This window comes from Perognathus longimembris, chromosome 3, assembly GCF_023159225.1.
Source record: "Perognathus longimembris pacificus isolate PPM17 chromosome 3, ASM2315922v1, whole genome shotgun sequence".
Lineage (NCBI taxonomy): Eukaryota > Metazoa > Chordata > Mammalia > Rodentia > Heteromyidae > Perognathus > Perognathus longimembris.
In genome coordinates, this window is record NC_063163.1 from 77,406,166 (window position 1) to 78,559,598 (window position 1,153,433).

General features: G+C 47.0%; 9 protein-coding genes, 1 long non-coding RNA gene, 1 other non-coding gene and 1 pseudogene across 20 annotated transcripts; 5 read left to right on the forward strand and 7 right to left on the reverse strand.

Moving 5' to 3' along the window:
* The first annotated feature begins 825 nt into the window (after positions 1-825).
* Positions 826-5,583, forward strand: Xbp1 (X-box binding protein 1). Its single transcript, XM_048342719.1, is given in 6 exon segments — positions 826-1,118; positions 1,893-1,989; positions 3,286-3,420; positions 4,118-4,153; positions 4,156-4,263; positions 4,554-5,583. Coding segments are annotated over 6 exon segments (1,167 nt in total). The 5' UTR covers positions 826-888; the 3' UTR covers positions 5,115-5,583.
* Positions 5,584-9,843: 4,260 nt separating this feature from the next.
* Positions 9,844-23,243, reverse strand: Ccdc117 (coiled-coil domain containing 117). Of its 2 annotated transcripts, XM_048342721.1 has the most exons (6): positions 22,932-23,243; positions 22,334-22,384; positions 17,849-18,073; positions 16,544-16,681; positions 10,266-11,276; positions 9,844-10,229 (listed from the first exon to the last, which is right to left on the reverse strand). In XM_048342721.1, the coding sequence occupies exons 1-5, from the start codon at positions 23,111-23,113 to the stop codon at positions 11,039-11,041; spliced, it is 834 nt and encodes a 277-aa protein (XP_048198678.1). In that variant the 5' UTR covers positions 23,114-23,243; the 3' UTR covers positions 9,844-10,229; positions 10,266-11,038. The 2 variants fall into 2 exon arrangements, with proteins under 2 accessions (XP_048198678.1, XP_048198679.1); XM_048342722.1 differs by lacking the exons at positions 9,844-10,229; positions 10,266-11,276 and adding an exon at positions 15,322-15,812.
* A 4,498-nt stretch (positions 23,244-27,741) lies between these two features.
* LOC125348989 (S-phase kinase-associated protein 1-like) lies at positions 27,742-28,277 on the reverse strand. The gene has a single exon (XM_048342728.1). The coding sequence runs from the start codon at positions 28,260-28,262 to the stop codon at positions 27,771-27,773; it is 492 nt and encodes a 163-aa protein (XP_048198685.1). The 5' UTR covers positions 28,263-28,277; the 3' UTR covers positions 27,742-27,770.
* Positions 28,278-31,061: 2,784 nt separating this feature from the next.
* LOC125348990 (vacuolar ATPase assembly integral membrane protein VMA21-like) lies at positions 31,062-39,343 on the reverse strand. Of its 2 annotated transcripts, XM_048342729.1 has the most exons (4): positions 39,157-39,274; positions 38,726-39,082; positions 34,755-34,802; positions 31,062-31,200 (listed from the first exon to the last, which is right to left on the reverse strand). In XM_048342729.1, the coding sequence occupies exon 2, from the start codon at positions 39,029-39,031 to the stop codon at positions 38,726-38,728; it is 306 nt and encodes a 101-aa protein (XP_048198686.1). In that variant the 5' UTR covers positions 39,032-39,082; positions 39,157-39,274; the 3' UTR covers positions 31,062-31,200; positions 34,755-34,802. The 2 variants fall into 2 exon arrangements, with proteins under 2 accessions (XP_048198686.1, XP_048198687.1); XM_048342730.1 differs by having other exon boundaries at positions 38,726-39,343.
* On the reverse strand, positions 31,062-43,362 carry Hscb (HscB mitochondrial iron-sulfur cluster cochaperone). 4 transcript variants are annotated; one of them, XM_048342723.1, is made up of 6 exons: positions 43,021-43,362; positions 40,555-40,651; positions 40,147-40,236; positions 39,803-39,947; positions 34,755-34,802; positions 31,062-31,200 (listed from the first exon to the last, which is right to left on the reverse strand). In XM_048342723.1, exons 1-6 carry the CDS (start codon positions 43,242-43,244, stop codon positions 31,109-31,111), a joined length of 696 nt encoding a protein of 231 aa, XP_048198680.1. In that variant the 5' UTR covers positions 43,245-43,362; the 3' UTR covers positions 31,062-31,108. The 4 variants fall into 4 exon arrangements, with proteins under 4 accessions (XP_048198680.1, XP_048198681.1, XP_048198682.1 ...); XM_048342724.1 differs by lacking the exon at positions 34,755-34,802; XM_048342725.1 differs by lacking the exons at positions 31,062-31,200; positions 34,755-34,802 and adding an exon at positions 39,407-39,552 and having other exon boundaries at positions 39,766-39,947.
* A 114-nt stretch (positions 43,363-43,476) lies between these two features.
* Chek2 (checkpoint kinase 2) lies at positions 43,477-75,017 on the forward strand. 2 transcript variants are annotated; one of them, XM_048342720.1, is made up of 15 exons: positions 43,481-43,560; positions 46,297-46,606; positions 51,427-51,551; positions 51,664-51,811; positions 54,591-54,681; positions 56,487-56,595; positions 59,479-59,532; positions 62,220-62,281; positions 63,070-63,169; positions 64,729-64,815; positions 65,296-65,459; positions 65,690-65,805; positions 67,015-67,100; positions 70,248-70,328; positions 74,787-75,017. In XM_048342720.1, exons 2-15 carry the CDS (start codon positions 46,303-46,305, stop codon positions 74,886-74,888), a joined length of 1,629 nt encoding a protein of 542 aa, XP_048198677.1. In that variant the 5' UTR covers positions 43,481-43,560; positions 46,297-46,302; the 3' UTR covers positions 74,889-75,017. The 2 variants fall into 2 exon arrangements, 1 of the variants encoding a protein (XP_048198677.1); XR_007210434.1 differs by lacking the exon at positions 65,690-65,805 and having other exon boundaries at positions 43,477-43,560; positions 74,787-74,847.
* Positions 75,018-78,598: 3,581 nt separating this feature from the next.
* Ttc28 (tetratricopeptide repeat domain 28) lies at positions 78,599-612,876 on the forward strand. Of its 3 annotated transcripts, XM_048342731.1 has the most exons (23): positions 78,599-78,778; positions 107,629-107,904; positions 354,952-355,099; positions 363,790-364,062; positions 364,868-364,998; positions 475,695-476,202; positions 542,590-543,931; positions 545,099-545,622; positions 548,996-549,105; positions 551,307-551,436; positions 553,293-553,511; positions 555,238-555,403; positions 590,642-590,782; positions 594,871-595,015; positions 600,748-600,927; positions 601,653-602,373; positions 603,042-603,166; positions 605,277-605,508; positions 606,038-606,114; positions 607,036-607,059; positions 607,682-607,811; positions 609,372-609,479; positions 610,225-612,876. In XM_048342731.1, exons 1-23 carry the CDS (start codon positions 78,677-78,679, stop codon positions 611,751-611,753), a joined length of 7,341 nt encoding a protein of 2,446 aa, XP_048198688.1. In that variant the 5' UTR covers positions 78,599-78,676; the 3' UTR covers positions 611,754-612,876. The 3 variants fall into 3 exon arrangements, with proteins under 3 accessions (XP_048198688.1, XP_048198689.1, XP_048198690.1); XM_048342732.1 differs by lacking the exon at positions 607,036-607,059; XM_048342733.1 differs by lacking the exons at positions 78,599-78,778; positions 107,629-107,904 and adding an exon at positions 228,049-229,426.
* Positions 109,837-109,941, reverse strand: LOC125349755. The gene has a single exon (XR_007210571.1). It is a non-coding gene; the product is annotated as a U6 spliceosomal RNA (small nuclear RNA).
* LOC125348992 lies at positions 116,898-118,914 on the reverse strand. The gene is made up of 2 exons (XR_007210435.1): positions 118,486-118,914; positions 116,898-118,036 (listed from the first exon to the last, which is right to left on the reverse strand). It is a non-coding gene; the product is annotated as an uncharacterized LOC125348992 (long non-coding RNA).
* On the reverse strand, positions 358,321-358,438 carry LOC125349801 (annotated as a pseudogene).
* A 37,522-nt stretch (positions 612,877-650,398) lies between the features above and the next one.
* Positions 650,399-708,193, forward strand: Pitpnb (phosphatidylinositol transfer protein beta). 2 transcript variants are annotated; one of them, XM_048342737.1, is made up of 12 exons: positions 650,399-650,492; positions 655,313-655,343; positions 658,773-658,918; positions 667,355-667,446; positions 668,013-668,020; positions 668,474-668,548; positions 669,540-669,623; positions 687,853-687,930; positions 701,085-701,195; positions 702,627-702,749; positions 705,169-705,253; positions 706,507-708,193. In XM_048342737.1, exons 1-11 carry the CDS (start codon positions 650,473-650,475, stop codon positions 705,214-705,216), a joined length of 816 nt encoding a protein of 271 aa, XP_048198694.1. In that variant the 5' UTR covers positions 650,399-650,472; the 3' UTR covers positions 705,217-705,253; positions 706,507-708,193. The 2 variants fall into 2 exon arrangements, with proteins under 2 accessions (XP_048198694.1, XP_048198693.1); XM_048342736.1 differs by lacking the exon at positions 705,169-705,253.
* Positions 708,194-735,936: 27,743 nt separating this feature from the next.
* Positions 735,937-771,790, forward strand: Mn1 (MN1 proto-oncogene, transcriptional regulator). The gene is given in 9 exon segments (XM_048342738.1): positions 735,937-737,216; positions 737,218-737,731; positions 737,734-737,975; positions 737,977-739,105; positions 739,108-739,812; positions 739,815-740,059; positions 740,061-740,151; positions 740,154-740,849; positions 769,153-771,790. Coding segments are annotated over 9 exon segments (3,927 nt in total). The 5' UTR covers positions 735,937-737,093; the 3' UTR covers positions 769,335-771,790.
* The last annotated feature ends 381,643 nt before the right edge of the window (positions 771,791-1,153,433 follow it).

Here is a 1,153,433-nt window from a genome sequence, read left to right on the forward strand (position 1 = left end):
AATATTTTGTTTTCTCACTAAAAAAAAAAGAAACCTCAACGGATGGCTCAGTGGCAGATGGCTTACTCAGCATGCAGGAGACCCTGGGTTCTATCCTTAGTATATTGCAACAAACAAAAACAGCAAGAGTAATCATCATAATAATTTAAGTTCCTAGTTGAAAGTTTACAAAAACCTAAAATGTAAACTAATCTGTATTCCTAGTATTGTAGGATACTGTTTACTAAGCCCTCAGCCAATTGTCAGCTTACCGTGAAATGCGTGACCTCATGTCTTAAAGACTTGCACAATTTCTTTCCGTTACCCGCCCCCCATCTAAAACCGGATGTGCCATCTGTCTCCATTTTCCGCTGCCCTGGGGCGGAAGTGACATAAATATAAAAGACAAGAATCTGAAATGCCTCAGTCTGGAATCTCTTGGTTTGCAATTTAAAGTCTGGCATTCTGAGTTTAAACAACAACAACAAAAAAAAAATAAACCGGCACCAGAGGGCCAGGGATGGGGAGGGATGCACCGGTCCGCCGAAGATATCCCCCACCCCCGGCTCTGCGGGACCCTTCTTTCCCTCCCGTCCCTCACCCCGGGGCCTACCCCCCACCCCCACCCCCAACCCCCACCCCGGGTTTTCGCTGGCTGCTCACACAGAAAATTTCCCAGCGGAAAATACTCCCAGTTCCCAGCGCTCGCCACGTGGGACATTCATGCCCCGCCTCTCAGGTTGGCCCCGCCTCGCCTCCGCTGGGCTGTAGGACCAATGGGCGCTGAGATCGGTGTCGCGTCACGAGGCACTGACCAATCATGTACGGCCACGACCGTAGAAAGGCTGGGTGTGGCAGGGCTGGGCGCCGGGCGGCGGCGGGGCGCTGTGGCGTGTACAGTCCGTGGCCATGGTGGTGGTGGCAGCCGCGCCGAGCTCGGTCGCTGGGGCCCCCAAAGTGTTGCTTCTGTCCGGTCAGCCCGCCGCCGCCGGAGCCGGAGCCCCAGCCGGCCAGACGCTGCCGTTCATGGTGCCAGGCCAGAGGGGGGCCGGCCTGGAGGCCGAGGGCGAGGGGCCGCCCCAAGCGCGCAAGCGGCAGCGCCTCACGCACCTGAGCCCGGAGGAGAAGGCGCTGAGGAGGTAGGCGAGGGCCGGGTCGGGGTCTGGGCGTGTGGTGGGGGCCTAGGTGGAGGTCCGGATCGGGTCTGTGCGGGGCTGGGCGCCGTGGCGCGGGGCTGGGTGGTGGGAGCTGCGGGGACCCGCCGCGGGGCGCCGTCACGGGCTGCCTTGGTGGGAAAGACCGGAGCTGAGAGTGGGGATGGGAAAGGTCCTGGGGCCTACAGGTCCTCTGTTTGATCTCAGGCCGGCTGGCCGACCTCTCAGGACTGGAACTTGAAGATTCGTGCCTTAGTTTACCTCTTCTAGAGGAGCTGACCCTTCTGATGAAGGGCTGGGAGCTCTGGGCGGAACGAAGGTTGCCCGTCAAGCTCGGCCTGTATCGTTCAGCGAGCCTTGTGCCGGCGTCGTTCGGGATAACTCCCACCACTTAGTCCCCGTTCTGCCTTTTCCGTGGTTTATGAAACTCAGCCCCGGGCGGAGGTGGTTGAACCGCTGCGAGATCGTAGACTTCACCCTCAGTCCTGGAAGCGCGGGGGAGGAGAGGGAAGAGAAGTTCTGATGCAATGAGTGCACGCTCGGCCCTGCGCCGGGAACCGGCCGCCCAACCCACAGGGTGTATGTAGCACTGCCTGGCTGAAAGAAGGCTGTAGTTTTTGTTTGGTTTTAGGGACGGGAAGAGCCTGAGATATGTTTTACCTTGGCGTTGCCTTGCATTGGAAACTAAAACCAGCTGGCCAAGTTTTCAAAGATTTAAAAGCTTGAGATGACTACGTGGCTTGTTCCTTCTCTCCACAGGAAACTGAAAAACAGAGTAGCGGCTCAGACTGCCCGAGACCGCAAGAAAGCGCGGATGAGTGAGCTGGAACAGCAAGTGGTAGATTTGGAAGAGGAGGTAAGGCTGAAGACTTCTCCCTGTTCTCCCTCCCTTCACAACTCTGAGTTCCAGTCCATCCAAGTTGTTGCACAAGGCCAGGTGCTGATGGCTCACGCCTGTCATCCTAGCTCCTCAGGAGGCTGAGATCTGAGGATCAGCACTTGAACACTTGAGCCACAGGGCCACTGGCTTTTTCTGTGCATGTGGTGCTGTGGAATTGAACCCAGGGCTTCATGCATGCTAGGCAAGCACTCTACCGCCAAGCAACATTCTCAGCCCTTGGGTTTAATTTATTAAGACAGTGTTTTCCTATACAGCTAAAACCGAAGATGCTCCTGCCTCAGCCTCCTGAATGTTGATGTTACAGGCATGCACAACAATTCTTTTGGCTTTTAAACTAAAAGTCAGGGAACAGACAGGGTTATGAAGAATGATGGAAAGGGTGACTCTGATCAAGAAATGCTGAACAGGACTGGGAATGTGGTTTAGTGGTAGAGTGCTTGCTTAGTATTCACGAAGCCCTGGGTTTGATTCCTCTGTACCACACAGAGAGGTGGAGGGACAGAGCCCAAGCCCTGAGTTCAAACCCCAGGACCAGCAAAAAGAAACACTGAATACTTAGATGGCCATGTTAGACCATAGCCCCTTTTTACAACCTGTTGAAGTTCAGAGGAAAAATAAGGCTGAAAGTCTGTATTTGAGACACTGCTATTTCTGACTCCATGAAATGGCACTTTAGCTTTATTTTCATAATCATGGTCTAGCTACTACCAATTATGAACAACTGCATAATCCGTGTGTTTCCAGAAGGAAACTAATTGGCATAGAATTCTCCCAGGCAGAGTTGTTTTTTTTTTGGGGGGGGGGGGAGTCAGATTTGGGGCTTCAACTCAGGGCCTGGGCACAGTCTCTGAGCTCTTTTGCTCAAGGCTAGCACTGTACCACTTTGAGCCACAGTGTCATTTCATTTTCTGGTCTTTATTGGAGGTAAGAGTTTCATGGACTTGGTGCCAGACTTCCAGGGTAGTCTTAGTTGAAGTAGATGTTTTGCCAGGCACCAAGGGCTCAAGTCTATAGTCCTAGCTCCTCAGAGGCTCAGATCTGAGGATCATGGTTTGAGGCCATCCTGGGCAGAAAAGTAACTCTTTTATCGCCAGCTAACCACAAAAAGCTGGAAATGGAGCTGTGGTAGGGTGCTAGCTATGAGCACGAAAAGCTCAGGGATGGTGCCCAAGCCCAGAGTTCAAGTCCCAAGACAAGCAGAATAAACAAATGAATAAACAATGTTTTAATATCTTATGGATTTACTTCCAGAACCAAAAACTTTTGCTAGAAAATCAACTTTTACGAGAAAAAACTCATGGCCTTGTCATTGAGAACCAGGAGTTAAGACTACGCTTGGGGATGGATGTCCTGGTTGCTGAAGAGGAGACGGAGACAGAGGCCAAGGTAAATGATCTTGATCTGGAGCCAATTGAGAAATAGTTCCCATCTAAGGGACAGAGATTATATTTGCATTCTGCACCTTTGCTCAAAAATATCCCAGATTTTCCTTTATTGGAAATAGTTCCATGAGGCAGGATGCTTTCTTTTTCTTTTGTTTTTTTTGCCAATCCTGGGGCTTGAACTCAGGGCCTGAGCACTGTCCCTGGCTTCTTTTTGCTCAAGGCTAGCACACTACCATCCATTTGAGCTCCACTTCTGGCTTTTTCTATGTATGTGGTGCTGAGGAATCAAACCCAGGGCTTCGTGTATATGAGGCAAGGACCCTACCACTAGGCCATATTCCCAGCCCAGGTGGGGTGCTTTCTTTAATGATACTCATTTTCAGGTGTGTACTAAGTCCTAATAAAAAAAGTTACATGGTTCTCTCAGAACAAGTACTGACAAATGCCAACAGCCAGCCAGTTGTACCATGATCAAGAAGCAGCAGAGCACTGGAGCCAAACTATCGTGTGGAGAGGAGAGACAGATTAAAAAAAAAAAAGACAGGGTCTGTGTAGTCTAATCCTGATGGTCCTCCCTCTTCCAGCATACTGAATGCCAGGATTGCAGGTGCTCCACCATGCCAGATGAGTTTCTAGAACTGCCTGGCAAGCGCTTCCTTGGGGGCTCCCAGCTCATTCACTTCGGTCTTTCCTTACAGGGGAATGGAGTGAGGCCAGTGACCGGGTCTGCTGAGTCCGCAGCACTCAGACTACGTGCACCTCTGCAGCAGGTGCAGGCCCAGTTGTCACCACCCCAGAACATCTCCCTGTGGATTCTGACAGCGTTGACTCTTCAGATACTGAGGTAGAATCATTCTCTTGCTTAAGAGCCATGACTGTTTAATCCCATCTTCAATGTATGACATCCCTCATGAGACACATGGTGAAGAAGTTAGATTTTGTAGGGTTTGGGTGAAACATAAACTGTTTTTAGTGTTCTGTACCTTAGGAAAGTGGACTGAGGGTCTGGTGGGTACTGAGGCTGGTCTTATAGAATACTGACTGGCACCATAGAACCCAGGACACCAAGAGGGTGCTCAGTAGACTCATGTGCATTATAACAGGTATGTTCTGTTTTGTTTTTGCCTCTTGCAGTCTGATATCCTTTTTGGAATCTTGGGCAAGTTGGACCCACTCATGTTCTTCAAATGTCCTTCCCCAGAGTCCACCAATCTTGAGGACCTCCCCGAGGTCTCCCAAGAAGGACCTAGTTCCTTACCAGCCTCCCTATCTCTGTCAGTGGGGACGTCATCAGCCAAGCTGGAAGCCATTAATGAACTCATTCGTTTTGATCATGTATACACCAAGCCTCTAGTCCTAGAGATTCCTTCTGAGACAGAGAGCCAAACTAATGTGGTAGTGAAAATCGAGGAAGCACCTCTCAGCCCCTCAGAGAAAGATCACCCTGAATTCATTGTCTCTGTGAAGGAAGAACCTATAGAAGATGACTTCATTCCAGAGTTGGGTATCTCAAATCTACTTTCATCTGGCCACTGCCTGAAGCCATCTTCTTGCCTACTGGATGCTTACAGTGACTGTGGATATCAGAGTTCCCCCTCCCCCTTCAGTGACATGTCTTCTCTGCTTGGTGTCAATAACCATTCTTGGGAGGACACTTTTGCCAATGAACTCTTTCCCCAACTGATTAGTGTGTAGGGAATGGCCCAGTTCTTAGAGGACGGCAGAGAAGCCTGAGTGTCATTCAGAAAGCCAAAGGAGAGGGCATACAGTCCTAGAGAATTCTGCTGAAGTGTTTGACTCCTAGTATTGTGTCCACATCCAGCAGTCCAGGGTATTCAAAGATAGTTTCATTCAGAATGACAGCTTTTGAGATGAAATTGTCTTAAAGGTGGTAGTTTACTCTACCATGCTTATACCACCATCACTTGACCTGTTAAGCAGACATGAAAATCATAAATGGCCCTTTTTCATTTCTCTCCTCAGCAGTCTAGGCTTGCCTCTGATTTTAGGCCCTATAAGTTTGCTTCTTCAAGCAGAGAAACAACTACTGAGGGGGGCTTCTATTCCCCCACGTACAGTCCAAGAAAGGATTAAGAATCTTTTCTTCAGGTGGGCATTGGTGGCTTATACCTGGAATCCTAGTTATTCAGGAGGCTGAGATCTGAGAATCCTGAGACTCTTATCTCCAGTTTACCAGCAAAAATCCAGAAGTGGAGCTGTGGCTTAAGTGGTAAGAGTGCTAGTCTTGAGCAGAAAAGCTCAGGGGCAGCACCCAGGCCCCGAGTCTAGGTCCAGGACCCGCACAAAAAAGAATCTTTTGTAAAGTTACAGAAATTTACTATGTAAATGTAAATGCCATGGAATCTTTTCCTGCTAGTATAGCTTTCTGGAAGGTGCTTTCTTCCTTTATTTAAACTACCCATGCAATTAAAACATGCAACACATTACTCTCGTTCTGTGACTTATTCTGGACCCATGTCTTGTCTTTGTAAACATCTCACTACTGGCTATGGTACAATTTTTTTGGTGGGGGGTGGGCAGTCTGGGGCTTGGACTCAGCGCCTGAACACCGTCCCTGGCTTTTTGCTCAAGGCTAGCACTCTGCCAACTTGAGCCACAGTGCCACTTCTGACATCTTCTGTTTATGTCATGCTGAGGAATTGAACCAAGGGCTTCATGTATGCTAGGCAAGCACTCAACCACCAAGCAACATTCCCAGCCCTGGCTATGGTATAACTTATCAAACTAAAGTAAGTGTGTTAACTGAAGACTGCCTGAGCTACTGTCTTTATTGTCTGCTCCAATTTCCTGGCTGCAATAAATGCTGTTAACTGTAGTTTGAACAGTCACTACTGAAATAGCTTCTTCAGCTTAACTGACCAGTGTCTCAGCTAAAGTGGCAGAATCTACCCATTTAGGTGCTATATCATTTTATATAAACTAGAGAAGGACACTAAGTATCAAAATTCACCTTTCCTAGACATTAAGCATTTTCTAGACTCCCAACTACCTGGTTTCATCTCTGCCATGGGGGAGCAGGGTAACCCTGGGCAGGTATGTTACCACTCACTTCATCTATACTGAGGGAATGGCAGTAGGTCTGAAGGGAGTGGAGAGCTATAGAGGGGTTAGAAGCATTTCATACATGTCAGGCACCATCTACTCAAAAGTTAACTCATATCCTAATCTATTTTGGAAAGATTTTACATCTGAGGCATATTTCAGAAGAGCTTCTTTTACAAAATGAACCTGGGATTGCGGTATAGCTCAATGGTAGAGTGTTTGGCAGCATGCATAAAGACCTAGGTTCAATCTCCTAAACTAATAAATGCCTGAAGCGGCGCTGTGGCTCAAGTGATAGAGTGCTAGCCTTGAGCAAAAGGAAGCCAGGGACAGTGCTCAGGCCCTGAGTTCAAGCCCCAGGACTGGCAAAAAAAGAAGAGAACTTCCCACATTTAGAAACTATACCAGAAGTCATTCTATGCCCACTTGGCATTTAAACACACTATTCCTCTATTAAGACAAGGTGCAGTGGCTCATAATGTAATTCTAGCTACTTTAGCACTAGAGATCCATATGGATCACCATCTGAAGCCACCCACTGACCTGCCAGATCTTAATCAGGTAATTGAATATTAAGGGGATTTTCTCCATCTCATCTGTTCCCCTCCCCTTTTGTGCTGGGAACCAAACCACAACCCCCAACACACTAGGGAAGCACTCTGAGCCATGTCCCTTTTGTTTGGATTTTGTTTCTGACATGGGGTCTGTGTAACTGCCTGTGCTCACAATTTTTGTCTCTTCTCTCCTAGCAGCTGGAATTATGGATGAGGACTACCATTCCCCACTTTTGTTTTGATGCCAACAAGGAGCTTGAATTCATAGCCTTGTACTTTTGTTTGGCTTTCTTGCTAAAGGCGGGCACTTCACCATTTGTATCACATCTAGAGTCTAGCTTTTGCTTTGTTAAATGGAGATACAATCTCAAGACTTTCTACCTAGGCTAGCTTTAAACTTTTTGTTGTTGTTTTTTGGGTGGGGAGGTATCCAGTTGTGGAGTTTAAACTCAAGGCCTGGGCGCTGTCTCTGAGCTCATTTTGCTCAAGGCTAGTGCTCTACCACTTTCAGCCACAGCACCACCTCATTTTCTGGTGGTTCACTGAAGATAAGAGTCTTACAGATTCTCCTGCCCAGGCTAGCTTAGAACTGCGATGTTCAGATCTGAGCCTCCTGAGTAGCTAGATTACAGGCATGAGCCACTGGTGCCTGGCTAGCTTCAAACTTAGATCCTCAAATCTCAGTTTAGTGAAGAGCTCAGATTACAGGTGTGTACCACTGCAACCTGGCTGTATGAACTCTATGAACTTGAGAAGCCATTCCCAGCTCCACATTTAAATATTTATGAAGACGGGTCTGGGAATATGGCCTAGTGGTAGAGTGCTTGCCATGTATACATGAAGCTCTGGGTTCAGTTCCTCAGCATCACATATATAGAAAAAGCCAGAAGTGGCACTGTGGCTCAAGAGGCAGATTGCCAGCCTTGAGCAAAAAAGAAGCCAGGGACAGTGCTGAGACCCTGAGTCCAAGGCCCAGGACTGGGGAAAAAAAAAGACATGGTGAAAGTAGAAAGAAATAGAAGAAGAGAAACATTTTCTGCTCCTCATGTAGAAAACTGTAATTAGATTCCCATCTGTCCCTTTTGAAATCAAAGCTAACTGCAGCTGTGAAACTTACCTTTAGTCCCTGTACAAGCATCTTTTCAGGAGAGACTTAAGGAAGTCCTTCACTGATATGAATGCTGCTTTAGTTATACTTTAAAGGAAATAAAAGAACTATATGCTTCATTTACTTAAGTCAGGAATACAAATACTTCAAAAAATCCAAAACACTTAAGTTTAATCGAAAATGATCAAATACAGAAACACCAGATTCTCACTTTAAAGTAAAATCAACAGTGTCTTCTACAACTTTCCTGATACGGCACCATTCTTGCTAATATTGAAACCAAGTTCCAGAAGCAAAATTACAAATGAGCCTCGTGGGGGCTGAGGATATGGCCTAGTGGCAAGAGTGCTTGCCTTGTATACATGAGGCCTTGGGTTCGATTCCCCAGCACCACACATACAGTAAATGGCCAGAAGTGGCGCTGTAGCTCAAGTGGCAGAGTGCTAGCCTTGAGCAAAAGGAAGCCAGGGACAGTGCTCAGGCCCTGAGTCCAAGCCCCAGGACTGGCCAAAAAAAAAAAAAATGAGCCTCGTGGTAAACATCCTTCCCATGGTTTTAAGCCTCTCTCTAGTTATTCATCTTTTATATTTGTACCTTTTCAAGAATAAGTAACAGGTTTTTTTTAGCTGATTAGTATCTGTGAGAACTATACTTTATTCATATTAATTAAAGACAAGAAAACCACACACACACCTTATTCAAACTCAGAAAATATACATTTGTTCATTAAAGCTCACCTGCTTTAGGCAATGTTTTCTCTTCACACATTAACATATTAAGCCAATGTTTGATCCATGCTGCAGAAACTATACAAAATGAAAAGACCTGTTAATTCCCCAGAGAAACCTTAAGGCAAAGGCAAACTCAAAGGTCTATGTTACCAAAAACAAAACAAAAAACAAAAACAGAATGCAGTGGCTTTGGGACTGTGGAGATGGCTCAGATGAATAAGCACCACAAGCCAACTGTCACAAATATGTGCAAGATAAGCATTCACTGTCCTGTAGAGAGGATGATGTCAGATGCCACCTGAAACAAATTCTGCTTGGGTTTTTGTTCCCATAATCTCAGTTCCTTCCTATACTGACCAATTCCATCAAAGCTTTTTAGGATTCTCCTTCCCATGGTGTAGACTTTTGAAGAGAGGCCCATCCAACAATGGCTACAGAAGACAATCTTGGTGTGCTTAGGGTTTGGAAAGCTGTCTCTCTTCCCACTCTTAACACTGGGACTCAGACCCTTCATGGTTTTGAATTGGACTGCAACTTTTCAGCATGGAGATTTCTTTAAGACTATCAATATCACAAGTTGGTCCCATTAAATAATGACCTCAAGGCAGCATGAATCAAACACGTGCATATCTTAACAGAATACAGTTTCCATTCATCTCTATGTCTGAGATTAAAAAACTGTTGGCTGGTTTCCAACTGGTATAAATACTGGTTTGAAGTGTGAAGAATTTTACTGTGTAGACATTAAATATTTTGTTTAAATATTAAACATTAAATCTTTTCCTGACTATCCAGACAGAAACAGAGAGCAGGAACAACAGGCAGAGAGCAGAAGAAACAGTCCAATGAACAGACTGGTCACCTCTGCACCACTGTGACAAGGGGAGGGATTTCAGCATGGGTTTCAAAACTGCCAGGAAGCTGGTTTCTAAAAATTCACCTCTACTTGGCAGAAAACATTTTTTTTCCCTCCTACAAAGCAGGAAAAAAAAAAAAATATATATATATATATATCCAGAAAGCTAATTAGAACTGGAGCAGTCCCTGCTGTGATAAAGGGCCACTATTACACTTACTTTTTATCTTGTAGTGAATGTCCCACAGCAGTAAGGATCTGTCTCTTTACCTTGTACTGAGTCCCGTTCACACCAATGAGCTCTTCCTGAGAAATTCGATTGTAATCCTGGTTTTTCCTAAAGGACACCTGAAGACAGGTTTAGATACTCAAGGAGGTTAAGATTTCTTGCTAGCAGAAATCCATTCTCCACTTCTATTAGGCTTACTGCACAAATTTAAGCACCGAATTGACAAATTTCCATTTAAGTCTTAATGTTACTTGCCTATACATTCTTGGCTAATCATTCCATTTTCAAGAATAACATTTAGAAACTGAACTTGTTAATACCAATATCACTTTTCTCTTTTTAAACTACGGAAGTTACCAATGTTGGTTATAGCTGACAAAGTGCTTCCTTAGGATTCATGAAAGAATGCTTCTTTCTGTGGTCAACTTGAAGATGGCTTGCCTTAGATTCCTTTATACTATCAAAGTTATTTGAGTTGTAAACATTACTGAACAGACTTATCATTTATGCAAAAGAGACAACAGTAGCACAGGACAAACCTCTTAGAACGCTTCATTGCATTTTTTAGGCTAAGAGGAGAGCTGACATGCTGTTGGCTGCTCAATCAATATAGCTATGTTGAATGACAGACCATCTGCATAGGCCTTTGTTAAACTTATTACCAAGAGGCTTAAGCTACTGCTTCATCTCTCCTGCAAGGAGTCAACAATCAGAGCAGGGTGGTAGTAGGTAGGAACGCCTTACACTTTTCCAACTCAGGAGTGCTAAGTGTATGAATGGCTTAGGCAATGTGACAGAAGACTGTTACCCTTACAGCTTCTATGCTTGCCTTTAAAGAGACTTTAAGCTAGTAGTCCTTTAATATGCCCATTAGAAAACTTTTCCCTTGAGACAAGCTTCCTTGGCAAAAGTTGAATTCAAAACATGGCTACCCAAAATGAGAGTCTCACCCCAAACTACAGGTGGAGATATTACACCCGTTTCATAAAACTTTCAAGTCCCTATAATTTGCAAACAGGCTCACTACTAAACTTAGGAACCTCCTAACATTTGACAAATTAGTGTAAGAAACTGATTTCTAGAGTTCCATCTCTTCTTCTGTGCTAGCAGCAGTTTCCAAACTATTGTAAAGTGGCATTCCTGTTTGCCAAGGTTCCAAGAACAGTTCAGTTCTCTGTGGGAAGGCAGTGCCAGGAGCTACAAGCTTAGTGTGGCTTTCTCCGGTGAATTTCTTAGCATTACATGATGGCTTTGGCTTATCAGAAAGGAGTTCAGGAAGAGGTTTCCAGAGCACAAGCTCCATGGAAGGCCGGCTCCTAAGATACAAAACACACATTTTTACCAAAAGGTTAGGACACAGAAATAAAAGCTGTATGCTGAAAAGCTAGTGTGGAAAATCTAATGCCTTATAGTTATGAACTAACAATTCCTACACAGGTGACTTAAAGACAATTCAAATTAGTCTTTTAAAAAGGTCACCCAAATTAAAAAAAATATTTTTTCTGCAAAACTGGGATTTAACTCAGAGCCTCACACATATAAGTCATCTACTTCTGAGCCATATTTCCAACTAGCTGTAATGATGCTGCTATGATTAAAAGTGAAATATGCAGGACACTGGGTGGCTCACACCTGGAACCCTAACTACTCATGAGGCTGAAATCTGAGGATTGCAATTTAAAGCTAGTCTAGGCAGGAAAATCTGTGAGACTCTTACCTCCAATAAGACAACTAAAAAGCCAGAAGTGGAGCTGTGGCTTAAGTCGCAGAGTGCTATTCTTGAGCAAAAAACACCTCAGGGACAGGCCAGGTGCTGGTGGCTCATGCCTGTAATCCTAGCTACTCAGGAGGCTGGGATCTGAGGATGGTAGTTCAAAGCCAGCGTGGGCAGGTAAGTCCATGAGACTCATAAACAAGTAACCACCAGAAAGCCGGAAGTGGCACTGTGGCTCAAAGTGGAAGAATGCTAGCCTTGAGCCAAAGAGCTCAGGGACAGCACCTAGATCCAGAGTTCAAGCCCCACGACCTACCAGAATGCTAAACCTAAAACCTCAGGGGACAATGTCCAGGCCAGAGTTCAAGCCCCAGGACTGGGGCGCCCCCACCCCAATATAAACATTCAACATAAAAAGGATAATTACCCCTTGGTTTGATGTAATCTTGTTATTTTTCATTAGCATGACTATGGGCTGCTTTTTTTGGTTTTGTGGTGTATCACTGAGTTATCCTCATAACTCTGTAGTGACTGCCCTATATTGAATTATTATGAATGTACAGTTAAGTATAATGCTTTGGAGTTAAACCAAAATTATGCCAAACCCAATCATTTTTTTTCTCCTAATCCCTATGGTGGGGAAATCTGTCCAACAGAGGGAAGTTTAAAAAAAAAAAAAAAAAGGGTGATGGGGAGGAAGGGAGGAAGACTGTCAAAGGCTAGAGTGGTCATTCCTGATTTAAGCTGGAGGGCAATGTGACCTGCTGGGTTTGGCAAAATTATTTACCCACTCTCAGGGCTGATTAATTATAAACTCAAGCTAGGGCTTGGGACTCTCCAAGAAGCAGCTAAACCCGAGTACAAATTATTTCCACTTGTCTGAAGACAGTGTCCCAAACTCTTTGGCAGCTACTGAAGTGTAATCCTCAAATACCTGAAACTTAACAAGTACATACCAAGTTTTATTGGTACCAAGCTTATTTTGTCTTTTCTAGGCAATCCCAAAATGGTACTTTAGATCATAACTGGAGATCTTTTTTTTTTTTTTTTTGGCCAGTCCTGGGCCTTGGACTCAGGGCCTGAGCACTGTCCCTGGCTTCTTCCCGCTCAAGGCTAGCACTCTGCCACTTGAGCCACAGCGCCGCTTCTGGCCGTTTTCTGTATATGTGGTGCTGGGGAATCGAACCTAGGGCCTCGTGTATCTGAGGCAGGCACTCTTGCCACTAGGCTATATTCCCAGCCCTGGAGATCTTTTTATTACTTTATTTTCTTTATTTATTTTTTATTTTTTTGCCAGTTCTAGGGCTTGGACTCAGGGCCTGAGCACTGTCCCTGGCTTCTTTTTGCTCAAGGTTAGCATTCTGCCACTTGAGCCACAGTGCCACTTCTGGACTTTTTTCTATATATGTGGTGCTGAGGAATTGAACCCAGGGCTTCATATATACGAGGCAAGCATTCTCGCCACTAGGCCAGATTCCTAGCCCCATGATTAGAGATCTTCTGGGCTGTGAGACTAAGCTGTTTTCAGCTTACCACTTTGCTGGGAAGGGGGTGGGGGTAAGTGGGAATTGAGCTCAGGGCCTTGTATTTGCTAGGTCCATGCCCTACCTAGACTTGAACCACATCTTTTTTATTTTTAGTGCTGGTTCTGGGGCTTGAACTCAGGACTTGGGGACTATCCCTTGGCTTTTGTACTCAAGGCTAGTATTCTATCACTTGAGCCACTTTTCAGCTTTTTGGTGGTTAATTGGAGGTAAGAGTCTCATGGACTTTCCTTCCTGCCCTGTTTGGCTTTGAGTCACAATCCTCAGATCTCAGCCTTCTGAGTAGCTAGGGTAATAGGTGTGAGCTACCAGTGCCTAACTCCACCTCCTTTTTTTTTAATTTAAAAAATTATTATAAAACACCAAATAGCAAGACCCAAGCACCTCTTAGATACCCCAGAGATAAGGAAACAAGGGTCCTCAACTGAAAATGTCCTATTATTTTTAGATGACTCTATATTCCATACCTCATATATGGGATATACATGAGCATACTCCAGGGAAGCTGGGAGGGTACAGAATGAGAGGAAAGCAGGTGAAAAAAAATAATATAGCAGAGGGGACCATCAGCTACACTGGACATTGATGAGTAACTCATAGGTGGGGATGGGGCGGAGAGAATGAGAAAGAGGGAACAGATGTTACTAAACAGGAGGAACGTAATGTACATATCACCTGGAATGGAAGAAATGGTTTTATTGTGAAAGTTCATAGACTTCGTAAGCTATGAGGGTAGATTGTTAATTTTCATCACTGTGAAGGTTAAAATGTGTAGTCAAATTTATGTAGTAACTCAAACTCAATGTAAAAAAGTAAGTATGGGGGCTGGGGATATGGCCTAGTGGCAAGAGTGCTTGCCTCATATACATGAGGCCCTGGGTTCAATTCCCCAGCACCACATATACAGAAAATGGCCAGAAGTGGCGCTGTGGCTCAAGTGGCAGAGTGCTAGCCTTGAGCATAAAGAAGCCAGGGACAGTGCTCAGGTCCTGAGTCCAAGCCCCAGGACTGGCAAAAAAAAAAAAAAAGTATGCAAAAAATTATTATAAAGGTGATGTACAAAAGTATTAGGTAAATCAAGTAGAGTAAATTGTTTTTGGACAGTGTTATCCCTTCCTTTATTGTCTCCTAGTTTATTCTTCCTATCTCTAGCTACAAGTTGTGTAGTTAATTTTCAACCATATCCACTGAAAACCAAAGCTGCATTTGTTTACCCGCTGTCCCTCCATTTCTATGTTCACCTTTACCCTACCAGAAACAGATTAACAAACAAACTAAACTAAAAGAGAACAAAAACAGCAACAAAGAAAAAAAAAATCACCCGTTTCCATTTTCTGGAGTTCATTTTTTTGTTGTTGCCATTCTTAAACTCAGGACCTGGGCGCAGTCCCTGGCTTCTTTTTGCTCAAGGCTAGCACTCGACCACTTGAGCCACAGAGCCACTTCCAGCTTTTTCTGGTTAGGTGGAGCTGAGGAATTGAACCCAGGGCTCCATGCATGCTAGGCAAGCACTCTTACCACTAAGCCACATTCCCAGCCCTGGAGTTCTTTTTGATAATTATTTTTTATGATCAGATGCACATAGGCATTGTGCCTTTGTGTTCCTTTCCCTAAAAGTATTCTTCTTTGGTCTCACTGTGTATGCCTAGAGTACTATATAATTTGACCGTTTCCTTTTTTGCATGAGGTAAGGTCTCCTTTTTTAAAAAAAATGTTCAGGTTGGTCTGGGCTGTGATCCAACTTGTGCTTACCTGGGTCACCAGGATAACAGATGTGCCCCACCAATCCTCCTACTTGTGCTTCCTCTACAGCTGTGATAACAGGTATGTGCCACACAACCAAGGTATTGGTTGAGATCAAGTCTGTTGAACTTTTTGCTCAGTATGGCCTCAGACCTCACTTCTTAGATCTCTATCTCTACCTCCAGGCTTGAGCCATGGTGCCTGGAACCCCCAGGTGTCTGCTTTCTAGTTTCTTCCCTTATCCTGTTTTTTTTTTTTTTTTTTGCTAGTCCTGGGGCTTGAGCTCAGGGCCTGGGCTCTGTCACTGAGCTTCTTTTTGCTCAAGGCTAGCACTCTACCACTTGAGCCACAGCACCACTTCTGGCTTTTTCTGTGTATGAGGTACTCAGGAATTGAACTCAGGGCTTCAAGCATGCTAGACAAACATTCTACCACTTAGCCACATTCCCAGCCCTCCCTATGGCTGTAGTCATACAACTGGATTTTCACTTGTAGTTTCTACTCTGATGATCTAGGAAACCAGACAATTGTGCTCACTAAACTATGTTTTAAATTAAGAGAAAACGCTCTCCTAAGCTGGGTACAGGTAGCTCATGCCTATAATCCTAGCAACTCAAGAGGCTGAACCCTTGAGGACCAGTGAAGGCATCTCAGGCAGAAAACTCTAAGACTTGAGTGGGAGTAGGAGGTCCTGAGTTCAAGCCCTTGTACCAGCAAAGACAACAACAAAAAACACACAGACACAAAAAAAACCGCTGGTAGAGGGTCTGAAGGGATTTGTTTGTGGCCTTAATGGTAATTACTCTGGTGGCTGAAACATCATTTTCTTTGTCTCAATGGTTTCTAGATACCTGAAACAGATAAACCATAAAGAGAATAGGCTCCCTCTTGCTAATTTCTCCCTTTCCCAAATACTACAGTAGGGGGCTGGGGATATGGCCTAGTGGCAAAAGTGCTTGCCTCGTATACATGAGGCCCTGGGTTCAATTCCCCAGCACCACATATACAGAAAACGGCCAGAAGTGGCGCTGTGGCTTAAGTGGCAGAGTGCTAGCCTTGAGCAAAAAGAAGCCAGGGACAGTGCTCAGGCCCTGAGTCCAAGCCCCAGGACTGGCCAAAAAAAAAAAAAAAACTACAGTAGGATCTTAAAAGTAGGCGAGGAGGGCTGGGGATATAGCCTAGTGGCAAGAGTGCCTGCCTCGGATACACAAGGCCCTAGGTTCGATTCCCCAGCACCACATATACAGAAAAACGGCCAGAAGCGGCGCTGTGGCTCAAGTGGCGGAGTGCTAGCCTTGAGCGGGAAGAAGCCAGGGACAGTGCTCAGGCCCTGAGTCCAAGGCCCACGACTGGCCAAAAAAAAAAAAAGTAGGCGAGGAGGTCACTCCTGCATACTTGAAACTCATGCTTACACAGCGGTCTGCTCACCCAAAATGAGTCAGGAAGAAACCAAACCAGGTTAAATATCGCAGCTACTGTCCTTTTACTTTCTTGGTTAATACAATATGAAGATCTTTATGTAGACATAATGAGTTGGCCATGAAAAATCATAATTAAATGGAAATCAGGTACCAAAACTTACATAGACTCAATCATCTTCTTTGTAAAGACTTCATCAAATTCTCTCTTCAAACCTGTTTTCATGGTATCAGAAAGGACAAGACTAGGGAGATGGTTAACATTTCTGTCAGCTTCAACTTCCTCATCTTCATCAATTATCCTAAGTAAATGAAATGGGCAGAAATGGGAAAAATATTTGATCAAACTATTACATATTCTTCTAGTAACTGGGAAAATTTAAAAAAATAAAAAAGGATAGACAGGAAGTGTGGCTTAGTGGTAGAGTGCTTGCCTCACATGCATGAAGCCCTGGGATCAAATCCTTGTACATAAACAGAAAAAGCCAGAATTGGCGCTGTGGTTCAAGTTGTAGAGTGCTAGCCTTGAACAAAAGAAACTCAGGGCCAGGGACCTTATCCTGAATTCAAGCCCCAGGACTGGTTTAAAAAAAAAAAAAAAGATATAAGCAACAGTGCTACGGTTAAAGATTAAATGAGGCTGTATCTTGACGAAAAATAATGAAAGGACAAGACTGGGAATGTGACTTAGCAGCAGAGTGCTTGCTTGCCTTGCATGCATGAAGCCCTGGGTTTGGTTTCTCAGCACCATATAAACAGAAAAAGCCCGAAGTGGCGCTATGGCTCAAGTGGTAGAGTGCTATCCTTGAGCAAAAGGAAGACGGAGACAGTGCTCAGGCCCTGAGTTCACCCCCCAGGACTGGCAAAAAAACCCAAAAATAATGAGGATAAAAAGGTATAAACAGAAGAAGTGTCCAATACTTCATTAAACAAAAGAGGTTTACAAACAATGGAGTCATATTTGAAGAAGAGTGTTTAAGAGAACTATCTTACCAAAAAAAAAATCCATCTCAGAATGTGGCTTTGTGGTAGAGTGCTTGCCTAGCATGCATGAAGCACTGGGTTCGATTCCTCACTACCATATAAACAGCAAAAGCCAAAGGTGGCACTATGGCTCAAGTGGTAGAGTGTCCAAGCCCCAGGAATGCCCCCCCCAAAGCAAATATCCACATTTATACATGAATGACATAGTTTATAACAGTTCTATGAGAATTCACTTTAAAGTGTATAATTTGGTTGGGTTTTTTTTTTAACTGTATTTTTTTGTGTTTTCTTTTTTAGTACTGGGGATCAAGGATCAAACCCAGGACGTTGCACTTGCTAGGCAAGTGCTTTGCCACTGAGCTACATCCCAGCCCTAAAGTGTATAATTTGAATACTCTGATTTTTATGAGGTTGAGGATCAAGGTATTACCAAATGATTAACCAAATTAGCTATTACATAGGCCTGGCAGCTGAGTACCACTTACCTGTCCTCAATTTCCTGAAGCCTCCTTCGAGCTGCCTCACACTGAGGTTCTCCAATGGTCTGATCCATTTCTTCACAAGCAGCATCCATCATGCCAGGCACAGAAAGGCCACTAGAGCACAGGTTTCCTGGGTGACACTCCACATCCTGATGTGTGCAGAGAATCCATGCATTACCACCAGCACAGAGGTCTGCCTCAGTCAGTCGTTTCTTTCTTACTGGACAACTGGAAAAATGGAGGAAGGAAATATCATCTCTACATCTAATCAAGGGACTCCAGCTGTTTGGACAGTGTGAATTGAGATGGAAAATCATGCCTTTATTCCTGTCATGGGGCTTGAACTCAGACCCTGTACACTATCCCTGAGCTGTTTTTATGCTCAAGGTTAGCTCTCTACCACCTTGAACTAAAGCTTTACTTCCAGTTTTTTGGTGGTTAACTGGAGGTAAGAGTCTCAGACTTTCCTGCCAGGGCTTGCTTTGAATTACAATCCTCATATCCTATGCTCCTGAATAGCTAGGATTACAGGTGTGAGCCACCCATGCCTGGCTTTCCTTAGAGAATTTGAACTAGTATTTGCAAGCACTATGACAAGTCCGGCATTAGCTAAAAGTTATCCGAAGTAAAATAGATAATCACCCTATTCTTTTTCCTTTTAAAAAATCTGTATGGATCTGCCTCCTTAGCGCAGTAGGCAGCACGTCAGTCTCATAAGAATTCTGTATGGGAGCTGTATGGTCTACTGGTAGAGTGCTAGCTTCACATACATGAAGCTGTGGGTTCGGTTACTCAGCACCACATATATAGAAAATGGCCAGAAGTGGCCGCTGTGGCTCAAGTGCTATAGCCTTGAGCAAAACAGCTCAGGGACAGCATGACCAGGCCCCAAGGTTCAAGCCCCCAAACTAACCAAAAAAAAAAGAAGAAAAAAAAGCTTAGGATGTGATGATACTTGGTAATCTTAGCAAGGCTAAGGCAGGAGGATGATAATTTCAGGGGCAGTTTAGACTACATATGGAGACGCATATATAGTGTAAAAAAAAAAAGTCTACCAATATTTATGTAATATTTGAATACTTGTGTGTGCTCATGTGTGTAGGCTTGAACTCTGGGCCTCTTGCTCTTCTTTTTCTATCAAGGCTTCCCACCATCCCTCCCAACAGCTGGAGCTCTACCACTAGAACCATACTGTCACATCCAAGAGTCTCCCTATTCTGTCTGCCACAGATGGTTTTACTTCAAAGTGGTCCCCTCAGGACTTAGCCTCCTTAGTAGCTAGGCTTATAAGCCGGCCCCATGTATGTTTGAACTGTTTTAATGATATAATTTTTTTTTGATGATTTACCATTTGCCTGTCATGCACAAGGCCTTGGGGCTCAGTCTTGAGTGAATAAAAAAAGTAAATGGTTTTGGAACGCAGAAAAAAAAAAAAGTAATTCTTGTAAAACATTAATTTTAGGTGGGTGTTTAGTGGCTCATACCTGTAATCTACTCAGGAGGCTGAGGCTTGAGGATTATTGTTTAAAGCCAGCCTGGGCAGGAAAGGCCCTGAAACTCTTCTTTCCAATTAACTAGCAAAAAGGCCAAAGTATGGCTGGGAATGTGGCTTAGTAGTAGAGTGCTTGCCTAGCATGCATGAAGCTCTGGGTTTGATTCCTCAGCACCACATATACAGAAAAAGCGGGAAGTGGCGCTGTGGCTCAAATGGTAGTAGCATGCTAGCCAGACCAGTAGCCTTGAGCAAAAAGAGGGACAGTGCCTAGGCCCTGAGCTCAAGTCCCAGGACTGGCAAAAAAAAAAAAAAAAAAAAAAAAGAAGAAGAAGAAAAAGAAAAAGATGAGCTGTGACTCAATCTGTAGAGCAATACAGCAAAAAAGCTTAGGGGCAGTGTGGGAACCCTAAGTTCAAGCCTCAGGACTTGAACTAGGGGCCTGGGCACTGTCCTTGAGATTTTTGGTCAAGGCTAGGACTCTACCACTTTGATCCAGTGTCCAACTTCCCTTATTTTTGGTGGTTAATTGGAGATGAGTCTCATGGGCTTTCTTTTCCTGCCCAGGCTGGCTTTGAACCTTGAAGCTTGATCCTCAGATTTCAGCCTCTTAAGCAGCTAAGATTACAGGCTTGAGCTACCAGCACTTGTCTTTAGAGTTTCTTACATCTAACCACCAAAAGCCAAAAGTAGAGATGTGTTCAAGAGGTAGAACACCAGCACTGGGGGGAGGGGGAAGCTAAAAAACAGCACCCAGGCCCTAAGTTCAACTCCCAGGCCTGACCCTAAGTCTTAAAACACATTCAAAGCTGGGTACTGTGGGCTCATAAGGCTGAGATCTGAGGATCATGGTTTGAAGCTAAGCCAGTAAGCAAAGTCCTTGACTCTTATCTCCAATTAAGCAGCAAGAAGTTGGAAGTAAAGGCAGAAAAGCAGAAGCATATGGCTCAAGTGGTAAGAATTTTAGCTGAGCAAATAGCCTATTACTGAAAGACTGCCAAGCTCTCTCTCTCTATATTTTTTGTTGGTCATGAGGCTTATACTCTGGGCCTGGACGCTTGTCCCTGAGCTCTTTAGCTCAAGGGTAGCTAGCGCTCTACCACTTGAGCCACAGCACCACTTCCGGTTTTCTGGAGACAAGAGTCTCACAGCCTCTCCTGCTTAGGCTGGCCTTGAACCGTGATCCTCAGATCTCAGCCTCCTTAGTAGCTAGGATTACAAGCATGAGCCATTTGGTCAGTGTGAGGCTGATTTAACCCCCAGCACCAGTAGACAAAAACAAACAAACAACAACAAAGAACAAAAGACCCAGATCAAGTGAGAAGATGGAGATACAGGTATTGCCATTGTGTTGCATGTCTTTGTGTGGGCCTCTGTTTGTACTGTTGCTGTCCCAGAAGCCATAATCCTCCTCGCCTCAGACTCCCGAGTGCTAGGATGCACACCACATCTGTTGTCACATTTATACTGCTAATAGGAGTATAAGCTAGAAATAATTCTTATTCAAAATGTAAAGACTTACATATGTGGCTCACACCTGTAATCCTAGCTACTCATGTCTATAATCCTTGCTACTTGAAGACTGAGATCTGAGAATCATGGTTCAAAGCCAGTCTGGGCAGAAAAGTCTATGAGACTCTTATCTCCAATAAAATACTCAGAAAAAGCCAGAAGTGGTGCTGTTGCCTTGAGCACAAAGAGGCTTAGGGACAGCATCCAGGCCCTGAGTTCAAGTTGCAGGACTAGCAAAAAAAAAAAAAAAAAAGGAAAGATTTAATAATTCCACACTATGGAATCTATTAACCTGCAAAAACTTCAAAAGAATGGATGTTGGTAGAATTGTTCATAACTGAAAGAAAAGAAACAAGAGAATCAGATGTCTGTGGCTCATACCTATAATTACAGTTACCCAGGAAGTGGAAAACTGTGAATGGCAGTTTGAAGTTAGGCCAGGCAGGAAAGTCCCTGAACTCTTATTTCTAATTAAGGACCAAAGAAGCTGGAAGTGGAGCTTTGGCTCAAGTAGTAGAGTGCTAAAGCCTTAAGCAAAAAAGCTCAGTGTTGGTGGCTCACACCTATAATCCCAGCTGCTCCTGAGGATCTTAGTTCAAAGCCAGCCCAGGAAGTCTTTTATCTCCAATTAACCACCAGACAACCAGAAGTGGCACTGTGGCTCAAATGGTAGAGTGCCTTGAGCTGAAGAGCTCAGGAATAGCACCTACGTCCAGAGTTCAAGCCCCACAACCGACAAGAAAAAAATAAAATGCTCAGACAGTACCCAGGCAAGTTTAAGCTCAGGACTGGCATGCTTGTGCATGCTTGTACATGTACATATGTGCACACACACAGGCACACGCACAAAGAAGGAGTGGAAACAAAAGTAACATAGAAATCCATTAATAGGAGACTGGCTGTAAAAATAAAAGTGTTGCAGTGTGAATAGTTTCTAGAAATGTAAAAAACCATAAGCATATGCAATCATAAACTCATACAGTTTTAAATTATATTCTGAAGGAGAAATAAGGAACAGGTAACAGGACTGTCTCTGGAAAGAATTACTAGGAGGCAGAATATGTTTTCATTATGTATCCTATTTTAGTGCTGCAATCCTAGCTACTCAAGAAGCTGGGACTTAAGAATCACTATTCAAAAGCCAGCACTGGCGCAGCCCTGGAGACTCTTTATCTCCAATTAAACACCAAAAAAGTCTAAGCGGGGGTGTGGCTATGTTGGTAGAGAGCCAACCTTGAGTGGAAAAAGCCAAGTGAGAATGCCAGACCCTGAGTTCAAGCCCCAGTACAAGCATAGAAAGGAAAAGAATAACCAATCATTTACCCTTTGCCTGCCAGCTTTTTCCTAAGAAATGTCAATCAACATTCCTAGTTTGTAATGCCTTCTTCCAGAGATAAACTCGTTTTACCTTTCCACTTAAACTTTTGGATATAATACATGTTAAGTTAACAGCGACTTAGTCGTATGAATGGCCAGAAACTTACTCGTCGTCTTCAGCCTCTCGCTTGTGTTTCTTTTTACAGTGAACGGAAATACTGTTGAAACAAACAAACAAATGTCAGTGGATGGAGCAAGGTACTTGGGCTTCAGCTTTCAGCGCGGTCTTTCCGGCTGCAATCACCCGGGTTCGGTCGCCGGTTCCCGGCGCGTGGGACGATTCGGGTCCCCAAGTAAGTCAGTGAGAGCTGGGCGACGGCGACACACCCACACCCCCAAATGTGAGCGTCCGGTTGTCATTCGGCCAAAGCAAAGAGGAAGAGGAGCTCGACACGTTCGGGGGCCCACGCTGCGCGAGGGCAGCGGCCGCGAGGGCCCCCAGACGCCGGGAATCCCGGGAGTCCGGGGCACCGGGCGTCGCGCGGCGGGGACGCTCGGGCTCCGGTCGCCCGGGTTCCGGGGGCAGCGTCTCCCCGCTGCGGCGCGCAGCCCGGCGCGGAGGAAGTTCGAACGGGACTCCCGGGCGGCGCCATCTACGGTTAACGTCTCAGGGGATCAGTTTCCCGGCTGTACGCGGGGCCCGGACGCCCCCCGCCGCGGGCGCGGTTAACGAGCCGCCCGTCACGCGTGCCGCGTGGTCCTCACCGTCCGCGCGCGGCGCTCCCGCCCGGGTGGCCGGGGACGGCGCGGGGTCCCGGCCGCGGGAGCCGCTCGGGGCCGTCGCCTCCCGGTGGGAAGGCCCGGCCCGGGAAGGCCGGCGTCGGCTGCAGGAACTCGGAACTGCCGCTCAGAGGGAGCCCGCTGAAGGGCCGGCCCAGCGCCGCCATGGCTACCGAGACCGGGGAGCTGTGACCGCGACCCCGGCCGCCTCCGTCCGCAGGCCCCAAAGTAGCAGCTACCACCACTGCCGAGCAGCGCCCGCTTCCAAGCCCGCTTCGACACCCACGTCACGCCTTCTAGAACTCTCCACCCAAGGCCGCCCAGGGGTACGCCGGGATTTGTTGTGTGGAGTAGCCGCGAGGGATGCCGGGAGTTGCAGTCCTGGCGGACAAAATGGCTGAGCGGAGCGACCGTGGTTCAATCCTGCTGCAATCAATCCTAGCTACTCTGGAAGCTGAGATACGATGATCGCGGTTCGAAGCTAACCGGTGCAGGAAAGTCTACTAGGCTTTTATCTCCAACTAGCCAGCGAAAAACAAAAAACAAAACGGAAGTGGAGCTTAAACTCAGGTGGTAGAATGCCAGACCAGCGGAAAAGCTAAGAACAGCGCTGAGGCCCTGAGTTCAAGCTGCACTTCTGCCCCTCCTCTCCATGCAAAAACAAAACAAAACAAAACCAAAAGGCCAGGATGGCTGCCCCTTGACTCACTTGAGGCAGTCCTTCCCAGATTGTTGATTTTTTTTATTTTTATTTTGCCACTCCTGGGGCTTGAACTAATTTCCTGGGTACTGTCCTTGAGCCTCTTTGTGCTCAAGGCTAGCTCTCTACCACTTGAGCCACAGAGCCACTCACTTTTTTTCTGAGTATTTTATTGGAGGTAAGAGTCCCTCGGGGGCCTGGGCTGGCTTTGAACTGAGACCCTAGATTTCATCCTCCTGAGTAGCTAGGATTATTGGCGCAAGCCACAGTTGCCTGGCTGGCGCTCTCTCTCTCTTTCTCCCTTCCTTCCTTCCTTTCTTTCTTTCTCCCTTCCTTCCTTCCTTCCTTCCTTCCTTCCTTCCTTCCTTCCTTCCTTCCTTCCTTCCTTCCTTCCTTCCTTCCTTCCTTCCTTTCTCTCTCTCTCTCTCCTTTCTTTCCTTCTGTCTTTCTTTTCCTTCTCCATCTCCATGTACAGAGTCTAGAGGTTAGGACTTCAAAATATGAATTTTATCTTGAAGACACAAACTTTCAGTCCATGACACCAGAGACTAGGAAGACAGTCAGGAACTAATGGAAATGTCTGGCTTTTCTGATACTGTATTAGGCCTTATGTGGGAAAGGGGAGTGTCAGAAGGGAGCAGGTGAGGGAGCATGCTCAGTTTGTATCATTTGATCAAAACTGTAATCCAGATGGGCTGCCAAAGTTCAGACTAGAAACATACCTCCCCAGGGCTTTGTTAGGCAACACTTGAAAGGGTTCCTGGATTTTTGAAGTCAAACTCAACTTGGATTTTAGGCAAAAAGGGAAAGTTTGGAAGAGGGAAAAAGAAAAAGGTAATCTCTTTGACCTCAGAAGCTATGATTGAGAAGCAGTGTCTTTTACAACTTATCCCCCATGAAATGGTTTGCTGAGAGGCCCCACAACTGTCTGGTAAGGGGAAAGTTTCAGGTTCTTCCATTGACACGTTTGACATAACTGCAGACCTGATTTCTTTTTGTGGTGAGATTGCTTTCATGCTTCATTGCTATGAAGAAGGAATGAAAATGGTTTTTAGAGGATTTCTAACCTTCCTTTCATCTGCTCCTTCTAAGCAGCTCATCATGTAATCAGTACATTTGCTAACACTGAAAGTATTTTTTTAAAATACTCCTTTGGGTTTTCAGTAAATTTCCAGGGGATAGAGATTGTACTGATATTCTCCAAATATTTTTAGGTTACCTGTGATTAGTTTCTGAAGATGATTAAGTACTAAAATGTTAAGCAAGTAAAACTGGATGAGAATAGGCAAAATACAAAAACTTTTTTTTTGGACAAGGGCAAGTAGCTTCAAAAAAGTTTTAAAGTTTTAGAGCATTTCGTTCAGACCCCTTTTTCTTCCATTTTATTGGGGTTCTGGAGATTGAACTTTTGGACCTTGTGCAACCTGAACTCTATTCCTAGCTATTTTAAAACTTTGAAACAAGGTCTCAATAAGGCTGGAATATGGCCTAGTGGTTAAGTGCTCACCTCATATACATGAAGTCCTGGGTTCGATTCCTCAGCACCACATATATAGAAAAAGCCGGAAATGGCGCTGTGGCTCAAGTGGTAGAGTGCTAGCCTTGAGCAAAAAGAAGCCAGGGACAGTGCTCAGGCCCTGAGTTCAATCCCCAGGACTGACAAAAAACAAAACAAAACAAAAAATCAGGGCTGGGGCTGGGAATATGGCCTAACAGCAAGAGTGCTTGCCTCATATACATGAAACCCTGGGTTTGATTCCTCAGCACCACATATATAGAAAATGGCCAGAAGTGGCACTGTGGCCCAAGTGGCAGAGTGCTAGCCTTGGGCAAAAAGAAGCCAGGGACAGTGTTCAGGCTCTGAGTCCAAGGCCCAGGACTGGCAAAAAAAAAAAAAAAAAAAATCAGGGATAGAGGTATATCTTAGTGTTTACAGGGTCATTTTAGGAAGGATAAAACCCCTAATACTGCCAAACAACAACAAAAATATAATCTTTGTATAGATTTTCCATAACTGTATGATTCAACCACTTTACCATCATTAAATCTATAGCACTTATGGGAGGGAAAAACTTGGAGAGAGTAAGGGAAGGGGTGGCATTGTCCAAAAAGAAATGTATTCTTCGCTTTCTTGTATACATGAAGCCCTGGGTTCAATTCCTTGGTATCACATATAGAAAAGGCCAGTAGTAGTGCTGTGGATCAAGTGGTGAAGGGGGGAATGAAGAGTTAAAGTAAACCCCATTTTCAGGTAGCCCCCATTTTGTTGTCTGTTTAAACTATGAGCAAACCCAGGGCAAGCTTATTAGGGCCCAGCCTGTCAAGAACTCTTAACGGCCTGGGGAATGCTTAACTCTAACCGTCCCCAGAATGTCTTGATCCCTGAGCCAATCAGATTTGTACCCGTGTCCTAATCTTGCTTGCTTGAACACCTGATGGCTGTAACTTTGTTTTTTGTCTTGCTTGAATACCTGATTGCTGTAACTTTGTTTTCTGTCTTGCTTGAACACCTGATTACTGTAACTTTGTTTTTTTGCCTTTATAAGCCCTGTGCAATCGCAGCTCGGGGCTTCCTCCTAACCTCCGCTGTGTCGGTGGGTAGGATGAGGCCCGAGATGCAGCTCACCTGAATAAAGCCTTGCTTTTGCATTTCTGAACGTCTGAGTAAGTGGTAGAGTGCTAGCCGAGCAAAAAGAAGCCAGGGACAGTGCTCAGGCCCTGAGTCCATGCCCAAGGACTGGCAACAAAAATAAAACAAGGTCTCAATAAATTGCCATTAGTCCTTAAACTTGAGATCTTGCATTAGCTGCTGTTAAGTTGTGGGGGTCACAAGCATTCTGCACCACACCCAAATGATCTTTTCCCTTAACAAGTGATTCTTTTTTTGTCAGTTGAGCTTGAACTCTGGGCCTGGGCTTTGTCCCTGAGTTCTTTTTTTTTTTTTTTTTCCAGTGCTGGGGCCTGGGACTCAGGGCCTGAGCACTGTCCCTGGCTTCTTTTTGCTCAAGGCTAGCACTCTACCACTTGATCCATAGCACCACTTCCGGCTTTTTCTTTTTTTCTTTCTTTCTTTTTTTTTTTTTACTCTGCAACTTACTTTTTATTTAAAGAAATCTTAAACTTATGAAGGTTTTTGCATTTAGCCACCTTACTTAATGGCAAAAGTTTTTTGTTTTTTTTTTTTTTGGCCAGTCCTGGGGCTTGGACTCAGGGCCTGAGCACTGTCCCTGGCTTCTTCTTGCTCAAGGCTAGCACTCTGCCACTTGAGCCACAGCGCCACTTCTGGCCATTTTCTGTATATGTGGTGCTGGGGAATCAAACCCAGGGCCTCATGTATACGAGGCAGGCACTCTTGCCACTAGGCCATATCCCCAGCCCCTTGCAAAAGGTTTTACATGCAACTAATGTAACTGTTTTCTCCACAAGGAAATCCTGATCATAAAAAGATGACATGCCACATGAATTAAGTGTTTTTAATCAAAAAGCCAACAAGTTGTCCAGTTACAGTTCTCCCTCCCCCCCACCAAAAAAAAAACCCACTTGAACTTGGTAGTTACGGAGTCTCCAGCAACATATTCAAAGTTGAGAAGATTAAAAATTTACAGGAAAGAGTCCTCAGGTCCAATTAAGAGCCCTGCTTCATACATACCAGTTGTCCCGACTAGAGTCAACCTAAAAACCCCACTAAGAACATTAACTTCAAGTAGCCTTTTTCCAGTTTCCAATTTGTGAATAGAGACATATTTTGTTAATTCTATCAGAAACTTTGTTTCAACTGATTTACAATGCCAACTTCTAAAAGCTTAACCAAAGTTAACTAGTCAATAAACTAGGCAGAAATTGCTCTACAGAGAGAGAGAAATCCTAAAATGCCACTTTCCACAGAGAACCCAATTGTTTGTTTTATTTTGAGTAAAGAGAAGCTTTTGTTCGGACTAGAAGAAACTCAGTCATAAGTTTGGGATGTGTATTCAAACTACACATGCAATGAGGACAATATTATGCTAATGCAATTGATGTGCTGTTGCATTTGTCTACTGTTTGTCTATAATTAACAATTATAAACAAAGCAATACAACTAGTATTTGGAACAATTCTTATAGTGTTACAGTGTCAGGCACACTTCACTTCTCTTCACACCACTGGTTCTCTTTGCGTACCTGGGCTTCCTCCTCTTCAGTAAAGTCATTCTTGATGTTGAAAGTTTTGCGAATCTCCTCAGGAGTTTTCCCCTTAATCATATTGGCAACAGTCTTGCATGTGACATCAAGCAAACCTTTGATATCTAAGTAGTTTGCAGCCAGAATAAGTTCGAAAAGTGTTCCTTGGTCAACTTTCAGGAATTCTTGGTCCCAAACAGGAATATCATCTGTACGCTTTTCTTTGTTCTCATCATCCTCAGGAGGAGGAGGAACATCCTTATGGTGGGTGCACCACTGAATGACCTTTTTTAATATTGCTGCATTAACATTTGGTGGAGGAACTGGGTCATCATCTCCTTCATCATCCATTCCCAAATCTTCCAACATGGTCTTGATGGTCACAGGTTGTTTGGCAATTTCTACATCAACTTCGAAAATTTCTCCATCAGAACTCTGTAACTTAATTGAAGGCATGGTGTTTGGTCTCAAAAAGACGGTGGACTAGTGGACTAGGAGTCTGACGGGAGCTGAGCTCCGTCCGAGCAAGGAGAAGAGAAAGACGAAGACAAGGCCACTCCCAGCTTTTTCTATATATGTGGTGCTGAGGAATTGAACCCAGGGCTTCATGTATTCGAGGCAAGCACTGTTGCCAGTAGGCCATATTCCCAGCCCTGTCTCCTGTTGTGCCAAGTCGCAAGACCACCCCCAAGAAGACCATCGAGACTCAGACATTCCGAAATGCAAAAGCAAGGCAAGGCTTTATTTAAGCGAGCTGCAACTCGGGCCTTGTCCTACCCACCAACACAGCGGAGGTTAGGAGGGAGCCTCGAGCTGTGATTACACAGGGCTTATAAAGGCAAAGAACAAAGTTACAACAATCAGGTGTTCAAGCAAGCAAGATTAGGACACAGGTACAGATCTGATTGGCTCATGGTTCGATTCTAAAATGGGGTTCACGTGGTAAAATGGGGCCTGACTTCAAAGTCTGGCACTTCACTCCGAGTTCTTTAACTCATGGCTATTGCTGAGCCCTGGCACCACTTCCAGTTTTCTTGTGGTTAATTGGAGATTAGAGTCTCACACTTTCCTGCCTGGGCTGAGTTTGAACTCTAATCCTCAGATCTCAGCCTCCTGAGCGCCTAGGTTTACAGGCATGAGCCACCAGCGCCTGGCTAATAAGCAATTCTTTCAAATAGAGCCTGAATGCTGCTTCTTGGAATTCTTTAATCAGAATTTTGTTTCAATATTTTAATCTTTCCTGATTGAGAGATTTGGGGGAAAACTTTTTTTCTTTTTATGGAACTGGATCAAGAACTAAATTGAAATTTTAAAGCTCTGAGTAGAGGAGATAGAAAAACCTGGAAATTAGAGACTATCAACAATCCAGGGAGTAATTAAAACTGTCCCACCCTATGAGGGAGGGGCAGACTGTATTTACCAGGCAGACTCTGATTAATATTATCTAGTGGTGGAGGAGACTCAAGTGGCTTGCTACCAAATGGAATGCCCCAAGTGCTCAGAAAAAAGGATACTGACTCTCTAGTGAAGAACCATGCCATTAAGGAGTTGGCACACATGCCAGGCACTGGTGGCTTGCACCTGTAATCCTAGCTACTCAGGAGGCTGAGATCTGAAGATCCTGGTTCAATGTCAGCACAGGCACAAAAGTCCCAGTGAGACTCTTTTTTGTTTTTTTTTGCTAGTCTTGGGCCTTTGACTCAGGGCCTGAGCACTGTCCCTGGCTTCTTTTTGCTCAAAGCTAGCACTCTGCCACTTGAGCCACTGTGCCACTCTGGCCGTTTTCTATATATGTGGTGCTGTGGAATCGAACCCAGGGCTTCATGTATACAAGGCAAACACTCTAGCCACTACGCCATATTCCCAGCCCAGTGAGACTCTTATCTCCAGTTAACCACTCAAATGCCAGAAGTGGCTTGAGCAAAAAAGCCTTGAGCAAAAAAGCTAAGAGACAGATTCCATGCCCAGTTCAAGCCTCAGCAAGGGGGTGGGATGAGGGAGAAGTTAGCACACTATATAAATCAGGTACTGCCTATTTTGTAGATAGTTTCCTTCCTCTTTTTAGTTCTTTGCTAATGTTTTAAGAATGCTGAAGGCTGGGCACTGGTAGCTCATGCCAGATATCCTTGCTACTCAGGATGCTGAGATCTGAGGATTCTGGTTCGAAGCTAGCGCAGGGGGGAGGAGGGAGAGACACAGAGACACACACACACACACACACACACACACACACACACACAAAAATTAAGCTTTGGGCTTTAATACTTTAGTCTGTTAAGTGCTATACCACAGAGCCACATTTCCAGTCCTCTTCTTTTGGAAATAAGAGTTGGACAGTTCACCAGTTTACATTGTAATATGGAAGTCAGATCTGGCCAGCGCCATCATTGGCTGTTGAGGGGTGTCAGATAGACTCCATCTCAGATTAGTTAAAGAGAGCAGAAGCCGACTCCATCTTCATTAAGATCTCCCCCGCCCTATCCAGAGAAGTTCCCCTTCACTGTGATACGATTGTATATACTGCTTGACCACCTGAGTAGTGGAGCATTCAAGGTTAAACCTGTGCTTCCCATGAGTAGGCGTATCTGCCTGCATCATGTGAGCCCTTCCAAATCCATGCGCCAAGTCTAACTAGAATGATAGGTTAGTTCAAATGGTTGCTATGAGGCAGATTGTAACTCCATTGGCCACCTGCATGTGACCTGGCATGCTCTGTAAGTGTTGTAACCTCATTGGCCACCTCTGTGGCAGGCTTGACCATGTGGTATTTGCCTTTATAACCCAACTTGTATATGCCGGGGTGCATGGTCCCAGCTCCCAAGCCTGAGCTGCAGCCCTGGCGGGCCAGCCTGCTTTTTATGGTTGCTGTCCCAGCCCCTCAGTCTGGGACATGACCCTGGCTGGTCAGTATACTTTTTACTTCCCCAATAAATCCATCTTTTTACTTGAGATTGTCTCTGAGTGGTGGACTCTTGGAGGGATGGGGGATGCCCCCACCCCTGGACTCCCTTACATTGTGGTCCCCTCTCTTGGGGGGACCCCATTACATACATCTTGTCTGTAGCTGCTCTTGTGATCTGCTGGCAGAGAGAAGCAGTTACAGAGGCCACATAGCCAGCCCACGTTGGTACACTTTGCAGAAAACAGATATCCCTCAGGTATTGTTCTGAAAACATGACATCTATTAAAGCTTGACTCATTAAAGCTGAACTGAAATGATCTCAATGATTAAAGTGAATTCTCAATTAGCAGAAGTCAGAAAAGAAATACACACATTTATTTTTTAAGAATTACAACAGCAACTAGAGGGGAATCTTCTTTAACTTGACCTTTTCTTCTATATTAGAAAAGTATTTCATCTTTGTTAAGATTTCCTTGGCTTTTTCAAAGTCATCTGAAATAAATAAGAGACACTGATGTCAAACTTTGTTTCTAGCAGGAATAAATCCAACCCTGGCAACCAAATCAGCCGGCTCAAAGCTGATCTTAGCTTCTGAAGGTCTATCAGTTACTCTGTAAATCAGCAATGCAGAGAAAGGATATCTGCATTATTATTTTTGTAGTGATTTTTTTAAAATTACTTTTTTGGTCGGGCTTTAACTCTGGGCCTGGCCACTGTCCCTGAGCTCTTCAGCTCTTCAGCTCAAGGCTAGTACTCTACCACTTGAACCATAGCACCACTTCCAGTTTTCTGGTGGTTAACTGGAGATAGTCTCACGGGCTTTCTTGCCAGGGCTGGCTTTGAACCTCACTTTGACTTTGATCCTCAGATCTCAGCCTCCTGAGTAGCTAGGATTACAGGTGTGAGCCACTGGCATCCATTTAAAAATTTTGCTTTTTAAAACTTATTATTATAGGAGTGATGCACAGAGAAGTCAGGTAATAAGTACAGTTCTTTTAGAACAATTACCCTTTCCTTCCATCTCTCCCAGTTTTCCCCTTCTGTCCCTGCCCACAATTTGTATTTCCAACATAGTGTCTAGTGAGTACTACTGCTGCATTTGTTCACCCTTGGTCCCTCCATTTCTGTGCCTCCTTTATTACACTCCCAAAGGTATATAAATGAACAAACAAGACCAAAACAAAACAAAACCCTTGTTTCCATTTCCTGGAATTCATTTTGATAAACATTTTATATGATCAGAGGCACAGAGGCAATGTTCTTGGGTTCCACCCATAAATAGGATATCTGTATTATTACTATTATTCTTGTTATATTCTTTTGTGCTGGTCCTAGAGTTTGAACTCTGGGCCTGGGCACTGTCCCTGAACTGCTCTTGCTCAAAACTAGCACTCTACCACTTGAGCCATAGTGCCACTTCTGGCTTTTTCTGAGTAGTTATTTAAGTAAGAGTCTTACGGATTTTTCTGCCTTGGTTGGGTTTGAATCATGATCCTTAGATCTCAGCTTCTTGAGTAGCTAGGATTACAGGTATGAGTGACCAGAGCCTGTCAGATATTTGTATTTATTATTATTTTGGTCAGTTATGGGGCTTGAACTCAGGACCTGGGTGCTGACCCTGAGTTGCTTTGTGCTCAATGCTAGGGCACTATAAATAGAGCCACAGCTCCAGTTTTGGTTTATTGAATGGTTAATTGGAGATAAAGATTCTCATAGGGACTTTTCTGCCCCGGCTGGCTTTGAACCCGGATCCTCAGATCTCAGCCTCCTGAGTAGCAAGGATTACAATCATGAGCCACTGGCACCTGGCTGCTATCTGTATTATTAAGAAGATAAATTAATCCAAAGGAGTAAGAGCTTGCTTGTTTATAGAGTTCAGATAAATTAGAGGTGCTGATTCTCTTTTGAACAGTCCCAAGTGACAGTTGCTTTGGCATTTTTTTCTTTTTTTTGGCTGTTTCTTTTTCTTTTGCAGAGCTGAGGACCTAATTCACAGCCCTACACTTTCTTCCAGGGAGCTAAATCCCCAACCCCAGTCCAAGGTGATAAACCTGATGTGTTTGGGATGCCAAAAGAACAAGGTTTCCTTCCAGGTAATGATACGGCACAGAGGTGCCTTGGGGGCAGGGCTTCCATTCTCTGGAAGGATACCCATAAGATGGAGGGCTTTCAATGAAGGATAATTTTGCCCTCTGGAATTATTCAGCAATATCTTGGGACATTTTTGGTTGGCCAGGGAGGTGGTACTGACATCTAGTGGGCAGAAAGAAGCCAGGGATGGTGAGAAATATGTTAGTACACAGAACAGCCCCATAACAGAATTACCTGGCTCAAAATATTAGTAATGCTTGAATTGAGAAACCCTGACCTAGGTAAATACAATGCAATAAAAAAAAAATTCTTGCTGTACCAGGCACCAAATTGCACATGCTAGGTAAGCACCTTACTAGTGAGCTATATCCCCAGTCCTTTGAGTCTTAATATTTTAAGCCTTGAATGATAATCTTTCCACATCAGGATTACAGATGTGCTTGGCCAACACAGTATAATGCATACTAAAATGAAGATTTGTAATAGCCACTCAAAACCAAGTAAAATATTAAGAAGAAAAAAAGTGAGTTATAAAGGAACATAAAAAGTATGAAGTTACTCACACAAAAGTTAAAACCAAATAATATATACTGTTATCTTCATCTATGGTTAAAATGATCAAGTAAAGCAGGGGAATGAGTAACAGAATTCAGGAGAGTAATCGCTGTGCAAGTGGGGTAAAATGGCAAATGGACTGATGTCTGGAACACCATAGTCAAGTTTCACTTTTGTTGTTTTGGTGGTGCTGGGGTTTGAACTTTGACCTTGTGCTTGGTAGGCAGGAACTTTACCACTTAAGCCAACCTCCTATTTTACTCTTTATCTTCTTGTTAAATGGAAACAGTTTCTCCTATCTAATGTTTAATTGGATTATTGCTATTTTCTTTTTGTGCTGGTACTGTGGCTTGAACTCAGGGGTTGGGAGCTGTCCCTGAGCTTTTTCACTATAATTAGTGTAATTTGTGCTCTACTACTTGAGCCACAGCTTTTTTGTCTCTTTCTTACCACTGAGCTACCTCCCAGCCCTTCCACTTCTGGCTTTTGGCTGATTAATTGGAGATAAGTCTGAAAAGAGTTTACTGCCTGGACTTGCTTTGAACCTCTACCCACACATCTCAGCCTCCTAAGTAGTTAGGATTACCAGTGTGAGCTACTGACAGCATGCCTTGGGATGGAGTTTTGAGAACATTTATGCCAGGGCTGGCCTCCAACTTTGGTCCCTCAATCTTTGCCACTGCATGAGCCACCAGTGCCAAGTCAAATATTGTTTTGACTCTCATATTGCCTGCCTGTGGATCACATCTATAAGCCAGCTGGATTACTGCTTTTGCCTTTTTGTTAGTCATGGGGCGTGAACTCAGGGCTTGAGTGCTATCCTTGAGCTTTTTTCTCACGGCTAGCACTCTATCACTTAGGCCACTTCTGGTTTTACTGGTGGTTAACTGGAGATAAGAGTCTTATAGACTTTGCTGCTCATGCTGGCGTTGAACCATGATCCTAAGCTTCCTGAGTAGTTAGGATTACAGGCCTGAGCCACATGCACGCAGCCCTATTGCTGTGTTCTTTTTTTTTTTTAATTTTGTTTTGCCAGTCTTGGGGCTTGAACTCAGGGCCTGAGCACTGTCCCTGGCTTCTTTTTGCTCAATGCTAGCACTCTGCCACTTGAGCCACTTAACAGTTTTTTCTGTTTATGTAGTGCTGAGGAATTGAACCCAGGGCTTCATGTATGCTAGGCAAGCACTATAATGCTAAGCCACATTCCCAGGCCCCTACTGCTGTTTTGAATTCACTGTTTTGTTTCTCCAGCATGCCAGAAACACAGATTCCTGTATAGTTTGTGTCTCCTACTGTTCCCACCGTAGTCTAGTGGTATGATAGCTACACTAATAACTGGTTTGCTCTAATGCTTACAATTTCTTGTTGTACAGAATGAAGTCAAGAATTCAATGAAGTACCTTGTTCAAAAGCCATCTTCGCATTGTCAGTAAATTCTTTCTGTTTAGCTGAAAAAGAAAACAGTCATCTTAACTTTTCAATTTACATAGGCTCACAATATGAAGACAACACTTTGTGGTCATGCTGCTTTAAATGCTTTAAATTCAAAACAGCGGGCTGGGAATATGGCCTAGTGGTAAAGTGCTCACCTCGTATACATGAAGCCCTGGGTTCATTCATTTCCTCAGCACCACAAAAATAGAAAAAGCCAGAAGTGGCGCTGTGGCTCAAGTGGTACAGTGCTAGCCTTGAGCAAAAAGAAGCCAGGGACAGTGCTCAGGCCCTGAGTTCAAGCTCCAGGACTGGCAAAAAACAAAACAAAACATAAATTCAAAACAGCAAGCCATGATGGTAGCTCATGCCTGTAAACCTAGCTAACTCCTCAAGAGGCTGAGGTGTGAGGATAGTGCTTCGAAGCAAGCCAGGGCAAGAAAGCCCATGAGACTCTCATCTCCAATTAACCACCAAAAAAGCTAGAAATGTAACTGTGGCTTAAGTGGTAGAGCACTATCCTTGAAGAAAAAAAGCTTAGCAACAGCTCCCACACACTGAATTTAAGCCCCAGGACCAGCAGGAAAAAAAAAAAAAAGCCAAAAAAACCACAAGGGGGGTTTATAACTTTTTGTCTCTACATATGCTGTGTGTGAGCAGCTTTTTTTCTGCAATGCAGGGGAGTGAACCCAGGGTATACATTCTAAGCAAGTACCACCTAGCTACATTCTCAGCCTTTAGTTTTCTACCTCTCAAGTGCTACAAATACAGGTGTGCAGCTGTGTTTTAATGCAGCTCTCAGACAATGAAATATCTGAGGGGTTATAAAAATTATTTATGGGTCAGGTGCCAGTGGCTTACACCTGTAGTCCTAGCTATTCAGGCAGCTGAGCTCTGTGGATCGAAGTTCAAAGCCAGCCTGGGCAGGAAAGGCCGTGAGACTCTTATCTCCAATTAACCACTAGAAAACCAGAAGTGGTGCTGTGGTTCAAAGTGGTAGAGTGCTAGCCTTGAGCTGAAGAGCTCAGGGACAGTGCCCAGGCCTTGAGTTCAAGTCCCAGGAACTACCAAAAAAAATCATTTATGGAAAAAAAATAAACATTTTAGGATTGCTCTTCAGTTACACAGTGTTTAATGTAAGCCCTTGCAAATTCCAGAGCCTCCAGGGAAAATGAGAACATTCAGATGACTTGTACCTTAAGAGAGAACTACAAAATGAAATACTCTCTTATTTACTTATTAGAAAATGAGGACTTCTACAGGTATGTTTCCCAGATAAAAACTTTTCTGCCCCAGCTGGCTTTGAACCCGGATCTTTAGATCTCAGCCTCCTGAATAGCAAGGATTACAATCATGAGCCACTGGTACCTGGCTGCTATCTGTATTATTAAGGAGATAAATTAATCCAAAGGAGTAAGAGCTTGCTTGTTTATAGAGTTCAGATAAATTAGAGGTGCTGATTCTCTTTTGAGAAAAAAGCCTTTTTTTTGCCAGTCCTGGAGCTTGGACTCAGGGCCTGAGCACTGTCCCTGGCTTCTTTTTGTTCAAGGCTAGCACTCTGCCACTTGAGCCACAGCACCACTTCTGGCCGTTTTCTGTATATGTGGTGCTGGGGAATTGAACCCAGGGCTTCATGTGTACAAGGCAAGCACTCTTGCCACTAGGCCATATCCCCAGATTTTTATTTTTATTTTTTGGACAGTACTGGGGTTTGAACTCCAGGCCTCCTACCCCTTAAATCACATCTCTAGCTCTGTTTGTTTTTAGCTATTTTTCAGATGGTCTAACATTTTTGCCCATGCCAGCCTTGGACCTTGGTCCTTCTACCATAGCCTCTGATGTAGCTAGGATTAGAGAGGACTGCATCATCATGCCCAGCTGATTTGAAATGGGATCTTTTTTATTTTTTAACATTTTGAGTAATGTTTATATCTGGTTTGAATTTGCATTTTCCATTTTTTTTTAAAACCAAGAACACGTACATACAATAGTTTCATAATGACAAAATATTTAGAGGGGGGGAATGTTTGTTTGGTTTTTGGTTACACACAAATGGCTTACAGATTAAAGGTAATACAAGCTACTCTACTCAGTACCTAAATAGGAGCTACTCAAATAAGCTGAGATCTGATGATCACAGTTTGCCTGGGTAGGAAATTCCATGAGACTCTTATAACCACCCAATCAGCAAAAAGATGGAAGTGAAGGTATGATTCAAGTGGTAGAGCACTAGTCGAGCAAAAAAAGCTCAGGGACAGGGCCTCATACCATGAGTTTAAGCCTCAAGACTGACATAAAAAAATAAACACACACACACATACTAAAATAAAGGTACAAAAGAAAATCAGAGTAGATTCAAACTCATCAAAAAGGACTCAAAGGATTATATAACTATACATTATTACATATAGGATATTACTAAAAATACAAGTAGGGCAGGGTACCAGTAAGCTCAAACCTGTAATCCTACTTAGGAAGCTGCGATCTGAGGATCTAAGTCAGCCAGAGCAAGAAAAGTCCATGAGACTCTTAAATGCATGTCCCATATACTGTGTTAAAAAAAATAACAGGGCTGGGAATATGACTTATTGGTACAGTGCAAGCACTAGCATGCGTGAAGCCCTGGGTTTTATTCCTCACTACCACATACACATAAAAAGCCAGAAGTGGTGCTGTGGCTCAAGTGGTAGAGTGTTAGCCTTGAACGAAAGAAGCTCAGGGACAGTGCCCAGGCTGAGTTCAAGCCCTAGGAATGACAAAATAAACATATAAATAAACAAATAAATAATTAACAGCAGGAAATATTTTTTAAAGGAATTTCCAGAAGCCTTGTACCTTCCATACTAAATGAAGGTTCAGAGTGTTTTGTGAAAAAGTTGGTCTGAAAAGCATAAAGCTGGCAGCCTGATCTTTCTCTTGGTTTCTAAACCATACAGTAAATCCATGTCTTCTGAATGAGAGATTTATGAACTTCCTCCGTAAATTTACGCAACTTTCCACAGGAAACGAAAACCACGAATCCAAGGAGCTGGTATTCTCATGATAGCTAGGTAAAGTATGAAGAGTCTACCATGAACGTCAGACTTTCTTCACCATGCACACCTTAATATATCTAGAGTGAAACATAAAAACTGCTACCTGAGAGGCCAACTCCTTATAAAACACTTTTGTTTGAACTGGGAATGTGGCTCAGTGGTAGAGTGCTTGACTAGCATGCACAGAGCTGGGTTCAATTTCTCAGTACCACATAAACAGAAAAAGCTGGAAGTGGGGCTGTGACTCAAGTGGTAGAGAGCTAGCCTAGAGCACAGAGAGGCTCTGGGACAGAGCCCAGGCCCAGATTTCAAAGCCCCAGGACAAGCAAAAAAAAAAAAAAAAAAATTATAATAAGCAAATGTTTCTCAGGAAATGTGCAACTCATTTAACAAGTCAAATTTGCTACCTAACTTCAATTTGTTAAATTCATTATACCAAGTGAGAGATATATAAAGTTTAAACTGGCTATACAAACCAGTGTATTAGATGGCTCCAAATGGATACTAGTCAAATGTGATCCTCTTGATTGATTTTTACCAGGTTCAACTTTCCATTTTATTCAAATAAAATATACTATGAATACCCTAAAAGCATTTGCCATGTTAAACAAAAACAACTAACACATCACTATCAGAAGGTAGTGTTCTGGCTAGTTATGTTTGCCTTGAAGCCACTTTCAGTTTAATGCTACCAAAGGATGCTTAGCCAGGGGGATGAGATCTGAGGATGGTGGTTGGAAGCAAGCCGGGAAAGTTCATGACACTTATTTCCCAATTAACCACCAAAGTGGAGGTGTGTGGCTCAAATGGTAGAGCATCAGAGCCTTTAGAAAAAGGTCAGGGACAGCGCACGCGCGCGCACACACACACACACACACACACAAACAAACAAAAGTGATGTTTACTTAGTCCTGTTTGCCTTCGTGCAGCTTCCGTGAGCCTTCGTTCCAGGCCACATACACAAAACGAGCCAGCACGATGTGAACCGCCACCACCGCCACGATGGCGGCGTAAAAATCACTGTCTCGGTTGGACATCCCGAGGGCGCCTCGGAACACGCAGGACGTGGTCGCGAAGTACAAGCCGATGGGCACCGTGATTATTAACGCGGTGAAGACTAGGAGCGTCTTCAAGCTGGACGGGAAGAAGTCTTCGCTCCCGAACGCGGGTCGCTGCAGGGCGTTCGGCACAACTTTGTCCACGCGCTCCATACTGTCGCTGAGGGGAGGACGGCGCGGACCCGGGAGATCAGCAGCTGTCCGGTTCGGGCCGGATAAGCCGGAAGTGCCCTGGCTTTCCGCCAGACCGCACCGCGGTACCTCGGCAGAAGCCTCCCGTCCGGGCCGGATGGGCCGGAAGTGCCTCGGCTTTCCGCCGGACCGCTCCGCGGAACCTTGACAGAGGTCTCCGGTCCAGGCCAGACGAGCCGGAAGTGCCCCAGCTTTCCACCGGACCGCACCGCGGAACACTGGCAGAGGACTGCGGTCCAGGCCGGATGGGCCGGAAGTGCCCAGGCTTTCCGCGCGGCGCAGGGGTGACGTAGGATCCTGAAGTGGGAGTTTGTTTTTCTTTTTGGGGGCCGAGCCTGGGGCTTGAACTCAGGGCCTGGGCGTTGTCCCCAGTGCTTCTTAAGGTTAAGGTTAGGATACAGGAGTGAGCCACTGGCGCCCGGCTGACAGCTACATTCTTTAAATGCTTATTTCTCATTTAACCCCAGAGTGTACTCTTATAGTGGTAAAATGTATTTTTTTTTTTTTTTTTGGCCAGTCCTGGGCCTTGGACTCAGGGCCTGAGCACTGTCCCTGGCTTCTTCCCGCTCAAGGCTAGCACTCTGCCACTTGAGCCACAGCTGGCCGTTTTCTGTATATGTGGTGCTGGGGAATCGAACCTAGGGCCTCGTGTATCTGAGGCAGGCACTCTTGCCACTAGGCTATATCCCCAGCCCCGGTAAAATGTATTTGATGGCGCATTTTATCTTTTACCTTGGACAGTGGATTCAACTTCTGCCACGGCATCTTCACTTTGAGCTTCTGCGAGTTTTTCATTGATTTCCATTATTTCCATGAGGAACTGACTGTCTATTTCACAGTCCGTTCCTTCGGGAATCTCTATTCCATGGAGCTTTAGCTATAAGGGCAGAAAATAAGTTTGATTCAAGAAACTAGGGCCATAATCCTAGGCATGGGGGTGGGGAGCACTTGAGTATCAGCTAAAGGGTGTGGCTCCAGTGATAGAGCTCTGGAGTACAAATTGTGAGTCTCTAAATTCAAAGCTTAACTGAAGGTGAAAGGAGAGTGTAAAAGAAAAGATTGGGAAAGCACCTTACAAGGTATAGTCCTCTGCTCAGGGGAGCCAGTAGAGTCTTATAGGCATCATTCACCAGAGTGGAATGCTTCTCTGAAAAGTCCTTTTCAATCTGTTAGTGGAGATGAAGACAGTCTTAATACCATTGGAATCAGCCCTTTGTTCATGCTGATGGGCAGGCATCTAAGAAAGTGTGGCCAAGGCAGAAGTGATGTTTGGTGAGGTAGATCCATCAATGGATTCTAAGTTGTCTGGGAGGTCAGATAAAAGTGTCAATGACATCTCCAGGCTGTAGCTGGCTGGGGAATCTGTTGCCACAGGTGGTGCAGGGTGTCCAACTCTGTTCCTGACAATCACTATAACCAAGGGCCACTACCTCTTCCTAGTATGCACACAAGTTGGGGGAAAATTAGGGGTTCCAATAAACTACCTGAGATCTCTGACTGAAGAAATCTGGATGGATAAGACGCTGTAGCTGTTGGTACCTTTGCTGGAGTTTGGTGGTGTCAACTTTGAAGGATCGGTTGCTGGAAGGAATTTGGGAGATAAAATGCATGCAGTTATATATAGAGATTTATGTACTATGGTCTAGTTGCTGCTCTTGAAGAAGATACAATTAACATATAGAAACAATTTTAGAAAGTAGCAAGTGCCATGCAGGAAAACAGAACAGGGTTAGAGAAGGTGGTAGAGGAGGTGGAAGAACAGATGACACCTGAGTTAAGACCCGAATGATGCTGTGGAACAATCAAAGATCAGATGAAGGAGTCATCTGGGCTGTGGGAACTGCAAGTACAAAACCCAGAGGTAGGTCAGGTACCTGTAGTTCTCGCCTATAATCTTAGCTACTCAGGGGCTGAGATCTAAGAATTTCTGTTGGAAGCCAGCTTGAGCAAACATATCCATGAGACTCTTACCTACAACTAACCAGCAAAAAGCTGGTCATGGGCCTTGAACTCAGGGGATTGGATGCTGTCCCTGCGCCTTTTCACTCAAGACTAGCAACTCTACCACTTTGAGTCACAGCTCCACTTCTGGTTTCCTGGTGGTTAATTGGAGATGAGTCTCACAGACTTTCCTGCCTGGACTGGCTTCAAACTGTGTTCCTCAAATGTCAGCGTCCTTAGTAGCTAGGATTATTACAGGCATAAGCCTCAAGCACCCAGATAAAATTTTGTTTATTATTATTTGCCAGTCCTGGGGCTTGAACTCAGGGCCTGAGCAATGACTCTGGCTTTTTTTTGCTCAAGGCTAGCACTCTGCCACTTGAGCCACAGCGCCACTTCTGGCCATTTTCTACATATGTGGTGCTGGGGAATAGAACCCAGGGATTCATGGATATGAGGCAAGCACTCTTGCCACTAGGGCATATTCCCTGCCCCTGTCCCTGGTTTCTCTTTGCTCAAGGCTAGCACTCTACCACTTGAGCCACAGCGTCACTTCTGGCTTTTCCTGTATATGTGGTGCTGAGGAATTGAACCCAGAGCTTCATGTATGCTACAAGCACTCTACCACTATGCCACATTCCCAGTCCTTTTATTGTTATCTTTAAGTAGTTGTACAATGGTATTTAAAAATCATCAAATTAGTTTATAAGTACAATGCAGCTTTATCAAGGTTACCCCTTCAATTATTCTCCCCTCCATCTCAGCTTCCTTTTTTGTTTTTCCCCAGTCCTAGGCCTTGGACTCAGGGCCTGAGCACTGTCCCTGGCTTCTTTTTTTGCTCAAGGCTAGCACTCTGCCACTTGAGCCACAGCGCCACTTCTGGCCATTTTCTATATATGTGGTGCTGGGGAATGGAACCCAGGGCTTCATGTATACAAGGCAAGTACTCTTGCCTCTAGGCCATATTTCCAGCCCCATCAGCTACCGTTTTGTTTTTTGCCAGTCCTGGGGCTTGAACTCAGGGCCTGAGCACTGTTCCTGGCTTCTTTTTGCTCAAGGCTAGCACTCTGCCACTTGAGCCATAGCACCACTTCCAGCCTTTTCATTGTATGTGGTGCTGAGGAATCGAACCCAGGGCTTCATGTATACGGGACGAGCAGTTTACCACTAGGTAATATTCCCAGCCCAGCTTCCGTTTTTTTAAAATCTAGGATTATTTTTTCTTTTTACTCTCAGAGCTTACTCCATTTCCTCTGTGGTTCTGACTATATGTTCCCACCTCTCCAATCTCAACCTTCAGGGGAGAAAGAAGAAAACCACGGCCCTTTCCCTGTAATTTTCACTGTCCCCTTAGACTTTGCCTACATTTGTGTGTGTGCGCGTGCCTTTACTTCCATATATTGTTGACTTTTGTGGCGTGCGGTTCGAACCCTTAAACATATACTAGCCATGCAAGGGCCAAATTCCCAGTGCTGCTCCTTACATAACCTTGGGCTGTATAAGTCAGTACTTTCTTTTTTGGACCGGCCGAATTTACCAGAGGCTTGAACTACGGGCCTTGCGTTTGCTAGGCAGGTACAATGGCGGTCTAGTCTCCCGCCAACCCAGCACCCCTTTCTTAATGATCTCCACCCAAGGTCCCCATTTTTGTGGCCACTCCTTCCCTCAAGCTCTGCTCCTTGGCTTCTACCCTTTGGCCACGGGCCCGCCGCTCAAGTCTCCCCTGACAGTCACTGATGCAACGGGGCCTCGACCCTCCCGCCCCCCCCCCTTCTCCCCCACGTCCCTTCCAGAACACGCCGTCCCTAGGTCGGTCTCCGCTCCTGAACTTCCGGTTTTCCGGCCACTTCCCCAGGCCTTCTCTCCAGGGCTACGCCCACCTGTCTCACCAGCAGGCCAGGTCCTTCAAAGCCATGCTGGGCTCTCTCCTCCCCTCCCCTCCCCTCCCCTCCCCTCCCCAGCCCGATACATTCCAGAGCCCGCCCGCCTCCCACCTCCGTTGCCCGTACCAGTCCATCAGGCTGAAGTAATCTCGAGTGGGGTCCGGAGGCTGCAGCGCGCGGCACCGCGGGCAGAAGAACCCGTCCCCACGCCCGGGGTCTCCACAGTGCCAGCACCGTGCCCAATTGGTTCCCGCCTGCGAGGCAGCATTGCTGCTTAACAGTCTCCTTGGGACCCCAGCCGCCTGCAACCCCCATAGCCGGAGCAAGGCCCCGGCCTTCCAGACCCACATTTGGCCCAGTGGCTTAAGTCGCCAGGGTCACTACAGCAGGAAAGAAGACAGTGATGGGCCAGACGAATGCTATTGATTGGCTGCAGAGCTGAGGGTGTACGGGAAACCAGGATGTTGAGGCCTGTTCCTCATTTTAAACTACAACTCCCAGCAGGCATTGAGCCTACGCGAGGCCGTACAATTCGCCGCTTCTCATTGGTCTGCAGGCGGCGGAGGGTGTTTTGATTGGTTGAGGGTGGAGTTTATATTTTTAGGTTTAGCGCCACTGGGCTTGGTTGGAACTGTGAGACTTTGCGGCCTTAGGTGGGCTCGCGTGGTGAGTCATCCGTGGAAAACTTCTCTGGGTTGTTAGGGGTTCGAATCCCGATCTCAGCTTTCTGCAAGTGGGACCTTTCAAACTTTCTCTTTGTATGTATTTTTGGGCTGTTGGGGGAGGGGGTGCCTGGGCTACTCTTCCTTCCATTTAGAAAGTTACATCTAACTCACTTTCCCTGTTACCTTACGAGTTGAGAAGTAGGGCAGGCCGTTTAGGATGAGAAGGAACAGAGTTGCTGTCTTCAGTGTGAGTCAGAAAATACGTTGTAAAGAGTTCTAGAAATGCTAGTAATCGTTATCGTTCTCTAGATCCAGTTCCCCAAACACTTCCCAGTTCCTGCGCTAGGGACTTGGGAGAGCCCTGGTGGGTAGGAGGATGTCCCCAGTGACCATAAGTAAGTGTGAGAGGTGAGGTTCCCGGGGGTAGAGAAGAGGGCACTAGCCTTCCTTGGGACTCTATTTGAAGCAAAGGTTTTATAGCCTTGAAATTTTGCTGTGGCTACTTTTCATTCCGGGCCTTCCTATGAGGGCAGCTTCCAGTTAGCGTATATTACAAGGGGAGAAGCCCTATCTGTCTCACTTCATTTAATTCTCATGACTTATCTGTTTGTTTTCAGATGAGAGCACAGGCTCAAGGAAGTTGTGAGCTACTTAAAGGAACAGCTGACTGTAGACTTGTCTTCCTCTAAACTGTGTGTGTGTGTGTGCGCATACTGGAACTTGAATTTAGGGCCTTGCACTTTTAGCCTGACCTTTTTAAAATTTAAAAAAAATTTTTTTTGCCAGTCCTGGCACTTGAACTCAGACCCTGAGCACTGTCCCTAGCTTCCTTTTGCTCCAGGTTAGCACTCTACCACTTCTGGCTTTTTCTATTTATAGTGGTGCTGAAGAATCGAACCCAGGGCTTCAAGCATGCTACTGCTCTGCCTGACTTTGATACTCAAACATGAGGTTCCTGTGCTTTTTTTTTTTTTTTAAAGAACATCTTTTGTTTATCTTGAAAGCTGTGTAAATGCAGTCATTCTGGAATAATCTTTAGAAGCCTAGAGTTGGAGGAAGAATGAGGATTGGAGGAAATTGGATTAGGTTGTAATCGAAAGTAGACTAAATACTGGTGGTTCTGTTTTAAGAGTAAAAGTGACCAACAAATTCATTTGGGAGGGGGTGGGGGGGAAATGAGGGAGGAGGTAACAAGTTGGATAAGAAATGTACTCACTGCCTTATGTATGAAACAGGAACCCCTCTGTACTTCGCTTTGACAATAAAGAAAAAAAAGTCATTTGGGGTGGGAGCTTCTGTTTAGGTCTGTCCCCTTCCAGATTCCTTCCTGGCTTCTAAGCCACTTAGGAAGCTGTTATTCCAGCCCTGTAGGTGGGTTGTTTGGGAGAATAGTCTTTTATACTGCTTAAGGTGACTGAGTGTCTTTGGAGTTCTGGAACTTGGGTAAGCCAACCAGAGTTGGTTCTTACACGCTGGGCAGCTGCTTGGGAATAAAAGGAGAGTATTCAATAACTTTGTTTATAAACCTGTAAATTGTCTTCCAGCTGTGATAGAGGAGTTACTTTTACCTGTCTTCTTTCCCAGCCTCCTGACTCTTCCTCTTCTTTCCCTTAAAAAAAGTGTATATAAGCTTTAAATGCACTGTTGGTTATATTAACATGTTTGTTTAATTCCTTATTTATTTATTTGCCAGTCCTGGGTCTTGGACTCAGAGCCTGAGCACCGTCCCTGGCTTCTTTTTGCTCAAGGCTAGCACTCTGCCCCTTGAGCCACAGTGCCACTTCTGGCCATTTTCCATATATGTGGTACTGGGGAATTGAACCCAGGGCTTCATGTATGAGTCAAGCTCTCTTGCCAGTAGGCCATATTCCCAGCCCTTAATTCCTAATTAAAAAAAAATTTAAATATACATAAATTCTTAGGAGCCTTCCTTTCACCCTAGTTTCATTACTTTTATTTGTACACTTCAAATAATATCTTTTTGTATTTTTCCATGTTGTTTATGGTACCAGACAGCAAACTGGTCCTGCTGAAAGTGATCTTGTAAAAGGCTAAGCCTACAACTTTAAGTCTGGACAATGAGATTAAAATCCTAAAAAGGACTTTACTTCTTGCAGAGCTCCCTTGCTGTGGATTATTTCTTTTGTTTGTTTTCCAGCCATCAAAATACTGCTGTTGCTAAGCACTGGTGACACATGACTCGAAATCTTAGCTACTCAGGAGGCTGAGATCTGAGGATCGAAGTTCCAGCCTGGGCAGAAAAGTCCCCGTTAGGCTCTTATCTCAAATAAACCACTCAAAAATGGATGTGGTGCAATGGCACAAAGAGTGCTAGCCTTGAGCAAAAAGAGCTCAGGGACAGCGCCCAGACCAAGTTCAAGCCCCATGTCTGACAACAATAATAAATGCTGTTGTCCCATCCCTCCTCTTTTTTTTTTTTTTTTTTTTTTTTTTGTGCTGGTCGTGTGCTTGAGCTCAGGGCCTAGTCTCTGTCCCTAAGCTTTTTCCCTCAGAGCTGGCACTCTTAGTACATGAGCCACACCTGCACTTTTGACTTTTTGCTGTTCTGTTGTAGAGAAGAGTTTCAGGGTTTTCTGCCCTGGCTCCCTTCAAACCTCAACACTCAGATCTCAGATTAGGTAGGATTACAAGGGCATTAGCCACTCTTCATTCTGCACTCAAACTTTAAGTCTTGCTCCTTAAAACTCACCTTATTGTTGGTCATTTACTTCTTCAGATCATAATGTCCCGAGAGAAGGATGCAGAGAGTCAACAGTCTCAGGGCAGTACCTCATCCCAGGCCCATGGCTCTAGTGCCTGTTCACAGTCCCAAGGCTTCTCCCAGTCCCAAGGCACTTCCAGCTCCTCCACCAGCACTGCGCCCACCTCCAGCCAGTCTTCACACTCCAGCTCTGGGACCATGAGCTCCTTAGAAACAGTATGCACTCAGGAACTCTATTCTATTCCTGAGGACCAGGAATCGGAGGAGCCTGTCTCTGCCCCTTGGGCTCGATTATGGGCCCTTCAGGATGGATTCTCCAATCTTGGTAAGACCTTTGATTATATATAGTAAATTGTGTTAATCAGAAAAACAATTCTAGAAGGTTGTTGCAGCATAAAGCTCAGAATACTCTTGGAATGAGTCTGGAGTTTGGAGGTGAGGCAAGATAAAACAAAAGAGGCAGTGTTGGGCAGCCAGCCTCCCACCTGTTCTTTCAGTAAATACCCATGGAGACTTTACAGTATAGGCTTTTGATTTTTTTTCAAGTGTTTTGTAGTTTTCAGAATGCAAAATTGGCACCTTTTAAGTTAAATTTACCTATGTGTTTTAGTACAGTTTTGCTTTTGTGAATGGAATTATTTTCAGAATCTTATTTTAATTTTTTTCATTGTTAGTATATACAAATACAAATAGGATTTTTTTTTTTTTTGGTAGTATGAGGGTTTAAACTCAAGCCTTCTTGCTTGCTAGGCAGGTACTCAGCCATGCCCTCAGCTACAAATGGTATTATATAATTTCCTGTGCAGTAGAATGTTGAATTGAGTGAACATTCAACAACCTTGGGCTTGTTTCTGATGAGTGAACAGTCAACATCCTTGGGCTTGTTTCTGATGTCCGGAAGCTTTCATATCTACCACTAAGTATGGTGATATCTGTGGGTGTTTTGTAAGTACCCTTTCTCAAATTGAGAAAGCCCCCTTTTACTTTTCTGAGTATTGTGACTATTGAGATGATCTTGTGAGCTTTTTCCCATGTATTTGATTATTGTTGTATGGTAAACTAATTGATTTTTCAGGTATTAAATTAACTACATTTTCCTGGTCTGATCCTCAGGGTGTGTGTGTGTGTGTGTGTGTGTGTGTGTGTACATTTCACCAGATGGAGGTGCGAGGTTTAGTGGAGCTTCCCATTAAATGTAGGAACTCTTCACGTAGGGTCCTTGACTCCATTGTAGAATAAGAATTTGTGGACAGGGCTGGGAATATGGCCTAGTGGCAAGAGTGTTTGCTTCGTATATATGAAGCCCTGGGTTCCATTCCCCAGCACCACATATATAGAAAACGGCCAGAAGTGGCTATGTGGCTCAAGTGGCAGAGTGCTAGCCTTGAGCAAAAAGAAGCCAGGGACAGTGCTCAGGCCCTGAGTCTAAGGCCCAGGACTGGCAAAAAAAAAAAAAAAGAATTTCTGGACAAGTTACAATGGTAAGAAAACTTGGCAGAGTTTATTGAGTAAATAAACAAGCTGGCAAGCAGACAAACAGAAGGGCAGGGGCACACACTAGCAGAGTGTGGGTGCTATCAAAGGGAAAGAGACATAGAGAGACAAACAGACACACAGAGACATGAACACAGAGAGTGACACTCAGCTCCTTGATCTGTTGGGGTATTTATGTGGTAAAGGCAGGGGGTCTGGCTTCAAAGTTATGTAAAGATAGGTGGCTGGTTTTTGTTTGTTTGTTTTTGCCAGTCCTGGGGTTTGGACTCAGGGCCTCAGCACTGCCCCTGGCTTCTTTTTTGCTCAAGGCTAGCATTCTACCACTTCAGCCATTGTGCCACTTCTGGCTTTTTCTGTTTATATGGTACTGAGGAATCGAACCCAGGGTTTCATGCATGCTAGGCAGGTGGTTGATTTTTGCTCTAATCACACCTGGTGTTATTTTTTGAGTTTCCAGGTAAGAATTCATTCTGCCATAAATCAGACCCTTATCTTGAGATAAGGAGGCACCCTGCTATCCTGCATTTTGGAGGAGGTGGCTTAAGTTTAGGGAAGGCTTTTCTCTCAGGAAGGCATACATTCTGTAAGACAAGTATAAATTCTTGGGGTGAGGAATGCATCCCTCAGGAAGGAATGCTTCTTGTTGTCTCTCTTTGAAGCAAAGATGGCTCCTCTGTGTTTCTAAATGCCATATTACTGAGTTGCCTTCACCAGACCTCGGTTTCCTTAAGTTATCCGGCTTTATTTCCCCTAAAACGACTTTGTTCCCTTAATCTTAAGGGAAGTACACAGAGGAATATCTCCTGTATTTACAGTAAGCTGACCATTCCTCATTTTTCTTTCATCTATCCTGCTTCATACATACATATAGCATATATTTGAGATGATGTCTTGCCCAAATTGATCTTGAATTTGTGAGCTCAGATGATCCTCTTGCTTCAGCCTCCAGAACAGCTAGGGCTATATAGCCTTGTGCACATCTAGATCTCTCTCTCTCTTTTTTAAGAAAAGGACATTGCTAGATGTAGTTGACTGCTATTTTGTTGATGATTATTGTATCTGCATTTATAAGACATTTTGGTTTGTAGTTTTTGTTGTGTGTTTTTTTGCCAGTTCTGACGCTTGAACTCAGGGCCTGAACACTGCCCCTGGCTTCCTTTTGCTCAAGGCTAGCAGTCTGCCACTTGAGCCACAGCACCATTTCCAGCTTTTTCTGTCATGTGGTGCTGAGGAATGGAACCCAGGGCTTCATGTATGTTAGGCAAGCTAAGCCACATTCCCAGCCCTGGTTTGTAGTTTTTGTGATTTTCTTTTCCTTTTTTTTTTTTTTTTTTGTTGGTCATGGGGCTTGAACTCTGGGCCTGGGCACTGTTGCTGAGGTCTTCAGCTCAAGGCTTTTGTTCTACCACTTGAGCCATTTTTGTGATGTTTTTATTCTGGTTTTAGTGTCAGCATTTGTTGGCCTCATGTCAAGAGGGCTTATTTCTCCAAAAGGTTTGGGAAGAACAAGGAGTATTACAAACTTTTCTGCCTGGGCTGCCTTTGAACCACTATCCTCAGATCTCAGCCTCCTGAGTAGCTAGGATTATAGGTGTGAGCCACCAGTGCCTGGCTACTTCTGGTTTTTAGTGGTTAATTGGAAATCTCACGATCTTTTCTTCCAAGGCTGGCTTTTGAATCCTAATCCTCAGATCTCAGCCTCCTGAGTAGCTAGGATTACAGGCATGAGCCATTGGTGAGCCTAGCCATTGGTGCTAGGCTTTTAAAAAATATATAATTTTACTGTTATATTAAGGTGTTGGACAATTTCATAAGTAATGAATACATTTCTTTTTTAGACAAAATCACTGTGTCCCCCAGTTTATATAGTTCATTTTGCACTTAGTATAAACTGAATAGCATAATTGCATTTGTTCACCTCTTTCTTCCTTTCTCTCTCTATCTCCCTCCCCCTACCTCCCTCCCTCTTCCTCCCTTCCTCTCTCTCTTCTTCTCTTTCTTTCTTTCTTTTTTTTTTTTTTTGCCAGTCCTGGGTCTTGGACTCAGGGCCTGAGCAGTGTCCCTGGCTTCTTTTTGCTCAAGGCTAGCACTCTACCAAGGCTAACACTCTACCACTTGAGCCACAGAGCCACTTCTGGCTTTTTCTGTTTATGTGGTGAAGAATTGAACCCAGGGCTTCATGCATGCAAGGCAAGCACTCTACCACTAAGTCATATTCCCAGCCTCCTTTTTCTTAAATGTGCATATACTGAGGCCTGCACTCAGACCCCACTCTCATAATCTGGCACTCTTACCACTTCGGCCATGCTTCCAGTTTGTGCTTGGATATTAAACTGAAAGCTTGAGCTATGCTACATCACAAAACCACCCTCCTAATTTTTACTCTTAAAAAAATCTCGAGGGCTGGGGATATGGCCTAGTGGCAAGAGTGCCTGCCTCGGATACACGAGGCCCTGGGTTCGATTCCCCAGCACCACATATACAGAAAACGGCCAGAAGTGGCGCTGTGGCTCAAGTGGCAGAGTGCTAGCCTTGAGCGGGAAGAAGCCAGGGACAGTGCTCAGGCCCTGAGTCCAAAGCCCAGGACTGGCCAAAAAAAAAAAAAAAAATCTCGAGAGCTGGGAATGTGGTTTAGCGGTAGAATGCTTGCCTAGCATGCACAAAGTCCTGAGTTCGATTCCTCAGCACCATATATATAGAAAAAGCCAGAAGTTGCGCTGTGGCTCAAGTGGTAGAGTGCTAGCCTTGAGCAAAAGGAAGCCAGGGACAGTGCTCAGTCCCTGAGTTCAAGCCTCAGGACTGGAAAAAAAAAAAATCTTGGTAATTGTAGCTAGGCACTGGTGGCTCACACCTGTAATCAGAACTATTCAGGAGGCTAAGATCTGAGGATCATGGTTCAAAGCTAGCCTGGGCAGAAAAGTCCCAGTGAGACTGTTTTTTTTTTTTTTTTTTTTGCTGGTCTTGGTGTTTGTACTCTGGGCCTGCGTGCTGTCACTGAGTGGTTCAGCTCAAAGCTAGTACTCTGCCACTTGAGCCACAGTACCACTTCTGGTTTTCTGGTGGTTAATTGGAGATAAGAGTCTCACGGACTTTCCTGCCCTTCCTATGGGGGCTGGTTTTGAGCTGTGATCCTCAAATATCAGGCTTCTGAGGCCTTAGCCACAACTGGCTCAGTGAGACTCTTTTTTTTTTTTGGCCAGTCCGGGGCCTTGGACTCACCATCCTGGCTTCTTTCAGCTCAAGGCTAGCACTCTGCCACCTGAGCCACAGCGCCCCTTCTGGCCGTTTTCCATATATGTGGTGCTGGGGAATCAAACCCAGAGCTTCATGTGTAGGAGGCAAGCACTCTTGCCACTAGGCCATATTCCCAGCCCCTCAGTGAGACTCTTATCTCCCAATTAACCACTCAAAAACGAGAAGTGGTGCTGTGGCTCAAAGTGGTAGAGTGCTAGCCTTGAGCAAAAGAGCTCAGGGGCAGCACCAAAGCCCTGAGTTCAAGCCTCATGACTGGTGAAAAAAAAAAATCTTGGTAATCAAACCTATAATTGTGATGGCCCTTTCAGGCTGTTTTCTTCCTGTAGATTTTCATAGTCTGAAAGGTATATGGTACATGAAATTCAATAGTCCCTGACATGTGCTTTCCTATTCCAGACTGCGTTAACGACAGCTACTGGTTTGGGAGGGATAAAAGCTGTGAATATTGCTTTGATGAACCACTCTTGAAAAGATCAGATAAGTACCGGACCTATAGCAAGAAACACTTCCGGATTTTCAGGGTAGGTCACCAGTGCCCATTGATTTGGGTTTGGGAGAACTGAGGGCTCTTGGGTATCTTCCTTCTATAAAGTCTCTGCTGTTAAAACTTGGAAATAAAATATTCTCTTTCAGGAAATGGGTCCTAAAAACTCCTATATCGCATACATAGAAGATCACAGTGGGAACGGAACCTTTGTAAATACAGAACTTGTAGGGAAAGGAAAATGCCGCCCTTTGAGTAACAACTCTGAAATTGCACTTTCACTATGTAGAAATAAAGGTAATCTTATCTTATGGCTACTGAATTAAAAAAGCTCTTATGTGAAAGGAGAAGTGACTTTGTCCTTTTGGCATATGACTTAAATGAGTAAAATTAAGTAAGTTGATACTTAAGATCTAACTTTGGTGTCTTAGTTATATATTGAGTTATGAAAAAGTTGTATCTAGGGCAGGGTATACCCTAGATGCCTTTAATTCCAGATACTTTGGAGGCAGAGATTGAGAAGTTTGCAGTTCAAGATTCGCCTAGGAAAAACACTGTGGATACCCCTGTCTTGACAAACATGCCAGGCACGGTGTTCATATGTGTGGATCCTGCAGTTTTGGAGGTACAGGTAGGAGGATCGTGGTCCAGGCTGACCCTTGGAAAACAAAATAAAACAAAAACCCAGGAGACCTTCTATGAAAAATAGCTGAAAGCAAAAAGAGGTATGGTTTAAGCGTAGAATGTCTTCCTAGCAAATGAGAGACCCTGAGTTCAAACCCGAATACCACCAATGAAATAAGTAAAACAAAATAAAGCAACTAATTAAAAATAAAAACTTGTATCCAGAAAGTCTTATTTTTAGGTTTAATAGATTTGATTGATTTTATTTAAAGCCATATACTGTCAATTAAATTATGTTGATTTTAGTTCATTGATAGATTGTTTATACACATCAGTATTAGGTATTTGTGAGGTGTTTCAGGCTACTAATTTAATTCATTCTCCCTCCCTTCCTGCCTTTTCCCCACTTTTTTCCCTCTTGTCTTCCATCCCTTATTTTTCCCTTCATTTCTTTGCGCATTCAATTTTGATGTACACTTATTAAGCTTCTTTTATATCCCAGGATGTGAATATATCTGAGTTTTCAGTCTCACCCTTTTCCCTTTTACTCTCCTGAGTATCTCACGTGGCAGGCAAATGCTTTGCCAATGGGCCCCACCCCCAACCCTCCGCTCTCTTGAATCTCTGGGGAAACAGATGTTCACTGTCATTATCAGGCAGCATTTTACAAATATGTAAAAATGTATGAATACATATTTAAAGCAATCAGTTATTCAGGTCAAAATCTAGAAAGAACAACTGAAAAAAGCTGAGCATGGTGGCATACACTTGTAATTCCAGTTTTAGGCGGCTGAGGCAGGACGATTTTGAGTTCAAGGGCCAGAATGTACTACATAGGACCCTGCATTAAAAGATAAAAAAACTCCTAAAACAACCACATAATGTCTTAGAGAGTTAAAAGTCAAGCTTGACATACACATTTAAGCAACTGAGTTTCCCTCTTCTGAATGAATCAGACTTTGAAGTTTGGGAAAGATACATAATTCAGAGCTCACATTCATGGATTCTCCCATGTCACTGGAATCAGAGGCTAGAAAGTACCTGTACAATTATTCCTGGCTTGAAGTGTTTAGTAATTGGCCCAAATTGTGTGGTTAGGTTATTGAATTTGTAGTTCTTCTGTAGATTTTTTTTTTTTTTTTTGTCAGTACCCAGGCTTGAACTCAAGGGCCTCACATTCTTGCTCATGGCTGGTGCTCTACCTTGAACCCTGCTTCCAGTCTTGTATTTTGCTGGTGAGTTGGAGTCTTTTGGACTGTCCCTGGGCTGACTTGGCATGTGATTTTTCAGTTCTCAGCCTCCTGAGTAGCTAGGATTACAGATGTGAGTTGTTGGCTCCGGGAATTTTTTTTTTTCCTTTTATCTTAGAGCCTAACAATTGGGTAGATAACAGGGATATGTTAAGACAATGCTATTTGTTTAACTTTCTGAAGAAGCTTAAGATAGTTAGTTTGTACTATAAGACATGTAATTGTACAAGTGCCTGGGAGAAGATAGTAATGTTGTGCCAAGTTGCAAGACCACCCCCAAGAAGACCACCAAGATTCAGACACTCCGAAATGCAAAAGCAAGGCAAGGGTTTATTGAACGAGCTGCCAACTCGGGCCTCGTCCTACCCACCGACACAGCGGAGGTTAGGAGGAAGCCCCGAGCTGTGATTACACAGGGCTTATAAAGGCAAAGAACAAGGTTACAACAATCAGCTGTGCAAGCAAGATTAGCACACAGGTACAAATCTGATTGGCTCAGGGTTCGATTCTAAAATGGGGTTCACGTGGTGGGGCCTGACTTCAAAGTCTGGCACCTCAGTAATACTAATATGAAGACAGGTGGTGGTCTAATTTTTGTTGGGATGTGGACTTGCCTAGGAACAGCTTTCCTAGGCAGCTTTTTGGTCCTGTGCCTTTGATAATCTCCTTTGGTATTTTATTGCAATTGAATAGTATTCTGAAGTACATGAATGTCAAGAGCAGTAATGGTGCTGGTTTCTCCCACTAATGATAGAACAGTCTTGTGTATTTCCATTAAAATGTGAAATTTAGCTGGGTGCCAGTGGCTCACGCTTGTAATCCTAGCTACTCAGGAGGCTGAGATTTGAGGATTGTGATTGGAAGCCTGCCTGGGCAGGAAAGTTCATGAAATTCTTACCTTCAATTAATGACCAAAAGAACATAAGTGGTAGAGTGTTAACCTTCAGCAAAACAAGCTCATGGACAGTGCCTAACTAGGCTCTGAGTTCATGTCCCAGGACTAGCACACACACACACACACACACACACACACACACACACACACACACAAAGAGAGAGGGAGGAAAAAAAAGAAATTTGACTTATCTATGATACTAGTTAGCTTTGTTGACTAATCCTTTCAGGGTTACATGTTAAATTCAATTTAAAAGTTATATTTCCTGTGGCAACTGGCCCATTTTCTGCCCTATTTTTCTTCTTAGTTTTCGTATTTTTTGATCTGACCGTGGATGATCAGTCAGTTTATCCTAAGGAGTTAAGAGATGACTACATCGTGTCAAAAACTCTTGGAAGGTAAGTTATTTTTCCTTTTACAAGTTACACATTTTTTTCTGAACTCATTTGTCATTGGTTAGTTTTTATAACTTGATATTATAATATTCATTTTTATTTATAAAGTGGCTACATGGGTAAGTGCTGTACCACTGATTTTCACCTGCAACTTAATTCCCCTTCCCCCTTCTTTTGCTGGTCTTGTGGCTTGAACTCTGGGCCTGGAAGTGGTCCCTGAGCTTATTTCGCTCAAGGCTAGGTAGTACTCTACCATTTGAACCACAGTACCATTTCCAGCTTTTTCTGAGTAGTTACTGGAGATAAAAGTCTCATGAGGCTGGGAATGTGGCTTAGTGGTGGTAGAGTGCTTGCCTTGCATGCATAAGGCCCTGGGTTCAACTCCTCAGTAAGCAACATAAGCAAACCAACAACATGAGCAAACCAACAAAAAGTCTCATGGACATTTCTGCCTGGGCTGGCTTCAAACTACAATCCTCAAATCTCAGCCTCTTGAGTAGCTAGGATTATAGGTGGAGCCTCCTGTGCCTGGCTTAATTTCCTCTCAAATGTACAATGTAGTGTAATACCCTGTGTTCTATCTCCAGCATTAGCAAAAAAGAAAAGAAAAAAGAAAAAAAAGACAACTTAATGATTATTAGTGCATCCACAGGATTGTGAAACCATCACTATAGTCTACTACACAGCATTTTGTGCCACTTATCAGAATACAAGGTTACTGCATATTACAATTAGACAGTACACTGTCCCCCTCAGCCTCATATACTAGGGGCTTGGCTTCCAGCTGATGGGCTTGGGAAATGGGTGTGCGCCACGCTCACACTTGTAGTCCTACCTCCTCAGGAAGCTGAAATCTGAGGCTTGAGGTTCAAAGCCAGCCCAGGAAAAGGAAAATCCGTGAGATTCTTATCTTCATTTAACCATCAGAAAAGTGGAAGTGGACCTTTGGCCCAGAGTGGTAGAGCACTACCCTTGAGCAAAAGTGCTTTAAAAAAAAAAAAAGCTGGATGTTAGTAGCCCATGCCTGCAATCCTAGCTACTCAGGAGATTGAGATCTGAGGATTGCATTCCAAGCCAGTCCAAGCAGAAAAGTCTGAGACTCTTATCTCTAATAAACTACTCAGAAAAGCCAGAAATGGTACAGGGCTGAGTGCTAGCCTTGAGCACAAAGACACTCAGGCCCTGAGTTAAGTCCCAGGACTGGCAAAAAAAAATAAATAATAATAACAATAATAATTCAGGGACAGCACCCAGGTCCTGAGTTAAAGCCCCAGAACTGGGACAGACAGACAGACAGACAGACAGACAGACAGACACAGACACAGACAGACACAGACACAGACACAGACACAGACACACACAGAGACACACAGAGACACACAGACACACACAGACACACACAGACACACACACACACACACACACACACACACACACACACACACCCACACACACACACACACCCCCCCCCCCCCCCCCCCGTAATCTTAAACTACCTAGGAGACTGAGATTGGGAAGACTGAAGTTCCAGGTTAGCCTGGGGAGAAAAGACTTATCCATCTCAAGGGGAAAGTTGGGCATGGACCTAGCTGCTTGTACCTGTCATCCAGCTTTTATGGAACGCCTGAAGGGTAGGTATATCACTGTCAGGGAATATGCATGGGCAGCAAGTGAGACCCTATCTCAAAGTATACAGGGAGAAGTGGCTCAGTGGTAGAGTACCTGCCTAACACATGTGAGGTCCTGAGTTCAAATTCCACTACTAACAAAACAAATCAGTCTGAGAATCACTGTGTTTTTCTCTCTAGTGGTGCATGTGGAGAGGTAAAACTGGGTTTTGAAAGGAAAACATGTAAGAAAGTAGCCATAAAGATCATCAGCAAAAGGAAATTTGCTATTAGCTCTTTGGGAGAAGCTGTAAGTACTCGTTTTTTGTTTCTTTTTTTACATTTCTTCTCAGCCTCAGGAAAACTTGACTGAAGCTCCAATATAATCATTTATGAATAGCAAAAAAAAATCACTGAAAAGATTTGCATTTAAAATTATAAGTATCCTTTGATTCACCAAGAAACTCATTTACAGGTAATTTGGTTTCACAAATATTTGTCCATCTTAGTGTATATAGCAAGAAAATGTTCTTTATTTCCTCCAGTTCAAAATGTTATAAGACTTTTTACAATAATTGAAAGGTATTCAGAAAGGAAGAAGTGCAGTCATAATCCTGCCACTATTAACCCCAACAGTTGTTTTCAGTTTCTCTTTCCCTTCTAGTCTTGGTTCATACAATTTCATGTCTTTAGTTGGTTGAAATCATATTGCATATATAGCTTGGCATTCTGCCTTTTTTTTTTTTCTTGTGCTTGGTACTGCATCTTAAACTCAAGGTCTAGGTGCTGTTCTTTTTTTTTTTTTTTTTTTTTTCCTTTTTTGCCAGTCCTGGGGCTTGAACTCAGGGCCTGAGCACTGTCTCTGGTTTGCTTTTGCTCAAGGCTAGCGCTCTACCACTTTGAGCCACAGCACCATTTCTGCCTAAAAGTGTGTGTGGTGTTGAGGAATTGAACCCAGGGCTTCACGTATATCAGGCAAGCACTATACCACTAGGCCATATTCTATCACTTGAGCTACAGCTCCACTTCTGAATTTTTGGTGGTTAATTGGAGGTAAGAGTCTTATGTACCTTCCTGCCCAGGCTGACTTTGAATGGCAATCCTCACTCAGGTCTTAACCTCCTGAGTAGCTAGAATTACAGGTGTTAGCCACTGGGCATAGCTGTCTTTTAACTTTTTCTCTCAGGGCTCATGTCCCAGATTTACTTCTGGCTTTTTGGTGGTTAATTGGAGATAGGAATCTCACTGATTTTCCTGTCTGGACTGACATTGAAATGTGATCCTCAGAACTCAGCCTCTTGAATAACTAGAATTACAGGTATAACCCCCCAGTGCCTACTCTAGATGTTTATTTTATTTATTTATTTTATTTTTTAAGTTCTAAATCTTTTTTGTGATACTGGTGATCAAACCCAGGGCCCCATTCCTGGTAGGCTACATTCCCAGCTTTTACTTACAGAAAAATTTACATTGTTTCTATAGCAGCTGTTCATCTTATAACATTTAAAAAAATTACATTTGCTGAATGGGTGATGTTGTCAAACGTATTGGTTTTTCCATGCATGACCTAACAAAGTAATATAAAACACAGCCCCTAATCACAGTTTCCTTTGCAGCCAGCTGTTTCTGGCTGTTATACTTTGACATTCCTTAAAGATCTTTTTTTTTCCTCCCTAGACAATTCCATGGTCACATGGCCGGAGGAATTTCCTTTCTGTGTTCACTTCTCCTCTGAGGTTCTGGATTGCTTTGCCTTTGGGGGAGAAGCAAATTATCTACTAGATTGTTAAAAATGTACAGTGAAGTTTTGCTTCTTAATTTCCCTCTTTGAATCTTTTAGTTGACATTTTCAGATCTCTCTGTTAACAGAGTACATACACTCTGATTTGGTAATGAGAGTAAGGGCTTACCAGAAGAGGCAGGCTTTTAAAATGAAACATCTGGGGCTTCTTAGCTTGAGTCCATTTTACATAAATATGTAATTCTATATCCTCTTCGTTCATGGAGGGTGTAGTTGGGAAGTTGAAGTTGAGTTTCTCAATTCATCCTCTGGAATTGTGATAGAACAACTCTAGTTTTCTGAAGCTTGCTGTCCTCAGAGTTGAAGGAAACTGGTTAGATTGTAATAGTTTAACTTGTGTCTGCTAATTATTGGAAATTTGAGTTGACTTTTTTTAATGTAGTTTAATTAAGCACCTTTTTGTCCATGGTTTTCATTCCTTTTTTTAGTGATGGTACTGCTCCTTGAACTCAGCACTGGGTACTTATACCTGAGCTTTTTGGCCTTTGAGCCATAGCTCCACTTCTGGCTTTTTTGTGTGTGATTAATTGAAGATGAAGAGTCTCACCAACTTTCCTGCATGGGCTGGGCTTTGAATTTTGATCTTCAAAGTAGCTAAGATTACAGACAAGAGTCACTGGTTGCCAGCTTATATTATTAGGTTTTGTTTTAGTTTTTTTGTGTGCCAGTACTGGGGTTTGAATACAGAGCCTTGTACTGTCTCTTCCTGTTTTGCTCAAGGCTGGCACTTTTTTTTTTTTTTTTTTTGGCCAGTCCTGGGCCTTGGACTCAGGGCCTGAGCACTGTCCCTGGCTTCTTCCCGCTCAAGGCTAGCACTCTGCCACTTGAGCCACAGCGCCGCTTCTGGCCGTTTTCTGTATATGTGGTGCTGGGGAATCGAACCTAGGGCCTCGTGTATCCGAGGCAGGCACTCTTGCCACTAGGCTATATCCCCAGCCCCTCAAGGCTGGCACTTTTATCACTTGAGTCATACTCTACTTCCACCAAGTTATTTCAGTAAGTATTTATTGACCTCTGGTTTCTCATTTTTTTTCTTCACTAGAACCTGGTTTGGAACTTAGACTTTTATTTTTTTATTTTGCCAGTCCTGGAGCTTGAACTCAGGGCCTGAGCACTGTCCCTGGCTTCTTTTTGCTCAAAGCTAACACTCTGCCATGTGAACCACAGCTTCAACTCTGGCCTTTTCTATATATGTGGTGCTGAGGAATTGAACCCAGGGCTTCATGTATATGAGGCAAAGCACTCTTGCCACTGGACCATATTCCCAGCCCACTTAGACTTTACTCAACTAAGTTTACCTATAAACTTAAAAAAATACTCAATATTATTACTATTATTATTACATATTCTTGTTGCTATTAATAAGTTCCACTGTTATTCCATTTATCATAGGACTCAGCTCTCAATGTTGAAACTGAAATAGAAATTTTGAAAAAACTAAATCATGTAAGTATTTATTGCTAAAATACTTAGTGTATATCTCAAGATATGAGAATAGGGTATAGCATTTCAGTGTAATGAAACTAGTATTAAACTGGGTTCCTTTGTATGCATGTATACCCATATACACACATGCCCTGCTGTCACTTAGCTTAGAGGAGTCACTCTAAGAACAAGTAGAAACTGAGAATGAAATAACTGAACTCAGGGCCTGAGCACTGCCCCAGGCTTCTTTTTGTTCAAGTCTAGCACTCTATCACTTGAGCCACAGCTCCACTTCTGGCTGTTATATATATTGCTGAGGAATCAAACCCAGGGCTTCATGTATATGAGGCAAGCACTCTTGCCACTAGGCCATATTCCCAGCCCTGAAATCACTGGTTTTAATTCTATTGTTTCCACAGCTCCTTTAGAGCTTAATGGGCCTGATAAACCCAGACAACATGAGGAGCCCGCTGGCTGTGATTGCTGAGCGGCTAGCCTCCCTGCTTGGCTTCTTCTGATTTCATGGCAACTTCTTCCTGAATTTGCCAAGTTCCATGTTGGATAGGCTGCCCTTCAGCTCCTGAGCTGTACATTCTTGTTTGCCAGTTCTTTTTTTATTCTCAATGACTAGGGGGACTCTTTATTTTTTTAAATTTTATTTATTTATTTATTTTTGCCAGTCCTGGGCTTGGACTCAGGGCCTGAGCACTGTCCCTGTCTTCTTTTTGCTCAAGGCTAGCACTCTGCCACTTGAGCCACAGCGCCACTTCTGGCCATTTTCTATATATGTGGTGCTGGGGACTTGAACCCAGGGCTTCATGTATACAAGGCAAGCACTCTTGCCACTAGGCAATATTCCCAGCCCCTAGGGGGACTCTTTAAAGAGTAAATCCTCTAAACTAGAAAACAAAGCAAAAACAACAAAACCCTGAAGGTAAATAGTGAGAAACCTCAAGAGAATTTTCTCTGCCAGAGGATCCCCAAGTGTAACATATGTACAAATTCAGTGTCCAGTGCTAGACAGCAATATAGATACCTCCCTTCCTCCCTAAGAAAGGAATTTTAGGGGCTGGGAATATGGCCTAGTGGCAAGAGCGCTTGCCTCGTATACTTGAAGCCCTGCGTTCGATTCCTCAGCACCACATATATGGGAAACGGCCAGAAGTGGCGCTGTGGCTCAAGTGGCAGAGTGCTAGCCTTGAGCGAAAGGAAGCCAGGGATAGTGCTCAGGCCCTGAGTCCAAGCACCAGGACTGGCAAAAAAAAAAAAAAAAAAAAGGAATTTTAAGGTGTAAGGGCACCTGGAACCTGTGGGAATTCATTCCATGAGTGCATTAGGATGTTTGGGGAAAATTTGTAGATTCTTTTTTTTTTCTTTTTTGTGGCTCAAGCCATTGGCCTGTGGAGTCTGCTAGTTCAAGTGGGCCAGGCTGTTTTCTAGGCCCTGACAGTTGTCAACAAGATGGAGCTGTACAGCCCACCCCTCACAATTACTTCAGTCTAGTGGGTTTCATGGACCTGGGCTCCCATCCCTTTTCTGTCACCTGGCTTTGATGAGGCTGGATCCTGATGGGCCTGGTGATAAGCTTGACTGAGAAGTAGGCCTTAGGTAACAAGGGGCCGAAGGTTTCTTTCCTCTTGCTTTCTCTCTTTGTGCTCTCTCTTCTGTCCCTCCATGCCCCCGTCCTTTTGTCCCTCTGTCCCTTCCTCCTTCCTTCCCTCCGTCCTTCCCACCCTCCCTCTTTTCCTCTCCCTCCTCTTCCTCCATCTCCTCCTCTTCCTCCTCCTCCTTCTCCTTCTGCTCCTCTTCTTTCTCCTTTTCCTCCTCTTTCTTCTCTTCCTCCTTGTCCTTTTTTGCCAGTCCTGTGGCCTGAGCACCGTCCCTGGCTTCTTTTTGCTCAAGGCTAGTACTCTACCACTTGAGCCACAGCACCACTTCCAGCTATTTCTGTATATTTGGTGCTGAGAGTTGAATTCAGGGCTTCAACCAGTAGGCCACATTCCCAGCCCTCCCTCCCTCCCTCCCTCCCTCCCTCCCTCCCTCCCTCCCTCCCTCCCTCCCTCCCTCCTTCTCTCCCTCCCTTCCTTCTTCCTACCACAGCTCCACTTCTGGCTTTTTGTGGTTAAAGAGAAGGATCTCACAGTTTTTCTGCTTGGGCTAGCTTTGAACCTCGATCTTCAGATATCAACCTCCCGAGTAGCTCGAATTACAGGCTTGAGCCACTAGCACCTGGCACCTTTCCTTTTTTAAAATATTTTTTAACTTATATAACACCTGACACATGTAAAACAATACATGACAAATTTAAATTATAAAACATGCCAATAAATGAATAGCTTTGAACTTGTCACTCAACTTTGAACTTGTCACCTGCTGAGGTCGAGGTGGGAGGATTGTGAGTTCTAGGCCAGCCTGGGCTACTTAGTCAGCCTTCATTCCTACGTAGGACTTTCACATATAAAACATGAAGTCACCCCTTACTGACATGGTATGGTACAATGTTACTTTTGTGTTTTCATCTAGGCAGCAGCTGGACTTCCACTTGCTTTCTGCTGTGCTTCAGCTTTAAAGCTTCTAATGATGGAGGGCCAAATGCTTGATCTTGGCCTTCCTGATCCCCTGTGGGCTTATATCTTAAACGCTGTGGCTTTTGTGGGTTTTCCTTTTGGAGTTTCTCACTATTTTCCCTTCTTTCTTTTCTGTTTTAGCCATGCATCATCAAGATTAAAAACTTTTTTGATGCAGAAGATTATTACATTGTTTTGGAGTTGTAAGTAGTTGACATTTTGAATTTATGTTTGTATGTGTTTAGAAGCCAGGAAAGAATTGAATATAGGCCTACTCCTTTTTCATGCTGGGGCTACTCACTGTCTATTTTTGTAGTGGTTAGGCCCACAGTGGGGCGGGGGAAGAGACAGAGAGAGAGAAAGAGACAGAGAGAGAGAGAGAGAGAGTGTGTATGGAGGAGGGAAAGTTAATACCAATTCTAAAAGCCTTCTGTTTCCAGAGGAGGTAGAAAGTAATTCCAGTCCCTGTGTCTGAGGCTGGGCTTCGAACTCCATCTCAGCTCATGGTTAGCTGACCACACACAGAAACCTCCCTGAGTTGCATTTTCTTAGTGTTAAATGCAGCGAATAATGGTCATAATGATAGTTCCACATGCAGACTCCTTGTGATGACCACAATGTCCCTTTGTATTCGGTGTCACCACAATAGCTTCCTGCCTCATTCCTGGGAGTGGCCGGTCTTAATGTCTGTTCTGCATAAATCTGCAGTGTTTCTGGGAGTGGCTGTCGTGACAAGCAGGGAATGCTTTGTTTCTGGCTGGCAAATGGTAATCTGCTTAACCATACAGATTGACCACTAAGATTCCATAGTCAACAATGTTGGGATGGAACCCAGGAGGGCCTCCTGCATGTCAGGCAAGTGCTCTACCACTGAGCTACACCCCCAGCCCCATTTGCTTGCCTCCGTGACTTTGTTTTCCTTGTGTGTTATTTTCCATCTGAGGGAATTTTCTTCCAGGAACAAATGGCCTACTTTGTTTGTGTGTTTTAGGATGGAAGGAGGAGAGCTGTTTGACAGGGTAGTAGGAAATAAACGCCTAAGAGAAGCCACATGTAAACTCTATTTTTACCAGATGCTCTTGGCTGTACAGGTAAGGGGAGTTTATAGTACTTTTTGTTGTTGTTGGTTGTGGGACTTGAACTCTGGGCCTGGGTGCTGTCCCTGAGCATTTCAACTCAAGGCTAGCACTCTACTGCCTGAGCCACAGCACCATTTCCTGTTTTCTGGTGATTAATTGGAGGTAAAAGTTTCATGAACCTTCCTGCCTGGGCTGGCCTTGAACCACTATCCTCAGATCTCAGCCTCTTCAGTAGCTAGGTTTGTAGTATGAGCCACTGGCACCTGGCTCAATAATACTTTGGGCAGCCTACTCTTTGTTAGGTGAATCACTCTCCAAGTTAGATGGAAACTGAGGGCTTGGGAATTAAAACACAAATCAGATGTTGTATGTTGTTCTGTCCTTGGAAAAAACATTTTACCTCTTTGACTCAGATGACAAAGCCTTCGCTTTTGAAATTAAGAGATAGAAAATGTGGCAGAGGAATAAACAGTCCCATGACTCCTCTCTTTGGCTTGGAAGTCTTTCTGGAAGTCATTGATTATTTCACTTACCTGTCCCTAAGCTGGAGGGCAAGGCTGACAAGTTGGGGTGATTAGAATAATCATTATTGACTACTTAGCCAAGGCCAGCCTGGCCTTGAACTTTCAATCTTCCTTTCTCAATTTCCCTTAGTCCTAAGATTACAGGTGTCCACCACCACATCTGGCTCGTGTGTGTGTGTGTGTGTATGTGTGTGTGTGTGTGTGTGTGTGTGTGTGTGTGTGTGTGTATGTTTAAAAAACCAAATGGTTAAAAAACCAAATGCCAGGGCTGGGGATATAGCCTAGTGGCAAGAGTGCCTGCCTCGGATACACGAGGCCCTAGGTTTGATTCCCCAGCACCACATATACAGAAAACGGCCAGAAGCGGTGCTGTGGCTCAAGTGGCAGAGTGCTAGCCTTGAGTGGGAAGAGGCCAGGGACAGTGCTCAGGCCCTGAGTCCAAGGCCCAGGACTGGCAAAAAAAACCAAAACCAAATGCCAGGTGCCAGTGGCTTACGCCAATACTACTAGCTACTTAGGAGGCTGAGATCTGAGGATTTCAGTTCAAAGCCACTCTACACAGGAAAGTCTATGAGACTTATCTCTACTTAACTGCCAAAAAGCTGGAAATGGAGTTGTGGCTCAAGTGATATAGCACTAGGCTTGAACAAAATTTTGCTTAGGGGACTGAAAATGTGGCTTAGCAGTAGAGTGCTTGCCTAGCATGCATGAAGCCCTGTCTTTGATTCCTTAGCACCACATAAACAGAAAAAGCTGAAAGTGGTACTGTGGCTCAAGTGGTAGAGTGCTAGCTAGCCTTGAGCAAAAAGAAGCCAGGGACAGTGCTCAGGACCTGAGTTCAAGCCCCCAGGACTGGCACAAAAACAAAACAAAAATTCACACATTTAAATGCTTGTTGTTTACTCAGCAGTTCTCTATGATTTTGAAGATTGTGGTTGTACATAATATAGCTAACAGTTCTATCCAGGGTATGCTGTGTGTTGGTAACTGTCTCTACTTACATACTCACTGCATAAATCTAAGGCTTATACCTCCCTTTCTGTGTAGTACCTTCATGAAAATGGCATTATACACCGAGACTTAAAGCCAGAGAATGTTCTACTGTCATCTCAAGAAGAGGACTGTATTATCAAGGTAGGAAATTTATGGGTTTTTTTTGTGTGTGTGTGCTGGTTCTGGGGCTTGAACTCAGGGATTAGGCACTGTCCTCAAGCTTTTTTGCTCAAGGCTAGCATTCTACCAGTGAGTCACAGCTTTATTTCTGTTTTTTTGGTAGTTAATTGGAGCTGATGGACTTTCCTGCATAGGCTGCCTTGGAAGCTCAGTCCTCTGATCTCAGCCGCCTGAGTAGCTAGATTCCTAGCAAGCTCAGGTGTGAACCACTGGTACTCAGCTAGAAAGAATACTATTTGTCAGGTTATAAAGAACAAAGTTAACTTGGAAAACCCAAGTCTTTAGACTCCTTGGCTTAGAGATTTTATTTTAAGTAACACTGACTTATGAAGACATGAATTTGTAGATTTCAGGTTACCTTGTAGTTGTGAACTTGGAAACCCACCTAGCTTACATATCTTTTTTGACTAGGGGCCACTCTGCTCATCTTTGTATTTTTAGATTACTGATTTTGGGCAGTCCAAGATTTTGGGAGAGACCTCTCTGATGAGAACTTTATGTGGTACCCCTACCTATCTGGCTCCTGAAGTTCTTCTTTCCGTTGGCACCACCGGATATAACCGAGCCGTGGATTGCTGGAGTTTAGGAGTTATCCTTTTTGTCTGGTAAGAAAAGTTTTAGATTGTTTTACAGGCTGGTTGGATGTGATGAGTTGAATGAAAGCAATGAACATGTCCAGGTGGAGAGTTTGTGTTTGTTTTTAGGTCACTTTGTGATCTTCAATTTAAAGAAAACAAATCTGATATTCATTGTGCTGAAAGAGAAATCTATATATCCGAATGCCACTGAGAATGCCACTTGATTTCTTTTCCTTTCTTTCTCTACCGATATTAAGCCTTAGTGGGTATCCACCTTTCTCTGAGCATAAGACTCAAGTGTCACTGAAGGATCAGATCACCAGTGGAAAATACACCTTCATTCCCGAAGTCTGGGCAGATGTCTCAGAGAAGGGTATGGATACAGAAGGGTTAAGAATTTATGGTTTACTAAAATGTGGGTATTCTCTTGGTGGGAGTTTCTTTTCAAACCCTGGTGTTTCCTCCTGTCAATTCTGTTCTTCCTTTCCATTGTTATTTTGTACCATTTGAGAGACAGAGGAAATTATTTAAGAGTGTGAGTTCTAGAAGTCCTAGGTCTGCTATTTTCAATCTGGGTGACCTTAGGCAAGTTAGTTAACATCTCTTAATGTCCTTTTCTTTATTTCAAAGAAGGCCACAATAATGCCTACCTTACAGGGTTTTGTGAGGATTGAGTGTACCTTGAACCTATTAGATGTATAAAATAATAGGTTTTAGTTTTAGTTTTTAGTTGTAAGCTTTCTTTTGAGTAATCAGTATGTAAAAACTTGGTTGTGCTTAGTTATTTTTTTTATTAGTTTTTTTTTATTTTTTAATTTAATAGTACAACATTGGCTGGGGTCCCAGAGGCCCACACCTGTAATCCTAGCTACTCAGGAGGCTGAGATTTCAGGATTGCATTCAAAGCCAGCCCAGGCAGGAAAGTCTGAGATTCTCATCTCCAATGAACCACCAAAAAGCCAGAAGTGGAGCTGTGCCTCAAGTGGTAGAGCGCTAGCCTTGAGCAGAAAAAGCTAAGGGACAGCACCAAGGTACTGAGTTCAAGCCCAGTACGGTACACATGCCATTCACTTGCGTGCATGCACACACACACCCACATATGCACACACAAAGCACAACCCTGTAGCTCCCTAAAGATGCTCAAAACTAAATGTCCAGTCCTGTGACATTGTGTTTCATGTCATTGTGTTGAAAGAATAATGTTCCTGTGTTCAAGCTAGCCTACAGTTGTTGCTTGCTGGCTGGGGCAAGCCTGCAGTACCAGGGAGCTTCTCTCTGGGGAGGGCCTCATGAATGTTAGGGAGAATTGGCTGTGCATTCTGAGTTCCTCAAAATGGAGTGGAAATTCAGGTTTAATTAGTTTTCACTTGAGTCTAGCAGCCTGAGGGGAGGTAGCTAAGAGGCTATAATGTCTAGCAGGGAGAGATGGGGAGCATTCTGGTCACTCCTGAGTACAGGCAGTGAGGAGGATTGGGGCTCTAGTCACTGAGTCTACTGACTACAGGATGGCAAACTTGAATCTTGCTGATATAGTGTTTATATCCTTTTCACTATGTTTTGCCCACTGTTCTTGTTGCTTTAGCTCTAGACCTTGTCAAGAAGTTACTGGTTGTGGATCCAAAAGCACGGTTGACCACAGAGGAGGCTTTAAATCACCCATGGCTTCAGGTGGGTATTGGACAGTGCCTGCTGGTTTAAAACTGCCTGGGCGAGGTGAGGAAGGCACTACCATCTTGGCATTGTTGAGTCTATATGTAATTGTTTTAGATCAAACTTTCTCTCTGTGTGTGAGGGGAAGGGGGGCTTCAATGCTTTCCATCATTACCATGGCTGTCTGATGGATAAGCTCATGTCACAGTCTCTTGAGCCTCCCACTGCCCACAATCTGCAGGGATCTTTTGAGAGTTCTTCTTCCATCCCCAGCTCTGTGCTCTCCCATCCTCAGAATCCCCTTTTAACAGGAGGGCTGGACTGGGCTGGGCTGCATTTCAGCTGTCTTCAACTTTAAACTAAGGAAGGTGAGGCAGGGGCATGTTGAAGAGGGCAGCTTAGCCTCCCTGGGAAGAACTAAATCCAAGTCAGTGGGTATAAAGGGCCCCACTTCTTGTTCCTGGGGCATAAGCATGCCATTAGGGCAGGCTGGCAGCTGTTCTTTTCAAGTCTGCATTACCTCTGTGTTCCTGCTAGGAGCTGTGGCTGCCCTTTGATGGTATACTGACTTCATTCAGAGCTGCTGGAGTGGGAAGTTTTTTGTTGCTTTGTGAGATTAATCTTTGGTTGTAGAATTAGCTACATCACCAGAGAAGTTTTTCTAATGGATATTTATTTTCTGTTCTGCGTGGCCTGGCTCTCTCTGAGCCTATTGTGGTCTTTCTGTTTCTGGTTGGAGGTGGGAGACTTAGGTACCTGGAGACAGAGATTGTTACTGGGATTATAGGTACAGGCATCCCTTGGGCAGTCTGGCCTCACCTCTGTGCCACTGATATTCTGGAAAGACTGTCCTCATTCCTTCTTCCAGCTCTCCATGCCCAATAGTTTTAACTTAGACCAGCTCATGTTGAGAACTACAAATCCTTAGCAGAAAACAAAACAAAACAAAACAAAATGGGATGTGGAGGGGCAGATATATGTATTTGGGCTGTTGCTGTGGAAACAAGTCTCCCTCAGAAGAAATCTGTCATATTGATTTAGCATTCAATAGACCACACAGATTTGATTGTTTGCTTTTTTTTTTTTTTTTGCCAGTCCTGGGCCTTGGACTCAGGGCCTGAGCACTGTCCCTGGCTTCCTTTTGCTCAAGGCTAGCACTCTGCCACTTGAGCCACAGCGCCACTTCTGGCCATTTTCTGTATTTGTGGTGCTGGGGAATCGAACCAAGGGCTTCATGTATACGAGGCAAGCGCTCTTGCCACTAGGCCATATCCCCAGCCCTGACCACACAGATTTGAAACAGCAGGACCTTGGAGAAAAGGAGTTTGGAACAAAGGGTATCTTTGCATGTGGGGATTTAATGTTGTTGATATAAAAGAGAAACACTACTCTTAGCTCCTCCTGCCTCTTTTCATGTGTCCTAATTGGAAAACTCTTGGGGTCCAGCATGGAGAGATTGAGGAACTGAGTTAGTTTGGAAAACACACACACACACACACACACACACACACACACACACACACACACGCAGCTGTCTACTTAAGCCTGGGAACAAGGTTTGCATCTGCCTGAAATTTATGAGTCAACCTTAGCCTATGTTTCTTGTACTTTGTCTCTTGAGAGTGAATTTATATGCAAGGAAAGGTGAAGTTCAACTGTCACTGGGGTCCTGTGTGAACACCCTTTTGTTCATGTTTTGTTTTCACAGGTACAGCAAACTGAGTGGGGATGAGGATGCAGATCTGAAACATCTGTTGGTGATGGTTAGGTTTTGTTTTGGGAAACTTCTGTGTTTTTAAGACACCTAGTGGTTTGGTACCAGTCTCCCTTTTGCCATTAACATTCAGCCTTGGGAAGATCCCTCATTTTCTCCTTCTGTCTTGTTTTTACTAAAATAGAGGAGGCTTTTCTACTGGCCTTCAAGGGATATTGTGAGTGGCTAGGCTGAGTCTGGGGCGACTCCAGAACTCACATTCCTAGTTACAGAGACTTTCCATTTCTGAAGTGGAGGAGACCTGTACTGGGCCACCTCTTGGGGTTTCCAAATGCAATTCTTGAGCCCCATATCACTGAGTGTTCAGGGAAGGGGAATCCATTCACACACATTGAGGCAGGAGTTCTCTTTGCCCACCCCATTCCTTCTCCATCTGTCTTCCTGAAGCACGAAACACTTGTTATATTTTGTCCTGATCAGTGTTGCCCTTTCTCATTGTGCCTTGGAAGCCATCTGGCAATGGCTGAGCACCTGATGGGGAATTTTCTTAGGGTGCTGGGTTGGCTTATTGAATGGACTCACTGGGGCTTTTGGAAGGACTCATACTGCCACATGGTGTTGCACCTCACACTTTGGCTTCTTGGCTGTCAGCTGTCAGTATCTGGGAGGCTGGTTCCTAAATTCCCTTTTTTTTTTTTTTTTTTTGTCACTTGTGGGGCTTGAACTCAGGGGTTGGGCGCTGTCCCTGAGCCTCTTTGCCCTCAAGGCTAGCGCTCTTACCACTGGAGCCACAGGACTATTTCCAGTTTTTGAGTGGTTAATTGGAGATAAGAGTCTCACAGGGACTTTTGTGCCTGTGCTGGCTTCGAACTGCGATCCTAAAATCTCAACCTCCTAGTAGCGAGGATTACAGGTGTGAACCACTAGTACTAGTACCTGGCTTTAAATTCTTTTTTTTTGGCCAGTCCTGGGGCTTGGACTCAGGGCCTGAGCACTGTCCCTGGCTTCCTTTTTGCTCAAGGCTAGCACTCTGCCACTTGAGCCACAGCACCACTTCTGGCCGTTTTCTAGATATGTGGTGCTGGAGAATCGAACCCAGGGCTTCATGTATACGAGGCGAGCTCTCTTGCCACTAGGCCATATTCCCAGCCCCCCTGGCTCTAAATTCTTTACTGCTAGAGTCTGTGGTTCTCTGCTTCACTGAAAGCTCAGGGTTTGATTCAGCAGGTATGGACAGCACTGACCACTGCTGACACTGCTCTGAGGAGGCAGAGGTGAGCAGCCACTGTTCCTTCTTCCTCATACTTCAGCAAGTGAATGGGGGTCTTGGCCTGCTTCCTTCTTTATAGGAACATCCTGCAAAGAATAACATAACAACAGAAAGTTCTTGTCATTCTAGGAGCTTTCTTTCCCTCAGGCATACCTTATTGATGTTTTTAATTTCTTCACAGGATGAGGACATGAAGAAAAAGCTTCAGAATTTACTGGCTGAGGAAGCTAAATTGATGGCTATACCCGAAGTCCTAGTTGAGGTACTGTACTGATGACCATTTGTTTAGACTAGGTTTAAAGAGCTGATAACCAAGGCTGATGGCTACAGTGGTTCCTCCTTTCTCTCTCTCTCTCTCTCTCTCTCTCTCTCTCTCTCTCTCTCTCTCTCTCTCTCTCTCTCTCTCTCTGCCTCTGCTTTTCTTGGGGCTTGACATCAGGATGTGGGCACTGTCCCTGAGCTTTTAGGCTCAAGGCTAGTGGTCTTCCAATTGAACCGAAGCGCTACTTCCAGCATTTTTGGTTGTTAATGGAGATAAGTGTCACAGTTTTTCCTGCCTGGGCTGGCTTCAAACTGTGATCCTCAGATCCCAGCCTTCTGAGTAGCTCTAGGATTGTAGGTGTGAGCTGCCAGTGCCAGCTGACAATGGTTCTCTAGAGTAACAATTGCTTACTTTTTTTTGTTTTGTTTTGTTTCTTTTGTGGTACTGAGGTTTATCTCAGGATGTCTTGCTTGCTAGGAAGGTGCTCTAGCACTTGAGCCATGCTCACAACCCTTTTTGCTTTAGTTATTTCTTCCCCCCAGTCCTGGGGCTTAAATTTGAGGTCTGGATGCTCTTCCTGGGCTCTCTTTGTGCCATAGCACCATTTCTGGTTTTCTGGTGGGTAATTGGAGATAAGAGTCTTATGGACTTTCCTATCCAGTCTGGCTTTGAGCCATGATCTCAGATCAGATCTCAGCCTTCCGACTAGCTAGGATTATAGGCATGAGCTATCAGTGCCTGGCTTTTAGTTACTTTTTGAATAGGCTTGAGTTTGTGTTTGAGCCAGTTTAGACTATGAGCCTCTTATTTATGCTTTGTGCATAGCGAAGATGACAGGTGAAAACCACTATCCTGGGCTTACTGGTTGAGACCTGGTCTTGCTAATTGTTTGCCTAGGCTGTCTTGAACTGTAGTTCTCCTGACCTGCTTTCCCAAGTAGCTGTGATTTGAGCCATTGGTGTTCTCTGGCCCAAGTTTTTTGTTGTTGTTGGTGGTCTTGGGGCTTGAACTCTTGGCCTGGGTTTGTCCTTGAGCTCTTCAGCTCAAAGCTAGCGCTCTATCACTTGAGCCACAGCACCACTTCCAGTTTTCTGGTGGTTAATTGGAAATAAGAGTCTTATGGACTTTCCTGCCCAGGCTGGCTTTGAGCCTTGATCCTCAGATCTCATCCTCTTGAGTAGCTAGGATTTTTTTGTGTGTGTGCTGACATTGGAACTTGAACTCAGGGTTTGCGTGCTGTTCCTTAGCTTTTTTGCTCAAGACTCTACCATTTGAGCCACACCTCCACTTCTGGCTTTTTTTTGGTCAGTAGAGATGAATCTGATGGACTTTCCTGTCCTGGCTGTCTTCAAAGAGTATCCTCAGAGGTCTCTTTCCCCTCTCTCTCTCTCTCTCTCTCTCTCTCTCTCTCCAGTCTGGGGCTTGAACTCAGAGCCTGTGCACTGTTCCTGAGTTTCTTCTGCTCAAGTCTAGCACTCTGCCACCACAGTGCCACTTCTGGCTTTTCCTGTGTATATGGCACTGAGGAATCAAACCAAAGGCTTCATGCATGCTAGGCAAGCACTCTACCACTGATCCACATTCCTAGCCCCAGATGTCAGCCTCTTGAGTATCTAGGATTAAAGGCATTAGCCATCTGAGCCCAGTTTACTCAAACATTTTATTTAAAAGACAGTATGTAGTAGATACTTTGTTTAACTTGATTTGCTCTATCAACTCCTTCTGGAGATTTAACAATGCCTACTATATTTGTATATCTAGCACATTATTGCCCCACAGCTAAGGGCTGTCATTTAAAAGGTCTTTTGCCCAGCAAGATTGAACACTGCTAGTGCACTTGTTGGAAAATTTAAAATTTGGGCAAGCAGTTAATGATTTCTTGATTTTTTTTTTCTCCAGTTCTAGGGTTTGAACTCAAGGCCTGGGCACTGTCCTTGAGCTTCTTTTTTTGCTCAAAGCTAGCACTGTACCACGTAAGCCAGAGCACTACTTCTGGCCTTTTCTGTTTATGTAGTACTAAGGAATTGAACCAAGGGTTTCATGCATGCTAGGCAAGCACTCTGCAACTAAGCCACATTCCCAGCCTTCTTGATTATACATTTATCCTTCTAAAATTCCTTGTATGTATAAATTGATACCTATTTATTCATTTTCTGTGTCCTCTTGGTGAATATAATCTCCCTCCTCCCCCACTGTTACCTTTCAGTTTTAAAAATGGGCAAAGAACTAAAAGAATACAGTCCTTTGCGTTGGTGGCTCATACCTATAATCTTAGCTATCAGGAAGCTGAGTTGAGATCTGACGCTCACAGTTTGAAGCCAGCCAGGGCAAAAAATTCCATGAGACTCTTATCTCCAATTAACCACCAGAAAATTGGTAGTGATGCTGTGGCTCAGAGTGATAGAGTACTAGCCTTGAGTGAAAAAGTTCAGGGACAGTGCCCAGGCCCTGAGTTCAAGAAGTCCTATGACCAACAATAACAACAAAAATGATGGTCCTTTCTCTAAGAGCAAGATGTCTAACCCAGGTGCTAGTAGCTCACTCCTGTCTGTAATCCTGGCTACTCAGGAGGCTGAGATCTGAGGATCATGGTTCAGAGCCAGCCGAGGCAGGAAAGTCTGTGAGACTCTTATCTCCAATAAACTACTCAGAAAAAGTTGGAAGTGGTGCTGTGGCTCAAGTGGTAGAGCGTGAGCTTTGAGTACAGAGAGACTCAGGGACAGAGCTCAGGCCCTGAGTTCAAGCCCCAGGTCTGGCAAAAAAAAAAAAAAAAAAAAAAAACATAATGTGGGGCGCTTCAGTTCTTCTCCCTCTCCCTCTCCCTCTCTCTCCCTCCCTCCTGTGTGTATTGGTTACTTTAACTATCAGATGCTTTGCAAGTTGGGGTGAGGTTATATCCTGATGCAGCAGGCCCTGGATGTCCTTGGGGCTATGTTTCCCCTGAGACTGCCATTGAGGAGAGAATCATGAAGCTCAAGATTCATAGAGCTTAGTTCTGTACTGTAGATGCTTGATGTATTTTTCCAGTGAGGTTGCCAGCTTCAACAAATCTCAGATTTCACATCACTTTAATCAGCACATTCATTTTTTTTTTACCTTGCTGTGGGGAAACCATTTCCTCTTTTTGAAGGGTGGATATTCACCTAATTATTGACAGGAAAGCACTCAGGAGATTTAAACACAGCTGATGATAACATGGGAATTTAAAGCTTTTGTTTGTGAAATTTCTTTCTTCTCTCTGTCTCTCTCTTTTGCGCCAGTCCTAGGGCTTGACCTCAAGGCATGGATGCTGTCTTTGAACTTTTTTGTAGTTGTTGTTCAAGGCTAATCCTCTACCAATTTGAGCCATAGAACCACTTTTGGTTTTTCTGTGGTTAATTGGAGATCAGAGTCTCATGGACTTGCCTGCCTGGGCTGGCTTTGAACCATGGATCCAGCTAAGAGTATATTACCAGGGTTATAGGCATGAGCCATTGGTACCTGGCTTTTCTTTCTTTTGGCTTTTTCTATATATGTGATGCTGAGGATCGAACCCAGGGCTTCATGTATTTGAGGTGAGCACTTTACCACTAGGCCATATTCCCAGCCCCAAGATGTACATTCTTTTTTTTTTTTTTTTTTTTTGGCCAGTCCTGGGCCTTGGACTCAGGGCCTGAGCACTGTCCCTGGCTTCTTCCCGCTCAAGGCTAGCACTCTGCCACTTGAGCCACAGCACCGCTTCTGGCCGTTTTCTGTATATGTGGTGCTGGGGAATCGAACCTAGGGCCTCGTGTATCCGAGGCAGGCACTCTTGCCACTAGGCTATATCCCCAGCCCAAGATGTACATTCTTGTTTTTGTTTTTTTTTTGCCAGTCCTGGGCCTTGGACTCAGGGCCTGAGCACTGTCCCTGGCTTCTTTTTGCTCAAGGCTAGCACTCTGCCACTTGAGCCACAGCGCCACTTCTGGCCATTTTCTACATATGTGGTGCTGGGGAATTGAACCCAGGGCTTCATGTATATGAGGCAAGCACTCTTGCCACTAGGCCATATTCCCAACCCCTTAAAATTCAGAGTTTTTCCTTTTTTTTTTTTTTTTATCCTGGGGCTTGAACTCAGGGCCTGAGCACTGTCCCTGGCTTCCTTTTGGCTCAAGGCTAGCACTCTACCACCTGAGCCACAGTGCCACTTCCAAGATGCACATTCTTAATTGGTTTCTACTCTCTGAGTCTTGCTTTCATACCACCATCAGAAAACTAAAGCCAAACTGTCCATTACTAGAAACCACAAGGGAGAAAAGTGTCAGTTAGATGAACATAGCTGGTCCAGAGGGTTGGAGGGAGGATTCACTTGTCATGACAACTGGTAATTCTTGGTCCTAAGCATTTCACATGAAATGTCCTCAATTTCTTGGAAGCATATTGGAGAAGAACTTGGATAGATTTCCTTTTGAACATTTCCCCCTTTTCCTTTATTTCTAGCCTTCCACTAGTCGAAAGCGGCCCCATGAAGGGGAAGCAGAGGATGCAGCGACCACCAAGCGCCTGGCCATGTGCACTGCCATCTCACAAACACTGATTTGAATGTGAGAGAAACAGACTCTCATTCAGCTGTCATTTGATTTTCTTTTAATAGTTTGTATTTTAATTATGAGAATAACTTTTTTCCCCCCACAATCACTGATACACAATTAAAATCCTGACGGAACCTGACCTTGTACTTCTGCTTGATGAACAATGCGGTTGTTGAAAATCTCATTGTGTGACTTTCATCTGGGATCCCTCCTTGCCTGTAGTTACCAGGTTGGCTCCTCAGGATATTTTTATACTGTATATGCTGAGCATAAATTCTAAAGGTTTTTTAGAAAGTCAGGAAAAGAGACACAGAGAGGGTGGGTGGACTTTGGTGTCTGGCTGCCAAAGATTTCACTTGATGGCAGGTTATGTTGCTCCATGTATGCACCAGCAGTTTTAAGTTCTCATCCTCAATCCTGGTATGGTTGTCTAAGACTGTAATTCTAACACTGGATAAGCAGAGGCAGCATGATCGTGATGAATTCAAGGCTAGCCTGGTCTACAAAAAATAAAATGAGGAAGGAATTAAAGGATGGAGAGAAGAGAAGAAAATGGTAGGGAGGGGTTTAAAGAAAGGAAGAAAACCCTATTCTCATTCCCATAAAGATATCAGGTCTACAGTCTCTGAAACATTGGGACTAAATCAGTTGCCAAATTAAAAGGTTTCTAATTTTACGAAACCGCTAAGAGATTAATATTTCTGCAGCAAATATCCAGAGGAAAAGGGATAAAGATAAGTAGTCTTATTGAATCATGTTAATCTTTTCTACCAAATGGGTTCTAGATAAGTTATGTTTAAGAGCTGTTTGGGCTTTGGAAGTAGACCATGATTGGGTTAACATGACGACTTCTCTGGCTGGCTTTGAACCATGATCCTCAGATCTTAGTCTCCTGAGTATCTAGGATTACAGCTGTGAGCCACTGGCACTGGCTTATAGTATCTAAATCTTAATAGCCAGTGTGTTCATTTATGAATAGAGAATTGCTCAAAGGAGCAGACACACTTGTTTGCCTATGAGGTGCATTCCGCCCCTTCAGGCTGGCTATGGGAACTGTGCTATCTTCTGTGAAAGTGGAAACATCCTGGTGGCAAGAAACTGAAGTCTACTCACCTGGTTTCATGGAGAAGTAGGAAGGTTTCAGGATTGCTGATGGCTGCACCTGAGCAGCCATCCATATCCTCCTCATCCACGTCCTTCTGGACAGGGTAACCCAAACCCTTCTTAGATGACCAAGCTTAGGCAAGAGTATGTAGCTCAAGTGTGTCCAGTAAAAGTCAACTCAGACTCAGGCTATAATTTTAGGGTAAGAATCCCTGATCTAAAAAAATCCAGTGTGTTCCCCAATCCAAAATGTTCCCAAACCAAAAACAGTGACATGAACTGTGTTGCATGCACAAAACTAGTAAAAATACCTTCAGGGCTGAGAATATGGCCTAGTGCTTGCCTCACACACATGAAGCCCTGGGTTCAATTCCCCAGCACCACATATCTAGAAAAAGCCAGAAGTGGCGCTGTGGCTTAAGAGCTAGAGTGCTAGCCTTCAGCAAAAAGAAGCCAGGGGGGCTGGGGATATGGCCTAGTGGCAAGAATGCTTGCCTCGTATACATGAGGCCCTGGGTTCAATTCCCCAGCACCACATATACAGAAAATGGCCAGAAGTGGCGCTGTGGCTCAAGTGGCAGAGTGCTAGCCTTGAGCAAAAAGAAGCCAGGGGGGCTGGGGATATAGCCTAGTGGCAAGAGTGCCTGCCTCGGATACACGAGGCCCTAGGTTCGATTCCCCAGCACCACATATACAGAAAACAGCCAGAAGCGGCGCTGTGGCTCAAGTGGCAGAGTGCTAGCCTTGAGCGGGAAGAAGCCAGGGACAGTGCTCAGGCCCTAAGTCCAAGGCCCAGGACTGGCAAAAAAAAAAAAAAAAAAAAAAAAGAAGCCAGGGACAGTGCTCAGGCCCTGAGTCCAAGCCCCAGGACTGGCCAAAAAAAAAGAAGCCGACTCAGGCCCTGAGTCCCAAATCAATGGCAAAAAAAAAAAAAAAAAAAGCCTTCAGGCTATGTGAGGTATATGAAGTGTAAATCGATTTTACATGTAGACCTGGGTCTCATCTCTAATATCTCATGTATATGCAAATATTTCAAGATACAGGAAAAAAAATTGGGGAGCTGAGACACTCTAGTCCCATTTTGGGCAAGGTATACTCAGGCTGTAACAAGAAACAACCTTTGCTTTCTTGGGTAGATGTGAGGTAGTGGCTATATGAGAATCAAGACCTGAGATAGATGTGAAAGAGTTTGGTTCAGCTACTAGATCAAATCGTGCCTGAAGTTGAGGCACCACCCTAAAACTTTTGAGTTATGTGCTCAGGCATGCTTTCGTTTTTGTTTTAGTTTTGAATTTGTGTCATTTGTATCTGAAAAATGCCAGCCCAATAAAATCCATCATTTACAAATCCCAACAAAAGTCTTTTTTTTTCCTTCCTTACCTAATAGGTGAACTGTTCCTACTATTGTTTTTCTGCCAACTTTTTGTTTTAAGACAGGTTTGGGACAGGGAATGGAAAGTGAAGATGTAAGAAGAGTCCCTGTAGTCCTATGTTGGGTGAACTCCTCCCAGCTAATTACACTGCAGGGTTTGGAATCAGAGCCCCTATCATTAAACTTTATGAGTGTTGGGAGGATAGGGCAGGAATTGCACCAGTGAGCTTTGGAGAATGTTGTTTCCTGGCGGGCACTGCTGAGGATGTGCACACATGATCCTCCTAGAAAGCACAGAAAACCCAGTGAAGTGTGGCACACGGTTACTGTTGCACACATAGAAAGCAAGGCTCTCTTCATTTCCTGTCTTGTTCAAAATTTCAAGAGATGGCGGTGGAGCTTGTACCCTGTCTGGAGAGAGAGCCCTTGGTTCTTAGCCATTAAAACTTAAAAGAGTGCGGGGCTCTTGTGCCTCACGCCTGTAATCCTAGCGACTCAGGAGCCTGATCTACAAGATCATGGGGTCGAAGCCAGTCTGGGCAGAAAAGTCTGTGAGACTATTACCAACATTTAACCACCAAAAAGCTGGAAGTGGAGCTGTGGCTTGAGTAGTAGGATGCTGGCCTTGAGGCCACGAACTGAAGCACTAGGACGGCTACAAAGAACAACAGAACAAACTACTGAAGAGGTCCTGTCATCTGAGGAACATCTGGAGGTCCTAGGTGCGGTGCTGGGTTATTTGATGGAGTCATCTGATAAAGGTGAGTCCCCCAAGGCCTGACCTGGCCGCACTAAGCGTTACTGGAGAGGCAGGGTTGAGTTCAAGGTCTCCATTGGGTCTGGCCCCCGGAGGGCTCAGGCATTTCCTTAGGTGCCCACTCATCTTTGGGGCTCGAATCTCATCAGGGTCCTCCCCGCCTCCCCGCGCTCCCACCCCGGGGCTCCACGGGCCGTGCCGGAAGGGGGTCCGCAGTGCGGCGGGAGACAGCGCGGAGCCTGGAACTGCGCGCTCTCCCCACTCTGAGCTGGACGGGCGCGGCGGGAGTGGACACGACGCCGGGAACAGCACCCGGCTCCAGAGGGCTCCCAGCGGGATGCGCGGGTGAGAGAAGGGCGCGACGAGCGTGCGCGTGCGCGGCGTGCGTGTGGACCTCCGTGGGGGCGCGCGTGCGCGAGCAGGGATGCGCGCGGGCGGAGCGGGCGGGGGGTGCAGTGTGGCGGCGGCGCGCGGCACGGCGGGAACATGGCGCGCGGGAGCGGTGCGCGCGCCTAGCTGGCGGGACCGTTAGCTGAAGGCGAACGCAGCCCGGGCCCCCGCGGCGATGGAGCAGTCGCTGCCGCTGGCACCTGAGGGGACCCTGGAGTCGACTCCAGTTCGCAGCCGCAGGCGCAGGGAGCCTGAGTCTCCGCCGGCGCCCGCGCCGGTGAGTGCGTGAGGGGCGCGGGCCGGGAGACTTTCTTTGTGAAACTCCATCGGTGAGAGCCGGGCCGGGCCTCAGCGACTCACGAGAGTCCGCGAGGCAGGAGCCGCCTTGCTGACCAGGTTCGAGCCCGGCCGCGGGCCTTTCCCTGGCGCGGCTTGTCCGGCCACCGCCTGCCTCAGTTTCCGCGGGAGTGGGTGGGTGCGCGGGGGGCGGTATTCCGTCGGCGCCTGTCGCCCGCGGCCCCGCCCCTGGAGGGCAACAGGGATCGGGGGAGCTGGACCCGACCGGCGGCAGGCACACAGGTGTGAGCCCCGCCCGGGAGCCTCAGGTGCTGCCAGCCGGGGCTGGGCGGGGCGGACCAGAGCGCTGTGCCCTGGGGCCGCAGGGCTACAGGAGTCTCCCCACCGACGCCTGGAAGCTTTCCGGCCCGGCCCGGCCCGGCCCGGCCCGGCCCCGCCTTCGGGTTTGGATGTATTTTTCGGTGTGTGTGGGAGGGGGGTGGGTGGGGGGGGGTGCTGTATTTGTCTACACGAAGAATGGGCGCTGAGCAGAACGGACTTTGCAGGTGGGGCGCCTCCTCGCTATGGGGGATGCTCTGAAGCGTTGGGCACCCTAGTTCTTTTCATCCCTTCCCCCCCCCCCCCCCCAGCTACTCAGGGCTTAGCAATAATTGGGAGCATAAGAAAAAATAGACACCTCACAGTCCATCCATCTGAAGCTCATGACCCAGGGCACTTCAGACTAGGGAAGCGGGTTTTGAGTTAATATTTATATTTATTTATTTATTAGTTTATTTATTTTGGTGCAGATATTGGGGATTGAACTCTGAGCTTCACGCTCTACTTTGGCATTTTCGCTCAAGCTGACAGTCTACCACTTGAACCACAGACCTCTACTTCTGGCTCTTTGGTAGTTAATTGGAGATAAGAGTCTCACGGACTTTTCTTCACTGGACTGGCTTTGAACCACCATCCTCGGATCTCAGCCTCTTGAGTAGCTAGCATTACAGGTCCACAAGCCCCTGACCAAGTTTTGAATTTTTATCAAGTTTTTGAAGTTGAGGTTAGGCGAGTTTGGCAAGCTGTGGAGTGTAAGCATCCTGTGAGCAGGGACCTGCTGTTCTTATAGCACCCTGTGACTTTTTGATGCCCAGCATGGTGCCTGCTAGATTAGATGATGTTTAGTAAATATTTGTAGGAAAACTAAATTATGAGGTAGTTTGCAGAACAGGAGCTCTGAGGAGCTTCTTGAGGTTAATATCTAGCTCAGCTTTACTCTATGTGATTTTTCTCAGGTCTAATTGAACTTTTGTGACTGTTTCTCATGCCTTGTTTCTGGTGTGTTCCAGTCCAAAGCAGGGTACACGTTGGCTAGTATAAGGATCAACACTGTATACCCTAGGTATGTTAATATGAATTCTCAAACAAAATCTCGAATTAGAAAATGCTTATTCCTTTATCTTCATTTGGGAAAACTAGGCTCAAAAGACTTGGTTCCTTTTTTAGCAGGTAAACATCTATATTTCCATCAAGGCAAATCTAAATTGTTCTTTATTCAGGAAAGTTGGCAATTTGCTTAACCTGAGTATTTGCAGTTTTATGTAATATTTGAAATTAGATTTATATTTAGTTGGGAGTTAGTGCTAAAATAGAATTGTTTCGTACTTCTGATTTTTTTAAATCAAGTTAGTTTTGTTTAGTTATTTTTTTCTCAGTAGAGTTGTTTGCTGGACATGTTGTTCAGTTCATTTGTTCTACATGCAAGTGTAGAGAGACTCTTGGAGTTGAGATTGCATTTGAAGAAGAAAAGTGGAAAATTTAGGCCATGCACTGTTGTTAAGGTAGCCTGTGTGGGTATATCTTTTAAGAAACTGTCTTTAGAAAGCTTTATTGAGTTACAATATAGTTGTCATAAAATTAATCCCTTCAGAGTATATAGTTTTGTGGTTTGTAATGTATTCGTTATCATTGGCTACTTTTAAAGCATTTGTGTCACTCCATAGGAAATCCCTTGCCCTTAGAAGTCATTCCTTATTCTCCTTTTCTCCAGTCCTTTGCAGTAAGTAGTCTATCTTCTGTTTCTATTAATTTAGCTATTCTGAACATATAAAATGACTCATACATTTTTTTGTGATTGACTTTTTTCACTTAGCACAGTACTTTATTTTTTCTTATGGCTGAATAAAATTCTTTTGAATGGATACCAGATCTTTTTATCCATCCGAATGTTAATAGGGGTTTCTCCCCAGTTTGGAGCTATTTTAAATGATGATCCCATTAGCATTTGTGTGTAAGTTTTAGTGTGGAACTAGGTTTTCCTGGGTATATTCCTAGAAGTAGAATTACTGGTCTCTGTAGGTTTTTACTTTTATTTTTTGTCAGTGGTGGGGCTTAAACTCAGGGTCTGGGAGCTGTTCTTGAGCTTATGTGCTTAAGGCTGTTGCCCAACCACTTTGAGCCACAGCACTGCTTCCAGTTTTCTGGTGGGTAATTGAAGAGTCTCACAGACTTTTCTGCCCAGGCTGGCTTTGAACTATGATCCCCAGCTCTCAGCCTTTTGAGTAGCTAAAATTACAAGCATGAACCACCAGCACTAGGTGCAAATATTTTCTGTTTTGTGAGTTGCATTTTCAATTTTTTATAAAGTCCTTTGATGCATAACAATTTTTAATTTAACTTCAGTGAAGTCCATTTTTTTTGTTAATCTCTTCTTTTGGTATCATATCTGAGTTTATTGCCAATTTCAAGATCATGAAGATTTACTCCTATGTTTTCTCCTAGGAGTTTGTCCTTTTTTGTGGGCAGAGGGAGGAGGGCAGTACTGTGGTTTTTTCCACCTGGTATTAGGGTTTCAGGACCATGCTTGTTTGCTTGCTTACTCTACTGGTACTCTACCACTTGAGCCATACCTCCAGCCTGATTTTTGTTGATCATTTTATAGACTATTGGATTTTTCTTCCTGGACTGGTTTTGAACCATGATTCTTGGCATCTCAATCTTCTCAGTAGCTGAGATTACAGGTGGAAGTCACCTATGCCTGGCTAGTACTGGGTTTGAACTCAGGGACTTTTGCCTGCTAGGCAGGCACTCTGCTGCTGAGCCATACTTCCAACCTGAGTTTATGCTTTCAACTCTAAATTTAGGTTGTTTTAAGGTAAATTATCAAAGAAGCCACATTTTGAAGGATGGAATCTTGGAGTCTTTATTAGGGCATTAGCAGTCTTCAGGCAGCTAGTTGTTACAAAGGCCTGCAGCCTACAAACATACTTAACACTGTCAGGAGACAGGCCAGAAAAGAAAGAAAGAACAAAAACAATACCAGCAAGCCAACTCAGCTCCAATGGAGAGCTGAAGTGGGACACTATGGTGACCAGAGATTGTAAGGTTCGCCAGAAAGGAAACCTGCCACACGGTTCAGGCAGAGAAGTGTTTATTGGGGGAAGAACAAATTGCCAGCTCGCACAAGATGGAGGCATGGGGAGGCAGAGGGGAAGGCAGAAGAGAAAAAGAGAGCAAGAGAGAAAAGGAAAGAGAGAAAGAGAGAAAAGGAATGAGAGATATGGCCAGGTAGATTGGATGTGACCTCAGAGAAGGAGGAGGTAACTGCCTCCAGGTGTGCCAGTTACCTAGGTAACTCAGGTACTGGGCCCAGACTTAAACAGGTGGGGGGGGGCATTCTGCATGGAGCCCTCCCAGGGATGGACCTTACAGAGATGAGATAGGAGACAGGAGACAGGACATGAACATGAAGACATGTGGAATGGTGTGGAATGGCATCTGAGCTGGTTGGTGCCTAAATAGGGTCAGGTCAGGGGGCAGGGTTATAGGAAGGTCCTAGGCACTAGACTGACAGGTTCAGTAACCAATAGGCCAAGTGCCCACCCCTTGTTACCAGGGATTCAGGCATACCCACCACCTGGGGGTGGGACTTTCCTTCCTCTAGGAATTCAGGCACACCTATCACTGGGGGTGAGACTTCCTTTCCTCTACCATGAAGACAAGATGCCAGACCCTACAATTCACCCTGTGGCCAAGATGGTACCAGCTAGACCAGACCTCTTTACTTCATTTGATCCATTTTGAACTAGTTTTTGTGCACAGTGTGAGTTAGTCTTCCAAAGTCATTTTTTTTTGCATGGGGATATCCAGTTTTCCTAGCACTGTATATCAAAAGACTGTTTTTTTCTCTGTAAGAAGCCATCCCAGCCATCCCAGGGAAACACATGGAGACAGTCACATACACAGGAAGGAATATTATAAGGAGGTTTATTAGTGGGGCCATATCTCCCCTGGGAGAGGGAGCAATATGGTGTCTGCCCCCATCCAGGTGTAAGTTTGTAATCCTAGAGCAGGCTCTGGTAGGTCTGGGCAGAGACTGGGAGTGTCCACCTATCCTGTTGGGAGATCTAGGGTGGAGCTGGGGCCTACAAGCTTCCCCAGGAAAGGTAGTGGTAGGGCTGAGGACCTGAGGTGGGGAGAATGTTATCATCCTCCATTTAGTGATCTTCACACTTTTACTGAAAATAAGTTTACCATTTGTAGATTTTATGTTTTGACTCAGAATCGAATCCTTATGATATGAATGTATCTTATCGGTCTATCTGTCTATCTATATCTGCCTTCATGCCAGTACTGCACATTTGTAGCTTCATAAAAGATTTTTTTTCTTTTTGTTGCTGGTACTGAGGGTTGAAATTAGGGCCTTGTGCTCTCACTTGGCTTTTGTTGCTTACAGCTGGTTCTGTACCACTTGAGCTACACCTCTCTCGCTTTATGCTGGCTAATTGGAGATAAGAATTTCTCAGTATTGTCTGTCTGGACACTATCAGTCTCCTGAGTAGCTAAAGTTACGAGCATGAACCGCTGGTCCCAGGCTGTAATAAACTTTGAAAGTAAGTGTAGTCCCTCTAATAGTTATTTTTCAAGACTGTTTGGCTATTCTCAGTTCCTTATTTTTCATATGGTTTTTAAGATCAGCCTATCAATTTCTTGCAGAGAAGGCAACTGTGATTTTTATAGTGATTGCCTTAGATCCATGATCCATTTTTTTTTTTTTTGCCAGGCTTGGGATTCAGGGCCTGAGCACTGTCCCCGGCTTCTCTTTTGCTCAAGGCTCAAGGCTAGCACTCTACCTTTTGAGCCACAGCGCCACTTCTGGCTTTTTCTATGCATGTGGTGCTGAGAAATTGAACCCACAACTTCATGCATGCTAGGCAAGCACTCTACTACTAAGCCACATTCCCAGCCCAGTTCCATTCTTTTAATTATGTTTTGTAGCTTTCAGTGTCCAAATCTTAAACTTGACAGCTTTTGCCCAAGTATTTTATTTGATATTAGTATGCATGGAACTATTTTTTAAAATTTTGTGTTGTACATTGTTAGAAATATAAGTTTACTTTTGCATATGTATTTTAACTTTCATCATTTAGTGGTTGCTTATTCCAGTTTTCTGCTTCAACTCTTCTCTCCAAAATTGGTAAGAATGGTGTTTGAAAGTCTAAATTTGAACTTAGAAGAGATTCAAGATTTCCATGGCTCTGCTACCTACTAGTTGTATGCACTCTGATATGTCTTAGCTATTATGCATCTCAGTTTGTGACATGCAGAGTAAGATAGTACTGTCTTCATCCCAAGGAACTGTTAAGTAAAACAATCCTGTCTGACATTGTAGTTGTACGATTATTAAAAACAATAAAAACGTGATTCAAAGCTACTCATTTTACCTTATAACCCTGACACTTTTTTTTTTTTTTTTTGGCCAGTCCTGGGGCTTGGACTCAGGGCCTGAGAACTGTCCCTGGCTTCTTTTTGCTCAAGGCTAGCACTCTGCCACTTGAGCCACAGCGCCACTTCTGGCCGTTTTCTGTATATGTGGTGCTGGGGAATCGAACCCAGGGCCTCATGTATACGAGGCAAGTACTCTTGCCACTAGGCCATATCCCCAGCTCCCTGACACTTTTTTTTTGGCCAGTCCTGGGCCTTGGACTCAGGGCCTGAGCACCGTCCCTGGCTTCTTCCCGCTCAAGGCTAGCACTCCGCCACTTGAGCCACAGCGCCGCTTCTGGCCGTTTTCCGTATATGTGGTGCTGGGGAATCGAACCTAGGGCCTCGTGTATCCGAGGCAGGCACTCTTGCCACTAGGCTATATCCCCAGCCCCCTGACACTTTTCTTTTAAAAGCTGAAGCAGCATTTTTTAAAAAAAGTAAATTTGATGACTACAGTTATTACTTCCTTTATTACTACTAATTTTTTAAAAACTCTGTTGGATAGTATAATGCTTGAATTTAACCTGATAAGCTTTTGCTGGGTGCTGGTGGCTCACACCTATAATCCTAGCTACTCAGGAAGCTGAGATATGAGGATAATGGTTCCAAGCTAGCCAGGACAGGAAAGTCCATGAGACTGTATCTCCAGTTAACCACCAGGAAACGGGAAGTGGTGCTGGGGTTCAAATGGTAGAGCTCCGGAAGCTGAAGAGTTCAGGGATAGCGCCCCAGCCCAGAGTTCAAGCCCCACAACTGACCAGATAGACAGGTAGGTAGGTAGGTAGGTAGATAGAGAGAGAGAGAGAGAGAGAGAGAGAGAGAGAGAGAGAGAGAGAGAGAGAGAAGCTTTTTTGTTTTGGTATCTTTTAAGTAGCTAAGGTAGGTTGTAACTTTTTGTAAGGGAAGAAACCATAGACACAATAGTCTACTTGGAACATACTCTTTTCAATGAGTGTAAATCCATTATGAGGGCTGGGAATATGGCCTAGTGGCAAGAGTGCTTGCCTCGTATACATGAAGCCCTGGGTTCAATTCCCCAGCACCACATGTATAGAAAATGGCCAGAAGTGGTGCTGTGGCTCAAGTGGCAGAGTGCTAGCCTTGAGCAAAAAGAAGCCAGGGACAGTGCTCAGTGCTCAGGCCCTGAGTCCAAGCCCAGGACTGGCAAAAAAAAAATCTATTATGAGCCGAAGTAAATATTACTTACTCTGTAAATATTATTTTAGCAATAAACGTTAGCTTCCAATCTAAATGCTAAGTAAATTTATAACCTACACTTTTCTTTTTGTCTTGTTTGTTCATTTATCTTTTGTCTTTGGGAGGGTAAGGAGAGGCATGGAAATAGGAGGACAAAAGTGAATAAATGCAGCAGTGGTACTCACTAGACACTATATTGAAAATGAACTATACGACTTGTGGGTGGGGATAGGAGGGAAAAACTGGGCAAGAGTGAGGAGGGAAGGGGTGACATTGTCCAAAAAGAAATGTATACATTAACTGACTTATGTAACTGTAGCCCCTCTGTGTATCACCTTTATAATAACAATAAAAAATAACATGATAAAAACAAAAAATTATAACCTATAAGTACACAATCCATAGAAACAAGAAATTGAGAAATGAAAGAAAAATTCCTCTTTAAATAGCACATTTCTTTTTACTTAAAAATTTTATTTTTAGGCTGGGAATATGGCCTAGTGGCAAGAGAGCTTGCCTCGTATACATGAAGCCTTGGGTTCAATTCCCCAGTACCACATATATGGAAAACGGCCAGAAGTGGCGCTGTGGCTCAAGTGGCAGAGTGCTAACCTTGAGCAAAAGGAAGCCAGGGACAGTGCTCAGGCCCTGAGTCCAAGGCCCAGGACTGGCAAAAACAAACAAACAAACAAACAAAAAACAACCAAAAATACCCAAAAACATGGCCATTGTATAAAATTACAATGCTGGGTACTGGTGGCTCATACCTTTAGTTCTAGCCACTCAGGAGGCTGAAATCTGAGGGTTGTGGTTCAACGCCAGCCCTGGCAGGAAAGTTCATGAGATTTTATGTCCAATTAACTACCAAAAAAAATGGAAGTGAAGCTGTAGCTCACATGGTAGCCTTGAGTTAAAAAGCTTAATAACAGTGCCCAGGCCCTGAATTCAAGCCCCAGGACATCACACACACACACACACACACACACACACACACACACACACACACACACACACACTCACATACTCACAGCGCCCATAAACTTTATCTCATACCAATGCCCAGTGATTACTGCAATTAGTACCTTATTACATACGCTTCTGGATTTTTTTCTGTGCACTTTTTAAACACAGTATGTACATAAAAGTGCATATCAACATTTTAACTGAAATAAGATCAACCTGTGCAGTTATTAATGTCATATGTGTAGGCTTAAGTTCTGGCAAATAAATATATACAGTTGTATGATGACAGCATAGTCAGTAGAAATGACTGGCCATTCTGTTGTACTGTCCAGCACTGCTCCATTGAATGTGACCCATCCATAAACTCATGCTAGTTTCTAGTTTGTGGCAATCATGAATGGAGATGCTATGAACATTCACATACAGATTTTTGTGTTGTGTGTTTTCTGTCATTGTTGAGGGTTGATACTAACAGTGAGATTGCTTGTTTGTCTAGTGAACATATATAGATATTATTTTGAAACAGATTTTTTTGATCTTCCCTTCTCATTTAAGTACATTGTCCTCTCAGTACACGCTCAGACAATATTAAGTTTTTGTTTGTTTGTTTGTTTTTTTACTCAACCCCAAAATGTTCTCCTCTTCTTTCTCTTCCTTCCTTCCCTTCCTTATCTCTTTAGGTAGGTACTGGGGCTTGAACTGAGGGTCTTGGCACTGTCCCTTGGCTTTTTTACTCAAGGCTAGTTCTCTACCTCTCGAGCCACAGTTCCACTTTTGGAGTTTTTTTTTTTTTTTTGGCCAGTCCTGGGCCTTGGACTCAGGGCCTGAGCACTGTCCCTGGCTTCTTCCCGCTCAAGGCTAGCACTCTGCCACTTGAACCACAGCGCCGCTTCTGGCCATTTTCTGTATATGTGGTGCTGGAGAATCGAACCTAGGGCCTCGTGTATCCGAGGCAGGCACTCTTGCCACTAGGCTATATTCCCCAGCCCCCCACTTTTGGAGTTTTGGTAGTCAATTGAAATAAGAATTTCATGGATTTCCTACCAATGCAGGCTTCAAACTGCAATTTTCAGATCTCAACCTCCTGAGTAACTAGGATTACAGATGTGAACTACCAATTCATTTTTTTCAGGGCTGTGAATATGGCCTAGTGGAAGAGTGCTTGCCTTGTATACTTGAAGCCCTGGGTTCAGTTCCTCAGCACCACATATATAGAAAATGGCCAGAAGTGGCGCTGTGGCTCAAGTGGTAGAGCGCTAGGCTTGAGCAAAAAGAAGCCAGGGACAGTGCTCAGGCTCTGAGTTCAAGCTTCAGGACTGGCAAAAAAAAACACACACACACACACACAAAAAAAAAAACCCAGAACAACCCACAAAAACCAAAAACAGTTTTTTTTTTTTACCCTTCCTTCCTTCCTTCCTTCCTTCCTTCCTTCCTTCCTTCCTTCCTTCCTTCCTTCCTTCCTTCCTTCCTTCCTTCTTTCCTTCTTCTTTTTTTTTTTAATGTGCCTTAAAGCTGTTGTGTTTATCTAAATCACTATCCATTCCAGGTCTGTACCTTAATTAATATCCAAGTCTTTCTTAATCTGGGGTGCAGAAACCAGACCAGCTGTCCTGCAGAATGCTGTACCTTTTGACCTAGGCATAATTTGAGACCTCCCCCCCATCTCAACAACCAGAACAAAGGGGGCTGAAAGCATAGCTCAAGCTGTAAAGCATTTGCCTAGCAAGCATGAATCTTGAGTTCAAACCTCAGTTTGCCAAATAAACAAGCCTACTGAGGGGCTGGGGATATAGCCTAGTGGCAAGAGTGCCTGCCTCGGATACACGAGGCCCTAGGTTCGATTCCCCAGCACCACATATACAGAAAACGGCCAGAAGCGGCGCTGTGGCTCAAGTGGCAGAGTGCTAGCCTTGAGCGGGAAGAAGCCAGGGACAGTGCTCAGGCCCTGAGTCCAAGGCCCAGGACTGGCCAAAAAAAAAAAAAAAAAACAAGCCTACTGAAAAATAAGACAGTGCAATAATAGCAAAAGGATATTATATAGATTTATTGAATTGAGAGGGTCACTTATTTGCTAGACAAGTGCTCTGTTGTTTTGTTTGTTTGTTTGTTTTTTGCCAATCCTGCGGCTTAAACTCAAGGCCTGAACACTGTCCCTGTCTTCTTTTTGCTCAAGGCTAGCACTCTACCACTTGAGCCACAGCACTACTTCCAGCTTTTTTCTTTTTCTTTTTTTTGGCCAGTCCTAGGCCGTGAACTCAGGGCCTGAGCACTGTCCCTGGCTTCCTTTTTGCTCAAGGCTACTAGCACTCTGCCACTTGAGCCACAGCGCCACTTCTGGCCATTTTCTGTATATGTGGTGCTGAGGAATCAAACCCAGGGCCTCATGTATACGAGGCAAGCACTCTTGCCACTAGGCCATATTCCCAGCCCCTCCAGCTTTTTTCTATATATGTGGAAGGTGAGCACTTTACCACTAGGCCATACTCCTAGCGCGACAAGTGCTCTGTTGTTTGGGCTACATTCTTAGCTCTTTTGACTTAGTTATTTTTCACATTGTGTCTCACATTTTTTTTGCCTGGGCTGGCCTTGATGTCAGTCTTCTTACTTGTGCCTTCAGTATCTTGGAATTATAGATGAGAACCGTTGTTAAATGGGGTCTCACTAGGTTTTTCCCAGGCAGTTCTGGGATTGAATTCTTCCCAATGTCTGTCTCCCAAGTAACTGGGACTAAGGGCATGAGCCATGGTGCCTAATCTTACTTGCTTTCTTTCCTCCACCTTCCCCCCCCCCCGCCCCCCCCCCGTCCCTTCCCTTCCCCTCCCCTCCCATTTCTCCTTTGCTCCCTTTTCTCTCCTCTTTCCCCTTTTCCTTCCTTTCTCCTTTTCTTTCCTTCCCCTTTCTCTCCCCCTCCCTCTCCCTTCTCCTTCCCCCTTCCTCTTTACCCCTTTCCTCTTCCTCCTCTCCCTTCCAGTCCTGGGCCTTTTTGCCAATCCTGGGCCTTTAACTCAGGGCCCAGGTGCTCAAGCCCTTGAGCTTCTTTTTGCTCAAGGCTACTACTTGAGCCACAGCTCCAATTCCAGATTTTTTGGTAGTTTCCTGCCTGAGTTAGCTTTGAGCCATGATCCTCAGATCATAGCCTTCTGAGTAGCTAGGATTATAGGCTTGAGCCACTGGCACCCATCTGTGTTCTTTTTCCTAACAGCATCAATGTTTGAACTTAAGGTCTTGTGTTTGGCCGGCAGGCCCTCTACCACTTGATTCATGCCTCGAGCCCTTTTTGTTTTGAATAGGGTCTCATGTTTATGTCTGGGCAAACCTGGACTGTGATCTGGACTGTGGCTGAGTTGGCAGGTGTACATCACTGTGCTTTACTTGTATTGTTTGACATGGATGACTTACAAACTTTTCTGGGCTAGCCTGGAACTATGATCTTCCTGATTTCTGTCATCTGAGTAGGATTACAGGCATGAGCCTCTGTACCTGGCCTTAATTGACTCTTAAGGTATGTGTTGAATATCCATCATCTAAAAGGCTTGGTACCAGAAGTGTTTTATATTTAAGACTTTTTAAATTTTGGAAATTTGGCTGGACTAGATACAGATCACAGAATTGGTCTGGTCCCTTTTACTGTGTACATAAGGAGATATATTGGGCATGGGAACCCAAGTCTAAACAATGAAGTTTATGTTTCATATACAGCTTATGTACATAGCCTGAAGGTTTTTACTTGTTTTGTTTTCTTTCATGTGTTAGTGATTGAACATGGGTTTCATTTATGTGAGGCAAAAGCCTCACCACATCTCTAACCCTGAAGTTAATTTTCAAAGTAGTGTTTTTGTGTGTATTGTGACTATGATTTGTTACATGAAGTCAGATATAGAAGTTTCCATTTGTGAAGTCATAGTTTTTCTTTAAAATTTTCAGGTTTCGTGGCTGGGGCATGGATAAATGTAGTCAACTTGCCTATATAGAAAGCAAAAGACCCTTAGTTTAAACCTTACTCCTATAATAAAAAAGCTAAGGGTTTTGGAGCATGTCAGATTTCAAATTGTGTGTGTGTGTGTGTGTGCGCGCGTGTGAGCGCGTGTATGCAAGTAATGGGACTTGAATTGAGGGCTTCACACTCCTACTTTTTTTTTGCTCATATCTGGTGCTCTGCTACTGTCTCTTCCATCTGGCATTTTGCTGGTTAATTGGTGCTGGGCTCTCTTGGACTTTTCTGCCCATGCTGGCTTTAAAGTACCATCCTTCAGGTCTCAGCTTCCTGAGTAGTTAGGATTACAGACATTCAGAACCAGCCCAGGTTGACAAATATGAGAGACTCTTATCTCCAATTAACCAGCAAAAAGCCTGAACTGGAGACACTTCAATTAATAGAAACAATAGTTTATAGAATAAATGGTGTGTATGAATAGACATTTGATTTAAGATTAGGGAAAGTAGCTTTTTTTTTTTCCAGTGTAGGTTATTTTGTTGCCTTTACTCTGCTCTGTTGCCAAGGGCACCAGAGTTTGTTGCCAGACTGGATGTTCTCAGCAGAGAGACTGGAAAAATCCCTTTATTATGGACATTTGAGGTTTTTTTTGTAAAGCTACAAGTTCAGAAATAACGTTTTTAAAGCATGTAAACAAATGGTGCTTCGCAGAAGTTGCATTTCAAAGGTTTCTTTAAATTTACAAAGAATTGCATAGTATGGCATTGTAGCAGTCAAAAGCATGAATTCTTGAGTCTGATGCCTGGTTTAGTCTGAGGCCTTCAATAGCTGTTTGGTGTATTGGGCAAGTTATTTACCTTTTCTGCGCTTTATTGTCCATCTGGAAGTGGGAGTGCTACCATTGTCTACTTCACAGAGTTGTTGTGAGTATTATAGTAAGGGTACTCATTCACATATACTGTTGTAAACAATTTCAGGCAGGAAGGAAGGGCTAAACCAGTGTTAGTTGAGGTGTTATTGTTATTACTGTTAGGACAGTAGGAGATAGTTAAGTTTTAGATACAGATTGGGATATACTGGTAGACTATTATTGCTGTTATTTTGTTTTTTCTTTTTGGTACTGGGGATCCAGGGTGTTGTACTTGCTAGGCAAGTGCTTTTTCCACTGAGCTACATCCCAGCCTGACTCGTAGATTATTTTTTATTTTTATTTTTTTTGGCCAGTCCTGGGCCTTGGACTCAGGGCCTGAGCAAGGTCCCTGGCTTCTTCCCGCTCAAGGCTAGCACTCTGCCACTTGAGCCACAGCGCCGCTTCTGGCCGTTTTCTGTATATGTGGTGCTGGGGAATCGAACCTAGGGCCTCGTGTATCCGAGGCAGGCACTCTTGCCACTAGGCTATATCCCCAGCCCTCGTAGATTATTTTTTATTTTATTTTATTTTTGGCCAGTCCTGGGCCTTGGACTCAGGGCCTGAGCACTGTCCCTGGCTTCTTCCCGCTCAAGGCTAGCACTCTGCCACTTGAGCCACAGCGCCGCTTCTGGCCGTTTTCTGTATATGTGGTGCTGGGGAATTGAACCTAGGGCCTCGTGTATCTGAGGCAGGCACTCTTGCCACTAGACTGTATCCCCAGCCCCTGACTCGTAGATTATTAAACAGATAGTTTTGTGTGACTGTAAAATAGAAATATTTTACTAAATTATTGTGCATATGCATCCTGCTTATTAGGACTAAGACTCTGCTAGTCTGTGTCCTATTGTACATGGGGGAATCGAAGATACAGAAGAGGAGCAAGGGTCTTGCCTTTTATAGTCAGCTTGTTCCTATGAGAGCTGCCCTAATGCCACTTCTTCATTCCTGCAGCAGCAGTCCTTTCCTGTAACAGTTTGGATCCAAGGACCACTTTCATTAAGTTTTCTTCAGAGACAGCTAGCACCAGCCAGCCGGCACTCTGCATAGAGGTCCAGGTCCCAGGCCCATTGAGTCTATCCTTGGAAACCAAAGACCCTAATACCAGCTGAGCACTGCTTCCCCAGAAGGCTGAGTGTGGGTTCCCTGAGCCTCTACTCCAAGTTTTTGTTTGCCTTGCCTTTGGTGCTGCAGCTGCTTCCAGCACTCTCTGTGTCTGATTCCATACTTAACATTTTTCTCCCTTTCTTTAGGACTGTACTCAAAGATTTCAAATTTAGTTTAAAAAGCCTTGTATTAAATTCTCTGTTCAAATAATTGGAGTGGTTTCTGTCTTCTGACCAAATCCTGACTTTTAGAAGTGATAATATTAGGTGTCAGTATGGCTCACTTAAGAGCTTAGTATTACGTTATTTTTAGGGCAATTTTAAGATGGCATACTATATAAGCAATAATTGTATATATCCTAAATAATTTGGTAAAGTATCTCATGATTATGGGCAATATAAATGCTGTAGATTTCTTTTTTAGTTTCTTAAATTTTTTATTGTTATTATAAAGGTGATATACAGAAGAGTTATAGATACCTAGGTCAGGTAAAGAGTACATTTCTTTTCTTTCTTTTTTTTTTTGCAAGTCCTGGGGCTTGAACTCAAGGCCTGAGCACTGTCCCTGGCTTCTTTTTGCTCAAGGCTAGCATGCTACCACTTGATCCACAGCACTACTACTGGCCTTTTCTATATTTGGTACCAAGGAATTGAACCCAGGGCTTCATGTATACAAGACAAGCGAAGAATACATTTCTTTTTGGACAATGCCACCCCTTCCCTTACTCTCTCCAAGTTTTTCCCTCCCATAAGTGCTGTAGATTTAATGATGGTAAAGTGGTTGAATCATACAGTTATGGAAAATCTATACAAAGATTATATTTTTGTTGTTGTTTGGCAGTATTAGGGGTTTTATCCTTCCTAAGATGACCCTGTAAACACTAAGATACACCTCCATCCCTGATTTTTTTTTTTGTTGTTGTTTGCCAGTCCTGGGCCTTGGACTTAGAGCCTGAACACTGTCCCTGGCTTCTTTTTGCCCAAGGCTAGCACTCTGCCACTTGAGCCACAGTGCCACTTCTGGCCATTTTCTATATATGTGGTGCTGAGGAATCAAACCCAGGGTTTCATGTATATGAGGCAAGCACTCTTGCCGCTAGGCCATATTCCCAGCCCCATCCCTGATTTTTTGTTTTGTTTTGTTTTTTGCCAGTCCTGGGGCTTGAACTCAGGGCCTGAGTGAGCACTGTCCCTGGCTTCTTTTTGCTCAAGGCTAGCACTCTACCTTGAGCCACAGCGCCATTTCTGGCTTTTTCTATATATGTGGTACTGAGGAATTGAACCCAGGACTTCATGTATACGAGACGAGCATTCTACCACTAGGCCATATTCCCAGCCCCCTGATTTTTTTTTTAATTCTTAAAATTTATTTATTTATTTATTTATTAATTAATTTTTTTTTGGCTAGTCCTGGGCCTTGGACTCAGGGCCTGAGCACTGTCCCTGGCTTCCTTTTTGCTCAAAGCTAGCACTCTGCCACTTGAGCCACAGCGCCACTTCTGGCCGTTTTCCGTATATATGGTGCTGGGGAATCGAACCCAGGGCCTCATGTATATGGGGCAAGCTCTCTCGCCACTAGGCCATATCCCCAGCCCCCAGTTCTTAAAATTTTATTGTAATGGTCAGCCACAGAGGGGTGACAGTTACATAGATCAGGTAGTGAGTACATTTCCTTTTGAACAGTGTCACTCCCTGTTTTTCCCCTCCCAACTTCCCTTACCATTTTTGTGCTTCCCTTTCCTGTCCCCAAATCAGATGAACTTATATACAAGACAAAGGGTATAGAAATAAAAAACAGTGACAGAAGGGAATAAACCAAAGGAAAAAGGAAAGAAGAAAAGAAAAAAAAGCTGCAAACAGTATAATGAAAAAAACTCTTCCATTTCTTGGAGTTCATTTTTGATAAGTATCATTTTATATGATCTTATGCACACTGAGTCCTTGTGATCCTCTCCTAAGAATAACCTCCTTTGTTCTCACTTGTGAATATTTAGATTGCTGTTTAATCATGTTCAGGTGTAATTATAATTATTATTATTATTTTTTGGTTGGTCATGGGGCTGGAACTCTGGACCTGGTGCTATCTCTGAGCTTTTCAGCAAAAGGGTGGCACTCTACCACTTTCAACCACAGTGTCATTTCTGGATTTCTCGTGGTTAACTGGAGATAAAGAATCTCACAGACCTTCCTGCCTGGTCTGGCTTTGAACTGCGATGCTTAGATCTCAGCCTCCTGAGTAGGTAGGATTACAGGCATGAGCTACTGGCACCTGGAAATTATTTGTCTATTACTGTCTATTGGGTTTACTTATAGATTTTCAGGCACATTCTAGATATTACCAGTAAGGGAAACCATGCAGCCTGTGTTTCTTTGAATCTGGCTTACTTCGCAAAGTATATTTTTTCCCAAGTTTTTCAATTTCCTTATGAATGGGGAAATGCTATTCTTTCTGATGGAAGCATAGAATTCCATTGATTTTTTTTTTTATTATCAAACTGAATTACAGGGAGGTTACAGTTTCATACCTTAGGCATTGGATACCTTTCTTGTACTGTTTGTTACCTCGTCCCTTGTTCCCCCTCCACCCTCCCCCTTTCCCTTCTCCCCGCCATGAGTTATTCAGTTCATTTACACCAAACAGTTTTGCATGTATTGCGTTTGTAGTTGTTTGTCTTTTTTCTTTACCCTGCCATTTATTTTTTTAATCTAAGCTTTTTTCTTTATTGAGATTAAGTAACCACATAAATTTCGCAGTATACATTTTAACCTTCACAATGATAGAGATCATCATTCTAATTTACAAACCTTATGAACTCTATGAACATTAACAATAAAACTATCTCTTCCAGATCAGGTGATATGTACATTTCTTTCTTTTTGTTTAGTCTAATTTGTTCCTTCTTTTTCTCTCATTTCTTCCCTCCCATCACCACCCTTGAGTTACTTAGTTTACTTTCATCAATGTTTATTGCAGCTCTTAGACCCCTCTGCTGTACTTTTTCACCTGCTTTCCACTCATTCTGTGCCCTCCTACCAGCTTCCCTCAGATCTGCATGTGTATACATCTTTTTTTTTTTTTATTTATTTTTTATTTATTTTTTATTATCAATTGAACATAAATTTTTTTTTTTTACAAGGTGCTGTGCAAAGAGGGTGCAGTTACATAGTAGGGCATTGTGTACATTTCTTGTGATATCTTACAACCTGTTTTCCCATCCCTTGTCTAGGTCAGGTAGACCCATATGCAGTATACAATGTATCAAGCACATATACAGTGTTCACAGACTTGGTCTCTACTGTCTCTCCATCTCCCTTTGTTAACAGTCATATATCAGGGAGATCATGCCCCTTTGTTTTCTGTGTTCTAGGCTTGTCTCACTCAACATTATTTGTTCGAGTTCTGACCATTTCCCTGCAAATAACAATATTTCACCATTCCTAATCGCTATGTAGTATTCCATTGTGTATAAGTACCATATTTTTTGGATCCATTCATCTGTGGAGGGGCATCTGGGTTGTTTCCAAATTTTGGCTATTGTGAATTGTGCTGCGATAAACATGGAAGTACAAATGTCCTTTTGATATCTTGGGTTTTGCTGTTTAGGATAGATGCCTAGGAGTGGTATGGCTGGGTCATAGGGTAGGTCTATATTGAGCTTTTTGAGAAACCTCCATACTGTTCTCCAAAGTGGCTGTACTAATTTGCACTCCCACCAACAATGGAGAAGGGTTCCTCTTTCCCCACAGCCCCTCCAGCATTTGTTGTTTCCTGAGTTCAGAGTATAGGCCATTCTAACTGGGGTGAGGTGGTATCTCAGGGTTGTTTTTATTTGCATTTCCTTTACTAGCAGGGATGTTGAGCATTTCCTCATGTGTTTCTTTGCCATTTTTATATCTTCTCTTGTGAAGTCTCTCTTTAGCTCTTTTGCCCATTTCCTAATAGGTTTATTGGGCTTGGAGGGGCTTAGTTTTTTGAGTTCTCTGTAGATGACAGATATCAGGCCTTTGTCTGTTGCTGTGCTGGTAAATATCCTTTCCCATATCGTTGGCTGTCTTTCTATTTTGGTGGCTATGACCTTAGCTGTGCAGAAACTTTTTAATTTGTAGTAGTCCCATTTGTTGAGTCTTTCCCCTATTTGTTGTGCGCCTGGGACTCTATTCAGGAAGTTCCTTCCTGTGCCTATAAGTTCTAGTGTCTTTCCTACTCTGTCCTTCAGTAGTTTCAAGGATTCAGGTCTGATGTTGAGGTCCTTGATCCATTTTGAGTTGATCTTGGTGCATGGTGATAGGCTTGGGTCTACTTTGAGTTTTCTGCATATGGCTGCCCAGTTCTCCCAGCACCAGTAGTTGAAGAGGCTATGTTTATTCCATTGTATATCTTTAGCTCCTTTGTCGAATATCAGTTGGCTGTAAGAGTGCGGTTTTATTTCTGGGTCTTCAGTTCTAATCCATTGGTCTTCCGATCTGTTTTTATACCAATACCATGCTGTTTTTGTTATGATGGCCTTGTAGTAGATCTTGAAGTCAGGTATTGTGATACCTCCTGCATTGCTTTTTTTGCCTAGAATTGCTTTGGCTATTCTAGGTTTTTTGCTGTTCCATATGAATTTATGGATTGGTTTCTCTATTTCAGTGAAGAATGTGGCTGGGATTTTGATAGGTATTGCATTGAATTTGTATAACAATTTGGGCAATATGGCCATTTTCACTATATTGATTCTGCCTACCCATGAGCATGGGAGGTCTTTCCATCTCCTTGTGTCTTCTTTGATTTCCCTTATTAGATTTTTGTAGTTTTCATTGAATAGGTCCGTCACGTCCTTGGTTAAGTTGATCCCTAGGTACTTTATTCTTTTTTTGGCTACTGTAAATGGAATTGTTTCCATAATTTCCTTTTCTGTTTGTCTATTGCTGGTGTACAGAAAAGCTGCTGACTTTTGTGGGTTGATTTTGTATCCTGCTACTTTGCCAAATTGGTTTATTAGGTGTAGGAGTTTGGGTACTGAGGTTTTTGGGTCCTTCAGATACAAGATCATGTCGTCTGCGAATAGGGATAACTTGATTTCTTCCTTGCCGATGTGGATCCCTTTGATGTCCTCCTCTTGCCTTATTGCTATGGCTAGGGATTCCAGCACTATGTTGAACAGAAGTGGGGAGAGTGGGCATCCTTGTCTTGTTCCTGATTTTAGGGGGAATGACTTAAGTTTCTCTCCATTTAATATGATATTAGCAGTTGGTCTGTTGTATATGGCTTTTATTGTTTTGAGGAATGTTCCATCTATTCCTGTTCTCTCCAAAGCTTTTAATAGGTATGGATGTTGTATTTTGTCAAAGGCTTTTTGGGCATCGACTGAGATAACAATGTGATTCTTGATTTTAGTTCTGTTTATGTGGTGAATTACGTTGATTGATTTACGGATGTTGAACCATCCTTGTGACTGAGGGATGAAGCCTACTTGGTCATGATGTATGATATTCTTGATCACTTTCTGGATCCTATTAGCTAATATTTTATTGAGGAGCTTTGCGTCTGTGTTCATTAGTGATATTGGTCTGTAGTTCTCTTTTTTGTTGGGTCTTTGCCTGGTTTGGGAATTAGTATGATATTAGCTTCATAGAATGAGTTTGGGATTTCTCCCTCCATTTCTATTTCGCGGAAGAGTTTGAGGAGTATTGGAATTAGCTCCTCACTAAAGGTTTTGTAGAATTCGTTGGTGAATCCATCTGGGCCTGGGCTTTTCTTAGTAGGGAGGTTCTTGATTACCTCCTGTATCTCACCGTAAGTTATTGGTTTATTTAGCTGATTTATTTCTTCTTGGTTCAGTTTGGGCAGTTTGTACTTCTCTAAGAATTGATCCATTTCTGTAGAATTATTGTTTTTTGCTGAGTAGAGGTTTTGGAAATAGCTCCTTATGATTGTTTGAATATCGTGTGTACTTGTTGTAATTTTTCCTGTGGAGTCCCTGATTTTACGAATATGAGTCTCTTCTCTTCTTTTTTTTGTAAGTCTTGCAAGGGGTCTGTCAATTTTGTTTATTTTCTCAAAGAACCAGCTTTTAGTCTTATTTATTTGTTGAATGGTCTTTCTATTTTCAATCAGATTTATCTCTTCTTTAATCTTTGTGATCTCTCCCCTCCTAGTCGTTTTAGATTCTCTCATTTCTTGTTTCTCCAGTTGTTTTAGTTTCATCGTGAGGGTATTCACCTGCTCTGCTTCCATTCTTTTAATGTGGGTGCTGAGTGCAATGATCTTGCCCCTCAGTACTGCCTTAGCTGTGTCCCATAGGTTTCTTTGTGATGTGTTTTCTTTGTCATTGTGGCTTATGAATTCGTTGATTTCATCTTTAATTTGATCTGTAGCCCAAGTGTTGGATGGGGTTTAGCCTCCAAGAGTGTGTATAGGCTCTGTGGTATCCTTTGTTGTTGAGGGTTACCTTTAATCCACTGTGATCAGATATAATACATGGGATGACGTCAATACTTTTGTATTTGCTGAGGTTCTTTGTGTGGGCTATGACGTGGTCTATTTTGGAATATGATCCATGGGCTGCTGAAAAGAAGGTGTATTGGGTCTCTGTGGGGTGAAAGGTTCTATATAGGTCTGTTAGATCCATTTGGGAAATGGTGTTATTTAGGTCCTCAGCTCCCTTACTAATCCTCTGGGTGTTGGATCTGTCTCTTGGAGAGAGAGGAGTATTAAAGTCACCCACTATGATTGTGTTTGCGTCTATCTTGCTCTGTAATTCTTTGAGGATTTGCTTGACATATGTCGGGCCTCTTTTGTTTGGTGAGTATACATTTATCACCGTGATTTCTTGATTCTGTATTTTTCCTTGTATTAATATGTAGTGTCCTTCTTTGTCTTTTTGAGTGGACTTTAAAGAGAAGTCAAGCTTGTCTGAGATCAGGATGGCTACACCTGCCGTTTTGGTGGATGCATTTGCTTGGTAGATCTTGCTCCATCCTTTCACTCGAAGCCTGTTTTTGACCCTTGCTGTAAGGTGGGTCTCTTGTAGACAGCAGATGTCAACTTTTTGTTTGCGAATCCATTCTGCCAGTCTGCTCCTCTTTATCGGGGAGTTTAAACCATTTATATTTAAAGAGATCAAGGATAAGGGTGTTTTTTCTCCTTCCATTTTCTTGGTGGGCTGTTTTTTCTTCTTTTTTTTTTTTTTTTCTTCTTGTCTTTAGTGAGCTTGTGTTTCTGCTGGACTTTGGCTATTGAAGTTTCTTTCTGATTCTGTCTGTGTGTCTTTTACGATCTCTGTTGGGTGGGGTTCCCCTCTTAATATTCGCTGTAGGGCTGGTTTTTTATTCACATACTCCTTTAGCTCCTCTTTGGTGTGGAAAGATCTGGTTCTCCCTTCGAATGTGAACTCCAATTTCGCTGGATATTTGATCCGAGGTTGTAAATTGTTATTCTGGAGTACTTGGATGGTGTTCTTCCACTCGCTTCGAGCTTGGTAAGTTTGTGTGGATAAGTCGGATGTTATTCGAATCCTCTTCCCATTGAAAAAAGTTTCCTTCGCTTTGGCTGAATTCAGAATTTGCTCTTTAATCTTGAGGTCTGTAGTCTTGAATATTATGTGCCTTGGGGTGGCTTTCCTGGGGTCTGGCCTGCCAGGTGTCCTATAGGCTTCGGTTACCTGGATGGGGTCCCCTGTGAGATTGGGGAAGTTTTCTGCAATAACTTTATTGAGAACATGATTAAGCCCTCTGCTCTGGTATTCGGCTCCTTCTTCTATTCCAATTATGCGCAGATTATATCTCTTGTCTTTGTCCATTAGTTCCTGGATTAGTCTTCCCTGAAGCTTCACCTTTTCTTGGAGTGTGGTCATTTTCTGGTTGTTGTCAGCTGCTTCATCGTCCAGGCGAGAGATTCTGGATTCTATATGGTCTACTCTTTGTGTCATGGTTTCAATTGCGGAGTTTATGGATGTCAGAGAGCTATTTATGGTTGTCATATCAGCTCTGATCGTGGAGATTTCTTCCTTTAAAGAGTTGTATTTTAAATCTATTTTTTCATGCATTTCAATTCTTAGGATGTGGAGATTTTCTTTAAAGGCAGCTTGCATTGTATCCATTTTTGCTTCCATTTCTTTAAAGCAGGTCTGCATTGTATCCAGTTTTGCTTCCATTTCTTTCTTGGCTTCCTGGGTGTCCTTCCAGATTTCCGCTCTAAATTCCTGGAATTGTTTTCTGATTTCATTTCTGACGCTTTCGATCATTCCTGTTAACATGGCCTCATTTGCTTTTTTAGTCTCCATCTCTTCAGTCGTGCTGCTTTTTGGAGCTGGCGAGTTGGCTTGCCCTTTGATGAACTGAGTTATGTTTCTTTGTGATTTGCGCATCTGGAGATCTGGATAGCTTCTCAGGTTTGGTTTGTAGCTCCTCCCTCCCTCCTGTGTAGACGTGTCTACGGCAGCAGGTGCTGTCGCTGTGTCCCCGCCCACCAGTGCAGGGTACGCCTACCAGAGCGGGCGCTGTCGCCGGGGGCCCCGCCCTCCTGTGCGCTGTGCGTCCACTGCAACAGGCACTTCGGCGGGATATGCCTCCCAGAGCAAGTCCTGGGTTGTTGGGTTGTGCTTGCGCCCTCCCACGAGTCCGTTGGGGGGTGGTACGTGTGGGGCCCAGTGGGATCGACTGTCCGGGTGTGGCTTGGCCCCTTCAGACCTCACCTCCGCTGTGAGGAGGGGGGACGTGATCAGGCTCTAGTGACCCTGCTGGGCTGGTATTGCCCACCAGCGCCTGTGGTTTTAGTTGTAAGAGTCTGCGAGGTCCAGGCGCCTCAGGTGGGGTTTGCCCAACCGGCTGTCTCCCGGCCCCTGTTGGGAAGGGGGCGGGGCCGGTTCTGCCAGTTCAGGAACCTGTGGGGTGTTGGTGCTGCTGAGCCCTTCCCCTGCTAAACTGACTTCCCAGCGCCTGATGGGAGCTTCCCTGCCTGATTTGTGGGTTCTTTGTTCCCTCAGGGGTGGGGGAGGGGGGAGGGAGGGCACTCACTTTTGCTGTTTTGTGTGTGTGTCCCTCGCAGCCGTTGGCCCTCCAGGGGTTGGCTAAGTGTCGTGGTGGCTTCCCTGGTTCCCGATTTCTGCCGCGCTGGGTTCCCTTGTCCAAACCCGGTGTGGACCCGAACTTCTCGTCGCTGCCGGTGTGTCTTGGTCCACACCCTGCCTTGTGTCCGTGGGGTCTCCCCCTATATGAATTCTGCGCTCCTGGCAGCCTGTCTGCCGATCGCCGGGTTCCCCTTTCCCAGCCTGACCCTGTTTGGGCCAGGGTCGGCTGGAGGGGGGAGGGTGCCCCGGTGAATCTCCGGCTCCGTGTAGGTTTTCGGTTCTTCTTTTTTGCTCCTTTTTGTTTTCCTGCGTTTCTCCACTGCTTCTGGCTGCTGGTTTTGCTGGGTTCTTGATGGGGTGTTGGGTGTTGGGGTTCCCAGCTCACTATGCCGTTGGAGCGAGTCGGGGTGCCTCCCTATTCCATCGGCGCCATCTTTCTTCTCCCAGCATTTAGAGTCTTAAACACACATGATCATACAAGCTATCATATTGTAGTTAAAATTCCAGGACTGCAGAACAAAGAAAGACTTGAAAGTTATGAGGGAGAAGTGCCATGTAACTTACAAAGGCAAACCTCTCAGAATGAAGGTAGATTTCTCAACTCTTAAGTCAAGGAAGGTACAGAATAATGAATTTCAAGCTCTGAAGGAAAATAGCTGCCAACAAGATTACTATGTCCAGCAAAGTTATCTTGCAGAATTGAAAGAAATATAAAGAGCTTCCAAAATAATCCTAAACTATAGGAATTCATGATCACTATGCAACATTACATAAAATACTTAAGAAAAACCCCAACTAGTTGTTGGGCTCTGGTGGCTCATGCCTGTAATCCTCAGGAGGTTGAGATCTGAGGATTGTGGTTTGAAGCCAGTCCAGGTAAGAAAGTCCATGAAACTCTATTTCCAACTAATTACAAAAAAATACCAGAAGTTAGGCTGTGTTCCAGTGGTAGAATGCTAGCCTTGAGCTCAAGGATATTGCCCAGGTCCTGAGGACCAGAAAAAAAAAAAAAAAAGGAAGAAATGCCTGCCAAGTGGGCGCTGGTGGTTCTTTCCTATATATAATCTGACTAACTCAGGAGGCCAAGATCTAAGGATTGAGGTTTGAAGCTAGCCCAGATGGAGAAGTCTGTGAGACTCTTATTTCCAGTTAACCAGCAAAAGGCTGGCAGTGTGGCCTAAATGGTAGAGTGCCATCCTCGAGTGAAGAAGCCAAGTGAGAACTTGAGCCCCTGAGTTCACACCTGGATACTGGCATAAAAAAGGAAATGCCAGCCAGCCTTCTAAAGCTCATACCTTTAATCCTAGCTACTCAGAAGACTGTGAACTGGAGGATCACAGTTCAAAGATAGTTTAAGCTGGGTGCTGGAGGCTCACGCCTATAATACTAGCTACTCAGGAGGCTGAGATCTGAGGACTGCAGTTTAAAGCCAACCAAGGCAAGAATGTCTATGAGACTTAATGTGCAATTAACCACCAGAAAACCGGAAGTGGCCCTGTGGCTCAATGTAGTAGAGTGCTAGTCTTGAGCCAAACAGCTCAGGAACAGTGCCCAGGCCTTTAGTTCAAGCCCCACAACCAACAAAAACCAAAACCCCCAAACCAACAACCAGCTTAGGCAGAAAAGTCTCAGAATCTCCATACCTAAATAACTATCAAAAGGCCCTTTGAGATATGACTCAAGTATAAGGTCCTGAGTCCAAGCCCTGGTAATAGTGCATGTGTGTGTGCACATGCACCCCCCCATAATATTCACTGTATATATGTAAAAATAGAAGCAGGTAACTTGAGGGAATGCATAGGGTTGGGTCAGATGGAGAATGATGGAAGGGATGACATTAATCAATATGCACTGTACTCATAGTCTGACATATTGGGGGATGGGAATGTAGCTTAGCAGTAGAGTGCTTCCCTAGGATGCATGAAGCCCTGAGCTAGATTTCTCAGTACCACATTAACAGAAAAAGTTGAAAGTGGTGCTTTAGCTCAAATGGTAGAATGCTAGCCTTGAGCAAAAGAAGCTCAGGGACAGCTACTCCAAGCCCTGAGTTCAAGCCCTAGGACTGGTTAAAAGAAATAAATAAATTGACATGTTGAATTGAAGCTCTTTTGACTATTTTACTGAAAGATAATTTTAAAAATGAAAAGAAATGCCTAGGAGATTAGTAAAGCACATCTCTGAGTTTGTCTGTGGCAGCATTTCCAGAGACAGTTATATCATGAGGGTCCTGATATAATAAATGGATTAATCTGTTGATGGGTTTGTAATAGGTTAGCATTAAGAAAGTGGGGAGTGGATGGGTTAGTAGGAGGAAGCAAGTCACTGGAATATGTCCCTGAGTACAATATCTTGCCCTGGCTTTTTCCTGTGTGTTTCTTTTTTTCTTTTTCTTTTCTGCTTCTTTTCTTCCATGTGAACTCTGCTCTTATATGCCTTCCCTGCCAAGACAGACTGATACTTCTGAAACTGAATCCAAATAAATGTTTCCTTTTGTAAGTTGTTTCTGTCAGGCATTCTGTCATAGCAATGAGAAAAGTAGCTCCTACAGACAAAAAATGATATTTCAAGCAAATGAAACCTACAAACGAGTAGCTATGCTCATATCTGACACAAATTATCAAGCCAAAATTAGAAGAGATGCTGTTCCTTTTATGTATTAGTACAATAACAATAAATAAAGATAATTATTATAAATATAAAAGCACCAAGCTGGGAATATGGCCTAGTGGCAAGAGTGCTTGCCTTGTATACACGAAGCCCTGGGTTCAATTCCCCAGCACCACATATATAGAAAATGGCCAGAAGTGGCGCTGTGGCTTAAGTGGCAGAGTGCTAGCCTTGCACAAAAAGAAGCCAGGGACAGTGCTTAGGCCCTGAGTCCAAGGCCCAGGACTGGGGGTGGGGGGAGAAATATATATATATATATATATATATATATATATATATATATATATATATATATACCCCAAAAGGTGGCACACTTAATTTCTTAAATATTACTACACATAAAGGGACAGATAGGCCCAAATACAGTAAAAGTAAGTAATTCAGTGCCCTATTGCCACTAATAAATGGGTTATTCAGACTCACCCCCCCAAAAAAAGCAACAAAGAAACATCAGAGTTAAACTATGATATATAGATCAAATGGATATAACAGGAATCTACCAGGTATTCCATTGAACAGCTGCAGAATACACATTCTTTTTAGCAATCCACAAAACTTTCTTCAAAATAGATATTTTGTACCAGAAAGCAAATCTTTTTTGTTTTGGTGGGTCATGGGGTTTGAACTCTAGGCTTGCGCATTGTCCTTGAGCTCTTCAGCTCAAGGCTAACACTCTACCACTTCGAGCCACAGCACCACTTCCGGTTATCTGTTGGTTGAGTCTCATAGACTTTCCTGCTTGGTTTGGCTTTGAACCATGATCCTCAGATCTCAGCCTCCCAAATAGCTAGGATTACAGGCGTGAGCCACCGGTGCCCAGCAAGAAAGCAAATATTATCAAATGCAAAAGATTGAAATAATTTCTTGGATCTTATCAGTTCATAGTGGAATGACACTAGAAATCATCAAGAGAAACTACAGAAACTGTGCAGACACACGGGACTGTTTGTTTTTTTTTGCCAGTCCTATGGCTTGAACTCAGGGCCTGAGCATTGTCCTTGGCTTCTTTTTGCTCAAGGCTAGCATTCTGCCAGTTGAGTCACAGCACCACTTCTGGCTTTTTCTATATATGTGGAATCGAACCCAGGGCTTCGTGGATATGAGATAAGTGCTCTACCACTAGGTCATATTCCCAGCCCAGACACACGGGATTGAACAACTATCTTTTGGTGGTACTGGGGTTTGAGTACAAGGCCTTGTGCTTGCCAGGTTAGCCTTTACACTTGAGGCATGCCCCTAGCAGAACAATACACTTCTCTTCTTCTTCTTTTTTTTTTTTTTTTGCCAGTCCTGGAGCTTGAACTCAGGGCCTCAGCACTATTCTTGGCTTCCTTTTTGCTCAAGTCTTAGCATTCTGCCATTTGAACCACAGTGCCACTTCTGGCTTTTTCTGTTTATGTGGTGCTGAGGAATCGAACCTAGGGACTCTCCTGCTAAGCTACATTCCTAGCTCAACAATACACTTTTGAATGACCTACCCATAAATGGACTCAAGGCCAAAAAACAGTCATTAGAATTTATGCAGAAAAACCCTTGATAAAACTCAATATCCTTTTTTTTTTTTTTTTTTTTTTTTTTTTTTGCCAGTCCTGGGGCTTGGACTCCGGGCCTGAGCACTGTCCCTGGCTTTTCTTTGCTCAAGGCTAGCACTCTGCCACTTGGGCCACAGCTGACCCCAACAACCTCTGGCCATTTTCTGTATATGTGGTGCTGGGGAATCGAACCCAGGACTTCATGTATGGGAGGCGAGCACTCTTGCCAGTAGGCCATATTCCCAGCCCTCAATATCCCTTTTTTATAAAAATACTGAAGAAACTGATATAAAAGGACTACATATCACATATCATATAATAAAGGCAAATCCATGTTCATTACCATTATGAATGGGGAAAAACTTTGAAAGCATTTCATCTAAAATCAGAAATACTAGAAAAGGATATCCAGTCTCACTATTCTTTATGTAGTACTTGAAATTTTAGTCAGAGCCATAAGGCAATAGAAAGAAATAAAAGAAATACAAATAGGTAGAAGGCAGAAGTTAAGTTATGCCTATTTGCAGATTATATTATCCTATATTGGGAAGACCCTAAAGACTCCACCAAAAGATTTGGAGACCTGATAAATTCAGTAAAGTATTAGGGATACAGAATCAAAATATAAGCTGGGAGCTGGTAGTTTCCAGCTGTAAACCTAGCTACTCAGGATGCTGAGATCTGATGACTGTGGTTCAAAGACTGGGAATATGGCCTAGTGGTAAAGTGCTCGCCTCGTATACATGAAGCCCTGGGTTTGATTCCTCAGCAACACACACACACACACACACACACACACACACACACACACACACACACACACACACACACACACACACACACACACCCCGGAAGTAGCACTGTGGCTCAAGTGGCAGAGTGCTAGCCTTGAGCAAAAAGAAGCCAGGGACTGTGCTCAGGCCCTGAGTTCAAGCCCCAGGACTGGCAACAAAAACAAACAAACAAAGACAGCTCAGGCAAGAAAAGTCTATAAGACTCTTATCTCCTGAATTAAAAAAAAAAGTTCTTGAAAATCTGGTGTTGAAATTTGATGACAATAGCAAAATTATGGTTTCCACTTTATCTAGTTTGAAAATGTTAAAAAATACATTAAAACACTGTTTTGAAAGTTTATTGTCTGGACAGAAACATGTAGTTCAAGTGATGGTGTTTGCCAAACAAGTGAGAGGCTCTGAGTTCAACCCCTAGAACTTCAAAATTAAAAGTAGATTAAAAACAAAACTAAAGATTGCATATAGTCATTCCCTAACATTTGGATAAGAGAATGTTTAAGAAAGTAAAAGTATTACATAGTCTTATTAACATGCTAAAATATTTAAATTATATTCTTTTATTATTTGTTGGAGCAGACTCATTGTAATATAATTGAGTTTATGCTTTCCATATAAATTTGTATTTAGTTTTCCCCTAGTATAAGTTTAAGTGGCCATAAAAGCTTGTTTTGCACTCATTCACTCTGTCAGTCAACAACTATGTACATGTATAAATACGAATGTATGTATCACAGATACATATACCCATGTGTATTCAAGGCATGGTTGAATGCATTGAATGGTGGCTGCTTCAAGGAAGATTTATTGTCTTTCAGGGCCCAAGATCAACTATAAAAACATGAGAAGAAGGTCTGTGTTCTGTTGAGGTTCACATAAGGAAACTGTCTGGATTATATGAATTTTGTTTAACAAGGTTTCTTTCTTTGTAGGTTCCTCTCTTTGGTGCTAAGACTGTGGGCAGGAGAAGCCCTGAAGAACCACTGAGCAAAGCTGAATTTGTTGAGAAAGTTCGGCAGAGTAACCAGGCTTGTCATGATGGAGATTTCCACACAGCTATTGTTCTGTACAACGAAGCTCTGGCTGTTGACCCTCAAAACTGCATCTTGTACAGCAATCGGTCTGCAGCCTACATGAAAATCCAGCAGTATGACCAGGCGCTGGATGATGCCATCAAAGCCCGCCTCCTCAACCCCAAGTGGCCAAAGGTAGCAGTTTTATTAAATTAGAGTCTCATGTGCTGATATTGTATTCTAATGTAACATCTTTATTGATTCACTGTGGTTATTAGATAATCAGCATCATCAAAATGCACCGTGCCTTCATTGGACTTCACTTGCCTCAAATTCCAGCACCTAGGAGTCTAAGGCAGTAAGTAGGTTTGTGAATTCAAAGCCAGCCTTGGCTACATAGCAGATCCAAGATAGCTTGAGATATATGTGTTATGTATGTGTGTATTTACATATGTATATATATTCACATTTACAAATATACACCTTTATGTACATGAATATATATGTTTGCATACACATATTTATATACATACACACATATAGATATATATTAGGATCAAACAAAAACTAAGCACTCTAACAAAAAGCTTATTTTATAATAAAGTGTATCTCATGTAGTTAATTACATTTCTATATCCCAGAATTCCTGGCAGTGGAGTACACTGCAGAATATTCTATGCAGTACAGTTCATTGCAGAGGTTATTTACCTTTATGAGTATATTGCTGATAAGTGGCTCAAGGTCACTGCTGTGCATCATCAAAGATCACTAGCCTCTGACAATAATAAAATTAAGAATCTGAAATAATGTTTTCTACTAAGTACATATCACTCTTTTTTTCTTTTTTTCTTTTTCAAATTTTTATTATCAAACTGATGTACAGAAAGGTTACACATATCACTCTTAAACCAATAGAAAGTTGAAAAATCATTATGTGGAAGACTTGTAATTCTGGGACCATCTGTGCTGTTTGATTACGTAAGTAATCTCTATTTTAATCTGTTGATCTCTATTCTGCATTCTAACTATAATGGTCCTTAATTACTATAGGTTTAAAGTAAGTCTGACATCAGGTACTGTAAGTTATGCAGTTTCAGATTTCTTTTTTTAAGTCTTTTTTGCTATTTTGTGTTTTTGCATTTCTATGTAAGTTGTAGAATCAATTTCTTAAAAAAAAAAAAAACCACTGGAAGATTAGTGGAACTGCATTGAATTATTAGATCTGTTTGGTGACAATTCTCATTTTAAGAGTATTTCAATACTCTTCCAATTCATGAACATGGTATATTCTTTATGATGAAAAATTTAAACCTTTACAAAGAGTATACTAAATGTACAACTTCAATAATTACCAATTCATGTCATTTTAGTTTTGCATATATTGTCACATTCCTTCCAAAAATGATTAAACAAATTCCAGGAATTATATCACTTCATCCATAAACATTTCAATATAAATATCTAAAAGATATTCATACTCTTTTTTTTTTTTTTTTGCCAGTCCTGGGCCTTGGACTCAGGGCCTGAGCACCATCCCTGGCTTCTTCCTGCTCAAGGCTAGCACTCTGCCACTGAGCCACAGCGCCCCTTCTGGCCGTTTCCCATATATGTGGTGCTGGGGGATCGAACCGAGAGCTTTATGTGTAGGAGGCAAGCGCTCTTGTCACTAGGCCATATTCCCAGCCCGATATTCACACTCTTAATGTCCATATCAATATAGCCTTAACACATAAAAGTTTAACTAATATAATGAAGTGCTGTCAGTATTCACATCTCATATATTATTTCCAGGATATTTAGATTTATTTGTTTGAAATTGAATTCAGATAAAGACATACTTCTCTTTATTAGGCTTTCTCTTACTTTCCTTTGAATCTACTTGTACTTAGTGTTTAGGTCTCATATGGCTTTATTAAATTTATTAAAAAATATTTTTTGAAATAGGATCTCATTAGTTGCCCAGACTGGCATTGAATTCTTAGGCTGATGCAATCTTTCTGCTTTAGCCTCCCAAGTAGGTAGAATTACAGGCATGTGCTTGTAATTGTGTTTTGATGCTATTATAAGTGAGTCTATGGAAATAAAAGTATTCTTGTACTTTATGTCATGCAACTGTAAATTTTTTTTTTAAAAAAAGAATGCTTCACGAATTTGTGTGTCATCCTTGTGTAGGAGCCATGCTAATTCTTTGTGTCGTTCCAGTTTTAGTATATTTGCTGCTGAAACGAGCACTAAATTAACTTTTGAATTCTATTAATCTTTTTCTTTACAAATTCCTTAGGATTTTCTATGCACATGATAATGTTGACTGAAAGTAACCACAATTCTGTTTCTTCCTTTCTTTTGCTTGTTTTCAGGATAGTATTTAATCAGGGAAATTAATTTATCTTTCTGGCTCCACTTCATTGGTTAGCATATTGAATACTCCATTCCTCATTCCAATCCCTACAGTTGACTGTTTTTTAAAATTCAGTTTCTGTATTTTTTAAGGTTTTTGCAAGTGTGTGTGTGTGTGTGTGTGTGTGTGTGTGTGTGTGTAGGAGGGGGGTATATGTATGTTGGAGTACAAAGGAGTTGCCATTCAACAAAGCAGTTTATGAATTCAATGAATCTTGATCATGCAATAATACATTGACATATATATTTACCCTACATACTTTTTTCCTTTTCTTTTTTTTCTGTTCCTGGGGTTTGAACTCTGTTTGGGCACTGTTCCTGAGCTTCTTTTGCTCAATTCCAGCATTCTACCACTTGAGCCCTGGCTCTGCTTCTGGTTTTTTTGAGTAGTTTATTGGAGGTAAGAGTCCCATGTAGTTTTTTGCTGAGCTGGTTTTGAACCACAATCCTCAGATCTTAGCCCCCTGAACTAGGATTACAGCCATGATCCATGACATCCGACTTACCCTACATACTTTTAAATATTACCCTTCATACTTAAAAAAATAAAAAAAGACAAGAAAAGCCAGGCTCTGGTGGCTCACACCTGTAGTCCTAGCTCCTCAGGAGGATGAAATCTGAGGATCACAGTTCAAGTCAGCCTGGTCAAGAAAGTCTATGAGACTTGTAGAGTGCTAGCCTTTAGCAAAAGAAACTCAAGGAGCAGCTCCCAGGCCCTGAGTTCAAACCCTAGGGCCTGAAAAAGAAAGATAAAAGAAAAAAAAAAAGACTGCCAGCTGTTGGTAGGTCATGCTTATAATCCTAGCTATTCACGAAGCTGAGATCTGAAGTCTTGGTTCCTAAGTTCAAGTATGAGCATGAAAAAACAAAACAAGCAAATAGAAAATTTCTGTTTTGGTTTTGGTGTTTCTGGGATTTGAACATGGAGCCTCAACAGTCTCTCACTTAAACCATGCACCTAACCCTTTTGCTTTTTAGTTATCTTTTTTCTTTTAAATACAATTATTTTTATTTTCTTCCCAAGCCAAGAAAAGGGTGGAGGGAGGCAAAAGTCAGTTAAGAAGTGAACAATTACTAGATTTTCCCCCCTCATTTACTTACATTTTTGGTTTCCTATTCACTTACTACTATTTCAATCCCCAACAGTTGATGTTCTTTTTGATAATTTTTTCCTAGGGCTGGCATTGGACTTCTGTCCTTCTACCTATGCTCCCATTATCTGGGATTACAAGAGTACACCACTGCACTAGGCTCAAAACTATTTTTAAGCCAGTTATAAGTGACTCATACCTATAAGTCTAGCTACTCAAGAGGCTCAGTTCTGAGGACTCCTGTCCTCGGGCAGAGAAATCTGTGAGAATCTTATCTCAGATTAAAGAGCAGAAAGCAGGAAGTGGAGGTATTGCTCATGTATGAGAGTCCCATCCTGGAGTGAAAAGAGCAAGAGCTTGAAGCTGTGAGTTCAAGCACCAGCATTGGCATAAAAGCAGACAAACACTTTATAATGTTAGATTTACAGTGTGTATCTCAATCTACAGTGTAATTGTTTTAAATCATCATAAGTATCAATTGGAGTAGTTTTCAGTTCTTAGGTAAAAAGAGAAAAGCTGACTTAGTAAGAGAGGAGTGCTCATTTGGGGTTTTCCTCCAGCTGGTGAAGGCCAGCGTCTTCCACTTGTGTGCTGTAATCAACAATGAGGTAAAAAGTGATAGAAAAGGCACGTGTAAGGAAAACAACACAGTAACTTTTGTTTCTTTTTACCCAGGAAAAGACTACAAACAAAAGTTTGGTTGCTAGTTTTTTTGTTTGTTGTTGAAGTGAGCCCTAAGCTTACTTGTCATTGCTTATTTACTTATGCATTTAATTTTTATTATTGCTGATTTAAGAGGAGTTTTTGTTTTTAACCAAGAGAGGTTTTCCTAATAAATGTTAGCCTAAAAAATGTGAGAGTCCAGAGCTTCTCCTTGGAAACCAGGCTTTTGTTGTATGGAAACTATTTTGAGATGGATGCTGTGTCCTTAAGAAATGATTCAGGGAATCTGGCAACAAGAGGTGTTGCTAGGAAATCTAAGAAATAGGAGCTCAGTTGTTTAATTTCTCTGGTTTAGTTTGTCATAATTCCACAGTGGTCTATCCTAGTGACCAAATAATAAGCACGTAAGCAACAAGTTTCACTTCTAGATCTTTGATAGTTCGTCTTCCTCCTGAATACATTTAGTTATTGGTTAAATTTATGATATTTTGAAGACATTGGCTAATATTTCAGAAGTGATACATCATTTTTATTTTGAAGAAGGCTCTAAAAGCAGTTTTTGCAATATCATAGTTTAAAAATAACTTGCAGATAACTTTGTAGAAAGTTTACATTATTGTCTTTATTTGGGTTCTGAAAGAAAGCCTTCAAATTTAATTTAAGGGAGATAGTATTTCTTGCTAATTGAAATCCAGTGAGGTGTTAGGAACTAAAGTTAGAGTGCATCATGTAATTATTAGTTTAAGTGATGTACCATACTGAATTGTGAAAGCATTTCATTTTTAAAAAAATTTTTATTTGAAGTAATTCATTTTATTAGTTTAGATACTTTTGTTTTGTTTTGTTTTTGTTTTGCCAGTCCAGGGGCTTGGACTCAAGGCCTGAGCACTGTCCCTGGCTTCTTTTTGCTCAAGGCTAGCACTCTGCCACTTGAGCCACAGCGCCACCTGTGGCCGTTTTCTGTATATGTGGTGCTGGGGAATTGAACCCAGGGCTTCATGTATATGAGGCAAGCACTCTTGCCACTAGGCCATATTCCCAGCCCTAGTTTAGATACTTTTAAATAAATTGTAAAAAGCATTTAAGATTTTACATATATATTGCTTTAAGATGTGAAAATATATAAAAGACTATGCCTTTTGTCTTCATCCTTTACTTATTAACATTTTATTGTTTTATTATTATCATCACCTCACTTTTGGCATTGTCTTTTGTATTTTTTGGCCTGGGCACTGTCCCTGAGCTCTTTTGCTCAAGGCTAACTAACACTCTTACCACCCTGAGACACAGCTTAACTTCAGGTTTTCTGGTGTTTAATTGGAGATAGGAGTCTCATGTACTTTGCCGTCCAGGATAGCTTTGAACTGTGATCCTAAAATCACAGCCTCCTGAGAAGCTAGGATTACAGGCATGAGACACGGGCATCCAGTTGAGCATTAATATTTGTTCAGAAAAATAGAGTAAATTATAAACCTGAGGTCTCATCACTCTGAACCCTTCTGTGGGTATTGAGAACACTAGCATGCAATTAGCTCAGTTGTCCTGCTTGTTTCATCAGAGTATCTGAATAAGACAAAACAGAAAAAGCAAAAACAAAAATCCCATACTGGGATTGGAGGTATGGCTGAGTTGGTAGAGCACCAGCCAATGAATAAAAACATCAGTTACTGAATTCAAGTCCTAATCTGAAACCTCAAAAAATAAATAGCCCTTGGCTGGGAGCTGGTGGCTCATGCCTCAATCCTGGGTACTCAGGAGGCTGAGATCAGAGGATTGCAGTTGGAAGCCAGCTGGGGCATAAAAGCCCCCATGAGACTCTAATCACCAATAAACTACTCAAAAGCCAGAAGTGGAGCTGTGGCTTAAGTGGTAGATGTAAGGTCCACCCCCAGAGGGCTCCATTCAGATGCCCTTGTTTAAGTCTGAGCCCAGTTCCTGTGTTACCTAGGTAACTGGCACACCTGGAGGCAGTTACCTTTCCCTTCTCTGAGGTCACATCCAATCCAGCTCAACAGGAGTGTTCTTGCTCTTTCCTTTTCTCTCTTACTCTCTCTTGCTCCCTTTCTCTCTTTCTCTCTCCTGTTCTCTCTTTTACTCTTCCTCCTTCCCCTTTGTTTCCACATGCCTTTTGCTTTCCCCCCAGTAAACTTTTCTCTGCCTGAACCATGCAGCTTAGTGGTAGAGTATGCCTAGCATACATGAAGCCCTGGGTTCAATTCTTCAGTACTACATAAATTGAAAAAGCAGGAATGGCACTGTGGCACAAGTGGTAGCACTAGCCTTGAGCACAGAAAGGCTCAGGGACAGAGCCCAGGCCCTGAGATCAAGCCCCAGGACTGAAACAAAAGGAAAAAAAAAGAGAAATGTATGCAAATACGTATCATGCTACTGTCAGCTAGAGGTAGTGGAGTTCAAGTATTGTGCCTGATTGTTAGGCAGGAAATCTCAGTTGAACCATACCTCAGCTCCAGTTATTTAATTCTTAAGCCATGGATATCCTCCTTATAATGTTCTACTCCAAGAGTATCTATGAATCACACATCAGGCCATGATTCATTAGTTTACTCTCCCATGAAATAGCAAGCTGACACCTAAGAAGATTGTGTACTAAGATTATAAAACTCACAGGCAGACATGAAAATCCAAAATAATTCTGCAGTACATTCTACCTAATCTAAGATTTAGGGCAGACATGAAAATCCAAAACAATTCTGGAGTACATTCCATGTCATCTTATGATTCAGAGCAGATCATATTCTACACACATATGGGCAAACCACTTACATAACCACACCCACATAGGAGTAAGTTCCTGGTGTGTGGCCCTCTTCAATATGCATTTTATAACCTTAATGCTAACAGTGCCTATGAAATTCTTCTCTTCTTTTGTTTGCTTCTAGTCTTGGGGCTTGAACTCAGGGCCTGGGCGCTGTCCCTGAGCTTTTTTGCTCAAGGCTAACTTTCTACCACTTGAGCCACTGCTCCACTACCAGCTTTTTTGGTAATTAATTGGAGACAAGAGTCTCACAAAATCTTTCTGCCTGGGCTGGCCTTGAACCAAAATCTTCAGAGCTCAGCTTCCTAAGGAGCTAGGATTTGTAGGTGTGAGCTACCAGTACCTGGTTCCTATGGAATTATTATAAATGCCAATTCCTAGCATTTTCTGCCTAACCCCTGTGAAGAAGTACTTGGCATGAAGACATTAGATGCACAAAAATTTTACTCATCCCTTTAAGCTATCAAGTTAAGGGAAAATAAAGACAGACTAGTTGCTATGAGGAAGAGATTTAAGTAGGCAATCTGAGCTAGAAAATGAGGTTTTAATGAAGGTGGACAAAGAAGCAAGCATAAAGGATAAGAAGTCTGTCATTACAGTGGTACATGGTTAAGGCAACAAACAAGGAAGTGGCAACCAGGAGTCCCAAAGTGGCAAAACCCAGTTAATCAAGTTAAGTCACTTAAAACATGAGCAAGTGGCATGAATCTGATACTAATGTGACTAGAGATTCCTCATCTCTTTTTTTTTTTTTTTTCCTGGCCATTCCTGGGCCTTGGACTCAGGGCCTGAGCACAGTCCCTGGCTTCTTCCCGCTCAAGGCTAGCACTCTGCCACCTGAGCCACAGCGCCCCTTCTGGCCGTTTTCCTTATATGTGGTGCTGGGGAATCGAACCGAGAGCTTCATGTGTAGGAGGCAAGCGCTCTTGCCACTAGGCCATATTCCCAGCCCCTCTCATCTCTTTCTTGCTAGCTAATTAATTCTGGACAAGAAAGGAAAAGGTGTCCATAAAAGACAGTACTAAAGTAGTAACTGAAATTTGAATGGGGTTTATGGATTATATAGCAGTGTTTTATTGATGTTAATGTCCTGAGATTTTTGTTGTTTGTTTTTATTTTTATTTTTGGTGGTACTGGAGGCTTTGAACATAGTTGCCTCATGCTTGCCCAACAAATTCTTTACATTGCTTAGGCTGATCTTCAACTCCTGGCTTCAAGTAGTCCTGTTTCAGGCTTCTCAGTGGTAAGTACAAGTGTGTACTACTATACCAAGCTCCTCATAGTTTCTTTTATTCCAGTCTTGAGGCTTGAACACAGGACCTGGGCACTGTCCCTGAGCTTCTTTTGCTCAAGGTTAGCATAACACTTGAGCTGTGGCTCAAGCCACTTCTGGCTTTTTCTGCTTATGTGGTACTGAGGAATTGAATCCAGGGCTTCATGCATGCTAGACATTAAGCCACATTCCCAGCCCCACCATAGTTTCTTTTAATGATAAAAACATTCAATTTATGTTTAAAGTCAATTTAGGTAAGACATTTGGGATTTTAGAGAAGCATGATTTGAGCTCTGAAGAGTATACTGGGAAAGAGAAATATTTTTAGTGCCATGTTCCAAGTATGTACAAGGAAAATCTTTTTTTCTTTCTTTTTCTTGGTCATGGGGCTTGAATTCTGGGCCTGGGCACTGTCCCTGAGCTCTTCAGCTCAAGGCTAGTGCTCTATCGCTTGAGCCACAGCGCCACTTTGGTCTCATGGCCTTTTCTGCCTGGGTTGGCTTTGAACTGTGATCCTCAGATGTCAGCCTCCTGAGTAGCTAGGATTACAGGCGTGAACCACTGGTGACCAACTAAGAAGAATCTTTTTTTAAATTCTTGTGGCCATACATTAGTAAGAGCTGCAGATTATTAAGTAAATGCAAATTGGCTTTGACTGAAGAAAGAATTTCCTAGACTAGTTCGCCATCTGGTGTTCAATTTACAGTCAAGACTTGTGTGGCTTTTTAGTTTTATGTAGATGTTAGTTTGAATTGCTACATGTGTATTCTTGAAAGAAATTACAAATTTTGAACTGATAATGATATTTTTATCTCATTTTTGTAAGATCTTATGACATCTTTGTAGAACTGTATAACTGGAAAGAATAGTGTTCTCCAGGTTTTGTTAGCTACATCACATTCACATACTCTATATCAATATTGGTTATATTTAAAACATAAATTCTTCCCCAAAAGTCTATGACAAGGCTTAATTATAGTATTTTTTCCCAATACGGGGAACTGAGGGCTTCACGTTTGCTAGGCTGGTGCTTTACCACTTGCGTCACCTTCAACCCTTAATTAGACTATTATTTTTATATGGATGTTTGATAGTAGTTATGAATTATGTTGAATGGTCAAGCTCTAGGCTCTCAATAAATGTTTGAAGGAAAATTAAAAGGAAAAATTCTAGGCTAATAACTTGTATTTTTGAATGATTGAATGAATTGAAATAAATAGAATGGGTGCCAACCCGATGAATTCTGAGGGGTAGTTTGTTAACTGAAAACCAAGAATTTTAAGGGTACAGATGACTTCTAACTTTTGGGTCAATAATTAATTGAAGGAGAACTTCTGTCCTTCAGGATTCTTATAACCAATTAAAAATCTCAGTTTAATCTGGTTGCCAGCAGCTCATTCCTAGCTACTCAGGAGGCTGAAGATCTCTATTCAAAGCCAGTCTGGGCAGAAAAGTCTATGAGACTCTTATTTCCAATTAACTAGCAAAAAGGCACAAGTGGAACTGTGGCTCAATTGCTGGAGCACTAGTCTTGAGCAAAAGTGCTCAGTGACAGTGCCTATGCCTTTAGTTCAAGCATACACAGGCAGACACAAAATCTCAGTTTATAAACTTCAATTTGACATGTAACTAAAGCCTCCTTTCTTAAGAGTTAGATCATGGGCTGAATCAATTTGATTCTGTGGACCCAAGAAAAACCATGTGCAAGTTTATAAGTCATTGTGACAAATTGATTGTAGAAGTTTAGTAAATGAGGTCTTAGGCAAGCATTCCTTTCAAATGTGGGAAGAATTAAAAAGGCATTCTAAACACAGAGTTTTCCTGTCTACCAGGTAATTGACTCAAAAGCAATAACCTTGGGAAAAAGTTACTTATATTTATCATATTTTCCTAAAGATTTGTTATGTGTGTCACAAATAACCTGCACTTTATTTCTGGTTATAGGTGTTATATAGATTTATACCAAGATAATCTTTTAGCTTTGACTTCATATACATAGCAGAATTAAGAGTTTGTTTTTATGTCTGAAATGAGTAGAGAAAATTTTACTGCCTTTTCATATTTGGATACTCTATAAATTATTTCACAAATATTTAGTAAAGAATTGCACATATAGCAACTTGTCACCTATATTCTTTTTTTTGCCAGTCCTGGGCTTGGACTCAGGGCCTGAGCACTGAGCACTGTCCCTGGCTTCTTTTTGCCCAAGGCTAGCACTCTGCCACTTGAGCCACAGTGCCATTTCTGGCCTTTTAGTATATATGTGGTGCTGAGGAATCGAACCCAGGGCGTCATGTATACGAGGCAAGCACTCTTGCCACTAGACTTTATTCCCAGCCCCTATCAACTGTATTCTTTTTTTTTTTTTTTTTTTTTTGTGCCAGTCCTGGGCCTTGGACTCAGGGCCTGAGCTCTGTCCCTGGCTTTTCTTTGCTAAAGGCTAGCACTGTGCCACTTGAGCCACAGCACCTCTTCTGGCCATTTTCTGTATATGTGGTGCTGGGGAATTGAACCCAGGGCTTCATGTATATGAGTCAAGCACTCTTGCCACTAGGCCATATTCCCAGCCCTATCACCTATATTCTTTAGTTGTAAAGTAGTACTTTTTTGGTGGGTGGGCATTGCACTTGCTAGGTAGTCACTCTACCACAGTCATGCCTCCTGCTCCATTTTCCACTAGTTATTTTTTTAAATGTTTCTGTTAAATAAAATATATTTCCAGTCTGAAGTTCTAAAATGAGACAAAGAAGGACAATAAAAATGAGGATGCAGCAATTGTAAACATATCCACTGGTTATTTTAAGGTAGGGTCTCATTTCCTGTTGAGTCACATGCCTGGATAGTATTCAGTTATTTGAGGTTTCCCATTGTTGCTGGGGTGCCTGGAACATACACCTGCATCCCATTTTTTCCTCTGTGGTATTTCATGAACTTTTCTGCCTCTGCTGGTGTGAAACTATGGTTCTCCTGATCTCAGCTTCCTATGCTGTTTGTGATCATAGGTACACGCCTTTCATCCTATTGAAAAAGGATTTCATAAACTTTTCCTGCCTAGGCTAGCCTTGAACCCTGATCCTCCCATTCTTGGCCTCCAAAACAGTTAGGATTATAGAAGTGAGTCTAGCAATGGGTTTTAAAATCTGTATTTACAGGGGGCTGGGAATATGGCTTAGTGGCAAGAGTGCTTGCCTCATATACATGAAACCCTGGCTTCGATTCCTCAGCACCACATATATAGAAAACGGCCAGAAGTGGCGCTGTGGCTCAAGTGGCAGAGTGCTAGCCTTGAGCAAAAAGAAGCCAGGGACAGTGCTCAGGCCCTGAGTGAGTCCAAGCTCCAGGACTGGCAAAAAAAAAAAAAAAAAAAAAGAAAGAAAGAAAGAAAGAAAAATCTGTGTTTACATTATCCATATAATATTATATAATTTACGGTGTTCAAATTGTGTTTACATTTATTGTCTCACCACTCCCCCACACCTCAGTTTAATCCTATTAGATCAGCATGGTAGGTACTTTTTTTTTTATCACTGTTTTACAGATAAATAAGACTGAGTTATGAGAGGGATTGTGATTTCAGTAAATAAATTGGTACATGTGGAAATTCCTTAAAATATAAAAGGCTAAAATGATTTTTAAAAATTATTGTCTGGGAAGTAACAAACAGTACAAGAAATGTACCCAAGGCCTAATGTATGAAACAGGAACCTCTCTGTACATTACTTTGACAATAAATAAGAAAAAAATATTGTCTGTTAAGCTTTTTTCAATCATATTTCTCTTATTGTCAATCATATTCTTTCTCCCTGTGAGTGTTATCCTTTTCCGGATTCATACATCATACCATATTGGCCATTTGCTGTACAGCTGGTTAGCAATAACTTCTCTTCTCTGTAATAGTTTTGGTGGTATTCAGGGCAGGTTAGAAATAGTGGTTAGTATTACAATAGATTTTACAGGGCTGGGAATATGGCCTAGTGGCAAGAGTGCTTGCCTCGTATACATGAAGCCCTGGGTTCGATTCCCCAGCACCACATATATAGAAAACAGCCAGAAGTGGTGCTGTGGCTCCAGTGGCAGAGTGCTAGCCTTGAGTAAAAAAGAAGCCAGGGACAGTGCTCAGGCCCTGAGTCCAAGGCCCAGGACTGGCAAAAAAAAAAAAATATATATATATATATATATATATACATATATATTTTACAATTACTTCCGTGTTTTTCCCTAAATATTGAAGAACATTTTTAGCCCTTCCCACTATTTTATTTTGGTTAAGAGAACAGGTGAAAAATGTGTTTAAAACTTTTAAACTAAACTGAACATATACATAGTATATGTTTAAAGTATATAACATATACTTAGTTTGTACTATGTTATATAACATACATAACATATAACATAGTATGTACTATATGTATATAACATATACTATGTGTACTATGTGTATATAACATAGTATATATTATCAACATAGTATATGTTTAAAGTTTTAATTTTATAAGATGAGAAGCTCTGAAGATCTGTTACATACCAATATGAATATACCTAACATTTAAAATTGGCTAAGATGGTAAATATCATGTATTTTTATGGCAATTAAAAACCATTTTAAAATGGTAGAAAATAAAAGAAGTTTAACAAACATGAGCAACCTGCCATCTACACTGAGAAATGATATTTTCTGCAGTGATTTTGAAATGCTGAATCCTAGAGTCATGACTTGGCATACATTGAGCCTTCTCCAGCCTATGTCACTCAGGTAAAATATGAACCTGGCCTTAATTTTTAGTTAATATGGTGAGAAGGGAGCTCAATATGCTTCTTTTTCATTCATGTTTCCCTGGTAAGAAATAAAGATGTGTTATGTTTAGTGATTCTTCAATACTTTTACTAGGAACCTCTTCTCCAGATGTCTGCCTGGCACTCATTGTGAGCTATTTGGAGATCTCTTCAGCTTTGCAAAATTAATAAGTGATTAGTGTAAGATCCTAGGCCAGTCATCTATAATGTACAGAGGTTTATGCAGCTCTTCAATTTCTTCCAATAATGACTGTCTAAATCTCATTACTCCATGTTCTGTTAAAATGTTAGTAGACACTCTGGTTTTTTACTTGAGTATAAAGATTTAATTATAAAATAACTTTTCACTGGAAAGTAATTTATTAAAAAAGAGAATCTCCATAATAGCATAGTAATTTTTCCACGTATTAATTTTCCTCTTAGTACTACCTACTAGGCAAATACAGCAATCCAAATATGCAACCATGTATTATGGAACTTTAGCTTCCCTATCACTTTCAGTAAAATTCTTTTTTTTTTTTTTTTGGTGCCAGTCCTGGGGCTCGAATTCAGGGCCTGGACGCTGTCCCTGAGCTTCTTTTGCTCAAAGCTAGCACTCTACCACTTGAATCATAGTACCACTTCTGGCTTTTTTCGTTTTTGTGGTACGGAAGAATCGAACCCAAGCCTCCATATATGCTAGGCAAGCACTCTACTACTGAGCCACATTCCCAGCCCACTTTTAGTAAAATTCTTATCATGTCTCAAGAAAGCTCTGATTTCAACTTTTCTTACTTGCCCCTTTGCCTACCATACCTATCCTCCTTTCTTCTTCCTGTTCCTTGTATATTTTCATTTCTTCTTCACTCTAAGTCACTTACACTTGCTACCTAGAATTGTATTTTCCCATGTAGCTACAGCGGAATCTTTCTTAAATTCAGTTTGATTATCACTGATTAATCTTATGTAACCACTTAGCTATCTTTTTTTTTTTTTTTTTTTTTTTTGCTAGTCCTGGGCTTTGGACTCAGGGCCTGAGCACTGTCCCTGGCTTCTTTTTGCTCAAGGTTAGCACTCTGCCACGTGAGCCACAGTGTCACTTCTGGCCTTTTCTATATATGTGGTGCTGAGGAATTGGACCTAGGGCATCATGTACATGAAGCAAGAACTCTTGCCACTAGGCCATATTCCCAGCCCCCACTTAGCTATCTTTAGTCATATTTTCTACTTGGACTTTCCCTCTGGCTTTTCTTCATTATTATTATTATTATTATTATTATTATTTTCATTCCTTTAGAATATTTCTTTCATGAGTGTGGGGACCTTGGCTTTCGCTTCATCACTGTATCCTCTATATCTGAAGCAGTAGAGTAAGAGCTTAATAAATAGTTTGTTGAACAAATGAGTTAGTGGTTCTCTGCTGTGCCCTGCTATGTTCTAGGACACTACTCCAAGTGAAGAACAGAATTTATTCAGTGGATTGGCAATGCAGTAACTAATGTGAGAGTGCTTAGTCCTATATTAGAGCAACCTATAAATGTTGTGGGATCATAGATAAGAAAATAATTAATCTCTCCTAGAGATAGGTCAGGAGCTATTAGACATGAATTAATGTATTGCTGCTTTATATTTTACATTGAATCATTTTCCTGAGGCATTTTGCTGATTAGTTATTGACTAGTTCTTGAATTTCTGATATTTCACTTAACCTTGCCATCTACTTTTCTTTAAAAAGATAGTGTTAATGTTGACCTGGAGAGTGCTGTAAAAATTAATTGTTTAATGTTGTCTAAGTGCTTTGGAAATAAAAAAATGCTGTATAAACTTGAATGTTCTCAATTATATTAGCAACCACTTTAAGTTTTCAGTTGTTCAGCTACAACTATCTGTCACTTAGAAAGGAGGTTATTTTGGAAAGCCTTGTCATTTAAAGGTTGACATGGAATTTGAATTGTGTTATTAGCAGAAAACAATGTATACATTTACTGTTTCCTCTATTATTTCCTCATAAGAGTAATAACATACTATAACCCCCAGGAGGCAGTAGTGTACCAAGAAGAGCATATGCTTAGGCCTGGCTTCTCTTAGCAGAGAAGCCAGTCTGTTAATGATTAGGGACTTGATTTAATATGCAGAGATTGTCTTTCTAACTCATCAGATAGGGAGGAATTCAGCAGATAGTTTAACTTTCCTCTTCCTATAGCATTATATACTCTTGTGTTTAAGAAGTTTTCCTTCCTTAAAGAGATGATCTTACCTATTTCACTATGCAAAGTGTAATGATGTCTAGAGATTGTTATTTTATGTAAGAAGATCTCCCTTTATTCTATATTAGTCTTGCTATAGATTTCCCCATAAAAGTTATGAATACATTAAAATTCCTATACATTGAATCTTTAAAGTATGTACATTTTTCTCATATGAAGAATTTATTTATTTTATTTATTTATGTATTTTTTGCCAGACCTGGGGCTTGGACTCAGGGTTTGAGCACTATCCCTGGCCTCTTTGCTCAAGGCTAGCACTCTGCCACTTGAGCCACAGCGCCACTTCTGGCCGTTTTCTATATATGTGGTACTGGGGAATCAAACCCAGGGCTTCATGTATAAGAGGCAAACACTCTTGCCACTAGGCCATATTCCCAGCCCAATCTTACTTTATTTTTAAAGGATTCTTATGAACTTACATTAGTTGTACAAGGATAGTTTCATTGTGACATTTCTCTATATGCATGCATAAAACTTATCCCCTCTGGGCTGGGATGTAGCTCAGGGACAAAGCGCTTGCCTAGCAAGTGCAGCGTCCTGGGTTCGATCCCTAGTACCAAAAAAGAAAAGATAAAATACAGTTAAAAAAAACCCAACAACTTAACCCCTCTAAAACTCTGCTTTAGCTCCCTCTCCCCCCCTTTTTTTGTTGTCTGTGAGGCTTGAACTCAGAGCCTGGGCACTGTCACTGAACTCCTTTTTTTTTTTTTGCTCAAGGCTAGCATTCTACCACTTTGAGACACAGCACCACTTCCTGTTTTCTGGTGGCTAATTGGAGATTATTATCTCCAATCTCACAGACTTTCCTGCCTGGGCTGACTTAGAACAGATCTCAGCTTCCTGAGTAACTAGGATAACAGGCAGGAGCTGCCAGCACCTGGCCCCTTCCCCTTCTTAAAAGAATTTCAACATGTTTCATTGTTCTGTTTTCATACATGTATATAAAGCACTTCAACTATATTCACCCTCATTTACCCTCTCTGTTCACCTTTCCCTCTTGGATCCCCCCAACAGTGCGTATTTTAATCTCCTGTCATTTATTTATTTTTATCACATAGTAATTGTTCATGGGATTTTACTATGGTATTTCACATGGGCATATATCATATTTTAATCAGAATGGTTTTGTCTGTTGCTCTGTCCTTCCATGCTCCCCATTTTTTATACCTTTCAGTGAGACTGTCTTAATGCTGTCTTTATACTTAAGACACAGTATTACTTTAAATTGTACATTTATTTGTTTCTGCCACAGTGATTCTAATTTATGACAATTTTCTCTCAGATCTCAGAGGGTTTCATGTTACATTGTCTGTTAGAGTCTTGCTTTAGAGAGTCAGAATTAACTGTCTTTATGGAATTAGTAGTCTTTGAAAGAATATGATTCTTAATATTTAACCCCTACATATCACTTATACTTGAGCTTTAAAAATTAATATACTAGCCACAGTGTTTTCCTAAAGTGTGGAAAATTTAAAGGTTATTTTTGTGAGCCCCTTATTTCTTCCCCCATTATTTCCCCTCTAAATACTGACCTATCGTGCAGTATTAAAACAGAGTTAGTGCTGCCCATGTCCCTGCCCTGTAGTTTCTTGAAGATTAGGACTTGATTTTGAATATGAATGTGTTCAGGTTCAGTTTTTCAATACACAGCAAAGTCTTCAACAAATAGTTAAATGAATGCTGGATTTAAATGGAAATCTGAAAAAACCATGTTATTATTTGGGTAATCTAGAGATTGGAAGATTGAAGACTAATAGTAGTTTTGTCTTTGAGGATTTCAAAATACTTGTAGTAAAATTGAAGCATCTTATTGCAAAAAGTTTCAGTGCTGTTTTATTTTTTCCTTAACTAATGAAAGAAACTGGGCCCGTGAAGGCTTATTCATGGCATCTGTATTAAGTTAGTATGATATTCAGTGAAAAATATATGGCTCTTATCTCTGGGACTTGAACACATGAGATACATATATTACTATCTCATAAATTATTATTATTATTATTTTTTGGCCAGTCCTGGGCCTTGGACTCAGGGCCTGAGCACTGTCCCTGGCTTCTTCCCGCTCAAGGCTAGCACTCTGCCACTTGAGCCACAGCGCCGCTTCTGGCCGTTTTCTGTATATGTGGTGCTGGGGAATCGAACCTAGGGCCTCGTGTATCCGATGCAGGCACTCTTGCCACTAGGCTATATCCCCAGCCCTCATAAATTATTTTTGAAAAGATAAAAATCACTTGAAGACTCTATTGTTGGGAAGAAAATAATTAACCAAAAGGCAGTCATTATATAGATATTTATTTATAAGATTAATTCACACACACACATACACAGACACACATTTTTGGGTGCTGGTCCTGGAGCTTGAACTCAGGACCTAGTTGCTGTACTTGAGCTTTTTGCTTAAGGCTACTGCTCTACCATTTGAGCCATAGCTCCACTCTGGCTTTTTGCTAGTTAATTGGAGATGAGTCTCATGACATTCTTCCTAGGGTTGTCTTTGAATCATAATCCCCTGATTTCAGTCTCCTTAGAAGCTAGAATTACAGTCATAATCCACTGGCATCTGGCAATGCTGTGACACTTTAAGGCTCATCAATATATAATGTTTTCAGTTCCTGAACTTCCACAAGATGGGCCTGTACTGAAGGAAGCAGCTGTAAAATGAAGATAGTGACAAGCAGGGAAACAAAGAAATTTCACAAGGGATTGTGGGTATTTAATGTAGTCTTTAGCCCACTGTTCAATAAGCATGCTGTTTTTGTAGTATTGTATTCTACACTAACCTCTTGTCTTATCGCTCAGCTAATTTAGTCTTTTCTTGCTGGGGCTTGGACTGGCTTCTTTTTTGTTCAAAGCTAGCACTGTAGCTCTTGAGCCACAGTGCTACTTCCAGCTTTTTCTGTGTATGTGGTGCTGAGGAATCGAACCCAGGACTTCATGCATGCTAGGCAAATGCTCTACCACTAAGCTACATTCCTAGTCCCACACTCAGCTAATTTTAAGGAAGCTATGCAACATTTGTCATTATGTATTTGGTGTCCTGTGTTTTAACTTTCTCTCTTTTTTTTTTTTTTTTGCCAGTCCTGGGGCTTGGACTCAGGGCTTGAGCACTGTCCTTGGCTTCTTTTTGCTCAAGGACAGCACTCTGCCACTTGAGCCACAGCGCCACTTCTGGCCATTTTCTATATATGTGGTGCTGAGGAATCGAACCTAGGGCTTCATGTATATGAGGCAAGCACTCTTGCCACTAGGCCATATTCCCAGCCCCTCTGTTTTAACTTTCTATTCTCAGACATCAGGAGTTCTGCTGCTCCAGCACAATTTAATCTTTTTTTTTTTAAGTAGCATCATATAATTTGTAACTTTTTTTTCTTTATTGGTCGTGGGGTTTGAACTCCATCTGGGCGCTATCCCTGAGCTCTTCAGCTCAAGGGTAGTGCTCTACCACTTGAGCCACAGTGCCACTTCTGGTGGCTAATGAGATAAAAGTCTCATGGCCTTTCCTGCCTGGGCTGGCTTTGAACTACGATCCTCACAGATCTCAGCCTCCTGGGTAGCTGGTATTACAGGTATGAGCCACTGGCACACCCAGCTAATTTGTAACTTTTACTAACCGATTTATGTGAAAGCTTGTCTTTTATCCTGATTGTGAAGGTAAAAATAAATAAGAAATCTTGGGTAAAACTAATCTTTTAATTCCATTTGTTTTATATATGTTTTCATGATGTCCTTTTAAAAAATGACTTTGTAAAGTGAGAATATTGAAATGCTACAGGAGGAAGGATGGGTGGGTGAAGAGCCAGTGCTGAGATCACTGGGCAACAGCTATGACTTTGGAAGAACTCATGGAGTCTTACCTGGCATTCCTTTAGTCAGCTTCAGATGTTGGTCAGTGATCATATTTCCTTGGGACATTAGGGTGCTTCCTTCCTTCCTGAAGTATCTTAAATAGCTTATTTCCATATGACTGGGAACGGACTCATATGCTTTAGGAGTCCCTCTTATACTGTTCACTTCTTTGTGAATGACAAGTAAAATGCTCACCCCAAGTTGGATATAAAAACTTTAGAACAAAGAATGTAACTTGACCACATAAGTATGATTATTTTATGACTAGAGTTCTTGTTTTTAAGTTGATGAGCATGGAACTTTCAAACTCTAACCGTCTCTCTACAATCTGTATTTAATTGGCAAAAAAGATACATTCTAATTTTCCAGACATGAAAAACTGTTTAATGGATTTTTTGGGATTTGCTACTTCTCTAGTCATGCAGGGTTATTCTGAAATTCAGCATATATTATTTAATGGACTTCAATATCTTTTTCTCATTTGCACATAAACACTATTTTGATAATAAAAGTAATTTGGTGGTGTCTGTTCTTAGTCCTCCTTAAAAAACATACAGTTGCATCTATTATACTATCTCTAGAGTGCTGCTCCAACTGTATCTTCTTTGAAAGAAATAGGAAAAACTTTCCTTATCCTCTGTCAGACATAATCTGTGTTCTCATTCTCTCTGTTAAATGTGGAACTTTTCTCTTCAGCTATGTCTATTTCTTTGGTGGCACCAAGAAACAAATATTTTCCTTTTGTTGTTTGGGATCTACTTCTTCCTGTTACCCTTCAATGCTGTACCACATATTTATGGCATTCTACTTCTTTTTGTATGGCATTCTACTTCTAACACTAGGTACAGTTTTGCCAATTAATCATCCTAACAAATCTGAAGACATATATGGCAATGATCTATTATTAGCTGAGGGAAATGAATGGTACTTACAGATATGAAATTTTGCTTTGTAGGCCATGAAATTATTACAGTAATGTGGTTTAATTATTTTTTAAAGGGAACTACTTAATTTTATTTATTTATTTATTCATTTATTCATTTAGTGCCAGTCTTTCGGCTTGAACTCAGGGTCTGGGTGCTGTCCCTGGGCTTCTTTGGTAATTGTTGTCACTGTACGCACTTGAGCCATAGCTCTACTCTGGATTAAAAAAAAGTTTAGTAGTTAATTGAAGATCAGAGTCTCACAGATTCCCTGCCTGGACTGGCTTTGAGCCCTGATCCTCAGATCTTAGCCTATTGAGTAGCTTGGATTACAGGAGTGAGCCACTATTGCCTAGTCACTTAATTTTATTTTGAGATTGAAAACATTGTAGATGAGGTTGTGGCTCAAGTGTTGAGGCTCTGAGTTCAAATTCTAGTGCCACAACAGACAAAATGAACAAACAAAATTGTGCCAACCAAAGCGTTCTAAATAACTCTTTCAAAAGTTTACAAAGTCCAAAATGTTTAAAAAGTATAAACTAGAGTACTGTTTTAGAACTTGTATCAGGAGGTACTTAATACTATATTTAACATATATATCTCTGTGTATACACACACACACACATATATATATATACACAACATAAATCAATGATGGTAAGCTTACTTTCTTAGTAAGATTAACTCAAGTAACAGATACATCTAAAAATCATGTGACAAAAAGAAGCAATATTCTCACAGTGCTATTTTGATTGAGTCAGGGTGCCAGGGTCTCACACCTGAGCTACTCAGAAGACTGAGATCTAAGGCTAGAGGTTAGAAGCCAGCCCAGGCATGAATGTCTGTGAGATGCTTATTTCCCATTGACCAGTAAAATGGTGGTAGTGGAGCTGTGGCTCATATGGTACAGAGATAGCTTTGAGCAGAAAAGTCAAGGGATAGAGAGACTCTGAGTTCAAGCCTTAGTACTGTACCCTTGGCACATGTACATACACCCCCCCCCCCCCAACAAAGATAATTAAATTCCCTTCCTTCCTTCCTTCCTTCCTTCCTTCCTTCCTTCCTTCCTTCCTTCCTTCCTTCCTTCCTTCCTTCCTTCCTTCCTTCCTTCCTCCCTCCCTCCCTCCCTTCCCTCCTTCCTCCCTTCCCTCCCTCCATTCTTCTTCTTCTCCCCCCCCCAACCTTTCTTTCTCTTTGTCTTTCTTTCCCAGTCATGGGGCTTGAACTCAGGGCCTGGGCACTGTCCCTGAGCTTCTCTGTGCTCAAGACTAGCACTCTACTACTTGAGCCATAGCACCACTTCCAGCTTTTTCTGTTTATGTGGTGCTAAGGAATTGAACCCAGGGCTTCATGCACACTAGGCAAGCACTCTACCACTAAGCCACATGCCCAGCCTCTTGATTCTGTTTCTTATTGGTATCATTCTTCTTCTTCTTCTTTTTTTTTTGAATCAACTCTGTGCCTGGGCACTGTCCTTGGGCTTTTCAGCTCAAGGCTAGTGCTCTATCACTTGAACTATAGTACCACTTCGGTTTTCTGGTGGTTAATTGGAGATAGGAGTCTCATGGACTTTCCTGCTCTGGCTGGCTTTGAACTTCAATCCTCAGATCTTAGCCTCCTGAGTAGCTAGGATTACAGGCGTGAGTCACCTGTGCCATCTTCTTCTTCCTTTTGAAAATACTAATTATGCATGCATTTGATAGATACTCAAGGTTATTTACATCTTTATTCTCCCCCCCCCCCCACATGTCTTGGAGCTTGAATTTAGGGCCTGGGAGTTTTTTCCTGAACCTCTCTGTGCTAAAGGCTAGCACTCTACCACTTGAATTGCAGGGCTATTTTTGAGTAGTTGATTGGAGATAAGTCTCATGGACTTTTCTGCCTGGGCTGGCTTCAAACTGCGATCCTCAGATCTCAACTTCCTGAGTAGCTTGTGTTACATGTGTGAGCCATCTGTTCCCAGCTCCTTAAATATTCTTTATTTAGATTTTCTCTGTTAAATCAAAATATGCTATTTGTTTATTCCTTGGATTTTCCTGGCATAGCTTATTCACTATCAAACCTCCATTTTGTGACATTCCATAGTATAGTAGAAATGTATAAAATATTTAGAAATGCCAGGCACCAATGGCTCACACCTGTAATCCTAGATACTCAGGAGGCTAAGATCTGAGGGTCACCTTTTGAAGCCAGCTTGGGTAGGAAAGTCCATGAGACTCTTTATCTCCAACTAATCACCAGAAAACTGGAAGTGGCACTGTGGCTCAAAGAGGTAGAGCACTAGCCTTGATAAAAAAATGCTCAGGGATAGCGCCCAGGCCCCCTGAGTTCAAGTCCCACGACTGACTAAACAACCAAAAATTTAGAAATTAGCCAGCAGTAGTGGCTCACACTTGTAATCCTAGTTATTTAGGAGAGTGAGATCAGAAGAACTTCAGTTCAAGGCCAGCTATAACAAAAAATTCACAGTGCCCCTATCTCAACCAATAAAATCCTAGGCACAGTGTTATATGCCTGTCATCCCAGTTAAGCAGGACATATAATAGGAGGATCATGTCTAAGCTGGATGCATCAAAAGTGAGTAACCAAAGAAGAAAGTAACCAAAGAAAAAAAGGCTAGGGGCATGGCTTCACTGTTAGAGCACCACCTAGTTAGCACACTTGAGTCCCTGAATTCAAGTAATTAAATTAAAAGTAATTAATTTTATTATATTTATGTAAACATTTTTCTTAGCAATTAAGGAAGAGAACTGTTGAAAAGTTAAACCATTATAGAATATTTGATTTAAATAGATGCTAATTTTATTTAGTCTCAGAATATGTAGTTTGAGCTAGGTGCTGGTGACTCAGTCTTGTAATCCCAGCTACTTGGGAGGTTGAGATTAGAAGGTCACAGTATAAGGCATTCAGGGCATAAAAGTTTGTGAGACTCCATCTTGACCAATGTCTAGGAATGTGGTATGCACCTGTTAACTCAGCTATAGGGGAAGCACAATGGCTAGGTACAGTGGCATATACCTGACACCCCTGCATTGACACAGGGAAGCACAAGTAAGAGGATCACAGGTTAGTCTAGCCTGGGCTAGACTAGACCCCGCAGATGTCACTTAAATGGTAGAATTCCTGCCTACTGATATTGAGGCCATAAATTTAATCTCAGGTACTGCCTGGAAAAATATGTAGAGTTTAATCTCAGGTACTGCCTGAAAAAATATGTAGTTTCAAATTCTTAGGATTAAATTTTTTTTTTTTTTTTTAATACTGGGGCACCTTGCTAGGCAGGTGTTCTACCACTTGAACCCTATGACACCCTTATTTAGTTGTTTCTTTCTTTTTTTTTTTTTTCAGGTAGGGCTTTGCTTTTTTTTTTTTTTTTTAAATCAAGGGCTTGCCAGGGACTTTGATTTTTCTACCTGTAGTCTGGCAAGTAGCTGGGGTCACAGGCATGTGCCACGATGCTTGGCTTGTTGGTTGAGATAGATTCTCACTAACTTTTTGTGCAGGTTAGCCTCAAACCACAATCCTATTTTTTTCCACTTTCCACATAGCGAGGATTACATGGGTGAGCCATTATTTACAGCCATTTTAATTTTGTAGTACAGTTTTGCAAGTACTTTCAGAAAAGCAGCTAGCTGAAATCTGAAGACTCAGTTTTCTCCCTAAATGTCATATTGTATGAATTATTTTAGAAGTTAAAAGTTTACTAGATTTTAAAAGAAGAGCAAATAGATTCAGATAAAAATGATTATAATTATACACTTAATAGCAAGTATCTAATTTTTGGTTTTATAATATGGTTAGCAAATTACTGATATTTGGAAAATATTTTTATAATTTTTTTATAAATGTGGTTAAAATTTGTATAAAAGTAACATTAGTTCTAAGCAGATAACTTAAGTTCAAATAAATTAAATATGACAGATTAGATATAAAGGAAGCCTGTAGAAAGGTAAAGAGATAGTACAAAGTGTAATGGTATGACAGAAGATTTGGAGAAAAAAGATTTAGAGAATAACTATAAGACACTGCACTGTAATGAGAAAATTAGAAAGATGTAGTTCTGTGTTCAGCTTGAAGAATCACCTATTATTTGCAAGAAAGAGAATATTAAGTCAGAAAATACTTCTGGGTTATACATTGCCTCCTGTTTCCTTATGATGCATTGTGTGTCCTCATTGCTGGTTTTATGACACAGTACACTGAAACGATCTGTTTACCTACATATATTTTAAAGAAAGAATATAAAATACAGGCAAATATTTTCAAAAAGACATTTGTTATAGCATTATTTAAAAATAGTAAAAAAAAAAATCTGGAAACAACCTCAAGGTTCTACGCTAGAACATGGAATAAATGGTCAGGTACACTTTTTCTAAAGGAATGTGGCCTTGTCTTCTGGCCCTGGCAATTCCAGGCTTTCTTTTTTGGTCTTTCCATCAGTATGTCAAAGACACAATTTCAGTTTTGCTGCATCATTATAGCCTAGATAAGGAATTAGCTTAAATGTTTATTAACCACCAGAAAACTGGAAGTGGCACTGTGGCTCAAGTAATAGAGTGCAAGCCTTGATCTGAAGAGCTCAGGGACAGCACCAAGGCCCAGAGTTCAAGCCCTATGACTGATCCCAAAGAGAGAGAGTGAGAGAGAGAGAGACACACACACACACACACACACACACACACACACACACACACACACACAGAGACAGAGAGAGACACACAGAGACACATAGAGAGAGAGAAAAATCCTGTATTTGTGACAACAGAGATGAACCTGAGATATATATGCTAGATGAAATACAACAGTCACAGAAAGGCAGGAAAAACACATGTTCTCACATAAGGGATCTAAAAAAGTTGAGTACATAGGAACACAGAGTGGAATGGTGGTTACCAGAGGGGAGGAAAAAATGAGTAGCTACTCGTAAAAAGGTATTAAGTTGTGGTCAGATAGACTGAAAACAAAAGGAAGGAAAAAGAAAAGACAATCATTCACAACAGGCTCACAGAAATTGCAATATGTTTTTCACTATATATTTTAATTCTAGTCTCATATGATTAATTTTCTTCTGTGTTTTAGTATTGTGTAACTATAAGAAATTATACGTGTAATTTTTAAAGGTTAAACTAACAATTGCATAGTCACCTCCAAAACGATAAATATACTCCATATTCTTTTGTACAAATCTCATGGACTTGTAATCAGTTATTTCCTTCCTGATGCTTGAAATCAGGACCTAGGCACTGTCCCTGAGCTCTTTGGCTCAAGAATAGAGCCTCTACCATTTTGAGCCACAGCTCTATTTCCGGTTTTCTGTGGTTAATTGGAGATGAGCTTCACAGACTTCCCTTCTGGGGCTGGCTTTGAACCTCAATCCTCAGATCTCAGCCTACTGAGTAGCTAGGATTACAGGCATGAGCCAGTAGCACCCAGCTGAATACTTCTTTATATAAGAGTTTCTCTTGGAGTAGTGCTGGGTTGCAGAGTGTGCATATCTTCATTTGTACTGTGTAACATAAATTTGGTTTTTAAAGTGTTGTTCCAATTTACTTTTCCACCAGCAGGTTACAACTTGTTTTCCCCCCTTATATATTTGTGTTAATACGTGACTGATTATCACAATTTAAATGATTTGCCATGCTGAATGGTACAACTCCTGGATGGCCAGTGTGAATCCCTGAATTCAAATTGCCAAAAAAAAAAAAAATTCCAGTCATAGGAATTGTGCAATTTCATGTAAATTTGCTTGTTCTGATTGATTTTCTTGATCAGAACATGCACATAGGGTTTCAGTGATACTAAAGAAGCCTAAGTCATGTAGAAGAAGTACACAAAGACTTATTTAGCACCATTACATTTTGCTTAATTTGGACACTGCTTGAAAGTGTGAAAATACTTTGGTAGTGAGGAATAGTATTTCCATGAACATAGTAGGCTGTTGATCATGTGCTTTCCTCAAATGTTCGTGCATTTCATCATTTTTATATGTTGTGATTTAATTAAAGAGAAAATTAAAGGGTAGAATAAAATCTTAGGCCAGGTACTGGTGGCTTATGCTTGTCACTAACTACTCAGGAACCTGAGGTCTGAGGGTCACAGAAGCCGTGAGACTCTTATCCACAATTACCCAAAAGAGTAGAAGTAGAGTTGTTGCTCAAGTGGTAGAACACTAGTTGAGAGCAAAAAAGGTCAGGGATAGCACCCATGCCCCGAGTTCAAGCCCCAGGACCCAGACCCTCTCCCCTCACCCCAACCCCTCAAAGAAAAGAGCAATATAAAATTTTATCTATAATATAGTCCAAGAAAAAAAAGCCAGCTTTAAAATTTCATGACATGGTGTTTATATTTGGTCCTCTGTTTGACCAAGGTCATGAGCAGACCTCTTTTCAAGATGCAGGGAGCCCTGTGTGATTGCAGTGCTGCATTTATCTGCCCCCCTGTCCACCTCACTTCCCTGAAGTTTTTCTGCTGCCTTCTGTCTGTTTGTGCTGTTCCTTTTCATTTCTATTGTGCTAAAATGTGTCTAAGAAAAGTTACCATTTTAGCAGTTCTTAAGTGTGTGGTGTTAAGTATATCACATTATTGTGCAGCTGCCACCACCTCTGCGGTTACTTCTTAGTTTTAAAGTTTCTGTTGTCTTTTCATAGAGACAGATTTTACTCTTTATCTCCTTTCTAGAAGGTATGTATACTTTCCCAATATCATTGTATTATAATTGTGTATGGGTTAGAACTTATTGTTTAGTATTATTCTGAAAAGGTAATTCATAGATGAATTGTCTTGGTATACTATGATTGCCTTTCTTGTGAAACCTTGAATTAATAATAATTATTTCCCTTTTTCTTTCCTTTGCTTTTTCTCTTCTTCCTTATTCAAGGCCTTGTATATGGTGAGGACATAATCTACCACTAAGCTACACCCCATGTATTAAGTCGCTAATTCATTCCCACATCACTCCTGTTTTACCAATTTCTTCTCATTCCATTTCAAATGCATTGAGTCTTCTGTTTTTCACCTTCACATCTAACTTGATTCAGTTGGTTCTGTTTCCTTTGGCTCAGTTGTCATCTTGGAATCTCTTCATTTGAGTCTTTTTTTTCTTTACTATCAAAGTGAAGTACAGAGGGGTTACAGTTTCATATCTAAGGCAAGTACATTACTATCCAACTTGTTACCTCCTCCCTCATTTTTCCCCCATCTCCCCCCTTCCCAGTTCTCTCCCCCACATGAGTTGTATGGTTAGTTTACACCAATTGGTTTTGTAAGTATCGCTTTTTCAGTGGTTTGTCTTTTTATCCTTTGTTTCTCATTTTTGTTTTCTTTTCTTTTTGTTGCCAGTCCTGGGGCTTGAACTCAGGGCCTGAGCACTGTCCCTGGCTTCTTTTTGCTCAAGGCTAGCACTTGGCGATTTGAGCCATAGCGCCACTTCTGGCTTTTTCTATATATGTGGTGCTGAGGAATTGAACCCAGGGCTTCATGTATACGAGAGGAGCACTTTACCACTAGGCAATATTCCCAGCCCCTGTCTCTCATTTTTGGTATCCCCTTTCCCATCTCTAGTTTTAATACATGTCTATACATTATCTGGGGTACTTCAGCTCAGAGCTAGCATTCTACCACTTGAGCCAAAGTACCACTTCCAGTTTTCTTTTCTTTTTTTTTTTTTTTTTGCCAGTCCTGGGCCTTGGACTCAGGGCCTGAGCACTGTCCCTGGCTTCTTCCCGCTCAAGGCTAGCACTCTGCCACCTGAGCCACAGCGCCCCTTCTAGCCGTTTTCCATATATGTGGTGCTGGGGAATCGAACCAAGAGCTTCATGTGTTGGAGGCAAGCACTCTTGCCACTAGGCCATATTCCCAGCCCCACTTTCAGTTTTCTGATGATTAACTTGAGATAAGATTCTCAAGGACTTTCCTGCCTGGGCTGGCCTTGAACCTCGATCTTCAGATCTCAGCCTCCTGAGTAGCTAGGATTATAGGTGTGAGCCACAGTTACCCATCTTTTTCTTCATTTGAGTCTTTTGTCTTTGTTTTATGTGAAATGATCTTTTTAAATTTATTTCTTATTTATTGTCAAAGTGATGTACAGAGAGGTTACAGTTTCATATGTTAGGCCTTGGGTGAAGTGATCTTTTGCATGTTGTCTTCCTTCTTCATTCATTCCCTAGTTTTGGTGATGTACTTCCTCCATCAGCTTAGAAAGTAGACAGGGGAGGTAAAGACAGACCCCCTGAGTCATACCTTTTTCTTCTGCTTTACACTTGATAATTTGACATGTGTGTATGTATGTATGTGTATGTATGTATGTATATATGTATGTATTTTCCTTTTATTAGGATACATTAGTTATATGGGGGGTTATTGTGACATTCTCATGCATATATACAGTGTATTATACTAATTTCACCCTTCTCTCACTTAGTTTGACTTATTATACAATGATACATCATAAATAATTTTACCTTGGGATTTTTATTGTTTTCTGCTTAGCTTACTCTTCTACCAGACTTTCTCATTGTAGTCTGGATTAAGTTTGTAACTTTCTTTTTCTGTAGAAAGGCATATTATTTTTTTCTTTCTCTGCTATAAATTATTAAGCTTTTAACATATACTATATATGAATGTTTAATTTGTTGAAAGCTAAAATATTGCATTATTTTATGTAGCAAGTACTTGTTTATTACCTGCTTATAGCAGAGAGCCAATTTTCTGTGAAGGGTTCAATAGTAAATGTTTGGTTTTGTGGACTATGTGGTCACGGTACTCAATCTCATGGTAGTACAGAGCCACAGACAATACAAAAATAGATGAGCATGTCTGTGTTCCAGCAAACTTTTTAAAATTTTATTTTATTTATTTATTTGCCAGTTTGGGGGCTTGAACTCAGGGCCTGAGCACTGTCCCTGGCTTCTTTTTGTTCAAGGCTAACACTCTACCACTTGAGACACAGCGCCACTTCTGGCTTTTTCTATATGTGTAGTGCTGAGGGCTTCATGAATACTAGGCAAGGACTCTACTACTAGGCCATATTACCAGCCCTTCCAGCAAACTTTATTTGCCAAAAGAGACTGAGTAATATTTGATTCATGGTCTGTAGTTGGCTGACTTTTTGCTTTAGGCACTGGGTATTGATGGGATTCAGAGCATGCTTCTTCAAAGTATGGTACATTGGCATTTGAGAACACAGTGGCAGCAGTAAGGTTACATTCATCTTCTTTCTGTCCTTTCACCTAGAAGTAGGTTATTAAACCTAGGAAGGTCTGGAATGTGGCTCAAGTGGTAGATTGCTTGCCTAGCAAGCTCAAGAGCTCAAATTCAAGTATTATTAAAACCAGAACAAAATAAAAATCTAGGATGGATTTGCAGGGCTTTCAGTGAAGCAGCTTATAAGAGATGCCCTAGAATATGTGTATGATATTCTTAACAAGGAATCTCAACAATTGTTTAATACATAGGACCATATATAATGAAGTGTACCAACATAAACTCCAAGATATGGAAATAAGAGGTCCTTATTATGTACTGTATGTAGTTTTTTATTTAATTTTTAGTCTTTTTTTCTCTTTCATCTCTCTTAATTTTCTGTACCTTGTGTCTTGTTTATAAGATTATTCAACCAGGGGAAGGGAAAAGGAATCACAGAAACAGCAGGTCAAAGGATGAACTAATATAAACACTGATATTCACTTAACAATAGATTGGATATCAACCTTACTACTTGGGGAAAGGGGGAGTAAGGAGGGGTAAGTGGACGAAAATGAAGGATAGGGTAACATTGTCTAAAAATAAATGTAATCATGACCTTACTTATGTAACTGTAACCTCCCTCCCTATTCATCACCTTTTCAATAAAGACAAAAATTTAATTAAAAAAAAAAAGAGATGCCCTCTCTATAATACCACCTAGGAAAGAAGATCCTGATCTCTGAGAATGAAAGGCCTTCTAAGGTCTCTAAGTGTAAGGCCATTAGATCACATCCTTTTGTCCTATCATATTTTTCCCAGCTTAAAAATGCTCAAGTTTGGGTTGGGAATGTGGGTTAGTGGTAGAGTGCTTGCCTGACATGCATGAAGCCTTGGGTTTGGTTCCCCAGTACCACATACACAGAAAAGGCCAGAAGTGGCACTGTCCCTCAAGTGGTAGAGTGCTAGCCTTGAGCGAAAGAAGCTCAGGGGCAGTGCCCAGGCCCTGAGTTCAAGGCCCAGGACTGGCAAAAAAAAAAAGCTCAGGTTCTCTTATGAGGGCTCCTTTGTTATGTAGAACTGATATGAAGTAAATTTGGCCCAGGAATGTAGCTCAGTGGTAGAGCACTTGCCTAGTATGCTTGAGTCTATAGATTCTATCCCTAGCACTTCAAGTACAAAAAACATATACACAGTTTTTCAAAGTGCTTTTGTCTTGTTAATCTGTCTTTTGTTTATAGGTGCCTTAGCCATGAGCTTAGGCTATGTGAGGGAAAAGATCTTTTTTGTTCCCCTAAGTATTAAGTAGTGACAAAGCACACAAACGTCCTTGCTCTAATGAACCTTATATCCCGACAGTAAATGGAATAGGTCCTACATCATCAAGTGGTTTGAAAAGAGAATTAAGATAAGTAGGAAATTGAAAGGGAATACCAAAATTGAGAGACACAGGGTAAAAAAAGACAACTACAAAAGCAATACTTGCAAAACTGTTTGGTGTAAGTGAACTGAAAACCTCGGGGGGGGGGGGGAAGGAAAGGGGGAGGAGGATGGGGGGGTATGAGGGACAAGGTAACAAACAGTGCAAGAAATGTATCTAATGTCTAACGTATGAAACTGTAACCTCTCTGTACATCAGTTTGATAATAAAAAATTTGAAAAAAAAGATATTAACATTAGATTCTATAAAGTTATATGTGTACAATTATGAGTCAATGATTACAGCTAAAGAATAGAAGTAATAGAGGGAGGAGTAGGAAATCAGAAAAAAACACAAATAGAACTCTTAATTTTATCTATAAAAAGTAATAGTTGGGTCAGGATTAAGTTTAATGGATCTTTTGGATGTCCTACCAAGTGTTATTTATATACAAAAAGTATTCAGTGTGGACAGATGTTAACTTTTGAAAAAAACTAGTAACTTGTACTTTCCTGGAATAATGTGAGTTTAATCAAGGAAATAAACATGATTGTATTTGTTTCACAGGAAAAAATGTTGCCAAAGGCTGGCAATGTGACTTAGTGATAGAGTGCTTGCCTACTATGCATGAAGCTGGGAGTTTGATTCCTCAGTACCACATACACAGAAAAAGCCAGAAGTGGTGCTGTGGCTCAAGTGGTAGAGTGCTAGCCTTGAGCAAAAGAAGCTCAAGGACAGTGCCTAGGCCTCTGAGCTCAAGCCCCAGAACTGGCAAAATAATGATGTTGATGATGATGATGATGATGATGATGATGATGCCCCCAAGACCAATATGAAATCAGCAGAGACTTAAAAGGCATTGTATAGATTATAAAATTTCAGAATTACATGTGGAAGTATGAGTGTGAGGAAATTTCTAAAACCAAAATATGAATGCAGGAAATATTTAAAACACTTAACATAGGTATATTTAATTAGTCAGCACATACTTATTAAATATATAATTATATATTAAATATAATATCTGAAACAAGCTTATATCTTGCTTATATTAAATATATTGTTTATTAAAAACTATATGTGTTACCTAGTAAATCTATCTGTGGGATTCCATCAAGGCATTGTATCCTTTGCTGTAGTGTAAGTCCTTTCAGCCTTTGTATTGATGTTGTTATACTGTAAAGTAGAATTTAAGGAACATGGGTACTTGTTAATACTTCATTCTTCTCTTTTTAAAACTTTTCATAGAGCAAAAAAAAAATTAGAATTCACTTTCTGTATTAGCTTTGCTTCTGCCAGAAGTGTACATTCCTGGTGGGAGTGTGGCTTTCTGGAGCTTGAGTGTCATTGCAGTATGGCTTCACTCACAGCCAGTACTCTACCACATGAGCCACACCTCTACATCCAGCTTTTTGGCAGTTAACTAAAGATAAGAGTCTCATGGACTTTCCTGCCTAGGCTGGTTTGAACCATAATCTTCAGATCTTAACCTTCTAATAGCTAGGATTAATTCTTTGAAGTGGAAGATATGTATTAAACTGTTTTATCTCAGCACTAGGCAACCCCCTTTTCATAGTAATTATAGAAAAGGCTATCATTGATCATGAAATGGATTGAACACATGCTTTCTTGCGCTGAAAATTTTGAGAATTAAAGACCTTATTTGATTGTGGGCAAGAAAATCTGAAATAAAAACTAAAAGCTTTCTTTGGCTTGCTGAATATAGAACTGTGGAAATTTGGGTATGAAATAATCATTTAGAATCATGTTTTGTGAAATCAGTGATTTCTAATCTAGAAATTTATTCACATTTTAAAGTATCTGAACTAAATAAGCCTTGAATTATATGCTCTGTTTTTGAAAAGGGATCTGAACTATAAGACATAATTGTTATATATTTATAATTTGTTTTTGTGCCCGTCCTGGGATTGACATTAGGGTCTGAATGCTGTCCCTGACCTTTTTGCTGAGGATAGTGCTCTACCACTTGAGCCACACCTCCACTTCTTGGCCTTTTGGTGGTTAATTATAGATAAGTATGTCATAGACTTTTTGTCTGTACGGGCTTCAAAATGTGATCCTCATATCTCAGCCTCCTGAGTAGTTAGGATTATAGATGTGAGCCACCTTTGCCTGGCTTGTATTTATAAATTTAAAGTATTCATGTTTAAGAATTAACAAATAAATATGAAGATTATACTAGGTTGTATATATAATTCCTAATATAGTAGGATATAAGACAGGCTTAAGAATGGAATAGGACTTTGAGAATGGTTTTGTTCTTAGTGTGAAGGGCCTGGCACCAGTAGATGTTCCTTAAATGTCATTTGAATGAAGAGATGAACTGGAAGGACCCAAAAGTGGCCTTGAAAGAACTTAAAGCCCTTACTTAGTAAGAGTAACAGTAAACTAGAGTGAAGAACAGACAATAATTATGTGCTAAATTGTTGGGGTCAGCTGTGCCTTTAAGGGGCCACTGCTGACCTTGGCCTGCCCTTCCCCTTCCTGCCCTTGGCAGGAAGAGAAGGCTCTGCTCCTGGGGCAGCATGTGTGTAATGGAGGACACCTCAGAAACCCATCCTTAGGGAGCTGGGCCTCTGCCCCCGAGGGAGGTCCCCTGACATCTCTTGATGGACAGCCCTCTGTGACCAATCTGCAATCCCTCTCTTGTGCCTGCCCTCGGGGGGTATATCTGGGGGACTCCTCATTTGAATAAAGTAGAATGTCCCAGAGATGTCTCCGAGATCTCACGCGTTTGTGTCTTCCTTGGGCTGGCGAGTATGCAGGTCTCGCACCCACACGCGACCCAAGGCTAAACCCGGAACCCCATTCCTGCGTCCATTACCCTACCGGCGGGAGGGGGCGTGAGAGAGTGGTATGGATCCCCCCGCCGAATAGATAGATAAACCCAGGATTCTTCCCCACATGTTGGGGAGGAATAAAGCTAAGCCCGGCAATTTAACAACCCCAACACTAAATAATGAGAATTTAAAGATACTGGAATTCAGAGGAAGCATTTAAGTAGTTTCTAGCATGGTGTTTGGAATATTACTAGAAATTTTGGTTGAAGATCAGTGAGGTCTTCTGAAGAATATGGTATTGGTGTGGATGTGGAAGGCATCCACTGTTTTAGGTGAGGAAGACCTCATGACTAACATAGGGGTGACAAATCCTGTTTATGTGCCAATGGGAAGATGACTTCAGTGGAGAACAATGATCTGTAAGGTTGGATTGGTAGATGGGTTTAGGCCCTGGAGTTTAGATTCCTAAATGGTACTTTTTCCATTTACCACCAAAACTGATTTGCTGAGTGCTTCCAGCCACTTTCATCTGCTAGGAGCCAGCTTGGCACATTGCCTGTCAGCTGTTTGCTCAGATGGTTTGACAGATGCCTAGGTGGTAGGAGACAAGAGCTGTTAATGGCAGTAAAGCCACCCTCTGTGAAAGCTAGCAAATCAGCACGACTTTGAGCTTCATAACTAATGATTTGTAGTAAAGTAACATTAAAAAATGTCACTTTAACTGCTGTGGGATAGCTGGGCTTACCCTTAATTATTCATACAGTACCACTGTGGTCTGATACCAGGATAGATGGTCTCTCTACTCAACCTTCTTCCTCAGCACCCTGAGGTTTCAGAATCAATTGTTTATTTCTTTGATCACTGTTTTACATCTAATATTATTTATATATAATATTATATAATAAACATATATAATGATATATACATACACTAATATAGTATATATGTATCTTCAGAGAAGGGTCCACCCTTGATTTATCTCAATATTTCTTGAAGAGCAGGATTTAATAGAATTATGGATTAAGGAGAAGAAGCAAAGAGGAACTAGAAAAAACAGTATGAGAACACCACAGGATGAGGAACAGGGCAGAGAATGGGCTCAATGGAAGAGCCAATTGCAAGTTTTATCTACATTACAGATTTGCTCAGAGCTTCACCTGAAGATAATTATAGACTGGCTTAATGCTATTGTGTATGTTTGATGTGTCTTAGTCAGGATTGAATTTTGTGATTTTCTAGAACTGTACACTATGGACTAATAATGAGAAAAATTAAGTTTGTAGTATAGTCTTCTTAATCATGATTTTTGATAAAAATTATCCTTTTTTCTAATTGGGGAAGCCAGAGAACCTGATGAGGTTCTTTGAGTCCTCTTTTACTTCACAATTTTGTGAATCTATGGGCAATAGAACAGTATAACTGGGAGTTCAATCTGTGAGTGTGCATAACGAAATGCCTAACAGTTCCAGTGTAGAAAACCCACCTATTTTTAAGGAAGTGAGGCTAACAGTTGGTGACAGACTCGGCATTTCTATAGGCAGATATCCATCTTCCTGCTGTGTTGCTCAGGTCTTGGTTAGCTTTTTTTTTTTGGCCAGTCCTGGGCCTTGGACTCAGGGCCTGAGCACTGTCCCTGGCTTCTTCCCGCTCAAGGCTAGCACTCTGCCACTTGAGCCACAGCGCCGCTTCTGGCCGTTTTCTGTATATGTGGTGCTGGGGAATCGAACCTAGGGCCTCGTGTATCCGAGGCAGGCACTCTTGCCACTAGGCTATATCCCCAGCCCTTGGTTAGCTTTTGGTATTTATAATTTTATTGATGAGTACATTTCTCATTTTTAAACTATTTATACGATCTTCCCAGGTTCAAAGCTTTGCTGATTGATTTGAGCTCTGTACTAAATTTTAGTCATCCAATAATAGAGTTAGACAGTGGAGTAATTTTTAAACTGATATGGCGAGATATAGTAAGCATATAATACTGAATATACTTTTCAACCTGTACCTACTTATGAAGTCTGGCACATTTGATAGAGCCTCGGGAATGTTGGTCCATGGTAGAGTAGTTTATAGCTTAACTATAGTTGCCTCTGCTCAGAGACCTAGGAAGATATTTTGGTTCATTACTGAGTCTGGATGCATGGCCAAGTTTACTATAAATTCTTTGTGTTGGAGTCTCTTTGTTCTGCCCCAGAGCAGAGTTCAATCCCCACGTTTGCTTTGGGGTTACTTTGTTATTCTAAAATTCTGAGGGGCCAGACTGTGTCCTCTCATTCTGTAACTCAATGTTAAGAGCATGGTGCTGCTGCAGCCAGGAAGAAAATCAAATGTCACTTTATAGAGATGTTCTTTTAGGATAATATTAGTTAATAATAACAATAATTAAAAGTATGGTAAAGTCATATGACATAAAAGAACTCCAAAGGAGAGCAGTGATATTACATTATAGATATAGAGACTTTTAATTTCTTAATAGAGTTGTGAAGTGCTAAGAAATGTGAATAATTAGCACAGGTTTAGGCTAGTCACAGCAGAGGATCACAAGAGCCTAATAGCTATGGCCCTCTGAGTGCATAAGATAATGCTAAGTGAAATGAACTCCATGTTATGGAAACGAGTGTTAAATCACTGTTGTAATTACTTTCAACATGCCATGTGAAACTGTAACTTCTATTGTTGATGATCCTCTTGTATCCCCTTCTTGTGGTTGTACCCGCACTATCACTGTATCTTATCTGAGTACATTGGAAACTGTATATACTAGTATTAGAACTAGGAAAGTGAAACGGAATACCAAAACCAAGAGACAAAGGATAAAAAGACAAATGACTACAAAAGCAATACTTGCAAAACTGTTTTACAGATGTAAACCAACTGAACAACTCATGGGGGGAGAGGGAAAGGGGGAGGGGGAGGGGGAATGAGGGAGGAGGTAACAAACAGTACAAGAAATGTACCCAATGCCTAACGTATGAAACTGTAACCTCTCTGTACATCACTTTGACAATAAATAAGAAAAAAAAAACAAAAAAAAAGAAATTAAGATTAAAGATGGAGAGAAAGATGGCGCCGAAAGAATAGGGAGGCACCCCGACTCGCACCAACTGAATAGCGAGCTGGGAACTCCAACACCCAACACCACATCAAGAACCCAGCAAAACCAGCATCCAGAAGCAGTGGAGAAATGCAGGAAAACAAAAAGGAGCAAAAAAGAAGAACCGAAAACCTACACGGAGCCAGAGATTCTCCTGGGCACCTCCCCCCACCAGCCGACCCTGGCCCAAACAGGGCCAGGCTGGGAAAGGGGAACCCGGCGATCGACAGACAGGCTGCAAGGAGCGCAGAATTCATATAGCGGGAGACCCCACGGACACAAGGCAGGGTGCGGACCAAGACACACACCGGCAGCGACGAGAAGTTTGGGTCCACACCGGGTTCGGACAAGGGAACCCAGCGCGGCAGAAAGAGGGAATGGGGAAGCCACCACGACACTTCGCCAACCCCTGAAGGGCCAACGGCTGCGCGGGACACACACACAAAGCAGCAAAAGTGAGTCCCCCATTATCCCCTCCCCCAACGGGAGACCAGCTATCAGAGACCCAAGCCTGACAAAGAAGCTAGATCTCCCTCCCTCCCCTTCCCCACCCCCGAGGGAACAAAGAACCCCCAAATCAGGCGGGAAGCTCCCATCAGGCGCTGGGAAGCCAGTTTAGCAGGGGAAGGGCGGAACAGCCCCAAGCCCCCACAGGTTCCTGAACTGGCAGAACCGGCCCCGCCCCCATCCCAACAGGGGCCGGGGGACGGCCGGCAGGGCAAGCCCCACCCGAGGCACCTGGACCTCGCAGACTCTTACAACTAAAATCACAGGCGCTGGTGGGCAATACCAGCCCAGCAGGGTCACCTGAGCCTGATCATGTCCCCTCCCTCGCAGCAGAGGCGAGGTCTGAGGGTGCCAAGCCACACCCGGACAGTCGATCCCACTGGGCCCCACACATACCGCCTCCCCCCAACGGACTCGCAGGAGGGCGCAAGCACAACCCAACAACCCAGGACTCGCTCTGGGAGGCATATCCCGCTAAAGTGCATGTTGTAGTGGACAACAGCGCACAGGAGGGCGGGACCCCCGGTGACAGCACCCACTCTGGTAGGCGTACCCTGCACTGGTGGGGCCACAGCAGCAGCACCTGCTGCCGTAGATACGCCTACACAGGAGGGAGGAAAGAGCTACAAACCAAACCTGAGAAGCCATCCACAGATTTCCAGATGCGCAAATCACAAAGAAACATAACTCAGTTCATCAAAGGACAAGCCAACTCGCCAGCTCCAAAAAGCAGCACGACTGAAGAGGAGATGGAGACTAAAAAAGCAAATGAGGCCATGTTAACAGGAATGATCGAAAGCGTCAGAAATGAAATCAGAAAACAATTCCAGGAGTTTAGAGCGGAAATCTGGAAGGACACCCAGGAAGACAAGAAAGAAATGGAAGCAAAAATGGATACAATGCAAGCCTCGTTTAAAGAAATGGAAGCAAAAATGGATACAATGCAAGCCGCCTTTAAAGAAAATCTCCACATCCTGAGAATTCAAATGCATGAAAAAATACATTTAAAATACAACTCTTTTTTTTTTTTTTTTTTTTTTTGCCATTCCTGGGGCTTGGACTCAAGGCCTGAGCACTGTCCCTGGCTTCCTTTTGCTCAAGGCTAGCACTCTGCCACTTGAGCCACAGCGCCACTTCTGGCCATTTTCTATATATGTGGTGCTGGGGAATTGAACCCAGGGCTTCATGTATAGGAGGCAAGCGCTCTTGCCACTAGGCCCATATCACCAGCCCTAAAATACAACTCTTTAAAGGAAGAAATTTCCACGATCAGAGCTGATATGACAACCATAAATAGCTCTCTGACATCCATAAACTCCGCAATTGAAACCATAACACAAAGAGTGGACCATATAGAATCCAGAATCTCTCGCCTGGACGATGAAGCAGCTGACAACAACCAGAAAATGACCACACTCCAAGAAAAGGTGAAGCTTCAGGGAAGACTAATCCAGGAACTAATGAACAAAGACAAGAGATATAATCTGCGCATAATTGGAATAGAAGAAGGAGCCGAATATCAGAACAGAGGGCTTAATCATGTTCTCAATAAAGTTATTGCAGAAAACTTCCCCAATCTCACAGGGGACCCCATCCAGGTAACCGAAGCCTATAGGACACCTGGCAGGCCAGACCCCAGGAAAACCACCCTAAGGCACATAATATTCAAGACTACAGACCTCAAGATTAAAGAGCAAATTCTGAATTCAGCCAAAGCGAAGAAGGAAACTTTTTTCAATGGGAAGAGGATTCGAATAACATCCGACTTATCCACACAAACTTACCAAGCTCGAAGAGAATGGAAGAACACCATCCAAGTACTTCAGAATAACAATTTACAACCTCGGATCAAATATCCAGCGAAATTGGAGTTCACATTCGAAGGGAGAACCAGATCTTTCCACACCAAAGAGGAGCTAAAGGAGTATGTGAATAAAAAACCAGCCCTACAGTGAATATTAAGACGGGAACCCCACCCAACAGAGATCGTAAAAGACACACAGACAGAATCAGAAAGAAACTTCAATAGCCAAAGTCCAGCAGAAAGACCAGCTCACTAAAGACAAGAAGAAAAAAAAAAAGAGGAAAAAACAGCCCAACAAGAAAATGGAAGGAGAAAAAACACCCTTATCCTTGATCTCTTTAAATATAAATGGCTTAAACTCCCCGATTAAGAGGAGCAGACTGGCAGAATGGATTCGCAAACAAAAAGTTGACATCTGCTGTCTACAAGAGACCCACCTTACAGCAAGGGACAAAAACAGGCTTCGAATGAAAGGATGGAGCAAGATCTACCAAGCAAATGCACCCACCAAAACGGCAGGTGTAGCCATTCTGATCTCAGACAAGCTGGACTTCTCTTTAAAGTCTACCCAAAAAGACAAAGAAGGACACTACATATTAATACAAGGAAAAATCCAGAATCAAGAAATCACGGTGATAAATGTATACTCACCAAACAAAAGAGGCCCGACATATGTCAAGCAAATTCTCACAGAATTACAGAGCAAGATAGACGCAAACACAATCATAGTGGGTGACTTTAATACTCCTCTCTCTCCAAGAGACAGATCCAACACCCAGAGGATTAGTAAGGGAGCTGAGGACCTAAATAACACCACTTCCCAAATGGATCTAACAGACCTATATAGAACCTTTCACCCTACAGAGACCCAATACACCTTCTTTTCAGCAGCCCATGGATCATATTCCAAAATAGACCACGTCATAGCCCACACAAAGAACCTCAGCAAATACAAAAGTATTGACGTCATCCCATGTATTATATCTGATCACAGTGGATTAAAGGTAACCCTCAACAACAAAGGAAACCACAGACACTATACACACTCTTGGAGGCTAAACCCCACGCTGCTATCCAACACTTGGGCCACAGACCAAATTAAAGATGAAATCAACGAATTCATAAGCCACAATGACAAAGAAAACACATCACAAAGAAACCTATGGGACACAGCAAAGGCAGTACTGAGGGGCAAGATCATTGCACTCAGCACCCACATTAAAAGAATGGAAGCAGAGCAGGTGAATACCCTCACGGTGAAACTAAAACAACTGGAGAAACAAGAAATGACAGAATCTAAAACGACTAGGAAGGGAGAGATCACAAGGATTAAAGAAGAGATAAATCTGATTGAAAATAGAAAGACCATTCAACAAATAAATAAGACTAAAAGCTGGTTCTTTGAGAAAATAAACAAAATTGACAGACCCCTTGCAAGACTTACAAAAAAAAGAAGAGAAGAGACTCATATACGTAAAATCAAGGACTCCACCGGAAAAATTACAACAAGTACACACGATATTTAAACAATCATAAGGAGCTATTTCCAAAACCTCTACTCAGCAAAAAACAATAATTTTACAGAAATGGATCAATTCTTAGAGAAGTACAAACTGCCCAAACTGAACCAAGAAGAAATAAATCAACTAAATAAACCAATAACTTACGGTGAGATACAGGAGGTAATCAAGAACCTCCCTACTAAGAAAAGCCCAGGCCCAGATGGATTCACCAACGAATTCTACAAAACCTTTAGTGAGGAGCTAATACCAATACTCCTCAAACTCTTCCGCGAAACAGAAACAGAGGGAGAAATCCCAAACTCATTCTATGAAGCTAATATCATACTCATTCCCAAACCAGGCAAAGACCCAACAAAAAAAGAGAACTACAGACCAATATCACTAATGAACACAGACGCAAAGCTCCTCAATAAAATATTAGCTAACAGGATCCAGAAACTGATCAAGAAAATCATACATCATGACCAAGTAGGCTTCATCCCTCAGTCACAAGGATGGTTCAACATCCATAAATCAATCAACGTAATTCACCACATAAACAGATCTAAAATTAAGAATTACATTGTTATCTCAGTCGATGCCCAAAAAGCCTTTGACAAAATACAACATCCATACCTATTAAAAGCTTTGGAGAGAACAGGAATAGATGGAACATTCCTCAAAACAATAAAAGCCATATACAACAGACCAACTGCTAATATCATATTAAATGGAGAGAAACTTAAATCATTCCCCCTAAACTCAGGAACAAGACAAGGATGCCCACTCTCCCCACTTCTGTTCAACATCTTGCTGGAATCCCTAGCCATAGCAATAAGGCAAGAGGAGGACATCAAAGGGATCCACATCGGCAAGGAAGAAATCAAGCTATCCCTATTCGCAGACAACATGATCTTATATCTGAAGGACCCAAAAAACTCAGTCCCCAAACTCCTACACCTAATAAACCATTTTGGCAAAGTAGCAGGATACAAAATCAATCCACAAAAGTCAGCAGCTTTTCTGTACACCAGCAATAGACAAACAGAAAAGGAAATTATGGAAACAATTCCATTTACAGTAGCCAAAAAAAGAATAAAGTACCTAGGGATCAACTTAACCAAGGACGTGACGGACCTATTCAATGAAAACTACAAAAATCTAATAAGGGAAATCAAAGAAGACACAAGGAGATGGAAAGACCTCCCATGCTCATGGGTAGGCAGAATCAATATAGTGAAAATGGCCATATTGCCCAAATTGTTATACAAATTCAATGCAATACCTATCAAAATCCCAGCCACATTCTTGACTGAAATAGAGAAACCAATCCATAAATTCATATGGAACAGCAAAAAACCTAGAATAGCCAAAGCAATTCTAGGCAAAAAAAATAGTGCAGGAGGTATCACAATACCAGACTTCAAGCTCTACTACAAGGCCATCATAACAAAAACAGCATGGTATTGGTATAAAAACAGATCGGAAGACCAGTGGATTAGAATTGAAGACCCAGAAATAAAACCGCACTCTTACAGCCAATTGATATTCGACAAAGGAGCTAAAGACATACAATGGAATAAACATAGCCTCTTCAACTACTGGTGCTGGGAGAACTGGGCAGCCACATGCAGAAAACTCAAAGTAGACCCAAGCCTATCACCATGCACCAAGATCAACTCAAAATGGATCAAGGACCTCAACATCAGACCTGAATCCTTGAAACTACTGAAGGACAGAGTAGGAAAGACACTAGAACTTATAGGCACAGGAAGGAAGTTCCTGAATAGAGTCCCAGGGGCACAACAAATAGGGGAAAGACTCGACAAATGGGACTACTACAAATTAAAAAGTTTCTGCACAGCTAAGGTCATAGCCACCAAAATAGAAAGACAGCCAACGATATGGGATATTTACCAGCACAGCAACAGACAAAGGCCTGATATCGGTCATCTACAGAGAACTCAAAAAACTAAGCCCCTCCAAGCCCAATAAACCAATTAGGAAATGGGCAAAGGAGCTAAAGAGAGACTTCACAAGAGAAGATATAAAAATGGCAAAGAAACACATGAGGAAATGCTCAACATCCCTGCTAGTAAAGGAAAGGCAAATAAAAACAACCCTGAGATACCACCTCATCCCAGTTAGAATGGCCTATACTCTGAACTCGGGAAACAACAAATGCTGGAGGGGCTGTGGGGAAAGAGGAACCCTTCTCCATTGTTGGTGGGAGTGCAAATTAGTACAACCACTTTGGAGAACAGTATGGAGGTTTCTCAAAAAGCTCAATATAGACCTACCCTATGACCCAGCCATACCACTCCTTGGCATCTATCCTAAACAGCAAAACCCAAGATATCAAAAAGGCATTTGTACTTCCATGTTTATCGCGGCACAATTCACAATAGCCAAAATATGGAAACAACCCAGATGCCCCTCCACAGACGAATGGATCCAAAAAATATGGTACTTATACACAATGGAATACTACATAGCGATTAGGAATGGTGAAATATTGTTATTCGCAGGGAAATGGTCAGAACTCGAACAAATAATGTTGAGTGAGACAAGCCTAGAACACAGAAAACAAAGGGGCATGATCTCCCTGATATATGACTGTTAAGAAAGGGAGACGGAGAGACAGTAGAGACCAAGTCTGTGAACACTGTATATGTTCTTGATACATTGTATATTGCATATGTGTCTACCTGACCTAGACAAGGGATGGAAAAACAGGCTGCTTCAGATTTCAACATTAAAATAATACTTGCATGAATCTTTGCCCATGATTATTTCTTAGTATAAATTTCCAGAATTAGAATTATATGGTCAAAGACTCTTATAATTTTCTTTTGGCCAATGATATCAAATTCCAAATTACCCTCCAAAAGTATATATGTGAATTTATTTTTCATCAGAAACATATGAGAGTACTTATTTCACCCTGTGTTTGCCAACATTGCAGTTTATAATTAAAAAACAAACAAACAAGCAAAATGAGACAGGCGCCCAGTGGCTCATGCTTGTAACCCTAGTTACTTGGGAGGCTGAGATCAGAAGAATCATGGCTTGAAGACAGCATGGGTAGAAAAGTTAAAAGATTCCTTTTCTACCCATTGTTGGGAACAGTGGCACATGCCTGTCATTCTAGCTCTATGTGGGAGGCTGAGGTTGGGAAGATTTTAGTGGTTCCAGGCCAGGCTGGGCAAAAAAGAAGTTGAGCATGTGCCTACCATCCTAACTCTGATGGGAAGCCAAAAATAGCTGGATTGTGGTCTAGGCATATGCCTGGGCAGGAAGTGAGACCACATCTCAAAAATGATAACTGTGGCTGGGTGTTGGTGGTTCACACATACAAACCTCATGAAAGCTGGGACTATAGGTGTGCACCACTATACTGTGCTCTATTGTATTTCTTTAGAACCCTGTGTGTTAAGAATTTTGCTCTTTGGCTAGTGATGTAACTTGTTTTAGAACACTTATCTGCCGTTCACAAGTCCTTATGTTTGAACCTAATAACACAGCGATCAATCAGAAATAGAAAAAGAGAAAGCCCACAAAGGTGTCAACTATTTTTGGTTCTGCATTCAGGCAGATACACCTTCAGTTCACTACTTAAAGCTATAACTTTGAACAAATTCCTGCATCTGAGGCTGTTTCCTTTTCTTTAAAATGGAAATAGTAAACATGTGTCTCACAGTTTTCTTGTGAGAGTTGAATGTGAAAATAAATAACTTAGTGCTTATAGCCAGCATATAGTATATGACCAATTCATGCTTGTGTTTTAAAGGATATTCTTAAATTGGGTTAAATCTCACCAACCATATGTTTTCATTATTACTAATTGTGTTTTTCTGAAAACTGTGCTTCCATCCACAAAGAAGCTTCAGTAGGAGGGTTTCAGATATGTGGCAGGTGATAGAGGAAGCTGAATAAGCAGCACTTTTTGAGCTTTTTTTTTTTACTTGACATTCATCCTGTGGATCAACTATCCTTTCTCTGGTGAAAAGGAAAAAGATAATTCAGTAACTCAGAGAAAAAAAAATCATAGGAAAGCTGACCTATTATTTCTGAGCTTAGGATGGCAAAAACATGATAAAAAATTACAGTGTAGATAGATAAGAGGGGGCAAATTTTATAAAATAATGGTCTTATTAATGTTTTTATTTTATTTCACTTTTGTTGTTGTTTGGTTGTTTTTTTTTTTGTTGTTTTTTTGGCCAGTACTGGGCCTTGAGCTCCGGTAGGCCTGAGCACTGTCCCTGGCTTCTTTTTGCTCAAGGGTAGCACTCTGCCACTTGAGCCACAGAGCCACTTCTGGCCATTTTCTACATATGTGGTGCTGAAGAATTGAGCCCAGGGCTTCATGTATACGAGGCAAGCACTCTTGCCACTAGGCCATATTCCCAGCCCCTTTATTTCACTTTTATTGTTATTATAAAGGTGATGTGCAGAGCAGTTACAGTTATATAAGTCAGGTAATGAGTACATTTCTTTTTGGACAATGTCACTCCTCTTGTTTTCTTTTCCAAAAGCAAATCCTCTGTGGAGGTGACTTGCTAATGAAGCTGGATGAGCTGATTTATATTAATCTAGGCTCTGACATAATAGATTATAATTAATATCCATAGTTTTTTGCCACATAATATTATAGATATAAAAGTTATTATTGATAGTAGTTTCTAAAAGTCATAGGGAGATTGCCATACCAAAAATATTTGGCTATTTAATACAACTTCTCTTGATAGTCAACAGACCTCAGGCCTTGGTAAATTATAAAGGACTGAAACAAATGAAAAATAAAGGGAGGAATGAAGTTCATCATTAGCTGGTTTCTTATTAAATGATAATTTACATCGTTTTTTCCACAATTTTTATTCTTATTCAATGGGCTTTTATATTGACAGGGAAACCTGTCAATTCTTGGTGATTTTCCTTATTGTCAAAATTTATACTTTTTCCAGGGCCAGTGGCTCACAACTGTAATCCTAGCTACTCAGAGAGCTGAGATCTGAGGATTTCTGTTAGAAGCCAGCCCAGATTGGCTTATCTCCAATAAACCACTCAAAAAACCAGAAGTGGAGCTGTGGCTCTAAGTGTATAGCACTAACCTTGGGTAAAAGAGCTCAGGGACAGTGCCTAGACCCTGAGTTCAAGCCCCACAACTGACAAAACAACAACAACAAATTTATACTTTTAAAGCTGGATATGGTGTTGGGGTATGGTGATGCAAGCCTGTAGTCCTAGTACTTGGAAAGGCAAATCAAGCTAGGTAGGAGAATCAGGAGTACAAGGCCAGCCTGGACTACATACCAAATTCCAAGTCAGCCTGGGCTGTAGAGGGAGAATTGTCTCATTGTCCTTTCAAGAACCTCCCCACAAAATCTCAAGCACTTACATTCTTTGTCCTTAAATTTCTGATTTGCTGTATTTACCAGCCAGCTTTTAAAATTTACTTTTCTGTTGGGAAAATAATAAGACAATGAAGACTACTGCCCCTTTTCTCTTACTTTACCTTAATTATTATTATTATTTTTTTTGTTTGTGTTTTTTTTTGCCAGTCCTGGGCCTTGGACTCAGGGCCTGAGCACTGTCCCTGGCTTCTTCCTGCTCAAGGCTAGCACTCTGCCACTTGAGTCACAGCGCCACTTCTGGCCATTTTCTGTATATGTGGTGCTGGGGAATCGAACCCAGGGCTTCAAGTATACGAGGCAAGCGCTCTTGCCAATAGGCCATATCTCCAACCCTTTACCTTAATTATTACTTAGGATAAATTGTGTGTTTTCCAGATTTTTGTAAAAATGTAGTTTATTACTTCCTCTTGGGAAATTTGTCCAGAGCTGGCTCCTGTGACTGGGGAAATTCTTTCCTAAATAGTAACTCATGTGAGTTTTGCATTTTACTTACCCATACATATTGATATTTGTCTTAATAGCATGTGATTCAGGTTAATTTTTCAGAGGGTAAAACTGATACTACAGTAAGATGCACCATACTTTTTCGGTGGCCTAGGTTTCTTCTCCACCAATGCCTTTTTAGCTAAGCCATTCAGTTTTGGGAGTATTGCCATATATATATAATGTACACACTTTTATTTTTATCCTGGTCCTGGGGCTTGAACTCAGAATCTCATGTTCTCTTGGCTTACTTGCTTCATTGGTATTCTTATCATGTGAACTACTATTCCAGTCCAGCATTTGCTGGTTATTTGGAGATGGAGTCTCTTGGATTTTTCTTCCCAGGCTGTTTTCACACTGAGATCCTCAGCCTCCTGACTTGCTATATATATGCCCTAGGCTTGTATACTGGATTATAGGTATGAGCCACTGGTGCCTGGTTTGATTTGAATTTCTAAAAGGCCGTTGTAGAAGTTGGGAAAATGAGTATTGGCAGGGAAGGGCTATGAATCTATGCTGGTGTCTAAGTGAAATGTAGACTAGAGTGTACTGTAGTATATAAGTGAATGTTGATCTTTGCCCCAGTAGAGTGGTATCCTAGAGAACAATGAGCTGCAGAACATCTGCTCACCTATTTGTTGTTTTCTCCACTTTGGAATCTTGGTTTTAGGTTTAGAATCCTAGTTGCTTAATCACCTCTATCTGATGCCTTTAAATAGATTGTTTAAAAAATAGTATTACATGGATTTTAGGGAGAGAATTTTGGTGGGAGAACTGGTTTGCCACAAACTACTCAGTTCTACTTAGGATCAAGAGAGTTTGACCTAAGTGGATAATATTATGCTTTTGCTTATGAGAGAGTTGAGCAGTGTAGTAAGGAATTCATGAGCTTTTATAATTTATTCCTAACTGTGCAGTCGGCCTCCAGCTATTCACTTTTGGAAAGTTTTTGTATGAATTACTAGAGGCCTTGGAGATTTATAAGATGTATATATGAGGCACTAGTGTGTGAAAACCTTTTTATGTAATTACAAAACACTTTCACAGATGTTAATTCATTTGATCTTTCTGATTTTGCAACGACAAGCATTATCATCATATTCAGTTTTCCCGTTAAGAGTTGAGTTTGGAAAGACTGACTTGCTTTCTGTCTTTCATTTGCTGCATTGGGGGAGAGTTAGGTTTCAAACCTAGATCATATGACACCAGATCTAGTATTTAAAAAAAAAAACCTATATTCATCTATTTGGAAGTGTAGGAACTGTTTCTGGTAATTTCCCTATGTGTCCAGACTTGCACTGTGACGTATTAGAGCCATGGAGGAGGACATCAGTTACAGGTATTCTCTGGAACCTACTCTCTTTGTGTAGTTTGTTCGAGTAAGAACAGAAAGCTCACAAATAGTTTTGTGTTTTTACTTTAACTGTTAGCACTTGAAAGGGATACATTTTACTTCTATTTCCTGTTTTCTTCTAATAGAATGATTAAAGTAAAATTGAAATCAGAAGAAGAAAAGAGCCCTCAGATTATCTGTAGTAAAGAGTTTATTTTTATTTCAGGATTGGAGGCATGGCTCAGTTGGCAGAGTGCCTTGCAAATGAGTGAAACATCAGGTACCAAGTTTGAGTCTTGGACTGAAAAAAAAAAGAAGAGAGTTTGCTTCTATTTCTAGCAGATGCAGGCAGGCTACTGTGAGACTTAGGAGATTCTAATGAATAAAGTCTATCAACCATGAATGGATCTGTGTCCCCCTAGCATCTGAAGAAATATCTTTTGTCTGCATTCCTTTGTGGGAGTGAGAGGCAAGTGTTAGCACTCTACTCTTTTGTGTATAGATTTTCTCCCTTTTTTCTTTGTTTATGTTGGGTATGTCAAGTCTTTAATGATGCTCTGTTTTGCCCATAGTAGGGCAAAAGAAGGAATGCTTGTTACTTATTTACACTTGATGGTTTTAATTTCTAGAATTTATCTATTTTGCCTTTGGAAAGGCAATTTTATGTCCCAATGTTAGGTGACTATTATCCTCAAACATTGGACAATAAATTGACAAGATTTCAAGAATAGGATCTGTTAGGAAATCCAGTAAGAACTAGGAGTTGAAGAGTGGTTTATCATTGAGTGGTTTATCATTGAGTAGTTTATTACTCAAAAATTCATTACTTGTATTTTCAGAGATTACTAAAGGATTTCTACTTTTAGCCTGTGTATTTTTAATTATTAACGGTGTAATTTTGGTCCACTATCCTCTATCAAACTACAATGGTTTGTCCTTATCTGTAGTTTTAGCTTCTCCAGATTTAATCAACGCACAATCAACTGTAGTCCTAAAATGCATGGCAAATTCCAGAAACAATTTGTTAGTTTTAAATTGCACACTGGTCTGAATAGCACAATGAAATTTTGTATGTGCAGCTTGGAAGTGGTAGTAGTTGCATTGGTAATTTCATTACACTGTATTGTTGTGGCTGTTTAAAATTTTTTTTTCTTTTTCTTTTTTTGTCAGTTGTGGGGCTTGAACTCTGGGCCTGGGTGCTGTCCCTGAGCTCTTCAGTTCAAGGCTAGCGCTCTACCACTTCAGCCACAGTGCCATTTCTGGCTGTTCTATCTTATTATCAGTGATTCTATTAATGTTTTTTCATACCTAATTCATAAATAAAACCTCATCATAAGTGGGTATACAAAAAAATCCTAGGACAGTACTGTGTTACTTAATGATGGGATACCTTTTGAGCAATGCACCGCTAGGTGATGCTGCCATGGTGGGAACCCTATAGAGGATGGGTAAAAAAAAACTAGCTATTTAACTGGATCACATGGTGTGGACTCTAATGCAATGAAAAAAGTGGTAAGAGGAGGGTAGGGCTGTGCCAGTGTAATGTGAGTGGAAGGACTGTACTTTAAAATAATGATGGAAAGTATAGTAAACTTGGTTGCCTATTGTGGCTACCAAGTAGTATTAGATGTGTTTAATCTATGTTTGCGCTTTTATAAGTTTGTTTATAGGAGCCTCGCCCCAAACATATAAGGCATTGAACCATGGTGTTAAAGATGCTACCATTTCCTTCCTTTCCTCCCTCCCCCTTCCATCCTCCCTCCCTCCCCCTCCCATCCTCCCTCCCCCTCCCATCCTCCCTCCCTTCTTCCTTTCTTTTCTTCTCCTTTCTTCCTCCCTTCCCCCCTCCCTTCCCCCCTCCCTTCCCCCCTCCCTTCCCCCCTCCCTTCCCCCCTCCATTCCCCCCTCCCTCCTTTCTTCGTTCCTCCCTTCCTCCTTTCCTCCTTTCCTTCTTTCTTCCCTCCCTTCCTTCCTTTTGGTGGTCCTGGGCTTTTTTTTTTTTTTTTTTTGGCCAGTCCTGGGCCTTGGACTCAGGGCCTGAGCAGCGTCCCTGGCTTCTTCCCGCTCCAGGCTAGCACTCTCCCACCTGAGCCACAGCGCCCCTTCTGGCCGTTTTCCATATATGTTGTGCTGGGGAATGGAACCGAGAGCTTCTTGCGTAGGAGGCAAGCACTCTTGCCACTAGGCCATATTCCCAGCCCCGGTACTGGGCTTTGATCACAGGACCTAGCACATGATAGGCACTCCTCTAACCCTCTTTGATTCAGTTATTTTTCAGATAGAGTCTCCTATTTATTTTTACTTGGAGCCAGCCTCTGACAATGATCCTTGTAACCACCGGTGTGCACAACCATACCTAAGTTTTATGTTGGTTTAGGATCTTGCTAACTTTTGTCTGAGCTGGTCTTAATCCATAGTCCTTTCAATATTTGCCTCTCAAGTAGCTAGGATTATAGGAATGGCCTGTGCTCAGTCTCCCTTATAATTTTAAGGGTTCACCATTGTATATATATGTAGTCTGTTGTACACTGGCAAGTTATATAAAGTATGACCATACATACAGATTTCTTTCTATATGTAGTTTAAGGCATCCACTATGGGTCTTTGAATGTAGCCATTGTGGATTAGGAAATGATTGTTGTCCTTAGAAAACTTCAGAGCTTGTCTTTTTCAGTGTGGGACGTTTGATTGCAGAGGAAGGCTAGCTTTGCCCCTCATACCTGTCTGTGCCCAAGTTCACCTAGAGTTTGAGTAAATATTACTTACTAACTACAGGGCTTTGCATTGTGTTACTACTATTAATTCATTCAGTATTTTTTTTAGAGAACATTTCTTTTTTATTTATTGTCAAGATGATGTACGGAAGGTTTACAGTTATATACTTAAGGTAGTGAATACATATACATTTCTTGCCATACTTGTTACCCCTTCCTCATTTTTCTCCTGCCTTCCCTCTTCCCAAACCGCCCCCCCCTTCATCATTTTTTAACCTTTCCAATGATGGACATTGTCATTCTAGTCTACAATGCTTATGAATTCTATGGTTATTAACAATAAAACAATTCCTTCCAGGTCAGATAATATTTATATTTCTTTCCTTTTGCTTAGTGTAATCTGTTCCTTCTTTTAATCTCATTTCTCCGCCCCCACCCCCTGCCCTTGAGTTGCTTAGTTTGCTCTTATCAATGTCCATTGCAGCTGTTGGGGCCCCTCTACTGTATTTTTCCCCCACTCATTTTGTGCCCTCCTCCCAGCTTCCTTCAGATGTGTACATGTATACACCATATGTAAGGTAAAGAATATAGGGTCCTCTAAATAGTATAAGACTAATTAAGAAGAAGTCTTTTGTTTCCTTATCTTTGGAGTTTTTTTTTTTTTTTTGGTAAGGACTAACCTGAGAACCTAAGTGACTAAATATAGTAAGTTTTAGTGTTAAACTTATAACAACTTCTAAACCCTGGTGATGACTACATGATAGAGGGCTACACCCCCACCCGTGAGACTAGTGTCTTGTAGTTTGACATTTAAAAATATAGGGAGCCCTTGTTTCCCTCTGTACCTAGGTAGCAAACATGGTGTTTCAACTTTGATGTTCCCCTTGTCTTCCCTAGTTACCATATTGGTTTTTTATTTACCTTAAATTTGGATAGTAAAATCTTCCTTTCTAAATCACATGAATTCACTGCAGTTTACCTACAAATCAAAATATGTTGCTATTTTTATTAAGATAAGATTGTTATACAATATTTGACTTACTTTTTGTGTAATTTACCAGATTTCAGATGCTGCTGTATGGACCATGTATGCTGCTCTGTGGGCCATGTATACTAGCAGTATCTGAGCCTCTGTGAGAAAGGTTAACTGAAGGGTGCCGAGGCCTTTCAAAGAGAGAGCTCTGCTTGGTTGAGTTGCCCAGACATTAGGTTTCTTGACATTTACATTAAAACACTGAACACTTTGCCACAGAGCTCTGCTATTTGCTGAACTATCTTAGAAAACACATGAAGGAAGACCCCCCACCAGAACTCTTTCAGGCACATCTTTTTATTTTAGTTTTCCTATACTTACATCATGGTTTTATATTGTAGACCACTGGGGGGAAATATTTGATGTACTATTGCTTTTGCTTCAAAATTATTGATTTAAAAAATAGGGAAAACTAAGACCTCTTTGAAAATAATCATCTATGTTTTTAACTACTTTGTAGGATTATAGAGTATTGTATACTCATTTGAAAATCCTTTTTTTCTTTATTGTCAAAGTGAAGACCAGAGGGGTTACAGTTTCATATGTAAGGCAGTGAGTACATTTCTTGTTCAACTTGTTACCTCCTCCCTCATTTTACCCTGCCCCCCCTTCCCCTTCTCCCTTTCTCCTCCCAAGAGCTGTACAGTTGGTTTGCACCAAATGGTTTTGTAAGTATTACTTTTGGAATCGGTTGTCTTTTATCCTTTGTCTCTCGATTTTAATATTCCCTTTCCCTTCCCTAGTTCTAATACATGTATATACAGTATACAGGGTGCTCAAATGAGATACAGTGGTAGTGGGGGTACAACCACAGGAAGGGAATGTGAGAGAAAGAAAAACCTACGGCTTCACATGGCATGTTGAAAATAATTACAACGATGATATAACACTTGTTTCTATAACATGGAGTTCATTTCACTTAGCCTTATCTTATGTATTCATAAGGACATAGCTATTGGGCTCTTGTGATCTTCTGCTATGACTAGCCTAAACATGTACTAATTATTCCCTATGAGGGAAACCTTAGAGTCCATGTTTCTTTGGGTCTGGCTCACTTCACTCAGTATAATTTTTTCCAAGTCCTTCCATTTCCTTATGAATGGGGCAATATCATTCTTTCTGATAGAGGAATAGAATTCCATTGTGTATATGTACCATATCTTCCTAATCCACTTGTCTACTGAGGGGCATTGGGTTGGTTCCATGTTTTAGCAATGTTAAATTGTGCTGCGATGAACATTGTTGTGCTGGTGGCTTTAGTGTGTTCTTGCTTGTAATCTTTTGGGTAGATGCCCAAAAGTGGGGCTACTGGATCATAGGGGAGCTCTATGTTTAGCCTTTTGAGGAACGTCCATACCACTTTCCAGAGTGGTTGAACAAGGTTACATTCCCACCAATAATGTAGTAGGGTTCTCTTTTGGCCACATCCCCTCCAGCATTTGTTGTTGTTAGTTTTCCTGATAATGAACATTCTTACTGGGGTGAGGTGGAATCTCAATCTTGTTTTGATTTTTTTTCTTTTATGGCCAGTGATGTACAGCACCTCTTCATGTGTCTCTTGGCCATTCTTATTTTCTCTTCAGAGATGTTTCTTTTTAGGTCTTTAGCACACTTGTTGAGGGGGGCATTGGTTCTTTGAGAATTTGTTTTGAAGGAATTTAATATTTTGAGTTCTGGTATATTTTAGATATGAGGCCTTTGTCCATTGTATAGCTGGTAAAGATCTTCTCCCAATCTGTGGGCATTCTGTTTATCTTGCAAGCTATGTCCTTTGCCCTGCAGAAACTCTACAGTTTGATGCAGTCCCATTTGTCCAACCTTTCTTTGATTTGTTGCATTTCTGGGCCCTTATTAAGGAAGTTTCGTCCTGTGCCCAGGAGCCCAACTGTTTCTCCTATTCCTTCTTGTAGTGTTTGCATGGTATCTGATTTTACTTCGAGGTCCTTGATCCATTTTGAATTGATTTTGGTGTAGTGTGATATATAAGGATCCAGTTTTAATTTTTTACAGGTGTTGAACTAGTTTTGCCAGCATCATTTGCTGAAGAGGCTGTCTTTCTTCCATGTTATTTTTTTTAAGCTCCTTTATCAAAGATTAGGTAGCCACAGTTTTGTGGGTTCATTTGTGGGTCTTCAGTTCTGTTCCATTGGTCTTATGCCAATGCCAAGCTGTTTTTATTACTATAGCTTTGTAATAGTTTGAAGTTTGGTATTGTAATTCCTCCAGTACTGTTCTTTCTACTTAGGATTGTTTTTGCTATTTGGGGTCTCTTATTGTTCCATATAAATTTCTGGATTGCTTCCTCTATTTCATTAAAGAATGGTGTTGGTATATTGATGGGTATTGCGTTGAAATTATAGACAGCCTTTGGCAATATTACCATTTTGACAATGTTAATCCTCCCAATCCAGGAGCATGGGAGGTTTTTCCATTTCCTTAATTTCCTTTTTCAAGTTTTTAGAGTTCTCATCATAGAGGTCTTTCACTTGTTTGGTTAAGGTTATTCCTAAGTTTTATGTTTTTTGAGGCTATTGCAAAAGAAGTTGCTTTCCTGATTTCAGCCTCGCTCTTTGGGTCATTGGCATATAGAAAAGCCATTGATTTTTGAGGATTTATTTTATATCCTGCTACTTTGCCAAAATTTTGGATCAGCTCAAGTAACTTGGGAGTAGAGTCCATGGGGTTCTTTAGATACAGGATCATGTTGTCTGCAAAGAGAGAGAGTTTAACTTCATCTTTTCCTATTTGGATCCCCTTTATGTCTTCCTCTTGCCTATTGCTCTGGCTAGGAATTCTAGTACTATGTTGAAGAGGAGAGAGTGGGCACCCTTGTCTTGCTCCTGATTTTAGAGGAAATGGCTTTAACTTTTCACCATTAAGAACAATGCTTGCTGTGGGTTTGTCGTAGACAGTCTTAATTATATTTAGGAATGTTCCCTGGAATCCTGGTTTCTCCAATGCTTTTGTCATAAATGGGCGCTGGATTTTATCAAACCTTTTCCTGCATCTAGTGAAATAATCATGTGATTCTTGACCTTGCTCCAGTTGATGTGGTGGATTATGTTGATTGACTTGCGTATATTGAACCAGCTTTGTATACTAGAATGAATCCAGTTTGGTCATACTGTATGATTTTTTTTTTTTGATGACCTGTTGAAGTCGATTGGCCAGAATTTTGTTGAGAATTTTTGCATCCATGTTCATCAAGGAAATCGGTCTATAGTTTTCTTTCCTTGATGAGTCCTTGTCTGGTTTTGGGATAGGGTTATACTGGCATCATAGAATGTGTTTGGTAGCAAACTTTCACTTTCAATTTCATTGAAGAGTGAGAAATATTGGTGTGAGTTCTGTTTTGAAGGCCTTGTAGAATTCTTCTGTGAATCCAGCTGGACCTGTGCTTTTCTTGGATGGAAGATCTCTTATTGCAGTTTCTATTTTATTACTGGATATGGGTCTGTTTAGTAGGTTTAAATCTTCATGGTTAAGTTTGGACAAATCAAGTTTTGCTAGGAATTCATCTATTTCTTCTAGGTTCTCAAAAAATTTTCCCTTATTATATTCTGAATCTTGGTTGTTTCTGTGGTGATGTTTCCTGTTTCATCTCTGATCTTGTTTATTTGGGTGTGTTGTCTTTATTTTTTGGTCATATTTGATAGGGGTCTGTCTATGTTGTTAATTTTTTCAAAGAACCAACTCTTAGTTTTGTTGATTCTTTCTATGGTTTTTTTTTTTTTTTTACTCTAAGTCTTCTAATTCTGATTTAATTTTAATTATTTGCTTCCATCTATTGGCTTGGGGTTTGCCGTGTTGTTCTCTTTCAAGGAGTTTAAGGTGCTTCTTTAAGTTGTTGAATTGATATTTTTCCAGTTTGTTGATGTAGGCACTAAGAGCTGTAAATTTTCCTCTGAGTACTGCCTTTGCTGTGTCCCAAAGGAGCTGGTACTTTGTGTGCTCATCTTGGTTGAATTCCATAAACATTTGAATTTCTGTTTTAATTTCTTCAATGACCCATTGGTGGTTCAGCAATGTGTTGTTCAGTTTCCATGACTTGTAGGATTTTCTGTGGTGGCTGTTTGAGTTGAGCTCTAATTTTATTCCATTTTGGTCTGAGAAAATGCAGGGAATGATTTTGGTACTTCTGAATTTGTACAGATTTGCTGTGTGCCCTAAAATGTGATCTATTTTGGAGAATGTTCCCTGTGCTGCCAAGAAGAATGTATATTCTGGTGTTGTTGAATGGAATATTCTGTAGATGTCTGTTAAGTCTAGTTGGTCTATGCAGTTGTTTAGTTTTGAAGTTATTTTGCTCAGTTTTTGGCATGTTGATCTATCCAGAGGTGACAGTGGACTGTTAATGTCTCCAACTATCAATGTGTTTGGATCTATGAGTGTTTTTAGAGTCAGTAGTGTTTGTTTGATGAAGTTGGGTGCTCCTGTATTTGGGGTGTAGATATTTAGGATGGTTATGTCCTCCTGTAGGAGAGATCCCTTTATTAGTATGTAGTAACCTTTCGTTGTCTCTTCTTACTGTTTTTAATTTGAAGTCAATTTTATCTGATACTAGGATTGCAACTCCAGCCTACTTATGGGGTCTGTTTGTTTGGTAGATTTTATTCTATCCTTTCACTTTTAGAAAATGTTTGCTTTTGCTGGCTAGATGTGTCTCTTAGACGCAGCAAAAAGATGGTTCTTTATTTTTGATCCAACTTTTGAGTCTATGTTGTTTGTTTGGATAGTTAAGTTCATTAATATTGAGAGTTAAGGTTGAGAGATGATTGTTTCTGTCATTATAGCTATCTTTTTAAAGGTTGTGTCTTCCCAATTCTTGCTCTAATAACCTGGTTTTCTATTTAGGGTTCATTTCTCTGTATTGTGATCTTGATGATTTTCCATGTGTAAGACATCCTCGAGGATTTTCTGTATTGCTGGTTTGGTGGAGATTTATTGTTTCCGTTTTTCCTTACTGTGGAAGACTTTTATTTGACCTTCGGCTATGAATGAGAGTTTATCTGGGTACAGTATTGTTGGTTGGTAGTTATTTTTTTTTAGGGTGTGGCATACCTCATTCCAGGCTCTCCTTGCTTTCATGGTCTCTGCTGAGAAATCTGGTGTTATTCTGAATGGTTTTCCTTTATATGTGATTGTTTTCTTCTTCCTAGAAGCTTTAAGGATTCTTTCCTTGGTCTCTATTGATCCTGTTCGGATTATAATGCATCGGTGGGGTATCCTGTTCTTGTCTGGTCTGTTTCGGGTTCTAAATGGTTCTTGTATCTGGATAGGCCTATCCTTCTGGATATTTGGGAAGATCTCTGCTAGTATTCTGTTAAACAAATTGCCTATTCCATTAACTTTGTTCTCTAGGATTTCCTCAATACCTATTAGCCTTAAATTGGGCTTCCTGATTGTATCTTGGAGCTCCTGAAGTGATCTATTTTGTTTATTGGATTGGTTTTGTATTATTTTTTGTTCTTTCTCCATAAAGTCTAGGGAATTTTCAGTTCCTGAGACTTGATCCTCTGCATCATCCAATGTACTCTGTATGCTAGCTACTTGGCTTGTTATCTCCCTTCCTTCTGACTGGTCTTTCTTGATGGCTTCCATATCTTTGCTATAATTTTCTCTTAGGTCCTGTATGGACTTCTTTACTTCATTAATTTGGTTCTGAGTGCTGTCTCTCAAATCTTTTAGCTGAGTAGCTATCTCTTCATAGGACTTTTTTTCCTTCTGTTGGAGTTCATTTATCTTTATTTATGGAAGCCATGAATTCCTCTATTAATTTATGATTGGATTCATTGTGTTCACATATTAATCTTTGGCTCACCTCCTCACACTCTAGAATACTTGTCTGAAGAGACTCAAACTTTAAAAAAAAAATTTTATTGTCAAATTGATGCACAGAGAGGTTACAGGTTCATACATTAGGCCTTGCGTACATTTCTTGTACTGTTTAGACTCAAACTTTTCATTCGTCATTTTTATCAGCATTTTGATGATTCTCCTCTAGGTCTTTGATTGACTGCTCTGTTTCCTGCTTATTTTGAGTGGGAGATGAGAGTCCCTGACTTGCTATCTTTCTTGTGCTTCTTCTGCCCATTCAGATTGGGAATGCCAATTTACAAGCATCTGTGAGCACCGTTTAAGACCTTCAGAAAACCTTACTAAGACCTGTTGTATAAATCATAAATCTTATATACAGATAACTTCCCTCTCTTTTTTGTATATAAAAGCAGATTTGGTGTCCCCACAGAATACAATTTTAATATACAAACCAACCCTGAGCCCTGTATTCATTAGCTAATTATATACAGTTAAAACCATAAACAAGTTTGTTCTTACATTTGATTCTTTTTGGACTGATGGACTTGTTCTATGAATCCCTTTGATTCACTCAGATTGAACAAGGATACCCTCTATCTAGCCTGCCAAGAACCAGGGGTCAATGGAGTCTGAAGGTCCTGGAAGTAAATTTAGGAGTGTAAGTTAGGAGTAGTGAAGAGAATGGAGTAAAAGGAATGGCGGATGATGATTTTGATTTAGTTTCAGTGAAATGGAAAGGTGGAAAAGAGTAGAATAGGAAGAAAGAACAAGATTAAAATGATATATGACAGAGGGTCAACAAAAAACAGCAAAAGTATTAATCAAATGGAAGTAATTTTAAGGAAAAAAATGTGAAAAGAGAAACAAAGAAAAAATACCGAAAACCAAAATAAAAAAGAGAATAAAAAACAACAAGAACAAACAAACCAACGAAGAGAAAAGGAGTCTTCTTTGTTTGGGTGGGCTCTTACCAGCCTCTGGTTTCCTTGGGATGATCTACAGTTTGTTTTCCTGAGGCTTGGCTGGATTGACTTTCTTTCCATTTGCAGGGGTTGGTCCCTGGGACCTCCTCCCTGGTTAGTTAAATCCTAGTGCTGTGTGTGTGTGTGTGTGTGTGTACAGCTTGCAGGTAGGATTGGGTGCCTTCTGTAATTGGGGGACGCTGAACAGTCTGAACCCTGGCTCCTCCCTTCTGCTGTGGGGCTGCTGCTTTTAACTCCTGCTGCTGGCTGTACTGGGGAATCAGCAGGGTGGGGTGCCTCTGGCTGTGTTTACCTGGCTGAAAGCCGCTGGCCCCAGGGAAGTTCTTTCCACCTGGGTAGGGAGACATTCTCCTGGGGGAAGCTGGCTGTGTGGTTCACCTACCTTTGCTGGTAGGAGTTGGGTGCCCTCTGTAATGGGGACATTTGATCAGTCTCAGGAATTTTTGCCTGTCCTTGTCTGTTTATCCTGCCCTTCCAGTAGCTGCTCCCCTCTGCTCTTGGTTTGGTTTTAGAAATGCCTGCTGCTAAAGAGTCAGCAGCCACAGAGTCAGCAGGGTGGGGTGGGGCGGGGCAGGGCAGTGCACCTCTGGCTGAGTTTATCTGAGTCTGTGAGTAGCAGCCAGGGGAAAGATCCTTCCAACTGGGAGAGGAGACCTCCTGGGATGAACTGGCTCCCACTTTTCAGTTACTCTTGCTCTTTTCAAAGATTTCCCCTTTGTCCTTGCTTTCCCCTGGCCCACTTTATTTCCAGTCTGCTCTGGCCCATTGTATGCCAGCATCAAAGATGGCGCTTCACTCTGGTGGTGGGGGAAGGGCTACCTTCCAAATGCTCCTCTGTGGGTGGGAGTGAGAATGTCTTTTGTGGGGGTACTCACACTTTCTCTGGAATTTTGGCCTGTCCTTGCTCAGCCTTTAATCCTCATCTGTCTGTCACCCGTCTGGAGAATTTCTTCCTGGTCGCCACTGTACTGTAGGTGTGTGGAGTGCTGGGCACTCCAATGGCACCGGTGTGGAAGCAGGAGATGCCTGGAGCTCAAATCTATGTTCTCAAGCCAGTTGCTTCGATTTTTCCTTTCTGGCCAGAATCTCTCTATACTGTTATAACTTACTTGGGCTGTCTTTCTAGGAGTAAGAGTCTCTCTGGAATACTAAACTGGGTTTTCAGAGGGAGCTTAGATAGGGATCTGCTGCTCCTCTGCCATTTTCCCAGAACTCTTGAAAATCTTTTAAGTAGACTTTTCCACTTTAAATTAGAAAATCAGAACATTATTAAAAGCCTTTTTTTTTATAGAAAGGCTGCCTTGATTTTTATTTCATAATCATTAATGAAAAATATTAGTTACATGAATTAAGTTTTATGACTCACATAGTAATTTTCATCTGTCTTCATAATAAAAATTTAGTATGTAATCTCTGCACAAAAAATCCAGCAAACAGCACCTGCCAGAGCACTTTCGCTACAAGAGCCATCCAGTGTATATTCACTTGATTGTGTGAAACCCTGAAAGAGTTAATAAAAGCTGAATACATTACAGTATTACAAAAGTTTTTATTTATTAGGGGATAGGGAGGATATGGAATATATGGGATGAAACATTAATAACCTCTCCATTCTGCAGCACCGACCTATTGCCTTGGAACTACTCTCTTAGCCCCACAGGGACGGTGAAACTGTGTTTTGGTGGTCTAGAGGAGAGGTTAAACTTGGCAAATGTAGTGGTGAATGATGTCATTGAATGCATACCATATGCACTGAGAATTGGTAATGCTGTTCTCACTGTTGTGTGCAGGCATATGTAAGTGTTGGAATGGAAAAATCATTTTAATGAAAATATAGAGAAGTAAAACAGGAATGTTCTGTCCTGAACTTGATCAGATCACCAGTAGCTGCCAAGTATGAATACTCGCCATAAGGTTTTCTCTTCTTAATTTTCCAGCTTCCGGCCTTTAAGTTGGCTCTCAAAAAGTAGTCCATTAAGAAGGCCTTATTCAGCATGTTCTTTACATCGATATGATATGAACACTGAATGAGAGTTCCATTTTTTCAAAGCAATGGTAGCGAATATTTTAGTATGCTTGTTTGCAGCAGATGGAAATGATTAATTGATTTAGCTACTTCACCAAATTGTTCTCTTTTTTTCCCAGCGGAGCAGGGTATCAGAATCTTACTGCTAATCATTATTCCATTCATTAATATATCAGAAAGAGTGGAATTGTTGTGTTTCAGTTATTCTTATTACTGTTATCTAAGATGTTATGTTCTAATTCTGGACTGATGGATACATCAAATAAAGTAATTGATTTGTATTAGGAATTTATGGCCTATAAGCTAGAGTAGAAGATTGCATGGAGATAAAAATGTGATGTACCTAGTATTTTACTTGTTAGCAAATCAGTATCTTTTCTTCCTCCCTCCCTCCCTTCCTTCTTTCCTTCCTTCTGTTGAGGGCATACTAGAGTATGAACTCAGGACTTTTTCGTTTACTAGGCAAGTAGTAAACAACTTGAGTCACACTTCTAGCTTATTTTTACTTTTATTATTTTTGAATAGAGTCTCACTTTTGCCCAGGCTTGGAATATAACCCTCCTATTTATATTTTCTGCATATATCTGAGGTGGTAGGCATATGCCCAGCATATGCCATCATGCCCAGAATTTATTGGTTGAGATGCAGGAGTGGGGGGGGGCAGGTGTCACATTTATTATAAAATGGATTTTGCATTAGATACTTTGGCCAACTGTATGTTAGTGTAAGTGTTTGAAACATATTTAAGATATGTGAAGCAAAGTTATGATGTTTGCAAGGTAAGGTAGATTTAATGTGTTTTGGGCTTAACCCAGTTTTCAACTTATGATGGCTATATCAAAACAAATCCTATTTGAGGCTGAGGAGAACACACACCACACATATTTATTTATTCATTTTATTTTATTATTATTATTTTTTTTTTGCCAGTCCTGGGCCTTGGACTCAGGGCCTGAGCACTGTCCCTGGCTTCTTCCCGCTCAAGGCTAGCACTCTGCCACTTGAGCCACAGCGCCGCTTCTGGCCGTTTTCTGTATATGTGGTGCTGGGGAATCGAACCTAGGGCCTCGTGTATCCGAGGCAGGCACTCTTGCCACTAGGCCATATCCCCAGCCCCTATTCATTTATTTTTAGTTGTAGGGCTTGAACTCAGGGTCTGGGTGCTGTCCCTGAGCCTCTTTGTGCTCAAGGCTAGTTCTCTACCACTTGAACTACAGTGCCACTTCTGGCTTTTGAATGGTTAACTGGATATAAGAGCCTCAAGGTGGCTTCAAATCATGATACTCAGATCCCAGCCTCCTGAGTAGCTAAGATGTGCAGGCATGTGCCATTGGCGTCTGGCAAATGTGTATATTTTAATTTTTACAAAATCTGGAAATTAGCTAGGTTTCAGTGGCTCATATCTATAATCCTAGATACTCAGGAGACTGAAATATGAGGTTTGTGGTTCAAAGCTAGTCCAGCAGGAAAGTCCATGAAACAATTATCTCCTGTTAACCACCAAAAAGCCAGAAGTGGATCGGGTGCTTAAGTGGTAGAATGCTAGCCCTGAACAAGAAAGCTAAAGGACAGCACCCAGGGCCTGAGTTCAAGCCCCAGGACTGGTACAAAAATGAAAAATCTGAAAGCTGTCTGAGGTTAAGATTTTCTAGATAATTTTTACTTAATAGTTTAGCTTGATATTTTCTCATGTTACTAAAATGCTTTCAAAAATCTTGTTTTTAATGTTAAATGAATTTTTGTTTTATAAAGCAAATACTTTTTTTGGACTGAAAATATCCACAGATTTCTTTTATTTTAGCTTCTACAATTTTAACAAGGGAGTAAGGGTAGAATTAGTGGTGTGACTCTTTTCATTCTGTATTGAGCATGATTCTTACTGGTAAAAAGCAAGAGAAGATATTTTCCTGACTTGGCATTAGAAATCTAAAATGTTGGCTGGTTAACAAACAGTACTTGCTATATTGTCCTGAGATGTATATTGAGGGAAAATTTTCACAGTGAAAAAGGTTTTTTTTAGCTTTAAACTTTTTATAATTATTTTCATTTAAAAGTGAATAGTTGAAAAATTAAACATATAAAATGCTACTTATATAATAAAATATTATATACTTATATCTAGTATACACATCAAAATATTGAACTACATGATACAAACATATAATAGCCAATATACGTAAAATATTAAAAGTTCAGCTCATATATGATCCTATTTTAACTCTAAATGTCCCTGCCATCTCCCTCAGGATTTGTTTGAAGCAAATAACAGGCTTCACATCAGGAAATTAAGTTTTATTAGGAACTCTGCCTTCAGAGCTTGGAATGGACAGCTCCAGAAGCCATCTCTTGGGTAGTGTAAGGTAGGCATCAGCAAAAATATTAGAATGGGGATTAGGATTGTAAAATCATTTAGCAGATGTCTTTGAGTCTATTATGTTGAACCACTGCAGTATGTGTGAAGGTCCAAATGGAAAAGGCAGTGATTGCCACATACAATTCCATGTTCTAATGAGGATGCAGGTTATACATGGTGCAAGTTAAGTCTTTCACATATATGTGTGTGTGTGTGTGTGTATGCACATGCATACATGAGTATTACTGATATACATATATATGCATATATACATATATGTATATATCAGTATATCTGCACAGCCACATGCATGTACACACATATCTGTAGGCTACTTCTTTACATATGCTTTTGAAAAAAAATGTTCCTATAAAGACATTTGGTATGTATAACACAGACAAGAGGGAAATCAGTTTTTTCCCTTTACCATATTCAGGATTAGATTACTGTAGAATACAGGAAAAGAAATGTATGTTGTTTTATAGCTAGGTTTATAGTAAAGATCAAAGTGTGTGAATGTAGCAGATATAACAAATTATTGATTTACATGAGTCTATTGACTCAGGTGTAGTTGTGAGTGAATCGGAGAAGCTCATTTTTCACTATTGATCTACATGCTAACTGGTGCATTTGTTCATGCAGCTGACTCCATAGGAAATGCTTCTTTCTGAAGCATGAATTATACTGGGCCTGCTAGGCTTTCATATGAGATGGACAATTATTATGAAACTGGCAATCGTTAAATCAGTGCTTAGAATCTGTCATGGGCTGCTGCTGACTGGAACTAATGACTCCTTATTAATTTTTGTCAGATCCATATCAGTAATATTTTTAAGATCTTAGTTAATCTTATTAAAATATAGCTAGAACCAACATTAAGTGTAAAATACGCTTGCTGAGAATAATAGATTAATAGTTTAACATAAAATTCTAGAGTTTCAGATTCACCATAAGTCCCAACAACCTAGTGGGGCTATATATTTATTATCCTCATTTCATAGATATGGAAACTGAAGGCTAAGAGTAGTTATTTTCCTTTTCAAATTTGCTTAGTAAGTTGTACAGCTAGTTTAAAATTCACTCACCTATTCAACAAATACTCATTTTGAGTTGCTTCCTAAAAGTCACTCGGGGATAAAGATGTGAAAACTGTGGCACTTTACATCCCAAGGGAGAGCTAGATATTAAAGCAATCAGTCATGGAATTAATTATTTAATTATAGTAGTGATAAGTGGAGATGAGAAGGACAACGCAGGATGAAAACATGGAAGAGGGGCTGGGGATATAGCCTAGTGGCAAGAGTGCCTGCCTCGGATACACGAGGCCCTAGGTTCGATTCCCCAGCACCACATATACAGAAAACGGCCAGAAGTGGCGCTGTGGCTCAAGTGGCGGAGTGCTAGCCTTGAGTGGGAAGAAGCCAGGGACAGTGCTCAGGCCCTGAGTCCAAGGCCCAGGACAGTGCTCAGGCCCTGAGTCCAAGGCCCAGGACTGGCAAAAAAAAAAAAAAAGAAAACATGGAAGAGAGGACAGGAGTGGTCTGGAGATTCCCCGAGGACCTGTTTCATTCGGGTTTGAGAGAAGCAGGAGGAAGAGGAGGATAAAGATGAGGAGGCAGGGCTGGGAATATGGCCTAGTGCAAGAGTGCTTGCCTCCTACACATGAAGCTCTAGGTTCAATTCCCCAGCACCACATATATGGAAAACGGCCAGAAGGGGCGCTGTGGCTCAGGTGACAGAGTGCTAGCCTTGAGTGGGAAGAAGCCAGGGATGGTGCTCAGGCCCTGAGTCCAAGACCCAGGACTGGCCAAAAAAAAAAAAAAAAAAAAAAAAGATGAGGAGGCAGAGGATAAGGAATGGCATGGTGGTAGTTCTAGGAGGAAGATATTATTAGGTTTGGAAACTAGGATTAGGCAACTGTGTTTGGAGGATAAGGAGTGAGGGATAAAATTGTCTGTTGAGATAGTTAGAGACCAGTCCAAGTCTTATGGTTTTTGAGGCAAGCTTTTTTTTTTTTTTGGCCAGTCCTGGGGCTAGGACTCAGGGCCTGAGCACTGTCCCTGGCTTCTTTTTTGCTCAAGGCTAGCACTCTACCACTTGAGCCACAGCACCACTTCTGGCCATTTTCTGCATATGTGGTGCTGGGGAATTGAACCCAGGGCTTCATGTATTTGAGGCAAGCACTCTTGCCACTAGGCCATATCCCCAGCCCAGTCTTATGGTTTTTGTAGAAAAATTCATCAAACTATTTAGTGACTACTGTGCTTCAGAGACTGAATGATTCAACATGAAAGAATTTCCAGTCTAAATTGAAACACAAAAACATAGCTACAGATAGGGCACAGTGCAGTAAGCCAGGTATTGTATTATATGATTAAAAAAATATATAGCCCAAACTCTAGAATGGGCTTGTTTTTATCCTTTGTTTATAGGAGCAACTCTTTTACTTGTGAAAATTGGAGATCTGTGTTACTTGAGATATCTGTAGCGATAGTTTAGGGCTAGAATTTTGTGGAAAGCTCTTGAGAAGGCCTTCAGAAAGCTATCTTTACATTTTCTTTCTTTCTTTCTTTCTTTCTTTCTTTCTTTCTTTCTTTCTTTCTTTCTTTCTTTTTCTTTCTTTCTTTCTTTTTTCTTCCCTCTATCCAACTCTTACCAGAATTTATTGTTTGTTTTCTTGATGGTTGCTATTCTGACTGGGATGAGATGGAACTCAGTATAGTTTTGATCTGCATTTCCTTTATGGCTAAGGATAAACATTTTTGCATGTATTTATTTATTAGCTCTTTTTAGCCAAAGCTGAGGACTTAATTGTGGGAACTCTGTTAATGGTGAGGTCAGTGTAGAGGGAACTGACAAAGGGAAAAGAATGCACCATCATCTCGCTGATGTTTCCCTTTTCTGGATTACTTTTCTCCTGTTTAAGAGAATTGCTTTTTATTCTAACTGAGTTACTGCATGTATTCTATCTTCAAATTCATGTGTGTAGCATTTATGTACATTTTCTTTTATAATCTCTTCAAAAAGGAATCTACATGATTGCTACTGGGTAGTCAGTAAGTGATATCTTAATGGTTGCAAACATTTTCCAAGCTCCAAATGCTCAGGTGCAGGGATAATGAGGACTAAAGTTCATCTCTTAGACAGATATTGGTGATTCACTGTAGAAGTGCTGTTATCTGGGCTGGGAATGTGGCCTAGTGGCAAGAGTGCTTGCCTCCTATACATGAAGCTCTCGGTTCGATTCCCCAGCACCACATATATGGAAAACGGCCAGAAGAGGCGCTGTGGCTCAGGTGGCAGAGTGCTAGCCTTGAGCGGGAAGAAGCCAGGGACAGTGCTCAGGCCCTAAGTCCAAGGCCCAGGACTAGCCAAAAACAAAAAAACAAACAAACAAAAAAAAAGAAGTGCTGTTATCTTTTAGCTGATTATTATCTGATGGAGTTTTGAAGGCTTTGCTTACACGGCATCATCAAAAATATTAATTCTATTCTGTTGTGCTTGGGAAATATGAATGAAAATACTAAGTCTGAAAAGATGAGATGGTGAAAAACATACTTTTATATAGATATCAAAAAATGCTTTTTAGGGCTGGGGATATAGCCTAGTGGCAAGAGTGCCTGCCTCGGATACATGAGGCCCTAGGTTCGATTCCCCAGCACCACATATACAGAAAACGGCCAGAAGCGGTGCTGTGGCTCAAGTGGCAGAGTGCTAGCCTTGAGCGGGAAGAAGCCAGGGACAGTGCTCAGGCCCTGAGTCCAAGGCCCAGGACTGGCCAAAAAAAATAAAAATAAAAATAAATGCTTTTTATACCAATAGGTTTTTCAAGTTAATACATCAGAACACACATTGAAACCCAAAACTTAATGGTGTTTAAATTTTTCAATGCATAACATTACATTAAAAGAGAATGTGGCTCATGTCTGTAATCCCAAATACTCAGGAGGCTGGGATTAGGAGGACTGCTATTCAAGACCAACCTGGGCAAGTTCACAAGATCTGATGTCAACCTATAGAAGTTGGGTGTGGTGGCTTATGTGCCTGTCATCCCACCTATTTGAGAAGCACAAACAAGTGAGTGCATCTTGGTCCTGACAGCCCTGGTAAAAATTCAAGATTATAAGAAAAGTAAATAAAGCAAAAAGAGCTGGGTGCATGGCTCACTGGTAGAGTGCCAGTGTACTAAGCTCAAGGTCCTGAGTTCAAATCCCAAGTACTGCCATAAATGGTATAAAAACCATTATTTTTATAAAAGTGTATTTCCCAACATTGTATAGATCGTGTTTAAAACAGCAAAAGAATAGCATAGTGAAAAGACTCTTGTCTCACTTATTTGCATTTTCATGAAAATAGGAAGTTTGAAATTTACTTGGGAAAGAACTACTCAGTAAAATGATAATTTCTTAAACAAATCTAGATCAATAAATGAAATTTCTTCAAAGTTATTTAAAAGTTATTATTGGAGATGTCACTGAGAAGTAAATAGGGCTGGGCACTGATGGCTCACACTTGTAGTCCTTAACTGCTTGAGAGGGTGATTGTCCTTTAAGGACTGCCCAGTCAGCAAAGTTTTTGGGACTTCTCTCTTGGGACCTACCTAAAATAAATAAATAAATAAATAAATAACCAGGGTAAGCTGGACCCTAGTGGCTCATACCTGTAATCCTAGCTATGTAGGAGGCTGAGATTGCAAGGATCACTGTTTGAGGCCATCCCAGGTAGAAAAGTTTGTGAGACCCTTTTTCTCAATTAAGAAGTGGGCTCCATGGTGAATACTTGTTATCCTGTCTATGATGAGAAGCCTAAAATAGATGAATTGTGGCTCAGGCATGTGCCTGGGCAGGAAATGAGACCTTATCTGACAATGAGTGCAAAAAAGGGCTTAGATATAGAGTATGTGCCTAGCAAGTGGGAAACATTGAGTTCCAAGGTCAATAAAGGATGTAGATAGGAATAAATATCACATATGTTGTGCTGATGTTTATCAGTTATAAAATAGAGGTTAGATGTATTTTGAAGTAGAATTCTGATCTTGTACTTATTTTGTACCCCTCACTACATCAACTTGTCATTCTGCAATTAAGAATAAAATCCAGCCAGGCATTGGTGACTCATGCCTGTAATGCTAAGCTACTCAGAAGGCTGAGATATGAGAGGATTGTGGTCCAAAGCCAGCTCGGGTAGGAAAGACTCTACGAAAATGTGATAGAGTGCTAGCCTTGAGCAAAAAAAAGAAAGAAAGAAAAAAAAAAGCTCAGAGATAGTGTTCAGGCTCAGAGTTCAAGCACAAAAATAAGTAGATAAATAAAATCCATTTTTTCGTTTCTTTTCTCACTGTCATTATCCTAGTCATGACTCAACATTTATTTTGAGACAGCATTTGCTACATATCTGAGAATGGCTGTGAACTCTATCCTCCTGCCTCTGTGAACCATCACACCTGGCTTGACCCACATAAAATTAAAAAAAACCTCCATTTAGTTTATATAAAACCACAGAAAAGTAAACACATTTATATAGCCACTACACGGAGAAGTAGAGTTTTATCAACATTTTCCTTTTATTCCCTCCCAATCATTACCTCCATACTCCTTCCCAAAGGTAGCTACTATTTTGGTATTTGTGGGATGCAAACAACATGCATCCCTTTGTGGCATCTATGTGTTCTGACTCCTTTAGCTTGACAGTTGTTGAGATGGCTCATGTTGAGTGTAACTGTAGTTGGTTCACTTCTACTGCTGTCTATTCAACAATTTACTTTTATAATCTGTCATTGATGAGTATTTGGGTTGTTTCCAGGTTTTGGATGTTATGAATAATGATGCTGTGACCACTCTGTAATGCCAAGCAATTGTACCAATGTGAACTCTTACACCAGTTTGTGAGAATTCCAGTTTCTCTATTTACTTGCCAATAATGACTACTCTTAGTCTACTTAATTGTATCCATTCTGGTGGGTGATAAATGAAATCTTGCGCTGGGAATGTGGCTTAGCCGTAGAGTGCTTACCTAGCATGCATCAAGCCCTGGGTTCCATTCCTCAGTATCACATAAACAGAAAAAGCCAGAAGTGGCTCTGTGGCTCAAGAGGTAGAATGTTAGCAAAAAGAAGTCAGGGACAGTGCTCAAGCCCTGAGTCCCAAGCCCCAGGACTGGCAAACAAACAAACAAACAAACATGTGAAACATTAGGAAGTTTGTTAGTTTCTTTGATGGTTAATGAAGGTGAGCACCTTCTGTTTATCCTTCTTTTGAAATGCCTATTGAAGTCTCTTCTTAACTTTTTGTGTTTTTTCTTTGATGCTGTTATTTTTGTTAGCATATTATTAATTATACAAATTAATAGGTTTCATTATGACATTTTCATACATATATACAAAGTTTATCATTTGGGTGTCTTTTGTTTATTGATTTTATGAAAATGTCTTTATATAATCTGCATACAAACTCTCTGTCAAGATGTGCATTTCATATATTTCTTCAACTACATGGTTTTCCTTTGCAGTCTTCTAGGCTTATCTTCTGATACACATTCTTGATTTTTTTTGGGGGGGGGTGCCAGTTCTGGGTCTCAAATTCTGGGCTTGAGCACTGTCCCTGTGCTCCTTTCTGCTAAAGGCTAGTGCTCTACCCCTTGAGCCATAGCACCACTTCTGGCTTTTTCTGTGATTAATTGGAGATAAGAATCTCACAGACTTTGCTGCCTGGGCTGGCTTTGAACTGTGATCCTCAGATCTAAGCCTCCTAAGTAGTTAGGCTTATAGTCATGAGCCACTGGCGCCTAGCCACATTCTTGATTTTAGTGTAGTCCAATGTACTGTTCTTTTCCCTTAGTGCTTTTGTATTATGCTTAAAAAACCTTTGGAAGGGGATGTAGCTCACTATTAAAAGTATTTGCTTAGTGTTTGTGAGGCCATGGGTTTAATCTCCAAGGCAGCAGGTGGGGGTGGGGAGGGTGGGAATGGTGAAAAAAGAGAGAATGAAGAAAAGCAAGTTCATGAAGATGTTACATTCTAAGAGTTTTATTAGTATATTACCTACTCTTAGATCTGTAACTCACATCAAATGACTTTTTATATTAGAGAGATCTTTTCTCCTTGATTTTGTGGTGGCATTACTATCATAAATATAGAGCCTATAGATATGTGTGTGTGTCACTGGAGTACTTTAATAATTGAGCTTGCCTGCTCTTACCTTAAAACTATGCTATGTCTTCATAAACTATGTCTTCATATCCAGAATAAGTGCTTTACTTCCTTCTGCTTCTTCAGATACCTTCTTTTACAAACCTAGTACCTAGTACAGTACTGGCACATAGTAGGTACTTTGTAAATGTCAAGTTTTTATAAAATATCTTAGAGATATTCTCAGAATGTTCAAATTTAATACTATAAAGAAATATCCTACTAGATTGAAATTTTATCAAATAATTTTGCCATGTTCTGCCATTTGCAAGCAAATATAAAAGAGGCATTAAAAAAATTCTATTCAAAGGATTCTGTGTCTCCAGCGATTGATCTGTTTCTGGTGTTTCTTTCTCTTTTCTCAGTTTATGAAATTGTTAACTAAACCTTTATTTTTGTCTTTATGCAGCTTTATGAAACTCAAGTTATCAAGGACCATCTAGAAAATTGTTACTGCTAATAAGTAGACATTGTTACTTCTAATGAAAATTATGGGATTACTGTGATAACGAATTGTCTATCATAAATGTTAAGGTTTCTGCATATCATAGACTTTAATGTAATTAGCTACATCCTAGAAAGATTACATATTATTCAAAAGATAAAGCTAATCTGAACATTAAGGGCAAATTGAACTTTATACACTATATCTACTATCTACTATTACTGTGGTATATAATCAGTTTCTCTTTGTACTGGTGACCCCTTATATAAAAAAAATATTTTTACAAGATTATTACATGTACCGAACATGCAATCTTGACTTCCTGTTTTAGGAAATTCTTAACTTTCTGTTTAACAGAAAGATGAAGCAGATGGGCATAATGGTGAAAACAAATTATTTTAAACACACTGAAGTTCTAATAGCAAACATTAGAGTGGGGCTAGTAAATGAACCACAACTGTCAGACTGCCCATGGCAGGCATTTTAGCTTAAGGTGATGATGATATTTGATTTTGATAGATGCACAACTCTGTGACAGTAGTCACTGAGAATAGTCACTGTCAAAATCACTGAGTTGTCTGTCTACCTACCTACCTACCTACCTACCTACCTACCTACCTACCTATTTATTTGCTTGCCAGTCCTGGGGCTTTCACTCAGGGCCTGAGCGCTTGAAAATGCCCTTCTCTTCTCTGCTTTGCTTAGGAATAATAGTCTCTTAAGTATACATGTGTAATTTTGATTTCCAGTGTGCTTTTGGAAACCTTTTCACATTAGGCCTGAGATTAAATTTAAAATTCCCCACATTTGCTTTGTCATCTGTATAAGAACAAAGGTGGAAAATATAGCAAAGTGAAGAGCATTTACTATATTCCTGGCTGTGGCCATGAGAGAAGTTCCTGTCCCTGGCTTCCTTTCGCTCAGGGCTAGCACTCTACCACTTGAGCCACAGTGCCACTTCTGGCTTTTTCTGTTTATGTGGTGCTGAGGAATTGAACCTGGGACTTCATGCATGCTAGGCAAGCACTCTACTGCTAAACCACATTCCCAGCCCAAGTTGTATATTTTAAAAGGGTGAATTTTATGTTGTAAAGTATAGCTCTATGATAAAATTATTATTAAAAATCATAATATATTGTAATTTACCTACTGGGCTAACTTTTCTTTTCTCCGTCAGTCATGGGGCTTGAACTTTGGGCCTGGGCTCTGGCCCTGAGCTCTTCAGCACAATGCTAGTGCTCTGACATTTTGAGCCATAGCACCACTCTGGTTTTCTGGTGGTTAATTGTAGATAAGAGTCTCATGGACTTTCTTGCCTGGGCTGACTTTGTACTGCAATCGTCAGATCTCAGCCTCCTGAGTAGCTAGGATTATAGGCGTGAGCCACTGGCACCCTGCTACTGGGCTAATTTAAAACTGTAGTTTTACTCTGTATCTTATCTCTACAATTATATTTTAATTTCATTCAGTATAAGGGCCATGAATTTGTGCTTGCTTTTATTTTTTGGACCTTTTGATCTCTCTCCATTTTTTTAGCTCAGTGAACTTTTATTTAATGGGATGACTATTAGTGTATTGTATTAAGGGAAAAGAAAATATTGTTATAATGTAAGTAGAGCTAAGAGATGGATAATCTCCTTGCCAGAAAAAGGCAGCAGACCTTAGTCAGTAGATGAGTTTAATGAACAATGTGAAAATTGGTTTTCTCATAGTTCATATTCTTTTCATAGTTTATGTAGTTTGCTTTTTCTTTTAGATATTCAAAACTTTTGAAACATCCTGGATCATCACTTCCATCTTCACCTTCCTTTGCAGTCACATCTTCCTGATCAGTGGTCTTGCAAGGAATAAGGAAAAGTTATTGAGCATGGAATAAATTGTTGATATCTTATTTATATTGGCACACTAAGGAAGGCCTTCAACATTTTCTATAAATATGTAGCTGGAGCTGCCCATATGGTAAATCAACAAGAGTGAACTCCCACTCAGTGCATGCTTGTGGTAGAATTGTGTAGAAACTTTTCTGGGGGCTTTTTGGAGCTCAGAAGAATGATTAGATACTTTATCCTTCCCTGAAGGAAGAATGTTTAAGAAATAGAATGGGACTTTTTACAGTGTAGTAGTTTACTGTGATACCAAAGTAGCCAGCCACCTGAAGGTAAATACTGAGTGCCACTGCATGTGACACCCACTCTGAATCTGTGGATCAGTACAAGTACAGAGGGAACTCTTCCTCGAAAATGCCCTTCTCTTCTCTGCTTTGCTTAGGGAATAATAGTCTCTTAAGTATGCATGTGAACTTTTGATTGCCAGTGTGCTTTTGGAAACCTTTCACATTAGGCCTGAGATTAAATTTAAAATTCCCCACATTTGCTTTGTCATCTGTATAAGAACAAAGGTGGAAAATATAGCAAAGTGAAGAGCATTTACTGTATTCCTGGCTGTGGCCATGAGAGAAGTTCCTGGCTGGGTATGGCTTCATTGAGGAGCCGCCTGGTATTCTGAGAGGCACCAGTTTCCTGTTACCACTACCACCACCACCACCACAGGCTTTGGCATTTCTGTTTGTTTATTATTTATTTATTTATTTATTTATTTTTGGCCAGTCCTGGCCCTTGGACTCAGGGCCTGAGCACTGTCCCTGGCTTCCTTTTGCTCAAGGCTAGCACTCTGCCACTTGAGCCACAGCGCCACTTCTGGCCATTTTCTGTGTATGTGGTGCTGGGGAATCGAACCCAGGGCCTCATGTATACGAAGCAAGCTCTCTTGCCACTAGGCCATATCCCCAGCCCCTGTTTATTTTTTAAGTGAAGGATTGGGTCAGTATTCTGTTCATCACAGGTGGCCTCAGATGGAATGTAAGTCCTTCATTCCCCAAACTCTTTTCTACTCTGAAATTGAAGTCAAAGAGTTCCAAGTTAGACTGGGCCCCACACTTCAATATGCCAAATAAAGAGACATGGTGAAAGCTAGAGAAAGGGGATTTATTGGCAGTCATGGGAACTCAAGATTTCAGCACGACTTCAGCCATCTTCTAAGGAATGACTATGGCCTCAGATTAAGAGAATTGGGACAAAGCAGTAAGAAAGGCATGAATGGTTAAATCAGTCCCAAGTCTTCCCAGTGCTGATGGCTCACCTGTAATCTTAGCTACTTGGGAAGAAAGTCCTGAGACTATTGTCTCCAATTAACCAGAAAAAAGCTGCAAGTGGAGCTGTGGCTCAAATGATAGAGCACTAGCCTTAAGCAATAAAATAGTTCAGGAATACCCCCTAGGCCCCCAGTTCAAGCCCCAAGACCATCACAAAAACAAACAAAAAAACAGTCCCAAGTCTCAGGTATGGCCTGGCTGATCATTAGCTGTCTTTGTAGTAGAATTCCAGAGAAGTTATCTTTTTACCATTGGGACAGATCAGGAACAAGTTACCTGGCAGGTAATTTCCCAAGTTTTTGGCTGTTTCCTTTAAGATGATAAGAAGGAATTTGTTTGGGGCTAGTTTCTCTTTCACACCAGATACTTGCCAGTTAATTTTCTTTTTCCTGGAGCTCATGGTAGTTGTAGACTTCTGCAGAAGATAGCTCAGATCAGAGAGCACAGATAGAAAATTGGGGGCTTTTTAAGTCACAGGGTCAGCAAAAACACATCTTTCAGGTTGCCTCTTACAAAACTGGAAGTTTGCCTCTTTATAGTCTTTAACTTCTTTGTCTTGTAACTTAGTCCCCACTTTCCCTTTTCTTCCTTTGCTAATTAATCTTTCAAACTTAAACATTTTGTTCTTAAAATCTTTTTAGTTTATTAAAATGAAAATTATATGAATCCAAGTCTAGAAGTCAAACATTCAGCTTGGCGTATTATAAAGAATAGCCATTCTCAGCCCTATTTTCCATTTCTTCCCAGAAGCAAACATGTTTCATCTTTTACAGTTGATTATTCCTGAATTATAGTGTTATTTATTTTTCAATTTTGGCATTAGGTATTGAATTTGGATTGTGAAAAAAATGAATATTTGACTGCTATTCACACCCTTTCTTAACACATATATTTACATAGGTAAGTACACACACACACACACACACACACACACACACACACACACACACACACACACACACACACACACCCTTCCTTGCTGCTAGACTTTCATTGTGATTTTGGTTGGGTAATTCTCAATTCTAGCTGTACATTAGCATCACTGTGAAACTTTAATGAACAAATGCAGATACTCGAGGTCATGCTCACTAATTTTCCTTTTTATATTTGGGAAGATCTTGGGTATCAGTGTTTAAAAAAAAATTCTCTTTGCTTCTAATGTACAGCCAGGTTTGAGAACCATTGAGGTTCTATCAGTAGTTATTTATTACAGCTGTGTAAATGCTATTCATAGTTGGGCCATATGTCATTACTTTTCCTTTCTGGCATATATTTTTCCCCTAGTGTTAATAACTGCTTAATTTTTATATTTGTTTAGCTTTCTATGTACCTTTTTATACATTCATTAAATGTGTGTTGAACTTCTGTGAACAAACACACTGAAATTTTCCTTGTCCTCTCCAAGCCTGCATTCTAAGAGGAAAGATGTATACTAAACAAGACAAGCCAAATGCATAATATATTCAATGTTGGTAAATTCTATGGAGAATGTGGATAGAGACAAAGGAATATCATAGGTACTGTAGGATTACAGGTTTCAAATAGAGCCCTCAAGGCGGGCCTCATCTGGAAGGTGATATTTGAGAAGATGACCTAAAGACTGTGTGAGTGATCCCTGAAGATAGATATCTAAGCTTTAGGGGATTCAGACAGAGGCTCAGCAAGAACACAGGTTTGAGGTGGGATCTCCCTCTGTTCTCAAAGTGGCCAGAGGCAGAGTAGCTGGAGCAAGTAAGGAGGGGGGAACTAAAGGTTAGGCTATTGTGATGATTTGGTTTTCATTAGAGTTAGATGAAGAATAACTATGGACTTTTGGACAGAGGAGTAATGTGAGATGATTAAAAATTTTCCTCACTTCTGCATGGGCTGAGTCATCTTGGCTGGCTAAGAAAAACCTAGCAAGGGACAGTGATGTCCTGGACACAGTGGTATCTAGGAGTAGAATTGATGTTAAGTGGCCATCTTTGAGACATATTTTTGAGGTTAAAGTAACAAGATTTTCTGATGAGATGGATTAAATATATGATTACTGCTTATAACCAAGGTGTTAAGAATAAAAGACAGAGATGATATATATATATATATATATATTTAAAAATAGGACCAATTTAAAATCAAGCTTAAACTTATGAAACCTAAAAATTTTTAAATGCTTTAGGAAGAATATGTTCTTAACAATTAGTAAATAAAGTTGAATTATAAGACAGATTTTGGGTTCTGGACTTGTGTTACATAATGATTTTTAACATTGAGAGAAATGTGGCTTAGTGGTTCAGTGCTTGCCTAGCATACATGCAGTCCTGGGTTCAATTCCTCAGTACCACATAACCAGAGAAAGCCGGAAGTGGTACTATTATGGCTCAAGTGGTAGAGTGCTAGCCTTGATCAAAAGAAGCTCAGGGACAGTGCCCAGGTCCTGAGTTTGAGCCCCAGGAGTGGCAAAAAGAAAAAAGAAAGGGAAAATGTATTTCTTTCTTGGGAAACTTTAAGTCTATTGTGATTTTTATTTGCTTAAAAAAATTTCATTGCTCATAGTAGCTTATTTCTTTTTATGGCTCAGTGATTCCCTTATTTAAATCCAGAGAACTATTTATTTGAATTTTGTGAGACTCTTATATAGCCTAATTTTGGGGTTATTTATTTCAAGGAAGATTTGCATTGAATTCTTTCAATATCCAAGGATTCTATAGACCTGTCACTACTTTGTCTTAATTGCGGGGAAGAAAGTATCTTGTTCAGTTACTTTATGGACCCATTCTGTTCCAGATGATGTTCCTCTTAGCTCCCTGGAGTGATCCCCTGTTGACAAGCCCAGATAAGTCATTCAAATGTGTATCAAAATTAAGAGGCTGCTGGACACTGATACCTGTAATCCTAACTACTCAGGAGGCTGAGATCCAGGGTTCAAAGTCATCCAGGGCAGGAAAGTCTGTGAGAATCTTATCTCCAATAAGCTACTCAGAAAAAGCAGGAAGTGGTGCTATGGCTCAGGTGGAGTGGTAGTCTTGAGCACAAAGAGGCTCAGAGACAGTGTTCAAGCCCCAGAAGTGGCAAAAAAAAAAAAAATTAAGATGCCTTTTTATAGAACATATAGATCTAGTTGTACAACCAAGAAAAAGTATTTGCCTGCCATAAACAAATGTCTTAGAAAAATCATAATAAAGTTCTTATAATAGTGTGTTATAATCACCTAATTTAGGTTTATACACAGTTTTCTCATATTTTATCAAAGTTAGCCTACACAGTCACACAGTATAAAAAAACTTAAAAACAAATGTGACTGTGTTTGTTATTAAGGTATATCATTTCCGAAATGGGAAATTTGCCTTATAAATCATGATCAAGAAATATATTTTGATATTATTTGACATAATATCATAAAATTGATTATTATTGGATATTATTACAAACCATACTACTTGCATTATTTGACTTAAATACTTCAGTGCAGCAGCATAGAGCATGCTTAAAATGGATAAAAGAATATAAATTTTATCTTTTATGATAATAATTGTATAATTATAAAGTCACATTGATAACCATTAGAAATAAACATGGCAAAATAAAAAGTTGTTTTAGGTAAAAGAATTGTGGCAATTTTATTCATTTTATTCTGGGGTTGTTCTTATGATTTTGTTCAGTTAATAAAATACAAAGGATTCAATAGGCATTAATCTTACAGTTTTTATTAAAAATATAACTATGCATTTATATAGAGAAAAAAGTCTAGGCTAGGTGTGTTTGTTTATACATTTATTTGTATCAAAGTCCTTAAGCTCAACCATTTTTATTTCTCCATGGTAAAATTTCAAGTAATTAAAAATTATCCTCTATTTTTATAAATTCCAACTTTTTTTTTGAATTCTAATTTTATTATGTTGAAGTAGTTATACGAAGGAGTTACCATTCAAAATGTCAGTTTATGAGTACAATGCATCTTAATATCACTTAAATTCCAACTTTTAAAAACTAAGATTACTTACTGATTTTATAATTACAAAAATAATAAATCTATTTTTATTTTGGAAAAGGTTTCATGTGCTATAAATCAAGGCTAAAATATTTATTTTTCACTAGGCTGTGTATAGGGAGAAGATTGTTTCTCAAAGAAAAGTCATAATGATCTTTCTATGAGTCTTACCTCTGTGTGAAGTTCATGGAAGCCTAACTTGATTCCTCAGTTAAATGGTGAGAGTCATTGGCTCAGAGGTCTCATACTGCACTCCAGTGTAAAAAAAATCACTTCACAGAAAGCCAGCCATTTAAGTAAATCTGCCTGGCTTGCATACTTATTAGAGAGGACATAATATTTATTATGTAAACAGAGCTGGGCTCTTTCCATACATGATGTTCTATGTCCCAGTGGTCTTTCCCTTCACAACTGCCCTGTTGTTCTTGTATGTCAGCCATCATCATGAATGTATATGACAGCTGGGATGCAAGAGAAATAAGTGGAGGCTGGGAATTTAGCTCAGCGGAAGAGCGCCTCCCTGGCAAGCTCAAGGCCCTGAGTTCGGTCCTCAGCTCTGAAAGAAAAAAACAAACAAACAAACAACAAAAAAACCCACAAGGTGGGGCTGGGGATATGGCCTAGTGGCAAGAGTGCTTGCCTCATATACATGAGGCCCTGGGTTCAATTCCCCAGCACCACATATACAGAAAACGGCCAGAAGTGGCGCTGTGGCTCAAGTGGCAGAGTGCTAGCCTTGAGCAAAAAGAAGCCAGGGACAGTGCTCAGGCCCTGAGTCCAAGCCCCAGGACTGGCAAAAAAACCCCCAAAAAACAACAAAAAAACCCACAAAAAAACACAAGACAATGGCAAGAGAAATAAGTGGCAGTTACGTAACAAGGAGGGGATGATGAAGAACTTGAGTTTAAACTCTGTACTGGAAGACTTCAGAGGCTTTTCTCTGTCCATAGTACAGCATAGCCTTCCTTGAAGACTTGGCCTTTCTTGCTCTCTGTCTTACTCTGTTTGCTCTATATTTATACAATTTCTGTTTGACACTTGATTATTTCAACAACAACTAAAAAGATATTGAAAAATGCACATAAAAGTTGATTAGTTGTAATCTTGATAAGATTTGAGGAATCCCTTCCTCCCACTTCTGGCAGTCTGCAAATGGTTAAACTTGATGAAATACTAATGAAGAATTAGAGAGTTATTTGTTTGACTTTACCACTTGGGACATTTGGCAAATGAGACAATTCATCTCAGTGTGCAGATAGTCTCATTTCTTAAAGAAAATTAATTAATGCAGTTTGTCTTCCTGCATATCTCTGATTATTGTCCTTCTATTGCACCTCCAGTTTCCTGCTTTACTTTCTTCCCCCAAAAGAGTGGCTCTTCAAGCTTTCCTTGTTTCTTTTAACCTTATAAGTAAAAGCAATTTTCCTCATTGTGAGTGTGCATTTGCAATTTTAGTACACCTTAGACAAGACAAAGACATACACACGATATTTCAGAGGAAGGAAATTCTGTACTGAAGAATCTTGCAGACACCAATGCCTCTTTTAAGGTGACTCACCTTTTCATGTCATTCATTGTCTTTATTTCTGTCTGTCTTTTCCGCAAGATGGGTTAGTATTGTGTCTGTATTACCAGAACAGAGCAGCTCCTGACTTACATTTGTCAATACCATAATTTTGCTCCTAATACCTTTACTCTTCTCATAATAATGCCTATGAGTTTAGAGCCATATTTTAGTGGTTTCTGAAGAACAGGGAGTTGTTTTCTGTAATTTTAACGATTACAACTAGAAATGCTATTTCTTTTCAGGAAATGGCTTGAGCAGTTTGTTCCTCTATGTCTTTGAATATATTTTTGTCTATTTTCACAGTGTGGACTTCTCTTTTTAAAGGTAGGATGACTGTGGGCTCATTTTCTTTCTCTTTTGATACTCTTCGGAAAAGTAGGATTTCAGAAAATCTAGCTTTTAAATCACTTATCATTTTTTTCCCATCACACAGACCTGGTAAGAAACAATTTGAAAAGAATAATTATTAATCATCTCCTATGCCATTGTTGTATAAAAAATTTTAATCATGCTGATGAGAACATGGAGAATTGGCATGAATATATTTAAAGCCAACTGAATAAGAAAAGATCTGGGAAAGAAAGGATGGAAGTGAAGTTAATTAGAAATTAAACAAATCCCTCTTGCTAAGACCTCATGTTAAGGTAGCAGTTTGTACATATATTAATATTTAAATAAAGACAATATAAAATCATTGTTATAGGTTATTTTATACTACATATTTAATATTGATTTTCATGTAAATAAGAATGAAATGGCTCCATTCAGTCATGGTATGAATGACCAATGGCAGAATGGAAGCATTTTATTTTTCCTGAGATTTTGTAATCTGCTCTAATTCTCTCATCAGACTAGGTTTTAGAATTTTCAGGATCATCTCATTCACTCACAACCTTTAAAAATGTTGTCTTCATGTGATTACAGAAATATTATTCTTTTATTTGCTATGATGATGGTTGATATGTGGCAGCTGAAAGGATGGTGACCTTTAGAAAGAAATAACCCTGTCATAATACTATGGCAGAGAACTGACAAGATAATAAAAATACTTTGAAGGCCTTCTAGGGGATCAGGCTACAGATGTTTTTATTAGGAAGATTTGGAGATGCCGTGCTACTTGGCATACTTAGTGTCAAGCTGAGGAGACAGATTAGACATAAATCATGTTTGAGAATTTTAGAGATAACCCAGAAGGGCTTTCAGATATCAGATAATAGTATTGAGACTGGTTGCTTATTGTTTTCATATTTTACTTGCTTACTCCTCTGCTACTTTCCTTGAATCATTTCAGTGTAGGTCTATACAATTTTGTCATTCTAGATTCTTCAGGGATTGAATTTGTAGAAGGTTTTCTCTGGTGGTTCTGTTGTATTATGGAAGAGACATCCTTGGTAGAGGACCTGGGGTACACAGAAAGAAAAAAATAAGTAGAAGTAGTACGTAAGTGTGGGGGACGTGTTTGAGGTTGTGTACCCCTGAGGTCTTCAGGGAGGGCTCAAAGGAGTTCTAAGTATGAAAAATGGCAAGTCACAGCGTTTTTCAGGTTATTAAAATAAGTTTAAGACTTTGAAGTGATAAAGTCATAAAGGAGAGATGACTGTGGCAGAGCTTTCAAAGAACAAGGATGGAAGGCTATTTATCAGACCTTACAATGTTGTCGTGTGTACTGTTGTCCCTTGGTCTCCATAGGGGACTGGTTCCATGACCTGCTTCAGGTACCTGAATCTGCAGATGCCAAGTCCCTCTTATAAAATGGCACAGCGCTTGCACATAACATATGCATATATCCCATAGACTTTAAATCAGTTGCTGTGTAAATAGTTGTTACAGTGTATTGTTTAGGGGATGATGACAAGAAAAAAGTCTCCATGTGTAGTACTAACACAATGTTTTTCCCAAATATTTTTGATTCTTGGTTGGTTGAATCCATGGATATGGAACCTACAGATACAGAGAGCTTACACCAGCCTGTTGTGAGGTGGTATATCACCTCTGCAACCCAGGGGAGAGGTTGAGGCATGAGGTACAATGTGGAAGTTGTGCTGTATAGATGATAGGACTGAATGAATCCACCTGGGGAGGGAATACAAGTGGAGAATGCATTAGTCTTAATGTATTTCTACAATGGGGAATTTTGTCCCAACAAGCTTTCTGGGCTCTGAAGCAAAGAAAAGCCAGTTACATAGATGGTAACTACAATTTGTAATTTTCTTTGAAGAAACAACAGAGGAAACTTTTGGATGAAGAAACTTAGGAAATTGATTTCATTTTAGCTAGGAATTTAGGAAATTTTGGGCTGGGGATATGGCCTAGTGGTGAGAGAGCTTGCCTCGTATACATGAGGCCCTGGGTTCGATTCCCCAGCACCACATATACAGAAAACGGCCAGAAGTGGCGCTGTGGCTCAAGTGGCGGAGTGCTAGCCTTGAGCAAAAAGGAAGCCAGGGACAGTGCTCAGGCCTTGAGTCCAAGGCCGGGGACTGGCCAAAAAAAAAAAAAAAAAGAATTTAGGATTTTTTTTCTGCATCTTGGATTTAGTTATGTAAATAAAATACCAAGAACTCAAGTGAAGAATGATATCATTAGTAGTCCTGTTAAGATTTTCATTATAATAGACTTTGAATCATCCAGTTATCTGGCTTAGGATCTTGCTTCTATTGTGTATATGTGTAGGATCTCTAAGTTTAGTTTGTTTAAGTCCTCATTTTTCATGTGTACAATGGGAATACTTACTCATCTAAGATATGTATTTCCATATGTGTCTTATACTTACATAGTATGTATGTAATATGTATTTTGCCTGTTTGGGGCATATTATAGGCACTGGAAAGATAACTTTATGGTATTCAGTATATGTTCAGCTCAAGTGGATGGTGATCTTGGGTTGGGTAAAGTTCTGACTTGTCAGCTTCTTAAACTGGGGCTATTCTCCAAAGTAGGATTATGAGTAGCCATCCCTTCACTAAAATAAAATTAAATCGGCTTGAAGAGAAGCAAGGTTGTGTGATTACAGCTGTGTTTAAGTCCTTAGCCACCACAAGGGCTTGCAAATTTATTTTTCAAATTGTATTTGTTGCACTTGACACTGGAAAGATCTTGGGCATCTTCATACCCTCCCACCCAGCTCTCACCTCTACCATTTTTTTTTTTTTTTAAGAATTGAAATCTAAACAAGGTAACGGACTTGCTTTGGGAGGGGATAAGAGCAGAAACAAGGACTATTGGAAAGGAATATTTGCTTCAAATTTGGGATTTGTTGGTTTATCTTTACTCTTCATGCTTATTACTGATTGTATTGCTTTGGGAATTTGATGGTTTGATATTATAGAGCCACACTATTACATGGTATTTTGTTTGATGATTACCTCTAATGGTAATCATATTAGAAATGTAAATTTGTTGCCACAAGGGATACTGGTGACCAATAAAACTCACCAGATAAATTTATTTATGTAGTACAAAATAAATAGCAAGAATCTCTCTATAAAAGTCACCAGTTTGAATTAGCACTAAACAAAAAAGTCATAAAGGGAACATTATTCAAACCAGAAAGATGAAAGTGCTTTGGCAAAATGGCATGTAACAAATAGTTGTGTTTCACTGATTATTGAGGTGTGAAAGTATTTATGGCCTTTTTTTCTCTTCTGTTTAGTGTCAAGGAGACCTTCCCTAACCACCCTATGTGAGGTAGAAGTTCCACCACTCTGCATTTGGCTTACTTGTTTTCATAGTACTACTGTAAGCTGATAGGATACACATGCATGCACAATATATTGTAATATTATTAATGATTTACTTTTTTCTTATTAGAGTATAAATTTTATGAGAGCAGAAACTTTATCTGGTATGAGTTTGGTGCTCATAAATGCTTGCTTAACAGTTTGGCCATTCTAGAACTAACACCTCACCCCACAGTTTGGTTCTTAGGTATGTAGCTAGAAGAACTGAAAACAGGTACTCAAGTCTACAATAGATAATAGGAACAGTTTGAATTCATAGGCTGTTGTCACAAATAAAATAATGGATATATAATACTAATTATTATTATTGATATATTTAATATTCATAATAAATGGATATATTGATTGTGGTACATACATGTGACAAAATATTACTGAGCTATAAAAAGGAATGAAGTTTTTTTTTTTTCTTTTTTTGCCAGTCCTAGGGCTTGGACTCAGGGCCTGAGCACTGTCCCTGGCTTCTTTTTGCTCAAGGCTAGCACTCTGCCACTTGAGCCACAGCGCCACTTCTGGCCATTTTCTACATATGTGGTGCTGGGGAATCGAACCCAGGGCTTCATGTATACGAAGCAAGCACTCTTGCCACTAGGCCATATTCCCAGCCCCAGGAATGAAGTTTTAACATCTGTGCCAACACACATGAACCTCAAATACACTGCTGAGTGAGAGAAATCAGACACACAAGGTCACATACTGTGTGTGTTCATCCATATGAAATGTTCAGAATAGATGAGTCTTTGAAGTCAGGGCATGGATTGGTGACTTTTAGAAGTATGTGGCAGGGGGGACTGAGAAGAGACTGCATAGCTGAATGTGGATTTTACTTTTGAGTGATAGAGATGTTTCACAATTAAATGGAGCTGGTGGTTGAACAACACTTTGAATATACTACCTGCCATGGTATTGTCCACTTTAAATGGTTCACTTTATATGAATTTGCCTCAGTAAATTTTGTGTGTGTCAATACTCCAGTACTTAGTCCCTGAGCTTTTTCACTCAAGGGTGGAGGCCTACGAATAGAGCCACAGCTCCACTTCCAGGTTTTTGGTGGTTAATTGGAGGTAAGAGTCTTACAGACTTTGCTGCTTGAGCTGGCTTTGAAACAGGGTCCTCAGATCTCAGCCTCCTGAGTAGCTAGGATTACAGGCATTAGCCATGGGCACCTAGCTTAATAAATTATTTTTATTTAAATGCTTGATGACTGTGATCATTTTGTTTTGAGTGCTGACACGGGTAGGTTATTGTGTGTAAATGTAGCAATTATTCTGTTATCTTCAATGAAGAATGGGAACAAGCATTGGTGAGACTAACATATCTGTTGAAGTGTTGCTTCTTATGTGAGGAGGAAAACCCCTTGGTTGGCATGCAACACTCATAGAAATAGTTCTTAAAGTCTGATGTAGGGGCTGGGGATATGGCCTAGTGGCAAGAGCGCTTGCCTCATATACATGAAGCCCTCGGTTCAATTCCCCAGCACCACATATACAGAAAATGGCCAGAAGTGGCGCTGTGGCTCAAGTGGTAGAGTGCTAGCCTTGAGCAAAAAGAAGCCAGGGAGGGTGCTCAGGCCCTGAGTCCAAGGCCCAGGACTGGCAAAAAAAAAAAAAAAAAAAAAAAAAAAAAAAGTAAAGTCTGATGTAGTTTGAGGGAATAGAAGAGTAAGATTGCTGATGCATGTGACTGCTCTGTGCATATATTGTTCACTTGTCAAATTCAGAAATGCTAATTTTTTGGCTCTTTCCTTCCTCTGGGACAACTGCCTGTGTGACAGAGCTCATTTTACCCACCCCTCCTTACTTTATCCAATTGTGGATCTCACATCAGAGCTGAAATCCTTCCAGCTTGGGGGTGTTATAGAAACACTGCAGCTCCAAACCAATCTTTAAGTAGCTAGAATTATCATTGCAGAGTGACATCATTGTTCTACCTCAGAGAATGAGATGAGAACAATACCAAGAAATGAATCCAAATTCTATCTGAACATCATCAGCCTTCCTGTCCCATTGTCTTACTTAAGTTCATTCTATAGATTGCTTGGGCTCTACTATGATTGTTACAACTGACTACATGCATATGCTAATAAGAATCTAGGTAAACTTGGACTACTCTAAATGATAATAAAATGACCAGACTTTCTGTTTCCCTACATAAGAGAATGTTCTTTTTATGTTCTTTTATGTATGCTCTGCAAAGTTCACAATGTGATTGTTAAAAAAACTAAACTTCAAAAATTTACTTGTTCTCAAAATTTTCAACTTGTATTCCCATGTGTTTAATTATTAGCAATGTTTTCTTTATTATAGGCATCTCTGAAAATGAGGAGTCATCTAAGCAGTAAGCCCAGGAGTATTCCCAAATGTAGGTTGTAACTTCTTTCATGGAAATTAATAATGAGCAACAAAAATATCTATGGTATGGCACCTGCCATATTAATGACAGGAATAAAAGTTAAAAAGAAATATTTCATTATTTTAATAGTGCCTGTCTTGATTTTTTTCCCTCTACTACTGGAGCTTGAGCTCAGGTCTGGGTACTACCCTTTAGCTCTTTCACTCAAGGTAGCACTCTATAGCTCCAGCTTGTTGGTAGTTAATTAGAAATAAGTCTCATAGACTTCTGCCGGGGGTGGCTTTGAACTGCAGTCCTTCAGAACTCAGCCTCCTGAGTAGCTAGGACTACAGGTATGAGCCACTAGTGCCTGGTTCAAAATAGCTAGATTTTTATGTTGAGTAAAATTTATAATGCAATACAATATATAATAAAGTACAGAACAGCAGAACAGTACCAATATGGTCATGCATACCTGTAATTCCTGCAGTCAGGAAGCCGAGGAAGAATTGTGAGTTCAATGCTAACCCTGAAGTCAGAGTGAGTTTAAGTCCAGCCTGGGCTAATATAGGCAGGCTTTGCCTCAAAAACAAAACAAAACAGGAGTTTTAGAATCAGCCTTCCATCTGTGATATTTGCTGACTGGTAAAATATTTTCTCCTCAATAGTCCTTAGTTTACCCATTTATAAAATGAGGATGATCAACCTCTTTGATATGTTAAACCCTTTAAAAGATAGGGCTTGATTTCCATTTCTTAGGTCATTTTGAGTCTGCCTTACTATTTCTGAGACATTGAGATTTCACCTCACCCCAGTAAGAATGTCCATTAGCAAGAAAACTAACAACAACTTTGCTGGCTGGGATGTAGCCAAAAGGACCCCTACTACACTGTTGGTGGGAGTGTAAATTTGTTTAGCCACTCTGGAAAGCATTTCCTCAAAAAGCTAAACATAGAGCTCCCCTATGACCCAGCAACCCCACTTCTGGGCATTTACAGAAAGGATTACAAGCAAGATCACAAGAAAGCTACCAGCACAACTGTGTTTATTGCAGCACAACTTACCATCGCTAAAATATGGAACCAACCCAGATGCCCCTCAGTAGATGAATGGATCAAGAAAATGTGGTACATATACACAATAGAATTCTATGCTTCTATTAGGAAGAATGACTTGGCCCCATTCACAAGGAAATGGAGATTTGGAAAAAATCATACTAAGTGAAGTGAGCCAGACCCAAAGAAACATAAACTCTATGGTTTTACTCAATGGAAACAATTAGCACTTGTCTAGGATAGTCATAGCAGAGGAGCACAAATAATTCAATAGGTATGTATGTACATATATCACATAAGATGATGCTAAGTGAAATGAACTACAAGATTTGGAAATAAGTGGCTTATCTTGGTAGTTGTTATTTTCAACGTATCATATGAAATTATGCCTTTTTCTTTTGTCTTTCTTCCCCATGGTTTTACCCCTAATGTCACTGTAACTGACTTTGGTACACAGGGTATTGCATATATGTTTATTGGAACTAGAGAAGGGGAACACCAAAATGGAGAGACAAAGGGTAAAAGGGAAACCAATGCAACAGCAATACTTACAAGACAATCTATTGTAAACCAATTGTACAACTCTGGGTAGGGTGGGGAGGAACTCAGGAGGGGGGAAGGCGGGAGAAAAACGAAGGAGGAGGTAACAAGTTTGATAAGAAATTTGCTCACTGCCTTTGTATGAAACTGTAACCTCTCTGTACATTACTTTGACAATAAATAAATAAATTTTTAAAAGATGCATTATACTCAGATTTTGAACTGAAAATCAGTTGTACATATACTTAAACATACTAAAAAAAATAAAGTCACTGTTGCCAGCTTAAAAAAAAAAGATAGGACTTGGGCTGGGGATATGGCCTAGTGGCAAGAGTGCTTGCCTCGTATACATGAGGCCCTGGGTTCAATTCCCCAGCACCACATATACAGAAAATGGCCAGAAGTGGCACTGTGGCTGAAGTGGAAGAGTGCTAGCCTTGAGCAAAAGGAAGCCAGGGACAGTGCTCAGGCCCTGAGTCCAAGCTCCAGGACTGGCCAAAAACAAACAAACAAACAAACAAAAAGATAGGACTTGACTTATAATCAGAGATGATTATTCTTTTAAGTTCATGATTTTGAAAATAGAATGAGAAAACTTGTAAGCTTTATTTTTTTTTTTCAGCTGTGAGCACTTGTCTTTCCTTCTTAGTTTGCTTTCTCACTGCAGGCTTTTTTGATAGGAACTCTTAAAAACCTTCTCAAGGAGATGCCTTCCTCCCCCTTTTCTGGAACCCCAGCTTTTAACTTGTTCTTATGTATGTATGTAAATGAAGCGTTGAAGAACTATAATGGGATGTAAATAAAACACTGGTTTACAATCATCAGATCGTTAGTATGCTTGAGAAACGTGCCAGACTGCATTTGACAGAACCACAATGAAATCTTTTTAAACAGCATGCCAAATACTAATTAATTTTCCGAACATTTCAAGATCCCTGCTGAGTTCATATTCCTGAGTCTTTCTGTAGAGCCTGTGACCTGAGATGAGTGCCAAAAAGTTAGTAGTGAGGTCTCAAGTGCAAAATTCCAGTTTTAAGGCAAGATAATGGCATACGATCTGTCCATAGCTTAGTTACAAGAAATGAGTGGCTGAGAAACAAGAGAAAGAGCAAATTGTTGGAAAAGTGTTTGTGAAAATCTCCCCAACTCCCATTAAGCCAATGCTTTTAGAATGAATGGTTGTAGCAGCATTCTGGTTTCTCATATAGAGCCATTGTGAGATTGCTGTCGTAATCATTGTGACTGACAGTAGAATCTGCATAATGATAACCCCTATTTGGTTTTGCCTCATCTTCTGTGATGGTAGCTTGCTGCTTGTCTTTTTCTTTCCCTCATTGGGGAAATGCTCACTCTGATGGATAAAAATGGCATTTCTTTATGGCTTTATTTTTGTTTTTCATATTATTCAATAAGCCTTTTAATGTTATGAATGACTTCTGTTTTACTGTAGGCATGGGAATGAAGAGAAGAGAGGAGATAAGACAAAGGATCAGAATAGGTGTGGAGAAAAGAAATGCAAGAGATAAGTTGAGAATGTGTGGCAGATGATGTGACAGGATGTGGGTTTTAGGGATGGGAAAATGGAGAGAGAGCAGGGAAAATTGTTGAGTTTGGTGTCAGTGAGCATTTACATACTTTGGTTTATTTACTCTTTGAGATTCTGATCATCACCTTTCACCTACTGTCCTTTAAAATGTTTAATTAAGTGTGACTCATTAGATCTAATATTTAAGTCATTAGAGGTTTCATTCCATATGGAAGAATCAGAGTAGCCAACCAGAATGGAAATTTTCTTACATATAAAATCACATTAAGGTCAGATTTATTACCCTTAGGTGGTTAGGTGGGTCTTAATTATTCCAAAGAGAAGCAACAATATTTTTGTTTGAGTGTTTATTGTAAGAGTTACAGCAGAGCTTTGGAAGTATGCCTAGGTGGGCTGCAGTCATTCATCATGCAAACATTGGGACATACTAGTTGTGAAACCAGCCTATGTGGCTTTCTTCATCCCATTGACTGTGCTTGTAAAGGAGAGAATTTGGTTGGGTAAGCCTGCTACTCTGTTCTGAGTACCCTTCTGGTTGTAGTTGAGTGAAGACATCTCAGACATCTTTGCACCCTTGTGCTTAGCCTACATACATTGTTCTGACCTGTGCATTTCAAATAGTAGGTGTGGCCTAGTTTCTTTATTTTTTCAGCATTTACAATGAGGCACAAATGTGCTTGATGCTGGGAAATCAGGAGTGAATGAACAAGTCATTTCCAATGTTTTTAAGTCTTAAGATAGTTACATCAAGATGAGGCAATATAAAGTAATTTAGAGAGAATCTGTTTTGGACAGTGTGGTCAAAGAGCTTTCTGAGAAAATATTTTAATTGAGATATCAATGAACTGAGGTAGAGGAGGAAGCAGAAGCAAGTGCAAACATCTCTGAAGTTGTATGGCTTGGGATTTTCTCTTTTTTTCTACTTTTTATTATGGGAAATTTCTAACATGTTATTATCTGTTTCAACAATCATCAATTCATGTCCTACTCTATTTCATTGATGAATCTTTGTGCCCCACACCCATATTGTTTTAGCATGTTATTATTATCTAGACATTACCATGTTTTATCTAAAATATTTCAGTATGTATAGCTACAACATGTTTTTTCTTTTGAAAATATGCTAGAATACTATTGGGCTATCCAGAAAAATTAACAATGACTTCTTAATATCAAATACTAGTCTTTATTCAAAATTATAATTATCTCAGACATATTTTTCAGTTATCTGTTGTTACAATTATGCAGTAGAGCACACAACCTGAAAACCTAAACAGTATGTAGTATATGAGAATAAATAGAGAATCTGTTCTCACTGGGTGATTCTATTATTTGAAGTAGGGCTCAGAGGGACTCATTCATACATCTTTGATCAGCTGTGGGCTAGGTGGTGGTGTGAGTCTTCCTTGGACTCTCATATGTCTGATGCTTAAGTTGGGCTTGAGTTGATTTTGTCTAATTATTTTCCCCTGGCAGGCGATCTGGCTTAATTTAGTTCTAGCATAAAAATTATTTTTCCTCAGAATTCTTTTTTTTTTTTTTTTTTTTTGCCAGTCCTGGGCCTTAGACTCAGGGCCTGAGCACTGTCCCTGGCTTCTTTTTGCTCAAGGCTAGCACTCTGCCACTTGAGTCACAGCGCCACTTCTGGCCATTTTCTGTATATGTGGTGCTGGGGAATCAAACCCAGGGCTTCAAGTATATGAGGCAAGCGCTTTTGCCACTAGGCCATATCCCCAGCCCTCCTCAGAATTCTTAAGGCATTGATATTTATCTTTTTCCAACTTTCACTGTGCAGTTGAGAAGTCTGGTGCTGTTTTGATTCCTAATGCTATGTGTGTAAGTTGAGTACCCCTCCTTTCTTTGGAGAATGTTATACAATGTCTTTTTTATTCTTGGCCTCCTGCAAATTGATGACAATTTAATATGGATCCATGTTGGTTCTTTGTTAGGCAAATTTTACAGTTTCCAGGAAAACTATGAAAATTGGCCTTCCTAACCATCTTCTTAAAATCCCTCCCTCCCTCCCTCCCTCCCTCCCTCCCTCCCTCCCTCCCTTCCTTCCTTCCTTCCTTCCTTCCTTCCTTCCTTCCTTCCTTCCTTCCTTCCTTCCTTCCTTCCTCTCTCTCTCCCTCCCTTTCCTCCTGTCTTTATCTTTTTTCCTTTCCTCCTTTCTCTTTCTCTTCCCTTCCTTCCTTCCTTCCTTCCTTCCTTCCTTCCTTCCTTCCTTCCTTCCTTCCTTCCTTCCTTCCTTCCTTCTCTCTCTCTCCCTCCCTCCCTTCCTTCCTCTCTTTCCCTATTTCTCTTTCTTTCCATTCTATCTTTTGCTTCCTCTCCTCTCCTCTCCTCTCCTTCCTTCCTTCCTTCCTTCCTTCCTTCCTTCCTTCCTTCCTTCCTTCCTTCCTTCCTTCCTTCCTTCTTTCCTTCCATCTTTCCTTCCTCCCTCCCTCCTCCCTCCCTCCTCCCTCCCTCCCTCCCTCCCCTTCCCCTCCCCCTCCTCCTCCTCCTCCTCCTCCTCCCTCTTTCCTCCTCTTCCTCTTTCCTCTTTCTTCTTTCTTTGTCAGCACTGGCGGTTGAACTCAGGGCCTGGGAACTCTCTCTTTCCTTTTCCACTCAAGGTTGGCTGTGTACTGCTTGAGCCATACCTCCATTTCTAGCTTTTTGCTGGTTAACTAGAGATAAAAGATTTGTCTGTCCAAGGTGGTCAATCCTCAGATCTCAGCCTCTTGAGTAGTTTTATAGGCGTGAGCCACAGGCACTGGGATTATTACAGTTTGTTCCCATGATTCTAGACTCTTGGACCTGTTCTTAGTTTCCTTATACTCCCCCCCACCCCAGTTTCATATCTTCTTCATATTTTTCTTCTGTTTTGGGAAATTTCCTAAGCCTTGATATAAAATCTATTGTATTTTTCATTTCTTCCATCATATCCTTAATTTCAAAAAGGCATTTTGTTTTATTTGTTGAGATTTAATTCACCTTCCATAAAATTCACCATTAAAAAATGTACAGCTGGGGCTGGGAATGTGGCTTAGTGGTAGAGTGTTTGCCTAGTATGCATGAAGCCCTGGGTTCGATTCCTCAGAAAAGGCCAGAAGGGGCACTGTGGCTCAAGTGGTGGAGTGCTAGCCTTGAGCCAGGGACAGTGCTCAGGCCCTGAGTTCCAGCCCCAGGATTGGTAAAAAAAAAGAAAGAAAGAAAGAAAGAAAAAAGTGCAGCTAAGTGGTTTTCATTATATTCACTAGGTTGGGGCTGGGAATATGGCCTAGTGGCAAGAGTGCTTGCCTCATATACATGAGGCCCTGGGTTTGATTCCCCAGCACCCACATATATACAAAACAGAAGTGGTGCTGTGGCTCAAGTGGCAGAGTGGCCTTGAGCAAAAAGAAGCCAGGGACAGTGCTCAGGCCCCGAGTCCAAGGCCCAGGACTGGCAAAAAAAATAAAATAAAAATATATTCGCTAGGTTGTGTGGCCACCATCACTACTGAATCCAGACCAGAACAATTCCATCATTCCCCAAAGAAAGTCCCACCCATTCATTCCCCTGAGCTCCTGGGGTAGCCAGGAATTGGAGCCACTAATATATTTTGCAGATTAGAACTAGTTTACCTTCTGCCTGTGTGGATTTGCATTTAAATGGGACCATAAAATATGTGGCCTTTTTTGTGGTTTCTTTCATTGAATGTAATGTTTTGAACATGAATCAATGTTTAGTTATATGTTGTTTTTTGAGTGTTCTTTTTAAGTACATCCTGTTTTTGTTTCATTGAAGCATTATTCTTTTATTATCTTTTATTATTGAGAGTTTTAATCATATCTGTGTATATATTCCGTTTTACTCATGGAGTTTGCTTCCTGACTTTTAGATGTTTTCCAGAATGTGTTTGCCCTCCATATTTTTTCTACTTAGGTTTAAAAATGAGGAGCAGTGAAAATCACTCCAAGTTCTCTGTGCAAAGGGAAGACTTAACTGGTTCATCTCAGTTTGATCCAGCTGGTCTGTAACTCTCAGAGAATGCCCCTTCCTCACTATTAAGATCTTGTGCCACTCCCTCTCCACTTGTACTATCTCCTCAGCTTTCCTCCCTGGCTTCAGTTTTGCCTGTTAAGTCAGTTACTATTTGTTTGTGTGCTATGTTGTTTTGAATGTTTTTTTAGGTTTTGCATTCTGATCTTTTTCTGTCCTATAAAATTAAATACTATTTAACTCCTATAAAATTTAAATATTATTTTAGAAGAGAAAAAAATGTCTAAATGCATCATTGCTTTTAACAAGCAGTAATTATTATGCCAGTATAAAGAGAATTTTATCAGTTGCTAGGGCTGCCATAACAAAATATCACAGATTGGGTAAACAAGAAAAATTATTTTTTTTCAGTCTGGAAGCTAGAGGACCAAGAACAAGGTATCAATCAATGGGATTGATTTCTTTTTCTTCTTCTCCTTTTTTGCCAGTCCTGGGACTTGCACAAAGGCAGTACTCAGCACCACTTCCAGCTTTTTCTGTATATGTGGTGCTGAGGAATCCAACCCAGGGCTTCATGTATACTAGGCAAGCACTCCACCTCTAGGGCACATTCCCAGCACCCAAGGGATTGATTTTTTTTGAGATCTTCTCCTGGCTTAGAGATGGTTGTCTTCTTTCTTTGTCTTCATGTGGTCTTTTCTAAATATGTCTATGTACTTATCTCTTCTTATGAAGATACCAGCCATATTGGATTAGGACACACCACCTGGCCCCATTTACCTTAATTATCTTTTTAAAAAAGGCCTCGTCTCCAGGTACTGGAGTATCTTGAGGTCCCAGGGATTGAGAATTCAATTTGAGAAATTAACCATAACAAGAATATTTTTGACATTTATTAAGTTAATGGATTTTTATTACTTTTAACCTGTATAAATTTTCATTTTCATTTCATTAAAGTATACAGATATATTTTCTGTTTATAGAAACAATTGTGAGTCACTTTCTACTTTTACTTTTTGAGTTATGTTTTTCCCAAATCAATGAGAGTAACAGTATTTTTTCTAAGACTCTTGGTGTTAAGGAATAAGGAACCTAAACTAGCTTAGAATATTCCTGTTGACAAGTCTGGAGTCATTCTCACTTCAAGTCCATTTTTTATTTTTTTTTTTGACAGTCCTGGGGCTTGAACTCAGGGCCTGGACACTGTCCATGGCTTTCTTTTAGCTCAAGGCTAGCACTCTACCACTTGAGCCACAGCTGCACTTCTGGCTTTTTCTGTATATATGGTGCTGAGAACTTCAACCCAGAGCTTCATGTATACGAGGCAAGCACTCTACCGCCAAGCCACAGTCCCAGCCCCCAAGTCCATTTTTGTCATGACTTTTAATATCTTCTGTTTGCTCAAGGCATGTAAGACTTCCAGTATTTTGAAATTTCTGGACATTATATATCTTAGTGTGAGTTTATGTCCATCCATTAGGCCTTTTTATCTGAAAATTAATGAGTTTTGAAAGTTTTCTTGAATCATTTCTTTGATAATTTCCTCCCTATTTTTTCTTTGGTTAAAATGATTGTTAAGAAGATAATGGCCCTGCTGTGCTGGTGCTTGAATTTTCCCCCTATCTCTTTCAACTTCTTTCCCTTTTTACTCTATTTTGTAAGACTTTTGTAGTTTTATCTCACTATTCTTGTGATTTTTTTTTAGTTTATTTCATCTTTTGTCTTTCAGTTTTCCTATTCTTTTGGTGTTTTCCTATTCTCTGGAGTTGATAGTTATTTTTTGTTTGGTTTTTCTTTTCTTTTCTTTTTTTTGGTGCCTGTCTTGGGCCTCCAACTCAGGGTCTAGACACTGTCCTTGAGCTTTTGTGTTCAAGGCTAGCACTCTACCACTTGGAGCCATAGCTCAATTTCTGGATTTTAGGTAGTTAATTATGGATAAGAGTCTTGTGACCTTTCTTGACTGGGTTGGCTTTGAACTGTGATCCTCAAATTTTAGCCTCCTGAGTAGCATTACAGGCATAAGCTACTGGTGCTCAGCCTGAAGTTGATAAAAAATTTAAAAGTAGTATGTTCTTATTTCATAGTGCAGTTTACCTTTTTATATTCTGGAGGGAACACACACACACACACACACACACACACACTCTTTTCTTTTTGTCACAATGTAATCTACACAAGGGTATACAAAATAGGTTCATAATTTAGTGATTTACCAGTAAGCAAACATCTGAAACTACCACCCAGCACAATAATAGAATGCAATTCTCCTTTCCTCTCCTTTTGGCCTTCAATTCCCAAAGAACTATTTTCTTGCAGCTTGAGGCTTATACTATGCTGATTGTTTAGTCATCATTATTTATTATAAAGAAGATAGCTACCAAAGTATGATTGTATTTTTTTTAAATGATAGAGACATCAGGAAGAAAACCATTCAGGTGGAGAATTAGAAATTGAAAGGTAGATATGATATCAGATATAAATTAATAGAATTATAGATAGAAATAGATACTGTTTGTGTTTCTTTGGTTAGTATGTGATTGTATTTGGTGATTTAGCTATAGAGGTAACGTAGAATCTTTGATGCTACCTTGTGCCATTCAGCATTTATTAAGTACTGAAGTTTCAGAGATGCACTGACACAGTCAATGCCCTCCAGATGTTCAATGGTTTTCTCTAGCTTCAAGTGGACCTTTTCTAAAAGCCATATCTTAATAAAGGTCAGAACCTGAAGCATGTTTTTATTTGAGCAAAAGAGCTGTATCTGAGACTGGCCTGACAAGAGATTGGAATATTATATTAATATTTCCAGTGTTCTTTTTGGTGTTACATATAAATCACACTTCAGTGATTTCAAGTTGAGTGGATTAGAGGAAAATCCTAAAGCTGGGAAGATTAATTCAAATCCTGTATTAACCTATTTGATCACTTCACAGTATTACTGGGTAATTTGTGATTAGTAACAAGCATTTAGAATTCACCAATAATCTTGTTTGGGTGATTGCTCCCTTGTTCTGACCTTCTATATTCCATGTTGTTTCTAGGTGATAAATGAGTACCTTAGTTATCTACTGTTCAGAATAATGCTTTTTCTTCTTCAAATGGTGTAATATCTTTCTGGTTTATGTTAAGTATTTGCCTCCTAGGTCTTTTCTTTTGTCACAAAGTTTTCTAGGTAAGCATATCATTATTTCTTAGGACTGTAGATGTCGCATTTCAACTTGGATTAGATTCTTTTATGCTGGGATTTTGCTTTTCTGCATCACTAATCTAAGTTTCTAATAATACTTGGTCTTTTGATGTGAATAGAAGTTCCAGCACATAATTATCTGTCCCATAAGTATGGCATGGAATAAGAACCTCTTTTTGGGAAAAGAATTGTGCTGCATACTGTTATGAATTTCTAAAGGCAAAAAGAAGACTGCTAGAATTGACTAAACATTCACATATGTTCAAGTTAACAAGCCTTGAATCAAAGGAGAGTATTGAAAAACCTGTCCAAGATGGCTTCTCTCATTCTATTGTATGTGAGATTCATGTTTTGAGAGAGAATTTCTGTACTAAGCTTTTAAGGTAGGTTTGATTTGTGAAACATATTTTGGTTTCACTCCTCAGAACCCGTAGCCTTCAGGCTAAAATGGAAAAATCTGTTCCTGTCATTTCCATGTTTTGAATCTAACCCTTCAGTATCCCTTCTCTTGTTCTTTCCCTGTTAAAACATCCTGCTTTTACAGCTCCACTTACTGAATTTTGCCTTTTCATATAACTGCTTTACATTTGTCTTTCAATTTCTGTCTTTCAAATGTACCTTTTCTTTAATGCAAATCAAAACAACATTGAGATTCCACCTCACCCCACTAAGAATGTCCATTATCAGGAAAACTAACAATAACAAATGCTGGAGGGGATGTGGCCAAAAGAGAACCCTACTACTTTGATGGTGGGAATGTAAATTTGTTCAGCCACTCTGGAAAGCAGTATGGAGGTTCCTCAGAAGGCTAAACATAGAGCGCCCCTATCACCTAGCAGCCCCACTTTTTTTTTTTTTTTTTTTTTTTGCCAGTCCTGGGCCTTGGACTCAGGGCCTGAGCACTGTCCCTGGCTTCTTCCCGCTCAAGGCTAGCACTCTGCCACTTGAGCCACAGCGCCGCTTCTGGCCGTTTTCTGTATATGTGGTGCTGGGGAATCGAACCTAGGGCCTCGTGTATCCGAGGCAGGCACTCTTGCCACTAGGCTATATCCCCAGCCCCAGCAGCCCCACTTTTGAGCATGTACCCAAAAGATTACAAGCAAGAACACACTAAAGCCACCAGCACAACAATGTTTATCACAGCACAATTTGACATTGCTAAAGTATGGAACCAACCCAGATGCCCCTCAGTAGATGAGTGGATTAGGAAGATATGGTACGTATACACAATGGAATTCTATGCCTCTATCAGAAAGAATGACATTGCCCCATTTGTAAGGAAATGGAAGGACTTGGAAAAAATTATACTGAGTGAAGTGAGCCAGAACCAAAGAAACATGGACTCTATGGTCTCCCTCATAGGGAATAATTAGTACATGTTTAGGCTAGTCATAGCAGAGGATCATAAGAGCCCAATAGCTATGCCCTATGAACACATAAGATGATGCTAAGTGAAATGAACTTCATGTTATGGAAACAAGTGTTACATCACTGTTGTAATTACTTTCAACATGCCATGTGAAACCGTAGCTTTTTTTTGTTGATGATCCTCTTGTATCCCCTGCCTGTGGTTGCCCCCATGCTATCACTGTATCTCATCTGTGTACCCTGGATACTGTCTATGCTTGTATTAGAACTAGGGAAGTGAAAGGGAATATCAAAATCAAGATCAAGAGACGAAGGATAAAAAGACAACTCCAAAAGCAATACAAAACAGTTTGGTGTAAACCAACTGAACAACTCATGGGGGAAGAGGGAAAGGGGGAGGACGGAGGGGGAAATGAAGGAGGAGATAAATTGTACAAGAAATGTACCCACTGCCTTACATATGAAACTGTAACCCCTCTGTACATCACTTTGACAATAAATAATTATTCAAAAATGTACCTTTTCTTTGTTGTATTTCTTTAGGTGAAATATAAAATTTTATTACATTATTGACAATCTATGTGTTGAGTTGATGCAATTATATTTGAAAGTTGGTAAAAAAAAGGTGTTACATTTTAAGACAGTATTTTTAGAGGCAATAGCTAAATATCTAAAGCTGTGAGAGTGATTCATGTGGTAGAAATTTTGGGCATCGTTTCTACGTTTGGGAACAGATATGTATTTTTCTGGAGATCATGAATTATAGTACCTTTAAATTACACAGCATAGCTTTTTCTTCTTTTACTTTATTGAGTTTGTATATTAGCCAGGACTCTAGCCGGCCTAAGCAAAATATTGTTTTATGAACAAACACTGGTGTCTCATGGGTGCCAGTGCCCAGATACCAAGCTAGGCATATGAAAGGATAAAATAGAAAGCCACATGGTATAGTTCCAGAATCTAGATACCCCAAAGACCACCAAGACCGAGATCGGTGCAAAAGCAAAGGTGCTGTTTATTAGCGAATGCGCATTCGGGCCAACGTGCTCACCAGATGCAGCTGAGAGTTGAGGGCCCTGAGAAAGGGGATTGCACACTTTTTATACAGGTGAACAAACAACTTTGGGAACTTTCCATGTTGACAGCCATCCTATTGGTTGGCCTCTAGTAATGCCTGATATATTCAAACCTGGTTGGTTAGGGGCCATCTGCACATTTCAAAACAGCAATGGTTTAGGTCAGCTTGCCTATCTGTTGTTTGCAGCTTGCCTCCTGTCTGTTGTTTGGTCGGTTACTGGGTAGGCACATAGTTGTGTTTTTTTCCAGTAGCTGTATTTTCAACTTCTCTAACTCTAACATGGCTGCTTCTTTTCCAAAATGGAGTCACTTTGGTCTCACAATGGAACCCTGTCAGCCACCTGTCAGTCTGTCTAAGGCCACATGATTTCTGTGTTAGTTTCTTATTGCTTCTCTAATGATTACCAACTCAGTGGCTTACACAACACAGATTTATGCTCATAAAGATCTAGTGGCTTACGGGGCTGGAAAGTGGCTTAGTGGTAGAGTGCGTGCTTAGTATGCATGAAGCCCTGGGTTCGATTCCTTAGCACCACATAAACAGAAAAAGCCAGAAGTGGGCACTGTAGCTCAAGTGGTAGAGTGCTAGCTTTGAGCAAAAAAAGAAGCCAGGGACAGTGCTCAGGCCTTGAGTCCAAGCCCTAGGGCTGGCCAAAAAAACACCCCAAAACAAAAAAAACCTGGTGGCTTGGAAGTACGAAATCATTTCTACAGGCTAAAATCAAGGTGCCTTATCAGGGTTGCATTCCCCTGAAGGACATAGTGGGGAAGGGGAAATTGTAGCCTTTATCATCATCTAAAGCTATGTTTTTAAAAAAATTGAATTTATTAATTGAACACAAATTTTTTGACAAGATGTTGTGCAAAAAGGGTACAGTTACATAGTAGGGCAGTGTGTACACACACTCAACTTATCCAAAGGGATATATGTTCCTGAAGGACATGGTCTCTGTTTGAAGACATAACATACGTTTTCTGTAGCCCCTAAATAATAGACCAACAGGTAAGCAACTACAGAGTTGAGGAAATCTTCCACAAGATTCAGTTGTTGTCCTCAAAAAGGCAGGGGAACTTCCTATAAGATTCAGGTGCCGTCTCATTCCCATCTTTAGGCTGATAGAGGCCAGAGGTCTGTTAGGCCTGTCATATATTTTAAGATTCTATCCAATAGTCACAAAAATGCTAGGTCATACACAGAGGCTGCTAATAAATGGTTGTAAAAAGGGAGTAAAAATAGACCAATGCCACTTTGGCTTCCTGATCTCCATTTAACCTCTCCACAAAGTCTGGAATTCAAACAATCTGGAAGGTCTTAAATACAAACCCAGCCTTTCTGAGAGTCCCTGGTCACTTTCTCCTTATCTTTCTCAGCTTGTAGAGCGAATGTTTCTTGCCTTGAATCACAAGCCCTTTCTCCTCCTTCGTTGCTTTCCTGCTCCTCCAGTAAAATCTCTGCTTCCTTTTTAGAAGGGTGTACATGATAGATTTAGGATATACATGTGGACAATCCTGAATGCTCCCTCTTTCAGGAGCAAAAAGAAAAAGGGAAAGAACCTTTTTCTATCTAAGATCATACCCACAGATTGTAGGGAGTAGGGCCTAGATATTTTTATGTCCCTAATTCAGTTTACAAGTCTTCTGCTCCCCCATCCCCTTTGCAGTTATTCAGGCTTTTCCTTTTCTGAGGATCAGCTATCTCTGTTTTCATACAGACATCAGGAATATTATACAAGACTCCTGGGTAGGTCTGAAATTAAACTGGTGAAGGCAGAATAACAGATGAGAAGCACAAAAAATTATTTCAGTAAAGGTTTAAATACCATGTGAGCATTTAGAAATGAAGACCCAAAAAATTCAGGGAAAATTATCTGTTTCTAAGCTTATATTAGATGAAGAACGAATAGCCATGGAGAAATGTGATTGACAAGAAAAGGTATGATCTAACAGTAATAACAGACTTGGGTACAAGGGGACCAGTAAGGTGTGTCTGTTTTCTTTAGCCTCTTGTCTGCTGCCTTTTTTCTTCATGGGTATAGAGCTGGACTCCTGGAAGGTGGGTTTTGTGATTTGCTTTCAGATTAGATAGGTCAGAGAATTTCTCTATGGCCCTCCTTTATATAGGAAGGCAGGGGAAGAAATGGAGCTGTGGCTCAAATGGTAGGGTGATAACCTTGAACAAAAAACCCAAGTGATAGCATGAGGTATGTACACATGCATGTGCGAGTATACACAGGCACACACACACACACACACACACACACACACACAAAAGGCAAGGATAGAGTAATTTTTTTTGTGGCTGACTTTGAATGTTCTGGTTTCTGTAACCTGCTGTGGAAGAGGAATTCGGCTCTCTATGACTTGTCTTGGGGAGGAAAGAGCAGGAGAAAGAAAGGAGGGCAGTCCTGGCTGGGGCTTGAACTCAGGGCCAGTGCTCTGTCCCTAAGCTTCTTTTGCTCAAGGCTGTCACTCTACCACTTGAACCATAGCACCACTTCCAGCTTTTTCTGTTTATGTATTACTGAGGAATTGAACCCTGGGCTTCATGCATGCTAGGCAAGCACTCTACCACTAAACCACATTTCCAATCCTTGAGTTCCTTTTTTTTTCAGTTCAAAGTATTCAGATTGCCAAGGCACTAAATGTCAAGGTATCATATCCTGGATCCCTGACAATATCTAATTCACAGTGGCAGCCTTGGGTCCTGTGTTCACAGGACATAGTTCAGATTAATAGGATAGTGGAATTTCAATCCCAGATCCTTACAAGATGTAGTTGGAAGCCCTGAGGTGGTGTTTAGTCCTGAATCAGTTATCAAATGCAAGTTTAGATTTCTCAATCTTATTGGGAAGGTAGAGTACATGTTTAAGAGAAAAACAGGGACAAGAAGGGGACCTCAACTGAGGTTATTTTGGCAATAACTATGGACAAAATATATACATGTTCTTGAAAGTTTTAGTTGAAGCATTTTTCTCTAATCAAACGGTGAATCTCACACAAAATAACAGTGATTATTATCTCTTTGCCCTCAAAATCAAACAAGAGTCAATCTATAATCTTGGTGCCTAAAAATAGCAAAGAGGTGAACTCTTCCATGTTGGAAAGAAGTAGAGGATGAAAGGAATCCTGATTATCTGAGTTTAGGAGCAAAACAAGACAGAATCTGAGAAACAGTTATGTACCACTCATTTATTTTCCTAAGATTGTTTGTTGCCTTAAGTAGCTTGTGCTCCCATCACACCCATAGGTTTTGGGAGATTTGGGACTATAGGCTTTTGGGCCTGAACCTCAAGTTCCCCTTCCTTAACTGCTCCCACCACTTGTAGTCCAGCTGCAGACTTGTTCGTAGGGATCCAGTTGGCTTCTTCTCAGGGAGAATTATGGCTGTAGCCTTAAATCATGCTTGCATTCTTTCAGGATGTTTTCTTCTCAGACATATGCTCACATTTTCATTACATTCTTACTTTGTACCTTATTTATCTAATAAATAGATCTCTTCTGAGATCTCTAAGATGTGTTTCGCTGTCCTGATATAATAACAATTCCAGGCTTTTTAGTGCTTCAGCCATGTCTTTATTTTTATATTTGCCTGTCATATACTATCTGTAATACAACAATTCCATAGTGAAGACTGGCTTGAGAGTCATTAACTGATGGCTTCTGAGATAGAAGAATATGACCATATTAAACAGTACATTGTTAGTCTAGAAACAAATTGCTATTACAGCTGACTCACTGACCAGACTCACATGATGTGTCTGCTTAGATCTAGATGCCACAGACTAATAAGCATAGCATTATCTTAGCAGTATTAAATTAGTATTAAAATTTAACAGATAAACCCTTGGTTTAGGATTTTATTGAATTTTCAAAAATTCCAGGTATTAGTGTGGATTTATTTTTCAAGAGAATATAGTTTACACTAGCAAAATATATGATTCTCATTTTTTGATAGTGGATGTTCAATTTTCAGGAATAGAGCAAAATGGTCAGTTTTCAAAGTTATCTTCCTAATGTGTTCTAAGTTAGAACAGGGGTTGCCTGGCATGATTTCCTAGCTCATACCTTAGCCAGGACACAGCAGATGTTGCTGGGTACATGTGCTGGGTGGAAGAATACTGGGTCTGGGAAGTTAGGAAAATAAGGACAAAATGGTTTATGCTAGGAAACTAACAAAGGATGGAGGTTGGGTGCTACCCAAACCTGGGCACCCATACAGTACAGAAGATGTGAGAGTTGACCTACAAGTATGTGCAGAGTGCTAGTCTCTAAAACCATCTGGTGTAATGCATTTATATGAGCCAATTAGAGATGTAAATGTGGCCATGCAGGATTAATGGCACAGCACATTGCTCTTTGCCAGTTCCAGTGCCACATCACATTCACATTCCTGCTATGTAGGAGTTGTTTAGATTTATTACTTTTGTTTGCTATATCATCTCTTATACAGTATTAATGCTATGCAGTGGAATTTTTCCATGTCTGTACCTGTAGCACAGAGGCAAGTCTCCAGGGGAAGAGGAAACAGAGCTTCAAATCAGCATTGTTGTATTTCCCTTCATTCTTTAATGCTACCTAGAATCCCTGGTAAATTTATTGTTGCCTCTATGCCAAGAGACTCTATTGGCATTCTCAGATTTAACACTTTGTTTGCTGATATTGTTTTTTCTACTTGATACTCTTCAAGCAAAGAATTGGAAAAGTTTTTGTGAAAAAATGCAAATTGACATGTTCAAGCTCCTGGTGCTCAAAACCAATGAAATGTGATTATCACTGTGGCAGAAATTGCTAGCTGTTTGTGAGTATTCATTTCTTGTTTCTCATTTGCAATGAGCTGTGCATTTATTATCTGGAACTTGGGCCTCCAAAATAAGACTACATTTCTTAGCTTTGCAGCTGGCATATAGTCATAAAGCTAAATTCTAGCCAGTGGCTTATAAGCACAAGTGTCAGGTACAATTTATATAATATATCTTTTTAGGGAGAGATTTACTTTTTCCTTTCTTTTGGCTGGATATAATGTGGATATAATGTCTGGTGCCTAATAATACATACTGGGCTTTAGTCTACAGCTATGTGTTCATAAGGTAAGGGCAAGATAGGAGACTAGGCTAGGCACCAGCGTGCTTTTTGTTTTGTTTTGTCCAGTCCTGGGGCTTAGACTCAGGGCCTGAGCACTGTCCCTGGCTTCTTTTTGCTCAAGGCTAATAACACTCTACCACTTGAACCACAGTGCCACTTCCAGCCTTTTCTGTTTATGTGGTACTGAAGAATCAAACCCAGGGCTTCATGAAAGCAAGGCAAGCACTCTGCTGCTAAGCCATATTCCCAGCCCCTGCACCAGTGCGCTATGCCTATAATCAATCTTAGCTATTTAGGAGGCTGAGATTAGAAGAATCTTGGTTTAAGGACAGAAAAGCTTGAAAGTCACCATCTCAAAAGATGGAAGCTGGATGTGGTAGCTATATCTGTGATCTTGGCAATCAAAAGACTCCTAAGATTGGCAGATCATAGGGACCAGAAGCAAGATTCTATCTAAAAATAAACAATGAAAAACTGGGCTAGAGACTTTACTCAAGTGGTAAGAACTAGCTTTGCAAGTGTAAGGCCCTGAGTTTAAATCCCATTACCACCTTACCCTCAGGAAAATAAAAGAGAGAGAGAACTGGAGGATAGGTCTCTGATGATAGTTTAGACGATATTCTTGTTGGCTTTTGATGTAGGGGCCTGGTAGCAGAGGAAATGAAACTGATTCCTTAGTTTAGTCATTGTTATTTTTAGCTATCTAGTACCTTCTGTTAAATCTATAAACCTATTTTTGTGCTAATTGGCATTTCATGGAACACACACTCAGTTAATTAAAAATTTCTCTTCTTGTCTATGTCTAACCTATTATAACCCTGAAGTTTTCCTCCCTGATGAATTCACCCTGATAATGGTGTCAGATGAAAGCAAGTATAGTGGTTCAGGCCTGTAATCCCAGCCCTGAGGCAGAAGGATTTATGACCAGCTTGGGCTACACCGCCAAACTGCCTCAAATAAAGGAAAAAAAGAGACAGCTGAAGAAAATAGTTGGTTTTTTTTTTCAAATGAGAGAAACGAAAGTTCATAAGTGTAAGTCAGTAATCAGAAAATGCAAATCACTGTTTTATAGTTTTGCTGTCTGTCTGTGATCATCAGACACACAGAGGTACAGAAATGCATTCTGAAGTCAAGGTTTTGGGGAGTCTGTAAAATGGAAAGCATCTGGTGCAGAGTCTATAAAAGACCATAATATTGGGCCATTTCAGGTTCTTTTGTGCACTGAAGTCTGGCCTCACATGAACGGCTTCCAAGTGGCATGGCTTCCTTCTGTTCTGGAGGAGAACAGGAAAACCATGAAGAATGAATGGGTAGATCAGTCCTGGGAGGGTCAGCACTGGCTAAGTGCCCACTTTACTTGAAATGAGGAGGAGGTGATAACAGAGGAAATGCCTAGAGATAGTATAAACTACAGAGATAAAATACAAGCCTAAATAACTAGCCAGAATATGGATATTTCACTTTAAATTTTGTTGTAAAGAAGATTCAAGTCTTAGCATTTTAACCTTTCTGAAGTGAAGCCAGTCTTATAATTTAGTTTTTTCATAGATAAGATAAACCTTTTCTAAAGAAAATTTAAAAGTAAGCATTAACAGATAATGAAAGATAGGCACACAATCAGAAACTCAGGTGCCAGTGTGGTAAGTTGGCACCTGAATTCCTCATCATTCTTATGAGGTACAAATATGACATGCTTATTTTCCTATAGTCAGGTCCTATAGTTATGTGCTGCTCTGTTAGACCCCACTCTCTGGACAGCTTCCAGATTCTACAACTTTCTTTGTGCTTTTAGATATTATAGTTTTTAGTTTGGTCTAATTTAAAATTCCAATTTTGCATCCAATGTAAAGTCCTTCCTTTCCCATTCTTATAGAGCCAGTGATTATTTAGTCTTTATTATGAGATAACTTTAAATAAAAATGTCTCATCTTTCTCTCTTCTAGGCTCTTTCAGTTGATTTGTGTGTGAAAGAAGACATTGGTGGGGTTAGATATCTATCTTCTCACTGCTGCGGTTGCACTTCAGTCTTTCGTAGTTTTGGGGGTCAACCTAGGTGGATATCCAAATACTAATTCTCTTACAGTAGAGACAAGTTAGGAAATCTCCCTGTCACAGTTTCTTAATGTGTGAAAGTTATTTCCAGTTCTGTTTCTTCCATTCTCTTTTAGCATCTACCTCTAAAGGATAACTAGAAGTCCTCCTTGAAGCCTTCCACAGTCTCCTGGTATTCAGATACTTCTCTTGGGTAGGGTACCAGGATGGTCTTCCAAGTATCTGAATTTTAGAAATCTAAACCTCTTTGCCATGCTAAGTGATGGTATAAACTCACCACTATTGTGACCCTTCTGCTAGTTCTCTCAAATTATCAGGTAGATCAACCACTTATTTCTTACTCAGGAGTTCTCAAGCTGTGGTTTCTAGACCAACAGTGTTAGCATCACCTGGATATTTGCCAGGCATGTAAAACAGCCTGCAATCTCATGCAGTGATCCTTTGACATGCTAAAATTGTAGAAGTGAATATCCAAATAAGAAAGGAGATGCCAGGCCTCTCTTGCTATACATATTCTTACTCCCCATTAAAAAAATTAGAAATAGTGAATTTTGAACTCGGATCTTCACAGTTGGTAGGCAGGTATTCTATCACTGAGCCATACTTCTAGTTCTTTTCTGCATTGGTTACTTTTAGATAGACTCTCACTTTTTGCCTGAGCTGTGATTATCTGAAATCCTCCTACTTTATACTTTGTACCATAGCTAGACGACTGGCATTTGACCACCTTCTTTCATTGAGATGGAGTCTCTTTGCTAGTGCTAGTCTGGTATCACAATCAGCCTGGTTTCAGCCTTCTATGTAGCTGGGATGACTGGTTTGTACCACCATGCCCAGCTGGTTGAGAAGGGATCATCTGACTTTTTGCTTGTGCTGACCTGTACTATAACCTTCTATTTATACTTCCCATGGTAGCTAGGGGTGATAGGTGTTCACCACCATATTCAGTTTATTTTTTTCTGTTGTTATTATTTTTTCCTAGTTGCTAGGATTATGGAGGCATCCTTCTGGGCTTTCTGCCTTACTCTAAACTTTTTGAGTTCAAACTTTTACACACAAATATATATTTGTATATATGCCATTATATAGTATATGATACAATTACACATTTATTATATAATATGTGGTATTATGTATAATATAATACATTATAATGTTAGGTTATATATATATGTATGTATATATATATATATATATATATATTTAAGAATAGCTGGGCACCAGGAAGCCTAAAGTGGATAGGTTGAAGCTTAAGCATGAACCTAGTTGGGACGCAAAACACTATTCTGAAAATACCAAGTGAAAAACAGGAAAGGAGAAAGCCAGGCACCAGTGGCTAATGCCTGTAATCCTAGCTACTCACTGAGGTTGAGATCTGAGGATCATGGTTTGAAATCAGCCCAGGCAAGAAAGTGTGAGACTCTTATCTCCAATTAGTCACACCCACCCACACCCACACCCCCCCCCCCACACACACACTCTGAAAGTGGCGTTGTGGCTCAAGTGGTAGAGTGGTAGTCTTGAGCAAAAGGAGCCCAGGGACAACACCCAGACCCCAGAGTTCAAGCCTCAGAATTGGGGGCAAGGGGGAAACACACAAAAACAAACAACTATACTATTTTTATGGATTGTTTGACTTCAAACTTATTTAAATAGAAGTAACTGTGATAAGAAACTAGAAATTTCTGTAGACAACTTAAGGTTTGGATTTTCAGATAAAGAGTGGGTTACCCACACTACAAGAAATGTATCCAATGCCTAACGTATGAAACTGTAACCGCTCTGTACATCAGTTTGACAATAAAAATTAAAAAAAAAAAAGAGTGGGTTACCCAAGAAGATGGGACTGCGTCTCTGAAAGCAGTTTCCTGAAAGGTTTCCTTCCCTTCCTTCCTTCCTTCCTCCCTTCCTTCCTTCCTTCCTTCCTTCCTTCCTTCCTTCCTTCCTTCCTTCCTTCCTTCCTTCCTTCCTTCCTTCCTTCCTTCCTTCCCTCCCTTCCCTCCCTTCCCTCCCTTCCTTCCTGTTTTGGTTTGGTTTGGTTTGGTTTGGTTGGTCATAGGGCTTAAACTCAGGGCCTGGACACTGTCCCTAAGCTTTTGCACCCAAGGCTAACTCGATCACTCTGAGCCAAGTGCCACTTCCAGTTTTCTGGTGGTTAATTGGAGATGAGAGTCTCACAGATTTTCCTGCCCAGGCTGGCTTCAAACCATGGTTCTCAGATCTCAGCTTCTTAAGTAGCTAGGATTACAGGTGTGAGTCACTGACACCTGGCTCTGAAAGGTTTCTTTTTAGACTGGGGATGATTTTGAAATACAGGAGAATCACTGTGTTTTAGGACTAGGTTTTTACATTTTATCTTTGAGCTGATGGTGCTAAATTTATTGGGGATTATATAAAATAGTTTCTACCTACTTTTAAAGGGGAATTGAGAGAAGGGGTTGTACGGTTTTTAGTTTTAAGAGTTTGTGGTTAGGGGGATTGGAGAGGGAGGGAAAGTGGGAGAAAAGTGATGGAGGGGGTAACAAGTTTGAGAAGGAATTTATTCACTACATATGTAACTGTAATCCCTTTGTACATCACCTTGACAATAAAAGTAAATTTTAAAAAACTTTGTGGTTATAGATGAGCTAGATTAACATGTGCTGTTATTGTTTTCAGGATCATCTCTAGATGGCCTAACTAGCCTTGTTCTAAGCAGATACCATGTAGAGCCATGGCATTCTTGGAAGACTGCTATAAAATACTGACACATTTTGTTCTGTCTTTCAAATGAGCTATAGATAATGATAATTATAAAAAATTACTCTAAGGTACATGAATTCATGCCATTAGCACACATTCATGGATTTAAAAAAAGTGTTTATCTAAGAATGTTGCTTTGTGTCCTCTGCTTTTCATGCCAACAGTTTACTACTGATTGATTTTTGTTGTCTAATGTAGAAGACACGTGGAAGCTTATGTCTGTTATTCCAAACAGATAAGGAATCAGGTGGAGGTTCACACCTAGATACAACTTCTTGGGAGGCAGAGGCAGGAAGATGGCTTGAACCTAGCAATTCAGGGCTGGCCTGAGCAACATGGCTCTTAAACAAATGCATAATTAATGAGAGAAAAAATTCAATTGAGGGAATTAAATATAGGCTTAATTTTTTAATGAATTGAGGAAAGATGAGTGCATTCCTTTTTACATACAATTTTATGTATTTATTTATTTGTTCTTTCTATGTTCTTGAACTCAGGGCCTGGGCACTGTCCCTGTACTATTTTGCTTAAGATTGACACTGTACCACTTGAGCCATAGCTCCACTTCTATCTTTTTGGTGGTTAATTGGAGATAAGAGTCTCAAGGATTTTGCTGTCTGGATTTGCTTTGAACCACAATCCTCAGATCCCAGCCTCCTAGATAGCTAGGATTATGAGTATGAGTTGTTGGCCCCTGATTGTAGTTTAGCTCTTTTAAAGTGTACAATTAGGTGTGTGTGTGTGTGTGTGTGTGTGTGTGTGTGTGTGTAATCACAAAGTTGTGTAACCATTCCTGCTATCTAGTTCTAGAATACTTTCCTCACCAGGAAGAAAGCCCATGTCCAGTCAGTTCCCATTCTCCCCTTCTGTCTTACAGATTTGCCTATTCTGGGTATTTCACATAAATTCATTCACATAATACATAGACATATTCTTCTTTTGCAGCAGATTATCTGAATACCAGCATTCTTACCCAAGCAAATTGGAAGAAAACTTGGCAGTTTTATTGCTAGAGTGAATTCTACAATCCAGAAAGTGAGACCTGGAAGTGTAGCTATAGTGATGAATTCATCATCAACAAGGTGAAGGAAACATTTCAAGGAGATATTTTTTTGTTTATAATAATTACTGTTGCAAAAGGGAGGACAGCTTGGGGGCAGAATGTAACTAAGAGAACCTTTGAAAGACTAGGGATATAGCTCAGTGGTGGAGCCTGTTCTACTTGGGGCTCTAACTGGAAATAATATTTGTCCATCTTATTTAAACCCTATTGTGATTGCTTGTATAGTATACAGCTTACCCTTGGTACTAACATGTAAAGTTATCTCTGATATTGGGTCTTATTCCTAGAAGACTGCATTAGTTGGGATCAGTAATAACAGTATTATTTCCCAAGCAAGTCAGTCCTCTTCTAGGAGCACTCAGAACTCCAATAGGAAATTATTATCTAAATTGTTGTTGCTAATTTGGTAATCAGTGTCCACTGTCTGGCCCAGGCAAATACCTTTGAACAAGGGGGGAAACCCCTCTCTTGTTTTTATTGGGCTGCTGGATAGGCAGCACTTTAAAATTAGCATATGAATGTTTTGACTATCTCACTTAAGACAGCCTGTCAGTTTGGCAGCTTTGAGCCAGTTATTTCTGTGTCTTCTCTTTTTTCAATTTCATGTTTTGACAAATAAGATTGTACTTTTGACAAGTGATTTGTATTTCATCTAAGAATTTCAAAGTATTTAAAGTTTATTTATTAAACTGCCTAAAGATTACTTTATCTACTCATCTTTGGGTAATATGAAATTTTCCCTAATAAAAATGAAGATAGAAAGTGATAATACTGGAGTTCAACAATAAAAACATTATTGGACAATAATTTTTTTTCAGATTAATTATTGCTTTTTTAAAAAACTTGTATTTCTTTCCATTTAACCTCTTCTGATGAAGATCTATGTGTAGTACTGACTTATGAGAAATAGCTTCTTGTTCAGTATCATTTGAGAGTGTGTCTTTAAGGACCAAAGGTATTTTTAAGCATTTCTTCTTTATTTCTTTTTGTTTGGTGGCACTAAGGTTTGAACTGGGCAGGTGCTATACCACTTGAGTCATGCCTTTCTTCAGCCCTACAACTGTTTCTTTTTAAAACATTTTATTTATTTAGTTACTGGTGCTGGTAGTAGGATTTGGTTGATAGTGTGATAATGGTTTAATAAAAATTAATAAAAGTGAAAAAAAAATAAATAAAACATTTTATTTATTTAGTTACTGGTGCTGGTCCTGAGGTTTGGGCACTGTTCTTGAGGTGTTTTGCTCAAGGCTGTTTGCTCTATCACTTGAGCCACAGTGCCACTTTTTGTGATTAATTAGAGAAGAATCTCAGGGAATTTCCTACTGGGCTGGCTTTGAACAGTGATACTTAGATCTCAGTCTCTTGAGTAGTTAGAATTACAGGCATGAGCCACTGGTGCCTGGCCTTAAAAAATATTGTTATTACAAGGGTGATGTACAGAGGAGTTACAGTTACATAAGTCAGGTAATGAGTATATTTCATTTCGGACAATGTCACCCCTTCCCTTGCTCTCTCCCAGTTTTTCTCTCCCATTGCAGCCTCAAAGTTGTATAGTTCATTTTCAACATAGTGCAACTATTTCTTGATGAGTAAATTAATGACATATGCAAAGTCTTATTGAAAAAAGAAATCTTATGTATTTATTTACCCTTACCATAACACAGACATTGTATTTATTCACTTGTCTAAAAGCAATATAATAAATACCTAGTATGCTGGGATTTGTTTTAAAGACTGGACTTACAAGGGGCTGGGGATATAGCCTAGTGGCAAGAGTGCCTGCCTCGGATACACGAGGCCCTAGGTTCGATTCCCCAGCACCACATATACAGAAAATGGCCAGAAGCGGCGCTGTGGCTCAAGTGGCAGAGTGCTAGCCTTGAGCGGGAAGAAGCCAGGGACAGTGCTCAGGCCCTGAGTCCAAGGCCCAGGACTGGCCAAAAAAAAAAAAAAAAAAAAAAAAAAAGACTGGACTTACAAGGGCAAACTGGTACTAATCCAGTTATAATCCAGTTATAATCATTTGGGTGATATGGAGGTTAAATACATAAACAGTGTGATTCAATTTTTTTCTAGACTTATTTATTTATTTAGATGGAGCCTCAATCTGTTGCCCAGGCTGCCTTGAAATCCTGGTTTCAAGTGATCCTCTTTACCTTAGCTCAGTATAGGACTACAGGTACTAGTCATAGCTTTATAATTTCAAATTGTGATAAGAGCTTGAGAGAAGACAAAGAAAAATAATAGAATATTTTCTGTGATGGCTTATCTTGATTGTCAATTTGATTAGATTAAGAAATGCCTTGGGGATTGCTTAAGCTTCTTTATCTGAGTCTATGTGAAGTTTTTAGAGATGATTAGGTCTTAAGGGCTCTGACCTAAAGAATAGTATAATCTATTGATGGATTCAAAATTTGAATAGAGGGCTGGGGATATAGCCTAGTGGCAAGAGTGCCTGCCTCGGATACATGAGGCCCTAGGTTCGATTCCCCAGCACCACATATACAGAAAAAAAAAAACGGCCAGAAGCGGCGCTGTGCCTCAAGTGGCAGAGTGCTAGCCTTGAGCAAAAAGAAGCCAGGGACAGTGCTCAGGCCCTGAGTCCAAGGCCCAGGACTGGCCAAAAAAAAAAATTTTTTTTGAATAGATTGTGGCTTGTTGGGGGATTGTGGAAAGTGAGGCTTGGTTGAAGGAATTGGGTTTGGGGTGGGATAGGCCTTGGGACTGTATCTAGCCCTGGCCCCTCCTGTATTCCCTTTTCTCTGCTCCCTGTTTGTCAATAAGAGAAATGGGGAAACTGACATAGACCAAAGCCTCTGAAACTTTGAGTCGAAATAACTCTTTCCTCCATTATCAGGAAAACTAACAATAACAAATGCTGGAGGGGATGTGGCCAAAAGGGAACCCTACTATATTGTTGGTGGGAATGTAAACTTGTTCAACCACTCTGGAAAGTGGTATGGAGGTTCCTCAAAAGGCTAAACATAGAGTGCCCCATCACCTAGCAGCCCCACTTTTGAGCATGTACCCAAAAGATTACAAGCAAGAACACACTAAAGCCACCAGCACAACAATGTTCATCACAGCACAATTTAACATTGCTAAAACATGGAACCAACCCAATGCCCCTCAGTAGACAAGTGGATTAGGAAGATGTGGTACATATACACAATGAAATTCTATGCCTCTTATCAGAAAGAATGATACTGTCCCATTCATAAGGAAATGGACGGACTTGGAAAAAATTATACTGAGTGAAGTGAGCCAGACCCAAAGAAACATGGACTCTATGGTCTCCCTCATAGGGAATAATTAGTACACGTTTAGGCTAGTCATAGCAAAAGATCACAAGAGCCCAATAGCTATGTCCTTATGAACACATAAGATGATGCTAAGTGAAATGAACTCCATGTTATAGAAACAAGTGTTATATCATTGTTGTAATTATTTTCAATATGCCATGTGAAACCATAGTTTTTTTTTTCCTCTCATATTCTCTTCTTGTGGTTGTATCCCCACTATCACTGTATCTCATCTGAGTACCCTGGATACTGTATATACTTGTATTGGAACTAGGGAAGGGAAAGGGAATATCAAAATTGAGAGACAAAGGATAAAAAGACCAGTGATTCCAAAAGCAACACTTACAAAACCATTTGGTATAAACCAACTGTACAACTCATGGGGGTGGGGGAAAGAGGAAAAGAGGAAGTGGGGAGGCAGGGGAAAAATGAGAGAGGAGGTAACAAGTTGAACAAGAAATGTACTCACTGCCCTATGTATGAAACTTAACCTCTCTGTACATCACCTTGACAATAAATCAGTAAATATTTAAAAAAATAAATCTTTCCTCTAAGTGGATTTTGTCAATTATTTGCTGACAGTTTTGCACAGCAATTAACACACATGATGATTGAGGAGAGGAGTTAATTTTGGTCAGGGATGGTTTCTCTGATGATTTGCTATATGAAACCCTTGAATATGTAGAAGAAAGGATTTTTTCTGGAGGAAGAACATTCTAGGCAGACTAAGTGCAACTGCCAAAGGTCATGGAGCAGGTAGCACAGTGAGAAATGAGGGTAAAAAGTAGAGGCCTAGATGATGTAGGACTTCATAGGCCAGGGGAAAGGCATTGACTTTTATTTTTTGTAGAAATGGAATACTTGGGTGGGTGTTCTCTAGGGGAAACTGATTTACATTATGGGAATATGATTGTGGTTGTACTGAGACCAGTCACAGGAAACAGAGGCCATGATAGTAAGCTGTGCAGTTAACATTGATGGCGTTTGTGGCTAAAAGGAAGGGACAGAGGGATGAAAAGTGGGAGGATTTGGATTCAACTTTATGTGGAGTGAGTTGGGGGCCAGGAAAGAAGAGGAATCAAAAGTGACTGTACAGTCTTTGGCCTGAGCTACTAGATGAATAGAGGGGTCATTAATTGAGAAAATTAACTAAAAGAGGGATCAGATTCTTTGGTACACATTGGAGATGAATGCAGGATTTTAGCAAAGATGCAGAGTAGGCAGGTATTCAAGTCTGGAGCTCAGTAGCGAAGTATGTACTTGGGACATTAATATAGGCATGACCAATTAAGAGATGGTATTTGGATACCTGAGGCTGGCTCAGATCTCTGAGGAAGTACATGAAAAGAGTAGAAGACTGCCTTAGAACTTTTTAAATATCTATATTTATCTATATGCAGATATTTAGTTAAAGAGTGATATATGTATGTCTGTATATATGTTTGTATGTATATATACATGTAGATAGATATAGATATGTTCATGTAAGAAAAATTGCATCCTGGTATAAGTACTACTGTTGTTTGAGTCAGCTGGGTGAGTTCAAGCAACAGAAAGCAACTAGGACTATTTTAGTCATAAGGAGATTTTACTGACATGATGTTGGTGCTCATACACACATTTAGAAAGCTGGTGAATCAGGTTTAAAAAAATGAACAGAATGGGCTGGGGATATAGCCTAGTGGCAAGAGTGCCTGCCTCGGATACACGAGGCCCTAGGTTCGATTCCCCAGCACCACATATACAGAAAACGGCCAGAAGCGGCGCTGTGGCTCAAGCGGCAGAGTGCTAGCCTTGAGCGGGAAGAAGCCAGGGACAGTGCTCAGGCCCTGAGTCCAAGGCCCAGGACTGGCAAAAAAAAAAAAAAAAAAAAAAAAAAAAATGAACAGAAACTGAGAAAGACCAGCTTGGTCTTAATGGTTGTTCTAAAGAAGCTAGTACTCTACCACAGCTTCACTGTCTGGATTTTCTGGTAGTTAATTGGAGATTAAGAGTCTCATGGACTTTCCTTTCTGGGCTGGTTTTGAATTGTGATCCTCAGATCTCAGCCTCCTGAGTGGCTAGGATGACAGGTGTGAGCCACTGGTGCCTGGCTCAAGATAAGCTTTAATTAAAGATTACATGTGCTGGAATTTCTCACCCACTGATAAATTATGTAAAATTATACATGCTCTATAGCTACGACCATTTGATACAATTTGGAGAAAAATAGTAAGATTTTAGCTGAGAATATTACAGCTCACCATGACTTGATTTACAGAAGACCATTCTTAATACAGTCATAGCCTTCTAATAATGGAAGATTAACTGCTTGCTAGAGAGATAATGAACTATTTCCAGGCCATCTCCCATGTCCTTTTGTAACAACATTATTGGAAAATGAATGCTGGACATTTCCATTGAGTGTTAGATTTTTGTTGTCTTCCTTCAAAAAGTGATACTTATTGTTCTGGTTAATGATTAAATTATTTGTAGATTAAAGTTTTTTCCTTTTAAACATTTTCAGGCTTGATGGGATGATGTTAGAACTTACCTTATTTTGAAAACAGGGTCTTCTGCTAAGACATGACCTCTTGAAGTCTCTACTGACTGCCCTAAGTATTTTTTTTTTTTTTGCCAGTCCTGGGCCTTGGACTCAGGGCCTGAGCACTGTCCCTGGCTTCTTCCCACTCAAGGCTAGCACTCTGCCACTTGAGCCACAGCGCCGCTTCTGGCCGTTTTCTGTATATGTGGTGCTGGGGAATCGAACCTAGGGCCTCGTGTATCCGAGGCAGGCACTCTTGCCACTAGGCTATATCCCCAGTCCCCCCTAAGTATTTGTTGATGTCCCTCCTATTTATGCTTGGTGGTTGAAAGTCCTGCAACCCTAATAGCAGTTGTTTAGTTTATAGCTTCCCTTTGCTTTGCCTTGTGGTTTTTCTTTACACTGAGGCAAATTTGTATTCAGCCAAAGCTTGAGGAGACTCTGTGCTACTACTTTTCTCTCTGGCTTCCTCCAGTTGGCTACTTGGAACACTCTCATCTCTGCTTTCTCAACTCTGTAAGATCATGGTGCTCTTCTTGGAACAGCTGCTCTAGGAATTTGCTAGGCAAGCACTCTGGCCACTAGGCCATATTCCCAGCCCCTGTTCTAGGAATTTGCTAAAACTTTTAGCCTTTATTTTCTCTTCCATAAGATAAACATAATAATAGCCCTGTATAAATGTATTAAGAAGTTGTTATTTCAATCAAACTTAAGACAATTTTAAAATATTGCTGGGCTTGAGCATAATAATCAATAGCTATTGTTGATAGGAAAACATTCATGGCCTTCCAAACTTAAATGCACTTAAATACCTCTGTTATAGGAGGTTGCAGCTCTATTAGATGACTTGCTAAGATGTGTGGCTCACATTATCAGATTTAAAGATTCTGGCTCTAGCTCTGTTCACTTAGTCTGGAATACTGTGCTTACCTTCTTTTACTGCTTCTTGGAGAATACTGTGCCACTTCTTCTGTAAAACCTATCAGTCACCCCAGTCAGGACTAACACTCATTTTTCTCCTTAAAAAATAGAAAATTTGCCAGGCATTGGTGACTTATACTTGTGTTCCTACCTACTCAGGAGACTGAGATCTGAGGATCACAATTCCAAGTCAGCCCAGGCAAGAAAGTTTGTGAGACTCTTATCTCTAATTATCCACCAAAAAACTAAAGTGGAACTGTGCCTGAAGTGGTATAGTGCTGGCCCTGAGCTTTGAGCCAGCACTCAGTCCCTAAGTTGAAGTCCCAAGACTAGCCCGTGTGCATGCACATGTGTGGGCATGTGCACACACGTGCATGCACACACATGCAACTTTATTCTTAGAGATCTGGAACATGGTGAATCCAAGATGAAGATACTGTCTAATCCTGTTCCTGGTGAGGGGTTTCTCCCTGGCTTGTAGTCTTCTTGTGGAACTAATAACTCTTTAGGGAGAAAACATGCATTAGTTACACTATTCCTTAGAGTTTGGCTTGAGCTAAGGGCTTGGGCTCTTAGAATCAAATAGCAAGTTCAGTCAGTATCAGCTGCTGTGGTTATTGTTATTTTTATTAGCTTTGTCCCTGTGTTCTCTGTCCCCTTCCCCTGGACTGCTGGCTCCTTCAAGCACAAGAGCCTAGTAGACACTCTGGGGTTCTTGAGTGCCCAGTGAATGAGTGTGGGATTAATGTGGATCCTCAGTCTCTCTGGGGCTCCTGCCAGAGGCAGGAGATGGGATGATCTTAAAGGGGGTCTTCTGGAGGTCTTGGACCCTCCTGTGGACAGGGAAGCTGACAAAATGCTTATTGTAACAAGTTACTTTTTTTTTTTCAAGCAAACAAAGGCCTTCACATTCTTAAAGTCTCCATCGTGTGAATTATCACTAATGAGGACAGTTTTGGGTTTTTTTTGCTACCAAATATACTTCAACATTTGTCCCTTTATTTTCTCTACATCTTTTTAGATCTTGAAAATAATTTAGTAGTCTTTAGGAAAATTAATGTATTTTCCAAATACAGTTTCACATTGAGTTTAATGTTCTGCTTCTAAAACACAATAAAGGTAAATAAGTATGAGGCTAGCTGTTCTGGCATTTACCCTGTGATCAATGTCAGACCCATCACTCCTTAGGAAATCTTGAAGAAATTCACAACAATGAAAGAGGTGTGTTTTCACCATTCATTTCCCTTTCTTGCTTTTGTTCAGACTTGAATAGACAAGTAGTTATTGAAGAAAATACTATTTTAATAGGCTGTTTTAAAGTATCTGCTTTTCGGAAAGCAATTTGCAAAGTGCTATGTTAAAAATCAGGAAGTTGTAACAATGCCTTTTAGTAGGTGCAGTTCTGGGAAAATATGTTCTTACTGTTGGATATTTGAAACAATGTTGAATGACAACATTTTGAACTATGCTAACTTGGTAGCTCCACATAAATAATTCTTAATGGAGAAAGTGTATTGGTATGAAAGTGAACCAGTAAATACTGCATGCATAAATACCATTTTGATTTGGATTAAGCCAAATAAATAAACAATGATATAAAGATGAAAGAAAACATGTGAGGCTGGGAATATGGCTTAGCGGTAGAGTGCTTGTCTTGCATGCATGAAGCCCTGGGTTTGATTCCTCAGCACCACATAAATAGAAAAAGCCGGAAGTGGCACTGTGGCCCAAGTGGTAGACTGCTAGCCTTGAGCAAAAGAAGCTCAGGGACAGTGCCCAGGCCATGAGTCCATGCCCCAGGACTGACCAAAAAAAAAAAAAAAAGATGTTAGATGGTGTTGGTATTTTAAGTCTTCTAGTTCATGGTTCTCTACAAAATGACAGCAGAAACATTCACCAGACAACAAGGGAAGAAGGGCCATCAGATCACAAGTGATCCACAGGAAATATCCCTAAAAAAAAACCAAAAAACCAAAACACCCTGAAAACTAGCCTTGCATCACTTTGAAGTTTTAGATGGATTCTGTCTTTCTACAGAAGCACAAGTGCATAGCTTTCCTCTTTCTGGATATAGCCCATGTTTTCAGACCCCTACCCCCTGCTCCCAATTTAAATTATGTTGTATACTGTTAAATACAGCCATTGAACCAGGAGATGGCCTTTCAGTTCACAGAGCAAGCCTGGTAGGCCTAAGGCTTTTACCATACCCACAGGGAAAACTGGCCTACAGATTGGGAACTGGTCACTTCACTTACATGTGAAGCTTTGAGTGGTTAAGTCAGCAGTCATATATTAGGACCTGAAGATGGAATTTAGTCATACAGTCCTGTTTTGGTTGGTCTTTTAGGATGCTTTAAAATGTTTGTGCAGTTATATTTTCTTTTTAGGGGATCTGATACAGATGGATTGATATTCCTGCAAGTCATCACCTCATTGGAGTTGGGTAGCAGCTGACCCCATTATGTGATTTCTGTGTCTCAAGGTTCACAATCCTCATGATTCTTTCTTTTGTCTCAGACATGTTACATTTATTCATGTCACATGTATTACTTTTCTGAGAATTTTTTGTGGCAAGGTAGAAACTTTTCCTTTGAGTCCAAAAGCAGCTGCAACTGCTATCATTCAGGCAGTAGAAAAAGCACTTGTCATTTGAGTTGCTGCTTCAGGCTGGTCTCATGACACATATCTGTAGTCCTAGTTATTTGCAAAGCTGAAACAGAAGGATCACTTAATCCTAGGAATTTAAGATCAGTCTGGATATCTGGATAACATAGACCTTGTCTCAAAACAAAGTAAATAAATTTAAAATATTGCTTGAGCTGTGCCTCTTTCTTATTGTTAATACCTTCTATGTTTTCCTTCTATAAGAGAGCATCCAAATTCCTTTGCCTGTATTCCCATCCTCCAGTTTCAGTATCCACAGCCCAAGTATCCTATACATCCTTTGAAATGGAATAGAATTTCATTTGTTCATTCTTCCTCTTGCTTTTCCCCAACACTCATGTTTATAGCCCATGAAGTACCTCTTCTGTCCTAGATACTGTTCTAGGTACAAAGGCAATAAGAAAGTTGTCTCTAAAACTTTTTTCTTAAAACTTTTTAATTAAACATGTTAATTTAATTCAGTAGTGTTGAGGGTTGAGCTGTATCCTCAGATCAGCTCTTATATTTTTATCAGGTCAGTATTTTGTATTTTGAATACATCTTCCATATGTGTCTTTGCTTACACTATTCTGCCTTTTTCTTTCACTGATACATTTAACAGATATTTATTGGTTGCCTGCTGCATGGCAGGCTCTGGTCATTGGATGTAGGTGTTTTAATAAAGTCCTCCTTCTCTTAGAGTTCATGTTCTTGTGGGATGAACAGATAATTTACAAAACAAACAAAAGTATGTCATAGGGCTAGGAAAGAAAATGTATCAGGGGAAGGAGGACAGAAGATATGAGTTATATTTTAGGAGGAGTGGAGAGAGACAGCTTTCTAATACTGTATTTGAACAGAGCCCTGCAGGAACCAAGGGGAGGAGGCAAGAGGCTATGTGGAGAAAGAGTGATTTAGGCAGAGGGCACACATGTTCAAGGGACAGGGAGCGGCAGGGATGGCAGGGGCTTAGTGGGGGAGCAGAAGGGCAAAGTGTGAGCTCTGAAGAGTGGAAGGGTCCAGATCTTGGTAAGTAGTACAACTATTTCACAAACCCTGGCTTTTGGTTCCAGAATAGGTTATATCACCTCAGAACTTTCACCTCAAGTTCTTTTGTGAAGCCTTTCTCAGCCCTGCCTGTTTATGGTTTCCCCTCTTAACTCCTAGAACACCAGCTGACATATAGTTTGTCAGTTGCTCCTCTGGCTAAGGCAGTAAGTGCCTGGTTGTCTTCTCAGAGGACTTCTTTCCTAACTTGTTATAACCTCCCTAGCTTAGGGGCTTAGTCTCTTTTTTCTTTATCCTACACTTTGTGAGGCTCTGTTTTCAGATGTCAGCAGGAGGAATTTGATGTCTAGGAAAAATGTTGAGCGGACTTGGTGATAGATATGAATAATGATGTTAAAGGTTTTGGTTTGTGATCCTGGACGAATAATGGTATATGGACAGGAAAAAGGCTGTTAGGAAGAGATGCTCATGCTAGGGTAGATTGATGGCTTTGGCATTTGTTGGTTTGAAATTTGTTGAACTTTTGATGCTAGTAGGATTTGTATGTGGAATTGTCTATAATAACTTGGGTATGTCAGTATTCACACAAGAGAGTGTTTGAGTTCTTTGTGACTGCTGTCTGAAGTCAGAACAAGACAGCCTGTGGAAGCTCTTGTGCCTAGAAAAGGGGCTGCAAACAGTCGCTACTTAAGTCATTGTATTTAATAGGCTTACTAAAAGGAGAGGTTAGGTTGGCATGTAGTCATGCTGCTCACTTAAGGTAGGGCAGAGGCTCGGGGGTCAGGCCATCCCAGTCCCATGTGTTCTCTGTGTCTTGGTTGAGCAAGTAAACTCAGTGTTCTCATCTGGAAAATGGACAAAACAATCCTTCATGGATACTGAGGGTTGCCTGGAATTGTTTGTGTATTTTAGTAATGTGGTATAGTTAGTGCTTAATCTGAATATAATTTTCCATATTAGTCAGTACTGAAAATGGACACAGATATGAGATAGTTAGGTAAACAATGTGGGTACATCAATTAATATTCTAGTAGATTACATTATTTACCTATTTCCAGCTACCAACAGCTTCAAGTTGGATTTGGAGTCGACAGACTTGTTGGATGATAACCAATAGAATCGCATGGTATTTGTAGAGTAATATTCTTAAATAAGATGGGATCATGTCACAGAAGATAAATGAAACTAATATCTATAGTATTGATGACTGTGTGTGTGTGTGTGTGTGTGTGTGTGCGCGCACGTGCCGCACGTGCTGGTTCTGGGGCTTGAATTCAAGGCCTGGGTGCTATCCTTGATTTTTTGTGCTCCAGGTTGGCTCTCTACCACTTGAGCCACAGTTCCATCTCTGGGCTTTTACTTGCTAATTGGAGATTAGGGTCTCCCCCGGACTTTTCCTGCCCCAGCTGGCTTTGAACCTTGACCCTCAGATCTCACCACCTAAATAGCTTGGATTATAAGCATGAGCTACCAGTGCAAGCACTACAATATTATTTTTATGGTATAAAAGTAGCACTAACAAGACACGATGGTAGGTGCCTGTAGTTCCAGCTACTTAGGAGGATGAGGTCGGAGGATAGCTTGAGCCTACAAGTCCAAGAACAGCTTGAGCAACATAGCTAGCTAGCACTAAGTTTGATGAAGCAAATACAATTTATACTTAAGTTCATTGGGGGCAAGAGTCTTGATTAAGATTTCTTATCTTGTTAGATACCTTGAATCTTTTCTTCAAATTAGATTTTTTGGTAGCCTTTTTGGCCTAGAGTCTGTTCCTTTCCCCCTTTTCTCTCCATATAACTCACAGATCTCCTTATGTCTTTTGAGAAGGTTTCCTGACTTTGTAGATGACTTTAGGCTGTTTCCTTTGGAGCCCTTGGGTGTCTCTGGAATTGTAGCTTTCCTTTCTTCGGTGGAGCAGATCACAAGTCGTGGCACTAAGACCCAGAAGCTGTGTGCTCTGTGTGGCTGGAGCTGGGCAGGCACTGCTTGCACTGAAGGGAAGGAAGTCATTAGTGCAGACTGAGCTGTGGAGTTGGGTTCTTGCAGGATTTCCTTCTAGCCTTTCCCCACTAAGGTTCTTGGGAATTAAAAGAAAAAAATCCAAACACACAAACCAAGTTTTTCTATTTACAGGGCTCAGGGAACATAGATATTCGGGAAGGAAAGATCCTTTCCCCCAAGTTATCCAAGAAGCAAAGAGAAAACAGCGTAAAGAAGCTCTGATTACAGATTTGTGGAATTTCTTTGCTAAATTTTATAAACAAGAAATCCACTCAGAATTTTGGGAATTGCTCCAGGCTGCGCAAGAGGGTTTGATTGCTTGTCTAATCTTTTTTTGAGAAGAGGAGAATTCGCTGAAAGGGGTTTGGATGGCAGGAGCCCGGATGGGTTTCCGTCGCAGCGTGCGTTCTTGGTCTCGGTCTCCGTCTCTGCTGTGAGAGAGGGTCTGAGGACGGACGGACAGACAGCTCCGAGACTCTGTTGTGGACTCCGGGTTTCTCTTGTGGGCGCCAGGGAGAGAAAATGCCCCGCGGCCGGAGTCCGTGGACGGCTGCCGGGGCGTCCTAGCCCAGGCTCAGGGACGCTTTCACTGCGCAGTCAGCAGCACGAAGACTGGACCGCGGGCTTGCTCCTTTCTCGGGGACATGGGGAAGCCATAGGGGCCGGGAGGCGGCAGGACAGGCGGCCGCCGCTGCCCCGCGTCCACCCCGAGCCCCTAGTCGGCGCCTTGATGCTCCTCGCCCCGGCGGTACAAATATGATGAAATGGCAGCCCCGGAAGAAGGTAAGTGGTGGTCCGGAGCCCGGCTCCGGGAAGCTCCTTGTTCTGCGTGGCCGCCCGGTCCCGGCCCTAGTGACTGGTGGGGTCTCTTAGGGGCGAGTTGCCAAGTGTGATCCCCGCCCCGGGCTCCCGCTTGGGCTCATGGACCCTGTGACAGCTCGGTCACCACTCGCTCGTCAGAGTCTGCGGGCCGGTGATGCAGTCAGCTTTACCCACAGCCAGCCCAGGGCTCCCGGGCCGGGGACGCGGGCGGGGCGACCCATCTCTGGGGTCCCTGACCTACTCGGTGGCCCTGCAGGTGGGTGTCGTCGCACCTACGTCCCCAAGGGGTTAACAGGCCCTGGCCGCCGTTTCCTCAGGGCCCCGCTGGGGGGCGAGCACCCCCAGCGCAACCACCCCGCTTGGGCACCACCTCTCTCCCGGCCTCGCGCCACGGTGCCCGAGGCCGCCCAGACCCGCCCGTAGGCTCGGCCTTTGTGCGCGCGGGGGCGGGGGCGGGGGGGGGGGCCTGCTGTCCAGAGAGTGCCGCGTGGGCATCAGTGTGGCCGGGGCACTTCGCTCTTTTCCAGATTATTTCCTAATATGGCTCCTTTGTTGAGAACTCAAGTGGGGGAAAAATTCAGTGGTTCTATCAAAATACATTGCCATTGGTCCCCGAATAAGCTTTCTAAATGTGGGGCTGGTCCCTACCCCGGGATGTGGGGAGGAAGACAGCTTTCTTCAAGTTGTTGGCAGCTCCACCTTTGGCTGGGGCTGGTTTTGGCTAAGTTGTCTGACTGCTGCTAATGTTAGGTGAACCCTGTGGTTGGCTTCGTAGAGGAACTTCCCCACCCCCTCCTTTTATTGACATTCTTCTGAAGGGAAACAGCAGACTCCATTTGCTGTGCCCCTCCCCACAGCGACCTGTCTCGGTTAGCAGCAGTGTGCTGTTTTACTTGAGCAAGCTAAACTGACTCTTTCTTTGTGCGGTGATGTGTGATGCCGAGTTGTACATAAGAACTGAAGTAGAAATCCGGTGTGAAGTGCTGGAGAAGGTTCAGTGCAGTTGTTTTATCTGTAGACCTTGCTTCCCTATAGCCTGATGAACTGAACAGGTTTTCCTCAATGCCTAGTTGATATGATTTTGTCCTGTGACATTGTGTCTTCTGCCTCATCCAGAAGCCAGACTTTCTCAGATGTTCTTATAGGACTTCTTCCAGTGAGGCTGATTTCATTGACTCTGGCTATGAGAGCCATGAATTCCCCATTCCACATCCCCCATAAAACAGAGTTGGGACGAGGAAAACCCACAGAAGAAACCATACAATTAAGCAATTTAAACAGATCCTGCATATTTCTCAGGTCCTCCATATCTCCTGTATTTGTAAATTGAATATTTATGACAAGTTTAAAGATAGAGTATGCAAATTGTACACTTATGAATGTCTGTTTTTTTTTTTTTTCTATTTTACCCAATATGCAGTGACTCGTGTGGTTATGTCTGTGGTGACCTCTCTGGGTACTGGTATTGCTTGAACCATGGAAGTATTATTCTTGGCAGTCAGGTGGATTTCTAGACTCTGGAAGATTGTGTTTCAAGTGTTAGGATTCACTCTGTGGCATTTACACACTGTGATGCTTAAATTGCTATAGTAGAAGGTTGTGTTTATTCACTGTGCTCATAATCTCAAATCATCATGTTATGAAGATCCAGATATAATTTTGCAGAGTTCATAGGAGATTGAAAAAATAAGCTGAGCCATCAGATTCTGCACAATTGTTTGGTGGTAGTGTGGGAACAATTCTTGCTCCTTTTGCATTGGAAATGGAAGCTATCCTGGAAAAGGATCAATAACCCATGCCAGTGAAGCACCCATAAGGCTTCTCAAAGATTGGGGTTATTTTCTGGCTCTTGCCAGAATGCTCACATGATCACACCATTGCATGGTTTCTGGCTGGGTCTGCTAACACATTTGTAGTGGTACAGTCACATGCCATGTGTTTTACCAAACTGTTTCATAAAAACCATTTACACTCCAGATGAAAAGTGATACTGCATGGATGTGATTTTAACAACACTGGGAAGATTGTCCACAGAATACTTCCCCAAGCAGTGTTTGTCTGCAGCTGGGCTTCAGCATTAGATGGTTAGTAGCTTGCTGTAGGCCACTACCAGTTTGAATTTTCACAATAACAGAGGGATTCGATTCCAGATTTCTTTGTTTCTGTCTTAGCATATGGTAGAGTACATGACTGGAGGGGAGTTCTTTGCTCTTCTCTGCTTATTTGGTGGGCTAATGTAAAACAAAATAAAACAAAACAAAACACACCTAAGACAGGCTTTTAAAATGAGTCTGGAATATTCCATGAGGTTATGATACCTACTCACATAGCAATATCACAACATGAGTCATCAGATCATGTCCCCACTATCAGTGAGGAGCTTAGGACCCAGTTTTCTAAGCATAGTGGGTCTCCCAACAAGAGCCATGCTAAGTACCCTGAAAAGATTCACAGGTACATGTTTATTTCCAAATGCTTCAGATTGTACATACTAGATGTGGAAAGTTTTTCCTATACCAGCTATACCAGTAAGTAAAAAAGCAAGATTCTAAGTACTTGTGCTGATCTCATCATGGTAAAAATATTGATATGCAGGTAACAATTATTAGGCACCTGCTCTATTGTAGGTATTGCCACTTGGTCTTCATGCTTTCTTTTAACTTTTATCCACAGAGGGGGAGAGTGTTTTAACTTGCAATTTAGAGATAAGAAAACAAATTTAGAGGGGTGAAGTGACTTACTTCCAAGTCATACAGCATGGCAGGGTCAGAACTAGGATTGGACTGGGTCTTGTGCTCAGACCCTGTGTTCTTTGCTATTCTGCCTGGGATCTGTGATGACCAGGACTCTTCATCTAAGGAAGACATAGTGGAGAAGTCAATATAGGACATTCAGAAAGAGATTTGCTCCCTTAATTTGAGGAACTATCACCAAGATTCTGTCCCCTCACCTCTGGCTTTTTTTCCTCTTAAAGAAACACCATGATTTTTAGCTACTTCTGAATTCTTGGAGCACTTAAAATCTAACCCTTTAGGCAGAGAGTCATTTTATTGATTGGACTCTTCCCCCCACCCCCATTGTGAAAATAACTTCAATCTCTGCATGTATATATCTAGCTTCTTTATTATGTTTCTAGCTCCTTATATTCAGGAGCAGTATCTTCCCTTTTCTGGTACCAAGATAAAGTAGTTGATCAATAAATACTTATTTCATGTAAAAGTAAGTAACTACAACTGGTGTTTTTAGACTTAACTCTATTTCACTTGATTCACAGGTACTGAGCTGTAGTGGAGTATTGGAGAAAACCAGAATATTTGTGTCTAAGTTCTAATTTTGTTTGCAGGAAACATCAGGGAGCCACTTTCCACAAAATATCCCTGGAAGACCTGATTAAGACACTAGGCTCTATAGCACTCCTACTCTGGTGTTGTGAACCAATCCTTTTATTCCAGTAACCTAATCCAACTGGCTAAATGTGCTTTCCCAGGTTCTCACCTTATAAGCTATTCTGCATTATATTATTTTTTATCTTGTATTTGCAGAAAGGCTAGTAATTAAAGTGCTCATCTCACAGGAACATGTTTGTTTACAATTCTGAAGAGATTTCTGCTCTTTAAAATCCAGGGATTAGTATCAGATAATGCTGTGTAAATAAGACTGCAGTCTAAACCTTCTGGAAGGCTGCTGCTGATTGGATTTTTTCATTGCTTATCTGGTGTTATTTTACTGTTCGCACATAATAAAAGATCATTAATAGGAGTATGTCACATAAGCTACATTAATTATGTCATTTGAGAATTATATGATATATTTATCTTGTTATACTTGTCACATTAATAAAATGTGAGTCTGGCTTCTTAAATGACTTCTCTAATGGAGTTTCATTTGAAAAGCTTGTTTGGAAGCTCACTTGTAAGGATTATGTCCTGCAAATTTGTGCCTGGAAATAGCTTATTACTTTTATGAAAGAGTATATTTCAAATCTCTATACTTGCTCTGTGATGAGGTATTATTTTCCTGGATAATAAGGCTAAGTCTCAACTTTTAATGCATCTATACTAAACTAGTTACTTTCCTGAATTCTATGCAGCTGATATTGCTGTATTATTCATTGTGGGCCATGGTTTATTTAATGGTATAAAAACAGACCTGAAAAATAAGCATTGTGGATAAAGGCAGTTATATAGAGACATCTTAGAAATTTCATGTGATCAGCATTTCTGCAGATCCATTCTGTATACAGTTCCCAGGTCAGTGTAACCTGGAGACCCTAGTTTTGGTTCTGGCAGCTCCCTTGACTCTTGTCCTTGGGCAAGTAATTTAATCTTTCACATCTCACTCCCCACTGTTGGAGTTTAGCGCCTCATTATCACTTGCTGGCTCTATTGCAAATGGCATCCTAATGGTTTTCCTTTCTTTGCTCTCTTTTTTCTTCAGCATTTACTTTTTTTATTCCTTCCAAGTAATTGTTTAAACAGTTCACATATGCTCATGTTCCTGACCTTGCTAGAGCCCTGGCCTGTCTCTCCATCTTCTAGTAGAGGTCTGAAGAGTGGATAAGCATGTCCTGGCTGTGCAGGGTCAAAGGTGCTATAGTGGAGAAAGGTACAGTTTGCCCCTTTCTCAGAGTCTATGGGGGTTCTTAGTGATGTCCACCCATGGTTCACACCAGCATTCACTCACCTCCAGTGAAATTTGCATACTGTAGTTTTCATCATGAAAGATCTGGCTTCAGCAATTCATTTTTATTAAAAAGAAGAAGATTGTAAAAAGCTGCTGTAGTTTAGATTGTATAGTGGTGAGGAGAATGGACTTTGAAGCTAGTCAAGGAATTTCAGAATGGTATCCAGCTTTTAGTATGACTTTAAGGATGTAAAAAATGCTTACAAGAGTGCCTGGCATGGGAAAAACACTGTTTTTCCTTATAGCATGATGATGCCCTACAGTATAGATTGACATGGCCCACTAGGTTTCTTCCCTCTGCCTGAACACTTCCTGTCCTTAACTTATCTTGCTCTTGGGACTGTCCTATTTTAAGCATGGAATCAGGCTTCTCCTCCTCACTCAATCCTACCAGCCATTCTTCTGTTGCTAGACAAAGTTGACCAGATCCTTCTTTGACTGTAGTTGTATGGGTGACAATCCTACCTCTGCACTACAGCTGTCAAGTTTATGTCTCGAGCAGTTTAGATTTAGAAATCACTGACACAGGAGAATCATCTGAGTGTTTGAATGAATGGATTAGATGCCCAGTAATCTTCAAGCAGTTGGCTATATCCTTTAATGAGTCAGTTAAGAACTCTTCCTAGCAAATTTATCTCTATCCCTATCTTAGCTTTCTAGAATACCATATTGAATAGGAGTAAGGGAAGTTCTGAATTATGTAACTATTAAAAATAAAACCACAGGCTTGAAGTGGTAGTTACGTAATATTGTATATATACTAAATCTCTTTGGGTTGTAAACTTTTAAGATGATCAATTTATGTTACGTGAACTTAGCCTCAATTTTCATAGAAGAGCAAAAAGTTACCTAGCTAGTGACATATCTTACACTGGTCACAAGACCCCAGGCAGCAATCCCATGTCAGTAAATACCACATAGCAAGCCTTCATTCCCTTCAGCCCCATTCTTCATTCTGTAAATTTCATAGGAATGGTCATCTATAGAAGACTACTTCCAGGAACATTGGAGAGGCTGGAGGTAGTTGATAGACTTGATAAGAAGTGAAGGGAACTGGTGATGAGGAAATCTGAGCTGGCACCTTTATAGTTTGGGACTAGCCAGTAAACATTGCCAGGGTGAGAGGCTGTAGGGTTTAATTGGCCCAACTTCAAGAAAGGGTGCCAGAAGCCACCTTCACTTTGCTAGTCAGTCACCATGATGACATGCTGTGAAAACACTGTAGAAAGAGGCGAGAGAAAGCTGAAGTCCCGGTTGGTCCTGTCAGCTCCAGCCTCCACAGTGAATTCATTATATCATTAATAACCATGTGTGGCTCAGCTTAAGACTCTGCTTCTATTGATGTGCTAAAACCATGTAGTTTTATTGAAAGCTATAAAAATTATATCATTTAGCTGACATTTTTAGATTCATATGAAGCTTTTGTCCTGAACTTTATTGTTAGTCCCCTGCCTGTTTTTAGATTTCTGTCCCTAGGAGTTCTCACATTCTCACATGACTAATCCTTTGACTATATTCCCTTTGTAGAGTATGTTGTCCTTTAGATGATGCCATTAGATTGTTCTGTCTCTGTTATTTTGAACATTTTGTGCTTTTTTTGTATACATCTTAAGAAAAAAATAGGAAATTGTGTCCTTGGACTTACATGTGGGTAATAAACTGAGAATTTTTCTTTCCTAAAAAATGCTATGAAAGAAGTTGGATGGGCGGTCAGCTGCACATAAGCTCCTGTGCTGGGAGGGTGCTCTCAGTTTTGACTATTAGAGAGTGAAATTTCTCTAGCCCATGTCTAGTTATGTAAGCCAATGTCCACTTATAAATGCCCCCATATTTCTAGCATCATTTCCTTTGCAGAGGGTAATATTTCAAATTTACAGCACATTGGGGGACTAAGACAGGCAAAACACAGATATTAAGGCATATGTGGTGTGGAGCAGTTACTATTTGGAACAGGAGCCCAGTGGAATAGGGAGCCAGAGGTCATCACGGGAACCCATTGTGTCTGGGTATTCTCTCCCAGACATGCAGTAGAGGGAGACCATAAATGTGGAAAGCAGGGAAGGAGGAAACCACCAGGAAAATTTGTTACACACCCTGGGACCACTTTGCTACAGTTACATATTGTAACAAAGATTACAATAGATATTCACTGATAAGTAATTACATAATCTAATTTATCCAATGTGTGTGTGTGTGTGTGTGTGTGTGTGTGTGTGCGCGCGCGCGCGCACGTGCTGCTCTTGGAGCATGAACTCAAGGCCTGAGCACTGCTTTTGAGTTTTTGTATAGCCACAGCTCTAGTTGCAGCTTTTTGGAATTAATTGGAGATGTTTCACAGGCTTTCCTGCCCAAACTGACTTTGAAACTCCATCCTCAGATCTCAGCCTCCTGAATAGTTAGGATTACAGGCATGAGCCACTGGTACCTGGCTGATTTGCCTAACATTTTGGGGAAAATAAAAATACAATTTTTTTAGTTGAAATATTTGAAAATAGACTGAACACTTAGCTTCTTTATATAGCTGAGAATCTTGCCTGCCCATTATATTAGTTTTTCCATTATATTAGTTTACTGTTCTGACAATTTTTAGTGTATTTTGCTTTTTTTTTTTTGTCAGTCATGGGGCTTGACCTCAGGGCCTGGGCACTCTCCCTGAGCTCTTCAGCTCAAGGCTAGGGCTCTGCTACTTGAGTCACAGCACCATTTCCAGTTTTCTGGTGATTAATTAGGAGATAAGAGTCTCACAGAGTTTCGTGCCTGGGCTGGCTTTCAACCATGATCCTCAGATCTCAGCTTCCTCAGTAGCTAGGATTACAGGTGTGAGACATTGGTACCCGGCTTATTTTGCATTTTTTTATATGTACAAATGAACACAACTAGAATGCATACACTCACATACACACATTTATAGGATCACTATGGTGACAATGGAAAATCACCACACTGGTTGTTTGTTTTTTTTTTTTTTTTTACTTATTAATTTATTGTCAGAGTGGTGTACAGAAGGTTTACAGTTTCATACGTAAAGCAGTGAGTACATTTCTTATCAAACTTGTTACCTCCTCCCTCAACACAGTCCCTACTCTCTTTCATTTTTTCTCTTACACTCTCTTTGTCTCTGTTTCTTTTTTTCCTTCCTCTTTGTCTCCCCATGCCTCCATCTTGTGTGGGCTGGCACTTAGCTCTACCCTCAATAAACTCTTCTCTGCCTTAACCATGCGGCAGGTTCCTTTCTGGCGAACCTTACATCTGGTGTTGTGACTCGGATGGGGACAGAGTCAGGAGTTGCTGGATCGCCTCTTCCCGCTTCTCTTTTGAGGGTTAATCTGCCTCCTTGACTGCCCCTCCTTGGACCAAACTGCTGAAAGCCAAAGGAAACTCACCTTGGACTTCTTACCTTTACCATTGCTGGCTACGCATCCAGCACACCATCTCTAAGTCTAGTGAGTGACTCCTGTCTACATGTCCTCTGTCTGTCTGACCACGCCAGAGGGACCCCTTATGCTTTTTTGGCCAGTCTGTTCTCAGGGATGCCTGAATCGAGAACTTGACTCTACATCCTTGCGGACCCCTGTCTATGTCCTTGTGGACCCCCATCTATTCCTTATGGACTCCTATGTCCTCACTAGACTACTCCATAAAGTCAAAATACCTCAGGCTAGAAAGTCAGTCTCAATGCCCCGACCTTTTGGCTTGTGCTCTTGAGAGTGCGACACAGGCTGGGTACCAGGGACCCCCTCCTCTAGGTTCCCTCTCAAAGGCTAGCCATTCTGAATTTGATCTACTCCACAAGCCAAAGGAAAAACTGGGCAGTTTTAGAGAAATAACTCTGACAAGTATTTGTGGACAATTCCTAATAAGTTACAGCCCCTGCTTCATGAGATTTATTCCAGGCTTCATTCAAGGACTGGTGTCTACCACCAAAGGACAGCTGCTGCTTATCTTCTCCTGGAGAGGCTACATCTCCACCTTTTACCCCTAATGTCGATGCCCTTTGCCAGAAGGAGGTAGCCAGAGGGAGTCAGTGCCCTTTTTCATAATTATTAAAAGGCCGGCATGGGCTCCATGCAGATGCCCCCCACCTGTTTTAAGTCTGTGCCCAGTACCTGAGTTACCTAGGTAACTGGCACACATGGAGGCAGTTTTCCTCCTCCACTGAGGTCACAATCAATCCATCTGGCCATATCTCCCACCTTTTCCTACATAAAATCGGGCTCAACAGTCCCAACTCTCTTTCCTTTTCTCTCTTACTCTCTCTTGCCCTTTTTCTCTTTTTCCCTTCTTCCTTACCCTTCTCCCTGTGCCTCCATCTTGTGTGGGCTGGCAGTTTGCTTTCCCCCCAATAAACTCCTTTTTACCTGAACCATGTGAAGACTTTCCTTTCTGGATAACCTTACATTCTTCTAGGAGGGGCATATGGGGTGATTCCATATTTTAGCAATGGTAAATTGTGCTACTCCAAAGCTCTCATCATAAATGGGTGTTGGATCTTATGAAATGCCTTTACTGCATCTATAGAAATAATCATGTGATTCTTGTCATTGCTCCTATTGATGTGGTGAATTACATTAATTGACTTGCATTTATTAAGCCAGCTTTGCATCCCTGGAATGAATCCAGTTTGATCATAGTGTTTTGATGACTTGTTGAAGTCGATTGGCCAGCATTTTGTTGAGAAGTTTTGCATCAATGTTCATCAAAGAAATGGGTTTATGGTTCTCTTTGTTTGATGAGTCCCTGTCTGGTTTTAGGATAAGGGTTATGCTGGCTTCATAGAATGAGTTTGGTAGTGAACTTTCGCTTTCAGTTTCATTGAAGAGTTTAAGGAGTGTTGGTTTGAGTTCTGCTTTGAAGGCCTTATAGAATTCAGCTGTGAATCCATCTGGACCTGGGCTTTTCTTGGAAGGGAGATCTCTTATTGCCATTTCTATTTCATTACTTGATATGGGTCTGTTTAGTAGGTTTAATTCTCTTGGTTAAGTTTGGACATATCAATATTTGCTAGGAATTTGTTTGTTTCTTCCAGATTCTCAAATTGTTAGCATATAGGTTTGCAAAACATGCCCTTAGAATATTCTGAATCTTGGTTGTTTCTGTCGTGATGTTTCCAGTCTCATCTCTGATTTTTATTTGGGTGTGCTGTCTTTGTTTTTTGGTAACATTTGCTAAGGGCCTTTCAATTTTGTTAACTTTTTTTTGAAGAACCAACTCTTTGTTTTGTTGATTCTTTCTGTGTTTTTTTTCCACTTTAATTTATTTAATTCTGATATAATTTTAATTATTTGCTTCCATTTATTGTCTTGAGGTTTGGCTTGTTGCTCTTTTTCACGGAGCTTAAGGTGCATCATTAAATTGTTTGGTTGACATTTCTCTAATTTGTTGATGTAGGTGCTCAGAGCTATACATTTTCCTCTGAATACTACCTTTGCTGGGCCCTAAAGGACACAGAATTCCATTCTGATTTTTTCAATGACCCACTGGCGAGTCAACAATGTGTTGTTCAGTCTCCATGAGTTGCAAGATTTTCTATGGTGGCTTTTAGTGTTGAGCTCTTAATTTTATTCCATTGTGGTCTGAGAGAATGCAGGGAATGAGTTCAATATTTCTGAATTTGTACAGATTTGTTTTGTGACCTAAAATGTGATCTATTTTGGAGAATGTTCCATGTGTTGCCGAGAAGAACGTATATTCTGGTGTTGCTGGGTGGAATAGATGTTGGTTAAGTCTAGTTGATCTATGCATTAGTTTAGTTCTGAGGTTTCTCTGTTGAGATTTTGCCATGTTGATCTATCCAGAGGCAACAGTGGTGTGTTAAAGTCACCAACGACCAATGTGTTTGGATACATGTGTGTTTTTAGAGTCAGTAGTGCTTGTTTGATGAAGTTGGGTGCTGCAGCATTTGGTGTATAGCTATTTAGGATGGTTATCTCTTCCTGTAGGAGAAATCCCCTTATGAGTCTGTAATACCCTTCTTTGTCTCTTCTTACTGATTTTAACTTGAAGTCAATTTTATCTGATACTCGGATTGCAACTCCAACCTGCTTATGGGGGCTGTTTACATGATAGATTTTATTCCGGCCTTTCACTTTCAAAATATGTTTGCTTTTACCACACTGATTTTTATTTGTGGTGAATTACCTGGTAACCCCAAATAAGATTCATTAATTGGCAATTTTAAAAGTTTTAACTATTGTTAGTGTGAAACTTTCTAAAATATATTTCATCCTTTCTGTTTTCTTAAACAGAAGGTGCTAAGCATACGTTAATCTTCTGTGAACTACCCAAGATTGTGATCACAAATGTGAATGATTGTTTTAAGACACACTGATCCAACAGGAGCTTTTAAGGAATGTAGAACAATTTGTTCTTATGCTGAGTGGTTCACATTGATGTTTTGCTCCTTTCTGCATAATTTTGTGCCTTCTTTGAACAGTTTGTACTTGTGTTTCTCTGTTATTCTAAGTCATGCTACTGTTGTGTAGACTCACTAGTGCTCACTAAAGAAAAACAAGCAGTTCAAGGAACTAATAGTCTTATTTTATTTATTTATTTATTTTTGCCAGTCCTGGGGATTGAGCTCAGGGCTTGGGCACTGTCTCTGAGCTTCTTTGGCTCAAAGCTAGCACTCTGCCACTTGAGTCACAGCACCACTTCCTGCCTTTTCTATTTATTTGACACTGAGGAATTGAACCTAGGGCTTCACGCATTTTAGGCAAGCAGTCTACCACTAAGTTACATTCCCCACCCAATGCTTTCATTTTTTAATTTAATTTTTATTAAAATAATTTAAAATTGTTATTATAAAGGTGATGTACAGATGGGTTACAGTTACATAAGACAGGTAAAGAGTACATTTTTTTTTTTTTGGACAGTGTCACCCCTTCCCTCACTCCCAGTTTTTCCCTTCCACCCCCTCCCCCAAGTTGTATAGTTCATTTTCAATATAGTGTCTAGTAAGTATCACGGTTGCACTTGGAACCGGGGCTGTTTGTTTTTTTTTTCCTGACAGTCCTGGGTCTTGAACTCAGGGTCTGGGCATTTACTATCTGTGAGCCTGTCTGTGCTCAAGGCTAATACTCTACCACTTGAGCCACAGCACCACTTCTGGATTTTTTTCTTTATGTGGTACTGAGGAATCGAACCCAGGGCTTCATGCATGCTAGGCAAGCACTCTATCACTAAGCCGCATTTCCAGCCCTCGAACCAATGCTTTTAAAAAGCTGACCAGTTGGGCTGGGGATATGGCCTAGTAGCAAGAGTACTTGCCTCTTATACATGAGGCCCTGGGTTCAATTCCCCAGCACCACATATACAGAAAATGGCCAGAAGTGGCACTGTGGCTCAAGTGGCAGATTGCTAGCCTTGAGCAAAAAGAAGCCAGGGACAGTGCTCAGGCCCTGAGTCCAAGCCCCAGGACTGGCCAAGGAAAAAAAAAGCTGACCAGTCAGAGCTAATTGAATCATTATTACATCTGTTTAAATTATTTGAAATTTTAAAAAGACAAATTTGAGTCAGTAGTATGGTGCAAATGGTACAGCACTTAGCATGCCTGATGCCTGGGATTGAATCCTCAGTACTGCCCAAAGCAACAACAAAACCAAATAAAAACAAAATGTCCAAGCTTGGGAATGTGTCTTAGCAGTAGAGTGCTTGACTAGCATGCATGAAGCCCTGGGGTCTATTCCTCTGCACCACATAAACAGAAAAGGCTGGAAGTGACACTGTGGCTCAACAGGTACAGTGGTAGTCTTGAGCAAAAAGAAGCCAAGGATAGTGCTCAGGCCCCAGTCCAAGCCCCAAGACTGGCCAAAAAGAAGAGGAAGAGGAGGAGGAAGGGGAGGAGGAAGAGGAAGAGGAGGAAGAGGACAAAGAGGACGATGAAGAAGAAAATGTCCAGTTTTAAAGGAAGAGTTGACATTTGTTCTTTTTTTTTTTTTTTTTGGCCAGTCCTGGGCCTTGGACTCAGGGCCTGAGCACTGTCCCTGGCTTCTTCCCGCTCAAGGCTAGCACTCTGCCACTTGAGCCACAGCGCCGCTTCTGGCCGTTTTCTGTATATGTGGTGCTGGGGAATCGAACCTAGGGCCTCGTGTATCCGAGGCAGGCACTCTTGCCACTAGGCTATATCCCCAGCCACATTTGTTCTTTTTTAAATTCTTTCTGATAGTACACTGTGTTCTAGGTAGTGGAGGTAGTGATTTTTCTATGAGTGAACTAATATTTATTATGGCATTAACTAACAAGAGTTAGATACATTTGAGGATACGTCAACATAGGGACCAAAAATATTTTGAATGATATGATTAATCATATTATTCCCTGTTTAAATTTGTTTTCATGTATCTGGCTTGGCACTTTTTCATTACCTTATTCAAATATACACAGACACAAAAAAATATGGCAATGTTGGGTATAGTAATGTATGCTTGTAGTCTCAGCTACTCTAGAAATGGAGGTAGGATTTTGAGTGAGCTAGGATTTTGAGTACAGCTTGGGCACATAGGAAGACTGTCTCAAACCAAACCCAAAAGAAATCTAACAGCAACAAAACCCATTGTAGAGGGAACTTAGATGAGTGTTTATATGGAGGGTAGAGTTGCATTGCTTAGGGAGTATATGTGACTGCCTTTGAGAAGAAATGATCAAGGAACCCATTATTATGAATAAATGAACTAGGTTGGAGGTGAACATCTGTAATCCTGCCATGTGTCCCAAAACTTAGGAAGGAGAAGGGAGGAGTTCCAGACCCACCTGGGCTACATAGCAAAGTTCTGTCTCAAAAGGCCAGTAAGTACCTAAATAAGTAAGCAAATAACTTAAATATTCATTACATATTAATGAACTAAAATTAATTTTATCATAGATATAGTACTTATTTTAAGCAGTCCTTTTTATTTTAGCTTAGGTTTGTCAGATAGCGTTTATAATACTTAAACCAGAATATTTTTTTTTTTCATTCCTTTATTGTCAGAGTGAACAGAGGGGTTACAGTTTCCTACATAGGGCAGTGAGTACATTTCTTATCCAACTTGTTACCTCCTCCCTTGTTTTTCCCCCACCTTCTCCCCTCCCCATTCCTGCCCCTCATGAGTTGTGCAGTTGGTTTACACTATATAGTTTTGTAAGTATTGCTGTTGACTTGGTTTGTCTTTTTATCCTTTGTCTCTTGATTTTGATATTCCCTTTCCCTTCCCTAGTTTCCAATACATGTATATACAGTATCCAGAGTACTAAAATCAGTGACATCAGGGTAAAACCATGGGGAAAAAAGACAAAAGAAAAAGGCATACTTTCACATGGCATGTTGAAAGTAATAACAATGATAAACCACTTATTTCCATAACTTGGAGTTCATTTCACTTAGCATCATCTTATGTGTCCATATGTACATAGCTATTGAGCTATTGTAATCTTCGGCTAGGACTATCCTAGACAAGTACTAATTATTCCCAATGAGGGAAACCATAGAGTCTTTGTTTCTTTGAGTCTGGCTCACTTCATTTGGTATGACTTTTTTTTCAACTCCTTCCATTTCCTTATGAATGGGGCAATGCCATTCTTTCTGATAGAGACCTAGAATTCCATTATGTATATGTACTGAGGGGTGTTTGGGTTGGTTCTATATTTTAGCGATGAAAAATTGTGCTGTGATGAACATAGTTATGCTGGTGGTTTTGCTGTGGTATTGCTTATAATCTTTTGGGTAGATGCCCAAAAGTGGGGCATAAGGGAACTCTAGCCTTTTGAGGAACCTCCATACTGCTTTCCAGAGTGGTTGAACAAGTTTACAATCCCACCAACAGTGTAGTAGGGTTCCTTTTTGGCCACATCCCCTCCAGCATCTGTTATTAGTTTTCTTTTTTTTTTTTTTTTTTTTTGGCCAGTTCTGGGGCTTGGACTCAGGGCCTGAGCACTGTCCCTGGCTTCTTCCCGCTCAAGGCTAGCACTCTGCCACTTGGGCCACAGCGCCCCTTCTGGCCATTTTCTGTATATGTGGTGCTGGGGAATTGAACCCAGGGCCTCATGTATATGAGGCAAGCACTCTTGCCACTAGGCCATATCCCCAGCCCCTAGTTTTCTTGATAGTGGACATTCTTATTGGGGTGAGGTGTGATCTCAGTGTTGTTTTGATTTGCATTTCTTTTATGGCCAGTGATGTTGAGCACTTTTTTTTTTTTTTTTTTGCCATTGCTGACACTTGGGACTCAGGGCCTGAGCACTGTCCCTGGCTTCTTTTGCTCAAGGCTAGCACTCTACCCCTTGAGCCATAGCACCCCTTTTGGCTCTTTTCCTATATATGTGCTGAGGAATCAAACCCAGGGCTTCATGTATATAGGAGGCAAGTACTCTACCACTAGGCCATATTACCAGCCCCTGTTGCACTTCTTAATGTAATTCTTGGCCATTCTCATTTCCTCTTCAGAGAAGTCTCTTTTTAGGTCTTTAGCCCATTTGTTGAGGGGGCAGTTGGTTCTTTGAAGACTTGTTTTGGGGGACCTTAATTTTTTGAGTTCTGTGTATATTTTAGATATGAAGACTTTCTGTGGGCTTTCTATTTATCTAGCAAGTGATGTCCTTTGCTGTGCAGAAGCTCTGCAGTTTGATGCAATCTTGTTTGTCCAACCTTGATTTGTTTTGTTGTGTTTCTAAACCAGAACATTTTTAGAAAGAACCATAAAGATCATTCAGTGTTGCAGACCAGAAAGCAGAGTAGCATGACGGACCTTGACCTGGGCCCCTAAGGAGAGGGCCCTGTCCACAGGATGCCCTTGCTTCTGTGATACCCTATGAGTTTTCAGTCTAGGGTAAGATTTGCTTATAGGGACTAGCTAAGTAGATGGCACAATTGGAAGACATCAAGATGTTTGTTTTCAGATATGTCTATAGCTACTTTTCCTTTTCCCTTTCCATTAAAAATATAGACAGGATCTTCCTATGTTAAGGTTGGTCCTGAGCTCCTGGACTCACGTGACCATCCCACCTCAGCCACCTGAGTAGCTTGGACCACAGGCACATGTTAGTATGTAAGACTTATGACATATTTTTCTTAAATTTCTTGATCCCAAGGCTTTCAAAATCCACTGCAAAATGCAAACATGATCATAGCTTTTGTTTGTTGTTTGTTCCCTGTGCTGTTCTGTCACCTAGCAGTACTTTAGGACGTGGGATCTGTATGAGCACTTGATTTAGTTGGTAAGAGATCATGAAACATCGAGACCACTGTCATTAAGAGACCTCGTTAGAAGTGGAGGTGGACCACTCAGGTGGGGACCCTGGGTTACCAAGAAACAACATTAAGGAGGAGAAAGATGGCGCTGAAACAATAGGGAGGCACCCCGACTCGCACCAACTGAATAGCGAGCTGGGAACTCCAACACCCAACACTCCACCAAGAACCCAGCAAAACCAGCATCCAGAAGCAGTGGAGAAACACAGGAAAACAAAAAGGAGCAAAAAAGAAGAACCGAAAACCTACACGGAGCCGGAGATTCATCGGGGCACCCTCCCCCCACCAGCCGACCCTGGCCCAAACAGGGTCAGGCTGGGAAAGGGAAACCCGGCGATCGGCAGACAGGCTGCCAGGAGCGCAGAATCCATATAGCGGGAGACCCCACGGACACAAAGCAGGGTGCGGACCAAGACACACCCGGCAGCGACGAGAAGTTCGGGTCCACACCGGATTCGGACAAGGGAACCCAGCGCGGCAGAAAGAGGGAACGGGGGAAGCCACCACGACACTTCGCCAACCCCTGAAGGGCCAACGGCGGCGCGGGACACACACACAAAGCAGCAAAAGTGAGTCCCCCATAATCCCTTCCCCCAACGGGAGACCCAAGCCCGACAAAGAAGCTATATCTCTCTCCCTCCCCCTCCCCACTCCCGTGGGAACAAAGGACCCCCAAATCAGGCGGGAAGCTCCCATCAGGCGCTGGGAAGCCAGTCTAGCAGGGGAAGGGCGGAACAGCCCCAAGCCCCCAAAGGTTCCTGAACTGGCAGAACCGGCCCCGTCCCCTTCCCAACAGGGGCCGGGGACGGCTGGCAGGGCAAGCCCCACCCGAGGCACCTAGACCTTGCGGACTCTTACAACTAAAATCACAGGCGCTGGTGGGCAATACCAGCCCAGCAGGGTCACCTGAGCCTGATCTCGTTCCCCCTCCTCGCAGCGGAGGAGAGGTCTGAGGGTGCCAAGCCACACCCGGACAGTCGATCCCACTGGGCCCCACACATACTGCCTCCCCCCCCAACGGACTCGCGGGAGGGCGCAAGCACAACCCAACAACCCAGGGCTCGCTCTGGGAGGCAGACCCCACTAAAGTGCCTGTTGTAGGGGACTCACAGTGCACAGGAGGGCGGGGCCCCGGCGAAAGCGCCCGCTCTGGTAGGCGTGCCCTGCACTGGTGGGCGGGGCCACAGCGACAGCACCTGCTGCCGTAGACACGCCTACACAGAAGGGAGGGAAGATCTACACAGAGCTCCAGATGCGCAAATCACAAAGAAACATAACTCAGTTCATCAAAGGACAAGCCAACTCGCCAGCTCCAAAAAGCAGCACGACTGAAGAGGAGATGGAGAATAAAAAAGCAAATGAGGACATGTTAACAGGAATGATCGAAAGCGTCAGAAATGAAATCAGAAAACAATTCCAGGAGTTTAGAGCGGAAATCTGGAAAGAAACAACATTAAGTGGAAAGAAGTTTCATGCTGTGCACAGGACAAGAAGGCATTTGGGAATGGAGAGGTTGTTTACCACAAACATCTCACACTTCATAACTTTGGGACCATCTTTAGGCCAATGGACATAATGCCAAAGAACTGAGTAAGGGGGTCAGGGACTCTGGATATCCTTTAAGTAAAGGCAGAATAACCTCTGTGACAAGTAAACAATATATGTAGGTTAACACAAATAAGAAAAAGACCTCATTGATGAGTAATTCATTATCTGAATGTACTGTTATTGTTCTAATCATTTCTGATGTTAGTTGTGGTTCTCAAGAAATTTTAATGAACCATAAAAATGCTATCTTGTTTAGTGTTTATGAAACAAACAATTTAGAATAACTGGGCTATTATGGAACCAGTGTTTCCCATAAATAACTGTAATTGTGGGCAAATTATCCATGTTAATTTGAGCACAACTCTATGACTTTATTTCTAAAAGTGCATCTGAAATATATATTTTCATTGTCCCAAACTGGACTAAGAATGAATCAGTGGGAAGGTAAAATCATATATATACATGTACACACACACACACACACACACGGGCTTTAACTCAGGGACTTGTGCTCTTGATTGGCTTTTTTGCTTATGGGTTTTGCCTTGCCACTTGAACCACTGTTTCACTTGCAGCTTTTTGCTGGCTAATTGGAGATTAGTTTCACGGGTTTATCTAACTGGGCTGTCTTTAAGCAGTAATCCTTAGGTCTCAGCCTCCTGAATAGTTAGGATCACAGACATAAGCCGTTGGTTCTTGGCAAAGCTAATTTTTAAAGTATTTTAAATCTGTAGGATATAGTGGTAATGCTTAAATATTGATAAAACAGGATGAAAATATGGGGAGACAGTGTATTTGTTTTTGTTTAAAATTAAGTAAAGAATTTTAACCTTAAGAGATACCATTTAAAAAAAAAGATAACATTTAAAGGTAAGTTCTTAAAATGAGGAGTTATTGACAGTGTAAACACCTGTATAGGTATACTTAATATTTATACTGCCCTGGGCTGGTGGTATTCATCCCAGTGTAGCTCTTGATTACATATATGAAACCCTGGATTAATCTTCACTACTGGAAAAATTATACTTACCAAATAAGCCAGGGAAGATGAATAGCTATACAGAATGTATAATCTCATTATAGACATTTAAAGTAAAATTACCTTTATATAGTTGTACAAAGAGGTTTTAACTCAACATGTCAGTTTATGCGTACAATTAGTGTAATCAGTATCATTCCTTCCATTGTTCTCTCCATCTCTCTCAACTCTACCTATCCCCTCAGGTTTTCTTAGTTCTATATGTATGTTGAGTTATCACTGTATTTACCATAATACTTGATTTGTAAACACAAATATAAAAATGCACAGTTTAAAATTAATAAAGCCTGGTATTTATTTGTACTCTGTAGCTATCTTGTATTCCTAATGATATGTTTCTAAATAGGAATTTTTTGGTACTAGTGTTTGAATTCAGGGCTTTGTGTTGCTTTCTGGTGCTCTTATCACAACGCCTCTAGCCTAGCTTTTTATTGGTTAGTTGGAGATGGACTCTCTTGGACTTTTCTACTTTCGTTGGCCTAAATCGAGGATCCTTCAGATCTCAGCCTCCTGAGTAGCTAGGATTAAAGGTTTGTACCATTGGTGTTGATGGGGAATGTTTTAAATAAAATTTATTTTAAATGATCATGTTATTAAATACTAGAGTTGCAGGAGATGCAAATATAAATAAAATACACTGTTACCTTATCTGGAAAAAAAGGATGTCACAAGTATATAAATACTCGAAATATGAGGTGAGATATACTCTGTATTTCCAGAGAGGCAGAAAGAATGTTCTCTGGAGGATGAATTAAAGGGGAAGGCACAGCTGAGCTGGGTGGAAAAGGAGGAAGGATTTGGAGTTTTTGTGGGTAGGAATGTGTTGACCAAGAGTCTTCATGGTGGAGTAACATTGGTAACTGGGTGGAGACTTAACCAGGTGGGAAGCATCTGCATGGAGTCCTCCTGGGGTGGACCTTACAGAGCGGTCATCTGAATTTGACTAGATAGAGATGGGTCTATCTAGGCAGTGAAAATAATGTAGGCAAAGGGAAGCTCTGGGCATGGTCATTTTCAATGGTAAGGAATCCCAATTTGGCTGGAGAATAAACCTCAAATGCCAGTTGACAGTCAGATGGTAATTGGCCTCAAAGATGGTGACATTAGGTTTCCACATGCCTCTTCTTTTAATACTCAGTGAGTAACTGTTTTTTCATACATTCTCATATTAAAGGAAAACGAAAAATGGAGTAGGCTGAAAACGATGGGATTTTACTTGGCTCAGCAAGGACTGCAGCAGCTGTTTACATGTTTCCATGATTGCCCCATGCGTATGAGAGTGATTTTTCTCATTGTTTCCTGCATAAGACCACATTTGATGCAAGTCTGTCTTTGAACACTTGCCATTCTCATTTTGCCTGCATTCCTCTGGGCAATAGTAGTTACCTGATGAGGGCAATATCATAAATTTGGAATTACAAGCTCTTCCAACTTCAGAATGCCATCTCTTTACTATACAGATTATGTAGTTCTGATAACCAGTTTGAGCTCTGTAGCACAATTCACAAAGCAACAATCTCTCCTGTCTTTCCAAATAAAATATTCGAAGGGAATGGTATTTGCAGAATGTGCTATAGTGGTAAATTTAGAGAGTACAAGATAATTACTTGTAATTATGGCAATTTCTGTAAGGGAAATCATCTTAATTTGTTCCTACTAAGAAATAGAATTGCTCTACTCATCGCATTTGAATCTTTTTAGGAGATTAATGTCGTGTGCCTTCATTACTCTGAATGGACATTACAGCTTTTCACTACATCTGAAATTACCCCTTTAATTCAAACTTATATTTGAATTTCTGTTAAAAGCAACCTTCACTTAAAAAAATCATGTTCTAGAATTCTTGTTGGAGAGAACTTTAAATACCCATCTTAAGAGAATGTTATATCGCTTCTAGGAGAATAACCCATCAAAGAAGTTATAATCTGTGTACTGAAAAGAGTCTTTAACTCAGGTTTGGAGTATTCTCCTGTCATACTATTCCCAGAAGACTTTAAAATTGAGAAGGCTTTTAGGCTGATAGGTAATTGCTGTGGCTTAAAAAGAATGCAGGGTCTCTGGGCATTTTTATGAAGCTAGAATTCTATTTTTTTTTTCAGTTACTTAATTATACCATCTGGGAAAGGTAACCTGTATGTAGAATAAAACAGAGAAATTGAAGTGTGAAGAATGGATTTATTGTAGAATATAATTAACTGGGAAGAATATTGAAAAAGAAATGATGGACATAGGTCTAGACAAGTGACACAGATGCTAAATATAGAAAGCTAACTCATTGTTAGAGTACAATTGTCTGCAAGAATAGATGATTTTAGGCACTGGAGCTGCTGGAGTTGCTTTCAAAAAGCTGGGTTGTTTTTTTTTTTGTTTGTTTGTTTTGTTTTGTTTTTTTCTTTTTTTGTGAGCACCTCCACACTTCATGTGTTCAAGGTCCAGGAAGAAAGGGGTGTCAATTCTTGACAGGAACTGGAAGCCATGCTTTCAGTTAAGGTGAGTCAGAGCTCTTGAGGCACAGAAGCTGCAGATCATGTAGGGGCTCTTCCCCAAAGGGTCCACTGCTAGGAAGGTCTACACTCGCAGTCAAACTTAGGTGAATAGGTTGCATACTTACTTTAATATGGATTACACTGGTGCATGGTGATTGGTTTCTTAATACAGATTGAGTGTCCCTTATCCAAAATTGTGGGAATCTGTAAGTGTTGAGCCCTGAGGTCTTCCAAAGAGAATTAGAATGCCAGTCTCTGACTCTCAGAAAGCTGAGTGGCCAGAGAAATATCTACTGCTCTTAGCATTACAATGACCACAGATTCTGCCCTAGGTGTAAACTATTCAGCTTCCAAATTTCCCCAGACCTTGGAGGCAGGTAGGGGCTGGTTGTTTACTGCTCATCTCCACCTCCTTTTTACTAGTCTCCACCTCCTGTTTTTGAGGAAGTCATTAATCCTAGCATTGTTCCCCCCACTCTGGTGTCAGTAACTTCTAAGAGACTGCTACCTTGCATCCTGCACTTACTCCCCTGTTTGATGATCAATAAAGGCCCTATTCACAAGACCTTGAGGGTTTGTTGCAAGCTTAAGGCACAGGCCCCCTGGCACCCCAAAACTGGTTTCCCAGTCTGGGCTCCAGGTCTCCAGGTCTCCATCATTGCTTTGATCCCAATCCCTGTAGGATAAAGCACTCTCAGCAGTTTGCAACACAAAACAGTTGAGAACAAATGTTTTTATTATTTTTATTTATTTATTGGGTGGAAACTGCCCTTTTTCATTTTATTTTATTTTATTTAAATTAAATTTTATTGACAAGGTGATGTACAGAGGGCACAGTTACATAATAAGGTAGTGAGTACATTTCTCGTCATATTTGTTACACCCTCCCTTATTTTTCTTTCCCTTCTCTAGTTCAGATAAGCACATATACAATATCCAATGCACCAGAATCATATACAGTAACCACAGGGGGTAAGCCACAGGAAATTCACCTAGAACATTAAACATAATGACAACAATAAAATCCTCCTGTTTCCATCTCTTGGAGTTCATTTTGCTTAGCTTCATCTTATATAATCATATGTACGTAGCTGTTGAGCTCTTGTGATCCTCTGATAGGTCTATCCTAGACCTTTTTATGTTTATTTAGTAATTGTTTGGTTTTAGAGACAAAAAGTAACATCGCTGACCAAAACATGTGGAAATACCATTTGAAAAGAAGTTTGTTGTTTTACAGACATGATCTCTACTGTTCTCCCCCAACCCCCCAACAACCACATATCAGAGAGACCATGTGCCTTTGTTCTCTGTGCTCTAGGCTTGTCTCCCTCAACATTATTTGTTCAAGATCTGACCATTTCTCTGTGAATGCCATTATCTTATCATTTCTATTCGCTATGTAGTATTTCATTGTGTACAGGTACCACATTTTTTTGGGTCCATTAATCTGTAGTGGGGCATCTGGGTTGTTTCCATATTTTGGCTATTGTAAATTGTGCATTGATAAACATGGATGTGCAGGTGTCTTTATGGTATCCTGGATCCTGTTGTTCAGGATAGATGCCTAGGAGTGGTGGTATGGCTGGGTCATAGGGTATGTCTATGCTGAGTTTTTTGAGGACCTCCATACTGTTCTCCAGAGTGGTTGTACTAGTTTACACTCCCACCAACAGTGGAGAAGGGTTCCTCTTTCTCCCCATCCCCTCCAGCATTTTTTGTTGCCTGAGTTCAGAACATAGGCCATTCTAACTGGAGTGAGGTGGTATCTCAGGGTTTTTTTTATTTGCTTGCCTTTACTGCCAGGGATGTTGAACGTTTCTTCGTAGGTTTCTTTGCCATTTGTATTTCTTCTCCTGTGAAGTCTCTCTTTAGCTCCGTTGCCCATTTAATAACTGGTTTACTGGGTTTGGAGGGGGAGAACAAATATTTTTACATGTGAAGTTCTTCAGATTTTTGAATATTTGCATGCCATAATGAGTTAGCTGAGATGGGGTCCAAGTCTGATCACAGATTCAACTTGTATTTCAGGTACACTGTACACCCAGACTGAAAGTAATACAGCACTCTTACTGTAATATGGAGGTCAGATCTGACCAGTGCCATCATTGGCTGTTGAGGGGTGTCAGATTGACTCCATCTCAGATTAGTTAAAGAGAGCAGAAGCCGACTTCATCTTCACTAAGATCTCCCCCGCCCTATCCAGGGAAGTTCCCCTTGGCTGTGATAAGATTGTGTAAACTGCTTGACCACCTGAATAGTGGAACATTCAAGGTTAAACCCGTGCTTCCCATGAGTAGGCGTATCCACCTGCATCATATGAGTGCCACCAAATCCATGTGCCAGGTCTAACTAAAATGATAGGTTGGTTCAAACGGTTGCTATGAGGCAGATTGTAACTCCATTGGCCACCTGGGTGTGATCTGGCAAGCTCTGTAAGTGTTGTAACCTCATTGGCTACCTGTGTGTGGCAGGCTTGACCATGTGGTATTTGCCTTTATAACCCAACCCTGAGTATGGCCCGGGGCATGTGGTCCCAGCTCCTGAGTCTGGGCTGTGGCAGGGCCTGCCAGCCTGCTTTTTATGGTCCCAGTTCCAGCTCCTGAGTCTGGGCCGTCACCCTGGCTGGTCAGTATACTTTTTACTTCAATAAATCCACCTTTTCACTTGAGACTGTCTCTGAGTGGTGGACTCTTGGAGGGATGGGGGATTCCCCCCACCTCGGACCCCATTACATTGTGGTCCCCTCCCTTGGGGAAACCCCATTCCACCTACTACACCTGCTTTTTGGCAGTGCCTCAATACATTAATTAGGTCAGGTGTAGGATTTTCCACTTGTGGCAACCTATCTGTGCTCAAGAAACTATTTTTTGAGTTTGGATTCCGAATTTTTGGATGAGGGATGCTCAATCTCTAGGCTGCAGGTGGTTATAACTTTCCTTATGGCTTAATGTTTTTTGTTCTTTGTTGTTGTTGTATGTGGGGCTTGAACTTGGGGTCTGGGCTTTGTCCCTGAGGTTTTTTTTTTGCTTAAGGCTAGTATTTTACCACTTGGTAACACCACAGCACCACTTCTGGTTTTTTTGTTTTTGTGTGTGTGTGTGTGTGGTTAATTGGAGGTAAGAATCTCACAAACTTTCTAGCCCAGGCTGGCTTGAACTGTGATCCTCAGATCTCAGCCTCCTGAGTAACTAGGATTACAAGTGAAAGGATATGTCCCAGCCATCCCAGGGGACCATGTGGAGATAGTCATGGACAGGAGAAGAAGGTTCATAAGGAGGTTTATTAGTGGGGTCATATCTCTGACGGGAGAGGGAGCAAGATGGTGGCTAGCCTCTGCACCTTATCCAGGTGGCAGCTTCTCTGGGGCTAAAGGGGAAATAGGTAGGTCTTAATGGTGACTAGGAGTTGCCCATTATAGTTCTAGGGCATGGAGTTTAGGGGTGGATCTGGGAGCTAATTGGAAGAGCTGAGGACCTGAGGCGGGGGAAATGCTAACAAGCATGAGCTACTGGAGCCCAGCTGGCTTAATGTTTTTATCTCTGGTAGTTTAGTTAGTAGGCCTTTTGAATGTATGAAGTCTCTGTTAATTCATGTTTTCTTTAGTTTTGTTAAAATTAGGAAAGCAATCTCTTAAAAGTCTCCACACGATTCTCAGCAGAAGAAAAATATTAATTGTTAAAAAAGAGTTTAGAAGAGGTCAGAGAATGTACAAATCTTCCTAGGGAAGATTTGGAGTTGTCCTATACTCAGGAAAATTCTCTACCTTTATGCAATCAAATAGTAGATTCTTGTTCTTCTCCTCCCCTTTCCTTCTTCTCTTCCTCCTCCTCTTGCTCTTCCTTCTCTTGAGCTCATGGTCTTGAGATTCTAGGCAAGGGCACCATACCACTTGAGCCCTGACCCCCAATCCTTTGCTTTCATTTGTTTTCCTGATAGGGATTTTTTTCCCCTCCAAGGCTTTCTCTTGTTTCTGTACTTGCATTACTGGCATGAGTCATATACACAGCACAGCTTGTTTTTGAGGTAATGCATTGCTAAATTTTGCCAGATCTGGCTTTGAACTGGAATCCTTCTCTCTCAAGTGCCTAGCCACTACCTGGCCCTGAGAATTGCTTTCATAATGTATCTTTGGTTTAGATTAGATATGAGAATTAATACATATAGCCAAGATAAAATAATTATTTTCATGGCTGAAATTAATTAGAAGGAAATAAGAGGTAAGGAGGAAAGAGAAAGAATAGAGAAGGCAATGAGAAGACTGCACATGGAAAAAAAATTGGTAATGACAGAAAGTTGAAAAGAAAATGTATTTTGTAAAAATGCAAAATGTTATTAAAATGTAACACAGTAAAAATCCATTTATCAAGTTTCTGAATTTACTGTTTCCTCAGAGACATGAAAATATTGCTAAGTGCCAAAGGTTTTTTCCTAGTTTAATTTTTCACAGTTCTTAAAACATGTCCCTACTGTTTTTCCTGAAAAATAATATCTGTGGGATTTGCTTTATTATTAAAGGACTAAAATTTTAACAATATAAAATGAGATAAGAGGGCGTACTTCCCTTGGCAGCTTCCATAGTCAGGAAAGCGCTTTTCCTTCCTGCCTATATAGGGTTGAGAAGCAAGAGGTGATGTTAAAAGAACCGGCTGCACCATTGTAATCTGAGGCAGAGCAGGCCTTGAATGAAGGCATAGACTTTGGTTTGATAACTTCCTATTCCTCTTGATCCTGTCCAGTTGGAACATGGACAGGTATGGATATTAGGTGGGCAAGCAACTATTCCTCTTGATCTCCCAGCTCTGATTAATTTTTAAATGGCAAGTTTAAATTGACTCCATTTAAGATGTGATTTCATCTCCTTTTACTCCTGTCCGTGATTCCTCGTTGTCAGGACTGACCTCGTCCTGAAGGTCTTTGTGCTCATTGCTTGTATAGCTTGTCCCAGTTGGCATTCATGGGGTTTGAACTCAAGGCCTGGGCACTGTCCCTGAGCACTTCTGCTTGAGGCTAGCACTCTACCACTTGAGCCACAGTGCCGCTTCCAGAATTTGGCTGGTTACCATGATATGAGTCTCTTGAGCCATGCTTCCAGTCTGGCTCTTTGCTAGTTAGTTGGGAGATGGAGTTTTAGAGGAATTTTTTTCTGCCCGGGCTGGCTTTGAACTGAGATCAAAGGAGTCTTGGCCACAAAAGCCCTTTTTATTTCCAATCAAAGCAACAAGGAGACCAATAGGAGTAGAGCTTACCTGTAACTTGTTGAGAATTGACCAACAAATACTTGCCAGAGTTCTGCCATGACAAAACTCAGTAGATGTGATAGGAGTCTTCAAGCAACAACTGAGTAGCACTTTAGAGTTCCTTGGGCTATTTAACCACTAGCGTTGTGCCAGGAATCCAAACTTGGTGCTTTTTTGCTATTTACCAAAATGCATCTAACTGCAAAATAGCATAAACCAAATCATATCATTTCTTTGCATATATACCCCTTGTTGTCTACTGGCAGGTGGAAGAGAACACAAATGAATAATAATCAAGAGGGCAAAGTGTCAGGACAATATAAGTCTCAGCTTGTGTATTGAAGTGGCTTGTGTCTTCCATCCCAAATCAGCAGGCTTAGTCATGTGTGATGGAGATAGGCAGGAGAGATGGGTTGGATCTGGGCGAGGCTGTAGTAGCATCTCTCAGAGCCCCTTGGATGGGTTGTCACATCTCCTGCTGGGTTGCCTGCAAATTTCTACACAGACTGGCTAAAGACATTTGAAATCTCCCAGTACTCCCTTGTTGCTTACTCTGAGTACTCTGGCTTTTGCAGGCTGGTGCCCTACTGGTTTAAGCAGGGTGACAACTTTAGAAGTTTAGCAAGTTCAGTCTAAAATTCACAGTTGGTTTTCATGTTCAAACCTTATCCCCCGTCACAAAATCCACACAGACCGAAAGTTGGTCCTCATGTTCAAACCTTTTCCCAGTCACAAAATCCGCATAGACCAAAGGCCAACAGCCAAGTCTACTCTCTGCAGTAGCCACGACAGTTTCTGAGACATAGAGGGGGAAGACACCAATGCTACCCCATTGCAAACCTGTGGCCACAAACAGAAATCTTATGCTTTTAACCTTGGAGTAAGAGTCACAGAAATGTGTTTTAACTTACTGCACACTTGAAGTCTTGGCTGCAACTCATGACAAGCCTGCTATACACCCAACTCTAATCTTGGAAGTATACACAGTACTGAGTGTTTCAGAACTGAGCTACTTGAGGCAGGCAGAGCCAGGGCAGGATTGCTCTAGGCTTGTCAAAATCTTCACAGGAACATCATGAGTGATTCCTAGATATGGCTATGATGGACAGGCATGAGGAGACACCCATGCTGAGGAGGGTGTGAAATGCACTTCATTTGTTCCCTGAGCAGTCTCCCATGCAAGAGAGAATAAGGAATCATTAGTAGTGAAACCTGGCAGTTTGAGAACAGAATGTGGAGGCAGCTTCCTGTAGCCATGGATTGCCACAGTCCACGCAGGTAGCACACATGTCAACCTGCATCCCAACTCACTACTAACTGCATCCTTTAAAGTAAAATATCAATCCTGGGTCAGGAAAATCAAGGTCAGCACCCACATCTTCACACTTGTTCCAAAATGACTCTGTTCCCTTGATCTGAAAGAGTTTATGAGAGCACAGGAAAGAAAATGGAGAAACAAAATCTTAGCCTATTTTACCAAAGAGTTGCCAGGATCAGATGTACATTTGACTTTTAGCATAGATGGACATAAAGAAAAACACACTGGTTTTACATCAATGTACTTATACCATGTGCTGCAGATTTGAACCTTTTGTAATTTTTCTTAGAAACATTTGCTTGCTCTCAAACATGATCAGTTTGGGTTTAAAACCAAGTTTTTTGTTTGTTTGTTTGGCTTGGAGTCAGGTGATTGGAATCAGAATTTCCTCCAGGCTGTTTACTGTGATTCTACCCACAGGTTGCAGGGATCAGTTTAACACAAGACTTAAGTTAAAATAGTAGTCAAAAGCAAGTAATTTTGAAACCATGATGCCAGGTTTTACATATTTTACAGACAGACAGACACTTGTGCACAAGCTTTGGGGCACGCTTAGATTTTTTTTTTAATTGGATATGTTTTCTGGAATTCTAGTGGCAAAATGACATTATTTTGCCCATATTTTAGAACCACTTGGTCAGTTAGAAAACAAAAAACTTTTTCAGCAAACAAAAATTTTCACAGATTATATGACGAGGAAATGGAGAAGCCACATTTTGAGAAACCTATTCAGCTCCAATGGGGAGCTGAAGTGGGATGCTATGACCAGAGAAGGTCCAAGAGACAGGAGACAGGATATGAACAGAACACAGACACATGGCATGGCATAATGGCGGCAGAGCTGGTCAGAGCATTATAAGGGTCACAGCAAGGCACCTTCACCTTTGAATATTTGAGTTGCAAGGCAGCAGTTACAGAGTTCAGGGGGACAGGGTTACAGGCAGCTTGAGTTTCCACATCCCCACCCTGCCTCTAGGAATTCAACAGGCCCATTACCTGGGGGTGAGGGGGTGGGACTCTACCTCCAAGAGTTTTTGGAAATTTACCTTGATGGAACCAAGATGGCACTTGTTAAAATCAATTCTACTGTCCACCACATGGTCAATGCTAGAGAAAACTTAGAATTTAGCCAACAACTACCAGGATATAACAGAATCTCCAAGCTTAACAAACATCAATAACAAGAAGAGAAAACCTTTACTTGTATCTTTCAAAGCAGATGTTAAACAAACATTGGTACTTTTGGAAGCTGGTACCAGCCTATCCTATATCACAGGCAGGCAGACAGGCAGAGTTTAGAGAGGCAGCAAGAGAAAGAGAGTTCCATTTGCCTGAGTGCTCATATAAGTTATGTAAGTCCAGTAAAATATCAGGGGTCAGTTGTCCCATGAAGGGGCCACATGGAGTTCCAAATTTGGGGCCAAATTTGATTGCATGAGGCTTAAGATTGGGCTCAAACTTGAGAAGCTTTCCTGAAGCATTTTAGGCTGTCCGTCATTCTTGATGAGTGGACTAGTGGAGCTGAACTAGACTACCCACCAGCATCCCAGTGGGGCTCTGTTCAGCTGACTCCAAAATGGAGTTGACTGTGAGGGGGGAAAACAGCAAATGGAGTCGTCACACACAATTGCTGATTCCCTTGACTTAGCCTAGTGGCTTACAGTCTCCTGGAGTGGGGTTTGGAACTTGGCACCAAAATATTGGTCAGTGTGGCCCGGTGGCATTGCCCTGGTGGCCTTACGGAAAATCGGATCCAAGCCCCCAGCTAATGGTCACTCACCCTGGTTGGAGGTTCAAATCCATCGTCGTTGTTGTGGTGGATGGAAGTAGATCGCTTGGTCAGGAGAAAGTTACCTTGGTGGTCCTCTGGGTGGGCTTAGGACAGTAGGATAGGTCCCAGGGGGCAGCTTGGAACCCCCCAGAAATGGGGGAGCAAATCTACCAGGGAGCCTATCTCAGGTTTTGGTACTAATGAATGGGTATGTCCCAGCCATCCCAGGGGACCATGTAGAGAAAGTCACGGACAGGGGAAGAAGGTTCATAGGAGGCTTATTAGAGGGGCCATATCTCCCAGGGGAGAGGGAGCTGGCCTCTCTCTTGCACCTTATCCAGGTGGTAGCTTCTCTGGGGCTAAAGGGGAAGTAGGTAGGTCTTAATGGTGAGTGGGAGTGGTCCATTATAGTTCTAGGGCAGGGAATTTAGGTATGGGTGGATCTGGGGGCTAAAGGGAAGAGCTGAGGATCTGAGGCAGGGGAAATGCTAACACAAAACAGCCCATGAAGTAGGAAGAAATATAAAGGAAGTAGTACAGATCTCACTTGGGTCAGAGTGTGTTTGTTTTAGGAATTTGGCTGATCCAACTCCTAGGGCAAATCAACTAAGCGTATGAAGGTTCAGAAAACTAACTTTGTAGCGTGCGTACGTGTGTGTGTGTATGTGTGTGTGTGTGTGTGTGTGTGTGTGTGTTTATGAGTACTACCTATTTTTTTTCACTGAGAAAACTCTGAAGCACAAAGTGGGCTTTCATTCACCTTCTCTGTGTGCCAAGAATAGAGCTTGGCTTGTAAAAGGCATTTACATTAGGTGTAGTGATGCAGGTCTGTAATTCAGGCTGAGAGAGGAGAATTGTGAATTCAAGGTCAGCCTGGGCTATAGAGTGAGACTTTGACTAAAAACAAAAATCAAAATAAAACAATAGAAAACCCCAAAATAACTATCTCTCTCCCCAAATATATTTACTAACTACCTTTGAATATATAAAATTTGTTTTTCTTTCACACATAGAAATCAAAGGTCCATGGATGTTGGCCCATCATTAATTTCTATAACTGGCTTTAATATTGGAAGAAGCCAGGGTTGTGACAGGTTATATTAATTGATACATCTAGTTCTATTTAGAAAGTCATAACAGATAAATTTGTATTCTGATATATCTGATGTCACTTTTTAACCCACTAAACCATTGTGTCTTCCTTTTGCTTATTCTAAATAAACTTAAGTAACTGATGAGCTATGTTTTAGAAATATCATTTGTAGGGGCTGGGAATATGGCCTGGTGGCAAGAGTGCTTGCCTCATATACATGAAGCCCTAGGTTCGATTCCTTAGCACTACATATATAGAAAAGACCAGAAGTGGCGCTGTGGCTCAAGTTGGCAGAGTGCTAGCCTTGAGCAAAAAGAAGCCAGGGACGGTGCTCAGGCCCTGAGTTCAAGTTCCAGGACTGGCAAAAATAAAAAAAAAAAGAAATATAATTTGTAGTAGAAATGAAAGGCGGTATCTTTGTTTATGTGTATAATGATTTAGCAAGCAATAGAGTCAGATGTCAGAAGGCTTTTAGGTCACTGGTTGAGTTGTATTGTGATTTATTACTTACATTTTGCATATTAGACATGTTCTCCTAATCCAAGAACCCAGCATAAATGTTTGCTGAGAGTCTCTGCAATGCCTAAACAATGAAATATTCACCTGCTTTCATGGTAGCAAAAGTGAACTGCAAACAGCTGCCAATCGCCATTCTTCTTCTTTTTCTTGGCGGGGGAGGGGGGTCATGGGGCTTGAAATCTGGGCCTGGGCTCTTTCCCTAAGTTCTTCAGCTCAAGTATAGGGTCCTAGCACCACTTCCAGTTTTCTGGTGGTTAATTGGAGATAAAGAGTCTTTCCTGCCCTGGCTGGCTTTGAACCACAGTCCTCAGATCTCAGCCTCCTGAGTAGCTAAGATTACAGGTGTTTTTTTTTTTAAATAATTGTGCCTACATTGCACATGTATAAACTTTCCCCTTGCCATCACCATTCCCAATACATAACAACTATGTATGCAGCGTTTACGTTTTATTAGTTGTTATAAGTAATGTAGAGATGATTTGAAGGATGTAGGCATTATATGCACATGCTATGCCACTGTAGAAAAGGGACTTGATTTTTAGTATCTGCAGGAGTCCTGGATCTAGTTACTGCAGATTTTGAAGGGTGGCTATATGTCACATAACTTTAGTGTTTCTAGATGTAATAGTCAAGATTTAAATTGTTGTAGCAGTCTTTAAAACGTGCTGTGGAAGTTTGCAATTTTGCTGAAGTACATAGTGTGAATTGCTTGGCCAATGTGTGGATGTAGCTGGTTACCCAGCAAACTTACATGAATTCATTTTTAAATGTACCCACCTTTGAATTGGTGCTAGTGCAGTCTGATGTTGTCTTTCTTTGTGGGACATTAATTATCCTCCTTATCAGAGCCCTAGTGCTGCACAGTGCTATCTCTAGTACTCAGAAACATTGCTCTGATTCTGCACAGGTAAGGTTAATGGAGCTACTGTAATGACATAGCATAATGGAACTTAGTGTTTATTTGCATAGCCTAATTTGCCTTAATGGAATTATGTGTTACATTAGTCCCATATTTATAGAGCCACTGAAGTTCTGAAAAGGTACCTAAGTTTTTGTCATACATTAGTGAATTCATGTATATTTAGATCTGTGGGGATGTCAGTGATCTACAGCAATTTCTAACATTTTTAAGTACTTAAAAAAGTAGCTGGAAACTTTTTCATGGCAAATTCATAATGTATTACATCTATTACAAAAACTAAAGTGGCCTTTCATTATTTATTTATTTATTTTTGGCCAGTCCCGGGCCTTGGACTCAGGGCCTGAGCACTGTCCCTGGCTTCTTTTTGCTCAAGGCTAGCACTCTGCCATTTGAGCCACAGCGCCACTTCTGGCCATTTTCTGTATATGTGGTGCTGGGGAATCGAACCCAGGGCTTCAAGTATACAAGGCAAGCGCTCTTGCCACTAGGCCATATCCTCAGCCCCTCCAAGCATGTTTAAAATTTTGTATTTTTTGGTTTTGTGACTGTAAAAACAGAATTATAATTGTTTTCTTGCTTTCTACTGCTTGGGTGAGAAAAAGGAGCCAGAAGGTTAGAGAGCTAAGACCCACTCTTGATTTTCTTTTTTCAAGTGTGACTTTGAAAATTCCTTCAGCTACAGAGAAAAGCCTCAGGAAGGACATAACTTTCACACAGTATTGAGGTTTAGTGATTTCTCACTGTTAATAATGTTAGAAATAACACGTTTTCCCCAAGAGATAAGCTTGAACTTTGGTATTGTATCCAATGCTTTTCTAATTACACCCTCATTATTAGTTAATAGCAAGTGGAATAGATTTTTTAATATAGATGGAGAGCACTAGGCATGTTTATTACTCAAGATGAGCACTTAGTCATCTCGCCAAAAGCTATCATCTGTCTTCTTTTACAATTAAAGCAGAGTCTATTAGTCTTGTCACTCAGTAGTCATCTGGGTGATGACAAGGGCTGTACAAACATGAAGAGCAGCTGCCAAAGCATCAAACATGAAACTTTTCAAAATCAAAGTTGCTGTTTAGGAAAGAAACCAGACTTTCATAATAAGATCGTGATTTGACTCCTGATCAATTAACTTCTAATAATTCTGTAGTGAATGTCCTGCAATATGGACTCAAGGACAGTTTGCTTTTATTTATAATAATCTGTACCCCCACCCCCATTTCCTAAAAATGGAAGCAGACTCAATGTCATTGGGTGCTGTAGGTAAAACATCACTCCAGGGTTCCCAGTATCACATGTGAAACTAAAGCGGAACAAATCTACAGTTGTGTACTTACAGCAGGGATCTTTTGTTATGGTCAATTTGTTCATCATAGTGGTGGGTCTCTTTTTTAATTTAGCTTGTTCTTTTGGTTTATATCATACATTTTTTTTTTTTAGCAAGAGTTCTACATCAGCAGTGTTTGTTATCATTGATCCCAGAAAGCCAGAAAAAGACGAACATTCTTTTTTGGTGTCTAAGTTTAGTTCAATTAAGCAAGTATGTGTGAAGCTTCCATTTCAAGGTATTAGGTGCTGATATAAAAATACAGAGATTTTATAGAGGAGAGTCCATCTATACAAGAAATTAACTGCTTATCAGGTACCCAGCATAAATAACCTGATATGGCTCAAGACTGAGTAGGAGAAGCATAATTACAGCACTGGAGAACACAGGGGAGGGGACAGTCTCTGCCTGAAGGAGCAGAGAGGAGGCTGGGAAAACAATAATGTTTTAATTTGGCATGAAAAATGGGCAGAATTTCAACAAGTGGACCTGGGGTGAAAGTATTTAAAAATGATACATTATTTTTTCAAATGTTACATTTCAAAGAGGGCAATGTTGGGCTGGGAATATGGCCTAGTGGCAAGATTGCTTGCCTCATATACATGAAGCCCTAGGTTTGATTCCTCAGCACCACATATATAGAAAAGGCCAGAAGTGGCACTGTGGTTCAAGTTGGCAGAGTGCTAGCCTTGAGCAAAAAGAAGCCAGGGACAGTGCTCAGGCCCTGAGTTCAAGCCCCAGGATTGGCAAAAAAAAAAAAAAAAATGTTGCTAGAAAGAAAAAATGTGGCTTCAGATAACTATACAGGATTCTTAGTTGACCCCCAAACCTGGCTCAATTATGTAGAATGAGAGGTCGTTATTGAAAAAAAAAACCAATCCCCATATTTCTAGGCTCTGCTTCTATAGAGTTTGTCCTAGTAAATAAATTTTGAGTAGGACTCACATAATATTACTATTAATTATTATTTACTGGGATGGAATTCAGGACCTTCTGCTTGTTTAAGGAGGCACTTTATCAGTCTAATCATATTTCTGGCCTTTCTTGCTTCATTTGTTTTTTAAAGAGAGTCTAGTATTTTTGTTTGTTTGTTTGTTTTTTGCTTTGGCTGGCCTGGGCTATGATCCAACTATCTATGCCTTCCACTTAGGTGGAATTACTTGGTGGTGTGCCACCAAGTGTGGCTTATTTGTAGATATGGGGTCTCTTAATTTTTGGGCTAAGTTGTCCCAGAACAATGATCCTCCTCATCTCTGCCTCCTGAGTAGATAGGATCACAAACATGAGCCACTGTGCTCACTATGATTTTGTTTTTTAAGCTTTCTGTGACTCTATTCAGCCAGGTTTGGAATATAACTGACTTTGTGCCTACATAAACACAAACCTTTCTTCTTTTGACTTCCCAGATCCTAAATCCCAATGAAACAAATGGCTGTGTCCAAATTCTATGTTTAGTTATTTGATTCTTGACATTTCAGTATTCAAGTGAGATTGAAACTTGTTGTTAGCTATTGGCATACAGCAGGTGCTCAATAAATATTTGTTGAATAGATTAGGTTAGATTGAGAAATCTTAAGATTTTATTAGAGAATAGTCTAATAAGTTCTTTTAAAATTCTCTCTCTCTCTCTCTCTCTCTCTCTCTCTCTCTCTCTCTCTCTCTCTGTTACTTGATATTTGTTACTTGATCTCATTTGTTCCCAGGATATGATACTCTTAGATCTTCTGCAAAGCCTGCAGCTTCCTTGTAGCCCATCCTTTGGGCACAACTGAGAGCCAAATTCCTGTTCCACCTTGAAAGGCAGCTAGATAAAGCAGTTACATTATTGACGATTTCTGTCATTGTAAGCTTCTTTTGTGGCCTGTCCTTCTAATATCTATTTCTAGACACTTGAAGAGGGAATGCATGCTGATGAGTGTTGTGGTTTTGAGCGGTTCAGTTGCTGTCATTGGTGGTTGAACTGTGCCATACACTTGATTTGTTATAACTTCTTTATTCTACTTGCTCAGCATTTTCCTGCAGTTAATTACACAGTGGCTTTAGGGTGTATTCCATAGATGCTGAAGACACAGCTTTACTGAAGTCTGACACACTTTCTTCCTTGGTTGCATAGCTAATGGCCACTTAGGGATAATTAGTGAGGAGAAACTCCAATGGCCCAATTTCTGTCTTTTCAAGGTGTTCCCTCTTAAGTCTTCTTTGCTCAGATCTGGGAAGATTTCCCCCATTGTAGGTTATACTCATGTGCTATTTAAAATTGAGCCCTTTTTGTTACAGACAAAAAGGAAGAAACTCGTATACTAGTGTGTGAAGAATACCATAAGAAGATGCTTTATTTTAGAGAAACCATAGCATTGTGCTATTCAGAGCAAGAATACAAGCTAGAGTTTTGCCTGGCTTTGGGTTTCTAGGTTAAGGTTAATACTGGAACCCAATGCCCTTGTCTGTGTACTAAGAGGGCTTGTGCCTCTAGGCTTACAGCTATTAGGGCATCCATACTTTTGCCTGATATGTAGATTAGGAATCAAATGTGCCATTTTTTCTGTCAGACTTGGGCTATGGTAACCAGTGATGTAATGACAATGCATGCACATATGCCTTGGTAGGAAAACTCTGTGAACACGTCTACTGCAGTGTTGGTAGGTAGGTAGAATCTAAACCTTGCAAACCTCGAGTCATTTCAGTTGGCCAGATGGTGTCCATCCCACATGGAGCACAGTGACTTCATTCTTCCTCCTAAGCTCCATGGTGGCATCAGGTACCTCTCACTGGACCTCGGCTAGCCAGCCTCTATGTCTGAACGTTGTCCAAACTGGGGAAAGTCCTCTGAGAAATTTCTTTGTGGAGTTATTAATATTGCAGCCATCCTGTGGGTGTGCCGTGTTCCATGAATGTGCTCTTTATATAGGATGAAGGGGCTCGCGAGACTTTGTTGATGGAATGGATGTAATGAAGGTTTATCACAGGATTCTAAATCTTTCCTTTCACTGCAGTCTTCCTGTTTGGCTTAAATGCTCCCAGCTATCCTTGCAGAGCATACTGCTGTCTCATTGAGCCTTGTGTGCTGGGCTTTCCTGAATAGCTGGTGAGGATTGGTGGAGACATTCAAAATCATGGCACTCTGAAACTCAGCCCAGGTTTTAATGAAGCAGCTGGACAGATGGACATCAGAAATCAAAATAGTTAGGAGCACAGCCACAAGGACAAAAGTCCCATTTGTACAGTCTGGCAGACTTCACCCTGGTTTGTTTTTAAAGAAGTGAATGTTCTTTAGGGGTGAAAGTGAGGGATTTGTATTCAGTATGTAATGTTCATATGATATTCAAATTTCCATCACTTCAGGCTGACAAATTTTTAGGCTGAGACTGTTCAAAATACAAGAGGAAATTGTGACTTGAGAACATTATTTTCCTCTAGCATTCATTCAACTAAGAAAGAATATTTTTGATGAGAAAATTTTTTTTCAAAGGATAAAGACAAAAAATCAAAGCATCTTCTATTGCTTTCTAGGCAAGCACCCTCCTGCTGAGCTGCAGCCCTAGTAGAATATTGCTTTCAAAGACACTGAAGCAGTTGAAAACAGTGGTGGGAAAGAGAACATCAGATGTACTACTTGCAACTATGTTATTTTTTTCTTCAATGCATTTTTTAGGGTTTAGTGTATTTTTAAGGAAGACTCAGGCAGTTTTCATACAGTGTTCTTTCATAGAGATGTTTAGGAAAATTAAAAGTGCAACTGAGATACTGGAAGCTCTTCAGAACAGAGCTTTATAAAAGTCTTGCTTGTTCTGGCTAGATGCAGTAGCTCAAGCCTATAATCCTAGCTACTTGGAAGGGGAAGATCTGGAGGATTATGAATAAAGGCCAGCTTGCGCAAAGTTTGTGAGGCTCCATATCAATCAGTAGTTGGATGGCTGGTCCACGCTCATCTCTCAGCTACGTGGGGAAGCACAAATAGGACTGTGGTTCAGGTTGGCCTGGGTATAAAGAGAGATCCTAGCTTGAAAATAATAAGCACATTAAAAAAGGGCTGGTGGAATGACTCAGATGGTAGAGACTTGCCACTAGCAAGTACAAGGCCCTGAGTTCAAACCCCAGTCCCACCAAACAAAACAAAACAAAACAAAACAAAACAAAAAAAGGAAAATATTTAATCAAAGAATTTTCCAGATATTCTTTTTATTTTTTTTAAAGCAGTGGTGGGATTTGAACTCAAAGCACCACACTTACCCTACCTCTTGAGCCACACCTCTGGCCCTTTTTTGCTATTGTTATTTTTCAGGTAGAGTTTCATTTTTTTTGCTAGGACTGTGCTTCCAACCATGGTCCTATCTACCCCTCCGCATAGCTTGGATGATAAATGTTTACCATTGTGCTGGGATTATTTGTTGAGATGCAGACTCTAACTTTTTGCCTAGACTGGCTTCAAACTTCGGTCCTCTTTGCCTCTTGAATAGCTAGAGTTATAGGCATGAAGTACTGCTTCCAGCTTCTATGCCTTTTGTAGAGATAGGCATGCTTAAATTTGTTTTTACTGAAATTTGCAAAAAAAACCAACTCACATATTTGGAAAATATGTGAGTTTAGTGTTTTAAAAAGCTTTAAAATTTTACTTGGCCCTTTTAATAAATTGCATCATTTTTTTGGATTTTGCCCAAATTTGAGACAAGTTGAAGTACTTGCAGGAAAGTGAACAACTGTAACAGCAATAGCTTTTCCCTAGTGATGTGATAGCTTTTCTCCACTGGAACAGAAGTTAGTGAGTTTATATTTGGTGTAGTTGTGTGCTTCAGCTGTGTGGCCGTGGAAGGGCACACATGCCCTCATTCTAAGCTTAGCCTTCTTAGCCATTCAATTGGTTATGGAACCTCCTCTGCCCTATAGGCTGTTGTGAGGGCCTCAGGGATAATACACGTTTGGAAACTGAAACTGTGTACTGTTGTTGTCATGTCTCTAAAGGTGGTTTCAAATCATGTTCGCCTTTTGGTGGCCTATTGTAAGTAAGTCTCTACTCTTATTAATTTCCATATATGATCTCATTATAAGTCACATTGAAAATTTGTTTTATGCTGACTTAATAAAATATAGATCATTCCCTTAAATCAGTCAGAAAGTTTTTTAAAATAAAAATTGTAATCGCTTACCTGCATGTCTCCAAAGCATAGTCTTCAGTTTTCTATGACTGTTTCTTTATTTAAATTTTCTTTTATTCATCTCACTGGACTTTCATTCATGTGGTATTATCTTACCATTATTTTCTGTCATTTAAGGAGTATGTTAATTAAGTTGAGACCCAGTACTAACCTGGCACATGCTTAGACACTCCTCTCATTTGACATATTTTCCTTGATCTTTTTCCTATGTGATCTCAGAGCCACTTTTCAATCCATCTGGCGGTGTTCATATTGGGCCAAGTTTAATTAAGCTTGTGAATTAGACTGTGAGACCGTGTCTCAGATATTTTATTAGAAGACAGTTTTTGGTCATTGGTTTTTGCCATAATCCAACAAATTATGTGATTAAAATATTAAAAGTAAATTGATCAAGTATATTCAACTTGATAATGTGTTTTTTAAGAGTTATAAATATTGTTCTGATTATTGCTTATGACTCCATTGATTTTGTAGGAAGATTTTTTAAAAAGTTTTTATGCAGAATTGGAAATTGAACTATACAGATTGAGTTTAGTGGACAATTAGCAGCATTTCTCCCCTTCATTTTTGGTAATAAGACTATTGCAAAGTCACCTCTCCTACCTTGGGGTCTGGCTTGCATTCCTGTCCTGGTTTTTTTGTTGTTGTTTTGTTTTTGTTTTTTTTTCAATTCCTCTCTTTCTTTGCCTACCATTGTAAATGCTTGGAGGGACAAGCATGGATCTGAGATGATGCTTCCTGCTGCACCTTCCTGGTTATCCACACTGGCCTTTATCATGGACACATGTCATGCCTCTGGGCCACTAAACTCAGGTGCAGTGAGTTTCTCACCATAGGCCATCTCTGCTGTTTGTCAACTAAGAACCAACTCTTCAATCCTGAGCTATGTAGTCTGACAAGAACCATCCCTCTTGGTGTGTGCTCTCCCCACACTCCTTATCACCTTATAGTATTTTAGAGGGCTGCAGTGAGCTTCCAGATGTTTCCAGTATCCCTTCCTACACACACTACCCAGTTGCAGTCTGATCAAGTTCAGACTTACTGTTGGTCTCTGGAGAGCCAGGCTGCATCCATGCAGGGTGTTTGTTTCTGAAAGGTCATTTCCTGGTGTGAATTCCAGTCCAAGGAGAGCAGGCAGGGGACAGCCCTGTTTCTCTTGTATACTCATTTTATTTGGAGCAATGGAGGCTCCTTTCAGATGTGCTGCTGCACAGCACATAAAATAATCTGATGATGTGACACAACAATGATTGACAGAGTAGATAGAGTAGATGAAAGAATGTTTAAGCTCATCTAAGCTTTGACAGGTGTCTAGGTTTCTTAGTGAATTAAATAGAGAATTGTTTCTGACTTGGAATTAGTAGTTTCTTCTCATTATTTATAGTACCTTGTCAAAGGCTTAAAGAAAACATAATTTTCCACCTTTCAACTGAGTTCATGTCATTTGGCTGTCGTCATTCTTTGCTTCTGGAGAACCTGAGGGAAGTAATCTTTTTTCATTTCTTTCACGTATCATTTAATGACTCAGACCACAGCTTATAGCAGTGGTGGGAGCACTTGCCCACTTTCTCCTTGAACTCTTAGTCTTTTTTTTAAATTTAATTTTCTTGTCAAGGTGATGAACAAAAGGGTTACAGTTATATATGTAAGATAGTGAGTATATTTCTCATCAAACGTGTTTCTCCCTCCTTTTCTCCCATTTTCCCTCTCTCCCCCCACCAAGTTGTACAGTTCATTTCCAACATATTGTCTTGTGAGTATTGCTGTTGCATTGGTTCACCCTTTGTCCTTTGTCTCATCAGTTTGTTGTTCCCCTTCCCATCCCTAATTCAGATAAGCATATATACAATACCCAGAGCACCAAAATCAAATACAGTGACAACAGGGAATTAAGCCATAGGAAAAAGAAAGAAAGAAAAATAACTTCACACAGTACATTAAAAACAACAACAAAGAAAAACCTTGTTTCCTTATCTTAGAGTTCATTTCGCTTAGCATCATCTGTTTGATCATATGTACATAGCTATTGGGTTATTATGATCCTCTGCTAGGACTATCCTAGACATATGCTACTTATTACAAATGAGGGAGACCATGGAATCTATGTTTCTTTGGGTCTGCCCCATCCCAAACAAATCCTCAAAGAAACAACTTCCCCATTAATAAGTGGGCTAAAGACTTAAAAGAGAGACTTCTCTCAAGAGGAAATAAGAATGGCCAATAGACACATGAAGAAATGCTCAACATCTCTGGCCATAAACAAAATGCAAATCAAAGCAACATTGAGCTTCCACCTCACTCCAGTTAGAATGATCATTATCAAGAAATCTAATAACAACACATGCTGGTGGGGATATAGCCAAAAGGGAACATTACTACACTGTTACTGAGAGTGTAAATTGTTCAACCACTCTAGAAAGCAGTATTGCGGTTCCTCAAAAGACTAAACACAGAGCTCCCCTATAAACCAGTAATTCCACTTCTGGGCATTTACCCAAATGACCACAAACAAGGTTATACTAAAGTTATCAGCACAACCATGTTCGTTGCAGTAATAGGCCCCTCAGTAGATGAATGGATCAAGAAAATATGGTATACATACACAATGGAATTCTATGCTTCCATCAGAAAGAATGACATCACCCCATTCATAAAGGAATGGAAAGATGTGAACTCTTAGTCTTAATTAAAAATGTTGCTGGGCACTGTGGTTCATGCCTATAATCTCAGTTACTCAGGAGACTGAGACCTGTCAGATCATGATTCAAAACCAGCCCAGGCAGAAAAGTTTTTGAGACTTCATCTCCAAGTAAACAGCAAAATGCCAGACTAAAGGTGTGACTCAAGTGCTCAGCTGTGAGCAAGCAAGCTGAATGGGAGCACAAGGCGCTGAGTACAAGCTCTGGTACAGGCACAATTTTTTTCCCCTGGAAGTAAAAGGCCTGTTTCTTTGGCATTCTAGATAATTTTGGCAGGTTTCTAGAACTGTAAGATATTTCTACTGAATTATAAATTTTAAATAAGTTTTCCTGTAATGAAAATGACTTTTTTTTTTTTTAAACTCCCATGCTGCCTTCCAAGCTGCTTCTGGTATTGGCATAAATACCAGAGTTAGTTGGAACATTGAAACCTTTATTACTCAGTACTTCAAGTACTTCATGAAAGTAAAACCTAGTTTGTAATGATTCCTATAATACATCAAGTGACTAGAAATAGTCTGATCTTGAAGGGCAGGTAGAGCATGTTAGTGCCTGAACCCTTCATTCATCAAAATCCACCTGAAGGTGCTTCTGGTACCAGAAATGCAAGCCAAGCAGCAAATGTGATTTTTTTTTTTTTAAATCTTTTTTTTTGGCCAGTCCTGGGCCTTGGACTCAGGGCCTGAGCACTGTCCCTGGCTTCTTCCCGCTCAAGGCTAGCACTCTGCCACTTGAACCACAGCGCCGCTTCTGGCCGTTTTCTGTATATGTGGTGCTGGGGAATCGAACCTAGGGCCTCGTGTATCCGAGGCAGGCACTCTTGCCACTAGGGCATATCCCCAGCCCTGATTTTTTTTTTTTTTTTAAACCAAGTTGATCACCAGAGGCTTAGGCCAAGTGTTGTAAATGGAGAGCATTTGCTCACAACTCTATTTTGCATTCTGGTCTATTTGCAGCCCACTTGCCCTGTGGCAAACCTGTTTAGTTACATAGCATTACTATATCATCGTCATGCTAAAATTGTGAAATGAGCAGAAGAATAATAAAGTAACTTTGTGAGCAGAGCTGGCACTAAAGGAACAGTGTCAGATGGATGAAGGGCAGGCAATACTTCTATCCAGCATAGAATTGTAAACCATGTGGCATACCTGGGAGATAGAGGATTGATCTTATGTATTTGGAGGGGGATTATATAGGAGGCTAAACTGACTCATATTGAGAGTCACACTAAGGAGTTCTGGATTTTAGGTGCCAGCAGATATTTTCCAAACGTGGCAGAGAGATTTTCTGGTCCTCAGGCATCTTTGGTTGATTACTAGTATATGTGCTAGGATTACTCTTCTTTCATACTACTCCAGTCTATGTGTGTTCCCTCTTACAATGAGACATTTACTAGCATTCATAACTGTTTTTGATTCATTTTTTTTACTTGACATGTTTGTAATAAAGAGTAAGCAACTTTAAGATGTCTTCATGACAGCTATGAAGGCCAGTGGAGTGGATAAGAGGAGTAGCTTTTAAATTCTTTCAAATGAGGGATGACAGAGGAAATGGATGTTTAGTAGTAAGAAAGGGCCTATAATAACTTTCTCAAGGAAGGATTGAAGGATTGCTGCATTTAAGAGCATTTTGCTTTGTTCTGCATGTCCTAAAGGTAAATTGGAAAGGCAAATTGCTAGGAGTAAATTTTGTTTTGTGGTGCGCGCGCGCGCGCGTGTGTGTGTGTGTGTGTGTGTGATATAGTGCTTTGAGGACCTGTTGGCTTGCTTATTTTATTTTATTTTTTTACCTAAGGCAGTGTTTCCCCCTTTTTAAATTTATTTTTTACTGACAAAATAATGTACAGAGGGGTTGCAGTTACATACTTAAGGTACTAAATACGTTTCTTATCAAACTTTTTACCTACTCCTGTGTTTTTCTCCCACCTTCCCCCCTCTCTGGTTCCTTCCCCACCCTCCCTGGCGATGTATAATTAGTTTTCAGCATATTGTCTTGTAAGTATTGTTGTTGCATTGGTTTGCCTTTTACCCTTTGTCTCTTCATTTTGGTATGTACCTTTATTGCTTTTTATTTTGGGGAGGGTTTTCAGTAAGTACGGGAGTCTCTAAGGTGATGCTCTGCCACTAAGTGTGCCCAAGGTAGTGTGTGCTGCAAGGCAGCTGCTGGTGCGATTTAGATACCTGATAAGAGGCTGAAATGGATGGCTCCAAAATTGAGTTTCTGAGGTCCTGAAAGGTTCACTTTTCTCAACCATTGAGTCATACAAATTTTGAGTGAATAGTTGGCTTGATTATTTGAATGGCCTTTTTTGTAGTTTTAAGTTATAACTGTGTATAGTTAAATGATTGTTATTGTTCTTCTCCTGATTAGAAGTTGTAGAATGTTGCATAGAGGCTGAAGAAGCCAGGGAAAGAGTCATAAATTGCAGCTGGAAGCTTAAAGCTGATTCTTGTCTACTGCAGTAGCTCGAGAAGGATTCAGCTTCAAGTTTACTGGATGTTGAAGCAGGATCTAAAGAAATTCTGTACAGGAAGTACTCTTGCCTGGGTCTTTGGTGACCTCTAGTAAGGACACCACCTGCTCCACATGAGGAGTCTGAAGTGGCTGTTCCAGATTTATTTCAAGAGCCTATTATAATTGCAGGCTTCTTTCCAACATTGGTTCATGACCTTTGGTCAATGTAGGACAGATGTAGAAAGCCTTGCTTTAAGATTGAGATTATTACCAATGAGGGAAACCATAGAGCTTTAGAATGAAAGTTAGGGCAGATGAATGGAGAGAGGGAAATTAGACAAATGCAGTCATAACACTATATTCAATGTGAAAATAGAACTAGGTAAATTAAGGGGACAGATGGGATTGGGAGACATGGGGAGTGACATTGCTCAAGATGCATTATACTCACAAACTGACTGAGTTGAAACCCCTTTGTGCACTCCTTAAGGACAATAAAAAAGTTGATATTTCCCTCAGAGTGTTTGTTTATGGTATGTATAAGGAAGTAAACCATTACTCTGAGATGCATGGAATCTTCTCCATGGGACAGATTTTAGAAGACACTTGGTTCAATCTCCTTATTCTCCTGAGGAACTAATACAGCCTATTGAGAAAGAGAACTAGAATTTGTATTTGCCTCATAGAATTGGGGTATTTTGGAATTTTTCTTCATTGTTTTTCTAATTCTTTGCAATTTTTAGAAAATATGATTCCTACCATCTTAGTAAGTCTACTCTATAAAAAACGTGTTTACAACACAGGAGCTATAGGAATTTATAGTACTTCTTACCATAATGTACCTGAAGGAGAAATTATTAAATTATCAGTAAAATTGCTGAGATTTCACTGACATCCCTTTTAGAATACTATTCACAGAACCAATATAAGAGTTATCTGACACTGAGTGGCCTTAACTTTCCTCTCCCCAATTTGCCTCACAGAGGATGTTGTTGAGTCTGTGGCACATGATTGTGTCCTGTTCCTTGGTTTGTGTATTTGGCACAGTGACTAGCATAATGGCCCTGGAGCACCAATACAAGTGGCATGTGAGAACTTGAAGAATGGAGAAGATAAGAATTTGTTCCCAGAACAACTCAGGCCTTTATTCATTATATGCACAAGTCACAAAGTCTGCCCAAATACCCAGACTGCAGATGTTATTGTACATAACAACTGTAATTTTTTTCTTTCCTGTAAGATTAGATTCGAGCTCTGAAAATTTTAATCATTGAAGCAATTAAATGGATTACTGAGCCATGCCTTCCTGACCCCCAGCCTTATAATCAATTGGACTCTCTTATCCAAACCTTGTATAAGGCAAATAACATAGCCCAGTTTGGCATGCTGGGTAAAGGTTTCTTTTACCTTTTTTTGGTTGGTTGTGGGGCTTGAACTCAGGGCTTGTGTGCTGTCCCTGAGCTCTTTTGCTGAAGGCTAGCACTCTACCACTTTGAGCCACTGCTCCACTTCTAGTTTTCTGGTGGTTAATTGGAGATAAGTTTCATGGACTTTCCTGTCCAGGCTGACTTTGGACTGCGATCCTCAGATCTTAGCTTCCTGAGCAGCTAGGATTACAGTCATGAGCCGTCAGTGCTCAGTGGGAAAGATTTCTTCATTGCATCATTGGAAAATGACTGATACAGAATATAATAAATGCTGTAAATTAGTATTGTTGCTTTTGTTTGCTTCCTTCCCTCCCACTTTCTGTGGAACTATTTTTGTTCTATGTCTAGGAAAAGATTAGACAGATTGGAAGAGATCTCTTTGTCTTCTTTCGAATTAAGCCAGGAAATAAATAGAATGAATGAAATTCCATCAGTGTACCATGCTTTTTGGGGGTGGGAACTCATCTAAGAAATACCAAAAAGCATAGTACTCAAGTAGTTGCTAAACCACAAAATATGTTCCTTTTAGTTGTTGCCTTTCCAGATATCTGTCTTGCTTCAGAATGGTCAAATACCTCTTGAACATAGGTCATGTCAGGGTTCCCAGGGCATTAGTCTCCTCAAAGAGCCAAATTAGCCCTGTAAATTGGGTATTAGGCCTTTCAAAATTTTAAAGCATTTCACGAATAATAAGCCATATGCAACCAATTTTCATAGGAATTGAAGCACAGACTGGAAGCTACCTTTGAGTCTTGGTTCTTTTTTTTTTTTTTGTCCAGTCCTGGGGCTTGGACTCAAGGCTTGAGTCTTTTTTTGCTCAAGGCTAGCACTCTGCCACTTGAGCCACAGTGCCACGTCTGGCCGTTTTCTATATATGTGGTGCTTGGGGAATTGAACACAGGGCTTCATGTATGGGAGGCAAGCACTCTTGCCACTAGGCCATATCCCCAGCAGAGTCCTGGTTCTTGTCTACAAGTGGGTCTGTGAGTCCAAATGCACCAAGGTCAACTAGGAGGCTAAGGCCACACCTTGGATTTCTGATGTTCTTATTGGGTATTAGGAGATAGTGTAATTTACACACTTGTGTGTCAGAGAGAATGCATTTTGCCCCTTAATTGGATAGATAGTAGTGCCAGGTTTCAAACTTTTAATGTAGCAGATGTTACCAAAGTTTATGATTGTCTTTCTGGGTGTCTGTGGGATTGCTTTGCTGGATCCCAGTGGAAAACTTCTCCAGGCCCACAAGGCTGCTCCTCTGCTACACAGCAGGGCCAGGCTCTTCTCCATCTGTCTCTGACATAGATTTCAGCCTGAAATTGAGGAGAACGTTTGCCATGTTAAGTCATTAACAACTGTTTCAAAACAGTCTGATTTCTAACAGTTGGTGCATGTGGAGATACCTAATTAAAATAATTCTAGTCTCGTTAATAAGATAAGTGTGTTTTCCAGTTGCTATGGGATTATCAAGGGCATCAGGCTTAGCTGAGCGAATTAAACTTGTATTTCAGTGCTCTCACTAATTTCATTGTAATTCAAGAGCTAAGTCTTCATGTTTTTTTCTTACATTTTCATTTTGGTGAATGGAAGAGGTGACTGGAGAGCTCTTATCCTCAGGAACACTAACAATAGACAGAATCTGTGAGTTCCAGGAGATTATCTCCCCAGAGAGGCAATTGCTAACCACTGGTTGGCACTACCCACCACTATGGACCTGTCTGTGGTCCTTCACTGATATCCATTTTTCTTCCCGAACCCAGAGTGCTTAACCCTTGGCCATCTGTGATGCTTTATACTCACCACCTTTTCCTGTTGCCATTTACTCACATTTATTCCTTGAAGGCAGGCTCTGCAACTACCCACTCTTGTGTCCATGAAGCCCAGAGCAATGGTTGCATTGTGTTTGCTTCACAATATTTGTTGAGTGGATAATAGGGAGAAAGACACAACATATATTTATAATATTATTTATGTCATCATTTCAATGTCTTAAGAAGGGTCTTAGGAAATGATTTTAGGCTTTAGGGATGCTTTAATTCTCAAATGTGAAAAATATTTAAGTTAAAATCATTTATAAAAAATCAAAACTCCACAAAACTTCTGAGAATGGGTACAGTGGCTCATAACTATAATCCAACTACTCAGGAGGCAAGATCCTAGAGACTGAGGTTAGAGGCCAGCCATGAAAAAAAGTTAGTGAGATCACTATCTCAAGAAATAAGCTAGGTGTGATCATTCACATCTGTGATCCTAGCTTCACTAGAAGCCATTGGTAGAAGGGTCAAAACCCGGGCTGGTTCTGAGTAAAAATGTGAGACTCTTTCCAAAAAAGGAACTAAAGCCAAAAGGGCTGGAAGTGTGGCTCAAATGGTAGAACACTTGCCTAGCAAGGGCAAAGCCCTGAGTTCAGACTCTAGTACCACCAGAACAACAATGGAAATGATGATGATAAAAACAAAACAAAAACCTTTTGCATGTTGAATTACATCTGCAAAGAGGCTGACATATGATCCCTTCACTGAATTAACAGTCTTATAAACTGAATACCAAGTAAATCAAGCCTTCTAGAAAATCCCATGTAATGACAGAATTCTGAGATAGCTATCATTAAAATCTTTTGTCTTGACCACATACATTATGAAATTGTGACTTAATGAGTGAACAGAACAGCCATGTATTTTAAGTTACTATAAAACAAAATATTGGATCAAACCCTGTTTCTCTCAGCCACAGGACATTCCCTGCCTGGTATGACTGAAACTTCACATCCCCATTGTCACACCTTTGCTGGCCCATTACACTGAGTATGAGCATCCTCACTTTTCTAGGCTCATGTATCTTAAAGCTCTGTCTTGCCTTATAACTGTAAGAAATAATGGCACAATGTGAACTTAGGCAAACCTATTGTTAATGCTTCTAGTAAAAGCAGTTATCTGGATACCCTGGAAAGGGGGTGAAAGGATCAGATGGCTGGGAGAGCAGTGAGGAGAGACTGGCTGGACAGAAGGAGGAAGATGGGGGTTAGGTGCTGGGGCTTAATGGAGGAGCAGGAAAGAAGGGAACAGCAGGGGCTGGCAGGTGGTCCTGCACCTGAGAGAAGCAGAAGTGTGCCTTTCACACCTGCAAGCACCACCATTTCCTGTTTATGTATACTTTGAAAAGCAATGCATAGATTCTATCTTTCTATCTTATCAATGTTTAGAATGCCTTTTCATGAATAACTGTGGGCTTTTTGCTTCTGGGCCTGTTATTGGAGAAACAAAGAGATAAAAAGCCAAGCCACAGTCATGTGAAGATGGAAGCTTGTGACTTAAGATTTTGGAGACAGGTGTTTCTTCACTTTACACAAATCCTGTCTTCCCCATTGCCTTTCCAGCTTGACTGACCTCAGACCTGTACTATTAGTGGTCGCAGAGATGGTTTTTAGGGGGGATACGAGACCCATGACTACTTTGTACTACTCAATGCTTGTTACCTCTCACAGCAAGAAGCCTAGCAAAACCTATCTACTAGTTCTCCTGTGGTCTTCACCCCTTACTATGTGTAAAGCAGACTAAAATGGGGCATTTGTGAGCCAGGATACTACGTCCAGCTAAGAGACAGCCGCTAGGTACATTGAAAGTTGTAGAAGCTTGTATTTAATATTTTTCTTGAAGCACCGAAGTAAGGAAGCAAGGAAGGACAAGATGGACCATCATGGAGACACCAGGCTCAGGGTAGCCTGATAGGTAAATCAGGACCTAAAATGAGGTAACATGGAAAAATGTTAGCAAAGCTTTTACTTTAGAACCCAATGTTACATAATTGTTAGTGCACTGACTCTTATTATATCTGGAGGGAACAAGAGCCCCTCCCTCCCTTACAAGACCTATGTAATGGCCAGCAGTCAGTGCACTAACAATTATGTACTTTCAAACTTGTTTATTTTAAATTTGATCTTCAACTGTACTGTAAATAAGGTACTGCCTTGTAGTCTCCATGTTTATTATTTTTCTGTAATATTTAAGAATTGCTTAAAAGTATACAAAATGTACAGTTACTAAAACAGCTAATTATTTCTTTCTCCTCCTTTGAAAAGAGGGGCTTCAGGTTGTTCCTACGTGACTAGAACCATAATAAACAATGCACCTGTAATTTGTAACATAAGTATTATGATGCTAGTAACAATCTTGCAGCTTTGTTTTTCAAAGTCCATTTTATTTTGATCAGTTCAGTATATTGCACTAATTATTTTAGGTATTTTCATTATATGAAATCTAGCATGTGTCAGAGATGATTTAATCTATTTAAGTGTTGAACTGCTAGCAGAACTTGTACATTTTACAGTAATTGAGAATTAGTAAGGAAAACAGTTTACCAGTGTTTAGTTTTATATTGAGGTGCTCAGGTTGGAATAAAGTGGTATAAAAAGCAAAAAAACAGAAAACAAAAAAAACAAAAAAAAACCCAATGTTACATTTAACAAGAGATTAGGCCAGTTTCCTACCTGATAAGTTGAAGAGTCACTGTGGAATTCACTGTTCTCTATGCCATGTGCTATACTACATTAGCCTTACTAAGATCATAAGGACTGCTTCTTTAGCACAGTCATCTGTGCCTGAAACAAACTGTTGGGACCAGTTGTTTTTCCATGTGACACCTACTAGGTAGCTGTGTTGGGTGTACATTGCCAGCTGGAGTAAAGAACAAAGAGCTGTGGATGTTCTGTGTTCCCTCTGGTAAGGCTAGGCAAGAGTCACTTTTGTGTAAACTTTTGTGTAATTCTCTTGCTTTGCTTAAGAAGCAGGCCAATGTACAATTTAGAGACATAAAAACACACTGTCTGCTCTCTTTGAGACTGGTAACTTACATGGGTTAGGTTACCTTCTTGGGACTGGGAAATTACATAGGTTATAAATTGTTTACTAAGCTCTTGACTCAAGTAATTCTATCTGTCCATCTATCTGTCTGTCTATCTATCTATCTATCTATCTATCTATCTATCTATCTATCTATCTATTATAAAGATCATCTAAAAGAATTTCTTTTCAGTTTGACAGATGGAGCTAAACAGAGGCATAGACAAAGTAGAGCAAAGTTGTCAACACTACTGATAGGAATAGCTGCCATTTACCAAGTGCTCCTGCATGCCAGGCACAATGCTGGCATAATTAAATTTGATATTATAACTATGTTGGGAGAGTTGTGCAATGGTAGTTTTACCGGGAAGGAAGCTGAGTCCAGGGGTGAGTTAGTAGCTATCTGACAAACCACAGAATTCATAAGCAGTGATGTGGGATTAGAGCCTGGGTCTATCTCATATATGTGTGCTTTCAGGTGAGGAAAACAATTACAGAGGTCTAGAAAGAAGTTGTGGCCCAAACTTCTAAGGTATAAAGTCTCATGTTACTGGAAATCATAAATCAACATTACACATGATTATTGCAATGAATGAAGGAAGTTACTTAACTAACAACTCAGATAATTTTAGGTAAAAGTATTAATGGGCCTTATTTATCTGTGTGCTACAGAGTATTTTAAACAAGCTGATTTTCTAGGCTTCTTGGAGCAATGCCTTGTAAACCAGCATCTCCTTTCACTGCTTGAGACATTATTTTGAGTAAACACTAGGAACTTGTTTCTCTCCTGCCATCTACCTCTACTACTGCAAGCCGATATTCTGCTAAATCTACTATTGCCAGCTTCCTAGGATCAGCTCGTATACATGGAGGAATGTGTGTGCTGTTTCCACTGAACTATTTCTGGGTTTCATCAGAAGATTTCAGTCTCCAGGACACCAGCCCTTCTTGAGTGAGGTACTCTTCAGAAACCCATATTTAAGTACAATTAATGTTGAAGTCAGACTTTAAATTTAGATTAAGGATAGGGAAACTTGACTAGTTAACAGATGGAAGGGAGATCTAAGAAAGGGGTCAATTAAAATTCCACTATCTGTAACATACCAACTGTGAATTAAGTGTACAGATCTTTCCCAACAAGCTGATAGATTGACATGGATCAATAAATTAGTTGATTTAGTCTAAGTTCTTCTGTGGGGCTAATGGTCTAGTTTTAGTTTTTCTTTTTGGGGGTGCTAGGGTTTGAACCCAGTGTCTTATACCTGTAATTTTTTTGTCAGGGTTTCATGATTTTGTCTCGTGCTGACCTTGAATGGTGATCCTCTTATGGCTTCCTTAGTAACTGATGACACGTGGTGAGCCACTGTACCCAGCCTGTTTTTCTTTTTGAGTTCACAATCATTTGTAATATGATAGAGCTTTATTATGTTATTTTCCATATGTGCACACAGTGCACTTTGAACAAGTCCACCTCCTTTCCATCCTTTTTTTTCAAACAGCATTTGGTGGGTTTCATTATACTGTATTCCCATGCTCGCGCATGTGCGCACACACACACACACATACACGCACACACAATGTCCTTCCATCCTCTTCATCTCTCAGTATCCTCTTCCTTCTCCCATCATTACCCTCCTAAACAATCCCCTCTTTTATTCATATCCCATTACCAATACTATTATTAACATTGTTATTTTAGGTCTGTACTCCACAAATGAGTAAAATCATGAGACATTTGGCTTTTTGAATTTGACCTACCTCACTAAACATGATCTCCAGATACATCCATTTTTCTACAAATGACATGACTTCATTACTCTTTATGGCTAAGTAATATTTCATGGTGTATTTACATACTGTATTTTTTTCATTCATCAGATTTTGGGAACCTCGATTAGGTTCAGTTTAGCTATTGTGAACAGAACTACAATAAACATGAATATGAAGGTATTATTTTTGTAAATTGATTTGCTTTTCTTCAGATATATGCATGAGTGATAGGGCCATAAGGTAGGTTAATTTTTAGTTTTCTGAGGAGCCACCATACTGATTTCCATAGTGATTATACTAGTTTACATTCCTATGGCAATGTACAAGGGCTCTGTTTTCCCCACATCCTCTAGCATTTTTTGTTGTTTGTTTCCTTGCTGATTGCTATTTTGACTGGAGTGAAATGGAATCTTAGTGTAGTTTTGATTTGCATTTCCTTTACAGCTAAAGATGTCGAACATTTCTTCTTGTCTTTATTAGCCATTTGTATTTCTTCCCCTGAGAATTTCCCAGTTCATTTGCCTACTTATTGGTTGGATTATTTGTTTTATTTTTTGAGTTCTTTGTATATTTGCAGTATTAATCCTTTATCTGTTGAATAGTTTGTGAAGAATTTCTCCCATTTTGTCTCATAATTTTGGTAATTATTTCTTATGATGTGAAGAAAATTTTCATTGGATGTAGTCCCATATATTTAATCTTGCTTTTATTTGTTGGGCTACTGGAGTCCTATTCAGAAAATAATTACTATATCTATGTATTCTGGAGTTTTCCTGCAGTAATTTTAAGGTTATAGGTCTTGCATTCAGATTTTTTGTCTACTTGGAGTTGAGTTTTGTGCAGATGGACTGAGAAACAGTGATTTAGTTTCAGACAGCTTCAAGTAGATAACCACTTTATTCCAGCACACTTTCTTTTCTCCAGTGTATGCTTTTGGCCCCTTTGCTGAGGATCAAAGTGACAATAGTTCTGTACTTTTATTTCTGGCTCTTCTCTTCTGTTCCATTGGTCTTTGTGTCTGTCTTTGTGTCACCACCATGCTGTTTTTGTTACTATATGGCTCTGTGGTATGATATAAAGTTTGGTATTGTGATCTTTTTGTTTGGGATTGCTTTTGCTTTTTGGTGTCTTATATGCTCTCATATAAATTTTAGAATTGATTTTTCTATTTCTGAAAAGAATGACATTGGGGTTTTGATATCATTCCATCAGTAAGTGCTTTTGGTAGTATGGCCATCTTTTGGGATATCAAGTCTACCAACTAGCAGTGCACTAGTATGGGAGGTCTTTCTATTTTCTGGCATCTTCTTTAATTTCTTTAAGGTTTTATAATTTACATTGTAGAGGTCTTTGACCATCTTGGTTAAGTTTATACGTAGATATTTTATTTTAGTGAAGCTATTATGAATTGAATTGTTTTCCTGTATTCATTTTGGCCTGTTTATTGTTGATATATAGAAAGCTACTGTTTTTTGTATATTGATCTTCTGGAAGGTTTTTTATTTTTATTTTTGCTAATCCTTAAGGTTTTAAATATAAAATTATATCATCTACAAATAAAGATAATTTGAATTCTTTTTCCCCTCTCTATCCCTTTTCTTTCTTTCTCTTTATTTCTGTGGTTAGGGATTCCAGGACCATATTGAGTAAGAGTGGGGAGAGTGAGCACCTCTGCCTTATTTCTGACTTCAGCAGAAATGATTTCAATTTGCCATCACTGGCCATAAAAGAAATGCAAATCAAAGCAACACTGAGATTCCACCTCACCTTTATCAAGAAAACTAATAATAACAGATGCTGGAGGGATGTGGCTAAAAGGGAACCCTTACTACACTGTTGGTGGGATTATAAACTTGTTCAACCACTCTGGAAATCAGTATGGAGGTTCCTCAAAAGGCTAAACATAGAGCTCCCCTATGATCCAGCAGTGCCACTTTTGGGCATTTACCCAAAAGATTATAAGCAATACCACACCAAAACCACCAGCACAACTATGTTTATTGGAGCACAATTTTTCATCACTAAAATATAGAACCAACCCAGATGCCCCTCAGTAGATGAGTGGATTAAGAAAATATGGTATATATACACAATGGAAGTCTATGCCTCTATTAGGAAGAATGACATTGCGCATTCATAAGGAAATGGAAGGACTTGGAAAATAACATACTAAGTGAAGTGAGCCAGACCCAAAGAACTATAGACTCTATGGCTTCCCTCATTGAGAATAATTAGTACTTGTCTATGATAGTCCTAACAGAAGATTACAATAGCTCAATAGCTATGTACATATAAACACATAAGATGATGCTGAGTGAAATGAACTCCATGTTATGGAAACAAGTGGTTTGTCATTGGTTGTTATTTTAAACATACCATGTGAAATTATGCCCTTTTTTTGTCTTTCATTCCCATGGTTTATGCCCCTGATATCACTGTAACTGATTTTGGTACCCTGGATATTGTATATATGTGTATTGGAACTATGGAAGGGAAAGGGAATACCAAAATGGAGAGACAAAAGATAAAAAGACAAATCAAGGCAACAGCAATACTTACAAACTATATGGTGTAAGCCAACTGTATAAGTCATGGAGGAGAGAGGGAAATGGGGAGGTGGGGGAAAAATGAGGGAGGCAGTAACAAGTTGGATAAGAAATGTACTCACTGCTTTACGTATGAAACTGTAACCCCTCTGTGCATCACTTTAACAATAAAGAAATGAAAAAAAATCAGGGTTAAAAAAAAGAAATGATCTCAATTTGTTTCTGATTTAGGGTGATGTTGGATATGGGTTTGTCATATAGACTTATTATGTTGAGTTACATTCCTCTATTGTTAGTTTCTCCAGAACATTTTTAAAAATCATTTTTGGATTTTGCAAAGGCTCCTCTATACCATTTGAGATAATCATATGATTTTTGTCCTTGTTCCTGTTTATGTACCATATTATGTTTATTGATTTTTGTATATTTAGCCAGCTTTGCATTCCTTGAATGAAACCAACTTGATCATGGTGTATAATTTTTTAATGTGTCATTGAATTCTGTTTACAAGTAGTTTGTTGAAATAATTTCCACCTATATTTATTTAAAAGACTGGTCTCTAATTCTCTTATTCTGTTCTTGTCTGGATTTGGAATGAGAATGATTCTAACATGGATTTTATAGGATAGTGTTTAGTGTTCTTTGCCTTTCTACTTCATGGAAAAGTTTAAGGAATATTGGCATTTAGCCTAGTTTTAAAATGGATGACTGCTCTTCATTTGGAGACATTAGCTCACTGAGAATGTTATTTGAGCTGGTAAAGGATGTTGTGCTTTTTTTTTTTTTACAATTTGAGGGACATTTAAAAATTCAAAATGTTATGACTAAGCTAAAATACAACAACAACATAATAATGCAAAAATAATTATCTTGGCATTAGGGATGTGTAGCACACTCATGTTTATTGCTCAGCCCAGTGTTCTATAGTGGGAACCTCAAAGATACTTGGTGAGTGAATGAAGTAACACAAATATATATATATGTATATTTGTGTATGCATACATATGTATATATATGTACACACACACATATGAACTTGGCTTCCCTGAATGTCTTTTAAGCTTGTCTGAAAGCTTTGATTTCTATTTTACCATATGCCTTGATCACTTAGTGAACAGTAGCTCTGTTATTGTTTATCTAAGGAGTTGCAGTTAATGGAAGGCTCAATTCAATCATTGTGCACTTGTTCCATCTCACTGGTTCTTTGCCTGATTATAATACACATTTAAATTTTTCCTTGATTTTGCTTCTCTCTGGCTACCTACCTACCTTTATGTTTCCTTTGTATTATTTAATTTTATTCGGGTGCTGGGTATCAAACCCAGGCCCTTGAACATGGAAGGCAAATTCTGCACTACTGGTCTATATCCAGTTCTTTGTTGTTGTTGTTGTTGTTGTTGTTGTTTAGCCAGACTCTGCCGGCCTTGAACTCTCAGTCCTACAGCTTCTACCTCCCTCATGCTGGAATGACACAATGCCCATCTCTGCTTCCTTGTTAGACTGCTTACTACTTTGCATTATCTTTCTTATTGAAGACCTCCCTGATCTCCATTTTACCTGCCCTTACTATCTCTGTCTTCCTTTTCAATTCAAATATGAAGAATTAAATATGCTAAAATACCAATTTAAAAGAAGAAGAATATTTTACTTTTTCAGTGTTTGATGAATATGGCACTTATATCCTTTAAACAATGTTTGAGTTTAAGAGTTGAAGGAATGAGATTGAAGTCTTGTTGTATTCTTGAGAACAATTGTTTATAATGTTGAAATCTGAAATAGTAGTACTTAGAATGCATTCATAAGTGGTCCGGGAAGCTGGCATTTTTGCTCTTTCTATCTGGTTCTCCTAATTTTTTAATCACAAAATTAATTTATATCCCAATTAATCTGGACACTATGGCCTCTAAATGGAAGCTTCTGTTTTTTTTTGTTTTGTTTTGTTTTGTCTTTTTCTGATTGAAGATGAACTACTTGGTAGCCAAAATGCTTTCAACTTGTTTTAAGCATTGCATGTGTGTGATAAGGAAAAATTTCCATGTGCTAGGTGGTGGTATTATAGCTACAGCTCTTGCTCCTGCCACTGATGTTCTTCCAGATGGACTGTGTGTGTAGTGGGGCACAGGGGAGGGTTGGCAGGCTGGCAGGAGGAAGAGGGCACACCACTTATAACGTTCTAACGTGAAAGAGAGAGCTTAATGTGAAAAGTGGTCAATGGTGGTCTGATTTGATCTAGTTTGGACAAGACAACTGAGGTCCATCCAGGGTATTTGTTTGGTTTAGGAATGAGATGAAATAAAAAGTTTCAGGAGTGGACAGATGAAGATTGTTGTCTTTAAACATCAAGTTGCAGAAAAGTTTGTTTAGTATGGTGTTGTTCTGGTGAAAGCATGTAATACAAATATGCATAGATGGAGGAGAGGGCAAGACAAGCAGCTCATACCAAGATGGGGACAATGCCCATCTCAGGAAAGGTGAGTGTTTAATATTCATTTTTTTTACCCAAATGTATTTTCTAATTCCCTCCCCTGTACATGCCACTATTAACATTATAGAAGGTTACAGCTCAAAAATTGGCTATTGGAGAGGAACATATGGTGAATCTCCTCAAATGTAGATGAGGATGAATTATCAGCTTGTTGTTGGGGGTAGGTAAGGCAGGTGATGGAGTACTTTGAAGGCTAGCCTACAGATAAATAATATATAATCATCAGCAGAAAGCTTAGTGCAGTGGCTCATGCCTGTGGTCCTAGTTACTTGGGAGGTTGAGAAGATTGTAGTTCAAGGCCAGCCTGGGTAAGAGTTCATGAGACTCCATCTCAACTAATAAAAAGCTGTGAGTGATAGCAAATATCTATCATCTCAGTTACCCAGGATGTATAAATAAGATTGTGTGGGTCAGTTTAGATAAAATGAGAGCCCAGGTAATACCTAAAAGTAACAAAAACAAAAAGTGTCTCAAGTGGTGGAGTACATGCCTAGTGAAGGTTTTGAGTTCCAAACCCCAGTACTCTCAAGAAAAAAAGAGATAAAAACTTCTTACCTTTGAGTTAATGCTATTTAATATAAAATTATTGACTTGTGTGGATGTAGTGACTTACTTTCCTAATTATGTCTTACAATGATAATAAAATGTTTCTATTCTCAGATTATACACAGATTGTGTTGGAAAGAGCTCAGAAATGAGCTGCGTGGCTGGGGAAGCCAGCCTGGGATTTAAATTTTACAGAGATAATGCTGGGCTCATGGTATTAAGAGTTTGGCAGAAATCCCCAGGAGTTAAGAAATTTCAAACAAAGGATGACAGGAGACATTTGGCTGGAGAGGGAAAAAGTCTGGTAGAGATGAAGTGTATCATACATTAGGATCATCACCAATGCAATGACTTTTCACTGCCAAATCACTGCTGAGAGAATTTTAAAAAACAGTTTGGTTTATTGTAGGTCTGTTTTTCTAAGCTTAAGTATGGAGGAAGCTGCAGAAGTGATGAACTGGAATCACAACAAAAGCAGGCCATACTCAGGTGACCAGGAAATAAGGCTGTATCTCATGTGGGAGATGGAGTCCAAAGTGAGTAGCAAAAGTAAAAATAGGATGCTCAGAAATTCTCTTGAAAGTTCCTTCTAGAAATTCCATGTTAGAGATCACCGGGTTGAACTAGTGTTGCAACAAAGAAACATTTCTTTGTTTCAGACTCAGGCATGCTTGGTTTATATTTAGGGGCCGTAATATTTAGGTATTATGTTTTTAGGGGTAAGTAGTACTTTATATCCTGGACCCACCTTCAGCCTGTGGAGGCTCATAGAAACCAAGGCCAATGGAGGGAAGAACAGATACACATCTTTTATCTCTTCTTAGGCCCATATTTCCCCTTTTTGTTCCCCCATTTTCTTTCTCATTGCTGCCATATACATTCTGTCTCTTCTCCTCCTCTTCTGTCTCCACCGGTTTCTGTCTCTTCTGAGCACATATGTGGAGGCATTGTTGCCATCCATTTGGATTTCATAATTCTAAGACTAACCATCTTAGGCACAGTAGTCTCTCTGATTTAGAATGGGGTGGGGCTAGTATTCCATCCTGTCTAGATGTACAGTCTCTATTTTTTTTCTGGAGAAACTTAGTCTTGAGAGGACTTGAGTCACCTTGAAAATCACATCAGAACGATGCCACAGTGCATCCGATATGGTGTAGATGCCTTTAAGATGTTCAGGCTTAGTTGATAAAGTCCTAGATTTCCTAGATATGTGGGATTCTGGGAGTTGTCATGAGGCTATTTGAGATGTGGGATATACTCCTGAGCCATGGATGGAAAGTCCAGTGGAGTTTGAAAGGAATGCCTTTCCAAGTGGAGTTGATGGGACTCTAGCTGCCTTTGTCCACTTTGAGACACTTGGAGACCCTGTATTTACAGCAGCAAGATCCCTGAATGAGGGGTGTACTGCCACTTGTCCCCAGCAAGAGCCCTGGATGAGGGGTGTACTGCCACTTAGCTCCCTGTTCTTCAGTTGGACTTTCTTAGCTTTTAGGTTTGTGGCTTATTATGTAATAGACAGTTTGGGTAATGGAGTTGAAGGAAGTAAAAGACTGAAAATAGCAGTACAAAGCCAGTAACTGCTCAGTAGTTACAGTCAGATTCTCTGGAGTCTGAGTGCCTGGAGCCATGTCCCTGGTTGTAGACTGTTCATGTAGTCACCCTGGCAGCACTCCCTCTGTTGGGTTGTTCATTCCAGCCTGTGCTCTCTGTTGTAACTATGATCCAAGAGTATTTGGAGTTTTATGAAATGTACTCATGCTCTAGTGTTCTTTTGGGTATGTTATTCTTTATTCTTCTGCTCAGTACTTCTGGGCTTGAAATCTGTTTTCTTCTTTACCATGCAGGGACTGAGTCTGTCTTATCTCCTCAGGAATCTTGTGAGGGGCAACGAGCTCTGGAGGATGCAAATATTTTATAACATTCTAAAGGACTAGCGATAGAGCCACAAGGGTTTTTTGTGTTTTTTTTTTTTGTAAGATTTTTATTTTTCCCTATCTCTAGTATTGAGAACTTGTTTTCTTTCTTTTCTTTGTCTCCAGCATCTGACTCAGTGTTTGGCATATAAAAGATAGTCCAGCAATAAGGAAATAAGTAAACTTAGCTTCAAAATTATTTTTCATCCTTAATATTGAATCCATTTGCCACACAGTCAGGCTTCTCTATAGAGCAGTATCCATGATGCAGAGGCCCAGCTGTGGTCTGGCAGCCCCCATAGCATATGGGGACAAGGAGAGTATTCAGTGTCTCTGGTTTGGAGCATGGACAGAAAGGCAGTCATGTTTAGGTGCCTTCACTGGGACACATTCTTCCCAATCTACACAACTGTATTACCACATGGCTGTGTATGCGATGCATTTCCTTCAGTCTGGTTTGAGGTCTTCTGAGGGTTTTTATTATTTTAATACTACAATATTATAGTGTGTGAATGAGAGGCTCTTCCATAGCCTTACAGAGTTCATTTTATTTAATTGGGGTGGGGAAGGAGAAAGAAAATAGCATTTACTTGGCATTCTTGCCTTTTAGAGCTGTAGGCTATTGATTCAGGGCTCTAGAATGGTAATATTTGGAAGTAAAGTTTCCCCTGGGAAGGCCCAGTGTTAAAGGGCAAAGGGAAAATGATTAGAATTTAAATCTCCAGACTACACTGAACTTGTGGCTTCATTAAAACATGGAGGGAAGGAGGAAATGATCTGGCTGCTGCAGTAGGCTTTGTTTAACACTTGCATCCAGAAACTGATAACTCAGGATGATAGCCTTCGCAAGGGAGCTACTCAGCCAAGTGCAATCAGCCAGCCAGTGGACAGGCAGCTTGTACTGCTAGGCATCACTTTAGGCCAATCAATACTAGTGACATATCTCTTATTTTCTAAGGGATACCACAACCCTTGGCTCTGGCTTTCTTTTGAGTTAGTGAAATCTTTTCTGCCTTTTTGTAGAACATGTAATCACCAAGTCATACATGCTTTGTTCCTTGATGTGTCACTCTTTAGAAATTTGCTTTTAGACTACTTATCTGATACCTACCATTACTACTTGAAATACTATATTCTGTGATCTGTCTTTAGCAGGGGGGAGCAATGTGGAATAATAGGAAGTAGACTGTAATAACAAATAGGTTTTGCCACCAAACAACTATATGACCTTGGACAAATCGCTTGGTCTTCCTGAGCATCCACTAATCTATAGAGAAGGGCTTGGGCGAATGACTTCTAAGGTTTATTTGAGGGTTGAAATGTTACCTCTCTATAAAAGAAGATGCAGTTGTATTCATTTCCCAACCTTTAGATCATAAAAAAAAACATAACTACTTTCATTTGTTTTTTGGGGGAGGCAGTATTAGAATTTGAGCTCAGGTTCTCATGCTAGCTAGACAAGCACTTGACTACTTAAGTCACATATTTAACCCTATTTTTGTTTGGAATATGTGGAGAAAAAGGCCCTGTAGTGTGGTGTGGTTATGCAGGAGCTCTGGAGTAGAATGCCTGGCATGGGCTCCTTGCTCTGCAGCTTGAGCTGACAGTTGATCATGCCTAAATATTCAATCTCTGTGTTTCAGTCTTCTCATCTATAAAATGAGAACATTAGCAGGATTAAATTAGATAATAAATGAAAAGCACCGATAGTGCTGAGTGTCTAAGTACTTAGTAACTGCTACTGTCTACTTGTTTCCCCAGGAGTTTGCTTTCTTACTGCTTCCTTTTAAGTATATATATATATATATATATATATATATATATATATATATATATATTTTTTTTTTGTCAGTCCTGGGCCTTCTACTCAGGGCCTGAGCACTGTCCCTGGCTTCTTCCCGCTCAAGGCTAGCACTCTGCCACCTGAGCCACAGTGCCCCTTCTGGCTGTTTTCCATATATGTGGTGCTGGGGAATCGAACCAAGAGCTTCATGTGTAGGAGGCAAGCACTCTTGCTGCTAGGCCATATTCCCAGCCCTTAAGTATATATTTTTAAGGTAGTATATATTGTCTGAGCATATCTCAACAAATAAGAAAGGCTGCCAAAAGTTTCTGGAGTGGCAGGAAAATGTCTTTCTTAGAGTAGTAGACATGGGAGAATCAATGAGAAGAAAATAGAGAGCCAGGGGCTGGGGATATGGCCTAGTGGCAAGAGTGCTTGCCCCGTATACATGAGGCCCTGGGTTCAATTCCCCAGCACCACATATATAGAAAATGGCCAGAAGTGGCGCTGTGACTCAAGTGGCAGAGTGCTAGCCTTGAGCAAAAAGAAGCCAGGGACAGTGCTCAGGCCCTGAGTCCAAGCCCCAGGACTGGCCAAAAAAAAAAAGAAAAGAAAAGAAAAAAAAGAAAATAGAGAGCCAGGTACCAGTGGCTCACACTTATAATCCCAGCTACTCAGGAGGCTCAGATTTGTAGGGTAGTGGTTCAAACCTAGCCTGAGAGGAAAGGTCTGTGATACTCCAGCTCAAAAATAAGCATCAAAAACCAGGTTAATGCAACAGTACTACTCAGTAGAAACCATGTTAGAAATGAGATATACAACTTGTGGGTGGGGATGGGAAAGAAAAACTGAGAGATAATGAAGAAAAGAGGTGACATTGTCGAAAAAGAAATATACTCATTATCTGACTTACAAAATAATAACCCCTCTGTATATAAATCACCTTTACAATAACATTATTGTTCATAAAAAGGCAGGCTAGAGCTGTTGCTCAAGTGATTTAGCATCAACTGTGAGAGACAAAGTGGAATGAGAGCATGAAACCTGAATTCAAACCCTGATATCTAGGGAAACAAAGAAAAGGAAATAGATTTGGTAAGTACAGTTGCTAGATTATTGTGTACATTGCTGAAGTTTATGAAGAGTCTCTATTAGTGACATTGCACCAGTATTTGAATTTATTTCAATATATTTTTTAAAGCTATGAAACAAACGGGCCACTGTGGAATTCTAGCATGGTGGCTCTGGACCCGTCACTTCCTCTATGTGAGAAGTGAAATGAGGTGCTGGAATGTCTGATGTCTGAAGTACTTTTAAGTGGATATTTATTTGAGACCTTAACAGCGTTGATATGAAGGAGCTTTGTTTTTTGTCTGCAGTGATCACAGTCAGGAGCATTTTTCAGATTCCTAGGGCTTCTCTGAGAAATTGAACAACACTTTTCCTGATTTTGCTTGCTTTGTGAAATACTAGCCACAGCTCATATCCAAATGGTCATTAGGCCTTGAGTGCATGATGTTAAAAAAATGCCATTGCTTCTGTCTCAATATGGAAATAGCTTGGCTAAGCAGGATATATGAGGGGGAGAAATAGTACTACAAAGATGTGGAGTTGTGTATCCAGTAATAATGCATACTAGATTTTGCTGTTTTATAAAGGTACTGCTCCTCCCATCTGAAAGGGACAAGAAATGGAAGGATAGGATACAGGAAGGAGATAGAAAAGAAAGAAATAAATGAAGATAGATTAATGTGTTCACCATTTTTAAAGCATCATGCAGCAGATCTTGTGTGCTAACAGACCCTGCTGCTGTGTCTATGAAAACACACATGACACAAGTTGCTAACGTGTGATAAAACAGCACTGTCCACATTGATTGGGTGTACACTATAATGTACTTCAGAGCTGCAGGGTTTAAATTCAAACCCAACTCCTTGTTTGAAGACTTGTAATTAAAGAAAAAGGTGTGTAGGTTTTTACTTAAAGTGGTATGCTGGCTATTCATCTTGTCATCAATAAATAGCTAGCTCACTTGAGCTGGTTCAGGTACAAGTACCAGGTAGTGTTACAGCTTCAGTGGGTTTCTGACTATTCTGGGAGGGAGAGAAACAAAATACTGAACAACTAGGAGTACCATAGTATCTTGAAAGCTGAAATTCAAACATGATTGAAGTACAGTGTGTTCTACATGGTATAGGTTTCAGGAAAACAAAGCAAGAGACCACCCTCATGATGGAGACTGGGCAGTAGCCCAGGCAGCTGTGGAAGTGAATAGAAAACTGTCCCTGTTGGTCTTGGCTTTTCAAAGTTCCAAAGTTTAGCATCACAAAGCAGAGAGCCACATTGCTTATTGGAGTTTGAGAGCCACACTGACATGGTTGCAGATCAGATCATTTTACAATGCTAAGTTGAATCTTTTATTATCATAACTTGTTTAATTTCAGTAATGCGCTAAATGGAAAACTCACCGAGAAAGTCTCTTAAGTGGGGTTGAGGAGTTTTAAGAATTCCAAATTTGGATAAAACAGATTGATTTTGGGAATTGTAGGAAAATGAAATGTCTTTAGGTGTTATATATGTTTAACTACTATACTATTTTCCTTATATAATCAGATATTTTACTATGATTGAATATACCTGCAGTTTAAGAAATGGCCACTTAAAAAATAACAAGGGTTATAGGAACAATAGGGCTAGATATCAACTACTCAACATCAATGCAGCTTTAAAACATAGAACCACAAAACAATACAGGAACCACATAGGCAGAAGGCTTAGCATGGGTGCAAAGTGCCAAAGAGATGCTGTAAATGCACACAAAAACTAGAGGGAAAAATGCTAGCTTGCAGAAAGGTAAGATAATGCATTGAAAGTGGAGCCTTGAGCCAGCAGGGTTGCCATTAAGGTGCCAAGAAGGAAGGAAGAAAACTGTGCTGAGAACCAGAAATTATGCCTCTCTGAGCCTTGTGTGTAGGCATTCACTTTAAGTTTTCCTTAAATAAAGTCAAGGGCCATCTCTGTGTAATACCCTGCTGATGCTGTTTTATTTTTCTTTCTGAATTTGATTACATTAATCCATTCCTTTTGCTTTGGGAGAAAAAAAATCACATATGAGCCAGTCCAACTTCTATGTTCTTCTGACATGAGCTAAGTGGTGCAGTAGAAAACGTGTGCTGTAGAGAACAGACTGTGGATGTGCAAGATACAAACTCTGCACACATGTGATTGATTATGGAGTTGATGATATGAGAAACAAAGTTAAGTGATGGGAAGTTTGAAAGTGGCTGAAGGAAACTCCACAAGAAATGACAAAATTCTTAAAAGAGTAATTAATACCAGCAGACTGCCCTAGAGATTTAGAACTGGGGAAAAAGCTTTTCAGAGGAAGACTGCTTAGGACAAGCTTAGGCCCTTGATTTCACTTTCCTCTTCTAACCCTCTACTTTGTAGGTGAAGATAAATAAAATCAACATTTTACTTATGCTTTGAGATGTTAAACAATTCCTAAAGAGTCTCGCCTCTTCATGCTTTTTTTTTTTTATCCTTAAAGCACTTTTAAAAAAAGCTCTTAAAATAGACTATGGATTCTTAGTACAAAAAGAATACATGTACCTGACACCATATATGTCCAAAGATAAATATTCCAGGGACGGATCTTTAGATTTCTAAGTGATCGTGTAATGAGTAAATTCAGTCTGATCCACTTTATCACTTCAGTAGATCTATGTAATCTCTCTGTCTCTGTCTCTCTCTGTCTTTGTCTCTGTCTCTCTGTCTTTGTCTCTGTCTCTGTCTCTCTGTGTCTCTGTCTCTGTCTCTCTCTCTCTCTCTCTCTGTTATGGGGCTTGAACCCAAGGCCACAAACATGCCAGGTAAGTATTGTATTACTGAGCTACACTCCTGCACCTCAATAGATGTTGGTTTGTTTTCTGAACACCAGGTGTCACATCGCACTGTGCTAATTACTGAACAAGATGTAGTCCCTGTCCACCTGGTAGAGCAGAAAACAGGCATAAACAAAGTAACAGGAAAGTTTAAGAGAGACAGATAAATGCCACCTGGTAAAGCTGGCAGTCTTGCAGAAAGAAAGACTGAGAGGGCTAGACTGGGAAAGTATTTCTGGCAGAGATGGAGCAAAATAACAAAAGTAGGAAAATGCTGAACATGGTTAGAAACAGTGAGTACAGTTGTGGATAGAGTAAAGGTTCAGTAGGGGTTTTAGATGGGTGCTTAGTGAAGGACAAATTTGGAAGATAGGTTGGATGCAAATTGTGGAAGTTTTTGAGAACCAGACTTAGGAATATGAATTATTCTTTGTATTGTAGTAAGCCAGTTAAAGTTTTGAAGCCAGGAATAACTTAATTAGAGTTTGGAGAGGGGAAAAGTCACAGTACTTGTGTACCTATTGTGTACACTGCTATCAAACAGCAAATATTTTGCATTGTTTTACTTGTTCCTCATACTAATCCTGAAAAAGTAGGTATTTTATGTGCACAAGTACATGAGAACTCTGACTTCTTGCTGTGAACTTATGAACTGTCTAAAAAGGAGGCTGAGGAGAGTTTTTTGGGAAGAGAGCCAGCAAGAGTGGGCTGGAGGACCAAAAGGATATTGGGATGAGGTGGACATAACCTCACATTATGCACATTGCTGGTGTAACATGCAGGTGTATGTTGTGTACAGTGTATGAAAATGTCATTATTTGTACAATTAAAAATAAATCCACAAAATCACTTCATATTCAGTAGATTGATTATAATAAAAACAATTTAGAGAAAAACAAATGTTGATGAGGATGTATAGAAATTGAAACTGTCATAAACAAATGGCTAAACAAATAAAGTCTATTGAACCAGGTATGGTAGTGTACACATGTAATTCCAGTACTTGGGAGACTAAGTGAAGAGGATCACAGTTTGAGGCCAACCTGAGCTCAATGGCAAGATCTTGTTTCAACAACAAAAGATGGTAGTAGTAAATATGATCAAAATACATTTTACACATGCATAGAAAAGTCATAATGAAACCTATTGTTTTGCAAATTAATATTTGTGCACAAAGTCTTTTAACTTTTACAAGTGGATATTATATCCTCATTTTTAAATGAGCAAATTTTTCCACTTCCATTTGACAAAGATAATGTGCAACAAGGGTGGAGGTTGGCCAGCCACAGACAACCCTTGATGAGGGGCTTATCTGCCAGGAATAGTGGGAATGCATTGCTTATGGATACAGACTTGGGGGAACCAAGAGGCTCATGACATGCAGGTGACAGAAAGAGTACTGAAAGAGTACTGAAATACTTAGTTAACCGGGAGAATATCTTCATTTGGTGACCAAATATTTAATGAGCACCTACCATCTATCTACTCAGTACTGGTTTAGGCAATGAGACTTCTGCATGGGACAAAACCAGGTCTCTGCTTCATGGTGGTCATGTCCTAGTATAAGAGAGAGAAAATAAGTATATTTTCTGGGAAATGATGTTAAGTGCTCAGAAAAAACCCACAAACTATGATGAAGGAATAGGATGCAATTTTATCTTGGGTAGACTAGGAAGGTTTTTGTGAAGGAGAGATGAGTGAACAGAAACAAGAGAGGGAGGGAAGGAGGGGAGGAGGCAGAGAGATAAGGAAGGGAGGAATGAAGAAAAGAAGGAAGGAAGGAAAGTAGAATTGAGGGAGGAAGGGAAAGAGAGAATAAAGGAAAGGCCATGTGGCTGCTGAGGAAGAACAGCCAAGCAGAGGGACACCCAAGTGTAAAAGCCCACATTAGGGACAATCTAAATGAACTGCTGACAGGCATAGTGGTATAAAGTTAGGTCAATGAGGTCAAACAGGTGGTTGTGGGGAGGATAGATCGTGTAAAAGTAGAAGGCCATAATAGTAACAATACTATTTTACTCTAATGTGAGGACATCAGGTTTTGAGTAAAATAGCAACATAATGAGACTAGTGCTTAGAAGGTTCCTCCTGGCTACCGTGTAGGAATAGACTGTATTGGACAAGGCTAGACTATGAGGCCATTTGAGAGACCCTTGTCATCTAAGAAGAAAAAAATGCTGAATAGTAAAAAGTGGTTGGTTTTTCCTTCTTTTTTTCTGTCTTTTCTTTTTTAATAATGGAAATTAAACCCAGGCTATTGCTCCAGTGGCAAGTGTTTTGATACTGAGCTACATCCCAGTCCTCTTTTTTCTTTCTCCTTTCCTCTTTCCTTTCCTTCCTCCCCGCCCCCCTATTTCTTTTCTTTCTTCATGAGACTAACTGAATTGTGTGAAGAATGAGATGTAAAATAGGAGAGAGAGTGTTGGACTAGCTTCTAGACTGCAGTTGTCATTTACTAAGAGGGGAAGAGTGTGGATAAAGAAGGTTTAGAGAAAGGGAGTTGGATTAATGGTTTTTATTTTGATGCCTCTTACACATTGCAGTGGGATTTGAGTACACATTTGGAATTCAATGCAATTATAAATTTGTGAGTTGTAAATTATAACTGTGCCAGTTACCTTGAAATCACACATTGTAAGTGGAAGGGAGGGAATGTGGGCAGTTAGGGATAGCACAATCACTGCTGTGAACAAAGGAAAACATCTCGGACTTCACAATAGCATAGTTAAGAATGTGTCAAAAATAGGTGTAATAGATAGAAAATAGGTCTGAAAACCCATGTCTTAGGTACTCCAATGCCGGGCTCGGGTCGCCTCCCCTGGTGCGGAGATTCAGGCTCTTCTCTACTCCAATCGTTCCCTTTCTCACCCTCTCCCCTGGTCACCCGACCCGCAGGTAAGGCCAGAGTGGAGTGGGGGGCTCAGGAAAGACCTCAGGTGCACGCGGCTGTCCGAGATCGCTTTACCTCCCTCCTTACCCGTGAAGAAAGCCAGGCGTATACAGATCTCGACGCTTCAAGAGCAAATCTTATTTAATAGGGAGGGGCTAACAGCTGATATAGTAGAGGGCGAGGAGAGAAGGGGTCATCGACCAGAGAGCTGGCTATAGGCTGGCGAGCTTGTCATAGGACCCCCTCATGAGCTAATGTCACTTGGATAGCGCCATCCCAGGGGCAAAGCCCGCGAGACTGGGGGGCACATGGGCTGGCGAGAAGGTTGCGGGGCTGGTTGCAAAGCCAGTTCTTCTGGTTCTGGACCCAGAGAATTATGGCCTGTTTCCGCATTCCCCCAGGGCTGGGGGAAGGGCGGCATCTCGGGAGTGCTCCCCTTTGCCCTTTCCCTTCAAGGCCAAAGCTCAACCCCAACACTCTAATATTTAAAAAGGTAGGCAGAAGAACTAGGTGATGAAACTAAGAGGTAATGGCTGGTGAATGAGATATGATGAAGAGATGCATGAATACTATTGCTTTTTTCTGTATCCAGCCTCTGGTCTCTGCTCTTCCTATGTGGGAAGATGATAGACTTTAGAAAACTGAAGAGGATGCAGTCTTTGACACCAAAACAAAAATGCGTTTCAAGGGTGAGGAAAGAATACACAGATCAAGATCAAGAGACTGAGAATTGATAAATGGATTTAGCAACACAGTGGTCATTTGTGATCTTGCTTAGGAAAGATTTGGTATGGGTGCTTCATGAAAAGTGGGAGACACAGTAGTAACAATATGTAGTTCCATGCACTTTGAGATTCTGTTACTAGTTAGGCACTGGAGATGATATGTCTTTTGAATGAATTTGTCCATTAATAATTATAAAATCTGTATCATTACGGAGGTAACAATGTTATTTGATCCATTCCTTGTTATCCAATTTTACTCTTTGGTTTCAAGACTGCTTTATTTGATGTTAATATTAAGACCACTTGTTCTAGCCTCTGAAATAGGATTTGGTCTTGTGTTTTTTTAGCTCTTATTCCATTAGATAATTAAGACTCCAAGCTGAAGGCATTTACCCAGGATGTAGACCTATTTGCTTTGTTGTTCTTACCCTCTGCTCATTAGATTGTTTACTGGTGTTGGATAGCCAATGAACAATTACCAGAAGTTAAATCTGCAGATAATCCTCCCAAAGAATCAAATGTGTTGTCTATACTTTGATGATGGCATGAGGGGAATATCATATTCATTGTGCCTTATTTATATTAGAGACAGCCTCGAGATTCAGTGGGAATCCTTCACTGATGATGTAGGAAAAATTAGCTCAGGATTCTTGTCAAGTATTAATAAAGTAGTAATACTATGCTGGATATAGTTGTCATAATTGTAACTGTGGTATTATAGGTTATTATATTTGTAGCTTGAGGGAAGGTGCAGAGAATTTACCTTGAAATTTGATTGGTTTGGATGATAGTTCATTTTCTTCTTTTGATGGCTTGGATCATACCAGTAGTCACGTTCTTTCAGGACTCCTGTGCCCTTCTTCTTAGAAGACTCATGTCATTTGTTAGAATGGACTAATTAAGCTCTACTGTGGGGTCTGGGCTGAATTTGCAATGCTGTCTTTTAGCTGTAAATCAGAATGTTGGCTGCCTACTGGTATCCAGTTTTCTCTTTAGCCAAATCTTAAAGAATGGACACATTCTTTTTTTTGTACCTCCTGCCAGGATACCTCTAGAATGCCTTTAATAGATTAAGGGATACTTTGATTATTTTTAAAAAATCTAATCTGTTGGTGTGTCAGAGAAATATATGTTTGCAAATACAAATAGAACATAATTTTTTTAATCAATAAATATCCTTTAAATCTTGTAGTTTTCTTTGGCAGAAAACTAGTATTAACATCTGGTTACCAAACTGTGGTACCCTTAAGAGAATTGGAGTTGATCCAGTTTCTAATAAAATATTGGATTAACTGACTTCACTTGAGTTTTTATTATTTTTAAGTACATTTTTAAGCCTCTGTTCTCCCTGTAATTTGCAGTTTGCATTCCCTTGTAAGCAGTGATTTCAGTTTACATGATGAATCACTCTCTGTACCAACATTTGTAGGATACCACAAAAAATATCATCAGAGTGAAAATGCCAGGTTACTGAAATGCTGCAGACAGGGAGACTCCATCTCCTAATAAGGCAGCTCCCTCCTGCAGTCCTTCTGGGGGTAGGGAGGAGCTGTTCTCATTGGACACTGGTCTTGTACCAGGAACTTTAACGTGAGTTCCTTCAGGTTTGCCTCCTAAGGCAAGCTCATTAATTTCTCATAACAATCTGCCAAATCTAGAAGGGCAGATGTTTTAATTTATATTGGAATAGCTGGGACTCTCAGATAGGGAGTGATTTGTGAATTGCCCCTCTGCTGATCATTGGTGGAGCCTGGAACCAGACCTCAAAGTCCACATCTAGTTTACTCTTTCCACTCAGTCTCCTTATGCTTTAGAAAAAAAGATTGTATCACAGTAAGAAACTTTTATGGCCTGTCCTTCTGGTTTAGTCCCCTTTTTCAACAACTGCGTGCCTGGTGCATTTATGAGCTGGATACCAAGTTTGATTTCATGTTGTAGGAGTTTGTAGTAGGTTGGATAAGGTACATGTGAAGCAAAGGCTAGAAGTGACAACCTACAGGTGTTGCCTTCCTAGACCCCAGAGAAGTTGTAATTCAGGTAAACCCTCCCCATGACAGAGTGGAAGAGCCAAGACTAGAGGACTTATCTGTAAAAGTGGGGATAACAGAACATTCTTCTGTGAGGATTGAAAGATTATAAGGTGGACAATATGTCAAGCATTTTGACAGGACCTGGTCCAGAGTAGCTGATCAATAAATATTAGTTTCACTTTCATGCTTTTCTGTTCCAGAGTGAGTGGGTAAGAAGGCTGAGAGTTATCTTTGATCTCATGGACAGGAACAGTAAAGAGAGAAAAAAAAATAAATCACACTGTTCCTTAATGGAAATCTAACCGGAAAATTATTACTCTTTTACCCAAAGGCTCATTTGTAAGTGACTAGATCTTGGACCAAGCATGTAGAATTTTGCAAGCCATTACTTTATTGCCATGTTTCTTTTTTTCCCCAAATTTTTATTATCAAACTGATGTACAGAGGGGTTACAGTTTCATACGTTAGGCGTTGGATACATTTCTTGTACTGTTTGTTACCTTGTCCCTCATACCCCCCTCCCCTCCCCCTTACCCTTTCCCCCCTGAGGTGTTCAGTTCACTTACACCAAACAGTTTTGCAAGTATTGCTATTGTAGTTGTTTGTCTTTTTTTTTAACCCTGTTTCTTATTCTTAATTTCTCCCATATTCTTTAGTATCTAAATTCCTATAATTGTGGGATTAGTTTGGGGATTTGTTTTACTGTTATAAGTATTCAGGAAGTAGTTTACACTGCTTCAGCAATGTTAACTGACCTTATTATCCTGCATACTGTTAAATTAAAACAAATAGACAAAAATTGTTCCTCTTTCCTATGAGTTCTACCTAGAACCCACCACATCTACAGCACACCAAGTGTGCTTACTTTGCTGTTTGTTCACCTGGATTAGCAGTGGAGCCTTAACTCTTGTCAGAAGTGGAATCTTTACCATACATTCTTCTTTTTATTTTGAAATAATGTGACGCTTACAGAAAAGTTGTGAAAATAGAGCAGTATTTCTGTATATATTCTTCACCTAACTTCCTTGGATGTTAATATTTTCACCTAAGCATAGTATAATTAGCACGGACACAATGCTGCTAACTAAATTGCAGCTCATTCAGTTTTCACATTCTCCCACCAATGTCCTTATTTGATTCTAGGACACAATTCAGCATTTCACATTATATTTCATCATCATGTCTTTTCCTTTCAAGTGACTTTCATTGCCTTCCTTATTCAGCCTTCATTTAGCATTTCTCCTGGTGAAAGTCAGTTGCTGTTAAGTTCTTTCAGCTTAAAAAAATTTTTTTTGAATGGTGGTAAAATATATATAATATAATTTACTCATTTTTTGTTGAGTGACTATTATTGATTTATTTTCTCCTCTCAGGTGTTTTTTTTTTTGAAAGATCTGTTTAGTTTGTTTATATCATATCCTCTTGGTTTAATTTTGGTAAGTTCATCTAGAAATTTAGTCTTAGCTTAAACTTCTCAGTAGATATGTGTGATACCTCCCCTGCCCCTTCTCATTCCCTGTCTTGAGAGTCCTCAGAGTAGCAGAGTCTCAAACAAAAGACCCCTCTCAGAATGACACCCGGCTCTAGCAATCCAAGAAGTAATAAAATAGGTTTCTTCTCCAATGCTGGCCTGCCACTTAGGAGGAGTCACTGTCAGATCAACTTCCCACACTGAATTCAAGGATTGTGAGCACTGTGGTTTCTTCTGTACTAGTACTGTCAGCCTGCTGTCAGCAGAGCTTCCTGCACCTTCCAGACTCACCTTGTGACTATAGCTCTGGCTTTTACTCTCTTCCATTGTTTTCTTAGTTACTATGTAGGTATTCTTGTATTAGGAACTTTGTTGTTATTAAGTTGCTTGAAAATGGTTTGATCTTCTATCCTGTCTGTTTCAGCAGTCATCTCCTTTTCAGTATTCTGCTCTCCAGCTTTAGCCCCTCCAGCCTCTCTGAGCATCCAACTTTGTCTTCTCAACCATCCTGACCTCTAAGCTTTTTCCTGAGTCCCCCTGCCCAGAGTTACAGTTTGAAAACTCTCTAGGCAGTGAGCTTGGGTGGTCATAGAGCGTACTTGCTTTCTTCTTTCTCAGGGACATCAGTCTTTTGTTGCTTCTTGCCTAGTGTCCCAAAGCTGTTATGTTTTCATTAACATTTTTGTTATATAAGCCATTTGGTAAGTGAATCTTGTTCCTCTTATTCCATCCTGGCCAAAGCAGAATTTGAGCCATTTATTTGATCTCCTCATGAGTTACTTATCAATAGAAAGAAGACAACACTATGAATTTTGAGGACTGAATGAGATATTATGTCAGGACAGTTTATCTTAGCACTTAGGACAGTTGCCAGCACATAATATGTTGGTTGCTGTTATTATTAGCACATAAAAAAGGAGGAGACCATGCATGGTTCACAGCAGTCTGGGGCACTAGGATCAGTGAGCAATCTTTTATTTTGACTTGCCTTCTTTGATTTGTGGTATAAAAAGCAAGTAGTGTTAGGGGAACTATTTTTTCACTGTCCTTACATGCCCTATTATTCTTTTTTACAAGGGCTAAAACATCATTCTCAGTATATGAAATGATGTAGAGGTAGTAGCTTTCTTTGAAATCATCTTTGATGATGTTGGGTCAGAAGAAGAGCTCAGCAGCTGGGGGCTTAGACTGCAGTCAGACTTGGAGGCAGGTCCTTGATTTTCCTTTCAGTTATCAGCAGCATGCTCATTCCCTCATTCTGCCTGCCCCGTCCTCACTTCTGCAACAAGACAACAAACACCACAGACCACAGGGCTACTGGGAAAATTAAGTTAAGTTGATATACATAAACTCTTTCACATGAGCCTGTCACATACCTGGAGCTTAATAAATGAATGCTAGCTATTGTAAAGTTCATTATAGAAATCTAAAACTGAAATCACTGTAGCTAACTACAACTTCCTAGGCCATGCTTTCCCTTTTGTGGCTTTTATAACATACAACATGCTTAATATCAACTTACAGAATGTATCCACATACATTTTTATCTGTGTGTGTGTGTGTGTGTGTGTGTGTGTGTGTGTGTGCATGTGAAATACTGGGGATTGAATCAGAGCCCATGCTTATTAAATAGATTTTCTATCTTTCAGTTTATTTTTATTTATTTTCAGATAGGATGTCTTTTTAACTTTCCTGGACTATTCTCAAACCATGATCTTTCTGACTTTGCTTCTGGCGTAGCTGAGATTTCAGGCATGTGCTTCCATATCTGAGCCTCCAAATACATTTGTGTCTTACTCATTATCTGAATCAGTTTGTATTTTCTAATGAAGAAATGGAAACTCAGAGATGATAAAGAATGATCTGGCCAAACAGCTAGTAAATGGCAGGGCCATAACTAGATTAGCCACTAGAGAATCCCTATTTTAGGGTGGTGCCTAGATCTAGGCCTCTGTAGTAATTATATTATTATATTATATTATATTATATTATATTATATTATATTATATTATATTATTTTTGTGCCTGTCCTGGAGCTTGAACTCAGGATCTTGACCAGTTTTGCTCAAGGCTAGCACTCTACCACTTGAGCCACAGCCCCACTCCTGGCTTTTTGGTGGTTAATTGTAGATCCGAGTCTCATAGACTTTCCTGCCCATGTTGGCTCTGAACCGCAATCCTTAGATTTCAGCTTCTTGAGTAGTTAGGATTATAGGCATGAGCTACTGATGCCCAGCTTATTATATTATTTATATAATATCTATTTGGCTATTTAAACCCCCAAATTTCAGATCAATTATTTTATTACTAAGTAATGATACATATTTGCTTAAGACATTGTTTAATAGTAATTCTGTCTTTACAATGTTCCTGAGAGATTTTCATTTAGAAACTGAGTATGTTCTTTGTAGGCAAATGTGCTACCTTTTCTTTTTAAGCTAAAGTTTTTCTATGGAGGTGCTGTTTGCCAATTTCATGAAAGTTGTAGTAATTCTTTTAGGAGATTCCATTTATAGATCAAATGTCTATGACTAAATGTAATTACTTACAGCAAAATCTGATCAAAGCAGTAAGCTCAAAATAGCTTACATGGAATTTAAAACAAAGATCATGTGATGGATGTCCTCAGTAGTTTCTTTTGAAAAGTAGCCCTTTTGAAAAAAGGACACTTCACCCATGTGTGCTTTTCAGAGAAAACCGAACCAAAACAAAAGCACCTTCAACTTCTTTTTTTTTTTTTTTGCACCTTCAACTTCTATTTCATGGTTTTGCGTACACGATAGTGTCTTTGCAGGAAAACAGTTTTTTTTTTTTTTTTTAGGTATCAAGTTGTGGTTAGTTATCAGGGCTTATACGTGACTATTGATTGTATTTTTCTTGGTTTTCTTTTTTCCTTTTTAATTTTAAAAATTGTTCTTATAAAGGTGATATACAAGAGGTTAGTTACGTAAGACAGGTAAAGAGTACATTTCTTTTTGAGCAATGTTACCCCTTTCCTCACTCTCTCCCAATCCCCATCCACGGGTTATAAAGTTAATTTTGAACATAATGTCTAGTGAGTACATTGGTTCACCCTTTGTCCCTCTTCCCATTTCTGTGTTTCCCTTATATTCCCAAAGACATAAATGACCAAATAGAACAAAAATAAAAGAAAAAAAAAGCAAAAAGTAAAGAAGCTCTTGTTTTCATTTCCTGGAGTTCATTTTGATAAATATTATTATTTATTATTATTTTTATTGTCAAGGTGATGTGCAGAGGGGTTAGTTACAGTTACATACATAAGGTAGTGAGTATATTTCTTGTCAAACTTGTTACCTACTCCCTCAATCTTCTCCCACTTTCCCTTCTCCCTGACTCCCCCTCCCTGAGTTATACAGTTAGTTTATAACATATTATCTTGTAAGTTAAATATTATTTTGTATGAAAAAAGTTGTATTTGTTCCAGGAGTCTGTGTTGATGAATTTTTGTTGAGATATATTGCTTGTGGACTTGGACAGAGGGTTTCTGTCCACATTGTTTTGGTCATCATGTAAACTCAGTACAGTTCTTTGGTAGCATTAGTTATTTCCTTAGCTATGATTATGTGCTTCATAATTACCTATTAAACAAGCTTATTTGCAAAATCCATTTCTTTAGAGATAAATGTTTCTTCAGTGGCACTTGCTGTCATAATTAAGATACTAAGGCAGACGTGTTTTTGGAGATGAGATTGCAATGTGCAGACTCTGATCTCATCGTTTTCTCCACTTTCTGCCAGTAGCCACATAATGAACATCGAGGATACTGTTACTCTCTAAGGATCTAGAATCGCCTTGATGTGCTCATGCCTTACAAAACACTGTAAGAAGCCAAACTTTTGTGTACCATATGAAGGGCTTCATAAAGTGCCCAGAGGAGCAAAAATAAGTCAGATAAACCCACATGCTCCGCTTTCTTTTCATTTGTAAAGTAGGAATAAAACTTAGCATATATTTTGATTTCTTCTGTTTCTTAAGTAGTTGGCATGGTACCTAGTATGTAAGAGATACTGGATAAGTTTTGTTACTGGAATAAGTGAAAGGATCCAGTGTATAGTGTAAAGGTCATGTAAAGTGAGCTTTAGGGACATCCAATGTTTCTTAGCCTTTGTCTTGTTCTTCATGCTTTTCTACCCGCAGTGTGGTATTCTTTCTCCATGGACCTTTGCTAAATTCAAGACTACTGGTGAGGGATTTAGCCAATGCTTCCATCTTTTACTGATAGAGGCATTCCTAAGGTTGGAAATGACTTGGTCATTCAGTATGTGACTTACAGCCCTGTTTTCCTGACTGTGTTAGTGCCTCAGCAACATAGATCTTGGTTTTTTTTCCTCCCACTTTAAGTATTTGTTACCTGGGTTGTGTTGGCAGGATTGAGGGGCTTGCTGAGATTGGTTGACCATCAGCATTTGAGAGATCCTGTAGTTAGGAACCAATTAATGATTAGCTATATATATTGCAAAGGGCATACACTTGGGTAAAATAGGCATTAGTATCTTCTTTCCTTCCAATTTATAAAAAAACAACGACACAAAAACTACAAACAATAGAGAGATGGGAAGGCAAAATAGCAGCTGGTGGAGAGTTCAAGGAACTGACTGAGACATTGTTACGTGCTGCTGTGAAATGCTGGTTTCCAAGCAGCAGTAATTTTACAATGAAGTTCCTTTAATTGCATGCCTGACTGTTTAATAAAACATCCTGTAGTGAGGTTGCTGTACATTTACTCTGTGTCTGCAATACAGAGATCTTAAATATGTATGTACTCATGGGATGGGTCTACATCTTACATTTTAAAAGAAGGAAACTAGAAGTTCTTAGTAATAGCTGCTCAGAAAATTTCCAATATAGCATGATCAATATAGGATGATTAAACCTGTCTTTTGTCAGTCTTGGTTTTCTTGTTTTCTGAACTCTGGAAAGAATATTTCTATAGAAACAAATGATTCTATTATTAACTCTACTTGTGAACCCAAGGAAAGGGTGATTAGGCTGAATGTGTCCAGACTTGTGGGCTTCTTGGCCTGAGGTGAGGTTAGTGTATCCTGGGGTTTCTAAGCGTTGGGCCATGTGGCACTGCACATAGCAGTATCTCTTTCACTGCTTTCATGACAGCTATAGTGTCACACCTGAATCCCACAGGGACAGTCTTAAAAGGTAGATTCTTAGGGCCAAACCTGAACCTCCACCTTCTAGTAAACTCACATTCAGTGCTGATACCACTGGACTGGACAGTGTTGGGCAAGACTCTGGTGTTGCTTTGCTACTTACTCTCCTCACTCTCTTTAGTTTGGTCTCACTGGTTCTTAACCCCTGTATGCCCCTGTCTCTGTATCTCTGCTTCTATCACTCACTGTTCCTTTCTTTCCTTCTCTGTATGTCTGCCTTTCTCATTCCTCTCTATTTCTCTCTATTTCCAGCATATCTTGTCTTTGAGCCTTCCCATCTACCTTAGTCAGTTTTTATTTCTATGACAGAGTACCTGGGTCCGGTAATTTATGAAGAGGAGAGGCTTATTTTGGTTGATAGTCCCATAGCACCAGCATCTGCTTAAATTCTGATGAGGGCCTTATGTTGCTCTTTACATGGTGGGAGTGGGAAGGAAAGTGGGCACTTGTGAGAGAGGAATCAAGAACAGACCTGTTTTTGCAGCTTTTAATCCAAGTCCATTGAGAAAAGCATTAATCCATTTGAGAGGGCTTTTTTTCTGTCACCCAGATGCTACACAGGCTCATCACCTGTCAGTACCATTATAGCAGTAGTTATATTTAAGCTTGTGGGAGAGACAAAGCACATCCAAACTACAGCATCTCTCTTCTCTCTTTCTCTTCTGTTTTACACACACACACACACATACCCTTCACTCAGAAAATCAGATGATATACGTGAGTTGTTACTTTGAATATTTGCTCATTTGTAGCCTGGGACAGTGCAAGGTTTAATGAAGAAGATTGACGATGATGTATTTCTAAGTCAGTGTCTTCTGTTAATGCCCAAGTCAATGCCTTCTTTCTCTTTGTGCTCCAATATGAGGTAGGGAATTGAACTTTAAAAATTTTTTAAATCTTTAAGTAGACAGGCAAAGGGGTTGCCATTCAACAAAGCAGTTTATTGAAACAATGCATCTTGATCATTGTCACTTCTTTCATCATTGTCTCATACCCCTCCCAACCTTACCCGTTTCAGTTGTCTGGATTTTAATTCACCTTGCAATTCTGGACACTGCCGTCTTTCTGGAGGTGATCAAATGTACTAAAAAAGCACGTGTGATCCCACAGGCTGGTTTACTCATTACTAGGCATGATATTAGTTCAGAATCCTTAGACTTCAATTCCTCCACCTGATTTAAACCTTGCCTTAGAAGAAGCCATAGTTCTGTATTTTTTTAAGACATGGTCTTAATAAGGTTCTTTGAACTGTTTATTTGACCCTTAACATGAAGTTTCTTCACTTATGAAACAAAAGGGTTTTACTAGCTGATTGCCAAGACTTCTGTTAACTGTGTTCTTATCATTAGATATGGAATGTTTCAGATAGCAGCTGTTTGGTTCAAATTCTTGGTTGCAGCATTTCCTCACAGAAATATAAATTTCTTTTTCTGTGTAATGGGGCTACATCTGATAGGTTTCGAGTTTAATTTGAGGATTCATTGATGTATTACAATTGTCTCTAATTATCCAAACTAATGGACATGAAGGATAACCTTTAGAACATATTACTTAACTAAAACAGAATCTTTTTCCCCATCAGTTTTCTTTGGCTGGTATTTGATGTAGTTTTCATTTTGGAGCCCTCACTATCTGAGTGCATAATTCAACAACAGATTTTCTGAGGCTGAAGCTACCCAGCTGAGTGCCTTTGGCTTCTTGATGCATTGGATACTTTGGATACTACTTTACTCTTAGGATTTCTAAATGAAAGTACAGTTAATAATTGGAGGGAAAGGCATCACAGTCTTGGAAACATCATGGTGCTTACTCTTGGTTTTGGTGTTGCCTTCCATTAGCTGAGCTCACCTGGCCTCCTAGGCCCAGACAGAGCTAACAAAGCATGCTGTGGAAATGCAAGTAGCAGGACCAACATAGGGCATCTTTTGATTTTTAGTGAGAATTCAGATCTAATGTAAAATGAAGCCTGTCTATGATTTCTTCTCATGCCCATTATGTGTTCGTGGACATCCCTTAAGTGTTTTTACAGGCAATAAGTTTCTCTGTGCCTTATGAATTCCTTAAGGAGAAAGAATTTTATATAATGGCTAAAAGCCAAATCCAGCTTGTTCTCTAGGTTTTGTTTACTTCCGTAAATCTTTATTACATTCTAGAAATGGAGATGAGCTAGCTGGCAGTGTTAACATTTCTTTTAAGGCTGATGAAAGTTATTTTAAATTAAGCATGAAGAACCTGCTGCTTCATTTTAAAAACACGACCATTTCTCTGAAGTAGACGGACTGTATGAAGAAGGGAGTCAATTTTAGCTCCCAATCTTTTCTTTTGAATGATTTTAGTACTAATCTAATTATAGTACTTGTTACAAGTTATCACACAGGATAATCTTTTTCAAAGATTTCTGTACCCCATGTACCTTTGTGGTACAATGTGGCTCTTCCCATCACCTGCTACCCAGCCAGTGGCTTTCAAGGCTAGCAAAAAGAAGCCAGTGAGAGTGCTCAGGCCCTGAGTCCCAAGTCCCAGAACTGGCAAAAAAATAAAAAACACACACACACACACACACACACACAAAACAAAAAACCCCAACAGGGGCAGATGGAAGTGGGATGAGATGGAGTGAGCAATCTTATTTTGACTGAGGAGTTTCAAGGTTTCAGTAGCATTTGTGTCTGCCGGGAGTGTCAGGGTTAGAGTTGGTCTTAGTCCTCAGAACCTCTTCCAAGATTACTAGGAGTTCAAGAGGAAGAGGAAGGGAGATGATTCAGTGAGGTCAGCTGAGAGGAAAGTTTTAACAGATGGCTCTCAGGGAGAAAGGTGAGTTCTTTCTGCTTAAGTCATTTTCCATCACTATGGCTTAAATATGCCCTGCAGAGTCCATGTTTTGGAAATTTCAGCCCCAGTGTGAGTGTTAAAAGGTAGGATCATCAAGAGATGATTGGGTTATTGAGGAGTATAGCTTGGTAGAGTCCTGGGCCTTGAACTCAGGGCCTGAGCACTGTCCCTGGCTTCCTTTTGCTCAAGGCTAGCACTCTGCCACTTGAGCCACAGCGCCACTTCTGGCCGTTTTCTATATATGTGGTGCTGAGGAATCGAACCTAGGACTTCATGTATGGGAGGCAAGCACTCTTGCCACTAGGCCATATTCCCAGCCCCTCCTCTCAGTCTTGATGACTCTCTTGTCCTTTGTTCTACCATGGGAAGATATAGCACATAGCACAAAGGTCTTCATTGGATACCTTGAGTCTCCCATCCTCCAAAACCATGAGCCAAGTTTGCTCAGTCTCACAAATCATGATTTCACAGGAAAAGAAAGGACTAAGACAGTCATGAAGCAATGCAGAAACATGAGTCCCTTTGTTAACTGGCCTTCCATGCTCCTGTTAGCTAGGGCAGCCTTAACCATACTTGATCAGGGACAGGAGAGCCCATCTTCTCAATTGTCTACAACTGTGCCATTATTCCCAAGTAGGTATTAAGAAGAGATAAGAGATAAAGATGCCTTGATCAAGGTGATGTCTGGGTCACCTGCAGAGGATATTATCAGACTTGTCCTTCTTTTCTCCAGCCTCATCTTGCCTGACCAGTAACCAATTAGTTATTCAGCTTTTAGATGATGGACAAGATTCCAGCTGCCTCCATAGGGACAGTGGAACCATTAACACATCAATACTACCAGCATCAAAGAAGGAAATAAATAATTAAATAAATTAGAGCTACAGCAAAGTCTTGTTTTTTTCCTACAGTCTCTCAGGAGGCAGTCAGGTCCCAAGGGTATTTGCCTGATGCCATCTACAGGTGGGATTTGTTTTCTCCCAGCATCCCTGTTGGAAAAATAAAAATAAAAGTGTTTAAAGCAGACAGAGCAAGCTTATTTGAAGGGGAGATGAAATTTGAGCAAGGAAACTAGAGAGACTCTCCATTATAGAGCCTGAAAGAGGAGTCTAGTGGAATGTTCCTGGAGGGTTCCTCCCATTTCTCCTCCCTTGAGAATTAAAAAAGAAAAAATAACCCCTACCCTAACTTGTATATTTCGGAACTGTGTGAATGAAGTTCTATAGCCAGAGTGGTCTCTCTTGAACTGTTTGCTCAGGGACATTTACCTGGATAAGAGAACTGGAAGGGAAGGGGCCAAATATCTTATCAGTGTACCAGATCATAGTACTGGCAATAAACACTAGAGCTACATTAGCTTTCCAAATCTGACTTACAAAAAGGCAGGTGTTTTTTGTTTTGTTTTATTTTGGTTTTTCTTTTGGCAAGAATGTTTTAGGGTAGACAAGAAACAGTGAGTACTCTAAGAAGTAGTTCTTTGAAAAGTCGAAGAATCTTTTTAGCTTTTGATTCAGACCTGAAATGCATCAGCTTGTTACTCAACTATTAGACCACAGGCCTAATCTATGTGTCCCAACAAATTAGATGTGGCCATTCACCCCAAAAACCAAATGGAGTGGCAATAGTGAAAAGCAGGATGGAAGCTTTAACAGTAGAACTGTCAGGAAGTCAGGAAGACCCTCTTTCTTAGCCTTGTCTTCAGGGCCCCGACATGAGCTCCTAGATTACACAGGAAAGAGACAAAAGTGGACTTGAACAAAGCATGCACAGGTGCTCATTCTGTGTACCTAAGAATACTGTGAGTGAGCTGATCATTATCTCAGGTTTGGAGAGGTGTTTGTGGTAAAAGATTAAGACGAGTTGTAGCACCTAGTGGTTATTTTGATGGTTGTTACAAGATGTTTATCCATCAGACTTGTTGTTCCTGGAATCCAAGATGAGAACAGGAGCAAGATGAAGGCAGAGATGCCATGATTTTCATTACCCATGGGGCATCTGCAGCCTAAGTGAAGAGCAGTTGTTGCTTCTTGTTTGTTTGTTTGTTTTACAACAGCTGTCTCTAAGTCCTTGTTACAGGTTACCCATGAAGTTCAAGAAAGTGACTCCCAAGGCTTGTATCCTGGCTAGGGCAAGACCTCACTGTAGACTATTGGGGCTCTCTCTTCCTTTTTTCTTTTCTTTTTTGTCAAAGTGATGTACAGAGGGGTTACAGTTTCATATGTAAGACAGTGAGTACATTTCTTGTTCAATTTGTTACCTCCTCCCTCATTTTTCCTCATCCTCCCCCTTCCCTCTTTTCCTCTCCCACCCCTGCCATGAGTTGTACAGTTTACACCAAATGGTTTTGTAAGTATTGCTTTTGGGATCATTGTTCTTCTTATCCTTTGTTTCTCTATTTTGATATTCCCTTTCCATTCCCTAGTTGTAATACACATATATACAGTATCCAGGGTACTCAGACGAGCTACAGTGATAGCAGGGGTACAACCACAGGAAGGGAATACAAGAGAAACAAACAAACAAAAAAAGCTATGGTTTCACATGACATGTTGAAAATAATTACAACAGTGATATAACACTTGTTTCCATAACATGGAGTTCATTTCACTAGCTATTGGGCTATTGTGATCTTCTGCTATGACTAGCCTAAACATGTACTAATTATTCCCTATGAGGGAAACCATAGAGTCCATGTTTCTTTGGGTCTGGCTCACTTCACTTAGTATAATTTTTTCCAAGTCCTTCCATTTCCTTATGAATGGGGCAATGTCATTCTTTCTGATAGAGGCATAGAATTCCATTGTGTATATGTACCACATTTTCCTTATCCATGCATCTACTGAGGGGCATATTTAATTGGTTCCATATTTAGCAATGACAAATTGTGCTGCGATGAACATTGTTGTGCTGGTGGCTTCAGTGTGTTCTTATAAACTTTTGGGTAGATATTGGGGCTTCTCTTCTAATATTACTTTAACAGTGTGTGTGTGTGTGTGTGTGTAGGTATATTTCAGTGCATGTAGGAGAGCAAAAGGAAGTATTGAAGGGTATTTTTGTTCATATATACATATTTTCATATATATACATATACGTACACATACACATACACAGCCCGTCTTGGGGTTTAATTCAGGGCCTGAACATTATCCCTGGCTTCTTTTTGCTCAAAGCTAGCACTCTACCACTTGAGCCACAGGGCCACTTCCAGCCTTTTCTGTTTATGTGGTGCCGAGGAATCAAACCCAGGGCTCCATGCATGTTAGGCAAGCACTCTACCACATTCCAAGCCTGTTCATACATTTTTGTAAAGCACTAAAGTGGATGTTGTTAAGCACTTTTAAGTCTTCACTCTCTCTTAAATGTTTTTTCATGTTGTTTCAGCACCACCCACCATTCTGTCTATCAGTTCAAGTATGCACCTTACCAGACAGAGTATTTACATGTCATGGTGTGCAGACTTAAGTGTGATTTCACAGTAATACTGTTGCATCCTGTTACTGTCATGAGACAAATATTTTTTCATCATTGTAGTCAAAAGATTTTGAAATAAAGCTATTGGGGCTCGTAGTATAGAACATTTGCCATACATATGAAAGGCCCTGGGTTTGATACCTAACACTGGAAAAGTTGTTTTTTTTTTTTTAAAGAAAGCTACTGTGAAGTTTTACAATTGTTCACTCATGGAACATCAAGTTATCAGGTAGTGTAATGGAAAGAAACCTGCAGTCTAGCTGTTATATAGATACCAGATCTCTACCATATAGATACCAGATTTCTTTTGAAATTATCCAAAGAGCACAGTCCCTACTAAGCTGCACTCTCCATCCTTGTCTATTCTCTTCACTTTATCATATGGAATTTATCAAAGATGCAGAAAATACCTGAAATTGCAGACCTCAGGTTAGTGTCTATGTTCGACTGTCTTATTCAATTCTCTTGCAAAGAATAAAGTAGGGTAGAAATGAGTTGTTAATGGTTTAGTATAACTTTTTAGAAAAGGTTTATTGAGCTTTAATTGATATATAACACACCATACACATTTAAAGTTACAATATAATAACTCCGATTATGGTCTATGCTGATGTAACCATCACAGTTGAGACAGTAACCATCTTCTCCCCTCAGAGAATTCTTTTGTGTCCTTCATGGTCCTTTCCTTAAGTCCCTCTTGCCATGCCCACCCAGACGACAAGTAGTCTCCTTTCTGTAACCACAAATTAGCTTGTATTTTCTGGATTTTTATGTAAATGGAAACATACAGTATGTACTCTTTTTGTGTGTGGCTTCTGTCCTCCAGCCTGTTTACTTTGAGATTTGTCTCCTTATTACCCACAAAACCCTATTGTATAGATAGGTATGCCACAATTTATTGATTCATTCATTGGTTAATGGGATTTTGGTTTTTCTCGTATGAGGGTTCTTACAAATAAGACTGCTATTAGCAGCAATGTCTCAAGTCTTGTATGGATATTCTCTGCTCATGAGGTAAATTCCTGAGAGTGGAAGGTTGCATTATATGGCAGGTGTATGTTTAATTTCTTAAGAGACTTCCAGACTTTAAAAAATGGTTGTGTCACTTTATATTCCCATGTACTTCTTTGGTAGCTATATATCTTTTGGGGAAGTATCTAAATCTTTTACTAATGTTTTGTTGCATTATTTTCTTATTGTTGAATCTTGAGAGTTCCTTGTACCCTAAACATAATCTTTTGTTGTACATACACTTTTTAAGGTTATTTTTGTGGCTTGTCTTTTTATTTGTCTAATTGTCCTTTAAGGAGCAATGATTGTTAGTTTAAAATTTTTTTCTATTTTATTATATTAAAGTACTTGTCCAACAGAGTTGCCATTAACAAAGAAGTTTTTGTATACCATGCATCTTGATGAATGTCACTCTTTTCAACATTCTAATAGTTAATTTTTATGGTGTCTTATTGATTTGCTATTTTATAAATCATGATTTTGGTGCTATGTGTAAGAAATCTTTGTCTAACGCAAAGTCACAATGATTTCCTTCTTTTCTTCTATAAGCTTCATAGTTTTAGGTTTTATATTTAGGTCTGTGGTCTTATTTGATTGTGCATTTGGTGTGAGGTATGGATTTCCATTCTTTTCTGTCCTTCACATTATGATATTTTTATTTTAGGTATGTGGATATCAAATTGTTCTAGCACTCTCTGCTAGAAAGCCTGTCCTTTCTCCATTGTATTTACTTTTGTACATTTGCCAAAAAGTAGATTTTCTAACTGGCACATCTACCTTTTTGCTGTTCTGGTTAGCATTGTAAAAACAAAGAACAGATAAATGCCAATATCATTTAACAAACCATCTCTCCTTTGACTTTCCATATTCCTTTCATGCCATAACTTGTTTCCTCCCCTGTTTTAGCAGAGTGGCATTGCTCTCTGTTCCCAACTGTGTCATTGCCTTATACATATCTGCCTTGGCAGAGAAGCAACTCCTTTGTTGGGCTTATCTAACCTCCCACTGCCTAAATTAATTACACTCTCTCTTGTGTCACCAAAGCACTGGGGACTGACCTCAACTCACTACTTGTTACTTTTTATTGAGATTATCTTTATACTTAACTTTTCTAGCAGCTATTATCTAAGAAGATAGGATGAGGGATCGTGACAAATTCATCTTTGTATCACAGTGGCTAGATGTGAATAAGACAATGTTGAAAGTGGTGATTGAAAGAAGGAGGAAATTATAAATGACTGTTTCAAGAGAAAACTATTAGCTGGGCTCATAGGGGCTCATATCTGTAAACCTAGCTACTCAGAAGGCCTAGTTCTGAGAATTGTGATTTGAGGCCAGCTCTGGTAGAAAAGTCCAAGAGACTATTTCTAATTAGCCATCAAAAAGCTAGAATTGGAGGTGTGGTTAAAGTGTTAGAGCAGAGTCTAATGAAAAAAGTCCATGAGAGTGTGGGGCCTTGAGTTCAAGACCCAGCATACACACATAGACCCCCCCCCCACACACACCCTAAGTAAATACATTGTTGTTTAGATTTAATTGGGTTTGCCCTCTGAGCAGAATATGATAGGCCATCTTAGATGGAATTGCAGAACTTTCCCTGAGTGTCAACTTTACAGGATTCTGCATAGAAATTTGACTCTCTCTCTCTCTCTCTCTCTCTCTCTCTGTGTGTGTGTGTGTGTGTGTGTGTGTGTGTGTGTGTGTGTTGGTTCTAGAGCTTGAACTCAGGGCCTGGAGCACTGTGCTTTTGTGCTCAAGGTTAGTGCACTACCATTTGAGCCACATCTCCACTTCCAGTTTTTTTGGGGGTGGGGTGGGGGGGGTTAATTAATTTGAGAAAAGATTTTCACAGACTTTCCTGCCCAGGCTGGTTTTAAACCTTGGTCCTTAGATCTCAGATTCCTGAAAGGATTGCAGATGTGAGTCACCAGCTCCAAGCTCTAGTATTGTTTCTTTACAATTAAATGCAGTTAGTAAATGGCATAGGAAAATAGCAGGAGACAGTACTTGAGAAAGTTGTGTTAAGAATGGCATTTCAATCTGTCTGTGTAGAGAGGGAATGGAAGGGAGTGGGTGAACTCAGCGGCCATGCTTTCCTTAGGGGTCTAGTTTTTACATCACATGTAGCATTTAACTATGAGCACATAGATGTTTAAGAAATATTTGGTGATGTGTGCTGTGTTTTGTGTTATTTCTTTAGGTCACTTGAGGTGAGTGACATTCCGTGCTACTGCCTTTTTCTGTGTAGCTACTTAAAAAAAATCCCTAATATTGATGAAAAGAGATTTAATAAAAATGTGTATAGGATCTAATTTTGGTTCTGTTTTTACATCATGTCACTCAGTAAGGCTTGGTAATATTTTCTAATGGAATTGATAAAATTCAAATGAAAAAGAGGAGAAGAAATACACAAATATACATATGTTCATGTGTTAATATCAACAAATAGATTTCATTTTCTTGTTCACAAGAATGGACTTCTCCAAAGAGAACAAGATTGTGTTCTTCAAACATTTGCAAAAATAGCCTCTAAATAGAGGCTTTGAGTCCATTAGCACTAATGAAAAGAGTCACCCATGGGAAAAAGATGGATGGCTTATGTTTGCATGTGGTAATATCATATATGTTTTCTGCTACAAATAATTTCCCAAAGCTTGCTTCTGTGTTTTGAGGGTAGTGCTCTTTTTTTTTTTTTTTTTTTTTGCTAGCTAAGCTTTTAGGAATGACACTTCTGTTTCATAATGGTTCATCAATTCATAGACTTATTTCCTAACTTTGAATATCAGCTAAACAAATCACATAAGAGCTGTTCATTTGCTCTGAGTGTTTTGAAAGAAAGCTAGTGCCCATGTTTTCTTAGATGGAATACTGATTCTTTGTGAGGTTAGCCCTGTACCAACCTTTGAGAACACTGGACTTTGTTTAAAAAATTAACATGAAAACTAAGTAGAGAAGTTAGCTTTCAAAAGCATCTGCTTCCCCAAATATATATTTTATTGATATTTTAGGGGATACCAATTTCATGTAAAAATGCTATGAGCCTAAACTAGTGTTTGAAGTTAGAATTATTGCAAGATCTCAAGGAGAGAGGTCTCCATGATTCACACATAGCTCACAGCCTTCTATCCAGAGCCCCAGAAGAGGCTCCAGGTTCAGTTAGGTGGGCAGGATGCTGGCACGTGTGTTTTGGTGGTGGTAGGACTTGAACTCACAACCTGTGCTAGGTAGATGGTCTTTAATTTGTGCCATATCCCAGATTCCTAGAACATGTATTTTTGTCTTCTTCTTCTTTTTTTTTTTTTAGAGCTGGTCCTGTTAAATGTTTTCTATCTTGAACTTGTGACTATGACTTTGTATGAAGAAAGATAGTGGTACTTCACAATCATCATCATCATTAGCTGCTGCTGCTGCTGCTGATATATGGAGAAGGTGGTAGCAGGGTGAGAGAGAGTTACAAGGCTTAGATTAAGAACCCAATATGTTTGAGTCAGACCTAACTGTCACCTGGGCAAGTGACTTCTGGGCCTTAATTTTTCTCTTTTGTAAACAAATGAGGGATGAAGGGAAGCTTTGAAAATGGATGATATCAAGGTATATGGTACCTCTGTAATAACCTCTACATTGCCTGCCTGAGCATGTACATGCAGGCCAGAGCCATGTACCAACACTCTCATATCCTGTGCCAGATGGTTTTGAAGACACATCTAGGCATGGTGATACAGAATTTCCCCTGTGTTGAATTGTGACTAGTAGGCCTATTGTGACCTATAAACACAGCATCCTTGGTTATCGGGATGTACTTCCTTGATGGCTTGCAGGTGGCACCTGGCTGTACTATGAGTCATGTTGTATTTCTTGGTACTGCCATATGCTTACTACTTGCTACCTGACAACTAGGTGATTGTGGCTGGATGTAGAAAGGATTTCTCCCTCCTCTCCAATGTCTTAGTTTCTCAGAAAAAAAAAAACAAAACTGAAGCATATATAGAAGCACTTACTTCTAACTCCAGATGAGAAAGAATGGACTCTCAGACTTTAGCTGGGTGACTATTGATTGTTTTCCTTGGCCCAATCACTACACTAATTTCCTGAAGCCCTTTACAATCTGATGGAGAGGCTGTATAAGTAAAGATGTGTAACTGGGCAAGGTACATGACCATAGTCAAGCCGTTGTTTTTCCTGATAGGATTCTTTTCTGACATCTAACTAGCCATTAAGGATGATGCAAGAAGTTTCCTTTTAGACTTCTTTTCTTACTCTAACTTTAATCATTGTGATTCATAGACTTCACTGCATAGGCTTCAAATTTTTAATATTAAAATTATGTCAAACTATTTTTACCCTTGCTGGGGGGGATGTTCTTTGTTAATATAATTTTATTGTCATCATTAAGGTGTTGCACAGAGTTACTGTTTCACAAGTCATGTAATGAATACTTTTTTGGTTGGTTGGTTTTTGTTTTTCCTGGTTCTGGGGCTTGAACTCTAGGCCTGGGCACTGACCCTGAGCTTCTTTTGCTCAGGGTTAACACTCTACCACTTGAGCCATAGCATCACTGCTGGCCTTTTCTGAGATGTTTATTGGAGATAAGAGTCTCATAGACTTTCCTACCAAGGCTGGTTTCAAACTGTGATCCTCAGATCTCAGCCTTCTGAGTAGCTAGGATTACAGGGGTGAGCCATTGGTGTCTGGCTATGAGTAAATTTCTTTTTGGTCAATGCCACTTCTTTGCTTTCCTTCAATTTAAAGGGGACGACATTCTTATTAAGAAATAATCTGATACTAAAGCTACTGCTATTGATGTCTTAGGCATTTGTTTTGTTGTATAGCTCAAATTAACTATGTAACAGAAGTGGGCAGAGAACCAGGGTACTTCTCAGGTAAGATCCCATCCCTGTAGTATTTTAAGAGCTGGAACAGGGCATGTGAATGCTGCATAGACATTGGAGAGGTGGGATGTAAATCAGGACTGAGTCAGAAGTAAGAACCCACAGGGAGTTGCATGCAGGAGGTTAGAACTCACCATGCTCCTCACCTCCTCCCAGCGCTCCCCCGCCACCGGCCCCCCACTTCCCCCCCGCCCCCCCCCCCCCCCCCCCCGTGTTTTCTGCTATGCGGTAATGGGCCATGGGGAGCTCAGGCTGAATGCAAAACAATTACTTCAAAATAATAAGTTCCTGGGAATGAAATATTTCCTCTACTGAGTAGGAGGATGAATTTTGTGATATATGAGGGCATTTGGGGCTTGGGACAAGGCTTTCTTTCCTAATTGGAGTGGCTTTGTGGGATCACTATTAGCATAGCAGTGATTCCTCCTTGTGTTGCAATGCAAATTGCTGATTAACTGCTTTTATGTATGCAGAGCTGACAAGTCACCTCATTTAGAAGCAAACAGTAGTGCTCTAAGGAAGTAGTCAGAAGTTCAAACTGACATTTAGAAATTGTAAACCCACAGACTTCATGACAAGTAATGCTGTCAGTTTAAATTATGGCTTTTTCTACCTAGACATAGGATGTAATACAGCCTGTGGCCAGTGTATTAGTGGAATTCTGCTCTAGTGAGCTGAGAGATTGTGCCATTTGGATCTAACACGCAATTGCACTTCCTTTTCCTTGGTTATTTTCTGGGTGATCAGCCAGTATGAAGGGTTGACACGGTGAAAGCTTGTAACAAATGTGTATTAGTTCAACCAAAAAGCACTGTTCTTACTTTTAGGGGAGAATTTTGTATGACTGAATTAGGAAATTGAAGTGAGTGAAGAGTTTCATTCTCAAAAGAAGATACTCTGCTAATACAAGGAAGGCTGGCAGCAGTTTCACTATGAAGAGATGAACTACAGGAAGTATGTAACATGGGATAAAGAAGAATCATTTGGGTGATTCTATCTAAGCAGTTCTCACACCCTCTCTGCCATGCAAATGGGCTTTCCCCCATTACATTAAGGGACCAGCCCTCACATTGTATCCCTGGGCAGCATGTCTCACCTGCTGGGTCTATAGTCCTTTGTTCCCAGCTCCTGGTGATGGGAAGTCCAGGTTGTTAACTCTAGGTGTATATTGGATGAGTACATTGGGGAAAAACAAGTTTTCAACTGTTAATTCTTCATTTACATGTTAGTCTATGGGCTTTGAATTTTGGACTGTTAAAAAAAAAGTTGATTGAGTTAAAAAATATCTGATTAGAATTGACCAAAGCCATTTCCCCCTCACACTAAATCAGTAGCCCAGGTACACAAATGGTCATCATACATTCTACCCTGCCTGCTCTTTACTTGAGAAGGACACTGCAGTTGAGAGCCCTGGCCCTCCCACCTGCTCTTTAGGGCCTTAGGCAGTGTGCTTCACTTTTGTGTTAGTGTCTCCACCTGCACAATGGAGATTCCTATTCATATGTGTTTATAGGTTTATTGTGAGGCTAAAATGAAATAAATTATTTGTGGACCCAGCTGTTTTATGCAGACATGATCGTGATTATATGTAGTCTGGCTAGAAGAGCAATGCAGCTACAGAGGGTATCTTGCTTAGAAGGGGACCTCTCTTGTTTTTTAGTTGTTTTTATTGGTATTATTATTATGCTAGGGTGGGACTCAGGACTGTGTGAAATCTAGGCAGGTGCTCTAACACTAAGCTACATCACCAGCCCTTGTAGTTGGATTTAATCTTACACAGTTGCTGTTTTGAAATTCTGAATGGCTTGGTCTTTGTATTTGTAAGTAAAATTGGATAGGACTGAGACATGTGCTCCATGGTCTAGCCACTGGGCAGTTTTCACTTTGTTAGGACAAGATCTCAGCTGACCCTTCTGTGAATCCTGGGGCTACATTTACCCCTGGCAAAGTTTGGGTACTAAACAAGAGAAGTAGGATTGAGCATATACTCTACATACTGAGTCATGTGGGCATATTGGATGTAGGTGAGAGTCTATACAATAAGTAGCAAATAAAATGTGGAGAAACAACATAACTTGTTGAGAGAGATAGAGATCATATATCAAAAAATGAAAAAAAATCCTTTTCTTCTTAAAACAAGATTGTCCATATTCTCATTTTATGTTTTTTGTTTTTTTCTTAACCAGTCCTGGAGCTTGGACTCAGGGCTTGAGCACTGTCCCTGGCTTCTTTTTGCTTAAGGCTAGCACTCTACCACTTGAGCCACAGCGCCACTTCTGGCCATTCTCTATATACGTGGTGCTGGGGAATTGAACCCAGGTCTTTATGTCTAAGAGGCAAGCACTCTTACCACTAGGCCATATTCCCAGCCCTCAAATTCTCATTTTGTATTTGTTCCCACAAGTTGTGGAACTGGCTCAGAAAAATATCTAACTTGACCTGGCATGGCCTGCAGAGCCCTTGGAGTTCCCAAGCACAAGTGATAATGACCTAGACAAAGTTGCTTGTCTAGTCAAATAGAGGAGAATTCAGTGCATGGAGTGAGTGAGAGGTAAAGAAGTGTAACAATTAAGGAAAAAAAAACTTATTCAATTGATGCATGTATTAATTTTTTACAATGTATGCCATAGATAAATTCATTAAAAATTTTATGTGCCAAGTGAAAAAAATAGCAAACAACAACAACAACAAAAAAAGACAGTCATTGATGAATGGTAAGCAGAGTGGGAGTTAGAGGGAAAAATATTGTTTTTTATTTTTCACACATACTTAAATGTTAATAAGATAAAGGAGAAGTTAAATATAATCACTTTTAAAGTATTTACCAAAAATGTACTATATAGGTTTTGCTGTTCATGGTGGGTTTTCATTTTCCAAAGCTCTAGAAGGTTCCTCAGATTCTGTTCTTCATTTCCAAGAAAGTGTGGGCCTGGTGGAATCCTCTGCCATGGCTGGGAACCATCCTCTCGCTGTTTGGAGCTGCATTGGGCTGGTACTGAAGCAGAAGGCTCAACAATCCCTTCTTCTCTGTGGCATAACGGAGCTGCTGACCTTTTGCTCCAGCACTGTGCTGGGTGTGAGATCTGTTGGGCTTTTTCATCCTCAGCTGTGCAGCATGCTGGGACAGCTGTCATATTGGCTCTTTCTAGTCTTTGGGACAACTCTTGGCAGTGACAATGATTCTGTCACTCCTTGAGGAAATGGAATTAATTTGCTCCCATTTGAATGTAATATCTATCAGAATTTGAAAGCTGTGAATAGATGTATTTAAGGTTACTGTATTGGGAGACTTTTGAATCTGTAAAATGGGAACAATAATCCTTCACTCACAAACTGTTGAGAGTAGATGGAATTAGATAAAATGTACAACAGGCCTAGAACAATGCATGACACATGACTAGATACTTGACAGGTTGTTACTTAGTCATTGCTTGATTGACTTATAGGAATTGAGTCCAGAGCCTTGTGTTTGCTAGTCAAATGCCCTACTGCTGAGCCATGTCTCCAGGATTTCAGTTGTTTGTGAGTTAATACTGTATATATGTGTATAACTACCCTGATGCAATAAGATGGTCACAGAAATAATGTGTAAAATCATTTTAAGGTTAATGTTGCTAGGTGGAATTGACAATGAAAGAAAGTTTCTAGTGAGAATTCCTTTTCTAAAAGGAGGTGTACTTTTGTAAAGAAATTATCTTATTTATTTATTTTCTCCCTAGTGTTTATTTTAAAAAGGGCAAGTAGTTTTTAGCCTTTGTGGACCATCTTTTTCTTATTTATTCACATGGAATCTTAAAGGACCTATATGAATTTTAGTATGGTATATTTTTGTTCTATATTCTCTAACTATAAACCTTCATTTAAATTTAACAAATAATGAATTCATTTAAATTTAACAAATAAAGGTACCTGGGGCTCACTCACACTTATAATCTTAGCAACTCAGGAGGCTGAGATCTGAGGGTCAAGATTCTTGTAGCCAGCCAGGTAGAAAAGTAAAAAAGATTCTATCTCCAGTTAACCAGCAAAATGCCATAACTGGAGGCATGTCTCAAGTGGTAGAGCATGAGCTGTGAGTGGAAAAAGCTGAGTTAGAGCAAGAGACTCCAAGTTCAAACCCCAGTACACACATATATTCTCAATCTCTTTCTTCCTCTTCCCCTCTCTCCTTCCTTCCTTCCTTCCTTCCTTTCTTTCTTTCTTTTGCCTTATTATATCTCTTCCTTTCTTTGTTTTCTTCAACATCTTAGATGTAGTCATTTTAAAATTGTTGTTTGTTGGATTACATAAACTGAAAAATTTGTGAGTATTCAAAAATATAAAATCTTCAAGGCTGGCCATGGTTTTCAACATATAGTACAATATAAAATATATTAAATTGGAGCCATAATATTTAGAAAATCATACTCAAGTATACAGTGAGACTGGGCTATAATGTAATTAATCCTTGTGATTTTTAGGAGTGTCGTATTGTTAAGTTCCATCAACATAGAGACACTGTTATAGGATGACTAAGTATGCACTTTGGAATTAGACACACTTTTGTCTGCATCCTGGTTTTGCCATTCATTCCTTGTATGACTTTGGGCTAGTGCCTTCTCTGAATAGTAAAAATAGCAATAGCACTATTTTAAAAGTGAAATGTAGTATCTTAGGAATGTAAGATGTTAGCAGTGTCAGAAGTATGTAAATAGTACTCAGACTGCTAGGTAGCTAAGAGACATTTGGAGGGTGGAGTTTCCCAGTCCTTATTTCATGGGCAGACCTTGGTGACTCCTTGTTTTATTTAGGTAGTTCATTTTATTTAGATAACTTCAAGCAGCAAGCATGGAGCTTAGCTTGGACACCTCTGGCCTAGGGAGTGCCTACTCAGTGACTGCAGACACTCTCTTCCTGGGAGCTCTTTTGCCTTCTTCCCCAGCTCACCTTTCTGGATTATTTTATTTCCTCATTGTTTCTGGAACTTGGTGACTTCCCTTCCTTGGGTATGAGTTCAGACATGTAGCCTAAAATTACTCTCATACATGCTATTGTTTATTCTGAGATTGAGAGATGTGTCTTTCCATATAGCTCAATATTTTGTTGACTAGAAGTCTGCACTCATCTGGACATGTATGTGTATATATCTTTGCCTAATAAGAGTTTAGAATCTTTGATTAAATATAGCTCTTCATTTTCATCCCTAGTGTAGCAGTTTGTACATTTTCAAAACTTAGTTACTAGCTATTAAATGAGAGATTAAATAAATGAGATCTAAGGCATTGGCTCCCAATGTTATAAATCATTGATAAACCTTTAAACTTTATTACTGCTTAACTTTTCATTATTCTGTATTATTTTCTTCTTAAGCAAATAGCATAGCTTATGTTAAAATAAAGTACATGAGAGGGTAGGTGATAAGGGAAGAATATCCAGTAGCCAAACCACTGTAGTGTTTAAAACAGTACCACAAATCAGTGATTCAAAAAGGGAAGGAATATCAATAAGCCAGTAGAAGATCTTTCTAGACAGAATCAGTGGAAAGCCCCTGGGAGCTTCTGAGAGTCATGCTATCAGCTGCTTGCCCTCCCTTCATCTATTGTGTTTTTCCAAGGAACTCATCTTCTTATTGTCCTGAGCAGACTCTGATAAAGGTTAACTTACTAAGTAGTATGTTTTTTCTTGCCTTCTAAAGCTCCTTTACTTCCTCCTAAACACCAAGATAATCTCACTTGACTAAGTGCTTTCTCCCATCTGTGGCAGAGTGGATTTTGCTGCTCTTCAGCTTGAGGAGGGTTAATATTGGCTCTGAATGAACATCTGCTGGCCTCATATTGACACAGGAATAAATTATTCAGCATGTAGTATTTGGGAATTTAAAAGCTCTGTGATGAATTCTACAAAACTATATTATGTCTCTGACATTCTAGGGTTTCATTATTTTGTCTTCAATTATTCACAAAGGCTTTTCACCTCTCAGAGTGTATATGGGATTCTTGAGCTCAAGTGAGCCCACGGCTGCAATGATGGAAGTCTATATTAAAACATGATCTTCTCTTTGTTTTAGTACTATTTTTCTTTTTTTGTGGGGGGGACCTCAAAGCCCCTTCTTACCACATAAAGCTGAGCTCCATTCTCTCTGACAGTGAGTTCTTTTATTTGTTTTCATAAACAAAAGATGTTCTTTATGTGAGATTCCTTTCCCAGCCACTCTGGAGAAATGCTTCTTTTACATTGCACAGAGATCTTCAAACTTCATTTATTATGAAAACTAGCTGGGTTTCCTATCTGTGCATTGAATGGTACTGAAGACAAAGTCAAACCAAGGGGTCTCCTGGTATCCTCCTGAGTCAGTTTCTGTGTTAACTCCTGCCCTCTGTTTCTGGGAGCTTAGTGTGGGGGCTGTTCACTAGACTGGGGGTACCTAAACTCATGTGTGTACATCATTGACCCCTGCAGCAGCATGGTAGAGCCTGGAATTACAAAAGAAGCTGATTACAGAAATACTGTCTCATGTGTTCTCTACCATCATATTCTGTACCAATTCAAGTGTGAAATATCTTGTAATTTAACCAGATCCAGACCTCAAAAATTTTCTATCAAAGCTAAAATTTTCTATTCCTATAATGAACCCCAAGGCAAATTTTTAGATTCAGAAAAACAACATTAAGCCAGGAAAACCCAAATTTTTGATGGCTAACTAAATACTGTTAGTCCTTGAAAAGGGCTAGAAACTAAGAACAGAGATCTAGATTTCATCCTATGGCTGCTTACATACACTATGCATTCTATTCTAAAATTTCTTGTGGTCGACTAGATGTACAAAATATATAATAGGAAAATATGTCAACCGAGCTATGTGAAACGTGTACCTTGTCTGAAGTGCAGTTACTATTTAAACTTGTTACTTACTCCTGCTTTTATTAGCTGTCTGCAATTACTATTTTATGTTCAGTATGTGAGGGAAGGGACAAAGAAAGGTGAGAGGTTATAGACCTGTGTCCTCCAGTGCTCACATCATTTCCACTAATGCATGAGACTGCAAAGAATGCATTTAATTCTTTACCCTCGTAGGTGTGTGCTAGACAGGTATGCTGATTTTGTACAAGATGTTGATATTCCATCTCCCCATAAATAATGTGATGTGGGTTAATTTCTTTCAAGTGGACATTTTGAGGAGCTTGCAGTACTACACAGGGATTATGTCATTCATTCACTTTTTAATTTGCCAAATTAGTATAAAGTCAATTTAAATCTGTGTTTTAGGCTATAGTGAGAAATAATTTGTTTTCATATTTTGACCCAACTACATAGTTTATAATATCCACTTACATTTACATGTAACTGTGTAGGAAACATTTTAGCTTATCTAACCTCCCTGTTTCTACACAGTGTGTATGGGCCCAGGTATGGCAGGGATTATTTCTACTTCATAGCCAAGGAAACCTACACAGAGGCAGAGACCTGTCTAAGGTGCCCTGCATAAGAGGTGAAGCTGAGTGGAAACTCAGGCCTCAGGGTTCTTTTCAGTAACTCCAGCCTGAGAAGCTTTTCTCTCTGATTACTCTGTTCTTCTACTCTAGGCAGATGGATGGGCGTCATTCAGCTTAGTAATGGATGTGGATTATGTCCCCATCTGCTTGGTAGAAAATCAGTGACTACACTGAGCAATGTCCATTTAAAATATTAAATTGCATCAAAACTTGTGACATTTAAAGTGCTTTCACAATTTAGTTAAGATAACAATTTCATCTGTTTCTATGTAATTACAGAGGTTTTGAGTCATTTTAATTTAGCAGGCTGGAAAAATATGACCTCTAGTTGCATGGCCTTTCCATTTCATTTCACTTCATTGTGTGTGTGTGTGTGTGTGTGTGTGTGTGTGTGTGTGTGTGTGTGTGTGTTGAACTTGGGAAGGTTTCAGTACTTTCTACTCTGCTTTTCCAAGGACTCTAATTGTCTCAACTGCAACCCTAAGGCCCTCATCATGCCTGCTGGCAGCAGTCAGAATCTCCATGTGGCACAGAGCAGCAGATTATTGATTCTGTTTTGTTAGGGTACTGTGTGTGTCACTTGACGTGGTCTTGTGGGCATTTGGTTCACCAGTGATTATGCACAGGACTTACTTTAGCTCAGGTGGGGAAGGAAATGTCAGCAGAGGAAGCCTGGGGTGATTCTTTCAGGGGTGCAATCAGGGAATTTACACTAGAGAGAAACCGGACCTGTCACTTCTCCTTCAGCATGTTACTTTGAATTCCACTTGGCATGTATAAAGAGCCTGATATTTTGTTTCTCAGTGTTCACTTGAGCAGGGAGTATGGGATCAGAACCCATCTACTGGTTAGCAGTAGTCTGTAACTCTTAAGTAGCACTTGGTCATGAATGAAAGCCCAGTGTGTCTGGAAGTCAGCACCCAAATAGTTGGTTGCCTATGAAGCCTGTGGAGCTGAAATGTGGGGAGGTAGGTCTGGTTCATCCTGTGCCTACTCCCAGGTGAGAGCTAGTCCTTAAGGGTTTTAGGAAACCTGTGTTTGTTGTCTTGGGCTCTGATTCTCAGCACATAGGGCTACCCTGGGAAATTCCATGGTCTTCACAGAATACTAAGAATCAACCTTGGGAGACCTATGTATAGCCCCACTGAATCCAGTATATAGCAGCTCTCCCCTTGGATCCTCACCTGCAGCACAAGATGATGAGCATCACAAGAAAGGACATGAGGGCCACCATGTAATGGCTAACACCACATATCTCCTTAGCTTAGGCTGACCATGAGTTTTGCAGTTTCTCCTACTTCTTAGGGAATAATGGTTGTTTTCTTCTGTAAATTCTACCTGGAGGTAAGCTGTTGGACACCAAGTTGTGATTCTAGACTGACCTGAGTAGCAGAAGGGATTAATAAGGAAGTTCCTGCCTTTTTCCTGCTTGCTGTAGACTTAGATGGCAAGTTTGCTGTTGGTTTTATTATTTTTTTTTTTGGCCAGTCCTGGGCCTTGGACTCAGGGCCTGAGCACCATCCCTGGCTTCTTCCTGCTCAAGGCTAGCACTCTGCCACCTGAGCCACAGCGCCCCTTCTGGCCGTTTTCCATATATGTGGTGCTGGGGAATCAAGCACTCTTGCCACTAGGCCATATTCCCAGCCCTGCTGTTGGTTTTGACTAGTTGGTACCTACTTGGTCTGAGAAAGGTTTCCAGCCCCCCTCCAGCCCTCCTCCCTGTATGTAAAAATGACAAGGGTGCTGCTCTTTCTACTTCCCTCCTGACCAGCCCTGCATGAGTAGGGGTAAATTTGATAGACTCAGGTCAGTAGGCAGTAGGTGCTTTATGAATCTATAAGGTTGTGACAGAATTATACACAGACAATTGCTTCTGAGGAACCAAGTGAAACTTGATGTGAAGTTGAATGCAATGTCCTGAAAATGCAGAAGGATAGTAGACACAGAGAAAGAGCCAAAGCAGCACAAACTGAGGAGAAAGAAAAGGGCAGCAGCTTTCAGGGACTTTTCCTTTACACACTTAAGTCTCTTGGTACTTGCTTATTCCTTGAACATTAGTTTTTTCTGTTTTCCCCTTTTCTTACTAGGATGTTTCTTTCTCCTGTGCTGTGCTGTATGCTTTTCCACAGCTCTTACCCACTTTCTGTGCCCTGCCCAGAACAATGGATTGGACACAGAACAATGGATTTGGCACAGAACAATGGATTGGGTTGGCATCTTAGTTTCCTTCTCCTTCTCCAAACTGTCCACATTGTCTACATGTAGAGTCTCATGTGTTACCACGACAGTGCTCTAAAAAGTGCACATTAAGGATGGCTGTTAGGCATACACAAAAAGGTTATGTTTGCAGATCCCACTGCTTACCACCCAAAAGAGCTCTTTAGTCACTGCCTACCCCAACAGAGGATATCTGAAGCTTACTACCAGCCAGCTTGGATCTCTTGTTCTCAAAATTTGGTGAGAGTCTAGAGTTGTTGCCGCGCCTCCTGCTTTTGGAAGTTTTCAGTGAGATTAGAAGCTATTGTCTTCTAGTATATGTCTTCATCCCTAGTTGAAGTTGCTGCCCCTAGTCCATGCTGACATAGTGGAAGGAAAGCAGGGCAGAATGTTGCTACTCCATCTTGACAAGTCTGGTGTGATACCTGGTACATAGGATGATGAACCCCATGGGGAAGGTTTGTATTCAGGAGTTGCCACTGCTACTTTAATGGCCTGGAGCAGTTTGCTTACTTTTCTGAAACTTATTAAAATGGGCTCAGTAAAATGGGCTAATGGTGCTGTGTCACAGATGATGTGTCAGAGCATCGAGGGTAGCTCTCCATGTTCTAAGAATACTCATTTTCCTTTCTTCCACACAAACTACTCCACCACCTACTCCTGCCCTGAGGATTGCAGGCAGAGACATTCATCAGATAAGTGTAAAAAATAACTTCTGCCCTGGAATAGTGCTGTTTTGCTGTTCTTTTTTTATTGCAGTACAGGGGATAGAACTTGCTAGGCCAGTCCTCTCCCACTGGAGCCACACTCTAGTCCTTTTGATTGTTTTAGTGTTGTGTCTTCCCTTCACTAGAGTCTTGAACTTTGCCCAGGCTGTTCTTCCTAGCTCTGCTCCCAAATAGCAAGGATTACAGGATTATGCCACCAGTCCCACCAATGTTGACCTCTTTCTGGAAGAAGGTCTTAATATTGAACAAATTACTATTTTTCTTAAACATTTTTGTGTGATTTTGTTTGAAATGGAAAGTATAGACTCTGTAACTATTCAAGATCCCCTCAAGCCATATAGTTTTATGATTCTTTGTTGTTCTTGCAAAACCAATATAATCTGCCTTTTTGAGTTTTAAGTTCTGATTTCTGTGCAGTAAAAGACTTTGAAAAAGAGATTATATTTCATAAGAAGTATTTCTTGTTTTTGTAACCGGAGCATTAATGTTTTTGTGATGATGTTTTCTCTTAAAAATAAAAACAACTAGAACTGAGTTTCTTTGCCAAACCCTCAAAGTTGCTTTGCCTTGGGCTCCATGAGCAAGCACAACAGACCCATAAAAGGTCATGGCAGGCACCTCACTCTAGAGGCAGTGCCTCTGCTCTCTGTCAAGGGCCTTAGGGCATGGGAGAATAGAGGGCTTGGGAAGGCAATGGTCTGGGCCTGAAGGTTTGGTATGGTCCTGAAGGTTTGGTATGGTCTCTTGTTTTGTGTTGGGGTCTTTTGGGAGTGACAGTGTTTGGTGGCAGTTTTTTTCCTGTCCTTCCTGTGAGTTTTTATTTCAGGGATCTAGCTTTAGAGGTACTGTTAACTAGAATTTTATTGGCTGTAGCATGACATATTCCTTTGTGGTTCCAAATATTTGTGGCTGGTATGGGTTTTTTTTTTTTAATTTTAGTTCCTGTGATATTAAGACCAGCTGGTTAAAGTTACTTATTTTGATACAGAAAGGTATTATGACCAACCTGTGCCAAATAAGACTTCACTTGGGGAGGTGGCACACTCCAGTGGAAGTGCAGGGGGTTGAAATCAGATCAGAGTTTACACCCCACCTCAATGCTTCAGGAAGTCATTGCTTCAAGAAGTCAGTACTTCAATAGTATGTGAGAAGCTATGGTTTCACATGGCATGTTGAAAGTAATTACAACAGTGATATAACAATCATTTCCATAACATGGAGTTCATTTCACTTATCATTATCTTATGCATTCATAAGGGCATAGCTATTAGGCTCTTGTGATCCTCTGCTGTGACTAGCCTAAACCTGTGCTAATTATTCCCTATGAGGGAGACCATAGAGTCCATGTTTCTTTGGGTCTGGCTCACTTCACTTAGTATAATTTTTTTCCAAGTCCTTCCATTTCCTTATGAATGGGGTAATGTCATTCTTTCTGATAGAGGCATAAAATTCCATTGTGTATATGTACCACATTTTCCTGATCCATTTATCTACTGAGGGGCATCTGGGTTGGTTCCATACTTTAGCTATGACAAATTGTGCTGCTATGAACATTGTTGTGCTGGTGGAATTAGTGTGTTCTTATTTGTGGTCTTTTGGGTAGATGCCCAAAAGTGGGGCTGCTGGGTCATAGGGGAGCTGTATGTTTTGTCTTCTGAGGAATCTCCATACCGCTTGTAGCTTCTATTGTTGATGTTCCTCTTGTATCCCCTTCCTGTGGTTGTACCCACACTATTACTGTATCTTATCTGAGTACATTGGAAACTGTATATACTGGTATTAAAACTAGGAAAGTGAAAGTGAATATCAAAATTGAGAGACAAAGGATAAAAAGACAAACAACTACAAAAGCAATACTTGCAAAACGGTTTGGTGTAAACCAACTGAACAACTCATGGCGGGGGGAGGGAAAGGGGGAGTGGTAGGGGGGAATGAGGGAGGAGGTAACAAACAGTACAAGAAATGTACCCAAAGCCTAACATATGAAACTGTAACCTCTCTGTACATCACTTTGACAATAAATAAGGAAAAAAAAAGTGTGTGTGACTAGACCTAGGGCAGGCCACTTCCCATGCTCATGGAAAAAATGGGTTAGTGTGTGTGTGTGTGTGTGTGTGTGTGTGTGTGTGTGTGTGTTAATATTTTGGGATAGTTGGGCATTCATTTCTTTAACATGTCTGAGATGTAAAGGCTTCCCTAGGTTGGGTAAAGGCTTCCCTAGGTTGGGTTTGCCATCATTTCTTTTCCTTTCTCTCCCATTCCTAGTTCATAAACACTTCAACCAAACTTTGGCCTCCCAAGAGGGCAGAGAAAACCCCTTCAGGAAATTTAGCTTCCCTAGCTTGATGGTGAACTCTACCTTGATATAGATTATAGAATCAAAATGACTGTAAAAGAACATTGGGATGGGGAGTGGCATATAGAGTGCCCATGTGGTCCTTAGTTGTAACAATTCTTATTTTTTGTTTTTGCTTCAGTTCTGGGACTTGAACTCAGGGCTTGAGCACTGTCCCTGAGCTCCTTTTTGCTCTACAAGTTGGGCCACAACCCCACTTCCAGCATTTTGGGGGTAGTTTATCAGAGATAAGAGTCTCATAGACTTTTCTGGCTGGGCTGGCTTTGAACCATGATCCTCAGAACTCAGCCTCCTGAGTAGCTAGGATTATAGGCATGAACCACTGGAGCCTGGCTTGATTCTTATCTTTAGTAAGACCAATCAGAAGAGTGAGGATATGATTGTCTTTATCTTTCCTTTAAACTTTCTAGGTCTTCCAGCAGGTTAGGAAGACATTTCTATATTTTTCATAATGCTTTTAGATCCTTCGGTTTGGCTGGTGAGGATAGATGCTATGATTCAGTACTAATCAGAAAGTATTTGTCATGTCTTAATTCTTAGATGTATTTCAAACAAATTTAATCTGAGATTCTCTGATCAGGAGAGGAATCTGAGTAAATTTTATGTGTTGGGTTATTTTAAAGAGAGCTTGTTAGATTTGCTATCTTTCCTTGGTGATCAAGAATCTATCTCCAGACTTAGCTTGAAGATGCTTGTTCTGAGCTGTGTTAGACACCACTCTGGATTGCCAGACCAGTGAGCACAGGGTTGGTATCTGTGTGGTTAGCATGCTCTGTCTTGGGCATAGACCAGATGCCAAATGGCTAGCAGAAGGGAGCTGTTTTAAAATAGCAAGTGTTATTTGTTTCTGTTAAAAATTTTATACTATTACTGAAGTGTGACAGTGATGTGTACACACGTTATCTACACATTAAACAATAGTGTATATCTAATAATGCTAGAATAAACCCTTTTTCTTTGTTCTTTCTCTAAGCTCCCCAAGGAAATTAAAAATCTCAGGTTAAATCCAAGTTTTTACTGCTTGTGCAATTTTTAAAAAGGTAGATGCCAGTTTCATCCCTAGCTTGAAGGCTGTGGGGCAGCTGTGCAGGGTGAGAACATAAGATACAGTAAAGATGTCACCACGTACAGGGCGGGCCCCAGGAAGTGTTTGAAGGTATTTGTGTGTGTGTTCATCTCAGTGCTGCATCCTCAGACTTCACAGGAAGGACTTCCCTGGGCTCCATGAAAGCAGTCTTTAGGAATGCTTGTACCAGACATAGGACAGTGCCCACCCCTGTGTGGCAGAAGCTCTGAGGGATAATCTGATCATCTTTCTCTTCAATTGCCATTGTGTGTTATCTTTTTCTATAATTAAACAGCTTTATGGATTTTATATTTTGGAGACAGTTGTTACTTTTAGGTAAAGCTATAAAAAGGACATATCATGAGTAAGGTGGTGTGCTTTTTCACTATGTGTGCAAGTTTGTACCTGCCCTCTGCTATCATTGCAAATCACCATAGAGAAAACATTTTTGTTCTTTTTTCTTTTTCCATTACCAGTACTAGGACTTGAACTCAGGGCCTCATGCTCCTGACCAGCCTTTCCCATTCACAGCTAGTGATCTACCACTTGAACAAAACCTTTACTTCTGGCTTTTTGCTCTTTATTTAGAGATAGAAGTCTTATGCCTTTGTCTGATCTAGCTGACTTCTAGCCTCCAGCCTCACTCAGATTTTAGCCTCCTGTGTAGCTCAGATTATAGGTACAACCTATGGGTGCTTAGTTAGCTCTTAACTCAGTTTTTGAAAATTATTTTTTGTTCTAAGGTAACCTAGTTTTCCATTACCTGGTTACCCTCTATTGTATAGTTATCAATGTGATCAATGGCTTACAAATTAATATACTGTGTGGATACACCTATTTGGTATAATTATGCTGTGAGTTCAACTCTGAAATGTAAATTGGATTGAATCTTCCTGAAAGAAGATTAACACAAGATTTTCATATGCACATGTGTAAGAACATATGTTTGTGCGTAACATAATATATATATCAAATCATAACTAACTTGCAAATCTCCTTTTCTAACTTTGGTGGGGATTATGTAACTAAATTACTACTTAACCTATTTTAAGCAAAAAAAGTTTAGAGGAATTCTAAATATTGTAAAATAAGTATAACTAGAAAGGTATGGGTGAGATATAAACAAAAATAGGTGTGGTGGTTCTGGGTAATGGAACAAAGGATGAATTTATTGTAATTTTTGTGTTTTTTAAAAAAAGGTTTATTCAATTTCCCAGAATGAACATATATTCTCTAAACAGACCTATCTTTAAAATTTAAATAAATATAGTTTAAGCCTCTGTAAAACATTTTAAACTTATTGTATCCTGCAATTGAGAGCTATATTAGCATAAATATTTGAATCTAAATCTCAAACTTATTAAGACTGCTTTTTTCTGTTACCATTTCAAGAACATGTTAGTCATGTACTAGAGAGCATGGTTTTCTAATCAAAACCACATGCAGCAATTAGGAAATTAAACACACAGAAGAATACTAGTTCTTATAAACCAAATGTAGAGATAACTCTTTACTACAGAGTTTTATTCTATATTTATAGCAGAAAGATCAACATTTACTAACATTAAAGTTTCTTTCTGACATACCTGAACTAGTTAAAAATTGCAAAACCTGCAAGAAAGTGAAGTCTGACTGAGTTCAAAAGAAATACTAAATTTACCCCTGTTACTATGACCTTGTAGTTAATTGAGCAGTTTTCCCCTTTCCCTATTGCTTTGATACATGGCTCTCTGAATGCCCACAACTCCTGTTTGCATTTATCTTCAGTTCATCTTCATTAACTGGCTGGATGTGGAACAAAGGCAAGATCTTTTTGACTTCAGAGATAGATTCATCTTAGGAACTGCAGGGCGTTAGTCATCTTTGGGGTTGTTTTACATTTCTCAAAGAGGCTGCATGGTATACTCCCTGGAGTCTTTAAAATATTCTCTCTTCTGAATCACCTAATTTAATCAGTATTTACAGGTATATAAACACTGGAAAAAGTCATGTGAACAATAAAACGTATTTTTCAGAGAATTCATGAAACCTACAAAATGTTATTTTCTCTACTTTGGTTATGTCATAAAGAATTTTAACTGTAGACCCTGTTTATTAGATGCTCCTGTAGGCATAAATTAATTTTGACATTTTCTTTGGTCTAACGGTAATGTGAGTTATTAATAATTACTGTAGTAACTTCCAATTAATGAGAATTGTGACTCAGATTAGGTTCCTTCTAATTAGTACTTTGTCATTTTACATCATCAGAAAATGGTGTGTGCTGGTCTGGAATTAAGGAAACAGTTCCACTTGGCAATAGGTGGTTCATTAACATATGGAAAGAAGTAGATTGGCTCACACTCTTCTTGCCAATTGCATGTGTTTTGTTAAAAGGAAAAGCTTGCCCCTCTTTTGAGGAAATGTGGTGGCAGATTTTTTATCCAAGACTTTTCTTGTCTTCTTTGTGCCTTTTCTTTTTCCTGGTACTGTGGTTGGCTAGGCAAGTGCTGTGCCACCTGAGCCATGCTCTCAGTCTCCTTAGCTAAGACTTCATTAGATTTTCTTTTTAAGAAAAAGATGTTTGAAAAAAAAGGTAAGTATACATTAAAAAGAAATCAAGTATGGTAATCAGATTCCACATAGTAGCAAATTTGACACAAATGGTGAATTTGAGCACATAAAGGTAAATTTTGAGGTGTTCTGGCAATTAGCCACTATGAACAATTAAAGACAAAGATTAAGTTTCAGAGAATAGTTTCAGAACCTTGCGAGGCCACTTGACTCAGCCCCTTACTTACAAGCGATGGGACTGAAGCACAGAGAAAGAATGTCACCAAAGTTCTCTAACTAGCCAGGACCAGGTCTGATCAGTGTCAAGGCTAGGATGAGCCTAAAGTTTCTTCACTCTCTGGCAAGTGCAATTCAGGGGGATTGATCAGAGCCAATGTTCTGCAGGGAATGTCTTTATGGTTAACAGTAAGCTAAAAAAATCAAATATTCTCCTTAGGTGTATCAAACATTTGGTATGAATGACACAAGAGAACTTAGATTTAACTGCTCTGACCATAATTAACAAAGTATGTGATGTGCAACTATTTAAGATTTTGAAAGTTAACATATAGAGTGCTTTTTAAGTATCATTTGGAAAGGGAGCCACAATGTATAAGTCAAGAGGCATTCTTGGGAATGGGTATAGCTTCTATAGAAATAATTATTTTTCATATAAAAACTCCCTTATCCCCACCCCTCATCCCAGGACAAAGGGGCGTTCTTACCTCATTGCTCAAAATGCTTCCTCTGCTGTTGCAATGTGAGTTAACAGCTGAAAGGATCAGGTTTGAGTTGATGTTGATGTCTGCACGCTAGTTTGATTTTAAGTGTACTGATATTGGGTACTGAGTTACATCTATTTATGTTGACATCAAGAGGCCTGCACTCAAGGAGGGATGAGAGAGAGGAGGCATCCGGAAGATATCAAGTCTCTGAGCCTCCCTTTCCTTCCTTACAAGGTATATTTATAGTTCTTCCTCTGTCCAGTTTTTTTTTTTAATATTCAAATGGTTTGAAAGGAGCACAAGAAAATCTAAACGATCTTCAAGTACACGAAAGTGTCTCTTGTAATTTAAAATGATTTTATCTTTGTTTGTACTGGCTCTGCTTATTGCACTTAAATATTTCTCTCAAAAGGACCTCTTCTGATCTGTGGTCTCCCTGGCAAATGAAATGAGTGTAAGCCCTTGAATCTCAAGTGTGTGTGTGTGTGTGTGTGTGTGTGTGTGTGTGTGTGTGTGTGTGTTTTACATTTAAATTGTTGTTCTGTGCTGCAGGAAGAACTCATGAAAACCATCATAGTTCATAAGGGTGGACTCTTGTAGTGAAATTAGAGGCCATTACAACTATTGGTCTTATTTCCAACTGAATTAGTTAACTGCCGTTAAGGTTCAGCGCTTATTGACCAATAGGCATTTATTACTCCAGCCATAACAACACAGTGATTTCTATTAGAGTTCAGAGCTTATGGAAACAAAAAGAGATCTTGAAAAGAAAGTGGCGTATGGTTGCATTTAATTATTAGGATTAATTAGGCATTTAGATGTGGATATAAAGTATGCTTTAAAAATGAGTATTTCTGTTTTATTACTCTAAGCCAATTGTTGTTTATTGTTTTCTTGAAAGTACTGCTGGTTCTCCTGTTCCTCCAAGTGTACCCACTGAAATTGCTGAGCCAGGCCTTCATAGGCCACTTATCAATGCCACAAGGTCTGTGTGGAGAACATTTGCCAATTACAGTATTCAGCATTATTTTGGAAATAGTGATCAACATGGTTGGTATAGAATAGTAAATATACTTGTGTGAGACTTTCAGAAAGTGGCCTTCTTCTCAAGGACTTGTAATGTGAGAAATTAAAACCTTGAATTTCTATTACTTCTATATTTTTATTTAATTATGATCCTGATTTTATAACTAATAAGGATTCTTTAAGTGAGATACCAATTAAAACAGGGGCTTTGTGCATCAGTTTTGAACTGGTAGTGGTTAAAAATGTGTCTTAGGAGCTAAGTTAAAAGAACTTACTAAAAAATTAATGTTTCCTGAAAGAATGTAGAGGAGATGACAAATTATAAAGTGGAACCTAGTTTTTAAGCATTTGGGATTCTGTTACATTAAAAATGGATGTGAGATGTGAATATTCATATTCATCTCTAAGACCATTTGAAATGATAAGCTGCAGAATCAGAGCTACTTCTCTGCAGAAGACTAATTTGCAAGTGTCAGCCAACATCCCTTTCAAACAACTGGAAATGAATTTCTTAATTTGTTTCAGAAGTATAGTTTCAGAAAGTTGATGCAACTGAGTTTCATTTGCATTTCCTTTGGACAGGATAAATCTACTTCATTGATATTAGTTTGGATAATTTCTCCCCAAGGGGCAGTGCATCTTTTTAAAGCTTAGAGCCTTATGGGTAAAACATTCTATGTTAAATTCATATCTGTCCTGGCTGGGGAGTATGCTCAGCTACATAAAAGATGTAAGAGTGGATTTATTCCCTTGGCATTTGAGCATCATTGTAGGAAAGGGAAAGGAAGGAACTCAGAATTTGAAAGACACTAAGTCTAGGTGATAAATATGGGAGTGGTCAGGATTACATATTGAGAAAAAGTGCAATGAGAGCTGTACAGGCGGGATGGAGTTTCTTGATTAATAAAGTACTTGCTAGAGGATAGATGATTTATCTGTGTTAAGTCAGCAATCATTATTTAACTGTCAGATGTCACTCTGGAGACATAAAGATGAAAAAACATTGTCTTTCTACTCTGAGACCTTTGGGATATGAGACGAATTTCTGACCATTCCCATTTGGAATGTGGAAAAAGTTTCCTTTACAGATGATGTTTTAAAGGGAAGCTGTAGTTTGTTGGAATGGAGTCATGACTCCTGGGACAGATGGTTCTGGGTTTGAGTCTCTTTTCTGCCAGTTATTTAACTGGGCAAGTTACTTTATTCGCTCTAGTGTCCCTACCTTTAAAGAAAGACATGGTAGGGAGGGGGAAATGAGGGAGGAAGTAACAAACAGTAAGAGAAATGTATCCATGCCTAATGTATGAAAGTGTAACCTCTCTGTACATCAGTTTGAAAATAAAAATAAAAAAAGAACTGAAAAAAAAGAAAGACATAGTAACCAATCCTTGTAAGGCTAATAGAAATGAATAATATTACTGTGAATAAGATTACCTTCTCATAAATGCAACTTCTTCTTCTTCTTCTTCTTCTTCTTCTTCTTCTTCTTCTTCTTCTTCTTCTTCGTCTTCGTCTTCGTCTTGTAACATTGCTAGTTCTATAATTCAGTGACATTTGGCTTGAATGAGGCCATTGTGAACTGCACAGCACCATCTTCTAGAGGAAGAATGCTTACAATAGTCCAAACAACTGACTTGAAAATGAACCTTTAGAACAATGTTTTTGTAAATTAGGAAAACCTATGTTAAATTTTTATCTACACTTGTCCTGATGTAGTCTTGAAGCAACTCATTACTTAATGTGCTAGGATTATTTAATGTGTGGCATTTTTTTAATTTTAATTTTAATTTTAATTTTTTTGGCCAGTCCTGGGGCTTGGACTCAGGGCCTGAACACTGTCCCTGGCTTCTTTTTGCTCAAGGCTAGCACTCTGCCACTTGAGCCACAGCGCCACTTCTGGCCATTTTCTGTATATGTGGTCTGGGGAATTGAACCCAGGGCCTCAAGTATACGAGGCAAGCGCTCTTGCCACTAGGCCATATCCCCAGCCCAATGTGTGGCATTTTTGAATCTCCCAAATTGATATGATTTTTGGCTAAGATTATTTCTTCTTACATATCCTGAAGCACAAATTAGATCATCAACTGAGAATACATTGTTGATGGGGGTGAAATACAGACGTGCCAAAGAAGGCTTTCATAAAAAATTTCAATTCAGGGGCTGGGAATATGGCCTAGTGGCAAGAGTGCTTGCCTCGTATACATTGAAGCCCTGGGTTCGATTCCCCAGCACCACATATATAGAAAACAGCCAGAAGTGTTGCTGTGGCTCAAGTGGCAGAGTGCTAGCCTTAAGCAAAAGGAAGACAGGGACAGACCCTGAGTTCAAGGCCCAGGACTGGCAAAAAAAAAAAAAAAATCAATTCATTTGAGTTTTGCTACCTGCAGTGCTAGAAAATAACATGGTTCTGTGTGTGTGTGTGTGTGTGTGTGTGTGTGTGTGTGTGTGATGAAAAAAGATCTTAAATGACAGAAATAATCACATTAGCAATTTATGATCTTTCAAAAAAGTGCAGAAATGTGTTGCTGCACAAGATAGCTATCAAATGGGGCACCAGAATCCTGTGGTACAGGGGACCCACCCAGGTCAAAGATATGAGTGAATCTGTTTTGCTAACAGAGGCACCAAATGCCTGCAAGCACCACTTTTTATGCAGAACTACCAAGATCTAGCTCATCTAGACAGTTATGCAGTTGTGTTTGGTAATTGTTCTTTTCATGTGTGTATGCCAATCCTAAGGCTTGAACTCAAGGCCAGTCAGTCTTTTTGCTCGACTCTACTGCTTGAGCCACAGCTCCACTTCTAGCTTTGTGGTGGTAAATTGGAGATAAGAATCTGACAGAATTTCCTGTCTGGGCTGGCTTTGAATTGTGATCCTTAGATGTCAGCCTCCTAAGTAACTAGGAATACCGGTGCATGATCAACTGGCACCTAACAAGCTGTGCTTATTTTAAAACATTAAAAAAAATACAGATAGTCATTTTAAACTACTTTGGTATTATACCTGAATAATGTTTCTGAACATTTCTAATCAAAGCAATTTATTTAAGTTCCTAGTTATATAGGAACTGCTTAAGTTGTTCTGATAGTTTTTTTCTCTCAACAAGAATTCATTTGCCCTATTCCCCCTCCCCCTCTTTTTTGGAATGGCTGTCATAATTCTATATAAATGCATTGCCAATAGGACTGTTATGCTGATGAATGAAAGCTTCCTGCGCCTGTTGGCAGGCACTAAGTAGGCTCTAAGCAAAGCAAAATTCATTGAGTCTTAGCAGAGCTATTAAGAAAATCAGTGCAAATTGTCAGGAGAAGAGAGATTTGTTCCTCACATTGTCATTTGACTCTTGGGTAGAAAGAGATGGTTTCAATTTGTCATCCCCCTGAGACCTCAAGATGTTATCTGTAGTGTGGAAATAAACCATTCCTTTCTATAAGCAGAGAAAATGAGAAAATGGTTTATGCCCGCCCAGATTGGTCCATTTAGTTAGGAGGACAGTCACATAAATAACTACCTAAGAAAACAAAAACAAAGGAAAAAGATGAGAAACCTGAGTTCCCAGCAGAGAACATTTCATATGAACGGGCCCTAGTAGAATGTGCAAAAGACAACTGCTTGTTGGAACAGCCAAAAAGTATAAAGAGGAAGGTATGCTGAACTCTAACCTTTCTTCTCCTTCTTTTATAAAAATCAAAGCCCTTGTCTCTTGTGTCTCACAGGGAAAGCCAGATTAGTTAGTGATTGAGAGGAAGCCCTAGCAGCCAGGGGTTACAGAAACGTGATGATGAGGATGATAATGTGATTACTGCATGTATTGGCAAGGCCATGTGACTAGTTAGAAGTGTGTGAGATCCTTAGTGCACCCCTGCAGAGAAACAGCATAAACCAACTGCACTGGTTGACATCCACCTTTGCTTATGATGTTTCTGTACTTTGTTTACTTTTCTTTAAGCTTTATTCATGAATGTATTTAGTTCAGGGAGTTTGCAGAAGTCATGAGGTGGGTGGTGAGATATCAGGAAGAACGTGATGGTAGGGGAAGGGAGCATGGGTTTTAGAAGCAGGTCACCATGAACTAGAACTCTGGATGTGCAACTTGGGCAAGCTCCTTTAACTTTCTGAACCAAATTTCTCTTATTAAGAGTAGGGATAATGAAGCCTGCTTCCAGAGAATCTGTGGCAACCAGATAACTCTTCCCCTTGTGTTCTTTTCCCCTATCTTTGACATCCCTGAACACACCAGCGTTTCTCAGCCTCCAGCTTTTGCACTTCTTTAAAAAATTACTTTTTATTGTAAAGGTGATATACAGAGGAGTTACAGTTACATAAGTCAAGTATTAAATACATTTCTTTTTGAATAGTGTTACCTCTTTCCTCGTTTTCTCCCAGTTTCCCCCTCCTCAACCCCATTCCTTCTGCCCCCCCCCCAAGTTGTATCGTTTATTTTCAATGTAGTGTCTAGTGAGTATCACTACAGCTTTTCCACTCTTTCCTCTAGGGTTTTCTCCTTGAGTGGCTTGTTCCTCAGCTGTGATGGTACCTTTTTTCAATATGGCCTTCAATATCCATCTCTGCTTCCAAATTATTATTTGTTACAAATATATTTTGTTTCATTATTGGACTTTCACAGCTTATTTTTTCTTGTGTCTGTTTTTTCACTTACTGCTTGTCTCTTCACAGCATGGGAGCATTATATACAGGGAACATGTCTGTCTTTTTCTCTGAGAATTTTCACTGTCATGATGCTTAGTACAGAACTAGGATGCAAGAATTTGTATAAATGATTAAAGTAGAACACTTGAAGACTTGGTAAATCAGCAGACTCCTGGTGAGGCAATACTGGAGAGTAAGCTCAGGGCCCTGTGTTCGTGAGACAGGGGCCTATACTGCCAAGCTATATGTCCAGTCCTTTGTTTTTGCCAGTACTGGGACTTGGACTTAGAGCTTGAGCACTGTCCTTGGCTTCTTTTTGCTCAAGGCTAACTACCACTTGAGCCACAGCACCACTTCTGGCCTTTTATGTTTGTATGTGGTGCTGAGGATTGAACCCAGGACTTCATGCATGCAAGGCAAGCACTCTACTAAGCCATTTTCCCAGCCCCTGTCCAGTCCTTTTTTTGAATTAGTTATTTGAAATAGTATCTTCCATAAGGCCATAAGTGGACCTGTGGCTCAAGTAGTAGAGCACCAGCCTTGAGCAAAAAAGCTCAGGGACAGTGCCAGCATCCCAAGTTCATGTCCCAGGACCAGCACACAAAAACAAAAACTATCTTTAATTAAAACAAAATGATCCACACATCTCAGAAATCTCAATTTGGGGTTGGGAATGTGGCTTAGTGGTAGAGTGCTTGCCTGGCACTCTGCTACTTTAACTATGCTTCCAGTTTTATTTTTTTCCTGATTATTTTGAAGTTTCAGTTTCACAGACTTTTCTGGCTGAGCTAGCCTGGAACCATGATCCTATTGATCTCAGAGTAGCTAGGATTATACAGGTGTGAGCCACTAGTACCCAGCATATTTCCCATACTCTTCCAGTCAAATTGGTGTGCGTGTGTTTGTGTGCGTGTGTCCCTTTGAATTTGAAAATATCAATATATTCAGTAACATTCACCTTCCTGCCTATGCCTCCCACATACCTGGGACCACAGCTTGATGGTTAAGCTAGGGTCCTATTAACTTTGTAATTGGCTGTCCTGGAATCATGATCTGCTGATCTCTGTCTTTCATGTAGCTGGAATTACAGATGTATGTCACCATGAGTGGCTAGTTCTAAAGTCTCTATCAACTCAAATTAAAGGCCCAGATTCATTGAGTCATTACTGATTGTTCTTTCTTCACATTGACCAATTCTGGAAATTTCATGTAATTAGAATAATACAGTTTGTGACTTTTTGTGTCTTCTTTCATTTAGCCTATTTTTTGAGGTTTATTCATGTTAACATATACCAGCTCTTCATTCACTTTTATTTATTTATTTATTTATTTAGCCAGTCCTGGGGCTTGAACCGCAGGCCTGAGCACTGTCCTTGGCTTCTTTTTGCTCAAGGCTAGCACCCTGCCACTTGAGCCACAGCGCCACTTCTGGTCTTTTCTATATATGTGGTGCTGAGGAATTGAACCCAGGGCTTCATGTATACGAGGCAAGCACTCTTGCCACTAGGCCATATTCCCAGCCCTTCATTCACTTTTTATAACTTTAAAATATTTTGTTGAACATACCATATTTTATTTATGTCTTCATTCGTCAGTAGACATTTGTATTATTTCCATTGACTATTGTCAGTATTGCTTCATTGAATATACCTGTAAAATATTCAATTCTTTAATTAACTAATTCTATGCTGGAATTTTTTTGGGGGGGAGGACAGTGTTCTGGTATTGGAGCTTGAATTGAGGGCCCAGTCACTACTGACCTTTTAGCTTTTTCATTCAAGGATAGCATTCTGCCACTTGAGCCACAGCTTCACTCCTGGCTTTCTTTGGTAGTTAATTGCAGATAAGAGTCTCAGACTTTCCTGCCTGGTCTGGCTTTGAACTACAATCCTTAGATCTCAGCCTCCTAAGTAGCTACGATTATTGGAGTGAGCCGCTGAGGCTAGCTGTGTGTGTGTGTGCCAGGATTTTAACCCAGGGTCTTGTATATGCTAAGCATATTGTCTGACTTGCAGCAACATCATAGAGCCTTTAAGTTTAACTCCATAAGAATTGTCACATTGTTTGTATGACTAAATCGTTTTTTGATCCCACTCATAATATATGAAGGCTCCAGTTTGTTCACATCCCTGACAACACATTTTTTTATTTTCTTAATTTTAAATAAAAACTTAAAAATTAAGAATTTAAAAATTAAAAATGTATCCTTGCCACTCCAGCATGTGGGAAATGGCATCTCCCTATGGTTTTGGTCTGCTTAACTCTTAATGACTAGTGATGTTGAGCATCTCATGTGTTTGTTTGAATCTGTGCCTCTTCTTTGGAGAACTTCTCTTTCAATCCTTTGCCCATTTAAAAAATTGGGTTGTCTTTTCATAGTTGAGTTATGAGAGCACTTTATATATTCTAGATGTTTGACCCATATCAAATATAGAATTTGGACATATTTTCTCCCATTTTTGGATTGCCTTTTAATTTTCTTGATAGTGCCCTTGGTACACAAAACTTTTGAATTTTGATGTATGTACTTTTTTGATGAATTCCAATACCCACACTTGGGTGTTAAATTTATGACTCCATTACTAAATCCAGAGCCATACAGATTTACCCCTTTTTAGTTTAAGCATATCCTCCTCCCTCTGAAACTTTACTGCTGATCTATGCCTTAAGTTTTGTTTTTCACTGATTATTTTTTATGATAGGGTCTTATTTCCTGCCTGGGTAGACATCTGGACTATAATTGGCCAGTTTATGGGATTATTCTCATGAGCTCCTCATATTTGATTTCCCTGACACTTTCCAGGTCTTCCATCTTCCTTTCTTCCCATTCTTTGGCCAAAGGTAGGACTTTGGTTTCCCTGTGCTACTGTGTGTGTCTTATAATTCCATGTATACAAGGAAGCAAGCCACACAAGGGGAGTGAGGGAACTGGGGGGGAGAGACAGAGACACAGAGAGAGTGAAACAGGAAGAGAGAGAGAGAGGAAAGAGAAATAGAGAGTGAGAAAGGAGGGCAGGGGAGGTTAAAGAGAGAAGAGGAGGGCAGGGGAGGAAGAAGACAGGCATTGGAGTTCCTCCTGTGCCCTAATCTGTACTACAGACTGCAAATAGTATGTATTCTGCACAATTTTAGGTGTCTGCTCAGCAGCCAGTGCTACTAGCCATCACTGTCACAGCTGTCTTGCTGGGGTGAGGGCAGGGAGAGAATGTAAAGGAGACTTGAATTAGTGTTTTCTCTACTCCTTCTGGCCCATAAGAACCCCTTTTCTTGCTTCTCTGAGCAGAGAAGGCTTTACTTTGGAACCCTTTTGTTTGAATCCAATGAGTCCTTGCCTTTGAGTCCATGTTGGGCAACACTGGATGAAAAAGACAAAATAGGATCTGAGGAAGATGGCGGAGTTGCAGCTGGATGCTAACTGAGCTGTCTCCAAGAACCCAGTTTTAGCATTCCAATGTAAGGTCACACCAAATGACTCATAATAGTACAGAGATTTTGGCCACAGAGGAAATACTTAGGCAGCCTGCTTAAGAAGACAGATTTGCCAGTGTGGCTGCCACCACAGCTGCAGACAAAACCAGGATAAGGGTGATGGAGACAGATTGCATGCAGCTTTCCACTCACCTCTAGTGTGCATCAAGTGACTAGGAGCTGAAACCTTCAGCCTGCTGTCCACAGACAAATGCTGATTGCAGATGGTCCAAAAAACCAAAGGAAAGTGTGAGTACTCCACAAAAGACATTCTCACTCCTGCTCACAGAACACCCCCCACCATCAGAGAAGAACACCATATTTGATTCTGCCACAGACTCTACAAGAGCAGGTAGAGGATAACTTGGCCTGGAGAAACAGCAATGACAGGGCCATTTTTCAAAAGGGCAAAGGAATCTGAGCAGTGAAAGTCAGCTCCGCCCAGGGGAAGGTTGCCCTACCCAGGTTGGGGGGAACTCCTCCCTGGACCTGGCAGCTTTCTTACTCAGGTAAACACAGCTAGAGGCTGTGTGCCAGAGCCTTGCCCCTCTGCAGATCTGCAGCTTATCTGGCTGCAAGAGTTAAAAAAACAAAAAACAAAAACCAATTGGTTAGGCTGTAAAATCAGAGAGCAGCTTCAAGCTGGGCTAAAAGAGTATCTCAGTAGCTAGCTTCTGTGGGAAAAGCCACTGATTCCAGACAGAGAACAACCCCACCCACATTCAAGCTCCCTGGAAGAGACTCTAAGCTACAGAAAACAGCCACCTCCCTCCTGCTTGACACCCAAAACAGACGGCCCTACCAATACAATAGTCAGGGAGGAGGGTCACAAAGACCCCAGGTCTGTAAGGCAGAACTTTCTTCTGCCTGCTCAAACAAACTGATTTAAGAAACCAATTAAGGCACAAGAAAACTGACTACCACAAAGGCAATCAGAGGCTCCATCAAAAGACTGGATAGTAGACACAGGGGAGACACAAGATCACCCTAATAATAGAAGTATTCTTTTTTCTAACTATAATTCTTAAAGTATTTTTCTAATATTTTCATTAATTTAATTTTTTTCTTCTTTCCCCCCCTTTTTTTAAAAACTTTTCTTTTTCCTACTTCATTTGTAGATAGCCTACAGTGTTGATTAGAACTCCTCCTACACTGTGTACATACATAATTCAGACTGATTACTGAAACCTTTATTTCTCAAGCTTTAATTTTACTATCATCCCTTTATACTTATATAATTTCTTAAAGTTTCTTTATTTTATTATTTATATTATTAATTTTTTTCTTTTTCCTTTCTCTGAATTTAGGTCTGAATTATCATCCTTCTGTTTCTTACATTCCCTTCATTAGTCTACTCTTACATTCTCATACTTTTCCTTATACCTCTTAATTTCTGGTACTTCACCCCTTCTTGTATCTTCTAATAGTCCTTTGATCCCTAGTTGTTGGTTGTTGAGCTAGGCTGTATATGTATTCATTTTCATTATGTCAAGGGGGCTCATTGAGTAATTCTTTCAGTCTAGATTGATTTAAACAAAACAACAGATTTGTTCACTGGTTACCACTATATATATTCTGACTCCTGAATCTCATTACCCCTTTCCAAACAAATAAAAGCCAAAATAGGGGGCTAACTACCTAACATTTTGACCTTGTAATATTGGGGCGATTACAAGGCTCAGGGTTGGTTTTTGTTTTGAAACTCTGTTCTGTAGTGGTACTGGATCTGTTTTTATATCAAAAAAAGGAGAGAGTGAAAATATCTATCCATGATTGTGAACTTGTGAAATCTGTGCAACTACAGGGTTCTGGGCTGGGTTAATTGGTGTCTTAAAATTGTGTTTTGGGGGGCTGGGGATATAGCCTAGTGGCAAGAGTGCCTGCCTCGGATACACGAGGCCCTAGGTTCGATTCCCCAGCACCACATATACAGAAAATGGCCAGAAGCGGCGCTGTGGCTCAAGTGGCAGAGTGCTAGCCTTGAGTGGGAAGAAGCCAGGGACAGTGCTCAGGCCCTGAGTCCAAGGCCCAGGACTGGCAAAAAAAAAAAAAAAAAAAAAATTGTGTTTTGGTGTGCTACTGGACTTGCTGTCATTCCCAACTGGGCAGAAGAAACACAAGAAAAATGGCAAGTCAGGGACTCTCAACTCACACTCAAAATAGACAGTAAACTGAGCAGAGAATCAAAAACCTAGAGGATAGTCCTCAAAATGCTCTACAAACTCTACTGGTAAACATGATGAATGAACAGAATGAAAGTCTACAGCATGATAACACTAACCAAAGATTAATAGAGGAATTATGGCATGCACAAAAAGGCTGACTGAATTCCAACAGAAAAAAAAGGAGGGTAAAAGGTGAACTAGTACAACAGCAAATACAAGACAATATGTTGTGAACTACTGTACAGCTTTGGGGGTTGGGTTGAGGAGATGAGATGGTGGGTGGAAAAATGAGAGAGGAGTTAACATGTTTGACAACTTGTAATCCCTTTATATATCAACTGAAATTTCTTTATATACATCACCATAACAATAAAATTGAATTTGAAAAAAAAAAGACAAAATAAACCAAAACAGCAAACCCATTGTTGGTTTGGTACCCTTTGCTATTTTGAATCCTGAGCTTCTTTTTTTCATTCACCTTCTACCAGTCAGAGTCCCTCAAGATGTTTTAGCTGTCTTTCTTGGGTGTGGCTGGTTGTGCTCATTGGTTTTTCTGTTTTGCTTAGAACTGGAACTTCTTTCCTTCTGAAAAGATGCACAGTGCATTGTTGTTTTTTTTCTTTTTTCGTGTGTGTGTGTGTGTGTGTGTTTGCTAGTACCTCCTGAGCAGCAGTCATTTTCTTGTTTTTCCTTTTGCTATTTGTAGTTTAATACCAGAGCCAGTGAAGAAAGATTATGCACAACAGAAAGAGAAAGAGGTAGCATCCAGAAGGTTTATCACTTCGAAAAACATGTATAATATTTCTATGAGTTTCTTTGAGTTTTCCAGCCCTGCTCCAGCCTGTTGGTCCTCTTGCCTATGATTGTCCTTTTTCCAATGTATGTTATTGTCTGGGGACTCTTAGCGTTGGCTGGCCACCCAGTGATATACAACTGTCAGGAGTATAGGCACTGTTTCTCAAATCTACATTTAGGAGAAAGGCGTTATTCTAAGAACTGAGATTCTAGGAAGAATAGAAATGGACATTTCTTTTCTTTTCTCTTGCAAATGTGAACTCATTTTTCCCTACCATTTTTATATAAAAAATTTCTCCAAACAGTATAGCAAAATATATACTTTGGTTCAGGCCAGACAGGAAGGTTGTACACGACTCAGAGGAGCAGGATAGGGGAAGGCCAGATGTAATGAATGGTGAGACGGGGTGTAGTGAACTCTGCACTTTTTCCTCAATTTTGCTATGAGTCTAAACTGTTAAAAAATTGTTACAGAAAAATTGTCTTCTCCAAATTTCAAAAAACTTTGATATTTTAGATATGTTGCTTTGGAGTTTTCTTAGGCACAGTGCCATTCCCCTTTGATTGATACTTTGAATAGAAAAGCAAGAGTTTCTAGCTGGAGAATTAATCAAACAAATGAGTCACTAATAATGGAACTTCATCTGTCAGCGAAGCCTTATGCACGGTCCCAGTCCCCCAGCACATGGCTGCCCACAATAGTAATTCTCATAGGCTGCTTTGTGGAGTCCTAGTTTCCACTATGTCAGTCAAGATGCCATGGATACTTCCAATGGTTAGTGAGAATTCAGGCTGCTTTAGGGCCTTGCACTGTTGGCATCCATGTACTTCCTGATCTGCTATTTTGTCTGCCTGCTATGATTTCCCACTTGGCTTCTGGCAAAATGAGTGCCCAAGACCAGACTCTGTTTGTATGTGTGTGTGTGTGTGTGTGTGTGTGTGTGTGTGTGTGTGTGTGTGTGTGTGTGAAAGTTTATGTTCTATGTGCTAGGGTGGAGGGAGGGGCACAGGGGCCAGTGCACAGAACTCATGCTGAAACCAGATGATCTCTTGGAGAAAATTCAGGAAATTCCCTGGCTTTATTCTTGGCATGACTTTACATACACTTCCTATGCCACACCCATGTGATATGGAAAGTTCAGAACCATTATACTCAGGCCCTCAGACTTCATTCATTGTTTACTTTTAAAGTTTGACAGAGAAACTCCAGACGATGCCCATACATGTTATACTCTAACATACACTGGAACTTGGGGAATCTCTCCTACACAGTTATTTAACTCTTGGTTGGCATTTTATCTTTTCTTTAACAACATCTTACCTAGTTTGAATTCCTTTTGGATGTGTCACCTTCATAACAACTTTGATACATTTCACTTAAAATTAATTGTGGCTAAATAAATAGCTGATAAATGAAGCAATCAGAATTGAGAGCAGACTTCCTTTAGAAATGGATCTGAATGTACCAAAGCCAACAGTGGAGAGGAAAACAGTTTGCAGCTGCAGACTTCATGAGAACATTATGTATAGGCCATTTGGCCCTCTGACTCTGGGTTCCAAGCTAAATAATGATGGTTTCTAAAATAGCCCCCATGTGCTTTCATCACACAATAAGCTAGACTAGAAAAAAAATAGTGAAGAATAGAAATGTAGTTTTCTGGAGATGTAGAAATGATTACTCCCATCTGAGCAGGTAAAACACATTGCCATGTAAAAAAATGTGTTCTTTGCTAATTCTCAAGTTTTTTTTTCTTATTTTTAATATAAAGTGTCAGCAAATGGAAGCAAGAGAAAACTCACTTCAAAAATCAGAAGATAAAAGAGGCACAGCAAATGGTATTGTAGCCAGTGAACAAGCAAGCACTGGCTGAGAAGCTTGCTGACTGCTCCTTTGGTTTCTCTTTGATTTAAAGCCTAGGCCTCTAATCTAATTAACATTGAACTGAGTTGCAAGTACAGTGGCCTGTTTGGTTCAATAATAATACATTTATATGAAAGGTTAATGAAATGAATTTTCCTTCCATCCAATTCATTAAAAATTGTTCTACATTCAAGGGTTGCTAATGGAATAGAGATTAAATATTCATGTTCATAAATTTTCTATGTCATTTCTGATTTTCCTTCATTTCTGCCTGTATAGGTTGAATTTTACAAGTACAAGAGTTCTCCCACAAAAAGCTTGTTTAGAGGTTAATTGCACACTATTAATTCTTTATCAAAGAGGTGGTATGGACTAGTGGAAAGAGTGTGGTGGAAGGGTTGTCTTGCCTTGTGGACGTCTGATTTGGAGCCAGTTTGTAACCACCTCTCTCATGCAGTGGCCCTCATTAAGACCTCCTTTCAGGGAATTAGGAAGATCAGTGATGGACTATGGAAAGCACCCAGCATGCTTTCTGATACCGAGTAGTTGCTCAATAAATGGATGACTTACAAAGGTTTGGAGAAATAAAAATCTGCATATCTGTGCAAAAAATTTATAGTAGGACTAGCATGACAATACTGAAGTCTTTTTCTATTTTTCGTTTTTGGCAGTACCGGAGTGTTTGCTTTAACTTTTGCCATCCTTTTCAGCCTTTATGCTTTTTACTATTTTTGAATAGGATTTTGTTGTCTGATAAGGCAAAACCTGGGCCTCAGTCTTCCTATTTATCTTCCTTTATAGCTAGGATGACAGATAGGTATCTGTCACTGTGCCTAGCTTCTCTTTTTCTTTTCTCTTTTTGGTTGAGGTAGGGGTCTCATGAACTTTTTGCTAGTTTCAAACTGTAGTCCTCCTGATCTCCATTTCCTGAATAGCTGGGATTACACAAGCGTGCCTCTGTGCCTGGTTGGCTCTTTTTTTTTGCCAGTCCTGGGCCTTGGACTCAGGGCCTATGCACTATCCCTGGCTTCTTTTTGCTCAAGGCTAGCACTCTGCCACTTCAGCCACAGCGCCCCTTCTGGCCGTTTTCTATATATGTGGTGCTGGGGAATTGAACCCAGGGCTTCATGTATACAAGGCAAGCACTCTTGCCACTAGGCCATATCCCCAGCCCTGGTTGGCTCTTTTTAATACTAAGACAAATGTTGTGCTTAGACCTCAGAAAATTTTGTAATAACTCGGGATTAGGATTAAGTCTCTGAAAGAACATATTAATATTCCTACAGATAAATTTCTATGGACAGATTCTTGTTCTTCCATTTTCTACTACCTTTTTCTTCATTTCCACCTAGGCCTCTTTGATACAAGAATGTGGAAATTTTTTCAGAATATGCATTCTGGCTGTCTTTTTTATGTGTAAAAGAAGTTTCTATTTACATGTGTATATGTACAATTTGCTCATGATTGTTGTCTATTTTATGTAATATAGTTTGCCTTTTACTTGTCCTAACAAAGGCCATGAAAGTCAGCCATGTAAGATACCAAATATGCAAATGTGATCGATATGTTCAGTGAGGATTTTAATGCTCATAAAACAACAAAAAAACCCTCAAATTATACAAACTATACATTTCTTTGTAAATTCACCTTTTTTGTTCTCTGATTTTATCATCTCCCATCACAGTTGAACATAGTTGTACACACACATCTTGATGTTGTTACAGGTTGTCTGTTTTGGACCTCCTGTATTCATTTTTCATGTTTGACTTAGTTGTAATTTATAATTATTTCTTTACAAATTTATTTTATTTCTTTATAAATATTTATTATTTGTAAATTAATTTTCATCTTCACCACATCTACTAATTTTTTAAAAGCAATAATGGGACATTTGGTAAACACTCAAGTGACACTGGTGGAGAAAGACAATGATGATATGGAAAGCGTACATTGCCCTCCCATCCCTCCCCCCATGGGTCACAACATAGTTGGAGGTAATTATTCTTCAGAAGGTGTAAACGAAGTTCAAGCACAAATTGTAAAAGATATCTTGGGAATATTGAAGTTTGACATTCAATTAGATCAAAAGGCACATTATTTGCAAATGCTTGAACTAGGAAATTATATATTGCCCATAAGAATATAGGATGTCAATCCTATGAATCATGACATCTTATCTGTACTTGTTATGTATTTTGTGTTATAAATGTGCATGTCCCTTTGAGTACTGTGGTTTATTTTCTCACTCATTTGGACCCAGGCTATTGGGTAGTGGTTATTGTTGGTTCTGTGACATCTGAAATTGTGTCTAGGAATAGGTGCTAGAAGCAAAGACTCACAGACATTGTTTCCAGAGGCAATTGCAGGGTGAGTAGTTTACTGCTTTAGATGTTTACTCTAAGTGTTTTTGCCCTCTGGATGGCCACTTAATAAAATGCAAATGCTACTAATAGTAACAATTTTAACAAGTTGTAAATGTTTTTAAATCATTAGTTACATTTTTGTTACTGCTGAAATATCACTAGAGTTCTGTCAGCATTTACTGCAGCCAGCGGCAAAACCATTTCTAGCTTTTATATTCTTCCCCTATAGACTGGCACAAGTCCTGCCTTTGTTTTTGGTATTACCTCTGTGCCCAGCACTGTTTTTTTAGGGAATGGTAATGGAAACAAAGAAGAAAGGAATGAAAACTTATTCTTGTAATTGGCTTGTCTTTACTTCATTCATGATTAACCATTTGGTTACTGGAATAGAATACTCACTGAGTTTTGTTCTTATAAACCACAGAAAGTAAATGAATGGCAATAGAATACTTGGAAAACTCAGGCACCCCACCTTCAGTCTACACATTAATCAGCTCCCTGAATCTCTCTTCTTCCTGTTCTCAGGGCAGCAGTGCTCTCACTGGTAGATCCACAGTGCCTTTCCTTCACCCTCTGGCACAAGCAGTGCTCAGCTTGTGGCAAGGGTGTTGGTGGGCTGTGTCTATAGTCAGCGGCTGGCCCAAGCCACATCATGTATTGGCTTCCATGGCTTGGAGCACAGTGCTCTCCCCCCTCCCACATGATTAAAGTTTTCCCCTCTTCCACAGGAAGCCACTGTTCACAAAAAACCTGTGATGCTAAGAAAAATGAAGAATGAAGATAGCTTATTATGAATACACAGGCTTGCAGATCCTTTACTAAGTCATCAAAACCCACAAGTCAGGTTTTATCAGCATCAGCATAAACTCCAAAATGGCACCTCTTTCACAAAAGTATAGGGAACTCACTTTTATTTAATACTCTTTGTACAACCAAAGAATAAAGCTTGGAGAAAAATTAGGAGAGGCCACTCTGAGTCTGGAGCCCATGGGAGTTTTTCAGAACTTCACTCTGACAGCACTGAGCTGTTTACTGATAATATCTTTTAAAGTTGAAAGAGGATCAAGGAGGGGATAAGAAGTCCTTTGAGCCTTCTCTCCTATACCTCCTTTTATTTTTTTTCCTAAAGAGAGAAAGTGAAGACAGAGAGGCATGGTCTGGCCTTACCTTTTTTTTGCTGGATTTCTGAGTGTCCTAAGAAAGCAAAGCAGGTACACTGTATGGAGCATGGCAGGATCACTGAACATGACACGGCACTTTTCTGCTTCTCAGTGCTTGTTCCTGGCACACAGGGAAATCAGCTGCTATCTCCGTGAATTCAAGGTTGATAAGGTATTGTTTATAAATATGTGAGAGACCATCAAAATTGAGACTAATTTAGCATTTTTTGTTTTGTATAAAATATGCCTAAAATCAATAACTACAGACATCATTTGTCTCCCTCTATAAATAATAATTACCATTTATAGCTACTTGGCATATTCATATACATATATAAGTAGTATAACATAAAATATATATGTATACATATATATTTCTAGTGTAGCGCTAAGATAGCACTTTCAGGCTTAGGTAAGCCATAGTTCTTTTTAATTGGAATGTTCACTATACTGCTTCTTGGATTACAGGAACAACCTAAAATGTGAAATGAAAGGGGTAATGAAAAATGTCTGTAAACACATTAAAGATTAAAACAGTGGCTGAGGCCAGTGAAAGGAAGTGATCTTATGAATTAGTAATGAAAGTGCATTTGCAGGTTATTGTCTGACTGGGGTCCGAGTTTTAACAGCTACATTTTCAGCTAACAGAAACCAGAAGAGCTCATAACAATTTGAGTATTCATTCTGTGTATGGATTGTTCTCAATATAGAAATCTTAAGTTGTATGGCCGGCCCGAAGTCCTGAAAGTGTTATTTTTTAAAATGAAATAAGATGTTATAATCTTGAAAGGTGTCTGCTTTTTCTTTTTTCTTTTTTTTTAATCGGAAAACAGATTTTTTATTTTAACTTACATACAGGTTGGCTGGCAGTAGGAGCTTTTCTTTGTCTGCCTTTTCTCATTGGCTATGTTTGTACTTCTGATATAAAAGTATATGTTAAAACTTAGTTTTCTAAGAGCTTGAAACTTCACTTATATCCTGGGAGTGCAATTTATGTGTATGTTGGACTGGAAAAGTTGAGTTTGTGTTGTAAATGGTACTGCGAGTAACAGTATTTAGGTTAAATAAGAAGCCAATAATTTCATTGTGCTTGTTTGTTTTTTTGCCAGTCCTGGGGCTTGAACTCAGGGCCTGGGCACTGTCCCTGGCTTCTTTTTGCTCAAGGCTAGCACTCTACCACTTGAGCCACAGTGCTGTTTCTGGCTTTTTCTACATATGTGGTGCTGAGGAATTGAACCCAGGGCTTTATGCATATGAGCACTCTACCACTAGGCCATATTCCCAGCCCTAATTTCATGTTTTTTATTTGCCAGTACCAGGGCTTGAATTTGGGCCTTCATGGTTGCTTGGCTTGCTTGCTTGCTTGACTGATACTCTACCACTTGAGCCACACCTCCTTTCTGGCCTTTTGCTGGTTATTTTGGAGATGGAGCCTCATGGAGTTTTCTGCTTGGGCTTCCCTTAATCCATTATCCTTTGGAGCTCAGTTTCCTGATACCAACCCAGGCAGGAAAGAATGGAAGTTTTAAGTATAAGCTGCTTTAAAAAAAAATATGCTCACATCTTATGGTGCCAGAAGAAACCACTTGCTTTGATTGCCAAGCATTCATTCTGGTTTTGATCTAAAGTCTCCTCTATTGTAGTTCTGCTGGTCTGTTGTCATAAAGAATCACACCTGTATTCCTGGGTGAAGTATGTTACATAACACGTGTCTTTTCTTCCCCTTATTTCTAGGCATACTTCCGACAGGGTGTTGCCCTCCAGTACCTTGGACGTCATGCCGATGCCCTGGCGGCCTTTGCATCCGGACTGGCTCAAGACCCAAAAAGTCTCCAGCTTCTTGTGGGGATGGTAGAAGCCGCCATGAAGTCTCCTATGAGAGGTAAGGAGGATGAAATTACTTGATCAGATATTAATTTAGAGCATTTCTGGATGTTAGAATTGGGTATCAGGGACTTGTAGGGTACTACTATGCAGAGATCTGATATTTCTGACAAAGATTAAGAATTGCTGTCGGTGACTGTTAAAGAGACAGAGTAAAAAAAAAAAAAAAGATAAACCAAACAACAACAACAACAAAACCCAAAGAGACAAAGTAGTATATGGAATGGCCACTGGCTGGACACTTGTGGACATGGGTTATATTCAGAATTTTTAAAAATTAACTCTATAGCCATGGACAAAGAAATTGACTTGTCTGGATTTTAGGTTGTTTAGATAAATAATTCTCTCTCTCTCTCTCTCATGTGTGTTGTGGTTTCGAGATTCTGTAATTTTGAACTATATAAGTAAATTGACTTTCTTAGATGGACCAATTTGCTGTCTAGAAATAAGTATGAAAAGTAAAAGGAGAGAAAATTAAGACAGATACTAGTTTATATAATTTCTCTGTTATTCTACTTTATTCCAGATGTATTCTGGAAAAAGAAGAGAATGGAGTGAAAAAGATACCAAGGAAGTTGGAAGAGTTTTAAGGGTCAAAATCGAGTAGTTTCACTTTGAGAAACATTACTTTTTTTTCCTTTTTCTCTTTACCGTGGCTAAAATGCAGGGTTTTATGTATGCTAGGCAAGTGTTCTACTGCTATACTACTAACCCAGAATATTTATCTAATTTATTTATAGACAGGGTCTCCTTTGGCAGCCCAGGTTGATCTTGAACTTGAGATTCTCTACCTCAGCCTTCTGAGTGCTGAGATTACACTACCATGAGTGTACACTACATGAATGTACACTACCATGCCCAGCAGGAATATTGCTTTTTGAGGAATGAGCTCTTGAGAAGAGTTAAGGGAAAGTGTGTACAAATTGTTACCATTAGATTGATAATCAGAAGGCAGGTTCAGGGATATAGAAGATGCTAATGATGCCTCACAGTACTTAGGTCAGGTCAAGCAAATATCTAATGGTATGCATTTGAAATTTACATATGGAAAAGTGAACTTCAAATGCCACATTAGATAGTTTTAATACACTGGCTAATGTTAGACTTGGCTCAAAATATATGCTAAATGAAAATTAGATGAATTAAATGGTATTTGTTTGGTCTTTAGATAATTCATAGCTATAAAAGATATTTTCCTGACAGTTAGGGATTTCATGTTTCAAGGGGAAAAAGATGTAAGGAAGGCTCTGTTCATGTGATTTGATAAGCCATGCAAAGCCGAGTTTTTGCTGCTGGAACCTAATGGTTTCTCCCACTGTGGGGCCTGCTGTTAATAAACTCTGACTCTGAGCAGATGTGCCGTGGACCTCCAGGGCTGGGCAGGGGGGGAGGAGATAGGAAGGGCAGAGGAGGAGGGATTTAGCCAACAACAACAAAAGCAACCTGTATCTTTACCGTTTTTTTCTAGAATTTTCTCATTTCCTCTTCACTCTTTCTATGGAGCATTTTTTATTTAGTTCATGAAGTTATCACTTCTTTATTCTGAGGTGTGTCTGCTACTGCCTTAGATATGTGTTGATATCAGCAGAATCACACATACCATTTTACCTTTGAAGCAATTTGTTTAGATAAATGTAAAGAAATCCTCCCTGCACTGCAAAAGGTAGCTGAGAGCAGCTATCACCCTATGGGTTTTCTGTGCCTTGTTCCTTCCCATATTAGAGTGGGGTGACCCAAGGGTGACCCTGGAGAAAGCTCCCTACAGTGCCTGGGGCACTTCAGTATTCTTTCTCTTCCCTCAAGGCAATTTAATTTATGTGGCTTATTTTTAGACTTGCATTCACTGTGTCTATTCCAGGTGGGCTTCTCTTAACTACATTTTATAGAGACTGCTGCTTGTCAGGGTTGTTCTTGGCTTCACTTACATCCTAATGACCTCTCTATGTTGTATGGTAGTAAATCACAAAATCTGTCATTTGCTGCACAGTTTTGCCCACTGTTTATTTTAGCCTCCTGCATCTCTCTCAGTTTCTGCCACTACTACACAGCTATGTTGTCTGGGACATTCCACAGATAGATGAGATCTGTTGTGTCAGTTGTTTTTGTTTTGTAATTCTTAGATGTAACAGAAAGCAAACAAAACTCCCAAGTGTTGTGAAGTTTCAAAAGATTTTATTTTAGGTCTGGGGAAGTGGCTCAGTGGTAGAGCCCTGCTTTGCATGTACACACCTCTCAGCTCTACATGTATCCATGCACACACAAAATCTTTTTTTTTTTTTTTGCTAGTCCTGGGGCTTGGACTGAAGCACTGTTCTGGCGGCTGTGGCGGCTTCTTCTTCTTCTTCTTTTTTTTTTTTCTCAAATTTTTATTATCAAACTGATGTACAGAGAGGTTACAGTATCATACGTTGGGCATTGGATACATTTCTTGTACTGTTTGTTGCCTTGTCTCTCATGCCCTCCTCCCTCCCCCCCTTTCCCTCCCCCCCCCAGGTGTTCAGTTCACTTACACCAAACAGTTTTGCAAGTATTGCTTTTGTAGTTATTTCTCTTTTTTTACCCTGTGTCTCTCAAATTTGTCTTCTTCTTCTTCTTCTTCTTCTTCTTCTTCTTCTTCTTCTTCTTCTTCTTCTTCTTCTTCTTCTTCTTCTTCTTCTTCTTCTTCTTCTTCTCCTTCTTCTCCTTCTTCTCCTTCTTCTCCTTCTTCTCCTTCTCCGCTCCTTCTCCTGCTCCTCCTTCTTTTTGTTGCTCAAGGCTAGCATTCTACCACTTGAGCCACAGAGCCATTTCTGGCTCTTTCTGTTTATGTGGTGCTGAGGACTTGAACCCAGGGCTTCATGCATGCAAGGCAAGCACTCTACCACTAAGCCATATTCCCAGCCCACAAAATCATTTTTTAAGGTAAGACTTTCTTTGGCTGGTACCGGCTTTGAGCACAGGGCTTCACACTTGCTCACAGCTTCTCTCTACTATCTAAGCTATACCTACAGCCTGTGTTTTTGCTGGTTAATTGGAGATAGAATCTCATGGAGTTTTCTATCTAGGCAGACTTTGAACCAAGACCCTCCAGGGTTCAAGTCTGCAAAGTAGTTAGGATTATAAAATGTGAGCCACTAGTGCCTGCTATAGGAATATATGCTTGTTTTCATATAAATATGTGCTATTTATTCATAATAAAATTAATTTGATTTTTATTATTCTTATATTTCTTTTTTTGATCATATTCCTTCTTACATGTACCAAAAATCTCATATTCAATAATGAGTTCTGGGTTGCAGAAAAGGATTTACTGTTTGCACCTGTCTGTAAGGCTTTGTTACAAATTAAACATTGTTCCTATATTTCTAACAATTAAATCTTTAAAAAAATTATCTTTTCACTTATGTTCACAAATGAGGTATCAGTTAAACTATTTCTCATGTGGATATTGTTGTGTTACTATATAGCCTATTTATCTTATATCAATGAAAACACAAAGTAAGTGTGTGTGTATGTACATGTATACATACTTCGTTTCACATGTTTTCTCATTACCCTTTGTTTGTTTCCATTTCTCCTTTAGTCTTTCTGCAATTTCAGTTTGTTTTATATTATAAATGTTTAAGCAAATTTGGATGGCATTGCATACTGCCACTGCCGGCCATGGATTTAATAATATAATTATAAAGCAAGATTGAGTTTACCTTTATTTGTTTCTCTAACGATGCCAGGCAGGGATGCTTCTTACTGAGGGGTCTCTTGTGTGTATTTTCTCTTCTCCTGTTAATTTGGTAATCTAAGACTATTACATTTATGGGCCATCACCTGTTGTTTCTGTGAGTTCCAGAGGATTCAGGGATGCTGCTTTTATGAATGAGTAGAATAGGGCTAGGGATGTGTTTCTCTTGGGGTCAGCTGGTGGGGATACATGCCTTTCTCATGGTCAGCTGGGCCCACTTTGATTTACTGGATTGTTTATCCTCAACCAACTGTTCCAGTTTGTGAATGAAATGGTGTTAGAAAGGTAGGCTTTCACCCATGAGACTGGAGTCGCATTCTAGCCCTGCCATTTGCCAGTCCATTGACTGTGCATGGATTCTTTCTCTGCAGCTTAGCCCTTCCCTTCCTACCCACTAATGTTGTTGGGGTCCAGGCCCCAAGGAGCAGAGCCCTCCTCTTTGCAGGCCAGGCCTCCTTTTCACTGAGGGAAAGGAGTCGTATCCATCCAGCTATCTGGTGTTCATGGCAGAATTTGGCTGTGGCTGCAGAGCAAAGCCACACCCTTTGTATGACTTTCTCTTGGTTTTAGTGTCAAAGACCTTGTTTCTTATTCTCTTCTCATCTAAGAATCTGCTGTTCCTGAAAACATCCATGCCTTCTATATCTCCAGTTTCCAAGGGGATGTTATTTTCCCTAGATAGCCTACCCAGACCTACTGCTGGGGTCCCAAGGCACAGCCTATCAGATCCAAGAACTCAGGATGAAAAGCTGTGCCATTATTTCATATATTACCAAGAACCAGGAAGGAAGAAGCCTGTGAGCAATGCTGACCCAATTCTTCATACCATGTAGCTTGCTATAACACTGAAAGCTCTGATAGTTTATTTAGATAGGGAAGTGGCCAGCCACTAAAGTACCACTGAGTTCAAGATATTCAACCCCCAATTCAGAAACAAATGTAAATAACTGCATTCTAGAACTGATGAAATCCATGTATCTCTTAGCCTCTACTGCATTCCTAAAAGCTCTCCATGTATCAGGAAATGTGACTTGTTCATCTTAAACTCTTAAAGCCTTTACATTTCAAAAGCACAGAGCAGCTGATCAGTCAGTGTTTTAAAGGGCCTTTGTGTTCTTATGGACTTGGTTTGACATTGGGGCTCTTTCATGCATTATACATGGATTCTAGAAAGAAAAACAATATAATAGCCACAGGCTGCCAAATTCCTGTTTTTTCTAGCCTGCTGAAATTCATAAAATTAGTCCATTTGTTAATAGCCCAAGATCCCCCTAGAATAGGAATTAGAAAATAGAATAATAGAATTGGGAACAATCTTATCAATCATTTATACATTTCCATCTTTATTCATGAGAAGCAAGTACAATTGATCGTTATGGTGTAATGTGCCTCTGTAATCCCAGCTACTTGGTAGACTGAGGCAGGAGGATTGCTTGAACCTGGGGTGCTTGAGACCAATATAGAAATCTCAGAGAGACCTCCATCTTAAGGAAAACAAAAGCTTATAAAATGCAAATTAGACCTTCTGATTAGTGAATGTAGACTAATGAGATCATTACAGTTGAAAACAAGACATTTGACATTGAAATTTAAGGAAATATTTACATATAGTGAAAATGACATTTGTGAATATATATTACTGTACATGAGCATAGATTTACTGCATAAGTACACTTATATGTACATAGGTATACCAACATACACATAGGGACACAAGTACATGGAGATGTGAACATTTGTGAACCATTGCTGCGGCTTTGATCTGTGCATTTGACAAGCAAGGAGACAGAGGCCATGCAGCTTTGAAATACAGGTCTCTACCCTAGCTTAGTGTTGACTCTATTGCTTCCCTAAGCTTCCTGTCCTGCAGGCATCTCTGTCTGTTCCTATCCCCTGCCATTCTCTGCAACTGTCTTCCCATGGCTCTTTTGTCTAGGACAAAATGAAATCACTTTCCCCAGAAAAAACTCAAAACCCAAGTCTTATTTTTTCCTTAAAATGCTCAAATTCTACCCCCATGAAGAGTTCTAGTTGTTCTTTACAACCACTGCCTTTATACCGTCTTTATAGTTATCTTCACATTAGCATTTATCTTTTTTTTTCAAATTTTTATTATCAAACTGATGTACAGAGAGGTTACAGTTTCATACGTTAGGCATTGGATACATTTCTTGTACTGTTTGTTACCTTGTCCCTCATTACCCCCTACCTCCTCCCCCTTTCCCTTTTCCCCCATGAGGTGTTCAGTTCACTTACACCAAACAGCATTTATCTTTTAATGCACTTGTATTGCTTTTTCTTATTTATTGATTTTTTATTTACTTACATTAGTTATATAGTAGAAAGAGATTTTGTTACCTTTCCATACATGTTTACAAAGTATTCCAATTCACTCCAGCCCCCCATTTCTCTCTTTCTCCATTCCTCAAACAATTTCAACAGGTTTCATTGTTTCAGTTTCATAGCTGAAATGGTCTATTTTGGCAGGTTCGCCCCTCTCATTGTTACATACGTTCTCTTTCTTGTGAAATACAGATGGGAATTGGATTTTTTTTCACCTCTCAAGTTTTTAATTTCATTTTCATCCAGTGAAAACTGTGCCATCAAATATTTTATTTCTGGGAATTTCTTTTGGAGTATTTTCCAGATATCTCTTTCAGACACAGTGTTCCCTCTTCTTTCTGCTACTTCAGTCCAGTTTTAGAAGCTCAGTTAGTTGATTCATTTTCTAACCTCACCATGTTGCTGTGGAAAGCACTTCTCCATCAGTCATTTGGGAAAGAGCATCTGAACACACTTCCCACCCATTTCATATCTCTGTTTCCTGCTATGAAAGCTGAAAACTTGAAGGCCAGTCCTCTCCTCCCCCACTCCCCCACCTTTTGCAGCTCAGACTTCAAAGCAGGTGCTAACAGGTTCAGAGAGGATAGCACAGAATTTGCTGTGTAGGTGGTGGCTGCCAACAGTGACATCTGTTTTCAAGTGTTGTGTTCAGCCATGGGGGTAGCATTGCCCACTGTGATGTCCTGAGTCCAGTTGCAATGATTATGTTGCCTTCACCAAACTGCTTTCATGACATGATTTTGGCTATGGGTTTGGAAGCCTGGATTTTTCTTCTTCCCAGTAGCCAGCCATTCTGTTTCTTTTTTACTTACAAGCATCCAAAACCAGTTTCTATAGCTGGCAACTTAGAATCTTGCCTGGCAGAGTCTGGGCTGAGAGCCCTATGTCTTTTCTTGGGTCTGGCCCAAGCTATCAGACCTTGGGTGAATCCCTTAAGTACTCATTTCTAAAATGAGGATTATTTTCAAAGTCTTTCAGCTCTGAAAATCTATTATTTCTGTTCTGGTCGATTGGATGCTGATGTGATCACCAGTAAGTGCCAAACCCATCAGCAAGTACCACCAAAATTCTGATCCCGGTGTGCCTCTAAGGTATGGTTCTATTCTTGCAATTCCTGAGTGCTTGGGCCTGTATTTAACCTGATTGGTTACCTGGCACTGCTTGCATTGTGACAGGTGTAAAAATGTTCTTTGTTCTCTGTTTAGTGATCTGATTGAAGGGAAAAAAAATTCTTTAGGCACCAGTAAGTTTTAAGGTTTCCGTGGTAATGTTGATTCAGATGAGAGCTCCTTACTAGAGAGTTGAGAAGTCATAAATTGTAAAAATTACATTTGAATGCATTACTGTGGACTAGGAGATTCAGGATTTAGTTTTTTACATGTATATGGCAGAACAACTCATGTGCAATAGATTTTCAGGAAAGCTAACAACAAATGGGTCAGAAGGCCCACTTTCCTACAGAGCAATAATTCATAGTTCTGCAGTTGTCTCTAAAGGAGAGGGAGAAGATGAAGCAAGAGGAGCTTGAAGGTCATCATCATTCAGACCTCACTCTAAATAGAAGGAAGCTGTGTGGCCCTCTCACCTCTGTCCTTGACAGAAAAGGCACATAATTAAAATGAGATCAACATTAACTTTGTTCTCTCTCTTGCTTTAATAAATCTTATGATTTTGTTTGGTAATATTTTTATTTGGACATGCTAGTTTCAGAAGTAGCGATAGTCCTTGGGGCTACCAGGAAGAATGGTCTGGCATTTTGTTGGCATCTCTAGGAACAAATTTTATTGATCAGTAATTCGTTTGGTTTTAGCTGACATTTATTGAGTGCCACACACATTAAGGACAGCCACCTTAATGGTAGTTGTGAAGTCATTTTTTAATGAGTCATGTCACGTTACTTGCTGTGGGGTTATAATAGAGTATTAAATAGCCCTATAGCAGTCTTCATAGTTAGCTGGGAAAAGACAGATGTGTAATATTTCTGAAATAGCTGGCCAGACTATACAATACTAACTCTAAAATGCAAAAACAGCTTAGAAATACAAATTAATGACAAGCTGGGAGATGGAAGCTCACTCAGGAGGCTGAAACCAAGAAAACTGCAGTTTGAAGCTAGCCATTCTCAAGGCAGAAAAGATTGAGAGACTTCATATCCAATTAACCAGCAAAAAGCTGAATGGTAGTAGTGGCTCAAGTGGCAGATCATTAGCTGTGAACAAGCAAGCCAACTAACAGCACAAGGCCCTGAGTTTGAGGCCCAGTACCCACAATAAAAATAAATAAATGGATGAATTAATGAACGCTGGAAGAGCTGAGAAGACTTGCCAGTAGAGGAAGGAGACAGGCTGGGAGACAGGGATGATGGTGCATCAAGTTCTAAGAAATCCAGGAGAAAGGCCAAGTGTGGCAATGTGCTTGGCAGTGACAGAGGACAATGCTGGATGGGGCAGGTGAGAGAAGCTAATCAAACTGGTGAGTGGACAGTCAGCAGTGCTAGATTGAAGACTTTGTACTTGAACTGGGCCATAAAAAGGAAGGAGAAGTCACCTGTTTCTACAGCATTTTTTTTTTTATAAAAGATTGCTTTGTATATCAAACTATATTCTCTTCTTTCCCTTTTTCTTCAGATTCCCTGGAGCCCACTTATCAGCAGCTTCAGAAGATGAAACTGGACAAGAGTCCCTTTGTGGTTGTGTCTGTAGTAGGGCAGGAACTCCTGACAGCTGGCCACCACAGCGCCTCAGTGGTTGTCTTAGAAGCTGCTCTGAAAATTGGCACCTGCAGCCTCAAGCTGAGAGGCTCTGTCTTCTCTGCCCTGAGCAGCGCTTACTGGTCCCTTGGAAACACAGAGAAGAGCACTGGGTACATGCAGCAGGACTTGGATGTGGCCAAGACTTTAGGTAGGCTCACATTGCTCCTCTTTATTTCCATGCAGGGACAAAACAAACAAAGCTGACCAGCCTACCATGAAGAGTGAATATGTCTCTAGAACATTCTCCATTTTAAAGTACTCAAGTCTTTAAGTCTTCTAGTATAACAAGGTACCAAACTTCTCAATGGCCAAGAGCTGTGGATTCACATACTCTAGGCCTTCCATAGAGATTTGGGCCCACAGATTTAATATCCTGAATGATAGTACTAGTGGGTGAATCTTTATATCTATTTTAATTTTTGCTTCATTTTGCCCAAGGTGGTGTAGTGCAGAAGTTAGGGACGTGAGGGGAAACCTTCCCAGCTTCTGAGTCCCAGTTTCCACACTTTTAGAACAAGTGTGATTATGCTCATGATCGTCTTTGTGGTGATTGTCTAGAGGACTATGGGAGAGAAGCCTGGCACCAGGGGTCCTGTAAAGAAGGGATGCACAGGCGACTTCAAGACAAATGTCAGAACTAGTAGCTGATAACTGTCCAGCATCATGCCATTCGCAGTGAGACTTGCACAGCATCTTCTTTGGGTCAAGGCTGCCAACTTCTAGACACCTAAGCTCTGTGTGGTTACAACAGTAATATTGGCTGCCCAGAAATGGAAGTTCTAGAATCTTAACTCACCACATGGGGTCTTGGGGAAGAAGCAACTGCTTTTCTTAAAGAAGCTGAGTGGCATCCTACCAAGCATATCTGTGGATGTTAAGATGATTATTCTATATGATTAACAGTGCTATAACTTAAAGACATTTTGCTTCTTTTATTTTTAAATTTGATTCAGGTGACCAGACAGGAGAATGCCGAGCTCATGGGAATCTGGGCTCTGCATTCTTCTCCAAAGGAAACTACCGAGAGGCTCTCACGAACCACAGGCATCAGTTGGTGCTTGCCATGAAGCTCAAGGACCGGGAGGTAAGTTGCTTACTGCAGACAGAAGGAGGTCTTCTAGTATCTCAGTAAGTGTTCTAGGATATTAACATTGATGCCATCTCTTCTTACCACTCAGGTGCTAGGTGGGCCTGTGGCCTTCATGTGTCCCCAACCTTAGGATCTAACAGCTATGGCACATATACTGCTCTTATCCTCTTCTAATGGACCATGGAATAGCTATAGCTATGTAAAATTAGCAGAAAGCTCTGTGTCATGACCTAGTCATTAAAACATGCTTTATTTGAGATCTGGTATTGTTTCTTTAATGGATTTTTGACTCTTCTGAGAGAAGCATATTAAGTTCACTGAGAGACTTGAATTATGATGATAATGAAGGACCATCCTAATCTTTATTAATGAGATGGAGTATAATATTCTCAAACTGTTGATTTCTAGTAGATGTGATAGGAGAAAGTATGCATATCCTGCTTTGTGGAAAGAGGGCGGCGTTTGCACGCAGAGAGATCCAGCAATGAATCTGGTTCCAGCACTTCCTGGATCTGGGTTCTCAGAGAAGTTATTGTTCTTTCTTTTCTCTTCAGTTTTCTTATTCAAGGAATGATTAGATATTCTATGCATGTTTGTGGAATGATTATATGTAATATATGTGGTACGCTTAGCATGATACTTGTGATTCCATAATAGTATTCTATAAAGAAATTTTGTTTGGCCAGGCATGTGGCTTCATGCCTGTAATCTCAGCTACTTGGGAGGCAGAGATCAGGAAGATTGAGGTTTGAGGCTAACTTGGGCAAAAAGTTAACAAGATCTTATAACAACAATAACAAGAAAACTTGTAGTGCATACCTGTCATCCCAAATATGTGGGAGACATACATAAGATTGTGTCTAGAAGAGGATTATAGTCTGCACCAGTTTGGGCAGAATATTCAAGACTTTAACTGAAAAATAACTAACGGCCAAAAAAAAAGATGTCTGGGGTTGTGACTCAAGCAATGGAATGCCCTCTTAGAAAGTATGAAGACCTGAGTTCAAACCCCTAGAATTGTTACTTTTCGTAAATTATTCTATATTAATGGAGAAGAAATGGTTAACAGCAGAGGAAACAATAAGTTTATTAATTAATTTCTGTGCTGAGAAATACATTTAAATCTCAGAATTCTAGTGTAGGACATTATAAATATCAATTATATTATTGAAATGATCCAGTAACTTCAAGTCCCTGGAACATGGCCAGGCAGGAATATCATAAAGAATCAAGAAATTGGAAAAAAAAAGATTAAAAAAGCTTGTGAGAGATAATAAGATCTGAGTTTGTTACAAGCCAGAAGCAACAGCTACCTGGGAAGATAAGACAGGAGGATCACTTGAGCCCAGAAGTTGGAGGACTCCGATAGAAAAAAAAGGAGGAGGAGAGGAAGAGAGAAGGGGGGAGATGAGGCCAAGAGAGGGAGAGAGAATGTAAGGAGAGAGGGAGAAAGGAATGAAGGCGTGAGGGAGGGAAGGAACTGTTTAAGGTTTATAGGCTTTTGGCAATTGTATCCTCTGGAGACTTGAATGAACATTTGTTTTTTATTTCTTATTACTCTTAGTTTATCAACGGTTTTCAAACACCAGATATGTTATTTTTCGTGGTGCTGGGAATAGAACCTGGGGCCTTAGAACATGCTAGCAGGAGGTTTACCACAGGGCTACACCCCTAGCCCTGACATTCTTTCTTAATGATGATATTTAGACCCGCAGAAAAGGAATCTAGAGGCAGATGTGGCACTAAAAAGTGAGAGCCAGGTTTAAGGATTAAAATAGCATAGTTGTTTAGACAGGCCCATTTGGTGAAGAGATGCATGACTCTTAATCAGTCAAGACCTGCATTTATAGTCCTTTTTGCTATCTCTTGGAAAAAAAATTTTTTTTTGCCTTTTCTTTTTTGGTACTGGGGATCAAACCCAGGATGTTGCACTTGCTAGGCAAGCGCTTTGCCACTGAGCTACATCCCAGCCCTATCTTTTGACATGTATACCAGCCCAGTTATTGGATGGGATAGAAAGATAGTTATAATCAGGGGCATTGTAGTGTCATAAGTATTCAAAAGGAAGAATGAAAAATTTCTTCCTTCCCTCTTCTTGATAGGGTGATTTTTGTATCACTTATATTTTCTGAATTTTATAAAGCACTGAGTGGCAATGTATTTTAAGAAATTGGGCCCTGGGGAAATACTGTTGCTGGTCCTTCCAGCTTTTTCATCTCAGAGTTGCCACCTATATAGGCTCCTCAGTACCCTGCTGTTGTCCTTTCTGTACCCACTCATGCAGTGGCTGCTAGGAAGCCCTGTGTGTAGAAGAGAGAGACCCTGGGCTGGCTTTTAAACCCACCCCACTCTATGGGAAGATAGAGAATGTCCAGCTGCCACGATTCTTTTCTGAGTTGAATAAGTTCATCCATTTCCTCCTGGAAACCAGTCATCAGACCTCTGACAATGTTAGCAAGCCTCTTCTGCCTGCTGCCCTTACATCTTGGCTGGCTAGGGTTGTCTGTCACACAGCCAGATATAGTGTTTGTCTCTGGAATTATGGGGTAGTATGTACTTTCCTGAAAGGTGATGTAATTTTATTAATATTTTTTCATAAATGTATTTCCAAATCAGAAATAGTAAATGTTCATTAATACCCCTTCCCTTCTTCTCTTTCTCCCTCCTTTCCTGTGCTTGAGAACATTTGAGATTTATACTCTCAGCAAATCTCCAGTATACAATATGGTATTGTTAACTATACCTTTGCCATATATAAGACTGTAAGTCTGCTCATTCTAAATAACTGAAATTTTAGAGCCTTGATCAACATCTCCCCATTCTTCCCTCCCCAATACTGGTAGCTACCTGTCCATGTCCATTTTGCTTCTATGAATTTGACATTTTAGTATCCAACTATTAGTGAGATTATAGTTGGTTTTTCTTCTGTGTCTGGCTTTTTTTACTTAATGTAATGTCTTCCATGTTCATTCAGGTGTTGCAAATGGCAGGATCTATTTCCCTTTTAAAATTAAGTAATATTCGGGTGTGTATACCATAGTTTATTTATTGGTTGGTTGGACACGTAGGCTATTTCTACATCTTGGCTGCAATGAACATGGGCCTTTCTCTTAATTTAAAATTTTTAAGACGCCAATGGTGTTCCAACATTTTTTTCTTTTTTCTTTTTTATGCTGGTTCTGAGACTTGAACTCAGCGTCAGGGTACTGTCCCTTGCCATTTTCGCTCAAGGCTGGCACTATACCATTTGAGCCACACCTCCACTTCCAGCTTTTTAGTGGTTAATTGGAAATGAGAGCTGGTGGTTCACACCAGTAATCCTACCTACTCAGGAGGCTGAGATCTGAGGATTGTGGTTCAAAACCAACCTAGGCAGGAAAGTCTGTGAGATTCTTACCTCACAGAAAAAGCTGGAAGTAGCACTGTGGCTCAAGTGGTAGAGAGCTTGCCTTGAGCAAAAGAGCTCAGGAACAGTGTTCAAGCCCAGATTCAAGCCCCAGCACCAAGGGGGGAAAATGGGAGGATATAAGAGTCTCACAGATGTTTCTGCTCAAGCTGGCTTTAAACCACAATCCTCAGATCTCATCCTCCTGAGCACCTAGGATCACAGGTATGAGCCATTGATACTTGGCTCTCCATTTTTTCTGTCATCTTTTCTCACTTAAGTACTTCTGTGAGATCTCATTGGAAATGAATTTTTTCCATTGTGAGTTTTTCGAAAAGCAAGTTATTGGGGTATAGAAAAAGTGTTTATCTTATGTGTTTTGTAATTGGCCTTATGAAAATAATCTTACAGTAATTTTGTTATGCTCTGAATTCTTTTATTGATTCGTTTGCATTTTCCTATAATGAAATTATTACCAATGATCAGTTCACACTTGTGTGTCCTTCTTCCATGGTCTTTTTTTTTTTTTTTTCTTGAGAGTTATACCAACTGGGGTGTTGGGAGAAACAGCATACATCTCTCTTCAGGAGAAGTTTTGAAACTCTTCTTTCTCCTCTTGACACTGTAGCTTTACTTACACTGTTTCTTGGCCCCTTTGCATTGTTTATATTGAAAGAAAGGTAGCAACCTGCCTTCAGAAGCAAAAATTAAGCAGCAGAAATGCTGTCAATGGCAAGGATGGGAAACTACAGGTCCTGCTTTACATATCTTGGCTTGTAATAAGTTTTAGCATTTTCCCAAGTAGTGTGATAGCAACAAAACCAGTTTATTTGCTTACCTTCATGATGCAGTAGGCATTTCTCTTGTACAATTATTTTCAGAGGCTTAACAGGGGAGGTGATCTTTCTCCATGGGAATTTTTATTCTGACTAACCTCTTGTCTTCTTTAATGATTTCAAAATTAATTTCAGGTACCCAGAGACCTTCTTGTGAGTGAATACTAATTGTCAGAAGAGTGCATAAATTACACTGTATTAAAGATCGTGCTCTCCATTCAGGACATCTGAGATGCAAATATGCTGATGACTTTGAAGTTTTTCCCAGTGTGATTTCTCTCCTGAGCTCCATATTTCTATATGCAATGGCTTCCAGGAGCCCACCCACAGCTCTCTGCCCCTGCCTTAGCCCTCCATCTGTGCCTGATTCTGTGTCACCTACCTACCACCTACCCTACTCTCTTGTCTGCTTAGTTCCTAGATTCTCTTTTTTTTTCTGTCACCTAATTCTGCTTTGTTGCTCCTTCTCCCTTGGGTTATAACCATTTTTTGGTGTGTGAATAATGGCAGTAGCCTCTCCTTGGAACCTTTTTCACTTATGTCGGCATTCTACTACTAGTTGAGGAGGAAAGATATGTATTTCTGAGTGTATGAGCATAGCCAGGGACATTTACACACTTCTTTCTAGAAAAGGGTCATGGCTGGCAGTGTAAATTTAGGTCTCCTACAAACTTGGTCTTGAACTGTTATCTAACTCCCTTATTGTGCTGTTGGATGCATGAATTGTGCCTGAGTTTTGACACATTTTGTTCATAATTGTTTTGTGTGCTGGTCCTGGGGTTTGAACTCAGGACTGGGCACTGGCTCTGAGCTTTGTTGCTAAAGCCTAGTGCTCTACCACTTAAGCCATAGTTCTAGTTCCAGCTCTTTGGTAATTAATTAGAAATAAGATTCCCATGAGAACTTTCCTGCCCAGGCTGTCTTCGAACTGCAATCCTCATATCTCATTCTCCTGAGTAGCTAGGTATACAGGCATAAGCCACTTGTACCTGGCTTTGCTCAGAACTTTTTTTGGAAAAAAACTTTTATTTTCAAAGTGATGTACAGAGGGGTTACAGTTACATATGTTAGGTAGTGAGTACATTTCTTGTCCAACTTCTTGCCCCCTCACTCATTTTTCTCCCACCTTCCCTCTTCCCCAACCCCCCCCAAGTTGTACAGTTAGTTTACAACATATTGTCTTGTAAATATTGCTGTTGCACTGGTTTACCTTTTATCCTTTTTCCCCACCATTTTAATGTTACCCTTCCCTTCCGTAATTCAGATGAACATTTATAACATACCCAGGGTATCAGAATCAAATACAGTAGAAACAGGAGATAAATCATAGCAAAAATGAACAGAAGAAAAAGAAATGATTTCATGTAGTATGTTAAAAATACAACAATGATAAACCACTTGTTTCTATATTTTGGAGTACATTTCACTTAGCATCATCTTATGTCATCATGTGTACATAGATACTGAGCGATTGTAGTCATCTTCTAGGACTATGATAGACATATACTAATTACTACCGAGGATGGAAAACATAGAGTCTATGTTTCTTTGGGTCTGGTTCACTTCACTTAGTATGTTTTTTCTCAGTCTTTCCATTTTCTTACAAATGGGGCAATGTCATTCTTTCTGATAGAAGCATAGAATTCCATTGTGTATATGTATCACATTTTCTTGATCCATTCATCTACTGAGGGACATCTGGGTTGGTTCCATATTTTAGCAATGACAAATTGTGCTGCTTATGAACATGGCTGTGCTGCTAGCTTTAGTATGGCCTTGTATGTGATCCTTTGGGTAAGTACCCAAAAGTGGGGTTGCTGGGTCATAGGGGAGCTCTATGTTTAGCCTTTTGAGGAACCTCCATACTGCTTTCCAGAGTGGTTGAACAAGTTTACACTCCCACCAACAGTGTGGTAGCATTCCATTTTGGCCACATCCTCTCCAACATTTGTTGATATTAGTTTTTTTTGGTAATGGCCCTTCTTACTGGGGTGAAGTGGAATCTCATTTATGCTTTGATTTGCATTTCTTTTATGGACAGAAATGTTGAGGACTTTTTCATGTGTCTATTGGCCATTCTCATTTCCTCTTCAGAGAAGTCTCTCAGTCTTTAGCCCATTTATTAATGGGGCAGTTGTTTCTTTGAGGATTTGTTTGGGGGGAACTTAATTTCTTGAGTCCTAAGTATATTTTAGATATGAGGCCCTTGTCTGTTGTCTGGACAGTGAAGATCTTCTCCCAATCTGTGAGCTTTCTATTTATCTTGCAAGCTATGTCCTTTTTTATGAAGAAGCTCGGCCATTTGATGCAATCCCATTTGTCCAACCTTTCTTTGATTTGTTGTGTTTCTGGGTCTTCATTAAGAAAGATTTGCCTTGTGCCAAGGAGCCCTAGCGTTTCTCCTACTCCTTCCTGTTTTCACGGTATTTGCTTTTACCTCGAGGTCCTTGATCCATTTGGAATTGATTCTGGTACAGAGTGATATATAAGGGTCTAGCTTTAGGTGTTTTGTGTGTGTGTTTTTGTGTGTGTGTGTGTGTGTGTGTGTGTGTGTGTGTGTGTGTGTGTGTTTTATAGGTGTTTAACCAAGTTTGTAGGCACCATTTGTTGAAGAGGCTGTCTTTCTTCCATCCTATCTTTTTGGCCTTCTTATCAAAGTCCTCATGTCTGTTCTTGTGCTAGTACCAAGCTGTTTTTATTACTATCGCTTTGTAATAGAGTTTGAAGTTTGGTATTGATATTCCTCCAGCACTGTTCTTCCTGCTGAGAATTGTTTTTGCTATTTGGGGTCTTATAGTGTTCCATATGAATTTTTTAATTGCTTCCTCTATTTCATTAAAGAATGGTTTTGGAATGTTGGTGGGTATTGCCTTGAATTTACTAAGAGCCTTTGGCAGTACTGCCATTTTCACAATGTGAATCCTCCCAATCCAGAGTATGGAAGGTTTTCCCACTTCCTGAATTCTGCTTTAATTTCCTTTTTCCAGTTTAAAGTTTTTATCCTAGAGGTCTTTTACTTTTTTCATTAAGTTTATTATTAGATATTTTATTTCTTTTTGAGACTGTTATAAAAATGATTACATTCCTGATTTCAGACATTGATTTTTGAGGATTTATTTTACTGCTCTGTCAATTTTGTTAATTTTTTTGAAGAACCAACTCTTTGTTTCTTTGATTCTTTCTATGGTTTTGTTGGACTCTAAATAATTTAATTTTGATTTAATTTTAATTACTTTTTTCTGTCTCTTGGGCTGAGGTTTGGCTTGTTGTTCTTTCTCAAGGAGCTTAAGGTGCATCATTAAATTGTTGGATTGAGATTTCTCCAATTTGTTGATGCAGGCACTCAGAGCTATAAATTTTCCTCTGAGTACTGCCTTTGCTGTGTCTCAGAGGAGCTGTGCTTGTTTTGGTGACGTTTGAATTTCCATTCTGATTTCTTCAATGACCCACTGGCAGTTCAACAATGTGTTGTTCAGTCTCCATGAGTTACAGGATTTTCAATGGTAGATTTTAGTGTTGAGCTCTAATTTTATTCCATTGTGGTCTGAGAGAATGCAGGTAATAATTTCAGTATTTCTGAATTTGCACAGATTTGCTTTGTGACCTAAAACGAGATTTATTTCGGAGAATTATCCATGAGCTGTCGAGAAGAACGTATAATCTGGTGTTGCTGGATGGAGTATCTGGTTAAGTCTAGTTGATCTCTGCAATAGTTTAGTTCTGAGGATTCTCTGTTGAGTTTTTGTCCTGTTGATCTAGCCAGAGGCGACAGTGGTATGTTAAAGTCACCAACGATCAATGTGTTTGGATATATGCCTGTTTTTAGAGAAGATAGTGTTTGTTTGATAAAGCTGGGAAGTCCAGCGTTTGGTGTATAGCTATTTAGGATGGTTATAATCCCTTTTATTAGTATGTAATAACTTTGTCTCTTCTCACTCATTTTAATTTGAAGTCAATTTTATCTAATACTAGAATTGCAACTCCAGCCTGTTTATGGGGGTTGTTTCCTTGATTCCAGCCTTTCACTTTTCGAATATGTTTGCTTTTGTGGGCAAGATGTGTCTCTAGCAGAAAGATGGTTCTTGCTTTTTGACCCACCTTGTCAGTCTATGTTGTTTAATTTTAGAGTCAAGTCCTTTAATATTGAGAGTTAAGATTTAAAGTTGTTTGTTAGTTTCTGTTATTATATCTATCTTTTTAAAGGCTGTTCCTTGTCAGTCCTTGCTATAATAACCTGGTTTTCTATTTAGGGTCCATTTCTCTGTCCGTATCATGATTTTGTTGGTTTTCAATGTGTGGAACATCTTTGAGAATTTTCTGTAATGCTGGTATGGTGGTATTACGTTGTTTCAATTTTTCCTTGCTGTGGAAGGTTTTTATTTGACCTTCAGCTATGAATGAAAGCTTAGCTGGTTATATCATTCTTGGTTGGTAATTATTTTTCTTTATTCCAGGATCTTCTTGCTTTCATGGTCTGTGCTGAGAAATCTGCAGTAATTCTGATTGGTTTTCCTTTACATATGATTATTCCCTCCTCCCTGGAAGCTTTAAAGATCCTTTCCCTGGTTTCTGTTGATCCTGTATAATGGATTACAGTGTGTCGGTGGGATATCCTATTCTTATTGTGTTTATTTGGGGTTCTAAAAGCTTCTTGTATCTGGATGGGCCTATCCTTTTGGATATTTGGGAAGTTCTCAGCTAGTATTTTGTTAAACAAATTTCCTATTCCATTAATTTCCTTCTCTAGGTTGTCCTCAATACCTACTAGCCTTAAATTAGGCATCTGCCCTTCTCAGATTTTGGTGAATCATCTCTTCCTCATTGAACCAACCCTTTCTCAGTTCCCATCATTTTTACTCCTAGTAAATACTAGCTATTGATAAGGGCCACTTATCAATCTTTGTATTACTGCCTTTTGCGTACTGTCCAAGGAAATGTTTGTGCATCTTAAGGCCATGAAGTCATTCTCCCATGAGGATTTTCACCTTTTGTGCTCATAGCTACTGCCAGTTGGAACTGATTTGTGTTTGCTTTGGTGTAGTGAGTTGAGTTCTGGTTTTTCCTCTGTTTGGATACCCAGCACCACACTCAGGAGACTGCACTGCCTGTTGCTTGTCCTGAGTAAGGTGTAATGTGTTTGAGGACTTCACATTCTATTCTGTTGATCTGTTTGCCTTTCTTTATGTCATTATCCTCTTGCCAACTGCTGTAGCTTTTCAATGAATTTAGATATCTGTTACTGTAATTCTTTTGGCTTTGTTCTAGTTCAAGATCACTCTGGCCATTCCAGGTTGCTCAGATAGTATGTGTAATATATTTTACAACCAGCTTGTCAGGTCCTCCTTGCCTGACTCAAACATCCTGGTGGAATTTAGCTGAAATGATATTGACTCCATAAGTACATTTGGATATTACATTTTATCAAAATGGACTGCTTTTCCATTTAATTAAGCCTTATATAACTCTACCAATAGTGTTATACTTTTCATTGTAGAATTAATGCATATATTTCTTTAATTTTAATTGTTTCTTAGGCTTCTGTGGGCATTTGCTATTGTAAATCATTTGTTTGCACATCCATTCATCCATTCATTCATTCATTTATGGTACTGGGGATTGAACCTTAAGGCCTCTTGCATGGTAAGCAGGTACTCTACCACAGGAGCCACACCTCCAGGCCTTTTGTTTATATTTGTATTTAAGAAGGAATCTCTCTAAGTTTACACTTGGATGGCCTCAAACTCAAGATCCTCTGCCTCTCCTTCCTGAGTAGCTAGGATTATTTTATTAGTGTGTGCCACCTGGTTGTAAATGTTATTTTTGAACTGTTTTTTCTCTACACGACCCTTTCCTTGACCCACTCATTTAAGTCAAGCACCCAAGGAATAAAGTTGTTTGCTCAGTCGTCTGTGTTCCCACAGTACTTTGTTTTATATTGCTATAGTCTTATCATCACTTAAGTCAGGTGTTCTATTTCATGATGCAATATATCTAGCCAGAACCACTGTGTGTCCTTCAGGATCTGTTCTGTCCACCGTGGTAGCCACTTCCACGTGTGGCTCATGTGAGTTGTTTGGATTGAGATACACTGTATGGTCCAAATACACTATGGACTTCAAGTCTTGTAATTACTAAAATGGACATGAAGCATCTTATTACTAAGTTTTTATTTTGGTTATAATATAATGGAATGTTTTGGATTAAATAAAATGTTATTAAAATTCTAATTTTCTCTTTTTATATTTTTATGTGGCTACTAGATTACTTAGATTTCACTTATGGCTTTTATTTTTATTAACAGTGGAGTTCTCACCCGTTTCCTATTCATTTAATATCCATGTATGTATAAAAATATATGGCTTTGTCTTTCTTCATTTTTAATTCCAAGAAAATGAACACATTCTAGCATTTTTTTATTCTTGTTTCTTTGTTTTTGGCTAATGCAATTTTGTGTTTATTTATGGGATACAGTACAATAATTTGATGCATGTATTTGAAGATAATGATGAAATCAGTGTAATTGGTATTTCTGACTCCTTTGAAATTACCATGTGTCTGTGTTGGAATTCTTCAAACTCTTGTAGTTATTTTGAGGTTCAAAATAAATTACTGGTAGACTGTAGTAGTTCTGCTGTATGTAGAACATCAGAATGAATTTTTCTTATTTAATTGTACTTCGTGCCTGTTATCCAACCTTTATCTGTCTCCTTTAGCTCCTCCCCTTTTAGCCTCTAGAGACCACTCTTACACTGTCTTCTATGTTATTAATATTTTTACCTTTCACTCCCTCTTGTTCCCCTGTGAGAGCATGAGATATTTGTCTGCCTTTGAGTGGTTTATTTCATGTGATATAATGTCCCTTAGTTCCTTCCATGCTGCTGTAAATCACACCTTTTATGGCTAAGCCATATTCCATTTTTATACCACATTAAAAAAAATCCATTCATTTGTTAATAGACATCTTGGTTGAGTCCAGATCTTGACTATTGTGAATAGTACTTCAGTAAGTATGAGTGTGCAATATATCTTTGACACAATTATATATGCACAATTGTATGTATATATTAAGTATCTATATATACTCTCACATATATATATGTGTGTGTGTGTATACACTTTGGATATATACCTAGTAGAATTGCTGAACCATTCTATTTCTAGTTTTTTTAAAGAAACTCCATGCTATTTTGCATAACTACTATATTAATTTATATTTTTTATCAATACTGTACAAGGGTTCTGTTTTCTTCACACCCTCACCAAGACCTCAGCTTCTAGTCTTTTTGACAATAGCAATCACAACAGGTATGAGGATACATCCAATAGTAATTTCTCTCTGTGTATGTGTGCATGTGTGCGTGTGCGTGTGCGTGTGTGTGTGTGTGTGTGTGTGTGTGTGTGTGCCAGTACTATGGTTTGAACTCAAGGCCTGGCACTATCCCTTAGCATTTTTGCTTAAGGCTGGTGCTCTGCCACTTGAGTCCACTTCTGGCTTTTTGGTGATTAATTGGAGATAAGAGATTCATGTACTTTTTTCTTCCTAGGCAGGCTTTGAACTTCCATCCTCAGATCTCTCTGCCTTATGAACAGCTAGGATTATAGGTGTGAGCCACTGATGCCTGGCCTAGAGTGATCTGGGCCAGAGCCATTTTGTTTTGTATTTTCTTCATGAAGAGTGATATGTTCATATATTTGGAGGCACACATATATTTCCAAAAGCTCTATTCATGTTCTTTGCTAATCTTTTAATAGGGTTGTTTTTGTTATTGTGGGTTGATATTGCATTTTATTTGTTTTTATACATTTTTAATATTAAACTCTATCTCATATGAGTTGCATATTTTCTCCCATTCTATTGTATGGGTTGCTTTTTCACTTTGACCATTTCTTTTGCTATGCAGACACTTTTCAATTTGATAATAGTCCCAATTATTTTTTCCTGTTGTTTTCTGTGTTTTGCTGTCAGATTGGCTGTTCTAAGCATAGCAAAACTTACCTTTTTAGATTTTTCTTCAAACTGATGGGTAAACCGATCCCCAGTGTTCTGTCAGTCACAGCACTTACCGTTTTCTTGCTTGAAATGGTAATCTTCTCCCCACTGTATAACTGAGCATTTGTAGAAGGAAAGGGCCAAAGTTCATTTTATATTAACAGTCATTTTCATGCATTTGTTTTAATAGGTGCATCCTGTGCCAGGTGTTGTAACACCCTAGTAGAAATGTGTTCTTGTTCTTGCTCTCCTCCAGGAGCTTAAACCTCCTGGCAAACATCTGGGCATTGCAGACCAGGGCTGATGAACACTTAAAACTGAGAGGAAAAGTATCCAGGGGGACAGGAGGAAGAGGTCTTGGCCTTCCTTGGCATTTAGAATGCTGGTCTTTGTTCTACTCAGAGCTAGAGAAGAAGTCAGTTACTAAACACTGACTTAGTTGAGCTGGGTTTTTTTTTCTTTTTCTATATTTAGTTAGTAGCTAAAATTCATTAAGGATACCTTTTATACTCTAATAATGCCTCTCATGTAAAGATCATTTAAAGCGAAATTTGATTCTTCATGATTGTGAAGACTAAAAGTGACTCACCATCATTATTGCTTTATGATACCTGCATGAACAGTTACTGACCAAGAAAAAAGACTCCTGACTTGGCAGAATATTGAGCCTTCTGGATTTCCTTTAGGATGTGGCTACAGGAAATTAATTAGATTATTTCTTATGACATCATCCTAACCACAGTACTTTCTCCAAAAACAATGCTATTTTTCTTGGAGTTTTATGTAGACATTTTCTACACCATGTATATAATTACATAATTTACAGTATTTCTAATATGAAACCTATATAAATGCTTTTGGTATGTGTGTGTTTGTGCATATGTATGTGTGCACCCATGGATACATGTATGTGTGTGGGGGTGTCTATGTATGTAAGGTAGAAGCAGAGACAGAGAAAGAGAATGTTGTTGAAGTAATTATTTTACTTCTGGTAGCACAGGGAGTGGGTTAAAAGGTAGAAAGCATTCCATCTGAGCAGAGATATTTCCTCACAGGGAGTATTAAGTTCATGAGGGGAAACCTTGGCACTCTTTTCTGGGCTATGTATCTTGCAGGCTTTTGAGAAACAAATAGAATTGTGAAAACTGTAACTCTCAAATCACTGAAGAGTGGAGGACTTAGAAAGTAGACACAGGCAGAGTGGAAACAGGACATCAATTTCTTGGTTGTACTCTTTGTATGATTATAAATCATCTGGTTCAGACCTTTCAGACCTGAAATGAGTTCTAAAAACGCTCTTTTTCACATCTTGATAAAGTGGTTATCGCCTCAGAAGAAATTGCAAACCCAGTGAACAAGTGTGAATGTGTGTAATGCATGACATATTTGCAAATCACTCTGCCCTCAACTATGCCATCTTTTCCAACTGTATGTTTTCGAGTCCTAATTTATCATCACTTCATCTATGATATTTTTAGTTGTACGCTTTGGCCATAGTATTTTGTAGTTTCTTCTTGTGCCAAGCAGAAGGAACTTCAGATTAAGGATTTAGGAAACATAAGTTCAGATCATGGATTTCCACTGGAGGTTGTAGACCATAGGCATGTCTCTCTTGGAGGTGCCTGTAAAACAGGAAGCCCACATTAGATCACTTTTAGAGGTGAATCACTCAGTGCAATTTCCATTAGTCACATGATCTTTAAGTTAAATTAATTAAAATAAAATAGAGTAAAAAGTTTTATTTGCCAATCACAGTAACTATATTCTGGGTGTTTATTGTGGTTACCTATCTGATAAACCAGAAACTCTATATTCTATAGGGTAATAAATAAAATTCCAAATGTCCACATGCATCACTTATAATATCCAGGATAAATTCCCAAAGTGACCTATGAGAAAACAGGAAAATACAACCCATATACACTGTTGTAAGCCAGTAAGAATCTTGAAAGCTTCTACAGAAAAATGATACATTCCAGAGACAGGAAACACTGGTTTCCTACTAGAAATAAAGGAGAGGAGAACAAAAATTTTTTAAAGTCCTGAAAAAAGTCTTCCAACTCAGGATGTAATAGTTAGTACCAATAATTTTTAAGAGTGAAAGCAAAATGAAGGCATTTTCAGAGAGGTGCAAACCAGAAAAATGTCCAGTAGGCCTATGCTCTGAGAAATGCAGAGGCTGATTTTCAAGTTGGAGGAAAATAGCAAATGGAAACATAGACCTTCAGGAAAGAAGAAGAATGCAATATAATAAGTATCGTGGTAAATGAAAAAGATTGCATTTATTTTTTTCTTTGTAATTTCTTTAAAATTCATATGACTACTTAAGGCAAAACCTGTAACGTCAAATTGTGGAGTTCATGGCAAACATTGTTACATTTTATTCTCAAATGTTTCTGTTGGCAACAGGAAATGGTATAGATACTTTAGAAGCAGGTCTCACAGTTTCATTTATATCTATACATACAGCAACTTGATGGCCTAGAAGGAAACTCCTTGGTTTTTACTTCAGAGAATTGGAAACATATATTCACAAAGGGACTAGTACAGCAAGGTTCGTGGGAATTTTATTTTTAATAGTATAATCTGAAGATAACCCAAGTGTCCTTCAATGGAAGAAGAGATGTATGACCTGCTGTATCTGTAATCATATGCAAAATTGAGAATTAATCTACAAAACATAAGGCTCCTCTGTGAAAAAGTCAGGCACAAAAGTGATCATGAACTATGATTGTAGCAGTAGGAAGTTCTAGATCAGGCTGCAGGAACTGGGTGACAGTCAGATCAAGGGTCACTGTGAGGGGCATGGACTGACCAGGAAGCGGGAGGGGATGACTAACAGAGGAAGGGGCTTAAGGGCACTTTCTGGGGTGAAGGTTTTATTTCAGCTTGTGTTATTTACCTGAGTATCTGTGTTTGTCAAAACTATACATTTTCACCCTATGTAAACTTTATGTGAAAAAATTGAGCCGTAGTTAAGTGATGTTCGTGCTGGAATATCTAGGAGTAAAGTATGCTGTTTAGCACATCAATTATGAGGAAAACAGATGGTTGAAAAGATGGACAGATAAGAATCGAACAAAACCCTGTGTCTGTTTTCTAAAAGGATAATCTCTAGAAGCAAAAATAACAACAGAAACGATAATTTCCTGCAGTCTATTTTAATTCTGTAAGGGCATGACTGAGGTTTGTTTAATTTTGTATCATTGTAGGTTAGAAGAATTAAATTTTGATTAGGATAGATTGTAAGAACAATGCCCTTCTCATTTACTACTACAGATGATCCAAATTAAGAATTCTTTCTTATTTTCAATTTTATCTCACTAAAAACAATCTGTTTTTGAAGCAGTAATCAGAATGTTTTATTCTCCTTGAATAAAAGCATTTTTGTCTAATTACCATAAAACAGATATAAATCCCTAAGTTCTCCTTTCCATAGAGGAATCCCATTCTAAAGAAATCACCATTGAATTGCTATTGCTTTAATTTCTTTACCGACATTCTGCAGACCCACTAGCCAGGTGTTCACTGGGTTATTTTTTTATTTTTTTGGCCAGTCCTGGGCCTTGGACTCAGGGCCTGAGCACCATCCCTGGCTTCTTCCCGCTCAAGGCTAGCACTCTGCCACCTGAGCCATAGTGCCCCTTCTGGCCGTTTTCCATATATGTGGTGCTGCTGGGAATCGAACCAAGAGCTTCATGTATAGGAGGCAAGCACTCTTGCCACTAGGCCATATTCCCAGCCCGTGTTCACTGGGTTATGCAAGCTTGTTAAAGCATCTTCCAGCCTTTCCTGGAAGATGGAGTTTGAGCATGCCAACAAACTTCTAAATTTTTATTGTTTCTGACACTTGTAACACTTTACTAAGTAGTTAGTTCATTGTATTGAATAAGATTTTACTTAGAATTTGTGATATGTGGATAAGCCAAAGTTTTATCTTGTAATTACCTTTTAGTTTGTGGGATTTCTTTTTGTTGTTGTTGTTGTTGTTTTTGCCAGTCCTGGGCTTGGATTCAAGCCTGAGCGCTGTCCCTGGCTTCTTTTTTGCTCAAAGCTAGCACTCTGCCACTTGAGCCATAGTGCCACTTCTGGCCATTTTCTATGTATGTGGTGCTGGGGAATCGAACCCAGGGCTTCATGTATACCAGGCAAGCACTCTTTCCACTAGGCGATATTCCCAGCCCCTGTAATTACCTTTTAGGAGCTTTTACTAGGCAAAACAAGAGGTTAAAATGATTATGAGGGGAATAAATTACTTCATAAGTGTTCCCAACTAATCTATCTAGAAAATTTCAGAATATAAAGAATTAGCTTTCAGGATTTGTCACAGCGTGGTTGCATTTTCACTCGGACTTTTAGGTATCTCAGTGACCTTGAGTAAGTTTCTTGGGTTAGTTCTCTAAGCCCCGCCTCCTGATGCATAAAAATCAGAAGTGCCACCCACCCCTCTCCCACTCCAGCCTGTACATCTGCCTCTAGCCATGAAACCCATTTGAGGTGTTCTTGGTACTCGTGCACTTGACAGTAGTGTACCTCTAACCTATCTCATTGCTTATTGATCTCATTGCTTTTTATCACACCCTCTTTTCTCCCAACCCCAAATCATTGAGATACTTTCTCTTTGGTATGCAATGTTATGCTATTACTTTGGCTGTAGAGTCATGATCTCATCTCAGTTTCTTAGGCTAGCCAGAATTTGAGTGTAATTCATTTGAAATGTCCCTATAATAAAAAGGATTATGACCGTACCTGTTCTGTAGTTCTCTTGGCCATCTATAATACTGTCCTCAAATGCCTGTCACTTTCTGTGGATCAATTGCTTTGCTTATTTTAGTCCAGTGATGCTTCAACTTAGAGGTCAGAGTCATCAGGCCCTTCTAAGCCAGTCCTACCAGCTCCCACCCCATACTCCCATTCATAAACTGCATCTGCTCACTGCTTCAGCATCAGTGAGTGGATCCCTGGGCAGCATGGTTGGGGGAGGGTGTGTGTGTGTGTGTATACACATCTGATTAATAAATATTGACTGTTACAAATGGACTCCTTACTCAAGGATTCAAGATAGTATCTTTTAAAAATGAACATTTGATAACTATTTAAAAATAATTTAATAATTTTTATTAGCATAGAATAATTATTATAGGGTACTGTGTGCATATATATAATATGAATATATGTATATATGAAATACATGGTATATTAATATATTGTATACATAGGTGAATACATGTATAATCTAAGTATGTACATATATAAAACATATAACACACATATACTTTTTCCCTCTCATCTTTTCTTGCTCTGAGTTGAAAATGCAATTGCTTTTCTCTACTGAAGCTGAAATGCTTTCCTTCCTAAGAGAGGAGGGGGTGGATATGGATGTAGGAGCCTACATGAGTTCAAGTACATGCCTTTTCATCCAGGACTGTCTGAGGCTTATCCAAGTCTGCCAAATTACTGGCATGGAAAAATATTCACAACCTGAAAGCCTAGGCTGGGTTTCTGGTTCTTAACATTGTTTCAAAGCCACCTTCTCAGCATGTGAGATTCTGCCACCTTTCTAGCATGTGAGATTCTGTAAGAAATGATTAGAAGAAACAACTGCCAAATCAATAAGATTGTTTTATTAACAGTCTGCATCACAAACTGTGCACTGGTTTTATTGTTAGAGGCAAACTCCTGATAGTGGTGAGAATTTAATTTAAAGGCCCTTTCTCCTGGTCCAAGTGTAATACCTGTGAAGCTAGAAAGGTCTTACCAAAGCTTTTATACAAGACGATGGATTTTCTGAGTTACTGTAGAAATGTAGACTTCCTTATAGAACCTATAAAGTTCTGTGATTACTAAGCGTTCCATCTATCATAAATGTTCTCCTTACTCTAGGGCTCAAGATTCTCTTCCTGGCTCTCTCTCCCAGTAAGATGTCTTTTTTTGGCTTTTATCAGTTACATGAGGGGTAGGAGGGGATTTCATTGCTACATCTCCACACATTTACAGTATATTCGAATCAATTTTGCCTCCTCTATCTTTCAGTAAGATTTTTAATATTAACACATAATAATTGTTACAGTATGCAGTATACATTCCCATACATGCATAAAATGTGTAATAATTGGATCAGGATTTTTGGCATGCTTATTACTCAAATATTAAACAATATCACCCTCCAGTGCTGGGAATTGAACACAGGTCCTCAAGGGTATTATGCCAGTACTTTACCACTGAGTCACCCTCGCAGCCCATATCATTTCTTTGTATTAAAGTCATTCAAAGCCTCTCCACTAGCTGTTTTGAGCTATACTCTTTGTTGTGGCTAACCATAGCTACTTTCTTATGTTACAAAAGTATGTGCTGACTTCTTAACTATTGTTTACCCCCTTTCTTCATGTATTTGTTTTCTTTATCTGTTCCATCCATAGCTGACTCCTTTCCTACTGCATCCTTATGACCACGCATCATTGATACTTCTTGTACCCCCATTCTTAAACAATTATTTCCCGGCTGGGGATATGGCCTAGTGGCAAGAGTGCCTGCCTCATATACATGAGGCCCTGGGTTTGATTCCCCAGCACCACATATACAGAAAATGGCCAGAAGTGGCGCTGTGGCTCAAGTGGCAGAGTGCTAGCCTTGAGCAGAAGGAGGCCAGGGACGGTGCTCAGGCTCTGAGTCCAAGCCTCAGGACTGGCCAAAAAAAAAAAACAAAAACAAAAACAATTATTTCCCTCTTAGACTCTTAGTAAAAAAAATCTTTAAAAATAGTTCTTCTTAGAAATGTTTTAAATGAGATCAAGTTACCAGGATTGGCTCTTAGTTTCTACTTCTATAATAATAACCAATAGGTGACTTATAAACTTTAAGCTATTTCTGAGACTCTTATTCCTTAGCTTACTCTTTCAGACCCAAAGAAAGGGTTATTGGAAGATGTATTGAGCAGCAAGGAAAAAGGAAGCAAGTTATATACAGATCATTTGTAAGACATATTTCCAGTGTAAAGACTGGTTATACAGTAATGTGCATGTGTGTTTAAGAGAGCTTCATTGACTTGTGGCACACACACAGCAAAGTGTATAGATAATTTGAAAGTAAGTTTTTGATAGATTTTTACAAAGTGAGCACTGCTTTCAATCTTCTCTTTAAAAAAAAATTAAAATTGTGGTGGCACTGTAGCTCAATTGGTAGAGTACTAGCCTTGAGCACAAAGCGGCTCAGGGACAACACCCAGGCCCTGAGTTCAAGCTCCACAACTGACCAAAAAGTTATTTGATAGTTGAACAAAGGTTATGATTCCATAAGTCAGGTTATGAGTATGATGCATCTTGATCAATGTTATTCCATCATTCTCCTATTTTCCCCTTCCAATTTCTACCCTTGAATTCTATAGTTCAGTTTTTACCTAATGTACAATGACTCTAATGACTATATTTGCTCACCTGGTCTCCCTTCATTTCTGTGGCTCCCCCTTTTTTTCACTCTCCCAAAATATGTTCTCACTTCCACTTCTACCCCTCTGGAAGTAGAATGGTACTGTTAACTCTGAAGTCCAGTTCTCCTCTTCTTCTATTATTAAACACCCCAAAGGATAACCACAATTCTGACTTATAGAACTGGTTAGTTTTCCCTGCTTTGTAAACTCTATTCAAATTTATTTATGTAGTGTACCCTCTTTTTTCCTGGCTTGGTTTGCTCAGCATAATATTTGGAATATGTTTTTTTTATTTTTTGTAGCATATAGTAGTTCATATTATTTTATTTTCTAAAGTGCTATTCTATTCTATGAATTTCGACACTATTCTTTTGAGTTGTTTCCATTTTTCTATTGAAAATTCTGTTCTATGTTTTTGTTGTTGTTAAAGATAATTTATTTCTCTTTTCTTTTTGTTTTGTTTTCTTTTTTCTACACTGTTTACTAGCAAATTACCTATGCTCTGCCTTTTACTTATTCTGTGTTAGGTCCACTGAGCTTCTTGACTTTTTTGTTTGATGCTTCTCATCAGTATTGGAACATTCTTAGCTATTTTCTCTTCAAATGTTGTTTCTACCCCATTGTTCTGCCCTCCCAATATTTGACTCCAGTTGTTTGTAAGTTACTTGTTTACATATATGGTGAGGAATGTTCTAGTTTGAAAGGGTGATGATACGAAAGTACAAACAATGTGATGCTACATTCCCTGTGTCCCTGTGTCTCCAATGCTTCCTACTGTGGATCTCAACCTTTTTCTCTGTGTTTTTTTTTTTTTTTTCCAGTCCTGGGGCTTGGACTCAGGGCCTGAACACTGTCCCTGGCTTCTTTTTGCTCAAGGCTAGTACTCTGACACTTGAGCCACAGCACCACTTCTATCCGTTTTCTGTATATGTGGTGCTGGGGAATTAAACCCAGGGCTTTATGTGTATGAGGCAAGCCCTCTTGCCACTAGGCCATATTTCCAGCCCCCTCTTGGAGAGTTTTCACTGTCCTATCTTCTAGATTACTTTTTCTCTCTTTTGCTACTTGCCACTAAGTCTATATATCACTTTCTTAATTTTAGTTATTATTTTTTCCATAAATTTTAATTTGGTTATTTTTTAAAAGATTTTAGTTCTCTGATGAAGTTACCGTTTTAAAATCGAACATATTAATAGTAATTTGTAGGTTTGTTTCTATTTTCTGTTTTTATTCTCTTGATCCTATTGTTGTGCCTTTTTTTAGTGTTTCATTGGATGTTGGTCATTATGTATAAAGTACAGTAAGGCTGCCTTTTGTGAATTTATTACATGCATTTTAAGGAAAGCAGGATAAAAAAATTAAGTCAAATTCCCCAAACAAAAATTTTAATGCATGCAGTACATAGCTCAGTTGAAGCAGAGAAAATCATCATTGTCAATTGTGTATAAATCATTGTGAATCTGCTAAGGGATTTTAATTCTTAGACTCTGCCTCCTAAGAAACAAATGGTACCCCAAAAGCAAAACAAATTACAATGTGTCATTGAAATGACAAGTGAATATTTGAGATTTACTGAAAGGTGGCATATCTTTAGTGGAAGTTGGGCAGCATTATGGGAAAAACAAATTAAAAAATCTGCAGAACAGTACTGAGCTCTCTGCATACATGGTCTCCTTGGAGCCACATACCCACAGACACTAAACACTACTATATCGGGGCAGTATTATTGTCCCCAAGTAGCAATTTTTTTTTAACATCTGGTAGCTATAAGTGGATCATCTTCTCTCCTCAATGTGTGTGTGTGTGTGTGTGTGTGTGTGTGTGTGTGTATGTGTATGTGTATGTGTGCTGGAAGCAGGGCTTTGACTCAAGGCTTCATGCTCTTACTAGGCTTTCTTACTCATGGCTAGTGCTCTGCCATTTGAGCTATGCTTCCAGCCCAGCATTTTGCTGATTAACTAAAGATGGAATCCTATAGACTTTTCAGCTTGGCTGGCTTTGAACCATGACCCTCCAGTTTTCAACCTTCTGAGTAGATAGGACTATAGGCATGAGACATTATTATGTGTTGGAGTAGATCATTTGAAACCAGAACAAGAGAGACATTTTTGTATTGGTTACAGTCACACTGGTTTCTGGTTCAGCCTTACTGGTAGGCCTTAGTCTTTCAACATTCCCAGACTTAAGCCAGAGGTCCCCACTACACTGAGAAGTTTAGAGTTCTAATTTTTGTCTTTCCAGTGCCATGACAATGCCAATAATATGGCTTTGGGGGATTATTTTCAACTTGTCTTCTTGTAAAACCACACAGTAAGATAAAGATCTTTGCCATAAGGTATGGCTTCTAGGGGGCTGGGAATATGGCCTAGTGGCAAGGGTGCTTGCCTTATATACATGAAGCCCTGGGTTTGATACCCCAGCACCACATATATAGAAAATGGCCAGAAGTGGCGCTGTGGCTCAAGTGGCAGAGTGCTAGCCTTGAGCAAAAAGAAGCCAGGGACAGTGCTCAGGCCCCGAGTGCAAGGCCCAGGACTGGCAAAATAAATAAGTAAGTAAGTAAATAAATAAATAAATAAAGGGATTCTATACTAGTAATATAGTATAGGTGGCTGTGACTTAGGCACGTGTTACCATGCTGCCGGTCATTAAAATGGTTTCCTCGGCAATTCTGAGCAATGCTGGTGTCTGCGCCCCACAGAAACCGACCTTTCTACTTTCTTCTCAGCACCCTTTCAAACTAGAACATTTCTCCAAAAGATGCCAGCTTAGTGGATCTCCCTTTGTCTAGAATCTGGATCCCTTCTGGCCCCAATGCCTGGATATCATCCAGTGGATTAAATGGAACCTTTTCTCTTTCTTTTTGGTGCTGGTACTGGGACGTGAACTCAGGGCCTGGGTGCTGTCCCTGTGCTATTTTTCACTTGAGCCTGGCACTTCCCCACTTGAGCCATACCTCCACTTTCATCTTTTTGGTGGTTACTTGGAAATGAGGGTTTCATGGGTTTTTCTGTCCAGGCTAGCTTCAAATTGTGATCCTCAGATCTTAGCTTCCTGAGTAGCTAAGATTAGCTCCAGTGTGAGCCACTGGAGTGTCATTAAATGGAGCCTTTTAACTCCAGTTTTTCTATTTGCTCTTAGTAAATTAATTCCTCTGCTAATAAAGGAGTCTATCATAGCTTCAATTGGTTTATTCTGTGTTTTTTATTAACAAATATTTTGATACTCAATAGTTACTGACATAGCTACCATTTTGGATCTAACAAGGACCTGTAAGAGTTCTTGGCCCTCCTTTTATAATTGAGGCAGCCAGCACTCTCAGAATCCTACCTAAGGACACAGCCAATTATTGGCAGCTCTTGTATTAGAGGCTCCCAGACCATTGGCTTTTATTTTATTTATTTATTTATTGATTGATTGATTGATTGATTGCCAGTCCTGGGGCTTGGACTCAGGGCCTGAGCTCAGTCCCTGGCTTCTTTTTGCTCAAGGCGAGCACTCTGCCACTTGAGCCACAGCACCCATTTTTGGCCATTTTCTGTATATGTGGTGCTGGGGAATTGAACCCAGGGCTTCATGTATATGAGGCAAGCATTTTTGCCACTAGGCCATATTCCCAGCCCCCATTGGCTTTCATACTGCATCACTGATAGTGTAGTATTTGGGTCTTCTTGCTGTGGTCATAAACCATATTTAACTAGCATTCTATAAAATCAACTCAACCCTGACCTGGTTAAATGGTAATACTGCTCTGGCAAGATTTCATCTTGGAAGAAAAGATATGATTTGGAAGTTGTGAGGATGCTGTTGAATTTCTGGGATGTCTATGAAGACCTGCATCTGCTAGATAATGCGCACACATTTAATGCTCTAACTATATTTATATTCCTTTTGTAAGCCTCTACATGTAAAATGAGGTCTTTCAAACTAGAGAGAGAATTCCTAAGGAACACTCCAGATTATGCCCATCTGGAAGGCCATAAAGATATATTTATCGAACACAGTAGCTCAATTCAGTGAGCTTGCAGAGAATAAAACATCTTCAGTTATGGTATCACATGTAGTCAGAGTGATAAGCCATAGAATATTGCCTGGCTTAGGGCCAATATCTCATGTCTGTAAACCTAGTTACGCAAGAGGCTGATACTTGGAGGATCAAGGTTTGGGGCCAGCATAGGCAGAAAAGTCATTGAGAATCCATCTCAAAAATAATCAGCAAAAAGCTGGGCTAGAGGCATGATTGAAATGATAGAACACTAGACAAGCATGCAAGTTGAGCAAGCATCCTTAAAGGGCCTGAATTCAAGCTCTGATAATCAGAATATATTAACTTGAACTTTACTTGCAGTTTACTTAGAGAATGTTTACATAACCTTAATTTTTTTCTTTTTTTATTATCAAACTGATGTACAGAGAGATTACAGTTTCATACGTTAGGCATTGGATACATTTCTTGTACTGTTCATTACCTGGTCCCTCATAACCTTAATTTCATTTCTTCCAGTAAAATAGATAGCTTCTCTACAGATGGTAGACTTACTTGTAAATTTAGAGGCTATAATGTTGAATAAATGAGCTAGTGTGGTTTGTGGATCTCACAGCAGGACATCAATAGAGGCTCAGTTACTTGCTTCCTCCTGCTTATGCAGGATGTGCAAATAACATTGGGGTTGCTTTAATCCCCTTTACTTTTAATGTTAGGAAAAGCTAAACACAGACAATGGAAACAGGTGAATAGAAGTTGACATTAATGGGAAATAAATGTTGCTAATGCTTGACCTTTGTACTTGTAAGTAATACTTCAAAATTTGTGAGTTTTTACAAAATTTTATAACTGTGTGTAATCTACACTGAGTGACAATCTGGAAAAGAACTGTGGATCTGTTTGGGTTCTCATCTTCTCCAGACAAAGTGCTGTTCTTAGGCAATGTCTGACTCAGGGATCACTTCTACTTGATAGTATTGCCAGACTCATAATGTTTTTGTGCTTGTGACTTTTCTCATCTCTGTTTTAAGAATGAGTGTAACTCTGGATAGGCATGTTAGCAATATTTACTTCTTTGTGTAAATGAAGTTGTAAGATTCAAATACCTCCTCAACATTTTTAAAATTCTTTGCTCTTTCTTCTCCCAACAAGAATGAAAGAAACCTTAAGCATTATAGTTAAAGTGCAAGAACTGATTCAGCTTTCCTTTCTATATTGCCTGGTGGTCATGTCAAAACTTTAGAACCAAAGTTTTAGTGATAGGAAGTCTCAGGGAGGTGATGTATAATACACACACGCGCGCGCGCGCACACACACACACACACACACACCTTCTTTAGTACTGGGATTTTGTACTTAAGGTTTTGTATTTGCTCTGCCACTTGAACCACTTCACCATGAATGTTTTTGCACTGGTTATTTTTGAGATAAGGTCTTGCTTTAACAAAGGCAGGCTGGAACGGTGACCTTTCTATTTGTGCTTCCCTTTGTCACTGGGATGACAAGCACATTCCTCTGTGACTGGCCATTGGTTGAATTGGAGTCTTGTGAACTTTTATGCCTCAGCTGGCCTTGAACAATAATGTTCCAGTCCCTGCCCCCTAAGTAGCTAGGATTATAGGTGCTCCTATGCTTGAATACTCCTTCCATTTTGTAGATAAAGTAAGAAAGGAGAATGGGCTATATGTGACTGCATAAGGCTGGGCTTAGAATCAGTCTGCAAACCTGTGCCTTCAACCCAGCATTCCAGCTAGTGACTTCAACCTACCAGCTCTCTACCCTTCCACATGTGCTTACTTCGACACGACCTCAGGTGCAGCATGGGCTGTACCTGGCACTTTCCCCCCTCTTCCATTCACAGAGGGACTGGGATGATTTGGTTGGATCAGGACATTTAGTTTTCACTGTCCTTTGTGGGAGCTCTTCTTATCCCAGCTGTCAGAGGTCAGCCTGGTTTAGAAAAGCAAATGGCTTCTTAGCCCTATGTCCCTTGTCAGAAATGTCTTTCTTCATCCCAATAACTATACTTGTAAACCACTCTACTCCAAACATTTTTCCTGATGAGCCAGGCTTTCTTTTAAAAAGTTAACATCCCACAACTCTCTATGGATTGACCCAAAGTAAGCCTGGCATTTTAAAATGCAAGGCATTATTCACATCATAAGCTTTTTTACTATCTGGAGACATCAGTATTGTATATTGTGCTAGATGTCAAAACTCATTCCCAAAAGAATGTTTTTGGAGGGAGTTACTTTTATTGTTATCACATTTGAATTCAAGGCCTTGCACTTGCCCAGTTGGCACTCTACCCCTTGAACTTATGCCACACCTCCAGCTAAGCTTTTTACTGGTTATTCTAGAGATAGCCTCTAGGACTTTTATGCTTGGGTTGGCTTTGAACTGTGAAGCTCCAGATTTCAGGCTCCTAAGTAGTTAGGATTATAGGCAAGATGAGGCACCAGGGCCAGGCTAATAACATTATTAAGTATAGCTAAATAGGTCTGGCTAAAATGGTTAATGTACAAAAGTAGTTTTAAAGAACAGAACTGGGGAGACTGTTGAGAGACCACAAGGACTTGAAAGCAGAAATTAAAAGTAGACTAAAGAGAACAAAGCAATGTATTTTTGTTTGGGCAGCATTTCCCTAAGGCACCCTGTGTTCAAATTCTTTTTGACATTACATTTGAATCTTGAGCTTCCAGAGGCCACCAACAGATACCACAGAGGCCCAACAGTGTGCAATGTTTCCTTCATCTCCTAGGCCTCCAGATGCCTCCCATTACAGCCTCACATTTAAAAATAGCAAGGAAATAAGAGAAAATCATAAACTAGCTGTAATAAAATTAGTGCTTGCGTGAAAGACTATTGCCAGAGAACAACTTTTAGAAGCCCAGTGCTGCCAGAGGCCGCTGGGTGTTGGCAGTGGTCTGACACTCTCTGGCCAGCACACTGAGCCCCAAATCAAGCGTTTTATTAAAGATATAGTTGCTTTCCTTTATGATCTTGTGTTAAAGGAGTCTTTTAAATAATAGAAAACGGGTCTGAAAAAAATAGATTGCTGCAACAAATACGTTACTTTTTCTCACCAAAATAGAAGTCAAAATGAAATAACTGACTGGAAAAGAAATATTACTTCTTTCCTCAGAAAGACCATGATGAAATGAAAGGAATCTAAGCCTCAGCAGCAAAGAAACAGGGTGTGTTCCTGAGCAACACTACCATCAGCCTCCCTCTATTAATCTGCAAAAGGGGACAAGTAGGAATTAGACACGAAGGTCTGGCGAGGATCATTGAGTTTCCCATTACATGCATACTTGTAGAGGATCTGGAATTCTCATTACTGCTTGAAAGGAAAACTGATTCTGTTTTAGAATCTGATATTTTTCGAACTAGTATGTCACAGAGCCTGCTCTGGTTCACTGGTTCTTGCTACTAAGTATATATTACCATGGCAATGGGCTCTAGTTCCCACATATATCATTAACAGAGACGAGTCTTGAAGTCAGTCTGCCTTCAAGGATGTGTTTCAGTGACCCGGAAGGAAAGGTTTTCACCTCACCTCATAAATCACTCTTTAAAAGGACGTTTGTTGGCACATCTACACTGCCTCTGCTGTTGAACTTGTAGTGCCCTTCTCTTGTGCCCACTGCAGGCTGTAGTTTGGATTGCATTTCTCTGCATCATTCTTGTTTCTAGAAGCCCTGGAAAAAAATAAGTGGGAGGATTTTTGTTGTGAAGGCCATTCCAGTGAGAGCCTTGGATCGGTTTATCTTGCTTTCATTTCAAGTACACTAGGCTCCTCTACTTTCCTATCAGCCTGGTTCATCTCCTCAATTTGCTTTGAATTCCTTAAAGATGTAGAGCATGCATCCCCAGTCTAAGCAGACAATAAAGAGCCTGTTCTAGATGGCACCCTGGGCTTCCACATGCCCTTTCGGTTTAAATAAGATAAAATACCTGATATTAAACTTCAAAAAATGTCAGGAAAAGGATTTCACTGCAGCTGACCGGCCCTGGTCCCAAAGGACTTGATCTTTGTTCTGTACCACTACATGGGAATGTGGGATATAAATCATATTAGAGAGATCACAAAAACAATTACAGAAAACTTGAGCAAAGACATTTGAATTTATAAACATTTAATTGATGTTACTGGCTTTTATATGTCCAGGGAATGTCCACTTCTGACTTAGGTACCTCCAACTTAATCTTTATATTGTGATTGGGTAAATAGGACTATTAGTCCTATTTTTGTTTATATAGTGATTTTTCTGAAGAGCTCAAAATAATTTATATGTTTGACTATTCCGTATTTTGACTCTCAGACATCTTTCTTTCATTTACAGAAGGAATTGGCAATGGGAACCTGGTCACAAGAAAATAATAAGTTAATTCCTCCTCCCAAATTTCAGAAACAGATATTTTGGCTTACCCTCTTCCTATTTGCAGCAGTGTGGTTTGCCCTGGCTCCTAGCTGTTTCAGTGTCCTGGATGACTATGAAAAGGAGTGAATTTCATGGTCTCTTCTACATTGATATATCAAGATCAGATTCTGGAGAAGCCTTGCCAGGAAGTAGGAATAGAAACCAAGTACCTTTTCTCTTGCCAGAAACCAGTATATCTGTTTAGTAAAGTGGCTGGCTTCTTTCAATGTGTAGAATAAGAAATCACAGACATGGGAAAAGCCTCCTGCTATAGGAAATTTAGCCCAGTGTTTAGAACAGTGACCTGGTGCACTCCACCATGTGTGCTGCCTGTCCATGCCTGCAGTCTTCTGAAGTGGACATCACCTTAACAGTTCAGTGTCCTGGATGTCTTCTTGAGTTTAAAAGTTAATATAGTAGGAAAGGTCCTGTGTTTCAGGCAGCTATGTATTAAAAGCTGATTGTGTGTAAATGCCTGGGGAACAGAGGCTTTCCAGCCCTGTCCTGCACACAGAGCTCAAGGCCTTGTCAAGATGCTGCCCTGTGCTCATTCTTCTAGAGCCTGGACTTTTGTAGAGCCTGTCAGTAAACAATTTTCAGATACTTGATAATCATGCCTGTCTGTTTTCTGTTGCCACCATAATGCTGTATAACAAGACCACCACAAATCCTCAATAGCATAAAACATTTTTGCATGTTGGGCTGGGAATGTGGCTTACTGGAAGAGTGCTTGCCTAAGCATGCATGAAGCTCTGGGTTCAATTCCTTAGTACCACACACACAGAAAAAGCCGGAAGAGGTGCTGTGGCTCAAATGGAAGAATGCTAGCTTTGAGCAAAAGAAGCCAGGGACAGCGCCCAGGCTCTGAGTTCAAGCCCCAGGACTGGAAAAAACAAAGCAAAAAACAGTTTGCCTCTGTTTTTCCTTACATAGCTTTGAACTGAGCTGAGTTTAGTGGGGCTGACTTGTAGCTGCAGCCAGCGGAAGTCAGTTCAGCAAGGCCTGGCTGGCTTCCCTGGCCTTGCCTCAGTCCCTATCTGAAGTCTCCCCTGGGACATTGGTGCCTGTCAAGCCCTTGTCCTGCAGCAGGATGCCCTGGTCATGCTCTTACGATGGAGGAGAGGGGCAAGTGCTTATTGGCCTTTTGCTCACATTCTGCCTTCTGACATTAAGAACCCAGAGTTACCACCATATCCCCAATGAGAGAGGGGGGAGTTGGAGCTATCAGACTGTGCCACAGTGTGGTGGCTTCATCCCATGATAAATGAGCATAACTGGAAATGATGGTTCCACGCTGTGGGCACCTTCAAGTATACTCTCGACAAGAGTCCTTTGAGAAAGTCATAAGCTTGTTGTGTATGTTGTCAAAAGGAACAGCAGGGCAAAGTGACCAGAATCAGCTTATCTAACAGTGTCATTTTCTTTTCATTCAGTCCCTGTGGGCTCTCTCTCTCTCTCTCTCTCTCTCTCTCTCTCTCTCTCTCTCTCTCTCTCTCTCTCTCTCTCTCGACTTCCCCTGGCTTGGGGGGGGAAGGGGCTTGTCCGCCCCTTCCTGGGTGGTCCATTATGGCCATGGGTAGCCTCGGTGGCATGTGGTCGCAGGGTGCCCCCAAACTGCCAAGAACCACACGGATGCGCGGGCCCCTGGAGAAAACCTCTAGGGCTTCTGTTTATTCAAATGAGGAGCCTCCCAGATATACCCCAAAGGCGGGCACAAGAGAGGGGCCCCTGATTGGTCCCAAGGGGTTGTCCCTCAAGTGATGTCAGACTTCTTTCTCTTCCTGTTAAAGACAGGAAGGGGAGGGACAGGCTGAGGTCAGCTGTGGCCCCTTAAAGGTGCAGCTGACCCCAACAAGTCCCCACAAAAACCTGTAAGAACTCATGATAATTCTGTGATTATTGCTATTCTTGAAGTATTTATACTTTTTTAAAACTCAGAGTGCTGTTAAAGGATATTGATAACTTCTAATAATTACTTTAATATGCAAACATGATCTGGTGGTTACTTTTCTGAATATATGTCTCATTTATTATGTTGTCTTGGGCAAATGGCTTTGGATTTTTGTTTCAATATTACTCTGTCTAGTATTTGTCTTGTTCTAAGAATTTTAAGTGTGCAATTAAGTTAGTATAGTCAATCATTAGCAACTTTGCATAGGATATGATTGTTGAGTTGTAGCTACTGATCATTTGAGAAATCTGACATAGTAGCAAAAGTCACCAGTTACTAAGCTCCTAAATTCCTCCTGGTACCCATAGTTGCCTCCTCTAATCTCTTCAGTCAGCAGGGATAGGTGTCATTTCCTCTGCTCTGTCCTCTCTGAGGACACATTTCAGCAGGTGCACTGGTCCCTATCTCTTCTCATTTTCTCCCTCTGCAAAGACAGAATTATGAGAAATAATAGCCACATGAAAACCCAGTTACCGGTCTCCAGGTGGGCATCACATCACAAGTCATGGGCACAAAAGACACTCACTTAATTTTTGTTGAGCATCCCTTTAGTTTTAGAGTTCTACTAGTTGTGTGTTTTGTGAAAGTTCTAGTAATAATAATTTCACAAAAGTTCATTGACACTTAAATGTCTGCTAATCACTTTATTCTTCTAGGCTAACTAGAAATATCTTTTGTAGATTCTAGTTTAGAAATAGTTATATATTTATACATTATTTTCAAGGAACTGGATAAAAGTAAGGTATGTTGACATAATCATTTTTTTATAGATTGGAAAATAGAATATTAATAATTTCATATGGTCGGCTTAATGTTTGGTGCTTTTATCTATGAGGAATCACTGAGAAGTCACTGGAGTTAGGCTTTCACCCCGGACCTTGATTTTCAGATTTTCACCGTATTTCAGACTTGTTTCTCTACAACTCAGTGTGTGTCCTTCTGCAGGTTCAGAAGTTGAGCTCTTCATCTCCTGTCCCTCCCATGGTGGGCTTTCTGACTCCCCAACACTCTGATGCCTTGTTCAGGACCCAGCAGTCAGCTAGCCTCTCCGTTCCGCACAGCCGCGTCTATCTACCGGCCTCATCCCCTCATATGTGTTTATATGTGAAATATGTAAATGTATCTCTATTATAACTGTCCTTTCTCCTTCCCAGAATCTGTTGTGGCCATCCTCATCGTGTTCTCCTAAACAAATTTAAATCTTTAAACTTAGGTGTTCTGTTATTTCATAAGAGTTATATCAGAAGAGGCATGGTCGCAAGAGCCCCTTGAAACTTGCCTGTCTGCATCTTCACTCTCTCCTTTTGACTCATTCTCCCTAAGACTTTAGAGAAGAATTTCAAATCTAAATACAACATCTCCTGTATCAAATCCACTAGTGACCTCCCTAGCTCACAAATTAGTCTATAAACTTGTCAGCAGTGGCCCACTTTCAAATTGCCTTTTTGCTATCATTTACTACCACTATATTTGTAGTTCCTGTCCTTCTAGCTTGACTGACCTTCTACTTCATTGAATCAGGAATCTTCCTCTCTGGTCAGCTTCCTTAGATGCTGGGGCAACATGATCCCTTGCTAAACAGATTCTGAGGACTAATATATCACCATCACCCTCCTGAGCATGCCAAGCATTACATTATTTTACTTCTTTTTGTTTCACATGCATGTAAACATTGACACAATGACCAAGTGAACAGTGTGCTAAAGGAAAGTAGGATGATTATTTGAAATAAAAGACAGACCACCTCAGTGTGTATTGAAGTTGTCTTTGTTCAGACTCAGATGTTTGTTATTAGAGCATAAAGTAGGTAGATATTGCTGACATCTTGATTTTTGCTTGATAATCATTTGTGTCACTTGGTATGAGATGTTTATTTTAGTCTATGCTTTTAATATTGTATTGTAATATGTGAATAACAAATGTGATAGCTTTATTGTTTCATAAAAGTTGAGGTAATTGCTTAACCTCTCTAAATCTGTTGACGTATCTGTAAAATAGGGATAACCAGGCCATAGTTTAGGAGGCCATTAAGTTTAATGCATGGAACATGTGGATTTCATATTTGCTTCATAGTAGAAATGTGGTAGCTGATAGATATTATTTTTGGTACTCTCTTAATGTCTCATTCATCTCATTCACCTCAGCCAACACATAACATAGAGCTTCTTCATGAAAGCCCATGTTGAGTCTCCTCTTCCTCCCCCTCCTCTTCCCTCATTCTTGTCCTCTTCCTTCCTTTTCACCATCATTTGCTCTTTTTCTTTTCCATGTTAGAGATGGTACTCAGGTCCATGTGCATGTTGGTTAAGCACTGTATCTCCACAGTATACCTTGGACACTACAATTCTGATCCTGGAATTCTTCTAGACTTTGTTCTTATTTTGCTTGCTCTCCTCATCCTTTCTTTGCCAGTCTTAACTCACAGTTTCTCCCTCCCACTCCTGAGTTACCTTGTATAATTTGGCATTCACTCTGCAACTGGTGTGCTGTCTTGCCAACCATACTGGATATCCAGTGATCTCCTAAGAACTTGGCTTCTGAGAGTCATTCTTGGGTCTCATGAACTACCTCATTCCATCAGGAAATTCCTGGTTCTCCATTACAACTAGGGACTTGCCAGTGACATGTTTGTTGTCATTATGTTTATAATAGATGAGAGAGGCAGTCTCTGCTCCTTGGGAGTCTCAGCAAATAGTCTTATTTCCAGATTTGTCAGTGTAAGTTCTTTCACTAGCCCTGATTTTAATATATGTATTTTTTCTATGACTTTATTTTCAGGGATTATTTCTATAGTTTGTATTTTATACATATATTTTAACTTTAGGTGGGAAATCTCTTAGTTGATTATACTAGAGGTAAATCTACATAAGTAAGTTCTTGGTTTATATTAAGCTTCAGATAGATACAAAGACATTATGGACTTACAACACTTATTGAAGTACTTTGATGTGAGTAAGAGGAGATCAAAGGAAGTAAGTGGGTAATGAATATATTGCTTTGAAAGTTGTAACTTGAATTTAGATTCTTACAGTGTGGAAAAGTCTATTTGTCTAGTTTAGTGGCTTAGAACTATTGTTTGTGTAAAATTTAATTTTTCAAAGTCAGTAGCTGAAATAAACATTTGTGTCAGATATAAATGGCTGCAGGGTTGTATTAGGATTTCAAGCTGTAGGACTACTGTTATGTAGCAAACCAGAGCCATTAAGGACTCTACTGAAATGTATGACTTCACTTTGCCTTTGCCTGGTTTTATAATATGTTATGGGGTATTTTGGCCTTAGCTGTTATCAAGTATCCCCCATCGCCTTCTCTTCATTATTATTTCAGCAAAAGAGAAAGGGTTGTAGCTAGAGCCTGAGTTGTCCTATATATTTTTATAGCTACTTAGTTGACTATCTGTCAGTTTGGTCAGAAGTTTTAGGTGTTTTTTTTGTGGCCAGTCCTGGGCCTTGAACTCAGGGCCTGAGCACTGTCCCTGGCTTCCTTTTTTTGCTCAAGGCTAGCACTCTGCCACTTGAGCCACAGCACCACTTCTGGGCGTTTTCTGTATATGTGGTGTTGGGGAATCGAACCCAGGGCTTCATGTATACGAGGCAAGCGCTCTTGCCACTAGGCCATATTCCCAGCCCTTAGGTGTTTTTTTTTAATCAAAATGTTTCTGATATAGAACCTTAGAATATTAGATCTTGAAGGACTTCAGATGGTCTACACTACTGTTTCCTGACTTTGGTTCTGAATTATATTCTATGAAGAGTTAGATATTTTGGTGGTAAAAGGATTCTAACTCACCTTCCATTCCTCCTCCAATGATGGGGTAGATCCAGGCCTCATGCACAAGAGACAAATGCTCAACCATTGAGCTGCAGCCCAGTCCTCTATGATAAAAAGATTCTGTGAGCTTAGTGGACAGTATTTTTTTTTTTAACAACAATTGACTTTTATTGAGAGCTCACTACAGATACAAGGCAATCTATGAGAACTCTTCTAAATTCATCTTCCCAAGCTGCTGCTAGATAGGCATTATTATAGAAATAATAATAATAATAATAATAATAAAAGAACTGAGATCACTGGCGTCAGTGGCTCATATCTCAGAAGGAGAAGATTTGAGGGGGAGATTTGAGGGCTCTGATTCGAAGCCAGCCCAGGCAGGAAAGTCTGTAAGACTCTTAATCCAATTACCTAACAAAAAGGTGGAAATGCAGCTGTGGCTCCAGTAGTAGAGCATCAGCCTTTAGCAAAAGAGGTCAGGGACAAAGCCCAGGCCCAGAGTTTCAGCCCCAGGATGGGCACCAAAAACCAAAAAGAAAGAATAGAGAGAAGTTGCTCAAGTCAGTGAACTGCAGAAGCAAAAGTCAGTCCCTTCCACCTCCAGACTGTGCAAATATCAGAGGTGAGATCAAGCTACAGAAATCAGTGGGGCAAGGACTAGCTGGAAGTGGCTTCAAGACTCCAGATCAAAAGTCATTAGAATGTCACAACTTGGTCAAGGGAAGGATCTTATTAGATATAGTAAGATAGTCCAGCCTTCTCTATTGCATCTCACCTAGTGAGGCCATAAAGTGATCAAGACACCTGAAAAAGACAAACAAAAGTAAGCACAAATCTCAGCTTCCCCAGAGAAATCCACAAATGGAAATGAAATTGGTACATGTGCAGCTAGTGGTTATTACTTGAGGTTAAAAAGTAAGCTTAGCCAGTGCCAGTGGCTCATGCGTGTAATCCTAGCTACTCAGGAGGCTGAGTAAAGGAAATCCATGTGGCAGAAATGCACCTCTGAACACTCAAGTGGATTTTTTTGTTTTGTTATTGTTATGCCAGTATTGGGGCTTGAACTCCAGGCCTGGGTATTGTCCCAGGGCTTTTGTACTCAAGGCTAAAACTCTACCATGTTAGCTACTTCTCCACTTCTGGCTATTTGGTGATTAATTGGAGGTAAGAGCCTCATAGATTTTCCTGTCTAGTCTGGCTTCAAATCATGATCCTCAGATCCCAGAGCTCAGCAATAATTTTTTCTTTTCTTTTCCAAGTCCACCATGCTAACAATGCGTTCTTTTTGTTTTGTCTTTCAAGAACAATGGAAGACAGGTTGCAGACATAGTACTATCATGGTAATTCCAGATCTTGCTGACAAAAAATGGAGTGTGTTCCCCAGCTGTCTGGCTTATTGAGGTTTCTTTCACTATGATATACTTACCAATTCCAAACAAGAAGAATCATTCCAGCCTCATTCTTCTGTAAATGGGTAAAATGCACCCCCTTCTATTAACTAAATAGAATGGGTAATATTCTGGAGCATTACTGCACAATTTTTTCCCTGAAATGCAAAATGTTATAGAATCGCAAATGCTAGTGTTCTTTGACTTCCAGTTTTGCTGTATATAAACTGATTGTTCAGAGGTGGGTTTATGTTTCATGGATTCCCTACAGAAAGTATGCTTGCCCTGAACAAAGCACAACCATGATGCCTAATAAATGATCCTGCCCTCTCCATCAGCTCCTGTCTTTGATCTGAAGCATCCATCCAAGAGAACACAGCCTCAACCAAAAATAGAAAAATTGTAGGGAGACACTTTCCTGATAAACGTGCAGACTGTTAACTTGTGATGCATAGAGGAAGCCTCAGTAGAGGGTTTGGGCTAAGAACTGACTTCAGCCTCTAGTTCCAGACAATGTCTTTCTCTGCCCTTTCTCATCTCCTTGCAATTTCCTCTGAGAGAAATTATATGACCATGTCACCATAGTTTTTAATGCCAAATATCTAAGTGTCTTTAAAATGCAGCCCAACACTGTTAAAGGCAAATAGTGAAGTAGTTTTATCTGACATTTCCATTATAGCTGCTCAGAGGATTCTAGACATCATACATAAATGTGGCCAGCTAGTTGTTTTTTTTTCTAAGTGATGCAAACTCATTGAGCTGTCTTTTCTTATTTGATGCTTTATCCACTGAACATGCAACACATTTTTTCCTTAGAAATGTGATTTGATCTGAGGATATCTACATTGCTTGCACTAGATTTTTCTAGCACTTTGTTATATTTTGGAGATGCAACCACTTCTGAGAGTTTTGTAATATAATTACCACCAGTTACTCTGTTATCTCTAGTACTTTTTTTTTTTGGCCAGTCTTGGGCCTTGGACTCAGGGCCTGAGCACTGTCCCTGGCTTCTTCCCGCTCAAGGCTAGCACTCTGCCACTTGAGCCACAGCGCCGCTTCTGGCCGTTTTCTGTATATGTGGTGCTCGGGAATCGAACCTAGGGCCTCATGTATCCGAGGCAGGCTCTCTTGCCACTAGGCTATATCCCCAGCCCTCTAGTACTTTTAATTCCAAACTGAAAATAATGAAATGTTACATATATCACCACTATGATTATAGTTTATGTTAAACTATTGTTCTGTATGGAAATGACAGTTGTCACAGACTTTGTGAATACTGGTTTTGCATCCCAGAAGTATTAATTACATTTAAAAATTCTACGTTTATTAACACCTAGTATGGACTAAGAGTGGGGCACAGGGTCTATGAGTATGAACAAGGTTTGTGCCCAAAGAACTCACAGGTGGAAGTGAAATGCCAATAAGGACAGAGAGTCACCACCATCACGTGAACTCCAACTGCTTCTATGGGATGTTGTGTGTTCGTAATATCTGCCCAACCCCTGCCTTTTGCCTTATTTCTCCTTCATAAATAAATAACCAGACCACCTCCAGCTTCCACTTCATAGCTTTCTTCACACATCACCTGGTTTTTGTTTGCTTATGGACCCATCAGAATGTTTCTGTGGTCTCAGTTGGGGAAGAGTGAAGTCACAGGTACACATACACTTCATGTAGGTAAACCCTGCCTGTTTCCTTTGGATTGGTGCTTAGCCTCCTATTGTCACCTGCTGTCTATGTAGGAACTTCATATCCACTGAACCTCATCCCTTCTCACGAAGAGAAAGGAATCTCCAAGGGTCTTGCTTTATACACAGCATAAGTTTCTTTTGTTGTTTTTGGACAGCTTATAGCTGGTTATCAGTCAACATGATACTAAATCCATAGCTGAGCCACATGATTAATACTGTCCCTTAAGAGAGGCAGAACTGGATCTCAGCTTGCAGGTATAAAGTTAACTGCCATCATACCAATCTCTGTGGTAGGATTCTACCAGAGGCTGATGCCTGATATTTGGTGGCCTTTGAACACAAACTTGAGTCTTGCCATTGATATCTACAACTTTAAAAGACCCCAGACTACTAATGGAGATGGATCTTGTCTCAAATGGGGAAAGAAATCCAAACAACTAACAGTGCAAGAAAATTATTCTGTCTGGTATCAACCACTTTATTTATTTATTTACTTTTATTGTTATTGTAAAGATGTACAGAAGAGCTGCAGTTATATAAGTCAGATAAAGAGTATATTTCTTTTTTAGCAACATCACTCTTTCCTTCACTCCTTTTGTCCCCACCCACAAGTTGTAGACTTGATTTTCAACATAGTGTCTAGTGAGTATCACTGCTGCATTTGTTCACCCTTTGTCCCACCATTTCTGTGTCCCCTCATTGCCCTCACAAAGACATATAAATGAAAATAATTGGAGAAAAGGAAAATAAAACAAAAGCAACAAAGGAACAAAACCCTATTATTCCCTGGAGATCATTTTGATAAGTATAGGTATTGCACATAGGGCTTGTGACTGTGTGTTCCTTTCCTAAGATTATCCTCCTCTCAACCACTTCATTTAGATATCTGCTTCTAGGAAGACAGGCCCACACCATTTGCACTTATAGGTTTAATTGTGATAGTTTCAGCCTATCTAGATCTAGTCCGTGAACATATGTATGTACCATCATCCATTTCTTTCTGTCCTGAGAGTATCTTATAGATACTCTCAACTCAACACACTTCAGTACCAGAGCTGGAGACTGGTAGATATGGCAGGCCTGGGCAGGTTAAAAATTGATCCAAGACTTAAACACCATATTTTTCCAAGTGATAACTAAGTCTCTATTTTTAGGGAATTATAGCTATCATTTCCTAGTGGCTATAGCTACTCCTGGATAATGGGAAAAGAGCTGTTGAAAACCTGCTGGAATTTCTCTATCAAATGAGTCAGAGCGTTAGACAGAAATGAAATTATTCCATGTTGGCCCAGGGCTGTCCTAGAAAGACAGTTGTAGCATGTTACCACATGTTATGCCCAATGTCGGGTCATTCTGAGTGGTATACACACTGTATAAAATATAGCCTAATTTCCTCACCTGGAAGTAGCTAGTTGCTCTGGCTCATGACCAGCTGTCCTGAAAATCTAGGATAGCATTTGTTCATGGTCTTCATGTGTTCTGCTCTTAACCACATGGTTTTGAGAATGGACTTCTGGGTAACAGAGAATGCTTCTGATCCCAGATTCGTTTGATGGACAGTAAAATAGAACTGCTTTATCTTACAGCTCTTTTTAATGTTGCAAGCATGTATTTTCTCTGATTTTCTTATTGTTGGTTTTTGAGAATAAATATATTATACATTAGACTCAAACATGGCTCAAAAATCCATATTGTATAAGATCACAAATTAATTATTACTAATCTGTGACTCACTTTTCACTTGTGTGGAATTTATACATAATATGCTTTTATTTCTCCCAACACTCCCAGGGTCAGATGCAGAATTGACTTCTCTTATTTCCAGTTCTGAAGTCAATCCTCTTAACTTGGTGATGGCAAACTTTTTCTGTAAAGAGCGAGTGGCAAACACTTTATGGTTTTGGGCCCTATATCCATAACTAATGAACGCTGCTATTCTAGCAGGAAAGCAGCCATAGATAATAAGTAAATTGGTGTGACTGTGTTCCAAAGTTATTTACAATAGTAGGTGGTGAGTAGTATTTGGCCACGCTCTGCTCTAAACCAGTAGAATAGCTTCCTGACTTCTTCTTATAGTTCCTATCTGCAATTTCTTTTGCTTCTGTGTGTTTTGAAAGTTGGATTTTGTGTGAGTGAGTGAGCAAATGTGTGTGTGTGTGTGTGTGTGTGTGTGTGTGTGTGTGTGTGTGTGTACTGACTGAGCCTTGAACTCAGGGTCTCATGCTCTTGCTCAGCTTGCTATAGCTGGCATTCTGCCACTTGGACTATGCTGCCATTCCAGCCTTTTCTAGTTATTTGGGGTGGAATCTCATAGACCTCTCCCTGGGCTGGCCTCAAACCATGATTCTCTGGATCTCAGCTTCCTGAGTAGCTAGGATTGCAGCTGTGAGACATTGGCACCTAACTGGAAGTTAGGCTTGTAAACAGACTCAATGTTGAATAATAATGAGTTAATGCTCCCAGCTTTTAATTAATAAGAAGTGTAAATCAATGTCCATTATAGCCACATTTCTCCAAAGCAATGATCATTGACTCATAAGGAGCTTTGTGATATGTCGTGTATAACTTGAAAATCAGAAAATGGTATAACTCAGACTCTGGGCCAGTTGACTGCCTTTCTTCGACTTCTGTAGTCTGTTACCTGCTGACTGCAGCAGGCCTACCCTGCCACCAGGGTGAACAGTCCCTGGACGCTTGAACTCCAATCTCTAGTCACTGTGTAGCCATACCCACCTTTGAAGTTTGCCCTCAAAATAGTTTGTATGAGCCAGGCCCATGCCTACAATCTTAGCTACTTAGTAGGCTGAGACCTGGAGGGTCTTTGCTTGAAACAAGGTCAAGGGAGAAAAGTATATACAATGCCCTTCATCTCTAACTAACAAAAAGCAAGATTAGAGGTTTGGCTCAGGTGGTAGAGCTCCAGCTGAGGTTATGAGAAAACTAGTTCAAACCCAGTTCACCTGCAAAAGAAAAAAAAAGCAGAACTACTGTTTGTGTGAGCAAGTACTGTTCATATAGCATACATGCTTTCTGACTGAGTGTCGTTTTAGAATTATGCACCCCATATGTTCATATTTTTGTTAGGGAACATGTACTTCCAGTGTTTAAGAGAATTTGTCTGTTCAGTTAATGGATCAGCCTTGTGATTCTTAACATATATAATTAAGTAGTTATCTATACTTAAGATTTTGAGTTAGCATTCTTTAGATTTTAAAAAATATTGGAATATTCTAGAGAGCCAGAGATTGGTAGTATTTGAACATGGAATAGAAATAATTCCCTTGAAAGGGAAGTATTTACTTGAAAGGGAGTATTATATTACTAGAGTACTTAAAAAGGAAATGGAATATACTAAATTAATAAGTGTAAGCTGTTATGTTATACTTGCATTAAAGTTGAGGATACAAAGAGAATAATAGAAAAACTAAATTTAGAATCTGGAGAGAAAAGTAGCATTTGGAATTTAGAAATATTAGTGGATAGTCACTGTGTGTGTGTGTGTGTGTGTGTGTGTGTGTGTGTGTGTGTGTAAGTGCTGGGGCTTGAGCTCAGGGCCTGTGCTATTATTTGGCTTTTTTGTCCAAGACTGGCACTCTACCATTTGAACCACACCTACACTTTTGGCTTTTTGCTGGTTAATTAGAGATGAGTCACTTGGATTTATCTGCCCAGGCTGTCTTTGAAGCTTGGTCCTCAGATCTCAGCTTCCTGAGCAGCTAGGATTACAGGTGTGAACACCAACGATCAGCTCTAAATAGACTTTTTGGTATATGTCCAGAATATTGGAAAGAAAAGCTCATGCTGAAGGCATTGTGCACGTAATTGTATGTCTGTGTTGTGTGGGTGGAATTCTAGGCGCAGCAAGGGTATATGGCATTTTAGTGAGACCATACAGTTTAATTTCATAGATCATGTGACTTTTGTAGAACCCTGGTTTGCCCCTGCCCTCCACCAGCTACCTTTCTTTCATGTATGGAATTCATTTCTTTTTTCTTTTTTTTTTTTTTTGCCAGTCCTGGGCTTAGACTCAGGGCCTGAGCACTGTCCCTGGCTTGTTTTTGCTCAAGGCTAGTACTCTGCTGCTTGAGCCACAGCACCACTTCTGGCCGTTTTCTATATATGTGGTACTGGGGAATTGAACCCAGGGCTTCATGTATAGGAGGCAAGCACTCTTGCCACTAGGCCATATTCCCAGCCCAGAATTCATTTCTTCGTTGGGTGTTAATTGAAATTTTATTTGTAAGTAGCCGAGGAGGGAAACCCTCAAAGAGGTTGCTCTGAGAAACTGAGTCTGGGTCTCAACATGAATTCAGAGCAAGTGGCAGGGCTTCAGGCCTGACCTCTGAGGTAATGTCTCAGAACTGAGTTTTCAAAAAATAGATAAAGAATTTTTATTAAGTTTCCTGAGCTGGAAGCACATCTATCCTCTCATGTTGCTGGACAATGTGTTTACCATTAAGCGCTTGCCCGTCTGTCTCTGGGCGGCTGTGGAGGGCATGCAACCCTGCCTCAAGAGGAAGTGGAGCCTGGCTCATTCCCAGCTGCATTGGAGTCCTGGTGGAGGCATGGCCCTTCTGCCCTTGTCCTTGGGAAATCCATCATTCCCTAGTACTACTAGAGACTGCAAGACGTTATCTCATTCAGCCCTCTGACTCCAAGTTGAAATTCACTTAAATTACCCCTGGCAAGGCAGAATGTTTTCGTGTACGACTTGTATAATTAAAAATTAATTTAAAATATAAAAAAATTACCTTTGGGGGATTTTGTGCTACCTGTTCTAGAATCTGCAGGGGTGGAGAGTAGCCTTGCTGTGCTGAGAAATAATGGTGATGAAGACAATTAGAGCCTGCATATGCGGAGCATGTTCTGTGTGCCACATACTGAAGGAAAGGCTTTTTATACATTTACATATTTAATCGTCATGGCTGCTCAGTGGGGCAGATACTGTTCTTGTCCTCATTTTGTAAATGAGAAAACTCAGGGTCAGAGTCCCCAAGTAGCAGAGTTGGGATTTGAAAGCAGGGCTTGTCTCGCTCAAAGCTGCACTCCTGACCTCTGTGATACTCTGTCTTCCCCATTTAAGGTGCTTAGTTTGTCTTCTTATTTGCTTCTCTTCAGGGAATAAATTATTAGGATATATACGGAATTATAGAACATGGTGCAAATAGAAGTCTTGGGAGGGTTAAGTAATTAATGTTGTTCTCTTGAGTTTTACCCATTATGATTTAACCCCTGCAGAATTTCTGTTTAGAGGGAAGCTGCAATCAAGGGAAGTGTGCATAGCTCTTCATTCCCCCTTTGTTAAGTAGTCCACACCTCTCTCATTTTAGCACACTCTTACTATGTGGAAAAGTGAAGTATTAAATAGCTAGGAAACACACCTGCAAGAGACCTGTGATTTGAATTTAGAGTGTGGCCCTTTACTCTTGGTCCACAGGGCAGAGGTGTGTTTTGAAGGGACTTTGGGCAGACTCTATCCCTCATCCTAAGTATCCACAGCTAACCTGAGTGTGACTTCCAGGGAACATACCATGAGGGAAAGAGCTATAACCAACAGTGGGATCTCCTTTCAGACCTTTCTCTTGTCACTGACTAGGGTACTAAAGCACAATCATCTGTGTGTTTGGGTGGTACATGATGGTAGACATATATTAGTTATCTTCATTCAATTTTTATAGCTGACAATGTTGAGGATTGCCTTCTGTTCTGAATTGTAATGTCCTCCTTAATTTAAAAGCAGCCCTGCAATTAACTCTCATGTTTCCATGTCAAAGAAGAACCTGAGAAAGTTGTGGTGATCGCAGTAAATTCAATTCCAGCCTGGCCCCTGGTTTCCATACTGCCCACAGTGAGAACTGTCAGAGAGATAGATGGGCGCTCTAAGGTTTCCTGGAGTTTCCAGCCATGTGTGGGCACCACATGTGGTGTATTCAGTGAGTACAAATACAAGAACACATGCTGTTTCCATTAGGGACACTTCAGACCCCTCTCTGTCCCCAGCCTTACTGCTGAGTTGAATGGGTCATTTATCATAGGCCATTTACTGATAGTGACTAGGCGTCAGGCCCTGGTACAAGTAAGCAGCAAAACTAAGTGTGACTTAGTTCTTTTAGAATGTCATTATCCAATGATGCTGTTTCCTAATATTCCACACAATTATTTGCAAAGAAGCCATTCACTAGCTGCTTCTAGAAGGGACTCTGATTTAAAATGCAAACATGGCCAGGCATCCTATGATTCAGGATGGTCCAAAGGATTCAAGAGTGGGGAACCTTGAGTAGCCTCCCTCACTTCTAACTTCCCCTAGAAGGCTAAACACATGTCTTACAGTGTTTGGCCTTCATTCTCGCTACCTCTATTTCTTTGTTTTCTGCCTCCTTTGTCAAGTCAAAGCACTGTCATTTTGTAATTGTTAAGTCAGTCATATTCCCTTAGCCCCCAGCAAACTTTCCACATCTCCTTTGTCATAGGAAGTTCTTCCTTCATTATACCAAAGTGGTCTATTCCTCTGTCTCATGCCAATGCAGGCTGCACTGCTGCATTCTGCTCTCTTACTCATTCTCAGGTGTCCATCCCAAGCCCTTGAGCAGCACCCAGGCAGCCACGATGACTCCTGAATGGAGTTGAGCTGCCTGGTAAGCAGCTCTGAACCACACAGCACAGCGCAGATGATTCTCATGATGGTCCTTATCACATTGCTCACACACCCATTCCATGAGTGAGTTCACACTGAACAATTGGCCAACAGTGTGATGCCCTCCATTTTCCATGACTGAAGAACTCAGATAAACAAACCCAACCATCTGTTTTCCTTCATGAAGGTTGTCACCAGAGGCTGTCCTTACTGAGTGTTGCCTCTGGCAGTCCGATCAGGCACCCAGGAGCCACATCATTGGTTGTTTAAAGAGTGGGTCCTACAGCAAGGACCTGCTGTCTTGTACTCTATCATTTCCTATTTGATTTGGCATAGGTGCCTAGGGTCAGGCAGCTCTTAAACTTATCCAGGTGCTAGGCAAACTCCCCTGCCTCCTATGCTCTGTAGACTTTCACGAGATGTATCTTCTTTCTTGCCTGGCACTGGGTGTGCAGTCACTGCCTTTAAAGAAACTTCCCATTGAAGTGTAGTGCATTCTGTCTTTTTGTTCTATTTCAGATAGGTAACTCTTGGCCTTATGATCTTGTCTTCTAGAGGCCATATAGCACAGTGATGGTAACAGGAACTATGTAGTCAGAGACTGGGAGGAAGGCTGACCCTCCTCCCTCATTTACTAGAACACCCATAGCCTATTCTATCATCCTTTTGATCTTCAGTTTTCTCATTTGAAGATGGGGGTGGTTCCTATAGTATTAGATTGGTGAAAGGAGTCCATGAGGTAATTTATATACAAGATGCCAAATACTTGGTCACTGTAGTCATTACCACATGCAGTTGTGCCTGGATCTCTGCAGGACATGGAGTACTGACATATGAATCAAGTAAGTAGCAGTATGTAAGGCTTACATGGGACATAGCACCACCAGCCCTTCCAGGAATCACAGGGCCTTACGTAAAGGAGTCTGTCTAGTCCTGCCTCTGTGATTGGTGGATTCAGCACATACTTGTTTAACATCTATCTTAGACCTATTTTAGACTGGTGTGCTGGCAAACTCATAGCTCCTAATTCTCAAAACAACAATCAAGGCAGATTGTTTTCTTTCCTATTTGTTAGCTAAAGACAAATGATATTGCCTGAGAAGCAGCAAGCAAGACTCAAACCCAGAGCTCTTATGTCATGGAACTATGATTTTCTGTCCAATTAAAATACTCTTACTATTTAGCAAACATATGAAGGCACCATGTGGGCTCTTGGAAGTGAAGTTCTCCTGCCACTATGGCTGACAGTAAATCATGGAACAATAGCTAATATATAGGGGCAACTAAGGTGAATATTGATGGATGATTGGACAATGAAAATGTGTTATTAGCCTGCTGCTGGTGGCCTGTAAACCTAGCTATTCAGGAGTCTGAGATCTGAGGATTGTGGTTCTAGGCGAGCTTATGCAGAAAAGTTCACTAAATTCTATCAACAAGCAGGGCTAGAGGTGCAGATCAGGTAGTAGAACACCAGCCTAGGAAGTGCAAAGCCATCAGTTCAATGTGGGGGGGGGGAGAAAATGTGGTATTTGTATACGATGGTATATTATCTGATTATAAAATAGCATTCTGTTACATGAAATAAGTCAAAGACAAATCCTGCATGTTCTCATGTGTGAAGGCTAACAGGTTGATCTCATGGATTAGGGCAGTTACCGGAGCCCAGAGGGCTCTTGGGGAGGGATGGTGAAGGGGGGAATGGTTAGGAGTTGTATAGGAGAAATATCTCCTAATATTCCATAGCACAGGATAACTATGATTAACCACACCTAAGTGTACACTTTGAAATACATTGTAAGGGGATTGTGAATGCTCCTAACACAAAGAAATGATAAATGTTGGAGGCGATAAGTGCAAGTTATCTGATCTAATCATTGTACATTGAATACAGATTGTAAAATGTCACATATTGTACATATAAATATGTACAGTGATACATGTTTATGAAAAATATACAATAGTCTTTAAAAAAAAACTGTGCCCCCTCAGTTCACAGGATTGGCCTAAGGATGAAAGGGAATCATTATCATGAGCTAGTGGATAATGGGGTTGGCATTACCATAATGGTTTGTAATAGAGGCTGTGAAATATTCCTACTGCATTTTGGTTTTATACAAACGTAGTTGGGAGTCTGTGATTTTCCTTCCATCATAAAGCACAGAAAACCATTAAAATAGATATTCATTTTCATGCATCTGTTACATAAAATTCCTGCTTCTAAACATCATCAAAACCCCAAAGGGAAGCTACTGCTCCCTGCTATTTGTGAATACAAGCATGATTTCTGAAAAAAGCAACTTTCCATGGTGTCAAAGTGAAGGTCCGGCTCTGCCTTCTCTCTACACTCTGTACTAGTGAGCTCTAAGGGCATTTGAATGATAACTGCTTTCCCTCTTGATACATAATGTCTCCACTTGAACTTGCTTGTAGGCATGAAACAAGCAACATCGAGGCTGGGTGCTCACTGTAGGACTCTTTCTAGGTGTGTGTAGATGGCCGGCTAGATCACTTTCACTTCACTGAGCTGTGAAATTGACACCAAATTGTGCCATTAGCTTGTTTCTGAAGGGTATGTTGTGCTACATGTTCTCTTCTTGATTGCACGGTACATGAAAAAAGATGACAAGATAAAAATGTCCCATAAATGAATATGAGCAAGAAAATTCAGAAGCAATTTGTCATGAATTAAAAACATTGAATAATGTATCAAGAGCCTGGCAGCAGAGGTGCAGAGCATGCTGAGCAGGCACTTAGTACTTGAGGAAGGGAAAATAGAGAGCTTTAGGTTTCTCTTCTGAAGCCTTTTCAGATTTTCATTAGCCTTTCTTTTACCCTGCTAGCAAGAGGACAGTCTTGAGGTCAATTAAATCAAATCATCCAGTGGCAACTCCCTGTGTATTCCTGGTGTGGATGCACTGGGGTGTTTACTTCAGTCATTTTCCTCTCCACAGTTAAATCACTCTTTGCCTTCTCTCAGATTAGAAAACCAAGATAAATCATTCCTTCCCTCATAGATGAAAGGAGGTGAAGGGTAACTACACAGGTGGTGGTTGGAAGAAATGGGTCTGAGTGGAATCCATGCTGTTCTCCCTCATGCAAGCATCTGTGTGTTAAAGGAGTAGCTTGTCTCCCTGGCCTTTCTGGTCTCCCTCTGCCCACTCCAGATATTGCTTCGCTCATTTCTCATGTCTGTCTACTGGACTGTCACTCATACTCACACCAATTCTGCCCACCCTCGTCCCCTGCTTTGTTCTCCCCTCAGAGCTTATCACTGTCTAACTTTTTGCCATGTTTATTGATTCATGGCACATGTATTTTCCACATTTTATATCTCTGAAATCAAGATGTATTTGACAATCAATGGCATTTTAGCTTTGGTAAAATAAGCAATTTTGAACTATGTCTTTTTCCTCTTTAAAATGCAAGCTCCACAAGGCGAAGATTTTTTCTTTGTATCATACATTCTCTACTTCTAGTGCCTGCCAATAATAAGTGCTCAATAGATACTTGATGAATAAATTGAATGGTCCTGACCTAAAGAAAACTATTCTGTATTTACTTCTCTTCCCATGTACTTCCTTCTCCCTCAGCTCCTATTTACCTTATCCTGCCTCCACCTGTCTTATGTAGCTGCAAGTTTAAAAGCAATGAGCCAGTATTCACGGGACATGCCTGTTCCATGACTTGCTGGATCAGCTGTGACTTTGTCTGGATCTGCAGTTGGTAGCACATGATAGAACTGTTCGAATCAACACAAAGGAGAGATGGCAAATTCTATGTGGCTAAAGATAAGACTGGGAGAAGATCTTTACCGGCCATCCAACGGACAAAGGCCTCATATCTAAAGTATATGCAGAACTAAAAAAATTACCTTCCTCCAAAACAAAACCGCAAAGAACCAATAGCCCCCTCATCAAGTGGGCTAAAGACTTACAAAGAGACTTCTCTGATGAGGAAATGAGAATGGTCAGGAGACATATGAAAAAGTGCTCGACATCACAGACCATAAAAGAAATGCAAATCAAAACAACATTGAGATTCCATCTTACCCCAGTAAGAATGTCATATATCAAGAAAACTAACAATAACAATTGTTGGAGTGGATGTGGCCAAAAGGGAACCCTACTTCATTGTTGGTGGGAATGTAAACTGGTTCAGCCACTCTGGCAAGCAGTATGGAGATTCCTCAGAAGGCTAAATATAGAACTCCCCTATGACCCAGCAGCCCCACTTTTGGGTATCTATCCAAAAGACCACAAACAAATTCACAGTAAAGCCACCAGCACAACAATGTTCATCGCAGCGCAATTTGTCATAACTAGAATCTGGAACCAACCCAGATGCCCCTCAGTAGACGAATGGATCAGGAAAATGTGGTACATATACACAATGGAATTTTATGCCTCTATCAGAAAGAATGACATTGCCCCATTCATAAGGAATGGAAGGACTTAGAAAAAATTATACTAAGTGAAGTGAACCAGACCCAAAGAAACATGGACTCTATGGTCTCCCTTATTGGGAGTAATTAGTACAGGTTTAGGAAGTTACAGCAGAGGATCACAAGAGCCCATTAGCTATACCCTTATGAACACATAAGATGATGCTAAGTGAAATGAACTCCATGTTATGGAAACGATTGTTATATCACAGTTGTAATTACTTTCAACGTACCATGTGTAACTGTAGCATCTATTATAGATGATGTTCTTGTATCACCTTCCTGTGGTTGTACCTACACTTTCTCTGTAACATTATCTGAGTATATTGGAAACCATGTATACTGATATTAGAACTAGGAAATTGAAAGGGAATACTAAAATTGAGAGACTCAGGGTAAAAAAAGAAAAACAATTACAAAAGCAATACTTGCAAACCTGTTTGGTCTAAGTGAATGGAACATCTCATGGGGGGAAAGGAAAAGGGGGTAGGGGGCGGGGGGGGGTATGAGGGACTAGGTAACAAACAGTACAAGTAATGTATCCAATGCCTAATGTATGAAACTGTAACCTCTCTGTACATCAGTTTGATAATAAAAATATGAAAAAATAAAAAAGATAAAAAATAAAGATCAGCCTTAAATATCTAGTCTATTACATATTAACATTTTTGTAAAATACAAAAGAAAAAAGAAGTATTCAAGTTCCAGTATTTAATTAGATGAAATGGACATAAATCACTCTGTCAAAGTGATTTTTTTTGGCAATACTAGGCTTTGAATTCAAGGTCTTACACTTGCTGGTCTAGCACCTTACAACTTAAGTCACACCTGGTTATTTTTGAGACAGCATCTCAATTCTGGCCTGGGCTTGCACTTATGCTGTGATCCTCCTGTTGAGACTTCCTCTTATTACTGGGATCACAGGTGCATGCCACTGATCCCAGCTTTGGTTTAAGAAGTAGTGTCAAGAACTTCCTGACCGGGCTGTCCTTAGATCTTGATTCTCCCAGTCTTAGCATCTCAAGTAGTTAGGATTGTAGTTGTGAGACACCATCACCTGACTGTCAAAGTGGTATTTTGAAATTCTTAAAAACTCAATTTCTGATAAACATTTAACTGTCATGATATCTGAGAACTTGGAGAAATTCAGTTTGGAGAAGCAATGTATCAGGCCTTGGTTGCCCAGATTCATTTCATGAATCTGCTTATTAATACTTCTAGCTATTTAGTATGTTATTGTCACAGAGGTTAAGTAAAATAGAATTTTATCTGCTCCGGCCAGCACCAATAATTAATTGGCTAATGGGAAAAATCATTTGAAGTAGGAATCATAACAAAGATATGTACATATCCAAATATATTATTTCAACAAAACCAGGGCATACTCTGATCCAATAACCATAAAATGTTGAATCAATGTCATATCTTTAATTCAGGTCTTAAGAGTTCTGCAGAGTTATTCTTGCATTAACTGTATCTGTTTCTAAGTCTATTTTCTTCAAAGAGGTATAAGAATTGAGTACATCATTTGCAAAGCCAACTAAGTGCACAATTTCTCTAGAATTTCATGATTTTTCTAATAGTTTACAGTTTACTTTGGTTTCTTAGCTTTCTCCTGCATTGAGTATGGTATTGGAAGCCAGAGCTTGCTTACTGCACTCACTCCATCTGTCCACATTCACTGTGGCTTGGAAGCAGTCTGGAGTGACTCTTGATAGGATACCACTGGCTTCATTGGAAGACGTGAAGGGTCTGGGAAGGTGACAGTAGGCACAGGAGCAGATGTGCTCTGGTGCTGAGCACTGTGTTCAAGTAGAGAGGTACACAGCAGAGGCTAATCTGTGACTTCCTAAGAAGATTCCTAAAAATAGTTTCTGCTCTGCTGATTCACCAGTCAATGCTTCTTCAAACAACTACATTTCAGCTTCGAGAAGGACTCCTCCCATAATCCCATGGAAGAATTAATTTCTCAGCCAGCCTAATTTTAACTGTAATACTTCATTCATAGTCTCACTTGCCTTTTCTTTCCTTCCTCCCTCCCTTCCTTCCTTTTTATGTATAGAGAATCCTGTCTTCTTAGGGTATCACAGTCCAGATATCACAGCCCAGTCCTGTTGGTTATTTCAGTTTCCTTTCTCTGTCTTACATTGACATAACCAAAACAGAAGGGGACAGGAAATCTACTTTGGTGATTTCTTTTATGGAATTCCAAATTTACAAGGAAGTTGTAGGAGAGGAGTCCACATAATTCCCGTATGCTCTCCACTCAGATTCAGTCATTGCTTTGCCATATTTTCTCTTCTCTTTTCCCATATATTTTTGTGTCTTTGGGGAGTAAATTACAGTAATTCACCTTTTACTCCCAAGTACTTTAATGTGTCCTTACTGAGAATAATGATGTTCTCTTATATAGCCATAGTAAAATGATCAAATTCAAACAAAAAATTTTAAATGCTGGCAACTGAATCTAGGTCCAGGCAAGTGTTACCACTGTGCTGCCTCCTCTACCCAGATTTAGAAAATTTACATTGACTCAGTGCTGGTACTGCATCTACAACACATACTCAAGTCTTGTCAGCTGTTCCAGTCACATTTATCTGGCTACTTTTGTCCTGGTCCAGGGTCTAACCTAGGATCATAGTTTGCATTTATTTTAATTTGAATAGTTCCAGCCTTGACTTTGGTCTTTTTGAATGGCACAGTGTAGAATGCCCTCATTTGTGGCTGGTTGGTCTGAGTTTCTTCAGGATTGGGTCTCAGTTTTGTGCTAGGGAAGCACATGGAGGAGATGTTGGCTTTCTATGTGTTGTGTTAGGAGGCTCGTGATGTCAGAGCCTCCTTTCCAGGAAGGCAAATGTCCTCATGGCTAGTTGCAGTCCTCTGAGTTTTTCCACTGTGAAATTCTGGTCTTATCCATAGTAGTTTATAAGTAATTTATGGGGAAGACACTTTTTTGGAGACTAGATCTATAAAAGATTCATATTAGCTTATGTTAATTGTACAAGGGGTTTCATTGTGCTATTTCAATGTATCTAACATACGTTGAACAAAGTCGCCTCCTCTGTTACTCATATCCATTTTACCGCCTTTGAATCAGTATTGATGAGTTTCATCATTATTCTATTTTTATACATATGTACCACACTTCAATCACATTTATGCCCTTCATCTTCTTCTTTGCATCCTCCTGGTTTCTAACCTCAAACAATTGCTGTTAAAAGATTATTTGTATTATTCTTCCATTTGATTTAACACTGAAATTGTCCCAGACTGGGAGCTCTTTTTAACTGGTGCCTATGTTCTTTTGACATGTCTCCACTGTCCTTAAATAGCTCTTTATTTCCTGGTGCAACCAAGTGTTCCAGGCTCATGCTTAGATCCCAGAGTCAGTAGTTTCCCAATGCCTTTTAGGGAAGAATAGATTCCAGAAATTAAGCTCTCAACTGCAGATGTATTGTATTGCTGGTGAGGTATCAAGGTTTAGGGGCCCTTGCTGGCAACTAAACTAGGGGGAATATATACATACACATACACATATATTCACATATATGTTTATAGATATATACCTATGTACACATACAGATACCTATGTTTATATTCTATACAATCACAGATATATATGTGTACATCTATATTCATTTCTATAGTTGAATGTATTTTAAACCATCTATTAAAAAATTTCAATATAACATTATAGCAGAACATGTTCTGCTTTCCCTTCTTTCCATTTCTGTCACTCCTTCTCTAACAGTGAGAAACCTGACTTTCTATTATTCTTACTGTATTTTCTCAGTCCTCTAATTTACAGAAAGTCATCTCCAAAGTGCTCATTTATACCACTATAAAAATAAACTCCTTGACTGGAGTTCAGTAATTGCTTAGTATTGGCTTTGTGTTTGTCTGAGAGCATGTTGTCAAAACACTAGGTTCAGAAGTTTCATGGTTTAGTTCTCCTTCTTTTATATGATTATGTTATTCATCTGAAGCACAGACAGTTCCACTTGCTCTGTCTTCTAGTGAATAGAGGATCCAGAGGCTGTTAAACACCCGCCCCCCCCCCCACTGCACCCATACACAATGAACAGTTCTATTCCTCCAAATGTCCATTGTGCTAAGACAGAGAAGCCATGAAGGATGATGAAGGAGAGGGTTAATCTAAGGAATAGTAGCCTTACCCTTGCAGCATCAACTCAGGAACTGTCTGTCACTCCAGGTTCTCGGCAAGGTAATACTCACCCTGGGCTTCACAGTCCTCAGCTATACCACAGCAGTCTCTTCATCCCCGTCAGGGCCCCCTTCCTGTCCCTTCTGTCTTCCTGTGTTGTTTTCTATGTTTCTACTTGGAGTTCCCAGAGGAAAAATGTGTGTGTGACTAACTTCTCTATGCTTGTGTTCTCTGGGGCTTCATACAGTCCTGAAAAAGCACATGCAGCCATTAGCAATCTATTAACATTTAAAAATTTTATCTCCCATTGAGTTTTATGGTATTTAGAAGTGTCTGCCACAGGTAAGGAAATGTTCAGGTTCTGTTTCTCCCTTCAATTTCCTGTCTTCCCTTAGGTTAGTTGTCTATTCTGATTTCAGATATCTGATCAATTCAGAAGTCATTGATTTGTGTATTGTCTAACTCAAGTATTACATGTTTTAAAACCTGAAACCAGGGCTGGGGATATGGCCTAGTGGCAAGAGTGCTTGCCTCGTATACATGAGGCCCTGGGTTCAATTCCCCAGCACCACATATACAAAAAATGGCCAGAAGTGGCGCTGTGGCTCAAGTGGCAGAGTGCTAGCCTTGAGCAAAAAGAAGCCAGGGACAGTGTTCAGGCCCTGAGCCAAGCCCCAGGACTGGCCAAAAAAAACAAAACAAAACAAAACAAAAAACTGAAACCAAAAGGACGAGTAGTAGTATATTAAGTTCTTGATAGCCACATGTAGCTACAGGCTATTATACTTGACAGAGATTATAGAATATTTCCATCATGGCAGAAAATTCTAATGAATAGCACTGGTTAGGGAGGAAGGAAAGGAAAGGTCCTCCTTCAGTCATGAAATAACCATAAACTGCTACAATCCTGGTCTATCTCTAGGAATAACCTGTTTTCAGACATTGGGTAAGTAGTGTGGGGCCGTGAATTCTGAGCCTTGCAGTTACTAGTTTTATGTATAGACACATACGTTGTAGGTCATGGTAACCAAAGTAGGGTATAGTGTTTTCACTGAATGGAACTTATGGACAAGAGACCAGAAGGGGCAACCAAGAGAAAGACCTCCAGAAAGTTGTGTGTGTGTGTGTGTGTGTGTGTGTGTGTCTTTGAGTCTTCAGTGTATGTGTATAAGCTTGATTACCATGGATCTAAGCAAAGAATAATTATTAGGAGAAAGCAAGTTGAACGATTATGAAAACTACTGCAGGGCCAGAAGTCCCAATGGAGCCCCTAAAAGCGACTGCATCACAGGAGTGGAACTGGGAATCCTGGTGATGGCTGTGTGATACTGGATTAGGAGACTGGTCTGCATAACGGGATTCAAATGATGAAATTAACAACTACTTGAAAACAACTACCATAAGTATGAGCAAGGTGTTAAAAAGATATGACATTATGAAGAACAATATGGAAACCATAAATAAGAACAAAATGAAACTTGTAAGTGGTAAAAATTGGCTTCCTCTGGGGAATGAAGAATCACTAGCTAGGCTTAATAATAGATTACACACAGAAAAGATCAAAGAACCTAAACATGCCACAATAACTGCCATCCAAACTGGAACCGAGGAAAAAAGACCATGGAAAATAAATAGAACCAGGGGAGACACTGTGAGACACTTTTGGATGGTCTCACATATAGGGAATTACATTTCCAGAGTGGAGGCTTACAAACGTTTGGAGAAATAATAATCAAGGGTTTTCCTACTTAATATGAAAGTGGTATACCCAAGCATCCCAATGCAGGATAACAGAGTAAACTATGCTAGGGCCAACCATGAGCAAATGCTGAAAGAAAACGATGGAGTGAATGTCTGATGAGCAGGCTGGTAGAAAAGACACTACATACAGAGGAACAAAGATAAGAAGGATGGCTGGTTTCTCCTCAGAAGTGATGCAAGCCAGAAAACAATAGGATCACTTTCCTGAAACATTAAAGCAGTTTCCTAGAATTCAAAATCTAGGGAAAGGGAGGGGGTGGAGAGGGAGAAAGAGAGAGGGAGGGAGGGAGGGAGAAAGAGAAAGGCAGAGACAGATGGGAGGCATGGCTTAGTTGGTAGAACACTAGCCAATGATCAAAACCATCAAGTAATGAGTTTAGTCCCAGTCACTGGCCAAAAAGAAAAGGGTGGGGGAAGGGAGGAAAGCATGAAGGAGAAGGGAAAAGATAGAGCAGGGAAAGAGAAAGAAAAGAGGAGAGGAAGGAAAGGAAAGGAGAAAGAAAAGGAAAAGAAAGGAAGGGAAAGGGATATATATGTATATGTGTATATACATATATACATATATACATATATGTGTGTATATATATATATATATGGGTGAGGTGGAGAATGAAGGAATTCTGATATAGCTCACATGGGATATTATTAGAAGTAGACTTTAATGCATTGGTGCTCTATGCAGTAAACCTTGAAGCCTCTTGCAACCAAGGTTCCTTGTCTCAACCACAGAACATAGAAAATGAGTTATGTGATTGCCACCTCATTTCCCCCAAAGACATAGTGCTGTTTCATGATGCACAGGTATGGGGCAGGATCATTCCTAAGAAAGGCCACTTTGACCCTTAGGCTTCCTTCTTATGGGAGAGATTGAGAGAAAGGGCCTTTTATGAGTACTTGACTTTCAGCAATTGCAGGAGCTACCTATCTGTATTACCTGTGTGAAGGACACCATCAGTGCCTCATCACCACTGCAGGAGGGTCACTACTGGAAGGGCATTTCCAGATTCCCCTCCTTTTTATTCCATGCCTTGGAACTCCATTCCCAAGACCAGGAATTATGTCAGACCTGCAAACAAATCCACAACAAGTGTCAGAGGTAAGGAAGTTAATACAGGTATTAGACCTTGTGCAAATGTGGGAATGGTTAAGGACACAAAAGTCCAAAAGAGATACATGGGAGGTCAGTGGGGAAGTTACCAATCCTCTCCTGAGATGTTGACCCAAGTGCCCAAGCTGGAGCTTGTGGGAAGGCTAAGAAATGTGTAAGTGGGATGGGAAGGGGTCTTATGGAGCTGGTCTGTGGAGAAGTGACTACCTCCCCGTAACCACTGCCAGGCACCTGAGGGCAGATCTGGGACAGCTGTCTGTTTGCAAGGCCAGCAGTACTGGGGTGTAGAGCAGAGGAGAGAGACAACCAGGCACCATTATATTAGACCATGGAGAAATCCCAGGGTGAAATAGCTGCTACTTTACTTCTACCTGCGGATTGAGAAGGATGCAGCTGATTACTGAAGCACACTTTTGGGTTTGTCTGTGAGGGTGTTTTCAAGGGGTATCAGACTGTGAGGGCTGTAGCCCCATGAATGGTTTCATTCATTGATGGATTAAAAACTTAAACAGACGCTTGGGGTGGTAGAAGTGCAGAAGATGGGCTTGGTTGGAGGAAGTAGGGGTCTTTGGAAGATATAGAATATGCTGTCCCCTTCCTGTAACTGCTCCACCTTTGCTTTCTCTCTGTAGCAATATGCTTCTATCATCTTGATGTTCTGCCCAAGAACATGGGCCACGCAACACTAAAGGAGCCTTCTGAAACTGTGAGGCCAAAGAGATTGTTCTCGTTTCTGTTGTTTCTGCCAGGTGTTTGGTCACCAGGATGATAAAACTGAGTAGGATATTGACCCATTCTTAGTATATTTTTTTAGCTAACATAATTTCCTTTTTTCTCCAAAGCTATGGAGTTTTCCCTAGAAGCCTTTAGTAAAATGCCCATCTCTGTCTCGGTGCTTTGCCACCATTACCATGTTCTAAGTTTCCTTATGCACTGTGTCTGTTTTTGTTTTGAACTTTGTATTTCATTCCATTACCATGTTATTCTAATTCTCTGTAGATTAATTTCATAATGACAGGGCTACTCTTCTATTGTGGGTTGAAAGTCCTGTCTATTATATATTCATTTGAGTTTGAACTCAGGGCCTTATACTTGCTAGTCATCCTACTGCTTGAATCTCTCACCTTCAATTCTTTTTGCTTTAGTTATTTTTGACAGAATCTTACTTTTTTCCCGGATTGGGCTATTTAAGATTTCTATTGTAGCTCTCATGATAGGCTCACACTACTCCCACAGTCAGCTTTTGAGATGAGATCTTGTGAGCTTTTTCCTTTCTGGTATTCATGATCCTGCAGGTGCCCACCTCCTGAGTAGCTTGGATTACAGGCATGAGCCACTAGTGTCCTTGCTTTAAAAAAATTATCTATCTATCTATCTATCTATTTATTTATTTATTGTCAAAGTGATGTACAGAGGGGTTACAGTTTCATATGTAAGGACGTAGGTACATTTCTTACCAAACTTGTTACCTCCTCCTTCATTTTTCTCCTACATTTCCTTCCCCCTCCCCGAGTTGTACAGTTGGTTTATAGCATATTGTCTTCGAAGTATTGCTGTTTCATTGGTTTGCCTTTTACCCCTCCTCTCTCCATTTTGATGTTCTCCTTCCCTTCCCTAGTTACAATAAACATATATACAATACCCAGGGTACCAAAATCAGTTACAGTGACATCAGGGGTAAAGCCATGGGGAAAAAAAGACAAGAGAAAAAGGCATAATTTCACATGGCATGTTGAAAATAACAACAACAATGATAAACCACTTATGAACTCCATAACTTGGAGTTCATTTCACTTAGCATCATCTCATGTGTTCATATATACATAGCTATTGAGGTATTATGATCTTCTGCTAGGACTATCCTAGACGTGTATTATGACAAATGAGGGAAATCATAGAGTCCATGCTTCTTTGGGTCTGGCTCACTTCACTTAGTATAATTTTTTCCAAGTCCTTCCATTTCCTTATGAATAGGGCCGTGTCATTCTTTCTGATAGAGACATAGAATTCCATTGTGTATATGTACCACATTGTCCTGATCCACTCATCTACTGAGGGGCATTTAGGTTGGTTTTGTATTTTAGCAATGACAAATTGTGCTGCTATGAACAGTGTTGTGCTGGTGGCTTTAGTATGGTCTTGCTTGTAATCTTTTGGGTAGAAGCCCAAAAGTGGGGTGCTGGGTCGTAGGGGAGCTCTATGTTTAGCCTTCTGAGGAACCTCCATACCACTTTCCAGAGTGGTTGAAGTTTACAATCCCACCAACAATGTTAGTAAGGTTCCCTTTTGGCCACATCCTCTCCAGAATTTGTTGTTATTAGTTTTCCTGATAATGGCCCTTCTTACTGGGGTGAGATAGAATCTCAGTGTTGTTTTGAAGCAATCCAGAAATTCATATGAAACAATAAAAGACCCCAAATAGCAAAAACAATCCTAAGTAGAAAGAACAGTACTGGAGGAATTTCAATATCAAACTTCAAGCTGTATTACAAAGCTATAGTAATAAAAACAGCTTGGTATTGGCACAAGAACAGACTTGAGGACCAATGGAACAGAACTGAAGACCCACAGAACTATGAACCCATAGAACTATAGCTACTTAATCTTTGATAAAGGAGCTAAAAATATAAGATTGAAGAAAGACAACAGCCTCTTCAACAAATGGTGCTGGCAAAATTGGTTCAACACCTATAACAAGCTAAAACTAAATCCTTACAGTGGACAAAGGCTTCATATCTAATATATACATAGAACTCAGAAAATTAAATTCCTTCAAAACAAATCCTCAAAGAACCAACTTCCCCCTCAACAAATGGGCTAAAGACCTAAAAAGAGACTTTTCTGAAGAGGAAATGAGAATGGCCAAGAGACACATGAAGTAGTGCTCTGTATCACTGGCCATAAAAGAAATGCAAATCAAAACAACATTGAGATACCCTTGGTTTTTGTTTTAAGTTTTGGAGATAGAATCTTGCTATGTAGTCTAGGCTGGCCTTTAGTACATTATGTAATACATTCTGACTTTTAGCTTGTGATCTTCATACCTTAGGTTCCTGAGTGCTGGGATTACAGACATGTAATACCATGCCTGGCTCAAAGCCTATATTTAATACTTAAACTCATATTAAAGCAGTTTCTCACCCTGAACATTATAATAGAATACTAATGGAAAGGAGAAATTTGAGATTTAGACACCAATTAACTTTGTTCTCAACACTGGAGTTTTGGTGGATGTCAAGGTAGTCATCCTTCCTGTGTGGCTGAGGGAAAGCAACAGACCAGGAGTCATTGCTAGTGCATGTTCCACTTCCTTCTCTGGTCTTGTGGTCTATTTTAGAGCAAAAGAACCAAAACCAAAGCAATAACAACTGGCAGAACCATCAAGCTGGTGAGAAAGAGTTAATGTAGGACTGATGCTGGTTTTGCCACTGGTGCTTTTGTGGCTCTAGGGGAGTCCTCTTGCCTCTCTTGCCTTAGTTTCCCACCTGCCTTAAGTGGGCCAAATCCAACACCCAGGTGCTCCTTTTCTAAGACAGTGTGGTTGACCCCCATGATGCTGACTATCATAGGCTTGGGTTGGAAGCACTTCAATCCTCAGTAGTCTTGGATTAGATTGTCCAGGAACACAACTCAAACTGGAGGTAAGCCTTGCTCATCATCTCTCTGTGAGCATATTTTAAGAGCTTATTATATGGAAGTTTATGGTCCCACTGGAACAATTCAGCATTGTAATTTCAGCTTAAAGCAAATTCTGTTTTTCAGGTGGTTCCTTATTAGCATGTCTCAGGGAGTTCAGGGCTTTTGTTTACCCTTGCTTTGCAGTGTGTTGTTAGAGACATCGGGGACCAGAGCTCCCCCTGAGCCTGTGTTGTAAGGCTAGGAAAGTAGAGAGTGGAGCTGAGTCCATTTTCTCTGACCACTGTAGTGATTCTTCCATTGTGGTTTAGTCAGTGGTATACCGAGCTGCACAGTGCAAGCTAAGCACTGTGTGTGCCCTTGTAGCATACATAGCACATGGCTTGAGTGGCAATGATGTGCCATTGGTACATTTTTTAATGCCTTAATCATATTTGAGATATATATGTGCATGTAGGCAATCAATCCATGAGTGGGTTTTTAAAAAATAATAATTTGATTTTTATTTTTTTGCTATATAATGGACTAGCTATGTGTATGTATTTGTGCATGTGTGTGTGCATGTGTGTATAGCACTAGCTATATGACGGACAGATACACATTTAACAACATGGCAATACACTAGAAGAATTTACAAGTCATGTGTTAATAAAAATGTGTGTATCTTGTGAGGTATAGAGATATCTCCCTATAGTGAAGGAAAATCAAAACAATTTAAATATAAGCAAAATTTATGGTAATTATGGTTTCATTTCAAAGCACTGAAGCATGAGAAAGAAAAATCATCTAACTTCAAATGTAAATCAATAAAGAATTTTAGAATGATGTCCTACTGATAAAATTAATTTCCTTCCTAATTATCAATGGGAAAAATCCAGAGTTTTAGTGCTCAAATAATATTTTTGTGTAAAGGAAAGATTTCAAAATGAAAATATTTTAAAGCTTTTAAGAATTTAAAAATTAAAACATTACCAACATAAAATAAAACTTTAAGTAAAAGCATTTTTTATTTTGTAAGAAATTCCAGTCAAATTATTTTTATTTGTTCCATTACGTTTCTGTTTGAGATACACTAGGTTCAGTCCTAGCCTTAGACTCAATGGATTACTGAGGTTGGTTTCTTCATTACAAAGTCAGGACTATACTTGTCTTCTTTTAGTTTTAAGAAACAGGAACCTGTGGAAACATGCCAAGGGAAATGCAGTGTGTTACAAGCATGCAGCTGTCTGGGGACAGATGCTCTAGCAAGGACAAGCAGCCTCCTCTACTAGCTTTGCCAGAGGGAGTCTCTCCAGGTTTTTGCTGAGGACGGTTCCCCCTCATCAGACCTTGCGAGTGCTCCTCTGCCCAAAGACTGCCTAGGAGGCCTCTCAGACATTCTCTTACCTTTAGATTCACTCCAAATGTTCTCCTTCTCCTCGTACCTACTAGTTTAAAGTTCTGAAAATGGACTCCAGGTCCAAAGCCAAAAACTGGTCATCAGCAGATTCACTGTCTTTCAGTTGGGTGTCCAGCCTCCATGGGCAGGTAAGGGTCTTCCTGTGGTACTTGCATGGTCAGTTTGTGGCTCTCAGCAGGGTGAGATGAAGAAACGGTTTCTCTTCAAAAGAGTTTACTCATAGCCTCATCTGCTATGAAAAAAAAATCATTACCTGGTAGATGAAAGATTAATCCTTTAGAAAATTATCCATGGTTCTCAATTCTCTGCTGGCAACTCTTTCAGACATTATGAATTTCTGTGTATAAGTCTATAGTAAGTATTTAAGCCTTGTACCAAACCAGAAAGAATACTTTACATTTGTTTCATATAAATAAACCCTACCACTTCCCATTCTTTCTTGGCTATTACCAAAGCTGGAATAAATGTGTAGTTAGAAGGGCAAATGACCTGATGTTTAACTTCTTTGGTTCTTTAGAACAACAATCGCCTTCCTTCCAGACATTTATGTCCGTGGATTTTGCTAATGGCTGCCTGTTCTGTTAGGACTGTTTCTGATGGCTCGTGAATAGCTTCTCTCCATCAGCCATGTATAAACTACTAACATTCCACAGCCTCCCATAAGACTTGTAAAGCAAACAGAACCCAGAGCTGTTCCCAGCTGTGATCTGCAGACACTAGCCACACTTGCACTGGCTTTATCTTGTGACCCTAGAAGGAGTTACAAGAATTATAGATACATTTTGATCTCAGGAGGGATTTGGACTAAAGTTCAGAAGTAGGACTGCCTTTTGTTTCAGATTTGATGGTCTTTTAATTGAGTTCCATTGCCCACGTATTAAGGTACTGAGCATGTTGTTTTGCCATTCGTTTACAGATAACCTCCTGCTAGGGTGTGTGGTTAGAAATTGTGGCACAAAGAGAAAGTTGGAAGAACTAGTGATATTGATGTTAGGACATGTCTACGCATGGGCTGGAGACATGGCCCAGCAGTAGCCTGCCTTGTAAGCTTGTGTCCCTTCCTGAGTTCAAGTCTCAGAACTTCCCCCCACTCCAAGAACACATCTAACTACATATAAATGGGAAAAAAATCACCAAAGTTCCACACTAATATTTATTATAATTAACAGCAGTAATACTTAATGACTTTTTTAACCAGTTCAAACTACTCATCTTTTTTTTAATTTAATTTATTTATTAATTGAACACAATTTTTTTGACAAGGTGTTGTGCAAAAAGGGTACAGTTACATAGTAGGGCAGTGTGTACATTTCTTGTGATATCTTACGCCCTCAAACTACTCATCTTGATTAAATTTTTTTTGGCCAAAAACTCACACAGAGAATTGAATAATAGCTTAGGCTTCCTGTTAGATCATTTCTCTTGGCTGAGAAGGATGAAATTCCTGGGATTGGAATGAATGAGAACTCAATAGTTTACAGCCCTGCGAAGAAATTTTTTCTGTATTTACAAAAATCTTTGGTACAACTCACATTTGACTTAATATTCAGACTTTCCCAGCTGTCGGTAGATGGTAAACTAAAGGAGAGCATCCTGTTTCTGCTAAACCCCTCCCAGGCTGTCTGCTTCTCCAAAACGCTACTACAATGAAAGAGAAGCCCCTGGATGAGCCTGTTCCATCCCATGAAGAGCTGCTCTGCAGACTCCTTTGAAGGTTTTTCCTATGCAGGTGTCACTTGAGGAAAAACAATGCATCTTTTTATTGTGAACAGTGAAAAGACAAAGGATGCAGCTTCTCATGTAAAGGTGCAGTCTTACTGCAGCAGCCAGTGAGTGTGTTGTAATAAGTCCTGTATACATCTCCTGAGGTAGGTTTAATAACCTGCAGAAAGCTCCGTCAGGGTCAATAAGCCTTTTACAGCCAACAGAGCTCTATTCCTGTCCTCAGGAATTCTGCCTCGCTTAGATGTATGGGGTGCTTCTGTGGCCCTGACTACTTGCTGGCATTTCTCGCTGTCTCTCTTGTACATCCCACCGCCATGTGGGCTGTGGTGACCATTACAGCCTCTGTTACCTTTCAGAGAGGAAGCCATGCCAGCCAAATTATTCAGTTTCAGAAGACTGGTGACTGGCACTTGGGCTTTTCCATTTGTTCATGCCAGCTGGTGCCTGTCAGCTGGGGCCAGGTTGGCACATAGGTTCCCACTGTTGGACCATTCTGTCCAGAGCCCAGACACATTGTGAGCCTCCAACTTATTACTACAGCACATGAGGCTGTCATTAGAAATGGAATGTCCCCTTGGGATTTTTTGAAATTCAAGCTGTTCAAAATGTTTTTAAAGAACTGCACTTTTCAAACATTTTTTTTTCCCCAGAGAAGGCAAAGCATCAGCATTTCTTTCTGGAAGAAGATATTCCTGACCCTAACTCAGAGGGCTCATGAGGCCCCAGACTTGTTGCTCTCAACCTGGATGTCCATTCTTAGCCTGATCTACATACTTGTAGAATTATGAGGGCTGGGGGAGAAGAAATGTTGAAGACTGGAAGCTTTTAGGCACCTGCTTTGTTGCCTCTCATCCTTCTCTCATTCCATTGAGTTGAGGACTCCTTAACTTTAATTACAACTCTCAAATATATGAGAATAAGGAATGAGTGAAATGCATTGAATCTGGAGTGTTCCCAGTAGTTTATGGGTTTTATCTATCTACACTGGAATAGGGCTGTAAGGTTCAACTGAATGGCTTTGGAGTCAGTCTTTGCTTGGAACACTTGGCAGCAGTTCATAGTGATAAATTGTCTAAAGTTACTTACCTTCTTTTTATTTATATAAAATTTTATTATCTTTAAGTAATTGTACAAAGGTATTTCAATCCAACATGTCAAAGTGCATCTTAATTCTATCATTCTATCTCTCCCAACCTCACTCCATCCCCTCAAATTACCTTCTTGATCCATTTGGCCTCTATTTAGTCTAGTTTAACTTAACTTTATTATTTGTATTTTTAAGGCCAAATGAAGGACTGAGAGAGAGTATACAGTACATATACATATGTATGTATGTATGTATGTATGTGTGTATATATATATATATATATATATATATGTTTAAATCTCAGGGGCCTCCTAATAGGCATTCTTACCACTGAGCAACCCTTCTGTCTCTCATTTTTGTTACTTTTGAGATGGGGTCTGGCTTCCTGCTCTGGAAGTTCCCTGGGTGCTTTTCACCTGTGTTGTACTTCCCCATAGCTAGGATAAGAGACCCAAGCCACTGTATCCAGCTGTTCTTTGAAAAGGGGTCTCACAAACTTTTTTACTCACCAGGGTAGCCTTGAACTGCGATTCCCAAACATCTCAACCTCCAGTTGCTAGAATTTTAGACATGACTCAGTGGTAGAGTGCCTGCCTAGCAAGTGTGAGGCCCTGAGTTTAAATCTCAGTCTCACCTCTAACCCAGATTCTAAATGAACATGAGAGCACAAGTATCTCTGAGATTCTGGTTTCAATTCTTTTGAGTAATAGCTAGAAATAGACACAATGGGCCATAGGATGATTTTATTTTGAGTTATTTGGGGAATCTGCATATTGTTTTCCATTATGACAATGCCATTTTACATTCCTACCAGTAGTACATGGGGCACAACTTCTGTCTGCCTTACCAACATGGGTTATTTCTTTTTTAATGCCTAACAGCAATCTAATTGGTATAAAGTAGTATTTCTTGGTGGTCTTGATTTTCATTTCCTTACTGACTACTGATGCTAAGCAACTTTAATGTGTTTATTAGCCATTTGTATATCTTGTATGGAGAAATACGTTCAAGTTCAATGCCATTTTTAATAAGGCTATTGTTGTTTGTTGGGTTTTAAGAGTTCTTCATTTGTCTTAGATATCAATCCATTAACAAGTATAAATTTTGCAAATAATCTTGCCTCATCATGTGTATTGTCTTTTCCCTCTCTTGGTAGTGACCTTTAATGGACAAAGTTTTTGTTTTAAGGTTTTTTTAAGTTCTGATAAAGTTTAGTTTAGTTTTAGTTTTATTATTGGGCTGCTGGTGGTATTTAGAAAACCACTGCCAAATCCAAGTTAATTTAGCTTAGTTTGAAGAATTGGAGACATTTCTTTGGTGGGATTAGGAATGGCTAAATTGGAATAACAACTGGAAATTCCTGTAAGATGTGGTGTGATTTGTGAGGTTTATTTTGTGTGTGTGTGTGTGTGTGTGTGTGTGTGTGTGTGTGTGTTACTGGGTTTGAACTCGCCCTTGCACTTGCTAGGCAGAAGATCTGCCTATTGGGCCACAACTCTATTTTGTCTTTAGTTGTTGGGTTTTTTTCATATAGAGTCTCATGGTTTTGCCCTATACCAGCCTTGAACCAAGATCTTCTTATGCTGCCTTATAGCTGAGATCACAAGTGTGAATTACCACATGCAACTTTTTTTAAAGATATAGTCTCACTAACTTTTTTCCCAGTTGGCCTTAAGCCATGATCCTCCCAATATCTACCTCTCTATCAACTGGGATTACAGGAATGAGCCACCATGTCTAGCAAACCTATTATGGGATTGTTAATGGGCAGCCTGTTTAGTTTAAGGAGAACATGGTTCAGAGACAAAATATGGTTCAGAGGCAAATAATTCTTACTACCATTGGCAAGTCACTTAATCTCTGAGCTATAGTTACATGTTTCAGAGCTGAACACAGTCATTGTGATTGTATTTTGTTCAGGAGTCAGGTTTGTTTGGTTTTGTGGGAGATGGGGGTGGGGATGAACCCAGGGCCTATGGGTGCTAGACAATCACTCTACCACTGAGCCATAATCCTAGCCTAGGAAAAAAATTCTTTTTCCTAGGTGTTGGTCCTAGGGCTTGAACTGAGGGCCTTGGCATTGTCCCTTAGTTTTCTTGCTCAAGGTTGGTGCTCTACCACTTGAGCCACAGCTCCACTCCTAGCTTTTGGGTGATTAATTGGAGATAAGAGTCTCATGGGCTTTCCTGCCTAGGCTCAGATCTCAATCTTCCTGAGTATCTATGATCACTGGCTAAGCCACCAGCACCACATTCCAGAAATCTATTGTTTTAAGTAAAGAAAACTCCTTAAACTAGTTTAAGCAGAGGGAGGTGATGGAGTATAATTTTAGGATCTAGAGGGTAGCAGTATAATGAATTCTAGACGGGAAGTACAACTGGAGTCTCAGGAGAGACTTGGGGTAATGTGGCTCTCATCAGGTGATGGTTTTCTCCCTCTCCTGGCTCATATAGTACAGAAACTTTTACTTCTCTGTGCATACATGCAGGACACATGACCATTCTCCTCCTAGCCCTGTATCAGCACCTGGAACTGATCATCAGCTCTTAGCTGTCTGAGAAACTAGTCTGAAATCCCCAAGGCCTGATAAGCAGTTCTCAAGAGGGCACATCTGCCTGGCTCAACTGGATTCTGGGGTCTGCCAGGATACAATGAGCCATGGCAGGAATGGTGAACCCCACTATCACTAGCCCAGCCTGGTTAGACACAGCAAGCATGCCCAGTGCTGGGTTTTCCAGAGACCAATGCCTTTAGCCTCCTCTGGGAGCTAGTGAGAGCTGCAGATGCCTGCCCTGCCCAGAGGCCCTGCATATTATGTTTACACAGCCTCAGGTATGCCATGCCTGGGAGCTGGAGAAACATGCTTAGGCAGCATGGGGCTCTTATCCCTGCACCACTGACCTAGGGCTTTTGACCTATCTTTGTGGTGGGGACTGTCCTGGGCACAACACAATTCAGCCACATAGTTGACTATGGCAACTGCCAATGGCAACCTTTCCCAAGTGTTGACAATGTCTCCAGACACTGCAAGATGGCCTAAGGGAGAAACCAACCCTTGAAGGAACCCTTGCTGTGGAAGATTAAGCAAAATAACACTGAAATGTTTTATAAACTTGTAATATCTGAGCCAGGTGCCAGTAGCTCACACCTGTAATCATAGCTACTCAGGAGGCTGAGATCTGAGAATTGCAATTCAAAGCTAGCCCAGGCTGGCAAGTCCATGACACTCTTATCTCTAACTAACCACCAGAAAACCAGAAGTGGTGCTGTGGCTCAAGTGGTAGAGTGCTAGCCTTGAGCTGAAGAGCTCAGAGACAGTGCCCAGGCCCAGAGTTCAAGCCCCAGGACCAACCAAAAAAAAAAAAACAAACCCAAAACCTTGTAATATTAGTCTGAGAATTCTCCCTCTGAAACCTAAAGCCTGTGTAAAAAGATGGGTTTTTTAAAAGGCTTTTGGTGAGTTTTTATTTCTTCCTCATGTCAAGTTTTGTACCATTCTTGTAACATCACTATATTAATTTAGAAAACCATTTCTTTTTACTTGGCATTTCTCAACTACAGTAAGATGTTTATTCATGTAACTATCATATCCACACATGTGTCCTTGTCCTTGTTTTATAGAAAATACTTCTCGATGAACAATAAGATGTTTCAAAGAAATCTTTTGGGGAGGGTTGGCTGTAATCACTCAGGAAGTTCCACTGGTGTGGCCAACTGTGGGGATGTAAAATTGGGTCACATCCAGAGCACATTATTAAGTTCTGATGCACAGATGTTTGAGGCTCATTGAAATAGATTATAAAAACTAGGATTGTTACAGTAGCTTCCTGTGAACTTTTCACAATGAAGAGTGGAAGTAAATATCTTCTCAATTTTAATTTCTTTGCTTTAGAGAAGAAAGCTAATTTATGCTTTCCAAACAAACTTGGCTGGCTTCACTCATGTGGTTTAAATGTTCCTTTTTCATGTCCTTCGTTTCCCACTTATGAGACCACAAGAACCTGACCTCCCCCCACCCCCGCCAAGTTGAAGGAGGGAGTGCGTTGTAATGTCACCATCAAGTAGACTCTCAAAAAATGTATGTCACATAGGAAGAAGGAAGAACAGGAGAGCAGGCAGACATGCTAGCATGCGCCTAAGATGTTGACTCTGGCCAGCTGGACCCAGGGCTCACACCTGTCGTGTTCAATGTCATGTTGAGAGCATCCTAACGGAAAGGCTTTCCAGTCCTGAACATGTTCTCTGCACAAGCCAGGCTCTAAGGACATATTAAGCAAATTAATTCTTTTTTTTGTCATTATATCTAATGCTTGTCCCTCATTACAAATGTCTTAGGCCAAAGGGCCATTTTAAAGCATGGATCTGTGCATATTTTAAAATAAAATGAAAAGATGTATGCATAATTTGTTCCCATTTCCAGGGTTTAATATCCATATTAAAAATCTGGGTGGGGCCCATGCAGATTGGTAGAAGCCTTGTTTCCAGCCATTCCTGACTGGGGTCATCTTGAGCATTAACTATCAGATTTGAAAGACTAGTTTCAACTTGAAACCTTTCACCCCAGAAGAGAATGTGCAGATTCCGTCCTGTTTGTCTGAGGATGATGAACACCCCTTGCTCTCTTGACCAGCAGAAGGTAGACAGTTCCAAAGGCTTCCTAGTGCTGAACTTCAGTAGCCCACCTCGGAAGCAATTGCTGGGCCTGCAATCCAACTCTGTGCTTGTACATTGGGTTGTCATTAAGGTCTAATATGCAAGGGCAGACGGAAGCCATTCTCACATGTAGAATGAATTGTGAAGAGGAAATATCTTTACTCTAGCTTCAGACACTAAAGATAGCAAGTGCCAAGACTGATGTTTTTCTTGTCAACAAAGGGAGAGGTAGTGAAAATCACCTTTGGGTCATGTGGATTTTCTGGGTTACCCACAGTGGCAGCTGTGAAGTACACTTGGGAGCTTTTCCCTTTTGAAAGCATGTGAATGTTGTGCTCTGCTCTGCATCTCACATCTGGTGATCAGAGCTCAGGGTCAACAGGGGAAACGTCTGACTGTGCATGCAGATTTGCAGTTTATCCATAAAAGATTTAGTGCTGTTTTTTTAGCTCTCTGTGTCAGGCTTGAATTGCATGAATGCTCATTAAAGAGCAGCAGCTCTGTGAACCCTGCATATACACAGAGCTCCCATCAATATTGCCAGAAGTGGGCGTGTAGCAGGGGAGTGCAGGAATAGTGGTAAGTATAGGGGAACAAAATTAGGCTCCAAAAGCAAGATCAATAAAGTAGGATTTATCTCTTCCTGGGGTTGCTGTTTCAATAATTTCTATTGAGTAACTAAATGCCAACCACTATTTCAGGTGTGAAGAAGTCAAAGTAGAATGGGTAGTTATGGTCCCTTCCCTCACAGACCCATAGTCTAGTAGACAAAGACACATGGAATAGACAGTCTTAACATGATGAGAAGTGCTAGGGTGGATGCCTGGAAAGTGGGCACATTTCAGAGAGAAAGTGGCATTTGAGGCTGGGCACTGTTGACTCATGCCTGTAATCCTAGCTACTCAGGAACCTGAGATCTAGGATTGCAGTTCAAAGCCAGCCCAGGCAGAAGAGTCCCTGTTAGACTCTTACCTCCAATTAACCACTCAAAAACCAGATGTGGGACTGTGGCTCAGAGTGGTAGAGCCTTGAACAAAAGAGCTCAGCGACAGTGCCCAGGCCCTGAGTTCAAGCCCTGTGACTGACCAAAAACAAAAACAAACAAAGTGGCATTGGAACCAAGTCCTGGGAAGAGAATAGGAATTCCCCAGACAGAGACAAGGTAACAAGACATTATAGGAATAAATACAGAGACTATGCCAGTCCATGCCATGTCCAGGATCTGGCAGGGCTGTTCCTGGAGACACCACTAGACAGTGGCTCATACCAGGTTCTGGATTTTGGCTCTACTCAATGTCTTGAGCAATAGGAAACTCTCCAACCATTTCCTGTCTTCTTTGCTCATCTGTCTTCTTTGTCAATCCCTGAACAAGGCATTCACTGAAGCAAAGTGACTCTGTGCTTTGTTTTGTTTTGTTTGCCAGTCCTGGGGCTTGAACTCAGGGCCTGAGCACTGTCCCTGGTTTCTTTTTGCTCAAGGCCAGAACTCTACCACTTGAGCCACAGCACCACTTCCAGCTTTTCTATATATGTGGTGTTGAGGAATCAAACCCAGGGCTTCATATATACAAGGTGAGCACTTTACCACTGGGCCATATTCCCAGCCATGGCCCTGTGTTACTAGCTATGGAATCTAGAATTAGTCTTGCTGTGCTAAGCAGTGGTATGCCCAGACATTCCTCAGCTCTGTACCCGGGCCCTTATTCTATTCTTGTGCACCTAGCCCTTGAGACTGGGCTTTTGCTTCATTTTCATGTTAGTCTTCCTTTCCCTATTATGAAAGGTAGCCCAGACACTGAGTCTGTCTCTTCTCTGTCTACCTCCTTCTAGGGCCTGTATTTTCTCCACATTCCAGCCACTACTGGAATTCTCTGACAACTTTCCCAGCCATACCACTGTTCCTTGCTTATTGCGAATGCCTGTAAACACTCACAGTTAAATCCAACCCTCTAACCAGATCTACAAACCTCCTGTTTCTCTGAAGGTACAGATTTAGACTGATAGTAGTTCTGTACTCAGGCTTCTCCCTGTTTCCCTCTGCCATGCTGCCTGCCCAGTAAGTCTGTGGCAAACACACTTTCCTCACATGATTTCATGATTCCTGGCTTCTACGTCTGTGCCCCTGTTAGGCAGGCTTGTGTCACTGTAATGAAACACCTAGAACAACAACCTCAGGGAAGAAGCGCTTCTTTTGGCTCACAGATTCAGAGGTTCAAGTTCATCATGGCCAGAAGGCTTGGTGGAGCAGAGCAGCTCTCATCATGGTGACCAGGGAGCAGAGAGAGGAAGAATGCCTGCCTGCCTTGTGGGTTTTCTCCTTTTCCCCCTTTTATCCCATTTGGTCCCCAGCCTAAGGGATGGTGGTACCCACAAGCAGGGTGGGTCTCTTCTCCCTAGTTAGTGCTCTGTGGAAACTCACCATCACAGACATATCCAAAGGTTTGCTTTACCAATCTCCCAGGCCCTGCTCAATCCAGTCAAGTTCACAGTCAAGATGAGCCCTCATACGTACTTAGATGATCCTCTTCTCTGGAATGTGGATGGGCCTGTGACTTGCCTTAACCCACAGTCAGTTATTTGTGCCTATAAGATTGTAGCACCTGCCTCATTGAAGTCTCTCTTTCCCTTGCTGGATATAAAGGGACAAATACTTGTGTTGTAGACCCCAAGGTTGCAGAGCACTACAAGTGGCGTCAATTGAGGAACCAAGGGTAGTTTCCACTGATAGCCATCAACACAGAACAAGACATGCCAGCACCCTGAAGCTCTCAGTTCTACTTCTAGGAACTTCCCCAATCCATGCAAGCAGCAAGCTGAGTCCCTGAATGACAGTCCAGGCCTGGTGGGTAAGTCCCAGTTAGGGTAACCCTGGCCTCCTCATGGACCCAACTGTGACGTAACAAGTGAGTGTTGTTTTAAGCTACTGGCACCTGTGGAAATGTTGTTAGCCAGCAGTAGATAGCAAGTACAGTGTCTCGGTAGGGCACAACAAGATGTAGAGATTGGAATATCTGTTCTAGTTAAACACTTGGCATCTGGTAATTAGATGTGTAATTGTGCTTTATTAATCATTTTTCTCTCTACTGATACTCCTAATGAAATGGGACTTTTTTTTTTCTACAAGGAACTGGTTCCTTACCTTACTTGTCTCTTTCCCGAAACAGGTGTCCTGGAGAGAGGACACCTGATGGGACCCAGCAGCTGGAGCAGGAGTCTGAAATTGCAGAGATGAGGTTGAGTGCTTTGAGAACAAAAGAGGGCTTTGTGCAGTGTGGGAGGGAGTCAACAGAGTCTCCAGTGCAGTAATAAATGGTTCTTGGAGAGTGTTTACCATTCCTTTAGAAACCCAGACAATTTACAAATGTTTACTGGCAGAAAGATGAACATTTGTCCAAAGGATTTTCAATCTCTTGTTTTTATAACCATATGAATAACAATGCTATTTATGTGTCATTCATACAATTTTCCCATTTATTGTTAGTTCTTCTGGTCATCAATCATTTAACTTCCTTTGGCCCTAGTGTGCATGTGGAACAGGATAATCTCCATTTTATGTAGAGGAAAGAAGCTAAAGAAAACATTCGCTGAGCACCCACTGGGTACTCTGCTACTTGTTGCATGCTCCTGTGATCTCCTCCACAGTAGGTCCATGAAATAAGCATCTTTATTTCTGTTAAGGCAGCAGCGAAGGTCAAAAGAGGTCAAGTGTTGTGTCTGAGAGTGCACAGCAATCCAGTCTCTGAGACAGAACCCACACCCTACCTGCTTCAAAACTATCTGTGCTCCAGATCCATGGTTCTCAAAAGTGCCCAAGAGCTTTTCAGGACATCTATGAGTTAAGACTGTTTTCATAAGGGGGCTGGAAATGTGGCTTAGTGGTAGAGTGCTTGCCTAGCATGCTAAGCGTGAAGCCCTGGGTTCGATTCCTCAGTGCCACATAAACAGAAAAGGCTGGAAGTGGCGCTGTGACTCAAGAGGTAGAGTACTAGCCTTGAACAAAAAGAAGCCAGGGACAGTGCTCAGGCCCTGAGTCCCAAGCCCCAGGACTGGCAAAGAAGCAAAAGAAAACAAAAAAGACTGTTTTTATACCAAAATTGAGAGACACAGGGTAAAAAAAGAAAAACAACTACAAAAGCAATACTTGCATAGCTGTTTGGTGTAAGTGAACTGAACACCTCATGGGGGAAAGGAAAAGGGGGAGGGGGGGAAAGGGAAAGGGGGAGGAGGGAGGGGGTATGAGGGACGAGGTAACAAACAGTACAAGTAATGTATCCAATGCCTAATGTATGAAACTGTAACCTCTATGTACATCAGTTTGATAATAAAAATTTGAAAAAAAAAGAAATAATACACACACATAGAAAAGAATACAAACAGGCTGCCTTTTGTTTTTACTGTGATGTTTACACAAAAGCAAGGATGAGGGAACTGCTAGAATCAGCATGGATGCAAACAGTGCGATCAAACCATACGAGATAGCACTGCCATAGAATCACAGTAAGGGCAAGGTGCTTTCACATAAGAATGTCCTTGTCATATAATAAGGTCTCAACCCTTATGTTAGTGACTTCTTAATGTTCTCCATGGTCAAATGGGTGCCAGGCATAAAGTGCCTCTGCTTTCTACTCTACTCCCAGTGGCCATCTCTAAGGAGAGTTTGTGTGGTCATTTGTGTTGTGAGCTGAGTTGAGTGTGTGTGGTTGTGGGATGTGTGTGTGTATGTATATGTATGAGGCTGGGGATTGAACTCAGAGCCTTGAGCACCATGGGGAAGCATTCCTCAATTGAGCCATACTTTCAGCCCATTTAATTTTCTTTTCTTTCTTCTTCTTTTTTTTTTTTTTTTTGAGATAGGGTTTTGCTAACTTTGCCCAAGTTTGGCCTGTTCTTTTTTTTTTTTTTTCTCTTTGAAATCCTGTTCTCAATTTTTTTTTTTTATTTATTTATTTATTTTTTTTTATTTTTTTTATTTTTTTATTTTTTTTTATTATCAATTGAACATAAATTTTTTTTTTTTTACAAGGTGCTGTGCAAAGAGGGTGCAGTTACATAGTAGGGCATTGTGTACATTTCTTGTGATATCTTACAACCTGTTTTCCCATCCCTTGTCTAGGTCAGGTAGACCCATATGCAGTATACAATGTATCAAGCACATATACAGTGTTCACAGACTTGGTCTCTACTGTCTCTCCATCTCCCTTTGTTAACAGTCATATATCAGGGAGATCATGCCCCTTTGTTTTCTGTGTTCTAGGCTTGTCTCACTCAACATTATTTGTTCGAGTTCTGACCATTTCCCTGCAAATAACAATATTTCACCATTCCTAATCGCTATGTAGTATTCCATTGTGTATAAGTACCATATTTTTTGGATCCATTCATCTGTGGAGGGGCATCTGGGTTGTTTCCAAATTTTGGCTATTGTGAATTGTGCTGCGATAAACATGGAAGTACAAATGTCCTTTTGATATCTTGGGTTTTGCTGTTTAGGATAGATGCCTAGGAGTGGTATGGCTGGGTCATAGGGTAGGTCTATATTGAGCTTTTTGAGAAACCTCCATACTGTTCTCCAAAGTGGCTGTACTAATTTGCACTCCCACCAACAATGGAGAAGGGTTCCTCTTTCCCCACAGCCCCTCCAGCATTTGTTGTTTCCTGAGTTCAGAGTATAGGCCATTCTAACTGGGGTGAGGTGGTATCTCAGGGTTGTTTTTATTTGCATTTCCTTTACTAGCAGGGATGTTGAGCATTTCCTCATGTGTTTCTTTGCCATTTTTATATCTTCTCTTGTGAAGTCTCTCTTTAGCTCTTTTGCCCATTTCCTAATAGGTTTATTGGGCTTGGAGGGGCTTAGTTTTTTGAGTTCTCTGTAGATGACAGATATCAGGCCTTTGTCTGTTGCTGTGCTGGTAAATATCCTTTCCCATATTGGCTGTCTTTCTATTTTGGTGGCTATGACCTTAGCTGTGCAGAAACTTTTTAATTTGTAGTAGTCCCATTTGTTGAGTCTTTCCCCTATTTGTTGTGCGCCTGGGACTCTATTCAGGAAGTTCCTTCCTGTGCCTATAAGTTCTAGTGTCTTTCCTACTCTGTCCTTCAGTAGTTTCAAGGCTTCAGGTCTGATGTTGAGGTCCTTGATCCATTTTGAGTTGATCTTGGTGCATGGTGATAGGCTTGGGTCTACTTTGAGTTTTCTGCATATGGCTGCCCAGTTCTCCCAGCACCAGTAGTTGAAGAGGCTATGTTTATTCCATTGTATGTCTTTAGCTCCTTTGTCGAATATCAGTTGGCTGTAAGAGTGCGGTTTTATTTCTGGGTCTTCAATTCTAATCCACTGGTCTTCCGATCTGTTTTTATACCAATACCATGCTGTTTTTGTTATGATGGCCTTGTAGTAGAGCTTGAAGTCTGGTATGGTGATACCTCCTGCACTATGTTTTTTGCCTAGAATTGCTTTGGCTATTCTAGGTTTTTTGCTGTTCCATATGAACTTATGGATTGGTTTCTCTATTTCAGTGAAGAATGTGGCTGGGATTTTGATAGGTATTGCATTGAATTTGTATAACAATTTGGGCAGTATGGCCATTTTCACTATATTGATTCTGCCTACCCATGAGCATGGGAGGTCTTTCCATCTCCTTGTGTCTTCTTTGATTTCCCTTATTAGATTTTTGTAGTTTTCATTGAATAGGTCCGTCACGTCCTTGGTTAAGTTGATCCCTAGGTACTTTATTCTTTTTTTGGCTACTGTAAATGGAATCGTTTCCATAATTTCCTTTTCTGTTTGTCTATTGCTGGTGTACAGAAAAGCTGCTGACTTTTGTGGATTGATTTTGTATCCTGCTACTTTGCCAAATTGGTTTATTAGATGTAGGAGTTTGGGTACTGAGTTTTTTGGGTCCTTGAGATATAAGATCATGTCGTCTGCGAATAGGGATAACTTGATTTCTTCCTTGCCGATGTGGATCCCTTTGATGTCCTCCTCTTGCCTTATTGCTATGGCTAGGGATTCCAGTACTATGTTGAACAGAAGTGGGGAGAGTGGGCATCCTTGTCTTGTTCCTGTGTTTAGGGGGAATGATTTAAGTTTCTCTCCATTTAATATGATATTAGCAGTTGGTCTGTTGTATATGGCTTTTATTGTTTTGAGGAATGTTCCATCTATTCCTGTTCTCTCCAAAGCTTTTAATAGGTATGGATGTTGTATTTTGTCAAAGGCTTTTTGGGCATCGACTGAGATAACAATGTGATTCTTGATTTTAGTTCTGTTTATGTGGTGAATTACATTGATTGATTTACGGATGTTGAACCATCCTTGTGACTGAGGGATGAAGCCTACTTGGTCATGATGTATGATATTCTTGATCACTTTCTGGATCCTGTTAGCTAATATTTTATTGAGGAGCTTTGCATCTGTGTTCATTAGTGATATTGGTCTGTAGTTCTCTTTTTTTGTTGGATCTTTGCCTGGTTTGGGGATGAGTATGATATTAGCTTCGTAGAATGAGTTCGGGATTTTTCCCTCCGTTTCTATTTCGCGGAAGAGTTTGAGGAGTATTGGAATTAGCTCCTCACTAAAGGTTTTGTAGAATTCATTGGTGAATCCATCTGGGCCTGGGCTTTTCTTAGTAGGGAGGTTCTTGATTACCTCCTGTATCTCACCGTAAGTTATTGGTTTATTTAGTTGATTTATTTCTTCTTGGTTCAGTTTGGGCAGTTTGTACTTCTCTAAGAATTGATCCATTTCTGTAAAATTATTGTTTTTTGTTGAGTAGAGGTTTTGGAAATAGCTCCTTATGATTGTTTGAATATCGTGTGTATTTGTTGTAATTTTTCCTGTGGAGTCCCTGATTTTACGTATATGAGTCTCTTCTCTTCTTTTTTTTGTGAGTCTTGCAAGGGGTCTGTCAATTTTGTTTATTTTCTCAAAGAACCAGCTTTTAGTCTTATTTATTTGTTGAATGGTCTTTCTATTTTCAATCAGATTTATCTCTTCTTTAATCTTTGTAATCTCTCCCCTCCTAGTCGTTTTAGATTCTGTCATTTCTTGTTTCTCCAGTTGTTTTAGTTTCATCGTGAGGGTATTCACCTGCTCTGCTTCCATTCTTTTAATGTGGGTACTGAGTGCAATGATCTTGCCCCTCAGTACTGCCTTAGCTGTGTCCCATAGGTTTCTTTGTGATGTGTTTTCTTTGTCATTGTGGCTTATGAATTCGTTGATTTCATCTTTAATTTGATCTGTGGCCCAAGTGTTGGATAGCAGCGTGGGGTTTAGCCTCCAAGAGTGTGTATAGGCTCTGTGGTATCCTTTGTTGTTGAGGGTTACCTTTAATCCACTGTGATCAGATATAATACATGGGATGATGTCAATTCTTTTGTATTTGCTGAGGTTCTTTGTGTGGGCTATGACGTGGTCTATTTTGGAATATGATCCATGGGCTGCTGAAAAGAAGGTGTATTGGGTCTCTGTAGGGTGGAAGGTTCTATATAGGTCTGTTAGATCCATTTGGGCAATGGTGTTATTTAGGTCCTCAGCTCCCTTACTAATCCTCTGGGTGTTGGATCTGTCTCTTGGAGAGAGAGGAGTATTAAAGTCACCCACTATGATTGTGTTTGCATCTATCTTGCTCTGTAATTCTGTGAGAATTTGCTTGACATATGTCGGGCCTCTTTTGTTCGGTGAGTATACATTTATCACCGTGATGTCTTGATTCTGGATTTTTCCTTGTATCAATATGTAGTGTCCTTCTTTGTCTTTTTGAGTGGACTTTAAAGAGAAATCCAGCTTGTCTGAGATCAGGATGGCTACACCTGCCGTTTTGGTGGGTGCATTTGCTTGGTAGATCTTGCTCCATCCTTTCATTCGAAGCCTGTTTTTGTCCCTTGCTGTAAGGTGGGTCTCTTGTAGACAACAGATGTCAACTTTTTGCTTGCGGATCCATTCTGCCAGTCTGCTCCTCTTGATCGGGGAGTTTAAGCCATTTATATTTAAAGAGATCAAGGATAAGGGTGTTTTTTCTCCTTCCATTTTCTTGTTGGGCTGTTTTTTCCTGTTGTTTTTTTTTTTTCTTCTTGTCTTTAGTGAGCTTGTGTTTCTGCTGGACTTTGGCTATTGAAGTTTCTTTCTGAATCTGTCTGTGTGTCTTTTACGATCTCTGTTGGGTGGGCTTCCCCTCTTAATATTCGCTGTAGGGCTGGTTTTTTATTCACATACTCCTTTAGCTCCTCTTTGGTGTGGAAAGATCTGGTTCTCCCTTCGAATGTGAACTCCAGTTTCGCTGGATATTTGATCCGAGGTTGTAAATTGTTATTCTGAAGTACTTGGATGGTGTTCTTCCACTCACTTCGAGCTTGGTAAGTTTGTGTGGATAAGTCGGATGTTATTCGAATCCTCTTCCCATTGAAAAAAGTTTCCTTCTTCGCTTTGGCTGAATTCAGAATTTGCTCTTTAATCTTGAGGTCTGTAGTCTTGAATATTATGTGCCTTGGGGTGGTTTTCCTGGGGTCTGGCCTGCCAGGTGTCCTATAGGCTTCGGTTACCTGGATGGGGTCCCCTGTGAGATTGGGGAAGTTTTCTGCAATAACTTTATTGAGAACATGATTAAGCCCTCTGCTCTGATATTCGGCTCCTTCTTCTATTCCAATTATACGCAGATTATATCTCTTGTCTTTGTCCATTAGTTCCTGGAGTAATCTTCCCTGAAGCTTCACCTTTTCTTGGAGTGTGGTCATTTTCTGGTTGTTGTCAGCTGCTTCATCGTCCAGGCGAGAGATTCTGGATTCCATATGGTCCACTCTTTGTGTTATGGTTTCAATTGCGGAGTTTATGGATGTCAGAGAGCTATTCATGGTTGTCATATCAGCTCTGATCGTGGAAATTTCTTCCTTTAAACAGTTGTATTTTAAATCTATTTTTTCATGCATTTCAATTCTCAGGGTGTGGAGATTTTCTTTAAAGGCGGCTTGCATTGTATCCATTTTTGCTTCCATTTCTTTAAACGAGGCTTGCATTGTATCCAGTTTTGCTTCCATTTCTTTCTTGGCTTCCTGGGTGTCCTTCCAGATTTCCGCTCTAAACTCCTGGAATTGTTTTCTGATTTCATTTCTGACGGTTTCGATCATTCCTGTTAACATGTCCTCATTTGCTTTTTTATTCTCCATCTCCTCTCCAGTCGTGCTGCTTTTTGGAGCTGGCGAGTTGGCTTGTCCTTTGATGAACTGAGTTATGTTTCTTTGTGATTTGCGCATCTGGAAGTCTGTGTAGTTCTTCCCTCCCTTCTGTGTAGGCGTGTCTGCGTCAGCAGGTGCTGTCGCTGTGGCCCCGCCCACCAGTGCAGGGCACGCCTATCAGAGCGGGCGCTTTCGCCGGGGCCCCGCCCTCCTGTGCACTGTGAGTCCCCTACAACAGGCACTTAAGTGGGGTCTGCCTCCCAGAGCGAGCCCTGGGTTGTTGGGTTGTGCTTGCGCCCTCCCGCGAGTCCGTTGGGGGGGGGAAGCAGTATGTGTGGGGCCCAGTGGGATCGACTGTCCGGGTGTGGCTTGGCACCCTCAGACCTCGCCTCCGCTGCGAGGAGGGGGAACGAGATCAGGCTCAGGTGACCCTGCTGGGCTGGTATTGCCCACCAGCGCCTGTGATTTTAGTTGTAAGAGTCCGCAAGGTCTAGGCGCCTCGGGTGGGGCTTGCCCTGCCGGCCGTCCCTGGCCCCTGTTGGGAAGGGGACGGGGCCGGTTCTGCCAGTTCAGGAACCTTTGGGGGCTTGGGGCTGTTCCGCCCTTCCCCTGCTAGACTGGCTTCCCAGTGCCTGCTGGGAGCTTCCCGCCTGATTTGGGGAATCTTTGTTCCCACGGGAGTGGGGAGGGGGAGGGAGGGAGATATATCGTCTTTGTCGGGCTTGGGTCTCCCGTTGGGGGAAGGGATTATGGGGGACTCACTTTTGCTGCTTTGTGTGCGTGTCCCGCACCGCCGTTGGTCCTTCAGGGGTTGGCGAAGTGTCGTGGTGGCTCCCCCGTTCCCTCTTTCTGCCGCGCTGGGTTCCCTTGTCCGAATCCGGTGTGGACCCGAACTTCTCGTCGCTGCTGGGTGTGTCTTGGTCCGCACCCTGCTTTGTGTCCGTGGGGTCTCCCGCTATATGGATTCTGCGCTCCTGGCAACCTGTCTGCCGATCGCCGGGTTTCCCTTTCCCAGCCTGACCCTGTTTGGGCCAGGGCCGGCTGGTGGGGGGAGGGTGCCCCGATTAATCTCCGGCTCCGTGTAGGTTTTCGGTTCTTCTTTTTTGCTCCTTTTTGTTTTCCTGCGTTTCTCCACTGCTTCTGGATGCTGGTTTTGCTGGGTTCTTGGTGGAGTGTTGGGTGTTGGAGTTCCCAGCTCGCTATTCAGTTGGTGCGAGTCGGGGTGCCTCCCTATTGTCTCGGCGCCATCTTTCTCCTCTCCTGGCCTGTTCTTGAACTTATGATCCTCCTGCTTCTACCTCCTGAGTAGCTTGGATTTCAGATGTGCATCATCATGCACAACTGAGTGTTTTTCTTTTATTAGTATATACTTATAATACAAAGGATTCTTTTTTTTTTGGCCAGTCCTGGGCCTTGGACTCAGGGCCTGAGCACTGTCCCTGGCTTCTTCCCGCTCAAGGCTAGCACTCTGCCACTTGAACCACAGCGCCGCTTCTGGCCGTTTTCTGTATATGTGGTGCTGGGGAATTGAACCTAGGGCCTCGTGTATCCGAGGCAGGCACTCTTGCCACTAGGCTATATCCCCAGCCCCAAAGGATTCTTATTATATTTCCAACATACATATAATGTACTTGGATCAAATTCACTTTTGGCCTTCCCCTCATTCCCTTTTTGAAAATAGTTTTAAGTGAATTTCATTACACTGTTTTCATATACATAATGCACTATCATATTGTATAAGGAAATATGTCAATGTGGGAAGATGTGTAGCCTTGGAGAACAATGCTTTTCAAATAGCTGATGCCTGCTATATAATCATGAGTGAGGACAGTCTAATCCCTACATAGACCAGTGTATTTTAAAGTAACAGCATGAAAGGTTCATTAATGGAAGTCACAGCTTCTGCAGTGTAGCTAAGCTTTTAAAGTTCATATTGAGTTTTGGTGATATTAAAGAAAACTATGAATGTCATCCTTTTGTACTTGTGAGGCTAGGCTTTCTTCATGTATTTCAACTAAATACAGTAGCAGATAGGATATCCTATTTATTGTTGTTTTTGTGCTGGTACCAAGGTGTGAATTCAGGGTCTTGTGCTCTCATTCTCCTTTTTCACTCACAGCTCAAACTCTATTTGAGTCACACCATCAGTTTCAACTCTAGGTTTTGCTAAGCAAATGTCAAAGATTTTTAAAAATGTAAACTGATACCATTCTTTTCATGTTTTTGTTGTTAGTTATTTAATAAAAAAAATGTGTTATTAGCCAAGTGCTATTGGCTCATGCTTGTAATCCTACCTACTCATGAGGTTGAAATCTGAGGAACGCAGTTCAAAGCCAGACTCCACAGGAAAGTCCATGAGACTTTTATCTCCAATTGACCACCAAAAAGAATTGGAGCTGTGGCATAAGTAGTAGAGCACTAGCCATGAACAAAAAAAATCTCAGGGACAACGTGCTCAAGCCCTGAGTTCAAGCTCCAGGGCCGGCACAAAAACAATAAAAACAACAAAAATGTGGCCAAAAGGGAACCCTACTTCATTGTTGGTGGGAATGTAAACTGGTTCAGCCACTCTGGCAAGCAGTATGGAGATTCCTCAGAAGGCTCAATATAGAACTCCCCTATGACCCAGCAGCCCCACTGTTGGGTATCTATCCAAAAGCCCACAAACAAAATCACAGTAATGCCACCAGCACAACAGTGTTCATCGCAGCACAATTTGTCATAGCGAGAATCTGGAACCAACCCAGATGCCCCTCCATAGATGAATGGATCAGGAAAATGTGGTACATATACACAATGGAATTTTATGCCTCTATCAGAAAGAATGACATTGCTCCATTTGTACGGAAATGGAAGGACTTGGAAAAAGTTATACTAAGTGAAGTGAGCCAGACCCAAAGAAACATGGACTCTATGGCCTCTCTTATTGGGAATAATTAGTACAGGTTTAGGCAAGCCATAGCAGAGCATCACAAGGCCCAATAGCTATACCCTTATGAACACATAAGATGATGCTAAGTGAAATGAACCCCATGTTATGGAAACAATTGATATATCACAGTTGTAACTACTTTCAACGTACCATGTGTAACTGTAGCATCTATTATAGATGATGTTCTTGTATCACCTTCCTGTGGTTGTACCTACACTATCTCTGTAATCTTATCTGAGTATATTGGAAACCGTGTTTACTGGTATTGGAAGTAGGAAATTCAAAGGGAATACCAAATTTGAGAGACACAGGGTAAAAAAGGAGAAATAACTACAAAAGCAATACTTGCAAAACTGTTTGGTGTAAGTGAACTGAACACCTGGGGGGGGGAGGGAAAGGGGGGGAGGGAGGGGGGCATGAGGGACAAGGTAACAAACAGTACAAGAAATGTATCCAATGCCCAACGTATGAAACTGTAACCTCTCTGTACATCAGTTTGATAATAAAAATTTGAGAAAAAAAAACAACAAAAATGAGCTAGTTGTTTACAAAATTATCTTACATTAAATATTTATATTATAATGCATGTGAATGAAAACTCTTCGGATTTGTTATTGCTAAGCATATTAAGAGATCCTGAAACAAAAAGAAATTTATGTTAATTAATTAATTAGTGCTTATTTTTTGTGGCACTGAGGTGGAACCCAGGGCCTTACAAATGTTAGGCAAGGGTGCTACCACTGAGTTTCACCCTCAGTCCACCAAAAAGTGTTCTTGGGATGGATAATTCATCCTGGCTTTTTTCTAGTCCCTGAATGCCTTTTCTGAACCAAAAATGAAGTGTTATAAGTAGACCAAACTTGATAAGGCATTTTAACAGGGCTGATTCTTTTCATAAATGAAAATTATGCCATTTTACCTTTATTACTCTTGGTCTTACTTCTGAGAAGGAAATCTCCTGATGATAGTGGATTGTACACATTATCACTTGACTCCATCACCATAATTCCCTTTTACTAAATGGAATTCATAAATTAAGCATGACTTTTCTAAACTGATATAGTATGAGAAAACATTATATATTCATGTTTGATTTTATTATTAGGTAATCTGTAGATTTTTTTCTGCCAAGTTAATGTGCAATTTTAGTGATGTAAAACTGTAGACTGTTTGCTAACCAGTTAAGGTAATCAAACTTGCCACTGAAACAATTGCCTGACCTTGTAATCTGCAGGCAATGTAAATTTTTATAAATTGCTCATTGCCTTATTTCTATCATTCTGATTTAGCAGAATGATTCTTGGGACCACAGTGATAGGGAAATACATACCTTGTGTTATCAGTCATCAACACTGAGTTGTCAGGAATGATGGGTTCTCTGACATGGACCATTTAATAACACCTAACAAATGTACTATATGTGACCACAGCTCATCTCTTGCCTGTGGATGATAGTATTTGATATTTTCTGCATACTTAAGCTAAACATTTTTATCACTTGAATTTTATTATTAAAAATAGTATCGGCGGGTGTCAATGGCTCACACCTTTAATCCTAGCTACTGAGGATGATGGTTCAAAGGCAGCCCATGCAGGCAAGTCTGTGGGATCCATCTCCAGTGAACCACCAGAAAATTGGAAGTTGTGTTGTGGTTTTAGTGGTAGAGCGCTATCCTTGAGCTAAAGAGCTCAGGGACAGCACCCAGGCCCAGAGTTCAAGCCCAACACTGACCAAAAAAAAAAAAAAGCTCTACTACAATTAACATCAGTAGTAGACCTCAAAGTCCATAGTGACTGGATCTGTGTGAAAGCTGTCAATATCCTTTTTTTCTTCCCTGACTGCTCAGGACTTGATTTACAAATTTTCCCTCACAATAAATAGAGACATTGTATTAGTCAGTTTGGTGGTACTATAATTAAGTGTCTGGGGCAATTAATTTATTTAGTGTACAGTTTGGAAGTTCAAATCTAAAACCAGGTGGCCCAATTAGTTTGGTGGCATCTACAAAGGCAACACATGGAGGCAAGAGTGTGTTTTGGAACCCCAGTGAACCCACACTAGGTTTCCCCTTCCTAAGGCTCCATCACCTCCAGTAGCACCAGCCTGGATACCAAGCCTTTACATCTGGGCCTCGGGAGACATTCATCCCAACCATAGAAGCCATTATGTTCAGTTGAGACAGGAGCCATGTCTCATTTGTTCATTCTGCAAGTGTGTCCCTCTCTGTCTCACTGCTCTGCTGGAAGGTAAGAATGCAAGGATGACCCCAAGTGCTACCCTGTCAGAACTCACTTTGTGTGGGTCTGTATTGTCACAGGGATGTATAAGAAGTGCCTATTGAAGGGAGAGAGTTTTCTCCTCCCTGATTTCAAGAACCCCTTTTGTGTATAAGGCTGAGTTAATAAAAACATGACTTTATTTACACTATAACTAATAACTTACAAATTCTTTCCCACACTTTTCATTGTTATTGTATCTCTAGGGTAAGAAAGATGGTTTTAATCTGCATTTGCACATGACTAATGAAAAGTAGTGCATCATTAGCACTCCAGGCCAATCCCCTCACAAATGTTTATCTCCAACTCCTCCCTTCCCTCTCTCTTTTTCTCTCTTTCACTCACTCACATACATATGTGAATGCATGCTTTCAAATCATTTTAGAGATTTGGCATTTGAGATGACCTTGCTTTTATTTCCACAGAGGTACATTCCAGAATTAGGCCACTGTATGAGGAAGAAACCACTAAATAAGGCAGTGAAGAACAGAGAGGCATTATTTTACTTTCTATAGCAAAACCCAGTTGACATGGCCACCACTGAGTCTTTTCCTTTTGCGGTGTGTAAAGTGGTAATAGCATGGTACATAGGCATGAACCTGGCATTTCCGTGCTGCTGGGTACCACGTGGGCCATCTGAGCCAGTCTCACCTGCAGCTCAGAGGCTCAGGGCAGACTGGGCCATGTCTCACCAAATGTCCTCAGCTAGTTTAGTGAGGGTCATCTTAGCATGAAAATCTGAATCTCCAAGAAAAAGGTCCCTTGCTGCATGCTACATCAATTTTAGGGCATGTCTGAGATAACTATGTGCAGTTCAGCTGACCTGTTCTGAGTCATCTGCTACAGTCATTTTCCTTGGCAGAAACTACATGGTTGTAATGAGAAATTGTTCTTCTGAATGAATGGAGATTGACTGTGTAATATGTAGAGCAGCATCTAAAATCTGAGCACACAACTTTCCCACAGACCTTATCTCAGAACTGGGTTTGGGCTCCAGGTCTGTCAAGTCTTAGCATCAGCTTCAAGTATATCTTAGAAGCATTGAAAAAAAAAACAAAAAAAATGTATGTGTATATACATACACACATATATTATCTTACTATATCCATATATAATTACATATAGTCTAGAGGATAAAATACTATGTGTTAGAAGAGCATGGATGAGGATAGCTTTAATGCATATGTTATTAATTTGTAGAGAAAAAGGTAGTTACTAACGTGTATTCAAGGGCTCAATCTGTGCCTGGTAAACTAGCAGAATTCACGTGTGAGAGTTGGACTCAATTTTTAAAATTTAGTTTCTCAGAATCATTGAACTTCCTTGTTTTCTGGCTTGTGGAACAAGAGGTTAGAAGCTGTCCTGGCTCAGCCAGAGCTGGGGACTCGAAGCTGGCTCTCTTGTTTTCTAATGTGGGTCTGTTTTCACCCTGAGAGTTTGTAGCAATACGAGTAGTTTCTGCCATTTGTGTGGTTTTAGTCAGATACTGTATGTTAGAAGAGCCTAACACAGAATGGAGTTTTGGCCAGGGCTGGTGAAGGAGGAGAATAAGCACAGAGAACACCACTGGGCTTGGAAACTCTAAGCTACTCTAAACACCAGGATTTATGGGTAACAGCAGTGATTCTTGGTAAATCTATGCATCCTTTCTTCTGTAAGTGTTCCAGCATTGTGGACTGGTGGCCACACAGAGAGATCACACTCCATATAGCATTCTGCTACATTCAGCTTTTCAAGACAACCCTCCTACAAATCATGTGCGAGCCTGGGTACCTCCTCTTTCATTATCCTTCATTTCAGGGTCTCATCATTATTCCAGAAATGCTTCCATTACAGTCTCTGCACTTTACCTTAATACACATTTCCTGGGATCAGGCAAATCTTTCCTGAGGGGGAGAAAACAGAATTCTCCGGTTTCTGACTCAGCTTCCTGTGTCTCTGAAGTCTGCCTTTTGATTTTGATGATATCAGAATCTGTATCACAACTCTGATGCAGAGTTTAGAAAAACTTTTTTCTTCTGTAGACCTACCATGTTCTAGGTGTCCCATTGTGGGTGGGTACACCTCAATTCTTGGTGGCTGATACGGTTGGCCTCATTTTATCACTCTGAAAAAGCTGAGGTCCAGAGAGCTAAGCAATATATCCTCAGTGTCACACTGAGCAGCACAACATGGGTTTCTTGCTATGTCTTTCAAATTCCAAAGTGACCCCTTGCCCTTTTCAGTATGCTGTACACTAAAGATGGTATTACAGAGTCAGTGTTTTCCAGATTGCTCCACATTCTCACAGAACTTGGCATTGCTTTTCAGAATAAATTGGCCCATGGTGATTTTACAGCATCACTTTCAATTATTTAAAGAACAGTTTCTTTTTCTTTCTTTTTACAACTTTAAAAACAAAGAACAGGGCTGGGAATATGGCCTAGTGGCAAGAGTGCTTGCTTCCTACACATGAAGCTCTCGGTTCGATTCCCCAGCACCACATATATGGAAAACGGCCAGAAGGGGCGCTGTGGCTCAGGTGGCAGAGTGCTAGCCTTGAGCAGGAAGAAGCCAGGGATGGTGCTCAGGCCCTGAGACCAAGGCCCAGGACTGGCCAAAAAAAAACAAAAACAAAAAACAACAAAGAACAGATTTTATGAAATCAAGTATACCCTTCATCAAAGTACTCAGTAACTCAGACTTTTCCCTGAATCTACATTATATTTGTAGACAACCTCAATGATAGATGGTCCTTATCTAGGATTCTCTAAATATCATTTACATTTGGGGTAACTGTTCCACATTTACCTTCTCATTAAGGTTTATATTACAGTGTTGAAATATTGGAGTGAGTTGTCCTGCCTAGTCCTTCTCTTTGTCCTTCAAGTCTCACTACCTTAGACTGCTCCACTTCTGTCCAAAGCAGACTTTCCCTATTATCAGATCCAACACAAGCAAGCAGCACTTACGTTACTTTCAAGAGGCTATTCTTACACTAGTGCTGAGCAAAGTACTAAAGAGCACACGAATTATACCAGGGCTCCCAGTGTAGAAATAGTCAGGTTCCTCCTTCTGGCTTCTCCTGGCCAGGATTCAGTGACTTTCCAAATCCCTGATGAGAAGACCATCTCTTTTGTTTATGAAACTCTGGTGCTATTTAAGGCAGACTGTAGCTCCCATATCTTAAATGATTTAACAGAGAAAATACTAATCAGAGCCCAAGGACTACTGGGACGTATTAGCCAGATTTGTGCATCGGCAGACTTGGCTACATTGTCCTTTATGGCCTGATGTCTGAGCCAGCATGATGAATGGGTTTCACCCACATTTGCTGTGGACACTTAACTGCTGCTTGGGCTAGCACAAATTCTGTAATTAGTATCTAGGGTTATTAAAGCTGAAAGATGATTAGAAAGTGGATGTGTAAATTGTCCATTCTGCACAGAATTAAACAGTGGGCGATCTAGAGGTATCATGTGGGTCTGCACTTGTGACGGAGCCCACAGTGAAGTAATCTGAGGGGTAAGCGCACTCCTTAGCCAAAATCTGAGGTTCCTACTTCTCTGCTTTAGCAGTGTGCATTCATCATTGATCAGTCTGTGATTGTGGATGTCATATTTTAATTAGAAACTATTGTAGACTCACAGTCTACCCAATGTATAATTAGAATAATCATGTGAGACTTGCCACGCTGGTTTCCAGGGAACTTGGGCAGAATATTAAAAGTAATGTTTCGCTTTTCCTCCTTGGGCTCTGCCCTTTCCCTTCCCCAGTTTTCAGTAACACTCCCTTTTTTAGGCCACATGACCACTTGGTGTTTGTTCAGACAGAACCTGCATTAGCCCTTTCCTCCCATCAGACCCTTAAACCTTAATGGGAACCATGGGGGGCAGTCAATGTTAGTTCATGAAAATCAATGTGCTACTTCTTCCAAGGGGTTATTTCCACTTAAGCTTCTTCTCTAATGGTGACATAAATGGTTTTGTGGTTTGTAAAAGATTTCAGCACAGGCATAGGTAAAGATTTGGGTATGTGTGGGTACCTTTCCCTCCTACCTAGGGACTCATATCTTCATTTCAGAATAGGCTCTCCTCTCTCAAACACTTAATTTGCATGTATTTATTCTTTTTTTTTTTTTTTTGGCCAGTCCTGGGGACTGGACTCAGGGCCTGAGCACTGTCCCTGGCTTCTTCTTGCTCAAGGCTAGCACTCTGCCACTTGAGCCACAGCGCCCCTTCTGGCCATTTTCTGTATATGTGGTGCTGGGGAATCGAACCCAGGGCCTCATGTATATGAGGCAGGCACTCTTGCCACTAGGCCATATCCCCAGCCCATATTCTTTTAACATTATCATCAAAAACTCTCATTTAATTTATACAGCCAACTAGGTTACTCATTCACCAGTCTGCCAGTTTTCTGTTAATCAACATCTCTCTCAGTCATTTGGAATCTACATCTACTAGACGGAAGTATCATTCTTTTAAAATTTAACATCAATTTAACCTTGGAGTGTGGGTAGTTGGGTGGAATTATCTCAGGTATAAGTTGTAGTCTAGGCTTCATGTGTACACAGTTGTGTGATTTTGTCACATGCATTAATTATTACTTCAAATAGAGGCTCAGAGAAAGACTGGTCTTATAAATTTAGGGGTATTTATAAGGGAAAAAAAAACAAATGAAGACGGAAATGAACCAGGACCCCCTTACTCCTCCCATCCATCTCTATTTAAAATAAGAACATCTCTTCATCTGTACCATATTCACCTAAAAGGCTTAATCCCTTTTTATTCTCCATTTCAGTCTGAGAAGGAGCAGAGAAATAGGAAAACACTGTAGGCCATATTTCACGAGGACCATTATGATGGAGAAAAGGCCGATAGAGAGGGGCTTGTGTGCTCCTTGGCTCAGGCCATATTTTACCTGGAACACATATTAGTTTTTGGCATTTGGTGTGAAATCCAAGAGGCTAAATAAATAATAAACAGTTTTTAAGAGAAGGATAGGGAGAATGCAAGTAATAAAGTAGTATTTACTGCTACCAGGAGCCCTCACCATTTAGACACTTATTCTCTTTGAATGAGAGTGTAGATACATGGCTGTGTTTTTCTAGTGCTCCCTGCAGCCCCTAGCATTTATGAGTACTTAATAAATTTTTATCATAATTAATATCCCAGATGAATTGGGCCTTGGCCTGGGGGAGGGTACACTGGAGGCTTGGGACCCTGTAGGAAAGGTGAAAGTATGTCTTATGAGTTCCTGTTTGCTCATGTCTGAGGACATCCTGACTTACTTTGTTTCCTGCTGCAGACCCAGTTCTGTGTGGCTGAGCAGTCTTCCATAGAACTGGGAGCCACGCTAGCATGACTGTGTTGGCAACATGGAATGGGAAAAGTATGAGCCTCAGTATTAGATGGGGCTGGATTTCAGTTATGGTTCTACAGTAATCTGGAAAATAGGGGAAGGAGGGGGGAGGAGAACAGGATCACACTGGAAGCAGATATGGGAGAATGTTAAAATCTGTTAAAGCTAGGTCATGGGTAATCATTATATTTATTTCTGGTGCAAAGGGCCAGGCACGGCAGAAGCTGCTGATAAGGAGAGCTATTTCCATTGCCCTTGACAGAGGTGCTGAGTCCTCATGAACAGCGTCAGCAACTTGCCAAACTTGCAGTGGCACTAGCGTTTGCCTAATGGCCGAAACCCTATCTCACTGTACCAAGTCTTGATGGTCCTTAGTTCCATTTGGCACTTTTTTTCTCTCAGTACTGGGATTGAACTCAGACTTGCCCTTGCTTGGCAAGCACTCTACTATTTAAACTGTGTGTGTACTGGTACCAAGATTTGAATTCAGGTCCTTGAGCTCTCACTTGGTTCACTTGCTCTACTACTTGAGCCATACCTCCAGTCCAAAATTTTGCTGGTTCATTGGAGATAGAATCTCTCAGACTTTTCTGCCTGGGATGCATTTGAACCTAGATCTTTTACATGTCAGCCTTGTGCATAGCTAGGATTTCACCTGTGAGCCAGCAGTGCCTGGCTCCACTTTTGCTTTGCTTATTTTTCTGGTAGTATCTCATATTTTTGCCTCAGACCATGATCCTCCAATCTCCAATCTCACATATCTGGGGTCACAAACACATACCACCATACCTGGTTTATTTGTTGATATGTAGTCTCACAACCTCCCACCCCCAGATACACACCAGCTGGCCTCATACCTGGATCCTCCCAATCTCTACTTCCCAAGTTAGCTGGAATCAAGGCATGAGCCACTGTGCTCAGCCTCCCTTACTCACTGGACACTTTTTTTTTTTTACAGAGATGTAGGCTTTCAACGGGGAACCTTGCATTTTAATCAGGCTGCACAGGATGTCTGCTTGTTCTGAAGAGAGTGTGCCCCATGTGGGAGAGAAGTCATCCAGGGGGTGTTATAAGAGAATTGTCCAGTGAATAGGAGCCATCAAGAATGGAGGTTGCAGAGGCTGGGCATATGGCCTAGTGGTAAAGTGCTTGTCTTGTATACATGAAGCCCTAGGTTCGATTCCTCAGCACCACATACACAGAAAAAGCCAGAAGTGGTGCTGTGGCTCAAGTGGTAGAATGCTAGCCTTGAGCAAAAAGAAGCCGGGGACAGTGCTCAGGCTCTGAGTTCAAGCCCCAGGACTGGCAAAAAAAAAAGAATGGAGGTTAGAAAACATTGAAAGTACAGCCATGGATGCACTCTGTTCTTTGCTTTTGTAGAAAGCTAGCAGTGCCATACTCTGTGGCACAGACAGACATCTGATAGCATCGGTTGTTTGCAGTGAGTGTGGCAGCCATGACAGATGCACAGAACTTCTGCTCCTGCTGGTATTGTGCCCAAGTTCCGTTTCCACTATTGAAAACACACGTGAATGCTCATTACATTATATGTCTAGCGTTCTGGTTGTTTTGAGACAGGGTGCCTCAGTTTAGCCCAGGCTGGAACTTGAGGTCCTTTTACCTCAGCTTCCTGAGTGCTGGGATGACAAGTGTGCAGCACCATGCTTCCTTATGTTTGCACCTCACAAGACTGTAGAAGACACCATAGGTCCTGGGGGGTGGGGTGGGGACAGTGTAAGCTTTAAAAAGAGGAATGCAAGTTAGACCCTCAACCACAGCCATACAGAATGGCATGCGGTAGAACTCACAGAATTAGTAGTTTAATTCTGCCATTAAAATAAACAAGCCAAGCCCAGCTGGATGGAAGAATTCATAAAAATGCACAAAGACTTGATCTGGAAATAATCACACCTCCTTTTATTTGAGCACAGTCAGGCACTGGGGACCTTAAGGCCATTCTAAGATTTAGGTTTCCTAAACAAATGTGAAGAACTTTTATAGGTTACAATAAAAATAGCTACCATTTATTGAGTGTGTGCTATTTTATTGTGACAAATAATGGTTGCCATTATAGAAATTTGCTTTGTGTCAGACTTGAAGATGGATATTATCTTATACCCCAATAGCCTTGCAAGGTAGGTCTTTAGCCTCATTTTACAAATCAGAAATGGAGTCTGGAAGGTTAAGTAACTCCCCTGAAGGCCTGAAAGGAAGCTACAGTTCCTGGATGACTTAAAGCCTGTGTTTGCCTCACATCTACATTTTGTCTTCCACCCACAAATGCAACTATGTGCGCAAATGTAGAAATCAAATCTGCAACATGATGTGTGCAATTTGTTACCATTTACATAAAATTGGAAAACATACAGAAACCATCAATTTTATGGATCCATAATATACAGTAATTGTATCAAATATACACAGAAGTGCCAGACATCACATTTCATGTAATAATTACTCTGGAAAATGAAAAAGAACTAAATTGTATGTGCAGTGCTTATTTTCCAGGGGGAGGGGGGAGAAAGAAAGAGAGAGAGATAGAAAGGAGAGCTCATTTGAGGCTGATATAAGAGAATGATAAAATGTACTAAAGGTAAGTCATGGGTAATCATTATATTATTTTCATACATTCTATAGTTGAAACTTCCAAAAAATGAAGAGTACAAAGCCTATCAGGCCTAAATTACAGGGAGAAAGCTTTAGTGGCTCTTGCACGGGAAGGGGGGAAGAGCTAGACAATGTGTGGACCTCCAGAGTCCTCCTAGGCAGCTATAAAACTCTGATTCTCTGATGACCAAGGCCTCTGCTAGTCTGACGTCTTTATAGCTTTATAAATCTAAGATGCAGAATGATGATGCAGGGAGAATTCTTACCTCCTTGTCTCTCCTGCTTTTTAGCTCCTGAATTAAAAGCAGGATTTTTACACTGACTGACTCCATTCAGAGGCAGTGTGATACAGAGGTTTGAACCCCTCACTAACTCTCTCTGATCTCTCTTCCTTCTATGATAAGAAATAAAGAGTATTTCTCCTTCCAGGGTTGATGTGTGTGTCATATAGAGTGTGGGGAGGGTCAGCACAAAATAGGCACTCCTGGTAGGTTATGTCATTTGGCTTCTGAAGCTCTATGCAAATATCAGCAACATATTCATTCCTGGGACCCAAATATTGGCCAAGGGCCAACACCCATGATTGAGCTAGATTGCAGCCTTCTCCACACGTCTGCATCTTATCTCCCCTCTGAGGCTCTTCACTTCCCTGTAGTCTGGGTTTGAGAAGCCTAAATCAGACTGCCCTTTCACCTTGCTTATGCCTGTCATTCACCTTTCCTGTTGTCTGCTCCTCTGTTGTCACCCCATTGCCTTTCTTACTACTGTCACTGATGAAAGGGTGATGCTTGCCTATTCTTGCTCTCCCCCTGTTCCTTGCTCCCCTCACCTTTCTAATTCCTCCTCCTTCTCCTTCAGGCCTCATTTTAATGTTTCTTGGGGAGCATCCTAGGGTCCCCAAGTAAAGTCGGGCCCTACTTTGTGTACCCCTCAGTTTCTGCCTTTTCATCTTCATCGGGTGTGGTCTTGTCTTTTTTGTTTGAAGCCTGCTCTACTCTAGGTGAAGGCAGGTAAGGAGGTGCTCCACTATACTTCGGTTGTTTGAATGAATGAATGAATGAGTTTTCAAAGTGACCACTCCTCTGCTGCACTCACTATGGGCTCCTGAGTGACTATCAGTTTTCCCCTCTGACATTAGATTATGCCATCCAACTCCAGGGCACTGTGAGCTACAAGTGAGCCATGGATGAAACACCTATAGAGTCAATGCTGAACTTTTGGGTTTTTGCTTTTCCTTCAGAAATAGATTGGCCAAAACAGTAGAGAATTTCTAAGAAACATGAGTCTGTATAAAAATAAAATCCCTACATATTTAGTAATGCTAAATATCACTACATATTTGCGTAGTAGCACGTGGTGCAATTTTGTATTTATAAATCAAATAGAGCATGCCTCTGAGAACCTGTTCTCAGCAGAGGTTTGCAGTTTTCTACCTAGCAATGACCCACCCTAGGCCACTTCCAACTCTCCAGCTGGCCAGCTCTACCTACTTCCCCTTAACTGCTGGCTAGAGCAGAACTGTTCTTCATGTGACTGCCTGCCCTTCTGTGGAGCTAACTTCAGCTCTTCAACTTTACTCCCCATTCTGAACTCTTCTTTCCTAGGTGTGGTACTTGGCCTCTACATCTAGGATAGTGGAGGAAGACAATCAAAGAGTCAACACCATCCTGCAGTCTATTTGCATCTCATTCTTTGAAGCCATTCTTTCTAATTCAGAGGTAATAAGGCAGGAATTTTTTAATCTAGCAAATGAATTTTATTTTGAATTACAATGCCTGCATGCTGCTGTAGAAAGTTGGAAAGCAAAGATCAAAGAGGCAAAAATGATCATTCCATCCCCATCTGCCCACACTGTTAGCATTGCATTTTCAGCTTTCATTCTTCCAAAATAAAGTTCATTTTAGGTTGAATTTTCCAACATAGTACATATTTATAGCAAATACATAAACAACAAATGTTACCCGTAGTTTCACAACTAAAAGATAATTACTCTTAATATTTCTATGTTTGTTTCTGACATGTTTAAAAATACACTTACATAAATGAAACGCAGATTGTTGTGGTAAATCTCTAAAACATTACAGGTAAAATGAATGGCCCCTCTGCCTCCCCCATTCTTCCCTGCAAAAATGATCTTGCTCACGTTGTTTTATTTCTGCCTGTCCTGGGGCTTGGGCCTGGGCTCTGTTCCTGAGCTTTTTTCAAGGCTAGTGCTCTATCACTTTGAGCCACAGCTCTACTTCCAGTTTTCTGGTAGTTACTTGGAGATAAGAGTCTCAAGGACTTTCTAGCTCAGACTGGCTTTGAACCTTGATCCTCAGATCTCATCAGTCTCCTGAGTAGCTAGGATTACAGGTGTGAGAAACCAGCAGTGACTATCTTGCTCACTTACTGTCTATTCATCCTTGCACAGGGGATGGGCATTGTTCTTGGGATCCAGTGGGCAGAGGCCAGGGATGATGCCAAATATCCTATAAGGTGCCAGAGCCCCAACCTCAGCAAGAACTATCTGACCTCAAAGGCTAATTCAAGCCATGATAAGCAGCCCTCCCCCACCAGGATTTCCCTATCAGTACTCACAGAGAATTCAGTTTTGTGGGTTTTAAGTGGCATCATCCTAAATTTACTGCTTTAGGCCCCGTCTCTTGCCTTTCTCAGCATCATGCCTGGTGATATCCCCAGCTCAGTTACCACAGTTCTGTACTACTCATTTTATGCATAGTACTCCATGCCAAGAGTTCCATATTTTACTTAATCTTCTGTGTGGCCCTAGGCTATTTCTGTTGTTATAAACTTGTCTTTGTACATGTTCCTTTAAGTGTATGCTCTCCAGAGGGCAGATTTAGAATTGCTGTGTTGCAAAGTATTACTTCTGGGATTATGTGTTTTAAAAATCTTGGGAGTATTCTATATGTGCATACTGTATTAAATCACTCTTTCCTTTTTCTTTTTTTTTGTTTTTTTCTTTGATGGTACTGGGAATTTAACTCAGAGCCTCCTGCTTGTTAGGCAGGTACTCTACCACTTGAGCCATGTGAAAGCCTTGCGTTGGTTATTTTTGAGGTAGGCTCTTGTTTTGTTCCTGAGCCAGCTTAGACTGTGGTCCTCCTACTTGTGATGTCAGTTGGGGATACAGGCACGCACCAGTATGCCACCATATTTCTCCAGCCATTGAATGAGATGGAATCTCATGAACTTCATTTTACCTATGTTGGCCCCCAACCTTGATCCCCCGATTTCCATGTCCAGAGTAGCTGTGATTACAGGTTTCAGCCACCACACATGTCTTTTTTTTTTTTTTTTTTTTTTTTGGCCAGTCCTGGGCCTTGCACTCAGGGACTGAGCACTGTCCCTGGCTTCTTCCCGCTCAAGGCTTAGCACTCTGCTACCTGAGCTACAGCGCCCCTTCTGGCCGTTTTCCGTATACGTGGTGCTGGGGAATCGAACCTAGGGCTTCATGTATGGGAGGCAAGCTCTCTTGCCACTAGGCCATATCCCCAGCCCCCACACATGTCTTAAATCATTCTTTTTATTTCATATTCTATCATGGCTGTGACAGAAATTAAGCTGTTTGTTTACTAAGCTTTTTTCCTTTATTTGGATCCATGACTAGCTACATTTCTCAGCATACTTTGCAGGTTGCTATGGTCCATAACTCAGCTCTAGACAGTGGACTTCTTAGAAGAGATTTTTGCCACTGGTTAGGCATGGCCCACAGAAAACTCCCAGTCTTTCTAAGGTCCACTCTCTCCCTATCTCACTACTGAGCCAACACTGTTATTAGGGATAGCTTTGGACACTGCCTGGCTGTGGAGACCAAGGCCCCATTTCCACTCCAATCCTCCCTGTCAGTCTGGGCCCCTTGGACAGCTTTGAGGGATAACTGAAGTTTCTTGTGTTGTCAGTAAGAAGTTGGTGCTCATTGAGGCAGCTAAACACTGTCTTAATCAGTAGAGCAAACATTTTTCCATCACATTGAATAACCATGTGGAATTTCTTAATATAGCTGTGCCATGATTCCTTTATGCTGAGTATTTAACATATTTACAATTTTTCCTCTATAATGTTGTGGCAAATTTTCCAAAAAATCTCCTTCCACCTTTCCCATTGCAGGGGTAGGAACCTTTCCTCTGCCTAAGACCAGATGGATATTTATAATATCATTACAGGTCATACAAAATTATCAGCACAGGCAGACAGGCTACATTTGAGCAGCTGACAAGTAGTATCTGTCCTGCCATGTACTAAAACGATTTCTAGAACCTTTGGTCTAGTGTTCTCCACCTGTGATTATGATGACACTCCTTGTTTTCTTCTTCCTTCAGTATTTTCTCTTTGTCTTCAACAACAGCCTGTGGGGTCAAGCTTGTAGATGGCAAGAAGTTGCCCACCCTCAGTAGATCCCTTTCTGTCCTCCCTCTCCATCCATCCCTGCTGTGACTATTCTGGCTCAGGCCCTTAGATCCTCATGCAGACTCAGTCATTCCACCCACACCCATGCCTGTTTTCAGTCTCGTCCCACCAGTCCATCCTTCCTGTTAGCTCAGTGATCCTTCTCTGATGCAAAACTGCAGTTATTACTTCCATTTTTGTTGTTGTATCGCTATGCTCGATTTTCTTTGTCAATCACTATTGTCAGACCTTCCAAATGAACTGCAAAATCACTTCTAGAGTATGAAAGATATCAAATAATGTATATCCTTTATTTTTTCTGGAGAAATCCATCCTTTTTGTTGGCCTTTGTATATACTATGCCAATCGACTTTTCTCTAGGACCCTATCCTGTGACCCTGAGAATTCCTACTACTTCTTTCCCATGTTTGGCCTGGGACTTACAGTGCTATGACATGTAGTTCATATTCCTTTGTTTTACACCCATGCATTGCTGGAGCATATCCTGCTCATTCCCTGAGAAAAGGTAGTAGTTGGTGGATAGGTGATAGTTCTAGACTTTGGATATCTCCCTATTCTCTAATTCTATCCTCATCTTGATAGGCTAGGAATGGAATTCCATGTGCAATACAGTTCTCTCAGCACTTTGATAAAATTTGATGCATTGTCTTTTAGTGTTCAATTATTGTTCTAAGGTTATTCTAGTTCCTTAGTACTTATATGTTACCAGATTTTTTTCTGTCTGTAATGTTTTGGGATCTATTTATCCTGGGCATCCTGAAATTTCCCAGTGTTTTTTTATTCTTCAGCCACAGACTGATCCCTTTGGATGAGCTGGTATTGAGCAAATGTGCAGCTCACTTAGAGGTCCTAGTGAGCATTGTTACATAAAGGGTTTATTAAGTACCGCCTGATGAACAGTCTCCCAAACTCTCATTACCAAATCCCCGAAGCACATCGTTGATACCCTAGCTGACTTAGTCAAATCCTTGCTCTCAAGTACCCAACACATGATTAATGTTCCACTCTGGCTTTGGGCCTGATGGTGCTCAGAAGTGTCAGGACCTATATTTATCTTATGAGAGGGAAGCGATGGGAGAAGATCCCCAAGGGAACTGTAAAAGAGTCTGTGGCAAGTCCTGAGGGCAGCCCAGAGTGAAGGCTGTATTGTGCGGATAGGAGGTCTCTGACCTTTAACCATTAGTTTAACAACTTTAATTTTTATACCTAAAAGTAGGTTTAAAATGAGGTCTGAGGGGCTGGGGATATGGCCTAGTGGCAAGAGTGCTTGCCTCGTATACATGAGGCCCTGGGTTCAATTCCCCAGCACCACATATACAGAAAACGGCCAGAAGCGGCGCTGTGGCTCAAGCGGCAGAGTGCTAGCCTTGAGCAAGAAGAAGCCAGGGACAGTGCTCAGGCCCTGAGTCCAAGCCCCAGGACTGGCAAAAAAAAAAAAAAAAAAAAAAAGAAAATGAGGTCTGACTGGGTGAGGTGACTTATGCCTATAATCCCAGGCAAAGTTTAAGAGTGTTTGAGGCCAGCCCAGACAAAGAGTAACCAAGGTCCTATCTCAGCAAATTAGATAGATATGATGGTTTACACCTGTAATCATAAGTACGTAAGACATAAGTAGTAGGATTGTAGTCCAAAACCAAGCAGGCAAAAACACAAACAAAAAGGGCTGGGTCGGGCTGGGGATATGGCCTAGTGGCAAGAGTCCTTGTCTCATATACATGAGGCCCTGGGTTCAATTCCCCAGCACCACATATACAGAAAATAGCCAGAAGTGGCGCTGTGGCTCAAGTGGCAGAGTGCTAGCCTTGAGCAAAAAGAAGCCAGGGACAGTGCTCAGGCCCTGAGTCCAAGCCCTAGGACTGGCCAAAAAAAAAAAAAAAAAAAAGGGCTGGGAATGTGGCCCAAATGGTAAGTAGAGTGCTTGCCTAGTGAAATGTGAAGCTCAATCATCTATCCCAATCTTACCCATTTCCTTAAGCACCTGGTTGCATTTTCACTTAAGCACATTGAATAATACTAAAATGAGAATTTTATATCCCAGGCCAGACTTCAGGAGCTCTACATTCTGGTCTGGCCACTTGCCCTACATGCCAAATAGAGACAATGGTGAAGGACAGAGAAAGATTTTCTCTGATCAATTTTTTATCTCCATTGATAATCGATCACTGATCTCTGAGGTTTCCTGTTTTTTCTAGCCTTTATTTTTCATACTCCTTACCCATAAGAAATTAATATTAGCCTCTGGTCCTCAGTGGCGGTCCCTTGCCAGCATTTGTGCCTGGTTTCCTTAGGTTCCAGCCCCAAGGCAAGCATATAATGATATCACTACCAGTAATCTTCAAACTTGGGAGACAAACTAGTTTATTTACCTTCCTGTTTTTTTCTTGCACGTTCCTCTCCCTCTCTCCCTCTTCTGAACTATGAAATTAGGTAAAAGAAGACAAGACCCAATGTGTATTTCTGATCTGTTCCTTTGAGGGGAAGCTAGCACAGCAACAGAATGGAAATAATTGGAAGTGGCCTGACTCACCACCTCACCTGCTGCCCTGCTTCTCTCAGTCACCCAGCCACCCCCTCCTCTCCCACTGCTTCCCAGGACTGAAGTTCACCAATCTCCCCCTAGCCCTATACAGTTTGAGAAAGAGGCTTTAGGGTTTCCATAAATCTCCATGATTTCTTTCAGCATCTATTTAATACCTTAATACTTCCAAAGGCGCTTTCTGGAAACGAGCCCTGCCATTGATCTCATTCTAATTCCTGTGGAGATCCCAGCACACATGCATTACAAAGGTAATGTGACCCAGAGCCTGGCATCACTGGTAAAAGCATGGCTACCCCTAGGTGGAATGAACTACCTGAAGCACAGCCTTGTTCTGAATGCAAGTAATTACAAACACCAAATGGCTTTCTGGGACTTTCCAGACCTGCCAGGAACATCCCCTAAATTCATAACTTCACATCTCAGCATTTACATATAATCCTGGGGAGAATATTCATCCAGTAGATTTACAGGTTGACAAACATGAAGACTTCCATTGGTAGTTTTTATATCTAGGTAGGATGGAGGCAAACAGTGTAAAGTTGTTCAAAAATCATCAATGCAGTTAGATTGCTACAGATTTCTCTTCCCTCATCATAATAAAATTCTGAATTGTTGTCTGGTTTATGATATAGCTTGACAGTAGCTATTTTTATGAGATACTGCAAATTAGAAACACCTGCCTGCTAAGTCGCTGTAAGCACTTAATTGCAAGCAGCAGGGTAAGCAGGTGCCCTCGTCTTCTTCCTAGTTCTCAGTGAGCCATGCATATGATGGAAATGCACAGGCTGGCAGTCAGGTAGACTCACCTTAAATCTCAGCCCTGCCTTTGATTAGTTACTTGACTTTGGACCCATTGTTTAATGTATGGTTTCTCATCTACAAGTATGGGTAAAAAATCCCTACCATATAGAGCCCTGTGGACCTGGAGCTAATGTGGGCAGATACTTCACTCCAAGATTCATATTTTAATATCTCTGAAGTCAGGACTGTCCTACAATCAATAAGTGAGCTTACCGTCACTGTTTAACCACAACAATTTTTCCTTTATTTGTGGTATATATTGAAAGTTTTTATAATAAATAAAGGATTTGATCTTATGAAATACAGTCTGTTGAGCTCTCTATTCATATATATAATTAATTTTTTTCTAAGAAAGATTTTTAACCATGCCCAGACAAAAATCTATATTCTACTCATTTGCTCAGACTCTGATTTTGGACACAATTACATTTATTAGAAAAAAAAGTATGAAATGAAAAGTAATGGCAGCTCCTGTTAAATGGTTTCCTGCTGCATTATACACAAAACAGAGGTGAATGAGAACAGATCTCCCAAGTTCCCACAGAATATGGCTGACTAGATGAGGAGGGGCAGGCACAGAACAAGGACCATTACGCCAAGAATCGAGAGTTCTCCCTACACAAACCAGCATCAAGCTGGGGCCTGGGAATATCTGAATCTGTGGGCTCCCTACTTTTGCATCTGTGGGGACAAATCAGAACAGTGAGCATCAGTGGAATGGATTTTTGCTAAAGAGAACTAGGGATCAGAAGGTCCTGGTACCACAACTCACTCTGGTATTCTTACAGTGGAGGATGGGGTTTTATTTCCTTACACAGAACCAAAGTCCCTTGGCTCCTGAGTTGGTTCTTCAGGTGTTGCTGAGCTCTGCTACACCTGCCTCTCAATTATCATGCTAGACTCAGGTTTCAGAGGTGAAGCTCAAAGACTTCAATAGGCTTTGTTCCCTTCCTACGTGCTAGACCCCTCTTCTTGTCACCCACACCTCATTTGTTCTAGTACTTAGCATACTTATTTATTTTCATCTAAATCCAGCATACCATTGGAAAACACATTTAAAATTAACATGGCAAATGATTTGATGATACTTGTCATTAGAAAATCTATCTAACTGTAAATTATGTTTAATGCCAGTGTGAATGTTTTTGTAATAAGCCAATTTTAAAACTTTAGGATATTAATTAAAATTTTAATTTTTCTTCTGTGAACTTACTATGTTCCATTTTTAGATCTTGGTAAGATGCCTTATTTCTTTGGGGACTTTCACGAAGAAATATTTGTGTGTGCCCAAATAATTTCTGTGCTAAGGAACATGACAAATGCCTGCCAAGGGAATTAACATTTTCAGTTTTTTAATTAATATAAAGAGGGCATTAAGTTGGTACATTTACATAAATGTATAGGACAGATTAAATTAATATCAACATGTGACTTTTAAATAACAACTGGTAGCAATTAAGTACTTTGATGTGCCCGGGACAGTTCTGAGTTTTTTAAACAAGTCCCTGCAGTGGGTCTCGTGGCCCCTTTCATAAGGAAGCAAGGACAGGGAGAGAAAGTTTCTTAAGAAAGGTATCCAGGAGAAGTAGAATTCAAACCAAGGTCACTCTAATCACTGCACTACCCTAGATTTACAAAGTGTGTCATGACTCAGGGAACAGAATCAGTAGTTCTTAGAAAATTACTGATTGATGTTATTGAAGTTTGCCATTGAATTTGTCACTGAATAGCTGCCTAGGATTTTAGAAAGCAAAACAGTATCATATTGAATGTGTTATAAGCCTCATCTGTTAACACTGTCACATCTTTTTTTTTTTTTTTTTAAATCTGGGGCTGGGAATGTGGCTCATTGGTAGAGTTGCTAACCTAGCATGCATGAGGTCCTGGGTTCAATTCCTCAGTACCACATAAACAGGAAAGGCTGGAAGTGGCACTGTGGCGCAAGTGGTAGAATACTAGCCTTAAGCAAAAAGAAGCTCAGCAGTGCCCAGGCCACAAGTTCAAGCTCCAGGACTGGCAAAAAAAATTTTTTTTCAATCTATCAGTTAATTCTAACGATTTTAGTGTCTAAATAATTGGCATTACGATAAGGATATTAAATAATTAAAATTTCAAGGGCTGGTCATGATGGCTTCTAGATGCAGAGCAAGGAGAGAAAAAGTGATGATAATGATGAGCTTGTAGCTTTAAGATAAAGACAGTGTTTGATTCCTACATAATCATGGGGAGCCACACGAGTGTTTGGTTCCCGTAAAATCATAGAGCCATATGAGTAGGGGAACTCAGCATAGGCCAAAGGGACTTGACTGAGGTGGCTGGGGTGGCCCGATGCATGCCAGCAGAGCCGAGGAGGGGACCAACTAAGCCTGCAGGCCTGCCCTGGTCCTGCCTCCTCTGGCCAGTAACAGCCAGGATAGCTGACCCTCTTTGCCCACATGTAACAATGCTGAGGGATTTTCCTGATAAGGGCCTTTCAAACTCTGCTCCGAAGGGTCCTTCAGGGGCCAAGGCTGCCTTCAGGCCTGCTGGGGAGAAATAGATTCCAATCCAAGTTAACGTAAGCAGATTGTTTGGTTGGTTTGTTTTGGATCTCAAAAGGAGTTCTGTCTGAATGTGCCCAAGTTGTGCTCAAATTCCTGGGCTCAGGAGGTCCTCCTGCTTCAGACTCCTAAATCTAAATATCTGGGACTACAGGTATGAGCTTGTTGGTGTTTATTTTTCCAGTACTGATGTTTGAAATTAAGGTGTCCCTCTTGCTACATAAGTACTCTACCATGTGAATGCTCACCACTTTTTGCTTTAGTTATTTTTCAAGTAGAATCTTGCTTTTTGCCTAGGCTAGCCTAGACCATAATTCTCCTATTTATGCTTCTCATGTAGTTGAGGTGATAGGCATGAAACATTGCACTCGGGTTTTATATTAGTTGAGATGGGGTTTTTGCCCAGGGTTAGCCTTGAACTACAACCCTTCTAATCTCTGCCTCCTGAGATACTAGGTTTATTGGTGTGAGCCAGGCATCCAGCTTAACAATGTGTACTTTTAATCACAGGAACCACACAGTTACAATTTCATTTATAATCTGTATATAGGGTGATCTTGTAGGTCTAAAATTCTCTTGTTTCTTGCTTTGAAATTGGCTTTGGGATAGTTCAGCAGGGACGAAGATTGAACCTGCAAAAATGAATGTCTTGACAGGGAGCTCTGGTCATTTGTTCCTTAACATCCAGAGGCCATGCATTTCAGGAGGTCTCACCTACATTAGGACCTACCTTTCATAGTGAGGGGTTGTTATGCCATTCCTTCACGGATCCATGCACAAGCTCTCAGTTGTTTAATTCCTTAACATCTCTCCAGGATACCTGAGGGTTCTTTTCCATTAAACTTAGAGGTTTCTTGTTTAAATTGTTACCTGTTGGCTTCTGCAAATACGCTATCCTTTCCTTGGGCTTTCTTCTTTCCAGAATTTCCTTCTCTGCCTTCTGTTTGTGTACTCTTGCACAAGTGTGTTTTCCATCTGTCTCCCTCTATGTGACTCCATTCTATCCTGCCTGCCAAGGCCAGGCTTTATTACTCAGTGTAAATACTGCCTCAGAGGGGTGATTGGCCACATTCCCACCCCCTACAGAATAATGCTTCATAGCCCACTGAAATTCAGGTTGGCTGGCAAGTGTGGGATGGAACAGCTTTGGTGAACTAACTTTGCATTGGTATAGAATATGTCCTGATCCAGGTAAAACTATGATTATTTTTAGCAAACTCAGCTCTCTAGCAGAACTGCCAAGATTGGAGGCATTTTGCTTGAAATTATTTTGTAGCCAAAGATTTGTATAGAATGAGATTCTTGTCCAGTCTTCCTAGATGGCAGCCTGGCTGGGATGGGAGATGGGAGGAAGAGAGGACAGAGAGTCCCTAGGAAATGTGGTGGTGGAGGGAGAGGGCAGAGAGTTCCTGAGATATTTGGAGAAGGTACAAGCAAGTCACATTTCTCTCTTGGTGTATATCCTCAGCCCTCCAAGAAGGAAGGAGCAGCCCTGCTCTGCCATTGGCTGTGGTTTGGCATTTATGGCACATAGCACAGATGCCTGTTGTATTGCATCAAGTTTACATGGAGCATCAAGTTTTCTAAAAAATGAAACCATTATAAATTCTGGCAGTTTTTATGGTATAATTAAAATGTCTAACAGGATACCTCTGGGAAGCCAAATGCAGTTTTGCTATTTATAGAACCAATGGAGGTAGTGTTTCTTGCCAACTTTCATATCTTATGACCTATAAATTGCTCTTAATAGCTAATCTGTCATCCCACTTCTCATACCAGAAAGCTTGTTTCCTTATTAATCTGTTAATTTGCATTTGCAAAGGACATTTACAAATCCTTGGTTTGAAAACATTGCGGCATTAATGCTGGGCATTATAAATAATTTATCACCTGTGATAGCAACTCTTAGGTCTAGGTAATAGATCTTTCTGACATTGTATTATTCTTCCAACCCTAATATAATTTTGATAAAAATAATTATTATGAAAGCTCCTCTGTGCCCCTCCCATTAGAAAGGCTGACAGATTACCATGGAGAAGCTATAACTATCATTCACAGTTCTATCAGCTCATACTCAAACCAGAGACTCCTCGATTGTGGTAGAGGAGAATCAGAGAGCACAATATTTTATTTTCTGAGACAGTTTAGAATGTTGTTTAGATGTTGGGACAAACTTGTTATATTGATTATGGCAAACCTGACAGCAGTTGTTGAGCTTGTACAGCCTGGAAATAATGTAAAACTTCTAAAGACCTTGTAATTGGAGGTTTCTCAGTACAGCAGTTAAATACCTCTCTCTCCTCTCCCCTTCCCCCTCTTTTTCTTCCCTTTGCTCCTTTTCCTACATCTTAGAGATCACATTTAGCGAACTCCACCAAGATCCTTAAAATCAAGTTGTTCATCATTTGTACTTTATGATTTGTCTACTTTATCCCAAGAAGCATTTGTGAAAGCAGGAAGGAAACTATTAAGGGGGGAGATCAGAGGTAAGGGTCAGGTAATTGGAGGGAGGCACATTTTCAGATTCTATCTGGCTGTTAAAGGGAGGCTCTGTAACTGCCCATACATTTCCCAGTGGCCAAAGAGAGTGGTGAATCACATCAGTGCAGATAGAAGCAATGAGACCTGAACAATTTGTTTCTATAACATCTTCAATTGTAGAGATTAAAAAATTTCCTTGTTGTAATTGTCCAAATGGTCATGTGTGTCTACTGAGTAAGCAGTTGCAGGTATTGGTGAGCATCACTTAAACTTTGTACAGAATTACTTATCAGTCCAGTTTTCAGGCTAGAATATACTCATTAAACAGGGAGCATATATAATTTAAGACCAGTCTCACAGAATGTGATTCACTCTTCTGTGTCTACTGATTTATGTTTCAGTGGCTTTTGGTTTTCCCCCAATGAGCCAGTGATTTGGATAAAGAATAGCTAAGATTGATCTGGGTATCCAGGTATCTTCAAATGTAATGCATTCTTTAAGAATGCCTAAGGGGCTGGGGATATAGCCTAGTGGCAAGAGTGCCTGCCTCGGATACACGAGGCCCTAGGTTCGATTCCCCAGCACCACATATGCAGAAAACGGCCAGAAGCGGCGCTGTGGCTCAAGTGGCAGAGTGCTAGTCTTGAGCAAAAAGAAGCCAGGGACAGTGCTCAGGCCCTGAGTCCAAGGCCCAGGACTGGCCAAAAAAAAAAAAAGAATGCCTAAGAGTTCATTATCTAGAAACTATGATATTTGACACATAAGTAGACCACTGGAAGTTAACTCTACCTAATCTATTTCCTAGAGAAGGAAATTACTAATTTGTGTTCAACATGGTGTAAGTCAGGACTGGTCAGGTTATGCTGTAATAATAACCAGCTTCAAAATCTCAGTGGCTTAAAACAATAAAGGCTTATTTCATTATACATCAATGAATATATAGGAATCTATTCTATACAGGATCTATTGACATGTGTCTCACTTGAAATAGATTCTGATGGAACAGTCTGTCTAGCAAAGAGAAAGAAAAGTATGACAAAGCATGTACCTGTTCCTACATGTGCATCCTGCGGTCCTGGACACAATCACAATGATTTAACCAAGTCAGGCACACAATCACCCACACCAGACTCATGCAGGCAGGATGTCCAGACAGAGTTTCCCTGAAGGAGATAGGCCAGCATACAAATCAATGGCCCCAGAAACTACCCTTGTAATTGCTACTTAAAATATACCTACTACATTTGTGTGTGTGCACACATGCATGCACGCATGCATGCACACTGCTACTCCTGAGGTTTGAACTTAGAGCCTGGGCACTGTCCCTGCTACCACTGGAGCCACAGCTCCACTTACAGCTTTTTTTGTAACTTAGTTGGAGAAAAGACTTTCATGCCTAGGCTGGCTTTGAACTGTGATCCTTTGATCCTGAGAAGCTAGGATTACAGGTGTGAGCCACCGGCACTGGCTTTAGTCATTGTTTTGGTGTTGTTTTTGCCTATCTCTTAACTTTTCAGCTGATTCATAGAAATATGAAACAATCCCACCTTTTCCCAGCTGAAACCTTCAGTGACTCATACTGTACTTGTGGGCTGTGAGTTACCAGTAGAGGCTGAACTCTGTGGAGCCAAATGAATCCAAGAGTCTGATGTGTGTGGCATTGTTACCAATTTGTTCTTTAAGCATGTCACTCTATCTGTTTGAGTCTTTGCCTCTTCAAATGCAATTTTATCTTATAAGTGGGTATACTTATGTACTCTTAAGAGATTTTCTCTAATGAGCGAGTGAAAATGCTTATGTGAAAAATGATTGGTGGACAGAACTTACCTTCCCAGGCCTTCCTCCTATCACCAGCTCTGCTCTCTACTCTCCACTGAGCAGCTTCTCCTCCTCCCCTCCCCTCCTCAAGACACGCTCCATCATATTTTCCTTTGTACAGTTTCTGTTTCCTAAAAGAACCCACTCTCCCAAGGAAGAAAACACAATTTACTTATTTCTTTTGTAATAGTAGGTTTTAGAACAGAAAAAGAGAAGAAACAATACAGAGAATTCTCACATATTCCTCTCACACTCAGCTTCTTCTTTCATTAATATGTTTCATGTATCTCAGCTGACAAGCCAAGATGGATAATCTTGCTGTTAGCTGAAGTTCATTATTTATGTCTGGCTTCACCGTGTTGTACAAGTCTGTACAGTGCCACACACCCACCTTATAATGCCTCGAAGAATAGCTAGATTGCCCTGAGAATTCCTGTGCTCCACCTGCTCCTCTCCTCTTCCCAGGTCCCTGGAGCCACTGGTCACTGGCCTTTTCCAGTATATCACACAGCATGTAGCATTTCAGACTGGCTTCTGTCACTTAGCCCTACACATTTAGAGTTTTCTCTGTACGTTTTCCTGGTATGGAATTGATAGTAAATTTATTTTTAAACCCTGACATTTATATGATGTACTACACTTTATTATCCATCCATCTTTGAATGCCCAATTGCGTCTAGTTTTTGTTTTATGTAGCCTAGGCCAATTCTTCTGCCCCTACCTTCTAAATGCTGAGACTACAGGCATGCACCACAACTCCCAGCTCCTTCCAGTTTCCATCAATTATAAATAAAGTTACTATAAAGATTTGTGGACAGGTTTTGTGTAGACATACCAGCCCAGCTCATTGGAGTGAATATATGGGACCAGCATTGCTGGATCAGATGGTAAGACTAGATTTAGAGCTTTTCCATCTGTCTTCTATTCCTCCCAGCATTAAGAGCTTCTCTTTCTCCATTTCCCCATCAGTATTTGGCGTTGCCTGTGCTGTTCTAATACATGTACAGTGGCACCTAGCAGCCTGTGCCATTCTAACACATATGTGTTGGCACCTAGCTGCCTGTGCCATTCTAACACCCGTACAGTGGCACATGGACTCACTGGGCAGTCCTGGGAGCAAGCATTGTTAAGCATCATGTGTTCCACATGTTTCCTTACTATCTGTATCTAGTGAGCTGGCTTCAGATCTTCTTCTCTTATTAAAATTACTTATTTCCTTGTTGATATTTTATGTTTGAGGCACAAAAATTTCTTGTCATGCATGTGTTTGGCAAATATTTTCTCGTCTTGTAGCTTTTTTTTCATTCTCTTTAACAGTGCCTTTCATAAAGTACAAGTTTTTAATTTCAATTAAGTCTAACTTACCAATTTCTCTCATTGGTACAACATCTAACTCATTGCCCAAACCAAGAAAGCATAACACTTTCTCTTATGTTACCTCCTAGGAAATTTATAGTTTCACATTGTATATTTAGCTCTATGATCCATTTCAAGTTAACTTCTGTGAAAGATGTAAGGTTGGTGTCTAGATTCTTGTTCTAGTGTGTGACGTCTAGTTGTTCAAGCATCTTGTATTGAAAAACAAAGTATTTTTTCTCTTTTCAATTTCCTGTGCTCCTTGGTCAAACATTAGCTGACCTTCTATGGATCCAGAGAACTTTCTTGAATGCATGAGTGAATGAAAAAGTGAACTAGCCCAGCAACCAACTCAAAACACTCTAGCACTTGAATCTGTGTGTGCTCCAGAGTTCATATTTCTGTTTCTGAGTCCTGTCTACTGGGCTATGAGTGATTAATCTAGAAACTTGGGTGTACAGAGGCATGGGAGTCATGTGCCCACGGCATGATAGGCAGTAGACGCACTGCACAGACCTGCTAGATGGGGGAAAAACCATGTAAGCTTAAGTGGTAGTGTCATCTAGGTGGTCATAATTTGGGTAGTTTATAAGTGTTTTGTCTTTCAAGCTAAAAAAGCATACAGGTGCTTTCAAATAAAAAGATGAGCAAATTTCCAGCTCTTTCTTTAGGTTCTACAAAGCTAACTTATTAAACGTGGTTCTTCTGCAAATAATCAGGTCACAGAACAAGGAATGCTTGACCCCATGTGCCCAAGTCTGCAGCTGGAAATGATGTTTTGGCCAGAGCATGAGTAATTAGTCTTGTAGAGAGAGAAAACTATTGTCTTATTCCAACCAGATAGTTTGTTAGCATAACTGTGTGTGTGCATTTTAGTATTCAAATACAGATGTTCCAAAATGTTTCCACTGTGGGAAGCAGCTGCTGCTGTTCCAGCACAAAACTCTCAGAGAGATTAATATACCATGCAGCGTGAACCTCAGCAGCAAACAGCATCTGCTTGAGGTGGGCCAACAATTCCCGGGCACAGTGAGTGTGGGTTTTCAGATCCTCATTAACAGCCCGAACCCCCTGTTTCAGATCTACACTAATTCCACAGTAGCAGGAGCAAAGACAAGTGATTAATTTGTAATTCACTCAGCTAATAAATACTACCTCATGTTATTTGCCAGGGGGCATTTTGTAAATAAAGTGGCAAGGGAGAGGTAAAGTGTCTTATCGGGGAGGCACAGCCAGGGCCTCTGATGCTAAGCCCTATTCTACCCTTACCCTCTCCCCAGGCACTTCTGACATTCTGAAAGCTATGATGTCTGCATCATGAATTAATATTCCTTTCCAGAGATGTGGGTTGGCAGGACCCCCACCATCTAGATTCCCCTACCAAACAGCACTGCTTGGTGCTTGGAAGATGCCAGGGAAGAGCTTGTGTTCTCGTCCTCCCCTCTCCCCACATCTCAGGAGAGAGATGCCTGCATTTTCCCTCTCCTTATGTTCAGAGAGCTTGCTAAGCCAGTGCCCGTGCCTCCCGGCATTTTTTTTTTCCTCCCCGGCATTTAGAGAAATGAAGAAGCAGAAGCAGAAGATCCCATGGCCTTCATTTGGAGTTATAAACCAGAAGTTTCTGAGAACAGTGATGCTTGGGATGCCATGCCAACCCCAAGCCTTATAAATCTGTCCCCTGCAGTGCTGAAGGCCTCATTGCCTCCAACCACACACACACACACTATTTGCAGCTATCTAGTGAATTATTTATTGTTCTCACATTTGACAGGGGCTCACATGGCTGAGTTTGAAACAGCTCTTGGCTTATGGCTAGAGCCTGGAAATGTCTGCCTGGCAAACAGTGGCACAGAGAGGTTCCATTGTTAAAAGATCCCAGAGTTGAGAAAGGGGCAGTGCTATCCTCATGCAAGCACATCTGATTCTGGGCTGCCCTGGCTTTAGTGTGCAAGAGCTTCTGCATTTTATTGTGAGGGCAACCAGAGTTGGTGGTGGAAGGTTTGTGGACTCTGGTCCCCTAGCAAGGATTAAGTTGAAATGAACCCAGAAAAGCAGATGAGGAGCAGCTAGGAATATGGCCTAGTGGTAAAGTGCTCATCTCATGTCCCTGGGTTCGATTCCCCAGCACCATGTATATAGAAAAGGATGGAATTGGCGCTGTGGCTCAAGTGGCAGAGTGCTAGCCTTGAGCAAAAAGAAGCCAGGGACAGTGCTCAGGCCCTGAGTCCAAGCCCCAAGACTGGCAAAAAGCAAAACCAAACAAGAAGGTGAGGAGGGCCAAGTTCTTAAGAAGAGGACAGAAGCCACATCTCTGCACCTGCAGCAAGGAAGAAAGTCTGATGGGAGACAAGCAGATAGCTCCAGATGTGAAGGGCTAACTTGAAGTTTTAACCTCAGGCTCAATGAGGCTCTCCAGGTGGGAGCTTGAGGTCATTATGGGGCAAGTGGTTTCTGGTTAGTGACACTGTTGTTCTGTTGGTAGCTCTCTCTACTCTGGACAAAACAGAAAAGTGTCAGTTTCCTGTCTTCTAAATCTTTTTGTTAGAATACCTGTGAGATTATAAGAGCAACTTTAGACAATCTGCAACACCTTGCAAATATATTATTCCACTATAAAAATAAGAATGGTCTATCAGTCATTTTGACCAAAAACTGCTATTTCACAAGGAAAGAAACTAGGGTGGCACATCCTTCATATTTATAAAATATGAATGTGAGTGTTCTGAAGTTCACAGACATAGAACACAGCTTGTACAGAAATGCCTGTCCTCAACTAGGTTGGTATTACCTCATTGTTATTCCCTAGTTGGGCCTTTGGAATACTCCTGGCCTGCACATGATCACATATACCCTTTGTTCTGCCAGGATCACATGTGCCTAGTGGGTGAGTGGCAGCAGCGGGAAAGGTCTGAGGGGGGAGCATCCCTGGCCACAGAGTGGCTGGGGTTAGGAGAAACCCTAGGCAAGATGGAAAAGCTAAGGGCCTAGAGAGCCTGAAAGAATGGTGAGGCTCACTGTACCAATGTTTTCCTCTGATTCTCATCCAAACCTAAGGCCTCCCTGGACACCAACACTGGTGATGTCACACTTAAGGGCCAAGGTAAAAGCAGGACCCTCTAGTGGCTAATAGGTCATTGTGGAAAGCATCTCTTACCCCATTTATGCACCCATTTGCTTCAGAGGACCAGAGTGGAGAAACATGTAGGAGGGCAAACAGCCAAACATGTCTCCTAGAACTGTCCTAGGCTCTATCATATGTAGGAGTTAATTTCAGCTTTCTTCAACATTTCTTAAGACCATAGAGGTTAATAGGTATTAACAGAGTCAAACTATCACAGAGAATATTAGCTATACCAGTACGTCAGCCAGGCACTAATGGTTCATGCCTATAATTGTAGCTACTCAGGAGGCTGAGATCTGGAGGATCACAGTTTGAAGCCAGCCTAGGCAGAAAATGTCTAAGATTCTATTTCCAGCTAACCAATAAAAATACTGGAGTGCAGTTGTGACTAAGTGGTGGAGCACCAGCCATGAGAAAGAAAGGTAAGCCAGAGCTTGAGTCCTGAATTTGTGTTCCCTTATAAGGAAAGAGAGACAGAGAAATAGAGATGACAGAGAGAGATAAAGAGACAGAAAGAGGAGAGAGAGAGAGAGAGAGATAAAAGACAGAGAGAGACAGAGACTATATCAGTAAGTCTTTAAGATGAAAGTTGCATGCAGCACTGCCTGTTTCTGTGAGATTAGGTATGGAAAGCTACTAATTAAGTATCCATTGTCTTCTGCTGGAAGCTTGCTCTTGGAAATCCTTTTTATTGGCTCTGCTAGGTCTGTGGTCCACTGATAGAAGCACCATTAGGAACTAGATTGATAAGTCCAGGTGAACTCTGTGAAACTTTATCTGCTGAACAAACCCAAGCCATTGTCTGATGTATATTTGTTTTTCTGCCTCATCCTCAGGCAGCTTCGTCAGCCCTAAGCAGTCTGGGCCATGTGTACACAGCCATTGGAGACTATCCTAATGCCCTGGCCAGTCACAAACAGTGTGTTCTTCTCGCCAAGCAATCCAAAGATGAACTTTCTGAAGCCCGAGAACTTGGCAACATGGGAGCCGTGTATATTGCCATGGGAGACTTTGAGAATGCTGTGCAGTGCCATGAACAGCACCTGAAGATAGCCAAGGACCTGGGAAATAAGCGAGAGGAGGCCCGTGCCTATAGCAACCTGGGCAGTGCCTACCACTACCGGAGGAACTTTGACAAGGCCATGTCTTATCACAACTATGTGCTTGAGCTGGCACAGGAGTTGATGGAGAAGGCCATTGAGATGCGGGCCTATGCCGGCCTGGGCCATGCTGCCAGGTGCATGCAGGACCTCGAGAGGGCAAGGCAGTACCATGAGCAGCAGCTAGGCATCGCTGAGGACCTCAAGGACCGGGCTGCAGAAGGGCGCGCATCCTCCAATCTGGGTGAGTACAGGGCTGCTTGTGCTTGCATGGCCCTGGGGCAATATATGGACTGGAAATGGTTCTGTCTTTACAGGATTCTGTATTTTAATTCAACACAATCTGCTCATTGTGTTCATCTTCCCCTCAGCTATATTCCCTGGGAGCCTGCCTGCTATAATTCACAGGCTCTTTCCTGTCATCATAGCTCTCTAAGCACTAGAACTATGAAGTAGTGGGGAAACAAAGCACCTAACCTTTTAATCTGTCTAGAGTGAAGAGCACAGATTTATCTAATTAGAGAGAAGGGAATGAAGATGATATAAGGCTATGTTTGGTTTAAGTGAAGGAAACACTACTAGATAGTCATCAAGGCGAGAAAATTGGAGAGAATTTTCAGAGATTTCTCTACTTGGAAAATTAGCTTTACATGATATTTTTTCTTCAAAATTATCTGTATTCATTTACAATATTGATGTTAGTTATAAATGCAGTCTTTGCAATTTTGCTATGATCTTTGTGAAAGATCTAAAGAACATCTATAGTCATTGTTTTGCTAGTACTTGGTGGCAATAAGACATTTATAGTTTGGGAGTTCCTGTGGGGTGGTAAGCCATGAAGAGTAATTGGTAACCCCAAACCTTCCAGAAGGTATTGTTAGATTGTCTCTATGTCCAGCTGGATGTGGTGAGTGCTTAATGAATGGAAGTAAGGATGTGTTGGGAAGTATGGACTGATTCCATCCTTGTGCCCAGAGCTTCTGCTTGTTCTGTGCCCACAAGGACTCAAGGTGAGAAGGGACAAAGAGAAGGTGGCCCGGTTGGCACCCAGGATTCCTGTAGAGTGCAACCTCCTTTTCTTGTATGAGCTACTAAACCAAGGCAGCTCCATCTCCACTGATGTCAGGTTAACTCTCTTCCTCCTCCTCCCTCTCCTCTGATTGTTTTAACCATATATATCTTGAATGGTTGTTAGAGAAAGACCTGCAGATTCCTAGAGATGGCTGTGAAGATGGCATTGAGTCCAGAATGAGGGTCCAGAGAATCTGGCAAGCCAAAAATAGGCTTCTGTTTTAACAGTTCATTTAGCAGATGACAAGAGTTTATTAAATCCTTACTATGTGCTCAGTCCTGAATAATTGCTTAATAACTGCTGAATAATCCTTACCTCAAAGAGCTTATAATTGTGATAGATTGACAATGAGGGATGGTGGCAAGAACAGCCTTCAGGAATATGTTAGAGAGTGACAAAGGTTGGTGTGAGGTATGGACAGGGATGTGTCTGTGAACCTGAGCTTCTGGGAGTTGTGAAGGGAGGAGAGGAGGAGGAGCCAGGCTGTGGCATGCAGGAGAGAGAGGAAGGTCTGGCACCTCCACTTTGAAACAGTTGTGCATATTAGACGATTCAGTTTTTCCTTTTCCTCTTGTGTCAGCTTTCACAAGTTGTATTTTTCAAGAGCTAGTCATTTCATCTAAGCCATTGGGGGCCTAAAGTTGTTCATCATGTTTCCCCATGTTAATACTCATAGGCCACATGGGGATATGCTCTCAGAGGGCTTTCAGAGCTAGAGTTTGTTTTGTGCCTCCCATATACACTTTTGAGATTCATTCTGAGTAGCAATTTATTAACTCTCTTGATATTTTTTAAAGAACCAACATTTGCTTTTCCTCTAAATACTGATTTACTTATTTACCACAACTTCAGTTGACCTTAAAATGTTTATCAAATCTTCTATGATTTTTCTTATCCATACAGAATTGTTTAATTTCAAAATATTTGGGGGCTAGTATGTATGAGGTAATTGATCCTATCTTATCACTACACAAAAGAATAAAAAGGTTTTTTTTTCTTACTAAGCACTGTGGCTCATACTTGTAATCCTAGTTACTCAAGTGGCTGAGATCTGGAGGACTGTGGTTTGATGCTAGCTCAGGCAAATACAATCTTCTAGATTCTGTATCTAATTAACCAGCTGAAAGGTAGGCTAGAGGAATGGCACAAGCAGTAGAGTTCTAACTGTAATTATTTCTTAAAGGGGAAGATGTGTTGCTAGGTACTGTATTGTTATATTATCAGATTTTAGTTTAATTTTATGGTGGTCAGAGCCTGTGATCTCTAGCTTTTCCATGGGTGTGTTACAGTGCTATAAAATGACACTTGAGCCCAGGTTGTATACTGTTATTCATATCACCTATGTCTTTCTTCATTGTTAGGGTATATTAATCACCAAGAAAAGAATTGTTAAGAATCTACAGATTATTGTAGATTTGTTTGTTCCTATTTCTAATTCTGTAAAACTTAGCTTTGTGTATTGTGAAGCTCTCTTACTGGGCAATGTCCATGTATAATGTTTGTTTTCCAGATGGCTGGTCCTTTTATCATTATGGACTGTCTCTTTTATCTTTGATGACACCCTTCTGCCTTGAAGTCTACTTGAGCTGATTCTGATGTGCCTACTCGCACACTTTCCTGTGCTTACTGTTTCTGTGATTCATCTTCTCAATTTATGTTGTGTATTTCTCTCTTTCGGTGTGTGTGTGTGTGTGTGTGTGTGTGTGCGCGCGTGTGTGTGTAAACTGAGGCTCCAACTACCCTTTAGCTTTTTAGCTCAAGTCTATTGCTCTACCACTTGAGCCACAGCTCCATTTCTGGATTTTTGCTGGTTAATTGGAGATAAGAATCCGGGGGTCCTTTGTGTTTGGGCTGGCTTTGAACCTTGATCCTCATCAGATCTCAGCCTCCTGAGTAGCTAATATTACAGGCATAAGCCACCAGTGTCCAGCTTTTGGGCAATTATAATTATTTTAGTAACTTTGGTGTCACTGAGACAGAGGTCCTGACAACTGGTTAAAGGAAGCAAGATTGATACTGTTCACAGCTTTAGGTCTCTGTCATGGTTGCTGGCCCCATGTGCTAATTTGTGGATACTGAAATGGCAGTGGGAGTGCTTGGCAGAGGAATTCCTTCACTGCAAGGTGGACAGGAAGCAGAGAGCAAGGAAAGGACCAGGTACAGCCTTCAAAGGCACAACCCCTGGAACCACTTCCCCTCACTCGGCTGCAACTCCTGTTTTGACTGCTTCCCCAGAACAGTGCTGCTAGCTATGGAACAAGCGCCCAGCATACGAGCCCATTGGGGGGTGTTACATAGTCAAATCATAATAGCTTTTTTGGGGGGTGGGGGCAGAATCAAGATTTGAACTGAGGGCTTTGTGTGCCTGCTTACCTTGCTTAGCTGATGTTCTACCATTTGGGCCCCACCTGCAGTCCAGCTTTTGATGATTAATTAAGGATAGAGTCTCTTCAACTTTCTGCCCTGGCTAGCTTCAAACTGCTGTCCTCTGGATCCCAGCCTCCTGAGTATTTAGGATTACAGCAGTGAGCACCAGTGCCCAGCTTGTAATGGTAGCCTTTTAGCAGAACAATTTCTTATATTTAATATGCAATAATTAGTTTTGTTGAATTTAAGTTTATTCTTCTATTGAATTTTGGGTTGTATTTCCCCTTTTTTTCTTTTTATGCTTTACTTGGGTTAATTTAACCTTTTAGACTACATTTTATCTCTTTTCTTTTTAGCTCTACCTCTTTGCATTGGTTTTTAGTGGTTACTCTAAAGATTATATCATGTAACCAGGCGTGCAGATGCACACCTGTAATTCTGCCATTTGGGCAGTGGAGGAAGAAGGATTGAAAATTCAAGGTCAGCTGGGAATATATAGTGAGTCTAGTCCAGTCTGGGTTATGAGACTGGAGTCTCAAACAAGCAAAGAAATCAATAGGAAAGATTACATGTTGTATTTTCTGTATAATCTACTATCAGGTAGTATCATAATGTTTTCTGTACAAATAAGCATCTTGGAGCTTGTAATTTCATTTGTTCCACCCTGTGGACTTCATGCTGTAGTTGGCACATCTATTTCTATCCTACATTTTCTGTAGATCCTACAATACAATGCTAGATTTTGTCTTAAACCATCATCTTAATGATGTAAGAGGAAAAACAATGTTATATGTGTGTCACTTAGGAGTCATTTCTGGTTCTCATTCATCTCTGAGGATTTGAGTTTGTTCTTGCTTCTCTTCAGCCTAGAGGACATTACTTACCACAGATGATTGTTTTTAAGTTATGAAAGTGGTACTTACTTTTATGAAAACAATTCTTACAGTACAAAAATGCCTAACATAAAAAGATATACCAGTCACATTGTTACTTTTGCCTGGACTAGTAACTGGTTTGGACTCTCCAGACTGTTTTACATGCCTGTGCAGTCCCTATGCTAGTACACACGTGTGTGCAGCAGTCCTTTCTGAGGCCTGGATGGTTACATGCTCTTCTGCAGCCTGCAGTTTTAAGCCACCTCCACACTGAAGCTTTCCTGCTCAGTTACCTCCATTGCTGTCATGGCTGCTTTCTAACATATGGTCACATGGTAAATGTGGGAATTCTGTATTCTGTTCCAATCCTTGATTTTCTTCTGTTCTTTCTGTGCCCATCTTCCTTCATCACTCCTCCTTGCCCCATTTGACTTCTACTTGGGTACCTGCTGCTTCTAAGTCGGTACTTAGCACTCTGACCTCTTTCCAGCTACCTAGTGGCTTTTCCATCTGAGTCTCATGCTGAGCTGTCAGCTCTAGTAATTTCAAACATGAAATATACAATTTGCAAAATGAAGTGATTCTCCTAGCTTTCCTACATCTGTTGACGACAGCCCCACCCCAGAAGCCATCTGTATTAGTTTTCTATTGCTGCTGTAACAAATTTCCATAAACATGATGATGTTGTCAGGGCTGGTTCAGCAGTGTAGTCTGGAGAGATTTAGTTTCTTTCCTTCTGTTCTTTCCAGTAGCCCTGTTCCTCCTCCAGTGTGCCCAGCTCCACTCCACTTCTGCAGTCTCATTGTCTTGCTCTGCCCGACTCTGCCTGACCCCTCTAGCAGGCAGAGCTGAAGAGTGCAAGATGTTCTTCTTGTCTCAGGACCCCTGACTTACTCAGCCCTTCTACATAAAGTAGCACTCACAGGTTCTGAGGTTCACACATGGGCATATTGTGGGAAGATGCTATTGTTGTCAGGACTTGCACATTACTGATTTCTTCTTTCTAACTGACTTATCATCAACATGATAAGTAAAGATCCTCATATCTATCTCCCCTTCCTATATAAATTTTGGCTTGGAAAATGGTCCCCCCTCTTTTTTTTTTGCCAAAACAACTGTAGTTGTTGCATAACAGCTTTCCTCCCTTCTCCCTTCCTCTTCTCTCCTTCCCTTTTCTCCTCTCTATTCTACCCACCCCCCCTTTTTTTCCCTTCTCCTTTCCTGTTTTCTTTCTTAGAGGTACTAGGGATTGAAGCCAGAGCCTCACACTTGCTAGACAATCACTTTACTCAGCCCTAACCCTTTCGTTTTGTATTTATTTCCAAGATAGAACCCCCACTTAAACTCTCAATATTCCTGCCTCTCAAGTAGCTGGGATTAAAGGCATGTACCACCACACCCAGCTATATGGCAGTATTTCTGTTGCTAGGGCTTTTTTTTTTTGTCTTTGGTTTTGTTTTGTTTTGGTGGCCTTCTTTCTGGTCCCAAATTAGGCTGTTTGAAATTGAGCCTCAGATATGCTGCGGTACAGGTGTCTAATCTGAGATCTCAATTAAAATCTACTCACTTTGATCATCATAGATCTTCTCAGAGCTGAGGACAGGGTAGAATTGCCTTTCATCTTATTCTGGAGTAAACTACAATGACGAGGATGGTAAACATCCCCCCCCCCACACACACCCTGAAGGTGACTCTGAGCTCCAGATGGGTGCCCCTGCAATAGACACAACACGAGCCCACTGCAGTGGCCATGCAGCTCCGCCTCATGCCCTGGTCTCTGGTCTACAGTGAGAGATTGAAAGACTCCCATGGAGATCTGAGGCCAGTCAGGATCCAGAAATCCTAATTACTTTGCAGGGATTACCACAATTTAAAGGAAACTCCTTTATCTTTAGAAAGCAGCTTATTTGGGAACGGAAGGAAGATGGAACTAGTGTTCATTTGTTCACTTATTCATTCGTTCTTTGTTGCACAAATGTATGTTGAATATTAGGTATGTGACAGGCCCTGCACTCGTGTGTGTGTGTGTGTGTGTGTGTGTGTGTGTGTGTTCTGATATGGGGTTTGGACTCTGGGCCTCATGTTTTCGCTCACCTTTCTTTCTCGCAGCTGGCACTTTACTATCTGAGCCACACTACTTGAGCTCAGCATCTTTGCTGTGCCCAACTAGTATTGTGCTCTTTTAGGGAATAAAACTGACTGGGTTCCTGCCCCCATGGAGCTTTGTGTTTTTATTCAACAATCATGTGTGGAACCCTGCTCTCTGCCATATTTCATGCTTAATCCCCTCTATGCTTACAAGGTTGATAATATTCACTGATTTTTTAATATATAAAGAAAATGAAGGCCCAGGTAAGTTCTTTAAAAAGAAAACACACCACAAACCTGAAACTTGAAGCTGAGCACTGGTACATTCCTGTAATCCTAGGCACTCAGGAGGCTGAGATCTGAGGATTGCAGTTCAAAGCCAACAAGGGCAGGAAAATGCTTGAGGCTCTTATCTCCAACTAACCAGCAAAAAGCTGGAAGTGATGGAGGTGTGGCTTAAGTGGTAGAACATTAGACTTGAGTGAAAAAGCCTGAGAGGCCCCAGTGCGCGCGCACACACACACACACACACACACACACACACAGCAAAAAAAAATTTGTTTTTGTTAACTCTTTGAGTCTCAGGAGACTTATAGCCTAAAGGCCTTATTAAGACCTCAAAAAAATTTTAAACCTTTTTTCTGTTTTTTTGTTTTTTAAAGCTCCCTGGGAGTAAATATTTGGTGGCCATTGTGGTGGGCATATATCATTCCTCCTGCTTCATATACAGCATAATGGTTCTCACAGGAATGGTGGCTCTGGGCAGTTAGGATATAGGGGAGGAAAATCAACTGAGTAACTGTTACAGAAATCACTCGTAAGATTTAATTCTGACTTCCCCAGGTCAGGTGGCACAGCACTATATACCATGTTCACCATGCACACATACATCGCACTGTAGCTACACACTACTTACTCTCCAACACATGTAAATTATATCACTACTTGGGACACATATGAATTTTGTATACTAAAAAACCTTCCAGTAAATTAATTTTGTAGGAGAATTTTTTTTCCATAATGTAACAGTCTCTTACGTTTTCTGGTTTTAATTTTATTTTTCCTTTTGGTGGTACTAGAGTTTTAACTCAGGGCTTTGCACTTGCTAGGCAAACACACTACCTTTTGAGTCATAATCCTAGCCCTTTTTTTGTTTATTTTCTTTTATGCCAGTCCTGGGGCTTGAACTCAGGGCCTGAGCACTGTCCTGGCTTGTTTTTGCTCAAGGCTAGCATGCTACCACTTGAGCCACAGCACCACTTCTGGATTTTTCTATATATGTGGTACTGAGGAACCAAACCCAGGGCTTCATATATGCTAGGCAAGCACTCTACCACTAGGCCACATTCCCAGCCCTGATTTAGTTATTTTTGAGACAGGGTTTCCTTTTTTACCTGTGATTGCCTGGACCATGATCCTCCCATTTTTTCTTCTTACGTTAACCAGGATGACAAATACACACCACCATGCCCAGCCTTTCCTATAGAAATGTAGGTTTCAGAACTTTTCTGCCTGGGCTGGCATTGAACCATGATCCTCTTGATCTCTGCCTCCTGAGTAGCTGGGATGTCAGGCCCATGCCACCATGTCTAGCTACTCACATCTTAATGATTATATATTGGAGTTTTGTTTAGATGGAAAGAAACCTAGTTTTACAGGTAAAATGTTTACTACTTCTAAGTAGGAATTAATTTACACCAATTATGTTTTTCTCTAGAGGTCCTCAGAATGATTTTTTTTCAAATTTTTATTATCAAACTGATGTACAGAGATCAGAATGATATATATATATATATATATATATATTTTTTTTTTTTTTTTTTTTTTTTTTTTTTTTGGCCAGTCCTGGGCCTTGGACTCAGGGCCTGGGCACTGTCCCTGGCTTCTTTTTTTTTTTTTTTTTTTTTTTTGGCCAGTCCTGGGCCTTGGACTCAGGGCCTGAGCACTGTCCCTGGCTTCTTCCCGCTCAAGGCTAGCACTCTGCCACTTGAGCCACAGCGCCGCTTCTGGCCGTTTTCTGTATATGTGGTGCTGGGGAATTGAACCTAGGGCCTCGTGTATCCGAGGCAGGCACTCTTGCCACTAGGCTATATCCCCAGCCCCCCTGGCTTCTTTTTGCTCAAGGCTAGCACTCTGCCGCTTGAGCCATAGCGCCACTTCTGGCCATTTTCTGTATATGTGGTGCTGGGGAATCGAACCCAGGGCCTCATGTATACGAGGCAAGCACTCTTGCCACTAGGCCATATCCCCAGCCCCAGAATGATATTTTTAAAAAATCATCTCTCGAGGTGTCTTTGAGACCTCACCTAGAATTGGTGAAGCAATGTAAACCTGTGATATTTGAGAACTCATTCATCCTCCAACACCAAAACCCTTAGATAGTCAGCTATTCTGTTTCTCTGGTGAATATCCAGAGGTTATGGGATGTTTGTGGCTCATCTGAGATTATTGAGTAAGTAGACTGATTTAGATTTTGGTTCCCATGTCTTAGGTGTTCCAAGGAGAGAACATTCCTACTGAAACTGACCATCCAAGCAGGAGCTATTCTAGAGTCACCTGGCCAGGATGAAAGGTTAAATGGCCTTCTTCCATCCCCATCCCCACACCTCACCCCATGCACAGGAAGATGAAGGCAAGGGAGTACCACAGCAGGCCCACAAGGATACTCTGAGCAGCAGTTCTGCTGGACCAGCTTCCCTCTTCCTGGAGAAGCCCTGATCTATTGGTTAGTCCCACTGGGCCACACCCTTTGTGCACATTTCCTTTGTCCTTCCAGCCCAGCCACACTGCAGGCATAAAAGAACTGGCCCAGTGTGTGCAGGTCACATACCTCAGAGGCAGGCTCTAAACTCATGTCTATTGCCTTCTGGCAGCCCACAGCCTCTGTCTGAGTCCTGAACTCTGTCGAACAGTTAGTTCTACTTGAGACCAGAGACAAGACCACACAGATTGTCCAAGCCTAATAAAGCCCTCACAGGAGAAGCCAAACCACACACCTCTGATTTTCATCTAAAGCAGGAAAAGAAAAAATATAACAGTAAAAAAATTAATATGTCCCAGACCCCAACACAGACTTTTCTAGACATCTAAAGGCAAGGAAGGAGAATGTCCTTTCCCTGTGGATAGGAAGCCAATAGAGATGGACAGCATCAACCAAATCAGGAGAGTTTCTATCCAGCACCAGAGGACTCCTGGAGAATGATTCAGACCCTCATTAAGGTTATGACATGCACATCCTGTGCCGGCCCCACACCTATCAGTGCCTAATAAATATTAATAATATTTATTTGCTCCTTGGGTCAAGATTTGTCACCCTGCTTATCTAGACATTGCTATTTGAAAGGAGGTGTGATTTGCTTACAGATTGGAGCATCTGTAAACATGGAAGCAGAGGCAGACAGGGCAGTAAATCTTGGTCAGTGCTGCACTGTGGACTGTTGCAAGAGAGGCTGCAAAGCTGTTGTTGGCATAATGAAGTGGGTGCCTGCTGCCAGGTCCCGAGCTGTGTCTCCAGCAGGCAGAGGCTCGCAGTAAATTAGCTTATGTTTCAGCCTGGCAGTTGGCACTTGGTTCATTTGTAGATGCTAATTGTAATCTGATGTTATCAGCAGCAGGTAATTGAAATGGGCTTGATGAATTACTTAATTTCTTTTAATAGCTGAGTCTTCAAGAACTGAATAAAGAAGATAAGGTGATCAGGAGGAAAACACAACAGCTCTATCTTTCTAATTAGTGCTTGGAGGCTTTTTTCTTCTTTACACAAATGATTATGAACATGTGAGGCTGAATAGCTTTATGAGTTCAAAGCCCCCGTGGGGGCTTTTCCCATTAGGCAGCCCAGTCCTGAGCATTGATAACACTTCTGGGGTAGGACTTCAGAAAGGAGCACTTGGAGAGCACTGATCTCCAAACACTCTGGTGTTTTCTGACTCAGGTGGGCACTGTCAGATGCCTTGCTCCTGCACTCTCTCTGTGGCCCTCTGTGGGAGCAGTGCTGCCTGGCGTCATGTACTGAGTGTGGGGCCTCACCGTGGGGTTAAACTTTGGCTCCTGCCACCCACACCTGGTGCTGGCACCTCCCACACCTGCCTGTCTCTAAGTTTTTCCATCTGTAATGGCTCCTGTGTCACCCTCTGCATTGCCAGCAATGGTGGGTCCTGCCATCTGTACTGGACACTGCCCACTGGACCCATGCCTTGTGACAGTGTGCAGCTCAGGAATCCTTTTCCTGAAGCCATTTGGCATTGCTTTTTCACTCTCACATCAATCCTTAAGGGATCCGTCTGTTGGGGGGATGGACTTTAGAAGAATGTGCTTTGGGGTGATTTGGGGGGAAGTAGAAATCGCAGCAGGAATTGAAGTGCGTCAAAGTCCCAGTCTTTTGTATAGACACTGGAAGAGACATAGTGAGTGAGTATCCAGTTCTTCTCAGTGGTTCTCCTCCAGGGAGACCTCTCCTAGAAGACAGCTATGGTGAGAGACAACCATTCTCATTCCCTAGTGAGACTGTACAATAAGTGCCTGCATGTCAGCAAAATATATTTTGAAGGCTCTGATTATTCTGTTTCTTGAGCAGCATGTTAGTTATATAGCTGTCCTGACTTTTTAATAATTTGTTGAGTTGTACAAGCATGAACATATACCTTTCCAACTATATGTATTGCTTTTATTACAAGTTCATTTAAGCTGGGTGCCGGTGGCTCATTCTTGTAATCTGAGCTACTCAGGAGGCTTAAATCTGAGGATCATGATTCAAAGTCCACGAGAGACACTTATCTCCAGTTAATCACCAAAAAGCCAGAGGCTGTCTTTGTTCCAACCTATATTTTTAGCTTCTTTGTCAAAAATTAGGTAGCCATAGGTATGTGGGTTCATTTCTGGGTCTTTAGTTCTGTTCCATTGGTCCTCAGGCCTGTTCTTGTGCCAGTAGCAAGCTGTTTTTATTACTATAGCTTTGTAGTACAACTAAAAGTTTGGCATTGATATTCCTCCTGCACTGTTCTTTCTACTTAGGATTGTTTTTGCTATTTGGGGTCTTTTATTGTTCCATATGAATTTCTGAATTGCTTCCTCTATTTCATTGAAGAATGATGTTGGGATATTGATGGGTATTGCATTGAATTTGTAGATAGCTTTTGGTAATATTGCCATTTTCATGATGTTAATCCTCCCAATCCAGGAGCATGGGAGGTTTTTCCATTTCCTTAGTTCTGCCTTAATTTCCTTTTTCAGTTTTTTAAAGTTCTCATCATAGAGTTCTTTCACTTCTTTGGTTAAGGTTATTCCTATTTATGTTTTTTGAGGCTATTGCAAAAGGTATTGCTTTTCAGCCTCGCTCTTCAGGTTGTTGGCATATATAAAAGCCATTAATTTTTGAGGATTTATTTTATATCCTGCTACTTTGCCAAAGTTTAGGATTGGCTCTAATATCTTAGAAGTAGAGACTATGGGGTTCTTTAGGTATAGGTTCATCTCATCTGCAAAGAGAGAAAGTTTAACTTCATCTTTTCCTATTTGGATCCCCTTTATGTTTTCTTCTTGCCTAATTGCTCTGGCTAGGAATTCTAGTACTATGTTGAAGAGGAGAGGAGAGAGTAGACATCCTTGTCTTGCTCCTGATTTTAAAGGGAATGTCTTAACTTTTCATCATTTAGCTTTATGCTGGCTGTTGGTTTGTCATAGGCAGCCTTTATTATATTCAGCAATGTTCCCTGGAATCCCAGTTTTTCTAGGGCTTTTATCATAAATGGGTGCTGGATTTTATTGAACGCCTTTTCCACATCTAGGGATATAACCATGTGATTCTTTACCTTGCTCCAGCTAATGTGGTGGATTACATTAATTGACTTGTGTATATTGAACCAACTTTGCATCCCTGGAATGAATCCAGTTTGGTCATAGTGTATGATTTTTTTTGATGACTTGTGGCCATAAAAGAAATGCAAATCAAAACAACATTGAGATTCTACCTCACCCCAGTAAGAATATTTATTATCAGGAAATATAATAATAACAAATGCTGGAGAGGATGTGGCCAAAAGGCAACTCTACTACGTTGTTGGTGGGAATGCAAACTTGTTCAACCCCTCTGGAAAGCAGTAAGAAGGCTAAACATAGAGCTCCCCTACAGCTCGACCCAGCAGCCCCACTTTTGGACATCTACCCAAAAGACTACAAGCAAGAACACACTAAAGCCACCAGTACAGCTGTGTTCATCACAGCACAACTCATCATTGCTAAAACATGGAACCAACTGAAATGCCCCTCAGCAGACGAGTGGATCAGGAAAATGTGGTACATATACACAATGGAATTCTATGCCTCCATCAGAAGGAACGACACTGCCCCATTCGTAAGGAAATGGAAGGAAAAAAAAATCATACTAAGTGAAGTGACCCAGACCCAAAGAAACATAAACCCTATGGTGTCCCTCATAGGGAATAGCTAGTACATGAATAGTCTAGTCATGGTATAAGGTCAAAATACCCCAATAGCTACACCCATATGATCACATAAGAAGATGCCAAGTAAAATGAACTCCACGTTATGGAAACAAGAGTTATACCACTGTTGTAATTATTTTCAATATGCCATGTGAACTTGTACTACTTTTTTTCCCTCTTTTTCCTTGTCTATTTTTTTGACTGATTGGTTTGTTTAGTTTTGTTTCTCTTGTACTCCCTTCCTGTGGCTGTAACCTCGCTACCATTGTATCACATCTAAGTACCCTGAATACTGTTTTGTGTTGTTGTTTTGTTTTGTTGCCAGTCCTGGGGCTTGGACTCAGGGCCTGAGCACTGTCCTTGGCTTCTTTTTGCTCAAGGCTAGCACTCTGCCATTTGAGCCACAGTGCCACTTTTAGCCATTTTCTGTATATTTGGTGCTGGGGAATTGAACCCAGGGCTTCATGCACTCTTGCCACTAGGCCATATTCCCAGCCCCCCTGAATACTGTTTAAACGGGTATTAGAACTGGGGAAGGGAGAGGGAATACCAAAATTGAGAGAAAAAGAACAAAAAGACAAACATTCAAAAAGCAACACTTACAAAACCATTTGGTGTAAACCAACTACACAACTCTTAGGGGGAGAGGGGAAAGGAGAAGGGGGAGGGAGGGGGAAATGAGGGAGGAGGTAACAAGTAGAACAAGAAATGTACTCACTGCCTTTCATATGAATCTGTAACCCCTCTGTATCACACTTTGACAATAAAGAAAAAAATGGAAAAAAAAAGTGATGGAGATGGGGGGATTAAAGAATGGATGTCTAATCTGAAGCTCAGAAAGCTCTAAGTCTGGCAATAAAGATATCTTCATGAAAAAAAAATCACCAAAAAACCAGAAATGAAGCTGTGGTCAAATGGTAGAACACTACTAGTCTTAAGTACAAAAGATCAGAGACATCACCTAGGCCCTGAGTTCAAGCTCCAGGCTCAGCATACACGAACAAAGTTCCTTTTAAAAAAAATACCCTGGGGCTGGGACAACCTGGAATGGTATATTTTGGGCCTGCCTGCCTTTCTTTCTGTTCTTTCTTTCTTTCTTTCTTTCTTTCTTTCTTTCTTTCTTTCTTTCTTTCTTTCTTTCTTTCTTTCTGTTCTCTCTTTCTTTCTTTCTTTCTTTCTTCTTTTCTTTCTTAAAGGAACATAAAACTATTGACCACTGTTCACCATTATTTACAATAAAGTAAACAATATACAGTTGGGCAACGTTCTGATTACACAAAGTTGTTTCTCTGGCTTTTGTGGAACCAGTAAACCAATACTGCAAACAATTGAGCCTACATGTAAGGAATGAGTTGGGATTAAGAAAAAGCTTACAGGTCAATAATTATAAAATTCTGCTCATTCATTTAGGCCAGCAGGTCCTAAATAGTTGACATCTCTAACCAGATGATTTTACATTTCCATGAGCTGAGCGTTAGATAGCCTATGACCCAATATTCTATAAAGGAATGCTCAATACAGAAAATTTTGGTGAAAGGAAATCAAAATTTGTCTTTTCTCACTGAGTGAAGGAAGTTGTTGGTAGCATAAATTTTTTCCTTGCAAGAAGTTTTGCAAACCTATTGCGTTTGCATATCTACAACACAGGAAGGAGGACCTAAAGGCTAGCCTGTTTGAGGCTAGCCTGGCTACCTAGTAAGTTCAAGGCCAACCTGAGCTGCCTAGAGACCCTGTCTCAAAAAACTACGAAAAACTAAAACAAGGGCCTACATATGCAAGACTCTGGGTCTGATGCCCAATACCTCTAAACAAGCAAAATATCCAAAATAAAATCTATGTACGTGTTTTGTTTGTTTGTTTGTTTGTTTTGGCCAGTCCTGGGGCTTGGACTCAGGGCCTAAGCACTGTCCCTGGCTTCTTTTTGCTCAAGGCTGCTAGCACTCTGCCACTTGAGCCACAGCGCCACTTCTGGCCGTTTTCTGTATATGTGGTACTGGGGAATTGAACCCAGGGCCTCATGTATATGAGGCAAGCACTCTTGCCACTAGGCCATATCCCCAGCCCTATGTAAGTGTTTTGTTTACACACAAACAAACACAAAAAGAAAATTCAGGATGGTCTTTCAACATAGCAGTTAAAGACAAGTTGTTCTGATTAAGTAATGACCCCCAAAATTGCCCAATATTAAAAAAAAACACCACAATCTGTTCCTGAATGCAGAGGAAATATACCATGGTATTAAATATTCTTTTCTGATAAAGTGAGCAACTACAGAAAGCCTTTATTATATTTGTTCAAAGTAACCAGTGCTATTAAGGAAAAAAACAAAAAAACTCAGCAACTCCCCCAATAGTACTTTCAAAACCAACATATCATACTTGATTTTCATTAGAATGTAGTTACTGTTTCACACCATTAATTCAAAAACCAAGACTCAGATCATATATATGTATGATATGATACATATCATATATATACACATACATATATATATAAATACAAACAATTATTGAGCTTCATCTTCTGGACAAGTATGCCAAGTTAATCTCTCTTCATAAAAAGCAATCACAATCTGAGGACGCTTCATATTTGCCTCTTTTGCTAGCACCAAGTCAACTTGCTTCATCTGAATCTTTCCATTTCATGAGAAACATCAATTCTCCACTGCTGTCTGTGGCACCAATTATTCGTTCAGAATCCAGAGCCCTGGCAAAGCCCCTTGGTTTGTCAGCAGTATCTCTTTTCTTCTTTGATTTGCTATCATCAGATTCACTGTCTGATAAAGATTTTCTTTTTGTACTATCCTTTTCTTTACCACCTTTTTTTTACCATCACAGAAAACAATTTTATTTTATTTTTTAAGTTTTTATTATAAAACTGATGTACAGAGAGGTTACAGTTTCATACGTTAAGCATTGGATACTTTTCTTGTACTGTTTGTTACCTTGTCCCTCATACCCCCCTCCCCCTCCCCCTTTCCCCCCCTGCGGTGTTCAGTTCACTTACACCAAACAGTTTTGCAAGTATTGCTTTTGTTGTTGTTTCTCTTATTTTACCCTTTGTCTCTCAATTTTGGTATTCCCTTTGAATTTCCTAATTCTAATACCAGTACACACTGTTTCCCATTCACTCAGATAAGATTACAGAGATAGTGTAGATACAATCCCAAGAAGGTGATACACGAACATCATCAATAGTAGAAACTACAGATACACATGGGATGTTGAAAGTAATTACAACTGTGATATAACAATCATTTCCATAAAATGGAGTTCATTTCACTTAGCATCATCTTATGTGATCATAAGGGTATAGCTATTGGGCTCTTGTGATCCTCTGCTGTGACTTGCCTAAACCTGTGCTAATTATTCCCAATAAGGGAGACCATAGAGTCCATGTTTCTTTGGGTCTGGCTCACTTCACTTAGTATAATTTTTTCTAAGTCCTTCCATTTCCTTACAAATGGGGCAATGTCATTCTTTCTGATAGAGGCATAAAATTCCATTGTGTATATGTACCACATTTTCCTGATCCATTTGTCTACTGAGGGGCATCTGGGTTGGTTCCAGATTCTCGCTATGACAAATTGCGCTGCAATGAACATTGTTGTGCTGGTGTCATTACTGTGATTTTGTTTGTGGTTTTTTGGATAAATACCCAAAAGTGGGGTTGCTGGGTCATAGGGGAGTTCTACATTTAGCCTTCTGAGGACTCTCCATACTGCTTGCCAGAGTGGCTGAACCAGTTTACATTCCCACCAACAATGAAGTAGGGTTCCCTTTTGGCCACATCCCCTCCAACAACTGTTGTTGTTAGTTTTCTTGATAATATGACATTCTTACTGGGGTGAGATGGAATCTCAATGTTGTTTTGATTTGCATTTCCTTTATGGCCAGTGATGTAGAGCACTTTTTCATATGTCTCTTCGCCATTCTCATTTCCTCATCAGAGAAGTCTCTTTGTAGGTCTTTAGCCCACTTGATGAGTGGGCTATTAGTTCTTTGCGGTTTTGTTTTGGAGGAAGGTAATTTTTTTAGTTCTGCATATATTTTAGATATGAGGCCTTTGTCCGTTGAATGGCCGTCTTTACCACCTTTTTGAGAATTAAGAATTGCTTCAATTAATTCTGGACAATCTAAATTTTCTTCAGGTTCCCAAGTATTATCAGCATCTGTAAATCCCTTCCACTGTAGGAAATATTCTACCTTCCCATTCACTGCACATTGGTCCAGTACTTTTTCTACATCAAATTCTTCAGGCTCTGCTTCTTCAACTTTTTCACTCCTTCTGCTCTGTTTCTTTCCCATTTTTTTTTGCAATGTAGTCTTGTTAGAGGCCATTTTTAATTGTAGACTTGAAAGCTACTACTCAGATGCTCTGGTTCGATCCTGCAGCAGCAGCAGCAGCAGCTCCAGTCTGTGGGCTTCCAGCTCCAGTTACATCTGAGGGGAGGAGGCTGGGGCACCACACCAGCCGTGGTGGAGGAGGGGTCTTTTTCTTTCTTTTCTTTTTTGTGACCTTTAATTTATAAATATTGCTGTATATATTTATGGGGTTCCATGTGGTATTCAATATATGTACACATTGTATTAAGATTAAACCAAGCTAATTAACTTCTATTACCTCACCTACTTTTTGATAGTGAGAATGTTTAAAATCCAATCTTTTGGCAATTTTGAATTATACAACATCTAATTATTAAGTGTGGCCACCATGCTAACTGTGTAACTGGTCACTAAAACTTAACACTCCTGTCTAACAGAAATGTTCCACCCTTTGGCCAGCATCAATCCTTGCCCCCCATTCCCCCTGTAATCCACTATCTTCCCCTCAGCTATTGTGAGTTTGATTTCTTTAGATTTCACACAGAAGTGAGATTGCATTCTACTTACTTTCTCTGCCTGGATACTGTCTTCATCCATGTCTCAGATGACAAGGTTTGCTACTCCCTTTCAGGTTACATAGTATTCCGTTGAGTATCTAGGCCACATTTTTTTCTTTTTTTATTAATAATTACTTATTTATTGTCAAAGTGATGTACAGAAGGGTTACAGTTACATACGTTAGGCCATGTGTACATTTCTTGTACTGTTTGTTACCTCCTCCCTCATTCCCCCCCTCCTCCCTCCCCTTTTTTCCCTCTTCCCCCATGAATTGTTCAGTTGGTTTACACCAAATGGTTTTGCAAGTGTTGCTTTTGGAGTCATTTGTCTTTTCATCCTTTGTCTCTCGATTTTGATAGTCCCTTTCACTTCCCTAGTTCTAATACCAGTATATACAGTATACAGGGTACTCAGATGAGATACAGTAATAGCAGGAGTACAACCACAGGAAGGGGATACAAGAGGATCACCAACAAAATAAGTAATTACAGCAGTGATATAGCACTCGTTTCCATAACATGGAGTTCATTTCACTTAGCATCATCTTATGTGTTCATAAGGGCATAGCTATTGGGCTCTTGTGATCCTCTACTGTGTCTAGCCTAAACTTGTGCTAATTATTCCCTCTGAGGGAAACCATAGAGTCCATGTTTCTTTGGGTCTGGCTCACTTCACTTAGTATAATTTTTTCCAATTTCTTCCATTTCCTTATGAATAGGGCAATGTCATTCTTTCTGATAGAGGCATAAAATTCCATTGTATATATGTATACCACATTTTCCTGATCCATTCACCCACTGGGGGGCATCTGGGTTGGTTCCATATTTTAGCTATGACAAATTGTCCTGTGATGAAAATTGTTGTGCTGGTGGCTTTAGTATGCTCTTGTTTGTGGTCTTTTGGGTAGATGCCCAAAAGTGGGGCTGCTGGGTCATAGGGGAGCCGTATGTTTAGCTTTCTGAGGAATCTCCATACAGTTTTCCAGAGTGGCTGAACCAGTTTACATTCCCACCAACAATGAAGTAGGGTTCCTTTTTGGCCACATCCCCTCCAACATTTGTTATTGTTAGTTTTCTTGATAAAGGACATTCTTACTGGGGTGAGATGGAATCTCAATGTTGGGGTTTTTTTTGTTGTTTTTTTTTGCCAGTCCTGGGCCTTGGAATCAGGGCCTGAGCACTGTCCCTGGCTTCTTTTTGCTCAAGGCTAGCACTCTGCCTCTTGAGCCACAGCACCACTTCTGGCCATTTTCTGTATATGTGGTGCTGGGGAATCGAACCCAGGGCCTCATGTATATGAGGCAGGCTCTCTTGCCACTAGGCCATATCCCCAGCCCCTCAATGTTGTTTTGATTTGCATTTCTTTTATGGCCAGTGATGTAGAGCACTTTTTCATATGTCTCTTGGCCATTCTCATTTCCTCATCAGAGAAGTCTCTTTTTAAGTCTTTAGCCCACTTGTTGAGGGAGCTGTTGATTCTCTGAGGTTTTGTTTTGGAGGAATTTAATTTTTTTAGTTCTGCATATATTTTAGATCTGATAGGCCACAATTTTTAATCCACTCATACATGGTAGACACTGAGGCTACTTCCATGGGGTACATAATGCTGAGAGGACCATGGGGTGTCTCTAACACCAGATCCATTCATGCTCATGGTTTTCTTTCCCCTATACCAACCTCCCAAATCTAGATCTGACTTCCAATCCAAAACATCTATCTGGTTCTTTGTCCTGGGAAACTTTACCTTCCCCAAGTCAGTACTTTCTCATAGTTTTTCTATATTATAAGAATGGTAAGAGAATCTTTCAGTGCACAACCTAGACGTCTCAAGGTTGCCAAGAGATATCCCCACCTCCTTTCCACATAGCCCAGATCTAGATGACTCAGAGTCCTGAAAATTTGTCACCCTGAGCCCCACCATTTCTACTTGAGTTGTTGGGATAGATTCTTCCACAGTGGTCTCCCAGATTCTTTCCACTTTCCCAGGGTATCCAGGTGACCCTCCAAAACTCAAACTGCTCGTGCCATTGTGTCATTCCTGTACTTCCAACTTTCCCCCTCAGGAGGAAGCCCAAAGCCCTTGACTTGCCAGGTACATTCTTCACCAACCCTCAGCATATACCAGGAGTCTACTGGTCATCTGCCATGTGCAGAGGCCATGCCAGTGTCACTTTGGAGACAAAAAAAGGTGTTTGTGCTTACAGGAAGAGCACTTAGCGATTCCTGAAAGTACTTCAGTAGAGAAGAATGGCACTGGCCTCAATTAGTCTTTGTTAATATCCTTTTCTGTCCCTTTTGCCTCTCACACTGCTCTTCTCAAAATGTCTGGGCCCACCCTTTCCTCTGTGTGGATCCCCTCGTGTCATTTCTTCTGTCTTAAACATCTTTCTCTGTCAAGCTATAAAGTCTTACTTATTCTTTTGTACTTTGAACAAAGTCCACATTACTGTGAAGCCTTTCAGTCTCTTCTGGAAGATTTGGTGCTGGGTTGAGCTAGAGTTTAAGTGTAGACAGTTACTACCCCTTCTGCACTCACTGTCTTCTCGCTTCAGAACCTGGTGATGTCACTGAGTCCAGGTTTCATTCCTGCTTCTTTGGGACTCAGAGCTCAGAGGGTCACAGGTTGGGGTATGGTAGCAATTTTTCAAACTATGGGTTCTGCCCAGACATCATTGGTGTCACTCATCCACCAAAACTATTTCCTGGTATAAAAGCTAAGTTCTATGGTTTGGTCCCTGCCGTGGAAAAACAATGAACATGAAGCTGGAACTCAAGTTCCAAAACTTTCTAAATTGAACCAAAAATATAATGAGCGTGAGAAATAGTTAAACTGGCAGGCAGTGATTAGATTTTATGATACCATTTTAATTTTATTCCTTTGAGTTAGCAGGAATACTGAATTGAGTCAATTTTTCTCCTTTCTCTACACAGGCCTTTGCCCCATAGCTAAATGAGACAGTCTGATTAGCAGGCTAATTAAATAATATATTAACCTTTTGGGTCTTCATCCAAAAAGTTTACAAAGCATTACTAACATGAAGCCCTTTGTACAGGTTTGAAGAGCACTAATATTTATGACTTTTTGGACAAGAAAATCACTAGGATCGCACACTGTTTCTTCTTTTAAGTACATGAACTTAATAGTCTATTCTCTATACTTAGCATGTAGCTTTGGAAGACTGGTACTGGCTTTGCTTTTTGAGGTGTTCAGATAATGGGTTCCACAGAGAATGTATGAAAAGGTCTTTATGATCTCAGCACACCTGCAAAGGGGCTTAGAATAGAAGAAGTGACACTTACTGAATGCCCCAATGCGGGAACACTGCTTATGTGTTCATTATTCCATTTAAAAATTCAGAAGATGAGGCCTATTCTTTTATTCAGAAAGGGAAAAGCCAAAGAGGTTAAGTTGTCAAAGGTTTCATAGCAAGTATGTCAGGGTTGGGGCTGGAGCCAGCACTATCTGAATGTAGAAATAATATTTATGTGGTGTGTCTCTAAAGAAAATGGCCAACTTCCCTAGAAGCTTTCTGGAGTGCTGACATCTCTAGGGGATCAGGACCAAGTGACAATATAACTGAAGAGCTGGGAGGTGAACGTTTCTCTCTCGGCTTCTTTTCATCCTGATTCACCATTCCCTTATTCATGCAGGACACAAATGTGTCTGTTCAGATACCACAGCCCCATCTCCTCTCTGCCAGTGTGAAATCCAGAAGAGTTTCAAGTGTTTAGGACTCTCTTCAGCATAATTGCCCATTTCATGGTGACTTCAAAAGTAGCTATTCACCGAGAACCATTTTATGCATGTTCTAGAAATTCCTCTTAAGGCTCTCTCTGACAGAGCAGAAAATACATTTGTTGAGTTGGATTAAAGCCAGAAAGCAACTTTTCATTGGTACTGCTGATTCAGCCTGTCCCCACTTGACTTTCAAGCTGCTTTGTGAGCTCCCAAGTGCAAGCTCTCAGTTGAGCGCCCTCCTCCCAAAGAGTTAAGTTCTTCTTGGAAGGGAATGCTCGCTTCTGTTTTTTAGTAAAATTGCATTGCTGCCATTTTGAATGTTTCCAAGAGCAATTAAAAAGTGAAGCCGATGCTCTGTTGTTATGTGTCCAGCAAGCCCCCATCAAAGCAGCCCCCGTGGCCACAATGGAGCCAGACTGCCAGAGTTGGCCACTTACTTGAAGCAACAACAATTCTGTAATTGCATTTCCCTGATTCAAATGGAAGCTTCCACCAAATCCATTATCTAATACTGAATAAGACAAAGACAGCTTATAACATGGCCCAGCTGTTGGAGTGCTCTGGAGGGACATATAATATGCTCTGTGACTCAGTAAGCAGAAGGTAATGGACTAAAAGTTATCAAGCTCCTCACAACAAGGGGAGATGGAGTTAAACCAGGAATTTCAGACTATCAACCCTAACAAAGCAGATGGCATCCTCCAGTCCATGGCACCATCAGGCAAGCTGGCATGTCTACCTTGACAACTCCTGGTACTTCTTGAACCCCTGATGGAGGAAAATAACTTCTTTGTCATCTGTGGAGGACTCACACCACTCTGCTTTGAACAAAGAGAACAGGAGACACCTCCCCACAAAGCCCTGAAGAAAAGCTTCTGCAACCTGTCTCTTCCAGGTCTAAAGCATTCTGCACAAGCTTCCTGTCTTGTAGAAAATTCTTGTTCATTTCCATCATTACAAAGCCCCATCCACAAATGACACCAGCCAAGCAATGTGTGGGTCTGTGCAGTATTGTACAGCTGGGTGCCTGTAGGATTTTCCCTCCCTCAGTGAAAGAGTCACGTGTAACACATGGTCTGGGTCTGGATCCCAGTTCTGCTACACAGCTGACTCTGGGCTCTTAGACAAGGTGTTGATCTGCTCTCCATCTTGGCTTTGCACAGATGGGCATGATGACTTGGTTGATATATGTAAAGCCCTCAGAACAAGGCCTGGGACACAAAGATACCCACAAACATCATTGCTGTAGCTTGGGATCATGTGGGAAGAGTATATAATTTCTTAACTTGAAACTAAGATGCCAAAAGCAAGATTGAAATGCTACTAAAATCCAGAATATGATCTTCTTTAATATTGTGATTATGGAAAGGTAAAGACGGTGTTTGGATCAGTGGTACAGGTGGTTATCTGACATCCACATTCTCTATTGTCTCTATTGTCACAAGAAATATTTCAGATGAAACAGACCCATAAAAAATAGGAACCAAAGCTGGGAACTGACAATCCTCTGATAATCCTAGACACATAGGAGGCTGAGATCTGAGGATCTGGGTTCAGAGCCAGCCCAAACAGACGAATCTAAATGACTCTTATCTCTAACCATTAAAACTAGAACTGGAAGCATTGCTCAAATGGTAGAGTGCCAGCTGTGCTCAAAAGAGCTCAGCAAGAGTGAGAGGTCCTGAGTTTAGGCCCTAGTACTAGCACTATGTATGTGTATGTGTATGTGTGTGTCTGTACATATATACATATATATATACACACACAGAAACATATACAGACATATATGCATATGCCTATCTCACTCTCCATGGGTGCCCCTCAAGGAGAGGCTCAGGCAGGTGCACAGCTCAGTGAGATGATCTCAGCCTTACTTCTGTGATACCTTGGACAAGTCATTATCTTCTTGGGCCTCAGTTTCCTGATGCAAATAGGGGTAGCACTGCCATTGTGCCCAAATGGGAATGTCAATGCAAAACTGCTTGGGAGTCACGTGGCAGAGTCTCTGCAGCAGGTGTGGTTTTCTTGGCGCTCACCTACAGAAGCAACTCCTGTAAGGCCACAGCAAGGAACAGTAGCATGGCTCCTGAGTAAGGCCATGGCATGGGGTCAGCTTCCCTCCCAGTTCCATAGGTTGTTGTGGAGTTGTCACCACCCCTGAGCTGCCTCGTAGATCCCAGTTGTGCTCTGTACCTGGTTTCCAGGGTACCCTTCACCCTCCCCTGCTTATCTGTCTCCACTTTCAGACTTCCAGCCCCCTTAAGAGGCTCAGCTCCCAGTGGGTGTGTTTGTATTCTCAATGTGTAGCTTGAAGTACACTAAGCCTTGGTGCTCAGCATTAAGAGTGCTTGGCACATAGCACAAGCACTCACTGCCTGGTACTGCTGTCCCTACACACTGAGAGGTTTGGCTCTTTTAAAATAAGCTTACAGATGTCTCCACTCATGCCAATTAGCTGCATGTTAAAATGCAGACTTGGGGAAGGAATGACCCAATTTTGGCTTTCCAGAGGGTTTTTTTTGTGTGTGTGTTTTTTTTAACCAAAGAAAGACAACTGCAGTTGTTTACAATGGCAAACCCAGAATTTTAAAACTGGTGATATCAGATCATGGTCTTGAAAGCAAATGAAGGCATAGCTGGGAGATAGCCAAACCATCTTCCTCTAGCAGGCCTGGGGAAGCCCGGCATCCTGAGATTCTTGTGGAGAAGGATGCCATGGCGTCCAGGTGTTGGGGCAGACCTGGTTTGCATTGTAGCCCTGCCATTTGAGCTGTGTGGTCTGGAGTGTGGTATGGGAGTTGAGAATAGAAGCTCCAGGGTGGGCGTGAAGGGTGTGGCCCTTTGCAAGGCCTGGCCCACAGCATGGGCACAGCAAAGAGTGCCTGGGAATGGAGCCTCGGTCTTCCAGCACTGCTGGTACCCCTAATGCTGTTCCTTTCCATGCCCTTCCCCTCCTTCTCTCAGTCATACCAAGATCCAGGGAAACTTAAAGTAGTTTCTTTTTGTGAGAAAAAAATAAAAAGAAAACTTGAAGATTCCTGACCTAGACAGATGATTGGAACTGGTCCCTTTTGGGCTGGGGAGTCGCTTCAAGTTCCTTCCTAGCCTAGTGAAAAAAATAACTTTCTTCCCTTATATGGTTTTAACTTTTACTGAGCCTTCTTCCCCCTCCCCTTCCTGTTTTAACATTTTAGATCTTCTATGTGATCTTCAAAAACATTTTGTTTTCTTCTAAATATGTTTGTAATAATTGCAGAGTCGGCGGTGTGCTTGTAAAATATACGCCTGGCTTTTAGCTCTCCTCTGTCCTAAGCACTCCTACCATACTCTCTCTTTCCCCCCTCACTCACAGAACACTTTGGAAACAAGGGTCATCCTGGGATGGTCCACCCACCTTCTCACACTGACTGCCTCCTTGGGTACATCTAGGTATGAATGCTTTCCCACACAAGGTTCCAGTGGAAAAGAAAGGATTTCTGGAGTCAGTAATGTCTTCTTGAAATGGCCATCAGACATGGTTCATGTGGGTTTTCACTTTTCTATTTTATCTCTAACACTTTCAGTGATGCATGCTCCCTGACCTTTTTGAACCATGAGTCCAGAGGATGGCTCCCTTATCTATTTCTTTTGTGCATTTATCTTCTTGCTGTTCCCTCCACCCACTCTTCAGTGTGTTAACCTAGCAGATCATTTTCAAACACCTCCCACATTGGAGGTGCTATGCTGCAAAGCAAAGCCCGAGAGGCTGGGAGCCAAGAGATAAGGGTTCTGGTCCTAGCCCTGACATTGCTCCATTGTCCACAGAGAGGGACAGTGGATTGTGGGAACACATGAACCACTAAGCTCTTTCTATCTGTACCAGTCAGGATAACTGCAGCCAGAGCTCCAGCATCATAGTCACAGGACATTAAACCCCCTTGGACAGTCATGAAAAATGTTCAGATGGCTTAGTTGTATGTACTTTTTATGTTTGTATTCGGGGCTTCTTCAAAATGCTTATTTTGCCATAGGTCTTCTTGCAGTGATAGTGTTTAGGAACAACCGTGTGCCCAATCCAGTCATTTTTGGCCTGTCTGGTAGTTTCTCAAATGTTACATTTTTATTCTGTGAAGCCATTTACAATAGTGCACAAGGCATGTCAGAAAAGTCCAGCTATGATTTTTCTTCCTTGCCTTTCTTTGTTCTGTTTTTATGGCTCCGGTAACAGGAGTTTTATTACAGCAGTTTGTGTCCTCAGCTCTTTTGCTGAGACTCTGCATAATTTATGATCTAGATTCCAAAATGTTAGTGAATTGCTCCACCAGAAATAATGGAATGTGACAGCAATGGATTCCACATTCTTGGCCCAAATATTTGTGTCTGTGGTTTACAAGTCATTTCAGAGCATGATTGCTGCATTGCTCAAGCTGTTGCTGAGAATGAATTCTGACAAAAGAGGAGAATTTGGGTAATTGTAAAAGCACAAAACAGGTCTATGCAACCGTATCTGTTTATGTGTGTCTAAAAGAGCCTGTCTCTTCCCCACTCACCCTTCCCACACAAGCATGCTTCACCCTCCATGCTAGGAGCTGTAATAGATTTGTGAGTTCAAATTTAAAATACCAAATCCATTATGTGAAAGATGCACATGATCTGGTAGACCAACATTTATGAGCACTTGTCCTACCCGAATAAAGTGGGCCTCTGCCCTCTCCATGCACCCTGCGAGGGTCCCTCTTCTTGAATGTTTTCTTTCATCTGTCATCCTAGCAACTCAGGAAACAAAGATCTGAGGATCACAGGTCAAAACTATCCCAGGCAGGAAAGTCCATGAGACAAGACTCTCATCTCCAGTTCACCACCAAAAAATTAGAAGTAGAACTGTGGCTTAAAATGGTTTAGCACTAGCTTTTTCAAAAGAGCTCAAGGACAGTGCACAGGCCCTGAATTCAAGAACTATGACTGACCAAAAAAAGAAAGAAAAAAGAAAGCTTTGTTTCTGGGAAGAGCATGTCTGGTAAGATAGTAAAATCTTAGCCTCACAGAAACCATACACATCAAAAAAAATTCATGGTGGGATTAAATATACAGTTAGTTGCTTGAAATGCATTTGTTGTTGTGATTGTTGTTGTTGGTAGTGGTAGCGGTGGTGGTGGTACTGGGGTTTGAACTCAGGCCTCACACTAACTAGGCAGGCACTCTGCCACTGAGCAGTGTCTTTAGCCCTTTCTTTTTTTACAGTTATATAATAAGGTAGTGAGTACATTTCTTGTCATATTTGTTGCACCCTCCTTCATTTTTCCTTCCCTTCCCTAGCTCAGATAAACATACATATATATACATATATATATATATATATACATGCACCAAAATTATATACAGTGACCACAGGGGTTACGCCATAGGAAATTCACCTAGTACATTAAACATAGTGACAATAATAAAATCCTCCTGTTTCCATCTCTTGGAGTTCATTTTGCTTAGCCTCATCTTATATAATCATATGTACATAGCTATTGAGCTATTGTGATCCTCTGATAGGTCTATCCTAGAATTTTTATGTGTATTTAGTAATTGTTTGGTTTTGGAGACATGATGTAAAGTTGCTGACCAAAACATGTAGAAATACCATTTGAGGGCTGGGACTATGGCCTCGTGGCAAGAGTGCTTGCTCCATATACATGAAGCCCTGGGTTTTGATTCCCCAGCACCACATATATAGAAAATGGCCAGAAGTGGTGCTGTGGCTCAAGTGGCAGAGTGCTAGCCTTGAGCAAAAAGAAGCCAGGGACAGTGCTCAGGCCCTGAGTCCAAGCCCAGGACTGGCAAAAAAAAAAAAAGAAAGACCATTTGAAAAGAAGTTTGTTATTTTACAGACGTGATCTATACTGTTGCCTCCCCCTCCCCGCCCTAACATCCACATATCAGGGAGACCATGTGCTTTTGTTCTCCATGTTCTAGGCTTGTCTCGCTCAACATTATTTGTTCAAGATCTAACCACTTCCCTTCGAATGCCATTTTATTATTTCTAATCACTGTGTAGAATTCCATTGTGGACAGGTACCACATTTTTTTGATCCATCTGCAGTGTGGCATCTGGGTTGTTTCCATATTTTAGCTATTGTGAATTGTGCCGCAGTAAACATAGATCTGCAGGTGTCTTTGTGGTATCCTGGATCCTGTTGTTCTGGATAGATGCCTTGGAGTGGTATGGCTGGGTCATAGGGTAGGTCTATGCTGAGTTTTTTGAGGAACCTCCATACTGTTCTCCAGAGTGGTTGTACTAGTTTACACTCCCACCAGCAGTGGAAAAGGGTTCTTCTTTCTCTGCATCCCCTCCAGCACTTGTTGTTGCCTGAGTTCAGAGTATAGGCCATTCTAACTGGGTGAGGTGTTATCTCGGGGGTTTTATTTGCATTTCCTTTACTGCCAGGGATGTTGAACATTTCCTCATATGTTTCTATGCTATTTTTATTTCTTCTCCTGTGACATCTCTCTTTAGCTCCCTTGCCCATTTAATAATTGGTTTACTGGATTTGGAGGGGGTTAGGTTCTTGAGTTCTCAGTAGATGACGGATATGAGGCCTTTGTCTGTTGCTTTGCTGGTGAAAATCTTCCCATATAGTTGGCTGTCTTTCTAGTTTAGTGGCTGTGTCTTTTAGCTGTGCAGAAACTTTTTACTTGTAGTAGTCCCATTTGTTGAGTCTCTCCCCTATCTGTAGTGCCCCTGGGACTCTGTTCAGGAAGTTCCTTCCTATGCCTATAAGTTTTAGTGTCCCTCCTACTCTGCCCTTCAGTAGTTTCAGGGCTTCAGGTCTGACGTTGAAGTCTTTAATCCATTTTGAGTTGATCTTGGTGCATGGTGATAGGCTAGGGTCCACTTTGAGTTTTCTGCATGTGGCTGCCCAGTTTTCCCAGCACCAGTATTTGAAGAGGCTGTTTTTTCCATTGTATCAGCTGACTGTAAGTTTGCGGATTTATTTCTGGGTCTTCTACCCTATTCCATTGATCATTGGGTCTGTTTTTGTGCCAGTACCAGGCTGTGTTTTTTTAAGGTGGCTCTGTAATAAAGCTTAAAGTCTGGTATTGTGATTCCTCCTGTGCTGCTTCTTTTGCCTAGAATTGCTTTGGCTATTCTAGGTCTTTTGTTGCTCCATATGAATTTATGGGTTGTTTTCTCTATTTCAGTGAAGAATGTAGCTGGAACTTTGATGGGGATTGCATTGAATTTATATAACATTTTTGGCAATATGGGCATTTTCACTATATTGATTCTACCTACCCATGAGCATAGGAGGTCTTCCCATTTTTCCATTTTCTGGTGTCCTCTTTGACTTCTCTTTTTAGATTTTTATAGTTTTCATTAAACAGGTCATTCACCTCTTTGGTTAGGTTTAATCCTTTCTTGTACTTGCTGTTTTGGAAGTGTCTTACCTTTTTTTTTTTTTTAAAGTGTCTTGCTTTTTTTGCCCATGGTCACACTTGGAAGTCCACCTGTCTTAGGCTTCCCATTGTAGCTGGGATGACAGGTGCTCACCACCATGCCCAGCTTTTTCTTTAGAGAAGGAGTCTTTCAAACTTTTCTGCCTAGGCTGGTCTCAAGCCATGATCCTCCCTTTCTCAGCCTGTTAAGAAGCTGGGATTACATGTATGAGCCACAAGCACTCACCTTCAAATTTTCTTTTTAAAGGGTGGGGGTAGGGGAGAATCAAGGAGGAGGTAACAAATTGTACAAGAAATGTACCCACTGCCTTACATATGATACTGTAACCCCTCTGTACATCACTTTTACAATAAATAAGTAATTATTCAAAAAAGAAGCACATATATCTAGTATATCTCCCAACTGTGTCAGAAAGATATGGAAGAAGAGCCTACTTAAATGGGGAAAAAAATCATGTAGAGGACAAAAATGTCACATTCAATTCCAGAGGAGACTGGTTTAATAAGTGAATCCTTGCCCCTGTGTTGATGTAGCTTTTGTTGGTGAGTCACAAGAAGCATGGTATTGTGGGATTAACTGTATGAGAGCCTGAGAAGTCTGTCTTGGTATTAAATTGTCCTTTCTATGGTAAATTCAGACCAAAAGCATCTGACCAATTCCTGGGCGTCTCACGAAGAGTGCTGTGTCTTGATTCTTGTAACAGCACTGATGGCATCGAGCAGGTCATGTGGCTGCTCCATTTCTAGTAAAAATAGTGATGAGTGGCCACGTGCTGTTGGCTCATACCTATAATCCTAGCTACTCAGAAGGTTCAAATGTGAGGATTGTGGTTCAAAGCCAGTGTAAGCAGGAAAGTCCATGAGACTATCACCAGTAAATTAACAAAAAGCAGGAAGCATAGTTGTGGCTCAAGTGGTAGAGTGTTAGCCTTGAGCACAAAAGCTCAGGCCCTCAGGACTGGTGCTCTCTCTCTCTCTCTCTCTCTCTCTCTCTCTCTCTCTCTCTCTCTCTCTCTCTCTCTCTCTGTCACACACACACACACACACACACACACACAAATACTGATGAGCGACTTTAAGCTTGAATTTATGCTAGGATCATCCCATTGTACAGACGGGGTGGGGGTGAGGTTGTAACATTGATTACTTAAGTTAAGTAGACAATTATCTGCTTTCTTGCTGGCCCCTGTCAGGGAGATGTGACAAAAATCACCTGGGCTTCAGGGTTCTTTCTTCATCTGTTTATTCTTTACCCACTCTTAAGTACTATTCTAGGAATTGAGAGATAAAGCATGATGAAGAAAACAATCCCTGTTCTTGTTCATAAACAAACAAGCTCCTGACAGAAGACAAAGCTAGGTAAAAGGTGGGAAGGAGCCAACAGAAAAAGGAAGGATGGGGTGGTGGTAGCTGGGATCTTGTAGGGGCTGTGGTCCAGGAAGGTCTCTGGGAGGGAGTGAAGTATGGCAAGCCAATTTTGGGTTTGAATCTTGTTGGCCCTGTGCTAGTCTGTTTCATTAGATGTGAAAAATGCATCTAATAAGCCTGTTTGCATGATTTGTAATATAACTTATTTTGTATTTAAAAATTAAATACAGAGCTGGGAATGTGGCTTAGTGGTAGAATGCATGCCTACCATGCATGAAGCCCTGGGTTCGATTCCTCAGTACCACATAAACAGAAAAGTCCAGAAGTGGTGCTGTGGCTCAAGAGGTAGAGTGCTAATCTTGAGCAAAAAGAAGCCAGGGACAGTGCGCAGGCTCTGAGTCCTAAGCCCTAGGACTTGCCAAAAATAAATAAGCAAACAAACAAATAAAATACAGCTTCATATTTTTAGACCATGCTGATGAACCCAGAATTTACAATATTTATAATAACCTTATTTTCAAACTTGAAAGATCAAATTTCAAACATTTGAGAAAAATATTTGTTTCTGATTTATGAGTTTGTTTTATGAATAAATATCTAGGAGAGTTTTAAAAATCACACTTATTTCCTTGCGCACAATATTGATCGCTGCCTTTATTGATGGGATTGGCCTTTTCTGGCAAGCCAGGCCTGTGATTGGCTGTGCTGTCACATGCCCACAGTCCCAGGGAATTGTGCTGGGGACTCAGACACCAGTCTGAACAGATGGAGACTGTAACTCTGGAACTGTTGGTGTGACATGGGTGGCGGGAGTATCCACCTGACGGGGAGTGACAGGACAGCTGGGCAGGCTGACTCAGCCAAGTGTGCAGAGGCTGTGCTCTGAGAATTAGTGCTCCCTAACATCAAAAGCTTCTTTAGAAAAAGTCCTTTGGGGTCTCATTAGTTCTAGAGTGATTCCAAGATCATGAAGCTGTGCCTGTTTTACATCAGCGTTCCTCTAGGGAACAATACAACACACAGCTGTGTCCTGGCAGTACTTCCAGGTGAAGGCCCAGAATCTAGAGTGTTCCAGTGTCCTTCATCACTGCAGTACTCTGTACCAGGACAGTACTTTCTGAATCTGAGAGGGAGCAAACCCTCTCAACCCAAGAGGCAGGGAATGGCATGCCACCATCTACCTGGTAGCCAGGCCTACTCCTGGTTCTAGCCTCTGTCATGGGAAAGACCACTTCTCTACACAGGAGCAGCTGACACATGGTGAGGATTTCTACACAGAGTGTCTGGGTGATGATTGGTGACCCTAGACACTAAGTGAATTAATAAGCCATAGGAAAAGAAAAAAACTTAGATCCCAAAGCTGAACATCCATGCAAGGACAAAGGGCAGAGGAATTAAGGGATTTAAATCACAGAGATGGTTCTTGCCAGGTGATGGAAGCTGGGTGTTCCTAACACCTAAGTGTTAGAAATCCAGAAACACTGGGTTTCTGTAGTGTTTCTCTTCCTTTCATTGGCCTTACTCTTCTTTCTTTGATGGAAAGCCCTTAAACTTTCAACAGCTTCATATTTTAGAATTGTTTGCCTAGTGCTCATGTTTCCTAAAAGCAGCCCTGATTGGAATGCCCTAAATAAAAATGAGCCCATGACTGAGGCTCTTCTTTCCTTGTTTCTATGGGCTTGTGCTTTGTAGGCTACTATAGTGTCCCACTGTCATTCCTCAGAAAGAGAGCTTGGCAACCATGTGTGGCTGTACATGCCTATAATCGCAGCAACTCAGGAGGTACAAGTAAGAGAATGAAAGTCAGAGATTGGTCCAGAAAAAAAGTACAATACCTTATCTGAAAGGCAAAAGTTCTTGGGACATATACCTAGTACTGCTAAAGAAATGAAAAAGAATAAAGAGAACGGAGGGAGAAAAAGAGGGAAGTAAAAACTTAGAACCCTGTTTAGCAGGAGCAGGGGGTAATTGCTCATCTCCTACAACCCTGTTTTGTTTTCTGTTGAGTTATATATCACATGTTATTCTTATTTCTTTCTATGTCTTCCCTCTCATTTCAAGAAATCATGAGTGATTTCTTGAAGGCTGGCTCCAGATTCTTTGTGTCTGTGTACTGCATTTCAGTAGCATCTTTATATGTCATCTCCCTCAATTCTCCATTTCTCTGTTCTTCCCTCTACACTTAAGATGAAAGCATAAATCCTAACATAGACAGAAACGTTGGGACCCTGTCATTCATGCACATGTACATCTCTGTTAGGGTCTGTACTCTGAAGACTAGTGGTCATTGTTATTCTCTGTTCATTTGAACTGCCCTGTATTCTTTGAGTTCAGTTCAGCAATATTGATTTCCTTTTAATGGGTTAGAAGCCCCTCAGATCTTCCCTGCATGTTGAATTATACATTTGTGTTTAGAGAGGCAATGACGCCTAGTGATGCAGAGCCCTGGTATGGAGACAAGGCACAGGTGCCCCCAGACCTGCCTGTCAGGATATCTATAGGCAAGATATTTGGACTTGATAAGACTCGGGCTTTTTCCCAAATCAGTGTCTCTCCTCTTTCCTTCCTTTGCTTTCTCCCTTATCTTTTCTTTTTTATTTTATTTTTCTTTAGCAGTACTGGGCATATGTCCCCAAAACTTTTGCCTTTTAAGCTATTAAAGCCAGAGCTGTAATAGTACATTTAAGAATTGTAATGGTACCAAAGTAGATAATGCCATTACAGTTCTTAATGGCACCATTGTCTTTGGAAGAGTTTATGCCAATGGACATTTGGATGTTGACACCAGGCAGAGGCAAGATACAGACTTTTACATCTTCTGTCCTCTTAGACCATTGCTTATTAAAGTCTTCATTGCACAAAAACTTATAAACATGTGCTCAGTGCTTTTTTTATTGTGGCAGAAAGAAATTTGTTGAAACATTTGAAGATTTTTGTATCTCACTTCCCAAAAGTCTAGCAGTATATCTCTTTACCCATTATTAAGCATTTGTAAAAACAAAGAGTTCTAACAGTTTTGACAATATCTTGAGATTATAACGATGTCTGCATCAGACATGTTTTTGCTTCAGACTCTGGTTGGTTGAGACATCCATTCCTCAGAATGAATTAAACATATCGGTAAATGTTGAAGAAAAATAGGTGGTTATAATGTACATCCGCAAGTTCCTCCACGTTTTTCCTTCAAGAAGTAGACCCTAATTCTCCTACCCTTGAATGTGGGTGAGGCTTAACCAACAGAATGTGACAGAAAGTCCATGCAACTTCTCAGGCAGATCACAGGAATACAGGTCCCTGCTTGGCTTTCTTCCTCTTGGACAATTCAGTCTAGAGGAAGTCAGCCACTCCTGGGGTGGGTGCTCCAACCCAGGCTCTCCACCAAGGACAGCATGGTCCCCCTCCCCATTCACACCCTCTCAGGGCCTCCAAAGACCACTTTGGAAAAGGAGCATTTCAAAACCTTGTACAGCAATTGAACACTGAAATGGCGTGTTGTTGTCTTGTATAAATAGCATCAGTCTACAGTGGGTTATAAAAAGGAATCTCTCAGAAATAGTTCTTCATCAAAGTGGACTGAGACGTGCAGCGCTACAGTATATTCAAGCTAATCTTAGTCAAATATGGTTAAATCTTGGAATGATTTTTTTATTTATTCCATATGCCCCTTCTGTTCCTTTGGCTTTCTGATTTTTCCTCTGAAATGATCCAGTTATTCTAACAGTTGGAGTAGCAGGAGTAGAAACTACCAGAAGTCCGTGTCTATATTCTCCCCTCCACCTTCCAACTTGATTCTTCATCTTTCTTCCTTGGCTCATATTTCCTTCCCAACAGCTGCAATCTGGCTTCTCCTACACTGCTGTTTTACATTGTTGTTGCCATCATCACCATTTGATCATCTAAATGTCAAATCCATTGGGGTCTCACTGATGCCATGTCCTTGAACTCTCTGCCCTGTCTGCCACAGGCCCCTTCTGAGCTCCTCCTTTCTTTGGCTTTTAGATCTCATCTGTGCTGTTTTATTTCTCATCACTCTGACTGGCAAAATCTGTGTAAATCACTTGGATTGTAAATTTTTCAATTTTAATTCATGAATGGATTTAATAAATCCTTATTTGTTTTGTAAAGAAGCATTCTATAATATGAATAAGCATTTCATATTCATTGTAAAAAAGAAACTTTTTATGATTTTGTAAGGGAAATGGGTTCTAGAAGTTAGACATTGCCACTCAGTAATATGCTCAAACACCATGGAACTTGGTCTCCATTTCAAATCCTTTCCATTTCCTTTGGTTTGCGTCAGCCACTATTTACTGAGCTACTTTACATTTGGTAAGCACTGGGCACAATAGTTCTTTCTTAGTGAGCTGAGGTGACCTGCTCAAGTTTGCACCCCAAGTTCTCTTTCTTTCTTTTTTTTTTTTTTTTTTGGCCAGTCCTGGGCCTTGGACTCAGGGCCTGAGCACTGTCCCTGGCTTCCTTTTGCTCAAGGCTAGCACTCTGCCACTTGAGCCACAGCGCCACTTCTGGCCGTTTTCTGTATATGTGGTGCTGGGGAATCGAACCCAGGGCCTCATGTATACGAAGCAAGCTCTCTTGCCACTAGGCCATATCCCCAGCCCCCCAAGTTCTCTTTCTAGGAAAATTAAACAGATGAGATCCCCTAGATACTCTTGCTAAATACAACTAAAAACCTTAGACACAATGTACTAAACAAATGTAAGAAAAGCAGAAAGGAGGACAATTAGGGGCCTCAGGACACAAGGCATGATAGCACAGTGATGAGTTTCCTAGGTTTTACCTGTGTTTGGACTAGATTGGATCAGAGAAGCTAGCAACCTGGAAACCCCTGGATACAGACTCTCCCTACCCCCACCCCCACTCACCTCAATGCAATCCTGAGAAAAGCTTGCTTTCTAGGCAGAGGAGTCCTAAAAGGAAAAGTCTGGCAAGACAGGAGAGTTTTACACAATCTGCTTTGCTCCAGCCAGAGACCAAAGGAAACTCCCCCCATCTCGTCCCTGCCAACCAAGGCCAAGTATGAGCCTGTGCCTTCACCCTCAGCAGAAGCAGGGAAGTGCTCTGTCTGAGCAGTTTGTGGATGGTGTCAGAGAAGCCGAGTAGGAAGCCAGGAGAAGCCACTTGGCTCTGCCAAGTGGGCCTGAGTCCCCCATGAACCCAATAATAATAATAATCTACTTGGAAATCCTGGACTTCTGACCCCCAGCCACCCACATATAGTGGTAGCCACCCCCCTTTCCTGGGGTGGGATCAGAGGAACCACAGTAGAGAGTAAGGATTTTGATTGGCAGTCAGAGGTACTGAGGCCCATCCTATCGCCAAGTCCATTAAGAGCTCAGGATCTCTGACACACCCAGCAGTAATGAGATGCCACCTCTCAGTGCTCTCCAAATGGTTATTGGTGACTCAGGGCAATCACTGATTCACAACACTGTCTGCACAGGCAATAGTGGAAGCAGTCAGGAGGTGTCCCTACTTACTTCGGCCAGACTGGTATTACCAGAGTGTCCCTGGGGAGCCCGAATCCCACCCAGATCCAGCAAACAAAGAGCACTCCTTAATCTGCCAATTACAACTGAAAATCTTACACATTATATATAAAACCAATGTAAGGTGACATAGACAGGTGAAGAGAAGGTAGACTGGCTGGAGCCACTGGGGCCCCAAGTATGACTAAAGACCACAAAGCGAATCTGACTTCCAGGTAGTGATAAAGCAGCAACCCAACCCGCCTCACTCATTATAATGGTGCTAGGGGAGACCAGATAAAATACAGTCCTAAAGAAAGGGAGAGCCCTCCTTCTTTCTTTTGTCTTTTATTGGCTTTGCTTTTTGTTTTCCCAGTGGTAGTGAGATTTGAACTCAGGGTCCTTATACTTGCTAGACAGGTACTCTTCTACTGGAATCATGCCCTCAGTCCAAGATCTGATCTTAAAATGTAAAAAAAAAATCCAAATTTAAACTAAGATGATCTAAACTTAATGGAAAAAGTCAATTCAGTTATTACATGCGAACACCAAAATGCCTGATGATAGATTGAATGATAAAAACAGTATATGTTATATAAATGTTTCAACAATTATAAATGTGCTTCAAACAAGTGGGAAAATGGACAGACTCAAACTTCTAAAAGACAGATTTCTTAGAGAATTAGAAAGCTTCTAGAAAAACCAGATGAAAATTTTAGAATTAAAAATATACAACATCTGAAATAAAGTGATAGGCTCAATAGCAGAATGAGGAGGACACAGGAAAGAACCAGTGAATTGTAAGAGAGGATAATGGGAATTGTCCAATCTAATCAATAGAGAAAATACACTGGGGAAAAATTGAACAGAGCCTTAGGGACATATGGAGCTATCAAAAATACAAAAGTCATGTGATTTGAATCCACTGAAGAGGTGAAAACAATCTGAAAAAATAAATTGAGGAAATAATGGCCCAAAATTTCCCATATCAGCAAAAGCATAAACATATAGAACCAAAAAAAAATGAGCAACATCTCTCTCAAGTGGAACATACCCAAAGAAATTTACTCAGACACATTATTTCCCCAAAGTTGGGGAAATGAAAGATAAACAACCCAAAGATACTTAAGATGTGAAAGTAATTCTAATGAGAGAAGAATTCTTATCAGAAAAGGCCAACAGAAAATAGAAGAATATTTTTCAAGTGCTAAAAGAAAAGAACTATGTCAACCCAGAATTTGGAGTCCACTCAGCTGGTAAATCAACCTGGTGAAAATCAAGAGCATTTGTCATGAACAGACCTACTCTAAAAGAATGGCCAAAGAAGTTTTTTTCTTTTTCTCTTGGTTGGAATCTGGGGCTCAAACTTGGTCATTGGCTAATGTTTTTGCTTTACCAACTGCACCATATCTCCAACCCCAAGAAGGAGTTAACAGAAAGGAAATAATAGCATGCTTTTGGAAGGAAAGAAAGAACATAACATGGTAGAGCAGAAATATGGGTAAATACCTAAACTTTTCCTGCCTGTGGTAGTTTTCAGAAAAACCCAGCTCATGGTTGACTGAGAAGCCAACTGGCATTTATAAAACAGTCCATCCAACAGTATCAGAATACAAGCCTCCATAGACCATTTATCAAGGCAGGTTATATACTGTTATATACTGGGACGTATGACAAATTTCAACAAACTTAGGAGCATGGAAGTCATATAGAGTATGTTCTCTGACAACAGTGGACCTAAACTAGAAATCAGTACTAGAAAGAGAACTGGAAAATCCAAGAGCTAAACAACATATTTTTAAGTAATCCATGGATCAAAAAGAAAGCTTCAAAGCCGAGTGAGTACCAGTGGCTCACTCCTATAATCCTACCTACTCAGAAACTGAAATCTGAGGATGAAAGTTCAAAGCCAACCCAGGCAGGAAATTTTGTGAGACTCTAATCTCCAATAAACACCAAAAAGCTGGAAGTGGAGCTGTGGCTCAATTGGTAGAGAACTAACCTTAAGCAAAAAGTAGCTCAAGCTCTGAGTTCAAACCCCAGGACTGGTCTCTCTCTCTCTCTCTCTCTCTCTCTCTCTCTCTCTCTCTCTCACACACACACACACACACACACAAACACACACACACACACACACACACGGAACTGATTGAAAGTAAAAAGATGTCAGAATGTGTGACTGTGTGGGACTCAACAAAAGCAGTACCAAAAGGTAAATTCATAGCACTAAAATGCTTATACTAAGAAAGAGAAAGCAGGGGCTGGGAATATGGCCTAGTGGCAAGAGTGCTTGCCTCCTACACATGAAGCTCTTGGTTCGATTCCCCAGCACCACATATATGGAAAACGGCCAGAAGGGCCGCTGTGGCTCAGGTGGCAGAGTGCTAGCCTTGAGCAGGAAGAAGCCAGGGACAGTGCTCAGGCCCTGAGTCCAAGGCCCAGGACTGGCCAAAAAAAAAAAAAAAAAAAGAAAGAAAGAAAGAGAAAGTCTCAGATCAGTCATCTAAGTTTCCACTGGAAGAGCAAAGTAAATATAAAGCAACTAGGAGAAGAACTTGGTAAATGACAGGGCAGAAATCAATAGAATTGAAGACAGTAAGACAGTGAAACACAAAAAAATAAAGGGAATGAAAGCAACAGCTGGTTCAGTGAAAAAAAATCAATAATATTCACAGATTTGTAGAAAAACAAAGAACAATGGGAAGACACAGATAATATTAATACTAATATTAGGATATCATTGACTCTTTAAGTATTAAAAGGAAAATAAAGAAGTACTATGAACAACTCTACACACAAAGTATTGATGACCAAAATGATATGGATCAAATCCTTGAAAAAGTAATCATTCTAATAGTGCCATAACTACTAAGAAAATTGAATTCATAGTTAAAACTCTCTCCTCCCAAAACAAATCTCCGAGGTTTAATAGTTTTGTGATGAACTCTACCAAATATTAAAGAAGAATCAACACAAATTCTGCAATATTTTCTAGAAAACTGAAGACGAGGGAACTTCCAAATTCATTCTATAAAATCAATATTACCCTGATTCCCAAGCCAAGCAAAAACATTACAATTATCTAATACATTCCTAATGTAATATTTTATGTACATATAAATAAACTCATGAATATGGATGTAAAATTTCATACATGAATATGGATGAAAATATTATTTCAGCATCTTCAAAACAGAATTACATACTGTGACCAGGTGGATGTCATATCAGGAAGAGAAACTGGTTTTGAGATCTGGAAATCAAACTACCAGCTACTTTATTAAATAGGCCATGCTTGAATCAATTAATGTAGACCCCAAAACAGAAACAGATGAACTGGCAGTATAGAATGCTGGTAAGCAAGAGAAGTGAATAGAACACCCACCATTGCTGAGAGAAATGCAAAGTAGTATGGCCCCAGCAGGTCTGGAAAGTGAAGACTTAGCCTGTGACACAGCAGTCCCCTCCCCTCTTAGTAAATAAAAGTCTCCATACTATCTTTGCAACATCCTATGAACCTAGTTATTTCAAAGTAAAATTTATTTTTTAAAAAATCATACAACCAGCTAAGATTAAGACCAGGATTGAAAACAATCTTTGGACTCTTATCGAGCTTAATTAGCTACCAATACCTCAAAAAATTGAATATGGTCCTTGCAATCTCCAGATGCCACATTTAGAAACCCAAATCAGTGTGCTCTGCTCATTTTTTGAACTACTTGGATTGCAGAAGTACCTGTGGCTATATCCAGGAGCCCCTGGTACATTCTGTACTTTATCACACTTGTGTTTACTGAAAGGGCTCAAGCAGCCTCTGCCCTTTAGTATACTTAGCTTGTGCCCTGAATAAAGCTGTTCCTGTTCAAGCCATGATAGGAAACCAGAACATTAGTATTTTCAGAGTCAACAGAATCCTGGCACCACTTGTGGCTTGCTAGCCCTAAAGAGGCTTTCTATAAAATAGCACTTTAATTCTTCAACTTTCGTGATGGGCAGAACTGTGTTTGGGGAGACACTGAGGCAGATGTGAGGTCACACCACAGACTCATGCTGTGCAGGAGAAGGGCACACCTCTCCTGGCTATTAGGAGGGTTCTGTGCTGTGACACTGAGGCATGATGTGGATGTCTTCAGGCTGAGAACTGTGCTTTCTGGGACTGCTGGTTGACAAGCTAAGAATACCTCCCTCTACTCACAGTTAGGAAAATTCATGGATAATGGCTTGCTTATCTATGACCTCAGCGCAGGTATCTGCTCATTAGACTCTAAGATCTTGACTTTTACCCTCCTATCTAATACATATAAGAAGACATAAAGTCTTCCCCCTCCTTCTCTCCTCTCCTTAAATTGTAATGGCTGAGTGGGCTTTGTTTTCCTAGACTGTGAGCCTTGGAGATCATGGTCACCAAGATACTGCCACTTTGATGCTGTAGTGTAGACACATATTTGTAAAATCAAAATTCTGAATCTGGTATGTGTAGTGTCTTTTCCCTGTGCTATAAGGATTAGTTTAGGAACAGAGGAATGTAGAACTAACTATTAAATCTTCAGGCTGTATAATAAAAATCATGACTGCCACAATTCTGTTGCCAGTACCATGTTAAACCCTTAATCTATAGGTTTGAGGGCCATTGTACGGGTGGAGAAAATGAGGCCCATGGTTACAGTTAGTATAGGGCAGATAATCTGTATAATCAAAAAATTGATTAGAAACCTGATCTCTAGCCACAAATACTTACCTTAGAAAAGTTTTCTCTTTTAAGCTTAGAAATAACTAAGTCTCTCAATATCATTCAGCCATTCAGCAAATCGTTCAAATAAGGCGTTTGTTAGGTATTTTACTCATTCGCTTTACCTAAACATTTTTCAGGGTTCCATATCAGGCTCTACTTTCACACTGGATCCAAAATATTTGGAAAAGAGACTGAATTTTTGCTGAACACATGCAGATATTTTTCTTATCCTTAATCTCTAAGCAATATAGGTAGTATACCAGCTACTTACCTAACATCCTCATTGCAATAAGTAAATTAGAGATGACTTAAAGCAGGCAAGAAGTTAAATTTATGGGGGGTTCTATATAAGTACTCCACCATTGCATACAAGGTACTGGGGCTTCTCAAGAGTTGGGTAACCATGGGGTGGGGCAGTGCTCATAGACACCGAAGGACAACACTCACATATTGGGCTGAAGATTACCGCTGGAATCACTGTATGAGAGAAGGCTTGTGATGAGCATGATAACTGAGCATCTTCTGATTAATTGACAGACATGACTTTTGGCTCCCCAGGCAGAATATGTTTTAGAATTATACGTGGTGATTTAGAGGAAAAGATAGCTGAACTCCCATCTTTAGCCTATCTGTTCTTCTGTGGTAACGTTATATCCACAAAAAAATTCAAAACAAACAAGAAGCCAAACCCTAACCCTAACCTAAGCTTGTCTGGGACAAGCTTCCATAGGGAGATCAACAACAGATCCAGTCCACTTATGCAGCAACAGGAAAATCTAGATTTTCCCTAAGACAGAGGAGACTTTTACAGGTGGCTTTCAAAATGATCTTTTATAGAAGACCTTCAGTAGGGAGCTATATTTCTACACCTGCAGTCTGTCTACATCTACATTCACCTAGAATTTTTCATATTTAATTTTAGAGGACATATTTATAATATGAAGCTGGTTACCTGTATGTATAGATACTCCAGCTAAGCAAAGAGGGCTGAGGGTGTGGCTCAAGTAGTAGAGCATTTGCCTAGAGCAAGGCCCTAAATTCAGATTCTACTACTTCCAGGGATGGGGGAGGGAGAGGAAGAGGGAAAGGAAGAAGGACATGGAGGGAGAGGAAGGAAGGAGAAAGATGGGGAGAAAGACAGAGACAGAGAAGTCCAAAGTTCCTTGAGGTTTGTAATTCTCTGCTTTTCCTTAGGAGCACACAAAGGGGAACATGTCTTTAATCCTGGGGTAAAGGTGAGCTTGTATTTTCCACACTCTTGTCATTCAAGCATGTGTTTAATAAATTGGATCAAATGTTGACTAATGGTTTATAAGGGGGAAAGGATATAGGATTAAATATAGGAATACACACACACACACACACACAGAGAGAGAGAGAGAGAGAGAGAGAGAGAGAGAGAGAGAGAAAATCTGATTTAGAATGGCTCCCTATGGGTGTTAAGCTTGCTCAAATGAATCTTTCAAAAGTGGCTTGAAGATTCAACAGAATATGTAATGTGATGCTAGTTCCCAAAAGTGTGTTAGGAAATACTATCAGTGTTTTACCTCCATAAAGTGCTTCACCATATACAGTGCAGGTACTCAAAATGTGTTCCCTGGGCCACTAGAGTCTCATCACCACAGAGCTTGTTAGAAATTCAAGATCTTGAAGTGTCCCACCTCAGACTGAGGCAGTCAGGCTCGGTATGTTAACAAGTTCCCCTGTGAGTCTCTGATTCTTTAACCTGAGAGGCACCTCCAGCTGTGAAGTTTTCTTATGAGCATCCTCTCCTGGTCAGGTAGCATGAACACAGAAGAAAGAGATGGCCCATGCAGGAGTTACTTCACAAATATGAAGGGAAGAACTGCTGGTGACTGGAGCAGCTGCTCAGTTACTCAATCACTCCATCACCTCTCTCAAGGAAGTACAGGTAGCTCCACCTCATAGTGGAAGGAAATGCAGCTCAAAAGGATAAGTAGCTGCTTACAAAATGAAACACTAAAACCAGGATAACTCGGTGACCTTCCAGTCCCTACTCTTTCTAAGTGTTTCAGAACATACTAAACTGGGAAAGGGATGGCAGCAGGCTAGATTCCGGCCTTGGCTGCATTTTGGGATTACCTGGGGAGCATTTCAAGTACAGACGCCACCTGCAGAGATCCTGATTTAATTGATCTGGGCTTGGCATTCCAGTTTGAAAATCTCCTTCCTTGATTCAAATTTGCACCCCAACACTGAGAACCTCTTTGATTTACACACCAGCTTAACATTTGGCCTTGCTTGTGGGAACTTCCTAGAGGACAGCTCATCTTCTTCTATTCACTTGCTCCTTGGGTATGCTTCAAGATTGCCAGAGCAGGGCTGGGAATACGTCCTAGTGGCAAGAGTGCTTACCTCATATACATGAAGCCCTGGGTTCAATTCCTCAGCACCACATGTATAGAAAAGGCCAGATGTGGCGCTGTGGCTCAAGTGGCAGAGTGCTAGCCTTGAGCATAAAGAAGCCAGGGACAGTGAGTGATCAGGCCCTGAGTCCAAGCCCCAGGACTGGCAAAAAAATTAAATAAAAAAAATTTCCAGAGCACTGGCACATTTACCTAAAACATTTGTTATATAGATAATCACATTGTGTTTAGCTATCCAGATCTGGCTAAATGTCAGAAGGCAGAAGTACATGTTTTACAACCCTTATGATTACACTTCGCTTGACCTAGTGATATCCTTAGCTGTCTTATTCTTATTACACACAGCCAGCCCTTGCTTTCAAGGACCACTTACTCAACATCTTTGTATGTATGCAAGTGGTCACAGCCCACTTTCGGAGGTGGAAAACAGATCCCCAAGTTCTAATTCTCTAGGAATTGGCTCTATATTTTATACATATCAAGCTATTTCTCACCTTACCCTACATTTTAGGTGAGCAAATTGAGCATCATAGCAACTAGGTAATTCTCCCCAATTTCAACTCAAAACAATCCCACATATCTTATTACTACACTTTGTTAATAGGAAAGAGGGACCAGCCCTGGAGAGCCATTCCCTGGGAATTCAAGATAGCTCAGCAAAGATTGGCAAAGCCTCTGGCGTGGACTAGATGTCATATAAGCTAGTGCGACTCACATGGGTCCATTACCTAGTACTAGTGACTGCCATTGAAAGGTTGAAAAAAATATATTTTATTAGCCTGATATACTAAAAGTATCATTTCAACATATGATCAATATGAAAATTAATGACATTTTACACTCTTTTTCTCATGAGACATCTTTGAAGTCCCATGTCTGTTTCATTTCAGAGTGTATCTCCTTTCAGACCAACCACATTTCAAGTGCTCTGTAGCTAAATGTGGCCTTCAGTCACCATCTTGGACAGCAGCATTTAGAGTATATAGCACACATCTGTGTGGGTGAGCAGGGGTGGACATGATGAGCACTGGTGGTTCCACTGGTTCCTGTAAAGGTTACATGGAGTCCCATTTTGGGGTGATAATTCCAGGCCTCACCCAGACCCCTGTGAAACATACATCCTTTTTCTTAGGGACAGACCATCTGTTGTGGATCTAGTGTATCAAAGTTACTGCACAATGACTCAATCAAAGTCTTGGCAAAGATCTTTTTCTTAACCAAGTGTAGGTAAAAATTTCTGCTGCTCCAAGGCCCTGTGAGTCACTGCTTCCTCTTCTCTCTAGCAGGGCTTGATTTTATAATCATTATATTGAGCCTCTTAAGAATCGATCCAAACAATAAGTGTTTCATCTTATTAGAGTATTTTTTTAAATTCGGCTAGATCACAAAACAGTTCTACAGAACCCCTCTTCTAAGAAATGTGGATAAGCTGTCTTTCTGTAGTGTGCTAAATAGAGATACTAGATTCCTGTCCTTGTAAACCTTGAAAAGTGGCATTATTTCTGTCTATCTGTGCATCCATGTAGACTGGAGTTGTTCGGTACTGAAGGGACCGTTGTGTGGAGAGCCACAAGATGGTGGAGTGCTGTCCATCACTGGGCCCCAGAGCCTGGAGTTTATTTGTTCTGCTGGCAGCCTCCTCATAGTTAAGCTCTTATTTTGACCCCTCTAAACAACACATGCAGAGTCTAGCCCAATAATCACAGTAGGTTAAGGGGAGGCTACTTGCTTTTTAGGGGAACACATTGGAAATTAATCAGTGTGGGGTAGTCTTTAACTCAAGAAATGGATTCTGGTCATGAAGTAATCCCTGCCCCACATTAATCATTAAAGGTCTCCATGGAGCAGAAAGTGAAATTCACTCCCTTCCCCTCCCCTCCCCTCTCTGCCCTCTCCCTTCTCCTCCCTTCTATCTACTCTCTTCCCCTTCCCTCTTCTCCCTTCTCCTCTCCCCTTCTCTCTTCTCTTCTCCTTTCCTTTCCCCTCCTCTCTTCCTTTCTCCTCTTCCCTCCCATTCCTTCCCCTTCAGTGCTCCGCAGGGCCACAGCTCTCTGGACTTTTCAGGGTCATGATGTGTTAAAGCAATGGAGACAACAGTGACTTTGCTGCCTCCTAAGTTCCATTTCCCCAGGCCCTCCAAGCACTGGGTAGCACATGCAAGCCCAGCCCAAGTGTGTGTGCTTCTCACCTAATTCATGCACTGCCTCAGAGGACACTCAGCCTTTTGTCTCTTTCCCAGATTTTTGTAATGAGCTGTGTAACATTCTTTTTATTTAAGGAGTGAAGCATTTCTGAATTAGTTATGAATGTATTTTTATGCTGAATAAATTTCATTAATGATTTTCTTAGGAACACCATTAAGTCAGTTGATGTATCTTGTTAATAATGGGTGATCATCTTTTCTTAACAGTCCTGTATAAACAATCTCACGTCATGAGAGAAATCTGAGGCCTTTTGCTGTGAGCCTTCCTGGCATTGATCCACACTATTTTGTGTTACAAAGATCCAGGTGTCAAAGCATTTTTATTTTTTCCTCCTCTGCTTTGAGATGCCTTTGGCAGCTCTGGTGTCATGGTCATGAGAACCATCACTGAGCTGCTGGGGGACTTATGTGTGGCTTTAGGCATTTGTCTCCACAATTGTTATTACAGCTTTTCATTGTGCCTCCCAACACTTTGGGAGCCACTACCTACCCATCTACTGTCTTATCACCCTGGTTGCCCACTAAAGTACTCAGTAAATATTCACTGAAAAACATGCTAAGGCATTTTATAGATGGTGTCCAAGCCCACAGACATGAATACAGCAAAGTATATTTCCCTACAAAGGGCTCTGGAGAGCAGAGTCTGAGGAGCCAAAACAGGCAACAGGACCATAGGATTTCTTTTCCTTCTATTTCTTCATGTGCGAAGTGAACAGTGATCACAAGGGGAGCAGGGTGAGCCTGGTGAACTTTGGAATGCTCAGTCATGATGTCATTGTGATGGTCACTGCTACTTTTGTGTGTGTGTGTGTGTGTGTGTGTGTGTGTGCATGCTTATATATGTGTGTGCGTATGTAATATTGATTCAGCTTATTTCCTGAGTGGCATGGAGGAAGCTTGCTGGAACAGAGGGCATATGCTTGTGACCTGGAAGATGAATTCAGCTTCTGCCCACCCTCTTTAGGACTGGAATCTTTCAGGGTATTCTTCCTGAAGTTAGCTCTCCCTTCTCCCCCCACTACAGAGTCATAATGCAACACCACAGGGTAGCCAGAAACCTGTGGCTGGGCCTCAGAGGAGCAATCTAGAGATGATCTGGAAGTCACTGGGCATGGATGGTATCTCCTACCTTCCTACCCATACCCATAGCTTATTGCCCAGGTATCATTAAAACCACTCTATGTCTTGCTTAGGTGTTAGGACTCTACAACCAGATTTCCTGGGTTCAAATCCTGGCTCTCAACTTTCAAGATATATGACAACGGGTGAATTCCTTCACCTTTCTGTGACTGCTGTGGAATAGGAGAGTGATTATACCTGAGCTCTCACCCCTGCAAGAACTCAGTCAACATATATAAAAGGTCTAGAATAGCACTTGACACGTAATTCAGTAGTTTTAACTAGTAAAATTATTAAACCCTGGTGGCTGAGCTCAGCATTGTGTCTATCACCCTTCCATCACAGAGCTGTTGATCTAAGACAGATTTGGTTAGTGCCCAAGCACTCTGGAATGGAGCCCATCCCCACTGGAGCAAAAGCGATGAACCTGCATATTACAGGTAGCACATGGGTCCAGGTACTTTTGTTTGCAAGCCTAACAGGGAAAACAAACAAATGAAAAGGTGTTACATAACCTAACAAGGGAAAGGCAACAGTGGGGCTTGAACTCTGGGCCTGGGCACTGTCCCTGAGCAATTCAGCTCAAAGCTAGTGCTTTACCACTTGAGCCATAGCACCATTTCCAGTTTTCTGGTGGTTAAGTGGAGATAAAACTCTCATGGACTTTCCTGCCTGGGCTGGTTCTGAACCACAATCCTCACATCTCAGTCTCCTGAGTATCTGGGATTACAGGCCTGAGCCACTGGCACCCAGGTGGATAAGCAAACCTTAAAGAGTGGTTTACAAAAAAAAGAAAAAATGTATAGAAGTCTGTCATCCTCAGTGGGATGCAAAAATATTGAGCTGTAGGAGGTAATAGAGAAAATACAGTGGGTGATATAAAGAACATAAAAGTCTGCCACCATAATGGTGCTGAGCAGATCAGGATCCATGGGAGGCTTGCTCAGTGGTATGGGCTCTGTATGACACAGAACAAAGAACAGAATGACAGACAGGGGAGAGCTGGCCCACGCTCTCTCATCTTGCACCCATATGTCAGTTGGCCAGTGTAAGGAGCCTTTTGTTTTCAGGAGAAGTTTGGTCCTGCTTCATGAGCTTGCCCAGCTTGATGGGTCCTTACACCCACCAGCTGTCCTCCTTGAGCTCTTTTGTTAATGCCAGAATCCTTTGCCTCCCATGTCAACTGGGATGACTTGTCCAATGTGACATATTTATTGGGTTCTCTCCCAGTCGCCTGAAGAATGGCTTCGTTGTTTTCACATGGAAAGAACACTAGCAGCATTACTAACCTAAAATTTAGTTCAGTATAGAGTCTATTTTCATTATCAAAAACCCTGAGAAATGACTTCACATCTTCTGAATTCATAAGGAAGTACCCAAGTCTGAACAAAGCTCAGGTGCACATAGCTGCCATCAAAATCCTTTTATCTTGCTTAAGAACCTGCTGATATTTGAAAATCAGCACAGGTAACATGGTCTCAACATGTAAATAAAACATTCCACACTGAAAATGTTAACAATGATTACTTCAGTCAGATAGATAGATAGATAGATAGATAGATAGATAGATAGATAGATAGATAGATGGATAGATAAACAGATAGATAGATTTTCAGGATTTTTTTTGTGCCAGTCCTGGGGCTTGAACTCAGGGCCTGGGTACTGTCCCTGAGATTTTTCCTTCAAGGCTAGCACTCTACCACTTGAGCCACAGCACCACTACCAGGTTTGTGATGGTTAATTAGAGATAAGACTCTCATGGATTTTTCTGCCCAGGCTTGCTTTGAACAGAGATCCTCAGATCTTAGCCTACTAAGTAGCTAGGATTATGGGTATGAGCCACCAGTGCCAGGCTCATACAGAGTTATTTTGCTCTTAATTCCTTCCTTCATTCTTTCCTTCCCTTTCCACAGGTCTTGCTGTGTCCTATAGGCTGACTTTGGGAATCTAATGCCTCAGCCTCCCAAGTAATGTGATTACAGGCATGTACCATCATACTCAGCCTATTTTCTGTATTTTAAACATTTTCTGCATTGAATATGTAACTAAGAGCCATAAGAAACAGAAAGTAGGGACTGGGGATATGGCCTAGAGGCAAGAGAGCTTGCCTCCCATACATGAAGCCCTAGGTTCGATTCCCCACCACATATACAGAAAACGGCCAGAAGGGGTGCTGTGGCTCAAGTGGCAAAGTGCTAGCCTTGAGCAAAAAGAAGCCAGGGACAGTGCTCAGTCCCTGAGTCCAAGGCCCAGGACTGGCAAAAAAAAAAAAAAAGAAAGAAAGAAAGAGAAAGTATAGTTTACAGTGGCTTAAACAAATAAAGGTTTGGGCTTTTTTTTCTCACATTAAGTATGAGACATAGATCAAAGGTTTAAGAAAAAAAATCTTATTTTCTGCAATTCTCTTAGTTTTTCTCTCTATTTACCCTTTGCTACATGCTCACAGGATGGCTGCTAAAACTCCAAATTTCATAGCACATTCAAATCAGTAGAAAGGATCTTCTTTGGTTCCCTTTGTCAGAAAAGCAAAACCTTTTCCAAACATCCCAGAAGACTTCGGTTTCTTTCTCAATGGTCACAGTAATGTCTCTTGACAGCTGCAAGGAAGAGGAAAAAAGTGAGTAGTTAGCCTTGCAGTTCCATTGTCAAAAGCAAGCAAGAGGAAGCAGAAAGCTGAAAATGAGTGTTGGGGGGTAGGGATGTGGCTCAAGTGGTAGAGCCCTTTCCTAGCATACATGAGGCCTTGGATTCCATTCCCTAGTACCACAGGATTGTCGGGATCTCTGAGGACCCCTTCTCCTCCTATCTCTGGAGGAGATGCTCAAATGTTGGGGTCTTGAGGACCCCTTCTCCCCCTATCTCCCGGGGGAATGCCTGAACCTTGATTCTATGGAAGAAACTCTGCCCTACCCCTCATACCGGCAGAAGGAGTAAGGCGTGTCCTTTGTGGACTGCTCTAGGCTGAAGTGGGATGCTGAAATCGCCCCCCATAATGTGTCAGGAACCGCAGGACAAAGATAACGGGGAGATGGCTGGATGGTTGAATGAGTCTCAAAGGATTTAATTGGGAGGGGGGTTTATATAGCGGTAATGGCAGGAAAGGGAAGGACTTGGGCCATTGGCTAAGCTGGGCTGCCCATCAGGTGATGTCATGAAACTTCCTTTGTGGGCTGGACAACCCTATCATGGTGGCACGCACGTGTTCACCCCCCAGGGGCGGAGGGCTTCTTTTCCGGTTGAGGCCAGAAGGTGGGAGGGGCTCCCTCCCACACTGTCCCAGGGCTAGGGGAAGGGCAGCATCTCGCCCTTGGTGCCCTTCCCCCACTAAGGCCAAAACTGAGTCCCCAACACAGGATGATAATGGTGATGGTAATGGTGGTGGTGAAGATGATGATGATGATGATGATGATGATGATGATGATGATGATAAAGAAAATGAGTGTTGGGTGAGCTGACCCTTCCATTTTTTTATCTTTAAAATTTTTTTATTGTCCTAAAGTAGTTGTACAAAACAGCAGTGTCTACCTCTTCAACATTCTCACCCCCTCCTTCAGCCCACCCCTTCCCTTACTTTTCTTTCTTTCTTTTTTTTTTTTATTTTTTTCCTTTATTGTCAAAGTGAAGTACAGAGGGGTTACAGTTTGATCTGTAAGGCAGTGAGTACATTTCTTGTTCAACTTGTTACCTCCTCCCTAATTTTCCCCTTCCCTCTCCCCCTTTCCCTCTCCTCTCCATGAGTTGTACAGTTGGTTTACACCAAATGGTTTTGTAAGTATTGCTTTTGGAATCATTGGTCTTTTTATACTTTGTCTCTTGATTTTGATATTCCCTTTCCCGTCCCTGGTTCTAATACACGTATATACAGTATACAGGGTACTCAGATGAGATAGAGTGATAGTGGGGATAAAACCACAGGAAGGGAATACAAGGGGGAAAAAAAAGGGTGTGGATTCACATGGCATGTTGAAAATAATTACAACAACAATATAACACTTGTTTCCATAACGTGGAGTTCATTTCACTTAGCATCATCTTATATGTTCATAAGGGCATGGCTTTTGGGCTATTGTGATCTCCTGCTATGACTAGCCTAAACATGTACTAATTATTTCCTATGAGGGAAACCATAAAGTCTATGTTTCTTTGGGTCTGGCTCGCTTCACTTAGTATAAGTTTTTCCAAGTTCTTCCATTTCCTTATGAATGGGGCAATATCATTCTTTCTGATAGAGGCATAGAATTCCATTGTGTATATGTACCACATTGTCCTGATCCACTCATCTACTGAGGGGCATCTGGTGGTTCCATATTTCAGCAATGACAAATTGTGCTGCAATGAACATTGTTGTGCCGGTGGCTTTAGTGTGTTCTTGCTTGTAATCTTTTGGGTAGATGCCCAAAAGTGTGGCTGCTGGGTCGTAGGGGAGCTCTATGTTTAGCCTTCTGAGGGACCTCCATACCGCTTTCCAGAATGGTTGAACAAGTTTACATTCCCACCAACAATGTAGTAGGGTTCCCTTTTGGCCACATCCCCTCCAGCATTTGTTGTTGTTAGTTTTCCTGATAATGGACAATCTTACTGGGGTGAGGTGGAATCTCAATGTTGTTTTGATTTGCATTTCTTTTATGGACAGTGATGTAGAGCACTTCGTTACGTGTCTCTTGGCCATTCTCATTTCTTCTTCAGAGATATCTCTTTTTAGGTCTTTATCCCACTTGTTGAGGGGGCCATTGATCTCGCAAGCTATGTCCTTTACCCTGCAGAAGCTCTGCAGTTTGATACAGTCCCATTTGTCCAACCTTTCTTTGATTTGTTGAATTTCTGGGCCTTTATTAAGGAAGTTTCATCCTGTGCTGAGGAGCCCACGTGTTTCTCCTATTCCTTCTTGTAGTATTTTCAGGGTATCTGATTTTACTTTGAGGTCTTTGATCCATTTGGAATTGATTTTGGTTCAGGGGGATATATACAGATCTAGTTTTAATTTGTTACAGGTGTTGAACCAGTTTTGCCAGCACCGTTTGTTGAAGAGGCTGTCTTTCTTCCATCCTATTGCTAAAAATCTATATGCTAAGGACACGAAGAGCGAGACTGAAATCAGGAAAGCAACTCCTTTTGCAATAGCCTCAAAGATTAAGTAGCCATAGTTCTGCGGGTTCATTTGTGGGTCTTTAGTTCTGTTCCATTGGTCCTCAGGCCTGTTCTTGTGCCAATACCAAGCTATTTTTATTATTGTAGCTTTCTGATACAGCTTGAAGTTTGGTATTGAAATTCCTCCAGCACTGTACTTTCTACTTAGGATTGTTTTTGCTATTTGGGGTCTTTTATTGTTCCATATGAATTTCTAGATTGCTTCCTCTATTTCATTAAAGAATGGCGTTGGGATATTGATAAGTATTGGATTGAATTTGTAGATAGCTTTTGGTAATATTGCCATTTTGACAATGTTAATCCTCCCAATCCAGGAGCATGGGAGGTTTTTCTATTTCCTTAGTTCTGCCTTAATTTCCTTTTTCAGGTTTTTAAAGTTCTCATCATAGAGGTCTTTCACTTCTTTGGTTAAGGTTATTCCTATGTATTTTATGTTTTTTGAGGCTATTGCAAAAGGAGTTGCTTTCCTGATTTCAGTCTCGCTCTTCGAGTCCTTAGCATATAGATTTTTAGCATATTGATTTTTGAGGATTTATTTTATATCCTGCTACTTTCCCAAAGTTTTGGATCAGCTCAAGTAACTTGGGAGTAGAGTCTATGGGGTTCTCTAGATACAGTACCAAGTCATCTGCAAAGAGAGAGAGTTTTAACTTCATTTTTTCCTCCTTGGAATCCCTTTATGTCTTCCTCTTGCCTTATTGCTGTGGAATTCTAGTACTACGGCATTTTAGTACTATGCTGAAATGGAGAGGAGAGAGCAGACAACCTTGTCTTGCTCCTGATTTTAGAAGAAATGGCTTTAACTTTTCACCATTAAAAATAATGCTCACTGTGGGTTTGTCATAGACAGCATTAATTATATTCAGGAGTGTTCCCTGGAATCCTAGTTTCTCCAAAGCTTTTATCATAAATGGGTGCTGGATTTTATCAGACTCTTTTTCTGCATCTAGAGCAATAATCATGTGATTCTTGACCTTGCTCCAGTTGATGTGGTGGATTATGTTGATTGACTTGCATATATTGAACCAGCTTTGCATACCTGGAATGAATCCAGTTTAATCATAGTGTATAATTTTTTTGATGACCTGTTGAAGTCGATCGGCCAGAATTTTGTTGAGAATTTTTGCATCCATGTTCATCAAGGAAATTGGTCTATAATTTCTCTTTCCTTGATGAGTCCTGGTTTTGGGATAAGGGTTATACTGGCATCATAGAATGTGTTTGGTAGCGAACTTTCACTTTCAATTTCATTGAAGAGTTTGAGAAATATTGGTATGAGTTCTGTTTTGAAAGCCTTGTAGAATTCTGCTGTGAATCCATCTGGACCTGTGCTTTTCTTGGATGGGAAATCTCTTATTGCAGTTTCTATTTCATTGCTGGATACAGGTCTGTTTATTAGGTTAAACTCTTCATGGTTACGTTTGGGTATATCAGTTTTTGCTATGAATTCGTCCATTTCTTCCAGGTTCTCAAATTTATTAAGATAAAGGTTTGCAAAATATTCCCTTATTATATTCTGAATCTTGGTTGTTTCTGTGGTGATGTTTCCTGTTTCATCTCTGACCTTGTTTACTTGGGTGTGCTGTCTTCATTTTTTGGTCAGATTTGATAGGGGTCTGTCTATCTTGTTAATTTTTTCAAAGAACCAAATCTTAGTTTTGTTGATTCTTTCTATGTTTTTGTTTTTTTTTAACTCTTAGGTCTTTTAATTCTGATTTAATTTTAATTATTTACTTCTGTCTATTGGCTTGAGGTTTGGCTTGTTGTTCTCTTTCAGGGAGCTTAAGGTGCTTCCTTAAGTTGTTGAATTGGTATTTCTCCAGTGTGTTGATGTAGGCACTAAGAGTTGTAAATTTTCCTCTGAGTACTGCCTTTGCTGTGCCTTTGCTATTTGACCTTTGGCTATGAATGAGAGTTTAGCTGGGTATAGTCTTATTGGTTGGTAGTTATTTTTCTTTAGGGTGTGGCATACCTCATTCCAGGCTCTCCTTGCTTTCATGGTCTTTGCTGAGAAATCTAGAGTAATTCTGATTGGTTTTCCTTTATATGTGATTGTTTGCTTCTCCCTAGCAATTTTAAGGATTCTTTCCTTGGTCTCTTGATCCTATTCGGATTACAATGTGTCGGTGGGATGTCCTATTCTGGTCTGGTCTATTTGGAGTCAAATGCTTCTTGTATCTGTAGACCTGTCCTTCTGGGTATTTTGGAAGTGCTCTGCTAGTATTCTGTTAAACAAATTGCCTATTCCATTAACTTTGTTCTCTAGGTTTTCCTCAATACCAACTAGCTGTAAATTGGGCTTCCTGATTGTATCTTGGAGCTCCTGAAGCGATCTATTTTGCTTATTGGATTGGTTTTGTATTATTTTTTGTTCTTTCTCTATAAAGTCTAGGGAGTCTTCAGTTCCTAAGACTCGATCCTCTGCATCATCCAATCTACTCTGTATGCTAGCTACTTGGCTTTTTATCTCCCCTCCTGACTGGTCTTTCTTGATGGCTTCCATGTCTTTGTTATAATTTTCTCTTAGGTCCTGTATGGACTTCTTTACTTCACTAATTTGGTTCTGAGTGCTGTCTCTCAAATCTTTTAGCTGAGTAGCTATCTTTTCAAAGGACTCTTTTTCCTTCTGTTGGAGTTCGTTTATCTTTCTATTTGTGGAAGCCATAAATTCCTCTATTAATTTACAGTTTGATTTATCACGTTCATGTATTAATCTTTGGCTCACCTCCTCATACTCTAAAATACTTGTCTGAAGAAACTTGAACTTTTCATTTACCATTTTTATCAGCATTTTGAGGATTCTCCTCTGGGTCTTTGATTGACTGCTCTGCTCTGTTTCCTGCTTATTTTGAGTGTGAGATGAGATGCCCTGACTTGCCATCTTTCTTGTGCTTTTTCTGCCCATTTGGATTGGGAATACAATCTACTAGCACCTGTGAGCACTGTTTAAGACTTGAAGCAAGCCTTACCAAGCCTTGTTGTATAAATCTTAGAGGTTCACAAGCATATATAGATAACTTCCCTCTCTTTTTTGTATTTAAAAGCAGATTTGGTGTCCCCACAGAATACAATTTTAATATAAAAATCAACCCTGAGCCCTTTATTCAGTAGCTAATTATATAGTTATAACCATGAACAAATTTGTTCTTATGTTTGGTTCTTTTTGGACTGATGGGATTGTTCTGTGAACCCCTTTGCTTCACTCAGATTGAACAAGGATACCCTCTATCTAGCCTACCAAGAACCAGGGTTCAATGGAGTCTGGAGGTTCTGGACATAAATTTAGGAGGGTAAGTTAGGAGTAGTGAAGAGAATGGAGTTAAAGGAATGGAGGATGATGATTTTGATTTAGTGTCAGTGAAATGGAAAGGTGTAAAAGAGTAGAATCGGAAGAAAAAACAAGATTAACATGATATATGACAGTGGGTCAACAAAAAACAGCAAAGGTATTAATCAAATGTAATTTTAAAGAAAAAAAATGTGAAAAGAAAAAATAACGAAAACCAAAAATAAAAAAGAGAATTAAAAAAACAAGAACAAACAAACAAACAAAGAGAAAAGGAGTCTTCCTTGTTTGGGTGGGCTCTTTCCAGCCTCTGGTTACCTTGGGATAGTCTACAGTTTGTTTTCCTGAGGCTTGGCTGATTTCACTTTCTTTCCATTTTATGGGGGCAAGTCCCCGGTTAGTTAAATCCTAGCACTGTGTGTGTGTGTGCACAGCTTGCAGGTAGGATTGGGTGCCTTTTGTAATTGGGGGACCAACAGTCTTGGGAACCGTGGCTCCTCCCTTCTGCTGTGGGGCTGCTGCTTTTAACTCCTGCTGTTGGCTGTACTGGGGAGTCAGCAGGGTGGGGTGCCTCTGGCTCTGTTTACCTGGCTGAAAGCCGCTGGCCCCAGGAAAGTTCTTCCCACCTGGGTGGAGAGATCTTTTCCTGGGCAGAGCTGGCTGTGTGGTTCGCCTCTGTTTGCTGGTAGGAGTTAGGTGCCCTCTGTAATGGGGATGTTGATCAGTCTCAGGAACTGTTGCCTCTCCCTGTCTATTTTTTCCGTGCTGCCAGTAGCTGCTCGCTGCTGCTTTTGGTTTGAATTCCAGCTGCTGAGGTGTTGGCAGCCGCAGAGTTGGCGGATCGGGATGGGGCGGGACACCTCTGACTGAGTATACCTGAGTCTATGAGCAGCAACCAGGGGAAAGATCCTCCCACCTGGGAGGGAAGACCTTCTCCTGGGATGAGCTGGCTCTCACTTTTCAGTTACTCTTGCCCTTTTCAAAGATGGCCCCTTCATCCTTGCTTTCCCCTGACCTGCTTTATTTCCAGTCTGCTCTGGCCCAGTCTATGCCAGAGTCAAAGATGGCACTTCACTCAAATGCTGCTCTGTGGGTGTGAGTGAGAATGTCTTTCGTGCGGTACTCATGCTTTTTCTGGAATTTCGGGCCATCTGTGATCAGCCTGCGATCCTCATCTGTCTGCTTCCCATCTGGAGGATTTCTTCCCGGTCACCGCTGTATACTGTAGGTGAGTGGAGTGTTGGGTGCTCCGCAGGTGCCAGTGTGGAGGCTGGACACCACCCTGAGCTCAAAACTGTTTTCTCAAGCCAGCTGCCTCTATTTTTCCTTTCTGGCCTGACTATTCTGTTATAACTTACTTGGGCTGTCTTTCTAGGAGTAAAAGTTTCTCTGGAGTAGTAAAACTTGGTTCTTGGAGGAAGCTTAGATAGGGATCTGCTGCTCCTCTGCCATTTTCCCGAAACTCTCTCAGCTGACCCTTTCTTATAAGCAAGAAAGTTCTGACATTATTGTGTCCAGTTTTACATCTAGCATAAAATCCCAACAATGTAAAAATAGATACAAGAAAAGGAGTGATGACAAGCCACAGAAACATGAACACTGTCTGCTGTGGTCCACTGGCTTCCATGTGGTCAGGGGACCAAGGGCCTCCTTGCTCAGGTGCATGAAGAAAGTGGTTGTCTGGAGGGCAGGCCATGCAAAATAGACTGGCAGGCAAAGCAACCAATCGCTCTTGGTGTGTTACAGCATGAGGAAGCATGTGGTAAATGAGCAAATGCTTGGGGGAATCCCAAGTCCAGGTAATTTCTACTATCTTGTGATTCTACAGTGTGGACAGAGGAGGTACCTGGGCTTCTGATTGACAGTGTATCACAGGCTTTCTAGTATGTTTTGGTAGCACTGCTGTGTGACTGAGTCAGCCTCAGGAGCCTGGTTTCCCCAGAAAAATCCCTAGACATCAGTGGATTCACAACTGCAGTCCCATCCTGCTCTTATCCATGTTTTTGAAATTGCCCTTAACCAAAGGCCCATGTACTAATAGAAAAAGGAGCAGAATATATGAATCACTTGTTTTGATAGCATTATGCTTAATGTAGCTAGGAAATTCACACAATCATAGAGTTTGAATTCCCAATCCAGTGTGAATTTTGAAAATGGAGCTTTTCAGACCTGATTGCCTAGGAAAAGCAGATTTTGTAATTTGCTCTCAAGCCTTAGTAGAAAATCCATTTGTCTTTACAATTGAATTCACAAAGCAAAATCATTGTGAAGAGTTTCTCTTGGCCAGCTCCCATTCTACTTTGCTCTCCTGTCCATTTCCAGGGCTCCTTGGTCTGGGTGCACTATGCTACCCTCACCCTGTCTCAGCAGAGGCTTCTGTATTGCTGGGGGTAGCTTGGACTCACCCAGACTGCACAGCTGAGTTGTGTGGTGGCTTCATCTGCAGGTGCCGAGCACAAATGGAGAAATGCTGGGCCAGGAAGTGGTGGGCAGTGGGTCAGGTCCTAGAGCTGTAGCTGTGTGACTCTTGACACTTCTGTATCTTTAAAAGCAATTCTGGCTACCCTGCCTGGGTTCTAAAGTGAAATAAGATATAGGGGATCCAAGAGCACCCCCCAGTTACAGAAGGCACCCAATCCTACCTGCAAGCTGTGCACACACACACACACACACAGTGCTAGGATTTAACTAACCGGGGACTCACCCCCTGAAAATGGAAAGAAAGTAAAATCAGCCAAGCCTCAGGAAAACAAACTGTAGACTATCCCAAGGTAACCAGAGGCTGGAAAGAGCCCACCCAAACAAGGAAGACTCCTTTTCTCTTCATTTGTTTGTTCTTGTTTTTTTAATTCTCTTTTTTATTTTTGGTTTTCGTTATTTTTTCTTTGTTTCTCTTTTCACTTTTTTTTTTTACTTTATATTTTAGTGCTGATGCTGAAGATTAAATTCAAGGGCCTTATTTTCTTTTATTTTTTCTCATGGCTGGTGCTCTGCCACTTGAGCCACATCACCAGTTGCAGCATTTTCCTGGACAATTGGAAATTTGTTTGGCCAGGATCAAACCACAATCCTCAGATCTTGGCCTTCTGTGTAGCTAGGATAGGTGCCCAGCACCACCAATATCTTTTGAAACATTTTCAGGTTATTTGGGCTACATCTAGGTGGACATATCCAGAGGACCATTGAGTTTATGAGATCCGAGTTTAGGAGACACATGTGCACTGGCACTGCTTGGGAAGCACAGGACTTCTCATGGAATCATGACATTAAATAAGTTCATGACAGGGGAACTTTGTATAATACTGTCATTATTTGTCTTTATGCTATTTTATTATTTAGACATATTCCTCTCACCCTTATTAATAATCATAATGAAATTGAGAGGAATTTGTCTTCTTAATGAATTATATCTCACAGATAAGAAACAAGCGAAGGCTTACTCTGCAAGCCGACTTTTAAAGGGAAGGTTTCCAGTTTTGCTTAAATTATTGGATACCAGCCAAAAGACTTCTCAATTAATTAGCTTTGATGATTTATTTTAACAACTTCCACCGGATGACAGAACAGAAATGAAGTTGTTTTTCCAGGGTATTAATTAGTCGTTCCAGAGTAGAAAAATCCTCTCAGAGCACCCTGTGTCTCCTGTCATTTGGGTGTGATAGCTCCTCCCAGCACAGGACCCGTGCACAGGCACTCATCTATTTTCATGCCAGAAACAAAGAGCTACAGCCTGGGAAAGTTATGAAGGAAAGAAGGCAAAGGCTGGTGCTGGCCTTCTGGCTGATACAGTCCTGGGCAGCACTGAGCATCCCAGAGTAAGAGACAGAAGTATAAATGTATGTCTGTGTAGTGTCAGTCCCTCTTTAGGACCAGAGGCCCTACCTCTAAAAGCCACAGTGGGGTTAGCTTTCTTCCCTCTGAATACCTCACAATTGAGACTAAATGTCAGCACATGAAGCCTAGCCCCATATCCTGCCAGAGTGCTCTGCTGGACATTTTGACCACCTGGCCTGCCCTGCTGGGAGTTCCCCACAGAGCCTTTGTGGTGGGTGAGCAGGGCAAGAGAGTACATGGAATGATGTACTAGAGTTCCCCATATGGAGTTCCCAAGGCGGAGACCTGAGGATTGAGGTTCAAAGCCCTGGCAGACTAATCTATGAGACTCTTATCTCTACTTAACTAGAATAATGCTGGGAGTGGAAGAGTGGCTCAAATGGTAGAGGGTGCTAGCATTGGGTGAAATAGCAAAGGACAGTGGTAGTCCCTGAGTTCAAACCCCAGAGGAAGCGGGGGTGGGGGGGTGTGGAAAAGAGAGAGAGAGAAAGAAATATGAGATTACACACCTGGATGGAGTGGAGTAGGTAGGACTTGTAAGGTCCACTAGAGTAGTGAAGAAAGGCAATCCAAGGCAAGTAAATGGGATTCAGAAAAGATTGGATGGGAAGGAACTGCCTGGTGGCAGCACAGCCCTAGAGCACCTATAGGGACTGGAGCCGAACCCAGAAAGCAAGTAAATGCCTCTTTAATTGGCCAGCATGGTGCAGGCTGGAGGGACCCCCACAAGATGCTCAGGGAGGTGGGACTGGCCCAGCCTTGGAGGTTCAACCCATGAGAGGGGCAGAAGTGACTATCTCTGCCTGTCAGTGATTCTACTCCACCTTGAAACAAAGGAAATGTTTGTTTCCTATTGAAACCACCTCCCTGTAACATTCTCTGCAGGGTTCCCTTAGGAGGGCCCCTCCCACCTCTCATTGTGATTCAGAATGAAAACCAGGCATGCTCTGCCTTTTCCAAACAGTGACTAATGGCGGGCCTTGGCCACACAGGCCGGGCATATTTTTCACTCTGTTCTGGGCTTCCCACCAAGTCTCACAGTGGCCAGCCAGACAGTTAGGGATGGCAGTGCCCAGCACTTCCCACCTCCTCATCCATCACCAGAGAACCCCTCTCCAGCCACTTCCTTTTAATAGCTTTAATTATTACTTCCCCTACTTCATGGCACAGTTAATCTTCCCACTACCTCCAGATTTACAGCCTCCCAGGTGCAGGAAATTTCTGAGCAAGTTGCCTGTAGCCTTGGGCTTTACCTACCAAAAGCAGGAAGTAGGACCATGCACCACACCACTGGAATCCTTGTGCACTCTGGTCTGGCTTCTTGCTCTGCTCACATAGCCCCAGCCTTGGGTGGGGGAGGGGCGGGCGAGGGCGGGTGGAGAGAAAGCAGGGGACCCTAGAAAAATAGTTTGCTACCTTCAAGCCTAAGAGGAGCTTGAAGGGCAGGGCTGAGCAATCAGATTTCTGTATTTCCTCAAATTGGGGCAAAAAGTTTCCCTAACAGTGTTCCCCAGAAGGAAGAAGTGGGATGTGCAGGTCCCAGCTGGCTCCTCCAAGTTTGGAATAGAAGGAGGTCTAGGAGACAGTGAGTGACAATGTCCATAACTGTTGGGAAGCAGAAGAAGATCACAGGCCATCACATCACTCATCCTGCAGAGGAACAGCCAGGGCCCAGTGGGTTCGGATGAAGAAAAGACAGATGTCGGGAATGGGAATTTGGCCTAGTGGCAAGAGTGCTTGCTTCATATATATGAAGCCCTGGGTTCAATTCCCCAGCACCACATATACAGAAAATGACCAGAAGTGGCCCTGTGGCTCAAGTGGCAGAGTGCTAGCCTTGAGCAAAAAGGAAGCCAGGGACAGTGCTCAGGCCCTGAGTCCAAGCCCCAGGACTGGCAAAAAAGACAGATGTCATTAAGCTGACGGATGGCAGGATAGATGTATGATAGCCCAAGAATTCCCTGGAGATAGTACCCACACTGGTGTGGCATCTACCACTGCTCTTCCTCCCCCATGTCTCCTGGGGTTCTGGACTCTGATGTCTGATTGTCTGTTCTCTAAATGGATTTAGCTAGAACACCACCCTGTGGTACAGCCATTGCCAATGTGGTTTTCACAGCAGTGTGTTGTGTTGATGAAAAAGAAACTGAGACAAAGTCATGTCCCCCTTTCACTATAAGGCATTGTAGGTGATCCAAGGAGCAGAAAATGTGCTTGCCCACACAAGATCTGGAACTTTCCCTAGCCCTGAGATCCCAAGATCTATTATTTTAGTCAAACTTTCATTGCTGTGACAAAATATCTGAGAAAACAACTTCAGAGGGGAATGGATTTACTTTGGTTCATGGTTTCAGAGTTCCAGTGCATGGTGAGTGGGCTGCATGGCTGAAGCCTGTGGCGGCAGAACCTCGTGGTAGAGCAGAGCTGGTCACCTCACAGAGGCTAGGAGCACAGAGATGCGGGAAAGGGGCCAGGGTAAGATAGACACTTCACAAATCTGTCCTAATGACACTGGTTCCTCCAGCCAGCTCTTAACTTGGCAAGGAATTCATCCATTGATGAAGTGATCCAGTCACTTCTCAATAGCACCCCCAGCTGACAGTGAGCCTCAACATCAGAGCCTCTGGGGCCATTCTATATCCAAACCAAAAATAGCACATGGATCTCACAGGATTGTAAATGAGATTGAAGAGTTCAGAGTCAGATACAGAAGAGTCTCTCAAGGAAAACTTAACCTCTTAGGAAGATACCTGTACCTAAAATCACATGATAAATGGTTTTGAATTGATCTGCCACTTGAAAATATCATGCCTTTGCTATTCTCCCTTGGTAAAAGAATAGAGATGTGTCAAGAGGCATGAATACCTGAAAATATGTCAGATCAGACGTGGTTGGTTGCACTTCTCAAGCAGAGCATTTTACTCTCATGCCTTTATTCTGTTCATCTGTTTACCAACTAATCCTACCCCTCCTCCACACCCCAAGCTTTGAAGTGTTTGAAGCACAATGTGGAAGAGACCTGTATGGAATCCTGAGAGGAAACCTAAAGATGATGAGACTCAGTAAATGCTCCTATGGGCCACTTCTTCTGGTGCAAAGGAGGATGGAGCAGAGCAGCCTGAGTGTGCATGGAGGGCTCTTCATGCCCTCCCATACTGGGCAAGGTCTTTTCCTAAGACCAGGCAGGCTCAAGCAAGGAACCAGTGCTGCATTGCTAGGATCCACTACAACCTCCCTGCTCCCTGGAGCTAGAGAGGCTGGTGACCAACAGATCTCCTTCTGTACCGATGCCCCAGAGACAGAAAAGTAGACTCAGCCATCCACGTCAAGCCTTAGCTATGCGCAAGAGTTTACTGATCCAAAATGGGCTGCACAGAATGCACACTGCAAAACATCTCAGCCTAGCTTTGTGTTTAACTCTACTGTGGACATTTGCATAGGTAAAGAGTATATAATAAACCCATATGATCATAACCCTGTTATCAACATTTTGCTAAGCTTATTGAATTTCTTTTCATAAACACTCCTCTGTGTCTTTCTCTGTCTTCCTCAATCTCCACCATTAAATACTTTTAAAGCAACCCTTGGATGGCACAATTTCATTATAAGTACTTCCATATGTACTTTAACTGATGAGGCCTTCATGGAGCCAGCTACTGTCTGGCATACCTCATGTGACTAGTGTCACTCCTTCATGTCTCCTGCTTATTCGGAAGGAGATGGGCTGGGCAGCTAAGGGCTGGAAGAGAGGGAAGTGTCCAAGAATTCTTGCTCTGGGATCCTCCACTAACTCCCCTTCTCTCACTGGGCTTCTCTCCTGTCACTCACAACGTAGGGAGAGGGCCTTGTCTCCTACCAAGCCCTCTGATTTCCTCAGAAAAGCTGGTGGTTCACCAGGACAGATCAGCACTTAACCTGCCTGAAGATTAAGTCAGCTCTAAAGCCCTATTTGGATTTGTGGAGGTTCTGGGAGGCACTACCCTGAGAGAGAAGGAGAGAAGCCAGGCAGAATTCACTGCTACGTGTTGCAGTTCAGTTTTCGTAGACATGCCTTCTGTTTGGCTGGGCCTTCCTGACCACAGTGGCTAATAAAAGCAGAATGTACTGAGCCCCAGGCACTAGTGGCCTGAAGTCCTTGGCCCTGGACACAGCCCATTGTTCTACAGCCCTGGCTGTAGAACCCAGGCTTCCTAGGTGGAAGCCTGCCGTGGTCATGTGTTCTTTCTCCACGTGCTGTGGCCATGTTAGGGTCCTCTGACCCCCTAATTATCATTCACTGCCCCTCCCTACAGCATGTCGTCACCTCTTGCCCTGCTGACAGGCTCTCTATAAGTCTTCATCTGAGTGACAGTCCTGGAGAATCCAGCTGCGGGCTTGAAAGGGAGGGAGGGCCTGCAGATTATCCCCTCAGCATGCACAGTCACTTGCTGGCAGTTCACAGGACACTTTCATGTTGTCTCAACAAAGAGAAGGGCTGCCAAGAGTGTAAAATGTTCATTCACAGTCCTCAGGCTGGCAGTATGGCAATTGCCATGGGAGCCACACAGGGCAGCTGAAAAATGCCCCACTCAGCTGGGGCCTTCTTCTCTACTCTTGCCTGTGTTGGTGTTGGAAGTCTTTGTTTGAAGAACCCTCCTAGGATTCTTTACAGACCCGTGGAAATGTCAAATGAAAGGGAGGAGGAGGGGAGAGAGCAGAAGCTGGCTGGAGATCAGGTAATTTTGCCATAAGCAGCAAGCAGTTCCTTCACAAATGAGTGAACACTAGGTAGCCATTACCTTCCTGCTAACTAGGCCAGAGTTCCTAGCCTTCTCTCCCCCTCTAATCACTGGTCAGATCGTGTTATAGAAATAGTTGACAAGGCATATTGGTATACAAGTGTTCCCTAATCTGTTTCTTTTGGATGATTATAATCTGACCTTAGAACATAAGACTTAAGAACATAAAATTTTCAGCTAGATTCTGGTGGCTCATGCATATAATCCTAGCTGCTCAAGAGGCTAGATCTGTAGACCGTGGTTCAAAGACAGCTTGGACAGAAAAGATCATGAGACTCTTATCTCCAGTTAACCAGCAGAAAAGCTGGAAGTGGAGACTTGGCTTAAGTGAAAAAGTACCAGCCTTGAGAGCACGAGGTTCTGAATTTAAGCTCCAGTTCATGCACGCAAAACACACACACACACACACACACACACACACACACACCAATGCCAGTTATTTTCAAGAAAGAAACAGCTCAGAGACAGTGACTGTTTCTGAGACACACAGCTGAATGGGAAGGGACCCATGCTTTTACAAGAGGGCATCTAGTGCTGTTTCTGTTTCAGTGTCCTTCCTGGTACTTAGCCAGACTCCTGCAGGACGGGAGATCAGGACTGGGGAGGGACTAGCCTTGTCTTTGGTGTAGGAGAGGCAAACATGAAAGGCAGGCTGACTGCTTGCTTTTTCTGAAGGTCTCTTGGCTTGCTTCCACTTATCATTTCATCACCCAACAAATGCTTGTGTTGGCTTAGAAACATCATTGCAACAAAACCTAAAAGCTCTCCAGGAAAGTATTGCATAGGCATCTATGTGGGAGAAAGAGCTCAAAAGGTACAGGCACCTGCTGCCCCCCACTCCCAGCTCCTGCTCTGTCCCTGCAGATGTTGTGGCCCCCACTGTAGAGATGCTGAAGCTGGGATATATATATATATATTCCATTTTCAAAGCCCCAGAGTTTCTCTTTAGATAAAAATGGTTTAGGAATGCATGTAAGTGCCAGGTCTTTCTTTCCTGTACCGTTTCTGTCGCAGAGTTTTTCCATCATTGAAAGGTTCCAGGTACAGCTGATGTATTACCTCCTATTTGGAAGCTTAGAGTCCCTAACCTGAAGATGGTTCTGAAGAACCATGACCTTCCAGCTAGAAGCTAGTGACACCTTCTGCCCCGCTCAGTGGCGAGACCCAGTCCCCAAGTATGTCACTGCTCATATCGGATCAGGGCTCAGAACCCTTGTTTGTAAACCACGTGTTCATTATAGGGAGAAAAAAAATTTAAATATAGAAAAGGCAACAGAAAAAAACACCTGCAATCCTATCAAACGCAAACATATATATATATTTATACATATACACACACTCTCTCTCTATTACAGTCCATTAAACAAATTTCTTCCCATGTTAATATATATAACATTGTACTTCACCATTTTTAATATTTCTATGTCATTCCATTATGTAGCCATACCATGATTTGTTTGGATTTTTTAAAATTATGAAGCCAAGCGCAGTGATCAATGCCCTGGATCTCAGCTGCTTTGGAGGGGAGGAGACCAGGAAGATTGTGTCCAAGGGGTGGCTGGCATGCCTGCACTGCAACCCCGATTCTGTGAATGGCCCTCCTGTGGCTCTGTGCTGAGTGAGGGCGGCATGCTGCCCACCTATGACACCATAAGGTGCCAAGTGACTGTTTGTTGGGTAAGGGGATGGATGGATGGATGAATTGGGTAGAAGAAGTTGCAGGGACTGGTTTCCAATCACTTGCTTTCCAGGTCAGTTCAGACATTTTAATAAGCACCACACTGGAGGTCTTGAATTTCCAAGTTTCTGTGGAGTTTTGGACACCACTGCAAAGCTCACATGCTGATGTATAGAAAAGTGTTCAAATTCAAAGGTGAAGGAGAACCTGTTAACACAATCCGGCCCCTCTACCTTCTTAGAGATCCCCAACTCCATCTGCATGAACCGCCACCCAAGTTACTGTTACAACTTAGAATTCTTTATGTCTATGATCTGTCCCATTTTGAACTGCTCTAAGACAACAGCATAGGTCCAGGTGTATGGTACTACTCCTAGCTACTCAGAAGATGGAGATCAAGGAAATTTCAGCTCCAGGCCAACCAAGGAAAAGTACCTATGAGCAAAAAGTTTTGGTGGGGGCTCAAGTGGCAGAGCACCTGCTAGCAGGCTCAAGGCCCTGAGTTCAAATGCCATACCATAATAGAAACAAACAAAAACCCCATAGCTTAAATTGGAAGCTATAAGTTTATGAGGTTGCTGAAGCACTATTATAGTTGATAGTAGAAGCAGTATAGAAGAGTTACAGGAAATGCTGGGACTGAATCACTGAAATCCTATCACCTACAGAGCAGCTGTCATTCTCTTTACCTGATCCCCGACTGGTCTTATCTGTTGACATGTTTGTCTAGCTGTCACACTGAGCAGGTGTCATTATTGTCATAATCTCCTGACCATTTAGCCCAGTTTTCTGCACACTACAGCCCTCTCCTGAGTTCACATGGTCTTCCAGAGCTGGGTATTTATGATGTTTCTATCTTGCCTCTCTTCTATACCACATGGGCAGTCGCAAGCAGCTAGCTATTGTGTCTACAGCTGAGCCCCTTGTTATTGAGTGATGGCCCCTTGAACACAAGTACCAGGGCAGGGCAGGGCAGGGCAGGGCAAGGCCACACCTGTAGCTCCTGCCACATGGTTGCACAAAGTTGGCTTCCTATGAAGTCCCCAGCAATGGGTGTCTTTCCCAATTTCAGAGCAAATGCTGGTATAGGGGGTGTTGACATTTTTTATTTGCTAATTTAGAAGGAGTAAAATGGTACTTGAACATTCCTGAGCATTCCTTGATTTTCTGGGGGTTATTATTATTAAAGGAAATTAGCATTTCCCTCTGTTGTTCCTTCTTTATATTTCTTCTAATGTGAGTTGTATGCTAACACTTCTACTTTTCTTTCTTATTTTAGTAAATTGGGGCTTTCTTTTTTTCTTTCTTTTAAAAATCAAACAGTGAAACAAACAGTACAAGAAATGTATCCAATGCCTAACGTATGAAACTGTAACCTCTCTGTACATCAGTTTGATAATAAAAATTTGAAAAAATAAAAAAATAAAAAAAATAAAAATCAAACAGTGAAATCTTATTCATGGTAGCCATTAAACATTTTCATATGTGTGCCACCTACTTTCCCATGTTGTGTTTGCCTTTTAATTTTGGATATTTATTTGTAGTATAAAACTTCTTATTTTTGTAATCTAATCTGTTGATGTTTTGTTCCTGTTACTTTGAAGCTCTCTGTTATTTTGAATTCTCGAATTCATCTGGATGCTACTTGCTGTAAGTGGAATTGCAGATGGCATTGCATTCTAGATTGTTCACCAATGATCCCGCTCTTCTCTCCTCTGTCTCAGGTATCATCTACCAGATGAAGGGCGATTATGATGCTGCCCTGAAGCTCCACAAGACACACCTGTGCATCGCACAAGAGCTGAGCGACTATGCTGCCCAGGGCCGTGCCTACGGGAACATGGGCAATGCCTATAATGCCCTGGGCATGTATGACCAGGCCGTGAAGTACCACCGACAGGAGCTGCAGATCTCCATGGAGGTGAACGATCGCGCCTCACAGGCTTCCACACATGGCAACCTGGCCGTGGCCTACCAGGCCCTGGGTGCCCATGACCGAGCCCTACAGCACTATCAGAACCACTTGAACATTGCTCGGGAGCTGCGAGACATCCAGAGTGAGGCCCGGGCCCTCAGCAACCTGGGAAACTTCCACTGCTCTAGAGGGGAATATGTCCAGGCGGCCCCCTATTATGAGCAATATCTCCGGCTGGCTCCTGACCTTCAGGATATGGAAGGAGAGGGGAAGGTCTGCCACAACCTTGGCTATGCCCATTACTGCCTTGGAAACTACCAGGAGGCAGTGAAATACTATGAACAGGACCTGGCACTGGCCAAAGACCTTCATGACAAATTGAGCCAAGCCAAAGCCTACTGCAACCTGGGCCTGGCGTTCAAAGCTCTGCTGAATTTCACCAAAGCTGAGGAGTGTCAGAAGTACCTGCTGTCCCTAGCCCAGTCCTTGAATAATTCCCAGGCTAAATTTCGAGCCTTAGGGAACCTGGGCGATATATTCATCTGTAAAAAAGATATAAATGGTGCAATAAAATTCTATGAGCAACAGTTGGGTCTAGCTCACCATGTGAAGGACAGAAGGCTAGAGGCCAGTGCATATGCTGCCCTAGGCACTGCTTACCGGATGGTCCAGAAGTATGACAAAGCCTTGGGTTATCACACACAGGAACTGGAGGTCTATCAGGAGCTGGGAGACTTGACAGGGGAGTGCCGGGCTCATGGGCACCTGGCTGCTGTCTACATGGCCCTTGGGAAATACACAATGGCGTTCAAGTGTTATGAAGAGCAGCTGGATCTGGGGCAGAAGCTAAAAGACCCGAGCCTAGAGGCCCAGGTCTACGGCAACATGGGCATCACGAAGATGAACATGAATGTGATGGAGGATGCCATTGGCTACTTCGAGCAGCAGCTGGCCATGTTACAGCAGCTCAGTGGGAATGAGTCAGTGCTGGACAGGGGCCGAGCCTATGGCAACCTAGGGGATTGCTACGAGGCCCTGGGGGACTATGAAGAAGCCATCAAGTACTATGAGCAGTATCTCTCTGTGGCCCAGAGTCTGAATCGCATGCAAGACCAAGCCAAGGCTTACCGGGGTCTAGGGAACGGACACAGGTAACCTTGACAGAGGACAAGTGGTCATGAGAATAGCTGCTGCATGTGCGCACAAAGCTTTCTAGCTACATAGTTCTTCCCACATAGTTCCCTTGATTCCTGCCAAGACCCTTTGAATTAAGCAGGCATTATTATCCTTACTTGTGGAAAAAGAAGCCAGAGCCCACAGAGGGTGGACTAAGGCCTGAAATTACACAGCTTAAAGGGGACAGCTAAGAGGCAAACTCTGGGGTTCTCTAACTCCAAATGTTAATAGGGATGGAAAAGCAAATTGATCAGCTCAATCTTTTCTGAGGGCCTTCCACCTGTTATGGATGTGTTTATTAGTACAACATTCACAACATACCCACCAATTACTGGGACCCTGTCGTGTTGCTCTTAGCAAAGCCATCTGATAATGGAGTGAATAAATGTGTCCTGTGCACCATGTATCATCCTGAACACCTTGCCTGAGCAATCCTGTGTTACTGTGCACACACCTCTACCTGCTGTGGGCTGGGATTTAGCTCCACCAGAAACAGAGGTTCAAGAGTGCTATAGCCCCCTCATTGTGTTTGATCTGCTGCCAAAGCCCACATCCTCCCACTTGATCCTGTCATCTCAGAGCAGCACAGACAGACACACTGTGGGCCAAGAAATGCTTTCCTCCAAGCGAGGGGACCCCAAGAAGGTGCCTGTGTCTCCATAATATATGGCCTTATCCGAGAGACAGAGGATTAGGGCTCCTGGAGTGAAGGAAGGGCAAGAGTCAAACTAAATCATCACCCAGAGTACTCCAAGAAGCACAGGGAGGAAGATTTACAGTCACTATAAAGTGATTTCAAAAGCAGTCTAAGCGGTAGTGGAAATTGGGAGGCTTGGAGACCCAAACCGTTCCTCTGCTATCATTGTGCCTATTAATATATTTTATGCTCCCTCTGGGTGCACATCCCGTTGAGTCTTGAGCTCTTGGGAAGGTCATCGAAGGATGACTTTTGAATTGCTTTCCAGATTATGAAATTCCTGTGCATCTCACTCTGAGGGTACATGATAGATTTTAGCTAGAAGAGGAGTTAAGAGCCTCTATAGTAAGTGACAATGACAAATGCTTTTCATTTTCTCAGGGGCTTTAGCATGTCTGCACCTGCACTGAATGATACCATTGCTTCTCTGTCTTCCTCCCCACAGGGCAATGGGGAGCTTGCAGCAAGCCCTCGTGTGCTTCGAGAAGAGGCTTGTGGTCACCCATGAGCTTGGGGAGGCCTTCAATAAAGCCCAGGCCTATGGAGAGCTGGGCAGCCTGCACAGCCAATTAGGGAATTATGAACAAGCCATTTCCTGCCTTGAACGTCAACTGAACATTGCGAGAGAGATGAAGGACCGAGCCCTGGAGAGTGATGCGGCCTGTGGCCTGGGCAATGTCTATCAGCAGATGGGAGAGTATGACACAGCCCTGCAGTACCACCAGCTTGACCTACAGATAGCAGAGGAAACCAACAACCCCACGTGCCAGGGCCGAGCCTATGGGAACCTGGGCCTGACCTATGAGTCTCTGGGCACCTTTGAGAGGGCTGTGGTCTATCAAGAGCAACACCTGAGCATCGCCGCACAGATGAATGACTTGGTGGCCAAGACAGTGTCCTATAGCAGCCTCGGAAGGACCCACCATGCCTTGCAGAACTATTCCCAGGCAGTCATGTACCTGCAGGAAGGTAGGTGAAAAGCCCAGTGTGACCTCTCAGACACAGAGGGAAAAAACAGTGGGAATGACCTCTGTGTGAGGTGGGGGCTCACAGTGCCTCCTCTGTGTAGAGTGGGGGTCTCAGTGCCACCTCTGAGTGGAATGGGGGTCTCGGTGCCACCTCTGTGTGGGATGAGGGGCTCACAGTGCCACCTCTGTGTGAGGTGGAGGTCTCAGTGCCACCTGAGTGGAGGTCTCAGTGCCACCTCTGTGTAGGGTGGAGGGCTCACAGGGCTCACTGTCAGCTCAATGGGAGTCTTGATAGCACTTAGGTCTTTCATTGTCTAAACCCCTAGCCCAGGTCTCTGCAACCAGAGTGCCATGCTGTCTTGGTGATGCCTCCATAGCTGGCCTGAAACTGGATAAATAGATGGTACATCCTCACACAGATGAGTCAAGGGGAACAGATTACATAAAACTGCAGGGTCGGAGGTGTTGTGTGGCTTAGTTGGTAGAGTGCTAGCCAGTGAGTAAAATTGTCAGGTACCAAGTTCAAAAAAAAAAACAACTGTAAGAGTTGAAATTGGGAAAATGACTGTCTGTTCCCAGCCTCATTGGCCTTCTAGACAATACCAGAACTATATAGAAGTCAGATCTGACATGGCAGCTTGAGGTCCAACCCAGAGGCAGCTGTCTGGGGCTCACAGAGCAGTGAGCAAGGTATCTTGCATGGTGCTTGTTACCTACAGGGCTTGCTACTTCTCCTACTTCACCACTACCACTAAGTTCTACCAGTTACCTAAGCACAGTGGGCCTAGGACGAAGCCTAAGTCCTGTAGCAATGTGCTTGCTGGCGACTTCCTTCCTCCGGAACGAGCAGCGGATGGGACACTGCACTTACTGCTGAAGGCAGATGGTTGCAGATTCAAGCAAAAGATCTCTTTCCATGTGGTTTATTCAACTTGATTGATTTCTCACAGTTACCTTGAGAGAAGTTTTGGGGTGTTTTTTTGTTGTTGTTGTTTTTTCCATGCTGGGAATTAAGCCCAGGGCTCCTGCATGCTCTGTTGCTCTACTACTGAGTTGGCATGCCACTCCCCCAGAAACAAATGAGATTATCTTATTATTTTGTAGCTGAGCCACCAAGACCTGGAATACAGTGATTTGATCCTGACCCTGCAGTTGGTTAGTCACAGAGGGGAGTTTAGCCTGAGTTTTCTGACCTCAAAAACCTCACAAGACCCCATGCCAACATTCACTGTGCTAGCACAGTCCAGGAGGGCACACAGAGGCTTCAGGCCACTGCCGAGCCCACCATACCTCACTCTTCTCCATATACACGGGGCTCTGCCTTGCTGCCTCAAGTGCACATGGTAGCTTTTAGTTTGCCAACATTGGCAGTGGTAAAATCCCAACAGCCCAGGGGTAACTCTCAGTTGAATCTGTAAAATCTATTAAAATCAGGCCTAGCCTCTGACAAGCTCTCCACAATGTTCTTTAGTCCTTCCTGAATTAGTTGGTGTATAACAGCTGGTTTGCCTGAGATCTTGCAGTATGATTCTGTATTTATAGAAAATTCCTTTACTCATTGTTATTGTTTCTTGCAATAAGTCTTGTAGAGATCATTTTGTGGGCAGGCTGTATAGCCCGTGCCATCCCTAGTAGATCATGCCAGGCACCTTTTCTCCTGACCTCTGGGCTGGCTCACTTGCAGGGCACCTGGAAGGGGCAATCTGTAGCTTCTTGTTGAAGAAGGGCCAGTTCATCTGGAAATCATCCCCCTCTCCAAGTCTCTCTGACTTTCAGGGGAGGGGCTGCACTTTGGAATATTCCCGCTGCCCCGTGCCATGCAGCTTCAGGGACAGGGTGGATTGGAATATTTTAATACAAGTTATCCAGGTGATTTGGGTAGATACTGATGGTGAAAACCCACAGCTTTTTCTCATTTTGCAAATGAGGAAAGGAGACTGGAACCATTTAGAGATTTATCCCAGGCTTTGCAACCCATCCCTAACAAACAGCTCTGGGGATGCTGTGGGGCCCAGTCAGGTACTTAAGAAGCAGACGTGGCTAGAAGTTGGGCATACCACATTCCACATCTGCCAGGGCTCTGTGAATAGCTATTGGTCAGTGGTAGCCTGAGTTCTGAGGGCCCAGCAGGAGCTAAGTGAAATCCCTGCTCTCTCAGACAGTGCTTTCAATAGGGGGCTTGTCCCAGAAGTGTCCTACTGCCTCAGATCTGAGAGTGGGAGGGGGTGCATACCAAAGATGAAAAGTGTAATCTCCTGGTTTTCTTCCAGGAGCGAGCATCCTTCCTGTCTCCACATGAGAACTGTTTGCAAATATTGTCGTTACCCAGGGACATGAATTAGACTCAACATGCAGTTTGAATTTTCCACTTCTTGTATATATTGAAGTACAAAATGTTCAGAACCTTGAACCCGAGCCTCACTCTCCTCAGCCTCCTTCTGACTCAGGTGTCTTTGACAGGTTGGCCTTGCACAGGTCCAGCCTCCTGGGAGCTGGCTCCCAGGTGCTGATCAGAGCAGAAGGGAGGCCTGCCTTTGTGTGGTGGTGCTGCTTCCACACAGGCTGCTGTCCATTCGGGCTTGCTGCTCTGCATAGAGAACACAGTAATGAGAGAGAAATGACTGAGAATGGCTTACTGACAATACAATAAACCACTGCCTTAAGGTTTGGAGGTGGCTGGTGTCCCGAAACCCAGAAGCTTGCTGTGGATAGGTAACCTGCCCTGCCTGCAGGTGCCTATCTAAAGGCCACTGAAATGAGAACTGTCTCATCTCAGGCTTTTAACTCATAACAGCAGTTGTTTTGCAACCCCGCTGAGACACATCAAAGGGGATTGATGAGGAATGTGTCGGTGCCATCAGTAACAGGAATCGGATCAGGCTGTGTGCGTACTTACCTTCTGGACAGTCTCAGTGTCTTTTGAGCACTGATCGAAAGCTGTGCATCTAGATGGGAAGATGGGAAGAGCATCTTCCCATTTCTACTTGGCTGTCAGGAAAAGCTTTTGCCAGTCAAAGAATCAAATGAGATAAATGTATCAGTCCATAGTTTTCATTTGCAAAGCTAAGGGTTTCATACCTGGGAGGGCAGCCAGGTTAGGCTTATTTGTCTCCCATGTTTGTGCCTGCCCTGCAAGCCTATCTCCTGCTGATCACCATTGCCTGAGCTCCTGCTGGGCATTTCCCAGTGTCCTGGAAACTTCACCACACTGTGGGGTTTGGAGAGAACGTGCATTCTGCCTTGGCCACTGGGCTCTAGTCCATGATCCCTCTGGCTGTATTTCAAGCACCTGAAGCAAAATTAACCTTCCCAGACTCGGCAGGGTAGTATTATCCATCTTCTGTTTCTTTTAATTTTTCTCTTTCTGGCTGCAGGTTTAAGGTTAGCTGAACAACTGGGCAGAAGAGAAGACGAGGCAAAAATTCGCCATGGTCTTGGGCTATCCCTTTGGGCTAGCGGAAACCTAGAAGAGGCCCAACACCAGGTGAGAGGAGAGCCTGAACCCAGTACAGATGTTTCCCAAAGCCTGGAAGGCCTTAGAATTCCTGCCTTTGTGGCAATGGCATTCCCCAGACATGTCAGCCTTGGCCCTTGGGTTGATGCACGAGATTTCCAGCCTGCAGTAGCCCAGGAGTGCTGAGTTCCCATCAGCAAATATTGCTGCTCATGCTCTGATGAATTACTCAATAATTTTGTTAGAATTCTTGCATTATGTGCTGCTGCTCTGCATTAAACTTTAATGTGAAATTACATTCTTCATAACAGACACAAAATAAGAATTCACAGTCACTGGAGTAAATGTCTTTGTAGCTTTACAATAGATATAACTTCTCTCTCCCCTCTCATGGTAATTCCATGTGTCTGCACTTGTATAAGAAGATGGAAAAGGGTAAAGGCAAACCAATGCAACAGCAATACTTAGAAGACAATATGCGGGCTGGGGATATATCCTAGTGGCAAGAGTGCCTGCCTCGGATACACGAGGCCCTAGGTTCGATTCCCCAGCACCACATATACAGAAAAAACGGCCAGAAGCGGCGCTGTGGCTCAAGTGGCAGAGTGCTAGCCTTGAGCGGGAAGAAGCCAGGGACAGTGCTCAGGCCCTGAGTCCAAGGCCCAGGACTGGCCAAAAAAAAAAAAAAAAAAGAAGACAATATGCTATAAACCAACCGTACAATTCGGAGCAGGGAGGGAATTGGGGAGGAGGGAAGGTAGGAGAAAAATGAAGAAGGTAACAAGTTTGATAAGAAATGTACTAACTGTCTTATGTATGAAACTGTAAACCCTCTGTACACCACTTTGACAATAAATCTTTTTTTTTTTTTGGCCAGTCCTGGGCCTTGGACTCAGGGCCTGAGCACTGTCCCTGGCTTCTTCCCGCTCAAGGCTAGCACTCTGCCACCTGAGCCACAGCGCCCCTTCTGGCCGTTTTCCATATATGTGGTGCTGGGGAATCGAACCAAGAGCTTCATGTGTAGGAGGCAAGCACTCTTGCCACTAGGCCATAGTCCCAGCCCTAAATAAATCTTTTTAAAAAACTGTAAGTAAAAAAAAAAAAGAAGAAGAAGAAGCTGGAAAGTAGAAACCCCTGGCATTCTGGGCTTCCTCTGTAGAGCTGGAGTGATAGAGGCTGCGTGTCTGGGGTCAGCCCTCTGCAGCATAAAAGGAGCTGTGGACCCTGCACCAAGGATAAACAAGGCTCCACTCCAGAGGCACCCACAAAAATGGAGAATGTGACATTCCCGAGCTTGTGCCCTAGTGTCCTCCAATGCAAGGCAATCTGCCCTGCTCCTAAACTATTAAAGGCAATTTAAAGGATTAACTGTAATTTTCTGGTTGTAAAAATTAAGACACACACCAATGTAGTGACATGTCCTTTCCATTCACTTAATTTATTCCTCATACTACCCTAGGAAGTCACATAATAACTGTTTCTATTCTAGATAGGTAGGAAAAATGGAGGCTCTGAGACTTGTTAAATAAGAGATAGGGTTAGAAGCACCTTCCTCTCCTGTGGCTCTCCCTGAGTCAAAGTGTGCCAGTCTTAGAACTCTGCTTTCTCAATTTGGGTAAATGGAGCAGTGGGACAGGGTCTCTAGTAAAAATGTCAGTCCCCTGGGCCCTAGCAAGGGAGGGGACAGCCTCTCTGGAAGCCTCTGTCAGCAAACCTTTTGCCTCCACACAGCAGTGTCTGATTGGGCCACAAAGGTTCTACTCTCCTGGAAGAGTGGCTGCCTCTGTCTCCTTGCCTCACTCAGCCTGTCCATTTCCAGCTCACACATGACACTGGTCCTCACCAACATCCTAGCACCCCCACCCCCAAAGCCTGCGGTGGTAGGCTGTGGTCATCTGGTGACAAAAGGGAAGGGTTTTTGTTCTAATCAGAGTCAGCCCTGTTTGGGTTAATACTTGAGTTCTTCACAGACTTCTTAAGTCTATAATCATTATCTTTTATATCCCCTTATCTATAAGTCAAAAATTGATTACCGAAACTATAGTTTACTGGGTATGATGGGATACCTCATCAAGTCCACAAAGACCCACTGGAAATGCAGCTTGATCAAATACCCTTAGAAATAAAAATCATGTAGGTGTGTGCCTAAGTGTGTGCATGTGTCATCTCTACTCTGTAAATAGCTGGACCTGCTTTGTAGACATGGTGTCATCCTCTGTCTTCCCTTACAGCTGTACAGAGCATCCGCTTTGTTTGAAACCATCCGGCATGAGGCACAGCTGAGCACCGACTACAAACTCTCCCTGTTTGACCTACAGACATCATCCTACCAGGCTCTGCAGCGGGTGCTCGTCAGCCTAGGTGAGAGGAAGAAGCTGGGGTTGACAGCCTAGATGAGAGGGAGAAGCTGGGGTCCCATGTGTCCAAGTTGTCCAGTAACTCTGATGAAATAAGACTTGTCACAGGAGATCATGGAGCCACAACACCCTGTCATTGTGTCCATATGATTTTGGAAAGAGTTGGCAGGGTACCTACTATGTGCTAAGTGCACATCCTAGGGATTATAGTAAAGACATAAGTAGCTCATGTCCATATTAAGTGGGAAGCTCAGTGTGGGGAGATGGGCTAAACTGAGAAGCTGGGGACAAGAAGCCATGTGGCAGGCCCGGGAGCCAGGGCAGGTGTCCCCTCTTTCTACTCACACCTTTCATAGCTTCTGGCAGCAGGGAAGTGCCTGAGAGTTCACTGGCCTCTGCTGTCTTCTTAGCCACATGTCCCAGTTAGCTGCTGCCTAGTTAATGTTTCTGCCTCTGGGTCTGTACCCTAGGGCTGTGCACACACAGGAATCATGGAGCTTCTGGCTCCCTTCCCCTGGTCCCTTCCCATTCCCCTGCCTCCTGCCTTCTGTCTCTTCCTCAAAGGTATTCACTGAAACAAAGAAAGTCAGGTTTGTATTGAAGCCCTTTTAACAATTTGCCCTTAGCTGTGGAAAACACAAGTTTCTCTTGTAGAATTCATACAAATTGCCTGGAATTATAATTTATTTCCTGTTATAGTCACAATGTTAAAAGTCTGTCTAGCACTTTGGGGCTGACTTTCCAGTGTGCACTGAAATTGTCCCTGCTGCTCCAGTTAATAAACTAATAGAGGAAAGGAAGACATTTGCATGCACTCCCATAGACTCCACTTTCTATGCATGCTCAAAAGGCAGGAAGCAAGGCAGCTTTGGAGTGCTATCAGAGCCTGCTCCCTGCCTCTGCCCAATCTTTCTTTGGGCCCCAGTTGCAGTTTATATTTATGGGGCAAGTCCGTTCTCTGCCTGGTGTCTCCCACCCCCTGCCCCTCCAGCACTCACAGATAAGCCCCACCTGAAATTAGGTTGCCTTCCAGTTTGTGCTTCCAGTTCTGCAGGTACATCAGCTTTTAAACTAGATTACAGACAGCTTCTTAGTATACATGGAATTAGACCCTGGGTTGAAAGGCTGAGAAAGAGCTTGAAAAAACAACAGTTCTGAAGCAATTGAGATCCAAGATCTCAGGGGTTTAAAGTCTTTGCTTAGGGTGTTAGAAGAGAGGGAAGCTTGTGGGAGTGCAGGTTGCAACTTGATGTCAGCTCCTACAGCTACTATGTCTTCTGACATACAGATGGTGCTTAAGGAGCATCTCCCAGGCCCCAGTGAGCCACCAGTGGCTCATGGTTATAATCCTCGCTGATTGCCGATAAGGTGTTGGTAACGCTTTTGTGGTAGGCTGAACAACTATGAAAATTGTTCTTTTTGAGCCAAGGTCAGTGGGAAGGGAAAGATCGCAGTAGAGGGCCAGGCAGGTGGGATGCACAGGAAATTGGGGTGCATCTAGGAGGGCTGTCAGAAGACCTGTCCTGCAGATCTCATCCACCAGCTCCATGGCAGGATCAGAGTTGAACCAAGATTTGACAGGGTAACCAGAGTGGCAAGCATCTGTCCAGACAGCCATGAGACTAAGGCAGGAGGCAACAGCTCGGTCAGGTTGCTCAAGGGGTGGTCCGGTGGTGCTAGCAGAGTTCAGGAAGACCAAGTAACTTAAATGACATGGGGTCAGTCTCACTGAATCTAAAACATGGGGTCCTGTGAGTGGGCAATGTGCCTGCCGTGGCTGTGGCTCTGATGCCCTCTGTGGGGGCACACATGTACACACATGCACACACTGGTCTCCTCAGCTTACTCTTTGTCTCCTAGGCCACCATGATGAAGCCCTGGCTGTGGCGGAAAGAGGTCGGACAAGGGCGTTCGCTGATCTTCTGGTGGAACGACAGACAGGACAACAGGAGTCAGACCCCTACTCCCCAGTCACCATTGACCAGATCTTAGAGATGGTTAACGGACAGCGGGGCCTAGTGTTGTACTACTCCCTAGCTGCAGGCTACCTGTACAGCTGGCTGCTTGCTCCTGGGGCAGGTGAGGTCTCTCTCTGTGGGCCCAGGGAAATCAGGGCATAAGTCTAATGGAAAAGGTCTCATAGAATAGATTAAGGAGTGATGGCTGGTGTGAGGGGTGTGGTGATTCCACATACAGTGTGGCCCTCATTAAGCCATCCCACGAAAACATTGCCCCTGCCAGGGAAAGAAGACTGAGAGCTGGAGGATGCATGTCACTGAAGCCCTGTTTTTCAGCTTCTGTTGTTTATCAGCTAATAAAGCCAAAGCTGCAAGGCCTAATGAGTTCTTTCTTGATAGGACTTCATGATTGTGATCTGCTGTCACATAAGAGACCAAAATGATAATGGAAACTCTCATGGCTTATAAATAAGTTTTAAGCTTAGAAGTTTTTAGGTTAAGGGCCCTCCTTTTTTTTAAAAAACAAGTTTGGTTGAAGATATGTTTTAGAAGTAAAAATCTCTTTGATTAATCCAACATTAATTGTTAGGATGTAACAGTTTCACTGAATACAGAACCTCTAATTGGCTGCCAGGGCCCTACTTTTTGCATAATAAAATGCTGATGGCTTCACCATGTTGGAGACAGACCAGATCCAATTAGAGTTTATTGACTAGGGAAGTGGGTGTTATAATTGGGAATCTTGAAGAATGGGCTTCTTGAATATCTCTAAAAAGTTCAACTGCCAAGAGGAATTGACAAGGTTTTCTTGATTGTGTTTCTTTCCCTTTGGGTTAAAAAAAATGATGGCTTGGGATGACAGCTCCCAGATGCTTCCTGGGTTCCAAGCATACATGCCTACCTGTCCTGTGTCAGCATTGTGTCTCAGAAAACCTTTCCCCCTTAATTCCATGTTCTCATGGGCTTTCCCTGAAGAACCGCCTGACCTCTGATCCTTACACTGTATGCAAGGAGTTTTAAGCTGTGATTTTCATGGTGACCTGGTGAAGGATGTCAGCTGCATCAGGGCCTAGAGGGGCCCTGGCACATGGGGGTGAGGTTGGTGATGGCTGCGTAGCTATCTCTTTCTGTGGTTGCTACATCTTGGGAACATAATTTGACAGGCGGTATATCCAGATCCCTGTAATAATGAGCCCTGTGCAGTGACAGTCCCATTGTTTCTTTTTTTTGTTCCTCTTTGCTGTTAATGAGACTCTGAAGCTTTGGCTGGAGACTGCAGTCCCATCAGAGAGCACAGCATTCCCCAGGGCTGACACACCTCATTACCATTCAAGAATATGGCCTGTGCTTATTGCTTCCATTTCAGACAGACTTTCCTTTTTTCTCCTTTAATCTATTAATGGTCATTGACCAGTTAGTTTTATTTAAAAATGGTTTATAATGTCTTTATTTGGCCTTTGTTCTCTATGCTTATTTTGATAAAATAGAGGTCCTTTGGGAAACAGTTTCCTCTAGGCTGATTCTATTTTTGCTCGTGAGTCGGTCTCTGGAGGATCTACAGGGCACGCTGGCACAGGAGTTCTGAAAGGAGACTGGAGGAGCCAGTGCCCTGCAAAGTGACAGCCTGGGCTGACACTTCCAGGAGCTCCCAAAGTACCCATGGAAGCCAAAGCTATGTCCTGGCTTCAGTCATTGAAATTCACCCAACCCCTCCCCCTGGCCAGCCCTGAGCCCTTGTATTCTGAGCACTCTGCACAGAGTCCTATAATGCTGGTATTCCTGACTCCTTCCTTGTCTTTCTGGTCACCCTTGCATGCCTGACATTGGCTGTGCCTACCTTGTTTCAGGAATTCTGAAGTTTCATGAACACTACCTGGGTGATAACGTGGCAGAAAACCCCAGTGACTTCCAGGCAGGCAGCAGTGGGACCCTTCCACCAGCCACCAGCTCAGCCCTGGAGCATCACATCACCAATGTCCGTGAGGCCCTCGGGGTAGAGTCCTACTACTCCAGGTAGGGAGGGAATGTCCTATGCCTTCTCTCTGTGTGTTCCCTGCTTATGGTGGTGCCGGTGCTTTGCTGATTGGGAAGTAGGATATTTGAACTAGTAGAAGAACTTATGGAGTTCATACTTTTATGCTCAGACTATTTGTAGTTGCTATAGTAGATCCAGATCTATGTCTGGTATGCAAGACCAAGCATAGGAGGACAGGCCCTGTTTGTTTCTGGTAGTTTCCATTCTGATAGGAAGGACCTCCTTGAAGAGGGGGGAGCCTACTTGAAAATAAACATGACTGTGAGTGTAACACACCAACTCATGAAAACTGAGCCTGGGTTCTGGCTACAAGCCTACTGTAGTGTGTGCTATAGTTCATGGCCTACTTGGGAGCATATGTAGCACTGATGACATGGATAGATCTTTGCAGTAGGGACTGGGGTGGAAGGGAGTTGCTTTCTGTAAAGATTGTAAGAGCTACAAACTTAGGAAGTGTTTTATGACAGTGATTGTCTATTTTGCATATAGTAAATCATTTATATAACTAATCACAAAAGAAGGTGCCTGGAGCTGGTGGTAACCAGCTTTTTTAGGTATCTCAGTCCTCCAGGCCATGTTGGTCAAGTGTCTAGAAGGCTTGGTGGCAGAACTGGCAGAGAATCCACTGTGACGATGGGGATGGGAGGTCCCAAGCACAAACCTGTGGTTGTGTCCTGAATGATTCTCTACAGTCACAGCGGTCCTGGGCTGTCTCTATGGTCCTTGTGGAGATGTTGCATCCCAGGCTCCATATGTGGGGCATTTCCAGTAGTGGGACTCCTTGCTGGAGTGCTCACATGGCTGGAGGCATTCTTAGGTGAACAGCAGCCCTTGGGTAATGTAATGGCAAGATCTGAAAGAACCCAAGCGGTCATGGGCACAAGCCTCATATCCCCCAGAGCTAGCAGTGAAGTGGGACTTGATGACAGCCAAGCTGGTGTCAGAGCCAGGACCACAGTCTCCATCTCACCCAGACTTCCAAGCCAGTGCTTTTTCTGTTTTTAATTATCAAAATTAATATCATGTTTTGAGAAAATAGCCAAAGCATGTTAGAATGTCATTTCTAGCTTCTGTTTTTTATGAAGCCTATAGGAACAGGCTTCAGCCATGTGCACATATCTTGTTTTCTGTGACCACTGTATTCCCAGTCCTGGACTTGGGCAGTGTTGTGGCCATTTCAGAGTGGGGAACCTCATTGAGGGTTGTAGAGGCTTCATAGGACAGGGGCAGGAGGCTTGGGCCAAACCCCGAAGAATGACAAGGAAAATACCCCACTCTGTGCTTGAGGCCTCAGCACTACAGGAGGAGCCCACTCTGCAGCTTTCCTGCCCTTCCTTCTTGGGACCCTTGGTCTCTGTGCAAATCTCCTTGGAAAAAGCCTGCATAAGACCTGCATTCTGGCCTATACCACTCTCATCCAGTATGGTTCATGGAAGCTCCTCTGAAGAGTCAAAGCCCCCAGGCATGTTAGAAACATCCTTTGAATTTTTAAACTTAGAAGGCCACTGTCAAGAGCTTGAGCTAAAATCACAGGCTATCTTGGTGTGCAGCATATATAGTGACATACTGTGGTTTCTGTGTCATGTCCCTCACAGTGAGAAGGTCATCCCAATGCAAACCAGCCATCAATGAAGTTCAGCCCATGTGGAAACAAAGATTTTTCTTGATCCCATTGGTCAGATGACTAGATAAAGCAGGTAGAGAGGTTCGCCCTTTGACTCCCTCCTCACTGGACATCACTTATGTCCAGTACATACGAACCTTGAGGCTGAGTAACTGTGTCTGCAGTTGCCCTTCAGTAGAAGACTGTGCACTGAGGTTAGTCAACTCTTCATCAATGGCTGGAAGAGAAGAAAGACTGCAAGTTGCTATGTTCCCTGTGTTACACACATACATGCACATGTACACACAGTTTGCACCCACAGGGTCCTCTGGCAGTTGGGCTGATGCTCAGATCCACTCGCCAGGCCATTTGCCATCCATAAAGTTAGTAAAGAATGTAAAGGCTGTATTGCTTCCAGTCCCATTGGCGAGCTCAGCCTCCCACCTTGCGGCCAGAGATGAAGCTGTCCCTGTGGCAGGAGCCCTCTTGTGAGAAATCTGTTCCAAGAAACTGCATTCTTGGTTCTCATGATTGAGTTGGAAATTTCACTGGCAGAGTTTGGTTTGCCGGATTGGAGTTGTTGTGGAACTGCTTTCTGCCTTACAATGTTGTGAAGACAGTAAGAAATCTCAATGGTGTCACACTTCTCATCTGTAAAATTCATATTTTGAAGGCTCCTTTCCTCAGTGACATGAGAATGCAGGAAATGAACAGGCTCACTCCCTGGGGACAGAGCTGGTTTAGCCTTCTACAGATTTTCCAACAGGATCACAAGTCTTTACAATGTTCACGTCTACTAGTCTAGGAATTCTCCATGTTAAAAGTTGCAGGACATAGCCAGGTGCTGATGGTTCAAGCCTATAATCCTAGCTACTCAGGAGGCTGAGATCTGAGGATTGCAGTTTTAAGCCAGCCTGGGCATTAAAGTCTGAAAGTCTTCTTTCTAATTAAACAGCACAAAGCTGAAAGTGGAGCTGTGGCCCAAGTGGTAGAGTGCTAGTCATGAGCAAAAAAGCTCAGAGAGTGTTGAGGCCTGAAATTCAAGCTCCAGAACCAACACAAAAGCAAAGTTGCAGGACACACAATCAACACACAAGAATCCATTATTTCCTTACACTAACAACATCAAGGTATTAGTTGAAGTGTTTGGGTCTCTGTGAACACACCTCGGGTTCTCATTCCCCTCTGTGGTGCCAAGTAATGGCACCAGCTTTGCTCGTCTTGTCTCATAGTTACGTAGCTGTGCATTTCCTGAGCAGACAACAGCATTCAGGAGAGCCTGGGTTCTGCCTTCCTCCCCGCTGCTCGCCCTCACCCAGCACCTGACCCCTAGCAGATGTCAGTAATTTGGAATGGCATCACAGAAGATGCTCTGAGCCAACTTAGTTCATGCTGGGCTGGGTTACTATTACTGAATCTCTTAGTCGAGTGCTTGTGAAGTCTGCCATGCCCCTAGAAATTGAGTCTGAGTACCATGGGGTATACCTTCATTCAATTACCGCGGCCTGGCCGCCGCCACATCCTTGTTATTCTACAGATGGGTTCTGATCTCCTTAAGGGCATCTTTTGCTAAAAGGAAGTCAAATGCTACAAAGGAGTTTCTGAAAATGGATTTCAAAATAAAAGAATTGCTTTTTTTAAGTATTTAATAAGAACTTCCAATCCCTTCCTCCCAGATCAGAAGAGGCGGGGATTGAAGCCACTGTAGAGAACACGAGCCTCTTGGGAGGGAGGTTTTATGAATGTTAAACACATCCTTAACTTTTAACTGCAGCATGGAGCCTGCTTCCTGGGCACCTGGGACAGTGCAGTAGGGCTTTAGGGACCCTAAGATGGGCAGGGCTGTGCTCCAGCACAGGCCAGGTCTGCAAAGAAGGTTCCCAAAAGACCTTAAATAAATTGCCATTGTAGACTGTCCTTTTTTATAGGGTAAATATTGCTTCATTGTTAAGGACTATTAAACCTTGTTAAACTATTGCTATTATGTCCTTCCCTTCTTTAGTGCTTTTCTGTGTCCCTAAATGTTCAATAGGAGAAGTTACTTTGATCAAATGGCACTACTGATGAATTTAAATTGCACTAGCTCCTCAATGCTGATGACCCCAGTTGGCTCTAAACTGCTAATGAGTGGCCAACATTAGCAATTCTGATGACACCAGCCATTGGATCCCTTAGCTGCCTTCACAGGGAAGAGCAAGATGTAATAGGATATCAGAAGAAGTTGGCATCCCCTTTTAATGGCAGATCATCACACAGCCTCCTGTGGATGTGGTACCCAAGGGAGGGTGCTAGAAGGGAGCAGAAAGTTGTGCTGTGAACCACAAAGTTCTGAAAGCCCTGTCATCAGAGAAAAGGGGGGGCATACTCCCCAACAGAGTATTAGGCAGCTTTCAGCAAGACAAGCTATAGCCAACCCATGGAAATGCCTAAGTCTTAGAAATATAATATGAAATAAGAAATGAGGTCTCCAAAATCACTTATAGCACAGTGTCCTTTTGGGAGAGGTACAAAGGTAGAAACAGTTTTTAGGAAAGCAAACTTGTTTAAAAAGGAGAGCCAGAGGTGAGGGTTCTAAAGCTAGTATGCTCCCTACTTCAGTCTTATGTGGGAAGACAAGGAATGCATATTATTGTTGAGAGCCTGGCCTTTGGGATTGAAGTATTGTGGGTGTTAAATTTAGTAATTAGAAATTACTAAATAGACAGATTCCAGCACCTCACACCTGTAATCCTCACTGCTCAGGAGGCTGAGATTTGAGGATCAAGGGTCAAAGCCAGCCTAGGCAAAAAAGTCCATGAGATTCTAATCTCCAGTCAACTGCCAACAAAACAGAAGTGGAGCTGTGGCTCAACTGGTAGAGTGCTAGCCTTGAGCACAAAAGTTCAGGGATAGTGATTATGCCCTGAGTTCAATCCCCAGGACTGGTACTGAAATAAAATAAAAATTAATAAATAAAGCAGTTCAGGCATGAAGAATGTTGTGAACTAAATATTATGTTAATACAATTCCAAAAACATACTTCTCTCCAAAACAGAAGAGAGAAAAGGCAAGAGTTGTGAGCAAAGGAATAGCAGAAGTGTGCTTGCAAGCAGGACATTGTGTCTCCTTGCCCCATTCAAGTGGTAGTGGATCCTTGCAGGCTCCAACCCATCTTTACAGAGGTCTTTTCTAAGTCCAGAATTTTGCTGATCAAGACTTATCTCCCTGTTATGGTTTGAATATGAAATTTCTCCCACAGGACGTAAGAAACACTTGGGCCTCAGCCAGTAGCACTATTTTAGGAGGTTCTGTAAACTTCAGGAGGTAGGGCCCAGTTAGAGGGAAGTGGTCACTAGGGACATGCCATTGAAGGTTATCCAGATCTCTGGCCTCTTCCTGTCTACCATGAGGTGAACAGCCTCCCATACCACTTGTTTCTGCCCAAGTGTGTGGCCAAGCATCCATGGGCTGACAACTGTAAGAAGAATAAATCTTCCCTCCTTTAAATTGTTCTCACAGGTAATTTGGTCACAACTATTTAAAAGTAATCAATACACTTCCAATTAATCCAACTAACATGGTTTAACTTTGTAAGAGGAAAGTTTTCTCTTATCCCAAATGCTTTCTAGAACATTGTGGAGAAAAACTGAACATATTTTTTCTTGGCATTTATATTCTCCCTTGAAACAGAGTTTCCAGTTTCACTCTGAATTAGAGCAGTGCCACTTTGAAAATACTTGGTGGGCATGTAGCCTGCTCTAGGCCAATACTGAGCCTAGAGAGACAGCATGGATAGTGGCAGAAACTTCTGGCCAACAGTAACTCACAGCTGGGACAGGCAACCAGCATATGGATTATTTATCTACTCCACAAAATGGTCTATGAAAACACTGTGAACTAAAAAGACCTGGCCTCACTCCACCTAACTGGGGATAAGGCAATGGTTGGAGAGGCTCTAGGAAGGCAGAGGGAAAATGGCAGGAGCTCTTCACCTGTCAAATGAGGACTCAGATGTTGAATGATGTTGGCAAGTCAGGGCAGTCTGTCCTTTGCTGAGGGGATCATCAATCAGCCCAGAGTCTGCAGATTCACTTTTCTTAAACTGAAGTCGGGCTCCTTCTCAGGTGGTTGATTGCTGGCAGAAGCTGTGTGCCCTTTTTAGCTGTGGCCTACAACATGGCTTGATTCCAGAAGTCAGGCATAGCCTTATGTATAAAGGCACTCTACCAGGCACAGCTGTATCAGTTTGAGGAATGTTTTTAAGCAAGATGCCACAGTTCACATCAAACCACTGAGAACATGAAGAAGACCCAGCTATAGGAATGACTACTTTTTTACCCCTGATTTTCAAATTTGGATTCCAGGCTGAGAGGAGAGAATTAAGTAGGCATTAGTGAGCATCTGGTGTAAGCACACAGCTCAGCCAGGAGGATGAGAGTGGCTGGTCTGTGCCACTTGGAAACAGCCTGAGTGGATCCTGTCTTGTGTCTCCCCTGACCTTTTTAAGAGCAAATTCTTAAAACATGATGAATGAGGGCTGGGGATATGGCCTAGTGGCAAGAGTGATTGCCTTGTATACATGAAGCCCTTGGGTTCAATTCCCCAGCACCACATATACAGAAAATGGCCAGAAGTGGCGCTGTGGCTCAAGTGGCAGAGTCCTAGCCTTGAACAAAAAGAAGCCAGGGACAGTGCTCAGGCCCTGAGTCCAAGGCCCAGAACTGGCAAAAAAAAAATAACAACAACAAAAAAAAAACATGATGAATGAGTTTTTCCCTTTGCCCATGGGAGGACAGTCTAGTGAGTGGTGGAGCCAGCCTGAAGACAAAGCTGCCAACATGGATGAAGGGAAACCCATCCTGTGGCTGTCTCCAGGTACCCATGAGGCATGGAGCTCAGACAGAGGACAGTTTGGTGAATGCCTGTATAACTGGCAGAAGCACTGCAGACATTTCTCCTTGTATCTCTGTATCCCGAAACTTGGAATGGTGTTTTGCTAGGATAGGGTCAGGAGAGAAGAGGCAGAATGGGTTTCTGAAGCTGTGATCACTCCAGACATCTGGCCAGTCTCTTTTGGTTCCATGACAACTGCTGGCTGTTGCCACAACCAATTGTGTGAAAACTCTTTGAACTTATCAGATTTCCACACTCTTGGCTTTCTGTAGCCTGCCCTCTGCCCCAGTGAAATTCCTGCTCTTTTCTTTGTTCATTTATTTAACAAACAATATTTAAGACATGTACTATGTTACCCTTGGCCTTGAGAACATAACCCTGGCATATGGTCACCAGAGGTGACTGCAGATGGTGAACTGCCCATCCAGGTATTGACTTTCACCATGACTGTTCCCTCCACTCACTGCCAGTGTAGAGGACCTGCATCCCAAGACTGACGTCTTTCTGAGCTCTCAACACACCTCACAGCCAGATGTGGGCGCAGAACTCCTTCCGCCCCTCCCCTGGCTACTTACTCTCTTCCTGCCCAGAACTGTGGGCACCCTGGACTACTGGACTTCCCCTAAGAAATTTAATCTGTCTCTAGACACAGACCTGTGTCCCTGATCTGCATACCCTTAGCTTCTAGGCACACTTTCCTCCCAAATACAAGCTTTCCCCTGGAGTTTGCCTCATACTCAGCATCTCTAAACCAGATCTGTGCTCTGGCAGCTCCTCACCAGGTGTGCCTTTAGTTCCAGCCTTTTTAAAAGGCACCATCTTTCCCCTTCTTAGTTCTGAGGTCTCTGAATCACTTTTCTGAAACTTTGATGCTCCCTGGTCATTCTAACAGCAATCTGATTGTACTATCAGCTCCAGCAATCACCTCTTCTTTCCCCTCCACCCCAGGGTCTAACCAGCATTTGCATATATAAGCATCTATCCCTATTTCTTGTCTCCTGGGGGTTTCTGGCCCTCTGCTCTCTAACACTTTTTCTAAGAGCTCATTCCCCTCTACCTGCTCCCACATGCCAGCCATGGAGAATGGAGGTATTGGACCTCAAGCCTCATTTTCCCGTACTGCCTGTATTGTACTCACTCTACTCCAAGGCCCACCTCCTCTTCCCTCTTAGCAGTACATTCCACAGAGATTGCTTGCTTCTCTAGCCAGCCTGGGGTCCTCTGAAGCTCCATGCACCCAAAGGACATGGCCTTTTCTAAAAGGCTTCTTCACAGTTAAGCCAAAACTCTGGGCTGGACTAGCCTGCCCTCAGGGTGACCACTGAGTGACTGGGCTGGTGAGGCCTACCTTTCCTGCCATGTATATGTAGGTTAGCAAACCAGAGGGGTTTCTCATCAGTGGGAGCATGTAGCTGGCCATGTTTAAGATAAAAGTGTTTTTTCTAAGGAGGACACAGAATGAATTGGGCTAACACCCAGTGCAGCAGAAAGGAGCCAGGGGAGTGTGCATGTGTATGTAGACACGCAACAGCGTGTAAGTGTGTGAATGACTGTGTATTGATATACAAATGTTCTTTCAGTCTGATATAGGCTAGTGCTTTGTTGTATTTTTTCATACTGCTTCCTCCTGCTGCTTTGGTTCAGTATTGATCTCTGAACCCTGAAGATAAAAACTCCGGCATATTTATGGCAGATATGAGCTTTGGAAAATGGTGTGTCTGAGTGTGAGAGTGATAGTGTTACAGTTGGAGGAAAGTTGCAAAAAGGGAGATGTTATTTCCATTGGATGGTAAAGCAGGAAGAAGCCCCTCCAGAGTCCATGTGCTCTTGGTTTCTATTTCCGTGGAGATACTGGCAGGGTATCTTGGTCTCTTATCACTAGCATATAGTGAGGGGACATAGGTACAATGCCTGACTGGACCTTCAGTGCCACATTAGTGCACCTATTTAACTCTTACCCCCAGCACCACTGTGTACTCCCTGCTTCTGGGCAAGGAAGAGAGTAACAGTCTGTGTGTGTAGTCACAGGTGTGTGAACCTGGCACAGGTGAGTAACTCCCTCTGAGGTGCTGATGGCACCAGGCAGTCAACCCAGTTGCCCAGAATCTCAGGTCAATTTAATAATGGACCAGAAATCCAAATATGGGCCTTAGTGGGTTCTCACAGCTACCTGGGACTCAGGACTTCCTCTTAAAGTGATTTTATTTGAGAGTAAAGAAGAGATCAAGTAATCCTGACTAATTCTCTCACCTTCCACACTTACATTGTCCTTTGAAAATTCTTAGACTTTCCTTCTCCTCTTCTGGAAGCTCTCTTGGTCTCTAGGTACAAGGTATTCTCCCTTTTCATTGACCCGAGGAACATACTATTACAAAGAAAACTGTTTTTTAAAAAAGCAAGATGAAAAAGTAGATAAATATCCCCTTACCAGATAATACATCAAGTACAATTTATTTTTTCTGGTTATTTGGAGAGAGTTTCTCAAATTGGCCCGCCTGCACTGGCTTTAAACCACAATTCTCAGATCTCAGCCTCTTGAGTAGCTAGCATTACAGGTGTGAGCCACCAGCACCTAGGTAATTAAACAATCTTATAGTAAATTTGAGACCAAGGACAATGGTTTCTCATTGAAAAGTAAGAGTTCTTTAATTAAAAGATTTTTTTCAAAAAAATAATGCATTGCCCTAGATATTTCCAGAAGTAAAAATTGTTCCTTGTTCCTACCAAGCTGCATCATGAAAGTTGCACTTCACAATCCTTGAGAATTTACCTATTTTCCACTCCAACATGAAAGCAATAGTTTAATCTTACATACAGTTCCCTGAACTCCCCCTAAATAATTGCTTTGATGATTTTAGCTCAGCCTTGAAACAGACTTGGATCCATGGCATGTTTGACTTATTTGAAAGACAGAAGCAATTTGAAAGCAATAGAGACCTCAGAGGTCTTCCCTCAGGGACTAGAAGAGAAAGGAGAGAAGCAGGGGGTGGGAGGGAGGGGTGTAGAATGGAATGGGGCATCAGCACTTAAGCAACAATATCACACAAGTGGTTCTTAAATAACCAGTACCAGGCATCCTCACCTTCTATAGGGGCTCCTTCAATCCAAAATAGCCTGTAACAAAGGCAGGCCAGCCATTGTGATCCCTGTTTTTGCGATAGATACATTGAGACGCCTCAAAGACTGACTGATCACATAGAGTGGGAACTTGAACCCAGAACTCAAGGATACAGTCTTTCTACCGGGCCATCTGTCTCTCTCATAAAGCAAGTAGTGACTGGGGGTATGTTCCAATTGCAAAGACCAGCAGATCTGAACATGCGTGGCTCATGTCTATAATCCTAGATACTTAGGAGGTGGAGATCTAAGGATCATGGTTCAAAGCCAGCCCAGGCAGGAAATTCTGTGAGACTTTTTATCTCCAATTTGCCACCAAAAAGTGGGAAGTGCAGCTATGGCTCAAGTGGTAGAACATCAGCCTTGAACAACAACAACAACAAATTTTTAACTCCAGGATATTCCCTAGCCCTGAGTTCAAGCCCTAATACTGACACACATATGCACATGCACACGTACAAGCTGGAAGTATAGGCATAACTCAAGAGGTAGGGCGCCAGCCTTGAGTGAAAAGCCAAGCAAGACCGCATGACCCTGAGTTCAAATCCTAGTACTGGCCACCAAAAAGGAAAAACAATCACAGAAGAATAATGAAGTAACAATGGTGCTATCTGCAAAGGTCAGCTTGCTCTGGGTAAAGGCTAGCAGCCTTGGGCACGTACTATGGCAAGGTGCCTAGCACTTCGCACCCAGGACTGACCTGAGGTGGAATACCTAGCACTGGGGCAGAGCTGGTATAGGGTATCCAGGACTGAGTTATGGCAAGGTACTCAGAACTTGGCAGCAAGGACTGAGCTTGCACAGGATACTCAGGACTCAGTATCCAGCACTGAGCTGGGGCAAGGTACCCAGGACTTTGTACCCAAGACTAGGCTGGGACAAGGTACTCAGGACTCAATACGCAGGGCCTCCTTTGGCATCCCCAGGTCTCACTTCTTTCTCTGGAAGGATCCTGTCCTGGTGTAATTACTCTCATACCACCCTGGGGAGGAGAGTGCACTTATAATCACTGGAATTTAATACTGGAATGTGGGGCCTCTGCACTGGCTGGCCTGTGACATTCAGCACTGTGGCCTGGCTTCTGGCACAGGGCTGCTGTCTGCATGCCATGTCCCACCCTACATGGGTGCACCCAACACCAAATCCATGTACATCAGCTCTCCTATGTGTTTCCTGGTTTGCTATTTACATCTCCTTTTAGGTTCTGAGTGAGCAGTGCTTATACTGTACTTGCTCCCGCCCAGCTCTTTCTTACTACTTGCTACCCAGTTTTCCCTGGAGTCCCTACTAGGACAGTTTCTGGAGACATTTCCAGAGATTGTTCATTATTCTTTTGAGATAGAGTCTGTAGGCTTGGCTGGAACTTGCAATTCTTCTGCCTCACACTCTTGAGTGCTAGTATTATAGGTGTGCACTCCATGTGTCATTTACCCTCTATGTTTCTATCCCTTTGCTTCTTGAGTAGTGATAGTGTTTGAGAGTGAATATGGTGAAACACTTACCAAGAAAACCTTTATCAAGAGAAGTGTCTGAGGGGCTGGGGATATAGCCTAGTGGCAAGAGTGCCTGCCTCGGATACACGAGGCCCTAGGTTCGATTCCCCAGCACCACATATACAGAAAAAACGGCCAGAAGCGGCGCTGTGGCTCAAGTGGCAGAGTGCTAGCCTTGAGCGGGAAGAAGCCAGGGACAGTGCTCAGGCCCTGAGTCCAAGGCCCAGGACTGTCCAAAAAAAAAAAAAAAAAAAAAGAGAAGTGTCTGAGGCCTTCCATGTGCTGGGTATTGTGCCTGGGGGCTTACTGCTACCACAGCCTATGAGGTGAGCACTTTACAGGTGAGGAAACCAAGGCACTGAAAGAGAAAGAAAATCCTCATGACTGTAAAACTGAAAGTGGCAGAAGTGGAACTCAAGTTTCCATCTGTTACTGGTTCTGTCAAGCAGAGCTGCTGTTCCAGGCATAATAGATAGATAGATAGATAGATAGATAGATAGATAGATAGATAGATAGATAGATAGATAGATCTAGCAAATACATATTATTACCAGTCATTAATAGATTATAAAGACTTGGGCTAGACTGTTTAATATACCAGAGAACATTAGTTTTTAAAATGAAAGTCCAGCTCATGCTTCCAGGGTGCTGGATGAGACTGAAGGCCCAGAAGAAACACAGCATGCTTCCACTGACAAGTCACAGAGTCTGAAAGCGACATGCAGAAACGGGCCTGGGGAGGCCCAGCGGTATCATCCAGGTCTGAAGTCATCCTTGGTTTGGTGTGTCAGTGATACCACCACACTCCCAAGACCTCAAACCCACAGACAGAGATTCTAGGACATTCCTTCCATTCCTCTTCCTGCTCTATCTCTTGAGGCGCAAAGTAAATTTAAAGTGGCCACCAACTATCACACTCCTTCAGGGGAACACAAATAAGTTTGTGTCCATGCTTCCATGGCCCATCTCCAACCCCACCAACATGCTCAACCCACCTCCTATCCCATGAAGCTGGGCTATACAGGGACAGGAAACCAGACTACTGCAGCTGGGTAGCTGTATACCAGGGTCTTAGCTCTGCTCTCCTGTTCGCTGTGGGGAAGCCCCTCCTTACCACTCATGCCCCTCTCCACAGCCATGCTGCCCTCTCCCATCTCACACACCAGAGCCATGTGCCAGCATCCTGGCTTTTGCTTGGGACCACTTCTTCTTCCAGAGGCCTTCCTACCACAGAGGCCTACTACCAGGGGAAGAGGACCTGTTCATGATGGCAAGGAAGAAAGGAAAGGGTTGGTTCATCCTGAGCTGTCACCATGGCAGATATGCAGCAATGGAAAAGATGATGGTGACTTAAGCTTGTTCTAGCATAATTCCCTCCTTAATAATAACTGAACACAGAGAGACAGAGAGAGTGGGGAAGAAGATGTTCTAGAAGGAGAAGGGCTAGCTGAGAGAGCCCCACTGCTACCATGTCCATGGCTTGAGGTCAGAACATGGTTAATGGCCACATGAGTCATTTGAAATTCCAGTAGGAAACCTTAACCTTTCTGGTCTGAGGAAACAGGAAGCATTCAAGGAAGCCAGAACTTCAGGAGAATGGGGGGAGGGGGTACATGTACCCCAAGGTGGAAGACCCAGAGAGAGGAGAATCCAAGTTTTATGTATACACCCAATCCAAATCTCTGCTGATCCCTTAATCAAACACATCCAGACAGCTTTTAAATATGTAACTACATTGAAATATGAGTTGCCACCCAAAAATAAGTGCAAAAATTAAATGCTTAAAAAAAGAGGAATGGGAAAAGATGGCACCTAAACAGTAGGGAATCACCCCAGCTTGTTCCAACCAAATAGTGAGTTGGAGATCCCAACACACAGTTCCCCCAAGAGATCAACAATAATGAAAAATCAAACAAACAGCGAATCAAAGAAACAGGAAAAGAGGGAAGGAAAACGCCATAACCTACACACACAAAGATGAAAAATTACAAAGACCCCCTTCCTGTCCCCTCGCCGGAGTGCAGCTAAGCCTCATAAGCAACCCACAGCTGCCTGGGACTTAAGGACTTTAGCGACTGTAGAACCCAGATCAGAAAACTTCCACAGTGTGAGACCTGCACAACACAGAGACCGAAACAAGAGGCAAGACACCACAACACCCAGACCCAGAGAGCTCCCACAGCACTGCTGGACAGCCCACAACCAGTTCCAGGATCAGTGAGTATCCCACCAAGGAACTCCACCCATGGGAGACCAATGCTGGCAGTGACCCACAGAGCTTCACATGGATCCCTCCCTCTCCCATCCAGAAAGGAACACCACATTTTAAGGTGACAAAGAAACCAGAGCCCTTCCCCATCTCCCCCACCCCACCTGCTGGCTTCCAGCAGGAAGTCACAGGCACTCATACTTGACGGGCCTTAGGACCCTGTCTCCCAAAGTACTAGCTATCAGGAGCCCATGCACAGGCCAGCAGCTGGTGGGCTGCTCTCCTCGGCTCTCCTCCTGAGAATGGCTGTGCAAGCATGCCAGCAGCAGCCAGTGGGGGGAATGGTCCTCATCCACCAGGATCTGTCAAATGGGTGAGCCTGCATGCCAGCCCCTGTTGGCAAACACGAATTGTGGCAGTGGGCTTACCATGGATAGCACACCCCTGATGGGAGTCACTGGCTCCTGGAGGAAGCTGCTGAAACCACTGCCCCATCTAAAAGTGCTGACAGTGGACAGAGCACATGCGTGAGTGCACACACACACACACACACACACACACCATGAGTCAGACCTAGCTACAGACCAAGTGCCAGCCACTGGGGGAAAGAGAAACAACCCAGGACCAAGGCAGGAAAAACAAACAAACAAAAAAAAAAAAAAAACAGTGCACCCATTGGAAGCCTAAACCTTCTAAAGCCAAAGCCTATTCCAGAAGCCTGAATATAACCAACTCAGTTCCCGCTGCAGATCAGTCAGAATTCCGTTCAGCTAGGCTGGGACCAACCACATGCACAGGCACCAGCCAGCCTAGGGTCCCATTGGGTCAGCAACCCATTGTGAACCAGCCTGGAGCCAAGCAAAGTCCACCAACAGGCAGAGCTTGGGACATGGCCCTCATGATCCTGTTCCCAGATGTGTAACTCTCAATGAAAAATTACAAGATTCATGAACAGTCAAGTCAGCACAACAATTCCAAAGCCAGCAGCAATCCAGGAAAGAATTCCAGTGAAGCCTTACATATGAAACTGTAACCCCTCTGTACTTCACTTTGACAATAAAGGGGGGGGGGGGCGCGGAGAATTCCAGTGAAGGCAGAGGAGAAATGGGAGGAAAAAAGAACAATTAAAGATATGATTTGGCCAAAGAATTGGCCAAAGAAATAAAAGGAGAGTTCCAAAAGCAGTTTCAAAAGCATAAAGAAGAAATCTCAAGGGAATTCCAGGACTTCAAAAAACAAATGCAGACAAAAATATACATGGCATATACCCTGATAAAAGATTAAGTTAACACCTTGAAAACAGGTATAGGAACCACAAATGGTTCAATTTCCACAATACAAACCACAATAGTAATAGGTAACAGAGTAAGTGAGATAGAAAATAGAATATCAAGAGTTGAAGACACAACAGAGGAGCTGGGACAGAAAATCATAGAAATGACAAAAAAAAAAAAACACACACACACACTCATATTTTACCAAAGGGGAGTCCAAGAAATGGCACGCAAAGCCAAAAAATACAATCTTCATATAACTGGTATTGAGGAGGGTGAGGAATACCAGAACCAAGGGATACAACACTTATTCAATAGTCATTACAGAAAATTTCCTCAATCTTAAAAGAGAAAATCTCGCCTACATGAAAAAAGCATGCAGAACACCTAGTAGACAGGATCCTAGAAGAAACACCTCTAAAGCATATCATAGTAAAAACCTGAGTAACAAAGAGCTAATTTTAAATGCGGCAAAATCGAAGAAGAAACTATACTATAATGGAAAGAAAATCAAAATCACTGTGGATCTCTCCACACAAACCCTCAATGCAAGAAGAGCCTGGAAAGGCACCATCCAAGCACTGAAGACCAACATCTGCCAACCCAGACTGATGTGCCCAGCGAAGCTAGAATTTACATTTGACAGAGAAACCAAACTGTCCATAACAAAGAAAAATTAAAGGAATAGAACGAGAAGCCAGCACTACAAAAAGTATTAAGAGGAGAAGTACAATCTGAGGAAAACAATCAAGATCAGGGAACCACATCAGGTAGAAACCACTAGATCAATTTAGTAAGCACAAGAAAAAGAAACAAATTACAGTAAGCGGGAAAATGACAGGAAGCACAACACATCTCTTTATAATAACTCTAAACATTAATGGACTCAATTCTCCAACCAAAAGAAAAAGAATTGCAGCTGGTGCTGGTGGCTCACGTCTGTAATCCTAGCTACTCAGGGAGCTGAGATCAGATGATCACAGTTCAAAGCCAGCCCGGGCAGGTAAGTCCATGAGACTCTTATCTCCTAGCACATATGGATGAACAAATTTCTAGAGAAATATAAATTGCCCAAACTGAACCAAGAAGATATAAATCAATTCAATAAAACTATAATATGCAATGAGATAAAGGAAGCAATAAAAAGTCTTCCAATAAGGAAAAGCTCAGGCCCAGATGGATTTACCACAGAATTTATAAGACTTTTAAAGAGGAACTAATCCCCATATTCCTCAAACTCTTCTGTGAAATAGAAGCAAAGGAAGAAATCCCAAACTTATTCTATGAAGCCAGTCTCATACTCAATCCAAAACTAGGCAAGGATTCAACAAAGAGAACTACAGACCAATCTCTCTGATGAGAAAGATGCAAAACTCCTCAATAAAATATTAGCCAATAGAATCCACAAATTTTTAAAAATCACATACTATGAGCAAGTAGGCTTTATTCCACAGATGCAAGTCTGGTTTAACATACATAAATCAATAAATGTAATTTACCACACTAACGAAGCCAAAGGTAAGAACCACATGGTTATCTCAGTTCATACAGAAAAAGCCTTCGACAAAATACAACATCCATTCATATTAAAAGCTCTGGAGAAAATAGGAATAGAAGGAACATTCTTTTTTTCTGAATAATGACTTATTTATTGTCAAAGTATGTACAGAGGGGTTACAGTTTCATAGTAAGGCAGTGGGTACATTTTTTGTACAATAAAAGGAACACTTTTTTTTTTTAAGCCATATACGACAGACCAACAACTAATATCATACTAAATAGGGAAAAACTAAAACCATTTTCCCTAAAATCAGGAACAAGACAAGGATGCCCACTCTCTCCACTCTTTTTCAATATAGTTCTGGAATCCTTTGCCAAAACAATAAGGCAAGAAAAGGACATTAAAGGGATCCACATAGGGAAAGAAGAAATTAAACTATCCCTATTTTCAGATGACATGATCTTATACCTGAAGGACCCAAAAATCTCCACTCCCAATCTCCTAGAACTAATAAGCCACTTCAGCAAAGTAACAGCATACAAAATTAACCCACAAAAATTAGTAGCCTTTCTGTATACTAACAATGTACACGCAGAAAGGGAAATCATGAAAAGGATCCAATTTACAATAGCCTCAAAAAGAATAAAATATCTAGGAATTAGTCTAACCAGAGATGTAAAGGAGCTATTTAGTGAAAACTATAAAAATCTAAAAAGAGAAATCAAAGAGGACACCAGGAAATGGGAAGACTGTCCATGCTTATGGATAGGTAGAATCAATACTGTGAAAATGGCCATACTGCCAAAAATATACAAATTCATTGCAGCCCCATCAAAATACCAATTATATTCTTTGCTGAAAGAGAAAGCAATCCAAATATTCATCTGTAACAACAAAAGACCTAGATTAGCCAAAGCAATTCTAGGCAAAAAAAGCAATGCAGGCAGTATCACAATACCAGATTTCACGCTCTGTTACAGAGCCATAATAACAATAACAGCTTGATATTGGCACAAAAATAGACCCGAAGATCAATGGAATAGAAGACCTAGAAATAAAACCACATACTTACAGACAGCTGATATTTGACAAAGGAGCCAAAGACATACAATGGAAAAAAAAACGTAGCCTCTTCAACTATTGGTGCTGGGAAAACTGGGCTGCCACATGAAGAAAATTAAGAATGGATCCCAGACTGTCACCATGCACTAACATCAACTCAAAATGGATTAAAGACCTCAACATCAGACCTGAAACTCTGAAATTACTGTATGACAGAGGAGGAGAGACACTAGAACTTACAGGCATAAGCAGGAACTTGCTGAACAGAGTTCCAGGGGCACAACAGATTGGAGAAAAGACTTGATAAATGGGACTACATTAAAATAAAAAGTTTCTGCACAGGTAAAGACATAGCTACTAAACTAGAAAGACAGCAAGCCAAATGGGAAAAGATATTCACCAACAATGCATCAAAGACCTAGTATCCATCATATACAGGGAATTCAAGAAACTAATCCCTGGGCTGGGAATATGGCCTAGTGGCAAGAGTGCTTGCCTCATATACATGAAGCCCTGGGTTGGATTCCCCAGCACCACATATATAGAAAACGGCCAGAAGTGGTGCTGTGGATCAAGGGGCAGAGTGCTAGCCTTGAGCAAAAAGAAGCCAGGGACAGTGCTCAGGCCCTGAGTCCAAGCCCAGGACTGGCCAAAAAAAAAAAAAAGAAAGAAACTAATCCCTCTCAAAACTAATAAACTAATCACTAAATGGTCAAGGGAGCTAAAGATAGGCTTCCCAGAAGAAGTTAAAATAGCACAGATACACATGAGGATTAGAAAGGAAAAAATAATGGCTTTCACAGGGAAATGCACAGAACTAAAACATCATGTTGAGTGAGATAAGCCAAGATCAGAGAGACAAATGGCACTTGGTCTCCCTGATATGCAGGTGTTAGATTTAAAATGCAATGATCTATAACAAAGTAAATAAGACTCAAGATACCAATACACAGTGAGCCCAAGAGAGTACAGTCTTGGGAGAAAAGCATCAAATAGTAAGATCCAACCAAGCACCTCTTCATATGTACATAAAATATATACACTGAAAAGAACTCCAAAGATAAGGAAACAAAGGACTTCTTCTTAATTTGTCTATTTTTAGATGTCGCTATATTCTTTACCTGTATTTACCTATATTCTCCATGTGCACATCTGAGGGAAGCTGGGAGGAGGGTACAGAATGAGTGAAACGCAGGTGAAAAAATACAGCAGAGGGGTCCAACAACTTCAATTGACATTGATAAAAGTGAACTAAGAAACTTAAGGGTGGTGATGGGAGGGAGGGAATGAGAGAAAGGAAACAGATGAGACTAAGCAAAAGGAAAGAAATGTACATATCACCTGATCTGGAAGAAATGGTTTTGTTAATGTTCATAAGCTTTGTAGATTAGAATGATGATTTTCATCATTGTGAAGGGTAAAATGTGTATTGTGAAATTTATGTAGTTACTTAATCTCAATAAAGAAAAAAAATGAGAAATGGAATCTCCCATTTGAGTTCAATCAAGCTAACTGCCAAAACCAAAATTAGTACGTTTCAGAGGAGTGTAACAGAACCCACAGAATGCTTTGACACACAAAGAATTGGGAAAAAGTGACTAGTTTTTAAAGGGAAGAGCAGTCAGCTAAGAGGCCTGCAAGGTGACTGATATGTTGAAGACAGCAGACACAGATTTCTGAAGTTGCATACAACAAACACAATATAAGACACTTCCTCAGAGGAGTAGAAACTTCTAAAATAACTGAGTGGAAATTGTAAAACCAAAAGTATCTGGAATTGAAACTTCCCAGGATGGGCCTGTCAACACACAGAAGGAGAGGGGGAAAGAAAGGACCTGAGGACAGATGCGTGGAGAGCATCAAACATTTAGAACAGAGAGAAAACAGACTCAGCCTTCACAAATCAGCAGGACAGACATTTACAATGCATGTAAATACAGTCTAAGAATAAAAGGAGAGAGAGAGAAAAAATTAGGTCAGTAATGCGGCAAATAACCCCAAATTTAGTAAAAGGAATAATGTTTAAAAATTCAAGAAGCTCAAAGAACCCAAGAAAACAGGGGAACACAGAGAGAGAGAGAGAGAGAGAGAGAGAGAGAGAGAGAGAGAGAGAGAGAGAGAGAGAGAAGACAAAGAGTCCTGAAAATGGCTGAGACCTGCATGGGGCCCAGAATTGAGCAGTGGCTGTGATGGACTTGTCATCAGCCTGGACACAGGGCAGTGCCTGCGGGAGGATGTCATTCCATTGGTGACTTCTGTACATAGCAAGAGATTCTTTCAAGAACCAATGCAAAAGTAAGATGCTTTAGATAAAAGGAAGCTGAGGGTTTGATCATCAGAAACCCACTCTGCCAGAAACACAGAAAGCTCTTCACACTGACAGAAAATGCTCGGTAGAAACTTGGATCTTCAGGAAGAAATAAAGAATACCAGAAATGGAAGATAAAAGGGTAAACACAAAAGGCTGGTGTCTTCCTTATTCTTTGATGACATATAAGATGACATAAGACAAACAAAAGTGAGCCTGTGCTGTGGAGTTCATGCTTAAAGTATAGTGAGGCCAGCTTGGGGAAGAAACAGACAGGCAGAAAGGTGAGAGAGAGACAGACAGAGAGAGGGGAGGGAGGAAGGGAGGGAGGGAGAGACAACAGGTATGACTCTAGGGCTGCATGAAGTCCATGCTGAACAGCTGGGGATCAGGAAGAGAAGAAAACACTACGGACAACTTTATACCAGTGCACCCGCAGATAAAGCAAGCTAAATTTGCCTGAAAATTCAGTCTACCAAAACCAATATTTGATTCAACAAACTATGAATGCCTTGTATCTATTGCAGAAATTAGATTCCTCATCAAAACCTATTAACAATTCTAAACTCCCTTCAAGCCTGGGTGCTTTCACTAATGAATTCTGTGTCAAATATTTAAGAAAACCCACAATTTTTTACAAACTCAAGAAATAGGAGAAAAGGAAACCACTTTCCCACTTGTATTCTGAGATGAAAATCGCCAAATCCAGCACAAAGATTAAGGAAGCAAAGAGAATTACAGACCAAGTCTGCTGTGAACACAGGTGCCCAGGTACTTAGCAAATTATCAGTACAATAGCACAAAAGTAGATTTAGGCTAGGGCTATAAGGCTATTTTGTTTTAGTTTTGAGAAAGTATCTCACTATGTAGCTTAAACTGGCTTTGAACCCATAATCTGTCTGCTTCCCCCTGCTGAATGCTGGGATTCTACCCACGGGTACCAGTGGGCATATACCCCATGCTCAGGCAACCATCCATTTGACTGGAATGAATGGGTTGAAGGGATCACCTTGTCCCCACATGGTGACTTATGTATAATGAATGTCATTCAGAACCCCCAACTGGCAAGCTGACTGTAGAACAAATGTGGAAATGTGAAAGAACCAGGTAAGAGGTTCACAGATGGAGACCTGAGAACTGGCCTCTGCCTTGCAAACCATCACTGATGGGTATGCGACGGAACCCATGTGTTCACACTGTTTGTGGTGACTTCCATTCTACCACTGCAGCTGGGTATATGGCCGGAGAGCCTCATAGCAATGGTGACTGACCCTTGACCCAGCATTGCCAGAGCAGAACACTGAGCAGAGTCAGAGAAACAAGGAGTAGGGAATGTGGGGGTTTTCAGATTTAAATATAGTCAAGATAAGAGTTTTTTGGAATGTCTTTGTAGTTGTAGCAGACTGTACTGTTTGGGATTTATGATGTCCTTTTTGCCGGAGAAGTCTGGAAAAGCAATAGCTGGGTGCCGGTGGCTCACCCCTGCAATCCTGCTACTCAGGAGGCTGAAATTTGAGGATCACAGTTGGAAGCCAGCCCAAGCAGGAAAGTCTATGAGGCTCTTATCTCCAACTAACCAGTGAAATCAGAAGTGGAGCTGCGCCCTAAGCAGAAAGGCGCTAGCCAGTCCCTGAGTTCCAAGCCGCAGGACCTGCACAAAGAAAGAAAGAAGGAAGGAAGGAGAGAAAGAGAAAGAAAAGCTAGGGCACTTGTGTCTCACTTTATGGTCATGGTAATCAAGACAATGGGACCCATAATCCCAATACTTGTGAGGTGAGGCAGGAGAATCCTGAGTTCAAAACCAACCTGAGCTAAACTGTGAGATGCTGACAACAAAGAACAGTGAGTTCATAGGACTGACAGCAGAGCAGTGAAACAGAACAGAAATCCTAGAAACAGGATTCATTTCAACAAGTGCTGCTGGAACAAACTGAGTGGCTCCATGGGAAAGTGACCCTTGACTCTTACCTAGCTTGTATCACTCACACACACACTTCAGTGGGGATCATAGGATAAAAGTATAAAACTTATAGAGGAAAACATCAAGAGTATCTGCCTGACTTAGAGTGTTCATAGAAAACAACAGCCATAAAAGAAAGCTGTAAATTACCAGACATTTCATGATCTAACAGGCTAATCAAAGTATACCATGAAGAAAATGACAAGTATAAATCATATGGGAAAGAAAAGATTACAGCTAGTATATGTAAAGAATTCAACTCATGAAGACAATCTAAATGTAAAATGTCAAAGATATGTGTGGTAATGCATTCTTATAATCACAACTATTTGGGAGGCAGAGATGAGAGGATCTTGATTCAACTCCAGCCCAGGAAATAGTTAATGAGACCCGCATCTCAACCAACAAGCTAGGTGTATTGGAATGTCTGTAATCCCATCTCTGTGGGAGGCATGGGTAGACAGATCACTGTCAGCAAAAACACAAGACCCTATTTGAAAAATGACAAAAGACTCTGGGCTTGGCTCAAGTGGTAGAACTCCTGCCTAGCAAGTGCTAGGTCTTGAGTTCAAACTTCCATATGATAAAAACTAAAGGAAAATAAAGCATGGGAGAGTTTGAGAAGCTATGTGATGGTGATGAACACGAAGAATTTATTTCCTATCCTTAGTCATTCAGGAAGTAAATTTTGCTGTAAGAAGAAACATGCAGAAGGAGAAGAGGTTGGCAAGTGATGGCCCTGTCCTGTCTGGAAGTTGTAGAGGTCCAGAAAGTTCTCGTGCCCCTGTAACAGCTACCCGTGAAAAATGCCCAACCTGGAATGCCTCCTAATGCACCTAATGCATGCCTCCTTATGATGCTCACTACCCGCCTCCTCCAGTGGGCTGGTAGCCCGGTACAAGGTGTTTGTGCAAGACAGGTGAAGTCCGTGTTGACTGAAAGGAATTCTAGATGATGAGCAGCTGTGTTCCCACACCTCCCCAGGGGAGAGCAGCTGGTATCTCAACAGGAGCTTCAGTGGCTTAATCCTTCCTGGTGACAAGTAATAAGCTGCAACTACAAATGGCAGCTTGACAGTGCTGGTGGAGGAGAGTCAGCACAGACAAGATGAGTCTGTGCAGGCTTCTGGGGCAGCTCCGCTGATAGCTGCTGGAAATAGAATACAGTTGCAGGGGTTGCGGGAGACAGTATTGTCTGGGAGGGGTCATAAAGGAACTTCCTGGGGGTAGAAGCTATGTTCCCTTTCTTTATGGGCTTTTGGTGGGGGGGGAGAGTGTGTGTGTGTGTGTGTGTGTGTGTGTGTGTGTGTGTGTGTGTGTGTGTGTATGCACATTGTGTCTTGGTCAGAACTCAGTAGCTAGAGTTATGGTTCAAATAGTACAGAGGTTCAAATAGTACAGTGCCCACTTAGCAAGTTCAAGACCCTGAGGTCAAATTGCAGAACTTTCCACACACACACACACACAAAAAAAAGAGCTATACTGGGGCTGGGGATATAGCCTAGTGGCAAGAGTGCCTGCCTCGGATACACGAGGCCCTAGGTTCGATTCCCCAGCACCACATATACAGAAAACGGCCAGAAGCGGCGCTGTGGCTCAAGTGACAGAGTGCTAGCCTTGAGCGGGAAGAAGCCAGGGACAGTGCTCAGGCCCTGAGTCCAAGGCCCAGGACTGGCCAAAAAAAAAAAAAAAAAAAAAAGAGCTATACTATTCAATTTATTTAATTACTATATATGAAGTGTAGATTAAAACCTGTAAGTGAACATTGTGTTCTAGCTAGTAATATGACTTCTGAAGTATATATGGGGGCTTTGGTTGTAATTTACTTTCTGGGCATAATTAACTTTGAAGTACATCCAAATACAAAATGAATAGATGAATGGAAAAGGACATGTATGCAGGGAAGCAATTTTATTGAAAAGTTAATGGTAGTTAATGCTAGAACCAAGACAATGGGTGATGGGTAACCATATAAAATTCTATATGCTTTTTAGTATGCTTAATTTTTTCATAAAAATTTGGGGAAATGTACAAAGTAGCATGGACAGATCTTCAAAATATAGTGTAAAGTTGAAGAATAAGAGGCGGGCGAACTACCTAAAGTGATCTCACATGTGTATGTATGCATATTTGGGGGAGAATGCCAGCAAGCCTACAATCAGTATGGGAGAGTTGTTGCCAGGGTGCAGAAGAACCTAGGATGTAGAATGGATGACAGATGGGTGGTTGCTAGGCAGGCCTTCATGGACCAATGGAGGGAGGGAGAGAGCGGGGGGGGACTGGTGAGTCCATGGAAAACATAAGAGTCACATCTTGGCTGAAGTTACAGTACCCGCACCTTATTCCCCAATTGATGATATGTGTGGCTGTGCCCAGCGATGGGACCAGTGTTGATAATCTCAATGGTCTCAACATGTAGATGTGCTGTCAGCTCTTCTGTTAAAGTGTGGTGAACACTTGAGGGCCTCAGTGATGATGATTTCGGCAATCAAACCCTGGAATGCTGAAAGTTAGATAGAACTGGATCTTCAGAGCCCACTGGGATTCGCCAGGGATTCGCCTGTGTGAACAAGCACACAGTGAGCAGAGGTCCTTGTGGGGAGGTGGAAAGAACTTTCCAAGGGTGTAGAGTGATATCTTGGGGACTGGGGATGGCAGCAAGTGTCAGGGCACCCACACAGTCCCTTGTCCCCTCAAGAAAGGAGACAAAGGTATCCCATGCCATGTCCTTCACTGAACTCCTGCCATGCCCCTGATCTGGTCCTGACTCCTTACTCTTTTATCTAGGTCATAGATACAACTCAAACACTGACTTTGAAATGAAATCCAAAAGACACATTAGAAATCCTACATTTCAGCCCGGAAATGTCTGGTTTGTATTTGCATGTGGTGCCCATAGCTGCCAGCTGAGATGGCCCCAAACCGGGGGGATGTTTGGCACTAGCCTCAGCCTGATATTAGCGTGTCTTCAAGTCAATCTGAGCTACTCATTAGGAGACCTCGGTTCAACAAGCAAACCCCGCTGCAGGGCTATGCTGTGCCCCACAGCCCTCCTCCCCGCAGGTTACTCCTCTCCCTCCCACACTTCCTGATCCCGAAAGCCAGCTGCAAGAAGCTGGCCTCCTGGCTTCTTCACTGGGGTGGGCTCTTTCTTTACCCTTGGTTGCTGTGTTGCCTTCCTCTGGCTAACAAGCATCAGATTGCATTTGTGTTTGAATGAACAGTTCCTGCATGTGTTCTTCAAAATCCTAAAATCAGCCCTGCAGTCCCCCAGCAGGCATTGCCCTTCCATGCTTCTCAGTGCTTCCTCCAGGCTAAAAAGTCTTTTCAGAACCCTCTGCGTCTTTCTTTTCCAAGAATTGCTGGCCTGTCCTTCCATTTCTTTAACCATTAAAGAGGAAAAGAGGAGGCTGGGCATGGTAGTACATGCCTGTAATCCCAGCATCTACAAGACTAAAGCTGGAGGATTCCAAGTCCAAGTATGAGGAGGGTGGGAGGAAGGAAGGAAGAGAAGGAAAGAGGGAAAGAAAGGGAGGGAGGGAAGAAAAAAGGAAGGAAGGAAGGCTCTACATCCCATCATTCCTAGACCCTAGAGTATGTTCAGTTAAGGACAGGTGGTCAGTGAAGCATTTCGGGGCTAAACAGAGAGAGGACATAGTCTTCTTCATGTAACATGGCCTCCCAGTTCATGCAATCAAATAAGTTCACAGAAACCTCAGCTGTCATTAGCCTTGCTCTTTGCATTTCCCAGAGTTCCATCCCAAGTCCCACCCGTGTCCTCATGTGTGTGCTACTTCCCAGCATACAGGTGGTAAATTTTGGTCCCATCACCTCTGACCCTGTCCCATCTTCAGTGGAAATGACTTTACTTACTGGGCATCTCAGTAGCCCATACCCTGTTGTGTTTCCTTCAGGATGGGAGAAATAGGCCTTTAGCAGAAAGATCTCCACACAGGCCATCCTGAACCTCTGCCTATGGCTCACTGAGGCGGGGTTTTAAAGCATGACAACACAGAAGCCATTTCACTTCTGGCACTTCTTTGTGCTGCCATACCAATGCACAGGCTGAGCTGTGTAGACAGCGGTTGCAGCACCAGGGTAGAAACAAATATTTACTGGCTGTGGAGAGCCGTGCACACAAGTGCTGCCCCAGGGACCTGCTTCACACGGAGCTGGGCCAGTCCTTTCCCGTCACACAGGCCATATAATATATTTACGTCTCATGTAACCATAGAAACCTGTTGTGTCAGGGAAGATTTTATGATTCTGCTCTTCCCCAGAAAGAAATGAATAAAGCCACTAGCAGCCTGCCACCTCTGGTTTAGTTAGTTTGTAATCATTTAGCAATTAAGCTGCAGAACATATTTACTAGGGTTTCACATCTGTAGACATTTTATAAAGTATTTAATAGATAAGAGGAAATAAAAACACTTGAGATGTTATTTTAGAAGCTTCATAGCCAAATCCATTTTTTTTCAAATTTTTATTATCAAACTGATGTACAGAGAGGTTACAGTTTCATACCTGAGGCATTGGATACATTTCTTGTACTGTTTGTTCCAAATACATTTTTTGTATCACCTACACGATTTGTACTTCATTAATTATTCTTGAGAAGAGCCCTCAGCATAAGGAGTATATGAATTTTGTTGTGATGCCTGTACAATAGAAAAATTCTGTCTCATAGCTGAGAAGAGTTGGCTTGAACGCCTGGCTGTGGCCTGGGCTCTGCCACCTCCTGTCTGGGCTTTCCAAGGCCAGTGGCTGAATGCCACACAGCTTTGGGGCCTTTTGTGACATGGGACAAGCAGAGGCACCTGCCTGGGTGGCTGTGGACAAGGTCACCATGGGGCACTGTGGCATCTCTTTGGTCTTCAGGTCTTCTGAACTCATAAGCAAAGTACACGGTACACCCTGGTGCTTAAAAAGGCTGGTTTTGCTTAGCATATATAAGGTACTTTATACTTATCAAAGGCTCCACAAATATTTATTAATTACAAAACCCCCAAGGGATCTGAGGAATACAAATTCCATCTCTTTTCCAATTAATTCTACACCTTTCCATTTGGCAAATACACATGTTTTGGGGCTTTTAATAGAGCAAGGAACCCCCTTGGCTCTTTTGTCTGTGCCTTGGATTGTTTAAAGGAATTAATCCACTATGTCAGGAACACAGCCCATTGGCTGCGAGATGACTCGGGCGCCCCCTGCCGACTGGATGCAAAACCAGGCATGCCCACCAAGCCAAAAGCTGTGCCAAAAAGCCGTGCCCTCACCCAGACCCTCATCTGTGTGATACTCCCAGGCCTGGCGGTCTGTGGGTGGTAGGGTATAATCATGACTGTGAAGGCATGGTGCTTACTCTTACTGTTATTATTTTCTTTATTATTGTTATTTAAATGGAGGTGTTGGAATTGAGGGGACTTTCCCACCCGCTAATAACCATGTAAGTTGCATTTGGGGGCTTTCAAGACTTGACAACAGCTTTTCAGAGTCTCAGGCTGTTAAGCCCCCTACAGGGTTAATGTGGCAGAAAAAGACAAGAATGACACCAGCCAGCAGCTTTTTGTGCAGTGTTGATCTCAAGCATCTGGAAGAGAGGAGGAAGGGGAAACATCTTTCCAGAAAGCCCCATCAGGCTAGAAGGGAACGCCCTGTGCTGCAAGAGCAAGTTCTCCCCAGCGGTGAACAACTTGGGAGTGACAGAGGAAAACCCTGTAGCACTTTGACTGCTCAGAAAACCAGTGCTTCTGGCCAGCTTCACAGAACAGCAAGGAAGGACTGTTCCACTCCAAGTCCATTGCAACAATAGACACAACCGTCTGGGAGACAAGGTTCACAGCTCTCTCTGTCCCCTTCTGGAAGCATGGGCAGGATCCCATTCTCCCCCTGACTCTCGCTTTCCAGTTGGAACCGGTCTTAGAGAACACTAGGAAATGGGGAGTGATTTTAGAAGTCACCCCCGGCATTTAGGGCCACATCCTCTATGCAAAAGAGCCCCCTCTGGCCAGGCTTGGCCCAGCTTTGGGCACACCCTGACTGTTAAGTAGTCTCATTATCCAGGCCAAATACACTTGTTCTGATAGCTCTTGGTGACATAATTTGTATAGAAATTTTAAATGTGTGCAATTTGCCTAGATCTGGAGAATTATAAATAAAGCCACCATGCACCTCCTCCAACTTCCCTCATTAGGGGGATCACTGTGTATTGGAATATGCATTTTCATTATGACAGATTGAGGTTTGTTGTATGAGAGCAGCTCGGAGGGAGGCATTCTTTCAGCATTCCGTGGAGGTCTAGCAATGGGATTTCCATTAGAGGCAGCCACGGTGTGAGCTTTGCTATAATATTCTCATTATCCTAAGCCCTCATCTCTTTTTCATTTGCTAACGGGGTCATTCAGCTTTCTAATATAACTTGCATCTATGCAATGATAGGAGAGAGGATTTAAACAGACGATTCCAGCAGGCCTCTCTTGAACCATTGGAGAGAGCAGAGCTCATCCTCCATCCCACTCCCTCCTAAACACTGTACACCCTGAAAAGCTCCTCTTTTCCTCCTTGAGGTCCTCCCAGCTCTCACAGAAAGGGAGGCAAGCTTTGTGATGATCTTCAAAGACCGCTTCAGTTGTGACAGCACCAAGCCTTGCACAGAGACATGACATGCAATAAAGTTGAAAAGCATGCAGGCACTGGTGCTGCTGCCTTGGGTGGGTGAGCTTTGAGCTTCCAAGCCCTGGTTACCTTAGGAAAGGTGACCCTGGGCCAGCGGCTGCACCCTCAGAGGATGGAGGGTGCCTGGGAAGGTACCAGCCTAGGTTCCAGCCAGGTCTGCTGCTCACTTTGGTAGGGGCCTCCAACAAGAGCCTGATGTCTTTATCAAAGCGCCTAGCATCTCTTTAGAATGTCTTTAACAGAGAAGGTTACCTCCTGGCTCTTGCTATAAGGATTAATGATGATTCTGGAGGAGGCCCTGGGAAGCACTGGTTGACCTCAGCTGTTACTGATAATGTTTCTTGACCCCATGCCCTTTGGATTTGGAATGGGGACCTACACATATGAATCTGTTTATCTCAGAGCTCCTGACCTGACTGACTGCCTTGTGCCCACTCTCCCTCCCTCCCACACATGGCTCCCTCACTGTGCCTTTCTCCCAGTACAACCCTACTGCCCCCATCCTGTGTCCACAATACTTGCTACTCCATCATGAAGCAGAGCTTCCAGGAGTCCAACCAAGGTGCACAAAAGGAAGGCAGCACCAGGTGTGTGAGACCAGTTCCAAAGGACAATTCCTCCATGCCCCAGAAGCCTGACCCAAACCAACTTGCTGCAAAACTAATAAATCTCCTTTTCTCCAGCCCTCCTCATAGGAAAAAAGATCAGGGCTTCAGGGAGGAAATGACAGACATTTTGCAATCACTGCAAAACTATTTCCTGGAAGCAGTGTGTGTGTGTGTGTGTGTGTGTGTGTGTGTGTGTGTGTGTGTGCGCACACACACACGTATAGAGAGAGTTAGATAGAAAGAAAGAGAGATTTGGTTCCACAGGGAGGGGACAGACACTGGCCTGTGTGGCAGGATTTCCACAGCTGTCTTGATCACACAGTACTAGGGCCATACTGGTCCCTCCTAGCCTGACTATGGCAAGTGAGGAGATGAGACTCCTGTGGAGTTCAGGCACCCTCCCAGCTTCACCATGACTATTTCAGAAGCTCTCAACTCTCTGGTCCCTCTTTGCCCTGCCTAGGTGGGACTCCCAAACCTCAGGGTCAGGATTCAGAGCCCTTTCCTGGGTATGTCTACATGTGGGAGAGGAGGCAGTGCCACCCACCATTGTCTTCCTGACACCTGGGTACTGTGCTGCCTCATGGGTAGGGAGACCCCATATCTGTTCTGTTTCCTGAGCACACGCACACACACACACACACACACACACACACACACACACACACACGTCCATAGACACTGGGTGGCAGCAACGCTCACTTGTGGGAGGGGAGAAGGCATCTATCTCCTCTTGTGCTTTGAGTCAATTTGAAACATTTGCCGGAAGAACCATAGGAAAGGAAGAGGATGAAGTGGCTGTGCTGGTTTTTCAGCCGGTGGCATTTCCCTTTGCTCCTGCTGAGCCCTGGTGCAGCTAGGAGCTGGTAGTGCAGTGGCTGCCTTCCATTATGCCCACAGCTGCCCTTTTCTCCAGGCAACCATGTGGGGCCTGCGTGGGGCCGTGCATTCTGCGGCGGTGTGAGTTTCTCCACTGGACGATGGTGCATAGGGGATAGGGGCATTTAGCCCTCAAGCCACACCCAGGTGAAGTTCAAGAACTTGAGGGGCAGATGAGCCTTGAGGCCACTGAGCACCTCCCAGGTACAGGCATCCACACTTGTGCTCCAGTCACAGTGCTCCCCATCCCAGAACCATCCCATTTCACCCCTAAAGCAGAGAGGGCTTGGACCTGAGGAAGTGTACAGGAAGGATGGTTCTCTACCCGTCCCCAAACTCTGGGGCTTTTCATCTGTGACCCATGTTCACATGTCCGCGTGGGGCTTTGAGAGCATGCCCTCCGGGAGAACTCTGCTGCCTACACTTTCCCAACAATGCTCTGCTGCCTGCACTTTCCCAACAATGCTTTGCAATGACGACAGGAAGGAAGCCCCAGATGCATTGGTCTTCCTGCAATTCGCAGGCAGGTGAGGGGCAGCTGGTAGAAGGAGACCTTCCATTCTGTCTGGCCACTGTGTTTACTGTGCTGCTCCTTCCAACACTTAGATGTCAGTAAGGAGCTCAGCAGGGCACTCTCCAATTGCTTCTGAGACGAAATTGCACTCTGGATTCCAAAGGCCAGGCCTTCCCCCTTGCTGCTTTTGTTTTTTTCCCCCAAATCAAATGATTTTCTTCAGCATTTTGGAAGAGAATTTTTCTTCTTTGACCAGCTGAGCAATCAAAGAGCACAGCAGAATTTATTGATCATTGCTACGCATGCACACGAGTAGCTTCCTGGCTGGTAAATGTAATCATTTACCATCAGACAACAGAAGGTTTGTTCTAGAAATCACAACTGGGAGATAATAGTATGGATTACAATCTTGAGAGGGTACAGAGAAATGCAATTTCTGGAGTGACACACAGGAGCAAGGAATTAAATCTAGTTTACTCCAAACATCAGGGATTTAAGAGAGACAGCATAAGTGGGATTCATGGCTGATGTCTGCGGTGCAACCACGGGCACCCTGGGCAGTGCGGCATGGGTGCTAGTGAGCCACTGCTGGCAGGGTTGCCCTGCGATACCCTTGTGGAACATGTTTCCTCACCATGCAGTCAGCAAGGAACCTTCTGTGGAGAACGGCCTTCACAAGGTCCCTGCCCGCATGGAGACACTGATGCCTTGCTCTGTGAGCTTGCAACTTTCTGCCCACTAGCTTTGCCATATGCCCAAATGGCTGAATGGAGCCTGGCTACTTGGAAAGGGTCGTAGGCTCAGTATGGCCAGGCCATAGATCTCTAAAGAAAGACACTTCGTGATGTCCTCTCCATTCTCTCAAACGCCTGCTTAAACCAAAGAGAAGGAAGTCTGTGAACTTCAACTCTGAGTGTGGACACAGGACTGCTGGGGACCTTGCCATGGACGTCAGCCATTGGGTTCCAAATGCTCTCTATGCTGAGTCCCAGAGAAAGTGCCAAAAAATGGTGCCCCTCCCCTGGTGCTGTGGTTTCTGTAGAGCCCACCTGGGAAACTACATTTGTTTCTGCCTGAATTCCCAGATCCCAGGACTCTGACTGGCCCCATCTGAAAGCATAGGTATCGGCCATCCCAGAGGACCATGCGGAGATAATCACAGATAGGAGAAAAAAGTTCTGAAGGGGCTGGGAATATGGCCTAGTGGCAAGAGTGCTTGCCTCCTACACATGAAGCTCTCGGTTCGATTCCCCAGCACTACATATATGGAAAATGGCCAGAAGGGGCACTGTGGCTCAGGTGGCAGAGTGCTAGCCTTGAGCGGGAAGAAGCCAGGGATGGTGCTCAGGCCCTGAGTCCAAGGCCCAGGACGGCCAAAAAAAAAGAAGGTTCATAAGGAGGTTTATTAGTGGGGCCATAGTTCCCACAGGAAAAGGAGCTACATGGTGTCTGCACCTTATCCAGGTGACAGCTTCTATCTTTGGGGGTAAAGGGGAAGTAGGTATGTAGTGAGTAGGAGTGGCTCATTAGGTATGGGTGGATCTGGGGGCTAGTGGGAGGAGCTGAGGACCTGAGGCTAGGGAAATGCTAACACCATCAACCAACCATGAGGGAAAAGAGAGCTGCTAGTTCTAAACATGCTGCTTGTAGCCTGTGACCATGGAGGGCAGAGAGGCCATTTCTAGAAGTCAAAGTTTTATACATCTGTTGCACCACCCCTTCCCCCCCTTGGCCCACAGTTTCTCCCCTTACCCCCAGATTCCTTCCCCATAAAGTCACCCAGTTCCAGGATGTTCCAGCCAAAACTGAAGCCCTGGACTCTATTTTCTGGAGTGATAAGTAAGGTCTCAGGCAAGAACAGTTCCCTAGCCTTGTCTCTGTCGTTCCTGGTGTTCTTGCTAAGTGGCTTCTGGAGGAAATGGGTTCTTTAGACTGAGTAGCCATGTGTAACTCAGGTAATGCTCTCAGATGTGTCCTGGGGGAGGCGGGGAAAGGGGCGCTTCCACCTCTGGGTGCTGGCACATCTGCGTGGGGCACCGGAATGGGAGGCTGTGAGTGACAGCAGCAGCCACAGGGAAGGGTCCCACATGGTCCTTGAGAGAGGCCATAGTGCTGCCTGGGGGACCCTAGGGGCACTTCCACGGAGCTGGTGGTGCAGAAGCCTCCATCCTACCCTGTAACCAAGAAGCTGTTTCCAGTTGCAGGTTGTCAGACTGGTCTTCAGCAAGAGAAGCTTCCAGATGAGGATGGGGATAAAGAAAGAATGAGTTAGCAGCAGATGCGGGGACATAAATAACTAACAGCATGCCTGTGTGCAGCCCCAGCCCTGACTGTCAGGCGGATGACAGAGGGGAGAGTGTGGAGTTAGAGAGATCAGGGGCTGTGCTTGCAGATGAAAATCCTCTCTGGAGTCTCCTGCCAAAACCTGGCCCCAAGAGCGGACAACAGAGGATGATGAACTCCACTCTGGCACTGCTCTGCAGGGCTTGATTCATGGCTGTGCTCTTGTCTGGGGGAGCGCAGTGAGCGGCATCCTGGAGCCTGCGCCTGGTGCCGAGTGATTTATATTCCCCAGGGCCCTGGAGAAGATGCGGGCAGGGCAGGTGGGCACTGGGGGCGGGGGGGCTGCCACCTCTGCCTCCTGACACTCTCCTGCTCAGGCCAGCCTGGTAGATTTTGACCTGCCACCTTCCTCTTCTCCAGGGTCTGATGATTTCAATTGCAACCTCACGGAGTCAGGTAGAGTCAGTCCTGGCTGATGGCAGTGCCATCAGGGAGCTGGAGCAAGAGAAGCCCTCGCCTCTATCCCTCAAGGGTCTAGGGGTAGAAGGGATCAGAGAAGGAAGTTCAAGCCAGAATCCTCAAGCTAGAGGGCTGGAAGGGAAATGGTGGTGGTCCAGCCCAGGGGAGGACAAGGACACAGCATCCAGGGGCCAGAATCTGACAGACAGACAGACAGAACCAGAGTATAGATGGGACAGAGGGAAAAGAGAGGTATGGCAGCTGTCAGACACACTGGTTCACTGACTCCAAGTGGCCTCCTATGGCCCCTACTGGCATCTCCTCTCCCTAAGGCTCTTGGTGTACCCCCAGGCTGCACCTGAGTGCACGCTCATGCTTGCTGGGCCTGGCTGGCATGTACTTTCTCCCTCCTTCTCCTCCCTGACCATGGCTTATCGGCCCCTGTCTAGTGTGAACACTGCTGTGGGCATTGGCATGCCCATCGAGCACCTTCTCTCGGCTGCTCCATTTGGTCTCAGCCAAGGGATTGAGACACCTTTTTTTCTTTTTTTTTGAGGTACTGGAGCTTGAGCTTGGTCTTGTGCTTGCTAGGCAGATGCTCTACCCCTTGTTCCTGAGGTTCTCAAAGACAGCGGTTTCTGTACTTGAAGCTACCACAGCCTTAGCGTAGGCTTTGGCACATACTTATTGTACAATTAAGTTGTTGTCTAAGACAGGATCTTGCTATATACCTCACACTAGCCTTGAACTTGAGAATCTTCTTCCTCAGCTTCCCAAGTGCTGGGGTTACAGGCATGTACCTTCACAGCTGACTTACAATGAGTAGTTCAGAGGTCTGCTCAGCCTAATTGGCACAATGAATGAATGAAAGTCACCAATGAGTAACTTCTTAGTCCCTCTCAGATGTGTAACATCAGTGTATCAGTATCAACACAGCCCTACCAATACCAACATGGCACTTGAAGATGAAGACCCATTCACCACTCTGGGGATGGGACACAAGACTGGCAGTAAGAGATAGAGAGAACTCCAAAGAATTCTTGTGGTCTAGGTAGCAGGAGCCCGGAAGCAGGTGTGACATGGTGAGTTGAATCAGGGCCTGTGAGGAGCCACATCTAGAACGTCACTGGAGGAGCGGATATGGTGCTCTGGGACCTGCTGCACAGGCCAGGCCTGATTTGTAAATGGCAGCGCCCTTATCAGTGACATAATATGTTACTCTGGAGGGCGAGGAGCTAGGAAACCACCCCATTAAGCTTGGGCAGAAGAGGGTTCAGTGTGCAGCTGACAGCTACTGTAGAGCTGGAGATAATAGAGGCAATACGGCCCGCCAGTCTGCTCCCCTCTGCAGAGCGGACTCCTCAGCTCTAGGCAGGCAGCCACATTTATGTGACAAATGTGTCCCTGGACAGAGGAGCTCATGGAGTGATATTTACCAGGTCTCAGTGAAGAGCCCTGGGCTGGTTCCTGAGAGTCCCAAGTCTTGGCCTGCTCTAGCTCAGGCCTGCAGAGGGATCCGGAGCCTTCCAGCATGGGGAAGCCTGCTGACTGGTTTCTTGTCCTCAGCTCCTCCCTCCCCCACCAGGAGGGGAGGGACAGCAGGTCACTGTGTCCACACAGAAGGGAGCTGGCTTACATGGTGGCTTTCATACCCAGGGCTCAGATCTAAGATGATAAGATCTTTACTGGGGGCTCTGCACATTGGAAAGGCCATCCTCACAGTGGCCCCACTGTATGTCAGGTACTGGAGCCCCTAGCAAAGGAGGGGCTGTGGGCCGCACTCTGCCTCTAGCATCCTGATGCCCTCCAAGTATTTGTGTCCTTCTAACATGCTGTGAGGGGTTGTGTTATCGTACATCACAAAGAAAATACAAATTTACTCAGAAATGGTCACATGCTCATGCCCAGCTTTGGAAAAGGGCCTGCATTTCAAAAGTGCCTATGCCTCCAGGTGGCAAAGCCACTTGTGGTCTCATCTGGTCCTGTTTGCATGTGCCATGTGGGCCATGTCCCCCAGATCTCACATGGCACCGGCACCATGGAGGTGCCCATTTCCTAGGTCTGGAATAGACGGCATGGTCTTCATGCTGGGGGCTGGCAGTGCCCCCTTCGCCCAGGAACAGTGTGTGATGGGAAGGGCACATGATGGGCCCTGGGCATGCAACTTATGTTGCTCCCTGCACAGTGCTTAGAGCTGATAAGCCACAAACCTTCAGAGAAAGTGAATGAAAGCAGTGTGGGAAGAGCCTGAGGCCTCCAAGGAGGGGAGGGCAGGGCTAAGCCTGGCTCCAGGAGGAGCAAGCGCTGAGGCTGGCTGGTGGCAGATGGCACGGAGCTTAGCAATGAGTCCCATGGCCCAGCGCTTCCTTTCTGAGTGTCTTCCTGGCCGTCTTCCCACAGGGCCTGTGCTAGCAGTGAGACGGAGAGTGAGGCTGGAGACATCATGGACCAGCAGTTCGAAGAGATGATCAACAAGCTCAACTCAGTGACCGACCCCACTGGCTTCCTGCGCATGGTGCGGCGCAACAACCTCTACAACAGGTGCAGGAGAGGGTCCCAGCGTGGGAGTGGGGTCTCAGCACAGGAGGGGGGTACAGCATGGGAAAGGGGGGTCCAGCACAGAGTGGGGGAGGGTTCCAGCAAAGGTGGGGCTCTGAGCCAAACTGCCAAACACTATGACGCTCTGGTGGCCCACATCCTCCTGGGCTTCTGGGCCTCCAGGCTTGATGTGACAACTGGGCTGGTTTGGGAGGAGATCCAGGGGACCTGGACAGTGAAGCTGCCCAGCCTTGGAGCTGACTTCCTGAAACCTGGGCAGAAGCTGAAGTAGCCACACATACACCCCCCTCACCCCACCCACCACCACTACCCTGCTACACCACCACCCACCACTACCCCAGCCATACCATCACCACTCCGCTACAGCTCACAGGTTGCACCCACAAGGGTTTCTGCTGCTGGGCTGATGCTCAGATCAGCTTGCCAGGCTATTTGCCATCTATAAAGTTAATAAAGAGTGTAAAGGCTGTATTGCTTCCAGTCCCATTGGTGAGCTGTCCTTGTAGCTCAGCCTTCCACCTTGCAGACAGAGATGAGGCTGTCCCTGTGGCAGGAGCCATCTTGTCAGAAATCTGTTCCAAGAAACCATGTTCTTGGTTCTCATGATTGAGTTGGAAATTTCACTGGCAGAGTTTGGTTTGCCAGATTGGAGTTGTTGTAGAATTGCTTTCTGCCGCATGGTATCGTAAAAATAGCACAGTGAGCCTTGACATGGCCTACAGCCGCCATAAGCAAGAGAGAGCAGCGTGCATTGCCCCAGACGCATCCCTGGGCTCAGCAGCACAGGGCCGGGCATGGCAGTGGGAGGGAAAGGTGGGCAGGCAGTGGCTGACAGCTGTCCCTGGGGAAACACTGTGGCCATGTTCACAGACCACAGCTGCAGGGGGTCAGAAATGCATCTAGGTGCTTGAATGTGGGGGGGGGGGGTTCCAGTTAGTCCTTCTATTGGGGCCTTAAACCCAGGGCCAGGCAGCTCCCACATCCTTCAGGAGCCCCCAAAGCCCAGTGGATGGTGGCACATCCAGGACAAAAGGAGCCACCTTCAGTCTGTCACCACTCTCCCCAGTGTCCTGTGAGGCAGGTGGCCCAATGGAGAGGGCTCAGGGACCATCTGAGCCAGAAAGTGAGCAGGGGGTGGGGCAGGAGGCTCAAAGGTGGCCACTACAGCGGATGCCCCCAGAGTAAAGGTGCCTGAGGGGGGTGGGGAGCACTGAACAGAGAGGCAGCAGCCACCGCCCACCCTCATCACTGAGGACAAGAAGTCCCCTGGAACCCGCTGCTTTCCTTTACCATGGTGCTCCACACAGACACCAAGCAGGGTCTCCCTCTCCACCTGCCACCATGAGAGCCTGTGCTGCCGAGAAGACAGGCATTTTTCTACATCTGTAGAATGAGCCAATGAAGACACTGCAGCCTGATAGACTTCCTCTGGGCTGAACTGTCACTTAATGCTAATGGAGCCTGCTAGAAAGAGTTGGAAGACAGCGGGACAGTGCCACCTGCTGGATACCAAGGGCGGTGCAGCCTCCAGTCTTGCCTCCGTGGCCACAGTAAGGCCATGCACTTAGTGGATGTGAGGCCAACTGCTGCTGGCTCTGTGCAGGTCTCCTGCCTGCTCTGAATCTCGAGGCCTCGCTGGTGCTGTGAGGACTGATCTATGGGGATGAACTCCCTTCATCTCAGAGGCCAAGGGCAGCCCTGGAACCATGCCCACCCTGTGCCATGGAAGCACAAGCTTCATGACAGGACAGAGCATCATCGCTGACCTGGGTCGCACCTCTGGCCTCTGAGCAACATTACAGCTGTGACACGAGCTCTATACTGTGTCAGTGGAGGTGTCCTTCCTGGGCAGGCGGTGTCAGCCCCCTGATAGCCCCACACCTGGGGCAGGAGGAGGATGCAGCAGAGACATGGCAGGGGCTACAGGCTGTCCAGGCTGGGGTTTCCTTTGTAAGACAAGAGGAGGCCTGTGGTTACTGTAGCCTACCCCAAGCTTTACCAACAAGGGAGAGAGGTAGGAGAGAGGCACCCCCTACCCCTCACAGGCAATCAGTGGCACAAAACAGCCAGGTCAGGGCTGGGGCTAGCATTTGACATTATTATGAACAGCTGCTTGCAGCTGTCAGGTGCCCCCAGCATGGTGACTACAATGCTCACTGCAAGCATACTAAGAGCCAGTCAGCAATCGGGCACACACCACCAGCTTGTGGCCCAATGAGCACAAAGTGGCAGAGAGGGGCCATGTCTTGCCAGACCTGCCTCCAGGCCCCAGCCCATACCTGTGCAGGGCTCCCAGGGACCACAAGTTGCTCCAGGCCACTTCCTGCCATGTCCTGTGCTTCCAGGCTTGGCTTTCCTGGGCCAGCTCTCCAGTAGGGACAGTCTGCACTGGTACCAGGCTGTTAGCATGGCTTGGAAGGGTGGCTAGCTGAGGTACTGCTGGTGGTGTAAGCCCAGAGCTAGAGGCAGAGGCCTCACACACCTCCTCTGTATGCAAAACCCAGTGGGGTTTCTCTAACTTACACTTTGGTTTTGTGCTGGCTGGGCCTTTGTTGTTCTAGCTAGTACCTGTTTCTGCGCTCTGGGTTTTACTTGGAAACAGTTGTATCTAGGGAAGGGTGACCACCGCAGCAGCAGGTCACAGGGATCTCTGGAGCCAGTTAGCTCAAGAGAAGGATGGTCATAATGGCTAGGTGGGCCAGGGTGAGAGGCTGAGCCATGCTCAGTGTGGCTTCTGGGTCAGCAGTCAGCATGCATGCATGGAGCAGGGTGGGGTTGCCAAGAGTGCGTTCAGGATGAGAGTGCATGATAGACACTGCATGTCATGGTGCGTCTCCTCTGGAGACATAGCAATCCCCCTGCAGGGAAGAGCTGCCCTTTGTAGCATGCTTTGCGGTGTGGAGTGGACCCAGGTCGCTGCAGGGCTATCTGCACTTCACTGGCTCTGCCAGCAAAGTGTCCTGTCGCCTGTAATTACACGCTTCCTGTGGAGCCAATGGACAGGGCAGCTCCCCGGGCCTCCCCATCCTGCTGCTCAGATGGCTCTGTGCTTCCAGCTCACTGTGCCTCTAGAATGTAGGTCATGCAGGATGCTGCGCAGCTCCTGAGTTTGCAGGATGGCAGGTGGAACCAGACAGGTCCTCCAGGTCCTCTTTAGATGGCATGTCGTGGCTGGGCCCGGCAGGAAAGTGCTTTTTGGGTTGTTCTTGGGTAGCAGTCAGGTTGCTGGCAGCAGGTGGAAGAATCCTTCCTGCAGCCCCATGCTGGGTCTGGTATCAGACACGATCCCTGCCCCTAAGGCCTGGTGACACACAGCAGAAGTTCAGAGCCATGTCTACATCGGTGCTCCAAGGCTGCCCATTGATCGCCTGGCAGCCACACTGCGCTAAGCCACACTGGTTAGGCTACAGGCAGCAGCCTTGTGTCCCCGCTGCACTAGGGCCAGCTTCCTCCGCCCACCCTTCTTCCCGCTTGCCTCTGCAGATCCCAAAACCACACCAGTACTTGGCTGGCAGCAGTGCTGCAAACAGTCTCTAAATCAGCTAGGGTCTCCAACCCACACTGGAGGGGTGTGACACTTGGGGGTCCTGAGGTTGGGACTATGCCTGAACATGGGGGGGGGGAGCAGAAACCAAAGAGCAAAACCAGCCCACAGCCTGCCCACCCAGCAGTTTCCAGCACCCCCCGTGGATCATGGGAGCCCTATTGAGGTTCAGGCAGGGCCAAGTGCAGCTCCCGTGCTAGCAGTTAGCTGGCACCACTGCTGTCCTCCCTGCCAGTCTGGTCACCGCCTCGTCTGCCCAGGTCCCCACGTTTGCCTGCACGCAGTCACTCCACATGGGGTGTAATTAAGTCCTGTGAACAGCACTTTGGGACATTTGATTATGTAGAAAAATGCCACACAAGTATAAGCTGTTGTGCGCAGCTGGTTGAGCCTGCGGTTTCTGACAGTGCTCACTGTGGTGTGGAAATTACCTGCCAGGGATGGGAAGCCCAAGCAAGGAGGGCAGTCTCAGCTGAGCAGGGCTCCCCCTGCCGCAGGCTGACGCCCCTCCCAACCTCTCTCCCAGGAGCTGCCAGAGCATGACAAGCCTGTTCAGCAACGCCCTGCTGCCCAACAAGGACGGGGCCTCCTCTCTCCCCAGGAGGCAGAGCTCGCTGGCTAAGCCCCCACTCCGTGTCCTCTACGATCTGCTCATCGCACCCATGGAAGGGGTGAGTGCCTCCTCCTTGGCGGGGTGCATCATCTGCTCCTGGGTACTCCAAGGATAGGCTGGGCCTTCTCACAACGTGTGGGAGGCTCTTATGTGCTCAAGCAGCCTCATCTTTGTGGCTGGTTGCTCCGCGGCCAAGGCCCTCAGCTTCCCCTTGGCAGAGCCAGGTTCAAGTCTTAGCTCTGCTCCACACAGGCCAGGCACATTTGGCCTGGGTGCCCTCACGTGTGTGGTGAGATGGCACTCTTTGCCTGTGGGGAAGCCTACCCAGGGGCTTCCTAAGACACAGGGACACCTCTTGAATCTCCCCAAATGGTCCTGAGCCAGGCTGTGCATGCTGGTAAGAAGGGGCGCAGAGCCATGAGGAGCACTGACTCCACTGGAGTCTGAGGCAAAGCCCCAGGCACAGGGGGGCCGCCAGGTGACCTGTGGTCAACATGTTCCATCTTCTCTGGGCTCTGCATTTCCCTTAGTTCAGATGTTCTTAGGTGAGGGGGAACTCTGTAAATCCAAGCAGTGAGCCCAGTGCCATGGCCTGTGGCTTTCAGGTAACCAGGGAGCCTGCTGCAGAGGCTTGTACAGCCAGCCACCCCTCCACAATACCACACCCCCTGACTCGAGCCCAGGGGCCTGCTCTCCCTGGTTCTCCTGTAATGAGGTGAGAGCACAGTGCAGTCACCCACCCTTCTTCGTGCCAGACCTCAGAAGCAACAGCAGGCCTTGAGGCTGCTTCCTTTACTGCCAGCACCTCAATGACAAGCGCCCAGCCTTCCCTACTCACCCTCAGGCCCTCAGCAGCCACCACTCTCTGGATCTTCCACTGCTCCCTGGCTTTCCTTAGCTCCTCCCCAACCTGAGCCCCCTTTGCATTCAGCAAGGTAGGGATGGGGGTGGGGGGGGAGAGCCCGAGGGGATCTGCCCTGTCAGGCCCAACCACAGTTTCCTCTGAGAAGCCTGTGGCCTCCTCTCCCACCTGCCATGGCAGTGCTTACCTCCCCATACACTGGGAACTCTTTCCCAGCATGTGACACCTCCCTGGGCCCAAGACCAAGGCCTTTGAATGCCCCTCATTCTCTGCTATTCTGGTACTAGGGTTTGAACTCAGCATCTCACAAGTACAGACAGGTGCTCTACCCCTTGAGCCATATCCCCAGCCATGTTTACTTTCATTATTTTTTGGATGGAGTCTCACATTTTTGCCCACATTAGCCTCAAACATCAGTCCTCCTACCTATGCTTCCTGTGTAGGTGATATTGCAGGCATGTGTCACCACATCTAACTTATTTAAGTGGATGGGTAGTCTCCTTACTTTTTCATAGGCTTGCCTCAAAGTGTGGTGCTCCCAACCTCTGCCTCCTGAGTAGTTAGGATCCCCAAAGGTAAGGACTGCCTCTCAACACTGTCCTCTACTGCCATCGCAGGGCCTGGTATATGTGGGCACTCAAAACTCATGGAATGACAGGTGGTCCAGAGCTGGTTCTGCATTTAGAGAGCAGCTGACCCCAGAGCCAGTCAGCTGACAGGCTTTGTGTGGTAACCACTTCCCCAGAGTGCAAGCAGAGGTGAGGCTGGGCCAGCTCTTCAGGAGCAGCAGGCACGCTGAGGGGTCCTAGTCCAGCCAGGCATCAGCTGAGGACACTTGGAGGGGCCCTGGGTCCCTTAGGCAGGAATCAGCAGATGAGGCAGAGGCCAAGGGCAGGAGGCCCCAGCTCCCACCCAAGAGAGAATACAAGGCCTGGCATCCCCCTGGGCACATGAAGTCATCTTTCCATCTTGCAGGACTCTCCTGTGGTTTAAAGAATAAATGTGCTTACAGGCGAGTGCTAGCCAGTCTGGACAGACAGATGTTGCTCCATGGGTACAAGGAAGAAGAGGTGGCTTAGGGACTCAAGCCTTAAATAATCAAGAAGAGTGACAGGAAGGTTCTGCCAGCTGGCTGGGGAGAGGAGACCACACTGCCTGATACAGAAGTTTACTACAGCTCTGGGGCCCTGTGTCCACCTCGGGTAAGGGGCTGGAGGAAAGGACGGGTCCATGCTTGGGCATGCTGGGCCCATCTCGAGGGTGAGAGCAAGTTTCTGGGTTTTGACAGCTACAGGGTTTTTTTTGGGGGGGGGGTGTTTTTTGTTGCTTTTTCTGTCAGTCATGTGTTTTAACAGTGGAGTTTGGCTTCTTCAGATGAATCACAGAGTGAAACTGAAGCCATTAAAGTAAGTGAGCAAAGCAGGGGCTGCTCCTTGGCTGACTGACAGGATCCATTGTGCCAGGTGTGGTGGCCTCACCTGTGCTGGGCATCCCAGCCAGCCTTGGCAGCACAGTAAGAGAAGTTGCAACCCTAATGCACTGACTTAGATAGCAAGATGCTCCCGCTGGAGCTGGAGCGTGGATGAAGTGCTCTCCATCCCTGGCTGCATTCAACAAGTACTTACTGACGAACGAGGCTGGGCTGGGTGGGAAGCTCAGCCTGGGTGACCCCCACTTCCCGTGTCCATTCTTGCCTTGGGCTCAGGACCCAGGAACCAGGGTTCTGCTTCCTCTTCCTCCTTCACGTGTGCTGCTGCTCCAGGCCACCAGAGGGCGACAGGACACCACCCGCAGCTGCCAGGCATAGCCACCCTTCTCCACCAGGTCTCACTGAAACTGGGATAGTCAACACTGACTAGGCACGGCAGGGGCATGTGGGCATCTGAATGGCTGCCTTTGTGTGGCGGGCATCCCACTGCTGGGGGACTAGGCCAGCCAGCACGGAAAGTGGGGCAGGACAGCAGCTTCCTTCCCAGCTCCCACTGGCCTTTGATTTGATGGCCCACTCTTCCCTGGAGCACTGTCCTTTGCTGTCAGGATGGCAAGTGCGTCTTACATCAGCACTTGAGCCGTCACCAGCCATTAAGTCACCTCCCGTCTGGTACCCAGGGGAGATGTCAGAGGGAACATTGCAAGTGCTTGGTGTGAAAGGGCCTGGCATGTGTTTGTGTCTGTGGCGTTGTTTTAATCAGATTAGAGTGAGGGATGGTAGTCTGCTGACTGTGGAGGGCAGATGGGACTGGTCCCAACTGTAGAGAGGCACAGCCTAAAGGCTCATTGTCGGGTTGCAGCAGCATTTGGGTGACGGGACTTCGGGCAGTAGGCACAGCTGCTCCTCGGGCATCCTGGCTACACTGGGGCTGATCCAATGCCAGCAATGGGGTCTCAAGGCTGGGTTAGAGCAGGACAGCCAGGTCTGCTCATGCCACTCTCAGATGCCCAGATTTGAGCACACTCCCCGAGGCCCCACTTGCTTATAGTCCCCACCATGCCTGTCTTTATTTCACCATGCCTATCTAAGTTCCATATTCTATCAGAAAGTCTTACAAACCAAAGCTGTAGACTGGCAAACAAGAAGCCTGGGTCTGAAAGGAAGCATGGCCCGTCACCTGCTCTGGGGAAGATTCTTTTGTCCGCAGTTGCCTTCCTCTGCACTCCTTCTGGAGCGGGCAGGTCAGCCAGGGCTCTGCCAAGGAATTCCTCCAAGGACTCTGTTTTGTAAAATGGCCCCTGAAAAATCAAGTAGCATGGGAATGCTTGCCCCAGGCAGGACCAACAAGACAGGCTGATAATGTGGGGGCTCAGAAGTGGCTGGGTTTTTGTTGTGGAGTGGCAAGGCCCTGGAGACGGCAGCCCCCTTGAGTTCCAATCGAGATACTGGTGGTGACATTCACATGAAGACAGCTGTTAACCAAGGTCCACAGCATGGAGGCAGCCACCACAGGTGATGAGGACTGAAGCAGCCACTGCGAGTGGCCAGTGGGCCACATTTCCAGAGGGAGGACCTGGTCCGTGGGGCCTTGTGAGGCACACGAACCAAAATCCAGGTGTACACAGCCTGGTAGTAGACACACCCCCAGATACCCCGCAACCCCCGTGTACCCCAGATAGCAAAGCAGCACCAAATCAGAGCTCAGCCCCTTCTGAACATCCATGCAGGCCCGGATGTCTGGCCAGGGGTAAGCCTGTTGCCACAGCAAACAGCTGTGAGCAATACTGGGGTATAGATGAGGGAGATTGGGGACCCTTGTCTCCCCTAGATCCTGGGTTGAATTCCAGAGCTGGATGTGCCATGGAGGTCATGACCATGTTTAACCATACAGACATGTGCCAGGCCAGGGAGGGGTTAGACTGAAAAAAAACAAAACCATGGAGGAGAAAGGAACAGCGTAGCAGCAGGCCATATAGCTGCTTCCAAGCCCCAAGCTGCCATGAACTCACACTAACCCCCAGGGCCCCTGTGCTGGGGCAGCTCCCTGGCCTTGGCCTGTAGGAGAGGACATAACTGTCCTTGGGATAGAAATGGGGGTACAGGAGGTAAGTCCTACCAAAGTGCCCTGAGCTGCTGTCCCATCTATAAATCTGCCCCCGTACCTTCTGTCACCATGAGCACCCCACTTTCTACTCCACAATGCAGCTTCCCTTCCTAGCCCCCTGCCTAGGCAGTGGGCAGTTCTGTGGGCAAAATGAGGAAGCAAGAGGAAGCAGTCTTCTACAGGTGGAGGAACTGATGGGCACTGGGCATGCAGGTGGCTCTGTGTGGCTGGGGAAAGCACAGCCAGCTCACATGACACACCCACTGCTGCAAGACAGGCAGGCAAGTAAGCTGTCAGCACGACGGCAGAGCGGCTGCCTTCTAGACCTGTGCAGGAGGCTCCGTGGGATGCCACCTGCAGGGTAGCAGGGTTTGAACTTGAGGTCTTTTTCTCTCACTCAGCTTCCTTGCTCACAGTCTACTAATCAGGCCTTGCCTTCAGTTGGACTTTTTGCTGGTTATTTCGGAGTCTCTGTGTCTTTCTTTCCTGAGCTGGCTTTGAAACACAATCCTTCAGATCTCAGCCTCCTGCACAGCAAGGATTGCAGGCTTCACCCAGTGCCTTTGACATGAGAAATGCATTGCCCCTACCCCACCCCCCAGCAGATACATGAGACTTGGAAGTATAAAGACAGTCCTGGGATAAGAGCACAGGGAAGATGCCCTCCTCAGCATTCACAAGGAACACCAACCTCTGTGAAGCTGGCTCTGCCCTCACTGCCCACAGGCCGCCCCACGGCACACCGTTTTCCTAGTTCATAGGATGCTCAGCCCATCTGCTTGACAAACCTGCAGACAGCCCAGGTCCCCATGTCTGTGCCCCTCGCCGCACTGTATGTCAGCTGCCCAGCCCCGGCCTTGGGCCCACACCCACCAGCCCCCTCTACAGGTCCCCAAATTGCTGTATCCCCATTCTCGCAATCATGGGTTTGATCATTTTTATAGCTGCATCTGCCATTTCTTGAGGTCACTGTGGGGCTTTTAAAAAAAATATGTGGCTTTGCCTCCTGCTGGTCCCTCAGGAGGGATGGAGTTCCTGTGGCCCATCTTGCTGGTGTCCCAGCTAGCACAAGGAAGAATTGCCAGGGGCCCCTCACCTCAGAAGGGCACTGAGGCCCAAGTCACAGAAGGACCTGGAGTGCAGCCCTTCAGCCATATGTCCATCAGGACAGCTCCCACTCCTTTACTTCTAGGGTGCCTGTGCCATCTCAGAATTCCCAGCCTCCTGCAGACACATCATGTCTGCCCCGTGTGGGCCATCCTCCTTCCTTCTTGGCCTAATCTCCCACACTGCCCATGGCCACCAGCAGACCTGGAGATCCTGCAGGCCTCCTCCCCTCAGCCATTGGTGGCCTCCTGCCTGGCAGTCACTGCATGCTTGCTCCCCCTGCAGGGCCTGATGCACTCGAGTGGCCCCGTGGGCCGGCACCGGCAGTTGGTCCTGGTCCTGGAGGGGGAGCTCTACCTCATCCCCTTCGCCCTCCTCAAGGGCAGTGCCTCCAACGAGTACCTGTATGAGCGCTTTGCTCTCATTGCTGTGCCCGCCATCCGCTCGCTGGGGCCTCAGTCCAAGGTAAGGCGACAAGGCCACTGGGCAGGAGGAAGCAAGAGGAGCCCTTGGCCCATCTCAGTCTTCCACCTTTGATCAAAGGCCCAGTTAACATGGGCTCAGTTTCTGCTTCTCTGGCTTTGGAGACCTTAATTTGGGCTCTGCCGTGGAACAATTTTTCAAGAGGCAAAGTGGATTCAAGTAGAAAATTAGTGAGCTTGTCTCCCTGGCTGCGCAGGTTACCCCGGCACTGTCACTGGGCCTTGGGGGCCCTGGGAGCACTGGGCACCGGCACTGCGGTCTCCATAAGCCTCTGCTGGATGACAGCAGAGCCTTGCTTCCCAACACTGCAGGCAGTGAGGCGGGCCTGAGATCCACTGTTCCCAAGAGCAGCCCAGCCCTGGGACCATAGGCTCCTCCCCAGGCACTCTCCACACGGCTCCCAGAAGCCAGGTGGTGGGTAGGTGAGGCCTTGCACTAGGTCTTCCCAGCACTCCTGCGGCCTGTCTCCAGGGGAGACATGTGGTGTGACCCCAGCAGCTGATCAGAGCCCCTCAGCAGTCCTGGCAGGAGCCCTCCATGTGCCTCCGCCCCCTGCCTGCTCACTGTGTTCCCAGGCCTTGGCACACTGGCATGCCCTCCCCCACCCCATCCTTAGCATTCTCCAGAGCTTGTGGCGGGTGCACTGTACAAGTCACCGAGATGCCAACTGCTCCCTCCTGATAGCATCTGCTGTGTCCCCCTCCTAGTGCCACCTGAGGAAGACCCCGCCCACCTACTCCAGCTCCACCTCCATGGCCGCCGTCATCGGCAACCCCAAGCTCCCGTCGGCTGTGATGGACCGGTGGCTGTGGGGGCCCATGCCCTCCGCAGAGGAGGAGGTCTACATGGTATCCGAGCTGCTGGGCTGTCAGCCCCTGGTGGGGAGCGTGGCCACCAAGGAGAGGGTCATGAGCGCTCTCACCCAGGCTGAGTGTGTCCACTTTGCCACCCACATCTCCTGGAAACTCTCGGCCTTGGTGCTCACGCCCAGCGGGGACAGCAACCCTGCCAGTAGCAAGAGCTCCTTCGGCCACCCGTACACCATCCCTGAGTCCCTGCGTATGCAGGACGACGCCAGCGATGCTGAGAGCATCTCGGACTGCCCGCCCCTGCGGGAGCTGCTGCTCACGGCCGCCGACCTCCTGGACCTGCGGCTGCCGGTGAAGCTGGTGGTGCTCGGCTCCCCACAGGAGGCCAATGGGCGCATCACGGCCGATGGGGTGGTGGCACTGACACGGGCCTTCCTGGCAGCTGGCGCACAGTGTGTCCTGGTGGCTCTGTGGCCAGTGCCTGTGGCTGCTTCCAAGATGTTCATCCATGCCTTCTACTCCTCTCTGCTGAATGGCCTGAAGGCCAGCACGGCCCTGGGCGAGGCCATGAAGGTGGTGCAGAGCAGCAAGGCCTTCTCCCACCCCTCCAACTGGGCAGGTAGGCCGCAGCCAGCGGGCCCCACCTGACCCTGCAGGTGGGAGTGGAAGGTGGGGGCGCATGCTAGAGGAAGCCTTCTCAGGGTTTCCCCATGGCACAAGTCATCCTTTGTGCCACAGCGTGAATGTGGTAGTTGGTGAGCACTGTGACCCACTTCATGACACCCCATTTGGAGCCCCGTGGTGGGGAGAGCCTGGGCAGCTGGCCACTGGGTGACAGGAAAGTGCTCAAATGGGTGCTGGCTGTGGGCCTGCCTATGTGACTTGTCCCCCAGCCTGCAGAGGTACTGGCCCCCCATGTCCCTGTTGCCTAGCACCTGTCACATGGCCACCCACAGGCAGAGGGGCAAAGCCCTGCAGCTTTGGGGGGACGAGCCTCCACTTCTCATAAGGCCCAGCCCGCTGGCAGGAATTCCTGAGCAAAGACCCAGTGTTCACAAGTGGCAGCATTGCTGTAGGTGACTGATTAAAGATGCTCAGGCAGGGGAGAGGGGATGAGGGACCAGCATTCAAAGGTGGTCCTCAGAGCACTCCCAGCACCGCCCACCACATCAGCATCACCCACATGTCCACAGCTGGAGAGGACCAGGACCAGGGTGCCAGCAGCAGGTAGCACCCTGCCTGGCTCTCAGCTGCCCACTGAGGTCCCCTCCTTGATGTCCTCCACAGGCTTCATGCTCATTGGGAGCGATGTGAAGCTGAACAGCCCCTCTTCACTCATCGGCCAAGCGCTCACAGAGATCCTGCAGCACCCGGAGCGGGCCCGGGATGCCCTGCGCGTGCTGCTGCACTTGGTAAGGTGGAGATGGGGCAGAGGGTAACAGCACCAGGGCTGAGAGGGTGCGTGCTGCACCTGACATCCCCCACTAGATGCCTCCTGATTGGGCAGGTCACTTTGATGCTCCAAACTCAATTTCCTACCTATAAGACAGGGAGGAGACTTAACACCTGAAGGCTGTGCCGGTCCCTGGCACAGAGCAGGCCACCCCTGTCAGACCTCTCACAGCCAGAGGCCAGTGGTCTTCCCCTAGCCCAGATGGGGCGGAGCCTGATTTCGCCCTTGGTTGCACCCACATCGTCAAGGCCGTCTAAGAGGCCGCTTATCATGTCCACGTTTAAAAGTTAAGGGATCTGGGCTGGGGATATGGCCTACCGGCAAGAGCGCTTGCCGCGTATACATGAAGCCCTGTGTTCAATTCCCCAGCACCACATATATAGAAAATGGCCAGAAGTGATGCTGTGGCTCAAGTGGCAGAGTGCTAGCCTTGAGCAAAAAGAAGCCAGGGACAGTGCTCAGGCCCTGAGTCCAAGGCCCAGGACTGGCAAAAAAAAAAAAATAATAATTTTTTTTAATTTAAAAAAATAAAAAAAAATTAAGGGATTGCATGCCAGCAGCTCACACCTGTAATCCTAGCTACTCAGGAGGCTGAGATGGAAGGAAAGGGACTCAAATCTAGGCCAGGCAGGAAAGGCTGTGAGACTCTTATCTACAATTAACCATCAAAAAGCCAAAAGTGGAGCATTGGCTCAGAGTGGTAGAGCCCTAGTCTTAAGTCAAATAAGCTCAGGGATAGCACCTAGGTCCTCAGTTCAAGTTCCAGGACTAGCACATACACACGCATATACACACGAGCACATGCGCACATGCACACACACACACACACACACACACACTCACACACATTAAGTCAAGAATCATGAAGTAAACGCTATTCCCTTCTTCCGCCTGGAAGTCCACTTCCAAGCCTCAGTGGGCTGAGGTCCAGTGCTGACCTGGCCTGGGGCCCCACCATAGTTCTCCAAGCTCTTCCCACACTGCCCTGCAATCACCTGAGGGGCCAGGTGTGTTAGCACCCCAACTCTACACGCTCACGCAGGACTCGGGGCCAGTGGGGCAGGCTGCCACACAGGTGCAGCCTGCCCACCCGAGGGCAGCTGTATCCCTGGCCAGGATAAGAAGAGAACACACGCACACAGAGCCTTCCAGTTACTTGGCACTGGGTCTCCTGGGGTCCTGGCTGCCTCCCTGAGTTCTTCTCTCAGACAGTGCCTCTGCCTAGCCCTCAGGCCCAGCAGAGGGAAGTGGACCGTCCATTCCTGCCCAGGATGCAGGCATCTCAGCACAGCATCTGTGTTGCACTTCTTCTTTTTTTTTTTTTTTTTTTTTTGGTACTAGGTATCAAACCCAGGATGTTGCATTTGCTAGGCAAATGCTTTGCCACTGAGCTACATACATCCCAGCCCTTGTTGCACTCTTTTTTAAAAAATGTTATTATAAAGGTGATGTACAAAACAGTTATAGTTACCTAAGTCAGGTCGCGTGTACATTTTGGGGGGCAATGTCACTCTGTGTTGCACTTTTAAGAAAGGTCCTTGAGTGCCCCCCCCCCCACTCCACTACCTCAGGGACAGGATTCCCCTGGGGAGAGGTCAGCCAGGGCTGGCGGGAAGGTTCCCACATGGGGTCAGTGTGGGCCAGAGCTCTGGGGGTGCTGGGGGGTGGGCAGGAACACTGCTGTACTGACAGCAATGATGGGGCGAGAAGAAATCCCGGGAAGGGCACTACCAGCGAGGCTGCGGAACAGGGGGCCCTGTGGGTAGCTAGGGAGTGCCAGAGGGGCCTTGAGGGATGTGAGGCTTGCCTACAGCGATGGCAGTGGCACACTATTGTGGCAGGTTGATCTGAGAATTACTTGTGGTGAAATGTGTTAGTGTCTGTGGAAGAGAGTGGGGAGGGTCAGAATCCTGCTGGCTGTAGCTCTGCTGCTGAGAGCAAACGCTGCCTGCGTCCCTGTCCCCGCACGATCGTGGCCGGCACTGTGCCCTCCACCTGGCCACAGGTGCAGCTGTGCCAGCGCTGTGCATCCTGGGCGCCGACCCGGCCTCACGCCCGTGTCCCCACAGGTGGAGAAGTCCCTGCAGCGTATCCAGAATGGGCAGCACAACGCCATGTACACATCCCAGCAGAGCGTGGAGAACAAAGTGGGTGCCATCCCTGGATGGCAGACCCTTCTCACTGCCGTGGGCTTCCGGCTTGACCCCCCGGCCAGCGGCCTGCCAGCAGCCGTCTTCTTCCCAACCTCAGACCCAGGCGAAAGGTTGCAGCAGTGTAGCAGCACCCTCCAGGCCCTGCTGGGTGAGTGGGGTGTGGGTAGTGGGATGCCAGGGCAGGGCATTGTGGGGGACCACCCTGCAGGCAGTAGGGGTGGTAGGGTACAGAGGAGACCACAGCCCCAGCTAGGCCAGGCCTCAGAGCAAAAAGTGGCAGAGTCTCCATGGCTACTGCACTTGCCTGGGACCCATAGGCATCCGCTGGTCTCCCGGTCCCCAGTATGTGGAACTGCCCCTTTCTGGTGACTGGAGCCAGGATGGGAGCAGTACTGCCGATGCTGTACCTGGCAGCTGTGACTGCAAAGTCCCATGGCTATGCAGGCTGCCCAGGGCGCTGTCCTTGGGGCACCCGAGCAGCTGAGGGGTCCTGAAGCGGGGCCACATGAGAGCACAGAGAAGAGCAAGGTCCCTGCACCCTGTTCTCTGCCTTCCCCAGACAGCACACTCTCCTCTCCCAAGCTTTTGGTCAGTGGCCGCAGTGCTGAGCTTTGGGGGACCCTCTCCCCTAGAGGGGAACAGGACTGCGGTGCTGAGGCCCCTCTGTCCTGGTTCAGGTCTGCCCACTCCTGCCCTCCACGCCCTGTGCAAGCTCATCACAGCCTCGGAGACAGGCGAGCAGCTCATCAGCCGGGTAAGCAGGAGGGTGCTCTAGGAGTTGGGGACTGGGCCCCAGAGGGGACCTGGTATACCAGCCCCTGCTGTCCCTAGCCCTCGAGGCTGGAGAGGGCTGGGTGGGGCCTGAGGCAATTGGCAGACTGTTCGTCAGACACAGTGCTGGAGCACGGTGGTTCTGAGGGGTGCTCATGGGCAGCTCTGGAGTTCCCACATCTCCTGAACCACCACCCCACCCTGACCTTAGTTGAATAACTGGTGTCATAGCTGCTGTCCCTAAAGCCGAGGAGCACAGGCACGGCAGGGCGGGCGAGCTCTGCTTTCTCGAAGGCAGACCTGGTGCAGGGATTTGGGGGCTCCAGAGGTTGGTCCCAGTGAGGCCCTGCCCAGCCTGGCCTCATCTTGGAGGTAACAGGAAAACAGAAGGCACTAGTGTGAGAGGCCCTGTCAGCCCACCCCATCTCAGCAGGACTTCTACATAGAAACAGAACCACCCTCACTTCCCCAGTGGGGCCTGATGCCCCCCTAACCTTTCCCAGAGCCATTTTCCATGACTGTTTCCTCTTGGGAGTCTTGTGCAACAAGCCTGTCAAGCTTGTGAACTGCTCCAGGAGACACTTCCAAAAACTGCATGCTAAAACACACAGCACCCAGGAGGCCTCCAGAAAGAACACGCTAGAATCACACTCCTACACTTACAGGGCAAGACTGAGAGCCAGTGGTAACTGTGGAGTTTCTCGCTTTTGGGTAGCAGCTGGGGGCTTCGGGCCTGCTCCCCTGAGGCGGAAGCCGCTGGGGCCTGGGCGTGGCTGTTCATCTCCTTGCGTCCTTGCTGCCTCTGGCTGGAGCTTCATCAGCTCGCGTGCATAACTGCTGTGCTTGAATCTAAACTCTCTTCTTTCTCTCTTTTTCTTTCTTTCTTATAATCTGCTGGCCGAAGGCTGTTAAAAATATGGTGGGAATGGTGAGTACAACTTTAAGTAGCAACCAACTGTTGTCAGGTGAGCGCTGCACCCACCCCGCAAGCCCAGGATTCTGTCCCTTCCTCTGCTTTGACTCCCCCTTTCCTGTCCACCCTTCTGTGTCCTTGATGTGACCCTTGAAGTTCCACCCCAACAGCAGGGGCAGAAGCAACACTCAGTGATCACGTGCGCAACACTGGGTGACTGTGGGGGCCACGTGAGCCCTTCATCTGGGGCTAGCACTCTTAAGATGTAGCGGTCATTCCAAAACATGAATTATTTAAATTCATAAAGAAAACAAGGAGCAAGGTGATCAGTCCCCCCTAGTCCTCCTTCAGTTCCAGGCCTCTTCTGGGCCTGAGGGAAGTTGAAGCTGCTAGAAGCCCAGGCAGAGGTGACCACAGAGCCTTTGCTGCCCACAGCCTGTCACCCAGGATGTGCCCATGGAGGACAGGCGTCGTGAGGCCCTCCCAGAGCAAACCCAAAGGCTGTATACATGAGGGAGGCAGGCAGGCAAGGTGCAGGCGAGGACAGGACAGGGCAGGCTTAGTCCGGCGGTGGCGGGTGGAGGGAAGCTGGTGGAGGGAGTCTGGCCTTGGGTGCTCACATCAGTCTCCCCCTCAGCTTCACCAGGTGCTGGTCCAGCTTCAGGCCGGGGAGAAGGAGCAAGATTTCACATCAGCACCCATTCAAGTGTCCATCAGTGTCCAGCTGTGGCGGCTCCCGGGATGCCATGAGTTCTTGGCTGCTCTTGGTAGGACAAAGCATCTGCTGCTGCATTCTCCCATTGCTTCTCGTGGTGTCTGTGGGGGGCCCTTGGTGCATACGCTAGGTCCTACCTCAGTGTGTCTGTCCACTTAGATATGGCAAAGTTGGGGGTCCAGTGTTTTGGCCTGACTTCCTCCAGCTCCAGCCACCTCTCCACCATGGGGTCACCTCTGTCCCTGAAGGCACAGTGTCCCCAGCAGGGTGCAGGGCCTCTCGTGTGGCCTCCTGTGTGGCCTCCTCCTCTGTGAACTAGGCATGCCCCATCCTTTGCCAGCTCTCTACCAGGAAGATGACAAGTTACAACATGGAGCCCTGGGCCAGGCCATCTGCACACCCCATGAGTGCAGCTGGAACAGAAGGAGGCAGGAGACTGGATGCAGCATGGAGGGCTGCATTCGAGGAGCCCCCTTCCAGGGCCCCACTCAGTACACAGCACCCAGCCCGCCAGGGCTTTGTACCACTGTGCCAAACCCAAGGTTTCCCCAGAGAATGTGACATGTATATACATGGCTACTGGTTTTTAAATGCTGGGCTCTTTAGGACCTTCCTGTTGCTTTCAGGGGCTGTTTATTTTCTAGTTCAGGGGAAAATGTCCCATAGCAACCAGAATGCCCCAGTGGCTCTTAGTGGCCTAACACTATAGGGAATGAATAAATGACACACTAGGCCAGGTTAAGCATCCTGAGTCAGAGTGAAACACAGCAAAAATGTCCCTGGAGGGGGCCCGGCCTCAGCTCTATCCTGGAACATGTGGCAGCCTGGGCCTCCCAGGTCCCTGTTACTTGAACCCAAGGAGTCCTGTCCTCCTGTGGCTGCAATCTGCTGCAGGAGGAGGATTTTCAGGGCTGAAGCTCAGGTTCTGCCGGGCAATCTCACTGCGGGCCCATCTTGGGCTTCTTCCCTGGGACAAGTCCTGGCAGGCCCTGAGCTCCTGGGCCCCAGCGGCCCTCCTGCCTCAGCCTCCCAAGGGCCGGGACTCAGGCAGGCTGCATCTCATCAGGCTGTCTAACCAGGGCCGTTGCTCTGTGGCTAAGCTGAGGCTCACCCAGAAGGTCTATGGCCCAGGCTCCAGTGGCCCCCAGCTGGCCAGAGCCGCTACAGCAGGCAGCTGTGTCACCCTCCAACTTTGGCTAAGGTGGACAGAGGTCCCTTCAGGATGGCTCCAGACAGGGGCCTGGTGAGCAGTGGCTAGTCTCAGCCCAGGGTGGAAGACACAGGTTAGAGGTGCTTGGAAGACTCCACCTTTCCAGGGCCCCGTGCTATACAGATGGCCTCTTTCTGTCCTGGGTGTGCAGGCAGACACACAGGAAAGGCCAAATGTGAACAAGCCGCACACCCTGGCTCTCCAGAGCCTGGCTGGAGCAGGCACGCACTGGAGTCGGCTAGAGCCATGGAGAAAGGCAAAGGGGGAGCAGGCTGTGCCAGGCAGTGCCATCCACGTCAGGCTATGGCCTGACCCTGCCGAGCCCTGGGTCCCACGGCGGGCCTGTGCCTGTGAGGGGCATCTTCCCAGGAAAGCAGACATTTCTATCCCGTGCCTCTCCAGGTTTTGATCTCTGTGAAGTGGGTCAGGAAGAAGTCATCCTGAAGACGGGGAAGCAAGCCAACCGACGGACCATGCACTTTGCGCTGCAAGCCCTGCTGTCCCTCTTCGGTAAGAGCCTCTGCGGCCATGCTGGGTGTGTAGAGATGGTCCAGTGCAACAAGCTGAGCATCTTGATCTCAGAGGACATTTGGTCCCCATGTGCTGATGGCCAGGACTGGGGGAGACAGGGGAGCCACCTGTGTAGGGACAGGTGCAGGCCCTGAGGGCAAGTGCAGCTGAGAGGAAGCGCCGGGCTGCCTGGCCAGCCCAGCTTGCCATGGGGCCAAGCGGGTGTGGGCAGGGCAGTGCCAGCTGTGACGCTGGCCATGGCTTGGCGGAGTCTGATCCTACTGGCTCACCAGGATAGGGCAGTTGGCAGTGGGCAGCCATGTGCTGGTGGCCGTGCGCTGGAGGTCAGGGAAGAGCAGAGCAATGGGCTCCATGGTGGCGGCGTCCTGTTTAGAAGTTTTGACTCACTTGGGTAGCTGGCTTGGTGTGGCTGTGAATGTGCAGGTGCCACACCCTTGGGGTCCACACACACAAGCAGGACTGAGTGTGTCAGTGATGGCTTGGCAGGCTGCAGTGGGGCCGTTGGCATGGACCAGGCTGGAGGAGGCTGACCTGGGGCAGCCCGTGCACTTGGTGGGCATGGGAAAGGGAGATAGTGAGGCCAGGAGATGCCAGGAGAACTTCTTGCTGTGGATGGACTGCGCTGGCTATTTGGTGTATGTTCTAGTGGTTTCTGTTACTAGAATCTGAAAGAACAATTAAAACCTACCAGATCCTAACCACTGTCGACATGTTTTGTGCCTAGATTCCACAGAGCTCCCCAAGCGCCTCAGCCTTGACAGCTCGTCCTCCTTGGAGTCCCTGGCGTCAGCACAGTCTGTGTCCAATGCCCTGCCCCTGGGGTACCAGCACCCCCCGTTCTCTCCCACAGGGGTGGACAGCATCGCCTCTGATGCCATCTCTGTATACAGCCTGAGCTCTATTGCCTCCTCCATGAGCTTCATCTCCAAACCTGAGGGTGGCTCGGAGGGCGGGGGTCCCCGAGGACCCAAGACTGTGTATCCACAGCGTGCAACCCTGCCACGGCGCCAGCTGTCCCCCCAGGCCCGGCCTGCTGGCGGCGACAAAGAAGAGGAAGAGTACGAGGGCTTCTCCATCATCAGCACAGAGCCCCTGGATCCCAAGCAGCCCCGAGGAGGCGTGAAGGTCTCTGTCAGCTCCAAGGGGAGCATCAGCACCCCGAACTCCCCTGTGAAGATGACTCTGATCCCCAGCCCCAACTCCCCCTTCCAGAAAGTAGGCAAGCTGGCCAGCTCGGACACAGGTGAGTCGGACCAGTCCAGCACAGAGACGGACAGCACTGTGAAGTCCCAGGAGGAGAGCGCCAAGCTGGACCCCCAGGAGCTGGCCCAAAGGATCCTGGAGGAGACCCAGAGCCACCTCCTGGCGGTGGAGCGGCTGCAGAGGAGTGGGGGCCCTGAGCGGGAGGAGGGCGGTGTGGTGCCCAGCAGCACCACCGTCTTCCGAGCATCAGAAACCAGCGCCTTCAGCAGGCCCGTCCTTTCCCACCAGAAGAGCCAGGCATCCCCTGTCACCACCAAGCCAAAGCCCCCAGCCCGGAGCTCCTCCCTCCCCAAGGTGAGCTCGGGATACAGCAGCCCTGCGCCCTCGGAGTCGTCCAGCAAGGAGCAGAGCCTGGCCAGCGGCCGCCCATCACCCAGCTGCGACACCCCAGCGTCTCTGTCAGAGCCACCACTCTTCAGACTCAAGTACCCCAGCTCTCCATACAGTGCTCACATTTCCAAGTCACCCCGGAATGTGTCCCCCTGCTCAGGACACCAGTCCCCCGCGGGCAGCGCTCCGTCCCCAGCACTCTCCTACTCCTCCACAGGCTCCGCCCGCTCCAGCCCAGCCGACGCCCCCGACACAGACAAGCGGAAGCTGGGGGCCATCGACAAGAAGGTGCAGGCCGTGCACAACCTGAAGATGTTCTGGCAGAGTGCTCCCCAGCATCCCCCTGGCCCCATGAGAATATTCCATGGGGCGCCAGGCACCATGACATCCAGGAGAGATGTCCTCAGCCTGCTCAACCTTTCACCCCGGCACAATAAGAAGGAGGAGGGTGTGGACAAACTGGAGCTCAAGGAGCTGTCTCTGCACCCATGCAATGAGGTGCCCCCCAAAGTCCCTGCCAATGGCCACTGGTGCCCCGAAACCTCGTCACTGCCCAGCGGGCCTCCCATGGCAGCCCTCCCTCGCCCCCGGAGACTGCCCACCACCAACGGCTACAAGTTCCTGTCCCCAGGGCGCTTCTTCCCCTCCTCCAAGTGCTAAGCTCTCTCTGCACCCCGACACACACAGCACACATCGGGCTCCTGCTTCCTCGGCCTCCCCTGCTCCCGCCGGCCTCCCGCCCAGCGCGGGCCAGCCGCACTCAGACTGGCCCACTGGGCACTGCCATGCCACAAGCCACAAATCCTGCTCATGGCTCCTGTGGGCCATATTTGCCAAAAGCCAGGACGTGGGTGGGGTGGTGCCAGAGCTCACAGCACTTCTCCCCAACTTGGCCAAATGTTTACCATGGAGTGCTCACTTCTCATGTTTGGTGTGATTTCACAAAAGGATTCTGTATGCGTGGACACGATCTGGGGTGGAGAGGGGAGGCACACATGTTTTGCTACAAGGTCTACATGAGTCTTTTATACACAGAAGTACTAAAGCTTTTTTAAGGCTTCAGGTGCTGGGGGGTGGGAGTGGGTTTACATAAAATCTAAGTTGAATTCTACATGAAAGTTTTATCTTAGCCAAAACCAGAATGATGGTGGTTAAAATGCCAATGACTGTAACTAAATTGTAGTGACTTTGGTCTCCTGGTATTGGAAGCCCACAATGCAATAATTCACCTCCAAATGCTTCAGCTGCGCTGCGCTGGCCCGGTGCAGCCACACTTGAATCTTCTCTAACTTACACAGGCATCTTAGAACTATGCAACTGAGACTTAAAATGCAACTTTGTGCTTTTAAACCATTACTGACCTTTTTTGTACATGGACAAACATCTTGTTTCTTATCAATAGAACTTTACAATTTATAGCTATTATTTTTAAAAGCTCAAAAAGGTTTTTACAACATCAACTTTTGAATACACATCCACAAGCAATTATCAAGTTTTGGGGGAAATGACTAAAATTATTGTTTCCTTATTGAGGAGAAAAAAGGAAAGAAAAGGTGCCATGGTTAGCTAGACTGCTGCAGAACCTCACCTCCGCTCCGGTCTTGTCTACCCGCAACTGGTTTGTACCCCGTTTCCCAGCCCAGGCCCCAAACACCTCCATCCTAGGAACAAGTAACTTATTTAAATAAGGAAATGAAATACTGAGAATCACAGAGCACCCAACCTTTAGCTAACTCTACCTGTCAGATGCTTGCATCCTCTATGGGGCACACCCAGGACCCTGGGGGAGGGGCGACTCAGTTTCCCTGTGGAAGGGTTTCACTCTAGGCCCTCCCCCACCATCCTCCGTGCTCTCCTGAGCTGTGCCCACAGGCATGACAGCAGTCCCAAGGTTGGACAAGACTGTCACGCTTTGCCCCCCCCCAGCCCTCCAGGGGTTGCTTCCTAAAGAGCCAGTCTCTTATGTTATAGGGAAAAGGAGCACACAAAGCCACACCTGCAGCACTGTGCATTCAGATAGCCAGGAACCAACCTCACAGCAGACCCACGGGCACCGGGAGCCACGGCACCTCCAGCCTGCTGCCTCCTGCTCAGCCTCCTCCCCAGTGCCAGGAGCTGGGAGCCGCGCCAGGCCCGCTCACCAGCCCTAGCCCATGCCTCCGCCCTGACCGCTGGTGTGAGGGCTCACGGACTGACCCGCTCTTACACTGTTGTTTTAGCTTTCACACTGCACGCACAAAGGATACATGGGGTTTTTCCTGTCCTAGTTAAGTTTCAATGACAGGGAAAAAAAACTGATAAAATATTGGTGTCAATCTGAAGGTCACCGGAGTCAGTCTCTGTTTACTGTCAGTTGTGGGGTTTCTGCACAAGTGAAGTGGATGTAAATCAGAGTGGGAGAAAGCAGGCCCCCCTTAATCATGGGACAGCGTTTCTGTGACCCACAGGCTTGCTGGCACTTTGGCCCCAAGCTAGAGCGGATCAGACCTTTTCTCTCCTGTTTCTGTTAGTGCACATTAAGAGTACAGATTAGCACTGTGCCAATCCCATAGACAAACCGTGTGTTCTCAACATGCACCTCCTCTGCTCCTGCCCCTCTCACCTTTCAATCCCGCCACAGAAGGAGCCACGCGCTATTCCTGATTGTGTCTCTTGGCCTTCTAAGAGGAAGTTTGCCAATTCCTGGTATAGATGAGAAAAAAACACAACTAGAATGTTGTTTCTAAGAAACACTCCCAGAAGTATGAGGAAGTAGACAGGACCGGCTGGCCTTGCCGGGGACTGTGGACATTCCCGAGGCTCTCTGCCCTGTCCTGGGAGGGCCGCTGGCCCACGGTAACAATCACTGAGTTTCTTTGCTTCCCTTTTGCAGACAGCATTGGAGCTCTTTCTCTTAGGAAAGAGCAATGTAGGGGCGGGGAATATGGCCTAGTGGCAAGAGTGCTTGCCTTGTATACATGAAGCCCTGGGTTCAATTCCCCAGCACCACATATATAGAAAACGGCCAGAAGTGGCGCTGTGGCTCAAGTGGCAGAGTGGTAGCCTTGATCAAAAAGAAGCCAGGGACAGTGCTCAGGCCCTGAGTTCAAGGCCCAGGACTGGCAACAACAACAACAAAAAAAACATTCCTAGCAAAGAGCAATGTAGCAACATGCTCACACCTGCCTTGCCCCCCTCCATCAGCGCACACATACTTCAAAGACAAGCAATAACCCCCCTCTCACATCCCCAGGCAGGACACAGAGCCAGGCCGCCGATCCAGTCACTCACACAGGAGATCGGCTATTGTCACCTTTACCCCACTGTCTCACCACTCAGCGTCCACAGGGTGACAGAGGTGGCAAGAGGAGGTCCCAGCCCCAGCGAGCGCTGCTGCTCTGCTAGCTTCCGCCGGCTTCCATCCGCTGGACAAGGCACATGATGACTGGGTTTGCTTAGGAGGCAAAAGGTACCAACTGCCCCATCTACCACCTGGTTTGCTGTATCCCAGAGGGCTGTATGGCTGTTCCCATGGTCTGTGATCCCCGCCTGCCCTCCAGTGGTGCCCATCTGCCCCCACACCCCACTCCCTCTGAAACCCCACTTGGCATTCACGTTCCTTACACACAGTGTTAAGCCACCTTTGGCCTACATGGATGTTTTTTGTAAATGACAGTTTCCAGACAGTGTTAAACTTTTTATATTCCAGAATTTGCCATGTAAAAAGAACGTCATATTTTTATTGAGATTTGTGAGGCACTTGGCCTGATTTCTGTGTCTATTAAAGCATGACGTCCTTGCTCTAACCACTGTTTCCGTGTTTCACACCCACACTGCTGGGTTCTCTGCCTGGAGCACACTCATGGCCGGTGTGCAAGGGGTGCAGCTGGCCTCCTGCCTGCCCTGCGGGTGGTGGGCTGGGGAGCCCACGCCTCTGCCTTCTGTACTCACAGTTGGAGGCCCAGAAAATTCCAGCAACCCTAGTCCTGCTAAGAACACTTTGAAGTTGTTTCCAAAGGAAGGAAAGCAGTCCTGTCTGTGAAAGTCTAGAAGGCACAGAGGATGGGGAGTGGGAACTAGCTAAGTGAATACATCAAACACCAAGAACAGTGATTGCCCACTGGTGCAGCAAGAAAAATAATATGCAGACATATGTAGAACAAGGGTTAAAGTACTGGAAATCTGAGGGCAGAAAAGAGACTTTTAAAAATGATAGTTAGATATTCATAATCACACTGAAACAGAAGGATTATCCTTCTAAAGTAGCTAATGGAAAAGAAATGTTTTAAAGAGTCATTTGAGCACCAGTGGCTCACGTCTGTAATCCTAGCTCCTCAGGAAGCTGAGGTCTGAGGATCATGGTTCAAAGCCAGCTGGGGCAGAAAAGTCCCCATAAGACTCTTAGCTCCAATTAACCACTCAAAGGCTGGAAGTGGTAGAAGCTATGGCTCAAGTGGTAGAGTGCTAGCCTTGAGCACAAAGAGGCTCAGGAACAGAGCCCAGGCCCTGAGTTCAAGCCCCAGGACCAGCAAAAGAGAGAAGAGAGAACAAGACAAATCAATGAAAAAGTAGGACAAATATAAAATAAAATGAAAACTAAATTGTTGGCAACAATCAAGTAAACTAAACAATTATAAAGCATATTTGACCGATGAAAGCAATACAGCACTCTTTAAACACCTCGGGCTATCGGAGAAAAAACTCCACCAGCGCTGGACAGTACCCTGTGACGGGCAGCCAAATGCCAGGCAGTGCGGGACAGTGCCCCACACAGAGGGATAGACAAGGAAGATCCACTTCCTACTGGCAAACTTAACAAATGCCACAGGCAGCATTTGGATTCAGCAGAGTACACAGCTTTAAACTGCATAAGTGGTAAACTGCTAGACCTACAGGGTCTGGGGCAATATCAATCATAAAAAAAGAGATTTCCAATACTCTACTTACGATAATTGATAGAACAGACAAAAAACAGAAAGCATGAATGGAAGGTTTAAGCAATGCAATCAGATGTGGTGGTGCACAGCAGTAATCGCAACTACTCAGAAGGTGGGAGTAGGAGGATTAGGGTTCCATATGAGCACAGGCTAAACCCCCAAACAGAGGTGCTGAGTGGGGATGTGGCTCAGCAGGAGAAGCCTTGCTTCGCATGTGCAAGGCCCTAGGCTTGATTCCCGGGCCTGTCACACAGAGGAACAAAATGCCCAATTCAACAAATAAGCTCTTTTTAACTTCACACAGTAAGGCCACATTCTTCACATGACATAAAGGGAGTTCTAGGAAATGATGTCACAGCCAGCCCAAGTGGGTATTCTCAGCAAACCACACAGAACACAATACAAAGAAAGCAGTCAGCAGGAACTGCTCGTTTGTTTTTCTTTTGGATGGTGGGGTGTGCTGGTATTGGGGCTTTCACTCAGGGCTAGGGTGCTTGTCCCTTAGCTTATTTGCTTAATACTGATGCTCTACCACTTGACCTGTGCCTCTACTTCTGGCTTTTTGCTGATTAACTGGAGATAAAGAAGGGTCTCTTAATTTTTCTGCCCAGGCTGGCTTTGAATCACAATTCTCAGATCTCCGCCTCCTGAGTAGCTAATTACAGGCATAATCCTAGCTTTAGTGGGGTTTGAACTCAGGGCCTTGTGCTAGCTAGTCAGATACTCCACCACTTGAGCCGTGCCCCAGCTCTTTGTGGTGTTGTTCTGTTTGTTTTAGATAGGGTCTCATTTTTCTCAGAACCAGCCCACAATCCTCTCCTACATCTGCCTCCCAGTACCTGGGATTACAAGCATATACTACATGTCCACTTTAAAAAAAAACATAGGAATTTATTTGCTTTACTCAAGCTAGCCACAAATCATAATCCAATCATCCTCTCTTTACCACATGAGTGGCTGTGATTACAGGTGTGACTCACTGTGCCTGGCCTAGCTATTACCTTAGCTGGCAATCTTGAGTATGGGGCCATCTAGAGTTCTATGATTCCACCTTCACAGAAGAGGCTGCCATCTTACAGCCAGGGGCATCTCCTTGTCCATTCTATCTGGCTGCCTACATTAATGTATAGTGTATCATCGTAAGAAAACTGGTTTATAATTCTATCATGAGTTGAAGATAGCATTTAAAGGAAGACTTATTAAATGTTCATGTTTAAGGGCAACATTCAAGCTACTCTAGGAGGGACATCCGGAACTACAGAAGGAGGTGACCAGTTCAAGAGTCAGAAAAAGAACAGCATACCCAGACACAAACAAGGAGGCAGCAAAGCAGGATGGAGCAAGAGAGGCGAGACTCATTAGTGGAAGGCGGCCACACCAGGGGTGGATGGGGTGGGCGACAGGAGGAAAGAGGAGCCAAGGGTGTAATGAATAATGCAGCAGAGGCTGAAGAATACTGAGAAGAGTTCTAGATCAGTGCATGTGAAAAGACAAACAACAAGTGTCGTAGTTGGAGGTTCCATGCAGAGTGGGAGTGGAGAGACATGGGAACAAGACAGGGAGGCTGGCAGCTGTGGGCCATGGGTGACTGCGCATCACTCCAGTGAGGTGGGTCACAGCCTCAGCTTTCCTGCTGGGGCCTGTGGCGGGATAGCCCATCATGGTGGGGTCACTTAGGGGGCAAGCCTGCCCAATCAAGGCCAAGAAGTGGGAAAGAGACAGAGACGGTGCCCCACAACCCCGGACCAGCCTGCCCCCATGACTTCCCACTAGCCAATCCCTCTCCTAAGGTTCGCAGTGTCTCCTGAAGGCCTCAAAGTGGCACCAACCCTTTGCCGAGCCTCGCTCTAACCCCCTGCGTGGAGGGGGTCCTGGGCTTGTCTGTCTCTTCCGTGTGGGATCCATTTTCGCTCTCTCATGCCTCCTGGCCAGTAGAGGTTAATCGTGGAAGTGGGGTCCCAACGTAGCCTTGGTTCGCGTGTGGTTGCGAGACCCCATGCCCGCCAGCCCAAGGAAAGACACGAGCACATGGGAGTCTTGGAGAAACCCTCTGGGGCGTTCTGTTTATTCAAATGATGAGCCAACAGATAGACCCCCAAAGGCGGGCACAGGAGAGGGGCTACAGGTTGGCCACAAGGGCTGTCCCTCAAGTGATGGCAGGGGTCTTCCTCTATGGGCGGAGACCCAGCCCCCCAAGGATTGGGTTTCTGGGATCCCCCGCCATTGCACACATGCTGGCCCCCAGGGGCAGGGGGCTTCTCTTCCTGTTAAAGGCGGAAGGGGAGGGGACGGGCTAAAGCCAGCTGTGGCCTCTTAAAGGCACAGCTGTCCCCAACAGTTTGGGGGAGGCCAAGCCACAGCCATGACTGACTGAAGGCCCCAGGCCCAGCATCCGCCCAGGGTCTTGTATGCAACCCTCACGGGCCTCCTGCAGGCTGGGATTACAGACAGGTGTGTGCCAGTGCACCTGACTAAGTTTGCCATTATAAAGATAGAATATAAGAACTTGACACTACTGTTAAAGTTGGACTTTACTTGAGTACAGTAACAGATTAAACCTAAGTAGGAAATGAGAATGAACAACCAAAGGGCTCCCAGGCCTCAGGGCAGCGGCGGTTACCCGCCCCAGGGCAGCTGTGGCCACGCTACCGCAGGCAGTGGCGGTTCTGCCTGCACACCTCTGGCCTGGCACACCTCCCGTGGGGTGTGGCCCTGGGCAGGTGAATCATCAGGAAGCCCAGCCCTGTGCTTATGGCAGGTGCAGAACAGGCATGGGGCGTGCTGAGCAACTCGCTGCCCCCCAACCCCCCACCCCCAGCTTTGGACATTGCTGATGGGTCTCGTTTCACTGGATGTGCTGGACACAGCAACAATTTGCTACCATTCTCAATGTCAAGCCCTTCTTCCGCTTTCCCAAGGAGATGGAAATGCACAGCCTCTAACGCCACTAAATAACGGTGAGCAGCAGGGGACTGACAGGCTGATGCCGCGCCGCCCAGCAAATGAGGGCAAACATCTGGATCCAGTGGGCATTAAGGCAGCGTTCTGACGCTCAAATGGCTCTCACCCAGTCTCTGGAGCCCCGTCATAGTGTGCACTCGGGCTTCAGGGAATAATAATACTCTTAGATATATAAATATTCTCAATACATTTCTATTGCATGAAAGTTTTCGAATTCTAAATGAACTTGTCTCCCAGAAGTAGAATTCATAAGCTCCCACTTGGTCGGCTAGGACCCATCTGCCTGCTGGCATTTCACAAGTCAGTCTCTCTCTCTCTTTTTCTCTCTCTCTTCATAGACAAAGATTTTTGAAGTACTGCCACTTTTTTTTTGAAACAACAATACAAAAAGTAAAACTGGTATGTAGCCAAGAAAAAAAAGGCAAATATCTTAGCTAGCTGTCATTTCAAAAATATGACTTGAGAGCTTATACTGTTGTAAATCGACTCTAACAAATACACCCTTGTAAACAAGTGGAAGTTACAGTGGGGTTACAGTTCCTACGGAGACAGTGATGCGCAGGTATTCCCCCGAGGCCAGTACTTCCTGGGTCCCCAGATGCCAGCAGAGGCGCTTCCACCTGTGGGCTGTGCTGATTGTGCTCCTGTCTCAAGAGTCTGACCCAGGACACCCGGGCAGTGGCGCTGCCACTGACGAACCCCAAGGGGACCATACAAACTTGTCAGAGGGCAGACAAGGTGGCCATGCGGGGACTGTGGACAGCAGAGGGGTTACCCACACCCCACCCAGACCTGGGCAAGGGGCTAGGGCAGTGGCGTCCCCTATGGGGTGTGCTAGCAGGACCGGGAGCTCTCTGTCCCAGCAAGTGGCTTAACTGTATGTCATGGGAGGACCTGGGACAGGTTACTAAGGAAATGGGGCAAGAGAAGGCTACAGAAACAGCCAGGAGGAAATCGAGGTGCACACGACAGGGGCCCTACAGCTCTGTCAGCTCAGACAGTGATAAAAAGCAAGGCCCTAGAAGGTCCACGTTCCTTCTCGCCCCTGGGCTTCCCCTTCCCTCCGGCAGGGCCCTCCTCTCCTGGTCCACTGTGGCTTGTGTGCACAGGACACTCTTCTCCCCATCATGGCCAGTACCTCTTCCTGTCCCTGGCTGGCACGCTCTATCTCTCCATTCTTTGTCCCACCGCTTTGTACTCGGTCTCCCTTCTGCATCTGCCCCTCTCTCTAGAGCCATTCCTTCAGAGTAAGAGTTCACCCCAACATGACAATGGTAACCACACCCGCGGCCCAGACAGAGCCTCCAGAGGGCAGCAGAAAGGCAGTCATTAAGTGGAGTCAAGCAATCTTGATGTAAAGGTTAATTTGCATCAAATGAAGCTTTTCCATTGGCGCCTGTAGCAAGCAGTCACCTGCAAGTATAGGGATTGTTCAAGCAAGTTCCACAGTAGAGAGAACATGGTGAGAGGACCTGAAGCTGGGTGGAGGCCCCCCCACAGCAAGCTTCCCAATGGAGCTCTCCCTACCAGGAGCACAACTTGTGGTTAGCTTGATCAAGGATATGAATTCAAATTTAAGTTTAGCTTCCACTCACACAGATAATGCCACATGTGTCCAGTGACACTGGATGGCCTTCCAGAACAAGAGGCTGCCCCTGCAGCCCTCCAGCCAGTGAGCCCGCATGAGGCTGCCCCTCCACCATGGAGGATACGCGCTGCTCAGAAGCAAAAGGAACGTAAATAAGGAACACCATGAAAGTAGTTGCAGTCCTACTTCTATATACTAGTAACACTAGAAAACAAAATGCAACCCAATTCTGCTCATCATTAGGCCCAAAAGCATAATAAGCATCAAATTTATATTGAAACAGTTACACTTGTAAGTTGATACCTAAAGTATACCTGAATAAAATTAATGAACGCACACACACATATAGGGGATAAATTTAATAAAAGGCATGCAGGAAACAGTTTTCTACAGTACACACTGTTCGGCACTGGTGAGGATGGAAGAGGACACATGTAGCTGAGGAGGCTGTGGGTTTTCACAGATGAGGCAGGCTCCGTCACAGAGCCTATCTGTTCCCCATGAGGCCCATCTGCAGACCCAAGGTCACCCCCACCCCCTCAGCCCTGAGAGGCACTGCCAGACCTCGCCTTAGAAACCAGGAGTCAGAAACCAGGAATCAGATTAGATTCAAGGAGTCAGGTCTAACATGTATTTGGAAACACAAAGAACACAGAAGAGTCAAAAATGAACTTGAGAAAGAAATAGACTTCAAGACTAACTTTAAAGCCACAGTAAGTAAATTCTGGGATTTGGGCATATAAATGAATGCATTAGGGGACAAAACAGAACGCAGAATGGCTTTACAAGACTGGAGTGGTGATGCACAGCCCCAGAGCCAGTCAAGCAGGGAACCTGGTCCTCAGTGGGGAGAGGGACATGAGAGTATTTTCATCAAAGCACCCCAAACAGCCAGTGCCCCGGGGCTGCGCCTCTGCGATGGGGCAGAGCAAGTGCAACGTCGCACAAAGCCTGCGTACACCCCACAATGACAAGCAAGCCCGCATGCACCCCGCAATGACATCAGCAGAACTGGTGTGCACCTCGCAATGACACGCAGGGCCGGCGTGCACCCCATAACATGAGTAGAATCCCACATGCAGCTGAGAATGGAGCCCAGCATCTACCTTGGAAGGCCTCATGCGCTTCACGTCCACGGCGAGCCTCCCCTGGCTGATGCACCTGGCTGGGTCAGTGGTACTCACGGGAGTCCTGCAAAGGCCAGCATGGAGGGTGCATGGAGGGTGCATGGAGGGTGCAGGGAGGGTGCAGGGAGGATGCAGACAGGGTTCAGGGAGAGTGCGGGGTGGATGCAGGGGAGGGTGTGGGGAGGATGCGGGGAGGATGCACAGAGGGTGCACAGAGGCCTGCACGGATAAGCACAAATGCAAACACGGGCAGACCTCTGGACCGGCAAATCATTTCCACACAGCAGGCCAATGCTGCTGGTCACACCAGGAGCCCAGCGGCGGCTGTCCAGCCCCAAGAGACCACACTGCGCGGTGTCTCAACTTGGGTGACGCTGCTGGGGGGGGGTGGGCACAGCCACTCACGAGTCGGCGGGCGGTCACTGCACATCCCCGCACCCCCCATGGGAGCTTCCTGCAGGGCTCACAGAGCAGGGTGGGCGCTGGCTGGCCTGGGCACCCCCCCCAAGCAGCCCAGGGACCATGGAGCCACAGCTCTGACTGAAACCTTGAAGCCAGCAGGGCCTCCTCCCCTGCCCAGCGGCCTGGATCTAGAGCATTTACGACCCATGAACCTTCTAGAACTCACCTCCAGGAAGCGGGGATTCCTGGAAAAAGGTATTTTTGACGAACCTTCCTGACCACAAAAGAACACCTGGCGCTCAGCATGTTCTTCGTGAAAAATACATTTCAAACAATGACTCTTTGAAAATCTGCAATCCAAGACATCTTTTGGAAGAAAATGCATGCACTAGGGGTTGTATAATGCTTTCCACCAATTATGAAAAACCTGTTCTTATATAAACATATTAATTCAGACACACACACACACACACACACACACACAACTTACAGACAGAAGGGTGGTCCAAAATAAAGGACAAAGTAACACATGGATGGATGGATGGATGGATGGATGGACGGATAGATAGACAGACAGACAGACAAACAGAATGCATCCAGCAGCAAGGGCCGAGGAGGGCTTCTGTATGAGGTCTCCCTGGTTGCTCAGGGCTGCCAGCAGCGCCCTGGCCCCAGCATTCTCAGCAAGGACGGCAGGCAGGGGCACGCTGCTCACTCGTGAAGTACCCACACTGTGATCAAGTGACAGTCCTGATGTACCTGTTACTTTTATCCTGATCGTCACTATACTTTATTCCCTTCAACCTAGGATGGGAGTTCTGAACAGCCCAAGCAGAGGAAGAAATCGGGAGCCTGAGTGGCAAGCTGTGTGTGCCCCAGGCGGCCCCTGGCTTGGGCTGCATGGTGCATCCCTCCAGGATGGAGGTGTGGGCAACCACCAACTGCCAAGCGCTGCCTGGAGTGCAGCTTATAGCCTGGAATGTTGCTAAACTGGATTGTTTATTCTAGTTCATTCCTTAGGGTTTTCTATATACAAAGATGACAGAATCATCTGCAAATAAGATCATTTCCTGTCTCCCCCTGTAATGGAGGGTGGTGTTTTCTCATGCCTGCTCCCACAGGCCAGAACCTGCAGGACAGTGACGTAGGCGTGGGAGAGAGGGCTGAGCGAGTCTCCTCAAAAAGGAGCATCAGATGTTAGCAGGTGCCTTTTTCAATGTCTACCAAAGTGACCTTTATCCTATTAACACGCAGCATTATACAAGTTGATTTGGAGATGTTGAGCCAACCTTGCCATCTTGCAAAAAAATGTTCTTTGGTCTTGATACATAGTACCAGCTAGACATGCCTGGGTTTGTGGATCATCTTTATCTGTTTGTTTATTTTTGTGCCAGTACCGGGGCTTAACCTTGGGATCTAAGTGCAATCTCTTAGTTTTTCACTCAAGATTGGTTCTACCACTTGAGCCTCAGCTCCACTTCCAGCTTTTGGTCTCAAGAGTCTTTCCTGGGGACTGGGAATATGGCCTAGTGGCAAGAGTGTTTGCCTCATAAACATGAAGCCCTGGGTTCGATTCCTCAGTACCACATATACAGAAAAAGCCAGAAGTGGCGCTGTGGCTCAAGTGGTAGAGTGCTAGCCTTGAGCAAAAAGAAGCTAGGAACAGTGCTCGGGCCCTGAGTTCAGTCCCCAGGACTGGAAAAAACAAAACAAAACAAAGAGTCTTTCCGTCCCAGCCTGGCTTTGAACCACAACACTCAGATCTCAATGTCCAAAGTAGCTAGGATTAGAGGTGTGAGCCCCTCACACCTGCATAGAAAGACTTTTGACATGGTACTGAGTCTTTGGATATGATCTGAAACACACAGGCAAAAGTAGACAAATGGGATTGAATCAAACTAAACTTCTTCTGCACAGTGAAGGAAACAACAGAGCTGAGAGAGAGCCCATATCATGGGAGAGAGATTTCCAAACCATCTGGCACAAGGGAACACCATTCTGTAGCAAGAAAACTCAATTAATTTAAAAATGGGTACAGGAAGGAGTGACATTGTCCAAAAAGAAGTGGACTCATTACCTGACTTGTGAAACTGAAACTCATGGGCATCATCTTTTTTTTTTTTTTTTTCCCCAGATCTGGGGCTTGAACTCAGGGCCTGGACATTATCCCTGAGCTTCTTTTTTGCTCAAGGCTAGCACTCTATCACTTGAGCCACAGCACCCACTTCTGGCCTTTTCTGCTTATGTGGTACTAAGAAATCAAACCCAGGGCTTCGTGCATGCTAGGCAAGCACTCTACCACTAAGCCACATTCCCAACTCTGTATATCACCTTTATAATAATAAAAAATAAAAATAAATGGGCACAGGTGAGCTGAAGATATGGATGAAGCCCTGCATTCAAACCCTAGAACCAACACACACACACACACACACACACACACACACACACACACACACACACACACACACGATAAAGCAATGGCCAAAAGCTATAGAAAACTTGCTCCTCATCTTAGTTATTGGGGCAGTGCAAACCAACACCACAATAAAGGGCTGTTATGAAAAACAGTATAGAGGGGCCTCAAAAAATTAAACACCAGAGGGTGTTCAAACTAGTACAACCACTCTGGAGAACAGTATGGAGGTTCCTCAAAAAACTCAGCACAGACATACCCTATGACCCAGCCATACCACTCCTAGGCATCTATCCTGAACAACAGGATCCAGGATACCACATACACATGCACATCCATATTTATTGCTGCACAATTCACAATAGCCAAAATGTGGCAACAACCCAGGTACCCCACTACAGATGAATGGAGCCAAAAAATGTGGTACCTGCACATAATGGAATTCTACACAGTGATTAGAAATTATAAAGTAATGGTATTTTCAGGGAAATGGTCAAATCTTGAACAAATAATGTTGAGCGAGACAAGTCTAGAACATGGAGAACAAAGACACATGGTCTCCCTGATATGTGGGTGTTAGGGGACAGGGGGGAGAACAGTAGAGATCATGTCCGTAAAATAACAAACTTCTTTTCAAATGGTATTTCCACATGTTTTGGTCAGCAACTTTACATTATGTTTCTAAAACTAAACAATTACTAAGTAAACATAAAAAGATCTAGGATAGACCTATCAGAGGATCACAATAGCTCAATAGCTATGTACATATGGTTATATAAGATGAGGCTAAGCAAAATGAACTCCAAGAAATGGAAACAGGAGGATTTTATTGTTGTTATTATGTTTAATGTTACTAGGTGAATTTCCTTTGGCGTACACCCTGTGGTCACTGTATATGATTTTGGTACACTGGATATTGTATATATGCTTATGTGAACTAGGGAAGGGAAAGAAAATGAGGGAGGGTATAACAAATATGACAAGAAATGTACTCACTACCTTATTATGTAACTGTAACCCCTCTCTGTACATCACCTTGACAATAAAATTTAATTTAAAAAAAAATTAAACACCAGAAATACCATGTGATCTGGCTATCCCAGTTCTAGTTGTGTTTGCAAACAAAAGGAAATCAGCATGTAGATGAGATGTGTGTGCTCCCACAGTCATGGCCACATTATGTATAACAGCCAAGACACCAAGTCTACCTAAGTGTCCCTCAGCAGATAGATGGGTAAAGACAGCATGGCATATACACATAGAGAAATACTATGCAGCAAAGAAATTCAAACCAAATGACACTGAGATTTCACCTTATCCCTGTTAGAATGGCCATTATCAAGAAAAGTGGTAACAGATGCTAGCAGGGATGTGGCCAAAAAGAGTGTGAACTTGTTCAACTACTCTGGAAAGCAGTGTGGAGGTTCCTCAAAAGACTAAACATATAGCTGCTTTATGACCCAGCAATCCCACCCCTGGGCATTTACCCAAATGACCACAAACCAGCCTGCACTAAAGCTACCAGTACAACCATGTTCATTGCAGAATTATTTACCATAGGTAAAATATGGAATCAACCTTCTCAGTGAATGAATGGATCAAGAAAATGTGGTACATATACACAATTCTATGCTTCCATCTGAAAAAATGGCATTACCCCATTTGTAAGGAAATGGAAAGACTTGGAAAAAATTATATGAAGTGAAGTAAACCAGACCCAGAGAAACATAGGCTTCATGGTTTTCCTCATTTGTAATAACTAGAATATATCTAGGATATTCTAAGGACCACAATAGCTCAATAGCTATGTGTATGACCATATAAAATGATACTTATCAAAATGAACTCAATGTAATGGAAACAAGAGAGTTTTTTCATTGTACTGTTTGCAGTCATTTCTTCTTTCTTTTCCCTTTGGTTTATTCCATGATGTCACTGTTTTTTATTTCTGTACCCTTTGTCTATATGTACCCTTTGTATATATGTTTATTTGATTTGGGGAAGGGAAGGGAATCACAGAAATAATGGGACAAAGGGTGAACCAATTCAACAGTGATACTCACTAAACACTATGTTGGAAATGAACTTTACAATTTGGGAGAGGGGACTCAGGAGGGGAAAGAGTGGGAGAAATGAGGGAGGGAGTATGAAACAATAAAAAATTAAAAAGAAATACTATACAGACTTTAATAGGGGACTTCTGTCCATTGCAACAACATGGATGAACCTAGACAATATTATATAGCATATAGTCATCTTATCCTTCAGAGACAGGTTCTATAGACAGTTGTCTTCTAACAGAGGCAGCTCAGCTGTGACTGATAGACAGCATAGACATGGTGAACAAGGTCTGATTCAGGTCTCAGTTCCCATCTACTACAAGGTTTCAGCACATGACTCAAAACTACACACAGTGTAAAACAAGGTGATTACTCACCTCTGCAAGTTTCAACCTAATGCTTTTTTTTTTTAGTAATTTATTTGTTAATTAAAGAAAAGGTTTTTTTTTTTGACAAGGTGTTGTGCAAAAAGGGTACAGTTACATAGTAGGGCAGTGTGTACATTACTTGTGATATCTTACATCCTGTTTTTCTTTCCCTTGCCTAGGTCAGTAGACATATATACAATATACAATGTACCAAGAACATATACAATAGCACGTGCCTACGCTGAAGAAAATTCGCCTAGGGCTTTAAATGTAATGCCAACAATAGACAATATGTCGACAATAGTCTTATATGAACGTACATACATAGCTTTTGAGATAATGTGATCCACTGAGAGGTCAATTTTTGACCTTTATATGTTGAGTAGTTGTTTGGTTTTAGTTACATAATGTTTGGTCGCTGACCCCAACCTGTGGGAAATACCATTTGACAAGAAGTTTTTGGTTTTACAGACCTGGTCTCTACTGTCTCACCCTCCCCCCACCTTAACAGTCATATATCAGGGAGATCATGCCCCTTTGTTTTCTGTGTTCTAGGCTTGTCTCGCTCAACATTATTTGTTCAAGTTCTGACCATTTCCCTGCGAATGCCAGTATTTCACCATTCCTAATCGCTATGTAGTATTCCATTGTGTATAAGTACCATATTTTTTGGATCCATTCATCTGTGGAGGGAATTCTGGGTTGTTTCCATATTTTGGCTATTGTGAATTGTGCAGCGATAAACATGGAAGTGCAGATGTCTTTCTGATATCTTGGGACCTGCTGTTCAGGATAGATGCCTAGGAGTGGCATGGCTGGGTCATAGGGTAGGTCTATGTTGAGCTTTTTAAGAAATCTCCATACTGTTCTCTAAAGTCAACCTAATGCTTTTGGACTTTGGTTGGCCATAGGTGTGGATACCACAGATGAGAGAGTATATATGATCTTGTTTATATATGGCACCAAGCACACTAACTCATAATCTGTACATGCATCTAGGAAGAGATGAGAACAAATCAAGCCTAGAAGATAAAAATAGCCTTCTTGCTTTTAGCATGGTCCCTTGGGGTTATGACCGAGGCATGACAGAGGAGAGACTCCTCAGTATCTGGAGAAAGAAGTAAAAATGAAGATCGGGCCACATTTTTAAAAATGTTATTATCAAGGTGACAGTTACATAATTCAGGTAAAGAGTACATTTCTTTTTGGACAAGGTCACCCCTTCCCTCACTCACTCCTGACCACTGGCACTTGAACTCCAGGCCTGGGCACTGTCAGTTACATAATTCAGGTAAAGAGTACATTTCTTTTTGGACAAGGTCACCCCTTCCCTCACTCATTCCTGACCAATGGCACTTGAACTCCAGGCCTGGGCACTGTCCCTGAGCTTCTTTTGCTCAAGGTTAGCACTTTACCACTTGAGCCACAGCACCACTTCTAGCCTTTTCTGTTTATATGATACTGAGGAACTGAACCCAGAGCTTCATACATGCTAGGGCGAGCACTCTACCACTAAGCCACAATCTCAGCCCCTCCTGACCACTTTTTAAAGTGGTAGTATGGACTTGAAACTGATAGGAAGAAATACTTGATGTTTCTTATATATGACAGGGATATGATAAAGACATTTGATTTTTTTTTTTTTTTTTTGGCCAGTCCTGGGGCTTGGACTCAGGGCCTGAGCACTGTCCCTGGCTTCTTTTTGCTCAAGGCTAGCACTCTGCCACTTGAGCCACAGCGCCACTTCTGGCCGTTTTCTGTATATGTGGTGCTGGGGAATCGAACCCAGGGCCTCATGTATACGAGGCAAGCACTCTTGCCACTAGGCCATATCCCCAGCCCTGATAAAGACATTTGAATTGGATTTGTTTTGAGGTAAATGGCACTGAAAGGGCCACTAGCATTTCATGTGAAAACATTTCCCTGCTTACACAGGCCCGGGGGAGACCTCCTGTGAGATCACTGCATGGAGTCGAGGTGTAAGAAATCCACGGTCCTCACACAGGAAAGGAAAGCACCAATTCTACCATGCTTCCTTTCCTATGGTTGTTCAGATACTGGGCCTTGAATGCCCCACCCCCATTTGGCTCTAGAGCTGTCACTCTACCACTTAGGCCATGCCTCCAATTTCAGCCTTTTTGCTGGTTTTTTGGAGATAAGAGTCTCTGTGATTTGCCCAATGGCTGGCTTTGAACCGTGATCCTCAGAGCTTAACCTCCTGAGTAACTAGCATCACTGGCGTGCTTCACCATCTCCTGGCCTCTTATGTATTTGCATAAAGAAGAACATGCAGTTTTGTATCACCACCAATAAAAGATACCATAGCTTTCCCTTTCCCTCTCTCCCTGTCCCATATTTTTCTTTATGGAAGTTTATTGCTCTATCAAGACACTCTAGTGTTGCAATAACTTAATGAGTATTTATTGATTGCTTCCTAACAACACCAGGTAATTTAATCATTCTTTAAAAACTTGAGAGCTGGGCTGGGGATATAGCCTAGTGGCAAGAGTGCCTGCCTCGGATACACGAGGCCCTAGGTTCGATTCCCCAGCACCACATATACAGAAAACGGCCAGAAGCGGCGCTGTGGCAGAGTGCTAGCCTTGAGCGGGAAGAAGCCAGGGACAGTGCTCAGGCCCTGAGTCCCAGGCCCAGGACTGGCCAAAAAAAAAAACAAAAACCAAAAAACTTGAGAGCTGGGAATATGACCTAGTGGTAGAGTTCTTGCCTTGCATGCACAAAGCCCTGGGTTTGATTCTTCAGCACCACATAAACAGAAAAAGCTGGAAGTGGTACAGTGGCTCAAGTGGCAGAGTGCTAGCCTGGAGCAAAAAGAAGCCAGGGACAGTGCTCAGGCCCTGAGTCCAAGCCCCAGGACTGGCAAAAAAACACACAAACAAAAAAACTTGACACATCTCAAAACAGTATATATTCTTTTCTCTTTTTTTTAAGGTCTGAGATCAGAATTCGAATTCAGTACCCACTGCTTTTGCTCTTTGGCTAGCCCTCTACCAGCTGAACCATACTTCCAACCCCCAAACAGTATAAATTCTTGAATCTCTCTTCTGCCATTCCTTCACCTTAAAAGAGATGCATTGTAATAAAAAGTATCAGGGAAGCCAGAAAACTTTATTAATTATGAATGGCGAGGAAAGGAGAGCTCAAAAGCCACTGTACTGCTCTGTTTTACCAGAATATTCCCTCTAGCACTGGGGCTTATCTCTAATTGATAAGATGCAAGGAGATTCCATGCAAGTGAAAACAGAAAATGCAATTACATTTTATTGCAAGACATTTGGAGAACATATCTTTAACAAAGTTAGTTATTCAGAAGTGTTACCTTAGGCTGTCTCTTAATAGCTCCTTCGCACAAGTGTGAAATTTAATGAAGACAACAACATTTACAAGCAAGACCAAAATGGTATCTTAATTACTAGCTGCATTTTCTTAGGCAACAAGAGATTAAATGGAAAGAGAAATTAGTTTTACAAATGGCATCATACATCTTTATGGTATGCCCTCTATCAAGTCACAGATGGTTATGTATCTTGAACTTCCTAATATTGCAGGCAATTTTCTTTTCCCTGGGCACACCCAAATCCATCACTACTCTAAATTGCATATTATTTTGGGATCATTTGCAAGGGCTGAGGCTGTTCATCATAATGATTTAACATTTACTGACCACAGGAAATGGGCTTTTCCCCTTACTGGGCTCCACATGGATGTGAAACTCCAATTTGTTGAAACTACTACTAGCCCTGAAAGGTTGCATTCTCTCCTGCTTAGTGTAGAGGAACACCTTGACCTGGCTATCCTGAGCTTGCATTGTCCCTTGCATCGTTTGTGGAGGGCCACCCTGATCTGTAACAAAGGCCCTGGCCCAGTTACCATGGCTAAATGCAGAGGCCAGCTTGGGGCACCAGATTCATGTCACCACAGTGTGTCACGAAATGCAATTCATGTGATAGCCCTGTGACTCCGAGGGCCCGTGTGAGATGATGGTCCGCAGATGGATGTCTACAAACCTACTCACACTGAGAAGAGCCCCAACACGTCCATAACAGTCCATTAACTGCACAAACAACAACGGCAAGCTCCTAACAAAATACTGAACTCCGGCCCCAATGTCCTAAAATCCTGGTGAAGCTCAGGAAGACTTGGAGGGGGACAGGGGAGTGAAAGGCCTGGTTCCTCAATGTTAAAACTTAAGATTTGAAATCTATCATTCACTTCTTGTCCTAGAGGTCAGACTTCCGGGAAAATGCATAGGGGCGAGGAAGAAAATACTATTAAGGGCAAAGCCAGTGTGGAGAAATTCATGCTGAATTCACACACACTGCCCAGATCCTGAGTCACCCTCTACAGCACACTCAAAGAGCACTGCTACTCACTACAAACAGACAGGAGGCTTCCATTCTGACAACTTAAAGGCTAATTCTTAAAAGAGAACAGAAACCAGTACTCTTGGGAAGAACACAACCAAATACCACACCTTCTTAATGTACCATTCATGATGCTAGCACAAAGCACACCACGTAACTATGGGAGTGTGGAGAGCCAGTGATGATGTATGTGCCTCACACGCCTGGGGCCTCGACCTGATGCTCAGCAATGCAGGGGCAAAACAATGACCCTACCAGAAACAGAGCCCATCACACAGCAGAGAGGAGAAGAGATGTCCACCACGCACTGGTCCAAGAAGGTCCCCAGACGTCAAAACCCCCATCCACAAAGCTGAGCCAGCTCAGCCTTGGCAAAAGCATAAGAGAAGGTGCTCATAAAGAATGAAGAGGTTTTCTAAAGTGTCAGCACAGAAATGTACACTATAAGAAGACTAAGTGAAAGGGTGAGCAATGCAGCAATGCTACTCACTAGACACTAGGTTAAAAATGGAGTATATGACTTGTAAGTGGGGACAGGAGGGAAAAACTGGAAGACAGCCAGGGAAGGGGTGACACTGTCCAACAAGAAATGTACTCATTACCTGGTTTATATAACTCTAACCTCTCTATATAGCACCTTAATAACAAAAAAAGTTTTTGAGACTAAATGGACATAGATTTAAATTTTTTATTTAGATTAAAAAATCATGTCTTCAATAAAATTTCCAAGGGTTGGCTCCGTGCATCTTGAAGAGAACAGAAGGACATACGGCCTGAGGGGAGAATGGTCAGGGGCTGGAGGCCCAGCTCCAGTGCTGTGTGTATCAGTCACAGCAGGAAGCCAAACCCGAGCGAGGCCCTGAGCTCAAACCCGAGAAGAGAACAGAGAGAACCAATTTAGTTGATATTTTAGGAAAAGAAAAAAGGTTTTGGGCTGGGAATATGGCCTACTGGTAAAGTGCTCACCTCATGTACATGAAGTCCTGGGTTCAATTCCTCAGCACCACATACATAGAAAAAGCCAAAAGTGGTGCTGTGGCTCAAGTGGCAGAGTGCTAGCCTTGAGCAAAAAGCCAGGGACAGTGCTCAGACCCTGAGTTCAAGCCCCAGGACTGGCAAAAAACAAACAAACAAAAAAGTTTTTAAAGCAAAGAGCTCTAGGGACTCATGGGAAAACAGGAAAAGGTCAATCATTTGTGTAGCAGGACTACCAGAAAGAGGAGAGGAAGAAAAAGAAGTGAATAATGACCCCAAACTGATTAAAATGGTGGGAAACATAGACTATCTAGAGGCTCAGTGAACCCCAGAAAGATGAAGAGAAAAATACTATGCCTAAGCCAGGTACAGTGGTACACTTCTGTAATCCCAACAGTCAGAGTCAGAGGCAGGAGGATCAAGAGCACAAGGCTGGTCTAATCCTTACAGCGAGCTCTAAGCCAGCCAGAGCTACACAGGAGAATACTGTCTCAAAATAAAATATTGTGCCTGGGCACATTATCATCAAATAATAAAAAATTAAAGAGGCAAATCTTAAAAGTAGCATCATGAACAAGAAAGGAAGGGGGTGGCTCAATGGTAGTGTGCTTGAGGCTTGAGCTCAATCCCCAGCACTACCCCACCCAACAAAAGAAGCCTAAAGATAGATAATTGTTCTAAAAGAACAATTTAAAAAATGTAACCTGGAAAGTCTAAAAGGCATTTTTAGAGACAATAAACACCGGCGGGGTGCTGGTGGCTCATGCCTCTAATCTTACCTACTCAACAGGCTGATATCTGAAGACTGTGGTTCAAAGCCAGCCTGAGCAGGAAAGTCTGTGAGACTCTTATCTCTAATTAACCACCAGAAAAAATCAGAAGTGGAGCTGAGGTACAAAATGGTAGAGTGCTGGCCTTGAGCAGAAAAGCTCTGGGCTGGGACCAGCAACCAGGCACTAAGTTCAAGCCCCACAACCAACAAAAAAAAAAATTTTTTTCAATAGACCTGTATTACAAGAAACACTAACATAAGCTCTTCAAGCAAAGCAACAGATACTAGATAAAAACACAGATTTATTTTCCAAAAAGAAATGATGTGGACCCTAAATGGTAAATATGAAGGTAAACATACCGCTCATTTCATTAATAATAGATGACTGTAAAAGCAAAACCCACCACACTGTATGGTATGCATAATCACCTTGCAGATCCTGTTGCTAAATATGCATGGTAAGATAAGGCCACTGAAGCAAATGAGCTCCTCACCCCGTGCTGCTGTGCTGTTCACAACACCTCAACTCCAAGGTGCTATAAACACACGCATCTGAACCTCCCTAACAAGTACTGGGTGACTGCGTGAGGATTCACACACAGATCGGATATGCAAAACCTGAACCTTAGCCTGGTCTCACACCCCAAAGAGCAGCTCCCTATGAGGAACCACAGAGTTAAACACAGCAGACCCATAAAACTTCCAGTAGGCGACCTAAGAGGAAATGCTCTGAGACTTTAAGAACCACAAGATCTAAAGAACCGATATGCTAGAATCCACCAAAATTAAAATATCATTAAATAAACCATAAATGCAAGTATCAGAGAACTCATAACTGGAAATAAAAAGCAAACAAACTCTTAGGACTCAAGACAAAAAATGGGTGAAAGACTTGAGAATAGTTCACAAAATAACGTGTATAAAAGGCCAACAAGCACATTTAGTTAAATCACAATGAGATACCACTACCCACCCACCAGGATAGTTAAAAACAAAGACAGAAGACACCAAAGTAATGGAGTTAAAGAATGATTAGAATGCTCATATATTTCTGGCAGGAGCAAAAAAAACCCTGACTTTTGAAAGCTGGCAGCTTATTAGCAGACATTCCATATCTTTGCATGAGTACAAATGTCACTAAAGACCATTAGACTTGTAATAGTCAAAAATTAAAGCCAATTCAAGTTGTCCTTAGCAATGAAACGGGGAAGGCATGGGTGGGCATGGTGATGACCTCATCCCCGCGCCATCCCCACGAAGGCTGCTCCTGGTGTGCTATACCCAGTGGCACACAGGGGCACGCAGGAGCAGACAACTCCCAATTCCTTCACCCTTAGCAATACCCCACGGGTGTTCTCCCTTCTGTGACTGCTTGTGGTTATTTTCATTATGCAATACGAATGCTTTTAAAAGTCTGAATGGTTTGGAGGAAATATATAGCCTTGCACATGGCTAGAAGTGTGAACTGGAGGGCAGTTAGGCAAATTTGCTAAAAATGACAAATGTCCACACTCCTAGAGGTTTCTCTCACAGACACACATGCACACATGTGATGAGCATTAGCAGACAGGCCATGCTGCCTGCAGACACAGGCAGTGCCCACACCTGTAGAAAAGGGAGACACCAAAAGCAACCAGCAGACCTAATGTGAACCCTGTCAAAATCCCAGTTCCCTATGTGGTCTGCTTCTTTTTTTTTTTTTTTTGCCAGTCCTGGGCCTTGAGCTCAGGGCCTGAGCGCCGTCCCTGGCTTCTCTTTGCTCAAGGCTAGCACTCTACCACTTGAGCCACAGCGCCCCTTCTGGCTGTTTTCTCTATATGTGGTACTGGGGAATTGAACCCAGGGCTTCATGTATACGAGGCAAGCGCTCTTGCCACTAGGCCATATTCCCAGCCTGTAGTCTGCTTCTTTAAACCTGCTTCTTCAGTTGGACAAAGGTGCTTCCGTTGGCCTGCCCCTCTATGTGCATTTTACATCTTTATCCATCACCTGTCACATCACCCAACTACCTCAGTCCCCGTCCTTCACTTCAAGTTTCCTAGTTTGGTTCTCTGAATATTCTCACTGTATCTGTTCACCCTTCTGTTTTCTTTAAACTGCCCCCCTCCCACCCTACCCGTTTAGGTCCTCAATCTCCTCAGGCAAGACAAGTGTCCACTTTCTGTGTGGTTTCTGTTTTGTTTTGCCAGTCCTGGGGCTTGAACTCAGGGCCTGAGCACTGTCCCTGGCTTCTTTTTCTCAAGGCTAGCACTCTACCACTTGAGCCACAGCTCCACTTCTGGCTTTTTTCTATATATGTGGTGCTGAGGACTCGAACCCAGGGCTTCATGTATACCAGGCAAGCACTCTACCACTAGGCCATATTCCCAGCCCTTCCTATGTGTTTTTTGCTGATCTGTTCCAAAGGTTATACCTCAGACTCTCAGTCCTGCATATACTATCATTTAGTCAGTTTGACTGCGGATATATGCAAATGGAACTATAAGGAATTTTAAGTACGTTTATATTTTAGGTCTAATGTCCATATATGAGAGAAAAACATGTGTTCTTGGTATCTCTGAGCCTGATTTGTGTCACTCAACATTATTTTTTCCAGATTCATCCATTTCTCTACAAATGATAAATCATTCTTCCTTATGTATGAATAAATTTCTGTTGTGAATTTGTATCATATTTTCTTGTTCTGTCATTGTCAGTGGTTGGGCATTGGGGCTGTTTCCTCAACTTGTCTACAGTGAACAGTGCAGCAGTGTATATGGGGGGCCTTTTTGCATCCTGACTTGCAGTCTTCCCAATAAATGCCAGAGGTGGACCATAGGCAGCTCTACGTTTATAGTGTTTCAAGGAGTGTCCATTGTGACTTCTGTAGTGGTTGCACTAGTTTACACTCCCTGGTTCCTTTTACCTCATCTATCCCCAGTCTCTCCAGCAGCTGTTGTTGGTTGTTTTCTTTTTTGAATTTATTTTTTGTTAAATTTTATTGACAAGGTGATGTACAGAGAGGGGTTTGTTACATAGTAAGGTGGTGAGTACATTTTTTGTCATATTTGTTACCCCCTCCCTCATTTTTCTTTCCCTTCTCTAGTTCAGGTAAGCGTATATACAATATCCAGTGAACCAAAATCATATACAGTACTGGTTGTTTTCTTGATGCCAGGCATTCTGACTGATATGAGTAGGTTCTCAGTGTTGTTTTGATTTGCATTTCTTGAGCATTTCTCTGGCTTGCCTTTTATTTTACAGAAATAGGAAAATCCAGGCATGGTAGCTCACACATATGATCACAGCTATTTGGGAGGCAGAGACTGGAAGGATTGTGATTTTTATTTGAGGCCAGTCAGGACAAAAAGTTAGTGAGACCTATTCTAAGCCAGCAGGTGGGTGTAGTGGCGGTGCTCCTGTCAGCCAGCACATGGGAGGCACGGGCAGGGGGATGGCCATCCCGGCCAGCCTCATTTGAAAAATAACAAAACGTAAAATGGGTTAGAGGCATAGCTGAAGTGGCAGGGCATCTGCCTAGCAAGCATGATACTTTAAGCTCAAAAAAAAAGAAAAAAGGAGAGAAAGACAAAATATCCTAAATTTCACTTGAAATCTCAAAAAACCTGCATAACCAGAAAAGCAAAAAGGAAAGAATTTGCAGGTCTCCCAGCTCCTGATTTTAAAACTTATTACAAAGCTACAGTAATCAAAGCAGTGTAATATAGACATAGAGGTAGATATATACAAGAACCAAAAAAAAAATGGAGAATACAGAAATAAATAACTGTTGGCAAGGCTACCAAAATTACTCAATATTAAAGTGGTAGTCTTTAAAAATATTGCTTTAGGGGCTGGGAATGTGGCTTAGTGGTAGAGTGCTTGCCTAGTATGCATGAAGCCCTGGGTTCCATTCCTTAGTAACATGTAAACAGAAAAAGCCAGAAGTGGCACTGTAGCTCAAGTAGTAGAGTGCTAGCCTTGAGCATAGAGAGGCTCAGAGACAGTGCCCAGGCCCTGAGTTCAAGCCCCAGGACTGGCAAAAAAAAAAAAAAAAAAAAAAAAAAGGATGTTCAGTGGAAAAAATAACACAGTTGATCCTCTACCTCACTATACAAAAATAACTAAAAAGGATCCAAGATCTAAAGGTATAACACTGGGCTTGACAGAGATTTCTTATATATGACACCAAAGGCACAGGCCATGGAAGAAAAACTAAAGACCAATGGAATCCATCAAAGCACCAGAAGGAAAATTGAAGCAATACATACTACAACAGCCCAGGAGATTCTATCTCCAATTAACCAATCAGGCTGGAGGTATGGCTAGAGTGGTAGAGCACCAACTGTAAATACAAAAGCTGAGCCTTGGTAACAGAAGGGAGGGGGAAAGGACACCAGAAAGTGAGAATGGTTTCATTAGCATCAGGAAAAGTAGATGTACCAGCAAAGAATATCACAAAAAGATACATGGAGGTATTTCATGATAGTCACAATCACTTCATTAAAAAGACTCAGTAACCCTAAAGGTGTATGCATCTACTAACAAAACCTCAAAAACCACAAAAACACTAACCTGGGCTGAAGAGAACTCCCAACAAATTTGAAAGGATTAAAATAATATCCACTATATTTGGACTGTAGCCAATTCAAACTGGAAGCTAAAACAAAGAGATATTCAGTCAATAAGCAGGGTTTTTTTTGTTTCCTAAGCAATATATTTCTAATTAGTACAAGATTAAAAAGAGATTATTATTCTTGTTTGTTTGTTTTTTGCCAGTCCTGGGGCTTGGTCTCAGGGTCTGAGCACTGTCCCTGGCTTCTTTTTGCTCAAGGCTAGCATTCTATCACTTGAGCCATTGCACCACTTGTGGCCTTTTCTGTTTATGTGGTGTTGAAGAATCGAACCCAGGGCTTCATGCATACTAGGCAGGCACTCTACCACTGAGCCACATTCCCAGCCCTGAGAGTATTATTTTTAACAGAGATTTTTAAAAGATAATAGATTGTCATCACTATTTACTCATGAGGCCGAGATATGAGGTTGTGGTTCTAAGCCATCTTGAGCTGAAAAGTCCAAGAGACTCCATCTCCAGTTAACCAACAAAAAGCCAGAAGTGGAGGTGTGGCTCAAGTAGTCGAGGGCCAGCCTTCAGCAAGAAACTAAGCATGAGGACTGGAGTTCCAGTACCTAGGGCCAGCACCAAAAAAAAAAAAAAAAAAAAAAAAGTATTTAGAACTGAATAAACATAATCATGGAATTGCACAGAAACCAGAGTTTATAGGTGTGCACATCTGAAGCCAAGAAAGAACCAAACCCAAGGTTAGAAGATTCAATCTAAAAGCTAATAGAGCAGGGCACTGGTCAATCACACCTGTAATCCTAGTTACTCAGGAGGCTGAGATCTGAGGATCACAGTTGAAAGCCAGACCAGGCAGAAAAACCTGTGAGACTCTTATCTCCAATTAATCACCAGAAAAGGCACTGTGGCTCAAAGTGGTAGAGCACTTGCCTTGAAAGAGCTCAGAGATAGTGCTCAAGCCCTGAGTTCAAGGCCATGACCAAAAAAAAAAAAAAAAAAAAAAAGAAAGGTAATAGAGCAAATGAAAGCAAAAGTATTCAGGCAGGCAGAAGTTGATAGGAAAATGTGAAAACTCATCCACATAGAAAACAATGGATAAAAACCAAAGCAACCAGAACCAGAGCCTGTGAAAATATTAATCAAGTTTATAAGCTCCAGTAGACTGATTTTTGCTTATATCCACACGGTGCTAGGGTCTTGACCAATACATGAGGCACAAGAAGGAAAGCTCATAGCACAGAACAGTGAATCCTGCTAAAGCTGATGTGGGAAGGCGTAGAGGGAGGGAGAGGGACAGATGGGGTGGGACTGACTGGAATATTCTGGAAACATGACAATGAAACCCCCCCCCATAACTATTGCCAGCTAAAATGAGAGACTCAAAAAAAGATTGAGCCAAAGATATGAAACTGTCTTCAGCTTTATGCGGAGAATTGTCAAATACACAAAATATAATACTTTGAGCCCAGTGAGATGAATATTCAAAAACCAAGCCTTTAAACATGATCACTTTTCTAGAGGAAAGCGAAGGGGTAACATTGTCCAAAAAGAATGTGTTCATTTGCTGAGTTATGAATGGTAACTCCTCTGTACAACACCTTAATAAGAACAATTAAATAAAACATTATCATCTTTTGGAACTTAAAAAAGAAAACTTACAATGAGATAGATGAGAGGGGCCCAACTCTGCTGAAGTTGCTTGGCTGGGGGCAGAGTGCCACTAAGGCCTGCTGACCACATGCTACGACTTAATGGCAACGCTCTGATGTCCTTAGATGCCCAGCACTGGGCTTGAATGCAGGGCCTTTCTGCTCCTGCTCAGCTTGTATGCTCACAGCAGGCACTCCACCACATAAGTCACACCTCCAGTCCTGTTCTTTCTCTTAAATGAGCAAAAGCTGTTGATGCCAAGCTGCTTGGCCATTTGATGGACAGTTATTAGACATTTCCCCTGAGCAGGCCACCTTGAGCAGGGAGCTCTCAGCCAAGCAGCCCCTTCCTTAGAGACTGGAGGGGCTGTCATTGTGGCAGCTCGGACACATGGCCTGCTCCATGGCTGCCTTGAAGAATTATGGCCCTGGTTAGTACCAAAGCCAGGAATTGTGCTTTAGAGGGTCCTGCACCTCATAGCTGTTCCTGAGAGCTTGCATCTGTTTCAGATGTCACTCAGCCTTGACAAGCCTCCTTGTCCACCCCACAGACCTTCTATCTTGCAACTATTGGGGCAGGGAAAGCACCCCCCCCCACACACACACAGCATTACAATGCAGCATAAAGCTGTGACTGGTGCACACAGGAGGCATGTGATTGATGGAAGTAGAAGCTGCATAAGCATGCCACACCCCTCTCCTGGCTATCTGAGTAGCATGATTCTCTTTTAGTCAATGTGGGATACTTACCTCCTGAGTTGTGAACTGCCTCCCCCCCACCCCCCTGCAATCACAAAAGCCTCTCTGGAATAGTTTTGTAGTTACACAAAGAGCAGATAAAGCACTTGGCTATCACCTAGAGGCTCCCAGAAGCCCCAGCTGGAAGGCTGCTGGTTAGGGGCTCCTGAGGTAGAAGCCCGCAGCTCACTCAGCAGCTAGATGGTGAAGAGTTCGGAGAGTGGCTGGTGAGACTGTGAAGGATGGCCCCACAAAAGACAGGTATGCATTACCTGACTTAGGAAGTGGTAGCCCCCTGCATGTCTTAAAAATAAACATTTAACTAAAATGGCCTTTGTGACTTGGGTAGGCAGATTTCTTAGGTAAAACAAAGCGTGTCCCACCAAGGAAAAATTATTAATAAGCAAATGGCAATCAGGATTTAAAACTTATGCTGCCCTAAATATATCACTAAGAAGATGAAAGGACTCAGGCTCCCATGGCTCTTCCCTGCAACCACAGTCTGTAACCCGGAGTCTGAGATTTGAGGTCATGGTTTAAAGTCAATTCAGGCAGAACAGTCCATGGGACTGTTATCTCCAATTTACCATCAAAAAGCTGGAAGTGGAGCGGTGGCTCAAGTGGTAGAGCATCAGCCTTGGGCAAAAAAGCTCAGGAAGATAGTATTGTTTTTCTGCTTTGTCTTTGCTTTACTACTGACATGGCTCAGTTTTCTAACGGTGTTAAGTATGCTTGAGGGCTGCAGTCTTGGTGACAAGAGTCCACCTAGAGTTGCTGGCTTCCGAACAAAGACTCCGGGCTGGGAATGTGGCTTAGTGGTAGAGTGCTTGCCTAGCATGCATAGCATGCATTAAGCCCTGGGTTTGGTTGCTCAGCACCATATAAACAGAAAAAACCAAAGTGGTGCTGGCTCAACTGGTAGAACACAAGTCTGGGACAGAGCCCAGGCCTTGAGTTCAAGACCCAGGCCTGGCAAAAATAAATAAAGAATCCTACTTTGACCTCTCACAATGTGGTGTCTGTTTCTCATGACCAAGTTCCAGTACAATACAAATGCTCAGATCCCACAACACAGGAATACAGAGCATACAGCACGGCTAGTTAGGATGGAAGTGTATAGTTCCTATAGGTGGTCAGGTAACACAAGAGGCACCCAGTGCTTCAAGATGTTCTGGCCATGCTGATTTAGGGTGCAGAGATGATTTAGGGCACAGTGGAGCCCAAGCTTGAAGCAGGTGCTCAGCTTTACAGAATCTGTACTAACAGCAATCCCAGTGCTCATGTCAAGCAGGAGACCCAGGGATCAGGGGATAGGGCTGGGCTGAAACCCCAGGGACAGTCAGGTGATGGCCACACCTCCACCCTTTTTTTTTTTTTTTTTTGCCAGTCCTGGGGACTGGACTCAGGGCCTGAGCACTGTCCCTGGCTTCTTTTTGCTCAAGGCTAGCACTCTGCCACTTGAGCCACAGCACCGTTTTCTGTATATGTGGTGCTGGGGAATTGAACCCAGGGCCTCATGAATACGAGGCAGGCACTCTAGCCACTAGGCCATATCCCCAGCCCAACACACCTCCATCCTTGGCAACACACAATGGGTCCCCGTACTCTGACCTCGGAGGAGAGCTAGATGCCTCCAGGTGTGCCAGTTACCTAGGTAACTCAGGTACTGGGCATCTGCATGGAGCCCTCCCAGGGGTGGAGCTTATAGTCTGGCTTTTTAATAATTATGCAAAAGGACGCCAACTTTCTCCGGCTACTGCTGGCAAGGGGCATCGACACTGTTGTATTCCGAGAGCGAGAATAATCCATCGAGGCACAACTTAAGGTGGGAAGGGGTTTTATTTACAAAGGAACTTTATTTACAACCTAAAATCCAGAACCAGGGCAGCCCTCCACCTCCAAATACTAGCCTGCGACTACCTTGTCTTGGGCTAGTTACCCAGAATCCAGACCTGAGACCTGACCTGACCTGAACTCCGAACCTCTGCTCCTGTGACAGTGACACGGCACAGGGCATTAGGGGGTAAAAGGCGGAGATGTGGTCCCTCCAGGAGAAGACAAGCAGCAGCTGTTCCTTGGTGGTAGATGAAGTCTGGAAGAAGTGTCATGAGGCAGGGGCTGTAATTTATAAGAACTGACCACAAATACTTGCCAGTTACTTCTCTAAAACTTCCCGCTTATTACTTTGGCTTGTAGAGTAGATCAAACCCAGAATGGCTAGTCTTTGAGAGGGAACCTAGAGGGGGGTGCCTGGAACCCAGCCTGTGTCACACTCCCAAGGGCACAAGCCAAAAGGTTGGGCCATTAAAACTGACTTTCTTGCCTAGGAGACGTTTTGACTTTATGGAGTAGTCTGGTAAGGACATAGGAGTCCATAAGGGCGTAGATGGGGGTCCATAAGGACATAGACAGGGGGTTTGCAAGGATGTAGAGTCAAATTCTTGATTCAGGCATCCCTGAAATGAGAACAGACTGGCCAAAAAGGCATAAGGGGTCTCTTTGGCGTGGTCAGACAGACAGATGACCTGTAGATGGGAGCCACTCACCAGACATAGAGAGGAGATGGTGTGGTAAATGTGTAGGCAGCAGTGACAAAGGCGAGAAGTCCAAGGTGAGGTTCCTCTGGCTTTCGGCAATTTGGTCCAAGGAGGGGCAGTCAAGGAGGTGGATTAACCCTCAGAAGAGCAGAGGGAGGAGGGGATTCAGCAACTCCTGACTCTGTCCCCTCCTGAGTCACGTCACGGCACAAGATGTAAGGTTCGCAGGAAAGGAAACCCACCACATGGTTCAAGCAGAAAGGAGTTTATTGGGGGAAAACAAACTGCCAGCCCACACAAGATGGAGGCGTGGGGAGACAGAGGGGAAGGAAGAAGGGAAAAAGAGAAAAAGAGCAAGAGAGAGTAAGAGAGAAAAGGAAGGAGCACAGGGACTCGTGTTGAGTTAGATTATATAGGGAAAGGCAGGAGGTATGGCCAGGTGGATTGGATGTGACTTCAGAGAACGGGAGGTAACTGCCTCCAGTGTGCCAGTTACCTAGGTAACTCAGGTACTGGGCGCAGATTTAAACAGGTGGGGGGCATCTGCATGTAGCCCTCCCAGGGTGGACCTTACAAGGAACATCTAGAAAAGTCTAATGAAAGGATATTTGACAAAATTTCCAAAGTTGACACTGAACGTTGATGTGTTTTGTTGTATGTTAAGTTGATTAACATCTTTTGCATGTTAGAAGACATAAACAAGGCTGGGTGCCATGGTTGACAGCTATGAGCCCAGCTATTTGGGAGGCAGACTAGGAGGATCACAGTTGGAGGCCAGCCAGACTTGGCAAAAAGTTAGTGAGATCCTATCTTAAACAAAAATCTGCGGGAAATGAGCAGAAAAGAGCTACTAGTAAGACTGTCCCAGAGATCTGCCCCTACCCTAGGGTGCCCAGGATCTCACTTAATCCTCACCTCAGGACTGTCAGGAAGTACCAGTAAGTGTCCTGTGGACCAGAAAAATGGGCTTTACATTCTGATAACAAGGCTACTTGCTCAGCAAGGTGAAATTCTCCTTGAGGTCACGTGGTCAGGTCATGTGTTTTCCGTAAGTGAACTGTTTGGAGATCCCTAATTTTCATGTTTACCCATGGCATATCATTAATATTGTAACAGAATCTATTGTGGGAAAGAGCAATCATACTTGGAAAACTGTTACATAACTAACGCCTGCCATTCCAAACTGTCCACTACAAGTCCTCCTCCTGTTGGAGGGAACTCTGACCCTCCTCTCAGCCCAAACCACCTTACACTGTCCCAGACACCATTCCTCAGGGCTTTGGAGCTCTCCTGCAAAGGCCTGCTTCCATGCTGTGGAGCATACCTCCACTTTACATTTGCTTCAATAAACTTGCGCTTCTCTCACCACTTCTGTGTGTTTCATTCAATGTTTTGTTCTAGACACCAGGAACCTAGAATGAAACCCACTGAGGGCCACCTTCCAGTAACATGGGCACGGGGATTCACATCTGTAATCTCAGTTACACAGGAGGTAGAGGTAAGATTGTGCCCAAGGCCTGTTGGCCATACCACCAACAGCTTGTCCCTGCATCCTGCCAGAGAAGATGCAAAGGTAGTAAAAATGATAAGTTGATTAGGAAAGGAATTCACTTCAGACAGGCAAAAAGTGGTCTTCTCCTATGTGAGCATAACAATGATATTTTACTCTAGGTCAAGTTTTTATTGACGTGCAAAGAGGCCCAGAGTGTTAAGTCTCTCCCCAGGACCCAAGGTTAGGAGGTTACATTCAGCTTCTAGTTAAATGACCTGGGTAGGTTAAGCTGAAGATCTATTGTTTCAAAACTATTCTTTAAGCCAAGCGTGGTAGCTCAGGCCTGTAATCCTAGCTACTGAAGAGGCTGAGATCAGAGAATCAAGGTGTGAAGCCAGCCTGTGCAGAAAAGCCCAGGAGACTCTTGCCTCCACTAAAAAGCTAGAAGTGAAGCCTGGGGCCACTGGCTCACACCTGTAATCCAAGCTACTCAGGAGGCTGAGATCTGAGGATTGCAGTTCAAAGCCAGCCCAGGCCGAAAAGTCCCCATGAGACTCCCATCTCCAATTAACCACTCAAAAATCTGGCATGGGCATTGGGGAGAAGAGAGACAAGATCTCAGGGAGGACATACTCAAGATTTACTGCTGATGAAGGCCACAGAACTCCTGAAGAGCAAATATGTGATGATATTCCTCTATGATGATTCTTAAGGGGATGTGAACATAGCCACAACCCAAGTGCAGAAAGGTCAGCCTTGTCCAGATTTTGGAGGTTCCAGTTACAGAAGCCCACTCTGCTCCACTTTGCCCCTCAGCTAAAGTCATGGCAGGACAGGAAATTCCTTTAGGTCCAGATGAGTAACAGCCTGATGGTGAATTATAAGGACACTCAGAAAATGGCTCACTGACACTGGACAGTTAATATACTCCCACAATGCCTAAGATCTTATACATACTCATAGGGATCCAGTCATCAGCAAAACGGCCATTTGTACTCTCTCCAAAGGTAATAGGATCTGGTGGCTCACACCTGTAATCCTAGCTATTCAGGAGACTGGGTAAACTCCAGCTCCCGGACCCACCCAAACACAACTATTCTTTAATCTATTTTAGGTTGGAATAAGGTCTATCATTAATCTGTAGGTAGGATAGGGCACCAAAGCCACCCATGATCTTGGTGGGCCCTGAAGGCTGGTTGGAAAGTTTACTTAAGTGTGTGTGTGTGTGTGTGTGTGTGTGTGTGTGTTGCGCTTGAACTCTGGGCCTGGGCACTATCCCTGAGCTCTTCAACTCAAGGCTAGTGTTCAACCACTTGAGCCACAGCACCACTTCTGGTTTTCTGGTGATAAATTGGAGGTTAGTCTTTTGGACTTTCCTGCCCGGCTGGCTTTGAACCATGATCCTCAGATCTCAGCCTACTGACTAGCTAGGATTACAGGCGTGAACCACTGGTTCCCAGCTTCTCTATTTGTCCTCTTTACTGCTGAGAACAATGTTCCAGTGTTTGGCTCTAATGGACAATGAGGACGAGTTTGTGCAGTCAGATAAGACAGAATGGTGAAGATGCTTCAGAGTATAAATGTATATAGTCCAAGAGTTGAACCACGTGTCACACAATTTTCTTGATAAGTGAACTGCATATAAAAGCAACAGAATATTCAATATTCATTGTTTTGAATAAGGGAAATTCTATAAACTATATGTAGCTACCTAACACTGTATATAGTCATCCATTGCTTATCTTCTAAAATGATCTGGTTTGAGTCATATTTTCCCATAGAACACAGGCCAAGTGGTTTGGATTCACTTTTTGTTTTTTTGCCAGTCCTGGGCATTGAACTCAGGGTCTGAGCACTGTCCCTGGCTTCTTGCTCAAGACTAGCACTTTGCCACTTGAGCCACAGCGCTAATTCTGCCGTTTTCTATATATGTGGTGCTGAGCAATTGAACCCTGGGCTTCATGTATATGAGGCAAGCACCCTTGCCACTAGGACATATTCCCAGCCCCCCACCTTTTTTTTTTTTTTTATCATATATGGGGCTTGAACTCTGGGCCTGGGCTCTGTCCTTGAGCTCTTCAGCTCAAGGCTAGCACTCTACCACTTGAGCCACAGCACCACTTCCGGTTTTCTGGTGGTTAGAGATGAGTCTCATGGACTTTCCTGCCCAGGCTGGCTTTGAACCGTGATCCTCAGATCTCAGCCTCCTGAGTAGCTAGGATGGCAGGTGAGCCACAGGCACCCAGCTCACCCTCTGTTTTAAGTTCCCTTTACATTGTCCCCATGGCTCATGACCCACTGGTCCTATCACTAGGACCATGTGATTAAAGACAGTGGAAACCTCCAAGGATTTTTTTTTTTTTCCAATTTCAGCCTTTTATTTTTTGAGATAGGGTCTCATAGCTCAATCTGTCCTGGAATTTGCTGACTTCAAATTTGTAATTGTTCTACCTCCACCACCTGACTGTTGGGATTACAAGTGTGTGTCACCATACAGGCTTATGAAGACATTTTTCATTGTCAAGACTGGAGGAGTACCACTCACACTGAAGAGTTCACAGAGGACAAGGACATGGCTAAATATCCCACCAGGCACAGATTAGCCTCCACTGCTATAACTCAAAATGTAAATGTATCAGAGGTCCAGCTATAAACAAAAGGTCAAAAGACCCCACAAGACATAAAGGAGAGATTTAAAGTACACATAATCAACAGAGAATTCACATCTAGAATGTCTCTGAGTATAGACACATGCACACACACCCACATAACAATCTAAAAGGAAAAAAGTAATTAAAAAGAAAGAGGTCTGAGAATGTGGCTTAGTGGTAGAGTGCTTGCCTGGCATGCATGAAGCCCTGGGTTTGATTCCTCGGTGCCAAATGAACAGAAAAAGCCATAAGTGGCACTGTGGCTCAAGTGGTAGAGTTGCTAGCCTTGAGCAAAAAAGAAGCTCAGGGATGGTGCCCAGGTCCTGAGTTCAAGCCCCAGGACCCGCAAAAAGAAATTAAGAAAGAAAGAAAGAAAGAAAGAGAGAGAGAGAGAGGGGGAGGGAGGGAGGGAGGGAGGGAGGGAGGGAGGGACAGAGAGAGAGAGAGAGAGAAAGAGAGAAAGAAAGAAAGAAAGAAAGAAAGAAAGAAAGAAAGAAAGAAAGAAAGAAAGAAAGAAAGAAAGGAAGGAAGGAAGGAAGGAAGGAAGGGAGAAAGGAAGGAAGGAAGGAAGGAAGGAAGGAAGGAAGGAAGGAAGGAAGGAAGAAAGAAAGGAAGGGAGGAATGCTGGGAATATGGCCTAGTGGTAGAGTGCTTGCCTTGTTGTATACATGAAGCCCTGGGTTCGATTCCTCAGCACCACATATAGAAAAGGCCAGAGTGGTTCTGTGACTCAAGAGGTAGAGTGCTAGCCTTGAGCAAAAAGAAGCCAGGGACAGTGTTCAGGCTCTGAATCTAAGCCTCAGGACTGAGAAAAGAAAGAAAGAGAGGCGGGGGATAGATATGCAGTGAACCTAAGCCGCTCCTCAGCCTTCAGGTAACTGCAAAGTGGACACAGGAGGTGGTATCTTATTTGTTTACTTACTTCTTTGGGAAGTACCAGACTTTAAACTAAGGGATGTACATTTGCTAGTCAAGTGCTCTACCACTCAATCCATGCCTCCAGATGTTTTTGCTATGGTTATTTTTGAAATAGGGTCTCACTTTTTGCCTGGGCAGGCTTGAATCATGAGCCTCCTGGTATTCTTCCCAGCAACAAATGCATGACAGGCACATGCCATCTTGCCCAACCATTTCTACTGAGGTGAGCATCTCATGAATTTTTGCCTAGATTGGCCTGAAACTTTGAACCTCTCCTCTGCCTCCTGCATAGCTAGAGTGACAGGCAGCATATGCTAAAATGTTTCAACAACTTTTTACCTAAGCTAGCCTCAAACAGTGATCTGCCTGAGTGGCTAGGATTACAGACCTGAGCCACAATGCCTGGTGTGAACTCGTGTTTTCAAACCAACAAAGGAAAAAAACTTAAACTGACAATGATAATCATACCACTAAAGGAAAAGGGTAATTACTACCTATTTGAATATATATTCCATATACACAAATGTCTATATACGTGCATTCTTTATGCATCAGAATAATGCACAGTGATTAAAGATAGTGGGAAATTCCCAGAACATTTATCTTAGCATGAATTATTGTTTCCATTCTCTGGATGCTTCTACATATTTATCATTCACTAAACATCTACTATGTTTCAAGTAATGTGAAACTCAGGAACTTTAAATACTTCATATCATTTTTGCCTCTTTGTTCTTGTGCAGGTACTAAAGCTTTGAATCTGGCCCTTAGCTCTTTTTCAACTTTCTTTTTCTTTGCTTACAGCTGGTGCTCTACTGCTTGAGTCATCCCTCTCCTTCCAGCTTTTTGCTAGTTAATTGGAGATGAGTCTCCAGAGATTTGCCAGGATTAGCTTGCAACTGAGATCCTCATCTTTCAGTGTCTTGAGCAGCTAGGATTATAGGCAAAAGTAACTGGTGCCTAGGCTAGTACTCTATCTCCCAACCCTTTCTTATCGAAATTTATTTCTTAAATCTCTTGTAGATATTAGTTCTCTCATTTCTTAGATGTGTTAGTTTTGTTTCTGGGAGGTCAATGTTTAAAGATATTTATGTAGCCTAGGTTGGAAGCCAGGACTCTGGCCCAGGTCTGTTTATTCCAAAATCCAACCCTGCCTTTCCCACAGTGATATAATATGTATGGCCTGTGCCTTGGTGTGGGGAATATTTCCAGTTTTTGTGGAAATACCCTCATTCAAGATCATCCTAAAATGATGTAATGAGGGGGGGGGGCAAAATGGGAGACCAAAATGCAGTCAAGGAGGCATTTAAAGCTACAGAACCCCTGCCCCTTACTCGGAAAAACGTGCAGGCATGAAATCTCGCCATACCAGTGGTTCCCAAATGTCCTCTGAGCACCAAATTATGAACACTGACGAAGTCGCCAAGTTCAATTACAGCATTTAAACGACTGCTGGAATTTGTTCCAATCAGGGTTGGGTTCTACAGACTGGCCACAGGTGCTGTCTGGCCCACTGGCTAGGTCCTGAATTCTTCTACTTCCGATGCCCTCACTGATCCCTCAAACAGAGCATAGTTGAAGCCATTAGGGACAACACGAGGCCGGGAAACACGTTTAATTCAACAGCATCTGCTGTGTGCAAAGGTCAGCTGGGGGGCGGGGCATAAGGTTTATTAAAGTAGGTAGCCGAATACCATGCGGTATTCTGGCAGGAGAGAAAAGTTTATTCCTGAACTGCTGGCCTGTGGCAGATGATGCATGGCCCGAGAGAAGGGGTGACCCACCGATGAGTGGGGGCATCTGCATGGAGCCCTCCCGGGGCAGACCTTACATTCCAGCCTTTGAATAATTATAAAAAAGGACAAAGACTCTCTAGCTACTCCTGCTGGCAAGGGGCGTGGCCATTGGGGGGTATAAGGCGGAAATGTGGCCCCTCCGGGAGAAGGCAATCAGTAGCTGTCCCTTGGTGGTAGAAGCCTGGAAGAAGCCTCATGAAGCAGGGGCTGGGCAATAAAACTATTGAGAGCACACAAAAGGAAACAGGAAGGGTTTAGGGCACAAAATTAATTGGATGGCTTGGCGAGCTGGGCTAGTTATCTCCGGCGTTCCAGGCTGTCCCTGGCTGCTTCTGACGCCTGACACTGGCAGGCAGGGGAGAGCATGGCAACCTCGGGCTGGACTGGGGGATGTGAACTCCTGTCCAGTTACAAGTCTGTTGACAGGTACGGACATCAGATGGACACGCTACTATCGCTTGATTCTCTCCCCCCCCCCTCTCCCCCGTGCCCGGAACTGGAGCCGCCAGGCCTAGAGCTTAAATTCTCTGTGTTTCCAGGACATTCTAGACCCGGGGCCTCCTGAATCGGTCAAAACTGCCCCCAGTAGCACTTTGGAAGTGAGGTGTCTCTCAAGCTGGTGAGCTCTCCCTCTACAGAGCAGGGAAAAAGAACACGGAACACCACCAACCGGCTTCCAGGAAAGGAACTCGAAAACTCACCGGAAAGCGTAGGCTGCGAGGCGCCCCGAGGGGCTGAGGCTGGAGGTGGAGCCACCGGAAGCCACAGAGCGCGCTTGTCGTAGTCTGCGCAGCCGCAGTACAGGCCTCATGGGCTTCCGACCACCGCGCAGCCGCACTGGAGACCTCGCGTGCCGGGGGCGTGGGGCGTGGAAGTGGGCGGAGCTACCTTACACGGAGCGCTGACGTGACGGGCGGCGGCGGAAGGGTGTAGACGCGCAGGCGCAGTGGCGGCTCGGAAGGTAGGGAGGCGGGGCCGCGCATGCGCCGTGAGTGGCAGTGGCGGCGGCGGCGTCGGTGGCGGCGGCGGCGGCGGCGGCAGCAGCTGTGAGGGGGGGTTCCGGGAAGATGGTGCTGATTAAAGAATTGTAAGTGTATAGGTGGGCGCGAGCGACGATCTGGGACGGCGGTGGTGGGCGACTCATTGATCCAGACATAGGGGCGTATTCTTAAAGCCTAGGGAGCGTCAGGCCGGCCGCTCCCTGCGAGCTCCCTGCTCCCCTCCGGTACTAAGCCCCCGGCCCGCTTCAGGCCGGGGCTCGGCTCTCCCCCGACCCTTAGGCGTTGCCGTGGCAACACGGCTGCTTACCCCCTTGGCCCCTTCCGGCCCCTAGCTCGGGGATCGGAAAGGCGCGGCCGGGAGTTTCCGCTGGGACCCGCCTTTCCCAGCCCCCCACCCCCATTCCGGTCTGGGTCCGGGTCCGGGGCGGACGGCCGGGCGATCCAGCTGTGCTCCGGCTCCCGAGATGGAGTCTGCTCCTCACCCATGGGAGGTGGCCTTGCCTGGTGCCGGCAGCCCAGGTATCGGGGCGCGGGGTGTCCTGAAGTTCTTGCTGGAGCCAGGACTAGCGGGAATCCGCGGGCGTCCGGCCTCTCTCTTGGTTTGACAACCGTACGGGCTAGCTCCCGGTGCTTGGTCTCAGATGGGGCGGTACCTCGAGCCCCTCCTACCTCACGGGGCTGAGCCGAGGCGCGCACACGCGTGGTCTGGTAGGCTGGAGGCACCGACACCGTTTGCGTCGCCCGTGAACGTTGTGGGGAATCTGGGTAGCAGCGCGTGTCCGGGTTCCTAGCTGGTTCTTTTTCTTACCATCCCTTGGGCAGTTTGAGATTTGTAGTATGGATCACTCTTTGTTAGCTAGTTTGTTTTGGCAGTCCTGGGGCTTAAACTCGGGGCCTGGGCACTGTCCCTGAGCTTCTTTTGCTGAAGGCTAGCACTCTACCGCTTGAACCACAGTGTCACTTCGAGCCTTTTCTCTGTATGTGGTCCCGAAGAATCGAACCCGGGGCTTCATGCATGCTAGGCAAGCACTCTACTAAGCCAAATTCCCAGCCCGAAGTTGGTGTTTTTTTTTAATGTTCCTTCCCAAATTCCGTATTTACTTATGTACTTTGGTACTTATGTACCAAATTTACTTATGTACTTATTTTTGTGCCAGTATTGGGGCTTGAACTCACAGCCCCTGAGCTCTTTCTGCTCAAGTCTGGTGTTCTACCATTTGAATTACAGCTCCACTTTGGGCTCTTTGGTGGTTAATTGGAGCAGAATCTCACAGACTTTCCTGTATAGGTTGGCTTCAAATCATGATCTCAAGCCTCTTGAGTAGCTAGGATTATAGGTGTGAGCCACCATGGAGCATCTGGCTTTTCAAATTCTTAAACATACTTAAAAAATGAAAAGAAAGGCTTAATGTAACTGCCTCCAGACACCTTATTTTTAGTGTGATTGCTAAATCTTTTAAAACTTATCTTTTCTCTGCTTCAAACCTTCCAAAGAACAGACTCTTGAGAATGAAAGTCAGAAGTGATTACAATCACTGATGGATAGGCCCTACACTATTTTCTTTTCTGCTCTGGTACTTGATGCCATTTCCTACTTTTCCCTGGCCCATTGGGCCCTTCAAAATTCCTTGCCATTTCTCCACCGCCCCACCAATAAGCCCAATTCAGAACCTTACTGTTGGTGTCGCTCTCCTTCTGCCTCAGGTGCCTCAGTTCGATAATTCACTTCCTTCCAGGTGTTTTGTCCAGTGCCACCTTCCAGGAAGGAATTCCTGTTCCCTTGATGCTTGTATTCTCTTCACATGATCTCCACAAATGTGTCCCTTTTGTGCATGTTCCTATCTCCAGATTCTACATAGTCCCTAGCACTTAGTAGGAGCTCAGCAGACGTGTAAAATGAATTGATGAAATACCTGCGGATGGCAGGTTTACAATTAAAAATTAAAGCTCATTTGTAGTACTAAACTTCCCATTCATATAAATTCTTTCTGGAGTTAGTTATAAAAATATATCTGTGATTAAGTGTTATCTCTCTTATTCTACTATGCATCCAGTGTAGGTAGTGGCAGATAACAAGCCAGAAAGAGAATTTGAGACCAAAGGAAATTGATTGGCCCAAGTCTGATTGCACATTAGATAATCTAGTCATTTTTCTTTGATTAGAATTACTTCCCTTCAAAATGTGGCTTATGTGTTCAGTAAATAGTGTAGCAAGCAAGCTCATGGGAAAATTGTTCCCTTTGGAAATTTGCACAACTACTTTTCCCCAAACCATTTGCACTGAGATAACAAATGTTGAAATGTGCCCAGCATAGTTATTTTTTAATGCCTTATATTAAATCTTGATGTTTATGCCTCACGTACATCTCTAGATTTGTCACTCATGGCAGTTTTTTGTTTTGTTTTTAACTTTTAAAGGTTGAGGCTGTTACCTAAGTATTGACAGTATCTAGTATGGGTTTGAATTTAGCTCAGTGCTGTTGAATGAGAGAAAAAAAATCTCCAAACAACTTTCTAACAGTTACTTTTGCTTGGGAGCAGCAGATAGGACATTTAATTAAGTTAAAAGGTCAAAAATGACTTACCATGCAGGCAGGTTCTTGTTCCCTACCAGTTAGTATTTAAGCAATCGATGAAGTTGCCCCTGGGGTAAAGTCCTGGTTTTAAAGAATTCATTGATGGCCAGCACCTGCCTAGCAAATGCCATGCCCTGAGTTTGAACCCCAAGTACCACCAAGAACAAAAAGTCGCTGGTCCCATTTACAAAAGGATTTTCATGAAAATTTTCAAAGAAGTTTGTCAATCTTAAGTCTTAGACAATAATGGGACATTAGAGCTTGTCTTTTCCTTTTCCTGTTTACTTTTTAGTAAGCAAAATCTTGAAGCATCTACTAGAGCCATGGCTCTGGGAGTCTTAGTCACTTCTTGTTTATGAAACAAGGTCTTCTGAAAGTAGTGGTAAGCAAAAGTGGGGACCGTCCAGAAGTAGTTGTCAGGTGACCCACCCAGAGTCTTTGGGTGTGTGAACCTTCAGGGAGGACTCTCTTCCCTGCATACCACACCTTCTCTCCACCCCACATCTTGGTTGAGGTCTTTTTAGTAACCTCCCTTTCAAGCCCCAGAAGACTTCTTTCCTCAGCGTTCTCAGCCTCCTACAGCTAGCTGGCTTGTTAGGGTCTATGTCTGAGAACAATCTCCCAATTAATGAAAATTCCCACCATGGGGTTTCAGGCCCACCTCCAGCCCAGAGCCTTCCTGTCCCCCCTCCTCCCGTGTGTCCTGTTTACTGAGACTATGAGCTGAAGGCATGTGCCCCAAGCCCTCAGGCCATGCCATGCAGGGATTTAGTCATGGAAGCACACACAAGTTTGTTCGAGTTGAGAATTGAAATTAGTGACTGTGCTGCCTTTGAGAATGTTTCTGGGTGGGGGGGTGGGGTGAGGGTTGTGTTTGGTTGATTTTTGTGTGTGTGTGTGTCAGTCCTGGGGCTTGAACTCAGGGCCTGGATGCTGTCCCTGAGCTTTTTTGCTCAAGGCTGGCATTCTGCCACTTGAGCCACATTGCCACTTCCCGCTTTTTTCTGTTTATGTGGTACTGAGGAGTTGAACCCAGGGCTTCTTACATGCTAGGCCAGCTCTTTACCACTAAGCCACCTTCCTAGCCCTGTGGGAGTTTCTTGAAAATCAAGATGCATGTTCCTTGAGATGTGCTGTGAAAGCAAGCTTAATGACATATAGATCAGGAGTGTACAGAACTGGAGATTACACACAAGGAAAGCCTGACCAGACAGTTCACCAAGAATACACTTGGTACCCTGCAATTTCAATGACTTTCCCAAGAATTGCTGCAACTGTGTCTTTGGGTCATGGTATATAGTTGTTAGGGCTGACCTGAAAACTAGAGTAACTAAATATAAGTTTTAGTGTTAAAATTGTAACAGCTTCTAAACTCTGGTGATGACTCCATGATAGAGGGCTGCACCCCCACCCGTGAGACTAGTTTCTTGTAGTTTGACATTTAAAAATGTAGGGAGCACTTGTTCACCTCTATACCTGGGTAGCAACCATGGTAATGGACAGTAAAAAATGATCATAGTCATAGACTATAGAAATAACCATAATAGTACTAGAAATGCCATGGTAACTGTTGGGTTGGTTTACTTATGATTGAGTATTGGATTATTTTAGCCCACTCAAGCTTGTAAGTGGTAATGGGAAAACATGGTCGCAGTTGTTCAAATAAAGTTGGTACTAGGTCAGCCTGACCGCAATATTCTGCTTCTGTAAATGGCTTGCTTAACCCATTTGTGACTTGCTCTACCCCCTACACTAACCCCCTGCATCAGTGCTACGCGACCACCTGTTGTCAATTCCTGATATCGAGGCCAGTTCCCGATATCAAAGCCAAAATAGGTAACTGAAAGGGTAGATAGCTAATGGAAATAGGACAATACTTGCTTGCTAAATGTCATCAATCAAGTATCTGCCAAGTTGGAAATACCCTGCCCCTTTTGTAATCACAATAAAAACCCTGCCTATCTGAGGGTCAGGGCTCTCAATCCAGATCCGCTGTGTCAGTGACAGTTGGGAGTCCAAGCTCGAGCTTGCAATAAAGACTCTCATGCGTTTGCATCGGTATTGGCTCCTTGATGGTCTTTGGGGAACGGAAATCTGGCATAACATAGTGAGGACACGGTACCAAAGATCTTTGCCATCCAGAGATTGGCATTATTGCTTGTACAAGTAGAAAACACCTGTTCAGGGTCGAAGACACTTGCAGAAAAAAATACTCTTGTGTTTATGAATTTGAGAGTCCTGCGAGGGTGTATTTGGATTAAAAGCTTTAAGCACAGATATCTGTTTGAAAGTCATTTCCTATGTAACCTATGTCCTTTTTTCTTTTTTAGCCGGGTGGTTTTGCCATGTTCTGTTCAGGAGGTAAGTCACTCTTCTTTGTCATTTTATGGGTGTAATTAATTTTGGTGTGTTCGTCCGAATTCATGTTTTCATAGCATTTGTAGAATACCTTTACACAAGTACTTTTTTACCCCTTTGTTTTCTTTCTGGTTTTGGTGATGTGCTGGGGATTAGTGCTGGGCAAGTGTTGTACCTCCACGCTCTATCCCAGCCCTCATTATAATTAAGGGAGCAGTGGCCCCCTTCCAGTAGTCAGTTGTAATACCTTGTTTTGGAAGAAGACAGTGTCATCTCCAGTGCAGGAATGCTCTCTTCCCACAGCATCTCCTCAAGCACTTAGTGGGTAAGATGGCTCCTACCTGGAGAAGTAGCCTCTTTACTCTTGGGCATTCTTTTTTTTTTTTTTTTTTTTTGCCACTCCTGGGGCTTGATCTTAGGACCTGGGCACAGGCCCTGAGCTTCTTTTGCTCAAGGTAAGCATTTTACCACTTGAGCCATAGCACCACTTCTGGCTTTATCTGTTTATGTGGTACTGAGAAATCGAACCCGGGGCTTCAGGCTAGGCAAGCGCTCTACCACTAAGCCACATTCCCAGCCCTTTGGGCATTTTAAACAGCTGTCCACTGTACCCCCAAACCTGATTTCCTTTAATGCATGGCTGTTGATGGGAGCCCATTCCCCGGGCCCCATAGACAACCCTTTCAGGTTTGTATACCTCTCCCTGCCACCCCACTCCCAAGACCTTTTGTTCAATTTTGAAAGGGCACAAGGTTAGATAACCTGACCTTGTAGACGTCTCTCCAGCTGTTGTTGTTAGTGCATGTATTATAGTTGTTGTTTGGGCCTGCAAACAATTCCAGACGTGGTCTAACTTTAAGAGCTTTGATCTGTATTGATATAAGAAATAGCAGCTATGGAGAACTTCTGGCCTGCAGTTGCCACTACCTGTAGGACAGCCAGAAATGAAGATAAGAGCAAGAAAGTTGTCTGAGAAGCCAAGACGTGTGTAACAAAGTTCATGAACCCCTCTGGGTCTTTCTGAACTTGCACACAGTTCCTGCTTTCTCATTTGTCTGTTCTCCCAGAACTGACAGTAGATTAGAAGCAGTGAGTTGGAACTGGGACAAAGCAAACTGATAACCAAAAGAAGTGACAGCTGACAGAAAACAGAAAAAAAGTGCAAGAAGTAAAGAGTAGCTGTCTGGCACTGGTGCATGTAGATGTGAGGTTTTTGAGGCAAGTGAGGCACCTCTGCTTTATTTGCACAATTGATTGTTCCAACTCAAATGTGGAATGTGACTTTTTGTTAGGTTATTGTGGGTGGAGTCCCCCTTAAGATTTCAGCTTGTTGAAGTCTGTGAGTCTTGGTATTTATCACCCATCCTAATCCTCCCAAGCTTTGTTACAGTCAAATGTAACCATTCCACCTCTTCTCTGTTGAAATTACTCTTCACATGAGAACAGGAAGAAAGCCAGCCACAAGGGATCGGTTCATTCATCCTTTTCTGCATCCAGTTACTTTATGGTTGCTGTGTGAGTTTTGGTTACTATGTTCCCAGTGGGGACCACATGTACCTTCTGACTTGGAGACATTGGAATCCTGCTTTAAATATTTAAAAATATGACCATGTGGAAAGGCCACCTTTTGAAGGACTTCAGCATTGTGCAGTTTCATGGTGAACCAAAGCCAGCAAGCAGCCCCCCAGGAGTCTAACATCCCTGTAGGCACTTATTTTTGGAACATGGAAAGAATCTGTTTGGGTTCAGCTGCCTAGGCCTTTCCAAATAAGTAAGATTGTATTTTAAAATAAAGTGTGCTTGCATGTTAGCACTAGCATCCTACCTCCAGGAGCTTTTTAGGTAAGATTGCTTCCTGGTGCTATGGTGGCCCTTCATTTTTTCTCTCTAGTGAAATGGGTGGGTTCTTAGAAGCAGATTTTTGTGCCTTTTCTTAGAAAATATGCTTTCAAAGACCAGTGTCTTCATGGGAAGGAAGAGGTTTAGTGAGATTCGAAGGGGTTGGGCAGTGCCCTGGCTTGGGCTAGGGGTAGGCCTGTAGGAACTGTGCTCTAGTACTTACTGGAATACCACTAGAAAGGACTATCTGCTGTGTCCTGCCTTTTATGGCAGTACTTCTGCATAGTTTTTGCTTGCTAGAGAACTTCGTTGAAAATTTCTGGTCCCAAGCATCCAGTCACACTTCTGTTTAGCTGAGCAACAGCCAAACAGTCATGTCATATGTAAGTGGAAAGAAAAAATAAAAAGGACCCCAAGGTCTGGCTAAATGTGGACCATCGTGGTTCTTTAGGTTTTCAGGTTTTTACTGCATATTCTACTTATCCTCTTTTTTTTTTTTTGGCTAGTTGTGGGGCTTGAACTGAGGGCTTTTGTGTGGGCTCTGTCCCTGAGCCACACCACCACTTCGATTTTTTGAGTGGTTAATTGATAGTAAGAATCTTACTGGGACTTTTTTCTGCCTGGGCTGGCTTTGAACCATGGCCCTCAGATCTCAGTCTCCTGACTAGCTAGGATTACAGGCTTGAACCACTGGTGCCCAGCTTCCCTATTCGTCCTCTTTACTGCTGAGAACAATGTCAGAGCTTGGCTCTAATGGACAATGAAGACGAGTTTGTGCAGTCAGATAAGACAGAATGGTGAAGATGCTTCAGAGGATAAATGTATATAGTCTAAGAGTTGAACCACGTGTCACACAATTTTCTTGATAAGTGGATAAAAGCAACAGAATATTCAATATTCATTGTTTTGAATAAGGGAAATCTTATAAACTATATGTAGCTACCTAACACTGTATATAGTCATCCATTGCTTATCTTTTAAAATGATCTGGCTTGAGTTTTGCTTTCCCATAGAACACGGGCCAAGTGGTTTGGATTCACTTTTTTGTTGTTTTTCATTGTTCATGGGGCTTGAACTCTGGGCCTGGGCGCTGTCCCTGAGCTCTTCAGCTCAAGGCTAGCACTTTACCACTTGAAGCCACAGCACCACTTCCAATTTTCTGGTGGTTAATTGGAGATAAGAATCTCATGGAGGGCTGGGGATATGGTCTAGTGGCAAGCAGTGCTTGCCCTGTATACATGAGGCCCTGGGTTCAATTCCCCAGCACCACATATATAGAAAATAGCCAGAAGTGGCACTGTGACTCAAGTGGCAGAGTGCTAGCCTTGAGCAAAAAGAAGCCAGGAACAGTGCTCAGGCCTTGAGTCCAAGTCCCAGGACTGGCCAAAAAAAAAAAAAATCTCATGGACTTTCCTGCTCAGGCTGGCTTTGAACTGTGATCCTCAGATCTCAGCCTCCTGAGTGGCTAGGATTACAGGTATGAGCCACTGGTGCCCAGATTAGATTCACTTTTTTATAGTGAGATTCTAGCTTAGGCAATTTCTACAGATCCTGCTGGCTGACTGAAGTTCTGTGCCCTTTGTTGACTTCCAGTATCAGGTTGGACAACTCTATTCTGTTGCCGAAGCCAGTAAGAATGAGACTGGTGGTGGAGAAGGAATAGAGGTCTTAAAGAATGAACCTTATGAGAAGGATGGAGAAAAGGGACAGTACACACACAAAATCTATCACCTAAAGAGGTAAGTGTAGCATTCACGCTTCAATCATGCCATAACCCAGCTTGCTTATAAACCTCTCTGAGGATGCACATATGTATTTCATTGTCATTGTGTGTTGCCCCTCCCTGTTGATATCTATAAATGCTTCTGTTTGTAACATAAGATCCAGTGCTGAGAATACTATAAAATAAAAACTCAGTCCATTAAATGTCTAACCACAGAGAGAAGCTCTAGGCACAATTGAAGGTCCATCATCCATCCAGGTTTGCTGTACATATCAAAAGGTGTGTATACAATAGCCAAAATATGGAAACAACACAGATGCCCCTCCACAGACGAATGGATCCAAAAAATATGGTACTTATACACAATGGAATACTACATAGCAATTAGGAATGGTGAAATATTGTTATTCGCAGGGACATGGTCAGAACTTGAACAAATAATGTTGAGCGAGACAAGCCTAGAACACAGAAAACAAAGGGGCATGATCTCCCTGATATATGACTGTTAACAAAGGGAGACGGAGAGACAGTAGAGACCAAGTCTGTGAATACTGTATATGTTCTTGATACATTGTATATTGTATATATGTCTACCTGACCTAGAGAAGGGATAGAAAAACAGGACATAAGATATCACAAGAAATGTACACACTGCCCTACTATGTAACTGTACCCTTTTTGCACAACACCTTGTAAAAAAATTTGTGTTCAATTAATAAACAAATAAAAAAAAGGTGTGTATAAAAGCAGGCATATGGAAAGACACCACACTCATAGCATCTCTACTTGCTCCCCGTGAACTCAGAGCTGGATAGTGTTCTTCATGCGAAGCTACATCACAAACCTCCTTGTTTTCATTTCATTAACAACTGTGCGATTCTATTAAAAGCTGAGAATGCTTCTTATGAGGGCATAGCGGAGTTCACCATTTCCTGAACACCAGGTCCATCTACATACTTGAGGTGTTTAATAGATTTTGTCTGTTGTTGAAAACAGTTTTTCTAAACCTGGTTGTACAGTCTTTCTGACTTAGATACTATTTGTCTAGGACCTAGTCAAAACTGGGGTTGCTGGGAGGACCCGCCATGTTGAATAGATGTGATGACCAAATTGCCCTTGAAGAGTTTGTTCATGTTGATTTCTTTTTACAATAGTTCTTTTTAATTTTTGCTGCTTTCACAGGCAGAAAATACATTTTTGTGTGTGTATGTTTATATTTCCTCATTAGTGAAGTCTTTTAGTGCTTACCATTTGAATTTCTTTTGTGCCTTGCCTGTTCAAGTGGGTCTTGTTCATTTTGACTTGTCCAAGTTCTTCTGCACATTACCTATAGGCAGTCTGATCTCTCTTTGCCATAAATGTTTTAAAGTAGTAATTGTATGCCAGGATTTATGTAAGGGCAGGAGACCAGTAATAGCTTTGAAAACTCTACATTGCCAGTAACCCCCAGTTTACTAAGAGTAAGAGGGAATCTGCTCTGTTCTTTCTTTATTCTCTCCAGGTTAAAATAAATCGTGTTCTTGGTTTGTGGTGCCCCTCAGCATTATGGGAGAGCTGTGGTGATCACCCTTTTTCACACTTTGTCAGCTGAATTCTACTGCTTGGTTTATACTGAAGCAGAAATAGATTCTTTTCTGTTAGAATTCAGCATTTCTTCCATTGATGTGAAATAATGAAGTCAGTTACTGACAAACAATTGAAGAGAAAATTTTGTATTTGTAGCATAGTTTATGTAATATTGCCAGTATCAAACTTATTTATGCCTAGCTTTCTCTAAAATTATTTACTAATACATAATTAGAATTTTGTAATTGTAAAAAAATTAGACTCTAGGAGTTGTAAAATGAATTATAAAACATTAGATGTGCCAACTTTTTGTTTGTCTGTGATGTACTTTTTAGATCACTCTCCCACAGATGATTGGGTTTGAAGTAGATTCATTTGAAGACTTTATTATGTGGGAAAACTTGGTTGCTAAGTATATATAATAACATACTATATATGTGTTACATATATGTATACACAAAATAATATTCACAATAATGTGTTTCATGTTTTCCAAATGAGTAGCCTAGTAAAATGCTCTTTAAAATTTTTATCACATGTTGCTGGATAATTTTTTAAAAATTTACTTATGAGAAAGGAAAGGACTGTTAAGTATCCACTTTTGTGACGTAGCACTTGAGTCCAATGATAGCTGTTCAGCTGAATAGGGCTCTAAATGCAATTAGTGCGAGAGGTCTCTTGTCTGAGGGGCTGTTTGAACCTGAGACTCAGTGTTCCTCTCAGGTGCTGAGTGGATTTTATGAAGGACAGCCCTGGCTCTAGGGTCCTGCCTCACACATTGTTCCCTTCCTAGAAGGAGCTGCAGTCTATACCCCTCATTGACACTCCCTCACCCACATACAGTCTGAGAAACAGCAGCATACGCTGTACAAAGGAAATGCAAGGGCACACATTCAACCAAGGTGGCAGGGACCTGACTCTTCTATTTCCTCCTTCATCAAAGTAGGTGTCTGACCTCAAGACTCAAACCCCTACGTCTCCCATGAGAAGGAATAGCAGGGCTGATTCTGTGTGATTGTTGTAGTGGGTCTGTCCCCCCCTCCTCCCCCCCATAGCTGCAGATGGAAGTACAGAGACCTAGCTGTGAAGGAAATAGAGGAGAAGGCAATTGGAGGCTTCAGGCAGTATGGCATTTAGTAGGCACTTACTACAGCATTGGGGCAAGAGCGACCAGGAGTCCACATTCACATCTGTCACTGTCACACTGAAAGCACCTTAGCTGAGGCCCCAGAGTCATGTAGCAGTAAATGCTTGGGCTTTTGCTGTGCTGTCAGAAGACTTTGACCCACTGAGCACTTACAGCAGCGTACTGTCCCTAGGGACACCTGAGTTGTGTCCTGAATCCATGGTTCCTTTCCTAGCCTTTATCCCATGGCTAACCCAAGCCCTGTGCACTGGCCCCATGCCACACACCACGGCACTGCACACATCACCAAGGCCACTAACGCCTTTACTTGGTGATGCTTGAAGTTCTGAGTCTTGCTCTACCCTAGGTAGACCAGGGCCCCATTGTTTCTCATCTCAGCAAAACACTTCTTAGTAAGATTTACCCATTTTATTTCAACCATCAGGTTGAGAAACAACCTTGGCAAGGCATGGACAAAACTCCAGAGTCATTGAGTCTTTGTGAGGGACGTTTCAAATGTCTACTTTCCTCAAGGCTTATTAGCTGGCCCTGTCTTTCATTTGGTAGCAGAGGTAGGAGGTAAAGCAGGCATGCGATGTGGTTCTGAAGCCCACCCACTTTGTCCTTTTGTGAATCAGGTGAAATTTTGCCACTTCCAAAGTGAGCCAGCTCACTTTGGCAAGTTTGCAGGGAGTCCTCTTGAGCCACATCTGGCTTCCCCAGATCGCATTCTCCTGACATCGTCCAAAGTTTTAACCAGGCACTGGGAGTTGTCTGCCTGGCCAGCTGTTACACCTCCATTGAGAGTGAACCCCTGGCCTCTCTGCTGGTCTCCACTGGCCTCTGGAAGTAACCTGTGGACACCCATACTTGTCTCTGGATAGCCTATTATGTTGTGAACTCAGTTCACATCTGTCCTGGGCAGAGGCCTTCTTTGGCCTCCTCTCTTAAGCTCTTCGCTTGCTCCTTTACAGATTTTGACAGTGATTACATATCTGCACATACTTGTGCTTGTACCCTACTTCCTACAGGTGCTGTGTGTGTCCTTCTATGGTTGGTAGTTGGTGCTGGTGAGGAAAGAGGGAAATTACTAGACAGTTTTGAAACTGCACAGGAATCATGTGGCAGTCTTTGCTGAGGTTCTGAAAAAAGCTGGGTTCTCTCCCAGACCTCTGCAAGAGCCCACAAGCCAACCCTGAGCTAGTGTGCATTCCTCCTTCTTGGGGAAAATCAGCTTTATTCCTTTTCCCTCCTAATCAGCTTGTGCCTTCACCATCCCCAGTCCTTCTGGATGAGGGAGAGTTTGTAAAGCTTTGTCCTGGTTTTCAAAGGTTAAAACAGCTGGGCTTTTACAGGAAAAGCTTTTTTAAATTTCATGTGGTTCCAGGTAAGAGATCATTTTTGTGAGCAAGAAGAGTCATTTGTGGAAACTCAAGTTTTAAAAAATGAGATGTTTAGGCTGGGGATATGGCCTAGTGGCAAGAGTGCTTGCCTCGTGTACATGAGACCCTGGGTTCAATTCCCCAGCACCACATATACAGAAAATGGCCAGAAGTGGCGCTGTGGCTCAAGTGGCAGAGTGCTAGCCTTGAGCAAAAAGAAGCCAGGGACAGTTCTCAGGCCCTGAGTCCAGGCCCCAGGACTGCCCCCCCCCCAAAAAAAATGAGATGTTTAAATCACCCCAAAAAGTAGAGGGTTATATAGATTGATATTCACAGATCATTTTATAGAGGAAAGAAGTTACTAAGTATCAGCTAGCTATAGCAATTCATTCTTAATTCAAGAATTGGCCTTCATAGAATTAACATGTCATTTTGTTGTTGTTGTTGAGATGTAATTCAGTCTTAAGTTTTACACAATTCTGAGTTTTCTGACTTAAAAGTCTTAAGTCAGCTGTGGCTCTTGTGGCTCAAGCCTGTAATTTTAGCCATTTGGGGTCGGAGGATTAAGTTTCAAAGTCAGCCCAGGCAAAAAAAGTTCAGGAGATCCCATCTCAACCAATAAATAGCTGAGCACAGTGGCGCGTGCCTGTCACCCAAGCTGCATAAGAGGCTGAGATTGGGAGGATCGTGGGTCCAGGCCAGCCTGTGCAGGAAAGTCCAAGACTGCATCTCAGCTGAGGGAAGCAGGACACACTGGCACATGCCTGGGAGCCGAGCAGCTACAGGAAGCTGAAGTTGGTGGCTCATGATCCAGGCACAGCTGAGGCTGGAACTGAGTCCAGATCTTAAAACCAGAAGCAGTGGGACTGGAGGTATGGCTCAGCAGTAGAGCACCAGTTCAAACCTAGTGCTGCCAGGAGGGAAGAGGAAGGAGGGAGAGACTCATTACTTTACCTATAGCAAGTTAATGTAGTCTTCAGATTCTTTATGGACATTTCAACAGTTTTGCTCGTTGGTTTTTGAGATGGATACATAAAATTTTCAAGAGAAAAGCACAGTTGGAAATGGTTCTCCAAGGACTGCAGTGTGGCTCATGGTAGAGCCCCTGCCACAACGTGCCAAGGCCATGGGTTCCATCCTCAGCTCTGCAATGAAAGTCTGATGGAATAATCTGCCCAGGTATTCATCTCAGAAGGACTCAACAAAAAGAATGCTTTCGTGCCTGAGTACCAGTGGCTCACTCCAGCTATTCAGGAGACTTAGATCTAAGGATTGTGGTTTGAAGCTAGCCCAGGCAGGAAAGTCTATGAAAGGCTTATCTCCAGTTAACCACCAAAAAGCTGAAGTAGAGCTCTGAGCCCCAAGACCAGCGCGTGCATGCTTCCAGATCAGAAGTTGGGTTGCATGTCTTTTTAAGCCATGGACGCCCTTTATTTTCCTCTTCTGCCTTGACTACACCGCTGCTGATACGTTATGGTTGTCATGTATTGCCTCCTCTGTATAGCAGTGCTGGAACTTTATCCTGAGGGTAGGCTCTGGGTTTGAACTTCCACTACGGTGGTGCTCTGCCATTTGAGCCATGCCCTGAGGGCATGTTGTTGTTGTTGTTTTTGCCAGTCCTGGGGCTCAGGGCCTGGGCGCTGGTCATTTGTTTGTTTGTTTTTAGTAGTTTGTTGGAGATAAGAGTCCCAGGGGACTTTTCTGCTAGCTTTGAACCCTCAAATCTCAGCCTCCTGTGTAACTAGGATTACAGGCTCAGAGCCCTTTTTTGTTTGCTCTTAGTTATTTTTCAGTTTTTGCTCAGGGGTCAGCCTCTGACCTCCGTCCGTCTCCCTGTGCTTCCTGGCTTGGGTTGTTGGGATTGCAGGCTTGCCACCTTACTCATCAGGTTGGGATCAAACCACAGCCCTCCCAATCAATCTCCAGCTCCCCAGTAGCCCAGTAGGATGCCAGTGGAAGAACAGGGAGTGGAATGGCCCTTCCCTGTGTTTGTTTTGGAAGGCCTCCCTCCATGTTGTAAATTTCTGGGCCCCCAAGCTTCCAGAGTAGCACTTATAGCATTGTTTGCAGAGACTTCCTAAGTGGTTGTGCAGTGGAAATGGAAGGATGTGATTCCTCCTGTCTACATGCATGTACCATGTACTATGTTAGCACAACTGCTGATCATTACTCTCCTGCAAAGTAGCATCTAAACAAGGCTCGTTTTGCTTACTACCTTTACACCTTCAAACCATTGCTTAGACTTGTTGAAGGGGGATGTTGTGTTTACATGCTTATGTTGAATGGGGCAAAGAGCTCAAAGATTGAGACTTGATTAAGTAAGTCAGAACCACAAGATGACTTGTATCCAGGTGAGCAAATTGTAGACCATTTTATGAAGATGACACTCCATGAACCACTAGCAGGTTTGCTCTGTGCTCAGTTTGGCCAGCATCTTCTAGCTTGCCTCACAGGGTTTACATTTTAGCTTGCTTGACCCTCACCTAGATTTTTTTAAATGATTTTTAATCTTTATTATAGCATAGCTGATATGAAACAGCATATGTGCAACTATGCCCTCACCTGGATTTTAAGGTCTATTGGTTCTGGTTCTTTGCAATGTTTGAAGACTTTCATACTAGGCATTACTATTTTCAGTGACCCTGGCTTCATATTCGAAGTTAGTGAATCATCCTGCAGTTGGATAAGAATGGAGGATCAAAGAATGAGCTCTCCTGGTCAAGGCATCCTCTTCGCGCTCCTGGAATTGCCCTTGCTGCTTTTCTTTTTCTGTGATGTCATGAAACCACCAAACTATGTCCTTGTTCTCATGTCCCCTGGGTCCTCTGTCTGTGGGTGCCGACCTCTGCAGTTGCTGCCTGGCTGTCTGTTCGGTCTGAGGCCCTCTGCCATCTGCCTTGCATGACCTCCTGGATCCCCAGAGAAATAACTCCAGGCCAACTAGTTTTACTAGAGGGGTCTGGCTGCTTCCTGGCTCTCAGGCTTTCTTAATTTGTTCTTTGTCTTTCTTAGTTGAAGAAACAAAATTGTACTTGGCAGTTCTCAGAGTAACAGTTATGGCCCAGAAGAAGTGAATGCTTTGCTTGAAGTCAGAAGCAGTCATCTTGCCGTGCTGTCACTCAGCCACGGCTTGCTGGCTATCTGAAGTGAGATTATTCCTGCCTCAAGAGTTGCTGGAAGGTTTAAAGAAAGGAAAATGCCCGTGAAAGAGCCAAACAATCCTGCCTGTTGAAAGTTAACAGTAACTACCTTTTATGAGTACATACTGTGCTGTGTGCAAAACAAATGGTGGACACGGCTAATTCAGTCTTCCAGCATCCAGGAGTTCAGAACATCAGGGGGTCTGCTGCTCATATGGCTTCTAAGTGACGGTGTTGGGATTTGGGGTGGGGCGGTAGAAACCCAGCGCCCTAATAAAGCTGCCCTCTTTACAGTAGCCTCGTCTCAGCACAATGGCAGTTTCATGTATGGTTCTAGAAGACCTGTGAGACTGAATTTCCCATTTGTTACAGGGTAGTCGTCTTTGTGATGCACTTGTGGTGTCCTTTCTCTGCCTAGCTGGTTATTCTGTGGGTTGTGAGGAATTGGCGCAGGCTCCTGGGCTTTCATGACATGCTTAACCATGTCTGTTGCATGAGGCCTTGACTAGGCTTTCCCACCCTCTAAAATGCTTTGCATTCACACAGGTCTTTCAGTTTGTCCTATACGTTGTAATCTGTGACATATTTCAAGATGTTCCTTTGTTATAGGCTTTTATCCATTGTGAATCCTTCCAATGTGTGACTATGTAAGATAACTTCTTTAGCTGTGTTTTAGGTTGTTTTAGGTTTTTTGTTTTTTTGTCAGTCCTGGGGCTTGAACTCAGGGCCTGTGCACTGTCCTTGAGCCTCTTTGTGCTCAAGGCTAGCGCCCTGCCACTTGAGCCACAGCTTTTTCTGAGTAGATTATTGGAAATAGGAGGCTCACAGACATTTCAGCCCCAGCTGGCTTCAAACCGCGATTCTCAGATCTCCACCTCCTGAGTAGGTACAGGCGTGAGCCACTGGTACCCGGCTTCCCAACTGTGTTGATGTGTAGTTTGGGTAGCTTCAGTTAACACTTAGATTTCCCACCAGGGGAATACATCTAAAACCTATAGAAAAGCATTGCTTATATTTCAAAACAGCTATTTTTACAGTTAAGCTTTCATACTCATTTTGTTACTTTATCATTTTTCTACCTGATTACCTTAAGATTGAAATAAACTTGATAGGAGTCTTGAATGCTAGTGCACCAACTTTTGATTACAGTAGTAGTCAATGCAATTTGTGAGATCATGGTTGATAGCGCTGATCATATGGTGCCATTGCAGTTGAAAATGTATCTGCTCTCCTTGCAGCAAAGTTCCTGCATTCGTAAGGATGATTGCTCCTGAGGGCTCCTTGGTGTTCCATGAGAAAGCCTGGAATGCATATCCCTACTGTAGAACAAGTAAGTCTTGTCCCAGCAGCTTTTTCCCCCTTCCATCCACCCTGAGGGCCAGGGAATGGAGCCCAAGTGCCAGGTCCTCCTATGGGCACTCAGCTGCCCCTGCCTGGGTAACAGCCGGGGAGCGGCTGCATCTGGTCCTCCGGGTGGTTGTGTGGTGGCAGGTTCACTCCCAAGTGATGGGTATGCCCTGCTGGCTGCCTGCTCCAGGGAAGCACATGGGGAGAATGGCATGCGCTCAGAAATGCCTCCTGATGAGGTTTCAGTATTTAAACTGTCTCCTGATGAGAGAGAGAGAGGACAGACCTGGGAGCAGCTTCCAGTTATTTGCCAAACTGACTTTGTAAAGTTTGTAACATTATTCTGGCTACCATTATTTTAAAACTGGATTACTCCATCATCTAAGGATCATGGTATCAGTTACATAGAAACGGTTTTGAAGACATAAGCTACTAAATGTTCTCTATTTTCAGGTGGTTTAGTGACATAAAATATTGAGACAGATTGTTTTGACTCCAATTAATCTGAATTTTTCCCATTTTATTGCTTGCCTCTGCATTTTGCCTCAGTTGTAACGGTGAGTAAAACCCTTTTTCAGTCCCCCTCTTCATCTCTGAATTGGATGCAATAATCATTTCCAATGATCACTAGCTTTTCCACTAAAATTCCCATCTCTGCATGACCCTTCTCTGTCCCTCTGCCTGGTCACGAGCCATTATGTTCCCTGGGGTTAATCGAGCCTTCCTTGTCTCATTTATTTGTCTCTTTTTTTTTTTCCTTCTGCCCCTTCCCTCAAATGTCAAACTTGGCTCCCCCCAAACCTGTGGCTTTCTTCTTAGCCTGCATGCTGCATGACAAGTATGCCTGCGGAGATTGCTTAACCACATACGGCCTTTGGTGTGCCTGAAGGCTGTGGGATGGGTGGTGATGACCCTGTCACTTGGGGACAGCAGAAGTGCTTGCTGGGAGAGGCCCCACCTGCACAGACTGGCGAAGGGTCACTGCCCTTGTCCTCTTATGTTTCCTGCAGAATGAATATATGAAAGATGATTTCTTCATTAAAATTGAAACATGGCACAAACCAGACTTGGGAACATTAGAAAATGTAAGTTTCAAACTGAGCACTTAAGAGTACAGAAGCCTCTGGGACAGGAGTCTGAAATGCGGTCCACCTGGTGGAACTTTGGGATTTAAGTACTAGATTTTTCTTTCAAGTGATCTTTTGACATTTCCTATTGTTTTTATGCTCATTTTCTCAAATGTAATCTAAATGCCATGATTTGGTATGTTTTAATCTGGATATAAGTAAATGTGCCATTCCCAGCTTTCAAGTGGGCCTATGCGTGGGCAGTTGTTAAGCAATTCCTAGTTGCTCCATGGTATTGCAGAAAGAAACAATGAGACATAGTGCTGTGGAAGAGTGAACCTTGGTGAAGACGAATAGCTGTCAGATAAGAACGCTCTGGGTCTAGATTAGACAGGGTGTCTGCCTGGAGTGGAGTTAACATTGGTCCTTCACCATTAGCATAGGACTGCAGACAGGAACATTGTGGCCGAGTATCATATGGGTTACACACTGGTGGGGTGCATCATTCCTAAGGACTACAGACTCAATATTGACAGCTTTCTGCTTGCCAGTGTAGTTGGTCATGCCCCTACCCTTTATTTGGGGGCACTATGAAGAGTGATTTGAGATTTCTAGATCCCTCATGGGGTTTTTTTTTTTTTTTTTTTGCCAGTCCTGGGCCTTGGACTCAGGGCCTGAGCACTGTCCCTGGCTTCCTTTTTGCTCAAGGCTAGCACTCTGCCACTTGAGCCACAGCGCTACTTCTGGCCGTTTTCTGTATATGTGGTGCTGGGGAATCGAACCCAGGGCCTCATGTATACGAGGCAAGCTCTCTTGCCACTAGGCCATATCCCCAGCCCCATCCCTCATGGTTTTAGGCTGAATGAATGCAAGAGTCACTCGAACTCAGTTGCATTTTTTTTTTTGTTCTCCATAATACACAGTAAATGATGCAAGGTAAATATTATGCACGTAAATACAATTGTTTCCACCTAGTTTGTTTTATTTCATTTCTATTTATCATTTACAGGTTCATGGTCTAGATCCAAACACGTGGAAAACAGTTGAAATTGTCCACATAGACATTGCAGATCGAAGTCAAGTTGAAGCAGCAGTAAGTACTACTTGATGGCACTGGTGTAGTATGTTACTCTTTATATCTGTTATGGCCTCCGCTTCTGCTCTGAGATGAATCTGGAGCTCAAATTTGGTCTAAGAGCCCAAGAGTCAGAAAATGATTTGTGTCTCGTTCAAATTTTGCCCTTGTACAAGTGACCCCTGTAAGAATTTATAAAAGTAAGCGAGTGTGTACTACCTACTAGGGAGGCTGAAATGGAAAGGATTGGTGTTGACATTCACAAGGCCCCATCTCAGCCAGTAAAAAGCTGGGTATAGTGGTTCATGCCTGTCGTCCTAGCTTATGCAGGAGGTTTAAATAGGAAAAGTGTGGTTCAGGTGGCTCAGGCACAAACCAAGACACTAGTCAAAAAATAAGAAAGGACTCACATGGTAGTGTCTACCTAGCGAGGACAAGGCCCTGAGTCCAGCCTCTAGACCGCCAAAAAAGAAGTTGCAATGTACCTATTAATGAAGATGTTTATTTTCTTTGAAAAACCCAACATTGTTGATGAAAGTATTCTCTTTGGAGCCTCTTTAAGTAATGTGAGTCCTTTAGTTTCTACTGTGGTTTTTAGGAAAGCAGAAATCTAACATTTAGAAATATTCACTAACTTAGCTAAATTTAAATTATTATAATTTAACATCGGTTTGACTTTCTGGTTTGACTCTTTATTAAAGATAGGTGTTTGTAATTCAGGCTTTGGGCTTAAAACTGCATGTAAAGACTCCCAGGCCAGTGTGTGCCATGTGCTACTTTGACTTTGCAGGCTGTGGTTGTGGGCCTTCCCTGTGCTAAGACAACCGAGATCCTCTTTTCTGTTAGTGGGGTGAGGCAGAACTCTGGAGAGTGACAGCCCTTGTTTGTCAAGCACAATGTGTGCAGTCAGCATCCCTTTTGCTTCTATTTTTAGTACGTATTCTCTGAACTTGAGCAGTGTTAGCTGAAGCAGACAGGGAATGTCCACTTTGCTGTGCACACAGGGGGAGTCTCTAGACTTTTCTCAGAAGTCCCCAAGGTTGGCTGCAAGCAGTGACCTCCCCCAGGCCTGGCTCTATCCTGCTTCCAAGTGTAGATGCTGGGAGGGAGGGCCATTCAGTTGCAGGGAGATTTCTACCTTTGGAGAGAAGAGGGAGATATTTTTATCCTTAGGGTGTTGTTCAAATGCTGCTGGCTTTGTTCCATCCTTCCTCTGGGGTCTCTTCCAACCTTGACTTGTGCATGTGGAAGAATGGGGGTGCTCGCAGAGCCAGCTGCTGGAGTGGCTGGTGTCGGGATGACAAGGGCGGCAGTGAGCAGCAGTGGGCCCAGGAGATTGGCTGCCCCTGAACAGCATTCAAATGTTGCTGTCAGAAGTGCCCTGTGTGCCACCAATCAGAATGCTCTCCCAACCCACCGTGTGGGTGCCTCTGCTTTGCTGGAGCTGAAGCAGGGTGAAGCCCTTGCTGCATGGGAGCCTTGAGATGAGGTTCCGGTGGGGGCACTGTGCAGGCCCAGGCTGCAGGGAGGGAGGGGCTTCATGATGATTCTGTGAGAAAGGAGGTACTTGGTGGGTAGGTCCTGTGACCCAATGGGGATGGAGCTGAGAACACAGTCTGCAACACCTTTGGGTTCCGATTGAGATTTGAGACTCCACTCCTCTGTCCACCTCCTGGGCCAGTTCATGTTGGAGAGGTTAAGCGACCTCTTGGTGCCTGTGTTGTGTCTTGCAGAAAGTAAAGCTAACTGTTCCAGCTGCTGTGTGGGTGCTGCAGCTGTGTAAGCCAGTGGCCTGTCCAGCCCTCCTAGCTCCTCTTCCTGTTTAAAGCTTCCCTTTAAAGAAATGCAGTAGCATTTCCTCTTTGTTACATAAAGCTTAGCATTCCAAAGCTATAATTCAGTGGCACTGGGTATCTGGATACCCAGTGTAGTAGAAGTGTTACTGCTGCCTAAAACCATGCTGTGTCCACTGTCATCACCCCAGCTTTGGCAAACACTGATCCAGAGAATGTCCAGAGGGCTTTGTGCATCTCAGCCTTCACATCAGCACTGGCCAACATCATACAGTAAATGCCCTGGCTGGAAAAATGCCGATCGACCCCGCTGAAGTCTCTTGGGAGTTGCCTGGCCCTTACACTGCGTGGCTTCTTCCCACTCAGTCACACTGTAGTTGTAGCAGTGTTACCCCCTGATGGTGGTCAGCTGTTCTCCTCTTGGCAGTGGTGAACGGTGCTGCTATGAAGCTGGCACTGCAGGCCTTGCTGCCTTTTCAGTCATGATGAAATGACAGCCACTACCATGTACAGTCAGCAGGCCTGACTAAAAAGAGGGAAAAAAAACCTGGGAAGCATGTTTCTCTTCTATAGGAGATGGAAAGCAGCTGTGTGATGGTAACTACCTGTGATAATTCCTTTTTTTTTTTTTTTTTTTTTTTTTGTGGATATGGGGCTTGAACTCAGTGCTGGGGTGCTGTCCCTGAGCCTCTTTGTACTCAAGGCTCATGAGCCACAGAGCACCACTTCTGTTTCTTGAGTGGTTAACTGGAGATAAGAGTCTCACAGGATTAATTTGAAATATTAACAGACATAAAACAGCATCATACTTAAGCTATGGATGTTTTTAATTTGTGTTTATTTATAACTGTGCCAAGTATTATTTTGCTACCTACTGTGTTACTTTGTGGAAAGGAAAACCTGTAAAGTGTTTAATAAATTAGTTCTCCTTATGTATATCTGTTAGAATTTTGTAAAATATTAATCAGAATAAGTATTGACTCTTTAAAAAAAAAAAAAAGAAGAGCCTCACAGGGACTTTTTGGCCCGGGCTGGCTTTGAACTGCAGTCCTCAGATCTCAGCCTCCTGAGGAGCTAGGATTACAGGTGTGAGCCCCTGGTGTCCAGCCTGTGATGGTTTTCAAACCTCTGCCAGGAGCAGAGCTTCAAGCTTCAGGGGATGTGTGAGGGACCTGGGATGAGTGGCAGGAGGTGGCTTTGGGAAGCAGCCCCAGCCCAGAGATAGGGTGATGGCGAGACCCTGTGCCAGGCTGTGGCTCCCTTGGGGCCTTGCTGCTGACACACTGTACCCTTCCAAGCAAGCAGCATTTGCCCTCTGCAGTTCCCACAGGGTGCCTACGCTGAATCAAGACAGGTGTGGTGAGTGCGATGGCCTGCTAAGTAAGGCACAGCGGTCCTGCTACATGGAAGGAGCCTCCTTGTTCTCTCCTGTACCTCCCACCATGCAGGGCTTTCTTGGCTTCCCCTGACTCACCAGGGAGGGCTGGGTAGAGTTGGGGCTGAGGTATCCCACTGTCCCCCGCTGCTGTCTGGCATTAGTCAGGCACTAATGAGTTTGAACACACAGTTCAGTAGTTACAGAAAGTTTGGCCCCTTGCCAGCCTCCAGTTAAGTGAGGTAACTCACCAGGTGCAAGGCACCAGTGGACATTCTGGCCCTCGGTCCGGCACTCCACTTAGGAACCACAGCCCTGCCTTGTTGCCCACTGGGCCAGCTGCTGCCCTGTAGGCGTACTCTTCCTCTCCCGGCTAGTGTACCCTGACCGTGCCCCCAAGGCTGCCTGACCTACCTCCCTCTGGGACCCTTGTTTCGTCCAGAGTCTCCTTGTCCCTCAGGGGCAAGATTGACTCTTATGTCCTCCAGGGACATGGAAGGTGCCACGCAGGAATGAGGAGGAAGAGGTGGAACTGGCCAGTGTGAGCAAGAGTGTACCCTAACATGACCAGCCTGATGTCAGTGTGGTCACACCTGGCTGACCTGGGGATGGGGGAGGAAATAAATAGTCACACCTGGCTAGGTACTAGAATTTCCAAGTGCATGTCCTTTGACCTTGCAAAAACCTCACTTCTAAGAATTGACTGACCTCCCATTTCCCACCCTGAGTTGGGGAGCTGAAGTCCAAGTGTTCTTCACTTACCACTGAATGGTGGGGAGCACCAGAGTCCCCACTAGTGCAGTGGCCTGGAGGGAGTGGGCTGTCTTTGTTCCAAAGGAAACTTCTCAGAATATTTTACAAGAAGAGAACGTGTGTATGTGTGTCTTTGCTGGCTTCTGCCCAGGCAGGCTGGAAGAATGTAAGACACTGCTGGTAGTGGCAATTCGCTGATGAATAGAGAGCTGAGGTCTGAACTGTCCTCTCCATGGGTCTGTTTTCTGTCACTGTTTCACAAATCGTAGTGGATGGCCTGGCCGGTCCAGGGAATGAATGGCCCATGGCCTTTGCGTCATCTGGAAGCAAGTCAGAGGTTCCATTAGCACTTGAGGAGGAAGGGGGAGATATTATACAAGAGTAAATCTAGGAGGAGGGGCCAGTCAGACTTAGCGTCAAAAACTTGTGAAAAGTGTTGGAGCAGTATTCAAATTGAGTGCTTAAAAACTATAAGAAGCCAATAAGGGATGGGGTCCTACACCTAGCCTATTGGTTCCCCAGTTTGACCTAGAGAGTTGGGGCAGATAGGCTAAACCTGCCTGGGCAGGGGTAGATGGTGCTTGTGTGTAGATGTGGGTTGATGGGGTGGGGGTGGGGGCAAACAAAGGACCTAATCCTGCCCAGCTGCCCCAGCGGGAGTGTCACTCTGCTGCCAAGGTATTTCCTTGGGCCCTCTACCTAGCCTATGTAAGGAGACTGGCTGGTCTCCCCCACACCTAGTGAGAGGAGATGAGGATATGACTGACTGCACTCTGCCCCCTTCATCTGTGCCAAGTCTGGTGGCCTCAGCCATAGGAAACACCAGAAACTCTCTTGCCAAATGGCGTGTCTTGTCTTACATCACTCAGTAGTGCATGGTTTGTCCCTCAGGTGAAGATGACGTTAGAACTGAAGAGCCCTTCAGAAGATGTGCAGACTGGTCTTGGGCCTCCTGGAGGGGGTCCCACTAACTCAGTAATTTTTCCCCATTCTGTTTGTGTTGAACTGCTGGGGGGAGGAATGTTGAGTGAGCTACTGTGAAAAAAATTTTAAAACCACAACTTTAAGTGATTTTTATTTCAGTGTCTCATGCTTTATAATAAATGAAACCTTTGCATTAGTGAATGTGAGAAGACCCCCCCACACACACACCTTCCCTTCCCATCAGCATTTGTAAACCAAGAATTGAGAAGTGACATTTATCTCATCACCCCACCTGCTGGGAGTTCTCTGTTACTACAGGCTGTTTCATACATATGCAGCCCAAATATTAGTTCACAGTGACTGTTGATTACTTGCGGATTTAACTGCAAGATTGTCCAGTGGCTGGTATGTCATGCTTGCTGTTGACTTGTTAGTTTTGGTCAGTCTTATGAGCTTCAACATGTGTAGAAGACATGTCATTGGACCCCAGGTGTAACAGAATACTTGGCAGGATGCTTTGATATGTGTATGTAATCTAAGTCTGGCATCATCACAACAACCCTAGGAAGGAGAACCCAGTGTGACCTGGGCTCACAAAATAGTGTTCTAGGAATCATGCATTTCTGAGTCAAGTTACTAGGGATTTGAGCATTAGGATGCCTCATAAGGAGTCTATGTAAGACTACTAAGACCTTGTTTTTCCGTAATTGTCTAGAAGACACATAATTGCCTAAAGAAACTAGTAAGCAGTCAGATTTTTTTCCTCTGGAGCCGTTGGATGGAACACATCACCATATAAAACAGACTTTTCCCACACTAGCCACAGTGGCTTACCCCTGTAATCCTAGCTACTCGGGAGTCTGAGATCTGAGGATCATGGTTCACAACCAGCCTGGGCGCCCGAGTCCATGAAACTCTTACCTCCAGTTAACTACCAAAAAGCCAGAAATGTAACTGGGGCTCAAGTTGTAGAGCACTAGCCTCAAGCACAAAAGCTCAAGGACAGCACTCAGGCCCTGAGTCATTGAATAAAACAAAGCACTGCTTTAGCTCCTCCTCTAGTGGTCCCCATGAGGAAGAAGAGTGTGGGATAGGCCTTCTGAGTTGCTAATACTGTTAGGGTGCCCAGCAGAACAGACCAAAGTGTAAGTTTAAAGGGTGTTTTTTTCTCCTCATTTCTAAAGTTGTAGTTGATATATAACCACAGTAAAAAAAAAAAAAAAAAAAAAAACAACTTGAGGGATTCTTTAAATGTCCTGATGAAACACACATGCCTATCTTCAATTCTTTCCCAAGTGTACACAGATGACTCAGTTGACATCTGCTTCTGCTTTCTGAAGGTATAAATTTGAATCTAGCTTCCTTTAATCATCCCCAGCACTTTGTCTAAGTAGCTTTCCATGATTTGTATACAAAAGTCACTTCCCAAGAGAGGGAGGCTCTTTAAAGTGGAAGCTGAAGTGTACACATGATTAACATCAGAGAGACCTGCGTTTTTGGAAGTCATTTGAAAGAAAATGAGTACAGTTTTTAAAAAGAGAGAAATTGGAACCACATTTTTAAGATATTATGGGAAACTAAAAAGGTCTGTGCCACCTTCCTAACGGGTGCTGTGTGACTTGATCATTTCCAAGGCAGATTTTTGTAGTAGACATGTTTGTTCCAAATTTGTAGGCTTGCTCATGTAAAAAGAATACATTTTAACATCTGGGTTTTTAAGGTTAGTAATAAGCAAACATTAAAGGTAGAAAAGTATTCAAGTGTTTGGAAGATGACATTTTAAAGAAGAATAGTTCCAGGGGCTGGAATGTGGCTTAGCCAGAGAGTACTTGCCTAGCATGCATGAAGCTCTGGGTTTGATTCCTCAGTACCACATAAACAGAAAAAGCTGGAATTGGAATTGGAAGTGGTAGAGTGCTAGCCTTGAGCAAAAGAAGCTCAGGGACAGTGCCCAGGTCATGAGTTCAAGCGTCAGAACTGGCAAAAAAAAAAAAAAAAGTATAGTTCAGCCAGGTGACAGTCATCCCTATAATCTTAGCAACTCAGAAGGCTGAGGTCTGGGGAATCATGGTTCAAAGCCAACCCAGGCAACAAAGTCCATGAGTCAAATTAGCTACTCAGAAGCTGGAAATGGAGCTGTAGCTCAAAGTGATAGAGCACTAACCTTGAGCACAAAGACTTGGAACAACGTTTAGACTCTTGAGTTCAAGACCCAGGATTTGGGGGGAGGGAGGGGAGGAGAAAAGTACAATTCTATTCCATATTAAAATGCAGGTTTTTTTTTTATCCCCTTCCTGTGTCTGGATGTAATTTAATCTGTGGCAAAAGATTTTTGTCAGATGAGGCATTTCATGCCCAGTAGTTAGGCATTTGGGAGTCTGTACTGAGGGTCCCATAAAGAGTGTTCCTGAGGAGGAAGAGGTGTGGCCAGGACTTGTGGTCTCTGGTCTCTGATGGGCTCCTTCACTGGGAAGACTGGGGACAGTTTTTTTGTTCCTTGCCCCCTTAGGCTTGGTTGTTCTTAAGATGCTCTGGTGTCATTCAGCCCGCTGCTTTTTCTACTTCATACCTCTGCCCTGTTATTTTCATGACCCTCCTCCATACCTCCCTATCTGTGTGGCTTCCTGGTAACATTTCCCCCCTGGCATCCTTCTTTTCCCAGCCTCCCCTTCCTGGTCCCTTTTTCCATTTGCAAATGGAAAAATGTGGATGTGCTGGCTTGCAGTATGGGCTCAGCTCCTATAGACTCTGGTTTACTCCGTACAATCACTTCCCAGAAGAATAATGTCACTTGGTGGGCAGCTCACTCTGTGGGTCTCCTCATCAGTGTCATGGTGATCCAGGCTAGTAGAAAAGCCCGGCCAGTAAGTGTGGCCTGTGGAGCTTGCAGATGGCAGGCTGGGCTGATAAATGAAAACCTTCCCAACAGGAAGGGGGCTGGGTGGGGGGAGGGGGTTGAGGAAATAAGGACTGGATAAATCTTTGGCTTGCAATGGGAAGCCCAGAAAGAGGAGGAGCCATGGAGAAAGCTCTGCCTCCTGCCAGGCTTGGATGGCCTCTCTGTGTCTCCGCTCACCTGCCCGTGGTCTATCTTGCAGGAGTTCTACTTGTGGACAAGCCTTGGTTCTGCAGACCTTGGACATTGAATGGTCTTTTGGGTTTCAAAGGAGCATGGTGGCCCCCGTCAAAGCGCCTAGTTAAGACTCAGACCAGGGCTGGGAATATGGCCTAGTGGCAAGAGTGCTTGCCTCGTATACATGAAGCCCTGGGTTCTATTCCCCAGCACCACATATATAGAAAACGGCCAGAAGTGGAGCTGTGGCTCCAGTGGCAAAGGGCTAACCTTGATCAAAAATAAGCCAGGGACAGTGCTCAGGCCTGAGTCCAAGGCCCAGGACTGCCAAAAAAAAAAAAAAAAAAGACTCAGACCAAACCTTTTGGTCTCTGGGAAGCATGTTAGAAATGCAGACTGGGGAGACTCACCCCTGTTCAGAACCTGGGTGGGACTTGAGTCTGTCCTGTGGTGCCTCCTGCTGGTGTTCACCTTTGGGAAGCTGGGGTGTGGTAACAGGTACAGATTGCAGAGCTGCACCCTTCTGGAGTGGGCAAGCAGAAGGAATGGCAGTCCATGGAGTCTACCCAGCACCTTCACCTCAACTTTCATCTTTACTGCCAAGGAATTTGCAGCCCAAGGAAGTGCTGTCACCTTCTCTCCTAGCCATGGGGGAAGTGGGTGTGCTCCAGCTTTCATCTGCTTACCATAGGGTTCATTTACTTACACCAAGTAGCCACTGCCTGGTGTTCCATCCATCTTCCCCAGTCTTCTGAAACACCAGTTCTCATCCAGGCCTTGCTCTCCTCCCTCCGCTGCAAAATTCTGGCATATTTTGAAATTTGCATATATGCAATCAAAAGGCTTGAAGATCTGCAGACGTGATTTGACATGAAACTTGTTCATTTTATTTCATTTGTTCATTTCATAAATGTTTATTAGAACTTACTATTTACTGTGTTTTGGTCTAGTGAGTAGCATAATTGTGACTGTCAAAAGAGAGTGTAAGATTTTCGTAATCACTGGATAAGCCAGATGTTCCTAAATGACTTGGAGTAGTTCATTCCAACTGTTGCTTGGCTCATGGTGACGCTGGGTGTCCCTTACCCAAAGGGTGCTTTTCTCATAACTGTTACAGTCCAGTGCTGGCCCTAGGTTGCAGCCAAAGTTGGGGTGCAAGGGCCAGAATTTGGGAGGTTTGAACATGGCTACATAAGCATCTCCCACCATTGCGTGGGGGGTTGTTGGGGTTTTCTTTGCAACATACATAGGGAAACCTTTTAATGATTGTGATGTCAAGGAGAAGGGAGTGGGATTTAGAGTGGATGCTTTTGATGTCTTTCTACCAGTGGCACATGGGTACAAGGTCCAGTTGTGTGGTGAGGCTGTTTTGGTAGAAATATGTGCCGATAGCATGCTGAGCCTAGTTAGTGCTTGATTGTCTGAATCTGGTGACTTTTAGGAATCAACATATGTGGTTTGGTTTTAATTGCTTTGAACTGTGTGTATTATTTTTTAAAAGATTGAGGGGGATTGAATTTCAAGGCCAGTGCAAGCAAAAGCTCACAGATTTCTCTCAGCCGGTATCTGGGTGGGCGCCTGTCGTCCCAGCTGTCATTCCAGCTATGGTTTAGAAGTGAAAATCACAGTTTGAGTACAGGCCCCATAGCCAGAAGAAACGTCTCAGAAAGAGCCAGAACGGAAAGGGCTGGAGCTGTGGTTCAGTCAAGTAGAGCCCCAAGTTCAAACCCTAGTACCACTAACATTAAAAGTATTTTGCCTTTCTTTAAAATGCTTTTCCCTAAATGTTAGCCTTGGCTAATTTCTTTAGGATGGGCTCCGAGAGGCATGCATACTCTGGTAGCCCCCCAGGGCTATGCTGTCCTGCTCACCAAAGGGCTGTGTATGTCTTTGCTTTGATCCCCCATGGGAAGTGCCCACATGTTACACTACACATTTGAGTACATGGTCTTGGGAACATGGGTTTACCGTACTCCCTTTAGAAAAATCACAATTTTGAAGACTTGTACAAACCAAATGTTTGCTTCCTTAAATGATTTGCATGAGAATATTTTCTCTTCAAATGGAAAGGAATGATGGGATCTGACTGGAAAGGGCCAACTAGTACATCAAGCTATGTGAAGCTGTTAGTACTTGTCAGCTTGTGAGCTACAAAAGTGATGTTTTTTCAGAAGTTGACCTAAGATGCCGTAGATGGCTGGCCAGGGTGATTCTGTGTGGGAGCTACGTTCGGGATGTCTGATTTCCTAAGAAGGCTTTCTGCTTCTCAGCTCTGTAGTGGCTATGCCATTCTTTAGATCTGAAAACAGCTTTTGTTTATGGGAAGGCTGTGGCTGAGATCCAGCAAGCCCTAGGGCTTGCCAAGCACTGATTTGCTCAGTTCTCTTTGGCAGGAGGAGACACTGCTCTCAGTGGAGGACCTCTTCCTGTTTAGTGCTAAAGTAAACCTATATAACATTTCTGATTTCTTTCTTTTTCATTTCTTCTTCCTTTTTCTTTTTTTTGTCAGACATAGGGTTTGAACTCTGGGCCTGGGCACGGTCCCTGAGCTTTTTTGCTCAAGGCTAATAGTACTCTACCACTTTGAGCCATGACGCCATTTTCGGCTTTCTGGTGGTTTCATTGGAGTTAAGAGTTTCATGTACTTCCTTGTCTGGGCTGGCTTTGAACCACAATCCTCAGATCACAGCCTCCTGAGTAGCTAGGATTACAGGCATGAGCCACTGGGCATCGGGCATTTCTAGACAAATCTAGACATTTCTATCAGACAAGTTTGTAACTTAGCGCTGATATCTGAGGTGGAGTTCCCTAAGCTCTTTTCTGATGGATGGACATGATAATGGTGTGGGAATAGTGAATTGATCCCTAACCTCCCCTGAGCATAGGACAGGATGTATAAGAAGAGTTCTCAAGTCACTTGACCTTATTTAATGCTGAAGAGGCGCACACCAGTCCAAGCAATCAGCCTTCTTCACACCTTTGCTGTGCAGCGAAGGAAACAGTGGGAAAGACCTTGTTTGCAGTCACTGGTAGAAGATTTTTCTCCCATCCTCAGAGAAGATAGAAATGAATGTAATAATAAGCACAGTTCATATTAAAAAGAAGCGTGAACATGCATTCCCACTTTGCTGCCTTACATGGACACGGGCTTCCCTGTCACTTCCAGCAGTGGCTGTGGCTTCCCGTGTGTGCAGTACAGCTGCACGGCAGTGACCTCTTGTGGGAAAATAACCCATTGCTTATTTCATGCTTGCTTTAATCTAACAGTGATTTTTTTAAGTTTGTTAAAAACGTGTGTATCAGCATATTTTGCCCCAAATACTTTCTCACTAGAGCCCATCCATTAGCTTAATGTTCATCCTAATTTTTTCTGTTTCCCCCCTTTTTTTGAATGCTAAGGTTTGAACTTCAGGCTTAAGCTCACAGCTTTTGCATTCGTGGTTGGTGCTCTATTCTAGAGCCACACCTCCACTTTGGGATTTTTTTCCCTGGGGTTAACTGGCATGAAACCTCAATTCTCAGAGCTCAACTGCTGAGAAGCTAGGCTTCCAAGCCTGGTGGGGCAGGTGGTGAGATGAGAACTTAGAGTTTGTGGATAGTGTCTCTGACTCAGAGCCAGTCAGTGTTGCTGGATTTTATTTTGTGTATTTATTGTCAGGTTGTTTTCTTTCCTGTTGTAATTAACATACTTAGTTGTACAGGGAAGATTTTCGTTGGGACATTTCCACATGTGTGCACCGAGATTCCACTCAACCCCACCCTGGCTATCACTCTGCTTCTCTATCCTCCAAGTTACACTTTATAGCCTGTTCCTTCCGAAACCCCCTTTCAGAAAACAGTGTGAGTGCTTTCTTCAGGAAAGTTCTCTGGGCTGAGCAGGAGCAGAGATTGCTTCAGGTCCTGGTGTGGCGACAAGCAGCTATGTGCTTGCAATATGTGATTTGGGGCCTGGCTTCGGGGGTCATGCAGGTAGTGTCTGAATCTGCTCAGCTCAGCTTCAGTGACAGTTGAAAGTGCCTCTAGTCCCAGGGTGAGGGCAAACAAGGAGGTCTCCCTACCAGCCCATCCAGAAGCGCTGCAGAAATAATAGAGGGCATGAGGCTGTGTGTCTGGCCTGGCTGTCCTATGCAGAAGCGATGCTTGTGCAGTGGGTTCCAGGGGGATCCTGGGATTTGGAAGCTGAAGGGCAGATCAAGAACCAGCATTCCGCCAGACAGCGTTCAAGAATTTTCAGCAGAGTATTTGCCCCAGGTCAGTTGCAAGGTTATGTTGTAGTATCTCACTTAAAGGAAACATCAGTTGTTACTTTTCCTAAACATATGTTTTAGGCTTTGGTAACTTAATTTTTAAGTTATAATTCTATTGGTGTGCAGAGTTAAGTTATTATTTTAAATGCCGTAATAAACGTGAATAAACATATTGTGGTTAGCAATCCAGCTCCACGAGGTCTGCTGACCTCACCTGACCACCCCGTGGTGGATTACGACACCACATCAGGTGATAGGCCAGAACTTTTTCAGAGCTGAGGTTCTGCCTTTTTTCCCCCCCTGTTAATTTGTTACCTTTCAAAGGCATTTGGGGTCTGCCATCATGACCCTGGAGATGTTGGTGATCTGTGGTTTTTGTAAAGAACAGGTCAGAGAGCAGGGCTGAAGCCACGGGTATGCTTAGCCAGCCCAGAGGTGTGGTGACCAGTGTGAGCAACCCCAGGCCAGAATCACTTCGTGGCTAGCTAGGGAGTTGGTGGGAAAGGAGGAGGAAGATTACCCAGGCCTTGTGCCTGCAGTGGATCTGACTTGGAGGCCCAGCTCTCCTGAGGTTTAGAGATTCGCCTTTCAGTCATTGGTGGGAAAGCCAGTGAGGATTAATGAGAGGGCGGAACTGTAGAGTATTTTCTAATGCAGGTTTGTTCCTTTGAGGTACCTTCTCAGTAAGGGAAACTAGGCCAACAAGTTATTGACAATTAGTGGTCCTTTGGGGATCGGCTTTAATGAATAGATAAGAATGATTTGTAATTAGCATAATAATTATATGCAAATGAATGCTTCTGAATTGCTCTAAAACACTTCTGAACTGTTTAAACAGCCCTCCGGAGATCTTGTTACTCTATTAATTTGTGTAGCAAATCTTTTTTTCATAGATCATGCAAAGATAAACTTCAGCCCAGCCCCTGTCCGAGTGATTATGAATTCCAAGGTGGTAGGATCTGAATTAATGAGGTTTACTTATACTATATTAATGGTACTCCGTGGGAACCTGGGAGGTTGAGGAGTCGCTGGGGAAATGTAATTAAAAATAGAGTAGGAAGCTGCTGATTAGAAAATAACTGTTGAAATCAGTTTCTTAAGCAGGTTAGTAAATGTTATTTCTTTTTACACTTCTGCTATTTGTTACTGCAACATTTACTGCCAGCGTTCTTTTTAGCCTTTGGAGTCTGGGGAGTTATATCATTGGTTGTGAGGTCAGCCCTGATAGGATCCAGGAACTCCTTGTTTTCCCAAGTACCACAGCGTTGAAGAAATGCAGGGCCATGCTAACGGATTACATTAGTTATTTATCTTTGTGTCTGATTCTGCTTTTTCTCCCATCCCAGGCTTTATTTCTAGGCTGTGGTTGGTTTAGTCGTCTTACTCTCCAGAAGAGCCTATTAAAGGACCTAATAGCCCTCTTGAATTTTTATGTATTCCATATACGTTTCTTCTGCTGGGGACCAGGGAGATGTGTGGGGAGTATACTGGGCGATCTCCTCCTTGGCTTCTCACCTGTGGAAACAAACCCCTGCATGCTTCCTTGAGCAGCTTCTCTTGTGTGGAGCTCCTCTCCATTTCCACAGGCTGTCAAGAGCCACCTCTCCCAGCATGCCCCTCGCCTCCTGCTCCCTTCCCATTCACAATCACCAGCTCAGTCTGGGCTCAGGGGCATACATATGATGGCTCAGTACAAATTTTGCACTTGTGTTTGGGAGGGATCAGCCACTGTGCTAAAAGATTCATAGAATGAACATTGTTTGTCTTGAGAATGAATGCAGTTCCTGTTGAGCTCCTCCATTGAGAACTGGGCTGAATAACAGATGCACACCCGAGAGGTACCCTGACTTTCCAATTCCAGTGATGGCAAACATTATTTATATGAATTTCATGAATGTATTCTCTGGCTGCAGCATGCAGATTCAGTAACCCATTTACTGACCGTATTTTTATTTTCTTCTCCAAAGGGTACCTGACTTCCACTTGCCTGGTGTTTGTTTGTTTTAACTTAAATCAGCACCTTTGATTGAATAGAATTGTATTAGTACTAACCTTACGGCAACACCATTGCATTTTTATGTTGTTCAGACACTGTTATTGGTGGAGCAAGTAGTGTCTAGGGAGGCAGGCATGTTAGCCCTAACTTGATAATGGTGGTTTTCTTCAGCCCTCATCCTGGCCAAGCCTCTGGGCATTATACAGATAATTAAAATTGGATCATAAAAAAATTAAGTACAGTGTACCTTAGCACTAACATTTTTCTCCTTTTAAACATGATTTTTAAAGCCCCTTTTACAAATAGTTTCTGTGGCCTAGTGAATGTGCTTGCTTGTTTTCCCAAGGATTACAGAGAATGGGTGGCCAGTGCCGCCTTGAGAATACCCAAGAGCCGGAGACCCGAGGAGGCTGCAGCTGTCTGTGCCCACAGTATTCTAAGAGAACTAATGAGATGAGAAGTCTGCAGCTGGTGGCGAGCACAATAAACCAGGAGCCCAGGGCTCCTTCCTCATCAGAGCCTCCCTTTCCCCCTGGGACCCCGGGGAGACAGAACACTAACAAAGCCAGCAGGCTGTCTCATTCCACTCGATTGCTCATTTGCAGCTATAATTGGTAGCTGAGGTTGCATTCTGTATGCTGAAACTGTCATATGTGCAGGAGTGGATTTGTTCCTTGTGATATTGATATAACTCTGGACTGCTTCACATCCACACAAGACCAAAATTAGGTGTACCACCGTCAAATGGCAGCAAAGAAGACTTTCAAAAATTCAGTGTTGTGAACACCAAATGGTGCTTGAAATGGCTATGTCCGTGAGCTGCCTTCTACTAATTCATCGGACGAAATGTTTACGTCTTCCAGCTCACATGACCAGCCCAGAAATGTTTAGGTTGTGACAAATGCAGTTCTCACAGCTGAAGGCTCAAATACCATTGTTGATAATTGGGTTGTGTGACATTTTTAGTAGGACATGTATAAAGGGCTCCTACTTTGGGTTCAAGAACAGCATTAGGGGAAGACTCTGTCCGGAACAGTGCCCATGCATCTCTTCTACAGGCCAGCCCTCTTGCTATGAAGCTGTGGCTTTTTCTTGAGGTGGTTGGCCCTGCATTCGGGGGACACTTTGCCATCCTCCTGTGTGATGTGTAGCATGAGCCCCAAACTCCCTAAGAAAGGGTGGGGGGCATTCCATCCTCTCGCTGGACTGTCTCTCCTCACCTGTGAGAGGAGTTGGTGTCCCCATGATTCCGTGATCCCTCATTTCAGAGCGTGTCCCTCATCACCTCACCTACACTGATGGGAGGGCCCAGAGAGGTACAAGAGTGATTTCTCACATGGTGCATTGGTTGGTGTTTGTCACCTCTGCCTGACTTCAGCCTGGCCAGCAGCCAGACCTTCACTGGTGCCGCCCGGTGCCCAGCCTGGCTCCTGGGGTCATGTGCCCCTTGGTTAACTTACTCCTACAGCTGGCCTTAGTCATGGCTGGTTTATTTGTGTAACACTCTCCCCAACAGCATTGGTCTTGTTCTGTTAGCCCTGGTGATCATTGTGTGTACTTTCATCCTGCCAGTCTCATTCTTTCTCTTGAAGTGGGCCAGGCTTAAAATCCACAGTCATTCTGAAGTCTTTGTACATCATCCTGAAGTCCTTGTACATCATCCATTCTGAAATTCCAGTCCTTTCTTTTCCCTTCACATTTTAATAAATGCAGGATTGGAATTTCTATGATGACATGTTCTGTCAGCCCCGTATTTTCCATCGTGGCACAGCATGTAACTGATGGCCTCCCAGATGAGGGAAGTGGGCTATTTTCAGTTCTCCTCTTCCTGGCCCTCCTCTTCCACCTTCAGTGGTAAAAACAAACCAATGTGGGAGGGGAGGGAGCCCCGCCTGGTGGCCAGACACCCCAGCAGCCAGAAAGGGCGAAGGTTTCCCCTCAAATAGAATAAAATGGTAAACCATGGCTAGCCTCCTGTGCATTGTAACAGTAATTTGTTTAATCTTTCAAATGTTTTAGCCATAATGTGATCTGGCCATAAGATTGTCCTACTTTTAAGATTTGTTTCTAAAATGTGTTCCTTTGTCTGGTTTGTTGGCAGTTGATAAACATGAGCTTCCTGGTTTGGTAAGCCTTGTATGTCTGTTTCAGGAGGAGCAGCCCCCCCGCCCACACACACACACATACACCATCACCAGCTGGCCTCCTTCCCGTCTGCCTCCTCAGACTACTTCTTAGGTCTCACACAGATTCCAAGAGATTGTGGTACGGGGAGTGATTCTTAATTTGAGCCTGTCTTTGAGTTTTGACTTGCCTTCTGACGTAGAAGAACTGGTTTGGGAATTTCTTTGTGTTGATGATCATTGAGAAGCAGATCTTGAGACAGCCTTGCACTGGGCTCTTTTCTTACTCAGAAGAGAGGTGATTAAAACTGTAGGACAGGGCTGGGGAGATAGCCTAGTGGCAAGAGTGCCTGCCTCGGATACACGAGGCCCTAGGTTCGATTCCCCAGCACCACATATACAGAAAAACGGCCAGAAGCGTGCTGTGGCTCAAGTGGCGGAGTGCTAGCCTTGAGCGGGAAGAAACCAGGGACAGTGCTCAGGCCCTGAGTCCAAGGCCCGGGACTGGCCAAAAAAAAAAAAAAACTTTAGGACAGCCATTGTTATTTGAAACTGATGAACTTGTGCTGGCTGGCTATGATTAAGCTCTGATGGTTGCACCCAGACACATGGAAGAACTGTACCTGTGGGATCTTTGCAGCTGTTCCTCACACTTGGCTTTTGGGGGTAATGCTGACCAACTCATGTCAGTGGCCATACCACCATGCATACCGCAAAGCATTAAGACCTGGAGTAGCCATCCAAGACCTTGTGAAGTAAATGTAGCCCTTCTTGTAGCTTCTTTATTATTATTATTATTATTATTATTCTACTACAAAGGTTTCAGTTTTGCATTTTAATGAGTACAGTGCATCTTGATCAGTATCATCCCTTCTATCTCCCCTGTGTGTCCCAGCCCCCCTCTTGTAGATGCTTAGACAAACTACACAGACTTTAGTTCAAGGTCACATATTTCCCCAATTGTCTTTCTTTAAGGTTTGGTTTTTCTCCCTGAGTCTTATTTTTTCCCTCTTGACATTATTTATAACTTTTCCCCACTAGCAGATCATACTCATTTATTGGGGAACGTGTATGTTGAGTGGCTGCCACTTTGCATGTTTTCTTTGATGTGCAAACATTTGTATTAGACTTGAGAGCTTGTTCAGGGGTGCTCCATGCTTGAACTACTCTTACCTCTCTCGAACAGTGATTTTTAGCCAGGGCTTCATATCAGACTTGTCTGGGCTTTTTTCCCAAGTAGGTAGTCCCTTCAGAAATGATGTTGAGTCTCAGCTTAGAGATCTACTTGAAAAGGGGAAGGCATTCATGAGTGACAGTGTGCGTGTATGTATGTGTATGTGTGTGCGCACACACGTGTGTTGTACATGTTTGTGTGTTCATTGGAGAATATTTATAAAGCAGGGAAGTTAAATGCTTACTCCCAGAAGACATCAAGGAAAGGGAAGTTACTGCTTTGGCTGCTTAAACAAATGTACGTTTCAGGGCCATTCCCACAAGCATGATGGAGCTGAGGTGGCCTGGGACCCCTCTTTCTCATTTGACAGTGGGGTCTGGTAGGAATGCCTTCTCTCTCCTGTGAGGAGCTCTTCCATAGCTCCTGTGCTGTGTGGACCAGGGTTCAGAGAGGCTGGACAGCAGTGGAGATGTCCACAGACGCAGCCTTGGTAAGGGTGTTGGGATCAGGCCTGCCCAGTGGTCCTGACTGCTCCAAGTCACTGCAGACACTGTTCCCAGTGGCGTGGGCAAGCCTTGCTCCTATCAGAATATAGTCGTGGGGCATTGCTGCAAATATCTTCATTGCTTGTGATTGCATGCTGCTGCCAGTATATTACTGTGTGGAAACATTTTGCCACTTAAACGCCAGGAGCCTGCTAAGCCTAATCACTTTCTGTCATAAGCTGTTCTGCAGACTCAAGAGTGTTCTGGTTTTCTTCTCTGATTCTGACTCTCTTTTGGTTTTCAGGACTACAAAGCTGATGAAGACCCTGCATTATTCCAGTCAGCCAAGACCAAGAGAGGCCCTCTGGGACCCAACTGGAAGGTACTGGCTGCTGACCTTTCTGACAGATGGAGTCTTGGCAACGGAACACTTGACAGGCCCTGGGTCTTGAGGCACGGGTGACGTTTAAGTGAAAAATAGAAGTGGCACAAAAATAGTTTGATATGCGATAAGCACTTGGGGCTAGTGGCAGTTGGCCTGCGAGTCTGTGCTGCAAGGGTAGCCAGACCGGCCCTGCTGGCATGGTGCTGCTGAGCCCCCAGGACACCAGTGCTGTAGTCTTCAGGGGCTGTGATGAGCCTGTACAGAAATCCCTGTGAATCGAAGGTCTGGAAAATCAGAACAAGCTCCCTTCATGGAAGCTGGTATTCGTGGCCTTTTGGGAAAGCTGGGTGCTAGAGAGGCTTTTGTTTTAAGCCTCTGCCTTTACTTCATTCATGGGAGAATGCAGGGCTGTCATTCGGTCCATGGCAATGGTTTGGGTGGTTACAACAATGTAGACACCCCTGAACTGATGGCAGACCCTTGCAAGGCAGGTTATCATCACTGTGACCGCAGGGAGGAGCTCGAGGCCTCAAGCAGGGGTTGCTCAGTAACCAGCATGCTAGGGCCCGAGCAGTCACAGGGAATTGGGGAATGTAATTTTATCTTATTTTCACGTTTGTTCTCTGGGCACAGTTAGTTCACTTAATAATTCTCCCAACTTAATGTCCAGACATACAAGACCCAGAAAGTGCCACTTAGATATGAAGGAGTATCGCAGACACTGGTGGCTCACGCCTGCAATCCTAGCTATTCAGAAGGCTGAAATCTGAGGATCACTGTTCAAAGCCAGCCCAGGCAGCAAAGTCTGTGAGTCTTTTACAACTCTAATGAACCACCATAAAACCAGAAGAGGTACTATGGCTCCAAGTGGTAAAGCACTAACCTTGAGCAAAAAAAGCTCAGGGACAGTGGCCCAGGCCCTAAATTCAAGCCCCACGACTGACAAAGATGATGATGATGATGATGATGATGATGATGATATAAAAGAAATGAAGAGGTAGACTTAGAACAATTGGTATAAATACATTGTAAAGGATTCGTGCTTTTCCACCTTTCTGACTGTGGACTACAGAAGTCTGAATCGAGAGATGAACAAAAACCCTCTAGAGCCAGGCCACAGGGTTTAGTGGCTCCTCCAAGGTCTACAGGGAATGGCACCCGTGCCAAGGCTGAGTACAGGGCTCAGGCAGCTGCTTTTCACATAGAAACTGCCTTGCAAGGCAGGGCTCTGAAACTTAGACCACATCTATCCTGCAGGAACTCCTACCTAGTTCTATGGCAGTCCGCAGGTATGTCTCACTGACTTTTATTTAGTTTTCAGATATTATAAAAGGGAAAAAGCCCTTTGATAATGGATGACTATTCAAAATGTTGGAGTAGCTTGAAGTTTTCAGAAATAATGTGAATTTAACATTTGTGCCGATTGCAGAATAGCAGTCTCAACCCTTGGCCCCATGCTTCACCCCAGCCCTAGCCTTTTTTTCATGTTAAAATAGTTTATTGGTCTGGCAGAGTGCTAGCAGGTAGGCAGTCATTACAGATTGGCCAGTTGTTGGCTGTACACATTAGTCAAACCATGGTGGATGCAGCTACTCTTAGTTCTGCCTAACTGGATTCCAGTGAACAAATCACCACAATTTAGAAATAAGGGTAATCAAGAATAACTAATTGAACCTTCTCTTTACTGCTTGGAGGTAAATAGAGTAAGAAGGATGACAGTAGGTGACAGCAAAGCACAGACAGCCCTGGCCCTGTGGCCCTGCTTCCAGCAGCATCTTCTGGGAATGTCTTTGCTCTCCTCGTGGTGCTGCGGTGGGGTGGGGAGGGGTGTGGGGTGGGGTAGGTGGGGCACTCTGAACTTGAAGTCTGAGGAGATGATAGGGAAGAAGAAATCCTACTCTGTGCAAGAATGTTCTTGTGCATGTCCTGGCTGCCAGGTGTGCAGCATCTTCCCACGGCCTCCATCGCCCAATCCCACCTGCTTGCTTTGGCAGAGGCTGCTTCCTCACCAACCCACATTCCAGAGTATGTTCAAGGCCAAGTGCAAGTCCTGTGATCACTTTGCTCCTGGGTCTGTTGGAGTAGTGGGAATTGAACCTAGGGCCTACACATGTGCTAGGCCAGTGTTGGGGATTCATCTTGGCCTTAAGGGGGGAAGTGCGATAAGAGAGCTCCCGAGACGCTGCCCTTCCCCCAGCCCTGGGGCAGTGTGGAAGTGGGCCACACCTATCTCCTTCTGGGTCTGGAACCAGAAGGGATAGCTTTGAGACCATCCCCCACCTTGCGCCAGCGAGCACGTGTGCTCCCCTTTTCGCGGGCTTTGCCCAGAGGACAGTACTATGGGAAGGGACTTTAGCCCATGAGGGAGGTCCTTTGGAGCTGTTCTTGGATGGACAAGCTCACCAGCCTATCGCCAGCTCCTGCTCAATCCTCCTCATCATCATTATATTACTGTAAGCCCCTCCCGATTAAACCGGATTGCTCTCCGAAGCATCTCCGAGATCCATCTGCGCCTGGCTTCCTTGGTGGGTAAGGAGGGAGGGAAAGGGGATCTCATTCAGCCGCGTGCACTTTAGGCTTGCCCTTGTTCCTTCGCTCCACCTTGGCCGCCCGCGGGTCGGGTGCCCAGGGGAGAGGGTGAAAAGGGGAGCACTGATAAGGGAGTAAGCTTAGCATCCCCGCACCAGGGGAGGTAAATCTAGCCCGGCAGGCCAGCACCGTACTACAGAGCTACACTGGGTCTCTCAAGTTCCCCTACCCATGGTGGCATTTTCCTTTTTTTTTTTTTGGCCAGTCCTGGGCCTTGGACTCAGGGCCTGAGCACTGTCCCTGGCTTCTTCCAGCTCAAGGCTAGCACTCTGCCACCTGAGCCACAGCGCCCCTTCTGGCCGTTTTCCATATATGTGGTGCTGGGGAATCGAACTGAGAGCTTCATGTGTAGGAGGCAAGCACCCTTGCCACTAGGCCATATTCCCAGCCCCGCATTTTCCTTCTTAGTACCAGTGTTTACCTACTGGCAGTCTGCATTAGAAGGTTCCAGATGCTACGAGAAGTGCCAGAGAAACAATGGATGAGGGAGACATGAGGGCAGGCCGCCTGCCATCTTGGTATCTCTTGATTGAGCACTTGCTCGCAGTGTGCAAGGCATGGGAACTGCGGTCTCACCTCCAGCGACTTGCAGAGCACTGGTCGGAACCTTTCCATCTACACCTGCCCTACCCCGTGCTGGCAGCTTGGTGGCTCTGCATCATAGCATTTACAGAATCCGTATGTGGCGGTTCCATGTCGTGGAATGCGGGCAGCAGTGGAGAGAGCTCCGTCACACCACATCTGTGGCTAGCTTCACCCTTCACTCCCAGCCTGGCTTTGCACATCTCTAAGCAAGAGCACCAGGGACAACCTCAGGATGGCAGTATAATCGAATTATGGGGACACACCCCACACAGAGGGCATGCACTCAAAAGGGGTAATGTTACCATTGCCTTCAAGCTTCATCTTGGAAACCTGAAAGGATTTGACATATGTTACATGTATGATTATGTGTGCGTGGTCCTGTTCCGGAGTGGACTTTTATATGTGTCCATGGGCCTGTGTGTATTTTGTATTTGTTTTCTTTTTTTTAACCTATAGACCTGGAGACACAGGCCGTGGCTATCTAGTCATTTTTCCTCTGAAGAAAGAATTTTTAAGATCCAAGCATGTGAATTATATTTTGTTACTTAAGAATGCAACACTTGCTGAAGTGACTGTGCATAGTAATCGGGAAGCGATTTATAACCTGATTAAGATTTTTGCTGCAAGGCGCAATAGCGCGTTTCTGATGGATGTGAATGTTGTGCTTCTCTGCAGCACTGCACACCTGTGTGCGCGTGCGCACACACTTGCCACATTTGTTCTGTGTGCGCATGCCTGTGCACTGTTACATGTCTGTTCTCATGTGTGTTGTGACACTAATGTGACTACATGTGTCATGGATTCCTCATAGCTTTCAGATCGCTGCCTGTGATCTGGGGAGGAGTTGTCATCTTGACAAATGGAGGCACTTTAGAGAAACAGGTGTCATTTTTACCTAACGCAAAGCTTCATTTAAGCCAACATCTCATGATGACCCAAGCGTCTGTGTCTCTGTGTGTGCCATGGTTAATAATTGGGCCTCCAGAGGTCTTTCGGGGAGGCTTTGCCCACCTCTCTGTCAGTCATGGCGCCAGCATAGCTCAGGAGTCCTCCAGTGTTCTGAGTGGAGAAGTAGAAGAGGATCGGGTCAAATAATGAAACCTTAGGTGGCTATTGTAGTATTTGGTGTGCTCATTCTTGCTGATCACAAGGACAAACACTGTCTGTCTGCAGTGTTTGCTCCAGTCTAAGTAGGAGCTCCAGCCAGTGGGATTGCCCCTTCAGTCTCTGGTACTGTGTACACTTCTCTGTCAGGCTGTGGGTTTGCCCAGGAGCAGCCCCACTGCCTGCCAGTAAAGGAACTACAGAGACACAAATGCATTACCTGCTACATCACCATGGTTCTTTTCTTTCTATCCTAAATCTAGGAAGCGGTGGTAACCTTAGTTATCAATGACATAAAATAAAGTTTTTAAGATTTCAGACTGGACAGAGTGTCTCATGCACGCATGTAACCCTTTCTACGTAGGAGACTGATATTGGGGGAAATCTCAGTTTGAGGCCAGCCTGGGCATAGCTTCTCACTCCTCAGCTGTATGGGTGGCATCCTAGCTATGTGAGAGGCTGGGATCCGGAGGATTATGGTTCCAGACTCTCCTGGGTTGGAAAGTTCCTAAGACTGCATCTCAACAAAAGGGCTGAACTTGGTGGTACACACCCAGGTAGGAAGTGGCTCTATCTCGAGAGTAATCATTGGGAACTCCTCTGTACAACTCCTTAATAGTAGCAATCAAATTACATTTAAAAAATAATCTGTGAAAGAAGATCTAGAAAGACATGATAGTAGAGTGCCTGTCTAGCAAGTGTAGGGCCCTGGATTCATACCCCAGTACCTACCTGCTATCCTCCCTAAAAAAAAATTTAAAAAAAAAATGTATGAGTTTGTTAGCCATAGACAGCTGTGATTTAAAGTAGATGATGAGAGACATTTTGAGATAGATGCTGATAGGAAAGAGGCATGGGAATTCCTCCAGTGGCTCAGGAGCCAGTGGCTTCTCCCTGGTAGCCGCCCTGCTGGGAACATAGGCACTGATCTTCCATTCCCACATCTAGAACGCGTCGGGGCCCGGGAAGGATGTAAAAGCATTTGGACTTAACTTCCTCCTTCCCTGCCATTTCATATTTGAACCCCATAGTGGGTGACATAAAGGCCTTAAATAGTTTCTGGCTGATTGGATGGGTGGATGGGGGTGCCTGGTTTGGTGGCTAGGTTTTTCATTTTGAAATATGCATGTAGCACTTAGATTAGGTAATGAGTGCTTGTCTTCCTGGGTTACAAATGCTGCAGCTCCTGCTAGTGCCACAACAGGGTCTCAAGTGACTCAGTGGAGTCCATTTCTTACAGAATCACTTGAGGTGCTGTGAGGAGCGGAAAAGTTTTCTTGGTCTGAATGTGAGCATGTGATTTTGCTCATACAGGGGGGTCGCTCCTGTACAAAGGAACATGGGCCTTTGTCGAATGATATACATGCCTTATAGAATGGGTGTGGGGTGCAAAAAGAAGCCATTTGTGTAAGCTAGGAAAGCAACCGATTATCCTTGCACAGGCAGGAGGCTTTCCTGCCTGGATCTCACATTGCCTACTTTTGTGGCATTAGCTTGCCTGTACAAGCAGTTCAGCCTTTGGACTTCGCCTCACCATGACTATTTCTTTCTGCCATTTCTCCTAGCAGATGGGGCTTCACCCCTGAGCCCTGCTGCAATTTTGTGGGATCCTAGGGGTGGGGGAGCACCCATGTCAGGTCAGCATGGGAGTAGGGGCGTGTGTTCTCACTGTCTTCCTTTCCCACCTGCCTAGGCCCCTGGACTTTAAACCTTCTGTTCCTTACTTTGATACAGATTGTGGCTAGGGAGGAGGTATTCCCCTAGGTGTTGGTTAATGTTTGGTTAAGCTAATTTTTTGCCAATCCTGAAGCTTGAACTCAGGGCCTGAGCACTTCCTCTGGCTGCCTTTTGCTCAAGGCTAGTACTCTACCACTTGAGCCACAGCACTACTTCCAGCCTTTTCTGTTTATGTGTTGCTGAGGAATTGAACCCAGGGCTTCATGCATGCTAGGCAAGCACTCTACCACTAAGCCACATTCCCAGCCCCTAAGCTAATTTTTGTAAGCCAAATAAAAACCTATTAGTTAGCTGGGCATCAGTGGCTCACACCACTACTCAGGAGGCTGAGGTATGAGGATTGCTGTTTAAAGCCAGCTTTGTCAGGAAAGCCCATGAGACTTACCTCTCCAATTAACCACCAAAAAGCTGGAAATGGAGCTGTGCCTCTAGTAGTAGACTGCTAGCCTTGAGCACAAAAGCTTAGGAACAGCACCCTGGAGCAACTCCGAAGAAAAAAAGCAAAGACTCATAAGCCAGGCACTGGTGGCTCATGCCTACAATCCTCGCTACTCAGGAGGCTGAGATCTGAAGATCGAAGCCACTGAAGGCAGGAAAATCTTTGATACTCAGCTCCAGTTAACCCAGAAAACCAGAAATGGAATTGTGGCTCAAAGTGGTAGAGTGAAAACCTAGAGCCAAGCCCTGAGTTCAAGCCCCACTACCAACAACAACAACAAAAATCATTTGTATGGAACTTGGTGTGTACTCACAGAGATTCCATGTCTAGAGTTGGCCAGCAGCTGCATCCTGCACGGTGAAGCGACGGAGAGGCTTTCCGAACCTCGCTGGTCTTCTGGAATCTGTACATGTTAACTGAGGCACTGTGGCAGCAGCCCTCATAGGCGAGATCTTGGCTGCGAACAGACACTGCAAAATCAGCCTGACTCTGAGAGGTGGCACTGCCAGGAGGTGGCTGCTGCCATGCTTTGTAGAGTGCTGGGTACACACCTGATTTCAGCTCCGCTTTTTTTTTTCTTTTGCCAGTCCTGGGGCTTGAACTTGGGGCCTGAGCACTGTCCCTGGCTTCTTTTTGTTCAAGGCTGGCACTCTACCAGTTGAGCCACAGCATCATTTCTGGCTTTTTCTCTCTCGCTATATATGATACTGAGGAATCGAACGCAGAGCTTCATGTATGTGAGGCAAGCACTCTACTACTAGGCCATATTCCCAGCCCTCAGCATTTTTATTTACTTTGCTTTTGCTTTTTTTTTTTTTTTTTTTTTTTTTTTTGGTCGTGAGGCTTGAGCTCTGGGCCTGGGCGCTGTTCTTGAGCTCTTCAGCTCAAGGCTCTAGCATAGCACTCTACCACTTGAGCCACCGCTTCCGGTTTTCTGGTAGTTAATTGGAGATAAGAGTCTCACGGACTTTACTACCCCAACTGGCTTTGAACCCTGATCCTCAGATCTCAGCTGCCTTAGTAGCTAGGATTGCAGGTGTGAGCCCAGCATTTTCAAATCAGAGAAAGTGTGTGAGAGAAGTAAGCACGTCTGCAGACTAGAAAAAGAGTTTCCAGAATGCCCCTGGATTCTTTTTCTTCCCCCTCTTCATCCTCTTTTACATTTGTGTATCCGTTTAGTCACCGATTCAAGAAATGAGCCTGGTGGCTGATGCCGGCTGATTGCTCGTGAGCGCCATGAAACACTGTGTTTGTTTACTTCTGCTGTGAGGTGCAGTGCTCTTCACTTCCTGCAGGCCTGGGCTGCATACCTTGCAGTAACCCAATATGCGAGGTTAAATTAGAAACAGGACTTGCGTGGGGGAGCTTGTTTTATAGTTAGTAACATGAAATGTAAGGAATTCGGTGAATACACAAACCGTTGAAATGCAATTTTGGAAACATTTCACAACTTGCTTGTTATGTTACAGATGAAATCTTAGTTCTGCAGAAGGGAGCCCTCCTTTGGGCTGTGCTGGTAGCATGCTCTTTATAGGGCCTTGGATGGCTTTTTTTTTTTTTTTTTTTGGTAACCAACCAGTGTTCGGAAGTTCCCCCTTCTTTTTAAGATGGCCCTTTTAGAATTGTCATGCTTTAGTCAACTTAAAACTCAGGTTTTCACAGAATTGTTTGTCATTTACAGCTTGGTAGGAGGATTCATCGTAATTGTCTTACCTCCCTGGAGAGACACTAGATTTGGCCTCAATCAGAATTGTTTGTGAAAGATCGTATTCAGATTTTTGGCTTTATTTGTTTTGGGATTTCTCTGGTCTCTTTTTGAGACCCAGATCTCAGTATGGTGTCCATGCTGGCCTTGAACCCTGGGCTCTCATATGTCTTGCACCAACCTCAGGAGTAGTTGGGACTACAGACCCATACCCTGCCTGGATTTTCTGCTTTAAAATTTACTTTATGCCATTACTGGAGTTTGAACTGTGGATCTCTAATACAGCTTTTTCACTCACAACTGAGGCTTTTCCACTCAAGCTACATAGGTGGCTCATTAGTTACCCATAAGAGTCTCTCAGATTCGTCTATCCCAGCTGGCTTCATACCAAGATCTTCAGATCTCAGCCTTCAGAGTAGCTAGGACTACAGGCATAAGCTACTCTCCCCAAGTTTGGGGTTATTTTAATATCAATGGGGGAAGCCCCTGTGACAGTTTTGCAAACCTCAGTTGCTGTGATCCCTCTGAGGGCTGAGCACATACTGGAAAATAAGCTTTACCCTCAAAATTTAACTGCCCCTTCCCAAGGTAACTTATCCTTTGAGAGAGAGGGTTTTATTGTCATTTTGCTGTTGAAGTTTTCATTTTTGTATTGCAATTATAAAGGTGATGTACAGAGAGATTACAGTTATGAAAGCTAGTTAGTTTTTAAAGGCTATGTCTATTAAGAATCATTGTTTGGCTGTCCATGAAGTATCTTAGCAGTTTGCACTGATCTTGAGGTTAGTGATAAATAAATGTAGGGGTTTGCTGTTACAAATAAATTACAGTGTATCTCTTTCCTAGCCAGTGAACCCAACTCATTTCTAAAAGTGGCATCTCTATATGCTTTAGGGTATGGATGGCTATATGCCTTGTTATTGCATAGTGTCAGATTTCTAGACTAGGAAGGGGGAGGAAAGGACTCCTGGTGCTCTACCTAGCCCCTCTGGGGTGCTCACATTTTCTGTTTCCTCATCTAGTAGAAAGAATTTTGAAGCCCTGTGTTAATTGATCACTGGTTTCAAGATGCCTCTTGTGAGGCATTTTTGGAATTACACATGACCGTAAGTGCATGTGTAGTAATAACTGTTGCAGAAGCAGAGGAGGTGTTTGTATATCGTCATCTTGGTCCTGGGGCCACTGCCTCCCACTGAGGCTCTATTACCAGGAATCCAGTCACGGAGGAAAGGCAGCAAACTTCATGTTGACCTATTTCTTCCCTGAAAGGATGTTTTTTTTTAAAGATATTTTTGCATTGGATAAAGAATGTGATTAAACTGGGCACTGGTGGCTCATGCCTGTATTCCTAGCTGCTCAGGAGGCTGAGATCTGAGGATCATGATTTGAATGAAGCCAGCCCAGGCAGGAAACTCCATGATACTCTTTTCTCCACTAAACTACCAGAAAGGCCAGAAGTGGTGCTGTGATTCAACTGTTAAGAGTGCTAGCCTTGAGCAAAAGAAGCTCAGGACAGGGACCTGACCCTGAGCAAGCCCTAACACCAGCACCACAAAAAAAAAAAAAGGATTCATAATAAATATGCATCTTAGATCTGAGAAGATAAGCACAGAAAACTGGATCTTTTTGTCCCATTGATTTTTAAATATATCGTATCGATCATTATTTTTTCTTTAGTCTTTTTAAAAAAAATGTTATGGTCAAGGTGTATTGTACAGAGGGGTTACAGTTTCATTAGTCAGGCAATGAGTACGTATCTTTCTCAACAGTTGTTAGTAATTATTAGTTAACAATTAGTAATAATAACTACACAGAGCTGATCTACACAGCTTGCTGAGCTCACTGCAAAGTATGAGAAGTAAGTCTGGGGTGCTGTTGAAGCTCAGCTTGTGCTTAGAGCCGCTTGCTAGGTGTGTTTATGTTCCCTTTAGCTTTTCCTCTGCCCAGAGTCTTGCCCACCCTATGTTTACAAGTTAAGGGGAAATTCTAAAGAGCTAGTGTTCCCCCAGAAATACCCAGGGTTCTTGGGATGAACAAGGTGTCCAGTGGTTTGGGGTTGCAAGATGAAGCCATCAGCAAGCAGCCACAGCTTACAAGTGTGTCTGGCTTCTGTGTGGCTCTGACTTTAGTTGATCTGCTATGCCCAGGCGTATTCCAGAAGAAAATGTACAGCCCTACACAGATGTATACAGGGCTGGTCTTGCACACCCCATATTTAATTTCAGATCCTTGTAGAGAGAGGACTGTGAGAGTCTGCCCAGCCTTTCCTCTACTGCTGAGGAGGAGAAAGGCCAGAGAGGAGCCTGAGCAGAGGAAGCTGCACCCCAAGTCCTCATCCTAATGTGTAGCAGCCACCTTTCACCTCTGCCCCCCACCCCACCACAGGGCCCTCACTGGGTTTGAAAGCCCCTTGGCTTGGCTTGCTACTCACTGAAGAAGGGCACTGTGGGAGACAGGCTTGTTGCTTTGTAGAACAGGCCTCAGAAGCCAGCTGTGTCCTGCAGAGCCTGTTCATTGCCACGCATGGCAGATCAGACTGCAGGTTGCAAGGTGACCAGGGCTACAGCATCAACAGAAAGAGGCTGCTCCTTCTGGAAGAAATCACTGTCACGAGGCCAGTGGTGTCTTTCTGTCATGTCCACATGCTTGCCTTGCTCCTGTCTGGGAGCCATTTTTACCCTGGCTGACAGCACACAGCACCGTTAGGGTGGATGTAGAAAAGACATAAGCATTTGCTCAAGCCTATCCACACCCAGGCGAGCTGCTTACATGGTGCTATCCAGCAGTGAGATTATGGGAAAACAGCTGAGCCCACCATGGATTTCTCAGGACATAGAACTTGCCTGTAAAAGAAAAGTTTGGTATACTCCAAGTGCTTATCAGTGGCTGAGCCCCCAGACCAGGTAATCAGCCAAAGATGGAGGTTTTTTAGGGAAGTTGGCTGTTCAGGACTCAGAGCTGTGGTGCCAGTTCTCACTACCAGGGTAGAATTCCCATGCAGCATTCCTGCATGTTCCCTAAAGCCCTCATTCACTCTTGTGGAGAAAGGTGGCCGGCTCTGTGGTCGCAGAAATGAACAATGATCTGGGCTTTACTGTAAGACCTAGAGACATCACTGCATGTTGAGTTTGTCTGAATGAAAGGGTGGGCTTTTGTTCACATGGCTGGCTGACAGTGGGATGTGAGTGGGTGAGAGCCACAGGAGATCATATTGGTTCAGTGTGGCTGGCAGTGTGGGTCTAAAACCTGGGAAGAAGCCTGCTTGCTTCCACCAAAGGTGACCGACCCTGCAGCCCACATGACTTTACTCTCCACAGGGACTGGGTTGAAATGGTTGCAGATCCAAAGTGGTGAATGTAACTGCTAGCAAAGAAAGCAGAGGGGCCACTGGTGCACTCTTGGGCCCTGTGTCCTGCCTGCTAGGTACGAGCCTACCTGCCTTATCTTGGGCACATTCTTGAAGGATGCCATTTTGGGCTTTGTGGTTGTTTAAATCGTCAGCTTATAGGTACAATGACAGGGGCATGGAGTTTATGATACTGCAATTTCTTCTGCAGCCCGTAGCACCACACCTATGTGTGCTCGCTGCTACCACCTGCGCCAACCTCTCTGGGTGCCCGCACATGGCACCTTTGATGTAAGCTCTCTGCCCAGGGGCTGGAAAAATATACCTGACAGGGGCAGAGGCTAGACTTGCATGCAGCCACAAGTGTGTGTTCTCTCTCTCTTGCTCTCTCGCTCTCTTTCTCGCGCGCTCTCACACACACACTCAGACTTGTATCGTGAGAACTGTCAAAAACCATTAGAATTGGAAGAAAAGGAGAATGAAGGCAATCTCTTGCCTCCACATTAACACTCGCTGTGGTTCCTTACCCTCTCCATTCTCTTTCTCTCTCTTACACCCACACTGCTTTTTTTTTTTTTTTGGCAGAACCTGAAGAAAAAAAAAGATCTGTGATTATACTCCAACCCTACAGTGCTGCTCCTTTTCGTCTACAAGCACGTGTGGTTGTTACATGTATTTTTGGTTTTTTTCCAGTCCTGGGACTTGAACTCAGGACCTTAGCACTGTCCCTGGCTTCTTTTTGCTTAAGACTAGCACTCTACCAGTTGAGCCACAGCACCACTTCTGGCTTTTTCTCTATATGTGGTGCTGAGGAATCGAACCCAGGGCTTCATGTATATGAGGCAAGCACTCTACCACTAAGCCATAGCCCCAGTCTCTGCTGCATACTTTTTTGTTCCTTTCCGTTTTAAAACATTGCCCTTGGGCTGGGAGTATGGCCTAGTGGCAAGAGTGCTTGCCTCGTATACATGAAGCCCTAGGTTCAATTCACCAGCACCACATACATAGAAAAGGCCAGAGGTGGTGCTGTGGCTCAAGTGGCAGAATGCTAACCTTGAGCAGAGAGAAGCCAGGGACAAGTGTTCAGGTCCTGAGTCCAAGCCCCAGGACTGGCCAAAAAAAAAAAAAAGAAAGCATGAAGTGCTGAATTCAAACCTCAGTGCTACAGAAATAATTAAATAATAATAATAAAAACATTGCCCTTGTTTACCAGCATAAGATCTGAGTTGCTTCCTGACTGGCCCCTGAAGGTGGGTTGTGCCACCTGGGAGGGTGGGGGTCAGCCCCAGGTGTGCACAGCGGCTTGGAGGGGCACAGATCCTATCAGCTGCCGTGCCTTCTGTGGCAGTGCTTCATCCAAGGCAGCGCTGTGCCCCTGTGCTGGCCTGCAGTCACTGGAGGCAGCCTGGCCCTGAGGGAGCAAAGCCTCTTGTGTGGTGGGTGTAGCTAGAATGATAAATAGGCGTGGCTTGCACCTATTCAGCTTCAGAGCAGAAGCTGACTTGGTCTTAGGAGGAGTGTGGAGGGGAGGGGGGGTGACTTCAACACCCCTGGGCCCTCATCTCTGCAGCCTTGTCATTCCACAGCCCCTTTTCACTGGGTGAATACTGAAGTCACCATTTCCCTTCTCAATTTCCCTCATCTAGAAGGAGCTGGCCAATGACCCGGACTGTCCTCAGATGTGCGCCTATAAGCTGGTGACCATCAAGTTCAAGTGGTGGGGCCTGCAGAGCAAAGTAGAAAACTTCATTCAGAAGGTAAATCTCAGGAGTGTTCATTTAGGGACAGCTTTGAAAGGAGGGAAGCTTTTTCTTTCTCCTTTATGAGAGGGATTACTGTCCCTGCCTACTTCACTTCTGCCCTTTTTAGCCCTCAAAATAGCAAAGTGAGATGCTAGAGAGATTGTAAGGGCTTTCTTTAGGGACAAGCATAGCAGTGTTTGTTCAGAGTACCACCCTGGTGGTTTATCCAGCATTAAGGTAAAGAGCTCTTTCTTGGAATAGCTGGATTCCTGTAGCCCCCACTCCCCCCCACACACACACACCTGTGCTTTCACATGGAGTGTTGTCTTGAGACACCCTCCCAGAGAGTAAGTGTTCTGAGTTTGGTTGGTATGACCTCAAGATGGAGCCCAATCTCAGAGGAGAACCCCTGCAGTACAGTAAACACAGCACTTGGGGCTCCCTCCCCAGACCACAAACACCCACAGAGCACTCAGGGGTGTAAAATACACAACAAGCATGAATAACCTCCTCCACATGTTCTCTTCCTGTGTGTGACTATGGGCTCCACTGTTAACAAATTTGCCCCTGCTATGTCTCTGGGTTGCCACACACAGTCATTCTGTGTCACCGTAACTTTTCTACTTTTAGCATACTGTAAACATTTGAAAAATGCTGGGAACCCTGGTTATTCTTGGGCCTGCTTAGAGCTGGTTTGCAGTAAGCACTCTGTAAATATGGACTCTTTCTTCCCCTTGGATTGTAGGAATAAATTAATCCAGTTCTGATAAAAAGAAGTAACACATGTAATTCATGAAGTCTCCATCCTCCATGTGTGGAAAAACATTGAAAGAATTGAATAGTCTCCCAATGATACTCAGTGTTCCATGCAATTTTCTTCTTGGGAAAGTTGAGTGCAACTTAAATAATACAGTAATCAGAGCCATTGTTGTATGGGTGAATATACACGCACACACACACACATTTGGTGGCAGTCATGTGTAGCATAGAAAAAGTAATGTGGGACATGCACTGAGAAAACACGGCGACCACAAAGAGCCCAGCAGTCTTCCTAGAGTACATGATTGAATTCCACCTCACAGCCTCTCTTTGAAATGCAGAGAGGTGATGAATGGCATGTAGTTTTGTAGCAGGAAAAGTCTCCTTCCCCTTTGCTCTCTGACCTTTAGAAAAAGGTAAAAATAGACAGGGTCCAGCAGGCTGGGGTCAGAGCACGTGCATGCATACTTGTCTGCGTTCTACAAGATTATTATACTTGTGCCGGGGTGATTATTTTCTGCTTTATGATGCTATTGCCTGAATACTAATCCATTTGTAGTGGTCTTTTCAAAACAAGTATGTGTAAATTTCTTGGGTGAATTGAGAACATGTGACATTAATGTGTCATTAATCTTTGATCTTTTCTTTTTAACTGTCTTACACTAATTTTCTTCTTTGTTTTCAAAGCAAGAGAAAAGGATATTTACAAATTTCCATCGCCAGCTTTTCTGTTGGATTGACAAGTGGATCGATCTGACAATGGAAGACATTAGGAGAATGGAAGATGAGACCCAGAAAGAACTAGAAACAGTAAGGCTGCTGGGGCGGTGGGGCTCCTCTTGGGGGCTCCTCCCATTCATTTCCACCTTTCTGTACCTGCATGCTTAGCAAGCTAGACTGAAAAAACACTTCTTCCTGTGCATTTATTCATTAGAATCCCATTTCTCGGGCCCTTACCTCCCTTCCTACGCTGGGATTTCCTCTTCATTGAGCACTTTTTTGGAGGCCGACTGGACCTCACTTGATCTGCAGTCTGTTCCCTGAGAAACGCCACTGGCTTTGTGTTTTTTCTTGAGCCTCAGCTCTGTGAGGCTCTCACTTGGTCAAACCCACATAGGAGTGGCATTGGCTTCCCAGCAGCATGCAAGGGTGTGGGCACCACAAGCCCACTTCTCTCTTCTTCACTTCTTCAGGAAGTCAGGCTAGTGGTATGTATGGTCACCTCCCCTCCCGGCAGTGCCCCCTCCCCCTTGTGGGTAGTGGTGAGCCTGTCATTCTTGGTGAGTTTTAGATGATCCCCTTGGCGGGAGCCACGCCCACCTCAGCTCTTCCCTGCTGCCTGCCATGGGCGACTCCTCTTCCTGCTGATTCTGCTGGCTTCCTCTGGCCTAGGTCTGGTTTTGGTTTTTCCCTAGGCCACGCTTGTCTGCTGTTGGCCATGAGGCCCTGTGGGGGAAGGGAACCCAAGGCATGTCGGGGCCATGCAGGGGTCCCACTGCCAGGTCCAGCTCTGCCCTGCCCTTCCTGCAGGTGGAAGGCCAGGGAGCCCCCGTCCTCCGGAGCACCGTTTAATTCTGGAGAGCCGGCCACGAGGCAGTCTCTTGGCACAGAAGGAAATCTGTCTCTGGCACACAGCATCCTAAAGAATCTGTTTAAAATTGCTTACTTTGGGTGATTGCAGCAGGTCTGCTTTTAATTAGCTTTGTACAAACCTGAGAGGACTAGGACATATTTTCTTTATAAGGCAATGAAATACTTCAGCCTTATCTTATACACAAAGTAAACTATAGGCAGACTCCAACTTATGAATGGATATTGCTCCAAAACTCTTTAGTTTGATTGATTGACATCTGGAACCTCTTTCCCTATAGAAACAACATGATACGTTGAGGTTTGCTTTTTAGAGCAGTCCATTTCGCATAATGCAAGTGGGCCTCTGGCCTGGCTCCTGGAGGGGAGTGGAGGATAAAGTGGCAAGAGAGGGCAAAATCTTCCTCCATCCTCTTCTTTCCGCCTCCCAAGCCTTTTGCCCACCTTAGTTTTTCCTCTTCTCGCCAGTCACACACAGCTACTTTCATTCTTTCCCTGCCCTTCCAAGGCCTCCAAGCCACAGGGCCCATGTCCCCCAGTAGCTCAAGGCACATAGCTGCCCCCTCTCTCAACACCAGGAGACACTGGCAGCGGGATGGGCAAAGTGCTACCCATTGTTGAAAGGTTGTGTCCCATGACCAGGTGATGAACACAGCCCTCCTTACTTGAGCCCCTGAGCCCCTCGTCCTGTACCCCCCCCATCCCTGGACTGAATGGCTGAGCCCCCCTCTTTCCTTCCTCCTCTTGTCACCCTCCCAACTTCTTGTCCGGACACCTGATGCACTCACCCTGAGCCCAGGGTACACACAGTGAGGCCCCTGGGGGGAGGTGGCCTACCACCAGCGTAGCAGAGGTGTGCCAGTGTGGCCCCCATGAAGCATCTTAGGACAGATGGCAGCCCTGAGCACTGGGCCTCAACACAAAAGTCCCTGAGGTTCTCCTGTGGCATCGCAGCGGCTTATGCTGTGGCCAGGAGGCCCCTGGGCGCACTTTCACCGCCCTCTCCACCCTCGGTTATCCAAAGACCTGGTAAGCTAAGAGCACTCTTCATTCATCAGGATTTTCAAGGATCGACTCCTTACCCCCCACCCCAGCCCTGGAATAGACGGCCCAGTGCCCTGACAGCTGACGGCGATGGGGATGGGGGAGAAATCCATTTTGTGTTTTCATTTTAGTTTTCCCTTTGTCTGTATTCCTTCTGATGCCTAGCCTTTATTTTGTGCTTTGTTGTGTGCCTTCTGCTGTTCCTGTGTTTGCTCTTCCTTCTATTCTCCTTTCCACCAAACTTCCTTTAAAGACCCGGGAGAGCTGCCTGCAGCAGCAGCAGAGGTGGGCCTCCCCCATACTCCCTTGGCCAGAGCTTGCCTGCCCCGCTCTGTTGGTACCTTTGGGGAGTTCATGAAGCCTGCTGGGTTTTGTTTCTTGGACCCAGAAATGCCGTGTGTGTTTTCATGCTGTGGAGGAAAGCCTTCTGCAAGCCTGTCTATAAGCCGGCATGGTTCCAGGGGCCTTGGGCCCTCACCATCCCCACCATGTGCTGAATTCAGCAGGCAGCGATTTCTAGATCTTTTTTCTCTCCTTACTTGCTAACCCCTACCTAGACTGATTTCAGCAGCTCACAATTTTATTTTACGTCTAGATGCGTAAGAAGGGTTCCGTCCGAGGCACGTCGGCTGCTGATGTCTAGATGAGCCCCTGTAGGGTCAGAGACAATATCACACTGTGTAAGTGAAGCCCGCCCGGGTACCAAGTCTGGTGATGGGAGTGAACTTGCTGTGTAGGGGCTCGGGCCATTTCCGTGCTACGTGTGGTTTACATGAAGGACTGAAAAGAGAGATCTCTCTTTAAGTGGACAGTGAGCACCAAGTTCTCACCTACCAGAGTGGGGACCAGCCAGGTTAGAAGTAGGAAGGAAACCCTGGCAAGTTCTTAGTGTGGCTGCTGCCACACCAGCTGCCATGCCCATGGTGACAGCGCAGCACTGTCCCAGGGCCAGTCTGACTTCCCACAGCCAGCCACCCAGGAGGGAAACGTGCAAAAGACATCAAAGGCCCTGGCCCCACAGCCTGGGCTGAGCTGCCCGATACACCTGAGGTGTCTGTGCCCCGCGAACCGTCGGGGTGGCTTGCTCTCTTCCCCTTGCAGTCAGCTTTACTCTGGGAGCATTTGCGTTCTTCATTGGAGAATAAGCCTAGTGGTTATTTGTCTAATGCACACTCTTAGAAGAGGGAATGCCCTCAGAATCTTCGGCCACAGTGAGCGGTCCCTGTACACATAGGACGTGCTTATGCTGGGGAGGGAGAGCCACAGGACGCCATCCTCCCCTTCCTCCCGGTTGCCCCCCCCCCCCATTTCCTTCTGATTGAGGTGATCCCTGTAGAGAGGAGCCCCTGTGCTGCGTAAGAATGAAGGACTCTTCCAAAAGTCTCCCAAGTTTGCTCTTTTTTTTTTTTTTTTAATTTAACTCGGTGTGGGACTTGAACTCCGGGCCAAGGCCCTGTCCCTGAGCTCTTCAGCTCAAGGCTAGTGCTCTACCACTTTGAGCCACAGTGCCACTTCTAGTTTTCTGGTGGCTTGAGACAAGAGTCTCATGGAATTTCCTACCTGAGCTAGCTTTGAACCACGATCCTCCGATCTCAGCCTCCTGAAACTAGGATTACAAGCGTGAGCCACTGGCACCCAGCCCAAGCTTGCTCTTTTAAATTCAGTGTTCATTTAAATATGTTTTGGTTGTTGTTGCTTCTTATTAAGTTCTAGGTTTCTGCCATTTCTGCTTATTTATTTTTTCCCTCTGATGGAATGTGACCGCCTCTATTAGTAGAAAACCAGTATCTTGCTCAACTGTGAAATTGAAGGTGTACACCTTTTCCACACAAAGTGTGAGGCAACCTTTGCCATGCTTCACCTGTCTGTAACAACCTGTGCCCATGCTGCGCCAGTCTGTAACAGCCTGCACTGTCTTCCACTTTCCCCACAGTTACGTAATCAAGGTCAAGTGAGAGGAACCAGTGCAGCCAGCGACGAGTGACGGAGGACTGACGGCATCACACAGGCGCAGGTCCCGGCGTGTGTATGTGTGTGTGTGCGCACGTGCATGCGTGCGCGTCTCTGTAGCTGTATATAGAACGCATGTAGAGCTACAGAAACCAGGAACACACTCGTGTGTATATATGTACATACAAACACACCGAAGGGATCTGCACAGCTCCCCAGCTCTGTACCTGTCTTCAGCAAGAATGCGGAAGAAAATATTTTCAATATATATACATATATATATATATATGTACCTGGGACAGATTTGAATAATTATCAGAGTAATACCATTAATGGACAAATTGACTGCGATGTGATCCTAGCTGGTATGCTTCATAAATGTCAAATTGTGGACCAATATATATAGCCTTTTGTTATTTTTCTGTTCTTTTCAAGTCAGTCTCCTGTACATTTTTGTTATAATCCTATAAGCAACTAGACTCCCCCCAGAAAGATTGCTTCACCATTTTTATTTAGTATTCCAACGAATTTGAAATGTAAACTCTGAATGTATTTATAACTATTTATTTCTGGATGGTCATTATCATCCAGCCAAATTTGTTAATTATCTATGAAGTACAGACTCATTTTTACTCCTTCACCCCAAGGGAAGAGTCCTTTTAAAAAGAAATTTTCCAGTTTTTATTGGATTTTTGTATTTTAAATTTCAAGTATTTTTCTACATCAAACGTAGTTTTAAAAAAAAATGGAGATGACGGTTTGTGATTTCTAATGAACACTAGGTGGTTTTGAGGCTCTTGTTTGGCGCACACAGGGGTCCGCCCCTACATTAACCTGAGCGGCAGCGGAAGGACAGAACTGTGGATTCTTGCTTGTGAAAAGAGTGGTTTCTGCTCCTTAGGCATGGCCAGGGTGGGTTGAGCCAGGGAGTCCCTGCTCTTCCTGCCCCCCTGCCGGCTGGGGGCCCCCGGTCCTGGGTTAGAGGCAGTGAGGGGCAGCGGGGGCTGGCCTGTAAGCCTGAGTGCTCCTGGCTGCTCAGAAGTCACTGTGCCCTTTTTTTTAAATTTTTTTTAACTTTTCTGCTTTTTTTTTTTTTTTTAAAGAAGGAACAATAGCTAGGAAAGATTTTTTTTTTTTTTAAATCAACTTTCTCTGTCTGAATGTCTGTTCTCCGTGTCAGTCCCGGAGGCCTCTGGTCACAAGCTTTCTTTAACCTGCAGCCCCATCCGTCACATTAACTGTCAGTCCTGCCTGCCCTGCCCACTTGGCAGTGTGGCCAGCCGGGCCCCTGTGCCTGCCCCAGGCCGGCCTCCTGCTTCTCCGTCCTCCTGTGCCCAGGACAAAGGCTTGTGTTTACTGCCCACGTGCAGGTGGGCATAAGCGTGGTCAGAGTGGAATCATGGTCCTGCCGGGTGCTGCTTATTTTGGGTATTTGGTGCCATGCAGAGCCTGGCTCTGGCCTCTTCACAAACCCTGTGCACTGGCCCCTGAAGTCTGGCCGGCACATGGGTTTCAAACGCTTTTCTAACAACTGGAGGTGGGAGGGAATGCGTGGCGAATGTAAAACACCCCATTTACCTGGCAGTCTCTTGTAAATTACAGTAAAGCAAAGTAAATGAAATTTAAACAAAAATAATAAATTTGATCACTAAAGCCCCTGGTATGCTCGACCAGTTGACTCCTGGTGCTGTGTCTGTTGGTGACGCCTGCGCTGGTGTGGCCGGCCCTGCGAGAATCGTCTGAGTGACAGCACTCCCTCTCCTGAGAAACAAAGACTACAGACTAGATCCTGGAACACACATGTGCCACACACTCACCTGTCCTGGTTGGTTCCTTTACATGGTTTTCTGTCTTTAAAAATGGAGTGATAATCTAATGACAAAAAATGGGAAATGCAGAAACCCACTTTAAAGTTCTCTATCTATTTGCCAACAGATTTCCAGTGACGACTGAAATTTTTTTGGTTTGGACTAGTTTCACTTTAGGGCTTTGCCATTTCTAGTTTACATTTTTAGAGGAAGGACAATACTGAACCCACAGCCTCCCATTTGCTTGGCTTTTTTTTTTTTTCTTTTTTGCCAGTCCTGGGGCTTGGACTCCTGGCCTGAACACCGTCCCTGGCTTCTTTTTGCTCAAGGCTAGCACTCTGCCACTTGAGCCACAGCACCACTTCTGGCTTTTTCTATATATGTGGTGCTGAAGAATTGAACCCAGGGCTTCATGTATGCAAAGCAAGCACCCTACCACTAGGCCATATTCCCTGCCCCTTGCTGGGCTTTTTAAAAGCACTCTGTGACTTGAGTCCTACCTCCAACTCTGCTTTTGGTTAGTCTTTTGAGCCTCATAGGCCTGCTGACCAGGCTGGCCTCAAACCATGGTCCTTCAGGTCTCAGATGCCAGAGTGGTTAGGATTATAGGCCTGAGCCACTGGCACCTGTCTCTGTTGTGTTTCTGGATGAATGTTGACAGTCTTCTAGTGGCCAACTGTGTCAAGGGAGTTAACACAAGTGCACTTCTGGGGTGTTTGCAGCTTGATTTCCAAGGCCAGACTTGGTGTTTGTGTCTGGGTGACAGCCTCACATTCACAAGCACCACCCAGACACCCACTGGGGTCTTCCAGGAGGTACTTAGATAGAGGAAAGGAAGTTGTATAGGCAAGTGAGACATGGGACCAGAGGAAAGCCGGGTGTGGGCTGCCTGCTGGAAGCCAGGGTGCTGTGGTCAGAGGAGACGTGGCCTATGGCATGTGGTAGCCTTCCTGCCATTCACTTCCTGAGCAGCCCTCTGGTGCCTCTGGTCCCCAGGCCACCTCAGCCCTTCTACCTGCTTGGTGAGGGCTCCATGGGCCCGGCCCCTTCTGTACATCTCTGCTGAAGCTACAAGATGAGGGCTGGCCTTTGCCCTGTAGGTCGCCTCAGCAGTCTGTTTTCAGTGTGCAGCGTGGGGTCCTCAGGACTGGTCATTTGGGAGAAGAGCATCAGCTTTACATGAGCCCCCAGGTGTGGTGTTAGGAGGTGGAGAGCAGTGGATGTGGGATGGATCCATGTCCACAGTTGTACAGGTTATTTTACAGCAATGGAAGGTCCTGGCCTGGCCTACCCTGCTAGCTCAGTCCTTACCAAAATGAGGGCCTCCTTCGTCCTTCCCAGGGGAGCTGAGCTACCAGTGTCTGGGCTACAGTTTCTGGTTTGGAAATAATAAGCAACAAGCAATAATCTTTCAAAACAGCTCAAGTGGGTTGCACTACGGAAAGTAAAAGTTGCCCGTGATTCCACAGAGGATCAGATAGTGTGTAGACCAAGAGCTATCATAGGTGCTGGCCTGCTGGTGGCCATCCCGCCCCTCTGTGTCAGAGGCCTCTTCATTCACAAGTACTGTGTTCACCTGATCCCCTCACCCCCCGCCCCAACATGGCCTCTAACCTCATCTTGGAGACTGCTGTCAGCCCATTTTGCTCTTCAGTGTGAACTACAGGTGTACCCTGGTGAGGATAGGGTGTCCATCTCAGCTGTGTTGTCATCCCCCAGAAAACAGGTTTCTGCAGTTCCTATGTCTCCCGAGCTTGCCTTGTGTTATAGACGGTGAGATGGTTGAGCACCTAGAGGCGTGGCTTCAACCCCCCCCCCCCCCACATACACACACACACTCCTCAGTTCTGTGGGAGGGAGGCAGCAGTCACCCATGGTGCAGCCACTCAGGAGGATGAGAGCCAAGGGCCACAGGGATAAGCCAGCCTGGACAGGAAATCCCATGAGCCTCGTACTTCCAATTAGCCATCAAAAAGCCAGAAGTAGGCCCGGAATGTGGCTTAGTGGGAGTATTTGCCTAGCATGCATGAAGCCCTGGATTAAATTCCTTGGTACCACAAGCAAACCAGTGGGGGGAAAAGCCAGAAATGGAGCTGTAGCCCAAGGAGTAGAATGTTTGCCTTGACGGAAATTTAAAAAAAAAAGCTCAGAGACAGCGATGAAGCCCTGAGGTAAAGCCCTAGGCACCAATAGAAAAGAAAATGCCCACCACCCTGTGTCGGTGACTAGATCTGCATGTGGCCTCCCCAGCCAGGCAAGGCCTCAGGATTGTAGTCTCTTCTGGAGGATCACTGAGATGCACATGCCTGGAGGTGACGGGTTCCCAGGAGGGGGAGTGACCCCTTCTCAGCAGGCTGCACCCCTTGTTCAGCCCTTACAGACTTCTGGACTTGGACACCCTCAAAAGTAGGTGTCACAGTTGCTGCATGAAGTCGCTGTCCCCAAGTGAGCAGAACCTCTGCCACCAGAGACGCCTGCCAACCCCACACCAAGACCTCCCTTCAAGTCCCAGGTTTTGAAGCTGAATATCAGTGGATATAGTTTCTGCCCAGAGGACTAAAAACTGGAAACTTTGTTTTAAAAGGACTCTTCCCTTGGGGTGAAGGAGTTAAAATGAGTTAATTAACAAATGAGATAATTAACAAATTTGGCTGGAGGATAATGACCAATCCAGAAATAAATAGTTACAAATATATTCAGAGCTTACATTTCAAATTCGTTGGGATACTAAAAAAAAAGGCGAAGCAATCTTTCTGGGGGGAGTCTAGTTGCTTACAGGATTATAACAAAAATGTATAGGAGACTGACTTGAAAAGAACAAAAGGATATATATATATATATATATATATATATATATATATATATTGATCCATCTGTTGCTGTTCCACAGAACACCCATTTCTGGAAGTGTGCGTTAAATGGCCTCTGCTATTGCTACCTTCACTTGGGCTTGGTATCATGGCTCCCACTGGGGCACAGCAAGGCCAGGCCTTTGCCTTGGATGAATCCACCGACACCCTCCCCACCCGGGTTCCTGAGAAGTGGTAGGGCCTTGGGACCTGGCTGTACATTTTACATCAGCTGCCAGGCCTCAGCAGTCTTGCCTGGTGCTACAGCTGGGCCTGGTGGAGCAAGAAGGGGAATGGCCTATAATGCGTACGAATGTGGGGGCCGAACAAAAGCCTGGGCATCTGGGTGCGGGCTGGCTCCCCGACTCTGTTCTCAGTATCACCCTGCTGTTCTGTGGCCCTGGAGGCTCTGGGAAACTTTGTCACCTTCCAAGAGGCTGGGATCCCATCCACGATTGGTCAGCCATGGCTCCAGGGCAGCCACTGCTGAGGGCCAGGCCGGGAGGAGCTGTGGTCACCATTTTAAGATGAGAGATCACAAAGCACTCTGCAAAGAAGAGGTAGTAAACCATGTGGGCTTCCCAAGCCCCAGAGTATGCAGCTGCTGAGCTCTGTCCTTGGGTCATGAGAGCATCTGTCCCCTCTTCCCAGGGGACAGATAGTAAAAAAAACAGCGTTACCACCAGCCCAGTAACGGCACCTACTGTGTACCACCACTGCTGCAGGAACAACCCAACTTGTCACCGGCCTCGCCTGGTCTTCACAGCCATTTGTGGGCCAGGCATGTGTTGCCACCTCTTGCAGGTGAGGGAACCGGTCCGTGGGGAAAGTTGCCATCTGAGCCACTCTCTAGGCTACTACAGGTCCATGCCAGCCCCGTCTCAGAGGACTTTGCAAATCTGGTACAGAACAGGGTGGATGTAAGGAGTGGCCTTCATGATAGAAGTTGTCTGTGTTCTTAAACACCACACCAAGGAGCAAAATTCCATGACTGATTCTTCCCAGAGCTCCAAGCCAAGAGAATGTCTGCCTCACTGAACTTCCCCTGCAGCTGGCTGCGGTGGGGGCTGCTTTCTCCCCACCCCTCAGCTTTCAAGAACCCCTAGGCAGGGCCTCCTGCCACTACTTCTTGCCCCTCCCCTCTCAAGCTTTTGCTCCAGGAGGGGAGCCAGGGGCCGGTTCTGATTCTCCTTTGTTTGCCCCATCAGCCCCTAGAAGGAGCCTTTACTGTTCACACGGGACTCTGGATAGCTCTCCTTCCTCCACTTGTCCTCTCTGTCTTAGTGAAAACCAACACTGGGGCCTCAAGAACACCTCCCTAATGTGACTGCCCAGCACTGCCTTCCCGGGCTGGGGCTGAGCCTTGTCAGTTCTGCATCTGGTGGCCCATGAGCTCACCGCTACTAGATGCATGCCAGAAAAATCTTATGGGGCTGTATTGGGGCAGGGGGTGGGGGGGATTCTGGATTCCTCTAGGCCCTTCCAAGCTGCCAGGCTCAGTTTTTCCACTTGTGTGATTGAGGTCAGAGCCTGCATTCCTGCTGGCAAGCTTGTGCGCATGTCAGTACCGCCTACTGGCCCACCCTGGGCCTGGGGCAGGGGCCGCCTCTGCATACCCTGGGCTCAGGACTGTGCATGGACAGCTGCCCCCGCAAGCCTGGGGTTCCATGGGCGACCGGCCCAGCCTGGCCCAGCCCTGGCTGGGGATCACCAGGATGAGATGTTGACTGCCATGTTTGCTCAGGCCCTCCAGGGAATGGAGTGGAGGAGGTGTCTGGCCAGGCAAAAGGAACAGTGGGCTCACTGTTGCTCAGGAAGAGCATCACCCCCTTTCTCACCAGCCTATCCTGGAGTCTGACACGAATACTGTGAGGTTTTGCTAATAATTGCCACCGACTTTCCTGGCGGCCATGCTGGACATGGGTTGGGAGCAGGGCGGGCTGGGGGAGGCACCCTTGGCCTCCAGTGCCCTCCTTCCAAGCCTGCCACCTCCACTTTCAGAGCCATGGGCTGCCACAAGGACATCTTGGCCCCGCTGAGCCTCAGTGTCCTGCCAGTAGAGCAGTGACACCAGCACGGAATGCAGCTGTGTGCCAAGACGGGAATAAGTCAGTCCTGTGGCGTGTGGCAGTCCGTGTGATTCTTCCTCCCATCCTGTAGCTAAGCTGGAGTTGGCGAGGGCCAGCCACCCCTGAGAGGCTGAACTTGGGGTACCCAAATTTGAGACACTTCTGCCGGAGTGAACTGGGACACACTGCTCACCATCTCAGGAGCCCCAGATGTCACTCTGTAAAGCCACTGGCTTTCATTTGGAAACTGAAATGCGGACCCAACAGAACAGGGGATACACCAGTGTTCTGTAGCCCAGTGAGCCCCAAGCCTCCCTGCTTTGAAGAGCCCTGTGGACACCCAGAGCTGGGCGAGTGGTGGCAGGAGATTGATGCCAGGCTAGGACCTGGCTAGGCTAAGGGGCTGCCAGGAGGATGGGGGGGGGGGCAGGGAGCACCCATTCAGCACTGGACATACCTGGGCCCAGACCTGAGAGAGTGCCCATGGACACCCTGCTGCGCTCAGCCGGACCAGGCACCACTGCCTGCAGCTCAGGACCAACTCCTCTCCCATAGGAGTCTGGGGCATGTCATTCCATGCTAGCCATCCTCACCCCCAAAGTCACTCCAGCCACAGGGTGGCATTCTAGGTTCCCCCAGGCCAGACCTCAGTATGACCTCTAGCCCTCTACCTTCAGTCCATTCTTTAATCTCAGCCATGGGGCCGAATGGGAAGACACCTTCCCCTGAACTGGCTGGCCGGGTTAAGGGCTCCAGGATGCATTGTGGACCACAGCTCGGCCCTCACTCTTTGAATGTGTTTGTGTGTGAGTTTGTTTTTGTCGGTCATGGGGCTTGAACTCAGGGCCTGGGCGCTGTCCTTGAGTTCTTTTGCTCTACCACTTGAGCAACAGCACCACTTCAGGTTTTCTGCTGGTTCACTGGAGATAAGAATCTCATGGACTTGTTGAACCGTGATCCTCCTATCTCAGCCTCCTGAGTAGCTAGGGTAACGGGTGTGAGCCATCAGAGCCTGGCTAGTTGGATGTGTTTTGAATGAATGGAGCAGAGAAGCCCAAGACTGGTTAAATCTTCTTTCTTCAGTACCCTGCCACCAGGAGCCATTTCCTGCTGTGCTGTGGCCTCCCCTAGACCCTTGCTCTCATGAGGACCCCTCCGTCCTATTCCCCACCCCCCCCACCCCCCCCCCCCCCCGCCTGGCTGTGACCCTCGCTTCTCTCACGTTATCTTAATGAATTAACTGGGCCCCTGCAGTTCCCGGCACCCCGCAGTTGTAGAGCTCTGCTGCCTTCTCTGCCATCGTAGTCAGGGCCACACAGTTGTGGTGCTGGTTCCTGTTACAGCAATTGGCATAAACTTTATTCTTCCTTTCTTTCTTTTTGGCCCACTGAGAATGCATAACCATCTGCCATAAATTGAGACTAGTACAGCTTATTTTGGTGAATGTAAAATTGGATGCCATCCTTTACTCTGTGGCTGGCTTTGATTTCCAGATGGCTAATCCACACGAAATAATAGGAATGCAGTGCAGCTCTGCTTAGCTGAAGATGGAGACGTAATATTTATTTGCTGATGCTGAGGCCCCCGCATGCTGCCCTGTCGGGATGTCAGCATAACAATGTCAGCTTGTTCCTCCTTCTAAACCACAGCCTTCCCCCCAGCTTGCCACGGGGTGAGGGGGGGGCACCCTAGATATCTTTTTTTTTTCAGGGGAGGGTCTGCCCTTGACCTAATCTCAAGAGGTTTTTGTTCTTAGCCTGTTTCTTATCAGCTATGCCTGCCTGTGTCGCTGGCTTCCCATCCATGCTGACTGCAGTGCCTGTGACATTTTCATTAATACTTTCTCCAAGGTTCAGTCTCCTTTCCCCAAAATCCTTCGGCTTCATAGAAGCTCAAGTTTGGCAGAACCCATCCAGGGGGGCTGCTGGGAAATCTGGCCCTGCCATGTGGACAAGTGCTAAGATCTTTTTTTTTTTTTTTTTTTTTTTTTGGCCAGTCCTGGGCCTTGGACTCAGGGCCTGAGCACTGTCCCTGGCTTCTTCCCACTCAAGGCTAGCATACTCCGCCACTTGAGCCACAGCGCCGCTTCTGGCGGTTTTCTGTATATGTGGTGCTGGGGAATCGAACCTAGGGCCTCGTGTATCCGAGGCAGGCACTCTTGCCACTAGGCTATATCCCCAGCCCCAAGTGCTAAGATCTTTACAGTTCACGTTCACCTGCTGGGCTGGGTGACTCCGAAAAACACCTAGGAGGCCAAAACAGAGCCACTGGTACTCCACTCTGGGAAGTCCTGACCGTATATCTCTGTCAGCCCTCTGCCAGCCAGTTCTGCCCCCACTGAGCTCCTGGGCCTCCAAGCCCGGCCCAGGGAAGACTCGGGACTCAGGCGCCTTCTCTGCACCTACCTGTGGCCATTTACATTCAGATCACTGAGGGATGGAGGGAGAGTAGAGTGTTAGAGGCCAGGTTTCAGAGGGTTCAAACTCTGGTTGGCCCAGCACCATCACGGTGTCAGCACTGAAATTCCCACCTTCTTGTTGGGTACTGTAGCTCATGCCTGTAATTTCAGCTAATGAGGAGAAGACAGAAAGACAGGAGGATTTTAGTCAAAGGCTAGATAGTTCAAGGCTAGCCCAAGTAAAAAGTGAGAGCAGGAGTGGTGGTATGTAATTGTTATCTCCGTTACAAGGGAGGCTGTAGGTCTGAGGCTGACCCTGGGCAAAAACACAAAATCCTACCTGGAAAATGACAACAGCTAATAAAATTGAATTCCACCTCCAGTGAAGCAGAAATGAATGGCCAGTCTACAGCCTGATCCAGCGTGGTCACTCTGCTCGTGTTCTCTGAGACCCTGTCCTAGAACCTGTGTCAGATCTGTTCCTCTGTGGATGGTGAAGAGCCATTGACCTTGGGGAACGGCAGGAGGCTTCCAGGATCTGGGCCTCCCCTGCGCCTGCCCACAACAGGCTGGGACTATGTCCTGATAGCTTTAGCACGGTGTGGCTTTTCTCCACCTGACACCCTCCCTCCTTCCCGGCTCGGTGCCTGGCCTCATGTGGCCACTCAGAAGAGGCGGACAAGCTGGGCACTGGTAGCTCACACCGGCAATCTTAGCTACTCAGGCTGAGATCTGAGGACTGAGGTTCAAAGCCAGCCCAGCCAGGAAAGTCTGTGAGACCCTAATCTCCAATGAACCACCAGAAAACCAGAAGTGGCGCTGTGGCTCAAAGTGGTAGAGCCTTGAGCAAAAAGAGCTTATGGACAGCACCCAGGTTCTGAGTTCAAGCCCCATGGCCAACATTAAAAGAAGAGAGACAGCTGATGGATGATGGACTGAAGGAAGGAGTCATTACATCCTAGTGAGCATTCACCATGGGGAAAGTGAGCTACACCTCCTTCCCACATGTTTCCAAAATTCTGGGGTGGGCTTGGTAATTAGATCAAGGAAACCATAGCAGCATGGGAACGAGATCTAGTCTTTGTCTTTGGAAATTTTCAAGGTGGAACAAATCTGGGCTGAGACACCAGCAGTTCTGGAAGGGAGCAGATGGGAGTAGTGCACAGCGGGGTTGCTAAGACTGGGTCTCAAAGATGGGGTTGCTCTGTCTCCTGCAATCTGCACAGGTGCTGCTGTTCATGGAAAGACCAAGGGGTCAACCCCTGGGGCCTCCTCAGCAAGGCCCCACACGCCTTTGTGCCCCCCATATTTAGAATCTCCAGATCCCCAAGGAAAGGCCTCCAGGCCAAGCTCACGTACCTCCTCACCCCCAAGATGCACCGCAAGGCAGTGGGTTTTGCTGGATCTGGGCCCTCTTGGTCTCTGCCCTGCAGATGGAAAGACACTTCACTCTGCACTGTGATACAAACACAAAGGATTATTTGTATGGCTTGTTTGTATGTTTTGGTAGTGCTGGGGGTTTGAACTCAGGGCCCCATGCTTGCTGGGCAGGTACCCTGCCATTTGAGCTCTGATCCTGCCACCTCCACCCCTCCCCATTGCTCTGAGTTTAGTTGTTGATAGGATCTCATGCTTTTTCCTGGGGTGGCCTTGGATAGTGCTCCTCCTACTGCCTTCCAAATAGCTGGGATTACAGGCATGCAGGACCACACCAACCCTTGTACAGGTGTTGTTTGTCCATGAAAGGCTGCCATTGACCCCACACACCTGTCCAAGTATTTTGTTGGCAAGAGAACAGAGATGAAGATCAAGCTTCACACTGACAATAGGAGTCTAGGGATCATGGCAATGAGGAGTCAGGCCAGCTGGTTGGAACCCACTGGATTTAGTAGTGGGCCACACAGGTATTCAAGTTAGTGACCTAACTCTCCATTTACCTCCTCTGAATAAACCTTTGTGTGGGGGATGGGTGTATAGGAGTGTGTGTGGGGGGTGTTGGTCATGGGGCTTGAACTTGGCCTAGGCACTGTCCCTGAGCTCTTTTGCTGAAGGCTAGCACTCTACCACTTTGAGCCACAGCACCCCTTTTGGTTTTCTGGTGTCTTGTTGGAGATAAGAGTCTCAGGGACTTTCCTGCACAGGCTGGCTTTGAACCACAATCCTCAGATCTCAGCTTCCTGACTAGCTAGGATGACAGGCCTGAGCCACGGGTCCCCCACTCCTCTTTGTTTTTTTATCTGACCCCCTTGTTAGGATGAGTTTCTCTGGGCCATGGGCTGAGTGGGAGCGCCACCCCTCTCCCTTCTGGTCCCTGAAGGTCCCTTGTTCTCTTCCCCCAGTGACCTGGGACAGGGGTCTCCACTCCCACGGGAGCTTCAGCAGAGGTCTGAGGGCATGGAGGGGGCGTGGAGGGGCTGGGGAGGGAAGGGTGTTGAGGAGCAGCCAGGAGGGCCACAGTCCTCAACAGATAGAGATAGGGCTCTTGGCATCCAGCCCTCAGGACCCCGTCTTGCTAGGGGAAGGAGGGCCCAACTGGGGCAATTAGGGTGTGTCCGGGAGATTTGCCCTGGTGCTGGAACAGGGAGGGGGGCCTGGTACAACGAATGCTGCAGAGTTAGACCCAGGCTCAAGGCTGGTAAGGAAGTTGGCCTGAACCCAGCACCAGGGTGATGTGGCGGGGACCCGTGCCTGGGCAGAGGGGGGCAGCCAGTGCGGCTCCAGGCTCCTCGCGCTGTATGTGCATGTGTGCATGCACATGCGCTAATCTACAATGTGTGCATGTGCACACACACTAATCTATGCTGTGTGTGCATGTGTGTATGCGCGTGTGCTAATCTAGGTTGTACATTTGCACGCATGTGCTAATCTACGCAGTGTGCACTCATGTGTGCATGCACTAATCTATGCTGTGTGCGTGTGTGCATGTGCTAATCTACACTGTGCACGCATGTGTGCATGTGCTAATCTATGCTGTGTGTGTGCACATGTGCTAATCTACACCGTGCACATGCGTGCATGCGCATGCACTGATCTGTGCTGTGCATGCGCTAATCTACACTGTGTGCTCATGTGTGCGTGCACATACACTAATCTACGATGTGTGTGCGTGCATGTGCATGTGCTAACCTACACTCTGCGTGCATGTGTGCATGCGCATGCACTAATCTATGCTGTGTGCGTGCACAGGCGCTAATCTACGCTATGTGTGCATGCATGTGTGCGTGCGCATGTGCTAATCCAGGCTCTGTGTGTGTGCCTAATCTAGGCCATGTATGTGCATGTATGCGAGTGTGCCCATGTGCTAATGTGCTAGGCTGTGTATGTGTGTGAGTGTGCACGCGCATGTGCTAACCTGGGACGGGGCGTGGCACCTGTGCAGCGTGTGCAGAGCCTGGCTCATCCTGCACTGGGGAGGATGGAGTAGCACCACACCTGCCGGCAGCCAGGTGGCCCTAACTTCCTCTCGGCCGTGAGCCCTCCACGCTGACACGCGCCCAGGAGAAGGGCCCGCCGCGTGTCACAGCACAGTGGCTGGAGCCGGGCCTGTGCCACACGCCTGCGACCCCGGCGCTCCCCCCTGGGAGCCAGCGGGACACAGGGACACCTTGTCCCCGGAGCAGGCCAGGCCTGTGACTCGCCTAGCAACTGCTCCTCTGGGAGGATCATGCCGTCTCACACAACCAACACCCGGGTGTGGCAGCGCCTTTCTACCATCCTAGCGACCGGAAAGACATAAATCGAAGACTGCAGTCTGGGCAAAAATACCATGATGCCACTTGAAAGGCCATGAAAAGATCCGGAGGTCTGGCTCAGGTGGTAGAATGCCTGCCTTGCAAGCACAAGGCCTTGTGTCCAAAACCTCAGTATTGCCTAAATAAAATAAACAAATATAAATAGATGGAAACAGGAAGACATCAGGCGGAAGCTGGATGAGGCAGTCACCCTCCATCTCTTTTTGCCTTCCCGCCCCCCCCCCCCCGAAACAAAATCTTGCTCATCCAGGACTCAGAAAGCACGGGGTGGGGGGGCAGAGCTAGACCGCAGAGAAAAGCACAACCCTTTGTGCGTTTACCCTCCAGGGGTGATGAGCCCTGTGGGACCCCCTGTATCCCACCCCATGCCCCCACTATCACATCCCAGCCCCACCCAGTGAGCTCTGGCACAGAGAGCTATGTTGGCCAACACGTTCATCTAAATATTCTCTCCATCATAGCCCTGGGCTGCTGTTCCTCCCTTCCCTCCCTCCCTCCCTCCTCATCCCCTCCCTTCCTTCTCCTTCTCTCTCTCCCTCCCCTTCCCCTTCCTCCCTTCTTCTCTCCTCCTCCTCTTCTTCTTCCTCCTCCTCCTCCTCCTCCTCCTCCTCCTCCTCCTCCTCCTCCTCCTCCTCCTCCTCCTCCTCCTCCTCCTCCTCCTCCTCCTTTTCTTCCTCCTCTTTTCTTTTTCCACCCTCCCCATTGAGTTTCTGGATTTATTTTAAGCCAAACATCTCCTCACCCAAACTCTTCTGCCTCCTTTCAAAACCCAAGGCCACGTCCAGCCTCCCAGACCCAAACCGCACTTACATAACCTGCAGTGACATTAAGTGTTTGTGAGGCCAGGGCCGGCTGCCCCGGAGCACAGGGGACATTTTGTCCTGCAAAATGAATCTGTTTGGGATGTGTGCATGTGCGTGTGTGGTGTGTGTGTGTCCCCTCCTGAAATTCAAAAACAGCTCTTTTTGCTCAAAATGTCAAAAAGAGAGAAAAGAGGAAGAAGAAGAGGGGGAGGGGGGGTGAAAGTCTGCCATAATTTCAGCCTTGGGCCCAGATCAAGAATTGCACATGCTATGAGAATAGTTTCCAAAGCTGAGGAGTGTCCGAGTTACTGGAAGTTGGAAAGTGATGATTCCAGACCTCTGCTTCCCCCTCCGTGGGTCTGTTCGTCCTCCCTGGCTTAGGAATTGTGTTTTCTGATGGTCTCTTCTGTCTCCCAGACCTGACTTGAGAGTGACAGGCTGGTTTTATTGTTACATTGTATTGGTAACAAGATGCACAGGATAGAGAGTGATTGTTTTATTTATGTATTTATTTTTGCCAGTCCTGGGGCTTGAACTCTGGGCCTGGGCCCTGTTCCTGAGCCTCTCTATGCTCACTGTGTACCACTTGAGTCACTTCCAAGCAAGTATTTTAAATTCAAGCACACATGAGCCATAGTGAGCTTGTCCTTAGAACATGGCCAGGGGCCAGGCAGCAGGGAGCCACCGTTGCCCCCCCATTTCATTTCTGTCTGGAGTTCCTGATGAGGCCACTCAAGTTTACACAAGTTACAGTGACTTATCTAAGGTCATTTTATTGGTCACTGGACATAGGAGACTTGAATCCAGTCCAGGATTTTGCCAGCTCAAGTGCTAGATGGGAGCTACTACTATGTACCAATAGACACAATGTATGAGGGCGGTTGTGTATGTGTGCACGCACATGCATGCTGGTACTGGGGCTTGAACTCAGGGCCTGAGTGCCCTCCCTGAGCTTTATCATTCAAGGCTGGTACTCTACCACTTGAGCCACAGCTCTACTTCTGGCTTTTGGGTGATTAATTGGAGATAAGAGTCTCATGGACTTTCTTGCCCAGGCTAGTTTCAAACCTTAATCCTGCTTTCTCCTGGCTATTTTGGAGATAGAAACTTTTGGGATTCCTTTTGTGTGTTCTCAGGTTGGCTTTGAACTATGATACTCTGGATCTTAGCCTCCTAAGCCACTAGAATTTACAGGCATGAGCCACCCATGGCTGGCTTTAATCACCTGGATCTTCCAAATGAGCACAAATGCTTTCCTGAGGGTGTCCATAGGGAAATGTTTAAAAAAAAAAAGCTGGGCTTGGTGGCACATACGTGTCATCTTGAGCTTCATAGAGTTGGATGGTTGGAGAGGCAACCTGGACCCAGGCAGGGAGCTCAGCAGCCTGTGAATGAGGCCCTTGGAGTGAGCATCTCTCCCTGAGCCTCCAAGAAGAGACTCTGCTCAGCCAGCACCTTGATTTTAACCCAGCGAGCCCGATGGATGTCAGTCAGCCTTCCAACTTTGAGAACTATAAAATAACAAGCCTGTGCCGATTCGAATCTGGGAGTTTGTGGTGGTTGTTAGAACAGCAACAAGTCACTCATACGGTGGGAGAGGCTGTGGCTTGCAGTGACAGCACTGGCCAGCCGGGGGCGCTCCCGCCACAGATCCTGCACCCTCACTGGGATAAAGCTGCTCGGAACCAGCTCCACTGGATGCCAGAAGCTCATTGCCTTGCTCCAGAAAAGATGGGCACTGAATATCTGCAGGGCCCAAGGCATTAGCACAAACATGTAGAGAGGTTCAGAGAGAGGGACCACCATGCTCATCCTGACTTGAACTCCGGGCCTTGGCACTATCCCTTAGCTCCTTTTGCTCAAGGCCAGTGCTCTACCACTTGAGCCACACACAGCACCACTTCTAACTTTTTCTGAGTAGTTAATTGGAGATAAGAGTCTCATGGGCTTTCCTGTCTGGTCTGGCTTTGAACTGTGATCCTCAGATCTCAGCCTCCTGAGTAGCTAGGATGACAGGTGTGAGCTAGGCATGAGGGCCTGCCTGGCTTAGGACTTGTGTTTTCTGATGGTCTCTTCAGTCTCCCAGGCCTGAGATGAGAGTGACAGGCTGGTTTTATTGTTACGTTGCAGTGGTGACAAGATCCAGAGGACAGAGAGTAATGGTTTTATTTTTATTTCTATTTATTTCTGCCAGTCTTGGGGCAGGAACTCTGGGCCTGGGCCCTGTTCCTGAGCCTCTCTGTGCTCAAGGCTAGTGCTCTACTACTTGAGCCACTTCCAAGCAATTATTTTGAATTCATTCAAGCACACAGTTGGGGTGGCATGGGAGAGTGTGCTGTGGTGTACAGCCAGCTTCCCCTAACTGTTTCTAGAACATTTCCCCTATTCCTACTCCCTATGTCCCCTGCCCTGTCTCCTCTTCCCTAACCTCTGGCCACGGAACACCCTCTGGTCTCTGCGCTGACCCACCATACCTAGAATCTTGCCGTGTGGGGCCTTTTGTTGTCTGACCTCTGCCACTTAGCATCCTATTTTGAGGTTCTTCCATAACTGTAGCCTGGATCCGCATCTTGTGGCTGAAAACTATTGCACCATATTTTCTTCTTCGCATCTGTTGGTGAACATGTGGGTTGCCCTTACCTTTGGGCTGTTGTAGGTAATGCCGCTATGAACACTTATGTACAAGTTTTGTTTGAACACCTCAACTGTCTTTGGTTATGGAACATGAATCCAAGTAGAAACTTGAATTACCTCAGTTTGCCCTGGGCCAAGGTCAAACCCGTTTCTCAGGTGAGTGAGAGTTGTCGGTAGTGCCTTGTGATCTCCAGGGCTAGGGAAGTGTCTGCCTGCATGGGACACAGCCTGCTCTCAGGGGTAGTCACTGTCATTTTTTAGAAACCACTATAGGTGCCAGGTGCTGGTAGCTCACACCTGTCATCCCAGCTACTCAGAGGCTGAGATCTGAGGATCACAGTTTGAAGCCAGCTCAGGGAAGCAAAGCCCATAAGACTCTTGTTTTTTAAATGTTATTTATTCATTCATTCATTCATTTACTTTATGCAGTGCCAAGGAATTGAACCCAGGGCTTCATGCATACTAGGCAAGCACTCTACCACTGTCACATTCCCAGCCCCCATGAGACTTTTATCTCTGATGAAACCACCAAAAAGATAGAAGTGGTGCTGTGGCTCAAGTGACAGAGTGCTAACCTTGAGGACCTGAGGTTCAAGCCCCCAGACAGGAACAAGAGAAAGAAGAAGGAGGAAGAGAGGGAGAGGCAGGGGAGGGGGAGGAGGGGGTGGAAGGAATGCCTGTAAGGGCTGGTCTGCAGCAGAGGCTGGAAGCTAGGTGGGGGCCGCAGGAGGGCCGTGACAGTGGCCTGGAGCGGGCAGGAGAGCCTGGGCCTCGGTGGCCAAGCCCTGGGCTGAGCCCCTGCGCCCACCCCTGATCCCTGGTCGTATGGAGGAGGCCGCTGGAGGCATTTCGGAGGCCCCACCACGCTAAGCTTGCGGCTGGGCAGCCGGGCTGAGTGGACTCAGCAAGGCCCAGCTCTGCTCCTCGCTCCTCTCCTCTGGGACGCGGGGCTGACCGCTCCTAAAAGATGCATCTGCAAGGAAGAGGCCTCTGTCCGCTAGGCCCCGGCTGGGGATGGGGGCGGGGGTCACCCCAGAAGCTTGCTGGGGGTGGGGGAAGGTGGGGCCGCGGGGGGGGGAGGGGTGGGGGCCAGGGCAGGCCCTCCGTGGAGGGGGCGGGGCGGGGTGGACCCTCCGTGGGGGGGAAGGGGATGGGGGGCGGGGCTACGTGCATCCAGTCAGTTCATCCCAGTGGGAAAGGGCACACACGCCCGTAGGCCATGGCGGGCTGGAGCCGTGGTGGGTGGGCCGTGGGCTCCCTGCTGTCGGCCTCCTGCTCCCCGCGTCTGAAAGGGGTGCCTGGGTCTCCACGGGGCTCCCAGCGTGGAGCCCGGGAGGCGCCTGGCCGAAGCTCCCCACTCGGGTGAGCCCACAAGGCTCTGGGCTCAGCGCCTGGCCGTGTGTGGTGGGGAGCCAGGGTTCCGGGTTTGGCACTGCAGCAGGGTGCGGTGACCCCCTGCAGTGCACCCCCTTATCCAGCCACTGGGGGCCCCTCATTCACACGCTGCTGTGATGCCACAACTTGAGGAACCAGAAAGGTGTAATATGGTGGGGGGGTGTGGGGGGGAAGCCTCCCTCCCCCTTCCCCCCAGGCCCCACTGCTCTGCCTTGCAGGGCCGGATTCCTGGAGAAGAACAGAGGTGTGGTGGAGGCAAGGCGCCAGCAGGTGCCTCGAGGAGCAGCTGAGCAGTGCCTGGGTTCCCCTCAGGCCTCAGGGGACAGAAGCAGCCTCCTCCTCCGCCTCCCCCCCCCCCCGCCCCGCGCCCCCCAGGCCTGCGGACAGGAGGGGCCCAAGTCCGGACAAGCAGTGCAGGAGGCCCGAGTCCAGCCCGGCAGAGAATGGAGGCCTGAGAGCCCGAGGCCAGCGGAGAGCGGATGCAGAGCTCAGCTGAGCCTGGTGCCTGCTGGAGCAGAGCCTGGGCCTGTGGGGAGTCCGGATCCTGAGGCCTGAGGAGGGGCTCTGATCCTGAGGCCTGTGGGGAGTCCGGATCCTGAGGCCTGAGGAGGGGCTCTGGTCCTGAGGCCTGTGGGGAGTCTGGATCCTGAGGCCTGCAGAGGGGCAAAGAGCCTGAGGCCTGTTGGAGCAGACTGGACAGAGAGTAGAAGGAGCAAAACGGAGACAGTCGGAGGCCTGTGGAAGAGGTAGGAGCCTGAGGCTTGTGGAGAGGTTTGAGTTCTGAGGAGAGGCCTAAGGCCTGTGGGGAGGCGTGAGGCCAAAGAGGGGAGGTCTGCAGGAAGGAGCAATAGAAAGAAGCTCGCTCCTTTGGAGGTTTGAGGGTTTGAGGGTTAAGGAATAGAGGTTCACCTTCTTCACTGTTGGTGGGAGTGTAAACTAGTACAACCACTGTGGAGAACAGTATGGAGGTTCCTCAAAATCTCAGCATAGAGATGCCCTATGACCCAGCCATACCACTCCTAGGCATCTATCCTGAACAACAGGATCCAGGATACCACAAAGACACCTGCGCATCCATGTTTATCATTGAACAATTCACAATAGCCAAAATAGGGAAACAACCCAGATGCCCCACTACAGATGAGTGGATCCAAAAGTGGTACCTGTACACCATGGAATACTACATAGCAATTAGAAATGATAAAATAATGGCATTCACAGGGAAATGGTCAGATCTTGAACAAATAATGTTGAGAGAGACAAGCCTAGAGCACAAAGAACAAAGGCACATGGTCTCCCTGATATGTGGTTGTTGGAGGGGGCGGGGAGAGGAGAACAGTAGAGATCATGTCTGTAAAATAACAAACTTCTTTTCAAATGGTATTTCCACATGTTTTGGTCAGTGACTTTACGTTATGTTTCTAAAACCAGACAATTACTAAACATAAAAAGGTCTAGGATAGACCTATCAGAGATCACAAGAGCTCAATAGCTACATACATATGACTATATAAAATGAGGCTAAGCAAAATGAACTTCAAGAGATGGAAACAGGAGGGTTTTATTGTTATCGTTATGTTTAATGTACTAGGTGAATTTCCTGCTGCCTTCCTACCCCCTGTGGTCACCATATATGATTTTGGTATACTGGATATTGTATTTATGCTTATCTGAACTAGAGAAGGAAAAGAAAAACGAGGGAGGGGATAACAAATATGACAAGAAATATACTCACTACCTTATTATGTAACTGTAACCCCTCTGTACATCACCTTGTCAATAAAATTTAATTAAAAAAAAAAAGATTAGAGGTCTGGAGGTCAGGTCAGGTCTCAGTTCTGGGTATGTAGCTCAGGACAAAGCAGTCACAGGCCAGCATTCGGAGGTGGAGGGCTGTTTGGGTTCTGGGTTTTAGGTTGTAAATAAAGCTCCTTTGTAAATAAAATCCTTTCCCACCTAAATTGTTCCTCGATGGATTATTCTCATTCTCGCTCTCAGGATACAACAAAAAGAGCTTTCTTTTCCCCCCTTCTGATCATGGGCTTGAACTCGAACTCGGAGCCCAGGTGCTGTCCCTGAGCTCTTGTACTCAAGGCTGGTGCTCCACCAGTTGAGCCACAGCACCACTTCCAGTTTCCTGGAGGTTCATTGGAAATACGAGTCTCACAGACTTTCCTGCCTGGGTTGAAAAGAGCTTTCTAGAAGGAAATGTCCATTACCATTCATAGGGCTCCCTGCATGCTCTGACACACATAGGCCATGGGCCAGGGAGAGAGGGAGGGCTAAGTTTTCCAGATTTTTTTCAGTGCCTCCCACAATGCCTGCATGTAGTAGGTAGTCAGTGAGGAGTGACTAAGTGACCCATGCTTGTTCTTAGCAGCCAGGGGGTTGGGGGCAGTTCAGGCAGGGGTCTGTCACTGGATGAAGGGAGAAACCAATGCAGTAAATCTGCTCAATGGAATAGCATACAGCCCAGAAAAACACAAGGCAACGGTCCAGGCTATGTGGCCAAGCCCCTAAAACAGGCAGACACAGACAAGCTCGGCATGGAAGGCCAGTGCCACATGATCCCATTTATACAAAGTGTTCAGATTTGGGAAGCCCATGGGGACACAGGACAGCTGGTGGCAGCTCAGGGGCTAAGGTGGGGGTGGGAGGGGTGGAACCGCTTTGTGAATATGGGCTTCCCTTTTGTGGTGTGATCCACATTATGGAGTGAGATGGAAGGGTATTATGAAATACTGGGGAGCAGCAATTGTTAAGAGTCCATCATCGCGTTTATTTATTTATTTATTTATTTATTTATTTATTTGTGTATTTATGTTGCTCACAGCTGGTCCTCTACCACCTGAGCCATTCCTCTAGCTCAGGTTTTTTTTTTTTGCTGATTTCACTCCTGATAAATCTTGCAGGCTTTTCCTTCTCTGGGCTGGCTTGAAACTGTGATTCTCTGAATCTTAGCCTCTAGAATAGCTAGGATTGCAGGCGTGAGCCACGGGTGCCTGGCCTTCTTTCAGGTTTTAATATTTTCCATTTTAAGACACTAAGAATTTTAGTGAGTTAGTAGTTGTTGCTGGCATGGAGTTGGTCAAAATAACAAACCAGTTCTATACTTGTTATGAATACTTTCAAATTCATTAAAAAAAAAAAAAAAAAGAGGTCTGGGGATATAGCCTAGTGGCAAGAGTGCCTGCCTCGGATACACGAGGCCCTAGGTTCGATTCCCCAGCACCACATATACAGAAAACGGCCAGAAGCGGCGCTGTGGCTCAAATGGCAGAGTGCTAGCCTTGAGCGGGAAGAAGCCAGGGACAGTGCTCAGGCCCTGAGTCCAAGGCCCAGGACTGGCAAAAAAAAAAAAAAAAAAGAAACTAAGTCGAGTGCTTTGGCTCATACCTGTTGAGAAGCTGAGCAACGGAGGAACACTGTTGGAGGCTAGTGTGGGCAAAACATTTGAGATCCTACGTCAATAAGTAGCTGGATGTGGCTGTGGTCACCTTTCACACCAGCTATTTGGGAGTTTTAGTTTTAGACAGATTACCCTTGGGGGTAAAAAAGTGAGATCCTATTTAAAAAATAACATGGTTCAAGTTTTAAAACACATGGCTGGTCAGGTGCTGGTGGCTCATGCTTGTAGCTACTCAGGAGGCCAAGATCTGAGGATCACAGTTTGAAGCCAGCCTGGGCAGGAAAATCTGTGAGACTCTTGTCTTTAATAAACTACTCAGAAAAAGCTAGAAGTGGTGCTGTGGCTCAAGTGGTAGAGCACTGACTTTGAGCCAAATTAGTGCAGGGACAGAGCCTAGGCCCTGAGTTCAAGCTCCAGGACTGGCCAAAAAAAAAAAAAACCAACAAACAAAAACCAACCCCAAAACCAAAATAACCCCCCCCCATGCCTAGCATGTGCAAGTTCAATCCCCTCCAAGTTATAAAAATGTATTTATTCATATGCAGATCCTGAGGCTTGCGCTCAGAGCCTGGGTGCCGTTCCTGGGTTTTAATGGCTCTAGGCTAGGGCTCTACCAATTGAGCCACAGCTCCACTTCCAGTTTTGTGGTGGTCAACTGGAGATGAGAGTCTCACAAATAGTTTCCTGCTGGGACTGGCTTTGAACCTACAATCTATAAAGCTGACCTTATTTGAGAATAGTGTCCCTGCAGGTGGGCTGCCATTAAAACAGGCTCCTATCTGCTTGGGGCTGGGGGTGGGGGCGTAAGTCCTGTACAACAGGTCCCCTTACAAGAGGAAGGAATTGAACTGGGGGGTAGCCACTGAAGCCTGGAAGTTCAAGGCTAGCCTGAGAAAACATATTCACAAGACTCCACCCTACCCCTCGGGCCGTCACTGTGGCACATGCCTGCTGTCCTGCAGCGTGGCTGGGGGCGTGGTCTGTGCTTTCTCTCCAGCCTGGGGCTGAGCCTGTGGTGGGGTGGGGTGGGCGGGCTGGGCATAGGGAGAAGCTGCCAAGGGCACAGCCCCCATGAAGGAAGGAGGAGGAGAGCATTTGGGGTCACAGTGCTGGGCCTAGAAGGGGGGGAGGGGCGCCTCCAGGTCTCAGGGCCTTGGCAGAAAGGTGGCAGATGATGGGAATTTGATTTTCAAAGGATGGTGACTGGGGGGGGGGGGGGGGGTGAGGGATCAGGGTTTACCAAACTTCTGTCCTGGCTGTTGTCTGGGGGTGTCCAGGACTTGGGGGAGGGGAGGGGGCGCTAGGGTGAGCCTCTGGCCCCGGGGACCCCCTCCCCCAGAGAAGGGATAGGGGTTCCCAGGGAGGGAGGCGGGAGGGGAGGACAAGGGCCTGCACCCCTCCCCTGTCTTCCTGTGATTGAAAAGGCATTTTTCTTTGGGGTGATATAGATTCCAAGGTGCTGGATCCATCTCCCAGGCCTGCAGTGAGTTATGGTCGCTTGCTTCCTGCAGGGGAAGGGGGGAGGGCACTGCTGCTGGCTCCGCACGCTCCCTCCCTTGCTCGCTCGGCTTCCTCACTTCTGGAACATTTGAGCACACATTCCTGGCCGCTTTGGAACTCACCAAACTCATGAGCTCACCCCAGCCAGAGGCGCCTGGAGCTGCCCCAGCTCACCAGGCGGCCCCTCCTCTCCTCAAGGCACACGGCAGAGGCAGCTGGAGCCCAACCCGGGCGAAGGCGGCCAGGAGAGGGTGGGCCTGCACCCCGGGGTCCTGGCACCCAGGCTCCGCCTCCCTGCAGACACTTGGCAGAAATCTGGGTACATGGGGAGCAGGCCTGAGCGAGCCCCTCTTCTCCTTGCAGGGGCCCCAGGGACCCCTTCCCTCCCTCAGAGGCCTGCCATCAGGCAGTAGCAGCGTTTATTGAGTGTTAACTACGTGTTAAGTGCTCTGCGCCTGTCAAGCCCTGACAACCAAAAATAAAATAAAAATAAAAACTGCTTCTATGCTCCCCCATTTGACAGACGAGGGAACCTGAGGCCCAGGGATGGTGGGTGAGTGGCCAGGCTGACCCTGTGCCCTCTTGGCTGTGCCCTAAAGCAGCCGGGACCCTGTGGCACCAGGCAGGGAGCAGACCCACCCAGTGGAGGTCTGTAGATCTCCCCCCCCCCCTCACTGGAAGCAGTGGGAAGGGGCCAGTCCCACCCCCCCACACAGGCTGCCATCCCAGCCTACAAAGGGGACATGAGTAAGGCCCATTGGAGCCTAACTTAAAAAAAAAGGCTGGAGGTGTGGATGGATGATGCAGAAGAGCACCTGCCTAGCAAGCATGAGGTCCTGAGTTCAAACCCCAGTGCTGCCAAAGCAACAATAGTAATAACAGGGCAGCAGCCTCTATGTCCATCCACTGTCCGAAGGTGGGGTAGGTGGAGAATGTGGAGAAGCTCAGGCATGGCACATCAAGTCCCTCCTCTCCACACCTCCCACAGGCCTGGGGGGGGGGGCTCCCATTTCCTCATCACACTCCTCCCAGCCTCCTGATGCTCTTCCCCCAGATACTCCTGGAAATGGATGTGACAGAGGAGGAAACTGAGGCATGGGAGGGCTGGAAGATGGGACCTCATAGCCACACACTCCTCTGGGTTGGGTGGAAGAGGCCAGGAACAGCGCTGCCCCCACCCTGAGCTGATGGGGAGTCTCAGCAGACCCCGCTCCCCCGTGACCTTGCTTGAAGCCTTTCCCTGTCTCCCCACGCCTCCCCTCCCTCACTTTGTCCTGAACCTTCACATACCCGTCCAACCACGTCCTTCCGTCCTATCCGATTGTCAGAGTCCTACTTTGAAAACCCAGTGTTGCATGCCCTCCTCTATTTCTCTGGCCCAGCATAGCTATTTTAAATCCTTTGTTGACGGAGTCCATTTCCTATCAAATACTAGGCTTCCTGTCATCTATTTGAGGACTAGGTCTGTTTTCCCACTTTTTTTTCCCCTGAGTTTCCAGACTGACCCCAACATAAAGTAGGCATCTAGTATGTACTCATTTAATAGAAGAAAAAAGACAGACCCCGCCAAAGACATTAGGCACTCTGTGAAGATGTGTGTGTGTGTGGGGGGGGATTCTGTCACACTGGGAGTTCATGAGGGTCTCTGTGCATCTCACCTGCAGCCAGCTCTTCTCTCCTGAAGCTCTCACCAGCAGCTACCACCTGCTCTGATGCGGGGCCTGCACCCGTGGGCAGCAGAGGTGGACAAGAGCATCCAACAGCAAACAAAGCCTGATGTCTCTCAGGATCTACCCTCCTCCTCAAAAGACTAACAGGGGAGCCACTGTGGATGGCAGTATGCAGGCCCTGCCACTGACTACGTGCATGCACCTGTGGGGTACCCCCTGACCCCCACGCTCAGCGGAGACACCGGCACACCCGCCCACAATGGGAGCTGAGCCACAGAACTGGCCTGGGGGCCTCACGATCACTCTGGGAATGAGAAAATGTGGAAGACTGATGTACATGGTGGAGTATTATTCAGACAGAAAGAAGTAAATGACTGCCTCTTGCTGAAACACACAGGAAGTGGAGGCCATCCTGTGAAGAACGGCTGAGGTTATGTGTTCTCTCATTCGTGGAATCTAGACCTAAAAGAGCTGAGTGGCACATGTCTGAAGTGGGGGGATGCTAGGGGGGCAAGGTGGGGGGGGTGAGAGGAGCAGGTGTAGAGCATGATAAAATCAATGCAGGCATAAAAATAGAATGAGAGGGGCTGGGAATATGGCCTAGTGGCAAGAGTGCTTGCCTAGTATACATGAAGCCCTGGGTTGATTCCTCAGCACCACATATATAGAAAATGGCCAGAGGTGGCGCTGTGGCTCAAGTGGCAGAGTGCTAGCCTTGAGCAAAAAGAAGCCAGGGACAGCGCTCAGGCCCAGAGTCTCCAAGCCCTAGGACTGGCCAAATAAATAAATAAATAAAATTAGAATGAGAAAACCTGAAAGCAATAGAGGGGTGAGTTTGCTCAAAGCACATTATACGTAGATGTACAAATATCACAGCAAAACTCTTTGTATGATTATTATATGCTAATTTAAAAGAGAAAAAAAGACTAATCCAGGTACTGGTAGTTCATGTTTATAATCCTAGCTACTTAGAAGGCCGAGAACCAGGAGGAGATCCAGGGTCAAAGCCAACTTTGGCAGAAAATTCCACCAGACTCTCTCCAAGATAACCAGCAAAAAGTCAAACGGGAGGCATGGCTCAAGTGGTAGAATGCCAGCCATGAGCAAGAAAGTGGAGGCAGTGAGAGCCCTGGTACCACTAAAATGAAAGTGTGAATGAATGGGGGAAAATGAACGAACAGGAGACTAGGGATCATGAACAATTGAATAGAGTGAATAAATAAACAGGACAATAGTGATCACAAAGCATGTGACGCTCACTGAATCCCTCTCGGGACTCTTCTCCTGGGTCCTAGTCTCTGTGTTGTTTTGTTTTTGTTTTTTCCCCAAGGGAGTTCAGAGAATGTAGGACTTTGCCCAAACTCACACAGCAGCAGAGTCGTGCCCAGGAGATTTGAACCTGGCTCTGCACTGCTAGCCCAGGAGGGAGGCTGTTCCAGGGCCTGGACCTTGAGGGTCAGGAGAAGCCCATTTTGCTCCAGCCCCCTCCCCAGGTGCTTCTGTCTTCAGAAAAGCTCTGAGCAGCTGTAGTGATGGCCTAAGTGTGCAAGCTCTGGAAAGTGAGGTCAGGGGGGTGTTGAGGGAGGGCTGGGGTGCAGGGTGGGTGGGGAGGGTGTGCTGCCTGTTTCTTTGAGTGGAAGAGAGACTGGGAGGATGACTCCAAAGGTCTTTCCAAAACAGACAAGGCTACAGCAGCAGGAGTGGCCCCTGCCTGCCCTGTCCCTGTCAGCTCAGCCTCCAGGCCAGGAGATCTGGTGAGAGCCAGGCTGTATCAGGGGATTACCCCGCCCCCTCCCACCTTGGTTTAGCTTCGACTAGACAGAGGCTTGGGCTCTATCTGCTTATTTGTAAGATGGACCCACAATTTCACCCTTGGGGTAGCCCCAAAGAGTAAAATGAAAAACACCTCCCCCCCATCCCCAGAGGGACCAGAAGGGCTTTCATAGTTGGTAGCAGCCAGTGTGCTAGGATATAGTGTATGTGTGTGTGTGTGTGTGTGTGATTGAAGGTTATGTGAGAAGTTTGCTGGTGCCCCCACCCCAGCCTTGGTGGGCTTCTCCACCCCAGTCTCAGCCAGAGGCCCTGTTCTGTGGAGGGGAAGAGGGGGGAGGCCAGGTGGATTTGACCCAGAGGCTGGGGAAGGAGGAGGCCAACAGCACCAGGGCCGGCAGGCCTGTGGACCCTGGGGCTGGAAGCTCCCAGCCCTGCAGGAGGGGACTTGAGCACTGTGAGCGCTAGGGGGCAATGTGTCTGTTTGAAAGAAGCTCACAAGCAGTGCTCGCCGACACACGCAGGGGCGCCCACACTGTGGCACCGCCCACCCCCCCTCGGGGCACATGCCCTCCCCTTGCAGAAGAAACCCCAGGAGTGGGATGCAGACCCCCAGAGAAAAGGGAGTCCCAGAGAGCACACACTCTGACACACACAGGTACCCACGCACTGCCAAGTGCCCCGCCAGCTCTCACCCAGGCACACACACACACACACACACACACGATCATGTCACACGTGACACAACATTCCTAGTGTTAAAGAAAGATGACCAGAGACCAGACAACTCCCCTCCCCCGGACAAAAACACAACCTAGCAAACACAACCCGGCAAACACACCCTCCTTTCAGACACACATACTTGCAGCTGACTCTTGGAATCAGCCCCAGAAAAACACTCCCACAGCCCCCTCTCTAGAGCACAAACAGGAAACCTGCCCAGGTGTGCAGGGGACCCCCACCCAGCCATGTGTGAAGTCATACCTCAACATGCCCCATTCCCCAGGGCAGGGCTCCTCAAATGCAGGCCTGGAAGCTTTTCTTGCTAGCTCCCAGCTGCCCCAGGTTCCTGGCTGAGTCCTCACATTTCCCCACTCTGTCCAGAGAGCAGAGCACCTCCAGAGCCCCAGGTGGAGTGACTTGGGGTCAGATTTTTGCCCTGGCCAGGAGGCCTGGTCCTGGCAGGGCCTTCCTGGCCCCCCGCCCTCTCCACTCCAACCTGCACTGTCCAGGAGGTTCAAGGTCTTCCAGTTGGGACCTGGGAGGCTTCTTGGGGGGGGGGGGCGGTACCTAAATCCTTTATATCTTTGTCCCTAAATCAGCCGAGCCAGTCTTTTCTCTGGCTTTCACTTGCCTGTCACTTTGGTAAGTAATAATTTCCATGTCCAATTCCATTTCTTTTCTCGTTGTGAAACCTCTAAGCTATCAGCAAGAGGATAGTTCACATGAAAACTAATTACACAAAATCAATATTTAATCACAGACCAACAACCTGATCCTGCAGAAAAAATCCCTTTAAAACTCCACCATCCTGTACAAATAGTTCTTCCTATGCTTATTTATAGAACCCATTTTTGGTGGGAGTCATTTTCATTTTTAATTCCAAGAAGGAAAAAGAAAATCTGTAGACTCCCAGCAATGAAGGGCCTTTGGATCTGAGCTTGCTTTAGCTCTGAGTTTTAAAGTTGGTTGATTTTAGTGTGCGCACGCATGTTAGGGTGTATACCCCCCCCCCACACACACACCAAGTCCCTTGAGACTGTGCTTCCTGTCCCATCCCGGCTCCCCCTGAGTTGAGCCCATTTTCCAGCCTAGTGTTCAGTGCACCAGCTCCAGCTGGAGCCATGAATCCACAAGCGCGCAGGGTAACTTTTAACTTGTGCCGGCGACATGGAGCGCTTAATCTGAGGTTTTTAAATAAAAAGGGCTCAGGGGTTAGTTTTATTATAACGTTTATTTCATTTCAGATTTCATGCGCAATTTAGCAAATGCTTAGACAGACTTGGGCGATAAACACTTTTCTTTTGTGTGTGGAACGAGGGGGGAGGCATTTTATACACCATGCTTAATTTTATTTAGATTTAATAACGATATCAGGGGCCCTTCAACCAAAAGTCCCCCCCCCCCCCTTCTCCTAAGAATGCTGGTTTGCCGGCAAAATCGCCTCGTGCAATTTTATGGCAAGGAATATTAAAGGCCTTCCTCTTCCTCCTCCTCGTCCTCCCCGACTTACTTTAGAGAGAGGGAAGAAGCGCGCGTGCACACACACACACACACACACACACACACACGCACGCACGCACGCGCACGCACCCCCCTCCCCTTCCCTCCATCACCTCTAGCTTCCAACTTCTAATTGCAAGATAGATTTCAGCCTCGGTGGGGATCAGGAAGATCTAAACATTTTAACTAAGATTATTGGGATAAATATTTCATAAAGAGCGGAGCAGATATTAAATCACACCTATTGATTTTAGTATCACACCCGGATTGCGTTCCTTGGCCTCTCCGGTTTAATTGATCTCTTAAGGAGGCCAACTTCGCGCCCAGCGAGGGCCGGGCCTCGCGCCGGCTGGAGGAGGAGCTGCGGCCACCTGGGGCCCCCTGGCCGCTGGGTCCCGCCGATGTGTCCCCCGTGCAGTGGCCGAGCGAGCGTGGCGGCGGTGCCTCCGGGCTGACCTGAGCCGGCGGCTGGGAACCACACCCCCGGCCCCCGAACTCGGAAACAATCCTGCGCGCCCGGGTAGAGGAGACCGAAGCGACCCGGGTGTCTCCAGGAGAGACTTAAACTTCGGGGTTCCTCCAGGAAAATCCCGGGGCCCGCTCCCTTCCGCGCCAACAGGAGGGAGTCGAAGGCGGGGGTGGGGGGCTGTGCTCACCCCAGGGCTGAACGCGACTTTCCATGGCAAGTCCAGGGGCTTAGCCAGGCGACCCCATTGTCTGCGCCCCGCACGGCTCGCCGCCCACCTCCCCGCCCCCGGCCCACCCGGCAGGTCCGGCTTCTGTTGGGGGTGGGGAGTCGCGCAGTCGGGGAAAGCGAGCGGGGGTCGAACAAAGCCTCGCTCCCGCCGTTCTTCCTCCGCCAGCTCCCTCTCCAACGCGGGGCGCCCGGAGGCCGAGGCGCTCCCCGCAGCTCGCCGGACCTCTGGGCGAGACCCGGGCAGGAGACCCCGGAGCGGAGGCAGCGCTGGGTTCGTGGCTGGGGGGTGGGGGGAGGGGGAACACCTCGGTGGCCAGAAGCCGGGACCACCTTAAGAGCGAGCCCCGCCCCGAGCCCGGAGCCTGGGCGGCGCTGATTGGTGCAGATGTAATGGCTGAAATTGATTGCTGAAATGCAAAACTTGTTGCTGCTTCTCCCGGCGTTGGGCTAGAGGAGACGCGGAGAGGGGAGCCGAGACCCTCGGAGCGCCCCACGCGGAGCCCCCCGCCCCGCCGGCCTGGAGAGGGGCGCGCGGACCCCCCGGCGCTGCCCCCGCCCCCCGCCCAGGCTCGGAGAGCGCGGCCGCCGCGCCGGAGCTCGCTCGCTCGCCGGGCTTGGCCCCCAGCCTGCGTGCGCCCCCCTTCCCCGGGTCCGAGGGGGGCTCGCGAAGCGCCTCGGGCGCGGAGGCCGGGCCCGGAGCTTCCGAGCCACCCAAGCCCTCGCCTCTGCGCCCACCCGCCCGCGCCGAGACCCCGAGAACTCAGAGACCGAAACGCCCGGGACCAAAGCGGCTGCCGTGGCCCAGCAGCAGCGCGCGGGGTTCAGCGCACCCGCCGCGGAGCCGGGGACCTCGCCTTCCTCCTGACCCTTCGTTCCATCCCCGGCCCCTCGGCCGCCTCGGCTCGGAGGCCGGCACCGGCGATGCGGAGCGGAGCCTCTGGTCCTCCGGCCAGCTGAGGAAGCTGCGGCCATTCGCCTTGGGCCGACGGGGACCGTGGTAGCGGATCGCACCCAGCAGAGGCTCCGGCTTCGGAGCGCTGGGACTCCGGGCAGGAGGAGGTGGGGGGGGACCGCTCTGCCGGCGCCCGTATTCCAGCCTCCGCGGCTTTGCAGGGCCCTTAGTAGCTCGACCGCGGACTCCGGGAGGCTGCCGGCTGCGTCGTGGGGGCTCCCCAACCGACCCGACCGGACCGAAGAAGGTCATCGCCCTGCTTCCCCGCCCTCCTTCCCGCCCCCCTTTCTCCCCGCTGAACTTTTTGTCCGGTTCGCCCGTGCTCGTTGCCCGCCCCGCAAACCCACCCGCGGCTGTGCCAACCGCCCGGGGCATGGGCCCCTCAACACGGCTCCTGTAGGCCCCGAGGCCTCGCAAGATGTGAGAGGCCCGCCCGGGACAACCCAGTGCTTCGGGACAGGAGCTGGACGCCCCCGGTCTCTCCACGCCTGGCGGGGCGGCAGTGCCCGCTGCGCCCCCGCGGGGCCCGGCGTCCCCGAGCGCCCGGTCCCGGGCTGGAAGGAGTCTCAGCTGGCCGGAGGCGCGCCGCGGAGAGCAGGCTGCTGCCATGCCCTACTGAGCCCCTGTGCCTCCTGCCAAGTATGTTTGGGCTGGATCAGTTCGAACCCCAGATCAATAGCAGGAACGCTGGCCAGGGCGAGAGGAACTTTAACGAGACCGGACTGAGCATGAATGCCCACTTTAAGGCCCCGGCTTTCCACGCCGGGCCCCCCCCCTGGTCCCGTGGACCCTGCGATGGGCACGCTGGGCGAGCCCCCGCTCTTGGGCATGAACATGGAGCCCTACGGCTTCCACGCGCGCGGCCACTCGGAGCTGCACGCCGGGGGCTTGCAGGCGCAGCCCATGCACGGCTTCTTTGGCGGCCAGCAGCCCCACCACGGCCACCCGGGAGGCCACCACCCCCACCAGCATCACCCACACTTCGGAGGGAACTTCGGCGGCCCAGATCCAGGGGCTTCGTGTCTGCACGGGGGTCGCCTGGTGGGCTACGGGGGCGCAGCCGGCGGCCTGGGCAGCCAGCCGCCCTTCGCAGAGGGTTACGAGCACATGGCGGAGAGCCAGGGTCCGGAGAGCTTCGGCCCGCAGAGACCCGGAAACCTCCCGGACTTCCACAGTTCGGGCGCCTCGGGCCACGCCGTTCCTGCCCCATGCCTGCCGCTGGACCAGAGCCCGAACCGGGCAGCCTCGTTCCACGGCCTGCCGGCCTCCAGCGCCTCCGATTCCACAGCCTCGAGCCGCGGAGGGTAACGAACCAAGGAGCCGTCGACTCCCTGGAATACAATTACCCGGGCGAGGCGTCCTCGGGACATTTTGACATGTTTTCCCCCTCCGATTCCGAGGGGCAGCTGCCTCACTATGCAGCGGGTCGCCAGGTTCCGGGGGGCGCCTTCCCGGGAGCTCCAGCCATGCCCCGAGCGGGGGGCATGGTGGACTTGTCCAAGATGCACGCCCAGCCCCCGCAGGCCGCCGCCAGCGCAGCCGCCGCAGCCGCAGCCGCAGCAGCAGCACGGCGTGTTCTTCGAGAGGTTTGGAGGGACCCGAAAGATGCCAGTGAATCTGGAGTCGGGGGTGGGCTCCAGGCACCCGCTCATGCAGCCGCCGCAGCAGGCCGCGCCGCCCCCCCAGGCGCAGCCCCCGCCACCGCCCCAAGCCCAGCCGCCGCCCCCCGGGCTCCTCGTCCGACAGAATTCGTGCCCGTCCGCGCTCCCGCGGCCCCAGCCCGGCGAGGCGGGCGCACCGCCGGGCGCTGGCCTGCAGGACGGGGGCCCCATGCTGCCGGGCCAGCACGCGCAGTTCGAGTATCCCATCCACCGGCTGGAGAACCGGAGCCTGCACTCTTACTCCGAACACGTTTTCAACCTGCAGCCGCCGCCGCCGCCCCAGGCGCCCAGCCAGCGGCTGCAGCACTTCGACGCGGCCCCTTACATGAACGTGGCCAAGCGGCCGCGCTTCGATTTCTCGGGCGGCGCGGGCGTGGAGCGCTGCGCGGCGTGGAGCGGCGGCGGCGGCGTGCACGGCGGGGGCGCCCTGGACAACCACCTCTCGCCCTCCGCCTACCCGGGCCTCCCGGGTGAGTTCACCCCGCCCGTGCCGGACAGCTTCCCCGCGGGGCCCCCCTTGCAACACCCGGCCTCCGATCACCAATCCCTGCAGCAGCAGCAGCAGCAGCAGCAGCAACAGCAGCAGCAACAGCAGCAGCAGCAGCAGCAGCGCCAGAACGCGGCCCTCATGATCAAACAGATGGCGTCTCGGAACCAGCAGCAGCGGTTGCGCCAGCCCAGCCTGGCCCAACTAGGCCACCCTGGGGACGTGGGCCCAGGAGGCTTGGTGCACGGCGGCCCAGTGGGCGGCCTGGCTCAACCGAACTTTGAGCGCGAAGGCGGCAGCGGCACCGGCGGGGGCCGCCTGGGCGCCTTCGAGCCGCCCTTGGCGCAGGAGAGCGCGTGGTTCCCGGGCCCGCACCCGCCGCCCGGGGACCTGCTGCCCCGCCGCCTGGGCGCCTCGGGGCTGCCGGCCGACTGCGGCCCGCACGATTCCGGCCTGGCGCCCCCCGCCCCACCCGGAGGCTCCGGGGTGCTGTTCCGGGGCGCTCTGCCGAGCCGCTGCGGATGCCCGGCGGGGAAGGCCCCGGGCCCGCGCTGGCCTCGCCGGGGCTGCAGTTCGGGGGCGGCCTGGCGGGGCTGGCGCCGCTGCAGTCTCCCGGGGCCGGGGTGGGGCTGCCCGGCGCGGCCCCCGAGCGCAGAGCCCCGCCGCCGCCGCCCCCGCCCCCGCCCCCGGATTTCGCCGGCCCGGCGCTGGGGGCTCAGCCGGGCTTCCCGTTCGGCGGGGCTAGCCGGCCGACCCCGGCGCACGGCGGTCCCGGCCCCGGCGTGAACTCGCCCCCGAGCGCGGGCGGCGGCGGGGGCGGCGCGGGCGGCGGCTGCGGCGCCTATCCCCCGCAGCCGGACTTCCAGGCGGGCCCGCGCTCCTCGGCCAGCAAGCTGGGCGCGCTCTCCCTGGGCTCCTTCAACAAGCCCAGCTCCAAGGACAACCTGTTCGGCCAGAGCTGCCTGGCCGCGCTCTCCACCGCCTGCCAGAACATGATCGCCAGCCTGGGGGCCCCCAACCTCAACGTGACCTTCAACAAGAAGACCGCGCCCGAGGGCAAAAGGAAACTGAGCCAGACCGAGGGGGAGGGCGCGGCGCCGGGCCCCGCCAACCCGGGCTCGGATTACTTCCCGGGAGGGACCCCAGGGCCCGGAGCCCCACCGGGGACCGGAGGCGGCGGCGGCTCCAAAGCCTCGGGTCCGTGCAACCGGCCAGCCAGGGGGACAGCACCAGCCTCTCCCCCAACTACACCCTGGAAGCCACGTCGGGGAACGATGGCAAGCCCGTCTCGGGGGGCGGTGGCCGGGGACGAGGTCGCAGAAAAAGGGACAGTGGTCACGTGAGCCCCGGGACCTTCTTCGACAAGTACTCGGCAGCAGCCGGGGCTCCGGACAGCGGGGGTGCCCCCGGGGTGAGCCCCGGCAGCAGCCGCAGCAGCCGGGGGCCCGGCGCGGCCGTCGGGGGGCAGCTCGGCCGGGGAGACGCGCGGGGCGCCCACGCCCCACGAGAAGGCCCTCACGTCGCCGTCGTGGGGCAAGGGGGCCGAGCTGCTGCTGGGGACCAGCCAGACCTCATGGCCACCCTGGACGGCGGGGCCAAGGCAGACGGGAGCTCCCCGCCCGTCGGGGAGTTCGCCTCTGAGGAGATGAGCACTAGTTACGCCAACGAGGACGAGGTGTCGTCCAGTTCTGACAACCCCCCGGCCCTGGCCAGGGCCAGCCGCAGTCCCCTGGTGACCGGCTCCCCTAAGCTCCCGTCCCGGGGAGTGGGCGCCGGGGAGCTTGGACAGAAGGCGCCGCAGCCCGCCCTGGGCCTGGGCATTTTGTCTACCTCTACCTCCACCCCCGACGGCTACCCGGGCACCCCGGGCCTGGAGCAGGGCCGGACCCCCACGAGCAGCAGCGGGGGGCCGCCGGCGGAGGAGATCCACCCCCTAGAGATCCTCCAGGCGCAGATCCAGCTGCAGAGACAGCAGTTCAGCATCTCCGAGGACCAGCCCCTGGGGCTCAAGGGCGGCAAGAAGGTCGAGGGGCCCCCAGGGGCGCAGGCCGTGAGCGCGGGCGGCGACAGCTGCTGCTCCGAGGCCGTCAAGAGCGCCATGAGCACCATTGACCTGGACTCGCTCATGGCGGAACACAGCGCCACCTGGTACATGCCCGGGGACAAGGCCCTGGTGGACGGCACCGACGACGACAAGGCCCTGGCACCCTGGGAGAAGGCCAAGCCCCAGAACCCCAACAGCAAAGAAGGTAGACGCGCTCGGGAGCCCTCTCCTCCTTTCCCTGTCACCGGCCCCGCCCCCCGGCGCAGGCCTCAGCCTCTGCCCACCCCCCTCCCCGTGGGTGTGGAGGGCACCCGCCTCTGAATGCCCAAGTCACAACTGGGCTTCCTGGTTGGGTGCCACCAGGGCTGTTCTGACACCTCCAACCTCTAGGTCCTGCCAGTCTGCTTGTGGGTGGACAGGGCGTGGGGGTGATGCAAACTTAGATCACATATTTTTGGGGGAGAGAGAGGCATCCTTTGTACAGTCACACTCCTGGTTATATACCTACAGTGCTCAGAGAAGTGGGCCTCCTGCTCTTCACCATTCTGGGGGGGGTCCTACTTAAGAAGGTGTGAGCCCCCCTGGTCCCAGCTGGACACCTGCAAAGGTGTGTCAGTCTTCTGATCACCTGCCTTTTCCTGCTTAGCCAGCCTTAAGCTTGAGTTGAGCATCACTACAGGAAAAGTTGTCAGGTGCCTGCTGGGTGTTTGTGTCGTTCTCCTCCCGCAAACACTTGGAGGCAATGTACTTTTGACATTCTTTCCTCATGGATAGCTGCTCTGTGTGTTTTCTTAAGGACTGGAGTTTCATTGAAGAAGCTGGGCACCTGTGAAGGCTGTAGAAGTCAGGGTCCATCTCCTTGATGTGGGGTATCGGGGGGCTGGAGCTGGGAGTTAGGGTTAGGGACATGAGGACCCACATGTGTCAGTTTGTGTCATTTGGCTTGCATGACAGATGTCCAGTGTTACCTACTCTTTACATTGTGAACTCTGAGCCCCTACCTAGCAAGGCCAGGAGGCCTTTAGGGAAGAGGGGCAGACCTTAGCAAAGAGGACCACCCTTACAAGTTAAAAGTAATCGCAGTTCTTTTCAACCTAGAGAGAAGTCGACTGCAGTGGGTTATCCATTTATTTTCTTATCTGTTTGGTTTTGATTCTAAGACTATAACACAGTAAGCCTCTTGAAATGAGATGTCATCTCTCTTCCACGCTGTCTCCCTCTGCTTTTAAAAACAAACAAACAAAAAGCTCTACTTGGGTTTCCTGGGTATTTCTGGATAGACTATTGGCCCCTTCCAGCTCAGTGGCTAGTGATTTAACTCTTTTTTTTTTAAGGTGTCTCTTTGATTTCTGCCTTCTCTTATAGTCAGCTCTCTGCTCTTCTTTGCCTTTGCTGCGTCTTTGAGGGAGGCTCAATTCTGGATTTAGAGTGAGGGGAGTCCAGTGGAGGAGAGAGGAGAGGCAGAAGAACAGGCTAGGAATTGGGGTCCGGAATGCACACCCATCCTGGTGGGCAGCTTTCCCTAGCTCTCCTGATTCTCTGGTGTGTCCTAGCTGCTTGCGTCTTTGTTCCCGGGATTGTCCAGCCTGGGTGCTTGCTCTCACTGGAAACTGGGTGTTTAGCATGCACAATGATATCCAGACCAGCATCAGCATTCTGGAACCTACTCCCAAGCCATAAATTGCTTAGTTTGGGACCCTCAGCTTTTTTTTCCCCCCTTTTTTAAAAATGGAGGTGGACACAGTCTCCTGCTTGGGGGGGGGCTCCCCCCCTTCTCTTTTATTTTCTTGTATACAACATCTCGATCCCATCCAATCGATAGCTGGTTAGCACAAATCTCAGCCCCTGTCACTTCTACCTGCGCTTGCCTGGCTGCCCCTCCCCCTGGCCCCTTCCCCCACCTCCACCCCTACCCAGTAATTAAGAACATATTGGCCAAAATGGGATGAGAAAAGTTTTTGTTTTGTAAATTGTAGTATGAATGAAGAAAAGCAGTAGTCTTTCCTCTTGTAGGTCTTTTAAAGAGCCTTGCTAGGCTGAGCAGTGTTACAGGAGAGGTATTCACTTAGATTATTTTTAAAAAATTACCTTCCTAAGCCCATACTCAGCCAGCCCATACTCAGTTGACTAAATATCCTGACATGTTTCATTTTGTTTTGTTTCATTAGCACAGTCTGATGAGAAGAAGGAAAAGCAGAATCTTTTCTGGAAATGCCATGCTTGTCAGTTTCAGGTTGCTTTTCCCCCTGGGAAGCCAGGGCCTTCCTCCAGGGAGCAGCTGGGGCTGGGACACCCACTTGACCTCCTTTGTTTTCTCTCTTCCATGCGGCCAGGACAGTTTCCTAGATAAAGCTCAGAATCAGGTCAGGCTGCTGCCAGCCTCCTCTCGGCCTCCAGGGCTGTGGGTGAAGCTTTTAGAAAGACACAGAAGATCCCCTGCTCTCTTCCTGGTAGTAAATAAAGATGATTGCAGTTTTCATTATGAGAACTCCCCGCTGTTCCAGATGTACAGGTTGTATAAATAGGTACACAGAACCCCCATGACACCCACACTTCCCAGTGCCCCGGCCAAGTGTGCCACTCGGAAACAGTTGGAGGGAGAAATGTACAGGAAAAACCTTCTGATTTCCCTTAAAAGCCAACAAAACAAAACATAGCCATAGGTCCCACCACCCTGAGACGACCCATAGCATTCAACATCCCCTTTCTGGAAATCCCAGCTCCCCCCAGCTTCCCCCAGCCTCCCAAGCCAAGCCCATTTTTGTAATGATATTTTATTTTGTCACGCTGTAAAATACACCAGTACTAATGTGATTAAATATTAACACTGCTTCTGAAATTCTCCGCTCCGATGACAAAAAGCTAGTCGGTATTTAATGGAATGACCGGGGCTAAGATTGGAGGGAGTGTGTAGAAGTCTTACAAGAAGAGGAGTGGGGCAAAGGGGTAGACCTGCAGTGTTCTTCAAGCAGAGAGAGGGGGGAAAAAAGGAAAAGAAAAAGAAAAACTTGCCAAACAAGTTCTCTTAAAAAACCCTAAGCCAGAATCTCCTGTGATTATGATTTTTCTTTTTCTTTTTTTACACTAAGAAAACAAGCCTGTCCAAATTCCACTTCCTTAGACTGGGGGAGCCAATCTATGGAAATATTTTTATAGAACAAAACACATCTGATCACGAGGCTTCATTTGTGCAAAAGTTGGGTTAGGGTAAGATTATAAATAGGTTAAAAAAAAAAAAAAAGAATCCCAGCCTGAGTTTGGGCCTTTTTAGACATCTCTGAAGTCAGCGAGGATGACGTGGAATTTAAAAATAGTGTGCAACACTGACTGCTTGTCTTTCTAATAGACGCGTGCGTGCATGGTTGTGGAAGAATTTGAAACCAGGAGAGAGAAAGAATTAGTAATAATAATAATAATAGAAAACAGATAATGTAGAAAAAAAGTCAAAAATGTGTCCTTTCTCTCCTCTGAACCTGCCAGTTTTCAGAGCCTGAGTTTGCCACGTGTCGTTTGTTCTGTTTGCCGTGCATTGACGTCTTCGCATCCAGGACAGCCTACATGGGTCTCTGGTATGCATTGGAAAGGAAAGCCACCTCCATGTAGACTCCGTACTCAGCCCTGCTCTTTCCTTCCTTCCTTCCTTACCTCAGCCTGCTCTTTCCTTCCTTCCTTCCTTCCTTCCTTCCTTCCTTCCTTCCTTCCTTCCTTCCTTCCTTCCTTCCTTCCTTTCGTTTTATTGGAAGCATGATGTTTTGACGTGATGTGGAGAGACTAAGAATTCCATGCTTTTCTGAGTGTCCGCTGAGAGCCGGGTTAGGCAGCCCTGGGGAGTATTAGGCGGCTAGGAACTGACCAACAGTGGACCCTGCGAACTCTGGGGGCATGAAGGACGATAGGTCCTGGCCTCAGAGTCACACACCAGTTTCTCAAGGTCACCGATCTCTGCTTCCTACATCACAGAATGTGTGCACGGGGTGCGTGGAAGTGTGCCTGTGTGCTATTCCCCGGGATTTGATCTCAATGCCTAGCAACTACCCCTTCGTTCTCATTCAAGGTTGTTGCTCTACCACTTCAGCCACAGCTCTACTTCCAGCTTTTTGGGTTTTTCTTTTGGTGGCTAATTGGAGATAAGAGTCTCACACAGACTTTCCTGTCCAGGCTGGCTTTGAACCACCATCCTGAGATCTCAACCTCCCGAGTAGCTAAGATTAGAGGCATTCAAGGCCACCCCCACAGATGCCTGGCCATAGAGAGAATGTTTAAGGGTCCCTTACACTTGTGTGGGATGGTACAAAACTGCCATAGATGCATTTCTCTGCAAAACCAGGCTAATCCTCAACAGCCAGAGTTGCAGGCCTACTGCTCTGCCGCCTTTGTGCCCTAGCTAGGGGAAGATGTAACCCAAAACTCTGCAGGTGTTAATCAGGAGTGATGTAAATAGATAGGGGCTGGGCTGGTGTGGGAGATGCTCGATCCCGGCTAGGACAGGACATGCCACTACTGTTCTGGGCTGCGTGTTTAATATTTCATGGCGGTAAATAAACCTGTCTTTGTTGCCCGCCTCCCGACATAAAGCCCCCTATCGCATACATCTGCAATTATACATTTCCACTAAATATTAATGAAGGCACACACGTATGTTTTCAGGGGCTGAGGGTTCAGGGAATAGAACTTGTCATGGTTGTGCTGTTGGATTTCAAATAGCAGTCACGTTCCCTAATTCACAATGTATGCTTGGCTCTTCTCATCCAGTGTCTGCGTCTGGGTGCGTTTTGCAGAGCAAATATGTCTGTCCACAGGGCTAGCTTTCTTATGTAGAAATTACATTTAGATTTCTTGGAGATCCCTTCAGACCGGAAGTGAGATGTGACTGTGGAAAGGTACTTATTTTGTTATCCCCCTCCTCTTTTTTTAAATTTTTTATTTTTATTGAGGGTTCTTGGAAAGGATCGCGTGGGTTGTTGAATCTAATTTCTCTTTCTAGCAATGGAATTCTGTGATTCCTGATACGATTTTGTTTGCCTGACCAGAGGGGTATTTAAATTTCCCACAAGGAATCTTAATAGGTCCTTGAAACATCCACAGCCCTTGCCAACAAGTTACCCCGAAAACCCTCTGCTGATATAAAAATATATGTCTTTAATAATAAAGAGTCCGGGTGGAACCAGGAGAAGTTAGAAAGAGGACCCCCCCCCCCACTTCTGCCCCGTTGTGTGGAGAGGCAGAGCAGTCTGCCGTTTTCCGCAAGTCCACTGGCGGCTGAAAACTTTGTGCAAATCACCAGTGACCAGTCTCTCTCTACCTCGGTGACAAACACAATAGGTGGTTGTTGTTGTTTTTCCTCTCCCAGGGAGCAGATCTGCTTTGCCAAAACCATTTAGGAGCGATAAATACTGTCAGTAAGGAATACTGTATTTACCTCTGTGGGGCTAATTTTAGAGATTAAAAGGCTCTAGGTTACGTAATAGGATCAGATGTTGAGAGAGTGTTTGAGAGAGGATGATCATTGGAGACATAAAAACACCAAATCCTTCTGAGACTCACTTCCCCTCAGGGCAGGTACACCTTCTAGGTCTTTCTCTTCACCTCATGCTGCCTATCCCCTGCCCTACCCTTCCCTAAAGGTTTTGGTCCAGAGTGGGGCAGAAATTCCCCGTAGGGCTTCACCATTGTTCTCTCCAGGCTTTGGTCAGGCTTTGGTCTGGCATGGGGTTGTGTTGTTAGGACACTGAGAGTGTGGGCCTGGCCCACTCGTGGCTGGGAGTGCTGGGTTAGCCCTTGGGGAGCAAAGCTTCAAGTTTCTCCTAGCCCTTTTTCTCGCACGCATAACCAGGGAGACATGAGGAGGTGTTGGAGCTTGTTTGAAAGAGTACGGCCCCAATGGACTCAGACTGGGGTGTCATGCCATCCCCCGCCTGGCAGCAGAGAAAGCAGGAGTCCATGAAACTCAGCGTGGATGGGGCCTCCCTTCTGTGCCCTGTCCCCCATCCCTACACCCCAGGAAATGCAAAGATCGATGTATCAATAGGGCTGGCCAGTTCGTGTCTTCATTCAGTCAGTGGAGGGAAAAGAGGGAAAAACTTGGATCTCCATCGCCTCAGCCGACCAGTTCTTGTCTGCAGGAGGCTTAAAAATATAGAGGGCAGGTTTTCAAATTCCTAATGACTGAGACCTCAGGGCCCTTGCCTGTGGGGGCCTTTCGTCTGGAGTGGTTTTGTGGCAGGCACATGTGTGCCCGTGTGTGCCGCGCGTGTGTCAGTGTGTGAGCGTGCGTGGAGGTGTCTCGGCTGGCTGACTGGCAAATACGAACCTCCTTCTAGAGGAGGCATCTTCAAAACAAACGGGGCTCTCCCCTCCGTCTCTATTCCCCATCTCCCACCACCACCCCCTAAGTTGTGGGAAGTGAATGCAGGCTTCCTCTCCTTTATTGTCATCGTTTGGTACCCACCGACGTGGTGGAGATGGTGCTGGGTTCAAGCGTTTGTCGTGGTCCTGCCTGCGGGCCCCTGGTGCGTCCTGGTGTATGAACAGTCCGCCAATGGCCCCCCGCCCCCCGTGGTCAGGAGTGCTAGGGAACCCATGGAGGGCCGGCCGGTGGTTCTGGGCGCTTGGCACCTTCGGCTGGCTGGGGAGGTCACCCAGTGCAGAGCCTGGTGCCCATGGGGCTGGGATTCTCCATGACACACCCCTCCGCAGTCCTCACCCTGGGGGGCCACTGGCTGCTTGCACATCCCTCCCGGCTATTCACATGGTGGGGGGGGGAGGTGGGGGAGCTCCAAACTCCAAACTTAGGGAAGAGCAAGGTGGTGTGCTGGGTAGGGGGGGTGTTGGAAAGGAGGCTGAGGCCGCTTTGTCTGCTGGCCTGCATGTTAATCATCTGGCCTCCATTTGTCTGAGGTTTGAGAAATGAGTCAACCAGACGGCCCTAGAGCAGCCGTGGCCCAGAAAGGGGCACTGAGGGGAGAAGCCCTGAGCCTGACCCCCCCAGGGGCCCCCCGAGGATGTCCAGTTTGCCCCCTCCCCTGGTACCCCCAGGTGAGGGCCTATCACAGACAGGAGACTCTCAGAAGGTGAGGCCCACGTGGTGCCTTTTCAAAGCCCTGGGAGAAAGCGAACTTGAGAACGGCCCTCCATAAACCCTCTACCCGCACACAAGCCGGGTGGCCCCAGTGACCTTCAAACCCACAACAATTGAATTTCACCGTGGAGGGCTACATGTCGGCGCTTCCTCTCCCCCCCCCCCCCCCACCTTTTTCTCTCTTTCGGAATGCCCCACAGAGACAAGTTATACAGAATGCACTAGTCCAGAGAGGGAGGGGGAGGGGAAACTCCTAATATCTCCATCGAAACTGGCATGGCGTGATGGCTCCTGCCTGTCATCCTAGCTACTCAGGAGGCTGAGATCTAAGGATAGCAGCTTCAAACCAGCCCAGCCAGGAAAATCCATGGGATTTTTTTTTTTTTTTTTATCTCCAGTGAACCACCACAAAAGTCCAGAAGTGGAGATGTGGCTTGAGGGTTAGAGCTCCCACCTTGAGCAAAAGAGAAAAAATAAAAACTAAGGGATGGGTGCTGGGCCCTGCCCTGAGTTCAAATATCAGTACCAATGTGTGTGCACGTGTGTATATACACACGCACATGAACACACACACCGATGATGGGGAGGTGGGTTTTCCTGTTCTGCCACCCCAGGCTCAGAGGTGCAGGGACTTGGTGTGACCCCTTCTCTGGAAGCTCACAGGGCGCTACCGCTCCCACCTCTGCCCCTCCCCCCCCACTGCAGTTGCAGCCTTCCTACCCTGTGTGAACATTTGTTCTGGGTGGGGGGGGGAGTTGAGGGGGCCTGAGGAAGGTTGGGTGCTTTGATGACAACTTGAATGCGAGTCAGATCTTATTTTTCTCTCTCAAGAACTGCCCAAAGTTGGGGGGGGGGGGCCATGAGAGGCCTTGGGGGTATGCGTGGAGATTGTAAACTCACTCGGGTTTTCCTGCCTGTCCCTCTTGCTCTCTCTTCCGGCAGGCAGTCTGGTGACAGACAGCTAAGTGGCCTGGAGATGCGTTCGATCTGCAGGATTTAAAATTACTTTTTCCTTCTGGGTGCTGATAAGAATGTAAAGAGTCTCTGGGCATGAAGGTTTCATTTGATCTGAAAGCTCGGAGGGAGGGACCCCAGTCTCGGGGTCTCTCTGAGGTTGTTGGCCGGACTGTGGGGACTGAGAGAGTCTGCCTGTCTCCAGAGCCAAGGGTCCCAGTGTGCACTGTTTGGCTAGTTTTCCTGGTTGGTCTTTGGAGTTCCTAGAACGTGAGGTGACAGTTAATGAGTGAACTCTTCTTTACACACAGAAACACACACACACAGACACACATACACACAGCTTTTTGTTTATTCCATCATCCCAAGCAGGGTAAGGTCTCTCTCTCTCTCTCTCTCTCTCTCTCACACACACACACACACACACACACACACACAGACACACACACACACACACACACACACACACACAAAGACCCTTTTCAGTTACTTCGAACACAACATTGTCTAATGACTGGCAGTGGCCACCAGGAATAAAATCCTCCAGAGGGGCCATCTTCTGATCAGAGGGCTGGGGCTGGGGCCTAGGGTCTGGGGGAACCCCAATCTGCTTTGAAATCCCTAATGCCCACTGTCCCAGGGGTATCTGGGGTTCACTGAGGATTTACGGAAAAGTTATTGAGCTCCTGGGATGTCTAAAAAGAGCCTCGAAAATTGTAGAGCTGGAAAACTTACATGGATGGCCTACCTTCCTTACCTAGGATCAAGGAGGGAGGGAGCCAGAGAGAGAAAGACAGCAAAGGACAGAGAAAGAGAGAGAGAAAGACAGAAAGGGAGACATAGAAGATGACAGAGAGAAAGAAAGACAGAGGAAGGTAGGTGAGGAAGAGACAGACAGAGAACGAGAAAGGAGTGGGCTCCCCAGTAGAAGGACGGCCTGGGGATTGGGTGTAGCTTCGTTTCTTTTCAAATTTTTTATTGTAGTTCCTTGGGGTGAAGCCCTGATGGAGGGACAGGGATGTGGGCTGCACCCACGACTGGAGTCCACGCTACGCACGCGCGGAGAACCCTGTCTATGAAAGTCACTGATCCTAGCCTTGCACCGGGGAAAGGCCGTGCGTGAGCCGTTCTGGGAGCACATGCCGACCACCCTAAAGAACAGGAAGTTCCTGGCTGAGGCTCCAGTGCTTGGGTGCTGGTGCCCACAGGACCACAGATAGATGGGGACCATGCAGATATATATAAAATACATAACGTATCATATATCATGTGCATATGACATTATATATAACATGCATTATGTAATATAATACGTTATACAACAACACTGTATAATTATAACACATGTATTATATATAATAGTACATATATAATATTGCACGATGTCTCTCTCTCGTGTGTGTGTGTGTGTGTGTGTGTGCGTGCGCATGCATGCGCAGCAACCAGGCAGGACTAGAGAAACACACTTGTTAGCACCATGGCCTGTGCCAGCACTGGGTGGGTCCCAGCCACACTCACACACACACACACACACACACACACACACACACCTTGGAATCTGTGTCCTGACCTTTCCATCGAAGAGGGTGATGAGGGTGGGAACGGGCGCACCTGTCTCCCCCAGTGCCCCTGGTGGTGGTTGTGAGGGGTCTTGCCCTGTCTCAGCCCCTCCCAGCCATAGACCTGCCCCCCTTCTTCCGGTTGATCTGCAGAAAGGGAAGGAAGGTCAGCGACCCACCCATGGGGACAAGAGAGAAGGTCCCCATCCTGGGAAGTGCCGAGTGCGGAAACAGAAATCTCTGGGGACCTGGACTTGTGGGTGGGGGCACCCACAGCCTGGCTACCCAGAAGCAAGACCAAAGGGACATCTCGCCCTCCCTCTGTCCCTTTGGGCGGCTGTGTAGCATTGAAGAGAAGCGAGGCTGCCAGGGGAGGGAGGCTGAGGGACAGAGACTGGGGGAGGGAGGCTGAGGAAGAAACTGAGGGAAGGAGGGTTGTTGACAAAAATTTGGCTTTTTTAAATGGGAGCAATTTCATGATCCTCGGGCCATGACCATTTCTAAATTGTTTGGACACCGGCAGAGCTTTCACACCTCCTGCTGAGTTCTACTTATATGTGTGCATCTGTGTGTGTGTGTGTGTGTAAGAAAGTGTGCACAGCTACACTCAGGCCTGAGAGGTCTTCCAAAGCAATGGGGGGAAATTCCTTTTTTTCCCCAAGAAGAGGCCTATACAGTTTTCAGTTTGGAGCTTTGTGGGTGTCATTCTTTGCCAAATTCGTGATCCTGGGAAGACTGCGGCCGGGAGGTGCCATGCATTTACTTGTGTATTTCGTTCTTTGGGGGGTCAGGCTGGCTCATCAGCATTTCTGTGTGTGAGCAGCGTTTCGCTGTGGTGTGCATTCATGAGGGCTGCTCAGCCACCGCGGTAGGGAGGGGCTCTGTGGCCCCAAAGCCGCCCCTGGTCCTCGGTGCCAAGGCCTAGGCCCAGTGCTCAGCAGTGTCAGCCTCCAGAGCTGTGGAAGTGGCCCCGAGGCGGTGAGGTTGCTGATACCCCCACTCTGGGGGACCCCCTCCTGCCCCCAAAGTTTCCAAGAATCAATTCTTCATAGACCGAGAGCTGCACCCCTCGCTGGGAACAAGACGGCTCCTGGTTGAACATCATTGCCAGCTACTTCCGAGCACGCTTCCCTGTGGCTGCCGTGACAAGCGGTGGCTACGTGTGTGCACGTGTGCATGCGCAAGTGTGCTCGTGTATGTGCCTCTGTGTGTGAATGGAACTTTCAAGAAATGCGTGCTTTAACTTCCAAAGAAGGAAGAAAAAAGTATGCTCAAGTCTTGGAGGCTGGAGAAAAAAAAAAAAAAAGGAAAAAAACCAGGCAGGACAAGGCCACTGCTTTGGCCGTTTCCATGTGGCGTGGAGCAGAGTGGGGTGGGTGTCACTCCCGTGGGCTCTGCTGGGCGGCCGCCCACCCACCCCTGCCATGGGCCCCCTACAGCCTGCCTGCCTCCATTTCCAGACCCATGGGTGGAGATTCCGCCTTTTAAAACAATTTCTGCCACCATCACTCCAAGTCAGACGGAGACAAACAGTGTGACCAAAGCGTTCTCCTGGGGGAGCCCCTCACCCCGCCCTACCCCGCCTTTGCCGAGCCAGGCAGGGCCGTGCCAGCCTGCCACGCACCTGAGGCGCACAGGGCCCGGCATTGATGTCCAGGGACGAGGAGACGATTTCTTTTTTTATGTGGGCCCGTTAAAGTCTAATGGACATTGGTGTCTGGCCTTAAATTTGGAGAGGGTCTTTATCTAACCCTTAAAGTCAGAGTCATTTCCTGCAATTACAACACCCAGCCCGACAGTAAATCTTCGGGAGCCGGTGGGCGCGGGCAGCGGATGGTGACACCTCCACGTTCCTGGATCCCGGGAGGGACCGATGGGTTCCACAGGTGTCCTCGCTCCCCCGTGGAATGGCACAACCCCCACGCCAGGACCCACTGGGGCCCTGCATTTCCTTAATGAATTAATTTAGGGCTGACATTCGGCATTAAGGAGTTACTTTGGAAATCCAAGGGAGGAAGAACTAGGAGACTTTAAAAATATTCTTATTAACGTTTTGGAAAGGGAAAAGTTCTGCATTTGGGAGTTTAAGAGGACTTGGTACCCTGGGTGTGTGGGGGGTCCCCTCCCCGCCTGTTTTCTTCCCCCTCCTCCTCCCAGGAGAGGAGAGTGGAGATGCCATGTTTAGATTCTTCTTGCTTCTTGAAGGCAGAGAAAGCTGGTTTAATGGGAAAATAGCAGCATTTGCTGTCTTGTCTTGTGTTGACTTGAATGTTTAAAAATAGTTTGTTTTGATATTCTACCAATTTCATCCTTTGCTGGTTTACTTGTGTGGTGGAGCCCATGTATGGGCATCTGTGTGTGTTGTGTGGATGTGTGCATTGTGTGTGCTCTGTAGGCATGTTGTATGTCTGTGTGTTGTCTGTCTGTGGTCTGGGTGTCTCTGTGTTGTGCTTCTTTTTTGTGTGTTGTATTGGGGTGCGTTGTGTTGCATGTGTCTTGTGTTCTGTGTACACATGTGTGCATGCATGTTGTGTGAATCTGTGTTGTTTGTTGGGTATGCATTGCCTGTGTGTTTTGTTGTGTTGTGTGTATGCGTGTTGTATGTTCTGTGTGTTTTGAGTGTATATGTAGTATATGTATGGGTGCTATGTGTTAATATGAACCATGTTACGTGTGTATGTGTGTGCTGTGTATGGCAGGTTGTGTGTGTGTTGTATGTATTGTGTGTGTGCTGTGTGTGGTAGGTTGCATGTATGTGGTATGTGTATGCTGTGTGTGTGCTGTGTATGGTAGGTTGCATGTATGTGTTGTGTGCATGTGCTGTGTATGCTGTGTATGGCAGGTTGTATGTGTGTGTGGTGTGCATGTACTGTGTGTGTGGTGTGTATGGTAGGTTGTGTGTATGTGTGGAGTGTATGGCAGGTTGTGTGTGTTGTGCATGTGCTGTGTGTGTTGTATATGGTAGGTTGCATATATGTGGTGTGTGTATGTGTGTGCTGTGTATGGCAGGTTGTGTGTGTGTGGTATGTGTGTGTGCTGTGTATGGCAGGTTGTGTGTGTGGTATGTGTGTGTCCTGTGTATGGCAGGTTGTGTGTGTGTGGTATGTGTGTGTGCTGTGTATGGCAGGTTGTGTGTGTGGTATGTGTGTGTCCTGTGTATGGCAGGTTGTGTGTGTGTGGTATGTGTGTGTGCTGTGTATGGCAGGTTGTGTGTGTGGTATGTGTGTGTGCTGTGTATGGCAGGTTGTGTGTGTGGTATGTGTGTGTGCTGTGTATGGCAGGTTGTGTGTGTGGTATGTGTATGTATGTGCTGTGTATGGTAGATTGTGTGTATGTGTGGCATATGTGTGCTCTGCAGGTAAGTTGAGTGTATGTGTGTTGTGTTGTGTGTGTGCACTGTGTATGGTAGGCTGCGTGTGTGTGTACTGCGTGTGCTGTGTATAGTAGATTGTGTGTGTGGCATGTGTGGCATGTGTGTGGTAGGTTGTGTATATGTGTGGTGTGTGTGTGCTGTGTATGGTAGGTTGTGTGTGTGTGCTGTGTATGGTAGATTGCGTGTGTGTGGCGTGTGTGTGCTGTGTGTGGTACATTGCATGTGTGTGTGGCATGTGTGTGTGGCATGTGTGTGCTGTGTATAGTAGATTGCGTGTGTGTGGCGTGTGTGTGTTGTGTGTGGTAGATTGCGTGTGTGTGGTGTGTGTGTGCTGTGTATAGTAGATTGCGTGTGTGTGGCATGTGTGTGCTGTGTATAGTAGATTGTGTGTGCTGTGTGTGCTGTGTGTGGTAGGTTGCGTGTGTGTGGCATGTGTGTGCTGTGTGTGGTAGGTTGTGTGTGTGTGGCATGTATGTGCTCTGTGTGGTAGGTTGTGTGTGTGTGGCATGTGTGTGCTGTGTGTGGTAGATTGTGTGTGTGTGGCATGTGTGTGCTGTGTGTGGTAGATTGTGTGTATGTGTGGAGTGTGTGTGCTGTGTGTGGTAGGTTGCGTGTGTGTGGCATGTGTGTGCTCTGTGTGGTAGGTTGTGTGTGTGTGGCATGTGTGTGCTGTGTGTGGTAGATTGTGTGTATGTGTGGAGTGTGTGTGCTGTGTGTGGTAGGTTGCGTGTACTGTGGCGCATGCGTGTGTGTGTGTGTGTATGTGCACAGTGTGTTTTGTGTGTACGAAGCACTCCTTCCTGCCCCGAGCAGGATGTGCTCAGCACAGCTCCAGCTGCACACGCAGAGCGGTGGTGGTTTTACGGCTGGTAAGAGATGGAGGCGCTGGCTTGCTTTTCGCCTGGACCCTCCCGGTCCTCGTGGCCCTCCTGGGCCAGGGCTTCTCCCATGGGAGCGGCTCGTCTTCCCCAGCCCAGACTTCACTCCCCCCTCCGGCTGGCCCTGAACTCCCGCCGCCCGGCCTCTCATGGTGCCTGGGAGTGCCGTCCATGGCTTTATGCAGAAAAACCACTTAGATAAAAATGCAATTTTCCCGTCCGCATATAGTGCTTAGAATTAATAGCACATTCTTTCTAAATGGGTATTTTTTATATTATATTTTCCCCCTAATGAAATTCTTTTCCCAAACACAAGCATGTTATTTTCAGCTTGCGGGTGGACTGAATGTGGTGGTCGCCGGGCCACGGTAGGCGGCCGCATCGCCCGGCTTTCCGCAGGCCCAAGGGTCACAGGTTGGGACCCGTGGCTCTGACTGTCCCCTGGAAGGCTGGCATGGGGGGCTTCGTTCCTACACGTGGGGCTCCCCTCTTTCTGTAAGAAGTGGGGTCCAGGGCTATTTGGTGATTTTGGCACATAATTAGTTTTGAAGTCTGGGGGGTGGGTGGGGTGCTGGGCTCCAGCGGGGCTGAGAGGGTCCAGGGGTCTCTGGGTCTGTGTGTGTGTGTCTGTGGGTCTGTATCCATCTATGTGTGTGTGTATGTGTGTCTATTCATACGTGTGCATATCCATCTGTGTATGTCTGTGTGTCTAGTCATTGTGTGTGTCTATCCATGTGTGTCTGTATCCATCCCTGTGTCTGTCTGTGTCTATGTGTCTGCCCATCTGTGTGTTTGTCAGTTTGTCTCTGTGTGTGTGTCTGTGTATCTGTGTCTATGTCTGTGTCTGTGTGTGTCTGTATCCATCTGTGTGTCTGTTTGGGTGTCTCTCTGTGTCTGTGTGTCTGTCCATCTGTGTCTGTGTATCTGTGTCTGTATTCATCTGTGTGTCTCTGTGTGTGTGTGTATATCTGTTGTCTGTCTGTCCATCTATATGTCCATCTGTGTGTCTGTGTGTGTGTCTGTGTATCTGTGTCCATCTGTGTGTCTGTCTTTCTCTTGTTAGTTTCAGTGATTGTAGAGAGACCTAGGGACCCCTGATTCTTCCTGTTTCTGTCACACCGGGTGAGGAGGGGTGGTCCCAGGCCTCTCTGCAGGGCTGGGCTGAGGGAGCAAGGCTGCATCAGGATGACCCCAGGCCGGCTCTGCTGGTCTGGTGTCCTCTGCAGGGTGAACACGCCCAGTTTCCTCCACCTTTGCTGAGGTGAGCACGCACAGTTCCTGGGCAGGCTGGCCTTGCAGGGCAGGTGTTCAGACCCAATGCGGGAATGTTACCGGTGGCCAAACTTCCTAGATGTCTGCTTGTGTTTGCTGGGGTTGAAATAGCACTAAGGGGAAAGTTGAGGTGAACTTGTAGAGCCGTGAGGACCTTTTCCAATTTCCCGTGGCCTTTCCTGCAGTGTCTTCTAGCTGGGGACCGGAGGGGGCAGGCATGTTGGCCAAGGTCACACAGCACACTGCACAGGGCGAGGTAGACATTGCTGACCCTTGGTGTTGGCCACTCCCCTCCCCCCCCCCCCCCCCGTCCTCTTGACCTGCTGGGAGCCGGGCCCTGATGTCACCTGCAGAGCCTCATCTTGAACGCAGAGATCTGAACTCTCTGGGTGACAGCAGCACTCCTTCCCTCCTCCCCTCCCCCTGCCTTCTTGGCGGAACCGAGGTTTGCACTCGGGCCATCACACTTGCCAGGCAGGTGTGCTGCCCCTTGACCCATGCTGCCTGCCCTCGGTGCTTTGGTTTTTCTCAGATCAAGCCCCCCACCCCCAGGACCAGCATCCTGAATGGGATCTTCCTACAAACACCTCCTAAATAGCAGGGGTTACAGGCGCGAGTGGCCATACCCAGATATTTGTTTCCACGGGAGCCTCATGTACTTTTTGGGCCTGGCCTAGCATGGGCTTGCCATCTTCCTGATCTCTACCTCTCCTGAAGAATGGCTGGGATTACAGGCATGAGCTACCCTGCCCGGTTTCCCTGTCCTAATGGAGGGGGTTTTTGTGTCCTTGGTCCCTGAGCCTGGGCAGCCATAGCAGTGTCTCACCCCGCTCAGGGAGCGCGTGGTCTGCGGGCCTGACCCTCTGGCTCTCCTCAGCTGGCTGGCCTTCGCCAGGCCACTTGATTGCTCTGGTTCATTGGTAAAGTTTGAAAAAGGGAGGTGAGAGAGAAGGGGGCAGTAGAGCTACCTCATATAACAACTGGAGATTTAATAGAGTGACTGTGATAATGTGATTAAAACCCAGGCTCGGGGCTAGACTTCCTTTGGCTCCAACCCCAGGACTGTGACCTGGGGCAAGTCGCTCAGCCTCTCTGTGCTTCCACTTCCTCATCAGGGAAAGAAGAGGGGAATAGTTCCTGCTTCCTGGGGTGAAGGATGTTCAGCGAACTCTACAGACACAGGAGCCAGTGCTCGGAGGAAGCCTGGGCCCCTGCATAGCCAGGCTTGGCTGACACCGCTTTTATTGGCCACCTACATTTTATGCCAGAACCCGCATCGGCTTCTGGCCTGTGTGGTTTTGTTGCTTGTTGCCCTGTGTGTCTCGTGCGCTGAGGATTGGGGAAACGGAGGCATGGCATGGTATGAGTGTGGCCGAGGCTGGAGGAGGAGTCGGCGGGGCTCCGTGCAGCGTCAGGGCCGGGCCCAGCTGGAAGCCCCACAGTGGGGCCTGTGTTGGGAGTGGGGAGGGGAGGGGAGGGATGAGTGCAGACCCCTGCGTTTGGGGCAGTCACTGGGGGGACAGTCAGACACTGGAGCCCTGCGTTGGGGGGACCCCAGAGGGGCCATCAGCCTGCTCTTCTTGCTGGAGGAATTGCATGGAGCCCCTGGCCTCAGGTGCCGGGCCAGGAACCAGAGTGAGAACAGACACTCTGGTTGGGGCGGGGGGGAGAGGAGAGACAGAGAGGAGAGAGAGAAGTGGCCCTGCCCAGGCTGAGGGTACAAGGGCTTAGGCAGCCAGCAGGCCTGGCTTGGAATCTCAGCTCTGCTACTTACATGCTGTGTGGCCTTGGGCAAGTCCTTGTCCTCTCTGAACCTCAGTTTTGATGCCTGGAAAGCAGGTCTGATTTTCCTTTTTCTTTTGGTCTTGGGGCTTGAACTTGGCTGGGTGCTGTCCCTGGGCTCTTCAGCTCAAGGCTGGTGCTTGACCACTTGGAGCCACAGCGCCACTTCCAGTTTTCCCGTGGTTCATTGGAGATAAGAGTCTCCTGGACTTTCCTGCTTGGGCTGGCTTTGAACCATGATCCTCACATCTCGGCTCCTGAGTAGCTAGGATGACAGGCGTGTGCCCCTGTGCCTGGCTAGGTCTAATCTCAATCCTCCCCGAGTGGCTGGGGTGGTGGGGGCAGTGGAGATGGAGCTGTGTCTGGCTCCCCCGGGGGCTTGGGGGCCCCCGGCCCATGGCAGCTCCTCCCTGCCTCAGCATCCTGTGTTCCTCTTGGGGTGATGTCACCCTGGGAGGAGCTGGGCAGTGGTCGAGAGTCCTTTCATGGTCACGGTGCCAGCGACCCCTGGCATCCGCTGGGGAGAAAGCTCGTGGGGTGCTAAGGCATAGCCAATCTCCCTCCACCCCAAGGAAGGAACACCTGCTACAGTGCATGCAGCCTGAGCCAGGGGAATCAGGGTTAAAAAGGTGGAAAAGGACAAGATTTATTCACTCAACGAACACCCACCTGGCCTTATGCTCCGATTTCTGGCTCATCTCCCAGTCGTCGTGCTGCAGGCCTGGCTGAGGCTGAGGGTCAGGAAGGCCCAGGCCCAGCTGGGGCAGCAGGCCAGGCTGCAGGGCAGGGCAGGGCAGGGCCTCTCTGGGGTCCCCCTGGCCTCCACCTTCTCTTGCCTGGCCAGGAAGCCTTCACAGGCCACTCCTGAACAGCCCGCAGACCAAGCCCTGTTTTACAGAAGAAGAAACTGAGGCTTGGGGAGGCCCAGTGCCCCTGCCTGGCTGAGTGGAGGCTGGAGGGTGGAGGCCAGAGGCTGGAGGCTGGGTGGCGTTTCCCACAGCAGCAATGCAAGATAAAACGCTGCCACTCTTAGCTGGCAGTGGGCAGCACAAGGCACTGGGGTGACCCTGTGGGGCAGGTGGTGCAGTCTGGAGGGGGGCTCAGGTCAGCATGTCTGTTCATGTGTGCTGATATCCTGCCCAATCCCAGTGAGCTGCTGGTGTCTGCCTCCCCGAGCTCTGAGACCGAGCCGTCCCCCCTCAGCTTCCTCATCTGTCTTTGGGGTTCACTGGACGGGGCGTCAGAGGTTACTGGAGAGGAGATGTTGCAGGAAGAGGGGGAAGAGGTTGTCCCTGTTTTGGGGGGAATCTCTGACAGAATCTCAGTGCTCCTGAGCTGCCTGCAGTGTGGAGGAGGGTCTCAGGCCTGGCTGGGGCTTCTGAGCGCAGGCACTGAGGACAGGGATTGGAGGTGGGGACTGTGGTCCCCGAGCCCCTTGGGCATGTGGGCTCCCTCCCTCTCTTTAGTCCCTGTGGGGAAGGGTTGGAAAGGCAGTCCCTTGCTGCCGCCCAGAAATGTTTCTAAAAAGTCCCAACAGTGCCCCGGATGAAATGTAAAGAAATAGGGAGGGCGGCGTGCTGTCTTCGAACCCTCCTGTGTTCCAGGCTATCCCAGCGCTCTCTCCGGCCTCCCTCCACGCCCTGTGCTGGGACTGCGGGGCGGGCGGGGGGGGGGGGGGCTGCTCTCCCATGCCCACCCAGCCCAACACTTTTTTCTTTCTTCACAGCCCCTCCACAACCCAAACTGTTCACACACCTGTCCTTGGCGGGGCAGAGAAGCCTCTCAGCTGTGGCGCCCCGGGTATTTACTGGGGTTCCCCCCACTTTCCTTCCTCTTTTTCTTTTTTTCCCTTTCTCTCCCTTTTATTTTGGAAACAGTCTTGCCAGCCGGTCCCTCTCTGCTCCCCGACGGTCCCTGCCCCAAAGCCTGCCTTTGCCTCATCTGGTGTGGGACAGGGGGCCTAGTGGAGGCGGCGTGCACATGTGATTTATATTCTTGGCTTGCCAGCCTTGAGGGGACCAGGGGCTGGGGGAGGCCCAGCCCCAAGGAGCAGGGAACCCCTGGATTCTATTTGGTTATTATTGTTTTTTAATGAGGTCAGATGGAGCAGCGTCTGCCCAGGCCTGCCTTGCCTGCCTGCCTGGGTTTGGCTGGCAATTAAACTGGGACTAACCTCTTAATTAGGGTTTCCCTGTGCAGCCCCATTTGATAAATTTCTTCGCATCTTTAGCATTAACTACAGCACAGCCCTGAGACAGACTGGGCCCTCCTCCCTCCCCCGGGACCCCCAGGTGACCCCCTGTCACCCCCGCCCGCCCCAGGCCCCAGGCTCTGCAGATGGGCGTCCAGGGAAGGGCTGGGGAGACCCCCCAGGCCCCGTCCAGGCCTCATTAATCAGAACACTCGCCTTGCTCCTGGGCCCCAGGGAGCCTGTCTGCCACCTTCCTTCTCCAGGTCCCCTTTGGCCCCTTCTAGATCTTTCTTCAGTTTTTGTTTTCAGAGGGGGTGAGCGTAGCTCTGCTAAAGGAAGTCCACAGCCCCCCTGTCTCCCCTCCTCCTTCTCCCTAACAGATTTGTCTGTGCTGAAGGAACTTTCTTCCTTCTCCGGATTTTTTTTTTTTTTTAACACAAGGATGTCTGGATGTAGAAATGCCAGAGGTCAGACTCCAGGCAGCCAAGAGCAGAGCCGTGTGTGTGTGTGTGTGTGTGTGTGTGTGTGTGTGTGTGTGTCCTTTCCTCCCCTCTATCTACCTCTCTTTCCCTCCCTTCCTCTCTGTCTCCCTCTCTCCCTCCTGCCCTCCTCTCTGTCTGTGTCTGTCTGTCTGTCTGTCTCTTTGAGGGGTGACCATGGACAGCAGGACCCAGGGCTATGCCCCAGGTCCTCCCTGGGGTTGGGGCTGTGACTCTGTGGGTCCTGGCTGGGGTCTCCCCCAGAGCCGCCACTGTGGCGGGGGCGGGGGGGGCATGGGCACAGCGCCATTGTGGGAGTAGAGGCTGAGTGCATGGCGCTAGAGGCCAGGGCTCCACACGGATGGCGCGGCCTAGGGCAGGCCATGTCTTGACTCATAGATGGGGAAACTGCGGTGCAGGAGGGCTGGGCTCTGTCTCCTAGCTGGGAAGAGCCATGGAACTGGGGGTGTCACTTTCCTAGCTCTGAGCCCCACACGCTGGACCCCTGTGTCCAGCCCGCAGGACAGAGCCTCCTGATGTCTCTTCCTCATTCTCTGACTTTAGGGCAGTGCCCATCTGGGGGTGGGGGGGGCGGAGCCTGGATTGGGCCAGGCCTGCACCTTGCTGAGCGTGTGTGGGGAGGAGCCCTTGGGCTGCGGGTGGATTGGGAGCTGCAGGGAGGGGAGAGACACTGGCCTGGCGGCTCTGTCCTTCACAGGGCAGCAGTTTGGAGGAGATTCCCTGCTTGGCTGGGCCTCAGTTTCCCCGTGTGGAATGCGGAGACTCTGGTGACGCTTAGAGAAAGCGATTTGCCTACGTGCTTTGCAGTCTCTGCGATAGCTGGTCTGATGCCACAGCATTTGAAGCTTTGAATCTATTCACAGAGAGCTGTGTCACTTGGTGTTATAGGGCTTGGGTTTGAATCTCCATGCACACACCTCTGTAGCCCTGAGCCCCCAGCGCTACCCACTGCCTCGGTTTCCCTTTGTGAGATGGGTGTCCTGGGGCTCCTGCTGCCTGGGGTGGCTGTGGGAACAGCCTGTCCCCCTAGGAACTCCTGGTCAGTGGTCACCCAGGTGACAAGGACACAGACCACGCTGAGCCCAAGGAGATCTGGATTTCTTGCAGTGGAGCTTGAGCTTTCTCCTTGCCAGCCTGTAGCCTTCCTCTCCCTTCCTGCCTCGCTGTGAACTAGGGCCCAGCATCTGTTGCCCTGGGAGCTGTTTAATATTCTGTCGCGGTAAAATGAAGTCATTGGAGCCACCCGAAAACAGCTGAATGAGCCCCTAGCACCCCGCGGCCTTTCAGACAGACTGTGGACTTCCCTCCGGCCTGGGGGCTGGTGACAGCTGTGGGAGAGAGGCCTCCTTTTCTTCCCAGTGGCCCCCAGAGGGACCCCTGGCAAGCTGGGAAAGGGCGGGGCTGCGATGCCCCCCCCCACCTTGTATGTGCTCCTCTGTGCTTGGGTGTGGGGGTAGCTGTGCCTGAGGGAGCCTGGCCACCCCAGAGGCCTCTGATTGTCCCCACACTAGCCCAGCTCCAAACCAGGCTCTGTAGGAAGGAAGCCTCAGCCAGCCACAGCACTTTGTGCTGGTGGTGGTGATGGTGGCAGTGGTGGTAGTGATGACAGTCATGGTGGTGATGGTCATGGTGATGATGATGGTGGTGACAGTTGTAATGATGGTGGTGGTGACGGTGTTATGGTAATAGTGATGATAGTGATGGAAATGAAGATAGTGGTGGTAGTGGGTGGTGGTGATGATGATGGTGGGGGTGATGATGATGGTGGGGGTGGTGATGGTGATGATGGTGGTGGTGGTGATAATAATGGTGGTGATGATGGTGGTGACAGATGATGGTGGTGGTGACGGTGTTATGGTGATAGTGATGATAGTGATGGAAATGAAGATAGTGGTGGTGGTGATGGTGGTGGGAGTGATGGTGATGGTGGTGATGGTGGTGGTGATGGTGGGGTGGTGGTGATGATGATGGTGAGGGAGGGGGTGATGGTGATGGTGGGGTGATGATGATGGTAGTGGTGGTGGTGATGGTGGTGGGAGTGATGGTGATGGGGTGGTGGTGATGTGATGGTGGGGTGGTGGTGATGATGATGGTGATGGTGGGGGTGATGATGATGGTAGTGGTGGTGGTGATGATGCTAGTGGGGGGGGGGTGATGATGATGGTGGTGATGATGGGGAGGTGGTGATGATCCTTTGTGTGGTTCTAATGGATCAACATTTGCACTGCCTTGTGGCAGAGGATCACGGGCCCACACTGTGCTGGCCTAGAGGATGTGGGGGAGGATGTGGAAGAGGCTGGGGGTTGACTCCGGGGAGAGTGGGGGGTCAGGTTGCTCCAGCTCCAGGTGAAGGAGCCCCACTGGGTTAAGGACACAGGCGTCTTTCCAAACCTCCCTTTTTCCTCTGCAGAATGGAGGCGCAGGGCTGGAGGCAGGCGATGGATGACACAGAGTTGCTGTGGTTATTTACCTGTGGGGACTGGGGTGTGAACTTGGGGCCTCCTGCTGTCCTCCTGCTTTCTTGCTCACCACTGGCGCCCTACCTTTTGAAACATACCTCCAGCCTAGCATTGTGCTGGTTAGTTGGAGATGGGGGCTCTTGGACTTTTCTTCCCAGGCTGGCTTTGAACCCAAATCCTCCAGATCTCAAGCCTCTTGAGTAGCTAGGATTACAGGTGTGAGCCACAGGGCCCGACACCACTGTTGTTCTCTTCCTCCTCCCTCTCCTCCTCCTCTCCCTTCCTTCCCCTCCCCCTCTCCCTCCTCCCCTCCCTCTCCTCCAGACACAGACTGGATTATTTCTTCATCCGCAGTGATGTGGGAGGAGACAGAAGCAGGAGGTACGGGCTTTTATCCCGGCTTCTTCCACTCTGTGACCGCTCGGTCACTCTGCAGGTGATAGGTGATGTCCGCCCAGGGTCTGAAGTGATGTGTTCAGGTGGGCAGTCTGTGTGGTTGGTAGTTCTGGAGAAGCCCCCATTGGCCCCCTTCCCCGCGGACCTCAGTCTGGGAAGCCTTCCTGTCGGAAAGTGGACCAGTGGACCGTGCTGGCCGGCCGCCGAAGGCCTCCGCACGGCGGCACAGCAGGTCAGGGCAGGGCAGGGCAGGCCAGGCCAGGCGCCTGCTGTCCCCGGTGAAGTTCTGGGAGAGGCCACGCCCTCTGCACGGGGGGCGGAGCCTGTTGCCTGGCAACAGTGAGGCGGGGCTAGGTACGTGCCCGCCCACCCCTGCGTGTGGGCGTGGTCGGTCTGGCCACATCCCCTGGTGTTGAGCTTGCTCCCGCCTGTAGTTGGCTTGGACTCATCCTGGGGCGCATCCCACCTCAGGGCCAGGCGGGTGTTGGGGGGGATCGCGGTTCTGAGTTGGGAGTTGGGAGGGGAAAGGACCGCAGACATAGCTGCCAGGCAGTCCCCCGACACAGGCGCCCAGCAAGCCCTGGGAAGTCCTGCGCGGGTCTGCGTGGCAGCCCAGGGGCTGTGCATGGGACAGCCCCGAGTCCTGTCCTCAGCTCATTCAGGTGCAGGGCCACAGTGGAGACTCGGGAGACAGTGCTCCGTGGAGGACTCACCCCGTGTGTCACAGAGGGGCCGCCCCCTAAGGACAGGATTGCAGGCCACCACACAGGCGAAGGGACCAGGGGAAGCTGTGACCCCCATACTAGAACCTTCTGGACCCTTCTGAGTGGGTGAGGACCAGCCACGAGCTCAGGCCCACCTCCCACATGGCCCCTCTCTGAGCCTCATTTCCCTGGTGCCTGGCACCAACCACTCAGGTCTCTCAGCGCCATTTCCCCAGGACCACAGGGTCAGGGGTTGTGACCTCTGCCTGGGAGGAGGAGCTCTGGATTCTAATCCTGTTTCTCCTTCCTGGAGCTGAAAGGCCAGCACAGAAAATCCTTCTGATAGGTGGGGTGTGGGTGAGGCCAGGTCAACTGAGTCACCCTCACCCCTGCCTTCCCTGGGAGCCCCAGATTAGAGAACATTTCCCAGCAGTCCCTAGGGCAGACTGTTTGGGGGTGGGGAACACCCACTCTGGTGGCATCTTCAGATCACAGGAGTCAACAGTCTTGGCAGCGAGGATAATAGCCCAAAGAGGGCAAACAGTGCACCTGAGGCCACACAGCTTGGCCTGGCTTCCTGCAGGGATGAGTGGAGAGTCCATTGTGGGGGGTACACCTTTTCCAAGCCAAAAGGTTGGATTGTGAAGAGCCCTCAAGAAATGGGGGCTGAGGCTGGGTGGGCTAAACTAACCACTCCCCCGTGCTTACCTCATTGTAGTAATGAATGTGACTGGCCATTCCTTTTAAGCCAGGGTCAGTTTCCTCTCCCCCACCTGTCCTCCCCAGGCCTGGCAGATCCCTGGCAAACCTCTGTCCCAGCCATGTTGAATGTGTGGTTGGTTTTTAAGTAGGAGGGCAGGAAGGCCTCCACTGGAGCCCAGGTGAGACGCCACAGAGCACTCCGTGTGCCTCAAGGGTGCGGCGTGCCTCTCTGGACATCTCAGGCATGCATTGAGCACCTACTGTTTACCTCCTGTGGACGTGGACAAAGTCTCAGCAGATTTTCTCTGCACAGAACCTGGGGGAGAGATTTGATACTTGGACTCACCATCTGGCCTTTTGGGAAACGTTGACCAAGCCTTGCTATCTCTGTCATGCCTCAGATGAAAGCCGCCGTTAGATGCCCATGTGTGGACACGACCATGTGCCAGAAAACTTTATTGGCAAGAATGAGCGGTGGGCCAGCCATGACTTCACAGGCTGTGGTTTGCTGACCCTGGCAGGTTTGTCTGTTGGTAGAATGAGGCTGAGGGACAAAGGCACTGGCCTCTCTGGTCAGGAATACAGAAAGACTCACACCAGCCAGAAAGGGGCTGGAGGCAAGGCGTGGCTTGGGTCGGAAGGGTGCCTGCCCCGCAAAGGCAGGGTCCTGGGTTCAATCCCCACCACTACCAACAAAGAAATGGAGACAGAGGGTCAGCGTTGGCTGTCGTTGCATTCTGGTGCTGTTGAGATGGCTGGGTACCGGCCTCAGGCTGGCCCTGCCCTGGATGACACATGGGTGGCCTTCCTCTGGAGCTCACTGCCCTCTGCGAGCCTGGGGTCCCCAGCACTGTGCCCTCTGGAGAGGCCTGCTGCCCTCTGTGAGCCTCTGTACCTGCGGCAGGGCCCCTCAGAGCCTTAGTTTCCTCTCGGTGGGAAAGGGGTATCTCACTCTGGGTGTCAGGGTGACCCGAGGAGGTGGGCTTTGCCTCTGTGGTCGCTGTAGTGGTGGCCAGCTCCCCTTTTCCTGTTTCTCTCCATTGTTGTAGCAGGAAAGGTGGGGTTGCACAGGTCACAGGCCGAGGGTCGGGGGCTGGGCCCTGCTGACCTGCCTAGGACTTGGGGGTCACGCAGGCTGCTGAAGGTCATGGTGATGTTGTGGGAATTCTCACTCTGGGACAGCTCCTGCCCCAGACACCTGCCTGCACCCTGTGAGAAATCTGTCCTGCCGAGGGTAGAAGGGCTGCCCAGCCACCACCACTGGTCACTTTAAAGAGGACCAAACTCGGCCCAGAGAGGGAGAGGGAGTTACCCAGGGTCACACAGCATGTTGGGAGGAGACTGTCTTTCCCAAAAACTCTGAACAACTACTCACCACGGCCCCACTCAGAGTGCCCAGGAGCAGAGAGGCGTTTGCAGGCAGAGGTGGTGGGCTCCTGTGACATGTCTCAGGCGGGGGAGGGCTTGTCCCCTTCTTCAGATGGAGACACTGAGGCTCCACATGTATGCCTAGCTGAGACCTCAGAGCTGCCAGGGGGAGGGGCCCTGGTGGAATTTGAACCCAGGGTGCTGAGCTATCCCATACTGCTGAGTGTATGTGGGGGTGGGGCAGGAGAGTGATGGCCCACAGAGGCCGCCTTGCTGGCTCTTGGGGCCTCTTTCTGTCCCCCCACCTCTGAATTCCCAGGCTCCTGGGTTGATGTGGGGCCCTGGACAAGGGTGCCCTTGTGGCCCTGAGGTCTTGCAGAGGGGTTCCTGCTGGGCTGGGGACCTTACCACAGGGCCCCTGCAGCTGCAGTGGTGTGCTCTTGGGCATAGGCCTGAGCACTGTATTGATAGTTGTGTGCTAGGTGCAGGGGCTCACACCTGCAATCCCAGTTACTCAGAAGGCTGAGATCTGAGGACTGAGACTTGCACCAGCTGTGGCAGCCAAGTCCAGGAGACTCCAATGAAACACCAAAAGAGCTGCCTGTGGCGCTGTGGCTCAAGCAGTAGAGTGCCAGCCTCAAGTGTAAAAGCTCTAGAGATAGCACCCAGGCCCTGAGCTCAAGCTCCGGGACTGGCACCAAGAATTGAAAAATGAAAATGAAAACCAGCTTCACGACACAGCTTGTGCCTGATCCCTGGCTGTGCAAAAGGAGTGAGAACACGAGCCCGTGACACAGGTTTTCCTGGGCAAGGCTGTACGAACCGGGGGTGTTGCTGGGCACCAAGCCAGTGCCAGCTTCACCGAGTCCCAGAGGAAAGGGCTCTGGGAGCCGCAGGGAGGCAGGGCCAGGGACGTGGGCCAGGGACGCCGGTCCGGGTGAGGGCCAAGCCCCAGGCGGCTCCCCACCGGCCTTCACTCCGTCCCGTCCCGTGGAAGGACGGCTGCCACAGAGCCAGTGTCTCCTTCTCCACCATTCCAAGCTCCCTTATTGGGAAACCCCAAAATATACCCGCCTCCGAGCAGAGCCGGCAAGGTGAACGGGGCGAGCCCCTGCGGCTGCTCCGCTCCGGCCCACACTTCTTACATAAGCCCGGAGATAAAAATACCCAGGGAACCCTCCTCCGCCCACGCTGTGCCCTGAGGACGGACGGTGGGCAAGTTGGCACCGTCGCTTCAATCCAGGGAGCAGCAGGACTGCCCTGATCCCTTTAGGACTTAAAAGCCAAGCATGGTGGCTCATGCCTATAATCCCAACTTGGGAGGAAGTGGTCAGTACGGTCCAAGGTCAAGGTCAACTTGGGGTAGGAGAGGGGGACTCCATCCCCATCTCCACCCAAGCACGATGGGGTGCAGTAGGACTAAGGTGTGGGAAATGATGCTGTTGCTCACAGGATTTGAACTCATGGCTCCAGGCTTCAACCGCTGATCTGTGTCCCCAGCCTTCTTCACTGCGCATTACTTCTCAGATAGGATGTTGCACGGATGCCTAGGTCCAGGCTGGGCCTACGAGTGCAGGCCTGTGATCCCAGCTACATGGGAGGAATAAATAAACTTTGTCTCGGCTGGAGCCAGCCAGGGGCTGAGGAGACCTGGGTCTCGGGCAGGGTGGTGTCGGGCAGGGCTGGTGCTGCATAGCCCCCCAGGTTCCCCTGCCCCGGGGCTCAGTGTGGGGCTCTATCATTCCTGGGTGGTGCTGCAGGATGTGGGGTGGCGGGGGGGGGGGGTCCCTGCTGCTGAGGCCGGGGTGGGGAGGAGGGGAGGTCGTGGGCCCCTCCCCAGCTGGGACAGGCTGGGACTTGCATGGCTTCCGTGGGTGATTTATCGGTGGTGACGAGGCAGCCCTGGGGGAGCCACTGTCCGGGTGGGGCGGGTCGCCGTGGCTGGAATGAATCCGGAGAAGGGATGCGTTCAGTCACGCTCTGGTTGTCAAACCTACAGACTTCGTCTGTCTGGAAAAAATAAAACAACAACAAAGAAACCTTCCCTGTGGTCAGCCCTGACCAAGGCTGGACTGTGTGACCTGGGGTGAACCCCTCGCTGTCTCTGAGCCTCAGGTGGAGAAGGGCCGGCCCGGGGTGCTGCCTGGCTGGACTGGTGAGCTGTAGCTTGGCAGGCCCTCATGGACTCGCTGGAACTGGAGCAGGCCTGGCGGAGCGTGGCCTGGGACTTGGGAGTTTGGTCAGTGAGGGTTGGTCTGTAAACACCACCTGGGGGCCCAGTGAACCCCAGCTTCCTCCTCCTCATGGGGTGTTTAGTGCCACCGTGGCCTGGGGATATGGCTCACTCCCCCCCACCCCCCGCCACACACACTGCCTGCACCCCTCGAGTTTTCTCTGCAGGCTGGGGCCCAGCTCCCTGGAGGGAGGCCTCCCTTAATCCCCAAGGGTGGGCGAGGCAGGCCAGGCCCTGACTGACAGAGGGTGCTGGGCGGGTGCTGGAGTTCAGTATCTGGGCGTGTACCACGCTGAAGGTGGCTGCACGCCCACTCGCTGGCTCTGAAACTTCCTCCAGCTCCTCTTCATATCCAGCTCCCGCCACCACTTCCTGGGAGCTCAGGTTCTGGTTCATACTCTGGTGTGAGTGGCTTCCCCGTCCCTTCCTCATTCGGCGGGAGGTGGCAGTGACTTGCTGTGCTGTGTTCTGCGGCCAAGTGTCTATGCCTCTCTGAGATGTGGACTCCCCTGTAACACCACGAGAGACACGGGTCTGCAGAGGCCTCTTCCTCACCACCCCACCCTCACAGCCTCCGCTCCTGCACGCTGAGGTGGGAGGAGGGCGTGGGGAGCGACGGGTTCCCCGGCTCATGGTCTCCAGTGTGACCTGAGTCCGCCCGTCTCCCTCTCTGTGTTCCTAGCCATCTTGACTTCCCGGGGCTGGTGTGTAGTAGGGCGTCATGAGCACACAGCAGGTTCTCAGCAAGTGCTTGTCTAGAGCATCCTGCGTGTGCTAGAGCATGGACTCTGTGAGCTCTGAGTCTGGGCAGCCCCCGCCCCCCCACCTTCTGTGTATCTGGTGAACTCTTACACATTTGTGAATGCCCCAATGTAGACACGTTCCCCAACTTGGCCTCACGTCTGGTTATTTTTCATAGGTGATGAATCCTTCCGAGCTGGGCTCAGCCCTGCTTTCCCAAAGGGGGGTGAGGGGTGGAACTGAGGCCCAAAGGGGAGGGGCGGGCTACAGTAGCCACGCCGCTGAACCCACCACTGATGCGCTCTTCTCCCTCCACAGCCCACGACCTCACAGCCAGCAAGGCCTCGGCCCCCCAGCCCGGCAGCCACCTGCAGTGCCTGTCTGTGCACTGCACGGACGACGTGGGCGAGGCCAAGGCCCGCGCGCCCGTGCCCGCCTGGCGGTCCCTGCACTCCGACATCTCCAGCCGCTTCGGGACCTTCGTGGCCGCCCTGACCTGAGTGGACAAGACCCGCCGCCCAGCCCCCAGCAGGCCCTCCGGTCTGCCTCATTATCCCCCCCCCCATGGGCCCCCGGCCCCCTGTCCATTGAAGGGGCCCCCGTGGCGAGTGGATGACAATTTCTTTTCTTAAAAAATTTGGTCTAGGTTGGAACCTGCGTAGTGGCATTTGGACCAGCAAGGGTTAACTTAAAGGGGTGGGAGGAAAATAACAACTAAAGGCAACCAACCGCAGTCGTGGTCTGCTACATATGTCAGCAGTGTTCACCCTCAGCCAGCCCTTAGCAAACTTCTGCTGCAGCCATTTTCCTGCTAGAGAATTATCCCCCCCACCCGTTTTTCTGTAACCTTGGCATACACACATTTTTAGACCACCCCTTTCTTTAATGTTTTTTTTTTTTTAAATTTTCAGGCTACTTTGTATGTCCAAGTATTTCTTATTTCATAGTAAGGCAAGAGCTGCTTCTCTCTCTCTTTTTAAAATTATTTCTCTTGTCTCCCTCTCCTCCCTCCTCTCTCTCTCTTTTTTGTTTTTCCTTTTATTTTTATTTTTTTTTGCTTATTAAAAAAATAGAAATTCTGGAGAAGAGCTTTTGTGGAATACCGCCAGGTGAACGCCATGTTAGTAACCTAGAATATATGTTGACACCCCAAATGCCATCAGCCAGACAAGAGACGAGCAATTAGTGAGCACCACCCTTCGCTGTTCTGCTTGGGAGGTTTTTTTTTTTTTGTCTGTTCATTAAGAAAATAAGAGATGTTATTTTCTCCTCCTCCAGCCTGCCCTTAGCCTGCTCCCTCTCCTCCTGCCTGAATCCATCCTCAGAGACAAGGCCTCACAGTAGCCAGGGAGCTTCTTCGCTTTCTTTTGGGGGACGCTAGGCGCTGGCTGGGCCGCAGAGCCAAGGGCAGGGGGCAGGGAGGGAAGGTGCCTCAGCCCTGATGCTCCTGCATCCTGGGGAAAAAGGAAGGGGACCGAGAGGTCCCCAGCTCCCCCGGCCGGCCTGAGCCACCACCGCGCCTGGCTTCTCCCGCCTCTGTGTCCCTGCAGGCCTCTGCCCCTGAGTGCTGAGTGAGGAAAGGAGAAGGAAGGAACAGTTTTCACTCCCAGTCTTTCTCTTCCTGCTCTTCTGATTTAATTTCACCATGATTGAGACGCCAGAGCTCTGTCTTGCACACCCCAGCAGGGACTGAATTCTAGCGGGCAGTTCTCGGCCTGAAGCTGGGCAGGATGCAACCACCCTCTTTCAGAGGAACAGCTAGGATGACTTTGAAAGGCATGGATGGCTTTTGGGGTGCTAAGGGAGGCACCTCCATCTCCCAGTGGGTCAGGCAAGAGGAGAGGGTCCTGTGGAAATCGATTACTCACTTCCTTTCAGTTTTTTTGGTTGCCAAGTGTCCTTGAGCTGCCCTTCCCCGGGTGCCTGGACTTTCTTTCTTTTTTTTTCTTTTTTTTTTAAAGCCAGTAACCTGAAGGCTTGGGACTTACCCCTCCATGCCTATATTGTTTATTTTAAAGAATTTCTCAGCCAAGACATAGAAGTATCCAGAAAGGCCTTGTTCTTCCTCTCCCTCCTTTTCTCCTAGGCTGGTCCCTGGCAGAGCCACGCCCCAGAGGGGACAGGAGCAGGTGGCCTTGCGTTGTGACTGAGCACAGGGATAGACTGCCCTGCCCCATCCCCCCTTCCCTGGCTGCAGGGACCTTACCATGCCAGCAACACTCTACACCCCCTCAAATTCTGCCGAGTACGGCTGTCTGAATCCATGCAGAAGTAATTTCTCCCTCATTGCTTAAGGCCAAGGCAACACCATGTCTTTTAACTTGGGTCTTTGAATTTCCCAGCTTGGGAGTGGGGGGTGGGGGAGGAACCATCTGAACTTGGCCACGAACTTGCGGCTTTGGTTAAATGTTGGGTGTCCCTGAAGTGTGCGTGTTTTTTTTTTTCTTTAAGTGTTTCTCCGCTCCCCATGACCCCAGAATGGAACAGCTTTTAAAATAGCCTTAAGCAAAGAGGTTGTAATTTCATTAAATTTGGTTGAATGAAAAACATAAATGCAAATGAGAACCATGTCTAACTTGCCAGACTTCCAAAACACTGGTCATTGCTACTGCATTAAGACTGGGGAGAGAAAAACAAAACAAAACAAAACAAAAAAAACAAAAAAGACAAAAAACAAAAAAAAAGCAACGTTATTGCACATGTAAAAATATGGAAACTTAACTCTGCTGTGTGTTAAGCAATCCTGTCATCTTTTTTGATTCTTAAAAAAAAGAAATTCATTTCTGAAATGCTTGGTTGGAAGACTGTGACAATAGCTCAAAATTGAGTGTTATTTTTTTTCTTTCCTTTTTTAAAAAATATGTAAAGTGCAGTCTTCTGTATTCATGCATATTGTATATACCTGTATATGTTTTCCTGAGCAGCTAAATAACAATAAATATGACGTTAATGGTGACTGTGGTATGTTTGTGGGTGAGGTGGGTTTTCCTTTTTTTCTTTCTTTCCTGCTTGCAGCACGGGGATTTGAACCCACACTTCACGCTTGCTAGGGCCGGGACAGTCCACCACGTGACCCCCTGGCCGCGTGGGCTCTAGGAAATCCGTGAGAAGTTGGGCAGTCCCAATGGAGAGGTTGTCTAGGTATAAAGTACACACCAGGCTTACAAAAGCATAGTCTGGGAAAATAAAAAGTATTAAGAACTAAATTAAAATTAAAATTTGGCGCGATGATTTACACACTGCAACACTCACTTGGATATATTTTTAACACACAGGGAAAATTTTCATTTATTTTTATTTTCTTCACCTTAGGGGGACAAAAAACCCCCGAAACAAACGTGCCCATTTTCTCTTTCTGTTGTCTGTTTTCTGTTATTCATAAAACACCAGAGGTCGTTCCTTTTTTATGAGGAGGTTTATTTAACTTACTACGGTGGAGTTCGGGTTCCAAGATCCCAGCTGAAGGCCTGGCTCAGATGGAGGGGGCGTGGCTCCCGCAGTGGGCGTGGCTCGCGCTGGGGGTGTGGCTTAGTGTAGGCACCTGCCTACCAAGGGAGATGCCAGCGGAGAAGTTCAACCCCCAGGGCTGCCAAAACAAAACAGAATCCTCCGTGGAGGACCCTGTGGCTTCACGTGGTGGCAGAAGGAAACTGGGCACGCGAGCTCCTTGCATCTGTCTGCCCACAGGTAACTAAAAGTCCTGAAACCCAGTCCAATCTGAGAGAACCGACAGTTTCCCTGCCCCCCCTCCCTCTCTTTTAAATTTAGTCTCTCCTAGGGTTTGAACTCCAAGTCCTGGCAATTGGCAGGCAGGTGCTTTACAGGTTGAGCTATGCCTCTGATCCTTTTTGTTTTTTTGTTTTTTGTTTTTTTTTGTTTTGTTTTGTTTTGTTTTTGTCCTGGGGCTTGGACTCAGGGCCTGAGCACTGTCCCTGGCTTCCTTTTGCTCAAGGCTAGCACTCTGCCACTTAAGCCACAGCGCCACATCTGGCCTTTTCTATATATGTGGTGCTGAGGAATCGAACCCAGGGCTTCATGTATGCAAGGCAAGCACTCTACCACTAGGCCATATTCCCAGCCCCTCTGATCCTTTTTGAGATCGGTTTTTCACATTCCCCGCCCATGTCTGGACTGTGACCCGCCTGTTCATACTTCCCATACAGCTGGGATGACAGGTGTGCACCACCATGGCCAGCTGTTGATTGAGATGAAGTCCAGGCTGGGCTTGAACCTTAACCCTCCCCATCTCTGTCTCCCCAGTAGCTGGGATTACAGGTAGGAGCCACCCAGCCCCTTCTGAGGCAAATGCTTGAGAAAGGCTCCATCTAGGAGGCTGATGTCTCAAGACCCTGTGTTCCTTTCAAAGGCTCAACACTAACAGAATGATGTTTGGTAGACCTCAAAGACCACCATTGCTTGCCAAGGGACCAGGACTGAGAGGACAAACATCAACCCATATGGTCTTTGGGACCCAGGGGGCTGTATCCCTGCTCTCTGGCCAGCCAGGCCCAGCCAGCCCTATGCTGTCCACTAGGGGGGAGGGAAGCCAGGGCTGGGGACCTGGGCCAGGTGCACCTGCAGCCCCTGCCTGCTGGGAACTAGGGGGCCTGGGGGGCCTTTCCCATCAGGCCCTCCTCCTCCTGGGCAGAGCCCTCCAGGTGTGGCTGGGAGCCCTCCCCCTCCCTGCAGCAGGCTGGGGTCCTGGGACGCCTACCTCTAGGAACACATTGTTTTCATCAGAGTCTCTGTAGCCCCTGCTGGGCACCCCAAGCCCCCCTTCCCCACTCCTCCAAGCCTTTGTCTCAGGGAGAGACCCTAGGAGCTTTGAGTTGCTTGCGGGACAAAGGGCTCTTTGAGGAGTCAGGCCCAGAGGGGGGAGGGGCAGGAGAGGGCTGCGTGACTGACAGCTGACCAAGCTGCCGCTGTGGAGGGGGAGGGGAGCCCTGCTCACATTCTGCAGTGGGATGGGGGGGCTTGGGGACCATGCCTCAGTTTATCCATCTGTGGTGCTGCCCCCTGAATTCACCAAGGCCATGTGGTCAAGTGTGATGTGTGTGTATGTTTATTGACACAACTGCAGGGTGGGTGCTGCAAGTTGGATGGACTTAAATTCTAATCCTGCCTGACCCTCTGCTCCCTATGTGACTTTGGAGAAGCCAGATTGCTTCTGAGGGCCTCCATGTGCCCAGAGAACCCCTCAGACACCTCCTGAAAGGAGCAACGAGGTCAACAGCTTGTCAAGCAGCTTCCTCTCAGATTTGAAGCAGGGCTCCCCTAAAGAGCTGGCCAGAGGCCACACCCCCCACACCTGGAGCTCTGGCTCCAGCTGCTCCAGTGGGGTCTGGAATCCTAACTGGAGGGGCTAGCAGTGCCCCCCCCACACACACACTCAGGCTGAGCTTCCCCTGCCTCCTGCAGGCCTTTCTCCCTGACTGGCTGGCCTCAGAGGCTGCCGTGTGGGAGGAACCCACACCTGGCCACACCAGGCTTCTGACACCTCAGGGCCAACTGTGGCCCTGCCCTGTGTGCAAAGCCCACTTCACAAACGAATAGGTGGGTCTTGTGTGTGTGTGTGGGGGGGGTGGGCTTGGTGGCTCATGCCTGCAATCCCAGCTCTTGAGGAAGGAGAGGTAGGAGAGGTCCTCACCAGCATTTTCTCTGCTGGAGGGCCCTGGACAAACATCCGATCCTGGTGTTTACACCACTGATGTGGAAGTGGCTGGTGGGGAAATGGTGCAAATGGCAGAGCACCTGCCTAACACGTGCCAGGCCTGGAATTCAGAAAAATATGAAAAGAGGGGCTAAAATCTTTTTTTTTTTTTTTGCTGTTTTGCTTCTGCAGGTTCTCCTGCATGGATTCTCTGTGAAGAAATATTAAATTTGGACATATTGTTGGCTGAACCGCTCAGAGGTGTGTACAGTGCTCAGCCCCACTCCCCCCTCAAAAGCACCTAGGACCCCGGGGGCTTTCCTCAAGTGGAATCACCAGCCTCACAGTTTGTATTTGAGCCTGATCTTGAACATTGTGCAGTGTGGCTATTCCCAAATAATAATAAGTAATAAGAACAAATGCTGGTGAGGACCTGGAGAAAAAGGAACCACACCAGTCTGCCACTATGATTGCAATAGAGGGGCAGGGTTCCTCAATATATGAAGCATAGAACTACCCTATGGTCCACCTGTAGGATTCCCTCGCCTTCTAAACAGAGGAACAGGTACCTGCAAAGGCCCTGTGGTAGTGTCAGAGTGACTTATGTGGTATGGCTGAGGCAGAAGCAAAAGGCCAAGTGTGGTGGGCTGGGTGCCAGTGGGGTGGGCCAGCCTCACTGGGTGTCTGAGACATGGAGATTTCCAGGTCTCTGCTTCCTTCCCAGACATGTGGGCACGTTCTGGGGCCAGGCCTGACCGGGGAGCAGGCAGGAGGCGAGCGGCCTGTGGTCCTGTCCTCTCCAGAGGGCCGCGCCAGGGAGAGGGGCGCCCTGTCCCCCCTGCTGGGCCCTCTGCCAACTTCTCCAGCACCCTCCATTCTCTCTCATTCCGGGGGGGGGGGGAGGGGGAGGAGGCCGCCACAGCCACTGTCCGCCAGAGGTTCCACTCCAGGCCCTGCAGGGGACAAGGGCAGGGACCCCAGGGGTCCGAGGCTCAGCCAGCCACGCGTCCAGCAGGATGCGGGGTCCTCCTGGCAGACAGGAAGGGGCGGGGCGTCGGGGCAGAGCATGGGTCTGAGCGGGGGAATTGGTGGGCCGTCATCCTGGCAGAGGGGAAGGGGCGGGGCAGCGGGGCCCTGACGTCACTTCCGCCCCCAGAGGGGACAGGGCTGGGAAGGGTACCCACCTCTCCTATGGGTCCACAGTTTCAGTCTTGTTTGCGTCTTGTTTTAGGAGGTGCGGGGATTCGAACTCTGGTGTCCTGTGTGTCAGATAAACCTCGGCCCAGCCCTGAGTCTTCTTCCTTGCTTCCCAGGAGAGAGACAGCTGCTTCCGTTCCTCTTCAGGCCCGCAAGGTGCTAGTGCCCTCCCCGCTCCCTCCCTCTCCCCCCCTCTCTCCATCTCTCTGTTTCTGTTTCTGTCTCTGTCCAGTACTGGGGCTTCTTGAACTCAGGGCCTCTCCCATCAGAACCACGCCCTCAGCCCTTTCCTTTGTATTTCTGAAACTCAGGTCTTGGGAACTCTGCCTGGGCCGCCTTTAAGCTCCCATCCACTCCAGGTGGCTGGGGTGACAGACACACTCCCCACACCACCTCTTCAGCTGTGTCCCTGCAGGGCCTGGGCTGGAGGGCAGGAGTCCAAGCCCGGAGAAGGGCCCAGGGGCACAGGGTCTCTGTTGGGAGGAAGGAGGCGGGGAGGGCCCTCCACTGCACCAGGTTCTGGCACTGCGGTCGGAAGGACAGCAGTTCAGGGGTTGAAGCTGCCAGAGCTCATCTAACGGCCAGGCTCTGTGGTGATGATGATGGTGATGGTGGTGACGGCCAGGATGATGGCAGTGGTGATAATGGTGATCGTAATGATGATGGTGATGGTGGTGATGATGGTGGTGATGGTGATGATGGCCAGGATGATGATAATGGTGATGGTAATGATGATGATAGTAGTCATGTTTATTTGTGTCCACTTGATTGGGAAGTACCTGGGACATTAGCAAGCTCTCTAGCGGGTGTGTCTGGGATGTTTTCCAGAAAATTAACTTTGGGGTGTGGGGAGACCACCCTGAAAGTGGGCAGCCCCATTCCACAGGTGGGGCCCTCACCCCGGGGAGCAGGGGGGCACAGGTGTTCTTGCACACTGCTCTGCCCTCCCTGTCCTGCCCTGGATGGGCTGAAGCCTGTGCTGCCCGAGGCAGCTCTGCCCTCGAGTTGGCTCACAGCAAAGGGGCCCCAGTCAGGCATCTTGGTGCCGGAGCGGGCAAGGACACAAATGACAGCCAGCACCAGTCACCATGCCCTCTCCTCTCCCCCGTGTGTGGTGAGGCCACCTGCCCATGGGACTGGCACTGCTCCACGCCCCATTTCCACACGAGTAAACTGAGTCTTGCTCATTGCTGCCCCACCAAGGAGACAAAGTCGGGGGGCCATCTCCTCCCCCACAAGTGCCCAGCAGAAGCTGTGCCCAGCCTCCCTGCCCTCCAGCCCGAGGCACCCAATGCCAGCTCACTCTCCTTCCCTGGCCTGTGTCCTGTGCTGACCCCATGGCTGAGCCTTCCTCCAATGCTGTCCCCCCACTGGCACTGGCATGTCCACAGCCCGCACTCTTCATGCCAGAGCCTGGCCCGCGTGAGCTGAGTGTGGAAGAATTCGGTGCATATGGATCCAATCTCCCTGGGTGTGCACAGCCAATGGTGCTGGACAAAAGCGGGCCGTCTGGCCAAGCCAAAACCCTGTGGGCAGTGGCTTCCGGGATGTGGGTAACGCCAAGACCCACTCCACAGCCCGGCAGCCTGGCTGTAGCCATCTGGGCAGCAGCAAACAATGCCTAGTGTGCCAGGGCCACAGAGGAAGTTTGGGTGCAGAGCTGAGCAAGACACACGTACTCACACGCGCCACACATGCATGCCACGCATATACTACACACACCACATGCCACACACATGTACACACATGCCACACATATATACCACACACATGCACACCACACACATGTACACACACCACACACAGACACACCACACACGATACACGCACACTGTGCACACATGTATACACATACATGCATACACATATACATGCACACCACAGATGCCCACAGCACACACACATGCACACCACACACACATGCGTGCATGCACACACACCATGAAGGCTGTATGTATCTATAAACAGGCTGGCAGAGCTGGATCAGAGCCCTTTTCCTTGAAGATTTCTGTCAATCATCCTTGCCCATTTTCCGGCACTGTGATTGGTCCAAAGGCGGGACTTGCTGTATCCTGGGCCAATCAGAGCTCGTCCCTGGGAATTTGGCTCTTTGCCAGGATGATCTAGCCTCTCCTTCAGAGATGTGGGTCCTAACAGAGGCCTGTCCCCCACTCTGTGGAGATGAAGGGGAAGGAGGGTGGCCAGGGCACAGGCTGATGGAGATGAGGAGATGTCTGCCTGACCGAGTCTGGCCACACACCTGCCCTCCTCCTTAAGACAGCAGACTCCTACCTCTGCCCATGTTTCCTGGTTTCCCACCATCCTCAGCTGAGTATTCAAAGTTCTGTTCCGTTTTGCTAAGCACAGCCTCCCTTCCAAGAACCCTGTGCTGGGCTGAGCCTCTCCTGCCTTGGGAAGAGGACCACCCTGGTGGGAGTTGTGGGGGGGAGGGGTCACACAGCTGGCATCCGGCCTAGCTGGGATGTGGATGTCACCTGAGGGGAGCGGTACAACCCCCATGTTCTGGGCTCACCAGGTGGCATTGACAGGAGCGAGGTTGTCTGAGCACCTCCTAGACATGGACCACCCTCAACTATACCTCTTGTTTTTAGTTCTGGGGCTAGCCTCACGTGGCCAGCCATGCCTCTGGGGAACAGGAGGAAATGGAGGCTGGGAGTGACTTATGGAACGCCTCACAGCCAGAAAAATGACCACACCATTGTTACCTATACTATCTGGGAGCTGATTACAGAGCCTGGGCCCCTCCTTCTCTGCCTAGCAGCCCAGTACTGGCTTTGAACTCAAGTCCTCAGGCTTCCTGAGTGGGAACTCTTCACCACTGAGCTTTTTTTTTTTTTTTTTTTGATAGAGTTCATTGGAGATAAGAGTCTCATAGACTTTCCTGCCCGGCTGGCTTTGAATCTTGATCCTCAGACCTCAGCCCCTGAGTAGCTAGGATTCCAGGTGTGAGCCACTGGGTGCCCAGCTACGTTTTTGTTGTTGTTGTTTGTTTTAAGCCAGGAAGTTTTGGACCTGTCTTACTGGTGCAGAGCCGTCTTTGGGTGCAGTGAAGAGTCTCCAAGACTTGGGGAAGGAAAGTCAGGCTTGGTGACAGGAGAGGGGCAGGGGTGGAGATGGTAAGAAAGCCGGTGACTCCTGGTCCTGCACCCTAGAGGGGGTTCAGACAGCAGACTGCTGCATTAACACCTGGGCTGTGGGGCTTTCTACTTGAGCATCTCTGTGATTTCCCCATGATCTGTGGGATAGGTGGATGCTTAGACCTAAGGTACCCTCAGGGGAGGCACAGGCCACAGCCACCAAGGCCTGGTGTGGCCCTCTCAGGTGCAGCCCGGCCCCTGCGCTGCTGCTGACCCCCTGTTCTTCCTGTCCTAGCCTCAGGCTCGCACCCACAGAACAGCAACACACATAATGCCCCTACTTCCCATTGAGGATTCTCAGAGTTGGCAGCAAAAACCAGGAAAAGGGGTTGGAGGTGTGGCTCAGGTGGTAGAGCACTGCCAGCCAATGAGTGAAAACAAATATCAGATATAGTTCAAGCCCCAGACTCAGATCAAAAAAAGAAGAAAGAGGAAAGAGAAAGAAGGAAGGAATGAAAGAAAGAAGGAAAGAGAGAAAGAAACAGCGAGGTGTCCATGTCTCACACGTGGAATCCTAGCTACTCACCAGGCTGAGATCTGAGGACTGCGGTTCAAAGCCAGCCCAGACAGGAAAGCCTGCGACACTCTTACCTCCAATGAACCACCAGAAAAGCTGAAAATGAAGTGGTGGCTCAAGGGCTGGGGATATGGCCTAGTGGCAAGAGTGCTTGCCTCGTATACATGAGGCCCTGGGTTCGATTCCCCAGCACCACATATACAGAAAACGGCCAGAAGTGGCACTGTGGCTCAAGTGGCAGAGTGCTAGCCTTGAGCAAAAAGAACGCAGGGACAGTGCTCAGGCCCTGAGTTCAAGCCCCAGGACTGGCCAAAAAAAAAAAAAAAGAAAGAATGAAGTGGTGGCCCAAGCAGTTGAGTGCTAGCCTTGGGCACCAAAGTTCAGGGATAGTGCCCAAGTCCTGAGTTCAGCCCCAGAACTGGTACACACACACACACACACACAAATTCCCAAATACAAAAACCATGGGTCTCCCATGCCAGCAGGTACAAGTTAGGGGAGACACAGTACCCATGGTCCACCAGCTCACCCCTGGGTGTGCAGGCCATAAGCTCCTAATGGGCTTTAGACACAGAGAGGCCATGAGGGGGAAGCATGGAGCGGGCTTTTCTGGCCTGGTGCAGAACGGGCCTGGCAAGGCCAGGAGGCGTCGGTTTCCCTGGTATTTCGTCCCCCAGACTGCATCCCGACTCGGGATGGGTTGCCTTGCACATTCATTTATTTATTTTTAACTTGATGGCAAATGAGCAAGATGCACCCTGCAGAACCAAGACTTTGAATGTGCAGTTTTGGTCCTCGGCCCCAGGCTGAGGGCTATGCAGTCCTGTCCCCTCTGGAAAGAGCACCCCGCAGCCGGGTGCTCTGAGGCTAGGCGGGTTTGAGGTGGTTTCCATTGTGACATTTCTTCTTTTTCAAAAACAAAGGCATCAATCAATTAATTTGTAGGAAACACGTACCTACAGAGATAAAGGTTCTAGGTGCTTATGGGGTGTGGGGTGATGTTTCCATCCATCCATTGTATAGTTTTTAAGTCTGGCAAAGCGAATTTATGTCCCTAACTGGTTACTGTGTATTTCTGCTTTTCTCCTCCCTCCCTCTGCCTCCTTAAACTGCGATGAGATCAACTTCTTTATATTTCATGGTATGAATGAGATTGTGAGCTATTGACTTTTACATAACAGTTTCATGTCTGTGCTCCTGGCTAAATAGTACTCCACGGCGACCAAGCTTCATGCCCTGTAGGCTGCGGAAGTCTCCAGGCTCTTGTGAACAGCTATGCATATGTGAGGGCAACGTCTTCTCTGTGCTTGGATTTCCGTCCCAAGAAGGGGGGACTGCTGGATCCTATGCTGACGTTCTAGTTTGTAAGTTTTTGAGGCTCCCCTACACTGTTTTCCATCATGGCTATCCTACTTCTACTTCTTACCATTTCCTGTCAGGACTCTTCCTCAGAATGGAGGAATGCTGACTTCCACCCGGAAGTCAGCAGTGTTAGCTGACCTTTTGCTGCTGCTTGACCCAATGTCAACTGAATTTGGGGCTCAGCTCTGTGACTCACTGTGGTCCATGGGGTTCTACCACGGGGGATGCAGAGGCTGCGACTGGTGTTCTCTCTCCCCTCTCCTCCCATCTCTTGACAATTGTTCCCCCCCTCCTCCCCACCTCATCCCGGCAACCCTGCTGGAGGACAGCAGGCCTGTGGGATGGGACTGAGGCACTGGATGGCCCTGGCAGAGGCGGCCTAGATCACCAAGCAGCCAGCAGAGCCCTGGGTGTGAGATTGAGTCCCACCCGGCCCCTGGGAGCTGCCGGCTCATGGGGCATTTGTCCTGCCTAGTGCAGCGCTGGGCACCTCTGCAGATGTGATATTCTTCCTGTTGATTCTTGGAGGTAAAGAGATGAGGCAGTGAGAGAGGGAGGAGGCCATCTCCTTACCTTTGTCCACCGGCACTGAGGGGGAGGCTGGAAATGTCCTCTTGGTCCAGTTCCCCCCCCACACACACACCCAGGGTGGCCTGCATGGCGAGGGCTAGGCCTCTGTACCTGCAGTGGACGAGGAGGCCTTGTCAGGAGCCAGGCCCGGTCCCCCTGGCACCCTTCCCCCCAACCCCCCATCCTCTGGCCCCACTCCTAGGGACTTTGTGGGCATGCGTAACTCATCGTGTAATTGGTTGCGGTAAATAGAGCCTTCGTGGCCAGCCTGGGCTGTCCCCGCTGGTCTCAGCACAGGGGCTCAGTGGGCCGCAGAATTCACCTAACCTGAATGGCTGATCCAGGGATCTCATCCCCACCCTCCGACCCCAGGTGTCTCCGTGCCCCAGGCTTCATTGTAAAGATAAGGGAGCTCAGGCCAAGAGCCACCCAGCCACTTGCTGGAGGTCACACAGCAAGGAAGGGAGAGAGAGGACTTGAACTGGTGGATCCTTAGTGCCCGGCAGGCAACCTTAAGCCAACTGCTGTCTCCTCAAAAGCCAGCCTGTTTATGCTGAGCCCCCCCCCCAGCCAAGCGGGGGCGTGGGGGAGGGGCACAGAAGTTGCTTGACTCTCGTGACTCTCGTGGGCTGGGGCAGGTGGCAGTGAGAGGCTCAGCTCCGGAAGCTGGGGCCATGCTCCCCCTCGCTCCAGAGCCTGGGGAGGGGGGCCTCTCTCTCTCTTCTCCAGACCTCATGACACGAGTGGTTATTTTTAAACCTGCTTTTTATAGTGGAGATATGTTCACGTCAAAGCCACCATGTAAGGGGTGTGTCGAGGCACGGGGCGCGATGCTCCCGCTCCTGCAGGAGGTGGGGAGCCTGCATGGGTGTCACACTGAGTCACCCCACCCTGGCTTCTCTGCGTGGGGAGCCATCCTGTGAGTGTTGAGTGGGGACCATGACCTTTGCCCCTCCAGTTGGTCTCCTAACCTGGGACAAGGGGACATTCCACCCCCCTGCACCCAGAGATAGCAGGATGGTCTTCTTCAAGTGTCTGGACTCCTCACCATGGCCAATATCCTCTTCAAAAGACTGAAATCTGGAGGTGGAGATAAGAGCATCGTAGTTTGAGGCCAGCCTGAGCAGAAAATAAGTTAGTGAGACACCCATATCAACCAACAAGCTGGGCCTGGTGACTCTCGCCCATAATCCCAGCTTTGCAGGAAACCTTCGGTAGGAGTATCCCAGTCGTAGCGAGGCTTGGCCTGGGCGCGAGGCTGATGGTAGTGCTCTCTCACTGGAGGCCCTTCCACGCTCCCATTGCCCTGGCTGTTCAGACAGAGTCACCATCACGTGGACCCCAGTCTGGCCCTTCCTGTAGTGGTGGCTCCAGCTACGGCCGCTCAGGCCCTGGCTCCACCATCTCAGGCAGAGCTGGGCCCTGGCGCTTGTGGGAGGGCCCTGCTCAACCCACAGCTCTGTCTTGGTCCTTACCTGGCCGGCCAAGCAGCTTGGGGAGAGGTGCTTCCTCTGTCCATCTGTTCCTCTGTCCCATGCCGCAGTCACGATCCCAGGGACTTTCCCCCTGGCATTGATCATACTGCTCATGAAGCAGGGAGGACGCGCTGGCGCCAACCAGGGACAATGGCATGAAAGGGGCCAGAGAGGCACCAGCAGCTTCTCATGCCAGGCTTTCAGAAGAGCCGCTGTAGGCAGCAGGCGGGCTGGGAAGAGACAAAACTGTGACTTCCTGCGAGGGCACAGGAGGTGGACTGGGCCCCTGCCAGCTCCTCAGCCGTGTCCCCTCCCCCCAGCATCCCACCTTCCCCACAGCCCACCCCCTGCCCACCTGGCTGGACCAAGGCTTCTCTGAAGTGGTGGATAGAGAAGGCAGCCAACAGGCATGGGCCTGGTGCACAGAAACTCCCCCAAGAACCACATTTTTGTGCCCATGTTCTCACCTGTGGGTTAGGCAGGCTGAACTCACTTCCATGGTGATTGAAAATGGCCGTCTGAGCTGCCAACTTGAGAATTAAAGCCTGAAATCTGTGCTCTAGAGATACGTGTAGCGATAGATTAGTGATGTCTGCCAGGCATGCAGGATGGTCCCTGGGGGCCTGAGGGCTCCCTGGCTCAGATCTCTAAGGTCTAGTCAGTCAGCCGCCCAATGCTTAAAAATCACCTACTGACTGCAGTATTGATAACTGCCAGTCAGCTAGCCCTCTTCCCAGGACAATTTTCATTTCTACGTAGTGGGGCTCACAAAGAAGCTAAATGTGGTAAAAGTCATGGGGACTGTCTTTATGAGATACTGTATAGAACCTCCCTCTCCCCCCTCTCACATGCGTGCCAGTTATGGGGCTTGAACTCAGGACCTGGGTGCTATCCTTGAGCTTCTCTTGCTCAGGGCTAGCACTCTACCACTTTGAGCCACAGGTCCATTTTTGGTTTTCTGGTGGTTAATTAGAGATAAGCCTCTCACAGACTTTCCTGCCCAGGCTGGCTTTGAACCATGATCCACAGATCTCAGCCTCCTGAGTAGCTGGGATTGACATGCGTGAGCCACCGGGTACCTGGCTGCACTTTTACTTTTTTTTGAGATAAAGTAGGTAAAGAAATTAGGGCTGAGAGAGAAGACCTCAGGAATGAGGAGAGGAAACCTTGATGTTTGTCTGTCACTCAAAAGCCACCGAGGGCCACAGCTACAGAGTCCAGCGCTGCAAGCCACAGAGAACTGTGGGCCAGGAAGTTCCTCACTCCCCCAGCCCTAGATGGAGGACAGGACTCTAACTTAGGGAGACAGGCCGAGTCAGGAGTCACCCCAGGCCAGCTGTGCTGTGCTAGCAAGCACACCTAGCTCAGCAGCACACATGCTTTGCATGTACAGAGCTGAGTGAGGTCTCCGCTCCTCCCCCCCCCACCTCCCCAGACGGAGGAGAGGGAAGGAAGGCTCTGCAGGGCAGCCACACCTGCTCTTCGCACATCTAATTGTGCGGTGTGCCCTAGGAGCACACTGGACATCAGGGCTCAGGGCACTCCCACAGCTGAGGGCCAGAGTACACCCATCACCAGCAGCCATCTGCAGGCTGCCCTCCTCCCTCCCCTCTGCACTCTACCCCCATTCCACAAGTCACACTTAGGCGTGCATTCTCAGTGCTCTGCACCAAGGGGGGTGGAATCTCAGTCAGGAGGGCGGAGTCTCAGTCAGGAGGGTGGGGTCTGTCAGGAGGGCAGGGCTCCTGGCAGGGTCAGCCAGATAGGAAGGAAGCTCAAGGTCTTGTCCTCCCTGTGAGTGGTCACAGCTGTGGGGTCTGCCTCATCTGACCCTCTGTCAGCAGGTACCTTGGTGTTGCCCTTTCCTGCTTGTAGAGTGAAGGCAAGCATTGCTTTTTTCTTGTTCGCTTCCTTCCTTCCTTATTTTGTGTGTGTGTGTGTGTGTGTGTGTGTGTGTGTGTGTGTGTGTGTACTGGTCCTTGCGTGTATGTGTGTACTGGTCCTGGGGCTTGAACTTAGGGCCCTGGGCACTGTACCTGAGCATCCTTTGCTGAAGGTTAGCACTCTACTACCTGAGAGCCACAGCTCCACTTCCCGCTTTATGGTGGTTAGTTGGAGATGAGTCTCACAGACTTTCAGCCAGCCTGGGCTGACTTTGAACCATCATCCTCAGATCGCAGCCTCCTGAGCAGCTGGGATGACAGGCGTGAGCCACAGCCCAGCCTCCTCTCTCCCCCAGTCTAGGGTAGCTTATTCCAAACCCAGGCAGCATGCAGATCTGGGAGGCCTTCACACCTCCCCTGGCACACACCATGCTAAAACTTGGCCCCGCTCCTCCCCGCCCCCCCAGCACTAGCCCAGGTTGTCCTTCTGGCCTGAGCCCACTGCCCCCATCACCTCCCAAAGACCCACAGCTGGTGGGACCAGGTGGAGGTCCCCAAGCTCCCCTGGGGACCTGAGCCACCTCCTCGCTGCCCCTCTGCACCCCCCCCCAGCTGCCAATTAACTAGCAGCCCAGAGTCCATCCACTGCCTGTGTGCATGGGCCTCAGGAAGCATAATTAACAGTTTGGGACCTGCTAATTGCATCGGTGAGGAATTCCAAACAACCTAATTTGGAAGTAGGTTGTGGAGTTGATCTTCTCTCCCATGGCATTTTGGCTCCCACGGGTGGGGGAGGACTGGGGGGCACACTGACCTTAGGAAGGAGACCAAGAGACCTCTGGATGGCTGGGGAGGACTGAGTCTCTGAGAGTTCCCCCCTACTTAGGACTTTTGGGTTTCCACAGGTTGAGTTGCTTGCTCATGGAGCCTTGCATTGGCTAGGCAGGCATTCTGCCATCTGAATTGCACACACAGACACCCTGATCCTTTTTCCTTTAGTCTTCAAACACAACATCGCTGTGGCCCAGGGCCATCCTCAGGCCTCCATTGTCCTACCTCTGCTTCCTGAGTGGCTGGGATTACAGGAGTGCCCTGTCATGCCTGGCCCTGAGCTATGAATTTCTGTTGTTTGTAAGCAGTGTGGAAGATTGTACCACAGCAGCCCCTGTGGATCAAGACAGGGTTCTGTCCTGCACTTCCTGCCCATGTGTCTGACCGTGACCACATATCCCCAGAGTACGGCTGGACACACACAGCTGGGCCTCTGCGGGTTCCTGAATGTACATTTCTATCCCTTGCCCACGAATGCTAATGGTGCTGGTCCTTAGGCCGCACTGGCACTGTGGAGAGGCTGGCGCCAGCAGTCCCCAGCAAGACCGCTCTCGGACAGCCAGCCAGGCCACTGCTCTCCCACTCTGCTCTCCGGGGACCCCCTTTCTTAGCCATCCCTATTTGCAGGCTCTGCTCCAGGCTTCAACATCAAGAGCTGGTGACTTTAATGTGCCCGGCTAATTCCCACGCCAGCAGGCATAATTCACTCACTAAATTATGGCCATAAATCCCTTCAAAGAGATGAGCCCCCCACCCCCTTGGCAGGTGCCGATGCCTTGTAGCACAGAGCAGATTCAGGCTTCTGTCCTGATTAAAGCCAGCAGAGAGCCTGAAAGTGGGGGGGGGGGGCAGCTCTTAGGGGCCTAGTGGCCCCAGCTTCAAGGGCCACCAGAGGCAACCCAGGGTGGCAGTGGCAGGCAGGTAGGTGCTAGCATGTGAGAAAGACACACCAGGAGCCTACACCCTCAGCCCTCGTATGAAAAGCGGTAATAGTGGGGTACATAGTGACCCTAAAAAAGGCATCTTCCTAACTTGTGGGTGTGACTATTTTGAGAGCGTCTTCAGGGGTAATGTACTGGAGTTGGAACCCATTGGTGATGAAGGGTCTCTTAATCCCAGGATACTTCTTCAAGTGTCTTCCCCCCCCCCCCCCCCAAGTCCTGGGACTTGAATTTAGTGCCTGGAAACTATCCTTGAGCCTTTTTTATGTTTTTGCTCAAGGCTAACACTCTAGCACTTGAGCCATTCTTCCACTTCTGGCTTTTGTGGAGGTTAATGATTGAGATAAGCGTCTCAAGGACTTCCCTGCCCTGCCTGCTCTGGCTGGCTTCAAACCTTAATCCCAGATCTCAGTAGTTAGGATTACAGATGTGAGCCACTGGTGCCTGGCCAGGTGTCTTTAAAAGAGGAAGGGAAGAGAACGCGGCAGAAACTGGAACAAAGTAGCCACAAACCCCAAGCCCCTGAGGCTGATGAGAAGCCAGAAAAGGCAAGAAGCTCCACCTCTGTTAGTCATCTCACCACATGATTGGGTGGGATTAGGGTTTGTATATGATTGGTTGGGAACATAACTTGCACATGATTGGCTGGGGCCAGGAGTGAACATGATTGGTCAGGACCAGGGCTGGGTGGAGGCTGCCTGTCCAGATTTGGGGCAACTGTGTCCTCACAGGTGGGGTGCAATCAGAGCCAAAAACGCCCTGGTAGCTTTTGTGGCTGTAGAAAGCCAGGTGCAGGAGCATCTGGACTCTGCTCACGACTCCCCAGGAACCTGGTCTCCTTATCTGTCACCAGACATTGGGTACCTGTTCACTTGCTGATTCAGAGGGCGGGACAGTGACCCCTTCTCCACTGGCTGCGGGGAGGGACACAGGCAGAAAGTAAAAAGGGTGAGTGCTGGGAGGAACACCAAAAACTGGGCAGATTGTGGGGGCAGGACTTGGTCTTGCCCCTGGGGTGAAGCAGGAACCAGCAGGATGGTCTGAGATCCTGGGCCTGGATTCTTTCTGCCTCTCCCCACCCAGCAAGCTGGAGATCAGAGCTGCTCAGGTGTTGGGCTAAAAAGGGGAGGAGGAGAAACAAACGATTTGAGTGGGGCTGGAATGGAACTGTGACAACCTCCAATCTGCACCCCACAAATCATTCTTGAGTTCTTCTTTCTTATGGAAAATGCTCGTTTTCTAGAACTTCCTGCAAATGGGGATGGAAGTGTGGGAGGAGACTTGTGTCAGGTTACCAATGGGGCTAAACCTGTGCCTGGAGCTTCAGGTTGAGGCCACGCCCCTCCCAGGCCACACCCACAGGCTCATCTGATTGGTTGGGACACAGAGACCTGGTGTCCAGTCACCCATCCCTGGATGACTTCAGGCTTAGAGTGGCACAGGAGTGGCTGCAGCACTGGTCTTCTGAATGAAGTGACATTCTTGGGGTTCCTTTTGTGTTTCATTTTTGTTTCCTGTAGTGGTATGTAATTTGTTGCAAAGTGTACTTACAGAATGGAATAGACGTGAAGAAAACATAGTATCTAGAAATGATTCCTTCTGATGCCTGGTGGATCCAGCAGGACTCTGAAAGGCAGACTGGAAGCTAGGATTCATCGAAGGAGTTGGGAACGGTGGAAGGTTCTGAAGCAGAGGCGGCACTGTTCATGACTATCTCCCTGGAGGTGTTGGGCACCCAGAGTCAGGACCTTAGGCCTGCCCTGTGTGCAGGAGGCCCCAGGCCCTGAACTTGCATGGCGACAGAGAAATATAGACAGACAATAAGGCGGTGAACCGTGGCGGAGGGTTTATTACGTGGCTATGCTCCAGTGGTCGAAGTTAGGGAAAATGTATTTATTACAACACTTTTCATGGGCAAGTTATCATTTTGTCAAACTTTATTAGAGGGACTAATTAATGGGTTGTAAAAAGTAGTAGTGCGTGGCCAGAGAAAGAGCTGGTCCCGGGGACATTGGCAGCCCCAGGATTTATGGGCCCTCAGTTCCCCATTTATTAATGTGGGGAGCGTGTGGGGAGCGGGTTATATATGGGCTGGTTCAGGACTGCGGCCGCCTGCCCTCCCCGGAGGCTGAGGGCCTGGGAGCCAGCGGAGGTGGGGCTCCCCCAGGCCTCTGCCTGCTGGGGGAGGGAGAGAGGATGAGGACGACTGGCTGTGTGACCTTGGGTGATCGGCTCCTCAGAGCCTCAGTTTCCATGTTTCAGGGCAGATGAAAGGTACCAAGATGGGGACCACGCTGGGCAGGGGGCCTAGGAGCTGGAGATCCAGGAGGCCAAGTGCAGGCTGCCAGAGGAGTGGAGGAGTGACTGGTGGGAACCATGCCTGTCTGGCTGCTAGGGGATTGGGAAAATATTTTTATTGCTGTATTTCCCTAAACCCACACTTTTCCCTAGACCCTCGGCCCTGCCACCTCCACTTCCTACCTGGGAGTCCTTGGTTGAGTGACGGGCTCTGCCTCAGTTTCCCCATCTGTCGAGTGGGGATTGCACACCTCACCAGGCTGGCACAGGGACTTGAGGAGCCTTGCCCTACTCTGTCCCTGCATAGGCAGGGCCAGGGAGGGGAGAACTCAGCTTTCCCTGGCCACGTGACACCCAGGACAATATCCTGGCTGCTCCTGAAGGGCCCTCCTAGAAGGCGGGGGGCACTGCGAAGGTGCAGAGGGGGAAGAGGGCTCCTAACTACCTCTGTGTGGGTGAGGTAAGAGAGGAAGTTGGGAGGAAGGAGAGGGGCTGGTGCAGATCCCCAGAGGGCATGGGCCAGGGAGTTTGGCAGGGAGAAAAGTCTCTCGTGAGAGCTCATTTATGCTTGCCAGGCAGGCACTCTACCACTTCCACCACATCTCCAGCCCCTTTCACTTTAATTAGGTTTCAGATAGGGTCATATTCTTTGTCCCCCAGGGCTAGCCTTGGAGATCCCGGACCTCTGCTTGCCATATAGCTGGAATTACAGGAGTGAGCTGCTGTGCCCTGCCTCACTCTTGTACTGATAAGACGTTCCAGCATGTGTGAGCTGGAACAGCTTCAATCCCCTTCCTCCCCTCCCCTGTTTCTCCCAGCAACTTTCATGGCTGGGTCTGGAGCACAGGTGGAAGAAGATGAGTGACCCCCTCTGTGACCCCAAAGTTAGTGGTGGCCAACAGATGCCAGGAACCTTTCCCTGGAAAGCTCTCCATCTTGATTGGTCGTGGCAGCATGCTGGTGTAGTGTGAGAAGATGGCAAAAGGTGAAGTCCTATACCAAAGTGACCCAAAGCAGGAGGCACGAGTGCTGGGTTGTGATACTATAGAGAATAGAAGAAATCCTGGAGCTGTTTGGGAGGCAAAGACCAGGACCACAGCTCAAGGCTAACCTGGGGGGAACATGTCAGTGAGCCTGCATCTTAACAAACAAGCTGGGTATGATGATATATGCCAGTCATCCCAGCTATGGTGTGAACTACAGGTAGGAGAATCAGTGTCAAACCAGTTTCGGAAAACGTGACAGACAATCCCACCACCACCACCACCAAAAATAACCAGTGCAGTAAAGGACTGAAAGCATGGCTTAACAGTAGAGCATCTATCTGCCTAGCAAGTGCAAGGCTCGAGTATTACCCCCCGGGGGGGGCACAAAGAAAGAGAGAGAGAGAGAGAGGAGAGAGAGAGAGAGAGAGAAAGAGAGAGAGAGAGAGATCAACCAACCAACCAATCCTGACCACAGCCACTGTGTTGGTGAAGTGCTGGCTTTGGGGTTCTTCCTACCACCCTTGGCTTATTTAGAGCTGTTGGGGGGGGCGGTGGATTCAGAATCACCCGGAGGAGGCCACGGGCACCTGTTTGTGGAGATGGAGGGCAGGGCTATTTGAGAGCTGGTGGGAGGGGTTGTGGGGTGTCAGCAGGGCCTGGCTGAGGCTCTAGTTTTTTCATTTTGTTTTCTCTTTGGCCAGTCCTGGGCCTTGGACTCAGGGCCTGAGCACTGCCCCTGGCTTCTTTTTGCTCAAGGCTAGCACTCTGTCATTTGAGCCACAGCACCACCTCTGTCCATTTTCTATATATGTGGTGCTGAGGAATCAAACCCAGGGCTTCATGAATACAAGGCAAGCACTCTTATCACTAGGCCATATCCCCAGCCCCGAGGCTCTGATTTTGCACGTGGCCTTCTCTGAGTTTTCTGTTATTTTGAGACTCAGACTGAACCTTCTCAGCTGTGTGCCAGGCTAGGGGGCTGCTCTGCCCCTTCTTCCTTCCCTACCCCTTCCTGGCTGCTCAGCTTGGGGGCCCCTCCCCAGGGGGACCCTGGGGCCCAGGCACACAGCTGGTGCTCTTGCACAAGGTCCTGCAGGGCAGGGGGTAGGAGGTGGGCCTGGAATGTTCTAAAGCCAAAAGTATCCTGGAAGGAGCCATCCTAGGTCATCTGGTAGGCAGGTGACAGGACAGTGGCAGCTTGCGACTCAGGCAGCTGACATTGCAGTGTCTCACATGGTGTGCATTTATCTCCAGCAATGGAGGGCCTCCATGGGGTGACTCAGGTCCCCAGGTGCCTCTGATCTCCACCCAGCTGGAAGATGGGGTGACAGAGGATGTGAAACACAGCAGCCAAGTGACACGCCATGACCCCTGCATGGGGTCACCTTGTGGGTGGAAGTGGGCCGTGTGCAGAGATCGTGTCTTCTCCATGAATGGGGCGTGGGGGACTGGTGGAGAAAGAATCTTGTCTCCCCTCTTTCTAAGTTCACATGAGGGAAGTGGAGGCCCTGCCTGAGGCCGAAGTAAGAAGGGGGCAGATATAGGGCTTGAACTCAGACTTGGAGGTGAATGCATTCATATTGGAACCTGGCACCCATCCCCAGAATACCCTTTTCAAAGCTGGGGGGGGGGGGAGGAGGGAATCTCTCCATCTGTCCCCAGCTAACTTCTGGACACTTAGGTCCTGCTGGCTGGGCTGGCTGCTTCAGGTGGGGAGGATGGATGGATCGTGGCTCTTTCTGGATCCTCTGGTCCACTCTTTGAGAAGATCCAACAGGTCCTGGTGAGCTCTTGAGCCATAGTGGGCTGCCCTGCGCACGTGAGGTGTCACACAGAGAGCTCACCCAGCACACCCCAAAAGGCTGGGTGGAGTATTTGTTGAATAGAAGCCCACCCCAGGGTGCGGAGGGGGAGCTGAAGCCCCCATGGGTACTGCACCTTCCCTCCCTTGCTCCTGTCAGAGTCCCCGAAAGCCAGTCCCACAGATGGCCCCATACGGCAGACAGGGAAACAGAGGCGTCTGCCTCTGGCTCCTCCTTGGCTGGCTGGCCTGACTCTTTATTGCTCGCTGGGCTCCAGAAACCAGAGGCAGGCAGGGCAGGGCCAGCCTGTGGGCAGAGACTGTGTGGCCGCCGAGCTCCCTCATGGCCAGGTGGCCCGGCTCCCCTGGCCCTCATCCTGGTCACAAGGGCCGGGTGACCTCAGCCCCTCTATAATTAGGCTGTGCCTGGCATCAGGGCAGAGGGATTTTCTATCCTGGCTGACCTCAGGTGAGCCGGCCCATCTACGCCTGCTCAGCTCTGCCCTCCTGGAAAATGTCACCTGACCCTCTGTCCCTCCCTCCCTCCTGCCCCGGAGAAACTGAGGCCTGGGAGGGTTGGCCTCTGCTGAGGCTGCTTGGCTAGGAGGGAAGGTGAGACTGGATTGGAGCCCAAACTCCTGCAATGGAGGAGGTTCCGTCACAGATCAGGGCCAACCCCATCCCAAGTGGGGGAGTGTCATGCATTTGCCTGCCGTGGGCTCTTCTCAGTTCTCTGGCACTCCAGCTTCTCATGATGCCCCGCCATCCAGAAAGCCTCATGCCCACAGCTGCCTAGGTCTGTCTGTCCCCTTCCCAGCCACCAGCCTCTGAATAATGATCACCTCCTCCAGGATGCCCTACTGGACTGCACCTGCTCCTCTTCTGCACACCCTTTGATGTGTACTGTGTACTGCAGGTGACCTCCCTGAGGGCACATTGTGCCTCTTGTTCCTGGCCTCAGGGACACAGAGAGAGAGAGAGAGAGAGAGAGAGAGAGAGAGAGAGAGAGAGAGAGAGAGAGAGAGAACTTCATATCTTCTCAGGGTCAAGAGACAACCAGGCTAAATGGTCCCACAGCAGGAGTGGGGGGGGGGCTGAGCTAGGGAAAGAGGGGTGTTCCCCAAGATTACCCAGCCCAGGAAAGCATATTGGGGGGGGCTGTCCCTAAACAGACCCAAGGCTCTTTTTCTTTTTGGGTATTGACCTCCAGGGCTTCATGCTTGTTGGGGGCAGGCTCTTTACCACCCGAGCCACACCTCCAGTCCCTTTTCATTTTGGTTGTTTTTGAGGTAGAGCCTTGCTTTATTCCTGGGTTTCGATCCTCTTGTTTGTGCTCCCCGCCCCCCTCCCCAGGTCACTGGGGGTGGCAGGGTACCATACCACTACACTTGGCTGTCATGCTTCTCTTGTAGCTGGGATGGACAGGTATGTACCTCCATGCTTAGCCATTTGGTTGAGATGGAGTTCTTGAGAGCATCTATGCCTATGTTGGCCTTGAACTGTGGTCCCTGGATCTCTGCCTCCTGCACGGTGGGGATGATGGGCCTGAGTCAGGCCTGGCTTATTATGGTCCTTTTTCTTTAGCAACACATAGCCTATGAGGTGGGCCTGAGCACAGCACTCAGCTCCACGGAGAAAGCGACTGAGGCACAGAGAAGCCAGGGATGGCCCCGTGTCTCAGCTACCTGGGAGCTGAGCTTGGAACGGGGTCCTCAGGCCCCAGAATCACCTGCCCCCAGATCTCTGTCCTGCTTGCTCACACTGGGCTGAAGTACTAGGAGACTCAGTGTGGGAGGTTTGCAAACTCCCAGAAGGAGCTGGCATTTCTGCAATGGAATTCTCATGTTGATCCTGGAAGGCAAAGTCCAGAAGAACTGTCTGGGCCCCAGTGGACCTTTGGGGTCCTGGGACCCATGTTCCCTCCCTGACTCCCCACCACCTCTCCTCCAACTCCTGATCTTCTGATCTTGCCTCATTTTCTCAGAGATTCTTACTTTTTTTGGGGGTGGGGGTAGTAGTGGGATTTGAACTCAGGGCTTTGTGCGTACTAGGTTCTGTGAAGCAACAGTACCCTTACAAATAACTCAGATTGTTAGGGGGAGGGGCTGTGAGAAGCACCCCCCCGCATTTTGCCAGGCCCCACAAGATAGAAATGTGTTCCAGAATCCAGTAGATTCCAACATCCAGGGCGTTCTCCCTTCCCTGAGACCACTGAGATACAGTGAAATGCATAATGCCCTGTGCTGAACCCATGAAGCCCTGGGGTCTTTGCAGCTCGGCAGGACAACCAGACCCACTGTCTGGTGTTGGGTTTTTTTTTTTTTGTCAGTAAAGTTTTATTGGAATACAGACAGGCTGGTTGGTTTACATGTGTATGTGTGTCTACCTGTGCTACAATGGCTGAACTTGAGGACTTGGACAGCAACTGTACATGGGTGACATTAAACCCTTCGGGGTCCTGAGCTGCAATGGAGCACAGGGGTAGCGTGTCTAGCAAGCACGAGGCCCTGGGTTTAATTCCCAGCTATCCCCCCACTCCCCTCGAGAAAAAAAAAATCTGTTGCTTTACGGAAATAGTTTGTAGAGATCTGTTCTGAAGCCACTCTGGAACTTCTGTAAGGATGATGATGGCCCAGGCCTTTGTTGTCCTTAGGAGATCTGTGAACCACACTAAATATTAAGAGGGAACACGGGGGATAATAAATGGGATTCTATTTAATATTCATCAATTAGTTTATTTAGCTGTACTGAGGTTTGAGCTCAGGGCCTTGTGCTCACTAGGCTGGCTCTCTACCACTTGAGCCATGCCTATGTACCGTTTGGCTTGGTTCTATCTGAGGAAGACTGTCACTTTAGGCCCAGAACAGCCTGGACTATGATCTGCTTATTTGTGCCTCTCTTGGTGGCTAGGATGACAGAGGTGCACTACTGCGCCTAGCTGTTGGTTAAGATAGAGTCCCCAAACCTTAAAAACAATTTTTGTTTTATTTTGGTCTGAGCTGGCCTTGAACCAAGATTCGCTGCCTCTCCCTCTTACATCCCTAGGATTCCAAGCGTGAGCCACCAGGCCTAGTTTGAATTCATAATGGTCTCTAAAGTTAATTAACTTACATTCGCATAGCCTTAGTGGCCCTCGTTCTAGAGATTTCTAACCATGAGAGAGAGGACTAGAGATTCCTGCACCTCCAGGCTGCCCTGGGAAGGAAGGACAGGCCCTGGACTGCCCTTGTCTAGGGGTGTCGTTGAGGAACCCTGACCCCAGCCCAGCAGCTTTGGGGTTAACCCACTGGCATTTTCTCCAAAGATGTTGTTTGTATTGATAGATTTTTGGATGATGCTTTAGCATTAAAAGAGGGGGGGGGGGGAGGAAAAAAAATCAATGCTGGCTGATTATAGGAGGAAGGGTGGCTGCGTATTGGGAAATAGATTTTTCTGCCCTGCAGACATTAGCTGGAAATTCTTTGAAATGAGGGACTGCAATCCATGTCAGAAATGAAAGATTAAGCAGGTTAATATGCCGGGCCCAGCCTCCTCCTTTTTAATTTCCACGTTCCAGGTGCCCTTGGCCTCCGAGGGGGACATGGATGGAGGTCCCCTGCCCCCTTCCCGGAGCTGGGGCGGAGGAGGCCCGGAGGGAGAGGCCTGTCAGCCTACCACCCTGCAGGTTTTGTGAGCGGGGGTGTCCTCTCTTCTGCTCCCCCACATCCTGGGAGAGCTGAGGGGGTGCTGGGGGGCCGGGCCCTGGCCCCAGGCCAGGACACAGAGCCCCTCCGTCACCTGCATTACAGACATGCAGGCATGACGTAAAATCCAAATGGGTGGAAAAGAATAGAGGCCTGTGTTTTCTAAGCCATGAGGATTTCATCCCCGGTTTATGCACATGGTTAGAGTCCACTTCTAGAACATTCTGTGTGTCCCATCTAGTAGGCTCTCTCTCTTCCCAGTGGCAGGCTTCTGAGACCAGCCCCCTCCCCCCTCCCCCCCTCCCTCAGTGCTGTGCATTGTGTCTCCCTTTCACCTCTGCAATACAAGACCAAGGGCCGCACAACATGGAGGGAGACCCCTGGGTTCAGGGTGGCCCCAGGTCAGGGGGCCGGCGAACACCCAGGGCTGGACACTCCATCTTGGGATCCAGATCCAGAAAGTGAAAAATCCATCCCTGGCTTTGTACCCTGCTCTGCCACCCATGCACTGACACCCCCCCCCCCCCAGTGGGGACACCCCTTTCCTGCTCACCCAGGACTTCCTGCTGCAAGGCACAGGGGCAGGGAGAGGGGGCCAGGACAAGGGGGAGCCAGGGGCCTCCTGGCCTGGCCTCCCCTGGGGTCCTGCTGCTCTGGTAGGTGCCATGGCAGGGCAGCCTTGGTCTGGTGGTCTCCGGCTGGGTTGCTGCCATCCTGCACGTGGCCCCTCCGCCCCCACTGCCTCATTTCCTAACTCGATATACACCTGGGCAGATGGGTGTGGAGTGGACAGGTGAGAGAGGTCCTGAGCTCGGGTGTACCCCAGAGGCTACACACAGCAGGGTGCCATGGTCCCAGCCCTTCTCCCCTCCCTGTTTGTGGAGAAAGTAAGTGCTAAATCAATGCTTCCCGTGTCTGCGAGGCTGAGCTTCGTGGGGCCATGGGGAGCCGGGCTGCCCCTGCAATCCTGCAGTGTGCTGTGGAGAGCCCAGCGTGAGGCTGCCCAGCAAATGGATTCCGTTCCCTGCTCTGCAGGGCAGACATGCCCTTGTGGGCAACCTTGAAAAGCGCAGACGTAGCCAGGAGCTGCGCGTAGCCAGGCCCAGCAGCTCTGCCAGTGCTGTCCATGCCCTGGGCTGAGCACTTCCAGCCCTGAACCCATGACTGGGTCGCCCCATCCCCGTGGGGAGACCGGCGGGCAGCACGGCTGGAGGATTAAGGATCTTCAATTGGAAGATGAAAAATCCTTTCAACCACACATACCCATCCATCCACTAATCCATCATCCATCCATCCACCCTCCCATCTACCCACCTGTCCCTCAATTCAGCATCCATCCTTCCATTTACTCATCCACTCATCTATCCAGCTTCTCATCCATCCACCCACCTACCCATCCACCCATCCACCTGTCCATCTACTCATCTATCCATTTACCCTCCCATCCATCTACCTACACATCCATCCATCCATCCATTTATCCATCCATCCACCCAGCCATCATCCATCCATCCATTTATCCATCCACTCATCCATCTCTCCATCCACAGTTGTGGAAGAGCCTGGTTGTTCACTAAACCCACTTTTCTTTCCTCTTGTTATACAAACAGACCACAATTCCGAGCCCCCTTTGTACTTGAGTGCAATCATGGGATGTGGCTAATGTCTGTTTTCACAATCTGTGTCTCTCTGTGTCTTCTCTCAGTTGAAGGTGGAAGACTGAACCTCAGAAGGGGAAAGAGCTGCAGCCTAGAGGCATCTGTGCACTGACGGAGAGTCTTCTTCAGAGGAGGAGAATGGCATGGCACTCCTGCTGGAGCATCCAATGACATCTGTCCTGACTACAGCAACACACAGGGCAAATACTGACAGGTCACCTTCTAGTTTCCAGGGCAAATACTGATGGGTCACCTTCTAGTTTCCAGGCACCAAGCTAAGTAAATGCTGTGAATCATAAAGCACTGTGAATCACAAACAGCTTTGGGATGGGCTCACTGGAGAGTCCAGATAAACAAGTAGCATTATTTGACACCATGATAAGTAAAACAAAGGAAAGGAAAGAAGGAAAGCCAGCGAAGCTGAGGAGATAGCTGTGGTGGGGGGTCTTGGGGCAGGTATTGGGTCATCTTTTCTTACCAAGGGAACACAGTTTGCCCTGAGATCTAAGGGGTGAAAGAAGCTGGCCGGGCTGAGACATACAGGGGGCAGTGCAGGCCAGGAAACAGCTGGAGCAAAGGTCCTGAGGCAGGGCCAGATTTACGAAACAGATTTTCAGAGACCAGAGAGAGGATTTGGGGCCTAGCTTTCGTGCATTTGTGTGTCCCCCAAAGTTCCTGTGTGGGCATCTGAATTATTCTAGGCAGCAGAGGTGAGTGGGATCCAGTGGAGAGAGTCTGGGTGATGGGGGCCCAGCCTTTTTGAAGGCAGGAACGCTTCCCTCAAGATTTAGCCACTAGCTGGGAGACGATGCCTCATGACTGTGGCTTACTTCTGTCATCCTAGCTATTCAGGAGGCTGAGGATTGCGGTTCAAAGCCAGCCCTGGCAGGAAAGTCCGTGAGACTCTTATCTCGAATTAACCACTCAAAAACCAGAAGTGGAGTCGTGGCTCAAGTGGTAGAGTGCTGGACTTGAGCACAAAGAGGCTCAGTGACAGTGCCCAGACTCTGAATTCAAGCCCCACAACCACCACCACCACCACCAAAAAGACTTAGCCACTGAAGGAGTTCAGCCCCCCATTTCCCCCAAGGTCCCCCAGATGCTGGCTGGATGCCACTTGCCTTGTTCCTGGAATTCCCAGTCTCCAGAATCAAGAGCCTCAATACACTTACTTTCTTTACCAATTTCCCAGCCGCAGGCATTCCATTCTAGCAACAGAATATAGACTGGAACATTAGCCAGGAGTATTTTAAGTGGTTTTATGGCCTGTATGCTGACAAGATCAGGAAACCCGGAAATTATCTCTCGTTTTTCTGGAGGGCAGATTCTGGGTGATCTTGGGGCCCAACGTCCACTGGAAGTCACTGGCTCTCTGTGGAATTGGGCTTGTGGCTCCAGGATGGACTGAGAGTCCTGTGCTCTGAGAGAGGCCGGCAGGGCGTGCTGCTCTCAGGGGTCATGAAGGGAAACAAGGCCGTGTTCTCACAGGGCAGGATGGTGAGTGGATTGCCATCTTTCGGGAGGGTCCTCTGGGCAGAGCACTACTTTAATAGGTTAGCGAATATCTCCCTGCCCTCAGAGCCTCCTTTTCTCTCATCCCCTAGAGATGGCTGTTACCATGAAGTGAGGATTTCTAAAGCCTGCTTATAGTCTTGCCAGTTGTGGCACTTCCCACCTGTAACCCGCTTGCTTCTCCCGCGGCTGAGGTCCAGAGGATCAGTAGATCAGCACTGACAGTTGAGACCTCATCTCCATCAACACCACACGCTGGCATGGTGCTACGCCCCTGCTAGCCCAGCAACGCAGGAGGTGGGAGGAAGAGCATGATCTCTGAAGCTGTCCAAAAAACAAAATAATAAATAAATAAAGCTGCAAAGGTTGGAGGTATTAGCTCCAGTGGTAGAATGCCTGCCTAGCAAATGTGTGTGTGGGGAGGCCCTGAGTTCAAACCCCAGTACCACCAAAAGATAATAATAAATGAACAAGTAAAGTTCTCTAAGGTCTGGCTTTGGAATCCCAAAAGTATGATCTGGAAGAATCTAGAGTACAAAATGAAGGACATTAGGCAGAGTAGATCATGGTTATCATTGTGGGGTGTGTGAGTGTGTGTGCAGGGGGCGTGGTCTCTGTCTGGGGAGGGTCTGGGAGACCTGCTGCTGTCCCGGGAGAGCCTGGGACCCTCCCTTGAGAAACTGGAGGGGCGGGGCTAGACTCCTGCAGAGGTGAGCAAGGCTGTGTGACACAGTGCTGATTGGCTGGAATGGTGGTGGCTAGTGCTCCTCTTGCACCATTTATGCGAGTCTTGTGCTGTTACAGGAGTCTGAGTATTTGTGGAGGGAGTGGGTCCGTCCCCCAGCATCTGCCCCAGGCCTTGTTTTCAGGCCTGACCCTCCATCCAGTCTTCACTCAGTGTTTTGGTGTGTGTGTGTGTGTGTGTGTGTGTCTGTGTCTGTGTGTCTGTGTGTGTGTTTGTTTGTGTGCTGGTCCTGGGGCTTGAACTCAGAACGTGGACAACATCCCTGAGCATTTGTGCTCAAGGCTGGTGCTTTACCACTTTGAGTCACACCTCCACTTCCAGCTTTTTGATGGTTCATTGGAGATAAGAATCTCATGGACTTTCCTGCCCAGGCTGGCTTTGAACTGTGATCCTCAGATCTCAGCCTCCTGAGCAGCTAGGATGATAGGTGTGAGCCCCCTGCACCCAGTTTCACTCCTCTCTCACAAAACCCACCATTCACCAGCTAGAACCCCCTTACTGGCACGAGTGCCTTCACAGGGAGCCTGGAGCCGCTCATGGAGGCCCACCCGCCACCCCGCCTTAGCTGCATGCTAAGGTCCAGGTAGACATCTGCTTTTTCTTTGTTCTTTTGGAAGGCACTACTAAACCTTTCACCTATCCACCCACCCACCCCATCCATCATCCATGATTCTACAGTCTGCCTGTCTATCCATCGATCTCTCTCTCTCTCTCTCTCTCTCTCTCTCTCATCAATCATCTACCTATCTATCTATCATCTATCCATCATCGATCTATCCATCTCTCTATCATCTGCTAGGGTTCTACCACTCCAGTCCAGCTGGTTAATTGGAGATAAAGAGTCTCCCAGACTTCTCTTCCACAGGCTGGCTTTGAACCCTGATCTCAGATCTCAGCCTCCCGAGTAGCTGGGATGACAGTCGTAAGTCATAGCACCTGGCTGACAGATGCTGAGCTGCCCCCAGGCACAGGAACTTAGTGGAGGGGGTGAGTGACTGAGCAGAATACTCTAGAAACATACTCTAGGCCAGGCCTGCCGGCTCAGCCTGGGTCCCCCCTCTTCGCCTGTTCATGGATCCCCTCCACCTCCTACCCTCAGGGCTTTCTTGGGAGGAGTGTGCGAACAACCCTAAAAGAAACAGCAGCTTTCAGGGACTGGGGCAGGCCCATCCTGTCCCGGGCCAGGGAGTCGGCATGGCAGGCACTGGGCTTTCTTGGCCCTGCAGGACAGTGACACGTGTCCCTAGGGGCCTGGGGGTGGGGGACCCCAGGCTGACATGGCCACACGCGCCCTTCTGCAAACACACTCGGCTGTGATTGATGCCAGCCGTCCCCGCCCAGTCCGGCAGGCCTGGCTGAATGGCTACCAGGCCGCCCAAGCCGGCCACAGCCTGGTCCCTGCCCTGTGCCCCAGATGCCGTCTGTCTGCATATGGACGTGGCCTTTATGTCTGGCTGAAAGGCTGCTGCTTTCCTGGCTGCCCTCCATACTAGAACTGGGGACCCGGAGGCCCAGAACTCACTTGGTGGCTGGTGGGGCCCCAATCACGGAGTCCTACCGAGGCAGCAGCGGGAGAGAAGGTGCAGGAAGAAGGGCTCTGCTTTGGGGAGCCCCAGGGGGCTGGGCGTCTGTCCTGTGGGATTTTGTTTCCATCAACCTTAGGCAGCCACCAGATCAAAGACAGGGAGCAGTCTTTCTTGCCTCCCTCCTCCATTCCTCTCCCCCTCCCTCTCTGCCTCCCTTTCTCCTTCTCCTTTTCTGTTAATTAATTGAGCAGCTACCTCAAATCAGTTGCTGGTATTTCTAGTGGATTGGTTTTTTTTTTGCTCAGCCTACACACACCTGGGCTTGGCTCTTCCTGCGCCCCAGCCTTGGAGGGGTGAGGGGGGTCCCTCACATTCTGGATAAGTGGTCTCCATCGCTCTGTCCCTTCATCCATGAGCTGGAAAGAGAGGAGGTCTGAGTTCCAGTTCTCAGGTTTGGTTCATCCGACTGTGTGACTTTAAGCAAATATCCCCCCTTCTCTGGTCTCCTCCTTGGGCTGTGCTGTACCTGCAGGTTGTGCAGGGCCCTAGGGAGCTGGCCTTGGTGGGGCTCTTTTGCATTTTCCAGACACCAGGTAGACAGCAGGCTGTGAGTGTCCCAGAGGCAGACGTGGGCCCAGGCATCTGGGCAAGCTGGAGATGGGAAGATAGATAGCAATAGCAACAAAGCAGTGGAGAGCAGGTGCTCACGCCTGTAATCCTGGCAACTCGGGAGGCTGAGATTAGAGGATCAGGGTTCAAAGACAGCAGAGGCAGGAAAGGCTCAGAGACTCTTATTGCTAATTAACCAGCAAAAAAAACTCCAACCAAACAGCTGGATGTGATGCTGTGGCTCTGTGGTAGAGTGCCAGCCTCGAGTGAAAAAGCTAAGCAAGAGCAAAAGGCCCTGAGTTCAAGCCCCAGTGCTAACACACACACACACACACACACACACACACACACACACACACACGTAACAAAGTAACAGGGTCACTGCCCCTGTCTGGGTACCAGGAGCCCAGGAGCAGTTACAATGGCAGCGCTTCCGTCCCCAGATCTGGGCCCCGCATCCACCCCTGCACTGACGGGAAGAGGGAGGCCAGAGAGGGGGAGGCTGGCCCAGTGGCTTGCCCCTGGTTCCCAGGGGGCCTCGCTCCTCCCCAGGTCCCCTCCTGGGTCCTCACTGGCAGAAGGGGGGAGGGCGTGGGAAGGCAGCATAGGGGTTTGGGCAGCCTGGCTTTCCTGTCACTGCCGGTGGCCCCCAGCCTTTGTCATCAAGTGTCACTGCGGAATGCAGGCGGATAATGGCTGCTTTGTTCCTGGCTTCTGAGGTGGGGGCACGGAGAGAGGACCAGGGTTGGGGAGGGAGGAGCTGGCCAGGAAAGGGTTACCTCTCTCTGCCCCCCCCCACCTCTGTTTCTGGGCAGGAAGCACCTCTGCCCCCCCCCCCTCTTGGAGCCTTCGTGCACTTCCTGAGGCTGGTGAGCCACTTCCCTTCTTGGAGCCTCAGTTTCCTCTTGCGGATAATGGGAGTCATATGTTCACCTTGAGGTGATGGGGAGTTTCTAGCCAGCTCAGGTGGGGGGAGGTAGCTGGGTGTACGAGGTGTAGAGAGGAACAAAGAGCAGCCTAGAGAGGGACAGCAGCTTGCCTGGGGTCACACAGCACGCCCAGGGGAGCACCCTGTGGCCAGGGCATTCAAAGTGGGGGGGGGCAGGTGGTGGGGGACAATGCCCCCTGAGGACACATCTTTGTTCCAGGAAGCCCCATGAAGGTGGGCACTGGGCACTGGACACTACCTACCATCTTTTTTTTAGACTCCAATTTGCTATCTGACTCTTGTGTTTGCTCATGGACTGGCAGTCTACCACCAGAGCCATGCCTTCACCCCTGGCTTGCTCTTCTTAGTGGCTGCCACTCACTGTCCCCAGGTATCCTCAGGCTGCACTGCCTCTGGGCCAGGCTGTGACGGGAGCCTCCTCCTCCACCCTGGTTGGTTGGAAACTCCAATAGGCTACATCACCAGGATCAGGAGGACAATGATGGGACCTGCCCACAGGATCTGCCAGGGTCATGGCCAGGGTGCGCTGGGAGCTGAGCAGCAGGAAGGAAGGGTGTGGGCCCTGGGGTGAGGCCATGGGGCTGCTGGGCTCTGCCTTCTGGGAGGAGCCATCCTGTGGGCTGGAGCGGAGGGGCACCAGCCCTGCCCCTCCGCACAGACGGATGTGGACAGACAGATGGGCCAGGGCTGGACCCCGCTTAGTCACGGCCTAGACAGAGCCAGCTCACCTCTGGGTTTCGCTTTCTCCAAGCAGCTGCGGCCAATCCCCAGAGTGGGGGGAACTGCAGGGCCTCCCTGTCTCCCTTCAGAGGGGGGTCCGGCTCAGCCCTGGGGAAGCAAGAGGAAAATGCAAGCCCAGAGAGGGGAAGTGACTCACACAGAGCCACACAGCAAGCAGGAGACACCCCCTGGGGTGGACATCTGGAGCACCGAGGTGGATGGAGGCCCACAGGGAAGAGCATCCCCCAGCCCCCGCCAGGAAGGCTTGGTTGTCCTCCTGGCTTGGCCACTTGCAGTGTGACCTTGAGATGGTGTGGGTGAATGGTGTCAGGCCAGATGTGGTAGTGCACACCTGTAATCCCAGAGCTTGGGAGGAAGAGCAGAAGGCTTGCAGGTCCCTGATATCCTAGGCTAAAGGGTGACACCTGGAATAGAGGAGGGAGGAAGGGGAGAAGGGAAGGAGAAGAAGGAGAAGGAGAAGGAAGAAGACAAGGAGGAGGAGGAGGAAGAGGAGGAGGGGGGAGGAGGGAGAGGAAGAGGAGGAGGGAGGAGAAAGAAATCAGAAAATATAAAGTACTCAAATAGAAAACACCTTCCTTCCTGTTTGCCTCAGTGTTGACAATGGCTCTTGTCAGTCCCATTATTAGGAATTTCTAGGTGGCAATGGCCAGACTTAGGGGAGCGGAGGCTTGTGTGCAGGATCGTGTGTGAACACGGAGGTCCTGTGCCCTGCGGCTGGACCTGGTCATGCCTGGTGTACAGATGAAGACACAGTCCTGGGGAGAGCTGTGCCATGCTGTCACTCCAGTCAGAGGCCCGCCTGCCTTCTCACTGTGTGCTCATGTCTTGTTCCACCCAGCTTGCATGTCTCCAAAGAGAAGCTCCTGAAAGGAAATCCCAGGCCAGACCAGGTGACTCATACCTTTAATCCTTGCTACTCCAGGTTCCAGGCCAGTCTGGGCATTAAGTTGCCCAGACCCTCATCTACACCAGTTGGCGGGTGTGGTAGTTCATGCCTGTCATTCCAGCTACATGGGAAGTGTATGTAGAGTGGAGGTCCAGGCTGACTTGGACAAACAAGTGAGAACATTAGGAAAAGGGGAGGGGGTGGTCAGCAGGGAGGGTCATGTGGTGCAGCCGTGCCTGTCATATCCAAGGCTCTGAGTTCAAGCCCCAGTGTACCACCTAAGTAAATCTCAGGATCTGTTAATACAGATGCAACCAGGAGAGGTAAGCGGCCTTGTGGCTGTGTCCGGCCGCGAAGCTGTGTGACTGTGGACAGGCCGCACAGACTCGGCTCTCACCTGCAATCCTAGCCCTCCCAGCTTCCGGGAGACGCATGCTTATTTTGCTGGCCAATTTAGACATCAAGTTCAATACTAATGTTTTTTGTGGTTGGTGGTAGTGGGGGTAGTGGGGCTTGTAACTCTGGGCCTGGGCTCTGTCTCAGCACTTCTGCTCAAGGTTAGTGCTCTACCACTTTGAGCCACAGTGCCACTTTCGATTTTTGGGTGTTTACTTGGAAATAAGAGTCTCATAGGCAGTCTTGTCCATGCTGGCTTTGAACCACAATCCTCAGATGCCAGCCTCCTCAAGGATGGGATGACAGCTTTAGCTGAGCTGAATTCATTGTAGTCTTTGTCTCCCCCCTCCTTCTCTTCGTCCTGGTTAACCTGGAAGTACATGATTCATAGCTCTGCTGTTGGCAACTCTGTGTAACACAGTCACACATCGTGTAGGTGATGATTCTTCTTTGGATGATTTTTGGTGACTTAGTTCCCGTACCTTCTGGAGGAAACCACCTTTTCTCTTGATGGCGACCACCCCTCTACCAAGATCCTCAGCTTCCCCATTCACCTTAATTCTCTCTTGGAGAAACGACTCAAAATTGTCAGAGTCCCTGGCGCCATCTTCTGCAGAGTGGGTGCAGTCCAGGGTGAGCTTTGCAACCTGCTTCCCTTCCTTCCCTTCCCTTCCCTTCCCTTCCCTTCCCTTCCCTTCCCTTCCCTTCCCTTCCCTTCCCTTCCCTTCCCTTCCCTTCCCTTCCCTTCCCTTCCTTCCTCTTTCCTTTCTGTCTACCTCAGGGTTTTTAGTGGGGGCCATGGTGGCAGCAGAGGCAGAAAGGGATCTCAGATCTTCTGGTTTATTTGGTTTTCCTTGGGGATGCTGAGGAGTCTAATAAATGGTTTGCCCCTTGTTGTAGTCATGGGGTGTGTCACACCTTTTCCACCCTGGTGGGCCTGGGGTGCCCTGGTCCTGCCATGTGTGGTGATAAACAGTGCCATTCCTGGGGGTTCTCCAAAGGAGAGTGGGCAGGGGAGGCCAGGCTCCCTACTCTGCAGGGCCCAGGGTTATTCATTATGGGGTATGTGTAAACATGTGGGTGGGTGTGAATGTGTATGAGTGTGTATATGCACATGTATACTTGTGCCTGAGTGTGTGAATACATACGTGCATGTATGCATACATATGCATTCATGTGCATGTGTGAGTGTGTACGTGCAAGTGGGAGAGTGTGCACGAGTGAGAATACACATGGATGTGTGTACTTGTGCATGTGAACAAGTGCATGCATGAGCAAGTGTGTATGTGCATGCATGTGTGAGTGTGTGCAGAGTATATGCACATGGATGAGTGTGTGGGTGTGTGCATGCATGTGTGTGAGTGTGGGAGGGGGCTGGCGGTGGCAGTTTCCAGGCTTATTCTGGACACAGGCAGGACTTGCGTGGGCACAGTGACCCAGGAGACCTGAAGAACACGCTGCTCCCGGCAGAGGCTAATGCCAGACAGAAGTGACCGACAGCAGCCTGAGAGCACTCAGGAAAGCAGGGTTGGTTTTTTTTTTTTTTTTCTTTGGTTGTTGTTTTGTTTTGGTTTTTTTTGGCAGCACTGGCATTTGAACTCAGGACCTTGTCGGGCTCACTCATTTTCCACGGGAGCCACCTTCCCAGCCCTGAAGCATGCTTTGCAAGCTTCTAAAATTGGTAAGCTCCTAAACAGCATAAAGAGATAAAAATGGAAAGCTGGGCATTGGTGGCTCACACCTGTCATCCTAGCTACTCAGGAGACTGAGATCTGAGGAACTTGGTTCAAAGGCAGCCTGAGCAGAAAAGTGTGTGAGACTCTTGTCTCCATGAACCCCCAGAAAACTGGAAGTGGAGCTGTCGGAAAGAACAGCTCTGGCGGAAGGAGCAGCTCTGGCTGAGCCCCCAAGGCCCTGTCACACCCAGGGTTTGGACAGAGGCTCTGTGCCTCCCTGCCCCCAGTAGGAGGAACTCCTCCGCTGGCTCTAAGGATGGAAGCATGAAAATAATACAAGCCCATGGCAGATATGACTGCCAGGACAGTGGGGTTGATGTTGTGTGTGTGTGTGTGTGTGTGTGTGTGTGTGTGTGTGTGTCTTCTGGTTTTACCTGGTGTGCGTCCTGCTGTCTAATTTTTTGTTTTGCTTTGTCAGTCATGGGGCTTGAACTCAGGGCCTGAGTGCTGTCCCTGAGCTCTTTTGCTCAAGACTAATACTCTATCACTTGAGCCACAGCACTACTTCCCATTTTTTGGTTGTTAATTGGAGATGAGTGTCTCATGGACGTTCCTGCCCAGGCTGGCTTTGAACCGAAATCCTCAGATCTCAGTCTCCTGAGCAGCTAGGATGACAGGCGTGAGCCAGCAGTGCTTGGCTGCTTAGTTTTGTGTTTTCTTTTTAGGGCTTCACAACTACTGCTGTACCACTAAGCCATGTCATCCCATCTGTCCCACCGTGTGACATCAGTGAAGCTTCACAGGGATCACAGCTATGGCTGCTGCAGCCTTGGGGTCCCAGGGGGATGGGACTGGTCCCTGGCCTGAGAAGCCTGTACTTTTGTAGAAAAAGCTGGGGTCCCAGGGTTCTCAACCTGCCTGCACCCCTGCCCACACAGCTTTGTGTTCAGATACTTCAGGCATGGAGGGGTGGGGGGCGGCTACTGCTTTGACCAGAGACTTTCCTCTGTCTTCCTCAAGGTCAGATTCTTCATCTGGAGATCAGTGCCCCCTGGTCACGTGTTCTCAGCAAGTTGGGGGTGGCCCAGGGACAGCCAAAGTCTCTGGACACTCATGGTCCAAGGATTCTGTTGGATGCAGGAGTGGGGTGCAGCATGGACCCCTGCAAGCAGGGGACTGGGTGGCGGCTTCTGGGAGACATGGCTTCATGATGGCAAGAGCAGGGCAAGGAGCTAGAGACCTGTGGGCCAGGGTGTGGTGAGAGGCAAGCCGAGCCCGGCTTCATGTCCTGAAAGGACACTGTCTGCCCTGGGCTGAGGCTGGAGCCTGCTAAGTGGCCTCAGGCCCGGCCGCCCGTGTCCCCTGGCACGTCTCTGGGGAGCACACAGCAGGTGCCCCTCCACTCGGCCTGGCCGGGGACTCTGGCACCCACTCCGCTTGGGGGTAGCTTGGGGTCTGCTTGCCTTAGCTGCAAAGGTCTGGGAACAGCAAATCCCTGGCCTGGCCCGGACCTGCATGCCTGCCCTGCCTGGCTGGGGTGTCACCTTTGTTCTGGGGCGTCTGCCAAGAGCCAGACCGCCCATGTCCTGCCTTGCTCAGCTTTCCAGTGACTTCACGGTCAAGACGGGCGGGCGCGTGGCCAGGACCACAGCAAACCAGTGCTTAAGCGGGGCCAGAGCTGGGCCACGCCCCTTCCTTCAGCCAATCACATCACACTGCCGGCCCCACAGGCTTGGGGGACGTGCCCAAGCAGGGTCACGGCCTATCAGGTGTGGCTGGACTGTGGCTCAGGGCTCGCTGGGGCCCTCAAGGCAAACCAACAGCATATATACACATGTATACATACATATATTCAAGAGTTTTGCACAGGTGAGTGAGGGGCCTCACCTTCATAATCCCAGCTACTCAGGAGGCAGAGGCCTGGAGGACTGTGGTTCCAGAACATGATGGTGAGAACCCCCCAATCTTAACAGAAGAAGCTGGGTGTGGAGGCTACCTGCCCGGCACACTTACTACAGTGGGAGTGTAAATAAGATATCCGCATCCAGGCCTGGCAAAACAAGCAAAAAGTGCCCGCCTTGAGTTCAAATCCCAACACCACCACCAAGATAAAGAAAAGGGAGGAAAAAGAGTTGTGCAAACATTAGGACCTTACAACATTTTCATCACCTTTAAAAGAAAGTTACACTCTCAATTTCTTTCTCTCCTCAGCCTCTGGCAACCATGAATCTAGTTTCTGTCTCTATGGGTCTGCCTCTCCTATTTTGGGCATTTCATAGGAAAAAGAAGCGTGTACAAATGTGCAGGTCATTGTGATTGGCTTCTTGTCAAGAATTCATCCCTGCTGTAATGTAAATCGACATTTTGCTGCTTTTTTAAATGTCTGAGTAATACTCCATTATATTGAAGGACCACATTTGGTTTACTCCAGTCATGAGTTGATGGTCAGCTGAGTTTTCACTTTTTGGCTGTTAGGAACATTATGCTGCAAGGAACATTTGTTACATTCTGCCAGGATGCTCAGAGGTTGAAGTGAAACATAAGAATGAGTTTTGAGCTTGGATGCTGGTGACTCATGCCTGTAATCCTAGTTACTCAGGAGGCTGAGATCTGAGGTTCACGGTTCAAAGCCAGCCCAGGGAAGAAAGTCTGAAATTCTATCTCTAATAAACTAGTAAAATAGCCAGAAGTGGAAGTGTGGCTCAAGTGGTAAAGCATTACTTGAACAGAAAAACTCAGTGACTGCACCCAGGTCCTGAGTTCAATCCCCACCCATACCTCCCCACCCTGGGGTGAGGGGTAGGGGTGAGGGAGAATGAGCTCTTTCTCTGGAAAGGGGCCAAGTCCACAGTAGACTCCCATGTTTGAGCTTTCACGTGTTCCTTTCACCCTCCCAATCAGGACCACCAAACTCATAGCATCTCATGCAAATCACATGCCAACTCCCTTTTCCCACCAGCCCCCAGGCACTCAGAGGAGTGGGAAAACCTCTGGACCCGGCCTTCTCTTCATTAATTTCTGAGCTGTGGTACATTACTCATGGACAATTAGGGGCGAGCTGTTAATACAATGTGTGGTACTCAAGGACAGCAGTCGGGAGAGAGCCATAAGTCACAGACTCCTATAGGACAGGATGTCCTCATCTAGATACCAGACACTTTTACTTCCTGGGAGTTTCTGGGTAGCAAAATGTGGGCCCCAATGACTGTCATCCTGGCCACTCAGGAGGCTGATTCCTTTCCTTTCCCTTCCTTCCTTCCTCCCTTCCTCCCTCCCTCCCTCCTTCCCTCCCTCCCTCCCTCCCTCCCTCCCTCCTCCCTTCCTTCCTTCCTTCCTCCCTCCCTTCCTCCCTCCCTGCCTTCCTCCTCCCTCCCTCCCTCCCTTCCTTCTTTCCTGACTTCTATTCAGTCCTCCTTCCCCCCTCTCCCCACTCCCCTCCTCCTCCTCCTCCTCCTCCTCCTCCTCTCCTCCCCTCCCCCTCCCCTCCCCCTCCTCCCCCCTCCCCCTCCCCCTCCCCCTCCCCCTCCCCCTCCTCCTCCTCCTCCTCCTCCTCCTCCTCCTCCTCCTCCTCCGTCTCCATTAGTCTACCTGCTTCTCTAGTGCATCCTCCTCCTCTGGCCCATCATTTCTGGGGTGCAGGCCCTGCTGAGGGCTCCTCACCACCCAGCAGGAAGCTCTGGTCACCCTCCCCGAGCCTTAGGCCCCAGCGTTGTCAAAGCCCAGCAGTGTTCGCCTGGTGCTGGCGAGGGTTCTGGGTGTCCCTGCATGTCTGGTCATCGCCAGGCTCTGTCTGAGTCCCAGTCGCCACTCCCAACTCACCGTCCACCTGGCAGAACACAAGCAGCCAGCGAGCACACCGGAGAGGGATTTTATTTACCCAGACAGGGAGGACAAAACTCTAACAGCTGTCCAGACATTTATGTGTCAAGGCGGAGCCTGCGGCAGGGGGCGGGGGGTCTCCCCATAGGGACCAAGGCCTGGAGAAGCCAGGTATCCAGGAAGAACCCCCAGAGTGTGCTTGGCAGCCGCCTCCCCCACCTGCTCCTCCCCAGCCCCGCCCGGGGGGCATGCAGATCAGCCAGGAGCCTCATTTGCATCGGGCCCAGCTCATTTGCATATCCCCCAGCGCGGGGCGGCCGAGCCTCGGCTGGCTGGCAGCAGGCTGTTTTGTGTTCTGTGCTCCAGGGACTCGCTCCTTCATCCTTCCGACCGGGGCGGGGGCGAAAATGGAAAGAAAGCAAGAAAGAGGACGGGGGGGGACCCTTAAGACAAAGAGACAGGCACCATCTGGGCCACCGGAAGGGAAGAAATGCCCCTGTCTGGAGCTGGGCCCCCGGGGGAAGCGGGCGACAGAGGGACAGGGCCCGGGCTGGCCTGTCAGCCCTGGCTCCCCGCCCAGCCTCGTCACAAGCTTGGGCAGGTGATGGGAGGCCTGTGCCTCTGTTTCCCCATCTGGGGAATGGCGGCATCTTGCTGGTGGGGGGACATTTGCCGGCCTGTTGCCCCCCACCCCTCCACTTCTGTTCCCACATCCTGTTAATTTCTGTTCTGGACCCCCGGTGGCAGGTGGAGCACATGCAGCCAGGGTACATCCTAGCTCGGCTTCCTCCTCATCTCTCCGGTCCTCAGTTTCCCCACCTCCGAAGGCTGCCAGAAACCAGTTGGAAGCAGGACCCAACCCTGGTCGGGCAGGAGACCTGGCCACCTCTTTCTGGCCTTCTAACCAGGTTCTTCCCCCTGCCCATTATTCACTAATTTGCCCAGTACTGGGTTTGAATTCAGCAGCTTACGCTTGTTCAGCGGGTACTCTTACCACCTGGGTCACACATCCAGTCTGGCTTTTTGCTGGTTCATTGGAGATGAAGTCTCTTGCACTTTTTATTGTGGGGGCTGGCATCAAGTTACAATCCTGAAGAGTTAGGATTGCAGATGTGAAACACCATGCCTGGATTAGGGGACTTGTCCAGAACCCCTACTTGCTTCCTGCTCATCAAGGAAGATGTGAGCCCCACTTTTGCTCACGGAGACCCCCAACTTCACAGAGCATTGGTGGGGGCCCCATCTACTAGTTACTAGGGCCAGGGGACCAAGCCCTGAGCTGCCTTGGCAGTGGGGCTCTGGTTTATGCACAGGGGACCCAGCTTGGTGGACGGGGAGTGGGGTGACTCGGGGGTAGGAGGAGACATCAATGTCAAATGCTGCGGCTGTTTTCCTGACTCCCTGGTAGCTGATCCTACTCCCTGCCCCCCTTCCTGGAAAATTTGCCTCACTTTTCAGCTATCCAGTTCCTGGACGAGAGGCAGTCGTGCCAGGGCCCTGTGGTCTGCCTGCTGTGGAGTTGTTCTCCTCCTTGTTCTGACAAGTTTAGGTGCAGTGTGTGTGTATCTCTGTGTGTGCATATGTGTGTGAGGTGTGTGTGTGTGTGTGTGTCCCATTCTGTCAGCAGGAAAAGCATGTGTCTGCACACGTGCAAGGCCTTGGTGTCTCCAGGTTGGTTACAATCTGGGTTCTGCTGCCAAAGGTCTGGAGTTTGAGTCCCAGCTCTGCAAGTCATCAGATGTGTACAGGGAGATCGTCACCGCTTCTGGGACCCCAGTGGGCCTGGCAATAATGATGGTGACCAGGAGCTTGGCTTTGCAGGGGGGGAGGGCGATAGGAGTGTTACACACACATAGGTGTGTATGTGCGTGCACACACACATTGTGGTATCAAGAGTTTGAACTCATAGCCTGTTTTTTTTTTTTTTTTATTGTAGAAAGAGTCTCATGGACTTTCTTGCCTTACCTTTGGTCTCTTCCCCTCCATTGAGACCTACATTGTATGTGTGTGTGTATACATATATAGTATACACTACATATATACATACATAGTATATACATACATAGTATATATACACACATATATAGTATATACACATATATACATATATAGTATATACACGTATATACATATATAGTATACACACACACACATATATATATACAATTTTATTTTGGACCATCATCTTCAGACCTCAGCCTCCTGAGTAGTTGGGGTTCCAGGCGTGGGCACTGGCTCCTGGATCTTTGCACACCTGTGTGTGTTGTTCTCCCAGGAGGGCAGCAGCATTCTCCAGGTGGCTTCTTGCTCAGCCGGAACCTTGGGCTGCAGCCCTGGTGAGTCTGAGCCCGCTCCTGCTTGTGCAGAGGCGTTTGTGGAGGTTGTGCCTGGCCTCTCTGCAGGAGGCATGCCCTGAAGCCCCTCTCCTCCCAGCCTGCCATGGGGAATGTGGCTTTGGGGGTACAGCTGGAGTGGTAGCGTGTGGTGGGGGTCCACAGCCAAGCCCCCATGTCATCCAGAACCCTCGAGGTGTCTGCATCTCCGGGAATGGCCTGAGTCCCCTCCCCTCTCCCGAGGCCCACACTGTGGCTTTATATATTTTTTTATTATTTTATTTTTTTTGTCAGTTGTGGGGAACTCAGGGCCTGGGCACTGTCCCTGAGCTCTTTTGGCTCAAGGCTAGTGCTCTACCACTTTGAGCCACAGCTCCACCTCCAGTTTGTTTTCTTTCTTTTGGGTGGTTCATTTCCTGCTAGGCTGGCTTTGAACCGTGATCCCCAGGTCTCAGCCTCCTGAGTGGCTGGGGTGATGGTTGTGAGCCACTAGTGCTGGCCCCACACTGTGTGCGGCCTGTGCCTCGCTGGTGGCCTGCCTCTCCACTGCTGCCCCCCACCTCAGGGGCTCAGAACATTCTGGAGAGGATAACATAGGAGTGAACCCGAGGCTGGCAGGAGAGCCAGGGACAGCTGTGCTTGTCCCACCCCCATCCTCCCAGAGCCTTCCATGGCCCCGGCTACCCCCTGGGGAGGGTGTGGGGGGTACAGGGGCACCCCAGGCCTGGTGGGTCTGGAGAAGGCACCACCCTTGGGGGGCCATGGTGCCTGGCCCACAGGGCCTGCTAGGCCCACCCCAGGGTGACACGGGCCGCTGATTGTCAGGGAGGAGGGAGGATGAGCACGCGCCTGGGGACACACAGTCACGAAGGCACTGCCCGCTCCGGGGCCACCATGGGGCCAGCTGGCCTGGGGGGAAGCAGGGGAACCTGACACCCCAAACACTTGGTCCTGTCACTCGGGGGGATGGGGGGGTTGGTGAACTGGGGACTTTGGCTGGGAACATGTTGTGCTGAGAAATGGGAGGGGACAGGGGACATTCTTTGTGGGCCTAGTTCACAAGCTGGGGAGGTCAGGAGTGAGGGAGTGGACACGCGGACACTCCACACGTGCGTGTGAGGAGACTGAGAAGAACAGAATTATTTTCTCCTGAAACCCCAGCCAGTCTCCCCCATCCGGCTGTTCCAACCTCAGCCTCTGAATCCAGGTTCATGGCTCTATGTGGGGCCTTGGCCAGGCATCAGTCCTGCCCACCCGTCCCCTGTGCCCAGGTCACAGGCCGAGACCCGTGGCTTTCAGCTTTCACCCCGCTGCCCATTGGGCTCAGCTGTGCTTTCTCTCCTCTGGTTTCTTTTGCTCAGCAGGTCTGGACAGCAGGAAGGGGAGTTGGGGGGAGGGAGGGAGAGATCCCTTCTGCTCCTACCCAGCACCCACTTGCTGTCGTTCTGAGCCCGCTTCTCTGGTCTCCACGGTTTCCACTCCGTGTGCCTCCATGAAAGGAATATGGTGTGGCCCAGACTGTTTTAAAACTCCCTATAAGGCTGGGCATGGTGGCACTGGCCTGTAATCCCAGCATTTAGGCCAGCCTGGGCTGCTTAGAGAGACTCTGCACACACACACACACACACACACACACACACACACACACACACACATTCTCCACCTTCCCGGCTTGCCCCTCCCTTGCCCTATGCACCCCCTACAATACTCTCAGCCCCACACCACTGGAGACTAGCCCATGTTGTCAGGGTGCTCGGTGGACACAGGTCTGGGACAGTCACCTCTGGCCCGGGCCTGGGAGGCTCTTGCCTCCTAGTAGTGGTCCTGAGTTCTCGTCTTCTCTGTAAGCGAAGTGCCTGGTGATGGAGCCCAGGGACCTGGCGCTTCCCAGTGTCTGCAATGCCCAGCCTGGGGCACTGACCGCACCCGCGGCCCCTCCATTGCGCACACTTCAGAGGCCTTCACCTGGAGGCCGGCCCCTTGCTGTCCTGGCTCAGACTTAAGCTGGACATTAGGGTGGCTGAGGTTTTCCTTGCAGTCTCTGGTCCAGGAAAGCCCCCCAGTGTGAACCCAGGTGTGCAGAGCCTAGCCACACAGCACAGCCGCACCCCCATCTCCTGAGCTCCACCCACAGCAGCTTCTATTATTCTCCCAGGCCCAGCCTCTGAGCCTCCCACTGGCTGTTCCTTCTGCCTGAATGCTTTTCCAGCCTGGTCATCCATGTTGCAACTGCTCCATGGATCCTCACTCATTTTCTTCCAGTGTGTGACTAGTCATTGGGGTGACTGCCTGGTGCTGGTGGTCTCTGTGGGGGCAGGCCCTCCCCCAGCGTAACCCAGGGTGCCTGCACGTGTTCCCTATCTAAGGCTTTGGCAGAGTGTGCGAGCTTGCCCAGCCCCGGGCTGAGAGCCTTGCAGATCAAACCCTATTTCATCCTCAAAATGACCTTAACGGGAAGGCTGCTGGTCATTTCACAGGTGAGCAGAAGGATGTGGATCAGAGATGTGAGGTCACTTTCCTTGGGTCACACAGCAAAGGGCAGGCAGGGGGTGGATTTGAAATGGACCGCGGCCATCATGGAAGAGACATGATCAGATGTGGAACTAACAGATTTATTTCACTGGGGTGGGAGGGAAGTGGAGGCCAAGAGCAGGGCCGATTCTTGTCCAGCTCCAGACGGAGGGGCGGGGGGGGGGGTGGGGTGGGCGAGGGGAGGCTGGCCAGGTCTGTGGCTGGGCCCAGTGCTCCAGGCAGGGTGGTTATTCAGGTCATAGGGCCGGGGCGGCGGGGTGGGGGAGGGGGCCCTGCGGCCGTCAGCTGCGCACAAGGGGCTGCAGGCTCCAGGAGCTGTCACCCTGATGGATTGATGAGGACGGCTTCCAGTCGCTGGCCAGCACTGCCACGAGCCCTGTGGCCATCTCGTGGCCTCCAACGCTGGCCTCCCGCCGGATGCCTTGCTCGGAGGACCCACAGGCCTTTGTGCTCATGGCAGGAGCCTGGCCAGTGGGGAGGAGCCCCTTTCAGGGGAAGAAACTGCCTGCCAAGGACTCCCCCATCCAAGCCCCCCTCCCCACTGCAGCCCCTCTACCTGTGGGCCATGAGGGGCCAGCTGAACTAGAAGGGGCAGGGACAGAGGGGGGCTGGGGGAGACCAGCCTGGAATTCCAGCCTGCTGAGATGGGGCTGCCAGCGCATTCAGATTACAGATTGGAAACTGAGGCCCAGAGAGGGGAGTGGTCCAGCTCCAGGTCACACAACAAGTGAGAAGTAGGGCTGGGCAGAATGGGGGACGGGAGGGAGGGCCCTTAAAGTCCCTTGGGGGAATGGCAGGCAAGAACAGGTGCATCCCGCTGTGTGCACCCTGGGTTCCTGCTGACTTCCTGCTCCAGGAAGACCTGTTTCTGTCCACACACCCCACCCCCCCCCGCCCCGCACCCAGGCTCTGTGTCCTCCATTCTTCCTCAGTGAGCCGCACAGACAGCTGACAAGGCTCGGGACAAGAGGAGTGCCCTAGAGGACAGGGTGCCCAAGGGCTCCAGTACAGGGATTATGGAGTTTGGGGGTAACCGCTTGGCTCTGAGGAGCTGAGGCAGCAGTGGGTGGGGGGCAAGGTGTTTACAGCAGTGGTCCAGGCCATGACAGCTGAGCCTCTTCACACCGGCCGGGCTTCGCGACAGTGCGCCACAGGTCTGGTGCAGCCAAGGTCTGGCATTGGGCCTTAAAAAGCTGAGTGTACATTGATCAAGACATATTGCATTCATAAGCTGGTTTGTTCCATGGCAACTCCTTCGTACAACTACTTAGAGATAATTTTTTAAAAATTAAAAGAAAAAAAGGGAAAAGCTAGGTAAAGATCTAGCACAGGAGCCAGCGATTCTATCTATCCAGGAAGAGCCGGGCACGTGTGTGCATGTCTAGTAGTGAATGCTGGCTTAGCCATGACAGGAGCGTTCCAGTCAGCAGTGCAGATGCCAAGTGCTAAGGCCATGAGACCACGAGGTTTTAAGGGAAAGGACACAGGAGGGACAAAATCGTGGCTGAGATTGTTATGTACAGACACTCAGGTGGGCCTCGAACCCACAACAATAAAGTCACCAGCACTCAGTCAATAGGGCTAGGAGTCTTTATTTAGCTGTGGCAGCGTCTGTCCCTCACCGTTGGGGATGGTGAAGAACAGCGCTGGGCTTCAGCAGGGCTGGGTTTTTAAAGGTAAAACACACACAGGTGGTCACGTACCATACGCAGGTGGTCAGGAAAATTCAGTTTAAGCAAGCAAGCAGTTTACGGAAGCGAGATTTTTGCAGTTAGGCTAGCAGGGCATTAACTTAACTTTTAACTCTATTATCCTCGTTCCCAGATCACCATCTTTGTGTCATCTCACAAGAGTTAGTAAATTCCTCATTTTGCAACTCAGCGCTGTTCAATTTTTTAACCATTTCTAAATCCCACAAGGGGCGGAGGGTGCTTATTTTGTGACCTCTGTTCCTTTGAGTTAGCAGAGACTCCCTGGTGACTGCTTCCAGCTGCCAACTTTTCTTTCCCTAATCTGAGAGGGGGCTCTCACAAGACAGGTAGGAGGTCGTCCCAGGCCAAGCCCGCCAAAAATGCCAGACCCTACCTGAAAAAAATAAAGCAAAATGGACTGGTGGCATGGCCCAGCAGCAGGGGCAGGGCTTAGCACAGGAGGCGTGGTTCAGGAGTGCAGTGTGAGTTGGTGGTAGGGGTGTGGTCCAGAGTGAGGAGGCGTGGCTCCGATGTAGTGGCGGGGCTTAGCACAGGGTTGGATTTGCCAAAGGGGAGAGGCTCAATGGTAGAGGCGTGACTGTGTGGTGGGGACCAGGTCCCTCATTAGGGGCATTGCTCCACATTAGAGGCCTGGGTCTGTATTAGGGGCGTGGCTCTACAGCAAGGCTGCCTTGCAAATATGAGGCTCTGAATTCAAATCAAAAACAAAAGGGCAAAGACTGATACCACTTACATGAAATGCTTCTAATGGGCATAGTAAAGTAGTGGTTTGTAGGGGCAGAGAGAAAAGAAAATGTTTCTTCAGAGGGTAATGGAAATGTTTTGGAAACCAGTAGATGACGGCTGGATGATGTTGTGAATGCACTTAGTGCCAATGACTTCTCTACGTGGAAAGATTTAAAATGCCAGGCAGGGTGACACATGCCTGTAATCCCAGCACTGGGAGGCTGAGGCAGGAAGGCTGTGCGTCCCAGGCCAGCTGTGGCCCTGTATCAAAATAAAGTTCAACAGATTTTATATTATTTGCATCTTACTACAATGGAAAGCAATGTATATAACATATGAAAACACATGCTGTTATGTGCTTTGGATGGGTGAAGTGTGCATGGTGTGAATTGTGTCTCAGAACAGCTCTTCTGCGTTCAAACCACCAGCTGAGTAGAGAGAGAGAGAGAGAGAGAGAGAGAGAGAGAGAGAGATGGAGAGATAGAGACAGACAGGGATAAAGATCTAGCCATGGAATGTGGGGGGCCAGGATGGCCCCTGGATTCCGGCCCCCATCTCCTGCTGGCCCCTTGCCTCCTCCCCGACCCCCTTTTCTCCGTCTGTCTGTCCTCTGAGGCTGGTCACGGATTTTGCTTCTGCTGCAAATGATCTCCATGTGTCCCGGATTGGGTTTCCCCTGTCTGGCCCTGTCCCCCCTGGGAGGAGAGAGCAGGCCCCCCATGTCTGACGCTGCCTGGGCGGGGTCTCTCATGTGACTGCGAGCCCGGCCGGCAGGATGGGGCCTGGCATCTGGTTTAGCTATCAGAGCCGGGGCTTGTTTCGGTTTCCGTGACCCATGGAGCCCCCGGCAGAGGGAGGCGAGCAGGATGGCAAGGGGGTGCAGGGGAGAGGCAGGGGGCTGGGAGGGCTGGAACTGAGCAGGCAAATCTAGAGCAGGAATGGGGATCCTAGGCAGAGAGCACACTCATAAATGTGCATGCATGCACACACACAGACATACACACACAGACATACACACACAGACATGCAAGCACACACACAGACACATGCTGAGACACACAGGCATATGCAGATACCTAGACACGCAAACACACACAAAGACACAGGAACACAGAAACACATGGACCCATAAGTGCACACCCACGCACACACCCACGCACGCACACACACACACACACACCAGTTGCCCACCCCTCCACGGAGGCCCTAGACTGTGGCTCATGCTGCTGACTCTGCCTTCGGCCTGGGGGCTTTGGGTACTTAGAATGGCTTCTATCACTGTCTAAACCTGGAGGCAGAGAATGAGGCTCAGAGGGGTGAGCCAGTGGCCCAGGGCTGCCTAGCTGGTTATCAGAAGCCCATTTGGACAAGGGCCATCTGGGAGGCAGACACACCTGTGTCACCTGCCCCTGTGTCGCCCTCTGGTGGTCACCTGGATAGGGGCAAGTGACTTCCTGTGGCCCCTGCCTTGCCACGAGGCTTGGCGGGGTGGGGGGGGGGGGAGGGGGTATGCCAGTCCTCCAGGCCTCAGTTTCCTTATCTGCAGGAGGACATGGCTCTCCAGGTGGGGGAGGAGAAGGAATAGGAAGAGCTGTTCTTGTTCCTCAGAAGGGCTGAGGTTTAGAAAGATGGCTGGGACCATAGACAGGGCAGGATTCGAAACGAGGCTTTCAGTTTCCAGGCCCTGCTTTGTCACCTACTGGCTTCTGACTGCTTTCTGCCTGGTGTCCCACCAGCCCCAAGATACTACAGATTTTGCCCCACACACGATGGTCCCAGCCTTGGAGAGCCAGGCCTCAGCAAGCCCAACCTCAGACTAGCCTCAGGGCTGGAGTGGGGGAAGTGGAGGGAAGGCTGGGGAGTGGCCAGTGTTAGGTTTCTGCAGCTGGCTTTTCTTCCTGACTGCAGGGAACCAGGTAGAGTGTGCATCCAGCCTGAGTACACCCGGGCACACCCCTCCTGTAAAACCTCAGCCTCCTCCCATCGGCCTCTGAGAGACGCGAGGTGGAGGCTAAAGGATGACCTGAGGGCCACAGCCCAGTTCCCACTGCCACGCCATCCTGCCGGGATACATATGGCATCTGTAATGACAGTGGCAGAGGCACAGGTCCCCCAACAGACCCAGGCATGCCTTTGCCTTCCGATGCCAGTCACCACCGCCTGGGCTGCTGGGTGGATGCCTGCTTCCACCTTTGATGCTCATTTGCAGTGATGTATTCTGCCTCAGTCTTCTGTGTGGAGTCCTGGAAATGCCCGAGTTCAGAGATGGCTGTGAAGAATTTCTGTGTGAGAGAAAGCCAGATGCCCGTGTAAGTGAATGAAGGAGTAGATGAATGGATGAATAGGTGAATGAATGAATAAATGGAGGGATGGATGGATGGGTGAGTGGATGGATGAGTAGATGAATGGATGGATGATGAATGGATAGATGGATAGATGGATGGATGGATGGATGATGGGTGGGTGGAAAGATGGATGGATAGATACATGGATAGTGGGTGGATGGATGGATAGATAGCTGGATGAATAAATGGGTGATGGATGGATGAATAGATGGATGGATTAATGGATGGGTGGGTGGGTGGTGGATGGATGGATACATGGACAGACAGTTGGATGAGTAGTAAATGGATGAATGGGTGGATGGATGGATAGATGGATAGTTGGATGGATGGTGGATGGATGGACAGGTAGGTGGGTGGATAGATGGATGAATGGATGGATAGATGGGTGGGTGGGTGAATGGATAGATGGATGGATGAGTGGGTAGATGGCTGTCTGTCTGTACGTATGTATATGTGTGTATGCATTTATGTATGTAAGTATGTATTGCATGTGTATGTATAGCATATGTGTGGATGGATGGGTATATTTATGTATGTATATATGTGTATGGATGGGTATGTTATGTATGTATAGGTGTGGATGAATGGATGGGTATATCTATGTATGTATATAGGTGTGGATGGATGGATGGGTATATGTATGTATGTGTGTATAGGTATGGATGGATGGGTGTGTATGTATGTATGTGTGTGTGTATAGGTGTGGATGGATGGATGGTATGTATGTATGTATACATATATGTGGATGGATGGATGGCTATATGTATGTATAGGTATGGATGAATGGATGGGTATATGTATGTATGTGTGTATAGGTATGGATGGATGAGTATATGTATGTATGTATGTATGTATGTGTGTGTGTATAGGTGTGGATGGATGGATGAGTATATGTATGTATGTATGTATAGGTATGGATGGATGGATGGGTATATGTTTGTATGTATGTATGTATGTATGTATATATGTGGATGGATGGATGGACAGACTGATGATAGCACAGATGGCGGTGCTCCTGACCCTAGGTGCTCTGCTATCTCTCCCATAAGCCATTGTACAGATGAGGCTTCCCAGGCCCACAGAGGCTGAGGAGTGTTCTGAGCCACAGAGCAGGCCGGGGCCTCTAGGTCCCTAATTACAGCCCAGCCCTGCATGGAGGGCTGGCCATACAGCCCTGCCTCTCAGCTGCCACTGCCCTCACCGCCTTCATCCCAGCAGAGACATATCCTCCTGTCTACTCTCACTCTTAGTCAATCAGCAAACATTTGTTGAGCACTTACTGGGAGGGAAGGCTGTTCTGGCAGAATGGCAGGAGTTGCAGAGCATGGAGGAGACCGGCCAGGGGGTGGGGAGGGTTGGTTCGTCCCCACTCCCAGCCTTAGCTTGGTCTGTGCCTACCTCTCTGTGTGGCGCTGGTCCTTCCTCTTGCCTCACTCGGGCCCTGGGCTCTCTGGGAGGCCCTGCCTGAGCTGCTGGCTGGGACAAAGGTCTCCCTTGGGATCCTACAGCTCCCAAGGGCTCCTCAATTGTCCAGCAAGCTGGGCCTCCACCTTGGGGCATGGGCAAAGGGGCCCCATCTGAAATAGAACATGAGGGCCATGGAGAGACAATGCTGGTGCCCAGAGCTCCTTTCTGTCGCAGAGGCCTCAGCTGGTGACCTGCAGGGACCACGGGGCATGGCTGGGGTGGATCCTGTCACTCAGGGTTGGGGTGCCAGTCACCCCAGTTATTGGGGAGGTTGAGATCTGAGGATTGCAGGTCTAAACCAGCCCTGTCAGGAAAGCCTATGAGACTATCATCTCCAATGAACCAGCCAAAAGCCAGAAATGAAGGTGTGGTTCAAGGGCCAGTGAGCACAAAAACTCAAGTCCAGTATCCAGGCCCTGAGTTCAAGGCCCCTCATCTCTGACAGTGGAGCAGGCCCATCCCTGCTCCCCAGCCTCCGCAGAGGCCCCAGGAGGCAGCCCTGGTGGCTGGGGTCCAGGCTGCGATGCGGAGCAGGTGCAGGTGTCCTGCTTTGTGTTCCTCACACCCAGCTCCCGGGCGGTGACAAGGGCCGCTAAGTGAGGTAACAGGCCATGGAGAGGGCTCCGCCGGGCCAGGGCCCTCATCCATCATGGCTGTCAGGGGCCAGGGCGCGGTCCAGGGCTGCCGCTGTGGGCCCTGGTGCGCGGCAATTAGCCAACCCACACCCGGTGGCTGGACTGCAGTCTGCCGGCCATGCTGAGAACCAGCCCAGGGCCCTCAGGTCTCTCTGCCTCAGGTCTCTCTGTGCTCTCTGCCTGAGGCCCAGCCAGCTCCATGGCTAGCCCCCCCCATCCAAGCCACAATCCCCTTGAGGACTAACAGGGAGGGACAGGAGGATGAGCCTCTGTTTCACCCCAGAACCCATGACTTAGGTACCCCTTCCCCCCCCACCCCTCCCATGGCACAGGTAGGGAAACGGAGGCACTGCTGGACAGATCTGAGCTCAGGCTGTGGGCTGGGGGAGGGAGTGGCGGGGGGTACCCATCCCTTGGGGCCTCCCTATCAGGAGAGAGGGTGGGGGAGGACCCCTCTCTGAGGCCACACTAAGCCATTTATACCATTGGTGTGCAACTGAAAGATGGGGAGCAGAGGGTGAGACACCGGACTGAGGTCACACAGCTGGAGGCAGAGTGTGAGGCTGGAAGCCTGCTGGACATTTTCAGGCTGGGCGCTGGACACAGGGAACGGAGCAGCCATTTCAGAGCGCCAGGCACGTTCTCCTCAGAGCAGCTCATTTACAGGTGGGGACAGCAGGGCCTCCACTGGCCGCCACTGGCCTCAGTCTACTCACCTGCAAAATGGGCTCCAGGCACTGGGGGCGGGCACTGTGGGGGCTCCATTTGGGTGTTTCTGGACAGGACCATGCGACCAGGGGGTGGGGGTGGGGCGGAAGGCCCCGAGGGCCTCATCCTGCTGCCCTGGAGGCTTTGGGACAGGAGGCAGAGCCCCAAGTCCAGTCCCAGCATATAAGCAAGGCTGCAGGTACACACAGACACACATGTCAGCCCGCATGCCATGCATGCCCCACATTATACCGGCTCCGCTGCCTAGGAGGGGGACACAGAGGGATACAGACATTGAGCCCCCCCATACATGTACCCCCACCCACATAGCGGCAGCACAGCCCTGCCCCACTCCTAACCACTGGCTAGGCCCCAGCCTCCATGTCCGCTTGGTGGGCAGGGTGGGGAGGCAGGGTGGGCTCCCCTGTGCTCCCAGACGGGTGTCCTGTGACTTGGTCAGCAGCCCTGTCCAGCCAGTGGGCCCCCCTCTGAGCTCAGGGCAGGACTGGGGAATGGGGGAGACTCAAAGAAGCTGTTCAAACTCTCCGTGGAGGCTGCCTGGGGGCCTAGTGTGGGAAAAACTGGGGTGCTGGGGCCTCTGGGGGCTTGGAGGGGTGGGTGTGTTGCTGGGATATCTTGCTTCTCCTGGCAGTCGGGCCCCCAGGCCCCCAGGGGCACCGTCTGCTGGTTGTCTGGGCTGTGTCTTCTCCCTGGGGGTCACCCGGGGCCAGGATCGATAAGGGCCCAGCTGCCCCGCGGCAGGAGGCTGCAACCCCACTCCGATTGATTGGAGCTGAGGGCCCAGGTGGCAGAGGCAAGGCTGGGCAGACCCAGCCTGGCTAGGGACCCGGGGTGGGGCATCTGGGAGGCCCAATTAAGCCACCAGGGGTGCAGTCTGAGAGTCCCCTAATTTGGTTTGTGATAATTAGCCTGGGAAATTGGCTCCGGGTCTGAGCCCAGCCATAGCCCCATCTGGGCTGGGCCCTGAGGGGATGCCCTGCGTCGCAGCCCTGAGCAGGGCAGCTTGGAGAGCAGGCAGTGGAGGAGCACAGGCTCCTGGCCCCACAGGCTGTGTCTGCCCCATAGGACAGGTGGGCAAACTGAGGCCCAGATGGGAGGAATAAATTAAAACCTCCCTGGGTTTATTTCTGGCTGGCTTCAAGATTTGAACAGAGTTTTTCTCATACACAGGCTCTGTTTGTGTCCCGAGACTTTTTTGGGGGTGGTGATGGTGGTGGTTTTATTTATTTATTTTTGCTTTGATCCTTAGGGGTACCTGGTGTAGCAATTCAAAACACAGTCAGGCATGCTAGCTCATGTAGATAATCCCAGCTAGTTAGGAGGAGGAGCTCAGTTCAAAACCAGCCTGGGCAAAAAAGTGAGACCTCATCTCTATCAACAAGGTGGGCTTGAGGCAGGGGAGGCATAGGCAGGATCTCAAAGCCAGCAAGAGAAGATGGGGGAGGGAGGGGAGAAGGAGGTGGGAGGAAGGAAGGAAGTGGGGAGGGGGAAGGCCCCAGTGCTTCTGTTTTGTGTGTGGAGTTTGGGTGATTTTCTCTCAGGATTTTGCAATGATGGATCTTTTCTCATCCAATAACTGGTTTCAGTGGAGTCCAGAAAATGGTGCTGGTGGCCACTTGCTGAACCGTGAGATGGTGTGTGTGTGTGTGTGTGTGTGTGTGTGTGTGTGTGTGTGTAGGGGGTGTTCTCTGTGGCCTGAAGTTCAAGTCCTTGAGAACTGGGGGTTCACATCAGGGGAGGGGCAGTGTGGCCTGAGCTGAGTGGTGCTGTGACCAAGGCATCAAACCCTGAATTCAAATCTGCCACCCAGGCAGCTGGGCTTACATTTCTCTGCATCCCGCCCAGTGGAACCCTGAGACCCAGGCAGGGGCAGAACCTCCATTCTCCTTCCCCCAGGCAGGGGGACCCCAAACTCCACATGGCTACTCCAGGACCTTAGGAAGAGGGAGTGCGGGTGGGTATTTTGCTGTGTTGCTTGTTTGGGGCACTGGGATTGAACTCAGGGCTTTGTGCTTGCTAGACAGGTGCTGTGCCACTGAGCCACGCCTCTATCCTCTTACTTTTCTTTTATTATTATTATTATTAACTTTTCTGCCAGTCCTGGGTCTTGAACTCAGGGCCTGGGCACTGTCCCTGAGCTTTTGTGCTCAAGGCTAGCATTCTACCACTTGAGCCACAGCTTTGCTTCCAGATATTTGGTAGTTCATTGGAGATAAATCTCACAGAACTTTCCTACTTTTCCTGCCTGCGCTGGCTTTGAGCTTCAATCCTCAAATCTCAGCCTCCTGAGTAGTTAGGATTAAAGGCATGAGCTACCAGTGCCTGACTTAATTTATTTTTCATATGGGGCAATCTGCCAACGTTTCCTGGGTGGTCTTAGATCTGGGATTTCAGATGGAATTTCCTACCTCTGTCTCCCCAGTATCTGGGATTAAAGGTGTGAACCACACCTGCCCCAAATGGTGGAGGAAGACAGGGACCCGGGTCTCCTCAAGGAGCCAGAAATCCATCCTGATGTAATGAAGCACCCCCTGCCCACCCACGAGATGGCCCCACTTCATGGTTTCCAGAGCTCCATGGTGGATTCTTCCCCTGCTCTTCTTTCTCTGCCCAGTCTCCGCCCAGTCTCCATCCAGTCTCCCCCCAAGTCTCCATCCAGTCTCCGCCCAGTCTCCACCCAGTCTCCATCCAGTCTGTGCCCAGTCTTCCTGTGGGAACTGTTCCCTTCCTTCCCTCTCCAGGCCTCTGTTTCTCCATTTAGCTGCTTAGAGGTCAGTGGGGCCATGCTGGAAGACAAGCCCCAACTATGTCAGGTATAAACTTGGGACTTCCCTGGAAAGGCAGAGGCAAGTCTCCAGGGACTCGGAGCCAGGGAAGGGGGCATGGGAACCCCTCTGCTGCTGGTGGGGGGCAGTGGTGGTGAGGCCCTGGGCTCCCTGGTCCTGCCAGTAATCTAAGGGGCTGGCTGGAGGGGAGGTCTCCTCTCTGCCCAGCATCTCCCGCCCTTCTGCCCTCCTCCCTTCTCTTCTGCCCTCCCCACTTCTCTTCCCTCAGGCTACTCTTGCCCCGCCTCCTGGACTGGACTGTTCAATTCCTGCCTCCCGCAGAGACAGCCCCCCCCCCAAGTAGGGGTGGAGTGCAGACAGGCAGGTGGGGGAGTCCCAGGTCGTTTGCATGACCAGGGGAAAGGCATCTGCCTTCCCAAGCTCATCAGTGGATGTCCCTGCCAGGTCCCAAGCTCGGAAGGCAGAGCCTCTTCTGGCTTGGGCTTGGCTGGGGTTTCACAAGCTGCCAGTCCAGCCCCGAGCCCGGCAGGGGCTTCCTCATGTCAGCAGATGGCTGATGAGAGGGCAGGTGTGCGGCACCCTTCTGAGGCAGGTGAGGCCTAGGCCTGCAGATCACCAATCCATGGAGCTGGGGAAAGCGGTATTTCTCAAACCGCCAGCCCCTTCTCACATTCGCCTTGATTTAAAAAAAATGCCTATGTGTTCAAAGGCCTCAGCCTCTTGTGTTGATAGGCAACGAACACATTTTATTTGTTTATTTATTTAGAGACAGGTTCTCCCTGGGTAGCCCACGCTGTACTGGAATCCTCCCTTCCTCTTCTCTGCCTCCTAAGTGCTGGGGTTGCAGGCAGCCACTGCTGCCCCCAGCTAAGCGAGCGGAAACACAGGGTCCTCCCAGGCAGGTGGGGGCGGCCCTGCCTCCGTGCTCACATCTGACTCCACATCTGCACCTCAGGAAGGAGTTGGGGAAACTGAGGCTCTCTGAAGGCCAAGCCAGTCTGGAAGTGCAGACTTGGATGGGGACTCAGGTGCCCAAGATGAAGGGCACTTGTCAAGGTCACCTTGAGCTGCTGGGGTCCGGCCAGCTCCCTGGGGGGGGGGTCTCCACAGCAGCGGAGGGCTGGGCCCCATCCTCTATCTCCTGGCCCCCTGCTTAGGATGCGCAGTTAGTTAGTGGGGCGGGGAGTTCATCAATAACCGATCTGGTGCCTGTAAATCAGCCTGACAGGGCGCTGACCACTGCGGCGCACAGCAAAGAGCGCGTCTCCTGCAGCCTGTGGGGCAGCAGCCCGCCTGGGCCAGCCCCAGCCCCAGCCCCAGTCCCAGCCCTAGCCCCAGCAATCCTTCCCGGTGTGCTGGCTGTACCTCTGCTCTCTGCAGGCTTCCATCTCCCCACAGCTCCAGTTCTTTACTCTTTCTGGGAGTCTTAGAAAAGGGGGCTCCTTTCTGGGACTTGGGGCAGCCCATGGGGGAGTGTGGAGGCAGGCTTTCCTGTAAAGAGGTCAGCTCTGTGCTGGTCATCACACACTCACCGGGTGCCAGGTGCCCTCGGGGCAGAAATGATCATCCAGGCAACTCTGCACTCCTGTCTGAATGGAGAAGGTTCAAGCTGTTTGGGAAATGGCGTGTGCAGAGGGCCTGGGGTGGGAGGGAGCCTGTGTGCTCAGGGTTGAGAGGGGCTTAGAGTTGTGTTTGGCCAAATTCTCGGGCTAGCCCCAAAGGGTCCCTCAGACCATTGGTGATTCTGTAACCTAAGGCAGAGCCCAACTCGCTCATGGTGAGGCTGCCCACTTTAGATCCTGGTCTCTGGACAGTTGAACTGTGAAGCCTTCAGGGAAGGTGTCTGAATGCAGTCCCTTTCCTCCTGCCCTTCTGTGGCTAGGCCCAGCTGTGGCCAAGAAAAAGGAAGCCAGGGCCAGCAGCAGGGAGGCCAGCCATAAATTTTCTGGGTTTGCAGCTGCCAGTTCTCTGTGTGCTCAGAGGCCATAAAGTTTAAGGAAGGGAGGATCAGGACCCAGCAGGGAGGCGGCCTGTGGAGCCTCATCACCTGCCAAGTTCCCAGGAGGCTGTGCTCCCCTCACCACCCTAAGACAGTGCGACTGGCCACTGCCTGCTTCAGGGAGAAATGTCCCCTGGGCCTCCAGCAACCTTCAGAGCTATTCATAAAGCCAGAAGCCCCGCCCCCACCATGCCACGGCCCTGCCCCACCCATGCCCCCGCCCACCCATGGCCACACCCACCACAGCCCGCCCATCCACAGCTCCATCCCATCCATGGCCTGCCCAACCAATGGCCACACCTCACGACCTTTCCACCCTCCACGGCTGCTCCTGGCCCTACCCCTGTCCATGCTCATCTGAATCATGAAGAGAGGGGATCAGAGAGGGTGAACAGGTGACCAACCGTGCACCCTGGGCGAGGCTGAGCTGGAAAAGGATGTCAGTAATTACTACGAAACCAACTCTTTCTCTTAAGAACATCTACATTGTAGCCAGGTGCCAGTGGCTCACACTTGTAGTCTTAGCCAGCCAGGGCAGGAAAGTCTTACCTCCAATTAACCACTAAAAAGCTGGAAGTGGAGCTGTGGCTCAAGTGGTAGAGCGGAGCACTAGCCCACAAAAACTGAAGGATAGCATCTAGGCCCCAAGTTCAAGCCCCAGGGTCGCCACATATATCCACACAAAAATCTACTCGTTCATGCACTAAGTGTTCTTTCCAATCATCTATCCATTCATCATCCATCAGCTCATCCATCTGTCCGTTTATCCACCCATCCAACATTCATCTGTTTCTCCATCCTCCATTCACCTGACCGCCCATCTATTCACTGAGTCCGTGTGAAGTCTGATTGCATGCAGGGTACAAGGGAAGGGCCGCGGGCCACAGGGAAGGACCCATGGCGGATGTCCCTGATGGGTCTCCATCCTCACTCCTCTCCACCAGCCCTTCCCTCCTCTGCTGCCCATCTCCATCTTGTGGGGCGTGTGTTTGGGAACCCGAGGCTAGTGAGGGGGAAGCTGTGGGGTGCAGGGGACGCTGGGTGGGGGGTTGGGGCCTGTGTGTCCCAGGGGGGCACAGAGGCCCCTTCAGAAGGGCTGCGGTCACACCATGCGGCTTCAGTCTGGCTATAGCCAGTAAGTGCAGGAAACAGCTTTGCCTGCTGAACAGGATGGTGGTTTGCAGCCTGGGCGTCCAGGTGTCCAGTGTGAGGTTGAGTGCCCAGAATAGTTAGGGCCCTTCCAAGCTTTTGAGGCACAGAGGGAGATGGGGGCCTGGAGTGGGGATGGTCTAGCACATGCCCTTGCTGAAAGCCAGCTCCTAGGGTGAGCAGGACACTGCCACCACTGGGAGCAGTGGGTGGCCGACCCATTCCAGGGGACTGCAGGAGCCAAGGTGAGCATGTGTAGGGACCTGGGGGTTGAACTTGGAGCCCTGTGCATGCAGACAGGTGCTCTATAGCTGGAGCCCCTCTCCCCCCGGATCCTTTTTGATTTAGCTATTTTTCAGACAGGGTATTTCACTTTTGCCCAGGCCCCACTGGGACTCTGCTCCTCCTACCTCTGCCTCCTGAGCCGCTGGGATGACCGGGGTGTGTCATCATGCCCGGTGGAGTCCTGATGAACAAGCTCTGAGTCTGACCCTTCTCAGTGCGCCTCCGACTCTGCACAGGGCTGTGCAGGGGTGAAGAGGGCTCTGCCCTGGGGTGAGGGCCGGTGCTGGCTGTCACCCCTGACTGCCTCAACCCTGCCTGTTCATGTCCATCCATCTGTCCACCCACTACCCATCCTCCCACACCTGCTGTGTGACTGTGAGCTGAGTGCACACCCACTCTGGGCCTGTTAACCACACTAGATAGGACGCCATGCACGTGCCTGCTCTTGAGGTCACTTTATGTGACCCGTGTTCTCACGAAAGCCTGCAGCGTCTCTGTCTGTCCTTCCAGGATTCTCCTCAGCCCTGTCAGAGGGGCTTTTCTGACATGCTGCAGGGGCTCTCGAAGCATTCAAGGACACAGACAGTCTGCGTGCAGGGAACCCCTGCTTTCCCCTTTCCCTCACCTCTCTCCCTCCTCTGACTTTATTCGGAGTCCTTTAGTCATTCAACAACCACAATTCACAAGCCATCTCATTCACAAGGTTCTTGTGGCCTTTGCCTTAGGTGACAACATAAATAGGACCCAGGACTGTTTTACAACCAGATGAGCTGTGTCAGGATCTGGCCAAACCCCTGTGCTCTCACTTCTGGGCTCTGTGTGTCCCTAAACGTCTTTTGGTAGTCCTGGCCTTAGTTTTCTCACCTGACAAACCAAGACAAAACTGCCTACCTAGCTCCCTTCTTGGCTTGCTGGGTTTGTGGGGGAGGGAATGGAGAAGGGGAGGGGAGCTTTCTCAGAAGAAACCCTGCCTCTTGGGGGAGACCACAGGACTACTATTTTGGTGGGGAGGCCAGGCATCACATGGGAAGCCCCGGCTCCATCCTAGGGGTATGTGTGGGGACCCCACCTCCAGGGCAGGGGAATGAGGAGCTATTGGGTCTGGACCCAGCCAGCTGGGCAGGCGTGAAATCCGGGCCTGCGAGGAGGAGTCGGGAGGAGCCGCCCCTGCAAGGCCGGCAGACTCGGATGGCTGTTTGATGTACTTTTGGACTGTGTAATTAACTGTAACTGAAATATTATTTGATCTTTTATGTGGAAAATCAAACAGTGTTGTGATCAGCGGGTTGGGGTGCGGCGGCCCCTCCCCCTGTCCCGCCCTCTCTCCATGGTGGAAACCTAATTCTTGCCTTTTAAACTCGCCTTTGTCTGGCCCTGAAAGGCCCCATTGTCCCCCTGGGCAGGGGTGGGCAGGGCAGGCAGGGACGGGGCCCGAGGGGGGCTGGGGTGTGTGTATGGGGTGGTGAGGGAGCCCACCTCTGTGGAGCCTGGAGGCCACTGGGGCAAAGCTCTTCAGCTGTGTGAGGCTCAGTTTCCCATCCTGTGCCCTGACTCCTGGGGTGCGTGCGGGGGCAGGAGGGGGGGTGGCGCAGCTCTGAAGGGGGGCAGTATTTGGCGGACAGAGCTGCTCTTAAACACGGGTGACAGCTCCTACAAAGGCTCCAAATCCAGCCCCACAGGCCATCTGGGCTCTGACCTTTCCCTCCAGGAAAACCAAGGAAGAGTCTAGACTCAGGGGCAACTGGTGTGTGTATGGGGCGGGGGGGGGGGGGGGACAAGTGGAGGGACAAGCAGGGGGACTAGAGGCTGCCAGGCCCCTTCCTGGCCTCAGAGGCTGGAGTCTAGGTGGGAATCTCTCCAGAAAGCCAGTGGCCTTAGACAGGGCACTGGGGAGTGAGCCAGCTGCCCCAGGCCAGGCCCGCCCCGCTGCAAGGGAGGCAGGACAAAGGTTCTGACAGGCCTTCATAGCAGACAGCAGAGCACAAGATCCCATTCACACACTACCTTTGGAAAATAGGTCCTGGCAGCCCCGTCTGTTTCTTGACCGTCTCATGAGTGGAGGGGCCTTATCCAACTTATTGCTATGCCTTCAGTGCCAGAACTGTGGCTGGCACATGGTAGGTGCTGAACAAGCTCTCCTCAAGACTCAAACAGGCAATACCAACATGGGCGGCTCATTCCTGCAATGTCAGGTACTTAGGAGTCTGAGATAGCAGGATCCAGGTTTGAAGGCACCCTGGGCAGGAAGATCTGTGAGATTCTTATTTCCAACTAATTAATTGCCAAAAAGCCAGAAGTGAGGCTGTGGTTCAAGAGGTAGAATACCAGCCTCGAACAAGAAAAGCTCAGGGACAGTGCTCAGTCCCAGAGTTAAGCTCTAGGACAGGCGCACACACATGCCCGCATGTGCACGTGCATGGATGCACACACACACAGAAATCTGAAAGGCAACATGGATGAAATCAAAAGTATAAAAAAATACGTGTGGGGGGAAGGGGGCTGGGAATATGGCCTAGTGGCAAAAGTGCCTGCCTCGTATACATGAGGCCCTGGGTTTGATTCCTCAGCACCACATATACAGAAAATGGCCAAAAGTGGCGCTGTGGCTCAAGTGGCAGAGTGTTAAGCGCCTTGAGCAAAAAGAAGCCAGGGACAGTGCTCAAGCCCTGAGTTTACTGCCTAGAACTGGCAAAAAACAAACAAACAAACAAAAACAACGTGGGGAATGGAGCCGTGGCTCAAGAGGTAGTGAGCTAGCCTTGGCTAGCTCAATGATGGCCCCCAGGCCCTGAGTTCAAGCCCAAGATTGCAAAAACAAAGAAATAAAAAATTCAGGGGTGGGGAGCAGGGAGAGAGAGCAGTGATCACAAGAGAGCAGGGCGGGGGTCAGGGGTCAGGGACTTGAGCCACCTGAGCTCAGGGAGAGCCTGGCAGAGGGACACAAGCTGGCCAAGGCCAGGCCGACCCGGGCATCCGGAGCTGGGGGAGCACAAGCTCAGAGTGGGGGGTCACAGTGGAGCCAGTGGGGGCCAGTGTGGCAGCCCCAGGGACAACATTCTCCCCTCCTCAAGCATCCCCTGGGGCCCTGTCACCATAACCCAGAGGGATCCCATGGATTGTCAGTGACATTTTTCTAAAGAGGAAAAATGGGGAGTTTCTCCAGTCAAATGGAAAGACTTGGGTTGGCGGCGAGATCGGAGCTAACGTCTGAGATGGAAATGTGGGGGAAACAGCCAGAGAGTCCTGTGACTGTTCTGTGACTTTGCCCAGCCAGGGCGGCCCTGGCTAGGATGGGATGGGAGTGCATGGACAGGTTCCCCACAGAGGGGGGGCTCAGGAAGCCCAGCCTCAGGGGCCACTGGGCTATATGCCAGGGGAGGAAGAGCAGAGTCTGCCCTCCCTACTGCCAGTGCCTTGGGAGCGCTTTCCATTGTCCTGCTGAGAAAGTTGTGAGTCTCAGGGAGCTAGAGGGACTTAGCCAGGCTGCCATGATCAGCCCATGAGAGGCCTGGCGCAGCCCCTCAACTCCCATCGCCTCCTCTCTCAGGCCTTGACAACCCTTTGCACTCAGTTCCCTTGAATCTGTCAGCGTCTGTCCAGGCCAGGGAAGCTACCATCTTCAGTCTCCTCCAGGTCATCAGTGGCCTTCTGGGGTCCATTCCGGCTGTCCGGGCTTATTGTCCATTCTATTCCCAATCTCAGCTGATGAACACCAGCCTAGGGCTGGGAATGTGGCTTAGTGGTAGACTGCCTGCCTAGCACAAACACAGAAAATGCCAGAAGTGGCGCTGTGGCTCAAGTGGTAGAGTGCTAGCCTTGAGCAAAAGAAGCTCAGGGATGGTACCCAGGCCCTGAGTTCAAGCCCCAGGACTGGAGAAAGGAAGAAAAAAAAAAACAGCCTGAGGACCAAGCTAGGCCATGCCCACCGACAGACGCAACCCGTTTAAGCCCAGCTCACCATATCCCTGCCCTCCAGGCCCAAGCCCATTGTCAGCCCTAACCAACCCTCTACTGCTATGGCTAGCCCCACCCACGACAAGCCACGCCTGCAAGACAACCCCGCCCAGCATAGCCACGCCCACCTGCCCAAACCCGCCCATCGTTAGCTCCACCCACCACCCAGCCTATTAGCTGCTAGCTCCGCCCCACCAGCCAGCTCCACAATGGTTGGTGATGGAGCCTGCAACCCTAGCGCAGGGCCCAGATCCTACACCAGAGCCTGAAGAACACAGTAACATTCACACTCAGACACCTAAACACATGCGGGCAAACGCATCAAAGCAAGCCTAGGATGCCAAGTAAAGTAAGTCAGGATCTGTGAGCACTGTACTACACACTGTAAAATGCCTCAGAAGAATTACTTTAAATGCTCTATGCAAATGAGCCATGCTCTCACTCATCACAGGAATATTAGAAAGCTATGACAAAGATATCTATATATCTCCAAATGAACAACTCTCAGAGCCATTATTAGGGCAAATAATTCTTCATACCTTTTAACCTATAAGCAGGGATGCCATGCTATCCAACTCCCCAAACCATCATTTGCACCCTTTTCTAAGCAACCGTGGTTGCTAAGTGCACAGCCTGACTACTGTATGGCCCCCCTGCTTACAACTTTGTCTGGTGAGGTGAATGCACTGCAGAAATCGAGGTGGGCTATATGGTACGACTAGAAATGTTGCTGTGTCGTTTTTAATTCTTTCACCCCAAAGAGTCATTTTTCCCCCTTTTGGTATGAACAGCGATCTCATTTTTAAGTGTCTTAAACATAGTGGTGAGGTTTGCAGATCAGATGGGTATCGTTGATCTCCATCCTCCTTTGGACATTTGTCCTGTGTCCTGGCTGGGGATGGGTGGGGGGAAGGAATATGTTTTAGAAAACCTGAGCGAGATCACATTCAGTGTTGGAAGCTGCAGGTGCACGGTTGAATTATTCTCCAAACAGTTGTGCCAGCGTGTAGCCACACTGCCGATAGTGGGAGAGGAAAAGGTTCATGTACATTTGGACCAAATGGCGGGAGGTGAGGTAGGAGCAAGGGAGAGGGGTGTCTGACCCACAAGGGGGAACTTATTCATTGATGACCACTCAGCCCCCTGGCTGGTTTAGAACAATGTCACTGGCACCCGGGTTTTTCCCATAGCCTTGGCCTCCCATCTCTGTTTGATTTTGAGCAAGGTCATTCCCCTACCTCCAGCCTCGTTTTTCTCTCTCTGTGAACTGCCAAGGCTGGGCGACACCTAGAATAGGAAGTAGCAGTCACCGGTGATGGGTTGGTAATGTCCTTCTTGGATCTTTGCCCATCTTCTGCCAATTTCTTGGGAACCCGTGCTGTCATCAACTGATCTGCTATCAACTGATTATGTCTGCCATGGGTGTAGGGGGAAATGGTTGTGGCACCTTTGCCATGTGTTTGCAATATGAGGATTGGGCATTCCTAGGGGCAATTAAACCTCTGACGAAGGTGGATATGTTTTCCTGAAACCTCCTCCTTCACACATGTCTAGATTTAGTGACACGTGCTTTAGATTGCAGTTACCTAAGTGCCCCCTGCCCCCACCTCATTCTAAGCACATTACAATGGAACTCAGAGACAAATGACATTTATCTCCCCCTCCTCCCTCTCGACCTTTGTCTCTGCATCCCCTGACAGAGCCTCCTCCAGCCTGCTCGGAGGGCTGGGGGATTTCCTGTGATTGCAGCATTTCATTCACTTTCCAGTGGTCTTAGGTCCATGCGTTTCTAATTGTTGTGAATACCATGGCAAAATTAATAGTTCTATGGTTGGTTTATTACATTTAGTAGAATTCTGTGTGTGCAGTGTTTTGCCAGGAGAAGACGCGGCAGGCTCCTTAATCATGTAAAGATGATAATTTAGTTGTTACACTTGTTGAAATGATGGGATTAATTTTTTTTTAAAGTTTGCAAACTGGAGGAGAAATGTAAAACATTGATTTAGTTAGACAAGCAAGTCGACAACTGACAAATCCTTTCAGCCGAACTTGGTAATGGAGATGCTAACGGACCCAGTGGGGAGGAAACAAGTTGCTTTCAAGGAATTAGGAGCCAGGTGACAGAGCGTGCTGTGTGACTTTCAGAGAGACACTTGCCCACTCTGGGCCTTCGTTCTTTCTTCTGTGAATTGGGACTGCATGAATGGCTTTGCAAGTTTCCTCTTGCAGAGAATGCTATGGGGAATGAGAGACAGATGGGGGTGGTGACTCACTTGACTGGATTCCCTTTTGGGGCTCTATGTGGTTCTGGAGGGGCCGTCCCCGCTTCCAGACTCCGGAGAGGGTCAAGGGACCCATGACTGACCAATGAAAACAGCACACTGCCAGCGTGCGGCAAAGATTGGCTGGGGTCTGGCCAATCGGAGCTGAGGACCAGTTCCCTGTCCCACTCCGCATCCCTGCTGGCAGTCTGGTCTAGCGCTAGGCTGCCCCTGGCTTTCCAGGCCCAGGCCTGAGGTCGGGCCCGGCTTGTGGAGAGGCGTCTGGGAGCCCACCAGTGTGGTAGGGAGCAGGGCTGAGACCCCGGGAGTCCCCAGGGTCCAGCTCTGCGCTGCGCCCTGCCAACCAGCCAGCCTGCTCCCCCTCTCCGCGGTTCCCTGCTCCCTCGTGACCTCCGTGGCTGGGTGCAGCAGGAAGCCCCCCTCCCCAGGACCTGGGGCTCCTCCGCGTCCAGACCCCGAGCCAAGTAAAATTCCATTCTTCATGGAAATATCCCTAATCTGCAGGTTAAGAGAAGGGACGCAGACCGGAGCCCAGCACAGGCCCGCCTTTGCATGCAGGACACTGGAGATTTCTACTTGATTTTTTTTTACTTGAACCCAAGACTTTGCTACCACAAAGTTGGACTGGGTGATTCCTAGGGCCCCTTTTAGTTGTGGCGTGGAGATGGTGATGTAGGGGTGTGTGTGTGAGTGTGTGTGTGTGTGTGTGTGCATAGTGCACAGAGAGGAGAGGGTCATTTTTATGGAGGACCTTTTGAAGTGGGCCTTGAAGGATGAGTAGAAGTTTTCTAAAGAGAAGAAAGAAGATGGAGCTCCAGGCAGAGTGCAGGGTGTACAAATGGACTTGAGATGGGAAAGACTTAAGTAGGAGCCCGGTGTTGGTGGCTCACGCCTGTCATCCTGACTATTCAGGAGGCTGATATCCAGAGGATCATAGTTCAAAGCCAGCTGCGGCCGGGAAGACTGTGAGACTCCATGTCATAGTAACTGGCAAAAAGCCAGACTGGAGGTGTAACTCAAGTGGCAGAGCACTAGCTGAGCAAGCAAGCAATGAGAGAGAGAGAGAGAGAGAGAGAGAGAGAGAGAGAGAGAGAGAGAGAGAGATCCCCAGTTGGAGCCTGGGTATCAGCACACACCAAAAGAGAGACTGGATAATGTGTTGTGGGTCATGTGGGGGTGGGAGGCTCACTGGGGAGGCTCCCAGCACCTGCGCCAGCCCCCGGGTTGGGCTGACTGCGGCCAGGAATCGTCTCTGGGTTTGTTCTGCTGGAGATCTGGAGGTGCTGGAGATGCAGAAGGTGAGGAGGAGGCCCGGCCCCCTGTAGGGAACATTCCCCCTGCACTTTCTCTGCCCCCCCCCCCACCACTGCCGGCATTCCAGAGGCAGCTGGGCCCCAGCAGAGCAGGCCCAGATCTGAGCTCAGCTGGGAGGCGGGAGCCCATGGGGAAGAGGCCGTTGCTGGATGTGATTTACGGGGACTATGCTGGGGTCCCAGAGGAACCCGGCTTTCCCATGAGCTGCGCCTGGCCGGCTGCCCTGCAAGCGTGGAGTTCTTACCCCATGGAGAGGCCCCACCCTCCCAGCGGGGCCTAGCAGGCAGACCTTTGGGCCCTATCCTTCAGGGGACTTCAGCTCCTGGGCCCCGGAGCCCTGACTCCACATATGGGGAGCGTTGGCTGCAGGCTCTGGATCCCAGGGGTCCAGCTGAGGATGACGATGATGAAGGCGATAGTGATGGTGGTGATGATGGTGGTGGTGATGGTGATGATGGTGGTGGTGATGGTGATGATGGTGATGATGGTGATGGTGGTGATGACGGAGATGGTGGTGATGGTGGTGACAGTGGTGGTGATGATGGTGGTGATGGTGGGGGTGATGGTGGTGATGATGATGATGGTGATGGTGGTGGTGGTGGTGATGGTGGTGGTGATGGCGATGGTGGTGATGATGGTTATGGTGGTGATGATGGTGGTGGTGGTGATGGTGGTGATGGTGATGGTGGTGGTGGTGGTGGTGGTGATGGTGGTGATGGTGGTGATGATGGTGATGATGGTGATGATGGTGGTGATGGTGGTGGTGGTGGTGATGGTGAAGATGGTGAGGATGATGATGGTGGTGATGAGGCTGACTTCTTCAGGCCACTGGGGTGGGGGCCCAGGGCCTCACGCAGCCCAGCTGGTGCTCCCCTCCAGTGCTCCCCTCCAGAGCATGGCGACCTAATGGTTACCTGGCCGCATCTCCATGTTGTTGTGGGCGCCACATGTCCTGTGGCCAGAGCAGCTGTGTGTCCAGCATGGCCCTGCCCTCTCTGGGCCAGGCCCCCTTACCTGGAGGAGCCTTCCAGGCCCCGCACAGCGCTCTCTCCACGCTTCCACCCCAGGCCAACACCTGCAGAGGCAGCCAGCTCCTCCCAGGCTCCCTGGCTGTGGAGAGGGTGGTGCTAGGGTCTGGGCTCTGGGCTGGGCTGAGTTTGAATCCTGCCTCTGCCTTGAATCCTCCCACCTCCCCGTGCATCCTTCCACCTCCCCGTGCATCCTTCCCTGATCCATAACTTGCCCTCACCCCTCTGCAGGAGCCTGTGATGGGGGTGCCCGGGCAAGGCGGGGGGGCACAGGCGGGGACATGCGCACCCCTCCCTTGGCTGGCACAGGCAGGGTATTTCGGGGAGAACGGTCTCTCCACATCTGGACAGAGACAGGGCCCAGCTGCTGCTCTCCTCGGCTCATTCCCACGTTGTCACACGTGGGGGACGCAGTGCCAAAAGTGGGGGTGTGGGGCTGGGAGCTGGCGCTGCCTGGATCCATCCTCCCTTGGCTCCCCATGTCCCCTGAGTGGGCCAGGCCTGCACCCCCAGCCCCAGGGCTGCTACGTGAGGCCTGAGCCATCCCCCCTTCCACCTCCAAACTTCAGCCCCTCTCCTGAAATCCAGTGTCAGGGGCTGCCATCAAGTAGGTGCTCAGTAAACCACGGTGCAGCCAATGGCGATGTGAGAGGGAGTGTGGTGATGGCGAGGTACACAGGAGGCGTCGAATGAGTGCTCGGTCGCTGTGGGGGCGGCGGTGTGGGGGGGGGTGGGGGGTGGGAGGGGCTGGTGGAGGGGCAGGGAGCGGCAGCCAGTGCACCAGGGACGAGGCGGGCGGTGACAGGCAGAGTCTGAGCTGATCACAGACTCGCTGGGCTCCCTGCTCGCTCTGTCCAAGCTTGTCATCCAGGCCCGTGGCCCAGGGGGCCAGGAAGGGGGCAGCACCTCATGAAGAGAAACCGAGGCTCCTCAGCACCTGGATCTGCCCTCCTTCAGTGCTAGGGAGAAAGGTGCAGCTGTGACCCCCCCCTTCTTGGTGGAGGGACCCCCAGGGCCACCCTGGAACTGCTCAACACAGACCCAAGGTGCGGCCTAAGCCTCCACAGTACCTCAGCCTCACAAGCCACAAAGGTTTGTGGGTGGTTTTGTTTTTTTTTTTGTCAGTCATGGGACTTGAACTCGGGGCCTGGGTGCTGTCCCTGAGCTCTTTAGCTCAAGGCTAGTGCTCTACCCCTTGAGTCACAGTGCCACTTCCAGTTTTCTGGTGGTTAATTGGAGATAAGGGTCTCATGGATTTTCCTACCTGGGCTGGCTTTGAACCACGATCCTCAGAGCTCAGCCTCCTGGTAGCTAGGGTGACAGGCATGAGCCACCTGGGTCACCAGCTTGTAAAGGTATTTTTTAAATACGCATTAAAATAAATACCTGAGGATTAACACGTTTTTGGACTGTGTTCTTACCTTCTGCCTCTCCCAGCCCTGGGGGACTCAGGATTCACCTGGGGGCGGCAGGTAGGGTGAAAGCTGTGATCTGAATGGGAGCCCCAAAGCTCATGTGCTGGGAACTCCAAGTCCTCGGAGCTGGGCGTTGTGGGTGAAATCTTTGCGAGGTAACTGGAGTCAGTTGATGACGGGCATTAGTGGCTTTAGAAGAAGAGGAAGAGAAGCTGGGTACCAGTCATCCTAAATACTCAGAAGGCTGACATCTTGAGGACTGAGGTTCAAAGCCAGCCCAGGCAGAAAAGTCAGTGGGACTCTTATCTCCATTGAACCAGAAAAAAAATTAAAGCCAGGTTAGAGGCATGACTGAAGTGGTAGAGCACCCACCGAGAAAGCGCAAGACCCTGGATTCGTACTGTGGTTCTCTGAAGCTGAATCAGGTCACTTCTATTCTCGATCATTCTCCCAGTCTCTGCTGTTCAGCAGCAGAAAAACCACAAGACACTGATTTAGTCCAACTGTCTTACATAGGAGAGAGCCCAGAGCAGTCAGTGATTTGCCTCAGGCCACACAGCAAACAGCTCAGACTGCCAGGGAAAGCAGAGTAGCTGCAGAGTGGCTGGCAGCTTGACTTCTAGGCCTGGGGTGTCCCTTGCTCCTCAAACACAGATATCAGAAAGGGGGGCCTGGTGAACCCCAGGGGTAGGCCCTGCTGACTTTAGAGAGAGACTTTTTTCGAGGCCTTCTTGTTCCGTGGCTCAGAGAGGGAAAGCCACAGGGATCTGAACCTGAACTCTGGGTGTTGTGCTTCTGGGAATGGACCCCATAGAAGGTATCCTGACTCTGGGGGAGCAGTGGTGGTGGACAGGGCTGGCTGGGAGCCCTCTGTTGGAGCCTGGCAGCCTGGGGAGGCTGCGTGCTGTCTGCCTTCTATGTTCTGGTGCGGGGAGAGGCCGCACGGGCCTCGGCCACGGCTGACAGGCTGCGTATTTTTAGGAGAGAGAGGAATGTTCTGGTCTGGGAGTCGAGGCCCCCCCCATCCCTCCCCCCAACCCGGTATGCCGCTTGCTTCCTGCCTTCCTCACCGCTCCCCCCCTCCCTCCAAGCCCCGCAGCTCACTCTGCTCAAGGCGAGACAGCTAAAGGTCTTGGGAATTTTCGTGAGGCTCTGAAGCCTGGCTGTGAGCCAAAGGGGGGCTGGGAGAGGCATTCCTGCGGAGGGCGGGCCCTGGACGTTTTGGGGGGCTGTGAGGGGGTGTGGATGGACAGGCTGGGGATGTGCAGCAGGGACTCCGCTGGTCCTAAGGATGCAGGACGATGGTGGCTGGCACCTAGCTGTGTGCCCGGCTCAGCTCAGCACAGCCTGGCGGGCCGGGCCAGGCAGGGGGAGAAACCGAGCTCAGAGCGGTCTTGCAATCGGCCCGGGGCCACACAGCAGCACGGGGAATGGAAGCTGGGCATTTCCTGCCTTGTCTCCCGATCCTAGATGCCCAGAGACCCACAGACACGACAGATACGCCTGCACACCACACAGACACCCGACACGCACACGCACACGCACACGCACACCACATGCAGGCATGCAGGTCAAGTATGCACACACACACGTGCACGCTTGTGTGTCAGTGGTGCCTGCTCACACTGTTCCCACACCTGAAGCCAGGTGCTCACCTGGAGCAGGGCCAGCCCCTCCCTTCCTGCACCCCAGCATCTTGGCCCTTCCCCCCCCCCTGACATCTCCCCCCCCCCCCCCCCCCCCCGTGCTGGCTTCCGTCCGCCCTTCTCTCTCCCCAGATGTTCACCTCCACCAGCTGTGCGCAGCTCAGACAGCCTGGGGACAGAGCCCAGCCTCAGGCTCAGGAGGCTGGGAGCCTCCACAGAAGGGGTCCATTGTCCCCCCACCCCACCCCACCCCGCAAGATCACCAGGCTCTTGCCTGGCAGGGGTAACCAGCCAGGGCGCGTCTGGCAGGCACCCAGAGGCGGAGTCCAGGCAGAGTCCAGCCGGAGACTGGAGGCCTTCTCAGAGCCTCAGTTTCCCCCTTTGTCCAGTGGGGGCGGCAGGTCCAGCATGGCCTTGCAAGCCCAGGAACCATGGGACTGTGTTTACTTTACACTGCCGTGTGTGTGTGTGTGTGTGTGTGTGTGTGTGTGTGCGCGCACGCTGGGGGGACCTGGGCACCTATGGGGCTCCCCGAATCCCAGCAGTGTAACTTTTCATCTTACTGGATTCTTGGACCATCCTATGCCAAAGGCTGGGGCGGTGCAGGTCAGGGTGCCCCATGCTGGCTGGCCTGCTCTAACACCCCTTGCACCCCAAGATGTCTTGTTTGGGGGTCTGGACACACAAGGACATGACTGGGCTTGTCTCCTCCTCTGTCCTCCCCTCGGCTCCCCGGTCAGCATGGGGTCCTGAGGCTGAAGGGCAAGGGCAAGGCTGGGTGTTCTTGAGAGCCAGAGGCCGCTGCTCCTGCTACTGCCTCCTCAGGCACGTGCAGAGGGCGGGCCTGGGGCTGCGGTGTGTGCAGAGGGGTGTGTGTGGAGGGCGGCCACGGGTGTGTGCAGAGGGCAGTCCCGGGGCAGTGGGTGTGTGCAGAGGGGTGTGTGCGGAGGGCGGTCCCGGGGCCTGGGGTGTGAGCTGCAGCCTGGCCAGGCCCTCCCCCACCATGGCCGTGGCACCATGCGTGCCCTCTCTGGGCCTCCATGTCTTCTGGGTAAAGGGCAGAGGAGTGCCTGCAGTGCCCACCAGGCTGGCGCAGGAGGACCTGGGTAGGGGAGCAGGGTTCCCAGAGCCTGGAGGAAGGGCAGAGCCAAGCCAGCAGGTGGCCCGTCAGGGACCAGGACCCGCCAAGATGTCCATTCTGCAGAAACCCCTGTGTCTGGGCCCCAGCTGACGGCGCTATAAAAAACTGCCCCCGCCTGCCCCGTGTCCCGCTCTGGGGGGCTGTCAGAAGGGCCTGAGGTTCCCATGGCTGCTGGCCCAGCTCTGGGTGGTTCAAGGAGAAGTTGGGGGCAGAGGTGAGGACAGCATGTCACCCTGGGGAGAGGAAGCCCTGCTGCTCCTTCTTCCCTCCTCCCCGTGTGTGCTCCCCCGCCTCCTCCTCTGCTGAAGGTGTATCTGTAGCCCAGAGAGGGAAAGTACTTTCCTCTAGGGATGCACAGCAGAGATGCTCACGAGACCTCCAGCCCCTCGGCCCCGCTGCCTCGATTCTTTTTTTTTTTTTTTTTAATTTTTTTATTTTTTTTTATTAATTGGACATAAATTTTTTTACAAGGTGTTGTGCAAAGAGGGTGCAGTTACATAGTAGGGCAGTGTGTACATTTCTTATGATATCTTACAACCTGTTTTTCTATCCCTTGTCTAGGTCAGGTTGACATATATGCAATATACAATGTATCAAGAACATATACAGTATTCACAGACTTGGTCTCTACTGTCTCTCCGTCTCCCTTTGTTAACAGTCATATATCAGGGAGATCATGCCCCTTTGTTTTCTGTGTTCTAGGCTTGTCTCACTCAACATTATTTGTTCGAGTTCCGACCATTTCCCTGCAAATAACAATATTTCACCATTCCTAATCGCTATGTAGTATTCCATTGTGTATAAGTACCATATTTTTTGGATCCATTCGTCTGTGGAGGGGCATCTGGGTTGTTTCCATATTTTAGCTATTGTGAATTGTGCCGCGATAAACATGGTAGTACAAATGCCTTTTTGATATCTTGGATTTTGCTGTTTAGGATAGATGCCTAGGAGTGGTATGGCTGGGTCATAGGGTAGGTCTATATTGAGCTTTTTGAGAAACCTCCATACTGTTCTCCAAAGTGGTTGTACTAATTTGCACTCCCACCAACAATGGAGAAGGGTTCCTCTTTCCCCACAGCCCCTCCAGCATTTGTTGTTTCCTGAGTTCAGAGTATAGGCCATTCTAACTGGGGTGAGGTGGTATCTCAGGGTTGTTTTTATTTGCATTTCCTTTACTAGCAGGGATGTTGAGCATTTCCTCATATGTTTCTTTGCCATTTTTATATCTTCTCTTGTGAAGTCTCTCTTTAGCTCTTTTGCCCATTTCCTAATAGGTTTATTGGGCTTGGAGGGGCTTAGTTTTTTGAGTTCTCTGTAGATGACCGATATCAGGCCTTTGTCTGTTGCTGTGCTGGTAAATATCCTTTCCCATATCGTTGGCTGTCTTTCTATTTTGGTGGCTATGTCCTTAGCTGTGCAGAAACTTTTTAATTTGTAGTAGTCCCATTTGTCGAGTCTTTCTCCTATTTGTTGTGCCCCTGGGACTCTATTCAGGAAGTTCCTTCCTGTGCCTATAAGTTCTAGTGTCTTTCCTACTCTGTCCTTCAGTAGTTTCAAGGATTCAGGTCTGATGTTGAGGTCCTTGATCCATTTTGAGTTGATCTTGGTGCATGGTGATAGGCTTGGGTCTACTTTGAGTTTTCTGCATATGGCTGCCCAGTTCTCCCAGCACCAGTAGTTGAAGAGGCTATGTTTATTCCATTGTATATCTTTAGCTCCTTTGTCGAATATCAGTTGGCTGTAAGAGTGCGGTTTTATTTCTGGGTCTTCAGTTCTAATCCATTGGTCTTCCGATCTGTTTTTATACCAATACCATGCTGTTTTTGTTATGATGGCCTTGTAGTAGATCTTGAAGTCAGGTATTGTGATACCTCCTGCATTGCTTTTTTTGCCTAGAATTGCTTTGGCTATTCTAGGTTTTTTGCTGTTCCATATGAATTTATGGATTGGTTTCTCTATTTCAGTGAAGAATGTGGCTGGGATTTTGATAGGTATTGCATTGAATTTGTATAACAATTTGGGCAATATGCTGCCTCGATTCTTGACATTCAGAAGTGGTGGAGCGTGTTCTCTCCCCCAGAGCTGAGGTTGGTCTAAGCAAGCGCAGTGCTTGCAGCCCGGGGAGGGGGCGCCTGACCGCATGGCTGCTGGCAAGGACGGCAGGGAGGGGACGCTGACAGGGTCACCCCAGAGCCAAGTGTGGGTGGGAGTCTCTGCATAGCTCTGCCTGATGATAGAGACCCCATCCTTCTTCCAGTCCCATCACACACTTGTGTGCATGTATGCACACACACATGCACACACATTAAACATCAACTCAAGTCCTGGGGCTTGAACTCAGGGCCTGAGCACTGTCCCTGAGCTCTTCAGCTCAAGGCTACTGCTCTGTCACTTGAGCCACAACACCACTTCCGGTTTTTTGGTGGTTCACTGGAGATAAGAGTCTTATGGACTCTCCTGCCCAGGCTGGCTTTGAACTGCGATCCTTGGATGTCAGCCTCTGGAGCGGCTGGGATGACAGGCTGAGCTTCTGGTGCCGATCTCATGGATGTTTGACTTGCAAACCATCCAACAGGCAACATGGAGGCTCACTGTGCTGCTGTTCCTGTTTATCCTTTTCTGGTGTTGGAGACAGAAGCAGGGCCAGGCAGTGTCAGGCAGGCAATCTGTGTCTGGGCCCCATCCCCAGAAATCAGCCTCAAACAACCCTGTGTCAACTTCTCAGGCCACACCTAGAACCCACAATCCTACCACCAAACACAGCCCAAGGCCTGGGGATGGATGCACAGAAATCCCTCTCACAGGTCCTTAAGCAACTTGCTTTCCTACCCTGTGCCTCAGTTTCCCTGGCCACAGAGAGAGACCTCATCTTGAGGGTCACAGCTGCACAGCCGCAGAGGGTGGCTCTGTAGTCCAGGACGCTCTGAAGAAAGGCTCCAGCTGCTGGTCAGACTCCTGGACTGCCTCTGGGGGGATGGGGTGGGGAACGAGGCGCAGTGGCCTCTGAACCCCAGGCCCCCCCCCAGCCCTTGTCCAGTCTGGTCCTAGCCCATCTGGGGAGGCTGCTTGGCCCAGCATCCATTCACATATTCTGTATTATAAAATGACTGCGGTCGCCATGGCAACATAAAAGGAGCCGATCTCATTACCGAGGCTGGGATGCATTATTTTCTCCCAGGAATTCCTCCTTTTCATTATTTCCCTTCAAAGGTCAGCCCTGCTCCCGGGTGGGCGGGGGTAGGGGGGAGTCTGCGAAAGGTGAGCCGGATTCACGGGGAAGCCCCTTGGCAGAATGGACAGCCATTTTTGTCTTTCTTGGTAGTGGTGGAGGGCAGGTGAGAGGTTTTACTTCAGCCCACAGTTCTCCTTAACCCCTGCCGCTCCAGCACATAGCAAACCCAAGCTGCCCCGGCCAAGGTGACTCCAAAGTCCCAAGGATCCTTTGTTGTTGTTGTTGTGGGTTGTGGGGTTTGAACTTTGGGCCTGGGCGCTGTCCCTGAGCTCTTCAGCACAAGGCCAGCACTCTGCCACTTGAGCCACAGCACCACTTGTGGTTTTCTGGTGGCTAATTGGAGATGAGAGTCTCAGGGACTTTCCTGCCCAGGCTGGCTTTGAGATCCTTAGATCTCAGCCTCCTGAGTAGCTGGGATTACAGGTGTAAGCCACTAGCTCCAGGCCCAGGCTCCTTTTTACAGGGTTACCAGCTCTCACCTGGCTTCAGGTGTAAATCGCTGCAAGGTAGGGAGGGGACAAAGGCACAAAGACTCTGGCTTTTCTTTCTTCTTCTTCTCTTGGGGAAATCACCTTGTGAGAAGTTACCATCATGGGAGAACAAACCTCTGTCAGAATTCTATGGCTTTACACTCAGATGGGTCTGAGTTCAATTCCTGCCTCTGTCCATTTCCACCTGTTTGGCCCTGAACACATGACTCCGCCTCCCTGGGCCTCAGTTTCCTCATTTGTCTAACAAGTTTCAATCTGGTGTATGGGTGGGAGGTGTGGAAGTGAGGTTTGTGTTGGCACACAAAGCAGAGTGGATTATCCAGCATGCAGGACACAGTAAGGAGGAAAGATGTCTTTACCTCTGTGTGTATTTCTGCCCATTAGTACAGATGTTTGTTATCTATTGCCAAGAAATCAAGGATCTTGGTGCTAAGCAGCTCTGCACAATCATTGCTTCTTATCTTTGCAGTTGCTGTGGGATTTGGGGTGGGCTTTGTTATGTGTGTGGGGGGGGGTGAGTGGGTTGGGGTGCTGGCTCCGCAATTCTCTTGTTGTGGAAGTTGGATGTTGGGGGGCTGTGGACATCAAACTATGACTGAACCAGCAAGGTCTAAGTCCAATGTGATTTATCACCCCTCCTGACTTTGCAAAGATCTCACTATATACTTGTTGGTGGAGGTGCTAGGGTTTGAACTCAGGGCCTCATTCTTGCTTGGATTCCTTGCTCTGCTGGTGTTCTACAACTTGAGTCATGCCTCTAAACTAGGCTTTGTGTGCGGGCTAATTATAAATGTGTCTTCAGAGACTTTTTTGTTTTTGTTTTTTTGGGTCTGGGCTGGCTTCAAATTTCAGTCCTCCAGATCTCAGCCTCCAGAGTAGCTGGGAAGACAGGCGTGAGCCACTGCACACGACTTCTTTCTTCTATTTCACAAGGAGAAAGCAAGGTGAGTTTTGCACATAGCAGAGGAAGAAACTAAGGCTGTAGCAGGGACATGGCCAAATCACCACCATTCTTCCTTCTGCCAGCTACTCAGAGCCTGCCACATTCCCTTGTGGGCTGCCTGGCTGGAACCTGGGCTGTCTGTCTGTCTGTCTGGCAGCTGGTCTGGCCTGAGCTGAGCAGCTCACAGACGCTCAACCAACTAAGACCTATCCACCCCCAGTGGAGCTAGCAAAAGACATGTGTTTGTAAAGCTGCCGGCAGCGCTGTTGACAGGCAAATGTCTATATTCCCGGCAACAAATAGTTGGAAGACGCGAAAACGCGTCAATCACCAGAGATTTGTGTTGTTCCCTCCCCCTCTTAAAAGAAGAAATGCTCACTTTCCTCTGGCAGGAATGAGGGTGCCCACCTTGTCTGGAGCTCCCTCCCCCAGAGCCGGGGGGCATGGGGTGGGAGGGGCAGGAATGAAGGAAGGATTTTAGGGGTGTTGCCCGGGACTGGGGAGCTACTGAGCTGAAGGTGTACTGCTCCTCAGGGACAAGCTGTGGCATGTGGGGTTCCTGAGGCAGATGGTGTGGCAGACAGAGGCTCGCCCCCTAGCTCAGGGTGGCCCCCACTTTCTGATGACCTTGAGAAATGCACACTTCCCAAACTGCTGTGCTCAAACCCAGCAAGGAGAGCAGACGTGACTGCCGATGTTCAGGCCTGGGCCCTGGGCATTGTCAGGCAGAAAGGCCAGGGCTGGCTACTGGATCCAGGCACTTTGCCCTGTGCTACTAACGCAGGCGGCACTGGGGCCACCTTGGGCATCCACACACCATCTAGGGCATCTCTGGGGAGTCAGCACTCACCCCTCCTTCATATACCAGGTGGCAGCTGCCAAGCCCCTGTGCGCTCAGACTTACAGCGCCACATGAGGAGAGCCTGATTCCCCAGATCTCTGCCGGAAGTCAGTCCTTCAAGTTTGGAAGCTATTCATCCATCCAACCACACACCCTTCTGCCATCCATCCATCCATCCATCCATCCATCCATCCATCCATCATTTCATCCATATCTCATCTATCCATCATCTATCCACCCATCCATCATTCGTCCATCCACCCATCCTATCTTCCATCTACCCATCCATCCATTCACCCACCCGTCTATCCATCCACCCATCCATCATCCATCCATCCATCTATCCATCATTCCATCCATCTCTCATTTAACCACCCATCCACCATCTGTCTATCCATCCACCCATCCATTTATCTTCCATCCATCTACCATCCATCCATCTTCCATCTTTCCATCCATCTTTCCATGCATCCATGCATGCATCCATCCACTATCCATCCATCCATCCACTATCCATCCACTCATCCATCCACCCACCCATCCATCCACCCATCCATCCATCCATCCATCCACCCATCCATCCATCTTTCCTTTCATCCACCCATTCTCCCATCCATCCATCCACATTCTTCCTCATAGTTATGTTTTAGACCTTAAACTTCACTCTTACTGTGACAATTCCTTCTCCAGGAAGCTTTCCTTCCTTCCCTCTCCAGTGGCACTGGGATTCAAATTCAGGGCCTTGTGCTTGTTTAGCTTGCTTCCTCTGCTGACTTCCTGCATGGATTGTGTGTGTGTGTGTATGTGTGTGTGTGTGTGTGTATGTGTGTTTCTCCTGGAGCTTGAACTTGGGGCTTAGGCACTGTCCCTGAGCATTTTATGCTTAAGGCTAGCTTTCTACCACTTGAACCACTGCTCTACTTTTGACTCTTTTTTTTTTGGTAGTTAATTGAAGGTCAGAGTCTTGAGGTCTTTCCTGCCCAGGCTGGCTTTGAACAATGGTCCTTAGATCTCAGCCTCCTGAGTAGCTGGGATTACAGGTGTTACAGAGCCAAGGGCACCTGGCCCAGTCTGGCTTTGCTGGTTATTTTGGAGATGGAGTCCTCTAGCAATGTTCCTGCCTGGGCTGGCCTCAAGCTGGGATCCTTTACATCTTAGCCTCCCGAATAGTTAGGATTACAGGCATGAGCTGCTGGTGTCATTTCATGGGCATCCCGTCCACAGGAAAAAAGAAGCCCGAGGCTGGGGGTGGTGGTTCACACCTGGAATCCCAGATGCTTGGGAGGCTGAGCTGGCAGAAGGACCAAAGTTCCAGGCTTAGGCCAAAAGCTCAAGAGACCTGATCTCAACCAATAAAAAGGTAAAGTGTGGTGGCCCATACCTGGAGAGGCATAAACAGATCACAGTCCAGGCTAGACTGCGGGGTGGGGGAAGCCAGACCTTATTGGAAACAAAACCCGATCAAGTGAAAGGGCTGGAGGTATAACTCAGGTGGTAGAGCTCCTGCCTAGGAGATCCAGGGCCCTGAGTTCAAACCTCAGTACCCAACCTCCCCCAAAACAGATGCTAAGCATTGCCCACACGGCTGCAGGAAGGCTTGGGGCGCCATGGGTGGCTGGATAGGTCCCCACCATGTGGGGACCTGGGGGGACCTGGAGAGCTGACTTCACCTTCATGGCTACCTGAGTGTGCACCTCTGTGTCTGTAAACTCGGTGACAGCTCTGTCCTGGGGCTGACAGAAGATTAGGGTGTAGCTGTTTCTCTCACTGGGGCTATCAATGGGGGTGAGTGGGGGAGACTTGGAACGAGGGGGGGCACCCGCTGTAGTTGGGGGAGAACAAGCTGCTCTGGTAAAAGTGATGCTCAGGGGTGGATGGCGAGTCTGGAATAGTGACTGACCCCTTCCCACCACGCAGGCCGAGCCCTATCGTCCCACAGCAAATCAGCGATGCACATTACAACGTCTCCTCTTCCAGTACATGCCTGCTGTTTATCGTCATTAAAACCCCTGGAAAACAGGACTGCCAGTGCCCCCCCCTCCTGTGCCCCCATCTCCCGCACCCCCCCACCCCGTCCTGAGCTTACGAAGAAACACCTGGAGCATCTCCAATTTGCCGCTGCTTCTTCTTTTTGATTTAGTCTCTTGCCGTCTTGAAGGACCAGGTTTTATAACAGGTCAATTTCAGCCCATTTGATCTCGATGTAGGAAGATCCTTGGGGATTACTGGGGACATTTTTTTTCTCCCTCCAACCCAGCTGTGATCGTATCATAGAAGGGAAATGGAAGAGACGGTTAAGTACAAATTGAAAACGACGTGGTCATTTAAGATAGCACCTTATCTGTATACAAGGAAATAGTGTCAGGGAAAATAGACCATGAGCTGACAGAAATAAATTTCACCTTGGGCTCCTCCTCCATCGCCCTCTCCCCGCCCGCCACCCGAAGTTCCCCTCACTCAGATTATTCAATTATTCCCACAACACAACTGGGGGGATGTCTCTGTAGGGAATAAGAATGTTCTGGGCCCTTTTTTTTTTTTTCTGGAAGGATTGGATAGAAGGAATGGGGCCCGCAGTGGGGTGACCTTTGCAGGGGTGGGGAGGGGCAGGTTGAGTAGAGGCGATGACAAAGCTCTCAGTGGATCTATTCCTCCTGGAGTGGAGCACATTATCCCCACGTGGTGGCTTCTGGGAGGACGGGGTGGGGTGGGGGAGGGGGGACGGGGGACCGGACACTCTCCGCAGATCTCATTCTGATGACAGGGTGGGGTGGGGGAGGGGCGAATGGGGCGCTCTCCACAGATTTCATTTCCCAGGATGGAAGTGGAGGGATGGGGCTACTGGCTTTTTTTGTTTGTTTTGTTTTGTACTTTTAAAATTGAGATTAAGTAACTATATATATTTCACAGTACACATTTTAACCTTCACATTGATGAAAATCGTCATTCTAATCCACAAAGCTTATGAACTCTATGAACTTTAACAATAAAACCATTTCTTCCAGATCAGGTGATATGTACATTTCTTTCCTTTTGTGTAGTCTCATCTGTTCCCTCTTTCTCTCTCATTCCCTCCCTTCCATCACCACCCTTGAGTTGCCTAGCTCCATTGCAGCTGATGGGCCCCTCTGCTGCTGGCTTTTATTCTACCCTGGGCCCTTTGCTGTGTGAAGAGCTGCTGGGTCTCCTATGCAGGGAGCTGAGGATTGATGTGGGGTGATGTGGACCCCCAGTCTGGCTCCCCTCCCAGCCCCAGGAGCAGAGGTCAGGATGTAAAATAATCACTCTGGTTTACAGTCATGCTTCATCCATGAAACATATGTCGAAGCAGAATGAGCTTGGGAGAATTACAAGGTTAAATTAGTGGAGGAATAAGAACTTGAATCTGGGTTTGACTCACAAACAATCCATTCATTCACCCATCCATTTGTGCTTTTCCTCCATATATCCCCTTACCCAAATATCTATCCATCCGTCTAGCCATCTATCTCCCCATCCATCCACCCATTCATACATCCATTTCCATCTATTCATCCATCCACCCACCCACCCATTCATTCATCTCTCTTTCCATTTATCTGTCCACCAATCCATCAATCCATCTTTCCATTCATCCAACCAATTTTCTTTTCCTTCCTTCCTTCCTTCTTTCCTTCCTTCCTTCCTTCCTTCCTTCCTTCCTTCCTTCCTTCCTTCCTTCCTTCCTTCCTTCCGTTTATCTACCCATTTATCAACCCACCCACTCAGTATTAATCAAGGACATGCCAAGTGAAAACCATCCTTGATGATTATGAGTAACACCCTGGAAAGCAGAGCAGAACCCCAAGAATGTTCCTATCCTGGATTTGACTATCAGGAGCCAGCACTTAGGCTGGGCTGACAACCTTCAGCTAAGCTTTGCCAGAAAGAAACAGGAAGAAATGGGGAACAAAAGGCTGGGGGGGGTGGGGTTTCATGTGGGGAGTGGAGTGGGGCATGAGAGGCCCATCTGGAAGATAGCCTGTGGGGTGGGGTGGGACGAGGAAGGCTGAAGAAGTGCATTTTACCCCACAAGCCCAGGCAGACTCTTCTGTCAGCCCGAGACTCCTGCCCACTTGTCAATACCCATGGGTAGAGCCAGTGTCCCTGAGGCCCGGGAACCATAGCGCCGACCAAAGTCTCTGGAGAAACCGGAAGTCTTTCCAGATCTTAGGACTGATTCATTCTGTCTTTTTTTTTTTCTCTCTCTCTGACTCCCACTAGAGAAAGTCGTTAAATATCGGATGAAGGTTCTCTCCTCTGGGGACTACAAGTCCCCTTGGGAAAAGCTGTCCGAGGATCAGAAGCATCACCTCAGGCTCGGGAGCCCTGGGTTCAAGTCTTGCCAGTGGAACTTGGGCACAGCTCTGCCATTCTCTTAGCTTTGAGATCTAGAGATTGTTTCAGACACTTCTAAAGTATGTCTTCAAGGCTGGCCTTAACAGGGCTGGCTTCTCCCTAGTACAGAATGACTACGGGGTCCCCATGTTTCTACAGGGCCCACCTCTGACAAGCAATTTCCAACCCCAAGGACAGGGGAGATGAACCCACAACCACACAGGCACAAGCATTTCAAGAACAGCTGTACTAGTTTCCTGTGGCTTCCATAGATTGAAATTACCACCAACCTGGTGTCTTAAAATCATGGAAAATAATGGAAATTTATTCTCTCCTAGTTCCGGAGGCCAGGAATCTGAAATCAAGGTGTTGTCAGGCTCAGGTTTCCTGAGAAGCCTCTGGGGCTGCTGGGCTGTCTCTTCCAGCTTCTGAGGACTCAACATGGCCCTGTCCACGTGGTCTGCTCGCTCTGGACTCACCTGATCTCCACTGGGGGGTGGGGTGGGCAGGCTCTCTCCTTACTGGGCCTGAGGCCAGGGGCTGTGTGTTCATAGTCCTCACAAATCATCAAATACATCTGCGAGCTGGGTGGTAAGAGCCGAGGGGAGGGAGGCCACGGCATCCTGGAGTATGAAGCAGCTGTGGAGGAGGAGGGCTCGGGGTGCTCCCTGTCTACTGTGTGACCTTGGGCCAGTGGCATAGCTTCTCTGTGCCCAGTGTTCTCACCCATGTCATAAGGATCCACGTGCACCTGCCTCTCGAGGAGGCTGTGCAGCCTGACTGTGTGAGGCCACACACAGTCAGTATTCACAGTAGGTGCTCACCTAATGACAGGCCTTATGACTGCCTTGCACACCTGCAGCCAGGCAGTCAGGGTTGCTGGATCTCTGCTTTCTGCGGCTGGAGCCCAGGAGCTGCTTCCTCTCAGCCTGGGGGTGTTCTTGTCCTGGAAGGAGAGCCTCCAGGCCAGCCCTCACCAGTGGAGAGGAGCTCCAGGCTCTGGCTGTGAGGAGAAGCTTGCCCTCTGCCAGGACGGCTGGCCCTGGTTTGAGCTGAGTTGGAGTCTCCAGAGAGATACAAGCTCTGGGGTGTACCCTGTGCACTGTGGAGAGCTGACCCACAGGGCAGAAAATCTAAGACCATGCCACCCCTCCATGAAAGGAAGCATCTTCCCTGCACACACAGATTCCTTGACATTCTTCTTGAAACAATACCATGTAGCCATTAATAGGATTCCTTATAATAAGGATAATCTACAGACATACCCACAGGGGGTTCAGAAACCAATCTGGCCATGACCAGTGTCTCTCCATCCATCCACTCATCCACCCACCCATCCATTCATCCATCCATCCATCCATCCACCCAACCGTCCATCCACCCACTCATCCATCCATCCATCCACCCATCCATTCACCCACTCATCCATCCATCCATCCATCCATCCACCCACACACCCATCCACCCTTCCATCCATCCACCCATATACCCACCCAACCATCCATCCACCAATCCACCCAACTAACCACCCACCCATCCATCCATCCACCCCCACCCCCCATCCATCCATCCACCCACCCATCCACCATCCATCCATCCACCCATTCATCTATCCACCCACCCATCCACCCATCCATCCTCCACCCACCCACCCATCCATCCACCTATCTTTCCATCCACTCACCCACCCATCCATCCATCCATCCACCCACTCACCCACCCACCCATCTATCCATTCATCCATCCATTCATCCACTCATTCATCCATCCATCTATCCATCCATTCATCCATCCATCAACCCACCCACCCAACCATCCATCCACCCACCCTTCCACCCACACACACACCCATCCATCCATCCACCCACAACTTCCATCCATGCATCCAGCCAGCCAGCCAGCCACCCATCCACCAACCTCCCTCCATCCACATACCCACCTGCCCATCCATCTATCCTCCTCTACACACACACACACACACACACACACACACACACACACACACATCCATCCATCTATGCACCTACACAGCCAGCCAGCCATTTACCCATTGATCTATCCATCCACCCACCCACCCAGCCAGCCAGCTACCCATCCATCCATCCATCCATCCATCCATCCATCTGTCTGTCTGTCTATCCATCCCTATTATTTAGGTAGATCTGTTTGTCTGAAGAGATTGTCAGTCAGAAATCCCAGGATCTGCTAACTGTAGACCTGCATCCAATGGTGTCATTGGCAGCCAAGTCTGAAGGTCTGAGAATCATCCCTGAGGGCAGGGGAAGATGAGTCCCACTGGGAGCAGCCAGGCAGAGGCAGCCCCCCCCCCCCACCCCCAGCCCCAGCTCTGTGCAGGCCATCAGTGGGCCGGGTGACGCCAGCCCTCACCACACACAGCCCACCCATTCATATGCTGGAGTCTTCTAGAAACAACCTCACCCACATACCTACTCGCCATCATTGACCAGCTTGCTAGCTGGGCATCTTGTGGCTCAGTCTAGCTGGTATAGAATTAGCCATCATGGTGACCTTTGGCTCAGGAGGGTCTGCTGGTGGGAAAAGTGTGACCGGTTTGTCTCTAAAGACCCAAGGTTGTGGTGGCCTTCTTCCAGGATTTCTTGTAACTCAGGGCTGGAGGGGGAGAAAGAGTGGTTACAGGCCCAACTCACCAATGAGAGGAGAGGGCATGGCTCTGCAGGCCTGGCTCACCAATGAGAGAGGGTGAGGCTGTATAGGCCAGATTACCAATGAGAACACTTGTGTGTCAGAGAGGGGTATGACTTGCAACCATGCGGGAGTGGCTTGCCTTGGGTGTGGGCATGGCTTGGGTGTGGCCATGGCTTGGGTGTGGCCATGGCTTGGGTGTGGGCATGACCAAGTGGGGGGACCGAGACTTGCAGCAAGGCAGAGACAGCCCTGTTGGGGCACTGAGCCTTGGCCCAGCAGGTGCACAAGGCCTAGGAGTAATTAGCCACTAGCCAAAGGTACACCCAGGATCTGATCTGGAGCCCAGACAGGTAAGGTATGGAAAAGGCAAGGCTACCACACCCACTCATGACAGTGCTGCACACCTGCACATTCAAGAACTGGAGGACCCAACAAAATCTTCTTGAGGTCTCTCCACGTTGTGCTTATTGTTATTACAACTGCTCCTTATCAGGGCTGAGCAGTATTCCACGTTACAGTATCCATTCCCCTGCTGATCCATGCCTGGGTTGGTTCCACTCTTGATCTTCAGCCAAGAAAATGGTCAAAACCAGTCTTGTGGAAAACCAGGTTTTCCACCAACAGCCTTCACTTCTCTGGGATGCAAGCCGGGAGCGTGATTTCTGTGCTGTGTTGTTTTTAGGGGTCCTGGGGTTTGAACTTTGGGCTTCACACTGGCTAGGCAGGTGCTCTATCACTTGAGTTCTCCCCACCCCCCCACCTCCCCCAGCACCTTCCTTTTTAGCTTGCTTTGTAGATAGGGTTTCATGCCTTTACTTGGTCCAGCATGGAATGACTTCTACTCCTTCTACCTCCTGTGTAGCTGGGATTACAGGGGTGAGCCCCCACACCCGCTCATACATACTTTTGGAGAGAAATTGCTCTCTCTGCTTTTGCCATCCTTTTCCCATTTCCACCAGTAATTTATGAGTAATTCAGTTTCTTCCCATCCTCTCTAACATACAATATTGATGCTGATGATTATTTTTTATTTTTATTTATTATTACTGTTTTTTCATGGTCTGCCAGTAAGGAGGCTGCTTGGCACTGCTTGTCCTCAAAGGGACAGAGGGACAGCGTCTCTCCAGCGCAGCTCAGGGTCACACATCTCATCTCACACACACGCACACACACACACACACACACCCAGAGGCATCCGCAAGCACATGTGGACACACATGTAGACACACACACATGCATGCACAGATGAGCGTGTGCACACACCGTTTTTCAACCATGGTAATAAATGCTATTCAAAACAAAAAGAAAAGAGAGAAAGAAAAAGGGAAAAAAATGTACCCCACAATCTCTGAAAAACACAGCCCATTGAGATGACAAGCCGAAAATCATTGCTGAGCGCCGCCGCGGCTCCTTTGTCACGCAGATCCTTGTGTTGACAGTTACCTTTCAGTCCGCCATTGTGCAGCCGGGCTGATTTTTATTCAGCGTTCTGTTCCCCCTGCGTATTAATGAAATGGGGGAGGGGGGGAGGGAGTGAGAATGGCCTGACAGACAGCCCGTCTGGACCCTGCCACCGGGTTCCCTTATCAGGGGCTCACAGTGGGACAGGCGGGGGGTGGGGGGGGGCCCTGCCCTGGCTTCATGCAGCCGGCCCACAGGCCTGGCCCTGCCACGGAAGCCCAGATGTGAGGTTTGGCTTTTTAATTCATGTGTCAGGAGAGAAAGCTTGATGATCCTTCCTCTCCTACCAGGGAGTAAGGGTCGGGCGCGCGTGGTGTTGACTGGCCCCGCAAGGTGTCTCCCTGGCCAGTGGTGTTAATTGAGCATCTACTCTAGACCACACGGGTGCCAGGTGCAGGGATCCCACATTGAACTTTAACCTGGAAGCCCACCTGCAAACTCTCTTGGTCCAAGTGTCAGCTTGGGCCCTGGTGATGCAGGCTGGGAGACTGTGAGCCCCATATTTGTTTCTCTGGGTTCTCCCCGGGTCTGGAGTGTGGGGCTAGGAGCCACCCAGCCTGTCTTTACCCAGCTGGGTGGGAGGCAGAGAGGAGTCTCTTGTCCATGACCACAGTCCCCCTCCCTGGAGGGTATGAGCTCCTGCCCTCCAGGCCTGGAGCCAAAGTGGTAGTGATGGTTGAGGGAGCTCCATCGCCAGGGGACCCAGGAAACCTCCCTCTGCAGGCTGGGCCAGCTTTGCCTCTGCAGCATCCCAGCTACCAGCTCTCACCTCCTCCTCCCCCTGATCAGGCACCTCCTGGCTCCTGCTGGTTTGGGCGAAGGGCCTGGTGCCAGAGGGGCGCCCTCAGAGGCCTTACAACCCACCCCATGTTGGCATGGCTGCCACACCAGACCTTCCGCTGCCCTGGGGCTGTGCCAACCCTTCTCCCTCCATGCTGGCCCGTCCCAGGCACCAGGCAGCACGCAAACCTACCGGGCAACCCTGCCAAGAGATGACTTGTTTTGGTTTGTTTTCTTTTATTTGCCAGTCTTGGGGCTTGAACTCAGGGCCTAGGCACTGTCCCTGAGCCTCCTTGTGCTCAAGGCTAGGGCTCTACCACTTTGAGCCACAACACCACTTCTGGTTTTTGGTGGTTCCTTGGAAATAAGAGTCTCAAGGACTTTCCTGCCCAGGCTGGCTTCAAACCAACATCCTTAGATCTCAGCTTCCTGAGTAGCTGGGATTACAAGCATGAGCCACTGGTGCCCCAGTTTAAGAGCTGACTTTTTTTTTTTTTTTTTTTTTTTTTTGGCCAGTCCTGGGCCTTGGACTCAGGGCCTGAGCACTGTCCCTGGCTTCTTCCCTGCTCAAGGCTAGCACTCTGCCACCTGAGCCACAGCGCCCCTTCTGGCCGTTTTCCATATATGTGGTGCTGGGGAATCGAACCGAGAGCTTCATGTGTAGGAGGCAAGCACTCTTGCCACTAGGCCATATTCCCAGCCCAAGAGCTGACATTTTAACACATTCATTTTGTTTTTCTTTCGATGGCACTGGGGTTTGAACTCAGGGCCTTTGAGCCTGCAAGGCAGGCGAGCTGCCACTTGAGCCCCACCTCTAACCCCAAGTGGACATTTATAGCATGGAGACTGAAGTCACAGGAGACTGTGCCCCTTTGGGGCACCCCTGCAGCGTCTTAGATCCTGGCCTTGCCCAGGCCCTCTCTGCCCGGAGGAGCCAGCTTCAAGGGGTCACAGGGACACCCTGCACTTGGCCCCTTTGGGGTGGAGCAATAATCCCGCTGGTCCTATTTATTTCAGGTTCTATGAGGCCTCCCTTCCCCTCCCCTCCCCTCCCCTCTCCGCCCATCTCCCCTCCTCCATAGCTGCTGACTATGGAAGGTTTAATATATTCACGCCAAAGAGCTATTTGCATTCAGATACAATTGTGAGGGAGAGTCAGCCTCCTCAGAGCGGGGCCCAGGAATAGGGGCATTTGCTCCACTTTTGGGGGTGGAGTGGGGGTCCTTGGAGCTCTGCTGCAAGGCAGAGGGTGCTTGGCTGGGTTGAAGCCTCATTCCACCATTTTCCATAGCCCATCTGGCCCTCCAGGCCTCCCTCTGAGCAGCTCAGACATGCCCTTTCTCTGTTCCTGAGAACCTCTTCATTCTCATGTGCCAAGCACTGGGCTTGAACTCCAGTTATAGTCCTGAGGACTTTCCAGTCAAGAACCAGGAGACAAGAACATGAAGAAGGCCCTGAGCCCCAGGAGTCAGCAGCAGGAGACCCAGGAGCCGGTGACCTTTGGGGAGTCTGTCTTACCTGGCAGGAGAAGTCCGATGTAAAGAAAAGGTGGCATTTGTCAAGAATGGGGGCTTGGCCTGGGTACAGCAGCTTACACCTGTTATCCTAGCTACTCAGGAAGGTGAGACTCGAGGATCACGGTTCAAAGCCAGCTGGGGCAGGAAAGTCCCTGAGACTATCTCCAACTGACTACCTAAAAAACAGAAGTGGCTCTATGGTGCAAAGTGGTAGAGCACTAGCCTTGAGCAAAAGGACTCAGGGACAGTGCTCAGGCCCTGACTCTAAGCCCCATGATCAACAAAAAACAAACATACAAACAAAAAAGGTTCAAAGCCAATTCCAGCAACCCCCCCCAAAAAAAAACAAACCCAAAAAACATCCCAAAAGTTTGACCAACTCCATCTTAAGCAATAAAAACCAGGCTTGTTGGTATGTGCCTGCCATCCTAGCTACTCAGGAAGCATAAACAGGTAAAGCACAATGCAGGACAGCCTCAGCATCAACAGGAGGCCCAATTAAGGAGAAAACTGAAGCAAAAAGGGCTGGGGGGAGCGCGTGGCTCAAGTGGTAGAGCGCCTGTGCAGGAAGTGAGAGGCTCTGAGTTCAAACCCTAATTCTGTTTTTTTTGTTTGTTTGTTTTTTTGGCCAGTCCTGGGCCTTGGACTCAGGGCCTGAGCACTGTCCCTGGCTTCATTTTTGCTCAAGGCTAGCACTCTGCCACTTGAGCCACAGTGCCACTTCTGGCCGTTTTCTGTATATGTGGTGCTGGGGAATCGAACCCAGGGCCTCATGTATACGAGGCGAGCTCTCTCGCCACTAGGCCATATCCCCAGCCCCCAAACCCTAATTCTGTCAAGATAAATAAGCAATAGCAGGGAAAAAAAAACAAACCCAATCACGATTGAGCTGTTCTGCCTAGCTTGGGGCCTGGGTGTTCATGGGCATGTGTGCAGATGGAAGCAGAGGAAGGAGTGGGGACAGGCACTAAGAACTGCCCCCAAGGCTGGCGACACACAGCCACTTCCACCCCCATACCAGCCCCTACTCCGCTCTAGGGAGGCGTAGCCAAGACACCTTCAGGGGCAGGAGGGGTGTGGGCATGCGTGCAGGCAGCTGTGGCTGGCTAGGCGCTCTCATAATCTGCTGCCTCACTTGTACTTGCAGTCTCCTGCCTGGGTACTGAACTTTTTTTTCTCCAGTCCTGGGGCTTGAACTCTGGGTGCTGTCCCTAAGCTGTGTTTGCTCAAGGCTAGCGCTCTACTACTTGAGCCACAGCGCCACTTCCAGCTTTTTCTGTGATTAATGGAAGAGTCTCATGGACTGTCCTGTCCAGGCTGGCTTTGAACCGCGATCCTCGGATCTCAGCTTCCTGAATAGCTAGGATGGCAGGCTTGAGCCGCCAGCGCTGGGCTCGTTCTGATCTTTTATAAAGCATGTCAGGTCAGATTGGGGTGCACCCAGCGACTCTGTGACCTCTGAGCCCCACTTTGGGCCTTCAAGCCTGCCAGCCTGGGCAGGTGCCACCGCAATGCGGGAAGGAGACATGGGGGGGTGGGTGGTCAGGGGCCAGGGGCCTGGAGTCCTGCCTTGGTGGGACAAATCAGAGCCTGGGCTGGTCCCCTGTGGCCTGGAGCCACAGGTGCTTGCAGCTGGGCCCCCGCCCCACAGCCCAGGGTCCCCAGCTCTCAAGGACGCTCCCCTGAGTGTGTGAGCAGAGGCTCCAGCCCTGGCCTCCTCGGGGAGGGGTGGGGCTTGGCCAGCGCAACCTGTGGGGGCTGGGAGAAGTATGTGCCCTAGAGGATGGGGTTCCCTCTCCATGGTTCCAACTTAAAAACACTGCAGGCCAGCGCTGGTGGCTCACACCTGTCATCCTAGTGACTCAGGAATGAAGGGGTGACATTGTCCAAATAGAAATGTACTTTTTACCCGACTTACATGACTGTAACCCCTCTAGAGGTCCATCGCCTTTAGAATAATAATAAAAAATTTTAAAAAAACAACAACAAAAGGAAGATTGAGGTGTGGCTCAAATGGTAGAGGAGCAGTCATGAGTACAGGGCCTTTCAATTCAAACTCAAGTACTAGCACAAAACATAAAAAAGAAAGTATAGTAAAATAAAATGAAGTAAAATTCTCCCCCTCGAGCCTGTCCTGTAGCTCCAAAGCCCCTCCTCACTGGCAAACCACAGGTTCAACCTTCTGAGTCCTTTTAGAGCCATTTATGCAATTATAAGCAAATACTTTTTTTTTTTTTTCCTGCCAGTCCTGGGGCTTGGACTCAGGGCCTGAGCACTGTCCCTGGCTTCTTTTTGTTCAAGGCTAGCACTCTGCCACTTGAGCCACAGCGCCACGTCTGGCCATTTTCTATATATGTGGTCCTGGGGAATTGATCCCAGGGCTTCATGTATACGAGGCAAGCACTCTTGCCACTAGGCCATATTCCCAGCCCCAGCAAATACATTTTAAAAATGTCACTTTTTACACAGCCACATTCTATTCTCTCCATCTTCTTATACCACTTGTGATGGTCTTTCAACTTTGTAAGTAAAGTTCTTCTGGATTCTTCTCTTCGTCCTCCTCCTCCTTTTTTCTTCTTTTGCCCCATGTCCAGGGCTGAACTCAGGGCCTGGGTGCTGTCCCTAAGTTTTTTTTTTGCTCAAGGCTAGTGCTTTTTAATTGGAGAGCAGAGTCTCATGGACTTTCCCACTCAGGCTGGCTTTGAACTGTGATCCTCAGAGCTCAGCCTCCTGAGTATCTAGGATGGCAGGCATGAGCCTGTGGCGCCTGGCTGCTTCTGGATTTTGCAGGGGTCCCTGCACCCCGGGTGCTTTCCCAACCAGTGGGAGAGGCAAGGAAGTGCACCCCGCCGAGGGTGAACCCAGAATAGGTAACGAGCTGCGTGTCGCCTGCACCCCGCCCAACCCAACCTTTCGCTGGCAGATGGACAATCAGACGACTCGGGAGAAGTTCAAGACTGCTCTCAGTTTTAGTGGGGCGGACCCGATCTTAAGTATGGGCAACGGCAGCAGAAAGAGGAGGGTGTAACATGCCTAGCCAGGGGCGATGATTGGCGGTCCAAGCTGTCAGTCAAGGGCGGAAGGCCATGGGACCTCCCTAAGGGGCGGCCTAAGTACTAGCAGGACCGCCCCCAGGTTACTGCCGGCAGCCATCTTGCTGCACATGGTCTTAAGGCTGGGAGGCGTGGCCAGCTAGAGCCGCCTTTCCAGTTCCCGACCCAGAAGGCAGGCGGGGCTAACCGGGATCCCTCTTCTGGGAGGCAAGCAAGCACGCCCCCAGGGACTGAGGCAGGCGGGGCTCTTCAGGGCCTCACTCCTGAGGCACAACAGCCACACACCTCCGGGGCATGGACAGGCGGGGCCAGTCGGTACGCCTCACAGATTTCTTTTACATAACTGCATACTATTCCACGGTATTGTCTCGCCATGATTCTCCATCTCGTTTCCTATTGGTGGATATCTAGATTGGCATTTACTCCTTAAGATGATGCTTTGAATAGTCGTGTTCACCTGTGTCTTGTATAGCACAAGTTTCTCTACTTGAAAATGCCCATGTATTGTACCTGCAAATTTTATCTCATTGTCCCCTGTCACTGACTCCAAGGGCATTCTTCTCAGGGGAGTACCAGAGCTCCTGGCTGCACCTTGGGCATGTTTGAAGGCTCTGAGCAGCTGCTGCGGCCTTCCTAGACTTCCAGGCTGACTCAGGAGGCTCGGCCCTCCCAGCCCAGCACTGAGCCAGGTGGCAGCATTGTGTTTGCATTGTCTCTTTCCTCCCTGTCCCTGAGCCCCAAGACCCAATGCCAAATCTTGCTTATTTGAGCCCTCAGAGTGCCCAGTGTCTCCACAGGGCTGGGCTGGGCAGAATTCTGTGTCCTCATCTTCAGCCTCGGGTTGGGGTGGGGTCTCCAGGGTGTGCCCCCGCCCTGCTTGATGGGAGCCCCATGTCCACCAGCCCACCTGGATGCTCTGGGTGCAGCCCCTCCCCCTAGCCTCTCTCCTGAACAAATAATCACTGTTAGAAGAAAAAAAAAAGTCCTGTGGATAAATTATTATCGTGACCCTCATTCTGGTGCAGAAAACTTTTGCTAGCTGCCAAGTGAAAAGTCAAAATTTGCATTTAAATAGAAAATGTTGGGCGGGCTGAGTGGGGAGGCCCAGGCCCCCAGAGGCCTTTCTGGGTATGTGGGGGTCAGGATCAAGGTCCCCAGCTCTCCTGAGAGCCCAGGGTCGGGAAAGCCCCAGCCTTTCTGGAAGGTTTGGAGCAGTTATGGTCCCTGCCAGTGTCCTGCAGGTTCCACACACAGTGAGGTCAGGAGACCCCGCAGGGGTCTGTGAACTTGAACATGACCCCCACCCCCACCCCTACCCAGGGGATGGATATTCACGAGCATGGGGCATGGCTCCCAGCACTTAAGGCATACTCAGAAGGCAGTAGGTGCTCAGTAAAGTTCTGGCCTGCTGGACAGAGCAGCCATCTGGCCCTGCCCCTCGCAGGTGATTTTTGTTATTAGTAGTGGTAGTATTGGGCTTCGAACTCGGGGCCTCATGCTTACTAGGCTGGTGCTCTATTCCTTGAGCTACACCTCCAGCTCCTGTTCCTCTAGTTGTTTTGCATGTAGTACCCCCTAGAGCAGGCTTTGGACTAGGATCCTGCCACTTAAATGCCCTGTGTCGCAGGATTACTGACAGGAACTATCATATCCAGTTGGTTGATTGAGATAGGATCTGAATCTGGATAACTCTTTGCCTAGGTAGGTCTCAACCGTGATTTTCTTTTCTTTTCTGATCGCTGAGCATATTCAGCCATCTGACAAATGTTCTTATCCCATTTTACATCTGAGTAACTGGGTGTTCAGACAGGTCAAGAAATTAGCCTGGAGCCTGGCACCTGTGACTCATGCCTGTCATCTTAGCTACTCAGGAGGCTGAGATTGAAGGATCATGGTTCGAAGCCAGCTGGGGAAGGAAGGAAAGTCTGTGAGACTCTTATCTCCAACGAACCACCAGAAAATGGGAAGTAGCACTTGTAGCTTACAGTGGTAGAACACTAGCCTTGAGCAAAAGAGCTCAGGGACAGTGCCTAGTCCTTGAGTTCAAGCCCCACAACTGACAGAAGGAAGGAAGAAACCAGCCCGGGAACACATAGTGAGATATGTTGGATTTAAAGACTCATCTTAAACAGAAAAACAATGACTGCAGAGCTAGTTTTATGTTGTTACAGGTGAGCTAAGAGCCTCATTGACTCTTCTGAGTAGGTAGCATTGCAGGCGGTGGGAGCCACTGGCGCCCTGCAGAGTTGGTTGTTTTGAACAGTATGTCTGCATCCATCTGTCCCCTGTGCTAGCCCAAGCCACCCACTGACTGCCCTGGAAGCTGAGGACCCCAGCCCGTGGGGAGGGTGGGTTTGAGGTCCCTGGGGCATGGAGGGAGGTTCCAGTGGGTGGGACGGAGTGGTAGGCTCCATGGATGGCGGGCCCAGCACAACCCTTACCATGGCTCTGTCCAGTCCTGTGCATTGATTCACTTAAGGACTTTCGGTTCACAACCTCACCGGGCTAGAGTTTGCCTGCGGAACTGGGACTGTACAACTTCTAGAAGCGCCTTGTTGTCCCTTAGTGAAAACCCACTTTGACCCCATTGCTTTAGCAAACTGGACCCCAGAAGATGGACCCAGAGAAGGGGAGGGAGGTTCTCATCTCGAGGAGGGTCTCAGCCCTGCCCCGCTGGTCCTGGGCCCCTGGGGGCCGGTTCATTGGACCATCTGCCCACGCCATGGAGCCACCCAAGCCATGTACACGTGGACAGGGCTGGGCCCCACTAACTGCTGGCCAGGGGTGTGTGGCGGCAGCGCTTGGGGCCAGCTGATCAGGATTGTACCTGATTAGTTAAATTGCCAGGAATGGCTTGCTTTTATTGCAAACATAAACACGGCCCTGCAGGCAATTGCCAGCTAGCCTAATGCGTTCTAGATTGGCCACATGTGTGAGCGAGGGCCAGATGGGCAGGGGGGAGGCCGGTCCCGGCCAAATGGAAAGGCCACAATGGCCATAGAGGCAGGCCCTGCCCCGGTGCCGACTCTTTACCTTTGTACAAAGCCACATGGCCCCGGCAGCCATCCTATGACAAGTTATCATCACTCTTAGCTTTATATTTTGTTTGCTTATTTATTTACTTTATGTGTGTACGCGCACCTGCACACGCCCATGCCAGTACTAAGGTTTGAACTCAGGGCCTGGGCACTGTCTCTTCTCTCAAGGCTGGTGCTCTACCCCTTAAGCCACAACTCCACTTCCGGCTCTTTGATGAATAATTGGAGATAAGAGGCTCATGGACTTTCCTGCCCTGGCTAGCTTCAAACTGTGATCCTCAGATATCAGCCTCCTGAGTAGTGGAGATTACAGGCGTGAGCACCGACACCTGGCTACGTAGTTACTGCTGCTTTCATGGAGAGGAGAGACTGTGATTTCCTTGGAGTGATCTGAGCTTTGGAACGGAGGACTTGCAGCCCCACGGTCCCCACTCTTTCTGCTGGTTGAGGAGGTGGGGAGCCAAGAGCCCCGAGAGTTGCTATAATAATGATCTTATTTGTCATTTGCCCCCAGAGATTAGCCTGTGGATAATTTTCGGAAAGCAAGCAGAATTTTGCTTCTACTGAGTTTGTTGGGTGACATTCTGCCAATTCAATGGACTTTCAATGGACTCCCTATTTGTGCTTTGGTTGCTCCTCTGTCACATGGCATGTCTTTTGCCCTTTGGCCCTGTCTGATAAGTATCAGAACAACCCAGCTGCCATTGCTGCCCACCCCATCCAGTGTCACCGCTGCTCGGGGAGTCCCATCGGCTGAGGATGGATTGGAGGTTGCCAGGATCCCACCAAGCAGAGTAGACACACACCATGGCCACCACCCAGCCATCAGCCCACGAGACAAACGGCCGAGGAGACCATTCCAAATGCCTTTATGAAGAGAAGCCATTGGGGCACATTTGCTGCTGAACCCTTTGGAAGTCACAGGCAAAGCCACCCAGGATTGGCTTGGGATTGGACAATGGTCATTCCAAACCTGGGGATACTCCCTCCCCGGCTCCACCACTCGGCAACAAGCCTCATGCCAGAGACACATACTGTCAGAATTTCATTTGTTCCAGTGGCTGCCACTGCTTCTAGGTAGATGCCAATGATAAGAGCAGAAGGGCCTTGAGATTCCATTCGGTAGTCCTGGGGGACGATGGGTACACCCACATCTGTGACTCACCTCAAACAGGAGGAGGCAAAATACACATGAGTCTAGGTGAAGGGCAAATTTTAATCCTTTTTTTTTTTTTTTTTTTTTTTGGCCCTTGGACTCAGGGCCTGAGCACTGTTCCTGGCTTCCTTTTGCTCAAGGCTAGCACTCTGCCACTTGAGCCACAGCGCCACTTCTGGCCGTTTTCTTTTTTCTTTTTTTTTTTGGCCAGTCCTGGGCCTTGGACTCAGGGCCTGAGCACTGTCCCTGGCTTCTTCCCGCTCAAGGCTAGCACTCTGCCACTTGAGCCACAGCGCCGCTTCTGGCCGTTTTCTGCATATGTGGTGCTGGGGAATCGAACCTAGGGCCTCGTGTATCCGAGGCAGGCACTCTTGCCACTAGGCTATATCCCCAGCCCTCTGGCCGTTTTCTGTATATGTGGTGCTGGGGAATCAAACCCAGGGCCTCATGTATACGAGGCAAGCTCTCTTGCCACTAGGCCATATCCCCAGCCCCCAAATTTTAATCCTTAATTCATTAATTAACCATCCATCCATTCACCCATATACCCACCCACCCTTCCATCCATCCACCTACTACCCATCCACCCATCCACCCATCCACCCACTACCCATTCAACCATCTACCCATCTACCCACCCACCCACTATTCATCCACCCATTTACCCATCTATTCATCCACCCACCCACCTATCCATCTGTCCACTTGTCCATCCATATCCCCATTCACCCACCCATGCATCCACCCACCCACTACCCATCCACCCATCCATCCATCCGTCCATCCATCCATCCATCCATCCATCCATCCATCCACCCATCCACCCATCCATCCATCCATCCATCCATCCACTTACTCACCCAACCACCCACCCATCCACCTACCCACCCATCTATCCATCTATCTACCCATCTACCCCTCTATCCATCTGCCCACCCATCCATCCATCTACCCATCTCTCCATCCACCCACCCATCTCTCCATCCACCCACCCACCCATCTACCCCTCTATCCATCTGCCCACCCATCCATCCTCCCACTCATCTGCCCATCCATCCATCCATCCACACACCCACCTATCCATCCACCCACCCACCCATCCACCCACTCATCTATCCACCTACCCATCCATCCACCCATCCACCCACCCATTCATCTACTCACCATCCATCCATTCAACCATCCATCCACCCACCCACCCACCCATCCACCCACCCATCCACTCATCTACCCACCCACCCACCCACCCATCCATCCATCCACCCACCCACCCACCCATCCATCCATCCACCCATCCATCCATCCATCCATCCATCCACCCACCCACCCATCTATCCATCTATCTACCATCCATCCACCCACCCACCCACCCATCCATCCATCCACCCACCCACCCACCCATCCATCCATCCACCCACCCATCCATCCATCCATCCATCCATCCATCCATCCACCCACCCATCTATCCATCTATCTACCATCCATCCACCCATCCATCCATCCATCTACCCACCCATGAGTGGCTGTGTTCAATAAGTCACCGTGTCTTTAAGCTTTCCTATGAGCCCTTTGGATTTTGAATTTGAGTCCTGCTTTTTCTTAGGTAAAGTCTCAGCCTGGACTTGCGCTCCCAGGGGGTGGAAACGAGAGAGCATCGTGTTGGACTAGGATGGGATGTTTTCTCCCTCCCCTGTGGAGCAAGAGATCTTGGGAGGGCCAGACAGGAAAGGGATGGGGTTAGGAGGCCATGGGAAAGTCCTGCAGTTTGCAGCAGCCGCTCTGTGCTTGAGGTGAAATGCTCCCTCCCTGCTTCTTACCTGTGACCCACCCTGCTTCCACTAAACCTGGGCCCTGGGCTGCGTGCGCTGGGCGGGGAGCCTACCTTGGATTGTTGGCCCCAGCGTTGAGTGAGGCTTTGTTGAGTGCAAGCCCACCGTCAGAACATTTGGCTGGGGCAGAGGAGCAGTACTGGGGTTGAACTTATTCTTGCTGTTCAGGTGCTCTACTGCTGAGCCACTCCTTTTAAATTTTTTTGTCCTGGTAAGTTTTGAGATAGGGTCTTACTTCCTGCCAGGACCTGTGCCTGGACCTTGATCTGTCTTGTGTCTATACTTGCCATTGAAGTGGAGATGGCAGGAGAGTACTGCCAGGCTCAGCTTCTATTGAGCTAGGGTCTCTTGAACATCTCTCTTCCAGATGGCTGGGAAGGAAGATCCACTGGGTCTCAGCTCTCCAAATATCCAGGGCCACGGGTATGAGCCACCACCAGCACCTTCTCAAACTCAGACCCTCATGGCCCTTCACCTTTCCAGCCGGAACTTGATGGGGTGTGCTCTGTGCACATGGGGGTGCTGGAAGGCCCCGGTGTGTGTGTGTGTGTGTGTGTGTGTGTGTGTGTGTGTGTGTGTGTGTGTGACAGTGGTGCTTGGGGCCCAGCCAGCCACAGCTGGGCAGCTGATGGCTTCTTTGGGCTTGCTGCGACCTCTCTGGGGGAGAGTTCCCAGGATAGCCAGGACCTTGGCAGTGACGGATGGCAGTCAATGAGGAAGGGAAGCAAAGGACATTCAGGGTCAGGAGAGGGGACACAGGGGGAAGTCGAGTTAGGCTGTATGATGCCTGTGGCTGAGCAGGTCTCCAGGCCTGCGGTGGTATGCAGAGGAGGGGAGGTTGTGGGATCCAGATGTGGAGGGAGGGACTGGTGGAGGGAGGAGGGGAGGGGGGCAGGCCTGTTCACAATTAGCCTTGATTTTTGCGGGATGACATTGAAATTGTGGGCAGACATGAAAGTGGGGAGAAGGACGCGTCTGCCCGGGCAGTCCGGGACTAATCTGTTGTGAAGGCCCAGGCCGCAGGCTGGGTCCACATGGAAGCATTTTGTGTGGGTTTTGAAGTCTTGCCAGGCCAGGGGGGAGGGGGAGGGGGGGCATTCTCTGCCTGGGCTGCACACCCCCCTTCCCCACTGTCGGGGAGAGGTTAAACCTGGAGCATGGGGGTTCCTGGCCAGCGGATCTCCCCATGGCAAGGGTGGGACTGAAAGCAACATGGCAGCCCTCCGTGGCCCCATGAGCCAGGCACTGTCATTCTCTGCAAGCCCAGGCCGCAGGCCTCCATGCGGCTAGTGCGGGGACGAGTGTCCTGGGCACAGAGATGGGGTGCTCCCACCAGCCATGGATTTCCAATGAGCCTGGGCTAGCCTTTGGCTAGAATTTTTGGAATTTTGTAGATGAGAAACTGAGGGAACAGGGGGGTGGGGGTGGAGGTCCTAAAGTCATCGAGGGTTCCAGCTCCTACGAAATAAAGTCCAGACAGAAAGCTTTTTGCCAGTGCCAAGTTTTGAGCTCGGGGCCTGCCTTGTGCACGGCTCAGTGGGTGCTCTGTCAGCCGCGCCGTGCCTCCAGTCCTGCTTTGCGGTGGCCACAGAGCGGGCCTGAAGCCTCTCTCAGTTCTCTGGATCTCAGCTTCCCGAGCGAGCTGGGATTCCAGGCGGAAGCCACAGTGGCCGGCCTCACCATTGGATGTGTGTGCTCACGCAATCGTGAGGACACTAGGATGGGGAGGAAAAAGAATGGCAGCACAAGGCCTGGGGCTGGCTCCAGGAGAGAAGCCTCAGTTTCCACAACCGGAAGACAAGGGGAGCGACCCTCTTCTTCCCCAGCCTCGATTTGGGCACCCAGCACAGGGCGCTGCACCCAGGCTTCTCTTTGGCCCTCACTGTGTGGCGTGTGGCCCTGTACAGCAAATAACATTGCGGTGAATGTTATTACAGTGATTATGCATGTGTTATCATCATTCTGCCCTGAGACCAGGCACTTACAAATGGGGTCCCTGGCTGAAAAGTGGGGCAAAAATTCCTTCCGGCCTGTTTTCCTCTGGATCCCCAGCTCTTCAGGGTCCCCAGGCGGCTTGAAGGGGACGAGGCCTAATTGTCTCATCTCCCTCTCCAGCATCAGGTCAGAGGAGAGGGGGAGGAGAGAGGGGGAGGGAGAAGGAAGGGGAGGAGGGAGGAGGCAGGGGAGGAGGGAGGGGGAGAAGGAGGCGCAGTGGGTTCCTGTGTATTGCATCCTTGAGGGGGAAACGTCAAAATCCTGAGCACCCAAGGGCCCAGAATGACATTTGCATACATCTTTTGGTCTCCACATAGAGTTAAAGAGCTGGCAGCAAGGGATGGGGAAAAGGAACAAGGACTAAGGTTGGCGGCCTGTCCTGCGCCTCTCCCCCGCGGCTGCAGGCCTGGAGGAGCGCAGTGCTCGGTCAGCTTGGGCAACAGTTCTTAGGAACTCATCGCAATGACCAAGCCAGGCTCTGAGTGCAGAGCTGTAATCCCAGCGGTTCTGAGGGCAGAGGCAGGAGGATGCTTGTCCAGGGCTGACCTGTGAGGGCTGGGATGGAGTGGGGCGCCGCGGGCGCGCTGCAGGGCTGTGGGGCTGGGCAGGACAAGGACCAGGAAGATGAGGAGGGTGGGCAGAGGAGGAAGCAGGAGGGGAGGAGAATGCCCCGGGGTAAGCCTCAGGGGTGGTGGGGACCCTGGGGTTCTGGCTGTCAAGAGAGTGCTGCCCCTCTCCAGGCCTCAGTTTCCACATCTGCAAAGCAGGCAGATGGGGTGGGGGTCATGCGTCTCGTCCTGAGCTCGGGCACTCCCTACCTGCCAATTTATTTGTTCGTTTACGGTGGTAGTGGTGCTCAAACTCACTCCTTATGCTTACTCCGCTTGCTTGCTAGGCGGCGCTCCACCACCTGAGCCATGCTTCCAGCCCTGTATTTTTTTTGCAGGTCTCATGGGCTTCTTCTGCTTAGGATGGTGGCCTCAAACCACAATCCTCCAGATCCCAGCCTCCTGAGCAGCTAGGATGACAATGGTGGGAGCCCCCGGCCCCTCCCTTTGCATCCCGATCTCCATCCCCCCTCGGTGGCTATGGGAGTGACACCGTTGTCGCCTCACGTCCATGGCGAGCTGTGGATGCTTGCTGACAGCCGGCACATGTCTGTGGGTGAGTGTTCTACAGACTCAGTTTCCCTGCCTGGACTCAGTCCCCTTGCATATGGAAGCCGCACCTCTGAGGTGGAGATAGGGAGACAGAGGCTCAGAGAGGCCAGTGCTGGCAGGGGCGGCAGCTCCCTCCCTGTGCTGGCTCAGCTCACTGAGCCCCCCTCCCCTGGCTCGCACAGCATGGCAGGGTGCACACCGGGGGCACAGACTGGGGCTACACACTGGGGGTGCACACTGGGGATGCACTCTGGGGCTACACACTGGGGGTGAACACTGGGGACGCACTCTGGGGCTACACACTGGGGGTGCATGCTGGGGCTACACACTGGGGGTGCACGCTTGGGCTACACACTGGGGGTGCACACTGGGGCTATACACACTGGGGGTGCACATTGGAGCTACACACTGGGGGTGCACACTGGAGCTACACACTGGAGGTGCACACTGGAGCTACACACTGGAGGTGCACGCTGGGGCTACACACTGGGGGTGCACGCTGGGGCTACACACTGGGGGTGCACACTGGGGCTATATACACTGGGGGTGCACATTGGAGCTACACACTGGGGGTGCACACTGGAGCTACACACTGGAGGTGCACACTGGAGCTACACACTGGAGGTGCACACTGGGGCTACACACTGGGGGTGCACGCTGGGGCTACACACTGGGGGTGCACACTGGGGCTATACACACTGGGGGTGCACATTGGAGCTACACACTGGAGGTGCACACTGGAGCTACACACTGGAAGTGCACACTGGGGCTACACATTAGGGGTGCACACTGGGGCTACACACTGGGGGCACACGCTGGGGCCTTGCAATGGGAATGCACACTGGAGCTACACACTGGGGGTGCACAATGGGGCCTCATACTAGGGGTGCACACTGGGGGTACACACTGTGGGGCACATGCTGGGGGTGTACACTGGGGCCTCACACTGGGGCCACACACTGGGGCTATACACTGGGGCTACACACTGGGGCTACACACTGGGGATGCACAGTGTGGTACACACTGGGGGTACACACTGGGGTGCACACTGGGGGTGCACACATTGTGCACACACAATGGGGATGCACACTGGAGCTACACACTGGGGGTGCACAGTGTGGTACACACTGGGGGTACACACTGGGGTGCACACTGGGGGTGCACACTGGGAGTGCACACATTGTGTACACACAATGGGGATGCACACTGGAGCTACACACTGGGTGTGCACAGTGTGGTACACACTGGGGGTGCACACTGGGAGACACACTAGGGCTGCACACTGGGACTGCACACTGGGACTGCACACTGGGGATGCACATGGGGTTCACACTGGGGGTACACACTGGGAGACACACTAGGGCTGCACACTGGGGGTGCACACTGGGGCTGCACACTGGGGGTGCACACGGGGGGTACACACTGAGGCTGCACACTGGGGTTGCACAGTGGGGTGCACACTGAGGCTGAAGCTTAGGGTGCATACTCAGGGTGCATGCTGGGGCTGCATAACCTGGGGCACAAGCTATCTCCCCAGCTGTCTCCTCCCTTTCCTGAGTCCACTTATGCTAACCTCAGATTTTCAACAGCCGTTTTCAGAACAAACAGAAGCTAAGGTTTGTTTCTTGCCACCCCCTTCCCAGTACCCACCTTTCTGGGTGGCCCCCACTCCAGCCTAAGACTGGAGTGGTGTCAGCGGCTTTGCGGGGGAGCCCCAGACGCTCCTGGGCTGGGAGGGGCGTCTTTCTGTGCTGGCATGGGGTGCATCTGAGTGAGTGAGGGTACCCCCACCCGGAAGTAGGGGCTGTGGCTGGGGGAGGACAGTGGGGGTTCCCCCCACCCCCTGAGGTTTTAAAGGTGCCCACCAGCTGGGATGGAATGGGGGAGCCTAGGGGGTCCCCAGCTTTGAAGGAGCTGAGGTCACATATGGGGTACTTTCCTTCTTTCTTGGGCTCCCCCTTAGGCTTTTCTTGTTGTTCCTTTCTTCTGGGGGTCTGCAGTGGGGAGGGAAACTGAAGAACCCACAGCCCTCCCCACAATCCCCCTCTCCCCTCCTTCCCTGCCTTTCTTCTTCCCTCCCTGCTTTCCTTTCTTCCCTCCTTCTCCTTTCTTTTTTGCTAAGGTCTTGTTCCCCAGGCCAGGCTGACCTTGAACTCCCAGTCCTCCTGCCTCTGCCTTCCTGGCACTAGGATAACAGGTGTGCACTCCCGCACCTGGCTGGTCATTTCCATCTCTCCAGCGGAAGCGCCTCAGTGTTCCTCAGTGACACCTCTGCCCGTGCCTGTGACCCTTTCTCCTACTCAGTGTCTTCTCCCCGTCTGGAGACTTTGTGGAGGGTTCCTTCCAGGGGAGCCTTTCCCCAGCCCCCACGTCCCACCTTGAACTTGCCTGGGGTGTGGGGGGGGTCAGGTTCTTCTGTTTAGCTTCTGAGCCTCCTGCTCTGTGTGTGAGGTTCGGCAGTGCAGCTGGGGGTTCTAGGGCTCTCTCTTCCTTGCCACCAGATTTTCCACCCTCCAGGTCTCCCTTGGTCTATGATGGCACTGGGGGAGCATCTCCTAGGTGGAGGGCAGTGGGGGGCCTGCCCTCAGCAGGCGCAGGGCGGTGTGGGGGGGGCTGCCCTCAGCAGGCACGAGGACAGGTGATGCCCTGGGCCCCCCTTCTGTGTTTGAGTTTGATTGTTGCACCAGAGTGGGATTCACTAGGGACACACGGCCTTTAATAGACTATGCACACTCCTCCACCCAGCAGGTCCCTTCCAGACCCTTCTGTGGTCAGAAACACAGAAGTATAAAGATGGGGACAGGGAGACAGGGACAGAGACATAGAGACAGGGACATGGAGACAGAGACACAGAGATGTGGACACAGAGGCAGAGACACGGAGACAGAGAGACAAGGACGTGAGACAGAGACATGGGAACAGAGACAGGGAGAGAGACACACAGAGTCAGGGCGGGAGAAGGCCGAGTCCTAGGACACTGAGGGGACATTCACAAAGGCCCCAAAGGCATCTGGTGGGGTTGGGGGAGGAGGAAGAGGAGGAGGAGGGAGGGAGGAAGGAGGCTAGGCTCCTTCTCCCCACATGTTTTGAGTTCAGGCTCCAGCTCTGGACCTTATTTGCCTGGAAGGGGCTCTGGTTAACTCCTTCCTGCCTGGCCACGCATCTGGCCATCTAGAGCAGAGGAGACGGGCTTTGGAGCTGGAGAGGGGACACTCACTCCAGAGATACCAGGTGGCGGCCTCACACCCATACAGCACATGGTGTGAACACGCACACACACTCACCCCACTAGGCAGACACTCCTGTCATCCTCTCTTCTCCAGAAGCTGGGGGTCCAGCTCACTGGCTGGGGCACTTCTGCCAAGATGGGGAAACTAAGGCTCTGAGTGTGGACATGGGGTCTTCGCAGTCCCAGGGCAGGTTGCCCCTCTGAAAAGCAGACCTTGGTGCCTGGCCTCTGGGTCTGTGCCTTTCTTTAGGAGTCTGATTTCAAGTATACCCTGTTTTCCACTCTGGGGTGTGGCCTGGGTGCAGCTAGACCTTGCTGGGGGTGGGGGCAGGCCCACAGCGGCCAGAGGAAATGACCCTTGCTCCCCTCCTCCCTCTGCTGGGGCCGCTACTGCCCCATCCCTTTAGTCCATCCCTGCTCCAAGCTGCCCAGAACCATGAAGTAGTAGTTGAGCTCATGGCTATTGTCAGCACATATTAGGGTTCAGTGGGGTGTGGAGAGGCATCTCCCAACCCATGCACCCCTCCTCTGACATGTCTCTCTGAGGTTACTGTAAGAGTCAGACATCTTAGCCCAGTACTGGCAGCTCACGTCTACAACCCCAACTACTCAGGAGGCTGTGGTCTGAGGATTGCAGTTCAAAGCCAGCCAGGGCAGGAAAGACCACAAGAATTCTTATCTCCAATGAACCAGCATGAAGCCAGAAGTGGTGCTGTGACTCAGGTGATAGAGCACCAGCCTTGAGCCAAAAGGAAAAAAAAAAAAAAGGAAAGGAACAGCACCTAGCTGCTAGGTTCAAGCCCCAGGACCAGCAGGAGAACAATGAATGAATGAATAAATGCACATGTTTAACTTTCTGTCTTCATGTATGAGTTCCGTCCGTGTGCAGGGAGGTTGTGGTGGGGAAGGCTTGTGTTCCGAGTACAGGCAACGTGCTAGGTTTGTTTCGTGCTTGTTTCAGAGATGAGCAGCCAGAGCATTGAGCCCGCCGGCTGGAGGGGGGCCTGCGTCCCCCCCCCCCCCATGCTTAGTGACCCCTCTGGAATTCTCCAGGTGTCCTCCCCCCTCATGATAGCTCCATGCTTGGCAGGCTTGGGGGGGGCAGGCCTCTCTCTGCCGCTCCCCACCCCTCGCCTTGGCTCTCAGGGGCTCACAGGTCATGTGGCATCTGTGATTTGGGGGAGCTGAGGAGGAGGCTCACGCATTGATGAAGACCCGGGAGCTGGGCAGGCAGATAGATGGTGGCTTCTGGGAGCTGTCAGTTTCCCCCACATAATCCTGGGCTTGCTTGGGAGAATAAGACCAGGAGAGCTGGCGGATATTTAACCCAGTTTCTGACATTAAAAAGAAAAATCTTGTCCATAAAAGGAGGCATTTGTCATTACTGTGGCCATCCTGTGCCCTGTGCCCTGTGCCCTGGAACTGTGCCTCAGCCTCCAGAGTGCTGAGATTACAGGTGTGCACCACCACACTCTTCAGTCATTCGTCAGATAGGGTCTCGTGCACTTCAATCCTCCTGTTTACACCTCCCATGTGGCTGTAGTCACGGGCCTGAGCTGCCAGGCTTGCAGGAGGTGGGTATGACCATGCTCCCCTTCCCGGGAGCAGACCAGGCCTTGGCTGGCCCCAGGAAGGCCACTGGCAGCCCATCCTAACCCATCCCAGCTAGCACCTTACACAGTTCCTTCTCTACATCTTCCCACAGCTTCATTGGACAATCCAGCTCTTCAGTTGTTTTGCTGGCTACTGGAGCGTGAACTTAGGGCTCTGTGCTCTTGCTCAGCTGTCTTGATGACTAATTAATTGTAATTCATGGACTTTCTTTTTTGCCCCGGGGTAGCCTGGAACTTTGATCCACCAATCTCAGCCTCCTGAGGAGCTGGGGTTACAGGCATGAGCCAAAGGTTTTCAGTTTCTAACTCACTCTTTTTCTTAACGATATGCAGAGTATTCTAGAGAATGTGTCCATGTGACTGCAGGCCTCTGATCTTTCTTGGATCCTTTCTGACTTTTCACACCACGGCGAGCATTCTGGCACTGTCCTCCACCATCCTCCCCTTTTTTGTGTGCAGAGCTCCCAGGACAGTGTGTGGCTTGCAGGGCCTTCCTTGTGGCCAGAGGATCAGAAAGCCAGAAAGCTAGCCTGTCTTTGCCACCATCCATTGTCCGGAAACCTTATTCCCACCTTCCTTGTGAGTGAGCGATGGTAGTGACGGCGCCATTTTATCAGTGTGACGGTGATGGACAGACTGCAGCTTGCTCTGGTTTGTGTTTCCTGACTGGGTGTGGGCGGGTGGCACTTCACACAGACCCCTACCAGCTTCTCCCCAGCTGACTCTCAGAGGAAACAAGTTGACCTGGAGACAGATGTGAGGGAGACAGACAGACAGACAGACCGAGAACTCACACTCATGTAATAATGCTGAGATGAAAGTACCGAGAACCGTGTAGAGACGAGGAATGGTGCAGTGGTGAGACTTAACTACAAACAGACAGACCTGGAGAGAGAGACAAAGAAAAGGAGATGGAGAGAGAGAGGAACGAGAGAGAGGAGCGTGAGGGAGCAATCCGACCTCTGGTTCCGGATTCCCACGCCAGGCCCCGTCCATCTTCCTCAGGGCGGGCTTGGATCCGGTGCTGGCCTGCTTCCTGCCGGGGGGCTGCGGCGGGGGCTGTGGCAGGGCCTGGACAGTGCTGGCTCAGCCTCTGCTGGCCCGAAGCCGCGGCCTGCCTTGTTTGTGCAACGTCTTCCTTGTGTCTTGGTGATTTTGGCTCCGAAGCCATCCTTTCCCAGCCAGGGAGGAGATAACAGCCCAGGCCTCCGAGAGGGTGTCAGGAAATAGCGGGAGCATTACGCAGCCCCCCACCCCCCGCCCTCCTCCATCCCATCCACTCGAATCTCCCATCGTGTGAAGAGAGATCAGGGCTGCCGAGCAGGGGGGGGGGGGAGCATTCAATCATTTTCCTGTTTTCTCCTGACTCAACCCTGCTCCCTGAGACTGCATCGCTGTGCGGGTCGAGCTGTCTTCTGGCAGGCCCCTCATGCCTGAACAAGAGCTTGTGTGCCCTTGGGGGCTGGGTGGTGACCAGGAGCTGAAGGACAAACACACCACAGTGGGCCTGGCCAGCTCCTTTCCCCAGAAAGAAATAAGGGAGCAGTGGCTCACACCTCATCCTAGCTACTCAGCAGGCTGAGATCTGAGGATCGCGTTTTGAAGCCAGCCCAGGCTGGAAAGTCAGTGAGACTCTTATCTCCAATGAACCACAAGAAAACTGGAAGTGGTGCTATGGCTCAAAGTGGTAGAGTGCTAGCCTTGAGCAAAAAAGCCGACGGACCGCACCCAGGCCTTGGCCTTGAGTTCAAGTCCCATGATGACAAAAAAAAAAAAAAAGAGAAAGAAGAAAGAAAGGAGTGGATCCAGCCACCTCTTTCTCCAGGCAGCCCGCCCAGCAGGGCTCTTTTCCCACCATGTTAACAGAGGCTGCGCAGTTCAAGGCAGGGTGCAGCTCCTGGTCTCTGGTCACATGGCTTCTCAGCTACTGCTGAGCTGAGCAGAGGCGTCTGGATACCCTGGACCAAGACAGCCTTCTGGCCGTGTGCCGGCTTGAGCGGAGGGAGAGTTTATCTCCTTTCCAGGGTGCTGGCCATGAAGCTGGTTTGTTTTGATCCGGGCACTGTTGCTCAGCACCTGTTGGTGTCTTGCAAGGCAGAGTCCTATTTTTAAGCCCCAAGTGGGAGCAAGTCTAATTTTAGATGTCGCTGGGGCGGAGGGACTCCTAAGGGAACCCCGGTTCTGCCATGGGTGGCTCTTGGGGTGAGGAAGTGGAGACTTCCAGAATAGATCGGGGCGTGGGTGGATCTCCGGTAGCTTGAACTCACCCAACACGAGCAGTTCTTTCTTGGAAGCTTCCATTCTGGCGGGTCTGGCACCAAGCCAAGGGCTTTTCCGATAAACCCATTGACTTACCCAGGAGCATGGTGGCCCAGGCCTGTAATCCTGGCTATCTGGAAGGTGGAGATCAGGCAACTGTGGTTCAAGGCTAGCAGGGGCTTAAAAGTGCTCAAAACTCCATGTCAATGCATTGACATGCTGGGTACAGGTATATGTCTTCTTTTTTTTTTTTCTTCAAATTTTTATTATCAAACTGATGTACAGAGAGGTTACAGTTTCATACGTTAGGCATTGGATACATTTCTTGTACTGTTTGTTACCTTGTCCCTCATACCCCCCTCCCTCCTCTCTTATGTCTTTACTTCTTGATAGGCTTTAGGGTTGTTGAAGAACACCTAGGCATAGGATGAAGTTCACACTCACACTGTAACCCCGGCCCTTAGTTTTGCTCTGGCTAGGTTTCAGATAAGGCGTCTGTTTTTGTCCAGGGTGGCCTTGGACTGTGGTCCTCCGCCCCACATCTCCTACGTAGCTGGGATGACAGTCATGCACTACTGTGTTCAGCTATTTGTTGAGTGGGGTCTGGCTTCCTTTTTCCTAGGCTGGCCTCAGCCATGCTTCTTCAGTCTCTACCTCCCTGCTGAGAAGGTACATTCGAAGCTGGTTTCTTGATGATGGCACTACTGCTGGCCAGGGAACCCCACATCAAAAGCCACTGAGTCAGGCAAAAAGAAGAAACAACACCCCTCCCCCGCCCCCACTGTGGTTTCCTCCTGGCCTGTCTTGACATCATCCCATAACCCACAAGCCCTTTGCGGGTGCCTGGGTCCTGTCCCCTGTCTGTGGGGCTTTGTGCTTTGCAGGAAATGGGGAAGAGAGCCCTGGAGAGCTGGGGGCAGGAGGCAGGGGTGTTTCTGCAATCTCATAGAGGCTGTGGGAAGTGGGGATGGAGTAACAGACACCCCCCCCACAAGCTCCCATCCCCAGTGCCATTAGGAAGTGGGCCTTCTCCTATGATCCCCTCTAATCAGGTGACTTTTCTCCATTGCTCCCTCCTACCCCCACCCCCAACTTGCCCTTGGTAAACAAACCTTTATGTCACAAGCCAATGGGGAGAAATCTCGGGCCTTTCTAATTAAGTGTCTGGGTGAGGGACAGCTGCCGAAGCCGGGTGCGGGTGCCTGCTGGCGGGTGATGGATGGTCACGCCGGGCTGTGAGCTGTGGGGCTTGTATGTCACCACCTCCCCGCTGGGCTCGCTCTGCGGCTGGCTGGAGGACACAGGCCTTGGCAGCTGCAGGAAAGCTGCGGCTGAGACTGGGGTGCAGAGAGCCCTAGGATGGCCCAAGGGGGCTCCCTATGACGCAGAGGAGGAACCAGGAGCCAGGTCTGTGTGGGTGGACCTCCAAACCTGCAACCCACCCACCTCATCATGCTGGGAGAAATCTGCAAGCTAAGCTTGACCTCCATCTCTCCTCAGGCCTGACTTCCCATCCACCCGCCACCCCACAGACGGCCGAGACAGAGTTCACTGGCCTGCACCTGGAAAGCTTTGTCCTCTACCCTTGTTGGCCCCAGGAACACCACCTCCATCACCCTTCAGAAGCAAGTTTCCTGGCCTGTGTTTTCTGACTCATCTCTTGCTTAGGTCCTTCATGAAACTTTACAATATCCAACAGCTGGAATGAGTTCATTCCATTCCATGGCTCCCACCGAGGGCCTTAGCCCACCTCCGACTCGCTAGACCCAGTGTGAGGAGAGGGGACCTCAGGGGACCTGCCACCCTTTGAAGTGCTGAGTCCATGGCTGACATTACCACCGCAGGAGGGGCTGTGTCCCTGGAGGGCTTCACAAAGTGAACCAAGTCTTTTTCCTGCAGACCTTTTCAGAGCCTTTAATATGCTAATGAGTTTGGGGATTCCCAGGGGGGATTAGGGGACAGGGGACCCCTTTTATCAGGGGCCCTTTTGTAGAATTCCCACTGGGGAGGACACATGGGCCTGGAAAAGGTCACAAATGGCTGTCAGGCAGGTCAGATCCAACCCTTAGATATTTTCATTAGGCCCTTGGAGTGCTTAAAAAAAAAGTCAACAACTTATGTAAAACAAAACAAAATGGAATTTCCAGCTTTTGTCAAAGAAATAAGAAGGACACACAGTGGGTCCTTGTCCCAGCCCCCCTCCCAGCCCAGGGGGGCACTTCCTCCAGGTGGAATCTCCACCCTGAGGTTTGCCCTGGCCCTGGGGCAGCTGCCCTCTGCCCCCACCACTCCCTCGGCCCTGGTCCTGGGATCTCCTCCGGCACTCAGCTGCCCTCTGCCTGCAGCCACCCAGGTTTGCTGTCTGGGAATCAGAAATGTGCAGAGCAGCCCAGCAAGCTGAGCCTGGCCCTGCAGCCAGTGCAAATGTCCATATCCTATCCTGGGCAGGAAGGAAGCCCAAGGAGGCCTCAGGGCTCCAGTGAGGATGGACAGCTCCTCAATTCCCCCCCACAGGGAGGGCAGGGAGAAGAGGGAGAGAAGAGACATTTCCAAGCCAGGTACCCAAGCCAGGCACTGAAGCCAGGCACCAGGGGCTCATGCCTGTCATCTGTACTACTCGGGAGGCTGAGATCTGAACCTTGAGTTTCAAAGCGAGCCTGAGCAGGAAAGTCCAGGAGACTCTTATCTCGAATGAACCACCAGAAAACCGGAAGTGGTGCTGTGGCTCAAGTGGTAGAGCGCCAGCCTTGAGCCTGAAGAGCTCAAGGACAGTGCCTAGGCCCTGAGTTCAAGCCCCATGCCCGACCCCTTCCCTCCAAAAGGGACAGTTAGGATTGCTTTTTTAGGAGGGGGACAGAAGGGGACCGAGTCCCCCAACCATGGGCCCCAGCAGCCACTGTTTGGCTGGTAAGTCAAAGCTGGGTGCTAGGGAGCCTCAGGGAGGTTGAGTCAGGGCTGTGAACACAAATGCAGTGCCCGGCCCACCAGGGGTGTGGGGTGGGCATCACCCCACCCAGGGTCGGGGTCACATTCCAGGGGCTGTGATATTTGATCTGGAATGGGGATGCTAAGGCCTCCTCCTGGGCCACAGGCCCGGCTTAACCCTTTTGTCTCCTTTCCTCCACCACCAGTGACTAGTAGCTGCCACCAGGTGGGCCAGGTGGCCAGTGCCCGGGAACAGGGCTGGCACGGGGCTGGCCGGGGCCTTCTGGTCTCCGCCCAGTACTCTGGAAAGGTGGGAGCTGGCATCTCACGTTCTCATGTTTCTTCACCGGGGCACTGCCCCACTCCCCATGGCCTCCCTGGTGTGCTGGTTTCCTAGCCTGGGAGACCAAGGTCTGGCAGAATGCTTCCCCTGGCTGCTCAGAGCGCCATGCTCCACAGCTCTGTGTGGGGAACAGGCTGTGGCTGTCTCTCCAGGGAACCCCCTCTCCCTTCCCTGGCTCCCCAAAGTGCCCCACGCCATGGTACTGTGTAGGCTGGGGGGGGGGTGCTGTCTGTGTGCTTTGCGTCATTGAATGGCCCCCTGTCTGGTCCACCCGCATGTGCTCGCATCTGGTGAGGGCTCAGATAATGGGAGGTGAAGGGGTGACATGGGTATTCCCCCATCCCCCGATCCGGTGGGGCTGGCTCTGCCCTCTGCAGGCTGAGCCCACTTTTCCAGGCCCTGCAGAGGGAGTCCGGAGCCTTGATCCTCCCCTATCTGGCCTGGCCGCCAAGGCAAATAGGAGTCTTCCTTCCTTCAGACGGGCGGGCGTGCCCTTCACCATGTCCACCGCCTGGCACCCGCACGCCACTCTGGCATTCAGCCTACCACCGCACAGAAGAGCAATTGGAGCCTGATGACTCATTTTCCCCTTGTGTACCTCCCCTGAAGGTTCACCTGCCCCTTTCCTTATGTGAGAAGGGAGGGCTGAGGTTCCTAAAATGAAGGTGGCTCTCACGGGAGTTTTGAGCCCTGGGTTTCTGGCCTAAAGTGTTGGATGTGCAGGCAAAAAAATTTTGTACAAAGAACTGTTAGAGGTCCAGACTCCAATATCATTCTGCTGGGAGGGTGCAGGGCAGGGGGTAGGACCCCTGATGTCCCATTGGCTAGTTGGGTCTGGGATTTACTCCCTCACAGCCTGGCCCTGAAGTCAGGGCTCCTACCAGTGCCTTGTTCCCTCCTCAGTGCCATTGAGCCTTCCTGGTCATCCCTGATCCCAGGATCTTCACCTGCCAAGACACAGCAAGACTCCCTTCTTGGCCTGCCTTGCAGAGGGCTCGCGTGGGCTTTGCTCCTGTTAGAACATGCAGGGAGGATGCCCTTCTACCCTCAGATTCTTCGTGCTCCTGTGCCATCTGGGGGTCTCCATTTGGGGTCAGGAGGGCCACAGGCAGGAGTGAGGGGGACAAGTTGTTTCCTGTGGGGTGGAGGTGGGCTTCTTTGGCCACAGGACATGAGGGAGGACCTAAGTGGGTGACAGGAGCCCAGGCACGGAGCAAGGTGTTAAATACCCAGGAAGGGCCCCATGGGGGCCCTCTGTCCATTATTGTAACAAACACTGCAGAGCCTCTGCGTGTACAGAGAGGTTTACTGGGGCTCACAGTTTTGAGGGTTGTGGGTCCTGGCTGGCTGGGCCTGTGCCTTGGTCCCAGAGTGGCCCCTGGAGAGAAAGAGGGAGAGTCACAGGGCCCAGGATGTCAAGGCCACGCCCCCAAGGAGCTGACTCCCTCCTGCTAAGCCCCACTACTCAAGCCCTACCCCGGAGGCCCCCCACCTCCATGCCCCTGGAGGGGCCCAGCCACCCAGGGGCCTTTGGGGCTCACTTGTCCAAACTAAATGATACCCCAGGACCCTGGCATCACCCTCAGTCTTGAGAAACATCACTGGAGGAAATAAGATGGCCTGTCCTGGAGAAGCAGCTCTGCCTGTCAGTCACTCGCGACTGATCTCAGTCCTGGCTCACATGAACTTCCACAACTGGAAAAAGTGACAGGGATGTCTTTGAAATCCTCCTCCTCCTCCTCCTCCTCCTCCTCCTCGCCCAAGGCTGGTGCTCTACCACTTGTGCTACAGCACCACTTCTGTCTGAGTACTTTACTGGAGATAAGAACCACAGACTTGCCTGCCCAGGCTGGCTTTGAACTGTGATCTCCAGATCTCAGTCTCTTGAGTAGTGAAGATTAAATAAAGTGTGAGCCACCAGAACTTGGCTTCGAATGTATTCTTTTTCCTACCAGTCCTGGGGTTTGAATGCAGGGCCTGGGCACTGTCCCTGAGCTTCTTTTGCTCAAGGCTAACGCCCTACCACTTGGGCCACAGCACCCTTCTGACTTTTAATGTGTATGTGGTGCTAAGGGGCTTCGTGCATGCTAGATAAGCACCCTACGGCTAAGCAACAGTCCCAGCCGTCGCATTTATTCTTTTTTTTTTTTTTTTTTTTTTTGGCCAGTCCTGGGCCTTGGACTCAGGGCCTGAGCACTGTCCCTGGCTTCTTCCCGCTCAAGGCTAGCACTCTGCCACTTGAGCCACAGCGCCGCTTCTGGCCGTTTTCTGTATATGTGGTGCTGGGGAATCGAACCTAGGGCCTCGTGTATCCGAGGCAGGCACTCTTGCCACTAGGCTATATCCCCAGCCTGCATTTATTCTTGTTGCACCCTCAGGAGTCTGTTTGGGGCTTAGTGGTCCAAATCTTCTTCCTTTGCCCCCTGCATAGCATGACCGACCATCAAACACTACAGATTTATTTTACACCTATGGCTGTTATTTTGGGGGGTATTTCCCAGCCAGGGCTCAGACTGCTTTGATAGAAGGACCCAAATCTTTCTTTCCCATTTTTTTTGGGTGGTGGTGGTGGTGTTTAAACTCAAGGCCCTGTATTAGTTAGGTAGGCACTCTAGCACTTGAATCATGCCTCCAGCCCTTTCATGCTTTTCAGATAATGGCTTTTTAAAAAAATGGATTTTTGCCAGGGGCTAGCCTGGGTTGTGAGCTTTCTAGTATGCCTCCCTGTACACTAGGATCACAGAGGTGTGCCGGCCCTCCCAGCCTGTTTGTTGAGATGGGGGAAGGGAGTGTATCTTCTTAATGTTTTGCTTGCACCCCTCGGAATCTCCACTCACTGAGCAGCTGGGACTGGGGGCCTGAGCCACTGGGCCTGTCTATTTCTGAATTCTTAGAGAAAGGAAGGGATGGAAGGAGTCTCCAAGAGGGGGTGAATTGAGAAGGCTGTGAACTGGGCTGAGAGCTGGGCTGGGAGTCGCTGAGCCTCAGTTTCCCTCTGGAAGGAGATCTGGACAAGGTGCTTGAAGGCGGAGTTGCTCTGAGCTGGCTCTAGGTGGCGTGGCCAGCCATCTCCGTCCAGGTCAGGTCCCTTTGTGCCCGTCCCCAGGGTCTCATTTCAGTGTCCTCATTTCCTCCCTAATCCTGGCCCCCACTTTCAAAAGGGGGCCCTTTTGAGCAACTATTCTGCTTCAGCCACACACATACACAGGTGATCTTCATGGATGGCTCTGACCCCAGAATGGGGATGAAAGGGCTTATAATGCAGGAAACTAAGGCTCAGAGAGGTGGAGGCTGCTGTTCCAGTTCACCCAGGATCCTGCTCATGCCTGCTCCTCTCTCTGTCTCTTTCTCTGTGTGTCTCTCTCAGTCTCTCCGTCTCTGTCTCTGTCTCTTTCCATAAGACCAGGGAATTCTTTTCTGGGCCTTGTGCAGGAGGCGGAGGTTGGGGCTGCCAGCTTTGTGGCCAGCCCAGCCCCCTGAAGCCGCAGCCCCCGCCCCCCCCCAGGTCTCCTGGGAGGGCTGAGGGGGCTGGGTACTTGTCAATGCATCCCAGCCGTAGGAATGTGCCCTCTGACCCCACCAGTGCCTCCCCAGGAGCTTGGGGAGGTTCTTTTCTCCCAGCCCCTGCCCCACGGCCTTGTGGAAACAAACGCCCGCTTCTGTCTGTGTGTGTGGTTTGAAAAGCTGCTGTTTGGGGGTGGTGGTGGGTTATTCTTTTAAAGTCTTCTGAACCTCTACAATGTTTGAGGGACTTTGATTTTTCACTAGAAGGATCAGGCAGGGCTAAGAGGAAAAGGGCCTCAGCCATGGGCCATGGGCCATGACAGGAAGGGGCTGTCCAGGGGCTTCTCACGGGCTTGTCCATCTGCTCTGGGGCTCTGGAGCAGGGACCCCCCCCCCCACTCCTTGGGGGCAGAGAAGGACAGGGCTGTATTCCTGGAACTCACCTGAGGTCCCCTACATTCTAGTGTCCTTGGGGCAAAGCAGCATATCCTGGCTGCCCAGGCAGGGCTGCAGGAGGCTTTCCCAGTTTCCTGGCCTCTGGTGTCTGTTTTGGGTCCCACTGAGTCCACGGGGGCTCCATCTGGGCTCCCAGAGCTTCAGTGGGGCTGAGGGCAGGGCAGACCCTCTCAGCCCTTGCCTCTGCACAGCCTGGCAGTCAGCTGTGATGACTGGATTTTTGTTTGTGTTTTGGTTTGCTGGGGAGCCTAGGGCCTCACACAGGCTAAAAGGACAGGTGCTCATCTCCAGAGCCACACCCCAGCCCTAGATCAGAGCTTGGATCAACAGGCAGGCTTGAGGGGTGGCAGGCTCTGCAGCCCTGCAGCTCTGCTGCAGTGAGGTGAATGGCATCTACCCCCACCCCCACCCACGGTGCAAGCACTGGCTGTCTTCCAATAAAACTTTATTTTCCAGTGCAGAAGACACAATGCTGAATTCAGTCTATGGTACACGCAGTTTGCACACAGCACCTGTGCTGTAGATTCCTGGACAAACATTCTTGGGGCCTCTGAGTTATAGGTTCCCAAGGACAAAGACAGGTAGAGATGCAGGAGAATGGCTGACACTTCCAAGGTAAGAGGGCCTGAATGCCATTTACCCAAGCTGGTGATTGGCCAACATGGCTTGTCCTGTCTGTACTAGGCTCCTGCCAGTAGGCCCAGCCCATTTTCTGATCTTGAACCTGGTCTTAGCCATGTGACTCATACCAGTCAATGTGGCAGAGGGTGAATGTCATGTGCTGCAGCCAATCAGATGTGTGGGAGGTGGCAGCAGCTCACAGAAGCCAATCAAATATGTGGGAAGTGATTGTGACCAGCCAATGAGTTGTGTGGGAGGTGACTATGAATCACACCAGCCAATCAGATGTCTGAGAAGTGACTGCTAGGTTTCCTTAGACTCCAAGGGAAGTGTCTTGGTCTTGGTGCTGCCTTGAGGTTCCAGGGATGGACATTCAGGCTGGACAGAGGTCCAGAGGGAGGCTAGGAGAGCCAGCTGTGGGCCTCAGACAGGAGGTGATGGACCTGGGATTTTCCAGCCCAGTTCTGTTGAATATGGGATGCTGCTGTGCCATGTGGAAACTCCCAGCTGCTTACCTCATGGGAGTGGAAGGAGGTAGGGACAAGATGGAGCCTCTGAGCTCACAACCCTGGGGGTCAACTTCTTCTAACCATACCTCAACTCCAAAATCTCACAAGAATTCCCAACAAATGCCATCAAATTACAGGTCCATCAATGGATCAGCCCATGAGCCAAATCAGAGCCTTTGGGATCCAGGCGCCTCTCAATGACTAGATCCATCAGCTGGGGACCAGGCCCTCAGCATATGAATGATTTTGGGGGACACACTGCATTTGAGCCATAACATCTACCCACTGTGCACACTGCCTCCAGAGCCAGCCTCTCACCCCAAGTCCCAAACCCCTTCATTCATCAGCCAGTACCTCCACAGACCTGTCCTTGCCCTCCAGGTCTCCACTCCGGTCCTCTCAGCACTCTCTGGAGGGCCTCTGGAACAGGTCTCACCTTCCTTGCCCTCTCCTGCACTCGTCCTTACGCTTGGCCTTCAGACCGTCTGACCCTGGACTGCGAGGGTCTCCATGGCCTTGGTCTGAGGCCAGCTCTACCCTGCCACCCTACTGTGCTCCAACTGTCCACTTTCCCCTACTCCTGCAAATACTCATCTCCTTCTCACCCGGGGCCTCAGGCAGCAAGGATGTGTGTGCTCTACAGGAGACTCGCTGTGTACCAAGCCCTCTAAACACCAGTCCTTCACAACTGTCCTAACTGCAAATCACAGCATCCTGTGAGTCCTGGACCACCACATGTCAGCTGGGAGAGGACTTGGTTCTGGGAGTCACCAGCAGACTGGTGACCATGTGGGCCAGGTGATCACTCCCTGGGAAGGGAGCTCTTGGTGCCCATCCTCCCTGAGGCTTGGCCTCAGCCTCACTGGCACTATGGGGACAGGTAGGTGCACCAGGTGCCATGGGAAAGTGTGGCTGTGATCTATTTACCACTACCACTGAGCTACACTCCCATCACAAAGCCACGCCCACTGCCTAGCCATGCCCACCCCAGGGAGCCGGGCTGCCTCTGGCTTAGCCATGCCCACATTGTAGCACCACACCCTACTTCGAAGTCACACCCATGTTGGGGAGCCATGCCCTTGCCTTGGAGCCACGCCCCCGGCCCTTCAGACCTTTTCCTTGTCATTTTTCCTGAAACCATGCAATGTAGCTGCTGTGTGCATGGCACTTCCATTGTCTAGGTATTACAAGTCAGGCAGGGAAGCCCAGGGGGGATGTGCACAGCTTGTGGCAGGTACTACAGTTGGGCATCCTTACAGCCCTGTACCCCTCTCCCCCGGGTACTGGGGGATAACTAGAACAAGATTCCACCGGGCTTAGCACGGACGCCTGTGTGTGTGCACACCGGCCACTTACTGTCACCCACAGATCCCTGGCCCGAAGCACAGTCAGGATGCAGGCAGGGTAGCTCTGACACCATGGTGGGTTCCCTCCTCCTACCCCCTCATCACTGTGCCTGTCCCCACCTGCCCACCCTACAGAGCCACTGGTGGCCTCTCCTCATCTCCAATTTCCCAACCTCCCAGTTTCTGTGCCGTGTGGCCACCCATGCAATTGCTTATTTCCATTCCTTCTTGTCCTGTCCTGGTCGATTCTGGGTAGATGTGTAAATTGCCCTCTCTGAACCCAGTTTCCTTTTGAGAGACGACAACAGCAAAATGAAGCCAAGCAAAGCCCCACGAGCCCCTGGTGCCACGCGATCATGCCATTCAGCTCTCTCCTCCTGTGACAGCTTCGCCAGATGTGACTCCAGTGGCAGAGGAAAAGCAAGGGCCGTGGGCTCGGCTGGAGAGGGCAGGCAGCCCGAACCCCATCTGAGTGAGCCTGGCTTACCACATCCTGCACACACAAGGACCCCAAAGACCAGGGCCGATGGCAACAGTGCAGACTCCTGTGTCAACAGCCGCTCCTGTCCTGCTGGGAGTCTGACTTGTACTCTGGCCCTCATGAAGAGCTGACTCCTGACTCCCTCCCACTGGCAAAACCCACTTTGGAGAGGGCCAAAGTAAGCAGAGCCATTTAACCCCGCCTCCCTGGGGGCTCCATGGTGACCCTGCCACTCAGGGAAACTTGGGGCCACCTCTCTTCCCCAGGGTCCCCTTGGCCACCCAAAGCCTCTCACTTAGAGAAACAATCAGCTCACCAGCGGGCAGTGGTGATGGACAGGGCCAGAGGGGAGGTGACCGGCTACCACGGAGGGCGCCTTCAGGAGTCTGGGTTCCATTCCAAACCAGCGGGGGGTGGTGGAAAGGACTAGAAAGCTGGGGAGGGGGAAGGGGGAAGGTAATGTGAGGTGATTTATGGTTTTGAAAATAAGCTTCTGGCCGCTGTGTGCAGAGCTGAGGCCCAGGGAGGAGCTGGATGTGAGAAGGGGCTGGCGGCACAGAGGATGGGGAAGCGGTCAGATCTATGGTGAACTTCCAACAATGAGAGGACAGTGCTGGTGACCGCTTGTGAGGGTGCTGATGGCATTGGGGTTCTGTGTGGAATTGGGGGGGATTCACAGGGTTTGCATTTGAGGTACCCCCCGAAAGGCTCGTAGGTGGGGAGGCAGGGCTTTGGGAATGAAGGCTTCACAGGCTCTGTCTTCAGCAATGGCTGAACACATTCATGGATTTATGATTTGTAAGGCCTGAGCTGTGACAGGTGGGCTCCAGTGGAGGAAGTAGGTCAAAGGGGGGAGGGGCTTTGTATTTGGTGGGAGCATCTCTTGCTCTGATCACTTCCTGTCAGAAGAGGGGGAAGGAAAATGTAGAGGAGGTGAGATGGTGGAGTGTTCCAGATCTGAGATTTTAAAAAAAAAAATTGTCAGTTGTAGGGCTTGAACTCAGGGCCTGGCACTGTCCCTAAGCTCTTTTGCTCAAGGGTAGTGCTCTACCACTTTGAGCCACAATGCCCCATCTGGTTTTCTGGTGGTTATTGGAGATAAGAGTTTCATGGACTTTCTTGCCTGGGCTGGCTTTGAGCTGTGGTCCTCAGATCTCAGCCTCCCGAGTATCTGGGATGATAGGTGTGAGCTGCTAGTGCCAGCTTTGAGTTTTGAAATCCCTGGAGAAGGATGAGGCCCCAGAGGCCTGAGGCCCAGGCCTGGCACCCTCCCAAGTGATCCGGCACAGCCTCCTTTCAGGCTCTACCGGGTGGAGATAAATAGCACTTGCCACGCCTGTCGCAGATACTTGAAAAACAGATTAATCACGTTAACAAATATTAGCTCAGAACAGCCATAAACAGGCTCTAGAATGTTCTCTTCGAGGCTGTATTACAACGGAAAATATGCTAATGGGCCTAATTGATTGAGTTTGAGTAACTTCCTTCTGACAGATGTAGGTGCTCGGGGTTTCTTCTGGGGAGCCTCACCAGCCTCAGTCCCCAACCTTGGAGGCCACCCCCAGTGACCCTCTCTAGGGAACATTCTCCAAGTTACTCTGAGGGATAGATGCCATGGCTGCAGTGTTATGGAGAGTTTTGGGGTCCTGGGGGGGGGGGCGCTGTCCCTGAGCTGTGACTCCCACATCACGTGTAACCATTCCCCCCCATCTGCAGGAGGTGATGGGTGTCCCAGAGGGGAAAATGAGGCATTCCTTTGAGGTCACTGCCTAGTGAAACCAGGGCCCATACAGTTGATTCAAAGTTTGGCGAACGAAAGCAGAAGGTTTTAGAAATATGGCCGTTGCTATCGGTGACCTAGCCACAGCTACCCCTCTGGCCATCGAAGATGTCCTGCCATCCCTTCAACCCCCACTGTGTCCAGTGCACCCTATTCCCACTGATGGCGGGAGTCCTGGGGTAGCAGAGGGTGATGAGCACCGCCTTCTGCTTGCCAGTCCTTCTCTCCCTCCACCAGGGCACCCACATACTTCCCAGGCTGCAGGTGTACCCCAAGTCCAGGTCCAGTCCATCCTCTCCACCGTTCCTCCAAGCTAGAGCCCAAGTGAGAGCTCAGCTTGCCAGGGTGGCCGGCCTGCACCCTGCTCGCCTCCAGTGGCCACTGGAGGCAGGTGTGCTTGGCTCTCCTGAAGCCTCAACACCCCAAGGAGGGGCCTTCGAGAAGGACAGGACCCTGGAGAAGGACAGGGCCCCCCAGAAGGACGGGGCCTGGAGAAGAACAGGGACACCAAGAAGGACAGGGCCCCCCCAAGAAAACATGGTCTCTGAGAAGGACAGGGCCCTGGAGAATGACAGGCCCCCCTGAGAAGGACAGGGCCCTGGAGAAGGACAGGACCCCAAGAAGGACATGGCCCCTGAGAAGGACAGGGCCCTGGAGAAGGACAGGACCCTAAGAACGACAGGCCCCCAGAGAAGGACAGGGCCCTGTAGAGGGACAGGGACCCGGAGAAGGACATGGCCCCTGAGAAGGATAGGGCCCTGGAGAAGGACAGGGACCCCCAAGAAGGAAGGACCCCAAGAAGGACAAGGCTCCCGAGAAGGACAGGGCCTCCCCCTCTGCACCCTTGGGGGAGTGGGCAATGGAGTAGATTCAACCACACTTGTTCAGGAGGATGGTCCACACACATGTGTGCACTGTTGCTAAGTGTGAGAATGGAGAGAGCATTCTGGAAAGCCAGGGTGATGCTTTTCCACACACAGACATGAAGCTCTGGCTAAGTCTCTGAGCGCAGCAGACCCTCCAGGAAGCCCCCGGCCGTCCTGCCTGCCACTGGCCAGCTGTGGTCCGAGCACTGGGCCAGACAAAGCGGGCTTTGTGCTTCTGCCCAGGAGCGCAGGCCGGGATGGCAGGAGCGGTCCTCTCTGGTTACAGCCCTCACAGTCCCCCACCTCCCGATGGGGGGAGGGGGAGGGGAGAATGCTGCTTCCAGGATCACCTGTCACACTCAGCATTGGGATGCTGGCACTGCCTTGGGGCCCCACAGCTTTCATCTCCGCTCCCAAAATGTCAGCCTGCTTGGGGCTGCGGGCCTGGCTGCTGGGAGCCAGGAGCCGGCTGGAACACCTGGGAGAGTGTTTTTTCCTCCCTAAGCGTCAGTTTCCCCATCTGGAAGATGGGGTGGTGGCTGGGGTCCCTGGTGTCAGAGGCTGCGGTGAGGATTTGGAGACAGGGTGACTGATTCCACCTTGGGAAATGGCAGTGGGGTGGGGGGGGGTGGGGAGGGGGTGGGAATGGAAGGGTAGGTTGCCTTGGAGAACCACCTGGCAATTATTCCTATGACAAGATCTCTAGATGTCCTAGGACCCAGCACAAAAAGGCCCATGTGCCCACAGTGGGTGGAATAGATACACACAAGGGTGGAATCCTGTTCTGCCCTGAAACGGAATGAACTGCCCACCTCGGTTACTCAAAAACACCATGCTCTTTGAAAGAAGTGGTGCAAACCTGTAGCATCAGCTAGTCAGGAAGTGGAAGGACTAAGATCTTGCTCTGTGGCCAGCCCTGGCCACACCAAACCAAACCAAAACCTGGAGACTGGTTTGAAAAACAAAAGCAAAAAGGGCCAGAGGTGTAACCCAATTGGTAGAGTGCTTGACTAGCAAGAGTGAGATCCTGAGTTCAAATCCCAGTACTGCCAAAAAAGAATAAAGAGAAGAAGGAAGAGGAACAGGTAGGAAGAGGAGGAGGAGGAGGAGGAGGAGGAGGAGGAGGAGGAGGAGGAGGAGGAGGAGGAGGAGGAGGAGGAGGAGGAGGAGGAGGAGGAGGAGGAGGAGGAGGAGGAGGAGGAGAAGGAGGAGAAGAAGGAGAAGAAGGAGAGAAAGAAGATAGAAGAAGGAGGAAGAGAGGAAGAAGATAGAAGGAGGAGGAGGAGAAGAGGAAGAAGTTGGAAGAGGAGGAGGAAAGGAAGAGGGGGGACGTAGGGCTGACATTATTTCTATTTCTGCGGATGAAAATGTTATAAAATCCGCTTTGTCACTGGCCACATAACTGTGACTCTCCAAAACTCTGTGGAATTGGGCTGAAACCAGCCAGCCCAATGGTGTATAGATTACTTGGCCTGCGAAGCTCATGTCAAGGAAAAGCTTTTCCATGCGAGAGGGGCGCGGGAAGCTGCAGGTGGAGAGGGAAGAAGGAGCGATAGGGAGCCCAGAGCGAGCTGTGGCTGCAGGCCCCACCCTGTGCGGCTGAGGGAAGGAGCAGGGGCTGTGCAGGGCCCCGCCCCCTGTACAGGGCTCCGCCCCCTGCTCCTGCTTATTTTTTGGGGTGGTGGGGGATGAACACATCATTAAGGAAAGCAGGGCAGGGTGGGGGGATGGAGCCCTGACCAGTGCCACTTGAGCCTGGCCAGCATCTTCCCTCCTCAGACCTTGGTTCTCCCTCCCTCCCCCCGCCCCCCACCTCTGCCATCACCCTTCCTGCCTCAAAATCCTTCGCAGACCCCTCTTTCTCCCCCTCCCCCTCCCCTCATGGCCGTGTGTGGCTCAGGCCCATGGCAAGGGCACCAGCCATCAGCTTGCTGAGAGAGAAAGGGGGAGCTGTTTGGCAGAGAGGAATAAAAGTAGCAGACATGACATGTGGCAGATAACCAGAGCCCCGTTATTCCCATAATGCCTTGGGCCTCCTCTCAAAGCTTTCTTTTTCCCATAATGCCATGGGTCCCTGCTCCACCAGTGAAAAGGGCGGGAGTGGTGGCATGCAGGAGCTGTGGAGCCATTGTAGCACGCCCAGGGGTGGAGGTGTGGAGCGTCCTGTTCTGTGATAACTGCCCTCGGGAGGACTGCCATCGGACCCATCTTTGGGGTCCCTCTCCTGATGGAGAGTATGGCTACTTCTTTCATGGCTTTCCATTCACTTCCGAATAAACTTACTCTGTCTACCTTTGACCCTTTCCTGCTTTTTAATTCTTCAATAGGCAGAAAGGGAAAAAAAATCCACCCCCTGGACGGCATCCTTGCGAAACCCAGCATCCGAGAGCCCCACAGGGCTGCAGTGACAGCTAACCATCATCCGGTTGGCAGGGTTACTGAGTTTTCTGGGCTGGGGCAGCACTCTGGGGCCTGGAGACCCTGTGTTCTCAGTCGTCCCTCTGTCAGTCGGGAGCCTTCAGCAGGCAAGGCTGTGAGTTCTAAACTCGAGCCACCTCTGAGGGGGGGGTAGATCACAGATAAAGTGTGTGTGGGTCCTGGCATCCAAGTCTGTCCTGGCCAGAAAGCACAGGTCTGGATGGGAAAATTTCCTAAAAAAGTCTTTCCTGGTATGTTTTTTTAAAAAAAATCATACATTTTTTTTTTCTGTTTGGCAGTACTGGGGTTTGAACTCAGGGCCTTGTGCTTGCTAGGCAGGCCACTCTACCATTTGAGTCATGTCCTCAGCCCTTTTGGCTTTCATTATTTTTTTCAAATGAGGTCTTGCTTTTGGTCTGGGGCCAGCTTTGGATAGAGAATTTCCCGTCTCTGCCTCCTGAGTACCTAGGATTGCAAGCATGAGCTGCAGTGCCTGGCCAATCCTGGGTGGTTTTGTCAGGCATAGGTCGCATGGCATGGTCTCTACGTTTTCATGGAACGCTCTGTATCTCAGAACTTGCTGGAGCATGAGGCCCATGAGTGAGTCAGGTGCCACCAGTTGTGGCCAAGCCAGGCTAGGGGGACTGCAGTGCTGCAGGGCAGCCTTGGATGGGACAACAGCCTGGGAAACGTGGGCTCTCCTAGGTTCCTCCCGATGCCCCAGCAGCACCCAGAGGCTGTGACCTTCTGTTCATTCACTGCCCTGCTGCCATTGCAGAGCTCCTCTCTGCTTGGAGAGGCAGCCTGCAGAGCGGTGCTCCCAGCCTCGCCCCACAGATGCAGAGTCCCATGCACGGTTCCCAGCTCCCAACCCTCCATGCCACATCAGTGCCGGGCCCAGTATCTGCTGGTCTCTCTGTCCTTCATCCGCTTCCATCCTTCCCGTCCCCAGCCTGGCAGCTGCCTTGGGCTTTCCCCACCTCCCATCTTCATCAGGGAGCATTGCAGTGGTCCCAGGACCCTCCACACTCCAAATCCTCCCAAACTCCTGTGCACCAGACCAGTTATTTGGAGTTCTCCTGAGACACCAGATACAATAGTATACAATGTGATACATGCCCAGATCTGAGGAGTAGCTGTTATATTGTCTCTCTTAGAGAACTGGGACTAGGAAACAGCCAGCACCTGCTCAGAGCCCCAGTAGTTTTGATGATGGGTTGAGTTTGGAGGTGTGTGTGGGTCCACTGTGCTGCTAGCTGTGCTCCTCACCTCCCCATCATGTGGAGTCTGTGGCACTGGCCTTGGGGTGACAGACATAGGGTTTGCAAGGGTGGGTGAGAGGCGGGACACAGTCGCAGTGACTCAGGGCAGGAGGACCCCAGGGGGCTGGGAGGGAAAAGATTACCTAACTTACACTGCTGTGAGCCATGCTGCTACAACCACCCACCCCCTCCATTACCCATCTTGCACTGTAGGATGATACAGCTCCCCAAATCCACCTATTTGATTAACCAGCATGCACGGCAGCATGCCCTCCTTGATTACCCAGCATACACGGAAGCACGCCACACTCCCTACACAGGACCTCTCTGTGTACTGGCTCCTATGTTTATATCTGCTTTGCAGGGGATGGGGGTAACCCTGTTCCTACATTGCCTACAAGGAAGTAGAGCCTCAAGGAAAGGGAAGACGATGACGAAGTTCCAGGGGGCAAATCAGGCTTTGAACTTAGGGCCTGTGATTGTCCTGCAGCAAGTTCCCTTGGATGGGTGGCCTCTGTTAACCTTTTATCCACGTGGCATTTCTCTGATGAACGTCTGTATTTGCTCACCTGGGACACAGATCATGACTGTGTTGGGGTAACCCGAGGGGACCCCAGGCAGACACTGTCAGTGGGGGAGGCCCTGGGGACCAGTCAAATGGCTACCCCTCCCTGCTGGGGCAGGCCTCACAGCTGGATGCACACCCTACAACCATTGAAAAACCAGTGCCCGGACTCGCTCTGTGGCAGTTGCTGTGCCTGCTCCCCCCAGCGGTGTGGGGATAGGGAAAATCAGAGCTGTGCAAAGAAGCAATCGTCTGGGAACATTTGGTAGCCAAAGGCCCACCTTGATCCCCAAACCAAACAGAGACGCTGGAGGGGGCAGTGGGGAAAACTGTCGGCCTTAGTGACTCCAGGTACAAATTCAATGGCAGATGGTTAAATCACAGTGCACACATCCTTGCCTGCCTGGCTGTGCTGTGGTCTTCCAAGAAGTAAATGCCGGGGGTTGGAGATAGGGCTCAGGGCTCAGGCGGTAGAGCACCAGCCAATGAGTAAAAAGCGCCAGATACACAGTTCAAGTCCTGGCCTCAGACCAAAAAAGAAAAAAGAAAGTGAGTATTCAAGTTCAGGCCAAGAGAGATTCTTGCTGTTATTCGGAGCTGAGCTCATTCTCCTGACTCTCTATCTGTACCTCCAGCCCCCACTTTCTCCCAGACATCCTTCCACCTGGTCCTGAATCACCCTGCACCTGCTCCTTCCAGTGAGGGTATGGAGGCCCCAGGATAGCTGTCACCTGGCTTCCGGGGCGTGGGGGGGGGGGACCCTAGGGGGGCTGTGTACTGCAGACAGGAAGAGGTGCCTGGAATGTTTTCTGAGATCAGCCCGAGGGGAGGAGAGGGCTGAGCAGATAGAGAGGGCCCAGGTGCCAGGGAGCTAGAGATGGGCCGGAGGGAGAGGCTTCAGGGTGGGGGGCTGGCCCCCTCTGCTCAGGCCTAGTCTAGCACGATCTGCTGTGTGCCCCTGGGGAAGTTGCCTCTCCCTTTTGGGCTCTGCATCCAGTGAAGAGGTGGAATCTGGACTCCCACCTCGCATTTGGAGTGAAGAGCTGGAATCTGGGCTCCCACCCCACATTCGGAGTGCTCTTTGATTCTGGACCAAGAACATCTCCTCTCCATGCCTGATATGCACTGTGCAAAGAAGTTGCACCCAGGGCCAAGCCTGCCCCTGCCCCAGGTGCAGCCTTGCTAGAGACAGACATTTGACAGCCAGTTCTAGGAGAAGGTAGTGATAGTTATTAATGGCAGGCACCTCTTCCTCAGCCCCAGCATTCTCACAGACTGGGTTCCTAGGATAGGTCACTCCATTTCCCAGCAGGGAGAAACTGAGGGGTGAGGGGAGAGGGAAGAGGGAAGGAAGAATTTGCTGTAGAGACCCTCCTGAGCTCTGATTGGTGTGATTCAGTCAAGGGTTTGATCTTAACCAATCATCTGTAATCCAGAGGAATGGGCTCAGCTGATTGGCTAGTTACAAGGGGGCGTGCCCACATTCACTAGCTCAGGGGCAGGGTCACTACTATCCAATCCACACTGAGTGTCAGGGAGGGCAGTGTCAATCACCATGCTCTCAGGAAATGAAGAGGATGCCCCACACCCAGAGGGACCCAGAGGCACAGAGGAGCGAAGACACTCACCCCAAGGCACACAGCCTACCACGCAGCCTGAGTCTGTTGTATTTTTTTCGTTTTAACTGTGACCTTTCAGAATAAAACGAGAACTGAAACCCGCAGATGCTACTTGGAGGTGTATGGGGAAGGCAGGCTTCTCCCAGACCTGACCCCCTGGTGACTGACTGGCTGGCAGTCACAGCCCGCTGCGGCTGTGGTGGTGGCATCACTTAGAGTCTGAAGAAAAGAACCATGAATGGCGCTGGTTCCAGCCCAGCTGCCTCTTGTCTGCTCTGCACCGGGACCCACTTGGGGCAGTGTTGGTGGCAAGTTCAAGTGGTTTCTTAAGGGTGCTTCTCAGAGGAGGGCTTGGGGTCAAGAGTGCAGGCCTCTCGAGGAGAGCGGAGCACATGGTGAGGCTGGCGGCTCCCAACAAGCCCTTCCTTCATGGGTCGTGGTCATCACCTCCTCCTCGCCCTCCCCCCGCCCCCGCCATATCATTGCTGTTGGATACCCAGTGAGCAGTCCCCAAGATAGGGCTTTTCAATGAAAATCATCCCCTTTGTGGTCTTGGTTAAACACATTGTGCACATAGACCTTTGTCCGCTTTTTGTGGCTGTGAGGAAACACCTGAGATGGGTGCTGATAATGAAGAGAAGTTACTTGATTGATGGTTCTGGGGGAGGGCAGCCGGTGGCTGAGAACTGGACTTGGGGGGGTGTGTGTGCAATGTGATGGTCAAGAGAGAGAGAGGCAGCGAGACAGAGACAGACGCAGAGACAGCCACACAGACAGAGAAAGGAGAGAGGAGGGGAGATGAGGAGTGAGAGTAAGGAACACACTTGATCATGACATAATCCACAATCTGGTCACCTCAGATGTTGCTTTAAGAATTAAGCTTAAGCCAGGCACCGGTGGTTCATGCCTGTCATCTTAGCTACTCTGAGATCTGAGGATTATGGTTCAAAGCCAGCCCAAGCAGAAAAGTCCATTAGACTCTTTATCTCCAGTGAACCACCAGAAAACTGGAAATGAGTTCAAGCCCCATGATCAACAATAAAATAAAAAATAAAATAAACAATTAAGTTTATAACACTTGACCTTGATGGACACAAAGCACCTTTTATCTACCCATCTGGCTTGCAGTGAACTCACATTGCTGTGTGTGTGTGTGTGTGTGTGTGTGTGTGTGTGTGCACTTGTCCCTGGCTTGAACCCAGGGCCTGGGCATTGTTCTCTAAGGCACAAGGCCAGGGTTCAGAGACTCAGCTCCAGCTGTGTCTCCACTTAGAGGCAATGTTGTAGTTCATTTCCCTTTGTGGCTTGCGGCTGCTTCAGAGCCCACATGGCCCAGTGTGTGAATGCAGATGCCCCGCGCCGGCTGTGGAGTAAGGAGCCTTCTAACTCAGGCCCCAGTGGGCTCCAACACTGCCTCATTCCAGCCCACCCTGGGGCCTCTCCACACCTCATTAGAGGTCCGCGCCTGGGGACCCTGCCCAGCTGGTAGGTGAGGTAGTCTCCCTGCTCCCGAGTCCCCTCACAGTCTCGTATGCCAGTATCTGCCACCCTGTTGATTTTGATTTTATTCTCACTGCTGTGGTACAATTATGAAGGCTATGGTAATGATCAAAATACAACATCAAGCATTTCATTATTAAAATGCCCATGGTCTATTACTAATTCATTAGATATGTTTACATTCTAGGACTCAATAGCTAGTGTTCAGGCATGCGGGCATTTGGGCCACTGAGTTTGTGAGAGGAAATGGGAGGCAGGGGGCAGAGAGGCTGGAGGTGGAGAGGCTGGTCCTGAAGGGTGCTCCTGAAGGGAGGGGGAGACTCAGTGGACAAGAGAGCCAGTGTGAGCCAGTCCACCATGCCACTGGGTGCTAGGAATGGAGTGATGGATGTGCCAGCCAAATTTTAACCAGTGCGCAAGGCTCCTAGATTTCCTGTCTTCTACCAATGCACCACTAATCTACCCACCATCTCCACACCTACGGAAACACCCAGCCTCCATCTACCCACCATCTCACCCGTCTGTCCATCCATCCATCCATCCATCCATCCATCTATCCATCCATCCATGTTCTACCCACCCACCCTTCCACCCATGTATCCACCCATCCCTCCATCATCCATCTATCTATCCATACACCCACTATATATCCATCCATATATCTACTGACCCTCCCGTCCATCCATATAGCCAACTCCCACCCACGCATCCATCCACCCATCCATCCACCACCTACCCATGCATCCATCCATCCATCCACCTATCTATCCATACACCTACTATATATCCATCCATATATCCACTGACCCTTCCGTCCATCCATATAGCCAACCCTCACCCACCCATCCATCTACCCACACACATCCATCCATCACTTATCCATCCATCATCTATCAGTCATCTGTCCATCCATCCACCACCCACCCATCCAGTCACCCATCCATCCATTCACTCATGCATCCATCCATTTGTCCATCCATCATAATCACCATCATCATGTATCTATCCACATACCCCTGATCTGTTGACCCATTTCTCCACCATCTGCTCACCTACCTGTGGAGCACTTTCTATGTTCCAGGCACAAGAAGTGCATGGAGGAGCTTGCCCTCACCATAGGGAAGGGTCAGGTGAGCTGCTCCGTGCTTGCATAGTGGAATATCGGTGGAGGGGGAACTGGGGGCAGGACCATGGACCTGGTGCTGCTGCCTCTGCGTTGTGGCGCCGGGGGGGTGGGGGGCACTCAGGCAGGCCCCATGGAAGCAGGGTAGCCTGGTAGCTGGGAGGTGTGAAGTGGCTCAGCCTGGTGCAGTACCTGCTCTCTCCTAACAGACTCCAGCAGACAGGTTGGTTCAGCCCAGCGAAACCCCACTCTCCCGGTGCCCATGTGTGTGCCAGGCACAGCTGGGTGAGATCACCTCACTGAGGGTCTCAAAGGTCAGGCTGAGGAGGTTAGGTGTCTCTTCAAGAGCTCTGGTGGCAGAAGAGGGTGGGACTCTAGTCCCTGCTTCTTACTCCCCAGTCTGGGGGTTACTGGCATGCGCTACCGTGCCCCGCTTAAGACGTGAACGACCGGATGCAAAGAACAGGGCAAAGCCGGGCCCTCCCCGAGCAGCTGCAGAGTTTGTGGGGCTGGTTGCAAAATGAACACTCTGAGGCCGCTGCTTTGAAAACAACGGAATTCCAAGACGGCTGCAGCAAAGCGGCAGGCAAGCGAGCGCACGCGGGGGCCCTGCCTGCAGTCTCGCAGGTCAGCAAAGGGGGAAATTCCAGGCCAAGGGAACAGCTTGTACAGAGGGCTGACAGGAGCCTGGAACGGAAAATCCAAAGCAGGAACTGTCTCTGAGCATCTAGACAGACGGCTGCGGGGGGGTAGGGGGGTTGCTGGCTGAGCGTCTGTGGGATGCCTGGGGCGTGGGGCCCCTGCGTTCGAGGCCTGACCCCCTGCCATCTCCCTCCATCCTCCTTTGATGTGAGGGTTCAGCTCGGCATCCTTTCTGGACCAGAGATCCAGATGGATTTGCCCAAGGACACACAGTGTTATTCGGGACGGAACCAGCGCAGTGGCCAGAGCCAAGTCTCTCCATGTGCGCGCTCTCTCTCTCCCTCAATGACGGGGAATGGAAACAATTCAAACCGTTTCGAAAATAAGCCATTTCGGTCGTTGTCATGACTCAGAAAGTACCTACCCAGGAGGGGAGGGCCGCTTAGAGAAGATGAGATCTAGAAAGACTGCCATTTTTCCTATTAGCTTTTAAAAGATTTTTGCACAATGTATTTTATATGTGTTTATAAGAAGGAGAGAGAGAGAGAGAGAGAGAGAGAGAGAGAGAGAGAGAGAGAGAGAGAGAGAGAGAGTCCCAAACTGATTGAAAAAACGTGTTGCTCCGGCAGAGCTGTGCGATCCCCCCAGCGCGAGGCCACGGAGACGTGGAAGGCAGAAATCTCACATAAATAGTTGTGCCGAGTTGTTATAGCAACTGAAATTTGAAAAGTAAATAGGGTGTATTCTGGGGGGAGGGGAGGGCGAGAAACATTTTCTTCCTGATCTCTGGGAGAGTTTTCAGTTGGGGGTTTGCTTATAGGAGGGAGACTTAATCTGCTGCCCCTGTGTACTTGGAGTGCACAGAAATGGGGGGGGGGTCTTCTCCCTGAAGAGTCCCCATGATAAGGGGGCAGGTCCTTTTCCTTCCTCCAGTAAGGACAGAGAACAGGGTGTCACAGATGGGATCCTGCATGCTGTGCAGCGTTGGGCCAGTGACCTGCCATCTCTGGTTCTCAGATTTCCTGTCTGTATCATGGGTTTTGGGGAAGCTAATAATCTGTACGGTTTCCTGATGGTTGTGTTGGGGGGTGGGCAGGGCTGTCCCTGTGCATTTGACCTGGTGGGGGCTCATGGAGATACGTGTGCTTTATTTTCTAAGGTGGGGAAAGTGGGGAAACTGAGGCCCAGGCTGGCTCAGAGGCACACGGGTGAGAAGCCTGCCTGTGAGTACACAGTAGTGCAGAGGGACTGACCTGCCCCGGTCACAGCTCACAGATGGCTGAGCTTAGATTTGAACCCAGGTCAGACTTTTTTACCTGCTGTCTTGAAGCCAGTCAGCGCACTGGCTGAGTCTGCGCTCTTGCAGACCTTCCGAGCGTGGAGAGGGTGCTGCCATCCTGCTCATGGCTGGGTAAACTGAGGCACAGAAGGATGATGTTTTTTTTTTTTTTAAATTTTCTTTTGGCTCTTTTTGGTAGTACTGGGGGATTGGACTCCGGGCCTCTCCCCTCTGAGGAGCCACTGGGCAGCTGAGCTACCTTCTGGTTAGATTGCAAGTGTGTGCCCGGGGCTACTCCAGGACTGTGATCCCTCTTCTTCTGCCTTAGACACAGCTGAGGCGCTGGTAGGGAATGAGCTCCCCAGCCTGTGGGGCATTCAGGTCATTACAGGAGGAAGTCAGCAGGGTCACCCCCAAATGCCCCCCAGAGGCCCCCTGCGGTGTGTGCAGAGAGTCAGGTGGGGTCCTGGGCTTGGGCCTGGGGGCCACTCCCTCTCCTGGGCTCTGTTCTTCTCCACTTGGGGTGAGGACCCAGTGTGGAGGCTCTCTCTCCCTCATGCTGGGTCAGGATGGCCACGTCATGCCGTTACCCGCATGTCTGTGTGCAGCCATGCGTGCACGGGTATCCGTGTGTGTGCAAGTGTGCACAAGCTCGTGTGATTTGCGCATACATGCCTAGGTGTCCTGTGCATATATATGAGATGTGTCCCCTCTCCCTTTCTCCCAGGGGGCTTCACTCTGCCTGGGGTGAGGCTAGTAGCACCGGCTGGCAGCTGGAACCCCCTTCCTACAGGGACATGGTGGCCCGTTCTCCCTGGGGACATGGGGGTCCTGCCGGTGGCCTGGCCCCACCCGGGTGCAGCAATGTCCGCCTGTGGCCTTTGCTGGCACAGGCCCTGTGGTCACTGACACACAAGCACACAACATGCACACAGTGGCACACATGGACACACAGACACGTGGCACACACGACACACACTTGTCTTTCTCTATGTTTATCTATGTCATCGATCCACCTCCTATCAGTCGATCATCTATTCCATCCGTCACCTATCATCTACCTATCTCTCATTCATCTATCATCTGTCTCTATTGTCTAGCATCTATCTCTATCATCTACTTATCTACCCACTAATCTATTATCTATCTATCTATCGTGTTTCTATTATCTATCATCGATCATATCTCTGTGGGTGTCTCTGTCTCTCTGTCTCTGTTTGTCTCTGTCTGTCTCTCTGTCTGTCTCTCCCAGCAGAGCCACGGGAGGCAGAGAGGGCCCCGGTCCCCAGAGGCCATGGGTGCTCTGGGCAGGTGTGCAGCCCACTCATGGGGGTGGCACCTGGACTTGCCCTCCCTCCCAAGACAAACCTCCAGTCAGGGGTCCCGGCTTTCTCAGGAGACCACCCCCAGAATGGGTCCCCTTAGCCTTGTCTGCTTCCCCTACCAACACGTCTATCTGGGCTCGGGGTCTTCACCAGGAAAGGATGACTCAGTGTGCCTCCCCGCCTCCCCTCCCCGTGTGTGTGGGGGGCGGGGACTCGGTGAGACACTGTGCTCAGTATTGCGGGGGCAGTGGCTTGGGCAGGTCCTCAGCACTCCCACCTCCTCAGCACCCCTACATCAGCTCGGCTCCCCGACCCCATCTTAGCTCCCCCAGCTGCCTCAGCTCCCCCCATCAGCTTGGCTACCACCCCCCCACCTCAGCTCCCCCACCACCACCTTGGCTCCCCCACACCGCCAGAGAGCAAGCAGGGCTGGCGCAGGTGGTTGAGGCCAGCGGCCTAGCTAGCAGTGGTCAGGAGGGGAGGCCAGGCCCCTTCTCCCAAGAGGAGAGCCTGTCCGCTCAGCCCCCTGATGCTCTGGGTGAAAACAGGGCCCCTGGACTGGGGCTCCTACTCCAGCTGCCTCCATCTCCCTGGCCTCCCGCAGGGGAATTCTAGCACCTCCCATGCAGGCGAGGAGTGGATGAAAACGGTGGGTGCCTGGAGCTCAGCATGGCTGGTCACCCAAAGACTGTAGCCCCCCACCTCACAATGGCCCGGCTTGTGATGTAAAGAAAACAGGGAAAGATGGAAAGAGAAGGGAGCAGCATTGTCCTTTTCCAGATGGGAGGGGCTGATTCTGCCCCTCCCCCTCTGGCTCTGCCCCTCAGCCCCCCCCCCACCAGCAGCGGGGGGTGGGGTGGACAGGCAGGAAAAATACATAATTATTTACACCACAGTCTTTGCTTTCTCTCCACATGGTAATGGTTGCCATACAAAAGTGATCCCAGCCCACACCCTGCCTGTGTTTGGACAGCAAACCTGCATGTGTGTGTGTATGTATGTGTGTGTGCATGTGTGTGCATGCGTGTGCATGTGTGTGCATGCGTGTGCATTTGTGTGGGGGTGCCACCCTCTCTCCTCAGCCAGCCCTTCCTGCTGCCGGGGGCTCTCGGCCTCCAAGTACCCTGTCCATTTGTCTGCCACCCTCCCCTTCATGCCTGTCTTCCATGTGCTGCTTCCTGCCTCTGTGTGTGTGTGTGTGTGTGTCTGTCTGTCTGTCTGTCTCTTTCTGTCCCTTTGGCTCAATCTTTCTGTGTCTGTCTTCCCCAGTGTCCCTCTATCCATCCTGCCTGTCCCAGTGAATGTTATCTTCAGAGGTTCTCTTTCTCCTCTGCCTCTGACCTTGTCTGTCTGAGGAGTAGGGCAACTTGGGGTGATTCAAATCACAGCACCCCACGCATACTAACTGGCTCTTATGAAAGGGAAACTGCAGAACCAATGAACTACTCTATCCTAACAGGGAACAGAAGGCCAAGGGCATTTTAGCTGGGGTATTGAGGGATGAATAGGGGTTTGCCAAGCTTACTACTGAACACTGCCTAGGTTGATGGCACAATGTAAGTCAACGTCACTTTAGAGATGAGGAAATAGAAGTCCAGGGAGGGCAAGCCAGTGAGTCTTAGAGGATGGGGGCATGGCTTTGCAGATTGGAGTCAACAGTCCCGGGTCCTGGCTCTGGATGGCGGCAGCATAATGTGAACCCAGATTTCCCTGGCCTCCATTGGGCCTTCCCAAGGCTTAAGAGTGGTGGGTGTATGTGGGGGAGGGGAGGGGACCACAGTACTGGGGCTTGAATTCAGGGTCTGGGTACTGCCCCTGAGCTTTTTCCACTCAAGGTTAGTGCTCTACCACTTGAGCCACAGCTCCATTTCCAACTCGCCCCCCCCAACCTCCCCCAGCATCAGCTCCCACCTTAAAAAGATGACTAGCCAGGAACAGCCACCCATGCTCATGGTGGAATTGGGGCCACCATGAAGGGTGAGTACCTGGGCAAGCTGGCTCGTGCGTATAATCCCAGCTGGTGGACGGTGGAGATGAGAGTGCCATGTAGGAAGCGAGACTGGGCAAAACCCCCAAAAGGTATCAAGACTCCAGATCAACAAACAAGCCAGGCATAGTAACTCACGCCTGTCATCCCAGCAGCAGGTGAGGTGTTGAAATGGTTGTGATCCAAGGCTGACCTGGGCAAAAAATTAAGACTCTATTGGAAAAAGAAATAAAGCAGAAGAGGGATGGGGTGTAGCTCGTGTGTGGGCGTGGCTTAGAGATGGGGGTGTGGCTCATGCGTGTGGGCGTGGCTTAGAGATGGGGTGGGACACAGCCATGTGGAAGTGTTTTAGCAGTGGGGCGTGGCTCAGCAGTTGGGAGCAAGCCTTGAGCGTGGGGGCGTGGCCTAGTGGTCAGGGCATGGCTTGGTAGTGGAGTGTGGCTCAGCGGTAGGGGCGTGGCTTAGCTGTCAGGGCATAGCTTAGAGATGGACACGTGGTTTATTAATAGGGGATGTGGCTCGGGGTATACTGCGTTTGCCAGTACAAGGCCCAGAGTTGTAGCTCCATTAGAAAACACACAAAAAACGTGCCAGGTCAGCCCCTTCCCGCGCTCTCTCTCCCTCTTCCACTTTCCACCAGGGGACACTGCAGCATGAAGGCCTTGGAAAGCCGAGTCCACCGGCCCCTGGAGCTGATAGGGACCATTCATTCCTGTTTAGCCCCAGGGTCCTGCCTCAGCCTCCCTCCTACCCTGCCTGAGCTGAGAGCCAAGGCATGCTGGATCGCAGTTTGAGCTGTGGGAGGACTGGGGAGCACTTGAGCCCGGCCCCAGCCTGGGACTTGCTGTGTTGGTGGACAGGCCTTTGCTGGAGCAAGCCTGGGTCAGTGAGTGGTGAGGAGACAGTGGCAGGGGAGGGGCCAGCAAGTGGGGTGCCCGTGCTGGCCTTGCCCTCCTGGGACCACAACCCTCTGCCAAACCATCACACAAAGGCAAGTGCAAAGTCCGGGCCATCTCTGAGAGAAAAGGGCAGGATGAGCCAACGGGGCAGAAAAGGGATACATGGAATCTGAAGCTGAGACCTTCCCCTGTGTGCCCTGCCTGGCGTGTGAGCCCTGAAACCCACTTGGGGGTGACCACAGTTCATGGTGAATACGCAGCTCTGAGTGTGAGCGACAGCAGGTCAAGAGGGCTGGGCCACACCAGGGCTGTGTGGCGTCACCGTGGCGTTTCTGAGCTCTCCCTGTGTCCTGGTGACAGCAAACATGGCGCCGGGCACTGCATGTGCTGCCCACAGCACAGGCCGCAGGTTCCCGAGTGACTTTGGGGGCACATGGGGGGCCCCGGGAGTGTCAGGAAACACCCAGGCTCACACAGCCTGAGTATGTCCATCTGTCACTGTGTCACCATGCCACATGTGGCTTGCAGACCTGAGCTGTCACCTCCCCTGCATGGTGGCCACCGTGGAGGAACAGAGTTCCCAGAGACACTGTGAGCCCTGACCAAGGGAGTTCCTTCCAGCTGCTCCTCAAAGCCCTGGAGGGGGGCTCTGAGTGGCCAGGGGAAGGGCCGAGCCTCCGTCTTTGGGGATGCCTGAGTGGAGAAGCTTCTGGGGTTGACAGCCCCTAGGCCAGCGCTGTGGGCACTGTGGGCCCAGCCCCTTTTACTGGGAGACACAAGTCTGTAATTGCCCAGATCTGCCTCCAACTTCCATCCCCTGAGCCAGACTAGATCCACAGACTGAGATCTTCACAGGGAACATCTGTAGAAAAAAAAAAATGGAACCAATCTTCTCCCAACAACAAGCAAACATGCACGCTCATCATTGCCCATGGTGGCAGCTGCCTTGGTGGCCCAGGCTGGGGGTGTCTGTGGGGGCTCAGTGTGGAACGGGGAGGAGTCCCGGGCTGAGAGAGTGGGGGGGGGAGGGAGGGGAGGGAGCTCAGAACCTTGCTAGGGGGAGGCACCTGAGGCAAGCTGCGACTGCAAAGGCCCTTCGGTCTGGAAACGTGGCTTAGTCCAGATCTGGGGACTGGAGCAGCATCTATTTTTGGTGTGGTGAGAGTTTAGATTTGCCTGTCTAAGTTACCAGCAAGATCCAGACTAAGAGTTACATCTAGGGCACCCCATGGGGATGGCATGGAGGAAAAACCTCGTGATCTCTCAGTCTGGGGTGCTTTTCCTCACTCTCTTCGTCATTTGTCCCAACTCTCACACCAAAGCACAACCAGCTTGGACATGACATTGACCAAGCCCTCAGGAAGCTCCTAGGTTTGTCTTTTTCAAGACTCCCTTAAACCTTAGGGCCCCCTACCCACCCACACAGCTGGTCTGCCTACCCCACAAGACCCCACCTATTTGCTGTCAGTCACCAGGGCTGGCCATATCCTGTCCAAGATGCTGCTATTTCCTTCACCTGCTAGATATATGGTGCATCCGATCTGTCCAGTTTAAATAAACCGATGCGCCAATCAGAGCCCTGTCTCAGGAGTGACCACACCCCCTGTGCTCAACTGCAGTAGGCAGAGGAAGGGCCAGGCCCCACCCAGGGCCTGTGACACTTGAATCCAATCTGGAAAATCAGAACCTTGTCTGAGCACTGGCTCGCAGGAGCAGCCGGGGAGAGAATGGCAAGGACTGGTTCTGGGCAAGAACTCTGAATAGTCCAAGTCCTTCTGCCTGTGCCTGTGCGGGGCAGGGGTAGGGGACCAGCCAGGAGCCGGGGGGAGCCCCCGCAAAGGGGCTTCTTCTGTCCACACACCCTGTCCAGCAGGAGGAGTGGTACAGCTGACGCCCAAAGCAGCAGAGGGACCTGAGTTTGAGAGCTTCTCCTCCCCTTCCTTCCCTCGCTTGATTGTAATGATTTTCACTGGCTCTCTGCGCATGGGAAATGACCTGATCGCATTGAGGTTCCACCTTGGGGCTCTCCCCAGATCAAGGTCTGAGACCCAGACTCTCTTTGGCAGGGTGAGTCCCCAGGGAGGGGCAAGTCCCCCAGGGAAAGGACACCCAAGGGAGGCTGTTATGGGTTGGGGAGCTGCTGTGTGGGGGCAGCTGGGGCCCCCAGGATCCAAGGTCCTCGCTTTGGAGCCCCGAGGTAGGAAAGCAGGGACAGGCTCACACCTGGGAGGCTGGGCGGGGGTCCACAGCCGGGGTATCCCCACATTTCCCAGCAGGCTGTGCAAGCCCCGTGGGCAGCAAGCTGAGAAGAGGCTCTGGGCCTGGGGCCTCCACATACCTCACAGCCGGGTGGGGGGGCGGGGGAAGTCAGTTGGAGGGAGCTGATTTTGAAACCACACGCAGCAGCACACGCAGGACATACACACTGCACAAGAAGGAGCTTGTGGGTGGGGACGGGGGCGGGGGGTGGGGGACCTGGAGGGAGCCAGGGAAGGAGTGACAGTGTCCAGAAAGAAATGTCCTCTCTACCTGCCTTATGTAACTGTCACCCCTCTGTCCATTGCCTTTAGAATAACAGTGAAACAGATTTTAAAACAAACCCAGTAATAATAATGTAGTAATGAACCCAGAATTCAGTTATCCTTTTTCCTTCCTGTTTTCCTTCCTTCCTTGCTCTCTTCCTTCCTCTCTCCTTCCTTCCCTTTCTACCTCCCTCCCTTCTCCCCTCCCCCCTTCTTTCCTTTCCAAGCATTCAGGTTTGAATTCAGGGCCTTACATCAAGACTGGCTCTGTACCCACCTAAGCCATACCTTCAGTCCAGATTTTTACTGGTTAACTGAAAGTGCAGTCTTCCGGTTTTCTTCTGCCTAGGCTGCCCTCCAAATGCGACCCTCAGCTCTCAGCCTCCTAGGTATCTGGGGTTACAGCTGTTGGGGCGCCAGGGCCTTCTTGAGTCACCCTAGTTTGATCATGGGGTATTGTGAGCATCGATGTTATGTGAATCCCATTTTATGGACAAGCAAGTGAAATCTCGACCCCCATGAGTCATTTGTGCAGCCTCTTTGGGGCTGGGATTTGAACCTAGCCCCCACAGAGTTCTGGGGCTGGTGTCTGCATTTCTCCCCACATTGCATTGGATTTGGGGGATCTCTGGCCCCCAGAGGGGGGCATTTGGGAAGTTGGCCTGAGGTGTGGCCCGTCTGGCTCTCCATGGGGGCCTCAGAGCCTGCTGGCTCTCCATCCTGGACTCCCTGAGACTTTAGGGTGAGGGGGGTCCGCAGTTGGTTTGTGAATTGGGAGCTGGGCTGCTGTTGCCTTGATCTTTTTACTTTTCTAAGGCCAGGGTCTCCCTGTGCAGCCCAGGCCCATCTGATGTGCGTGATCTGATCTTCCAGTCTCCACCTCTTGAGTGCTGGGATTACAGACCTGGGCCACCATGCCTGGCTGACTCACTTCCACATGGCCAGGACTCACTGGTGAGTCTGTAGTTCACATAGGACTTGGCTCCACAGAACTGACGGAATGGTTTACAGGGGTCCCCTTGTAAAAATGCCAATGGGAGCCCCCCAAACCCTCAAAAAATTGTCCAACTACTCTTCTGGGCATTATAAAATCCTGAGGGCCTTCTGAGTCCGGAGTCCCCCCACCCCCATGTGGCCTGAGATCTGAGTTTCTAATAAACTACAGGCAAGACAGTGAGTGTGTATGGGGGGCTCCAGTGGTGACCCCAAAAAAGCTAAGCTTGTAGGTCCCAGATCTCAGAGCACTCTGTGAACTTAGACCTCGACCTCGGCCTCTCTGCCTCCGTTTCTCCAGCTGGAAGGTTAGGGGCCGAGCCAGGATGACCTCTCAGCCACCTTCTTCCCCCCTTCCATCTTCCCAGGAAGTCCCCAGCCCAGCCCAGCTCCGCCCTGTCACCAGGCAGGCCGGATTGCTCAGGCGGCTTCCCCCATCCAGCTGGGCTGCAAATGGCTTTTAAACAAAGCCCACGCTCCTTGCGATCTGATTGATTTCCTGCGTTCCCAGGCCCCAGCACCTCTGGCAATCTTCTTGCCAAGCCAATGCCAACGATAAACAAATGGCCAAGCCCCCAGCAAGCAAATAAATAAACAAATTCCCACCACATCCCGCCAGGACAGGCTGGGCTCTGGCATCTTTTCTTTGCAAGTGTCCGGGGGACAATGACCAGACATCAGGCCCCCCCAGGGAGGAGGGTCGAGGAGGGGCGCTGGGGAGGACAATTGGAATAGAACTGTGGTCAGACCCCAAGCAGTACTGGCCAGCTTTAATCCCATCATGAAAACCCTCGGGGGCATTTTACCCAATGGACTTTTGTCCCACATGACAAGCCGGCACTGGGGAGAAAAGTGGCTTTCAGAACGATTAGAAGGTGGGGTGTGCCGGGAAGGGGGGCAGGGGGACCCCAGGAATTAACATTCTGCTCCCGCCCGAGGTTTGTACGCTCAGCTTGCCCTGAGCCCATCGATCTGTTCCAGCGTTTGACTTTGAACCATGACAAAACTCTGAGCAAATTAATTGTTCTGTGGGATATTAAGCATCAGACTCCATTAATCCTTTCGGAGAGGGATGCCAGCTGAATACTAATCTGGTAGGTTCTCGTGTGTGTGTGTGTGTGTGTGTGTGTGTGTGTGTGTGTGTGTGTGTGTGTGTGATGAGGGGAGGAGGCAGGGTTTCTGTCACCAGGGCCCTGAGGCAGCCCGGCTTTCTCTGTCCCCCCTCCCCCCCCCCACTGGAGGGATGGAGGGCCCGGCACCCTCCCCACAGTACTGCTGCCTCTGCCCACTCTAGGGTCCCCATCAGGAGGGGAGGGAGGGCTGGAAGGGAGGGAAGGAGGGAGAGGAACAGGTGGTCCAACCTGAAGCCCGCCCTGCCCCCACCTGGGCATCCCGGAAGCCAGGGACGGGCTCCAAGATTGTTTTATGCAAATTCCAATATCTGTATGCAGCCTGGGCTGTGAGGATGAGCACAAGGAATAATTACTAAATTATGCACGTGGTGTTGCTCTTCCTGAATCCCCAAGCCCTGAAAGGGAAAAGGAAGCAAAAACAACACCTTCCTGTCCATGTAGAAAACAGATCTGGAGGCCCCTGGCTTGGGTGGTCCCCCTCCCCTCCCCGGGGTGGGGAGGGGACTGAGGATGCTGTGCTGGCGAGAGCAGATGAGAAAGGCCCTGTAGATCTGTCAGGAGTTTCTAGCCCCTGACTGTCTCCAGAGGTCTTCAGTAGTCACTTTGTTTGTGGAGGCCTCAGTTTCCCCATCTGTAGGAAAGGGATGATGTCCTTTGAATTGTAGGCAAGAGGGTCCCAGATACGATGGCTCATGCTTGTAATCTCAGCTACTTCTAAGGCTGAGATCTGGAGGACTGCAGTTCAAGGCCAACCTATGCAAACATTGGTGTTTTTTTTTTTTTCCTTTTCTTTTCAAGACCTCATCTCAACCAGTAAGCCAGGCATGGCGGTACATCCTTGTAATCTTAGTTCTGTAGGAGGCATAGATAGGAGGATCATGGTGTGAGGCCTGTTCTGGGCAAAAATGTGAAGAGATCCTACTGGCAAAAAATAGCTCCAGTGGAAAAGGACTGACAGGCCATCAAGCAGGGGCCCTGAGTTCGAACTACAACACTGCCCAGAACAGAAAGCAAACAGAACAAAACCCCCAAGCACAACAGAAATATGGGTGGGTGTGGGAGGGGACAAGCCCAGCAGGAAGCCGGCTGGCCAGATTTGGGGCAGGGGGACACACAGCTGAGGGTGTTGTGGTGGCTCTACAGGCTCCTTGGAGGGAAGTGGCCTCGGATTGCCACCTCCAGCTCCCATTGCTGCTCAGATCTGTGGAGAACACACCAGCCAGGAGTGAGGGACAGGACGAGGGGCCAAGGGCAGGCCTGCCTGCCCACTCTTCCGCCAGGTCTCTGTCCCTTCCCTGCCTCCTGGGGCTTCAATGCTGCTGGGAGCTGGGCTGAGATGGACATATGTGTGCCTGTGCGTGTGCGTGTGCGTGAGTATGTGTGTATGCATGTGTGTGTCTGCAGGTGCACCAGTCCTGGGGCTTGAACTCAGGGCCTGGGCCCTGCCCATAAACTTTTGTGCTCAAGGCTGGCCGTGTACCTTTGAGCCACAGCTCCATGTTTGGCTTTTTGCTGGTTAACTGGAGATAAGAGTCTCCTCGACTTTCCTGTCCTGAGCTAGCTTTGAACCATGATCCTCAGATCTCAGCCTCCTGAGAGGCTAGGATAATGGGTGTGAGCCACCAGTACCCAGCTTGTAACTCATCTTAAATTCTCTTTCCCTTTCTGCTGGATGGGGGGGAGGGCTGTGCCCTGCCCCTCATTCCTTCCTGCACCCCATTCCTCTCCAAATATCTCCTCAGAGTGTACCTGCCAGCCCTTGGTAACTAGAGGACATTTGTGCTTGTGAAAATACCACACCAGGTGACTTCATTAATGGAGAGCTTGGGACAAGGGGTCCCGGCTGCCACCCTGTCCTCAAGATATCTCAGGACCCTTACCTGGAAATGACTTGCCATCCCAGCCCCAAATGGTGGCGGCAAGAGTTGAGGATTTCACCTGCCTGAGGGACCCCAGGGTTGGTGACAAGTGTGTTCTCTACACCCTACCTCCCCCCACCACACCCAAGCATGCAACATTTTAATCATGGAGGAGAGCATCCCATAGGGATGGAGCCTCAGGGATGGAGTGCTCCCTAGAGGAGGTGATCCTCCCTCCTTATGAACATTGAAACTCCTGCCCGGCAAGTGCAAGGCCCTGAGTTCAAATCCCAGCTCTGCTACCACAACAAAAAAAGAAAAAAGGAAATCAGAAGAAGCAGGAAATTCACCATGTTTAATGACCCTGGTGAGGGGCTGATTTTCCTGAAGCCTCCATTTTGGAGGGTCCAAGAAATCCTCCAAGTCTCCACCTCTCGGGTCCAAGCCCCACTCCCAGACAGGAGGGATTGGCAGAGCCCTAGCAGGAAGGCCTTCAGCTTCCCCCACTAGGGATTAAATCGACATGTCCATGGCGGGGGACAGGCTGGGCCTCCACTGCCCCCCGCCTCATGACTCTGGAAGCTGACCCTCAGGACTCAACCCTGTTTCCACACACTGGCTGTGTGGCCCCGGGAGGCTTGCCTGCTCTCTCTGGGACTCAGCTGCCATTGCTGCAGAATGAAGCTGAGTCTAGCACCTGTCTCCTGACTGTGGACACTAGAATCACAATCACAGCAGATCTCCATGCAGGACCCAGTGCCCACAGGAAAGAGACACACAGTTGAGAATTTCCAAGTCCGACTTACTTTAATTGTTCTTTCTTCCCCTTTTCTTCTTTTCTTCTATCCATCCACCCATGTACTCATCCATCCACCATCCATCCACCCATCCACACATTCATCTGTCTAACCCTCCATCCAACACTCCATTCATCCATTCATCCCTCCACTCACCCATCCATCCATGCATCTATCCACCATCCATCTACCCATCCACATATTCACCCATTCATCCATCCTTCAGTCCACTCATCCACCCATCCATCCATTTACCCACCCACCCATCCATACATTCACCCACCCACCATCCATCCACCCATCAATCCATAATCCAGCCAGCAGTCCAGTCATCCACCCACCCATACATACATTCACCCACCCACCACCACCTACCCATCCATCCATCTATCCACCCATCCACCCATTCATCTACCCACCCACCAGCCCATTCATTTATCCTTCCATCAATCCATCCATCCATCCATCTATCAATACACCCATCATCCATCCATCCACCTACCCGCCCATCCATCTACTCATCCACACATCCGCCAATCCATCCACCAGTCCATTCATCCACCCATCCATCCATCCACCCATTCATCTACCCATCCACCAGTCCATTCATTCATCCATCTATCCATACACCCACCCATCCATCCATACACCCACCTGCCCATCCATCTACCCATTTAAACATCCACCAATCCTTCCACCAGTCCATTCATCCATCCATCCACCCATCCACCCACCCATCCACACATCTACCAATCCATCCACCAGTCCATTCATCCACCCATCCACCCACCTACCCACACACCTATCCACCAATCCATCCACCAGTCCATTCACCCACCCATCCATCCATCTACCCATTCATCTATCCATCCACACATCCATTCAACAGTCCATTTTCTTTCCTCCCTCCCTCGTTTCCTCCCTTCCTCCCTCCCTCCTTTTCTCCCTTCCTTCCCCTCCTTCCCTCCCTTCCTCCTTTCTTACTACCATTCCTTCCACACCCCCACTGGGCCTGGATCACAGGACCTGGTGAGAGGTTCTATCTAATCATAGAACTTTTGGCTCTGAGTGCTGTGCGCATGGGAAGGCATAACCAATCCTGAGCCTTCGTGGCACCCATGGCATAGAAACAGAATTCCTCAGAGGTGAGGCTTGGGTACATGGGAACTATATTCTGATAAGGGTCAGATAGACCTCTGGTAGGAGGGCTTGTTCCCATGGAAGAGGGGGGTGGGTCCCAAGCAGGGCCCCTTCAGGGAGCAAAAACAGGAGGCACGAGGTCCCCCCAAAGGATGAGGGTCAGGCTCCCAGCAGGTTGAGAAGCTGGGATGGGTGTGTGGTGGGGGGAGCTGGCTGCATACCCATTTTGCAGATGGGGAAACTGTGTCTTGAGGTCAGACCACAGGCAGAGCTAGCCCAGAGGTCAGGGGCCTCACTGGCCTCAGCCACCCTGTGGTCCCAGCACTGAAGCATGGGGGGGGGGTGCACCTAGTTGGGGGCACCGAGTGGGAGGGGTGGCTCTCCCCAGCTGCTGCCACACCAGCATTGGGCATCATGGGGATGGGTGTTTTCTGGGACCCTCTTCTGCTTTGGCTTTCTGTGGCCTTTGTGTTTGGACGCTCCCCCCTCCCCTTTTCAAAGCCTTCTTATTTTTCTTGCCATTACCAACTTCTTTCTTTCTTTCTTTCTTTCTTTCTTTCTTTCTTTCTTTCTTTCTTTCTTTCTTTCTTTTATTTTTGGAATCTCAAATCTCTTGACAGGCAAATGGATGCTGAGGTTGGAGGAGCTTGGCTGCTGCTCTGTGCGAAAGCCATTATGGCTGTCGGTGAAGCCTCCTGCAAGCTCGGCTCTTTGCTCCCCTCTTCCTTCTGCAGAACCCTGTCCAGCTGTCAGCCACAGCAGCCTGGGGCGTAATGCAAACCAGGTGGCTGGCCGAGCACAAGTCGGGCTGCAGGCAGAGGGGGCTGGGGCTGCCTTGGTGGACACCCCAGGCTGGTGGCCTTGGTGGACATCAGGCCAAGGGAGGCTCTGCTTCTGGAGGTGGGGTGTGCTGGAGATAAAGGAGGTCCAGAGAGGATGGGGGAGGGAGACAGGGAGACAATTAGGCTGAGCTTGAGGGTGGGAGGAGGAGGGAGGAGAGGAAGGGGGAGTGGGAGGGAGGGGGGAGGAGGAGGCCAGGAAGAGGGGGGTGGAAGGCCAAGGAGAGGAAGGATTGGAGAAATGATTCTGAAAACAGGAGAGAGGAAGGGAGAAAGGTGAGGAAGGGCAGAGAACAGAAGATGGGACCCACCCTGCGCGGAGACTGAGGAGGGAGACTGAGGTGGGAGAGGGAAGAGGGAGAGGGAGGAGGCTGGAAGCCCTGTCTCCCGCAGGGCTGTCCACAGCTCCCTTCCCAGAAACACAGGCTTTATTTTTGTTGTTGTGATACTCAGGGCCTCACACTTGCTAGGCTGGCACTCCACCGCTTGAACTCTGCCTCCAGCCCTTTTTGCTCTAGCTATTTTTTAGATAGGATGTCAAAGTTGCTTTTGTCTGGTGTTGGTCTCAAAGCTTGAACCTCCCACCTCTGCCTCCAACATCTCTATAATGACAGCTGTCATCCTGAGATGGGATCCCACTACATTTTTGCCTGGACTGACCTTGAACAGTGATCCTCCCAGCCTCTGCCTCTCTTCACAGGTGTGTGTTATTGTGTCCAGAGAGGCTTGGGATTCTGTGACATCTTTTAGTGCTGGTCTAAGCACCCGGCATCTCCAAAGCAGCTACTTCAAGTCCATGTGATGGCATCTGTGTGTCTGTGCTCCAGGGTCAGAGCCCAGGGCCCAGGCTGTGGTCAGTGCTTTTTCCATGTGAACTGCACATAGTAATGCCTCACTACTTACTGTCCAGCAGGTCAGGAGGTTGAGACATGGGGAAGTGTATCAGTTATCAACAACTATGATCATGCTACATAACAAACATCCCAAAGAGCTTCCTGGGTTACAGGAGTCATCTACCTAGCTCACATGTCTACTGGTGCAGCTTCTCTGGGCTGGGCTGGGCTGATTCATAAGTGTCTCCGCAATCAGTTGGCTGCCCTGGGACCCAGGCAGGCTTCAGTACTTGGGGCCACTACTCACATCTTGTCCCCATTGGGCGAATCCTGCTGACCCCAGGGTCAGCCACCGCATGTCACCTCCATTCCTTGTGTGTGCCACTAGCCCAGAGGCCAGAGGCAGAGGCAGGGGGAGGGGCGGGGGGAACACGAGGTTCCCGGTGTGGACCCAGGAAGTGGAGTGGCGAGGCAGACACATGCAGAGATCTACCCCTCTGGATGCTGTGGATATGACACCCCTGAGGCCACGAGGGAGGGTGGGGGGGGTGCAGATCAAGGCCAGGGCTGGAGAACCAAGCTGCAGGCTGGGGTCACCCCATCCCTTGCTCCCCTCCCATTCTCCGTTGCCATCCCTGGGGACAGACAAGCCCAAGGCTCACACAAGCCCCGCATGGCCCTCGCCATTGGTGCCCAGCAGACTACCAGTGAGCTGGGGACACAGAAGGATGAAGAACCACACTGGCTTCAGAGTCATTGTGGGGGGGCTGGAGGACCCCCCCTGCCTTTGAGGAGCCCGATGCCCCACAGGCCCTGAAGAAGAAGATTGGTTATCTCCAAGGTTCAAGTCCTTCTGGCATAGAAAGACCCTTACATCTGGGGTGCAGGGATGGCCCAGCACGCCTGGCACCTTGCATGCCCCCCCCACACTCCAACCTACTCCCTTGGAGATTTGCTGTTGTTGTTGTTGTGATTGTTATTTTATATTTTAAGACAAGAAACAGCGGGGAGATCTTCCGCCACCCCTTGCTGTCTCCTCTGCAGCTGCTTTTGTTCTGTATTTCTCTCTTGCTTTTGCTCTTCTTCTTGTTTTAAACCCTGTGGAAGAGCATCGGCGATGGCTATTGATTTATTATTTATGTGGAATTGCACGTGGTGGCTCTGATCCCACTCGCTGTCCCCATCGTCCTGTGCCACGTCGCTGAAGGTCAGCCCAAGGACACTGTCCCTGCGTGCCTGGTGCCTGCCACACAGTTCTGTGCCTTGCTGCCTTTGCCACCTGCTCCACTACCGCCAGACTCATTCTGGAGAGCATAGGCTGGGCGGACCTGAGATGAGGGCGCTGTCACCGACCCCCTCTGGCTCTGCCCATCAGCACCCTGAAACGGCAACATCTGCCTGTCCCCAAACCCAGCTGCTCATAACGAGGTCTGCCTTGGTGGTGAGGCAGCTGGGGGGTCAGCCCTCTCCCCAAGGGCCATTCATCTAGTGGACAGGCTGCAGACTTGCCCCCCCACCCCTGGCTCATCTCTGAGCTCTGCAAACTTTGAGTGAGGCCTCGCCCTCTCCAGGCCTCAGTTCCCCACCCCACCTTGTGCCTCACACCTGAAGCAGTGGTGGGGTGCAGTCCCCTCCCAGGCCCTGGGTTCCTCCTGCCTCAGCCCGGTCCCCAGCACACACAGAGCTGCGGCCCCTCAGTCCCTTCTTGTATGCTTGCAAAGGGCAGGAGGCCAGTGACTGGAGTATGAGGTGGGAGAGATGGGGTGGGAGGCTGCCACATCAGCTTTAGGAAATCATACAGTCACACACACATATGTAAGTAAATATATACATACATACATACATACACACATATAGGAATGAAATCTTGGGCTATGTGCTTGCTAAAGCACGTGCTCTACCACAAGAGCAATATTTTCAGCCTTATTTTTGCATTTGGATTATTTTAAAATAAGGTTCTATGTTCTGCCTGGGCCAGCACAGGACTTTTTCAATCCTATCTATGCTTCCTGAGTAGATGGGACTCAAGACTTGAAAAACCATGACCTGCTTGTTGGTTGCAATGGGGGAATCACACTGCTTTTTTTTGTCTGTTGTTGTATTTTTTTTTTTTTTAAGCACTGGGTCACCTTAAACCTCTTGATCTGTGCCTTTCAGGTGGAGGGGATTACAGGTGTGAGCTACCACACTCAGCCTGGTAAGTTAGAGACTACTGGAAAAAAGAATTTTAAGTGGGAAACCATCGGACTCTCCCACCTATTAGCAGTGAAACCCCGAACAACAACAATGACAAACCCTCCTGAACCATTCTTTCCATGTCTGTAAACCAGTAAATCAGTGACGGTTCCTCCTCCCTGGAAGCTGGGGTATACCTGGCATGTCACAGGTGCCAGCAGTGGGAAAGGAGCTCCTGGGACTGGGGTCTTCAGTGAAAGGTCTTCAAACCCACCAGGTCACGCTCCTCCCCCTGGCTGGGCCAGCTTTCCTGTCACAGGGGCTGCAGGGAGCAGGGTTGAATAGGGAGACTGCAGGCAGCAATGTGATCTCCACCTCAGATGTTCAATGGCAATCAATGGGTGATTGCCAATCTGCATATTTATCCAGCAGCATTAATTATGTGCCAGGAGGGGTTGATCCTCCCGAGGCCAAGGTGCTTGCTGTAGAACAGGCCTTGATCAGGGCCCTGTGAAGGACCTGTGTGGTGGGTAGGACCACACAGGGAGGCAGCCAATGGTTACTGAGCCGTCTAGAGCCCTGCCTTTCCATTGGCCACAGGAGCTGGGACTGGGCAGGATTATTTAAATTAGGGACTGCCCAGAAGGTGGTAGACTCCATCCAAAAGGCAGGTATGTTTTTTATTTGGCCTCAAAAATGACATTAAGAAAAAATAGTATACAATCGGGGTGCTGGCGGCTCACACCTGTAATCGTAGCTACTTAGGAGTCTGAGATCTAAGGATCACATTTTTAAGCCAGGCAAGATAAGTCCATGGCACTCTTATCTCCAGTAAGCAACCAGAAAGCCAGGAGTGGAGCTGCAGCTCAAGTGGTGGAGCACCACCCTTGAGCAAAACAGCCAAGCAAGAGTGAGAGGCGCCGTGGTCAGCACAGTACCAGCACAAAAAGAAAGGAGAAAGGAAACAGAACAATGTCTTCAGTCTGGTTGTGTGGCAATCGTCCCCAGCAAGTTTGCCACACTTCCATCTGGGCTGGCCGGGGACCGCCATCCCTCTGATCTCTGCCTCCCATCCCAGTAGCTGTGCTTGCAGGCATGGCTTCCTATAATTTAGTTGTTGCTTTCAGATGTACTCTGAGTCTGCTGCCAGGCGGCCAGGAGCAGACTGTCTGTCTTGTTTTGAAATCCTTGATGACACGAAGGCAAAGTTGGGGGCTGGACATCGATCTCTTCTCTTCTCCTGGCTGTGGCCTTCAGCAGTACAGGACCCAATTCTCCAACAGAGAGAACCAAAAGGCGCTGGCGGCTGGTTTTGGCTGTGCGAAGGGGTCAGGGGGTTGGGCTGGACTCTGGAGGTGTAGGGGAGGAGGTGGCTACCGACCTCCTGGGCACCAGGCATGGTAGCCCGGGTGGAGAACATTGAGGGGGGGTGACGACTGATGAGGGACTTAGCAGATCATTTGTCAGCCCTTCCCGCTTCTCTGGGGTGCCCCTGGGCCTCGGGGCCCCCCGTCCTGGCATGCAGACAGGCAGCCAGCTGGGGCTCATCAGGGCTGTGGGTTGGGAAGAAGATGAGGACAGGAGGCAGCCAGCGGCTTGAGGCCTGGACTTGGAGAAGAGGCAGCCTGGAAGCTGTCAGCAGGGCCCGGGCACCCACACGTTGCCCTCCGTCAACCATTTCTTGGGGTGTCTCCCTTGGCTGCTGTGCCTCAATGGCAGGCCAGCTGGACACATGTGGTCTTGCACACATGTGGCGACAGTCAGGGGTCTAGGGATCTCTGAGCAAAACCTCAGCCCTAAGTAAGGCTGCCCCTCCTCTGGCCTAGCTTTCTAGAACCTTCTCTGGCCCCTGTCTGGGATGGCCAGGGTGTTTTCTGTCTGGCCAGCTGTTCTGGGGAACACAGACCCCTTCAGAAGTGTCCCCCCCCTCCTCCCAAGTCTGCAGCACCCTGGGAGGAGAGGGGGTGTCCCAGCCCAGCTGTATAAATGTTTTGGGGTCTCCTGCTGAGACCCCGGCTTGAGCCTGGGCCAACACAAGCCTGGCTGGAGTTTTCTTTGGCAAGGCATCGTGGCTGAGGAATGTCAGGAGAGCTTTCCAAATAGGATAGATTGTCCGCGGGACCGGGGGCTGAAAGCTGAGCCGGGCTAGCCCTGCCATCTTCTAATGACCATGTCCTCAATTAGAGTCCAGGGGCTGTGGCTGCCCTCCCTGCCTGGAAGGGGAAGGGGATGGCTGGGGGGCTGGGGGTGGGCTCCTGGAAGGGGCAGGGGATGGCTAGGGAGGGGCTGGGGGGGCTTCTTGAGTAGCCATGGCTGGGGATGGGGTTGCCAGGGTCCAGAACACAGTGCGACGGGGAGGGAGGGACGAGTCCATTCCAGGCCCGCGGGGAGGCTGGGAGGTGAGCCTGTCTAACCACACTAAAGGCAACATTGTGCTGTCATCCATCTACCTACCTACCTACCTACCTATCCATCGTCTATCTATCTTTGGGTGATAACTGGCATTTTGAACTCAGGGCCTAGCACTTGCTAGACAAAGCCACTTGAGCTACACCACCAGCTCTTTTTTACTTTTAATTGTTTTTCAGATAGGGTCTCGAACTTTTGCTTGGGGCCAGCCTGAGCCACAATTCTCCTACCTATAACTTCTACAGCTGGAATGACAGGCACATGTCCCCACGCCTGGCTGATTGATAGATAAGGGGCCTCATGTGTTCCCCCCGCCACCCCCCCCCCCCCAGGCTGGCTCTGTACCTTGATCCTCCTCATCTCTGCCTCCAGAGTTTCTGGGATTACAGGTGTGAGTCACCACACTTGGCTGTGTTCAGGCATGAGTCATTGAGCCCTGCTGTGTTTTTTGGTCTTGTTTAGCTCTGTTTGCTTCACTGTGGGGTGTGTGTGTGTGTGTGTGTGTGTGTGTGTGTGTGTGTGTGTGTGTGTGTGTGTGATGTCTCAGAAGGAAAAGCTTCTAAATGAAAATCCTCCCATAGCAGGTGAACTATTTCAGGGGCAAAGCTGTGCAGGAGTGAGGTCGTAGGGAGGGTGGGGATGGTGGGGCCACTGGGAGTTCTGTGCCCTGGGGAATTCCATGGGGATTCTGATGTGATCGAAATGGCAGAGAGACTGGCAGAGAGGTGGGGAGTCTGCGTTGAGGAAAGGTCTAAACATTGGTAACTGATTTGCTTTTTTGTTGTTGTTGTTGGTTGTGGGGCTTGAACTCAGGGCCTGGGTGCTGTCCCTGAGCCTTTGCTCAAGGCAAAGAGCTCTGCTACTTGGGCCACAGCTTCACTTCTGGTTTTCTGGTGGCTCATTGGAGATGAGTCTCACAGACTTTCCTTCCCCAGCTGGCTTCCAACTGTGATCCTCAGATCTCAGCCTCCTGAGCAGCTCAGATGTAGGGGATGGCTATGCCTTTAAGACCTGGGACGGCTGGCTGCTGGCCAGCCCCATCTCCTTCCGGGTCTGAAACCCAAAGAGAGAGCTAAACCAGCCCCACCCTCTCATCTGAGAGCACATGTCACCTAATGTCGCCGGAGACCCTGGAGGCCCGGTCCTTGGGGGACTGTGGTCTCCGCCCATAGAAAATTTCCATGACATCACCGTGATGGACAGTTCATTAGCCAATCGTTGATACCCAGTTAGTCCCTCCTCTTCCTGCTGCCATTACTGTTATATAAACCTCTCCCCTGATTAAAAGACTTTGGAAGAAGCTCTTGAAGCATCCCCAAAGGAGCTCACGTGTCTCGCGCCTTTGTTCTTAGTGGGTCAAAAGGGAGGAAGGGCATCTTCACGTTCGCACATGGGTTCGAGGCTTTCACATGACCCTCATTCCGGCCTTGCTACCTGCTGGTCAGGCAGCTCGTGTGTGAGAATGAAAGGGGTCACACGGGAGGAGGACAGACAGACTGTCACACTCAGATGACAGGCCCGAGTCACCGGTGCTTGGCTGGCTAACTGACTTATATTTTGGAAGATTGTTGAAGGATTTTTGATGTCTCCCTATTACCTGTCAACTTGTTCTGCTGGAGAAGTTGAAATTGGGGAACATGAACAGGAGAAACGCGCCCAGGGCCTGCTCGTCCCACTTCATACACCTGTCCCCTCGCACACCTGTCCCCCACCCTGTCATTCCTCCCCGGGACCTCATTTGGTTGGGTGGGGTGGGGTGGGGCAAGGCCAGGCAGGAGCCTGGATGGATGGCTGACACCGTGGTGGACTTTCTGGCTGCATTCCTGGGTGACGATTCCTGTTACAAAAGTGAGTTCACCCCAGATCTGGGGTGCGCATGGCCCTGAGCCTGCACTACAGCATGTCACGGGGGTCTAACTGGAGCTTATGCTGGCACGGAAGGGAGACTGAGGCTCGGTGGCGTGGTGATAGAACCCAGTCCATTTAGAATATTTGATTGGGCCCTGGATTGTCTTGGGCACTATCATTTTATGAGTGAGAGAGCTGGGGCGGGTGGGGGGCGGAGGGAAGCGGCTGTCTACCCTCAGCCCTGTGTGGTCCCTGCAGGCTGCTATCTTTGAGCCCTACCCCTGCCACGTTGCTCAGCCCCTTCAGCCGCTGCCACCAAAATCTGATCCAGCAGGGCGGACGTCTCCTCCCAGGGCCATCTCTGGGCCTCCCTGCCCCAAGCCCTGGTTGGCAGAGGGCTGGGTGAGGGGGCTGAGCCAGGCCTGGGGTGGGGGGCAGGTCTTGCAGAAGGGTGACCCCTGCTAATTTCATTATTCATGAACATAATCGCTGTCAAGCAGTTGGCCCTTTCTTGAGAATGACAGGAGAGGAGAAATGCGCCAAACTCTGCTGTCTACCTGCCGTGTTAACTCCTGCGTTACCATGGGGAACCTGCTTCAGTCCCAGATAAGAGGCCCGGGTGGGGCCAGCTGCCCTGTCCATTGCAGCCAGACCACACAGGGACCGCTGGGTGGGACAGGTGCTGGGCCCCTTGTGCGCATAAGCATGGCCATGCACATGCTCAAGATGTCATGTTGTGTGTACCTGAGATCTGAGGATCATGGTTCAAAACCAGCTCAGGCAGAAAAGTCAGACTCTTATCTCCAATTGGGCACCAAAAAGCTGGAGGGGAGCTGTGGTTCAAGTGGTAGAGTGCCAGCCTTGAGAAGCTTAGTGACAGTGCCTGGGCCCTGAGTTCAAGCTCCAGGACAGAGAGAGAGAGAGAGAGAGAGAGAGAGAGAGAGAGAGAGAGAGAGAGAGAGAGAGAGAGAGAGAGAGGAAGGGTACTCTGTCCCCAAGCAGTGAGGTCAGCCATCAGGACCCATCAAATTGGGACAGGACCCAGCTGAGCCCCCACAGACCCAGCTTTACCTTCCCCTCTCCAGATTTTTCTTTGGCAATACTGGGATTTGAACTCAGGGACTTGAGCTTTCTAGACAAGAGTTCTACCACTGAGCCATGCCCCAGTCCTTTTTGCTTTCCTTATTTTTCAGACAGGATCTTACATTTCTGTCTGGGTCGTCCTGGATGGCAGTCCTCCTTCCTATATTCCTGAAGAGCTGGGATCACAGGTGTATACCACCATGGCCGGCTTTTTCTTTGAAATGGGGTCTTACTAATGTTTTGCCTGGCTGGCCTCCACCTGAAATCCTCCTGCCTCTGCCTCCCGAGTATCTGGGATCACAGGTGTGAACAAGGACACCTGGCTCCCCCTTTGTCCTTAAGGAAACAAGGGGTGAGTTAGCAGCTATTCTGAGATTCAGAGGAAGAGCAGGGGAGTTTCCCAGGTTTAAATACCAATTGGTGGGCATTTACATGGCCCCTCATTCCTCATCTCTTCAGATCCATCACCCTTCATGCACCCCCTCCTTGCCAAATCACTTTTTCCATGCTACTAGGCTGTAAATTACCTTTCCTTTTCTACTTCTTCAAACGAGGGTGAGGACGTGGGGCGGGGGCTCTGGGCCCAGGCTTCATTACTGTTGAGATGAGATGGACGGAGAACTCATCTAGCTTTTATAGGGACTATTTTATTTATAAGAATTTTCCTAGCATCAGATGGATGTGACGGGCTCTCCTTCCTGTGGCCCAGCTCTCCAGAGATGCGGGGAATCGGGCGCGGTGAGGCTGGAGTCCTAGAGTCCTAGTGGGAGTGCGTGCAGCGGCCCACCAGCAGCGCCTACTCACACACCTCTGCTCATGGGGAGCTCACTCCCTAACAGGACAGCCAGTGCCCTGTGCAAGCTCCAACCCCCACCCACCTCCACTTTCTGGAATCTGATAGAAGGTCCTTCCCTTCCTTTCCTTTCCTCCTTTCCCCTGCCCTTTCCCTTTCCTCCAAAGGCATTTGTACCCCCCCCCCCCCCCAAATAATTCAGAAACCCAGCCCTGGGGCAGCTCTGGGCAGCAAATGTCAAACAAGGTTGCATTCTCCAGCATCAGCCTTTATGCATGGAGCCCATGGTCCAGTAGTGGGAAAATCCACATGTGTGGGAGAGAAGGGTGTCGAGTTCATGTGGCAGGATTCCTCCCGCAAGTGGGAACCAATGGGGAGGCTCTGGGGATGTTTAGGAAGACCCTTTAGTCTTCAGGTGGGGAAAGTGAGGCTGGAGGAAGGGGAGAGCTTGCTGCAGGTCATGTGAGGGAAATGATGAACACAGCGGAAACCCAGGCATGAGAGGAAGGAAGTGGATGCATTTATTGAGCACCTTTGGTATCCTGGACATGTGTCACCCCACCTGCTGGATCCCCCATGCCCTCACCTGTGGCGCTATGAAGAAAGCCCAACCCTATCTCCACTTCCAGCATGTGTGCAGGCGCCAAGCGAAGAAGCTGCACTCAGGTGAGTGCAGAGAGCGGTGTGCAAGGCGGGTGCCCAGCTCAGCCACAGGCTTGCTGTGTGGCCTGGACCTAGGTGCTTCCCTCGCTGAGCCTGGCTCTTCAGCCTTGTCATGCACATAATCCTGTACATCCAAAAATAAGTACTCACTGGCATAATTATCATGAAACACTGCCGACACGAAGTATGCCTTCAATAACACAATTAAAAAGCTCCCCATATTCCCCAAGATAAGGACCTGGGTATGTGGAGACTCCAGGCCAGAGGTGAAAACTGTAAGGTAGCTCTATCAATCTACTGTTTGACCCATCTACGCATGCACTCCCATACATCCTCTTCCACTAGTCTGTCCATCCATCCGCCCTCCCATCCATCCACCCACCCACCCATTCATCCATTCACCATTCATCCACTTATCCATCCATTCATCCATCCATCCATCCATCCATCAACCATCCATCCACCCACCCTTCCATCCTTCTATTTACCCATGAATCCATCCATCCACCCTCCCATCCATCCACCCACCCATTCACCCATTCACCATCCATCCACTCACCCATCCATTCATCCATCCATCCAACCACCCACCCATCCACCCATCCATCCACCCACCCTTCCATCCTTCTATTTACCCATGAATCCATCCATCCACCCTCCCATCCATCCACCCACCTATTCACCCATTCACCATCCATCCACTCATCCATCCATTCATCCATCCATCAACCATCCATCCACTCACCCATCCAACCACCCACTCATTCATCCATCCATCTACCCATCCACCCATCCATCTACTGACCCACCAACCCATCCACCCATTTATCCATTCACCATCCATCCACTCATCCATCCATCCATCAACCATCCATCCATCCACCCATCCAACCACCCACCCCTTCATCCATCCACCTACCCACCCACCCATCCAGCTATCCATCCACCCAGCCATTCACCCACCACCCATCCATCCATCCATCCATCCATCCACCCACCCACCCATCCATCCACCCACCTATCCATACATCCATCTACCTGTCCATCCATTCATCTACCCGCCCACCAACCCATCCATCCACCCACCCACCGATCCATCAGTCCACCCACCCACTCATCCATCTATCTACCTGTACACCCATCCATTCACCCACCCACCCCCCACCCATCCACCCACCCACCCACCTATCCATCCACCCACCCATCCACCCACCCACCCATCCATCCATCCATCCATCTATTCATCCATCCACCCACCCAATAAATCTTAAGCAAGAACTTCTATGACCCTGTGGCACTGTTTGGAAGTCAGTGATGAAGGAGACAGACTCCCTGCACCCTGGCTCTCACACTGTGGTGGAAGACCGGGCACCAGCTAGGTTGCTGCAACAATACTAATTCCAGCCTCCCACAGAGGAAAGAGTGCCTAGTAAACACGGGGCCAGCAGTGCACTGGAGGGCTTCCCTGTGGAAGTGGCACAGCCCCTGCAGTCTGCGTGATAAATGGACTGACAGGCAGTGGGAACGGGGAGGATGCCACCCTCCAGCCCACGGTGGAGAAGGCCACATGTGCAGAAGGCCTGTGCTGGGCGGAAGGACGCTAGTGAGCAGCTGGAGGTCCCTGTGGGTGGAGGACAGGGAGGCTGAGTGGCAGAGGCTTGGGCGGGCTGGAAGGCTCTCTGCTCTTGGCTACAGGATGATTTGGACCTTTAAAAAATTCTATTGTCAAATTGCTGTACAGAGAGGTTACAGTTTCATACGTTAGGGCCTTGGGTACATTTCTTGTACTGTTTGTTACCTCGTCCCTCATTCTGGGCCTTTATTTTTAAGACTCCAGCCTTGGTGGCTGGGTGTGAGAGGCTCAGGTCGGGACTGGAAGACCTCAAAGCCTGGGTGGGCTGCGGCCTCAGGATGGAGCTGCCCTTTCATGGCACTTGCCCCGCTGGGCACCTCCAGGGGAAGGGGCCTTGGGCACAGCCAGATGGGAAGCTGGGTGCCCAGTGCCCCTCACCCCCAGCCAGCCAGCCAGCCAGTAGGATCATGTAAATGAGCCCAACTTAATTCTCACTGGGTATGCAAATGTATGCAAAGCACCCTCCAGAAGAAGCAAAAATAGCAGGGCCCATTAGCATCCCCCAGAGGAATAGTGTTTTATGCAAATGATGTGCTGGGCCCTGGGAGTGGGCGGATTGTGCTGTCTCCCCCCACCTGGGGAGGCGGCCTGGGCTCAGCCCTGGGACCCCAGCCAGGTCCCTGCTGGGAGGAGGGCCAGGTCCAAGGGACGGGAGGATGGAGGATTCTGGCTCCCAGTATTGAGGAAGGGGCTTGCCAGGCTGGTATGACTCACAACTCCATAACTGCCCCTGTCAGGCCCTGACCTCTGCCACCTGACCAGCATCTTTCTCCCTCTTCTCCCCTGTTCTCTGCCTCTCCCTGTCACCCATGCTGCCTCCTCCAGCTCCTCTCCAGTGCTCTCTGTCTGCCCTGGTCACCTGGGATTAAAGCCCATGACCTCTGGATGGCTGGGTCCCCCTGCCCAGTCTCCATAGTTCTCCCCATCTGTGACCCCAGGCCCTTTGTACTGGCCACATCTTTGATGCTCTTCTCTCGCTCTCGTTCTCTCGCTCTTGTTCTCTTGCTCTCATCAGGATCCCCTGCCCCTTACTCAACATATGCCCATGGGGAGACTGCTGGGATTCCTCTGTACCCCCAAATTCTACAGGCACTAGACCCCAGACTGCCACCTGCTGGCTGAGCCTCTGCAGCAAGGCAGAGGGTGGAGAAGCCAGAGGGCTGGGCCTTGCTAGTCCCTGGGTGTTGGGGTGCCCTGGTGAGGGGTGGGGTGGGGAGCACTCCCAGCAGCTACTGGCCCTGGCTGTGTGTCTCTCTCTGCTGATGGCTGCCTCTCTCTGAGCCTCAGTTTCTGCCTCTGTGCAATGGGCCCTTGTGTTGTCTCCACCTTGGGCTTGCTGGGGCGCACAGACGTGGCTCCCACACGTGGCTCCCACATCAATAGTCCTGACCAGGTTATTGTCTTCCCATCTGTGTTTCCACGTAGGCCTCAGTTTCTCCTGCTGTAATCCAGAAGAACACAGCTCTCATCACATTGGGTGTATGACAGTGAGGGTAAGCAGCATGTGATAGATAATTAGCCAGGATTTCCTTTGTTACCAGAGTCTAGCAGAGTGAGTATTCCTGCTCTTCTCTGCATCTCAGTTTCCTACCTAGAATGAAGTCAGTTCAGGGTCACCCAGGTGAGGGACATCAACTCCACAGTGCCACCAAGTGGACGTTGGGGCCATGATGGCGGGGTGACGTTGCCTGAGCCCCCAGACTCTGTGTAAATGTGAGAAGAGAGCTACTCAGAGGCACACTCTATGAGTTCTGGCACCAGACCTACTGTCACTAGCTGGGTGACCTTGGGGCTGTATATCACCCTCTCTGAACCCTGTCTTCCTCATTACATCAGACCACTCTGGAGGCATCCTGAAGTGGCAGTGTCTCTGCGGCGACTCCAGGGCTTGCCCCTTGGCAGGCCACCTTCTTAGCACTGCCCATGCAGGATGGATAACAACACTGACTGGCAAGAGAGGGCCTGGGGAGGGAGGAGCACACAGGTGTGCTGGGATGTAGGCCCAGGAGGCCTTGGGAGTTCCGAGAAGCCCCTTGGGTGACCACAGCAAAGCTGAGCTTTAGCCATTGGGGTCCTTTTTTCCTTCTCTCTCATTTACCCAGAACCTATGCATCCATCCACCCATCTACTCATCCACCAACTCACCCACACATCCACCCACCTGCCCACCCATCCACTCACCCATCACCTGCCCATCCACCACCTACCTGCCCACTGACTCCACACATCCACCCACCCCCATACACATCCGTCTACCCATCCACCCACCTACCCACCCATGCACCCACACATCCACATGCCCATCCAACTACCATCTACCCATCTACCCACCACTCACCCACCCACCACTCACCCATTCACCACCCACCCATCCACCAACTCACCCACACACCCACCCACCTATCCACCCATACACCCACACACACACCTACCACACTCCTACCCATACATCCACCTGCACACCCACACATCTATCTACCCATCCACCACCCACACACCCACACACCCATCCAACGACCATCTATCCATTAACCCTCCCCCCCACACCCACCCATCCAACCACCATTTACCCATCTATCCACCCACCCACCCATCCAATGACCATCTGCCCATTAACCCACCCACCCATGCACACACACACACATCTACCCACCCATCCAACCACCATCCACCCATCTATCCACCCACCCACACATCTGCCCACCCACGACTCACCCACACATCCACCCACCCACCCATCCATCCACCCACCCACCCCACACAACCACCCAGGCACCCACACATTCCACCCACCCATCCAACCACCCACACACACATCCACCTACCCACCCATCCATCCACCTACCTAACCACCCACCCCACACACCCATCACCCACCCATCCATCCGTCCCTTCATCTTTCCTGTCCTTTTCTTATTATTTGCTGAGCACATGTTTTTTTGTGGTGAGGGCACCATGGGACTTGGCTGCTTCTCTGGCTGGTATCCTGTAGGCTGACCTGACTCCCCAGTGGAGTCCCCAGAGGCTCAAGAGAACACCAGAGCCCAGGCCTGAAACCAGAGTGGAGCTGCAAATCCCATGTTCTCCTTCTCCTCTGTCACGGACCGACTTCTTCCTTGCCACGCCCTCAACTTCCCCTCAGGAAAGCCATTGAGCCTCAGTTTCCCCAGGTGTACTATGGAGGCATGGCCTTTCTCTGCTCAGAGTGTGAATGACTTCCTTTTAGCTCATTTCTGGGGTGCTTTGGGTGTCAGAGGCCCCACATTTGGAGATATTTGCCCTTCACCACCCAGAGCAGATCAGCAACACACCAGTGAAGCTGGGCCAGGAGCCCCTCTCCCTGCTCCTCCACCCTTGACTCCAACCCTCCCCACCTCCTGAACCTCAGCTTCCCCATCTGAACTATGTGTGTGTGTGGGGTCAAGCAGGCCCTCACCCCATTGTATAACACTGTGAATGGGATGGAGAGAGTGGCAGGCAGAAGTAGTGGGGAGCACCTTCTTGGCGTTCCTATCACCCCACATTCTCTCCAGGAGTTCACGCCCTGCAGCCTCTTTCCAGCTGTGTGGGAGGTAGGAACTGCTGGCCTCGTCTTGCCTTGTAATTCTCTCTCATTTTAATAATCTACATTTCAAAATGACATCCCACACCCCAAGCTGCTGGGTAGCACTAGGGGTATTTCTCCAATCCCAATAAAGAAATCCAGTAAATCCATGCCTGTTCTGGGATTTTTATGGCCAGTCTGCCAGGGAAATGGGCGAGTTGCCTCCAATGGCCCTAGATGACAGAGCCTGTGAGGTAATTAGCCACTGAATTATGGGGGCACTTGAAGTCTAATTATTGAGAGATTTGAGACACACGCCTCTTTTGGGTCCAGATTTACATGACACTGGCCAGGCTTCTTGGGGGGGTGTCTCCCTGGGGACAAAGACCTGAGGCAGCTGGTGGCCTCTCCAAGGCTCCCCTGGTCCCCAAGAGGGCGGCTTTGCATCTCCACAGAGCCCCACGACAGCATGTGGGACCTGCAGTGATTAAAGGCACTCCGCTCTTCTCACAGGGGTGCTCCACCTGTGATGGGGACCTGGCCCTACACACCCCCTTTAAGGCAGAAATCAGGACTATGGAAAAACCACATAGAGTCTGCCTCATCCAGCAGACACCCAGCTCAGCACCTAGCACCCAGTGTTGGGGGTTCCTTCTTCCCTCTTCCTCCCTGGCATCATGGGGCTGCCTATGCGCCGTGGCTTGGCCCCCAGACAGAAGGCAGTCCTGCACATTGCTAGCCTCAGAAAAAAGCCAAACTCCCAAGTTCCCACTATGGTTCCTGTTGTGTGCAGGTCCTGGGTAGTTGGAAAGGTTACAAAAGAAATCTACCAAGGAGAAAGTGGGACCATCTGTACATATATTTCTCCCTAAATCTTTCTCCAGTATTGGTCTCATCCACCTATTTGCCCATCCATCATCCACCTATGTATCCATCTATCCGCTTATCTATCCATGTATCTGTCCATCCTTCATTCATCTGTCTACTCATCCATCCACCCATCCAGCCACTCATCTATCCACACATCAATCATCTATTCATCCATTATCAATCTATCTGTTCACATGCATCCACTTATTCATCCATCCACTCATCCATTCACCCATCCATCCACTCATCCGTCCACCTGTCCATCCATCCACTTATCTATTCACTTATCCATCCATCATCCATTTATCTACTCATCCATTCATAGCTTTATCCATCCATCAATCATCCTTTTATCTACACATCCATCTATCCATCCATTTATCCATCCATCCACTCATTCATCCATCTATCACTTATCCATCCACTCATCCATCCACACACCCACCCATCTATCCATCCATCCACTTATCAATTCACGTATCCATCCATCATCCATTTATCTACTCATCCATTCATAGCTTTATGCATCCATCCATCTTCCATTTATCTACTCATCCATCTATCCATCCATTTGTCCATCCATCCACTCATTCATCCATCTATCATTTATCCATCCACTAATCCATCCATTCACCCACCCATCTATCCATCCATCCACTTATCAATAAACGTATCCATCCATCATCCATTCATCTACTCATCCATTCATATCTTTATGCATCCATCCATCTTCCATTTATCTACTCATCCATCTATCCATCCATCCACTTATCCATCTACCCACTCATTCATCCATCTATCATTTATCCATCCACCCACCCATCCATCCATTCACCCACTCATCCAGCCATTCACCCATCTATCTACACATTCATCCATCTATCCACTTATCCATTTATTCACCCATCATCCATCTATCTACTCATCCATCCATCTATCTACTTATCTATTCACTTATCCATCCACACATTTATTTATAATCCATCTATCACTTATCCACCCATCCCACCATCTATCCAGTTAACTATCCCCTTATCCACCCACTTGCCTACCCACTTCCCCTTCCATCCATGTATCATCCACCCATTCATCCCCTCCTGTATCTGTCCTTCATCCACTCAATCCTGACCAGCCCGTGTCACACCAGGTCTGGTGTAAAGGGTGAGGAGATGACATTTCACAGCCTTGGAAGCCTTTCGGGGCTCCATGTGGATGGTGCAGGAAGGGATGGGGGGGGGGCGGGCTGGAACCCACTTCAACACTGCAGCCCTCGGACATCACCCTGTGATGAGGATTTCACTCGAGGGCTCCCGGGAGGTCTGGGGGCAGAGGACCCAGGACCCAGTACGCAGGCGGGCCTGCCTGGGGCAGCGCTGGGGACCAGGGCAAGGCCGAAGGGGTGGCTGCAGCGGAGGCTTCTCCTTTGCTGGCTTCGCAAATCTGCTTCTGAGGGATAAAAACTCCCCAACTCTAGGGGCCTGGCCTGAGCCACTTCAGGGTGTGGGGCTCTCATTAACCAGGTTTTCAGAAAACAGTCACGGTGGTACTCCCTCCCTCCCTCCCTCCCTCCCTCCCTCCCTCCCTCCCTCCCTCCCTCCCTCCCTCCTTCCCTTCCTTCCTTCCTTCCTTCCTTCCTTCCTTCCTTCCTTCCTTCCTTCCTTCCTTCCTTCCTTCCTTCCTTCCTTCTTCCTTCCTCCTTTTCCCTCCCTTCCTTCATTTGACCTATCTCCCTCCCTCCTTCCTTCCATCTCTCTCTGGCTGGCTTTGAACCTCAGCTCTCAGCCTCCTGAGTAGCTAGGATTACAGGTGTGAGTCACCAGCGCTGGGCTTGTTTTGTTTTTTGGACAGATTCTTTGGGAGCACTGAGCTGGGCTAGGCAGAGGGAGAAAGGAAATCCAAAATTTTTACGGCAGTAAATTCTGCTCTCTTCAGGGTGGTTAATTATCTTAATTACTTTTATTATCTTTTATCTCTTCAGATTCCTAAATTGCTTCTTTCTGCCTCTCCTGCCAAAGGCGACCACAGATCTTTCAGATCTTTTATGGGCGTGCAGGGAGTGGGCCTGTGGCCTGCTCCTCTTCCTACTGAAATTGAAAGGAAGTTTGATTTATCGTGGCTCTCTGCTGTGACTGGAATTGTACTAAGGACTGAAAAGAAAGGTCTGCCAGATTCCCACGGACAAGCAGACGCAGACACGCAGACACACAGACACGCAGACATGTACCACATGGAATCCTACCCTTCACCTCCTTTTCTGTGTTCTTCATGCAACTTGGGGAAGGGGAGCATGTCTGAACTCCGGAGAGGCCCCAGGAGTGGGGAGGGAGAAGTGGGTTGGAAAGCAACCTGTTCTTGGTTAACATCTGAACTCAAAGAGAGAATCTGGCCAGGCACCTGGACCCAGCGGCCTGGCAGGCTGGAGGACTGGGGACTGGCCTGGGGACAGACTGAAGGGGAAGCCAGGGTGCTGAGCCTGGGGACTTAGTGCATGACTTACCCAGGGCTGGGGCCCCTCCAGAGCCCCACACAAACTGGGGGAGTTGGGTCAAGGAGCCACATGTGGGAACACAGTGGATTGGGAAGGGATGGTCCCAGGGGAGCTGTGGCGATGTCAGTGGTCCTCCTGGACAGACTGGGACTTTTAATCTTTTTTTGTGTGTGTGCTAGTCCTGGGGGCTTGAACTCCGAGCCTCAGCACTGTCCCTGAGCTTCGTTTGCTCCAGGCTGGTGCTCTCCCACTTCTGGGCGCTCTGGGCTGGGTTCTCAGCCTCCGGCGTCCTGCTCCTCCTGGGAGCTGGCAGAGAGGCAGCTCATATTTTTAGCCTGCACCCCGTCTTGGAATAATGACTTCCCACAGAGCTTTGCTTGGCAGGGCTTTAATTCCTCCCAGTGTGTGTGTATGTGTGGGGAGGTGTTGTGGGAGACAGGAACCAAAGCCTCCTCCGGCTCTGCTCATACCTGCCCCCACCCAGGCCCTCCCAGTGGCCCGTGAAGGCCCCGTTTCCCATGTGTGAGGCTGGGGTGGGCCAGGCCGGGCCTGTGTCCCCTTCTGTGACTTGAGCCCATGCAGGCTGTGGGAGCTCCACTGAGGGTCAGGAGGGAGGGGCGAGGAGAGAGGACAGAGGCCCCCTGCCCATCTGCTTTGGCCTGTCTGCCCTTCAACAGGGCCCCTCCTAGACTCTCCCTCTAGATACCCTATGTCTGTCCTTCCTGGCCCTCAGCATCTTGGGGGATGAGCCCCAGCTTCTCTGCCTGCTGTGAGTCTTTATTGCAGTCTGCACCCCCCCCCCACCTCATTAAATCAGGAGCTGGGGTGGGTGGAGCCCCTGCATGCCCTGCTCCCTAATTTGTGTTCCACCAGTGGCAGAAGCCAGAGCTGGGGCCCCTGAGAGCCTCACACCCTGCCTGGCTGACTCCAAGTCTGCCAGGGAGCATGCAGGTGGCCTCTGCGGGTGCTGACAGCTTCGTCCCCATCGTCCAGACAAGGAGCTGGGGGTCAGGGCCAGCAGCAGCTTGGACCCAAGGAGGCCGATGTGGAGCTGGCCAGGAGAAGATGGCATTTGTCAGTGTCAAGACTGACCATTCAGATTCATTTGAAAGAAGAAGAAAAGGACGAAGTGGGAGAGGTGCGGGCTGGGCTGGGAACTCTGAAAACAAATAAATAAAGGTACTGGGAGTTCTGATGGCAGGGAATGATGGAGGGAGAAGCAGGGAGCCCGCCCCCTCCCAGCGCTAGTTGGGAGTCTGCTCCCCGCTTGTCTGAATTCTGTCTGCAGCCTGGGCCCCCGCATAAACATTCAGGCACGCAGACACTTTTTAATAGAATCGCTTAAAACAATTAATTACCACAGTTTTCATTCAAGCTGCTGAGCCAAAGATATGCAAGCAATAAAAGACGTTTATCGGCCGCTTTCTCCAGGCCTGTTTGTTATTAAGATGTAAATTAAACCATCACAGAGGCTCCATTTTTTTAATCTAGGCTTGGGGAGACCCAGGCCAGGCACACGGCCTAAACGGGTTTATTTCATTACTAGACTTTCATTAGAAACCCACCGGCTTATTGGAATTCATTTTTCTGAAGTGACCCTCCCCACATACCCAGCTCCTGCTTTTTAAACAAATTATCTGGATAATTTGTTCATTTCCCTTCTGTTTGTCTGTAGTGATCACCAGTTCCAAGGTGGCGTCTGGGGGCCCCTGGTTTTTGGGGTGCTCTGTATCTGGTGGGGAGGGGTTCCTGGGAGTATGTGGGAGACAGAGTGCTAATTTGAAGTTGAGGGGGATCCTGTGGAAATTTCTGGAAAAAAGTTCCTTACCGAAGGAGTAATCTGTTGAGGAATTCGGGTTGAGTCCTTGGCCACTGGCTGGGAAGTGGGGAGCAATCACAGGGTTAATGGAGGACATCTCAACTCTGTCTTTCTCCTTCTCTCCAGTGGCCAGGACTTCCTGTGGCCATTTGAAGTCCCTGCAGCTTGCAGCTTGGATGGTGGATGGTTTCCAGCCTCCTGGTGGGCTGAGGGCCTCTGGAGCTCAGGAGGGAGGCTGGCCTGCCTCCCAGCCTGGCACACTGGCTCCCGGTAGGTGGTGCTCAGTGCCTAGCACCCCATAGGTACTCGGTTCCCAGCACCCAGTAGGTGCTCAGTGCATGGCGTCCAGTAGGTAGTCAGTGCCCAGGACTCAGTAAATGATCAGGGTCCCTCCTAGGTCTAGGTTCCACCTCCAGAGCCCAGATTTATGTGGTGGTCATAGTCCCACTGGATTTTTGTTTTGTTTTAATTTTTTTTGTCTGAGTTCATCTGAAGTTGCAGGCATGAAACTCTCAGATCCCAGTTGTCATGCATTTCCTTTTGCATATTGGCAGAACTGGGGTTGGGACTCAGGGTGCCAGGCTTGCTAGGCAAACTCTACCATTTGAGCCATGCTTCCAGCCCCCCTCCCTTTTTAAAGATAGGATCATGCATCTTTGCCTGGGTGGGCTTGTCCCAGCTCCTCCTACCTTCATTCTCCAGGTAGATGGGATTACAAGCATAGTTGGTTTTTCAAGAGGAGATCTTGCTAATTTCTTTCCAAACCTAGGCTTGCTTCTCCTTGCCATCTTCACCTTTGGAGTAGCTGTGATTATAGTCATGCACTACCACCTATGCCTGGCCTGTGCCTGGCTTTTCACAGCTACTACTTAAGTGGTCTTAACAGAGCCCCAAGCAATTTGGAGCAGAAGTAATCTGCTTATGCTGGCTGCAGGCAGGTGCAGGGTTAGGATTTGAACCCAGGTCCATCTGACTCCAATCTCCGGCGTTCACAGATGGGCTTCCAGAGGCCGAGGGCAAAGCGCACAGGCTGAGGTTGCGTTTGTTGAGTCAGGGCCCAGCACCTCGGAGGGTGTCACCCTTGGCCATGGAGGACCCCGTGCTGCAGGGGTGGCAGCGGCCAATCGGCCACTGAGGCCTGGCAGGTGACATGTGGTGGTGGTGGGGGGGTTAGCCACGCATTTCATGGGGCCCCTGTCCTCGATCCACAGCTGGAGGAGCCCTTCCAGATCCAACGGCCGGACATCAACCCAAGCATGGGGCTTTTGAGGCTCTGGGGAGCCGGGAAGCGGGCACTGCTAGGGCTTAAGTGAGCCCTGTTACCCCAGGGGCATCCTGAGCATGGCCCTGCCCTATGCCACCGCCGGCCACGCCCACACAAGGCCACGCCTGCTCACAACCATGCCCACACAGGCCACGCCCACAGACACGCCCACCACCGGCCATGCCCACACGAGACCACGCCTGCACAGGCCACGCCCCAGGCCTGCTGGCCGTGCCCACCGCAGACCCCGCCCACTGCTCACCATGCCCCGCCCTCCTTGACCACGCCCTCCCGCCTTTTCGTTCTTGGTCCTTTAGGCCCAAGTGGGCCGGGTTAGCTGTACAAGAATTCCCTTCCCACGGAGTAGAGGTGTGGGGGAGAATGAAGGAAGCAAAGCTACTTGTTTCCGGTCTCCGGCAAGGCTAATGCACTAACACTGACTGTGGGGTTTGCTTTCGTTTAAAATCAAAACAAAAAAAGGCATCATCGTTGGAAGCGGGGCATGAGGGTGCACACCTGTAATCCCGGTTATTTGGGAGGCAGAGGCAGAACGAGCCAGGTCGGCCAACGCGGGCACAATGCAAGTGAGCCCTCCCCATCTCCTCAAGTAAGCTGAGTGTGATGGTGCATGCTTCTAGTCCCAGATGCTCGGGAGGCAGAAGCAGGGGGATCGCAGTCCCAGAGCAAGTCTCGAGCTCAGAAGCAAAACACAAACCCAAGGGATGGGGCCAGACTCAAGGAGCGCAGCACTTGCCTCGCATACAGGAGGACCTGGGTTCGAATCCCAGTGTGGTTTTTAAAAGATGAACTCTCCAAAGTAGGAACAGGAGTGGAACTGACTGCTGGAGACCCTTGGAGCTAAGGGGTCCTCCAGAGGGCGGCTATAGATGAGAGGCCACAAGGGGAAGGGGCACCCCTGCAGGCCTCCGAGAGGGGGCTCAGCCTGGGGACCGCAGCCTGGGACTCAGGGAGTGGGGGGGGGGGCTCCCTTGCTCCTCTGGAGCCCCAGGCCCAGGGGCCAGGCCCCCATGCTGCAAGGATGGCCTTCTGCTCCTGCCTAGGCATGGTCTCCTGTGATCATCAAGTCTGAAGAAAAAGAAGGGAAAAGTTGCCCTGCTCAGCACCCCTGGGAGCAGCGGGACTCGCCTTTCTATGGAAGTCCTGTCACGTTCTCGATCATCTCTCAGGTGTGCAGGCCTGGGGCCTGGTGTGCATGCGTGGTAGGGGGCAGATGGGAGGACTGGGGTGTGGAGGGTATGGGGTGGGGGAACAGCAGAGATTCCTAATGGAACATGTGGAGGACCATGGCTCTGTGAGCAGACCTTCTCTGCAGCCGGGCGTGTGACCTCGGGGCATTGTAGGACATAGCTTAGTCTCCCCCTCTCCATGTCCCTTGAAGTCCTCCAGGGTAAAACACTGAGACTGAGATGAAAGCCCCCTCCCTCGGCCCCAGCTGGGGAAGCACTGTGTATATAAATAGTTTGGAGACAGGCTTGGACAGGTTTGTGCATAATTACGCCACAGAATTACTAAGGTAAGACACCTGCTCCGAGACGCCTCAGGGCTCTGACGGGCTCGGCCCAGGCTGCCCTGCTCTGCCTCTGGTGGCAGCGTGCCTGGTCTCCAGCCAGGACCGGCCAGCAAGGGGGTGGATGCCTCGCCAGAGCCTTCATCACTGCAGGAATTAGGTTGCCCTCCCCCTGCCCCTCCTCCTCCTCCACCACCATCTCTTCTTCTTCCCCCTCCTTTTTTTTTTTTAATTTTTTTTTTTGCCGGTCCTGGGGCTTGAACTCAGGGTCTGGGCACTGTCCCTGAGCTTCTTTTTGCTCAAGGCTAGCACTCTACCACTTGAGCCACAGTGCCACTTTCGGCTTTTTCTGTTTCTGTGGTACTGAGGAATCAGACACAGGGCCTCGTGCATGCAAGGCAAGCACTCTGCCACTAAACCACATTCCCAGCCTCCCCTTCTTTCTCTCTCCCTTCTTCCCTTCTTTCCTTTCTATCTTCCTTCTTTCCTTGCTTGCTTGCTTTCTCTCTCCTTCCTTCCTTCCTTCTTCCCTCCCTCCTTCCCTTCCTCCCTCCCTCCCTCCCTCCCTCCCTTCCTCCCTCCCTCCCTCCCATCCCTTCTTTTCTTTATTGCCAGTACCTGGGTTTGGACTCAGGGTTCAAGTTCTCGCTTAGCTCTCGTGCTCGTGGCTGGGGCTCTATCACCAGAGCTGAGTGTGACATTTTACTGTTTAATTGGAGATGAAAGTCTCCTGGACTTTCCTCCTCAGGCTGGCCTCAGACTTTGATCCTCTGAATCGCTGCTTCCTGAGTAGCCAGGATTATAGACAAGAGCCACCAGTGCCTTGCAAAAGGTTTGTGTTTTAATTAATTTTTTTTCCTTCAAAAGGAATGTCTTCCTGAAGAATGAGTCATTGAAATTGTAAAGAAGAGCGTATAAAAAGATGCAAACACAGGTATGGGTCACACACATTTTAATTTGCATAAAAAATCCATTGGTGTCTATGGAGCATGATTTCCAAGACCCCTGCCCCCTTGGGTCCCCAAACCCAAGGGAGCTCCCACCCCTTCTATAGTACATCACAGTATTTGCAAATTATCTATACGCCTGAACTGCGGTCTCCCTATTTGAAGCCCCATAGGATCTGGGATTACACATATGTCCTAACAGTCCCAGCTTATTCTGTTGAGATCTTTTTTGTTGGTGGTGGTGGTCATGGGGCTTGAACTGAGGGCCTGGGTGCTTTTCCTGAGCTCTTTTGCTCGAGGCTAGCATTCTACCACTTGAGCACCACTTCCGGTTTTTGAGTGATTAATTGGAGATAAGAGTCTCATGGAAACTCTTTTACCAAGGCTGGCTTCAAACCATGATTCCTCAGATCTCAGCCTCCTGGATAGTTAGGATGGCAGATATGAGCCACGGGCACCCGGCTCTCTGTTGAGATCTTGCAGATTTTCTGCCCAGGCAGGCAAGGAGCTGCTTCCTCTCAGTGTGCAGTTAAAGAGCTGGGGTGACAGGTGTGACCTGTGTGTGCCTGCCGGGCTTCGCTCTACCCCCCATCCACGTGGGGGTCCTGGGCTTCTCTGCCTCTTCCGTGTGTGGTCCTCTGCCGCTCTCTCACATCCTCCTGGCCAGTAGGGAATTAACTGCGGGAGCGGAGGCCACGGGTAGCCTCAGTTGGCGTGTGGTCACAAGGCGCCCCATACCCGCCAAGGAAGACACGGGTGCGTGGGGTCCCCGGAGAAGCCTCAGGGGCGTTCTGGTTTAATAAAGGAGGGGCTAACAGTTATACCCGCAGAGGCGTGCGCAGGAGAGGGACTAACTGGATATTAACGATTGGCTAATGGACTGTCCATCAGGTGATGTCATGGAACTTCCTCTATGGGCGGAGACCACAGCCCCCCAAAGACCGGGTCTCTGGGGTCTCCGCCATTACACACGTGGCCGAGCCGAGAGGCGGGGGCTGCTTTGCTTCTCTTCCGGTTGAATCCGGGAAAGTGGAAGTGGCTACCTTCCACACTGCCCCATGGTGAGAGGGAAGGCAGCGTCTCAGGACCACCCTCTCCCCCTCAAAGCCAAGCTGAATCTCCAACATGTGCCCATTCTAAACATGTAAAAAGCCATATTTCCAATCCACTGTTGGTTGGATCCAAGCATGGGGAGCGTCTAGGACGGCTGCGCATCTGCTAATAAATGCATGCCAGAGGCTGATACTGCTAGGGAAGATTCTGTTTTCAAGGCGAGGTGGCTTTCTCCTTGTTTCTTACCTGTCCAGCTCCTGCAGCCTCAGAAACAGCAGAAGGAGGGCTGTGGTCCAGCGGCCCAGAGAGCAGCAGCTGGAGGAAATAAATGAGCTCGGAATGGCAGGAGCCAAAGTGGGCCTCATCTTTGCAGGAGTGAGGTTGTTAGGGAACATTATTAGAGACCCAGCTCCTTTGAGCTCCTGGTTCATGAATTCAGTTTCTGCTGTAAACAGTCTCCGGTGAAATGCTTCTTTCAGATCTCCAAGGAAGTTAGGGTTAAGAAAATTTTCAGAAAACCATTTCTAACTAACTTTTTAAAAAAATGTGTTCGCTCTGTTTCTTGCTCTTAGTCTCAGTAAGGGGCTTGAGCCTAGCCTCGTGATTGCCAGGCAGTTGCTCTACCCCTTAAACTACACCCCCATCCTTTTTCATTTCTTAATTTTATCTTATTTTTGTCGGTCATGAGGCTTGAACTCTGGGCCTCGGGGCTATGCTTGCTCTTTTCTCAAGACTAGCACTCTACTACTTTGAGCCACAGTGCCACTTCTGGTTTTCTGGTGGTTAATTGGAAATAAGAGTCTCACAGTCTTTCTTATTCTTAGCTTTGAACTGTGATCCTCAGATCTCAGCCTCCTGACTAGCTAGGATTACAGGCATGAGCCACCAACACCTGGACATCTTTGTGTTTTTACAAAGGATTTGCTGAAATTACCTTCCCCCAAAGAAATAGGGTATAATATTATTTTAGAAAGCAGAAGGCAGTGTATCAAATTTCTCTGTATGTGTGTATGGTTTTTTTTAAACTTCTTATTGTTTATGCTGGTCCTGGGGCTTGAACTCAGAGCCTGGGTATTGTCCCTATGTATTTTCTGTTCAAGGCTAGTGCTCTACCACTTGAATTACAGCTCCACTTGCAGCTTTTTGGTGGTTCATTGGAGATAAGAGTCTCATGGACTTTCCTGCAGGCTAGTTTAGAACTGCAGTGCCCCTCCCTGGGCCTCTCACAATGCCAGTTACTCCTTGGGCCTCGGTGGCTCACTCAGGAAGATGAGATCCAGAGGATTGTGGTTCAAAGCCAGCCCAAACTGAAGACTCGCCAAGACTCGCTCTCCCATTACTGAGCAGACCTCAGGACCTGGTGATGTGGAGACAGTGATGGAGGGCTGATCATAAGCCGAGATGCTAAGAGAGAGCTGGGGTATGGGGTTCAAGCCCTGGTACCAGGACACAGCCCTGCCTTTTCCTGGCCAAGGGGGACAAATAGAAGAGGAAGAACTGGCAAGGGGAGCGTGGCCTCCTGTGTCCCACAGCCTGGAGCAGGTGGCTGGGTGCCCGGCTCTGTGCTCAGCTGGCTGATGGGGAAGGAAACCATGATGGCTGAGTGGGGCCAAAATGTAGTCAGCTGCATCTCTGGCCAGTGGTTCCAGTGCCATAGTGAAGGCCACTCCCAGGAGACACCCTGGCTGATGAGGACATGGTGGGTCATAGCAGGTTGGCCCTAAGGATGCCAGGCTTACTGAGAGGGGACAGCACCCAGGGGCTCCCAGCATGAGGAGGAGGAGGCCCGAGGGCCAGACATGGATGGCTACAAGTGACTATCCACACCGGTGCCTCACTACAGACCAGCAAATCTAGGACAGGGAATGCAGGTGCTGAGGGTACTCATACTAGGTAACTTTTGGGAACCCCTCTGGAGCTGGAAGAGTGTGTTCATTGCCCACCATATGTCTGACACGAAGGTGACCTTGTGCGAGCTGCAGCCCCCTCCTCCAGGCTCCTGTTACCCCATCCCCTAGGCCATGGCCTCTGGGTCTCCATCCTTGCTCTTACAGTGGTGAGGAGCAGGCTGGGGATGACCAGGACCTGGGAAAGCTGGGATGGAGTGGACAGACCTGTGGCTGGCGAGAACGCGGCCCTTGCTCAGGCGGGTAGTGAGGTCCCCAGCTGGTGTCCCCTCTGCCCCCCAGGGAGGATGGCATGACAGCTCAGCTGTGGCTCACTTTGTAGAAGCTCTGGCAGAAGACATTCAGCTTTGCTGCCCTGAGCCTCAGTTTCCCCTCCCCTGGGAAATGAGAACCCCTGCTCACTTGTCTTCGCTCCTCCCATGTTTATAAGATGCAGGTGCAATGAAATGATGGAGACGGAAGGCTGTTCTATTTCTGCAGTGCTGGGAATCAAACCCAGGGCCTCAGGAGTGCCAGGCCAGGACTGACTATCCCTGGAGCCCTTTCCAGCAACCTCAGGGCAGCCAGAGGCCGGGCAGTGCACAGGAAGCCACCGAAGCGAGGAGGGGAAGATGATGAAATTCACAGAGAAGTCCATGGAGGAATCTGCTCCACTTAGTACCTTTTTTTGTAATCCAATTTTTGAGACAGGATCTTGCTATGTAGCTCAAGCCATGTTTAGACTCACCATAATCTTGCCCTAGGCTCTTAAGTGCGGGGATTACAGGAGTTAGCAAGCATGCCTACCCTCATCACTTTAATTTGATGACAAAGAGAAGATAACATTCCTTACTTCAATTAATATTTCATTTGTTTATATATTTGATTTTTTTTGGTACTGCTAATGGGGCTTGAACTCAAGACCTTGTGTTCTTGCCTGGCGCTAGTTACTTGGAGATAAAGAGTCTCATGGACCTTGCTACCTGGGCTGGCTTCAAACCACAATCCTCAGGTCCTCAGCCTCCCAAGTAGCTAGGATGACAGGTGTGAGCTAAAGGTCCCTGGTTAATACTTCTGAGCTGGTCCTGAGAGAAGGATCTTCAGATTTACATCACCCCCAAATGTAACCACAGTGAGATAATTGGGCAGGATGGGGGAGGCAGAAGAAGATAAAGGGTGAACCCTAAAACCTTTTCCCTTACAATCATGGCGGTTTTAACTTATGTTCATAATAAGCACCAGGCAGAAGAAAGCTGTCAATCTGCCATTGATGGTAGAGTTCTTAACGGAACCAGATAAGAATGGCTAATAATGAGAACATACATCAATTGCTAGGGATGTTTAGATTTGTTATTAGACATTTTTGCAATGAAGCATTGGCATCATTAGCATGTAAGTCACTGCTCACACTGTTCCAGAAATGTCTAGAGTGGAATTCTCCACAAATCCTCTCTACTGGGAGATTCCTAAGGCAAGCCATGGGACACCTGACATTGCCACCCCAGTGTGTATAATTAACACATGGATTGTTCATAAATATACATGTCTATTTTCCTGTGAAGTGAGCATGGGAGTTACCCGTATGCAAGGTTTGATGACACATCTTTAGGGGGTTCAATGCCCACATATTTAATTTGTACAGGAAGAGTGTCCCAAATGCATTCTGTAATCAGTCAGCATGAGCATCATTCCAATGTGCCAACCCCTATCCAGTCTTGGCCTGGGGTTCATGTGTGGGATTCATGAATAGCCTCTCTGCTGTGACATGTAACAAACCAAGAGCACTCACCAATGGCTGCAGCCAACTTGATGACAAGTTGACCCTGACTCTGTGGATTTGTAGCCTTGACAAGACTCAGATGCCACTCCACTACCACAGATGTCCCAGAGAGAGATACTAAAAAGCATTTTAAAAATGTTAAATGAGCCAGGCACTAGTGGCTCATACCTGTCATCCTAGTTACTCAGGAGGTTGAGATCTGAGGCTCACAGTTCAAAGCCACCCTGGGCAGAAAAGTCCATGAGACTCTTTGTTTCCAACGAATGACTTATAAAAAGCTGGAAATGGCACTGCAGCTCAAGTGGTAGAGAGCTAGCCTCGAGCACAAAGAGGCTCAGGGACAGAACCCAGGCCCAGAGTTCAAGCTCCAGTACTCCACCCCCCCCAAATAAATAAAAATAAAAGAATTTTATACCCAGCTAAACTGTTTCTTGTTTTCATCTCTTACTCATTTGTCTTTTTTGACATAGGCAAGCATTGGAAGAATGCAGTTATACATTGAAAGACTTGAGAACACCTCTTCTCATCCCTCTGTCTCCCGCGGAAGCCTCTGTGTTGCCCTCCTTCTCAGGGGAAGGGGAGAGGACTGGCAGGTTCTGGCAGGGGCTTGTGGTAGCTCTGCCAAAAATGTGATCATATATTGATGTTGATTATTCTTCAAATCAAACTACCCTGTTGCTTTAAACTTGAATCTTTGAAATGAACATTTAGTACATGTGCAGAATCAAAGGGGCGTTGTGACATTTTTACTCGTGTTTATGACATTCTCTCATCAGATTCACCCCCACAGAACACATTTATTTGAAAGCTAATTGTGTAACCCCCACATGAGAATCCCTTAATGTGGTCACCAAAAACAAAACAAAACAAAACAGCAAAACACCACCCACAGTAAATACTAAAGAGACAGAATATCATCAACTTGGCAGCCAACTTTTTGTTAGTTTTTTTTTTTTAAATATACTTTAGCAGCTTTGAAATAGACACTTGTTTTTGTCTTTCATAGAGGTGTGCAAAGGTCCTGGGTGTCTTACAGTCACAGCACCTGAGGGAAGTTGAGGCACAGCTCTAATGTTCTCATCCATGCAGCTGGCCAGATGGGACATCTCATTGCCCAAGTGTGGTGTTCCATGATCTGTTGTTGCTAAAAATGGGAGATTGGTAAGTGTTGGGGAGATGTTAGGAACGCAGAAGTACCAAGCACAGTCTCCCCCAGATAACAATAACATGTGAGTGGGTTTGTGGAAGGGGGGCTCACCTCACCGATAGGGGCTATGCAGTGCATCATGGGAGCAGGCCACACGTGGTTGTCATGAGAGCAGGCCATGCATGGTTGTCATGGCAACAGGCCATCCTCACTAACCATCTCCTGCCCATGGTCTCTAACTAGTATTGTAAGGTTTTCCAGCCATAGCACCACCTTCCTGCTGGACAGAGGCCAGAGACCACAGAGAAGGACAAGCCCAGGAAGATCTGCCTGAGGGAGGGGTGGGGTGCTGCCCACGGGGGCCAGTGCAGAGTGGGGTGGGGTAGTTCCAAGCCCTGGAGGGTGGCAGAGGTCTGTGGCAGGTCTTTTTCTGGGTTCCACTGACCAAGCTGAAAAGCAAGACTTGGAAAGCTCAGACATTTCGGAGTAACAACTGCATCCTGGCACCAAGCCTAGGGATATTTAAAGAAATAATAATTACGTTAAAATGAAAAGGACAGTGGTGGTTCACACCATGGGAGGCTGAGATTGTGAGGACTTTGGTTTGAGGCCAGCCAGGCAGGAAAGATCCTCCCCACCCCTCAACCTTCGGCTGTGTCCAGTAGGCCAAACCTGTCATCTCAAGCTACATGGGAGGTTGAGATTAGGAGAATCTTGGCTCTAGACCAGCCAAAGTGAAATAAGGCCATATGGCTTGTCTCCACCGAGGGACGATCAAAGTGGCAATGCATACCTGTGACCCCAGCAATGACAGGAAGGCTAAAGGGCTGGTGGGCTGTGGCTCTGACCTGAGCTTGAACAGCAAAATAACTTGTGAGAATGAACCAGAGCTGGAGGTGAGGCTCTTCTGTACCATGCCAGGCACAGCACATGAGCAGGCATGTGGCCCTGAGTTCAAACTATGGTACTGCCAAAGGCAAGAGGAGGAGGAGGAAGTGGAAGAAAACATGAAAAAAAAGTTAAAATAGAAGTATCTACACAAATAAATTGGAAAACAGAATCCACAAGAAGAACAACCAACTGATTGAAGCTAGGACTAGATAACTGAAGAGGCATTGAAGGTATGTTGTGGTTGTGTTTGACTCTAAAAGAGAGTGAAAAAATCTAGAAATGGAAAGAAGTCAGTTTCTGAAGTAACGAACCTAGTGAATGGTTGCAAGAAAAGAGGAGGCCTTGCAGGGGAGGGAGGGGAAAGGAAGCTGCAGGGTCAAAGGCAGGTAAACAGTATGAATCTGGACACCAACGAGGTCCTTGTCAAACACTTTTCATCTAACTCACTTTAAACAGCAAAAATCAACAGCAATGTCATATGGGTTTTAAAATTTACATAGAAGTTTAGCAGAAGCATTAATATGAGGTGGGAAGAGACAAAACCTGTGTGTGTGTGTGTGTGTGTGCTCAAACCTCGGGGTCTGGGCTTTGTTCTTGAGCTTTTGTGCTCAGGGCTCACGCCCTAACACTTGAGCTACAGCTTCACTTCAAGCTTTATGGAGCTAAGAGTCTCAAGGGCCAGGCACTAGTGGCTCACACCTGTCATCCTAGCTATTCGGGAGGCTGAGATTTGAGGATCATGGTTCAAAGCCAGCCCAGTCAAGAAAGTCCCTAAGGCTCTTATCTCCAATGAACCACCAGAAAACTGGAAGTGAAGCTATGGCTCAAAGTGGAAGAGCGTTAGCCTTGAGTAAAAAAAGCTCAGTGACAGAGCCCAGGCCCTGAGTTCAAGCCCCAGAACTAGAAAACCACTAGAACTTCACTCTGTATTCTGATGGATGACTGATAGACAGCCGCCTCCATTCTCAGAAGACTTTATTTGCCTTCAATCAGTCTCTTTCAATGCAGTTTTAGTGGAGATCAGCTTTCAGCTTTTTCAGTGGCCTCTTCTGTCTCATCCTTTTTTCAATTCCTTTCAAATCATTTTTGTATTTGGCTAATTACAAAAAGAGCTCACGGACAGTGCCCAGGCTGAGTTTAAGCTTCGAGACTGGCCAAAACAAAAAAAGTCTTGCAGACTTTCCTGTGTGCACTGGCTTCAAACCATGACTCTCAGCCTTCTGAATAACTGGGATTACAGGCGTGGGCCACTGGTGCCAGCTCTGAAGTTTCTTATTGAAAGAGTTCTGTGGAGTAGTGGAGGTGGGAAACTGTGCTTTTGCAGGAATTTGACAATAAAGGAGTGTGCTGTAAACCCCAAACCAACTATTACATAACACGACAGTTACAGCTACGAAGCCAATGAAGAGAACAAAAGTGGAGCAGAAATTGGGAAATCCAAGAGAATAAAAAATGGGGAGTCGCAAACTGAAAGACAGATGTAAAACAAATATTAAAATGTTCAGAGGTAGACTAAACCCCCTGTCACACTGAATTACATCTAAACACTCAGTTAAAGTAAAGGTTGTTAGGTTCAATTTAAAGAAAACAAAAACAAAAACAAAGAAACACAAAGGCCCAGCCCAGCTGGACTCTGACTACCAGAAACTGACTTCAATAGGAAAGTTAAATAGGTTCAAAAGAAAAGGCTGGGAAAATATGCACTGTGGCAGGACTTAGAGAAGCCACATGGGCCTGGACTGTAACTGTTTAGGTTGACATGTCATCCTAGATGAAAGGGAATCATTTTGCAGTGACAGGGGGGATACCTCTTGAGAAGATTCTCAGACTTTCCAAAAGCACTAAACAGAGATAGCGCAGGTGGCCAATGGAAACCCAGCAATCCTCTGCATGTGTGTCTGTGGTGCAGAGTCATCTTTTGTCTTCACCACAGTGCTCACGTGCTGGGCTGGCCACCCATAGTGCCTTCATGGGCTCGCAAACACCTTGTGCCCTGTGAGGACAGTGGATCTGTTAGAGAATAGGACTTGGAGGAAGGAAAAGCCCCAACGCTCTGCGTGTTTAGAGGTAAAGCAACACCCTCTCCAGGCAAAGGGGAGTTGGAAAAAACTTGGAATTCAAACCCACACACCACGCACCAGCACATGGGCTGGGCGGCCAACAGAGTATTTAGAGAGAAGTTCAGATTGCAACAGGTCTACATGAGAGCAGAAGGGAGGTCTCTAATCAATGAAGTAGAAAACACTGAAGTAACAACAATAATAATAGCCAGGTGACAGTGGCTCACACCTGTAATCTGAACTACTCAGGATGCTGAGATCCAAGGATCACTGTTCAAAGCCAGTCTGGGCAAGAAAGTTGGTGCTACTCTTATCTCCAATTAACCACCAAAAAACTGGAAGTGGAGCTATGGCTCAAAGAGGTAGAGCGCTATCCTTAAGTGCAAAAGCATAGGGACAGCACCCAGGCCCAGGCCCAGAGTCCAAACCCCATGACTGACAAAAATAAATAAAAGTAGAGAACAATCAAACAGTCCCCCCTCCCCCCCCCCACCCACCTGCTGTAGCCCCAGGGCCTGCGCCTGCCACCCCACTCACACAAGGTCTGTGGATGTGCCAGGCTACTCTGCAGGACTGAGCATGGGGTTTGGACTTGTGGGGTTTGGGGGGGGGGTCTCCTCTCAGGGAGCGAGAGCCACCATGAGGATTGGGCTGTGCAGTGGAGAGGACAGAGGCTCAGAGCCGCACCCTGGCTCCTGGATGCCGCTCTTCCCGCCTGCCTCCTCCCGCGTCTCCTTGGTTTATATTTATTTTGTGTTTGGATTGTTGTATTTGACTTTCCATTTTGTTTCATTCTGTTTATTTCATGTCACTGTCGCCTTGCACTTGTGGCTCTCTCACTTCCTGTTCTCCTTCTCCAGTTTGGCTGAATTTATTGACATGGATGCAAACAATGGGAGACTTAATAGAATTAAAACAAACCAAGATGGAAGGTAATCAAGAGAGGTTGAATGAGGGAGAGAGGGCTGGAGGAGAGGGGGCAGAGGGAGGGAGAGGGAAGGAGAAAGGAGAGGGAGGAAGGGGAAGAAGAAGGGAGGGAGAGGGAAAAGGGAGGGAGAAGGAGGGAGAGAGGGAGGGAAAGGAGGAAGGGAGAGGGAAGGAAAGAGGGAGGGAAAGATGGAGGAAAGGAGAGGGAGGGAGACAGAGAGAAATGGAGTGGTGCTAAGTAGGCTGCTGCCCCCCTTCTGCTGAGCCTGGCTTGATGTGGGAAGAAGCCCCCTCCCCCCCCCATGCCTGCAGCCTCCATCTCGGAGACTAATTGCTATTCTCTCAGGCCTGCCGCTTGGGCTGTTTTTCCTCTCTGTCCATCCCAGGTCCTGATGAATGTTAACTCCCTCTCGTCTTCCCTACCTGGAAACCCTCCCAGCCCCCGTGGCTGCTAGCCTCCAGCCGTCCATCTTCCTACCCAGTTGTGCCCCACATCTGCGCCCATAGAATAAACAGGGAGTGTTGCCCCCTGAGAGCCCTCTGTGGCTCAGGGGATAATGACTGGAATAAAGTGTGCATATGCTCAGTAAAGATGCAACTTTTTTGTTGTTGTTGCTGTTCATGGGACTTGAACTCAGGGCCTGGGTGCTCTCCCTGAGCTCTTCAGCTCAAGGCTGGTGCTCTCCCACTTGAGCCACAGATCCACTTCCTGTTTTCTGGTGGTGCATTGGAGATAAAGACCTCATGGTCTTTCCTGCCTGGGCTGGCTTTGAACCGTGAGCCTCAGATCTCAGTCTCCTGAGTAACTAGTATGACAGGTGGGAGTCAACAGCACCCTGCCTTGTTTTTGTTTTGTTTTAAGCTATGTATACACACATGTGTATACCTACATGTGTATTTTTCTGGTGCTGAGGATTTAACTCAGGTCTTCAAAAATGTTAACCCTGGCCTTTCCCTGTGCTTTGTCATCTGTTGGTTGAATCATGGATGCAAAACTGGCAGAGACTCAGGGCTGACATGAGTGTGTGTGTGTGTGTGTGTGTGTGTGTAAATGTGCATGTGTGTATGTATGCACACACCTCACCTGGGTGTTAGAGCCAGTAGCACCAGAGATAGAGTCCCAGTGGGGCTCAGATACAACTGTTGTACTTGGAAACATTCGCCAGATTTGAGCTGCAGATTGTCTGTGGGATCCATGTCCAGTCCAGATGAGTGATTCACCGATGCTACATCCTCCATGCAGGGTGACCACCGGACACTCACTTCAGAGGTGATGACCAGGCTCCGGGGGCCTCAGGTGCTCAAATCCGGCACCCCAGAGGTGCCACTGCTCGGCCCCAGTGAACTGTTTCCAGTGGACGCAAGTCTCCTCCTGTGGAAAGTCATTGGCTCTCCAGGATCACCCTCAGCAGGCCCGGTGGGCCCCCATGAAGAGCCAGAGAGCAGGGTGGGGGCTCCCCTCAGGTGAAGTCTGGACCAATGCACAACAGAAACAGTCAAAATTCCCAGAGCTGTCTGGGTTCTAGAACTGAGATCCAGAGGCTCAAAGTCCCTTCAAAAACAAAGAGTTTCATCAAAACAACAACCACACTCTCTTTAGCTTGGATGTGGGGGCTGGTGACTCAAGCCTATAATCCTAGCTACTCAGGAGAACCCACATCTGGAAGGTTGAGCTTTTGCAAGCCAATCCCAGGCAGGGAAGTCCATTAAACTCTATCCTTAAAATAACTAGTGAAAAGCCAAGTTGGAGGCATGACATGAGTGTCAGAGCACCTGCCTAGCAAGTGTGAGGTCCTGAGTTCACATCCTGCTACTGGAAAAAAAATAAGGTAAAGCATCTCAGGGAAATTGAGGGTGAATGCAGGGGTAGAAGAGGCCTGGCACACACTAGCTGGCAATGTGGCCACTGGTGTGCGATTGGTATTAGGGCTCAGAATGATGCTTCAAATGGCAAATGTGCAGGGTCTTCACGTAGTGATGCGGAAACCTGAAAAAGGTTGCTGGAAAGGCGATGACAGATTCCCCCTTTGTGCTGAGCTTTGCGGGCTTTCCATCATTCCTGTTCCTGCGAGGAGGAACACCATAGGTGCAGGAGAAGCCCACCCCGCCTGGCTGGCTGTGAGTTTTAAAGGAGCCATGTCCCCAGTCCCCAGTCCCCACTGGGGGCGCTGGGGTGGGGGTGGCGAAGGTGATTTCTGATCCACGCAGACCCGCCGAGGCCGTCCCAGCCAGCACTCCCGTTCCACTGTACACAGGGCTTTTCTGTAAACTGGATATTAAAAACACATGTACCTAATTAGAAATAAAATGTTTCCAACTGGCTCGAAATAAAAATAAAATGTAATTACTAATGGTATTTAAGTGTTGTACATATTTTATTTTATTTAAAAAAAATCCCCTTAACTTCAAGTGAAGTATGACTTTAATTTCTCGAGGAATACATTACACAGGGAAGTGAGTGGCTTGGTGGCTGGCGAGGGTCTCCTGCTGCCTCGGGAGGATGGGGGGGGTGTCTTTCTGAGCCATCTGCTCACATGAAGGGTTTGTTTTGGGGGGGATGGGGGAGTCCCTCAGGGACCCTATATTTTCTCCTGGGGTTGTAGACAGGTGTTTGAGACATTCTGATAGATAGGGGTTCCTGCCCTGGCTCTGCTGCTCACTCTTGGTGGGAACGGGTCCTCCTCTCCCTGCGCCTGGGTTGCCTTCCTTCAGTGCCACTCTGTCCCGGGGAAGGCTGAAGGACATTGAAGGGTATGAAGAAGCTGGGCTCGGGTGCTTCCCACCTGTCGTCTTCCTTGCTCAGGAGGCTGAGAGCTGAAGGATTCCTGCTTGAAGCCAGGCTTGGCACGGTGAGACTCCATCTCTCATAATCAGCCAGTAAAACACCACACTGGAGGTGTGGCTCAAATGGCTGAGCACCAATGGGGGAGCAAGAAAGACAGCTGGGGGAGGGCTTGAGGTCCTGAGTTCACCCCCACTCATGCTTACATACAACATAGATAGCTTTGACCTACATTATTGAGTGTGTATGAGAGACATACTTTATAGTAACTATTTGCTTTTGCTTTTGCATTTACTTGTCTTCCAAAATATTTTCTCACATGCTTGGAAACTTGTGTGGTCACCTTGAAGGGTTGTCCTCCACCCTTCGCTGTTATAAGTTACACCACCACCGACGTGTGTGGCCCCTGTCTCCCCAACCACCTCAGCAGGCCTCTTTCTACACCAAAGAACTTCGTAAGTTTCAAGACCTTTGTCAAATCATTTTTGCTGTCAGGCATGCTAGAGAAAGCTAGAATATATTTATTTCATTACTATTTAGTAACTAGACTTTCAATATGTAAAGGCAATTTTTACCTTCAAGGAGTAAAATGAACTCTCCAGTGACCCATCCATTGACCAAGGAATCAGTCAATCAAATTAATCCACCCACCCACACATCCACACATCCACTCATCTATCCATCATCTACCCATCCAGTCACCCATCTACCCCTCCATCCGTACATCAATCTGACTACCCATCTATCCAACCATTCATCTACTCATCTATCCATCCATCCATCCACCATTCATCCATCTATATATCCACTCAGATCCATCCATCCATCCATCCATCCATCCATCCATCCATCCATCCATCCATCCATCCGTGTTGTCTATTGGTTTAGAAGGTGGTTGAAGTTTTCACAGAACCCTTATACACGTGGGTGTGCAGTACCAGCCCCACTCATCTTCAGCTTACAACTTGATGGCCCTGCTTGCCTATGAACAGCCATAGATATAGATAAACGTTTCCACCAGACCAAGACTTAGAACATTTTTAACACCCTTATATCCCTCTAACTGTTACCCCCAGAAGCAGCCTTTCTTCCCATCACTGTCGAGTGGCAGTGATGTGGCAGGCTCCTCCGTGGTCCTGTCTGGTGTCCGGTGGTCTTTGCAGACACCAAAGCCTGCCAGGTATGAGCACAGAGGTGCAGATCATGGCTCCTCTACCCCTGGCTCCAGCCATTTGGAGCTTGCCGAGCCTCAGGCCTAGAGGGACAAACAGGACAGAGCTTGGGTCACTCTGGAGGTGAGTGTGACAGTCAAGGCCGCATGGACAAGCGGCCTCCTGCTGCTGGCCATCTGTCCATCGTCTACACTCCCACTCAGGAGGTCATCCGCCCCACTGACTCCCCCACCCCCGCCTGCCTGGGCAGCTCCCCCCTCCTGCCAGAGCTGCCAACTCTACATCCCAGGCAGGCGCCAGAGCCTGGCTTTGAGCTAAGAAAAAAAAAATGTGGCCAAATGTAGAGAGTGGGGTGTGTGGAGTTCGCACTCCAGGACGCTGAGCTTGGGGGGGATCGCACCTCCCTTGGCACAGAGCCCCTCAGTCTGCTGGTCCGGCTGCCGAGCCCCAGCCTCTCATGCCGCCCCTCTCTAAGGAGGAGGGGCACTTGGCTGCTGGTGCTGGAGCTGCGGGAATTGACACCCTGAGTTTGGGTTTAGGGAGAGAGGATGGGGATGGAGGAGATGCTAAATCGATGCCCCACCCCCACCCCCAGCTGGGGAGCCTGGCCCCGCCTGATGGTGGCGATCTGGCCCCCTGCAAAGCCAAATGCCCAGGAGGTCTGCCCTGCTTCCAGGCCCCAGGGGCTCTAAGCCTGGGGCCTGGTGGTGCCTGCGCTGACCTTGAGCTGAGGACCTCAGTCCTCAGGGCTGCTCCCAGGGCCTGGCTCTGCTGTCTGCCAGCAGCTGGGCATTCACACCCCAGTGCCAGATGGCCAGGCCTTGAGCCCTGGGTCCTCACCTGACCAGGTGGCGTTGTTGAGTAGGCCTCACCTGCTAAGTGCAAGAAGAGCCCTAGCCCAGGTCAGGGGCAGGACGGAGCCTCAGTACACCATCACCCTCTTGGCAGGTAAGGAAATCGAGGCTCAGTGTGACAAGCCTGCCCCTCCCACAACACACTCTCAGCTCTGAAATTCCACCTGCCGCCAGAGGCGAAATGGACGTGGCTGCATCCTACAAGCCCTGTCCACCTCCAGCATCTTGGCTCCACACTCACTGGCTCCTATGTCACCCCAGAGCCAGAGGGCCCACCATGATGTGGACACACACACCCTTTCCAGGGTATTGCCTCTTTTCTGCTGCCATGCTTAGCTTTGCTCTGCTCTTCATCCTTCAAGACCAAGTTCAAGCATCACCTCCTCCAGGAAGCCTTCCTGGTTTTCTCCTCTGGCCTCCACCTTACATCCACAACAGCCTATGTCATGCAGTGTCCTATGAGGTGTCTGCTTGCCTGGAAGGCACAGGACCACCCCCCACCCCAGGGCCTAGAATGATCCATGTGGAATATAGCATATGTTTAATAAGGGCTCATTAAGTAGATAGATGGATGGATGAATGATCGATAAGTGGATGGATGGGTGAATGGTTAGGTGGGTAGGAAGGTAGATAGATGGATGGGCAGGTAGATGAATGGATGGATGGGTGGGTGGATGGGTAGGTGGGTAGATGGATAGATGGATAGATAGATGGGTAGAGGATGGAGTGGTGGAAGAATGGGTTGAACCATGGTGTCGTGTTCTAAAGTTCCAGGAACTCCATTGGATTGTTATGATGCCTCTGTCAGACTTTCTTAACAGAATCTGTTGAAACACAGAACTATTTTTCATCTAGTCCAATAAATTGATCTTTTTTCATTTATGTGATTCATATGTTCTTGACCATTTCATTCTACCTCACAGGAACATTCTTTGAACTCAAGGTCACCACAAATTTTCTTCTACATTTTCTTCTAGACTGACATTTCTCAAGGCCCCAAGGGGCCTCTGTCACCCTCCTGCCCATCATGCTTAGCGTTGGGCTCAGTGTTCAGTCAGCAATGAGCCAGATGCGTGGCTGATCTGCTCTACCTACCCTGGGCTGGGGTTGAGGGTGGGGGCAGGTGGGTCCAAACCAAAACAGTACTAAGCCAGTCTCCCCAGGCCGACCAGCAGGTTGTCCTGGAAACCCAGCTAAGGCCCGCATTGAGCAAAACCCGTTTTCTTAAGAAATGATCAGAATTTGGTGTGGCACAGATAAAGAACCATGGACAAATAGCACTATAAAAAAATTAAAAAAAAATCTCTTCCACAGTAGAACAAGAAAAAAGGTAAAGTACAAAGGAACAGTTCGGTGAGAGGGGGGAATGTAATCTGCTGAGCCCAGAGGACAAAGGACAAGCGGCCAGATAGAAAATGTGCAGACACTTTGTCTAGCTCAGCAAACCACACAAACAGCCATGACACCTCCATCAAGGCGTGTGGCATCTCCAGGAAACTACAAAATCCAAGCACACAGAGCCACCCAACTCAGCTCTCACCAGGAGGACGGCTAAAAATAGCCAGACTGATACCATCAAGTGTTGGCGAAGAAACGGAGCAACCAGAACTCTTGCAGCCTCTGAAAGGAAAGAGAAGATATCTGTCTGCTTGGGCTGGACATGAGCCGACTCCAGACCCCTGTATCCTTCCTGCGTGGACACAGGTCGGACCCCAGTGTCCCTCCTGGGTACCTGGACGCAGACACCTTGGTGCTCACCAGAAGCGTTGTAAATGATGGTAGCTGGGCAATAGGTCATAATCCCCAAACTGGAAATTACCCACATGTCCATCCCATAGCAGGACCGACACATTCCTTGGCCCACATTTTTATAGCAGATTATTCTGTAGAAATATAAATGATGATGAGGAAGTCATAGCTACACACAGCAGTCTCGGTGTGAATGACTCACAAAATAATAGCATTCTACATGTGTCCTCATTGGGTTAAAAGCAACAACAACAGCAAGCCATTCTAGAGGCAGAAACTGGGAGATTGGCTAGGCAGGTGTTGGCAGGAGGGAGGGCCAGAGGGAGTTCTCAGGGTGCAGTGATTTGATTTATTTACCCAGCGATTTGATTCATTTGATTTATTTACCCAGGTGCTAGAACCTTGGGTGTGACCACCTTGTTAAAACACACACACACACACACACACACACACACACACACACCCCTCTCAATCTAATTATTCAAAACACAGTCAGGCTCAGATGGACGCTGGCATCTCATGCCTGTAATCCTAGCTACTCCGGAGGCTGAGATCTGAGAATCGCATTTTGAAGCCAGAAAAATCTGTGGCATTACTATCTCCAAAAAAAAAAAAAAAAAGATGGAGGGGAAGCCATGGTTCAAGTGGTAGAGCACTAGCCTTGGGCAAAAAAGCTCAAGGACAGCATTCAGGCCTTGAGTTTAAACCCCAGCATCAGTGAAAGCACACACAGAGTGACATTCCTGCTTCTGTGTCCCAAATCTGAACATGGTTTCTTTCTTTCTTTCTCTAATGACTCTGTCCACTTAGGTCCTCAGGGCTGCACAGATGCAGCCAAAGCCCAGGGGCTGGGCCTCCCCATGGAGCTGGCCAGGCTGCAGGCTCTGCCTTCTCTTTCCTCTGGTGGCCTGAAGTCAGGGCACATATGCAAATACTCCACCTTAGCTATTTATAGCTGGAATCCTTGCCACACTTATCAAGGCCTCTGTAGACTTAGGAAGGGGAAGCATACGTGTGTGTGCGCACACACACATGCACACACGCACACGCAGGCACACACACTCGCTCCACAGGGTACATTTTCTTTCCCAGGATATAAATTCTCCATCCCATTGCAGCCTGGCCCGTCGCATGCAACATTGATTGTCTGTTATATTACATTTATTAAGAAGTGATAACTTGTAATAATTGGATGTTAAATTAAAGAACTCTCTCCCAGTCATTGCCGTCTCAATTAAAACTGTCGTCGGCTGGCAGTTATAATGATATATGAGGGTTGTATTTTATCCAACGGACCATGACCTGGGCGAGCAGTTTCCCCCTCCACACCCCCAGCTCTGCGCGCCTTGCTTGGGTGCTGATTGGAATATTAAATTTCCACAAGACTGCAGGTTCCCCCTCCCCCGTTCCCCTCCAGGACCCCCCCAGACGCTCCCACCCCCCTCTCCCTGGTACAGAGCCAACTAGTTCCAGCTTTGTTTTATGGTTATAGGAATCAGGTTTATTTGGTGAATTATAAAGCCATAAAATGTGGGTGAGAGTGTGTTTGTGGTTTTTCTGGAAGACAGACCTTCTGCAATTAGTCCTGGGGGTGGGGAAATGTCAGTGGCCAGGGAAGGAGGGAACTGGGGGGCAGATGGCCTGCTGGGGGCACAGGGGACATTTAGGTGGAGAGTTTGGATCTTGCTGGAGGCTGGGAGGGGGAGGACGGTGGATGTTGTTTTGAGGTTTCTGTTGCTCAGGGGTTCCAGACCCTGCACATGGTGAGGGGCTGGCTGCCAGCCCCTCCCCTCCCCAGGATACCTCCGGGTCTTAGGGACAAGAGACTTTTAGGCCACAGGGTGTCTGAGGAGAGTGTCTGTCCGGCAGAGCTGATACCCCCAGCCAACCAGAGGTGGGTCATGGGTCCCAGGTCATTCAAAGATGGTTCCTGTCTCTCTGGGTCACCAGATCTTTGTGTGTGTGTGTGGGGGGGGGTCCTTCCTGGTGACCCCAAGTGCTGCTTCCTCAAGGCCAGTTCATGGGGCCCCCGCCTCTGTTGTCACAGAAGGACTGTGTCTAAATTCCTCTCTTCTTCAGTGACAATGTCACCGGTGGTTCCTCGCTGTCATCCTAGCTATGGAGGAGGCTGTGGTCTGGAGGATTGTGACTTGAGGCCAGCCCAGGCAGGGAAGTCCGTGAGACTTTGTGTCAGCTGGCCCAGGTCTGGGCTGTCACACAGGCTGATCCCACCCTCAGGAGCAGGGCTTCCCTCCATCGACCTCCCTCCCCTCTCCTATCTCAGAGCCTGGGGCTCCTCCAGCCCTGCCCCACCTACCCCAGGGCTCCTGCTTCACACCTGCTTGCCTTGGGGTCACAGAGTCCACTGCCCGAAAGTTTGCTGTCTTACCCACAGTGTAGACCCTCCATGCTAGTGGGCGGGACCCCGCTCTACCTCCCTGGAGTTGCTGTGCCTGCTACCCTCCCCGCCTGGCTCAGAGCCAGTGCTCCCAACATACGGCTCCTAATTTTAGAAGGAAAATATTCCATGTGCTTCACCCTCAGAGACCCACCTAGTACGGCAGGCCCAGGCTCAGGGTTCTGTGCTCCCCGGTCCACCTGAGCGATCACCCTGATCTCCTCAACCTCCCGACCATTGCTGGCAGCAGCAGTAATAATCATTTTTAAAAGTGACAGCTCTCTCTCTCTCTCTCTCTCTCTCTCTCTCTCTCTCTCTCTCTCTCTCTCTCTCCTTTCCTTGTACTTCTTTTCTTTTTTTTGCAGCCAAGGTCTCTCTCTGTAGTCCAGTCTGGCCTCAAAACTCACGAGCTTCCTGCTTTAGCTTCCTGAATGCTTAGATTACAGGCGTGTGCTGCTGTGCCTAGCCATGTTCATTTCTCAACACTGGCCTCTCAGCCCTGCCCTCATGGGGACTTGTCTTTCCGGTGGCAGAATCTACCCTGGGGCTCAGTCCAGGAAGGGGTTCTGTAAACTGGTGGATGGAGCAGGAACCTCCATATTCTGAGACCACCCCAGCCACTCAGCCCACCTCTGGACCTGTGATTGTTGACTGACTAAATGTCCACTGGACTTTGGTGTTTCCATTTGTCCTCAGAGATTTATAGGAGCCATTGCTGCCTAGTGAGGATGTTTCTAAGAAATGTCTGTTTTTCTTTTAGCTCCTCAGTGAGCAGAGCATCCAGCCTTTCACTCTTGCCTGCTTTTTTTTTTTTTTTGTAAAGGAATTAATTATCCTTTTTATGGCTTTGGTGTGTTTGTACTTGCAGGCACCCTGGCACCCTTAATCACAACAACAACACTGGGTGAGCAGATAAAATGTGAGCCCTCATTACAGCGGGTATGGAGGGGATTCACAGGAACAGTGGCTGGAAAGTGGGTTTCTCCAGTAAAGAACATCCTAAGAGCTGGGCCAGGCCGACCTGCTGCCTTGAGTCTGCTCATTCAGGCAGGTTCCTGGGCGTTGGCAGGCGCAGAGGGGAGTGGGGAGGGGAGAACCTGGACCAGGAGCCTCCCCAGAGCTTGGCCTGGGGAACCTGGCCTTGCCCGAGGGGTCTGGAGGTCTGCAGGCCCCGCCTGGCCACACCAGACCTGGGTGCCGGGCTGAGAAGAGGCTGGGAGGCCGGGAGGCCGGGGCGCCTTCCCTGCCTGTGTGTTCTGGAGGCTGTGTGAGGGAGGCCACGTGGCCACATGAGGGCAAGTGGAGAAGGGCACATGGCCGCGTGGGGAGGGTGCATGGCCGCGTGCGGGTGGGTGCGTGGGGAGGGCACGTGGGGAGGGCGACCCCAGTGGTTTCCCTGCAGGGCGCTGGCCAGGACACCCGAGAACTGGCCCGGGGGACATTCAGTGAGAAGAGGCCGCAGGCTGGGGGTGCGCACCTGGCACCAGCCAGACGCTCCTGTGGCCCGCCGGCTTTGTTCTCCGCGGTGTCCCAGCAGGGGCGGCCTTCTCCTGACTCCACACCCAGCCCAGCCAGGGACCCCGTCCTGCCTCGGGGTCCCCGTGAGGAAGGGGGACTGGATCAGGGCCGGCAGAAGCTCCCTGATATTGGGCTTCCCATTTCAGGGCTGCTGGCGCGGAGCCGGCCTCCCATTTCCAGCTCCAAACTCGGCCAGGAGGGCGCCGATCACAAACAGAGGAAGCAGACATCCACCAAACACTCCAGAAACGGACGGCAGGCCACAGAGGCCGGGGTCAGCAGGAGAGGCCACCGGAGCTGGGAAGGGGTCGGAGGAAGGGTCAGGGGGCAGGGCCACGGGAGCTGGGGAGGGGCTAGGGGGAAGGGCCAGGGGAGGGGTCAGTGGGAGCTGGGGAGGGGTTAGGGGGAAGGGCCAGGGGAGGGGTCAGTGGGAGCTGGGGAGGGGTTAGGGGGAAGAGCCAGGGGAGGGGCCGTGGGAGCTGGTCAGGGTCAGGGGGCGGGGCCACGGGAGCTAGGGAGGGTCATGGGGAGGGGCCACGGGAGCTGGGATGGGGTCAGGGCCTAACTTTGGCAAAAGCCTAAATGCCAGGTGTATTACGGTGCGGATTTCGGGGCTGCTCCTTGATGCCCAGGGACACGTCCAGTGGAGGTGTGTATACTGGTGGCTCTGTGAGTGACAGCCGGTGTGACGGAGGGGGGATTACAGAAGGGGACACCGACCCTAGTCTGCGCCCAGCTCTGTCTGTTCTAGCTGTGTGAGTTCAGGGAAGTCTCTAGGCCTTTCTGACCCCGGGACATGAACAGTGAAGAGTCGGATTTGCAGGCGGGGCGTGGCAAAGCAGGTGAGTTATCCCAGTTGGGGGGGAAGCAGAGATAAGAGGATTTTGCAGTTCAAAACTGGCCCTGGGCAACAGGTGAGATTCTACCTGAAAAATAACTCAAGCAGGCAGGGCCAGGGAACGCAGTTGGCGGTGAAGAGTCCTTGGGACAGGTGGGCACCTGCACCTTATTCCTAACAGGGCACAGGCCAATGCCTGGGATTGGACCCGGAGTCAGAAGCGGTTCTACTGCAGGTCCAAGGGAAAGTAAGGAAAAAGAGGGAGGGGAAGACAGATGCAGAGAAAATTCCCTAGCAGAGCTGTTTTCCAGTGAGCTGAGCATCTGGGCTTCAGCTAGTGTGACATTTTATCCCAGATCTTCCTGCCCAGGACCTTGGCACATGCCATCTCTGCTAGCTGGAGCTCTCGGCCACCTCCCTATCTCTTGGTCTGTTTATGTTCCTGTGAATCTAGATTCCAGTTTCACAGGAAGGCATTTTCTGACTCGGGGCACGTCCCCATGGTTGACACCATGCCCTCAGGCCCAAATCAAGGGATTGCATCTTCTATCAAACACATAGAAAAATGCCTGATAAATATTTGCTTAATAGTAAATTTAAGACCCTATTGTCAATTCCCTGCCAGCTTTAACCTGGTGAGCAAGGCATAAGGGTGGTTGACAAATCCTCATTGGGCCCCAACTCTCTTCCTTTGATCCTTAGCACAAGTCTCCAACTTTGTGATTTTCTAAGAGAACAGAACCAGAGAGGGCAAGAGACTCACAGAGCAGCAGCTGGGGGCAGTGGAAATGGACTGGGGAGAGAGTTTGGGACTCAAGGAACCTTGAGGGACTGGCCTGGGTTTGGGTGTCAATGTGTCATATTCAGCAAGGTGGCTGTAGATGTCCTGTGGGCTGGTGGCTGCACTGCCTGTCTCCATCTTCACGTGGCCCACCCATGCATGCTTCTGCCCTTCTGTGGCTCCTCCCGCAGTAGTTCCGCCCCTTTCTGGGCCTCCCCCGTGTCTCCACCCACCTCTGGCTCCTCCCCCACAGGCTCCTCCCACCCCAATGGCTCCTCCCCTCTGGCCCATCCCTTCTGTAACTCCGCCCAGCTCCTCCCCTATGGCCCCACCCATCTCTAGCTCCTCCCACCCACAGCCTCTCCCCCGGCCACGCCCTTCTATAACCCGCCCCCTCTGGCTCCTCCCCTCTGGGCTCCTCCCACCCACGGCCCCTCCCCTGGCCCCACCTTCCCTTCTGTAACTCCGCCCTTCTGGCTCCTCGTGGTGGCCCTGCCCCCATGGCTGGCTTTCTTCTTCTAATTTCCAAGACACCAGTAGTTGGCTTGGGGCCACCTTTTTTCTACAGTGGTCCTGTTTCCGAATAAAGTCACGTTTGGGGTTCTGGGTGGCGATGACTTGGGCTGAGGAGGTCTCCCCCTTGCGAGACACTTGTTCTGCACCCTGAGGACGAGGCAGCCGCCCCAGCCTCGGTTCTGACATCCGCAGTGCCGGCCCGGTCTGGAGCCCACACCAGGCCTGCAGGCCGCGGCCGGCCCACGGTGACCCACGCCAGGCAGCCCAGTGTGGGCCGGCAGGCAAGCCGGGCTCACCTGAGCCGCCTAGGGTGCGACAGGGGAACGCAGGGTAGATGTTGGGGACAGGGCCCTGCGGGGGATGGGGGCCTGCGGGGGGGGGGATTTACAGGGGGGAGAGGGGGCCCCAGGGGCCCAGGGACCCGGGGGACAGGGGTCAGTGAGGGACAGGGACCCACCTCCCCAGGTACAGGGCTGGCCGGTGGGCCGGCAGCTGGCTCCCCAAACCGCCCCCTCTGTACCTGGTCAGAGGCACAGGCGGCTTGCAAGTACACAGTCTGAAACCTATTCTCATTAGGCTAATTTACGAATAAATTACCATATTCAATGGCCTTATTTTTACTGCTAGTTAACAGGCCCATGATAGGATGATAATTACGGGATTTTAAGTGGCTAATGGCAGCTGGGGCGTCAAAAGCAGTTTTTATGAATCTGTTTATGGCAGGGAAGGTGACAGGGGGGGAGGGACACTGAAATGTTGAAATCACACTTTGGGAGGGAAAAAAAGCTTTAATTGTTGAGTATTTATTAGAGAGGAGGGAAGGTTGTAATTTAAAAAATGAGACTCTAAAAACAAAGGGAATTAATTTGTCTCCCCTGGGTGCCCTGACCTTGAGGAAGCCGGTCAGGGGAGCAGGTCCTGGCCAGGAGCCCTGAGCCGGCTTGCGCAGCATGGGGAAGGGCCCCAGCCTTGCACGGCCAGAGAGACCAGGCTACCCCTTAGCTTTCTCCACTTGCTGTTGGTGCTCTACCACTTGAGTCACACTTGTATGTTTGGCTTTTTGCTGGTTCACTGGCTGCTGGAGGGCAGGGGCCTGTGGGGGACAGGGGGCATTGTTGATCAGAGTCTCATGAACTTTCCTGCTCAAGGCTGGCTTTGAACCGTGATCCTCACATCTTTGGAGTAGCTGGGATGACAGGCGTGAGAGTGACCAGAAGTGTCAACTCTCATCTGGTCAGGCCCCCGCCTTGATATGTGCTTCATTTCAGCTGATCCTCACCATCTTGTCACCATGTAAGAATCACCCCTATTGCAGAATAAGCTTTCACTCTCTGCCTTCTCGCTATTCATTCCCTTCAACATGAAAACTGGGAAATCCAGGCCATTTGCACTTACGGTTATCATCTGCATTCGACAGAGGCAGCAACTGAGGCCCAGAGAAGGAAAGAAACATGGGCAAAGTCACACAGCAGGGGGTGGAGGGGGGGTGTGCCTGCCCTGCATCCATTCTGCCTCTTGTAACTACTCCTCTCTCACAGAGGGCTGAGCAGGTTGAAGGGAGGGGTGAGGAGGGGTGAGGAGGGGTGATGGTTGGTACAGAAGGAAGAATGAAAGCTCGGAGAGGTCCAGGCAGCTGCCTGGGGCCCAGAGCCTGGCCTCTTTTTCCGAAGTGGCTTCTGATTTGCCTTGAAATTGGACTTCGGGAAGTAGAAAGACGAGAAGGTAGGTTGGGGAATGACTCTGGACATTTTGGGGGCTGCCAATCAGGGGCTGCACCCCCTGCTCTGTGGGGGTGTCTGCCTTGGGCTTCCTGGCCCAACAGCTCTGTCCTGCAGCCTGGCAGCCCAGCCAGCAGCCATTGGATACAAGCAGGCCTGGCTGGATAGTGGAGAGCACCCGCTGTATGGACGAGCAGTCCCCCCCTCCCCTGTGGATGAACCAACGGTCCTCCCACCCCCTGCCCTGTGGATGAGCTGTTCCCCCCACACACACCCTGTGGACGAGCAGATCCTCCCACCCCGCCCTGTAGACAAGCGGTTGCCACACACACACCGGCCCCCGTGGACAAGCTTGCTCCCAGCTGGGACCAGGGGCACTGCAGTACCGGAATGTCTTGGCAGATTTTTAATGCTGAATAATTTGATTAGATCAGTGGCTGAGCCTGCTGCTTTGGGTGCGATAAACCCTCCCCACATAGCAGGGGTGTAGGGGGCAGGCAGGAGGGACGCAGTGTCTGAGCCCAAAGACTCTCCCCTCCCTCCCTCCCCTCCCCTCCCCTTCCCTCCCCACTTCGCCTAAACTCCTCACCCCCACTCCTGCCTGGAAGCCCCCTTTCTCTTCTCTTCATCTCCCTGCTCGCCCTCCATCCCTCCTCTCCTCCCCTTCGCTCTCTCCTCTCTCTGCAGCCCCTCCCCCAAGCCCCCTCCCCCTCTTCTCAAGCCTTAAATATGTCGTTTTTATCAATTGGACACTTATCCTCTGGGAAGGCTGATGAGTGCTGAAGCCCCCACAGCGTGGGGAGGGGGGACACGGCTGCTGGCCTCCCCCTCTAGCCCCAGCCCAGCCCAGAAAGGTTCCAGAGCCTTCTTAGGTGTTCCCAGAAACCATCAACCCATCACTGGTTCCTGGACTTGGTCCCGGGCCTCCGAGGGGGGGGGGTGTGGGGGGTGGCTTCCTGCCCTGCCGGCTGGGAATGGCGGCTGGGAATGGCAGGGCCTTATTTCTGTTTGAAGGGGAGCAGGTGCATGGAAGACAGAGCAGCGGGGAACGGCAGGCGGGCAGCCCAGGCAAACAGGACCGTGGCTTCCCTTCTGCTCAAGGCGCAATCCCTAAAGATCCTGCCTCCTCCTGTCTGTGGGGTGGGGTGGGTGCCTGGGGTCCTCTCAGCCTCACACCGCTGCCTGAAAAGAGAAGGCACAGGGACCAAGGCTCAGTATGGGGCGGCCACCTTGGCCTCCGTACCCTGACCTCCGTGCCCACGCCTCTGTGCCCTGACCTCTGTATCCATGCCTCCATGCCCGGGCCTCCGGGCCTTGATCTCGCTGCCCTGGCCTTCATGCCCTGCTCTTCATGCCCTGATCTCCATGCCCGGGCCTCTGTACCCAGGCCTCCATACCCAGGCCTCTGATGGCCAGGCACCCGCAGGCTGGGCATCCTCACCTTGCACATAGCCTGTTAGAACCAGAGCACTCCATGGGGGGCAAGAATCCCTGCTGCCTGCCCCCCTCCCCCCAGGGAGACGGTGATGGGGAAGGGACCGAGTGAGCAGAGCTTGGGCCTTGAAGCAGATTTAGGAACCGGAAGTCAAGCTCTGTGTGTGTGTGTGTGTGTGCGTGTGTGTGTGTGTGTGTGTGTGTGTGTGTGTGTGTGTGTGTTGGCTCAACTGAGGGTGGAAAAGGTGTTGAGCTAACTTTGGCCCTTGCTGGCATAGGACCATGATCCTCCTGCTTTTGGACTTCCGAGTAATCAGAATTACAGGAGTAGGCCACTGCGCCCAGCCTGAGATGTGTTCGAGTTTTACAGGAACTGTTTGCCGGTCATCTTCTTTCCTTCTCTCCCTTCCATGTTCTCACTGAACCCAGGTACCGCACAGGGACGGTGGCCCGAGCCTGCCACAGCGCTGAGCTCTACACCTGCCACCTGGGGAGGGAGTGTCACTGCAAGGTCCTGTTCTGCCTAGGCTGTGGCTTTGGAACTGCAGGGGCAACTTCCTCGATCACGTGACATGAGGGGCAAATGCTCCACACCAGTCGCCCCTCTCAAAATCGGTTCAAGCATCAACACAGAGGCACAGTGGGGAAGTTTCTACACGTGGCATGAACAAGCCGAGACATAACCACTGGATCAGCACTACACAAACACATGTGTGTGAAATAGGCTGATCTGGAGGGACAGGAAGTTGTTTGGTGCTAACAACACCACTTACTAGCGAACTCCTACTCATCCCAGACTGCCCAGGGCACATTGCTCTTCTTGAGGGAAATCTGCCCTGCCCAGCACACCAGGAGTGGAGGTTAGTGACTGTGGGCTGTGATGTTTATAGCAACTATCAGAGTGCTGGGTACATAAGAGGTGCTTAATAATTGTTTGTTTAAAATCCAAATGAATGAATGAATGAGTGACGAGCATACCACTCCTTTATTCAGGCACAGACTTCTGAAAGCAAGGGTGTTCATTCCAAGCTATAAATTGATTCATATTTTTAAATGTGCTGCAGAGACTTGCTATTTAAAGGAACCCTGATGTAAATCCATTATGTGTGTGTGTGTGTGTGTGTGTGTGTGTGTGTGTGTGTGAAGATGTCTTCGTAATGGGAATAATTGCTTTCTGACATGTCTGTTTATAAATTGAGATTTAGGAAAATCGGCTGCATTTGATGGCTCTTCCTGAAGGGTTCACTGGGTGCAGGCTGTCACCCCAGGGCAGGTCCAGCTTCTTTCATGGGTCCAGGTGCTGAGTTACATTCCTTCCATCTCCGTCCGCTGTGCATCCTTGGCCTGGTTACTTGGCCTCTCTGAACTTCCCCTGCCACATGCACCAGCAGAAGGTAAGATAACGACCCGCCTCTCACCTGTCAGGAGAAAATAAGGGTGTGTGCCCTTCCTATGCCTGTGAGTAAACTGAGTCCCCATGAGTTACAAGTTACCTTGGTCCAGTCAGGCACAGCCAGAGGCCCTGGGTCTCTGTTTGTAATGAATGGATGTTCAGAGTTCAAGTTTCTTCTGGCCCCATCTCCGGGCAGTGGGGGCTGCTGGGAAAAGCCAGATATATTATTCTGATGCTGCACTTTCACCCTTACCTGGGGAGCCAGGTAGGAACAAGGGCTCAGACCTCACTCCTGGCCTGCAGAACAAGTCTGGCATATAGCAAGAGTGGGAAAAGGATAAAAAACGGTCTCTTGACCAACTGGCTGCCACTGGAATTCTAAACATTTTAGTTCTAAATGGAGTCGAAGGCCAGCTTTAGTGGGGCCAGCAGAGGTGTGAACATCAGAGCTACAATTCACACCAATGCCCGTGCCAGTGGAGATTATGTTATTGCTACCATCACCACCATCATCATAGTTATTATTATTTTGCTGGTTGTGGGGCTTGAACTCAGGGCCGGAGTACTGTCCCTGATCCTCTTTGTGCTCAAGGCTAGTGCTCTACCACTTGACCCACAGCTCCATTTCCAGCTTTTGGGTGGTTAACTGGAGATAAGAGTCTCATGGACTTTCCTGCCGGGGGCTGGCTTTGAACGATGATCCTCAGATCTCAGCCTCCTGAGTAGCTAGGATTACAGGTGTGAGCCACCAGCCCCAGGCAATTGGTATTATTTTTAATTGGGAACGGGATTATTACTTTTGCCTCAGACACAGAAAAGGTTTCCATGGCAAGAAAAGCTTTTCTCTCTTTCCCTGTCTTCCTCTTCCTCTCCCTCTCTTTCTCTTTCTCCTTCCTTCCTTCCTCCTTCCCTCCCTCCCTCAGTCCCTTCCTTCTCTTTCTTTTTTTCATAAGCACAAGAAAACTAATATTAGCAGATCGGGCTCTGTACATATTCATTGTAATCTGGGCTTCGTCAGACCCCAAACCCACCCTCCCGAAGGCTGCACATTTATAACTTGTGAATTCATAAATATTTACGAATTCACACAGTCATCACTGACAAATTATTTCATCTGACAGCTCCATGCAGGCTCTGCTGGGTTCTGAAATTCTGATCAAATCTCCGTAAACTTCACCCCCAGCCCCGGTGACAAGCAGGGGCTGAACCCAGATAAGATCACCCGACCCCATGATTCCATGGGTCAGCGGCTGACATTTACAAGGACCCCAGGGAGACGGACCCTGGAGCCCATTTGTCACTGCGTGGTGCGGGAACTTGGGCAGCTGGGGAAGGCCTGGCATCCGGAGAGGGGCGCGCCGGGCAGGGCCTGGCTTCACTGCCTTCTGTGGCGGACACCGGGCCGGCCTGGCCTGGAATCCCATCTGTGAATGTGGGTAAGGAAAGGCCTGGTTTCAGGGTTACCATGACGATTGTTACCGTGGAAGACCTTCCTCCAGGGCCGTCTGGAATGGGTGGGCCCGGCCCGGAGTGGGCGGATCTCCCCGGAGTGGGCAGATCTCCTCAGAGTGGGAGGACCTGACCCCAGAGTGGGCGGACCTGACCCCGGTGTGGGCGGACCCAGCAACCTTGAGCTCATTGATAATGCTGTGCAGGTTATAATGACTCCCAATGATGCGCATGTTATAATGACCCCGATTCAGGTTTGCAGGGATTTTGAATGGCTTCCTTTTTTTCTCCCTCCCTCCCTCCCTCCCTTCCTCCCTCCCTTTCTCCCTCCCTCCCTCCATCCTTCCCTCCATCCTTCCCTCCCTCTCTCCCTGCCTCCCTCCCTGCCGTGGCATTGGGGTTTGTACTCATGCCTCATGCTTGCTAGTCTAGCCCTCTACCACTTGTGCCATGCCCCCAGTCAGGTATTTCTTGCTGGTTAACTGGAGGTAAGAGTCTCTTGGACTTGTCTCCCCGGCGGCCAGCAGTGCTCCAGGTCTCAGCCTCCTGAGTGGCCACGACCACGGGCCTGAGCCACCAGCTCCTGCATCCTCCCCCCAGTGTTCTATGCCAAGTTGCCTGGCTGAGCCCTTGCCGTCCCTGGCGGCTGGCAGCCATCCACGCACCAGGTCAGGGCCCGGGCAGCGTCCATGCGCGCGTGGGCAGTGGAGCCACGGCACGGGTGGGAGGGGAGCCGGCCTCGGCCCCCACCGCGATGGCGCGAGGCCTTTCCCTGATATCACTGAGAACGGACGCGCAGGAGGGCAGCCCCTAGGAGGTGAGCCTTCCCAGAGGAGGAGAAAACAACCGGGCCCTGGGCCCTCCTCCGCCGCCGCCGGGCACCGCGCGCCCCTGCGCGCGCGTCCCGCTTCCCCAGAGCTGCTTAGAGCGACAGAAAAAGACGGCCAATGCCTTCCACTTCTGCCACCCGGCGTGGCCGGCCCCCTTGGGGGCATTCCACACCGAATACCCCCTTTTCCCCTGTATTTACCCGCCCCCAGGCGCACCCCAAACCCCAAAATTCGGTGAGCAACCCTAGAGCCTGCTGACAGGCGCGCGCATGCGCCAGGGGCCCCGCGCGGGCTCGTTCGTTAGACACCGGCTGGATTACAATCATAAATAAATGATTGTCTGTCGTCCCCCATTCACACGTGTCGCTCTGAAAGGGTGCCTGTCACCGCCGAGCCACATTCCCGCAAATGCTGGGGAACTGCAGAAATTATCTCATCCTTACCTTTTTATTCTCCTTATAATGGACGGTTAAATTGGATTTTCAAATTTGAAGTGCATATGTTTTTTTTCCCTTTCCCCCTCCTTCCTCCTCGACCCCCAGAGGGGATTCTGTGTCTGTGTGTGTGTGTGTATATACACACTCACACACATATATATGTTTCATTTCTAAAGCAACCCACTAATGTTTATTATTACCACACAGAAATATTACAATTCTTCAGGGGCGCTTTACAAAAATCAGTGCAGGGGCAACGCACTTTATCGTCACCAAATGAAACCAATTCCTCAGCCGATTTGCAATTTATTTACATGCTAGCATTTGATTTCTGGTTGATTTATAGCCCCACATGGGCTCCGTCTCAGGGTTGATTTAGAAAGCAGACAGCAGTCGCCAGGGGTGGCGGTGTGCGGGGCACTGCGCTTCGCGGGCTGCCTGCCGTCAGGGGCCGGAGGAACACCTTCAAGGTTTTGTTGTTGTTGTTTCTGCCAGTTTTCAGCTTCAGTCATTCGAGGTCCGCACGTGTGCAGACAGGCGGGTAAGGGAGGACGGGGGACAGCTGTGCTCACAGAAGGCGCATCTGAGCCAGCAGGGCCGGGCTGCAGGGCCGGGAGGAGATGGTGGGAGGAGATGGTGGGAGGGGGTGGCCTGGCTTTGCTGGACTCGTTTATTCGTCCAGATCTAATGGCTAAGGCTATGTCAGGATTCAATCAAGTCCTGGGGTCAGCAGTGAGGAATTTACGAGGTCGTTGCTTCCACTGCCTGACCCACTTGTTGGTTCATGGACAAGGATTCTGTTCACCCCATGTGTCCAGCATGTTTCCCTTCTCCATCCATCCATCCACTCTCCATCCATCCATTCATCCATCCATCTACCATCTACCCATCCTTCCTTCCTCTACCCATCCATTGTCCACCACTATCTGCCACTACCTGCCATCTATCTACTCACCCACCCACCACCCACCCACCATCCATCCCTCCATCCACCACCTACCCATCCACATCCCTCCATTTCTACTCACCACCCACGCACCCATCCATTCTTCCTTCTATCCATCCACCACCCATCCACTCTCCACCATCTATCTACTCACCCAGCAATCCACCATCCATCCACTCATCTATCCACTGTCAAGGCTTTCTTCCTTCCATTCCTCCACCACCTCATTTTCTTATCCGTTGGTGACCTACTCGTTCTTCCATCTGCCCATTTGTCTGTCCATCCATCCACCCATCTATCCACTCATCCACCTATCCACCCATTCATCCACCCACCCATCCATGCACTCATCCATCTGTCCATCCATCCATCTATCCATCCACTCATCCACCCATTCACCCATGCACCTATTCACTCACCTATCCATTTACCCATCTACCCATCCACCCACCCGTTCCTCAGCTGTGAAGCTGGCATCTTGCCTCATGACTAGGCCCAGCTTCTGAGCCCCCAGAGGCGCTAGGAGGCTGTGTCCACAGGGCCAGTGAGAAGGTGTGGGTTCAGGAGGCGACTGTGGAGGCGGAGTGAGCCTGGGCTTGGGGACGGGAGGGAGGGAGGAAGGAGGGAGAAGAGAACAAGGGCCTTGCTGCCTGCCATCTCTAGGAGCGCTGTCACAGCCGAGTCCCTGAGACCGAGATGAATTTTTCTCCTTGCTTTGCTTCTAGCTGCTATGCCATGCAGAGCTACTTTGAATAAATTTGCATGTTTTTATGCTGCCAGCAGCCGGCGTTAAAGGGAGCATCTCCTGCTCTCTCTCTCTCTCTCTCTCTCTCTCTCTCTCTCTCTCTCTCTCTCTCTTTCTCTCTGAGTTGAGTGCACAGAGCCTAGCTCTTCCCTTGGGCAGCTGGGAGCCAGGGTTTGCAGGGGCTCCATCTAGGAACGTCTCAAATCTTGGGCAGGACAGTTTCTGGGGCATCCGGTTCTAGAGTGTCACAGGAGAATGAGCTGACAGAGACCTTGCCCCAGCGTTTATCCCGGGGTTCCCTCGGGACAGTTTCTGTTGTTGGTAATTGGAAATATGATCAGAACCAGCTTACAATCTTCAGTGTGCACTTGTGGCAAAGGAGCCATGTAAATGGAGGGAGGGGGGCAGCTGGGGGAGATGGGGGAGAGGCAAGAATGGGGCGACTCGGGTCAAGACACATTGTGTTCACACACAGACAGATTGGATTGAGACCCTTCTGTACAGTGATGAAGATAATAAAGAGAATATAGCAATATAAAATAAGAAGCCAGGGGCTCATGCCTGTCATCCAGGAGGCTGAGATCAGATCAAAGTTCAAAGCCAGCCCAGGCAGGAAAGTCCCCGAGACTCTTACCTCCAATAAACTACTGAGAAAAAGCCTGAAGTGGTGCTGTGGCTCAAGTGGTAGAGCACTAGCCTTGTGCACAAAGAGGCTCAGGGCCAGCACCCAGGCCCTGAGTTCAAGCCCCAGGACAGGCAAAAAAATATAATCTATATTAATATATACATTGCTGATTAATATATAAACATAAAATAATGTATTACTATATTACATATTATCACATATTATGCATTATATAAAGAATATATTAATGCATATTATGTTATATATTGATACATCATGTATTATTAATGTATATTAATATGTTATACATTACATATTGATATGAAATAACATATTAATGCATTATGCCATATATTAATAGACTATATTTTATTTTACTATTATTATATTTTTTGTCAGTCCTGGGACTTGAACTCAGAGCCTGGGCACTGTCCCTGAGCTTCTTTTGCTCAAGGCTAGCACTCTACCACTTTGGCCACAGCACCACTTCTGGCCTTTTCTGTTTATGTGGTATTGAGGAATCGAACCCAGGGCTTCCCGCATGCCACATTCCCAGTTCGCTACTGTGTTTTAAAGAAAGAGAAAGCTGAAAAAGAAATAGAGCTGGATTCCTGTAACAGAGCAGTGGGGTTTCTGCCTTCAGGTCCGGTGGGATCCAGCAGCTCCTTGGCGGCAGCCCTGGGTGTCCCCTGTCCTCTGCGCGCCGCCGGGTGTGTGAGCAGCTCGGAGCCGCCAGCCGGGCGGTGTCTGACCCAGCGAGGAGAGTCCACACGGCGGGCACCCCGTCCGGCCAGGCCAGGCTGGGCTGCGCGGCTGGCGCGCAGAGGCGGCGCCGGGAGCGCGCGCGGCCCGGGTGCCCTGACGCCGGCAGCCTGGGAGGGAGCGCTTCCCCAGCTCCCCAGCCCGCGTCCGCCCCCTTGATCTGGGCAGGCGCGGCTTCGCTGTCACTGCCGCTGCGAATCCTGCTCAGCTTTCGCGAGAGGCGGGCACCGGGGCCGGGCTCGCCCAACGCCCCCTGCCCCAGGCCGCCGGCCTCGAGGGGAGGGTGGGGGGGCAGGGTCCCCGCTGGGTATCCACCCACCCAGCAAGGCGCACCTCGACGGGGTTGGGTTCCGGCCTGGGAGATGCGCCCCGCAGAGCGCAGGAAGGGCCCTGGGCTTGGAGCCCGGCGTGGCCACGTGCGCGCGGGGTGCGGGCAGCTCTCCTCCTCCCCGCGGGCCTTCTCAGTCCTCCTGGGCCGAAGGTCTGCAGCGCGAGCCGTGTGCGGGAGTGGACAGTGGCCGTGGCGATGGAGGGCCTCGGCTCTCCTCCCTGCCCGTGGGGGGACCTCAGACCTCTGCTTTGTCTGATGGCCTGGACCCCACATTTACTCCCCAATTCTCTGCGTCCACAGGCTGATGGCGGGGGGCGGGGGCGGAGAGGCACTGTGTGAGAATGTTTCTAAATTAAAAGCAAAAATACAGCCTCCCCGGGCACCACTGTGGCTCACGGCTGAGATTCGAGGAGTGCGGTTCAGAACCAGCCAGGGCAGAAGAGTGAGTGAGACTCCTGTCTCCAGTGAACCACTCAACAAAGGAAAGCACAAGCTGTGGCCCAAGTGACAGAGCATTCCCCTGAAGCGAAAGCAAGCTCAAGGACAGTGCTCCGCCCTGAGACCAAGCCCCAGGAATAGCACAAACAAAATAAAATAAAATAAATGAACACATTCCTGAGCCTCCCCGTATGACTTCAAATAGCTGGTGCAAAAGCACATCTACAAAGTGGGCGAGCTGGCTAGTGCTTAGGTCTGCCTCATGAGGCACTGCTTTTCCTTGGGTCCAGATGGTTGGTGTGATGGCTGGAGGGCTGGCAATCATTCTGAGGACCTTAGGCTAGAGGTCACAGATGGCAGATGACCACACAGAGAGGACCAGGGTGTCCTTGTGGGAGCGCACAGACCTGAGGGGCCAGTGTGTTTGAACTCCGAGCCTCCCTAGGGAGCCGCAGCAGGCTTCTGAGAACACTGCAAATATGAGACTCCAGGGAAGACACAGGCCTGGGGGATCTCCAGTGGCTACCTGGTGGAAGGGGGGGAAGGCAGGGAGCCCATGGAGACACCTGGCAACCCAACAACTTCCCTTGCTCCCACCTGACCACTCTTCTTTTGTGGGAGGCATTAGCAATGTCTGGCTTGGGTGCTAATAAAGGAGCAGTGGTAGAATATGCACATGGATGGATGGATGGATGGATGGATGGATGGGTGGGTGGAAGGATGGGTGAGTGGATGGAAGGATGGGTGAGTGGATGGATGAGTGGATGGATGGATGGGTGGATAGGTAGTTGGGTGGATGGATGTGTGAGCAGATGGATGGGTGGGTGGGTGGATGGAGGCATGGATGGATGGTTGTGTGGGTGGATGAATGGATAGATGGATGGGAGAGTGGATGGATGGGTGGTGGGTGGATGGAAGGGTGAATGGTCGGATGGATAGATGAATGAATGGATGGGTAGATGGAATGGTGGATGGCTGATGGATGGATGGGTGGGTGGAAGTATCAGTGGGTGGATGGATAGGTGGGTGGGTGGTTGAATGGATGGATGGATGGATGGATGAATAGATGGTTGAGTGGGTGGATGGGTAGATGGTTGGGTGGGTGGTTGATGGGTAGGTGGATGGATAGATGGATGGATGGGTGGGTGGGTGGATGGGCAAATGGATGGATGGGTGGATGGATAGATGGATGATTGAGTGGATGGATGGGTGGGTGGTTGAATGGATGGATGGGTGGGTGGATGGATGGATGAGTGGTGGATGGGTGGATGGATGGCTGAGTGGATGAACTGATGGTTGAGTGAATGGATGGATTCTGAAGCCCAGGTAGGAGCTTTATGGAAACAATCCATTTAATCCTGAGTCCTACCATCACAGGGTGACCTTGGCTAGCCAGTAAGAAAACCTGGGTTATTTTGTTTGATGTTGGTACAGGGATTTGAACTCACAGCCTCAGGTTTGCTCAGCCTTTCCCTCCAACTCAAGGCTAGTGGCTCCCCTGCTTGGGCCATCCTCCCAGTCCTGCATTTTTGCTCATTTGTTGGAGATTAAGAGTCTCATAGATTTTTTTGCTGGAGCTGACTTCTGCTGCTCTCCAAATTTCAGTATCCGGAGTAGCTGGGATTATAGGCGTGATCACCGGTGCCCAGCTCGCCACAGGTATCCTCAATGAAGGACCTGCTGGGAGCCACACAAACTCTACATCTCGTGTTCTACATCTTCTAGAAAGTCCCCATCCCAGAGAGCGGCCGGAACTGAAGGAAGGCACTGCCCTACCCAGCTCTGGGCAGCAGCTCACTCAGGTCTGGGGGGCGAGGGGTGGGGCCTAGGTGAAGCCAGGAAGGGAGGGGCTGGGAAAACTAGGGAACCTCCTGGCGCCCCCAGGCCTGCCCCGGCGCCCCCAGGCCTGCCCCGGTGCCCCCAGGCCTGCCCCCACTCCCCCACGCCTCCAGGCCTGTCCCCCTGCCCCCAGGCCTGCCCCGCACCCCCAGGCCTGCCCTGCACCCGCAGGCCTCCTCCAAGGCCTGTTCCACGTCCCACACAGGCCCACTCGCCCCCACCCCAAGTGACAAACCAGAATGCAGTATCTACCAAAAATATAAAATTAAAAAGAAAAAAAAAAGGAAAAGCTAACCAGACATTAATAGATAAATAAAAATAGCGTCCCACAGGAACCGGTGAAGAGGGGTGGCAAGGCGATTTCCTTCTGCATGAATAATCAAGCGGCCCCCGGTTTGAGCTCCCGCTTCTCCTGGAAGGTCACCTCCACCCTCCCGCAGCCGCCTCGCGTCCACCCCGCACCCCATCTCCAGCCCGCACCCCACCCTGGAGGGGAGAACCCCACTCCTCACGCTCAGGCCCCCGTGGGGACGGTGCTCAGGCCTGGGAAGCTTGCTGAAATGAAGGGGGTGGAGGCGGAGTTGCAGGGTTCAGCCCAACACCAGCTGCACTCTTGGGGGGTCACATTTGTTTTCTTTAACCCTTGGCTTCCTGGAGGAACAAGATGATCCCATCCTGCCTTTAGAATGTTTTGGGGTTGTTGGGTGTTTTTTTTCCTTTTTCTTTCTTCCTTCTTTAGCAGAAGAAATGATTTTTTATTTTTTTTTTTTTGTTTTCTCTCATGTGTGAAGGGAGGGACGGGTGGGTGACAGGGACAAGTGACAGCTCGCTAATTATTCCCTTACTGCCGCGGTGGAAGCGGCCCTGGACCGTTGCTCATTCTCCCAGCCTTCGCGCTGAATAATGCATGCGGCCCTGCGTGCGCAGCGTGCGCCGCGCGCGGCTCCTGCGGGGACGGCGCCTAACTAGCTGATAACCGATGCGCTTTGTAAAGCAGGGCCCCCGGGAGCGGGGAGCGCTGGGCGGGCGTCCAGCGCCCCTCCCCGGCTCTCCCCCCTCGCTCTCGGAGCTCCTGCCATACATCAAGGAGAGCCAGGGCGGTGCGTGGGGGACCCGCAGGGTCTGGAAGGGAAACGAGGCTGCTCAGTGTGTGACACTCCCGGGGAAGGCCACAGGACAATGATAACACCACCACCAATAATAATAACAACAACAACAATAATAATAATAAATAACCGTCGCGATTTATGCGGCCCCGTCATCATGCAGAGGAAAGCCCAATCAGCGCCATTAGGGTCTTTCTGCCCCTTCTTGGACCCCAACAGATTCTCCACACACGCACTCAGTCGCCATCCTCTTATCAGGTGAGTGCATCTTCCAAAAACGTCTTTGCTCTTCACCGAAACCACATTTGTCTGTGCCCAGGACAGTCCTAAATACCGGCATACAGGATCCCTCTTAATCCCCACAGAGCTCAGAGAGTGGATCCGTCAGCTGCCCTGTGCTGTGTAACAAATGGGCCGCAGCTCTCAGCAGCCGCCAGGAGTGCATGCTGGTTTTTCTTGCTTGGGTTCTGCAGCAGAGGTGGGTTTGCTCTTGGTGGTGGCTGGGCTGGACTGGGCTGGGGGCTGGGGGTGTGGGGAGGGGGAGGGGAGGGGCAGGGAAGAGAGAGGGAGGGAAGAGAAGAAAGAGCAAAGAAAGAAAGGGGAAAGGAGAGGGTGGGAAAGGAGTGAAAGGAAGAGAGGTGAGAGAAGGAACAGAAGGGAGGGAAGGGGAGGGAAGGGAGGGGGAAATTGTTCTCACAAAGGCTTTCCAAGGGAGAGCCCACGGCTTAGAGAATAAGACTGGGGCAGGGCTGGAAGGAAGATGGCAGGGAGATGGGGGAGGGAGGGGATGGGGAAAGGGGGAGGTGGGGGGAGGAAGGTGGGGAGGGAGGCTGGGGGCAGGGAGAGGAGGGAGATGGGGAGGACACGCCCCTCGTCTTCCCTGCCTCCTGCAGTCTCTGTAGTGCCAGGCACCCGCGTGGGTCCTTGGCCATGGGGTCCACCCAGCTCTCAATCTGGAGCACTGGCCAGCCAGTCAGGGAGCAGGCAGAGGGCGCACAGGGGTGCAGGGTTGGGAGAGGGGGACCCCTCCTCTGGGAGGCAGGAGCCAGGCAGTGGGTAGGCATGGCGTGGTGGGAGGGAGCCGTGTGGCACACTGTGGCAGGGGTGGCAGGTGGGCTCTTGGCAGGTGGCTGGAAACATTAGCATGGCGTCCTCCCTGGGAAGGAACGAATGAATGAAGGAGGGGGCAGGATCCTCAGAGCCTTGCCCCTCAACTCTTCTCCCCGCCAGGAGGGGGGCGGGGAACAACTCCATCGCTTCCAGGCCTGGTGGGGGATGTGTGGCCTTTCATCCCGCTGCTCCTGCCTGCCGCCATGCCCTCCGACGCTTCAGACACCCACAGCATGTCGGGGTAACATGGTGGTTCCCACTGTATGTAGCCCACCCCAAGACCTGTGGATGGGTGGCTCTCTCCAGCACCACCCCGTGCCAGGCGGCCATAGCTGATGATGGCATCTGCTCCCCCAGGCATGGCCAGTGGTTGGCGCACAGGCCCGGTGCTCCCAGCTGCGCACGCCACAGACAAGACTAATCAATCACAGCATCCTTGAGTTCCACAGCCTCCAGGCAGCCAGGAGCAATAGCCTGTGGTTGGCACCGAGAAAATGCCTTCCTTGATCCTCACCCCACAGAGTGTATGACTCCAGGCTGTACCCGCCAGACCAGGAGGGACCTGAGAGCACAGAAACACCATATATGAAGCCACCATGAGCCGGGGCTAGCCAGACACCAGGAGCTGAGAAGCCCTAAGCGTGTGGGAGGTGGAGCCCAGGCTGTGCAGACAGCAGAACGGCTTGGTGGAGGCCATGCCCAGGCTCCTGGGGGGCTGCCTCCCACCCCACCTGTGAGTCCAGAGGGCAGAGCTCCGGCTCCAGAAACGCACGCCATCTGCTTAGAGCCTCATCCTGTCTCCTAACCACCAAGTGCACGGGCAGACCGCACGGGGGAGGAAGGATGCCTGGAGCCTGGGACAGGGCCTGGAGAGGCCGGGACGGGGGCGCAGGGGTCTCAGCAGGTCCCCAAACCTCTTGGGCCTCAGTGTCCTCACTTTAAGCGGGTCCTTTAGGAAGGAGACTTTCCCCTTCAGGACTGAGAACAGATAGCAAGCAGCCACCGGGGGCTCCAAGGGGAGGGAAAGGCCCAAGCCCCCACCTTTCCCTGGTTCCCCAACTCAAGAGGAACCCTGATGTACTCTAGGACCCTCTAGGGTATACTCTAGGACCCTCCATGTACTCTAGGACCCCCCCCATACTCTGGCCTTCCGACATATTTTAGGAGACCCCACATACTCTAGGACCCCCCCTCACGTACTCTAGGATCCTCCACATACTCTAGCCACCCCCTGACGTGCTCTAGGACCCCCGACATACTCTAGGACCCCCCCCCGACGTACTCTAGGACCCCCTCACATACTCTAGGACCTCCTGATGTACTCTAGGACCCTCCACATACTCTAGGACCCCCACGTACTCTAGGACCCCGATGTAATCTAGGAACCCTCCGACATACTCTAGGACTCCTGTATACTCTAGGACCCCCGAAGTACTCTAGGATCCCATGACATACTCTAGGAACCCCCGATATATTCTAGGACCCCGACGTACTCTAGGACCCCACAACATACTCTAGGACCCTCCACGTACTCTAGGACCCCTGACACACTCTAGGACCCTCCAATGTACTCTAGGACCCTCCATGTACTCGAGGACCCACATGTACTCTAGGCCCCCTCGATGTACTCTAGGACTCTCCACGTATTCTAGGATCCCATGACATATTCTAGGACCTCCCCATGTACTCTAGGACCCACTGACATACTCTAGGAGCCCCGACATACTCTAGGATCCCCCAATGTAATCTAGAACCCTCCATGTACTCTAGGACTCCCCGATGGACTCTAGGACCCTCCACATACTCTAGGACCCCTGACATACTCTAGGACCGGACCCCATGACATACTCTAGAACCCCCCGACGTACTCTAGGACCCCGATGTAATCTAGGACCCCCCAATGTACTCTAGGACCCCCATATACTCTAGGACCTCCCCATGTACTCTAGGACCCCCCCCTGACATACTCTAGGAGCCCCGATGTACTCTAGGACCCCCCCGACATACTCTAGGACCCTCTATGTACTCCAGGACCCCCGACGTACGCAAGGACCCCTGACCTACTCTAGGACCCCCTGACATACTCTAGGACCCCCCACATGCTCTAGGACCCTTCAATGTATTCTAGGACCCTTTGACATACGGTAGGATTCCCTGACTTACTCTAGGACCCCCCATGTACTCCAGGGCCCTCATGCTCTAGGACAACCTCCCCCCCCCCCCCCCCGCCTCAATGTACTCTAGGAGAGGCACCAGGAAGGCCCCAGAGAGGAGGGGTGATGCCATCTTTTACCAAGCCAGCCTGGTCTTGAGCAGCCACACCCTGCTGGATTTGATGTCCAGGGTCTGGGAGGCCCAAGCTGGTCTGCCCCGTCTCCAGTCTACTGCTGCCCCTGTGGTTTCACCAGGCATGGTCTGGAGGGGTTCACAGTCTAGCTGGGCGATGGGGCTGCAGGCTGCCATGTTGTTCCATCAGGAAGGAGGTCACAAAGGGGCCGGTGGTCAATGTTTTGGAGCACAAATAGGAGTTCACTCAGTGGCTAAATGGTGGAAGGGTATCCCAGAGAGGATAAATTAGATTTGGTGTCCACACCTGGCACCAACCACTCGGTGAATTCTGGGCTTCACCAGTGCTTCAGGTGGAGAAGAAGATGGCGGCGGAGGGGGGGGGGGGTGCCTACCTGGCAGCCAGGACGTCAGGCATGTGGGATAAGCCGGAGCCCGAAGGTGACTCTCAAACCCGTGGGCTTCTCCCTGGGTACAGGGGTCCTGTAGCCGGGCTGGAGTCCAAGGTAGGGAGGGGGGTCACGCTGCCCTCGGCTTCCTGGCGCTAAGCCACCCTGGTCCAGGTCAAAGGAAGTCCAGAGGTGGCTGGTGAGCCTGCCCCTGACCCAGGGCCCCCCAGCTTCTGCTCTAGGAGTTTAAGGCACACAGACCCAGCTGCCCGGAAGCCTGTTGTGGAGACTGGTCCCCCCAACACACACCCAGGACCCCAGAGGTCTGTTACCTCTAGCTACAAAATGAACAATCCAGCCAGTGACTCCCTCCTGCAGCGGGGGCCACCTGGGGCCTGCGGCTCAGCTGGGTGAACCACCCTTGGGGACAAGGAGGTCTGAGGTGGGCTAGCCTGGGCACAGCCACAGATGGGTTAACAGGAAAGGGTGTGGGGGGTGGGGCTAGCCTGGGGTAGGGCAGGCACCCCCCTCCCCCCCCCCCCCCCCCCCGTCTCCGAGCATGAATCAGCAGCAGCAGAGCCACTGTGCCATTTACAAGTGTTCATGCGGGTTATTGAATCATGAATGGAGCCGCCGCTGTAACCAAATCAGCGGTTCCGGATTCAATAAAGCAGAGGTGGGGGCGGGGGTGCTTGTTAGGGGTGGCTGCCTCTGCACCTCTCCACCACCAACCAGGCAGTCAGGCCGCGTGTGCCTGGGGCTGGGAAGGCCTCCATGGACCTCTGTCCTGACTTTCCATCCATGGGTCTCTGCCCACGGGCCTCCACCATGGGCCTCCATCTCCATCAGGTTGCTGTCGCTGTCTCTGACTCTTGAAGGTTTTGCCCAGCCGTCAATGGTTACTGTGGGGTCCCGGGTAGAGGCTCTGCTCCTAATGAGGCACCGGGCCTCTGATGAGCCCCGATGGGAACTCTGCACCTCACCTGCACCAGAAAGGGCACAGAGGCAGGATCTGAACCTGTGGCTGTTTGACTCAGGCCCCTCGGTAGGCCTGAGGCCCGTGCCTGAGGAAGCTACCACAGCCTGCCCTGCCCCTGGGAAGAGGCCTCTGCACTCTTACAGAGGGACCCAGCCACAGGGTGCCAGTTCCTGGCCTGAGCTCCGACCCTGAAGTGCTGGGAGGGGAGGGGGCTCGGGACCGGTCCTGCCCAGGCACAGCACGCCATGGCCAGGAAAACAGAGACATTCGTTAGGGAGTTGCCCTGAAACCAGCACAATGGCTGGGATTCATTCAGTGGCTAGGGTGTACTGAGTACCCATGTACAGTAAGCACTCCACAGGTGAGCACACAGGACGCCGGGCCCTTCATGTACTGAGTGCACATGCACGAGAAGCACTTTGTGTTTAGGAAGCAGAACTGAGTACTGACATCCCTGGCCTTAGGCTGCATGTGGGGTACCCTGCCCCTCCCAGCTTAATTCTGAATAAGAACTGCTTATTTCTCCCAGCTCCTTTCCCCAGCCTTGGGCTGTGTTGCAGACACCGGCGCGGGGGCCCACCAGACTATTTAGTCTGGGTTTGCTGACCCCGAGTGGGCCGGCAGGGCCGGCTCAGGTTTCCAGGCCCTCTACACAAACACTCACCTTCGTGCCCCAGGCCCCCAGACCCAGCCAGAAGCTTCCGGAAGGGAACTCCCAAGCCTTACACACAGCCCTCTCTCTGTCTGGGCTCCTGGGGTCCCCCACTCTCCTCTCAGACCCCCCAACTTAGCTGGCTCACATTTCCATCACATTCCCCCCACACCCCAGGGACTCCGGGAGCACAAGTTCTTTAAAAGAAAATATAAACAGTGGCCATGTGCCCGGACAGCCATTTGCTCTTTATCCCGGCCACAGACAGGGAAACTGAGGCCTCTGAGAGCAGGCCAGGCCCAAGTTCAGGAGGTGGATCATGGTGAAGGCAGGCATCAGGCTCAGATCTCCAGGCTCCATCCCAGCTGGGATCAACTCAGCTCTCATCCATCCTACACTTCAGGGGTTGGGGCTGCCTGGGTTTTTTGTACATTTGTGTGTGTGTGTGTGTGTGTGTGTGTGTGTTGTTTTTGTGCCCATCCTAGTGCTTGAACTCAGGGCCTGAGTGGTGTCCCTGTGCTCTTTTGCTCAAGGCTAGTGCTCTACCACTTGAACCACAGCGCCACTTCCAGTTTTCTGGTGGCTCATTGGAAATAAGAGTCTCATGGACTTTCCTGCCCCGGCTGGCTTTGAACCACAATCCCCAGATGAGCCACGGGTGCCCCACTCTGCAGGCAGGTCTTGTGGCTCAAATGGTAGAGCACTAGCTTTGAGGGAGAAAAAAATGCCAGAGACAGCACCCAAATCCTGAGTTCAAGCCTCAGGACCAGGACCAAAGACAGACAAAGAATGAAAGGAAGAAGAGGGAGGGAAGGAGGGAAAAAGAAAAGAAATCTGGAATCCTAAGAAGAGAACTACCTCATCTGTCTTACTAAGATTAAGCACCTTTAAAAGATGGTCATTCTCTGTCTCTGTCTCCTCAGTGCTCCCTGTGAGGAAAGATGATGGTTGCAGAACTATGTGCCCGCTACTGTCCAGCTGAAGGACCCAAGGTCCAGAGTGGGCCAGTCACTTGTAGAATGCCACACAGCAGGGGAAGGGGAGTGTGGAGAGCAGTCCAGGGATCCCGGGGCCTCCCTGCTGTGCATTTCCCTTCCCCAGTCATGGAGGAGGAGCCTATGGAGGCCTTGCAGATGTGGGGGTTTATTTATTTCTCACCACTGTGAACATGTTTGTTCTTTACAACAGCAAAGTGAAGCAGCACCCTCAACACAAGCACTGTAAACACGTGGACCTCCGGTTCATTTTCTCTTCCACGCCTGTCTCTTGACTTTGGCTGCACAGCTCCGATGGGTTGGAAGGGGGTATATGCTTGCACAATTTCCCCTCTTACCAAATGCACAGCATATATGCACAAGAATTCTACAACCCTTGCTAAGCCAGGCCGCTTTGCAATATTTGATTTTTTTTAAATCAATAGGAAACGTATTGCTTTTGTGGTTAGGAAGAGAAGAAAGCTCTCCATAATTAAATTGCCTTGGAAGACATTCCCCCACCCCCACCCCCTTCTCCCCAGACTGGACATTTTGAAGTTACAAAGTTCTATTCTGGAAAGTTCCGCACCAGCGAAGCTGAGGTCCCAGCAGAGATGGGAGGTGGGGTGGAGGGAGAGGGGGAATCCCAGGGCTGGCTGTTGTGCTGGGCTGCAGGCGGGAAGGAGTTGGTGCCTCAATTTCCTTCCTCCTCTGCCCCTGGTACCTCTCTCTGTGGCCCTGGGGTCCCCCAGCCTCAGGCTGGGGCTGCCCACTCAGCAAAACAGGCCGCCCGGCGCTTCCCTGCCGCTCCGAGGTGACTGCCCGTGAGCTAATTAATTCTGATTTAATTGCTCGCCCTGTAAGCTTGCAGGCCTGGCAGCTAATCGGGCGGATGGTGGTGAAGCTGGCAGATGCTGCCTCCTGGCTCTGGGGAGAGGCGGGGAGTCAGGAAAAAACAAAGATGCCCCGCGGGCCCCGGTGTCTGTGCAGGGGAAGGGCCCACAGGATGAGGCGCAGGGCCTGGGGCGGTCACAGGGCCTGGGGCGGGGGCGGGCCTCGCCCTGCACCCCGACGTCTGCGCCCACCACGGGCCTGGCACACAGCAGGCGCTCACTGGGTAGAGGCCCGGTTAGCTCTGAGCTCTCTCCTGAGCCACTGCCTGCCTGCGGGTGCTAGGGACGTCTGCAGAGAAAATCAAGGGGCTAGATGGGGAAACTGAGGGCTGGAGACAGTGGCGCCGTGGGCTCCGACTACCTCTCCTCTTGGCTCCCTTTGGCATTTCTCAGAAGCTCTTACCTCCTCCCCGCTGGGGGCGCGGAGAGGGGACCCATGACAAGGGGAGCCTGGGGCAAGGAGAGGTGGGGGGAACCCGGAGCATGGTGAGGTCGGCCCAGTGCGAGGCAAGGGGGCCCGGGGCGCGGCGAGGGGGCCTGGGGCATGGTGAGGTCGCCCCGCGAGTGGCGAGGGGGCCTGGGGGGCGGCGAGGGGGCCCGGGGCATGGTGAGGGGGCCCGGGGCGCGGCTGAGGGAGCCCGGGGCTAGGCAAAGGGGCTGGGGCGCGGCGAGGGGGCCCGGGGCTCGGCTAGGAGGCCTGGGGTGCGCAGGGCCTCCGCCCTGACCTCCAGTGAGGACAGGGACTAAGCAAGGGCGCTGCCACCCTTGTTTTGCGCGGTGCCATGACTCGGGTTCAAGCTCCCCCAGGGCCAGCCCCCTACCACTGCAGCCACAGCTCCACCTGCAGCCTTTTAGTTCAGGAGAGATGGGAGTCTCACGGGCTTTCCTTCCCCGGGCTGGCTTCGAACCGCGGTCTTCAGCACAGGGGTCAGCCAGGAGGACTTCAGGGGCCACCTCACCTCCATCTCTACTGACCCCGCAGGGAGGGGGACTCCAGTGCCGGGAGAGGGGGGACAGGACGGGACAGGACAGGACAGGGGGCCCGGAGGAGGGGGGGGCGGGGGGCGAGGGAATGGAGGTCACCAGTGTTGGAAACAAAACCAAAGCGGAAACAAAGCCTCAGGAGATGGAAGCAGGCAGAGAAGCTTCTAGAACAAACCCGGGTGGGGGGGGGCGGGCAAGGAAGCTTCTAGAACATCATCCCGCCCTCGAAATGCGCTGATCCGGTTCCCTCGACCCCTCTCTGGTACCCAGGGGCTCCCAGCAGCCTCTGCGGCAGGCAGCTGGCCCTAGCATCCTCACGGCACACTCTGATTGGCCAGGCTGGAGCAAGCCACGCCCACCCCATCCCTGCTGGGCCAGGGATGCAGGAGCCGCCCGCACCTCCAGCCTTGGGTTCCCCGAAGTGTTTTCAGTCACCCCAAGTTCTTCCTCCCCTCCTCCCGCCACTGCCTAGAAAGCTGTCCAAGTGGAACAGCCCGCAGCCATTACAATAAACACCTCAGTCGCAACCTGTCTCTCATTTGCATATTAGCAGCCTTAATTCTGATGAAATATGCAAATGTATGCAAAATGAAATTCATCTCATAATGACACAAGGCGATTAAACAATTTTTATGCTTAAATATTCTGTTTAATGAAATCAAACAGACCTGCGCATGTGACAAATTCTCCACAGCATGGAGAAACTGGTGAGGGTGTGTGTGTGTGTGTGTGTGTGTGATTTATACATACACACATATATTTACTTATGAATATCAAGCTATTCTAGTGCCCTTCAGCACAGCTAGATCTGCCTTGCTCTTTTTTTTTTGAAAAAATTTTTTTTGGTGTGAAGAAAAAGGAAAAAAAAAACCCACCAAGTGTGGTTTTTGATAAGCAAATGAACTGAAAATTTTATTCCTGAAAACTGCTAGAATAAGTTTGAAGCAATCAGCCTTTGTTTCCAGCTCCTGAGTGGATTCCACAAGCCCCTCTCTGCATCACCCCAATATAGCCATGAGGTCTGGCTTCCTCCACATGTTAGTGGAGGAAGGGAGGCTCCTGTGGAGGTGAGGGAGGGAGAGCAGAAGGCTCATTCAGCCACAATCCTGTTCTCAGCCCCCTTCTAGAAAAATCCATCCTGATATTTACCTGCAGCAGGAGGAGGGGGGTAAGGAGGGAGAAGAAAGGGAAGAAAATGAAGGAGAAGCGGGTGGAGAAGGAGATAAAGAGAAAGAAATTAATGTTGAAGTGTGCAATATAAAGAAAAACCACAAAAAGTGCTTGCTAGGGCAGGCACTCTACCACTGAACCACGCCTCTAAACTGATTTTGTCACTGAGTCATTTTTAGGGTAAGGTTTCATTCTCCTGGATGAAAAGGCATCAGGCATGGGGAAGATGGAGTCTCAGTGGCCTAGAGACGCTCTTACACAACATGTCACTGCACTGAGCTGTGAGTTGAGATGGGGTTTCATGAACCCTTCTACCCAGGCTGGCCTCAAGTTACAATCCTCCAGTATCCAGTCTTTTAACTTAGCTCAGGTTTACAAGCATGACCCACCTGGCTTGATCTTTGGCATAGGATCTCATCAAACCCACCCAGACCTATGTGTTTCTACTATAACCACCTGAGCACGCAAGGGCAGAGAGTTTGTAGGGGCTGAGTGGAGGGTCCATCGGACAGCAGGCACATTGCACTTAGGGTCAGTCTAAAGTTCCAGCCACCGGACCATGCAGGGGATGCAGAAAATGCTCCAGCATTTCCCAAGAAGATGTGGGGCTCTGGGGGTGCTGTCGCCTAGGCTAGGTGAGGAAATAAGCGTTAGTGTGCCTGTAGACCCATGGGGATTCTTGGAACATCCCACTTGGGACTTGAGTGTCCCAGGGGGTGCCTTCTTGGATCTCATCCACAAGAACGCACATCCCTGTCCCTGGTGTTCACTCTGAACTTCACACTGATACACCCGCTGCTTGGGGGGCCTGTGCAACAAGCTTTCATGGAGGGCAAGGGGCAGGCTTCCCCTGGCTTGCAGACCCAGAGCCTGGCCAGGCACGTGCTGCATGCCCCCCCCCCCCTCTACAGTGTGTCCAGGAATAGATGGTCCTTCTACTTTCTTTCCTTTCAGGGCAAAGGCTCCCCGAGGTACCCTCAGTGAGGCCCTGAGAGGCTCTGACACCCATCACTCCTGGCTGGGAAGACCTCAAAGATGAGGTGTAGCTGGACACCTCTGATTCACATCTGTTATCCTGGCTACTCAGGAGGCTGAGGTCTGAAGATCACAGGCACTAAAGTCCACGAGACTCATCTCCAATCAACCACCCAGAGAACAAAACAAAAAAGCAAAAAAGCCAGGAGTGACACTGTGGCTCAAGTGGTAGCATGCTAGTCGTGAGCAAAAAAGAAGCTCAAGGACAGCGCCCAGGCCTTGAGTTCAAACCCCAGGACCTACACAAACACACACACACACACAGCTGGAAGTGGAGCTGTGGCTCAACTTGACCGCTAGCCTCCATTGTAAAGGCTAAGGGACAGTAATCATGCCCTGAGTTCGAGCCTCAAGGCAAAACAAAATAGAGAATAAAGGATGCCCTACTCCCACCAGAGCTCTGCCTTACCCGACACTCTCCTTACGAGTGAGGACACACACTGGCCCATCAACATTGGGGTACTCTCCTGCTGTCACCCCACTGGAGAAGGGTCAAAGGCAGCTGTCCCCCAGGCTGTAGCAGCGTCACCCACACCTAAGGAGCGCGGCAAGTGCCATGGCTCTGGGCCCGTCCACAGGGAGGGAGCTGGGGTTCACCACACAGGTAAATGAAGGAGGCTTCCAGCAAGTCCAGGACAGGCCCAAGGTCACAGGCTCAAGGTCACTCAGGCAGTGGGCGGTGCAGGCCGGCAGGAAGGCAGCATGGCTGCAGGCCAGAGTGGAAGAAGCCACCTTGAGTTTCGAAGCCATTTCCAGGGAATCCTGGCTGTTCACCATCCTGACCTCCTCCAGCTTCTAAGGTTGATGGGTTTGGGAGACAAGGGCATTTCATTAGGAAATTAGGAGACGTATTTCTAATTAATATTTCAATTATAAAAGACACCACAGAGAAGCTCTCCACTTCATCACCAAGGATGACAAGCAGGAAGGCAGAGCCCTGGGGCTCTTCCAGGCAGAGGCCTCCCAGACGGACCCATTCTGTCCTGGGGCTGCAGGCAGGGCTGGGCCAAAGGCTCCCCTCCCAGCCTTCTCCCTGTGCAGTGCGGAGCTCAGCACTATAGACTCACACTTCTGCGCTTTCTGTTTTAGAAAAGGGTTATAAGACTATTACAAATCCACCCACTCATCCATCCATCCATCCACCTGCCCACTCACCCACCAGCCCACCTGTCCGTCTGTCCATCCACCATTCATCCATTCGACTTTGGTTTCTTTGGGACTGAGTCAGTGCCTGGGTGCTGTCCCTGGGCTGCGTTTTGCTCAAAGCTAGTGCTCTACCACTTGAGCCACAGCGCCACATCTGGCTTTATTGGAGATCAGAGTCTCATAGACCTCCTGCCCTAGTTGGCTTCCACCTGTGATCCTCAGATCTCAGTTTCCTGAGTTGCTAGGACGACAGGCAGGAGCCACAGGCTCCTTCATTCAGTTTTCCTAGGGGCAGTACTGGAACCCAGACCCAGGGCCCGGCATTTGCTAGGCAGGTGCTCTGCCGCTTGAGGGACATCTCCAGCCCAGTTGGCTCCAGTGGTTTTTCAGATAGGGTCACACATTTTTGCCTGGTGCGGGCCTTGAATAACCCCCATCCACTTCCTGAATAGCTGGGATTACAGGTATGTGCCACTGTACCTGGTCTTCATTTATTCAGGGAGCCATGTTTACGTGAGTGCGCCATCCTGTGGCCGCACAGAGAGAAGGCAGAGGGGACGACAATGAACATGAAAGGCACAAATCCCGTGCTGGAGCAGGGAGGACAATCCACATGAAGAGGAGGCCCCCACCTCCTCCTGAGTGTGGGAGCCCCGGGAAGGAGTGACCAGGCTGGATCAGAGCCCAGGCTGCCGTGAAAGTCTGGCTTTGCTACTCGAGCTGTTGTGGACCGCCATCCTGCGTTTCCGCTTTTCTCATAGCTGGGACGATAGGAACACGCTACCATACCCAACATTTTTCTGTTGCTGTGGAGTGGCCTAAACTCCTTTTTTACTCCTCAAACTGGCCTGGAACTGGGATTCTCCTGAATTACTTGGATTACAGGTGTGTTCCACCTTGCCTGGCTTTCCCTGGGGTTTTGTGGTGTTGCTGTTGGTGCCTGGCCATTTTCTTCTCTTCCTTTCCCTTATTATTATTTTTTACACAATTAGAGGGTATTGACTTAAAATAATAATAATAAATGTTATTTCTAAAACAAAATCAACTGTGACCACACTCGGGGACTTTTGGGCTTGCAGTGGCTACCCTCTGCATGTGAAGGGCCCAGGTGGACAGGGCCCAGCCCACCACCCCCTCTCCCCTCTGAGACCCCACTCTTAGCAGCCAGCAGGGCCCCTTTGCTCCTTGACCCCTGAAGACCATCATGACAGAACCCCAGTAGAGGGGGGGGGCGCTTGGCGGATCCCAGCCCCCCACGCCCAGCAAGGCGTCGTTTGGTGCGGCTCAGCCCTGAGCGAGCGTTTCCGCTGGAATGGACAGGCAGTGATAGAAATTCCCCAGCACCGAGTTGCTGCTTGTCTGTGGAGGAGAAACCGGATCCCCACGCTTCAAGGAGGGGAGGGAGGGGGAGGGAAGGCTGGACCCTGGCCCAGCTCCTGCCAAGACGGTGGGGTGGGGGCGGGGGGATAATGATTTGTGCAGACCCCGGCTTCCAGGCCCTAGGCAGGAATCCTGGGCATGCATTGCATTCCAGGCTGGAAGCCGCCCCTCCTGAGCCCCCCTGGGCCCTGCTTCCCCCCACCCTTGCACAGGGAGAGGGAAGGGGGGCTCCTCCCCACCCCCCATGACAGGGAGGAGGCATGAGGAAGCCAGGGCTTGGCTGACTTGGCACCCTGGGCAGATCTGCTGGAAATATCCCATGGCCCCTGGGAACCCCCAGGGTGTGGGAGTTCCTGGGGTCTGCCCCAGCCTTGCAGGGTATAAGGGCATTTGGGGGTCACCCAAGCTAGAAAGATCTCAAGGTCATGCGGTGGAGTTCCTTAATCCACACAAGGTGAGTGGGCCAGGGAGGTTGGGGTGGGGGACCCGGAGCTGCCAGGGAGCTGCCTGAAAGCCAGTCTCTGTGCTGACCTCCAGTCCTGCAGTACGGGCTCTGGTCCTTGGCTCTGTCATGTTCATCCTTCTGCCTGGCCTTTGCATACTCTGGGCTTCCCCTCCTCTCCTATGGAATAGTCATGCTTGACTTCTCCATCTTCTGCAAACGGTAGCACTACCCCAGGGCCTTTGCACATGCTGTTCCCTCTGCTTCTGTGTTCCCATGCTGTCTCCTGTGGCTGCTCGAGAATGATCTCAGGAAGGTCTTGTCCAAAACAGTCCCTGTGGCAGAAAGAGTCTGGGATGGGGCCCCTGTGGGGTCCCCTCCCCCCAAGGGCCCTCCTCCTCCACCCGGGATTTTTTCTGTGCTTGTGCCTTTGTGTACTCTCTGGGTTAGCCTAGGATCTGTGACAGGCTTCTAACAAGTAACCATGGCAAAGCAGTGTAGCTGAGTGCAGGGGTCCTGGGCGGGCCTGACTTCATCGAGTCTCCAGTCCTTCCGGGTCCAGTGTCCCAGAATGCTTCCCTTTGCTAGAACAAAAGGCTGGAAGCTGGGTGCTTTTCTGAAGCAGTGAGGTTGTGGAGCACACAGCCACGCCCCAGCCAGGCCTCCAACCGAGAGCACAGGCCCCGTCTAGTCTAGTCTCTTCCACCCTGGCCTCTGGTGCTTGGTCAGCCTCCTGCTGGCCAGCTGTCACCCTCGGCCTGGCTGTCTCTGGTCTCTGCTGAGCCCTCACATGCACATGATAGGTGGGCATGCCCCCCCCCCCCCCAGCAAGGGCTTCTGGGACAATGAGCCCTGGGCTGTGACCCCATACAGTGTGGTGGCCCCTTCCCTCCACGGCACAGAGAGCAGGGAAGCAGGGATGGCCCGGGAGGTGGCGCTCCACCGCCGCTCCATCTCCAGCCCACCTTACTGCAGTTTGAAAGTCACTCAACAAACTGTGGAGACCTATTCTGTGCCAGATGTGGCACCAGACGGCTGCCGCGCCCTGTCCACGCTCCACCTCGGGGACGGTGAGGCTCAGGAGGCCAGTTCTTTGTGTTTGTCTGTCTGTGTTTGGTGCCAGTCCTGAGGCTTGAACTCAGGGCCTGGGCACTGCTTCTAAGCTTCTTTTGCTCAAGGCTTAGTGCTCTACCACTTGAGCCACAGCGCCACTTCTGACTTCTTTTGAGTAGTTTATTGGAAATGAGAGTCTCACGAAGTTTCCTGCCTGGGCTGGCTTCAAACTGCAACCCTCAGATCTCAGCCTCCTGAGTAGCCAGGATGACAGGTGTGAGCCATGGCACCCAGGTCCTGAGTAGAGTGGAGTTATCCCTCTGTCCATCTGTCCATCTATCCATCCGCCCACCCACCTATCCATCCATCCATATATCCATCCGTCTGTTAGTCCATCCACCTATAAAGTATGAAGCTGGGAGTTCAAGGCCTACAATTGTCAAGTGAATGGGAAAGGAGGATGAAGGACAGATGCTTCCCCTGCACTTGTCCCTGTGTTTCACAGGCATGCAGAAACCGAAGCTCCTGGGCGATCCTGACTTGGCAGCGCGGGGCAGGTGGCGGGAGCCTGGCCCTCCTCCTCAGTCATGGCTCCACCGCTGGTCAGCTGTGCGCTCTCTCTGCCCAGGCCCTCAGCTCCAAGCCCAGCCGCAGCCCCAGGTAGCCTCTGCCGAGGGGTGATTCCCCATGGTAATAAGTAGACGCCACTCCTGTGTGCGACCCCAGGCACAGCCTCAGACAAAACCTTCCTGCAGGGCTGGAAATATGGTCTCGCGGTAGAGTGCTTGCCTGAAATACATGAAGCCCTGGGTTCAATTCCTCAGCACCACATATAATTAGAAAAAAGCCAAAAGTGGCGCTGTGTGCCTTGAGCAAAAAGAATCCAGGGACAGTGCTCAGACCCAAGCCCCAGGACTGGCAACACACACACACACACACACACACGCACACACACACACACACACACACTCCCTGCCTCGGGAGAGCCAGTCCAACACACAAGCCCCAGATGGGCTGGCTCTCCCCCAGACTTCCACTGCTCCTGCCTGGGGTGGTACCTTTGTGGTAGGAAAGATCTCATCTGGGGCCTCCCCTCCCTGTGGACCTCACTTTCTGAAGAGCTACAGGTGAACCCCAAGCCCTCCCACCTCCCACTCCTAATGCTGCTCGTGATCACTCCAGCACTTAACCATCTGGCCGCCATGGTCACAGCAGTGTGGCCCCGAAACCTAGCCTTTGATGGAGGTCTCGAGTGCCCTGACACTGTGACAAAGGTTCATGGCCCCGCACCCCCTTTCTTACTGAGCATACTGAGGCACTGGGTGGCAAAAGATGGGCAGGCATGCCGGGCCTGGTGGCTCATGCCTGTAATCCCAGCTGCTCAAGAGGCTAAGATCTGGAGGACTGAAGTTCAAAGCCAACCAGGCAGAAAAATCGAGGAAGATGGATGTCAATCAATGGGTAAAAAGCCAGGTGAGAAGCCTGACTCAAGTGGTAGAGCGCCAGCTCTGGGCAAGCAAGTCAAGTGAAAACGTGAGACTCTGTGATGGCAATGAAAGCATTTTCTTTAAAGGTGGGCAAATTTTTCTCCCTGACAGAGAAGATGGCACATTGTGCAGGCCACGTGGTCAGTGGCCAGACGCCTACTCTGCCACGCTGGATGCAAAACCAGTCACAGAAACCCAAATTTTACTGACCAAAAAAAAAAAAGTGAACTATCCCAGATTTGATCCCAAGCGATCTAGGGTACCCACCCTTGGCTTAGGGGAGCTGCCTGAGCTCCTGCGAGGGAACATGAGGCATCCAAATCCCAGCCCCTTCCTCTCCCTAGCCTTGTCATTGGCTTGTACTACATATGCTTAATTGTAGGTCAACTTGACTTGGTGATGGAGATGCCCAGATGTTCCACTAAATGACTTCAGAAATGCGTCTCCTGCCTTTGTGAGAGACACGATCTCCATCCCTTCTCTGGCCCGATGTTATGTTGAGTGGTGGTGGTGGTCAGGGGAGGGGTGAAGAGAAAGACAATGAGAGACAAAGAGAAACAGAGCTGTGCCACCCTTGGTTAAGTTACTAACCTCTCTGGTCCTTACTTTGCTCATTTGTAAGCTGGGAGTAATAATAATGTTCCACAGAGAATAACCTCAGGGACCAGCCCCAGGAAGTAGAAGGTGAGTGGGACAGACTTTTTGGAGAGCAGCCCTAGAGGGCAGGATAGGCTTGGTCAGAAGAACATGATTGAGGACAGGGTCACATGGTAGAAGGGTCAGCATGTGTAAAGCCCTGTGGTCAACATGGCCCAAGAGCATTTGAGGACCACAATTCCTTCCCACAGGCTGAAAGAATAATGGGAGGCAGGGTGGGCAGGTGTGTCTGAGGACTGGGCCCAGGAGATTCCAGAGGTTTGCTGGAGGACCATGGTGAGCCATGGGAGGTGGTAAGCAGAGGGCGCTGTGGTGAGAAAAGGATCCGAGGAAGACTTTGCGCACTGTGGAGAGGCTGGGGGTGGCCCTTGAGGGTAGGGAGGTAGTTACTAGGGTTTGAACTCAGGGCTTCAGATTTTCTGGGCTTTTTCTTGCTTATGGCTTGTGCTCTGCCACTTGAGCCACACCTTCATCCCTGCTGGTGATTTTGGAGATGAAGCCTTACACATTTCCCTCCAGACCTCAGATGGTTGTGCAACCTTGATCATACAGCCTGGAGTAGCTGGGATCACAGAAGTGAGCCACCAGCACCATGTTAGGCCAGGTTCTTTCTCAGACCTGGCTTGCTGCAGGTTAGGGTGCAGGGAGACCAGGCCAGCAGGGTTGCCCAGATGCACCGCACAGGAATGTGGAGGTCATGTCTGCAGAGCTGGGCTCTTGCCAGCTGTCTACATGGACCCTAAGTCAGGGGATTCGGCCAACCCCAGGACCCAGCAGCCCAACACCCAACTTGTATCCCCCAATCGGCCCCCACGATGGCCGACAGATGTCACAGTGCAGAGCCAGTGGCGGCTCAAGACAGGTCTGGGTCAGAGGTCAGGCTGCCTCAGTTTCCCTGTCTCTAGTCACACAGATCAGAGAACAGGGCCTGGTTTGCCAGTCCCTCTGCCTGCGTTCCCTCTCCTGTCACTCAGGAAACACCCTGACTTACTTGGGGATGGAAAGCTCATTTTGTGGGTTCAGTGAAATCACCTACAGGTCGCTTTGGCCAGAATTCACTTCTTAGGTTTCAGGAACATTCCTCACGCATTCTGTTCACCCATCCAAATTGTTTAATTTCGTTGGAGTCTGTTTATTTTAAGGCTGGTTCCAGGGTGGGGGCAGTGCTGGCCAGGGGAAGGGACCCCCCCAAGTTCTGGAGATATACAGCCTTCACCCTTCTTTCTCCTTCATCCGGATGTCACCACCAGGTGGAAGACAGCAGTTATAAATAACACCCTATAGAATATTCTGGAAGGTGACAAGCAGCAGGGAAAGAAGCAAATTGAGGAAGGCGGGGAGGGGAGGCTGGGGGTGGGAGGGGGCTGCTAGAATTTTAATAGAACTTCTAAATATAGTCCAGCCCTTTCTTCAGAAGCTTCCGTGCCTGTGCTTGTTTCGTCACATACATTGCCTGTGACTACAGGCGTGCACGCGTGATCTTGGTCTGCAGATGTGTGTGTGAGCACACGTGTTTATTAGTGGCTCACACACTCCTGAGTGCCCTGACCCTGGAGGGCCAGAGGAGCACTCTGCTCCCATTCCTGACAGGCACGGCGGCTGGGTCCAGCTTGAAGACTGAGTTTCCATGCTGCCATTCACAGATGGGGAAACTGAGGCTGTCCAGAGGCCCTGGGGTCTGCCTGGGGCCGACAGCTACTTGGCATCCGGGCCGGAGGGCTCACCCGCTTCATCCCATGCTGTTCCGTGCACGCTCTGAACCCCCTGAACCCTGGGATTCTCCTGTGCAGCTGTGGTCCTGCAGAGCGGCAGCACGGGGGCCCCTGGCCTGGGTGGGGGACCCCGGCCGGCGATGGGGTCACTGTGCTAGAAACGCAGGCTTGCTTTGCTCCATCACAGAGGCCTGCCCCCCAATTGGGCTGCGGTTTAGGAGTACCAGGCCCAGGGCAGTGAGGGTCCCCGACCTGCGCACAACCTTCTCTCCAGTGTGCAGGGCTCCCCAGAAAGGCCGAGGCCAAGAGAGGGGACAAGGGGCCCCCACTCCTCTTCCTGGAGGCTGTTTCAGAGCAGAGCCTTCTCCCTGATCTTCTCAGCGGGGGGCCCCAGCCCTGAGCTCAGCTCCTGTCTCCGGGCCTCAGTTTCCCCCAGTGTCTCCAAATACTCTGACACGAGAGGCTGAGATGTCAGAGGCTAAGCACGGACTGCGCAGCGAGCTGCTCTGCCGCAGCCTCCAGGACCGTCTAGTTACGAAGTTCAGAGTGGTGCTCCGGGTTCACACCGGCTTAGCAGGCAGCCTCCCTCGAAGCTACACGCCCTCTGCAAACTCCGCTCACACCAAGAAGCCACGCCCAGACATCAAGCCACGCCCACACAAGAGGCACTGACCTATCACAAGCCATGCTTCACCTGAGCCACGCCCCCGCAAAACAACCACGCCCACACCAGGAAGCCATGACCATACCTGAGCCATGCCCCTGCCCCACGGCCACGCCTGCGCCTGAAAGCCACGCCCCCATCAGAGCCACGCCCCCAGCCCCTCTTGTTTAAAGATCTGGCGGGAGCAGATACATGGAAGCAGGCTCTGAGCAAGTACTTCCTCGGTGCTCACGTTGGGGTGAGCCAATGCCCGGAAAATGTCAACGGCATGGGCATCAAGGACTGCAGAACACCCCCAGGCCTCAGTTTCCTTCACTTCCGAAATCTGCACTTCTTTCCTACTGACAGCAGTCATGGTCACCAGCGCATCCCTGGCCACCTGGAGCAAAGACTACATTTCCTAGACGTTCTTGCAGCAGACCATGGCCATGTGACCACATCACTGCCAATGGGATGTAAGATGGAGGTGTGCCCTTGCAGGTCCTTCAAGTCTTTTCCCAATGGCAGTCAGCACGTGTAATTTGTATTTGTGTCTTCTTCCTTCTTTGTGCATGGACATGTCTCACCAAGTCTTCAGAAGTAGGTTTCCTTTAAAAAAAAAAAAGAGTAGCATAAATTAGCTGTGCAAAGGAGTTTTATTGTGACATTTAAATACAAGTATATAATGTACAGAGACCAGATTCACTCCACCTGTATTACTTTTCCTTAACTTCCCAAAGATAAGTTAATAATAAGTTTTTATTAGCTTATATTAGGCCTCCCATCTTTTAACAGTTTTTAGTGGGTTTCATCTTGCCATTGTCTTACATATATAAAATGTACTTTGATGATATTCACCCTCACAACCCTCTTTCCTTCCTCAGATTAGGTTTCCTCCCAAAATAGGACATCTTTTTCAATCATGACATTATTATTACAATTATTGTTATTGTTTCTGCATTCCACAGATGAGCAAAAAGCAAGCCATATTTGTCTTTCTGTGCTTGGCTAATCCCTCTCAACATGATGCTTTCCAGTTCTATCTGTTTTCCTGCAGATGATGGAACTCCATTCTTTACAGCTGAGTAGAATTCCATTGTCTATAATGCAACATATTTTCTTTATCTATTCATGGCAAACCTAGGTTTCTTGTAAGGTTCAGCCTAAAGGAGACCACCATATGGTTCAGGCAGAAAAGAGTTTATTGGGGGGAGGGCATATTGCGGGTCTGCACAAGATGGGGGGGTGCAGAGGGTGCAAGGGATGCAGGGGAATGGAAAGGGAAGGGAAGGAGAGAAATGGGGCAAAGGGCAAGAATGCAAGGCAGCCAGGGGCAAAAAAGGGGTAGAACTAGTGATGGAGACTGATAAATAGGGAGAAGGCGGGAGGAGGCATCAGGTGCCATCTTAGCCACACGTGGCCCCAGGACTGAGAAGCAGGCGGGGCCAACTAGTTGACTTCCTCTTTCTGATCCAGGTGTGTCCCACACCAGTTTATGGAATTTACTCACCATTCTTCATAGTTATAGTTACTTACAATAGCAAAATGTTAGGAATAAGGTAAAGACCTGCTCACAGGAGGCTGGTTGAATAAAACTATGGTCTATCCACATAATAGAGTATGACACAGGTAGGAAAAAGAATGATTGTTGTCAACAGAAGTAAATTCGTTTCTAAGCCCTACCAATAAATGGGGGAGAAATCCAAGTGTAAAGTCACCTGTTGCAATAACTCTCATTTGTGATTCCACAAGTGCTAGTGGAAACCTTGTCAGACAAAGAGATATCTGTGCACACCCAGCACACCAGCCTCCAGATGCACAGGGAGATGGAGGGTCTGAAAGCTGGGGAAAGTGAACCAGCCTGAAGCAAACTGAAGCTGCTTCCTGTCATCCTGAGGTCCCCGGTGGGTACTAGATGCCTGCATGACCCCAGCCGCTGTACGCTCATGGACACACACACACATCTGCTCACTGTGGACCCACAGAGCCTCCAGAAGGGCCTCCAGCCACTGTAAGCGTAGACACACACACACACACACACACACACACACACACACACACATCTGCCCAGTCTGTGGCCTCATGGGGCCTCCAGAAGTGACTCCAGCCCCGCCCCATGACTCTGGACCTGGGGAGGCCAGGAGGGGGTTGTGGAATGCAGAATGGCCAGCTCCATTTTCCCTGGGCTTGCCTCCCTCCCTCCGGCCCCCTGCCTGCCATGCTTCCTGGCAAGCCAGGCTGTGATTTCATCTCGAATTCCTGGAACCTCACAGTCCTGTCAAACCCTCTCCCTACCCCACCCCTGGCTTCTCTACAGCTGAGCACCAGGACCCAGGCCCTGTCTCTTCCTCACACAAGGCCTCCACCAACTTACACATGCAGCTATCCCCACCCGCTCACCTGTTCAGTAAATAAAGCCACTTTGCTTTATCTGTTTAAACTTAGATGGTTCATTGCCTATCCTATTCTGTTGTAGTCATTCATCCATCCATCCATCCATCCATCCACTCATTTCTTCTTCTTCCATCCACTTCCCTACCCATCCATTCATGCTTCTTCCATTCATCCACCCATCATCCCTTCATTTATCCATCCATCCACCAGTCATCCATTCATCCATACACACATCATCCATCCATTGTCCACCCATCATCTACCCACCCATCCACCCATCCATCATCCATTCACCCATCCACCCATCATCCATCTGTTCATACATACATACATACACTTATCACTCTAGCTATTTAGTTATGTGGTGGCTGTGTGTACTTCCAAGGTGCTGCGTGTGTGTGTGTGTGTGTGTGTGTGTGTGTGTGTGTGTGTGTGTGTGTGTGTAAAGTTGGCTGTTCCTCCATTACCTTTCTAGAAGGGCAGAGTGAGTCAGAGAGGAAGGCAGCCAGGGTCCTGCCCAGAACACCAGGGAAAAGACACAATTCTTTTTCTTTGGAGTGTGGGCTTAGCTGTCTACCCTCACACCCCTGTCTGCTTTCATCCTCTTGGGGGCTGTGTTTATGAGGACGTTCAGCCTCACTCCTTTACCCTCACCTTGTGGAAATGCAAATGTGGGGTGAGGAGCCCAGAGACCTGGCTTCAAGTGGAGGGAACTGCAGACAGGTGCTGAGCTCCCACGGCTGCCTCTGTGGATGCGCGGGTCTCAGTGTGTGTGCTGGGGGCCACTGGAGGATACCCTCACCTGGGACTGTGGCCTGTGTAGAGAACCAGCAGCAGACTGGATGCAGGCCAGGCTGGCATTGCTGGTGGGGAGCCCCAAATCCCCTCTCCAGGGCCCTTGTCCTCACCCCAATCTGTCCTCAGCAGAGGGGGCCCCAAGGTCTGATGGGTCTGGCCCTGCCCCTGTCCTCCCTGATGGTCACGCCCAGCTGGTGCTAGCCCCCTCCTCCCCACCTGGTGGTCCTGGCCCTCCCCACCCCACTGGTCAGGCTGGAGAAGCGAGTTCACACGAGGTCAGGAGTGGACATTGGTGGAGTTTTCTCCCTTCTCCTCTTGCCCTGGCGGCTTCTGCCTGCTGGAGTCTTCACATGGATGGGCCAGCTTCCAGTGTGCCCAGGGATGTGAGCCAGGGTGTGGCCAGAGGGAGGCTCGTGGAGGGAGCAGTGTGCACCCAGGGGTCTCAGGTCTTCAGGGAAGGGGGGCAGGCCCCCTGCACCATCAACAGACAGAGGAGCAAGCTGACTGAGGGATCCTCCTTCCCCCGGTTCTGCTCCCTGCAGCCAGCACAGGGAAGGCCCCTGGCCCCAGGAGCTGGGCAGGCAGCCTCTTGACTGGGCATCGGTGGCTCCAGTCCCCCGGAGCCTCCCTGGCCCCCTGGTCTGCTAAGCGCTTTGTTGCTATGGCAGCTGGATGTGACCACGCAGGTCACCTGGTCCCATTTGCATTCCGGATTAACCATGAATCAGTCCTGAGTCATGGAAAATTATCATAGGATAAGCGCAGCCTAAGCCGTTTCTGGGGGTATGCAGATCCTAGCATGAGATTGTTTCTCTGGGAGGCCAGTGTTCTGGGACCCTCCACACGCCCGGCCACCCTCTCCTGGCGGTGGTGGGAGACAGGGTCTCACCATGTCTCCTAGGATGGCCTCAGACCTTCTTTACTGTCCTCTCTCCTTCACCTCCTCAGGCCAGGATTACAGGCCCGCACCACCACGCCCAGCAAGTTATCAAAACAAACCCACAGGAAGTGGCTGAGAATGGAAAGTCCATCTGGATTCAAAAGGAATGCCACAGAGATTTGATAGCAAATACTAACATGACTGTCCTTGTCATACTGGTGAGTACACTGGATCACAAGGATACTGGGGTTGAAACCCAGCGTTCACTGAGTAGCGGCTGTGTCCTCATGGCCCTTTGCCCCTCTCAGGACTGGTGTACTCCACACAGGCATGGCACACAGTGAAGTTGGCCAGAGGCAGGAGCCAGTAGTGAGGCCCAGGCACCCCGAGAGTGAGAAGACACAGGCAGGACACACCTGACCTGGGCACCAATTTCAGTGTAGAAAACTGAGGGGTGGAAACCAAGATTTCTTGAGTTCCCCAGAGGTGACAGTGGGGTGCCTGGCTAGGGAGAGAAGCACCCCAGCCTCCCTGAGCTCCCAGGAGGATGTGGGGGCGACTGTCTGGGCTCTGCGATCTTGGTGACACCAAGGGAGAGGGCCACCCGGTTGACAGGCTGAAGGCTGGGGCGCTAATTGCAGAGGCCAGGGGAGCCCATAAAACACGCTTGCCTGCCGGCTGCTGGTGGCTGGCTGGATGCGAGGCCTGTCAGGGGCTGGCGCTCAGCAGTGATTTAGGGTCTGAGCAAAGGTTTAAGAGAAGGAAAGGAGGAGGGAGAGCCTGGTGGGCTGGGTGAAAATGGTCTCTAAGTGCTCGGATCCTGAAGGTCGCTGTCCACCCAGGAGAAAACAACTAAAAAAGAATTGCTTTTTAGGTGGCTACTTATGCCACCTTGTGGGTCTAGTGCCTTGTCGGCTGTCTTCTTGTGTCCTCTACCCAGTCACCTAAGAGTGCCTGTGACTGACTCAGCCATGAGGTAAAGAGGGCATCCGAGCTGGGATGAGAACTTCGAGCCTAGTACTTTGTGGAGTGCTGGGGTGCAGCTCAGTGATGGGGGCAGGGGGGTTGCCTGCCTGGCAAGCACAAGGCCCTGGGTTGTGAAGAAGAATTTAAACAAGTAAAAAAAAAAAAGAAGAAATAAATTGAAACACGCAGTTCCCCTTTCAGAGGCTGCCTGTGGCTTTGACATTTTCTTTTTGAACACAAGCAAGCTGGAGTTGGAAGAGAAGGTTGGGGCTGGATTCTCACCAGAGCCTAGAAGGGACCCCTCAAAACCCTTTTCTTCCAGACCCAGGTCTGTCTAGCATCAGCTGTGTGTGACCCCGCCCACGCCCAGGGCTGCCTCTGGACAGCGACTGGCTAGCAGACACCGGGCTCTTTGGCTCCTCTGCCCGCCCTCCACGCAGGCGCCCCGGCACTCCCTCAGCGTTTCCAGGAGCCCTCCGCCCAGCTGTCTGGGAGCTGTGGGACTCGGGAAAACATGTGTATTTTTTTTTTTAATGGAAGAAAGTAAACAAGAGGGAGCCAAGCCAAGTGACTTCACTGTGGACACGCGGCCACGTTAACTCGGGCCCAGGGACCCATTTTGGGGGAGGGATCAGAGCCAGGAAGGGCTGCATGGTGATGCGAGGTCCCCCCAGGTCCAGGTCCTGCAGGTTACCAGTTGAGCCAAGCCACCCAGGGGCTCCAGGGTAGCTGGGGTTCTCTGCTGTTATTTCAGAGTTAGGTTCCACACGAGGGGAGCTGTTTTTCTCTACTTGTGTTTCTGGAAAAACAGGCTCTTGGAAAGAGCCAGGCTAGGCTGGGGATGTGGCCAAGGGGCGAATGGGGACAGGCCCCTGACCCCCTGCTACATTCATTGCCTGCCCTGGGGGTGCAGTGAAGGTCTACCCATCGAGACTGGGGCCTGGTTGTGGTCCCTGTCCCCTGCTTCCTGCCCACCACCACCATTGCCTGGCTCCCTGCCCAGGGTCCACCATCTTGGCTGAGGGCTGATCGTCCCCTGGGACTACCCAGAGGAGCCCAGCCCAGCACATGCCTCAGTTTCCCCACCTGGATTAATAGCCTTGAAAGTTCACATGGGGCCCCAATCCAGCCTATACCACTCTCCCCCAGGTGCCTGAGACTCAGCCAGGGACAAGGGTAGAGCCCAAATTTGGTTTCCTGGCACTCAGGATGACAGAGACAGAGACAGGCAGAGAGACAGATACAGACAGAACAGACAGAGAGAGACAAACAGGAACAAAGAGACAGATGGAGACAGACAGAGACAGACAGACAGACAAAGACAGACACAGAAAGACAGACACAGAGAAAGACAGACAGAAACAGAGAAGAGAGAGACAGAGACAGAGAGACAGACAAATAGACAGACAGAGACAGAAACAGTAAAACAGAGACAGACAGAAACAAAAACAGAGACAGACAGACAGAGTCAGAGACAGACAGGCATGGGCACTTGGCTGGCGGCTTGGTGAGTCGAGTCCACCCCCACAGGGAACAAGGCCCGCATTGGTGGTGGCTGTCCTGGCCTTCCTGGCTGCCCTGGGCCCACAGGCTGCTTCTCTGGGTTCCCAGCCTTCCTGACCTCTCTGGAAGCCCCCACAGCGCCTCACGGGCCGCACTCACCTCACCCTGCCCACCGCCCACCTCAGGGAGCGGGTGTCTGTGTGTGGAGATTGGGGCCCAGCCCCCGCCTTGGTTTATGGAGTTTGGCTGTCGGGGCAGCGGCAGGCTCCATCCATCAGAGCAGGCTGGCCCCAACACCAAGCCCGGATTTATAGACGTGCTTAAACAACGTGCTGACAATATGGGTGGCGTGTTTCTGATTAACACGGCGGCTAGTTCCGAGGGGGACTGCCAGAGAGCCAGGGACATGGGGAGAGCACGGGGAGGGGGCTCTTTCCAAGTTCTGGGAGGTGGCTCGGATAGCACTCCAACAACAGAGGAGCCTGGAGGTGTGGCTGGACAGCGGGGGAGCTCAGGACACAGAGCAGAGCCGGAGTCCTTTTCCCCTCTCTCTGTGGAGAGCTCCCCTCAGGGAGGCCTGAGACTCCAGCAGAGCCCCCCAAGACCCATCCTTCCCCCTTCCCTTCCTCTGCCCTCTGCAGAGGTGCGCAGCTGAGATTGCCCAGCACTGTCTGGAGGGATACTTGGCGCCTTTCTATATTTTAAAAGTAACTGTAATCCTGGCAACTCAGGAAAGCCGGGGGCTGGAGGACGGAGGCTCAAAGACAGCCCAGGCAGAAAAGGCTGGGAGACTTCCTTTCCAGTGATCCAGCCAAAAGCGGGACTGGAGGGGTGGCTCCAGTGGTAGAGCCCCAGCTGTGAGCCCCCAAGTTTGGCCAGCATGAGCTCAAATCCCAAACAGAGTAGATACAGATTCACAAGAAGTTATAGGACCTGCAGAGGGCGTGAGGTACTGTCCCCCAGTACCCCCAAGGGAGGGCATGCAGAGGGTGTGAGCTACTATCCCCCGGTACCCCAGTGGAGGGCATGCAGAGGGCGTGAGCTACTGTCCCCCAGTACCTCCTCCAATGGAGGACGTGCAGAGGGCGTGAGGTACTGTCCCCCAGTACCCCAGTGGAGGGCGTGCAGAGGGCGTGAGCTACTGTCCCCCAGTACCCCAGTGGAGGGCGTGCAGAGGGAGTGAGCTACTGTCCCCCAGTACCTCCTCCAATGGAGGGCATGCAGAGTGAATGAGGTACGGTCCCCCAGTACCCCAGTGGAGGGCATGCAGAGGGTGTAAGGTACTGTCCCTCAGTACCTCCTCCAGTCAAGGGCGTGCAGAGGGTGTGAAGTACTGTCCCCCAGTACCTACTCCAGTGGAGGGCATGGGGCATGAGGTACTGTCCCCCAGTACCCCAGTGGAGGGTGTGCAGAGGGCATGAGGTACTGTCTCCCAGTCTCCCCAGTGGCGGGATCCTGACCCACCTCTACACAGATGACTGGTCCCCATGTGGATTGGAAGGGGGGAGCTGTGCACCCCACTTTGAAGTTGTCAGGCTTGGAGTGGGGAAGAGGAGTTAGCAGACCCCCATTTTCTTCTGACCATAAATTCTTTTTTTCTTAACTTTTTTTGTCTTTTCTTTTTTGGTACTGGGGATCGAACCTAGGACGTTGCACTTGCTAGGCAAGCGCTTTGCCACTGAGCTACATCCCAGCCCTCCATAAATTCTTCCGATCATTAAAATGTTTAAACTTATGAAGGGACCTTGGGGTTCAGAATCTCCGCTTCACATTAAGGTTAAAAGAAATGAAGATTTAATTCCTACAACTCGCTGATAACCGTGGCTGCTATTTATTTACCTTTGGGTCTTTTCTCCTTATTCATGTAATGGATATATTTTTATAACGAAGTTGACATTACACTTCATGAGATGTAATTTTCTTGTTGTTGTTGTTGCCTGTCCTGGTCCTGGGGCTTTGAACTCAGGGCCTGGGCGCTGTCTCTGAGCTTTCGTGGGCAAGGCTGGTGCTCTACCACTCGAGCCACAGCTCCACTTCTGGCTTTTTGTGGTTGATTGGAGATAAGAATCTCATGGACTTTCCTGCCTGGGCTGGCTTCACACCTTAATCCTCAGATCTCAGCTTCTGGGCACGGAGCCTGCCTCTTCATGAGACATTTTGTTAACTGCTTCTTTGCTTATCTTTTTTACATAGGAATTTCCCTCAAGTCATTAAATTTTTTTACCCAGTAATTTTAGAAGGAAGGAGGCGGGGAAGGGGAGACACCCAACCGTGTCTGTTCCCTACTGTGCTGGACAGGATTTCAGCACCTTACACATAGTAGGTGATCAATAAACATTAGCTGGATAAATGAGTCCACAGAAGAGAGGACAAGAATTCAAGCCAGGAGTCTGTGTCTCACGCTTGTAATACTAGCGACTTAGAAGGCTGAGAGCTAGAGGATCGTGGTTCAAAGCCAGCCTGGGAAAGAAAAGTTTATGAGACTTTACCTCCAGAATAATCAGCGTAAAGCTGGGATGGAGGTATGGGTTGAGCGGTAGAGCACCAGCTGTGAGCACAAAAGTCCAATGAGTTCAAGGCCTTGAGTTCAAATCCTGCCTATAGGGACACATGTGCACACGTGCGCGTGCACACACACTCACACACACACAGTGTAAATGGTTTGAAAGGGCAGCCAGGTGGTGGTGGCTTGGAAGCCATGGTAAAGTCAGGGGTGCCGTCAGGAACCCCATTCCTCTCTCCTCCTTCTTGAAGCCTCTCACTCTTCCCTTGTGCTCTTGGAGCCAAAACAAACCAAGGAGCCTTACAAACTATGGTGCCTTCCCGGGAAGGCAGGATGGGGTGTGTGTCCTTTTCGATTACCACAACTGGGAAGGTCAGAGCTTGAACAGGTGGCAGCTTCCAGAAAGCTCTTGTTCCTTTCCCTTAAAAGCTGGGCAGTGTCTCCTGCCTATAATCCCAGCTACTCGGGAGGAGGAGATGGGAAGTTCACCATTGGGAAATTGACCAGGGCAATGGTAGAAAACAAAGGAAAGATGAAAGGTGTAGGAGAAGTCTCAGAGGTAGAGCACCTGCCTAGCGAGCATGGGGCCCCGAGTTCAATCCCCAGTCCCGTCCCCACTCCCTTCCCCCTCGAAAGACTGTGGGCTAACAACAGAGCTGGTCCTGCAGCTCAGCTGGGGACTGAAGTTGATAAAGTGTGGGAAGCAACGAGCACCAGATCAGCTGGCAGCAGACCGCAGTATTACTGGAGAGCGGATGCTGGCTGCTCACCTGAGCCCCTCAGAAAGGGGGGATTGCACAGGGGTGATGGCTGTGGAAACCCCACAGGATGTCGATGGGTGGGAGAATGGGCTGAGCCTGGCCAAGGAGTCCCCTGAGGAATGGCGCAGGGTGCACGGCCTTAGTCCCAAGGGCTCCAGCAACCATTAACCCACAAAGCCCCACTTCACAACAGAAACTGAGCTGGAGGACGGGAGGATGCCGGGTGGGCTGCCCACGTGTCACAAGGGGCCTCACCCCCTCACCCCTATCCCTGGGGGGGGGGTGAAAAGTCTGTGGGGTGGGACAACCTCCCATTCCTGGGCGCTGAATCGTGGGAGGCTGCAGGCCTCCCAAGGCAGGAGTATGGGGGGACGTGGAGGGGTTGGGAGGACGGTGGGGCCTGGGAAGGGGTGCAAGGAGGCCGGAGGGGCTTTGCTGCCCCTGCCTGTCTCTGGCCCGGCCTTCGGGTGTGGCATCGCCTGGAGTTTTGGGGGCTTTTGTTCCACTGAGGGGTGGTGGTACTGCCCGTGCCCATGGGTGCACACGCGTGTGAGAACAGGTAGGCTGTTGTCTGATTTCTCCCTGGCGTGCCTGCCCTGCCCTGGCCTGTGCACCCCACCACCGCACTCAGGGCCCACTGTGAGAGATCGGGGCGACTGGAAATCCACTTCCCAGACAGGCAAACTGAGGCTCAGGAGACGCCCCGCAAACTCTTCAGCAGTGACGGCCACACTGCCCTTGGGAGTCGTGCAGGCAGAAGACGTCTGTAAAACGCGGGTCTCCAGGCACAGTCTTGAGTCAGACCCACCCTTCCCAGGCCTGAGCTCCTGGTCACTCTCCTGGATTCAAAACACAAACAAACAAACAACAACAACAACAAAGACCCGGGGCATCACAAGGCAAGTGAAGGAGCCAGGAGACTAGCAAGCTGCAGGGCGGTGTAACAGGCCTCGGCCTCCTCCTGCTCCTCCTGCTCCTGTGCTGCTCCTCCTTCTCCTGCTCTTCCTTTTGCTCCTCCTCCTCCTCCTCCTGTTCCTCCTGTTTCTCCCGCTCCTCTTGCTCCTCCTCTTCCTGCTCCCCCACCCCCTTCCTCTTCGCCTTCTCTTTCTTCTCCTCATCCTCCTTCTTATGTACCAATCCTGGAGCTTCAACTCCAGCCTGGTGCTGTCCATTGACTTTTCTTTTTCTTTTCAAAGATGGTGCTGGGCCACTCGCACCCCAGCTCCATGGTCTGGTGGTGAATTGAAGATGAGTCTCAAGATTTGTCTGGTTCTAACTTCTGTTCTCAGATCCCAGCCTCCCGAGTAGCGGGGATGGCAGTCTGCTTGGTATCCCTCCTCCATCTCTCTCAGCTCCTGGTCCAGGGAAAATCCTCCACACATGTGTGCGCACACACATGCACACATGCGTGCGCTCACACATGCACACATGCACACAGGCACATGCACGTGTGCACTCGTCTTGCAATTGTGAGGAGGTGGGGATTTCATTTTTATTTAAACACAGTCTTGAAGAGGGTTTGGCAGATAAGGAACAATGGAGGGCTTGCGATGGAGTGTGAGGTGCGGCAGGGATGGCTGTGTGGGTGGGGGGGGGGGGCGGGGGGAGGGGGAGGGTTGGAATCTGAATTGTGGTTCTGGCCCAGGCGTGCCCCGCCCTGCAGGCCTGCTCTCTGTGCCCTTTGACCTCACTGGAGCGGGCAGCCAGCTTGGTGGTGAGGTGGATCCATAGATTTCCACCGATACCTTCAAAGCTAAGCCTGGCTGTGGGGAGCAGGGGCCCCCACCCTGGGCCTGCAAACCAGACAGAGCCTGAAGAAGGGCTGGTGGGGGTGGGGGGGCTTAGACTGGCCAGCCTCTGGGTTAGACCCCTGCCCTCCCCCCAGCCTCTGGGCTCAGCTTCCACAGTGAGGAAACAGGGATCAGAGAGGGCGCTGAATCCCCTGAAGCCACACAGCATCTGAGGCCACAGTCTGTGCAGTAAATGACTCCCACTGGGTGCCATCCGCACTTAGCAGAGCTGGCAGGGCTGGCGTGGGCAGTGAGTCTATGTTGGAACCACAGAGAAACCCCACAGGGCTGGGCTCATGGAGGCCTGTGGGAGGCGGCAAACGTGCTGATGCACAGCTTCATGGGAAAGCACCTGTGTGCCATATTTTCAGAGGCAAACCCGGGGTGAGGCACACCCAGCCAGTCAGGTCTGTGGCTATCGGTGGGCGGCACCCAGTCCAGGTTCTCAATTCCGGCAGAGCTCCTCCAGCCTCGCTCCTCACAGAGGGCTGGGGAGACCCGAGGGGGCCAGCAGCTGTCCCAGTGCAGCACGGCTGAGCCGCTCCTCACCTTGGTCTCTGAGCGGGATCTGCACGAGGGGGACCACGTTCACCCTTCCCGTGGGCCCTGACTGTGGGAAGAATGGGGGGCGCCGGATGGCGTGCGGCTGGGACGCTTGTGTGCTACTGCAGAGCTGGGCAGGGCCAGGCTCTGGGTCCAGTGGTGGGTGGAGAACCCACTGCCTCCTCTGGGAGCGATTGCACCTGAGCGCCTCGGGCAGCCATGCCCACAGAGGTGGTTACCGCTGTCCCCATGTTGCTTGCTCTGGCTCTCTGAGCCTGCTTTTGCTAGCCTCCCAGGGCCTCCAATGAGCCACGCTTTTCCCCAAGTTGGGCGTGATCATGAGGCTGCCAGGAAAAGAAGACAGGGTGTGCAGCCTGCCTGTGAGCAGGGAAGAGCCCCAGAGAGGCCACCGGAAAGACGGAGCAAGATGAGTGCCGGAGGTCAACTCTGCCCAGACGGCTGGCAGGAGGGAGGGGCGGCCAAGTGCGCACTGAGGCTTTGGATTGAGTTGAGCCACACCTCCACGTCTGGCTTTGTTGGTGGTTCATTGGCGATAAGGCACCAACCTTGAGCACAAAAGCTCAGGGACAGCACCCAGGTCTGGAGTTCAAGCCGCAGGCCTGGCACGCATGTACACACACACACACACACACACACACACACACACACACACGAGGAAATTTCCCTCCCCTGCCTTCTGCTTGGGGGCTCTGGAGGAAGAACAAGACAGAATTTGGCATGGCGCCGTATATTTATTTGGAGGAGGCCATGCCATCTGACTTGCGCCATTTTGTACATGCAGAATCAGAGCCCTTCGTGCGAGGCACCAGGTGGGGACGGCCACTGAGCCCCACCCCACACCTCAGGATGTGCACATGGGCAGGAGGTGCCAGAACATTTTCAGCAGCGTCTCTGAGCTCTCCTCCCCCCCGCCCCCCCCCCCCTCGGATGTGTGCAGATACAGGCCCAGCAGCCAAAAGCGCAAAGGCCTGGCCCGCGGCGCTTGCCGGCAGCTGGCAGGCGTGCCTTCCAGAGCTGGCAGTGGTGCCTGCGGGCGCTTTCCAGCCGGAACCAGCGGCACCCACTCGTGGCACAGACCTGGTGCAGCCCCCAGCGGCTGCCCCCGAGGCTGCCAAGAGTGCGGTGTGACGTGCATCTCCCCACCCATCCTCTAGTTCTCGCCTGCTGGCCTTTTCTGGGAAGCCCGACTATTTATTCCATCTTCCCTTCCTTCTCCTCCCAGTGGTGAGGCCAGATTTCTGTGCTCGTGTAGATAAAACATGCAGGATGTTAGCAGCAAGGGAGCGACTGCCAAAATCCTATGTTGGATTAGGGCCCACTTTTATTTCACATCTTTTCCTTGCTTCTTACCAACATGTAGCTCTGTAAAGCTGCAGGATGTGAGCAGAAAGCCGATGGGGTTGAGGAGCATGGGTTTGGGACAGGGAGGGGAACAGTTTAGGAGTCTGAAGTTCCAGTCCAATGTGCTGTGTGACATCCAGTTCTCTGAGCTCCCAAGTTCTTAATGGGTGCAGTGAGTTAATGATCTCATCTGTTTGGTTTATTTGGAGGGACCGAGTGCAAAGCTTCAGTAGACCAAGTAGGTGCTTTTATATTGTCAGGGTCCTTTCTCTTAACTAGAAGGTTGATGGTTGCCTACTGTGTCTTTGCATGTTAGTACTGGGAACTGAAGCCAGGAACTCACAAATGCTAGGCAAGTATTCTAGGTCTCAGCAGTGCCAGGGATTGAACTCAGGGCCTCATGCTTTCTAGACAAGCGTTGTCCCACTTGAGCCACATCTCCAAGGCCTTTTTTCTGTAGTTTGTTTCAAATAACAGCCTCAAGCTTTTGCCAACTGTCCTCAAACTGAAAACCTGTACCTCTGTCTCCCAAGGAGATGCCAGGGGCCCAGGCAGGGCCTCAGGGCCTCAGGGTGCTCAGAGACAGGGCCTCAGGGTGCTCAGAGACAGGGCCTCAGGGTGCTCAGCTGTGACCTGTGTGAGGTAGAAGCTGCAGCACCTGCCTGCCCTTCCCTGAGCCGGTGCTGGCTCTTCCCTTTCCAGGTGTGAAGCTTCCATCTTCAGTATACCCTGTGCCAAAGTAACGATGGCTGCCGTGGGGCTGAGGTCACCTCCCAGGCTGAGATGATGCCTGCGTGTGCTGCTGAGGCTGGAGGTGGAGGGGCTGGGCCAGCCCAGGCTCAGCTCGGGCAGCCTGGCTGTCAGTGCTGGCAAGAGATCGTCTCTCCCCATGGCTGCAGTGGGGTCGCTGCCTGGTTCAGATGCTCTAGTGACACTGGTTGAGGCCAGGCCGCCCCAGGAGGCCAGAGGCCCCAAGGAGGAGGAAGAGGAGAAGGGGGAGGAGGAGGAGGGGGAGGCCCTTTGTCCCTGTGTTGGGTAGGTAGAGGAGGCCCTGGGCCTTGACTCGCTGGCCTCTGTGGCCTCCCATGCTGGAACTGTCTGGAACCCACCATAGTTGTGAGATTGAATGGTGGAGACAGGTCCTTCTGGGTGTTCCCGTAGGCTATGCAGGAGCTGTCCGGGATGTGATGAGTGTTAGTGGGTGTGAGATGGGATAATGGGATGGCTGTTGGCTCTAACCTGACCTTTCACTGTCTATACACCAAGACATGGAGGGCAGAATCACCCAGAACCATTGAACCCAGCCCCTCCTTTTCTATCCCCCTGCAACCTTGCAAGATTGTCAGGACCTCGTGACAAGCATCAGCTTCCCGGGAGCCAAGAGCCTCAGGCCAGTCCCCTGGACTCAGCTATGGGCTTTGGGGGTGGGGGAGGGAAATTGGCATTGGGGGCAGGGCAGGAGAGACCTCATCATGGTGTCTTTTCCCCTGTAAGCCCCACACACTTGTTGTAAAACACCAATAATCAAATCAATTTTTTTTTGCCATAGTCTACTCTTCCATCTTTCCCTCCCCCAAAAGTGAGCACAGCTCTGGGTCTATAGGCTCTGAAGTCCTCGGTTCAAATCCCAGTTCTGTCCCCTCCCAGGAGAGTTGGTGTTGACACCTGCAGGATCAGAATGATGGGTGGTACTGGTCACATGACTCTCATGGAGAGTGTATGAATGCAATGTGACATGGTGTGTCAATGTGCTGGAGTATTAGTCAGTCATAAATAAGAATGAAGTCTGCAGGGAAATGGATGGAGCTGGCCTATGTTAAGGCAATATCTACCAGATCTAGAAAGACAAATACCATACACACAAAAACAAATAAAGGAAATAGCCAAGGAATGGGATTATTTGTGAATGGGGACCAGCAGGAGAGAGGAGATGGGTGAGGGCATCAAGATGTTCTGTGTGCATCATACACATAACATAAAACACAAAAAAGAATGACAGCCGGGACCCAATGGCTCACACCTATAATGGTAGCTACTCAGGAGACTGAGATCTAAAGATTGTGGTTCAAAGCCAGCCCTTCTGTGATACTAAGCTTACAGCTGGGGAAGCTAAGGTTCGGAAGCTGGAATGTGTCGGGGTCTGGCTATACCTAAGAGACAGGCCCCTTTTCCCACCCTGGGGCTGCTTGGCTGTTAGCCCCTCTTACCCCCTTCCAGGTTCTACTGGAAGAGATAGCAAACCAGCCCCGCCTTCCGCCTCGGCCACGTGTGATATCATAATGGCACCAGGCCAAGCCCAAGAGGGCGGTTTTGTGGGCCGTGATCTCCGCCCATAGAGGAAGTTCTGTGACATCATCATGATGAGCAGCTTGTCAGCCTATCACTAGTATGCAGTTAATCCCTCCCCTTCCTGCCGCCATTACTGTTATATAAACCCCCTCCCTGAGTAAAGCCGGTGGGAGTTCCAGAAGCTCAACCCGAGATGCCCGCACTCACGTCCTGTGTAATTCTTTAAGGGACCGAGGGGAGGAGGGGCGTCTTGTGACTATGCACCCCCAAGGTTTGCACACTGGGCCACACTCCAGCCTTTCCGCCCAGCGGGAAGGTGCGGGATACGCCCGAGGGTAAAGAGGGGAGCCCGACAGAAATTGCGCCCAATGTGGGGCACACGGCAAGCCCTTGGGTCGCAGATGGTATTGTTGACAGTATTCCCGACAGGAATGAGTTTCCCTTACTTCACCCAGCGTGTTCATCCAGTCTGTAGGCCCAACACAAAGCCTCACCCAGGGGTCTTCATCAGCAGAGATTTAATTGAGGAAATTAGGTGCTCATTAAACACCAGGAAGGATGGGAGAAGCAAATTCTGGGCTGAGTTCCTCAAACAACTTCCAGCTCGCACAAAAACCACAAAAAGAGCACAGGTGGGGTCAAAATTATGCCACATGCAAGTGATGACTAATGTTCCTCCCACCTTTGTCTCTTCCCAGAGCAGGAGAAAGAAGCCAGGCCTCTGACACAGGAGCTATCTGCTTGCAGCAGCTATCTGCCTGCAGCCATAGCCCCAGGCCACCAGAGGGCACTGGCTCTAGCCTCCTGAATCTCTTCTTGGCAGGAGCTGCAAGGGAGTCCAGACACACCCAAGCAGAAGGAACTGGAGGGTGGGGTGCCCACAGAGGATCAGGCACACAGTTAACCTGAGGGCTGACAGGGAGGGTAGACCATGCATGTGTGGTGTGGAGGGGCAGAGGCTGGCATAGCTTAGAACCCCACTACACAGTGGACAGTGATCTCCTGCCCTGCCAAAAAACAATATAATTAAGTTATGAAGCCACACAAGTGTTTTCATACTCCCGGGAGCAAGAATCCTCAGAGAAATAGAATGTGGATCCAGAATTCTTCAATTCCCAGGACTTAGAAAAATACTATATATTCCCTTGGGGAAGAAGGAGAAAGAAGAGTTGAAGTCACATTTCTGGGCAGGAAGGGTCCAGGTTAGCTCCTGGATAATACAGCCCTGGGAGGTGGCACAAAATGCTAGGGAGAGAAGGCATGTGCCCCTTGTCCCTTTGTCTGGGACTACAGAGAAAGTGGGGATGGCAGAGATGCTATCCTTCCCAGACAGTGTTTGGGATAAAAGACAATTGTCCAATTTCAAGGAGGCAGCCAGGACTGGGTGGGCTTCCCCTAGATCCTCACCCCTCCATCCTAACATTGTCTCTTCTGAGCTGCAAAGCCTTGGGCAAGTTGTGTATACTCTTGCTTCTCAAAATACCCAGCATTGCCAGGTGCAGGGTGCTCATAGCTGTAACCCTAGCTACTCAGGAGGCAGAGATTTGAGGACCACAGTTCAAAGCCAGCCCAGAAAGGAAAGTCTGTGAGACTCTTATCTTCAATGAACCAGCAAAAAAGCTGAAAGTGGAGCTGTGGGTCCATCAGTAGAGTGCTAGCCTTGAGCACAAAAGCTCAGGAAAATCACTCAAGCCCTGAGTTCAAGTTCCAGAACCAATACACACACACACACACACACACACACACACACACACACACACACACACACACATCTTATATGATCTGCTTGTTGGAAGGGTCTGTTTCAATGTCTTGGAGTTTTCTGTCCATGGCTGCTTGCTCCCATGGCCTTTGAACCTGTGTTTGGGCCGCACTTGCACTTTTGGTGGGAGCACATTGCAGAGAAAGCTGCTCACATCAGGGCTGCCAGGAAGCAGAGAGACAGAGATACAGGAAGGAGCCACCAATCCTCTTCCGGGGCCTACCCCCAATAACGTCACTTCCTCCCACTGGGTCTCGCCTTCTAAAGGTTCCACCACCTCTGGAGGTGGGGGGGGGGACACTTGGGTTTTCCAGAAGCAGCCAAAGCCAGCCTCTACTTCCATCTGCTCTATGGGACTGGCCATCTCTCTCTTGCTGCTGAATGACCTCAAGGGAAGAAGCCCAGATCCTAGTCTGATGTCCTAGTTGCCTGCCCATGAGAGTGACATCTTTCCATCAACAGTTTGTGGGATCAATGAGCTCAAGCCAAGGGAAAGGGGTCATGAGGGATAGGGTGAGTGGGGCAGGTCCTGGGACCCAGGCACCTCTGCACCTCTGCCATGTAGAAGCTGGAGCAGCTCAGACGCCTTTTGGAGCCAACCAAAGGCCTTCTCTTCCACCACGGTTGTGATGCAGGGAGATTTAGGTGCCATCAGGACTCCCGCCTCAGGCATCCAGCTGCTGGTGGCTGGTGAGAGTCCCACAGGGGAGAAGGGCCAGGGACATGGAAAGCAAAGCTCCCTGCATAAAGGGCTGTCTATAAGTTATCCCATACCATGCTTCTGCAAACCACTGAGGCTGACAGGACAGGAGTCCCCACCCTGCTAGGATGGCTAAGGAGTGGCCATCACCCTGGGTCCATTGTCTGCAGGTGTCACTTGGAGCACCAGGGGGGCTTGGGAGGAGCTGGGTCTGTGAGGAGCGGCCAGCAGGCACACTGGAAGACCAGGCTGCCCACCCGGTGGCTGGGTGGACGCAGACCAGACTGTCTGTGCCTTATGGCTCAGCGTCTGGTTAAGTAGACAGATTTTCACAGACCAGATTTTGCCTCCACTTGCCCAAGCCCTTCCTGTCCAACTGTTCAGGCATCTGCTTCTCTGGAGATGTATTTATTACAGCAGGGGGAAGAATCACAGGGCTGGGGCTGCAGACTCAGTGGCAGGGGTGCTCTCTCTCCCCAGGCCTTCGTGTCCCCAGAAGTGATTAGGTCTGGGAAATGTGCAGTGTGCAACCTTGGCATCAGCCCAGGGTTGCCAGCCAGAGGACAGCTGAATGCCCATCCGGTGTGGGGGTGAAGAGGAAACACTGGGGATGGTGGGGGGTATGAGTCACAATCTAATTGTATATGTGGAGGGGTGTCCTTGAGGGACTTCCACAGCTTTTCAGAGCCTCGGTTACTTCTTTCTGTGAACCCAGGGTGAAGCCACGTGATGCCCAAGGTGACTCAATTGTTATTTGGACTCTAAAAGTAATTTAAAACAATTTCTGCATACTTGAGGACATGCAACTTAATTCATCCAGCTACTCAGTATCCACCTATCCATCCACCCATCCATCTATTTTTATTCATTCATTTACCCATCCACCCAACTACCTACCTTTCAGTCCATCCAGTCATCTATCCATCTTCCATCTACCATCCATCCACCCAACCATCTTGCCATCCATCCATGCATCCATGTATCCATTGACCATGCATGCATCCACCCCACCATCCTCCCATCCACCATCCACCCACCCATCCATCCATCCTTCTATCCTCCCATCTACCACCCACCCACCCATGTATCTATCCACCATCCATCCATCCTCCCATTCACCACCCACCCATCTATCCATCCACCCATCCATGTATCCATCCACCCTGCCAACCATATGTCCATCCACCAATCCATGTAAGCCCCATCCATCCATCTATACGTCTATCCAGCATACATCTACCCAACCATCTGAATTCAAATCCAGATACATGGGCTGGCATCTGAACACCGTCCCAGCTTCAGATTCCCCAGAAAAAAATGAGATGACATTCCTCTTCAGAAACAGAAGCCAAATTCAAACCTAGAACCATCCCTGTTATCACAGGTATGATGAGGAAATGTACATGTACACCCCTTAGGTGAAAAATTCATTGTCATTTTGTTCTACCCCGCAGCCAAGTCTAAAGACAAACAGAAAACTCAAATTGCAGACAAAACAGATAATTCCTTAGTCCTTAACAATCTCTAGTTACTATCAATAAGAATGAAAAAAGCAGCTTGATGGGGAAATAGGCAGAGGAACTAGCAGGTAGTCACAGAAGGAAAATACAAGCTGAGTTGGAGACTCATGCCTGTAACCTCAGATTTTGGAAGCAGAGATAAGGAAAATCGTAGTTCCACTCTTCTCAATCAATAAGCCCAGAGAGGGTGGTGGAGCCAGCCTGTGATCTCAGCTACACTGAAGATCAAGCAGGACCGCAGTCTAAGGCTAGCCTGGAAAAAGCATGAGACCCTATCTGAAAAAAGTAACCATGAAGCTGAGCACCAGTGGCTGTCAGATTGTAATCCTAGCTGTTCAGAAGGCTGAGATCCAGAGAATCAAGATTGAAAGCAGCCAAGGCAGAAAAGACAGCAAGTCTCCATCTCCAACTAACTGTCCCAAAGCTCAATGCCCATGGCTCAAGTGGTAAGAGCACCAGCTTGAGCAAGCAGGAAGATGTGAGTTCAAACCCAGCACTGTCAAAAAACAATAGCTACAAAGCCAGCCTGGGGGATATGGCCTGAGTGGTAGAATACCTGCCTAGCAAGGGCAAGGATGTGAATTCAAGTCCCAATACCACACACTCATCCCACACCCCCAAGAGGCTCTGTCTTCCCTCTGAGGAGACCTGTGAACTACCATGGAGCAGGTGTGACCTCGCTGGCCATGGCAGATGTGGGACTTCAGGTGCTCGCAGGATGTGGCCAGTGCTTCTTGTGGACATTGGGCAATGGCAGCCAAACCCCACCAGGTCCCCAGCTGGTTCGGCTGGCTCTCCACCTCCAGGAGTCAGAGCTGCAGGTCACCACCCACCAAGCGCAGCTGGGCACCCCGCATTGGCTGCTGTGCTGGCTGAAGAAGTCAAACAGGCACCACACAACCCTCCTCTCTACCAATGTGTGGGGCTCTGGTCAGGGCATCAGGGCCCTGGGTGGTGGCAGGGACAGAGGGCAGGGGACAGTGGGAGGGGGAGGAGGGAGGGAGGGGGGAGTCTCCTAGGAACCAGCTTCTGAGGTATTGGAGGGGGGAGAGAGAGATGCTAGAATGTGTCCCTCTCCTGACCTGCACCGCACAATGTGAAGGCTTTTCCCCCTCCAAGGAGGGGGAAGGCACAGGAAACAGATGGGGGGGTACAGATACAATCAACTCTGCTCCTTTCTCTCCTCCCTCCCTGCTTTCTCCCCTATCCTGTCTCCCTCCCTTCTCTCTCCCCCATCTTGTCTCCCTCCCTCCCCCGTCTGTCTCCCTCACTTTCTCCCTCCTCCCTCCTCCCTCCTTTTCTCCCTCTTCCTCTCTTCCTCCTTTGTTCCTTCCCTCCCTTTTTCTCCCTCCTCCCTCCTTCTCTTCTCTCTCCCTTCTTCCTTCCCTTCCTTCCTCCCTCCCTTGTTCCTGCCCTTCTCTTCCGTTTTCCTCCCTCTTCTCTCCTCCCTCTCTCCCTTGCTTCCTTTCTTCCTTTCTCCCTTGCTCCTTCCTTCCACTTCCTCCCTCCCTCCCCATCCCTTTTCTTCCTCCTGCTTCTCTTTCCTTTCCCTTTCCTTCCTCCCTTCATCTTTCCCATCAGAATTTGACCCACTCAACCATTGCTGTTTGAAACCACACCCAGTTTAAAGTGAACTAAAGTTTTACCTTGTCCACTTACTGCCTTTCAAAAGCCCTGCCTGAGACAACTCTGATGTTTCTTCCTCCAGCTAAGTCTCTCAACATAGAGGACTAAGCTTTAGGACAGCCATTTCCTATATTGTCTGTCTGTCTGTCTCATGTTGATTAGATTGCTCACACACACAAACCATGTAAAGCCCACACTGTCCCTCGAGTGGCCAGGGACCTCTCAGGTGAGCCTCTCCTTCCTCCTGGAGTGCTACCCACTTCCTCTAACACATGTTTGCTGCCTGATAAAGGGGCGCCATGGCCCTGTTGCTGCTTTTAATTAATTTCTAACATGAAGGCCTGGTCCAGCCTCTCGCCTCAAGACCTGCATATTGACTCCCACCGTTGCTACTGTTCCAAGAGGCAGCTGCCTGCGTGGTGCCAGTTTAAAAAAAATAAAAAATAAAAGTCACGGTGTATGTGTGTGTGTGTGGGGGTGATGAGGGGGGGGAGAGGTTGGTTGACTCACACTTTTTTTTGCATTGGTGCTGATTTGCATATTAATAGTTCGCATATTAAACAGCGACTTCAGAGGGTGGGCGGGCTAATGAAGGCAGCAATCTCCTCAATTTTAACTCAATTTGCCTCATCCATATTCCAATGACTTTGGGGATTGGTGTTCAGCGTTCATTGAAATTATCTGAGCCTCATCCAGCGTAGGCCTGCTCTGCCATTAATCCAATTAATTAGCCGCCCGGGCAAGGGCCCTTTGTTCAGCGCTGGGGGTAATGACAGCCCCCAGCTGATGGGATAATGAGCGAGATAAGGACGGTTTGACCCTCAGCCTGGGTCCACAATGGGGTTTGGGGTGGGAAGGGGAGGGTGGCATTTTTTTGGGGGGGGGATCCTGGATCATGGAGAGGCAGCTGCTTTCCTCCTCTGCTCCTTCACTCCCTGTGCCTCACTGGCTCCCAGTTTCGGAAGACATGGCTCCCCTTTGCACCTCCACATTTATTCCTGGGCCCCCATTCCCTCAGCTTGATGCACCAAGAGGCTGAGCTGGGCCAAGGGACAGAATCTTCAATGGCCTATGGGCCCCTGAAGACAGGGGAAGGGAGAGGGGAGCTTTCCTCCCCTGCTTCCTCTACAGGACCATGGCTGGTCCCTCTACACAAGGTCTCAGCCAGCCACCTAGCAGCTCTTCTCTTTTCTTCTTGTGGGAGCCCAGCCTTGTCTTCTGTGCCTCAAGGATGGTGCTGGTTCCTTCCTCTTACAGATCCTGGGGTGACTGTCAGGCTCGGTGGTTATTTTTAACTCTTAGAAACCATCGTACCTCCTCTCCCCGCCTGCTTCAAATGTGCCATCTGTCCCTTGCTAGACCCCTGGCTGGGGCCCACCCTGAGTTCCTTCTCCTTCACATGCACTGCAACAGAGTCATTCAGTCTTTCACAGGATAAAATACAGCATGTTTAGGAAGCACTGAGCTGGAAGCCAGGCCTGCACTGAGATCACTCACTTTGGGAACAGGAGTGCTGGTGTCTAGCTGGCTCAATGTGGGGTTCCCTCACTGAACATCCTCCCTGCCAGCCCTGGGGTACTGGCCCCATGTGGGGTCCCCTCAGTGAGCATCCCCAATGCCAGCCCCGGGGTACTATCTGAGGAGAGAGAGTTCTGCAAGTATCTAAGAGCCCAGCACACCCCCTTCCTGGCAGGCCTTGGTTTGCATGATGATAATGAAAGCCCTGTAGGACATTGGATGTAGGACATAGGAAGGGAAAATTGACTCCCAGGAAGAAGCTTCCCCCCTTGACTTTGATCTCCATTTTCTTTCTTTTCTTCTTTCCTTTCCTTTCCTCTTTCATTTCTTTCTTTCTTTCTTTCTTTCTTTCTTTCTTTCTTTCTTTCTTTCTTCCTTTCTTTCATTGTTTCTTTTTTTGTGTGCTGGTCCTGGGGCTTCAACTCAGAGCCTGGGCACTGTCCCTGAGCTTTATTTTGCCCCCTCAATGCTCTCTACCACTTGAGCCACAGGTCTCTACTTCTGGTTGATTGGGGACCAGAGTCTCATGGGCTTTTCTGTATGGCCTGGCTTCGAACTGTGATCCTCAAATCTCAGCCTCCCAAGTAGTGTGAGCCACTGGCATTGGGCTTGATCTTCATTTTTTAATGTGCATTTTTTTCTTCAAGGACTATGACTACCAATGGGTGTCATCTTTTTAAAAAGTTGGAAATAGATTGTGTGGGTGGGTGTTGGGGTCCCAGGCCAGGATAAAGCCTGGTTCCTGCTTGGTGGTAAGAGAAGCCCAGCTGCTGCCACCCGTGTTACCCCTACACACCCCCTAGGCATAAAGATACCGGTCACATCCGGTGCTGTCACCCTGGCCTCCCTTGCCCGCCCATCACTGCGAAGGTCCCCAGCTCCTGGCCTGCCTTTCCCGGCAGGCTCTGGAAAAAGTCCCCAGCTTCGGTGCCAGGGGCCGTCGTGCACTTACAAATTACCACAGCAAAATGGATTGCCCGGGTACAATGTAATGTTTTGTGACAAGAGTCCAAATCTGCATTTCATTCTTGAGAGGCAGTCTGGCTCAAGGAACCCGTTGGAAATATTAAATTAAGAAGTGTAACGGCTGAGAATAATTGGGTTTTCTGCCCTGTTGCCTGCGATTTTGTGTGGCGTGTAAGGCGGCTGGGCGGTGCAGTGTGACGTGGGCTGGGCGAGGCTCCTGGCATCTGGGGGGAGGTTGGAGCTTGGGTGTGGCTCAGCTTCTGCAGACTGGGCTGGGGTGCGAAAGGGGGGCTGGCATCAGCCTTCAGAGGAGTCCTGGAGTCCAAATAAGCTGGTTCCCAGCTTGAAATAGCTGCTGACATACCACACTTTGAGCACTGGGAAACTGAGTCCTGGGAGAGCTGAGTTATGACATCATTTTTGATCCACTCACTTAATCTACCTGTGATTCCTGGCCTGTGTACCTTGTGGCCTCTGATGTGGCCTCGGGTGTGTGTGTGGGGTCGGGGGGGGGGCGGGAACCAGAACCACCCAAACCTGATTCTTAGTGGGAGACTGGGCCCACAGCTGGGGTCCATTTTTTCAGAGTCACTGGTATACAGTAGGCACTCCATCATTGCTCTTCTCGGAACATTGGTCCCAGGACCCAGCCCTTTCTGCTGTAGGAAGAGATGATAGGGCCAGCAGCCCTGGTCTGGCAAGTTCTCTCTCCTCCCCCCACCCCCCTTGCCAAGTTCTGCCTGTGTGCTCAGCATCCCCACCCCAATGACAGCTGCCCGATGGGGGTGGGGCAGGAATGAGTCAGCCCTCTCTCCACAGGACGCCCCAGCTGCTCACCACCCCCACTCCACCAGGGCAAATAGCTGTGTGTTTGCTCACTTTCCAGTGGCTGGTCCAGGAATGACAGCCCAGTTACACACACAGACACAGACACAGACACAGACACACACACACACACACACACACACACGCACACACAGAGGCACACATATGGGCCTCTGATGTCCGAAAGTTTCTCTCTCTCTTTCGAATCCACTTTTAGCCCCACATTTCTGGGTGCACGTACCCCAGGGCTCTCCCTGTGTGCCCAGGCCTCCTCTCTGCTCACATCCACGTGGGGGGGTGGGGGGGTGGGAGACTTCCGTGCTATGTGGCCTGGGCCAGGCTCTCTCCTCTCTGAGCCTCTCTCTCCTGGCCCCGCATCCCTGGGAAAGCCTGGGCTACTGGCTGCATTCCAGCCGCCTCTCTGTGCAGCCAGCAGCAATGTCCACTGCACAAGCCTGCTTCTCCACGCAGCAAAATGTACACGTGTGTAATCTCCATGCCAGGGCTGGGTGTGAGGCAAGCGCTCAGCCAAAGCAATAAGGATGTGCAGAGGGTGAAAGAAGCCCATCTCCTGACTAGTTTAGCATGGTGCTGGGGAGTCCCTGGAGCCAATGCTTGAGGGGGGTGTGTCTTTCTTGGGGGGGGACCCCTCCTCTCCTCCCTTCCCCATGGCTTGCCAAGGGTTGCCATCACCGGTGTGACTCAGCTCAAGCTGATGGGTAGATGCATGGCTGGAAGGTTGACCTCAGCTCCATGGCTCCTTCTGCATGTGATATGGAGTAATTAGTGTGCCCCTGTGGGCCTCATTTCCCCATCTGTGATAGGTGATGATGTTATGCCTACCCCTGTTGGGGATTTAGCTTGGCCTTAAGGGAGGAAGGGCAACTAGGGCTCCCTTAGAGATGCTGCCCTTCCCCCAGCCCTGGGGCTGCAGAAGGTAGTCCCTCCCACCTTCCGGCTTCAACTGAAAGAGAAGCAAGGCAGCCCCCGCCCCTGGGGGTCGAGCACGTGTGCAATGGCGGGGGATCCCAGAAACCCAATCCTTGGAGGGCTGGGTCTCCTCCCATAGAGGAAGTCCCCTGACATCACTTGAGGGACAGCCCTTGTGGCCAACCAGTGGCTCCTCTCCTGTGCCCACCTTTGGGGGTATATCTGTTGCCTCCTCATTTGAATAAAGCAGAACACCCCTGAGGCTTTCTCCGGAACTTCCATGCGTCTGTGTCTCTTCTTAGAAGGGCATGAGGAGTCTAGTTCGGTCACGTGCACTGAGGCTTACCCGTGTCCCGTCACTCCACCCTGGGCGACAGCAGGTCAGGTGCCCAGGGGAGAGGGTGAAAAGGGGAACACACTTAAGAGAGAGTAATCTTAGCATCCCTGGACCTAGGGGAGGTGAATCTAGCCCGGCATATGGCGACCAGAACGTGGGGGCACAGAGCCCACGGGAGTAAGTCCGCGGCTACCGGTAACCCCTCAGGAATTGGAGTGGGATCTCTGGGACACATGGCTCCCCCACCGGGCAATCAAGGCGATATTATGCCTACCCCAGTGCCACTAACTTCCTATGCACCCCTCCTTGGAGGGTGGGGAGGAAGCTGTGGTCTCAGACAGAGCCCCACTCCCTTTAGCTGCCCCATTCTGTGGGGCACATTAGGTAGAGGACAGAGGACGCTGTGTGGGGATGTGAGCTCCGTCGCCCTCTCTGTTCTAGTGATGAGGCCTCTGGGGCCAGGAGCTGGTCCTTCAGGACAGGTGGCTGCACTGCAGAGTGGACAATGTCCAAAGCAGGGGCCTGAGGAGACGTGGGGTCTTTAATTTAGAGATGGTTTCCATGAGACTCAAGTGTGACTTTGTGCTACAAAGCCTGCCTCACCTGTCCCAGACCCTGGAGGCCATCCTCTCCAGACAGATAGACAGGCATCACACCTGTGACCACCTTGCTGTCTGTACACTAATTTTGTGTTGAACACCTGGTACTGCACTGGGGACACAGTAGACAGAGGGGAAGTGGAGTCACACATGGTAGGAGGACAAGCCTCGTGAGCATGCCTCGGCGCCATCTTCAGCGCCTTCAGTGAGGCTCTCAAGGACCGAGAGGGTGCCAAGGACTATCCAGGATAAGAGAGGACATAAAGTAGCACTTGAGTGTTGGCAATGCCAGCTCAGCAGCTCATGCAAGAAAAGAACCCATGAGGAGAGAATGGCCAGGTGGGACCCAGTCCCATGGTCTCTGCAGTGTCCCAGTGCCTGCTGGGTAAACAGGGCCACTTAACACCAGGCTGACCATCCACAGGGCTCTGGCAGTGGCTTTGTGCATATGTTACCATGCACATGGTGGCATGTGCTGTACAGGAGACGCAGAGCTGGTCCAGGAGGCAAGGCCTGCTATGCGCTGCCCAGACCTGGGTCTCCCCACTCCATCTCAGCACCCCAAACTTATCTTTCATCTTCACAGGAAGCCCACTGCTGAAACCAACCACAAGACACAGGAAAGGAGTCCTGCTCTAGGGTAACTGCATTCAGACAGGCCTGGAGCTATGTCATTCATTCATTCACTCATTCATCCATTCATTCATCCATCCTTCCACCCATCCACATAATCTACTAACCATCTATTTACCCATCAATCTATCCATCCACCTATCTACATTTAAGTATCTACTTGTCTGCTCTCCATCTTTCATCAGCCATCCTTTCATCCATTTGTCACCCACCCATCTATCTATCCATCCACTCACCCACACACCCACACACCCACCCACCCATCCATCCATCCATTCTTCCACCCACCAATCCATCCACCCACCCATCCACTCATCCATCCATCCATCCATCCATCCATCCATCCATTCTTCCACCCACCAATCCATCCACCCACCCACCCACTCATCCATCCACCTACCCACCCACCCATCCATGCATCCACCCATTCATCCACCCTTACATTAAACCATTCAGCTGCCCTTCCATCTACCTACCCATTCATCCATCCATCCACATGTCCATCTGTCCATTCTTCCATCTATCTATCCATCCATTCATCCATCCACCTGTCCATCTGTTTATCCACCCACCCATCCTTCCATCCATCCACCCACCCACTCATCCATCCATCCATCCATCCATTTGCCTGTCCATCCATCCATCCACCCATCCATCCACCCACCCATCCACTCATCCATCCACCTACCCACCCACTCATCCATACATACATCCATTCGTCCATCTTCCCATCCATCCATCCCCTCATCCACTCACCCTTCCATCAGTCCATCCATCCACCCATCTATTCATCTATCTATCCATCTACCTGTCCATCTGTCATCCATCCATTCATCCACCATCCATTTCCATTTATGCATCCTCCCACCTGTCTCCTATAATTCATAGAGCAAGTTTCATGTAGAACCCACTCAGCCTGGCTGCATTGTGTTCCTTTCTCCTAAGAGTCCTTGTTTCAAAAGGAGGTCCCCTTTCATGACATGATATATTCATTTATTTATTACCTGTTTGTTCCCAGACCCCAAAGCCTTTCAATTTAGCAGATGTGCCTGCAAACTTCCCCAAGCAGGGCGCTGGGTGACATTGACAGAAATGGTTTCTGATCAATTCCAAGGGCCCTACTGATCTTTTTTTCATAAGACATGGCTGTGGTTCCACAGGGAAGAAGACAGTTGTGATACACGAAGCGCGCGGTGGGATCCAGAGGCCAGCCCCTCCCTTCCTGCCAACATGAAACACCAGAGCCTCCTTTGGGGATGTCTGTCTGTCAGCTCTAAATCCCGGGGGTGGGGGGGCTGCTGCATAACAAGTGAGCTCTCTCTCTCTCTCTCTCTCTCTCTCTCTCTCTCTCTCTGGCTGCTTGTGGGGGCCATGCATCTCCAGGTGTGGGCTGTGCTCCCCTGGCATGCTGCATGATTCTCCAGGGCACTGATGACCTTTCAGTGCCCAGCCTGATTCTTGGAGAGAAAGGAGCAAGGGAGATGGAATGCCACAGCGGGAACTGAATGTTTGCACCTCCTGGTTCACCGCTTCAGGTCTGGGGAAAGAACAAGGTTTAGGACAATGACATCAGACCTTGCACTTAGCAGTGACCAAGCTGCGTGCCACCCATCTCCAGGGCTTTAAAACATACTCTTCTTCCTCTCCAGCCTCACTTTACAGACCAGAGGGCATCATAGCCTGAACTGGTCCCCCAAATATGTCACTGCTCCCTGTTTCCCCTTAACCTCTAGTAGGTTGGCTTGTGCCAAACTCTTTTTTTTTTTTTTTTTTTTTTTGCCAGTCCTGGGCCTTGGACTCAGGGCCTGAGCACTGTCCCTGACTCCTTTTTTTTTTTTTTTGCTCAAGGCTAGCACTCTGTCGCTTGAGCCACAGCGCCCCTTCTGGCCGTTTTCTATATATGTGGTGCTGGGGAATTGAACCCAGGGCCTCATGTATACGAGGCAAGCACTCTTGCTAGTAGGCCATATCCCAAGCCCTGTGCCAAACTTTTATACATCCCTCAAAACCCAACTTGAATCTCCCCATTCCATTATCTACTCTATCCTTCCTACTTCTCTAGTTGGACATTCTTCATCCCCGTGGCTGAGTTGCAAATGCTTGGAATCTGCTATAGTTAGAGTTTATAAAGAAATGGGAACACCCTGTGCCTGCACTACCCCAGCAGGGTGCACACCAGGCAGAATCATCTCTTAGATGACATTGCTGGGGACTGGGAAGGGACTCCAGGGAAACCCAGGAGTCATTTCACTAAGCAGGGTCAGCTATGCAAGAGGTCACTAGCTCTGAGGATGAAGCCAGCAGGCACAAAAGGTGGAGCTCCAGAAAGCAGAGCCAGAGACAGACAGGGACAGAGACAGACAGACAGACAGACACACACACACACACACACACACACACAGAGATAGAGATAGACAGAGAGAGATAGGGACAGACAGACAGAGAGAGACAGAAACAGAGGGAGATAGACAGACAGAGACAGATGGAGACAAAGAGAGACAGAGACAGATGGAGACAGAGACAGAGACAGACAGGTTGAGTCACAGGTTGGGTAGAGCCTGGCCCATGCAGTGGAGCTCTGGGAATGATGTCAGATCCCTTGTCAGCTCTGGAGCACAGCAGCCACTGTTGAGCATTCCTGGGGTGACGACAGACAATGGGGACCCCCCCCATTCACATTGCCTATCTTCCTTCTTTCCTACCTTTCTTTCTTCCTTCCATTATCCATCCACTCACCCATCTAGGATTCATCCATCCACCCATCCATCTACCAACCCACCCACCAAGCCATGCACTGATCCATCCATCCACCCACCCATCTATGCATCCATCCTTGACCTACCCATCTACCCATCCATCTGTCCATCCGTCACCCATCATTCATCCATCCATCCATCACCCATCATCTATCCACCCATCATCCATCCCCTCATCCATCCATTCATCAACCACCAATCATCCATTCATCCCTCTATCCTTCATCCATCTATCTATCCATCCACCTACCCATCTGTCCACCATCCATCCATCCGTCATTCCACCCACATATCCATCAATCTATCTACCCACCCACCCACACATCCATCCATTCCACCATCATCTATCCATCCATCCTCCACCCACCCATCTATCCCTCCATCCATCCCTCCATCCTTCATCCATCGAACGATCAATCATCCATCCATCCATCCAATTATCCATCCATCCACCCATCATCCACCTACCCATCACCCATCCACCTATTTAGTCATCTACCCATCCATCATCATCCATCCATTCACCCATCATCTATTCATCCATCATCCATCCATCCACCCATCACCCATCCATCCTTCCACTCATCCATCTATCCATCCACCTATCCTTCCTCCTCCCTTCTCCTTCCCTCTTGTCTCATCTTAACAGTGCTGGCATCACTAACAGACCTGAGCACCCCCAGGGCCCTACAACACATCCAGGCCAGATGCCTCAGCCCCTCCTTGGCACGAATGTGGTACCTGTGTAGTCATACCTTATTCTTCCTTAACTTCCAGAACACCAAGTTCAAGGCCCACACAGAAACAGGAGCCTTCCTCAACTCCTCCCCATTCCCTGGGTGCTCCTGCGTCCAGCCAGAGCAAATCTGACTTCAAATTCTGCCAATGCTGTGTTTCAGTTGTGTAGCTTTGCAGAAGGCAGCTGACTCTCTGAGGTGCACCTTCCTTACCACTAGTGAGGTGGTTACAGCTTTACTGCTACGGGTCACTGTGAAGGTGATGACTCTAGCCTCGGCCCTTTCCTTGCTTCTGGCCCTGGGATCCAGCATGGTGGAACCTTCTAGAGCCAATCTCTGAGGATAAAATCCCTGGGAATCATTTCCTCTTCCTTGGCTGTATGCCTTTTCTCAAGTGAAATCTCCCCATTTGCTCACCTCCCTGCTAGCCCCCAGTTTGATTCCCATCCTGGTCATCAAGTCTGGCCCTGTATGTGCGCGATACCACGTGACTCAGCTGCCAGGACAGCCTGGAGAGCAGCGCTCAGTCTCCTCAGGAGCCTCGTATAGGAACAGATGGCCGCGAAGGCTTTCAGCGCACAAGGATTCATTTCTCCCACTGTTACTAGGCTGCGATCAGAGGGGAGAAACTCCTTCCTGGAAGGAGGAATGGGGGGGGGGGGTCTGGGGCAGCCCAGCACCTCAGGGCCTGCTCAGCTAGGGGTGGGAAGCTAGCACAGGAAGACTTCCTTCCTCCCCTCCCTCCTTCCTCCCCTTCCTTCCTTCCTTCCTAACTTCCTTCCTTCCTTCCTTCCTTCCTTCCTTCCTTCCTTCCTCCTCTTCCTTCTTTCTTCCTTTTTCTTTCCTTTTTCCTTCCTGCCTCTCCCTTCCTTCCTTCCTTCCTTCCTTCCTTCCTTCCTTCCTTCCTTCCTTCCCTTCTCTTCCTTCCTCCCTTCTCTTTCTTATTCCCCTCCCTCTCTTCCCTTTTTCCCTCCCTCCCTTCATTTCCTCTCTTTCCCTCTTCCTGTTCCTCACCCCCTCCCTTCCAGTAGCAGCTAAATAAGTCCCCCCAAGGCCGTGGATGGTTTGGATCCTCAGTTGGTCAGCGTGGCACCCCCCTGGGGCTGGGGTGGGGCACATGGCACAGGCACAGGTAGGGCTGGCGATGGTGGCCACAGGCATGAGGGCCACTTGAACTGGTGAGCCAGGCCCGAGTGAAGGTGGGCTGACCAGGAGCCCACGACCAAGCCCAGCATGGAGAGCTGAGGTGGGTAGGCTCACAGGTCTGGAGATTTGAGGCATCCAATGAGGGCCTCTTGGTGCATGGCGGTGCGCCAGCGACAAGGACTGGCGTGCCCATGTCAAGTAGCCAGACTGGAAGGGGGACTTGCAGCCTCACTTAATTCATCACCTCTTTCTCATGGTCTTGTCTCCAAATGGCCACATTCTGGGGTCATGGGTGTCAACACGAGAATTCAGAGGAGCCATGACACACTGAGGATGAGCAAAGGGATGACCCCAGACCCCCTCCTGCCCTCTACCCGGGCCTCCCTTTCCCCTCAGCCCTCTGCAAAACCATTCTGAAGCCCTCACCTCTCACACCTCCTGTCACAGAAACCTTCAACCTTGAGATCACACCCACCATCACACCCACCATCCCCACCACCCCCATTAACATCTATCTCCCTGTGTTCCCGGTGCAGCCTCCCACCCGGCCCTGGCCTCTGTGTGCAGCGTACCATGCTGCTGGAGGAGCCGGTGTCCTCTCCCCTCCCTCACCCTTGGGGAAAATCCCCCCACAAATGGTCCTCCAGGCATGATCTCTTGGATGCCGCTGTGCTCCATTTGTGTCCTGTGTTGATCACTCAGCTTCTCCCTTTGGACCAGAGAGGTTCTCATTTCTGTGTGTCTCCCACCCCCAGTCTCTGTCTCCTGCGAGAAGCTTGGGGTGCCGCTCCTCCCCTCCCCTTCCCCGTTCATTTCTTTCCCACCGGGAGCCTCAATGCAAACACATCAGAGTGGGACAGTGTCTTCTTCTGGGGTGGGGAGGGAGGGACCAGGGGGTCATCTTTCATTAAGAAGAAGGTTACTAGGGACTTGGAAAATGAGTGTGCAAGGTGGGAGGAGAGCAGGCTGTAGGGACTTGGAAAATAAGTGTGCAAGGTGGGAGGAGAGCAGGCTGTACGTCCACCACAGTCATTTCCTACGTTTCTGGGTGTCATTGGATGACTCTTATGTACAATCTTATTTCCAGTTCCAACAAAGAACACTTCAGTCATGTTCTGCGCAGGGGCTTTTATTTTATTTTATTGTCTTCTTTTTCTTCTCCGTCTCCATAGACAATAACCGATTATAAAAGCGTTCCTCAGCGCCCCCATCCCACCCCACCCCACCCCACCCCACCCCACATCGGGCGGCAGTGTTGGCATATGGAAATGAATGAAAATGTAATTACAAGCATTGTAAGCAGGCTGCAATTAGTGTCTGCACAAACCAATGTGGTAATAAAAAAAAAAAAAAGGAAGAAAGAAAGAAAGAAAACCACGCTTGGGCACAGACCGGGGAGCGCGCAGGGAGACCAGCCGTGGAGAGGGGACGTGGATCGAAAGAACTTTCTTCCTTCCTTCCTTTCTTTCTCTCGAGTCTGGAGATCTGATCGCCTTCTACTCTCTCTCCCCGAGTGGGCGCGGAGAAATCAGCTCTAATTACGTCCTCCACCCCTCCGCCTGAATGCAGATGACAATGCCGGGCTGCAAAAAATAAACCCAGCCATGTGGAAAGTGTGTGTGTGTGTGTATGCGTGTGCATGTGTGTGTGCACGCGCGTGTGCGTATGAGGTGGAGCAAAGAGTGTCTCTTTCCTGAAGCTTAACTATTTGGGGAAGGGGGCTTTGGTATTCCCCCCCCCATATTTCTGCAGGGGTGTCCAATGGACCAGCTGGCCAGATGGGGGGCCTGTGGGCTGAGCTTTGCCACCCCATGATCCTCTGCAGAGACAGAAAGCATTTGGGGATGGGTAAAGGGTTGTGGGTCTGTCTGAATGGTGGTAGGTGTTTCATATGGGTTTATGTAAAATCCTTTGCCAGTTTTGTGTGTGTGTGTGTGTGTGTGTGTGTGTGTGTGTGTGTGTACTAGTCTTGGGGCTTGAATTCAAGGCCTAGGCACTGTCCTTGGGCTCTTTTGCTCAAGCCTGGTGCTCTACCACTTGAGCCACAGCTCCACTTCCAGGCTTTTTGCTGGTTCATTGTAGATAAGATTCTCAAGGACCTTCTTGCCCGGGCCAGCTTTGAACCGTGATCCTCAGACCTCAGCCTCCTGAGTAGCTAGGATAACAGATGTGAGCCACCAGCACCCCACTTTTTGTCATTTTTTTTTAAACTCTGGAAGAATTTGGAGCTAAGAAGTGATGTTTGTCTCCATAAAAACAAAAACCAACAACCTAAAAAATGAAAACAAAAATGGTGGACACATGTGACCTGTGGCCTCTGGTCAGGCTCCCAGCTCTGAGCCTGGTCCAGCCCATTGCCACTCATCTGCCATTCCCTGCCTGGGCTGGCCCAGCTTCCCACACTCGACCCTCCAAGCCCCCCAGACAGAAGAACTTGAGCCCCACCCCGGATCCCCTCTCCAGCCCTGTCTGCCCCAGCGCACTGGCAGCCCAAGCAGCAGCTCACTGCAGACCCTGGGATGCCAAGCCGTGTCTCTCCCTCCATCCCTCGGCTGCCTCCCATGGGCAGAATCTGCTACCCCGAGGTGCGAAGTTTTTGCTTGAATTTTGACTGAATTATTCAATGAGAGCTGTCTCCTCTTTGTTGTCTCTTCAGTGAGACTGGGGAGAGAAAAAAGGAAGGACTGGGGTAATTACCAGGAGTTGGGAGGGGGAGGGAGGGAGGAGAGAGAGAGAGAAAGAGAGAGAGAGAGACTCTATTTTCTTTGTCAAAATTGTCCAGCTGACAAGACATCCACCTCCTCTAATATAAAAGCAAAAGTAAGTTCTCATTGTAAAATAAAATCTGGCCTCAAGGGTTAAAAAAAAAATCCCACCTTGCTGGGTGCCAGTGGCTCACGCCTGTAATCCTAGCTACTCAGGTGGCTGAGATCTGAGGATAGTGATTCAAATCCAGCCTGCGCAGGAAAGTCCATGAGACTCTCATCTCCAATGAACTACCCAGAAAAGGCTGGAAGTGGTCCTGTAGCTCAAGTGGTAGAGCGCTAGCCTTGAGCACAGAGAAGCTCAGGGACAGTGCCCAGGCACCAAGTTCAAGCCCCATAATCAGCAGCAACAACAACAACAAAATCCTACCTGCTCAGGAGTCTGAGGCCTTGAGGATCATAATTTGAAGCTAGACAAAGTAGGAAAACCTGTGAAACTCTCTCCAAAATATCCAGCAAAATGATAGGCTGGAGACATTGGTTCAAGTGATAGAAGAATGTCAGCCAAGCAGGCAGAGTCAGAGCCAGGCCCTGGATTCAAATCCTGGAATCAGGGGAAAACCAAACACTGTTTGATTCTACTTAAAATATTCAGTGATTTGAATATGCCCTCCAAAAAGTGTCTTCAGATGTAACCCCCAGATTCCAGTGCCCATGGGGTTTGGAGGCGGGGCCTCTGGGAGGTGACCAGGGTCCAACAAGGCTGTGGACCACACCCCTGCTTTTCCTGCTGTCACTGTCAGGGGGTGGTAGGTGTCTACATTGGTATATTTTAGCATATATTTTAGGCATGAAGTGTTATTTGTATTCTCTCTCTCTCTGTCTCTGTCTCTCTCTCTTTCTCTTTCTCTCTCTCTCACCTGAACCACAGTGGCCAGCCTGCCAAGACTCGCCAGGACAAGGCAGTGAGTGGCATGGGCTCCTGGATCGGGGGCAGGGCTGCTGGGCCCCTCAGCTGGGGCCTTCTGCAGGACGTCTCCCTGGGGCGGTGGCTGGGGACAGGTTTGTGGAGGACTGGCCAGGCCTGGGTGGGGCTCTCGATGGCCTCAGCCTCCCAGGGAGGAGCTCCCGTGGCCAGCACAGGTGCCGTGTGCTGATAAGCCTGGGGCTGCGTGCCTCGCTGGGAATGAGGAGCAGCCAGTGGGCCTCCGGGCAGAGGCAGGAAGCCCCCCGCTCTTCGGCCCTCCCGCTCTCCCTGACAGCAGATAAGTGTGGCTCTGCTGCCTCTCCTCTCCTTCCCCCTCTGCAGCTCCACTCAGTGGGATTCATGTTCTTGCCTTTCTCTGTTTCTGTTTTCACTTTTTTTACTTTGGGTAGCGTGAGGATTTGAACTCAGACCCCTGTGTCACCCATCCTAGGCAGATGCGCTGCTGTTCGAGCATTTATCACAACACCATAGCGAACATATGGAGGCAACCCAAGTGGATACATGCAAATCTAGAGTGGAATAGTACGAGGCATTGAAGAAAGAAACGTTGTCATGGGCACACCGAGTGCATGGAACCAGAGAGGCCCACGGTCAGTCCTCTCCAGTGTCTGGCTTCATTTCTGATATGTTCTTACTGAAATGGTCAGTGTGTTTTCTGTGATTCTGGAACATTCTGTTAACACGAGGTTGCTCACTAGGAGAAGGAAGGCCATGTCTGCTGCAGTTGGAACGTTCTAGAAACCGCTTTGGGGAACAGTTTGTTGGTTTCTTAGAAGGCCAAGCATGTGTGCATCCTATGTGATGCTCTCACTCCTGCAGGAACCCCTACGCGGCACATCACGAAGTGATAGGCAAAGGCACGGTGCTGGGTTGTTCAAAAGCTGACATCGAGATTCTGTGCAGTGTGGTTCATTCACCAGACATTCTTGAAGCCACATGATCACAGAGATGGAGAAGGGAGCTGTGGCGTGGGAGCCGGGTGTGGGGGGGGGGGCGGCGTGGGTAGGCTGGTGGGTGTGTGGCTGTGTGAGGAGGCGAGATGGTGACTTGGGACATTTCTGCATCTGGGCCACACACAAATCCAAGGTCAGAGGAAGTCAACGATATATTAAGAAGGAAATAAGGAGGGGAGGGAGGGAGGGAGGGAGAGAGGGAGGGAAGAAGGTGGGGAGAAAGGGAAGAAGGGAGGGAAGGAGGGAGGGAGGCAGGCAGACAGGCAGGCAGGCCCAGAGGTAAGTAGTCAAAGCCTGGTCAGGCCATCTTTAAGTCACTGATTTGGGGCCTGCATCTCTTTTCTGGCATGATCATTTGCCTTGGTTTACCCCGGTGCCATTATGAGGGGAAGCAGAGTAGAGAGTAACTAAGACTAGAAAACTCTCAGAGGTATTTTATAAATTGTATTTTTTTAAGCAATACTGAAAATTCAAGAAAAAAATTGTTTAAAAGCCAGTGTCCAGAGCCCAGTGCTGGCGGGTCACATCTGTCGTACCAGCTACCCAGGAGGCTGAGATCTGAGTTCGAAGCCAGCCTGGGCAGGAAAGTCCAGGGGACTTATCTCCAATTAGACACAAAAAAAGAGCTGGAAGTGGAGCTATGGCTCAAGTGGTAGAGCACTAACCTTAAGCAGCAAAGCTCAGGGACAGCGCCCAGGCCCTGAGTTCAAGATTCAGGATACATACACACACACACACACACACACACACACACACACACACACACACACACACACACACACACACCCCAGCCTGTGTTCAGCCTAGTACCTTATCAGCTAAAGTCAGCAGCAGAGTTTGCTCTGACCTGGAGAGCCAGTTAGGATTTAAGGCAGTCTGTTGGTGCTGAAGCGGTGTGACTTTCTGGATTCTTGGAGCCAAGTACTGCCAACATGAAAATGGATGTATCAAAGTTGATTCAGACTTGAGGGGCAGGGGCCCAATTCAGCTAGAGACAAGGAGTGTGCCATGTGCAGAGTCACAATGTCTGTAGACACCGGCTCCAGTCATGGATCTTGGCTCTACCTCATCTCCACCCTGATTTCTTCAGGTTGGTTTGACTGTTAGCAAGGACCTTACCTCAAGTTAACAAAGAGGCTGCCAAGTGCTGTCAGTCTACGCCCCTGTGTTGTTTTGCCACAGTACCAGTAGCACTCTGCCAATCGTCACGGCTAAATCCTGCCACGGAGTGTGGTGTCTGACGTAAATCACCTGCCCAGCCCTGTCAATCACAGCCTGGGGCTCATCAGGTAGCTCTTATCAAGCAGCCTTGTTAAAAATGTGGAGATTTTCGTTTCTGGGAGGAAAAAAAAAAATCAATGTGTCTTTAGCAGCATGGGTAATTTGGAAAGCGGGGCTGGCAAACACAATGGACATCCAGCAGAGAGGAAAAGCAGCACCATTTATAAGGAGAAAAGATTCCACAAGACAAGGCTCAGAACACCACGGAATGGGGTGGGGGAGAGGAGGAAGGAGGACGAAGCTCTCCCCTCTCCTGCCTTTTTTCAGAGTCCCCAAACCCTGAGCTTTTTCCCACTGGGCCCAGTTTGAGGCTTCAAAGACCCCGATGCAGCCCTGCCACCCTCCATAAGTCAGGCCACCAGTGAGAATGTGCCAGGCCCCAGGGCAGGTCCTGCTGGCATGGTGTGGTCTGGAACCCAGGGCAAGCCCACTTGGAATTGGACTTTGTCCTCAGGGGGTGGGGGTGCATGTGTGTTAGAGCAGAGCCAGGCTACAGGCCCACGGGCTCTCAATGCTATTGCTTCAGGAGCACCTGTCCCCAAGGCCCCCTGTGACACTCAACTAGGGGTACCCCAAGCCTGGCCCCCCAACTCCTGACACCCAGTAAGCACTGTCCTAATTGTGACATCTATCTCTGTCTCTCTGCATCTCCTTTTCTTGCCTCTGTCTCTCTCAGTCTGTCTGTCTCTGTCTCTTTTCACATACCACAGAGCAACCGGCAGCCCACCCAACGCCCTGCCATTCACTCCATGTTCCTCGCCGCCCAGCTGCCATGCCAGGCAGGGTGCCCAAGATGCCAGGCAACTGAGATCTGTGCCCCCAGATCTGCACCCAGCCGGGCCGGCCCTGCCCTGCCAGCCTGCACCATGCACATTGCGGAACGCCATCCCGGTGCCTCTCCTGAAAGTTGGGGTCCCAGAGGGCACCTGTGGTTCACACCTGTCATCCTAGCTACTCAGGAGGCTGAGACCTGAGGACCTCAGTTCAAAGCCAGCCTGGGGAAGGAAAGTCCATGAGACTCTTACCTCCAATGAACCACTCAAAAAAGCCAGAAGTGGCGCTGTGGCTCAAAGTAGTAGAGTGCTAGACTTGAGCACTAAAGTTCAAGGACAGTGCCTAGGCCCCAAGTTCAAGTCCCATGACCGACCCCCCAAAAAAGTTGGGGTCTTGGATGCCCTCTCTCTCTCAACAAGGCTTCCTTCTGGCTCCTTTCCACACATATGTAAGTGTACACATGCGTGCACACACACACACACCTAGCACCCCAGAACCGGGTACCCACAAACCTTTGGTATTCATCACTGCTAGCCATTCTTGGATGATGTGAAAACTGTTAAACAGCATTTGGTGTCTGGGTCGATGGCCGTGTATGTTGATTGGAACTTTATTTCCATGAAAAAATGCTTCCACCACACAGATAGGAGCAGAGGCCGATTGCAAGCGCTGGCTTTGAAGATATCATCACTTCCAGGTCTGTTTCTTTCCTGGAGATTTTTCTTCCCCAAGGAGCCACGCCAGGCAGAGCCATGCCAGGCAGAGCCACGCCCCTTGTAGCAGCTCTGAGCTGGCTCCCTTCCCACCCCACACGTGCTGCGAGTCTACACTCTGAGTTTATTCTGCCAATCGATGTTTTAAATGTTTATTGCATGCTTACATATCCATAAACAGGATGGTGAGCTGCTCGTGCAGGGTTTTAAGGTTTATGTGAACGGCATGGAGCCGTGCGGATCACTCCATTGCTGGCTTTTCTTCCCGTTTGATACAGAGAGGTGTGTTCGTCAGTGGAGGGGGCATCACCGCCCCCCTCTTCCCCAGAGGAGAGGGTCGCTGCTCAGAGAGACTGAACCTGGGCTTGAACTTTCTCTAAGGCTCTGTATTCCTCCTGGCCCAGCTGTACTTCTGAGTACGTGGTCAGTACTGGGCATCTGAGGATTCAACATAGAAGCTAGGTGGACATCGGTGGCTCCTGCCAGCTACTCAGGAGGCTGAGATCTGAGGAGCATCCTTTAAAGCCTGACTGGGAAGGAAGTTACAAGACTCTTATCTCCAGTGAACCACAGAAAAGCTGAAAGTGGAGTTGCGGCTAAAGTGGTAGAGTGGAGGAGTGCCAGTTTTGAGCAGAAAAACTCAAGGACAGTTGTCAGGCTCTGAGTTCAAGCCCCAGGACACACACACACACACACACACACACACACACACACGATATAAAGCATTCAAAAATCTTGTGAGCCTTCTCTCCTGCCGTTGCTGTGTGAAGCTGGGATCCACGGCCTAGCTGGGAATGAAGTGACCCCAGGTCTATAAAGGGGGACACGCCATACCCCCGACTTTTGCATTGAGTGCCATAAATCACAGTCTCACCAGACAAGGAGCTCGGAGGGTGATCCCAGCAATAGGCGCTGACACCCACAGGGCAGGCCAATCACCCCCACCCCCATTCTCTTGTTTACCCCAGGTGCAGCTCAGGGCCAGATTCAGGTCCTGCCGGCTGCTCCTGGGGGAGGCGGAGTCCAGCTTGTGTTGGGGGATTGGGGTCCCACAGGCTGTGTCATCTGGTACAGGGCAGGACAGGACATGAGGCTTTCCTGTGCTTCTATTGCCCTCCTGCCTGCTGTCTCCCTGTATCGATCATTTTTGTATGTTATAAAGTATCCAAATGGCCTATGGCAGGAAAAAAAAAAAAGTAAAACAGTCTTGTCACCTCTGCCTGGGGGGAGGGAGATCCACTGTGAACTTGAACTTGAACTGGACTCCTCCCTTGGATGTGAGGAGTGAAGCCAGGCAGGCGGGGGCTGGGGACGCCTCGGTGTTATTGTATGTTCTCCACAGTTGGCCTATAAAACTAAGAGGACCGCCAGGCTAAGTCACCTCCTGAGCGTGTCATTATTTGCATCTAGTTAACCACCCAACAAAACCAAATGGACTTGGCTCCATTAACCCTCCGTGAAAGCCACGGTTTTTGTTGGTTTTTTTTTTTTTTTTTTGAGGTGGGGTGGGGTGGGGAGAGGTGGGAGTGATTCAGGTTTATGACACTATTAACACACCACTGCTCTTCCCTGGGAACCGCTGGGGAAGGGCACACAGAATGAAGGCGGGGGGGGGGGGGGGGGGGAGGGGGTGAGTCGGAGCCACCTGCTGTCTCAGCTTCTCCTCCACATGTGGGGGTGCCTCCCCTTGTTCTGGGGAGCTGCCATCCTCACCCCTCAAGTCAGCCATCACGAGCGACTTCCATTGGGCCTGTGCCCCTGTCTCGAGCTCCACCAGGCAACTTCAAAACTACAAATTGAGCTAGACATTCTTAGTGGTAGCTCACCCCGCCTGTAATCCTGCCCACTCAGGAGGCTGAGAGCCAGAAGGTCAGAGTTCAAAGCCAGACCCAGGCTGAAAAAATCTGCAAGACTCCCATCTCCAAAACAACCAGCCCCAAATGCAGGACTGGTGATGTGGTTCAAGCAGTCAGGCACCTACCTGCCTTGAGCAAAACAGCTCAGAGACAGTGTCCAGGCCCTGTGCGTTCACACACACACACACACACACACACTTCTATACTGTGGCTGCAAAAGGCCGGTTTTCTCACTCCACTATTTCTGCCCACTTCTCTCTCTAGAGAGAAGGGCTGGGCTCTCCCTCTGCCCTTGCCTTTTTCTTCAGAGCTCTGGGATCATGCCCTAAGATCATTTAAGAGAGGGAGACTGAAGACTGCTCAGGTGTGACTTTGCAGGCTATGTGAACTTGAACTTGACCTAGGGAGGGGAGGTGGTGATGAGGGACCCTGGGAGGATGGGGGGTTGCAGGTCGGGGTGGGGAGCACTCAGGCCGAGTCTCCCTCTCGGGGTCCCTGTGAGTGCTCTGGTTGTACACATGGGATAGTGCCGGTGTGGTAGCCTACGCCTGTAACCCCAGCTGTCTGGGATTGTGGCCAAAGCCCACCTGGGAAGAAATCACAAGCCTTATCTGGGATATAAACAGAAGTAGAACGGGCGAGAGGCGTGGCTTGGTGGTAGAAAGCCTGCCCAGCCAGCAATGCCCGGCCCTGAGTTTGACTATGGCAAGCAGAGCCAGAACAAGCGTGGGTGCCGAGTGTTTATTTTCTGAAGAGCCTCCCCACAGCTTCCACGGTGGCTGTGCTAGTTTACATTCCCACCAGCAACGTCTGAAAGTCCTCTTTCCTCTCTGGCAGGTTTTGTTTGCTTTCTTCTTTCTTTTTTCTTATCATTTTTTTTCCTGCTGGTCCTAGGGCTTGAACTCAGGGCCTGAGCACTGTCCCTGTGCTTCTTTGTGCTCAAGGCTAGTGCTCTACCACTTGAGCCATAATGCCACTCCTGGCTTTTTCTGAGTAGTTAATTAGAGACAAGAATCTCATGGACTTTCTTGCCTAGGCTGGCTTTGAACCACGATCCTCAAATCTCAGCCTCCTGAGTAGCTAGGATTTCAGGCGTGAGCACCAGTAACTGGCTTGTGTGTTTTCCTGATGGCTGTGGTTTTGACTGGGCTGAGGTTTTGTCTGCATAACTTAGGGCTTGAAATATCTCTTCGTGTCTGTATGAGACACTTCTCATTTGCAGATCTGTTGTTCAGTGTGTGTGCTCATTCATTCATTGGGGTATTTGGGTGGGTTTTTTTTTTCCTGTTTAATTTTCGAGGCTCCTTTGTGTGTTCTGGGGGCCAATCCTTCATCTGTAGAAAAGCTAGCAGAGATCTGTGCCGTTGGGCAGTGGCTTCTTGGTTCTGGTGGCTGGCCCTTGGGCTGTGCAGAAATTCTTTTATTGGAAGCAATTCCATTTGGTAATCTTTAAGACACATCTCCAGCCACTCAGAGTGCCCTCTCCAGGTAGACAGTGCCCACCCCCAGGCCAGGGAGGACAGACACAAGCCGGGGGGAAGGCCTGGACGGGCAGGTCCTGTGTGACAGCTGGCGGGAGATGGCCCTGAAGGAAGGAGGCCGGGGTGATGGATGATGCCCCCACTTTGCTCTCTTGCACTCCTCTGTTCTGCGGGCTCTGGGATGGTCGAATCTAACCCCAAGCCTCCCAGCGCAGTCAGTGCCCTTGTTCTGAAAAGAAGCAGAGTGGAGAAGGGTGCCCGGGGGGGGGGGGGCCCTGCCTCCTGGGATCCCTCCATCTTCTCTGCTCTGTCCTTTGTCTCTGGGGATCCCAGGCTTCCTCCCATCACCCCACCCTTCCTCCCCCTCCCTCACCTCAGTCCCAGCTCAGAGCACTTAATTCTACCATGCCTGAGAGCTGGAGAAGAGCCCGGGGTAGTGAGCTCCTCTGGTCCACCCCCATCCTCCTGGGGGCCTGAACGGAGCAGATGGGTGCACAAGGTTGTTGAGTGACTCACAGAAGCCTCTCTGTGGCCCCAAGGAAAAGTCTGTCTTGTTAGGATCGTCCCGCTTCCCAGGCTGGAGCCTGGGCCCTGCCCCCTGTTGTCCCCAGTGCTTCCCAAAGGTGACTCCAGGGGCCCCTTGAAAGCTGCTCAGCCAGATACTGGCAAAGTGACTTGCATAGGAGAGCTCAGAAGTAGCGCTGTTATTTTCTTTTGTAAGGTGAAGTGTTTACAATGTAAACTCCTGCTCGCTCTGATCCTCTCCAGGGAGAAGAAACCGGAAGTTTCTGAGGAAGGGAAGTGTGTGTGTGTGTGTGTGTGTGTGTGCGCGCGCGCTCGCGCGCGTGCTGCTCAGTAGGCAAGTCATGAAAAGAAATGTGCAGGTGTGTGTGTGTGCGTGTGTGTGTGTGTATGTGTGTGTGCTGCTCAGCAGGCAAGTCATGAAAAGAAACGCGTACGAAAGCTGGAAACGGCTTGGAATTTAGATGCAGAGGCTCAAGGGCTCACTTCTGTCTACAGTTAGATATGCACAGGCCTGTCACAGTGGCTCATGCCTGTCACCCCCGCGACTGGGAAGATGGAGATGCGGGAATAGTGATCCGAGAGTATCCCGGGCCAAAAGATGACAAGACCCCAACTCAATCAGCAAGCCAAGCCAGCGTCACAACGCACCTGTCATCCCAGTTTCTTAGGAGACAGGAGGATCGGAGTCTGACGCTAACCCCCAGGCAATAGTGGGAGACCCTCTCTGAAAAATAGCAAGGGGGGGAAACAAAAAAACCCACTGGGAGTGTGTGGCTCAAGTGGTGGAGCACCTGCCTAGCAATAGCAAGACCCTGTTTCAATTGCCAGTATTGACAAGAGTAGAAAGAGGAGGAGGAAAGGGAAGAGCAGGAGAAAGAAGAGGGACAGGAGGAGGGGGGGAAAGGGAGGAGAGAGAAAAGGAGGAGAGGAAGAGGGAGGGTCAGGAGCCTAAAAGTCCACCCTGCCCGCATGGCTGGCCAGCCCAAGCCTTGTGGCAACTGCAAACACTTTGGTGAATGGCCCACAACTACCACCACCAACAACAACAAGGTGGGACCTAGGCCTCTGTCTAGTATGAGCGCACACCAATGGCTTCACATCAACCCCGCCCCACACAGGAGGGGCAGCCCCTCCACCCTGGACTCCTCTGGCCTCAGCTGTGGTCAGCGCTGTGCACCCCAGAGCCCCCTGCCCCCTGCGCCGCCCTGGCTGTGGGCTATTGCCCCATCTCAGAGGAGGCTCATGGCAGGGACCCCAAGAAGCAGAGGGGCCTTGGTTCCCCATCCCACCAGCCCCCAGTTCAGCTGTCCTGGGACACTGCAGATGCCAAGGAAGTGGATGGGAACATCCATGATGTCTTATTCAGGGGGTTCACTGCAGATTTCTGTCAGGACAGCCTGGCTGATTCATCTTCACCCCAAAACCCAGGCCCAAGCCCTCCCCACCCAAGAGTCTCCAACACCCCCGAAGAAACTCAGTCCCTGCACTCTTCATCTTTGGCATCTGTAAGGGTTCCACAGAGTCTCACCCAGCACCGTGCCTGTCCCTGCTCACACAGGATGGAGGAGAAGGGACTGAGGACTTCCCATGCTGGCCATGGCCTCTTCACTATCTCTTCAAGATGTCTTAATCCTTTGATCACTTTAATTAATCTCATCATTGCCTTTCCAACATCCCTTCCATTTTCTTATCTTGCTTAAGAAGATGTAAAAATCAGTGTCCTCTCTCTCTCTCCACCCCCCTCTCTTTCCTCACCAGCCATGCTTTTAGAATCCAATACCTCAAGCCAAGTGCCAGTGGCTCACGCCTGTAATCCTAGCTACTCAGGAGGCTGAGATCTGAAGATTTGGGTTAGAAGCCAGCTCAGGCAGGAAAGTCCCTGAGACTCTCATCTCCAATGAACCACTGAAAAGCTAGAAATGGTGCTGTGGCTCAAAGTGGTAGAGCATTAAAACCTTGATGGACAACAGCAAGGACCTGAGTTCAAGCCCCAGAACATACTTGCACACACACACACCCACACACACCCTTGAATTTCGGAGATATCAGGAAGCTTCTCAACCATCCAGCACCTATGGCTCACTTTACAGTTGGGAAAGCCCAGCCTCCCAGATGTGAATCAGCTTTGTCAGGGTCACGCCACAGGGCCCTCTGAGCCAGGCGCCTGCCAAGTAAGACCTCTGACCCCCAGCCCCAGTCAGGATGTCCTCTGATGTCCGCAGGCGTCTCTGGGCTGAGTGGGCACTCACATCATAAAGATAGCAAAATGAGGCAGAAGGGGAACACACTCCTTGTCAGGCCCTGTGTGGCTCAGACACAGCTGGGAGGTACGTGGAGACCCAGGCTGTGACACTGGGGACTGAGGTCTCTCCTATAAGACCTGGACGTCTTGCTCCTTGTGTCCCTTCAGGGTAGCTAGCCAGGGCACACATGTGAGGGAGTGACAGAGACATGCCACATCCTCATGCTCTCTTTCTGCCTAGGAGCAGAGACCCCAGCCCGGCACAGGGTCTTCCTGTCCACTCGTGACAGGAAAATGGCTTCTGTTACTAACCCACAGCTTAGGGATGCAGGAGGAAAAGAGACACCTCACAGCTGGGCTCTAATATCGCTGCACCCCTAAATCCTTGCAACCCTACCATCTGCACCTGGCTGCCACTCCTTTATGTGAGAAGTAGAAGGAGTTCTTCAAACATCCATCCAACTATCCATCCATCCACATATCCATCTACCACCCATCATCCATCCACTATCCACCTCTTTATCCACCTATCTATCTACCATCCACTTATCTATCCACTTGTCCATCCATCCACCACTCATTCATCCATTCATCCATCTACCATCCACCCATTTATTTACCTTCCACCTATTCATCCATCCATCCAATCATACATCTACCTGTACACATATTTATCCATCCACTCATCCATCCATCCATCCATCCATCCAACCACCCTCCATCCATCCACCCACGCACCCATCCATCCACCAATCCATTCATCCACCCATCCACTTATCCATTCACTCATCCATCCATCCATCTATCCATCTAACCACCCACCCATACATTCATCCACCTATCCATACACACACCAAACCAAACAACTATCCACTCATCTGTCCATCCATCCATCTATTCACACCCACTCAATCATCCATCTGCCTGCCTACTCTACCATCCATCCCGGGGCCTGAAAGCACTCCGGAAAGCCAAGAGAGGCGAGCCATCATGGGGAGTGGGGACTTGGGTGGTGAGGACATCCTCCCCCCTCTCCCTCTCACAAGGACCCAGGAAGCAACCAGAATTCGGAGACACAGTTTTGTGGCACGGGGAGGGAGATGACATTTGGCAACATGTGGTGGGTGGGCCTTCTACCACCTCCAATTGCAGCAGATGGATGAGGTGACAGTCCCCCCTCCCCCCGCCGTGGCTCCCCGAAGCCTTCCAGACTCAGTGGTGCAATGCAGGCTCTTGTGGTAAGATCTCCCCTCATCCCTTCCCCCCACCCCAGTGACTCAGTGGTACTCTGCTCACCTCGGTTCCTGTACACTTCCCTACCACTCTGTCTGCCTGACAAGGAGCTGGCAAGGGGGAGATGGAAGCCCAGCTGCTGAACTTGGAAAATAAAAACACCCTGGCCAGCTTTATTAATCTCCTGAAATACAGTCTCCAATTGCTGCCGAGCCGAAAGGGCTTGTGTTTTCCCCCAGAACATCGTAAAAAAAGTAGAAATGTTTACAAGGACGGCTGGGAAACAGTGCCGTAGATCTTTCTGGTAATGTACAAGGCGATGTGGTAATTGCTATGGAAACTAGTCATTATAATTCAATAAAAAGAGAGAAGAAAGTTAAGTTCATTGTTACCTCTGACTCTCCCGTCACGTTCTTTACATACATTAGCATAAAATCAAGTCCCAATTTTATTCTCTGGGTTTCCACCGGCTCTGCCTTCACAAAGGGGTTTGTATGGTTCAGCGGAGATGGGGCCCAAACGAGGAGAAAACACACTATGCAAGAAATCTCCCTCCCTCCCTCCCTCTCCCCTCTCATTTCCCTGGGCAAAAAAAAAAAAAAAATCTCTGCCATCACTGGGACCTTGGAAGAAAATATCACTGGTGCCCGAGGTGCTTCGCCTGGTACTTTGGAAGAATAGATTCACCCCTCCATTGGGCCCTGAGGTGACAGAAAGCAATGCTGATTCCTTTAGGGAATAGATGTCACCTGCCCTAGAAGGAGGGAGTTGCAAGCTCACACAATTCAGTGGATGTCTGAGCACCTTGCCCTGGAAGGGGAGGGGGTGGAAAGCAGGGATGCAGGCCTTTGTGACCTTTTAGGGGGCACTGGGACGGGGCTCCCTCCTTTCAGGCACACCCCAGCTGTTTGCCAGTGTCCCATGGTCGTCCTGGTACAAGGGGAACGATTCTGATCAGGAACCCAGGGGAGGGGGTGGCCACAGTGGTGGGGCAGGGAGCAGACTTTGCACAAATATCTGCTTCTGGCACCCAGAGACAGAGGTGAGAGTCTTAAGTGTGAGGTGCGGGATGGGAGCTTGTGGCGATCCTCTGAAGCTGTGCCCGCTCGCACCCTGCAGATCCGCGCGTCTCCCGGGGCTCTGAGGCCTCCACCGACAGGGCGCGCTAGAGAGACTCAAACAGCTCCGACAGAGGCCAGGGCTGGGCCCTGGGTGCCCACAGCAACCGGGAATCAAGGAACCGGGAGCTCCCCCCACCTCCCAAAGATGGACCCTCAAACTGCTCCTCGCCAAGCCCTGCAGCAGTTCAGCACAGATCTCTGCTTTGGTTTGTTCTGGTTTTGTTTTTATTTTTTGTAATCCAGTTTCTCCCTTTGCCCTCCACGTGCCCAGCTGTGCGTTGCCATCTGGTTCTCTATCTCCTTCTTACCTCTTCACTGCAACAGGTCCTCCGGCTCCCCGGGCTCCACTCTCTGGGGTCGTTTCTGACTCTTCCTTTTTGTCTCACCTTCACTTGGTCAGTCTTGGCTGATTGCCTGGAGAAGGCCAGTACCCAGCCTCTGGGGCCGTGGGAGCCCTGCCCTGCCCACCCACAGTGGGCATCTGCTCTCAGTCTCGCCTCCTGAGCAAGGACACACCCTCAGAGTCCTTCTTTCCCTGGAGGGTGAGTTCCTTTTATCTTTGGTCTGAGACTAGGACTTAGTATCTGACTTGCACCCCAAGAGTGAGTTCTGTCCCCCTGTTACCACCCATGAGAAGAACGAATGATTCGTCTTGTGTTGATGGTTGGTTATTCATCAGACATTCCACTCAGGACAGAAGCACCTCTCCTATCTTTGTGTGCATGGCACGTTTATTTTATTTTATTCTATTGCCAGTTGAGGGGCTTGAATTCAGGGCCAGGGCACTGTCCCAGAACTTTGGTGCTCAAGGCTAGTGCTCTAACCTATTTGAGCCAGAGAAATCCTCAGATCTCAGCCTCTTGAGTAGCCAGGATTGCAGGGCTGAGCCACTGGGGCCCAGCTTTTGTTTCTTTAGATAAGATCTTGCAGCTCCTTGGGTTTGTTCAGCCTGAGAATCTTCCTCCAGGCTGGATTGCCCACTTCTCTGTCCTTCCTTGCACTTGCCCTACCCTTAATTAGTGTGAATTTCATACTGTGTAATTTTCTCCATGAACAGAAACAGATGTGGGCAGGGCTTGGGGGGTGGGGGCATGACCCCTTTCCTCATGAATTCAGATTCTTCCAGTTTCTTCCTTGGCTTTGGGTGATTGCAAGGTAGCTTTGTCCAAAGTGAGGTGCAGAACTTCTGCACCCCTGGGTGGTGGCACTGAGTGAATCAGGAAAAGAAGAGGTAAGCAACCTCAGGCCAAGCCCTTCCAGGAAAAGCCCCACACCCTGCTGTGACAGGGCCAAGGGTCACACCCTCATGGGGACAACCCCCCTCCCCCCCAGCACCTGGGAGCTGGAGCTCTGCTTCACAGAAAATCTCACAAGTCTTCCTCAATCAAGCAGAAATCGCCAGGATTTTCAGGGTCAGAGGAACTTTACCAGAAACTGCAAATCTTGGAAAGGAACGAAAACTACAATTGGGATTTTGAATGATCAACTGTATTGCAAAAAGAATCTCACAATTGCATTATTATAGATTTTTTTCAAGCTTGATGTCATGGAAAATGCTCAATGTTAAGGACAGTGGAGATGCAGGTCCAGGCCCTCAGGCCCTTGTCCCATCTCCATACCTGCTCCCAGGTCGGGGGATGGGGGGGAAACGGGAACAGGGGTCAGCACTAACACAGCACAGCTCTCAACTGCCCCCCAGAGTCAGGGGCACAAGAGGGAGTGGTGGGGGCTGGGGCAAGTGGAGAATGGCCAACTGCAGCTGATTTTTTTTTTTGCCGTGTAGGGACAGTAAGGCCAACCCTTCCAGAAGAGTTGTGAGAGCTCCATGAGTCATTGTAGAAACACTGACCCTTCTTTTATTCAATATGGACAATGGATTCAAATATCAAATGCAATTCCATCTAAAAAAGAACCAGCATGTGACAGGTGGGAAATTTTGACTAACTCAATGTGAGAATTCCACAGTGGACACATGGATCAAAGCAGCACAGGGTACCCCCAGAAATAGATGCAATTAGCATTTGTCAGGGTTTTTTTTTTGTTGTTGTTAAATAGCATTTAAAAATATCCCTCCATTGCTTTTATGGAAGAGCTTGAAATGGAGTAAGAACAGGGCAGCCAGAGTTCAAATGCCTCCTCAGCCATTTCCTAGCTGTGTATCCTCAACTGAGTTCCTTAGCCTCTCTGGGCCTGATGTTACCATCAATAAAATGGAGCAATTAACAGAGGTTAACAGCTCCTGGATCCACCACAAGCCATAAATAAGCAGGGTCATTATGCTAGATTGTCTACAGATTCTCAGTACTTGCAAACCCAGCCTGCCCCCCTGCAGAACTGGTGAGAGAGAGAGAGCGAGCGAGCAAGAAACAGAGACAGAGAGACAGACAGAGACAGAGAAGGAGACCAAGACAGAGAGAGGGAAGTAGGCAGAATGGCTCCATTTTACAGGTGGAAACACTGAGGCACAGCAGTGGATTTGCCCTGACCCAAGGCCACACAGCAAACACATAGCAGAACCTGACTCTTCAAATCTGGCCCTCTCTCCTCCCCAGTCCTCTCTGTCCCCTTCTAGCCGGCGAGCCAGACACGGTACCACCCTGGCAGATGGCCTTGCTAGGCTCCAGACACAAAATGGCAATGAGGTACACGTGAAAAAAAAAAAAGAAAGAAAGAAAGGCAGGGAGCAGAGGATGGGCAAAGAGCTGTTTCTCCCACAATTTCTCTGGCTGGCTTCCCAGATTCGAAGTTCCTGGCAGCACTGGCAAGAATCAGGACGGGGAATGAACAAGGGTGCGAGCAGCAGATGGGCGCTGAGGGTCCCAAGACACTCACCTTGCTTTGTCAGGCTGACCAGATCACCCCGGTGGCCCCCACCCCCTGCCCAGGAGTGGCACACACGTGAGTGTTGAGGAGAAGTAACAATTCAGGAACACTGTGCACGGATGGCTGAGAGCGCCCCCCACACACGGGTAGCGTGCGGCGATGGCTCCTCGCCAGCCCCCACAGAACGGGAGACATGCAAAGAGGGTTGAAAAACACCCTGTGCCTCTTCATGTCCTGATGAGATAAAAACCACCATTGGGAGGCCCAGGACAATTTTTATATAGGATTAGAAAACAAAAATCAATATTTAATTATCTGCAAGCTTTTTGTGTCGCTACACAGTTCGCTGTCGACCCTCGCAGGCTACCAGGGCTAAAGTAAGTCATTAAAGACGCAGCAATGGCCGGCCTTTTTTTTTTTTTTTTTTAAGTGTCTGGCCATAAATACAAGACATTATCACCACCCACATGCGGCTATTGTTATTTATCTTTACCATTTCTATTTACCTCTATTTATAGCGCATTTCCACCATAGATTTTTGAGGCCAGCTTCACTTTCATGCAGTTCATGATAAAGAAAAGAGGGGGGAAAGGTACTTAAAACTTTGGAACGGCTTCTGTGGAACAGACGGCAGGCACTGAGGAGCGAGGGGCCCAGAAGGCCGAGTGGAAGGTGTTGATTTTTCCTTTTTCTGTGTCGCCTACATTTCTGCCACCATGTCTGCCCAAAGCCTTCAGCCCTGGCATGTTCGCCACAGCCAAATTGCAAATGAAGAGGGGGCTGGGGGTGAGGGGTGGAAATCCTGCCTGGTTTGCAGCTACCACTGAAAAATGGGCCTTTTTGTTTAGTTTAACTTTTGTGCCAGTCGTAGGGCTTGAACTCCGGGCCTGGGCACTGTCCCTGAGCTTGCTTGCTTTTTTTTTTTTTTTTTTTTTTTTGCCAGTCCTGGGGCTTGAACTCATTGTCCCTGGCTTCTTTTTGCTCAAGGCTAGCACTCTGCCACTTGAGCCACAGCGCCCTTCTGGCTTTTTCTATATACGTGTTGCTGAGGAATCAAACCCAGGGCTTCATATATAAGAGGCAAGCACTCTACCACTAGGCCATATTCCCAGTCTGCTTTCTTTCTTTCTTTTTTTTTTGCTTAAGGCTAGAGCTCTACCACTAGAGCTATAGCTCCACTTCCAGCTTTTAGGTGATTAATTGGTGATAAGTGTCTCATGAACTTTCTTGTCCAAGCTGGCTTCCAACCATGATCCTCACAGCTCAGCTTCTTGCGTAGCTAGGATTGTAGGTGTGAGACCCTGGAACCTGAAAGAAATAGATCTTTTAATGGCTTCTCGTTTGCTCTGTAGATTACCCCCGCAGCACCCTAGTTTGTACTCCATACCCCAATTCAGCTGTGGTCATGCCAGGTTGCAATAGTCAATCCAGTGATGCTCCCCGCCCAAGCCCATTCATCTCCTCTAAGCAGGGGCAGAATCTGAGCCCCAGGGGCCTGTTCTGCCCCACTGGGGCTCTGCACATGGTGGATGCCCTGAAATATGAGCTGTGTTGCATGAGAAGCAGTGGGTGACCATGAGACCAGAAGGAGGGACCAGGGTATCTCTTCTGGAGCAGCCTATTCAAGGGTGCTATCATGGCCTCAGTTTCCTCACTGCGCCACCTGCAAGGTCTAGTATCTGATGCAGAAAACACCAGCATAAACTGAGCCCATAGCATTGGCCCAAAGAACCCCATAACTCTTTACAGCAAAGGAGGATGTGGGAAAGTAATCAATGATTGCAAGAAGGGTAGAGGGATGCATGGATGGATGGACGGATGGGTAGGTGAATGGATGAGTGAATGGGTGGGTGAATGGATATATGGATGGGGGTGGGGGGTGGATGGGTGAGTAGATGGGTGAAAGGATGGTGGATGTATGTATGTATTGGTGGATGGGTGGATGGATGAGTGGGTGGGTGAATGAATGAAGGAGTGAGGAAGTCGGTGGTTTGTGGATAGGCGAATAGGTGGGTGGAAGGACAGATGGATAAGTGGATGGATGAGTCCATGGATGGATGGATGGATAGGCAATGGATAGATTTCTGGATGGATATACAGAAGAAGTAAAAGATGGATGGATGTTTAGATCCTACCTGAAGAAGGGTCTCCCTGGGTAGCAGGGCCAGGTTTGGCGGAAGGTAACTGGAAGAGGCTGGAAACATTTCTGCTTGTTGATTTTCAGCTTGCAGCTGTCTAGTACAACAGAGGGCTGCAGAAGTGCTTGTAATAGAGGCGGTGTTTTACCTCAGTTGAGAAAGGGCCAGTCCCCAATGGTGGGAGGATTCTTGTCTAAGTACTAGAGGACAAAAGGAAGAGAAATCATGCCCACTGTGGGCCCCAGAATCCAGTTCCGGTCGGTTGGTTGGTAAGAAAACTCTCTGACCCCCAGTGAAAACATGGATTCTCCTTCAGGACCTTCAGCAGTAGCAATGTTTCTAGACATAGAATCAAACTAATAGATTTTAAAGGGGACCACAGAATAATTAAAAGGCATGACAAAAATATGTATAGATTTGTAACACATTGGAAATATTTCCTTTGTCTGTACCAGGCAAAGGACTGAGAACTACCATATATAAAGAGCGCTTGGCTAGTAGGAAAGAAGTAGAGAAATAGAATTTAGGGCTTGGAGTGTGTTTCAAGTGGGGGAACAACTCCCTAGCAAGTACATGGCTAATAATCCAACCACCATCCCACCAAAAGAAAATAATAAAATGAAACAAGGATGCTCAGTCAGTCCAAGGCGGCACAGGATGTCGAATGGACGCATAGAGATCCAACTCAGCTGAGCAGAGGTGGTTCACAACTTCACACTTGCATGCCAGGAGATGGCCAGCTCTGTAACCAGCTCGGCTTCTAAGAGTCAGTGCTTGGCGGGGCACCACTGGCTCACGCCTGTCATCCTAATTACTCAGGTGGCTGAGATCTGAGGATCATGGTTCTAAGCCAGCCAAGACAGGAAAGTCCTTGAGACTCTTATCTCCAATTAACTACCAGAAAACCAGAAGTGGTGTTGTGACTCAAGTGGTAGAGTGCTAGCCTTGAGCTGAAGAGCTCAGGGACAGTGCCAGGCCCTGAGTTCAAGTCCCATGTCCAAAACAACAACAACAACAGTGCTTGCACTGGAGTGTGGCTGAACCCAATCAATCCCCAGTACCACCCAAAATCAAGAAAAAACAACAACAAATAAATAATGCTCTTTGTCGGGTGACCTGAGATTCAGAGATCATTAATTATGGAGTATCTTCTTGGAGGAGATAGTTTCCATGTGTCAATTTCCTCTCAAGAGGATCAGCCCCCATTCTCCTTCTTTAGCAAAACCATCCTAATTTGAAATCTGCTCACCTTTGATCTGGAAATATCATTTCTAGAAGTCTGTCACACAGCCACACTTGGACAAGGATGAGAGAGAGAGAGAAAGAGAGAAAGAGAGAGAGAGTGGGCGCCTCAAGGGGAACATTACAACATTGTTAACAGCTCAGAAGAGAAATTAAAAGCAATCTAACTTAAACATACAGGAGGAAATGGCTTGGTAAACACAAGGGGTTACAGTTTCGGCCATAAAATATTCATATAATAGAATATTACATAGTCATTAAAAAGAGCAAGGCTGCTTAACTCGCTCCAGTACTCTGGAGCATGTTGGCATCCAATTGTGGAGAGAGAACAGTGATTTCTAGAAAGCACCAATATCGCAGTCTAATTTGTGTAATTAAGTTAAGTATATACACTAGCAGCACCTTGGAAAGAAGTGGCTTAAGAAAAGCCTTTCTTTTAAAATTAGGTCGTTCTGCCTTATTTAACCTGTGTTGTTTCTGTAAAAAGCCTGCCCCCCACCAGCCATTCAGGGGGCCCTGTGTCCCTCACCTGATGCCCTCCAGGGTCTCAGGGTCTCTGTTTCCTCCGTCAATTCTTGGGGCTCTACATTTCCATTCTGTGCCCTCTATTTGGAGAACTCTTCCTCACCCAGTCCAGGAGGTTAACACCACAAAATCCAGCTAGCACCTTTTTTGACTGGCTAATGCTCCAGCCTGAGCCCAACGTTTGGCAGGCCCCCACGCCTGCTCAGCTGATGCTCTACCACTTGAGCTATGCCTCCAGCCCACTCTCTGCAGGTTGCTTTGAAAATGAACTCTCAAGGGGTTTATCTGCCTCTGCTGACCTCAATCCCTGATCCTCCAGGTCCCCTGCCTCCAAAATAGCTGGAATTACAGATGTGAACCAACACCCATCTTTCTTTCTTTCTTTCTTTCTTTCTTTCTTTCTTTCTTTCTTTCTTTCTTTCTTTCTTTCTTTCTTTCTTTCTGAAAATGAAATCGAAGCCATTGGAAGCATAGAATTTAGTAGGCCAAGTATAAGGACCCATTTCTGTAATCCCAGCTACTTTCTATAATTCCAGCTACTGGAGAAATAGAGACTGGAAAGACCTTAACTTCAAGGCCAGCCTAGGGTATAAGTTAATAAGACCTCATCTCAACAGACTGGGTAGTGGTCACATATATCTGAAATCTTGCTATGAGAGAAGCATAGGTAGGAAGAGCACAGTCAGAGGCCAAACTGGGCAAAAGTTTGAGACCCTATCTGGGGGACACTGCTCAATGGTGGGGCGTGGCTCCGAGCCAGGGGGTGTGGCTCCACACTAGGAGGTGTGGCTTAGTTCTGGGAGGCCTGGCTCAGTGCTAGGAGGCATGGATAAGCTATAGGAGGCGTGGCTCTGGGCTAGGAGGCGTGGCTTAATTCTGGTAGGCGTGGCTCTGGGCTAGGAGTCATGGCTAAGCTCCAGGAGGTGTGACTCTGCACTAGGGGCCGTGGCTCCAAAGTCAGAACACCTGCCTAGCAAGGACAAAGCTCTCAGAGTCCAGTACCACAAGAAATAATAATTATAATCAAATGAAGTGTATGATTTAGTATAGCAGTATTTAATGTCTACATTCCTACAGCTAGACCAGAGGTAGAACACTGTAAACCCTTGGCGAAGCAGTGTCCATTTTTAAATGAGGCTCCATTTTATGAACAACAAAGTTTGCTTTGCTTGTCTTGTTAACAAAAATTGTGTATGGTATTTTTTAAAGACCTTTGGCCCTGTGCCAGCGACTCCTGCCTCTAATCCTAACTACTCAGGGGGCTGAGATCTGGAGGAGCAAGGCTCCTGGTCAGCCTAGGCAGAAAAGGGTTGAGGGTTTTGTTTTTGTTTGGTTTTGTTTTCTGGCGAGACTGTCTTTCAAGTAACCAGCCAAAAGCTGGGCTGGAGGTCTGGCTCGAGTAACAGAGTGCTAGCCAAGCAAGTGTAAGATCTTGAGTTTAAACAAAACAAAAAAGTAGCCCAAACAAGTCTAAGAGAGCAAACCAAGAAGGGAAATCGCTGCCTCTCTGTTCACGCCTGCTCACCAGAAGGCGCCTTGGGGCGCCCATGTCTGCCCGGTGTCCTCCCACGAGTGTATCCCCTCTCCGGCTCCCCCAGCCCTCCCGGTGGGTCCTGACGACTGAAGCTTCTCCATAAATAATTCGCACAATTTCCCAGATGCCCTGGGAACCTCAAGCCGGGGAAACGGCTCGGCATATGTCTATGGTTAATTGACTTAATTGCTGTGCGTTGGGCGATTAGCTACTTGATGCACCCCAGTAGCCACCACATCCTTAATGGCGCTCGGTTTATTTGTATGTTAAGCTCCAGTTGCTATTACGGGAACTTCTCGATTGCTCATTACCTCATAAATATATAATTGGAGTCGCCGGAGAAGCCGGGCGCTGCTATGGGAAGGTTGCGCGAGGGGCCCTGAGAGGTGCCAGGCTTGGCCCACGGTGCCCGTGTTTGCTGAGCACCTATTATGAGCAGAGGCCTCCGGAGGGCAGGCTCAGGAGAAGCCCAGCGGGGCACAGTGCAAATGAGCAAATGAGCATCCCAAAGAAGACAAGCCCAGGGAGAAAAAAGGCAACGCGTGGTGCAGCTTTCTTTTCTTTTCTATTGCAGTATCAAGGTTTGAACTCAGAACCTCCTACTTGCTAAGCAGGAACTCTCCCATGGAGCTACACCTTGACAGCTGAGCCGCAGCCTCCCAAGCCACACCCTGATGCCTAGCCACGCCCCTCCTCCGAACCACGCCCCCGACCACTAGCCACACCCCTGCTGCAAGCCACGCCCTCCCTCAAAGCCACGCCCCTACAATAGAGCCACACTCCTTATCGCGTAGTCTCGCCCCTTTTGCTGAGCTATTCTGCGGCCACTGCTCAAACTGATGCTGAGCCACGCCCCCCGGAGCCACGCCCCCGCGGTGGAGCCATGCCCCTGATGTTGAGCCGCACCCCCACCACTGAGCCACACCCCTGCCCCAAGCCACACCCCTCCCATTGAGCCACGCCCCCACCACTGAGCCACGCCCCTACTGTAAGCCATCCCTTACAATTGGTTATTTGGGGGACAGGGTCTTGCCTTCTGCCTGGACCACGATCATCTATCTACCCCTGTCCCCAGGCAGTTGAGATGACAGGCACAAGCCGCAACACTCATTTGTTTTTCTTATGTTGAAATGGAGTCTCACAAACTTTCTGCCTATGCTGTTTTTGGACTGCAGTCCTCCTAACCCCAGCCCTGTGTAGCCACCACTACCAGCCAGGATGCCTGTGTAGAAAGATCACTCTGGCTGTTGGATGGAGTGCAGGCTCACAGGGTGCCTGAGGTGGGTGTGCGGCCCACTGTGGGCATGGAGGTGATGGACGGGCCTTGGGTCAGTCGTGATGGGCTGGAGGGAATTATGGCTACAGTAGGTGTTTGGAGGACGTTGGTGGCAAGGGACTTTGAAAGACACAGACAACCAGGGTTTCTTCAGTCACTGGGACAATGGGAACTCAAGGCATGCCAGGGGGAGAGAGATAGGTGGAGATTCATGTTTTAAGAAAAACACCTGTGGAGGGGCTGGGACTGTGGCTTAGTGGTAGAGTGCTTGCCTAGCATGCATGAAGCCCTGGGTTCGATTTCCCAGTCCCACATAAACAGAAAAAACCAGAAGTGGTGCTGTGGCTCACGTGATAGAGCAATAGCCTTGAGCACAGAGAGGCTCAGGGACAGATCCTAGGCCCTGAGTTCAAGCCCCAGGACTGACAAAACAAACAAATACCTATGGCCAGGTACCAGTGGCTCACACCTGTAATCCTACCTACTCAGGTGGCTGAGAGCAAGAGGATCGTGGTTCAAAGCCAGCCCAGGGAGAAAACTCCTTGAAACCCCATCTCCAAAAGTTACCCATGGCTCAAGCGATAGAGTACCAGCCTGGATAGCATGGGGCCTTGACTTCAAGCCGAGTACTCTCCGAGAAGAAAGAAGCACTTAAGGCCGAGGCATCTGGAAAGGATAATTGCAGAGTTAAGAAGAGAGATAGAAAGGCAGTTGTGGACATCCAGACAAGAGGTGAGAGAGGCGGGGGCGGGAGCAGGGTTGTGGAATGGTGAGCCATGAACCCCTGCACTGACTGTGCGGAGGGAGGGACTGGCCATGGGCCAGCTCTGGTGGACCTAGTGGAGAAGGAGCTCATTCAACACAGCCTGCTACCTGGACCCCATCTCAATCTTTCCTGAGGGGAGGTGGAAGCCGGAAGGATGGATCAAAAGGAGAATGATATCAAGCAGATAATAATCTTTGGTCTAGGTTTCACTAATAATACTAATAAGCCAGATAGAAGTCACAGTGACCACAGAAGATGACTTAGGTTTGTCATTCTATGGTACTGCCCATCCACAGGTCCTGTCTGTCGAAGACCATGGCTTCAGCCCAGATCCTGGGAGCCCTGTAGGGGGCTGGGATGGAGAGCATCTCCTGTGCCACCGCCCAACACAGAGGCCTCAGGGCACCTCGCTGGCTGTTGTCCTGGCTTGCAGGTTGAGGTGGCCCCAGGCCCATGGGGGTGAATGGGGTTCATCAGGTCAGGCAGGTCCCCGTGCCATGGTGCACTGGGCTTCCTGATCCGTCCAGCCCTTCTCAGCGGCAGTGCACAGGACTGGACCAGCCAACACTGGACACCGACTGGCCTTTTCCATTTTGGCTCCTAGACCCACTATCTCAGAGGCTGCTTGGGCCTCCATGGCCAGGCCTCCACCATTGCCAATGGAAGGCAGGTAAGGGTGTTAGGTTAACTTCATGGAGAGCCTTCGTTACTGAGCCCCTGCTACAGCCTGGCTCAGAGTCAGGGACCACACAAAGCCAGGAAGAGCTTCTGTCCTCAGGTCCCGATAACCCAAGAGGGAGCAGCCCCCCAGTCTGACCACGGCACCCCAGAGGCCTCAGCCAGGCCTGCTGCCTGGCTCACTGTCCAGTGAAGGACAAGGACAGCCAGCATGCGGTCTTCTGAGATCTTTGGCTGTCTGAGGAAACTGTCTGTCTTTCTATTGTAGCTGCCTTAGTTTGTTGAAGAACTGTCTCATTAAAGTGTGTGTGGGGGGGTGTGCACATACACACTAGACCTGGGCTTGAACTCAGGGCCTGGGCACTGTCCCTGAGCTATTGTTTTTACTCAAGGCTAGTGCTCTACCACTTGAGACACAGCACCACTTTGGGCTTTTGGGGTGACTAATTGAAGAATCTCATGGGCTTTCCTACCTGAGCTGGCTTTGAACCAGGATCCTCAGATCCAGCCTCCTGAGTAGCTAGGATGACAGGCCTGAGCCACCCATACTCAGCATGACATTCTTCACAGAGCTTTACAACCCAGATCCTTATCCGACATATAGGGTCTCCCAATCACTTGCTCCTTTCTGGAGGATACATTTTTTTTTTTTTTTTTTACTTTTCTGACGATATCAAGTAGGGAACAAAAGTTTCAAATCCTGATGAAATCCTATTGGTCTATCTCCTTTTGTTTCTTGAGCCCTTGGTACCAATTCTTCAGCCAGGGCAATAAGGCCTCAGCCCTTTTGTGAGTTTAGCGCTCTCCATTTGTGGTTTGCTCTGCCCTGAGCTTTTGAGTTGAGCATCTTCTTCACCTCCTTGCTGGGAAACAATTAACCCCAGATCTGTCCCTTTATTTCTTCCCTCTCTGCCTTAGCCATCTGCATGTGGCCGTACTCTCTAAGCGAGGTCACACTTTCTCTCTGAATATTATTTTTATGCTGCTGTTGCTCTCTTGGAGTGAGAGAGTCATTGCCCCAAACTAGGGCACATCGGCACATTGTCTTGGTGGTAAGGCACAGCCAAACTTCATGTGTGCTGCATGATTCTAGATTGTTGACTTAACCTCTCTGAGCCTGGGGTCCACCAAGAATTAGCCAGTTCAAGGCTCATAGCACCCTACTAGCTCCTTGGACCCTTTTTTTTCTCTTTCCTCTCCTGCTTCTGATGGCCAGGTCTGCCTCACACCATGGGGGCCAGCCCAGGGTCTCACATAGAATGAACTAGAAGCTCCTCCTCTGGGAGACAGAGAGGATGTGGTTTCTGATGTGTTCCATGCAGGTTGGCCTTCAACAAGGGCATGGCGGCCAGGGACAGAGCCACTTCCTGCCCCTGCCTGGTGGTCTGTGGAAGCCATTCGCCTCCCATTCCAGTGACCCCTCCAAACTGGAGGTTCCCAGGCTCCCACCTCCCTCCCAGCTAGGGAGAGAGCCAGGTATCACCCAGAAGAGTTTCTGGAACACTCTGAATCAGGAATTGTTATACGAGGGAGATCCCCAAAGACCTGCTTAGTAGGTATTTAAGTACAAACAATGTCACGCTCACACACACAACTTGGTTGAAAGTAACAACAATAATAATGATACACCTATGTCTTTGATCAACGTAAGTAAGCACAGTCGTTTCCAGTGGGATTGTGAAGGTGCTGGGCTCTGCCCAGTTTCTGCACCCAGGGGGATGGAAGGGCCCCGCTTCCTCCCCTCATCTCCCCTTCTGCATAGATTTGGGCATGGCCCTGCTTTTTAAAGATGCCCAGAGGTAAGCTGGTTATAGAAAGCACTGGTGGGATCATTTGGCAGGGCAGTGAGTGCCCTCTCAAGGCAGGCAGAGGTCCCTATCAGGACCCGTGTTCCTGCCTCCACCCCTCACTTCCCCCTGTTCGATCATCTGTGTGCCTTTGCCTTGAGCTTTCTGGGCTCAGTCCAGACCCTGTGTAAACAAGGGGCATGGCTGGGTCCCAATAAAATTTATTTACAAAACCAAGACATGGGCCAGGCATAGCAAGACATAGTTGGGCCCTGATCTGAAAACCAGGACCAGGACATGGGCGTAAGACTTCTGTTCCAGGCCCAGTCAGCCACGGTAGCTGCCCAGACCAAGGAGTCTTTCAAGGGCCCGAGACCCCATGGCATTCAACACTAAAGGGGGGTGATGGATTAGTGATGTCTGGCTGGGCCGGGGGGCAGGGAAGAGCCGCGCACACGCCTCACCTGTGCTCTCCTGCCCTCAGTGATACAGAAGAGTCAGGCGGCAGTGACACAGGAGGCTTGCTGTGCAGTTTATTGGCAGGGGGCTCACAAGGGAAGAGTGAAATCCCCAGCACCTGTGGGGGTCTGCTCTTTACATACTGGGTTCAGAGGAACTTTTTGAGGTTGTGGTGACATTTCTGTTGTTCTTTGTCTCTCTGGATGCAGGGGCATGCTGTGTTTGCACAATGTCTCCTGCATGAGGGAGGGAGGGAGAGGAGGGTGAATGAATGAATGGGTAATGGATGAGCCAGTGAGTCAATGAAAGGATGAGTGAAGAGTGAGTGACTGAGCGGATTGGATGGATGGATAATGAGGGAGCGAATGAATGAAAGGGTGAATAAATGAATGAGTGACTGAGCAGATTAGATGGATGGATAATGAGGGAGTGAACGAATGAACAAGGGAGATGAGTAAATGACAATGAATAACTAAATAAATGAGTGGATGGACACAGGGATGAATGAATGGGTTGGAGGCTGACAGGATGGCCAGCCACGTTTCCTGACACCCTTGGCATGGAGCTCTTGGGAATCCAGAGTCCTGGGGTTTCTTTTCAGAATACCGAGTCTCTGCCTGTGGTGACCCCGCCGCCGGCAGCCGTGGGGCTGGCACCTGTGGATCATAGGCCGGGATACCTGGGTCACTCGTGCATTTTATAAATAAAGAAACTGAGCCCATTAGGAAGCCACCACTGGCCTGTGGCTAGTCACCACCACATGGCTGAACTGAATACGGCAGTGGTTTGCCAGTCAGCCTCTGGGCCTCACCATCTCAGCCCTCAGCTGCCATGCTGCCCATGCTGTGAGCCCAGCACAACAGATAAAGCTTGGGGAGGGCACCAGAGGTGGGCGCCAGGGGAGCGCATCGGGGTGGGTGCCAGGGAGGGCACCAGGGGTGGGCACTAGGGGAGGGCACCAGGAGTGGGCACCAGGGGAGGGCACCAGGGGAGGGCGCCAGGGGTGGGCGCCAGGGGAGGGTGCCAGGGGAGGGCACCAGGAGAGAGCGCCAAGGGAGGGTGCCAGGGGTTGGCACCAGGGGAGGGCACTAGGGGAGGGCGCCAGGAGTGGGCAGGGCAGCCCTGGCCATTGCAGTGGGGTCGGGTGGCTGGGGCGGGAGTGAGGGCACCCCTGGTTGGAGGTCCCTCCCCAGTTCCTCCTCAGCAGCAGGCAGGGAGCCCCCGCACCCCTGTGATTGGCAGCCTGCAGATGGCAGGGGTGCCCTGGAATGGATTATGCGGGCCCTCCTTTTGAAGGGGGCCTCTGCGCCTGATGTTGCTCTCTCAGCTCGCAGGGCCGCGTGGCCTGGCCCATCTGCCAGGCAGAGTGGGGGGTGCAGGGGGGGCTGACAGTCAGGAAGGAGGGATTTTTCTGATGCTGCAGCAGGGTGCAAGGTTATCTACCCCAGATGTCTGGTGGGGGGTTGTTGTGGGGGACACGAGGGGGGGGCGTGTTTTCCTTCCTCATCATAAACCCCAAACCACCAAGGCCTTTCCCTTCCCAGGGTAGCTGCCATCCGTCACATTACCTCAGTGACAATGAATTCAGGACAGATGGGGATAAATGTGGGGATGTGAATTAATACTGGGGTGCTAATGAATCCAGGAGCCTGGGAAATAATGAGAAGTTACTGCTCCCCGCTTGGCAAAGCCACATGGAAGGTGCTTTCTGCCAGTCTCCTCCCTCTACCCAAGGACCACAGTGCACGTGGAGTGGGGCAGCCGCCTCTGGTTCGGGGCCTTGGTGTTGGGGAGGCAGGGACGGCACAGCAGAGGCAGGTGGATGGCACAAGGACATAGAAGGAAGGGCCCCCCCTGTCTGCTAAGCTCCTGCTGGTGGTGCTGGGGTGCAGCGGGCTCCGAGGCCCGGCTCTTCTGAGGGGTGGGCACTGCCCTGATGTCCTCAGTTTTAGAAGCAGACCTAGAGTGTGTGATTGGATGGATCCGGGTCACCCAGGGGGCAATGGAGCAGGAGGGCAGAGCGGGGGGAAAGTTCCCTGAGCCAGGTGCTGACAGAAGGTACCAGGGTCGTTGAGACCCCCTCCCCTCAACCTGGCTGTGTCTGACAACGCACCACTCCAGCTGAGACTTTTCGATTCTCCGAGCCTCAGTGTCCCCGCGATGGGTCTGTCTACCTGTCTAGGGGGTAACTGCACAGATTGACTTTGCTCATGTACACTTCTTGCATCTAGGCTGGGTGCTTGGTGCTTCACACCTGTAACCCAGGCGACTACTCAGGAGACTGAGATCTGGAGAATTGAAGCTCCAGGGCAGAAAAGTCCAAGAGACTCCATCTCCCATTAGCCAGCAAAAGGCTGGTACTTGGTACATGGCTCTAATGGCAGAGCACCAGCCTTGAGCAAGCAAGTAGAGCGAGAACATGAGTTCTTATCAATTCAAACCCCACTACTAGTACATACACAAAATAGACACATATAAAGAGCTCAATAAATAATGTAGCCATTGACGCAGAGGGCAAGCACTGGGTGAGCTGTGTGACTCCAGACTTCACAAGTGTGGGCCACGCTCATCCCAACCCACAAATGACCATGTGTGGCAGCAGTGTGCTATGCCCAGGGCAGGGGGAAAGAAGTTTGGGGCTTCTACAAATGCTGGCTCCGTGCCATACAGCTCCCAGGCCACGGCCAGGAGCAGGACCCTGCCCCTGTCTCCTGGTGTCCGAGCGCCTTTCAGGCGAAGCCTCTGAGGAGAGGGAAACTTGCCCTTTCTGAACCTCAGGACAAGCACTGGCTCTGGAGGGAAGAACACACACACACGGTGCTGGAATTCGAGCTGTGCAACCTTGAGTAAGTAACTTCCCCTCTCTGAGTCTAAGCTGAGTCACACCACCAGCCCTTGGGTTTGCATTTTACTTTAAAGATGGGAGTCTTCCTAATTTCGCTTAGGCTAGCCTCCACTCATAATCTCCCCACCTTCCAAGTGACGGGGCTTACAAGCATGCTGTGCTTGGCTAGTTCACTTCACCTTTTCAGCTAGAGACAGGCCCTATTCTATAAGGAAGCAAACTGAGCTGTAGACAACAGCTGGTTCATCTGTCCCAGCTTAGAGAATGGCAGGGCCAGGATTCAGATTCAGCCGGTTTGCCACTGGAATGGTAGCTCACAGCTGCCAGAATCCCATGGGATGGGAAGGAAGGAGGAGAAGGAGATATAGCTGGCTGCTCCTCAGTGATGCGTTTCTATCTGTGCCACCAGTGCACTCATTAAAAGCAGAGAAAGCAGACAGCAACCGTCCTCTTTTTCCTCTCAGCAAAATTTCAGGGGTGCAGAGTTGGTCCCAGTCCCCAGGGAGGGCAGGGGGTCACACCTGAACACCCAGCAGCAGAGATCACCCCAGAGGCCCTCAGCCTCAAGCCCGCACCCTCCCACAAGTTGACACTCACAAACAGCCATGTACAAATGCCATGATCCAACTGAGGAGATTCCATGCGGAAACCCAGCCCCGAGGCATCTTCTGCGGGCCCGGCACTGAGTGTGGGATTCCAGCCGGTGCTCCAGGCTGGGGACACGTGGCCCAGGAAGCAGGGCCCAGGCATGGCGGCGGATGACGATGGCCCAGGCTTGTGAGCTCGTTCTTGCCTTGCTCCAGGACAGGTAACTCATGACACAGCCTATGTCTCTCACACAGCCAGCTCTCTCTCTGACTCTGTTTCTACAAAGCAGAAATAGAAGTTTCCAGAATGTAGTGTACCATCGCTAGACTCTGGGAGGCTGAGCCCTGGTCAAGTGGGGAGCACGGTTGGGAGGCTGCTGTCCCTCGTGGATCCCTGAGCACAGTCAGGGATGCTTGTACATTGTCACAGTGCCCCCACGGACAGGGACCTGCACAGGGGGCTCCACAGTGAGGACAGAAAGAGGAGAGAGAATGCAGTACAGGAAGAAGAGAAAACCCCTGGGAGAAAGCCTTGCAAGGGCCAGTCCAGGCTGCCTTGTGTGTTTAGACAAAGCGTCCTTGAAGATGGGCCATTTGCATTGGCACCTGCAGTATGAATAGGAGTTATCTCATGAAGTGTGCGGAGGAAGGCTCTTCTGGGTCGCAGGAGGAGCAATGAGACCCCAGGCTCCCTTCCCTCCCCCCCCACCCCCCCCCCCACTGAATTGGAAATGGCTTTTTCCATAAAGTGGAAAAACAGACACCTCCTGACCCCAGAGCTAGGAAACTAGAAAGTGCTCAGGGCCCACATTCAAGTACAGGCCTATTGACAGGATGAGTCACCTCCCCAGAGCCCTCCCTCTGTCTCCTTGCTGTTCTCCTGTCCCATTCCACAGCATTTATCAGTACTGTGACTATCAAGAAAAAACAAACACAGAGGATGCTGGGCTTGGTGACACATGCCTGTAATCCTCCCACTCAGGGAGCAAATCTCCTCCTCCACTCCGGTGGAGGGTGATTGCTGTCTCCTTTCTCCTCCCCGCTGCAAAGTGAGTTACAGAGGCCGAGGAGGTGAATTTTTCTAGATGGACGCAAAATGCTCTGTGGCTCAGGTAGCCACAGAGCTGTGAGTCCTTAGGGATGAAATGAAGACCACGGGGCTCAGAGAGGTTGAGTCACTTGCTCAGGGTTACACAGCAATGGGTGCTGGCCTGGAAAAATTGAACCTAGGTGTTTTGTGGAACCCACTGTGAACCCCAGGGCTCCAGGACCACACTGTGAAAGGAAGGCTGCCTGGAGGAGGCATCTGGTGGGGGGAGCTGGGAGAGATTCAGGGCTTTTATATCTTCCTCTGCTAGATTTCATGAATAAGGGGCCCCAAAGGCATTTAAAGGAAACTCATAAAAAAATTCATCTCTGAGTAGTAATTGCATCATAAAAAGTATTGAGTTGGAGTGCAGATGCAAATTAGGCCGCCTGAATTAATGGGGGTAAACAGAAGGAGGGGAGCACATCCAGAAACGCAGTGTGTGTGGCAGGATAGGGTGCTGCGCCCCGCCACACAGTGCCAGGTCTGGGTGAGGCCTAGGGACCCCCACGTCCAGGCCCCCTCCTGGAGATGTGGACCGTGTCTGAGTGGCCACTGTGGCAGGGGAGAGCCTGGGGTTATCCCCTCCCTCTCACCCATGTTTCCAACAGGTCCATCCTAGGGAGCAACTGTGAGAAGGTTTCAGTGGGAAACCTTCTAGCGAGATGGGATAGCTTGGGGAAACTGAGGCCCTGTGAAGGCAACTCAGTAATATGGTATTTAGAATCACAGTGCTGCCATCTTTGCTTCAAAGAGAGACAACAGGAAGCATTCCTTCCTGAGGGATGCATTCCTCACCCCAAGAAGTTACATTTGTCTGACAAGATGCATGCCCTCCCAAGAGAAAAGCCTTCCCTAAACTTAAGCCACCTCCTCCAAAATGCAGGATAGCAGGGTGCCTCCTTGTCTCAAGTAGGGTCTGTTTTGTGGCAGGATGCATTCTTACCTGGATGAAATGTCCCAAACATCCAGAAACTCAGAAAGTAGCCTCAGGGGTAATTAGAGCAAAGATAAAACTACCTATTTTTGCCTTTACCATATAAATAACCCTAACAGCCAAGCCCTCCACCCCCCTTGCCCTCTTTCTCCCTTTGAGAGCACCCACACTCTACTAGAGTTGTTACAGGGTTCAAGGGAGGAGATTCCACGTCCCTCCAAGAGTCCACCACTCAGAGACAGTCTCAAGCAAAAAGATGGATTTATTGGGGAAGCAAAAAGCGAACTGACCTGCCAGGGATGCAGCACAGACTCGGGAGCTGAAACTGCGACCCCTAACAGTCCTTGAGCTGGATTTATAAAGGTAAAAGTGTAGCACAGATGTACAGGGTTGATGCAGGGGGTAGAGCAAGCAACAAACAAGTTAAGCAAGCCATTTACAAAAGCAGAATTTTGCAGTCAGGTTGACCTAACTTCATTTTAAGAATTGCTACCAAATTTCCCTAATCAAGATAGAGTCAGCTCTATTCCCCCCAACATTTGCTACCATGTTTCCTTAATCAAGATGGAGTCAGCTTTACTCCCCCCAACAGAGTGTGCCCCTTTCTTTCTGCTTGTCTGTTTGTCCACTGTTTGTCTGCTTGCCTGCTTACTTACTTAATAAAGCTCTGCCAAGTTTTCTCACCACTGTGACTTGTCCAGAAATTTTTATTCTGCCATTGTGGTCAGGACCCTAAGTAAGGCATCCCTACTTTTAAAGGGAAACTTCACAAACCCTCACCTGCATCCGGTGTTGCTAGAATGTTCCCTGGCCTTAGACTGTGGAAAAGGTGGGTTGACAGTGCAGAAACAGCCCAGGGAATGCAAACTGGTTACAGCCTCTTCACTCCATGATGAACATGCCTGGTATGATACAGCCTCAAGCAGCAAAACATGTATTTGGGATCCTGGTTTCAGAGGTTGCTGTAGTCAACCATCTCTATGGCTTCTGGCCTGTGGTGAGGTAGCCACGCCATGATGGAAGGGCATGGGGCCAAAGCTGCTCCCCTCAGGGCAGGCAGGGAGCAGAGAGAACAAAATGGAGCCTGAGATCACAAGCCTCCCTCTTCCTCCCTGCTTCCATCCCTGCCCTCAGCCTATTGGACAATGATATCGCCGTTCAGGGCAGGTCTTTCTCTCTCAGTGGCTGTCACATGTGCCAATCATCTCTGGGCTCCCACAGACACAATCCCTTTGCTGGTCTTGAAGGCTTCTCTTAATCCAAGCTGACAATCAAAATGCACCAGCACATAAAAGCCAAATTATTTCTCCTAGTACCCAGAGCTTTGGGCACAAGTCCGTTTCTCCAGGCTCAGCCAAACTGTTTCCCACTCTCTCACCCAAACTAGTCTGCACACCAGCCTCTGGCCACAGAAATGCTTACTAAGACACAGACACTCTGACTACAGGCCCCATCTCTTGTGGGGCTGGCATCAAACCTGTCCTCCTCTAGGAGGCCCTAGCTGACCCTTTCAGGCACTGAGCCCCATGAGTGTCTCCTGAGAACTCCAGCTCAAGCAGTGAGGTCCTTTATCTGCAAATCCATCTTCTCCTTCATTAGATAATAGAATCTGGGATGGTGCGGGAGCTGGGAGTAGTTCATCAGCAGTGCCTGGGGCCTGGCTGGGCACAGGGAAGCCCCCAGGAAGTATGCACAGGCAAAGAGATACCAGGTACCTCTGGCACCCTAGTCCTGGGCTCACACGGGATCCCAGCCCCATTGCACATGTGCAGTCACCCCCATCTCACCCCTCAGTGGCCCCTTCTGGCCACTTCTCACCCCATTTTCCTGAGTATCTCAGTGGATGGGTGGGTGACATGCTCACTGGGCCCCAAGTGTCTCTTTGCTAGGTGCCATTTAGCATGGCCCCAGGACTCTCCAGCTCTTGTGGTGCTGGCAGCTCAAACTGAACCTCTGCTGCAGTGGCTACCCACAGCTGGAGGAGACCACACTTCAGTGGAAGACCCCAAGGACCCCCCACAGCACCCCCACACTACCTGGCACTGTACCCAGCCCTCAGAGTTCAGGACCCAACCTGCACAGCCTTCCCTGCATCACTCAGGCCGTCACCATGGCAACGTTGCCCAGCAGGGCTCGGCACAGGAGGTTCACACAGATCAGGGCGGCCCAGGGTCCCCTCAGGGCTTGGCCCCAGGCAAACTGGCTATGGGTTAGCAGAGCCTGAGATGTGTCCATTGCTGCCCCTCCAAGGAGATGAGGAGATTCCGGACTCTGCTCTGGCTTTGGGGAGCCTGGATAGAGACATGGGACACCGACCCCAGGATCTGACTCCTCCTCTGGTCTCCAGACTCCAGGCACCCTCACCTGTCCCCTGCCTCGCTACCGCCCCCCCCCCCCCCCCCCGGGCATGCAGGCTCTAGATTCTTCCTCCTCTCACTGGACACCTCACCCTCGTCACAAGCACTCCGGTGGCATGGCGGGAGGGGCCCTCATTAAAATGGGACGTCTCACACCTGTTCCTCTGAGCCTCATTTGCCTCATTTTCCCCCATGGGTCATTGCCAGAGCAGCATGAGGGGGAAAAAAAATCTATAAAATCTCAGCATTGTGGCCAAAAGCCACAAGCTGGCTTTTAAATGAATTTCATCTCCATTTTATTTTCTTTTATTTTTGTTTGTTTTGTGGTGTTAGGGAGTTAATCCCAGGGGCTTCCGGCCTGCAGGCAAGGTCTAACTCTCAGTCCCTTTTGCTTTTAATTCAGTTTGTAGGTGGGATTTCTGGCCTGGAGCTGGCCTCCAGCTGTGATCCTCCGGTCCTGGCCTCCTGAGTTCAGGCAAGTTGGTCAGCAAGCCTCAAGGCAGCTTTGCTCCAGGACTGGCTGGGGTGCAGGGTCTAAGCTGATTCACAGGAGCCTCCTGTCCTTGGGGACAGGAAGGCCCTGAGCCAGCTTCCAGACTAAGAGCCGGCCAGTCCTGAATTCAAATCCTGTGTCTGCATCCTGGGACCTCTGCACCTCGCCTCACCTCTCCCAGCCTCCCCTTGCCCCTCTGAGGGGAATCACTGCTCCCCTGTAGGGTTTGAGATACTGGAGACCAGAGGAAGGAGGTTGGATGGCAGGGAGGCCGGAGAAAACCCAGCTCACAGCTGAGGATCCCCAAGGGTTCTTTCTGAAGTCCAGTGGAGGCAGCATTTTGAGAGACCTGTCCCGGAGGCCCCTCTCCCTCACCTTTGGCCAGCACAAAGAGGCTACAGCACTCCTCAAGTAGATTACACAGCACTTAGCTAATGAAATGCCCCCCCCCCATTGATCCCCCACCGGCAGCTGCGAGCTGACAGCAAGCAGCCTCGAGACAGCTTGAAAAGAAAATCAACCATTAATAAAATTGAAAGGAGGGGGAGGGGCGCCAGGGGCGGGGCAGCACAAGATTCAACAGGGAAGGAAGAAGGAAGGAAGAGCTGGTACCCAGTAAAGCAGACATGCCGGTCAATCTCTCTCACCACAATGTCTGTTGGGGAAGGGGGGAGCGCTAAGGAGCTAGATGGGCGAATGCCCTCAGAATGCACTGACAAGGTGTGCAAAATGACACAGCCATGGGTGTCATCATTGTCACTGCCTCCTCCTCCTCCTCCTCCTCCTCCTCCTCCTCCTCCTCCACCCCTCCTCCTCCTCCTCCACCCCTCCTCCTCCTCCTCCCCCCTTCTCCTCCTCCTCCCCCCCTCCTCCTCCCTCCCTCCCTCCCTCCCTCCCCCCCTCCCCTCCTTCCTTCTCCTTCTCCTCCTCTTCCTCCTTTGTGCTAATCTTGGGGCTTGAAGTCAGGAGCCTGCTGGCATTCTACCACTTGAGCCACAGCTCTACTTTTGGCTTTTGGGTGCTTCACTGGAGATAAGAGTCTCAAAGACTTTTCTATCTGGGGTTGACTTTGAACTGTGCTTCTCAGATCTCAGCCTCCTGAGTAGCTGGGATTCCAGGTGTGAGGCACTAGCACCAGGCCCATGGGCCTTCTTTACCCCATGTCTGTTTCATTTAAAAAAAAAAAAAAAAAACACCACTTTGGGCTGAGGGCAGTGTAGCTCAATGGTAGAAGACTTGCCTAGCAAGCTTCGGGTTTCATCCCCAGCACTGCAAAAAGAAAGAGAGAGAAGAGGAAGGAGAAGGAGGGGGGAGGGGGAGGGGGAGGAGGAGGGGGAGGAGGAATTGTGAAAGGAATTTGCTGTGGATATCTCAGAAACATGTGACTTTTCCTATAAGAATCTAGGCTGTTGGGGTTTCTTGGATACCTCTGAATGCAGACTCACATGCTCCGGGATTCAGGCCTCCTCAGTGAAGGACTTGCCTCTCCCCTTTAGACCCATTCTTTCTATGTATCCAAAGATGGACTATAAAGGACTGACCCCCACCCTGTTTTCCCGGGTGCACGCAGATGCCAGGCCACCAAAGGCAAGTGGGGACTGCCGACTCCAGCCTGCGATCCACCTGAGCCTGGCTGTGAACGTTCCATCGGGGGCCCAGCCGAAAAGCCCCCCACCTCTCCTAACCTCGTGGCTTGCCAATAACCTCTGCCTCCTTGCTCAGACCTCAGAAAATCCCAGTTCCTGTCCCAAGCCCGCAGGGAGGCTGTGTCCCCCGCTGCTCTTTCTCACCTGCAGAGTCAGGCCTGTTTCCTTCCTTTCTCCTCCATTTTCCCAACTCTCGGCCCCCACTGGGCTCCCTTGGGCTCTGTGCTAAGGGACATTTTACCTCCCCACCCGGACCACCCATCTCATCCCTGGAGAATACTAGGTCTGACTTTCAGGGGAGAAAGTCAAACTCAGAACAAAAGAGCACACTGTGGGCAATCACGCCATGTTCCTCCACAGAAGCCACCCCCCCCTCCCCCCCCCCCCCCCCCCCGCCCCAGGACAGCTGAGTCATCGCCTCCAGTCCTGTGCCGGTCAGATTCCTGAGGAGGAGGGGCTGCAGGGAGGGCGGGATGGACACAGGCCTGGTTGCAGGTTTGGGGGGTGGGGGGGAGCTTGCCCCTTCACCACTGGAAACCCGCTTCAGGAGGAATTGCAGTGTGGTAGCTGCAGCAGGGAGCCCAGCATCCTGGCCCTGGCATTTGTTTTGGTTCCTGTGCCAAGCTCTGCTGTGCAATGCTGGGCATGTCCCTTAACCCCTCTGTGCCACCTTGTTTTTCTTTCTAGAAAATGAGGACTGAGTTTACCTCATAGTACTGGAGTGAAGTTTAGATGAACACGTTGATTATACCAAGAACCCTTTGCCTTACAGACTCCAGCTGCTGAGGCGTTTCTTCTTCTTGTGGCTGACGATGTTTTTGAAAAGCGCCTCCGGTGTGGTCTGCTGTGACAGGCAAAGTTTCAGACCTACTATTCAATAGACCTCCCACCAAAAAAAAAAGAAGAAGCAGGAGAGAAGGCCACTAGGCTCCACCTTAAGGAGAGGGATCTGATCTGAGGCCATGTGTCAGGGACTTGGTCCCCACTGAGACCAGATCTGCAGGTCTCTGGGACCTTCCTGTAATTGCTCCCGCCTCTGCCCAGGGGCTCCCGCACTGTATCTTCTCTCCTGCTATGTGCCTGCCTCATGCTAGTCCCGCTCCCAATTACCAAGAGCATATTCTCCCTTTCCTCCCACCATAATAGGCAGCTCAGGGCGCTAAGCCACAATGTTACTTCCGGTCAAATGGGCACACGGTTGGATCCTTGAAGCGTAATCAAACCTGGAAGAGCTTCATAGAATGGAACCAGCGATCAATAATGATAGAATTACTCTCATTTGACAGATTAGGAAGGGAGGGCCTTATACCTACATGAGCACCCACACAAGATGGACAGCCATCTATCCCCCATCATCCATCCAACTACACATCCATCATCCACTATCCATCTAGCCACTGGCCCATCTTCATCCATCCGCTCACCCTCCCACCTATTCATCCATCCATCCACACCCACCCATCAACCTCCATCCATCTACTCATCATCCATTATCCATCTGTATACCATCATCCATTCATCCCTCTCCCACCCATCCACACATCCATCCACCTACCCATCCATCCTTCCATCCATCAGCCACTCATCCATCATCCGTCCATCCCATGCCCACCCATCCACCCATCCATCTATCCACCCATCCACTCATTCACTATCCATCTGTATACTATCATCCATTCATCCCTCTCCCACCCATCCACATATCCATCCACTTACCCATCCATCCATCCATCAGCCACCCATCCATCATCTGTCCATCCCCCTCCCACCCATCCACCCATCCACTCATTCATTATCCATCTGTATACCATCATCCATCCATCCCCCTCCCACCCATCCACCCATCCACCCATCCACCACCTATTCATCCATCCATTCATAATCCACCCATCCATCATCCATCAATCCACCCTCCATTGTCCATTTATCCATCATCCATCCATCCCACTCATCAGCGTCATTCACCTACCCATGCATTCATCCCACCCATCATCCATCCATCCATCCACCTGCCCATTAATCATCCACTATCCATCTATCCACCATCATTCATCCTCTCCCCTCCCACCCACCCATCCATCCACCTATCTATGCACCCAACATCCATTCACTCATCCGTCCATAATTCATCCATCCATCCATCCACCCACCCACTCCTCAGCCTTCACCCACCATCTACTCAACTGTCAATTCATATCCTTCCATCCATCCACCCAGCCATCTACCCATCCATCCATCATTCACCCATTATCCATTGTCTATCCACCCACCCACACATCCATCCACTCATTCACCCTTCCATCTACCCACCCATCCACTCATCCATCTCCCCACCCATCCATCCACCCTCCCACCCAACCACCCATCCACCCTCCCTCCCACCCATCTATCCATCCACCATCCATCCATTCACCCTCCCCCCCCCCGTCCATCCATCCACCCACTATCCATTCATCCACGCACTCATCCACTCTTCACTCCTCTGTCTGTGCATTGAAGCAGCTGCGCCCTCCACCAGGGCCTCTGGAAGCACAGTGCCCTCGAAAGGCCTGTAGAGGAGAGGCAGGGAGTGGGCCTCCCCAGCCCTGGGCCTCCTCCTCTTTCACTGGAGGGCTGGCAGCGGCTGTGGCCAGACATTTGGAAGCCATTACCAACATCTCTGTCTGATTCCATCTCCCCTGCGTGTAGCTTAAAGCGGCGGATTCCAAGGAATGTTGGCCGAGTTTCTTGGCAGAGAGAAGCCTGGCCCACAGGAATGGTGGCAAGTTTCTCCTTCCCCATCCACAGACAGACCTCTTCCTTTCCGAGCAGCTGGAGCCACAGCAGGAAACCCACAGAGGGGCCAGGAAGCGCCCCCACCCAGAGCCGCCTGCATGAGCCTCAGCCAGACTCAGCCCCTCCCGATTGAATCTCCCCTCTGGACCTCAGTTTCCTCATCTACAAAATGGAAACCTTAGAAACCAAACCCATGCTTCACTCTAGGCTGAGAAATATCCAAACCAATGTCAACTCAAGACCTGCCACATAGGTGTCTGAGCATTGGGTTTCTAATCTGCTCTAATCTCCAAGGATTTTTGTTTTGTTCTTTCATGCCAGTACTGACCTAGTGTTATCTTAATCATTGAATGAGCCACACCTCCACTCTCAGCTTTTTGCTCGTCAATTGGAAATAAGCATCTCAGACTTCTCTGCCCAGGCTGGCTTGGAACCATGATCCTCAAGATCTCAGCCTCCTGTGGAGCTAGGATGACAGACGTGAGACCCCAGTGCCCAGCTCTAAGTATGCTTTTTGCTGGCAGTCGGGAGCATAGATTAGCAAAGACCTTGACTCAGAAATTAAGCCTGAGCCTCTCAGATGCCCTTTTCAAAAGTTGCCTCCTGTCCTTGTGCCAGGGTGTTCCCAGTGTCTGCCTCTAACGCTCTAGTTTTCCTGTTAACATGGCCCCAGCCAGGCAGCCTTCACTTCCCTTGTGTTCTATGGCCAGGTTACCCCTGCCTCCCCCGACCCCCGCCACCACTGGTGCCTTGGGCCCAGCATCTGCACCCCCTGTCTCTCCCTGCAGCCTAAGATGGAGTCCATCCCAGGGGTGCAAAATACCTGTTGTGGCCCCCCCCCTCCACGCCCACATTTATGGCTGCTCCCTTCTAAGCTCCTCCAGTTACTTTTGGAGAAGCTACCCATTTCCTTTGGGGCCCCACTTCAGCTCGGACCCTAGCATCACCCACTCCTCTGCTCACCCGATCCCCGCCCCCCAGCCACTCTGCCCCTCACTCCTAGGCTTGGCACCAATGGGAGCAGAGCCGGCTAGGACGGAAATGAAGGCAGGAGAGAGATACTGGCCTGTGCAGAGCCTGGGTTGGGGGGGCGACCTTTGGGGCTTATTGGCAGCTCCTGCAGGTGCTGCCACAGCTTGTGGGGGGGGCAGCTGACCCCAGGATACAGCCGAGCTCCAGTTCCAACCCCCCACCCCTCCCACCCGGCCTGCACGCGCGGGGAGGCCTCATGCCCCGGCACCCGCTCAAGCTGCCTGGCGAACTAAATTGATTTTTTATCGTTGCTCTGGAGTGAGCTTAATGAATCTGTTAGTGACGGCTGCTGCCCCGCATGCCTCTGTGCCCACGCCACCAGAACGGTGCTTCCCCAGGAGGAGGGGGCTTTAGTTAAGGCTCAGGCCGGGCCCCTGGAGATCAGCTGGCATCCGTCGAGCCAGGCCGCCTCCTTCCTGGTGCTGCCCCAGAGGGCCCAGAGCTGAGAGAGGGCAAGACGTGGAAAAGCAATGATGGGATCAAATGAAGAAGGCTCAGTATGTAACCTGTGTGTTTCTAGGGGCTTCCTATCCCTCTGCCCACCCACCCATCTACCTGCAGATCTCTCCATCCGTACCCACTTACATATTCATTAATTAATTATTCGATTCTTTATTTGTGTATCTGTTTTTACTGGTGCTAAGATTTGAACTCAGTCGCTCTTTTCCCATTCCTTTTTTGCTGGTGCTGGGGCTTGAATTCGGGGCCTGAGCACTGTCCCTGGGCCTCATTTAGCTCAAGGCTAGCACTCTACCACTTGAGCCACGGGGCTACTTTTGGCTTTTTTGAGTAGTTTATTAGAAATCAGAGTCTCACAGGGACTTTTCTTCCCAAGCTGGCTTCGAACTGTGATCCTCAGATCTCGGCCTTCTGAGTAGCGAGGGATGACAAGCGTGAGCCACAGTCACCCGGCTTATACTCAGCTTTCTTGCTCAAGGCTGACACTTTTCCCCTTAGCCACACTGCCAGTTCAGCATTGCTGCTGGTGAGTTGGGACAGGAGCCTCAGATCCCACTATTCTCAAAGCTCTTCTCTTAACCTTCCCGCATGCCCATCTTTGTTGGTCTTCAGCTGGGCTCTCACCCTCCGTCGCTTTCCCAGGCCTTCCCCACCCTCTGACTCAGGTCATCTGGCCATGTTCTCCAGGCCTAGTTTATCATTTGTTTTCTATGCAAATGGAGTTCCTTGGTTTGCAGAGCTACACAGGCTCATTCACCACCACCACATCCCTTCAAAGGCGTGCCTAGCATGGAGTTGGTGCTCAGTAAGGCTGACTTATTGACAAAATGACACAGTCAGCCATTACACTTGCAACCTCTTCATCGGCTCAGTAGCAGGGGCACCGGAGCCCAGGAAACACGGGGTGCAGAGCCCCAGGGGCAGCTGTGACTGTGTCACCAAGGTCCTGAGTCCTGAAGAAGGAGAGTGGGGAGGGGCGTGTTGCACACTGATGATATCTGCCAGGGGTTCCATTGCTCACACAGGCCATCCTGTCCAATCACATGACCCACCCAAGGCCATGAGCAAGTCGTGGAAGTGGGGAATGTGCATTCTGGCATCAGTGGTGGGAAACCGAGGGGCCAGCCATTCCACCAAACTCACACGGTCAGATATGCAACTGTGTGGTGCCCCAGGGGCCCTTGCGGGCTGAAGTTGAGATGCTTGCCAACTCTATCACCAAGGGCTTCACGGCCAGTGTGGCTGCTCACTGACGCCTGCAATGCTAGCCACTCAGGAAGTGGAGATCCAGAGAATCGTGGCTCAAAGCGAGCTTGGGCAAAGCGTTAGTGAGACTCTCCCACCCCAAACACAAAACTCCAGGTGTGCTGTGGCAAATCTGCCTTCCCCGCTGTGTGAGAGGCCGTTGATAGAGGAGTCGCCTTTCAGGCTAGACCCAGGCAGAAGTAGGAGACCTTATTTAATAAAACAACAACAAAAATAATCTAAAAGCAAAATGGTTTGGGGACATGGTTCAAGTGGCTTCGTACCTGCCTAGCAAGAACAGGCCAAAAGAAAAGAGAAACATCAAAAGAAAGATGGGGCTCAAGTCGGTAAACTGAGATGGATGCTAGTTGATAAGGATGTAGACAGACCCAGGGGATGGACGGGTGGACGAGAGGGGTGGATGGATCCATCAGGAGGTGGATTGGATTGATGAATGTTTGGAGGACTGGGTAAATAGAAAGGTGATAGATGGATGTGGGCGGGTGATGATGGTGGGTGAGTGGGTGGATGGAGGACAGGGTGGTGGATGGAAGATGGGTAAATTGGTGACTGGATAAATAGGTGGATAGATGATAGCTGGATAGACAGATAATATGTAGATAAATGATAGATAGATAGATAGATAGATAGATAGATAGATAGATAGATAGATGCTGTTGGTTTCTTTCACTCAGCATTAAGGCCTACTGATGAGTGTCTGCAATGGAAATCTGAGGTAATCTGGAGATGGAGCCCCAGCCCCTTAGTTACCACACTTGTAAAGCCTCAGTTTCCTACCTGTACAATGGGTATAAGCCGACCCATCTCAAGGGAAAGGGCAAAGACCCCAAGATCACACTGGCACAGCACTTGTTACTGTGGTGCCCAACCTCACCAATGCCAGGCTCTTATTCGGCCCCAGTGCTCCCTCCCCTGCCCTTCCCTTGTCCTTCTCAGCCTCCCCCAGTCCTCACCCCAGCTGTCTAACCCAGCAGGGAGCCTCCACCTCGCCAGGGGGTCAGGGGAGTGTGCCCCCCTCGGCTGTGAGATGCCCAGCTCACTGGCAGCCCAGAGCGTGCAGTACAGCTGCCTGGCTGGCTCGCCTTCTCCCCACAGCTGCCGAGATGCAAACCTTGTCCATCAGCAGCCCGCCCGGAGCCTGCGGAGCCTGCAAGCCAAGCGGCTTCCAGCGCGGAAGGTGACATAAATATTTTCCAACATGCAGGCCACACTGATTGGTGCTTTCCTCAAAGTGCTGAGATCCAGGCTTGGGCTGCAGAGTCAGTAGAGAGAGAGGGGGAGAGGGAGAGGGAGAGGGAGAGGAGAGAGGGGGGAGAGGGAGGGGGGAAGGGAGAGAAAGGGGGGAGAGAGGGAGAGGGGGAAGAGAAGGAGAGAGGGAGAGGGAGAAGGAAAGGAGAAAGAGGGGGGAGAGGAGAGGGAGGGGGAAAAGGAGAGAGAGGGCGAGGGAGGGAGGAGAGGGAGAGAGAGGGAGAAGGGGAAGGGAGAGGGGGAAGGGAGAGGGAACGAGAGAGGGAGGGGAAGAGGAAAAGGAAGAGGGAGAGGGAGGGAGGAGAGAGAAGGAGAAAGAGGGGGGAGGGAGAGGGAAAGAGGGGGAGGCGGAGGGCAAGAGAGGAAGGGGGAGAGGGAGATCGAGAGGGGAAAGAGAGAGGAAGAGAGAAGCACAGGGAGAGAGGGAGGGGGAGGAGAGGGGGAGAGAGAGGGAGGAAGAGAAGCAAGAGAGAAAGGGACGAGAGAAGGAGAGGGAGATAGAGAGGGAGAGGGAGGGAGAGAGAATTGCCTCCTGTCTGCGAAGTCTGCTCTGTCCTCCAGGGAATAGCTTTAAGGCTTTCAGTTTCCCCTTCCTCTGGTTCCCTCCAACTTCCTGCCCAAACAGCAGATGCCCAGCAGCAGGGGGTTGGCAAATGCTGGCGGCCTGCCAGGGAGCCCGGACCTCTGTTCCCATGGAGGCCACAGACCATCCAAGGCAGTATTTCATATGTGAACATATTGGAGCCACTCCGCAGGTCACAGCCCGATGGGAAGAATTGAACCGAGATTAAACGAGTCCTTATTGCAGCTGGGCACAGTAGTGCACATCTGTAATCTCAAGCGGTAGCATGCCAGCCAAGCAAACAAGCTGAGTGCATGAGAGGCCCTGCATTCAAATCGCTACGTAAATTTTTAAGAGGCAAGAAAAATAGATATATAACACCGGATTCTATTTATATGAACAGTTGACATGTGTGACTAAAATGTGTGTGTGTGTGTGTGCGTGTGTGTGTGTACATGCACACACGCCAGTTCTGGGAGCCCTGGATGCTAGCCTGAGTTTTTTCCATCAGGTACTCTACTACTTGAACCACAGCTCCATTTTTTCTTTAGCTTTTTGATGGTTCATTGGAGATAAGAGTTTCATAGACTCTCTTTCCCCGGCTGGTTTCACACTTTGATCCTCAGTTCTCAGCCTCCTGAGTAGCTAGGATGACAGGCGTGAGCCACTGGCGCCTAGCTTTTAAGATGTCTCGGGACAGGTGTTTCAGTTGACCCAGACGCCATCTCTCCAGGGCGGCTGCTGTGTGGCCCCAGGGCTCACATCAAGGACACACGATGCAAAGGGAATGGGTACAGCCGGGCCGTGCCCAGCCCACACGAGCGGGCGGGTGCCTGGTGGGGAATGGGATTTCCTCTCTCTCAGATGGCCAAGCTGTCACACACGGGGGAAAGCCCAGCACTGCACCCCAATTCCTCCGTGGGACATTGTCACTTCTTTGCGGGGAGAAGGAAGACAAGCCTAGCACACACTCTGACTTTACATCCAACACAACAAACACCAGCCAGGTCCTGTCAATTCAGAGCCGACACAAAAATTAATTTTTAAATGATGATAAAAATTTGGGAGACAACAGTGCAAAGTTAATGATACCAGAGGGAGCAGAAATTTAAAAAGAGAAGTGAGTCACAAAGGAAGGGGGAACTTCAAATTGACTGGAAAAAAAAAAAAAGAAAGAACATGGGCATGGCTAAAGACAGTGGAGTGAAATTAAAATCCCCACTGGCAAGCCGACAAGAAATATTGGCAATCAGATGATAAATGGCTAGTGCCGTGTGTGTGTGTGTGTGTGTGCGCGCGCGCACACACACACACATAGGGATATTTAACAAAGCTTTTGCCTATCAACCAGAAAACAGGAAAGCCCTAAAAGAAAAAGAGTCAGGGACAACGAAGCAAGAAGTGACAGTGACCAGCAAGCCTTGGACTCACAAACTGACATGCTGAATTGAAACGTTTTGTGTGTACTACTTCAAGATCATTTAAAAAATTTTAAAGCACAGTAAAAAGAAAGAAAGAAAAAAGAGTCAAAGGATTGGAACAGCAGCTCCCAGAAAGCCAATGACCTGATAAACTCATGGGAAAACATAGAAAGCCAATCTCACCAGAAGCACATGCTTGACCTTTGCATAACTTATTCTGGGTGGGTGAGGGGAGGGCCACTAGCTCTGTCCATGGGAGCTTTCCCCGGGGAAAAGTTTCCTCACTTACCAAACACCTTAAACATCATGGTCCTTATTCAGGAGAAGCTCAGTGGGTTCAAACAGCAAACTACTGTTTCTGGTAGTGGAAAGGAAGGTGCTGGGTTTGTTTCTGTTTTTCTTTGTTAGTTGTGGGGCTTGAACTCTGGGCCTGGGTGCTGTCCCTGAGCTCTTCAGCTCAAAGCCAGCACTCTACCGCTTGTGCCACAACGCTACTTCCAGTTTTCTGGTGATTAATTGGAGATAAGAGTCTCTTGGACTTTCCTGCCTGGGCTGGCTTTGAACTATGATTCTCAGATCTCAGCCTCCCGAGAAGCTAGGATTATGGGCGTGAGCCCTGGTGCCCAGTCCAGGTGTTGATTTTTTTTTTTTTGGACACGTTTATATAAACATGTGGATTATTTGTATATGTTTTTAAAACTATAAAATGAAAAGTAGTGAATAGTATTTTAACAAACACCCTTTCTTCCTTACATTTTGGGTAGGAACCCAGAAGTACCATTTAAATGATCACCAACTATGAGTATTTAAAGTTTAGAGTTTACAGGCAAACACATTTGATAGGAAATCGTTTTCTTAAAATTACCTGAAGGGCTGGTATTGTTTAAAAAGAAAAATAAATTAAAAACCCAGTTCTCTTTCCTTTATTCTGGCATGTGTCACAGGTAAGAATTCTTAAAAGTATCTGAGAGTCTGAAGAAAGTTTGTTAAAAAGGCACAAGGTAACAGGAGAAAAAATATTTAAATACCAGGGAAGAAACTGAATTCCAGGTTGTTCTAGTTCTATGCCCCAGTCACCCGCCAGAGGGACTTACCCTACTGTATTAAAAACAAAATGAAAGGAGGAAAAGAGTCTGACCTTTCAATTAGAGAAAAATAGTCTTTTTGTTAAAACTCATGATCCATGACTCAGTCATCCTGCAAACAGGCACCATCAGAGAAGATTCTAGAAGCTGGCAGAGGCATGTGGAACTCCATGTGGCCACTTTTCTTTTCTTCCTTGCATAGATGATTTTTGTGTCATTTTTGTGCTTTGTGTTAGAAACATGGTTTTAGATGTCAAGCCTATGAACGTTGTAATCCAGCACCTTCCTCACCTGGGGGCAGGGAAGGAGTAGCCCCCTCCCCCACGGGCTGGCTGGGCGGCAGGATTCTGGCAGAGCCTTTGCAGGGGCTGGGGTGGGCCTCCTTGCACATGGAGGGCCCTGGGTTCAATCCCCAGCCCTGCACAAACTAAAATAATCATTATTCTCTGCCGTGGGGTCAGCTCTGGCCATCATACACCCATCATACACCCAGAGCACCTCCCAATGTCCCTCATAGTCCCCAGATATCTCCTGGGAAGGTCAGAAGTCATCCTGATTGAAAAATCCCTGGCGCAGGGAGGAAGGCAGGGCCTCTAACCTGCAGGTACTGGGTTGGCCACCACTCAGGGGTCTGGTTGTTCAAGGACTGGCAGGCCCCAGGTCTTGGGTCCCGAGCCAGAGGCTGAGCTCCAGCCCATGTTGCACTCCCTGGTCGGTGGTTTCCAAGGAGCCTGGAGACAAATGGACAGACAGACAGATAAAAAAACCGAACTGCCCCCCAACAAGGTGGCAGTGGTTTCAATGTGGTCACTACACTTGACAGTTCATGGTGCATCCATCAGAGCAGCGGAGGATATTTCTGGAGAGAGGGGGACAGAGAGGAAGCCAGGGGTGTGCAGGGCAGGGTGGGGAGGAGGGAGCGGCAGGACCGCGGGAGGGGACACGTGTGGTCACCCTGTAAGGAAAGCTGACCGCCAGCAGGGGGAGGGGCTGGACAGCCACTGCTGACCCAGCGCTGGGCTGAGAGGACAGCCCTGACCCTCCTGTCTTCCTGCTCCCCTCCACTCCACGCCAGCTTCCTGACAGAGGACTTCACTGATCTGCCCTAGAGAATCACCTGCCCCAGTCAAGTGACAGATGAGGAATGGAGAGAGGATGGAGGGGGATGCAACAGGAAAGCCCGCCCCACCCTTCCTTCCCAGTTCATCCCTACCTGGGGTTTTCAGCCTCAACCCTTTGGAAGAAAAGAAGCTGAGGCTCAGAGAGGCCTCGTCATTTCCCCAAAGCCACACAGCTAGGAGGGATGGGGCGAGGATGAGAGGCATAGCCTCTCTGAGCCCCTAACCCACAAGCATGGTAGCTGGGGGACTCGAGTTGGAATCTCAGCTGTCACTGGCTGGTGGGTTGATGTTGGGCAGTTTGGAGTTGTGTGTGTGTGTGTGTGTGTGTGTGTGTGTGTGTGTGTGTGTGCACGTGCGCATGCGCACGCGCACGTTGGGGTGAGCAGTGCCCATAGCCACAGGCCTGGTGAGGGCTGACTCTGGGTTGCAGTGTGGGCCCTTGGCTGCGCAGTGGCGGTGGCGGCAGCAGCAGGCGCTGACTCAGTCTCCCACCCTGCCCTTCCCAGGCTGCCGGTAAGCAGCACAGAGTCTGCGCTATGCAGCAGCGATTTGTCCGCCTCCTCCACCTGCCGATCGATTCCCCCCTGCTCAGCTACCTCATTGCCATTCAGGGCAGCGCTGGAAGCCATCCCAGAGGCTGGTCAATAGCTTATATTTTTAATTTGTCAATAATCAGTCCAGACCTTGGCCGGAGCCCCGGGGAGGACTCAGCAGGATTGGGGGGTTGTCATGTGCCAAAGGGAAAGGACACAGGCTGGGGGAAGGGGACAGGAGTTGGGGGAGGGGTCACAGGCTGGGGGGAGGGGGCAGAGAGAGTTGGGGAGGAGAATGGTCTCCTGTCAGGAGACCTGGGAAGTCACTGAGTAGAACCTGAGACAAAAGTCAACTAAACCTGGGTTCAAGTCCCAGCTCTGCAGCTTTAAGAAGATGCGAGTGAACTTGGCAATGGCCAAGCCCAAAAATAAATGACTGCACAGCCAAGAGCCAGGGCCTGAGGTCAGCATGCGGAACACACAGCTCTTATCATCCCCTCTTAAATTGTCCAAGAAGAGAGCTGGTTAGGAGGGCGGTCATGATCAGAAGCCTTGCACCGTCTGGCTCTCACAGAGGGGCAGCCAGCGTCTCCGTTCACCACCACGACTCAGAGAGGTTGACACAGGGGCCCCAGGTCACCCAGCAGGGCGGTGGGACCGCGGGCTCCCTTGGAGCCTCACCTCACCACAGACGTTGGCTTTCCATGGAAATGGAGATTCTTCCTGCTCTTCATTCCCTGCTGGGTGTGTGGATTTGTTTTCTCTCTGACACGCAGTTCTGTGGAGGGTCAGGAAGGAGGAGGAGAACGGCAAGGAAATCTCTTTCCCTCCTGGATCCAGGCAAACCTGTGCTTCCCTGTGGAGAAACCATGGGAGCTGGAGAGGGGGGTGCTGAAGATGGAGGAGCCTTTCCCACCCCTCCCTAGGAAGCAAGGGCCAGCTGAGGGTCGAGAGGATACGCATGGCAAGAGCAGGACTTGAACCCAGGCCAGTGAAAGCCAGTGCAGGGCCCTGCTGGCTGCCTCATCTTCTTGCCCCTCTCCTGTGACCCTACTGTCCACCCCACTAAAGTAACTGCCCCTCCCCTGCTCTGCACTGGGGAAGCTTGGGGGCTCTGCAGCCGGCACTGCACACTGGAACAGGCTGCTGGGCCTCCAGCTGCTCCAGCTGCTGTCCAAGGCGACTTCCCCCTCCCACCCCTGACCCTGCTCCACATGCTCCCAGCACCTGAGCACCTGCCTCAGAGGATACTCTCGGACACCCCAAAGCCAGAGCAGCCCCTGAACCATCACAGAGCAGGCTCTGGAACGAGGCCCTGGAGATGTCCTCCCTTGCCATCTTGGGAGAAATTCCTTCCTGGGTCTTCCTGCCACGCATGGGTCTCTGGAGGAGGGACGTTGCTTCAGCCATGGCCGGCTCCTGGCTCCAGGGAGATGGGCTTGGAGAGGGGACGGGGAAGGAGGATGGTTCAAAATCACCCAGGTCCCATGGCAGAGCTGGAGTTCTGGTGTCTAAACATGGCACCCCATGCCTCCTTGTGAAGATCTGGGGGCCCCATCCCAGGTGCCAGACACCCCTCGAGGGTGCCGGCTGCCCCCACTCCCACCCCAGGCCATTTGCACAGAATGTGCAGTCTACAGAGTGAGGGAAAGATGGCTTGTGCATGGATTTTTGGCCACATCTCCCCCGTCTCCTCCCATGCCGGAGCTGGGACTTGAACTCAGGGCTCTGGACTCTGGGTTGGCTTTTCCATTCGAGGCTGGTGCTCTACCCCTTGAGCCACACCTCCACTTCTGGCTTTTTTTTTTTGCTAGCTCATTGGAGATAAGAATCTCCTATTTATCTGATCTGGCTGGCTTCAAATGGTGATCACCAGATCTTGGCCTTCTGAGTCGCTGGGATGACAGGCCACCGCACATTCCTGCTTGTCTCGCTGTGACAAGGTAGCTCATGGGTCCTGAAGGCTCTCAGGAGGGAATCGAGAGGACATTGTCACGGTCATCCTTGAGGCTGCCCCCCATCTCCCTCTCCTGTTCCCCCTCCAGTTCCTTTCCTCCCCTTCCTCTTCCTGTTCTTCCTCCACCTTCCCTTCCACCCCATTCCCCAGAGAAGCAACCAGGAGAGGCAGAGCCGGTTCTCCCAGCCCTTGCGGCTCCCCATTGGGCCTGAGCCACAGCCTCAGCTAGGTGGGGTTCCTGGGGGAGCACTCAGGTGGAAACGGGCAAATGGCATCAGGGATTGCATGCACTCGGGGGTCTTGGTGGCTGGAGTTCATCCATGCAGGAAGGCCTCAGAGCGTGGGATGGAGGTGGCAGCTGGCTGATGGCACTGGGGCAGTTGCGTATGGGGGCCAGGCTGGAGCCCCTCTAGGTCTTTCTCCTTCATTCCTGTCCTATCTGGCCTGCGGCAGGCCAGGCCACTTCCCTATCTGGGCCTCTGTTTCTCCATTTCAGAGCTAAGGCAGAAACACATCTGCTTTCTTTCAAATTTCTTGTTGACAACGCAGGGTGCACTGGTGGCTCAGGCCTAACATCCTAGCTGCTCAGGAGGTTGAGGTCTGAGGATCACAGTTCAAAGCCAACCTGTGCAGAAAAGTCCCCTTGAGACTCTTATCTCCAACAAACCACTCAAAAACCACAAGTGGAGCTAGGGTTCAAGTGGTAGAGCGCCAGCCTTGAGGACAAAGCAGTTCAGGGACAGTGCCCAGGCCCTGAGTTCAAACCCCAAACCGACAAAAAAAATGTTGTTCCTGTTGACAGAGCCCTCCTCCTCTGCCCCTGGCCCGCCAGCGCCCGCGCTGCTCTGGGATACCCAAATTACTCCCAGTCTTCCTTTAATTAAAATGTCCGGCATCCAGGCTCTGCCCCAAGTGTGCAGAACCCTTACCTGGAGTGAGTTCAGGTACCAACATTCTTGGAAGCCCCCAAGGCTGGCAGCCACTCTGCAGCTCCAGGAACAAGAGGACCCCTGGGGGTCCCCCAGGAAACCAAGGCCCAGGCCTCCCAGGTCCCCAGAGATTGCCTAGGAAGCCTCTGTCCACGGTGCTGAAAAGGGAGGTGGCCACCCAGAGTCTCCAGCCTTGAGCCAAGGCTGGAGCCTGAGCTCCAAGGCCCAGATAACATGAGCCCCCTGTGTCCCCTAGGGGTCACTGTAGCCCCCTTCCTCCCCAGTCCTCCCACCCTCCCTGCTCCCTCTTCCCTCTCCCTGTCTCCATTTGTTTCTCCTTCCATTCTCTTCCTTGTGCCGCCCTCTTCTCTCTCTTTTTTTCTCTCCATCTATCTCTCCTTCCTCCCCAGCCTTTTAAAAAGTTTTATATTTTTATTGTTATTATAAAGTCGATGTACAGCCTGGCACTGGTGGCTCACGCCTGTATTCCTAGCTACTCAGGAGGCTGAGATACGAGGATCATGGTTCAAACTCACGCCTGTAATCCTAGCTACTCAGGAGGCTGAGATACAAAGATCATGGTTCAAAGCCAGCCTGGGCAGGAAAGTCCATGAAACTCTTGTCTCCAATTAACCACCAGAAAACTGGAAGTAATGCTGTGGCTCAAATGGTAGAGTGCTAGCCTTGAGCTGAAGAGCTCAGGGACAATGCCCATGCCCAGAGTTCAAGCCCCAGGACCAACAGAAACAAACCAACAAGATGGTGTGTCTCACCCTAGGAACACAGCATAAGGAAGGTGGCTTGGTCTCTTCACTATTCCTTCCAGTGGAGAAGACCATAAGGCACACAGACAGTCAGCCATGAAGCTAATGGGGGAAAGCGCTGCACTAGAAGGTCCCTCGGAGTGGGGTGAGGCCACTTTAGGCCAAGGGTCAGGGAAGATCTCTGTGGGAAGCTGGGGAACCTAAGCCCTGGGGATGAGAAGAAGCCAGAAAACCAAAGTGCTGGTGGGAGAGGCTTTCAGGTATGGCAAGTGCAAAGACCCTGTGGCTGGAAAAAGCCTTCCCAAAGTCAGCTAGCAGCACGAAGGCCAGTGTTGCTGAAAGAAGGGAGATGGGGAGGGAAAGGAACACCGAGAAGGCAGAGGAGGGCCATGAGCACTTTGGAGGCCACATGGCAGAACTGGTCTCCCAGGCTACCATGGCGGACTGGGAAGGGGCAGGGTTGCCCTGGCTCTGCTTGGCTATTCATCCTGGAACTCTCGAGTACAGAGAGGATGAAGCCGATGGGCGACTTGACAGAGGTGCATCGGGCTGGAAGGTTCCTTACAAACGGGGGTCACCTCCTACTCCACCACTCTCACCAGAGCTTGAGAAACTCTACCGCCCCACACCCCTCCTAGGACCAGAGCACAAGTCCCTGATTGCAGTATGGCCATAACCACCATCAACCACCACCACCACCATCATCACCATCATCGTTATCCTCACCACCACCACCACCACCACCATCACCATTGTCACCATTACCCATCACCATTATCACCACCATCATCCCACCATCACCACCACCACCACCATTATCCTCATCACCACCACCACCACCACCACCATCACCATTGTCACCATTACCCATCACCATTATCACCACCATCATCATCACCATCACCTTCACCACCACCACCTGTTGGGGTCCATCTTTCTCCCCTAGATGGAAGGGGCCTGATGCACCTCCCCCAGCTGGGGAATGCGGCCCTTCCATCCTCTCTACATTGGAATCCGGAGAAACCGGTTGGGCAAATAGACCCCCGACTTAGCTGGCAGCCAGCCTGGCGCCTACCAGCCCCGCCCTGGTTTGGCGCGCTCAGAGTGACGTAGCCCCTTGGAGGTCAAGTGACCAGCCCCTTGGAGGTCACGTGACAGCTCATGGCCTATGGGAATCCTGGCCAACCCCCTTCCCCCGGATCATCTCCCCTTGTCCTTCTCTCAATAAAGTTAGTTCGCTCTCAGAAGCTTACTCCGTGGTCTATGTACGTTAGCTCCCAGGGTAGGATAGCGGTCACATTGCCACGCGGGTCACGCGCACGCCAGACCGGAGCCGCCCCTACGTCTCACCCTGACAGACCTGCAGGCGAGGGTTAGGGGAGAGGACGATACGAGGGTAATAAGAGAGAAAGGAATAAGCATTTGAGCCGGAGCAGAGAAAGCAGACCCAACAACCACCATTATCCTCACCACCACCACCACCACCACCATCACCATTGTCACCATTACCCATCACCATTATCACCACCATCATCATCACCATCACCTTCACCACCACCACCATTATCCTCACCACCACCACCACCACCACCGCCACCACCACCACCATCACCATTGTCACCATTACCCATTACCATTATCACCACCATCATCATCACCACCACCTTCACCACCACCACCATCACCATTATCACCATTACCATCACCATTATCACCACCATCATCATTATCATCACCTTAACCATCATTACCACCATCACCACCATCACCATCATCACCACCATTGCCACCATCACCATCATAATCATCACCATCAGCACCATCAGCACCATCAGCACCACTGCCAGAGTCATTCAGGTGGCTCTCCTGGCTGAGGGATGACAGCAGGCATAAAGCACCCTGCTGACTGTCCACAGTCACTGTGGCAGGCACAGGCTGGAGGCTCAGGCATCAACAGGATGCCAGTTCTATGCTGCACAGAGATAAGCAGATGCCTGCTTATGAACAGCTCTAACATTAGTTGGGGTGGGGGTGGGGAGTTCCAGAGGACCTTGTTAGAGCCTTTATATCAATATTCCTTCAATCCTTAGAGTTACCCCATGGGGTACGTACTCTAGAGTATTTTCTGCTTTTCCAATAAGGAAATTGAGGCACAGAGAGTGGATGCCATCAGCTCAGCACATTGATCTTCTACAGGAGAAATGCTTGTTGGCTGCTCTGCCAACAAACCCCCCATCTCCAGTGCCCTGTTAACACCCTGTGCTAAGTTGTTGTGTGTAACTCCAGAAATAACAGAGCTTGACAGGGAGATTCGAAGACCAAAGTTCTCTAAAACCTGCTCACATGAACATGAAAATAAATGATGGCTAGTGTGGCGATAATATTTGCATAATTGGTATCTGTGGTCATGGAGCCCCTAAGGGGTAACTTCTTACACCGCAGCAATGGTCGAATGCTGGAACTGCCTGCTCCTGGGATTCTCTGAGTGAAAGATGGGAAGTGGCGGCTGACATAGGCATCCCAGGCTCCATGGAGATATCCTGTCCCTTTGGCCTCAGATTAGCCTGCCCTTCTCCTGGGGGGGGGGGCACTCACCACAAAATGTGGCACCTCCAGCCCTCCCTAAGGTCCTCTCAGACCCACCAGCCTTTCCATCTCTCCCCAGTACCCTGACTCCTAAGTGCCCTGTGGAAGGCAGTACTCAGCCATGCTGCAGGACCGAAAGGAGGCTGGCATGGTACATCACCCAGCCAGCTCTCCTATGAGCAGGGATCAATGGTCCAGCAGGAGACGCCTCCTAACAGGAGATGGAGGTGAAGGAAGCAGGCAGGCACCTGGCAGGTGGTTGCATGTCCTGTGGCTTTCAGCTTCCCACGGCAAGTCCTGGTTGGAACTGTCCCAGCATGCTGCTGGGACTTCAGCATAGCCAGATGACCTACCCCCCTGACTTGAGGCTGGCTAGGGTAAACACTACCATTTTTTAGGCTTCTCCAAGCCCCTTGTCAGACCTGCCTACCTTTCCACTATCTGAAGCCGGCTGCAGAGGGTGCCGGGTCCTGGCCTCCTCCCCAGTAGCATTAAGCACCCACATTTCTCCTCTGGGAAAGCACATCACCCAGAGGGCCTTTGGTAAATCAAGGTAGAGAGCATTCAGGCTCAATTACCGCCAATGTGGTCACATGGGTCATATTTGACCAATAGGAGCATTCTACTCATTCCCAAGGCCACGTCGATTGGCTCAGTGATGCTCCCAGAGGACCCGGTCAAGCCAATCAAAGGCAGCTCTGAGACTTTTGCTGGAGCTTCGCTTTTTTAAAAAGCAGAAGCCAAAACGGATTGTTTAGAGATAATTTTGCCATCATGCAGAGAATACTAAAGCAGATACCCCCAAATCAAAGGGAGAGAAAGGCTGGATAGACATTAATGGAGCCCTGAGTGAGTTGGGGACCCTGGAATTCACCTAGGGAAGAATTGAGGTCACACATTTACTTCGGATAACTTGCAAATTCCAATTCCACGTGAGTAATTTTGTTCATTAGAATGCTCTTTTCTTTTTATCTCTTGTCTATTAAGGAGTACTCACAAATCCACTCACTTTTATCAGTCCACTCATTCAATAAGTAAGTTTCTTATGGTAGAGAGGAAAGCACAGATTCTGTAGTTAGATCTGAAGTCTGCTTCCTGGCTCCATTTTCAACAAGGTGTGTGATCTTGGGCAATTCTTCCTCCTCCTCCTCCTCCTCCTCCTCCTCCTCCTCCTCCTCCTCCTCCTCCTCCTCCTTCTCTTCCTCCTCCTCTTCCTCCTTCTCTTCCTCCCTCTTCTTCTCTTAGTTGGCTGTGGGACTTGAACTCAGGGCCTGGGCACTGTCCCTGAGCTCTTTTGCTCAAGGCTAGTGCTCTACCACTTGAGCCACAGCACCACTTCTGGTTTTTGAGTGGTTAATTGGAGACAAGAGTCTCTTTCTGCTCAGGTTGGCTTTGAACCACAACCCTCAGATCTCAGTCCCCTGAGTCACTAGGATGACAGGCGTGAGCTACCAGCACCTGGCTAACTTCTGCTTAAAACTGCTGAGTTCCTCCAAGGCAGGCATCTGGTGGCCAGGGCAGGATAAGGGCATGATGGACACAGTGTCCAGTGGTGCAACAGAGGGCACTGGTGTATGAGGAGGGGTGTGGCCCAGGCTCCATGCCTGAGTTGTGTCCTGTCCTCTTCTGTGGCCAGCTCCCCTCAGCTCCTGTAAATTGGAGTGGAGCTGGCGGCGGGGGGGGGGGGGGGGGGGGGGGGGGGGGAGGGGAGAAGTCACATTTTGGAGACCCTCCCTTTGGTTCAAAGTTCTAGGAGGCAGATTTCCTCAGACTTGTTTTCCTTTGTTTTTAGACTCATCTGCTGATCATCCCATTTTATTTACAGGAAAACTGAAGCCATGGAGAAGAAGCTGGCTAGGTCCAAGAGTCCAAGAAACCAGTAGCTAATTGTGGCTGGGCTCACCGCACAGACCTAGGCAGGAAGGGAGTGGCATGGTGCCCTGCTTGATCTGCAATGGGCTACCCTGGAACCCCCAGTAAATGAGAGCTGGCTTCCCTGTGCTTGCTCTCTGCTGGATGGAGTGCTCCTCCGTGGGCTTAGGAGGTGGTGGGCTATCCCAAGAGCTGTGATGATATTAGCAGAGCCTGTCTGTGCCTGTGCCTGCTGTAACCCCAGTGCGCACTCTCCCTGGGAGAGGAAGTGGAAAGCATTAAGGAGACTCTGATTAAACAAACACATGTTTCCAGTAGGCTGATGAAGGTGTCAACATGGTCCTAATTAATGAACATGTTAATGGCTGCTTGGTGTGAAGACAATAGTCACCACCTTGGAGAATCTCCACCACAAAGACTCATATCTAGTGCTCTGCCTGTGGGGGTTGAGCCAGGCACCCTAGGTGGGACACAAGCATGGTGCACATCCACTGCACGCCACAGTGCTCCACATATGGCACAAATGCACCACAGTTCCCTCATTCATACTTGCACACACAATGCACACAGAGTTCCTGTGTCACCCCCACAGCACCAAAGCAAACACACACACCAGGCTTCACAGTGTCCCACAAAACCATGCAATAGCACACAGTGCACACCCAACACAGCACATGCAATGCAACACAAAATGCACAACACATGCTTATGCCACACACACACTCACATACTTGCAAGTCGTGCAAGTTGCCTTTCCTATTACTGTGACAATATTACTGGCATAAAGGACATCAGGCAGGATTTGTTTGCTCACCATTTCAGAGGTTTCAGTCCACCATGGCAAAGAGAGAATGGTGGAGAAAAATCAGATTATATCATGGTATCCAGGGAGGAGAAAGAGACAGAGAAAGCAGAGAGAGAAAGACAAACACATATACATACATAAAGAGAGAGAGAGTCACAAAGAGAGACAGAAAGATCAGAGAGAGAGAAACAGAGAACATGCCTTCCTTGGGGACTTTCTCACAAGAGTTATGAATCTCTTGGGCATGTCTCAGCCCAGTCCAGTTCACAATCAAGATTAACCCCACTCTCTCAGTCCCAAAAAATTGCTGAGGGTGCCTGGAGTACCAACTGGATCCCTTGGCATGGCACCCAAGGCCTTTCCCAAAGGCCCAGAGGCAGTACTGGCAGAGCTACTGTGTAGACCTGTGAGATAACAGGCCCCACAGCCAGCCATGAAAACACAGTAATGAAATGTATTTTTGTAAATAGTGTAAAAAGTGTATTTTATAAATCTGCTCCAATAACAGGGAGTGGAAAAGATGGAAGACTTTACATAGAAGATGTATCAGGATGTTTTTGCTGCTATAACAACCTCCAATTCTTACTCATATTCAACAAAGCTTCTCAGGAGTCCTGGCACTACCACACAGCCTTTCTGAGGCCCAGAGTTGCTTTTATCTGGTGGCACAACTGTGTCCTGTGGCCCCAAGTTCCCAAGGAGGATTCACAGAGTCCTGTATAGTTACTCAAGAGAGGTGGTGGGCAGGCCTGAAGGTGACTTCCTGAAGCTGTACTTCCATCCCATTGGCTAAAGCTTAGTAATGTGACCCCATCTCAGTACAAAGGTGTCTGGGAAATGTAGTCTTCAAGTTCACCCAGATGGAAGACAGGAAGGTTGCTGGACAAAGAGCTTTATCTCAGCCACAATAGACAAAAACAAGCACGGAAAGTTTACCATAAAAGAATTGCACATTCAATCTTCTCCATCCAAAGGCTCTGTGCCTTGAAATGGGGCTGCAGGGATAAAATGAACACCCAAGACTTGACTCCAAACTCAATTCTTGCCTGAATGTTGCTTGAAGACCCTCTGGGCTCCAAAGCTGTACATGGGTTTCATTTCCACGTGATAGATCTGCGGGTCTAAAACCACCTCAAGGAGTGTGTACTAACTTTGAATTAAAATGTGACTAACACATATGAGGACACAGAACCTAAACACAGGACTGTGAACCACTGGTCCACCTTGGAAAGCATAAGCAAGTCTAGACACAGGCGTTGCCAGCACCCCAGGGGCTCTCCTTGGGCCTCCACACCTTTGCTCACTCAGCTCTAGAGCTTGCTTTCTCCTGTGTTGTTTTTTAATTGTCCTAGCCCTTATAGGTAGAGGGGAGTAGAGCCCTGGCCCATAGTCATGCACAGCTCCAATGGCAATCAAAGGGGACTCTAGTCTCCCTTATAAACTGATGAGTGTAACAGCACCAAATCTACACAGACCTGCCTGTGGTCTTTAACTCAGCCATGGATAACAGAGAATAGCAAATATAAAGAACAGGTTGAGAAAATAGGTCTATACCGCATAGGTCTGGCATGGGCATGATATTCTTTGCAAATGCATTTCATCATCAGTTCAATCCCTGGTTGTGGATTGCTTAGACATGGAGACTTGATGGTAAAAGAAAAATAAAAGCAGGCATGTGTCTTCAGGATCCAGTTTAGTCTCCTTCTTAACACACAGTAGGACAGCTGGTCTAAAAAATGCTTGAAGCTAAGCCATGTTCAGAGGAAGGAGCAGCATGGAAAGGAAGATGGCGGAAGGCATCACAGCCCCACCTGAGCAAATGAACAGAGGTGAGAACTAGTGGAGGCTCTGGGGGGACAGTGAGGTGCTCCCTCTGGCCAGTACTGGAGTACAAGACAATGGCATGATGGTTAATGGGGAGTCTGGGAGCAGGCTGCCCTCCCAGGGTTCAGTGGTATCCATCACCTGACAGGTACTGGAGGCCAAAGCTGAGCTGCAGGGAGTGCTCACCACAGCAGAAGTCTGGAAAGATGCCCAAGTGACACACAGCTCCCAGGACATGGCCCAATGGGTACCCAATGATGGCCCCCAAGCTCACAGAGCCCGAGAATGGCCCATCAGAGGCTAGAAGGATACACAAAGGGAAGAGGGGTGAGCATCTAAAACAATGGTGTCATGGTCATCATCATGGCTGGATCACCTGAGGACACCCTGGAGAAACCTATAACCATCTGGTTCCAGCACGAGTCTCCCTGTCTGCCTCAGTTCCACAGCTCAGCCCCAGTCCTTGGTAAGGCCATTAAAAGGGAAGCTACATTTCCCTCACCAGTAAAGTGGAGTTGTCATGCTTCCCAGTCCAAACTGTTGAAAGAGCTCAGTGAACACTGGTGGCTCACACCTGACATCCCAGCTACTCAGGAGGCTGAGCTCTGAGGATCAGTATTCAATGCCAACCCTGGGCAGGAAAGTCTGTGTGACTCTTATCTCCAATTAACCAGAAGAAAGCTGGAAGTGGAGCAGTGGCTCAAGTGGTAGAGTGCTAGCCCTGAGGGAAAAAGCTCAGAGACAGCACCCTGGGGTTCCCTAAGTAGTTGTCATTCCTCTTGTTATTGTTTGGAAGGCCTGGGGTGTGTTTCTTGTTTACATAGGACTCCTTTTTTTTTTGCCCCAGGACCAGCCTCAGAGGTGGAATCTCCCACCTCACCGCCCAAGTAGCTGGGATCGTAGCCATGCACCATCACACCTGGTCCCTTTTCTTGTTATTGTTGTTGCTGTATTGTTGTTGTTAAGGGATGGGGGCGTCTAGGAGCAGGCTGCCCTCCCAGCCAGGAGACAAGTGATGAGAAGAATGTTCTAGCACAGGCCCTGGAAAGGGACAGCTGTGAGAGAGATGACGGAAATTCACACGGAATATATGTACGTCTGGTACGTATGGCGCTTTGGCACACACAGAATCCGGATGGATATGCATCTCCCCGGGAAAGACGGGAGCGCCATTTGGCATTCCTTGTTCTTGGAGCCAGGAGCAGCCCCCTTGTCTGTGTGTGTCTGTGTGCATCATGCAAATGTGGAGATGGAAAATGCACATGGCCTGGGAGATTCAGACGCGGCAGCTCGCAGAGAAAGAACAAAGAGAGAAGCCAGGTCCCTGGCTAGAGAAGCCAAGCCTGGGCCTGGGGTCTTCCTGGAACTCCAAGGCCTTCCCTTGGCTTGCCCTGTGCACCTGAGCATGGTCCTTGGTCTCAGCAGGGGTTCATCCCGCAAGACACAGGTCGCCTTACCTACCTGGGCTCTGGGGCTTCCGGGATGCCCACGGCTCTATGATCTTCTGTCCTAAGCTGCAGAGTGGAAAGCATGGGTTCTGCTAGTGGAAGAGCAATCCTTGGTGACTGAGGGGTGACTTGGGCTCCCCCAAGTCCAAGAGCAATGAAAGAAGTTGGCCATAGATGTCCAGGAGATGAACCAAGAGAAAGAAAATCTTACAAACACTGACTTAACACCCCAGAATAGTCTTGAAGCCATTGTCCCTAATGTCCTGCTCCAGCAGCACCCAGCAGCAATCCCCACTTCATGGGGGTTTCCATCTAGGAGAGGAGTGGGGACCTGCCCACCTGACAAGGAAATCTGTGTCATCCCACTACAGTGGGGAGCCTTTTCCTGCCGGGGCTTCATGGGCTGTGATACTATGTAAGAGATCACTTTTTTTTTTTTTGCCAGTCCTGGGCCTTGGACTCAGGGCCACCATCCCTGGCTTCTCTTTGCTCAAGGCTAGCACTCTGCCACTTGAGCCACAACGCCACTTCTGGCCATTTTCTGTATATGTGATGCTGGGGAATTGAACCCAGTGCTTCACGTATGTGAGGCAAGCACTCTTGCCACTAGGCCATATTCCCAGCCCCCTGTAAGAGATAACTTAAAAGATACTTTCCTGGGCCAGGTGCCGGTGGCTCAGGCCTGTCATCCCAGCTACTGAGGATGCTGAGATCTGAGGGTCGCAGTTCAAAGCTGGCCAGGGCAGGAAAGTCCACGAGATTCTTATCTCCAGTGAACCACCAGGAGACCCAGAAGTGGAGCTGCGGGTCAAGTATAGAGTGCTAGCTAGCCCTGAGTAACAAAATGCTCAGGGACAGCACTCAGGCCCAGAGTTCAAGCCCCCAAACCAGCGTGCATGCATCCACCAGCGCACACACACACACACTGCTTTTCTGGGTCCTGTGAATTAGCTGACAACCTCCCATCTGTGCCCTTTGCACTGAGCTCTTCTCTGCTACTGCCAACTTTGCCATCGGCAAGAGAAACCAGTGGTGTCGACTGCCATCTTGCATGGAAGGCAAACTGTCCCTCAAATAAGCCCGATCTTCCTATTGTCTTAAAGCTGTTTGCCCAGAACTCAGAGCCTACCTCCTTCCCATTCTGCTCCACTAATGAGGTAACTGCTACCTCTCAGGAATTCCTCTTGGGGCCAAAACTGAGCTAATGGCCAACCAGGACCTGCACCTGCACTCTAGCCCTTGCCCACCCCCAACTCTCCCTATTTAACCTGGAGTCAATGTCAGCACCCCACAACATGGCTGAAGTGCTGTCACGCACACGCTCGTAATACTGAGTCCATGGAAGGCTAGTCAGTTCTGGGGTGGGACACCCTCTCAGTTGACTCGAGTAGATGTTGTCTCCAGCAGATTGTTCTCCTAACCCCACTTGCCAAGAGCTGGGGATCAGTGGAAAACAAGCATGGGGCTTCATGGCCTACGGGACAGCGGGTGGCTTCCAGGACCTCCCTCCCCAGGGCCTGTCACACTTAACAATCTCAGGGGGATCGAGGAGCAAGTGGGCAGACACACCTGCAAATCCCTTTGTCTTCTGGTCTTGGGGTTTGCCACCTTGAATTGACTGACAGAAGCAAGAAGCTGACCTCTTTGGCATTGTCACAAAGTTACTCCCACCCCCCACTTCAATGGCTGCCGGCCTCAAGCAGAAGAGCAGCCTGCACATGGCACCTCCAAAAGTCTCTGGGAAAGGTACCTCTCAAGATAAAAGTTCTGGAGGAATGGCTTCTGCTTCCTCCAGGAAGGGTGCAGCCGTATGCCAAGTTCTGGTGAGCTCCATGCTCAGTGGCTCACTGGTCCTTCCACAGTGCACCGCATACACCACTGTACCCAACAGCCCTGCGTGGAAAGGACTGCATACCCCTACAGAGTTACTGTCACCATGGAGTCATCATCTGCATGTTGCTGGTTCTTGGGGGAGTCTATGTGATCGTGAACACAAGGCGAACCCACATTGGAGTCTCACTCTTGCCATTCCCTAGTCATGTATCAGGATAGGGAGTTCCTTCACTTTCCAGACCTCGGCTTCCTCATTTATCCTCTCCACCTGGTGAAAGGTTCAGGTTAGAGAAAGCCCTGTGGCCCAGTGCCCGGTGACTGAGGAGCCTGATTAGCACCCACCGCAGCAAGGGAAGAGAACTCCCCTGCCTCATCCCACCCCTGCTTTGTGGAGTCAACCCATAGCCAAGGCGAAACACATGCACAGAGCCATGTGCGTCTGCGCCAGCGTCGTGAGGTATGGGCTGCACAGAGAGGAAGCTCGTCGTGGAATTTGTGGTTGGGAGGCAAACAGCCAGCGTGCCTGACATTCTGCAGAAGTCACTTGCTCTGGGAGACTCAGTTTCCCTTTCTGTGAAATAAAAAATAGAGGAAAAGGCAGATTGTTACACTTCCAAATAAAACACTCATTCTTTACATTTTCTTCACCAATGCAAATGGGAAGGAAGCAAGTTATTCACAGTAAGAGGAAATAATCGTGAACTAGGAAAGAGCAAGTCTCCCCAGGAGAGCACCCCAACATCCTGGCAGTGAAGCCTGACCCTACTGCTCAGGTACACGAGGAACATGGCTCCATTCGTGCCACATTGGGCCCCAATCCCAAGCAAGCAGGTGGGCGGTGACACACTCTGGTACCACCATCACCCCCACTCCTCAGGGCCCCACACCACTTCCCACTGCCATTTTGAGGAACCCCAGGGCTGAGACACAGACACAGTGTGCCCACCGTGAGGCTCAGACCCTTCCCTGCTGAAATATTCCAAGACTCTCTGGGCATGTGTACCCAGTGTTTCACCACTCAATTTACTCCGGCTCCGCGTGTGTGTGTGTGCGCGCGCGCTCGTGTGTATGCACACACTCATGTCTCACAAGTGCTCCAAAAGGAACCCAAAAAAAAAACAAAACAAAACGGAAGTTACACTCCCCATTAAGGGAAAATTACGAACGCATTTTCCCTTGCCTCAGGCACATTCATAAAAGAGATGAGGGGGCTGGGAGTGGAGCAAGGCTGCACAGTCCCGGGGGCCACTGGGGGCTTCTGCGGGGCCATCTGAGTTCTCAGTCCCCAAGCTGAGCAGCTGTGTCGGCACTGGTGGGTATGGTGTTGAGGATGCAGTGTCTACCCATTAAGCATCAAGGGGACTCTGCACCCCGTGTGGTCTGCCCGGGCCTTGGCCCAGCCCTACTCTCCCTGCAAGTACGTTCTCCAGGCTATTTCACGAGTGCCTGGAGAAGCCCTAAAGCCTTTCCTGCTGGCGATCAGGCGGCACACAGTGCTGGGAATGCAGGGGCAGGGCAGGGGTGTGAACTGGGAGGGACCATTGAGGATCCATGCCTGGCCATCTCAAAGGATGGTGATATGTTATAAGCCATTTCTTCTCCATGCTGGAGAGGGGCCACCGAGGAAGCCTGAATCATGAGCCCTCATTTCTCACCCACCATTTGTAAGTCTTTTCTCCCATGGTTTGGCAGTCTCGTTTACTTGGGCTTTGACTTTGAACTTGACCACATGCCTGGCTCTGGCCAAAAGCATCAGAGCAAAGGACGGAGTGGGGGGTGTGTGTGTGTGTGTGTGTGTGTGTGTGTGTGTGTATACACACTTGAACTCAGGGCCTTATGCTCTTCCTTGGCTTTTTCCCTAGCTGGTGCTCTATCACTTGAGCCACAACTCTACTTCTGGCTTTTGGCTGAATATCTAGAGGATAAGACTCTCACAGATTTGTCTGCCTAGGCTGGCTTGAAACTATGATCCTCAGGCCTCAATCTCCTGAGTAGCTAAGATTGCAGATGTAAGCCATCAGCACCCAGCCCAGTGTGCTAATTCTTAAGAAACCTTGTGTGTTTGCACTCTTCTGAATGCACCTCTACACAAGCCAAGAGAAGGGCATGGCCACCTACCCTGAATGACCACGAGGGCCAAAGGTATAGAGAGCCAGGCCAGCTACACTCGCAGCTGAGCTGTCCTGGCTAACTTGCAGACTAACATGAGATGGCAGTAAGTGCTATTGCTTACAAGTGAGATTGGGTGGCTGTTTGTTACACAGCAACAACTGGCGAATACAATGATACATTTGTTCTCTGCACACACTTATTCACTCATCAAACATCTCCTGGGCATCTCCTGAGCCAGCCACTTTGAAAGCCAGCAGGGGTGTGATGGTTATTAAGGAATCTGTGAAAAACAAAGGGCGAATTTATTTATTTCAGATCTGTTCATCATGAACCGGGCATGGTAATTACAACAATAAGCACAGTACACAGGTCTGTATGCCCCTGTGGTTTGGAGACAAGTCTGAATTCCCATGGAACTCCTCAGTCTTGACGGGTAGGAACTCTCCATCTTACAGACAAGGTGCAGGAGGCTCAACAGAGGAAGTAAGTGAGTCTCAGTGTCTGCATGGAGACGGCAGTGGCAGTTCCTTTCAGAGCCACAGTGAGGGACAAACAAAGCGAGGCATACAGAAGACTGGCACGGCACCTCAAAGGATAAGACTCTTAGCAACTGAGGGGGCACATGGTGGAAAGGACCACAGAAATGGAAAAAGTAGCAGTCCTGTCCTCAAATTCACTGTGCAACTTCCAGAAAATGACTGAGTCCATGTGTGGGGGTGCATGCACACACGTATGTATGTGTGTGGTATACTCAATGCCCCGAGCCCTCATTCAGCTTTTTTACTCATGCCTGCTGCTTCTAGTAGCTGAGTGGTACCTTTGGTCTGGCTTTTTGCTGGTTAACTAGAGATGGATCCTCATGGACCTTTCTGCCCCAACTGGTCTCAAAGTCCAGTCCTACAGAACCCAGCCTCCTGAGTAGCTAGGATTATAGACATCAGCCACAGGAACCTGGCAAATGGATGACTTCTTTGGGCCTCAATTTCCCATGTCTGTCACATGAATATTGTCCTCCTGGGCAGCATGAGACCCTGTCAGGAATACAAATTCTGCCTCTTTCCCAGACAAGGCTCCATCTGAGATGCCCTCCCCTTCTGGGGAACAGAGTGGACAAGCTCTGTTTAACAAACCCTCATGGTACAATCTGTTCCATGCTCAAGTTCAAGGACCTCTGCTCGAGGTGGCTCATACTGTAACTTTTTCAACAATACAAAGACTTTCCTGAAGCAAGCCTATGAAACTCCAGCTGTACAGCTGGATGGCAGACACCAGGGCATGGAACACTGCCCACTCCACGCCTCCCACTGAAAGTCACGGTAAGGGAACAGCCATCCCTGACCCCCCACCAATTTCCTCTGCAGACCGCGGTGTCCACCTCCTGCAGCAGCTTCCGGCCTCCTCCTCCCCTCCCTGCCTCATTTCTGTTTACATGAGATGCGTGAAGTATGGATTTGCTGTGGCCTGGTGAAACCTGGCTCTATTTCTATTTCCCTCCTCTCTTTCTTTTTTATTTTCCAAGTAGGTTTGAGTCTGTAATTCGGTTAATTACTTCCCAGAGCACGGATTTGGTGGGTACAGCTCAGCACCAGCAGAGGAAACAAGAGACGGGCCCTGGGAAGCCTCTTTCCAGAAAATCTAATTTCATCATTGAGAAATCTTCTGTCTTAAGCAGTCTCCGCCACCGCCATAAATTTACATATTCTATATGCCGCCGCCAGAACGAGCGGGGTATTTGCATAATGCAGCTGGAGGGGCTCTGGCGCCTCCTGAACCCCGATGCGATGCGATGCGGCGGGAGCGCGGGGGAAGCCACCACGAAGCTGCAGACTCTGGCAGGGAGCGAGGCCGCGGAGGGATCGCACTTCCAAAGCTCCGGGGCACGGGGAAAATCCAACGGTCGGTCGTCAGGTTTAGGCCAAGTCAGTGGCGCAGGCCGGGCTGATGGCCAGAGCACCATCTCCCCGCCGCCACAGTGATGCCTGCCCTGGGGGGCACCCCCGCCGTCCCGGGACCTCAGGCCCCGCGGCACCCCCGTCCCGTCCCGGGACCCCCACCGGCCTGCGCCCCGCAGCTGGGAGGGCACGCCCGCTTCACGCCCACAGCCCAGGGCCAAGTGTGGGAAACGCCCAGGACATCGTCAGCGGTGTACTCCAGTCCTGGCTGGAGCACGGAGGAGCAGCGTATGCCGCCATGGCCTCCACTCCGCCATTCTTGCTGGGCGGACAGACCAGACCCAAGCATGGAACCCTGCGACCCCAGAGCCCTCCAAAGTCCCGGGCTCCCCTTCTCACCCCGAGGTCCTGACACTTCCAGAGCTGCGGGCACGGCCTGGGAGCGCGCTGGGGACAGCTGCTTCAGCGTGGGCGCCATCTTGGCTGGTTAAAAAGTTTCGGCTCCGTGAGCCGCCATCTTGTCTTGTTAAAGGGCGACTTCCGGCTCCGCGGGCCGCCATTTTGTCTCTTTGAATGGCTGATTCCGCCCTCCTTGTTTCTCTCCAGCTCGGATGTGGGCGTACGTGGCCCTTACTTGAGGATGCCCCAAGAGCACCATCATAGGGCAGGTCTTGCGGTTGCACTCTGAGTCCGGATCTTCTTAACAGTTGTAAGCCAGGAGGATCCACAGACCATCCCGCGGAAGCCGCCTGTCCGCCTCGACCCAGCGCCGAGCTCACCCGACTCTGATTGACAGGTTCTGACCTGCCACACCGGACACACTGATTGATTGACAGGTCGGAGCACACCTGACATGATGGTAGACAGGTCGGAGTCCAGTCCCACAGACCGTGGACTGTGTGGGGATCCACCACGCTTTGATCTGCACATATAACTTAACTTCTCCAAACCATCACGTCTCACCCCCAAGAAGGTGGGGACTTTGTTAGCAGCTTCTAGGCCCGGCCCCTGCCATGGTGAGCACAGCGCTGCCCCATCCCGATGGGCCACCGCCCTGCGTGGCCCCCACTCCACTCCCGGGCAGTGCCAGAACGGTGAGCTACTCAGTGGAAACTTGAAGCCCTGGTTCCTTTCCACTTGCAGACTAGGGGCAATCTTGCCAAAAGACCTTGGCATCTTGTCCCTGGTACTGACTGTGAGTGACCGTCTAACCACGAGGGTTTGGTGCCAATTCACCTTTTCGGTAGACTGCTTCCAGTATCAACTTTGACCCAGGAGAAAGGGAAATGACTCTGTATTAGCCACATATAGAACCCTGGAAGCTCAGACAGATTTTTCAGGGTCTCAAGTTATCATAGAGCTGAGACTAGTGCTTAAGAGCAACCAGTGGTCTTTAAAGCTTGATTTCTGGGTCTAAATGTGCATATGTCTCCCCAAGAATATTTGATATATCGAAGCCTCAGTTTCCTAACCAGGAAGTGAGGACAGTGATGTTTGCTTCATTGTTGTTGTTGGGGCATTAGATGACATAGCCTATAGCTATTGGACCTTGAGAAGGTTAAACAGATTTCTCCCAAAGTCCCAGGAAGCTGATGTTGCAGGCAGGAATTTAATGCAGACAGAGATCAGATCTGTCCAGCCATCGAGTTACATGGTGCCACACCTGTATGTGACATACATATACTCATCACAGGCCCTATGCACATTGAGAGTCGGGGAAGTTGGCACGGTGAGCTGAGGCTGAGCTCTAGAGAGTTTGGTTGGTGATCCTTACTCAAAAGGCCATAGAACTCAAGGGGCTAGTCTCCTAGACAAGGCAGAGGCCAGTGGAGGTTTACCTGCAGCTGGAGTGAAGAGTTAAGCAGCCTTTGGTTTTCTAGGGGAAGTTTCCCTTGTTTGCTGTTTTCTGTGTGTGTTTAGCTAAAGGAAGTGTCAGATGACGTCACAAGAAGGGACACAGAGAAGAGTGCTCCATATAAAGTTGGTGATCATGGTGTACTCCTAAGAAGGCCTGGTTGGTCAGGCTGCTGCCCTCCACCTGCTGTTCAGATAGGTAAATCCAGCCAATCCTGCTTTGTAGATAAAGACAGACAACTGCATCTATTCACTCACTTGTGGCATCTTTTTTAGCTATCATAACATGCTGGAGGGCTCACAAGAGAGACTGTAAATCCCTCAGAATCACAAATAATTACTCTGGCCTTTTCCAGAAAAGATCTACCAACTCCTGCTATCTACAAATGGAAAAATAGCCTGCAATCTCTGTGAGAAATGTGGTTGATTTTCACAAAACTAGTAGTGAGCGAACTGAATGAGAGGATACCAGTGGTTCCATGTGCACATGTTGATTTACATCAATTCATTTACATAAAGTCCATTTGCATAAGGCAGAAGCAGTTGGTGTTGCTAGAAGTCAAAATCCTTTGACTCCAGGAGGACAGAACAGATAGGGGCTCATGGGGCCTTACATCTCTTCACCTAGGTGGCATATCTTTAGCATTTCCCTCATCAAGACACGCACTGATGACGCTGCCTTTGACACGCACTGATGACGCTGCCTTTCCCACATGCAAGCCATTCACCGATTACAATATTAAAATAAGTAAGAAAGGAAACGGTGGGCGTCGGCAATGGGTGCCATGTATTTTCTCAGTGAATTTCCTGGACAGAAAGCTCAAATAACAGATTGTCAAGTGAGAAAACGAATAAGCTTAACTCTTACACATGAGCACACATTTATTCACTCTCTACAAATGTTTATTGATCACTGACCAGGCACCAGTGGCTGAGAAATCAGCAGTGAACACAGGAGATGCAGCTATGCCCCCATCTTTGCACTTGCAGTCATCATCCTATACCCACAGAGCCTCCCATATGCCTGCCCAAATTCACCACAGACATGAGATTGAACTCAGCTTACCCACCTGCCTAGAGGGACTGAGTCTTTAGAGGACCATAGGCCTGTGCTGGACAGGAAGCTATGGTTTAGCCCCACAGAGCCACTAGATCACACCTGGCCTTCCCAGGCCACCTCTGGCATCTGAGACACACAGGGTTAGACAGGAGGATACCACAGAATGCAGCCCTGAACCCAAGGACACCCTTGGGCGGGTGGTTCACACCCTTCTGCTGGGCTTGGTGCCTGAACAAGGTTCCATGCCGTGTTGGTGATCAGCAACACCTCCTCATCCAGCAGTGAGGGTTTGATTCCTCAGGCGTGAGGAGGAGTGACACAGCTCATTACTGGGGCAGCCATCCATGTAGGCCACCAGTCCTCTTTCCCCATTGGACCATCCACTTCTACGTGGTCCTGGACTATGTTCTGCTTCACTTTGTGTACCTGTACCTCCATGGCTCACTGGATCAATGGCTCCATCCTGAAATTCGCCAACCCCGACCACAGTCCCGGGGCCCCAGCAGAAGTGACACAGGAGCATACATAATCCTGGAAACAGGTTGCACAGAAGTGGACAATGCACGGGGCTTGCCAACAGTGCAGAAATGGAGCCAGCAAAAGAAGGCCAAAGACGGAAGGAAACCCCAAATTCAAGAATAAGAGATCTGTCCATCCTCCTGAACCAGGTCTGGAATGAGAGGCCTTGTCACAAGCTCAAGTCCTGTTCTCTGGGAATGAAAATGGGGCAATCATTCACAGGGAAAAACTTGTCTGGAGTTCTCCCTTTCAGCAGGGCTATGTCTGTCCTACTCCACAGCAAACCTATCCTTTACTCCAAGGAAAAGGCCACATGGCTAAGGGGCTCCCTCTGGAGAGAGACAGCTGCCCTGCCTCCTCCAATGGCTTCACTGCTTAGAGAAAATCCAGCACCTGGCTCTGGAAACAGTTGCCAGCCAACCTAGCTTCTACCTACCTCTCCAAGTGTATTTTCCCTCTCTTCTCCCTACCTCAGGGCCTTTGCACACATGGCTCACTCTCCTACCCTTGTTCACTGATGGCCTACCTGAAATGATCTCATTATTTATTTATTCTTCTGGGAATCAAATGGCGGGACAAAGTCTGTGGTTCTATTCTTTGCTGTCCAGGATCTGGCAAGCATGTTGAGCCAGTTCAAAGGGACACTGGACAACAACCTGTATGTGTTTCTCTCGACCAGTAACATGCCAAGTTCCCTACACAATCTATTTCTGGTGCTGTCCTTGTATCTCTTCAGCCCGTGTGTAGTGTGTCATGTCACCCTTCTCCATTGGGAGTCCCTGGTGCACTGTGGGGGCCAGAGGGGCCATTAGCCCAGGGCTGATTCCCCAGTCTCTTCCTTTGGAGCCCTGTGTTAGACCTACAGATAGTTTCTGCATCTCTCCCGTGTGTCTGCAGGAGGACCTCAAACAAGGCCAGTGGGGAGAGGGAGAGAGGGAACCTGGTTCCAACCTCACCTGTGCTCCTCACTTCCTGTGTCCTTGCCCATCCTCTCTCGTTCCTTCCCTGGGCTTTGCTTCCATTCACCTTCAAAAGGAGAAAGCACTGGGTGGACACACACACACACACACACACACACACACACACACACACCCTGAGGCATTAGGGTTCTGCAGAAGAGGCCTTCGTGCCCTCACTCCCTGAAGCATGAGCGATGCCAGGCCCTTCCATCTTTCTTCAGCAAGCATTGTCCATCTAACAATGTCTGAGTCCCACCCACTTGCTTAGCATCTGCCCGTGCCAGCCACGCAGCTCAGCAAAGTTTGTGCCTGGCCAAAACCAATCAATCAAACCTATCTCAGCCAGGCACTGAGAGCTCTGCCTGTCATCCTAATTATACAGGAGGCTGTGACTTGAGGATCCTGGTGAAAAGCCATTCCTAAGCAGGAAAGTCCACAAGACTCTTATCTCCAATTAATCACCAATTAATCAGAAGTAGTTCTGTGGCTCAAGTGGTATAGTGCTAGCCTTGAGGAGAAAAAAAAAAAAACAACACTCAGGAACTCTGAGCTCAATCCTTAATACCAGTGCAACAAAAGAAAGCCAATCCTCCTACCTGTCTTTCCCAGGCTATTCCACTGAGCTCTGGGAATAAAGCTGGCCCCATTGTGCAGACCAAACAACTGAGGTCCCCAGGGGAAAGAACTGACCTAAGGTCACAGAGCTGTCCTGTAGCTGAAGCACATTTGAATCAAGACATATCTAGACTAATGGTAATCTGACCGTGGCAACATGGGAGCCCAGCTATGAAACAGTGTTCCTACATGTATTGATGCGATGTCCCTGGGGACACGCCTGTCCCTGTCCTTGAAAGGACAACAGTCACCCCAGTGAACCATGGCACTGTGGCTGGCAGCTGTGGATGATCCACTCCATGGCTACCTACTAAGGTGGCACTGTCTCCCCCATCTCCCGAGAATCCTCACCTCAAAATCAGAGACAGCTTCCCCAGGTTGGGTTTTTTTTGGCCAGTCCTGGGACTTGGACTCAGGGCCTGAGCACTGTCCCTGGCTTCTTTTTGCTCAAGGCTAGCACTCTGCCACTTGAGCCACAGCGCCACTTCTGGCCATTTTCTGTATATGTGGTGCTGGGGAATTGAACCCAGGGCCCTATGTATACGAGGCAAGCACTCTTGCCACTAGGCCATATCCCCAGCCCCTGCCTCAGGTTGTTGATGAGGAAAAAGACTGCATGTGCACACAAAAGCCATTTCCTCTGTTAAACAGGATCCTTTCCTTCCAGCCAGCTGACAGAGAGACCAGAAGTGCATTGAAACGGTCCCCCAAGAACCCCCTTTCCCAGAGCCTCTGTGTAGGGCAGCTGCCACAGGGAGGAGGGCCAGCATCTGTGCAGACATTCTGATCGCCCCCTGCCCTCCAACATGGGATGGGCTCTGCAGATGTGACCAGAGCTCGGGGTGCAAGCTGGGGCCTCCAGCTTGGCACCGAGCTCCTCCACCCCAACCCCAGGACCCAGCTGCAACCACATCACCTATAGATCCCTCAAGCAGGTATTTACTGAGTACTTGCTCTGTCCTCAGTGCTGGGGATGCCAACCAAGCTGGGCAGGTGGAAGCCCCTGGACTGAAGTCATCTCCATCCTCCAGGATGGGAGGGAAGTAACTCTGGGAGCAGTTCACCCCATCTTTGAGATAAATGGCACCTGTCCAAAGCAGGGTCAGGCATGAGACAGGGACTGGGATGTGGCATGGGATTATCCAGAAAGATCTTCCTGAGAAGACAAAAAGAAATGAGATTTCATTCCGAGGGGCTCGCAAGGACCCAGGGAAGCTGGCAGAACGTGGTCCATGGTCCATGGTGGGGGTCGCCAAGGGATGCAAGGAGTCAGAGTCCCCTGAGTGCAGCCCACAGCATCCTTAGAGTGGAGCAGAGATGCTCTGAGCCATGACCGGGGTGATGTCAAAGCAAACATGGGGGAGGGGAACATTTGGGGTGTGTGTGTGTGTGTGTGTGTGTGTGTGTGTGTGTGTGTGTGTAGGTAGCCCATGAGCTTCACGGCTCTGTGGGATATACCCACCAATGCCAGTGCCTGCTGGGAAGCCCCGCCCCCTTCAAACCCAACTTGACCTTTAACTTGCTCCTCTTCCTTCTCCCTTGTGGGTCACTTCTCTTTCCTCTCCTGGGCCTCCCAGGAGAGGAACAGATGTGTAAGGTCAGGGCCTAGTGGCCTCTTGTTGGGATCTGTTGACCTGTCTCCTCCAGCTTCCCCTTGAGGCCCAGGGCTCTTCTCATGAGCCACCGTTTTCCACAATATACTTTTATCAATATGATTCCAATAAATGTTTCTACTCCACATATAAATTCTAGTGGCCAGCTGCCAAGCACTGCCCCCCTCCCCCAATATTCAGGCCATAAAGATGTAATAATGAGATTAAGAGGTGTGGCTTGTCACACTCATAAAGTTGGAGATCAATGGGGGGGGGGAGTTGCTGAGGACAGCAGGGTGCAGAAGCTGGCTTTCCTGCTGTGGCTGGAGGACGAACTGGCGGGAGCCACAGCTCTGGGGGACAAGGGAGCAGGGGCCAGCACAGAGGGCCCAACCTGCATCCACGTCACCCGCTCCCCAAGGAAATGGCTGACCAGAGATTCTCGTTCTGTCTTCATGTCAGAGTCAGGGCCTCTTGAGGCTTTAAAACAAAGCCTTTAAGCCTATATGGGGGGTGGGGGAGGGAATGTGTGCAATAAATAATAATGCTATTTCCTCACAAGGTGACTTGAAGTAGAACAGATACAGAGACTTTAATTCTGGAGGGTCTCTGGGTCCAGAGGCTACAAAACCAGAGACCTCCAGGGACTGGGCAGATTTACGCTGAGGCAGTGGGGCCGGCGGTGGGGCCAGCTGGAGGGCTCCAGGGAGCAATAGGGACTGTAGCAAAATGGGCCATCCATGGCTTCCTGAAAAGAGGCAGCTCTGCCTTTCCTTTGCCCACCGCTTGCTCTTGTGCAGGAATGCATGCCAGCTCCAGTTTCCAGATTCTTTCTTATCATTTCCACTTCCCCACAAGAAGCCTAATGTCTGGGTTTGGGTGTGTGAGATTTCAGTTTTTCACAACTCAGCAGGAGTGAAAAGTCATCTCAGGAGCCACCTGCTGTCAAGGGGCTCTGTTCTCAGCCCCACCCTGGGATTCGTTCAAGGGCACAGGCCTCATCTTGCATTGCTGGCCCTCACACTCTCGTGTGTGTGTGTGTGTGTGTGTGTGTGCACGCGTGCGCGAGCGCGCATACATGCGCGCATACATGTGCAGATGGTCACAGTATATAAACTTGGGGACAAGATTCCTGAGCACACTTCCCAGCTCTGACCTTTATGATTTGTGTGGCCTCAGGATGTTACTGACCCTCTCCGTGCCTCATTGTCTTCAAAAAGAAAGGCAAGTTTCTGACCCTTCTTGGAGAGTTCTCATAAGGATTCAACAACATGTATGCAAAGAACAAAGTACTCAGGAACCTGCCATGCCCTTCATTAGTTCTATTCACGGGTAGAGGGCACCAACAGCCCCAGTTCTGGGAGTTTGCATGAATAACCTGCTGTCCTTTCCAAATTTGTTTTTCTTCTAAGAGAAAGCGAGAGGGGGGAGGGAGAAGGAGAGGGAGGGAGGGGAGAGAGAGAGAGAGAGAGAGAGAGAGAGAGAGAGAGAGAGAGAGAGAGAGAAAGAGAGGAAGAGAAAGAAAAGAAAAGAAAAGAAAAGAGGGAAAAAAGAAGTCATTTTGCCAGGCATAGAGGTTCATATCTGTAATCCCAACTATGTAGGAGGCAGAAAATAGGAGGACTCCAGTTTGAGGCCATCCTAGGTGAAGTTAGCACAATAACCTACAGTTCAAAATTAAAACAAATGAACAAACAAAAAACTAAACTCAAGCAAGAGGGGTGAAGACCTTGCTCACAGACTCAGAGTCTGAGTAAATGGGCCTCGGAATACCAAACTCGAATGGAAGGAGTGCTAGATGGGCCTCATGAGCTCTGGGCCTGTGGGGTGGGTGTGAGTGGGTCAGGGCTGAGCCAGGGCAGGCCAGGGTAGGCCGGTGCAGGCAGGCAGCGAGTTCGGCAGTGCCGCGTGCTCAGCCTGCCAGAGCTTACGTGTTTACACACATCCCGTAATTACCATCTGCACAGCCAGGGGCATTTGTCTCCAGTGGGCCGCTTCCATCTGTTGAAGCAATTTTCTCGGAGGGACCAGCATTGATCACTTTTTTATGCAAAGCTTTTGTATGGATCATTTTCCCCCCAATGGTTTTTAATAGGTCTAAATATCTGAGAGGCAGTGAGGGGCCGCAGACAGAGGAAGCTGGAGACTGGGGCACGTTTCAGTAGGGGGCCGGGATGTAGAACTCTGCCTGTATTCATCTGGGGGCCCACTCCCCCCCCACCGCCACACACACTGCAAGGACCCCAGATGAGGCAATGCCATTTCAAATATTTACTGTTTGCCTTGCTACTTGAAATGGTGGCTCATGGTTAATGGAGAGGCCTCAGAATGGGAGACTATGGGGCGTGGTGATTGCCCAAGCAACTGGTGACTTCTGCTCACTCATACCTGGGAGGGCCAGATGGGCCATTTTGCATATTTTTGACAGCTATAACAAACAGGGCAGCGCCGTATTGATCAAGTGTCAGGGAAATTAGTGCAACCCTCTGGAGCTTCATTATTTACCATTTCTGCTCGGGTTCTCAGCAACGTTTACACATGCAGAAGTCAGCAGTCAGGAAACCAAAGAACAGAGTAAGATGGGATGGGATGATAAATTCATTCAACAGATGCAGAATGGGTGGAGGGACGGGGAGGGCAGGTGGTGGCCTTGACATTGGGCTCCTGTGGGGCAAAAATTGCCAGGGGCTTTTTGCTGCATCTCTGGTGTCCAGCCTAGCACCTGGCACATAGGAGGTGCACAGAAATGGCTAAGGACAGAGAATTGGGTCAGAAATCAAAATCTAAGTTCTGGATTCAGAGGTTTGGGTCTTTGTGTGTGTGTGCATGTGTGTATCCTAAACCAACACTCAAACTGAGTATCTGACTCTTAAGCGCACTGGCTGGTGCTCTACCACCTGAGCCAAGTCTCCAACCCCAGAGGTTTGGGTCTTGACAGGAAGATGAGCTAGAACATGTCAGCTTCCATAAACAAAAAGATGTGTGTGTGCCAGTTACTGCCACCCTGGTGCCTCCCCGCCCCTCCTTATCCTCACACACTCACACAGGCTGTGTTCTGAGTGCCTCTCGATGCTTTCAGGACATTGAGAGGCCAATCAAAGCTTATGTGGCATTCGACCAAGATTATTTGCAAAACCTCAGCCACAAGACCACCCAGGCGGGACCCTTGTGTTTGCTCCCCAAGAATCTATTGGCCAAATGAACTCCTAAGGGGATGAGAGTGTGGTGCAGGTGGAGGCCCATAGTGGGCTTGAGTTATAACCTCTCCCTCATCAGCCACATGATCTTGGGTAGAGTGAGGCCAAGACTCCAAATTTCTGGGTCTGTTTCCTTACCTTTACACTGACAACATGATTTACCACTTAAAACTCTGCTGTGAGCTGAACATCCATGTTCACTCCTGTAATCCAAGCTACTTGGGAAGCTGGATTCAGTCATGAGAAAACAGAAAAGCCACATTTTGAGAGGTTGAATTGGGAGTCTTTATTGGAGAGCTGGTAGCTGCAGGGAGACTTTGGTCTCAAAGACCAGCAGCCCCTTGAATACATTTGACACTATGAGAAAACTGAGCCATGAGAGCAGGAGAGTAAAGAAAGAGCAGAAGAACAATGCTGACAAACCAGATCAACTCTAATGGAGAGCTGAAGTGGGATGCCATGGTGAGCGGAGGAGAGCCAGGAGACATGAGACATGATGTAATGGTGCTTGGGGATGATCCGGACCTAAATAGGGGCAGGGGCAGGGGCAGGGGGCAGTGTCACAGGAACACAAGAGTCTCTCAATTTCAAAGCAGAGGACAAGTCCAGTAACCTATTGTTCAAGTCCCCACCCCTGCCTCTATAGGAAGTCAGGCATGCCCATCACCTTGGGGTGGAACTTCCCTGCCTCCACCATGAAAACAAGATGGTGCCAGGTCAACCCAATTCCCTATCGCCCACCATGTGGCACTGGCTAGAGCCAGTCTCCTTATTTCAGTACACAGACAATGTAATTCACCACTTTAAACTTTGCTATGAGATGGACACCTGTCCTCACTTTTTACTCCAAGCTACTTGGGAGGACAAGAACAGGATAGTGGTTCGAGGTCAGCATATGGCTCAAGCTCAAGTGGTAGAAAACCTGCTTAGTAAAGCACAAGGCCCTGAGTTCAAACCCCAGTACTTTAAAATATATATTTGATATCATATATATTCATCAAATGTATATGGTATATTTGATATCATATATATTTATCAAATATATATATACACATATACATATATCCTTGCTCTTTGTCATGAGGCATTCTGGGATGAACAAGTCCTGGTACACAGCAGGCCCTCCGTAAATGCCAACAAGTACAATTGATGGAGAGATGGTGTTGAGAGCTGTTATTCAAGGAAGAGACCAGAACCCAGCCCTGGAAAGCCCTAGAAGGCCCTGGGAGGCCCTGGAGGCCCTGGGAGGTCCTGGTGCTGTCCCTGGTGCTGAAATGGGCATTAGCCTCCTGCATGGCGACCTGTCTTCTCCATCCTGTCCACCGAGGTCTGACCTCTTGTGCATGACCCCCAGAGCCCCTGAACCCCCAAGCACCCCAGAAGCTTCTCCTCTGTTCTTGGAAAGACCCCACCCCCACCCCAGGTCTGCACTCTCTGGTGGCTCTTCTTCTTGTAATATCGATTTCTCTGAGTTTAGGAGAGGGAACCCTGCTGGGCTTGGAACACGGGCAGTGGCCACATCCTCAGAGGGGCAGAGCTGCCACCCATCCCCTGCTTCTCTCAGCACAACCACAGACTCCATCGGGCCTGGACACACCAGTTGGCCTCCTGTCCCATCGGGAAGACAGAAGACAGAAGAGGGATGGACAGGTTCAGCAAATGGTGGATGACAAGAATGGCCATGAGGATCATGGGAATGGGACAGTGGTGCTAGCAATGGTTCTACCCTACCATAGGCCAAGATCTACTCATTTGTATCTCTAGACCTTGGGGATGTTTGTGCTTAAGACCTGGCTGGGTGGGTGAAAGGAAGGAAGAAAGAAACAGAGGAAGGAGGGAAGGAAGGAAGGAAGGAAGGAAGGAAGGAAGGAAGGAAGGAAGGAAGGAAGGAAGGAAGGAAGGAAGGAAGAAAGGGAAGAAGGAAAGGGAAGGAGGGAAGGAAGGAAGGGGGGAAGGGGGGAAGAAAGAAGGAAAGGAGGGAGGGAGGAAGGAAAGAAAAGGAGAATGATGAAGGGAGGAAGAAAAGAAGTAAAAGGCAGGAAGGGAGAGGACTCCGGAAAGGAGATTGGGAGAGAGAAAGGAGAGTGGCAATGGTTTCTACTGTGCTGTAGGCAGCCATGAAGGAAGACGAGGGGAAAGCGATGGGGAAGCAGTGCCGTACATCCCGGAATATTTCTGTGCTTCATTTGTTTTCCCTCCAATTAGGTAAATGCCTGTTCTATTAACAGCTACCCTTGCAAACCCGGATGAAATTAATTCCTGGTGCTTCATCTCGGCAGCAGGGCAATAGATTCTCCCCCATCCTCTGTTTATTTCGCTAGCAAGGCGTTTATTTGGTGCTGGCTTGGACCATGCTGTGGCCAGGAGCCGGCTCCACCAGGGCAGGGTGGGGAAGCCTTCTGAATATTAACCAAATCGTCATCAGTACCCCAGCAGTGCTTAAAGATCATATGTAAATCAAACGTCAGGGGAGGGCACTGAGGAGAAGGCCATCCAGAGACAACTTCACAGTAGCTAAGGCAGCTAGTGGCTGGGTGCATGGAGGAGGTTGGAGATGGAAAACCAGGTGGGCTCCCATGGTGGGCGCAGAGGAGACCAAGAGGAGGAAGAGGCTAGGAAGCCTGCACGAGGCAAAAGTAAAAAACAACCCAAGAGACATTGACATTTAGATAGTCACAGCTAGCTGCTAGGATGAGGTCCCCTTGACAAGGAGCCACCTCCCGGGTCCCACTCCTCCACAGAGAGGTGTCATTGAAGACCAAGGACAGCTGTCTGACAAAAGGTGGGGTGGGCTTCACTTCCTCCCGGCCTTCCAAAAATCACTCCAGAAGTGTTTTAACACTACAAAGTAGGTATGGATGGCTGCTGGTTTTATTGTTTGAATGTTGGAGGCCCCCAGAATGTGAACCTGGAATTGGAGTCTTGGAAATAGATCCTGGTAAGCTGGTTGTGAATGCTCTGTTCCCTGTATGTCCACATGTGTATGTGCATGCCTGCACATGCATGCTCACATGTGCGTGTCCGTGTGTGTGTGTGTGTGTGTGTGTGTGCGTGGCTCCCTTGTCAGGGGAGGGGAGTCTTGCAGTCAGGGTTCCATCACAGTCTCGGCACTGCAAGGAGGAAGAGCTTCAATGCGGGGATTTAGATGCCTCCTTCGTTGCTGGAAGGGCACAGAAAGCAAAGCTGGGGGAAGCAGCCTGAGGGGCTGGCTGCCCAGGTCCTGGGTGCCCAGGACACACTGGCCACTTCCTCCTTGTCTGGCCAGGATGCACAAGCAACCCCCTCCCAAGCCCCCATTTCCCCCTCCCCAGAGGGAACATCCTCTCCTCAAGAAATCCATGAGGGAGTTGGTGTCTTATCCACTTCCTTCCCTGCAGGGTGCTATGAATAATACCCTGTTAGCCACCGACAGGCAGACAATCACCGTTAACACGTTCTCGGGCCCAGTGACGGAGCGTGCTCTGAAATCAGGCGCTTATCCGCAGGCCACTCAACAGCCACTCCATCACCCCTCCAGCCACACTCGAGCCTGGCTGTCCATGACCCAACTAATCACAGCCAGCACAGGGTGGGCGGCGCCTCCCCAGGCCTCTGGGGAGGTGGGGAGAGGCAGGTGGGGGTCCCGGAGCCCATCAGAGCTACTCCTTGAGAAAATCACAGCCAAGGAGCCATTCCTTAACAGACAAACAAGGTCAATAAAACCATGATCACATAGCATGTTCTGCCAGGGCAGATGGGAGTGGGGAAGAGCTGCTTAAATAAAGAAACAGAAACAGCTCAGAGTCTTGTCAGTCATCCCAGCTCCTCAGAAAGGTAAGATTCCAGGGTCCAAGTTGAAAGCCAGCTCACAGAGGAGATCACCTGTGAGACTCTTTTCTCCAATGAACCAGCAAGAAACATCAGAAGTGGAGCTGTGCTCAAGTGGTAGAGCGCCAGCCTTGAGTGGGAAAGCTAAGGGACAGTGCCCAGTCCCTGAGTTCAAGCTCCAGGATTGGTGCACATGTGCACACACACACACACACACACACACACACACACACTCAAATAAAAGCATAACACTGACAAGAGTTCATAGAGAGGTGTCTAGGGTTTGGAGTATGTGTCAAACCCTTGTTCTCTTGGAGTTGTATGTGGTGACTGAGTACTGAGCACTCTTCTATCTCTGTCCCTGTCTCTCTGTCATCTGTCTGTCTGTCTGTCTAATAGATCTAGGTGTACACACACACACACACACACACACACACACACACATCAATTTTCTTTAATACTAGTTAGAGGATGAGTGGATTGTGACGCAGAGTTCACAGATCCCATCTCTGCTGCAAGGAGGTCTGGAAGAGAAGCAGCAGACCCTGGCTTCCACTGTGTGCTGAGGATGCAGAGCGTGGTCCACTTAACTCTCACCCAAGTACCCACCACTCCCCCTCCTCAGAGACCAAACACAAAGGCCATCCTGGGGGTTCCAGAGCCCCACCTCCCGAAGCCAGCAAGAGCCCAGGACGGACCCCGAGTCCCAGCCCACAGCCTGTGTGTGCTCCCAGGTCTCAGGGAACCCCATTTCAGGATGTGAGGGGTTTGTATGTCCAAATGTAAGGGACACCTGGATATACAAGATGGAGACTCCTCCATGACTGTACATCACTGAGAAGCTCTTCACAGAGTTGGGGAGAAGTAGGGAGAGGTGGAGGTCCCCACATTTCAACTACTGACTTACTCTCAATACACAAGAGTCACAAATGTTTCCTCCCTTCCTGCTGTACCTGGAAGTCCTTCCCACCTCAGAGGTCCAGGCCACCTCAGAGATAAGAGAATGGAGGCTGGGAGAGGCAGTTGCAGTCTCTCAGGAATGTGTCCCTCTAGAGCATCAGGAGGGAAAATGCTTGGTTGGGGGCTGGATATCCTCAATTAGCAGCCTGCAGCTGACTTTAAGCAGGTGGCTCTCATTTTTACAGTGGGCCAACTCTGAGGTCAGAGGTCGTAAGTGACTCGCGGAGCCCAGCGAGGATTGAGACCTTGCGTGGCCTGTGGCCAGCTCAGGCCATCTCTCCCCATACCTCACCCCTCATCTCGCCCTGATCTGGGCTCTGGGTGTTTGCTGAGATGGATGGGGGCAGATGAGCTGGCGGGCAGGCGGGCAGGCAGGTGGGGAGGGGAGAGGGCAGCGCTCCTTTTCCATTTGCTCTGACCTTGGGGGGCGCCTGAGCCTTAAGTGAGCCGTAATAGACTCTCCGTCACTGCTCAATGCTCAGGGGAGCGCTTTCAGGCCCTCGGTTGGAGTGAATATTTTTATGCAGGCTATAATTTCTTTGAAGACCTTCACAGCGTCCCCGTGGCCTCCTCCATGCCCTCTTCTCCAGGGAGCGAGCACATGGCAGAAGGAGAGGCCTTTTCTAATGAGGGAGGCCTGACTGAGCTGGGGGGAGCCAACAGTGGGGGGTGTGGGGGGAAACAGACCTGCTTCCCTCTGCCTTTAGTTTGCAGCTTTTAAAAAAAAAAAATCTACTCTCGATCATAAGAGTAGCAGCTTCTGATACTGAGGGCTCACAGAGCCAGCCCGACCCAGAAAGCTAATCAGATGATCTCACTGGAAAGAAAGCAGGGCTCTAGAGCAGAGCCTGGGGACCGGCGAGGCTCGCTCGAAAACCAAACCTGACTCCGCCTCTCCCCCCACCCCTAGTCCTCCAATGTCTCCCCATTGTCCTTGCACCAGAGACCCAATTCTCCCTCTGTGGCTCCAGGTTCTGCTGCTGCCATCATCCATGAGGCTGTCTCCCGTACCGTGTTGGTTTACGCCAATGGGGTTGTCCTGCCAGAGCTTTCCTGCAAAGGGGCTGCCATTACTTAGGCATCTTAGTTGGGGGTGGGTGGGTGTTACAAATGTCTGCTTCTGAGCCAAGCATGATAGTGCTTGCCTGTAATACCAACTACTCAGGAGGTGGAGAGAGGAGAATTGTGGTCAGAGGCAAGCCCAGGCAAGTAGTGACAGCTTATCTGCAACACCAAACTAAAAACAAAAGTGCAGGGGGGGGGTGTGCCTCATGTGGTAGAGCACCTTCCTAGCAAGCACAAGGCCCTAGCCAGCCCCGGCACCAGAGCCTCCTCATGGGCACACGGCAGAGACGGATCACCGGGTTTGATCCCAGCCTGGTGGCTGTAAATTGCCCCGGCAATTGAGTCTTTCCTTGGTGTCCACACCTGGGAAGCAGGATGTTGATGACAGAGGTTTGCCCAGAACTGCAGCACCTTGGTGCTGTGGATGGAGACCACAGCTCTTGTCTTTATCTGCTTTTGAATGGCATGTCCAATCTGAGAATGCATTACTGTTATTTACTCCGGGTGCACGTTGCTCCTGTCCAATCCAGGTTGGCATTTCTCCTGTCCAATCCAAGTGTGTATTGGCTCCTGTCCAAAGCTAATTTGGGTTGCTTTTATCCAATCTGAGTGCAGGTTGCTCCTGTCCAGTACAGGTATGCGTTGCTCCTGTCCACGCTGGGTGGGTCTCACTTAGACCTGACCATCAGCTAGGAAGCTGAGCCTGTGCGTTGATGGGCCCAGTGAGGAAGGTGCTGCTCTGCTGGTGCTTGTGTTAGTGCTGTGTGGTGGGAAAGGACTCACTGTGTTGGAAGGTCCTGGAATCCAGCCCTACACTGCAAGTGACCCTTGGTGGGCCTGGCCTTTGGGAAGGCTCTCCCCAACCTGAACTTGCTCTCCCCAACAGGGAAATTGGACTGTTGAGACCACCCAACACTAATCTCCAGACCCTGATAACACTTGACAGGTCTTCCAGACCCAGCAAAGGCTCTGCCTTCACTCATTCATTTGTTCCAGCCTTATATTGCTCCAGTTTGTTCAAATCATTTGGGAGCAGGCAGCTCATTTCTGTAATCCCAGCTACTCAGCATGCTGGAACCTGGTGGATGGCACTCTACAGTCAATCTGGGCAGAAAAGTCGGGTAGACCGTCCAATGAGACAGCAAAATGCTGAGCTGAAGGGGAGACTCCAGTGGTCGAGTGCCAGCCTTGAGCAAAGCAAGCTGAGAGAGTGTGTGTGTGAGAGGCTCTGAGTTCAAACCCTGTAAATGCCAAAAGGTGAGAATAAATACTTGGATACATGTGGGCACGGGAGTGTGGTAGCCTTGTGGGTTTGCGGGATCAGAGGAGATGGATGTGTGGGCATGAGGAGACCTAGGACGGCACAGCTAGTTTGCATGGAGCTGGGGCTCAGTCCTGGGCAGCCGGGTCCCCGCTTAGCCACTGCCTGCTGCCCTGTTGGCATTGTGTCTGTGTTGCCAGGCTCACAAGGACCGTGGGAGAGCGGGATCAGGAGACCAGGAGTCTCTGATGCCCAGGAACTCAAGGCAAGCTGGTACTGAGGTCGTGGGCATAGTTCCCTTGCTCTCTCATCTGGCAACAGAGAGCAGATGGGTTTGCCGGCCAGGCTTGCCAGCCTGCCAGCTGGCCCACAGCACCGGGCGGCTGGCACCTCGGCCGCTGGGATGGGCACTGGCCCACCTCCCACAGGCCTGCAGCTGGCGGTGAGGGGCAGATGGCCACCCGACCATGGTGTGGATTCTCCTCGAGTCTGCCAGCTGGCTTCACAGCGCCTGGTGCCTTGGCACCTCTGGGCTGGCGTCGGTGGGCAGGAGGCCGACATGTTGTCTTTCTGGGCATGGGCAGCTGGCACCAGAAGAGAGGAGGGCCTGGCCCTGTCCTGGCTGTTCCCTAATCTTCAGGGGTCCTGACCAGTGGGAACTGAAGCTAGAATGCGCCCCCCTCATGGGCCCAGGAAGTTCCTGTGGAAAGGAAGTGTTCTGGACTTGACTTGATTTCCACAGCCATGGGCTTCCTGGGGACCAGCCCCGTCCTGCCCTTCACTCTCCGCCCCCAGCCTCCCTCGCCTGTGCAGGAAACTGGGCCCTGGCTGGCATCTGGGGCCCATCCTGCCAGCTCCTCTCTGTCCCCATTGAAGTCTGGCTGCCTGCCCCCTCCCAGCTCGGCTTCTTCAAAGGCTGCACTTGTGCGGCTGCTGGGGCCGGGGCCCTGGGAGATGCTTCCCGAGAACCTCGGAGCCTGCACTCCCACCCTGAATGCCCCTGGGGCCACCTAGGCCTCAGTTTCCCCTTCTGTCTCTCTCTTCAGTGAGCAGTCAGAACCAATGGAGCCCTCCAGATACAAATGTGAAATGGTGAAGACTGGCACATGCTGGCTCCCATCGTGCGCCACGGGGAGCATCACGTGCCCGTGAATACCCATGGCGCTCTGTGTTCATAAAAGGCAAGAGGGTGCCTGTCCAGCATGCACAAAGCCCTGCAGGCTGGGGGAGGAGGTAGGGGAGGAGGGAAGGAGGGGAGGAGGGGAAGAGGGGAGGGGGGAAGGAAGGAAGGAAGGAAGGAAGGAAGGAAGGAAGGAAGGAAGGAAGGAAGGAAGGAAGGAAGGAAGGGAGGGAGGGAGGGAGGAAGGAAGGAAAGAGGAAAGGAAGGAAGGAAAGACTCCTAATTGGGAGATAGAAATTGGGGGGATTAAGGCCAGCCCATGAAAAAAAATGTTTCAGAGACCCCCATCTCAACCAATGGTCAGGCATGGTAGAATATGTCTGCTATCTCAGATACACAGGAAACGCAATGGCCGGGTGCAGTGCTGTGCCCCGTCAGTCCCCAGCAACACGGGAAGCTCAAGCGGGAGGGTCACAGTCCAGACTGCCTAAGGCGTGCCGTGTGACCCTACCTTGAAAATAAGTAAGCCAAAATGGGGGAGCTGGAGCTGTGGCTCAAGTGGGAAGAGCGCCTGCTGAGCTACTGTGAACCATTCCAGAACATTCATTCCCATCACCCCACACCCACCACCTCCTCTCCCAGCCCCAGGCCGCCCTCACCTGCTGGTCTCCAGGGATTTGCCCATGCAGGTTATTTCCAGCATATGTGGCTGGCTCTGGCTTAGGACTTATGGAATGGAAGTTCCCCCCCCCCACACACACACACCCTTCTCAAACCAGGTGAGCTGAGCTGGGGAAGCGACTGACACAGTGTGTAGAGTGGGGGTGTCCACCGAACCCCCTTCATTGACCGTCCTTCAGGATTTTCATTCTCTTCCCCGTGGCAGGGAACCAACCTCAGTCGTTCCTGCCTGTAATCCCAGCTACTCAGAGGTACCAGGTAGGAAAAGCACATTCTAAAGCCAGCCCCCCAGGGACCGTTTCAAAGATCCTACCTGACACACAAGCGGAAACCTCAACAGGACTGGCGGGGGGGGGGGGGGGGGAGGCCCAGCAAGGACAAGTCTCCAAGTTCAAACCCTAATACCACCCAGAACCTAACCTCAGCTAAGGGCTGAGGAATGTGTGTGCCGGCTGGAAAGGGGTGCGGCCAGGGAGGCAGGGGAGCACGGGAGGCAGGGTCCGGCTTGAGCCCCTGGCTCCTTTACACCAAGCAAAGGTTTCACCAATGATGCTCAGTGTGCTTTCCTCAAGTTCCCCAAGGACATTACCGCTTTTCACAATGAGCGCATCTCTTTTTGTGATGGCCAAGAAGCCCTTTGGTCTCAGGCCATCCTCCCTTCCCCACGGGGAACACCCTGTGGCACCCCTAGGGAAACTGAGGCACCAAGGAGGTTGTGCAAAGCCCAAGGTTGGAAGAGCTAGAAGGCGATCCCAATCACCCCAGTCTGTCTTACGACCCCAGTGCCCTTGCACATGACCTTACAGAAGGTTAAGAGCCTTACACACCCACCACCCTGGCCCAGCCTGGGAGGCCCAAGGCAGGAGCGGCAGACCTTCCCTCCCACCACCTCCGCCTCCTCCAGGCTCCCACCATGTATAAAACATGCCGGGAAACCACTCGCTCCTCATGCATTTTCCATGAGGCCAGGCCCAAGTTGAAACACATAAACATAAAAATATCAAGAAGCACTTTTTTTCTAAAAGGCCGTGTTTCATAAAGTGCCAGGAGACTGATTTCCATGCAGGGCCTCCTCTCGGGCCACTTGTCCTCTGCCCTTCCCCTCGCTCTGCCCCATCCTGACGGGCTCCTGGCCCCCCTCTCCCCAAGCGGTGCCTCTGCACCCGGAAACCTGATGAGCTTGCGTGCTCTCTCTCTCTCTCTCTCTCGCTCTCTCTCTCTCTCTCACTCTCTTGCTCTCGCTCTCTCTCTCGCTCTCTTGCTCTGGCTCTCTCTCGCTCTCTCACTCTCTCGCTCTCGCTCTGCATCAGTCTGAGTTGGAATCTTTCTTGTTGCCTATTCTTCAAGGGGATTGGACTCGGGGTCTTGAACTTGCTAGACAGATGCTCTACCCCTTGAGCCATGCCTCCGACCCCTTTTTGCACTGGTAATTTTTTTTTTTTTTGGCCAGTCCTGGGCCTTGGACTCAGGGCCTGAGCACTGTCCCTGGCTTCTTTTTGCTCAAGGCTAGCACTCTGCCACTTGAGTCACAGCGCCACTTCTGGCCATTTTCTGTATATGTGGTGCTGGGGAATCGAACCCAGGGCCTCATGTAGTGGCTCTCTTGCCACTAGGCCATATCCCCAGCCCCTGCACTGGTAATTTTTGTGATAGGGTCTTGCTTCATTTTTAAAAGAATTTTCCACCCAGGCCCATCTGGTCTGTGATCTTCCTATTTGTGCTTCTCCATTGCTGGGACAGCAGGCACCCACTGCTGCACCGAGTGGTTGATTTAAGATGGGGGTGCGGGGGTGTCTCATGAACTTCTGTTTTGCCCAAGCTGACCTCAAACCCAAACCCCTAGATCTTCACCTCCCAAGTAAGTGGGATTATAGGTTTGAGCCACCACACCCAGCCTTTATGTGCACATTAAGGTCAAACTGCGCACACAGCTTGCCACACAGGCCTGAAGCACAGTGGGATGGGTGTCTAACCTGCGCTCGGGACCCCTCCTCTCTCCCTCCTGGATGTTTCTCTGCATCATGGAAATGAAATCATGCTGTGTATATTCCATTTTTTATAACATGTTAAACTTGGACACTGATCTGTCTCTCACCTGCATCTGCATCTCATTTCAAATAGAAGTTGGATAGTCATTTGTTCTTGTAATCCCAACTGCTTGAGCGACCGAACCAAGAGAATCGGACTCCTAGGTTCACTCAGACAAAAAAAAAAGTTTGAGACTTCATCTGAAAACAAAAGGGCAGGGTGGGGTTGGGGCTCAAGCGGTAGAGCATCTGCCTAGCAAGGGCCAGGTACTGGGGTCAGTACCCAGTCCAGCCAAAAGAAGGAAAGAGAGGCACAAGTGGAGGAAGATAACGATGAAAACGATTAGGGAACGCTGTTGTTTATGAGCACTGCCGGGCGCTTTTCATTACGAGGCGGGCAGAGGGAGGATGGGATGCAGCATTCATGATTCCACATCTCTCCCCGTGGGCTGAGATGGAAGGGGGGCGGCCTCTATGTCCCCATACCCCACTGGAAGCCCTCAGACCCCAGAAACCCTCCAGACGGTTTGGCAAAGCCAGCCTGGCGAGGCCCCATGGCCCCAGGCCTCCGTCTGGGCCTTTGTTATGCCTCCCCACTCCGTCTTGGCAAGGATGACCATCTGACTCCATGCCTAGCCCCCAGAATCCAGAAGCTGGACCCCAGCTCACAGGAAGAGGGAGTGGCTCAGCTGGAAACCCAGACATCGGGGTGCTATCCAGCCCGCAGGGCCATCTGAGAGGTCACAGGCCACGTGGGAGCCCTGGCAAGGCCTTTATGATTCCCTTCCATCCTCCCAGGAGCGGCGGGGGGGGGGGGGGGTTCCCTGCTCTGCCGTGGGGTGGGGGTGGTGACCCTGCAGCCCTTCCCCCCTACTTCTCTTCCCACAGGGGAGGCTGGGGGCCAGGGACTGGGGACTCGGGACCATTAGTTAAATCATGGTGCTTAAAAATGCATTGAATTTAGTCACCTCTCCACCCTCCCCTTAAAAAAATCTGGAATTTTCCTATTGAGTCTATACTTTCTCCCCTCTGCCCATGAATATTAATGCTCGTCTCAGAGAGATCTACTTGAAGAAGAAGAAAAAAAAAAAAGAAGGGAAAAAAAACAAGAATAAATTAAATACCTACAGATTTTTCTAATTCCTCTTTTTAGTGACATGCCGTCATTACATCAAATTACTGAGATGGGCCTGCTTCTCTCTCTCTCTCTCTCTTTCTCTCTCCCTCCCTCCCTCCCTCTCCCTCTCTCTCTCTCCTTTTTGGGTGGAAATTATGGAATATAAAGCATATGTAAATGGGGTGCAGGAGGGCCGTGGGGGGAGGCCGGGAGGAAGGGAGAGGCATCAGCCATTCCAGCCGCGTAGTCTCAGCCAATTAATCAAGCCGGGGCCGAGAGGAGGTGCGGAGAGATGAGTTCGCCCTTCATGTTGATGGGGCCGGCGCAGGGCAGCCGCTCCGGCACCTGAGCTCACGGTTAGGCATGCAGAAAGGGATCATGGGACTGCCTCCCGTCTTTGTCTTTCTCATGAAGGATGGAAAATGTCAAGCTGTTGTTTGGCTGGATGGTGGGGGGGGGGGGCAGCCAAGGAGAATTCTCAGGCTGCCGAGACGAGAGGAGATGTTAACTCTTTGAGGACCCCCCTCCTGCCTCGCCTCAGGCCCCAGCCCCCAGCCCCACCTTCAGCTTCCCCTGGCCCCGGGGCACATCTGTGGGGGGCTGAGGGGGCTCTACTGGCAGACTGCAAGCGGGGAGAGGCTGGGAGGTGGTTACATGTGAGCTGAGGCCAGCTGTGTGCATGTGTGTGCATAGATGCGTGCTGTGCATGTGTGTGCACACGTTTGCATTGTGTAACCAGAGCACACATGTGTGCACGTGTCTGGTTTCATGCATGTGGGGTGTGTGTGCATGTATGTTCACGCATAGGCATGGGCACCAGTGTGTGTCTGTTTACATGACTATGTATGTGCAACAGTGCTGTGTATGCATGTGTGCACGTGTATCCATGTTCGTGTGTGTGCTGTGTGCATGTGTGTGTGCACATGCGTGCATAGGCGTGGGCACCAGTGTGTATGTTTGTTCATTGTATATGCACAAGTGTGGTGTGTACATGTGTGCTCATGAATGTGTTGACATGTGTGTGCATGTATGACCGTGTGTTTGTACGCACATATGTGCACAAATGAATTGGCATATGTGTGCCCCATGTGTTTGTGTGCACATGAATGTCTACCTACAGTGTATGCTGTGTGTACACATGTGGGACCACGTGTGCGGACGGGTTGCATGCATTTGCATGTGTGTGTATGTGCGTGTGTGTGTGTGTGTGTGAGTGCAAAGGAAGATTTTCATTCCACCCAATGTGTGCTCCAGAGCAAAGGGTCCTGACCCCTGCTCCCCTTCTCCCTCCAGGCCCCTCAGAAGGGCAGGGTGCCTGCAGCCACACTGTGCCTAGCTCACCCAGGATGGGAGCCCCGTGGGCAGAGGTGGCCACGGGGCTCTCACAGCCCAGCATGTGGCCATTGCGCCGACCACAATGCAGACAGCAGGGCAACTTTCAAGTTCCTCCACCAGACCCAGTCTGCGGCTCTTCCATTCTGACCATTTATTCCTGCACACGCTGGCAGAGCCACGGTCCCAGGGTGGCCCCCGGAGCTCTGAGGGGTGGGCGTGGCCGAGGGGGACGAGGCGGCCCCTCACTCAGCCTCCACCAGCCCCCAGCGCCAGCTCACCCCATGGCCCTTGGGAGCCGCAGCCTTGACTCTGACACAGACTTGTGCCCGCATTTGGAATCATGAAGGCCCAAGGCAATGTCTGTCTACTGCGTGGAACTCCTGCCCCATCCTCAAAGCCCATCCACACACTTGGTCTGCCGGCCTGGCCAACGAGGACACAAGAGACCAGAGAGGGGCCGACACGGGCCCAAGGACACCCAGCCTGTACTTGGCCCAGCTGGCATGGGGAGGAAGGGCCAAGGTCAGCCCCCGGCTGCCGGTCCTGCGTCAGAATCGCCTCCCCAGAGTGGCCAATCCGATATCTGGGCTCTGATCCAAACTCTCAGATGCTGAGGGCGGAGGGTGGGGCTCCCCCTTGCGTGGCTTAAAGCTCAGAGGAGATGATGCAAATCTGACAACGGTTCTCACTGTTATCATCCTCATCATGGCTTTCTGTGAAAGTGGGGAGCTGGTGGCTCATGCCTGTCATCCCAGCTACTCAGGAAGCTGAGATCTGAGGGTTAGAGTTCAATGCCAGACTAGGCAAAAATAAAATAAAACTTTAAAAAAGTCTACCAGACTCCATCTCTACTCAGCCAGTGAACAGCAGAGCCGGCACTGTGGCTTACATGACGGCACACCAGCCAAGCGAGCAGAGCAAGCCTGAGGCCCTGCGTTCAAATCGTGGTACCAGGAAAGGGTCCTATCTCTCTTTTTTATCCTAAACAACACAGTACCAGAACGCTTCTTTTCTCTCTATTGTTGAGGCATTCACAAAGACAACGCCTGGCCGGCTCCACGTGGGACTCGGGACCCAGGGTGCACCGGCCCTGCCCACCCCACCCCTGTGCTCACAGCACCGGTCTTCCTCCCCAGGAAGACCTCTTCTCAGCCCTTAGCTGGGCACAGCAAGGCCTGCGGGAGGCCGAGGTTGGGAGGGTGGAGATTCAAGGCTAGTTCAAACAGAAAAGTCCTTTAGTGGCCTTCCTGTGTAAGCCTGGAGGCTGACATCTCCTGAGCTGGGAGAACTTGCAGGAGAATGAGATCTTAACCTCTCCTTGCCCCACCCCCCGTCCCCGAAGCGCATAGAGAAGCTCGGGGCCCTGAGTTCAAATCACAGCATGGGGGGAACTTTCCGTAGAGATCCTGGCTCCCTCTCCCATTTCCCACTTGTGGGCTGTGTGGCCTCGGGTAAGATGCTGCCCCTCTCTGTGCCTGGCCTATGTCCTGTCTTCTGTGGAGACAAGAGGACCAGGAGAATGAACAGAGGGAAATGAAGCACGCACAGGTGTGCAGTAAGCACCGGAGAAACAGGAGCTGCCTAGCTGGCGGCTCACGCCTGTCGTCCTGGTTACTCAGGAGGCTGAGATCTGAGGATTGCAGTTTAAAGCCAGCCTGGGCAGGAAAGACTGTGAGACTCTTATCTCCAGTTAAATACCAGAAAACTGGAAGTAGAGGCATGGCTCAAAGTGGTAGAACACTAGCCTTGAGCGAAAGATCCAAGCTATGAGTTCAAGCCCCGCAAAAGACAAGAAGAGTAGCTGCCACCTCTTACCACTACCTCTGTCTCTGCCATAACCGTTGTCCTGACTGGGGCCTGAGAGGCAGGGCCCCAGAGGGCGGTGACCAGCCCCTCTGCCGCTCCCCCCACCACTGACCTGCTCCACACACAGTAGGTGCTCGGCCAGTAGTGCTCAGTCCAGTGAGATGAGAGAGGTTCAAGGTCAGACCACAGGACCACAGCAGCTCCAGCTCCCAGGCAGGGATGCTACGGGTCCCCCACCACCGGCGAATACCTGTGATCCCTGGCCACCTGGGGCAGTAGAGACAGCAGCAGGACCTGTGGGGGTGGGGAGACCTTTTTGTGCTTTAGTGTTCCTGAACATGGAGGGAAAAACCACCAGACCTGAGTTCCCAGCGTGTGATGTCACTAGCTGACCATAGCAGCCAGGTCAAGCACATCCTGGAGAGAAGCGAGATGGGAGACCCACCATGGAAAGTTCTAGATGCAATCCATAGTCAGAATTAGGTGCCCTGGAGGTCAGAGCTGAGGGGTGTAGAAGAGAGGCCTGCGGTACAGACAGAGGCCCAGGTTGCCATCGGGGCTGGGAACAGAACCATTTCCTTCTGTGGGTCTCGGTGCTGACACATTTTGCCCCTATCCTTTGCAGGAGACGCTTGGCAAAGTTCCAAGGTCATTTTGGGGTGACCCCACTAGAGGGGGGGGTGCAGCTGGCATGGAGCAGGCGGGGGTCAGAGGTGCAGCTAACCCCCCACCAGACAGCTTCACAGAGGGAGGAGGATGCCCCAAACGCCATCAGGTGGAGCGGGCTCACACTGCAGAGGAGGAATTTGGTCAGTGATTCTGGGTGGATGTGCAAAGGCCCGGAGACTTCCAGGAAGCATGGATTACGGCCCCCAGGGCCTTGGGGATCTCAAATGCTTTCTCATTCCTGAGCCAAGATCTCTCCCCGCCCCTACCTGCCACACTTGTGTTCTGCACAGATGGGCTTCTCCCAGGATTTTCCTGGAATGGACATCGCAAGCCTGGGGTGGGGGTCGGGGAGTCAGTGAGCAATACTTGGTTTAATCCAGATCTTCTATCTACCAGGAATCCTTTGAAGAAACCGAGCATCAGCCCCTCGGCTGCCCGTGGAATGTGATTTTGCTGCCCTGTCACAACTGGGCAGGCTGATGTTTCCAGCCAGCCCTGGCTCACAGCCAGGGCACAGATGAGCTCACTAACTCGGCTCTCACGCCACAATGTCAGGAAGGCAGAGGAATGTCCACCAGATCCAGTCAATTGTTGTCTGAAATTCTCAACTTCTTTATTAAAAAGTAGATGTGTGTGTGTGTGTGTGAGAGAGAGAGAGAGAGAGAGAGAGAGAGATGTGACTTGAACTCAGGGCCTGGGCACTGCCCCTGGGCAATTTTTCTCAAGGCTAGCACTCTACCACTTTGACTCACAGCTCCACATCTGTTTTTCTGGAAGTTCGTTGGAGCTAAGAGTCTCATGGACTGCCTGGGCTGGCTTCAAACCTCAATCCTTAGATCTCAGCCTCATGAGCAGCTAGGATTATAGGCATGATCCACTGTACCCAGTTAAAAGTAGATTTTTTTTTTAAGTCAGTGTGTGTGTGTGGCCATCTTACCCAACAAAGAACCACCCCATGTCCCACAAGGACTGTAAGTGTTCTTCCAAGCATCATGAAGGAAATTCTCTATTTCTAATGCTTAGTCAGCACTGGCTGTGTAACAAACATCCCTCAAACTCTCAGAGGCCACCACAGAATGTCTCTTACCATCCTCCCCCACATGGAGGTCCTCCTAGACCCCCCCCCCTCACCTGTCCCTCTTCCCTTGCAGGCCTCATCTGCCTAGGGCCATGCCTTCAAGTAGCCAGGAGGCTAAGGAAAAACAGACTATTATTTGAGGTTCAGCTAAGAGCAGATTTGCTCACTGGTTGGTGGAATTGAGTCACGTGACCAAGCCCAGTACCAACTGTGGGGAGCACAAGCCCCACCTCCAGTGGGCGGGGCCATGTCCACCTTTTTTTGCCTGCAATCCTAGTTACTCAGGAGGCTGTGATATGAGGATCCTGGTTTGAACCCAGCCCAGGGAAGGGAAATAACATGAGAATCTCATCTCCAATTAACCACGAAAAAGCCAAAAGTGGAGCTGTGACTCGAGTGGTAGAGCACCGACCTTGAGCAGAAAAAGCTTCGGGACAGTGCCCAAGCCCAAGAGCTCAAACCCCATTACTGAAACAAAACAAAACAAAACAACAACAACAAAAAAAAAGAAAACAGTTTTGGGTGAATGTGTTCATTAGGAAGCATAAACTGTTGCCAAGACTTCAAAGCAAAGAAAATCCAGTCTCTGTATTGGAAACACAGGTGAGTATCCGCCAATGAGTCTGAGACCGCGTTCATGAAGGAGACTGTCCAGGAGGGGGTCACTCCCAGAGGACGAGACGGAGGCCCAGAGAGGCTCAGACCTTTGCCACGCAGCTCATGGATGCCACAGGCAGTGTTCCCACCTGGGAGCACCCAGTGCCCAGGCTCCGGGAGCACCTCTCCTTGTGGAGGTGAGACCCCAGTTTCCAGCTCGTGTGACCATCCTCAGCTACACACCTCGGGTGGGGCCGTGAGTGCGACGGGCCTGGCCGGCTGGGCCATGCGCTACTGCCCCCCATCCCCACCCCTGGGGCCACACGCTGCTCCCCGGGCCGCCACCCCTGTTCCGAGGCCCCGCGCACTCCATTCCAATTCAAAGTTTGGCAGTGAAGGCGTCAGACCTAAAAAATGGAATGGCCTCCCTTCGAAATGAAATAATTTTGTTGTTCAGTTCTGAGCGATTTTGTAATTTCATGCCTGCGTATGATAATTTTATGCTGTCCTGCCTCACGTAACTCAGCGCTGGCAGATCCTGACAGGTGATAAATATAATCTTTTCCGCCCTGTGTCTACAGCCCGGCCAGCGCGGGCTGGGGGCGGGGTGGCAATCTCCCAGCTGCGGCCGGAGCGCCACCGGAGGCGGCGGCTGTCCACGCCGACCATCATTTCACGCCTGGATTCCGGCCGGCGCCACCTCGGTTGGAGCTGAAGGACCCAGGGGTCAAGGGAGCCTAGGAGAAAATAGATGAGCGCTGGGCCGCGGCCAGGGGGCTGGGAGGGAGGGGAGAGGGGGAGGACTGGGGGCCGCCCCGAGCTGGCACGCCTGCGGCTGGCAAGGACCAATTTATGGTGCTGATCGCCGCCTGGCTCTGCTCTGGGGAGCGGCTGCCTTTGGGAGGCCTCTTCCTCCTCCCTCTCCTCCCCTTCCTCCTCCTCCCACTCCTCCCCCTCCTCCCACTCCTCCCCCTCCACCCCTCCTCCCCATCCCCCTTCTCCTATGTTAAACCTTTGAAAAGTGGCTATTTCTAATTTTTAAAAAATGGGGGGGGGGGTGGGCGGGGTGGGAGGGCAAGGATAGAACCAGAAAAGTTGAGGGTAGGAAAGGGAGGAGAGGTGAGTTTGATGCTTATCAGCAATCACCAACTGCTTTTTATTTTATTTTATTATGCCAGTCCTGGGACTTGAACTCAGGGTCTAGATGCTATCTCTGAGCTTCTTTGCTTTTCTCTACCACTTGAGCAACAGATCCACTTCCAGTTTTGTGGGGGTTTTTTTTGTTGTTTTTTTTTTCCTGTGATTCATTGGAGATCAGAGTCTCATTGACTTTCCTGCCTGGGCTGGCTTTGAACCATGATCTTCAGATCTCAGCCTCCTAAGCACCCAGCTGCTTTATTTGTGTTTTGTTGTTGTTTGTTGTTTGTTTTAAGTGACTTAGCACTTTTTCTGGAAGAGCAGGAATGAGCTGCAGGTGTAAGGACAGCCCCCGTCACAGACAATGATGGAACCAGACAAAGCCCGTGGCATCAGCAGGGCAGGAGACCACAGCTTACTGCAGGCGGCCCGGCCTTGGTGGGGCCCACACAACCTCGCCTCACCATGGCTTCTCAGAAAGCTGCTGGCAGGCATGGTGAGGGCACTGCCGGGGCTGGAGCTGGGCTGGGGCTGGGGCCGGGGCTGGGGCTGGGCTGGGGCTGGGGCTGGGAGGTGCCCAGAATGGGTGGATGGATGACAGAGATCGCTGGGAACAGCTACAGCATCCTCAGCCTTGAGGGTGCAGGGCTGGCCAGCTGTATGCTGTGTTTCTGTCGTTTTTTGTTTTGTCAGCTGTGGGGCTTGAACTCTGGGCCTGGGCACTGTCCCTGAGCTCTTCAGCTCCAGGCTAACGCTCTATCACTTGAGCCGCAGCACCACTTCTGGTTTTCTGGTGGTTAATTGGAGATAAGAGTCTCATGGGCTTTCCTGCCCAGGCTGGCTTCAACCTGCAATCCTCAGATCTCCTCCTGAATAGCTAGGGTTACAGGTGTCAGCCCCAGGTGCCTGACGTGTGTGTGTGTGTGTGTGTGTGTGTGTGTGTGTGTGTGTGTGTTTACGGTGCTAGAGAATGGCATCTACAAGGACTCCCACTTTGTAGGTGAGGCAGCAGAGGTCCGAAGCCCAGGCATGGTGCCGAGCTGATCACATGCACCTCACAGGGCTGACACAACCAATGACCCCCATGCCACAGGGCTTCACACAACACAAACGCCCAGCTCTTCAGAGCCCAGCTCTGAAGGTCAGATGCCAAGGCTTGGCAGGCGGGGCTCTCTCTGCTATCTGTGAGGAAGGAAGCACCCAGGCCTCATGCTGGAACCAGGATGCCCGCCGCCATTCCTTGGCTTGTAGGTGCATCCCTCCACTCTGTTCTCTGCCTTCATGCCACTTCCCGTGCAGCACTCCCTTCTGGGGCTCATCTTAATCTAAGGCAACATATCCTGAAATTCTTGCTACCATAACATCTACAAAGGCCTTGCTCCAGTCAGGTCACAATCTGAGCTTCAGGAAGGACAGAGGGACAATGCTGCTGCCCCTACCATGGTCCACACCCACACACCACCCTGCTGTCAGCAGCTGTGCTCCGTTGCCTCCTGACCTGAGTGTTCAGCAGAGAAGCACTGGGTACAGAAGGACCCAGGGCGGCCCCCAAATCCCTACGCATTGAGAACACGTTTGTCCTGGTGGCCCCTTGCGAGGTTTCCAGGTGGGACTCGGGAAGTGGATGCTGCCCACAGCCCAGCCCTGGAGGGTCCCCCGGAGGTCAGACCCTCCCCAGGCCTGTCCGTGTGGAGCCAGAGGAGTGGCCCTGACCAAAGGGACATATGGGGACAGTCACCTGCAAGTTCCAGAACTCACAGTGGCACGCACATGGCCATGAGACCCCAGCCCCTGCCTGAACGTCAGCCTGGTCCATCTCAGCCTCTAGGTAATCCAATGCCTCTTCTCACTTCAAGATTCTGAAGAGCCAGAAGCCAGCTTTATCCATAACTTTATCCATCCATTATCCATCTAACCACCTACTACCTACCCACCCAGCCAGCTAACCATCCGCCCACCCACCCACCTACCAATCCAACCATCTACCACTAACCATCCACCCACCCAACCATCCATCCATCTACCCATCCACTCACCCATCCACCTACCCATCTGCCCTCCCATTTTCACCTACCTATCCATCTACCCACCAATCCAACCATCTACCACTAAGCACTCACTCATCTACCCATTCACCCACTTACTCACTTACCCACCCATCCATCTGCTCATCCATCTGCCCATCCATCCACCCACCTACCCACCCATCCACCCACCAATCCATCTGCTCACCCATCTGCCCATCTATCTGTTCATCATCCATCCATCCATCCATCCATCCATCAGTCTACCCAGCCAGCCAGCCAGCTACCCACCCATCCATCCATCTACTTATCTATCCATCTACCCTTGCCATATTTGATGACACACTTTCATGCTTCTTCGTGGCTGACTAATATTCCACTCTGCAGATATGCTATATATTCCTTATTCATTCCCCAGTGGGTGGTCACCTAGGCAGGCTCCATACCTCACATCTTGGATAGGCCTGCAGTAAACACGGGTCTGTGTCTATGTAGTCTCGACTTTCATTCCCAATGCCCAGTGGTAGTCCAGCTGGACCAGCAGGTTCTACCGTTTGTTTCTGAGTCACCTCCACACTGATTTCCACAGTGGCCGTGTCAGTTTCCACGTCTGCCAGCAGTTTGTGTGGGTCCCTTCTCTCCAGCATTGGTTGCTTCCTTGATGACATCCACTCTGCCCTGAGGTGACAAGGAGCCTGAGTGTTGTTTTGACTTGCATTTCCTCCATGGCAGACAGCTACCAACAGTAGACAGGAAATGCCCCAGATCTCTCCTTTTCCTGTCCTCAGGTGCATTTATCTAGAGAGCAGAATGAGGACTTAGGCCCCAGGATAGAGCCTTGGGAGGAGAGGGCCTGGACCAAGCAGAGGGGTGCTGCGGTCCTCGGGTGTGGATGGGTAGGTAGGTGAATAAGTGGGTGAATGGGTAGATGAGTGAGTGCTTAGTGGTAGATGGTTGAATTGGTGGATGGATGGATAGGTAGGTGAAAATGGGTGGGTGGATGGGTAGGTGGATGGGTGTGTGAGTGAGTGGGTAGGTGAATGGGTGGGTGGGTGGATGGGTAGACGGATGGGTAGATGGATGGGTGGGTGGATGGGTGGGTGGATGGTTAGTGGTAGATGGTTGAATTGGTGGATGGATGGGTAGGTAGGTGAAAATGGGTGGGTGGATGGGTAGGTTGATGGGGGGGGTGAATGGGTAGCTAGCTGAGTGGGTAGGTAGCAGGTGGTTAGATGGATAATGGATGGATAAAGTTATGGATAAAGCTGGCTTCTAGCTCTTCAGAATCTTGAAGTGAGAAGAGGCATTGGATTACCTAGAGGCTGAGATGGACCAGGCTGACATTCAGGCAGGGGCTGGGGTCTCATGGCCATGTGCGTGCCACTGTGAGTTCTGGAACTTGCAGGTGACTGTCCCCATATGTCCCTTTGGTCAGGGCCACTCCTCTGGCTCCACACGGACAGGCCTGGGGAGGGTCTGCCCCCCGGGAGACCATCCGGGGCTGGGTTGTGGGAAGCATCCACTTCCCTGTAATAGCTTGTTCTCTGTGACCCAGCTAGAGGCTACGATGGCCAGGGAGTGTGAGGTCACTGGGGGCTCCATGGGGCCCAGAGGGCAGCGTGCTAGCCTCGGTGGGGTGTAACACATCTGCTCGAACCCCTGAACTCTTCTCCCACCTCCCAGGCTGTGTCTGGCCCCCTGATCTATTCTATCTGGGCCATTTCTAGTTTCCCTGGTGTTGTAAGCCAGCAGAAGAGCATGGAACAGAAGTTTTGTGCACACTTAGGCTTTGACCCTAAGGCAAAGAGCCCAGGCCGTTAGGAGAAACGAATCTGTCCGTAGCTTTGCGTGCTTGTGGTAGGCGCACAGAAGAACCCCTGGTAAACCCCTCGCACTAGCACTGTAAAGGTGGAAGCCATGCCTGAGTTCAGGACCATTCCTTAAAATCTGAGATGCAATGGTTTCCTCTCGAATTGTCTCTTCAAAGCCACTTTGTTGTGCCAGTAGCACCACATTCCCAAAATGATGAGTTGATGGAGAAAGAGCAGGCCAGATGGCAGTGTCCCCTTCACACAGGGGAAGCACAACCGCCTGAGAGGGGGACAGGATTTGAACTCAGGCTCCTAGCTTCCACGGTGGAGCTCCATCCATCTGGAGACACTGCTTCTCTGGGCTCATCAACTCTCAAATTTAACAGCCAAGTACAGCTGGGCCCTGTAATTCCACACCTGTAATTCCAGCTCCTTGGGGAGCAGGGAGGAGGAAACCGTGGTTTGAAGCCTAGCGTGGCTATCAAAATTCACACAACCCCATCTCGACCAGTGGCTGGGAGAAGTGGCATTGCCTACTTTCCCAGCTACAGGGAAAGCATAAATCCAGGAGGCCCATGCATGCATAACGCAAGAGGCTACTTTGAAAATCACCAGCACAGAAAGGTGGCAGAGAAGCTGCTGGGCATGAGGCCCTGAGTTCAATCCCCAAGGCCACAAGGAAAAAAGCAAGGAAAATAAACAAAAGAGCCCAGTGCCCTTTAGACACGGAGGGCAGTACCTGCCGGAGACTCAGCCTGGGCTCTGACCCCTCCCCAGGCTCTGAGACAGCGCGAGTGCCACAGGCAAATTCACACTGCCCTGGGCCATAGACTAAATAGACTGAGTGCCCAGGCCAGCTTCCGGGTCGTCACCACACGCGCGTGTCCGTGCACACACACACACACGCACAGAGTGAATTGCCTGGGTCACTGGTGCAAACCCCAGCCCCAGTGCCTTTGCATAGGCCGGTTCCATTCTTCCCTGGCATGGCCAGTATAGGGCCTGAGATCAAAGACTGTCTCATTCCCAGTCTTGCTTGTTTTGGAATGGCTGCCGCAGGCCTCCTAGGGAAGTAAAAACCCACTCAAGGAAGAGCCATCCAGGGGGACTTTCTCATCATGATCCTCCCCCCCTCCCCCCCCCCATTTGCTGTTTGACTTTAGAAAACTAACCTAACCTCTCTGAACACCCTCCTTTACCCTCCATCCACAAATTCACCACCCTTCTTCACATTGCTCCTGGATGTACAAGACTTCCTTTAAAAAAAAAATGCCCCAGACCTGTGAGTGTCCTTTGGAAAACTTGTCACCAAAGGTAGGCTCCCCTCCCCAACACCTGGATAACCGCTAGGCACCCCACCCATCTGGAAATAAGCCCTGTAATGGTAGATGGGTGGGCAGGTGAGCGTGTGGATGGATGGGTGGGTGAGTGGATGGATGGGTGAGTAGATGGGTGGGTGGGTGAGTGGATGAGTGGTTGGATGGATGGGTATGTGGGTGAGTGGATGGGTGAATGGATGGACGGGTGGCTGGATGGGTGAGTGCATGGGTAGATGAGTGAATGGATGGGTGGGTGTGTGGTAGGTGAGTGGATGGGTGGGTGGGTGAGTGGGTGGGTGAGTGGATGGGTGGGTGGGTGGGTGAATGGATGGACGGGTGGCTGGATGGGTGAGTGCATGGGTAGATGAGTGGATGGGTGGGTGGGTGAGTGGATGGATAGGTGAGTGGATGGGTGGGTGGGTGAGTGGATGGATGGGTGGCTGAATGGGTGAGTGGATGAGTGTGGATGTGTGTGTGGATGGGTAGGTGGGTATGTTTGTGTGGATTGATGGGTGAGTGGATGGGTGTGTGGGTAGGTGAGTGGATGGGTGGGTGGGTGGATGGGTGGGTGGGTGAGTGGATTGATGGGTGAGTGGATGGATGGATGAGTGGGTGTGTGGGTGGGTGAGTGGATGGGTGGGTGGGTGAGTGGAAGGCCGGGTAGGTAGATGGATGGATCATGGACAGATGGGTGGATGGATAGATGGATGGATGGATAGACTAACTCTAAATCACCAGGTTGAGATGGCTTATTCTTTTACACACAACCCTTTCAAATGTCTCTCATAAAAGACAGGCCTAGGTCAGCTGTGGAGCTCTCGAAATCCTCAACTGGGCCTACAAATTTATGTGTCCCTACATGGCTTGTGCGTTTTGTATTAAATCCCCATAAAAGGGGTTGGGTAAAGGAGAGGCAGGAGAGGCAGGAGAGCCAGCAGCCTGGGCAGCACGGAGACTGGCCGCCCTCTCTCTGTGGGGGCTGCTAAACGTGCTGGCAGCAGAACCCCTGTATTCTGGCAGGCAGTGAGTCCGCTAGGGCCTGCTAGGTTTGTGGTAAGAGTCTGTTCTGGGCACAGTGGCCATCGCTCTTCTGTGCGAGGCAGTACATCACACCGCCTCCATTTCTCAGCCCTGCCTGTTCAAAATGCAAATGTTCTCTCTGTTGTTTATATTAGGTTCTCAAATATATGAAAATCCAGAGATCTGAGGGTGGGAGCAACTGGGGGTGGGGGAGGAAATGCCAGGGCCACCGAGGCATGAGATCTGTCTTTCTCCTCCGATGACTTCTCTCCATCCCGGGCAGGTCTCAGCATGGTTGCCAAGCTGGAGGCAAGGGAACAGGAGGGACTGAGTCTCCACCCCAGGGCACAGGGGTAACTAGGGGGCGGCTTCCACGCCTGGGGGTCCCTCAGAGCCACAGAGGGCTGTGTGGACTTTGTGGACACGGATAAGTAAGGCAGGCACGGGTGGTGAGCACATTCCTGTACAGGGTGATGAGCAGATCTGTGGAGAGCCGGCTGGGCTCCAGGGGCCAGGCACCCCGGGAAAGACCTAAGCATTCATTGAGCTCTTCCTGTATGCAGACGCAGAGCACAGCCGGTGTGGGAGCGTCTTCCATCCTGGGCCAGCCATCCCCAGGTGTAAACGCATCAGTTCCACCCGGCCAGCCAGAGAGTTGATTGGAAAGGATTGGTGCCCACAGCCCAGAAGGGCAAAGGCTGGGCTTTGAACTCCAGCATTCCAAGTTCCGACACCTATATTATTCCGTGCCAGGAGACAGCAAACACTCCAGACCAAGGGCCACATAAAAGATTATTCTAGACTTTTATGAGCTATGCAGTCTCTGCCCGGTCTTTCAAAACCAGCCACAGCCAAGATGGTTGACAAGTAGGCATGGCTGTGTTCCAATAAAGCTTTATTGACAAAAAGAAACATCAAGCTGCAGGCCAGACTGAGCCTATGGGCTGCCATTTGTGGATCTGTCCCCCGGCACTCTGTGGGGGTCATGGGGGTGTCTCACAACCGTTCACCGGAGTTCCAGGCACAGGGGCCAGCACAGTGGAGGTCCACCGGAGACTGCCAGCCAGGAAGTGTCACCATTGCCACTTCAACTTCCCACCCACGACCTGTTGTGTCTGTCTCAGTGGCTCTCTGTCTCTGTGTCTGTCTGTCTGTCTGTCTGTCTGTCTGTCTGTCTGTCTCTCTCTCTCTCTCTCTCTCTCTCTCTCTCTCTCTCTCTCTCACTGTCAAGCAGCTCCACACCCTGAACTGACACTGACACCCATGGCCTCTTCCTCCTCCTTGGAGAGCTAGAAGGCCCCATGCTGTAACGTGCTGTCTCTGCAGGGGCTTTGGTTCATCTGCCTGGCAGAAGCCTCTCCTTTGCCAGCTCGTGCCAGAGGCGGGGCAGGCGCTTTTCCTCCTGAACCACCCCTCCCAGCCAGCCGGCCCAAGGGGCGGCCACAGAAGTCACAGCCTCTGTGCCTCCACAGAAGTGTGATGTCTCTCCCATCTGTGCCCCTGGGCCCCTCGATGCCCAGGCCTTGCTCAGCACAGGCCCTAGCATGGGCCCTGATGACCGGTAGCACCCTCTGCTGGAGGGCAGGGGCATAGCGTCTCCCCTCCAGGAGAGAAAGGAGGTCCTGCACCTTTAGGGGTGAAGATCCTGGGGCCCAGGAGTGGAGGAGGCACAGACTGCAGCTTGAAGCAGAGTTGCCCCTCAACTCTAAAACACCACCACTACACTGAGAGGGGTGAGTCTTCAGGGCTCTCCTCTCGTCCTGCTTCCCCCAGTGCACCCTGGGAGCTGCCACGTCCATCCCAGGCCCTCTATCTTCCCAGGCTCTTTGTAAAGTTCTCAGCCACAGCCAAGTGCCCCCCAACACTTTACAGGTTCCCCATGGGAGAGCTACTGTGGGCAGAATCTCCTCTGAGAGCTTCTGGAACTCCCGAGTCAGGCAGGGCTGCGCAACCAGCTGGGGGTCTCTGGACTGGGTCTGTGCATGGGTCTCTCTATCATTAGCAAAGGTCAAGTCACAAGATAGAGTCCCAGGCGACTCTCAACATTTCTCAATTACTGGTGGCCCCTGAGACATGCCATGAATGAGGCTTTGCATGGCTCATGTTAATTAAAAGTCCTGGGCTACAGTGGAAGGAGCTGGGGAGAAGGGCTTGGCAAACAGGCGCCCTACATTCAACAGCTCTTGTCTGGTGGTGGGAACACATCCTTCCATCCACCCATCCACCCATCCATCCATCCAGCCATCCCTCCATCCACCCATCCACCCATCCATCCATCCACCCATCCCTCCATCCACCCATCCATCCACCCATCCATCCACCCACCCATCCACCCATCCATCCACCCAGCCCTCCATCCACCCGTCCATCCACCCAGCCCTCCATCCACCCACCCACCCATCTATCCACCCATCCCTCCATCCACCCATCCACCCATCCATCCACCCATCCCTCCATACACCCATCCATCCACCCATCCCTCCACACACCCATCCATACACCCATATATCCACTCATCCCTCCATCCACCCATCTATCCACCCATCCCTCCATCCACCCATCCATCCACCCATCCCTCCATCCACCCATCCCTCCATCCACCCATCCCTCCAACCACTCATCTATCCTTCCATCCACCCATCCATCCACCCATCCGCCCACCCACCCATCCACCCATCCATCCATTCATCCATCCATCCACCCACCCACCCATCCACCCATCCATCCATCCACTCATTCATGTAGTCACTTGACAAATATTTATTTAACCCTGACTTATGCCCCAAGAGCAGAAAGGATAAAGCAGATTAAGCCCCATGGTGCCTGCACCTCCAGCTGAGTGTGGGGACCCCTACACTTTATGGGTCTATGAAGTGAATTCACAAGTTGGGCAAAGACAATGGCTGGCTGCCTCCCTGCAGCCCACCTAGGTAGGCAGAGTGAGAAGGGGAACACAGGAAAGATGCTCTGTTGACACCTAGATCCATCCCAGGTATAGACAAATGGCAAGCCCAACATAAAAGTTCTAGAGACTCCATCTCACTCCATGGCTGGGCATGGTAGCACACACATGCTATCCGAGAAGTCCAGTGGTTGAGGGTAGTGGCACACAATCTGTCTTCCCCAGTGACATGGGAAAGCACCAGTAGGAGGATTGAACTCCATGTCAGCCCAGACTTAGGACAGAACCCGACCTCAAAGACAACCAGTGAGATAAAGGGACGTGAGGATGAGGCTCAAGTGGTGGAATGCCTGTCTAGCAAGCATGAGGCCCTGGGTGCAAAGCCTAGCACTGTCAAAAGAAAAGAAAGAGATGGACGCTGGTGGCTCACACCTGCAATCCTCACCACTCAAGTGGCTGAGATCTGAGGATCACAGTTCAAAGCCAGCCCAGGCTGGAAAATCCATGAGACTCTCATCTCCAATTAGCAAGCAAAGAACTGTGGAGGTGTGGATCAAAGTGGCAGAGCACTAGCCATGAGCACAAAGCTCAGGGACAGCGGCACAGGCCCTGAGTTCAGGCTCAATGACTGACAAAAAGAAGATGAAGGCAGAGGGGGAGGAGGAAGGAAGGAGGGAGGAAATTAGCCACCTCGATCCAATCGAGCCACCTCGATTCCACCCAGTGGAATACCACACAGCCATGAAAAGTGCTTCAGAGCTGTGAACCTATAGAAAAGTGCAGGTATAAAAAGAACACAAGATAGTCAGATATTTCCGCTAATGACAACTGTGGATTGGGGTGTGTGCTGTGGGTAGGACAGGATGTGGTGCTGAAGGAAGGACAGAGGCAAAGCCTTGACCTTGAATAGGAAAGGAGGTCAGAGAGGGCTTCCAAGGGAGATGGCATTTGAGTAGCACCTGGAGGAGTCCATGGTGGGGTAGAACAAGAGAGGGAAGAACCGACTCCAAGGCCCTGGAAGAGAGTCAGACGACTCCTGGCAGACAAAGAGGGAAGGGAGAAAAGCTGGGGGCGGTGGGGGGTGGGGAACAAGAAGTAGGGAGTGGTGGAGAAGGGCTGAGGGAATTAGAGGTAGGGCGGGGTGGAAAGGGGGGGAATAAGAGGTAGGGTGGGGTAAAGAGGAGCTGGGAGAATTAGAGGTAGGGTTGGGGTGTCCTGTCATCCTCGCTGGAGTCTAACAGTGGTGACAGTTTCTCCTCCGGTCTGTGGTGAGGACGGATTTCATTCAGAATGAAGGAAAAGGGATGAAGATGGTTAAAATAGAGAGCAAAGCTTCTGAATGGGGGGGGGGGGGAAACACTGAGGGTCAGAGCAGAGCTGGGACTGGCAAGAGAAGCCAAGATCTCGTTCCTGTGCCTCACTCTGCTCCATTACAGCTTGCCTGCCTGCCTCCCTCCCACCTAGCCACCGTCCATCCATCCACTGAGCTATTCATTTTCTTTCCTTCATTCCTCCCTCCCTCCCTCCCTCCTTCCTTCTTTTCCTTCCTCCCTTCCTTCTTTTCTCCCTCCCTCTTCTCCCCCTCCCTTCCCTTTCTCACCCACCCTTCCTCCACTCCCCCTCCCTCCTCTCCTTCCTCCCTCCCTCCTTCTTTCCTTTCCTTCCTCCCCTTCTTCCTTTCTCCCTCTCTCCTCTTCCCTTCCCTCCCTCCCTCCTCTCCCTCCTCTCTCCCTCCTTCCTTCCTCCTTCCTCCCTCCCTCCTCCTTCAGGGCCTGCCACCAGGGAGAGGTGGAGGCACTGTGTTGGAAGTCTGGCATGTGTAATAGATATTAATGTGGAAGACGGAGGGGGCGGGAGGGGCAGGCTATTAAAATTCTGTAGTCCTGAAAAATACATAAGTCTAAAGTAAGACTAATAAGACATTTACTGGTGTGGCTGCCTCTCGTTAATGACCTGCAGAGGCAGGATGGCCGCAGGTCTGCGGCGTAATTACCAGGCTAATGACCAGCAGTGACATCACAGAGTCTAGGACGCGGCCCTTGCTGTGGATCGCTTTCAAAGTCCGGAGGCCACTGACATCGCCGCCAGAATGGTCTCTGGGGAAGTGCCCCCCCATCTCTGTGCCTTCCAGCCAACTCTCCTCCTCCCCCACAGGCCCAGCCTACAGGAGCCCCAACTTCAAGCTGCATTTTGTCAGCACATGTGGGGGCCAGCGGTTGAAGAAACGGGGGGGGGGGGGTTGCACAGGACACTCAGAATCTTTCCTGAGTGTGTGAGGCTACAGTAACTGGTGGCTGCTTTCCAAATCCTTCTGTCCCCACCTAGAGATGTGGGGAGGTCAGTGCGTCACACAGAACGCTCCGTCATGGAGACCCACTGGCCCCCGGTCTGCACAGCCCAGCCACGGAACAGAGGCCAACATGGAGGCTCTGGTGGGGGCAGCCTCGCAGGGACCTCCGCTCTCCCTCCCTCTCCTCACCTAGACGCTGCGAGTTCTGAGGAGCCACGGGTGTCTCACTGGGAGGCGCACAGTGTGGGACTCCAGAGACTAGCCTGGGTAGATGGGCTACAGAGGCCCAGGGGAATGGGGCACCGGTTGGGTGGCAGAGAAGGGGAGCGGGGCCGGAGTGATGTTCAGGAGCCATGAGGAAGGGGAGGGCAGGGCAGTGCGGTGCGGCCTGCAGAGTCGCTGGGGAGCTGAGCTGCTGCTGCACACCTGTACTCCCAGCACACCGGGAGGCAAAGGCAGAAGGAAGGATCACAGCCTGAGGCCAACCCAGGCCACTGCGAATCCTTTCTGAAAAACAGAGGGAAGTGAAAGGACTTGGAGCATGGCTTGAACAAGACCCTAAATCCAACCCCTCACATCCCAAAAAGGAAAAAATGTAAAGACCAATCTTGAAGCTTTTCCCCTCACTTGAGTTTAATACAGAGCCATGTGAGAATGGCCTAAAAGATGATTAGACCTGGACCGTGAGCCTCTAATAACAGAGCCCCCGGGGCCTGGGGGGCTGCCTGGGTCTGGACTGGGGGAAGCCAAGGAGGGGGACCTGGAGGCAGAGGAAATTCACTCCGAGGCTCTGGCAGAGGGGTGGAAGTATCTGCAGATAATGGGGTGCAGAGGGTGCATAATTAAAATTAATATTAACGAGCATAATTGTATTAATACTAATGGGCACAGAGATATGGGTATTAACGGCACATTATTAATATTAATGGGCAGGCTGTTAGTATGTATGAGCTTCATTAGCGTTCGTATTCTAGAACCTGCTGCCTCTAGTTTGCTGGAACCCTGAGTCCACACCTCCCCCCTTGCCTGGGGGGAGCTTTGCAGGGCACACAGAACAGAGAGATGAAAGGGGGCTTGCTCGGTCTCCCCCTCACCAGTGTGCAGCAGGAAGAAGCCAGTCCAAGCTGGACCAAGTGCAGTTCCTTCCTCCCTATGTTTCACTTCAGCTGTTCCAAGATGGCGGCTGTGCAAGTGAGCCAACCCAGGGCAGGGAGCTGGGGAAGGAAGACCCTGCACAGGGAGGCCAGAGAGGGGTAACGGGACAATGACAACGGGAAAGGACACCCAGGCTGTGTTCCTGGAGACTTGAGTGGACCAGGGAGGGAGCATGGAGGTTGAGTTGCCCACAGCCACACACAGGGGGTAAAGGATAAACACATGTTTTCTGGGTCCAGAATGAGTGGAAGAGAAATCTGTTGTATCCTGGTCACCCATGGTGGGACCCTAGCCCATGGCCAGACTGGTTTTATCCCAAATCAAAGGAGACTCCAAGGGCTGGGATGTAGCTCAGTGGCAAAGCGCTTGCTCAGCAAGTGCAACGTCCTGGGTTCGATCCCCAGTTCCAAAATAAAAATAAAAATAAAAGACAAAGGAGACTCCAAGACGCTTAGTTAGTTAATCAGGCTAGGATTTCAGTATCTGCATGGTGGTGTCTGTGCTCCACCATTTGGGGAGCGAAGTGCAGCCCTGAACTTCAGTAGGCTGGGGTTCTCAAAGGCGAAAACCACACATAGGTGGTCAAGCAAGTTAGACAAAGCAAGCAAGCAGAATTGGCAGTTAATGGTTACCGATTATTATAATTCTGGTAAACAAGGTAATATTGACCAGCACATGTTCCAGGTTTTCCTTTCAGGATCTAAGACCAGACCACATTCCAGGGTTTTGCGGGCTTCTGAGTTTCACTCCTATCCACCGGATTCTACTAACCTGGTATTCAACTCCCCAATTCACTCGAGTCTCTATTTCTGGAATCTCCCCACCCCAAATGAGGCATTTGTGGGGAGTCATCATAGCCTGGATGTCACTGAATCCAGACAAGGTCACTGCACTGCCGAGGCCGAGTCTACTTGGGAACCTGCCACAAACCCCTGAGCCCCAGATTCCAGTCCAGCCACCCCTGCCGGCCATGCCCAGCTCCCTGCCACCCCTGCTGGCCTCACTCAGCCGCTCCTCTCTCCATCTCAGAACTGTTTTCCCCATCCCAGGGCTCAAACTCTGGGCTTGTGTGCTGTCCCTGAGCTCTTTGTGCTATAGGCTAGTGTGCTACCCCCTTCCCTCTTTCTCTGAGTGGTTCATTGGAGATGAGAGTCTCGGACTTCCCGGTGAGGGCTGGCTGTGACCCTCACACCTCAGTCTCCCGAGCAGCTAGGGTGACAGGTGTGAGCCACCGGCTCCCTGGCCACCTCATCACTCTTGGGTCTTTATCACTCTGGCCACCATGAGCTCCTCCTTTCATACAACCCAGATGCCTGTCACCTCGGGGTTTCCCTACAGGCCCCTTCTTCCCACTGTCCCCCCACACGCACCCACCCACCAAGCTAACCCCCCGGCTTTCAGCTCTCCCAACGCCACCCCTGCACCATCACGAGCCTCTGGTGCTCTCCCCAAAGGTACTTTTTGTCTTCAGTGGTGGTTACTGAATTTGAACTCAGGCTCTTGCTTGCTAACTAGACATTCCACCACTTGAACCACACCCTCCTTTTTTTTTTTTTTGCTTTGCATTTATTTGGGTTTTTTGTTTTTGTGGTTTTTTTTGTTTGTTTTTTTCAGATCTGGTCTGCTGCTTTTTGCCTGGGCTAACTTTGATCTTTTTACTCCCACCTCCCAAGTAATAGCTGAGATTACAGATGTGAGCCACCATGCCCAGCCCCATTAATTGCATTTTTGGGTGTTTTAGTTGCACATATGGATCGTTCTATAGAATAGATTGCGTAGGCCTGTGAGCACCACACGTGCAGGGCTCTCCCCGGCACCTGGAGCTGAGTCCTCTATAAACATGTGACAGATAAAGGAGGGGTGGTCGCTGTCACTCCCAGGAAAGCAGGAAGCCTGAACCCCCATACCCCCACGCTGCTCCGTGGGCGCTGGTCATCTTAATTGCAAGCAGATGCTGCTCCCTCCCCATCTCCCCCTTGTGCCCCGCCTTTGGCTGTCTGCCCGCTTGGATGCAATATATTTCCAAGGCATTACCCATGCGGTCCGCACCCACACCAGCCCCCGGCTGCTCAATCTTCCCCTCCTCGATGTCCATTGGCATAATCAACCAGGGTCCTGCCCAGAACCTGCCAAGCTTGTATTAATGTTGGCTCAGAGAGAGATTTATTTCTTCCCAGCACAGCTCTAGCTGGTTCTGGCTTAGCAAAGATTCCTCCCCCACCCCACCCCCACAGACTCAGTTACTCCTTGGCCTTTGCCAAGGATGAATGTGTGGATGGATAGATAGGAGTGGATGGATGGATGGATGGATGGATGGATGGATGGATGGATGGATGAGGTGGTCAGAGCCTCCACAGCCCTGGAGACCATCTGCTGGATCAGAGGCCAACTCTGAGGCCAGACAGGTGTGTGACTCTGGTGGAGGCTGACCACTCTGCCCATCACCACTGTGATCACCAGCTGAGAAGACGGGGCACGATTGTGTTCTAAGGACAAATGAAGAGGCACCTATCTGTGGACGTGGGAGAGACATGTAGATGGACCAGTTTGTCTCTCCCCCCCTCCAAAATGGATGCCATGGGGACCCTCTAACTTGGCCAACTTTGATGGCACAGCCCCTCCCAGGTAGAATGAGACAGAGCCCCCCAACTTCCACCCTCACTTCCTCCCACATTCCCTCCGCAAGGCTGTTCCCTTGGCTTCATTTCCCCTCCTACAACCTAGGAAACACATCTTCATCCCACAAGCACTCGTGTGGAAAGACTTCTCTGTGCCCCTCCCCCTCTTCCCATCAGCCCCCAGAAGAGCCCATTTTTGCCTGGGCTGCTGTGGAATCTCTCAGAATATTCCACTGGAGCACTCTCCACCTGGAACCAACTGCCCTAAGGTGGCTCTTCCACCTGGCAGCAGATGCCTCCACCATCTGGGTCCCCAATGCTGATCCCAGCATCCAACATGCCATGGACACTCAAATCCATGGATGACTTCATCTTTGTGTTCTCCAAGCTTCATCCCAACATTGGGCTGTCCTTGTTCCCTAGTGAATGCTTTTTGGAAATAGTCAATGCATGTCACTCACTCAGAGCCTGTCACTATAAGCATTTGGCTTGGCCATCATCCCCCATCACTGGCTCTCAGAGCCTGTGCCAGGCAAAAGGGCCAGAATGGGGTGGGGAGGGGCTGGGAGCCACTGGTCCATTCAGGAGCCCAGGCTCTCCAGGGCTTAGCTAGGCCCAGTGGGCAGCTATCTGTGGTCAACATCGCTGCTGGTATCCAGCTTAGCATGCGGGGAGAAAGAGCATGGGAGGTATATATGAGTGGTTTGGATGGCCCAGCCTGGCCCAGGACAGGCTCAGTCTTGCTGCTCACAGTGAGTGCTATTTATATGGACCCATTCATCATCACCAGGTAGGGAGCAGTATCTGGATTCCAGCACAAGCTTTGCAGGTTAGTACAGTGTAGGCTCAGTAAATACTTGACATAATTCATCTCTCTATTCTCAAAGCTTACATGAAGTCTTGAATGGAGATGGTATTAGGTAAATGGATCAATATATGAGTGGATAGATGGATGGATGGATGGATGGGTGGGTGGATATGTGATGGGTGAATGGGTGGATAGATAGATGGATAGAGGAATGGACAGACAAGTGGATGGATGGGTGGGTGGATGGATGAGTTGAGGGTGGGTCATTGGATGAGTAGATAGATGGATGGTTGGATAAGTGAATGGATGGATGGACAGTTTGGTGATTGGATGGATAGATAGCTGGGTGGATGGGTAGGTGGATGAGTGGAGGATAGGTAGGTGGGTGGGTAGATGGATGGGTAGATGAAGGGGTGGGTAGGTGGATGGGTGAATGGATGGATGGATGGAAGGATGGATGCATGAACTGATGGATGAATGTATGAATGGATGGATAGTTGAGCTGGATGGATGGGTGGGTGAGTGGATGTATGGTGGATAGGTGGAAGGGAAAAAGGGAAGGAGGGAGGGAGGGATGAAGGAAGGAAGGAAATAAAGAAAGAAGGAAAGAAGGAAGAAGACATAGAAGAGAAGGGAAGGAGAGAAGAAAAGAGAAGAGGAAAGGAAAGAAGGGAGGGGAGGGAAGGAGGAAAACTCCATGCTACTTGGCCCTACCACAGTTGTCCACACACACTGGGCATTCTGGAGGACCTCACCTGCAAACATCTGGCTGGCGGCTGCCCCGCAGACCAGAACTTTCTTGTGCCAGTGTCAAATCCCAACAGCTAGCAGGGTACCCAGGGACCTGCTCTCGGTCCTGACCACCTCGGTCCACTCAGACTTCCTGGCTTATGCTGCCCTATCAAGTGACCCGGCTGCCTCCAAGTCTCCTGGGAAGGCCCAGGTCTCCTATGGAAGGCCCAGCCCTGAGCAGGAGCTGATGAAGGGAAGGCGGAGGGCGGGCAGCGGCCCGGGCCCAGCTCTCCACTCAAGGTCTGCTCCCTGCTTGAGTGGCCACCGTCATTTCCATACTATAATTACATCGCCCAATCCTCCCCTGATTTTACTGCTATCTTGTAAGCCGTCCCGGCTGTGAGTAATTTAAAGCTATATGAGGTGTCAGACTCCGTGAAACAATCACCCCTCAAAGAAATATGGCCCAGGATCATAATTGATAAGTCCCATTAGGCAATGGGCCTCTTATTTCCTATTTGGTCTTTTTCTGAGATGGCCTTGTTGATCCACCCCACGCTGGCTGTGTCTCCCACCCCCTCCTTCCCGGCACCGCAGACAGAGATTCATCCAGCTTTGTGCTGGGCAGAGCACACAGAGGCTCAAAAACAGAGGTGGGATTGAGGGAAGAGGGAGACTCCAGCCTGGACCAGACACCCCACCCCACCTGCTTCTCTTCTACAAATGTATCTGCTGCCCAGAATCCTACAGGAGCATTGGCTGGTTCTGGGCATGAAGGCAGGAACCACAACATCTGTTCCGGTGATGGGTGGTTTGGATAAGAGGAAAATGTCAGGCTCCCAGCTGGGCCCAGCAGCCCGTGATCCTGGCTACACTGTGCTCACACATCTTCCTGCATATTCCTTCCCCTCCTGTCTATTCCTAGGTCAGGGCAGAGGGGGAGGTCAAAGAAAACTGCAAGCTGGAGGGAGAGAAGAAGGGTGGGGTCGGGGAGGCCGGTCTGCAACACTGTGAAAACTAGTTGCCAGTACGTAGCATCGGAAGATGCCACAAAAAAGGATTTCTACTTCCTCTGATAAATTCTGCCTGGAACACTGCTCTCACACTACCCCAAGGCCTCAGACACCCAAGTACCTGCCACCTCCTTTCTGTTTGTTAATTCGTGTTTGTTTGTTTGTTTGTTTGTTTGGCTGGCTGTCTAGTTGGTTGATTGGTTGAGTGGTGTATGAGTCAGACTCTTGTTACATAAACCAGGCTGGGTTTGAATTTGCAATCCTCCTGCCTTGCCTCTAGAGTTCTGGGATTACAGGCATGCTCCACCGCACTTGGCTTTCCTGTGCTCTTTAGGTAGATGAGTGTCCTGGCCACCCGCCATCCCCACCACGCCCTACCGTAATACAATAGTACAGCTTGGCTCTGGTTTGTGGTGTCCACTGGCCTTACATGGCTACCCCACTGCAGCTTCATCCACCAGCAGCAAATCCACGCCTGTGCCAGCCAGTGGATGGCCCGCTCAGCTGTGCGGCCCCATGGATGGACGGCGCTGGGTGCTGGCCAGCACCATGGACAGCGCCCAGCATTGGCTCTGAGTCCTCCCAGAGCCCACCACCCGTGATCATTCTGTTCATCATTCCTTATCATCAGGTGGGGGGCGGGGCAGGTGATTTTTCTCTGTCCAGACCTGCCTGTCTCTTGGCGTGACTGCGCCCTTTCCATACAGATGGCAGATGCCACAACGTGTGTCCCTGTGGCTCCCTTGCATCTTCTGAGATCTGTTTTTCCCTTCTGAAGCCCTGAGTGATAGAGAGGCTCAGGTTGCCTTTCCTTTTCCGAGGTGCATCCTAAGGGCCTCCTTCGCAAGCAACTCCCCCAGGAGCAGAGGCAAGCGAAGGCTGTGCAGCCTCTCTTGATGCTGTTTCTTGCTAGCATCGCTCTGCAACTTTCCCCCCGTGCCATCCCCCTCCCCCCAAAGACCCCCAGCTATGGGGAGGAGACGGAGACCCACTGGTTTTGAGTCCTTACAAACCACTCGACATATCATTCACAACTGGCGTTCTGTGGAGTCTATGCATGCCAACTGCACACCAGACACACTTCTAAAAACTAATAAAGAGGGACTGAAAGCATGCCTGGCACTCGGGCTCCTACCCCTGTGGAGAAGACAATTGCAAGACTGATACGTAATGGCTGTTAGGGATAAGCACTGTGAAGAAAAATAATCCTCGTAGAGACAGGATGGTGGTGGGATAGTGGTGGAAGGAAAGAAGGAGGGAGGGAGGGAGGGAGGGAGGGAGGGAGGGAGGGAGGGATGGTGGTGGGATAGTGGTGGAAGGAACGAAGGAAGGAAGGGAGGGAGGGAGGGAGGGAGGGAGGGAGGGAGGGAGGGATGGTGGTGGGATAGTGGTGGAAGGAAAGAAGGAAGGAAGGGAGGGAGGGAGGAGGATATATGGAGGGATGGATGGCTGGATGGATGGACTGATAGGTGGATATTATGGGTGCATGGTGGATGGATGGAAGAATGGATGGATAGATGAAAAGGAGGAAGGAAAAGGGAGAGAGGAGGGAAAGAAGGAGAAGGAATTAGACTCCCCTCTAGCCCACAAAACCTCTCATTCCCATCCTACCAGTTTGGGCCTTTAGCAGGAAAAGATGAAGTTTCTACTGACCTTCTTAGATCTGAGAAGTGATAACTCACCATCAAGGAGATTTTACTTTTTAACTTGGACTCCCTCCAACATTTTTTTCTCTTCCAATGCACTATTTATTTCAGTCATGTAAGAATAATACAACTCTAGCTGGGTGCTGGTGGTTCATGCCTGTAATCCTAGCTGCTCAGGAGGCTGAGATCTGAGGATCATGGTTCAAAGACAGCCCCAGCAGGAAAAGTCCCCATGAGACTCTTATCTCCAAATAACCACCAGAAAACTGGAAATGGTGCTGTGGCTCAAAGTGATAGAGCACTAGCCTTGAGCAAAAAGGGCTCAGGAACAGTGCTCAGGCCACATGACCAACCAAAACCGAACAAACAAACCAAAGCACAAGAATAATACAACTCGCATCCTCCTTTCTTGTTGTCTTAACTTCTGGATTTTTAGTAAGCATTTTCCACGTCTTTTTTGTACCTACCACACCCCCAAGGCCTTGCCCTGACAAGTAAATGAACGATGAATTCCACAGGCTGCCGGTGCCCACCAGCCTCCAGGGGCCAAGTGCATTATCACCGCACCAGCGATTACCTCCCAGAGCCGGAAACACAGCTTGACATTTCCTCTGACGCCTTTCAGAAAGGGTGACAGTGGACTTTACCAGAGGAGAGAAACAAGAACACAAGATGGAATTTTCCAGAAACAGTGCAACTGGGGCCTTGGGCCTTCCAGGCCCCTGCTAGGGCGGACCCCGCTCCCTCCCTCACACTGGATGGTACGCTGGTGGGGGCTTCTCTGAAGAGAAGCTGAGCTCTCTCCCCACCACCCAGTGACAGCCATTCATCAGGCCTGACTCCCGGTGACTCAGAGGACTAAAAGTGGGATGGACGTAGCATCTCTCTGAGCCTGCAGGAGGCAGAAGCAGACCCTGCATGGGCGGCCCAAAGCACCATGGGAAAGATCCTATTAATTCTGTTCTTCATTCTACTATCATTCATTCATTCATTCATTTGTTGGCCCTGGAAATAAGAGCAGAGGGTACTATCCTGCCCCTGGCCCTGCCCTCTGAGCGACTCCCTTTCTTCTCTGAGACTGGGATCGCCTTGCTATGGCACTGCCATGGGAAGGCGTTAGGGTTTCCTGGCGAGGTGAGCAGGACATGAGTTCAAATCTCAACTCTTTCTGCCTACCTGCTCAGTCGTTTTTCTCAGCACCTTATGTGTAAGGGTGGAGTTGTGAGAGTCATGCCATAGAGCAATTAAGCTACCTAGAAACATAATGGAAGTTCAGGAAATGGAAACATCAAAATCACCATCATCACCATCATCATTACCACCATTACATCATCATTGTCATCACCATCGTCACCATCATCATCACCACCATCACCACTATTTCCATCACCGTCGTCTTTCCCACCAGCACTCACCCTTCACCACTGGGCCCTGGAGCACCATCCTATTAATTACTGGGTTTCCTTGCTAACACGTGTTGAGTCCGCCACGTGCAGGGCACAGTGAGTGGAAAGGTCTCTAACCCTCACCTCTCAGAGCTCCCAGGCCAGAGGCAGACCCAGGAATAAACAAGTAAACCAACAAATCAATACCCTAATTACTGGTTGCTGGGCTATTTAATTACAGGGGGTGATGAATGGCTCCTGGACTGGGAAGAACTTTCCAGAGTGCATGGTGCTGAAGAGGTGACCGCACGGGGAGTCCTTAAATCAACAAAGCATTGGCATGCAGTCAAGCACCGTGCCGGGGATGAGGAAGAGGCTCCCGGCAGAAGCTGGCGGAGCCTGGCTTTGGCCCCAGAGTCAATAAAATAAAAACAAACCCACAAATCAGAAGAGCCTTGGGCAGCTCCCTGCAGTCCAGGTAAGGAACCGAAGGAGAAGGAAGAAGAGTGGCAAATATCCCTGGGGCCAAGCCTGGCCTGTGTACTGGGAGTTCATGAAGAAGGAGGAATTCCATGACACACAGATGGAAACCCAGACGCACCCATGGGTGTGGACTCAGGGTCCCTAGCTGTGGCCACCATATCCTTTAGGCTCCTTTGCCTGAGGACCCAGGGGACTTGGAGGTCAGCAGCTCTAGCCCCCATGGACACACACACCTGAGTCCAGGGACACAGAGGTGCTTAGGTTCATCCGCTCCTCCTCCAGGGCTGGGCACATCGAAGTCAGGCACTATAAGGCTGTTCTGCAACCCTAGAGTGGTGATTGGCGAAGGAAGGGGAGGAACCATTGTCAGCTGACCTCAATGCCAGCCACAGAGTCACTTCCAGATCACAGACCTTGTCGGAAGAAAGGGAAATGGAAATGGTTCCGTTACTGCAGAAGTTCTTAGAGCCTTTCCCTTTCCCAGGGCATCTCGTCATTCAGCTAGAGCTCCTTGCGTAATGTGCAGTCTCTTCTGACTTCTTGACCACAGGTCTCCCTCTCTCCCCTGCCCTGATCCCAAGCCCTGGGAGCTTGCCCAAAGTCCTGCTTCCTGGGAAGAAAATAAGCAATGGTGATGGTGGCCCCCAATGACCCCAGTCCAGTAGCTCGCTGTCTCTGGGCCATGATGGATGGAACCTTCCCTTCTTGCTCAGGCTCTGAGGGTGAAGCCAGCAAGCGGGGAAGGGGAGGGCAAGTAAGAGAGAGCTGGAGAGACAAGCACCCCAGGTTGGTTGGGTCCCCCCCCCAAGTCCAGCTTCATCAACTGAGAATTTTACAAAAGTAATCAGCACACACACACACACACACACACACACACACACACACACACACGGAGGAGGGAGGCAACCATTTGATTACCTGAAGCCCAAAGCAGAATTAAGATACTTAGCACCTGAGGTAGATCCAATACTTTTTCCATCAAAAGAATATATACATATACTAATTCAATTGGAAAAAAGTGTGATGGGGTGAGAAGGCCTGAGAAGAGGAGGAGGAGAAACAGAGGAAGAAGGCTGGCTGCAGCAGGCAACTGCAAGGAGAAGATTTTTATCTGCACTTGCATCTGGGTCTGAGGAGGGAGGCCCTGGCCCAAATCAGCTCTTCTTGCAGAAGCGAGGGGTAGGGGGATGGGTGGATGTGAAATGACAGATCAATAGGGCAACATCAACGGAGCTAATTAAATCAGAGCCCAGAGGGGCTGATTTCTTTAAAGCCCAGGACTGGCAAGAGATAGCAAGGTGCAAGGATGCTGAGAACCCTGGCCGTGTCTGCTTCCAACATGGGCAGTGCTTTTGCTTTGCCTACCATTTCCCACTACTGTCTCTACACCGCCCCTCTCCAAGCCCTTTGCATTCCTTGCTAATATTGAAGATAATAAAAAAAATAAGGTTCCATAGGCTCACACCGAGCATCCGCCATCAAGTCCAGGGTTATTTTCTCAGCAGCCAGCAACGGGCAGTGGGCCCAGCATGGCCACCCTTTCCTCTGAGGTGACCCCAGGGGGCCAGGGTGGCGCGGGCTGCTGAGGGCAGCAGAGCTGGGAGGGTGGGAGCCTTAGACCCATGCAGGCTCCCTGGACCCCTGTGAGCGTGCAGCGACATCAATTCTGAGAATGTCCACATCGGCCCTCCCCCAGCCGCAACGCACCATGGCCACGTTTCCCCATTCATCTGTGCTCCGGAGTCAGGGGCTGGGCTTGGCTCTAGGGACAGAGGGATAGAGACGCATCCCATCCCTGCCCTGGTACTAGAGGGGCAAGCCGAGGAAAAGAGCCAGCCACGAGCGGCCCAGTGTGGAGAAGAGAACCAGGAGCCCACCTGGGGAGCTGGCCCTGGAGGGCAGCTTGAGACAGGCACAGGGCCGATGCTGGCACAGAGGATGAAGAGCTGGTGAGGCCACTCCGGGCAGAGGCAGAGCCGGCTCCCCACCGATCACTGTGTCCATCCGGACCTGGCTCGTAGAAAGTGCCTGTGGGTGTCACCTGGTGTTTCCAAGCCCATCAGACAGGAAGCTTCCTGAGAGCAGAGGTTCTGTCTCCTTCTGAGCGTGGGTGGGTGGGTGGGAGGGAGAGAGGGAGGGAAAGTAAAAAGATAAGAAGGGAAGAAGGGAGGGAAGAAGAAAGGAAATAATGGATAGGGACAGGGAAAGAGGAAGGAAGGGAGGGAAGGATGAAGGAAAAGAAGGAAGGAAGGGAGGGAGGGAGGGAGAGAGGGAGGGAGGGAGGGAGGGAGGGAGGGAAAGAGGGAGGGAGGGAGGGAGGGAGGGAAAGAGGGAGGGAGGGAGGGAGGGAGGGAGAGAGGGAGAGAGAAAGGGAGGGAGGGACGAAGGAACGGAGGGAGGGGGAGGACGACAGGGCACAGGCTGGCATGTCTTCCCGCTTCCCCTGCATACTCGCTCAGCATGCCAGCCCCGACGGCCCCTGGGCACACCACACCGTACATCACTCTCTTGCTTGGACACAATTATGTTAAAAGAGCAATTAGCAACCTTTTAAGCCTGATTGTCAGCTCCTCATTAATCACTTGCAATTATAAACCCCAAATCTTCAAAAACAATTGGTCCCAGACGCCCACTAAAGAGAATGGCTAATCAGCTTCCTCCCCTGGCTGGCGTCTGGGTCAGGCAGGGGTGGAGAGAGCACACGTGGACGTGGATGCTACAGCCACGCAGGCCTGGGGAACAGGGGTGGAAGAACCAGCCTGCAGGGCCCAGGACATTCGGGGAGGCTGCACCCCTCCCCTGGCAATGGCCGGCCGCTTCACCCCCACATCACACAACCAGCCCGGGCCATCCATCTCCCCGCGCCTCCCCCGCCACTCTAATTCCACATTATGAAGACTCTCTCTAATTACTGCAGCTAATTAGCTCCTAGCAGCAACCTCAGCCCGAGGCGAGCAGGAGCCGGAGCGGCCACAGGGGGCCTCCGACGTGGCTGGCTGCCTCCCACCACGGGCTGCAAGGACACCCCTGCGCGCTGACCCCCCGTGTTGCAGGCAGCAGGGAGAGGAGGAGCAGAGGGCAGGCTGGGCCCCGGCCACTGCTCGCCCCTCTCTCCCCGCCAGTCCCCTGCTGTGGACGGCGGGCAATTCAGACCCGGAGAGCAGCAGCTAATTAAATCAATATGAGCTAATGAACGGCAATTAGAGGTCCGGCTAGGCGCATCTTCTCTTGTAAATACTGTTTCTCTCCCAATGGGGAGCTCTTTTTTAATAATCTGTTTGTGTTTCATTTCCAGGAGCTGTAATTCCCCCAAGAAGCACTTTTGGAGAAAGTGATTTGTTTGTCTGTATAATCGCCAAAGCGTTCTGTGAGCCCGGCTGGCTTTGCTGAGTGCCTCTCCCTAGCAGATAATTTGCTTTGCCTCCTTATTTGTTTGTTTAATTTCTGTTCTCTGCCTGAGCCTGGATTGCCGGCTGGACCGAGGGTCTGAGGTGGGAGGAAGGGGATTTAATGAGCTGCGACCCACACCCTGCTCTCCTCCACGGCTTTGGGACACACACAGAACTAAAATCTAAACAGGATCATGGCGAGCACTGGAGGACGCCCATTACACGGATGGGGAAACTGAGTCTCCCGGGGGCCACCAGGACCAGTAAGCTGACCACCACTCTGCCCCCACTCCCTTTCCTCATTCCCCAGCTGGGAATGGTGGCCAGGCTGTTGTAAGGCACCCGGGGCACCTCCAGGAGCTGGGAATGTGTCCGCTGAGACATGCCAATTAGGAAGCAATTAAGTGCCTAATTGTGTGGGTACCAACAAGCTCCCAGGGTTCAGCAGAAAGGAATCTCCTCCAGGGACCAGGAGATGGAGGAAGACAACACCATTTACAGCTTCACTGTTGTCTCTCCAGGGAGATGTCTACATTCAGGGCCTGGATGCTGTCCCCAAGCTCTTCCATTCAAGGCTAGCACTCTACCACTTTGAGCCACAGTGCCACTTCTAGTCTTCTGGTGGTTCATAGGAGAGAAGAGTCTCACGGGCGTTCCTGCCCTGGCTGGCTTGAGATCCTCAGATCTCAGCCTCCTGAGTAGCCAGGATGACAGGCGTGAGCCACAGGCACCTGGCCATCACTTAAGATTTTACCTTGCTCCACCTCCCATTCTTCCTATGCCCTTCAGGCTGTGACATCACAGACAAGGCCTCCCCTCATCCACAGCCACAAGAGGAGCTGCTTCCTCCATCCGGCACCCCCAGACTCCCGCCCCTCCCCCCCCCCCCGCCCTGCAGCTTGCCATAGTGTGCAAGTCTCATTCCTCCCTCCCTCAGGCATGCCCTCCTTCAGGAAGCCTTCTGGGTCTTCACCAACCTCACCCCGGGTGAGAGGGTGGCACCCCTCCTCTGAGCCATCAGAGACCCCTGAGCCACCCAGCTCTAAAACTTAGCCAAGCCCTGTGTCTGGATGGCTGCCTGACACCATCCTCTGCCCCTTCTTGGGACAAGAGCTTGCTGGCTGGAGTGGGGTGGCATGGGGGGCTTCCTGTACAGAGTAGATGCGCACAGAGCTGGCAAAATGGGCACAGAGCAAAAGGCTGGGGCAAGCAGAAAACCCCTCCGGTGTCATCTGGTCATCTTTCAGGACACAGCCGGGCTTCCAAGAGGGGCGACAGGGACAGAGCAGGAGCACACCCAAGAGGCTATGACCGCAGGCTGGCACCCATCCACCCCAGCCCTCCACCAGATCAGGATCAAGGCGACCACACAGCCCCCTAAAGCAGTGTGCACAGGCCCCAGAAGTGGCTCCCACAGGCTTCCCAGAAACCGCACAACTTGCCCCAGGTGCAGGCCTGGCCAGTGCCAGCACAGCCTCAGTCCAGCCAGCTGTTCTCTGCTCTTAAAGGACCACTACCACTGGGGGAGGAGGGACAACACAGGAAGCTACCACTTTTTCCTACTTTACTTCATGAAGTTCCCGATGTCATGGTCCAGGTTGGTAGAGCAGATTCCCTCTGTAGCCCAAGTTCTGCCATAATTGGAGACCCAAAGTTGGGAGTTTGAGGAGTCCATGCAGTGAACATCCCTCTTCCCACCAAAAGAAAAAAGAAAAAAAAAGCATGGAGCAGGGACCAAAGAAGGGAAGACTCTTCCAGAATCACCACCATTTGGCCACATGGCATCTTGGGCAGGTGAAAGCTGATCCTCCTGCCAGGAGCATGCTGGGAAGTGGGACAGACTCTGTTCATGGACAGAGCCCACCTGGAAAGCAGAGGCAGGGGGCGGGGACACTGGATCACCTCCTGCAGCCATTGGCTGAGGGCTGCTACTGAAAGGCGGGACAAGGCTCTGGAAGCAAAGGCCCATTGGTGGAGACTCCAGGGCTGAGCCTGCTCCTCAACCCTGGGATGTGAAAATTCTCACCTTCCCTGGCAGATGTGATGAAGAGTCTTTGTCATCCCAGAGTCCTTTGGAAAGGAAAAGCTTGGAGAAGACCCATATCCCTTACTTACAATGCTGGGGATGAGAAGTGTTTTGCATTTTGGAAGTTTCTTTTCTTGTTTTTCTGTCTTGTTTTTGTTTGTTATTGCTTTTGTTTTTTCTTGCTAATACTAGGGATTCAATGTGGGACCTTAGGCTTGCTAGACAAGGGCTCTACCACTTGACCTACCTAGGCCTTTTGTTTTTGTTTCCTAGGCAGGGTCACATGCTGTGGCCCTCACTGGCCCCAGACCACAACCCTCCTACCCCCACCTCCTGATCACCCCCACCTCTGGGATCACAGTAGTTTGCTTCCATACCTGGCCAGGTTTCATAATATTCTCAGAGACTTTAAAGACTGAACAATCCAAAGCCAAAAAAAAAAAAAAACCCACAATTCTAAATGTTGAATAGTCTAAAATCCAAAACTTTTTTAATGCCAAATTTTAGGGTGTGGGAGAATTTCAGGTTTCTGATATTTATTATGAAGGATGCTTCTGTTACCATGGAGATGGAAGTGGGAGGAGGAAGGAGCCACAGGTCCTAGAATTGCAGGTGGCCTCTCCCAGCTGAAAATGGCAGGAAAAACAGGGCCTCCTTTGCAGCCTGCTCCAGGAACCACTCTCCAGACTCCTTGAGTTAGACCTCCAAAGACCATAAAGGAATGAGGAGTGTGTGTTGTTTAAGCTGCTATGTTGGTGGTAGTATGTTATATAGGGAAGTTGATGGGTGTGTGACCTTGACACAGCAGGTCATCCATTGTACCTCGCCAGGCTGGACTCTTGCAAGGTGCCTCAGGAGGTTAAAAGCTGGTTTTGCGCCCAGCACATGGTACATGCCTGTCATCCTGGCTACTCAGGAAGCTGGGATCTGCAGATTGAGTTCCAAGCCAGCTCAGGCAGGAAAGTCCATGAGACTCTTATCTCCAATAAACTACTCAGAAAAGGCTGGAAGTGGTGCTATGGCTCAAGCAATAGAGTGCTAGCCTTGAACCAAAGAAGCTCAGGGACAGCGCCCAGGCCCAGAGTCTGAACCCCAGGACAGACAAAAAAAGAAAATAATGCAGGTTTTCCTTTCAAGTACGTACATCTTCCGTGGAACCATGACTTAACCACAAGAAGGAGAAACGCTTTGCCCCTCTGCCTCCATGTTCTATGTGTCTGCTCCAAGCCATTCTCTCTGCAGTGCCCCTTGAGGTCACCCCCAAAGGGGGACAATTGTCTCTCCCACGGCGGAGGCTGCCCCTGGGGACCAGAGCAGACATCTAGTGGGAATCAGACAGCTCTTCTCTCAGGTGATGGCAGCAGTAACGACTTCTCCAGAGTGCTAGCCTTGAGCAAAAAGAAGCCAGGGACAGTGCTCAGGCCCTGAGTCCAAACCCCAGGACTGGCCAAAAAAAAAAAAAAGAGCAGAGAAGATCCAGGTACCAGTGACTCACACCTGAAATCCTCACTACAGGGAAGGCAAAGATCCAGAGGATCGTGGTCCCAAGATAGCTCAGGGAAAAAAAAAGACCACAAGAGAGTCTATCTCCAAAATAACCAGCAATAAGCCAGGCTGGAGGCATGGCTCAAGACAGAGATGCCAGCCAAGGAGCTAAGCAGGAACTGGAGGTCCCAAGTGTCAGCACTGGCAGAAATAAATAGAAAACCAACAAAGGAAAAGAAAAGGGAGCAGGAAGGATAGGAATGCAGCTCTAGTGGGGGACAGCCCTGGGCATCCTGACTTCTGTCTTGGTCTTGTCCTTGCCTCTGTCCCCAGCGCCTCACACTCTGCAGCCGCCAGCCCCTGAGGACAGCACTCAGTCCTGGGCCTGGGCTCCCCAGCTCTTCTAGAGAGATGACAGAAGATGAAAGTCAGCTGGGGGAGACGGTCATTTCCTGTAAACCAACGACAGGATGAGAAACAGTCCTGGGATAAAATATGCCCTGTCCTCTCCCGTGCCTGCTGGATGTGGGCCCGGAAGATGCCTGGGCTGGGCAGGAGGGACAAAGGGGGGGGGCAGAAGGCATAGAGCCCTCAGTCACTGGGACATCTGGAAGTGAGGGGGCTCGTCAGGCTTAGCCCTAGGTGCTACAGAAACTCAGGGACTGGAATGGGGCCTCCTATGTGTACAGGCTCCATAAAAGTTGTGTTGTCTGGGTGCTGGTGGCTCACACCTGTCAGCCTAGCTACTCAGGAGGATCATGGTTCAAAGCCAGCACAGGCAGAAGAGTCCACGAGAGTGTTACCTCCAATGAACTACCAGACAACTGGAAGTGGCACTGTGGCTCAGAGTGGTAGAACACTAGCCTTGAGCAAAGAGCTCAGGGACAGAGCCCAGGCCCCGAGTTCAAGCCCTACAACCAACAAAGGAAGGAAGGAAGGAAGAAAGAAAGAAAGAAAGAAAGAAAGAAAGAAAGAAAGAAGAAAGAAAGAAAGAAAGAGAAAGAAAGAAAGAGAAAGAAAGAAAGAAAGAAAGAAAGAAAGAAAGAAAGAAAGAAAGAAAGAAAGAAAGAAAGAAAGAAAGAAAGAAAGAAAGAAAGGAAGGAAGGAAGGAAGGAAGGAAGGAAGGAAGGAAGGAAGGAAGGAAGGAAGGAAGGAAGGAAGGAAGGAAGGGAGGGAGGGAGGGAGGAAGGGGAGAAAGGGAGGGAGGAAGGGAGGGAGGAAGGGAAAAGGAAAGTTATGCATATGTGTGTAAATTAGAGGAACCAGAATTCTACAGCCCATGGGCTGAGAATGAGGTCTGTGTGTGTGTGTGTGTGTGTGTATGTGTGTATGTGTGTCTGTCTGTTTGTCTGTCTGTGTCTGTCTGCTGCTGTCTCTCCCTGCATCTTTGCATCACCATCTGTAGATCTACCTAATTTATAGATGGATAGATAGTTAGATATACATACATACGTGCATATCTCTATATATCTATATCAGTTAAGCCCAGGGTACCTTAGTTGGGTTTGTGCACCTAGATCCTGGAGGCCATTCACTGCTACAACCCCTCTGTCATGCTCCAACCATCCCTTCACCTCTCTGAGTCCCATTTACTTTGCTGAAAAAGAAAAGAAAATGGGGCTAGGTGAGACCCACGCTCCTTTCCCCTGTCATTTGCACCTTAGCATGAATGAAGGATGAGTTCAGGCCGTGGGCAAGAACCAAAGAATATTGATTGATTGATTGATTGATTGATTGATTGCAATGTTTAGGGGCAGGGAGAGCACTTGGCCTGTAAAAATTTACTTGATCTTTTTTGTTTGTCTTAAAAAACAACCAGGTCAAGTTCCAAGCAGGGAAGGAAATCACTGTGGCTGTGGCGCCAGTATTGAACCCACAGCTCATCTGCCTCCCTGCCCTGCCCACACTGGGGGTCCCTGCTCCACCTTTGCATCCAAGCTGCCTGCAGAGCCTGCGATGAGCTGAGCTGAGCCCAGAGCCTTACAGCCGCTGATTAGGAGAGAGGGGAGCTGTCCATGCTCCCCGCTTTGCTGGGCAGGGCTGGGTCCCACCCACTGCAGGGCCCCAAGGGGGACGGTCCATGCTCCCCGCTTTGCTGGGCACAGACTTCACATTCAGAACCAGCAGGGCAGGGTCTCACCCACTGCGGGCTTCACCCACAGGGTTCAGAGGAAGCTCTTAATTGAAGCAGGACGGGGTCAGGCCCTGGGGTGAGGGGCCCCTTGTGGCCTCCATGCTCAGGGTGGCTGTAGGCGGCTGGTGCTGCCCTGAACTGCCTTGAGGCTGAAGCGCTTCCTGACTTGGTGCCTCTGGGGGACCCCAGTGGACTGTGCAGGGGGAGGGGGAGCAGGCGGGGGAGGGCACTCCGTGTCTTCTCCACCTCACACCTAAGAATCCAAGCTCTGTTCAGGACTCTGGGAACGCCCTGGGATCCTATACATCAAAAGCAGTGGGTCATCGAACCCCATTAGCTGCCAAGTTTAATTTCCCTTCGGGGGCTGCGATTTACAATGCAAGGACACCTGGCCAACAAGCACATCCCCCCTACTGACAACTGCTCAGATCAATAACAGCCATTGTGCTTGTGCAGGCCCCATTGTACTTACTAGTCACCAGGCTCCAGGCCACCCATGGCCCCTCAGGGCCCACCACACACCTCCTCCAGGGGCAAAGGGAGAGAGGAGGGGGGCATCGTTCCCTCTTCTGGGCCCTGTACACACTGAGCCTGAGGTTGAGAGGCCTTCTCAGTTAATGAGAGAATCAAGTGCCTTTAAGGAGAGTTATTGGCCACACTAGGAACACATTTCAGAAAGGAGCACTGCAGGTGCAAGGGTCCTGGGGTAGGAACTGATTCAAGGGCGGAACCAAAGGGGACTTGGCAGTGCTCTGAGCTCAGGAGCAGGTTGCCAATGAGGCAGGAAATCAGAGGAGGGGGTCGGCGGCCAGACCAGGGCTTTTGACTTCCGTGCTGAGTGACACAGAGACACAGGTAGTGTACAGGACAGGGATCAAGGACAGAACTCCGTGAGTTCCAGCCTTGTCTTCAGCACTGGAGCTGCAGTTCTAGGGCACCACCCACTTCCCCATTTCTCTCCCATGTCTGGAGAGAAGTGCCCAGCAGACCTTGTGCTCTGCATTTAGGTGTGTTCTTTGTACAGGACAGCAGCCCAGGGGCTCCCTCCAGACACCCTAAGGCTGGCCTGGGTCCAGCAGCTGCACCCCGAGCTCACAGTTTCCTCTAGATGCTCCACTAGCCCCCACTCCACCGCCATGGGGGAAAAGCAGAGTCTAGTCTCCAATCAGCTTCCTCCCCCTCCCCTCCCTCCTCCTCCTTCCCCTTCCTCCTCCCTTCCTTTTCCCCCTCCTCCTCCCTCCTTCCTCCTACTTTCCTTCAATCCTCTTTTCAATCTTTTTTTTTCAATACTGTCATTCTTTCCTTGATTTATTAACAAAACCCTTATTAAATCCTGCTCCAGGCAAGGCAGTGGGAAAAGGATCAACAGAGACACAAAAGGAGTGGGGGGTACAAGGGAGGGAGGGAGAGAGGGAGGGAGAGGGGGTGAAGAGCCAAGGAAGGAAGCCAAACTCCAAGTCAAGCAAAGCTGCCCGACCCCGGAGCT

What these genes read in the sequence shown, in the direction of transcription:
- Ccdc117 (XM_048342721.1), bottom strand. Translation starts at nt 23,113, where the DNA reads ATGGCGGCGCTGGGCCGGCCCTTCAGCGGGCTCCCTCTGAGCGGCAGT. An exon ending in GGGAGCGCCGCGCGCGGACG is followed by an intron (nt 22,385 to 22,931) that starts GTGAGGACCACG and finishes TTGTTTCAACAG; the next exon opens with TATTTCCGTTCACTGTAAAA. An exon ending in CGAGAGGCTGAAGACGACGA is followed by an intron (nt 18,074 to 22,333) that starts GTAAGTTTCTGG and finishes CCATTTTTCCAG; the next exon opens with TTGTCCAGTAAGAAAGAAAC.
- LOC125348989 (XM_048342728.1), bottom strand. Translation starts at nt 28,262, where the DNA reads ATGCCTTCAATTAAGTTACAGAGTTCTGATGGAGAAATTTTCGAAGTT.
- LOC125348990 (XM_048342730.1), bottom strand. Translation starts at nt 39,031, where the DNA reads ATGGAGCGCGTGGACAAAGTTGTGCCGAACGCCCTGCAGCGACCCGCG.
- Hscb (XM_048342723.1), bottom strand. Translation starts at nt 43,244, where the DNA reads ATGTGGGTCTGGAAGGCCGGGGCCTTGCTCCGGCTATGGGGGTTGCAG. An exon ending in AGTTGAATCCACTGTCCAAG is followed by an intron (nt 34,803 to 39,802) that starts GTAAAAGATAAA and finishes TTTCTTTTTCAG; the next exon opens with CTAAACAGAAAGAATTTACT. An exon ending in GAAGATGGCTTTTGAACAAG is followed by an intron (nt 31,201 to 34,754) that starts GTACTTCATTGA and finishes TATTTATTTCAG; the next exon opens with ATGACTTTGAAAAAGCCAAG.
- Chek2 (XM_048342720.1), top strand. Translation starts at nt 46,303, where the DNA reads ATGTCCCGAGAGAAGGATGCAGAGAGTCAACAGTCTCAGGGCAGTACC. An exon ending in TTCACTATGTAGAAATAAAG is followed by an intron (nt 51,812 to 54,590) that starts GTAATCTTATCT and finishes TTTTCTTCTTAG; the next exon opens with TTTTCGTATTTTTTGATCTG. An exon ending in GGCAGATGTCTCAGAGAAGG is followed by an intron (nt 65,806 to 67,014) that starts GTATGGATACAG and finishes TTGTTGCTTTAG; the next exon opens with CTCTAGACCTTGTCAAGAAG.
- Ttc28 (XM_048342731.1), top strand. Translation starts at nt 78,677, where the DNA reads ATGGAGCAGTCGCTGCCGCTGGCACCTGAGGGGACCCTGGAGTCGACT. An exon ending in GCGCGCATCCTCCAATCTGG is followed by an intron (nt 476,203 to 542,589) that starts GTGAGTACAGGG and finishes CCTCTGTCTCAG; the next exon opens with GTATCATCTACCAGATGAAG. An exon ending in TGCGCGTGCTGCTGCACTTG is followed by an intron (nt 603,167 to 605,276) that starts GTAAGGTGGAGA and finishes GTGTCCCCACAG; the next exon opens with GTGGAGAAGTCCCTGCAGCG.
- Pitpnb (XM_048342736.1), top strand. Translation starts at nt 650,473, where the DNA reads ATGGTGCTGATTAAAGAATT. An exon ending in AAAATCTATCACCTAAAGAG is followed by an intron (nt 658,919 to 667,354) that starts GTAAGTGTAGCA and finishes CTCTCCTTGCAG; the next exon opens with CAAAGTTCCTGCATTCGTAA. An exon ending in TAGAAAACTTCATTCAGAAG is followed by an intron (nt 701,196 to 702,626) that starts GTAAATCTCAGG and finishes TTGTTTTCAAAG; the next exon opens with CAAGAGAAAAGGATATTTAC.